Source organism: Drosophila simulans, chromosome 2L, assembly GCF_016746395.2.
Source record: "Drosophila simulans strain w501 chromosome 2L, Prin_Dsim_3.1, whole genome shotgun sequence".
In the NCBI taxonomy this organism is placed as follows: domain Eukaryota; kingdom Metazoa; phylum Arthropoda; class Insecta; order Diptera; family Drosophilidae; genus Drosophila; species Drosophila simulans.
The window spans coordinates 3,312,888-4,338,845 of NC_052520.2; the positions used below are offsets into that span (position 1 = coordinate 3,312,888).

Here is a 1,025,958-nt window from a genome sequence, read left to right on the forward strand (position 1 = left end):
TGTCTGTTGAGTCTGGACCAACATCGTAAACGTTGCAGCTTAAGGCCAGTCGAGACAGACAGGCCCCTTTTTTGTGGTCTCATCTCCGGAATGGTAGAGTGGCAAATAATTGTTTGTCTTGTGAAATATCTGCTGTATGCATACGAGAAGATAATTTCAACTAACTTAATCCGTTTGGCGAGGAACAACAGGTGGTCGCGGCTTTCGCCACCTATCTTTACAATGTAATTTGTGACGTTGGGGTGGGTTTGCCAATTCAGAAAACACCACTAAGCTGTATAGACAGCGATCTCTAATATTGCGGATATAAAGTTTATGAAGGGGTCCAATTCGACGGAGCTTTGGTCTCTGCTGGGAATTAAGAAATACACGCTATCGCATTTGTGGCGCAACTCTGGCGTGAGATTGACATTCAAACGGCTAGAATCTAGAATGGCCACGTTTTTTGAGAACTCCCTGCTGCAGCACAAAACCCGGTATCAGCTTTTGGCCACGGTAATAGGTGAGGCTCCCTCCCTTCCTCTTTTTCCCTTACCAATTGCAGTTCATAATGGTCCTTGTCGGCAGTTAACATTATTACTTTCGGACATGGAGTGGGCGTGGGTTGGCTCTCGCCGACTCTGACCAAAATTCAAACGCCCGATTCGCCGCTGGACTTCGAAGTGAATCTCGCCGAGATTTCCTGGCTGGGCTCGATGCTGGGACTGGGCAGCCTGTGCGGAAACCTGACCATAGCCCTGCTGATTGAGAGAGCAGGCAGGAAGATCTGCCTTTACCTCATGGCCGGGCCATATGCGGTGGGTAAATGAGCCTAATTGGTCGTTAGTTGATTAAAGGAGTATCCAACATTCTAGTGTATCTGGATTTTGATCTACTGCGCCTCCAATGTGTACTACCTGTACGCAGCGAGATTCCTGTGCGGATTTACCGGCGGAGCAGGATACTTGGTGGTTCCGATTTTCATTAGCGAAGTAGCCGATAGCAAGTGAGTTCAGCACACAAGCACCCACCAATCTAATCTAAGCCGTCGAGTTTCCAGCATTCGAGGGGCTCTGACTTCGATGGTGATGCTATCCGTCGATTTGGGAATACTGGCTGGCTACATTCTAAGCACTTATCTGGCCTATCATGTCGTACCCTTCTTGGCCATTATCTTGCCCGTTGCCTACTTTATAGCCAATATAATGTTGCCCGAAACAGCCCCGTATCTGCTGAAGAAGAGCCAGCTGGCTGCTGCAGAGAAATCGTTCAGATACTACAGGAATCAGCGGAGTGCAATTTGCGAGCAAATCTCAAAGGTCAACTTCGAGGAGCTGCGCACAGCGGTTTTGTCTCAGCAGACACGGAATGCCACGCCACTCAGTTACAAGGACCTTAGTGAGTAAGATTATGACAACGAATGGAACCCATTAAATCCCATTACCTCATTGCAGCGACCAAGCCCGCTCTGAAAGGATTTGCCGCCTCCATTGTCCTCAGCTTGGGCTACCAGTTCAGTGGGGTTTTCAGCTTCATCAACTATATGTCGGACATATTCAAAGCATCCGGCTCGGTTGTGGACGTTAATACGGCCACCATTATCATAGGATTAGTCCAGATCGTTGGCGTCTATACCTCGACCATATTGGTGGACATCGTGGGTAGGAGGGTTCTGATGTTGATCTCCACTATGGGAGTGGGAATAGGCTGCATTGCCTTCGGTTGCTTTACCTACTTGGCCAAAATCTATGATCTCAGCGATTTCAATTGGCTGCCTTTGGTGCTGATGATTATCATTTGTTACGTGGCCAATATTGGACTAATTGGAATCTTTTTCCTGGTGCTGGTGGAACTTTTTCCAGTAAAGGTACGTTTAAAGATATATTTAAATGAGTATCACATTCAGATACTTTATCTGTGTGTTTCATCCTCGCAGATTCGCTCCCTAGCCACCTCGCTGTCTGTGATTTTCTTGAGTTTACTCGTCTTTGGAACCCTGAAGCTGTTTCCCCTGATGCTGCACTACTGGGGCATATCCTATACCATGTGGTTCTCCGCTGCCTCTGCACTACTTACGTTCTTCTACTTCTGGCTGTTCCTGCAGGAAACCAAAGGAAAGTCTATGATTGAGGATTAGCAAGTAGCTGAATTTCATCTGAAGGCTTCAGCTCCTTCAAAACCAACTGCAAAGTCACATGCTTGATTTGTGAATGCAGGTTGTTTATTTGTAATTAATTAACACAGCGTGTGCAATTTTTGCATTTATTTGTATAATGTAATAGAAATTGTAATAAATAAATTTAAAAGGAAAATTTTACACTGGATTCATTTTTTAGTATTTGCTAAAAATAATGTGCAATATGCACGAAACAAAAAAATACACAATTCTGGTTTAAAATTTGCATTGGTTTGTTTGAGCCATCGAAAAGCAAACATTAATTTGCGATTCCCATGAAAATTATGAGTTAAGTTGTGTAAACGATGAAAGTGCTGCCTTTTGTGTTAATGTCATTATTTATGAACATGATATTCCAGATGTTAATGCTATATGGTAGGTTCTCAGGAGATTTCCGCCTCCGCAGGGATTCATATGTTTCGTAAGATATATTCAAGTGTTACAACTCAAAATATCTTCAACTAAAACAAAATTCTCTTGAAAAACAAGCTCTAGAACCCCAAGAGAAAATGTGTAGGCTTATGACTGTCTTTATTTATGTAGACTCTTCGGGATTATCTGACTAGACGGTGTTATTGTCTTTCAGACATCAAATTAAGAACTATCTTTTAATCAGTGAGTAACTTAACCTTTTACCACGGTTCGGTACTTGTGATGGACGTATCCTGGATAATATCCTTGGATGTGAATTGTTTTGGGCATGTTTGGTTGTGTTTGATGCTGCCTTCACTTACATGGCAAGATAAGTTAAAAGATGCTGTGTCAAACTATTTCATCATGGAATTCGACGTAATCTAGATGATTTGGTGCACGACTTACTTCGTTACGTGCGTGAAGTTCTTCATGTGCTTTGTCTTTTTCCTTTTAACTTTTCTTAAGAAGACGGCTGATAACAAGTCAGTGAATGTAAGAATTGATAAGAATAAGCCTTCATGCTTACAGTTGGCACTGGAGTCCTTATGGGTTACCCAGTCTCCTCTAATTTTAGCTACCATTGGAAGCCACCGACTGTTATTACCATTCCGGTTTGTTACATTATTGGGAATTTCCTGTTTCTGGAGACTCCGCATTATCTCACTCCCAAGGAAAAATTCGCAAAGTCAAATAATCCTTTTGATTCAAAAAAAAAACAAATGCAGTCATTGTAAGACTAGGAGTTTCTTCTATTTTTATTCCAACCTAAAAGACACTTATATGTATTCCAGAATATTTGCATTACAAAATGAAAAAAATAGAAAAATATCTATGATAGAAAGTCTTTTCGAGTGTATTCGCTCATGGCAGGCGTCATAAAAGTCATTGGCTTATCAGGTTTAGATAAACCGGTCACGAAATATTTAAGGGGAAGTTGAGAGCGTAGATGAATCTCGTTCAGTCTGGAGAAAGCATCTCGACCATGACGTTCAAATTGCGCTTAGCCTCGGTCTTCGCCAATCCGAATTGTCTATTGGGACGCAGGAATCGCCACCAGTTTCTGGTCACCCTGCTGCGTAAGGAACCAAATGCTGCAGAGCTGCATGATTCCAGATTCAAGATCATTATACTCCGCAGTGAACATAGCTACCTTCTCCCATGGCCTGGGCGTGGGTTGGATGTCGCCGGTGATGAGGGACCTGCAGACCGATGAGTCGCCTCTTGATTTCCCCGTTCTCGTGAGCCAGGTGTCCTGGATCGGATCGCTCGTGGGCATTGGTAGTGTAATGGGCAATCTGATCGCTGGACTACTCATGGATCGCATAGGTCGTAAGATGGTCCTTTTCTTCATCGCGATTCCCTATACGGTAAGATGAGTCGGCATTATTGGCGCAACTATTTCACCACTCTCGTATTCCCTGGAATCCTACTAGACCTTCTGGTGCCTGGTTTACTTCGTCCAGAGTGTGGAGTTCCTGTACATCGGACGACTGATGGCCGGCGTAACTGGTGGCGCCTGCTACGTCGTCCTCCCGACCTTCATAAGCGAAATCGCTGACACCAAGTGAGTCTCAAAGTGATGTGTGCTGAAGTATACTATGATTAACTAATTGCCCATAAATCTTTGCAGTGTTCGCGGTCGCCTAGGTTCCATTATCTTACTATCGGTTAACACGGGTGTTTTGGCGGGCTATATAGTGTCCACGAGAGTGGATTACTTCACGTCTCCCCCGTTCATCATCGCCCTGCCCGTCTGTTATTTTATCTGCAACTTCCTCATTCCGGAGACCCCACATCACCTAGTTCGCAAGGGCAAATTCGAAGCGGCCAAGAGGTCGTTCATGTTCTACAAAAACATCAGGAAAGATGACATCAAAGCTGAGGACGAGTTCGAGGAGATGAAGTATCTCCTTATTAAGGAGCAGACAGAGAAGGCCAAGTCCTTCGACTACAGGGATTTCAGTGAGTAGATGAGGCATCCCATTTCATATATCGATTTCAATCCTTTCATCAATCCTTAGTTACCAAACCTGCATTCAAGGCCTACGCCTCTGCCGCTGTCCTGCTCATTAGCAATCAATTCAGTGCCAGTTTTTGTGTGACCACCTACTTGGCGGATGTCTTTGCCGCATCCTACACCACTCTGAATCTGGGCATGTGCACCATCGTCATCGGAGTGCTCCAGATCGTGGGCAACTACGTGACCACTCTGCTGTGCGATAAGTACGGAAGGAGGATACTCATGCTGACCTCCACCTTGGGGGCCTCCCTTTGCCTAACTGCCTTCGGCACCTTCACCTTCTTCGCAAAGACGGCTAATCTCTCCGCGGTGGACTGGTTACCCCTTGTGATCTTATCCTGCTTCGTATTCCTTTGCAACATCGGCTTGGTGGGATGCCTATTTGTGGTGCTCGTCGAGCTCTTTCCGGCCAAGGTAACTTTGGTTTACTTTTCCCAAAAATGTGCTCTAAACCACTAAATGCTATTGTTTATTTTTTCAGATTCGATCTGTGGGCGTCTCCACCTTTGTGGTGATCCTAAGCAGTACAGTGTTCCTCACACTGAAAATCTTTCCCATCTGTATGGCTGTTTGGGGCACCTCGGTTACCATGTGGTGCTGTAGTGGAATTACGTTCCTCTCGTTTCTCTACTTCTGCTTCTTTCTGGAGGAGACCAACGGAAAATCGCTACTGGAGGCTTAGTTTGTTTACTGGAAAGATAATGGGTTATCACACTTGTAGCACCTGTCCGATTAGCCTAAGCCAGTAGTTATCTTTACGGTCAGAGGATACCAGCCGGATACTTAAGCCGACTCCTCAGCGGAAAACCCTTTTAGTGGTCAGAGATACGTGGCCAGAGGTAGACTGAATAAAGATCGGGGTGATATTCTTATTCATATGTGAAGTGGACAATCGAATTTTCGGGTACAAAATGCTGATGCGCTTATTTCAAAGGCCGAACTGCCTGCTTAATCGCAGGAATCGATATCAGCTGCTAACCACGCTGCTGAGTAAGTATTCCTTTCTCACCGTCAAGGACTCACAGTGAATGACATTTATTTCGGACTTTATCCAGTTAATGTCATATCCATTTCACACGGCATCGGCATCGGATGGCTATCCCCCACGCTGAGGAAACTTCAGTCCGACTCGCCCGTGGGTTTCGAGGTGAAGTCCGAGTTCGAGATCTCCTGGGTGGGCTCCATGCTGGGCATGGGCTCGGTGACTGGCAATATACTGATTGGGTGCCTGCTGGGGCGCCTGGGCAGCAAGAGGTGTCTGCTGTTAATTGCCATTCCACATTCGGTAATTTGTCAAAATCGAACAAAGGGTATTGCAAATGCTGATAATGTGTGTGCTTTTAGTGCCTGTGGATCCTGGTCTACTTTGCCCAGAGTGTGGAGTACCTTTACGTGGGAAGACTTTTGGCTGGCATCTGTGGCGGCGGCATGTACATTGTTCATCCCATTTTCCTCAGTGAAATCGCAGATGCCAAGTAAGTGGATAATTTATGGCTGTCGCCAGGGGATTGTCACGATAGCTCGCTGGCAAAAGATTAGAATGAACCTGGGAACGTCACTACAGAAAAAGTGCTGAAATGGAGTTACTCAAAGTGTTTATCACATGTTAGCACTTACTCATAGCATCATAAATCGGTTTACTTTCCCCACAGCATCAGAGGAACCTTCTCTGCCATGGTTATGCTATCGGTCAATGTGGGCGTCCTGGTGGGCTATATCATGGGCACCCACTTGCCGTACTACTCGATTCCGTTTATGGTGCTGATACTGCCCCTGTGCTACCTCATTTCCGTGTTGCTGTTCATTAAGGAATCACCCATGCATCTCATAAGGATTGGCAAATACTCGGCCGCCGAGAGATCGTTCCGCTACTATAAGAACATCAAGGACTCTGATAATATTCACGATCAGAATAGAGCCATGGAGGAGTTTGAGATCATGAAGATAGCCCTGGCCAAAGGGGATCCCCTCCAGGATGCCGTTACTTTCAAGGACTTTTGTGAGTTTATAAATATACTATTATAGCTTTAATATAATGTTTGTTATTCGGCTAGACTCTCGACCTGCTTTGAAGGCCTATGGACCTGCTCTGGTGCTTTTAAATGCTAATCAGTTCAGCGGACTTTTCACCATGGTCAACTACATGTCGGACATATTCGCCAACTCGGGCAGCACAATGGACCCCGATACGTGCACCATCATCATTGGAGCCGTCCAAATCCTGGGCACCTATGTGACCACTTTGCTGTGCGACATCTGCGGACGAAAGCTACTCATGCTGGTCTCCACGGCCGGAGTGGCCATTAGCCTGACGGCCTTTGGATTCTTTACCAAATATGCCGAGAGTCACGATGTCGGTGAGTACAGCTGGATACCCCTGCTGCTCATGTCCATGGACATCTTTCTGGGCAACATCGGCCTGGTGGGATGCTTCTTTGTCAGCCTCGTGGAAATGTTTCCGGTCAAGGTACGTTCAAAAGCCATAAGGTTTAAATTAATATACTAAAGATTCATTGCAATCGTATTTGATGTAGATTCGTGCCAAGGCCGCCTCAATGGCAATTGTGGTTTGCAGCAGCTTTGTGTTCGTCATGCTGAACATATTCCCGATCTGCATGAAGCAGTGGGGCATTTCGGCCACCATGTGGTCGTGTGCAGGTGTCACAGCACTCAGTTTCCTTTACTTCACGTACTTCATGAAGGAAACGAAGGGCAAGTCCATGTTGGATGACTGAGCACGTGAATGAGTGTGAAAATAATATTTCAATAAAAACATTCAACTGATTAAACAAATCGTTTGTACCATCCATTTGTCGACATTACTCACACGGAAACAGTTTCATTTAAATTAGCTTTCAGGTGTTCAGTTTACATTTTCATGTATATTTAAATAAGTTTAGTTACATATAATTAGATAATATAAACAAAATACGATTTATGCCGTAGGCTCAAACATTCTGATGCTAATCTATTTTCATTTTTTAATTACATAGTTGGCTATACAATTCATCGGACGAGCACAATCCACTAATGCTGCCCATTTAAAACTAATTAAAAAACTAGCATACTAAATCACAGTGTTTTTTCCCAAGCGAAAAAAAGTTTGCAATATTCTACAAAATTACTAGCATTTCATTATAAACATACAATATTGTATATATGTGTGCGCGGGTGGTGTGGAAATAGGGCAGCCTGCAGCAATATTTCTTGGGGCTTTTAAAACGTACATTAAAACAATTAAAGTTGGGCACTCCACCTTCTCTCTCTCTCTTGTGTTTCAGCGGCAAAATAGCGATTAATAACATAAACGGCCAACAATTAAAATGCGTAAAACAAAACAAAGATAAACGTTTACGAAACAGTTCTTTCGCACTGCCCTACCGCAGACCACGTTTAAACTATAATAGTAGGTGTAAGGATAATGGTAGTTATACTCGCAGTAATAGCTAAACATACATGGTGTGGCTTGAAAGTAATTGAATCACAAAATTGGCGCAATTTAGCAAGTTTGTTCAGTTGTAGCGGCTTAGCAATGGTGGGCACTACTCTAATTACGTATCACTGGTTCGATGTCTGCTCAAAATAGATATAGATATGGATATGGATATATACATATATAGATATCACGTCTTTTTGGGGCATCGCAGGAAGCGCAACACCGCGTATCCCAGGCACCGGAATACCAGTAAGAACATCATCAGGATCAGCGTGTTTAGCCAGAGCGGTGATGTCGAGTTTTGGGCTTTGAGTATTTCCTCGTATGGAATGAATTCGGTTGATTGCTGTTTGCAAATCTCGTAGCTACTGGGCGAGCCACAACTGAAAGACATATCAAAATATTCATTAATTATAGTTAATTAGCCAATTAGGATTGGCTTACCCAATAGCCGCCCCCTCGCGAAACTCGAGAATCTGCATGTTCTGGTAGGCGTAGTGGATCATGGAGGTGTACCGGATCCAGCTGAGCCCTTCCGGAATGCGCGAAGACAGATATCCGCCGAACAGCTGGGTGGCCAGCGTGTACAGGGCACTCAGGGTGATGCTCACGTTCATGTCCATGCAGCAGGCTCCGATGAAGAAGCCCACGCTCTGGGCCACGATCGTGTTGATCAGCAGGAAGATGAGCATCAGGAAGAACAGCTTTAAGCTGGAAAAGTGAATTAAGCATGAGCTATGTAGTTCCTAGTTGCTCAAAAGACCATGCTCACCTGGTGCAGCCCAACATGGGGTAGCTGATCATGAGGTAGACCGTGGGCAAAGTGATCACCAAGGGCAACTCGGCACACATTTTGGCCAAATAATAGGCGGATAGTCGGTAGGCCCCAGAGCGACGTTCCTTGCTCACCACCTCGCGCTCCGAGGGGACTGAAAAGTACAAAGATCAATAAGGGACAATGATTTCCGTTCGCAATCCCATCCAGACTCACATGAATTAAGGGCCCCGAAGAGGGCGAAGAGCATCCAGTAGGTCTGCGAGAAGAACATCCATCCCTGGAGGTCGTGCAGGAACTCCTCGGTTCTGGGCAGCTGAAACCAAATGGCACCGGCCATCAGAGCCAGTCCGATGGTCTGGAACCAATTCAGCTTGGACAGCATGCGCGGCTTAGCCTCCCGGAAATTGCGGCTCGAGAGGACGCGGAACTGGGTGTGGAAGCTGGTGGGATAGGACAGCCAGTCGTCATCCGCCGAATGTCCTGGCCCACTGCCAGCACTATAGGAATGACAATCGCTGGAGGCGCAGGAACTGAAGTTGGACTGCGAGTCCGCGGCACACCACACCAGGTGCTGGGCCGCCTCCTCGTCCTCCTCCACCCGGCAGCCGTTGCTCGTGTGGTGCAGGTTCTCGTACTGGTGATGGTGCCGGTTGGAGCGGTGATTGTAATAGTTATTTATGATGTCGTCGATCAGGATGCTATCCGCTTGCTTCTTGCCCTTCGCACCCGAAACGCTGACCTGGTTATGGTGGCTACTCGTGATGCAGTTGCGGTTCAGATAGTTGCCGTGCGATTCCTTGGCGGCTATGAAGAGCTTCTCGCGGATATCCGGATGCGATTTCAGTTGCTCCACTGGAAAGTGAAGGAAAATATTAAATCTCGTTTTAAATAATTCAGTACTATTTCAGTACTTACACACAAAATCGGCGGGATTGTAGTGCGGCTTGATGGTGACCCCGATGTCCTCGAAGTGGCGGTAGATGTTTTGCACATCCCCAAAGTAAGCAGTGCGTCCTTGGTGGAGAAGCAGTAGCTTGTCGAACATGTGGAACATCTGGGACGAAGGCTGGTGCACGCTGATCACGATGGTCTTCTGCTCCAGCTGGGCGTACCGCTTCAGGACCTTCATCAGCGAAATGGCCGAGTGGCTGTCCAGCCCAGAAGTAGGTTCCTGCCGGGGGACAAGCAAACCAAATCATTGAATCTGCACTTTAAAAGGTAAGCTAGCAACTTACATCCAGGAGCATGAGCAGCGGATTGGTCAGCAGTTCACAGGCGATGTTCGCCCGCTTCTTCTCGCCACCGGAGAGTCCACGGTTGAGGTAGTCCCCGAACTTGGTCTGCTGACAGCATCCCAATTCCAGGGCCTCCAGTATGTGGTCCACTTGGCGCATCTTCTCCGCCCGCGGCATTGATTCCGGCAGTCGCAGCAGCGCCGTATAGACCACCGTTTCGCGGAGCGTCAGTTGCGGGAAGAAGATCTCCTCCTGCAGGACATAGCCGATCCTTCGGCGCCACTTTTTGGTCAGGGGCTCACGGTTGAGAAACACACTGCCGCTGTCAATGTGCCGCTGGCCACTGAGGCAGTCCAGCAGAGTGGTCTTCCCGCTGCCCGAAGGACCCATGATGGCCAGGACCTCGCAGGGACTACAAAAGAGAGGATGGAAAAGTACACACAGCTTGGATTATTCGTTACGGGCTTTTGGGTAATGCATATGCTGCCAACATTTTCACTTGCTTTAAAAATGCAATTACAATTTTGCCTTCATATATTGCAGCTCACAGCTGAAATCCATTTGTAGATTATTCAAATTTCATTCGTACGTTGTTCAGTTCAATTCATTAAAATACTGCCATCTGTATCTGTGATGGGGGGTTGTTATTCTTTTGTTAAAGCTTGAAAGCGCACAAGTGAAGTTGGCAGCACAGCATTCAATGAATTATTCGTGCTTTTGAGTGCTCTTGTTCCGTTGATCTTGTTACCTGACGAATCCACTCACATCGGAAAGTATTTGGCGTTCGTTGTGCAAAACGTTCAGGTTCTGGAAGGTCAGCTGCAAACTGTGCTGGGGCTGATTCTGGGGGTGGTGATGTGGGTGGTGGCTGTTGCAGATGTTTATGTTGTGATGCTGCTTCTGCTGGTTCGCCGCCGCAGACTTCTCAAAGTGGTAAGACAAGGAAGCTGGGGTGTTACTGCAAAAAGAAATAAATATTATAGTGCTTTCTGAGTTACAGAGCTTCAAATTGCTTGGGTATATTTCCTCGACAGACTCCCTTCATCTCTGCCAGCCCTTATCATTCCACTTTTCATACTTATTATTTTGTGTGTATTATCATGCTGTGGAACAGAACGCCACAAACCTTTTGTTGATGCTCGTGCGAAACAAAACAAAACGCAAGTCAATGTCCCCGCGGGCAGGCAAAAGTAAAATCAGTGCGACAAAAGTCGGGGGATATGGCAGTACAATACAGTTACTCGGTACCGCTCTTGTTCCCACTGTCAACTGTTATCGCCGATATCACGTTCGCATGTGTGGCGGTCGCATTATCACTCACTCGAACGCACACACACACAGCCGCACACCAACGCACACACATGGAGCTTAAGAGAGCGAGCTGATCGGCAGGGAAATGGAAAATGGAAAATGGAGCTGTGCGTGCTCGTAATTCTCTGCCGATACCCTGTATTCGGAATGAGTTGGGCATATGCGGTTTCGGAATCTGACTTATCTATCCATTTCATATATCCTATCTTCTTATCTAGCTGTCTTGGTTGTCTAGTTTTTTTTCCAGTGTATCTCTCAGCTTGGTTTTTTAATGGCCCAAGCAAATACAATTTGAGTGCTTTTGAAGTGGAGTATCATGAAGTCGGAAAATCTTACTGGCTTTCTTCCGTCGCCCGACTCTCGGTCAATGTTTCGACTTTACTCCCACTACACAGATACAACACACGCACACAGATACAACGCACACACACAGGCAGATACCAAGACGGAGTCAATAGCCTCTTGTACGCTGGATTCTACCCTGTTCTTGTGTACCTATCAAATTTATTTAAATATTTCACTCGACTGGCTGATGGGCCCTCAGCCTTATGAATAGACCGTAGATAACGCCGTTATAGTTATAACATCTATTTCTGGATCTATATCATCGCGGCCCTCCATCAGCATCAAATTATTCGACCAAGAGCAGCAAATTTCATTTACAAATTATACAGAAATGTAAATTTCCGCCGATCGACTCCGGTAGGCGCCGAAAGTAAATAGAGAGTCCGGTCGAGTGCATTGAACCACACACGCAGCGTGAGTGCGAGCGAGACGGACGAGGCGGTACAGGGGGGCGGGGGCGGTGGCGGTGCCGGTGTCGGTGACGCGCAGAGGGAAAGGGACGGCTATAGGGGGGCCCGAGTGGGGGTCAATGCAGTCAGCAGACAACAACGACAAACAAAGCCAGCACTCACAGATACCCACGCACACCAACGCAGCCAGCGCACGCACTCGCACAGGCTGCATGCAAAGTATCTGATGAATACATTTTATTTTTATGTGCTTTTTCTGCCTGCCATCAGCATTACCCAAGTTCCCCAGGTTCCCTCGTTCCACAGTTTATTACAATAGCCAATGTCCGGGTCGGATAGCCAGCAAAAGACATAGAGGTCCTCAATCCAATTATCTATTGAATGAATGTTCCGAAATCGAACTTTTGATACAGATACAATAGAAAACCCTTCCGAAAAGCCTTACCAGGAATTGGAATTTTGAAACTTAAAAGTAATTTCGTTTACCATTTCTGTTCTTGTTAGATCTTACGAACTTACAGACTTGCACAGAATAAATTAATTTTGGCACAGCATTCAGAAAATATATATTTTAGCTTTATTTCGAAGTTAATTGGCTCTGCTGCTTGTTTGGATTCGTTTCTGGGAAACCGAATACTTTCGCCCCACGAAAGAAACCTCGGAAGCAACTTTCCAAAACTAAAACGCTGCCAGAAGAGGATGGTGCGTCGACTTCCCACTAAGCTGAGCTCAGTATCAGCTTCTTCGAACTACTGACCCCCTTCTTGTGCACTTTTCGCATGACACCATTTCCAGAAAAATGCGACCTATGCACAGAGCAACAATTTTGTGGCTCAGCTGGCATGACACGTGACCCTACACTCGGGGTCATTTCACACGAGCCAAATGCTCGCATTGCGGGGGAGAAACTGTCGATGTGTCTGGAAAAGTGTGCAAAGTGTGCTGGCTTCTTCAACTAACAACCAAACTTTCTTTTAGTTGGGTAATGTGCCGAAGATCACGTAGTCCATCAGACCCTCCTATTGGCTTGGGAGAACTCTACCTTTTGTAAAAGATACTTTTAACTGGAACAAGTTGAATGCAGCGTCTTTAAGTTTTCACAAGGTCGCAGGCATTGAACTAATATTCCTTTGTGCTCAAATACGACGAGGCGACTGGCAGACACAAATTCTATCTCGAAATGGGACGAGAAGTTTAAGAAGTTAAGGAAACTCAAACTTAATAGGTATAAGGAACTTGCTGTGAAAGCATTATCCTTTCAGATAGTTAGCATACTTTGGACACCAATAAGTGCCAGCGAATTCGATGGCAGCTAGTAAACCCATTGATGCACACACCCAAGTACTTAGCTAATCAAATATAATCTCATGGCGAACTACTAGTTTCCGGAGCACTCTTCCCAAAAGTCTGGCAAAGACATTAGCCCCACAGCGACTTCCTCAAAGTTTCCCCAGACTCGATTATTTACGTAATTAGCCGCCGTGACCTCCTCTGCGGGCCAAGCGAGCTAGCTTACTGACCAAGTAACCGGCTAACAATTTACCTAACCCGCGGCTATGATGCCATTTCGTATTTCCTTACTTATTTGCTTTTTTTGGCTCTTGATTAAGGCCAGCAAGACAAGAGAAAAAACTAAATCTTGGTCTTTTGGCGTCGCTTTCTTGGGGGAACTCTCCTCGAGGAACTGGAACTGGCTTCTTGAATACGCGAAAAGGTTATTGACTTTTACAACAAGCAAAACAGACGCCAAAATAAAGCAGCAACAGCAACAAAACAAAATAATATAATTCACACACATGCACAGAAAGAGGGAGAAAGGTGGAGAAAGAGCAGGATGGAGGCACCGCAAAAATTACGTGAAAGTTTGGCATTGCATACAGATCTCACTACGTGCACGTGTGTGTGTGCGTGCGTGTGTAGCACGCAATCAAAAGAAAAATTTTTGAAATTCTTATCTCGTTTTTTGCTGTTTTTAATATGGGTTTTGTTGCCCATTGTATTTGTGAATACATTGACCGATATTAAACAAGTTGCCAAATAAAACAGATGATCGCTGTTATCGTTTATATAAAAAATCGCACTTTGTACAGCTCAATTCAAAGTATAAAAAATGTTATAAAATTATGTACTAGCTGATAAATTTCAAAAATAATATAACTTTTTAAGATGTAGTGCAAGTTTTTATACATTTTTTCAAGCTTGCCACCAAAAGCTCCTATTTTTGTGAACCCAACTGTGCAAGGGCTTGAAGAGTTCATTGACTTTGCCTGTGCCTTTGTTATGCTTTTTATTTTGTTTGTTTTTTGTGTTTTGGTGAATTCATAATTTCAATATAAATAGATGAATAGAAAACAAAGTGATTTAAAAAAATTGGGTCACCGAATTTGTGCAATTTATTTGATGTTCTGCTTTTAATTAAATCTTTGTCGTGCTTTTTGCGTCGCTCTGCTTTCATTGAACTTCCTAAAACATTTGGCTGAAATTCCTGATTGTCGCGTCACTGTCATTGTTTTATTTTAATTTTTATTTTGCCCAATTTATATGAGTTTTGTTTCGTAGCTATGACCATGCTCAATTGAATTTTTATTTGCTTCGTTCTTTGTGTGCCTGCTCCTTCCTCTTCACTGACTGGTTTTATTTTCTTCGGCTTTTTTGCGTGTTACTGACCCAATTCTTTTGCCAGTATTTTTTTTTTTTTGTTGCGTGCTTGATGCGGGTCGTCTTCGAATGTATTTTTTTTAGATCTTTTCCTTGATCATTTCTTTTTGATTTGTTATTTATTGCCGGCTTAATTTGTGGCCTTCCACTGCGACCGGGGAAACTATTTAAATGTGCTGGGCATTTGTGTGCGATTTTTGTTTTGCACATTTGACAAATGTGCCAAGGCTTTTCGGTTCGGGTTTCTTTGAGTCGGGACTGGAATCGGCAATCGGGGAAATGCAGGTCAACCGAAAGAGAGTGGCAAGATCGGCGACTGCCGGCAGAACAACATGTCGTATACGTAATTTATGCATGCATATCATGCATATTGATATCAAGTATCCGCGCGAATACCAGTTTCCCAAAGTTCTCTCCCTCTCTTTCTCCGCCATGCCATGTGGGTGTTTCAGCTTCTCGGTTATTTATTTATTTTTCGACTCGTTTAATTGAATTGGAAAGGTGGTCGTGAAGCAGGGAGGGGGGAAATCATGATCGCGATAGAAAGCAGAACCCCAACTAAACCAAACTACTTTCAGAGTTGACCAACTTTTCTGGCGTCGGCTTAAAGCAATTGCACTTATCGCACATCCTAGAATACTAAAGGATCACGACTCCCAGAGGTATGCTACAGTTTCTTATTCAGCATTTTTTATTGTACTTTCAATGCATCTGACACAGACTAAACTGGTGTCAATAAAATCCCCCTCCCGGTGAAATGCCTCAGAATACACTGCATTGCAGTTAAATGGGGCTTCTCTAAGGACTGGTAGCTGATGTACACACATGCCCAGCTAACCTTTAAGCCCACCCAACGATCTGGGTGCATAGTTACGTAACTTTCCGGGCGCCGTCAGTGAAATGTGGGGTCAAAGCTATTGCAAAAGAGGTGGTGGGGGGCAGGGTGGCTTATGCCAAAGAGGGGCAGACGATGTCGAGTCGAGTCGAGTCAAGTGGCACTTGTTGCACGCCACTTGACTTCGAGAGGGGGATTGTTGGGTGATGGCCGGGGGATGGGTGGGTGCTATTTATCTGATGCCACTTGGGGGCAGGAAGCGAATATCGCGCATACGACATGTGTTCGCTTTTTGTTTGCCAGCTAGCGAATGAGTGTTTTCGAGCGTCGCAGCCAGCCGCTGGTTCAAGTTGCAATAAAGATTCAAAACGCAGATGAAATGGCGGCTGTGTCGTGACTTTTCAAGCGAGATATATGGCAAACGAAACAAGAAAGCGCTTTCTTCTTTCGGCTTGGGCTTGGGCTGCCTCCGCAGCCTCATCCACTGCGGTTTCACGAACTTTCACGTCATTGTGTGGTAATTAGCTGAGCTGGGAATTATGCTTCCTAGTTGGCAATTGATTGGCATCCATCTGGGGCGTCACCTCCTCACCAGTCCACCAGCTCACCATTCCACCAGCTCAGCAGCTCACCACCTCGCCCGTTCGGTCACCCGATCAGGCTGGCAGAGATCTGGGTATGTGTATAATTTAGCATATTAATTGACACAGTTTCTAGTGTTTCTTTCTTTGCCGTTTTTTCTGCAGCTCTGGCTCACGCACTTTCTCTCGATGCTTCAAGAAACTTTATGAACTATGTAAAAATTATAAAAATGCTGTTGAAATTGCATGGCGAGAAAAAGACAACCAAAAAAATGTCACAAGAAAGCAGCCGCAAAGTGAAAGAAAATACTAAATGCAATTTATTAGCTGAAAGTGTCACTGCAATTGGGTCAACGCAATCACCTGAGAATTCCTATCCGATCCACACCTGTCCGCCCGCCCGACAAACCGACCGATTTGTACCGGCAGTTGCATCACCTCATTTAACAGTTAAGACGCCAATATATATAGACGTAGTTAAAACCAGGCACAAAAACTAATGGTGTGAATTAGTTGCTCAAATATTGAACATGCAGTTGAGTGCGATTTTGGTTGGCATTGCCGTTGCCGAAAGGGAAATAAAAAGCTGAAAAGTCAACATCGGTTTGCCTCAACCAATTAAAACCAATAGGCTCGTTAAAAGAATATTGTGTCGCATTAAAAAATCAGGTAAATCGCCGTTTCTGTGAATTTACCAATCAGTTAAGAGCAGAGTCAAGATTAACTGATGATTAAAGGATTAATATTGGAAAAGCGCAACTAATGAGGCAAGTTTTAATTAACCACTCACTGCATTACTTCCTCTTCCATCGAAAGCACTTAAAATATGATTTGTCAACTGCATATTTTTCTCGGAGCTATTTGCCAGCAATTTACCTATGGGAAGTCGAAAAAAAGATGGTAATTGTATGCAGCAGAACAGACAAATGTGGAAGGCGATAATCAACTGACGACACAACCCACACCAAACGCAATTTGAGAAAAAGAAAACCGAGTGAAACTGGGGAAAATGCCGACACAAAAATCTCTTTGAGTGCGGAAAATGAGGCAGCGAAATGTCGTAAACAATGCACCCGGCGAAAGGCGGAGAAAAGTCTAAAGTATCTGCAACTTTGTACACACCATGTGCAAATTCAGCTGCTTCCACCATAAATATTGTATACTTTTCGTGGCCTTGCAGCTGTCAGAAGTGTATCTCAAAGACATATCTGTACTATATAGTATCTGCATTTGACAGCCGAGCATCGCAATCCAATTTGGGCCAATTTTCGACTGCGAGCCAGACAATTAAGTGAGCATTGAACTTTGCTGGCCCCAAATTGTCTTGTCAAACTTTCCTTCACTAATTATAATCAGCTTGCTTAGCGTGGTAAGGCCAAAATGGATTTTCAATTAGTAAATATTGGCTTGGATTACAATTCTTTAAATAAACAAGGCCGTAGAAAATCCCTCTACATTTTAAGTAATCCCAGTTTAAATTTTTAAACATTGCGGGTTTTTTTCCGTTCCAAATATGATATTAATGCCAGTTATTAAAGTCGTTGAGCTCGTTTCGCTCGCCCATTTGCGGTAAATAGCCAAATTACAGTGCGATTCGGCACGCCCCCCATCCGCCCTTTTCATTCCGTAATTTTTGGGCGTGGTTGTTAAAATTATATGCTACAAGCCGACTTAATGACTTCACCCAGTTGTCGGAAATTTCAGCTTACTAAGTTACCATATGCAATGTGTGTATATGAGCAGGGAAGTTTGGCTTGTAATCTAAATAATTTGCGAATTTACAATGGCGGTTGTAACGAATGCAGTTGCAAATTAAGGCTGCATTTAAGAGTTAACAACATTTGAGAAATTTAATGGAACAAACATTTTTAGTTTTGGTTTTGATAGCTCTTAAAATAAGCGATGACTAACAGGGGAAAAAGTGCAGTATCATCAGAAGCAGAAATCCTGGTTGCAGTATATACAAATTCCTCGATCGTTGTTGTCTGGTGTCAATAAAGACGCCTGAATAATGGCAAATAGCCTGGCCAAGAAGAGGATTAAGAGCGCAATGGAAAATGCGATGAATAAGCGAAAAGAAGAGTGAGGAAGTTAGAGGGGGGTGGGGGGGGGGGGGGGTGTGCTTGGAAAGGAGAATAAGCGAAATAGAATGAAACGATGCGAAATGAAATGCAACAACGTAAACACAAACAAACCACAAGTTGCAGGGCACAGCGAAGGCGAAAAACAAACAAACAAGCAAACAAACAAGTGATGGGGCACGGAGGGGCATTGGGGGGGGGGGGGGGGCATAGAGAAGAGGCGAGAAGCGCTAAACAACAACCATATCGCCAAAGAAGAAGCAGCACAAATGAAACGTGCGAATGGCGCCCAACGTCGACGCAGGCAGCGGCAGCGGCAGCGGCCATTGAACCTGCAAGTGGAGCTCAGAATTGGCGAAAGTGAAGACCCACTGCCGCAGGCGGAAGCGAGACGGATGCCGAGGCTCGAGCGAGACGCACAACACACGATCTCCACTCGCTGGTTGTTGTTGCTGCTGCGATGACGCAGTCTTCAGATGGCCACAAAAAAATAACAATAAAGCAAACGCGAGGTCTAAACCACAACGAAATACTCTATGAAACTGAGAAAAGAGTAAGCAGTAGTAACTAAAATCAATCTTTTAAGCTGAATGATCTAATATTGTAGATTCTTCTTATAGGAGAATCTTATAAGAGAGCTAAGCTTGGATACCCTCAGCGAGGGTACTCAAACAATGTGATGATGCTGCAGAAACGAGAAGACACGATTAGAAGAAGTGGCCTGCAGATGCTGCAAGAAGCGGCTTCGGAAGAATTCGAGAGGAAAGAGACACACTGACTGACTGACTGACTGACTGACTCTGGGATCTCTGGGCATCTTCTGCTTCATCATCATTAAGTTGATTATCATTGGGCCGGGTTTAATGCAGGCGCTTCTTGGAAGTCAACACGACCACCGAAAATAAAAGAAAGAGCCCAAACGGCTTAAAAGCGAAAGAACCCGAGAAATTCTGAAATTCTCAAATTCTTGATCGCATCGCGCACACGCAGCGTGCGAGTGAAAGAGACGGCACGCTGGGGGGGGCAATTTGTTTAAAATGTAGGTCTATGGGTTTCACGAAATCCTCTATGGGGCACCCGGGCCCCATGGCAACGGATCTCACAGATGGCAGCTCGCAACTCGGAGGGGGAAGGAACGAAAAGAGAAGGTTTAAGTGGTTTTTGGCTTTTCCTCCATTATTTGGCCAAGAGTTCTTTTCTGGCCAGGCACGCAATGCCACTAAGCAAAACTGGGAGGAACTTTTACGTTTTGGTAATAGTTCTTGCCAACTTTTACAGCTTTTCACTCTTAACTGCAATAAAAAGATATGTAAACAGTAAGCATAAATTGAAATGTTTTATATTGTTATTTTTTGAATTTTGTACGAGCGTTGTGCAAGCAACGATAGCCAAACGAATGAAACATCAAATAAATTGTTTGTTTTAGTGCGACTTTATGCTGGGGAGCCTTAAATGCACTTCTCTTGCCTCAGTTTCATTTTCTGTTTTTTGTTAGTTATTTATTCTGGCCTAATGTCATTAGACAAAACGAATTCAGAGTGAGCCGGTGAAAAAAAGTGAGCCATAGCAATTTGTTTTATGACTCCGGCGTCTGGCAAAATGCATTTGGCATTTTATTGCTATGTCTGATTTTTATTTGAGATTTTTTATGATTTAATGCTGTTGGCCGGGCCAAAAGGATAGTTAGACAAAATGTTTTATGTGCGTGTTATGCAACAGTTTGCAGTTTCCAAACGCTTCGCTTTGGCGCGGCAATTATCAAATGTCCGAAACGCCAATTTTTATGGGCAGGAAAAACTTGGAAACTGTTTATACGATTTGAATTACAAAGTTAGTCAACGCGACGTGCATTTTTATTTTGCGACTTAAATAAGTTAATGTGCGATTTTACTCGTTTATTCATAACATAAAAAAATAGCAAAAAGCTCTTGCACACTAACAAATTTTATTTCCCCAAAGAAACAAAACAAATAAGAATCCTGGTACTTCAATTAAATCGCTTTTTGTCGACACTTTATACTCCAATGCACTTCACACAACTGCAATTAAAAGCAACATGTGTCTAAAAATAAAGCCAATGATTTTTCACCCGCTGTGAAAATTGGAAAAAAAGCACTCATACGCCAGGTGGGCCGGTGCAAAAACTGGCAGCCAAATAAATCAGCTAACGGCGGTGGGTTCAAGAACGTTCATTCGGCATGAACTTGTAAAGGTCATCAAATCTCTGGCATAGAAGTGAATGCACTCGACAACTATAACAACTATAATTTGAGCTCTTGAAAGCCGGCAATAATAATATAACGCCAGATAAAAAGAGCGCTGCAACCGCAATTTAAACTAATTTACAACAACAACACCAATCGGCCACAATGGCAATGACAATAATTTATTTTTGAATACATTTTTATTCGTTTGCCGAGGAACAGCAGTGGCGTTGACAACAACAATAAAAAGGCCACAACATATGCAACTTCCAACCGCAGGCATCGTAAAGGGAACAGTGACTCGCAGTCGCTTAAAAAGTTTAAAAACTCTAATGACTTAGAAAAATTGCATGCATTTATACCTTTCAACAGCTGCAAACCAAACGTTTAAATAAATTTAAAAGTGTGTTTTTGATTACACGCACATATTTGAAAGCACTTTTCAATTGATCTGGAACCAGTGTGCAGGGCATCGCCTCAGTTGGTCTTCGGTTTCAGTGACTGTGACTGTGACAGTGACAGTTGTCAAAGAGCGACGTTGGCCTCCATTGCAGCGACTGCACCCCTCTCTTTCTGCCCATCGCACTCCGCTCTCTTTCTGGCCACCCCCAGGGCTGCTCCTCTTTCTCCTTCTTCTTCTCCTCCTCCTTCCCCTGCTCCCACCCACTTCTACTCCCACTGCGATTCCCATTGCCATTCTCGATCCCAGAGACCTCCCCTTTCCCCCCACAGATCCGTCAGTCATCATCGCCCCCGCTTCGCGCCGTCTCTCTCTTGCGGTGTAGTCCCGTCTCTTTCACGCAGCGTTTTATTGACACTGCTCGCCTAACGGTAGATAAAACCCAAACAGGGCAAACAGCCCACAATGTATGCAGCAGTACCGAACAGAACTGAGAACTGCGCCTAGACTCGGGGGGAAAACGGAGGCACCCAGCTGCGACTCTATTTAATTTCCTATTCTAGATTAAATTATAATAAATTGCAATTTTTCTGCCTTATTTGCTCAGCTCTGTTTTTCATTTTTTTGCCTGATTCTTTTGCCCTGCATTGCGCCATGCGTTTTCCTGTTTTCGGTCGTCTGGCAATTTGTTTTGTCACGTCTAGTTGGCAGATTTTCTAGATCACAACTCGGAAACAAATGCATCTGGACGCCCACGTTTTGAAAGTACTTAATGGTAACACTATGGAAATTCGCTGGACTTGGAACAACATATAGCTTTCTTAGTACTCTATAATTTATTGTCTTTTGAATTAAAAAAAAAAAACAATGTGACAACCCTGAAAAAGTTGCGCATTTTCCAACTCCCCTCCTTTTAAGCAAACTCCGCCAATTTCAAGTTGCACAACATTGGTTTATCATAGAACAAAGCCTTTCACATGCAAATACCTGGAATAGGCAAAGTTCAAACAATAGATATCAGATATCTAGCTTGGGCAGGATGCTCATGGGAGGCGCCCCCCAAAAATTCGGGGAAGATCTTTTGTGATGGGTTGTGCCCATTTCGACAGGCAGCTGCACACCATCTACCTACCTGGCCCATTACGACCATTCTGATCTAGCCCTCAATCCTTTCGAGCTACCCAAAACAACAAGGCATGGGATTCGGACTTGGATTCGCATCTAGCGTTCCTCCGAAGAAATCAAACCCAACCCAAATTTAGCAACTGCGCCATTTGGAGTTTGCCTGCATTTGACGCGCCTTTAGATTTCTCCCCGTATTTATGTGTGTGTTATCATATTAAAACTTGACCTACATACGAGTTCCAATAACCGGTTTGGCCAACCATTAAAATGCGGCTTGGATTGCCAAAAGTTTGCCAGCTCTGATCCTGAGAGGTTCTAATTCGCCAAGAGAAAGATTTCGTAGAAATAGAATAGAAAACATATCATATTTTTCAAATACCATATATTCTTTAAGTGGAAAAGAATCTTTGTCATCTGGAGTAAAAGTTTCGTATTACAGCATGAAACTTGATTTTACGACTAAAATCAAAACGAATGACCCTTTAAACCCCCACAATCGAGTGTCCGAAAACTTCAAGAGCCCATTTGTTTGTGTTAGGTTATTTGCTCCACTCCACTTCGAAAATAATTTTCAATAAAACTTGCGAGAAGCATAAGCAAAATAAAAACAAAGTTGGAAAACAGATTTGGGAATGGGAATTCAATTGTTTGTGTTCGACAAAGTTCAACAAACCGTAATGGAACTTAGAACCACATCAATTGGTTTGGATTTTGGGAAAACTTGGTTTCTCGTGTGTTTATCGTCTGAAATTTTCCTAAAATATTCTAAACAAATCTGTGCTCTGATTTCTCATGCAACCCACATATGGCTTAAAAGAACTTTCAGAAACCCAAGACACTTTTGAGAATGTATGAATTTATGAGAAAAATTTTACAGATAAAGTACAGAATGCAGGCCAGTAATTGAAGAGAAATCATTTGAAATAGTTTTATTTACTATTGTTAACCAATAAATCGCCAATTAGGCTTCGAGTGTATAATTTTGAATGATCCTTTGGTTGCCTTGTTGCCGTCTCAATGTGCAACATGTTGTTATTTGGCTCGCACGTTGGCTGCCACCAAATCGAGCAGCCATCCTCTACCTTTTTTTTTTTATTTATTTTCCTTTTTGTGGCTGCTCTGAAGCTGTTGTGGCAACAAAAACTGGGTCAACTGTGAACCAATTTCAGGCCAAATTGCGACAAGAGCAAAAGCAACACTCTGTAATAATCGCAAGAGTCTCGGCGAAAATAAAACGTGCCACCAGAAAAAAAGATGCAGAAAATAAAATGCATTTAAATTGGTCTTCGGCTAAAGAAGCAAAGCAGGGACAGATCTCGGATCTGCATTCTCGAATTGGGGGGGCACAAACCGAGAAACTGAGAAATCGAGAAACCGAGAAACTGAGACACAGAATAATCGCACCTCCACTTCGAGTGCACTCTGAATCGCATAATAATTGAAAATTTATGTTAAATGCACATAATGAAGCCAGCACTCGACAGCCATCGAGCGACCCAACAATGTTCTCATTGTAATTTAATTTACTTAATTTGCCAACACATAATCGAGACTTGTGCGAATCTCGATCTCGGCATTAACCCAAAGTCTGTCAGTCAGTCGGCCGGAGTGACAAACGAATTAAGCTGGAAACTTAAACTTAACTTAACTTCGGTTTAAACACCACCCTCGTGGATTTTCGCAAGCTCTGGCCAAATGGCAATTATTATGTTGATTTTCGCAGCGTATTTGCATTGCAGACAAACTTTTGGCCACCAGCAAAGGGCAAACAACAAACAATTGGGCAACGGATTTTGGGTTAATTGCATTTATTTCCGCGAAATATAAAAGGGAAACGAATTATTTTCGTTATTTAGATTGCACATTTTTAATTCATACCGAGCAGGAATGCTTGATGAGTTTTTAAGCGGAAGCATTTCGCACTAATCGAATGGTTTTACTATGTTGGCTTACTAACTTTAGCCTGGCTTTTCCACCGAACAAAGGAGACCTGCACAAAATGCCCAATGTGCAAATATTCAGAGAAATAAACGCAACAGCTGCTGGCGCTGATGAAAAACTTGTGGGTCACCATAAAAAATGCAGGATGCACTGTAACCGTGTGTGTGTGTGCGTGTGCAGGTCCCCCTTAAATGCAACAAAGATGGGAAGTGGCCACAAAGGCTGCTCCAAGCCAAAAACCTGATCCTTGCAGAGAACTCAGCTCGCTTTGTAGTTACTTTTCAATGCGAAAGTCCATGAATTTTTCTGTTTTTCGAACCTTTTCGGTCAGTTTTCCCTGTGAGTGCGTGTATCCCCACTTTGACCCCCTTTTGTACTTCATCTGACGAAGGGGTTGGTGTCCCCCACTCAGCCTGCAAGATGTAATTAAGCAGATATGTCGTGTCTTTCGGATTTACCGAAGGGGATATCCCCAACGAGCTGAGTGATACCCTAGTTAGTGGCAGGAAGCTTCAGTTCTAGAACGAGTTTTCGAGCCGATGGGCAATCAATTAATACCGCAAAAGTGTGCGGGTCTACACTGCCTGCTAAAAATCTGATAACGAAAGACACACTGTTTCATGTAATTGAAATTCTAAGGCTGGCTAAAGCTGTTCAGCCAAAAGTATATTGCAATTGATGACTGACTTTGAAAGCAAACTTGACAGCTGCACTTCTCAGCATCGATTCAGTATGAACCGATCCAATCCAATGGTACATAGATTCGCTATCGAGCTCCAATAGTAGAAGAACATAGTTTCCAAGAGTAGGAGTAATTTGCTCTCGCTCGAACTGTACAAAACGAGCTGCAACTCACTGTCAACCGAATGCAACCGGTTGGAAACGCCACAAATTCACCCGGAGAACTGTTTTTTTTTTTTTTGGAAAAATCCTGATTTACCCTTGGATTGCCTCCACTTTCCCCTCCTTATTAAGAGGAACTCTGCATGCAATCAGTGCGGATAAAAAAAAAAAAAAAACAAAACATAACACACACACACCTGAATTTATGTAGGTACGAGCTTGGCTCGGAAATTGGGTCAACGCTGATTGAACACTCACCTTTTGGCATCAACTAAAATGCTTTTGCCCATATTGGCCAGGCCATTGGATGACGTTAGATTATCCGTACTTGGTATCGTTGTCTGTGATGTGTGCGTAAATTCTGAGGACGTTGAGCTGGAAGATGACGACGACGACGTCGAAGATGCTGATGATGAGGCAGAGGAGTCGCTGCTGGCCACCGATGTCGCTGCTGCCGCATCCGATGTTGCAGGCGGGGATGCAACGCTTGCCGCTGCTGCTGCTGCCGCTGCCACTGCCGATGTTGCCGGCTCCACTTCGATCTGGAGGCGGCAGTCGGCCACTATTTTGGCCAGATTGCGACGGCTGGCACTCACCAACGGTACCTGCTCCGTTGCCTCGTTGTCATTGTCCGATGATCCCATATCGACTGCCTCAACACTTTCCACGATCATCAAATTCATTGGCATTTTTTCGTAATGAGTCGCCGCCGCTGCTGCTGCTGCTGCTGCTGCCTCACACTTTGCCTTTTTCTTGGCTTTGAGCTCCTCGGGTTCCTTTGGAATTTTCTGAATTTTTGCCAATTTGCCAGGAGCAACACAGGCGGCAGCAACTGCAACTGTTTCCTGTTTAGCTGGTAGTGTTGTTGCTGCTGCTACTTTTAATGACTCCTCTACAACTTGTTCAGCTGCTCCTGCTGTCGAGTTTATTACCAACGAAGTGGCCGTCGTCGTTGTTGAATTTATAATTGCCGGCTGTTGTTGCTGCTGCTGCGACTGCTGATGCGGCTGCTGATGCGACTGCTGATGCTGCTGCTGATGCTGCTGCTGATGCTGCTGCTGATGTTGCTGCTGGGTTGCCAGCGTCGCGGCTCCACCTTCTGGTATGATTGTTGCAAAAATTTGTTCGCCAAATATGAAAAGATCCTTGGAAATAATCATTATCACCTTTTTGTGAACGCTTTAGCTGGATGTTGTTGGTGTTGCCGCCACAGTTTAAATATACGTACGTGTGTATTGGGGGATTTTAAATGTAAATCTTGTTTAAATATATCTATGTGTATATGCGTATACAACTTTTTGCTCGTCTTCTGCCTGCACTCGCCTTAAACACGTTTCGTTTCGTTTCGTTTATTTTAATGCATTAAACATATTTTGCGGCTCTGGGAACTTGGGTTTTTGGGGATTTCTTTAAAATTTCATAATTCCCTGGCTTGTCTGGCTTGCCTCCTTTTTCTTTTCTTTTCCCGAGTTGTGGCCGACTGTAATATAGTAAGAGCAGAGAAGAGTACAGGTATAATTAATATGTAAGCCAAGTGAAACAAGTTGTGATATAATTTTAAGATTTAAGAGATTAAATGATTACTCCGGCTGGGTATTGAATACACAAACTTATTTACATTTTCGACAATGTTGTCGGAAAGTAGTTAAAAAGTCAGGCAAGCAGGGGGAAACAAAGTAATGATTTTATTATTATGAGCACAATTTGTTGGTTTGCAAAAGTTTGCTGCACAATCCCAGTGAATTGCATTCAATTTATAATTCATTGTTACTAGGAATTTGTTGCTTATTCAAGTTGCAGGGCTGATTATTCACGCGTTATTCATGTAATATATTCGTTATTCACTGAATTTAGATGCTCGCCAGATCTCACCGAAACTATTCACTTCATTTCAAGCTTCACTAAATGCGAAAAAAAGTTCTGCAATTTTAATAATTTATTTAAACTTCAAAATGTTTGCCTCGACTTCGAGGAATCTCCTCAAAAACTCAGATCTACGCAACTTTTTGGCTTCAGAACTTTTCCGATAATTTCCTATATGCACTGCCACCGGCACAGAAAAAGATAATGAAAAGGAATCGCTGAATATCGGTGAGAATTGGGGAGAATCGGGGAGAATCAGAGAGAAGTGGAGACGCCTGGCGATTTTTGTTATATTTGTCAATTAGCCCGCGCGAAACAAAGCGCCAGAGCAAAACGTCAGTTTTCGTTTTTAGCGATTTCAGTGTGTTTGAATAACATATAATATAAGGTAAATGCAGTAATTGCAATAACAACGCACCCAAAAAGCGAAGGAAGGTAATAAAATTCTTTGTTGCTTTTTCGAATTTGATATTAAAAATCGTCAGCACTTTTTTTGCAATTTAAATGATTTCTTTGCCTTTTTTTTCGGTTTACTTATTGAACATATGTAGGTTTCTTGTAAACATTTTTGATAACACGCGTGTTAATTTTTGGATGGGGAATTACTCGATTTATAAAGCCGAAACGAAACACGGACAGATCGAACGAAAAGTAAAGTAACGTAGAAACACGACGAAAAACAGAGAGCTATTCCGCTTTTCCACACAACGCGAGTTCGGCGCGCTTCAGCATTGAAGAAAACATCCAACGGCGCCCGTTGATCTGAACGTACTGAACTGATCGCGGACCGTTAAAGCTAAACGCTTGCGCCAGCGCTCCAAAAGTCGCCGCTCATTCATTCCCGTTCTCTCGCGCTCTCGCTCTCGCGCACTCTCCCCCCACCCTCACTCTCGCCGCCTACGATCCCCACACGTGCGTATGGAGCTTGCACCGAGAAAAATCGCTCTAAGTTGTAAGTTTTAAGTCGAGGAATGAGAAACCATACAAATTATGGCTTGTATTCAGAAGGCATGTAACAGATATCTCTGCAGTATTAAAAAATGATAAAAGCTTAACAAAAGTGTTAAAATTTAAGAAAGTAAGTTAAGAACTAATTGATTACATTAAAATTAAGAATGGCTGGCCTTCTTTTGTGAAAACACTATTTAATACGAATTATAGTAATAAGTAGTTCCTTTTTTTTTAAGTGCACCCTCTCTCCCTTGCTCTCTTTCTATTACATGAATGTTAAGTTATCTCTGCGTACATTGCATTACAAATGTTATGGGCTTACAGCGAGATCACTTCCCCTACTGTTCCCTAACAGTAACAGGGCTCAACATTATGCTATCCATATTCAGTTCCCAACGAACTTTGGTAATATTCGTTGATAAACAAAGCGAACCAATAAAAGTTGGTTATTTAGTTTGACTAATCTCGAATTTCAACTTGGTTATAGAAATTTAAGGTCTTGGCTGGCAACCCAGAAGTCATTCAACAAGTTTTGAGACGTTTTTGGAGTAGCAAGCTGTTTTCGGGCGATTTAATGTGTCTCGCGATCCAAAAAGGTTTACTCACTTTTGAGTCTGTCTTACGTTTCGATATCTTTTAAAGACAATTTCAACATTTCCTTCTTTAAAAATTATACTGTACTTATCAAGGAGTTAGATCAACAACTAAATTTTCTATACCTTTTTTTTAAGTAGTTGAAATTAAAGTTGATAATAAAACATTTGTTGGCCTGCGAGCCTTTAATAGGGTACAATTAAAACAAATTAAGTCTCTAGAAGATTCGCTTAGCACACTCACTTCATAATTTCTTCTTAATGCTGTTAGGCAAATGCCCGCTTTCCAATCTTATCAGTCATTAAACTCGAGGGTAACCGCTGCGTATACGCAATTTGAATGCGTATACGAACCGTGTGTGCGTGCAATCCGCGGATACGACTGTGTGTGTGTGTGTGTGTGGCCAGGGGGGCGGTAAGGGGAAATCTAGGGAGGAGGAGATTACACTTAGAACTTGGAACGATAATAAAATTATAAGCCTTAAAATGTGTCAGCTGCGCTGGGTCGTTGACCAAATCAGATGGAAAATAACGCACAATTGCATATTAGGCCTAAATAATGATGATTGTTCAGTTTGCAGCGAAATTATTAAGTTTATTGTGTTGCCATAAAACTTGGAGCGAAAAAGTCGCCAAGTTGCCGCTATGTTTTTTTCTCGTTTTCGGTGCGTAGCTCTCGGCTCTCTATAAAAAAATTATTTTTTCCTGTTGCTGTGTTGGTGGTTTTATTGTTGTTACTTTTTTTATTTATACGCACAATGTGCAAAATGTGCGAGACACCCATACAGTGACACCAATTCACGCACACGCACTTGCTCTTAACCTTGAAAAAACACACAGCCAATTTGTTGTTGCTCTCGGCTTCTGGCGGCTTTCTTTTTGTTTTTGTTTCGGTTTTTTACTGAACTTTGTTTTTGTTCTACCGCTGATAAGATTCGTATTTTCTTTCTTTTTCTCCTTAATTTGCTCTTTTCTTCTTCTTCTGATGTGTGCTAGTGCGTATGGTGGGCCATTTTTTTTTGAGTGTACGTGTGAGCGTACGGCAAATATTGAATTTCTAGACAAATTTTATTAAGCGATGTCGGAATGTGAATAGTTTCTTGCTATTCCATTTTGCATGTTATTTGCTAAATGTTCTATTAATTTAATTTCTTAGGCAACATATATATCTATATATTATATACAGATGTGTTGAAATTTGTAGACAATAAACAAGGCAATGGTGAAGATTGCAGGTTTTTTCTAACAATGTAGCCTAGTTGTTCTTACTGCCAATATAAAATCCATATATGTATATAATATATACTTACTTCCCTACATCGAAGAACCGTTGAAAGGCCCCCAAATTTTGCACGAATTGTTCCTGATTTTTATGCGGTTTAATGAACTTGAACTCTTATCAGTCAGGTTGGCTTTCTTGATATTGTGCAGGAGAGAGCTGTAATGCAACAAAAGAAGCGGAATAAACAAAGTCGGTGATCTTACTCATGCCATTCGGCGTCATGTGAATTTATTTTAGGATTTTGAACTTGGTCGAGTTGGGAAAAAAACAGGGCTATCAAAATTGGGTCGCCATAACCTTTTGCTAGACTAAGTCGTTTTGGATATACGTTTACTTAGGATAAATATCAAAAATCAACTTTATTTTATAGTTTACATCATATATTGCACACATTTTATAAGCTTAAAAAATAGTACTTTACGTTACTCAAGATTTATCAGTAAGACGATCGCAATACGTAAGGTATAACATTAAAATTACAAGCCTATAAGTATGCAATTATATTGTCAGCGTTTGTGTTTATTTATGGTATATACGTCTATAGCTTACAAATTGGTCTTTAAATAATTGCAATTTACGAAGGTTTCAAAATTTTTAAGAAAATAGCTCTACCCAATACGTCAGATCACACGTTCATGGAAAAATCATTTTCGAACAAGCCACTCAGCTTGTAGCAGTACAAACACCCCAAATACACTTTTATCACTAATCATTCAAAGAATTTTCCAAACTTTTAACCCCGTTTAAACACGATGACGTCCATGCTGAATACCCCGATAGTCTCCATCTTTGATTTGATGGTGAATCGTCACATAAGGCTGCGCAGGGAACGGGAAGGTGCGGTCACAAATGGAAATCTTCCTCCATTTCGTCGGCCTAGAGCAGAACGTAGGGCTGCCGACGGAAAGAAGACACCTTTCAAATACAACCCAAGTGCAATGGAGTTTCCCTTGCCAGAAACACTGGAATTGATGACTCCGCCAGCGGCAAATGCCATAACTGCCGCGCATTTGACCAAGAAACACACTTCCCTGAAGATCCAGCCGCCGAGCGAGAAGGACGTGATCAAGAAGCTGGTGGAGAAGATGTCCGATGGACGAGGCAGGACCAAGACTGCTACCCCAAGGCACTCCCAGTCCAGCAAGAAGACCAGTGCCAAGTCCTCCAAGACGGTGGTCATTCAGCCTCGCAGAAGGAAAGAAGCCGGGCAGGGATCATTCCGTGCTCAGCCAAAGCTCGCCAAGACCAGTTCCACTCAGCTGAAGCGACCACCCCTCTCGCCCAGAAGAGCAGAGTCTACAGCTAAGGATGCCAGTTCGCAGAGCAAGACGAAGACCACAAAGAACTCGCTTAAGAAGTCGGGTTCACAGATGCGGACTACCAGGTCAGTAGATCGACTGAGCAATGCACAGATTCCGGTCGTAAAACGATGGCGTCTTTAGAAGAGATATACCATTAGATTTTCATTCATTCAAACTAATCAAATTTGCACCAAGTAATCAACAACTTCAATCACAGTGTGTGATGGACCCTCATGTGATGGACCGCACCGAATCCCACATGAAGGCGATCCAAATTGAATATGTACTTAAATACGGATTGTTTAGTTTATATACCTGAATAAAAATGTCATAAAAACCCTTAAAACTTATTGCCCATTTATCAAATTAAGGCGTTATTTTTTTATTTTATTTATTCGGTTTTATAATAAATTAGAATTTTCATTGCTGCCGCTTAACATTCGGTTTCTTATTCTTGTATGTTCTGTTTAATAAGACTAACTTGTGACACATATCGTAAGCCAATTTAGCTAGGGCCCAAATTAATTTGACAAGAGTTAGTTTTTAGCGTGGTATTAACCAACTTATAAATTTTGTTTGCTTAGATCTAAATGTATTTTCTTAATTATTCCGATTTAGTTTTCTCTTCGCATTCAATTCGCACAAGTTTCTGCTTTTTTTCTAGCTTTTGCTTTGTTTATTTTTGCTCTGGTACATTAAAATGCAACTACTACAGACTAACAATACTTGGCCATATATACGGATCATATATATGGTGTATATAGAGTTACGCAGTTACTGGCCATAGCCTGGACTTGCGATTTGGATTAAATAGTTCGAAGCATCTTGTTTCTGATTCTTGTTGTGGTATTGGTATCGGTATCGTCTGTAAACGGGCGCCAAAAATCGAAAAAGGGTAAAGAGTTGGGAGGAGTTATACAAAAGAACGAAAACATTGCTCACAATTGTTTCGATTGGTTTTACAAAAGTATTGTACACAATAAGTATTTTGTATAATCGTTTTTATCAAATTTCCCCTAGCCATGGACTGGCAATTATATTAAAGTTATAGTTATTATATACTCTCCAGTTTGCCAGTTTTGCGCTTGCTCGACATGTAAATGAATTTTCTAAAACAAAAATTCAGGGCGCTCTCTCTTGATTTGTTTCGGTTTTTGGTATGTTGTGAGATATGAAATACTTGAGGATTTGTAGATACATTTGTCTGAAGCAAAGCCAAGCAAACAAGTGCTACACGTAAATGCCGTGATAAAAACAAAACAATTGCTCTAGTCTAACTAAAATGCAGCTACTTAGATCATACATTACACGCGCTTTTCTTACCATTAAAACATAATCTTAAATATGCATACAAACATATTGGTTTGTGTTCTTAATTTCTTTTCAAAGTGTATTGGGTTTGTGACTAAATGTTAGTTGAATTTTAAATTCATTTTCAGATTTTTTGGTGGCTTTGCTTTTGGCCCAAAAAATTGTTTCGGGTGTATTCCTAACTTGTCGAAGACAATTGGATTGGATTCATTTTACTTGCACATTTTGTTAAAACATTTTACTGCTAGCGTACTACGATTTCAGCCAAAGTTCTTTCAGTCTGAAAAACAAAAGGATTTTGAGTAAAACAGTTTAAAAGCAAACTTATGTTCTCCACACAAAAAGCGTTTTACAGGGAAGCATCCAAGATACGAATTAGTCAAACATAAAAAGGGTTAGTTGAGAGTGAATGAGTACTTGCTACAAGGGTAAATACAAATTAAGAATTACTTACAAAAATACAAGGTTTTGACAGTGAGTTTGTGTGGTGCCATGGAAATCTCTTCCCCATTCTTCATTCAGAATATGAAAATTTTGAAAGGATTTTCATAACAATTGCAATCGTACTTCATGATACATTAACCGTGCTGGCCTTTAGTTTGTTCTACGGAATACCAGACTTATCTTTAAGGACTACTTATCAACTCTGCTCGAGATAGATGTTGGAAAACATAGGTTAAGCCTTGATTGGGATACATGAATTTTCAACATTAACCTTAACATTCAGTGTCAGAGGATGTGTATCTTAATCCGAGAGTATAGAACATGCACAAGTTGGGGTTTTGTGTATTGCTAACTAGGAGATCAGTAACAAATGCCCGCTGGTGCAGTGCGTTTCAAAACTTTCAGACCGTTCCATCTGCTCGTGAGATGAGACTAAATTTGGCGGTAGTAAGTAATAAAACCGAAAACATTAAATCCAAATGGAAAACAACCAAGTTCTTAAAGAAAAAACTAATGCATCCAGTAAAAATTCATTTATCATAACGCTGAGGACGTTAAATGGACTCCTTAAATCTGCCCTGCAGTTATGAAACGCGTTGCAATTATACATGTGTGTGGTAGTGAGTGTTAAAGATACAATTAGTTGACGCTCTTGCTGTTTGCCGATGTCTCTGATCGCCGCTGTTAATCACCGTCTAATGAGATGCTTAGAATTCAGTGCGCCCCGCCATCGACATCGACTCAATGCTCTGACGCAGGTGGCTATCGTTGGTGATCTTTTCGCAGACAATGCTCACCTTTTTCAGCAGCTCGATGGCAGTTTGGAGCACCTGCTGCCACTTGTGCAGCTCATTCTCGTGCGCCATCTCCTGGTCTCGCAGCAATTCCAGCCATTCCTGATTCGTGCTCGGCAGCTCACTGAAAAGCGTAGGTCCATTTGCATACATTAAATCGAATTTGGGTGTCAGTATGGATTTGGACTCACCTCAAGGCCGCCAAACTGGGCATGCGGGCCCGCCGATTGAGATCCACGTCAATGCGTTCCTCCAGCCTCCAGAGCTTAAGTAATAATATCACATTTAATGCCAGCATCAAGCACAGCAAGAGTATAACCAACAACCACAAGCCCTTGTGTCTAAGTCTGTGACCCTGTGACCCTTGACCCGATGCCAGAGGCTGGCCGTCACCGCCGCCCAGGTGCAACTGCTGCTGCTGCAGGTGCTGCTTGTGCGGCTGAAGGTGGTGATGGTGCATTTGCTGCTGGTGGTGGAGTTGTTGCTGCTTGCCGCCCTCGAGCAGCAGCGGATGACCGGCGGCGGCGCCGACTGCCGCCCCGGGAATACCTCCCGTGGCCAGCATTTGGGTCTCCAGTGGATCACCGGCTGGGGCCGGACCAACTGCCTCCTCCAGAGGACGAATTTGGGTGGCGGTACCTGCGGAGAAACGGGGACGAGCGGAGGAATGGCATATGGAACGGTTAGAAATCAAACCATTCGAACGGAAGAATCGAAATGAACATAGGCTGGCAACAAAATCACAACATTAAGAGTACAACAAAATATAAATCACTAGTAAATAAATTAAGCTGCAATAAAAAGCAAGTGATTAGGAGGTACATGATGGGCTAGCAATCGTCACAAGAGACCGTATATAAGATAAAAGATACATTATCATTCAAGCCGGACAGCTTCAGAAAAGTTTGCATTACCAGTAGATAACTTTTTATAAAATGAACCGAGCCTTGCGGTGAAAAATATCCTTGCAAAAAATTTAATGATCGACATAATATTAGCTTTATTATATTAATATTATATTAATATAATATTAGCTTTCTTTAACGAAATTAAGGCGCGAACAAATTCGAATTGGTTGGTCAAGTTCTTGTGTCTTAGTTGAAGGTAAATCCATTATGAACTAGAAGGGGGCAAAACTTTAAGCAAAATATGAATGAAGCCTTATCGAAACTTGATAAAGCAATTAAAAGTAATCATTACCAGTAGAAAAAATTATTAGATTAATAAAAGGAAGCATTCCAAAAGAAGGTTAAAATTGGTGAAATTGCTTTATGATCGGCATCACGTGTGCTCATAAATCTTTAGCAGTGCCAGCTGTGCCTCTTATCGAATTAACTTGGAAAAGTATATTTAAACTTAAGCTTAATCGCATTAAAAGAACGATGTAATTTAGTAGAGAATCCGAAATCACTCTAAATTAAGTGTCATTAAGTTTCAAACTATTATTTATAACATATTTTCTTAAGTTTGAAGATTCTTTAAGGAGTTTAAGCTTAATTCTGAGTAGATTATAAGCTGCGACACTTATACATCCGCTTAGTAAAACTGACCACATGATCTATGAGGGCTTTTTTTATAAAAAACTAACTAACTATATTTTAGTACTGATAGACATACAAAATTCCCCTGTGGCAATTGCTAGTCAGAAAAGATCCAAATACTTAAGCTGTACCTCTGCTGGACTGAAGTACAGCCTTACGGTGATGCCAGTGATGGGGATGCTGCTGATGATGGGGAAGCAGAGGCTGATGATGATGATGGGAGTGCCTGGCATCGTGATGATGATGCTGACTACCATGGTGATGGTGGTGATGATGGTGCATGTGCAAGTGCTGGTGCTGATGTTGATCCTGCTGATGGGGATGTCGCGACTCTTGGATACTGTCATTGTCCGTGCTGGTGGCCGTATGGAGGGCACCTGTCGTGATGGAGGTGGTCGACGTGGAGGTGGCGGATTGCTGATTCATGCCTGAGATGTATGTTGATTGTAGCTGGATGTTGCTTTTGGTTCGTAACGAGTGGTTTCATGTTTATTGTGAGCATGCGTGCGTTTTGGTGTGGTTAGAAGAAGCAATGGCAATTGGCATTGGCAGTTATCGAATTCGAACTCTGATTTTATATGTTCATTACAAAATATTAGAAAGAAATTGCTTTGCTTTGTTGCTGTATTTGTTGTTCTTGTTGTTGTGGTTGTTGCATTGTAGTTAATTGGTTGCTACGGCTAGAGTCGCAATGCTTACCTCTCCTCGGCCGCCGACCCTTTCCCTTGGCAGGTGGAATGCACGTCTCGCTCTGGAGCGCATGCAACTGAGCGCCAAAGAAGTCCTCCAGGCCCGCCCACGTGTTCTTCTCAATGAAGCCCTTGACCACGCCCCAGATCGACTTCTTGTACTTGATTTGGGTGTGAATTGAGAGCATAGTGTGATCATCGACAGTTCTATGAAACGGAATTAGAATGCCAATTAGAAAAGTCAGAAGTTGAGTGACATCTGTGCACTGTTCATCAGCCAGCTAGTTATCATCGCCGAGTGCAAGTTGGGTGACTCACCTGGCCAGGCAGAAGTGTATGAGCACACTGAAACTTTCCGCGTATGGAATGCCTGCATTAACACTATTTACGTCTATGGAATACAGTTCTCCCGGCTTGCTACACTCCCGCTGCGTCTGGTACTCGGTTACCTAAGGGAATCAATATATGCATTTGATAGTCAGTTTATTTGTTCGTTTCTATTTTGAGGCCAGTGCACATTCACCTTTGAGGTCTTGGGCCCCACAGAGGCGGCCAATTGAACAGTGACGTTCACTGTGCGCACTTGCAGACCCTCCTCGTTCTTGGTCCACTCGCCTAGCACGAGGTCCGTTGACTTGCGCATGGCATGGAATTCAGTTATGAATTTGGACTTGCTGAACAGAAGATTAAACAAGGTGTCCACGTTAATTGGCAGAATGGTGTGCACGATCTGGCGGCCTTCGTGCGTCGAGGTGCACTCTGTGGTGGGCACAAATCTAAGCGGGCGATAGAAGGAGTATGTTAGTTAGATGAGATTAACTCATGGCACCTAAAACTTACGGCAAATTGTTCTCCTCGGAATCAGACGAGTCGGAGACATCTGTCGGCACACTCTCGGCAGCATTTTTGCCCTCTTCGCGTTGGCGATGGATTTTCCCTAGCTTTCGCTTCATTTCCATCTTGGACTCCAAGGATCCTGACCCGGAACTGGCACTGGCCAGCGTTTGAGCGGCTGCTGCCGCTGCTACAGCGGCCGAGTTCGAAGCCGTGCTAACCTTCTTCTCTGCGCTCATCTTGTCGCTGCCACTGCCGCTGGCTGCCGCCGTATTTGAGCCCGACAGAGATCCCGATCCGGAGCCAGAGCCCGTGTGGTTGGCAATGGTGGAGGAGGAGGCAGTGGTGGAGCCCGCTGTGCTGCTGCTGCTGACGTTGGGAGCGCTCATGGTGACGCTCACCGATAGCTCCGTCGGCTTCACCGAGCTGAGCGTCAGCTCCTTGGCATTCTGTTTCATCTTCTTGTTCAATTTGCGGGAGCTCTCCCTGGTCTTATTGTTATCCGATCCGCTGGCCGAGGCGTTGGCCGATGACTTGGACGAATTGAAGAAATATTTCGTTTTAGACTTGCGGGGGGCAGAGGCGCGGACGCCGCCGCCGCTGCTGGCGCTGCTGTTTCCGCTCTGGGGAAGCAGGGGATTCGACTGGTTGGATTGATTCGACTGCTGCGACTGGCGCTGCGAGTAGCTATCGTCATCTATGGCCGTCTGGAAGTCGAAGTCTGGCTCGTTGTCGTTGTTCAGCGTGGGATCAATGTAGTCCTCGTCGTCGGTGGTCAGGCCCAGCTCGTCGCCGTAACAGGTGTGCACATGTTTCCAAATCTCCTGCGGCGAAAACTGCTTGTTCATCAGCGTGTTCTGCCAGACGCGGAAGAGCATCAAGAAGCTCTTGTCGCGCGAGGTGAACGTGGCAAAGAAGTACTTGTCCTTGCCGCTGGATATCGAAATGGCATTCGGTATGACCAGTGCTGTCTTCTCCTTGGTTATGGCCGTCACATCCTTCCACTTGATGCTCACGTAGGTCTCCCAACTGAATATGTTCGCGTGGAAGCAGACGTAGTTCTGTGACACATACAGACGGCCCTGGACCAGAATGTCGCGTTGTAGGGCACACGAGTAGTCTGCGGAAGAAGATAATCACTTGAGTAAATTGCTTCAATTAAGGCGTGTTTCATTAACGGGAATTCATTGATGATTACACTTCTCAGTTCATTTATCAGAGCGAAAGATCACTGAACTACATTAAAATTTCCAATGATCTAGCTGATTTTCTAATGCTCAACTGCATCAGTCGTCAATTATCACAATTGCATTTGTCTGTACTGCACATTAATTAAAAAAACATAGTATGAAAAATTGATTGCTCATTATGAATCACTGCCATTAGGCACTATTTTTGTGTTTAAAGTGTAACTCATTGATAACTATATTATATAGACTCACTTAACAGTTAAATGGAATATAAATATATATGAAATCATTACGCTTTTGCAAAGTTTGCCTTCAAAGGAGCTCATGAATATAATTACCTTTATCGGACTGAATCTGCATGTGACTGATTTCATTAAATGAAAAACAAAGGTAATCATTGTGGGCTACTCTACCCGGCCTATTCAAAACTCACCCACAATCAGGCGCTCGTCGTTGGGCACGTCCTTGAAGAGCTTCTTGAAGTCCTCGGCCCGTGACTTGTAGTTGGGATAGATGACGTTGTACCAGGACTTCTTCTTGGCCCGCTCCGAGAGCCTCGACGGCTTGGCCGGCTTCTCGTTGGAGGTGGAGCTGCTGCTGGTCACCTGTTGCTCCCGGTCGACGCGCAGCAGGCTTAGCTCGTGTTGGGTGAGATCGCTTAGCCGGTGCTGCGAGATGTCCTGCTGGGAGACAAGCGAGAGGGAGAGCTGATCAAACACCATGAGGATTTCCATTTATTGCGGACTGTGTTGGCGTGTACAAACATTTTAACTCTAAATGGATCGCGCCAGGCAGTTGGGTATCGTTGCCTTTGGCTTTTTGGCCACCTGTTTGCACCAACACTCTGTTTGTTAGCTCTTTTTTTCGGGTGATTCACGGCCGTTCGTAGGAAAGTCTCTTCGGCCAGGTGTTTGGTTTTACTTCTTATCACCCCACACGCTTGTCGTTCGTTTACGACCCCAATTATTTACACAAAGTTCGCTGCAATGCTCGATATTAGTTTGTTATTTTGTTTTTTCTTTTTTTTTTTTGCTGTCTCTATATTCGCGCTGAGACGCTCCGTCGCTTGTCGAATTCTAATTTGGCATTGCCAGCCGGGCAAACGTCAATGGAAGAGCTCCGCCGCACACGAATCGTTATCATCGCCCGGTTGGCCCGAAAAAAGCTTGGGCCCATAACATTTATGTGGCGAGCTTTGGCTTTCGCATCGAAGGGTGATTCTAATCAGCTAATCAGCTGCCCCTCGATGGGGTGAGAGGGCACGTACACACATGGTGACACATGCTCCTTATCGCACAGCAAGTAGATTGGGCTGTTAGATGGCCAATATGGGGCCATTAATCCAAATAGCCCATGTCTATCTGTCGGCCCAACTGGCTATCTGTGCAGCTTTCTATCTGTCAATCGGCTGATCGATTGATCGTCGCTTCGAGTGGCTTTAATTTGATTCGAACACTTGGCTCCACCAATTTCACACCTTTTTCGGGGCGTGTGTGATGGCTAATGGGAAAAATAAACAAACGGCTAGTTTTGAAAGCTCATCGCGCTATTCCAACGAAATAGTCAGGTTTTTCTTGACTAGCCCTTGCCACTCATATATAGATACGTAAAAGAATTGACATTGGTTCATTCGAACTTGAAAAGATGTGACAAAAAAGCCTCTAACCATTATCATCATTAGGTCAACAAACAAAAACAAATTTTATGTGTAGGGTTATCAACTCGAAATCATGGTTTTCTAAGCATTCAAATTATGACAAAAGCTTACACCCTCAAACTGCATAGAACGTGGATAAAACCAAGACGCCAAAAGTAAATGTCTTATAAATTTTAAAAATATATTTTCGGAAGTCACTCCCTACTTGGTTCAAACCTTCTTTTTATGATGCCCAGCCCAACACGGTTTGTAAGCCCATAGAAATAGGCCTAATAAAAAAGCAATCAAGTGACGTTGCTATTCAAATTTGTACTATATAAAGCTAAACCAAGCCAATGTGATTGCCTTGAACTATCATGCTCACTGGTGAAAAATAGCATTATACTGGTAAGTAGCAAATGAAGCATTCTTAGAAAATTCGAGTGGTGTGTAATAAATTTCTTATCGCTTAGTTAGTTTCTAGTTACTGACCAACTTGGCATGACTCATAGCATAGTAACGTAATGCAGAAATATCAGTAGAAATTGTATGCACATGATAAACTTTTTCTGAACCAGCGACATGGTCCTCTGATCCCGCCTTAAATCCCACACGCAGGCCATTCGAACTCACCTCATCGCGTCCACTGCTGGATGTGGATAGCTTGGCCTGGCTGGCCTTGCCCTTGGAGCTGGTGGAGCTCTTCCGGCTGCTGGGACTGTCGCCTGGAGCGCCGTTGAAGTCGACGCCGTGCGGCTGTTGTGACTGATCCCGCGTGGACTCGCTGGACACGATATTAATGCTCGGGGCGGCTCCTGGTGCAGCTGTGTTGCCGGCACTCGAGATGGAGCCGGGACTAGTGGAAGTGACGGCCTGGCTTAACCGGAGGACGCTGCCGTTGAACTCATTGGCACCTGGAGCTGCAGCAGCTGGTGGCGAACCGCCGGCTGTGGTGGAAGCGATCTGTTTGGAGGACGTCGATACGGAGGCGCTGCTCTGCTCAAAACCGCCGGCAGCTTCCTGGATGGTCAGGAGTTTGGTGCTTAGACTGCTGTTTGTGGTGCTCGTTATCGTGATCTCCTCGGTGATTGAATCGCGCCTGTGAATGGTAGAAGGAAACGAGGTTAGCACGGATTCAATTGGGCACCCCGAACTACTGCTACTTCGATTAAATGGAAAAACTCTTGAACTAGGCATGCAAATTTGGAAGGATGATGAGATCTCTTACGGAATTGGACCAAGGCCTGGCTGGAGAGTTTCCGGAGCACTGATCCCACCTACCTGTCGCCAGCATTGCTACCAGGCGCCTCCGCCTGCAGCTCCTCCTCCGGCTGCGATTGCTGCTGGAGATGCTCGGGATTCTCCTGCGCCTGCTGGCACTGTGACGGCGATTGAGACTGTGGCTGGAGCTGGGCTTGTGTCTGTGTCTGTGACTGGAGCTGATCGGGCTGGGTGGTCTCGGGTATCATGTTGGCATTGGCAGGGGTTTTACTACTGCTCGAACTTTCGGCAGTCGGAGCGGTTATGGTTACACTTGATGTTGTTGGGTTGGTTTTATCACTATCTTTAATCCTACAATAAAATGCATATATAAACAAATCAAAATAACAAATGCCAAATCAAAACACATGCCCAAGACGACGGAACAACGGGAGCAACTAAATAGATCGGGTAAATCCAAATAAAAACCTTAAATCGAATAAAACCAGAAGAATTGGGAGTGGGTAGAATAGGTCTGACTTCAAAGTCTACAGTTCCACAAGCTGGGAATTTATAAATTGGATCCATTAGACAGGCTAGAGCCATTGCAACATTTCCCACCGCAATTGAGGGCGATGAAACTCGAAACTATTCAATTAGGAGCGATGGGGATTGGGGATTAGTTCTACACGAAAGCAGCAAATAGAGTCCTTGACACCAACAAAATACTGGCTTGCACACTGCACATGATTTCACAAATTAGTTCCAAGTAAATCAGATTTATAATCAAGCACAGGTGGATCCACTTCAGTTGCACACATTTCAACAGCTACCATATAATTAATTATTTAAAGTTGATAAAGGTTTAGAAGTAGAGACAGTCGCGATTACTTTCACAGCCAATGGTTCATAAATATAGGAAGGAAACCTTTTAGAATGGTTCTTAATCAGTAGCGCTGGTAGAACGGCCTCAGTTACATTGTATTCCTATTGTTCGTTTCTAGGAAACCCAATGGGATATCGAGGCTATAAACCACTTGCCAGAGTTCAACGGCTAATCCAACGACCAGAGCTTCTGGCCCATTAACAAAGAACCATTAATGTTTCCGCAGCACAATCTATGGCTCTAGTCAGCACTTCGATAAGAAAGACGCAGATGGCAAATACGAAGTCCCATCGACAATTGTCAATTGGCTTGTTAGAAGATATCGTGGCTTCTTAACTGATCGCCGGCTTAAGTAATTTCGCTCGAAAGTAATTTGCCCTAATTGTTCGCATCGTTGATAGCACACAAAAAACTATTTCGGATAGTTTGCTGGCTGGGATCTTGCCGTACCAGAGAACCCGGTGTTTCCGACTTTTTCGCAACGTTCGCCTCAGCATTTTTGACACGTTTCTATATGTATAATTCTCAATTAGACGTGCTCTCGCCTCAGTGGGCTGCGACGGAATGGTGTACCAATTGCCATTAAACGATTGTAATCAATTCCATGGCCCCCCTCCCCCCTTTCACATGGTGTGGGTGTGTGAGTGTGCCACACAATTGTTATTATTTTCTTAATACTGACGCGTTTATTCGCATATTCGTATACGCCAGCAGCCGCTGATAAGAGCGATAAGATAGTCCGGCATTAAGCTTTGCTGAAGCGATTAGTGTGGTCGGGGAAAAGCTCCGTTCGCCTGAATTTGTTTAAACAATAAGGGGTAAGCCCGTTTAACCGAGTTGAGCCCGAAACAGTGTACGCCATGCACTTTGCAACATTTTCAGCGAAACATCTGCTCATTAAAGAGCAACTGAACTCGGCACCTATAAAATTCGATGTATGCAAATTGAGCCGTGACACAATCGGCTTTAATGATTTTTTAAGTTTTCTAAGTTCCCCAGCACTCGAGACTAACAATTGTAAAACGACGCCCTTTAATAGTCGCCTTGCAGATAATCGACCTTATCAAAAAGTTGTCAGTTTACAGAAGTCTCAGCAACTAATTGATACAGCAGATTCCAGATCCACCCTTTCTATAGAGATCGAGATAGAGTCTGGACCTTTTCTTATCACGAAGTTCAGTTCAAGTTCATGAAAATGCATATATGCATTTGAATAATTTGCGAATCGAGTAAACAAAGTGACGCGAACAGCACTTAATGACTTAATGATGATTCGCGCTCATTAAACGAGTGTGTATTCATAATTGCTAAGAGTCAGCTAAAATGTGTGAAAGATCAGAGATAATGTAATGGCCTATAATCTGTATATAGAATTAATACTTTGTGATAAAGCGGAGTTTAGAAGTTGTGACGACCACTGAGATGAGACTTAAAAAAACAAAATATTTTTTTTGAAATGATTACTTTACATTATGGCCAATGATAAATTCAAACAGGAAACCATTCGCAATTACATTTCATTTTAATTGACGTAATTGTTTGGGAAGAAAATTCTGGGAAAGTGGAGAACATACGAGATGAGCTACTCGTGATTTAGTGCTAAATATAGTTTCCATTTTAGTTAACTAAGAAAGATAATTTACTAGACATTTTTAGGGGCGTCTATATGGAACTAGTTGTTTATTTTAAGCAAAGGCAAAACAAACGATAATTTCCCAAATTAAATAATATAAATTTCCAGGAATTTTTCCTGGCTGAATGTCGTTGTGAATTTCAATATGTATGCATGACTAAAACTTGCCTTTGTTTTAAAATGCGTGACTAAAAGATATGTGTGTTTATCAATGGGAAATATCATTCAGCAGTGAACGCAATTACCGATATACTGTGCATCAATTATTGCTACAGACCGACCGCAGGTAATCATTACGATTGCAATTGCACCGCCTGGGCGCTTGAATAATAGATACACCTGCCCCCTGAACCTTGGCCTTCGTGGTCACAGAGTGCTCCACTGGTCAGGGAAGTCGGATTCGAAAGGCCACTGGCCACAGGGGTAACTACTTCAGCCAGAGTTCGTAATGGCTACATCAGCGCCAGCGGAACAATTGGAACCCCCGGCACCTTCTGAACCACAACCACTTAAGCCCGGAGAAAAATCAATAGTGAGGAGCGAACCCAGTATTACATTTTTTTTCGCTTGGCATTCTTTGCGTCCACATTCAGCGTTTTCCTCGGCGGCTTCTTTATATCCTCCTTCGGCATTTGTTTGGCTGTTTTGTATTGTCCAAGCGAATCTATGTCATCGCCGCGGAACAGCCGAAAAAAGTGGCCAAAAGTGGCCAAGTCTGGTCTCGGCCAGCGCGCAAAAGTGATGACGAAACGTAAACAGCGCAAAAAATATGCTTATTTTTAGCACCGCTCGGCGAAATGTCATTAATTTATGAACTATCCCACACACACTCAGAAAATCCAACGTTTTGCTGTTAACTATTTAATTAATTTTCCGTGTTCAGAGCCGCTTTGTCGTTTTGTTTTTGCTCTCGATTGTCATTTGTTTGTTCGCTGGGTTGTCTAAGGCACGCGATGGCGAGATATACGGACTTCAAACTGAATGCCCGTGGTATCGGAAAGTGGGAGCTCGTGCCGGGCACGTCATCCCAGTTCGACGTTCCGATTTGCACTCGAGAGCAGCCGTCGGCGTAATAGTGGCAGTGCCCCCGGTTTCGCGTTTTCTCGGGGTCGGAAAATCGCGCCCACCGATAGCAGACGACTGCATACGCTAGCCGTGCTATTAACCAAGCATATATCTCCCAAACTTCCTAACCAAATGCACTTTCCGAGCAGAAAGCCTCCTACTGTTTAATTCCAAACACAAAATCCAGCCAAGGCCAATCGAAAATGCTCGAGTTTTACGTGAAAAACGCTTGAGTGCACAAAACACAAATTGTATATTTTTTTGTGGTACATTTGAGTACAGTGGGCGCAAGAGCTGTAAAATGTGAAAGTCCTTGAAAATTGGTCAATTACTAGTTTAATGCGAGTGTTTAAATGTGCTGCGAAATGAGCACCTTACTAAAAGCAACTGAAATGCCTGACTTTTGAAAGGTTAAAGACTGCAAAAGTGTGTTTAATTGAATTACTTTTTCGGGCATGAAAATATGGGCAAATACGCTATTTATCTTCTATTTAACTTTTAATTTCGAAATTCTCAAAAACTTCCACTTGCTATTTAAATAAAGTCATTGTTTATTTTGCTATCTATTAATTAAGGCACCCATTTTTCCCCTACTTCGAGTTCATTCACTAATTCAACTGATAACCCGCGAAGTGCGTTGATAACCCAGACACATTGGCTCAGTTTTTCCAGCGAAGAAAGCTACTGTTTGTTTACTGGCTCTTTTCGCTTTAGTTGGCTGCCTCAGGGACCCAGAAAATCGATATCCTAGAACGCCTTAACACAACGAAACGCAATGTACACACATTCGTCTCCTGGCGGTGGGGCAACTGTTGCGCAATAAACGCAAATGCTATCAAAATGCACGAAGTACGAGGTGTGGGGCAATTAGAATGGGGCAACCCGCCTTATCACGGATTTGGAAAGGTTTTCAGCGGGCGTGTGGGTGGATAACTCAAACTGAAAGGAACAAAGAGGGGCTTATAAACGACATGCAATATGACTAGCAACGGGTTAAACATGCAAACCAGCGGGCAATCCTACACCACAAATTAACGCGCTTAGCTCTTAGGTTTCCGCTGCACGGAAAGAAATCAGTTCCAAGTTCGGCAGTGCTACAGATAATACATACACACAAAATATATTTCAGTCTCTAAAGATCAGCACGTTTGAAAGTAAAACGTTGAAAAGCATAACATTTTCAATACAGCTGATTTCTACATACATATTTTACATAGTTTACATAAACACTTTACTGTAGGAAACACTTGATACTTCCAATTGGAACTTTCGACTACTCGATTTCTTTCCGTGCAGTGGCATAACTTTAGGTTCTAGCATAGTTTCCGGGCAGGTGGGCGTGCGGGGGCGTGGCAACTCACATGGGCGTCGCATTTAGGCTGGCGGTGCGCTTGTGCTTGCCCTGCGTGGACGAAGGACGATGGAAGAGGCTGTGGGCGGTGGCCAAGGACTTGGGCAGGGCACCCTGGCTGGCGGACTTGCGCAGGGCGGCGAAGCGCGAGGAGGATCCTAGTCCGAGACCCGATCCCGATGCCGATCCCGATCCGGAGCACGAGGAACTGGAGGCCAGCGAGGAGCTGGACGAGGAGGCGGAGGACTTGTGGTGCTGCTGTTGTGCCCGTTGCTGTGTGACAAAATGCATGACAACACGGCGAGGTATGCCGCTCCTCCTTCCTGCCCTTCCCCTTCGCCCGTTGGACACTCCTACTCCGCGGTTTTGTTTATCGAGTCTCCACCGTTTATTTGTTTATTTCACCTATTTCTTTTATGTGGCACTTTTCGACGTCTGCGGAAGTCGTTTTTCATTCGGTTTTCCAGCTGCTAAAATTGAGTACTATCACTGCTACGTTGGCTTTTGCACGCACTTTCAGTTTTTGCACAGCTAAATGCGCTCTTTGAGTTTTTTGCGAATGAGATTCATGTGTAAATTCAGTTAAATTCGTCTGAACGGAGCGAAATATTCTTCACTTTTTGCGCATAAAAAGTAGGACCGCAGCGAAGGGGGCGAGAAATACTGTCCGGTGTGAAAATAAATACCATCGTGCGCTACACCATTTTGGATAGTGTGGCCATATGATGTTAAATTACATGTGCTTTTCAACACTGAGAGGCCAAACCAATGGCGGTACTTTCAAATTCAATACTTGCTTTGAAAGACATAAAAATATAATTTAAAGCAACTTTATTTTAATAATATCACAAGCAGACTAGAATACACAACACTTGACTTGCTCACAACAAAGTTTGCTCCACCTGGCGGGAGAGAGACAACGCGAGTGCTATTGAAGGCGCTGGAAAGATAAACGATTACGTTATAAGTAAATTTAAGAGTAGAGCACAAACTTAAATTATAAAGCTGAAAATAACGACTTAATAATACTCAAGCTAGAAAACCGTTTGGTGTCAGTACAATGCTCGAATTGCCGCTCTTAAGGAGTCCACGAATCAGCGCCAAATCATCGGGCGTCAGGGACCAGCCATTCAGTTGACCCACGGACTGCAGTTCCGGGCAGCTGTCCATTAGTAACTGGAAATAACTCACATTAGCCAAGTATTTAGATTGATTAAAACCAGTATTCTACCTCCACAGACTGCACTGTGAGCTCTGGCGCCAGAGTGAACCACACATCCTCCAAAACTTTGAAATCGTGTTGCATAAACATGCTGAAAAATATATTATTGATTTATCACTGCAGCAAGAAGTTTATTATATGATTACCTCACAATATCCTCGTCAGTGAACTCCACCGTGTCCACCGCCAGTCTCTTCAGATCGGTGGAATTGCAGAGGAAGGCCTTCAAGGAACTGGTAAGAATGGCGCTGCTTAGGATCTCCAGACCCTCCAGCTGCTGGAACTTGGCGTGTCCGGCTCCGTAGGACAGACTGTCGATCATATAGCAGTCGAGATCAATGAGCGAGGGACACAGGCGAGCCAGCTTGCCCAGCTCCAGGTTCCCCAGTCCCTTGATCATGGTTAGGTGCCGCAGATTCCTGCCAATCGGACGCTCCAGCAGGGGCAGTAGCTCGGCCACCACAAATTTGTAGATCTTCAGTTTGCGCAAATTGCGCGTGCTAAGAGCCCTCAGGCTACCCGTCTTGGGCGAGTCCAGATAGAGGGCCTCTAGTCTAGGACACGTCTGCATGATCACCTGCAAGGTGGCTTCATCCGTTCCTGTGTCGTGGATGTACTTCAGTCGGCACTTGAAGCGATCGTCGACATTGTCGTGGATAAACTTTAGGGAGGCGCCGACAAAGGAGTAAGTGGAGAGCGTTTCCACCTGGGGACAGTGCTCCAGGATGAGGGCAATGTCCGAGTAGCAGATGTTCTCCTCGCCTGGCATGCCCACATCCACAACGGTCAGTGACTGTGAGCAGACGCCCTTGGCCAGCAGATCGATGCCGATTTCCGTGATGTCGGTCTCGCCGGAAATGTCCAGGATCTGCAGACGAGTGCAGCAGTTACCAATCTCCTCCAGCAGCCGATCGTTGGCTATATAGGGCACATACAACTTGACCAGCTGCTTGCATTTCCTGACTATATCGTACATGTAGTGCATGTGCTCCTCCTTGACCCAGATTCCCTTGATATTCAGCACTCTCAGTCCAGCTCCTTGGGCTGCAATCACCTGGAGAATGGAAGGTCATTCAATAGAGTCTTCTATAAAGTATTATCCTTGATTACCTGCAGGATCTTTTCGTAGTAACTGAAGGGAAAAACCTCGGTCATCAGGAAAGTAACGCCGCAGTTGAGCAGCATCTGCAGGCAGGTGAACCGCATATTGGCGTCCAGATAGTCCGAGCTGACGATCACCCTGAGCAGATCCTGGTATATATTGGGAGTGGCTCCAAGCTGGGCCAGATACTCGTTCAGTTCCACCATCACGATGTTGATGTCCAGCTGCACGTCCGGGGCATACTGCGCGTAGCTGATGGTGGACACTAAGAGATTGGCCAGCTCCGCCAAGGCGCTGTCGCTCAGCGATCGCACTGAGCACTTTTTCGACATGTCTCTGTTTTGGTTTTGGCCCAGAGGTAAACAAAATACGACGCAGAAGCCGCTGGGAGATGAGCGCAGGAGAGGATTTGTGTTGCTCGTGGTTACATCACTTGGTAGCAGGCGCAATGCTGGTTGTTTTCCTGCTTCCTTAGAGTATTTCTAACGTTCCACGGTAACTATTTGGCCAATATCCGCTAAAGGCGCACTTCTACACATGCGTGTACCTTATATTTAGGGGGTAAAAATAGATTCTAAAATTATATAGGCGAAGGAGACTGTTTCTGCCGACGAACTAGCGAACTGCGCGATCCAACAGCACGACGCAAACTGAGAGTCATGGGACGCCAAAATGTTTGGTTTCCCCGCTTTCACATTCTCAATTCGGCGAGCCACTTGAGCGACCAAAAAAACAATGCTTAACTCGTTTCATTGTTATTTTGATTCGCTTTACAATTGCATTATTTATTCGACAGCATTGGTATAGAGACGTTCTATAGTTTACTTAACTGATTCTGGTGCAAACCAGCCAGTTATTCTGATGTTTAAACAATATTACAACTAGTACACCAAATATTAAAACGAAATCGAAGTTTTTGTTCGGTATTTCGCAGCTTTAAGCCCTTTAAACTAGAATTTCTGGCGAATGCAGTTCGATTCGAGAGATTTTCGAATGTGGGGGAATACTAAGAGAGCGTTGGACACCAGTATTCAGTAGAGATTCTAGGGCTGCAGGTAGCTGGGCAGCTTCATGCGCATGAACAGCCAGGTGGTGAAGAATGAAACCAGGATGAAAATGAATCCCATGGCGGTCAGCAGCAGGCGATTGAGGTTAGTCTTGCCCGGCGTGTGCGTTTGGTCCATAATGATGAATCCCAAGCCGCCAACGGTGAACAGGAAGCTGCTGGCGAGGCCCTCCATGATGTACTGCCCATTCACTCGGTAGGGCATAAAGGCCACCGGACGCGAGTGTCCGTGCTCATCCACAGTGGCTCCCAGGCTGGGTGGCTCCACAATCACGTCGTATATGATACCTGCGGGCCAATCAGAACTCTGTTTACCCAATCTCAATGATATGAAGCTGAAAACTCACCGCCTGTCACCAGAAAATAGGAAAACAGAATCACACTGAAAACGGCCATCGGCGACGGCATTGGAATGCTGAATCTGCGCACCTTAATGTTCGGCGGCACCAGGATGTGGAAGGGCAGGTTATACAGTGTCTCGATCATGATGAACTAATAATTTAGTAGCTATAAATTTGAATATATCACGGTTTTTTTCAATTTTCGTGGCGGTGTCGCAGAATTTTGCCGGCGTAGGCGGAGTTTGTTGTTATCTATCGAATAGGGATGGGCACTTGTACGATACTCCCCCTGCATTGCTGTATTTCCACTAGACAGCATCTTTGCTTGCAGCAGAATAATAAGCCAAGTCATTGTATAGTTATGTCTTAAATTTTAAACTGCCTAATGAAATTTGATTTTTTAAAAGATTCTCAATATATTATAAGTAACATTAAACGATTGGCTTATTAATACTAATGTACTGCAGCTGCCCAGTGTGAACGGCCGTAAACATTGGTCATACTTAGTGATGTCACTATTGCGCTCGCGTAGAAAAAGAAGAAGAAGCGCCCAAAATAACAAACAAAACGTAACTCCCGATCAAAATAGCTTTAAATTGAAGTTAAATAACGAAACTACGATTATGGCGAGTGCCATTCACCAAGCAGCAGGTAGGCTGAATGAATTTCTGAAGATACATAGCATAATTAACCACTCCCTTTGCAGCTAAACTGCCGGCAATTGCGAAGAGGGTGCAAAATCTGGGCGACATGGGCGTTTGGCAAAGATCTCGCGCCTTCCACGATTTGATTGGATATATAAATGGCACCAGTTCGGCCATTCAGGGCATTAAAACCACAGACGAGATGTTTGAGTCTGAAATGGTCAAGAAGCTGCTGCAGCTCTTCGATGCACTGGAGAAATTGGTGGAGCAAAATCCTCCGTTGGAGCAGCCGCAGCGGTTCGGAAACAAGGCCTACAGGGATTGGGCGCAGGCAATGCGGGAACTGTTGCCCGAACTCCTAGAGCAGCTGCTGCCAGACGATAAGAAGCGATACCAGTTCGAGCTGGGGCAGTATCTCACGGAGTCCTTCGGCAATGCCACCAGGATCGACTACGGAACCGGCCACGAGCTTTCCTTCCTCTTCTTCCTGTGCTCCCTGTTCAAGGCCGAGATCCTGCAGGAAGGGGACATCGTGAGTGCTGCGCTGAGACTCTTCAATCGGTACCTTGAGCTCGCCAGGCAGCTGCAGCGCACTTACAACATGGAACCCGCTGGGAGCCAAGGAGTCTGGTCCCTGGACGATTTCCAGTTCGTGCCCTTCATCTGGGGCAGTGCACAGCTGGCGGGTAAGCAATGAAGTGAAATTCTTCCGAGCTTTCCTTTCTGAAACGATTCCTTTCAGTTAAGAGCCCATTTGATCCCTCGAAGTTCGTGGACGAGGAGATAATCACCCAGTACAAGGATCACTTCATGTTCATCAGTTGCATCGACTACATCTGCAAGGTCAAGACTGGACACTTTGGCGAGCACTCCAACCAGCTGTGGAGCATCACGGATGTGCCATCATGGGCCAAGATCAACGCGGGTCTAGTTAAAATGTACCAAAAAGAGGTAATCTTTAGTCAGTAATATGACTAATTTAAAGTAGCTTTATTTGAATACCAATACTATAAATTATCCACAGATTCTCTCCAAGTTTCCCGTGATCCAGCACGTCTACTTCGGAGAACTAATGGCATTCGAGCCCGTCTCCTCTGGCACAACTCTCTCCAACGCGCGACTGGGTCATGTGGCTCCGCCGCCGTCTAAACGCATCTGCATCGGGACTCCAAACTTGGTGCCACCAGTTCCTGTTGCTTCAGCTCCTCCTCCGCCCGCCGAATCCCTCAGCATCGAACTGAATGTGGGCGACTCGAGCAGTGAGAGTAGCGACAACAGCGTGGTTCTACGCCCATCCACATCGTCGGCTTCTCTGGTGGCGGCCTCCGAGGGATCAGGGGATAAGCTCAGCAAGGAATAGACTAAAGAGTGGAGGAAAATGGCGATGATGTAACCTGTGTTAAAAATTCTTATTAATAGCGTTGGCCAATGGTCCAGTAAAAACTGTTTACACAAGTACAATCGCAATTTGTGTTTCTGGGTCTTAAGGTTTCAGTTTTAAAGTGGATAGATGGAGCACTTTCCCGGCGAATGTATTTCACATCATTTAATCCTAACTTTTCATCCCCAAATTACCAAAACAAAAATGTAAATCTTAAGCCGAGTTTAATGGAAACAAATGTTCTTTCCCATTTACACGAGAAAAAGTACAAAACTGAGTAGCGAAGAACGAGAGAGTAAAAAATAAACAAAATCAATATGGCAAATGAGGCATGCAAATAGATGAACTTATAGTACATCAACTTTTGCGGGGAGAAACAGCTTAAAACAGGACGAATTTAGAGCAAAAAGAGGGAAGCTGGAAAGTGGCAAAATGTAAAAGCAGAAAAAAAACTTTTGCGGGGAGTCCCCCTGAAAGCATAATCATTTATTTTCGACACATCATTTATCAAACCGTGCGGCAGGCGCCATCTTGCCACGCCCCCTCATTTCGTCACTTAAAAACTTCATCCGGCATAGTTTTTTTTTTTTTTTTTTCGTTCATTTTCATTTTCTTCGTTGTATATTTTGAGAAAAAGCGGGTAGGCAAGGCGGCGCATGCATTAAAACTTTGCCGACGCATTTTGATTGAAGACTTTCGAAAAACACGAAAATGTGTGCTTTTCTCCATTGTTTTGGCACAAAATGTGGCAACGAGCGACCAACTTCGGTCATGTTCATCAATTTGACCCTGCCCACGCCCACGCCCACATTCCTGTTTTCAAAAATGAATCCGTTCTGGGTTCAGTTTCAGTTCAGTTTCAGTTTCTGTTTCGGTTCGGTGTCGGTTTTGTGTTCTTGCAAATTGAATGAAATTTGCGGGTGAGCTGTTGGCAGGCGTTCGAACAAGGTCGAAAACATGATTGAAGGGCGGTGATGTGATAGCTATGATGTCTGTGATGGAGTGGGCGGTTGGCTGGCTGGGCGGACCTTTCAACTTGGCCAACTGGCAAATGTGGCCGGCAGCGGGGCTGACAAGGCTCCGACCGAGATTTCGGTGCTTCTGACCTTTGACACCGGCAGTTAGATGGGCGATTCTGGGAATTCAGTGATTAATTAGCTGGTGAATGCTGTGTTATAGTTGGAGGTAGTGTGTAGAATTTAGTATGTAATTAAATTGCTAAACTCTTTCGATTTGAGCAGGTGATACCCAGATGTACCGCCAATATCCTTATGCTTCTTTTCTCGGTTTAATTTGCTCAACTTGCTGCAACTAATTACGTAAAAGACCATGCCCATCTCGACTTCTTACAAGGAATTTGCGAAAGTTCGAGCTTTGCTCCTGGAAGTCGAGAAGTGAAGCACAAGGAGGAAAAGGAAGCCTCACAGGACGAAAAGGAGTCGGCCAAGTGGCTCTCAAACTGCAGCCACCACTGCAGCATAACAGGCACAAAGTTGTCGCAAAAACTTGGATCCGCTGGCCAGGAAACTGAAAACGCTGATGGAGCAACTTTGACGTGTGCCGGGTGAAAATTAGTTATTGTCTAAAGGATTATTGTGGTCGGGGCACTGGAAAGTATCTACAAATATTTATTTATTTTACCTCATTATCAGACTAAAGTAATATTTTATTATCTAATATTTTTGTAAGCATTTCGAAAAATGTATCACCATCATTTTTCGCCTTCATTAAGTAAATTAGTTGAATCCTTTTTTCAAGTGTCCTTGGGGGGCTGGGAAAAAATGGTTTTGTTGTACCACCTCGATGAGGTAAACTTAGTTCTTGATCAACTTTCGTGTTTTCTTGGCCAAAAGTCGACCGGCTGGGGCGAAGTTCAACTTGGCAACTTTGTGTGCGACATTGACCAGAGTCCAGAGTCCAACTTTCCGGGTTTTCCATCACGTCCTACAGTCCCAAGATTTACCCACTCCCAAATTAACTTGGGCAAAAATATGCGAGTGGCTTTTAGGGCTCTCTGCTTCTGGTTCTTCGGGTTGCACAATGTTTTCCTTCTGTTTTGCGACTCCACTCACCAGTTGTGTGTTTAACCAGATGACGCCACAAAACACCCAGACGGCCAACACCCACCAGCATCCTTTACTCCTGACAAGGACTGGTTCCTGAAAGGGCACACAGCCCAAATAATGAATACCAACCAGCTTAGTTTGCTACCCTAGCCATATAAGTGGGCTAATTTCTTTTGGAATTTTTGGAAAGAATTAAAATGTAAGCTTAAATGAATCCAAAAAGATTCGTAATCTAACAATCATTATTATGTAAATTAATATAGTTATCTTAAGCCCTTTAATTTTCTAGCCCGCATTTAGCTCATCATACCCTTGCTGACTTCGTCTACCCCTTCTGTTCAAACGGATAACCAAAGAGTTAAACGTCCCTGAGCCAAACGCATTGTTGGTGCAGAAGTGACCAGGAGGAGATGGGATTGGGATCAGGAGTTAGGACTCTGCTGTGTGCACGAGAACAATCGGCAGGAAAATGGGGAAATCAGGGCTGGAGCATGGAATATGCCTCATCCAGTTTTTCATCGAAAGGACAGCAACAGAAGGCGATTGGAAAACAGATATCCGAGTTATGTTCAGACTGGTACTTCGATTTCATCACCAATGGAGCTCAGTCTCCATAATTACCTTTATAATTCTAATAATTTAAGTCAGTAAGACATTAAAATAAGGAATATATTTTTTATAATTCAGTATATAATGTTTTTAGCTTCCGTAAGATTTGTTATAAGTCGTTCTCATAAATGAACTTGAGTTCGAGCCAGGATTGAGTGGCTTTAAGAGACTGGAATTGGCAGCTCAGCCACTTTAACAATTACTCCGGCTCTTTCCCCATTTTTAGCCACTTGAGAGCCATCCTTAATACTGTTGGAATTACAAAGATTAGCGCTAATTTCCGACTACCAACTGCGGCTCCCTGGTTCCCTGGATGCCTGACTGCCTGGCTGCCTTAACCCGTGGATGCCCCCGCTGTTCGCTTAACCCGCCGCGTCATCAAAGGTTACAAATCACTGCCAGCTTCGCCCAACTTAAAATATTAGCCCAAATGGTTTGAGGAAAACTTCGTCATGCAAACATGACTTGGCAGCCTTCAGGCACCAGAAGGGGGTGGTGGGCGAAGTGGGCGCAATCGCTGTGGGAAATTCTGGAGCGGCGGATGCGAACGCATCTGAAATGTGTGCTGGAAAATGCAGCTTCTTCTTGCACCTTGGGGCTTTTCATTGCGGATGCTGCTCCTCACTGCGGTAGACATCCTAGTCAGTTGCTATGGAACGCATATCCAGAGTGGAGTTGAATCAGTTCACTTTCTAATGTTTAAGATATATGCTTTTATAAATATCTCCACCCTATTTTGCGTGGCCTTTTCCTAGTTTCGCATACACTAAAATATAAACGTGTGCCCTCTCTTTAAACAGATATTTCCGAGCAAACTTCCCCTTAACTCTTGTGAGTCCCTTGCTCCCGCGGCTTCCAGAGATTACATGCCATTGATGTGTGTTTTGGCCGCTGGCCAACATGGGGGGAAATGCCGCTAAGTCCTGCCTCCTTGGTCCTTCGTTTTATTCCCATCCGAATGGCTGGCCATAAAAAGTGCGCGTGTGCGTAGTTTTTGCTTTTGTTCCACCTCCATGGTGTTTGTTTTTAATAACTTTTGCAATTTGTTTATGTGCTTTACGTGCGTGTCCTGAGGGCCTCGTCGCAAGGACCTGGTCGGTCAGGTGCCTTTCTTATTAATTAGGGCACAAAGTGTCTCGAAACAATGTAGGCAAACGATATTCGATGTGGTAACACTTGTGGAAAAGAGCAATTACCTTCTAATTTATTACTTATGGACTTCACAATGGCCTTCGATTGCAAAGGCTGATATAAAGTTCGTTAAAAACGATTCAATTCCATTCAATTGGTCATCCGATTCTGCGTTTTTGTACAATATTCCCGATTTAAGGCCACATTTGCCACCATTTTTGGCAGCAGCAAGCTCCGAAAATTCAAAAACCACTGCAGTCCCTTGAGCGGATCTGAATGTGTTGACATTTTTATGTGTGCATCTGCTTTCTTACGTTTTTTTTGTTTTGGCATAGTTTTGTTTTCGAACTTTTTCGGATGCCAGGCAGAAGCCCACAGCGAAATATGCTGAGTCCCAGAACGGCATTCAAATGCACAATTGTTGTCGCCTCGACGGCGTTTGGACTTCCTTTCTTCGTCCTGGCTCTCCATTTTTCTGATTCTTTGCTCCTGCCTCAACGACTTGTGTGTGTGTGTGCACTATGTAGTCCTTGTTTTTAGCGATGTTGTGGGTATGTGTTGCTAAACTGGAGAAAATAAAATGGTAATGGCTAATGCCAAGCCTTGCAAATGTCATTCCTTGGAGTAAAATATCTTACATTTTGTATTTCTTTAAAATTTATACACTCACAATGAAGTTAAGTTAATTGCGAGGCTGCGCACACGGCGTATACGTGATATTTGTGTCCAGCTTTTATCCGAGTGCATGCTAAACATCCGGTTGTCTTTGGTTCCGCAGTGGGTGCTCCCTCCCCTCCACTTTCTCCGCATTTCACCCCCTTTCCCCCGCTGCTGAGCTGCTTGATGCTGCTGCAGTCGCCGCTTTTTGGGCGTGCGGCTGTCGCTCAACTTCCGCTCGAATAGAGTGAAAAATAGCATTTTAGTGGGCACAATTCGCCAGGGGCCAACCTGCTCGTGCTTCCGTCCGCCTACCCCACCCACTTCCCTTTTCCAGATTGACAACACACACACACACACCGGAAGTGGAAGTGCCAGTGGAGAAAGTAGGAAGAGAAACGGCAGCCATCTTGATTCGAACTGTCAGCCGTTAAAGGCTCGCCAGCCATCTTGTTCTAACCAAATTAAATAGTACAATTTACCATGTGTCTGCGTGAAATGCCTGTGTGTGAGTTTGGTAATTGCGAAAGTTGCCAGCGAAGTTACTCAGTTATAAAGGGAATTCATATGAACAAACACAGACCCTCGTACACTAAGCGAAAAGTGAGCAATACAATTTAAGTGCCAGTTAAGCCCAGAATTACGTCAAAACTATGAAAGTACATAGCTGCTTTAATATTTCCTTATTTTATTTATACAAGATACTTTGAAATTTTTCTTTGTGTGCGATGCTGCATTTGTGTGTTATTTTTTATGCGTCGACTGTGCAAAGAAAAGTGCAGAAATTGCAAACGACTTAAATAAGCAAACAGCAGTGAGAAGCTGACACACTCACACACATGCAAATACACGGTGCATGAAGATGGGATCATTTACGACCTCTCTTCGTAAAAAAACACATTTTTCGCGCTTTGCTACTTAAATAAACTACTTTTTACTACTGACTGGCTTTTACTGCCGTTTTTGTTGTTTCTGCCCTGCGTTCTTACATACTGTTTTACGTGTGTGCATAAATTGTTAGCATTGTTGTTCTACTTATTTTTTGGATGGTTACTAAAAAGTTGAGTATTACTTTTGGATGGCAACACTGTTTGCTGGGTCCAAGATATGTGCATTGCCGGTGACAACTCTGCTCGTGCAGTGTCTTAAAGTATGCTGTAATAATAACATCCATTCACCTTGAGCTAAGTCGTTTCGGAACAAAACTAATTTAACAAATTTATAAAAACTCTAAAAACTTATTCAACAAATGCTTGATTTCCCACGTAAACTTTATTTGAATTCTTTGAACGAAAAAAGTCAGTGTCACAAATCTAAATTTCAAATATTCCGCTGGTTTTGCAGGTGAAAAGAAAAATTGTGCGAGTAACCACATTTGTGCGCTCAACTTTATTGGCGATTTTATACGAAATAGTTCGCTGCGTACAGCAACAAATCAAAGTGCACTTGCATGCATTTTTCATTGTTTTTGCGATGGGGAGAAGTTTAAAGTTTAAACTGTCCCCTCGATGGCCATCTAATCAGTCAAAGAGTTGGCCAACTTCGGTCCACTGCATCCACATCCGCACAGTCGCCGCCTGCAATTGTAACTTTGTGCCCGGAGTTTTCTCCGATTGCGTAACTTTACGGCTCTGTCGGAAAAACCAAACAACTGGCGGCTTTCCAAGCCGACTTCCAAGTGCGTTTGACAGTCGGTCGAGGCTGAAAGGCCAGCAATTTTCGGACTGGCAAAAAAGGAGCTCCACTCCACTCGCTGGAGGTCATCTCGATTAAAACCGTGGTTGTGATAAGGACATGCATGAGACTTTCAAAGGGTAGTTTTGAAGAGCGAAAATCTGAGTAATATATGGGTATGTCCAACAGGTCGTATACTTGATATTAAGCAACTCTTATTATAAATTTGCTGGCACATATACTTCAGAGTTTGTAGAATAATGCTTACTACACCGTTTCACTGGCAAATTCTGCTACTTAAACTGTAATCCCATTACAACCAGTCCTGTTGGCTTAGTAAACCGATTATGGGAGTCGTAATTAAGCTGACCACACTTTCATTGGTGCGCCTAGCCAAAAAGCCCGAAAAGCGCGGGCGACACTTGCGGGTGGACGGGCAACTGGGCAGCCGGGAAAAGTGCGAGAAAAGCGGGAAAATTAGTGGCGATAGAAAGCTTTTACTGTTGCCCAGCGCACTTAATTGGAATGCACTTGAAGTGCTCCTGCCGGTTGAAACAGAGACCGCTGCGAAAATGCGAAGTACTCGCCAGCGATGTTGTTTTCCAGCTTTTCCCGCAGGGCCAATTACTAAAGATCGGAATTACGACAAGGATGAAGTTGGGGCGAACCACTTGCCATAATCCTTTTCAATCAACTATGGCGAATCACGGGGATTGCGGGAGTGAGTGCTGCAGGTCGAATGGAATTCGATTCGATTTGATTTCGTATTTATATTCAATTTATTCTAGATATTTGCTGCTCTATGCAGCATTTTCCACTCCGATATGCTTTCCTTTGGCTCGGCTTGGCTTGCGCTTTTTTGGCCTTTGCCAAAGGGGAGATGAAATCAAGCAAAACTTGTGCATTTTCATTTTTTTTTGTTTTGTGCCAAATTGAATCGAATTCGATCGGGGAGCTACGTAGATGATTTTAGATGGACTTTTCCCCAACTTACTGCGAATGCTGTGGCGCTTATGTAATAATGTAACAAGCAACACAAATAGCCGCACTCTGATCCCAATAATTTATGGTCCTAGTCAGCCCTGGGCCGTTTTAAAAATCGCTTAGCGTTTTGGCACAAATGAAACATCAAAGATTTACGAGCCATGATTAAGCCATTTTGCGGCGCCTTAACAAAACGGCCAAAAACAAAGGGCCGTAAGCGCGGCTTTCGTAGAAAGGAGGCCTCAGCTCAGCATCGTCCTTCTGGAAAGGAGTGCAAGTGTTTCTGGGCAAAGTGTTGAGCTGAAAGTGAAATTCCCCTTTTTATTTATCGAATGTGTTGAGCAGTGGGGGAAAGTCGTCGAGGGAGCAGCATTTTCCTTATATTTTCCTGAATGAAAACGCTTCGCCTGTTTTTAAGCTGTGAGTAATTGTGCCCTTTAATTGCAGCCTGGAAATATCTTTTTATTATACCATTCTGCCTTGAAAGATTTAAATTTAATCTGTAATCTGTAAAATACAAGTTTGAAATATACTGTGGCATACATTTACGCTATTCTAGAGATACTTCATTACTTTTCAACCACAAACCCACCTACGATGTTCTTTAATTTGCGAAAAAAACTTATTTTGGGTCTTCCAGGATTGACCACTCGACTTATCTGTTGGGAATCCTGTAAGTCCTCCCATTGTTCCCACACGGAATGGACTTATTTTGTAATTACCACGAGCTTTGCGAGCTCGCTCCTTCGCCAAGGGCCATTACTCATGGCACTCTTTAATTATGCTGGCCAGAGATTTGGCTGGCCAATCCAGAGGAAGTTGCTCCGTGTTACGTGGATGTGTGCCCTCCTGGGTGTGAGAACCCAATTAAGACGCGCTTATTGCAGGGCAACAGCAAAGTCGATCCCACAGCTGATAACGTGCAATTTGTGAGGGCATCTCTGGGGGATTCGCCCTCTGGTTTTGCATTTTTTGTTTATTTGCGGCGCCAATCCTTTGGAGGCTTATAGTTTTGTAATTGTTTCGGGACGGACCTCGTCCTCGCTTTCTTTTTTTTTGTGCCATTTTCGGACTGATTTCGATGGCTTTATCCCTGCTCGGCACTGCTTTAAATTGCTTGGGGCTTGTAACGATTTTTATTCAGCTGTTTTTTCCGTGTTGTTTGTGCGCAATTTGCATTTTGGGAAATGGCGGGAAATTGTGCGCGTTTCCAAGCGTGTGAATAATGTGTGAGCTTACCGAGCTGCTTGCCCCCAAATCCGGATGCTGCCACTCGGGTGCCGTTCCAAAATGATTTGTAGGCATTTTAATCTAATTAATGCTGTCGCGATTGAGGCTGCAAATCGAGTGCACACGAAAAAATCTTTGCAATAGTTTTAATGTCAAACTGGAGTTTTTCAACAGTGTACTGTAAATTTTAATAAAATGTGTACATATATATAATAGAGAATTATAATTTAATAGCATTATTTAGCTTAACTGGATTGCGCGAAATGCACTTTGGCACCCCGCTGCTAATTGTCTACCAAGTTTTACTTCACCCTGTTTCGTCCTGCGTCCTTCGCATTCGTCCTGCTGCTGCCATTTCTTCCACTCCTCAACTTTGTTCTTTTGCAGCCATTACGCGCACTTGTCGTCGGGGTTGTCATTATGCTTTCATGGCTTTAGTTTTGCCCTGGGCACAAGTTTTCTAAAAAACGAAATATGAATACAAAAATGGCTAAAAGGGGTGCATGGAGCGATGGGAGGAAGTCAACAGACTGTCTGCGAATAGGAAAAGTTTTGAAAACTCTTTAAGTCTCTTTTCGCTGATTGCAAGAAAACAATAACAAGGAGTCACATTAAAATTTAAATCGGTGAGCAAACAAGCCAGTTTGCTGTGACTTTTTGAAATATTTAATATTGTTTTTTATTTTACAGCCATAAGACTACTCTTTGCATTTATCTTCGCATTCTTTGATGCTCTCAAAGGAAGTTCCATCGGTATCGCATGCAACAAAGTTCTTTGAAGTACACATGTTTTCCCAGGGTAAATATCCTATTCGAGTAATCAAAGTGTTGCAAGCCCCTTGGCCAAACAACTCAATAGCACAGCTCGCTGAAAAATACAATATTTAAGGTTTTATGAAACTAGAAATAGTAGTTTTTTAATACTCACGATCTTTTAAAGCTGAAACACAGCCAAGTATGGAAGAAATTAGGCAAATAATTTTATATAAATGCATTTTAGATATATTCTTTCTTGCCGAGGACAAGTGAATGAATAACACTTCTAATATTTTTTGTTAATAGAAACTTAAAATGCGCAACTAATAGAATTTTACCCTTGTTAGCTATTTATAAATATTAATTTAGTAAGCCTGCATCTCAAAACAATTAGATATATACAATAGAAACCGCGACCAAAACAATTAAACGTTGTATTAATATTAATATAGTAATCGCAGGTAATCGCGATATTATTCCGTATACTTATTTATGTTTTGAAGTATGAATGAAACACTTAAAATCCTAAAATTTTATTTTAACATTCCTTGCATTTAGCTTCACAAGCCTTGATGCTTTTGAAGAAAGTTCCTTCGGCCGAACATCCACTAATATGCACCGTCTTGCATTTGTTTTCATTGGGTATATAAACTATTTTCGTGATTAACATTTTACATAGGCCAACTCCTCTATATTTAACTCCGCAGACAGCTAAATGACAATTAAGTAAATGGCGTTAATTTAATGACTAATAGTAATAAAAACGAAAGACTTACGGTTTTTTAAAGCTGAAACACAGCCAAGTATGGAAATAATTAAGAAAACAATAGAAGAAAGCTTCATTTTAATTTTGAATTTCGAGCAGGAGTACTTGTGCCTTTCGAATGACTTGAAAAGACTGAAAGTTAACAGCGCAAAACAAGTTAATATCTACAAAAATAATATTCTTTAGTATCAATATATAATATTATAAGTCTGCTTATATACCATTGAGTTCGACGTCTTGTTGTTTCATATTGCACCAAAAACAAAACACTTGTTTAAACTTTTCTCGGAGAGTTTATATGTTTTGTAAATATAATATTCAATACTTGTTCCTTGTATTAACAAAGCTCAGGTTTCTTCACATTTAATGAAAAAACTTGTTCAGATATACGCCCACTTCCTTCAATTTATTTGCCAATTTGTTTACTCTATTGAATGGGAATCCTTCGCAATTCCATGTGGATTTTCCCTTGTCTCTTCGACTGAAATCGAACATTTGATACGAAATTTCAATAAACAGATGATAACAACACTTAACCCTCGGCGGCCCACCTGCTAGCCGCCCCCTTTAAACGTCGGCAACCAGGTGATTGTCTTTTTCGAGTCCCCGGGCATTATTGCGAAAAGCTTTGTGCAAATTTTCTCATATTTCCTTGGTAAGCTCTCCTCAAGGACGACTCAAGACGAGGGCAAATGGCATAAAGCAAATATAAATATGCTAAAGGGGGAAAAATTTGTGAAGAAAATGTATTCTTACTTTTTTGCCATTTGGCCCGGTAATTGTTATTTGATACACACAAAGAGCGAAAAGTTGTATTATTTCGCTTTTGGCACATTTGCCAAGCCAAACAAACTGCAAAGGGAAAACTTAAAAAGGAAAACGATACATTTGAACGAGTGTTTTCTATTAAAGCCAAGACGGGGCCATAAGCGAAATTCAATTAAAAACTTTAAAAGCCGCCCAACAATTTCCAACTGCAATTAGATGAGAGAAAACACACACAGAAAGTCCTGATTGCATTCAAAACGAGATACGGTTGCAATATATACGGATACATGAACGCAGCTGAGATACAAAAACTTCGCTTTGGCAAACTTTTAGCTATTATGTAACAAAACGCAGATGAAGGCTGGCAAATTGCAATCCATACGCCCTGCTCGCCATTTGCTCAGCCATCTGGCCCTTATGGCATAAAAAAGGAGTTCCATTTCCTTTCTAATACAGGAAACTTAAGCAGTCCGAGTGTGCTTCGCAATTATTTATTTTATAAATACAGTTCTAATGCCTAACATTATAGCAATTTTATTTAATTTCAAACTTTGGTTGGTAGAAGCAAACTTTAACTCGTAGTCTTATAAAAGAGCATGTCCTTTTTGTTGATATGCCATCCATGGGACTTCTAGGGAGTTCATTTAATTAGGAACTTTACACAAACACTCAGTACAACTTTAGATGAAAAGATGCAGGAGCAGTTGTTTATGATGATAAAGATGCATAAAGTTATCAAAGTTGTTGAGCTAGATAAAAACTTGTGAGATAAACATAATGGTGTTTCCTAATAGAAAAATAAGCACACAACTTTGCCATTAGCGTCAGTTTTCGAAGAGTTGAGCGCTTAAATTAACTAATAAACAATTATTTACAAGCAAATTTCAGATTTAGACTTATAAAAGCTTCAAGATAAATTGATAGGATTTGTATTATTTAATTCGATAAATTTGTTAGTTGTCATAGTCTCATAAACTGTAATGGACACATTGGCAGATTTTTATTAAACTGACAGCTTTTGCCACTTGATCATACTGAATCATAGATAAAAATTGTGTTTTCCCGAATTTTTTAATGGCGATTTGAAAGCTTCGAAGTGAAATATAATCATATGGCAGCCACGGATTTCCACTCGTGAATGTTTTAAAGTCCCAAAACGGATATGGGTTGGAAAATGGTGCGTTATTTATATGATTGTTCGATTTGTTTGCCTTTCAACTCTTCATTTGGTCATTTGTTATATACGCCAGATCGGATTTATGTTGCCGCTGTCGAGGGTTTCATTATTATTTGTTTCCCGGGACCGTTTCATTCGCAACTTTGCGGCATTTGGCATTTGCATTTTTATGGCAACACTTTCAGGGGCCGCAATTATTTCCCCATCTCGAGTCCTGCGAACCGAGAATTTTATTGCCCCTGCATCCGCTGCCTCGTGCGAGGACCTTTATCTCCTTTTTTCCGGGCTGCGGCTGCTGTTTGGTTCAAGTCGAGGCATCGACAGTCATTTGGCAGATATATTGCAGTCACAACATCGCATATAACACATCAATATCCGGCACGGCCACGCCCACCCACACATTCCGCCCCCAGCCGACGATTTGCACATAAACAGAAGCAATAAGCGGGCGAAGGACGAAGGACATAGGACGAGAGCAAATTGAAAACGACAAAACAAAACTGAAATGTGGCCCAAGTTTGGGGAAAATGTAGGTTGGTGGTGCACTGCGGAAATCGAGCAGAATGTTCTACATAATTTCAGACATATTCTGAACAAAATGTACCAAATAGTAGTACATTGTATTTGCTAACTTACGAACATTTCTATTGGCTATTTTACTGAAAATATATTGGGCTACTGTTAAAGATTCCTACTGTAATTTTATTTATTTTAAATTATTATGAATTCCACACATTTGAAATGCCTGCAATACCATTTTTACTTCGGTATGTACCGAGTAACGAATATTTGCTGTACCGGATATCCGGTTTTCCAGCATGTGACGGAAGTTGCTGCGCCCCTCGCACCCACTGGAGAATTCGAGATGGCCCCCTGAAAACTTTCCCTTCATTTTGAAGCTTGTTTTTTGCTTATTTTATTACTTTTTGCCCCTTCTGGCGAAGTGTTGTACGGCCTGCACAAGATCTTAATTTCGATATTGATGTCAAATTGTCGCGCGGTTTAATTAAAAATATCCACAGAGTGCAGCAAAAGTGAAACAGAAACAAGGGAAACCCAGTGCAGTTTCCCAATTGTTGGTGCGCTTTTGTGGCTTTTCTCTTCGCTCACTTTTTATTTTATAGCGCATTTCTGCATTGTGTTGCTGCCCCACAATTGCCGAGTGGCTCGATTTGGGGACCAACACGTTGTCAACTGGTCCGTAGTTTCATTGTGGCCCTAGGCCTCAAAAAGTCAGCGCTTGTCCTGCAAGATTTAACTTGAAATTCATAAAAGTACGATAGACATACTATTAAATTGTTGCCTTTGAAATTCAGCAGGAATTCCGTTTTTAATAAACATTAATTAATGTATTTACGAGAACATGTGTATTGAGTCATTTGATTTACGTCCGTTGGCTGACCGCAAAATTCTTTCAGCAGATGTCTGACCCACATGTAACTTTCATAAATAAATCCGCATGGAAGTTTCCAATTTCATCAATGCCATTTGAGTTCATCACCGCAGCACTGCAGCAATCGGTGATTTTTTCACTCATCATTTCCGCCACCGAAAGTCCAGCATACATTATTGATTATAATTTAAAATTTATTTTGCCTGCATGCCAGGACGACTACTATGATCATGATGAGGATGAGGATGTTGCCAATTGTTCTCCACTCCACTTTCCATTCTGTCCGACATTTTCGACGCCAATTCGCTTTGATGGCTAATGAATGATGCAGGGTTTCAATTGTGGATGCTATCAAATATTTATGAATTAAATGGAAAATCATCAAACGGATAAGCCCATCGGTGCGGTGGAGGCTGTAAAGGAGCATCCCTTTTGATTGTTGCCAGAACAACAGCAAAGTGGGATAATTGGAATGAAAAGTGTTGCCGGAGAAACGAAGCCCCGAAATAGAAGTACTTGCCGTTCGATAGGTGTGTACATAATTGAATTATTTTCAGTTTAGCAATGTAGAAACTTATCCAAAAGCTTGGCCAATATAATTAAGCGAGCGAAAATTGAAATACGCAACGTGCAGTCAGCGCAGTATAATCCAAAATAGTCCCCCAAAAATATTCACACAAACTACAAACTTGGCGCAAACTTTGTAAGTAGCCCAGGACGAAAAGGACTTTGCAAGCAGCAGGATGCTGAAGTAACTTCCTTTTCGGCTTGTCGGTGCGCCTTAGTTGGTTTAACTAGTAATTGCAGTTTGCAGGGGGGCGAAAAGGCGAAAATTGCCCCAAAAATGTGGCGGCAAGAAAATGAGTTCGCTGAGGGAAACTGGCGGACTCATAGCCTCCGACCTCGGAAAACACCACTCAAGTTTATGTTGGTACTTCGCGAGGGAATTAAGTTTCCTGGACTATCCTATAGCATGTACCAGAAATCACTACTATAAGCTAAAGTCGCTATCTTTATTCCGCGTTCCAAATGTTTTGACAGCGACTTCGCCATATTTCACATTTCCAATCCCTTTCGAGCAATTGATTCGATACCATATTCCTGGCTCGTAAAACGTTTGGCCAAAACAACACGGAGCTGGGCGAATGTGTTTGGATTGTCTCTAGGAAAAGTTTTGAGCTGTAAATAAAATATATAACCATTTGGCACACTAACAGTATGTGAAATGGAAATCGTGCCAAGCGGGGTCAGAATCTGACTTTATGTGTGCTTTTTCCCACATTTTTCCCTGCAGTCGCTTCAACCAAAAAGCAGCGTACGTGGACCAGAAAACGGAAAAAACAATTTCCTCGCTCGGAACTGGCTTTAGTTGACCCAATAATGGCACAACAAAATAGAATCCCTTTGCCAATCTATGCATAGTTGTTCCTGTCCCTCTTGTCCTCCACTTTTCGGCTCTTGGCTCCTAACCTTTGAGGATGTTGCAGATGCGAGTTGCGAGTTGCCGTTGAGAGCATGTGGCCTGGGTCATTAAAATCATATGCTGCTCTGGTCAAAAACTGGCGATTTGCTGGCAATCTGATAAAGTTGACTAGCAGCCAGTCCTGAAAGAAATGGAAACACTCACGCACACTCCTGGCCGGAAAGGGAATCCCGAAGGAACCGGATGTAGACAGGATACCCTGTAAAATTTAAGCAAATTAGTGGTAATTATTCAAGCATCCACTTTTACACAAGCTTATGGATTCAAGTGTATCCCAACCGCACTACTGTTAATTATAGTATCTACTATCTTGATGAATAGGCTCAAGTTGCCTCACAATCCCAATCGACCCGACATCCTTCTAGAGTAGCGTTTATTGTAATAGCTGGGCTTTGTTAGAAAGTTTCCAATATCTGTTCAGCACATACAGCCGAGGGCAAGTAAGTGGAGACCGGCATTATGTTTGTGCCCCATTTTGTGGAGGCCTCCTTGCTCTCTTTCCGCCATTTGTGGGCGAGGGCGGTGGGTGGTGGGTGGTGAACTTGGTACCCTGTGGCGTGCATTGAGTTTCATGACGTCATTAGCGTTAATGGCTGTCCGTGTGCATTATGCAGCAGTTTAAATATTCGCTCTGAATTCATTTTTTGTTTAATGAAAAGTTACACGAGCTGCAAATGAGCAGCGACTTGCATTGCAAATAATGAGCCACAAAGTGTTTGCCATTAAATTTGCGGTCCCATGATGGTAATGAGGTGATGTGGGTGTAATGTGGGGTTCGCTACGGCCTTTCATCGAATAGTTGAAAGGATTTGGCCCGTTGTCATGGCGGCTTTTGTTTCACGTTGTTAGTCAAGTCAAGATAAGGGATTAAGTTCTTCGTGGCTTTCTGCAAGCCTCTCGATTTTCCCTACTCGCTCTTATCAGCACCGAACTTCTGGATTTCGGCTAGTCATTAATGAGGCGATGACACGTATGGGGTGTGTGATTTTTGAGGGGGTAAATATCCATGACGTTGCCATGGCAGTAGGATATCATCATGAATTTAAGGTGAGCCGCAGCAGTCTGGAAGGCTCTTTGAATTTGTTAGGAGATACATGGGGACTTGATGATTTAAATGTGTATTCTAATATTGAAGATATCCTATTTACATGATTAGATTACCAAGAATTAGCAGGATATGTATTGTTTGTGCTTTTTATTCCCTTTGCTAGTAGAGTAAAAGGATATTCTAGATTCAATGAAAAGTGTGTAAGAGGTAGGAGTAAGCGTTTCCAACAGTATAAGGTATTCATATGCTTCATCACTAGATGCCAGTCTGTCCGTTGTCGCAGATAGGTAAAATATTATTTTAATACTAACATCTAGAATAACGATAAAAATAAAAACATAAGTACGATTTTGACACCTTTCCCATTGGCATTAAACACCTCGCTGTGCGGACATCGCGATGCTCACTTCATTTCAGATCTATTCCTAGTATTTTATAACCCTTTCATACTTAAGTCCTTTTCCCCGCTAGATGTTGCAGCTGAAAATGGGTGCAATACCCCTTAATGTATGGCCCACTTGTGCTTCGCACAAAAAACCAACTTGCAAGAGCTTAGTCAGCGCTTACACGCAAAACTCGCACACATCAGCCAGTCATGGAATAGCGTAAATATATCTATATGCGCACATGTATATATTCTCCGCATATATGTAAGTATGCCTTTTTGTTGTCTGAATTCAACGAGGCATGCAAAATGCCACCGAAATGAAATGTGCAAACAACCACGCCGAAACAGGAGCAGCGGCTAGTTGGCCAACGGCTTTAGTTTTAAATTATTCTGCGCAATTTTATTCCAGAGCGTGTTCGCCTTCCCAAAAGGTGTTAATCAAATGGCCAGTATGTCCTGCATGATAAATGTCCAGGCGGGAAAACACATTGGGAGCAGGGTGTGGCCAAATCCCTGAGGCTTTTCCCTTCTGCGCGAAGTTTTTCCTAGGGCAGAGTAATTTTCAAATTTCGTATCTTCTTGCTCATGTGTAATGCTAACCTTATATTAGTAAATTTGAGTTCAAACGAATAGCTCTTCACAGACTTGGCAGAAATGGAAAATACCTAAGTAGAATTAGTTACATTTCCAGCTACTTAAACTTAAATTGCAAGTCTGATGATGTTGCCTGAATTTCCACTGCTCATCGGCAATTGAGCTAGTTCCCCAAATGGCACTCAAATTCCCGCCATATTAAAAGTTGCGGCTTGGCCTTGTTCTGCGGTTAAGCCCGAGCCCTATGCCACATGCCCCGAAAAGTATGCCACGTTGTTGCCGTTGCAAGTCTCGCCTCTTACGCTTTTTTGCTGCCTGCATTTTATGGCTCTGCTGCACAGTTAGTATGCGTGTGTGTGTGTGTGAGTGAGATGCAGAGTGTGTGCGAAAGAGAGCGCAGCAGAGTAATTGTTACATGCATTCGAGTTGACTTGCTGCGGTCTATCTGCAGCACCCCCCGTCCGCTTCCCTCGGCCCATATGCATTGGCAATTTAATGCCACGACAATGCCGTATTATTAGTTATCCTTGCCGCACGTCCCCCGCCTCCTGCCACGCCCCCTGTGAAACCGAGTTGTGCATAATAAATTAACCGGCCGGTTCGAGTTTTGCTCATTAAAGCGCATTTGTATTTAGTTGTGCATAAAACATTAAGCGAAAATGAGCCAACGTGACCAGGACGAAACTCATGTCCTTCCCAAATGCCCATGTGTGCGTGTCGAGAGTGCATGTGTGTGTGTAATGCTCTAGGTGTGCGTGCGTATGCGTAATTACACTGGCTGCTCACTCGAATCGAATTCATTTCAATTCACATTTAGACGACCAAGTGAGAACATCGCCATCGAACGTGGAATTTGACCCGCTCCTGGGAAATCACCTGTAATTATGTGATTAAAACGCTCTCGGCTCGTGGGCCTAGTATTGATTTTAAATTGAATAAACTTGTAATTAACTGAATGGCCTTCCACTACGCCCACTGCACATGTGGCGTGGATTTTGACAGAATTGGAGCAAAGTGTGCGGACATTCAGTGAAATTCCGAGTAGGAATCATTGAATAAATAGTATCCTAGCGCTATCAATATTCATTTCATACTAGGAATTTTCTAAAATGTTATAAAATTCTTTGCACATTTCACAGAACAAATCATCCCACATATTATAGTCCAAAATGGAAAAATAAACATAACCATACGTTATCTCCTTTTTAGGCAAAAAAAAGACCTTCATGTATAGAAAAGGAAGGCCTAAAATATTATGATAAACTTTATTACTCCAATCCTCTATTATATGCTTGAAAACGCAATTTATTTGCTAAATACCGCAGGGGAGGGGGAAATGACCTTAGAGAGCCACATTTTCTTCCGCCCTGTCACATTTGCTTAGGCCTCCTGCAGGAAAACAATTTAAACTTTCATTACAGTCAACACATTTTGCCCTTCTTTTCGGCCCTCTCACACATTTGGCCACTTGAGCGACACTCATTCATAAATGCGAGACTCTCCATGGGAGTGCGAGTGGGGCCATTTTCCAGCTGCTTCACATCCTTGAGCTCCCCTTCTTCCTGGGACTTCGGACTACATCTTTTCATCCCTTTCGGAATGTAGAGTACTCTTTAATAGGGGGTACAAACGATGTCTGGAAAATTTGAACACTCATTATATGATTTATAATTATATTGCAAGAATCTTCACTAAGTAATGAAATGATCTATAATACTGATAAGTACATTCCAATTTAAATTGCTCTTTTTCCGTATTTATTTAACTAAAACTAAAGGCCAAGTGTATTTAACACAACTCTAAGCTGCAGGGACTTGCCTTCCATTTGCTTGTGAGAAATTTTCAGGATTTTTGCGGCGTCTTCTGTAGTTGTAGTGGTGTTGAGTAATTTCCAGCAACATCTGTGGCCAGCCCCCGCGTTTCCGCATCCTTTGCACCCTTCTGCGACTTCCGTTTCCGCTTTCGCCCTCTTATCATTATTGCTCATCAAGCGTTTCTAATGAAGTCGTAAAAATTGAAAACTTTCAAGGCATGTGAGCGCGTCCTTTATCTCCTACCCCGCCCATCGGCATGTCCTTTTCGTGGCGTTGCGGCTTATGTGTTTTGCTTTATTGCCTCTCCTTATTTTGGTACAGTTTTCCGCGCCCGTCATTTTAGCTGGGCACTTTTTATGAGTCTGCCGCCGTTAAACGTTTATTTTTCTGCGGTTTTCCTCGGCTTCTTTTGGATTTCTTTGTATGTTTTCCGCATTTGTTGTGCAAACTCACATAATCAGCTTTAAGCACTCCACGCCGGCAGCTTTATAAGCTGGCACACGCCAGCAAATATTTACTGGCAAACTCGGTTTGTTTGCTTGTTTGTTCGGTCTCGACCGCTCTCGATTTAATGCTAATTTGGTGTTTCGACTCGTAAATAATTACAATTGCACATGGACAAACATGAGCCCCAGGAATTGTTTAATTTCTGTTTGGCTGAAACATCCATCTGTGCTGGTTTTGCAAACACTAAAATAATTATTCTCATTTTAGGTGTCAATTTACATTTTGCAATGCATTTTGCCTGAGCATTTGTGAATTTGTATTCGGTCGATTAGTCACAAAACTGAAGCATAGAAATGAAAATTGGAACTCGTCTGCCTGAGATATTTTTGTCTGAGAAAATGTCACTTTTTGGTAAAATTTTTCGAAATTAATTTGACTAAATTGTAAGTTTCCGATCTCGGATATTTCCCTACCGTCCTTCAGAATGGTGTGCCGCTTCAATCCCTTTTACATTGGACCAGCTCCACCCAGCTGCTGCACGGACTTGAAGTCCGATTGCGATTGCCCACCGTGCTCACCGGATACAGGGTATCAGGAGCCTCGACCCGTTCACGAGGAGTGCAACCCGGGTGTGTCGAAAAAGGAGACCAAGGAGAGCAAGTGCAATCCTCCTTGCAAAGAAGCCCCCAAAAAGGAAAAGAAGGAGAAGAAGTCCGAGAATAAAGATGCCAAGAAAACTAAATAAAATTGATTTTTGCTAGAAATTGTTATTATTAAAATTTTTAATATATCCTATCCTTTTTTAAACACAAAATGGAAGCGTGGTGGATACGCATGAGCATCAAACTTGGCTTGTTAAAATTCAATTACAAGCAGCTCGCAGCTACAAACATGGAATCCATTTATGCACCATATCAAATCAAAGTCACCGCAAAAGTATATTTTCAAATTGAATTCTCCCATAAGAGAAAGGCAGAAACGTGAAGAAGCGGTCATAAAAACTCAATAAACGGCAATAAAATACGTATATAAAAATATGCCAAAGCAGACTTCAAACAATTTTCTCGGGCTAACGTTTTCTCTCCAAACGAATTTTCATCTCCTTCCTGATTTTCCCGGTCTGGCAGCGATTGCACGTCCTTTGGCTCCTGGAGGCTGACTAATTTCATTTGCCACCCCCTTTTGAAGGAGCTGGAAAAGTGAGGGAGCTTGTAATTGATTTCATTAAATCATTTGCCCAGCGAAGAAGAATGAAAATTGTTAGACAATGGGAAATTACTAAATTAGACTCGTTTTTTACAATTCATTCGCCATCTTTGATGTGCACTAAAAGTTATGGCATGTGTAGCAAACTTTCCCAGCTTTTCCATTTCCAATTTGCATTTTTCTTCTGCATTTGCTCAGTTATTTGCTTGCGGCTGCTCAGTCATAAGCAATTTTTCTTCGCCCATTTCCGTTGAAAAATGAAAAGCGGGAAATTGATAGTTGTTTAGTGATGTTTAGTTTGTCCTAGGGATTCAGATTGATGATATAAATAACTTTCATCTTTTTCTGATCAAAATGTTTTAAAAACGTCATAAATTTCCTAAAAGGAACTGGTAAATGTTTCTATTATTTTTATTAAATCATGCATCTTAAAGACTTACTTATATTTCTTTCCATTAGTGAGCTGACTTCTATCTCCCAGAATTTGTGCTCCCATTTCGTGGCTCATGTGTCACCGGCATTGTTATCCTTTCCCTTCGCTTTGAAAATGGAATACGAATTTTTCGGTGCTCGTCCTGGCAGTGATAGCATCTCCGAAAAGTGCGGAGAGGAGCTTCTCCGTCTCCCGTTTTCTACTGCCTTCGTTTGAGCACTGGGCCATATCCACTTGGCCCCCTTCGACGTCTTGGCCATTTATATATGCATACCGATGCAAATGCTGGCTGGGCTTCATTTATCACTGGCGCTGACTTTTATGCAAACCATAACTTCTGGGATGCGTCTGGGGCGGACATTGATTTGACTGGCGGATCGAGGCTCTTCGCTGCCGACTTTGATTGGCCCGGATTGATGACTTCTGTTTGCCACGTTTTATTTCCATTAATTAGACTTGTAATTGGCATCAGGTGTCGTTTTTGTTGCCATTGCCGTTGCCGCCCATCTCATTGTTGATGCCTTAACCCGCCTTGTATTTACTGGCAATTGTGGCTAACGATTTATTTGCATACAATCATGCAATTCGACTCAACTGCTGCTGAACTAAGGGGGCTTAGTCGAGTATTTGCTCTCCAAGTAGCTAATTAGTTGAGCAAATTTGCAGTGCTTGATTGTGGGGGTGGGGCAGATCCTTGGTCCAAGGGATATGGTTTGTGGCACTCGGATTGATTTCAATCAATACATTTACTTGCAATTAAAGCTGGTTCTTTTGTTGCAAGTATTGGCTTGCCTTCGATAATATACTTGCAACACAAATGTAACTTTAGTGAGACACTCTACAACCTGCATAGTTAATAGAAACCTTCTTATAGTTCCATCATGATTATTTGTTTGCCAACTGTTTCCCCCAAATCGGAGATTCGTTTTACTATCCTCGTTACTTATGCATATGACAGTCGACAGCGGATGGAGTATAAGAAAAATAAATAAAATAAAATATTAAATGCCACTATAAATTTGCCCAGTCCCAACTATAAATAGCTGTCGAGCCACTTGAAGCAACACTCGCAAATTATGTATACGCGCCGTTGGCCTTCCTGCGGCGCTGAGTGGGTGGATGGGTGTTGGTGGATTGTGCGATGGTGCTGCTGTGGCAGCTGTGGCTCGGACCAAGGACAAACATTTCGGCAGTGTTATTCCTGCTCGTGCGTGTGTTAATGCCAACACGTCGCGCTGTGTTTGCGTCTTCATGCTTTCCAATTAAGTCGAGGAGATAAAACAAAAGCTAGAACAAAGGTGGAAAGCCGGGCGAAAGTAGAGTTTCCCCTCGAAATGCGGTACAATGCCGTCGACTCGGCTCTCAGTTTTGGTTTTGTTTGTTGTCCTTTGCTGCCTGTCAAAACAACTTTAGTTGGAGCCATCATGCGTGGCAGCGAGCCAAAAACATTGCCTGCCTTTGGACGCATTCCGAGTAGTTAACTTTCGGAGATGGCGAATAGCAAATGGAAATCGATTGAATCACTGACGTTGTTCGGCGGCATAGATACCCCATACACACATAATTAAGCAGCTTATGTAAGAGATTGTTAATAACGGCTGAGAATGAGGGAAGGGCAGCCACACTGTGACTATTTCACTGACCATACATCGATGAAACTATCTAATAGTAGTATGGCTTTGAAATAAAGTAAAAGGCCCGTACCAATTTCATCCCCAAATTAATCAGAGTTGACAATGAATCCATTGCTCGAGATAATACCCCCGAATTTCGAAGGCCCAATCACATTGTATATGCTCCACCCCCTCAAGTGACTTAATTATGTGAAAAATAATATGTTTTCTGCGCCTACGCACTCATTTAATGCTCATTAAATATTAATGAATATTGTTGATAGGGGAAATATTTGTTTTTCATGAGATTTTTTCCGTTGATGAGTCTGCGTCCTTGGGGATTCGATGATGTTTACCAGAGCAAAGTGAAAAGTAAATGATGTACTTAAAAGTTAAGTACTCGTTCAGATGTAAAAGCTGTGTTTTTCTTCCAACAACATTTTCATCAGCCAAAAATAAGTTCAATTAATCATGAAGTGAAAAATAAAACCATCTTATTGTAATTTGACTTCTGATGGGCCATACTCAATAGGCAAATAAAAGAACCAAATTAAGCTAAGCGGATTTAGATATCGATTACGCAATCATACACACACACACATACAAAGGCGGAGAAAGCGAAAGAGAAATTTGATTCGCTGCGTTGCCAATTTTGTCCCAACGGTTGTCAAACTTTTTGTGCCAGTTTTAAATTAAAGCTGATTTATGTGTTCTGTTTTCCTACCCTGTAAATGCCAGAAATGTCATAGTGACATTTATAATTAAAGTCTAAATTTTAGTTAATTTTTATAAGATCCAAGCATAATTGACATCCAAATAAAACATCGAAGTGAAGTGTCATTTTGAGTACTTTACTTGATAACAATAGAGCATTTTGTGGGCGCATACTAGTTTCATTTGGTTTAGGGAAATTCTTACAATGTCCTGATGTCAGAAAAGCTGACTTTGTAATCCGCTTATGTGCGCAAATTTGGTGCGAACATTGAATAATCACTCACGCCGACAACAGGCAACAATAATAAATAAGTCATTTGCATATCTTCCCAGGACGAAAAGGCGAGATTGGGAAAAGGTCTGTTTATTTTGAAGAATAAAACGAAGTAGGTAGACATTAATTATGGAAACCTTTTAATTGCATTATTAATATGCATTTATTTAAAATATCTGCTTAGTTGTGTAGTCAGTTTGACTAGAAATCATCCAAAAACATTTTTCCAAAAATTCGTTTTTGTTAATTTTTTGTTATAAAAGCATCGGTTTTTTGGGCAAAAGTAAAAGTAAAGTTGGTCAAAAGTGGAATGTCATACCGCGTTGAACTCGTAACGAAATTCCAAATCCGTTGGCATTCAAAATTTGAAAATCGAAATTTTACCAATTTTTCGCAAAATTTAATGATGTAACCCCTTATAAAAAATGAAAAAATGGCCAAAAAATTAAATTTTCAAAAGCTTTAAAAAAGTGATGGTGTTTGTTTATTGGGGTTTTCTGCTACACAAAACAGTCTGTCATATATCTTTTTGACTTATAATGCCTGAGTTATAGCTAAAAACCTCAAAAAACACATATTTCTGCAGTCCAGTGAAGAGTTAAGATATTTAAAGACTCCACTTCCCCTTTTCAAGCTCATTGTGATGGGTTTTTAACCCTGCAAGCCTGTGTTGCAACATGTCAACTGATTATCAAAAGAGGGCAGATAGCAAAGGTACTATATGTGTGCTCCTCGGTTATTAACATGCCGCGTAAAGCGACAATGACGTAATGGCGACTACGTAACGAAGCAAACACAAATGCCGCAGGACATTCAGGACTGCAGGTTATGTGAGTGTGTGGAAGAGGCAGATCCTGTTGGGGAAATTGGATACCGAGAGGCACTCTCGACACCCAGCAGGCAGCGAAAAGCGGAACGAACTTTCCACGGAAAAGCAACCGGAGAGGAGTATTAGCAGAATGTGGTAATTAAACTAGTTAGGCAACTAATAGAAGGTGCAGTGGGTAAAACGGTTGCGTCCAGAGTTGGCTAACAACTTCGAGGTAATTGAAAAAATAATTGGCCATGCAGTAAAGTATCCACTACATAGGGTAATTGCTTTCGATATTTAGATAAACGTTTTTTAGAAGGTAGAAAAAAAAACAACAGAAAAGTAAAAAAAAAAACTAGCAAATATAAAAAATATATTTTGTTAAATAAGTTTATGTTTATAAACTAATAGCCTCCTATATACCGTACATTCCTCGAGCGATGGTACGGAGATGGGAAAAGTTGATGCCCCGTGATAAAACTGCGGAAGCGGAAAAAATGCCGATAGCATCGGCTTGAGGAAAGCGAGGCAGAGGCAAGGAAACCGAAACAGGCTACAAAGGAAGCTGCAGGATGTTTGCCCAGCCCAGTCAGGTCGGGCCAACTCTCATTCGCAATCCGCAAGTTGGCTTTTTGCGTATGCCTGACACACGCTGTCTTAAACAAGGTAGCTGCCTTACCTGAATAAGGAAAAACTGTTATTCACCTGTCTGCCCACGCACACGGGCGCACAACCTCGCAGGACCCGAGCCAACATATTCCGGCATATGTGACAGGGTTTCCTCGGTTTTTACATGGCAGAGGACATAAACGATTTGGCTGACTTGGGGGGCTAACCTTGTCGCCATGGCCTGCATTACGAGGACCATCTGAGCCCCGCTGTCGAGCTCAGCTTCCGTTCTGAGGCTTCTCGCAAGGAAATCGGTTTGTCTTCCGGCTGCGACATCCTTTGCTCCTGCACTTCTGCGATTTCCAGCAAGTCAAAAGGTGGTTAACGAGCTGAATGGAGTATCTGCAGGTCGGGGATTGTTATTCGGCGTGCAGAGCTATGAAAACAGCGAGCAAGTAAATTCACAAAGGTTAAGACATGTCATGTGCACTAGGGGATTACAAGGGCGAATACCAAGAATTTGAGCAGCTAAATATGAATTAAATTTAAAAAATTGTACAAAATATATTACTACTCTACTTGGCAAAGTATTTCACGCAGCAAATCCATTAGAAAATTCATCAGGCTTGAACCACAAATATTTTTCTGGAGCATCCTGCGACCCCAAACAATTTGGCTTATCTCTTAGGGAATCACTAGAAAAGATGACACTTTATTTCATGTCATTCCTTATGCAGGGCATGTTTACCTCATCGTTGTGCCACCCACAACTTTCTCAGGCCAGAAATAGAAGAAACCCGTTTTGCCCTGCTTTCAAATGTTTTGCGTTGCCAGCGTTGCCGTTTTACTTTTTAAGCGCGACCAAATTAGCGCAACGAACTCGCCCGTAAGTATGCACACATATTTTGTCGTGTTCACGTGTCGTATACTTAATGTGCCAAGTTTTCATCTCGCGAGCTGCTCTTCGCAGACGTGCCCCGACAGGCATTTCGGAGTTGAAAGTTAAGTCATTTAACCTACATGTGAGCCCAAGTACTTAGCCAGATTTGATGTCAGCTGTGTCTCATTTGTAACTTTCCCACAGCATGTACGCAATTACATTAAGCATACGCACTGGTGGCCCGCGAAAGAAAGCACTTTGCACTTGTTTTTAAATGTTTCCATTTATTGTTTCCTTTTTTGTTGCCTCTCTAGTGGTTTTAAATTAAAAATTCTTGTTTAATCATTCATTTTTGTTTTGCTTACAAACAAATATACAATATTTGGTTTGTGTCTTTTCGTCTTTATTTCAAATCATTTGCCAGTTTTGCCAGCCATTTTAATTAAGAGAATTTATTGGAAAAAATATGCTCACAATTCAATTCGGTTGTGTGTCTGTGATAAAAAGCAAGCAAGTTTTCCTCTTAAAAGTTCAAATGATTTATGCATTCGAAATAACAACCAATTGATTGTGAAACACCAGAGACAATCCAATTTTTCCGCTTTGCCTGCAGTATTTAAATGTTTAATGCATTTAAACGGAATGTTCACTTTTTTGGCCTTCGATAAACATTCAAATAATATGTCTTCCTCAATATATACACATACATATTTCACATAGTTTTCAATGATTTTCAAATGATTTCACTTAGGTGTATAATTAGAACTAATGATAACATTTCATGTTTTATTTTAAGTACAAGGTTGAGAAGACTCTGAGCTTGGGTATCTAGGTTTTCTGAAACGGACCATATGTGGATACTAATTTGTGGCATTTTCGTATAGATCTTAATTGACTTGAATGAATGTGTGCCGTGTGAGAATGCAAATTAGTTACAGTTTAGTGTTAATCAGCTGCCAAAGGTTGCATTGGGGTTACAGTATCATTTCGTTTTCATATAGTTTTATACATATACAAAAAATTAATCAGTCTAAGTACCTTTTTTGTATGCCCTTTATGTGTTGGATTTTCGTTTAGGTAGCGTTTAACATTAACCCCCCGGGAGCAGTTGATTCGATTTTAAACTAAAGTTGAACTTATTCCGTATCCATGCAGTTAATATATATATATATAATGTGTGTCTGAGTGCTTCCGTTCAGCAACAAATGAACATGGGTAAATCATTACGAGTACACAGTACAGTACACATTCAATCCGCATCGCGTTAGGTAGGCTTCCTCCCATCGACTTGCACATATATCACGACCGATCTGCATTATCCGCCTCCTCCAGTTTACTCGAAACCAAGTCCTCTTCCTCACGCGTACTTCCCGAAGGACCATCTCTGCGTTCCCAGTGCCGAGTTGCAGTGCTGCGCACTCACGCCCTGCTGCGACTGATCCCTGGAGTCCAGGCACACGTTGATCTTGTAGTGCCGCACCAGTCCGCCCTCCCGCATGATCCACCGCTGGTTCTCCGAGTCATCGCACGCCTTCAGGACCACCTGTGACCCCCGCGCGAAGGTGACCAGGGTCAGGCAGAGGTCGTCGTGCTTGATCTCGCCGCGTTTCGTGAAGGCCCACTCCTGATTGCCGCCGGTGTTGTGGCAAGGGAAAATTCCTAAGAGGATTATGTTGAGTTATACAAATACATGAGTCGAGAACACGAATATACCGCACTTTTCGCGGAATTAGGAGTCTAAGAGAATGCAGTAAAAATCTAAATTGTGCTTTTTGTAGCATTCATTTCTTTATTTGACTTATTTACTTTCGCTTCCTTTCAACTATATAAAACTCAATAAACAATAGGGCTCTTGTACTCACCCACAGTGCCGTCGATTAAGTGGCCCATTGTGTCCAAGCACTCGGTGCTATCCTGTCGGAATTGGCCAACCTCCTGTGGGTCGGGTGCCTGCAGGTCGGGATAGACATTCTCCAGATACCATTTGAACGGCTTGCAATGCAATTTCTCCTTCAAAGCCAGACGGTCATCAATGCTGAGTGGCAAGGAAAAGGGGCGATACAAGTAGGAAAACAATGTGCAATAAATAACTTGGCTAAAGTATTTTGCGCACTAAAAGAATTTATGTGGAAGGCCAAATATCAAAAAAAAAAAGGGTATAAACTTGAAAGAGAAGTACAGGGTCAACATGTGCAATGCCGAGTGATTCTCTCAGTGTACTTACTTGCCGAAGGGAATGTTCTTGGCGAGTGGCACGGCGTTGTAGTAATGCTGCTTGTAGTCATCCATCCAGACCTCCGCCGCACGTCGTGTATTCCGTGCGAAGACGTTGCCGCTTCCGCCGGGGAAGGTGTACGGATGCCTTTTGCGGAATACGTGACCCACCCGGCTGCAGGGTATGATTTCCAGGCTGCCGCCGCACTGCCACACGCGGAACGAGATCTCCAGATTCTCGCCGCCCCACACGTCCATCTTCATGTCGTACTTGCCCAGTTTGTTGAAGTACGCCTTATCGATGACGAACAGCCCGCCGGCGATCATCGGTGTCCGGATGGCCGTGGTGGGGTCGTTGTGGCGCATCGCCCGCTCCGATGGACTGAGGTACTCCCACTTGAAAATCAGGTTCCAGTCGAAGCCGCCGCGCAGATCGGCCGAGGCGCCGATATACTGGAAGTTGTCCATGCTAATCACATCGATCACGGGGCACACGACGCGGGTGGGATCCTCGCGAACGCGTTCCAGCAGAGGCTCCAGCCACATCTCGTTGCACTCCACGTGGCTGTCCAAGAAGGTCAGGACACTACTCACGGCCGCATCCGCGCCCTTCACCCTGGACCTCACCAGACCCTCGCGCTTGTCGTTGCGGATCACTCGCACCTTGTCGATCTTCGCCAGCTCCAGACCATCCTCAGCTGAAATAGTAGTTAGGAAAATATTGTAAAACAATAGAATGCAATTCATTCGCTAAGCAAATATTTTCAATTACACTGAATCACTTACGATGATCACTGTAGTCATCTACCAGGACGATTTCGCGTATCAAATGCTCGGGACTGCGGTTCAGGACACTCACAATGGTTCGCAGCAAAGTGGACCTCGCCTCGTTGTGGAAGGTAATGATGACACTCGTCTCGGGCAGATCTTCGCGGTACTTCTTGGTTCGGCACCTGGTGGAAACTAGTTTTAAAACACTCCCACTCCAAAATGTTTTCCTCGAAACCTACATGGGATTTCTGGTGTCGGGTATATCCCGATTGCTGGGCAGAGCATCGCTGGCCTCCTGATTGAAACGATTCCTTATATAGGGATCTTCGCCATTGCGTAGAGCACCCGCCCGAATGTAGCCCGCCTCATTGAAGTACTCAACCTCGGTGCCACGACCACTGGGAGCCACTGGCAAGCGCCCACCAGGTCCACCTGTTCCTCCACTGAGGCCCTGAATATAAACATAATTTTCAATTGTGCAAAATTTAAGTTCGCAATGACATTTCAAAACTGCAAGGACCTTACCTGCGATGTCTCCTCCAGAGCCACAATCCCGTTCAACTTGAGGCCGTGGACCGCATTGCGCTCGAAGTCCTTTACCGAGCCGATTAGGATGACATTGCCACCGGGATCGTCGGCCCCGCTGCCAGCTGCACCCGCCGCCGCTCCCGGACCCGCTCCTCCGCCGGCTGGTGCCCACTGGCGGGCGGTGGAGGCGGCGGCCGCCGAGGAGGAGTCGTCCTGGTACTGCTGCATGGCGGTGGCCACCTCACGTAGCCGCAGCGCTCGATTTTCCACCTAAAAGGACACGGAGTCCACGAGGGGAGACAAGTGTTTTAATTTATTTCTTTAATCTGCGCCACATTGGCGACGTTGACGCCCGTGCGGGGCAATAACTCAACTCAACTGGGAGCAATACTCTTACACTCAGAGAAATGCTCTGAAAAGGGAATATGGGAAGCCATTAAAGTTCTAAAGGTTTCACTTAACAATAAATTTCCCGCAGTGCAGGAAGGGAATGAAAAGGGCTAGGTTCTCGTGCAGGCTTACGGCAAAGTTTCTCTAAAGTTTCAGCCCGAAACACAACAGACCAGAATGGCAAAGCATTGCGAACACTGTTCGTGTTTGCTTCAAGATTAATAATCTATAAATTGCAAATGTTGCCAGGAACTGGGAAACAAAAGCCCGGGCCACGACCACGACCCAGTTAAAACAATGTCCAAGATTCCTCGGCGACACTCGTTCTAAAACAACACGGAAAACCTTTTACAGAGCGGCCTGTAATATTGCCTGCCCAAAACTTTGAAAGCCTTTAAATATAACCCAGTATGGTTAGTAATTATGAGTTGGGCGGCCTCTTTAAATTCCTTGTAGATTTGTTGGTTGAATAGCTGGTGCTGCTCTCCCTTAAGTAAGTCACAAAAAACCAGACAACTGACAACTGTCGATAACCAAACAAAACAAAACGTAAGAATGTGTCTGGTTCTTTTAAATTACAGACAAAACAAGGACAACAATGACACACAGCAGACACCGAAATAGCCTTGAGACCCAGCCTTATATATAATACTCACTCCTATGAAGCCGAATAGAATGGATGGTCGTCTCAGCTTGAGGACATTTAAAGTAAATAATTTATAAGTGCAAACTCGATGAAGCACGAAACATTTTAAATGGAAGAGCTGTCGGGCGAAATCTGCCGTGTCAAAGAAAGCTATGCATAAAAAGCACATTCAAATATAATAAAGGGTGGCTCAGTGTTGAAAACGCCTTCCAAATTTTCAGCTAAAAGGCAACATATTTCAGGCTAAGAAAGACCCATAAAAGCAGGCAACAAAGAGCCAGAAAAAAGGGGCTCCACTTAAAATTAAAATCACGCATACGCAACGTGCAACGCAAAGTGCCAAAGTCAGCTGAAAAAGAAAGGAAATCGCTTTCAATACGCTTGCCACACATAAATCAGAGTTAGAGGGCCGCCGATAAAGGAGCTTCTGACAAAACTGTTGACAAATAGATTCAACGCAAAAGGGCAATTAATAATCGACCGTGCTATAAGGACCCTCTTCCAGGACCTCCTAAATTGGGTCACTGTTTAGCGGAGTGAAATGATTCATTTGTCAATTTAGCTGGGTCAGTTAGCCAGGCAAGTAGTTGTAAAAGGTTGGCTGCGTAGCAGATGTTGGATTCTTTGGATTTAACTGGCAGCCCTTTTCAGGCTTAAACGAAAATAAATGGATAGAGCTTGTTCCCTGTAATTATATTTATTTATATACAAGGACAAATATCCCGAAAATACCATCGTCTTGGCCTTGGAAATAATCGTTCGTAGAATTCGCTTTCAATGCGTTCCATTAATATGGGTTCAATATCATGACCCCCTACGCCTTCACATGACAAACACCTCTAGGTTGGTGAACTATCAAGCTGTGTCCTTATTCCTGGCATAGGCAACCACACACGCATCACGCATACGCAGCGTGAGCACTAAGCTTTAAGCCAACGGAAACGCTTTGTAATCCAGCCAATTGCAGTTGCAGCTTTTGTTAGTTGTATTGCCAAATGAGCCAGCGCCAATTAATCTGAAATCCGACTCAATTCGCTGAGTTATTTTTATCACAAGATGGTGGACTATAAAAATGCAAACTTTGCTCTCCATTTGCAAATTTATATGTCCTTTGGGCAGAACAAGTCTCGCTGCAAACAGTATCTATTTGTGGAAATCCTCGGGAGAGTAATGACTGGAAAATTATGCCACTGACGTCAAAAGGGAAAGACGAAACTTTTTGCCCACTCAAAAGGTCAAAGTCAAGACTCCAAATCATCTACTTGGCACTCATCAAATTCTAGTTTGCTGCGACTTGTTATTAAAATTTGGCAAGAAAAAACTATCATCAACTTTGGCGTCATGCTAAACCAGAGCAACAAGTTGCTATAAATGGTCATCACTGGGTTTACTGCTCGAGTTCAATGTTTCCAGCCAAATTCAGATGAAAGAGCAAAGAAAAACGAATTGTTTTGAATTGAGTTCATAGCCATTGGATGGCATTGATTGTTGTTTTTTTGCTTGGGGTCACAGAGAAAATATGGAAATTGTGATACGATTTTATGGCGTTCTGGTGAAGCTTGTCTTTATTTGGCCATTTCGATGATTTGTGAGCAGAGCAAAGATAATAATCTGCGAATGGCTAACTCCATTAAATTGCTATAAATACTTGAAAGCATACCAATGGGGCATTCATATTTTTGTAGATTTAAGGGAACTTTGTTTTTCAGATTATTTTCTATAGCACAGCAGGCTTTGAATGGCAAATCTGCCTGATTTCAACAGTATACCTTACTATATAACAATTCATAAGACAATACAAAATATTTTCAAAATTAGTAAGATTTCTATTTGAACTCCGAGCAAGTCCAGTTCTTGCAGCCGAATTCTTTGATGGCTTCCAAGGACCTGACCCTGAAGTCGGACTATTCCGCCTGTTCTGTTATCGATGACATTATATCCAAGTCGCTGCCATCCCAGTCAGTTCCAAGGGCACACAAGAGATCAACTCGCATCTCCTTTCGATCCCTGACCAGAATTATAATGACTCTGATCGGAAACCTCAAGAAGGCAACATCATTTCATGAGGTGAAGGACATAGATTACTGGCGTAATCTGGCCGAGTCCCGTTCGGAGGTCAACAATCGCTATGAGAGGCTTATCAAAGCCCAGCAAAATCGGATCCATACCATGGAGACCAGGCTCCACACCATGATCAACTTGGCCCGCGAGACACAGAAAATGCTGGCCGAGATTGGGGCCGAGAAACGGGCCAGCGAGGAACGTGGCCATGGCGAGCACGCCGACTAGATTTTGCATCATTTCTACTTTCAAATTTTCCTTTGCCTTTCATAAACCAATGGTTTATACTAACTAGTTGGTATGTGAGTTAAATATATATATAAACTGAAAATCAAGCGCAGTTTTGCTAGAATTTCAGCTTAATTTGCTTTTATAATCTCCTCCATATTCACTCAAGCCAAACCATTATTTGGTTTTATTCTGTTGTCTGTTTGTTTGGGCGGCGATTTCTTTAATCTCGGCTGGGGCTTCATGTTTTTCCCACTTCTCCATGGTCTGGGTGTGTGCAGTCTTCCAGGTGAATGATTTTCACATCGAAAGAGCTCCTAACTGCATAATTTAGTAATTGGAACGTATCAAATTTAGTTTTCTCCCATAGAGCATGCAAGAAAATGCGAAGAGGCGATTGGACCAAACTTTATCATTTATTGCAATCTGTTTCGGGTTTTCCGTTTCTTTTGCTGACTTACAAGCCAGAGTTTTTTTGGGCGCCACTCCCAGAATCAAAAAAACACCAAAAAACAACAGAATTCAATTAAAAGTCTCTGCACGCCATTCGAAACCAAAAATATTGACATATGCCCCTTCCGACGGCTGGCTGAAAAACAAGCCAACAATGTGACCATTGAACTCGAACCCTGATAGAAGATAGAAATTGTTTATGCCACATGTCATGGGCCCAGAAATCTTGTTTTTCGGCTGTTCTCGGCCAGACGATTTGGCCCAGTCTCAAGAGGAATGCAGTAGAGTTTATTTACCAGAAAGTGTCTCGAATTTCATTGGAATAAACGAAAAAAACACTGCAGTATTTTGCAATTTTCTGGTATAATATCAATTACCCATTCTACATAGTAGTTTCTGCAAATATTTCCAAGAAATGTGGTTTTCAGCAGTTTCACTTCTTAAAATATCTCTTTTTGTTTTCTCAAATTGTTTACCAAGTTCACTCAAGTCTTTAATGATTGAGTATGAAATACGAGCTGGTTAATTTCCCAACGCATCGTAAACAAAGAAGATTTCCATTTATTTTGACATTAATGACATTTTGTGGGCCAGACATTAAGCCAGAGTTTAATGCCAACTTGAAAGTGGTAGACAAAGCCAAATCGGATGATGAGCAGATTGCCAGGCAAAGTGGAAAATCGAGAAAAGTGATCAATTCCCCCGGCAAACAGCAGCATAATTAACTGCTATGTTTGGCCAACACCAGCGATGGATTGACCCAACAAGTTAATGGGAAAACTCACATGGGTGGGGGCGCCTCGATTTTGCTCCCCCGCTTTGGCGAGCTTCTGATTTTCCGTGTGATGTGGTGGCAACTGCAGTTGCGTTATGCAACGTGCAACTCTTCTGTGGCATGGAAATTGTGTGCCATGCCAACCAAATTGCGGCCGCATCAGCAGCAGCAGCAACAATTGCAAATTGTTTTGGTAGCAAAATTTGTGTGGCATCTTCTTCGTTGTCTCCGCTTCTTTTTGTCTTTCAGTCTTTGGTTTTTAGCTTTTCGGTTGGCTTCCTCATGACAGCAGCTGCAGTTGCAGTTTGGGCCAACAAGTTTCCTTTCGCCTTGCAAAACTCAATTAAATATATATATAGTTATTTGTTTTTTGCCCTGCTTTGATCTTCCTTTCTATTTGAGCTAAGGTCAGGTCGTAAATCTGCCATCACTAACAGCTTACATGGTTATTTTTATTGGTGCTACGCGAAACCTATAGAATATTATTTTTTGAATGAGAAGATTGAATTGCTGATGAAAAACTTTATTTTAGCTAATATTATTTTATGTTATGGGCAGTAACAAATTCTACTTCTAATGGCCCTTTGACATTTGTTTTGATATTTTCAAATATTTCTTAGCTATTTTTATGGGTGCATGTCAAACCGAAGACGAAGTCATTATCATTGCCTTAATTAGTACTCCTTGCAGCACTTTACAATTAAAATTAATGCTAAACCAAGTGTGTTTTAGTCATTCCTGTGCCGGAGGAGGCCCAGATCCACATTTTAGCCCAGGCCCAGAAACATTTTGTGGATTCGCCAGCCTCTGGAGCATCATTTGCAGTTAGTGGTCCGTGCAGATGAAGCTGCAATAAATTGCAACTTGCAGGCGAGCGGTTGCAGCTGTTGCATGTTTGAGGTTTTGGCCCTGTGTGTGTTTGCGGATGTTTTGCGTCCAAATTGCCACTGTGAGTGACTTTGGCTAACTGCCCCACAGCCTAACATAAAGCCCACAAGACAAGGAAGCGGCTACTGTTCCTTGGTTGCGACACGAGATCTCTTCATAAAATATATTGAAGTGTTTTGCATAAATTTCGGAGTCTTATGGGCGACGAGTCTGGGTGCCAGACACTGGTATATTGCATTTCGCCACGCCTTCGGGCGTAACCTTTGACTTTCCGGGCGAGAGTAGAAAATCAATTAAGGCCAACTTGGAAATTAGCCCGAGAAATTCACGCCTTACATCCATTAACGCACTTTATAATCAACTGGTGGCCGCAAATGTGGGTCATCCATTAAAGCGGTCTTGAACCGAAGTCATCTAGACAACCATAACAAATTGTGGATGGATATTGCTCTTTTTCCTTTGCTTTTCCTATTATGTCAGTTGCTATCTGTCCATGTTTGAGTGTGTTTTCCATTCGCTCGGTCTGCCTCCGAATGGGTGACTCATGGGCATGTGAACTTTTCGATGATTAAGCTCAAATAGAAGTCCAGCAGCTGGTGACGCCCTCGACAAAGGCAAGATAAAGATATCGATATTCAGATAGATACAGTGGTTCTATAAGAAAGCACTTATAGTAACACTTATAGTAACCTTTTAATTTAGTCCTAAAGTATCTGAGGGTTTGCAGCCATAATATTGCTACTTAAATTCCTATATAATCATTCCAAGAAAGGCTTTGAGCTATCTTGTATTATTTTTAAAGCCATTTCAGTTCAGTGTGCGATTGGGGAGGCCGGCACATGTCATCAGTCAGGCTACAGTGAGCTCACTCATAGTCTGCTGTGGGATATACAATCGCATCCGAGAGATACATTTGAGACAGTTGAACAATCAGTTGATGGATGCACTGTTTGCAGAGGGTCGCCGGGGAGGACAAATTGCCAGAAGCTGGCGACCATCAGAGCAAAAAAAAAAAGAAAGACAGAAAAAAATAGATAGAAAATAGAAACGACAATTGTGGAGTCATATTAATTTTATCTCTCTTCTGGCTGCAGTATATGCACATATCTATGTTTTTTGCCTGGAACTATATTATCCGCTTTGGATGGAACTAATGCAGATGACCTCAAAACCAGCAGTCGTGGTCACTGCGGTCCCTATTTATTTGCGTTCGAAATTGGTGTTTATTCATTTCAGTGGGCAATGTTTTAATTAGTTTATTAGCAGCGTCGATGCGGCTAAATATTTAACCGCATTTCAATAAATGAGCCAATCACGATAATCAGGCGGATTAAACATTTAGCTCGACGCATTTTGTAATATGCCTGATAATTTATTATTTTTTCAAAGTGCGGCCAGTAAAATTAATTTCAAGCCTTAAAAATCCAGTTAGCCCAAGCGGTGCATAAATGTTCAGTTAAATTTAAAGATCTGTTCGGATTTAATGTTAATTCATGGTTTACATGGCGGCAAACTAAAGCCAATCATTGCCAATGTTCAGTGCTTGCCCTTTCCTCCCGATTCAAACAAGTCAAACAATAAAACACCAACCAGCCACGATTGTTGGCCATAAAAAAGGAGAAGCGAGCCCGCAAAAAGCCAACAGCTGGGCAAAAAAAATAATAAAAAAACGGAGGTGAATGCCACTACTTGAGTGGCTGCAAATGGCCGAAAATCGCATAGTAAAAAATTAAGAAAACCTCGCCAGGCAATTTTGGTATTCAGTTAGCTGCGAGGAGATAAAATAAAAAACGAACGGAATACGAACCGTTTTGCCCGACAATTGGAGACAGTATTACATGCATTTGAATTGTCTTCTCGGCTCCTCGGACTTTCTCGACTTGTTCAATTGTCTGCATTTCAACGGCAGAAACCGCTAAAACCATTGAAACCGGTACTTTCACTTGGCCGGGCTCGAAAGCCGCATTTAAATGATCATCTTTGAATTGACATTTAAATGTATTTCGATCATGAGTCACGAAAGAAGGTCTCGTCGGAATTAAAATGTCAAAGTTCTGCTGTTTGGGTTTTAAATGAGAAAGCCGATGAAATAAAAATAACATAATATTAATATATGCTATGGCATTTTAACCCAGATATTTGCCATATTTTACAAAAAAGTTGTAAAGCCAAACGCAATTTTATTTATTGTGCAATATTGCAGCATTTTAATTTATATATAACATTTGCAAATATTTGTGTAATTTAATGATTTTCATTTTTTTTATTTAAATGGAGCATCTGAAGGTCGTAACTTGATAAATGGGTTGTTGACTGACCCACATTAAAGCTGCATCCCATAATTCCCCATTCCCACGCCCCTTTTGCCTCTTGTTTTGGCCATGTTTCTTGGCTGTGGCATCTGCTCATTATTAAATAATAATTATTTAATACCCAAAAAGAGCCGTGCAATTATGGCCGTGTTTTTGTTTGGCCGTGTTTGTTTGTGTAATCGCCGGCAAGTGGCACTTAACCAGAGTGTTGTTACTTTCTGCCTTTGTTTTCCTTTTCGGTGGCTTGTGGGCGCCACTGGACTCCCTCATCATGTGAGCTGTGTGTTGTTAACTGGTTGCTACTTCGCCTCCTATATATGTATGTGCGGCATGGCATAATGAACTTGAACTTTATGACGCAAAACACGTTAAGTTGACGTACCAAAGTGCCGGAGTGTTGGGCAAACATATCTCTGGTCTTCAGGGGCTTTATGCCTATTTTTGTAACATTATTTTCGAGACGAGCCTCGTTTAAGTGATGTTGGGTCGTCACTGGAGATACATGGCTTGCGTGTCAGTTGGTCAAGTGGACAGAGGTGAAACATTTCGGTTTTAAACACTCCGTCTAATGGCTTGGGATCAGCCAAGCCAAGACTCTGTGACCTACGACTCCTAGGGCTTAAGGACCTAAATTAGATTTCAGAATTTGACATCGTTTTCTTATATATTTTTATTGTTAGTTCAAAGTTCATGGCAGACCCATCCAACTTGCTGTATAGAAATCACTTCCCCCTGGCCACATTTCTCATTGTTGTGCCATTTTTGGATGTCTGCTGCTGGCCGCAATAGGAAGCAGTCCAAACAAGTTGTAAAATAACAATAAAAATCAGCAAATCGAAATTGAAAGTGGTCCGCAGGCAACTACCAAAAATATGGGCGATAGCGATGCCAGCGTGACCGGTTTGTATAAGAAACAAATCTTCAGATTCCAAAATGATATCATACAAATTTTATTTATTTTGCTGATAAGAAAGGCAAATTTCAAAAATATCATTTTTACTAACACTTGTCAGAGCCAGTCATGTCAACCAAAAATTTATATCTTTTGAAATAACACGAAACTCAATATCTTTTTTGCCGTGTAAATCGACACCAGCAATTCAGCGAACGCGGTGGATGAGGCCGAAAGCGAAACCAGACGACCTTGTCTCGATGCGTTGGGTTGCGGTTAGGTTACGCAATGGATGAGGGCAAGAAAAAAGCAGCAGAAGCGGCCGCAGCTGCCAAAGAAGCTGCAGCCTCAGCTGCTCAGGCGGCCAAGACGAAGGCGGCAGGAGCCGCAGGATCAGCAAAGGAAGCGGCAGGAGCAGCAGCCACGGCGGCCAAGGATAAGGCAGGAGCAGCAGCAGCTTCAGCCAAAGAGAAGGCCGCAGGAGCAGCAGTGGCAGTGCAGCAGAGCGCATCAAGTGCTGCCATTGCAGCCAGGGAAAAGGCATCCAATGCAGCCGAGTTCACCAAAGAAAAGGCGACAGCCGCAGCAGCTGCAGCTAGGGAAGCTGCAACATCGGCGGCATCGACAGTCAGGGAAAAATCCGCAGCAGCAGTATTTGCTGTCAGGGATAAGGCATCAGCGGCAGCAATTGCTGTCAGGGATTCGGTGACTGCAGTAGCAGTTGCAGCACAAGGCGCAGCAGCAGCAGCTAAGGACAAAGTCGCCACTGCAGCAGCAAGTGCGGCAGCAACAGCAAAGTCGAAAGTCACAAGGCAGAGCCAGGATGAAGTCTAGTAAAAAGTGGAAACCCATTGGCAATATGCGTTTCAGATAGCTTGAACAACAGCAGAAGCTGCCACACAATAAAATACAATACCACACAAATGGCTGGACATCAGCAGCCGCAGCAGCAGCAGCATCCCCCGCAGCAACGCAAAAAGCAGCAGCAGCAGATGGTCCGATGGGAAAGCAGAGGCCGCAGGCAAATGAAGGTACAGATAACCGGTTGGGCCCATTCAAAAATTGTATACCCATAGCCGGTTGAGCGAGAAGATTGTCATTTGAGCCAACTGTGACCTCTACTCTGGACCAAAGCCCAGTCGCTGCTCCTCCCTCCCTCACAATCCCGTCTGACTCCAGCAACCACAAATTACTCAAGAAAATCAAAAGTCAAGCCTGTCTGCAGATTAGCATCGTTAATTATTCATAGTAAATCAAAGCGTTCTCCAAATGCCAGAGACACAAGTAAACTTTGTAAACTCGAGTTGTTCTTTTTGGTCACGCAGGTTGTCATTGACAGCCGAAACTCAAAAGTCCAAGACGAGTTTTTTGATAAAATGCTAATTTATCTTGTGGCCAAGAGGCTGTCGTTAAATGAGGAGGGTTAAATTAATTTGTATAGGCTTTTTGAGTGATCTGGTGTATATAGATCCAAAGCCAATAGCGATGAGCAAACATAGTTATATCAATTTATAGTAAAAACTTAAGTGGAGCAGAGAACTCCATCTAAACTCGACATTCTTCGAACGATCTGATTTCGTCATTTGCTGCACACTCTAATGACAAAAACCAGTTTGGTTTCTAAGCTCGATCATCGGCGTCTATTGAACTTAATTGAAATTAATTTCGAGTGTTTTCAAGAGCAAATTACTTTTTTGTTGAACGTGTGGCATTCTCTTTCGATGAGTTTTTTGTCCCCATCTGGGGGCAAAGTGATGTGGATTGTCAACCAGAGCGTAACTTGCTCTGTCACGCAAATTTTAAGTTTGCTTTTTTCGCTGCAGATTCAGAGTTTTCTATATGGAATGGAGTTTTTTATAGACCATCCGTGATATGCGGGGCTATAAATCGAATTCATGAGCCGTTAAGGTCTTCGAAAGTATTTTGGTTTGAACTTGAAATATTTATAACACATTTCGACTCTTTTTTCCCCTTTTTTTTCGGCAAGGCCATAAAAGTAAAATTGCCAGTCGTTAAAGTGATTTTCTGAGTGCTGCAGCTAGGAAAATGGAAAAGAAAAGTTTTGGATATAGTTTCTGGCTGAATTTGCATTTATGATGGCTTCATTTGCATGTGAACAAGATGCTGAAACATCCTACAGATTTGAGAATATGCTCGATATAGTTATGCACGCATACTTAAAGATACTTCCACTTGAATAAAGTCTCGCAATTAATGAATTAAATAGCCGATAAATGTTTATACCGACATTTCACCACTTTCTTCGCTGTTCTTTAGTTAAATTTACTGAAAACATGGCTTAACCGCTTCGCGACCTCCGACGAAAGTGGAAAAACTTTGGCAACAAAAGAGAAAGTTTAATTTTGAACTCTATTTTGGGAAGCTGCGGGAATTCCAAATGCTTGCCCAAAGTAATTAACGCACAAAAAGACAGAAGACCAACAAAAAAGGCAAAAACTAATCAATCGGTTATGTAACCACCACCCCGCCGTTAACAATTAAACTAAATTAAATGTGTGATTGACTGGGGGGCAAGTTTTTTGTGATTTATTTTCCTTTCAAAATCGTTTGGAGCTCTCGTTTTCAGTCGGTCGTGAGATGGCAGAAAACTCGGATATGGTTTTATGAATGAAATGTCATTGAATGGCCAAACTGGAGAAGAAAGATGTAATCCATCGATCGAATGGCTCTCAAAAAAGCTGAATAAAAATAAATTACTGAAGTAATAGTATCTCTAAGATACTTCAGTTTAATCTACGAAAACAGCGGTTTTTCTTAACTCTTACCATCTAGATTATGTTTAACTTTTGCACACTTGACTGATCGGCAAACAAAGCATAATCTTATCAGAAATGCTTGTAGCTTCAATTTAGCTTGTTCGAAAATAACTAAATAATTAATATGGTGTTCGAGCAGCGGACAGCTTATCAAAAGTGGGAAATACTACTGCTGAAAATAAAATGATTAAAAAACCAATGGCCAAGAGTGCAGTGAGTGGACTGCGGCTGCATATCCTGCATTTCATTCGCAGCGCAAAAAAGGAAAATAAATCAAGTTTACATGAAAAATTATTTCGATGCAGTGGCAAAAGAAGGATGATTGCTGTGGGGGCTCGGGGACTCCAGCGGGGAATGACGAGGACCCCAAGTGGCTGGAACTCCGCTTTTGACCACGTCGATGGTCATGGTGGTCATGATGGCCATGGCGGTCATGATGATGACGTCGAGGCGAGAGTCTGTGAAATTGTATTTGCACCATAATCGGCTTCATTTGTGCAGATTTACGTTTCAATTTTTAAATACTCTGCATCTCGGCAGCATTTTCCATAATTATCGCATCCCACAATCGAAAGGCCATTGTTGAAGATCAAAAGTGTAATTAAGAGAGCTTAATTGAATCGAATTTTCCACTTACTACATTTGTTTTACTTAATATAGCCGAACGATGGAGCTTATTATTTATTTAAAATATTAATCATTCTTATTACAGAGAAGCGTATGCATGTGTCGATTTGGCAAACTATTTGCAGATATTTCCACATTTCCGTCAGTCTTAAAAAGCTTTTAAAATATTTTAAAACTTGTTTGTGTCATTTTTAATTTCGGTTCCCATTTTTGGCAGGCTGAAAAAATGGCGTATAACACAAAGGCTATGAATGCCAGAACATCTCTCAAAGTGGTCAATAAATTTAACGGATTTTTTTTCAAAACATTTAAGTCATAAAAAAAGGATGAGGCATGCAACGTTTTTTGCAACCCACTCTTACACTGTGTTCTTATTTGTTTTACTGAGAATGTAATTTTCCCCCGCTCAATGCGCTAACAAAATGGAGTAAAAAATATCTTTGAAATTGCTGAAATAAATTGACATTTTGGCTCGTGTGTGCGGGTGAATTTCTTTCGTGTCGTGTTGAAATATATTTATTTTTTCTGCAGAAAACACAATCGAAATTTGCCGTTGCGCTCACTGGATAAATAAGTAAACACAAGAAACCAAATTCAATTCTAGTACACGTGTGTGCGGCAGACAAAAACAATTTACCACAACATAATAAAGAAGGTATAAATTCCAGGTATAAGCGGAAATCCCAAATTGAAAGCAGATAAAATGCTTCTTTTAATGCAATATTTTAAAGAGCAAGGTAAACCTGCATTTATAGTTCGAGTTACCACTCCAGCCACTTGATGTGTCCTGCATGCAAAGGGGCACAACCATAAAGATAATTTTAATAGGTGTGCTTTATGACACACAAAATTTGCTCTAGAAACGCAAATTTTGATAAGAAGACCCCCGCAGGAAAGCCCAAACGGTAGCTATTTCTCTAATAAATAAACACAAATGACAGCCCGAAAAAAAAACTTAATTAAAACTTGTAGAGTAAGCGACAAAAATACAGGTGGCCACGAGATACGTGGGGCTAATTACGAGCGGGGTAAGCGGGTTGGTGTGAGGGTGGAAAGAGAAAACAATGGGCTGTCAAGTTGGTGGCAGGCGGCTATATGCGGCAGCAATCCAATAATTACTATGCAGGGGGCATACGCAACGCTCCTCTGCGATGCCATCATCGAAAAAGATGGTAATGATGACTCAGACGGAAGAGGAAGAGGAATATCACCACCACTGGGAGGGTGGATCCGCTACAAAGTTGCCACGGATTTCGTGATCGGATAAGTATATATAAGATATACATATAAGTGAAATGGAGCCAAATGAAAGTAAGCAGAGGTATGTATGAAATACTAAGATACTATATGATTATAAGGTATTGGTAAGCCAAACTTATCAGTGCCTCCCAGTTGAGTTACTTTAGAGAGTCCTGTAAATATCCTTGGCTAACTCACCTTTTCTGTGCTGGACTGGAAGTAGTAGACCATCACGAACATCCAAATGATGCTCACGAATACAATCAGCTTGATGTTGCGACGCATTTTGGATAGATGATGTTTATATATTTAACTGCTAATTGGGTTGAGGACGTATCACGTTCACTTCGATATTTATTTATTTACTTTTTGGTTTGGTTGTTTTGGCAAATGAGTTATGCGGTTTTCACTGCAGGCAGAACAAATGCATTGGAATGAGTGTAAACAAAATATATATATTTATAAACTTAATTGTGTTTTCATTGTGTTTTTTTTTTTTGCCTCGCACTATTTTCCATCTTCACTCAATTTATTTGGTTTAATTGCGTTTGCGTTTTAATTGTTCAACTCTGCCCAGCTTAATTCAATTGAATTTAATTAGGCCCGTCCATGAATGCAAAACGATTATCTGCAGCTTTTAATGGTTTTGGCATTTAATTCTCTCCTTTTCACAAATAAATTGCCCACGGGGGGATTTTCTCGCAAATGTCGTGTGTTTATTTAAAGTTATTGAGTGTATTTCTGCGCCCGCCGGATGTTATTATTATAAAAGATGCGATTATCTATAATGCACTGCATTATTTAAGCTCAAAATTAACTAATGTATGCTCAAATACGAGAAATTAAAAGAGATTTTTAAAATATTGCTAGTGCATTTTATGAAATATTTAACAGCTAAATGATATGCAATCAAAGTTTGCCAGTTCACTTAACCCTGAAATGCTCAATCAAAAACAAAACGTTGTTTGTACAATTTATCTAATCCAGGCTGCTTTATCAGAAGCTGATAAGATTTCCTCCTCCCAAACAAAAAGACAAGTAAATTCAATTTCCTAACTTTAAACGATTCTCTCGCCATCAAATTACATTACACACACACACACACTTTTAATGGATGCTAATTAAACACTCCTAAATCCGAAAACGGTAGCACGTTATTGCGGTTTATTTCTGGTCAGCTGCTGGGAAAAGGGAAAGTGAAGCGCAGCTGTTGGCCAAGTTGATTTAGGCTTTTTTTTCAATTGGGCCTCAAAGCGAAGCATTACGCATACGCAGCGTGTTACCGTCCATGAGATAAGATAAGAGTTCACTTCTCTCTTTCAACTTCTGTAATGTTTCGTAGCGTAAATCACAAGAATAGGCCACAATTGATCGCTGGCTTTTCACAAACTTAATCGTTATTGTTTTATCGTTCTGCCACTCGCCATTCACTTGTACTCATTATATTGCATTTACCGTTTTGTCGATTGTAACGACTGTTGCCAACACGATTCTAGTTGGATTTCGAACGCTGCCCGTGGCAGCCGCGCTGTGCCACCAAAAAAGCGTCGACAATCGGTTTTTTTTGGGCCAGGCCAAGACGGAAATCGGATATCCCGAAGACGAGACACGCGGCTAACGGCGTCGCATCGACAAATGGCCAAAAAGCGCAGCGGGCGCCTATATTTTATGCTGCCGATTCCAATTGGACTTGGGTGTTAGCCGTCGTATAAGAGTCGCGTTCGAACTTCGAACGCAACATGCTGGACGTTCGTCTTCGAGTTCGAAGCGAACAACAACGGTATTGAATCGAACTCGAAGATAAGAAGTTGTAACAGAATTTCTGTTATTTGTCCAATTGGAATATAAATTGGAATTGAACTAATTTATTAGCAATTTAATATTTTTTATGAAGATTTTGTCACTATTTCAGCTTATTTGATTAAATAACTAACTTTGTTTTGATTTGAATAAGCGAAGGTTTTTGTTTGAGAAGACTCAGTTGCTTAGTTTTAGATTTATAAACTATGAAATTGTTCCGAAATTAAAGCATTAAATTTATATGGGCTAATTAATGGCTCAAATACCTTTTAATTAATATTTGCATTTAAATCAGAGATTTGTGCTTTGATCATTGGCATTGTACATTTTTGCATGTTTAGCTATAATTTACAATGATTAATATTTCAAAAGTTTCAATTGGGTTTGGCTTTCGGTTTGTTTCAGCATAAATAAAATATGTTGCGAACTGCAATTTATGGCTGTGGCTGGCATAACTTTTTGCCTTATTTACATTAAGCGAAGTTTAATTTTAGATCTGTTTGGCGCTTTTAATGCAATTCTCTTTTTAAATGCATCTAATGAAATATTCATTTAAATTGCAAGAACAAATTAAATTATGCAGATTCCCAACTTCCGCCCAGCAACAGCAGCAACAATGGTCAGTTAAAGCGATTGTCCTTTACTTTTTTTAGCCCTCTCACATGCAGTTGCCGTAAAAAAGATGTGCTTTATTTATAAACAGCGTATGTGGGCCAGTCCGAAAAGGGATGTCGGATAGTGGGACGGCTGGACAAGTGGGTTACTCCACTTCCGACCACCCCGCCCATTTAAATTGGCTTAAAAACTCAACGAGCAGGCAACAAAGTCATGAATATGCACACATCCATTGGGAAAGGAAGCGAAGGGTTGGGAAACAAGACAACCAACTGAATAATTCTCGAATAATTACACAGATACACAAATGCACACACCGATACACACATGCACATGGCGAATGTTCGCTTGACTGTGTGCGTGCTGGTTTTCCATTAGGCGTAATTAGAGCATTTAGCATCGGGGAAAAAGTTAAGAAAAGCCAACAGCAGAAACTGACAGATTGCGTTGCATATGTATGCGGTGCCGTGCTGAACGCCCAGATACCGTTAGTTGGAGTTGCATGCCACACTATACACACACACACATGCATCATTGCACTTCCACCACTCAGACAATTAACTTAAAGTTGGCAAAAGTTGCAGACGGCATCTGTGGTGGGCGCACTTTCTTTGCGATCTAGTTCATTGCGTCTGGCAAATTTGAAACAAGGTATACCTATTACGTTTAGATGGTAAGTAAAGTAATTAATGCTCCAAAAAAACTCAAAAATTGATTTTTTAGCTGTAGGTTATGACATACATCAAGTATACGACCCGTTGTGCTAGCTTATGGATTTACTACTAGGCTTTACTAATTACCAGCACCCTTTAAATCGACATATGATTACAATCGACTCTTATTCTCAACCCTTAAGTGCTTTACAAATTCAGTAAATGTATCTTTCAATCTATTTCAGGAACCGGTTCCATGAGGTAGCACTTAACACTTTGTGTTTTCCCAGCCACATCCTTGCCTCGAATCGACTTTCAGTTCGAGTACGATAATTAAAAGTTGGCTAAATGCGGCATGAGTTGCAGCTTCCTTGAGGCGTCCCTCGCCCCCGCCCCTTCTCAGCTACTTTTTAAGCTACTGATGCTGGTCCTGCCTCTTCTTCTTATTCGTTTTTATGGCTGCCAGGCTTGCCACATCCATTTGATTGCACACCATTCGCCACATTTGCCACTAGCAGGTGTGTGTGTGTGTGTGTGTGCGTTCGTGGGAGTCTCACCTGGATCTCAACTGCATTGCACATTTAACTGTCATCTCGTTTCCTACAGTAGCTACGTGTGTGCTACACTGGAAAAGTAATAATGTTCATATAGAAGTATAAATAAATAAAATGTATGGAAATCAGTCTTTTCTCCAGCTAACAATATAGTTTATAGTTTTTCAACTAGTATTCATATTTATGAACATGTTAAATATCCAAAGATTATTTCTCTCAGTGCTCTTTCAGTTTTTTGCCTCCTTATTCTACTCTTAGAAATCAAAGTGTAAATGTATTTTGTCAAATGATGGCGCAAAAGTTTCCTGTTCTGGCTTTTAGCTGCCTCGTCCTTATCGCACCCCTTTCACCATCCTGCGGAAATGTTGAAAATATTGCAAGGAGGCGTGATGCTGCCGCAAATTAATGCATAATTGCATTAGTCACTTCATTTGTGGCAAGTGCTGCAGGAAGTCTTGCTTGCAACCGCCGAAATTCGTTGCAATTTATATCAAGTAGATGGGTTGTGGGTGGGGAAATGGGAAAACGACTGGGAAAGGTGGAATTCGGAGGGTGCTGTGTGCGTGTACTTTATGTCCTGATGACAGACGTTGCTGATAACCGGCATTAAGTAATATGTTTTTATGTGGGAACGGGGATTTATTGCAATCTGAAAAGGACTTGAGTTTGTGGTGACTAAGAAATAGGGTTTCCTTGAAGACGATAATAGGCAGAGTAATGCCTGTGGTCCACACTTGAGCTGAGATTTTAACAAATTTCAAGGGATTATTGTAAGCTGATTAGTTTGCATTTCGTGCAGGGAACGATTGTTTAAGTGCTTGGAAATATTCAAGGACTGCGCTCTTAATAATAAATTAGCTCTTCTCAAGTAATAGAGTATAGTGTCATTAAAATATATTATTAGGCTTAATTTTAAATCAATATTAATTACTTTGTGCAAGGAATTGCGCTAAAGACTACAGTAAATAAAAGTGATGCATTGGCACTGTCTAACAGATAAATTTTAATAAATTGACTAAAAGAATCAGGTGCAACCTGGAAATATCTGACATTTTTAGAATTAGTGGTCTATTTAACATTAGAACTTTTAATATTTTTCCTTGGGGGTGCACTCTCTTCTTCTTTGGGTTTATTGCACCGCGGTGCCGGCCTTGGTTCTCTGTCTCCCTCTCACGTTTGCACCCATTCTCTCACATTCTCTCTAAATTTCCGCTTTTACGAGGTAAGGGTGGCGCTCTCCGCGAATAACGGTGGCCAAACCTCTCTCTTTTCCACAACAAACTGCCATCAGCTGCTATATCCGTCATATAACTATATATCTACACTGTGCTACATACATATGTATGTGCCAGTACTATTGTTTTTGCTTTCGGCACGCGCCTCTTTCGAGTTTGTTTGTCTGCCTTCGATTTTTAACAAACAAACGCAGAAGTGCGAAATGCAGACTGATAAACGCAGAAGCAAACACAAACACAAACACAGGGAAATGCAAATGCCTGCACACATTGATTAGTTGCAAATTTAGCTTACACTCAAAATGCGTTGTGAACACAATATTTTATCAGTAATGGACCATGATTTTTGCCTATTGCTTGCGCTTTCACACACTTTTCGGTTGTATTAAATGCACTTTGGTGTTTTGGTGTTTTGCTAGACTATTTGTACAAGGCGTGTGTACAAAAATATACGTTTCGTTATTTGTAATTTGTTAACATCGAGTTATTAAGTTATTTAATTAATCATCTGCTTAGTTGCTACAACGCGGCGACTTTCGTTTCCCGTTTCGTTCGACAGACTGAACTTTTTTATCCCGTTGTCTGTTGTGTCTCTGTTTCGGGTTGTTTTCCTCCCCTCTTTTTTGGTTTCTCTGTTTTCCTTTTTTTTTGCTTCTCGGGTGAAGTAACATTTCTTCTTCTTTTTGTCGCGCATTTCCGTATTTTGTTACCCTTTAGCTTCCTTCTCTGCTGCTCACCCGCTTTTACTAGGGTTGGTTTTGAGAGAGAAGTGCCGCTCTCGCTTTCACTCCCTTTGCGCAGGCGCAGACCTTCATTAGAGTATTTCAAAATGCAAATACCGTTACAAGTGGATTCCAAACCTGTGACAAGTGGAACAAGTCGTCATGCATTCAAAAGGGTTTTGGAACTGCTTGCATTGTAGGAAATACACTATGCTTAGAAATACAGAGTAAATTATTATTTTGCACTTTCCCTTACCTAATTGACAAATATATATACCCTTTTACTCAATTTAATTTCCATTCTGTATTATTTTTCCACCAGCCACTACAAGTGAAATCCAGCATCCTTCTTCGAAATTCCCAGACGAATAAACTGTCAAAAAACATTGATTCGCTGTTGGGGTAACTTTTGATTTGCCGGATTACAAAAGTTCAAACCCACACGTCGGCTGCCTGCCAATAAGGCGAACGACATAAATTTATATTAGCATGCACACATATAAAATATTTACACAAAGGAACCGAAATAGCCGAACACGAATATATCTCAAACACATATTGTCTATTGATATTAATCGCTTAACCCTTTCGCATCCTCCTCCGAAAGTTCAAAAATCCCCAAATACCAAAAGACAATGGCAGTTGGGTGGAAAAGTCTGTGTACCCAGCGATGGAACTGAACCGATGCGATCCGAACTGGCATTAAGCCCAAGGACGACATCTTCCACCCAGTGCTGTGCCATTTGTATGGATTATACATGGGTAAATCATTAATATTTTTGTTTTTCTTAGCACTTTGGCTTTCTGATGCCCCACCGAAATTTGCATAAAATGGGGTTTTTGTCGCCTGCGCTGAAAGTGTGTGTGCCAAGAAAATTAATAAGGCAGAGGGCTGCTCCCTCCCATGGGTTTTGTTTCCACCTTATCCTTTGTTGTGTATGCTCTGCCGTCTGCGTATTTTTGATAAGATTTTGGCAGCCCAATTTCCACTGGATCCTCTGCTGATTATGCTGTATCCTGACTTCGTGAGGAGGGGTGCTTCTTCTATCTGAGCGAAGTAATTGCATAAGCGCATTCAAGTTGGTGTTGAACAATTTCCAAGTTTTCAAAACGCTATGAAATGTTATTAATCATTTTAGGAAGGATTAATTACGAATAATTATCCGTTTGACTCGCGAAATATTTGTAATATCTTGTAAAATCAGCCAACTAAGCCAGAATCCATTTGTCAAAAAGTATGCTATAAAACATTTTACTTAAGAGCTATAAATTTAATATTGCATTATTCAGACAAGCAATAGTTTACCCAGGTTATACATTATTTAAGTGCCATTTTAACGAAATTCTATGACAGTGCGGAAACCAAACACCTGAGCAAAATACCTCCCCATGTGCATTCACTTTCCACATTCCGCGTGCCCCCAACTTTCGAATGCATCCCCATGAGTGAACTCGAATGGCCGAATGCATCTCAGCGGAGTCGCTTCCTCGACCGGCCAAATTGCAATATTATGCTAGACTGCAGACGGCGACGTAATCGCCCTGAGAAACTAGGAAAACGGGTTAATAATGCCATAAACCGAAAAACGCGCTACAAAAATAAAAACTAGCAAAAGTAAAGACGACACTTTCGTGACTGGCTGGCCAGGCAGTCGGCAATGTTTGTTTGTTTGTCGGCTGGTCGCTCGGTTTGTTTGCCAGCCGGGCTGAAAGTGAAAGGCAGCCAGCTCGGTTGGTTTGGGCCAAACAAAACAATAAGTAAGTGTAAAGTGAGTAGACGGGCGGGCAGCTGGCTAAGCCATGTGGCAAACACACAATGCCCCCGACTTGTGTGCCTTTTGTTGCCATTTTATTGTCGCGGGGCATGCCGAGGAATTAGTGGCTGCCTTATCACAAGGTGGCACACCTGCACTGAACAAAATTCTATTAAATTGTGAATATAGCTTATGAAAAGAAAACTAGAACCAAGTTCTATAAACTGAAGTTTAACCATAGAACTCAAATGTATTATACTATATATGTTAATTACTTTTATTTTGTGTGTAACTAGGCATTGTTGCAGGTTCAATGACATAAGCGGCTTTAGCTGCAGCAGTGCAACATCATCATTATCACCGTTGTCGTGAGGAATGCGCTCACAGACACATGTGCTAATAAATTTCCCATAAAGAGCTCTTTGCAATGCGAACGCATCACGCTCGAAAAAGTAAATGAGTTGGCTGCAGTTAGGAAAAGTCGACCATTATGATGAAGTACCTGGATAGTTAAATTACCTAAGATAAATTACCCAAGATATAAAGGTGTATATAATACCTGTAAGGATTCAGATATCTTGTCATCTTCTCGAGGCATTCAATCAACTCACCCCTTCAGCACTGAGTTGTGTTTCATGTCACAATCACAGCTCAAGTTATCCATCAGGCTCAGCTTCAGACGCACTTTCCTCGCATTGCGTGCTTTTATTTTCCTGCTGCGGATTTTCCACACGCTCAGCGGCAGCAAAAATAATAAACGTAAATATTTTACAGCTGATTTTCCATCGGCGGACGCGTTCGGCTGTTGACACAATGTGCAACCGGAAATAAGTGCACTGTAATGGCTTAATTGGTATTTATGATTGCATGGGATGCTGTATTTCTGCACGTGAGACATTGAGATAATTGTGATTTCATTTGTTGTCCGTGCACTTGAGGTGGCATTCGAGATTTAATTTAAGCGCACGCTGCGTATACGTAATATTTTCATTGCGCCTTTGTGCGAAATGTACATGTGCGATTGTGCAGAGAGTAATGCATTCATAAGATATTAATTGAAATTTAATTCAAGGCACTTAATGGACCGATGAATTCCAATAATATTTACACAATTTTCGGTGTATTTATTCTTATTTATTCCTTTCAAACTTTCACGCAAAGCCAGCTGCAACAATAATTTATCGCAAGGCTCTATTGTTATAAATTTTCCGAGGAATCCGCCTGCATTTGCGAATTGCAATTTGTCGTCATTACAGCCGCGCAGCTCGAAGTTTAGAGCCTTTGTGCCTTTATTGGCAACAAATGGCAGCCCGTCGTTAGTTGGGCTCGTTAGCAGAAGAGGTGGCATTCATAAGTACGTAGATGCAGTGCCCGTGCGAAAGTGCAGAATACTGCATTCCATAATGGCCAGGAGGCAGCGAAGCGTATTGATTTACGCCCTGTCACGTAGCCAGGACACGGACAGCTCGGCAATGATGGAGCTGCAGTCCTTGGTGGACACTTAATACTCGCTTCATCCGCTGCACTCCTTCCATTTCAGCTCTGCGAAAAATAGTAATCCGTCTTCGAGCACGCCGCTTTTCCCGGGGCCATTAGCATAATCGATGCCACTTTGTTTTCCCTTGCCGTATTTTCTGTTGATGTTTCCGTTCCCATTCTTCTCGGCATATGCCCGAAAGTAAATGAATTAATTAACCATGTCACGAGCGTGAAATTTCCACAAAAGGCAGTAGCTCCACCACCGCCAGCAGCAGCAGCAGCAGCATAAGGAAAGCGGGAACAATTGCAATGCGAAAATTTAATTAAGTTGCAGCCGGAGCAAGCGGCAACTTTTCTGCCCCCCACCCGGATCCTTCGCGGCATCCCGAGGGGCTCCACCGGCGGCACCGCGTACATATAGATGGAGTTAATATTGCCATTAAGTTTTTCGTGCAAAAAGTTTCCGCGCTTAATTGTAAAACAGTTGTTAATTAGATTTATCGGGGCTGTCTGGCCGGAATGCAGTTTGCCCGGCTAGTTTAATGCAGTATTCTGCTCTATTAGGGAAAAACATCTAACAGGAAAAACAGTAGTTAAAGGACTAGTATTAGTAGTAAAGGACTACTCTCAAATGCTGGCATTATTCTAATATAAAGTTAAACAAACACTTAATGAGACACATAACTTTCAGCTCAGTAATCAACTAACTTCCAACTAAAAGTATTAAATATCAAATATGATTTCATCTTAATTTGGGTAATTTAATGAAATCCATTCTGCAAAAATAGTTTACGGGAATACGCAAAAAGTTGAGCGAAAATTTCGCCAACACAAAATTCCGCTGGCACATCATAACTTGGTCAGCATTTTATGCGCTCCGCACTTGACGTCGCTGCCTGTTGCTGGGAAAATGTTGATTTCATTTTCCTGGTGCCACGCCCATGGCCATGCCCACATCCACGCCCCCTGATCCCTTCATCCCCGCGGCGTTTTGCCACTGACATGACAACATTCTCGCAAAATGAATTGTACATACTTTAATTGCTCGTGCGATAGAAACGAGTTTTACTTTAAATTTGCGCTTGAATTCTGGAAACCGTGTTGTCGGATTTTTCATTCTGGAAAAACACACTTTTCCGAAAGTGTTAGGTAAATTTCAATATTTTGAATATATATTTGAATAAATGTGTTTATTTTATGTTTATTGCATTTTATTTATATTTATTATATTAATTGCTGGATTTTGGATTTTTTGGATTTTTTTTATGAAGTCAAAAAACAAAGGCAATTAAAATTGAAAAACTCATTAGTGAACAAAATTGCTCAGCTTTGCAAGAATGCCACACTTTTCACTTTAAGTTTCCAAACGAACTGTGGCATTTAAAAAGGCACACACACACACACACATTTGCATATGGAAATCATTTCTTGTTCAATTTCATATGCAAAATGCGAATTTTCGGTGGCCAGGACCAAAATGAAATTTGGCCAACGCATTGATGGTTGGCCAAAAGGCCGGCCTCAAACCAATTTATCACGAACGCAATTAACTAACATTCTGCATGAGCTTTGACCGCATATTTGGGTGGCTTCGATTTCATTTGTGGCCCGGACAGGAAAATTAATTGTGTTCCAGGAACTTGGCCAACCGAATTCGAATCCAAATGCGAGTAGTTCAGCCCAATTCGCATAGTACACTTTAAAGCACCGACATTTGGCCAAGTCAACAAACGCAAAGTAAGAACACTGAAAAGCACTGAGTGCGTGACCTTTTCCCTCTGTTTATCTTTTACATTTATTTTACTCTACTATTTTGAGAGGGATTTGGGGTATATTGCCACTCTGTTTAGCTACGTTTATCTACTATTTAATTTATATGCGAAATAAAACAGCTTATATGTGTTTACTTTTAGATAGCAATGCATATAAATGCCTCCTACACTTTTATTTGTTTAGCCATTCCGAGACAGTTTTCCTTTTATGTTAACCATTTTAACGATTATTCCTTTGATAGATTTCAGCCAAATGCTCTTTGCCACCCACTGGATTGGCACTTGAGAGGCGGCTAACTCAAACACGTAGACGGTAAACGATCCTGGCCGCATATTATATGGCCCGGCAAGGACATCCATTCCATCCGCGTGTCTGTGTGGGTGCGTGAGCAAGGCAAACAAATAAAATTGGCTCAGGGTTCAAGGACATCTCTGCAATTGTTTTGGGCCTCGCTATTCGTGTTTGCCACGTGCATAATTTGCGGTCAAAACATGATGCAAAAACACGGGGATTGGGTGCGATAGGTATGGATAGGATATCGCCAAGGATTCGTGCAAGTAAAGTGAGCCTGGAGGAGCCTGTGGCCCACAGGACGAACCAATACCAGCTGCCAGGGTCATTATTTAAGACCTGACCCAAGTGGTTAGGAGCTGGGAAAATGGAGTCCACACAATGCCAAAGTCACGTAGAAAGTAAAACAGAAAAATGAGAGTGAGGGGCTTGTCCTTTGCGGTGGAAGCCCAACCAACCAACGTATCTTGGACCAAGATTGCCCTACTTTCACCGATATTTTTGCATTTCCATAAATATGCTGTCCTAATTCACGGAAATCGTGGCTAAACTAAAGCCATATTTTAGCATTGGGCAGAGGCAATGCCAGGCACAGAATATGAGCATTTAAAGTTCAAAAGGAATGTTTCTTACCTGCTTAAGTGATTAATATTTTAAAATCACAATCAATGTTATGGTACAAAAGTAAAAGACAATTCCCACGTGAAATTAATAAACCTGAAATGCAATTAATGCCAATTTAGTAGATACAACTGAATTGGCCTGACAACTTTAGCCAACTACAATGTAATCGAATGCCGAACCAATTTATAAATATTATTTATTTTCCTTATTGCCTTGGCTACTTCACGTCCGTCTGTGACACAAATCGCATTTTGTCTGGGCATAAGTAAGGCAATAAATCAGAGGAATACAATACATCACCTGCGAGCCAACGTGCCACGCCCACCCCAGCCTGCCCACATTCTTGGGCGGATTTTGGAAAAGGAGCAAAAATGTGCTCATAAATTATGGCAGCTTTGTTCGCCATAGGAATATGACATATTTTCGACTTGGACTTTGACACTGACCAGGGATTTCGTTTCAGGTCGAATTTATTAGCTGCGCATTTCGCCTTTGTTAAGCAAATAAATTAATTAAAGTTCAATTTGGCTTGTCAAAAAAACGAATTTGATATTTTATAAGAATTCCCTTTCTATCAGTCAGCTTTGTGGCGCCATTTTCATAGTTGGCTGAAAATCAAAGGGAAGCCAATCAACTTAGTACCAAAGTTGCTAAAGCGAATAGTGCAGGAATGCCACAAAGAAATTGGGAACAAATCGGAACGAAAATATTTGTAAGTTAATGTGTATATTTAATATATACGAAATTTTCCCCCGACTTTATTTGGGGGCAAAAAATTTGCAGCACATCGGGCGAAGTCTTAAATCTTTCCACGTCTTATTAAGCCATAAAACTATTTTTAGGTGCGAATGCATCGCCGAACGTATGTTACACGAACTCTTAAAAAAATAATTTAAAATTGGGCTTTATGCTCCAGCCACGCTGCACTTCTTCAAAGCTTTCAGCTACTTAAGCCAAAAGGGGGAAATTTTTATATACATTTTTAGAGCGCCTTTCCAGCGAAATAAGGATAAATAGCCACTTGAGCGGGCGTGAGGATCCTTCGGCTGGCACTCGAGCATCCTTTGGCTAGTTTCTTTTCGGGCAAAGCGCCGCTGTATTCGAAATGATTTGCTTCGCTTAAATTTCTGCTTAGAATGCACGTGGAAAACAATAAATCCTGGCTACAACCATACACACACACACATGTGGAAACTCCCAGCGTACGTGATAACCGTGAAAGTAATGCACTAAAAATGCGGCTAAACGAAGCCGGAGATGAAAAGCGGGGTGGGTGGGGGCTTCTCAGAAGAAAGGGGATTCCCCAGCCAAACGCTATCTCAAGCGCAAACAAAAGTTGGCGGAACAAAATGCAAACATTTTCGCTCGCTTTTCGCTTTTCTTTGGCATTTTGTTAGCACGCGGGCGCCCAAAAGAAAATCCTGGGTGGGAGTTGGGGTCGGAAAATGGGGTGTATATTTGCACTGCCCGCTGGCATTCGCTTGCGGTCTGCTTCACACATTTACCTATCGCGTGTTTTTCCACTCCTTTCCCCAGCGAGCTGCTGTGTTTTTATTCAAATTCGCTGCATTTTTATGACGGCAAATAAGTGAAGCGGAAAGGAATTGTTTACGCGCGAAAAAAATAGACCACAAATGATAAGAAAGTGTTGCATTAATTGTGGCCATAAATATTACAAATCTTTAACCATTTGTTTCTGTTCCAAACTTTCATAATAGTTAGCTATAAAATTAATTATGTTTGCAAATAGTTTGCCATTTACTTTTGTTCAAATATTTTAGTTGATTTATTTTGCAAATTGTATTATGTGACTGGAATTCTTAGAAAATTTATTTTAAATTAAATCCCAGCACATTTCTCCGACTCAACAAAGACTCTTCAATGGACCCAGCTGGAAATTAAGTTTCGGTTCTGAAATTTCAGCCAGTTGACCCAAAACAAACCCAAAGGTAAATTTACTTATCACACTTAAAACGCATTGCCTTTGAATGAGAAACGACTGTGGGAGTTGGGAAATTGGGAAAATTCTGGCAATTCACTTATCCACAGGCAGGGGCCACGCATTGCATCTCCCTCAGTCCCCGATCCTCGCCAGCACTCCGCATCCGGCGCACACACATTTGGCTGTCCTCCTGCAGTATCCAATTGCAAGCAATTTCTATTGCCCCACTATAGACCCCTCGTCCTGCTGCTCCTACGCCACGCCTCCCCACTTTCTACGCCCCTTCTCCAGTGACCCAATTTCTCACGTTTGGCTTTCATGTTTTCTGCAACCTCTAGCCCATTACCACTGAAGGGTGTGTGCGTGTGCACTGAGAGACATTGCAGGTTGATATACATAGGTGGCACTATATGCTTGAAATAGCAGGAAAAGAGTAGATTCTTTATGATTAATAAGTATTTTCAGACGATTTCTAATACTTATATTTCAAAACTCAATTGATAAAATAATAAATAAAATTAAAAAAATTAATAAAATTTAATATGAATTTTCTCAAACACCATTATTTATGTTTTAAATGTTAGATGTTCCCACCACTTTGAGTATTGAAAGTATTTTGAAAACACCTATTTCAAACTCTTTTTTCTTCCAGTGCACCACTAGAAACCAGCTGCCTGCACCGCCCCCTGCCCGCCCCCTTCATTCAAGCCTTGCTTGTGGCCTGTGTTACATTTAACGACTTTCGAGTTCAAATTGTACAAAATTTACGACGAGCGGCTATCTTCACACTCACTCCCGAAAATTGCTTTTCCCTTTTCCCTGACCATTTCCCGCCCGTTGTTGTTGTTTTTGTTTCTACACTGGCTTTTCCACCGCTGCTGCTTCGTTGTTGCTTTTTGCTGCCGTTAATTGAGGCGCAAAGTGAACGTGGAAAAGGGGGCGTGGCTTTGGGCGGTGTGGAAGGGGTGGGGGCAAATCATTTTGGGGGCAATCGGCATGAACAATCATTGCGCGGCAGGCATTTAATTCAATTGGCAACAGCAGAGCCATAATTAATTTCGGCTTTTGATAAATCATATCAACGACCATAGCAATAATCAGCATTATAACAATAATCAAAACGATAATGGCAGCTCTAATTATTTGAAAAGCATTGCAACCAAAACACTTGTAGTTAATTGCAGAGATGTGATGGTAATTTGGCCAAACTTAATGTTAAATTTAAAATAATATGTGTTGAAATATAGAAATACAAAAAGTTATATCCAGATATCTAGATTTGCTTATGTTATTCTTTAAAATTAAAATAAACTAATGTAAATAAATACACATTTCAAGCATCTGTCATGGAATCATTTCATTAAAATAGCACGTTTATATATATTTTAATAACAATTGCTCTTCGCACACAAACAGCTTAAAATTCATTTAGCTGTTGATTATTTGCCCACAAAACCCGTTTCGATTGATGGCATTCCGCACTTTAATTTCAATCTTCTCCCTCACCTTTCCAGCCGACCAAGTTTGGTAATAACAATCCCAGTGACCTCAAAAATGAAAAAAAAATATTCAATGCCAAGCAGACTGAAAGCTCCACTGCATTTTGTTGCCTGATAACAATTCGCCTCGGTTACCTGTGTGTTTGCACTGGTAATTGCAGCACGTTGCTGCAACCGATTTGCCGGACAAAAGACTTATGAAAAGCCGCAGTCTGAGCCGCCGACTTCGAACTTCAGCCAACAAAAGAGGCCCATAAAGTTGCCGGCTTCATTCATTTGGCGGCCTTTTTAGCCCTCAAGTTCATTGCGGCCAGCTGTCCATCCAGCCAATGCATATTGACCAAAAGAGCGAGCTCTTAACTTAAAAAAAAGTATATGAAATTAAACATAAAACTAATATGCCATATTAACAAGTAGTGCACAATTTACCCCACCAACTAGTATAAACTTTAATAATTTAGATTTACATATATTTTATAATAGCTACCTGATTTGTAAGTGCCTAATCCACTGTGCAAAGTTTAAATGAGGTCCCAGCTGAGCGTGGACTTTGCTATTTCTTTTTTGGGTCCGCTTTTCCAACAGTTTTTCCTCAACTTTATCTCTGGCTTTTAGTTTTCGCTTTTCTCGCTGCTGGCATAGTTAGAAGGCGGTTGCTTCGTTTGCGCAATCTGGTGTCGGTCGTCAAGGTCGTCAAAGAAGCAGTGGCCAAAATGGCAGAAGCGAAAAAGCCAAGCACATCTCACTACGTAATTCAAAAGCGTCATCAGCACCGGGCGACCAACCAACCAAGTTGGCCGAGTTGGCCAAGACTCACTTGAGGCGCATACAACGAGCTGGGCCAATTGCATAAGGCGCGCGTGCAAACACGATTTGGCGTTGGGGCCACCTTCACCTCTCACCACCCGGCTAAGATCTTCTACATCTGCTCCGAGCCAACTCAAATGCAGTCCGTTTATGCGTGGCAAAAGTCGTGAACACTTGGAATAATGTCTAACTTCTAGATTAAGTTGCCTTGGCAGAGAATTTAAAGAAACATGTATCTCGACACGGTTATGGTAAAAAACTCACCACTGTTTTGTTCTCGAATTGCAGACCGCATAAACATTGCCCATGCCACTTTAATATTCATATCGCAGGCCAAAAACATTCGTGCGAGCATAAATCATCAACGACTATGCTTGTCGCCTGCAGATGTATTTCAACCTTTTTTGTATTGAATATAAAGTGCAATAGCTCAAACAAAAGCAGAAATAAGACAATGGCTAAGCTGCAAAGCAGTAATGTGAGTCAGCAAATGCAAAATCCACAGAAGTTGAGAACATTTTCGTTTATCAACAGGATTCGTTTACATATGTATGTACAGGACTTTTTTGCCCAACTCCCAGGAAATTATTAAATGAGAAATCTTTGAAAGGGATATGAAACTTAATTAACTTTTCAGGTAGAACATTTAAAAAAGGACAATATGTTTTTTTTTTCGAAACCCTGTTCATCCGTTATTTCCGAAAGCCAGCTAGCAGTTTTTGTTAGCAATTTTCTGTTAAAGGGCGCAAACAAAGAGAAAAGGTATATTTTTGCCTCTTTTTAGCAAATCCAATAAGCACTTTAATCAAAGCCAAACAAAAAAGTCTCTTGGCTTTGTTCCACCTTTTTCGCAGCGAAACAGAGAAACCTCCACGGGGCTTAGAAAAACAAAAACAGCGCAATAATAAAGCGAAAAAATGGCAATAAAAAATTGTCAACTTCTGGCCAGCTGAACGCGGTCTATTCCCCAGAGGGCCAACAACGCCACGGAATTTAATTTGAGTGCACCGCGTACGACTTCACCTTTTTTTGTATATATTTTGTACCTGCGGCTGGTCGAGTATAAGAATAAACCCAAATGGATTATGACTGGGCACCGAGCCAAAGGCATTGAACCCCGGGTAAAAAATTGCATTGACAATGGATTTTAAAGGAGATAAGTAAGTTAAGCTACTGAATATTAAATACAGTGAAAATAGGATACCTTTCAGAAGTAACATGGGTTGTGCGCCTAGAAGTATGCTGCAAATATACTACAATTATACAACACTTTCACCGGATATTTCATTTACTTGACAGCAAGTATTCATTAAACACTTTGCCAAAAATATATGTCAGTTTAATGAAACCCAAGTGTCGTTAGCAGTTTAGTGGGCGCTACGCCCCCATCAATTAAATTGCAGTTTGCGCCATCGGTAATCAACAATTAAAATTCACTCAGTGGGGCGATGCCAACGAGGTTCAAAAGCCAGAAATCGCATGATTTACGGCCATTGTACGATTGTAATGATAATAACGCTGTCATTATGAATTTAATGACTTACAAATGAAAGTGTTTCTAAGGCGTCTGCAGCCCAAGGCCATTTGAAAAGGTCTCGTTCGCGATTTTATCACTCTATTATTATTTATTTCCCTGCTTTGGCATCTTTATCTGCCGACAACTCGGTTGGCGATTTCCTGACTTATTATGCATATTTTATAATGCCAGTGTTCGAAGTGGGTTTATTTTTTCCTTTGTTGTCATTTCACCCAAATAAGCCGTGGTCGAAAATGAAAGAAACCAACTGGGCTATAATAAATAATAACAGAGTGCCAATGTTACAAACAATATTTATTTCCATGCAAACATTACATAATTAACATACCTAATTGAATATTTAAGCATTTCGCGTTGGCAAATTTATCTCGCAAATTATTTAGTTTATACACTTTATAAATACAAACTAAAAGCGACTGTTGGCTCATTAGTTTGCGGCAGGCCAGAAGCTAAATGCATTGTTAAATATTTAAATTGAATAAAACAAGGAATTTCACAAAACAATTTGCTGTTTAGAGTTGGTGAGCGATTTCACAATAGTTGTTTATTTGATTTGATTACGGTTTATCCACGGATTTTTGGAAAGAGAGTTTATTAACCTGCTGCACTTTGTACTTACCAAAGGTCGTCCAACTTTAGGCCAAGTTAATCTAGCCCTAGAATACGTTTTTTTATATCAGTGACAGGGATCCGAATAATTATGACGCAGCATTAACCCGGCGGCTATCTTAATTTCGATCATTATTAGACTGGAGTTTCTTGAGGCCAACTTTTGCCTCGTTACCTTTTCTTTTGATTTTCTTTTGATTTTCTTGACCTCTGCCCGCCCTTTTTATAACATTTTCCCTTGTTCCCTACGCCTCGCTAATTTCATATTAAAATCAATAACCTCGCGGCTTCAAAAGAACGCAGTGTTTCCAAAATCATCTAAAATGCAGCAAACTGGTTGGCTTTTCTTTCGACACTTCTGAGCCAAGTCCAGCCATTTTACCATTTTAATATTCGACTCCGCTGGAAATGCTCGTTCTGTGTGCACTCTCCTACTCATTCAGTATTCATTAAATATTCCCATCGACTGCACACTACACTATGTGCCCTCACAGAAGGTAGTTCGACTATAAAAGCCAGCTTGTATCACCTACTTTTTTAAAGTTCTTATACAAATCAGAAAATAATTAACATAGCTAACAGAAATAGCTTTGTTTTAAACTACAGCAGTGTCTCACAACTTTATAAGCATTACTATCTATGATACAGTTTATATATTAAGTTAATATGTTTATTAGGGTATTTAAATGTTGTACTACTATCTCTCCACTTTGATTTCTATTTATTTTGTTGTACATTTAGTTCTTTCTTTCTGTTTCTCCCCGCTCTCTTGTGTGTGGTGTTTGGTCATTTAGCTTGCCCATTTTATTGTCTTTTCCAGAGGTGGGTACAATCAACTTTCGGGTTTCTTCTGGTTCTTCTGACCAGCAGTCGATACCCATCCCCGTTTTCATACCTTCGGGGGTTCCACACACATACCCACACACTCACACATTGTTGAGCTGAAACAAAATGCATATTGAATTTGAATTTGATTAGGAATGTCGGTCGACACACATTTTGGCATTGTTAATTTATGCAGTTGGCATCAGCGGTCGCCAGCTGATTGGCTTCCAGGTGGGTGGGGCTGCTGGCCGGCGAAAGGGGTACACCTTTAAATGGAGTAATTACCGCTGAAAGGTAGCGGAGGACTCCCCGCCATACGTTGCCCCCCACCAAAACACATACCTCACTCGCAATTCGCACAAGAAATGGGTGAATGGCTAGAATGGCGGTGGCCAAGAGTGAGTGGCGATTGAAGTGCGGGTGTCGCCTGTGTCTGTTTGCGTGCACTGTGAGAAAAAGGATGATATACATACTTTGATATATATTTGTAGATTGAACAAAGATAACGATATAAATATCTTTTATATACATTTAGACAGATTGAAGTACAAATAAACTGCTTAGAATCTTCGAAGTAGATCCAAAGTAATTTCTGGATTTTTCTGCGAGTGTAGCACCGGCTAAACGTGTTCGGCATGAGCCAAACCCGTGCGGCCGAAGCATCGCAAGTGCCAAAGTAAGCGCCCTGCCCAGTTGGAAGCCCCAAGCCCCTCCGCTCCCCTCCCCGCTGCCATAGAGCCCCATTCGCAACGCTCGAGTTAAGTCGGTCGGTCGGTCGGTAAATTACAATGCGAAACTCTTTTGCCCAGCCGGGCATATCAACAGTTGGCTCCCCCAACTCATCAGAGCCAACCGATCCGAACCGAACCGACTTCTGGCGTTTTATAACACCCTGCGGATCTACGAAAAAAAAAAATAAAAAATAATGTCATTGTCTAACTTGGTAACTATATAACCTGGCTATTATGTTTCCATTGACAACTCGATCCAGGGATAATCACTGCATTGTGGAATTGCTTTCGCCAGCCGTAAATTACTCAATTGAAATCAATTTTGCAGCCAGTCGGCTGTTTATTTATAATTTTCGATTGTTTACTTAATAGATTTTCACTGTCATCCCATTTTTACCCATCCAGCTTCGAAGCATTATTTTCGTTTGTCAACTGATTCCATTCGCTGTCACTTTTAATTAAGCACTCTGGCGCAACAGCTGAAAAGTTATTTAACGGCGATATCCTTGTCACTCTCCGCCGATTATCCTTTTAATGCTGTAATTTCAGCATGCATTTATCCTTAATGGATTGTGCATGTCTGCTGCCGCAGTCTTGCCACTCTTATACCCGCCGCCGAGACCGTTATTCCCGTATAAAAGTTCGCTGAGCTTCTTGGTGTAAGCCAACTTGTTCGATGTTAAGCTGGAATAAGTGGCTTTACCAACTAAAATTGCTGTTAGTTCGTCAGCAAATTTATTTAAATATATAAAACATCATTTTAGCCACTTTTCTGGTAATTTTTTGTCCCTTAAAGTTCATATTATCTTCATACAGCGACACAATACCTAAAGTTATAAAACAAAATTCTACTATTATTAATTCTTTGCGATTTATGTTTCAATAAAAACATAGTTTCGCTGGTTTGTTCAGCTCCTCAGCTCAGAAATAATGGCACTTATTCCGCTTCCGTCATTACGGCCATAAAACTCAGAGGCACTCGACCAACAATTAGTGAGTGTTTGCAAATTGCTCAACACTGGTTCAACATCTTGAGGTGCCAAGAAGTTTGAGTTTTGCGAAAAGTCAGCCAAGCTGAAGCAACCATCATCTGCACTAAAAGAAATCAGTTTCAGTTCGTGATTAAATAGTTTTCATATAAATTAGGCAATTTGTGTATGAAATGTAACTTCCAAACCTTTCGTATTAACTATTTTGAATGACTAAATGGTTTTTAAGTGTAGAATATTTTTTGAGTGCACTTTACCACTCAAAATGCGATGCATGAGCTGCGCTTCCCGTTAATGAGCAGATGAGACGAGAGTTGGCCAAGAAGCGGATTCGAGATTGCAGATTATTAAAAATCAGCAGCAAAAACCGAATAAAAAACCCAACACGAAAGTGATACATTTCCCAGCTGCGTTTTTCGCTCAAACCGTTTACGTGGGGCACACTGAAAACGCCAGCGTACGTTGCAATAATTAAAAGTTGGTTAAAATATACTGGCCAGGGGGGAGGGGGGCTGGCTGGCGGGTACAATGCATCATCGTGTTGATGTTGCGATGCGAAACAACCGCACCTAATTGGTTTTGCATGAGTTAGTTGCTGCTGTTTATGCAGCGGTGGGCGTAAGGGCGCTGGGGGCGTGGCGCGAGTTGCAAACACAGCGGTGGCATAAGTGGCAAAAACCAACAAAACACAGCATCGACCACTTCGAGCTGTGCCAATTGTTTCTAAACTGGGCTCACGGGCTAAACGAAATCAAAAAATGCAGTGAAAGGATGATATCCTTGATGGATTTCCAAACTTACATAATATCAACATAATCAGATCGTATTCAATCAGAAAACAGAATTCGAGCGTATACAAATAGAGCATGTATTTCAAACCAACAATGCCATATCATGATTTTGGCCAGCTGTCCGTACCTCCCCCGCTAATGTTGTGACATAATTAAAGCCCGACACATGTTTGGCTTGCCTTTCCGCACGGTGGTTACCTGTCCATTTGTCCATCCGTTCACCTGTCCCGCTGTCCAGCTGTCCACCGCTGACGACAGGTCACGACACCTCGTGGGGTGCTGGTGGTGATGGACAATCGGGTTGGCCGGAGTATGCACATTTAAAATGCAATTTAATGTATGCAAGTATTTACATACCATGCATGTGTAGGCAGCTATGGAAAATCAATCTCTAAAATGGAATGGATGAAACCAAAATAAATACTTTTCACTTGCAATTTGTTCTTTCAACGCGTGCCAAAGTGCTGGAGATTTCCTTCCTTCCTGTTGGATTTTTGAATTTATGTGTTCCAACGCCTTTACTCTGCCATAATAGCACTTTCAAGATGCTGATTCTTCGCTATAAACTGATTTAATATCTTTAAAAAAAAGATAGTTGAGTTGTTCACATATTTGTAGTTAATTCTAAGATTTCTCAACTTCTTTCTTTTATTTTCTTTAAAGTAGGTTGTATTTTTTTTTGGAATATTCATATTTTACTAACATAAAATATCAATCAATCCAGATTTAAAAAGTTTGTACCGGTCAGTTTAAACTGCAAGAGTATATAATAAAACTTCTTTACGAAAGCAGACTTTCTATCCGTTTTATCGCACATATTTATTTTTCATTCACACGCTCGCTCATATAGATACATTTTAATATTTTCCTCCTGCGATGAGGTTCCAGGACGAAGATGTGGATGAGCCGGCGAGGCAACAGCCATATTTCACAATTTATTGTGCTTGTCAATTGCAAGCAGGCAGCAAAAAAAAATGCAGCATGCAAAATGCATAGTCGCACTCGTTTTTGAATAGCAGGAGTTTAGGGGAAGTCGGTGGATTTATTCTAGTGGAAATATTGCATTTTGATATCTCGCATGCAACTTGATGCAATCATCATCGTTGCAGCTGCAAGTGGCTTGCATTGTGACTGCTTTCCTTTGGCCACTGGATCGTAATATTTGATGTTCAAAGCTATGCAATTATAAATGAAAATATTTAGATCAATCAAATTTAGTTGAATTAACGTATTCAATTGAAATGGTAGCTCAAATTAGTGCTCTATTCATATTCAAACGGAAATAATCCAACAAAACAAATCAATTTTCAGGTTCAGCGGATTGCCAATGTCCATATCTATTACCATCTACTATTTTATTTGCAAAAACTCCATCCATTGTTTATATCTGCAGATGAATATGGCATAATCGCGGACAAACGCTTGTAAGTCCGTGTGCAAACTTGACATTCAACTTTGCCCTGAACTCTGAAGATAAAAAAAAATGCACGTTAAGATACAAGTTAAAATGCTAAGGGCTTTGGCTCGGCAGATGTGTTGCAAGTGGCCTTTTGACTTGGCCATTAACGCAAACTTGACACATCGATGACAACGTTGTTATAGCCATCGTTATTGTTTTTCGCTAGCCACGTCGTCTGTCACCTAACACTTGGCTAAATCGCTGGATATATATATATACTATATATATGTATCTGTGGGTGGATGAACGTGGCGCAGCGTAACTTCAGATTTAAGATAAGTCACGATGTGGCTGAGGATGGCAAATGGTTTTGGGCCCAGAGACGAAATGCTTTATGCAATCGAAATGCATTTTGGCAGACAGTCGGTGCTCATCAGGCAGCCAATTAAGTTGTTTAATTGAATTGCAAGTAGAGAGTGGAAAGTGCCGAGCAAACCGAACGCAAACCGAGATGCAGAAGACACCACAAAACCATTTGGCAAACGAGCTGGAAAAGGCAAGGAATAATTGTGCAGCACTTCTTCTATGCGGCAATTATCTAAAAAAAATAAAAAAAATTCACTTTTTTCTGTAAGTGTGCCACATCCCTTGCTCTGAAAATCGAACTTTAAGGCAGTTAAAGCTGCAGAACTCAATTGAATGTGGTTTGTATGCCACAGAACTGTGGAGTAATGAAATATTGTCTTGTTTTTAATTTTTTAATTATATTTGTACTTTTTTTTATGGCTGCTATTTATTTGGGTTGTCGCGAAATGTACTTTTCGCTCCGCTGCAGGGGCTTAAAGAAAAAAACCCCTTGCACTTCACGTAATTTCAATGAACCGCATTTACGTTTGGCTCGGTTTATCGCTCCTTCCTTTGAATTTCCGACGGCGCCAACTTTGCCGTGACAATGCACAACTCGTATACACACATATCACCCGTAGACAGGGCCAGCAAAGAATCCTACACTGAAAGAAATTCATGCGCACTTGTAGGTTTTTACACGAAGATATTTGAAGTATTAATAGCAGCAGTGCAGTGCAAAAACCTCATTTTTTAGCATCTCTGGCAGATTGATTTGGGTTTCAAGTGCTTACTCCTTTTTCCTACCCCTTTTTTTGCTCAGTGTATGAAGACTTTGAGCAGGCAGCTCGTGCAGAACGACCGTCATCGATGCTCGCAATTTGTGGCTTTCGCCACGCTTAATGCCAATCTCGGTGGCTCCACCCCCATCGCCCCCCATCATCACCCATTTGCTCCCCATGGAAAGAGCCACCCACTGTACCGCCCCCACTCGTCATCCCCCCCTGCCAACCCCACAGCCCAAGCAGCCATTCAGCTATCTGCCGCATTACAATTCACTGACATAATGCAAAAATCGCAGCAAGTCAGGCGCAACTCGTTGATAGGCGTGTTCTGCAATTTCAGTCTGATTGGGAAAGGATGAAAAGGTGGAAGGGGTGGATGGGGTGGAAGTGGTGGATGGGGTGGGGCATTGTATTGTGGCATAAAAGGATTCAAGGAATTCGCCGAGTGGTGAACAGGCTAATTAATGTTTGCGTGCATACGCCCAAAAATCATGGTTACTTTTCAGTTTGAGGTTGAGCTAAAGTTAAGTTTAATAGTGCACTTTAAATTTATGAACACTAATATTCCAGCTTTTTATGAAGCAAGCAAGCAAAAAGGTTCAGCGAATTTATTAGGTGTTTAAATTTAACGCCTCTAAAAAAAATGATTATATTAGATGTTACCACTTGGGCACCTGTGGTGCTCTGTTAATTGTTTAAATTTTACTCGAGTCTTACCTACCCACAAGTACCCAGTAATTGCATTAGGTTTATTGCTTTTAAAGGCTATAAAATAATTAAACTCAACCCCCTTGGGCGAGCATATCGACTTGCGATAATCGCCTTGAACAAGCCAAGTGGACAGCGATAAGTATATAAATCTTGGAATCTTGGATTTACGCGGCGCTTTTCTGGTATCAAGGAAACACTAATAAATAGCCCCACTCCAGATTAGATTCAACTAAACTTGAGCCATAGCTATTTGCGCACACACTTAGTCGCACGACCGTCCTCGCAGCCAAAAGTTCAGCCAGAAATGCTGGCCAAAGTGCTAACTATCTTGGCCATCGCGGCTTCAGCAGGAGCTGCTGACGACTTTGATCCCTTCATAGATATACCCTTCAAGCGGCTCAAGACTTCGGTGGGTTAACATCATTGAATTGGATATCCAAATAAGTTTTAAAGATATTTAAGTCCAGTTACGTAACTTGATGTCACCATCAATTTAAAGTGAAGCACATACAGCATGAGCAGTGCATACTGAAATTTAAACCAATGCTTAAATTGCACACCCATTTGGAGCCGCGATTCAAGTTGGATTTTCATTGCAGGCGGAGCGCATTGCGGAGCACGGCTACCCGGCCGAATCGCATTTTGTGGAGACCCCGGACGGCTATGTGCTGAATGTGTTCCGCATTCCCCACTCCCCCAACGAGGGGGAGTCGGAGGCACCGCGCCCGGTGGTGCTCATCATGCACGGGCTGTTCAGCTGCTCGGATTGCTTCCTGCTCAATGGGCCGGAGGATGCGCTGCCGTACAACTACGCAGATGCCGGCTACGATGTCTGGCTGGGCAACGCCCGTGGCAACATCTATTCGAGGAACAACACTCGGCTGGACGTGAAGCATCCGTACTTCTGGAAGTTCAGCTGGCACGAGATTGGCTCCATCGATTTGCCCGCCACGATTGACTACATCCTGGCTGAGACGGGTCAGCAGTCGCTGCACTACGTCGGCCACTCCCAGGGATGCACTTCCTTCTTCGTAATGGGCTCCTACCGGCCGGAGTACAACGCCAAGATCAAGACGGCGCACATGCTCGCTCCGCCCGTCTACATGGGCAACACCACGGAGGGTCTCATCGTGAGCACAGCTCCGCTGTTTGGTCACCATGGCATTGGCTCCACGCTGCTGGAAAACCAGGTTTTGTTGCCCCAGAACGCGTTCATCCAGCGAATACTGGACACCACCTGCAGCAATCAGCCGATCATGCTTAGCTACTGCAAAACCTTGGCCATCCTCTGGGGAGGTCCCGAAATCGGCAACCTTAACCAGGTGAGTGATGGAGTTCCCATGGAGCTCTCGGAGTAAATATCAACTTCATATGAATCCAACCAATTCCAGACTCTGCTCCCGCAAATTGCCGAAACCCATCCTGCTGGAGTCTCCTCAAACCAGGCCATTCACTACATACAGTCCTTCGCCTCCAACGATTTCCGTTTGTACGATTGGGGCACCAAGAGAAACCTGGAATACTACGGCGTGCCAGAGCCTCCAGCATATGATCTCACCAAGATCACCTCCGAGCTGTACTTGTACTATGGCTTGGCGGATGGATCGGCGAATAAGCAGGACATCTCCCGACTGCCCGATCTTCTGCCCAATTTGGCACTGCTTCACGAGGTGCCCGATCCCACATGGGGTCACTTGGACTTTATCTTCGCCACGGACGTCAAGAGGGTAATAAACGATTTGGTTTTGGATTACAGTAAGGCCTACGATGCGGGGGAAACTAACAATGAGAATTGAGTTACCATTTATGACCATATGATAAGAGCAAAATAAATATTTGTTCCAAATTAAGGATTAGTGAACTTGTGAGAAACTTTTGGCCAGAATGACAAACGCGCAGAGCTAATTACCAGTTAACAAGTGTCTGCTGGTCTGGTTGTCTCGTTTTTAGCCCCCGTCTGGCTGCTTCTCTTAACTTGGCTGTGGTCACGCCTCTGCGATGTACAACTTTTTCCCTCCGGCTTGTTGACAAACATTATCGCTGGCTGGATATCGTGGCTAGCTGGTTCCATCTCCACTTACGTAACCCTTTCCGACTCATCCCCAAATGGCCGTAATTAGCACTGGGGTCTGTGGGAGTCGAGGCGAATGGCAACCTTCTATGTGCTACCGCACTTATCTGGTGACGAACCATTTTAGCCAAATTAAAATCCTGGCCAAAATGAAAGTGGCTCTATAAAAATACCACAAAATTCCAGAGTAGGATTATAGCAAGCTACGGTCACACATGATTTGCAGACTTCCGTTCTCTTTTTGTGAAGGCGTGATCGAGTGCAGTTCAATATTGTGCAAAATCCATATTTAAAAATCCACGAGCATCGTGTGGTTCGGATTATAGTTTTTCAAGGCAAATACTGCCGAGTGATAGTTTACCTTTAACTGCGTCGCTGCCGGTCCCACGTTTGGAGATAGAAGTTTTAGTGGCTGCGTCGCCAAGGCGGTTAGTATTGTTTTTCGCTAAACTTTTGACCACGCGTGAAATTTACTGTGGCTTCATTGATCGCAGATAGATTTACAACTGCTGGCATCAGGAGCACCCACCGTGTGCAGTGGAAGGCTGGGCTTGACCTCTTCTGCTGCCGACAGATTGCAGGTCAACCCACCCCAGAGTTGCCGTTCTTTTTTTCTTCATCGCCGCACGCAAGAAGCAGATCGCCGTGCATCCATTTAATGCACAAATCAGCTTGGTGTCTTCTTCAACCCTGCGCATTCCAATAATATTTGGGCACAACACGAGCCCCAGGCTGCTGGCCTTGTCGCTGCGTATGCTGCGAACCCGAAGCAGCCGCAACACGAATGATCGTGTTCAGTATTAAGTATATTTAGAATAGTTTTTATATTTGAGTTAATTTTACATAAGAATATTTACTTATAAATTTCTATAATTCTAATTTAGCTTAACTTGTGGGAGATCTGACAAGTTTATATATGTGATTCTCCCGATTTATAGTAATACCTACAGCAAGTCATCAAACGTCATCAGGCCTGCTGACATCGATGGAAAGTGCGTGAGTACAAAACAAAATAATAAAAACACACAAACATATATATATAAAAGTCAGATATTCCTAAATAGTACTCTTAAAATATCCTGCCTTAATTAATCCTGATTTAAAGAAGTTTATAGTTTAAATATTCATTAATCATAAATAATTCTAATGTAAAATAAGTCGAAGGAACAAAAGAATAATGTAAGCTTGTATACCAGTATTTGAATTTCTACCTTAATTACTTTTCTTCATTTTGTCGTTGATAATCAAAATTAATCAATAAGAGATTTTCTTAACATAAATAACGTAAATTTTAGTTTAAGGATTAGGTTTAGGAAAATGTATCTGAATCTTATATTTATCTTTAATTATATGGGGTCCAAAATGAATTAATTTGACTTCTTGTTGGGCACCAAAGGGTATGTAGAGCAGTGGTTGTACCAGGGTGGAGTCCGAATGGATTCCACAGGTAGGGTGGGTAATGAATAAGGCCAATAACATCTGGGCCTCGTCTTCAATAGGTACACTTTATTGTCCGCCTCGTAACCGTTTGGTTAACGTTTTTGAATCTACCGTATCTCTGTCTACACTATTGTAGCTGTAACACTCTTGTTCATCGCAACACAAAAACCCACGCCCATTTTCCCTGAGCATGCCGGTAAAAATTGTAGACAGAGTGTGTTGGGGTGGACAACGCTCTATGAGTGTGTTCGTTACAGTTATAATTGGCGCCCAAACGTGGGGCAGCCCGATGCCTGATTAGGCACTTGTCGTTTGACAACCGAGCTTCCCGTTAATAAACAATCCATCCACTTTTAGTTTCAGTTAGGTATTTCATATTCCGTCCTGGAATTTATGGTCTCTGGAGAGTTCCGGAGCCATACCGGAGGAAATGTTATGCTTTTATGTGTTTTTTTCTATCAGTTCGGTAATAACCGAACAGTATTGTTAAAAAACAACATTCTAATTTGAGTAATTGATTCTTAGGAATTATAGTTCTGATTTAAAGTCGGTTCTATACCAGGATTTCACTATTCAAAAATTACCTCCTTATCATTTAGGATCGAGATTTTTCTAGCTGGATAGATTCGGCTAGTTACTCTTCTAAGTGGTAAGAGTTCATAAATAAATAAATGACATTTATTTTACAACTCTGTATGCACACCCTGTTAGCTTTTCGTACCTATTGAATTATACAACCTACTGCTTTACTACTCAGGGTAAGACCCGCAGGTATTATTTTTGCTTAGCGTTGATCGTTGGATCTTAGCGCGTACTCATTATCTTTTTTTCGCTTATCTTTGATCGTTGGATCTTACCGTTTTTGCCTACTATTGATCGTTTGATCTTATCGCTCATTTTTCTTGTTCTAACGAAAGGAATTGTTAGACTTTATATATTCTTCTAGAAGCTTCGAAAATGATGATGCGAAGTAATGAAAATTTAGTTGATGTAGATACGGATGCGTCGGTGACATGCATCATCTGCAACGGGCCAGTACGTAATCTGGATTTGGTTGAAACCCGTTGTAAACATTCCTTTCACAAACATTGCCTTGACAACTACCTCAAAAACCATGACAAATGCCCCATATGTGGCCAGCCATGTTCTCAATCCGAGTTAGGATCTCATTTGCCTTTGTCGACTAAATCTCAAGGTAACAGAATGATGACCCGTTCAGGTTCTCGGAATACAGCCAAACAACATGAGAAGTCTGATCCAAATTCCCAACAGGAAATTTGTAGCGATAGTTCAGATTCCAGAGTTGTGACAGAAGACCGTGTTCAGCAAATAGTCCAAAGTTCAATGCAGGCCTTTCAAGCAAGCATGCTACAATCAGTGACAGAACAAATCACTATGGCGTTCACGCAATTGAATAAATCCACATTTATAAATAATGGACAGAGTGAGCTGCAGCAAGACATACAAAATAATTTCGGTCGAGACGTTCCCGAAATAAACTCAGGAAGAAATAACGATTCACATGTTAGGACTTCACCAGACTTTCGTAGCGATCGAAGTGATCTTTCTTTGGATAGACCTGATAGGATTTCCAATATTATAACAAATTGGCGTATAAAATTCAGTGGTTCAGCCAACGACATTGCCATTGAGGATTTTATTTACCGCGTAAATTGTCTCACTTCGCAAAGCCTGAACGGAAACTTCGAACTTCTTTCCCATTTCGCTAATTTACTGTTTGCAGGACCGGCCTTAGCATTTTATTGGCGTGTTCACAGATCGGTGGATAACATGAATTGGAACGTGTTATGCAGGCGTTTAAAGGAGAGATATCAAGATCAGAGATCTGATCGTGAAATTAAAATTGCTATGCGTCGCCGCAAACAGGGTAGCACCGAAAATTTTGATGATTTTTTGGAGGCAATGCTTTCCATTGCAGATTCCCTTCGTGAACCAATGCAGGACAGTGAGATTACTGTAGAAGTTCGTCATAATCTCAAACCGGAGATCAAGCACGAATTACTGCACATAGACACCCCAAACTTAGCAACATTGCGCAAAGAATGTCATCGTCACGAAGATTTCTTTCGAAGCACCCGGACAAAGCCAATCCAACGTCCGAACACAAGCAAGCGTTTTGTTAACGCAATTCTGCAGGAAGATGATTCCGAAGATCAGTCTGAGGAAGAACAGGATGTTGAGGACGAGATTTGTGTCGTTAGGACTCCTGAGAAAATTAAGTGCTGGAACTGCGATGAATCAGGTCACGGTTACCAGAATTGCCTCAAGACACGCCGTATTTTTTGTTATGGTTGCGGAACACCGGAGGTGTATAAACCCAACTGCGCAAAATGTAAATCGGCATCGGAAAACTCTCAGCAGGGCATTCGTTATGCGAACAAAACGAGTGTCCGCCGTTAGCCTCGAAAATACAAACTGAACCAAATTCTGTGGCAAAGGATGTTCATTCCATTCTGCCTTCAACTCAACCTGACGTAACATTATCCCAAACTTTTAATCCATATCATTTGCAAGTGTTGGAGAATGCAAATCGTAAATTGCAAATAATTAGGGAAAATTCACTTCACCATCGAAAACACCGATCATCACGGCGAATTCGTAAGTTTTGGATTCGTAAACGATCATTCAACCGTTTTACGATTTCATCAATTGTTCAAAATAAGAACGATATTCGACCCTTCACACACATTGACATATTTGGTCAATCGCATTTAGCTCTCCTAGACAGTGGTGCCAACAAAAGTGTTATAGGTGGTGAGCTAGCACAACAATTAATATCAAGCAAGACATTTAATAAATTTAAATCGGTTGTGCGAACTGCTGATGGCCAAAAGCAAAATGTTACAGGCACTATACAAATTCCCTTGACTTACAACTCAGTTGATAGTAACTTCGAATTCTTAATAGTTCCTTCCATAAAGCAAAGCGTAATATGCGGAATGGATTTCTGGTATACGTTTGGAATTTCTATTAAACAAATAGTTTCGATCAACGAAATCAACTTTGAACCCGAAGAAGACTCTACTCGCGTACGTTTGTCTGATTCACAAAAATTAAAGTTGCAGAAAGTAATAGACTTTTTCCCATCGTTCGAGAACGAGGGCTTAGGATTGACTAACCTGATAGAGCACAATATCGATACATCCAATGCGAAACCAATCAAACAACGATTTTATCCACTTTCGCCTGCCAAAGAAAAACTTTTGTGCATAGAAATCGATCGCATGATTAAGATGGATGTCATTGAAGAGGCACCTTCATCGCCTTGGTCGTCTCCAGTTACCTTGCATATCAAACCAGGCAAGGTGCGATTTTGTCTCGATGCAAGAAAATTAAATGCAGTCACAGTAAAGGACGCATACCCAATCCCAATTATGGATGGACTGCTAAGTCGTCTTCCACCGGTACATTGCATTTCCAAAATTGACCTCAAAGATGCCTTTTGGCAGATCTGTTTAGATCAAGAATCCCGTGCCAAGACTGCTTTCACCGTTCCAAATAGGCCCCTTTATCAGTTCAAGAGAATGCCTTTTGGATTGTCAAACGCTCCACAGACCATGTGCCGTTTGATGGACCTCGTTATACCCTATCAATTAAAATCGCATGTGTTAGTCTACCTCGACGATTTGCTGGTTTTGTCAAACAATTTCGAAGACCATCTTTTGCATTTGTCCGAAGTAGCCACCCAATTGCGTAAAGCTGGATTGACAATTAATGTCCAGAAAAGTCAGTTCTGCCTGAAAACAGTAGACTATCTCGGTTACCTGGTTGGCGAAGGCACACTACAAGTAAATCCGAACAAAATCGCTGCTGTGAGAGACTTTCCGGTCCCAAAGACCCAAAAACAACTAAGACGATTTCTTGGTATGACTGGTTGGTACCAGCGATTCATATCTAATTACTCCACAGTCATTTTCAATCTTACTGAACTGTTGCGTGGCAAATCCTTCAGTTGGAACGATCTTGCCCAAGAAGCTTTTGACAATATCAAAGACAAGTTATGCTCTGCTCCTTGTCTCGTTCACCCAAATTATGACAAACCATTTATCCTGCAGTGTGATGCTTCACTACATGGAGTGGGTGCAGTTCTAGCTCAATGTGATGATTCCGGTTGTGAACGTCCGATAGCATTCATGTCTAAGAAGCTGAATAAAGCCCAACGTAACTATACAGTTACAGAACTCGAATGCATGGCTGTAGTTCTGGCAATTAAGAAGTTCAGAATGTACATCGACGGTCATAGCTTCAAAGTAGTCACCGACCACTCAAGTCTTCGATGGCTAATGAACCAATCAGATTTAAGCGGGAGATTGGCAAGATGGGCTATCAAACTTCAGGGTTATTCCTTCGAAATCGAGCATCGCAAGGGAACAGAAAATGTGGTTGCGGACGCTTTGTCTCGATCGTTCGAGGATGTTGACGATGTTGCTGCAATAGACCTTGAAGTCCATCCCGAAATTGATTTATCTTCCAGTGCATTTCAATCGGAAGAGTACTCTGCTCTCAGAGATAAATTAGTGTCTCAAAAATTACCTGATTTTCAAGTCATTGATGGCTATATTTATCATCGGGCAACATTCCCCAATTGTACTGACGTTTCACCAGACGATGGCTGGAAATTGCTTGTACCTGAGTCGTTGCGTCATAGTGTAATGAGTTCGGCTCATGATCAACCAACATCTGCACATTGTGGAATGGCTAAATGCTTAGAGCGTATTCGACGGCGTTTTTACTGGCCGAACATGGTTATCAACGTTCGTGATTACATTCGAAGTTGCGAGACGTGTCAGACCACTAAATATCCCAATCGTTCTTTAAAACCACCAATGGGAGCACAAGTGCAAAGCGATACAATTTTTCAAAGACTCTATCTTGATTTTATCGGCCCATTTCCCAGATCGAAATCCGGCAACATTGGTATACTGATTATTCTGGATCACTTTTCCAAATTTACCTTTTTAAAAGCTGTGAAAAAGTTCGACACTAAAGTGATCATCAGTATATTGCGGGATGAAATATTTTCATGCTTTGGTGTACCCGAAACAGTCGTGAGCGACAACGGAACTCAATTTAAAAGCCGTGATTTCTCTGACTTTCTTTCAAAATATGGCGTTCGTCATATGTTTACTGGTGCATATGCTCCACAATCCAACGGAGCTGAGAGAGTTAACCGTTCTATAAATGCTGCTTTAAGAGCTTACATTCGCTCTGACCATCGCGAATGGGACGTGTTCCTCAGTAGCATCAACTGTTCTCTTCGTAACTCGATTCACCAATCTATTGGTATATCGCCTTATCAGGTTGTTTTCGGTAAACACATGATATCCCACGGTAATGACTACAAACTGTTGCGCAAACTTAATTTACTCACAGAAGGTGACGTAAAATTATCAAGGACTGACGAATTTCAAAGAATTCGTTCCAACATTGCCAAACATTTGAATAAGGCTTATGAGACAAACCGATCTTTTGAGGTTGGTCAAGAAGTTGTTAAAAGAAATTTCGTTCTAAGTAATGCAGCGAATAATTTTAATGCAAAACTCGCTCCTGTCGGTGTTAAGGCCCGAGTCAAAGAAAGGATTGGTCAATCAATATATCTATTAGAGGACATGAACGGCAAGGAAATTGGTAGATTTCATGCCAAGGACATTTGGTAATTGCTTTTGACTCCTTTTTCAGTTTTTATTGTTAGTCACAGGGACTAAAAATCAAATCTGTGGTTGTGGGAGTCGAGGCGAATGGCAACCTTCTATGTGCTACCGCACTTATCTGGTGACGAACCATTTTAGCCAAATTAAAATCCTGGCCAAAATGAAAGTGGCTCTATAAAAATACCACAAAATTCCAGAGTAGGATTATAGCAAGCTACGGTCACACATGATTTGCAGACTTCCGTTCTCTTTTTGTGAAGGCGTGATCGAGTGCAGTTCAATATTGTGCAAAATCCATATTTAAAAATCCACGAGCATCGTGTGGTTCGGATTATAGTTTTTCAAGGCAAATACTGCCGAGTGATAGTTTACCTTTAACTGCGTCGCTGCCGGTCCCACGTTTGGAGATAGAAGTTTTAGTGGCTGCGTCGCCAAGGCGGTTAGTATTGTTTTTCGCTAAACTTTTGACCACGCGTGAAATTTACTGTGGCTTCATTGATCGCAGATAGATTTACAACTGCTGGCATCAGGAGCACCCACCGTGTGCAGTGGAAGGCTGGGCTTGACCTCTTCTGCTGCCGACAGATTGCAGGTCAACCCACCCCAGAGTTGCCGTTCTTTTTTTCTTCATCGCCGCACGCAAGAAGCAGATCGCCGTGCATCCATTTAATGCACAAATCAGCTTGGTGTCTTCTTCAACCCTGCGCATTCCAATAATATTTGGGCACAACACGAGCCCCAGGCTGCTGGCCTTGTCGCTGCGTATGCTGCGAACCCGAAGCAGCCGCAACACGAATGATCGTGTTCAGTATTAAGTATATTTAGAATAGTTTTTATATTTGAGTTAATTTTACATAAGAATATTTACTTATAAATTTCTATAATTCTAATTTAGCTTAACTTGTGGGAGATCTGACAAGTTTATATATGTGATTCTCCCGATTTATAGTAATACCTACAGCAAGTCATCAAACGTCATCAGGCCTGCTGACATCGATGGAAAGTGCGTGAGTACAAAACAAAATAATAAAAACACACAAACATATATATATAAAAGTCAGATATTCCTAAATAGTACTCTTAAAATATCCTGCCTTAATTAATCCTGATTTAAAGAAGTTTATAGTTTAAATATTCATTAATCATAAATAATTCTAATGTAAAATAAGTCGAAGGAACAAAAGAATAATGTAAGCTTGTATACCAGTATTTGAATTTCTACCTTAATTACTTTTCTTCATTTTGTCGTTGATAATCAAAATTAATCAATAAGAGATTTTCTTAACATAAATAACGTAAATTTTAGTTTAAGGATTAGGTTTAGGAAAATGTATCTGAATCTTATATTTATCTTTAATTATATGGGGTCCAAAATGAATTAATTTGACTTCTTGTTGGGCACCAAAGGGTATGTAGAGCAGTGGTTGTACCAGGGTGGAGTCCGAATGGATTCCACAGGTAGGGTGGGTAATGAATAAGGCCAATAACATCTGGGCCTCGTCTTCAATAGGTACACTTTATTGTCCGCCTCGTAACCGTTTGGTTAACGTTTTTGAATCTACCGTATCTCTGTCTACACTATTGTAGCTGTAACACTCTTGTTCATCGCAACACAAAAACCCACGCCCATTTTCCCTGAGCATGCCGGTAAAAATTGTAGACAGAGTGTGTTGGGGTGGACAACGCTCTATGAGTGTGTTCGTTACAGGTCTCCGCGAGTTGGTCTGCTTGGCGGTTTAGTTGGGGCCACTTGCAAATATGCTTATAATGATGATTTATGTGGTTAAGTGGGCGTTTATCACTCGGTCGGAAGGGCGAAAAATGCATTGATAAGGAATGCATTGAAGGAAAGGCAGTTGTTGGGAATTTGATACATATCTTATGTAAGAAATTGTAAATTCTTAAAAAAGTAGTCATATACTTAATATATTTGAGTGAAGTCTTATTATAACCTTTATTTATCGCACTTATAATGCGTCTAACTGATTCTAATCAATGAGTTAACAGTTTAATTCCTAATCTTGTGCAACTTTGTAATGACTCACATATAAAACTTTTATCAAATAGCTGAAATTTCCTATCGCTGTTGTTATCAGCCTGTTAACTGGTTAGATTTAAGTCCAAACGCGCTTAGCTGGTGAACCACCTGGATAATTAAGTGACTCTAGCTAATGCACATTCAGTGCTCACTCAGCAGTGCTTCGCACTTCGCCAGGCTTCACTGTAGCCCCTCGCCCGGCGACCGTTTACCATTAAAGCCAGCCCGCTGGCAATTAAACCGCATGCCTTTATTAATCGCAGACCGCTGATGTGGAAGAGGATAATGTCGGTGACGAGGCTCAAGTGCGTCGAGTGGATTCGCGAAAAAGTTTACTGCGCAAGGAAATGGCAGATCATCAAAGGCAACGGGCGAAGGGGAGTGAAATTAATAAAGTGTAAAAGGATTTTGGTCGTGACTAGGGAGGGCGGGGGAAAAGATAAGGCCAGACATCTGGGTGGGTTATAAATCTGGCGGGTTGGCCCGCTCAAAACCTGACCCTATAATCCTTTATTTTCGTTTTCAATTTGTTGGAAAAGGCAAACAGAAAGTGTTAAAAGTATTTCTCATGCGGAAAATCCACAGTGACTGGCCAAGCGCTGACAAACTTTTCCCACTTTCCACACTTTTCCCCACTTCACCCCACTTTTCCGCCCTTTACCTCTCCTGTCTTTTCCTAAGTGGCTGCGACACTTCTGTATGCATAATTTAAACAAAAGTCGCCAAAAAACTAGGGGGAGACCAAGAGCTGGAAAAACAAGCAGCGGCAACAGAAAGTTGCAATTGCAAAAATTGAAAATTTTCCGCATAAAAATATTCCCCGACAAGGAAACAAAGGAAAAATCGCAGAAAATAGCAAGAAATCTTACTCCCAGCCAAGATGTCGACAAACTATCGTGCATGTTGTTGGCCAAATGTTTATTGTCGAAAAGTTAAGCAGAATGCAGATTGCCACAGAAGAAATAAAAGGTCGCAGGAGGTGCAGAGCCCCTTATTTTATATAGTTATTAGAGCTCTTATAATAATAGGTATGTTGTGTCAACACTTGCCTTTAAATCATAAATCTACTTTACTTAATCCTTTATGCAAGCAAAACACTTTTACTTGAACATAAGTCTTCTTAATTTATTAGTCTAATGGAATTTCCATTTCGTTGCCGAAAAGAGTTTCTTGTTTGTGCCAAAAAGTTTCTGGTTTGAAAGTAATTAAATGCGCATTTACTTAATCAAAAACAATGCACAAATTATGAGCAACCTTTTCTAATTTATGCAAGACTAGGCTTCTAATAAATTTTACAGTATCAAAGTTTATTTAAGGAAAGTAATTAAATAAAATACTATTTTGATTGATATACGTTACAATCCATGATTGTAACGGTTTTTTTTTTCAAATTTACGCGCGTTTACCGTTCCACATGCAGTATTTTCAACGTTTTGAAAAATACTGAAAGCTTTCGGTCAGCTTTCGACCATCTAATTGATTTAGTGCTCTGGTCACACTGCTGCGCGACCGAAACGAAACGAGTAAAAAATTCCGATAATTACAATTAATATAACATAAAAACGCGGAGCATAACGAGCAAAAATGGAGGTGGAAAGCCCGGAACACACGCGCGACTTCGCCGAGGTGGACATCAACAACGGTGCGGCCTCAGGATCGGAAGACGAGGAGGAGGAGGTGCCAGCGCCGGGCAGCGTAACTCTGGATCGCAACGAAAGTGATCTTTTCGTGTCGGCCTTGAGTCCCAGCAGCATCGGGGATATACACGTAAGTTGGGTCACGAATCGCGGGAGCAGCCCGCATCGGCAGCCCCCAGTAATTGAGCTCCCATTTCGGGGCGTCGTCGGTCGCTTTATCAGCGCTCGCTTTGTTTGGTTTTGTGGCTACGTCACATGTGCCGCCCACCAGCAAAGCTTGTTGCTCCATAGAAACACAATGAATTTGCGTCTTAATGCACTCCCCATTCGCCGCAGCCGCTGCAAGAGGTGCTCACCGACGACGGCGACTACTTCATCAGCATCGTGGTCTCGGATCCACAGAAAATCGGCGATGGCATGGGCTCCTATTTGGCCTACAAGTGAGTCACGCAGTTCCTTATCATAGAAAACATAATGCATTACAAACAAATTCTTATCACCTCCGCCAGGGTAACGACCAAAACGAACATTCCCAAATTCAAGCGCAGCGAGTTCAGCACTCTGCGCCGCTTCAGCGATTTCCTGGGCATCCATGATCTGCTGGTGGGCAAGTACATGCGGCTGGGCCGCATCATACCGCCGGCGCCCTCCAAGAACATCATAGGCAGCACCAAGGTGAAGATTAGCCCGCAGCAGAGCGAGCCGGGCACGCCCATGACCCAGGAGTGGGTGGAGATCCGTCGGGCGGCCCTCGAGCGATTCGTCCACCGTACCGCCCAGCATCCCGTGCTGCGCGTCGATTTGGACTTCATGAACTTCCTGGAGAGCGACCAGGAGCTGCCGCGTTCTGTGAATACATCTGCGCTCAGTGGAGCCGGCGTGATCCGCCTGTTTAACAAAGTGGGCGAGACTGTGAACAAGATTACCTACAAAATGGACGAGAACGATCCGTGGTTCGACGACAAGATCACCGAGGTGGAGAGCCTAGACGCCAATCTGCAGAAGCTGCACAATGCCATGAAATCGCTGGTCACGTCGCGTCGTGAGCTGTCGCTGCTCACCGGTTTGGTGGCCAAGTCGGCGGCCATGCTGAGCACTTGCGAGGAGCACACTGGACTCTCCAGAGCGCTCTCCAACCTGGCGGACGTGGAGGAGAAGATAGAGCTACTGCGCTCCGAGCAGGCCAACTCGGACTTCTTCATTCTGGCAGAGTTTATCAAGGATTACTTGGGCCTGTTCGGCGCCATCAAGTGCATTTTCCATGAGCGCGTCAAGGCTTTCCAGAACTGGCAGTACGCACAAATGCAGTTGTCCAAGCGGCGGGAGAACCGTGGACGCTTCGAGCTGGCCAACAGGGCGGACAAGCTGGATCAGGCCCAGCAGGAGGTGGACGAGGTGAGTGTGGCAAGTAATTTACGTTTTTCCCAATGAGTCATTGTTTGATTTTTGCAGTGGCAGGGCAAGGTTCAGCGGTGTCAGCAGCAGTTCGACGACATTTCGGCGGAAATTAAGCGTGAGATGGAGCGTTTCGAATTGACCAGAGTTAAAGACTTTAAAGTAAACATTATCAAGTATATAGAAGACCAAATGGCGCATCAGCAACAGGTAGATAGCCATATTCCTTTACCGAGAACTCACTTATTGGTAACGATTCCCTTTGCTTTTCAGATTGTCAGCTATTGGGAGGCCTTTGCTCCGTTTGCCCGCGAAATCGTTTAACTTTTATTCCGATTATCGTTGCATTTCCAGAAACTTTTGCATAACCAACAGCTATGCGCGCTATGAACTAATTCTGCGGGACCAAATTCGATCTTAATCTTGCGATTTGGAGCTACAACTTCGCCTTCAGCACTTATCTTGCAATTTGCCGCCGAAGCTCGTATTTTTTGGGAAACTGCTTCCGATTCGTCTCAAGCATTTCGCGATGCATTCACAAAGCCCCTATCTCTTTATTCGTACACAGTAATTATTATCAGAAAGCTGAAAGTTTGCTGCAGATCCGGGGATCTGCGTATTCTCATTCAAAACATGTATTCGGTATTATCTAAAACAAAGCCATGGATCTAGTTAGTTAGTTAAAAGTGAAGAAGACTCATTGGCAATTTCCAAATTGAAGTTTATACTATTATTATTGGGAAACGGGTTTCCCTGTTTACTGTTGGTATACTTATGTATTTATATATATATATTCCAATTAAACATTTTGTATCATGACAAACAGAGCATTTCAACAATAAATTTGTAAATATGTATAGATGTAAATATTTTGGTGTTGTTTTGTACATATTCGTTGATTGCCTGAGATAATATCTGAATTTTACGAACTTTTTTTTGAAATATGTTCGATGTGAAAAGATTTCTGTGGTTCAATATCAAAGTAAATTTCGAGAGCTGCGAAGAGTACGGTGAAGCCTATTAAATATTGAATATTTTGTATTTAGATTTGTTGATATTTATAAATACGTATATATTCAAACTGTATTATTTAAACATTTAAAATTAATTATATTTTTTTTGCCAGCAATGGTGTTCTGGTATTTTTGAAATACCGCATTCTCCTAAGGGAGTATTCCTCATAGTTAACTCTACGGTCACACCGAACACAACAAAAAGAAATAAGTGTTTAGTCATTTGCAATCTGATTTGTTTCTCGAAGTTTTCCCAATAACAGCCATATATAGCATCCGAAGCAAAGTGTCTGCTTAGTGTAGAGGAAAACAGTAACCGGAGAAGTACAATCATGGAATTTCCACACCTGGGACAGCACTGCAGTGAGGCAACGTGCAACAGATTGGGTAAAATCGAATACCATACGCCAACCCGGAAGCAGAAGCTAATTAAATTAGGTTCCATCCACTTCCAGATTTTCTGCCCGTCAAGTGCGACTCGTGCGACAAGGTCTTCTGCGCCTCGCACTACAGCTACGACCGCCACAGCTGTCCAGGAGCCTACAAGAAGAACGTTCAGGTGCCCGTCTGCCCACTGTGTCGGGAGCCCGTGCCAACGCCACCCGGAGTAGAGCCCGATGTCACTGTAGGCCAGCACATTGACCAGCAGTGCAAGTCGGAGAGCAAGAAGATCTACACCAATCGCTGCAATGCCAAGGGCTGCAAGCGAAAGGAGCTCATCCCGGTGACCTGCTCGCAGTGTCGCTTGAACTTTTGCCTGCGGCATCGGCACACCAGCGACCACGACTGCAAGCCTATGCCAGCGTCTTCGACATCGTCCGTCACTGGGGGATGGCAGTCCATATTCAAGACCTCCTCGGACTCACGATCCATGGCTGCCCAGGCGGCCGAAAGACGCAGGCAAAGCAAGCCCGCCAGCAGTAGCATCAGCAATACCAATTTCAGACCTCGACCTGTGCAGGCCACACAAGTACAAAACATACAGGGCAATATGGTGAGTTGGCAAGCTGGTCTTAAACATAAACAAGAACCAAGACTAGTATTTGTTGAGTGAACCCAATGATTCATGAGTCATCCAGACCGTTCTAGACTTTATCAAACTTTTATGACTTCATGATTGAAATACTTGCAGAGCGAAGACGAGGCCCTCGCACGAGCCCTAGCCTTATCCATTATGGAGCAGGATGACGCGGCGGAAAGCAACCGCCAAGCTCCGGCACCAAGCAACGCCCAGCAGGTGACTGTGGGCGGTGGTGGCAATCAGCAGGGAAATGCCAAGGACAAGTGCCTGCTGTCCTAGGTCTCAGGAGGCAGCGCAGCGCAGCCAGCTCTCAACATATCCATCACTTGACCAGCAGCTAGAAATCTGCCCAACTATTAGATGTTAGTGAAACTCCGTTATTGTAATAATTTGTTGGTAATTTACTTCGACTTCGTCACATTCTTCGTGGTTTAGCAAAAATAAATCAATGTTAAGTCTACATTTGGAAAGCATAGATAGTTTTTAACACGGATCTTTAAGGGGAAAGAAGGGAATCGACCCTATTGCGAACAGATCTTACTAAGATAAATATGATACAAGGCTTAGCTACATAAATAGATACACTATTATAGTTATACAGATACATTGCAAATTATTCGGAATTGGCCTGCGTTTGCGTTTCCGCCACTTGCTCCTCCTCGATCTTGGCAGGAGGTGGTACTTCCGCGGGCACCACTTCCATCTGGCCAGCGACTTCTTCAGCTTTCGGCTGCTCCACAAGTTCCGATTTGTTGGACATCGTGCTTAACTTTCTGCCAACCGTGGAACCATCCACTGACGACGACGTGCTTATTTTGCGGGCTGCTGCTGCAAAGCTGGCGACTCCCTCGGCGGCCAAAATACTGGCACTGGATAAAAGTATGGAAACTTGCTCCGCCGACGGACAACTCGTGATGATCATATCATCTGTGGAGTAACCATTTGTGGTCAGCAATTGTTCCAGCTTCACAAACGATTGAATGATGTTGTTCTGCAAAGGAAGATAGAGATGAATAAATCCTACTTTGTGGGCAAACATTAAAGCTTACTCGGATCGGTCTGAAGATGATGAACTCTGTATCACGATTGCTTAGGTAGAGCTGCATGGAACGCTGCAGCACCGCCAGCTTGGCTTTGATCAGGCGCTGTGTCTCCTGGATTATACTGCTGATCTGCTGCGGACTGGCCCATGGACTTTGCCTCAGAACGTAGCTGGCTTTCGTCGACTCCGGCGATTGGGGCGTGGCTGGAGTGGATTGCGCCAACAGACTCTGCGCCTTATCCAGGAATGTGATGAGAGGGCCCACCAGCATGTGAACTGCATCCTTGATGTACCTCTCGCACACCGACTTGAGCTGACGGTCCACTTCCTTGCGAGAGTCGAGCAAATGCTCCTTGATCTGCGGCGTGCCCTCCAGAAGGAATTCCAACAGCGCATTATTGCTGCCCATCGAAAAGAGTTGTTTGCGCTTCTGCAGCAATCCAAAGGCTGCAGTCTTCACCTTGCTGAAGTCCAGCGAAGTTTCCTTCACCGTAAAGTCCACACGAAACGGTGCAATCTGTTCCCGCAGAATTAGGAGATGCTTGATTTCGAAGAGCTCGCCGTCAATTGGCGTCTTATTGGCTGATATCTTGCCAGCCGCATGAGAAACACTCTGGATGCACAGCTTGAGCGCTTCCTGAGAAAGGCCTTGGAAAATGGGTCGATCCACGCAGCGGTAAAGCCTCGAGAGACACACCAGTGTCCGACGCACTGTGGGGTACCACATGCCATGCAGATCGGCCGGGGAATCTATATACATTAAAGGTTAAACTCTGTTCGAACTCGAAGGGTTCAGAATCTTACTCATTTGCTTCACCGTGTAGGCAGTGGCCACGCTTTCCGTCTCCACAGCACTTGAAACACTGGAAATCATGGAGTTGCGAGAATCGGAGCGGCGTAAAGGGGCGGGTTCTTGAAGAGACAGGGCAATGCTCTGAAATATATGCATTATTTAGTTCTCAATCAATTGAAAACTTCCAAACCACTCACCTCCATCATTTCCAACTTCTCGGGGTAAGCCAAATCTCCCGATGAGGGATTAAAGTTCTGAATGTCCGACTGCAGGTATAGATGCGCTCGGAAGACTAAACGCTCCTGCACATCCTGCAGCAATTGGTGCGCGATGGTGGCAAAGGCCTCCAGTGCAACAGCTAATTGATACAAACTCAATTAAATGTTCTCGACTTACTACAGGATTCTGTAAACTTACGGTTCTGTTGGACATGCTCCTCCAGCATTTCAATCCGTAGAATTGAGCAGATCTCCGCCAGCGTTTCCAAGTGATTAATATGTATAATAAAGGGTCGCATGGTGTCATAGAGAATGGTGCACAGACCCTCCAGATACACCCTGCGTTAAAAATGAGATCAGTTATAGTTTCCAACTGGATGTACGAGTATGTCTTACGTCAGGTGTGGCGCTCCCGTGCTGAAGAACTGGTAGAACAAACGCTGTTCGTCCTGGCAAACATGCACCAAAAAGGCGCAGGCGCTTCGGGTGAGAGAGCAGTGATCCCCTTTATGGGCCACCTTAACGTTTTGTATGGACAGATTCACCGCCGGCGACATAACACTGGCTCTTTGCGCCAAGTAGTGCTGTTGAAGGTCCGCCATCAGTTGGGCGTAGTCGAGGCTGTGCTCCGACCGAGACTCAATCAACTGGGCGACCCGCTTCACCTTTGCCGCGGCCGTTTGATATTTGCCGTAGTACAGAGCGAATGCGGCATCTGGTGCCTTGAGAGCAGCGGCGGCATCCGGCACATTGTTCTTGGGATGGAGCGTGGCCTCGGTGGCCTGGTTTATCACGCTCGTCACATAGTTACGCACCAGACCCGAGGCTTTGGCCAGGCACTGCCTGTACTTCACATTGTAGGCGGCCGCGTCCTTGAATTTTGGCTGTCAATGAAGGATATTAGTATATAAATGACCGAAGTGCAACAGACAAGCTCACATTCTCCTCGATGTAGTTTAGGCATTCGTCGATCTTGTTGAGGCACTCGCGGAACGCTTCGCTAGCCACCGAAAGCGTGGGGCTCTGAAGTCGCTGGTTGAGCAACTCCACCTGGCTGAAGTAGTGCAGACGGCGTTGAATCTCGTGACTCAGCTCCTGCAGTCGCTCCTGCTCCTCGATCAACTGCTCGCTGGCCGTGTTCAGAGCGCTGGTCTTTTGCGACACAAAGTCGTACTCGTCGCAGAGAGCGCCCAGGCGCTCCATGGCCCCAGCGATCTGGTCCAGCATGTGGGAGCACTCCGCTTTGCGCTGCTCCAGCTGCTGCAGGTATTTGTGGTAGTCGGCATCGCCACGTTGCTCGATCTCGGCGCTGACGTCCGCGAACCAGAGTAGAAACTCATTGGTGTTCTGGAGTCCCTCCGCAGGTAGTTTGATGTCATCACCGCATTGCGAAGAAGCAGCTGCTTTTGAATCGGTAGGATCCGCCTGGCTGGGCGTAGCCGGTGCCGGTGCCTACAAAGAGTCTGGTTGCAATTATCCGATTGCCATTCGAGGAGGAGTCCACTCACCGATGGTCCGCTGTCGCGCCACAGATTGGTCAGGACGTCCAGGTGCTCCTCTTGCTGGATACTCAGAGCCGCCAGCGGGTCCGTTTTGGACTCCCATTGCATCAGGCGATTGCGAATCTTGCGCAAATTCTCATTCTCGCTCTGAATTCGTTCGACGTCATCCATTTTTCTGCGGCGGATTTGGAAACAATCAATCAGCTGTTCAGAGATGACCGGTCTGCGCCTTGCAGTGCTGCTCAGCAGGAAGACCTGGCCAACACTAAAACTTTATTTTGATTGATATAGGTTGCCTCTATTTGTATTGTATCATTTAACTTCCCTTATATGTTATGTAATACTCAATTTTAGATTTAATATGTTTTAAGCTCTTTTTGTGCTCGTCTGTTTTTTAACTTATGTTTTTACATTTAATATCGGTCCGTTTAGCTTGGCGATTATATAGCCAAGCTTTCACCACTGACACGACGTTTTCCATCACTGGCGGCATCAATAAAGTTCTGTTCTCTATTGTTTTTATTGAATTTTGATCAGTTTTTCCGGGTCATATAGCATACGATGGCGCCGCAGCCGGTGGTTACGGGGCTATCTCCGAAGGAGGGTCCTCCTGGCACCCGCGTCATCATTCGCGGCGAATTTCTGGGCACCCGGGTGCAAGATCTAATTGGTAGGCGTAGCCTGGCCCAAATAGCTTCTGTTTTCTGATGACTTTCCCTTCCCCAAAAAAATGTAAGGTCTGAAAATTTGCGGTTCCGATTGCCTGCTGTCGGCGGAGTGGAAATCACCCAATAAAATCATCGCACGCACTGGTCCGGCGAAGGGAAAAGGCGACATCATAGTGACCACTTTGAGCGGTGGAGTGGGCACGTCCACGGTTCAGTTCCGTGCCTACCACGAGACCATTGGTCCACTCAAGGAGTCCGCCGTCTGGATCGAGGAGTCGCCCTCGCAAAATTTTGCCTGGGGTCGACGCACCCTGGCCCAATCCGGACTGACGCAGGAGGATCCACTTGGACTATCCATCGAGGGTAACGAGCAGAAGATCCCCGAGGACTTGCGCGATCTCTTTCCCGAAGCCTGCGGGGATCTGTCGCAGGAGCACTTCTCTCCGGCCTGGTTCCTGCTTGAGAATCACCTGGCCACCTCCTTCGAGGATCTCAAGGCGGGCCTGTCCTATTTAAAACGGAAAGTGGAGAGCCAAAAGGAAGGTCAGCTTTCCTTCCTGAAGTCCAATGCAGGCTCGGTGATTGACCAGCTCGATACGCTTATGAACATCCGGGACAAGCTGCAGGAGGATGTCAAGCTGCACGGCAATGAGACCCTAAATATCTTGGAAACGTCCATAGAGAGTGAGTGGGATTTATAGATTGAGATTTCTAATTCTAACATTTTTCTACTTATAGACTCCATTAGCGAATCGCAAAAGATATTCACGGATGTCCTGGTGCGCAAAGAAAAGGCGGATTCCACGCGGTCCGTTCTGTTCGCCCTGTCGCGGCACAAGTTCCTCTTCTGTCTGCCCAATTCGGTGGACAGACGAGCCAAGGCGGGTGAATACGACATTGTGGTTAACGACTACTCGCGCGCCAAGAATCTCTTTGGCAAGACGGAGATTCCCATTTTCCGTAAGGTGCTCGAGGAGGTCGACCACAGGATCCTGTCCATTAGGAAACAGCTGCACGAGAAGGTGGTCAAGATGCCACAGAGCGTGGAGCAACAGAAGAAGCTCATCAAGGCGCTGATCAGTCTGGAACTACAGCAGAGCGGAACCCCCATTGGCGATAAACTGCGCAACATCGATCCCGCCTGGGACGCCATCGAGGCCAGAGCCAAATATCTGGAGTGGACATTTCGCCAGACTTTTGACCAGCACACCAGCAAGGATTCGGGTGCGCAGGAAAAGGCCAAGAACAGGGATTCCAGCCAGGCGCCCAATCGGGTTAACTTCTGCGAGGAACTGTGCGACATTGCCGCCTCCCAGCTGCCGGACTTGTGGCGTCTGGGCCAGCTATACTTCACCGGCGAGCTACGCGGTCCTCATGATCCCAAGCCAGGGGATTTCAAGCGAATGGTTTTGAACGCCATCGAGAAGTTCTGTGTCTACTTGAGGTTGGCCATCCTCATTGCCACGGATCAGCGCGCCCTGCGTCAGTCCAGCGGTTTGGCTTGGCCCATCGGCTCCGCATCGGCAACACACCAGTTTCTACCCTGGATTCCGCAGTGCCTGCGCTTCACGAGGATAGCCTACGCCACGCTCATAAGTCTGGATCTGCCCTCGGAAGCGCTGGACATCATACAGAAACTGATCGATGAGGTGCGACTTTTCTGCTTCTCAATTATCTTCAAACGGGCCACGGATCGGTGCAAAAAGCTGGGCAGCCAGGAGAGCTGGGAACTGGGCGTGGAGGAGTATCCAGGTGCCACATTGCTACCCGCCGCCTTGGAAGCATTGCTTATCGAAACGCTGGACGAGGTGCAGTCTGTGTGCATGCAAAGGGAGACCCGGGAGGGCAATCTCCTCGAGCCGCAGTCGGATGGACAGAGAGAGGTGACACAGCGACTACAAGAATTCCTATCCGCGTTTAGCGCGGTGATCGAGGAGCTGGCCTTTCACTCCCACGACGAGGAGACGCCCACCCACAATGTGTCGCAGCTACTTGGATTCCCCAACGCCCAGCAGCCAGATTCGGTTGCTGGAAGCGGCGGAGCAGCGGCTGTGACCTGGGAGCAGCGCATGCTCTGTTGCCTGGCCAACTACGCGTACTGCAACAAGATCTTCTTCCCTCGCCTTGGTGACATCTTCGTTCGCTACGGTTACCCGCTGCCCACGCTGGCAATCGAAACTGCGCGCTACACGGTTAACCAGCTCTTTACCAATCTTCTGGAGGAGTACGTCGAGCATAAGGGCGATCCGCTGGTCGGCACCATCGAGCCCTCCATGTATCTGGGTCGTTTCCAGTGGGATCACGAGATGGAGATCGGCCAGCTGCGTCCTTACGCTCACGAGTGCTGCGATAATTTGGTTGGTGTCTACTCCGAGATCTACAGCATCTCCCCGGCACTGCTGCGACCCATCCTGGAGTCCATTGTGCAAACAATATCCGAAGAGCTGGCCCGTCTGATGAGCTGTGTCCAGCGGTTCAGCTTCACGGGAGCGATTCAGGCCCACGTGGATATCCGTCTATTGAGGGACTCCCTGGAAGGTTACGTCAATGAGACTGCCAAGTGAGTGATCTAAATGAAATGCTTCTGAATTTCAATAATTCCCCTAATCTGCAAAAGGAACTACTTCATGGAAGCGCTGGAGGCCATCAATCCGCCCCTGAGTGGCGAGCAGAAGCGAAAGGCGGACGAGATTCTGGAGCGCGTCAAGCGGAACATGCGTCTGCAGCTGCTCTGCTTTAGTGTCAAGGACCCCTAGGCACATTCCACTGCAGGGCGCAGCCCATGTAGATAGCGTATACTTTAACTAGCTTGTGATTACCCGTGTTCTAGGGATAAATCTTTATTCGATTGCATAACTTTCTTACTTACTACCACGACTCACAAGCCCAACAGCTTTGGGTCAAAGTTGAAGTCGTTCTGAGCCATGGTCTTGATGACCTGCTCCACATCTATGGTGTTGAACTTCTCCTGCACGCGCTGCTTGATGGGGTTCTCGATGGCGTCCATGATCTGGTAGCGCAGCAGGTTGGGAATGACGTTCACCGCAAACTCCATGACGTAGTCCAGCGTTCCCGCTCCGTCGCATCGCACCTGTATGTTGCCCATGTCAAACTGCAGATCGGTGATCTGCGCCCGCTTGCGTGTGTCCAGGGATTGGCTCAGGGCCACGGTGGCGCGTATGTGCTGAACTGTGAATTGTACGTGACCGACGCGGGTCATCATGCCCACACCCACCTCCCACTGGCCGGCTCCCGTCACTTGCTGGGTGCCTATTTGCAGGACGACCGACACCGTTTTGTTGGCCATGCCAGCGGTTATGTTGCCCACGCGGTAGAAGCTAGAGATTCCATTGATCCAGGTGTGTGCTAACTGGACACTGAACACGCCCATGGTGCGATTGACATCAGGCAGGTGGTACGGGTCGTAGCCCTGCTGGCGCACCATCTTGCGTGCCATGGCAATGGCGCTGTCCAGTGGCGTTATAGAATTAGGCAGGCGGCGGTCGCCCAAGGTTTTCTGGATCATTACGTTGATCTCGCCGCGCAGCTTCTTGTCCGCCTCCTGGAGCATGAATGGTTTCATGGCGTCGAAGACCAAATTGGGCGCACCGTTCACCACGCTCTGAAAGACGCTGCCCACCAGGCCGAGGTTCTGGAAGTCCATTGTCATGTCCGAGAAGGTGATGTCGATCTTGATGCGGTCCGTGGCCAGTTGACCGTCTCGTTCGACGGCCAAGAAGGCGGTTGCCTCGGCATAAACGTTCTTCAAGACTACAGTAAAGGGTCCATTGGCTTTCGAAAAGAATGAACTGAGGGTGTACTGGCCCTTGACCAGCATCTGATCCAGCTGGAGGCCACCGTTGAACTGCAGGACAGAGGATTGGAAACTTCAAGCCAATTCGAAGTCAATGGTGAAAACTTACTCTCATTTCCTTCAGGTCTAGGTTCATTTTATCAATGCGGAACTTGGACAAGCCATACGCCTTGACCTGCTTCATGTCCAGATTGGCCATGCCCATGCTCTTCTTCACATTTGGCACCTCCAAAGGATCGGGCACGGGAACGCCGGGCAGCCCCTGCGGATCCTCCTGCTGAAAGTGCACGAGCATGGCCTCCACCTGGGCGGCTATGCTGGCCTGACTCTCCTTGATCTTAAGTGCGTCATCCGACTCGCTGGCTTCCTGCTCCACAGCTGCTCAAAGGTCATTAATGAGTGGCTTAGTTCCGGTAGAGCAGAGGCTGAAATTCGGCTTACCATCGCCAGGCTCCTGGGAGTGAACAATGTGGCAGCCACTTGCCAGCAGGCCCACGAGCACGACTACTATCAATGGCTTCATCTTTCGGGGATTAACTGGAGCTGCTGCTTATCAGTTGGAAAATGGAGGAAAACGCGCCAGCCTCCGTTCTCTACTCGGAGCAAACACGCACTGACGACTGGCGCGTTAATCAAAAGATAATGATGAGCCGCAGGCGGCGATCCGCTTATCTAAGGGCGACTCTGCTCGCGGAGCTGCTGATTAAACTCGGAATTGAGATTGAGTGACTTAAGTGAGCGGAAGCGGCCAGCACATTGGAGAATCTGTAGGCACTCATTGGACTCACTCCGCTCCCAGGAACGATGTTCTAGAAATCATGAACCAGATTGCATGATGCAAAGTGTTACTGTTCGAAAACAGTTTTGAAAATCAAGGAAAATCGCACATTTTTCTGAGTAGCAATGCTCATGTTTATTTAAATATTTTAATAGTTATATGTTCGCATATATAATATGGGTATATATGGCTTACTTGAATTGTTGTTCTTAATCCTAGGTTCACGTGCTCAAAAAAATTCATGCTCAAAAAAAGTCTTAGCCTATTCAAAAAAATGTCTTAACTTATTAAAAAAAAGGGTTTTTTAGCTCACAGCATCCGCATTTTGGGCAAAGCATTTAAGTAAACTATAATTCGCTGTTCGTTAAACGAAAATAATCTTTAGTTTTGACTAATGCTTTACTCTTAAAAGGATTATCTTTGCTGCAGCTGCAGAATTGCTTTAAATAGTTATGTATACGACTTTTGGCTTAATACGTATTAAAAAAAACAATTGAGTTTTGGAAACGTTTGCTGGATGATTACAAGAAGTCTAAGAAATCCTCAGGTTGTAGAATGCTCCTAAAAGATATTTGGGAGTTGATTTGAGTGGAAGTTGCTTAAGTGGGGGAATATGTACCGCAACGAAACCATATGTTAAAAACAAGGGAGAACGCTATAGTCGAGTTTCCCGACTATCAGATACCCGTTACTCAGCTAGTTTCATCATTTTTCTGGGATATCCACAAGTATTGGGGAATAAAATTTGAAAATATTTAAAAATTGCACAACAGTGTGGGCGTGGAAGTTTTGGGCGCTAAGTGGGCGCGGCAACATGCAACAATGTCTCTAGAATTCGTATGCTTAATCTCAACCTTTTAGCTTTTATAGTTCCTGAGATCGCGACATTCATACGGGCAGGGTCAGATCGACTCAGCTAATGATCCTGATCAAGAATATATATACTTTATATGGTCGGAAACGACTCTAGTATACAAAGGGTCTACGAATAACGGGTATAATAAGAGGACTAAAGACGATACCACGTTATGGATGCAATTCAGTGCTGAATTCAACCATCCATAACGTACATAAAAATTATCCTTTAAAGGATGATATATCCCTTAAAGGATGATATATCCTTTAAAGGATGATATCTGGACATCACTGAACACATTAAAAAAAAAAAAAAAATAAAAACATAGGGATGAGTCGCCTTGCTTACAAGTCATCCGAGCCCGACATGATCTCCTCGAACAGTGACTGAGCATTGTCAGTGGCCGATGATCTGTCGCCAGCGGCAGAATTGCTCCTAGATCCGCCACTGACAAGCTCATCAACCGTGTCGAGGGCCGAGAAGTTGGCCCTTCCTCGGCGTGTTCGACTTGTCCTGAATTTCTTGGCCGGTGTCTCGATGACTTCCCTGTCAGGAGCAGGAGGCGGTGGTGGCGAAAGAGACGGAGGCGGTGGATTCGGCATCGTAATTGGTGGCATCATGTAAGCATGCTGGGGAACGGAACCGTTGCCATCGGTGTGCTGCAGCTGGACACGCATAGTGAATCCAGCGGCGACCGGATCAAGGGGCTTGTTGCCCTGGAAGATATTGAAGCCTGCAATTCGAACAGGGTTAGAGAAGTCCAACACAGCGATGAGGTAACTTACCCTGGTAGTCGCCTTGCTCATTCTGAACAAGCACTAAAGGATGCTGCGAGTGCTGCAAATTGTTTAGCGGCACTAGGCTTATGGCTTCTTCAGAAGAGTCTGGCGGCGCACAGTCCCGACTGTTCTCCTCCTGCCTGGGCTCAGCTACCACCGGCTCCTCCGACTGAGTCATCGGCTCTGGAACGTCCTTCAGCATTTCGAAATCCTCAAAGTCATCGTCCTCATCACTTTCAACGTAGTCCTCCTTGTGCGGATTCTTGCAGCACACACAATGACACCCGGCACAGCTGTTGTAACTCTTGTAGCAAGGACACCGCGAGTTCCGGCAGGTGGTAAGGGTATTACTCGAGCCGGAGATACCGCAGCGGCACTTCGGCTTCGGAGGCTTCACCTTTTCCTCCTTGTCCTTGCCCCGAACCCTGCGAAGAGCGCCCTTTCCAGATTGCACTTTAGCCTTGACCTCAGACGGCGCAGGCTCAATTTTTGCAGCTTGTGACGCTTTGAGACTACGGGTTCTCTTTCGCTTGAGCGTTGGCTCGTCAATGTCCTCCTTCTGCTGTTCCGCACTGCTGGGGTGCTGGTCCTTCTCTTTCGCCTCTTCAGCCGCTTCCTTTGCGTCCTTAATATCTGTCTGCAACGGCTCCTCAACCTGCAATTCTGTTTGCACCTGACCCAATTGTGTTTTTGTGGCAACATGCTCCTCTACTGCCTCCTCCATTTCGGCTTGTGTAGGTGACTGTGAAGTGTGCACATCCAATTGTTGATCTTCCTCCTTCTGCTCAGCTACAACCTCTGACTGAATTGAGGTCCCTTCGGCCTCTTCAACGGTGACCAAAGCCTCCTCAGATCCCGCAACTTCCAGCTCAGTCAATTGATCAGAGATTTCGTTGGGTTCCTCAGCGGAGGTAAGCACCTCTAGTTGAGTGGATGTTTCAACGGTCTCCTCAGCGGTCTCCTCAACGGTCTCCTCAACGGACTCCTCAACGGACTCCTCGACGATCTCCTCAACGGTAGTGGAGAGCACAGTCAACTGTGAGGACGTCTCAACGGTCTCCTCAACGGCCATTTGCACCACCTGGCCGATTTGCAGTTCCTGTGGATCGAACGTCGTGGTCGCAGAGGTGGGCATCACGTAGGAGACGGCAAAGTTGTTGCCGCTATTGGTGTAATTGGACATCGAAACCGCACCGGAGAGGTCCACCTGATCTGTCCACGCTTGCTCCATGAAGCCCGACTCCGAGCTCTCGGTGGCAATGACTATTTGCCCGGCGTGGGAGAGCAGGCCCATGCGAGATCCTGTGGGCAGCAGGGGAAGCGGCGAGAAGTGACCCTGCTCCGCTGTGGCCGCCGCCTCCGCCTCAATGTCGCTGATGTTGAGGTGGTGATCGTAGGGCAGTTCTGGAGTCGTGGCCGCCGTCGTAGGTGGCGTCTCCGCGGGCAGCGACGTGGGCATGTCCTTGAGGAACGGCAGATCCGGCTGGGGCAGAAAGGTGTCGAACGTGTCCGAGATGTTTGAGCCCTCGCGAATGAACTCCTGTGTGGTTTTGGGCGGCAGCTTGATGCGCGGCACCAGCTCCCTGGCCACCTGTGGCCGCATCCCGGCCAGCTGCCCAAATAACGCCGAATGCAGCAAGTGGACGCACAGTGTCTTGTAGCACAGTAGCTGGGTACCCATCATGCGGTTCTCCTCGTAGGTCTTGAAGTCGGAGCAACCCTCGCACTGGGTGCAGCTGGGAAACAAATGCTTCTTACCGCGCAGGCACAGCCGGCACACGTTGTGCTGGCACCGCTTGCCCTTGGGCGAGTAGGGATCCACCAGCAGCTGGCAGCAGACCACGCAGGACAGCAGCTGCCGTAGCTCGCCGATTCCAGAGTTCAGCTCCTCCACCCGCCGCTTGGAAAGATTCGACGCGGGTCGCAGCGAGAGGCGCGTCACCTTCAAGTATGCCGTCTGGGCCAGCATGATGGCTATATTTTTATGCCCGGGACTGTACGCACGCCGCTGTTTGTTTACGTTTTGCAGCCCAAAAGTGAGACTCCGCCGGCCAAGTGCCTCGTCGGACCTACCCACGCCGCCTGCTCCGCTACCTGGTGCCTCCTGGGCTAGTTACCTGCAATTCCTTGCCCGTAGGAAGTCAGTTACACATGCTTAGACCGCGTTAATCCTCGATTTCATAATTTAATGGCAACTTCACTGGAACGCTTTTTGTTGGTTTCACTTTTTCGTTGCTTCCTTATCACTATGTTTCACGTGCAAAAAAAAAAAAAAATATGTTGTTTATGTTTGAGAGGTCTCAAGTCATTGTTAATGGTTATGCTGCACACTGTACAGCGTTGAAAACAATAAATTAACAAAAAAAAAAAAAAATTACCCAAGCAATACTGCTGAGCGAAGCCAGTGTGACCGCAGTTTGGCATTGCGAACATGCCAGCTGCAGTGCGGCAGCGGTGTGACCACTTGCGCGAACAGCTGATTCCAGTGCTCTGAGGAATTTTCGCAGTTACAAACTGCGGTCCTACAACAAATTTTAACACTTAGTTTTTCAAGTAAATATGGGTTTTTAAGTATATTCCGTCAAAGGAGAGCAGAAAACCTTGGAAATTATTTACTAACAGCTCTTCCGCTTACGCCAGGTGGTAGGAAAGCCAGAAAATGCCGGAGCCACGCAGTCCGATGGCCAGTTTCGCCGAGTCGGTGCTAAATGTCATCGATGGACCCATAACTTGGTTCCGTGGTACGTAATCCACAGTGATTCCTGTTTGGCATGGTCCTTGGAGTCTCCCTATGCTGATAGTTTGCGCTTCCTTTGGCCAACGATCTGAAAAACCGGACAAATTCCAGACAATTACATAATGACATAACCTCAACTCGCAGGCCATTTGTTTTTGTTTACACTGCATTGCTAAAATGCTAAAATGTTTATAATGAACCGCTTTTAGTAATCTCTAGCTAGCGCAAACTAAATTAGTTAGAATACTAGTCGGCAGCCGTTACTATATAGTTTATTTAGACGAAGCGGAATCATGTTTTTCAACATAGATGCATTAAAGATAGTATATTGTATTAATGCGCCTTGTGTTAATCCCACAGAGAGCATTGTGGAGCCGAACCAGCAGAAGCAGAATTGGTACCACCAGCGCTTCCGCCGCGTTCCGACGATCGACCAGTGCTACACGGACGATGCCGTCTGCCGTTTCGAGGCGGATCAGCAGTTCCGCCGGGATCGCATGGTGGACAACGAGATTGTCAACATTCTGCGCCAGCGCTTCGAGGACTGCACCCTCTACGAGGCACCCGATCACATGGTCAAGTGCAGGCCGCTGATGGATCAATACGAGAAGGCCACCGAGAACTGGTTCATCAAGTGTGAGTGGAATCCCTGACCCATCTTCCAAGTTGTTTGTGATATATAACGAGATATAACCCATTCCAGATGGCGACTTGGGAGGCTACGCCAATGCCAAGACCGCGTACATGAAGCAGAAGCATCGTCTGATCTGGGAGCGTCGTCATGGACCAGTGGGCAGTGGCATGAAGGAGGAGGCCGCCCACTAAACTCCGCTTTTATGATGATGTTTTGCTAGTTTCATTATCCGTTAAAACTAAATATACACGCCGTAAAACGATATTCCCAAAGATTGAACATTCTTTCAATGGTTTCAGTGTATATTATAAGGTAAGAGCTTCTAGGAATTATTTAGGACTACGGTAATTTCAATTCATTTGTCTATTAGATGCATTTATTCTTAGTCATTTTTTTCTTAAAATAAATATTAATATATGCGTTTGATATAGAATTTTGGCTGTAGGCTAGCTTAAAACTAATAATTTTAAGTTGTTCAAGTGAATTAAAAATATTAGTTTTTGTCTACGTACTGCAAAAAGTTCACAGAATATTGTGATAAATCTTAAAACTCAAAGTAATTCTTCAGACTTTTTCGCATAATTTCTCATTTTTTTAAAAAAGGAATGCACAGTCCAGGAATCCTTTGCTTAAAAAAAGAAAAAATTACACTCTTAGAAATAGAAATTTGTTCAAGCTTTCTAGAATTAAGCTAGCTTAGATTACTTTCGAGCTCAGCTAATCGAGACCAGCGGCTTGTTGATGAGACTCTTTTTGAGCTTAGCCAGAGCGCTGTTTGCGGCCTTGTCTCCTGGCTTCTTGTCCTTGTTTTTGGGACCCAATGGTATCATGGTTGTGTCCATTAGCTTGCGCCGGAATCCTTTGTAGAACTGCAGCACGTGTGGATTGGCCCACACCTGCTTGGCGTCAAAGTCCAGGATGCGAATGGATTGCAGGGACTTCGCACGGGACAAGGCCACGTAGGCCTGTCCAGCCTCAAATACTTTGGACAGGGACATTTCCACGCAGTCGAGGGTTAGTCCTTGACTCTTGTGTATGGAAAAGGCCCAGGCTAACTTCAGTGGCACTTGACGTCGTGTTATGTGACTTCCTGAGGCGGTCTTAATTATCCACCTCTCGTGCTTGCAAACGTATTCCTGGTTGTTTTTGAACCTGACCACTGGCAGATCCTTCTCCATTCTTACAACGACGCCTCGAGCTCCGTTCACCAGTCCATTGGATATGTTTATATTCTTCAGCAGCATCACTTGGGCGTTAACCTTTAGGTACAACTGAGATGGAGCCTGGATCTGTTGATCCAGTGTCCTCGTCATGCTGGCATCGGAGTCGTCAGCCTTGAATAAAATCTTGTCGCCATCGAGGTTTTCCAGCTTGGACTCGTTGATGGAGTTCGCATCGTTTGTGTGGGAGCAGAGTTGAGTGGCCAGAATGCCGTTTCCCTCAATTTTCTGCTTTGATGTAGCTGCTAATCGACTGGTTATGGAATCGTTCACATGGCCAATGCGGAGGTGGTTCAGGATCTTTACGAACTCCGGATCCGATTGCCGATGCACTTGCTTCAGTTCATAGACACATTGGATGCACGTCTCCCATGCTGAGGACTGAAAGCAGAATCGCTGCTGGGGCGCGGCAGTGGGCGCTGCTCCGAAATCTCCCTTTATAACCGGAGGAAGTTGCAAGAAGTCACCGCACAGGATGAGCTGTATGCCGCCAAAGGGTCGATCATTGCGACGAATGTGACGTGCGACGGCTTCAATTTTCTGGGAAAATAAATGTTAACATCTTGCTAAATTCAAAGTAAAGATAAAGTACCTCAAAGAACTGCCCGTCCACCATGGAGATCTCGTCAATGATCAAACGCTTGCACTTCCTCCACGTCTGGGCATTCGCGGGTCGGGAAGCCAGCTCCAGACACCGCTGCATGGTAGCATCTCCACCGCCTATGCCAGCGAAGGCGTGCAAGGTTGTCCCACCGATCAGGCAGGCTGCCACTCCAGTGGAGGCCGTGGCTACCGTTCCATCGGGCGGCAGGGCCGAGATAATTCTGCGGAGCAAGAAACTCTTGCCAGTGCCTGCTGAACCGGTGAAGAACACGTTCTTGCCCGAGGTGCACGCCCGCAGGACTTCCATTTGTTCCTCACTGAGTCTCAGCGACTCGTCGGTGGTCGAGGCATATAGTTTCTTGGCCGCGGGCATGGTGCCCCGTTCCTTCTCCTCCTTGAGCTCCTCGAAGCGACGTTTCTTGGCGCCCTGGGGCGACGGCGTGGTCACTGACCCCTTGGACAACAAACCCGCCTTTTTGCGCGCCAAAATCATCTCGGCCGTGGTGACTGGAGAAACGTCGTCAAAGCTGCTTGGCTTGCCCGACATCAGGTGCTCGCGGAGTTTCTTCTGCAAGGTCGCATCGTCCGGCTGAGATCCTCCCTCGTTTCCGTTCATTTTAATGAAGATCGTTCGCAGGAAGAACATCAAAGTGCCCGGCGGAGCATTCGATAGATACAGAGTGCACTTCTCCGCCTTGAAGTTGAAGGTGGCTTTGCCCTCCGACATGAACTTCTTGTGCACCATCAGATCCTTCAGCTTGAACTTGAGGGGCTTTAGTTTCTCCGGCGTCACCTCCACAAACAATTCACGAAGATCGTTCCGCACCAGGCGCAAAGTAGCCGTCTTGTAGGCCAGTTTGCGACCCGTGATGCCCACCGCATTGGTCCACTCCATGTTCACCGCACAGGTGAGCACTGCGTCATTGAGATCCATTGCGAATTTAACTTAACTTCAGTCAGTTTCCGATTAAATTAAATTAAATTAAATACAAAATCAAAATCTTTTCCATGCGCTTGGTCTCCGATCGGCTTATCGATATGAGCGTAAAATTATCGATATCAGAGCGGTTGGTGTGGACGCATCTGGATCGTACACAAATACGCCATAATGTAGCAAAGTTCCACTCTAGGATCAGCTGTGTCCCAAACCAAAACCAGGATTATATTTTCCGTTACAATTTAAATTGCAACATTTAAAGATTACAAAACAAGTAGGCCAGGAAAAGTAATTTGCTATGCCTATCACTTCCAATTGCACACTAATTAAAAAATATCACAATGAATATGGATCTGAGATTGATTGTGCGTCTGTTGCTGGCCATTCTATTGACTTCCTTGGCAACTACCATTTTAATGGGCAAGCAGATACACAGAAGACTAGTGGAGTCCATAGTCAGCACAATCGGCGAAAAGTATAATTCGCCAGCAAGGCAGCTTCTAAAAAGGGAGATCGCGGATTTCCCACCCCCACTAACACTGAACCAAACTGAACTGGACATCTTAAAGACCCAGCGAAACATTAGTTTCCGCCTGCCCCAACAAGAAGCTATTAGGGATTGGCAGGAAGCGATATCCTTTAAAGAGGATAGAAGCCGCACGGGATTGGGTGAGCAGGGAAGAGCAGTTCAGTTACCAAACGCTAAAGTAGGCCTCGATGAGCTCCAAGACTTCTATGCCCAGCTCTCCGATCGCATTTCCCTGAACAGATCCTTGCCGGATACCAGACCTATAAGGTGATTAGTTATCAAGTTTAAAATAGTATGCAATTCAAAGACTTAAAACTTAGTTGCCGGAAACGCCAGTATCTGGAGAACCTACCCAATGTGACAGTGATAATGGCCTTTCACGATGAACACCTCAGCGTTTTGCTAAGATCTATAACGAGCATTATAAATCGCTCTCCTGTTGAGCTACTCAAGCAGATTGTCCTCGTGGACGACGATAGTAACTTGCCGGAATTGGGACAACAACTTGAAGAGATTGTGGCTCAAAGCTTTCCCAAAATCATCCAGATTCTAAGGCTTCCAGAACGACGTGGCTCCATCAAAGCAAGTATGGAGGCAATCAAGCTGTCCAGCTGCCAAGTTTTGGTCTTTTTAGACTCTCACATCGAAGTCAACAGCAATTGGGTATTATTAAAAAAAAATCAATTAATGTGGATAAATCTAGATAATTTCCTACTTTACAGTTGCCTCCCCTGCTGGAACCTATAGCTATAAACCCACATATAGTCACCGGTCCCATTTTGGATGCCATCTCACGCAAGACATTTGCTTATACCAAACAAAATACGATGACTCGTTCCGGTTTCAATTGGTGGCTTGAGACTGAGAGATTACCCATTTTTCCCGAGGATAAGAGTTCTGATTCCACACCCTACCGCACACCGGTTTTACCAGGAGGAGCTATGGCGATTGACAGGAACTACTTCCTACATCTGGGGGGATTTGATGAGCAGCTGGATACCTGGGAAGCCGAGAAGTTTGAGATAAGTTTCAAGGTCTGGATGTGTGGTGGAATGATGCTGTATGTTCCTTGCGCCCGGGTGGGTCACATACGTAAAAGACCCATGAAATCGATTAGTAGTCCAGGGTACTACCGTTTTACGGCCAGGGTAAGTGGGAGCGTATACGTAATATGTTGTTAAACCTATTAAGAATATTATTAATAAAAGGACCTCACCCTAGAATTACAAGCGAGTAGCTGAAGTTTGGATGGATAATTACAACAAGTATGTGTACGACAAGAACCCGAAGCTCTATAAGACGGCGAATGCTGGTTTTCTTTTCCAAAGGAAAACCAAAAGAGAGGCTCTGGAGTGCAAGACCTTCGATTGGTACATGACCAAGGTGGCCCCGGATTTTCTTAAAAGGTACCTAGCATTGGATTCGCCTTCGGTTTTCTCCGGGGCTATTGAAAGTGTGGCATTTCCTGGATTCTGTGTGGACTCCCTGAATCGTAGACACACCAAGCCCGTGGTTTTAGCCCGGTGCACTGGGCATAATTCAATGCCCGGCGAGCATCAGAACTGGTCCTTAACGCGTGATCATGAGATTCGACTGGGGAACAGCAAAGATGATTGCTTGGAAGCGCAGGGCCTAAGGTCAAAGTCCGTGTGGCTCTTTCGCTGCCACGAAAACGGTGGGAATCAGTACTGGTTCTACAATCACCGTCATCGGTGGATCCAACAGGGACAACTATGGGTGTGGTGCCTGGAAGCCCAATTGGCCCGTGGTCAAAAGGTTGGCAAGGTTCTGGCCAATAAAATCTGCGATAAAAACCAACTGAAACAGCAATGGAAAGTTGGGCGAAACGCGCCATATGATCCACAAAGGGAGCCTAATTAAAATGTATAGCACAATTAATAAAATAAATTTTATATGCTAATTACGAATTTTTCATTTTATGAAAGTATACCTTCAGATACAGATGGCGTCCACGCTAGTTCCGATAGTGCCCGTGCAGATGGCGCCACCATGACGCGCGCTCCGCTAATTTGAATTCGCATGCAGAGAAATTTCGTTTATTATTGTTCTTTTCGCCCGACTCTTTCTCAGGTGAGTGCGGGATCTGGGCCTGACCTTACACGTCACCGGGCAGCCGTCTCGTCTGCCACTGATTGATAGTGGAGAAGCGTGTTATTTTGGCCAACTGAAAATGTGAAAACTTCTCCGCCGCCTTATCACTGAGTCGCGGTTTCCCAATTACACTAATGGCTGTGATTTTTGCCAGGTGGCTGCTCCTCTGCTGCATCGGCATGCTAGCAGTCAGTATTTTGGACTTCCGCCGCCAAGACGTCCACATGGCCATGAAAAAGAGATATGTAAAGCGCCTGGTGCGCAAGGTGGTCCTCCTCTTGGTGGTCATCGTCACTGTGTCCTTGGTCACCACTTTGGTGGTCGAACGGCGGATGAAAAAGGCGGCGGAGCTGACGGAACAACTCGATCCGAATGGAGATCCCATAACGCCCGTTTTCAGGGCTGCCAATATACATCCAACTCGGAAGGCGCCACGACCACCATTTCAGGATCGCAACTCCGTGGTTGATATCCCGAGAAGTGACAAACTACAGGGATTCCGACTGCCGGAACCGAAAGGAGAGCGCAAGGATTGGCACGACTATGCGGCCATGGAGGCGGATAAAAAGCGATCTGGTTTTGGTGAGCACGGAGTAGCCGCGAAGATCGAAAATCCCGATGAGAAGCAGTTGGAAAAGGAGCACTACGAGATGAACGGCTTTAATGGCCTCATATCGGATCGAATCTCCGTGAATCGATCTGTGCCAGACGTCAGACTCGAGGCGTAAGTAGATTCCTCATAGCGTGTTATCAATAGTTAGAATGCTCTTATCTTTACAGTTGCAAGACCCGGAAGTATCTGGCCAAGTTGCCCAATATCAGCGTGATTTTCATCTTCTTCAACGAGCACTTTAACACCCTGTTGAGATCGATATACAGTGTGATAAATCGCACTCCACCGGAATTACTTAAGCAAATTGTGCTCGTGGACGATGGCAGCGAGTGGGATGTTCTGAAGCAGCCCTTGGACGACTACGTGCAGCAGCACTTTCCACATCTGGTGACTATAGTGCGCAATCCGGAGAGACAAGGTCTGATTGGAGCCAGAATAGCTGGAGCCAAGGTGGCAGTGGGACAAGTGATGGTCTTCTTCGATTCCCACATTGAAGTCAACTACAATTGGGTAAGATTTTCTAGTTAGCATTATGTGTGGATACAGAAGAATACTCTATGCTGCTTTATTTACAGTTGCCTCCCCTGATCGAACCGATTGCCATTAATCCCAAGATCTCCACCTGCCCCATTGTGGATACTATTTCGCATGAAGATTTCTCTTACTTCAGCGGAAACAAGGACGGAGCACGTGGTGGATTCGACTGGAAGATGCTGTACAAACAGCTTCCGGTTCTGCCCGAGGATGCGCTGGACAAGTCCATGCCGTACCGGAGTCCCGTGATGATGGGCGGCCTGTTTGCCATCAACACGGACTTCTTCTGGGATCTGGGCGGCTACGATGACCAGTTGGACATCTGGGGCGGTGAGCAGTACGAGCTGAGCTTCAAGATCTGGATGTGCGGCGGCATGCTGCTGGATGTTCCCTGCTCGAGGGTGGCACACATATTCCGGGGGCCCATGAAGCCAAGGGGCAATCCAAGGGGACACAACTTTGTGGCCAAGGTGGGTGCTTCACTCTAACCAGTCCTATTATTCTAATTCATTCTATTTGGTTTTAAATCTCATTTAGAACCACAAACGCGTGGCAGAGGTTTGGATGGATGAATACAAGCAATATGTGTACAAACGCGATCCGAAGACCTATGATAACCTGGATGCCGGGGATCTGACCCGCCAGCGTGGAGTTCGAGAGCGACTCAAGTGCAAGAGTTTCCACTGGTTCATGACGGAGGTGGCGCCCGATTTCCTCGTCAAATTTCCGCCAGTGGAACCACCAAGCTACGCCGCCGGCATCATTCAGAACGTGGCCAACCCGGTGTATTGCCTGGACAACATGGGCAAGTCCACCGAGGAGGCGGTGGGTATGTTCAGCTGTGCGGACAACAGGACCCATCCGCAACCCAATCAGTTTTGGGAGCTCTCCATATTCCGAGACCTCCGGATGAAGGGCTTCGACTCAGTGTGCCTGGATGTGCACGAGGGACCGCCGAATGCCACCGTCTGGATGTGGAGCTGCCACAGTCAGGGTGGCAATCAGTTCTGGTACTACGATCGCCAAACCCAAAGGTTGGTGCACGGGGAGAACAACAAGCGCTGCCTGGAGGGATTTGTGGAGAACGGCATAGCCATGGTGGTGGCCAATTCCTGCGAGGATGGCAACGATCGCCAGCGCTGGGAGTTCGGATTCGTGAACCACACCATGCTGGACACCTTCTACGAGGGATTAAAGTAGACTTTCATCCACGAGCCACTACCAATTCGAGTAACCACAGGCCAGATGTCGATCGGTTCAGGTCGGGGACCTCGATCGTCACGGGTTTAGTTCATTGATCGTTGTGAAGGTTTCTGAAAAAAAAGTTCGCTAAGTAAATTCCATTTTTCCATTAATTCTTGCCCCATGCATTATTGATATATGGCAGCGGAAAGTGAAAGATCTGGACAGGCAGATCGCAATCGGAGCGAGGATTCTGTTCGATCGCGAGCCACAAACTCTGATCTTTATTAGCTGTACGTACACTATCTTTAGGTATTAATGTTTCGAAGAGATCCTCGACTACTTTTAACTATGTGAAATTAAACAATAATAAAAGTTACAAGGCTATTGTAGAATCAATAAATACCTTAAATATTTCTTTAATATAATATAGTTGTAAGTAGTGAGAGCATCTGCAGTACTTCTACACTTCCGATTTGAATTTTCGACTGTCGCAAAACCTTATCAGCAGGGCTGTTGACCTTTCTACAAAAGGAGAAAGAGGAGTCGGGAAGCGGTAGCAGACACCAGATAGACTAGAGAAGTTCCCACCCCTCCGAGGTCTGAGGTGCGAGATCCCCCGAAAAAACCAGACATATTGTTAAGCTGATGTAATTTAAGACGCAGTTGCGCGATTGTCTCAGGAGCGGACGAAGATCGAAGATCCCTGGATGGTTGTGCATGTGGATGAATGGATGGCTGTCAGCAGGCAATGACTTAGCGTCAAGCTGTCTCGATCTGGGCTGGCTTTATCCTTATCTATGCAGTTCATTATCTTCCGCACAAAAGCACATGCTAATTTATAGACAACGTGATGTTGTTTTGCTCATTTCCTCCGCATATTTTATTTTCTCGTCGCTTTTCATATTTTGTGCATAAACAAAGTCAAATGATTTGATTTTTTTTGGCCAACGCGACGACGACGCCGCTTCTCAATCGGATTCACCGAATGTGGGTCATCGACGTCAGCGGAGATGAGGTCTTATTTGCTTCTGAAGATTCCCCTTGCTAAGGCAAATTACTTGCTGTTGGGGGTTTGGTAATAGATAACAAAAATGCTCAAGTAATACTTGTTTACCTTATTCAATAGTGTATATCTGCGAGTTTTCTTGGGAACTTACTGACCACTGACTAAAATGTGATTTCCATCTTAAGTGAGATGGCTGGATAGTAAGCTATATGACATTCACTCATACTCTATAAATAATTTGAATTGGTAAACCACCTTTTTATAATCCCAAATACCTTTATATTACATTGCTATAATAAAGCACATTCATTGATTTAATTACCACGTTAAGTTTATAGAGCATCCAAATATCACTGAACTTGTTTTGTTTACGTTTCTCATGGTTTTTGCTCTAGCCGAAAAATAAAAACAAGTCGATTTCGTCTAGCCCATTCACAACCATCTCAGACTCGTTTGGGAATAGAACCCACTGATGGTAATGACCCACCGTGTCCGTCCGTATGTTTCACGCAATCCGATGGTGCAATTTCATCAGCCTCCCCGAAAAAGATTTCATCCGAATTTTACTATATATGTTTGTATGTATGTATGTTACCTGTCCCCCGGCGGATGGGAAAAACACCCCTCGGCGCTTAGAGAACCGGCTAGGAATATCTCAAGACGCATTTTCACTTGGCTGCAACGCAGTAGGAAAACTGCCTGCCGTCTCTTTCCTCGTGGCTATAGGCCTCTCTCTCTCTCTCTGCGCAGGTACATTGTACATCTGATGAAACCGAAAGCGAAATCCTAACTGGTTTCTTCGAGGGTTGATAAGCCCTAATGGAGGCGGAAAATGCGGAGAAGAGCCGCTCTCTCACCCAAAAAATAAAATATATAAACATATCAGCCGGCACGTAGGGCGGTTTCTATGCTGTGGACTACGTGCGAGATGACACGGCATAATTGTCCGTGTTTTTCGTGTTCTGGCTCCCTTGTTTACCGTTTACTACTTTGGGGGTCAGTTGGCACCCAGCTAACTCCCACCCCCATCTGGTGTAATTGATGGATGTGGGTCATGCATTCCCCAATTCAAATGTGCTTCCCCGTCACATGGAAATCTTCTTTCAAGGTCTGTCAAGCTTCCCCATTTAGCCATCATAAATATTAGCACGCTTAAGTGTCGACCTTGTGCAGATTTCTAGGTGGGCGCCATCCCCTGTCCCACATCACGATCGCCGTAGATCAACACACGTGGCCACCTTTTGTCAACCCCATATCCCTCGGAATGGCCCGTGGCCAATATCCGAATTACGTCGAATCGTGGGCGCCAACGTAGGCAAAAGTTCCTTTAGCACTATTTACATGCGTCCAACGATTAAAGATCGTCAACATCGCCCCCGCATAGCGAAAACCGCTCGTGCCGCTGCTTGGATCCACCCTATACTTGCTGCGATCAGTGGGGCATATTAGTTTGATTGCAAACAAGATGTTACACCTCAAAGAACTTGGGAACTAATAAGGGTTTGAGCCCCAAAATTGGTATGTGGGTTTCTTTAGATATCTGCGCTTATATTAAATGGTTACGAACTCGATGTTCGATGCACTCTTTATATGTAGTCACGCTAAAAGTAAGTAAGTTATGCAAGACGTGTATCTTCCCGTGATAAACATTTCATAACGACTCGTGCCAGATAATAATGAACACTTTCCGCCTGAAAAAAAGTGAAATACTGGGTATCTTTTAGCCCACAAAAACCCGCATTGAATATCGTTCCTCAAATTGCTATGCTACCCGAGTTCGCACATGCATAGGAGGCACTCATAGCCTACGTCACGACTGCCGGCGACGTGTCTTTATGCTAATTAATGGTATTTCGCGAAAACGAGTGCAAAATAATGGCCCCATGGAGAGAGTGCGGCAGCACTTCCCGAAATTCTGCGGAACTCCTCTTGACTCCCAGACAGCCCATAGATAAGATCCCAGTTGCACCTGAGTCATCATCATTTCCCTAGCAAGATCGATAATAGACTTGGTTTTTAGAAAAGAATGCGATTGCCGTTTAGTGCTGCTGGCTAACTTGTTTACCAATAATATTGCCGTGCATTAAACAATAACAAATGGCCAAAGATAAACAAGAGCTCAAGGCGAGAAGCCCCTCAAGACAGCCCCCCTCCACTTCCCTTATCATCTAGAACCTCCGAGGTGTGCAGGCTGCAACAAAAATAAGAACAATAGCGGAATATATTAGAATATACGGCAATAACAACAACAACCACCCGGTTTGTCATAAACTACGCAGAAAATACACCAGATAAAAACAAAAAACATCAGCCGACCAAGCAGAATAATCAGGCGAGAGAGCAGGCGAGAGAGCGAGAAGAGAGCAAGAGAGAGAGTAAGAACCGGGGGGTATAAATAGAGCCGCACTTCGTAATACCGCCAGCAATCGCCTAGCGAACAGCCAACGGTGAACACATAGCAGCCACACGAGCTCCATAGCTGATACAAGCACTGAAATACAAACAACGCAGTTTGTGTAAACAATCAAATTGTCGCAGCCATATCGAGTGTGCTTACACGTCCAGCGGAAAGTTTTCGAAACCAATCCAATCAATCAGCTAAGATGTCCGCTTCACCCACCGCCCGTCAAGCCATCACCCAGGCCCTGCCCATGATCACCAGGAAGGTAGTCATCTCGGATCCGATCCAGATGCCCGAGGTCTACTCCTCGACGCCCGGCGGAACCCTCTACTCCACCACTCCTGGCGGTAAGTTTCGACAAGTGGAGTATTATTAAGTTCCTTCCGGAGAGTGGAGTGATTTTCTTATCATCAGATATGATATCAAGATGAAATGAATCAACATATTTCGAAAACGTAAACAAGTACACGGGTTTCCCTCCTTTCCCAAACAAAAACACAAGCTTTTGTTTGAGTTGTGATACGTTATTTTTGTAAAACTCACTCACCATTTTTTGGCTGATAAAACTGGGCCATCTCGCCGAGTCAGTCCGTTGGAAGATAATCCCGAGCACATGTTCCAGAGTTCGTGACTCAGAGTAGCGCGGCGAAGAAGCGTTTACTCAGCTGGCTTATCAGTGGGGAACTTTGAATACCTTTCTGATGCAACGCAGACACCTTGACTAATCAAAATTTCCGCTTTCCTATAATTCCAGGCACCAAACTGATCTACGAGCGGGCCTTCATGAAGAATCTCCGTGGCTCCCCATTGAGCCAAACGCCGCCGTCCAACGTGCCCAGTTGCTTGCTGAGGGGCACTCCGCGTACTCCCTTCCGCAAGTGCGTGCCCGTTCCCACGGAACTGGTCAAGCAGACCAAGTCGCTGAAGATCGAGGACCAGGAACAGTTCCAACTGGATCTGTAGGGGGTGTGGCGTGGACACCGCCATGCAGCAACTGCCAAAACCAACTAGTTCTTAGATGCACCCACTAAACCCGATCTTATAAGCTTAGTGTACCCATTAACTAGATGCTAAGTCCTTAGTTCTTCCACCTTGTTTGTTCTCTCGGTCATATTGACCCCGTACCTTGTAAAGTCGTAGATCTTAAGTAAAATGCAATAAAAAAACACAAGTTATTTAAAAGAAAACCACACCTTCAATTGGCTTCGGTAGCTGTCAATTTACAATTATAAATTTTAATTTGTGTTTGAGAGATTCACTGCCAAATTACTTTCTTTATCGGCAATTCAACCTTGGCAGGCCACGCGTTTTGTGATAGAACACTTTCCACTTCACCTTGAGTCAGTTTCGGTTTAGTAGTATTTTTGGCAGTTTGTTGAACTGTTTGAACTGTTTACGAAGAAATGCGGCGAAAGGGGGCTTTTTGGGGGGCGGTACACATGCTAGAGACAGCTGGAAATACCGGCCGGCTTTTTAGTTAGCCAGTCAGTGGCCCCAGCAGCGCGTGTCCCACTTATCGGAGAGATATATGTATCTATATGTATAATACAAACAAGAGCTTGTCTGTATCCAAAAACCGGCAAACAAGCCCCACAAAAAAATAGATCTTTAAGAAACTGCGCAGTTCGGAAACGACCTCGCCTTTGGCCCCCGCCCCGCCCTTTGCCCACTTTCCTTATATACACAATAGTAGTGTGCTGAGCACATGTTCAGATAGACCGATCCCTAGTGGTCCAACAACTACATCCACTCGACTAATCCCGGCACGTTCCAGACCCATTTGAATATTGCGCATGAATAATTACCTAATCGCAAAAAGTGTTTGCTCGGCAAAGATCTAGCATCGCAGTGCAAAAATTCGAGCGCACGAGATAGTGCAAATAGTGGATCCCAGATGTATGCAGGGTTATAAATATAAGGCATACCAATTTAATTCAATCAGTAAACAACGCCAGACAGTCAAAACAAATTGTTCAAACTAATTAGCTGTGAGTTTGAGTTGAAGAAACAATGGCTTTGGCTATTAAAACCTCAATGAATTACAAATATAACCGTAAGTAGTTGAGCTAATAATAAATATCTATATAAATATCTAATAGTTAATAGAATAATTAAATATTAGCATGGGTTTTAAACTTCGCGCTACCGTTCTTAGTTATAATCATTACTCATACTCTTATTAGTCTTTTCAAATTGTAGTCTACTTTTCAGCGTTAGCGAACAAAGTTGCTAGTTCCTCAAATATCCGACTTTTATGGCTTTTCATTATGGCGCCACTGTGCAAAATATTACGCTAAGAAACTTAAAGAAAACTGCGAATTCTTTCCAATTAAAATTCGTATTATTTAACCATATTTATATTTATTTGATCAAGTTTCGATGTTTCGCATAGGACAAATGTACAAGAATCTCAAATAGTTTAATAGCAAGCTTACGGTCTACACAAAAAGTTGTTTAAACTTGTTTAATTACATATTTACAATAAAATATACATATTTTCATAGATGTAGGTGCGGATGTGTGCGCGGATAAGGAAGGTAGCCTCTCTACTTGAACCTCAGCAGGTTGTCCACTCCGCCCAGAGGACCATGACCGAAGTGCAGGGCATCCGACGTGGACTCGGATCGAGTGCGTGCCTCCAGAACGGAGGCCACCCGCTGCTGGCCACTGATGTAGCCCAGGGATCCGGAACCGAGGTACACATTACCATTGGGCAATCGCACAAAGCCCAGGCCGCCCGAGCCCAAGGCAATGGCATCTCCTCCCGATGCTCCACCCTGGGATCGGGGCTGGATGGCAAGCTGCTGCTGCTCCAGCAGCAGGGAATTGGCCCGGGAGTCCAGCTGAATTCCATTGGCAGATGGAGCACCCACATGTGCTCCATAGCGATCGAAGAAACTCGTTCCGGACAGGAATGGAGCCGGGGTCTCGTCTATGTCGTTGTCGATAATCTCGATGACGGCATATTGCTTCAGCTGCCTGCCGTTGGCCACGTAGGATTCTCCGGGCGAGATCAACGCCTGCTTGCCGAAGGGAATGCGCAGATTTCCTCCCGCTGTCAATGGAGCTGGTCCCGTGGGCGGCACCACGATGGGCGTGGCAAGAGAAGTCCTTGCCGGTGGTGGCGGTCCGTAGATGGGCTTGAAAGTGGGCGTTCCGTGGAAACTTATAGATGAGATGGGTGCAGCAGCTGGCGGTGGAATATATGTGGAGACCACCGGCTTCGGTGGCAGATAATGACTAACGATGCTGGCAGCCGGAGCTGAGGGACGACTCCTGGGAATCGGAACTCTGGCCGTGGGCAGTGGAGGAAGGGCCGGAATCGGAGGCAATGGATGAATGGTGGGCAGCGCACTGAACTGGTGACCCGTATACACTGCTCCTGCGCCCGAAGGCGCCGAGGGAGCCGTGGGTCTCGTCGGTCTGTTGTAATGGTAGCCGACATCCGCCTTGGCCAAGACCAAGGATAGAATCAGCAGACCCAAAGTACTCAGTCGGTGGTAAGGCATCTGTAATTGGGAAACAAGAGGGGATTTCTTAAGGATGGTGATCAAATGAGTAATTAAAAGGGGAGACATAAAGTTGGTCGAGGTATTAAATCTTGGCACACATGTAATTGCTTATGTGACATCACATAACTGCTCAATCAATTAGATAAATGTTTAATGAGCAGCAGTAAACATAATTGAACCGAAATCACTCAACTCCAGCGGTTGCCGTTGTCTACAAAGCAGATACCCTGTACATTGTAGGGGTATATTTATACTATCAAGCTTATGTTCAAAGGAGGAATTGTAGTTATGTACACATTTATGTTTGAGTAGTAATATTCCTTTGTTAACTGTAACCACTTTTGTCTATATATAATCTTTTATGTATTTATTGTTTTATTAATGAGTAAACTCTATTCGCGCTGCTTTCAATCTCTTTAACTTCACTTTTTGATAAAATTGATTTAATTTTGCGGTGTGCCGAGCTAAAACTAACTGGTTGTGGCCGGCCGGTAGATCGGTGGATCGGTGAATCGCTAAGTTGCTGGATCGAGGTAACCGCTACTGTAATTGGCGTGATATTTCATGCGGAGATCATTGCCCAAGGCGGCGATCGTAATGGAAGGCGGTGGTCAGGGGAGAGCCACAAGCTAATTAGCAAATCGGATCGCAAACATCTCGTAGTCACCGGGGGTCTTGCCTCCATTCACTCCCCTCAGATCCCCCTTTCGCAAATCGCCAGCCAATTAAATCAAATGGCTGCACTTAATTGGATATTTATATTCATTCGTCCTATTAACACTTCCCACACAAATAGCCCTCCTTGGTGCCGCATTATCAATCTTCTTGGGCGCACTAAACAAAGGCAAACGGCAAGGCGGGCGGATTAATGATATTTATCAACTGGCAGTCGCCACTACTGAACGGAATACACTGAACAAAGAAATTGCATAGTTGTGTCATAGATATGTAGAAATTATCAAGAATGTTGCTGGATTTATATCAGCATTTCTATTCTTGAATTTAATGTTATATTTTCAGAACAATATAAACATTGAAAGATTAATCTATTTCTCTTTGTGTAGATGCAAAAACAAACAGCCACTGCAACTGGCAGCAGGTTCAAATTCAGTGGCCATGACTAGAAGGCGACAGGGGGCGGAAAGGGGGCGTGGGAAGTGTGCAGCGCAGTGGCGTGTGGTCATTGTTGTTGCCCCTACTGCTACTCCACTTTTTTTTGTTGCTGCGTGGGCGTTTCTTGGTGTCAGTGGCGGGTTCAGATCATGCATCGAGTGGCAGTTGTTTGCCAGCTCACTTGCTGTTGTTTACATAAAAGGCGTTTAATTAAGTCATTAACAAGGGGAGATAATAATGCATGTAGCTATGTACCCCACTAAATTGATTGCAACGGAGTTTTTATTGTGCACTTTGCTGCAGTTTATAGATTATTATCCTAAAATTTATTGAACATTCGATGCTGTTAAGTCATGTTTAACCACGCTGTTCTAAAATTTTTCCCTTTATGGCAATGAACAAGTTTGTTGCTTAAGTCTTTCGTTTCCTACCTTTATGATGAAAAAATCTTCTGGCACGCACAAAAATCCCCCCATCCTGTAATCCCATAGACCAACTCTAATAGATTTGTAATAAATTATGCGCTCTATATGCACTGTAATAAATCAATAAATTGTAGAAATACGCAACTTTTTGCCGGCCATCGATTTATGCCGTTTTTTCTATATTTTTTTGCGTGCGCTCCATTTTTTGTTTGCATACTACGAAAACGCATTTTTTTTCTAAGCTGCCAGCGTGTGCCAAGCAGACGGAAGGGGTTTTCTTTTTTTTGTATCGAAAACTGGAAAAGCACACGTCATCGAAAAGCAGTGAAGGGGGATCCGCGGCAGTTGGAGGTGACAGCTGAGACAGGAGATGGCATGATATGAAATCTACAGCACATATGAAACCTAAGTGTAAATAAGAAAATGTGATAATAAAATGAAACTATTCGGTTATAAGTCAGAACCTCCCCCATCACAACGCCCCTGTACTGGAAAGGCACTTGGCCAGCAGGCAAAACGTCAACTTGCGTGTTGCTGGCCACTTCGGGCTCAATGAATGAATTGCATTGATTGAACGACTCACGCACCTCGCTTTGGGCCGGGCTTTTTCGGCTCCGTTCCAAACGCACATTGATCTATAAATTGTGTGTGGATTTTCCGACAGCAGGAAAAAAGGGGCGGCAGTGGGCGGTGGAAAGCGGGCGGGAAAAGTGTGTCAATGCGGTTTGGACTCGCTTTGATTTGTTGATAAGTTGTGCGTGGCACATTTCGGATGATATTGCATCACAGATATTGTAGCGGATTTGGTTCATTTTACAACGCCAACGGAAATTAGATTTTCGGCCAATCGGTTAATTAAAATCCTTTGGCCGCGCCAAGAAACTGCGTTTTTCCCACTCACTTTTGGCCAAGAGCCAAAGGCTAAGAAGTTGCGGCCATAAAACGTAATCAATGCGTTGCATATTAAGTTACTGCGATCCAGTAGTCAGGATGTCACGTTATGGCCTCCTCCTCTCCAAGAGTTGTGCAATGCCCCAATCATTTTATACGTTTTTTGGGTTTTTCGGATTAGCCGAGGGGCGTTTTGTTTGGCTTTTCGCATTGCGTCTAAACTGGTTTGATAAACTGGTATCAATTGGCATCGCTACTTAAAAATCGCGAGATGATGGAGCAGGGCTGGAATGCGAATTGGTTTTGGCCGCGAGGGGGTAGCTAACAAAGTTGCCACCACATTAATCATTGAGCTGTACATCCTTGCACCGGCGACGCCGAAAATGAGCATGACCAGACCGAGTGGACATATCATGACAAATGTTGCGTATGCGCCGCGTTGACCGACTAAGAAACGTGAAAGGAACACTGCTGGAGTTTCTTGACAGAGGAATACTCTTACGATAATATTTTAAACACTTCCAAATTCCAAAGTTAAGCGACTGAGCTAATGATAATAGTTATACTTTAAATTGTTGTGCACATAAAAAATATCTTTCAGTTATATTACCTAAAAATATAGTTAGGCAATAAAATGTCTGTCGTAGAAATTGCATTGCATTAGTTGAGCTATCTTTATATATTCCCATAAAAAATCCATTAACTATCCTATGAGCATCAAACCCCTTCTCGACTTCGCCTTGCTCCAATCGTTTAAGGGTACTCAGAAAAAAAGTTATCAAATCGAACGACAAGTTTTTAATTACCAGCACAGCAAAGCACAGCACTTTCAAATGCGTAAACTAGTTGTCTGCCAGACAGTCAGACCATTGCAGATTTCAATTAAAACTTTGAAAACCCCAGATCCAGATATCGCAGCCAGCACACATAGTTTCTCGAAAACTCGAACACAGAGTCCAAGACCGAGATCCAAAGACATGGCCCGATTAGGGTGTGTCGCTGAGTATCTCCCTCTGATGAGGCGGCTTTTAGTGGCTTGGACATTCGGGCCTTAGGGGAGATCACAGATCGAGGATCTGGGCAACTCCGGGGGACTCCAGGGGACGGAGGACTGACAAAATTTGCGTAAGTTGCCGGCGCGTAACTCGAGCACTGCCTTTCCAAATGGCTTCCAATCTGGCCACGCAATCTTGACCAGGTCCGAGCTGCAAGTTCGGGCCTCCTTGTTGGTCAGTGCACAGGAAAAAATTTAAGACTTCTTACTAATACTTTCAAAGGGACACGTTAACTTTCAATCTGAGCGGGCATATTGTTATTAATACAATTATTTGATAAGACATAGAAAAGTAAGAGTGTCAATATAAAGTGAATCCTATTAAGAGGGATAAATTGTGTTCTGTGTACCCCACACAGCACCAGGAAAATTGATTGACTTGAGGCGTTTTTCGACGCATTTTCCTCTTGCGCTTTTCAGCTTTTTTCACGCCAAACGTGGAACGCACTTAAAACGCCGCTAATTGATGTCGTTCGCAGGCAGCAGGTTGCTTGTTGCAAGTTGCTGGTTGTCGCGGCCAGTTGCAACATCTATCTCGGAATCAAATGATCCTATCTGTGTGGGTCTGTCGCGTTCTGACCAACGCTAATTTACTTAATCACTCATGGTGGCGGCTTAAATTCTTTTCGGCAATTAAAGCGGGTGTTCAAGCGAGACTAATTGCATCAAATAGTTTTCGCAGCTAACTAAATAATGTTCTTAGATTAAAAAAATGGCGAAAGGTCTTAAAATACACTGTATCATTTTTAAGACAGCAGACAAAGACCACTGTTGGCATTGAAAATTTCTTAATTACAATACAGCAAGCCGGATTTGTAACAGTTGGAAAGTTAATCAGTGAAGACATGATTTCGCTGGAAACTGTTGTTAGCTGTAATTAGTTGAAGAATTGGGTCAGCAGTGGTAAAGAAAAATGTCTGCAAGTCACTGAAAAATTCTATATAACAAAAACACATTAAATTGTTTTCTCAAGATTGTTTAAAGACTGCGTGAATTGATACTTTAAAATGATTTTATTGGGTGAAACCACTTCCCCACCTCAAAGCACAGTTCAAGGCAAACTTCTCAAAGTGCTCGCACATTTTTAAGCCTTTATTCTTTGCGAAACCGAAATTCTAATCAAAAGCTACGCCTTAGTGACCAGGCCACGCCCACATGTGCGTTAGCTTACGCCAAATTGAATGCAAAACGCAATTTGTAGTTGAACAAGCTTCGCGAGGAGAGGTAGAAACATTGCCTAATAACTTGCATCAAATGACAGCCGACTTGACCTGGATACAAGAGCGAAAAATAAGCATAAACAAGAAGTAACATGTGTACGATATATAATGCTATATAAATGCCAATAAAAATGTTTCAATAAGCTGGGACAGGTGCCAACAGCTATGCAAATGCAACAGCACACCAAGAGCAACACATCACTGCAAAATTGAAGGCAACAAAAATTAAGATCCCGAGATTTTAGATCCACAGTGAGTTAAAACTATTAAGGGGCGAGTTGACAGCCAAGCCACCCAAAGGCAGATTCAACCCGTTTTCAAATCAAGTTCGTTGCCTCAGTCATTCGTTTTTGCTAGCAGCGGGCTTTGGCATTTTGATATAGCAATTAAAACGGAATTAAACCGAACCCAAAGCAAAGCTCAACCGAAATTCATCACAAATGCCAGCGACATTGGACGAATTATTCGAAAGGTTCTGCTAATTGCGAAGTTCCAGCAAAAGTGTCAACCACCGAGTACCGAAAGGGGCGGTGTGACCTCCAACACATTCTAACGCCCGCTGACATATCACGAACTTTGTTCGGGAAATGCAAATTGAATTTGGGCTCAGGTAGCTCCGCCGATCGATTTGCATAGCACTTATACTCGAAACTCGAATTGAGAAATCGCTAAAAAGAGATTCGGATTCGAACGAAATCGAAAGGGGCATGTGCGTGACTGCCGGACTGACTTGAGTAACTCAACCCAACTTGAACTCGGCCCACAATCAATATTTTTGCCAATTTGAACTTTTGGCTAACCAACAACGCCTCGGGGGAAAATGTGAATAACAGGAGGCAGAGCAACAATGGACCGGATCAAATCGGTTACTTCTTAGAAATATCTTCAATCCTCAATTGGATAGTTGCAAAATACCAGTGGGAGCTTGTACTAAAAACAATATTCGTTTGGGAAAAGAAAGGATTTGTTGCTTAATTCTGAACTATATGTATATCTTTTATGAAAACGCTTTGGAAATGCATTCAATCAACTGCTTAATTACCCAGAGGTCAGTGGGTGGAAACCCTTTCGACAGCTTGAAGATTTTTCCAGTCTTTTAAACCAATCTCCCGCTGGGCTCAATCAATTTTGGATTCAATCCTCAGTGGCTGCCCTTCTTCAGCTGTGGCTTCGATTCCATTTAATTTTTCTGATTGTTAGCCGATATTAAATGCTCGCGAGTTTTGTAAATACTTTCAATTAATTCGTCGGCCTGCCCTTGTTATAGTTTGCTTTTCGATTCGTTTCGACTCGGATTTCGATATTCAATTCGCCTGCAAGGGATTTCACAACAATTGTTTGTTTTCCTACTGCTGCTGTTGTAATTGAACTCTGCACCGAAATGTTTGCTTTGGTTAATTTGTAAATTGAACATTTAGCCCGCGAAGATACAAGAGTTACCTAATCCAACTGGCCCAACTGGGCGCCGCCCACCCTTAATGAACCCAAAGTTGAGAACGCCGCCACTCCACATCCCCGACAGAGGGTAATTAATGTAAGTCTCGAAGGGGGAACTCAATTAGTAATTGTCTGTCTCAGGGCCCGTCTTGTGTTTCTGTCGCTGTTTGTAGCTCCGATTTTGACTCGGAGGCTGGAGTGTCTTGTAAGGTTGTCGGGCGAAATGTCAACGGACTTGTACGCATTTCTGGGTGCAGCTCAGACTTTGGCTTGTGCCTCACCCATGGTTCTCTTCTGGCCTGGCCTGGTCTGTCATGGAATAGCCAGGTCTGGTTTGCTTTTTTATTTATTAAGTTTTCTGCCATAAATTGAGCTCACTTGAATTTCAAATCCATGTTCACCTGCTCCATTTACCCCCGAGGGAAGTGACAGAGTTCTGACTTGATTATGACACATATCTTGTGGGGAAATCGAATTGAATTCAAATAAAAGTCATTTAACTTTGCTTCATTAATTTGGCTTACTTAACGGCTTTGCTAATAGTGTTAATTAAAATGACCCAAAGATGTGCCAGGCAATGGTATATCATAAAAATAATTAATAGCCGTTTTAAGTAAGGCGAAGATTGTATACTCTAGAAGCAACCATTAGATGAGATTTATGGGGTTAAAGGTAGGATTCATTTGCAAATGCATAGAGACAGTCAGCTTAAAGATGATGGTTAAAAATCAAAATGTATACCTATGAAATTTACTGGCTTCCCACTAAGTACTACTTATGAAATTTAATCAAAAGAGGGCCTTAAATCACTCAAGTTGTAAACAAGTTAAAAGCTGTAAAATCTTTTAAGCTGAATTGAGAGTTTCCTAGAAAAATAATCAAAATGTTTCTACTTTTAATACACGTCATCCTCTTATTAAAACGAAGTGTACATCTACACAGAGATAGTGAAATGGAAATTATGCAATTCACTGGCTTAAACTTTGAATCATAAAAAGTCAATAAATTGTTGACAATAAAATATATACTTAAGACGCTACAAAACCGACTTGATCGGTGATAAATATCTGGGGATAGCATCACGCACTTGACCTTGGCTTCGTCAGCTTGAAAGACAAACAACTATCAAGAATTATCTCACTTGGATACTTCCAGGTCTTCTTTCAGCATTTCCATTCGATGTCCAGTTTTAGTTTTTGTGTGTTCGTTGCAATTAAAAGTCGTGGGAATGAAATTTGCATATGCAAATTCGATGATGGAATATAGTGCGAGATTTGCGATTTTTTTATGTGCCTGCTTTGCATTGGTTTCGCCAAGTTTTTTGCCAATGACATTGAGTGGTTAGTGTGTAACAATTTGCAAGGCTTGTCACTCGCTAGTCGGAAGTTTGAAAAGGTGGGGTTTTATGAGTCCGCAGAAAAAGAGAAATGAGAGGGGGATGATGCTGCCATAAATTTGTCGACTTTTGGTCAATCAATCAAAAGACTTAGGCAACGAACTTGCTTTCCGTTTCGGGTCCGAAAGAGCACTTTCCAGCTGTAACCACATTTGTTTCGACAATCTGCATTGCATTGTATTTAAATTTATTCTGTGTCTGATTTTATTGGACCCACCACGTAGCCAGGACAGCTGCATTGCCAATGGCTCTATTTCAATTCAGTTTCCATTTCAATTTCAATTTGATTTTCGGTCTCGGGGCTGACATTTTCCACTTCAATTCGAATGAACTTTATCGATGGATGTCTCCTGCCGGTCGCTGTTCACTCAATTAAAATTAATATGCAAATTAGTCTGTCTGCCACCGTGTGACGTCTGTCCGGCTGATTAAAGCGCAATTCGCTGGCAATTTCAATGGCCAATTCAATTTAAATTGAACCTAATCAAAATAATCCGTAATGACAACACACTTGTAATTGTCAATCAACAATAAAAACTCTATGTTTCTTGTCTGAAAAAATAGTTGATCCCCCTGAAATCCAAAGTCTGTTCTATTATAACTTAGCACAATTTGTATTCATTATAGCTAGCATATTTCCGCAATGCAAGAGCTTAACGAAAACTAGGCAAACTGGTATGGATATTAATAAATTTTAGCCACTGAAAGATTTCTATTTTTCTTGGTATAGATCCTCTTAAAAAGTCTATAATTTGTATGAGTTCCATGTTTATGCAATCTATGACATTTGGCCTATCGAAAGTTTTTTATAAAAATCACAAACATAACCATTAGCAAAAAATTTTCATAAATAAATAGTTCTATTCAAGTTCTTATACTTTAAGCTCCGACGAGAATGAATTTTTAATTCGAAAAATATGCTTTTATCAGGTAAATAATAATCTATTGCAAAACATATTAAAAGGAATGTCGATTTTCGTTTTATTGGTTATTAATGCAATCTGTGACATTTTAACTTCATGAGCTTTCAACAAAAAAATTAAAGACTATAATAGAAGCTTATAATTTATGGACTTTTGTGACTGAATTACTTTAATGCAAGAATAAAACTCATTTTTGATAACGAATTAAAAAAAGAATAATATTTCCTTTTTATTAAATTTGTATGTTGAGAATGTTAAACAATTTAAACCGGATCTTAATTTTGGTTATCAAAAAACATTTTCTTTATTAGTCGATAAAGTGTTCAAGCGTCAAAAACATAACTGAATATTTACAGTATAGCAAAACAAAAAAATGCATCATAAATAATATTTTTTTGCTGCTCGGATGACGATTTCAGAAATTTATGCCAAAAACTGGATCACTCCTACCTTCACTTTCGTTTAGAACTCAATTATTTGATGTATCCAAATAAAGTGTATATTCCGCTAACTGCAAGTATACCTAGGCGTTTATTTTCTTAAACCATCAAAGCACTGGGCAGTATTACACTTGCTCCTTATAAAGGATATAGAATCCTGATCCTTGGATGCACTTCACTTCCGCGCGATTCAAAGTCTCCGATTTGATAGAGGCGTTCGCGACGCTTTCGGTTTGAAGGCGTTTGCTCCACTGAACCACTTTTTATGCAACGCCAAGTAGAAGTAGCCGCCGACTCCGAAAGTCCGGCACTCCGAAAGAAGCCGAGTGCCCGAAGAAACGAAGCAGGCTCTTCGGTTCGGGTTCAAGTCTTCGCTGACGAGGCTACCGAGGAGATGCGATCCCAATCGGCCCCACAAAGACACATCCTAACCCAAGAATCGTATGCAAATGACCTGGAGATTTTCATCTTGGAGCACCTGATGGCTGACCACTCGACTACCGATAATTAAATTTCGCATCGCCATCAATTAGAGACCGAGGCAAAGGCCACTCCCTGGCCGCCTAATCTCGGTTATTATTTATGGGCGTTTGGATAAATCATGATCAAATTGAACTATAAATCGGAGAGCTGAAAATTGCCGCCGGTGGCCAGGCAAAATTGGTTCAACATTTCATATTTCAAATGCTCGATCAAACAAATCGTAAATTGAATTTGGTCTCTGCTGCAGCCGCACAGGCTTATGACTTTATTTGGACAATGGGTTGCTCGCGGATCGATGCGAGGGTTTATCAAGTCATAAACTATATAGAGTGTCAGCCGTGCTCATGTAGAGTTTCATAATCGCGGGACTCTATATAAGTGGAGTGTCTGGGCATGTCCGAGCTGTCGATTCTGCGGGGTTGCGAGTTGCAATGTTGCTAATGTTGCTGGTGTTTCTGGTCTCGCTGGTGTTCCCACCTATAAACCGTCAAACCCGAAAGTGAGTGTGAATTATTGCACTTTGTCTTGACACGACTTTTCGAGCTGCTGCCGCTGCTGCTGCTCTCCTGGCCCTCCTTGAAATGCCCAAAAAATTCCAGAGCCTCAAGTACTATCCAAATCTTTGCGAGGGACCTGGCCAAATGTTATCTAAATGTCTCACACTTCCCTATTACATCAGACTGGCTTTTAGTGCCCATTTCACATGGCTTTTCAGAAATAATATTCGACTGTTCCGTTGCCAAAGATCAAAGTCATTATTGAATGAGCATTGAGGATGGCCATTTGCTTTGAAAGAAGCTGGTTAGTTACTTTTGGGGTATAATGATTTTGTTGGGTATTATGCCAGTCTGTAAGCAGATGTGTTATAAGGAAAGAAAATTATTAAAATATAATTGCACTTAGATGTCATGTCGTACAACGCCAAATTTTATATTGGCTGCACTCAATTATAGCTTGTTTAACATTAAAAAAATTAAATTTTTATTGCATTCCGAAGTAGCAAAAAACAAACCCACTTCGATTAGGGTATAAAACCACCAAAAAACCACAAACGAAAAGAGTTTCTTGCCGCTCCATCGTTCCCGTTGACAACTATTTGTGCATGTGGGATAATAGCTTATTGTGGTAAATAAATTATAGCAACCTGTTGCCGTTGCCATTGCCATTTCTGAACTTGAACTCAACTTTCAAATGAGCAAGTTTCGCGATCGACGTGCTCATTGTGCTATTTAATCTGGCCGGAGCCTTTGACAATCGCTTCTTTTGTGGGGAGTGCTACTCTTCACTTTCAAATCGCGGACGCCGCGATTTCCGGTTCGATTTGCATATGGGCCCGGCCTCTTTGGCCATTTAGCACCCAGTCTAAGCCGGATCGCAACTAAAGAGACCACCCCGATTAATGGATTTTCTCACTTCTAGTGCTGACAACTCAATTGACGAGTGACGAAGGCGGCAGCCCGTCAAAGGAGCTTAATGCGCCTCAGACACGCAATCGGCGTGTTCTCGAATAAAAGTCATCGGATTATTCCCACCGAAACAAAACACTACCACCACAGCCATAAACCCACAGCAAATCTGCAGGCGGAGGCGCACGTTTACAGCAAATAAAATTAGCTGCTTGTCTTGGTAATTGCACTGCCAACTGCATTTTGGCCAGAAGTTGCGGGCCGAGTTGCAGGCGAAGACATAAGCCAACCCGTCACCAGTGCACCACAATGGCAAACACAGGCGATGAAACGAATGGGTGATTTTGAAGTCATAGATGCTTGTGGCTCAAATTAGAAATGGTAAAGGAATTTAAAAAAATTAATACCCTTTTACATGAAATAAATATTTAGTCCAAATAGTATGCATGGAACTAATTGTGTTTAACTATAAATGAAACTCCATTTAAATCATTATCATTCATTGTGCCTAAAGTATATTATTAAGCCCAAGCATTGTCCGTGAATAAATTAAATAATATGGGCATTTTGGCCAACAATAAAACGAGGAAATAAACTTAGCCAAAACGGAACTTCCGAACTGGTCGCCAACCACAGTGAATCACTTACCTCCCAAAGAGCCTCTCGCCATTCTAGCCAAGTCGAGTCGAGCCAAGAACTCGTGGCCATCGAGAGTTGGCCGAGAGGGGACTGTCGTCTTGGCCATGTTGCAATTAACTAGCCAACTAAGCAGCAATTGGCCACAATTATTATTATTATTTCTTGTACGAGTAGTATGCTTATGCTACGATGGCCGATTGTTGTGCCCGCCGCATTTTGGTAATTGTTTTAGCCATGTTTTGCCATTTATGTATGGGCCAGACCAAGTCCCAATATGTGACTGGAACCGAGTCGCCTAAGTTTTATTTATTACACTGTGACTACACAAATTTGTGAACTAAGTTGATGAATTGGATATCATTTGATCTTGGGGCTTGTAAAGTTTGAATGGGCCAGTTTAAATGAAAAGCATTATTTAAGATTGTGATTTATATATTTTAAATGTTTTTCTTTTTCTAGTAATATTTGTTCAGTGTACTTTTTTCAATATTTCTTTGGCGCTGTGGCTATTTCTCAGTTCTATCGGCTACCGTGCGTGGAGTCTCCCCAGATTGGTTCCTCGCCCGATCCCCTGACCCCCGGATTGACCTTAATTCGCGGTGCCCACCGCTCGTTTTTTATGCGGCTCCGCCAATTTGCTGCACATTATTCACATTTGGATTTGCACCCAGTCAGAGACGGAGATTTGTTGCTTTTGGCTACAGGGAAAGCTTTATTACTGCTAAGCATAACTTATGACTAAGGATATACATACAGATGGTTTTTGGTGGATGGACACCGGCCGCTCTTCTTTCTTAAACGTGTAAATAGATTTATCTGTGTATATTTGCACTATTTGAACCAGGAACTGCCCATTTACATGTATGTGTGTGTATGTGGTAGGTAGGTATACCGAATACGATTGGAAACTAAGGTTAACTTAAGAGTATCTAGTGGGCTAGCATAGGCAAACAGTCTGCAGAGCCTCACATTCATTAACCAAATAATGCACTTTTCTTCACTTTCTGCTTGGACTTTACTTTATCCGCGTAATTTACGTTATGCGTAGCTAATTAATCAGGTATACTTTTGCATTCAGAGGTCATAAAATGTACAATCCTTGTGCCGGGTGATATTAAACGTTACTTGATTTGATTGATTAAGGTACAATTCTTTCCAGCTGGGTGGCCTCACTCAAAACTCGGATATCGGATCGGATCAGATCGGATCGATTGGAATTGGATCCTCAGTGATAGTGGGGCACCCGGATCTCGGTTCGCTCAAGTCGATCGTCCTCATCGCTCACATACATTCTGGTCAGGTCCGAGGCCAAAGAGACATTGTCGCTGCTGCAATGATCATGAGCCAAAAGACGAAACATGAGCACACACACAAAAGAATACTCGCCCACAGAAAAAAAGGACAAGAACAATTTGGTGGCCAAAAAAGAGCCATTGAAATCGCATACAAACTGTGAATATGTTTGCCAGCCACAAATGGCTGAAATTGAATAATTGCTTGCCATAAATTTATGTGAGACACTGTTCAGCAATGCCCGGCATTCTCCAGCTTTTCCCCTCTTTGGTCGACATATTGACACAATGACGGGCTGCCATTTGCGCAATCTGTCTAATTGTCAATTAGCCAGGTCGAAATCTTGGCTGGGGATTGACTAGAGCCTCGCCTCCATCGGTTTCGATTTTCTTTTTATCGTTCGTTGAAAGCCAATATATATCTGAGTAAACTCAATGGGAAAGGGGGTTGGGTCACAAAATAAACGAATGAAATGGTTTGGATAGTGCCACATTTCACCATCCTTAATATATAACAATTATTTATCTTAAAATATGCTTCTAAGCTGTGTGCCAACCGACTGGCCGAGATAAGCCGAACAATTAATTAGGCTTATAATAAGTATTTGGTAAAGGGGAGACCTGCAATACATATTTCAAAGTATGTACGTAAGAGGAGAACTCGCTATTCAAGAAATCTGTGCAAACAATATTTTCAAATTACTAACGTATAGCATCAAAAACTATTGAAAATATTTTAGAAAAAGGCCATGTGAGGCGAGCGAGAAAATATTGCATGGAAGAAATCTGTCAAACTGAGAGGAGGCATGTTTAAAATAACGTTTTAAAAATATTTTTTTAAAACAAATAAATGTAACCTATGTGCGACTTGTTAAATAGGCATCCTTTGAGCTGGGACACCAGGCTCAATCGCACTCACTTTAATTCCTTCTCCTTTTCGTACACAGATGCCACCATAGCACTGTACTCCTGGTCCAAGTTGTTGGCCCGCGAGAAGTGCGATCCGTTGACCTCCAGTCGCTCGAACGACGACTTCATGGAGGCGTCCACATCCATGTCCAGTCCAGAGGTGTTGCCTCCTCCGCCGACCGCGCCAGTGCTCATCAGAGCCACCATGGACAGGGAGGACACGGTGCCTCCGCATCCGGAACTGCTGCTGTTCTCGTTGTGGCTTCCCATGAAGGTGTTCAGCATATTGAGGCTCAAAGTGGTTGTGGGATTAACCGTGCTCATGGAGGTGCTCGCCGCCTGCGAAGTGGCTGCACTGATGGACTTGCCCAATCCCTCATCGTCCACTGTTGTCGACGAGGAGCCCACGCTGTAAAAGAAGATGGAATCAAACAATGAGGTTAGTAGAATGAATGGCTGGATTAGATTATACAATTTCATCAAGCTATTAATTAAATGTATCAAATTTCCAATCTCCCAATTTGTACCTTTTCATTACCTATACCTTTCCTTTCATATAAACTTTACAGATCGCTGCTCAATTAACCCTTTGCTACCCGAGCCCATATATTCTCACACTTTATGGCTGTAGATGCAGTTCCCGAATAGAATGACTCAGCAGACTCCACGGCTGCAGTAGTTCTTTTTTCCGCAACTTGTTTATTTAATAATTAAAATGATTTATGGGCCTGATTGATGTGGTGGCAGCCCCAGTCCACCAGAGAGCAATAGGTGTCCATGTTTCGGCTGCATGTTGCACTTATTGCTCTGCAGCAGCCACAAAGTGCATTGGCAATAATAATGCAAAATGTTAACAAAATGTAGAAGCAAAGAGGAAAAAAAAAATTATAACCCAGGCCAAACCCAACATGAATTCGGAGCCCAAGAAGGTCGCCAATTGAAGCTGGGAAATCCAATGGAACAATCATATATATATATATGGTTAGTAGTCTTCTGCCCCATGTTGCTGCTGTTCACTTGGTGTTGCTGCTGCTCCTGACAGATTGCGGAGTGGAAAACACAGCCCACGGGCCACTTGAAAGGTGCAACTCAAGCTGCAACTCGAGCTGTTGACTTGGGCTTCCTAGTGGGCTGGCCAATGCCTGTACGACTTCGAAGTCAAAAAAAAACCGGCAAAAAATGAGAAAAATGTCAAATTCAATTTTCGCCAGGCGTCAGAGTAAATTACTTTGGAAAATTGCCTTTTGTCAACGCCCACGCCCCGAGGGCAACTAAAAAAAAAATACAATAAAAGCGGCCAGAAAGTGTGTCTGCATCTAGTGATAATTTGCTTAAGCTTTTACGCAGTTATGCAATTACTTAAAGTATCTGAAAGATACTTTACCGCTTCTACTAGCATGTGAAATAGTTTTCAAACCTACTTCATCCTTAATGATCTAAGTCTACTGCTGAGTCAGCAACTTAGCTAGCTTTTTATATAGTTTGTTGTAGTATCGAGACTGGAAAAAGAACTTGTTTGGTCGCACTATGGCACTCACGCACTGCCTTTTCAGCTCGGGGATGCCCCAGGGGGCCAAAGATCGCGTAACATTTGACTTTTACTTTCCACGCAAAAGGCAAATGAAACTAAAAAACAGTAACATACTGCAAAGACAAAACTCGTTTGACAAAGGCAGAGGAACCACCGCACCGTTTGTGCAGCAAACAATAAATAAAATATCAGCAAGGTATAAATAAAAATATCACATGCCTTCGAAGAGCAAAACGCAGTTAGAGGACAAAAAAATATGCAAATTTCAGTCCAAAAACTGGTTCAGTCTACTGGAAGTTCTCATGGGGTCGACGACAGTTTCTTCTAAGGATGCAACAGCAGTTGTCGGATGATTGTAAGACCTGGCTAAATGTCACGATCTCTCGATGTGATTAATGGCGGTCTCCATAGCCAAGCTCCGATTTCTAATTACCCAGAACAATGGGCAATTATTCAGGCGGTTTATTAAAGTTAATTCGGTGTAAACGCTTTGATTTCGCCCTATAAGCCTAATGAATTGATTGACTTCAACCAGCTGCCGCGATTATCTGGTTTATTTATGCGACAAAGACACAAACTCAATTTATGCAGCCAGGGTGCGAGTGTAGCCACTGTCCTCCACTCTACGTGTATCTATCAGATACAACTGCCCCGACATTCATAGGCTCTGTCTCAGCTGCGCGTGCTAATCGCGATGACTTCATTTCGTGTTGCTCTTGATGTTGCTGCTGCTGCTGCAGTTGTTGCTGCGGCTGCTGCTCATGTTGCTGCTGGGTTTTTGCTGCTGCTGGGTTCGCTGACAGAGGTCAGGCCCATGTATCTCACGGATAGCATTGATTGCCGGATAGCTGTGTGTTCGCTTGTGGCGAAGGTGTAAATGATTCTTAAGAAAAAAAACCCAGGAGAGGGTGTGGAAAGTTTGGGTATCACTGGGGTAAGCTTGAAAAACAAACTTCTTGAAATACAAATACTATGTTTATAAAGTTATTACTTGTTTTGCTAAATTCACATTCAATTTAAGTCTTGCTTAACACACACAACTTTGTTTTTCCAAGAGCAAATAAATCATTAAGCTTATGGAGTTATGTAAATTTCAGATTTCAGAAATTTGATATTTAACAAAATAAATGTTTTGATATCACCAAAGCAAGAAAAACCTCGGCACACTCATTAATTCAATATTATGCCTGTTTAATTAGAACTCGAAGTATCTAATTGCCAGATATCAATCAAGCAAACTCGTTTAAACGCCCAAATTAAACGCAGCCCCACCCTTTGCGTTCGCATTCCCAAGCGTGTTCTACGGCAGTCCCAATATACTTTGCGTTATCCTCTAATCGGTTAACCCGCCTATTTATCGCGAATCTAAGAGTTTCGGTGTAACAACAAAATGCCATACAAAAAGTCATAAACCCAAATGCAAAACGCTGTTCAACATGAGCAGCAGCCGTCGCAATCGGAATCGCAAAATCGCAGGAGCAGCTAGCTGCGCCAGCGGGTGAGCTGCATCTGATCGTGTGGGGTCTTGAGACGTAGACGGAGTCGGAGATGGAGTCGGACTCGGAGTCGGTCCAAAAGTACGAGTAATACGGACACACATGGCCAAAGCGGATGGGAAACACACTCTAAATGCATCTAGATAGATAGTCGAGCGGTGGTCCAGGGTGCACTGGGAAAAACAACGGTGCTAGTTCATGAAAAATTTCTATAGCTACAATATTTCAATTATCTATATTTTGCCTCTACTACTCCTTGACTAACTTAGCCAGAAGTCTCTAATAAGTTTACCAAAAGCATTCTAAAAGTTATGTCAAATAAAAGAACTATCTTCTTATTTACTGCAAGCGTTTAGACACCTTGAGTAATGATCTTAAAATGCTGATTTTAATTACTTTTCCAAGCCCATAACTTTCAAGATACATAATAAAACGCCAGTGCATTCAGTTCTAAGTGGAAGGCAGGGAGACTGGCCGACAGACACAATGGCCAAAACGGAGCTGACATTTAGTGCGCAACTGGCGACAACGACTGTCAACACAGGAAAGTAAATGCACCGCAAAGTTCATAAATCGCGGTCCAGAGCTCGAAGTTGGCTGATTTCAGTTGGCAGAGAGAGCGCAGCGTCGTGTTAACAATATGTTCGCTGCTTGGAGAGCCTTAACGGCTGCCGTGTGCCATAAATCTGAAGATTTTCGGCATTGTCTTCGCTCAGGTTGGGCTAGGTCGCACCACTTGGCTCTGCATATGGACATGGATATGCATGTGGATGTGGATGGGGATGTGGTGGATGTGGATATGGATATGGATGCATGTGGACAAAGTGCACTTACCAATCGCTGGGATCACCAGCCGGACCTGTGCGCTGATTGCATTTGCTGCGCATGACCAACTGCAGCCAGTTGGGCACTGGAGGCGTGGGATCGGGTGTGTATCTGTGGGATAGCGATGAGATAATGGGAAATTAGCAATTGGAAGGTCAGGAGAGAGGAGTCCTTCTTCTATTCCGATAGATGCTCACCTGATGATCGAGTTGCAGTGCTTCGTCTTGGGCACCGCGAACATCTCGCTGGGCGATGGCGTGGACGCCATGGCGTGTGCCTTCTCCACGGCCGCATCCACCTCGGGTATGAGGGCCAGCTCCTCGGGCTCGCCGAGGTCCACGTCCAGGCTGCTCACCGAGCTGAGCGAGTTGCGGGGTCCGGTGTGGTGGTACCGCGACGGACTCGACGCCGTCGCATCCTCCAGTTCGCTGGTGTCGAACTTTAGGTTGACTATAAGAGCCCAGAAGGAGGAGAAGGAGAGAGGCACACAGCATATCGAGATACACCGACGGACACACAATGAGAATGGGAATGGATGGAAGCACGGATTTGGATTCGGTTTCGGGCGAGATTCCCATGATCAAAATTTCACACAGAGAGAGAGCAAAAATTGTTGATAACGGTATATACATCACCTTTGTGGAATGGCAAATGGGTTCTTTTTCTGTGGTTGACTTTAACTCACGTTTGTCCAGCGGTCCCAGCTTCTTGGCCAGTCCGTACATGGTCTCCGGTGTCCAGTAGTCCGGAATTCTGGCGAAGATCGAGCCCGCGTCCGCCGGCAGCTGAATGCCCAGTTTGTGGAGCAGCAGCACAAAGGGCTGGTACAGCATCGTAGTGGATTGCTCGTTGTTCCACTGCACCACCGGAATGGACTTCTGCTTGCAGATGCAGTGATAGGCCACCGGCTCCATGATGTGATCGCCTTCCGGAACCTTGAGACCACTCCGCAGGGTCAGCTTGACGAAGCAGCACTCGATGAGGATCCTCTGCAGCCATAACAAATGCTGCGCTTTGTTTTCCTTGATGATCAGGTCCAGCAGGATCTGGAAAATTGGGAAATTCATTGTTATTTACTTCCTGGCAGTAATATCGAGCCAACTCACCTGCACATCATCTGAGGGTTTGCCGTAGGCGCACTCCTTAATCTCAATTCCAGACTCTGTGGTTGCGGAAGTGGGAGTGGTCAGCAAAGTTCTCTGATACTCCGCATCCTCGAACTTCATCAGATCATCGTACTCCAACAGGGTAATAATGTCCTACAAGAATTAGGCAAAGTATTAATAAAATCCATACTGAGAATTCTTTTTAAATCCTCACTTGTTGCAAAAGTTGTTGGATAATAGAAATCCGGGTTTTCAGCTTGTTGCCGTTGTTGCTGAAGAGCTTAACTATCTTTCCCACAATATCGTTGTTCTTCTTGCTCTGCACATAATACCAATACAGTGTATCCATTTCCTCCTGCGACCATGAGCTAAAGAATATAGTTATGGTTAATAACATTGACTAAATACTACCGTCTGCATGAGTTAGCTAAGTGTACATTGCGTTAGTCTTAGTGAACCTAAAAGTCATAAATACTTGGATCCCTAAAAATCATTGAATTACACTTTAAAAATCTCTTGTAGCTCATCCACAGATGGAGTTTTGTTTAGGACGACTAAATATGTCTAAAAGAAAACGCTAGACATCTGGTTCTTATGGTCCACAAATGTTAAAAGTGTTATGTTTATTGCTTAGGTTAGTTGTATCTTAGATCAAAGATTTTGGTTTAATATTTCAATATATTGCTTATACCCTTATTAAATATATTGCTTCAAGGAAAACTTCTGAAATCCTTACCAAACGGTATGCTCCTGGTTGTGTTCCTTGGTCATTTCCGTTAAGGAAGTTGTGGGAATGGTGAGTGGCGACTTCGGAGGAGTATTCATGAACTTGTGAATCACATACTCGATAAGATCAGACCAGTCCTATAAGAATATGTTGTATTATGAAAGCAAAAGAGTCAATCTCTGAAGAAACTTACATCGCACAGTTCATAGTCCGCTTCCCAAATTCTTGAATAGGTTTTCAAAATAATTGGTTGGAATAGAACCCCAATCTGGCCCAGATCGCCACCTATGTGATGCATCATGGTGAAGATGCAGTCATTGACAAACTCTCCGTTGTTGTTGAAGTCCTCCAAGAGGATGCCATAGTAGTGCATCACCTCCAGCGTGGCAAACCTGTAATATTATTCCATTAATAAAGTCGAAAAGAATTCGCTGTAAGGTATAATCGTACTGTGTAATGTGCTCCGACAGGCGAATGGTTTGACATCCACCCAGTTTGGCCGAACTGTCCAGAATGAGGAGGAGGATGTGATTGGTAACCACCAGATCCTGGAGATACTGCTTGGAATGGATGCTGGGATTGAAGCGCCTAAGCAGCAGGACAAAAAGGCACCTCAGATCGGACATCTCGCTAATCTGCAGCTGGAGCTGCCTCAAATGGGCCTTGTCGTCCTCGTTCAGATGGGTCACTTTGTTGTATGTGTCGATGGCCTGGAGGAACTCCCGGATGGCCGTCACCACCAAGTGCATCCGCCTCAGATAGGGCTTCAGGTCACTGCCCTCCTGTCGGGCATTCAGTTCCAGTTGTTCACAAAGGGAAACACCCTCATAGGTCAAGTAGCTCAAAACATCGTAGGTGAGAATGGTGTCGATGTGCTCCATGTCCAGCTCCAGTTGGGCGGCAAACTTCAGGAAGTAGGTGACCAGCCAGAAGAAGTGCGATGTGTCAATGGGCACCTTCTGAGGGAAATCCGAGAAGTTCTCTTTAGTTTTTATTATACTATATAATATCATAATTAAAATAAGAAAAGCAGTATGTGAGGTATTTTAAAAGAGAATGAACCTAATCTACTAAGCCTTATAAAAAACATATAAAAAGGCATGAGCACATCATAAATCAAAAATTCACCTTGTTCTGTCTCAATTAGTTAGTTAGTGTGTGTAAAATTGTTTTTAAGAAAATCGAAATTATAGTACTTATAATAATTTCATTATCAATCTCGACATACCGCATTGGAAAGCAGTTGCATGTGCAATTCCTCCACCAGATAGCTGTAACCCTTGAGGAGGAAATCCACGGTGAATTCCTTTAGCAGATTAGAGATGTCATCATCAGTGGGGGTGTGCTGAACCAGACCCTTCATGTTGATGCTGTGAATTCAATATTATGGTTAAATGGTTGCAAAAGTTGTTAACATTTTTAAAAAACTCATAATAATTTCTGATTTCTAATCAATTTTCTGTGAATTTTCCAGGAACTTACAGGCTGCTTTTGCTGCGCTTGACCAGTTTTTTGCGTCTTAGCTCCTTTTTGTCCATTGGCGACATAATCGTCCGTGGTTTATTCCGTGGCTTCGTGTTACACGGAGGCTTCTGGTGCTGCGGCTTGCCCTGCGGTCCATCGTCGTCGTTGCTGGAGGTGGAAATGGATTCCTGATTTTCCACCTGGGTGCCATAACCGCAATCCGATAGCTCAGACTGCGAGGAGGGGCATTCCCGTTTCTGTGGACAACACTTGCCCTTGGTCAGCTGAAGTTGTCCGGCATGGGGGGACTTTTGGCCCAATTTAACCGCAGATACGTGGGACGCGTAGGACGATTCGTTGAACTTCTGCATTTGAGCGTGTGCCGAGGTGGAGGCTCTGACTGGCAGAGGAGGTGGTGGCTTGAATGGCTCTGTGCCCAGGCAGCCCTGTGGCGGGCTGGACGTTGGGCTGGTAGTGTTGTTGACCTTGTCAGCTGGTTGTTGGGTTAAGTTTAGGGGCTCCGAGGCTGGTCCCAATTGTAGGTACTCCTCTTCCTCCACTTCGTCCTGAAAGAGTACGATACTTATATATTGAAAAGACACTGGTCATAGGAACTCACCTCATCTTCATCCTCCTCGCCGTGCTCGTTCAGCTGGCTGTGTCTCTGGTCCTCGTAATCTCCATCGTCCATGGACTCGCCGGCGGGCTGTGATTGCTCCGGCGATCCTGGCTGCTCGCTGTCGTTCCCCGTCATATCGCTGGCCTCTTCGGAGCCATCGGGCTTATCCGCTGGCACTCTGGCCATGGCGTTCTGGTATTCCTGACCTTTGCGGCTCACCTCCTGCAAAGTGGCCGCTGTTCCCTCCCGCATGCCACCACCCATGCCACGGCCATTGCTGCCGTTGTCCGAGGAATCGGAGGTGGGATCGGAAGTCAGCATGGGGCTGGAATCGCCACTTCCCTGTTTGGGGGGCGAGGTATTACTCTCATTATCCTCAGAGCTCTCCGACAGAGAGGCTTCGAACCAGAGGCTTAGTAGTTTTTGCAGAGTGCTCACATGCTGATCCTTGTAGATCAGAGCAATCAGTTGCACCATGGTCACTCCCCAGAAGGCTCTCTGCGGACAGGTCATCAGATACAGGAGTAACTTGTCTATGCTCTGGATGAAAAGGTTCCACAAGATCGTGTTCTGCATGGAGATGCCATGCGGCATCGACTGCATCATGGGCATCACGCAATGGGCATGCGTCTCCGGAATGTGCAGGATATTCCTCAGAAGCAGCAGACAGTTGTTGATTTGATCGCATTTGTGCGGCGACAGCTTGGGGTCCGACTCCAGGATGTGTTTCATGTACTCCACCACGCTCTTGGTGCTCCTGGCCTCGGTAAATGCTTCCTTGCTGGTGTACAGCAGCTTGTTCAGCTCGAAGATGGTGTGGCGACCCACATCCGTGCGGTACATCACGTCCACGGAGAAGAGGCACTCCACCGGCACCGTCAGGTTGACCAGTATCCGGATGACCGACTCCAGGACCGCATCATCCTTGGCATTCTCCAGCAGCGGTATCAGATCTGACCTCACATTCTGGCCGAATCCAATGGCCCGTCGAAAGGTGCGCAGCGTTTGGTCCTCATAGGTGAGCTTGTAGTTGATCTCCTCCAGAATGGCTGAGGATTGAAAAGAAGTTAAAAATCGAAATGATGTAGTATCCTATGTTCACTACTTACCCAATGCATTCGGGTTGACCACATAGGTATCGCCCTCCAAGCAACCCAAGGAGGAGAACGCGCTGTACAACTGCGGAGTTGCTAGTAACCAGTCCATAACCGATTTCACTTGATAAAGTTCTGATTATTCCAGATGTGATTGTTGAGCTGCCTAACTCTGCTCATTGTCGACTGTGAACATTGAGGTACTTCTTAGCAATTTGCGCGGTAACTGTAAAGACAAGCATATAAAAATATTAATTTAATTGTTGTTAAAAGTCAAATATTTGTTACGTATGACACATTTAAATACGTTGTGAAATGGTACCAAATATATGTATTTTAAAGCTAATAATATATTTAATATAAGGTAAGATAGTTGCATTTTTTATAGCTGTAACAGTCACCCTAAAATAAGTTAAGGTCACTGGCCCATCGTCTTCGCAGGGCATTACGCAACCCAAAATGATTCCCATAAATATTTGCACTCGCAAACAAAATCGTCACCCATGTGACCATCAAGGGCGCAGTCCATGCAATGTGCTGCAATTGCAGCCGCTCGGGGATGAAACCCGAATCAACTCCCATTAAATCCGGCCACATCACCTCACACACGTGTCCGCACAGCACGTCTCCCATTTACCACCCGTTGCGAGTCGAATCAAGGAAACTGCCTGCCAGACGAGCCCCGAAAGTTCCAAGAAGCCACACTTGCCAGGCCGGAAAGTGAAAAAGTGGGCTGGATTGGCGCCCGCCCACAAGGGGGAGCCCAACCTTCAGCCATCACGTAACCAGGCAAATCCTCAACAGGCGACTGCGGCACCCGGTGGCCGCATGTGACTCACTTGCAGACATCCGGGCTGATTGTGTAAACAACACAGTTGGAGGACAAAGCCACTGGGTTCGCAAACGGACTACGGACTACGGACTCCGGAGGAACAAAGCCTGCAGTCGGAACATCCGACCACCCGTAGCGATATTTATAGGACATGAATCGGGATGCAGGATCTGGTATTTGTACGGCTTCCAGCCTGCTGACTTTGAATGTTTCGCGCTATATTTGGTCACAAAAGAGAGTGCAGTTCAGCTGCATTGGTTTTCGTTGCCCTCTTTTGGGCGAACACGTTAAATGGCACGCTAAATGGCCAAGACCGGAAAATAAACTGCGCAAACAGTTGAGAAAATTTTAAAATTAGTGCAATGGCATTTATGGCCTAGCTGATCTACTATAAATTAAAGTGGGAAATTGTTTAAAAAATTTAAAAATGCTCAAAAGGAGATTATGTTTAAGAAGTTGGAGTTAGGTGTGTAAATTGTGGGATAATAAATTATGAAACTTTTATAGAAATTATTAAAAAATATAGACATTAAGAAATCAATGATTCCTAACAGAAAAAAAAAGAAAAATACTTTTTTTTTAATTTTAACTTAATATTTCCACTGAAACTAACATCAAATTTTGTTGGTCTAGCATAATTTTTGCACCATCTGTAATCATAGCTCATCTGAGCATCTTTGTATCTGTGAAACGTTTCTAGCAACCCCAATACCATTTCCGCTGACTGGTTATGAAATCAAAGACCCAACTTACATAAAACGCAAGGCGAGAACTACAAAATGATATGCGCATTGAAATTTAGAGCTGAGTATCTACTTTTCTTGGAGAGTGAAAACAATTTTCATTCTTTCGCAAAGGGGAAATTCATTGAAGCGAGGGCGAATTTGCATTTGAAACGGAAAGCTAAGATAGATCACGAATAAATATTTAAGATTTGAATTTGCAATGCCAATAAATCTGAGGGTCGTTAAAATCCTGGCTAAACGGGCAGAAAGCACTCAACATCTGTGTGCCAGGATGAAATCTGTCAGTTTCAGGACGATTCCTGTACTTATTTCGCTATCCTGTTTCTGACAGGAATTCCGTGGAAGGCCAAGCCTCCTTTTTTGACAGTTCACTGCGTGCTTTTTACATAAGAATTGTAAGGAAGAATTGTTGTACTTCGTAAATTGCCCCTTTAACTTGTTTTCTTTTTCCCAGTATTATGTGATTTCGTTTTCATTTGAAAATGGGTTTTCTTTCTGTGCAAGCTTTAATTGCTTGAATATGTCGCTTTAAAGCGCTTTTTAAAAAGCTTTGTTAAAGTGTAATTTTGTCAGGGGTCAACTGAAAACGAACTGTGTTAGGTCAGTTCTAAACTTTGGAAATTTTAAATATACTACTTTATATTTCTTACCAATTATTTTTGTTTTTCTCGGTCGCAGACAATTTAACTTTTTTAGCGTTAGCTGGCTGTAATGCAATCAACAATTAAAGCTGAATGTTTATGTTTCTAAGCAATTGAGCTTTTCTGAGCACTTTTTGGGTTTCTTTGCAGAATAGATCGTGTTTTAGTTTCAGTGCTGTTATATACACTAACGAAATTATTTTTGAGTTATATCTGAAAGTATTTTTAAAAATATTTGTTAAGGTAAATTCAGCATTTTGGTAATATTAAGATTTTAAGCATTTAGGAAAAATTTGTTGGGGATGTGCAATTTTATTTAACACTTTGTGAACTTTGTATTGTTAACACTGCACAACGAAATTCTTTATACTGTTGCAGCTCGTTTTCGGCTTATGTAAAATGCAACTTCAATAACAATTAATTTGCACTTTTTTCGATTGCAATCTAGGCTAAGCACTGAGAGAAAAAGCAGTGAGTCACTCTCTTAAGAATTATTAACATGTGAATTTATAAATATTATTGCATGAATCCACCAAAGTATTCAAGATTCTTTTAGCAAAATATCTTTATTCAGTGTTGTTTATTTGAGAGATATTTATTTTCGAGACTTCTATTTTGTTGATAAACTTCGAACCGCTCAACGAACCGCTTACTTGGAACGCACAATGCTGAATGCGATCTAAGTTACGGCTAGCTCACCGAAGTCAGATACAAAATGCATCTCACAGATACACACACTGACCGAAACACCCACTCACACAGGGCCAACGTGCCGCTGCCGGCGTTTGTGCGAACGAGAGACGCGAGCCGAAAGCTCTCGCCGCGCTGCTCCGTCCCGCTCGCACCCACTGCCGGACGGCCGGGGAACTCGGCTCACGTGTAATCACAACGTGCCGCACGTTTATTTGCCAACCGCCACTGCGATGTTCGATAACATGAATAACCAGCGCCGGAAAATACGGAGAACACTCTGGGAACAACAGCAATAGTCAGAACGCTTCTGTGCACTCAAAAAAAATATGTGTGTCAATTTACCAAATTGTATCTTCAATAACGATCCCTAACTGTTTAGATAATTTACTTTGAAGAGATTCTTTCACCTTAAAATAATTGCTAAATAATTTTAAAAAATGGTTTCATAACTACGTATTTTTAGACTAGATAACACTCACTTTTTTCTATAATATAATATATTCAATGATATGTTTTGTTACATAAATCGTAATTTATTTTGTTTACTGTTTCACAATAAAACCAATATTTTTTTCAGTGTAAAGTTAAACGTTTTAACTCTGCCTTCAAACGTCTCGGCCGTAGGCTTCGTCAGGGTGACATTGTTCGGCTCTGAGTGCCTCAGATGATCCGTTGAATAATCCTTTTGGGCACGGAATCAACAGTTGGTTGCAGGCGCGGGCACACGCGGCGTATACGCACCGGGCTCATTGAATGCGTATACTATAGGGAGCGTATATATTTACTTTGAGTGTTTTTCCTCGGTGGCGCGAGCTGCAGCACGTCGGCATCGAATCGCGGTGGCAAATCGACTGGAAACGGAGATTTGGGAAAATACTTTTGCTCGGCCTGAGGCGATAGAAATAAATAACTGACACTCTCATTCTACGAAGTCACTCACTCACAATAGGCGATTTGACGTCAAAATGTTATTCAACCCAGACTATCAAATTCTATTAATTCAATAAGAGATTTAGTTGTCGAAAAAAAAAAGAAACTAATTAATTGGGCTGTTAATTAGATGGTCTAATCTAACTATATTTTTAGTATAAAGGAGCAGATTTTGATTGAATACATTTCAACTATTAATTAATCAATTCTAGCAAATAATATTTTTATTATATATTTATGGGTGTAAAGTAAATGGAGAAAAACGAAAGTGCATAGCACTGATTAGACCACTTCAGCCGATCCGCGCAAAGTTTCCATTTAAGGCTACGTAAGTGGTGCGATCACTTGGCCAATGCCAACGCTATGCAAGTGCATACATCTGAATTATGCAACGCCTGATGTTAATTTCTGTAAGCTAATTTATCACTAAGCAAACACAACAATGGCGGAGTCCGCTCAACGGCAAAGTAAGCCACGCCAACCGATTGTTCATGATGCACACTAACTTGTCCCTACGTATACGTAATGCAAGTAATTGCGTATACGCCGCATGTAACACATGAACGGTGCACAGCCACGATGACAGTTGGCTGATAAGCCTCCCATTGAAAAGCAAAACAATTAGATGCGATGCCCACTCCATCCCTCACAAACGGCCAAGGACTCGTGCAGCCCGACACATCCTCTTAACGTGGCCAAGTAGACTCATTTCCAACAACGCGACATGCGCCGGCGAAGTGTGCGATATCCTGGAGGGTCGCGTGTTTGAAATGCTGGCTGCGTGCTGGCAACGTGTGCGAATCCTTCTATCGAAGCGCCGCATTATGAAATGGTTCAAGCAGATTGGTTGGCATCGTTTGATAATTTATTTATTGCGGGTTTTTGAAATACATCTAGTTCAAGCAATCGCATAGGGAGAAATTGACTTAAAAGTTTAAGTTTGTTGTGCAGGATATACGAATCTAAACACCACTGTGCTCCTTGATCCAATCCCGTGCGAAACTCACTCTCGAGTAGACACCCGGATAGTCGGGCTTAGCGCAACCGTAGCCCCAGCTAACCACGCCCACCAGCTCGCCCGATTCACTCACCATCGGACCGCCGGAATCGCCTTGGCACGCATCCTTTCCGCCTTCCAGAAATCCAGCACAGATCATTCGCTCGGTGACGCCGCCGTACTGCTTGTACTTCTCGCTGCACAGCTCCTGATTGACCAGAGGCACCTCCACCTGACGCAGCCACTCGCGGGACTCCAGCAGGTTCTGGGTGTTGCCCCAACCACTCACGAAGCAGGCTTCCCCGTCCATGAATTTCATCTGAGACTCGGGCAGCTTGACGGCCTTTTTGGTCTCGTCAAACTTGATGGGATGAGCTAGCTGAAGTAGCGAGAAATCGTAATCCACATTGGTGTAGTTGAACTGGGAGTGCTGGACGATCTTCTGCACCCGCAGCAGTTGGCCACTGCGAGCGAATTCGCTGGTTCCGAGGCGTACTTTCAGGCGATCTGCCGTTTTACCACTACAAAATCAGGAGGAATCATTTTTGGCATACTCTCTAGAGAAGATTCCCTGAGCGGCTAACTTACTATGTGCAATGGGCGGCAGTCAATATCCACTCCTCGGATATAATAGAACCTCCGCAGATATGGGACGAGGTCTGCAGCGAAACCTGATGTGGTGCATCGGTGATGTTGATGCGGTGACCGCCCACAATGCGGCCATCCAGGCGGGGCGATAGCTTCCAGGGATTCTTTATAACATCCTCAAGCGATCGCTGCCTTTTAACGGGCTGTGGTATTAAACAAACGCCAGCCAGAACCAACAGGCTGCACTGCAGCAGTACAAACAAGCGGAGAGCCAACATGGTTGTTCAACATAAGGCGAAGGTATTCTGTGGCCTAAGGCGGAGTACAACCTTATATAGGAATGCTTTTCTTGGATTAGTGATAGCCACCCAGTGGGTAGAAGACCCGCTGTGCCACCAATGTGCAGCTTATCCGCCAACTGACACACAAAATGCTCGGAACACATTCATTTCGGGGTGGCATTGGGCACACTCTCATTTAAAAAGTCACTTGGTCTCCTCGATGTTTCAGAATAAAGTCGTTATCTTTCAGTTAGCATTCAATTGTTTAATTGGGTCACTTGTAATACCCCATGAAATAGTCATTGTAAAATGTTTCAAGTTCAGTCGGACTCACATAAGGTAACTTAAATGGTTCAGCAGCTAACTTAGGAATATATCGTATACCATAATCTATCGTAAGTTAAATTGGGCACAAGCAACTCACAGTACATTTTAATAGCCATTATTTGTGTTTTACAACATTTCAATTTCATTCTATGAATAAGTTAGTTGGACTTGTGATGCTGTTTGACTTAATCCACCACATAGATCAGATTCCTTCCCACTTCGGTGAGTTTTCCTGCCTGCTCCAGGCTCACTTTCTTGTTCTCCACATCCAGAACGAAGTTTCCCTCGCCGAGAACAGACTTTCCTGCTTTGAAATCCTCAAAGTTGGGAATTTTTCGGGGTCCCAGAACGGGATCCTCATACCGCCAGATCTTAAGGGTACCCGCATCCGTTTTAAGCCCAATAATCTTGGAGAGTTTCTCTCGTAGAGATTGGACCGTATCTCCCTCGGAAATGACAGTGTTGACCTGGAAAAGCGACGAACGCTCGATAGGATTCGTGAGCTCAACGCTCACATTTGGGGTCACTGAAAAGCTGATGAAGGGAGAGCCGGGACGCACTTCCTCACGAGTTTTCTCCGGCGCTGACGGATCATCGGTGTACTTAATTTCCAAGACATCAAGCTGAAAGTAAACCAACGTTAATTTGAGAGCAACTGATAAAGCAATAGAAACTACTGACATCCAGTGTGTTCTTCAGGTACTCCAAATTGCTGATCAACACCTGACGCTCATCGAACTCCAAAGTCACGGCCAATGCAGCCACACCCTTGCCGGACTCCACCTTTTCGCGAATCATCTGGGCAAAGGGCATCACTCGTTTCATGAACTTCTTTAACTCGGCCTTTTGCTGCAGTGTAGCAGCGATGACTTTGTTATCTGGAAGGGCCTGCGTTTTGTTAAACAACTCCTTCATGGTATCGAGGACACAGCACTGCCAAGGAGGATAGGTCTTGGCGACCCAAACAAGGCCTCGATTCGGTTTCGCTGCCTGGACATTCACAGATTTATCTTTTCCGGCCTTGCCCTTGATTTGCAGCAAGTTCTTGAGGTTCAGACGGAACGAGTGAGCGGCTTCCATGAGGTACTCCGAGCACAGGATATCGACTTCGTTGATGGCTCCCACTTCTGGCCACCGAGCATGAACAATGGACTCCTTGTTACCCAGCAGTCCCCATACATGCTCCGCCATATGAGGGCAAATAGGGGATACCAAAAGAGCTTGTCTGCGAATGAACTCCAACACCAGATCTTCATGCATTCCATGTGCGCCACACAGCTCCCTGTACTTGTCCCTGGCCAACTGCAGTTCGTAGAATCCACTCCTTAGAGCCTCCTTGAACAACATCTTTCGGTAATTATCGTCGGTTTGCTGGGTTTTCAAATTGAGTTCACTCAGGAAAACTTGATCGTTGAAGGTCTTGTCTGTGCCCTTTCTCAGACTGCTCCTGTTTTCTAACATCTCTTTCACCCACTCAATGAAAGTGTATAGACGCAGGATGCCTGCATCCGCGGTGCTCTCCACGAAATTGGCATCCTCCACACTGTCGCCGGCATCAGCCAAACAAAGGCGCATGCCATCGGCAGAGAATTTGTCCACAGCTTCGGTCAGAGTTAGGAAGTTTCCGTCCGATTTGGACATCTTGGCAGAATTCAGCAGCAGATGACCATTGACACGCATTCCTTTGGGCCACTTGTTCTCATCATTAGGCCAAATGGCAGCGTGATTGTAAAGGCAGAAGGTCAAGTGGTTCTGGATGAGATCTTTGCCAGAAACACGGAGATCCATTGGATACCAGTACTCAAACTCACGTCGCAGAACTGCCAGATGTTCCTGTTTAATAGCCGTCTTTTTTGGCAGTGGGGTTTCCTTAAAGAAAATATAGTCCCAGATTTCGCCAGTCATGTCGGACGGTTTGATGCCTGTGAAAGTGTAAATGTAAATGTTCCAAATCATTAGTGGGAGCAATTCAACCTACCAAAAGGTCCTGGTTTCTCTCCGCGGAAAGTGCCACCCTGGAGCAGGTGCGCCACGGTATAAAAGGCCATGTATATGGTGGAGTCCGAGAGGGACTCAATCAACCACTTGTCGTCCCAAGGCAATTTTGTTCCAAGGCCGTAGGTTCTGGAGCAAGCGTACTCGTGCAGCCAGTTCAAACATGCTTCGAAATTATTGCGCGCCTCCTCGTGGAAGGTTTCCATGCCGTGCAAGATCTTGGTGGCCTGGGCCTGCCATTCAGGCTCACCGTAGTTGAGGTACCACTGGTTACATAGAGCTACCACGCACTCGTCAGCTGAACGAGACATAATGGTCTTTTCCGGCTCGTAATAAATATCCGCTTCGTTGGCATCCACCAAACGTTTCTGCAGATCCTTCTTCACATCCTGAATCTTGCGGCCGGCATATGGACCCACCAACATTACTCCATCATAGAAACCTGTAAGTGGAGAATGTAATTTAGAACCGGAAACTTAGATAGCCTCTACTACTACTCTTACTCTTCAGATAACACATTTCCTTAGCTTCAGCCAGCTTATCCTTGTCGTTCTGTGATTGAATCTTAAGAGTTTCATAGGCATGGACGGCACATAGTTTGCCCAGCGTAGGCACTTCGATGATGGGGATAGGCTCGTATGGCAGTACCATTTCATCTGTCAGTCCATACTTCTGGCGGAACGCCTCCTTCTTTTGGAGATCCACCAAAGCGGCGTAATCATCGGGGGAATCAGAGGGGACTGATGTGACCACGCCAGTTCCCTTATCCTCCTTGATACTCAGCATGGGCAAGGTGTAGACAACCTTGTGCGTGGTCAGAGGTGCCGAAAGAGGAACTCCCAGTAGATCTTGACCAGTTACCTCAGCCAACACCTTAATATCCCCTTCCACGGCAGTGAATCCCTGGTAAGTCATATTTCTAGCAGCCCTACGCGTGCTCACCCACACTTCGTTGTTCTTGCTTGTCTGCCAGGCGATATACTTGATGTCCGGATGCAACCAGCAGTTTGTCTGCCCGTACATGGTCTCCGGACGCAGAGTGGCGGCCACCATGAAAATTGGCTGCTTGATGGAGCTAGGAATAAAACTTTTATAATTAAAAAAAAAAAACACCTCAAACAGAAATCTCATTCTTACCTCAAAGCCTTGGGCGCCTCCAGAACCTTCATCTTGATGAGGGTGTACTCCTGAGGACCCACTCCCTCGCCCGAGGAGCGATCGTGGTCCATGCACGGCTGCCCATCCTTGGGCGAATATATGGTATACCGCTTGCCGTACATGATCTTGCCCCGCTCCTTCAGGTGGTTGAACTGCCAGCGCACGAACGAGTCGAAATAGGGATTGGCATCCGTGGTGATGAATGTACGCCTCCAGTCCACGTGCACGCCGATTCGCTTGAGATCCTGCACCGCCAGCGGTGGGAAGTAGTTAAGCCAGTGCTCGGCATTGGCAAAGTCCTTGATTTCCTCGTCCTTCAGTCCGAGGCTCTTCATGATTTGCCATTGGTATTTGGCAGCGCCGGTTTTGGCAACCGCTTTGCTCTTCTTTCCCTTGGACTTGTCCTTGGGCACCTCGGATGCGGCTTCAACGGCAACGGGGACCACATCCTCGGTCTCGGGGAACTGTGGTGGAAAGCCGAACTGCTCCAGTTCGCGCGTTAGCTTGTCCGCACACGCCTTGATGGGCATGCCGGTGCAGTGGAATCCGAAGGGCCAGAGTACGCGCCGTCCCTTCAGGCGATGGTAGCGCATCGAGTACTCTGCCTTCGACAGCGAGAAGGTGTGGCCCAGGTGGAGGCGTCCGTTCATGTAGGGAAACGGAAAGGTCACGAAGAACTTCTCCGCCTGCCGCTTCTTTGGGGCCGTCGGCGCATCCGATTCGTGCACGCGCTCCGTCTCCCATCGCTGCTGCACCTCCCGCTCGATCTTCTGTAGATACTCCACCTTAAAGGTGCCCTTGCGTTCGGTTGTGGCCTGTTATGGTGAAAAGTAAACCTATTAGAATGCTAATTTCCTTTCAAATGCAGAAATGCCGCGGCCAATTGCATCAGCCGGCTCGTCCTCGTGGCAGTTTCGGTGACTCATCAAAGGGCGGGGGAATGCGATTTCCGGCTAGTGCTCACCATTGCTTAGTTCTCAATGATATTCGTAATTGTTTAGAACAATTTCTTAATTTAAATCGTGGCACTAGCAAAAAACTAAATATGTTTCGAGCAGTGCAACGTGTTGTGACCAGTGTGGTAGCAGAGTAGGCAGAGAAAAATACTGACGACTAAAGTATAATTTTAATACATTTCATAATTTTAGATGTATCGTGCCTCATATTTATTGTATTTATTAATTCAAAATTAAAAGAATAAGTTGGAAAGCATTTAATAAGCGTGTGTTTATTGTGAATACCGAATTGCATTCAAACTGAAAGGGACTAACGCGTTTTATTTTCCAACCTATACACGACTGCCACACTAACCATTTAACCTAGTTTTTTTTTCTTAATTAGTGTGAAAAGTTTTAGGACATTTAGATAAATTATAACTTAAGTGAACCGATTAGATTGCGCCATCGTACTACCCCCAAGATGCGACCAGTATTTGCATTCCTGCTCCTGGCGCTCATCTGCTTCGCCAGCACCAAGTCGGAGAGCGACTTCGAGGAAGACGACAGTGATGATTTTGCCGAATTCGACGACGGCAACTTTTACGCGGAGCCAGCGGCCAAGAATGCAGACTCGTTCTCCGGAGGAGCAGGATCCAGCCACGGCGAGTCCCGCGACGATCCGCCTGCAAAGGAGCCGCGGAAGCAAGCACAAAACCAGGAGAGCGACGAGGAGGACGGCCTGGTCGAGGATGACGATGAGTTCGAGCACTTCCAGGTAAACAAAGTCGGCTGTTCGCTGCAAAGGGGTCAAATGGGGTTAGGAACTTTGGTCAAGAACTTGCTCAGTGAAATGTAACTAGGCTTTCATATAGTTTGACTTGTGTTCCCTTCTTTCCCTCACAAAATACTTGGTCATAAGCGTGCATAAAGATTCATTGGGAACATTTAATTCAATGCTTTTACACATAAATTTCATCGTATTTCAACTTTCACCATGATGACAGGGATTTTTGGGGATACCTTACCTTATATCTTCTCTAGTGTGAAGTACTTCTAAAAGTCTGTAATCGTTAGATAGTCATTGAATTATGTAACGTAGAAACGAGTTAAAGTTTATAAACTTTGTTGGAACCCACATGATTTATTCATAACTTGAACTTCGAACTCAGGGGATCACAGTTTCACCAAAAGAGCAAAGTTGTGACAAGAAATTATTTAACTTACAATTGACTGAAACCCATTTCCAGGACGAGGAAGAGTTCGAGGGCTACGATGGCGGAGACTCCAAGGATCCACCCATCGACCAAAAGGTTGAGCCCAAACTGAACATACCAAACATCCCTCTGCACTTCCGCACCCACTGGGACTCCTACTGGATGGAGATGCTCATGGTGGCAGGGTTGTTGGCCTACTTCGCCAACTTCTTTGCGGGAAAGGCCAAGAACGCGCGCTTAGCGCAGCTTTGGTTTAGTACCCACAGAGCCCTGCTGGATGAGAACTTCGCCCTGGTCGGAGACGATGGCAAGGCGGAGAACGAGAATCCGGGACTGATCAAGGAGAGCGAGAGTCTTTATACTCTCTGGTGCTCCGGCAGGACCTGTTGCGAGGGCATGCTCGTCGAGCTGAAGATGATCAAGCGACAGGATCTGGTCTCCTTGGTGGCGGGACTAATGCGCCCACAGCTGGACCAGGCCCACATCAAAATTGAACTCACACGCGGTGTAATGGATGCATTCGTATTTGCAGTTGGTACCAAAAAGACCATTACCAAGGTCTTCAAAGAGTATACGGATCTGGTAAGAGAATGCAATACGAGTAACAATGCCTTAACTTAACATTGCTCCTTCCTGCGAACAGAGCAAGTTCTGTAGTCTAGTCGGCAAGCCGGAGGATCGCTACAATGTGCCCACCGGCTTCGGCGTGCTTTCCGAAATCCCGGAGGCCACGTCCGCCATCCTCGAGTCACGTATTATCACTGCACTTAACAAGTACCAAAGCTATATCGATTACCTGCACATCTCGGACCAGTTCAGTGGGCCCATCCAGCAGGAAGAGGGTGGCACCCTCAAGCAGCCCGAAACCAAGGCCGTGCTTCTCGCCGGCTTCAATTTGCCGAAGCACGCCGAAATGGAGACCATTAAGCCGTTGTTATTGTTGATCTTTTATTTGATGGAGCGTCTAAAGACCTATCGCATGTCCAAGGAGGTAATATACGCAAATTTTATTTAGTTTGGATTTACGATTAATTTGTTGTGGCAATTCTAGGGCAAAGCCAAGTCGGACAAGAACCGTCAGCGCGTGGAGGAGGAGTTCTTGAAGAGCACCCATGCCGCCCGCGCCGAGGCTGCCGCTCAGAGACGCGAGGATAAGCGTAAGCAGGAGAAGGAGCGCATTCTGGCCGACGAGGACCCAGAGAAGCAGCGCCGTTGGGAGGCTAAGGAGCAGAAGCGCCAGGCCAAGAGGAATGCGCCCAAGATGAAGAGACTGGCCGTCAAATCCCTGTAGATTTGTTTCAAATTGTGCCATTTGCCGCAAGGAGCGCACCTCATTAACGTACACAAACCGACCATTTGTAGATGTTCCTCTCAAATGCCAGAATAAAGCAATATCTATTTGTTTCCTATGGAGCGCCAAAACAAAAACCTCAGTTGTACTAACTTAATATGGATCATATAAAGCACTACACTGTTGAAATGCAGATAAGCAGCCTATCTCTTCGTTGAGCAAGATAAGTTTTGTAACCTTAATCTATAAAATGAATTAGGTTAAATATTTCAACGATACGCAAGAAACGCCAGTATTTGCCAAAATACCTATATGCTTTTATTGGAATATTTAAAATTTTTGTTACAAAAAGATTTATATGCTATGTGAATGGTTTTCGAACGCAAGCTACATTTTCTTTCACAGACACACCTTATGCTGAATATGCTTGTGAATTCAAAATGGTTCCGAATCTCTTCCCATTTAGCACTTGACGGGGAAGCAGTTTTCGTTGGACACATAGGCGATGTGATTGCGCAGCGTTTTGATTTGCTTCTGGGCGGCATCGAAGCTGTAGGAGAGTGTGTTCAGTTGGCCCTGCATCTCGCGGATGACAGCCTCCCGATCGTTGACCGACAGCGAGGCAGTTGCTCGGCACTGAGCCAACTCCTTCTCAAGCCGATTAATCTGTTCCTGCTGTTGGGACTTGATCAGCTCGGCCCGTTCCTTGGTGCCGGCTATGATCTTGGCGGATTCGGTTCGCAGAGTGTCCAGATCGTCTTGGGTGGACTTGAGCTGTTCGCAGAAGAGATCCCGCTGTCGGAGAAGCTCCTCCAGTTCATTCCTGGCCTGGGTCAGTTCCATTTGGCACTGGGCCAGCTGAGGTCGCACATCGACGTTGGGCTGCTGCTCCATCTGCGTCTTGCAGGCCTTGAGCTCCTTGCAGACCACCACCAGTTTCGTCTGCATCTCGTCCTTCTCCTTGCAAACCTGGGCCAGCTTTAGCTGCTCATTCTCTAGGAGCTTGGGAAAGTGCAGCAACTCGTTCAGTTTCTCTTGGAACTTAGCTCGAATCTCTTTGACCTCCGTGTTGATCTGCTGTTCGATGCGTTTGTTGTTCATGTTCAGCTTCTCTAAGGAGACGCATTGCTCCTCGACCTTCTGCTGGGCCAGCAGGTACTTGTTCCGATAGTCCTCCAACTGCTGCGACTGCTCCTTCATGATGCACTTGAACTCCAGCTGCTCCTCCTTGAGCTCGTTGACCCGCGCTCGAAGTAGATTCAGCTCGGCAGCATCGGCATCCCCGTCGCCCCCTTTCGATGGACAGGGACCACAGATACCCTTCATCCGCTTCTGCATCTCCTTCATCTGGCAGTCCTTGCGCTGAAACTCGGTTAGCAGCCTTGTGTAGTTCTCCTTCATCTTCTCGTACTTGTCGGCCTTGGTGTTCCGCTTTCCGCCGCAGATGACCAGTGGGTCAGGATCCTCGGGACACGGCGGCCTGGGAGGACATGGCCTGGAGCAGGGATCCTCCTCTCCTTCATCGTCATCGTCGTCGACGTCACAGGGTTCGGATGCATCCCGATTGCTCACCTCCTGGAGCAACTTCTTCACCGAGCTCTGCATGCACTGGATGCGCCGTTTCAGTTTCTCCAAGGACTCGCACTTGCCCGGTGGCTGGGGCTGGGGCGGGGGGCAGGGAGCCTTTTGAGCCTTCCGTTTAGCTGGACAGGGAGGAGGACATGGGGCAGTGCTGCTGCTGCTGCTCTCCGGGCAAGGACCTTGGCAAGGACCCGGACAGGGTGGTGGTGGACAGGGACCCGGAATGCATACGGGCTGCTTCTTGCAGCTCATGATTGCGCAGGCGATCTCTTCGATCATTTTCTTGTCCTCCGGACAGGCGCCCTTCATCTTCTGCATGGCCTTTTGCAGGGCGCAGATCAGCTTGTCGTCCTGACCAGCCATGTCCCGTTGACCTCCACCGCCTCCGCCGCCTCCACAAACACTGGCACACGAGCTGGGCTCTTCGCTACAGGGATCCGTGGCGCTGCCAGCTGGAGCACAAGGACCGATGCCACACATATACGGCGACAGGTTGTCCTCGTCGACGGTGGTGGTCATGGCCAGCTCCTTGTAGTGCCGATGGGAGCCGAAGTTCTGCAGCTGCACCGCTCTGTTCATCATGGTGTGCAGCTTGATGTTCTCCTGCTCCATGCAGATCCTCAGCCGCTTGATCTCTCGCAGTTCGTTGCGGGTCTTGCAGGGCTTGGCGCACATGTCCATGATGTTGCTCTTGATGTCCTGGATGATCTTGTTCTGGCAGTCGATCTCCTTGATCAGCGCCAGGTACTCCATGTACATGCGCTTCTGCTCGGGATCGTCGGAGGACTCGCCCAGCTTGGAGAAGAGGTCCTCGTCGGGCCCCTCCTCCATCATGTGCTGTTCGCCGAGGTACTGGTTCTCATCGTCCTCGTACTCGCCGCCCTCATCGGTGTACTCCGTGTTTTCTGCCATCGCGATTTAGATTCTCTTATCGATTCGGCCAAAAATGATTAAAATTTTTTTTTTGATTTTTATATTTGGCTAGATTAACTAACGATTTTAGGGTACGTATATTTTGCGAAAATTTTAACACATACTCTGAAAAAATTTCGAAACAAGTTTTGGGACGAATAAGTTGTTTTCTTCGTGATCGAATAAAATGAACTGAAAAATCCACGGACACTCGGCCTAGACAGTTGGCAACAGATTTGGAATGGCCTGCTCCGACTTGGGAGAATCGAACGAAAGATCCCGGAGAACTGGATTGGGATCGAGGACTTGCTTAGTCGAGGTGGATTGGCGGAGTCCTCGCTCCCAGGATGATAAGAAAAGTGTCCTGCGGGAGGAATGTGTATCGAGGCATTTATTCGGCGAAACAAACAACTATATTTACTACTGCCGCTACTTGAATTGGTTCAAAATCAAAACCCAGTGCGACTTAAAGGAAATGGTATATCTTAAAAAATATTTTTAAATCTATATGAAAATATGCAGTGAAACATTTGGAATTTTTGCATGTAATAAAAAATAGTATATAAAAAAGAAAATGTTTTACGGCGAAATAGGAAATGGAAAGGGTACTTAATAGGTATATAAATATGTAAATTATTATTCTGATGGGAGATGTATGTTATTATCTAAACATTAGGTACTTTAAGGATATAATCAATCCTCGAACAGCGATATTTTCCGGAAGGCAGATGCCATTTGAGTAGGCGTAACGCCCAATTTTCTATCAAATAATTTTCGTCACGTCCTACGTAAAATTAATATTTTTGGGAATTGAATGTGTCATAAGGTTTTTAAAAAAATTCTCTGTTCGCCAAAAACAGTGCAAAAAATTACACAAGTGCAACATTAACCAAATAGGCTAAATTTTCGTAGATGTTAAAGGCATCCAGGCGACCATTAGCCACCAGACAACGATCACTTCGATTCCGTCCACAGAATCGCACAGGAACATCATCTAGTAACACCTCGATGGGACTGGACTTCGAGCTGGATGAGAAGAACGGAGATCAGGCAGATGAAATTGAAAAGAGTAGCTATGTCAGCCTCTCCAGGCAGAACTCCAAAGTACACGATACGAGAAGTGCCAGCAGCTTGGACTTCGGGGAGCACTGTAGTCCCAGTATAACGAAATTACCCAAGAACAGCAGGGAAGGTAAGGAGGTCAACCTAATCATGAGTGATGGAGAGCCAGAAGATTACAGAAGGGGTCAGGGCTCGAAGAGGAGGTTGCCGGACTCGGAAGCCCTTGGCAGCAAGCTGAAGGAGGAACTCTGCAAGTACAAGCAGGAGCTCAAGGACTACAACGAAAGCACCAAGGATCTGGAGGAGAAGTACATGAAAATCAACTACGAGCTGTGCGAAATGCAGCAGAAGCACGATCAGTTCGTGTCCAGCAGGAAGCAAGCCCATCAAGTGGATCTGGGAAGTGAGCCCGATCCGGATGGATTTTATAGCTCTGCCAGCAGTGTCGCTTCGCAGACGACCATCAGACGAAAGAGCCCCCAAATCCTGCGCAGCAATACCAGTTTCATGACCGTTCTATCGGCCCAGAGTTCCTGCGTCGAAATCGATAGAAAGAAATACGCGTCCGAAAGGAGTACTCATCAGCAGAATCACCATCGGCACAAGGACGATCTGTCATCACAGGTGAACAGCGTTTTTGACAGCCGTATTGTGGAAACACTGGCAAACCGCCACGTAAAGCGCAGTAAGAGATCCTTGGAGCAGGACGATCGGGAAAGGGAGCCAGCCTCCTTCAAGGATGTCTACAATGTGCTGAAAGATGTGATCAACACCTCACAGGTATGAATTAGCTATTAGCTAAATGGAATTATAAACTAAAACCTTCCTTAATCAGGACCAGAAGTACAAGCATGAACGGGATCGGGGTAGGGACAGAGACAGGGACAGGGACTCTGGAGACCTAAACCAGCTCCTTACCACTATTAAGGGCCTGAAGAGCGAGCAGGTCCAGTTTCGAACGCTCATTCGGCAGCAGCAGGAGAGGATATCGGACTACCACACACGGTGTGTTAAGGCCCAGGACATCATGAGCACCCAGAAGCAGGAGATCGAGAAGCTGCACGTGAATAACAAGCAGTTGGAGTCGAGCATCTACCATGACATAGACAGTCTGCGATCCAAGATAGACAACAAACTGAAAAGTGTCTCCCATTTGCCGAAGATGATGCGAGACGAGCACTCCAAGTACGAGACGGTAATGCGGGAAAATTGTCTGCTGGCGGATAAACTTCATGCCCTCCAACAGGAAGCCATGCAGCTGAAGGTCAAGATAGATGAACTGGGCCGCCGAAAGCTGGTCACCATCAACCGGCTGAAGGCAGCGGAAAGGGATCTGAAGATCTTCAAGAACTACAACTCGGCCTTGAAGACGGAGAAGCGGAAACTGACCCAGGAGTTGTCCACCATGAAGGATCAGCTGGAGCAGCTCCAGGCGAGCAGCAAGAGGCAACTTTCCCGCCATCGCGAGCAGAGCGAAAAGCAGCGCAGGGATCTGCAGAAGAAGATCTACGACCTCGAACTGAAGCTGAGTAGGAGCCAAAACTCCACGTCCAGTTTGATCCAGGAACGAGATAGTCTGATAGCTGAGCTCCAGACGCAACTCCACACCCTGGTCCACAACTTCGAGGTCTCGCAGAAGCACATAAGGGTTCTTCGGCGGCACATCTACTCCATGACGAATCCGGGTGGCACGGGCATCGTTGGCAGTGGGTCGGCTGGCATTGCTCACTCGACATCAGGTGGTTCCCATCGACCCAGTCTGATCAGGATCAACCAGCTGCCCCAGGGAACCAACAACGGTCGATTTGCAGCCCCCCGAACGCTGAAGGCCACGATCTAAACGGGGATCTGGACTGCCTAGACCTAGGCACTAGATTAGGCTCATCAGCTGTCCAGGCAACTTGAAGGTACTGCTCCCAGCACTTGGACTGTGCCATCAAGTTGCCTGGACATTATCGGGCTTTATCAAGACAACAATTATTTCACTCTAATGATTATGTAAACTCATTTTTAAAAGTACTTTTAATGATTCGGTTAAATGTATTGGGATAGGAATTTACTTAGGTACGACAGTCACACTACTATCACCGCTCCCAAGATTCCAAAGCCTCCAGAATTTGGTTTCATTATACGGAGCTGAGAGCAGATCTTTATGGCACTCCTTGACATAATTTAGGCAACAATCTCCGTTCACCAGACATGATTCTTGGCATCCACAGCCTTCATTGAGGTACCTTCCCGAAACAAAGACCTGACCACAACGACCAGAGCAGTCTGCCATTTGGTAGCCCAGTGAATCCTTGATATCCGATTCTTCTATTGGTTTTCTTGGTGGCTCGATGAAGATGGACCTCCTGGCACATTCCTCAGCTGTCATCAGCTTCACGTCGTCGATGGCAATATCTCCGTATTGGGACCTCGCATCCGTGGCGGTAAAGATCACTTGAAAGTCCTCATCCATCTGTTTGATGTCGATCGTGTACTCCAGCCACCTGGCGCCTTGTGATCCAGTCATCACGAATTGGACGAACCTGTACGGACCAGAAAGTCATATTGCTGTATAAGGCAAAAAAAATTCTAGATAAGATAATTAGTAAGCAACTCACTGGTTTGTTTTCAATATGTCTCCAATAGTCACCGAAACGGGTTTTATGGACACCAGCAGGCTACCCACTCCACTGCCGAACATGAAGTAGTGAAACTGGAAGCAGGCGGCACTCAAGCTGAGCTCCTTGGGATACAGTGGCGAGAGGAAGTGGTAGGTTCCAAAAGCATCGCTCTCCGTCTCCATGCGCACGTAGTGTCCGTCGGATTGGTTTTGGAACGTGTGATCCTCTTGGGGACCCGTTTTCTCTGAGTGAAAGTCGGCCACCGTGCTGACCCGTTTCCAAGTGCTCAAGAAGCTCAGTTCCGCTGTCCAGCCGCACATATCCTCGCTCTCGAAATCACAGGAAGCAGTCCTTGTCTGGCCTCTCAATGCGCAGGATCCCAACTGGGTGCTCCACTTTTCGCCATCGCAGTAGGCAATGCGATTTCCAACCAACCCATAGCCATCCGAACATATGATTTTAGCTTTCATAGGTGCATTTAAAACAAATCCGTTCTGTATTTGTTCGTATTCCTGGCAACCGCTTTCTGAAAGTTGTTAAAAAGTAAAAGAACATCTAGTAATTTATAATTTAAATTGTTTTCTTATTTTGTACACCTACTGGCGCAAAATGGTTTTTTCCCTCGAGGAATACCGCGATCGCAGGCGAACACCTTCGATCCTTGTAGAAAGTATCCTTGATCGCAATGGAAAACAATAGATCCATTAACTATTTCCGACGAGCCGTGTTCCAAGTGCACGGATTCTTGACATCGAGCATTTGTTCGATCCACACTCGATATAAGAACGATCGCCCAGAACAATATCATAGCTCCAAAATGGAATACTCTATACTTCTGTCAAATCAGTGCTTTCTTAAGCTTCGGAGGAAAACAACGACTGAGTTGACTGGGGAGCTGCATTCCATTTCTATTACTCAAATGTACATATATGCTGAGTATAAACGAGATGAGTTCATATGTGCCTTATCAGCACTTGTACAATCTTTTAATTTATTGTTTTTATCTAGAATAATGACTATCGCAGCTTAACAGGGTTTGTAAGTGCCAAAAAGTTCTATATAATCAGATCTATAAGGTTTGCGAGTTTGGATGAAAATGGATAGTTCTGTTCTAAGCGAACTGATTTTTAATGGCTATGGTGCTTTCATGGTTATGTTTGTATCGTTGGTGACCTTTTCTCTTGTTTTCTACTACATTTGTGGCCAATTTGGAATTTTGTGATCTCATTCCAAGCCAAAGTACGCAGCCAGCAATGGCCAATTAAAATATCAATGTAAACAATGCAGTTCTAGGAAACTCACTTGCCTATGTTTTTTCCATCGATCGTTTGCTGTATATAAGGATGAATATGTAAACATTTGCCTCACCCACTTTGGAGTGTGATTCTGTGCGAAAAGTGTTTGAAATCGGGTGGTTTTTTGGGGGCGTCTGTGGAATTAAGGGGGGCGGGGAATTGGGGCCGATGACAGCTGAAAAAAATAGAGAAAGAATGAAATGTGCACTGCGCAGAGAATAGGAAGCATTCTTCTGCGGAGAACAGAGAACAGTCTAAATATAAACAAAGATTCTCTCAGAAATAATTTTTAATATTAAAACAACTTGAATTGCGCAGGTCCAGTTGGCGCACAAATAGTACCTCCTATAGGATTTTTAATAAATTATATATATGTCATTAAAATGGTTTATCTAAATCTACCTATGAAATCTAACTACATTCGATACATAATGATCATTCATCTTTTGATATGCTTTTCCTAATCTATCAAGCATAGCATACCTCTCCAATTGGGAGCAGAGGGTAGCAAATGGTCGAAGATGCCCAGCGGGGAGCATCATATTGAAATGAAGCCAAAGGTGTTTCGGCTTTTCCGTATGAATTTTCCAATGTGAGGGTCGCTCGGCGATTTGTACTAGCCTCAGTTTGATTTTCGCACACGAGGTGGTCGGACACGGATGAGTTTGAAAGTTTAGCGGCCTCTCGGTGACACGCTTCGATGGGCAGCTCGTATTTTTCGGTGGCGATGACGCAGTGCGTCTTCCTCGTTGTCGTATCGCTGATTTTGTCACACGTGCGGGCAGCTGGCGATGCGGTGTCTTCCGCCAACGAATCAATATCGTTGCCACCGGCTTGCGTCATTCGGGCAACGCTCTACAAGACATCTTCGTCGGAAAGGAGTCAAAACGATTTTGGGCTGCCTCTGGCTATAGATTGCAGTGAGAACAGTAGCATGGGGATGAATTACTTCGATTTGGGCGCCCAAAGAGTGGCCGGTAAGAGGCACGTTTCGCTGGATGGCTATCAGACACCGCCTTTGGGAATCTCGAGCTATGGCTTGGAGTACCTGGACAATTGCGTGGATCTGGAAAGTGTCGAGATCCAACGTTTTGTGGGCGATGCCACCCTGAAACTGAGCTGTGGAGGAGCTCTGATCCCCAACCTCACCGCAGTGTCTTTTAGATACAACGAGCTGGGCACATTGAGTGGAGAAACTATCCAGGACTTGCCACATCTTAAGATACTACACTTGCAACAGAACTCACTGAGGTACCTAGAATACTTTAAGGACCATTCTGACCTGGAAGAACTTATAATACAGGACGAACGGGATTTGGTCCTGAGGTTCAATGAAATCCTAAATCAGCTGCCAGAGCTGAGAAGGCTTAGTTTGCGAAATGTAGAAAAGATTGAGGACCAATTCCTTAGAATCTTACCAGAAAACTTAACGGATCTGATAATCGAGGATACGCCCATTCAACCAGGAGTTTTGTACCTGACCGAAGGCGTTGCGAAACTGGTTAACGTAACCATCACAAATTGCCAGCTGAAGGGATTTGCTTTGCAACCAGCACACAATTTGGATATTACGTATCTAAATCTAAGTGGCAATGCCATATCTTCGTTGAACATACGTTTTGAAAATGGACCAAGCACCCTACTGACCTTGGATTTGAGCCGAAATAGATTGGAGCACTTGAATTTCACCTGGTTCTATAGAACCACCAGTCTTCGTAGTCTCCACCTGCAGGAAAACCACTTCCATTCGTTGTCCCTCTTCCAAGTGGGCTTGATTTCCCCAGCAAGCATTCACCACATTGACCTGAGATCCAATGAATTGATGAGTTTCCGGGATACAGAAAATGCTGATGTACCGTACTGGAACCCACAGCTTCGAATTTCCATCGATGGCAATCCTTGGAGCTGCCAGTGGATGCTGAATTTCTCGCACATGCATCCTCAACTCTTTAGACTATTCCAGTACTCCAAGTATATATCCCACATCAATATAAATGGCCTGAGCTGCACACCGCAAGAGCCGCCCTCGGAAGAGCCGCCCAAGGTAAGAAGAATCATGCACGTAAGGATCAATGGGACAGACTCTGCGATTCCCGTGCCACATCCACATGGAAATGTTTCCAGTTTTACTGTCCTTTACGGCAATCCCGTAGAACTGCACCGAAGTCAGCGGTCTTTAGCCTTGATAATCGTGTTTATGTTGCCCCTGGGAATCGCATTCCTCTTCCTCTTGCTATATCTATACCTCCATTGCGAGCGGCTCTTCCACTTGTCCTATTACGCCTCGGGATTGCCCTGTTTTGGTGGCGAAAAGTCTTCCAGTGGGCCGAGGTTTGTGGATCACGTGGACATAGTGCGCTATCCCATTGCTAATGGCGGTTCCAGTGGCCCAGTGGATGTGGAAACCGAATTGCCAGATGGATACGAGACTCCGGTGAGTGGAGGTACCTCCATTTGCAATTGCACTGGTCACAGAGAATCCACCTGCTCGAGGACCCACCATGTCACATACGAGTCCTTACCAGCTGAGCTGCCCTATCAACTGTACGCAGAGATCAAGGAGCAGGCGGATGAGAACGGGGATGCGGATGAGGTGCTGGCCCTGACTACCGGCCCTACGGCTCCCATTTACGATCATCTGTCATTTGTGGAGGAGATGCCAAAACTGGATGAACTGAGAGATATATCCTAGGTAGAATTCATCTTTCATATAGTTATTTCCTTAATAATTTCTGCGCTTTGTAACTTTCAGTTGTCTTTGAATACTTGAATAGAGAACACATTGACATTCATGAAGCAACAAGAAAGATCAGCTCGTTTTAGAAAATCTGGATGGATTATTCTTTTACAGTTTAAGGTCGCACAACAGCAGTATCTTATCTGGTTACATCTAGTGTAGTTTATATAAGTTCAACTGTATTATTAAACCGTTGATTTGTTTTTATTTTTAAGATTTTTAGTTCGTAGTGTAATTGTAAAGAATAAAGTCTCTGTATCCTGATTTGCGGTACCCTGCGTTGTTATTATTTGTTAAGTTTTTATAAGTCTAAATTCGATTTAAAATTTCCATTGGAAATCATGCAATCATTTCATAATTGGTTTACGAGAGCTCACAACAATACGCCGAATAATGTTTGGTTTCTTAATTGTGGGTTTTACGTCCTGGCTATCTTCACTTTCTTTTGGCTTGTCATTTTCCTTGGTGGTTTCCCCATTTGGACATCTCTCAAGAGGACTCAAATTGTGGACAATGGGATCGTTCGCGCTAAACTTCACCGCCTTTTGCGAGTCTTCGGCAAAGACTTGCCGTTTTTTGCTGAGGATGGAGCGGATATTTTCGTTGGTCGAGTCCTTGATTACGGAAATCCTCACAGGAGTTCCTTTACGCTGCGGTTTTTGTGGCGTTGGACTGTCCAGGATTTCAACGCTCAAAGTCCCATCTGCCTTGATGGGAGATTCCTTGGCCGCCTCATCGCTGCTGTCTTCAGTTTCCGTTTCCAGCTTTATGAGCTTCACAGGAGTTCCTTTGCGCTGCGGTTTAGCCGGCGTTACTGTGCCAGGCAGTCTTGCTCCCAGCAATTCTTCGTTGGACTTCACCTTTATCCCTCCCCCCAGTCGCTGCTTAACTGGGGTACCCTTCATCAAAGGTTTGGCTGGGGTTTCCCCGGAATTCAGATCAGGTTCTTCGCTTTCATCTTCTTGGATATTCATTTCAGGTGTTACTCCGTTGTTTTTGGCTTTGACTGGAGTGCCTTTCAGCTGCGGTTTGGGAATTAATTCTGGAGCTTCCAACTCCTTTTTGATATCAACCGCGTCCTGCTGTTCCAAGTTTAAGTCGATTTCGCGTTTTATTTTAATACCCATAATTGTCTTAATAGGTGTTCTTTTTATACAAGCCTTGCTTTCGGATACCTCTAGTTCCTGTTCGACTTTTACGGATGTGACTTTTAGTGCTGGTTTTAATTCTTGGCTAAGAGGCTCAACTACCTCTTCTTTAACGGCAGGCTTTAAGGGCGTATCAAGAACAATAATTTCAGTTGCAGTTGAAAAAGACTTGCTTGTGGGTTCCGCAGCCGCTTTCAAAGGTGTTTCTAGAGTATGTAGATGAGCTGATGAAGATGGAGACTGTGCAGCTACACTGACAATGCGGGGCAATGCAGTTTTGAGTTCTGCCTCCTTGATGTTAAACTCCATGGCCTGCATGGGCTTGAAACCGATCTTATGCTCCGTCAGCAGATTTTCGCGGTCAATGAGCACACAGCGGGATTTTAGGGACTCAAAGCGCCAGCTAGAAATATAAAATAAATATATTTTTCATAAGGAAATTAAGGGCAGAGTGTATATACCGTGCCATTTCCTGCTGAACGCATCGCATCCGTTCCTCCAGTCCGGCCTTCTGGATGCGCATGCTGTGCAGCTGCGCCTTCAGCTCGTCCGTTTCGCGTCTAAATGGGGATGATGATTAGGAATTAGGGGTGTGGAGGCTACCTAACTGGTCAGCAAGAACAGGCCGTAGCTGGTGAGGCTCAGCAACTTATTGCCGAGCGATGCCAGCGCGGTGTCGACCAAGAGGGGCAACTCATACTTGCAGAAATCCAGCATCGAGTCCAGCCAGGTGACCGACTTCTCGCTGGCCAACTGGCGCAGCCGTTCCTGGGAGAGATTAAGCTGCCGCTCTAGGCTGTCGTTGGCAGACATCAGCTGCCGGATGCGCTCATTCAGCTTATCTGGGGAAATACTTCTATATTAATCTTCTTTACAGATCAGTGGACATGGATTACTCACTTTGATAGGTCTTGTCCGCACTGCAAAAGATTGTGCTACAGGCCTGCAGCTCCGTGTGCATGGCCACGTTTTCCCGCTTGAGACGTCTGATCTCAAATTGGCTGTCCGTGAAGGTCTTCTTCATATCCAGATAGCTCTTTTTCTGGGCTGCCAGGATCTGCTTCATCGCTTGCCTTTGGTCGTCCACCTCGGCGAACAGAGAGTTGCCCTTGCGGTCTAAAAAAAATAGTGCATATAGCCTTTTTAAAAACTAATTTTAGGGTGCCATGTTATTCTTTACTACCATTGTTTTCAGGGGCGGAGGTAAGCAGTGCTATCTTGGCATTGGCATCCACCAGCTGCTCCTGGCAGCTCTCCAGCAATTGCAGCTTCTCCTCCAGTTCATCCCGCTTGCAGTTCAGATTCTGTTCCATGCAGCTTACCCGATCTTGCAAACATTCGATGGTTTTCTGGGAATTTGGGATAGTATTTAAATGATTTAGTTGTTTAGAGGAATATTTCTACCTCTTTTTCAGCCACCGCCAGGGTGTTTGTGACGCGCAAGTCCTCATACTCCGCCAGCTTTTGCATCAGCTCGCAGTTTTCGAGTTCTAGGGCATTCAAACGTGCCAAAAAGTCATCGTGGAGCTCATTTGACCTGGAGACGGACTTTTCCGCCAGATCCTTTTCAGCGGCAGTCAGCTTATCCTTCAGTGATCTGGTCTCCTCCACCTTGGCGTCGTAGTCTTGCTGCAGGACATCCTGTTCTTCTTTCAGGATCTTGAACTTTCGACGCAGCTCCTCCAGTTCCTGGCCATTTCCTCCAGATTCGCTGACCACCGGCTGGCTACTCAGATGCTCCAGTTCCTGGGTCAAATACGATTCAGCGGCGAGGGCAGTGTCCAGATTCCTTTTGAGCTCATAAATCCTTTGCGCATCCTTTTCGCTCTGGTCTCTCAGCTGCTGGTGGCGATCGTGCAGCAGCTTGTACTCCTCCACGATGTCATCCACGCTAAGCGTGTTCAGGTCCAAGTTTTTGTACATTTGGTTTGCATAAAAAGACGCCAATTTTTTATATTTTTCAACCGTCAATCGATATTTGACTACAAGGTTATCGGTATCGCATTGTTGATCGATTACAAATAACAGGGGGACTTGTGCTGGTAAGCGCAGGCTAACAGTGTTGTTACATTAACCGGTAGCGCCATCTGCCGGATCAGAGATGCATTTTTAAAAATTGTACTAACATGTAATTCAGTTTTAAGAAAATTGAATTAATCTAAACAAGTAGTATAATATTACTTTTGCGTTTGCAACTTTTTACAGCTAACTTCTATAAGGCAAGCACCATAACAAGCTATTTAAAGCGCATGCTAACATTCAACTCGTTGCCGCCCTCTTTCGGTAATTCAACGCATATTTAAATATTAGCGACATTATAATTGTTCTTTATTCAAAGTTAGGCGTTAATAAAATAAGTAATCTACAAAGAGCTTAATTATACTAAGTAAATTTAAATAAAAAGGGTATAAATTTGGACGCATGCGCTCGGTGTGTTTACCCACATATCGTTACCTTGGCGACTATTTTGTGTTTCCAAACAGCTGGCTCACACTTAACACTTTTTTATTTAGGCACACAAAAAAAAGAATTGTAAAATGCAGCAAGATGATGGACAGGAAAAATTCCAGCAGCTACAAAACTTTCAATCCGATGACTTGCTGGAAAAATTAAAGTTACTCAACTACGAAAAACATTTGCTCAAGGAATTCAAACTGAAACCGCTGTCGCGTTTCTATTTCGTAAAGGCCACAAATCCCGGAGAGCAATTCTATATGTTTACTTTAATATGCTGGTGGCTATGCAAGAAACTCGGCAAGGATATGGAGCGGCCACAGGAGTACGATGATCCTAACACTGTGGCCGGCAATATCATTAAAATGCTTGGGGAGATTGTGAGTACTCGGACTAAGTTGAATTACTACAATACTACAATATTTTCTTTATAGGATGTCCCAGTGGAGTTCCAGCCCAATAAGCTGATTCGTGGAGCTGGACCCATTTGTCTGTCGGTCCTGGATGTTCTCTCCACGCAAGCCTGCAAAGTGGCCCAAGTGGGCTACCAAAAGCTGCACATCGCCCAGGAGGAGGAGTTCCTGGGCGATTATCTGGAAGACAATGCGGAGATCATATTGGAGAAACTGGAGGATGAGCAGAATGCAGCCGCCTTAAGTGATGATAGTGACATGGAGTTGGAGGCGCACAATTTCCGGCAGCTGAACTGGTTGAATCGGCCGCAGAAGAAATCCATGGGAGATGTCAACCTGGATGAGCGGAATCCTGAATTAGATGCTCGCATGAGCGATCATCAGGAGTGGCATATGGAACTGGAAAGAGTCCTGCCCCAACTGAAAGTATTCGTCAAAGCAGACGCCCGGGACTGGAGGACCCACATCAGCCAGATGGAGACCTTAAAAACAAACATATTGCAAAACTCCGATACCGCCGAGGCTCAACTAAAGAAACTGCACAGCGAGTTCACTTTCGACTTGGAAAAGATCGAAAGCCGCGAAAAACATTTGAACAATGAGCTCAAGCCCCTGATTCAGCAGTTCAAGGAGCTATCCATTGAACTGTCCTCCATCCAATATGCCCAGAATCAGTTGCAGGAGAACATGGAGAAGCAGACCGCAGAGCTCAACGAGGTCATGATGGAGCAGGAGCTGAAGAAGGAGGAAATGGAGCGACGTGGACAGGCCATGTCGGATGGGAGTGAGTATGGGGAAGTTACGAGATTCTGGGTTACGAAAGAAGTGTATGTACCATCTTTTCAAAAAATAACAAAAAATAGTAGACAAATTCTAAGTTATATTCTCACGAATATATCAGCATTCATAAGAACTATTCTTACAATGGAATTATTCCAAATTATAAAGAGCACTAGCATTCCCATAGATAGCAAATATGGAACCTTTAACACCAACACCTTTCAAACTCTATTTGCTCTGCAATGATAGGACGTCGTCTATTTGCCATCGTAGATCCCTGATTCTGGTCAACAGAAAATCACAGATCCCGATCCCTTTGGAAGCCACCCACAGTGCTATGCGGTGCTAATCCCAATCCCGAAATGCCTCTTCCATTTCTCTTTTATCAGGTTCGGTGCAGCAGATCAGGAAAGCGATCGCCAAGCTGAAGGAGGACACTGCGCAACTGAATCTGGAGGTGGCTCTGCTGGTGCATGCCCACGACCAGGACATTGTGGTGCGGCAGTTGCAGCAGAACCAAACCACCGACCTGGCAAACAACCCATAAAACATATACCCCGCTGATAAGCACTACTTAGCATGCTAAATGGTACATATATCTGTATATATCCCTACCAACCAGCCAGCCCGATCTTTTCACACCTCGCGAATGGGTGTGCTCTCGTTTGCACTCGTTCTGCAGGAGATAGTTGCACTGGAAAAAAATACGCTGATAAGAGCGTTTATTTTTATTAAAGATGTTTGAAATTATGCGATCGTTTTACTACAACGGGGTTTTATGCTTAATAATTTAAAATATAATTCATATTTTCTTCGGCAGCAAGGTATACTTCTTCGAGACTAAACAAAGAGCTGTTGTTTGTGTGCTTTCTTCAACATTTTTTCTGAGTGCAAGAATGAATGAGGGGACTTCATTGGACCACCGGCGTTGACCCCGCCCGCTTTGACGATCGTTTGATTCGATTGCCGGTGCCGCTGATAAGTTTCGTAATTGGTTGCCAAGCCAATTGGGCGGTCAATTATCACCTCCTTGTTATCTGCTCCTTGGATAAACACACACACTCACACACACAGTCAAACGCACAACGAGGGTGTAGTTGCAGCAACAAGCGCGTGCGATCCTTATCCTTCGCCGATCGATCGGAGATAACGGTACGGAGGTCCGTGGCGCACGTACTTGACCAAAGAAGCCGCCGACGACGCCGCAACTACCACACAACTACCTCTTACATCGCCCTACACTGCGAGAAAGCAGTGCAAGAAGTTTCAGTTACCCCAAATCATAAAGGTGTTATTAAAAGTGTTGCGCTTGGCTAGTCAGCCTGTGAACTAAAAGCTACACTACTGAAATAAGCATTGCCCTAGAAATATGAAACCAATTCTAAGTCAACACATTTTCTTGCAGTGCAACCGCAAGCAGAGCCTAAGCAAACCAATTTGAACCTGGAAAACCCTCGAAACGCTGTAAAGAGGTGTTGTCCCCTGCATCCCACTTTGCACATCTGAAATACCATATCCCACATCCCACGTCCCGCGATTCCTTGTTTGCCCACTTTTTGGCCCGCTCACTGATAAGCCAAAACGGAGTTCCTGCCGTTGCATGTGTTTTGGCCAAATGTGTGCTCGGATTGGGCCGCAACTTGTTGTGATTTGCGCTGCGGCCTGCCGGAGGTGCTAAAAGGTTTTTCCCCAAGTACAAGCCACTCGAAAATAGATGGAAAATAAGCTGGGGGATTTTCCAGCCATGGAAATTTGGGATGAATACAACAACTGGAAAGCAGACCACTCGAAGAATGGCTGGGAACACGAATGTAAATATGTGGAAAACCACAATTTCATTTTTAGAACTTCGAATTATAATTATAACTATGTTTTTGGTAATTTCAAGGAATATTAGTGATATTCACCTTTCTCTCCATCTCCTCTCTCTCTCTCTCTTTCATTATCTTTGCCCTGCTTCCACTTGGCATAAATTGCATTATTATTAGGCTTATTTGAAATGCGCCGCCAACAAAAACAAAAACAAAACGCTGCAGAGAAATTGCAAAAGCTCACTCAACCAAGACAACAACAGCTACAAAAGCGTAGGGGCAGGGGGCGGTGGATGGGGGGAGTGGGAGGAGAAAGAGAAGGAGGAAGAAGGAACGTCGGTAAACTGGCTGCTACCCATTGTTGTTGTTGCTGTTGTTGTTGTTGTTTGTGTTGCGCACACTGCTCTTATTGCCGTTGTTGTTGGTGGTGCAAAAAGCCCAAAGACGACTACTGTTCATTTCCCACGGTGGGGCTCCTTCATCTCTATCCCTCTCTCGCTCTCATTGGATGCCATTCCAGTGAGACAGAAAGAAAAGAGCGAATGAGACGGAGACCGAGTGACTGGCAGCCGCAACAACAAAAGGGGAGCCTCTCTTTGCAGCTCTCACTCTTGTTGCAGCTGTTGTTGTTGCTGTTGTTGGAGCTTGATTGGAGCCTTCGGCTTTCTCGAGCTTCGTTTCTTAGCTTCGGCAGCTTTGTGGGAGGCAGCTGCCTCTCTTGCTCCCATTGTAGCGATCGCTGCTGCTGTTGTTGTGCAAGTACTCGGATGAGTTTCATTTTCTCATTGTTTACTTTACAGGTGGACTTAGCTAAAACGAACAACAAAGCAAATTTATCATCAAAAAAAGTAAATTTCTGATTCAAAGAATAAGAACAAAGCTAAGATGACTTATTTCATTTGTACAAATAATTTTAGTAAGCGTAGCAAGTTCCACTGTACAGCACCAGAAAACAACGAGAAAAGTAAACCTGTTGCCCGTCTTTGAATGGAAAAATGAGTTCTTTTATTTTACGTTTTTGGGGCCTCGGGCTCAAAAGCGTTTTTGAGCATAAATCGTGAGGGGATCGGATCTCTCCCAATGGTCCAGCATTCCGTGCTCTGGAGCCTCTCCAAATCCTAAGACTCTAATTCCTAAGCAAGGCGCCACCTACCCCAGAGATTCCTTTTGTCCTCCCGAAACCCTGCCTTTGTAATTCCCCAATAAAAACTGGAGAACTAATAAATTTTGGCCAACTAGCGGGGCAAAGTGGGGGTTCGAGACCCAGCGGGGTGGCTACTGGAAGCACGACAGACAAAAAAAATTATTTGTTTTGTCATATATGCAAGATTCAATAATTTATGATCTAATATACAAATGAAAAAAGTCTCCAGATTGAAGGATGAAAACTTCGGCGCTTCCCATTCAAAAGATATCATGGTGGAGGGGATTGGAGAGGAGGAGGGAAACAAATTCATTGAAAACTTTCAAGATTTTTTGGGTTGGGTTTCGACCCGATCGCCGTGTGGGATATCTGGGATCATTGTCAACATTTTGACCGCTCGCTGTGCCCGTAATCATCGGTCTATCCCCCCGCAAAAACCCCAAAGGCCCCCCTGTATCCAAAATCAGAAAGAGTGACGCCGCCGCCAACATCGATTTAAATGCAAATCAATGTAATAAAACATTTTTTGGTCTTTTCACTTCGCTGGGACTCGGTTTACAGACAAAGAAAATATTAACAACAAAAATGTTTCTTACAGGTTAGATCCCATTGAAAGACTATAGAATTAGTCTATACTTTCTGATTTTTAAGGAATATAATTGACCACTATTTTATTTTCTGTGCACCTAACAGTATGAAGTGTAGCATAGGTCTACCCTGTCCTATTAATTTCGAATTGAAATCGAGACACCCACGCAGGCGACACCTTTCAGATACTATGAAAGTGTATCCCCCATGTTAGGAACGGAAGTTCGTGTGGCGCTAAGGAACAAGAACTGAATCGGTTGTAAATCACTTAGAATCCAGAGGAAAATGCTGGAATAGATGTGGGCTGGTAGTTTGTAGAGAATGGGTATTGTGTTCCTAGAAAAATCACGCAATTTACAAGTTTTTAAGCACAAACCGGCGAGGGAGGTGAGGAATTCCTATTTGAAAACCAAAGAGACATGGGTTGACACCTTTTCCGATCAATTGGTCAGCGATAAGTGTTATGAGAGCCGAGTTACAATGGTCCATTTCAGGGTGGGGATGCATTTATGGGCTTGGGGTCAAGTGGCAGAGTGCTTATATGGTATATAACCCCTATTGAAATCTTCTGACCCATTGAGCGTGGAACCGAATCAAATAAGTAAAGTGTAAGTATTCGGGGATTAAAACTAAATGGGTTCATCTCGAACCACGGCTCCTAAGTAAGCTATCGAGCTCGAAATTGATTTAAAAACCCAACGAACAACATCCATTTGAACAATGGATTCCCGCCTGTCTGCCCACTTTAAAAGCTTTTGCCACACACTTTGCCTACTTCTTTATGGCGAATTAATGACCGAAAAAACGAACAAGAATTCCCAATAAACCATAAATTTTATTAATTTCTATAGCGGCTGCCTCACAAAAAAGAGAGCTCCTCGTGCGATTGTGCGACTGCTTTTTATAACTGAACAATAGGATCGACTCATGGAGTTCTGCAGAAATACTACCGAACCACTGCGAACCGCACCCAATTATAATAAAAAACAATGCGTATCTGCGACTGCGGGCGAGTGGAAAAACCGCGCCTGCTCCCACAGAAGTGACAACAAAATTAAAATTTACGAAATAAAAATTAAAATTAAATAAAACACCGCGCGGCAAACAGCCAAAAATGAACAATGGACGCGATCTGAAACCGAAAACCGAACGACACGAGAATTAGCATACAAACTGAAGATCGAAGCTGCATATCAAATGAGGATCCGATCAAGTTTTGTTTGGGGCCACCACTTCATTCAGCTGCGGATTCATTGATAGATCGTTCGCCGTTCGGTTTCCGTCCCCCGACTAACTGTTAAAATAGACACATCACCCAGCGACTTTACGAGCCAGCGGACCATAATTCAGATTTATGTGAAAACACACCAGTCTGGGCCAAAAAAATAAATCAAGTCACGACATTGGTGCGGAGCGGATACACTCGAAGAAAATCGCTACAAGGTGCACTTCAATTATTTTCGCCACAAGCAAAGCCTAGTTGAACTGAAAAGTAAAAAGTTCTTGTCAAACTACACTTAGTTATTGCACTTATTAACATTAAATCTTGCAAGTTATATTCCCTTTCCCTCAGTGAGATGATACTCGCACACCCTGGAAGAGAGCCAGAGTCTTGGAGCTAAATGACAGCCCAGCCAACTACCGTGTGCCAAATGAAGAAATGAAGAGCTGAAGATGGAGCCAAGTCGGGGCCTCGTCATCACCGGAATCATCAGCATCATCGACATCATCGGCATCATCGTCGCCAACTGTTGACAACGCCTTGCTGCGGTGGCTGCGGTCCAGTTTCATTATTATTAACCAAAAAGTATAAAAACCGAATCTGAAAAAACCCCAACGGATCCCATTCAACGCCCACGTCTTCGACATTTGCCTGCTTCCACAGATTCATCCGTGTATCTTCGCGTATATATTTATTATAATTTTTTGCATCTGCCTTTTCTTAGCTGTGGTCTTTGTTGCCTCCTCCGAAATTTATGTGACCGCATCGCTGCCGTATGAATTTTTAATTTTTCACCAATATTCATTTTTTTGCTGTTCGATTTTGTTTGCCTTTTTAATTTTGGCAATTAATGAAATTTAATACTTTTGTGTGCACTGTCTGGCGCACAAGTTTTGGGTCGTTGGAATTTATGCTGGCCCCAACTTTATTTGTTGTTAGATTGAGAAAGTTGCGAGGTATTTGTCAAAACTTAGGGGCCTTTTAAGTGACAGATTATTTGAAGATGATAGATGAGTAAAGGATACGGAAAATGCAAAAAATAAACTACATATGGATATGAAGGTCAAATTATTGTTCGCTTTTGATAATTACTACAATAATCTTGGTGAACCAAACAACCTTTCAACATGGAGTGAAATATTGCATCACATTCCTCGCCTCTGAAAACAAAGTCTTCAAAACTGCCAAGTAAGCCAGTCATTTTTCAGACTCTTCTTTGGAGGGTTCATAATTAGTTTCTCCTTCAAAAGGAAGCTCCTCGCAATTGTCGATACGTCTCCTTTTCGAGTTTGCTGATTGGCCATTTACAATATGCAAATTTGATCCGAAAAACAATAAGACAGATGGACGCAGATGGAGTGAAACAAAAGCGAGGCGGACAGAGATGAAGCCATCAAATCGGAGTTGCCAACGGATTGCACTTAAAAATGCCCAAAAGCAGTCGAAAATAATTTGTTAAACTTTATGGACAGGCGAAAACTTAATTAAAAACAATCCTATTCTGGCGCACCTAATTAAAAACACTGGGTGTTAAGTTAATGAAGTTTCATGCTGAATGAAAGACACAGTTTTTCAGATTTCATTGAGAAATCGTAAAAGATAAACAGATATGGTGAGGCACAAAAGATAAACAGACCATCAATATGGTGTTTTTGTAGTATTATTTTTCGGTCTAAAGAGGCCACACAAGCAGAAGAGCGACAACAAAGGCGGAGGCGGCAAAGCCAAAGGAAATGCGAGAAAAAAGTTTCCCAGGCCCTGAAAACAAAATGGAGCTCCAGAAAAAAAGAAGATAAATACACTAAAAATTGAGCACTGCGTAATACGGTTGCTCTGCTCTGCCACTGGTTTTTATATTTGGCCTCTCGCTCGCTCGCAAAACGGGTTAAGAAGCAGTTAAAAAGGGGGTGAGCGAGCGAGAGGGCGCGAAAGAGTGGGACAGACAGAGCGCCGCCCAAAGCCACGCCCACATCTATAAAAATATGCACAGGTATAAGTGAAAGAAAGTTACCTTTTTAACCAAACAGCAGCTAGAAAGACAGAGAGGAAGTCCGAGAAAATCCAAAGAAATCGCTGGCTTATTACAGCCCGCATTTTCCAGCACACCTTTCACTCATTAATCGCCTAAACTTAATTGAAATGTTGGCTTACTTAAGCTTAATTAACAGTCAACTCAGGTAACGCCTTCAAAACCACTCAACTCAGGTAGCCTTCTCTCGCTCGCTCACTCTCCAGTTTTCTCAGCTCGCTCTTTAGCTCATTTTCCTCCGACCAATCAGCTGAAACACTCAAAACTCGTTCGTCGCGACTGAAACAGTGGGTGGGAAAGGGACAGCTAACCGAGAGAGGGCTGTAAAAAAGAGGGTAACCAAAAAAAAAAGGAAAACAGAAAAAGTTCAACCCATCAAGCTGAAGTTTTCGATCGTAACTTTGCAGTTGACTCTCGCGCACAGAAGCGTTCGGAAGTGAAATATATTTTATTAATAATATTACCCAACACAGTGCTACCAAACAGAAATCGCATATTATTTGTGTCTTGCCAAATAGCAAACGGTATTTCGTGCTTTCGCAATAGGTAAGTGACGCCATTTTGTGGCTTTTACGCTTGGCTTCCGTTAGAAGAGACGCCATTTTGTGGCTTCCGTTTGCCAGCTTCTGTACTTACGCATAAGAACTTAGGGCGAGCGAAAGGGATGGCTAGCGAGCGCTGCGCATGAGCAGTAGCTTCGGCTACCGGTCTTCGTTTTGCTTCGTTTCTCTTCGGATGACTCACACACACTTACACACACTCACACAGTGCCACCGAATTGAGTAACAGACAGGGACAGAGCGATGATCTCGCTTCCTCAACTTGCCAGCAGCGACGCCGGCAGCGACGCCGACAGAGGACGGCGGCAGAGGCGACTACTATTTCTTTCAGTTATTAGTAGCATTCATTCATTCAACTTTGTGCCGCTCGAGCGTGCGTATATAGTTCCCTCTCATCAGTAACAGTATCAGTAACAACATCAGTAACATTTCCTTCGCGAGTACCTTCAAAAGAGATACAAATCGATCTATCCATTCTGCGGACATACGAAAATCGCACGAAACTCAGCTAAAGAAATCGGTTAGCTTCTACTCGAGTCCGAAGAACGCGTAACTCCAGTGCATCCCATTGGGTAAGTCTTTCATCAGCCCCTCTCTTCAATGGCGTTCTTCGTGTTCTTTTGCTCGTCGTTCTTCCCCATTCCACACTTGTTTCGCTACCAGTTTTACGCCGCTTTCATTGGACAACTGAAAACTGAGCAAAGAAAAGAAGAAGTAAACCCCACACGTAACACGGGTGCGTGTATCGCCCTCTCTTTCTGCCCGGTCCCCTCACTTCGGGTCTTCAGTGTGCCAGAGGGAGAGGGGCGATGCGTCTAATATGGCATGCGTGTGGCCAACGGAGCTTTTCGGCCTCTGTGTGCGTGAGAAAGTGTCGCCATTTGCAAAAATGGCGGACGCCAAGTCCGAATATTTCCCTATTGGACTGTAAAAAGTTTTTACCCGCAACTCTTGACACGAATTCCCCAAAATGGGTGATCTACTTTAAATACATCCGAGTTTATTGATCTCTCGTTGTATGGTACAAATGTGTTATGAATTTCCGTAATGAAAAATTTGTATCATCAAAAAATTCGCATTAATTTTCGAAAAGAAAACTATTAAATAATATTTTCTTTTGAACTTGGTCTAAAAAACGTTTGAGCTTTCTTCAGAACAAATAATAGTTTTTATATTTAATTTTAAAAAGTTCGTTTTTCATTAAAATTGTCTAGGCATTGAAAACTCTTAAAGCCGTCGGCATTTTTTCAAATCGAAAGAATAGAAGCTGAGAAGTGAGTCAGCATTAAGAAACTTCTTTGATTGGACAAAAGCCTAGTTTGTCGAAGGTTGATCGCGGACGCACAAAACACGGCAAATCATCGCCAAGAATGTTTGGCATATCATCATCAGCCGTTTTGGTACAAGTTTTTTGCCTATGAGTCATGGAGTTGTGCTTTTTTCATTGGATTATGAAATACCAATGAGTACGGCTCAAGCCAACAACAGATGTTCAAAAAGTTGCGTCAAAGTCAGTTACTTTGAAATACCTAAGATTTGGCACTTGTGCGAAAATTCCAATGAATCTGGTGGGAAAACGGAGAACTCAGAACCCATATTCCAGGGGAACTTTCCAGAAGTAAGACTAACATTTATTATATAGGCAAATTCGTTTAACATAGTTATACTGAAGTTGTTGTCAGACGTTTTCTTCGATTTCCGTGCTCTTTGCTTTGTGACCTTTTGGAATTCTTACCGCTTTCCTCGCGACCATTTCTTTCCCGTCTGTCTGATCTTTGACCTCGCCTGGACCTCCCGCTGCGCTCCATCAATTAGAGTCTAATTAGCTAAGCGATTACGGTAAATGGGCTCAGCTGGCAGCTAATCTGCGCCGACTTTTGAGCAACTGTCATATCTTACAGACTGAAGGTGAGAAGCGTCCGAAATCGACTTGCTTCGGCCACGAAATTCCCATCCGATTTGCGATGGATCTAGGGAAGATCGCTCATACCTTGCCGCATTGTATCTTTGTATCTTGTGGTGTGTTTGTGTTTGGGGTTACGAAGGTATTCCTTTGTTCGCGCTGAAGTGGCAGTGCCACACATCCTAATTGTTTCCACCGACTTATTGGTTCTGTTGTCAGGCCAGGACCTCGTGTGTGTGGGTGTTTTTCCCGGGAATTCTGCGCCATTAGCACAATTAGATTCGTATCAAATGGACTTCGGTGCCTTTGTCTTCACAGCCTTATGTCCTTTTATTGTCATTTTTTCTCGCTTCGGTTTCTTCTTTTCACTTTTCGGTTGTAATTTTTAATGGCACCTTGCCAACTCACTGTCCGCCTCCTACAAAAAATAAAGGGATGACCACGGTGCGAGGTGAAAGAAGTGTGGTAATCGCTTTCGACCATATCCCACGTCCTGCGACGTGTGTGTCACTGCTTTGAGCCCTTTTTTTGGACCCAGTTTTGAGCCTGTTATCGCCCATACCGCTACACATTTATCTCGGGGTGTTAAACTGTAACTCTCGAGGCGACTCGAGTTTCGTGGAAGCCCCCGACGCACTTACTTCTCTTACCAGAAATCTGGCCATATATAATCTCACTCTCTGTGTGCAGTTTGCCATTTTATTTCTCTTTCCCATCGCTGCAAATCTAATTTCACGCAGCATTAACGCCTTTCGCATGCCCTTCACACGGAAACCCAAAGTCCAGAGTCAGGATCATGCTGTGCAGAAGATCTCCCAGAGATCTCCAGATTTTCAGATCTTCACATTTCAACCTTCCTGTCCAAAAACTGTGTGTGTGTGCACAACACTAATTATTTTCAGTGCGGATTAATGGGATTATCTTTGCGTTGGACAACAGTTTATTATACAATATTTGGGCAGTTTTCCCTCCGTTTCTGTGGGTGTTCGTTTTTCGCATAAGCGGATTGCAATGTCCAGTTGCCAAATACTAACAGTTGGAGACCGTTTAAAGTCCGGTATCGAAGAAGGTGCCAAGTAACGCCCGTTTGGATTTGCCATGACTTTGCACAGGTTCTTAGATGGATTCGGATGATTGTTTTGCTTGGATTTTCAACGGATTAGAAAGATTTACGAACTAGATCTAAAGATTGGAAAAGCATCTCTCTCAGTTTTGTTGAGTTAATATAATGAGATTGACTTTACCAATATAGATAGACCTTCTGCCAGTGGAATGCCCCAGCCCAGCTAACTTCACCATCCAAATTGATGGGCTCACTCAATTGTCAGCTCAAATTTCACTGTTCTCGAAGGTCTCCCCGCCCCTTTGCCCCTTCCCAAGACTGCAGACAATTCCATCGTCATTCGACGCATCCAGCAAATGGCCAAATAGAGTGCTTAACCCCGGAGAGCAACCCGTGGCTAATGGTGCTCCACTTAGGCCCACGCTCCCAGAGACAAACTTAATACAAGTCCACGTCCAAATGCGAGTCCGAGTCCAAATCCAAAGCAAAGCATGGCCAAATGCGAGACCGATCGAGGCGGAGAGACCCGGACCCAAAGAATCCATATCGAATGGATGGCCTTATGCAGGCGCCCTGTGTCGCATGATTAACGGCGTTAAAATGCCAATGTGACGCCACATTGTGTACACAAATTAACATTGGAGGAGTCTCTTTTGGCCAGGCCTTTGAGCCGATCTCAGCCGAGTACCAGTCTCCCGCCAGACATGACCAATGCGATCAGCGACCCAGGCCCGAACCCGTGCACCTCACCCACTGGGCGAAAGCAGGGTATCAAAGTGTTTGAAAGTTGTTAGATAAGTGATAATTATTACTTGCTTTAACTATTATCTTCCTTTTAAAGGAGCGTCTTAAAAGTATAGATTAAATTAGGTGGTTACTTTTTACTTTTTAGTACACCGACACGTATTTTCTCTGAGTGCAGGACTCGAGCGCGACTCAGTGTTATAATTTGAATATGTTTAGTGGGCATTAATGTTATAATGACAATAACTACGTACCGTCTGCGGCCGGTGCAGCACCCGCTGTGACGTTTGCCTTTTGTTGTCAACGTTAGCTCCCCGACCGCCGATACCCAGAGCGAACCCGTTTCCACATCCATACCCATTCCCATTACCATTCCGATTCCCAATCCCAATCCCATTCCGAATCCGAATCCGAATCTCGATTCCCATTGCCAGTCCCAAAAGTGTTCCAGCTGCGAGCTGAAAGCACCATAACATATAAATAAATATCGAAATCGGGTCTTGCCGAGACGCTTGTCGCTACCAGTCAGCGCTGGCTTTTGTTTCGCGCAGAAAAATTCCCGAATACGCCGGGCGAAACAAAAAGGCCAGTAAATCTGGGAAATATATATCCCGAAAAGAAAAGGCCGGGGAAAGAAGCCGGAGATCCAGCGGCGCCGAAATGACAAAAATAAAATTACATAAAAAATAACAGTTGTTAACTACCGCGCGGGCGGGTGGGGAATGGGTAACATCGATGGGCATAAATTTCGATCGGCTACGCAAGGCGCCAATTAAAAATAAACTTGTTACAGCGCCACCTTAATGAAGTGGCCAAAAACAGGCGGAATTTGGCAACTGTACTTGGCCATAACGCTGCGGGGGAATTGCCGAAGGCTGCCAAAGATGACTCACTTAATTTAGAAATGCAAACCGACCATGGGAACTTGGGTATTTATGGTCATAACTTCGTTGAAATTGTTATGCGGTGTCTTTTTTGTCTGGCAGGAGTCCCTTTCCAAATGGTTTTATTAAGGTTTCAGCATTTAAGCTCACGGTATCCCTTCATATATATCTTATCAGAGAAGTATCTTAGAGTTTGTTCCATAACTTTTTAGTAGGATGTAAAGAAAGTTGGTGTTCAAATACCAATTCTTCGGCCTTGTGATGGCCCACTAATGGAATATCTGTGTTTGCGGAAGTAGGTACAGTGCTCTTCCGTCAATGAACTTCGCAAAGCTTTGAGAGAAAATGTATATATGTACACCCAGAGACAACGGTGAACAATCGTTGGTGTCGTTGAAGACAAATCATTATAAAGCCCGCCGAAGGTTAGCAACTGTGAAAAACAGTTGTCTGGACGTCGGGGTGATTTGTAAATGTCAACACCGCGTCCGAGGTGCGGATTCGGTTGCCTTTAATGAGTCATGGGCGATTTCATGTTGCGTGATCTTGACTTATTTGTGGATATAATATGTACGCAGTTGTGGTCAAAATAATGGCACTTCGGCTTATCCATAAATTAGTTGAATTGTTTACCAACAGAAGCTTAATTCAATAGGTTAACTGTGTACTTACGATGTAACTTGGGATTATCTCAACGAAATGTTACTTAAATTGGTATGCGACTGTTTGGCACTATAAATTCCCAAATTAATTATATAGATATAGTATTTTAAAAATATTATTAAATTAAGATCTCGAACTTGCCTTGCTATCAGTATGACCGCAACTGTTTAGATATAAGCAGGGAAATTTACATATGAATATGTATATGTATATATTCTGTATATTCTGCTTGAAATTTATTGACCCATAAAAGTTGTCGCAGGCGTTGCTAACTTCATTTAAACCTTGCGTCTCCCTCTGTTTTAGGTGTCTGCCTTAAAGTGCGCCATAAACTAAAAGCCAAACCTAAACGTCGGCGGAGAGGAGAAATAAATAACGCCCACCGAAACGCAACACCACCTACTGGTCACCCGTGGCAAACGAGAAGGGGGCGGAGAGGCGAAATCACGGAGCAGCGATATACGGGCCAAAAAGATAAAGCCGCCAGGACAGGGGAAAGTGGTAGAGGAAGCGACGTTGCCGCTCTTCACCGACCAATCAGCCAAGAAGGCAGCAATTAAGCGCGGTGTTATCTGAACAGATAGCGATTAGAGGCGAGAAAATAGACCCCATTGAGTGGAAAAGCCCCATTGCCGAGCCAAAGAGCGCGCTAGAGAGGCCGGAAAGGCGGGAGTCAGCCACACACGAATCCCCATTTGACGAGAGCGGGAGCACCCGGCCGGGAGAGCCCCGAGCAGCGCCACATCGCCGCACTTCGAGCACCCCACTCAAGCACTCAACCTCAAACGCCGGGCACCAGTACACATACCGCCTGTCAAAATGTTTGCTGTAATGCGAATCGACAACGATGACTGCCGGTCCGATTTCCGCCGCAAGATGCGTCCGAAGTGCGAGTTCATTTGCAAGTACTGCCAGCGGCGATTCACCAAGCCGTACAACCTGATGATCCACGAGCGCACCCACAAGTCCCCCGAGATCACCTATTCGTGCGAGGTGTGCGGCAAGTACTTCAAGCAGCGGGACAATCTGCGCCAGCACAGGTAAGCCACCAACCATGCAGATCCTAAGTTCCCAAGTTCCCAGATTCCTATCCATACATACATACATTCCATCTCCAGCGCACAGAAAACTTTTCGGATTGATCTCCACATGGTTAGCTTAGCTTAGTATATATGTGTTTTCTAACTTCACTTGAAGTTCACAGAGTAGCCAAAAACTTGTATTTATTCATAAAATGATGGCATTCTTAAGAATACAGTGAAATATATAATTGATTATACGAAATTCGATACCATTGATCATATCAGCCAATATGGGTCAAACTGATTAGATCCAATATGATTATGAATTTCCGCGTGTACATATACATATGTAAAGGAATACAATGCATGGATTAAGCTAACTATAATTATTTGAAATCGGTTATATTTATTGGTGATGGTTATACGAAATCTATAAGGAAATTCCAGAACTAGGGAAAGTTTACTTTGAAAGATATTATTATATTTGCACCTAGAAAATCCCCAATGAGATAAGCTACTTACAAGATTTAATGAGTTTAACTCAGAAATACAGATAACTGGGGAAAGTTAAAGCCCCCTGGAATATATTAGAATTAAATTTACAATGCACAGTAGTTTATGCAAGTGAATTATTCAAGTAAATTGTAATTTACTTCTAATCCGACAGGTTACAGTCAACCAGTGTTTATATTATAGCTCTCAGTAGATAAATTATTTCCTACCAATCAGAAAATATAGATATACTCAAATGAAAAGCTCCATTTGATTGATAAAAGCTCAATCACATTATCAGCTCAACCCCAAAAAAAAACCTTAATAGCCATGAAAGACCGTATATATATTTATTTTTGACAGTGTGAAACGCTTTGCTAGTATTTCCATGAATAATTGTAACTTACTTGCTACATCACGAATTATTCTCTATTTCTCTGTTTCTCTCTCTTCTATTTGTAGATGTAGTCAGTGTGTTTGGCGATAAGCTAAAATACCACATAAACATATATATAAATATATATAAAACCACACACAGAGCAATATATAAAGTAAAACCGATATCTAAGCACCGCAGCACCAACAACAGCACGCAATATCACAGCTATATCTTACACACACATAATGAATGAATGGGATCTGATGAGGCAACTGCAACACACACCGCCTACTTCTTCATGCACCACTCTCTAAACATATAAATACCTGCAACAGCAGCAACTGCAACATTGCTTAAACCACTAGATGCAATCTACAGCCACGACAAGCGATTATAGTGAACGGAATGCTACGTTCAGGTGTTGGTTTTCAATCTATTCGGTTATCTGGTCTATACAATGCACTTGCCACGCCCCCATCAACAGCAGACAAACACACATATGCAGATGTTGCGCAGGCGCAGCACAACAGCAGCAGTTGCAGCATATGCAGCAGTGGCAACGGTTGCAACAGTTGCAACGCACATTGCAACAGCAGCCTCCATATTTTCAATAATATTTCCAGAAATCTTCACATGGACACTTGTGGGCGTGGCTGCTTCGGAAAGTGATGAAGGCAGCCCCCTTAGGCAGCCTGCAACTTGCAACATCTAATAGCTGAGAACCTGCAACATCCCCAAGTGCAGTGAACAATAAAGTGCAGCTCTTAAAGGTGCCAAATCTGTAGAAGTCCACCGCTCTTCGCTTTAAGATGCAGATTTAACATCTCTACCCAGCCTAACTAACCGAAAACTGAGTTGCAACCAGCAACTTGCAACATCTAGAAGAAATCCATTCAATTCTACAAGCATCCCACCCACATCAACACACCAGCAACAGCAGAAATCAACAGAAATCCCAACTAACAACAACACATGCAACACAACAGCAACATGTTGCTGCTGGCTTTCTCACATGTGTTGCACGTGCTGCCAGCGAAAGTGCAATTAAGCCACTGCTTCTTGGGCTTTTAAAAGTGCAGGCAACAACAGCAACACACAGAGCAGCACACCAGCAACATGCAGCATGCAACATGCGACACGCCAGCAACATGCAGCATGCAACATGCGACAACTATCAGCTGCAATTATCTTGCCTTAAAACATATTACCGATTTACATACATACACACACTCTCGCTATATTTTATGAATAATAAAAATTAATTACAATTTAATAATAATATTTAAAATGCAAAAAATCAAAAACAAACACCCACACACTTACGTCATAAGTATTTGTATTTTAAAATCGAAAGAAAAAACACGTTGAAAATGTATTACATAAAATTAATAATAATTAATAATAATAATAAAAACAATTATTAAATAAATATTTACGATATGCGATTGTTTTGTTTAAGTTTAAATTTTAAATAAATAGAATGAAAAGAAAAGCGAAAATTTTGCGAAAATTAACGAAAAATAATGAGAAAAATGTTTTTTGTTTTTGTTTCCTTCTTTTAAGTGCCCGGCAATAAGATTGTAAATGTTTTTCCGCTATTTATAATAAAAATGAATTACCTAATAATGGCATCCTTTTTACTGGACAATTTCTGTTTTATTTGCCTCGAATAAATCAGCTAAAACGGTGTACCGCAACTTGTAATTGATCCTAGAGTTAAATGGCGAAGCAATAAGTAATTAAATAAATATATTTATACTATTAAAAGAAAATTCAATTCAAAACCCAACCTTGTGTTTTAAATGGGGGAAAAAGAGACGACAATTGTATTTGTTTAACTATGCAGTTAGGTAGCTAAGTGATGGCGCCAATTAATTGCAACTATTAAACAACAAATAACATTAGTTAGCTGACAGCTTACAGTAATTTCCATGTTTGTTGTGTACTTTTGACAGTTTATAGCGTAATTGCAATGTTTTTCAACATCTGACACTTGACAAATTAAGTATCTTTTATCTATTTAAAATCACGCTTGCACATTACTGCTATGAGTATATAGTTGTAATAGGATATGGAAATAGAAATTCTATGTACTAAAAAATCTGTTACATTAATGGATTAAGTTTGTTTTAAACTTCGATCTTTGTTCAAAATTGGTTTTCTTACCTTCTCACCCTAATTTCCTACAACTGTTAAATGAACTTATGAAATATATCCAAATTTAGTTATAATTACTGTCTTCCTATACATTTAATCAAACCCTTATCTGCAGCACGTGGGTGTACGGTGCGGTGTGTGCGGAGGGAACTTCTCACCTCCGGTGTGTGGCTGGTGGTATCTCCCCTTTGCGAGAACCCACTGTACCTGTGAGGGATGCGATAATCAATTCATCGGTACGTTTGCCGAGCATTTAGGTTAACTATTTACCGACAATTAAGCAAACTATTAAGACCAACTGCTCCTTTGTCGGCTCGCACAATTGGTAAATACCGTGGGCGAAGGGAGCGGGGCATATAATTTCACATGCGATCATAAATCATTTCTCAAGTTCGAAATTCCCAGTTCCCTTCGGCCCGCTGCGTTCGTGTTAATTAAATATTGACTATGTTTTGATAAGCCGTAACATTTGCCCCGCGAGGAGTCCTCTCACTCCGATTTCGGGTTCGATTTTCCACAAATTTAAATGTTAGCCCTACGCGGCAGGATCTCGGAAAAGGGAGAGAACAGATACCACCGATACGGATGCATACGAATACCATACCAAACCCACGGCGAGTTGCACATAATGAAAGCGTTTCCAAATGCGAAACGAATGCTGCAACAGCTACTGTGGCGAGTGTGGGCCAGGACATATAGACATATAGATATAGGGCCTGTGGTCGGAATGCGGCCTGTGGTTATCTCGGCAGGTACAAAAGTGGCCATAACAATAGGTAGAGCCTCGCAGGGGCTCAACAAAACTGGCTAAAACTTCCACTTCGATGCAATGGTTCTGCTTAAAACGAATGGCACTGAACTAATATATAGTTTTTTATTTAAAGAGTTCCTCAATTTTTGATGACTATTGAAACTGCTGCAAATATTTGCGCCACACATCGGTTTTATGGCCCCAACGAACAGCGATTTTTCGCAACTTACGCGCACTTGCGATTGGTCTCGCATTTCTCGGTGGCACTTCTATTATTTTGACCTCCGCTGTGGAGCGGCATGTGGTCGCCTTCCGAGGCACGTGTGGTTTTCCAGCTAACCGCTGGACGGGCTGCTGCATCCGCCGCTTCCTGCTGCTGCTTATGGCATTAACCTAAACTGTTTCCACCTCCGCCGGCCAAAGGACGACGGCCACGCAGTTGGACTTCGGATGGCAGCGCAAAGGAGTCAGTATCGGTGGTATCGGAGTCACATTCAGAGTCAAATCCCGGCCAAAAGGAGGCCCAAACGGAGGAGGCCCGCTGTGTGCGCCGTCACCCGCTGACTTTGTTGGCCGCACATTGGCTTGGACCCGTTGCCCAGCCAAAATATGGACTAAACCAAGCCGATCCCATCCCATATCGCAAATGCTCAGGGGCGAGCCACTGCCCACCCACTTGCACCCAACTAAGATATATACATATACATATGTACAATATACTTAAAATGAAAGATGCAAACTGACATTTTGGCCTTCTTATATAAAATAAGCTAATGCATTCCCATCAATTTGGGTCATCTTTTTGGCCAGGCCCAAAACTGATTCAACTCTTCGGTAGCGCAATCAGCATTTCCGTTTCTTAACTAGTGGCAATCGTGGTTTTTTTAAGTGCAAATGCAGATTTCTTTTATGGCCTGATTCACCACTCTTCATAGCCGCTGAGTGGCTACCAGAAACACCAGGTTTTCTCAGCCCACTGACTCACTCAAATTTCTAACCGAGTCTGCGCAGTCCCATCTAAGCGAGATATTTGGCAACAGGTTACCGTCTCCGTCTCCGCCAACCGATCAAAAACTAATCTCGAAGGTGCGACGAGTCAGCAGCAGATACATCTGGGCAACCTGAACAGCAACCTCAGCAGCAGATTCCAGCTCAGACCTTTCGGCACTCGGTTTCAGGCTTTGGGACCCGTTAAGCGACTGTGTCTAACTCATTAGATGTCATTTGCTGATAAACAACTGATATACTCTATCATATAGAGTGTAACCGAAGGAATATACAACTGATATAACTACATATATTATAATACGCCATACGGGTAAAAGGGAATCCAGTCTTCGATCTGAGAATTCCCCTAATTTACACGTAATAAGTGACAGTGGGTCTGGCCATATACGTACATACGTACTACCGATAGGATCAGTGCGACGTATTGGAATGCTTCAGCGGATTGTCGTCACGTAGGATCGCATAATTCAGCTTTTTACGGCTAACGGGCGGCCGCTCCTGTGGCGGCTGCTGTATCTGCAATTAAAAGATCCCAACTACCATAAAGTGCTGGGAGCAAGGCACTCTATATGAGCAATCTACACCCTCAGAGGCAGTATATGCATATACCGAGATATATATGTACAATGTACATACATATAACCGAACGGATTCCAAAGCGGCACGTACAAAAAGTCGCGGCTATTTGTCTGCTGACTTGTCTGCCTGCTCCTTAACTTATTTTCCTTTATTTATTTATTTTTGTTCCGCATTTTTTGTTTTTTGCTTTTCTTGGTTTGTCTTACTTGGCATTGTGATTGTGGCCGAGCCTAAAAAGATTTGTGGCCGGCCAAGGCTTCAGATCCCGGTCCTGGGCCAGGACCAGATCTCCAGCCAATCTCCCGATCCATGTTCACTGCCCAGTCCCGTTCCCATTCCCGTTCCCGTTCCCATTCCCCATTTCCAGTCCCAGTTCCAACTGGCTGCCTGTCGCTTTTAATCTAGCAAAGCAATCGTTGAATGCCACTAAACTTTTCACCACAACTTATATCAATTGTCGTCCAATGTACGACGTCAGCGCGCCCCTGATATATTGGATCTAAAAGTGATCGTAATCGCAAAGCGGAGCACACACGCCCAAAAGACGCAGTCCCAGACCGAGTGTCTCACTGGAGTTGGAGTTGCAGTTGGAGCTGGAGCTGGATCTGCAGTTGGCTCGGTTTCGTTTTGGCCAAGTCCAAGGCACCCAGGCACCAATTTGTCTGCACAAATTTGAGGCCAATTGCAGGGGCGACGAAAGGAGGCGAGCTTCACAGCCAAGGAATAGAACAAAAACTTTGGTAACAAAGTCCTACTCACAACCAAAAAGGTTACACATCAATTTTGATGTGGGTCAAAGGAATATATGAATGCGGCTTATCGGAAAATACATGTGAAACTTTAGCTTGTATATCATCAGTTGATTCAAATAGAAATTTATAGTGATCCAATATTTTTCTTTGTGCCCTTCTGCTTTCGCGATGCCCCCTTTGGGCATCCTGGCCCTGGAAAATAATTCAAAAGCCCACTGACTGGTCTCCGTTGTCTACTGGCTACCTTCTCGGTTAGCATTAATTTATGAAGTGATGATGACAAGTGGGATAACGGGGTCATTTCGCGCTTAATGTCGCCAACACGTAAAATGATTTGCATCGAAAGCCAGAACCTAAAACCCAATGCCGCGTAACTTTAGAGTCTGTGGCAAGGCTGCCAGATTGCGATTGCGGCTCCAACTGCAGCTCCGACTCCGAGTTGGCGACTTGGTGGACTTGGCTGCAGCTTCATTGCCATCTGAAGGCAAACTTATCGCCGCCGCCCGATCATAACAACACATTTTAAAGGGCTTAAAGGCGGGCGATTCGAGCCGGGCCGCAAAATCTGAGCGACTGCAGCCGGTTGCAGCTGAAGCTGACATAAGCAGACCGCAAACGTGACAGCTCACTTCAGTTCGGTTGACAATCTAAGGGATGCGAAGATCCCAAGATGCCAAGATCCCCGGAGCACAGCCCTGGAGAACTGAATAGCCGGCAATTGTGCATCAATATTGCTCCTAATTTGGCACTTAAATTCAATGAGACCCTGGCATTCTCCGCTCCTCCACTCCTCCAGCTGAGGGATTCTTGCGGCGGAGTGCCGGAGACCATGCGTTGACATAAATCAACGCGACTTCCAACTTTTATCACGATCTCCTAAATAAGGCGACGCGGCCTGCAGAAATCCGCTTCGTACATTACACACACACGGAGTCGCGGTCACTAAGTAAGCTATCATCAGACTCGGGCTCAGTCTCGGTCTCAGGATCGGAATCGGAATCGGAATTGGAATCGGGCTTCTCAGCTTCACAAGGAGGCCCTGAGTGCACTGAGAAAAACTTATAGTCTGTAACTTGGCAAACAACTTTGTTATACATCAATAATCATTTTATATCTTGCTAATAGCAATTGGTACAAGTATGTCATAAATCTTGCAATAATTGAAAATCGTTTTTATAGTTGCAATTTTGTTGAGTGTATCCTTTGTCACAGTGGGCCTGAAAATACACCTGGGTGAGCCTGAAGAAAGAACCGAGGGGCGATTGGGATTGAGATCTTGCGGATTGCCGCTGACTCGTAAAATGCGTGTGCGAGTCGCGCGTTTTCGCAATCCTCTATTTTAATGACAGTCGTAGAGTGGAAGTTGCAGTTTCCATAGAGGATATTATGTCTATGGAAATGGGTATAGACTCTTCTTGACTGAATCAATAGATCAAGTTTCCTGTAAGTGACAATTTATAGGGCATTGTTGAAATAAAAAGGCTTAAGTGCTCAGAGTTAATTCACACAATTTACTTTATTTATTTAAGTCTTAGGTATAGACAATCCTCTAAACTTGATATAACTAAACCAGGCTGTTTTTAATCAGTGAAGCTTTGTGCACTCTCCGCGTTTAGTGTATTTAAATGTGCTACTATTTTATGGGCTCATTTCTTACCGATTCCCCCTCAAAGGTGGATTGCTCACTGAGTTTCTGCAAATGCGATTAAAATGTCACAGAAGGGAGAGCCTTTTGACTTGAGAGGACGACGACGCGTGAAGTAAATGTGGCGCAAACGTTGTTGGCCGTCTGCCAAGTGGCAAAGGGGCCTAGGAAAGGTGGCAGAAGCCCCTCCCCAGCTCCACAAAACCGCCGGCCGTGTAATGGTAAATGTCTTTGCCAAAGCGGCGGTCTTCAGAAAGAAGGAGCCGAAGCGGAGGCTCCATGGAGGCTCCCTCTTATGCATAATGATGACATTCCGCCGCGTATTTGATTAAGAATTTTGACAGGCGACATAGTGTCGCTTTGACGGCCACCCAGGCCAGAAATATCCGATGTCCCATGCCGATCCCGAACCCATCTGAAATCGAGAATTAAAAGGCAACTCGGGATCCCGTCGTTTTAATCAACAGCGCTGATCAATAACAATCAACATGTTTGCTGATAATTTCGCCAATCTCTTTTGGGGGAATGCCTTCTTACAGAGAGAAAAATGCATTGTCATTTCATTTGGTTACGAGCAGTTAGTACTCAAGCAAAGATTGTAATGATAAGTATCTATGCTTTACATTGTTATGTTTATTCAAAATCGAACTCATCAGATTGACTCGCATTTTATTTCACTGTAAACACCCCAATTCCGAACCGAGTCTGCTTTTGGGTTTTTTGGGGACCCTCCTTTGTCAGCCAGCGGATTTTAGTAGGTGGCGTTGACTTGACTCATTTTGCGGTGCATTCTTTTTAATGGTTTGATTGATGGCTGGCAGCTTTGCGGCTGTTGCTGCCTTGAATTTGTCAGCAAATTTGTCAGGCCTTAACCCAGAAGAGGGGATCTTGTGCGGATAAGCGGCCGAAACGCTTAATACGTCGCGGAACTGGTTTGCGAAGGTTTTTGTTTTATGGTCAACTGAATCATTAGTCAATGGCATTTCATAAGAATGCTGGGGAAAGTGAGCCGAAGACAGGTAATTGCGAAAGTAATCGTGATTATGTCCAAAGTTGCATGTGTCATGTTCGGAAATAATTCGGTGGGCAAGTAGTTTATGGCTTGATTCAGTCTCTTTAAAGCCAACATATATTGGGCTAATAAAAAGTCTTTATAATGATTTAAAAAAATTAACTAAATCTCCCAGGTTTTTAAAGAATTCGCCAAGAACCCTGAGAACAAGTTCATTGACTGACTTGAGCATTTACTGTAAGCCTCCCCCACTATTTATTTAATGACACGTTGGTCCCCGCTCGGCTTCCCTTTCGACCACACATCAAAGTGGCTCAAATTGCGGCTTAAATCGATCCAACTAACTGCAAATGGCCGTACGAACGGCCCACAGATCCGATCACGTCCCATATAGCCATATAGCCAAACTTAGACAAGGCCAAAAATAATTTGCAACAATTTGCAGCGTCCCCAAATCAAATGGAGCCAAAAACGAAAACAAAACCAAGCCCAGACGCCAAAAAGGCAACGGAAAAAAATGTTGTTTAATAATTTAATTTGCCACAATTTAGCAGCGTTTATCAAAATCAAAAGCCATAGACGGAATCATTCAGTCAGTCGGTCTGTCTATTGGCTCAAAAGTTCGCAAAACCCATGGTTAACGTAAACCCAGGCCCAAAAACAGACAACTGAGAAAGTCTAACGCCGACGCTTTGGATGATGCAGCAAGATCTGTGAAGTATACACAGAGAGAAATAAGTGGATCCTAGGCTACGATTAAGATCTTCCAGCATTTTAAAGGCACTTCTTGTTTTAGCCTTTTTAAATTCAATATCCTAAGTGAGCAGTCATTTTTTTGAGTGCTAGTATTGGGATTTGGAACTCGGATTACACGCAGATATAAACGGCTACCTAAGTGAACGGCGTGCAGGAACGTGATCAGCCCAATTTTAACGCCCATCGAAAACGAAAGGGAGCTACCATGCCATATAGGTAGGATTCCGAGATGAAAGGGGCTGGGGCAGATGGCTGGTGGACCAGAGGTCGCCACGGATTTCTACGAAATGTGGTGGGCGCACACACATCGGAGTGGCCACAATCCGTGGACGCGGACGTGGATGTGGACCGGGCCACATTGTAGTCCGTCATTTGGCCAGCGAGTACAACTCACCGAAGACCTATTATTAAATTGTCAAAAGGTCGAGAAATATGTGTAGCGGGGGAAGAGAGAGTGAAAGACTGCGCTCGTCTTCCGATAAATTCGAGATGGGCGCGTGAGGGGTCAACCTGGACCTGGAACTATCTAAAAAAAATCGTGAAAAAGTAAAGCTCCAGAAAAAAGAAGTATCCAAATTATTCAAGTGGACTTATAAAACTTAACAATAATGTTTTACTTGTTTTGCAAATTATATTGTGACTAATTCTTATATACCCCCAATGGAACCTTGGTATGGCTGCTTACCATCTCTAGGCTGAACCCATTGGCCCAGGGTCAGGAGAAGATTTCGACGTTTTCGGCGCGCGTATCAGAAGCAGATCGGACTAATTGGGGCAACGGTTGGGCGTTGGTGCACTGGGGTTGGGGGTTACGGCTGAGGGGTTGGGGGCTGCGGACTGCGGACTGCGGGTTACCGGTCCACAGGCAACACGAAGGGGGCGGCAACAGGGCACGGCGCATTAAGACAATATGGCTCGGGATCTTTGGGCTCGGGATACCGAGGGTCAGAAAGCCCGAGAGGCTGATCCTGACTGCCGTTGCGGTGCTGCCGTTGCGGGCACAACATTTTGTTTATTTTGTGTTTAGGCCCGTGTGAATTTTCAAAGGCTCAGGGCTAAGAAACTGTCGAAAATTCCAAGATGTCTGTCCGCTGGCTGCCCGCACCGCAGTTCCCCTTAACTTAACCCTCGTTCTCGATTAGCGCGGCTGCTTCTGCCTTAACCCATGAGCAAATGGTGGGCGGATCGCGGCATTTATTACAGCCAATGTTACAATTTGTGGCTTTCAGATTTATGCGTTTATTCAGCGCGGCAGCGCCCCGCAAACCCAAAATAAGAAGGGCCCAGAATAAAAACAGACACAACTTATGACTGACTGCCCATGGGTTTCCTTTTTGGAGCTGGGGACCGTTGGCTATGCTACCGAAAGCCACCAGTCGCTGTCTGATTGATTTCTGGGAATTTTACTTGGGAGCCCTCAGTGCCACACGGTGTTCACAACAAAGTTATGATTGAGATTAAATGTGTCTGCGTCTGGACGGGCTTCCCACTTAAATCATGTGCCCTCACCGATCCGAAATTTGGGATAGGAGTTACTTGACGCGGTGGCAAGTGTTATATCTTTGGGTTGCTCTATTATTAATTAGATCAAAGTTAAGGTTCATTGCGAAGAAACCTCTGTGGGAACTTTCTCCACAAGGTGAAGTCTGAGTTTCCAATATTATTAAATTTAAATATATATTTTCTTAGCTACTCCCTGGAAAATTCCCCCATTTTGAGTTATGCCACCGATGAGCGTAGATAACATAATATAGTCCGATGGTCCCAGGCTGATAAGAAACCGGCAGCTGATGCGACCCATTTAGGCCTATTAGTCATGCTGGCCGATACGAATTTACATATTTAAGTCGGGAAGCAAACAAATCAATGGCTAATTAAGCAGATCGAGTCGAACTTAAATCAGTAGCCAAGCGGGTGGGATTATGGATGGCGTTTTGATTTGGGATTAATAAGCGGGAAAAGACCGCAATTAAAATTCGATCAGCTGGCGACGACGACTCCAGACGAATGACTAAATGAATAAAACCCATTGGATTAGCATAAAACTAAACAATTTAACGATTCCACACTGACACACATTTCACCACACCCCTCGCCCGGTGGGGGGTCAACTATTGGCAACCTAATCGATTATAAATGCGCCTAGCTATGTGCGATTAAAACAAATTGCAAGCGGCAGCGACTGCGCTTAAGTTTCATAATTAATTCAACCTCACTAGAGGGGCAACCGCAACTCTGTGCAGAGGATAGTGATTCACCAACCGGACCCTATGGACAACCGCCGAACCACTGATCTCTTGATTACAGTAATCATTCTACCTATGAAGATTTATTAGTAAATATGAGAAAGTATTTTTAAGAGCTTATTCTAAAACATCATGACATTGAGGAGCATGAGAGATGCTTCAAGGATAGTTACAACTATTTAAAGTTCGCGTGAGGGAGGTATTACTGTAGCTGCAGCCGTGTCCAGTTGCCTGTCAACTTACGGCCCATATAAAACGGGCGACGACTGTGGCTCGTTTCATAAACTCTTGTCAAGCTATCGCTGGATCGTTGGATGGCTGGATGGTTGGATGGCTGGTTGGTTGGTCCCCCTTACGCAGTCGTAAAATCGCGGCCAACACCTAGACTGCCGGCTGCTTATGAGTGTATTTTGCTGGCGAGGTGTCAGGAAACAACTTGTCGGAATGCATCTAACAAGGAATTCGATTTTGCCGGCCGTTCAGTTGGGTTTTCGGTTGGGTTCCCTCAGTTCCTTCAGCTCCTCGGCGGGGCTGTGTCCCATCGCCCAGGCTAATGGCACGTTGCATGTTTTACCACGCTTGATGACATGAATGGGCGCGGACTCCAGACGGAGCGAAAGAGACGGGCGTACGCCACAAGAAAGAGACGGATGCAAATGGAGGGAGCTGGGCTCACTTCCCTGTCCAGTTTAAGTCGATTGGTCCGATCGAGCTTGACCGGGCTCCTTGCTCAGCTTTATTTTAGCCCTGCTCTTTCTGCCCTACACAAGCGATATTATCAGCGAAATTCTTGGGGTTATTGTTCCATTAAAAACACACTTAAGTCACCTTTAGTAAACTAAGACCAACAAAACAGTATTGACTATTTAATATTAAGGTTGAAATGAAATATGCTGATGATTACTTATAATTAGCTTTATGACTATTATCAACTGTAGCTCATTATTAATTCTACTAAGCCGAAGGAGCAAGAAGATAGAAGTGTATTGTTGATAGCATCCATGAAATGATTGAATCAAACCCACACACTCAAAAGATCTTAAAATGCGAAGGAGGAGTTTCCTTGCAGACTGGCAAACATTTTTGGAATTTTTGCTAATTTGTAGGACGACATTTTGCTGCCCCAGTTGCATGGATATGGATATAGGACTCGAAATACCCTTTCTTTAATAAGATAAGCATAATTTTCAAGCCAATTTGAGATATCTTTCATTAAATTTTTTGGTGTCCCTATAAAACCAAACATCCCATGTCTTATAGCTTGGATTAGTAAACAATGAGTCTTGGTCCATCTACCGAATGATCCTCTCCACTTTCAGCACTCATTCATTCATTACTTTGTATATCATTTTGAATTTTTTTTTTCTTCGTCGTTGATGTTGGCGATCGAGGAGCTTGTCACCACTTTCCCAAAGCAATTTGTACGCGTTTTCAACTCTGGGGGCTTCGAAAACTTGTGTATCAGCCAGCGAAGAATTCTCGTAGGTGTTTATAATGTTCACTCACTTCGGTCGATCGATACGTTGGGGTTTTTTTTTTGTATTTCGAATTTTTTGCCCAGCTAAAAACCGAACGATTTTTAAGTTGTTGCTGTTGCTGTATTTTCGCAGTTTACTTTTTGGACATTAAAACATCCGTTTACATACTATTCCCATTAGCACGACTCTGTCGTCTTGTTGTCGCTGGAGATTCGATCCCGATCCGCAGCGATCCACTTCCCTTCCAGCTCGGAATATCGGCGACTTGGCAGTGCTGTCGTCGTCTTGTCTTGGACACGCGACAATCTTTACTTTTCCCCTTTTTTCGGTTTTTGGTTCCGCTGCCCGATTTCTTGTAGCCTCGTTTTCTTGTCATTGTTGTTCTTCGGCTGGTGGAAACAAAAGCAAAATTAAATTGTTATGAACACAAGTTTTCGATATAAGGCATACTTAACACATATTTATGGCGCGTGCAGCGGTAGCGGAGATTCTTGAGATACTTTTTTCCACCGATTCCGATTCCCGGCCCTTTGGGTATATTGGCTTATAAATTAGTCGGTTTTACGGCTGATCTTCTGAGTCATTGGAGCTGGAATGTGGAACGGGTGAACCGAATCGGGCGGTGGGGCTATTGGGCATAATAAAATTAAAAGTTTTGGCTTTGTTTCAGTTACGGATTCAAGCATTTACGATTGATTTGGATGAGCGGAATAGCCTGACAAATATATGTGTGCTAGGGTGGCTCATGGCGGACTATTAAAAATTTCCATAGCTTATAACTGAAATTGGTCAGAATAAATTGGATTCCTTGAATGAATATTATTTAAGATATTTAATAATTACTCATTATACTTAAATTCGAATCGAGCCACCCTAGTGGGTTTTGGCATGCAAGTCAGCTATACCATTTAGGTGACCTCCCCCTTCCAACCTGCCTGTTCTGGACTCCTGGTCGACCAGACTTAATTAAATATCAGTGACATTTATCGGGTCTCGTGTAGCTTTGGCACGCCACTTTAACGATAAGTAAAGGGGGAATAAAAGGGGCACAGAGCCCGAAGCCCCTAAAGCCCCAAACCCGCCCTGTCATGTATAAATCACCTGAAAAAGAGCTTGCGCCAAAGCCACCTCAACCTCGCAAGCTCTCCCCAAAATGGATCCTCCATGGGTCCGGAGGGGGTGGCGGGTATGTGGGCGGCTATGGTGTAGGGTGGGAGGAGCTGTGGAAGGGAAGGGAAGAAGGGAAGGCCGCGACTCCAGAGCAGCCAATAAAAAGAGCGACGACTGTGCAGGAATGTTTAATGATGTATAAAGCATGTTAGAGTTTATCTTTATGGTGGCGTTCCTTTTGCCAAAAAAAGAAAAACTTTAAAGAAGAGAGACAGAGGGCTCAAAAACCTCCAAGCAAGTCGAATATTTAATGATCTAATAATGTTTTATTTGATGGTTAATTAAATTTCATGAAGACTGAGTACTTCATCAATTAAATTTGATACAACAATGGGTAGCCTCCATAACTCAACAGTAGCCGTGTTGGGTAACATCTAAAATATATAATATTTTTGTAACCCCTTCATACCAGTTCACAAAATCCTCGTTGACATAAAGTGTCCTTTCCTTTGGTGAGGGTATTCCGCCTAAATAAAAGCTGTCACAAGTATTTCGGAAATTTGTCTCAAAATTTATGGCGCTCGATGCTATCAAATATATAAAAGTTAACGCTGACTCTCTGAAGAATCAACCTGAGCAATACCCGAAATGTGTCGATCCCCCAAACCCCTATCTCGGATTCCTACCCCAACTCAGCTCCCCTTGCCCCACTCGAAGTCACCCCACCGAACTTTATCTCATCTTTGGACCCCTCTTCTAGCTAGCAATCATTTATTTTGCAATCATTTGCGATCATTTAACTAAGTGACCATTATCGGTCACTAATTCGGTTTGTTAAGTGTGCCAAGTGACCAGCTGTCGAAAGCTGGTCGGTAGGTGATAAGTGCTATCGCCGAGTTTTCGCGGGCGGACAAGATCTAAGAAAATCTAAATTTCTCAGTACCTATGGGCCCCCATAAATGTTTTATCGGACAGCAGGCGCACAAGCTTTATATGACACAGATGTATATGGAAAAACTACTGGAATTGTATTACGATTCGTGCTTTTCGCATGATTATTTCGCTGGCTATCGAAATTACTTTATGGTCCACTCCACTCGAAAGGCAAGTGACGAATGGCCATTAGATTCCCATGAAACTGTAGTGAGGCATGGCCAAAAGGCACATAAATAGCGAGGAGATAAGAGCTTTCTTCGGTGGGTGTTGCCAAAAACTGGGGATATACCCACTTTTGCAGAGCGACAAAATCGCGGGTAACGCTGACAAACGGAAAATTTAGCATGAGTCAGTTTAATTAAGGGAATAGATAGAAAGAGTCTGTGAATTTGAGGCTTTGGCTAGTTAAGGTAGAAGATTACCACATAAGAGAAGGGTTTGCTTTAGAAAGAATCTTTCTAAACCATTAATACATACTCCAAAGAACAAAAAGCAGCTTGATCACGAATCTAAGTTAGGAGCTTTACATCATCGCCGTCACTTGGTGATCTATCGGGTGACACTTTCTCCATCCAGCGAACGATCCATCCATCTATCTATCTACCTAGCCGCCACCCTCCCACATCATTATTGTTTTCACGCTCCGGCCATCGATCGCGACTGGAAATGGGAAACGGGACTGGAAGCGAGCGAGGCGTCGCTTCATCATGTCGCATAAATAATAATCAAAAGTAACATTTTCTATAACGCGCCGCTGAGCCACGCCACCCACATGCACACACTGTGGAGTGTGTGTGGAAATATATATCCAGCCCGCATGTTAGGCAATCGAATCGAATCGAATCGAAAATTGTGTCCAACAAAGTAGCCGGCCCCGGACTTGAGTGAGAAACAGTTGGAAAATTTATGGCGCAAAGTACAGTGCCCGATTGTCAACCGGCAACGGGCAAAAAATAAACCGAAAAAAAGTCGGAAAAAGAAGGCCAAAAGACAAGCGTCCAAACAACCAACCAGTTTCTTCTGGGGCTGAAGGAGCAGACGGAGCTGAGCAGTCTTCGGTGCAGATTAGTCACATGTCAGTTTCAATTATCGTCGAGTCAATTTGTTGAAAGGCCGCAAACGCAGCAGCCAAAGCAGCTAAAAAGCAGCCAAAGGCCCAAACCCCGGGCCAATGCAAAAGAGATCCAGATCGGTACCAAGTCGCCAAGTCAATCGATACCGCATTGGCCAGATTTCGCTTGAAATATTCCAACTGCGATGCATGTGGAGTCGCTCCAGCCAGGAGTCGTCAGAATGGGAATCAGGCGAGAGAGTCCACATAGAGAAAAAACTATCCAAACCGAGCCAATTGAATAGTGGTTTTCCATACGAGGAAATATTTAAAGCGGTTTTAATGAGTCGCTTAAAGTATTATCGACTTGGCCCACCGTTGGGCGCTAGTTGCTCTAAAAGCAAAGGCCTTTTCTAGCCCTATTAATCTTGTGAAATGTACAGATGGTTAGGTGACATTTCGCTTAATATTTCGTTTCGTAATTTTTCTCTCAGTGTCGCGACTCAGAATCGGAGCCACCAAGCGCGTCTGATTATCGGCAGGACAACGACAACTGCGAACTGCAAAGACGACGACGATGAGACGGCATAGGGCATAACTCAGATGCTCTGCTATGATAATTTCCAATAAGACCCGACGCCGCTCTCCACTCCGATCTGCCGGGATCTGCAGTCTCCAGTGCGCTGATCTGCTCTGGAAATTGATGATGCCGAGTATGTTTGGAGTCAGCTTGTTTACACAATTCAGCGCACATTGAGGTCGGATACCGGCATGGTGTCGTGTAGCCAAAGCTCGAAAGGAATTTGTTTGGCCGCTTCCATCAAAGAGGCGCCGAACTGAAATCAAGATCAAGATTGATATCGGGCTTCTCTGCCGTCTTTCTCTGTTTTTATTTTTTATATCCCTGGTGGTCACAACAAATCGATGAAATTCCTAGACAAATGTTTGGGTTGCATAATCGCATTTCTTTATTTTTGAGAAGATTGAAGATTCTGTCACCCAGTTCACGTACGGTTTGCTCGCTCACGTACATCGGCTATTTGTCGAGCTGACAAATTGTCGCCGCATCTGTATCGGCATCGGTGTACCTGTGTATCTTTGTATCTGCGCGATACTCGCACTCTCCTGAGCGGCAAAAAGCGTGTCAACACATTGTGTGAGTGCCCCAAGCCACCGGCTCATTTGTCTTTCGAGCTTTGCTTTGTTTGCCAGCATTTTGCTTTGCCTTTGAATGCCAGCCCATTTGTCTTAATGGTTCAATGCTGCAGTTTCGGACTCGGTTTCCCCTCAGCAGTTGGTCAGTCCTCCAATCTTCGTATTGGATTTGAGTTTCCCAGGGCCAGCTAGCCAGTCAGCTTGCATCTGATGTGCAGCATTCCCCGAGAGTCCCACGCACCTGGTCGGCCCGACTTTGACACCTTTTCATTGTCATTACCTTTGTAGTGGTTGCTGTCGCTAATGCGAAATATCAATTTTCCCAAGAGTTCACGTGTGTGATGTTGTGTGTGCCGAGCTTATTGAAAGTCAAACAAATCGTAGTTCCGGCGTTGTCTTCTGACACTGCGGTTGAACCCATTTTGTAATGATGTGTGAAACGAGATCTGCGGTTGCCGTTGCGGAAATGGGTATTACTCACTGAGTGGAGGTGGGTTGATACCTTGATGGATTGTTCAGAAAGGAGAAACTCACACACTTTCAAAGTTAGCTATGTACTCCATCTGTTTTGTATTACCTCTGTAGAGGGAGCCACTCAGGACATTTAAGCGAGTCTTCTGCTGATTAAGAATTCTTAAGTGACAGCTGAGTTCTGTCTGGCTGGCACTTGGATGCGGATGGCTCTTCAAGGAGCAGCTGTCTAACTCTCGGCCAAAATCCTCTGAAATTCCCCTGTAGATGGCGCTTTAGCTCATCTGCTCTCGCCTTGGGACAGGCTTTAAACCCAGCAGCAGGCCGCTGTCGCCGCTGTCATGGCTTACGCTCAACAAATGATTACCAATTTCTTTACACAATTCATGCATAAAAATAATTCCCAATTAGCTGCAAAGCCATAAGCGAAATAAATAAAAGGAGGCGCACAAAAAGGCAGCACCGAAACCAACAAAAAAAAAAAACATATATGTATATATAAAAATGAGCAGGCGCCTTCGTGTGAATCCCGTCGCAGCGGTAAAAATAATAATAATCGTAAAAAAGGCAATATGATGGGAGGGGAGGAGGGTTGTATATATCCATACGAGTGTCCAGACAGGGGGTGAAAAGAAAGGGAAACTGAACAAACGAGAGTGCGACATGATGTTGATATGTTAACAAGACGCCCCAAGAGTGCCAAGTGGTAAAGATGATCCTCAGATCTCAAAAAGGCGAAACAAAAACACCACGGACAGCCGTCACAGTTGGCATTATATTCCTCATATAATCCGGTAGCGATGTTTGGCATATGTGAATGAATGTTTGTTTTTGCAAACGCGCCAAGGATTCGCAATAACCAGACTTCACCTCCAACCCAGACTCAGAATCCTAAGCCAAGTGTGACTGAGTTGGTTTGGCATCTGTACGTAATTTCCATATAGGGATTCGCAGATATAGCCTCGAACTTCTTTGTCTTCAGCTGCGGTTCAAAGCCAAAATCTTGTGACCTTTTATTTTTCCATTTTATTTTTGAGAGGTTTCTAAAAATGCGCTTTGATTTATTTTTATTGATGACCATATAAATGGTCGAATGGGATGCGGATGGGAATGGGTTTTTGGGGACTCCACCGGGTCGATTCCCCAATACATTTCGCGGGTAGCCACAGTAGTAGTTGGCTGGTAGTAGTCATCACCCAACAGCGGGGGGGAGTTCTCCAGATCTTTGGGGCTTCGGTGATGGCATTTTCAGAAACATTTCACGCTGTGTGAACGACATTTTCTTCGGGGTGCTTCGTTAAGGATCCACCTCCTACATTTCATAATTCACGGAATATTATTTCTTCCCTCTCCGTTCCGTTGGCAGAACAATGTTGAGCCCGCTGTCATTTGACCACTTCACAAAATATATTCTCATTAAAATTGTGCTTTTTGGTGCTTCTTGTTGTCAGCTCGGTCCTCCTGGGATGCCAGCCGAAAAGATTCTGTCTGTAGACATTGGCCAAGGTGTCTCTTTGGAGCCTCTTTTCGATGGGGACGGGGGTAGACGACGCCGCCACCACGCCCACCCCCTGTGGTTTTGCTTCCGTTGGAGACGCCACTGACACTGGAGCCTGGCGAATCGCCTCGGCTCGAAATCGGATTGGAATTGGATTGGGCAGCGGATCGCTGAGATTGGCGGCCACTTGCGGGCTTTGTTCAAAAAGTTTTTTACGCTGTTTATGTGCAAATGTCGAAACAAAGATATTTCTTTAAATTGATAAAGATTAACCATAAACAATGCGCCAAGGGAGGCAGCCATGTGGTAGCCCAACAGAGGGGATGCTCATGGGATCATCTGAATGGGCTGTGGTCATGAAGGTGGACTTCACTCTGGAGTTCAGCAACGTTTCTCTACTAAACTTTAAAATAAGTTATAAATATCTAAACAAAATGAATGTTGATATGTTTCCAATGGTTCTATGCTCCTTATTATGCTGCAATTATAATTAATTTCTGGGTCTCATACAAGATATACAAGATTTCCTCGAAAACCTCAACACCTCAATATCACCGATCTTTCCCACCGAGAAAAGCTGTGACTCCATTGGTTTACCCCACAGCATTTTGTAATGAAATTTTCTCAACCATTTTTCTGTGGCGTTTCAACTCCCCCGCCGCGTGAGCTAGTGAAATATGTTCATTCACAGTCTCGGCTCTAACATTCATTCAACACTTTGGCCGAGCTTTCTGGCCAAGAGACCTCCACCGGATGTGGGCGTCAGCAGGCATGTAATCTGATCCCTGACAAATCGGTCTATTAGAATAGCGAGCGGAGCGGCGGGCCTGTGTGTTGAAATATTTGTCGCATGCACCACTCGAGATCCCGATTCTCAATCTCCATGGCTCCATGTGGATCCGTGGAGCATCATCGCGATCGAGCGTAGGTGGCGCTGGGCTTGGGCTGTGGCTGTGGCTTTGGCTTTGGGTTAACCCCATGGTGCACGAGGTGCAGTCTGCTCCTCCACCCGAAAATGAAGAGAAGAATAAAAGGCCAGCACTGGGAGAAATTGGCACAGGAAGGAACGAGATTATTACTAATCACGTGTGTTTTCTTAAACATTTGTGAGGCCATTCAATATAAATGCACTCATTTAACTTAGCAACATGCTTATTCCAATAAGCAGTTAGCCTTGAAGCAAGTTATTTTGCGGGATGTAGTCCGTATTTCTCTCAGTGCACGCACCGCAAAGGGAAAAGTCTTCGCTGGCGCGTGTGCCTAGCCCTTATTTTCCTGGCTCCATTCCTTCTTTCTTTTCGGCCTTAGTTGTTGTGCGCTTATTTTTTGTCGATTTTATGAGGCGCAAGTGGCGACGTTTTGTGGTTGCAAGGCACACACAGAAACAGCCACGAAAACACAAGGCTTGTGGCCCAGTGGACAGCTAAAATGTTGCACATTGCCGGTGGTTTGCGGCCCGTTTCGCCCCCCGTTTAACCCCTGGCTGGCCCCCTCTTTTTCGGCGCCGCAGCAATTCATAAACGTGGGCGATTGATTCTCGTACCTCGTGGCCCCATCTTCGCCAGATTTTCAGCTTTTGGGCCTCGGCGGCGGCTCAACTTGAGTTTCAGCTGCGACTTCTTCTGCTTTTGGGCTTTGGCTTTGGCACTAAGGCTGGGCAAATGGCCCGCGGCATTGCGATTGAACTTCAAGTTATGATCGTCGTCGTCGGAGTCGCAATGACAAAAGCAACAGCAAAAGCAACAACAGCCGTGGTATTGCCACATTGATGGACGTTCCGCTCACGAATGAACTGAGATCTCGGTACGCGCCACCACTAACAACAACAGCTGTAGCACTAGGACTCGCTGGCAGGTGATGGAGTCCACAAATACCCCTTAAAGTTTGTCTCCAAGGTACGTATATTACCATCACATCGAACAAAAATGCATGTTGTGGAATACCTAGTTACATACCTAGGAATCTCTATATTCTAACCTTTTGAATGCCACCTTTGCTTGAGGGGCTCGTTTATCCTTGTGAGTATCCCCAGTTTATATATACCCATTCTTCACATCTTGAATACGAGGTATGGGGCCACAACACACGCTGTTACCACTTATTGATGGCACATTGTGATGGTGATGCGTTTTGCCTGCTTCACCAAAAAAAAAAAGGAAAAAATGAACGGAAAAATATGTGGAAAAAACGGACCCAGCAAGCGGCCCCAGACTCCCCATCTCTCTCTTTCGAGCTGGATGGAGATGGAGGGGCGTTTTGCTCAAATGTATGATACCCACCCACGAGCAGCAAGCCAGAAAGCCAGCGAAACTATGATGATGACTGCTCCACTGGGGCCACTCCCTCCTCCCGCGATTTTAGCCCGCTCCCCGCTCGCTTTTCGGATTTGGTTTTGGCTTTGGTTTTGGTTTCGGTTGGGTTGAAGGTGCATCTTTCGGTTAGGTTCGGTTTAGTTTGGTTTCAGTTCAGCACCCCTCGCAAAAAAGGCAAAAATAAAAATGGCAAAATAAATAAGACAATGCAGAATTAAGCGTTTCCTTTATTGTTGTTGCCGGCTGGTGGTGGCTGGTGCCTTTGTATTACTTTAAGGTGTGCTCCAGGTAATAATTTAGTTAAATCATATTTTCGGCAAAAGACCAAACAGCAACAAAAAACCAAGGGCCACGGAACAACGCTTGTGCAGTACTAAACATTATTTGCCTTTAACACTCACTCACCAACTCAACGCCGCCCATTCGCAGAAGGATTGCATGAGGCTATGTCGGATGGATGGATCGATGTAGATCACAAGCGTACCTTTTAGGTACGCTTTAGGTAAGTAAAGTTAAGTACTCTTTGCTTTTAATCATATAGAATGCAATTCTTCAATCTGATCAAGTTATAGCACAAATACTTTTCGAAAATATCCAATTTAATCAATTTGTTCGCTAAAATTTGTTCTGTTTTTTTTATCACAACAATTGAAATAGTTGTCTAAGACTGGAATGTCATATCTCGTTGAACTCGTCATAAAATTCCCTAAAAAGTGGCATTCCAACTTGAAAATATAATTTTTTGGCCATTTTTGCAAAAAATGATGATGGTACCCCTTACAAAAAAAGTGAAAAAATGAAAAAATTTTTTTTTTCAAAATTAAAAACAGAGTAATGGAGGTAGTTAACTTTGATCATTCGCTGCACAAAAAATGTGTTCTTTTAGCTGTGTGACAGTTTGTAATGAAATTATAGTAAAAATACTTTTCTAAAATATCGAATTTTTCACGTTTATCAATTTTTTCGCTAAAAAGTTCTCTGTTTTTTATCACAACAATTGAAATAGTTGTCTAAGAGTGGAATGTCATATCTCGTTGAACTCGTCATAAAATTCCCTAAAAAGTGGCATTCCAACTTGAAAATAAAATTTTTTGGCCATTTTTGCAAAAAATGATGATGGTACCCCTTACCAAAAAAGTGAAAAATTGAAAAAAAATTTTTTTTCAAAATTTAAAACAGAGTGATGGAGATAGTTAGCTTGGATCATTTGCTGTACAAAAAATTGGTTCCTTGAGTCAAGTTTTGGAGAAATCTTGGAAAAAATCGTTTTTCTCTTGTAATGCTCATCTTAATTGTTATATTTTCATATCTTTGGAAAATCATGAATGCCTTTTGCTTTTGTTAAAAGCTCGTCACCAAAATATGTTTGTAGTGTCATAAATATGCAATATAAATATGGCATCTTTGTTTCACATTCTGAAGGGGTAAGGGAAACGAGTTTCAAAAACAGCGGCAGCTTGCCGCTTGTCTTGTCTAACGATAAATAACAGTTAGAGCTGGACCTACCGTATACGCCAAGATCTTACCAAAATAATACGAGACCCCAAACAACAATAACAACAACACAGCACCCAAGTTGGGTCTGATCAGCTCAGCTGAAATCAAGTTAGCATTTTTAAGGTGTGACCAAAAGCGAACGAAACTCATAATTTTTTAAATTAGCATTTTTGTTTCCATCTTTCGTGGCTTTGGTTCAAGTTTGGATTGCACTGTGATTAAAACTGGAAATATAAGTGTTCGGTTTAATTTAAAATGGAAGCATATTCAGGTGTTTTCAATCGGAACCTTTCTTAATGCACATATGGTATGTTTTTATATTGAAAATAGCATCATTCAAGTCATATCAGTAGATTTTACGTAGATATTTAATTGAATAGTAGAATTATTCGTTATGAAATTCTCAAGCCACTTAGGTGTTTTAAGTAGACTTTTCTCCAAGTGCAGGGTTCGCTTGTCAGCGGAGACACACGAAGCCACCGCAGATGGTTTTATTTTACGTGGCGCGCGTTGTCATAAAACGAAATTTACAAATTGTGTCCCCCCGCAGTCGAAAAAAAAAACGAAGAAATCATACAAAGAATCAACTGATGATGATGCCGATGCGACGACATAGACATCATCGAGCATCATTCTGCAGTCTCCCCCCGGATTCTTCCCGATCCACTCAAGTGGTTGCAATAAACTCATCAATAAATTGCCGTCTGTTTCGCATGGGTTTTGTGACGCCAGTGGAACCACCAACGCAACCACCGCACGGTCATGTGGAATTCTTCTCGAGTTGGGTCGATCTGCTGTCTTGAGTCTTCTGTTTTTGGCTTCTTCTTCCTTTGGCCCCGGTGGTCCGGCTCTTTCTTCTCATCGGTGGCTTTCTTTCTACGCGCGTGGCTAAGTGGATTTGTGTGTTTTGTTGTGCGAGAAAAATGTTTATTGTTTCAACTTTGTTATCAGTGGTTAAGTAAACACAGCTCACACACTCGCCAAGTGTGGTCAATTTTTTTGTTGTGGCCGTGTGATTTCTAATTTGTTTACACTCAAACAAAGGGCTACAGAATTATTGTACGCTTATTTATGGCTGCAACTGTCAATGTCAAATGTCCCAATGTCCAACCGGAAGAGCCGCTCTGCCCGATCCATTGATGATCGCTCTTCTCCACACTTTGGACTCGGATTCGGATTCATTTGGTTTCTCTGCTGTTTGGTGACCTTATCTCTGGGGCCTGGAATTTTGTCTGAATTTTGTTGGGAATTTATTAGTACAAAGAAGTCGCGTGTTGGGATCATCAATCAGAGAGAGATCGAGAAATCGGGTTCAGAATCAGAAGCTTTGGTTGCAAGAGGTGTCCCAGGTGGAAAACAAAGTATTTCACGCTTCTCTTCATACTTAGTCGTCCATGGAAGTCCAACAAATTAATTACGATAACTTTTACTGGCATGAGTTTTTAGTTAAAAATATTAGATCAGTCCTCAAACAATGCAAACATTTCCTTTACAAATTGAATACCTCGTAACGACTCGATTATCCCATCTAGATCAAAAGATTCTCTGCAGAGTCTTCATTATTCAAGGGTCACCTCCCCCAAAAGTCAGACAAGATTTCGATTTCAGATATGCAAAACACTGCCCGAGTCATGATTGAAATCAGGTTGCGACGCCCCCGTTGGCTACAGAAGATAAAAGCTGCGATGGGTATCACTTTAACTGGTAACTGGATGAAAATCCTGGCAAACTTCAAGCATTAACGCTGCCCGGCCCGCCTCAATGTTTATTCAATTATCCCAGCATGGTGGCCGAGAAAAAACATCCCGGCTGGACGAGCCGAGAGCAATCCACCCCGGTTCTAACCATAACCATCCATTAGTAGCAACTGTTTCGCTGGTAATCTACACCATGCCACGCCCATCCGCAGATCATTTAACATCCCCCGTTTTGTCGGAAGGGAAATTGTGGAAATGGGGTGCGAAGTGGGTACAAATTATTAAGCTAATCAACAGCAAAAGCAACAATAGGAACAGGATATATGGCCGTTGAAACGGGGGAAGCAATTTGTCCCCTTTCATTTTGAAAGGGAATGCTGATAAGCGTGAAATTTATATAGGTGTCCCCTCAAGATGGGCACTTTAAAGTGCCCCGTGAACTGTCAACGGCAGCCCGAAGGGATCCGAAAACGGTTGTCGGGGTTACCGGTACCGGACTTCGGAATCCGGAATCCGGGTTATATATTTGGTTATATGCTTCGTTGATCTTTAAACGCAAAACGGCTTACGTAACCATGATTGAGTCGACTGGTCGCCTGTCTGCTGCATCTGTTGGGTTTTAAGGATATGTTATGGTATGGAATTGATACCATCCCTTTTTCTACACAGTAAACAACTTTATGATATAGAGTTATATGCGATAGAAAGTATCTCCGAGTGTAAATGTATCTCTGCGTCAGATTATCTGCCGTCTGCAGCGGCTTAGACTTCATTTTTACTCTGTCTGATGTTGAAATGAAAAGGGGTATGGAGTGTGGCCTCCGGCTCTTCATCATAATTCTCTTTTCATATATGTACATAGCTGTTCATCTGGAGCTTACTTTGTGATTAGGTGTCGTAATCGTCGAACAGGGACTCAACCTAATTAACCATTAAGTGAGCGCCATCATGTCACAACTGTCGGCTTAGGAAAGAGTGAAGGAGTTAAATGTATGGGGATCAATGGGTCGGTGAATGTTCTACTCGGATTTACGATGCTTGCGGCAAAGAAAGATGGTTTTTACGGTTCAAATACTTTCTACAGGAAACCATCCATCCAAAATCAGCACTTATGACGCATTAATCACTCACCAAACATTCATTTCCCCACTGCAGTTCCACTCGAAGCACTCATGACTTAGAAAAATCCCACACAAATTGCTAATCCTTGGGCAAACAAGATCTCAGCCACGTTACCTAAACCCAACGACGAAAATATGTCACATTTTTTTTCACTCTAAAAACGGAAATTTACAACTGGCCCCCACTAATAGAGACTCTCAAAATAGCCGACCATAACAGTATTACAACACCTTGACGGACGCTAAACTCAGTGTTTGTTGACAAATACTAAGGGGTATGGTTCGGCATGGAATGGTATGGTATGCTATGGTATGGGACTTACATATAACGACAGTCAACTAACGTCCGCGATATCCGTGCAAAGCAATCTTGTCAGTATATTACGTTAATGACAAATTGACGGCACCGGCTCTTTGATGTGTTGTGTTTGATTGTTTTGGTTCTAATCATCGTCGACTGCCGACGAAGTAGTCGTGGTAAAAAAAAAAATAAAAATAACAGTAATGGTGGGGGTGGCTGCAGCGGGGGCGTGGCAGAGGGCGGGGAGGGGCTTTTCGGATCTCAGGGGTGTGCTTGCAAATGATTCGTTTTAATTTAACCGCGTACTCGTAGTCGTCACTCAATTAGCTTGCAGCTCAGCGGAGCTTATCAGTTTCCGAAAAGTCATATAACCCCCCTAAAAGTGTTTGTCCAGGGTTGGCGAAGGGGGTGCTGCAGTGGCTCAGGAGGGGTGCTGGTCGGTGGGCGGTGGGCGGCGAGGGGAGATAAGCTCGACCACTATCTGCACGGCTCTCTCGCTCTCAGCGAGGTGGGTTTCCACTGCACTGCGCGGAAATGGGGCCAATTAGAAGATCATTATATTCTCGATAATTTAAGAGATTATTATAATTTTATTCAGTGTTGAAGCATTAAACATACACTTCCTATCATAAGTAGCTTAAGATAGTTTATGATCCCTTTCTTATGATTGCTTAGCAACTATACTGAGCAAATTAAACACATTTCTTTCAGTGTACAGTCCAGTTGTGTGGCTGTTTCCGTCACTGTTTGACGTTTGTGAATGTTGTAGTACACAAGTCGATCCAGCGACTGCTCCGTGCTACGTGCCCGGCAAGTTGTCAAACAAGCCGTGGGCAAATACGCAGTGCCAGCCGGGGAGCACGGAGTGCCGGGCAACAGTACGGAGTACGGATTACGGAGAGTGCGGAGCGTGGAGCCCTGTGCCGGACTCCAAAGAGAGGAGACCACCGCGCTGCACTCGTCCGACTGTCAATTACAACTCTAAATATGTGTGCACACTCGACATTTGTCGCATTTGTTTGCATTTGCGCCTGCCTGCAATAAAATCCAACAACCGACATCGCGCAAGAGTTATACGTTCTGGCATATGGGAATACACCGGAAAATATGGGTGGAAAGTAATCTCAGAAAGTATCAAAAAACTTAATGCTACTATGGTTTATTGGTGCCCATATCGTAGCATATGTAACTGTGAATATTTACTGTATGTGATTGATTTTATTTTTCATAACTCCAAATGACAAAAGTTTTTTCCGGTGTATTGCGACTTCATATGCATGCTTCAGTTCTCTGCCGCAACGTGAGAGAACTCTGTAGAAGCGTTGAGCTCTGTGGAATGGCCCCAACTCCCCGTCGGCAAAAGTGTCCCGTCCAATAAAATCTAATAACCACTTGGGGACACCGTTTGGGCCCTCCCTCCACCACTTCTCCTATCGTCGGAGGAGTTCTATGCCTCCGAGGGCCCAACAACTGCGGACCTTATAAGCAAGGTCTCTCTATTCACTTGCACGATTTTCGGCAGCTTTTCTTCTTCTGTATTATGACATTGGCACAAAGATGCGGCGGCGACTGCAGTTCCAGAAATTTAGTTTTCCTGGCTTTATGATCGCTTGTCGGTCGTCAAAGGGCCTTTACGGGTGGTAGGAGTGCGCAGGGGGTGGGGAATGGGGAGACAAGGTGTCTAGGAGACAGCTACCATGGCATTTGTGTGTGTAAGTGCTCATAGTTGGGGTATTTGGGGGTAGGATTACGAAGAGAATTCGGGGAATTCACAAAATGAACTAATCGGAACCAAAGTTGTCTGTGAAAATGGGAAAATTTATTTTTATATTGAGCAAATATATTTTATAGACTGATAGGTCTATGTAGTAAAACTAAAAGTTGTTGTGGGTAATCTAGAAAAGCTTGGGTACTTTAACTACCGCATACCTTTGTGTAAGAAAAAAACATACTGAAAACCACGTAAAGTGCCCCAACAGAAATGCGAAAATCTTTACGAGATGGCACCTAATTAGGCAGAAGAACGCCGCCAGAAATTTACGTTTCCTTCAGTTCTGGCGCATCTTTCAACTCAGCGAACTGCAAGAAACTATACTTTTCGAACACTTAAACGCCAGTGATTGGCCCAAAAAAGAGTAAGAAGCGCTTTTCCTACACAGAAAAAAATGTTATGACAAATTGTTGATATCTTAACAAATTAAAGTTTACAATAGTCATACCGCAGATAGCATATATTTTCTGTGTAGTATTAGAAACTCTGCAAAATTGAGTTCAGTGCGTGGCTGGCGCGTACTTCAGCACTGAGCAAACACGGATTCGTTCCCATTGAGGTGCCGATGCGGCCGGGTCAGAATTATTGGCGTAGTTACGACCGGACGGACAGCCACATACATCAAATCATAAAGCAAATGGTGCCGACAAACTAACTGGCCGGAGCCAAAATGGCAGAGTGGCCAAATAACCAAATAGCCCGGCCGACAGCCCACTGACATTTACATTCGCCCCAAAAAGACAACGCCAGGGCAAATGAACAACCGATACCGATGGCCAAACAACCAAATAACCGAGCCAGAGGAGTCGAACAACCGACGACAACGAGAACGTTCCGCTTTTTTGCGTTGGTTCCGGGAAACGCAACAAAATTTCACAACGCACCAAAATGTTTCCCTTCTTCTCGACTTGGCCATCATCATTGGCCCCATCATCGTGCCCCCGCTCCATCGCCAGAGCCCCAGGAACACAACAACACCTTGACCAAAAGCAATAGCCAACTTCAAAGAATCTTCCAACGGCCACGCCTCGAACACTAGACAACAACATTGTTGGTTGGTGTTGTTGGTGCACTGAAAGAAAATACTAATAGTTAGTAACTAGGATTATTTCTCGTATTTAAAAATTATGGATTATAGTAGATTCTATCTGGCAATACTCGGAAACTTTAAATAGTTCTGTAAAACTTATTTTTGATGTTATTATACCCAATTTTCCTCCGTGTAATGTTGCTTTGGCGTTGTCGTTTTTACTGTAAGTGTTGCAGATCGAAGGTGGAATGTTGCCGCGTTGTCGTTTGCGTTGATGGGCTTATTAGAGTTAGTCAGAGTTGTTTCCTCTTTCATTTCTTTTTTTTTTTTGTCTGGGGCGGTGCGGAAACCTCAAAGCGAATTTAGTGCGCTCCCGCCCCTTCCGCATCGCCCCGCCGCCCCTTTTCGGGGTTGTCCCCTCGCGTTTATGACGACAATGCGTTTGCTGTCATAATTATTAGTCAAACACAAACAATGAATTTCATAATTTTCCCATCAATACGGTCCAACAGCCGGTTGGAGCGACGTTGGAGCGTTCGTAAACTTCGAAAGCGTTCAAACATCCGCTCTTCCCGCACGCGCCGCTCGGGAAGAATGCCCCACTCTTGGCCGGAGGATGAGCTGGATACAACGACATAGCCTGGGGCACTGGGGTACTCCCAAGGGGGTCGCGGGTAGTGGAGGCACTCTGTGGAAATGAAGCCGTCGCGCATAAAGTGTGAAATTGCTGGCAATTCGCAGAGACGCTCCATTCTCGGCGTTTCTCAGTCTTTGGAGGCTGTTTAGAGCCTGGACTAATGGGAGATGCCAGTGCACTCAGAGAAATAGTTGGCACTAAGCTATTTTGAAGAATATTGCATATACATACAGCAGCTGAATTATCTATCCATATTGTAGGTGGCGTTGAGTAAATAAAATAAAGTTGCTTTAAATATTTGTTCACAATTTTTCTCAGTGTCGCTTGCACGCTTGTTCCATTGAATAGAACAATATCCGCGCAAATATTTGCAGAGAGCAGCAAGCAGGTCGTGTTTAAAATGTTTAACCACCCGAGGAGGAGGCGGAGTGGAGGTGGGGCCGAGGAGCCGGCTGGCCACGGCAAACAAGCCGGCACAGAGCCGCGGGATCTGGTCAAGAATGGGACCCAAACTGGGACGCAGAGCTCGGACTCATCCATAATTGTTGTTTGATCGTTGTAATTGGTTTGGTTTGGTGCAGCTGAAGCACAGGAAATGCAACAGCAACAGTGGAGGCCCCATAAAGACAACATTGCAGGCGGCTTTACATTGATCCGTTTAACGATTGACAAACGCGGCGATCTTTTCGGGAAGTCAGAGTTAAGGAAAGAAAATAAAAGTAAGCTAAAGGGGTGAGATGGCCGTGGAAGGAAACGCGGTCGGCATTCGCTTTTGAACTGCACTGTATGTGTTTGTGTCGTTATGGCCGCATCTTTTTGTAGTCGATAATAAAAATTGTAAACTTTGTGGCAGCCTGGAGCTGGAGCTCCACCCTCGTTCTGGAATGGACAGCCCACTTTTCGCTATAAAATCTCTTTCGAGCTCTTTCAGCGGACACGCCCGGAATTATCTGGATGTTACTGTGTGGGAAATGGGGTGCCCCGATATCTATATATCTCACACTCTAGTGGGTGGTCCATTCGATCGATGAGATAGCGCCTGCTCCACTTGTCCACCGGCTTGTACGACATTATTTGACTGGAAATGTGGTGCAGCCTGGAAGTGGTGGGAAAATGTGGGCATTTCTTTGTTTTGGCCCCACTATTGTCGATCGTGTTTGTTGTCAAAGGCTTGTTGAAAGAGGTGTTTGAAGGTGTGCACCTTAATGCTACATTAATTGCCCTTGTTGGCACTCTAGCGATAAACATCGGTACAAATATTTGATTTTAGTTCGCTACAAGTGCGTAAATAGTGTAAGTACAAGAGTGGAATCGAAGCGGTACAAAGATGGAAAGGGTGAGAAAAACGTTTTGGGAAATTCTTGAAATTTTCAAGTGAGTAACAGGCATTTAGAAACTCAAACAGACTCTAACTACCTTTGGTAAATGGCTAGAATGTTCAAGGATGATACAACTAGCTTTCTTTTTAGTCCCAAGATTAATACTTGGAACACCTTTCTGGAACCATAAGCCCAACTCAACAATAAAAAGCCATGTGCACAATTTCCTTTAAGCTATTGTCTTTTATTCGATCGTACATTAAGAGTCCACAATTTAACTTAATAACTAAAGTTATTTTACGCAAAGTCAAACTTTCCTGCTAAGCTTACGTCACAAATATCCAAGGCTTAAACCAATATAGCTAAGGCTAAACTTACACTAAACTAAATGCTGTTTAGTCGTACTAAGATTACGATTACGAAATGGAGGGATTCGTATTCATGAGAGCTGCAATTGAGATTTTATTTTATTGAGTGGGTATCAAAGAGTGAGGAATCAGCTAAGGAAGATCAATCGCTGACGGCCACCAAATCTCTGGAGGATGCTGCAGTACTGGCGGAGCCCGTGGGCAAGCCCAACTCCGAGCTGGAGCTGGAGCCGGAGCCAAACAGATCACTTAGGTTGCCACCCACCACACCGCCCACTCCGGCGGCCAAGTTATGCGTCAGGCTGTGACGTCGCAAGTCGCAGTTCCGCCGGAAGACTTTCCCGCAGGAGGCGCAGTTGTATGGCTTGATGTCGGTGTGGGTGAGCAGGTGGGTCTTCAGATTGGAACGCTGGTTGAAGGAGCGGTTGCACACGGGGCACTTGTGCGGCGACTCCTCCATGTGCAGGATCTTGTGGACAGCCAGAGTGCGGGACTGACAGAATCCCTTGCCGCACACGGCGCACTTGAAGGGCTTCTCCTTGGAGTGGATATATCTGCAGATTACCGGAATGAATGAGGAGAATGGTGGGTTAGATTGTTTGGAAAACTAAATGAAATATCTGGAAGCTAGTCTTATCTGGCAGAGGAGCTATTCTCAAGGGAAGGAGCATTCTTATTATACGAGTAGCTTATCCGCTATTTGTGACCTACCTATGATCCCTCAGATGATCCTGCCTCCTGAAGGCCTTGCCGCAGATGTCGCAGGAGTAGGGCCTCTCGTCCGTGTGCGTTCTTTCGTGGATGAGCAGATTGTAGGACTTGGTGAACTGTCGGTTGCAGAACTTGCAGATGAACTGCTTCTTGGACCGCTGGGCTGCCGCTGCCGCCGCCGAGCTGCCCGCCTCCTCCAGCCCCCCTACCGCACCTGCACCTACGCCGCCAGCTGCTCCCGAAATGACACTCATCTTGTCCTGGTACATGGTGGCCTGCAGCGAGTGCAGAGCCGAGTCCGTTTCCGCCTGGCTGAAGGCCGAGGGATTGAACATGAAGCTGCCATAGCTGCTGTCCAGGTCTCCCGCCTCGAAGGAGAGTGCATCCTCGCCATCGAGCAAGGGTAAGTCGCACTCTGCTGCAAGTTCTGCGGCTGTTGCGCAGTCCAGCGCCGCCTGTTGGCTCGCAGCAGCTGCTGCGGCAGCCGCAGCAGCCGCCACAGCAGCACTAACGGTGCCAATGGAGGGCAGAGGCAGGCACTTGGATGTTGCTGGTGTGCTGGTGGAGTTGCTGTTGTTGCTGCTGGGCGAGGATGTGGCGGCAGCGGATGCTGTCGCTGCCGTCAAAGGAGGTTCTCCCGAGGAGCTGGAGGAGCAGCTCGACTTGAGCTCTATATTGGCTATATCGATGAGCGAGGGCAATGCATTGTTCTCCGCTTCACTGCTGCTGCTGTTGCAGGTGGTGGCGTTGTTGCTGTTGCTGCTGCTGGTGTTGCTGTTGGAAAAGCGGAACACATCCGATTTCCCGGTGAGTCGCTGCAGCGCCAAATAGGATTCCAGGGCCTGGAGATTAAGAGCTGCTGCCGCAGCCGAATTGGCCGGCAGTAGGGCTGCCTGCTGCAGACTGCTAACCATGGTTCCTTGCAGCGAAAGAACGACCGCAGCAGCCGCCGCAAGATCGTTGGTTGCTGCGGCCGCCGTTGCTGTTGCAGCTGCCATGGCTGCGTTGCTGGTCTTACTGCCGATCGGCGATGTTGCAGCGGTGCACTTGTTGCCGTTGCTGTTGCAACTCTCGCTTTTCTTGTGCGCTGCTGTGGGTGTTGCTGCGGCACTTGGCTTGTGGTTGCTGTTGCTGTGGTGCTTCGATGTTGCTGCCTTGCTGGCTGATGCTGCTGCTGTTGCGCTTGCCTTGAGATCGCCAAGCGCCTCGGCAATATCGCTGCTTGCTGCCGGTGAGGCTGCTGCCTTGGCCGGCGAATCGCTGCAAGTTGCAGCTGCAGCTGCAGCAGCAGCGGCACTCAAATGCTTAACTGCCTCCATAAAAAAGTCGAATCCACGCACACACTCAGCTGGATATCGGGATAAAGCCTCGGGGCAGCGATGTTGCTGTGTTGCTGGTTGCCGTGGTGATTTTTTGTATTTTTTATTGTTTGGCGCACCTACGCAGGTTGAGAGGTTCGGAGCGCGTCCACATGAATATTAAAAACCACACGCCATCATAAATCACGTCTTAGTCACGCTTTCAAAAGTCATAAAAATCGAATTTGACGTCTGGCCAAAAACGAAAACAACAAAGTGCAGTCTCAGCCAAGTTAAGTCAAATTGGCAGGCACGCTTTTTCGATTTTTTCCACTGAAATAATATGGTAGTTCTGCTGGCTAGCACACGCGAATAATTTGGGTACAATCGATCTTTAAAATGATCTGCAGTTACTATTAGTTAACTTCCGTTTAATGCAACTTCCGGTCTTAACCAACACAGACACACACACGTGTTGAGCTATGTATATATATGTACGTATATATAATATTGTTTATTTTCTCTGATTCTGCCAGTTCTTCTTCTTCTCTTGACGTCGATCAGCCGTCGCTGCACACAATATTGGTAAAAGATCACGGAATAACTAAAAGTCCATTGCTCTGCGGACATATCGCGGACCTGCGCTCACTTGTTGATCGCCACATCTCTCTCGCCATTGGCGATCGCTCCCTGCGAGAGCGGATGAGAGCGTGGCCCACAAGATCACCCACGAAAAGAGCGAGCGGAGAGCGGGAGAAATTCAGGTTGGCCAGGTGCAAACTCGTTTTGTCTGTGTATTCTGAGCACCTTAACTCCCGCTCTCACCCACACACGCGCACTTAAATCGGAGGTAGAGCGAGAGAGCGTGCAAGGTGAGAAAGAGAGAACCGGTTTCTGTGGTTAATATGCCTGATTTTGATTTTGATTTTGAGTGGGTGTTTTGCCCGCCCTCTCTTTCCCTCCTGGTCGTGCCATCTCTTTCTCACCCATCGTGCCAGCCCCCTCTTGTCTGATAATATTCGTTTATTTATATAATTTTTGCAAGTAGTTGTTTATGATTCTTCCTAGGAAATTTCGCAGGCTTTTCCAAGTACTTTTAACCTTGGAAACTGAAGAATTTTGACGGATATTTAAAGGTTTAAAATATAGATTTAGGCACAAGTAACAGATGTAGCTTATATGTATGTATTATAAACTTGCCAATAAGAAGAAATCTCATATTATAGCTATTTACCAATTATACAAGTTATACGAACATCCCTTAATTCACTAAAATCGAACGTGATCGGCGGCCGTAAAAGGATTGCGATCGCCTGATAAGGAATCATAAGCCAGCTGTTTTCTGGACATCTAAGGAAACCGTGGAGTTCCTAGTAAGGAATATGAAACAATGGTCTAATCTATAAAATATTAACGATCTTAAAAGGCTTTGGATTGGCGGTCAGATTGAAACACCTTGAGATGGTTTCCTGGAAATTATTACACTTAAAATCCATTTGCAATAGTGGAGATTTTTCCGAGTGCATCAACCTGCTGGCACTTGCAAATTGTGGCCATTAGTCAACGCGTTGATTTCTTGAGCCCCAAGCGCAGCCAGTTGATTGAAATGATTCTCCTCGCACGCCATCTCATCGCCGCAGAATCGCAGACGAAAGAGCGAGAGAAGAATGCTGGCAGAAGAATCCAAAAATACGCTGGCACAGCAAACCCAATCACAATTCGAATCACAGCCGCAATCATAGCTGAGACTTTTCAACTGTCAATTATTTCCTTATTCTTTATGCAAAGCCCCCAGACGCGAGTATCCAGTGGGGGAACTCGGACTTAATGCGCTAAACGGCCCAAGTAAATGACCAATAATCATGGGAGCTGCCAGCTCTCCGGCTGCCGGTTGGTTGGCCACGAAATAAGCAGGAAAACAACTGCTGGAAAGAGCCAGTCCAGCACCGAGTGCAATTTATTTTTGCATTAAATTGCAATTTGGCCGGGACTCGCAGTTTTCTACCATTTATACAGATATTATCGTGATTAATAATGCACAAACATGTCATACGCTCGTTTCGTGTGTGTTTGATTGGAGCGCATTAGGATCGCGGCATTTAATGATCCGGGAGTCTGGAGTCTGGAGACCAGCGAGCCTCAGTCCCACGGTAGCAATTATGTCGCTTAGTGGCCGGCTTACGGATGATGATGATCGTCGCGAGGATGATCTCTCGCTGGATCGCTGGATCCCTGGATCATCCTGAATGGCGGCGCCATCAAAAGATCTGCAATCGCGATTGCGCATTCCAAGGCAAACTCCGTCGTATTGACACAAGCTTCCTTTAAATGAAAGCCCCGGCTTAATGTCGTTATATTTCGATAGTCGCGCTTTTAAATGCTCGTTTCCTGTGCCGCCTCAATCGGAGGTTCTCCTCTTCAGGGACACGATCATCGATTGCCAGGCTCCACTTCCACTTCGACTGCCAGGTCCCCAATCCCCAGTCTCCAGACCCATCCCAAGTATCGTTGTCAGTCTCAAGGCAAATGGTACATGATTTCAAATTTCAAGTACCAGTTTACATAAAGATCGCACAGGCTTTAGCTAGCTGCACTGCGAAAAAGGAATTTAAGGATTTTCCGACTTAATAAAATATTGTATTAATAGCTTAAGGAAGAATTAACCTAATGATGTCCAAAGATAAGTTAACTGAATCCTTGGAAGAGAACTCGCCAGTTAAGAACAGATAGGTTTAAAGAACACTTTCCAATATAACTGATTTTTTTTAAGTGCAAGGGAAGAGGAGAAACCAGTCCCTCCTGCTCCTGGCTGCCCTATCCTTGCCCTTCCTTTCTGCTCCTTTCCTGGGCCGAGCTGGGTTGGGCGATCCGAGGGAATGCCTTGAAGCCTCACAACCATCTGTCACAAGGTCCCAGTTCCAGTCGAAGTCGCATCGGAGCCGAAGTGGAAGCCTCCATCTCCAACTCCAACTCCATCTTCAGCTCCATCTGCGTCTCAGTCGAATAAGAATGCGCTAAACTTGATTCCTTCGAAGCGAGCGCCGAGTGCGCATGCGTGGGCTGGAATTACATGATCACGATCAGCGATAAAACTTGATGTTGTACATAGCAGGCGACATGGGAGCGGGACGGGATCCGGATCAGTGCAGAAATGGGGTAGGGAGGAGCGGATCGGTACGGATCGATCCATCGCCCCATACAAAATGTCGCAAAAGTCGTACAAATCTACACGGAGCTCCAAGATCACAGCCAGGTTCACTTCAAGACCCAGCTGGAACAACGGGACACCGACAAACGATGCCGGGTGCACTTGAAAAAATTACAGCGATCCTATCTAATACATATCTAAAACCCATCCTCAGCTGGTGGGCATCCATTTTCACATATCTTCTGCTTTCCAGCTTACTTCCTAACCACATTGAAAACTATTTCAAATTCCAGGTACCCCACTTTTCTGCACGTGTAAAGATCCTCGTGGTCTTCGGGCCTTTGTCGATCGCCCCAAGTCGTGTCAAATTATTGATTGCTGTCTTTTAATTTGATTTTGATTTTTCCACCGACTCTGCCATCTTTCCGATCGCAAACGACGGCTGGATAGGATATGAAGGGCTGGGTGGGGAGCCAGAATTATTAATCTACTGCTTTGATTTGAAGCGACACACCACGATCGTGACAAAGAAAAGTAAAAGTCATAACACACATCTAGGGCGGCGATAAGATCGCCAAGATCACCGGCTTAACACCGATCATCTGGCCTATTGTTTTGGAGTGACTTTTTTTTATTGGAACCCAGTAATTATCGGGGGCGTACGTTTTGGGTGCCTCAGCCTCGGCCAGAGTATTTCTTCTTTTTGGGATTCCCTGGAACACAGACGGCAGCTCATTAGCCGCAGGCGTTGCCCCTGATTGGACCAACTATAATCCCTGACAGAGATTAGAGCCAGGTTTTCTGCGGAAAAAAAAGACAGGCGGTAGTCGATATTTCTGTGGTTAGATGTCGGTTATTGCTTTTTACTTCTCCCACCTCTAATTCGGTTTCTTTCTATCCCCCGTTTTGACGCAGATCTCTTATCGCGTTTTACGTGAGGAATTGACATATCTACTTGGTAATTTGATCTATTGAAAAGACCTCGCTGCGAACTGTTTGTTGTTGTCTTTTTATCCGAAGGTTACGTTGCCTGCGACAAACAATGGCCGGGAATCATAATTACAATGGATTAGAGAATATTAATATTTCCTTTCATCTTTGCCGTAGGTCAAGACCCATCGTGTTTGTTGTTTTGAGTACTTCAAAATCTTTTCGTTTATTGACATAGTTCTCGAGCGGGCAAACAACAAATGAGTTGGCGCATGGCCAAGATCATCTGCAAATAAGTGAGGTTCTCTTCGTTCGCTGGAAGGGGAAAGTACAGAAATCGAGAAATTGGGAGAATGTTAAATAAACTGGGATAATTATTTGGGAGGGTCTTCAATGAGGGTTCGGCTTATACGGCTCGTTGGTAGAGGAGGTGGTAAAAGATGTTTTAAGGCCGATAATGCATCAGCTAACGAGGTACGAAAGTATCTAAGATCAAACAAAAACTATAGTACTATATGTTCTCAATCACTCTATGTTTCTTAATACTATAAATTTCGCTTTTTCTTCGCTGGCGCCACTCGCAAATTGAAGCACGCAATATCTCGGAAATTTCCGCCATGGTTGCCAATTTCCGAATTGTTTGGGCCACGTCCCATGTGATTATGCATCACACTCGACTCGAATTCCCACACCCAATCCAGTGCAATGCCAACTGCGAGCCGAGAACAGTGCGAATGTGAAATGTTTCTTCCCCCCAAAAAACATTCCGCGAATGATTTGCATGCCTCTGGAGATGGAGATCCGATCGGAACCGATCCAAAGCCGAGTTTCTGGTCGAAGAACGAACTGGTCCAATCAAATCGAAACCATCTGGCCAAGTCGAAACGTTCGTGGGAATCAGTTCAATACAATTTGCATGCACAAATACTCAAACTCCAGCTCAAACTGCGAAGAGAGTGTGGTTCAAGTCGAAGATCTGGGGTCGAGGGGCTCCGATTGTCAATTAATTGCAGCAAACGGAGCAAAAACCGTATTGCAACAATGGCAAATTGTTGCAATTTTCTCGCGGCCAGAAGTAGTAAAAGACGTACAACTGCCGAATTATTGAGTGACTGAATGAATGGCTTGAATGAGTGACGGCCGAAGCCTTTTCGTCTTGCACCGCTGAGTGGGGCATGGGTTCCACAGTGAAGCCTCGATAAGAAGGATGCTAAAACTATGATCGTTTGATGATAGACATTTAGCACTCGAAGCCATTGAATCACCTTTGAGTTGGGGTTGTTATCCATTTATAGAGGCTTCACTGTACATATAGGAAGTCATGTCCCTGATGGTCTGATACCGAAACCGAACCCAAACCCAAACCCTAACATGAAACATCGTTCCGTGTTCGCGGTCACCGCTTGTCTCGCTTTATTCCCTCCTGCCAAATGGTCGTCGACTGGCTGTTTCTGTGTTTTCCAAAGGCCTAAATGGCCAAATTGATGCGCGATGCGATTTAACGTTTCTCTGATTGAGCTAATGACAGGCGACTACGTGAGAAAGAAATGTATTTCAATTTCGCATTCGCATTGGGTCAAAAGCGAGTGGTGACTGGGGTGAGTGAGTCAGGGTTCACTTCATGCATAGACGGATGGGCAAGGTTAGGGTGAAAGCGCCATTACTACGACGACTTAAAAGGGGTTTATAACCATGCAGAAATCTTTTCTTTGCAAGCCCAAACTCCCAATTTTACTGTGGTAACAAATGCGAAATCCTACCGGATATGCTGAGCCAACTGGCAGACTTCTTGTGGGCCAGAGTCCTGGGCCATAAACAAATCGTCACCCCCTATGGTGACCCGTGATTGTTCTATTGGCAACTCATTTCCTGCTGCCCTTTATCCGAATGCGAGCGCCAAAAAGCATTCACTTTCAATTTCTCAAGGCAGCGCGTCCCTGGAAGATAATACACAAATTAATATAAAACGCTGTCTGGCTGTTGGAGGAGGCTTTTAATCATTTTTATCTCCTCTGGATGGCTAAAGTAGAGCATGGAAGAATGGAGAACGCGGCTCAATGGTTGCGGAAAGCTGTAAAGCGTGGCAAATATACGCTTAATTGGCTGCAGTCGCAGAATTCCAGCGACCAGGTCGGGTCTCCTTCTTTTCCAGCAATAAAATGCAAATTAAACGAACCAACACAGGACCCCGGGCACTCCAGTTCTCCAAGACTCCGCCGACTCGAGGCACATTTATTTACTTAGAACCTCCTGCTGTGCTTCCGAATTAAGTTTAAGCCCAGAGGCTAAAAATGCAAAATGAGTTTTACTAATTTCTCAACTTCGTAGACTTCGAGTCCGAGTCCGAGCCCGAGTCCGAGAATCCGGCTGATGGACAGTTCGGCGGGGATGGGAAACGGGCATAGCTGGAGGAGGAAAAGGGTTGCCCGGCTAAACTGAATTTTAATTCCTGCATAAATCGATTTTAAATGAGATTTCTTTCGGGGAGCCCAGAAACCGAACACCAAAACCAAAACCATAATCAAAATGTTCACGGTCCATGCAAATTTCGAGGCTCTTTTTTTCCAGTAGCCTCTGCCCGCATGGATCCTCCCACCTGACTGCCGAAAAAAGATCAGCGAATGCCCGAAGGACGTGTGCTCTTTTCTTCTTAACTTTTTTTTATATTTTTGATCCTTGGATATACACATATCTGTGTTGAAAGTGGGGCGTGATCCGTTTAGCAGCGCCTTCAGTATGCAAAGTGCTGCTTGCCAGCTGCTCGGAAATGAGTTATGAGTCGGACTGGCCCCACGTCTCCATTCTCCGTTCTCGGATCTCCGAAGACTCCGGCTCGTTTGCATATTTTAGGCCACCGTTTAATTAAAGGTTCCACAATTCCTCTTTTTAACGAAACATTTGAAACGGGGCACGAGCACGAGGGTCTCTCAAGAGTGCTCCTCCCTGTCTCGGGGCTTTGGGTGTCTTGTGGTCTGGGGATCTGTGGTCTCGAGTCTTGAGTTTTGAGTTTTGGGGCTGGGATCTTGAGGTGGAGTCTCGTCCATTCCCCAAGCACTCGAGTCCGTCAGAACTCAAGTGTGGAGCGTGTTCGGCGTTCGGCGGCTTTTTACCGCTCAAGGAAATGCACTGTGAGAAAATATAGTTACTCTAGAAATGCAAACGCATTCCAATCTAATGTATATCAATCATATATTCTTCCAAGCTTTGGGATTATCTGTAAAATGTGAAATATAAAGAAAAGATTATTCTTTATAAATTAGTATCTGAATTAAAAATTTTCTTGGAGTGACCCAAGCTGTTTCGTGGCCAAGAAGCCAGCGATGATCTGGCCTGTTATTTCAACGCGCACTTTGGTTATTTCGTGTGATATTTCAAATCAATAATGTTCGGCCCTAAATAACTCTATTGTTGTGCGTAAGTTTTCTCGGAAATTCAACGGCTGCTGACGAACTCTTGGATATTTCATATTGCTGCGGGTGTTCTGGGTGGCTCAATAAAGTACAATACAGGCAAATCAAGTTGGTAACGAAAAGAAAGCGCATCTCAGATCAGATCAGTTCAGTTAAGATGGGATCGCAGCGGTGAGTCAAGTATCTATCGGATATTAGCGCTGCTGCCCGGTGTGCATTTTATTGTCTTTGGGCCATAACTTATGGGCCAAGCGACACCTACCAGGCGAACCTGTTTATCACACGCATTAGATCGGGCCAAAACCATATTCACTGGTTCCACACGGCTCCTGGCCCATCAATTTCAGCTGCAGCAGCTGAAAAATAGGGAGACGGCTTGGAACGCCACCGCCAGGCCAACAAAGATACACCTTTTAGACGGGGAAAGGTGAGGGTTGGCTGCTTTGTTCGCTGCTCTATAAATTCAAGTGGATATCAATAATAAATTTCACTAATTTCTGTCATTCCACTCGAGTGCTACAAGTCCGTGGTCCCCGCGGCTCCCTCGCTACCCTACAGTCGCCGCCTGTGTGTCTGTGTGTTAATGTCTTGCTTTTAACCACTTCATTGTTCGGGCGTCAAAGGTTAAGAGTCTCAGTCCCTCCGCTCGCATGTTGTTGTCTTCGCTCGATGTTGCTTGTCTGCAGCGCCGCCAGCAACACGGCAACATAGCAACAGCAACATGGACAACAGCAACAGCAGATGCACTCGGAGAAAATATGTGTAACCATTTCATTTGCATTATTAAAATATTTACGTTAGCAATTCCACATCGCTGCATTAATTACATGATAAGAAAATAAGTTAATATTATTTTCAATAGTAATATCTATTCATAGTCAGTATTTTCGCCCAGTGCACAACAGTAACATCTCACCCTCAGCTGAACAGCATTGTGGATACTTTGCGCTTTTGTAGTTATTTTTCTTGGTTTTTATTGTATGGTTTTGTTGCGCATTTTTCCCCAGCCGACTTTATTATTGTTGGTGTTTACCTTTGTGTTATTTTCATTTTATACACATCATTTGATTCGATTTCATTTCTCGAATGCTGCCCGTTTTCCTTTCTTAGTTATTGTTGTTATTCTTAAAACGCCCCAATGCGATTGTCGAAACTACCATTGAGTTTTGATTTCTGAAGAGAGTCTTCTGCGCGTTTCGATCGATGGATCTGTTTCGTATGAATGGTGCAGGGGTTTTGAAAGGTGGTTGATAGATTAAGATGAAATGGCAATGGCGGTGGTTGGGTAAACAACCCAGTTCTCTGTCAAGTGCAGTCTTTCCATTTTGTGAGAAGAAGGGTGGTGGAAAACATTGGAATGCCATTCGAGGATTGATTGATTGGGGGAAGGTTGCGTTAGGTGGGAAGTTTTCAAACCAAAACATTGTCCAACCATTTGTTCTATTTAAATTACAACTTTTAAAGGTTAATTTCCCACTTCAGTAGCTTCTTTTGGTCAAGTAATGCAACACTCATTCCGTGACCAATCCAGATGCCTGGCTGTCTGCCAAGTTGGCTGCAATTACAAGAAACAAACGTGAGACGAATTTCAATATCGATTCCGAAATCTTCCCGCTGCCAAAATGACCAAACGGTTTTCGGGCCTCCATCAACTTCGTTCGAGTTCAGTTCGGTTCGGTTCTTCTGGCCGATCATCCCCCGTAAACAATGGATTATCTAACCACTTCACAAAGTGCGTGAAAAAAGAAGAGCAGAGCGAGAGACACTTGTGGAATCGCATGGATCTTCGAATTCATTTTTGGCCGCGTCAGCGTTTCCATTGTCCTGGGGAGATATAAAAAACGAGGAAGAGGGGGGGCTTTGGTACAATGGCAAACAATTAATGTGGCTCATTGTTATCGGTCGATGTCCATTTCGGGGCATTACGTGAAAGTATTTTCCCGGGCTCCGGCTCTCTCCCTTCCGCCACTCGACAGAAGTCAATTCTAATCGAATTGTATTCCAAATAAAGGGAATCTGGATTCCCCGGAATCGAATGAATAGCCCATCGAATGGGGCGACAACAAATTGTGGGAACTTCTCTGCGTTTTTCCCTTTCTGGACTTAGGGTTATAATGCCGCAATAAACTCAAGTGGAAAAATTGCGGCAAAAGTCTTAAGCGCAGCCACTAAAACGTTTAAGTCCCCGTGTTTCTTTTCTTTTCTGGCCAAGACTAATGGCCCAGCCAATTTGTATATGGCCAAAAGATCGGAGTGGGAACGGAGGAAATTTCATCAAAGAATTTTTCGGCTCTTCTCGCATCGCCATAAAATCCTCCTTTTGGCCCCATGCAATTTTGGTAGCTATACGTCTTTGGCTCCTCCTGCGAATCTGCCTGTGAATCGTTTACGTGTTGGCATCTGTCGGATTCGAGGTATCTGCATCCGAAGGATTGGCCAGCCGGGCTCAGAGAAAGGTTCGGTTCGCTTACGCAGCATTCTTCGGATCAGCCAAATTACAATATTATTATTATTGTGCCTGAGAATTTTTGATTGAAGTTTAAAGGGCTTAAAAGCCCAGCCAACTACCAGTTTGTGCGATTTCAGTTGCCATTCGCTTTATTGCCGCCATTATCATCATCGGCCCGGTTTGGCCACGGCGACTTTCCAGTCTTTCGCATCGTCTTGTGAATTTGAATACTTAATTTTGCATTTATTGCCGGCGGCCAAGGAGCCGCTGCCAAGTTCCCAAAAGGTCACAGTTCACGCGCGTGCAGCGGTCGCAGTGTGAGAAGGTTTAGTTTGGGAAGAAAGTTTATGCGGAAATTGCCATTGCGGCTGAGAAACTCAAATATAATTACGATTGGCAAATTGAATTCTACGATTATTCTACATATTATAAAAACATGCATTTTTTGATAGACCATCGAATGCTGTTAACTACAATATATGATGTCATTATGAGGGGCAATATCCTGCAGGAAACAGCAGGTTTCACGTCTACTTAACAGAAAAAAAACCTTGATTACTTTCCTATCAATAGAATTCAATGGTTTTTCCTTCGCCCCACACCAAGCCGCTTGTCTGATTTATGTTTGCCACCGCCCGAGTCTATATATCACACCATCGGAAGGTGACCATCCCGTATTGTGCGGCGATCTATCTGCCATCCATCAGGCCGTGAAATATTGCTGCTCCCCCGCCGCCTTGATATCGGAGCTCCAGCTCAACTCCGCCTCCCCCCGCCACCTGGCACGATAAATTCCACGCCCGAACCCGATGATATTATCGAAGGCCCCACACAATGGCGAAAATAAAAAAATAACGCACACACCAAACCGATAGAGAAATTTATAGCCGATATGGATATATATATGGATATGGACCCGATGAAATGATACGCGACCCGAGTCCGAGTCACAGCTATTATCCATAATCTCAGCCACGTTTTGGCTTTTCCGTTTCCCATTTTCCCTTGCCCTTGCCCTTTGGGCCCTCAAAACTTTTTGTTGATGGCCAATTAAAATGGGTTATTAGCAGAAGTGCGATATGAGAAGAAGCCCCTGATTGTGTGGCGTTTGGAAATCTGTTGTCCATTCTTTTTGTTCGTGTTTTTGGGTTTTGTGACGTCTTCGGTCCTATAAAACGGGGTGAATATCAACCGATATATACCGTTGGTTTTACGACCATATCGCCGGGCGTATCGAGAAACAGGCCCCATCCTAACATTTGTGTCTGCGCCGTCTATGGGCCCCGGGTAATAAAGGCCATAAAAGAACTTCTGCATTCGATCCGATCTTCACAAGTGTATGCGATATTGAGGGAGCTATAAAGTAGTTAAGTGCCCCAAAGGCTCTCGCCCCCAATATGATATTATGGTAGCCAAAACGCTCCAAATGGCAGTTGCGTGATGATGCCACCAACAGGAATCCCAATTCCAACTCGAGAATCCCGAAACGCTTAGCAAAATGCCGTCCATCAGCAGCAGCAGCAGCAGCGGCGGCGGCAGTCGGATCATCAGTTAAATGAAATGATTGAAGCCGAATTGAAGTCTTTAGTCAACGCAACACGCAAACCAACAATTGGCCACGCGGAGGACTCCTCATCTCGGCCAGCGAAACGACGGCAGAGGAGTCCGTTCCAGGCGGCAGACGGACTCTGATAAGCTGTCAATAGTTGGGCTCCGGCTATGCTTCATTAATCACAACATGATGCTGAAATTTCCAAGGAAGCAAAAGCATGCCATTGTTGTTTTTCCAAAGTGCTGGGGTATTTTGGACAGGGTATTTATAAGGTGGATTATTGTAGGAAACTGTTTCGGTAATTAAACTAAATTTATAGCTTTTAAATCTTTAATTTTAACTCAACTTACTTTGAGTCTAGTAATTTATTACTCAAAAGTAAGTTCTAAGGTATCTCACAGCTCAGCAGAGACCAACTTCAATCCTGTGAGAGTTACTTTATGCAAAAATTGCGCATACGCCGCATTGACCTCGCCACGCCGCCGCTCATAATAATGCAATATCACTAATTTATGGAGCTCTGGCCAACTGCAGCTCCCTTGCTGTGTGGCTGAAAAAGCTCATCATCGGCAGCAGCTGACGATGGAGCCTTCATTGGATTGGGGACTGGGGCTTGGGACTTGGGACTTGGAGCTAGAGGCTTGGGGATTTGGGACTCGGTCGGTCCATCTCATGTGCGCTGCTCTCGGAATGTGCAACGTCATTACTTTTATGATTGTTCAGGTATTCAGAAATGCCCGCCGCTGGTTGGCCCACCGATCCGAGGCGATCCATCGATCGATCGCTTTTGGCTGAATTCGTTGTTCATGTACAATATTTTCTTTAGTCAATCGAAGTTGTCGATGTGACTTTTATGTGCCACTCAAGTGTTTCTCTTCCTCGTGTTGCCTTTGCTGCTCTGCTGTTTTTGTTGTCTATCAGCGGTGCGGGTGTTAAAGACCACTGAAGACAATTGTTATTTTTAATATCATTGTTGGAGAGCGAGTTATTCACTGTAAAAGTTCCAGCACTCAGTCAAAGTTGGACTCTGTTATTGTAAGCCATGTCTAGTGATATGATTTCGCATTGTGTATTGTGTAGTATTTTTTCGGATCGCTTTTCGTTCGATTGTCGGACTTTTCAGAGAAGGCCGCCGCCTCCAACGATGTCATGTCGTATGGAAGTTGAATGTTGCAGATGGGCAGGGACTCGAGTTTTGGTTGGATAATTTCTGAAGAGGCACACTTGGCATCGACGATAGATGAGTAATAGACGAGAATTCGTAGGGTGGGCTGTTGAGGAAGTTGTTGGGAATGTACTATAAATATTTGTGATTAACTTGGTTTCCATCACACCTGCTAATCTAATTATCTTTAATACCACCATTGACTAATCATCACTTCGTTGGCATTGTCATTTCAAAACTTGAACGCATTTAATAGACTCATTGTCTGGGCTGAAAGGAAACTTTTGGTTTACGATTTCCCCCTTGATCCAAACACCAAATCCAAGCTTATCAGTTGGCCAGACAAAACACGAGATCTGTTATGCTAATCGCGGCATTCATTCCATTCTGTTGAATTCAATTCTGAGCCAGACCACCCAGCAGAGCCAGCAAGCAATTTGCATTTGCATCATCAAACATAACAGATCATGATTCCCCAGCTTCGAAACCGACTTCAAATCCAATCCAGTTTGGAAACGTTTTCGGTTTCTGGTCGGAGCCGCGTCCATTGTCACAGTCGAATGTCTAATTAATTGTCTGTTGATTTAGTTGGCCATTAAAACGCGATGCTAAAACGCCTCCGACTTTAGAGACTCTGGTGTCTGTGCGGCTGTTGTTTGTTTTACGAGTCTTGTGTGCATACGCATTAAATCGCTAAAGTTCAGTTTGGCAATCAAAAAAGAAACAGGAAAAGAGCTCAAAACTCAAAAGCAGCAAAAAGAAGAAAAGATATAGACATTCCCCGCACTTGGAGACTGATAAACTGAAGCCATTGCAGCCGCAACAACATCCACATCAACAACGGCAATGAAACTGCCCACACAGAGCGCAGCCAGCACCACAAAGTGGTCAATGATGATCATCCGCCGATGGTTGATGCTGGTACCTGGTTATAGTGGTATATATCGCTATGGCCGGAGCCCCCTGCTTCTTATCCGCACCACTGCCACAATTATCAAGTGTGAAAACCAGCGAATAACAAATTAAGCGAGTGATACCATGTCCGCAGCCCCAAGAACGAGAATCGAACTCAGCTCGAACTTGACACTGGCCGTGTATTGAATGTATATGGACAAGATTGTCCCAAACTCGCGGCACTGAGAGAAATAAGTGGTTAGTTGTCTTAATATGTCCAAGATGTGGCGTCCTTTAGCTCAAGGGGCAGATACATTAGGTGTGGAACACAATGCAGTAATAGTTTGCTCTTCCAATTAAAACTAATACCTTCGCCTTGAAGCTAGCATTTTGGCTCAGTGCACCAGATGCAGTTACAGACTCAGGGATATAGGGACAGTGAAAGAGACGGCGCAGAGGGACAGAGAGAGAGAGAGGGAGAGAGGGAGAGACAGGGTCCGAGACAGGCACTACTCCGATATCAGTTTTATGGGTGGCCCACATGTCGAGGGCCATAAAGTAGAAAATTATCACCTTTTAAATTGAAGAATCCAAACAAATTGAAACGGATATCGTGTTTAAGTGCTATCGACATCACTTCTATTAGCCCTGTCCCCGTGTTTGTGCGAGTGTGTCTCCAGACCATTGGGTTACATGACTCCTCATCCATGTCCGCATCCTTCTTCTTTGCTGTTCCTGCACCCAGAATCCCCCTCCCCTTTCACCGGGCGCCTCTTCTCCCTTCCTTTCCCCAGCGACAAGCCAATTAAAAACATAAAAAAGTCGCAACAGAAGTAGAAATGCGATGGTGAGAAAAACATTGATGGACCCCTGGGTACTTCTTAAAGTATCCATCACCTTATTAAAAAGGAAATAGCTTATAGGGCAGAAAGTATGAATACCACATCGTTAAAAAGCCTTAATAGTTAAATATAAAATGGAATCCCCTAAGTTTCCTTTCGCATAGCATTTTCCAGAACCCAATCTACCCTAGTCCTCGTGATACCCCAAAGTTGAGTGAAAATGCGTGGGTTTCTGGATGCACATGGGCATGAGAATGGGAGCCGAATTGAGCCGGGCCTAGAAAGCTTCCTCCGGCCGCTTGGCCATGATCTGGGGGTCCCATTAGCCACAAAAGGTGTAGGCCGAAAATGCTCTCAGCATCGTGGCATCAAGTTCGCAGCAGGATGCGCGGAGGGGAGCAGCGATATTTGATTTGCGAGACAGTTGGCAACTGCGGCAGTTGGCAATTATTGCACATTACCCGGACAGTTGACAGTTGGCTAAAAAGGGGCAGCGCAGTTGCGGGGGGTTCTGGCCAAGATTTGATTACGCATTGAACTGTGGGGCTGGGCCTAATTGAAGTCTGCCTGCCACCTGCCCGGCCAAGGCTTTATTCTCTTATTATCCGTCTTTCCTACCCGGCCAGCACTTTTGCCTATAACTCGACTTCCAGCCGACCGACCAGTTGCGATGCCCGATCAGTGATCAGGGGGAATGGGGGCGGGGGCCTTTCTGGGCCTCTTGGCCGACTGGCAGCAACCATAAATGCGCTCCGTGGGAAATGGCGTGTGCCCTCGAGCGTGTGCCGACCAATTTGACTCCTCGCGAACTGGAAAAATACGAAGGTAATAATTCACAAAAAAATATTTGTAGAAACTTGCATGGGAACAATCGCGTTGGACGTTGATTTCTCGAAAAGCGTTCGTTCGCTCGTTGGCTCGGCGGTCCAGGAACCAGCTTTATTCGATCATACATACACATGTACATATATATATATATATATATAAATCGGGCACGGCTACACATGTAGATGCGAGTGTGTATAGGATCCAGCCAGGGCTGCAGGAAAGCCTGGCGCGTAAAAAATGCCGAAGGTGGAGCCTGATTTTCGGCTTTGGGGCGTGGGCTGAAGAAGCTCCACTGCCGACGCAAATTATCCAGCGACTTGCCATTGTTTATAGGCTGTTCTGATTTCTCTTGTTTTCAATAAAAGTCGATTCAAATTTATTTAGAAGTAGAGATAAAGATGTGCATTCAAATTCACAAAGCTCATTGTTCACTAAGTTATTGTTCTTAATTAATAAAATATACACATATCTTTGGTAATGAAGATGTAGAATTAATACAGATACTTTTATAACTTGATATTCATATGCTTAAGTATCCATATTACAATATTTCTGTTAAATTTTCTCATATTTTTGGGGCCCTGTCTGGCACACTTGACTCGACTTTTGGCGACTACCAAAGCTCATTGCCACGCCAGACTTGCGCTCAACACGCCCCCGTTTATGTCCCACAGCCGACAGCCCCCCTGAACCCTTTGCTGGCCAGCCTTAGCCCATACCCACTCCCTTCGGGGATCGACCACAAAAGTCAGCGAAGTCAGCCACTGACTAAGTGCGAATCTGTGGCGCAATCAGTTGACCACAAGTCGGCTCGCTGGCATAGTTTCTGAATTTATTTCACCAGTTTCCGCGGCAAGAGTCTGCGTCCAGGTCCGCGTCTCCGAGCTGGAGTCCCGACCCCAAAAGTCGGTTCACGACCACGTCTTTGAGGACCACTGATGCTGATGATGATGATGGCGGTGCCGCCGCTGCCGCAACCGCTGCCACTGCCGAAGTTGAAGTTGCAGCTTCAGCAGCCCCAAAAGCCTCGGTTTCTTACTTTGGCTGCCGTTAAAGAAGGCGAGTAGGTGGATCGTACGTTTGCTTACTAACTGCCGTGGTCAAAATGTTTATCAACTTTAATATTAAATTGTATGCCCCGGCCAAGGCGGGCCGGACCCCGAAAAGTCAGGTGCGGAATTGGTTGGCAAGTTGCACCTAATTGAAAAATATTTAAAATAATAGAGTTTTAAGTAGGTTAACAACTATTATGAAAATTGTAGTAGAAGCATTTAGACATTTATTAATAAAAGCTCAGAAAGCTTATTTAACCAATGAATCAAAGATATGCTCTCATTATTTTCTTTTTTAAGGATTGCCATCGATTCAATATATTACCGCCCTTGAATCAATTTCTCGACCCGAGTCCGCTCCTGACCCCTTCATCGCACTCTGACCGGTCATGGGCGACCCGAGAGTGATGGGGCTTGGTGCGGGGGAGGGCTGCTGGGGATGGATGGGGGTTGTCCCTCCATAAAGCACGCCGCTGCCTACCGAGCAATCAGATGTGTTGTGCCCCAGCCCGTTTGCCATGGCCTGTCCAGCCCTCGGTCGCAGGCCCAGCTTTGGAGCAGCTCCGGGTCCGAGACACAGCCGGTCAGCAGCCGGCCAGCACCTCCCCCAGCCCCTGAAACCTCCCCCCAAGGAACGCCTCCACTTCACTGGGAAGGCACTGAAAGAAAATCACTTATTATTTAGTTTGCAGCCTAACTATATACATTTTTCGAGGTAATAATGGTTAGGCTTACTTCCCACTATGAAGTATTTCCTAAAATAGGCTGAACTTGCACTTTTCTCGCAGTGTAGCCGACCGCCGAGCCACTCGAATCGACTGGGTGCTCCGCGTGCAGCTTTCGTGCTTCAGATGGCCGGCGGCTAAATTTGTCGCACGTTGAGTATTTTTAAACCATGAGAAAATCCTTTGGCGCTAATAGCCCGAATTCCTTGTGCTTAACATAAAAATCGCCTCTTGTACCCACTACATCATGCAATATGGACTTGAAATTAGTTGGGAATTGGCCACGAGGAGATTTCGGAGGGGCTGAAATCAAGAAAAAGGCAAGGGAATTACGTTTTCTGCATATGTAAGTGGTGGGGATTTTATTGGGCTTTGTTGCTATTCCCATAATCATGTGAAAATGGCCGAAACGGTTCTTCTAGCAGCGGGCCAAAATCTATTCAGACAATTCTTTTCGCCGCGGGCTTCATTCACATTTATGCAGGAGATCAATGGATTTATATAGCAAATTCTACGTCGCTGGATCTTCATGGGAATCGAGTTTCATTCACATCCGAATAGGTTTTCGGATAGATATTTGTTAGTTTATGAATGAAAGAGAGTGATTTTATGCTTGGTGTTAATGGATTCTCTACGAGAGACTTTGTTACCCAAAAAGAAAATGGAAATCGAACATATAATTAATGTTGTTCGATACCAAGTATATTCCAGAATTCTCCCCCAATTTTTTTTAACTTTTCCCCCACTCAATCTAAAATGCACAAAACCACTTAAGATGAAATTTGGCAAATTTTCAACGCTCCTCAATCAATCGGCGGATAATTACCATATCATAATGATCTCACATCTCCGCCGATTGCGATTGCGACACCACCGCCCCGCGTATCGCTTATATTGTTGTTAACAAATTAACGTAGAAAGCTCAACGAACCCAATGATCTCGCAGCGGGTAGGCAGCACCCACCCAAAACAACAACAACAACAAAAACAATAACAAAAGCAGAACAAACCGCAGTCGAAGTCCGAGCCGAAAAAAGGAAAACAAAAAGGTAAGTTAACTAAAAAAAAAATCCGCCGACACTGTCGATGGCTCGATGGGATGGATGACGAGGCATCGATGAGGTCTGATGGCTTTGACTTTGATGCCCAGGGACACCCCGGTGAGCCAGGGACTCATCCCTGCTCCGCCCGGCTCGGATGCATCTCATCTCCAGTGGAGTGGATGCGGCCCAGTCGAATCCCAGCCAGAAACGGCGGGATCACACTGCGAGAAAAGAATAGCTGAAATCTAATAATTTGTATCTGATCAGCAGCTAATACCCCTCAAATTACAATTCCTTTTGTCTGATTCTGTTCAGTCATTTGAAAGATATATCTATCTTATCAAAACCTCCAATTTCGAAACATTCGCACCCCCACTTTTCGCTCAGTGCACGATCCCGCCCTGCAGTGCATGTCAGAGGCATGTAAACGTGTAGAAACATAATTTGTAGGCACGTTCACTGGCAAACGCCAACGCCAATGAGATTCAGGTTGAAGTTCAGGGGGGCCGAGGTGCGGGACAAACATATGTAAATGTCGGGGCGTTAAATCGGGGCATAGAAGAAGAAGAAGATGGGAGCCCCAACTATTCCCCCAGCAGCACCGATCGGCCCAACGAACCGATTATGAATATGAAATATCGCCTGGTCCAAGATCATTGTTCGGAACTCGGAAGATCTTCTGGCCATGTGAACCCACCGTAGGATGTAGGTGCTCTCCCCCGGATCCCACCGATTTCCAACTCCCTGAAAAGATTCACATTCGTATGATTAATGATGGTAACTGCGACGGCGGCAAGGAATTTCAACATAACTACTTTGTGCTCGGATACAAATCGTTATTACACATTAAATGTTCCCAGTGAGTGGTTAATCAACAGCCAGAGACGTCGGCCAAGGGGGGGCTGGCAGGGGGCTGGTTTCAGGGTCAGGGTTTGGCTGCGTTAGGTTTTTTCCCCCACACACCACACGTCTCTTTTTTGGTTGCGCGGGTGTACGCTTTTGAACTGCTGAACTGCCAGCGTGTAAATCAATTGAAAATAATTTGTTACTTTTAATAATAAGTGAAAGAAGCTGTGCGCATGCCTGTGGCGAGGGGTTAAGCACGGACGGGGGACGGGGGCACCGGAGGGTTAAGCGGGGCAGAAACGATCTCCCCACGCTTACGGCTTCGTTACTTTGGTACTTGGGAACTTGGTAACTTGGAAAACTGGGGAACCTGCCCCGACTTGTAATTGATCATGTGTTTTGTCCGTTTCCCTTGGCAATCCGATTCCCCGATCCGTGCTGTTTGCGTGCGGGGCACAAACAAATAAACAAATAAACATTCAGACCAGGCCGAGACTGTTGACTGTTGTGCCATAATCGATGAAACCAATCGATCAACACTGCCAGCGGATCAACAGGAGCGTAGGTGTTTTGGGGGCTCTGAAAGGGAAACTTCTCGGCAAGGGTTTCTTTTATGCCACATCAAGTGAAAACGATAAAAAGATAGATTTCCCAGTATCTGATGGATACCAATGGATGTACTCTCTTCATACAATCATAGCTCCAACTAGGTCCAATACCCTCCCGAAACTTCATAACTCCACCCCTGCTAACACCTTCGATTTCAGTTCCCGCGATATTTCGATTTTGCTGAGCCACTCGAGGATGACTGATGGCAGGACATAACGAGCCGAGAGCTCTATCTAGTTAGGTGGTCCATGAGTCAATCGCCGTGATCAGGTTTAGTCATTTCCAGCGCTCAAATAAATAAAAGCTTTGAGCGCCACATGTCGTCGATTCCTTGTAATCCCGAAATTGGAATGGGCAGGGGAATGGGAATGGGAGTGCATACGTTCCCAGGGCCCGCAGAAGATCCTGCTTAGGATGGGGAGCCTCTTATAATGTCTTATTTATATCGGATTATGGCCATCACACCATTGGCCCGCTTTTGTTGCTGTGTGGCCACCATCAGAAGAGGGCTCAGAGCACACAAAGCCAGCGGGCGCATTAAAATGTCAAAGAGCCGAGAATGAAATAATAAAAAATAAAACAGACAGCGGACAACAAGTGAAAACGCAGGCATAACAAACAAAAGAGTTGTCAAGTCCATGGAGGATGGTCCACTAACTAACTTGATACCGAGGTGTTTCCACTTTTATCTGTGGTTTTTTCCCTGGTAATTCAATTAAGTTCCCACTGGGAGGAGTAGGAGGTAGTCCCATTCCAGATCCAGATCCCCCTATCGAATGGACTTCCAGGGACCTCCATGCCCGTGGGCTGTCCGTCTATAAAATTGATCGCTCTCTTAGGCCGGCTAACTTTATTTTCGGGGCTAACCAATTTCCCAAACTGATTTGTGCCCGGCGATAAATTCAGCAACCTAATTGACAGCACAGTCCCCTGTCTCCAGGCATCTTCTTCTGGGCTGCAGGGTTCTCCGGTTTCGTTTTCCACTTCTAGGTGTCAATTAATGCACTGACTCGGGGAGATTGAGCCGGGCTGATAAGGCGGAAAAGTCGGGGCAGAAAAATGGCCTCAGGCGATTAAATTGTTGGAGTTGCACTCGAAAAAAGGTCCTCAAATTGAAAATCATGTTTACCCGAAGAAATCCTTTCGAGTCCTAAACATTAAATCCTTAAGAAGTGTTTTAACAGAAATTTCTGCTGGATAACAACTGAAAATGAATAATGCCATAGCAATTTCTCTCAGTGCCAACTCCCAGACAGTTGCTTTTGTTATGGCCAGTTAAGATTTGTTCGGACCTAAGTAAGTTATATTTAAAACACCTTCTTAGGCAAAACAAAAGTGTCAAAATAGCCGATCGATAGTGGCGACGACCATAAAAACGAACACCCAGTGAGCTCGAAATTGAACTCGCCTCGAGTGCTCGTCGTTGGTTCTCAGTCGAGTATATGAGTATCTGAGTATCTGCGCGCCGAAGTATCTAGGTATCGGTGTATCTGAGTATCTCCCCACCAATTTTAGTGTCGTCGCCTGTCTGCGGAGGGGGGAAAAAGGCTTGTCAGCCGAGTTTTCCGATCTTTTTCCCCTAAGTAACTACGCGTGTAGTGCAATTAGGCTGCGACATTGTGACACATGCGACTACTGTGCGCCACAGTCAACAGCGACACAAAAAAAGAACATTCGTGCAACATTCAAGTGTTGTGCTGCTTAGCAGGGACGTGGCTGACAGGGGGGCTTTCAAGAGGGCTGATTGGAGTATGATGTCTAATATTTGTGTCCCATGAAGTGGTTGCGTATAAGTACTTTCCAAGCAAGTGCTTATCAAGTATTTTGATAAGAACCAACATGAGTAATTGTGTTATTTTCATTTCCAATATAGATTTTTCCATTAAATCTAAACTATCAGAAAGGGAAATGATTAATGTTGCCCTTGATATGAACATATATCATATAGCATTTTCCGAATTATGCAAATCACTTTCACATTAGCTGTGATTTATATTTATGGTAACTAGCATATATAAACAACAATTTTTGGTTAAATGTTGGGTATCCATTTCTTGACGGATCCACTTTCCTAAAGCTAGTATCGAATTCTTAAGAGTTAGAAGTACATAATCGTAGTAATAAAATACAATTTTAACTTTCGCTAAGATCCTCCTATAAGCATTCAAATCGCAGTGTATGGAAATGGTGAAGTGGCAATACGATGTCTGTGGCTGTGGGCCAAAAGGCGTTGCGATGTCGGCATATCAAAACCACTTTTAAAGCTGACAATCTAGACAATGTACAATTACGAGAGACAAGTTTTGTTTGTATACGTATAAATGTATATATATTTTTGGGCTTGGCTCACTTGACAACTCTTGTATAGTTTTAGATGGTTTTCGAGTTATGTTGCTGCGGTAATGCTGTCATCATCATCTATGAGTGTTTCTGTCAACGGCCATTTTAAGCGTGTCCTCGATTCGATTCGATGCCAAATTGATTTGCAACGTTTTAATTGAACACCTCAGCAGTTGACCAGTTGGCCAGTTGACCAGTCGTCCAGCCGACCTGTCGACCAACCGGCTTACAACATCATTTCTGGCTTTTCAGGGTGGTCCCGGCCCAAAGGCGAACAGGGCCAAGTGCGAACGTGGCCTGGACAATGGGATGTGCCCCTATGCCGATCCTTTTCCCCCGGGCAGCTCATTAAAATTGCATGCTCGGTAGGAGCAGAAAATAGGAGGAGACTGCCCCTGTGGCAGTAAATGGCTCACTTTTGGCAGGCGACTTTCCAGCACGTCCTGCCACTACAATTTACAATGGCAGGACATCCACAGGACACGGAGCTGCATGCCACCCTAGTTGCGGAACCGATGCGTTTAATTGTGGCTCAAAATGGCCCAAAAAAAAAAAGGGACTCACAACCCCATGCGGACACATATCAATCTGGTCGGGATAACTCGCCCTCCCGCTGTGACTTTCACAAAATATTTTGGTTGTACGCAGTGCAATTATGGACAAGGTGTGTCGAAATGCCAGGACACCAAGATCCTCGAGGTCCTTGGACTGCCTGCGGCGAAGTGTTGCAAAACACGGAACACAAGTCCTACGGTTGACCACCCGACCAACTCGGCCAGATAAGGCTAAGGTTAAGGTTTGGCCAAAATCAGCAGGATATGCATGCCCAAGGGGGCGCGGCCAGGATACTTGTCAAAAGTAATCCTGGCAAAAAAGAGGCCTCTATGTAGACATCAATTGGCGAATACGTTGGCACTTTTCTGGCCCGAAAACAAAGCAAATCAAAGCCAACACAATGAGAGGGCCCAAATCAATTGTATATGGCCATAAGGCCCGAGAGTATGTCATCAAGGTGGAGAAAATGGAAAATGGGAAATGCTAATGGAAATGGAAATCGAGCAGCAAATGAGGCAGATGCAGACCCCTCATGCGGGTTCCCCCCGGGGGTAACCAGAACGACCTCAGGCCTCAATTAAAGACAATCCTATGCTCGATTTTGAGACAAAGATCACAATCTCAAATTGACAGTTCGGAGTAAGAAGCGTGCTAAAAGAAATGCAATTGCCAATGGAAGAAACTAGAAAAGAAAATCAAACATACCTTTTGCAAGGCATTTGGCACGTTCCCGATTTTCAAGAGAAGCCACAATGAAAACTGAACTAAGCCCAAAACTGAAACACAGGCCATAAATATTTGGACCACACCTCAAAGTTAAACAATGACCATAGTGTTACCGAAATCGAAACCGAGTCATGACAAAATCATAGCAAAACTGACATCAAATTCAATTCGATTCGAATTCATAAATTAACTTATGCGACAGTTTGAATATTTTTGGTGGCGAGACGAGACTTCTGCTTACTTAATCGGCAACCTGAAAATTAATAGAGCTGCTTAAAAATGCGCAAATCGCGATCTACATAAAAACTGAGTTATATTCGGATGGTTAATAAATTTTGACAGCTGCTGTTTGATGGTTCAACTTATATGGTCCTACGATTTCAGTCTACTGAGTTATCTTCGCAGCATGAGAAAAATTCCAAATCGGGATGGCGTGGGAGTTAGTCATCGGATAAGAAAGATTTCAAAGTGATTAAAACTAGATCAAAATCATTCAGTCCGCTTGGATCTTCAATCAGTAGGTGGTAGTTGGGAATCAAAATGTAATCTTAATAGAGGTTGCTGCTTAAATCTTTTCAGATGACTTTAACTTAGTACACCATAAAGATTAGTAGAAGTAATGATAAATCAAGGCGAAATTGCCATTGCCGAGTACCTGGAAACACAAAATCCCCGTGTTCATAAAAAGTCTTATTAAATTTCAGTTGAAAATTACTTTGCGTATATATTTAAGTATTTTTGTGATAACTTCATATCAATACGAATGTTTGAAGCATACATATAGACGACAATGAGATCGTTGTATCGTTGTGCATGGTCACAATTGCTATAGCGACAATTAAGTTGTTAAGTCTAAACAGTAAGTAATCATGACACTCGTCGGGGTTTAACATTACACAATCGATCGATTGATTTATTCAAGTATTATTTAAATATAATAATTAAAACAGTCTTTCAATAACCAAAGCGGGTTTGAGGTTTGTTTGATTGAGCTATTGTAACATAACATTTGGTTTAATCCATAAGCACTACGAACTGAATGGGCTACTACGACTATAAGGTACATACAATAATATATGGTTAGATTACAATGTAAATTAAGTGCTATTTATTTAAGTTTATAGTTTACAGTTGTGTGTGTGTTTTGGAATTGATTTGTAGGAGGCTTGTGCTAGCAATACTTTTCATTGGATTTTTCATCAGTTTTCCTCTGCTATTTGACTTTGGCATTTGTTTAACGCAATTGGGGTCTGCTACATAGAACCGATTGCACGGAGGATGACTCTTCTGCTCACTGGGTTGCGATTGCGAGTTGCTGGCGAGGATTTTCCACTTGCACCTTTGGCCAGAATGCGGGCTGGACTCGCTTGGTTTTCCATTCCAGGCATTTCCCATGCCTGGCGGCCGTCCAGCTCTCTGAATCTCTTCTAGAATGTCTCAAAAGAAACCGGATACCGGGTTTCGCTGGTCCTTCAATCTATCTGCTCATGATCTCATCGATGGTGAAGCCAAGCGTCCGCTTGGGCTTCTCTGAGCTCGAGGATGACGAGGATAGATCCAGGACGGGCAGATGCTGTGCCAAATTCTCAGGTTGAGGCGAACTCAATGCCTGGTTTGGCGCGGAATGTGAAGTGACTGGTGAGGAGGTCACCACCACATCCTTGGTGCTCTGCTCGCTGTGGCTCTGGAGGTGACTCTTGAGGTTGGCCCGCTGGTTGAAGCTCCGCTGGCAGATGGGGCACTTGTGCGGACCCTCCTCCAGATGGGTGACCTTGTGCACGGCCAGGGTGCGCGACTGGCAGAAGCCCTTGCCGCAATCGCTGCACTTGAAGGGCTTGTCCTTGGAGTGGATGTACCGGTGGTCCCGCAGATGATCCTGCCGCCGGAAGGCCTTGCCGCAGATGTCGCAGGAGTAGGGCCTCTCGTCCGTGTGGGTTCTCTCATGGATGAGCAGATTGTACGACTTGGTGAACTGCCGGTTGCAGTACTTGCAGATGAACTGCTTCTTTGGCCGACTGCTGCCCGTCGCGCCGCTGGGTACACCACTCGCTCCACCGGCTCCACCCAGTTTCAGGGTGGGCATGGCTCCGAAGTGGCGACCCACGACCGCGGCATGCAGACTATGGAGGCCAGCGGGATAGGGACGCACATGATGCGGATGTGGGTGCGGGTGGTGCGGATGGCCGTGGTGGTGATGGTGGTGCGGATGTTGCTGCTGTTGCTGCTGGTAGATGGCTGCGTTGCGGATCCAGTGGTTCATCAACTGCTGGTGCACGGCCACGGGATCGGCGCTGGCTGCGGGATAAACCGGATACTGCTGTGGAGCCTGATGTTGCTGCTGCTGCTGCTGCATCTGTAGCCACAGGCGATGCTGCTGCTGCTGTTGCTGCTGCTGTTGTTGCTGCTGCTGGTAGTGGGCCATGTGTCGCATGTGCAGCTGGGTGGCCACCGCCTCCTCGCTTATCGCCGGATGCACTCTCCTCAGCGGCTCCTCGGTGGGCGTATGCGGGGGCGTCAGCATGGGGGAGAGACTCGTCTCGCGCTCCTCCTTGATCACTATGAAATCCTCCTCAGCAAAGTCTACAAATTAAGGATAAGAAAGGAACCAGGTTAGTTTTCAATTTAGATAAATGCACTTCTTTCAAATTTCAATTATTATTTGAAATTTTTTGAAACTAGATAGTATTCCGCTTTGCCGTCGGCATTTGCCAGCTGCCAACTCGTTCTGAGCCAGTTTTGAACTTGAACCCACCTTGTTCTCTGCTTAAGTTGAGCTCGTCATCCACGGTTATGTTGCTGATGGGCGAGGCCGATGTGGAAGACATTATACTGTCTTTGTTGGCCTTGTGTAGTTTTATTTGGCTTAAAATTGTTTAGTTGCGCGAACTGCACGGTTCACTTTGGCTTAGCACTTGTATCTGCGATTGTATCTTTTCTCAGTATATTTCCCAGCTGACTGAGCGTTCTTTTGGATGCGACGTGCCACCGACAACGTCTCGACACAAACTGAATTCGTTGGCCGTTCGCCGCTCTCCGACTCAAACGCTTGTGAATCGAAGTGAAACGAGGCGAGTGGAGTGCAGATATTCCGTCTCGCTTCCACGTTTGAGTGACTCGTGTTGCTGTTGTTACTGTTGCTTTTGCTTTTGCTGCTGCTGCTGCCGCTGAGCGATGTTGCTGTTGGGAGTAGCGCTCGTTAATAACTGACTGCAACTGCTGGCAGGGCGACCCGTTTTTGAACCGGCCGAGAAGTGCGGAGGAGGGCGACGAGGGTGGCGAGCGGCCCGACCAACGGCAGCTGCCTGTGGCGGGGTTGAAGTTGTTTGGAAATGGTAGATACGTCCACGCCTACCTGCTGCTCTCGGATTGGCCCTCAGCGTTCGGTATCTACTATCCCATGGATGTGGCTCCGACTGAATGTGCCTGTGGATGTGCATGGATATATGTGCCGTGGCTTTTTCCGTTCCAGCAGTAAGCAAGCGGAAACCGTTGGCCTGACGGTCGCAAGCCTGGGATATTGTTGGTGTTGCTGCTGCTGCCGATGTTGCTGCCGTAGTTGCTGCTGCTGCCGTTGCTGCTGCTGCTGCTGTAGCTGCTGCTGCTGCTTCTGCCGCTGATGGCAGGCAGCCATCGCTGGAGTCCAGCCCGCATCCCAGTTCCAATCCCGAAACGCAGCCCTCCCAGGCGCATGTGCCATCAGCAGGAGCAGCAGCTGCACGAAGGTCCTGGCGCGTCCCTTCCACCTCCATTGCCATGTCCATGCCCATTCCCCGCCAGCTCTCGCTGGTCCTCGTGCCTTTTTAATGTCGTGCTGTCTGCGCCGCAGGATATTGTAATCTATTGTCCCTGTTTGTGTTTGCGCCTGATTCGTTTTCACTTAAATTTTAATTTGCAATACAAATCAGTTTTTTTTATTCCCCCCATTTCGCTTTACACTTTAATCTGGAATTCAATTAGCCGCTTCAAAGCGATGGCGATAAAAGTTTCGAGTGGGCGGAAACGGCCGTTTGTAGCGAAAATTGATTGGCTTTTAAAAGGGTTTCCGGCAGGATATGCCGGACATATTTTACAGCGAATTAACGACGAGTTTGAGGTAATGGTAATGTAATTGAAAGACTTCATTAAAAAGATTGTACACAATCGCTGGTTAGTTTTGGGTATGCCTTTCACACACCATTTATTTTCTAGTTTTTTGTTTAATTATTTGACTCAGTATTGTATTTATTGTAATTTAGTTGTTAAAGTAGTTGTTAAGTAATAGTTGAACTTTCACCGTTTTCAGCTGAAGTGCGACTCGAGCTTGTCAAATCATCTTTAATGAGTTCCTCATTCGAAATGCTTCATGCTACTCACTTGGATAATTATTTAATAATTTGTAATTGAATCGAGACAAGCAGGTGCACTTTATGGGCAGTTTTCTTAACCTATTTTGAAGCAAGCTGGTTGGAAACGAGAAATAGTTATAGTCATAGAAAAAGGTTAATAAAGAGCAGTTCTACTGGTTGCATGTTTCCAATCAATAGTTATTAAAGCAACAAATTAAAGTAGTTGGTATTTATAAGATATTGTATTTAAATATCTTTTCAATTATTATCATATTATTCGGGCTATTATATAATAAAGCCGTATTTTTCATATTCACGAAAATACGAATTGTTAATAAGGGAATTTTCCTCATTAATGAATAGTTGCCATATTTATGCTTCCGAATTAAATCCTATTCTTTGGTTGGATTTTCCGAAAACTATAAGACATTTCCCAACTTCGACAAAACATGGATAATGCATATCCTATTATCCTGCTTCCGAATTCCGTACATTCCCATGACTTTGACTTGTCGACTTTCCAGGTGAAGCATTTCCGCAATGGATCTGCGACTAATCCTTTAACTTGGCAAAACAAGAAACATTCCCATTGACTGGTTTTACCCGTGTACGGACTTAGGACCCAAGGATCCTAAGACTAAGCCCATTGCGACACACTCCGTCACAAGCGATCCTTGGCAGGATTGACTTTGGGAGATTAAATTAAGCAATATTAACACAACATTTAGTACAAACTTTCCCAAGCGGCGGCGAGCCAAAGATCAAACAGGCTTAATCAATAGGCAAAGGTCCTGCTGCAGGACGTTTTTTCCCAGAGTGCGTGTGTCTGAAACTCTGGGATTGTAGATTTTCGATTTTCGATCCGTTCCAACATCGGATCGGATGTGCCGTCGGTTTGCCGGAGTCGGATAGCTTTAGCCTCGGCGTTTGGCAATTGTCGCCGCTGTTGACGGCTGGCAAACAGTCGGCGAACTTTTCCATTTCAAAGTGACGGCCCGGACTCCGCCCACCCTTTCGGTTCCCTGCCTTTCGGCCTGTGGAGTCGCGAGCGGTAATTAACATCATGTCATAAGTGTACAAAGGCAAATAAATAAATAAATAGATAAACACCAGCGGAGTGGAGACACATGAAAGACACAGGCCGAATATTTCCCAGCACATGATATATGGCATCGCACTGGCTGACTTCCTGCTATATCCATTTGTTGTCGTTACTAATATTGTTACTATTGTTGTTGCGCCTGTCAACACATGGCCAAAAGGATTAGCCCTCTGCCGGGGGAAACACATGTCCCACTATTTGCATGTGGAAAACGCGAGATCTATAGTGTGGAGATCCTTCGCCACTCGGAAACGGAAACCAAATCCTAGGGATGCGGAAAGCAGGAACGATGGCAATAAAAAATAATTTGGAAAGACCTGAGACGCTTCCTCCGGGCCAAGGACCTGCACCAATAAAGAAGTCATTGGCTCGGCCATAAAGCCATAAAAAACTATAAAACTCTCGGCCTGCTCGACATTAGTAGCCTGCCATTGTTTTGCGGAGGTCCTGGCCCCTGGCCAGCGAAAAAATCGAACATCGAAGTACAAAAATGTAGAGCGTAAAAAATATAACAACGAGAGCAAAAAATCACAAAATCATCATAAACCGAAAATGACAACTTACTTAGTCGCTTCTTTGGCATCATAAAATCGCCCAAAGACACTTCGCAGAAGACCCTTGGTTCTTGACTCTCGGATCTCCGGACTCTGACCCGGTTTTTAGCAATGTTCTTTCTGTTTTTTTTGGTCTGCTTTCATTGTCTGCTCTTTTTTTGGACCATTGCCATGCATATTTTATGGTATTTTTTCGTGTTTCCACGAATAAAATTAGATTTTTTAGAGCAGAAATGTCAGCAACGCAGTGCGCGAAGTCATCGGCAATAATTGTAAAATGACTTTTTAGTGGGCCATATGCCAGGGGTTTCGCTATTCCACCAAAATCACTTTTTATATTAGCCGTGGAAAATGAAGCAGGGGCCTTTTTTTGGGAATCTCGACTTGGTGACCTTCACTTGTAGGGAAATCTCGAAGTTTTTCCTTCGAATCGAACTTCTTTGGGCTACTGAAAAAAGTCATCGTAGATTTTGGTGTATTCGAGGAAGTAATAGTAGCGAGGAAATGTATTTTATGACTAGACTTCTACTAAAAAATCCCAGTGAGAAATCAAATTTAAATAAGTAACAGAACTATAAATTTTATGCTTTACAGATTTCAGTACGCCATTTTCTCTCCCTAGAAACAATTTTATATAATTTTTTCTAAATGGGGAAGGGGCGGCACTCGTATAATGCAGCACAATTTTCTCAGGCATCAAGTCAAGATGGAAGAGGGCCAAAAGCCTCGGTTCAAGGCTTCGTTCAAAGGCAATTTGCAATTTCATGGCGAAAACAGACCAACTATAGCCACTGCGATGAGGTAAAGGAAAAAACAATTTCAGTTATTGGAAATGCTTCCAACGAACTGGGCAACAACAACCATTTTGCAACCTCGATTTCGCCGGCAAAACGCCAAAAAGTCGCTAAAATTGTTCAAGTCCTTGGTATTCGCCTGATAATTAGGTAAATCTATTGGGATCTCTTACCCAGCCGTGGACGAAGGGATGTCCAGGAGTCAAGGCTGCCGTCGAAAAGGAACAAGACGGGTGCACGCGGCATTGTTGCGATTTGAATTGCTTGCGAAAAGTATCTAAACACACCATAAACGCGTCACGCCCGCGACTCCGCGAATCGTAAACCCAAGGACACCATGGCCCTAAGTTGCCGCGACCAAAACCAAAACGCTGGCTCGTCGGAAAAAGGGGTGTACCCTTTACTAGCGTAATTAAAGGGTGTGGACGGGTGAGTTTCGGGCCGGGGCAGCCAGGTAGCCAGGATGCCATCGGTATTGTCGCTGGCATCGTAAAACCGGTATCCTAGAAAACCTAACCCTAAACGTTACCCTGAACTGGACTTTGGCTTCGGGGCCATTGTCTTTCGCATTGCGGTGGGCGCGTCGCACTTTTACTCCTTCCCGAAACGAGGTACCTATGTATCACCAGATATTCCCTAGCTCACGCACGACCATCGTACCTGGAAGACCCTATCGCTATCGCGGACAAAAGGAGTAGCTAAGGGATTAGTGAACTTGGACCGAGTATCCTTCGAGCATTTGCACATTCCGTGTTCGCGTCCTTGTCTGTTTTCGCCTCGCATTTTGAGTGTAGCGAATCCAGGAAGGGTTGATCCGCAGAAGGGTTGCACTTTATTTGGCAAAATAATTAGATTGATCCGGAGGGCAGTTGACTTCTCTGGTCATATTAGTGCTGCGCAAGGCAACTCCCCCACAACAAACCCGCGATTCCTGCGATTTCCTGTAGCGAATCCAACGAGCTTAGGGCCGAGTTCGGTTTTTGGTGAGCAACTCCCCGCACCGGCAATCCTTTCCTGTATTTGTCAAAATAATTAGATAAATCCTTTCACGGGCTGGTAAACAAATTCGGGCTATGATTACCACACAAGAGTAAGCCGAAGTTCAACGCAATTTAATTTAAGGATTCGTGTATCTTCAAGATATATTATCTATTACCTATTTAATATAAGATTTAAATTAGTAAATTTCGTTAATTATACAATGGTTTAAAGACTAGTTAATAAAAATATCATATGTTACCATTTTCTGGATTGGATTGCTTCAGCCGCTTTGATTTCCACCCGAATCCATGACTCACCTTGCGAAACTCCTCCCCCATCGATTTCGATATCGGCGCTTTGTGGGCTGTCAGCTACCTGAAAGCACCTCGTTCCCCGGCTGGCTTATCGATCGGGCGGCAGTCACCATCATGCCATCATATCATCCCATTCCCATCCCCATAACAGCCCCACCGCGATTGCGTCGCTGTTTGCCGTATGGTAATAAACGGAGTCGGAGCCAACCCCGTATTTTGATAAGGGCTACGAAAATGTCGCAAAAACAGAATGAGTTGGTAGAAATCTAATAATAAAAAAACGGCGCGAGGGGCGACAACACCTTTACGATGCCCCACGGCCCACGGGAGCGAGGGAGATGCGGCGAGGCGGCAGAAAGAGACGGGTGACCAGGCAGAGACTTTGATTTTAGCCGCCGCGCTTGTCATAAACATCGGTCGACTTTCATATTTCGCCGGCTGTTTCCCTCCTTTTCCATTTATTTTCCTTTTATGCTTTATTTGCGTTTGTGATTTAGCAATATGGCGGATGGCTCGGTGGATATGGTGGTTAACTTATCCGGTGGTTCAGTGGTTCGCTGGTTGGGCGGGCACCCATTTCCATGGCCTCTCTGTCGGCAGCCCCCAAAGTAAACCGCCGACCGCCAATCAAAATGCGCGCCCCGAATTAACCCATTGATGGATTTGATTGAGTGAGCGGAAGGTTGGGCTTCCACAGTCGAATGGTGTGGGGAAAATTTGGAAAAGTAGCAAGGGAAAGGCAGAAATTTGATATGGAATTTTTAAAATATGTATTTGATTGTTTTACAATTTTTTACATTTAGCTTTAAAATAAAATTACAAAATTTATTGAACTGCAGTGCCATCCATTTTGATATTTCTTCAGCCCACCTAGGGTTAAGAGTCAGCTTGACTTTGTTTTCCTTTCGAAACGAGGCTTTGATTAATTAATAATGGAGTTGCTAGGGTTCAACTGCGGATCAGCACAGAGGACTAATTGAAATGGCATCAATGGCTTCACTTGGCGATCGATCTTTTCAATTAGCCCAAAAACACCCGGGGAGAGTGTTCGCGCTTCGGAGTGAGCCACGTCTAATTACGGCGAGTATTGATGAAGGGCGTGGGCCTTTGATCTGGCCATCGGAATCTGGGGTGATGGCCACCCATTGATAGATAATCATGGTGACTGAATCGGCCCCACATCACTGGCCATGTAATCCAAGACAAGTGTGTAATTAATAATGCTCCAAGGGGCGCGCTTCTCGCTTTTCGATGATTTCCAGCGAAGATCTCGCGAGCCCTCGTAAAGTATTCAAATTACTGGGCGACGAAAAGTGTGAAAATGCGTTTTGAACGACACGAAAGGTCGCACCCCTGACACGGCGTGATTTATGATGCCAAAACATGTGCGACCCACAAAAAACAAGGTCCAAGGGCCTCCGCTCCCTGCCAGATGGAGGATCCTCCAGGACAGCGATCCTCCGATCCCAATTCCGATCCTTCAGCGCCACTTGCGGGAGTGTCAAGTGTTTGTTTGCTCCGATTACATGCTATGTTGGCTATTTCGATCCGGCTATTAGGGCACTGTTTACAGTGCGGCGCTATCCATAAATTACGGAAAAAATTCCCAATGATCTGTAGCGGAGAAAGCAGATCTCCAGTTCGTAACCCATGGACCGTAACCCATACGCCGTAACCCGATGCGGAATTTCAATTTCTGAAAACTCTCCTCCACTCCCCCAAGTTTGTTTACATTTTCCCTGAGACTAATTGTCGACATTGTATTCATGTGGCAGAGACTTTCAGGCACTGGGCCAAAGTGCTTCCATTTCCAACTAAGTATTTGGAATTTATTGGTCAAATCTCCGGATGGCCAACCGACGCCTGTGTGTGGTCCATAATCGCATTTCCATTTGCATCTCAAGTGTGTTTTTTGGGGGAGTGCTGGCCGTTTGCCGGCTTTCGCAGTTGCCTTTTTACGACTACTTAAGGCTAATGCCCGGTTCGGGGAATCTGGAGATCCGAATACGGTAGTAAATAGTTGCACCACTCAAGTGGCTGCCCGTGGAGTTCCAGCTCTGGGTCCTAGCCCACTACCGACCGAACCACACTCCTTAAAAATTCCAAGCCTGCTTATCAGCTCGGTTTTGTTTGGTTTCGTTTTGACAGGCCTGCGAAAGGAGCCATGTTATGCACTCTTGTGGTTGTCACAAAACATCGATGCCACTAAACTCGGAGCGAGAAGTTTCAGATATCGCGGCCATCGATTCCCAGGAGTGCCAGTCGGAATCGTAAAAAGACTTGAGTATAAAACGTATCTTTACACGAAAAACCAGAGGTTTGTTTATGCCTGCCCACTTGACAGCACTCACTATCTATTCATCCACATTTCACGTAGTTTTAAGATTTTCCATATACTAAGAATATATATAGTAATATATAGTAATATAGTAAGCCAAATTACTTGCAATCCTTTAACCTTCTCAGAAAATCCCGTACGGTAATGTCTTAATTTGAGTCCCGAGAAACAGCCATCAAATCTCTCCATTTGGTGACCAACTAATCGAACCTGGGTCCACGGTTAACCCCAGACTGCCCGCTCCGTCACCTTGGACCACACGCATCCTGCATGGCAGGTTAGATATCCAGCAGGTTATGCTGCAGATCCCGCTGCTAACTAGTTACAAATAATTATCTGTTTGCCAAATACTCGGGGACAACTTTATCCGAGAAAACTGGACATCCATCCAATTGCAATTATACGCCAGTGGCCTTGAGTCGCCGCTGGCCGCTGGTACGAGGTTAGCCCAACCATCAGAGTTTTGGGTTTCGGAACTGGCATATCGAATGCCAAGGAATCCTCGGAGTCCTCTGAAGTGGAATCTCTGCGACTAATGCTGTGATTAGCATCTGCGTTGACAAACACAGTGAGCGGTCCCAAGGCGAAGATTCTGCGTTTCAGTTTCCTTCAGTTTTTCACGTCTACGGATCAGGGAACTGGGAACTGCAAACTGGCAACTGCTATGCGGAACCCCACCCAAGATGAATAATTATGGGTGATCTTTATGCTAGCACCGGCTCCTCGCTGGGACCGTTAATGCTCAAGTTGAGTCGCGGGGTTCCAGGGCTTCAGGGGTTTCACGGAGTTCCATGGGTTCCGTGGGCCCGGGCCCAGGCGGAGGGCTACCTGCGGCGTTTCCTCTGGCATTCCTGAAATTTCCTTCCTTCACCTTCAATTGATGCGCTCGAGTCGCGCTTTGTTAGCAGATATATTCACGCGTATTCCGCCGAAACTCGCTAATGGTCACAGCAAGTCGTCCGATACGATGCGAGGCGATCCGAACTGGAACCATGTTTCACCTTGGTCCCCGCCTGTGTTATTAATGATGGAAATTTGAAAATACAGAAGGTTCAATAATTGCAACATCATTGGGTCTCCGATTTCTCAACCTTCGGCTGACTTTTGTCCCCGGCCGTAAACAAATTGCCAGGCAGTTCGCCACACTTTCCGATTCCAATACTTCAATACCGATCCGGTGCCTGAAAAACACACGCGCGTCCCTGAGCAGATATATGTACATATATCCCGATTCCGATCCCGATCCCGAAAATATGGCTTTATGGACAGGGGCCTCTACCTACGATCCGTAGAGATCCGATCGGCAGCACTGCGTTTATATTGCAGCAATTTCGAATCAATTGAATAGTTTCCACGAATGCGCACAAAGGCCATAAAACGCGTCGCGTGGTGAAGGCGCAGCTACAGATACGCAAACTATGAGATATTGTAACCGGCGGAAGGACAAACTTCTGCTTTTTCACCAACAGCAACGGCAACAGCTTCACCTTCACTTCGCCCTTGCCTGTTGGCCCGTTTTATTGGCCTTTTTGTCATCGTAATTCACGTGTAAAACATGCCGACTGCCCAGTTCCCTTTCGGCCATTTCCCCTCCCGACCAAAAACTGCACTCGAGGATTGCGCGTGCGCACCTCTCCATTTGTTTACACGGCGCGCACGCCCTTCCCCGGCCACTCGGGACTTCCTTTTTAGAGGCGTACGCCCGGAATCCGGAATGCGGAATCAAGTAATGGACAAACAGATCCATTGTCGATTTCCCCGAATTTTCGGCGCACGAATCAAGTTGCTTTAACACTTGCCAAGGCGACAGCAAACTCGAAATTGGTAGTTAACGTGGCCTTGCCAAAGGGGCCAAGGTACTGCAATGCAAATAGTTTTTCTCCTTGCAAAGTACATTCCATTTCATTTAACATAACAAATAATTATTCAGTTACAATAACAATCTGTCATTAGTCGTCAGTGCATTACGTTGATTAGAGCCTATTCAAATGCTCGCTTATCGCGTGCAATCGCAGCCCTTGAAGAAATAGACAAGTTGCAGTTAAGCTCCCGTCTGCATGTTTGTTGCAGTTAAGCTCCCGACCAGAAGAGCTCCTTCAAGTCAAACCCCCCGATAAGCTATCGCCGATTGTCTGCCTAGCTGTGGAGCAGCTTACATCAGCTGAAATCCATTGAGTGGCTAACACAAGTGGCAGTGGGCTTCAGGTGCACGTACACAAATGCCCCAAACCGAATCGAATGGAATCGAAGCGATCCAAACCGAAAACCAATTCAAGTAGCTCGTGCAGTCCACCTTAATGCGCCCCTCGGCATTCGACATTCGACTTTCAACATTCGGCACTCGACGGGGGACAGGAAACTGCAGCTCCAAGTGACCGCCACTGCAACTGCATTTCGGACTCGAGATTGGCCAGTTATCTGCTGTCAGTCCTCCTCCTCCTGCTCAGTCCAGCAGATAGCTACCCGTCATTGTCCGGAGGCACGAGCTCGATTAGTTGCTAGGGAAAGGTGGGCACTGCGAGAAAAGAGGCACTGGAAACAGATACAACCTAAACTACTCAATCTCTCGAAGTAAAGAGCTGTGAGTTCAGTAACTTCCGTAGCTCATCGGAATGTAAAGTTATAGATGTTTAATTTAAGGGGCTTATCTTTTTTTTTCAAGTGTACTGTTTGCCTTTGACCGGACGTTAATTAGATCACCCCCGCTGGACCCCAGTAGGCCCTACTCCCGGTTCCAATCTTGGCAGCTGTCTGCCGAACGTCGCCCGCTGGGCACACATGTCCTGCGATGTGTCCACCCATGTGCTGTGTCCTCCTTTGATTGCCTACTAATCCTGGGCATCGATGCTCAGGCGACAATCGAAGTAAACAGCCAGACAAATGGGCAAACAAATGAGCCGGGGCGTGTGTCCTTAAACGAGCCAAATTGGATCATAACTGCGAAATGCTCAAATGGTGAAATGCTGAAATCTGTGCAAACAGCGCTCTAATTAAGTCCTGCGGAGAGGGTCCCCATAAAAAGGACCTCGCTCCAAATAGCCGACCATTAAAGCCGGACAATGGGGGCGCGTGTTTTCTGAATTGCGTCACAAGAGCACTGACTTGGATCGAGAATATATCATTTTGGGGGTAGTCTGCACATAACTCTGACGTCAGCTGGTTTCTGTTATGTAGTGAAATCACGACATTCAGTTAATAAATGAATTAGAAACCAGCTATTTACGGACTTTATCGAAACTCTTATTTTTTCTAAATGGAAAACTAAAAACTTCTAAGTCAGATAAGACGACATTATTCATGAGTCAAAACTTGGTGGGACCAGCGAAGGAGAAGGGCCTTGGGAACCTTGAGATCGATCCACTGTAACTAGGCTCACGATAAGCCAAGACCAGAAGTGCCCAAAAGCGTGGAGGCGTTTCCCATGTGTATTTGACCTCCCGCTCATGTTCAGAACCCAGTCTCCGACAGAAACAGAAACTAAAACAACGCAATATCAGCAATCTGGGCTTATAATGGGGGCGAAACTACCGATCGAAGCCACTCACAGCCACCAGAATCAACGGAACCAGAGCCACCAGCCCCACACTCCATTGAAATATAATTGGTCCCATGGGCACCTACTTATCGCCAGGAATGTTCGTTTTTAATTGCCCCGCTTTGTCGAAATACAATTTGCCTTTGTAAAATTTAACACACTTTTTATCGAGAAAACAAAAAGACGAACACTTACCAAGAAAAAAACACTTAGCGTTAACTGGCTGCTATCATCAAGTGTGAGAGAGTGTTTCGCCCAGAGCCAATCGGCATCGAAATGGCCTGGGAAGTGGGTCGACACAACGCCCACTCCCATTAGCTGGTGTGGAGCCACTCCAACGCTCAACTCCCCCACCACCCACCAGCACTTGGATTCCCTTTCAATTTACCCAACGAGCCATCATCGAACGACTCCAATCCAATTAATGCAACGAGCCAATTCTTCTGGCATCCTCAAAAATTATGCCACACTGGAAATATTGGAAATATTCAAAATATTTTATGAAATATTTCTATCTGAATTACTTCAAGGGATGTTCAAGATGCAGATAAGTCATACATACAATGTAAACTTAACACTTCATTAAAAAGATACACATTATTATAACCTGTCGCCTTGCAAACCCCTTGGGACTTTTTTCCAAGTGCATTTCTGGGCAGGGACAGGCACTTCAAATTACCGCCACTAATCTTGCGGGCATGTCACTGGGACCCGGCCAAACCAGACACAGAACCCATGCCCAAACCCAAACTCGAGTCCAAATCCAAAATCCAGCGACCACAGCTCAAAGTGCAAAGTGCACTTGACAGACAGCCAGCTGCAGCAGCTGCTGGTGTGAATGTATCTGTATCTGTAACTCTGGGCGGATATTCTTTCGATGCCTGGCTGCATTTCGAATGGCAATTGCATTTATTATCGCTCCACATCGCTTGCGGTTCAATTAACGCTTACTACTGTCCATTATCGATGTGTTTTGAGGGCGTATTTCCGCATCGCCATCGCAATTCAATTGTCTAGTCGAATATCTTGAGGCCCTTTTGCATTCGTCGTTGAGACAGTTGACTTCAGCTAACACTTGATTTAATTTTACAATGGATATTTGAAGACAGATTTGAAGATTTCAACATAGATGCTAGCATTTCTTAAATATGGGTACAAAATTAAAATGAATTAATGTATGCTTATTTATATGGGCGAAATTTTCTTATCACAATATTGTTTTGCTTTTTTGTAAGAAATCCGATTTGAAAAGGGTTTCCTCTTTTTGGCAGATATACATTAAACTTTTTCTTTTCATTTAAATTTTAGCGGCAATAGTGGCGCCACCTATGCTGAGCTCTGTAAAACCTAGTGGCAACGCATGCAAAGAATTCATGTTAGCCTGAAAGCATGCTATGAATATCGACTTCTTGGGATCTACTAAGCACAATTGAATAAAGAATAATTTATTTAAAAAAAAAAGGGAATGCATAGGGATTAGCCATAGATATTCAACTGTATTGAAATAGCATCGGCTTTTGCATATTATATCAAAGTACTTAAGTCACCCGCGCCTTATCGATATATCACTATCGATATCAGTTCCAGTTGGAAGCCAAGCAAGTGCAGCTCACTGCGATTGCACTCTCCAATCAGAAACCACAACAAACACTTTGATTAACCAAAACACATCGATCCCATTAGAATCTCACTGCACAATGGGAGATAAGGTTATCGGATCAGAGAGTTGGGTAACCGATTCAATCGGTGGAAAACTACGGAACGATGACAACGTGTTTGCGCAGCGGATTGTTAATTGTTGTGCTGGGGATTCTGGGAATTCCCCAACCGATATCTGCCGGTAATATTCTGGCCGTGTATCCGCACTTCGGCTTCAGCCACTTCAAGGTGGTGATGCCCATCCTGAACGAGCTGGCGCATCGTGGTCATGACATCACGGTGATCTCGTACGTAAAGAACCCCCAAGCCGGAGCCTATCCCAACTACGAGGAGCTACTGATTTCGGCGCCTGGAGAGGATCAGTCGAGCACCACGATCAACTTGGTTCCCCTGACGGAGCACACACCCACCAGATCCCTGGGAGTGCTGATCCGAGAGTATGTGGCCCTGCACGAAGAGGGCCAGAAGACCTGCGAGCACCTCTTCGCCAGTGGCCACATAGAAGGGGCCATCGAACGCCATCGAAATAAGCCCTATGATCTGCTACTCACGGAATACTTCAACTCCGATTGCCAACTGGCCTTGGCCAAGATATTAAACCTTCCAATTATAGGCTTGAGTACCTGTGCGCTGATGCCCTACTATTACGATCGCATCGATCTGCCCGACACACCTGCCTTCATACAGTCGGAATTCGTGGGATTCGCTGGCCAGCTGAACTGGCACGAACGACTGCTCAACTTTGTTCAGGCCAAGTTATTAAAGTTCCTGTACAAGTACCATTCCAGTAGGGCTGACAACGAGGTGGTACGGAAGTATCTTGGAGTGCAAGTAGATGTGGAAGAAGTGGCTCGAACTCAAACCGCTTTTATATTCGGAAATCAACATTACTCCCTGATGGGAAGCCGTCCACAATCACTGCAATTTGTGGAAATCGGAGGAGTACATATCACCAAGAAGGCGGAGCAGGAGTTACCACAGAATATCGCCAATTTCCTTAACCAATCAGCGGAGGGTGTGATCTTCATAAGCTGGGGTTCAATGGTGCGGGCTTCAAGTATTGACGAAGATAAACTGTCAGCCATACTAGAAGTTCTAAAAAGCCAGCCCTTGAAGATCATTTGGAAATGGGAGGCGGAAGAGACTCCCGATACAGATTCCTCCAAGTTCCTCTTCGTCAAATGGGCTCCCCAATTAGCCCTTCTATGTAAGTTATTACCTTTAAATTCCCTAAGCAGGTTTCCAATTTATTAATGGACTGGACATAAAACCAGTTATGCCGTGAAACGCAGACGAGAGCTATTTACATTTTCTAACTTAAGATTGCTTCTACTTTAGGTCACCCCAAAGTAAAGTTGTTTTGGTCCCATGGCGGCTTACTTGGAACCACCGAATCGGTGCATTGTGGCAAACCCCTACTAGTCACCCCAATCTACGGAGATCAGTTCCTGAATGCATTCTCGGTGCAAAATCGTGGAATGGGCCTGAAGTTGGACTACCAAGACATCACTGTACAAAACCTAAAGAAAGCCCTTGCAGAGCTTCGTAAAAACAGGTGATTTTCTAATGTTTTTTAAGTAAGCAGTTAGTTTAACCCATATCTTTGCAGTTACGCCCAACGATCTCTTGAGGTCTCCAAGGTGTTCAACGAACGTCAGCAGACGCCTCTGGAATCAGCCATTTGGTGTGTGGAACATGTCATTAGCAATGGATTGATTGCCGCCAGACTACTTCAATCTCCAGGCATAGAACTGAATGGATTTGTTTACCATTCACTGGATAGTGTAGTCCTGATTCTGTTACCTTTAATTCTACTAATCGTAGTCCTATGCTATCTGTGCAAACGGAATCCAGCGAAGTTAGCCCACAAAAAAGTTGGCAAGAAGCCAAAGAGATCGTAGTCCACTAAGATTTACACATGACTTGACAATTTCTGTGACAACAAATATATATTAAGCATCATTAAAAAGGACTTCAGTAGCGCAGACGTTGCATGCAATCCCTGCGACACTCCTCGAAGGTCAGGAAATTGTTCTCGGTGGAGGCGCAGCCCGTGTAGATGAAGCTCTCGCAGTTCCCGGTCTTCTTATTGTAGGCATATCGCAACTGGTGACCTCGACACAAACCAGGTGCCTTGGGCTGTCTGCAGGCTGAATATAGAATAGAACAGAGTTATTAAAATCCAGCTTATTATTATTTAATAAATCCACGACTCACCTATTATCTGTTCGATTTGTTCGTGCGTCTGATTTTCCAAGCTCGGAAGACCCAACGATAGGCCCACAACCAACAGCAACACCAGCAAAAGTTGCCCCCAGCTCGAAATCAAACCCATTTTGTTCAGTTCATTAACATATGGCGGCAATCTCAGTAAGTTGCGAAAAAAAAATTATATATCTACTCGATCCTCTTGTCACACATTCGTACTCCAATTGCAGAGCTTCAGTTTTCTGTTGCGATCTGCACTAACGTCAGTGACAGAATGTTCTTATTTAATTTGTGTAGCATTTTGACTGATTTTTCTCGGCTTTCTCTGCATGGCTATTCGTCTTCCGTTCGTCACGTAGTTGAGTTTCGTTTTTGGCCAACTTCGTTTGCATTTCAGCGTTTCCTCTTTTTACTGCATATTTTCCACTGCACTATTTGCCAAGTGAAAACGTGTGCCCAGAGAAGCGCCCATATAGGAAGTACCTTGAAAAAGGTCAAGTTGAGTGGGCGGCTTTACATGCTGTAAAAACACTGTTAATTTCACCATGCACTTAAAGAAATTAAAAAGTGTACTGTGAATGTTGTAATATTGAATATCTTATCTACCACAACCGAAGAAACCTATAGAAGGCAGCAATGGCCAGCAGTATCTAACAATTTCTTGTGATGTTGATGTAAAGATACAACGATTTATCGGATCAATTTGTTTATTCAATTTCTAGCTGATTTACTTAAAAAAGACAATTAAAAGGGCATGTTATTCGTACGTATAATAGACATGATCGCTAAGACTAATGAAAGACAGTAGAGAGGCCACATAGAATTTTAAGAAATGTGTGACGGAAGATCTTGGTCAAATGTTGCTTTCAAATGTTCTCTTACAGACTATAAGGCAACCCGATTTGTATGCTTTAACAATGATGTGTAATAATTATGTTAAAAATATTTAATAGATACAAATAGCTGAATTTATACAATGCACATGGCTAACAGAGCTCTCGAACAGAGTCACAGACCTACTTACAATTTACATCAATTCCAAGCGAACTAGACACATATATCCTCATTATAAAATAATAGTTATAAACTCGTTAATAAATTCATTGCGTTGCACATCATGGGTATAACATCACGGAGACGTATCTATAAATCTCAAATGGAGCTACGACGATGGATGATTGTGCTTTTGTGTCGGCCCTTGGCCTTGCGACTGCTACGTTTCTTTGTTTTTTGGGGCAGCTTTTCGATGCGAGCTGCTGACTGTTGCTGTTGGCTTTGGCGTACATATGGCGCACTTAAGATCAATTTTCCTCCCTTGCTTTCATGTCCTCCTGGTTTTCTGCAGCAGAAGCGTTTAGAGAGCATCGTCTAGGAAACGGGTTCTAATTCTCCTCAGAAGTCCTTGTCCCATCCAGTGACATCGTCTGGCGGCGGACCCTCTGGATCGGGAGGATAGTCATCAAAGTTTGTTGTATCGACCACGCTTTTCACGGCGGGCTTAATGGGCGGTTCCAGGGTGCAGTTCTGCAGGCCCCACCAATAGAAGCCATCGAACCATCTGTGCGGGGAATAATAATAATCAGTATCTACTTCACATACAATTTGAAATGGATCTTACTTGTGCTTTTGGATCTCGCTGATTCCCCCACGCTGGTAGCCCAAACGCTCGGCGGGATTGTCGCGACAGAGCTTCTTGATCAGGTTGCTGGCATTGCGGGTGATATTCCTTGGGAATTCGATGGCGTCGATGCCCTTAAGTATAATGTTGTAGGTGCGCATGGGATCCGAGCCCGTGAATGGAGGGGTACCTAGAATAAGCATTACCAATTGGTTATTTAGTTTTTGGTGGTACTGAAATCCCTTTCTTTACTCACCAGTAAGCAACTCGAACATGAGCACTCCCAGCGACCAGTAATCCGCACTGATGTCGTGGCCCCGGTTGAGAATCACCTCGGGAGCCACGTATTCTGGAGTGCCGCAGAAAGTCCAGGTCTTCCTGCCCGTCTGCAGCTTCTTGGCAAAGCCAAAGTCCACCAGCTTCACGTATCCTCGTTCATTGAGCAGAAGGTTCTCCGGCTTAAGATCGCGGTAGATGATGTTACGCGAGTGCAGGTAATCAAAGGCCTCCACCACACACGCCGTGTAGAAGCGGGTGGTGCTGTCGTCGAAGTTGCCCTTGTCCCGCAGAATCGTCCAGAGCTCTCCGCCCAGGCAACTCTCCATCAGCATGTACAGGTACTTCTTGTCCTTGAAGGTCTTGAACAGCTTCACGATGAACTGGCAATTGGCCTCGCCCATGATCTCTTTCTCGGACATGATGTGTTGCTGCTGACGCGTCTCCACGATCTGTGACTTTTTCATCTGCTTGAGGGCGAAGGACCTGGAGCTATCGCCATTTGTTTGGACCAGCTCTACGCGGCCGAAGCCTCCAACGCCAAGAGTTGCGATGACGCGCAGATCTGTGAGGTTGATGTCCCGGAATTCCTCGTTGATCCTGCAAGTAAGATGGGTTGTTAGTCCATGTATTAAAACATTCAAATGGGTTTATAATAAAAATAAGCTGAAGACTTTTAGTAAACTAACATTTTGATTAAATCAGCTTCTTAAGACCAAAGTAATCATCTTTAATCTTGCCAAGCGTACTATAACTACTAGTTTGAGTCAAATCGAATGTGGTTATTTTGTATAGCCCTCACTTGACTATCGGGTAATTATACATTTAAAACATCAACAAAAATTTGTTGATTTGGAGGTAGTTCATTGACCTTGCTTTCGATTGATTCAATTCCTCATTGCTTATCTTGATTCGTGTTTTTTCAAATATTCGCTTACTTTCTGCGTTCCATGGCGCCCTCGTCGTCGTAGCGATGCTTGATCTCGTCCAGATTGGAAATTAGCTGATTGAAGGTCTCGCGATCGATGACCAGACAACTGACGCCATCGGCGGACTCGCAAATAATATTCGCCGTGCGCAGATCATCGCTAAAGCACAAATATGATACACATTAGTTATGGAGTACAAATGGTAATCATTTCAATGAAACTCACCCCTGGAGAGCCTTTTCTCCAAAGAAATCCCCTTTGCCCAGCATGCGAATGAACTTCTCCTCCTGCGTGTCCTGCTGCTTGATTGTCACTCGCACTTTTCCCTTGGAGATGATGAAGAAGGTATCGCCTCGCGCGCCCTGGCGCACTATGTAGTCGCCACGCTGGTAGTGCGTCTCCTCCAAGACATCGGAGATTTTGATGAGCGTGTCTTCCGCCAGGTCTTTGAAGATGGGCACACTAGCGGTAGATAAGAAGACCAAAAATTGTTAGTTTCATTCGAGATAATCTGCGTTGCAGGCCAAAGAAAGTGCTGTAATTAGTGGCCGAGCCAAGTTCGATCTAGATAAGAGAATTCCACAGTAATGGGTATCTATTGTTGACCTACATCGATCTTCAAGCTGAAAGTCGCACCTGAACTCCTCCCATTACGGTTTTCCCTCCGGCTGGAACTTTTCTGTGTGCATCGCACACATCTTATATTGTTACACTTAACAAAAAGATCAACAAGTTATCTTCTATAAAGCCATCGTTTCTAAGTTTCAATTTACAGTTTATCTAACAAGCATTTTCGATTCTGATATACCGTTGAGGAATATTTCTAAACCTTTTTCTCTATCTGTAGAGCAGCGTAATCGAAGCTGAACTCCTCCCATTCTGTTTTTTCCCGCCGGCTAGCATTTTTTCAGTGAATGCTCTCATGTATCTGGAGTTAAAGCTGCAGTTGCAGTTGCAGCTGCAGTATCTGTATCTGAATCTATGATCATCGTCATCATCAGCCCATTGCACTTTCATTTTCAATCTGCTTTTTCCGCTACTTCTCGAATGTGGAATAGGCAACGAGTGCATGGTCGAGGCCTCAATTATGGTTTTTAGCAGTTTTTACGGACGACCAATTAAACGCGATTAATTTGCCGGTCACTCCGGAGGCAGGAGCGACTGGAGATGGAAGTGAGACTTGAAACCGCCGCGCAGACTTGGCCAAAAAACTGGTTGCCATGGCTGGCATTGGGAAAGAAATTTCTATGCGTTCGTTGGCCGCAGCCTGAAGTTTAGCTGAAGTGAGTTTTCATTTGAGTTTGAGCCATTGCACGTCATATGGACGCCCAACACCATGACGATGATGAGATGACCATAATGCTGCATTCGATCTGAAGAGATGCCGTCGATGGGGCCGGCGGAGAAAGTTACCTTACTTTATTCGCCATACCTTGCACGATTTGAACACACAAATCGACCGGGCTAAAAAAAAAAATCCTCAAGCTAAGCGATTTTTACATTTGCCATTATAGAGTAATGACCATACACGAGCTGCACTGCGGAATTGATATAATTAAGTGCAAATGAACATTAATTACGCCCAAATTGCAAATAACCAGTCGGCACCATCTCGCCAACAAATCGCCACAGGCTCACAGGCTCATTAAAATGCACATTAAATCGCCGATTGGCAATGGGGAAGTCTCTTCTGGTCTGGTCTTCGAGAGGAGTGGCCGAGGAGGCGGAGATGGAGGAGGTATTTCGAAGAAGAAAGCCACTGATCGGGGAGGGCAACTCACCTCTTGAGGAAGTCGCTGTACTCCGCCTGCCGGATCAGGCCCGTTCGCATCATGATGGTCTGGAAGCACTGGCGCTCGATGGCCCACAGGTTGCACTCGGTGATCGCGGTGATGGTCGCCGTCCGCTGGCAGTTGTACAGGATCGCCAGTTCGCCAAGGACCTTCGCACCCGACAGGGTGGAGAGGTACTTGCCCTCGCGGGAAACCTCCACGCGTCCATCTGGGGAGAAAGTATTAACATTAATTGGGTATATATGTATAATCATAATTCTGTCCTATCCTATCGAAATAAAAGATACTATGCCTATCTATCCTGCCTGATTTGATTTTTTTTAAAACATCGAAATCCTTCCACCCCTTACCCTTCTCTGCTTCCTCCTCTTGTCCACCACTGGATTGCTCCTTGAGATTTCCCGTTCTTCGTCGACGGGCATATGTGTGCACTGGAACGATGAGGCGGGGTCGTGGGATGCAGAAACCCTCCCCGTTGAGATCCTTGGAGCTGCCATTACTGCTGGCAGCTGGTGAGATTTGTGGACTCTTCTGACGAACAGACTTCTCCCCCTCCAGTTTGAGTCCCTCGATGGCCTGCTCCAAGCTGAGACGTCTCGGTGAAGCGGTGGAGTCCCTAGATCTGGCCACACTTCTGCTGAACGAAGTGGTATGGTTGGGCATCCTAACCGTGGCATACCGCTGAACCGAAGTTTGTGATCTGCTCAGGGGTTTCGATACCCTTTTGGGTGGCTCTGGAGGCGGTTCTCTGGGTGGCGGAGCCATCAGTCTCTGTGGCTGCTGGCAGATCACTACTTGATCCTGGGAGTCCTCTGCAGCCGAGGAGAATGTGGAGTAGGCGGAGGAACTGTTGCTGAGATTTTCCTTGATTTTCGGGGGCGATCTCAAGGTGGCATAACTGGGCGGTTGCGACATGGTTTGGGAGCGACGCAAGGAAGGCGGTTTCACGGAGAACTGTTGTCGGGGTCTTGGAACTCTTGGTCTCTCCGTGGGATCCAGGACATAGTGGTTAACTGCTGGGGGTTCCTGGGTACTAGACAACTTATCCTTTCCATCCGAAGCCTCTTCCTGCTCTTCGTGTTCCTGATCCTGATCCTCGGCCACCCAAACGTTGTGCATCTGCTGCTGCTGATGATGCTGCAGTGCCGATGGCCTGTAGCCGCTGAGTTCCTTGATCGTGCTTGCTATGCGTTTGTCCCGCGACTGCAGCTCCAGCTGCCGGATATTCTCCAGGGTCATTTGGTACTTGCTCAGGGCAGAGATGCCCTCGATGAGGAAACTGCTGCCGGCGGAGCTGCTCTGCCTGCTCAATTTGGAGCCCGTTGTGGCTGGAGCGGGCTGATTCGCAGCCCTCAGCCAATTGGCCTCGTACAGTGCACCCATAGCGCTGCTGCCCTCCAGCGAGAGACTCGCATCGACGGCTTTGCCCGGATAATGTTTGATTTTCATTACGAAAGAAAAATTTCACTTGACCAGCTGCAGCGACGTGATTCGTTTGTCTTTGGCTCCACCAGCGTTTAGTTTATGTTTTTGTGCCTGTTGTTTGTTATTTTCGGAGGTCTTTTGCATAACCAAAGAGCTCTGCAGTTTCGCGCACGGAATATTTGAAGAGTCACTGGGAATGGCGATGCCCACGGTTTTCAGGCCTGTTGTTGGTAACAAAATCACAATAATGTATTTGTTATTTATATTGCAAAAGCCACACACGTTTGCTGTTTCAGTTGCTGTTTCGTTTCTGCCGTCGACGGTGTTGTAAACTTTCCATGTTTTTGCGACTTGCCTCACGTTTGTGGATTGATTTTGTTTATGGCCTGTTGATCTACCAACTTTGACAAGCGTCAGGCGCAGTGGTGAGTGAGCAGTAGAATAGCAATAAATGGCTATTTAAATGAAATCAAACCAAAACAGTGGGATCTGCAAAAGTTTACCCATGCTCAGCATATGAAAATTGCTTCAAAAATCAATTACTCGACCGATTTCCTATTTTATGTCCACAATCCTTGCCGGATTTGGGGAATTACGCACCGAACTTCTCTTGCAACCCATTCAACACACAATCGCATTTATCTGAGTTGCAAATTAATTTCGGCCAATTGGTAAGAGCGTGTGAATGAGTGAGTCTCGCGTTTTTTTTCACCTCTACCATTTGCGAGTGCATCAAAAGCTTAATCATCGACAAATTAGCCAATTGTGAATGAAAGTGGGCGACGCGGTAAAAGGGGAAGTGACAATTGGCGATGTTGCCAAAGGTAAACAATAATAAAGGCGGTCTGTCTGAACAGCCAAAAGTGACGTATTTCCCGACCTAGAGAAGACCAAAATAGGTCCAGTGACCATCGGTGCTGGGCTCCAAAATTTGGAGCGTGACTCTGAATCGAAAGGGAGCTGTTAGCTTCGAGGTATTTCCATTTGGATCTGGGTCCATTTACGCTAATTTATCGGGCAAACTGACGCAAACGACGATCGTGTATTGTGCACTTTATGACTCAGTTATTAGGGGTGTGCCCAATATCTGCGGGCGATCTCAGGCAAATATTTATTTTAATTTAGTTAATAACATTCAATGGGCAAAATAGGCACAGTAAATTGGAAAGTCTGGAAGTTTTGGAACAGGGTGTGCCGTCGACAAATCGTTCTGAGTATATCAACAAAAGATATTGTGATGGCTGCTATTAGCATTTTCATAAATACAAATGCGTCAGAAGAGCAAGATCACATGCCAAACTAATTCTCTTTAAACTCAGCTAATAAATTTCCATAAAAGAACATGGCATATAGCACATGTGCAGGGAACCCGCTTTATAAATACACAAACAAAGATACGGCTGAAAACGCTCGATTGTCACGACTACGCACATTCGGAAACGATGACTAGACAAACAACAATTACCAGCGGCGAAGACAAACAATCAACAAAGATCACTTGTAGCACCTTGAATATGATCAATCAAACAGTAAACATCGGTGTTGTTGAACTATTCTCGCAGCTAATGGCAAACAAATTGCCGCGTTCACAGATACTTATTTACGTAAGAGTAGCGGGCGAGATAAATCGGGAGACCCGAGAACTCTGTTATCACTACTACGCTGTTTTCCCTGTGAAAACAACTCGTGCCTCGGCTTTTTGTAGTGATAACGGGTGGCAGAGATTCAGTATTCCAGCTAACAAAAACTTCATGCAAACACTATTTATATGGAATTTTTTACGCGATTCGAAAGAGATTTTCTTGGCTTGAGCACACTGCACTTAACCCTCATGAAGGGCCGAGTTTTCCACAAAATAAGTGTGGAAAGCTACGGCCCGTCGAGCTTGGGAGCTCCACGAGTTCAGCGGGGTCGAGGTTTGCTGGCTTTTAAAAATGCGGAAATCCGTCAAGCCCAGCTGAGCACCCCAAAAAAAAACACAAATTATAAAAGTAAATGGTGAAAAAATGTGTACAAATTGAAACTGCAGACATTTTGCAACTTCGCCCAGAGACTGGCTTCAAGTATTAATGGTTGTTGGATGTCGAGTGTTGGCAAGGTCAGCCGGTGTCTGATTCGCCGATTTGAATACAATCGCAGAGCGGAGGAAACAAGAATTTAAACAGCGCGTGCACTGTGGAAAAATCTTTGAAATCTTTGCAACAATTCAGGTTCACTTATCATTGAACGTAATTGTAGGAAAATATCAATTAGCATTTTGTAATTGGCGCTGCTCATGGGAAAAATAGCCAAACTGATGGTTATTGATTGTAATTGATTGGTAGATCTCCTGTTTTTGGCCAGTGTGTCCCGCCACTTGGCTTTTCTGAAGCAGCTATTTATAGAAGTTAACGGATCTCCGGAGCAGGGTTTTTGGAAGCCTCGATTAAGGCAAAGTTAGTCACAGACTTTGGCTTGTGTGCCAAGGGCAGCGGATTCGGATTCGGATTCGGAATGAGATCGAGTCCGAGTCCAAGTCATTTTCGGTTTTGCATGACAGCTCGTAATTTACTTTTTGGTCCGCCCTTTTGGCTGACAATTAAGGCAAGACAAAATTGCCATTGGCTTAGTCATTCGTTTTGGATTATTTCTGCTTCATTTTTTTTACCAACATGACCGCATTTTGGCACACACATTGGAGCTCAAAAATCATCATAATAATAATTTATGGCCATAGCTCAGTTGACGTTTCTTTTGTTTGTCTATGCTAATGAATGATGGCTATAAAGAAAGTTATCCAAACTGGATGGAAGAGGGAGGCAAGATCAGAGGTCCGCAAGATCTTTTGTGTATACAATTTAGATTGTAGTCAAGCAAGATCGCGAGGGAATCGAGATTCAGAATCAGCCAAACGGGACAGATCGATTTCGCAAAGCACTATTCCCTCTCTTTATTTTGCAAGTGTAATTAAAACAGCGATAAAGCTGACAAACGAGATTCTAAAGTGATCTATAGGGTTCTCAACACTGAACAGCGCTCGAGTTACTGATTAGATTTAAGATCATTGGGGAATGCCACAGAGATTCTGAAAACAGCCACTTTCTCATACGTGGAAATATATATATAAGCAAACTTCATGGAAACGTCTTAATAGACTTGCATCATTAACTTTCAATTAATCAATACTAAAATGCTGCTGGGCATCTTTTAAATTGGGTATTTAGCTCATCTCTTTTCTTAAAAAGAAAAACATGAACTTGTGTGAGTGCTGAAAATTAAATAAGACCCAGCATCAAGAAGCTACCGAATTCGTTCCACTTGTTTAGGTTCAATTATAAACCACTTCGGAACGATATAATTTTGACCAATTCAGAGCCAAGTTTCCCAATGATCTTGTGATCCACTTCCCGCGAGCCATCATTTTCCACTTTTCGTCTATTACACAATCTTATTTGAGCGCCCAAGCGAAGCCAGTTCATTTGGCATGTCAAAAGGCGAATGCAAAACTCGTTGGGTCGCTGGAAAGTGAGAGTGCGCCTCCGAGTTCCGACCGGTCTGAGCCCCCCAGATGCCCCTGCCAAGTTGGGAAGATGACGAGAGAAGAGGCCAAATGACAGGTGGAGACCCGGTTCCAGGGCATGACATTAGCACAGATGCCTAGTTGCCTCTCCCTCGCCATGATCACCACCATCGTTTTGGCTTTTGACTCTGCGACTTCTTCGCACGATTTCTAAATTTCGGGCTATTTCTTTTCTGTTTTATGTTTCTAGCAATATTTAATTTAATTTTCCACATTCTTTCGCACTTCCAGTGGATTTCTTTCATTTTTGGGGCCATATCAGATTCTGTGTACGATTTGTGTTCTCACATTCTTGCACGATCGAGTCGCAGCAGTGACATTTGGCATTATACGGTTTATAATGTCTGTATTTCTACACCATTATTGCCGATTTTTGTTTTTTGGCTCTTTACTTCGGACCAATGACCGGGACATAATACACATACAAATCAGCGGGGCAGTAACAGCAACCAAAACAACAATAACAACAACAACAGCTGCACAGGAAAACCACAAACCGGAATTCTTCAAGTGATCTTTGCGTTCAATTCGAGAAAAAGAGCAAAATCCAAGTCTCCGTCTCATTCTCTTCAAGTCCGTGGGTGTTTTAGCTTATTTCCTTCACTTAATGCGAGTGCTTAAAGAATTCACTTTCACTTTTAATTCACTTTATTCCAAGAATTTGCGAGCAGTTCAAAGAAATTAACACGAAGCGTTTGCCGCCGATCTCTTTCAACATAATTACAGCCGAGCGGAAAAACCGAGCATGGGAAAATTGTGCGGTTTTGTTTACTTGCTATTTAGAACAGCAACCAGAGCTGCTATTTATGTAAGCATTATTGTTGGAAATAGCTCAAAGGCATATGCGCAAGGCATTGTAATTGTTCGGTTTGTGGCTTTTATTATTAATTCACTGGCAGCGGTTGCCATATGCAAAATGCTATATAATACCGTTAAACACACACGAGAGCGAATTGGAAATCACGACAGGCCAGCCGAAGAAATGGCCAAACACGAAGTGGGGGAGTTTTGATTTCTGTTATTCTTGTGGCTAAATTTCAAATCCAGGTGCACTTTTCGCAACCGAGCGCATGCGCATGCGCCACACACGTTTTCTCGCTACGCCGCCTGCCGGACGAATGACGAATTGCCCGAAGATCGGGGATTCGAAACACTGGAGCATTACTCATTCTCATTTCCAAGTGAGCGATCGGCTGAGAGAGCAGAACAGAGACAGATACAGGTACAGATAGTGGAGACAGCTGAGCACGTTTTGTTTGTTTGTGGGCGAGAGCCCCAGAGATTGGGGAACATGTGTGTGTGTGTGTGTGTGTCGGGGAGAGCGAAAATACCCACACATACAAGTGAAGAGCTGAACAAAAGCAAGTGCTGTGCACTGAAAAAATAAGTTGCACCAAACTTAGATCATCGTAATTGAATTTTATGATCGGAGACCATATAAACTTGGTGACTAATTTTTAATAAAGTCATGTGTACAAAATATTAACCTCAGAAAATATATTTGTCCTATTTTTAATATCCAAATATCTGGTAATCTTCGACACATTGAACCATTCAATTTTTTCTCGCAGTGTATCTTTACAGTGCCAAACCGGCGAACTGGTTTGGTCCTAAGTGACAGGCCAATTCGCTACGCGAAACAAAAGAGATTCGAACGTTATCATCTGGAAAACGTAACAATTCAGAAATGGAACAATGAACGTGCAGAAATAATTATAGATCCCGAGGTCCAGTGACCTCAGAGCCAACGCGCATTAAACTGTTGCCTAATCAAGTCTGCATTTATATAAAGTATATTTTTCGATTTGGTAATCAGAGCAGAGTTTCAAAACAAATCAGACATCCCTCGAGATCGGACTGTTTATCAGTAGGGTATTATATTATAATTACTTCCTCCTCTCTTATCTCGAATGCGTTTTACAGGGCATTCGCACAACGAGCAAGGCCGAAACCTTGCAGATCTCGTAAACATCGGCTGTAAGGGGTTTTTCGATCATACGAATCCTCTCTGATTTTCTCTCTCGCTGCAGTATCATATGTGCGGGGCTATATGATATATAGACAGATGCCGTGACATCTGCTCATCGGTTTCGAGTAGCGGACATCGGTGCTTCAGGTTAAGGAAGCGAAAATCCCAGACGATGATGTTGCAAGATTGAGGAAGCATCCTCTCCTCCGATTCATCTTGCCATCTTGCGAATGCATAATTCGACTGTTGATTATCATTATTATTGTTGTTACTTTTCTCCAGTCGTCTGCGCGCAATTAAAATGCTAATGCTAGTACGTAAATTAAGTCGGCGACCAAATTAACACGAAAGGTACACAGAGCTGATGCGAAACCGAACCCAGCTCGAGCAAATATTTAAAGCAACAATTACCCATGAGGCTGAAGTCAAAAGGCCCGTAGTAGCACACCCTGAAATAAAAAACGGGCCCAAGGAAAACGCAGAAAAACGTGCAAAAAACTATTAAACAAAATGCTAAGCGAAAACTGAAAGGAAAACCCGCTTCTTGGCCATTGTTCGCTCGAGTCGACAGTCAGTTGCTGACATTTCGCTGCAAGGCGAGACTCTGAACTTCTCTTCTTCTTCTGGCGGCGTGGGTGTGACACAGTCCCCCCGAAAACCCCTTTTATCGCGCAAAACTAAGTTCCAATCCCAGCCAACAACTGAGGCATTCCACATCTGGCCAAAAGCCGCACGTGCAACTAACCAAGCACAAGGAGTAGCTGCTTATCTGCGCCAACTTGTTGCACGATCTTGGCGGGGCAAGGTGAACGCATATGTTTAGGTATTTGCAAGGATACAGAAAATATTTGACTATATGCAAGTGTTGAAAAATATCAGTCTAGTAATGCAGTTCATTAAGAATTAGTGGATAATATTTTAGATGTTCAACATTAATATCAATCGATTACTTAAATTTAATTAAATAGTTTGTAATATTAACTAAATAAATATTTTGATTACATATCATTTTGTCATTAAAGAAGCTCGAAACTTATAAAGATGTGCACATACAGACACACATTTTACATGCATTTTACACCTGCTCGGTTGCATTTCCAATAAAATATGTTCGCATACTTTTAGGCTGCAAGTACGATATAAAGTATTAGCTGAAAGGCACTGCTTAACAATCCCACACAAAATATCTTTGTACTCAAAATTTATTTAATATAAATTTATGCATATCCCTAATGTATCTAACTATTTTTAAGAATCTTCAATTACTAACCATATAAAAGATACATCACAAGTGCTTGATGCTCGAACTCACCTTCCATGACATAAACGATGCTTCCGACATCTCCCTCCTTGATGATCAGATTCTTGGCTGGATACTTGACCGGATACATGCAGTCGACGATCTCGCGGATCTGCGTCAGATCCAGGTTCTTCATGAAATCATTATCCAATATGGCAGCCTTGATAAGTTCACGGGAGCTGCAAAACGGTATATAAATGCAATTAGTTGTGGGTATTGAAAATGGCAAGAGACTGCCAATGAAATGAGCAAAGGCAAGAGTCCAATTAATTTTCCGACTGACACATATAAATCGTTTTATCTGGTTGGCCAGTTTGGCTTACAAGCCGCGCAACAAGTTGTGCCACCAAAATTTTTCGGTTGTTTTTGGAGCCCAATGTCGATGGATGTTGGCATGCGCGCAATCGAGCGATATGAAATTAATACAAATTTGAAAATTGTATGCTTCGGCTGGGGAGTGTGTAGATTGGCTATTTGGGGGAGTGGGCATCCATACCATGCCATGCTATGCCATGTCGGCAATGCCTGTAAATGTCAAATGACTTTATCTGTCAGCGAACTTGACAACTCGGCCGGGCCAGAGAAACAGTAATGGGAATAGAAGCAGTGGATCGGATAAAATTGGAAGCCAATGCTGATACCTGGGTGATTAATTAAAGCCAGCCAGAGCACTGCCAGTGTGGCCAACACTTTGTGTGATTTAAAATACTAAAAATACTAGGGAGAAACTACGATGAAAGGGATTAATGTTAGTTAGATGTGATAATTATGTTTTCTGGCTAAAAAAAACATTTTTTATGATTTAAAATGTATTTTTCATAAATGGCCCCACCAATCTCTGATCAATGATCAAGTTAATCACGAAGGCGTTGCCCTGGCTGTCGTCAATGGGGTTGGGGGCCAATTTGTAAGCCTCGTTTTTGGCGGCAGTCTGAGTTGGGAGAAACCAGCAGCTACCTGATTGCCCCAAAATGTGGTGATGAGTTGGCTTGGTTCGGTTCGATGGAGTGGGGACATTTGGCCGAAGCCGACAGCTACACCCAGACTCCGACACCTGTGGCGCCCGTTTGGCGGGTAGTCATGTATCTTTGCGGTATTTTCGGGTACACCGCATAACACTCACAATTAAAATTTAATGAAAAATAATAAAATGCGAAAAAAACCGAATCATGTCTAATCGATACCCTAGTCACGACCAGTGAGTCTGGGAAGCGACAATCTGTACTAACATGGATAGTTTTCTGGCATGGTGAAGTATTAGATTTCAGCGCCCCACAAATCGAAACTAGTTTTAATAATGGAGTTGAAACCAAAGAAGAAGGAGGCGCACACACTCAGAGAAATTGAGATGTGATATGTATAAGAATATCCTTGCTTGAAGACATTCATAAAATCATACCAATCATAGCACAATCCCAATCTTGAGCAATTCTTTTGCAAATATCTTATAATGACAATTATGGACTGTTGATTTAGTAACTTAGGAATAGTTTTAAATCCCTTTTTATAATATATTTTTCGAGTGTAGACGAGTCGCCCGAGGCGGTGGGTCGCTCGATGGTGTCAGCCCCGTGGGGTTTTGCCAGCGGAGCACTTTTTATATGCCTAAATTAACATTTTCTTTGGCTGCAGCACCACGCACATGCGTGGCACAATGGCGGTGGTGCCAGTGGTGCGAGTGTTGCAAGTGCTGCCAGTGGTGCCACTGCGTGTACGAGCCAAAACAATTAATAGCTTCAATTAGACCTACGGGCCGGATCGCTCGAGCGTTCCAGTTGTCGGAAGCTATAACCATTCATATGGCTATATTCGTGCGTAAATTGAATTTGAAATGTGTGCCAAGGCATGGAATGAAATTGGCTGCACCTCAGAAATACGCGGAGTCTGTCCCCAGAGAGATCTCCTGCGGATGCGGGTGCGTTCATTTGGCGGCTGACTGGCAAACCAAATTGAAAGTGCAAATACTTAGCGGCTAAGAGCAGTTGACAATAAAAGCCAACTGGCGTCTCGGCGGGGGAATTGAAAATGGAAATTGCGCATAGAAGCCAGCGCCAATGGAAGCGGCAAAGTGAGCTATTTTGGGTGGGGCTTGATTTTTGGCTCAATCTATATCTGTGTACACATGTGTATATCCATGTGTGAGACGTTTAACTATCTGTGAGATGGCAATCAAGGCATGTTTGGCAAAGGGGTGGAGACTTATCGGGATTCGACTGCGAAAAGAAAATCTCTGCACGCCAATTTGATGTTGTTATACAAATTAAATAATAGTTAGTAGCTGGCTGCCGTTATAAGTGCATAATGACTGACTTCAGTTTGTGTTTTCCTTGTCTAAAAATGTGAGTGCCTAATTTTTGTATTTTCTATTGATTTATTACATGCTAACAGCTTCTAAAACTGCAATTATTTATATATTAATTAATAAGCATAGGCAAAATAGCTCATTTCATATGTACACGATCATCTTAAATACTTCAATAGCAGTTTATTATTCTCTCAATCTAGCACTGCTCTAATTAGCATTATAATTGCCTGACCCACAAACTGTTTGCTTGCCATCTTGACCGCGGACACATGTATGTGCAACATGTAGCAAGTTCTAACAAAATACCCCCTGCCAGGCACGCCACTGCCCACATGACGCCACCCCCTGGAAACTCCACTGTGAAGGCGATTTCGCACAATTTTCTGGCATTATTTATTAGATGGCCCCGTTGAAAGCCAACAAGCGACAGTTGCGTGGTGTAAATGGCCACAAAAGTACTCGGACCAACCTCAGTCTCAATCCCGATCTCTCAGATATATATACACGATATATATACATATATATAAAGCCGAGTTGGAGGCCTACGGCGCTTTTGATTTATGCCATGCAAGTGTCAAAAAATGTCCTGTTGCACACACAAGCGTCGCCGTCGGCACAGATTTTGGTCAGAGATAAAATGGACCTCAATTGGCCGGCTCCGAAATGCAAAGTCTATGCGACCCCTTCTCGCCCCCCTCCCAACCATTTTGGCCAGTAAAATGTTTGAATGCAATTGAATTTCGCGAATTTGCCGGCGATTTTTTGTGATTGTGTCAACAGCTTGGGGTCATAAAAATGGCCGATTTAAACAAATTTGCCGCATTACTTAGCGTCCGATTCAGATTAATCTAAACCAGCTCCGTGTAAGAACTGAAGATAAATATAAGAAATAAATGTATATCGCATATAATTTTGGCATTCAGGTCTTTGAGATTACAGCAATAGTAACGCTATGATCTTAGCAAGTATCTTTTTCACTTTATTTTATTATTTAATATTCCTATTTTATAGCATAGCCTTGAACTCCCTGTAATTAATTGTTTGTTTAAATAAAATCACAAAAGAAGAAATGGTTATTTTTAGAAAACCTCCAAGTGTTCGCCTATTCTTAACACAAAGCTTTCCATTCTTTAAAAAACAACCATTTAAAATAGGAAATATCCATTTGTTTGTTTATGCCAAACGCAATGATAATTTAAATATATTTATTTCAGCTTATCCGCAACGATGGGAAAATCGTGGAAAATATTTTAAATGGAATTTTTCGCGTATAAAAAATAAATATCTCTGATAGCACACAAAACACAATAAAATTAAGTTATAGCTCATAAAAATTAGTCAGAAATGTGGATCAGCGGTTTTTGGACAGCGCGTGTCGCCATTTAAATGATCTGCGATCGCACATGCCCCAGTGTATTATTGAAAGGCATTCAGGAAACAGCGCCACATAGCCAAAGAATAAATATTTATGTTTTCATATGTTTTGCAGCAGACAAAGTGGGGAAAGCTGGCCAAGAGCAACGACTTCCAGTGGCCAGGCAAAGTGTGAAAAGCGCGGAGCCGACAGATCCGCCCACGCATTTTCGCAGATTTAATTTTATACTCGCTTAATTATATGGGTATATAGCTATGTAGTTCGGAGTGACTGCAACGAATTTTGCATGATCGAAAAATACACACACAGAAAAAAGTGTCTTAAAAAATTCCCCACAGAATGAAACGAATGTGACGCAACGTAGCGTCAGTTGGCTGCCAATTGGCAGCCTCTTTGTGGGTTGCAAATCATATATGTGGCTTATATTTTCATACGGACTTTTATATCCGAGTACTGACACTGCCCAAGGCCATTGGGCGGATTGGCAAGGGGAGGTGGGTGGTGCAGCCACGCCTGTCACCCCAACTCAATTTTAATAAACGCATTTTGTGGCAGGCGACACAAGCAACCGACGACAGGCGACAGGGCGCTGCTCCCAATATATGATTAAGATCGGCGCAATGACGCCGATTCCGATCGTTATCGTTTTGGCTATATAGCATCTAGTGTAAACTTTGTACATCCGTATTGGGATCGCTATAATGCAGGGCTAGTCTGTGCGATTAGGTTTCTACTGATTCTACTGTGCAAGGAAAGCCAAAGTGTTATGATTTCTACAAGCCAAACTGTCAAAATTCTCTCTTGGAGTAAAGAAAACATGCTTTCTTAAGCCTTTGATTAGAATATAATAATATAAGATAAAAGGCAGAGAAGTACTAAGCACATAAAGTGAAAGTAATGATTACATTTACATAGTATCGCTGATCACGCGCCATGTTGGTGAGCATCATAATGTAAACAAATATCAATATGTACAATGTGTGGATGAATAATACATAAGCCCTTCTATGGATAAATGAGTCAAAGCACTCACCGCTCATCCTTGTCGTATTTGGGAAAGCTGACGTGCTCGAGGAGCAGTGAGGACTCGCTCTGTGGCTCGGCGGAGATACCCAATGCCCTCTGCCTCTGGAAATTCTGACCCGACTTGCGGGTGGCACCTGTGGCGGTGCTGGGACCACTGCCGCCACTACCGCCGGCTCCAAATCCCGATGCTCCGCCCGTGCCCGCACATCCGGCCGCACTGCTGCGGCTGAAGGGGAACACACTCTGGAATTTGTCCAAGTGGGACTTGAGCTCGGCTATTTCGTTGTCCTTGAACTGGAGCGCCCTTTGCATTTCCTGTATCTTGAGCTCCTTGGCCTGAATGATCTGGATGAAGCGCTCCTCCTGCGGCGAGGCGGCCACATAGTTGCTCACTATGAAGTTCGGATCCACCAGGCCCACCGGCGAGGGCGTGGCTGAGCCACCCGAACCGCTGGGCGTGCATCCCGAGATATGCAGACTCTGCATCTGCTGCTGCAGGTTTAGCGTGGTGGGCGGCTGCAGTTGCGTGGGCGAATGGCAAGTGGCTCCGGGTATCGCCACCGGTTGACTCGATCCCGGACTGGGTTGGTGGTACAGCACCGGACTTCCTTGGCTGGTGTACAGGCCCTGCGTCTGCGCCTGAAGCTGCTGCAATTGCTGATAGCGCTGCTGCAGCTGCAGCTCCTGTTGGTGCAGAAGGGTTCGGGGATCCTGGTTCAATTGCTGGGCGCCCGAGGGCGGTGTGCCATAGATCAGCGTGTGGGTCAGCACATCCGAGTGGGTAGGCGGTGCTGGTATCAGTCGCAGACCCGACGCCGTATGCTCCAGACCTATGAGACCACCAGCCGCCGGCAAGGTCACAATGCCACCCACCAGATTATTGTTGATATTGCTGTTGTTGTTGCTGCCGCTGTTGGATCCACTCGGATGGGTGTTTGTGTTATTATTATTGTTGACGATGCTCACCAGACCCAAGTCGGTTGGGAACTGATAGTTGGCGTTCGGCTCCTGCTGCATACTGGCTGCTTTTCGTAACGCCTCCGTAGTATTCGAATCGTTTCGCCTCGTGTTCAGATTGCGATCTTCGGCACTGCTGTGCCGGCGATAGCGCTGCTGTATCGATTGGGCCGGGGGCGGCGGGGGTATCTGTATCTGTATCTCTGCCGGCGACTGTATCTGTGTGTGTATCTGTCTCTGCTGCTCTACGGGTTCTATGTGCTCCCCAATGTCCGGTGGCTTGGCCTCGCTCCTGGTATCTGTATCTGTATCTCTGTCCCGCTCCCAGTCCCGATCGATTATCGCCGGCTGCAGCTTCTGGTAGTCGGCATAGAACAGATTACTAACTGGCTGTTGTGGTGGTGGTGATTGTGGTGCTACTGGGACATCCGCTGGACGTGGTGGTGCATCTACAGTGCTGCTGCTGTGTGGTGCATTGCTGTTGGAGTTTTGGGCTGGCCGCTTGGTTGCGAAGCACAGCCGATCAAAGCAGAAACGCATCCAGGCGGCTTTCCTGATCAACAGCCGCCACGGAAAACTCAATCAGCCAGGCGTTGGGAGCCCTACAAAATAATAAACCAAAGAGTGCATAAATAAAACGAATAATAAACACAGCAAAACATTCTAGGCAGATAATAAAATACAACCCGCAATAAACAAAACAGAAATATTATCTATTTTCCATTGAAAGTTTTTTGCGTGCGACTTTTATAATATTATAATAATATTGTAAACATGAATCACTTTGAGACAGAGTGCCAATCAGGCTATTATGAAATCTAATCGCTGGCTAATCAGTCGAATTGAACTGATTTACGATCGATGGTTTAACACGATTGTTAAATTAAAAATTTATGCAGGGCAATTCCTTGCAAACAAAACAAAGCTTTTACACTAAGAACAAAGTTTTATTCAAATAAATCATATAAAATAGTGTTTTTCCCAGTGTACTCATGCTTGCCCAAATTCCCATGGCTGGCAACAATTATCACAATATTCAACAAAATTCGGTTATCATTTCCCCTGGATACACAACTTGTTGGACAACTTGACAATGTCTTCGCCGTTTTGTGGTTTTTTTTCTGTTTTTTTGGGCACCGACACGCCTTAAGCCCTTCAAGATAAGACAGCCGACAAATTGTCGACGCTTTGTGAAAGAATTCCAAATAGCAAAAGCGAAGCTGGCACATTTTTTTATTATTTACATATTTGCGTTGCCTTTGCCATTGTTTTCGGACACGTTTAGACAATAATTCAAGTGGAATGAGCGGGCTAAAAATAAATCCATCTAAAGTTAAACATGGCCTGGCCAACTTATAAACAAAGCACACAGAAACCCTATAAACAAGTGTGGCTGGTTTCGCTTTCCACTTCATAGAAAAAGCAGTCGAAATTCGCAAGTGGGACGATCACTTGGGTACACCGAGTGGGTTAACTGAAGATCAGCTACCAAAATTATTTTGCGGTTGAGCATGGCCGAAAGTAAACGAAAAGCTGCCGAACAAGATCAACCTGACTGGTTAAGAGAACGCTTTAATATTGAACAGTAGATGTAAGCTTGGCTTTTTATTGTTATTGCAAAGTTAATCAAGAAGAGCTGAAATGCATATAATATACCATAAAGATTAATATAAATGCGTGTCATGCCGCACTTAATTATGATCTGCCCAAAAACTAGCATCTGCCAGAAGTGAGAACAAATATATAAATTAAATCTAATAAAGTATAAACATATATTTCCTGGCTTAAGAATGAGAAGACAAATTGGGCACATAAAAAAATTAAGTTATTTTTTTAAGATATGAACAAGTTTTATGGCCATAAAAACGCTGATCGTTTAAGCAGCATGCCAAAAAAGCCTTCGCAAAAAAGACAAAGATCCGTTTGGTAACCCGTTCAAGTCCACATAGTTCGGCGATCATTTGTTCAAGTAGCTCGATTCACCTCGATTCTGGACCCATCCAAGTGGATCTGAGAATTCGCCAGACTCTTGACTTCGATTACAGCGAAAACGATCGCTTTAGACGGCCATTAGCATGTTAATGATCGCACTGCCGATTAATGTGCGATTTGTATGCCGTGCTATTTATACGCCGACACTCCATAAACAATGCCAAACGACATTCAGGTGGGGGTGGTGGGTGTTGGGTGGTTGGAACTCCAGGCGGACGCCCTCAAAGTGCGGGCAATTACCGATCTGTAATTACCCGCAAATTTGCTAAATGCAATTGTAGATCTACATCACACCGAAATAGCGAAATAGCGAAATATTGAAACACTGACACAAAGAATTGAGACAATTGAGGATGGAATGGTGCTGTCTGTGGGTATTTTCTTATTTATAGAACACAATTGATGGGCCACTCAAAATCATCATCATCATCGTAGTTCCCCGCATATTTGTCTCGTCTGCTCGATGGGTTTTCAATGAATTCGCTGCTCGTGATCGAAGGCAGCTTTTGGGCCACTTAAGCGCAATTACGAGTGCAATTTGTTTCCATCTCGGGCGCATAAATAAGCAATAAGACAGCAGGAGACAGACGAGGCGTATACGTAATATTTTAAACGATTTTATGCTTTTATTGTCATTTAAATGATTTTCGCTTCGGTGGCAACACTGGCGAACAGGTTCTTGTTTAATTTTAATTAGTATTATGAAAACATTTATTAAACGGCAGCACCAAACTCGAAATCTTCCAAATGTCAACTCGCTTTTTCGATGGAGGGTATTAACATCGATCGATCGCGAGTTCATTCATGCCTCTGATAACAGGCCAAAGCCGAGTCAAACACACGCTCGCAGCGAATATAAATATATTGCTTTAAAAATAATGAGTAATTGTAGGGAGGTCTTTGCATATTATATATAGCATCGTATCGCTGGCCATTTAGGGAAGTTCTGCGCCTCGGCGTGACTGGCCATGCAAATTGCGAGTTTGCAACAACTCACGATGGCAGATAGCGCAATTAGTGTGTCATTATGATCGCAGATAAGGATACAGGTTGTGAGCAGTCTACAATTAAAGCTGTTGGCCAGCAAATTTACATAGATCGGTATCTATTAATATTTTGAGCAGCTGAAGAGATGGATATCTGTGAGATACTTAGCTGCTGTTAAGGTGTTAAGTTAAGTGAACTCGATTTATCCTGTTGATAAATAAAGATTGCAATGGAATGGTGGATGCTTCGATTTGAATCCTTGAAAGCTAGGTATGCAATTCTTAATTGAGACCAAGTTAAATCAGACATCATGCATCCTTGAGCTCTGCGATCCATCAAAGTCAATCGCAGTGATCAGCATTTAAATCGCTTTTCCCGAACGTTCAGCTTGGCCCCATGGCAAATTGTGATCATTGTCGTCGTTGCTAATCAAAAGTGACATTTGCGATCATCAGGAGATCCCAAACAAATATTCCGAATGTCCCGGCTGTCAATCAGCGAGTGAGACGGCAACAGGGCGGGGCGAAAGAGACGGGCATAGAAGCGGGCATGAGTGACAGGCGGAGACAGCATGTTAAACACCGGTAGCAACAAATAGCAACATCAACTTAATGGGCATGCCAAAAATGCGCCACATTCGAATCGTTTAAACATTTAAACATAATTAAGCGGTTAGTCAGCCAATGACGATCTTTCCCTCGTATTGAGACATCAATTGAGAGTTATGTCAGCCGTATTTGGAAATGCCATCTTCTGAATACATATATGTATGTATGTTTGCTACGAGACTGCCATAATTATAGGTTTCAATTACTAGTGAGTGCCCGGCGCTTCCTCAAAACGCGAACAAACAAACTCACAAGAAGCCGCTCCAAATTGAAACAAGAATTCTCCGGATTTCTACTAGATATGCGAAGCGAACATATATAAATTGATTCTCGGCCGGAATTCATTCCAATCCATTTCACTCCATTCAATTCCATTTACGCCGTTAGCGTGCAATTATTCAACTTATTTTCAATTTCAATTTCAATTTTCGAATTTCGTTGCTTCGTTTGTGCAATACAAACAATCAATAAAAATGCAATAAAAATTCAACTTGAAACGCGAGCCTAAGTCGTAAATTTCGCAAGAAGTCTGTTTTTAGACTGACCTGACCCCCTGCAAAGAAAAATAATCGAAGCAAGTGATTTAAGTCCCCTCAAAATCGAGCCAATGTCGAGGATCGTATATATAAGTTTGTGTTCAGAGTAATTTGCGGCTAGTTTTCAGTTCTGTCGATTTGTTTATCGTTTATTTTCGGCTTACAAATGTTCATTAGTCCCGGCGACACGTCGGTTGATCGATCGCCATGCCGAAGGCAATTGATCGCCTGATAACACTCGAAAGACATTCAGATACGGCCAGACTAGTGACTCGATTTAGGCGGCTAGTGGGCATTAAGCGAGCTCTAACTACGGATACGGATACCACATTGCGTATGGCGAAAATTGGTATGAAACGCACGTTCAATCAATTAAGCCTTCGCACAGCTGGATTGCAACTCCGCCTGGTTGACAAAATTCGGAATCGGTCCCATTTCGAGGTGAGTCACCGAAGGTTGAGGAAGGGATTATTTGGCATTTGATTTGAGTGGCGAAAAAGGTTCGTTGAAGGTATTTTAAGTACTATTAGGCCTCCAGTTGTCAGAAATAAAGCCCAGATGGGCACTTAAAATAATAATAAATAGCAATAATATGTTCGGCGCTGCCTTTCGAATAATTAATTGGGTCAAAGTCAAAGAGTCAAATAGCAATCAAACCCGAAATTTCATTTTCCTAGTCCAGAAGGCATTCTGTCATGTTCCGAACCCTCGTAAATAGTTTGTTTACATATGGGACTGATAATTCCAGTCTTTTTCAAGCATAAGACAATTATAAGACCATAAAAGTTCTTAACAAAAAATGCCAACTCAAAAGACCGGCGGTCTGCGATCAAACAAGTTCTAATCAAAACGTTTTTGCTTATGAGCCACTCAAATTACTCGAGACTTTTGCCAGTCATGTGGTAATCCAATGAAAAATGGATAAATAATGATATGGCGATGTGTGAAAAAACCAAAGTTAATAAATCTCAGTGGCTCTGTTTATAAATTAAAACCAATAATAAGCCACTTTTGCCTTTCTAGCCAAGTTAAAACCAACTTGCAATCATGCTAAACTCGTTGAATTGATACCGTATGGCTATTTCCATGGATCGAACATCTTTATTTAGACTCCGCAGTCCGTTCGTTAATATAGAGTTGTTAAGGCATTCCTAATGATCCTAACGATGATCAAACCAGCTAATCAACCGTCACACTTTTTTGTACATTGCTCCTAGTTTCCTCGGCGGAAACCCACTTGACGACCAATGGATACAACTCTGGATTCTGGACCCCACAACAAGTGCATCTATCATTTTCCCGTCCGCTTTTCAGATCTCCTCTACCATTCGAAGTGCCAGTTGTTAGCTACTGTTTACACTGCGGGAAAATATGACACAGTTGGAAAGCACAGTATATTCCTTTCCTTTCCAATTTTGGCGTTTTCTCGATCAAAGCAGTGACTTCCCTCATTATAAACATAGTAATAGATCATAAAGCGACACTAACTAATTTCTTTGCGTGTTTTTTTTATGAATTTAGTGCCTGGTGGTCACTTGAAGACTTGAAGAGCGTTGTGCCTGTCACATGACTGTCTTCAGGAGCAACTCTTCACCAAGAACTTCTTTTTTCCTTTTTGCTCTGGCATTAATTAATACATCGATCCGACGCACACACACGCACACACAGTCTTGGTAAGGAAAATTGCCCGCCTGGGAGCGATGCGATGTACGAGAGGAAAAAAAAAGAATCGTAAAAGGAAATTGGCTGTTTTACCTTTGAGAGGCTGGCAAAATTCTCGTAAACAATTTGCACTTTTAATGAGCCAAAACCAAGTGTAACACACGCACTCGCACAAGCACACCCGATAGCCGTTAAGATTCCGATCCGCTGTTTAATTAGTTGGAGCCGTTGCTTCTCAAGCGCTTTGTTACGTTTTTTTTATTTTTTGATTATTCGATTTCTTATTTTGTACTTTGTCAATCACCGAAATGTACGTTTGCGTGCCTGCGACTTCCGTTGTTGATCGACTGAGCGACGCTCGAGAACTGTTTTTTCGCCGCGAGTGTTGGGAAGCACATACGATCGTAAGATCGTAAGCCTATCGATAGCATAGTTGACTGACTGTCGTCGGTTATCGAAGTGAACCCAAAGCAAAGCCAGCCGAACCCCAGAAGCGTTTGCCTGTCGTTCCGTTCCATTCGTTTGTGGTTGTCGCTTAAATTAAAAACTCGGAATTTGGCTTAAACCAGTTGGGTGCACGCACACTATGTGCCAGCATATATAAATTCATATCAATATGTCCACGCCTCGCCTGTGATTCGTGCGTTGGCCTGCCGATCGTTCAAATAAAATAATAGTAGCGCACCACTCACACACACACACACACACACACACGGGCTGAGTTGGAAAAATTGCATTGGCAGTTATCTAATTGCTGGCTGGCATGCTAGAATGAAAAGCGTTGCGGTGCAAAAAGTAGCAAATAACACCACCTAGTATCGAAAGTATGTACTTCCAGGCGCACGCACCGCGGACCGGCACTGCTGTTACTCTAGATCCCCTACTTGCATATTCATGAACCGCCCTGGGCTGTTGGGATAGCTTAGCTTCGTGGGTAATTTAAAGGATATGCGGTTGACATCTTAATTCGGGGGCAGCACTTGCAGCTTGATATAAATAACATAAAAAACTGCTAAATGTAACATTTTTTTAACCGAAAACAGCAATTTGGGTAAAAATCACGTATACGCCAGGTGTGCGCAGGTAAAAAAAGTGTGCTATTAAACAGGAGCTGAGTCACCTACGCTAAATACTTGTGTCTCATAACTCTCGATTTAGCACACAATTTGAATATCCTAAGTCATTCTTGATTTGCATGCTCCTAGAAAATATTACGCATACGCCGTGTTGACAGCCCCAGGCAATATATCGTAAACTATGCTCCAACTCACGAGACTGCACTCAATGGATGATTTAGTGCGGATCACTTCATAAATCATATCCTGTAGCTCATGCGGAATTTCGACATGGCCAAATTGTTCGCCGCTTATTCTCTTTTTATGTCATAATTACAAAAGCCTGTTGGTCGAAATTGCTGCGGAAAACGTTTAGGGGTACTGATTTATTTATTACGAACAGCATTACGGGGGCATGTAAACAAAACCGAACTGGAATTATTATCAACTCAACGCAGGCGGAATAGAAGCGGGAAAATATAGAGGAGGAAATTGAGTCGAGCATGCAACAATCATTTCACGTGGGACGTGATTTAAGCAAAAATCAAAACATTATTAAATTGTTTACATGCAAATCCAATTGGAAATCGTGGCAAAAGTGCCGTGGAAGATTTCCAAACACTGAACAAAATTGAGGAATATTGAGGAAGTTTTCATGATAAAGAATAATATGCCACATAAATATTATTGAATTTTTATAATGCATATAGCATGTTAAATTCTTATTTATGTACAAAATGCTTTCAGTTATCTATAATAAAATCAATAACATTTTTTTATGTGGATAAAGGAAGTATCATTTATTATCATGCCTGGTTAATTGAGCTGATTGGCAAACAGTGGCGCACCGAAAGGGGATTTTAGCATATAAATTAATACAAATGGCATTGATTACTTAACCATTATTTTGTTTACCTTGCATATAAAGAAAACAAAATGAGTCATGTTGTTTATTTGGCGTATATACTCTTAACCCCTTTGTTTAGTTTCTCCACCGCTCAGAATCCATTCAGTGGCCTGCATTTACTTTTATTAGATTGTTCCGATACAAACTGTTGTTGTCACTATATTTTGTTTGTATTTGGCGACATTGACGCTATTGATAAGGCGTCATGAGAGTCGCCAGTGAGCGTAGGTAATAATTATATATATTTTATTTAATTGGTGCAATCGGATGGGAAAGGTTATTTGGGCGGCAACAGTGCAGCAACAATTGAGTAGTGACAACACCCGCCCAGTTTTGCTTTATGTCAATTCTATATGCAACTTTGGGTTGGGCAGGGTTTAAAATCAGATATTGACTTGGTAGAGTTAAAAAAAATTTGTTAATTATAAGAATCCGAAGTAAATTAAATAAAAAGAAAAACTTGTTTTTTAGTATGTTACAAAAACGTTAGAAACATTTTTTACATTTTCCTGCTTTAAAAATTATTCAAATTTGGTTAATCCGTTACATTTTCGAAATGGAAGCTTTCACTTGTAAGCAGCGATAAAAAAGCTTATAGACTTGCAAGCTCAAAACTGAAGAGCTTTTTCAGTTAGTGATGACAGCGAAATAAAATATATCGATAAGGGAAACCAGGTTAAATTTAAATATAAAATTTAGAAATAAATTACAATTAGTCTTCCTATTAGTATAAGCCAAAGCTTAAATCTAATTTAACTTCAAAAAGTAAAATTGAGTCGTTAAATATATAAAATGTCATGTGTTAGAGATCCCAAGCTAAGAGAATTTCGTCAATCCTAAGAGCATTTTTCTCTTAAAGTCTCCGATTGGAATGTTCTACTTCCATTCCGTTCCTTCAAAACAGCTGTGCGTCGAAACCACTTTTCAAATAAACAAGTTTCATTGATGAAAAATCAAATTGGTGCTAATTTTTTTGCAAACTGATTGGCGTAGAGTTTTTCTTTGTCGTTTTTACTGTTGAGAATTGGCCAACTTGACATAAATTTGATATGCAGCTTACACAAGATTTTGCTTCTTGAAATTCTACCTTAACGGGGGCTAACAAATTCGTTTAGCGGGTAAAATTGCAATTTGCTATGGCGGGTGGATAAAGAATGCGAAAATTCGGGTGGAATGGATCCCGAAAATTGAATTTTTACAAATTGTTTATTTTTCGTGCCATAAATGCTTTGCCAAATGATTTCTCGGATAAACAAACACATAAACGATTCGCTTTACCACTACTATCTACACAAATTTTTGATTTATGGAATTTCAAAACTAATGATCATAAAATAAAATGCAGAAGCGCAATAAAGGTGGCATGTAATTTCATTTCTGCTCCGTATTCCCCATATCCAAATACCCCCATTCACGACTTATCGTTTGAAGTTTAGATAAGAAGGAATTACCTTTCAAGAGTCCAATTTCGAACTGCGACTTAGTTTCTGGATGTCTGGAAGAAAATCAATTTAAGACCTGGCAAATGGCTTTGCAAATTTATTACTCCGCTTCAAACGAGTTGTTGTGCAACTTCTAGAATTACCTCCGATAAGGGAACCCTTTCCTTATAATTACCCAATATGTATATATTTCTACGTTCGAAATCTGCGCAGTTGTAAAACAGAGTCTATACACACCCTCACACCTAAAATCGATCGAATACAAATTTAATGGCACAGTGTCAGCAATTTTTCACCGTTGCCTGGTTGGTTTGTTTGTTAAACTTTATGACAAAATGCTAAAAATAAACTAGCAAACAAAGCGAAAAGTGAGCAGCGGTAACTGAAACAACAACTGAGCTTTGATTCCTGTGATTCGCTATGAATGTGAATGTGCAATAAATGCGGACAAAGAATGAGTTTTCAAGAAACTGTCGATAGAGATATACCCGACTTATCCTTGGAATGTCCTTGAGAAGTGGTTCGATAAGCGGAGGGTTTTTACTTCAGATAATACATATAATATTTACTCATACTAGTGAAAGTTTTTGATAAAATTCGAAAACGATATGGAAGTAACCTCCCTACAGATCGTTTATCATTAAGGAAGTGCACATATTGTTTTACTAACTTTTAGTGATTTATCTTATCTGTTTTCGGGCACGATCACTTTCGGCAGAAAAGGGCTTAAAGACCCTGAGCCTTAATTGTTTATTCAAAGCACGGACCAGAAAAAGACAGCACTGGAGCAGTCGAAAGAGATGGGTATATAGACAAAAGGGCGCCTTGGCGAAAAAAATTATTCAAAGGCCGAACGATTGTGCAATCACAAAGTTCGTAGGCGGCATAAATCCATAAATAAACAATAAGTATGAATAAATAAGCTGCTGTTCGACAACAGCGGACAGTAATTGCATATTAAAATGGAGCTTACATGTTGGACGAAAAGTGAAGAAATTCCAGGGGCAATGTAAATGTTATGCTTCCAGTCGCAGAGAATCGCTCTCTTTTCTTCTTGTTGTTGCGATCAGCCGGCTTTTGCGAAGAAAGTTTCTCCGTTTCCACTTGTTGATTTGTGATCGGCCCTCTCGCTCGCGCACTCTTCAGTTTCCTCGTTAATTCACAGGAAGCACAGAATTAAGGCCGAAAATATATTTATAAATGAAATGCAGGCGGCACACGAAACTTCGCCATCAATTTAGACGGCCTGCACTTTTGTTTTCTCGAGTCTTTCCACTTGCGTTGCGTTTCTATGAAATTGGGCATTAAAATTTAAATGCTATTAGCCGCAGAACACGAACACGAAAGATTGGGAAATGAAATGAAGGAGAGAGAGAGAGAAAGATCTCTCACTCGTCGCTGTTATTGTTATCACCTGAGTCAAATACAGTGGCACCCCCACTTGAAGGTCCAAACAAGACTGAGCTTTTATTAATTGTATTCAATAGTTCACTGATATCGATTTAATAATTTTATTGGATTAAAGAACAATCGATTCGTTAAAATTTGAGAACTTGCTTCATCTGATACTTTAAGTCAAGCCCCACTGTACTCTCTCTCGCGAATTTTATCGCTCACTCTTTTTGTTTTCAGTTCACTCTCTCTCGCTCCGCATAGTTTGACTTGTTGTTGTTTCTGCCAGCGTAGCGTAGTTAACTTGAGCGGCAGCAACAACAACATCAGCCATACTTGTTGCTAAAAATAGAAGCGGCGGCGAGACAGAAACAGAAAACAGAAAAACAGCGCGGCAGAATAAAATATGAAAAGGCGCACAAATTGGAAAAAATTGTACATGACGAGCAACAAAAACAAGCAGCAAGTAACAAAAAGGAGGAGGAGTAGTTACAACAACAACTGAGCTTCTGTTGAAATATATCAGAGAAAAGAAAGGCAAAGAGGCAGATCGGCGAAGAAAGGAAATGCGACGCAAAACTGCAGTCAAGGAATTAGTTGGAAAGATGGACTGGAAAGTGTCAAGTTTAGCAGGGAAAATTCGTCAGCTGAAGTGCGACAGAGACAGAGCGAGCGAGCAGCAAAGTGATTTTCCATGCAATTAATTGCAGGCTGCATTTGAATTAATAATTTTCCACTTTGAAATCACAAACTAAAAGAGAGCCGCTCTCTCTTCCACTCTCTTCGCTTCATGCACTAAAACTGCATTCACAATTCACGTTTCTCTAATATTCAGTCAACTTTAGCCGCTGCCTTTGCTTTAATTGCTTTTTAAGGCAAATAGTTGCACATATGGAAAACGCTAGTTGTTGTTTTATTTTAGAATTCAGAATTGAGCACAAATGCTAGATCGTACGACTAGCGAAAGCAGCAACAACTAACCAAGTGGCACGCACACACAAACACAAGTCGTTGAAAAACCGCCGAACTAAATGACGATGTGGATTATTGTGATAAACGCCAATGCCATATATATATTTATTTTTCTTTTAACAAGAACTTGTGCCAAGATTCGCAGGAAAACCACGCGTTGCATCGATTCTTATAAAAATGCCGCAAAAGTCAATTCCAAGCACGATCGCGACAAACAACACCCGCACACCACGAGAAATTCCAACAGACTGAAACTGAAACAAACAACGTACTCGCTACCACTACTCGATACTCTAAAATAAAGAGCACATTAGCACTTTTTGCTCTCTTTAATTTAAAAAAATTATATTCTCTTCTGTTGCAATGTTATGAATTTGCGTTGGTATAAAAAAAAATTAAAGAATATATATTATATTCAATCCTTTATACAAATTAATTGTTTAAACAAATAAAAAATAAAAATTTTAAAAAAGTGTAAAGTTTAATAACATAAGCACATATTAAATAATCAAATTCCCAGCTAGTTCTCTCAGAGAAGGTGTAGCAGTTTGATTTTAATAATCATGCCGAATGAAATCATCATTTAAGTTGGTCAAGATCGGTCTTCAATTAATCTAGTATTATAAATTGCCAATACAGGATTAACTTTGCGCCATGATTTATTCAACTTTTCTCGTATACTTTTGGAACTAATAGCACACAACGCCTTTCTGTTTATGAAAAAGAGTGTTGGTTTTTGGAACTAATACAGCGGCATTTGCTATTTCAGTGATTTTTACATTACTCTTCACATTTATTATACATGTAAGATGTAGAATTTTACAGCAACTGGGAGTCATATATATGTAAATATGCGTATGTATAGGCATTTCAGAGCCATTTTCTGCTCATATGTAGGGGTGGAGCCTGAGAAGAGAGAAAATCCGAAAAGGGGAATAAGAAACAGGGAAATTTTACTATTAAACTCGTTTCGTAAGAGGGTATACTAGGTTTGTTAAGAAGTACATAATAGGTAGAATGAATTTTCCGATCTTTTATAGGACATAAAAGGAAATTTTTTGAAACATGTTTAAAAATCAAAAATTTTAAATTAAACATTAATGTTTATGTTAAATCAGTAACATATTGTTAAAACTATTTATTAATTTAAACGGTTATTTACGTACAATTTCGTAAGGTTTGAACAATCCAAGGATCTTTGGTCGGGAATTTCCGTCAAGAAGGCGTTGCAAACTTAAGACCACCCACCCCCAGTATTGTGTCACCCCTCCCCTACTTCAACATCCTCTTTTCACCCCTCTGCCGCTGTCGCAGTCGACGTCGCTGGGAGAAGGAAAGAGATAGCAGCTGGGAGAAAGGACAAAAGGAGAAACGGGTCTGTGGAAAAGGAGGAGGAGAAAGTAGAGGAAAAGTGAGGCGGCAGCAAAAGTTGATTAGATGGATTTCGTTTGGTTTTTGTGTTTTTAATCACACACCAATTTCATTTATTAAATCTTCGCATCAGCATTTCATTTCTCGCATTCCCTCTCTCTCTCTTTCCCTCTTTCTGTCTCTTTCGCTTGTGCAGTGCTTTTCTTGTTTGGCTTTGCGACGGCATTTTTGTATTTTCTGTACCGTAGTGTTTGCTCGTTTGGCCTTCTCTTTTTCTCACACTCCTGTTTGTTTGTTTGTTGTTTTCCCGTTCACTCATTGTCACGAGCAATTTCACTCTCTCCACCCCCCACCGCCCCCCTCTCTGCTCCTCTTTTGGCCCAGGCAAAACTTTTTGCAAAATGAAATTGTTTTCGTATTAACAATTTCATTAAAATTAAATTACTTTTATTATTCCGACAGAATCAGACAAACGAAAGGAGAAAAAAGCCAGCCTCCCCTGCCTCTCCCAACCCCCTTTCAGCCATTTTGGGCCCCCATTCTACCCCCTTACAATAAGGCAAAAGCTTGGCGTCTGTTTTCTTCAGCTGTCAAACAAATTAATTGCGCTTTTAATTAATTTCGTTGGTTCAAGAGTGGAAAGATGTGATCAAATGATCTTATAATATATTCTATACTAAAAGCTAAATTGTTTAGCAAATAAAAAAGTAAAAAAATTGTTACCCTTCCTTCCAAAAAACACTTATTTCTTGCAATAAAATAAGATCCAAATAATGTTCGTCGTAAATAAGAAATTCGCCACTTATGTACAGCCGTATAATAAATAAAATATCATAAAAGCGATACCGCATTTCCCAATAAATAACATTGAATAAGCGCCAATCCATATCCTTTTGGGCCGCAGCTCCTTTCACTCTAATTCTGTTTAGCCATTTATTTTATTTAGGCATTTCATAGAACGATTACCATGCCACACCGCCTTTTCGCAAATTGTATTCCCAAATTGTAGTCGAAGACATGCCTCCAAATGGATTCCGTGGAAGCCTTTTTGCCTCTTTTAGCCAAATGATGCGTAGGCCATAAAACCGAAAGGCCAACGATGGAGTCTTGGCCATTTGCTTAGGCGGTGGGCGTGGCCAGCACCATATACTCACCCCATCGCCCAATAATAAATATACACTGACAAATTTGCGTTTAGTACTTAAGCAAATTTATAATTTAATATTCTCTTTAAACTTAAAATAGTCATAATCATTTTAATAATTTTGGAGTTGTTTTAAATATTTTCAATATTACATAACTAGAGGTGAACTATTTTTTTGCGTGCCTCAAACAATTTTTGATGGCGCCAATAAATTTTCGAAGCTCTTTTCAAGCCTACGAATGCGAGTTGAAATGTCGCATCATAAATAAACGGGTATCGTTTTCAGGAGTCAGGTGATGAAGGGATCGGGATGGTAAGGGTTGGTTTTTGGGAATGGGAAGTGGCCTCCAAATAAACCGCAATGCAATTTGGACCAAAAGAAGTTAATAAAATTTCGACAAGCGGAAAGGGGACTTCCGTTGATTTTTCATGAGGTTCCTGGGTAGACTGGTGCTTATAAGATCAATGGCGTAGACAAAATTAGAAAAGGGTTTTCAAAATAAATATATAAGCATATATATAATGTTATAATAACATGTTTTCTCAACTTTAAGTTTCCTGTTATATTTCTGGTTTATATGCTTCAGCATCTCAATGAAGTATGAAGGACTATTAATAGCCCCAAAACCCCCATCAGCGCCTCTGCCGCCTGCCGTCTCGCTCCCCCATTTCACGCTGTCCCTTTCGGGCGGCTATTCATTTTCGGAGGCTGCGCCATTTTGGCTTGGAAAATTTATAAACGTAATTGAGATGCCTTCGCCGCAGCGCATTTTCCCCACCCAGCTCTTCCCACCCCCATTTCTCGCCACCCAACTGGCCGCACGTAAAATGCATTAACTGCTGCTTCTGGCCTCGTCCTGGTCCCGGATCAGGATCCGGATCCGGATCCGGTTACAGTTACGGGTTTTCACTCCTGGCAAAAGTCCGAGGCACTCGCAATTTGGTTTTCGAAAAATAAGCAATTTGTAAATTGAAAACGGTCGTTCCAGGGGCCAGCGAGGGGGTTTTTGGGGGGCGAAACTGCAGTTACATGCGGCCATTTACAACGTGGGCGGTGGCTAGGGGGCGTGGCAGGCTAGAACTGGCTTCGCGGAAGCTGGAAATTAATTATTTGCCATTAGGGCTAAGTAGATGATATAAAAAGTGGCAGCAAAGCGTGCTCCAACAGGGGCAGAGGGTGTGGAGGGGGAACGCGGAGTGGAGGGGGAAAATGGATGGCAGACTGGAGATGGCCCTGCCATTGAGGCGGTTTTCTGCCGGGTGGGGCTCAGCTCTGCAGGCAATTTAGACAGTCAAGTGCCCATATAAATTACATAAATTTCACCCAGGAACTGCCGGGCACCGAGAAAATGGTGGAAAAGGGATAATAAATAAGTACTTTAGTTCAAATTGTAGAAAGATGTTAGAAGACGAAGAAAGCCAAGGCGGGCCAATTGCTTAAGTTATTAATAAACGCTTCTCTAAGTAATTTTTGTAAAATTATAACAAATAGGCCACAGAAATGAAACAATTTATTAAAATAAAAAGCTTATCGCATAACTGATAACATCGCCTATATAGACAATTTTATGACAAGCAAACTGTTATAAAATCATCCAACCAAAGTGGAAAATGCCACACGAGTAGTTTCGGTGGCTGGAAAAATCTTTTTTCCTCCTCCGAATCGCAGGAACCTCACCTGCCAAAGGAAGAGGCGTTGGAATCCGAGTGCCACGCCTTCTCTCTGGCGTCCAAAACGAATCCCAGACTCATCTATTATGAAGTAGGTAATTCCACTAAAACGAACCAACCAAGAAAAGCGCCGAAAACGGAGAGGGAGTGGAAAATAAACACAATCAAAGAGGACAAAACAAAATTTGAGCGCAAAATGAAATGAAATTCGGATTGGAAATGAAACTAAAACACAAACTAATGATGGGGGAACGCAGTGGGGACGCAGTCCAGGGGCCTGTGGGTGGCAAAGGAAGTAAGCTAACAATAGACAAAGTCATAAATCAGGGCGCCAATTTGCAGGCCTGACAGGCTTCCCCCAAAAGAAAGGAGTGGCCGGCGAGGGGAAAGCGTAGGAGAGCCAGAAGAAACTGAATAGTTATCCTGCACGCCCAAAATGCCAAATTCAGAACACTTCAAAAAAAATATTTTCAAATGAGGTTTCACAACTAGATTATGATAATAAAATAGAAAGCATTTGCAATATACGATATAAAATATAACATGTATCTAGAATTTGAAGAGCATCTACTCATACCATTTTAAAGTATTTTATTATGTTTGATATTAGGATAATGTTTTACCTAGTCCTGGAATAAGAACTTTTCAGGTAAGATTTGTTAAGAAATTACGTCAGTGCATAAAAGGGGAAGAATAGGGACTGCGGGAGGCCACAAATTCATTTCGTAATTGTGGCCAAAGAGCCAAGGGGCAAGAGGGGGGAGGGGATACAGTGGGTCCTGAGGTCGAGGGGCGTGGACGGGGGCGAAGGACAGCTAGAGGAGCCCATTCAGGCAAACAATAATAAATGGGATCCAAGATGGCGTCACTGGGATTGGGAATTGCTATTATAGGGGGTGTTTTCTTTTTGGGGGAGGAAACAGAAGAGGTTGCAGCCATAACAATGATGCCCCATAATAAATTAACTGAAATTCACTTAGTTATTTATTTTTTTGCCCAAGATGAGAAATTAATCTAAATAAATTGAGTTGTCAAGTGGGGCAAAAAGAAAAGAAAAAGTTCGTGGGGGGTGGGGAGGGGTAAAAAATGATATGCCAAATAAATACCAACGGTGAGTAATCGTTTTCTTATTGTTACTGCTGTAGTATCCTCTTCCTCTTCCCAGAAGAGCACCCAAAGCACAAAAGCTTCGCCTTCTTCTTCTTCCTCCCGTAGCCCCCATTTCTTCCCGCATCCCTCCCTGTCCCACACACATTCACCACACTTAACGATGAAAATCCAATTTAAGGCTGCCTCAGTTGTTTGCGCTCTCTTTCCCCCTCCCCCCCTGGGGCTAGTCCCGTCTCTTTTGCTCGCTCTCTCCTTGCCACCTAAATAAAGTGTAATAAAATAAAGTAGATAGGGATAAGAGTAGATAGGGATATTAGGAACACGAGAGCCCCTTCAACGTTTCTGTTTTTGTTTTTGCAGCTCTCCATGCCGAAAATTCAATTTCCACAATGAAAATGCGCGAGAAAATTGTCTTACATGCCGGAGAAAGAGCAAAAGAGAGAGGGAGAGTGGGGGTTGGGTGAGCGAGCGAGATGGGTATATGTCTCGAAACAACTGTGCTTTGGTTTGCTGGCTGCGCGGCGCATGCGCGAGCGAAAATAACGGGAAATGGCAAAGGCGGCGCTTAGGGGCATCATCCCCATTCCTCCTCCTCCATCTCTTTCCCACCCGCAGCCATCTTTCTGCCGACGCAGATCTAATTTGCAGCCGACTGCGCTGTCGACGTTGCGACTGCGACAAGCACCGTTAGATCATTCGCATTCTGACGTTTCACGCGGTCGGTTGAACACTATCCACACTATATATGCCATATAGATCATACTAAATCCCCCGAAAAAATACGTATTACCCGGACTGGATTAAATGACACCTTGTAATCTGTAAAAGGAAACTTTTCCGTCGGCAAAACGGTGCTGCCAACAAGGCTGGAAAAACTCAAAACTCCTTAAAAAACAACATCCAGCTCCTTCAAAGTGCTAACGTGCGTGTGTTCTTAACCCAAAACTAACTACTCTTTGCGGCCTAGTACCTCTGAGATTGAGCGTGTAATTTGTAGAGGAATCCTTAACTTTGCCCAGCATCCTTTGTGATTCGCCCACGTATCCTCGTTGAAAACTTTTTGCAAAACTTCCTGGCAAGTGTTTAGACTTGTTTAGCTCGGGGAAACTTTCGCACCTTTGTCTTACGTGAGTTCGTTCTGTGAAAATTTCGAAAAAGTTAAACTCAAACAGAGCTCAGCGCCAAAACGTCCAGAACCAACAGCGACAAGGGATTTTCTTCTGTCACACGCTTGAAGTATTGCTGCCAAAATTTTCACGGACGGTAATAAGGTAATATCATCTCATATGTATTCATTTCATTTATATAAAAGTCGGAAGTCCTTTTAGAAATGAAAAGGTTTTGGAACGTTATGATCGAATTTTTTGACATCCTCAAGCAACTGATTCAAAAGATAATCCTCACATTCCCATTCAAATCACAGCACACTGTGCTCATAATTTATTTAGACGCTTTTAATTTGCATTAAGGAAATTTCCTAATGAGTGCCAGTGTGATAAGAATCTCGGAGTTCCAGAGTCCTGAGTCCTGGAGTGTGTGTTTTGTGAGCCAGACCCGAAGTGTCTGGCAAAAGTGTTTGTGCCGATGCCTTTCCTGTGAGAAATCGCACAAAACTCGTGAAGCACTTGAAGTGCAAATGAGAAAGAAGCGGGGATTGGAGGCGAAAAAAGAATTAAAACCAAAATTGGCGTATGCATAAAGGATTCGCCAGCAAGGATCCAAAAGGAGATTGCCCCCAAAACGGCAAGGGAGGGGGTATTTCGGTTGAAAACTCGCCGCTTAATTGAAGACAGACCAAAAGTTGATCACTCCGCAAATGCAGTTTGAATAATTGATGGTAATTAAGAGAGGAAAAAAGAGGAGACAGCTCGTGTGGATTCCGATTCCCCATGTGCGCAACGGAGACGGAGCAAGGGTACAAAATCAATGGCAAATAATTCGCCAAAGAGCGGACCAAAAAAAAAAAAGAAGTGGGGAAAACGAAGTTTCAAATTAAATTGATCAACCGCAAATTAATTGGCAGCCATGCAAACGTTCAACGCTCCACTGGATGCCACGCCCACGAAAGAGGGCGGTGGGTGGCACACTGGGGTTCAGACTCTCTGGGGGTGGGGGCCCGACTGGATGGATCCACATAGGAGTCAATTGGAGTTGACGAACGGTTTTTCCATTCGTCGCCAAGTTTTGTTCGATTCGTTCAACTCAATTAGGGAAGCATGGGTGGCGGTGCAAAAAGGGGGGAAAGCGCAGTGAAATGGGCACTGAAAGGGGGTTGAAAAGGGGATGGTGCGATAGGGATAGGCATACAAATAAAATACAATTTGGCATATTTAAATTAGCAAATGGAATTACCGCAGAGAACGTTAGTCGAAGGAGGTTAGTTCGGCCATGTTTATTGATTGCTTGATTGAATTGAGCATCGAATTGGTGAATGCTCCAAATTGATGGATAGATTGGGGTCCACACATTCTCGCCGAGGCTTTCCATATGCAAATGAGACATACCACTAGTTTCAAAACAATGTTTAACTATCTAACTATTTAGCTAATTACAATCCATTATTATATATCATAATGAATAATTTGAATAATAATGAATAATTCATTTGATTTCGTCATCGTACTCATAACAAATTTCATAGCCCACTTTAATTCTTCCCTTGTGTTTCTCAATCACTTAACGACCCCCCACAAAGCTTAATAAATATATGGTACCAACACCTCCCATCCCCTGCCCCACTGAAATGCACAAAACAATTTGCTTTAATTAAACAGAAAATTCAATCAAAATATTTATAAAACAAGAAGACCAAGTCAGTAGGGGTGATCAACGGATTTTCCTCCCCATGCGGGCGCCCCGAAGATGACGATATACCATGCATATATATAACGTATATATAATTGAAAGGGTTAGCTTTCGGAATCGGCTCTGTTTGGCTTTCGAGTTTGGATAAGCTGCCGGCACTTGGACACGAAAAACTGGCGGGGGTGCAACACGGCTGGCTAATTCAATTTACGCTCATTTTTTGCAGTGCATCATTCGGGCGCTGATTCGCTGGTGGGTGGGTGGCTCTCCGGCCAAATGCACGGCATCATTTCGGTCCGATTTACTCGGAGGCTCTGATTCCCTGATTCTAGGCGCGAGCCAATTGACACAATCAAATTCGAACCTCGCAAATTCGCTTAATGCGCCGCGAGACAAAAACAAAAGCAGCAAAAAATATGGAAAAAAGGAAAACGCTCAACCAAAACTGCAATCAAGAGGGATACTTAGATGGGGGCATATGCAAATGGTTTGGCTAGACAGTGGAGATTCTAGTATCATGGTAGTGAAACCAATTCTATATAGTTCATTTATATATTTTATTGTTAGTAGTATTATTGAGTAGATAGATCATAACTCTCATCTACTGTGATATGAATATTGAATTGAAAAATCCTTTCCGCACCTGGAAGCTCTACTGTATACATCATATCACAGCCCACTCCAAGTTGGATCATCAGTGGCAGACTGCGCCAGTTTAGTTTGATTACGCCGGACGGACAGGCGGACATTTCTAAAAACGGATGCACTTTACTTCGGTGGCAAAAGTGATAACCTCATCGCTGGCCGGCCAGTTTACCGCCTCCCACCTCCATCTCCACCTCCTGCTGCTCCTCCCATTACCATATCATCTCACCTCAGTGGGAAATTATCGCGCTCTCGGTTTGGGGCAACAGCAACAAAAAACTAGGAAAACTAGAGCTAAACGAGTGTGTGGGTGGGCGGTAGGCAATTTCGCAAATGCGTTTAAGTGGCTCTAATGCCAGCGGGACGGGGCTTTGGAGCAGGGATGCGCACGTGGATATGCCCATGGATGTGATACCCACAAGCGGAGGCACTGCAGCAGTCTGGTTGCGAATTATCCCACTTTCCAGCCGCACTGCACTCTTGCGAATCTGTGTGTTTCTGCGTCTCGTCGCGATTTGGCGAACCGAGATTCGAGTGGCCGATAAGTCCATTAGTGCAACTGGCCCTGAATGAAAGCAGGTCGGTGGTCGTTTTGCTTCTGACCTTCAAGAGGCTGCAAAAGTGCGGGAAAAAATTCCAAAAATATGTCTGTATTCTGACCTTCTAAAAAGTGGCATTTTCGGACATTTTTGAATGACACAAGCACTACATTTTCACAGAAAATAATCATGAAAGTTATATTTTCTTATAACATTATCAAAATGCAGACCATATATGTCATACTTGACCATTCTCTGCCCCTCTGATGACCCCTTTTGGTCGCCCATAAAGTCATCGCTTCTGGGTGTTGCACTCGCTGATTGACTTGTGTTTCCATTTTTAATTTGGTTAATTCAAATTAATCAAGCGACAGTTGATAATTCCGGCTCCTCGCGCGTTTTTTTTTTCGCTCGCGCAGCGAAGTGCATTTGTTGCATGGAAAGTGCATTGGCATTGGCGTCCAGACTCATCCATATTCATGTGCATCCAATGTTGTTGGGCTTTCCGTTGTCCAGACGCATTGCATTTCCCACTTTGTTGTTTGCTCAATTAATGCAATTGCTCGTTTTGTCTCCACGCCGTTGTTGTTGTCATTCGTGACATTATTAATTTATATTTATATTACTTTTTATAGCTGCAGCTGTTGCATAATGCCCTCAGCATTTGTCGCTTCTGCCGCTGCAGCAAATTGCATTATATTCTGATGCGTTTTAATTAATTTTGAGTTAATTTCGTATTTTATTTTGTGCACTTGTGGAGGGGCCTATGGAAATAAATTCGAAATCAGCTGTGATTGCATTTAAAATACAATTCATTTACAATTGGCAAGACTATATTTTCTACAAACATTAGAAAAGTGGTTCAGCACCTCTATAAACAATAAAATTTAATCCCTACTGAAAAAGAGTTTAAGAGTCATTAAACAGAGTGGTTCAATGGCCCTTTTCTGAACGATTTTAGACCTTTCAAGCTGGCCCTCCTGCATCCCTCCGCCACCTAATGCAATTTGGCGGACACTGCATCCACATCCGCTGCTGTGCTGTGCTCCCTCCACCCAAAGTCCCCCTCCAAATCGTAATCCTCCCGCTCTGATTGAATTTCCCCGTTTTTGGCGACGGCTCGTGGCAGAAACTAGCGCAAGCTTCCATTACTAAACCCCATGTCCGAGGACCGACTGGACAACAAAGGCTTACCACACAGATTTCCACCAATCTGCAGGCCCTTCCATCCCTCCCTTTAGCATTTCCCATCCGTTCTGCTGCACTGTGGAAAACTAACTAAAGCTGCTGCACCACCTGAATTTAGTTAAACATTTTTCCGGCTTGAAGGACCAATGCTAGATACGATGTATTTTCATTAGGCATATATTAAATTATAAAATATTTCAAAACGAAAGGACCTACATAGGATTTTTCCATGTGCACCTCGTTTTCGCTTGGCGTTTTAGGGAGCGCAGTCCAATCGAAATCGTTGCGCTGTTTAGTGCGCACTTAATTGAATTTCGCGTGTGCTGCTCCAACGTCCACACACAGATACCCACGCACACACTCGCCAGCACCCTCACACAGATTCACACTTGGACACAGCGAGTTGTGTTGCATTGTCTAGGCCACAAACATTGCCAAGTGCATTTCGTGCAATTGGATAATTGCATTTGGCTTGGCGTCGCCAGTTGCCGGCTGCCAGCGACAGTTGCCACACCAATTGCAATTGCAGCAGCAACAGCAACACCTGCGACCACTCCACTCTGCAGGTGTGGGAATTCGCAGGTGATGACAATTAGCAGGGTCAGCCCAAAAGTAGACACTTCAAGTGGAGTAGGAAACGGTCAGTGAAAAATTAAAGACAACTACTGGCAATAAAAGTATACAATATTATATAGGGAAATATTAAATTTATTAGGTAGTTTACAGTGGAGCCGAAGATTCAAATTGGTCGAGGTGTATTTAAAAAGGCTACCACCATTTTCATAAACCAACAAGTATTCATCGATATAATCAGTTTAAGCTTCTTTTAAATATTCTGCCTAGGAGTTTGTTTTTTCGATCCTCTATTCGAGATGTTTTCGATTTCGCTTTCTTGCGAACCATTCACCCAGTAGTCATCGATTACACTTTCTTCCCAATTTCCGATTCCGAAGCTTTCGAAACCAATGTCTCGCCAATTTATATATCCTTTGCATTTGAGCTCGCACTCTTCTCTGGAACGGAAGTAATTTCCGCCCACTGTGCAACCCTTTGTTCTAAACATTTTGCATCGGTTCTCTTCGGTTGCATAAGTAAATCCTTTGATTATCTGATCGCAATTCCCATCCACAATTGGTTTATTGACACAATCGCCTGAAAAAAGTTTGGCAATCACATTAGAGATCTTAAGTTAGTACAATACTTACCATTCGATTGGGCTAGTACGTAGCTTATTAGAAAAGTTATGACCACGAACTTCATCTCCATTGCTCAGCTTTCAAACGACTAAAAAATTTCCACCCACGTTAAGCCACTTAAACCTGAGTTTGCCTTAAATTGAACTATGTTTATATTACCATAAATTAGCGAAAGTCAAAGAGCTGCTTTAAGATTTGCATTAGCAAATATAGAAACCTATTAATTCATAGGAATATATCAAATACTATAAAATGTAAAGTATAGTTTAGCTTGTAAGATTTATAGTTTATTGACTCAAAATCCGGCCCAACTCATCAGGCTTAAGATCATCTGCAGAAACTGCGACACAGTTCGATTGAAGAATTCGAAGACTCCGCTTTGAGCAGGCTTTCCGGTGTCCTTGCACTTCGCATTGCACGCATCCCTGCTACGGAAAAAGTTTCCAGTTACCTTACATGCCTTCGCCCGGAACTTCTTGCAACTATTTATCCGGCATTCATAGGTATACCCTTTAATTTTATGCCCACAATTTCCTACAACACTCGGATCAGACCTGCATATGGCTAAAAAGTACGAGTTTCGATAAGTCAAGCTGAATATTTCTTAGTTAAAATGGCACTTACGTTCCTTTTGTCCCAGACAAATGGCACTTAAGGTACCTATTAGGAAAGCCGTAGAGAGTAATTTCATTTCAAGTGTTACTTTCAGCTGCTCACAAATGACTGAAAACTGTAACTCCAAGCATTGTGGGGATATAGACCTCATTAGATTCGGCATTAAAAATATGAAAATGTAATTTGCATATTAATAAAATACAAAGCAATTATTTTACGATTTAATATCAGCGCAATGAAATCGCTATTCTTTATTTCATCCACATAATTAGTTTACCTAGGTAGAGTCAAGATTCTACTTAAAGTATCGCGGGCCTGGTCATAGGCTCTTTCAACGTAATAACTGAATGGATTGTTTCTAAAACTGATCGGGGGCTTGCACTTGGCCTCACACACTTTCCTGTCGGTGAAGAAATTTCCGATGACCTCGCAACCTATGGTCTCATAGTTTACGCAACGGGTTCTCACGCTCGAATAGGTATACCCTATAATCCGACTACCACATTCCCCCACAGGAATGGCGTCCATGAAGCATTTGACTAAATGGGAGAAAATATATAAAGTAAATAAATAAGCGAAAAGGTAAAGTAATATTTACCTTCCGACTGTTGTTGGGCATAACCAATTCCGATGCACATCAAGGATAGCAATATCACGAACTTCATTTTCACGATTTGTACACTATCTTCTCGCGTTGGTTCAAAATGACTAAAGTGTACAGTATAACTGGTCTGAAACGGGCTTAGTCTTCTGTACTTATTGCTAAAATCTTAATAAGTTCAGTTCACCTTCTATTACGGTTCGTCATAAAATAAACGTATTTGCACTTTAATTACTTGACTACATTCAAGGTGTTAAAATAGCCAATTAAATTTTGAATTTAAACTAAAATGAGATAAATATTAATGAAAAATATACACCTTTTCGCTAAGAAGTATTGTACAAGTTGTAGAATTAATGACATTTAATAAACTAAACCATAACTTTTTGGATATTTATAATATAATAAAATATGAATATTTTAACAGGTAAACCATATTTTTATAGTAACATCAAAATCATCAAAAAAAGGTTTCTCCAAAATATATTCAAATTTAATTTCATTTAAATTTATTCTTCAGGAATTTCGGCAAGTAAATTCAATAGGTTTTTCTGAAACTCGACGAGGTCTTGATATTCGTCCCAGCATTTTTCCAAGCATTGCTGTCGTGTATTGAAAAAGTTACCAGTAACTCGACAGCCTTCAGTAGAGAATCTCGAACACCCGTTTTTTTCCGGTGTAAACGTGTATCCTGTAATAATTTGCTTACATTTTCCAACTGCAAAAGGTTTATTCTTGCACATTGCTGTTTGAAAGAAATTTAACAGCAGTTAATAATGGTCAACAGTGGTTTACTAACTACTTACGATCTTTTTGCCCGTGAGCAAGTGCAAGAAATGCAAATATGGCAAATAATATGACAAAATATTGCATTGTAAGTAAGTTATTTGTAACTTGAACCTTGTTTCTCTGCTGTCACAAAGCGACTGAAGATTTGCACATAAATCTTAAATGCTAAGAACGTCATGCCTTTTATTAGTTTTCTACGCGTTTTTGCATATTTAATACTTCATAAAGTTCTAGAATGACTTTATAATATATCTGTTATTGGTATTTTAGTTTAGGAAACCAAGTGACTGAGTAATTTTCCTGCCAAAATGTCCCTGCAAGTGCGAATTATGCAAAAGTAAAAGCCCTGTCCAATTTGTGTCTCGTACGAGTAGTTGTGCCAACTAATTAGGCCCATATCAGCATTCCACATTGCAGTGGGTTTGCTTTCATAATCTCCGGGCCACGATCCGGACATTAAAATTTCAAAAATCAATTTCAGAAATAGCATTTTGATTTGATTTAAATGTAACGCCCCAAGGTCCAACACAAGTAAGGGCTTTCCGTCCGCACATGCACATGGGAGTATTATCCGGGTACTCCACTCTGCTCCACTCTACTCTGCTCCACTAGTGGGCACCGCAAAAGCTCCTCTGCTGTGCCTATTTAATACGTCCAAAATAATTCAGCATAAATTATTCACTGGAAATTAATTCACTAACAACACCAGTAACGGCCTGCCAGCCCCAAAAGCCCCAACACCGTGCAAATCCCTCTGTTGGCGATGCCACTAAAACTTTGCAACCAGTTCCTGTGGACCTGGCCCAAACCATCCAGGCATCCAGTTGCCAACTGGCAGGCCGCATGTGCAACATTAGACACGAAATGGCAATTTTCCATTTGGCAAATGAGTTTTGCGGCCGACGGACTCCAAATATAACAATTATGCAAAATTACAAATTCTCACAATTCTAATGGAATGCCTTCCCTCGGCGAGCGAACGGGGGGCGTGGCCGAAAAGGAGGGCGTCGCACAAGGGGCGGCAGGTTCGGGGGGCGTGCCCCACTCGTTCCCGCACTAAATGGAAATTTATTGGCGCCACTTGTCGGGGCTTGACTTTTGGGAACGCGGACACATCTGCGACCAGGAAACAGGAGGCTGTATAAGTACACTTAGAAAAATTATGACCTACATCTTCTACTTGTGAATATAGAGTAATACACTTTAAAAAGAACTAGAATAAAGATTGGCGTGCGCTTAAGAGTTTATATTTCTTTAATGAGCGAATTTCAAATGTAATTAATGAATTTAAGGTAAGCATTCATTATTCAGCAGTATTTTTCTGGCTTAAGCTCGCCAGTTTTTCTCAGTGCAATCAGGATACAAGCGTAGGCAGGACACGCGCTGCCGCTGAGCACGTTAAATTATTTTGCGTGTGTAAATTTGGCGGAAATAGTCTGTAACATGATATGCTAACACTTGTGGTGCACTGGCGGTGGGTGGTGGGCGTTGGGTGGTATATGGTGCAGGGGGTGGTGCTGTGGGTGCTTGTGCCAACAGTCGTGTGGCGAGCACCATAAATAAAATTCATACAATTTTTTTAACAAATTTACTCAAATAAATTAAAATGTCGGCACACAGCAAGGCGAAGGACCCACCTGCAATCCGGATGGTGCAACTGATTCGGCGGTTTGGGCTGATGGGCCTTGTGTGTGGATAATGTGTCATATAGAAGTTACAATTAATTTTAATTGCAATTGAAATGCAGCGGGAAATGTGATAGCCAAAAAAGGAGGAAAGCAACGTCGATGCAACAACACAGGAAATTGACCTGGCAACATGTATGCATAAAGAAATGTTGCATAAAGTGTGTATGGCAAATGGGCTATAATTTATGTATGAAGGAATGTGTAACATTTCCCTTAAAAAAGAAACTATCCATTTTGAAATTTAATTTCAAGATGGTTAGACTGATGAAAGCATTACGTATATGTGCCACACAATTTTCCCACCGATATCAATTTCATTGAAGAGTGCACTTTCTCAGCGCCTTTCGTTGATCTTGGCTATCTGGCAATCTCTAGCTTGACACTGTGACTTCGTTTCCTACCCATTTGTGTATCTGAAAGATGCGGCTCAACTATCCCTGACTATGAGTGTAGGGAGAAATTCCTCGACTAATTAAGCTGCAAACTGCATTGGGAAAGGCGGCGCCAGGCGAACGCAAAACATCGACTCATAACTGAAGCGAGTTCATCAAGAGCAGTTACAGTTGCGGCCATAGTTATATGGCGAGTCTTTTGCGGCAAATGCAATTAATTTAAATCAATTGATTCGTTTGAGGACAATTTAATTGTATGCAGACGACACACAATGCAGCCAGAATCGAGAGCCATATGAGATGCAAAAGCAGATGAAATCGATTGTGGATGATTTGTCAGAAGTCCGTAATTGCCTTTAATTGAATCGAATTGAGTTTGAGGTGCATATGACAACATTAAAGGCGACGCAAAGTCGCCCCACAAAAAGCCAACAGGAGGAATGCCAATACCCGCATGTCTCTGTCTCCAATTCAATTGTGCACTTAAATTACAAGTTTCTCGTTCATCATCATCGTCATTATCGCAAACATGATGATGATCGTGTTGTCATGGCGTGATTGCCAAGTGAATTTATCAAAATTACATGCAATTTAAAGATTCTTTTTCTCAATTTCGATCGTTGATGAGTAACCCATCCCTTTGATTCCCTATGCCCCCATCGATTTTACACTACTATTTCGATATTGATAACGATTTCCATTTCAGCTCGGTCCTGCAGCCGCGGGCAGAGGAATGTTTTGCTACCAGTGCCCCCCAGCCCTCCATCCCTGCGGCCCCCATCCGCCGCGCCTGCCCACTCTCGACTACCCCTTCGCCGCCACCCATCCATGTGAGTATATAAGATAATATATAAGGATATGATAGATTATAAATAAGTATGTACCTATCATAAGAACAAAGATAACTAATTGAAAATTATTTCAATTTTATTTCGATTCATTTCAAAACTATATTAATTTGATTCGTAGTTATGAGTTGTGATGTGTTCCTTTTTATATTCGCACTTCAACCCACCCTAATTCTATTAAGTAATTTACGTATCGCAACATCATCTGCTGGAACAGATGGATTTCCAACTGCCAAAAGTGCAATCTTCTCGTTCGCATCGAATTAAATTTAGATAAAAAGCCAGAGATAATCGCCGCCGCCTCTGTTCTTCCTTGTCTGTCGTCAATGGATTATTGTATCTCCGGATCGAGTAGTTACATTAACGAATTATTCTATTAGCAGCACGTTGCACGCAGGGTAGTGCTCCTTGTTCCCATTCCCCATGTGGCATATCAGATTTCATGGTCGCACATGTCGGTAGTTTGCTGTTTGCCTCGAAAAGTTTGCCACTCGGTCGAAGGGTAAGTGGTATGCGAAATGGAAGTGAGAAAATATGGAGATACTGGTAATATAATGGATATAATATCTAGTGTCCAAATTCTTTTTCTAAAAATGCCAAAAAGTCGGAAAATCTCTATTGCACTGACAGGGCTGCAGAAAAAATTCCATTAAACGCTATTTCGATAAATTGGGTGCAAAGAAAACCCACAGCGGGGCAATTCGATTTCCCACTGCCCACCGCTCGTCACCCAGAATGATTCCCTACTCCCAGTCCCAGCCCCAATCCCTGGCCCAGTTCCATGCCCCACCGACGAATAAACTTTGGCTGGCACTCCAGAATCGAGGAACCGGAATCCAGAACCGGAGGACCAGAGGCAGAGCGAGCACCTCCACTGCCATATAACTATAATTGAATAAAAAAAAGCATGGGCAACTCAATCGATATTCGCATGCAGTGCAGGAGGGGATTTTCGGAGCAAAGGAGTGGCCAAACCAAAGGCAAAGTCAAGCAAACGTGAACGTGTCGAAAAGTGAAGCGATCCATTCGAATTGGAATTGGAATTGGGTAGCCAAAAAGGGCGCTGGGGGAAGGGATGGATGTGGGGTAGTGTGGGGAATTTTGGATTTCAGATTTCATTTCATGCAATTATCGAATGGCAAAGCGTTAATGCTTTGGCATGCAAATTTTCCTTCGACACTCGCAATCGGAATGCGGCGACAGATTTCGACAGATTGAGGCTGAGTGCTGAGGCATTTATCGAAAATCATAAATCAAAGCGCCATCCGCCGCCGACGGAATAGTTTATTGATTTTTTCCCACCCACTAGCCATAAAAGGAACCGCCGTCTAACAACCGCAACATCTATATATAAAAGTGGGTGTCCCCCAACCAACTAAGCCCCACCGCAAATTGCAGTGCATTTTGTGGGCGGTCGCCGCCTTTCGCTGGTGTTCATCTCTTTGGGGAATGTGCGCCATCTAATGGGATTAGATGGCGACTTACGAACGCATTACGTAACATCTTGGCACGTTTGCCATGGCCCGTAATCCTAATCAGGTGCAAATTCTATTTGCTGCTGACTGATTCAATATGACGAACGGATGGACGGACGTCGAGGCGATAACTTATGTTCCATTTAGGCTCCCTCAAGGATCATCCAAGGTCCTCGAAGGGACTGTCGCTTTTGATTTGCGACAGCCTAATTCAATTTGCCAAGCGGATAATTGGAGTCCTGTTCCTCGATTCGCTAAAAAGTGGATCTTACAATAGAGATTCTGGAATAATAATATAATATTATATATCTAATATGAAGACATTCCGACAAAGTTCAATTCAAAATCACTTAGCTCAGTTCAAATTCCCGTTGCGAATCCACTTAGGTGTGCTTTCTCCCCTTCCGCCGATGACGCAACCAGTAAATATGGCTCACAAATCAAAATAAAAATTCCACAGCACATTTGCATAGCTAATTCAATTTGCTCGCTGTTTTTCGAGATTCCAATTCGTGATTCCTTGACGTGACACTCCACTCCACTCCATTCCCCTCGAGAAGAAGCCACCCCAAGGAGAGCTGACACCGAGAATGCTTCTCAATTGCTAAACTAATTTAAAATTTTTGCCAACGCGTGCCCGGACTTTCAAGCAGTGAAATCGAAACGGTGACACTTTCCAAGGGAATTCGACCTTATGCAGGCGGGATCCTTGAGTCCTGGCAGCCGCTGGAAACTAGGCCAGCCAAGGAAAACTATAATGAATGCTAATTCCTGGCTCTCAGATTAAGTAAGCGAAACTGAAATCGAATGAGAATTGATTTTGGACCCGTGTAGATACAGCCACCGAGTCGGCAGACAAAGTTGCAGACATGTATCTTACGGATACGATTCGTGTGGTGGGCGGAGCTGGGTGACTAGCCGTGTGGGCGGGGTCGAGCTGATTGCAAGGACTCTTGACTTGACTGCTCCCAGACCGAAAATCCCTTAATGATGGTTTCGCTTGTTATGCCAAATGTTTAAAAATTGAATTATCTCCCATTACCGGCGCAGCTAACGAGCAGACGCAGAGCAGCTTCAGTGCACTGAAAGAAATCTATACCAAGTTGTAATAAATCGAAAAGCGAAACAGCCAATGTTGCAGCTACATTGATACTCTCGATTAAATTATTTTCATACCTCATACACACAGAAACATTTTCAAGTGCCGTACAAACATTCCAACTTTTCTCTCAGTGCACAATGAGACGGGTTGCTTGTGTGGCAGAGAGGGATGTACAGATATAGATGGTTGGCTGGCTGACTGACTGGCTTGTCTGCGCCCCTTTGCGTACTTTTTGAATCAATTTGGCAACAAGGATTTGTTAATCCTGTCTTCCTGACAAGTGCGGTTAGTTGACTTGTTGTTGCTGCCGGTGCTGCTGCTGCATGACGTTTGATGTTCGAGCTGGGAAATGGGAAATACGGGCTAAATGGGGTGGTGGAAATCCTCCATTGGCTCGGGTTTTGGCCAAAGCTTTCAGCATGAAATTCTTATTGCCCGGTTTTTGGGCAGCTTTGGCTCTGCGCTCTGGGATTTGCACTCGAAACCTAATTGTGCTAATTGCCAGCCGCTTGAACGTCAGTGGAACATGCTCTGGTCTTCTTTTTCGGCCCGAAGCATTTTCCGGCCATCCTGGGGCATTTCCATTTGCATTTTAGGCAATTATTGGCTGGAAGGAATTTGATTAGCAAGAAAATTGCAGTGCAGCCGAATGAACTGGTGATGGGCAGCATGGGAACGGTCGTGATCGTGATTATACAGATGGATATGGGGGTAAAATAAAAGCGACAAACTTAAGATCATAAAAAATAACAAATTAGATCCTGAAATTTGGGTACTAAGTGCCTCGTTTCTTATAAATACATCAATTTTAGATAGAGGCAAGGCCTAGCACCCACTTCACGATGCGAGCTCTGATGGGCACCTAACTTTTCCCCGCCCCCTCGGAAAATTATGCTGAGTGCCCGGAGCTCAACTCATCGACTATTCGATTAGCCTGCGTCGCAATCTATGGCTTTTGCGTACCTCTTTGATTGCTTGATTTAGGCCCCAAATACGTGCTTCATTAGCAGGATATATAGAGCATATCCTGGGGCTTACCTGAGAGCCTGATGGCAAAAGAAGCCGAAACATTTTGTAATTATTTTCATAATTAAATATTAATCGATGGCAGGCATAGCGACACTTGCCGAGAAATAGAGATAGAGGACAACATGGCAAACAGCATTAGTGCGCATTACAGAGAGTCTCTAGGGAACTGAGAATAAGGATAAGGGGGTGGTTGTGGGACGACCTTCGGCCTGGCGAAAATGAATGCCAAAGTAACAACATATCAGCTAATCGGATTAGAGCCCCCAAAAAAGTTAACACACAGGCAGAGAGACACAGAAAGAGACGGAAGGGGCCGGAGAAAAAGAGACGGACAGCTTACTCGGCTTTGGCAAGAAGAAAATTAAAATTAAATTTTGCAATTTGCCAGCTAATTATTTATTTAAAATCAAATTGAAAATTAATTTTACAACACGAACGAACAGAAAGTCCGTTGCGAAAAAGGTCCGACAAAGTTTCCGCCTTTCGACTTTCGACTTTGGTTTTCCATTTTCCGGGGAGTTGGAAAACCATTTTGGGGCGGAGGTCAAGTGGAGCTGTCAACGCCTTTCCTTTTCCTCTGTGTCTCTCTCTCTTTCTGGCTCAAAAGGCAGTTATAAAATATTTCGTAGCATACAAAATGGCGCTGCTGCTAGAAAATTCAATTAGCCTGCAATTTTTGGCAACAGCTGGCTTTCAGCAAAAGCCAAGTGGACAAGGAAAACTCGGACGGGAGGAGGGGTTGGGTTTTCCAGCAAGGGCACGGCAGCGGAGAAAAACTTTTGGCATGAATGAATTCCAAGGCAGTTATAGTTGGGTCATTTAAAATTTAGAGAAAACTTCGGCTTCACTGAAGATATTGAGAATAATAATGGCATTCTATGTAATGACTTTAAAAAACTCAGGGTTTGAAAAACCATGTGGAATACAATTGAAAAGATAGCGAAGCTACTAAATAAAAATTTCGATTAAATTTGAATAATATTTTTTTTTTTTTTTTTTTTTTTTTATAATTTTTATTATTTATTGAATCTTCCCTTTGTGTTAAGAGACTAACAATAAGTGTTCAAATCTTAATCTAACTTAATTAACTTTCACTTAGTGATAGTTTTTTTTTTTTTTTCATTAATGCCCTAATAAGTTTATTGCTGGGCTGGGAGGTCGTTGCGGTGCAGCCGGCTTTGACTGCATACTCGGATTAGTTTTCTTGCGAGGGGATTTGTATGGGTGGTCAGCTTTTCGTTATACTTCGTTTTTTTCTCAGCTATTACTTCGATTACTAATTTGATTTTTAGGTCTCTGTGTATGTTTTCGTTTCGAAGGTACCACGGCGCTCCAGTGATAATTCTCAGAATTCTTGACTGTGCTCGCTGAATAATGTCTATGTTACTTCTGGATGCGTTGCCCCACAGCTCGGAGCCATAAGTCCAGATAGGTTTTAAGACGGAGTTGTATAGAAGAGCTTTGAACTCCAGACTAAGTGGAGAGCGAGCATTTATGAGCCAGTGGAGGTTCCTTGCTTTAAGTTTAAGATGTTTCGATTTGAAATCCGCCGTATACAGGGTGTATAAGATTGGACCCAGTACACTGCCTTGCGGCACTCCAGCTTCGATTGCGCAATCGCGTGAAGTGCTTGTATCGCATCTTATTGCAAACACTCTGTTATATAGGTATGACTTCAGTAGCTTATGTGTGTTTTGGGGCAACAGCTTGATTATTTTAAACAAAAGTCCATCGAGCCACACTCTGTCAAATGCCTGCGCGACGTCTAGAAAAATGGCTGTGCAGTATTCTCGATGTTCAAAAGCAGTACGAATTTCTGACGTAATTCGGTTGACCTGTTCGATGGTTCCATGTTTTTCTCTAAAGCCAAATTGATGTGTTGGAAGTGTGTTGTTTATTCTAAGATGAGGGCTAATCCGAAGGAGTAGCATTTTTTCAAACAGCTTTGAAAGACATGTTAGTAAGCTTATCGGTCTATATGATGATGGCTGCGTTTTATCTTTTCCTGGCTTTGGAATCATTACTATGGTCGACTTTTTCCATTTTTGAGGGAAGTATCCAAGCTTGGCGATTGCGTTGAACAACAGGCAGATGTGAAGAATAGCACACTTTGGGAGTTCAATGAGCATTCTTGGAGTTATTAGGTCGTAGCCAGGCGATTTTCTTGGGTTCAGTTGCTCTTTGATAACCTTTGCTAGTTCACATGGTCGGAATTCAAAGGGTTCTTGAGGATCTAGATTGGCTGCTATTAAAGGAGGGAGAATAAATGTGTTGGTAGAGGGATTTGGTCGGAATACATTTTGTAAATGGTCAGCGAAAGCACTGGCTCTTTCTTCATCACTTCGAAACCAGGTGCCAGAGGGACTTCGGAGTGGCATAATTGGCGCTATTGGAGTCTTTAGGTTTCTGTGAGCTCTCCAAAGAGGGTACTTAGTGCTGGTGGGAGAGAGTTGCTCGATATATGAACGTTGGCTGTTTTTTTCCTCTTGTTTGAGAGCATTGGTAAGCCTGCGTGTGGCTATCTTAAGCATGTGCTTAGTAATTGGTGATCTATTAGACTGCCAATCCCTTCGTAGGCGTCGTTTATCTAATACCAGCCGCTCGATTTCGCGATTAGTTTTGATGTAGTTTGGTTTTGCATACGTCACTGGCGGGGTTGAAGCCTTTGCAGCCGAAACTAAAATGTTTTCAAGAGTTTCCGTTGACTTGTCTATATCCTCCTTTGTAGATAATGCCGTCGTTAGTTCTATGTGTGAACAGACATACTTTTGATACCTTGGCCAGTTTGTTCTAAAATTTGTGAGTCTATACGGTGGGTCGACGATGTGGGGGCGAGTTAGCATATTTAGAAAAACAGGTGAGTGATCTGATGATAAATCTGCTAGTGCTTCGGCGGTGACCATGTTGCGGGGGACATGTTTAGTAATTGCAAAATCGATCAGGTCTGGGATTTTTCTTGGGTCTGCTGGCCAGTATGTAGGCTTACCCGGGGATACATAGTCTAGCTTGTTTTCTGGCTTCGTAAGCGCATTGTACAATTGCTTACCCTTTGGCGACACAAGTCGAGATCCCCAATGGGTGTGCTTGGCGTTATAGTCACCCGCTGCGATGAACCTGTCACCTAGTGTGTTAAAGAATTCCATGAATTGATCCTCAGAGATTGGAAAGCGCGGTGGGCAGTAGACTGCGGCTAGAGTCGTTGAACCATTGTTGAGTTGTAAGGCTATGGACGTAGATTGTAAGTAGTTTTTGTCAAAATTGTTTAAGTGGTGGTGTTTTATGCGATTTCTGATGAGTATTCCAGTGCCTCCATGAGCTTTACCATCTGGATGATTTGTACCATAGAACAAGTATCCTGGTATATGAAAATTGTTTTTATTTGTGAGGTGCGTTTCTGATAGTAGCATTACGTCGATGTTTTTTTCGTAAATGAACTGTGTGAGCTCTTGTGTATGCCGTGAAACGCCATTTGCGTTCCACAGAGATATCCGTAGGGAAGCCATTATGGGGATTTTGAAGATACAAGAAGTTGAATCAGGATATTTTGGTTTTTCATGAGCTCTTGCAAAGTATTTTGCATGAACGTCATGAAGTCTTTCATGCTTTGCTGTAGGGATAGCATCATAGCTTCGATGCCACTTTGTTGTGTTTGTTGGATGTTTGTCGGTGTATGTTCGGAATGAGCAGTTCTTGTCGGTGGGGCGGGCACTTCTAGTCCGGATTTTAGGGCGCTAGCGAAAGAAATTGTTGGAGTAGTGCTTGGGACAGTTAGGGGTGGTTGAAAAATCGGTTGCGGAGAGTAGAAATTGACTTTGTTGTATGTATGTGCTGTGGCAATACGTTTGTTTAGGCGGCTCTTCAATTCTTTGTACACCACACAGCCTCTGTAGTTTGCAGTATGTTTTTCCCCGCAGTTACTGCATTTCTTCACAGACTTATCGTCCTTGTTTTTGGGGCAGTTTGCGGTAGTATGAGGTTCGCTACAGACAACACATACGGACTTAAGGGTGCAGTATGCCTTGGTGTGGCCGTATTCTTGGCAATTAGTACATTGAACTGGATTGATACGTTTGTGCGGCTCCTCCACGGTGATCCTCCGATGTAGCAAGTACTGTAAATTGTATATTGGGTGCACTTCGTTTTTCTTTAGTGCCTGGAGCTCTGGTTCGAGTTCTATTTTGAATAGTGGCTGCGGAACTTTGTCTTTGTTTAAAATATTAATAGCTGTCTTTGCAGAAAAGTTTTTGGCCTTCAGAGCCTCAATTATCTCAGCTGGTGTCACTGTTGCTTCAATGCCCTTAAGTACTACCTGTAGCCCTTTGCAACTTTTTAATTGGTATGTGTAGTAGTTTTTACCAGCATCATTTAGGTATTTAGTCACTATACGGTGGTCTGCTTCTGTTTGGATCTGTAGTTTTATTTCATGAATATTTCCTTTTTTAAGTGGGATAATGTGGAACTTGCTGTCACCAATCAAAGCAACGAGTTTATTTACAAGTGCATTTGTACTTTGTTCTCGTATGAAAATTGGTGGAGGCCTGGTCTTTTTTGGTTCCCCTACCGTTTTTTCGTTGGGTTGTTCGGTCGCAGAATCAGCCAAGATAGCATATCGGTTTGAATTATTTACTGCAGAGTTTTCATTGCCGTTGTTGGTTCGATTGATTTTGGGTTGATTACCTGCCTTATTGTTTTGAGGGCTGAGCTTTCTCTTGATTTGGATGTAGCGATCCATGCCAGTCTGCACAGTCGAAATCGACTTCTGCTTTTGTTTTGATTCTTCTTTACGTGCATTATTGTTGTTGCAAACGGTCAGTGCTGCTGAATTATTTACAGCTGGCACAGCGATAATTAGTTGGGCCGCTGACGAAGTTGATGTTGTGGCAGTTGCCAGTGAGGTCACTGCACTCGTTATTGCAGTGTTACAGTTACCCGGGACGGTCGTTTGGCGCTGCGAGAGGAGCGGGGTAGGAGAGGCGGTCTCTTCGCTCCACGACTTGTGAGCCGAAGCAGGCAGAGAGGGAGAGCAAGAATAATATGAATAATATAATATATAATTTGTTATGTCTTTTGGATTCCCAAATTACAAAGCCTTGTGCTTCTTTCTACTTCATTTTATCTACAAATCTTGTTTATGATTCCTTCAAACATCCTTTTAAAATCCTGCTAAACTACTTAGTGCTCGGCGACGCTGGAGAAGACAAATCCCAGCTTAGTGGCACTCATGCTCCTACACCTCGGTGCAACTAGTTGAATTAGGAGGCTAATGCAACACCTCACGTGGCTAATACCTCTTGCTTTCTGCAATCTGCTATTCCCCAGATACCAGCTACTCGTATCATCCTGCCATACACGATGAGACTTTTGTCCGGCGGAAGCAGCGTCGAAATCGCACCACCTTCACACTGCAACAGGTAAGTCGGGGAAAACATAAAGCGCAATGAAAATGTTCTTTAATTTTTAATTTCGGCCAGCTGGAGGAGCTGGAGACGGCCTTTGCCCAGACCCACTATCCGGATGTGTTTACTCGCGAGGATCTGGCCATGAAAATCAACCTGACCGAGGCACGGGTTCAGGTAAGCAAAAGTATAACTCTTTTCCACCGATTTGCTGACCTCTTTGGGCCAAATTATGCAAAAATATGAAGAGTTGCGAGAAAAGTGGAGAATATTAGATGCGAAATTTAAGAAGTTGGCGAATTCATATCAAATTTCATAAGTATATAAGTGTAGGACTACCCTAGAACGGTCACGCCGCCTGATCAAAGCCCTTGGTCTTCTAAATCTCTCCTCCCATCTGGAACTTCCCCTTCCCCGGACCGATTAATAATGCATATGCATGCTGAACAGGCCCACAGATTCTGGGATTACCAACGGGTTTGGGTTTTCGGGGTGGCATGTAGCCAGCCTAATGCAATAAGTGTCTTAAAAAATATTTTCTATACCCAGAAAGCCAGAACGAGGCGAAGCGGCAAAATATGCAAAGTTCTTAAGCGTTAACAGGGAAAATATAAAAACATAAAATGCGAAAATAAAGTGAAGAAAAGTGGAAAGCAAATCGGTATCCTTCGCCGGTTGGAAAGCCTTCGTTCGTCAGCCGAATCAAATTGATTTTTCCATCTTGGAGTTGTAGAGGAGTTTTCCTTGGCTTGGAGCCATCAAAATGAACTGAAAATACTTCATACTTGTGTTTTTATGAAAACTGCGATCTTTGGAGATCAAATCAGTGTCAGGCAGTGACATTTAAGTCTAATTATTTCCACCTTAATCCAAGCTTTTCCGTTGCACGGAATGATTCTAACCTTTTTACATTATTCATGATTAATTTCGGGCAATTGTAGCCAAAATTAGAATCACTTTTCCGACACTCGAGCAAAGGCGTTTGCATTCAAATGCGAAATTAAGTCAGAAAAAGATTGTTCGCCGGCATATGAGTTTTCACGAAAGAGGTAAGTGCGAGGCCAATTTGCATGGGCTTGCAGCTGCATTTGTCAGATTAAAATGACAATTAGCGGATCTACTATGGGGGAAGTGGAAGCAGAGATCTCCGGAGATCTTGGGTGGGTGGAATGGCGAATCTCCGGCCACTCGAGCACGTCGTTTCTGAGGCCGAAAGCAAATTATGCACATGGAAATGGAAATGGAACCTGAAACAGAAGCAGAAACTTAATGAGGATGCCACACTAACTAGACACGTTTGTCGCGAAACCCACGCACACTTTGGTGGCTATTAAAACACTTTGGTGGCGTTACGGCATCCTCTCCATTTTTCTATTTCCGGCACAATTAGCCCGAGCTTTTTTTCCCAGGCGTAACCAGATACTTTCAATTCAATTTGCCGTATAAAAAAATGCTGGCAATTTGATATTTGTGAATATAATATACGGCAATGGGACACTTGTCGCAAACACGTGTACTTGTCAGCCTAACAAAATTACAAGTTAATAGGGTCGAAACCACCCTTCCCCCACCCGCAGGACACAACCTGCCAGTTTGTTACCAACTTTTGTGGTCCGAGTCCGAGTTTGCAGCGTCCGGATATCTTAAACGAAATTGCGGCGAAAATTGTGGAAAAAACCGAAAAACATTTCGACTGGACAGCTTAGTCTGGGATTTCGATAATGGAATGAATGCCAAATGTTTTGATGAGGGTGTGCACCGCCGCACCGAGCACTTTCCAACCGCATTCGCATTTTGACACATTTTTCGTTGCTCTTTCCTTTCTGTTTTTTTTTTTATTTTTGTGGCCCGCACAACGGCGTGGCGGAAATAAATTTTATAATAAAATTTATTATGTGTACTTCGCTTGATTCACCAGCATCCCCGGCACTCCGGTTTAGCCGCTCACTTGCCTGTAACCTGATACGTTTTCCACGGGATTTTTTCATCTGTCAATTTTTGATGCCCCGGATAAAGTCCGTGTCTCTCCGGTTTTTCCCTCTCGAGTTCAATGCAAAAATCATTTACTTAATGTATATCCCAGTGAGCTTACGGCTAAGGCCCGGGACCCAGCTGGATCAGGGATATATGTATATATATGTATATTCAGCGGACCCACCTGACAAGGACAAAGCACTTTGAAGTCGAGCTAATGCAGTAGAGCCTTCTAATAACTGATATTGATTGATAAATGAGTGGGAAATTTGATTTTTGAATGGAATGAAAGCGGGGAAACACACAGAGGGTGGAATAGAACTTACTCACAGGAAAATACTGTTGAACAGATTTGCATAGCATTAAGCGATGAAGTGTAAGTGGCTTACTTGATGAAAACTTCATGAAATAACTACTGTTTAGGAGGTGGCAGTCTTTAACTTAACGCAATGATTAAGTTTCAAAGTCCCTATCGACTGGCTACTTCCAATCAAATTCTTTGGGGCATGGCCATACATTAATAATAATAATATCGGCAATAAGCCCACTGCGCCCCCAAAACATTAGTTATCAATTTCCAGTCTGAGGCGATAAATAATGAAGTCGTTAACCCGATGCGATTACCGGTTCTCACATTTCCAACTACGCACCTCATACATAACTAATTCGATTAGAATTAATGTGCTGCAGCATGACAATTCGGCAGGGATACACCCACCCACCATGGAGCCACCCAATCGGAAATGTGGCACCACCCACTCGAACCACCGCAAAAGGGCTGCCACCGCATATAATGCCAATAATTGATAATTTATTATAATCACAGAGCTCCCAAGTGGCGATGTGAGAAACTGTTCGAGAGAAAAAACCACAAAAGATGATGAGGAGTTGCGGGAAGGGGGTGCAAGGAAGTGCACTGGAAAAAACAAAAATGAATCTTAGTTCTAGTAACTTTGCATCGGAAGTAGCTAAAATGAAATAATCTACTCATCTTAGGATCATCAATTATTCATAGCTTAAAAGTGATGAAGAAAGAGTTCAGAACTATTAATTATTTATCCAAGTGTACTGGGCTGCCTGTCAAATAATTGCATTTGCTCGAGTAATCCTTTAATGCTGATCCAAGCTGATGGCCGTCGAATCGCATCGAGTCCGCCTTATGTTGGCCTCAGGATATGGGCGGTTTTCAGGGGAAGGAACCGAGGATTCCGGGATTGCTGGGAAAGGGGTGGTGGTGTGCAGGGTGTTGGCTGCTGCGGTAGCCCAATTATTGTTGCAAAGGGTTCGGTTTAGCCGGCAGCAAAATGCGTTTGATATTAACACATCTGTTCATTCATTCCACTTGAGCTGCGTCATCGAGGTCCTTGGTTTCTGGTCCTTGGTCCTTGGCACTGAGTCCCTGGGTGTTGTTTGCATTGAGTGTTCCGGGATCGGAACAAACTGTTTGCGGAAGCTAATGGTGCGCACTTGTCCGTAATTACCCCGCAGACGACCTCCTGCATCCTCGCCCCTTTTTCCCGGATTTTCCCCCGGCTCCTGCCTGGTGTTTCTATTGTTTCCTTCAGCTTGTGTGTGTTGTTTTCCGTGTGTAATTCGCTGTTGTAACAACTTTGTATTGTTAACGCTACCCGCTTGCTCGCTTATTTGTTTTCGTTTTCATGGCAAATCGGTTTTTGTAACTTGCAACCGCAAAAATTGTGTTTGCCGAGTACATGAATAATTGTTTTGTTTATTGTTCTTCAAAAATTATGAGAAATTTACGTCGCTTTGGGCGTTAGCTTGGGTAAATAAATTACTTGAAGTGGGTTGAGGGGTTCTTGAGATGATTAATAAGAGGAGACATGTGCATTGGGTCGATATATCTAGGGAAAAATATAGGTAGTAGCTTAAAATTGGTGTTTGCCTGAATTAAAAATTAATAATTGCCACCCATTCATAAACAATTTACTTACCCGAAATCTACATAGTAAGGAATATAGCCGCTCCCTAAAAGTATGCCCTCTTTTCCCACAGACTTCAACTTGATATATTTCCCAATCCCGCTTGCCTTTCTTTTGGCCAATTTGAAGCACAATGCAGTTTGAAAATTCTATTTTCTATATATTTGAACAGGTCCTGTGACCCATCCACTTTGAAAAGTAATTCCAAGCAAAGCAATCAAGAAACTAAACCAAGCGAATTGAATAAACAAGAAACACGTTAAATTTGTGTGTAATAAAACAAAAGAAAATTGTGCATGAAATTATGATTGCGAGGGAGTGAGATGCCAACAGCCGGAGGGAGGGAGACAGACGCACACAATTGTTATTCATTATTCAATTTTTGCCATAATAACAGGAGCAGTCAGAAGGAGAAGCCGCTTTTATCGTTCGCTTTGCTCTCTTTCTCGCCGCATCTGCCTGTCTCTTTCTCCACCTACCCCCACACAGTACAGAGAGAAAAAAATTTATGCAGCCATATTTTATTGGTAATGTGCTTATGGCATAAATATTGTATTAAGTAACTGGTGGGCGTCACCACCAAAAAACGAGGAAGACTGGCAAAGTTCCGACCTCGCTGTGGAGGGTTGTGGGTGCTCTCTTTTTTCTGGGCGGGATGGGTGTCGGTGGAGTCCTCCCTTTTGGGGGTTGGATTGTGCGCAATTTATTGTTTGCCCAGCAAAAATACGGGAGCAGGAGCAGGAGCACACTGGGGAAGTCTGGGGAAACATGGCGGCTGGCAGAGAGAAAGCTGGAGAGGATGGGGTGTTCGCCTGGAGGGCAAAGTATGCTGAAATTGTTTTATCTGCGTTATGATTACAACAATGAAGCCAAAATGCCAACTTTTGCACAATGTCTAATTTGAATTTTGATTAGGAAACTTACTTGCACACATACACACACACGCACTCACACACAGACAGCACATAGAGAGTGATTTCCATTCAAGATGGCGCCCGAGTAGGAGGAAATCCCATTAGAGGGCGCTCTAAGCTGGGGAATCAACGCAAACCGGAACTAAAAGCAAACGAAACGAACGGGAAGTAAGGAAAATTGCTGAGGAAAGGGGGCGAAAATGGGGGGCACAAAAAGGAAGCACGCGCGCATAAGCAAGCAATCCAAAGGATGTGTCTAAGGATGCCGAGGCATTGTCTTGATTGAGCCTCATTAGAGCAGGGCGGCCATGTTCCATGTGTGTGTGTGTGTGTGAGGTGCCCCGCCCACCGGGAAAACTCCACCGTTATCGCCGCCATCCACCGCCCAATTTAGGCGCTGATTACGGGCCAAATTTGTTTTGTCTTTCTGGGGAAAATTGAAAATCTGATTTTGTTTGTTTACGTCTTAGATTGGCCGGAGAGACAAAGGGAAACGCAAACATTTTCATTTTTCGGGGTGGCGCAGCCACAGCAAATTGTTAAAGTTTCTGAGGTGGAAAATTTCATCTGTATGCGGGGAAAGTTTTTCAATTTTCCATTGGCTGGCACGGCAGTCAACGAGGCCCCAACTCGCCCCGTGGCATAAATAATAATAGACATGTGGCCATATCATGGCAATTTGCTTCGGAACTTTCTCAATTTCATTCGAGTTTTCCATTTTGCCAACCCGCAGGTCTGGTTTCAGAACCGCAGGGCCAAGTGGCGCAAGGCGGAGCGCCTCAAGGACGAGCAGCGGAAGCGGGAAAATGGAGAGAGCAGCAGCTCCTTGGATAAGGTAGTAAATTGAATTACAAGATGGCAAAGGACTCCTTAAAATTAAGCAATGAATATTTACTTATTTAAATTATCGCTTCTCTGCCTCTTCAGCTGCACGACTCCCGTGAATCCTCGCCAGACATAACGGGTGAAATAGACGATGACATGGATGACTTGCCGCCTCGTCAGAGGTCGCACAGTCCGCTGGCCAACGGGCAAATGGAGCAGCAGCACTCCCACTCGCATTCCCACTCCCATTCCCGCAGTCCTGGCGGCGGCATGCACCTGGACTCCAGCGACAACGAGCGTCCGTTGTCCTCCAACCAGCTGACCGCCACCCCGCACTCTGCCTCCCAGTCGCTGGGCTCCATCAGTGCCGGATCCCCCTCCCCATCGGGCATGCACAGGGAACGGGAGCACACGCCCCTGGTCGGAGGCGGTGGTCAGGGGCCGAGCAGCCCCTCGAACTCGCGGAACACCGACTCACCCATCGAGGTGGGCGGACCCATGTCCCTGACCACGGGCTCCAGGATGGCGGCCTCCTCCAACAATTCGGCCTCATCCACGCCCACGCCCACCACCCCACACGCCCCGCAGATGCCGCACTCTTCGGCGGCTGCGGCGGCCGCTTTTGGAAGCCACATTTTTGGAAACTTTGGAGGTGGCAGCAATGCCAGCGATAGGTGAGTCGACTTACTAAATGCATATTTTTGGGTATTATACGTTTTTAAGTGCACTGATTTAAGTCCGAGTAAAACATGCTAAGAAATCGCATTTAGAATTGGGATAGCCTAATTACACAATTGCAGCCAATAAAAACGAATCAAAGCATCCGGCGAAAATCAATTCGAAGCACTAACATCCAAGTCATTTATCTTCTGATTCACCCGCTGGCGAAGGATACCATCAGGATATCCATCTAGCATATCCCACATATGCCTGAGACAATGGCGGGAGTTCCGCCAATGATTAGACACTGGGCGCCCTCGGGATTGCACGTGTCGGCCATATCGATGATGACCGTCATCATTAGCGGGGGGTCGGCGATCTAATGGGGTGGGATTCTCTTCTTGGGACGGGGGCACTCGGAGGAGGAGACTGCTCTCTTAATGTTTCCGCTGGCGCACACGACATCCGCTGACCGGAAGTGCGCCAATGGAATTTAAACGTTTTCCATCCAAAACATTAAGTAGAACGCCTTCCGCTGCGCACGCCTGTTCAATAACCCGTGAGTCGGGAAAACCCAACGGGAAAAAGACAGAAAGTCGAGAATAAAGAGATAAGCGCCACAGGAGTCGATGGCATAAGTACACTGGGCAAAAAACTCTTTGCAAAACGAAATGAATTGAATATTATATACTCAGGTTCTTAGAGCTATACTTGCTGGAAAGAATATAATACAAATAAAATAACACACATGAAATATTCCATTTTAAGAGGGTTATTTAAGTGTCGAATAGTAGGGATATTAAGTTCTTTGTACCATTAGTAAGACTTTTCGCTGAGTGCAAGTCGTGTAGAGAGGCGAAAAACAAGGGATCGGGAGTCAAGAATCGCATTGTCCACCCGGCCAAGCATCTAATGTCATTACAGCTCTCATTGCGGTCATTGTCTGGCTGGCTCGCCAAGCCACCCACTCGCCCAACCCCCTTAATCAATTGCTAATTTAGTCATCGTCGCCGAAAGAAAACCAGAGGGGATTAGACAGAGAGGCAAGAGAAAGGAGAGAGCGAGATGGCTGCATGGGCATCGCCCACTTGGGGGTGACATTTTGTCGCAATTTCTTGTTTTGCCGGATTTTTGTAAATGTTTGCCAGGGGTTGAAAAGCAGTTTGTTTTCACTTCTCCTTTATTTTTTCCTGGCAGTTGTTTTTGTCGCAGCTTGATGACAAAATGCGACACTTGCCATCAATTTTATTGTTTGTTTGTCTAATTCCTTTGTAAGTGGAGGCTTAATGACACGCAGGCAATTAGCAGATCGTTGGGTTTATAATCGTTTACACTGGCCGACAAGGGGAGGGATCGAGTAAGGGTGCTGAAACGGATATAACGAGGGGTTGAATCTGTTGCCACTACAGAAGCTTAACAATTGGCTTACCAACTAATAAGTTTGGATATTTGTATTCAGCAAGTAACTTATCTGAAATATATTGATTAGCCACGAAAACTTCTTATAGCCATTCCATACTTTCAACTGAAATATATTTTGATTACATTATTCTAAGTCTCCTAGATACTAATCTTTATGATGCTCTCATATCTAGCCGTTTTTTTTTTCCTTCATTTCCAATTCTAAAGATTATTAACTCCGTTATTCCATTCGCTTTTAGCTATTCAGATCTAAAATTCAAAAATGCCCGGCCACAAGGCCATAAAAAGCTACTTGAAAATTAAATTGGGCGTAAACGAGGGTGTTTTGTTTGTCGTTTGAGTTTTTCTGCGGAGAGTCTAACCATATGCCACCAGCCCGAAAACGCACAAAAGGCGGTGGCTTGGGTTAGCTTCTTTTTTGCTAGACTTCCCCTCAAATTATTTTCCTCTGTCGGTGGGCGGTCTCATCAGACGGCAAAGAGGCCATGGGTGGGCAGATTCCGAAAAAAACGGGAATAAAAAGTATTGGCTCACATGTCAACGCGCTGGAACAACAAACATTACACCACAATAAAAAGAACAGGATCCGGCGTTGAGGACCAAGGACAGCCCACTGAGAAGGGGCACGCGTTGCGATTCCGATTGCTGAATCATTTCACCCGACTCCTCCTGTGAATCCGAATCCCTGCTGTTTGTGCTGCTGTAACGGTTGACCAAATCAATTCCCAATCTCGAGCACTCCGAACTTGTGACATCTCGCCTGTGATATTGTTATTCAAATGCCCCAGAACCGGATGTCCTTGCCATCCATCAGCACAAACGAATATCTCGATCTGAACTGAAGCGTATCATCGCAAGCATTTATCATCACATTAGTCAGGCATATTTTATGCAAATGGGGCAATCGCAAAAACTAAATAAATAATTATTTAGCACTAATCCGCACTTGTTTCGGTTGGCCAAGGTCGTCGACGGTGACGTAAGAGGAGACTCTTGAAGTTCGATCCATATTTGGCGAAAAACCGGTTATACACGGCCACTTAAGGGAACCAAAAACACAAAAAAATTATACAAATTATGCAACGACTCAAAAACACTTAAATGCAGTTTTTATTGCAAGGCTGTACTTAAGATGCGCTGGAAAAAAATATGCCAACTACAAGCAGTTGGCAAATAATTTCAAATAAATACACGTATTAAATATCTACAAAATCCATCGAAATATAATTTCCCATAAAAGGAGTCCTCAAACCAAACGCATAATCATTCGCTGGAATAAGTTTCCAGTTAAAAATGTTAATTGAATACCCGCCAGCAGCCCCAAATCTCTGAGCTCCACTCCACTTTATTCACCCCCGCCGCAAATTCTTTATGCACAAATAACTAAATATGTATGTTCATGTGTATGTAGCTCGGCCGTGGGAATCTACCCCGAAAATTCGCATAGAGAGGGCCCCAAATTATGTGTACCCACTTATAGTATATATAAATATCTACCCACATTCCAGGTGAAATTCAGGTGTGCGGATACAACGACCGCTTACGCTGCGCGCACGAATGCGAATGCTTGAATAATAAATTAAGCAAATATTTTAATATTCATCATGCAATTAAAATAAGCTGCCTTCGTGCTTCCAAACTTTTCGGGCAGCCTAATATAATAAGCATTATGTGGAGCCGCGAGGGGGGGATCCAAAAAGTTTCGTGGAAAAAGATACACTTTGCGGAAATTAAGTTTGCCTTGACGGCCAGATGCGGGAAAGCTAAGCCCGTGTAGGTGTTGATTGCTTGAGTTTAATTTGTTAGAATTGCGTAAAGCATTAAAATGTTTGCCCGACTAATTACACACACACACGCACACAAAAAAGGGGTGAATTTTCCATGTGCATGTCAAGTCGTGAAAACTTTATCCTTCGTTAAATGCAATCTGCGAAAAGTGCGAAAATTTTAAGAAAAACTTCTGCGGCAACTCAAGGTGGAAGCTGAGCCGGAGCCCCCAAGATTGACATTGACATAGCCCCCACTTTCACCCCATTTCCCGACTTTTCCTCCATATCTCTTTGCTGCCCGGAGGAAAAGTTATGTACTAACTAACGAGCTCAACGACAACACTCGAGCTTGTGAATGTCTTAATTAGAGAGAGAGGGAAATGTGGGGCGGGGGGTGGGGTCTATGAGTATAGCAATTAAGGCGGCGGCAGTTGAGTGGGCGTGGGACACGGCAAAGCCCCACATTCTCAGCTTCAAGCACTGGAAAAAATGTTATACCCTACATGTTTGTAATAGTCAATCAGCAAGTATTTTGAAACACTAACAACTAAAGATTTGCAATTTTTAATATATAATTATGAATAACTAATTATAAATATTCATCTGCAGTAAGTATGTATATCTCGCAGTGCAGCAAAGTCGCCTATAGCAATTAGCATATTTTAGCTAGTGCCCAAAAAAAAAAGCAAAGCGAAAGAGAGAGGCTTATCTGGCTAAGAGAGATGGGGCTGCCAGGGGTTAAAAAGAGGCGGCAACGTGGGGCAAAAAAGGAGAGAGCTATTCTAGAACGAAGCCCCGAGCTGCAGACTCTCGGGTCCATCCAGCATCCAACATCCAACATCTGCTGGATGTGCACATGCAAAATTTAATTACGACCAAAGGATGAGTGCTTAATTATACGCAAACATTTAAGTTTACTGCTTTTTTCGCAACTAGAGAGGGTTGGGGCCAAAAAGGGGGGAGGGGCGGTGCTGTCTACGCCCGAGTGTTTGCCTTCGTTGTTTTTCCTATGGCTGCTATTTGAGCTTTCTCATCTGGACTTTTGCTTTTTGGCTCGGAGCTTAATTAGGAGCCAAGGGGCAAGTGGGAGAAATGTATATATGAGATGAATAGTTGACTTTCCAATAAAAAGGATATTTCTACCAAAAATGCCATTAGTTACTTTAGAAGTTTATAGCTATTTTGAACTTTTGAGTTTCTATTAATGAGCCCTATAGCTTTCAGAACATAAACTTAAATTTTCTTAAATTGTGTTTAGGGATTTTCCAATCTCAAAGAGCGCTCTATTTGTTCCTTTTCAAGTTCTAACTCAAAATGAAAACAAAAATTGAAAATTGACAAAACCATCATTGTGGAACACAGGAAAAAATCCAATTACCTCATTGAAAATTCCGTTTCAAGCGGCCAAGCGTTTTGCGTTTTTCCAACTGCCGAAAAAAGCAAGGAAACGAGAAAAACTCGACAAAAATCACGACAAACTGTGGGTGGCTAAGGGAAAGCCAGAAACATGAGAAGCTTAGGAAAATGGAGGGGAAAATTGTTCTGGCAGGAGGACAAATGAAAAGTGAAATACGAACAGAATTAAAAGCGACAGTGGCCGCGACGATTGTGGTCCGTTGCTCTCGGTGGTTGTGGTCGCCATTCGCGAGGCCTGCCTGTCATTTTCCGCGCTGGAAAATCCTCGTAAGTCCCCCAACTCGATTAGCATTTCCAGAGATTTGTTATGACCACAGAGCCAGCCCCATCTTTTGCAGGAATTATCAAATTTTAGACACTTTTCCCTCGGCTGCCGCAGGCCTAATGTAAATTTGAACAAATGGAAATTGCATATTTTTTCACTTACTGAAGTTGAAGTTTCGCCGTCGTTGATTAAACGCAATTATTTCTAATAAAAATGTATGTATAAATTATGTTCCATAATTTTATTAATGGGGATTATGCGACTCATAGGAATTTACCAGTTCCACAAACGTTGTCTCACTTATCAATTAAAATTTTCAAATTGCATTAAATGCTTTTTATTGTTTGTTTGGCTGGGGTGTCTGTGTGTCTGTTTCGTTTTTTATTCATTCCCATTTGCCTTGACATGCGACTAAGCGTAATATTTCATTCAATTAAAACGATCACAAAAATGACAACTGGGTGTTGATTATGCCCCGCCCCCGCCATCGTGCATACAAAATATTTGGGTTCATTAATAATAATGCAATTACGCATAAAAATGTTTTAATTTATTTCAATTAAGCGTTAATTAAAACTGTGTTTGCTGTTTTTGTTTGCCTTGCGTGCTGTGGTGTTTCATTTTCAGTTTTTATATATTGTATTTACGCCTTTGATCTCCGCAAATAAACAGATGGTTCCAATTTTTCTAGAGCAGGGCCCATGTTATATAATTTTTAAAAACTTGTTTCTCAAACTTGTTTACTTGCAGCAACTGCGGCTTTCGTCCCGTTCTGAGTGAGCAGAGCGCCGTGGCAGCAGCGGCGGCGGCAGCGGCGGCCCAGCGGAGCGCCAACCACCCACCGCTTTTCCTGCCACCCCACTTGGCCGCCCAGTTCACCCATCAGCCGCTTTTCCCGGGCCTGAAAGGTGAGTCTGGCCAATCGATCAGTGGCAAAGTCAATCCGAATCACTTCAGTCTAATCAAATTAGACGGAGTGTAAGAGATACATCAAAATCAAATCTGCTGGCTTGACAAAATGTTAATTTAATAACACATTGCGTAGTACAACTTGAATTTAGGACCAGTTAAATAGAATTGAAAATCAGCTAATCCAATTAAAGGCAGTTAAGTGCAATTAATCTATTTATTTTGGTACTTTTAATTCGATATCAATCAAATCTGTAGTTTTTAACAATCAGAGAAAATATTTTGTACTTAATCTTAAATATATAATATATATATATTTCTTTTTTTTAGGCGTTTCTCCATTCCAGAGCCTGTGCTCATGCTGCTCCCTGAAGCCCCCGCCGCCACCGGGCTCATCGGTGGTGGCTCCACTGAGCATTCCGGTCAGCAGCAGCTCGGCGGCCAGTTCGCCGGAGTCACCAAAGTCCTCCGGCCAGGGCTCCGGTCATGATCCGCGGTCCAATTCGGTGGCCGAACTGCGGCGGAAGGCGCAGGAGCATTCGGCGGCACTTTTGCAATCGCTGCACGCGGCAGCTGCTGCAGGATTGGCTTTTCCGGGCCTCCACTTGCCACCCCTGTCCTTCGCTCACCACCCGGCCTTGGGGCAGCATGTGGTCAATCACAACAATAACAACACGATGAGAATGAAGCACGAGGCTCAGGACATGACCATGAACGGTCTGGGCCCGGGCTCAGGATCTGGTTCGGGATCTGGTTCGGCAGGAGGCACATCATCGGCCGCTCTCTTAGATCTGGCCGAATCGGCAGTGGCATATCAACAGCAGCAACATGCCACATTGTCGCCACCAACCACGCCCACGCAGCAATCATCAGGGGGCGTGGCAGCAACGGAGGGCTCTCCAGGATCAGGAGCGATCGTAGGATCGGGTTCATTGAATGGAAACGTGGTGTTGACCAAAATGGAATAAATAAAAGTTCGCAGAGGAAAATCGAACAGAGTGTGCAATGAAAAAGCTGGGTATTTTATTTTCTAGATTTATAGAATTGTACAAATTTTAAGCCATTTTCTTTGGTCTCCAATCAAAGTCCGAGAAAATCTTTGAAATGAAATACCCAAACCAGCCCGTTCGTAACAATAAACAATGAAAACATTTTAAAGTTTAATAGTAGAATAAGCTCTAGCCTAACTTTAATTGAACCAAGTATACACAAAAGGCAAAAAATTAAAAAAAAAAAGAACAATTAAACAGATGCACTTCAATAAAATCTTAGGTACGTTAGAATGATAATTAGCTGTTGTTTGTTTGTGGCAGTTAGATTGCGAAAAGATAACCCCTGATTGAACCCAACATAATCAGCAACAGCCGAGGAAAACTCCAATGATTAACAATATTAATTAAAACGCGAATGCATATGAACATATATACAAAATCTAATGCAATATATATATACATACCTATAAACTACAGCATATAGATATAGCTAACGACGAATCGAACACATATAGCCTAGCCTATGACACTGAATCGAACACTAAGTATAGTAACCGCCAAACCAATATTAATAAATATTAAACGAGTTCATAAAGAAAACAATAAAGATGATCACATTAGGATAACAAAACCGACCTTCCAACTTTATTCACGACTAAATGGGCACTTAAATTTTGCATTTCTCTTCGCATTCCGACTCCTTGTGGAAAAGGTTGTTGTTTCCTTGGCAGCCGGAGTATTGGAATGTGATGCACTCGTTTGTATCTGGGCGATACGTCCACATGGGTTGCAGGGAACGGCAAGTACCCTTGACGCCAAACTGCTCGCCACAGATTGCTGCAAGATCAGTTTGAAACACCAATTTTAGAAACACCGCAAGTTAAATAAGGGATTCGAGGCCATTCTGTACTTCAGATAGGTTTGTAGGCGATAGGTTTGCTAAGCGTATTTGCAAATTTGACCGCTTTCTCCGCTTTTACTTACGGTTTTTCAAAGCCGCAAAGGCTGATGCCACAAGACAGCAGATGAGGGCAAAAACGGCTAGGTATTTCATGTTGATTTTGCTTGGACTTGCGTTACTGAGATCTCAAACCGAACTGTTGACCGATCCGAGATGTTGGTCGCAATATATACTATAGGCCCAAACCGGATCGGTTATCAATCGACGAGGGTCAGGTCTCTTGAGCTCTGGTAAAAACAACAAACCTTGATGGTAGAGTAACGTTTTTATTTTGTTTGCAATTTTGCGAAACAAGATTGTCGACTGTTTGTTTTGGCTTTTAGGTTACAAGATTGTTTTGTTTTAGGTCGTGGGTTTTGCCCCAGATGTGAAGATGTGAACCTGTTTTCGTAATTCCTTAGTCCTTGCAGGCCTTTTCGCATTCAGTCTTGGTAGAGAACTGATTGGAGTTTCCACCGCAGCCACCGAAAATGAATTCGGTGCAGGCGTTTTTGGAGGCGTCATAGGTCCAGGCCGGCATAAAAGCCATGCAGGCAGCTCCATCCTGCGCCATGCCCACCATCGAAGAAGGCTGCTGGCACATCTCTGAAAGATCGGGAATCATCCATAGTTTTGCAAGCTCTGGGGCAATCCGATCCCTACTCACCCGGCTTAGCATGCACCCAAAAACGACTGCTGGACAGACTCAGCAGAAAGGCGATGGTTACAAAGCCGATATACTTCATTTTCGACAAAACTCCAGTTGAACTATGGTGGGCCAGACTTTGCCTCACCAGCGTTTTATAGAGGTGTACATATACGCAGAAATCGGCAGGAATATGGCTTTGGCTTATCTCGCAGGCCCGCCAGCCTTATATAGAAAGTGGGCAGATAGCTAAGAACTGGCACATAAGTGCAGATGTCAGTCCAGTAAATCTATTTGTACATTAGATAGTGAAGTATTATGTACTTCAAGCTTAGATTGTGCCTTCCCTTCGTTTCAGAAAGCTTCGTGCTCTTAAATGATGATTTGTAAGGCTAACTAAACGTTTCTCAAACATAAACGAGCATTGTATTGTGTTTCGTACATAGATACAGATATCTTTGTAGAGATATTACTCCACGCACTTAGCCATACACTCTTCCTGGGTCTCAAATGAATTTTTGTTGCCCTGACATCCTCCGTAGGTAAATGGAAAGCATACGTTATATTGAGAATCATAAGACCAGCGGCGGAAATATGCCAAGCAAAGGCCATTAGCGGCAGGGGGTAATCCACAGATTTCTACAAATAAAACATTAAATAGTTGAAATGGGGCGATCAACTATGAAACAAGGTAATTTGAGCTTGCCATTTTTCAGAGCCAAAGAATTGCTTGCAAGAGCGATGAACGCAAAAAGAAGAATCAGCAGCTTCATGGTGAAAAATATTGGGAACGTTTAACTAACTAAGTCAACAAAACTTTGAAGCCTAAGCAAACCGCGTCGCGTATTTTATACTCGTATTCATATCGCATACAGCTTTCCGTTAAGTGTGAACAATTTAGGATTTCACAGTCGTAATAAGTAATGAGGTCGAGAGGTGTTTTAAAATCTTAAAAATAGGAAAACCCAATGAAGATTAAAGAATCTGTAATGTAAATCTCTATTCTACAGATATTATAGTAAAGATATTACTCCACGCAATTATCTATACACGCTTCCTTCGAATTAAAAAAATTGAATCCGTTGAATCCACATCCCGTGTAGAAAACGCATTTGTTCGCTTGGGAATCATAAGTCCAGAACCTCCCATGTGCCCTGCAGCCGCTTCTAGAGCCATTGGGTAATCCACAAATTTCTACAATCATCAGTTGTTAAAATGGAGAAATCAGATGTCATATGAAATAATATGAGCTTACCATTTTTCAGAGCCAAAGAATTGCTTGCAAGGGCGATGAACACAAAAAGAAGAATCAGCAGCTTCATGGAGAAAAATTTGTGGACCCTCGGCTGTCTTAGGCAAAGAAATTCTGAGACCCAAAACGAAGCGAGTCGCGCATTTTATAACCATACAATTAGCATACCATTAAATGTGAACCAAATTAAATTTTACAGAATAAGCTAATTAGTTTCAGTTCGATTTTATCTTCCCAACTTCCTTCCCAACTTTGCTTGGTATATAACTCTCCTCCGAGAGTGGGAAAGGCCACAGATTTCTGTATAATATGGACTAAACTAAACCGTCCACACCATGTTCTGGGTTTTGTATAGCCTCTTCATTACAAAAAAAATGACCGCATACCGCCCAAGAACATTGAACATTTTGAAACAAACACAGAAAGATTTATATACTCAAGGGTTTTTTAATAATTATTCATGCCTTTTAGCACGATAGCAATGTATAAAAATTTACTTGGCACTTTTTATGGCATTTTTCTAGGGTATTGAAACTATTATCATTTCCAAGACAGCCGCCGTATTCAAATTTTCGGCAAGAATTTATATGTGGATAGTAACTGAACTTTTCAAAACTTCCAGCGCACTTAATGAAATCGTTGCCATTTGCTGCAGGCGGTTGTCCACAGATAGCTAATGAAAACGATTATATTACACAAACATTTTATTACATTTTATTAATTAAACTCACGATCTTTGAGACACCAGCTAACTGTCTCCAGTGCCAGCAGCAAACAGCCCAGAACCACTAGCCTCATTTGAACTTGAGATTCGAAAACAACGTCTCTCCGAATCCGTAGATCAAGTAATGCCCATCGGGAATGCAAAGTATAAATGTTTGTCCGGACTTTTAATATTTTGAATTGGGGTCTATCTTATACAATTAAAATGATGACCCAAGTCGGGGAGTCTCAATTCAGATAGAGCTAGCAAATCAAAAAGTAGCTGCGTCAAATTAAGTACATGCCCATGCCTAACTGAAATACATAAGCTTTCGATTTTTGATTCACCTAATTTTATTGCAAGCACTTGTCTTCACAGATTTCCCTCGAATCGAATCTATTGTTATTGCCTCCGCAGCCTCCGTAGATAAATTTGATGCATTCGTTTCGATCGGCGTCGTAGGACCAACTGGGTATATAGGCCTCACAGGAGATTATGCCATCTCCGTTTCGGGAATGGGCTAGACCACAGATTGCTAACAAAAATTTCAAATTACAAACCAAGTTGAGTTATGAACAGTTAGGAACCAACCACTTTTCAGGGCCAAGGCGTTGGCCACAAAAGCAACAAACACGAAAACCAATATCAACAGCTTCATAGTTCAGAGATGTTCAAAACCTTTAGCCGATTGCGATGAGAACAAACTGAACTGCTGAACGGCTAAAGTAGCTTTATATATAGCCACGCCATTGCATTGACTCTCCGCTAATCACCGATTCCATTAAACACTGTGATTGTACGACAAACAAATCAAGCTCACATACGACTGGGAAATCTCCACAAAAATTTGCACCGATCTATGTAAATATTTTTGCCGCATTGTTTACATTCGTCGGCTTCCCAGAAACGACTTTGTTTACTGGCCGCCTGAAAGGGAAAGCCCCTCACATTAAAATTGTATTATCATATGAAGTATACACTGAACTAAACAAGTATTGTAATTATGGATGTGTTTTCACTTATCGATAGGAAAAACGGTGTCACACTTACAAAGACCATGGCGAAAACTCCATAAAATATTTCATATGATGTGTGAGTCATTTGATAGGTCCATTTCAAAAGTGATTAAATATCCCACATAAATGTTTCAGTTGATACTATAATATAATAAAATAATAATAAAAATAAGAGAAAAACGATCTCGATTTAAGAATTTCTACAGTGCAAGGAAAACGAACAATGTTTTTTCTTTATGTGATGTAAAATGTGATGTTAAATGATGTCAAAGGTACAAAAAATCGTACAAAAAGTTACGTATCGAGAATCATTTATTGAATATTTTATATAGCATAGAGGTCAAATTTATTCCTTGCACTTCTGTTCGCAGAGCTCCTGGGATCCAAATCGGTTGTCATTGCCACCACATCCGCCGTAGATGAACTTTTCGCACGAATTGGATTCGGGATGATAGCTGAAGCTTGGCATAAAAGCGGTACACTTGATGAGACCATTGCCATCAACACCAGCGGGCAGTCCACAGATGGCTAATAGAAAGAGAATGTGAATTACAAGGGTTTCGATTTCCTGAGCAGCTTCCAACTTACGATCCTTGAGGCCGAGGGCCACAGCCACCAGGGCGAACATCAAGCAGACGGCAGCAATGAACTTCATACTGATTGCGATTTTGAAAACTATGTATATCTCCCAGCTTCCGTGGAACGACTAATGGCAATCGGAGGTGTAGCACTAGTTTATATACGCCATGCCGATAGGCAGATGGGAACTACAAATCGGCTGGGGATCTTATCTATGTGCTCATGAACTTTCGGTTCATTAACGAGTGCTCGTGAAATTGGTATATAAACAGACGAGACTTCGAGTACTATTTATGTGTTAGTGTTTGTACTGAAATTAATGCCGGAATAGCAAATAAATCTAGGAACTACGTTCTGAATAAAGTAAACACGATTAGGCACCGATTTGTCATTCGGAAGTGGGTTTGTCCGATTGTCTCCCAAATTTCATTTATTTACTCTTTTGCTTGTGTAATATATTTATACATTTTGTTTTCAGAGTCTATGCGACTTAAGTACACAGACACACCGGTAGGAAACATTACATTATAAAAGTAGTCATATTTTATCGAAATTATTGTTTACACTGTTTAGTTCCCAAGATTAATTAAGATCGTGTATTCATGACTCAAGTTTTTTTGAGTCGGACGGGTTTCGCAATTAATGACTTGCCACTTCTGACACTTACAAATGTATCTATTCACTGTACTGCTAGTACCAGGTGTGCGAATAAAACGAAGTAGATATATAAATCACAATGGTATATTTATTTAAAATTATAATCAAATTATTCAAATAATCAACTCAGTGAAGAAATGCTTTGAAAAGGCTGATGAAGTTGGATGACAAATAAATTACAAACTAAGGAACTACGATTTTTTAAGACGAGGTGCTAGTTTCTGTGGCCACTTCGCTGCTTTGTTCGGTGGTTGAGTCCGTGGAGGAACCCGCAGACTTTCCCAGACAGGCCTGTTCGCACTGCTCCTTGGACTCGAAGTTGTTCTTGTTGCCGGCACATCCTCCGTAGACGAATTCCTCGCAGGATTGAGTATCCACGTTGTAAGCGTAGCGGTAGAACAGAGCGAAACAGCGACCGGTTTCCTTGGGCTGATGGCAGTCCTCCGGCACAGTGAGCTCACTGGCATCCGGCAGGGGATTGGTCACCGCGGGATCATCCGCCTTCTCCACGACGACATCCGACGGAGCTGCCCGAATTCCGGCAGCCAGGAGCAGAACAGCCGCGAATACTATAAAGCTATATCTGAAGCACATTGCGAGTCCGTTGAGTGGATGATGAGCGAATGATTTCGGTCCGCTCGGATATTGTGGCTTAAATACAATCAGTCCGAACTGATTTACTCACGTACTATACTCACTCAACTGGGTTTTTGCCCACCGTTTTTGCCTCTTTTTGTGTACTTCATTTATCGGAGCGCCAGCTTGTTTGTCCAACTGATTCGTCGCCGCATGTAAATCACGGCGGTGCCTCTCTGACGTCTATATCCAAGTCCATTTCCATATCACCTGGCACTGACAGCTCTCGAGAAGCTTTCGCGGCCCAACCTTCAGTTGCAGTTCAACGCACCAACGCAAGTCAATCATAATGCTGGCCATAAAATCATATTCCAAGTGGCTTCCGGATCGGTGTGACAATTTTAGCCAGCCAAATCACGTTTAGCAGGCGGAATTGGAATCTAACTGAATTACCTATAAACTGGTTAATTGACGGCTGAAGTTTTTTGTGTATCTGTGTATCTAACGAATGGGGTAAGCTTTGGAGCTTCAGAAGAAATGGGTAAACTGTTTGGCTAAGAAATCTTCCTAATAATCATAATAAGCTATTTTCTAATAATCAAGTAATCTTCAATTTTTTATATAAGTGGGAAATAAAGCACTCAATTTCTTAATTCCAATTATACTAAAAAAAAGTTTATATTTCGCATTAGCAAAAACCCATTTCAAGTAATTATTTTAATATACAACAACAAATAATTTCATCTAGCATTTACAATTTGCAAACAATCTCGTATTTTTCGACCGCCATCAATGGTTCACTTTTTGGGGATACAAGCCTCCTCACAAGTTTGTCGGAATCCCCAACGATTGTCATTGCCTCGACATCCTCCGTACTTGAAGGTCTCGCAGGCTTTTTTATCCTTGTTGTAGTAGAACCTCTCTAGGCTCATGCGACATGGGCCAACCTCCAAGGGCTGCAGGCATTTGGGATCTATAAATTAAGGGATTTAATAAAGATCCAAGCTTTAGAAATATAAGTTTTCAGATTAGTTTATAAATAAACATACCTGGTACCAGTCTCTGTGGTTTGATTGTAGTTGTGGTTGTGGCGACTGCAGGCTTGATTCCCGGTGGATTTCCAGGCTGCACCTGAACCACAGCCTTCGGTTTAATATTGTTATTATTATTATTATTATTATTGGGAGTGGCTACTGCCTGCGTAAGTTGCATAAGACTTAGCAATACGAGTGCCCCGAGGCAGAGAAACTGGGTCACCCGCAGAAGCATTTTGTGCTTGGAACCTGATAACTGAACGTTAAAAGCAACGACTGTGAACTGAACTGGTCCGAATGTTCTATATTCCAGTTCTATATGCCGCGCTTAGACGACCAATTACGTTCAAATTAAATCATTTGCTCACTCTCTGCTCATCCATGTGTGAGTTAAGCTCGCATTGCGCATACGCCGTGTTGAACGCTGGCGAGATTAATTACTTCATTTCAACCGAGCAAACAGCACATAATAGCAACGCATTTTCGAACTCATAGTGCTCGCATAATAATACATACTTAAAATGAATAAAATAAACAAAAAGCGATACCCTATCACTTAAAAGAAAACTGTAGACTTTTCAAATTAGGCACACTTTAAGCCCGGTTATTGCGAATTATAGAATTATAAAGACATCTTCCACTAGAAAGTTCTTCAATCTAAACCAAGTTTTACCGGGAAAAAGATGTTTATCAATATATTGTATTTATTCATTGCATTAGCTGGTGTTAATGCGGAATCAGCAGATGGTTAGTGTGTATTTCATCATTATATAACACTCCCAAAATGTGTAAAATAATTATATATTTAGAAATCTGTCAGCTTACGCCTGCGGCTAATGGCTTTGGAAAAATTATGTCCTGCGCACACTACTCCAATTGGTTTTCCTATCACCCAGACCAAAACGAATGCCTGGAGTTCTCATACGGAGGCTGTGGTGGCAACGAAAATAGGTTTCAAACTAAAGTAATTTGCGAAGATCTGTGCAAAAATAAAGCTGAGCAACTTTGAATAACGTCATAAAATTCTGATTGTTATTTATTTATAATATATTAAATACTAGCAGGTATTGATAGCAGATATTCTTTGCCGTGCGATGGAATACCCTCATGGTGTTGTAAAAAGATTGCCTACTTTTTGCTGGCCTTCTTTTTTGTGCTATTCCTAACTTTTGGCAGTCTGCATTTTTAATAAATAATTTAATTTTTGTAGTTTTAATACAATTATTCCTTTTCATACCCTAATATCATTAACACAATAATTTACTTCCCATTTGCATGGCCAATATTTTACATAATTCCAAACCCAATTAATTAGTTTCGGGTAATTAATAAAAAGGATAAAGGTAAACTTATTGCCCGATGTTGGTAGTTTCAGCAGAGTTTTTAACGTTGATTCAAAATATACACACATTGAGGATGAAAGTATATATTTTGATCTGTACAATATTAGCTTTAACGGCGGACATAAATGGCAGTGAGTTCAAAGGAGAACTATTCATTAATAATTAATACTTAATAATGTAATACCTTCTCTCAGCGGCTTGTAATCTTGAACCTTTTGTCCAAGGATCATGCCTGGAATTGACAGACCTCTATTCCTATGTTGAATATAAAAACGACTGTGTATTCTGGCAGGGATGCCTTCTAAATGGAAATCATTTTAGCAAAAAAGAGGAGTGCGAAGACATGTGCAAGCAATAAGATTTGTTTTCAATTTTGAGGAGGAGTGCGAAGACATGTCCAAGCAATAAGATTTGTTTTCAATTTCGAGGAGGAGTGCGAAGACATGTGCAAGCAATAAGATTTGTTTTCAATCTTGTGGAGCCCCCGTTATTTGCAAACAAATTTTAAATATGTAATATCCAGAACTAATTCTATTAGTTGTCTATGTATAAAAACACTCTCAGTTGATCAGAGCTCGTTGTTTGGAGATGAGGTCGTTTTATATATTTGTCTTATTAATTTCCCTTTTTGGGTTCGAAATGGGATATGGAAATTGTAAGTTCCAAAGGAAAACATTTAAAATCATTTTTAAAAATATTCCTTTCCTCCAGCTGTCTGCCATCTTGATGCCACTTTCTTTGGATGGTGTAGAAAAATCAAGAGTGGATTTACTTTCATAGCTTCCGCAAACAAATGCCGTAGAATTTCTGGCCAATGTGATGCAAGGGATAACTTTTTCGATGACAAAGCATCCTGCGAATCAACTTGCAAAACAAAATATTACCTTGAAATCATCGAGCGAGAAAAATAGTCATTTATATTAGAATGTGCAAGGTACAAATATATACTTGCTCTCTATCTTGGGAACTAAAATTACATTCTATTATTCGCTGAAAATATGTTCAAGAAAAAATTGCAATCAGAACCGAATTGTTTCCTAGCAACACCTGAAGCTAATTTAATTAGTTAAAGGTACTTCCTATTTTCAGATATTTTCAGTCTATATAAACCTGCTTCCATTTTCTTTGTGTTGTTTCACTCATTGCTAATGAGATCGTTTTGTGCTTTTGTATTATTATTTACCCTTTTAGGGATTGTGATGGCATATAGAGATTGTAAGTGCTATGAATAACACTTTTACTCAGTCTTTTTAATTTCACTTAGCTCCTGACAAGTGCTATCAGTCCCCTCGGTCTTATGGACCTTGTAATGTCAAGGCCCATGGATACACCTATGATTCTCGTAGAAATGTATGTCGTCGAATTGTTCTTCGGTGTATGGCAAGGGGCAACTATTTCTTTGACAAAGAATCCTGCGAATACACATGCTTAAAGTATATTCAGTAACATAAATGTTTGTACATGCCCTAAGGATGCATTTGTTATTAGAAAGTAAGAACAGACTATGAAATACAATTATAATAATATTAATATTCAAATATCGACTATGAGCAATTGGTTTTGGTCTCCATGGTATATTTCTTTTCAAGGTTGAACCAATTTAATTAGACACCGATATTACAAATGTTTTTATTTTTATTGTCGTTACACCAATTTCAGAATATTAATATCATCAAGCTAGGAAAAAGAAACCGGAATTAAATATATAAAAATGAGATCGATCTACATGGCGCTCATTTTATCTTGTTTATGTGCTTTGATAACCGCGCAGAACCGTAAGTTTTATGAAATATGGTTACTCCATATCGTTTTTGACCCAAACATTCCTGTGTTATAGCCATCTGTGGCATAAAGGCCTCTTTTGTGGGAAAGTGCAAGGGTTTCGCCTACATACCGAGGAAGCATAGGTGTGTAAGGATAACTGGTGACTGCTCCGGAAGGGGTAACTTCTTCAAACGATTGGAGGACTGCAAAGCCAATTGTATAGATATTTGAAGATCATAGAAAAGGGTAACAGGACGTACAGTTTGGACAAATTACATCTTGAATTTGATAAAACTGAATACCAATACATAACGTATTTCACTCCTCGATGGCCAAGTGGCACACCCCAAACTGAGCCATAAACTGCAAACAATTTGCATAATAAATTCGAATGTCAGGGCCATGTCCAATAGGTCCATTTTCCATTATTCTGTGCGTGTGTGGCACTTTGTGGGGCTCATTAAAGTTGCATTGTGTGCTGACAGGATGGGAAAGGACTCAAGTTCTGGGCAAGGGCGATAATTAGAGCCACATTAGGGCCAGAACGCTGGACAAGCCAAGATGGTCAGCAGGAGAAACAGAAACAGAAACTGAAACGATGCCAGGTGTTAATTCGCAGTGCAAATTGAATTATCGCTCGGCGATGATGATGTAACGATAATTCCAATGCTCGAGGAATGCCAGGAGTTTGGGTCCTGTCAAACTGCCGTGCTATTTATTCATTAGCACACATGAGAGGGTCGAACATTTCGGGCCTGATTGAGTGGCCAAAATGTCAGATGTGCGGGGCGACAATTCAGTTAGCTGTTTAATTTGCCTGAAATAATTGAGCCCCGGACGTTAATTGGTCCCCGTCGTCAGTAGCGTTTAATTACTAAATTAGAGACATATTTGTGCAGTTGGAAGAAACGCCAAAACGGCATCTATTACTTGGCCAAATGAATTATGCATAACAAGTTGGACACTCAATTTGAGAAGGGCATTTTCAAGTGCAAGACTTTTCAATCGGTTCCCTTATTTGATTGGCAGCACCTCCAAAATAAAGATCTGTAATATATTGTTTATTTTGTTTCAATATCATGAGTTGCACTGGTTGAAGTTGAAAGCGAATCTTAATTGAAATTGAAAACGCGTTTCTCACTGTCAATCTAAACACCTTACCAAGTCGTAGTTGATTGCAAAGTATTGGCAGAGCCGCTTTTGTTGCTGTTGAGCTGCCAATTGAAATGCGGAACATGTTTTTTTTGCCTTCTGCTCAGTCTTTTTACGTCATCTCCGCGAGCGTTGATTTTTATGGGAGCCACTGTAGGGTATGTGATGGGGAGTTTCGATTATAGCACCCAGCCTGTCGGCAGAATTATATTTCATATTTACAAGGTACGAACATTAAAATGTTGGTTAACTTATACATAAACAAATCAAAATCGCGAGACCTAAGACAGCTAATATGAAGGGCATTCCACTTTTGCTTTGGCTTAAACCATTGCCACTTGTTAACTTGGTCAATGTTGAATATTGGCAACAAAAAGTGTTATAAAAACGAGTATGAGGTCTGAGCATTTGAAGGCATTTGTAAACACAGAGAGCCTGGTTCAGTGAGTTGTGGGCCCAAGAACGTGACGGTTGAGTATCGCTGCAAGTGGAAGTCGAGAGGACCTCCGATCACCACCAAGTCTAGATGTCATGATGCCGGCTCATTGGCAGTGGCTTTTGGTTGGCCTCCTCCTGTTGATTCCGCACCATTCAGGGGCGGCCTCCAAGAGAGGTAATGGCACCCACTAATCGGTGATATCTATATAATCTGTATAATCTGTGTAGTGAAACTGTGCCTGCAGCCCATGATCAGTGGTCGGTGCTTCGGATACGTGGAGAGCTATGCCTACAATCCCATAAAGCGCCACTGCGAACCCTTCATCTACGGCGGATGTGGCGGTAATGACAATCGATTTAGCACCAAAGCTGAGTGCGAGTTCAACTGCCGTGATATTTGAGAATGTCAACTGAAATGTCACAGTTACAATAACTACGATTGAAATTAAAAACAAAAGACATAGGTAAAAACTACAAACTGGTGGTTATGTTTTCATATATTCTATGTTGTGTTATTGAGGCAATATCCTAGATATTCATTCAATCTTAGGGTTAGAAAAGTTCAAGCTCCAACTGGGTTTTCAATGTTTGTAAGTATGGTTGGTTTGTAACTCAAAAATAAAAATATAATAATTACATTCCACTAAATAAGGCACGTGACAATTAACAACGAAGGGTATTTTCTTTCCCTTTGGTGCATTCAATGTGATGTTTCATTGGCCTTTGAGTGGTTGCGCCGCTTGATGTGCCGCGGATTGTTGCAAATCTTTTCGCAGTCTTCGAGGGTCAAGAACAGCTTTCGATTACTGCATCCCATGTAGCGACAACGTTGTGTCTCCGGATCGAAAAATATGCCCAGGGTAGTTGGGCTACACAGCCACACGTTCTTATTCGGCGCCGTCTGGCATGCATCTCCTGGAATAAATATTATATATATTACAATTCCAGCGTTACATTTAGAAAAATATTGTTTTTCCAAGTATTTAAATCATTTTGGTGCATGCATATAAATTAAGCTGTATTTTTAGGTAGTTTCATTTAAAATGTTTAAGATAGGTTAATCCGAAGTCATTGCCCTCAGAATTTTGGCATTGACAGGTTGAAAAACAAAAAGCAGATAACCCAACACCATTTTGATTTTGATTTTTCAATATTTTTCCTCATTGATTATGAGAATTCTTTGAATACTTACGAACAACCGCCTCTGCAGTGAATGGTTGGTCCAGGATAACGGCCAAAATCACACAAAATCCAATGATGATTCTTAGCTGACTGTAGTTGGCCATTTTTACAGAACTTTTGAAAGTTCTCTGGATGGATAGCGATGGAGTCCTCTGACTCAAGTTGGTCAACTCTGTAGAGCAGCTCTGCTTTGCTCCCTGGCCCCGATGATGTCAATCTGGTTCAGGACAAACACAAATGCGCAGCAGCTCGCCATATATAAGAGGCAGTGCGGAATGTGTCCGATTCTAGAGTGATTGAAAGCCTATAGTATATGGATGATCGGCCGATCCGTCTGCTTTTCTTATTTATTTATTGTCTTTTTGCAATTTCGCTGGATTTTATGAGTTTTTTATACTCGTCGCACGGCAAAGTTCATCTAGAGTGCAAAAACCCAGTCGAAAAAATGCGCTAAGTCTTTGTGGCAGCTGTTGGCAGTTGGGTATGCAGATAGGGAATACTCTAAGGTTCTATTGCAACTTTTCTTGGACTTTGCGCAGTTTTGAATTTCTGAAAATTCTTCGATGGATGAAGAAGCGGATTTGGTTCACCACACACTTGGTCACTGACTAAACGGCTAGTCGCGAACTCGACTTGAAGCCTCGAACAAAAGGCATCCGAGGCACACATTTGTAATCGGAGTCGCTCTGCCAGCAGCTCTGCTGCTGATTCGAATTCTGCTGAGAGAATTAAAACGTACACTGAACAAAACTTTTAACTTCGTTTCCCATTCTTAGTCCAAGTTTATGTCCTACCACTATTACTTATATTCAGCGCTAGACATTGAAACTACCTATACTTTTTGTTATTTTCTAGAACACATTGTTTTATTTAAATAAAACAACAAATCGTTCTCTGTGTGTTTGGATTGATAAGACGTCAGCATCGCGAACTGAGATTTTGCATGTCTGATCATCGATGATGATGTTGGGGGATGGTGATCGTACTGAGGGTTGGCTCTCCTCCAATTCCAGCTAAATCCGGCGAGTGCCTGTTGCAGAAGGCTAAGATGAACGCAGAGAGGTGCAAGGCTGATAAGGCCAACGTGACGTATACGCAACGAGCTAGTTATTCCCTCAGTAAATAGCCCACATCTATCTGCATCTGAATCATCTACATTACATTTGTTGTTGTGATGTAATGGGGTGAAGCCAAAGAGCAACATTGTGTGCCGATTATATTACTTGGGTTTGTAGATAGCGCGGGCCAATCAATTTAAATTTGCATTGACAAATGTTCGTTGGATTCAGAATTTTTTACAAATTTTCCTATGTATACTATTATTTTCACCAACATAAATTACAATTCCAAGAGTGACCAGAACTAACAGACTCCTTTCGTTATAGGGTAGCACAGGAATATATTATCACAAGACGCGTTTCAATGTTCAACAAAGTAACTTTGAGTACCAAACGAGCCACAATCACAGAATTTCGCACGTTTTGATAGTGCGAGCATATGGAAAAAACACAATTACGTCACAGGTCAACGGGGCGGATGATTGACATCCAGCTGAGACTAAGCATTTCGACGCAATTCGGTTGCCGCTCTCAAAGATTTGATCAACTCTCACCGAATCAAACTCATTCATTATGGGTACATTTGTTTACGTATTTATTTATATTACTCGTTCAGATAAAAGTCATGATTCCGGCGTATCCCATGGATGCAGGTGGAAACGCAATCCTGCTGACTGCCGAAACTCTGGCCACGAATCAAATGGCATGCCCCGATCTTGTACATCTTGCAGTCAAATGTAATCGGATCGTAATAGAATCCCTCGATATCAATGGCACAAACGCCCTCCGAACGTGGCGGTGGTTTTTTGCAAATACCTAACGAGTAAATAATTATTGATGTTCAACGAACTTTTTTTTTGGGGGTCGCAGAAAGGAAAAACTAATCAATTGCGGCATGGTAACAACTTTTACTTCTGTGACACCCCCTGTCGATCTGGCTACTCACTGGGTATCGAAGGCGGACCGGGCACGAATCTGGCATCTGTGCGGTGGTGGTGGATCAGCGCCAACAGCACCACCAACAGCAGCGTTAGCACCACCGACGCGGGCTTGTGTCGAGACATCTGGACTGGCGGCGGGCAACTGAGTAAGCGAGGCAATCGGGAACACTTCCGAGCTCAACCCATCGAGAGCCGCGATAAGGAAAGCCAACAACACAGCCAACTACAATCACTTGTAATACATATTAAAGCCCAGCACGAGCGGAGTTTTAGTTGTCTTTGTAAATTTCCCACAAACAATCAAAGATAAAAGAACGATGCCCTGTTGAAGTCCATGCATTTTGCCACACAACTTCCGGCTTGTAAAAAATATATGCTTTTTTGTGTATTATTTCAGATAATAAATAGGTTAAAAGACTTGATTGGGAAATCAATGGAAGGGGGTTAAAGCAGTTCGTGAATGTGAACATCTTTGCGGACGGCATTGTTGAAACCCTCCTTATAGCGATACCAAATAGGACTCTTCACAATTGCGTCCGTTTTGGCTAAAAGAAAAAATAGTATGTTTAAGGATTATGCTAAATTGAAGAGATTCGAGTAACTTACATTCTTCAGCTGAGTTTGTCGAAGTCGATTTGTGAGTAATGCGGCCAAAAAAGTCCTTAGTGAGCTGAAAGGAAAAATAATCCAAACGCTATTTGAAATATTCCAAAAAAACTTAAGGTAATTGAACGAGATTTTTCTGGACAAAAGAGAGAGAATCCAAAAGTAAGAGCCCTCATGAAGTAAACCATAAAGTAGCTTTCCCAGTCGCATTCGCTTAAGGCGAGCAATAAATGTTCGTTTGTGCTGATCCCACATTACGACTGCAATGACAATACCGCTGGAATCCCCTTATGGGTTATTAGCTTTGCAAGGATTTGCCACGAGGAAAAAGCTTCGGCTTAAACAGCAAAGGAAAACCTTTTGAAGGAGGAAGGAACGTGAACTCAGTTTGACCCAAGCATATGCGCATTTCTTTTGAGAGTGACGAGAATTTGCAAGTAAATTGCTGCTAAGTAAATGCAAGGCATGCAAATGGTTATAGATTCACCTGCTGCTTGGGTGCACTGTGCATATTAGAGGCCGAAATTGGTTTCGGCTTCAATGTTTGCAAATGATTGGGTAGCTGCTTTGCAGCTCCTAATGTCTTCTTTTTTGCGGCTGGAGCTGAGGGTGCACCGCCCTTGGGGGCAGCGCGTCGTATCCGTTCCAAGTCCACCTCGCGGGCTATCAACTGGCGACTAAAGTAGGGAAGCGTCAGACCTGTGTAACCTGAGGATAAATTGAAACGAATTTAGCTTTAAGTAGGCTTTGCATCTCTTCCCCAAGACGCACCTGGAAAAGCACTGAGTGCATCGAGATCCGGTTCGGTTTGAAAGACGTAGTGTCCTTCCTGGGACTTGACCTGCACAAACGTTAGGCCGAGATCAACCATCACCTCGATGGTGTGACGCAAGTCCTGCTGCTCCCTGAGGTCAATTAAATATGCACTTATAGGAATGTTCCAAGTTAATCCGGATGTACTCACTTTGGCGATAGCAACTGCACCGCCACGGAGCGCAGTTGCGGCGATAGAATCCTCTTAAGCAGCGGCACCGTATCGAGGAGCAGAGTTACGCCCTGACCCACACCCAGCGCAGAGGTGGTGACACCTTTGCAGAGGGCCTGAAAGATGTTTCTCTGGTTGGTGCTCTTCTGCTGGAACTGCAAGGATACAAAAAAAAAAAGGGTTGGTCCTTGAGCAAACAGTGCGAAATCTATGCAGGAGTCTCATTAATCTTGTGATTGCATTTGAGGCACATAATGGACAAGAAATTACATGGCTTGATTGTGTTGATTATGCACTTTCCACAGGGCTTGGCCGGGGATGTTTGCCCCGGCTAATGACGCCTGCATAAATCATGAGCCTGCCTCAAAGAAGCAGTCTCTCTGCGATGAAAAGAAATAATGTGGCCCGGGGCCATCATCTCCTCATCGTCATCGTTTCGTTTCGTTTCTTTTTCTTTCAACAGCTCACCTCAAAGCCACGCGTGGGAAATGCGATTTTCGGCCAGGCCAGTGTGGCAAACAGCAAATGCCAAGCGACGAAACCGTACTGCAGGTACGGGTACACACTGTAGTTCTGCCGTCTGCTGATCTGATGCTGCACTGTATCTGTGAAGCAAAACCATTTTAGGGCTTCGCACACGCCCGTAAAGTTTGGATCGGGCATCTTCTGTTGCAGGTAGTTCTCATACACGCCTTGCGTTAGTCTAAAATGCAAAGGAAAATATGAATATCATTCTACTATTTTTATATAATTACCTTTCATAATCCCCACTTGAGTGGACCACCTCCAGTACATTTCGAACTCGTGTTGTCACAGACGTGTTTGTCATGGTGACCTGGGCGGGCTCATCGACCTTATTGGCGTCTGTCTGCAGGGTTTTCCGCGGACGTTGTATCTGAAAACAGAAATAACATTAAATATAACCCACAAACACGCAACTCACAAAAGCGCACCCGAAAAATAGCATCCCACACGGCAAACAGTCCTTGATGTCTGTCCTTTTGTCCCAGATTATTGTTCAGTACATCTTGCAGAGTAAGACTATGCTTTTGAGCACTACAAAATGAATTATCGTTAGTATAGTAATGAGTAAATATTTGGTAATTACTCACTTAAAAAACTGCATGGATGATATACAGCTCCTCACATCGTTTCCGGATTTCTCAGCTAGCGCGATAAGTGAACCAAAGTCCGTCTTTAGCTGCTCTTTGTAAGCAATCTTAACTAATCTAAAAGTAAGATATAATAGCTGTCAGCACATATACTATATCTTAAATATAAACAAAAGGTATTGCCTTTCTGCCAGACGTGCTGCATCTATGGGCGGAAACGTGACCACGAAGGCCACCTGCCTTAAAGGACGCAGGGCGGGATCGTAGACATCATTGCAAATGCAGATAATGGGTCGCTTCAAGACGTTGTGCTCTGCTTTGGCGCCCTTGGCTTTAACTTTGGTGTAAACAGCATCGCTGATGAACTTGACCAGATAATCAATAGATTGACGAGGCGCGCCATCGATTTCATCTAGAGAAATATTAGTTAAGTATATAGCTTTACAATTTCAAAAGATATTTGCTCACCGAGAACTATGCAATTGGGCCGTTTGTCTTCATTCAGAACCGAAGACATTTGTGTGCCATTTTCCAAAGCCAGTTTGAATGCCTCTGGACTGCGATCATCGGAGGCGTTGATCTCCCGGACATTATAACCAGCATGTCGGGCGATCGTGTGCGCCAGTGTGGTTTTCCCCAGACCTGGTGGTCCACATAGCAGCGCCACCTTCTGCATGGGTCTGCCCAAGGCATCCACATTTGTGTTGAGAGCTTGGCGAGATTTGCGCTGCCGCCAGCCGCCATTGGATTCGAATTTGCCCGTGCGCTTATTGAAGCTATTCAGATGGTTGCCAGCTCCGCCAGCACTGCCGCCCTCTCCAGTCACCGCCTCCTGTTCCCGTTTGCTGTGAAATGCTTTGCCAAAGACCACTTTGTCCCACATTTTCAGCCAGTAGAGCAGGCTTCTGTTGGTCATTTCATCGGAGAGCAGGTCGATGTATTTCCTCGGCTTGTACTTGTCCACCCAAAGGCGTCCGGGCTCTGAATCGGCGTTGCTATTTACGAGGGTTTCATCTGCGTCTTCTGTGGCTGTAGCGCGGCTCAAAACCTGCAGGGGGAAATGACAGTATTACTTGGTTTTGATGACATCACCTGATACTTACTATTTCGCCTGCTTCCTGCCAGATCTTCTCCTTGGCCTCACCCAAAAGACTGCCCACCACCTCGCCCCTGGCACTGATCAGATCCAATTGCCTTTGCTCATAGTCCTCGGAGTGGAATCTTACGTAGATCCGCTCGAGATCACTGCGCTGAATGGCCTGGAAGGGCCAGTTTGGGATCTCATACGATAGGTTTCTCATCTTGAAGTCGTGCAGTGCCTTCAAGCGACTAACGTCGTCCTTTCGCAGAGTTTTGCTGGACTCTCGCATTTTGCGCCGCAGCTCGAGGATTCTTTCGATGGCCTCGTGATCTCGTTGCTCCTCGGTTCGGGCTTTCTTCACCATGGGATCTTCGTAGGACTCGTGAAAAAGGTCATCTATGTCCCCGAAGAGATCGCGTTCCAGGCGGCGCTTATTGAAATTTTTGAGACCCACTTCCTGGAGTTGATTAGCTGCTGGATTTTCCTTTTCCAGGCCAAAGGAGCGGCTTGTTAGTTGTGTATTTTCCAGCTCCTGGATGGCGGGCATGCGCTGGAAGGGTGTGGAGCAGCCCCTGCCCACCGGTGGACCTTTGGGCGTTCCAAAAAGGCGCCGATTGACCTGGCCTCCAGCTGAAGTTCCTTCTGCCTCATCTTCCCCAACCAACTGGCTAGTTCCAAAGGTAATCTGCGACAGCTGTGGCGATCCCAGTGTGGAGTTTCCAAGCCTGGTGCTATCTTTTAGTGCCGCAACAGGAGCTCTGTTTTCCTTTTGCTTTTCAGCCGCCTGTTTGGATGTGCTTGGTCCATCGTACGCGTTGAACTCGTCCGGCAAGTCCTCGAGCAGCTCTAGTTCGTCTTGGTATTGCAGCTCAAACTCCTCGTTTTCATCCGGATACTGATCCATACTGGTTGCAAACGAGAGTCCAACAAGCAATTGAATGATATCCTATTATATATAAACAAATTGTTGCACTGGTATTTTCGCGCCTAAATGGCAAACATTAACAGCTGTTCGATGGCAGCGTTGCCAACTATCGTTGTCAAAGTGATGGCTGTCACAAGCTGATTGATTTGCTAGCTTCAATTATTTTATTTATTACTTTTGTAAATGCATTGAATGTAAATGTACTTATATAAGTAGTAGTTTTGATATTTAAATTTGTACAGGCATTTGGTAACCATCGCTCCTGCTGGCACTCTACAGCTTTCTGCCATGGCACCCACATTTTCCAAACAGCTGTTTTTCATTGACTTGTTTACCTTTCTCGTTTCTTCTTCTTGCGCAGACGCCACTTTGTTTACTGATAAAGTTTGTCCGCCAAAATGGAAGCGAATCCGAAAATGAGTATTCTTTGTAATATTCTTTCTTTCCTTAATTCAAAATCCAAGTGGCTCGCCATTATCTCTAATGCGAAAGCGAGAGCAAGGTGGCAGCACCGTCCCGATTTTGATGACGTGTTATATACTTTCCCGCCAAAATGAAAGTGAATCCCAAAATGATTCACCTGAAGAGCAGTTGCATTATTTGTTTAAAATATGTTTATTTGAGTATATATTGAAGATCAGTATTGAAGTTTAGTAATAGATAATGTATATATGTTGAAGGTTGTTTGCATTCGTCACTTGCTTTTTAGAACTTTGGTGGACAAAATGGACTTATGACACCGCGGACACTTGATGCAAGTTTCCGGATCTAGAAGACCTACGATCCTGTGCAGACACGGATGTATCTGCGTTCTCACGCGTTGCTTTGCTGCGATTGGCTCGGCAATATCCAACCGCTGGTGGAGTATCTAAAATAAAGCATATAAAATGTCCAGCACGTGTTCTTCGATTCCTACTCACATTGTAGGCCTCCTTCCATAAACTTGATTTGAAGCTCTGTTTTCTGGGCTCACTGTATTCATAAACACGAACGCCATTTTTCACTCGAACAGCATGCGGATACGGCGGAATGCAGCGCGAAAGTTTTTTATTTATCATTTTGTCTTTAGCAGAAGCATTAGCTGATTCCAAAATATTTCGTACACTTAATTTGGAGTCCGGCATGTTTGAAACGTGTTTTTCGTCGTCGTATATATATTCGTATGGTAGATCAGAACTATGCAAAACTGCTTTGCCCCCCTCCATGGTGTGTTCGATTTTAATTGAATACCTCTTATCACGATCAGCTTTTGCGCTCGACTGAGATCTACTGCATACTGCAGGCTACTGGGCAGCAGGCAGATCCGAACACAGTGACTCACTTTTATCAAACTGAATTCGAGTGGGAGGGACATTATATAAAGTCCAAGTTAATTTTATAATCCTAAACTAAGGTTTTATTAAAAAAAAATATATGAAATAATGTCTTGAGTTAGGTAAACAACCAACAAACTTTTTATTAAGTAGTAACTGAAAGTTTAGATACTTTGCCTAAATTGCTGAGATACTTTTCGAATATTCTGAGATACTCTGTTGCGGAAAACGGTCACCCTAATAATCAGCTGTTCGCGTTGCCAACCTGTGAGAATGTGCTCAAATCTTAAATTTAAAACTTTTATTTTAAGTGCGTGTAAATACGTGGAATGTTGTGTAGTATATATCTTAAAAAGCACTTACTATTTTTAAGTGTTTTAAGCATTTAGCATTGTAAAAATATTAACTTCATAAAAAACCTATCGATATATTGATATTCAAATACTTTTCACATCCCTCGCTAGAATCGGTTGGTGGATATATAGATAACAAAATAATGCAACTCACAGTTTCAGGCGGATCGGAAGCCCCTGCGGCGCTGAAATCGTTCAGATAATATAAAGTTATAGCCACATTATAGAGTTAAGACCCCCGCCACGAAAAGTGAAAAACATCGTGTGTTGTAAGCTGAAATCCGTGAGCAAAAACAAGAACAGCTGCTATGACCAAAAAATCGGGCGACTCCTCCTCAGTTTGCACACATTTGTTATAGTTTCGTGCACGCGTAGGAATATCACAGAAAATCTAGGAAAATCAAGGAGAGAGAAAGTGGAGGAGAGCGACAAATCAAATCCAAACAAAGCGATTTCGGTTTATTCTTCTATTTCAGCACACGCAAAGTAAGTGATACAAGTTATTTATTTACGTCATCCACTGATAAGGGAAACCAAAAACAATCGGACTGCAAGTGAAATTAATGTTGTGTTAATATCTTCGAATTACAATACAATAAACAACTTGTGACCGCAGCTGAAAATAATTGAAGTACAGTGCGTATACGCTAACGAGGACAGTATTCGAAAAAGAGAGAGCTGGCATAAATTACTTGTGCGCATGCAATACAATACAATTATACTGAGTTTCAACTTTTTTTTTTATTAATTACTATTGTAATAATATATATAGATATTACTAATTATCCATCCCCACAGAATGCACAACTGGCTGGCCTCACATGACGGCGATGAGGATGCGATGGCTGCGCCATCATCCTGTCCTGCGTCCTCGGAAAACGGCAGTCGATTGGAGTCCCGCCGGATCTTTGGCGACATTACCACCAACAGACTGTGGACCTTTCGGGTGCTGATGAACCAGGATCTGGCGTCCAACGAGCAGTTGGCCATAGTGGGTAATTGCGAGGCGCTGGGCAACTGGCAGCACTCGGGAGCGGCTATTTTGTCGAAAAATGAGGAGAACGATGAGTATAGCAATCTGTGGACAGGAGAGATCTATATTCCGCGTCATTGTGACACGGAATATCGCTATATGGTCTGTGCCGTCGATCCCGGCACGGAGCAGCTGATTGTCCGCCGTTGGGAAACGCAATTACAGGTTTACAAATTCATTATGTACTGACCGACCCTATACGAGTAGAGTCCAAAAATCCAGCTGGACCTGGGATCGGATTTGATTTGTATGCACTCGTATGGGATTCAAGGTTTGGGGCTTGTCCAATAACAATGCTAAGAGATTCCCTTTCCTTACAGCCCAGAATAGTCAAGGAACTGGATGAGCAGCCTGCCAAGAATCAGAGTGACATATTTGGCTCGTTCAATGGCCAGGAAAAGGTGGATCGGGGCTGGCTGACCAAGGAGACCCTGGTGCAGCTGAAGTTCTTTTATGCTCCGTTCACGTTTAAGCAGCGCATGAAACGAAGGCATATTCAGGTCAAAGTGACGCCCATGAACCTGAGTATCCCCAGTGCCGGCTGTGATACCATGCTGCCCTCATCTCCCATGGAGGATTCCTTGTCGAACGACACCCATGATACCAAGGAGAACGGAGGTGAATCCTCCACAGCCTTTGCCTTTAGCGAGGTCGTCACCTTGAGTGCCGACGAGTGCGAGATCAGAAGTCAAGAGCAGTTCGGCACCGGCTGTGGACCCACCGATTTGGTTATATTCCACCTGACCGTTGGAGACTTCGAGAACACGGCCTACCTGATTGATTTGTACAGCTACAGCTCCCGGGTGGCCAGGGAAGATGGTCCACCGAACCACTTGGGCTATCATTATGTGCTGCCCAATCTTTTTAAGCGTTCTGAAGGCAACTTGGAGCTGCCCATAACCTGTGCCAAGGGCCATCGACCTCTGGGAATGATGCGTCTTGGTTATCTTATCGTGAAGCCCTCTTCGTTGTGTGCTCTGATGGACATGAGTGTCAGCTATGCCCGATACTGGAACAACAAGTGGACGGGACTGGATGTGGGCCATCGTGGTTCCGGAACCAGTTTCAAGGCCAAGGACGCTGTGATTCGGGAGAACACCATTACTTCCTTGAAGAATGCCGCAGAGCATGGTGCCGACATGGTGGAGTTCGATGTCCAACTTAGCAAAGATCTGGTGCCGGTGGTGTATCACGACTTCATGATCTATGTTTCACTAAAGTCCAAGTGCAGCATGCAGGAGCACGATTTCCTCGCTCTACCGATGAGGGAGTTGTCCCTGGAGCAGTTGAAGAAATTGAAAGTCTATCACATTGCTGAGGGTCTGTCCAGGGAGACGCGTTCGTTTCACAACGATGATTGTTTAGAGCACCAGCCGTTTCCGCAGCTATGCGACGTCCTGGATGCCCTAGATGTCCATGTGGGTTTCAACATAGAAATTAAGTGGTCTCAGAGGCTAGAGGACGGCAAAATGGAGGAGGAATTCGAGCATGTGGTGGACAGAAATCTCTATATCGATTGCATATTGGATGTCATCCTACGAAAGGCAGGGAATCGCAGAATAGTACTCAGTTGTTTCGATCCGGATATCTGCACCATTCTGAGATTCAAGCAAAATCGATACCCTGTCATGTTCCTAACTCTCGGCAGAACGACGAAATACCAGAAGTATATGGACCCCAGGGGCAACTCCATGGAGCTGGCCGTGTGGCACGCGGTGGCCATGGAGTTCCTGGGTGTTGTGGCACACACGGAGGACCTGCTGCGAGATCCCAGTCAGGTAACATGATCCACTCTCGAATCGTGAATCATTCAGCTACGGACGCTTTTAGGTGAATCTGGCCAAGGAGCGTGGATTGGTGCTGTTTTGCTGGGGCGACGACAACAACTCCAAGGATACCATCAAGCTGTTGAAGGAACTCGGCCTGCACGCCATCATCTACGACAAAATGGATGTCCTGACCACCAAGGAGGTCAAGGTGAGTCCTTGAATTCATTGCCCAACAAAGCATTAATATATACCATCATTAACTTTTTAATCTATTTACTTGTATCTCCCCCCAGCAAAGTGTGTTCCACCTTCAGGCCAAGGACAGCCAAAAGGAACTGCTCAAGTTGCAGGCCCTGGAAATGGGGCATGTGTGGCACACCTCAGCCGACGGAAACGAGGAGCAGCAGGCATAGAATCTGAATATCAGAACTGCTCGACTATTTTATACTCATCTTTATGTACGAAAATAACCGCCTGGCTAGGACCATAACTCATCAGATTACGAAATCTGCCATTATCATTTCTCCGTTTCGCCACTTAGCTAATTGCATTTGATTTTTATAAATAGGCTTATTACAAGTTACTTAAAATCTGTCCGACCAAATTAGGAACCTTTAAGTGTCTCTTTATGGTTTCCTATTTCAAAAAACTGCTCTGTACTTCAGTACTTACGTTCCCAGCAATCTTAAAAAATACAACTTTTACAAACAATGGAATGTGTTTGTTTTATTTTCGAAATATTCAAAATGCACAAAGATTTGATTTTCTTTAACTGGCATCTAACTGGCATATGAATCTTTTTTGATAAGTACAATTGCTCACATACATGTGGCTTCGCACGATTGAAACGCATCGCTCTCGGTCGTTAGAGTGATCGGGTTCACCAGGACTCCACTTGAGATACAAACAACGTTTTCCGGAGACTGCAGACACAAAGTCCCCGATTTTTGTGCGATCGTTGATGCCCAGGAAGTATTTCTTCGAACTATCGAGTTTTTCGACGATTGCATCAAACTCCTGTTTATTTTTTATAGAGGCTAGGTGACCTCCCATTCGACGACAGCTGGCCTGAGCATCCAGCCAATTTAGCTCAACATCTTCTTCGATGTGGAAATATCTATCGCCAATCTTCTCAAATCCTGGCTGTAGGCATTTCTTATCCAAAGTAGATTGAACTTCATTTATGGCTGAGAGATAGCCATCCATTTGGGCCTTCATAGATTCCATTGTACTCTTGATCGCCTCAAGCTGCGACTTAGTTCTGTCCAGTTTCCCTGTAAGATCCCGATTGATGGTCTTCAAAGACTCCTGCATGGCTGACTGCTCTCGCTCTATCCTGTCCAGCTTATCATCCTTTGACAGCTGCGATGCCTTTATGTTGGAGACGTCTGCTTTTAAGGCATCCAGCTGGACACTCAACTGGTTCTGATCCTTGAGGGTTTCGTTCGCTATGATTTCCGTACAAGTATTCCATTTGTCCTGGTGGACAGCAACATACTGCATAACTGGCCTCAGGGTCGAGAAGCAGTATCCGTTGCATTGAGCTTCCATGTCCTTTGGCTGACTTTCAATGTTCGCGGTTCCTGCCGAGGATCCATGGCTAACAAGAAGTACGTTCAGAACTACGGCTGACAATCTCAACATGATTTTATTTATAACGTTTAGGTGCGTTTTATATCACCATGTTAGTAGTACTACATAAATGGACTGAGTTTCCTGCTTTTATACGTTTCAATAGGCGCTTATCAATTACTTGATTGCTTTATTTTCTTCAGCCTTGTAATTCTATTTAAAAAACTTGATCCCAGATAGCCTTACTTATTGAGACGCAAAGAGATGTAAGTTAATTTCATTTTTAACAAATATGTGTCAGTAAGAAATATTCTATGTATTAAATGTTGTAAAATATTTAAATATTATTGAAATGAAGTAAAAGGAATTTAATTCTCTAAATATTAAATTTGAAAATGCTTTCTACATCACTCATACGCAGTGTTGCATATTGGGGCCACACTCAAGTGAATGTCAGAGCAAAAGAAAATGAAAAATGAAAGAGTGGCAGTGCGCATGCACTCGATTCTGAGATGAAAAACAAATCAACATCCCTCCAGAGAGAGAGAACGGAGCATGAAAATTCCATCGGTGTTGGTTCGGTTTGTTCGGATTCCTTTTCAGTTTGTTAAATCGCCTCGAACGGTTCGGAACGCGCGCGCGAAGAGATCGGACGGCCAACTCCCCGGAAAGAAAGAAAAATAGTGGAAGGAGGCGCCCCCACAAGGCGAACGAGTGTAGTGTAGTAGTGAAATTAGTCCTCGATTTAGTTTACCCCTTTTCCGTAATTTTCACCAAGCCCGAAACATTGGCTTTCCTGTGCTTTTCCCACTTTCCCTGCGACCAGACTCCCCAAAATCCCCAGTATCGGAACTATGTTTATGGGCAGAGCGCTACGAGGCCGCAGGATGAGAGAATAGGTGAGAATGGGTGAGAAATCGGAGAAGGCGGGACAGGGATATGATATGAATATGGATGTGGATATGGTTTTCTTCCACGGCGAATGGCTATGGGGTATATGTACATCGGGGCAGATGGAGGAGTTCTACTTAACATCAGCCTTTAAAGTCGATCCTGCGGTGGCGGACTATAAGGAAGTTTGTGATACACCAAAAACGGAAAAATCGATGCGTGCGCGACGACAACACACACGTGTATGTCCTGCTGTGTGTGTGTATATCAAGTATACGCCAAGTTAACCGAGGCAGGCAACTTCATACCACAACAAAAACACGCTACTTACAAAACACTCCTGACCTACTGTGTGTGCACCACCCCTTCCATTTCCATACCCCCCCAGCTTTTCCCCACAGGAGGCAGTTAAGCCACCTTCTAACTACTTTACTTGCGTGTAATGTTCTTTCTGGGGGAAGGAAAGTCGGTTAAAAAAATATCGTAGGAGGGAAGAAAAATGCCGAAACCCATTTTAAATACTTCTGGTTGTGGCCAAAAATTGTGTGTTTTCTAGGGGAGCTTACAAGTTGGCCCCCGCTCATTAGAAGTGAATAAATAATGCGGCTAAATATATACGTACGTATATGTGCACCATATGTATGTATATACTCACATTTTAAAGCCATGAATATTAAGCTAGAGTTTGGCAATCCCGAAACGGCAGCAGAGTGTGTATAACATAATCATTAGCATTAATTGCAACTGAATTCCACCACTCTCCCGGACAGGAAAACTGCCCTCAGCGTGTGTTTGGCTTGTTTGTTTTGTTTATAAAGCCTCATGAAAATCGTGTGAGTTGTTTTGTATTTTTATGGCGCTGATTCGAAAATCGAGAATCCGAATTGAGGGGCAGCCGGCTGCGAGTAAACATCGAATGGACAATGATGGGAATCGACAACAGAAAAAGAACAGCCGGACAGACAGGGACAGGCGGACATTTGGACCAAAAAAGTCAGACGGACATGACGCTGTTGCTCACTTTGTGTACATGATGTGCACACAGCCTGGGCCAACACAATAGTTCCCTTTCCACATCTACATATATACACAAAGGCGGTAAATGGCCGCAGAAATCAAGGAGATTTGAAGTAACTCATAGAACTGTCAAAAAGTAGGCAAAGAATGGAATCTATCTATCTATTGTTATTTAGATTCCTGAAAACATGATTATACTGCATTTCGGTTGTAAGGACATTTCCGGAGTTATATTCTTGGCCGCTGCTGTAGCGGAGAGTACCCAGTACCCAGATACATTTGTATCGGTGCGTGCGAGAGTGTAAACAATGCAGCGCCAAAACTAAATATTGTTTAAGAACAAATATTTGCCTTTTGTGCAAATCACGAAAGGCAATTTCATTATTCCGTAACGTTCAGCTCCTTTTATATATTTTTTGTATTATATACCAAAAGAATAGTATTTTTCGTGCCACTCTCCTAAATTGATGACGCTATCGATGATACGGTTCAACTATATTTAGTCAGATCTCGGAAAAAGGTACAATAATCATCGGTGGGATGCGCTTCACGAGCTGCTAATGGGTCAATTCAATCGAAGCGAATATTATTGCCTATTTTCCAAATAAATGGCCTTAGACTGAGCGTTGGGTTTGTTGATTCTAAAAGTTTATGCGGCGTAGAAGTACTCGCTAAATAAAGTGAATCCAGGCATTGAATCATCGGATGCATACATCAATTCAAAGAAGGCGTTACTTCAGCCGATTCCATCCGGCACACTTTAATACATAACTGAATCATTTCGATTTGGCATAACTGATCTATGTTCATTATCTTTTGGGTAAACAATTTGCCCGGTATTCTTCCATAATCCAAAGATGTGCGAAAGTTGGCCACGCATCTGAAATCATATGAAATATTTGAATTTCCCAATGATTTGTATACCCCAAATATTGATTTAGAATCAATAATTTGTTTGCCATACTTTTCGAGTCGAGGTCAAGAGATTTGATTGAGAAAATCTTCAGCGATTAATTATTATTACAAATTTTTAAAGTAGTAAGTGTAGAAATATTTCTCCAAAATGTATTACATTTTCCATGGACACCCACTAAATTAGTTTTTCCTAAAAATAGTTGTGCGTGCGTATATAAAAGCCGTTTTGGATATGCAGCACATGTGTCTAGGCCATTAAACTCATAATTACGAACCATTAAATTGAAGGGATCCATACGTCGTCTCCTCAAAATGAATGTGTAATTACTTCACGAATGCCACGAAAACTTTCTATACTAAATACGTCTTCAACTAAAGTCTAAGAAAGAATTTAAAGTCAAGAGATAATATTTGTAAACCTTTCTTTTGCAGCGGCATGTTCTCCAACTCAGCCCCAACATAGTGAGTAGCTTGATTGCAAGGATCAATGGAGGTGTTGGTTACATCTGGCCAAATATTTTCCAGTGGTGGTCCGAGGTCCTGAGGCCTGATCCCCATTGGGTGCCGAAGAGTGGATCGAAGTGGTGCCTTGAAGGAGTGGTACGCATAACTGGATAAATCGTGGGCAAGGACAACGAAAAGCATTCAGGTTGGATAGCGAAAAAGCAGAACACTAAAGTCCCAAAAACAAGAGAAAACATAAGCCCACACAAAACACTCACTCAAGAAACATTTAGCCAAAACCACAAACAGAAGTTTTACTTTACCTATTACCTTATTTGTTTAATCTTAATTTAATTAACAAATTATACAAAAAGAAACCGTTCAGCCTCACACCGATTGGTTGGCTCTTGAGCTCCTCTTGATCCCGACAATGACTTATATACCTAAAAAAATGCAACACTATGCGCATGCAGCCATGAATCTGATCAACATGGACTCGGAGAACCGGGTGGTGCTCAATGTGGGTGGCATTAGGCACGAAACCTACAAGGCCACGCTGAAGAAGATTCCGGCTACGCGATTATCGCGATTGACAGAGGCGCTGGCCAACTATGATCCGATACTGAATGAGTACTTCTTTGATCGGCATCCGGGCGTCTTCGCACAAGTGCTCAACTATTACAGGTGGGTGTCCTAGAATCAGATTGCTATATATTACTCACATTTCACAATTGTACAGAACTGGAAAGCTGCATTATCCCACGGATGTGTGCGGTCCGCTGTTTGAGGAGGAATTGGAGTTCTGGGGCCTAGACTCGAACCAAGTGGAGCCCTGCTGTTGGATGACCTACACACAGGTTAGTGCAATATTATTTTTAAAATTTCATAAAATTAAACCCCATTTTATCACTTGCAGCATCGCGACACCCAGGAAACCCTAGCCGTACTCGATCGTCTCGATCTGGATACGGAAAAACCGTCCGAGGAGGAATTGGCACGTAAATTCGGCTTCGAGGAGGACTACTACAAAGGCACCATATCCTGGTGGCAGGAAATGAAGCCGCGCATTTGGTCCTTGTTCGATGAGCCCTACAGTTCCAATGCAGCCAAGGTAATTCATATCTATAGATGTTTTGCATTGCATTCTATATTTATCAAAGTCACTCATCATTCCATGCAAAATTGCATTTGTCAGAGGAAACACTTTAATTCATTTTTCAATTAAGATATATGCATGCTGAACAATTTTCCGAATGAGTGAAAAATCCACTTTAAATGCATTCTAATAAGTAATTATACTATACTTACAAATACACAAACGGCTAGACATCTATTTTTATTTCAAGTGAATGCATATCCAAGCATATAACCACATTAATCATCCCAACAAATCGCTATAGATAGTAAATTTATTTAATTTTAATATTTTTACCAATTCTCGGCTATCTTCTAGACTATTGGCGTGGTTTCGGTGTTCTTCATCTGCATTTCGATCCTGTCGTTCTGCCTGAAGACCCATCCCGATATGCGGGTGCCCATCGTCCGGAACATTACAGTGAAAACTGCGAATGGAAGTAATGGCTGGTTTTTGGACAAAACGCAGACCAATGCGCACATAGCCTTCTTCTATATCGAATGCGTGTGCAATGCCTGGTTTACCTTTGAAATATTGGTAAGAGATCATAACTATTTAGAAACTCCTAATAAAGACCTTTAATAACTATCATATCCTTTTATCCAGGTGCGCTTTATCTCATCGCCGAACAAGTGGGAGTTCATCAAGTCATCTGTTAACATCATAGACTACATAGCGACGCTTAGTTTTTATATCGATCTAGTGCTTCAGCGGTTCGCATCGCACCTGGAGAACGCTGACATCCTCGAGTTCTTCTCGATCATCCGCATCATGCGTCTGTTCAAGCTGACGCGCCACTCGTCCGGACTGAAGATCCTGATCCAGACGTTCCGGGCCTCGGCCAAGGAGCTGACCCTGCTGGTGTTCTTCCTCGTCCTGGGCATCGTGATCTTCGCCAGCCTCGTCTACTACGCGGAGCGCATCCAGCCCAATCCGCACAACGACTTCAACAGCATACCGCTGGGCCTGTGGTGGGCCCTGGTCACCATGACCACCGTCGGCTACGGCGACATGGCCCCCAAAACCTACATCGGCATGTTCGTGGGCGCCCTCTGCGCCCTGGCCGGCGTACTAACCATCGCACTGCCAGTGCCCGTCATCGTCAGCAACTTCGCCATGTACTACTCGCACACGCAGGCCAGGGCCAAACTGCCAAAGAAGCGGAGACGAGTGCTTCCCGTCGAGCAGCCGCGCCAGCCCAGACTGCCAGGTGAGTGGATCTACCTTCAGTTAGTCATACATGAACAAAAATTAAGGAAATTTCAATCGAAACTCCGAATATATTATCTATTCAATATTTTAAAGTTACCTCAAATACGTACGTATATTTTCTAGAAAATGCACAAGCATCCAACTTTCATTTGCTGATTTATTGAAATTACATTTAGTATCCGAGACGTCCAAATATATCGTAAATTACGATTAATGCGAATATAATGCAAATAGAATCGTGTATAATAAATTAAGCATTGATGCGTGTTTACAATATGGCGTAAATTAGTAGGAGAAATAGGGGAATAATAATACTATATATTCATTACTACTAGCTAGAAATTTGTGTACTAACTAATTGTACTAACTTATTGCATCTTCCAGGTGCCCCTGGTGGTGTCAGTGGCTGCGGCACCCCGGGCTCGGGTCCCCACTCCGGTCCCATGGGATCCGGCGGAACTGGACCACGTCGCATGAACAATAAAACAAAGGACCTGGTCAGCCCCAAGTCAGGTGAGTCTCTGAGTGTCCTTAAAGGAGTTACACCACACTGATTCCCGCAATCCAAGCAAAATGCAAGCCAAAGCTAAAGCCACCAACAAAGTACAAAATAAAAAGTAAAAAAGAAAAACCTATTGGAACCGAACTCAGCTTCAAAAAGGCACCGCCAAAACCTAATGTCTTCCACTAAAAGTACTGAGGACGAGCAAACCAGCTAATACAAACCAAACAAGTTCTTAACCAGTCTTTAAAAGCTCGCACAGCTGCACCCTCAGTTCAAAAGTAATCGAGTTCAATGGATTAACTTTGCAATACACAACCCAGTAATAAATACTCGTTATCCTTTGTGCCGTCTCGCAGTTTCTCCTGGCAAATGAATATGAATAGAAAAAGACATTAATTTAAGAGCCCAGTAAATGCTGCCACCAAATGCGAATATTTGCCCATAACGACCCCTGATTTTGGGTGCGCTTCCCCTTTTGGCTAAACTATATCCATTATATAACATATCATTCGTCGTGTACGTGTATATATGTACTCTATGTAATTACCATGCATTTAAGGCTTCTTTATTCATACTCCAGTTTATCAATTTCAAGCTTAGCTTTAATTTCACGCAAATCATTCAAAGGAACTTTAATGGAGCTCAAGTGGAAAATCGATGGGAATGTTAAGGAAGAATTATTACTAGCCAAATAGAAATTTCTGCAAATATTGGTTACCTTCTCCTAATTCCTTTAACATACTTATCGATCTACAAATTACTTGAACTCCAAGCGTAAAGCCAAAGATTCAAGTCATTTCCATATCATATATGTACTAAGCAGACCTTTACTTTTTCTTCATCCATCGAAGGCATACTTGTATATTCAAAGTCATCGCCCTTCAATCAGTTTGGGATGTACTTTATTCCATTGAGTCAGCAAAATACAAGAATATGTATCGCAATATATACTTTTTACCTTTCTTCAATGATTTTTATACCCAGATACGAGACTCTATTTTATATATGTACCTATTTCAACCATTGATTTTTGATATCTATGCTCCAACACACTTTCGTTTACTTTAATATAATTTCATTTTATTGATAAACGATCCAATCCAAACCCCAAAAATCTTGTGTAAATAGATGAATATACAACAATGATTGGCAAACCGCGCGATGGCAAAAAGAGCAGGCTGCTCTAAGCCAACAAACACAACAGCAACAACATGAACCACGATACGACAACAACCACAACAGAACCAGCTGAAGAACCCAAAAACCCCACATACCATTACTTCCAAGCTAGAACTTGCAATGCGAGATGATGATGATACTTTCTGTATAAGAATTTGGCAAACTGATCTATGAGTAAACGAAGGAAAAGTTGAGAGTAAACGAAAACGCAACCCAGGGACTGGATAAATATCATATAGCGGATATAGACCAAATCGGATTGTGGTACGTGGATCTGGATGCCAAATAGCCATAGATATATGATTACTCGTATGGTTACTTTGAATATGGACGACGTCTGCTACTGATATCTACTGTTACTACTACCACTTCAAACTGCTATATAATCGTATATATAACTACAATATGTAATTTTCTACGTGTTTTCCTCTCTCTCTATTTCTCCACCTATCTTTACATAAGTTATATTATATACTCTCTATATATCGTGTACGTGTTGTTCTTCAGTTCTGGCTCGTTCGTTTCTTCGTTAGCAGTGTATAAGATACTATATACTATATTCAGATCTGTAAACGTATCCTCTCTCATTCTCTATGTGTGCGTGTGTAACTTTGTGACCTTTCGTTCTAGTCTAATTGCCCCGAATCAGAGATCCCCTAGCTATGTAATTGATCGAAAAACTTGGAATATACTTTGTATTATCTCGAACTCTTGTATTTCAGATATGGCCTTCAGTTTCGACTAAAACAGAAAACATAACAGAACCAGAAAGATATTTTGTAATTTGATAAGCCAGCTCAAGACACAGTATAAAAAAAACCAGAAAAACTCGGCAACAAAATCGAAAAAAAATCAAAACAAAATCAAAACGAAACCTCAGTTATATACGAAATGTAAAGAAATAAGAAATCCCCGGTTCGTTCATCTATCATCTAACTATCAGCTAACCAAAACTCGGACTCTGCTGGGCGGGTGTGTGTTGGTTAAGAAACCTTTATTAACTACCCCTAACAACCTCCAACTTTCTTGCTCTCTTCCAACCCGAAAAATCCCCAACTAAAAGTGTCAAATAGTTGAAAAACTTGGAAACTAGTTCGTAGCAAGCAGAAACTCTAGACTTTAGAGCCACCTTCACAAATCCGATTTCCCAGCATTTGATTCTACAAAGTTTTACCCCCCCACTCTCTGCCTGAGTCCAACTTATCCAACCGAGCGGAAATCTTTGCCGAACGTAGTTTGCAGATATTGTATCTAGCCTTATGTGTGTGTTTATTTGCCGAGCATGCTGCATGTGACCCGATTTTGACCTGAGTCTTGGAGTGTGATTAGTGTTTCCATAGTTGTGTGTGATGTTTGTAATCATGTTCGTGTTACACCCCTCCCAACAAAACCACCCCCCACCAACCCTCGTATATCGTAGTAACCAAGTGCACCCAGTAATATACCATCAGCAATTTTGAAAAAAATATAAAAAAAATAAGAAAACAAAGTTGCCTCCCACCTGCCATATGAAAATCAAAGTTTACCAGATTTGGAAACTCCAGCTTGACTAACCGACTTAATGAAAATAATATTTATTTCTCTCTCTCTTTTTCTTTCTCTGTTTCTCTCTTACTCTTCCCGGACTTCCCACTGCTATATCTATCTATTGTTTCCGGCTATATAACTCCACCTACTCCACCTACTTCCTATCCACCCGAAACCGAAACTGATAATTCTTTCTGTGGCGGGGTTAAAACAAAAAGTTGCTCAACTTTTCGCAGGTCCGCTGGGCGCAAGCATTGTGGCCATGAGTCCCCGGACAATGCTGGATCTCAATCCTGCCCTGGCGATGGGCAAGCCTACGTTTCAGCCCCGTATACCCACCCCCCTGGCAGCCACGCCCCCTCCCCCGGTCAGTTCCGCTGGGGGGCTGACGGCATCTGGAATTGGAGCCACTCCAGCCACTGGAGCCACTAGTGCACCACAACCAGCAGCAGCACCACTACCCAGCATTGCGGTGTCCACCACAGCGAGTGTGGGCAAGGATTTGGGCATCTCGACCACCACCACCACGGCCCAGGAGACCAGGAAGAAGGCGTTCCTCTAAAGGAGCTGCCCAGCCAAGGACTCAGCCACCTGCTATTTATATTTATCCACGATCCCCATATCCCCCAATAAGCAATATCTATTCGATGTCATACAGAGCCTTCGCATACGTATTCACTAAGAACAAAGATGGTGTGTTTCAAAGTTAGCAAAAGGATCCTAACCCAATCGAATCACTGACTTGAGATCGTCTTTGTTTCCCTCATATCACTCACTGTGTTTCGCAAAGCCTCATATCGAAAAATATCGAAATGAATATCATATATTCACCAACGAGTCTACAATGGATCAGAATTAGCTGGAGATCAACCTTAAATCAAATATCGATTGTGATGCTATATTATGAAAAGTATTCTTTGATTTCAGCAGAGGTTTAGGATATTACTCTATATAAGCATTTTGACTGTTATTATATATTAGTTGCTTACTTTTATGTATCGAATCCTATGTATTATGTCACACTGAAATGAAAAGGCCAATATTAAAGCAATACTTTGGTTCAAGTCCAGCTATACACTTAGCTAAAAATTACATTTCTGTTTAATCCAGCAATAAAATATGTTTTTAACCTAATATATTCGTATTCTAATAGTGATCTATCCATCTCTGATACCTAGACTCGCAATTTGTGTTGACCATATCACGACATACCTATCAATATCGAACCTAAGCATTACATTAGCTAAATATAGATAATCCAATTGCTTGACGCCAACAATTTACCATCGAGAGTTAACCAAGACAGAGCGGAAACCATGTTTTTAACCATACAAAGTGTTTTTACCGATTGCAAGCTTGCTAACGATCCATTTTTCTATATAAGCCATAGATATTAAATCGACAAGCAGTGTATATAATCCTAAATGCTTTACAACTCGGTTTGCCAGTTCCTTATGCGTTGTGTAAAGACTCGACTGCCCTCATCAGTTCTCGTGGGGCAGGGGCAGTTCGGTTGAAAGCTTTAATTTGATATATTTACTATATAGAGGGGGACTCCAACTCAAACGCGGCTTGAGAAGCTTAATTAAACAGAAACCAATCAAAAAGGTACATCTACTTTTTTAAAATTCATTCGGGCCCAGCGCACGTGTTGACTTCAACTTTTTCCCGAACTAAAAATAGGAAAGGTGCTGATTTCTTCAGCGAAAGACGCAAAAGTTTTCCGGGGAAAAGTTGAAGCCGAAGAAAAACAAACGAAATTTTCCAACTGTTGGCACTTTTCGCTCATCACTCACTCACTTACATGCTGGGATTACTCGGTAAGCTGGGAGTAAAATCGCTTCTTATATTTTTCCAGCCCGAAAAGTTGGCTCACATATCAACAAGCTAGGGAACCTTAAAGAAAATTTCAAATTTTCCGTCAGTTAAAATGCAAATTATTTCTATTAAATTTTGTTTGGTTCTCCGCAAGCAACGACTTCCCTGAGTAAATGCAAAACAAACAAAGAATCCAGAAGCGGCAGGGAATTCCTTACAGTTCCTTTCAGTTAAGTTGAATTTGTTGAGAAAGTTTACAAATTGCTGTGGGGTTAAGTGGGTGGATTTAGCCCAAAAACTCACTGGGCGGGTTAAAAAAATAAGCAAACAGGTTAGCAAATTGTTTTTCCCCAATTTTCCTTTGATTTCACTTGCGCAAGTCATTAGCTAATTCTCTTGTACATTTTGAATATACATATATATACATATATCTCTCTCAGCAGTCATTTTGCCCACATAATTGTAAGAAGAAACATGATAATTACTGAAAACAAACAGTGGAACAAAAAGAAGCGGAATAATGAGATGCAAAACTTAAGCAACATTAAGATCGAAGATGGGCAACAAATAAACGAAGTTTGGGTAACATTTGTTAAGTTTTTATAATGAACAAAGCATTAATAATAACTAAATTAATATTAAATATTGCAAGCTATAGGAAATGGATACAAACAATTGTTTATATCGTTTTGTTTTCTCGCTATGATTTCGAAACAGTTTTTTAATTGTATAGTTAAGCAAATTGTATACTATTTGAACTAAACAAAACAAATTGTTCTCTCAATAACTCTTGAACAAAGAAAATTAAGCTAATTATATATACATTTATATATATAATTGAACAAATATATATATATATGAATTTAAAAAAAAATAAAATGCAATAAAGAAATCTATTGAACACCAAACACAACGAATTTAGTCAAGTGGAAAATGTGGTTTAAGCTTAAAATCGATCAAATATTATTTAATGTTTTAATTTTTTACATTTTATAATTTTAAGTCATCATAGCTTGGATAAATGTATTTCTCCATCTCTGTACTCTATCGCAGACTTTTGAATTTGTTGCCATGCTTTTTAAAATTCCACTCTGGCTGGCGCTTGCGAACCACTTTATTGCCAATTTCGGCATTTGTTTCGATTTCATTACCAAAATTTGCTATTGCAATAACAGCTCAGACACTTGGGCCAACAAAAGGAGAAACAAAAGAGAAGTAACGCTTTGGCCCCCGAGGGCCTGACCTTCAACACTTGGTGTAAAAGACCCATGTAGGCGAATAGCTCCAGCCAACCAAGTGCGAATCGGGTCTCGGTCTGCTCCATTCACCTCTTTTTTGGCCCTTGGCGATGGTCCAATAAAGCGCTTCATTAACCAGAGACTTTTCGGATGGGTTTTGGGGCTGGGATGGGGCTTAACATGGAGCTGCGCTGGACTGGGCTGGAGCACCCCAACGAAAAGAGCACAAATTCCAATGCCTAAACGGGGACGGGAGGAATTCCCTCATCCTAAGACCGTTGCTATTTCGGACTGGCCTCAATCAACAGTTGGTTCTAAAAGGGGGGATTTGGGGTGGTGCCTAAGCACTCGGATGGTTAGTGGTTTTATGGAAGAAGAGCAGAGATTTGCTCTCGAACGATTTTTTACTATTCGCCCACAAGCTGTCTGGGTGAACTAATAATCCATGAAATTTCAATTACAAGTCAAAAATTATATCCCCCTCGCTCTATCTTCATAGCACCTCTCTCTTTCGAACTCTTATCTAGCCATCTCTCTCTCTCTATCTGTCTGCTTCTCTGGTGTAAGTTGTAATCACTGAGAGCTTTTTTGTTGTGCTGGAAAAACTCTGTTACTATATATTTTTGCCGACAATTTGCAGAGTTTTCCAGTTTCGTTGACGGGGGGCTTTCCTTTTCTTTTTCGGGAGGGGAGCGGGCCTGGAAAAGCTCTCTCTTTTTTGGGGGACTCTCTCCCAGTTTCTCTTTGGGGGCATCCCCGCAGAGACAAACGTGCTCTTCAGGCGCATTCCTCAGCTATTTGGCTATTTTGCATAGAGAAGAAAGCTGTATCTCTTGAAAAACGAAAGAGAGAGTGGTGCGGTTTTTGGGGGTGGTGCTGCTGGTGGTGCTGGAGGCGCGGGTGGCTCTGCCGGTCCGGTCTCTTTGGCTTTGGTTGTGGAACAGCGGATTCAGTTGAATTTCGACTGCCCGACAAGCCAGTCTCTCCGTCGCTTTTCTCGCCCGCTCGCGTCGGTCTTTTCTTTGTCCGCATCTCCGCATTTTCCCAGTATCTCGGTATCCAGTGTCTCAGTGCCTCCAGTGCCGACAATTTTCGCCCGAAAAATTGTCAAAATAATACAGAAAAAAAGCGGAAAATAAGGCAATACATGTAATAAATAAAAACCAGCCAAGAAAAGCCAACCGTGAAAATATAAATATAAATTCCTGGCGTCAACTGTCAGCGACAGCGGCATTTTCCAGCACAATGTTGTTTCTGTGCATTCGGCGATTTTAGGTTCGTTTTGGGTGCCGTTTTCCTACTTGCTCTGTTCCTATTGCCATTTTCCTATTTTGAATATTAAAAGCCAAGTGCGAGGACGGACATCAATAGCAATGACGCTGACAGTTTTCACGACCCCCCGGCCGCTTTTCCCCGGGTTTTCCTTTGCCAGCGATTAAGACCAGTCAAAGTTGTTGGCCGTTGCCTGGCTACGTTTACAAGCCAAGAGTCGAGAGATGCCATGCATTATACATAAGCTCTAGTGAGAGGTTTGCACCGAGAAAAATGTTACCAAAAATTTGTCATCACTTTGACAGGTCTTTAACGCACGTCATTGGCGTCAAATTAGCCATTTATGCAATGGTAGTAGAAAGTTGATTAGCCCGGGTAATATATATTGTAAGTCATTCATGGAACTTGTATCTATATCTTCACACCTACGAAATACATTCTCATCAGATTTTAAAGCATATCTCTTAACTGTTTTGTTTCGGTTTTAACTATTTTAACATACTTAGCTGCAAGTAGATCTTGCTGTTAATTAGCTTCCTCAAAATCTCAGAACTTTTTTTAGAGTGTAGGGAGAAACATGAGAAAGGTGACCGAAGGGGGTGGGCATTGGCTAAAGTGGCGAAACCGAGCGAGAAAGGAGTAAAGTGCTAGTAGCTGCTGGTCTCCAACTAGATTAACTGTGAGCCGAGCTTTTATTTTTCAAGTCTTTATTATTAGCCCGGCAATCAGAGTTTCCCTCCGTGGAAATTGGACACTTCTGCAGCACACTCGTTATATATTAATGACAATTTCCCTGACAAATATTGAATCGATTGTAATGGTTTCTGGCAATGGTAATTGTAACTCGATGCGGTTAGTTAAGGGGTATCTGAATAATTGCGGTGGGCTTTGGTTTACCGGTTGATCAGGCGGAAATGCGAAACAGGTCGTATTCGGATTAGATGGAATTGATTGAGATATGGCGCCGGTAGAAGGTGTGGAGGTAACATTTTATCTTCACTCAATTTATTCGCATTTTTATGAGAACAAGATATTTTTAGATTATTCTCACAGTAGACGAGAATGCAGCTGGGGTAGCAACTCCTGCTTGGCTACTAAAATAGATTTAAAATTCAGCAATACGGTTGAATTATGTCTTAGGCACTGGAGAATGAAAAGTTGGATGGCAGGTGCTTTAATTCAACTTTCTTCAGCAACTAATCCGAACTTTAACCGTCAAATGCATACACAATTTCCACACTTTCAGCACACAAAGTTTTTCGCATCCTTATTTATTCATCATTGCGGCGGGGAAAATATAAAAAGAGCATATTTAACTTACATGAGCACTTTTTGCATTAACGTTGGAATTTTACAGTGAATTAAAAATAGAAATATATGGCACCGAGCACAGTTTATTTAAGGTGGATATAAAAGATTCAAAGTGCATTTTTGGGTATACCTCAATTTGTTCAATTGCTAGTAAATGAAACAATATGCAGAGAACAATGGCGATTGTTTCTGCTATTTTTCGATACAAGCTACGTGTTTTTAGAGCCAAAGTTTTCAATTTTGGTCAGCAGGGAAGACCAAAAATCGTTGAATAGCTATAGATTTGCCGGCTTATTCAGAAAATACCCAAAGAGAGTTAACATCAAAGTTTACCCAACGCGAAGAGTGACAACCTGACAATTACGCGAAAAACCCAACTAGAACCGCTGATACCAAATAAATGGTGAGGAAAACTTTGGCCCAGCCAGAGAGTGGCGGTGGAAAACCCGTCGGAGTTGCTTGAGTTTTCCGTGGCATACTTTCGGGCGAACACTCCCCGGGAGAGGGAAATGCGGTGAAAAGCGCTGGGAAAATTGCGGCCATGAATGAGGGAAAATCAAGGTATCCAACGGGTCGAGCCCAGCGTTTAGCGCGATTCTTTGGTTAATTTTTTATGCGATTACCCAGCAGGCAGCTGGCAGGCGGCAGCCTGTAATTGCATTTTAATATTGATGATATATTGATGCCATGCCAACTGGATGGACGTGTGCTCACTTCATTTATGAAATTTACATTTATTTCATTTAGTGACAGGCCACCTTTTCGGTTTTGATTAAAGCGATTCGCGGGTCACGATCCAGCCAGCCACCCAGTCAGTCAGCCAGAATTCATTTGCATAGTTTGATTTCGCGATTCGCATTTGGCATTCCGATGCCGAATGTTGACACTAGCCGTCAGCTGGGAAAACAGGCGAAAGGTGAGGTGTTTGTCGAAAATCAATTGAACGGTTAAGTGCCAGGACACTTCACGCGAATTTTCCGCGCTCTACACTTGCAAACACGTTGTTAAAAATAATTGCCACACTTCAAATTGTGCTATATTTTAAACATAAACATTACTATTCTTATAAAAAAAAAGTTATTCAAAACTCAAATAAAATTTAAGAAAATATTATATATCAAAATAACCAATAGGGAACTTAAATAATAAAATATTTACATTTTTCAAAATCCTAAACTTTTTTACACTTCCAACTGTTGTTTCTATTTTTCCGAGTGAGCATTCCATTTCCATTTACAATATTAAATTTGTGTCGAAGGAGTCGTGAGAGAACGGAACTCGTCCTGTTTCGTCCCTTTTTCCTGCTGAACTCCGCACAAAATTTTCCACAGCTCCCCGCCCGCAGACAAATGCATTATTTTTGCTTTTCCCTTTGTTTTTCACTCCACTCGAATAACAAGTTCATTTCGAGTCCTGTAAACATTGGATTCCATCACAACAAAATTCGTATATGTCAATCGAAAGTATTTCGTTTCATTCCGTCCTGCTGATTCGCCTCAAAAATTGTTTGAAACAATTTTGGGTTTCATTTTTTATTTTTTTTTTTCTTTTTGAGATGAGCTTGTGTGGAGAAACCTTTTCCCGTTTGTTTACAATTGGCTTATCTCAGATTTGTCTATGGATTTCGATTACAGTGAAATGGATATTTTGTGAGGCTGCATCAACAGGACATGCCAATTATTTATTGATTAGATAGATATTAAGATTTATCTTTCGAAGGGAATGCCGCAAAAAAGAAAAAACAAAAGTGACAAAAGCGTATCAATATCCATGGATTGACCTGTGAGCCCATTGTTGAAACATTGTTGTTTGAGACCCTTTCGAAAGTCATCGAGTTGAGCGCCCTGACCTTTTCGATTTGAAGCAATTTGCCAGTCGCGTCGCCGTGGCAGGAAAAAGTTTTTAATTAGATGGAAGTCGTCGGCATAAAGTGCGGATAATTTGCATATTTCTTGAAAATTCACGAAACATTGAATAAGACTCTCGGCTAATTTAGTGACTTTAAAAGTTTTAAATTGTTAACAGTATGCTAATGAAGACACAGCCCGAAGTTTCTCCTACAACTGTTGAGCATTTTTCAGCTTTCAGCGGATTAACTTTAGATTTTCCTTGTTCGGCTTGATCATGATTCATTTAGAAGTTTGAAAATATCTTTTCACGCTGCATAATTCGGCGTTTTGCTATTGATCGATCCATTTAATGCAAATCCTCAAAGCTAATTAAACGAGTCGGTTTTCTCATTATGGGTAATTTGCATACTTTAGAATAAATTAGATGAACAAGTGTTTTATCCAATTATGTTCTTTGGTATTTTGTGATTGTTCATTAATAAGGCAGTGATGAGTCAATTTTTAGTTAGCACACTTTGTTTATTGCACTGTGAAATATAATACTTTGGATTTACAAGTTTTCTGAAATGTTCTCTTAATTTTTTAAGTAAGCTCATTCATTACAAGCAAACATGCACATATTTTACGCTTGTCTTTCCGCCCAATTCTCTCAAAACTTTCTTTCTAAGCCGCCCCGAGAATGGGTCGGAAAAATTCTTTGGCTTTCCTCAAGAATAAATTCTCAACTTTACTTAAAGCGCTCAAAGGAGCGGATTCCCTGCAGTGTTTAAACCAATTAGTTTGAATAATTTGCCGGCGCTTGTATCATTTATAACCCGAAAACTTCTTAATCAAGCCGCACAAACCACACAAGGGTTTCCCTTGGTTTTCCCCGACTTCCATTTCCCATGGCTTTTCCAGCAATGCTTAATTGTCCCTCGGTGCGTTTTCTTCGCCCTGCGAAGCCTGTGCGCTTGTACTACCCTCCAGAATTTTGGGGTTTAATCCCAAGGAGACTTTTGGGGCTTGGGAATGCGAAGTGCATCTTATCTTAAGCACTAACCAAAACGCATTGACAGCCACTTGATGCAGCGTTTTATTTTCGGTTCCTTCGTTTTGGTCATGGCAGTTTATGGCTTGCAAATCCTTTGTGATTTAGTAGAGTGTCACCCCCTGGAAATCCCTCTCAGCTGTCACATAAACCGATTAAACTTTGAGCAGCTTATGCATTTTGTATCTGTCAGCTATCTCGTATCTGGCAAATGTGCAGCTCTAAGCAGGCATCGTCGCCACCAACTCCTCCATGAAACCCCCAAAATCAAACGTATATAAGCACACACACGATGACCATAAATAGCAAATTGAAAGCACTATCGATAGCATCAAAATGTTTTGCTTTGCGACGAGATGTTTTTAGAAAAACTTGTTAAAACTTTAGAACCAAAAAAGTTAAGTTAAGCTTAAAAATAGTTATAATGATAAATGCTTATGGTATATTATGGTATATTAATTATTGATGATGGTGTTACTTTCGTTACACTGTAGAACCAGATTAAGTTTCAGCATTAATGGTCTATAGCTCAGTTTTCGATCTACTCGAATGACACTTATTTCGGATTCTCCTGCTTAATGTTTTTGCAATTATCCTTGCCTTGATGACTCCTTTCGCTTGCTATTTTTGCAAAATTTCCTTCATCCGCCTCGCAGGACCGCAAATAAACATGGACAACTTTTCCCTGCGATTTGTTTATTATTTCTCGTTGCTCCTTGAAGCAACTCAACTCATCTCATTGCTGCTGTTTAAGGAGCAGAATGAAATTTAAAGCGTAATAATAAAATAATGGGTATTACACATTTATTGTGCAGCTTGAAGAAGAGAACAAAAGCCGCAAAGAACAGAGAAGAAAGTGGAGCAGATGTAAGAATCTTCTAATGTTGGGGCTTAAATGGAACTTCAGTGTGGAAAAGCCTTTTTACTTAAATACACGACTGCTTGTGCAAGGACAATGGCTTATCTTCTAATTGAAAATTATTAATTTGAATGGCAAGAAAAAGCTTATCTTCGCGAAATTCAATTTAAAGACAATCATATTCAAATGCATTTCTTTGTTTGCTGGGAAGAATTAAGAAACTAACTTCATTAAGCACTTTTAAAAAATATTAATATATAATATTGTAATATCTACCTTTATGATATGAAATAAATTTACTTGAAATTTGCTTTTACGACCAAAGAAGAAAACTTCGAAGTGCCATTTAAACTTTTTCACTTTGTCTACAACAAATTTCCCAGTTTATTTTTCCTTGAGCCTGGGTGCCACTCGCTTAATTTATTATTCAATTAAAGCGGCAAAAAGTAAACTTTAATCGCAGAGCAGTCATCAGCAAAATACCCCAAAAGACACAGGAACCCACACACAGGCAAAGGAACAAAATAATCAAAAGAAATATGGAAAATCGTGTGCCAAGAAAATTGCAGCAAGATTTTCGTGGCTTTTTTTATGCTGATTTTTGGTTTTCGTCTCTGATTTTTCGTTGTTCGTGCAAAAGTTTTTGCAGTTCCCCTTTTTTTTTTTAATCGATTAAAAGTGCATGTCAAACTGTGCGTGTGCTCGCATTTTTTTAATGGGCTGCTAAAAACAACAAAACACCAGTGCGGAGGAAATAATAAAAATACAACAACAAGGATGAAAAATAAGCTCGGGCGCATTAACATGAAAATGTGCGATGAAACAGCAGCAGCAACAAACACTCCAACAACAACAACAAAGGCAAAAGCCCAAATGAAAAGCGAAAAAATTTAAGTGCAGAAAACAAAAAAGAACGAAAATAACAGATGAGAAGAAAAGCGAAAAAATATGACAAAATTTACGAGCATCGCTCGTTCCTCATATTTGTACATACCAGACTCTCGCTATAAGCCTTGTAAACTTGTAGGCCCCCTTCCCCATGGAGATACTTTCAAAACGATGTTCGCCGGAATATTAGAATAATTTTAAAATATGGGAGAATAATATTAAAACTAGTAATGAAAATGAAAATAAATTAAAATATAAATATATAAATTTTATTTGGCCAAGCACCATCTAAAAATTCTGGCATAATCTTTACTCAATCCTAGTTATTGAACTTATAAATAAAACTTATAATACTAAATATGATGTGAATGTGAAAAATTTTTTAGAATTGTGATTTACTCACATTCAATTCAGTTCAAATTCTAATAAAACAATATCCGGCTACTATTTTTGTGACCGCGTCTGTGTGTCCCCTGCTCCACTTCTGGCCACCAACTTTGGTGACGCTTCCTCGTGTGGCTTGTTTTTAGTGCTTTGGCACGTAATGGGGTCGTTCCACAAGCCCGTTCTTCTGCCTTCTGCCTCCTGCCGACCACCACCCCCTTTCGGCCCACCGCACCCCTCCCCTTGCCGACAAACGCCTTTTGTGTGGCGCCCGTTGTTGTAGTTGTTGTTGTTGCCTGCATGCCGCCTGGTTTTCTTTGGGACTCCTCCAAAAACTCATCGCTTGCCACTTGTGTGCCATATGACGATGATGAGATGAGCGCCAAGTTGAGTTGAGTTTAACAGGGGCTGAGCTACGAGCCAAGCTCCCCAAAACTAACTGATATGGAAGGGCTGCATAGAGCACTTAGAAAAAAAATGGTAACTAAAAGGTGAAAAATAAGTTTAATTACATTTTGAAATTCCCCAAAAATCATTACTTTCCGCTTATACTTCGCCCCATTAAATTCCGTTAAAAGGATTCCAGCAAGATGATTTTGTTTGGCCTATTTTACGATAAGTGTTCTTAAATTACTCCATAAAAGTTGATTACATTCCTAAACATGTTATGAGCGAAAAGTGATTTTTAGAATGCAAAAATATTTATGTTTTATCCCCAGACAGCCCAATAAAACGAGTAAGTTCAGTTTTAAACCAGATAAACAGTATTTTTTTCCGGTGCACTTTAGGTGCTAGAAACTTATGGCTTCTTTCCCTACTCCGCGCAAACTGTCCACACTTATCACTTGATGATGATGCCAACTCGGCGGAGTCAAGTTGGAGCTCGCTTGGTTGGCTGGATGATTTGGTCCTGGGGTCTGGCGGTACTTGCCTCTGTTTGATGTGATCTGAAGGACCGATTAACGGCATTCAAGAGCCTCAGAACGAAGTCCTTTAGCCGAGTCCTTCGCCTCCTTCGACTCCCCCCCGCCCTTGTCTAACTGCTAACTGCTGCTGGCAGATTTGTGGAAACCACGAAAGCAAATTACGTTGACGACGAGCATCATTTTCCACTTTATTGAATTACCCCCAAAAAGCGGTAAATATGGGGGCAGGATGTGTGCTGGATTTTTCATTGGTCCTGGCCCTGTCCGCAGGACCAAGCCAGATAAACAGAATTTCAATTTAAAATAATTTTATATATTTTCCTTGGCAATTTCTCCGGTGGTTCTGCTGGCTTGGCATAATTTTTCGACTGTTTGCTTTTTTTTTCGTTTCTTTTCTGGAAAGCAATGTCTTTACTTGGCCCCAGACGTAAAGAAGTTATCAGCATGGCGTTTATGGTTGTAGCTTTCAGGGGGGGTGGAGTTTCCCCGAGGGGGCGGTGGGTGGTGGTGGGCTGTTTATCCCCCCGCGAAACCGACTGTCAGTCAGCCAGTGAGCTTTCCCCGATGCCTTTCATTAGCCGAACGACTGTCAGTCGCTTTGTTTAACTTTTTGTTAGCCCCTTTTGCTGGGTGTCTGTTTGTTTTTTTGTCACAATTTTGATGAGCCCATCACCTACACAAAGCCGCCTGGTCTCCCCTGCATTTAAGGGCTTGCAGAGTTATATAAATACATATATATATATGTATGAATATTATTCTATGTGCATATATACGTACATCATCATCATTGTTATGCGCGTTTGAGGCACTTTCGCCAGACACCCAACTTTCGGGGGACAGTGGAAACGATTTGGGGGTTTTGATTTGGACAGTTTGGCAAATGAAATGAGGAAACTTGGCTTATTCGATTTGCAGTATAAAAAAAAACTCCAAATTACACACAGATGTCTGAAATGAAGGAAGTTCGCCTATTATTATACCAAACTTAAATGGTATTACTTTTATCTGTAAGGAATTTAATCTTTGAAACTAGTTCAATGCCTACTATTGCGCATTCTAGCAAACCACTTTGAGTAGTGCTTCTAAATGAAATTCTTGTATCGAATACCATTTAAACTAATGCTCAGCTTTGTTGGAATTATAACTATTGCGGCGCATATTAACTTTCCGATAAATTGGAGCCACTGTGCCCTGTCAGCCGCATTTCTTTCCCAGTGGGCGCCATTCAAGCTGCGTGCTTAAAAGAGCATTGCCCGCCGGCATTATGTTTTGTGTCAGCACTAAAAGACGAGGGCGGCGGGAAAAAGTGGTGAAAGTGGGTGAAAGGGGGGCGGGGCTTGGGGAGTGCACGTACATTTGTGGGTTAGCAGGCCTTTCATCCTGGCTGCTGCTCCGCTTTCAGCCATCGCAATAAGTTGGCCATGTTGACTATGTCATTTGCTAATTTAGCACAAACTGTTTGAGTCTACTTGGCCTAGCCACACTGGTTCAACTTGCATTCGCCAAAAGGTCAACAAAGATTGGAGGGGACACATCTCGGACACACACATCGCCATCCTGATCCCCATCCTCATCCATTGCAAACGAACATTAATTAAGCAGGCCAACGATGGATGGCAAACAGCTAAAAGGATGTCAGACATGGGGCACAATGCTGGCCAGTCGTATAATGACCACACAATTCCATTCATAATTTGCAAGGATGCAGTGCTTTTTTGCGACCTCTTTTTTCCTTGCCCCCGTGCAGTACATTTGGTGCTTTTGTCACCTAGTATTTTTGGCACAAGCGAAATCAATTTGCAAAATTTTTAGCAAAATTCTCTCGACAAGATTGATGAGGTTTTGCGGAATGGGCGACTGGGGGTGCTGTTCCCATTTTCGTGGCTGCCATTGTGCCCGAGGCAGGAACGGAATCTGAAACTCGGTGGCAGCTCTATCAAGGCCCTAATGGCGAGATGTCTGGCTGGGATCCAGACTCCATGCTCCATGCTCCATGCCTCATGCTCCATTCTCCATACCATCGATGAGCTGACAGAGACTAACGCTTTCTCGTCACACACGTTGACACATTGTTAGTCAAACAAAAGATTTCGCATGCTAATTCGATTCTCCGGTCCAACACAAACACACATCTGGGCTAAGACCCCATTTTTTTATTATTCTTTTGCCACGAGCCTTTTATTTTAGGGAAGCCCAGAAGCCAATAATAAAAATGTTTATGTGGGTTTCCGGGCTCAGCGGATGACGCTTTTCCATGCAGAGGGAAAATAACAAAAGAGTTTTCACATATCAGTTAATGTAAAGGAGGCGTGATAATAAATAAAAGCATTTAAAAGAAAATACTTTAAAAATCCTTTATAAATCACTGAAAAAAGCGTGTTGTACTTTGAACTTATGGTGTATCATATTGCTGCATACTTTTAGTCATCATTTTATTCTAGGCATTTTATAAATTCAGCTGCCCCGACACTGGACACTAGATTTTTTTCCAGTGCAGTCTTAGCCTAAGCACTGATGTTGATAAACCCAGGCGCACGACACAGGAAATTTGTTGCGAATTCCCCTCCCCGCCCGCCGGAATGCCTTGTAATTTTCATTGTTTTTAGGCCGGGTCGAAACGAGATGAGACGATGCTTGACTTCCGCCGGGGATTCATCCCTTTTCCATTTTGCACGCGAGATGTACGGAAGGAAGTGTCGTTTTTCAGCTAAGAAGGGCTTAACTTTTTCCTTTATGATGCGGCTCACGCCTGCCAAAAGAAGCAGACAGAATTTCCGGATGGCCGCCGATTTTTGGTGTGGTTAATTTTTTGAGGTCTCAGCACGGTTAGCATTAAAAATGTATATCGGGAATAATATCAATTTTAATGTCTGGCTGACGCTGGCGGCAAACCTAATTATGCCCGTGATAGGATTTTTGAGTTGGGTTCACAGCTCGTCGGGCACTTGCTCCTCCGATAAGGATGAACCTCGCCTAACCCGATTATTTACGAGGAACCCCTGCAAATTGGCTTATTGGGGACACTTTTTAATGCCATGTACGGTTCAATTCGTAATTTGGCTGAGAACATAAATCCATTAGTAGGCACTGCTGAGTTTTTCTTGGCCAAAAAATATTCGCAAACTTACAGGCGGCGCAAGAAGTGTTCGAGTTGAAAAGTTTTCGTTCCTTTTTTCGGGATGTCTGCAAACTAAATGAAAAAGTATTAATATATCCCTTTGCCGCTGGCTGCATTGCAAATGATTTTGCCCCAGGGAATGCCGAAATTTCTTCGCATTTCGCATACCCACACAGCCACACAAAGAGGCACTTATATACATATACGTATACAGATTGTATATCCCGAAAGGAGCCAACAAAAAGACATCAAAATTCGTACCCTTTTCTGGCAAGGCGGCCAAATAAAAGTTGTAAGTGCATATGGCAAAAGAAATGGAAAGAAAGTCGGGTCAGCGTGTTCTGGCAAACAATTTCGATACAGTTCACAAAGTCGTTTGTTCGAAACTTGTTTTGAATTGAAAATGGTTCTCCTGTCACACATATCTCAATATTGTTCGATGTGTGCAAAAGTTTGAATTGTTCGATCGGGAAAACGAGTGGTAAAGCTCAACTTTTACCACTCTGTTAGGTAATTTGTAATGGATGTGAATAATAATTCTACCCTTCATGCCTAACTTATAAACGTACTTGATTTATATATGAGGATATAAATATGTCAGCTAAAGGATGTTCAGGACCTTTTAGAAAGTTAAATGTGCTGTAAAAACGCTGAATTGCGAAATGGTTTTAAGTCCACGTATTGTGTGCTAGCCTTTTCACCTGAAACCATTGAGTTTTTCCTGCGTCGATAAATTACTTTTAATCCCAGCTGAGAAGCATTTTATTTTAAATACTTAACTTTTATCCACCGCATAAGCTCTTGACGGAACGCCTGCTGTTTTGGCCACGAGCAGAAAACTGTAATTGGAACATGGCCACCACGAAGCCGGCTTCCTCTTATTATCTTCGCTTTTCGCTCGGCGCATTTTATATACTTCTATTTTTATTTAAGGGTGCTGATGCTGTTTATGGTCTTGCCACTGAATGTTGCTGCTGCTGTTCGCATATTGTCGCGTGTTTATTACAATGCAAAGTGCAAAAAACGGGCAGAAAGAAGCAAACTAAAATGCGAAACCCGGAGGCAATATGATACCCATTATCTGCCGGTTGGGGGCGACAAACCCGAACAGCGCAGAAAAACGTTAGCTAAAAAGTTTAAATAAATTTTATGTGGCTGAGCCATCGCTGTTCTCCGCACTTTTCCCTTTATTTTTCGCCTTTTTGTTGCGGCTCGCTGATGTTGGCGCATATGTTTAATCAGCAAAGTAAACCGACCCCAGAATGACCCGGCATCCAGTTAAATCTCACCTTCTGGCCGCCCACTGCGCCACGCCCCCTGCAAATAAAAGTTGGCCTTTTTTTGACACAACCGCACAGACACACGGCGGCAGTTTTTGGTCTCAAGCGGGTGGTAACAGTGCGTTTCAGTAGTGTAACACCACCCCTGCAGAATCAGCATCAAAAATACTCCACTTAGGTGCCCAAAAGTTTCCATTTATTCGGATTTAATTAAATGAAACTAACAAATTAAATTCTGCATCGATTGTATAAACTACATTTTGAAACTAGATTTATATTTGAATTAGAATTAAATTTTAACTCACAAGAAACTCAATCAATTAAGTAATCCCTCAGAGGCAACCACAATTAAGTTTTAATCAATCAGCTTAGGCAGTAGTTAAAACATATAATTAAATAAGCCACCTACGACTTTATTAAAACTTAATCCCCCAATCGGCGGCTGTCAGGTGTCATACACTTCCGAAACGGACTGCATAATTTTGACTGCAGCGTAAAGTTGGTAAAGTCAATGACCAGTTAAGTCAACACTTCGCCAGTCGAGGGCCAAAATGATGGTAGGTGAGTGGGTCCGTATTGAAATCGTTGCCATCATCGCACGGCACTCTTACATTTTAATATTGCATTTTAAAGAACATAAAATTGCTGACATGACCGAGTCATATTTGTGTCCATGCGCCACAAGGATATTTAAGGATTTTATTGCAACGCACCATCGCAGCAACAAAGGAAAGCCCAAAAAGCTGTGAAAACACCAACAACCCACAAAAGGAAAGAAAAATGGGAATCAAACATTTTTTTACAATTTTCTTGTACAGGAAAAAATGGTTTGCTATTTTACAATAATGTATTGAGGTGAAAAAGAGTTTAAAAATTTAATATACCAACGAGAAAATAAGAATGGTAAAAAGAGTTTGTCCGTTTTAAAAGGTAGGAAATTTAAAGGGGAATTGTAAGCACCTACACCTCTTTTTTCCTAGTGTAACCAAGCAGCGTTACGCCGGATAGCATAGGATATCGTTATGTATAGCCTGTTTGCTCTTTGCTACAATGTTGTTAAATTTTATGTTTCCACAGGTAATAGTCGTAGCGTCATTCCAGGAAAACTTCGCCACACACCGCCCACCTGCTGAGATCCTTTGGAGCGGGCTTTTGATTGATGTTGCTCCTTTTCCTCGACTTCCTTTTCTCGGGAAAAGCTTCCGCTTTTCCTACAATCAATTTAAATGCGCCTCTGTGCATTGTGAGGCGAAATGCGAAAATGCTCGTTGGCCAAATCGCTGGGTGTGCAGCCATAAAACTGGATAACTGGGCCATATGCTGCTGCACAAAGTTTTCCCAATGCAAAATGATGCAAGTTTCCCTTTCGATGCTTTTGTTTTCCAACTCCCCCACGTTCACTTGTTTTCCTAGAGATCATTTATCATTTTTATAGCTCCTCGATGGGACATTGGACTAATCTAAATGATACCATCGCTCCTTAATGGAGAAATAGTCAAACGATGAAGACATAAATCAATCAATTTTTTGTGCAAACCGGGGGCTTCTTGAATTTTCCAGGCGATGGAAAATTTCAGTCATTTCTGGCTAAAGTCAACATTGGGTTTTGTGTAGATCATGAAATTTTAGGGAAGCTAAACTTCAATTAATTCTATGTTCAAGTTGTACGAAACTTCTTGCAACATTCATAGCTGACACATTTGATGAAGGTGCTTTCAATCACGACTCTCCTGCTCAAGAAGGTAACTTTAGCGCCCTAATCAGGCTGACAAATTTGTGTCAGGAAATTATCTTGTCAAGAACTTTAAAGAGTTATAATTGAAACATGCATAAACTTTTCATTGTGTTTACATCCGAAGACTGAGTTAACCGAATTGGCGAAGTGTTGCACTTAAGTGAACATTATTGGCAAATTTATAAGGCGGTAATAAATTCACTACACATTTCGACATTTATTTTCCATATTGCATGACATTGATAAGGGTTCTCGATGTGCGAAGCTGACCAAATACTAATTTCGTTGCTATGCCCTACAAAAAGTGTATATTACTTTAGTCATCTGCTATTAAATGTAGCAAAAGCGAGTATTTTAAATATTTAACAGCAGAAACTCAATGCACATTCCGGGTAAACATTCATAAAAATTTAGAACATTTTTCCAGGTCAATGTGAACACATTGAGCTGCACGAATTCCTCGCTAAAAGGGACACATTCTTTGAGCAATTTTCAGTTCATTTCCATTGAGGATATTAAATAATTTGAAAAGCGCAAATAAAATATGATGGAGCATAAATGTGTTATACGAAGTGCCGGTCGCAATTTGCCCTAATTCTTCTGCCACAATGACCGCAAAGTTTCACTTACCCAAGTTCTGTGAGTGCCACGCCCCCTGCCCCACACGGCCCAGCCCGCCCACTCGACTAACATTGCTGGCAGGCAATTGAAATACACGCATTCGAACAACAAATTGAATTATGCATTGCATATGCTCCTTGTTTTGTGTGCTGGTGTAGAGTAAACAAATTGATTTTGATTTGATTTATTTATCGACTCCCGTTGGTTCGCTTCACTTCTGCTTTTTTCCGTTCCCACATCGTCTAATTCTATCTCTATATGGCTCTGTGACTGTTTTGGGATTTTAGAAAACTGAAAAAAAGTGGGCAGTTTTGAAATCAAATACTGAAATAACTTTCTCTGTTATTAATAATAGTAGTTGATATTAATAAATGAGCTAGGATTTCTAGAAAATTTCCTTAAATCTTACTTATTCTTTTTACTTATTTGATAATGTAAACTATATTTTTTTTCTCAGTGCGGCAACAGAATTTTGCGCTTGGCTTGCGAACGTAGAGATGGCCCCAAATGGATTCGGTCGGACACTGGCGGCGGCAGCTGCCTAGAAATCCTGGAGAGCTCGAAACCGATACGGAAGCCCCGAAAACCGAAACCGAGACCCCAAACTCGAAAATAATGTGCTGCAGGAGTGGGCACTATTGAAGTTGACAACACTTCGGTGCAGCGAGTTAAGAGCACAGGGTTAAAAGCATTTTTTCGGGGGGAGCCGGAGGAGTACAATGGTCATCCAGTGCACATGTGATTGCAACTGCAGTGATAGTAGAGATAACCGGAGCGTCATATCCTGCCTGCTGCCGGGTCGCAGTCAGCCGTACAAGTTGGGATCCTCGTTCGGTGGCGATGATATGGAGCAGAGGATACCGTACTACCGCCGCCTATCGAATACCTCATCGGCGCTCTATGGCAGCTGTCCCCAGTTGTTGCCCAGCAGCAGTAGCACCAACAACCGTCATTCCTGGCTGAGAATTCCCAAGAATCCGCAGGAGAATCCCGAAGAGAATCCCGTAGAGAATCCACGACAGTACTCGAGTCTGGTGAGGCCCAAACAACGCAGTCCGGTGCTGTGCAACAAATGTGCCCTGTGACGAAGATACAATCTCAGCTGTGAGCATCCCAAGCAAACTGCCGGGCATCCAGGAAGCGGGAACACCGCCCAAACCGCGCAAACGAAACCAGACAAGGATTCGACGAACCAGCGATATCTGTGCTACGAGTGTCGTTTCAATAATCAACCGCTGGCCTGGTGGGTCTCATGTCCACGGCTCTCCTATTTACCCGCTGAGCAAACGAAAATGCAGTCCACGGCCACGCCCACACGTCACTGCCATGGAGGCGTTGGCACCCAAACCACTCTTCCCCAAACCACCAGCACACCACCCACCCTGCCCAGATTTCCGAGCAAACGGCATTGTGACAATTTCGGCAGCTATGCCACATTGCCCACCATTGAGCACCAGATGACCATGCCCATGATGCCCCACTGCAGTCGACACGGCGGTGGTGTTGGCGGGCTGGGTGGTGCAGTGGGTTCTGGCATGACGGGTGTAGTGCCCGCCCCACCGCCGCCTCGCTACGCGAACACCAATATAAATGGCTGCTGTTATATGTACAATCCCATGCCACCCGCCCATCAGAGCCACCATCAGCATGACCACCATCATGCGCAGCACCACCCGGTGGCCCAGCATCAGCACCACCCCCACCAGTACGGGCCGCAATACTGCCTCTGCGATAATTGGTACCATCAGCCACCGCCGACGCAGCAACAGCAGCAGCTCCACCACCAACAACAAAGGGCCAAGAACCTGATGGCCAACGGTGGCTGCTATTTTGGTAAGTACACTCATGCAAAATTCAAAAGAAAAGGCCATAAATTAGGTTCTAATTGAAAAAGAAAACCCACCACCTACTTTGCTGGGAAATTTATTTTCCCACTCCCAAGGGAGAAACTTTCAAAGGTCCTACAGGACTTTTAATACTTGAAAATGGTGCCAAAATAAAGTTAATATTTTTTTTTCAATATAACCGGAGCAACACCCTAAGAATTGGCTCGAGTACCGCAGCAAACCAGACCATCATTTAATCATCTCTCAATTGTTTTTCATCGCCCAGGCTACGAGGCGAATCATCATCCCAGCCTGCATGCCACGCCCCCACATCCCAGCCATATAACCGACGAGGAGGATTCGGCATTCCCCGGACTGGCCGATCGAGAGTTCCACCTGCTGCACCGGAACATTCCGGCACTGCGACGAACCGGAGTGGATACCACACGCATCAGACAGGTGAGCAGTGCCACAGAAAGTGTGCCCAGCAAAAGGACATGTCAAACAGTAATTGCCAACCTTTGTTCTGATATTCTTTCTACACTGAAAGAAACTAGATATTATTTTGCTTACCACATCCTTATTGCGAACCTTAAAGGTGTTTTAGTGTATGCTTTAAAAATGAAAGGACTCATGGTTCTTTGGGTTAATTATTTGTTGCACACTTTAAAACAACTTTATAAGGATTCAGCTGTGTTTTTAATATTATTTTACTTTTTTGAATTCACCTTAATTTTCTTCTGTGCACTTGCAGTACTTTTATCCCGATGGCGGCTGGGGCTGGATCATCTGTGGAGTGTCCTTTCTGGTCCACATCCTGACCACCGGACTGCAGCTCAGCTACGGCCTTTTGTGGTTCTATGCCGTCCAGTATTTGCATAATACCAGTGGCATAGGTAAGTCATGGAAAAAAGGGGTTATTCGCTCGAATACGAATCCTTCGGCCCGTTCTTTAATGGGAATGTGTAATCATGGTCGTCGCAGTCCGTTGTTATCGCTCGGTCATTTTCTTGTTTTCCTGCACATTTGTGGTGCTCTCTATTTTCAAAACACCCCCGTCGAGTAATCAAAATGTTTGTCACACTGTTTGGGCCAGAAATGCAAATGTTTGTGAATAATACATGTTTGTAGGTGTGGGCTTTTGCATAAATTTCATTTGCTCCTGACAGTGCGGACATCATTTAAGAGCAGTGTGAATATTGTCTATTGCCAAAAGTGTTCAGCACTCTAAAAGCCAACCATAAATCGTAAAAATAAAGTGTTAATACTATGCCAGCTGTGTGTGCACTGCTTTTGGCTATAAAACTATGCTATTTTCAAGTTAATTGGCTGCGTAATTCGTATCTTTATTTATAGAAGTGAAGATAAAATTTTATTTTGAAAAAATAAATTCATTTTAAATTCATTGGGGAAATGATAATAAAAATCTTTAACAAACCAAATTCATTGCTAGAATGGCCAAATTAATATTCAAATAAAGTTATGTAAAGCAATCGATTTAATTAAAGGGTAAAGCATCGAATTGAATTATGATTTACTAAGTGTAAAGCATGTGTAAACATCAGAATGTCATTTTGCTAATGCGTTCTATTGATTTATGAACATTTCAGTGCCCTTTAATCGGCATCTTTAATTTGTTTAAAGCAAAGACCCCGCATATTTGTAGGGGCATTAACACCCACAACTTACCTTTCCACAACCTTTCCTTGTGACCTTCGTCAAGTTGACTCCGCCGCTTAAGAACATTATCACTCACGGGCTTAATTTCTCCTTACAGAACTGCTGGGCGCTTTGAGCTGGTCAGTTTCCATGGTGGCCACATCGTTTGTGGTGTCGCTGTGCCGTAAACGCTCCATCCGCCTGCTGTCCATCGTGGGTGGGCTGGTGATGCCCCTGGGCATATTGTTCACCTCATTTGCCACGGAATTTGGCCAGGTTGTTTTCAGTTATGGTGCGTATAGCCCGGGTATATGGTTTGTATATAAATAAATAACCTGCCAGATGCCAGCCTGACGGCACCGGAAGTCGCTTATCATTTGCACCCACAAGCACTGAGAAAAAACCAGTTGCCTAAAAGTATGCAACATCTTAGTCTAAACGATAAGCGAAGCCATGTTTAAACAGCTTTAAAAGTATCAATATTTTAACAGTAGTTATTAAATGGCTACTATTTTTTCTCACTGTACTCAAAACACCATTCGAAACACTTCCGCAGGCATCGTCTTCGGAGTTGGGGTCGCCATGGTGCGGGAGGCATCAACCGTGATGCTGGGCAATTACTTTAAGCGGCGCCGTCAATTCGTCGAAATGGTGGCCATGTCCGGCGAGGGAGTTGGCATCGCTTTGTTCTCCGTCATTTTGAAGGAGGGCGTGGGCAAGGCGGGCTGGCGCCTGGGCCTCCAGATTGTCGCTGCTTTGACGGCACTCAGCTTTTTCATGGGCCTAATGTACCGACCCGCCTCCCTCTATCATCCCCAGCGCCGGGCCATCCAGCATCTCAAAAATCAGCGCAAAAAGGTGGGAAATTGTGTGTTGTGCAAAGTTTCGGTTTTGATTTACCACCGCCCGCCGCCCGCGGCCACAACCATTTTCCATTTTCAGATGAGGGAGAAGAAGCCGATTCTCAGCCAGGATGTGGAGAGCACACCGAAGTACTTTTTTCTGGACATATCATCACTGAAATCGGTGACTGTTAAAATTTTACTCATGACCTCCAGCGTGGCCTCCTTTGGCATTTATACACCCATGTTCCTAATGGTAAGTGCTTTTCCTAATTTCTCTAACTTATTGCATGCCAGGTTTCCATTAACTAATCTGAGAGGTTTTTACCTCCTAAAAAATATTAACGTAATTTATAAATTTAAAGGTGCTCAAAATCTGTATTTTATTCTACAGGCACTCAATGCCGCCGAGCAGGGCTCTGATGTGCAAGAATTGGTTCTGTTGCAAACATTTCTGGGAATTTCCATGGCCCTGGGTGTGGTTATAGCTGGAGCTCTGCTGAGACGATGTTTTGTGATCAGGCACTTTGTGATCAATACCAAGATTGTCACGCAGGTGGGTCAAGGGTTGTTAGCTGATACTGACTGAAAACCACTCGATAAAAACAATTTATTATGAGCAATTATGCTAATATTAAAGTTTAACCCTGCTCATACCAAACTTTAATGTATTCCCCCAGCTGTTCCTATCAATTGTGGCCTTGGCTATCCTCTTTTTATCCTTCGTCATGGGCTACACGGGCCTGTGTATACTAAGCTGGTTGTATGGCATTGGTCTGGGCGGCTTTCAATACTCCCTAAAGATTTTGGCACTCGAACGCATCAAGCTGAAACATTTCTCCAAGGCCTGGGGTGAGTTCAGACTTTTTAAATATTTAAATTGCGGATTTGACTTTGGGCTCTTCTCCTTTGCAGGCTTCATTCGGGGCGTGGAGTCAGTTCCTGTGCTGATAAGCGTGCCACTTACCTCGTTTCTGAATGATTACTCCCTAAAATACGGAAGGGCGGGCTACTACATATGTTCGGCGGCGGCTGCCATCTCGGGAATTATAATATTTTTCATAAGCGAACCGCAGCAGCAGCATCAGCAACAGCAGCAGCAGTTGCACCATCATTATCAGCAGCGAAATGGTCATCTGGCGACTCCAACGCTGATGCGCCACGCCTCCGCCCGCCAGCATCGCCCCCATTTGCCGATGGACTATGGATATGGGGAGTATCCCGCCCCCGATCTGCTCAGTCGGAGCTGCATTAGTCTCAATCAAATGGAGCCCTATCTGCAGACGAACTTCTGCCAGAGGCACATGTTGCAGCAGCAGCAACAACAACAGCAGCAGCAGCAACATTCCCACCTGCAGCAATTGGCCTGTCACAATCTAGATTTGCAGCAGCATCAGGTAATGTCACACTGGGAGAAACAAACGTTACATTTATCTTTCAGACATTTTTACTATATTTATAACTAAAACATTCGACATATTTTTTGAACCGTACAGGGGCGTGGAGCCTACCAGTTGGGCCAGGGGAGCATCGGGGCCAAGATGGGCAAGCGACTGCAGCGGAGTCTGTCCTTCATCCAACAGCACAGCAACTGCTGCGATGGCCAAATGTACTGCAGCTGGCACAGCACCTACGAGCTGGGCTGTCACAAGAGCAACAAGTGAGTAGGATGGATGGAAAGGGACTTCTAATCATTCCGACGTGTGCAATGAACCGGCTTCCTTTATATGCAATTGAATGGCAAATCAAAGATCTGTGGGAAATTGTCTGCCAATTTTACAAGCTAAGTAGCTATTGACAGCTTACATCGAGTAAATTGTTAAAAGTCAAAGGGATTACAATTGAGCAGGGAAAGTATTAAATTAAGAGCAGTGATGCACATTTGCACCAGGCAAATTGTATGGAAATGCTTTGGTAATTCCCGAACAATAATTATTTAATGTTATTTATCACAAGCGAAAGCGACAAGCCAATTTACAAGCGTTTATCGAAATTTTCAGGGCTTAACATTTCACATCTTAAATTTATTTGCTACATTAATCGTTAGATTCATTTTATTTTCGTTATAGTCAGAAAAGTAATATTTTATGGTTAAGTGGACTTTTCTAATAAGTGCTTAAGTGCAATTGTAGGAGACTTCAATCAATTTATCGATTCAAAATCGAAGTAGCCAAAACGGAAGCCAACATCTGAATTGAATCCAAAACCAATTAAGAGATTTCCCGTCGAACCAAACAATCAATGGCAATCAGGCTAGAAGCCCTAGGAAGACAATCAATTTGGCGGCGTCCTTCGTTGCTCATGCAGGCCGCAAATTTGCCATTTTGCCAATTTGCCACTTTGGCATTTGCGATGCCAGCCTGAGATACTCGTACCATTTTGCCGCACGCCGAAAACTGTGTTGACACTCCGCCTAAACCATGGGAATTGACTTGCCATTTTGCAGGAACCCGGGATCGGCAGACCGTCAGCCATTGATATGCACCTGCAGCAGTCCAAATAGGAATACGGTCACCTATGGAACTCACGGACCAACCGGACCACCCGGACCACCTGGCCCACCCAGTTCCACCCGCAGCCGCAGTGTTCCAGAGGGTTTATCCACGATGTCGCAGCAGTGTAACTGTCGTCAGGGTCCTGCCACTTTTCCGGCACCCACGCGGGAGTTCATCTACGTGCCGCACGCCTATGCCTCCCTGCAAAGAACTCCCCATCGCCACAGCCAGGGTGCGGGCTCGGGCTCGGGGCCGGGAAACTCAGCATTGCGAAACAATCCACAATGCCGGCTGAAAAGATCCCAATCCCTGTGCCGACCCAATGCCGTTCAGTTCGTGGAGCAAATCACCACGTCCGTGTAGGAATATGGTATGTGGCAATAGCACTGGGAGAAAAGTTTCGGCGAAAGCAGAGATGCGCTGGAGAAAACACTTGTCTTTGGAGAACTCTAGAAAGCTAATGGTATCTTATGATTATATATTTCGGGTTTCCAACTATATCTCGAGTGGTTTGTAAACAAAATGATGTCTATTAGTATGCTTTACAGAAAGGTTGTCGTATCTCCCAGGGAGTTTCGAGCTCAAAATATTACGAAGCATACTCTTAGACCCCCTTACAAATCGCAAATCGCAGACTTTTCCACATTTATACTGTCGTTAGTGTATAAGATTCGGCAACATTTTCTTCGAGTGTGATCGAAGCCACAAGCATAAGGAAAATCGAAGATACCCCGTAGCAATTGGGTGCTATAAAACTTATATTTTGGTATTATGGTCCCACCCACACACACGGCTACGTGAACCGCATGCACAATTTGTCAGATCTCTTCTAGTCTTTTGTCGTAGCTCTATTAGAAATGTAAAGTTAAAAACACCAACCAACCGAATGAAGTCCCACAACACCCAAACGAAGAAGGAAACTCGATGAATTTTTCACAAAAAATCCACACTCAACTTTTACACACACGCATGCATAAGCTAGGATGGAAATTTTACTCATTAGCATATTAATATATTATAGAGATTACGGACAGACGGAAAGCTTTATCTTTGTCTCAAGCAAAAAGTATTCAACTTGTGGCCAATACATAAATATTTACGAGATAATTCAATCGAGCAGAGAACAGACGCAATGAAAACGGAAACAAACAAACTTCTTGAATGGTCCATTTTATAAACGTGCATACAATTTAACCACCGAAAACCGATTACCGATATATACATACAAATAAAAGACAATGAACGCCGGCACATGAAGTCGATCCAATTAAACGACTCTTTTCCCAAAGGAAAACGCTGAGAGGTCCTCAGTGCCGAGTTTTCGTGTCGGCGAACTACTTTATTTTTCAATAACAATTATATATTGCATAATTAAGTGGCGTTTAACGGCGGACGACGGAATGAAAGCAAACAAACTGCCGATGGAAATGAAAATTACCTTCGCCTTATTTTCCAATCGAAATGAGGCATACGAAAACATAATTATTGCCAATATGATAGCCTTAATTTATTGGCCTGAACTTTATTTCGTACATGGTGAATATTTTGAAATGGATATCTGGTAGTTTTGCTAACCTGTAAATCAACAATAAAATATTTCCTTTTATTTTTACCTTTCAAGGTTAACATTTAGTTTTTGATTGGAAGCGAACTAAAGTAATCCCCAATAAAATTTAAAATATACGCCCTATAAATAACAGACAAGATAAAAGAAAAAATGCAAAGCCAATTTGTAAATCATTAGTAATTCATTCAAATAAAGATCTGCATTTTTAAAAGAGCCAGGTGCATAATCAGCTAAATAGCAGCTCGTATTACAACCAATTAAAAACAAATAAAACGTAAAAAAGGAAATCGTTAATTCGCCGAACAAAAGAAAAATGGCCAGTGGCAAATAAACAGAATAATTAAAATATTTGGAAAGCTTAAAAAACAAATAAACAAGAGAGAACAACATAATAATACAGGAAAAATCATCAGCGGCGGGAAGCTTTCATAAAGCAAATATGAAAATAATCTAGTAAAGTGGCAATCGAAAAATAGACGAAACCGACAAGTTGCCAGACAAATTTAAACAATATGTTAAAGGAAAACAAAATGCAAATGTCTAACGAAGCGGAAGCCCAATTTATAAAAATTTACAAACGAATCGAATAAAAATACTTGTATTAAAGACCATAAAAGGAGCCAAACGAATTTTCCGCAACCCATTTTCTTTGTAAATAAATTTTCATTGCTTATCTCTATAATGCACGAACAAATGGACCTAAGTCAAGCCAACTGCCATGAATCGCAATAAAAAAAAGAAAACGTTTGCATATGTTCAAACGAAGCTATACAATTTTTAAAGAAATTCTTCGCTCTTTCTCGGTCAATAAAATAAATTAGATATATCTTTCGAATCCAACTCCTTTTCGCCAATTGTGTTCAGCGAAAAAGATACACTTAGTATTAAATGTTATTACACCCACAAGCATATCTATGTGCCAGAAAATAAAAAACCATAAACTATTTGCAATTTCGACGGAATAACAAAGAGAACTAACCAACTTAAGGTACAACTTGTAGCTAAAACAATTTTTATCTGATGGAATTTAGATACGTGAAATTTTTCAGAGAAACACCTAAGCGCAGAAACTCATATTTGTAACTCTTTATCATTAGTAGTTTAGTGTGATAAATGTTAATAAAGAATGCATAAACGATAACCCTGCCATTCAATTTCATTCAATTTGCGTCTTGCCGTTGAAAGGCCGAAAATCCGGAAATCGCCGAATGTCGGGTAAGTTGAGCGTTTTAACCCCAAAAGTGACAGGATTTGTGTTTGGCCACAATAAACTTTTCATTTATTACGTGCTAAAATTTAATAAACAGGTTCAACAGCGCCGCAGTGTGAATGTCATATTTCATTTATTAATTAATGGCATTAACATAAAGCGTCAATTTGTGCGGCACGGGATACCGCCCATAAAAGAGGCAGCACTCTAAAGCCGAGGCGATTAAAAAGTTTACCCTAGCCAAAGTCAAGACCGACCCTTAAATGTTGCATATATTGTGGGCACATAACCCCGGGGTCCCCATTACGAAACGTGCCTAGACTGTAAACAGTCGTCCTGGGTAAATCGGCAGACACTCGGCACATATATGACGCATATATATAGCATATAGCATACAGCCCAGCGTCAATGACATGCTCAATTTTTCATGCATTATGCCGGGGCGTCGGGCCACAGTGCGTATGCTTGATATTTGCCTCAATATCAGGCCGAAAGCACATTTAAGTCGCCGTAGCAGGAAAGCCTGAATATTTGCGTAGTAAGCACTGCGACGGCGAGAAACTTCACAGGGCCCATAAGACAATTTGCTGCTAGCTTACTTTCATGCACTGAAACAAATTTTTGGTTAAGTTCCACAAACAATTTAAATTTTATATTCGGAAAATTTCGTTAGAAAATAATTTTCTTGTTATGCATACACCATTTATTGTTAAATCAATTCTGAATATTATATATTAATATTTTTTCGCTGTGTAGTCCAACTCATACATATGCACGCCCAGATACACACGCACACTAACATTTCGGCTGTGGAAATATAGGCTCGTACTGGGGATGATTTCGTTGGCTCTGGTAGTGTGGACTCTGAGCAAACACCGTGCAACGGAAACTATCGTCGTCTATATTGAGGAAATGGTTGAGGCTTTTCGGTCTGGGCATTTCGGGTTACATAACTGATTAAAGATTGGCCTAGCTTATGGGGATATACTCGTACAGATGCGGTGAGAGAGATTGGGCAAGGGCTAACCTCTCATGTCAACTTGTTGACTAAGCAAAGTCAGCCCCATATGAGTTATGATTTACTCAGCTCTTAAGCAGGAAAAACAATGATGAGGGGGAATTGGTATTCAACGCCTCTTATTTATGAAATGTTTGCAAACAAAAAAAAAATAAGATAGCTCATCGTTACGAAGTAGCGATTCATCTATCAGTAGAAAATAATCTGTTATTATAACTATTTTAACAGTTAAACAGCAAAATTCGGATACCATACTATTCTTTGTTATCAAATGAAGCTGCAATTCTATTAAGACCACTACATGTAGAAAAACCAAAATGTAACTCAAATCTGGTGGACAACTTTAAGACCTTAAGAAACCACAATGAGTTTCATTCTGGTGATTTCCCCTTCCGCTAAATGAATCTTCAAACGTTTTATATGTGTCCGAATGCCATAAAACAGACCTAAATTCGTGGCTTGCCGTAGCTGTTGTAATTTTGTTATGACCCCTGGTCTCCTAATTCCCACCCCGAAAGTATGCCATAGGAAATTTCAGAGTAATTTAGTTGAAATGCTGCAGTGGCAGCTTTGTTTGGCTTTGTTCTTTCATTTTGTGGCAGATATCTCAAGCAAATTAACCTAACTACTCCTAATGCCGGAGCCCAGCACTTCCCCACTCGCACACAACAACCAATTAAATTCTTCCGCAAAGGCATGAAAGCTTCGTAGCTCCGATTAAAGCTTTCCCGAAGATGATAGGATGGGTCTGCACCGGGAAAATGGTTAAAAGGTTTATACTTATGACAACCTTAATATTTTAAAAGGCTTAAGCCATTCGTATCTTTACTCAGACAATCAAGTTATGCACTCAATCATCGTCAATTAAGAGCCAGTTGCACTCTTCTTTACTGGCATCTTTTATCATTCCATCTTAGAATTTGTTAGTACTTATGTATGTTTCTTCTGGTTATATTAAAATATATCTAAATATATAATATATATAAATGTAAACGTTAATAAGTAAACGTTCATGTTGTCGAAGATTCCATGTAAAATCAAGTGAAACGAAAGTTGTGTTACCGTGTACATTTTGTTAGACATGTTTTTGCCTTAAAGCCAGACATGAAAGCCGTGTGAAGTCAACTTTTGTGGACGCCTCGAACGCGTTCTAAGTGAAATTTAGCCCTTGGGTACGTGACGATGCTGCTGTTTCTTCAGTTGCTCGCATTTTTTTGTTTCGGTTTCTGCCACCGAAATAGCTGCATGAGGCACAAGGATGTGGCGATGGCGATGACGACGGCGATGGCATGTCCTGGCCGACTGTCTGCCTTGTTGACATACGTCCTGCTGGCTTTTTGTGGAGCTGCTTTGCGCAAACGCATGCTCTGCTGCTGCTGCCAACTTCCAGGCGTTTTCATTGTTGCGCTTTTGCAGTCGCAGAATCCGCCGAAAGCCAAAGGACCAGAAAATCCACTAGCCCACCACCCACCCCACGCAGCAGATGCCGAACATCTGTTTTATGTTTGCCTCGCTTCCAGCGTGGCTCTCTTAAAATTCCTGCGGAAAACTCTTGCTCTCTCGGTGCGTCGGAAAATGCGAATGCTGCCTGAGTTTCAGTTCCAGCATCAGCGCCGTCGAGTGTGGAGCGTGTTTTCGAGACCGGAAAATCCGTGAAAACTGTCGGGTTACTCAAGCCACGCAGCACACACACACACCCCAGCCGAAAAAAATGGAGAAAAACCCAGTGAAAAGCAGCCAACTCAGCGAAATTTAAGAACAATTAACGAGACTCCAGCGCAACTCCGCGGAAAAACATTCAGAAATTAAAAGGCAGCGGAAAAGCGCCAGCAAAAAGCGTCGAATTTGCGTTTTTCCTACGGCTTTTCCATCGCTTTTTTGGCCAGCGCGAATATCGATTGCTGACTGCCTTGCATAAGTCCACGAAGATTAGTATACAAACGCAGTCGAAACCGTCTGGATAAGCGATTCAAATGACAACGAACAACAGGCCGTACTCGTAGTAATTAAGTTTTTTAATCATCCATATTGAAGTCATCATGGAGCAGCTAAATTCAAGGATTTCAAAGCCTGGCCCAAACAATTGACACGAAAAAGGGAGGCAGCAAGAAGGATTTCCCTGGATATATATATATAGAATCTCCTGTGTGTGTGTGTGTGTGTTTGCCCCTGTTTCGCTTTTATTTTCTTTTCCATTTTATTTCCTTTGTTGCCGTTTGAAAATGGATATTGCCTTGCGTGGCACAAACAGAGCATCGTCAACATCAACGACTGGAACTGGTGAGTCCTTGGCATCCCCGGCTCAAAGGCACATAATCACATCTTTTATTCCGCTGGCAAATGAAACAACGACCTTTTCACTTACAGGTCTGCATCATGCTGTGTCATTGGGCAACATTGAGGTCTCCACCAAGGTTCGTACTCATAAGTAGACCACCTCGCCAAAACGCCAAACACAAAACACCACAAAGTGTGCGGCGAGTAAAATTAATTTCTGTCAGGCGGAGGAGGCGCTGTCATAGCGAGTGATTGACACAATTATTTTGCTGCAAGTCTGGGGAGCGGGAAAGGACAACTCAGCAAGGTACATTAGCAGAGCTCAGGAGAGGGCAGCCAAAACTAGGATGGAAGCTAGGGATTTGCCAGAATTAGTAAAGTATATAGGCAGGGAAGTGGAACAGTTATACAGATTCAGGTGAAATAGTTTGAACTTGAACTGCCAGCTATAAAGTTTCTTCGATTATGTTTGTATACTGGGCGTATACGTAATATTATAGTGAGGCAAATAAAGTATACGACAGGGTGTCTAGTTATAAATATCGCAAATCAAACACCTAATCTTATTTGTATTATATCTATCACATAGACCACCTACTCCAGCCACATGGATCGCAGCTACGACTCCGAGGATGAACACACTGGTCGCCGAAGACTTCGCCATACGCTGTCCACCGAGTTGCATCCTCACACTTCTGTCTACTCGCGCGGAGATATTCGGGAACAGGTGAATTATATATTATTCGCTTGGTATTATATTGTATGTATAAAACTATTTTATTTCCCAGTACTGCCTCACAGATCGCCAGCTGCACAGCATAGAGCAGCGTCCTAGGCGGGAACGATTTTTTGGCTGCCTTTCGCGACGCGGTCAAACGCAATCGGGCAGTTTTTTGGGCGGCTGTGTGGGTCGGCGGGTGCCCTCCGATGAGAATTTGGCCGCCTATGCTCCATTTGAAAAATATCCACGGTGGGTGGAAAAATATTTCAGCAAAGATGTGGTAACTAAAGAGAATTTGTCTATTTTGCAGCTACCAGAACAGCTACACGGACACACACGAATTGGAAAGTTCCTATTTTCGCCGTCAACCGGCCTCGATTCTGAGCACTGGTAAATCGGGTGAAGCGGACCTGGGTGGACGCTACACCTGGATTGGTCAGCAGCAGGTGACCAACAACAATCCCGACTACCAATCGGACCACAGGTATGGACCGCCTGGCCAGGCGATCGAAAGTCGATACAGAAACAGATAACCAAGAACCAAAAAAGAACCCTAATCAAAAACCGTAAAATGCTATGCCAACTGTCGCTTAGATCATGCTTTACTGTCGCACTATCTGTAGTCACTAACTCTCTGTCGCTCGCCAAATACCTCGACTTTCCCGATATCTATGTAAATATATATATATATTGTTTTGTATATATATGTAAGTCGCTTGCAATGCTTGCCTGAACTTTCCTTTCGACTCATCCATTGCATAATGCCGCTTTTTGCCTCCAAGTTCTTCTCAAACCACTCGAAAAACCACTGATAAACCACCTACTAGAAATGCTGTATAAAAATACTTTTTCGTGTACTCTTTCGTTATTCATCCACCTGTCCTTCTCTCCTCAAAACCAAAAACGACTATAAAAATCAACCAAAATTTATCAATTGATATTGCCACAACCAAAACCCCACCAAATACTAAATGAAATGATCAAAATGTGTAAAGGGCAACTTGTTGTACAGCACCACTTGAATCCTTTTACCAGGATGTTTTGCTACGGAATTATTATGTCGAGCTTTGCGCTCCACCAAATCCTACACCACCAACATCACACACCAATCAAATCGCTAATCTAAATGTTTGGTATGTAAAGTGATCTAAAATCTAACAAAATACTTAAATAAGATATGTATGCAAAAATTTGCGAAAAACAAACTTTGATAAAAAAAGTGCGCTAATTAAAAACGTTTATTTATGTTATGTGTCTGCACGTGACCGAAAAGCAAAAACAATCTAGTTAAAAATAAAATGAATAAATTTAAAGAAAATGCTTGAGTGTTGAAAATGCTAAAATATTGCCACGATTATTTGCTTAACATCCCACTAATGTGCTTACTCCACAGCTCGTATCACTGCCCCACATACGCCACAATGCCAACCACACACCATCAGCACCACCACCAACAACAGGGCGGAAATGTCAGGTAAGTCCTTGGGATAATCCCCTCGAGAAATCGTCTTTCAACAACTCCTCTGTGCAGAACCAAACACGTGAGCTTTGCCAGGTCGCACACACTCACAAGTTTCGACAATGTGAATGCCGGATTCCGATCCTCAGGGCGTTTGAAAACGGCCCGAAGCCAGGAGAGATTAATTGGGGGCAAGAAGCCCATTATTGCCACGGGCTCCATGTACGAAACCCTGCAGCCCCCGCTCCAAGCCCAACAGCAACCGCAACAGATGCAGCCGCAACAGAGCTCCACCCTGCCAAAAACCTGGCTGCCACCACCAGTTCAACTGCAGCCATGCCAGCACCACCATGCCCCGATTCACCTGCACCAGCCCATTCCAGGTGAGGATTTAGCCACCCAATTGCCAGCACGCCCAGGTACGATGAGAGAAGCACCTATCAGACTAAGACTACCCAATGCAGCCGAAGGTTAGGCACTTTAGGCTCTCAAAACAAAAGAAGTTTACTTCTATATGTATTTTTCAAATAATCTTTGCCACTACTTTGTATTTATCGTAATCACTTATTGAATTTCAGACAACATGGTCGGACTGATCATTCCACAACCCCTGCCCTTGGCTCTTCCACTGCCCAGTCCCGAAGTTCTCATCGTCGAGAAAAAGTTCCGCAATGCCATGAAAACGCAGGCCACTCAAACAGATGCAGCAGCCCGTCGCCAGGGGCAAATTGGCTACAATACCCAGGTCCTGGCTTTGAGTCCCCGGCCACCACATCGCATCAAGGTGGTTTCCCAGGGGGCTCAAACGAACGGCCTGCAGAATGGCAAAAAACTAACGAAAAGCCTCTCCGAAATACCCAATGGCAAGGATGGCACCTCCTCGCATCATTATCAACAGGGGTTAGTTGCTTTCGAGCACCACATACACACATTGTTGTTGCGTTTTTCTGAATATAAAATTCGTGTCCGCAGTTCCATATACCCGCATGAGATGATCTACCGCACTCAGTCGCAGGATGTGACCCCTTTGCAGACCCTTTCGGATGCCCAAAACAACATCATGTACTACAAACCGCCGCCACCATTGCTGGATGCCCACAGTTACGGACTGGGAATGGAGCACCTGAGCCGGACACGTCCTTCGCCATCCGAGCAAAGTGTGGAATATGTGAATGTGAATGCTGCCGCAGTGGCTCTGAATGAAAGTTTCGACTACGAGAGCAACAGTTTGCCTCGACGAGCGTGTACCTCGCATACGGATTTCTATTCGAATAGTTTGCCTAGAAGGCATATCACCGAGAGCTCGGAACTAATGACCGATAGTGTTCCCTTGGACTTTAGTCAATCGCATTTATTGCCACCACCAAGTGAGTACTGCAAGAACGACGACGAGGATGTGGAGGAGTACTACGACGAGGAGGAAGATCATCCTCATGAAACGGAGAGCTATAGCTCAGAGGTCTGCATGGAGCAGGCGGCCCAACATCGCCGGATGTCCATGCTGCCCCAGATGATAGACTCCCCATTTCGTCGCGATGATCTTAGGCGCCAATCCATGCCGGTTTATGGTCAAACGGAGAAGCTCATCGATGGCTTTGGCCCAAGGAGCTCTTTTCGAAGGCGCGACAAGGTCAGCTGTTTTCCGGATGAGCCGCCAACCGTCCCAGAAGTGCGGGATGAACAGGAGATATTTATTGATTTTAAGCCGCACATTTCGCCCAAGCCGAGTCCCAAGCTCCAGCTGAAGCACCGTAAGCAGCACAAGGCGGAAATCGCCATGAAAAAAATGCAACAGCAGCGGATGGCACAGGCGGCAGCTCTGACCCTGCCCAAGCCCAAGTCACAGCCAGTCGAAGTTGAGGTGAGAAAAGTTGAACTTGAGCCCAGCGATGAGGAGGAGGACGAGGACGAAGTTTCCGAGCCCGAAGAGGAGGATGACGGCGAGGAGATCGATGAAGATGAGCAGAAACTGGAGACGGATCTGCAGGAGGATGAGGAACCGCTGTACGAGAACATAACGCCCTGTGGCTGCCGGGTGGTTCCTCAGCCAGATGTGGAGAATATCCAGGACAAACGCTCGCAATTCCGCAAGCGCTCTGTCAGCTTGGATGATGACTACGAGGCCAAGGCATCTGAAACTCCCACACCAACTGGGCTGAGACTCCCATCAACTCCGGCCAGTCCTTGCCGCGATGAGCTGCTGGCCAATGTCTCAACTTATCCTTCCTCAGACTCGCTGGCCAATGACAATACCCGCGATCATTCCGATGGCATATGGAATGAGTCGCAGGTTACTGTCTTGACAGCTGAACAGAGGGATATATCCGATGGCTCCTACAGTTCCAACTTGCTGTTGACTCCATCCTCGAAGAGGAAGAACCTACTGCTGCAGCATCAGCAGAGAAGCTCGGTGGACACCGATGCCCTGGATTTCGAGGAACAAGTGGGTATATGATATTCTCTTAGTGGATCTTATTTCTCTAATGTCATCTTTAGAGTCCCACCTATGGCCTACAAACACTGCCGAAGATCATCAAGACCCCCACACCAACCACATCGAGGCCCACTTCCACACAACCAATGATGCCACCACCAGCCATCGCCGTAACTCCATCTACAAATCAGATTCTGGACAGCTGCATAAGTTCACCGCTGCCCAAGAGGAGCATGGTCCCCAGGGGATCGGTTCCGGACGCCCGACAGCTCATGTTCACTAGTGGAGCCGCCAAACAAAGGTTACTATGGTGTTTCTATTGATAAGATCTCATATGCAGTCTCTGCCCAAAAGTATGCATTGGATAAGATACGATTGCACTAACTTGGGGAGGAGTAATCCCTAAAATTCAACTATTGTTATAATTTGGCCAAGATTAAATCTATTTAATATACCTATTACTACTTGGCAGACACTCGGATGCCTCGTTCCTGCCCATGGGCGCCACGGACTATGCGAGGAGTGCAGATATATCGGAGTGCAGTACGAATACAGATGAGTATGCCACCTGCACGGACACCTCGAAACGCACACCAGGTATTAAGACACCGCCGACCACCACCAGTTCATCGTCGACCACACAAGTGCCAGGTTTGGGCCCCCCGATCCGATACGTACTCGTACCCGTACTCGTGCTGTGTGTGTTCGTGTTCCTGTCTGTGTGTAGAACTCGTACCAAAACGCATAATCCAAGTCTTGATCCATGAATGAGTGTTAAGAAATCAAAAGCGAATTGTGTTCGTGGCCACCACTCCACCGACATTGCTCCAAAAAACCACTGCCACTTTCACCGCCTCCTTGCTTATCGCCATAGTGTTATACAGCCTATAGCTAATAGACCGTAGAATTCATCTACCTCATCTCAACTTTGTCTGCCTCTCTCTCTCTCTCTCGCCTCCCTAGTTAAATGTTGTTGATGCCTGATCAAATGCCTTGCCCGCAATGCTTTAGCTGTGCCTAATACCCTTCCTCAAAGATCCCTATTAACTAAGGTGTAAATCCCTTTTCTATTTGACAGTTTCCACCCAGAGCTCGCAGTTGGAAAAGACGCACGCCGGCAGTTCCTTCGAAAGCGCCAGTTCCCTCTACTCCATGCGGGAGGATCTCCTCCAGCACGACGAGAAGGAGCGGGATAAGCAGGCCCCTCTTGTGAAGGCTCAACTGAAATCGCCCATTGGTTCAGTGGCAGAGCTGACCAGGAAATCGCCATCGCACTCCATCAGTAGTACCACCTCTTCAGGCAGCTGTCCCGTCTCGGGAGCGGCCATCAAATCTCCTGCCAAGGAAAGTCTGCCCCAAACGGTGGCCAGTTCGGGAACGTCCCAGATGAAAGTCAGCTCAGCAGAATGCATACCGCCTGGAGTTAAGCCCAAGCCGGATTCCATATCGGAGGATGAGCGCAGCGAAGTGCGGTACTCCTCGTCCGGTTATTACGAGAGTCCCCACGAGGAGGATGACGAAGAGCAGGGCACCAGGAGCAAGGCACGCCGCCTGCGACAGGAAGACGAAAGGAAGAGGCGCAAGACTAGCATGAAGCTGGACATTGAGAAGGAGAACATGCGTGCCCTAACCAGTCCCATTAAAAAGCCCACAGGATCCAGCAAGATCACTTCGCCAGAGCAATCGATTTCTGGAACCATGGACAATGGCAGCAGTCCCAGCAAAATGAAACGCTTCCGTCCCAAGATACGCAGGCAGCTGAGAAAAAGTTCACGAGAAGATGTCCTGGCGGCGGCAGCGGTACGCAGGAGTCGTGCCACGCCCACTATTTTCGGCCTGAGCAGCGGCAGTGGAGACACAGAGTTGCTGCTAGATGCCAGCATGTCAACTGGCGCCGTGGCAGGAACCACCACGACTGCAGTGACATCCGTATCAGCGCCATCGTCCGCATCTAAGTTACCAACATCGGAGTCCTCAGTGACCACACAACCTGAGGCAGTGGTGGCTCCAATGCCGGCGAAGAAACCACACAGTTGCGCCACGCCCACATCCTTGCTGTCACCCAAGCTGCCCACAACTAGCGGCACCCAGTCGAAATCCACATCGGACACCTTTCAGCTTAAGGCCAAGTCCATTGAGTCCTTGCGCTCCGTGTCGCCTGGTTCCGATTCCGTGTTCTACAGCGAAGCCGATGGCAATGCGGCCAGTGGAGAGCAGAGTCACTGCCACCATTGCGGCAAGGAGATGGAGGGCAAGCAGCAGAGCAACACCATCAGCGAACTGGCTGGTGACTCGGTCGAGTCGATACCCTACATCGAGCAGGACATCGTCAAGCCTCCATCGGACTTCGCCGACTCGCCGGTGACCACCAAGACCACACAGCGATTGTACAAAAAGATGGACAAGCGGTTCCGTTCCGAGGAGCGGTATCATGGAGAAAGGGGCAGGCACTACAAAACCAGGCAGGAGAATATTAGGGCAAAGGTGGGTCTCTAAAGATAAAGATGTCTATGAATGCCATACTTTCAAACACCTCAATCAATTAATTTATAAAACCACTGTAGCCAATCATGAATTGAAAATTTCGATGAATATTTTTTTGCAGAGCGAGGAGCGTGGACGCATTCCCAGTCTTCCCAATACCCCCGTCCTTCGTCCTGCCGGCTCCAGTCCTTGTGTCCTGCCCGATACGGAACAGAGTCAGCACATTATCTATAAGGGACACTACGACGCAGGACGCTATACACGACTGACCGACGATGACTTGTGGACTCAACTGGACCATCAGTGTTTTGGTAAGTTAAAATAGGGTTAATAACCGATAAAGAAACAAGCTAAATGGGAGGTGTAAATCACATTTTCCAAAACTAATAGCATTTGACACAGTTGAATAGGAAAATGTTCCTACTCAGGGCTTATATCCGCATTTCAATGGAAAAGCTTAGATATAGAACATAGACCAGGAATGAAAATTGATATTTTTATCCTCTCACTCGCATTCCGTCTTCTGAATGTCTTGGCCCTTAAAGATCGTAAGCATTAGGTGTCCATAACGTGTTCTTAGCTATAATTATTATTTTTTAGCCGTTTGCGGTCTGTCGCCTAGGGTGAATAGATGCATAGCGGGAAAGGATTCTCTAGTATTGTATGGTTATAGTGAATCACGAAATATTTGTTACAAAATCAAGAATCCCTGTCAAACTTTAATCAGAAGATTTGCGACAAAAGATATCTGCAGGAAGTTGTGCCAGGAGGAGCAGGAAAAAGAATGAACATGTTTTGTTATTAACATAATCACAAGCTGTATGAACTGTATGAATAAAATAATCTTCAAGAGTACAGACAAAAATATTCTTTCTCTACAGATCGTTCCAGGGAGCGCAGAGCTTCCACTGAGTCGGAGAAGGGTTTCCATGCCAAGTACCAAGTGATCCTACATCGCCTCGTCCAGCGACGCTGCACCCTGGAGATGTACCACCGCCAGAAGCACAACAGCTTCCGTAAGTCTAATGCCCCCCATTTGGAGCACCCTGTTCGGACACCCAAACAAGATTCTAATTTTGGCACAACGTGCTTTTGAATGAGAAATAGAGAGAGAGAGAGATTGGGGAAAAGCGCCAAGTGGGAGAACTTTAGAGATAATGAATGGCATGGCGCTCCGAATTTTCATGACCGGCACTTGGCATACATAGATAGACAGACCGAAAAAAAACGACCCATAGTTTTTTGGCTCTATTATCGAGAATAGTTGAGGTGCGTGCTTTGTTGTGTGCCGACCATAAAAAATCCGCAACGCTTCCCGTTCGGTACTTCGGTTTGGGCCAAATGTAAAGAAATAAGTGCGAAAAGTTTTCGGAATATTTTTGTGCTGTTTACACAATACTCAGGCCAAATGATTGGTTAGTAAACAGTGCAAAATCAAACGTTGCCGTTGAACGTTTTTTGCTTACGTTTTTTTTTTAGTTTTCGTATTATTTTTATTTTCCCCTTTTTTGCATATTACCAAACAGAATTAATAGCGTCCAATTCCACGCCGGATTCGATTAGAAGAAAGTTGGAGGAGGTCTTGAAGCTGATGCTCTTGGTCTGGGCACGCGAAAGTTATGTGATAACCAAACTGAGCAACGGTGCACATGGTAAATTATGTCCGGACGAAATCCGGAAATAAAATAACACAAATCACTTTAATCTCTCACTCTTTCTCATTCTCTAAAAATAATCATCCATGCACTAGAAGAAAAATTTTCCGATTATTACTATTGTTTTCTCAGATACTAAATAATAGGATACCAAATAATTAAATATTTATTAATAATTTTAAAAGCATTCTATTTAACCATGTTTAAAACTTTGTACATAGGCGTGGACAAAACCGTGGTGGTCAAGAGCGATTCCGGCGAATTCGGCTTCCGTATTCACGGTTCCAAGCCCGTGGTAGTGGCCGCCATCGAACCGGAGACTCCGGCGGAGAGCTCTGGCTTGGAGGTGGGCGACATCATCATCTCCGTGAATGGCGTCCAAGTGCTGGACAAACACCACACCGAGGTGGTCAAGATCGCACACGATGGCTGCGAGAAGCTGGAACTTCAGGTGGCCCGGACCATTGGGGTGCTAATGCACGAGCAACTGGAGCCGCCGAGTCAGCCCATATTTAGTGGATACCTGTGGCGGCAGAGTGGACAGGCCAAGGGAGCGCCCAATACCAAGAAATGGGTGCGTCGTTGGTTCTCCCTGCGACCCGATAATTGTCTGTACTACTACAAAACTGAAGATGTAAGTATAGTTATAAAATATGCAATGCATTTTCTAAAATGATTTCCAAATTTCGCAGGACTCTCAACCCGTTGGCGCCATGATCATGGCCAAGCATACCGTGGACCTGTGTCCAGTGGATGTGGGCAAGCCATTTGCCTTCAAAGTGGATGCCGGCGAGGGTATTCCCATGTACGTGGCTGCCGACTCCGATGAAATGGCGAACAGGTGGCTCCAGCTGCTCAGACAAGCGGCCTCCCAGGACAACCAGTGGCTGGACAAGAGGTTGGGGGACATTGATCTCGGAGACGGCGGTTTAACTGATCCATTCTCTCACATCACTTCCCTCACAGTGCGCGGTGCTTGTACCAGAGTCCCAGCAACATTCAGCGGCCCGACTGCTTCGGCTACTTACTCAAATTGGGCTCAAGGTGGTGCGGCTGGTCGAAACGCTATTGCGTTCTAAAGGATGCCTGCCTCTATTTTTACCAAGATGCAAATAGCAAGAGTGCATTCGGTGAGTCAACTCAAACAATGAGGCCGGCAAGAAAGCAGGTGACTGACTGACTACTGGCCAGCAATTAATGCCATTTCTCTATTTAGGCATGGCCTGCTTGCACGGCTACAAAGTGGCCTCGATGTCCGCCAATGCATCCGGCAAGAAGAACTCGTTCGAGATAGTGCCACCAGAGACGAAATTGCGTCACTATTTCTTCTGCACCGAAAGCGAAATGGATAAGAAGCGGTACGTCACATCGCACAAATTCAAAATAATAAGTTATATTTGTACCTAATTCCGCCAACAGCTGGATATCCGCACTGGAGTACTCCATTGACCGCTGGATAAAGTCCGGGTAACTAAGGTTAAAGACACGCTCCAGATCGGCTCTGAGCAGCCGACTCAAGCGTCGCAGTTTTAGCTACTTCATGGATTAGAGGGGACGACTTGACTTGTTCGACACTAGTACGGGTACTACCAACAACACTTAGAACTTAAGCCAAGCAAACCAATTAGTTTTAGGCATAGGCGATTGCATAGTCCAAGGAATTTAGTCGGTCATTCAAATCGGGTTTAAAACTATTTTGAACAAGGCGTACATACACAAATATATACACATATAGAGGAATACGATAGGACATTTTTGGTGTGTATTCTTGTTATATAGCTTACAACAAATGGCATATATACATACATATATATATATACAAAACTTATGTTTAGTGAGGTTGTCTTGTCACTTATATACATAGAATATATTTAGCCACAAAACAAATGAGAGAAATGATCGTACAGCAGACCAAATTGATTGTCTAATGTATATAGAATTCGGCTAGGCTAAATCCAAATTCAAATTGAAATGATTAGGTATTCAATGGCTCAAATCCAGGCAAAGGCAAGGCAATGCAAACGTTTTTTAGATAAATGTCTATTTACAGAAAGGGTAATAAAATAGTACGAAAATAGCTCAAGCGAGACCAAAATTCAGATTTATCAGAGTGTAACAGTTCGAAAAGTCGTTATCAAAGTCGGAGAAGATTTTCCCATTTTCCATAGCTGCTTCCATCGCATTAAGCACAACATTTTGTGAATAATAAATAACAACGGTTTTCGTCCTTATTGGAAACGATTATTAGTTAGACGCGATTACGATATAGGCCAGGATTAGTTAGCTTTTTGATATGTTGGATTTTTTTAGGATACACATTCATTCACAAGCATACACATACACATCAACGTTCATAGTAGGTCAAACAATAATATAATAGCGATTAATTCGAAATCCAGTAGTTACTTTGTCATATAAAGATATGATCTTTAAAATGCTGATTTCCTGTTTTTTTGGGTCAGTGTTCAGATACCGAGATTGAGTGAGGATGCAACAATTTTGAAGCTTCTTTTCGTTTTTATTAATACGGTAGCGAATATATATATAAATATATATTTTATATATTTTAAATAGAGATTTCCAATTCGGCGAGGCGTAAAAAAATTAGATAATAAATGTATGCATTATGATGATTATATGATATACATAAGAGTCAGCCATTTTATGTTGTTACTCATCGAGTGGAAAACGAGACAGCAAAAACAAAACACAAGAAAGGAAAAAGAAAACTAAATAAGAGCTTTAATTATTAAATAAAGAATATACCAAGAACAAATGACATATGTGCCTCTTGCTGACAGCCCGGGGGCATTGAAATGCATCTAAACATCATTAATTTGGCTCAACGATCCGATTCCATTCGAATCCGATTCGGATTCGGATTCGGTCCAGGCCCAGCCCAAAAGTATCAAACACACCAGCTACCTGCTGGGGCCAACGAAGCATTTCGAATGCGATCAATGAACCTGTTGCTTTTGGCCCTCTAGCTACAAACTACCAGCTGAACTCCGAGTTGGCCACATGTTTTACACAAATTTCAAGTAATTTATTTTAAAATCGTAAAGCGATGCAAAATATGCAAGGAGGGAAGCCACTTCAAACGACGGGCACTCAGAAAAATCACGGCTATCTTGTAGATACCTTGTATATCTAATTCGGATGTACATCTACATACATTATAAGCAAAAAGAGCAAGGTAAGGTTTAGATATTAGATATCATTTTTCATATTATTTTTAGACAACATTCAGCTTTAATTTGATGTATGATCGTATCTCCAATCGTGAATCCAATTATCTTTTATTTTTTTTTTAATTGTTATTTTTATGTGTTGAACAATATTTTCTGAGTGCAGCAAGAGCAACAGTTGTTGATGGGGGAAGTCGACGACTAGCATAACAATTCGCTCGCCCTATGAGGCGGCTACCGTTTTTCCGTCTTCTCTCTTCTACCACTTATTTCTGGTCTTCTGGCTGCCGCTTTGTATCTCCATTTCCACTTACTGTTTTTGCAGTGGCAGCAGCCACAATTTAGTTCCACTGTGCAGCACCTTAATTACATGGCTCCGGCTCTCTTTTGTTGGGTACTTTTCGGGTTTTCCTTTTCGGCATCTCGGAATCATTACGACCATGATCACCGTCGTGGCCGAAACGTAACTCCCTCTACTTTTGGACCCTCGCTGATTTTTTGGTCTCTTTGTTACCGTCTTTTCTTTTACCACTTGACCGCATTGATGCTGCATTGCGAGCAGAGGTTGCCAGATTGTTAGGATAGAAATTATATAGTCTATTATAATAATACCTATTTACATAGCCTAGCTAGAATCTATCATTTACCTATGTTTAAATTTTTTTGGAAGTTCCGTTGCTCGCCTTCATTTATAAGGACTAATTACCATTAATAAAAGTCAGTCTGGCGATAAGATGGTTTCTAGCCTTATATTGTTTTACGACCTATTTCCATAAATGAATTGTATAACTCGGTTGCCGATTAATCATCAGTGTATATTGAAATACGTATAAATAAATATTTTTCCATAAAGCTACTAACTAATTATTCCAAATTAATATTTACTTATCAGTAGAATATTGAAACTTGTCACAATAGATAAAGTCGTGTGAGTAATGCACTTTATTTCACCCAAACTTTCCACTTGGCAACCCCTTCTTCGAAGAAACCTTATCACCTTGCCTCCCTAAAAATGCTTTCTGATTAGTCATTCCCCTAAATGAAACCGCAACAAAAGCCGAAGAACAAAATACACCCCCACTAAAAAGGCATAACAATAAACAGGGGACTACCAGAGTTACACCCTCCTCCTCCTTTTCGGGGGAAGCCACCATAACGATCCATGGGCAGCGGCAGCAACGGCAATCTGGCAACACCCGGGCCAATTGTACCCTACCCTCTCGACCGGGCCCAAAAAAGCAGTCGGTGGTAGTCGGTAGTCGGTCGGTAAACAGGTAGCGCTCTAACTGACAATAACTCGTCGTACGAATGCACGTTCCACGCTCCGCCAGTGCCAGTCTCCATATAAGTCCGTCCACTGGCCCATCCGTCCATTTAGCAGCGTGCGACTGGCGGCCGGTTGGGTTTTGGGTTGAGTTCGGCTTAATTCCTCTCCTCCACTGAAAGAAATTTCGTACTATTTTTAAACTGAATATAAGTAACTAGCTAATTCAGAAGAATATGTGAAGGCATCCATTCTTTATCTAGTATATTCAAACACTTATATATATTATAGTATTATATATTATATTAAATACAATATTAGATTCAGATATTAAAGAAAATTACTACTTTTTCCACAGTGCACTAAGCTGGTTTTAGTGCCCCTGCTCTCTACTCGTCGCTTGTCTCTTTCTACATATTTCTCAGCCCGCTTCTCTCGATTCTCTCTTTCTCCATTCGGGCTCTGTTGCTTGGGTTCGTGGCTCAGTCTTCGAGAGTTGATCGTGGCCAACACACCTGCGCGCGGATCGCTGGTTATTGCTGTTGGAAAAGTGAACTGCATTGTGAGTGCCTCTCGCTCTATATCTATCTGTATCTTTCGCCGATGTATCTTATTGAGCGGGCCCAGAGCGCTAGTGTGTGTGTGAGTGAACTTGTTGCATCGCCAGTTGCCTCGAGAAAAGCGCTTTTCAACTGCAACTGACTCTGTGTGTGGGAAGAGTTTGGGACTACTTGAGGAGCGAATTGGTAGCTGCACTGGCTTCAGCTCCTATTTCAAACAAAATGTAGAAAAACACATTTCAGCTGCCGTGTATCTCTCGTTCTCGTTCGGTTTTCAGTTCGTTGAGGTTGAGGTTTCGGTTCGGGTTTTTCTTCGTTCGGTTTTCATATCTGTGAGATACAAATACATCGTGTGTTTGTGCGCGAGTTGTACGTGGATTTTGGAAGGAAAAAAACTACGTGGTTTGTGGTAGCTGACTGCCGTTGATGCTGCTGCTGCTCCCGTAACCGCCCCCCTGCCGCCCCCTCAGCCCCACCCCCTGCGGCGATCGTGCCGTGATTTGAATCTCAAAATTGTCCCTTAGTGTGCGTGTTTTTTAAATACATTTACTTGAGAGTGATTCGGTGAAATACTTGTTAAAATTAAAATCAAACCTGAAAAGATAAAAAATTTCCGACAGATATCTTGAAATTGTTAATAAAATTATTTTCTTTTAAATTCACAGAATCTTATTAACAGAAGTTTTCAAACAAATACAACAAGAAAAAACAACATACAATTCAAGTGCCACTTAAATGATATAAATTACTACTTTATAAACCAAAAACAATGCCAAGCATTTCAGAGCTTACAAACTGACAAAAAAACCAGCAGAAACATATTGAAAAAACTACTTGGATACTTGAGGACGCAAAGATAAAGCCCAAAGAGCCTGGGGCTTTCTTCTGCTTAACCCACAGGTAAGATTCCGCCGAGAACAGGCCCTGCCCTCCCAGATGAACACAAAAATTCCACACCACTTATTTTTACTTGTTTTATTTTTTGTTTTTTTTTTTTTGTGGCGTAGGGCTAGCTAATTACTTTTATTATTTTTTTATTTTGGTATTTTTTGCGTTGGCCAAAAAGGCAGCGAGTACAAAAATATAACGAGTACGCAGACAGAGAAGGAGAGAGAAAGAGCCCAGATATATCTCAAAACCTGCTCCACAAACAGAAAGAGACGGGGCGAGAAACGCGAAAGAGAGCGCAACAACGTTGGCGGTTGGTGGACTGTCGACCGACAAGCGGCTTCCACTACAACTGCATGTGCCACTGTCATTGCCACTGAACTCAGTGTGGTGCCGCACAGTCCACCGTGGAGTACGTTCCCCATACCGCAACTCCCCCTGCTTCCCCACCATCCTGAACTACCCTCTTGCCCCATTGTTGTTGCTGTGGCGCTCAGTTCGAGTTGGACGGTTCGAGCCGGACTCGAAAAACCTTCGCTTGCAATTCTGGGGGTCTCTTATGGGTGCTCTCGGTAAGGGTACTTCGATTGAAAATGGTATAGACAATTTTTATAATATTATTTTAAAATATTAACGTTACATTTCTGAAAATCTCTCCTTATACAAAATTTTGAAGCATCTCGTTAGGTTTTAAAAATATATTTTAAAGCCAGATCAATATTAGGAAATTTAGTTTATAAACTTCTTATTTATTCTAGTGTTTTTTTTTAACAAGTCTTTAGTCTACTCTAGTTTGATCTATCTATCGTATTGCTTACTTATTTTGCCAAGGGTATTAAAGGCTTCGGTTTTAAAGATCGGGATTTTTCACATGTTTCTTCCATTTCTGTTTCTTTTCTTTGTAAACCAGTTCACTTGTAGCCAGTGCCAGTGGCCAGTGGTCGCTCTCGCCGTCTTTTTCGCTCCTTCTCGGCTTGGAATCCGGTTTTTTGGTTTTCTGTTTTCGGTTTTCGGTCGTGGTCGCGGTCTTAACTTGGCTCGATTCAGATTCGGAGCTCGGCTGGGGCTTTAATTGTCCAGAACGTGTGGCCAAAGAGGAAACGCAATTGCCGCAAGCTTCTGTTGGGTTCAGATACCGATTCGGATTCGGATTCAGCCTCAACCTCAGACCATCATCATCATCGTCATCTACATCTCTTGATTTCTTTTAAATGCTTTACTTTTTCCTTAATTTTTAAGCTTTTTTTGTAAAACGCCTCCCGCGCTCTCACAGTCTGCGTTTTTTTTTTTTGTTTTTTTTGTATTTTTTGGTTGCGGTTCTATAAAGTTATTGGCTTTTGTTTCGCCTCAGTGGAGATCTATTTTGGATGTTCATTGTCTTGCTTTATGGGCCATTTGGTTTTGTGTCCAAAAAGAGTTTTAGCATAAGAAAGGGAGTACCATAAAAGTTTATTGCGCTTTACCTCTTTGGGTGGGTTTTCCTCTCCATCTTGGGCCACCAACTATTATTTTTCGGTTGCACCAGCGGCAGGGGAAAATGTTGTTAATTGCCCTGTGGCAGGAAAATCGAAATTAATTAAAATCGTGACAAAATAGTTGATGAATTTAGATTTACAATAAAGCCGCAGAACAATGGCTCGTTAGCGATCGCCATATTCGGTTTTTAAATTGAAATGGCTATATGGACACGCCTCGTTTTGGCACGTGTGTATAATTCACCTGATAGACCAGTTCATTTATTGTTGTTCTGGGACGGGGAACTCATCAATTTTGATGGGGAAATTAGATGTTGTCTAGGGAATATGAATTTTTGATTCTATCAACGAAATCAGACAGCGGAAAGGTGATTATGGGTTTACATATTAAATTTTGGGCTGGGTTTCAAAAAGATATATAAATAATTTGTACCCACGATCATGATTTGTGTGCAATTAGCATAATCCAATTGCATTTGGATTAATAAATCATAGTCTTAGTGCTTCTACACTTATTAGCATAAACTCTTCCAATAACTAAGAATGGACCCATTGAAATTATAACACAATAGATTGCCTGGAAAAGTAGCAATCCCACCAACAAAAGATCTTAAGAGCTCTATTCAAGGGTGAAATTTTTGAATGGATTTAGTTCGAATGAAAGGAGCAGCACAATATGACAAGGGAATTTATACGGAGATCGGCTTAGCATTCAAAGTGGATTACTTCAAGAGGGATTAGAAAGAGTCAAAGTTAAGCCGAAATAATTCAATTTTAGGAACTAACTGTATGAACTTCTGCTAATCCAAAGAAGGTTTCAATTCAATTTTGTAAAATATATATTTATATCAGCAACCAAAGGAATCTGTTTATCTACAGCTACCCATTTATCATTTAATAATAATCCCTTGGGGATATTCTGCTCACTCCGTGTGCTCCATACTTTAATCATAACAAATCTTTGGTCGTAACTTGAAAACATTTTCAATTTATGCTAACGACATTATCAATCCTGCTGCAGCTGCATTCCCGAACCCATAAAACTTCATTAGCAGTTGTTCGTTTCCAGATTTCCCCGCGAAATTAGCAAAGCTTTTTAAATTAATGGCCAGCACACACAGGAACGTTGAGTGGAGGGATGAGGTGCGGGGTTCTGGCCAGCACTCCAAATGTGTAAATCTCATGGATATTAATCAAGAAAATTATAGACAAGGCAGCGCAGGAAGATCGCCTGCCTACCTTGGAAGCAAAAAAATACAGAAAAACTACAACGCAACTTGCTTTCCACCGAGGGCAATGATTATGCTAGATTTTTAATAGCTTTGACTATAATCTCAGATGCTGCTTGGGCCCGAAAGGGTTTTCAGATTAACGCATGTGAAGTGCAGGTCTCTTCGCTTCTTTTTTTTTACTCGGTTCTCCTCTTCGACTATAATTATAAGTCTGCGGCGGTTTTTCCTCCTCTCCTTCGCTGTCTTGATTATTAGCTACCTTCACACAAACATATGCACACACTCGGAGGAAGAAAAAGTATCCCGAAGGGATTAAAACGCAGCCTGGCCAAGAGCATTCCGCACTGCACAGCGGATCTCGGCGACCCTTTTTCCATTCCTTCACCCGTAATACCCATACCCATACCCACACCATTCTCCTCCTCCGGGGAACTCCTTCCACCACTCCACTTTTCTTCGTCGTCATCTTCTGGCTTGTTTGTTGTTGTTGGCCGGTGTTTTGTAAGCAAACTGAAGTGGATATGGGGGCCCGGTAAGCACTCGGCCCAGAAGATAAGGTCCGAAAGGAAGGTTTACTGATAGACAACGAGTGTACCTCGGCCTCAAAATTGTGGGAGGTATTTCTAGCTATCGGTCCCTATTTCGAAAACCTAAGAATCTTTATGAGTTGAAAAACAGTTAAGCTACGTTTAGTGGTTAACAAGGGATTTATCTGACTTTAAGTAATATTTTTTTCAAAATTATTTTTCTTGTCATTGAACAACATCCTATTTTCTGTAAATACATAGATCCTTCTAAGATATTAAAGGTTATATAATGGCTTGGCCGGGAAAACCTGATATACCCCTTTCAACGCATAATCACTGGGCAGTAAGACGCATGGACATTTCCAGCCATCGTAGGCCATCATCAGAGGGACAAACTCGCCTCCTCAGCTCTCTGCGTTTTCTATACAAATACTAAATCCGTTTGCCCAGTGTGTGTCTGTGTGTTTGTATATTTTTCTGTTTTTTTTTTATCAACTGAAACCTTTTCACTCTGCTGGGCCCTGGGTTTCTGCTGGCCTCAGTTGTTTACACACAAAAACCCAGCAAACGAACCGATCCCGGACCCAGAAATCCAAGGAAAAGAAGCAAGACGGCTCAAAAAGAAGAGGAGGGAAAAAAGTGGCAGCCAAATTGCTCCTCGATATCTTTTATTTTCCTCCCAGCAGTAGTTGGTCTTCTGGCTCTTTTTATTATATGTACGATACAGAGAGAGAAACGAGTTCAATAGTAGTTTGCAATTAAACATAAAAAAGGAAACTTACAAAAATTCAGAGCAAATTAGTATTTTTACTTCCCTACTACTCAGAATAGTTCCCAGAACTATTATAATTATATTATATAAATAATATGGAGTGCACAATAATTTTTCCAGTGCAGCTTCAGACGCACACATATTGGAAACTTTAAGCCTTTGGCTTCATTTGCTGGGCAACCGTTTGCGCAAACGTATCTGTGGATCTTTGAGTACGAGTATCTTTGTATCTCCGCATCTGTATCTGTATCTGTGCGCACAACTCTCTCTCGATATTTCTACGGCAGTCTACGTGCCGTCGCTTTTGCTGATGATGTCCATTATTTACATGAATTTTATTTGTTTTTCTTATTTGGCTTGACGTTTTCAAAAGTGCCGATGTTTCAAAAAAGATAATGAACGCTGAATTGTACATTGTATGTGCACAGGGTGTGGAGTGAAACGTGGGTCCAAAGCGGTCGTAAATGAAAAAGTGTGGAAACAATCCCTAGAAAAAGTACTGAGATCGGAAAAAAATATATAAATACCCAAAACGGGTTACGCTTTAGTTTTTTTTTTTTTCGAGGCTACCAGAAATACGTGAGCCCAAACTGGAGTGGGATTATCGGGATCGTAATCGAATGAGGCATTGGCGGGGCCATCGCTCATCTACAGCGAAGGTTCCCTAAGTTGGGGGATTTATTAGATCAGATAAGTTCTTTATTGAATCCAATATAGATAGACTGCGACAGATTATCAGTGAGGGCAGGAGAACTCGCATGGGTGAGATTAGCAGTACGATGTGTGCTGCTACCATCAAAAGGTATCGAACTGAAAGAATTATCCAATTACTATCTAATAAACGTGGGGATTAGTTTGGCATGTGCTAGTCATATAAGGGAACACAAAAACGATTCGATATGGTTTTCGTAAGCATTTCCAGTGTAAATATTACAATTAGATCATCTATTTGCCTAATATCTTAACTGCGTGCTCCGTTGTCTACCAAAGACTCCCTGATATGGAGCACGATAAGACCTACCCACATCCAACAGCTATTTGAATTAATATACCTCATCCACTTGAACTATACGTGGTCCGTAGAGTCATTCCCCCATAACAATGATACACTCATGATCAAGTCATGATTTCAGCTACTTTATAGAGCTAATCTGACAGCGCACTCTCCAGCCAGACAATGCCAAAATAATTTCCATAGATAAGACCCCCACAATGACTAGTCATCCGTACGGAAAGAACGGTATCTTCAACAATGGGCGCCTCTCCAAAATCTTGGCTAAGCTCATTTTTAACCAACTATGACGATCACTTCGCTTGTTGTTAGCCCAATGTTAATGTTGGTCTTAATGACGTTGCAGCATTTTGCATTAAAATCAAACGAGACAGCGAGAACGATTCTAGCAAAATGATAAGCAAAACTGTCATTGCACCGACAGCTGGGTTATTTTTAAAGCTTTTTTTTCAACTGGTTGTACATTTAAATGAGGATAGTGCACCGAAAGAAAAGGATGGCTCACTGAGGAAAGTTTGTTATATGGGACACAAATTCATTGCTTAAAGCATATTGCTATAAATTCTTTTAATTTTATAACAAATATTACTTCTATTTTATGGAATAACTTAAACGATAGATCATAAAATATATATATTGTTGCCATTTTTTGCTGTGCAAGGCGTTGGGAAGATGGCAGCCAGAAGCGTTTGCAAGATGGGGCCACAAACTTTATGGTCCGGCCATCATTGTGATCATTATTATGTGCATTATTTTGTTATTATCGTGATGATCACGTTCCGGGACCCGATCCCCTGCCCCTGCCCCTGCCACTGCCCCTTCTTCTTTCGAGGCACTCAGAAGTCGAGGCTCCTGTTGCGTAAATCCAGTAAGCAGTCGGTCGAGTTCGGTTCGAGTCATTTACCAAAACCGACGGCAACTTGGCTGCCTGCCTCTGTATCTGTATCTTTGTATCTGTATCTGAGTGTGCCAGGGTATCTGCCGATATGCCATATATCACAGGCACATATATAATATAACTGGGCGAGAGTGTGTGTGTGTGTGTGTGTTTATATCGTTACTACTGTGCTGCTTACTCAGTCTCAGAGGTTCGGAGGCAGGTTTTTTTAGACGCACAATCTTATCTAACCTGCGCACTGGAAGCAACCGATCGCGGTGCCAAACTGCGACTCGTTTTCAGTTTAGTTTCACTCGCCGTCGTCGGCAGTCCGCCGCTGATAATAATAAACCAACAATAATAATAAAATTCCTATGGAAAAAACACAGCAACAACCCCATAGACGAGGGCCATAATGTGATAAACTGCTTAGTTACCCTGTGAAAATATACGTACTGTGATACCAAAACGTTCTCAGAATCGTATGGGTAATTTTCGAGAAAATTATTTTTTCATTTTATTTTTTTGTGTCTACTAAATCACGTTCACGTGGATAAATTCTGAAAGATCTGCTTTAAAGTGATAATCTTGGGCTATTTGCAAGTTAATTGCCATTAAAGCTGTTTAATTCTGTGATAAGAAGTGCAAAAAGCAAATTTGAAGAAATTCATATCTAAAAGTGAGTTACAACCGCTTGCGATAAAAAGAGTAAATATTCTATAGTATATATTGTATATATTTCTGTGCTTTGCCAAGTCAAGATGCATATTTCAATTACAAGGAAACTTCCCACAGAGAAAAAACTAAGTTAATAATAAAGTATCTATTTTAAACCAGTTTGCGTGAGTTTTTATCATACCCTGTACTACCCTAGGAGCAATAAAGAATACAACGTGGAAATATCTGTTTATTGCACTCGGTTCGCAATTAAGATAAGCCTCGAAAAAACGAGAGCCCAATTAACCCAGCACAATCGTGTACTAATTGTTATTTACCACCACCCTTATTTTATTTTCGGCTCTTTCTGTTCTATCCCTATCTCCGGCAGTTCCAACGGAATGTGAAGAGCCCCTCCAATACAATGCCCACGGAAAGCTCATCCAGCGAGATCTCCGGCGGAGGAGGCGGTGCGATACCCATGCTGCGACCTTCCCGGATGGATCAGTTCATGAACTCGATGGCGGCGGCAGCTGCGGCGGTGGGTGGCGGCGGTCTTCCTGGTGCGGCGGATAGGAACGGCGGATCCGGAGGATCGGATGGTGGCTCCCAGAATGGCAACGGCGATTCGCGCAACTCATCGGCCAGCCGGATCTCGGCGTATGAAACACAGCTGGCCTATCAGCAGCATTTGGCCGGACTGCACGGTCCGCCGCCACCGCCACCACCATCGCACCACCGCGAGATCTCTGCCTTTGTGCCCGTTCTGCCCACCGGAAAGGTGCGTCCCGGCAGTAATTCCAATTACGAAATCATTGCCATGATGGCGGACAAGCGGAAGGAGTTGGCCTTAAGGGAGGCGGCTGCGGCGGCGGCAATGTTGGGCCGAGGTCCTGGAGGACCCGGCGGTCCTGGTGTGCCACCGCCCGGGGTGTTGTACGGACCAGCTGGCGTGCCACCTCCGCCATATCTCACCGGACCGGGTCCTTCGCCCACGGGAGCCGGCAGTTTTCCATTTCCGCCAGGAGCCGCCGCCGCAGCTCTATTTCCACCTGGCCTGGGTCCTGGAATGCATGCAGGACTCGATAGGCGCCTGCTGCGCGCTCCTGGTCGGGCATCCCGGCCCAAAAAACAGTTCATCTGCAAGTTCTGCAACCGACAGTTCACCAAGTCGTACAATCTGCTCATCCACGAGAGGACACACACGGACGAGCGGCCCTATTCCTGTGATATCTGCGGCAAGGCGTTCCGGCGACAGGATCACCTGAGGGATCACAGGTGAGTCGAGGTTGGGGTACAAGAAATCACAAAAGGGGGCAGGGTCTGGTCGGGTAATTGCCATCAGGCCTGCAGTTATTCTTGGCGCTCAAAGTGTGAACGAATGGCGAATAATGGAATACCCTGTAAAGGCAAAGGATAATTAGATCAATGTAATTTATTGCTTACTGGAAAGTTTATACACACATTCTGAAAAGGTGTGACAAAAATCTCGGCCAAAAGGGAAGGGCGAACACTACTCGTAGATGGACTTTTATTGATTTTAGATATATCAGACAATCGCTTCAAAAGACGCCTTAAGACCATAAGGAATTTTCCAGGAAATGTTCAGACTTTACGACGAATTTTCCTACCTCAACTCAAATAAGTTTCCCCATAAAGCGGACCCAAAATCAGAGCTCCTCTGACGGCCAGTAAAACTTCAACTCGGCCGCAGAGTACAACACAAAGTTAATTAACTCTGTTGGTTTTCCTTTGGGGCTCCTCCACCAGCATTAAAATTGAGGGATGGCCAAGGGGTTGGGGGCTATATATCGGGTCTGTGTATCCCGGTGCCGATCCGATGCCCATGCCGATGCCAGGCAGCAGGTCTCCAGCATCCCGGCTTCAATGTGTCGGCCTGTCCGAGCGTTCTGTCTTTTGATCGTTCGGTATCGGTCCATTTGTCGTTTGTTTGCTTTGCCGCGGGGCTAATTCTTCTTAACTTTTTTGTATTTTTTACCAGAAACGCGCGGAGCATGGGAGAAGAATCTCGGGGCTTCGGAGGCAGAACCTGTTTTGGGTTTTTATACATTTTTTTTTCCACCAGCAGCTGCTGCCTCCGATGCGATGCTGAATCTGTGGCTCCGTCGAAGATGGGGACTTTAACTTTTAACTGTGGCTGCTGGTATCCAACAACAAGTGGACGCCATTGCCAAGATGGCCGCCATAAACATAAAAAATTAATGCAGCCAGATCGCATGCACGAAAGTTAAATACCCTATAAGCTAAGAGAATGAAAAACCTTAGAGAATTGGGTTTAAAGTTAGAAAAAATCCGGGTTAATTTTTATGTTGAAAGAAAATGATAGGTATAATATGCTATAGTATTATATTATTTATTTTATTGTTTGCTCTGGCCAGCTATATCCTTAGTTAGGGTAGGGTATTGGAAAGCTGTATATCAGTGAGCTTTATCGTTTCAAGTTAAGGCTGCATTTGAGCAGAGATAACTGTCAACCTGGGCTACCAATTGCAGCTACCAGAAAAACGCCCACGCCATAACAATAAAGTCTAATTGTTTCTCCACTTGTATTCGCCCAGGTATATTCACTCCAAGGAGAAACCCTTCAAATGCACGGAATGCGGCAAGGGATTCTGCCAATCGAGGACCTTGGCTGTCCACAAGATCCTGCACATGGAGGAATCGCCCCACAAGTGCCCCGTCTGCAGTCGATCATTCAATCAGCGCTCCAACCTGAAGACCCATCTGCTCACCCACACGGATCACAAGCCCTACGAGTGTTCATCGTGCGGCAAAGTTTTCCGCCGGAACTGCGACCTACGACGCCATGCCTTGACCCATGCAGTGGGTGAGGTCAATTCCGGGGACTATGTGGATGTGGGCGAAGAGGATGAGGCCAGGAATTTGAGTGGCGACGAGGAGGATTCGCTGCTGGAAGTGGACTCGCCTCGCCAGTCGCCAGTTCACAACTTGGGCGAGTCTGGAGGATCGGGTGAGAAATCGGAGTCCGAAAGAATGAGACTCAAGCGCAAGGCAGCCATCGATCAGGAGGAAAGCGAAGAGGAGTTCGATGACTTCGACGAGGAAGAGGAACTGCAGGATCTGCCAAGAGTACACGATTTGCCCAGGGAAGAGGACGATGACTTCGATCCCGAGGACGAGGAGCAGGCAGAGGTGGCACTGGTGGCGCGTTTCCAGGCGAGTAAGGCAGCCGCCACATCGCAATCATCCTCGTCAGTGGGCGCCAAGCCGGAACGCCAGGGAGTGACCCACTGCCATCATGAGGGTGGTGAAACCTACACAATGCGGCCACATGGCGAGAAACATCAGGAGGAGCCCGGAAACTCTGGCATTACCAGCCTACCCGTTCCGCCTTCCTTTGTGCGATATTCTGTACCACCTGGGGCAGCTGGACCACCGCCTGCACCACCTGGAGCTCCTCCACCGACCCACCAACATCCAGGACATCCACACTTACTCCCACCCAACGGGGATCCGTATTTACCCATTCTGCACGTTCGACGCGACTTGCACCACAAGAGCTTGAACCTTTCGAAGGCTGGTGTTCCACCGCCACCACATACACCACCCACTATAATAACCCAGCCGGAGTCGGGTAAACCACCCAATCAACCTCTGCATTCACCGCATGAAGCTATGCCGAGCTTCCTGGGTTCGATACCCATGCGAAAGAGGATTCTTCCGGCCCCGACCTTGGACTTGATGGATCCGCACCACCATCCTGGATTGGGTCAAAGGACCTACGTGGACAGTCCCAGCATATATGCTCTGAATATGTCGCGACATCCGCCCAGACAACTTCTGGGCAAACCACCGAGTACGGAAACCAGTGGAGCCACCACCGAAAAGGGACCACCAGTGGCACCACCGCCCATAGCACCACCGCCTGCACCACCAAGGAGAACAGGGTTCAGCATTGAGGACATAATGAGACGTTAGAAGTAAACTGAGAAAGAACTAGTAAACTATCCATAAATGGAGGTAAAATCGGAATAGAAAAAAAACACAATTTGGGAAACTATTTATCAAAGCTCTTAAGAATTTGAAATATCAAAAAGTAGTATTCCTAATATAAATACATACATCTCGTTTGTTGTTCTGGTATTTCATTTAGAAGGTCTTATGAACCGATTTTTCTACAACTTATCAGATGAAAATCTTAACCTTTATTACGACAAACAGTTATTGTTCCAAATGGTCAAGCGAGGGTTTTCCGTTTTAGACCCACAAGTACATTAAAATAAATTTAGATCTACAGCTTAATACTTTTTAGTACAATGTCTAGGCAAGGCAATAAACCTAAACTAAGTAATAAAAACAGTTACACCACTAAGCGATAATTGTAAGCGAAACAAACTCCGTTGTTGCATTTTATAGAGCTCTTATGCGTTAGGAACTTAGCTTAAATCTACACATTTGAATATTTAAGCCTTTAGTACGAGAGTCTATCGATTAGTTTTTAATGTGTGGCCCAACACTAAGTGTTGCTGTTTGCTGAGTGAATTCCAATTTTTTATTTATGTTTCCTTATCCGGTAAGCTAATCTTAATGAGTAAACAAAATCGTAAATCGATTTTGCTGTAGGGAAAAAAATGGTTGAAAGTAAAAGTTAGTGTAAAGCAGAGCATAAACAAAATCAAACTACAAGCAACATTCCAGTTGAACCTTATGTAATTAGGCTTAAGTTTTAAGAGTTTTGCAGTAGTTAATGTAAGCAACCCATAGAATTCCATGGTCTTCCTTCAATTTTAAATGATTTTATTCAAACCATAGCGAGTTAGTTGATTTCAAATAAAGTATGCATTAATAATGAAAAACTGTAATTTGTTTGGGTGGGATCTTCATTGAAGTATGATCTAAAAAAATCGACTTTGTCTGACCAAGAATCCCAAGGCTCCGCCTCAAATCCACTTTATTCAAAGCACTCTGGGCAGTTAAGTTGAAATGAAGTTAGCTAATATCGGAGAGATCGATGTCCAGATTTTTTGCCGCTTGATTGAAAGGAAGGGATCTGCGTAGAGTTATAAAAATCCACTGACTCACTCGCATGAGGCCATCAATCACAGACGGCGGTAATAATACTTCAGGCACGTTTCGAGGCCCCAGCCCCCAAGCCCCTCCCCGACCTCCTAGACACGACAGTTTGCGGTTTGTGGCAACGCCTTTAACATTGACTCAAATCGACGAAAAATCGGTGGATGGGGCTCAAATCAAAGTACACCACTCGAACACGTAGAAAGTTCAATTAAAATGCCACGCAAATTGTCATCACCGCCAGTTGGAGTTGCCCGGCTTCCTGGAATTTCCTCACTGGGCGGATTGGGCGCCCATTTTTTACCCCCACCGATGACATCAATTTCTGGTTCAACTATAAAATAATTCGCGTAAAGCCGAAGAGTTTCTCCGCCAGATGATATCATTTGGGTCCAGGAAAGCACGTGATTTGTTTGCCAAACTGTGCGTGAGAATGCTCTTTTAATGCCTTTATCTGCATTAAAAGTTTATGAATTTCATGTAGCACGCAGATTTTTTAATATCTATAAAAGAGCCAAGGCTTACTCTTAGTGTCTTTTTTTCCAAAATATTTGGGAATTTGAATGTTTTGAATAACAATTCTCAATCGTAGAGCCCCTTCAAAGCCTATCACCCTCAACTGATTATCAAGCCCTATCAAAAAAGTAAACCTACAAGCATAATAATAATATTCTTGTTGCGATAATATAAAGCATAATGGAGGAATTGTCTACTGAAGAGCAGGACCTGATCAAGAATATCTATAGAGTATTGGACAAGGATAACGAAGGTGCCATCACATCGAAGGAATTGGCACAGGTAATCCGAGCATTAGGTCGACAGCCCAACGAAGCGGAGGTTCAGTCCTTGATAAACGAGGTGGACTCTGATGGAAACGGATCCATTGCGAAGGAGGAGTTTTGCAATGTGATTCTGCGCAAGATGCACGATACAAATAAGGAGGAGGAGCTGCGCGATGCATTTCGCGTTTTTGATAAGGAGAACAATGGGTATATCTCTACTACCGAGTTGAGGGCTGTCTTCATGGCACTTGGTGAGAAATTGGAAGACGACGAGCTGGAAGAGATGATACGCGAGTACGATTTAGATCAGGATAATCACATTAATTTCGAGGAGTTCACCAACATGATGACCACCCGTTAAAAAACCACCCTTCAACAACGCACACGTGTTCCAAATTACAATCATACTGCAGTTAAAGAAATAGTTTATGGCTTATTGTTAAATTATTTTATTTCAAAGACATTTGAATTTTTTCGAACTCGAATAATAAATGCGCCCAAGACTTCGCACTACGACTGACTAGAGGGCGCTGTTTTAGATCTTATTTTTAGTACCAACTTTCGGCGCAGCATCAGCTGGCGCCACTGTGACAGTCTTTCGTGATTTTGTAGTTCCCGATCTCGCCGTGATAATGAAAGCGCCTCGAAAAGTTAGTACATAAAAATAGCACGTGGCGCCAGTGAGGCCACGCTCTTTCCTTTTTATCCTTTCACTCCTTTCTTTTATATTTATTAAAATTCGGGGGACTTGAAATACTTTGGTATTTTATGTATTACAACGGTCAATAGAATCTAGTATTTAAAAAAAAATTTAAAAAAACATAGTTTCTTCAGAAGTCCTTGAAGTCTTCAAAGAAAGTGTAGCAATGGGAACTAGAAAGAAACTGGGAGATTCTTAAAGCGAAGTGAAAAGAGGATATAATTTGCCATACTTTCAAGATTGAATCTCAAAGCTTCTATACACATAAATGCATATGAAATATGCTTAAATATTGTTTTTTAATTATTTAAACTAAATTTTTGCAAATAATTATAGCTTTAAGCCAGTTGTTTATCCCCATTTGCGTGTGACTTTCTGCACGAAATAGTGTGCAGCTCGAACCCGAAGCTTTGGCCACTGCATGGGCCACATTTAGCATTTCGGCCAAGGCAACTGAGATATTTCAGAGACAGTAACGCTGCTCACCCGCTCCAAAAGCCGAAAGCTTCGGGTCTTTGGGGCCAGATGGGTTTACCTGGCCACTTTGAATGACGGCTCCTCTCTTGTGAACTCAGTGCGCTCTGTGTCGCTCATCGTTCAGTTTATTCAGTTTTTCAGCTTTGCGACGGCACTCAGTTCGGTTCAGAAGGTGTTCGCTGTTGGACGTGTGCGCTTGATCGGGGAAAAACAACGCTTGGCCGCAGTAACTTATTGATCTCAACGGTGCTTTGTTGTTTCTTCTCTTGGCTGTCACGTATACGTACAGTCGGTTCTTCAGAGTGTGAGTGATCGCTGGCTGACCGCGCCTTAAATGCAATAAGCGTCGCTTCCGAAAAGCTAAAAGATCGTAATTCAAACGCCCCATATAATAGCTCAAGATATAAAACCGCATATCTGTGATAAAATAGTGTCTAAATGGATAGTTTTCAAGAAAACTCCGAGTGAAAAGCCAAAGCTTTTGGCCAAAAAGTGAGGTTGTGTTGGTGGCACTACCAAAAAAAGTATTACCAAACACACCAATACTGTGAAACGCCGAGTGGAGTACACAAAGAAAACATACAAGACGCGCATTAAATGATGGCTTAAAAGTAATAGGATTCTGGAGCAAAAGAATCAAATATACGAGTGTGTTCCACTTAAAAATAGGTGGTCTATGTGCAAATTCAATGGCATTTAGTGCAATGAAAAATGAAGTTAAGATTCTTTCAAAAAAAGATTTGTGATACATGATTTGTTGAAATACTTAAGGGGATCTAAGAAGATTTTACCACTTTAAAGGTGGCCAATATGGTTTTTTAGATTTCTCTATATAGAGTTCTGACTGGAAAGAAAATCAGCGGAGTATAAAGATTGATTCGAAAATTCTGTTAGCTCTGTTGCTCTGTTTCTTACCATTTCTGCACGCTTTCTTGGCAACAACTAATTGCCCCATCTACGGCAGTTTTTAGTTTTATTTTTCCTTTTTTTTTGCGTTGGTTTGTGGCCAATAAACTGCAACTGCAACTTTTAAGTTGATGCGTTCAGCGAGCCGCAACGTTGGTTGCACTTGTTTAATGCCGCTTTGCTCCCTTTGCTCCCTTTTATCCCCTCACCGTAGACAGGTTGTCCCCTACACACTAGTTCCTCTCGGAGTTCCTCTGTTACTTCCGTTCCGCATTAGTCATTCGACTGGCAATTGAATATAGAAGCCGATGACGCGTTGCCATTCTGGTTACAACAGGTTGGCTATAAAAACGTGAAAAAAGGCGAATTAAAAGAACATTTTCGCATACGTAAGAGGAAGTGGGGCATTATCAATCATTTGGTGTAGATAAGGAAAGTCCAAACAAAGACTACAGACATTCCCGGTGCATTATAAAATCCCATAGATAACATTTAATAACAAAGCAACAGGTTTTTAAGACTGAAGGAAACAGGATAGTTTTTTTTTCCAAAATACTTGTGTATTTTTTAGTATTATTGGTTATGGGAATGCAAGCTTGCTGGTCAAGCTTATTAACGTATAGCATCATCATGAGAGATACTCGTACGATAGAGAGATACTTTACGTGTGTGGGTAGTCTTAGTCATGCAACGATCATTGAAGCCGGCAAGTGACTAACAAATTCTACATGTTTGGGTACATCATAAATAATTGGTCAATAACGAGACCTCAAATGAGCATAAAATTGTTTAGGCAATTGGCATTATTCTAACAACATTAGTTCAGAGGGTTGTTGAACTCTTCGGTAGAACGGAAACTAAATTAAATTGCTGTAAAATTGGCCGAAAAACAGCTGCACAGCGGGAAATCCCTTTCACGGCACCGAACCATTCAGAGAAAGCTCAATAAAACTAGAAAACGGCTGGGGAATTGAATTTCACAGATTTAGAATGTACTCTGATTAAAAACAAACCTTTTGAATAATATTTTACTTTTTTCAACGATACATAACTTTTTTTAGTGAATAATCTTTTTGCAGTCAACTTATTCTCACTCTTATCTAATCATTTAATGCAATAAATTAGAGCGAAACTTTTTCAAGAACTTGAACTGTAACAGAATGAAATACTTTTGCTGCGTATCGAGGTTAATGCCATTTTAGTGATAGGCCCACTTTTAGTGCGTTCACTTAACTTATGAGAGGCGCAGAATGACAAAGCGCAGACCAAACCGAACTAAAGTTAATAAACCCATTAAGCGGCAGACAATAAACTTTTGAATGCACTTCAAATGCAGTCACGGCAACCACAAAAACAACATTCAGCGTTGCAGTTGAGTCACATCCATCGACCGTCATATACCAGATACAAGATACAATCCACACACGCACCGTTGCCCCTGCTTCCTCCCCCTATCCTCAAAAACCCCGCCCCATAAAGCTGCTTTGCATATTCGATAAATTTAAAATGTTGGTTATCAAGAATGTTGGGGGTGCACAGAAGAAAACGTTCTTTGAATTCTTAGACTTTATTATGAACAACATATTTTGACTGCTTATAATTACAATTCCAACTTCATATTATATTATTTATAAAAAAGTTACGTTGTCAGGTTTTTAATGATCCTCAGTTAGTATATTTTCTCGCAGTGCAAAGTGAGGGTGGGGGAAAGTTTTGGTAAAGTCTATAAGTCGAAGGTGGAAATGCTTTCTTCTTTCTTCTTACTACGCACACGTAACCGAAGGAAAATAAAAGAAAACTTGGTGAAAAACACGAACTTGCGGTGCGTGCGTCGCTCTCACTCCCTCTCTCACTCTCTCTCCACATTTACAGTTATTTTACTAAAGTGGGGGAATTCCAACAACAACTCCCCAATATTTAACATATTGTTGTTTGCTTGTCTCATTTCTTTTGTTATTGTTGTTCATCGGCCGCTCTCTTTTCCTCAGCCATTCTTTGAATCACTCTATCTCGCTCTGTCTGTGGGTAATACAATGTACTAAACCCGCTCGGTTTTTCAGTCGTTGCTAACGGTTCTTTGCGTACGGACGTGTTTATATGGGAAAATTGGAAAAAGTCAAAACAGAAAAATCTAAAAGCTGATATGTATGTGTATGTGTGTGCGTTGTGGTAGAAGTTCTGTTGTTGTTTTCTGACGCGTTTTTTGGGCCCGTTCTCTTGTTGGCTTATCACAAAGTTTTGTTAACAATGAAGCCAACCAAAATTCTCATGTTTCTATTGGGAAATCTCGAGATATTCAAGATTTGGGTGTTGAAAAAGCAACAATAGTTGATAAATAACAGAAAAGTGCATTGAAAACAATTAAAACTGTTGAAAGGGTTTACCCCTTTTTTCCAAAACAAGGCCAACAAGTGAAACTACAACACTGTCTAAAAAATAAAGCTAAAAAATGAAATAAAAGTGTTTTTAAGGCGTTAAAATATTAATAAATACATTTAAATTCTTTCAAGTGAATAAGAAATGTGCTTCAAACAAAATTTTTTTAATTTATATTATTTTGTAAAATACATGTAACGTGAAAAACTCGAAATTTTTAACCAAACATAAAACTATTAATATCTAAATTAATTAAACCTTTTCCTCCAAACAGCTGTTAAATAATCACGAAACTGCCATGGCGAATGTGTAATAAAAACCGTTAGTGAAGTAATTAATTGAAAGCAGAGATAAACCAAATTTAACGACAACGAAAAGTGATACGAAAACGATGCACAAATGAAGCTGCAACATCATAAAACCAACAGCCAGCGAAAAAGTAAACGCCACAGGGATCCAAAATGGGGCAGCATATGTTTATGGCTGCTCGTAACGCTGGCTTTTTCGACCCACTTGGCTTGGAGCCAAGAAAGTCGGCAAACGGAGGACTCCAAAGAGGTGGAACTGCTGCAGGATAATGACATCGAGTTCGCCAGTCTCGATGGCGCCACCCAACTTTTGCCAGCTACCCGACATTCCGGCGCAGACGTCACCGTGGCGCCACAAGGTTCCACCCCATCGATGACGTCATCTGCGTCGTACACCGAGCTGCAAGGCGGCGAAATCCTCAGCGACCGAATCCTGCGGCGCAGCGAGAGTCCTTACTTGGCACGCGACGATATCGAGGTCCTGCGTGGAGCCCGTTTGACCATCGAACCGGGTGTTACCATCGAATTCGTCCCCACCAAAGGACTCAAAATCAACGGCGTCCTGCAGGCGGTGGTAAGTCCGGAAAATCCTAATGGGGAAAATTCATTGTGGCACATTCGGAAAAGCTGGCAGTAACTTGAGCATGATTGACGGGGAGAAACCCTAGAAACTTAACTTGGGAAATCCTATTAAATGCAGCAGTTTGTACATGAAATATATATATCCAAATATGCTCTATATGTCCTTTTAGTAACTTGAGCCTGATTCACTAAGGGTGAAACTCAATTAGAGGGTATGAAATTAGCTTAGGAAATGGCACTAATAATAGCCCTAATGAAATCATAATATTATGATGAGCTTGGGAAACGACAAACAATATTCGTAATGAAATCTCTCATGGCAATAATGATAAGCACAAATTATAGCCAGTTTTTAATGCCACAACTAAAACAATTAAAAATAAATAATTATTTGAAATCCATTAAGGCAAATAGTTCGATTAATATAGAGTAATTTCGTGGTCTGAAGTAATTTTTCGGCCTACACCTGTTGGATATTTGCGAATGATTAAGCGGCACCTGTTGCTATCAGCCGTTGAGGGTGCCCTATGAGTAATCTTACTAACTGATAAGCTCCACACAAAAGCTTCGTACCGAAGTTCCCTCATTGTTGACTTTATAGCAATGATAAGATTACAATTGTCTGATTTACACATCGTTGAGAAGGGGAGATAACGCATTTCATATGGAATGCACATCCACATGGATGCCATAACAGAGTATGTGGTAGGTTAGGACCTGCTCCATCTTTAACCCCATAATTGGGTCAGCCAAGTTCAGTTGACTTCCTCTCAATTATGACGCGCACTTTACATGTTCCGCTCTGTTCTTAGCTTTTGTAGTCACTTAATCAGCGGTCAGGGGGTCACCGAGGGTTAATTAGATTTAAGTGAATGTCGGAGTGGCATAATTGACAATACCACAGACCGAAAGGGAAATGATTAAATTAGCTTTGTCAAACTCTTAAGCCAGTTCTAAGCTCTCGAAATTTTACACTTTTTTTTGGAATATGCAAAACATAAGTTAGTCATGGTCTCACAAGGGTTAAGAGGTCACACCGCCTTGCTGTTAATTAAATAAAACTGCTTTGCGGCAGTGGGCGACTCTTCGTTTGGAGATCTTCGTTGCATAGGTGTTAATTGATGCCCCAATTGCCTCGAAAATAACAAATACTATGTATTTTTCATGTCGATTTTCATTGGCAAACGAAGGCCAAGTGGCGAGAAGATATCATAATTGAAAACGAAAATAATTGCATGCTACGTGAGGAAAACAAAGTTGAAGTGAAATTCAACCATAAGAAACGCAGAAATTATAATTAAGAAATATTTTCTTTTTGAAATCTATATTCTCTTGGATGTTAATGAACCGCTTTGTGAATTAAGCAATCAGCTATGCATTTTTAATTAGTATTACATTTTATTATACCTTTTAGGGCACACCAACCTCCAGAATTGTGTTGAGATCCCAGAGCAACACGGCCAACTACAAACTGGAGCTGCCCGATGACCAAGAGAAGGGCATCCGACTAGTGGATGGACCCACTCCAGTGGAGGGCAGACTGCAGCTTTTCCACAAGGGTGCATGGCGATCGGTTTGCTCCAATTCCAGAAAGTGAGTAAAGCTAAATGCCGAGAATCACTCTCTTATTTATTTTATGTTTTCCTTGAACAGTTGGACATTGGCGGATTATGGAGTGGCTTGTAAGCAGCTGGGCTACAGAGGCGGCAGATTCTGGAATTGGGTGGAGCGAACGCCAGGATATTATCCCCGTCTCCTGTACGAGCAGCCCAAGTGCAAAGGTGGCGAAGGAAGTCTTCAGGATTGCGCTTGGACCTCCCGACAAATGGGAGCTGGTGCGTGTGATTATCACAATGATTTGGGAATTCAATGTCTGCCTGTTCATTCCGAAACTTTGGGCCATTGGCGAGGCATATACTTCGATAATGCGCCATCCACAAAGGCTCTGGGCAGGGATAATATCGTTTATGCGGCGCAATCGGAGTCACGTCTGAAATATGTGGACATCATAAGGGCAGGAAGTGGCAAAGGATTCAGTGCCAAGTCGGCGGTGGAAGTCCAAGGATTACCTCCACAAATGGAGCACGTGGTGATCAGTCACTCGGCCTACACGGGATTCAATAGCACACGTCCCTGGGCAGGATTCCAGCTACAAAATGTCACCGTGAGGAAATGCAATGGCATTGGAGTCTTCGTCAATTCGAGTCAAGGCGCAGTGCAATTGGATGGATGCTCCATCGTGGATAACGCTGGAGATGGTATCAAATATGTGGGACACGATTTGAGGGGTACGGAAAGGAAGGATCGTGCCAGCATATATGACTTTTGCACTCTGCCCACAACGTCGGGGCAAACTTATCCCATTTCGCTGTCCTTCACGCAGAAATATTACTCAGGATCTAGCAAGGAGTGTGGCAAGTACTTCTTCACACGACCAGGATATCTACTTACCCTCCATTTCGAGAACTTTGTCCTGATGCAAAACGAAACTGCCACAGTGGAAATTTACGATGGAGCCTCGACAAACGATCGTCTGCTGTTCGAATGGAAGGCCAGGAATTTTACGAGGCCCCAAAGTGTCACCTCAACGAGGGAGAAAATGTTTGTGAGGATACGAGCGGATGCCAGGCAGGAGCTAAATGGTTTCTTCCGGATGACGTCCGGCGACTCGGTGGCCTACGATCTTAAGGTATCGCAATCCACGGTGGAGGATAATGGAGGTCGTGGTGTTGCCATCGACAATATAAGATCCAAGCTGCATGTGCACAGTAGCTCCGTTTCCGGAAACGGCCATGTGGCAGGAGTCCATGTGACGAGTGGAGCTGGAGACGTGAACATAACCAGCTCCAACATAAGCTTCAACAATGGCGCTGGCGTTAACATCACCTATTACGGTGGCAATCGAAACATCTCCAGATCGGCCTTGACTGCCAACAAGGGATATGGCGTAGCCACTTGGCTGAATCACACATCGGACGTAAATCGAATGGAGTACATACCCTTTAACCAAACCAGCGTGGTTGAATACTCGCAAATCGGCGGTAACCTGGAGACTGGAGTTTTCCACGGCAACTTCTGTCGTCCCATTTGGGTGAACGTCACGGGAAACAGCTTCAACGGTAGTCAACAAAATGATATATTCATTGAATCCTGCTACCAAGCCACTGCCAATGGACGACCCAACATGCAACTTCAGCTAGGACATAATCAGTTTAAATACTCCCAGGCGAACTCCATATATCTGAGCCCAGCTTTGAATCTTCAAGGACGCATCGAATACAATATGTTCCGCTTTGGTTCCTATGGTTGTTTGTTCATCAACAACGACTACATATATCCGGAGTTTAATTATTTCCCGGTCAAGCTGATCATACAGAGTAACTACTTCATGAGAAACAGCGGAGTCCATGTGGTTTCCCTGGGCCTATCGCCCTACAGCAGAGCTGAAGTACAGTATATACTCTTCACGAGAAACTTTGTGAGAGGTAACAATATTACGGAGGCTTTTGGTCCTCTAATCGCAGGATCAGAGGGCAGTGATGGTGCTGGACGACTTAATCCGCGATCCCGAGTGGCAGCGCCCGTTGTCGTGGGATCAAGTAATGTTGACATATTCCGGAACATCCTGCACAATCTGGATTCCATGTATGAAATTGGCTCACAACTCACTGATCAAAGTAAGATCATCAACGCCACTTGCAATTGGCTGGGTCACACGGATGAGAACAAGATATACGCTCGTCTCTTCCATCGCAACGATCGCTATAATCTGGCAAAAATAAACTATCTACCATACCTGTTGCACAGCTCCAATCCAGGTTCCACTGCCATGATTACGGTTTCCACTGTGGTTCCCCGATTTTTCCACGAGGGAAGCGATGTCATTGGTGGCGAAGTGGATGGCCAGGATATGGTTCCAGCTGGAACGTATACCGTAACCAAGGACATCAATATCAGACCTGGTGGTAAGCTCATACTCCAACCCGGTACCACTCTCAAATTCGAACCCAGTGTGGGAATGATGGTGGCAGGAAAATTGGAAGCCAGAGGACGCAGACCCGATGATATACTCTTCACTTTGAAGCGGGAAACAATTATGGGCGAATCAAATGACACGGAAACCATCGATTTGGATAGCGAAACCGAGGCCATAGATATGGAAACGGAAGTAATACCCGCGGATGGTGTACCTCGAGTTCCAGTTCGCCTGGTCGGAGGAGCGGGTGCCAATGAGGGTAGACTTCAGGTATACCTAAAGGGACGATGGGGCACAGTATGTGATTATGGCTGGAATGTGCTGAATGCAGCTCTGGTTTGCCACCAATTGGGCTACTCCCTGAACCCCCAGGATTGGAGACTACTTCGCTCGCAATTACCGAATGCTGGCACTTCCGAGGACATTTTGATGGCCAATGTCAGGTGTACACTTCAGGATCGAGACGTGACCAAGTGCCGGGCTGAATACGAGTTCGAAAACACCTGTAGCCATGAAAACGATGTGGGTCTCAGGTGCTATGAGGGTGCCTGGGCTGGTGTTCGTTTCAGTATGTTGGCCGAAAGGGCGGATCTACAGTATCTAACTGTGGAAAAGGCCGGACTTTTCGATTATACCACCAATGCCTTTAAGCCCGCAGTTCAGATGGATCATGCGCGTCACAATCTGGAAAACGTAAGAATCGTGAACAATCTGCAAGACGGTTTGGGTATTATATACGCCGACATATATGCTGGCAAGTCAGTGAACAACATCAAAAACTCGGAGTTCTCTGGCAATAAGGGAAGTGGAATTAGTCTAAAACAACTGGACTTCAGGGTCTCAGGATCCATTATCAAGGACAACAAAGGCAGTGGTGTTTCTCATGATGCCGTGATATCAGCATTGGATCAAAAAGAAATCGGGGGATGGTTTAACATGGCCACAGATTTCAATTCCTTCGATACAGATTACGATCCTTACCTCTTGCCCCACGAAATAAGCAATATCGACTTGGGAACCTTCGAACACAAGTACATAAGAACTGAAGAGCTACTGGGACAAAACATCAATCGCAAAATAGTGGTTCAATGTCCGGCAGGCTATGTCATCGGAATACAGCTCTTGAATCCCATACACAATCTGTCCACAGAGAGCATAAACATCCTGAATGCCAGGACAGAGAATATTAGAAGTGATCTGTGGCAAGTTAAGCGAGACTTAAACGTATTCCCAGTAACCAGCAGCAGTTATGGCATTATAATCTACTACGAAAGCGGCCTGCAGGCCTTGGGAGGAGCTGTTTTGATGCTGAGCACAGTCACAGCTCCAGTGCAAAACATAAGGAATCGCATTGTCAGCGGTGCTGTGCCCACTCTAACCATTCGATCAACGAAGATACAAAAGAATTTGAGGGGTATTACGGGCATATACTACAATCGCTACATAGGCGACAATGGGGAGTATTATTTGAGGAAAGCCAACGAATCAATTAAGCTCATCAACTCTGAGCTCAGCTACAATGAACGAGAAGCTATACTTATAAGGTCACCATTCTGGGATGTGATATCGAGTAACTTATCAGAGGTTACACTTCATGTCAATGGTTCGCTAATCACTCAAAATGGACTTGGAATACGACAAATGTCGAAGGATCTGCGCTCGTCGAACAACCTGTTCCATTACGTCATACAGGATACTACATTTGAGCAGAATACTCATGGAGGTTTTCAGGTAATATATAAATTGATCTATTTTCTTTTCTAGCTAACCTTTCTTTTTTTCCTTTTCAGGTGTCTTTGCCATACGTGTGGCAATACAACGAAAACTTCACCCATTCGATTTATTTCGGCAACAGCACCTGGCAAAGAAATCGCGACTTCCGCATTTCCGTTTCCGGTCACTATACGGTCTTCAATATAACCTCCAATGTCTTTAGAGAGAACATCTGCCCTGGAGCTCTGATATCTCTAGATGGAATGGAAAAGCGACTTCGTTTCGACAACAATCGTTTTGAGTCGAATAACGCCAAGTTTGTGCTGCTTTTCAAGGCAGATTCCCTAAGTGAAATCATTGGACAAGTACCTGCCAGCATCGAATTCAACAGCTTCAAAGGAAATAATATTGTTACCATGACGGCAAACTACAGGAATCATTACATGAAAGTGGCCAGAAGGATACGGAAACAACACAAAATACCCACCGCAGTGATTCGACTGGATGGAGTCCAGAATGTGCGACTATATCGCAATCTGATAGCCGAAAATGAAATGGACTATAATTTGGTGGCCGGTGTGAGATCGGCCAGATTGAATAACTACTTTGAGGCAAGAGAAAACTGGTGGGGCACCAAGGATACCGCATTTATAGAGGCTAAGATTTTCGACTTTGACAACTGGAACGACCATGCGGATGTCATATATCAGCCATTCCTGATCGAAGACAGCTACGATGCCAGTGTTTCTGTGGTTGTACCCTTCAATCAAGATCAAGAGATAGATTTGAGCACCTATAGAGGTGGTAGAGTGTATAAGGACTTGTTATTGACGAAACAGAGTACCCCCTACTATATATCCTCTGATATTACGGTTATGCCCGGCAAAACTTTGACTATAAACCATGGCGTCACCATGGAATTTGAACCGAACGTGGGAATATTGGTTTTGGGTACACTAGTGGCCATTGGATACAGGGAATCACCTATCGTGATGAGGCCCTTTAGAAATGCCACCAGGGAATCTCTGATCGATGTTCAGCCCAAGAAACGGGCTCTGGAGGATATGAGTGCTCCGCTCACCGAATTCGATTCCATAAGACTGTGCACCAGTGCCAACAACTGCACAGGAGATGCCGACGGATTGTTCGGATTGAATGAGGGCTTTTTGGAGTACTTCAATCACACCACTCTTCAGTGGGTTCCAATTTGTGACAGCAGATTCACGGAGCGGAATGCCCAAGTTGTTTGTCGCGAACTGGGCTATGATCCTCTGAATGTTTACTATGGTCATGATCGCAGGATAGAGTTCCACACGAACTCACTGACGCGAATTTGGTCATGGGTGCAACCATTGGAGTGTCGAGGTGACGAGGAGAGAATGGAGGATTGTGCAGAGCGATTGAATGGTCAACTTTATGGACATCGCCACGAATGCCGTTGGGACGATGTATTCGTCTTTGTCAGCTGCAATGGCATTGCTGACGATGAAGTTTATTGGGGTGGCATAAGATTCGCCAACTCCAAGTTCGAGGAAATCCAGTATGAACATCGTTTGCACAACACTAGGTCACATGCGCGGTTGCCACTGAGGGACAGTCAGTTGGAGTTCGTCAGGATCGAGCAGGCAGGCATACTGCACAATCACAAAGCCGCTGCCATTCAAGCCATTCACAAGAACCCATCCATAACCTCGGTGAGCATAGAAAACTCGGCTAATCATGGCATAAACATGATTGCACCCAGTGGTAAACTGAATTTGAATCACCTCAACATTAACAATACTTTGGGAACCGGAATTAGCATTGTTTCGCTGAGCGGCGAGGGCCGTGATAGCGATGAATCTAGTTTTACGCCCTTGAAGAAGTTGGATCTCCCATATAAGCTCTTCTCGCTTGTGGACATTTGCGATCCCCAAAAGGTGCTGACCATCGAAGAACGCATGCTGATCTACTACAAATATGACAACAATCCAGTGAACTGTGTGAAGATCTTCACCTCCGCTTTTCGAGCTAAGCCAATCGGTTTCAGATTGCTGCAATCCAATTTGTTCAATCACTCCAAGTTGTATGGCAGAACCGATTTTATCAAGTTGTACGACGGTGATATCTACAATGTGACTGCCACCTATTTGGGTAAAATCGAATCTGATACGGATAATCAAAGATCGTTCTTTAAGACCAAGGGCCCAACGATGAGTCTCCAGTTGGTGGCCAGTGGTGCTCCCGAAACACATGGTTTTATCGCCGAGGTCGTCACTGTGCCCATTTCCACTTTGGGTCAATGTAAGCTACTTGAGTGATCCCAAATATATATTTATTTTAATCGTGCAATACTCCACAGATCGCGATGCCTTGCACAATATCACAGATACTCATATCTCAGGTGCGATCAAAGGAGCGGTTACCTACTCTTCCGCCGGTGAGGTCACGCCCACCTTGACTTTAATTGGCAATCGGATAGAAAAGAATTGCCGACAATTGTATGGCAATTTCTCCACCTGCGCTTCAGCTCTGAATTTGGATGTGCAGAACATGAATTCGTTGTATTTTATGGTAAGGTCTATAAGAAACATTACTATCCAATTCAAAGACTACAACTTTCTTAATCTCATTCTCAGAACAACCTGGTAACAGAAAATCAAGGTGGTCTCCGGATTAGAGCTGATTCTCGAGGTTCAGCCACCTCACTTCGTGGCTTTGTTCATCACAATCTCTTCATGAGGAATCGCAATCGTCCAGCTCTGTTCGTCGAAGGCAGACAATCCTCGCCGTACCAGGAAGTGGAGCTTTATCGCAACTACTTTGCCCAGAATATGGCTGGCTATGAGGATGTGATAAGATTGTGCCAAGTGGTATCCAACTTTAGCTATAACTATGTGCACAGCAATGTGGGAGGAAGAATCATGGAGGTTTCTGGCTTCGAAAAGGTGCGATTGCAGATCTATCAGACAACGGCTCACAATGGTTTCTACAGGTGGGTCACAATCTTTGTTTGACCTCTGTGCTCGTTATTAAAATATTATTTTTAGGAATTTTGCTACCAACTGGATGACCAGGGCAACAATTGTGGCCGGAACGGCGGGCCAGCAATATGTGGATAATATTTTCGAGAACCACGAAAACGACTATGAGCTGCTCACAGTCAACAATTCCATGTAATTAATTTTATTCTCGTTTAAAATACTAAATGAAAAAATCCTACTTTTTTATAACTTTATGATTATAATTTGTAAACTGTTCCAATTTCGCTGTGCCTATTCTACTAGTCTTTTAATGGAAATCTAATTTCTAATTTCATTTTTTTCTATTCATTCCATTTCATTTTCTACAATTTTCCTACCTGTAGTTTGAGTTTTGACTATGAAAACAGGTAAGATATATATAACTATTTTGTAAAGTGGCCATTAATACTAAATTTCCTTAACTAGGACCTTTGAAACCTGGAGCTCTAAGATCGACGCTCGTCACAATTATTGGAGCTATAATAATAGCATCTCCGTTCAGTCTCGTATTAGAGATAAGTCAGGTGAGCAAGTACTTAAATCCATAGATTAAATACAACTCTATAGCTTTCTGTAATTCCCAACAGATGATCCTATGCTACTGGAGGTCTTAGCCGTTCCCTTCCAAATGAACAATGAGACAATACTGGATGGTAAATGTCCTCCAGGTTGGGCACTCGTCCATGACACCTGCTTCATCTACGTGGGAGCTCCCATGACTTTCCACGAAGCTCGAGACTTCTGTCGCTCGGAGAACTCCACAATGCCCTTCCTACGCACCGATAAGACTACGCTATGGAAGTACTTGCAGAGCCAGATGCGACACCTGAAATATCCGGATAAGGTTTGGATTCAGGACTATAATCACATAGATCGCTGCACGAGCTTTGTGTTTGGGGAAATCGAAATCGAGGATTGCAACAAGGAGCGCGGTTTCATTTGCGAATCGGATCCCAGGGTAAAAAAAACTTAAGAAATACTAGAATATTGGTTAGTAACTGTCTTCTTTCAGGTTATCATTGATCCTCTATCCTGGCGAGCGGACATCTTTGCCATCAGTATTATCTCAGCCTTTGTCCTTGCCATTATATTGCTGATCCTGGTGGCCTTCTGTTGGTTCGCTAAATCAAAACATCGACACACCCAACGACTCCAGAGAAGAAACAGCATTCGCCAAAGTCTGCGCAGCTTGAACAGCATCGATCCACAGGGTTCCCTTCGCAGAAGACCCAATTATGTATGATTTGCTCTTGATTTTATTATGAATTAATTTTTATTTGATTGCTTTCCTTATTTTTATTCAATTTTATGTTAACCATTTTGGTTCTTCGCTAATCAGAATATGTCCAGCAATGGAACATTGTCCAAGGGTCAGGACTACAAGCAGATGGTGGCCAATGGTTCCATAGATTCCATGGACAAAAGTGTGTTGAGCTCGGAAGCTGGCAGCTTTGAGGGCTATGAACAGAAGCCCCACTACAATGAGTACGTGAATCAGAATGCCCTGAGACCAGCACAGCCTGCACAGGATCATCAGAGTCACAAGGTGGCCACCATTTCCAAGGCGAGTGGCCATAGGGCGAGAGCCGCTGCAGCTGCAGCTGCGGCCTTGGAGCCCGACGCCTTTGAGTTGAGCTACCGCAACGAAGGATTCCGGGATAACTCCACCTACGGTGGTAACACGCGAGCCAATTCCATTAGTACCAGTGTGGCAGAGGACACGCCAATCATACATCACACAGATCAGGAGATCGATGAGGGTGGTTCCGATTACTATGGAAATGCGAGCACCTTGCCACTTCGAACCGAGGGAGGCACTCCGGCTGGAAGGCGTGGCCAACCCGGTTTGGCCTTTCTTAGCGAACTCAAACAGAACCTGCCCGAGTACCAAAGAAGCTCGCACAGCAGTTTCATGCCCCACCGAAGCAGCGGCGACTCCCTGCCCTTTGATCAAAAGCTAGATCAATTCAACTACTCCACAGAGTCTTCACTGTACCGCCCAGCGCCTGCGGTTCCCAGTAGTCAGCAGGCCACACCGGCGGACATGCGACGTCCGGACTCGTACTATACTGCCGTCAGGAGTAGCAAAGCTCCAGTATCACATTACCGGACACCGAGGCCACTGGCACAGCCACCGGCCGCACCAAATGTGGCGCCCTCGGGTGGACCGGCGCAACGGCGTCCCAAGACGGTTTACCAAACCGCATCCGAGGAGTCGTCCCCAACGACACCGTCACCACTGACCAATCAGTACCACCGCTCCAAGTCGGAGGCTCTGCTCGAAACAGATTTCGATGGAGACGGAGGATCGGCTGGTCTGCAGCCACTGCAAACAAACGGACGAAGTCACAGTCAGCCCCTGGAAACGGCCATGTGAAGTGCCGTCATCAAATCCATACTCTAATTTAACACTCACTTTACACATTAACCCTTTACGGAACTGACTAAATACTAGGACAAATTTGTATTTTATTTATAGAGTAAGAGTTGCTACTTGAATTAGTATTTGTTTGTAAGCCTAGCGTTTTGGATGAAACAGAATAATTTGATTTTTCTTTTCTTTTGCAAATATTTTTGTCAGTTTCGTTTAGGATAACAACCACCACAGCTTCTTAGCTTTTAGTTTGCCCTTAAAAATTTTAGTATATTTTTTAAAATCGAGATTACGATTGAGAGAGACCAAGAGAGACGAACACGCCCGCCCGTTGTTTTTTTTGTGGTAAACTTAAATCATTCCATCCATTAACTTTAAGTCTATTATTAACTATTGCCGAAACGAATTAGTTCTAAGTTGTTGTACATACACAGAAAAATAAAACAAAATTTAAATAGAAACCATTAAAATCGGGTTGTTTTTCTTTAAAAAAAAACACTTGGAAGCACTTTAATCACTGATTCAATAAATTTGAATTATTCTCCGATCCGTAGAAATTTAGCTAATACATGGACCAATTAGCAACGGTTTGAGTCTTCGATAAATGTACAACACAGAAATGTAGAAACAATTTTACCTGATAACAGTTATCTGCCATCTCTGATTAAAATAATTTATAATTTATTTACACCTTACTTATTGCACTCTCTTAATTGCATTGCTCTTGTAAGGTACCAATCAACAGCAATATAATTAAAAGTTATTACATTTCGATCATATTAGATTCAAAGTGACGTGTCTCAATTTGGATTTGGCATTGAGAACTTAATAGTTCTATCTTAAAGAATGTTCATTGGGTAAGCTCTTTATGCAAGGCACGCGCAAAAAAAAAGGAAACTGTTGTTGCTGGAGAGTGTTGCCAGCTCTGAGCGACAAGTTCTATAGAAATGGAAAAGGCTAAATAGTATTCGTATTCTTATATATCTAACATAGTATCTAGATGTCAAAATATTCATACCTAATAATATGAGCTGTTTACATACACATAAATTTCCTAAAAAGCAATAGTAATGGAAACGGTTGACAATAATAATTATGCATTTCATTAGCTTCGTCTTAATGCTAGAAAAAGCCCAAGTTGGCAACACTGCTGGCACAGAGCACGCGTGCTCGCTCTTCGTTTCTTTTTGAGCGCTTGTTTAGTTGGTCAACTCTCCAAAGAACGCGTCGCGTGCTGTTTAATTTCTGTAGTAAGCGCCATTCATCGTTTTTCACTCGCCGCCGTTGGTCCGTTTTTCCGCTGGTTTTCCTGCAATTCCACAACCGAAAAAATCAAATAAATTTAATTCCCTAATAAAATACACAATTTTGTTATCAAACAAAAGGAAAACCAACATCTATAGAGGGAGACGGAGATACGCGAGAGAGAGCGAGCGAATCAAGTAAGTTTTCGACTAACGGTGACTGTGGCAATGTGTGTACGTGCGTGTGTGTGAGGTGAGAGAAAGAGGGTCCTGCTGAAGTTGCAAGTGCTAAATTTAGAACTCAAGCTGAAGGCTGCACCACAACCACCGCCCCTCCACCCACCACCCACCTACGTCAGACGCTCTCTCCAGTAAACGAAACAGAGACAGAGAGAGAGAGAAAAAACACTTTTGCAGTGTGTGTGTGGTATGAATGGAACAAAAGTACTTGGTCTTGCGGAGGAGCGAGACAGCTGATGTGTGCAAGTGTGTGTGGCACGTAGACTCGTAGTAAAATTTTCCGCGTAAAATTGAAAGCAAATTGAAAAGCTCACGAGGGAGTTTGCAAATAGTGGCAAAACTTAAAAGGAAGTAATACAAAATAATAACTTATAAAACATGTGTGTGCACAAAGCGAAAATCGTATTTACATTATGAAACAAAAGTAAGAAATTAAACTTTGGTTTTAATTTTGTATCCTTTTTTAACAGTTATGGCTAATAATTTAATGTGCTTTCCACACGTACATTGTATTAATTAAAACAAATTAAACAAATGTGTAATAAAAAGTTACACGACGCTTGTTAGAAACAATAAATTGAGAAAACTGCCTCGAGCAGCCGAAAAACCAGTTCGTGCGTAGTTTTCCATGTCATGTTTTCCCCATGTTTTCCACATTCGGTGGCGAAAAGCGAGCTCCAAACAATTTCCCAAATCATCGTTGCAACTTTTTTGCCGTATTTCTTCACCTCCCCTTCGTTTTCTTCTCTTCCCTTACTCGCCTCTTCTTTTTGCTGCCACACGTTACTACTCATAGACATGAATATATAGGCATATAGTCATTGGAATAGGAACCTGCCCGCTCCAGCTGCTTCTTCTTTCGTCTATAAGTACCAAGGTGCGCGACAAAATTGTATGTTAAATTGTATGGAATGTTATCTGAAAAATCAGATTGCATTTCTAAACGTTCCGTTGTCAGCTGATCTTGATCTTCTGTCTGTATTATGTATAGAGATTGCAGTTGTCAAACCAAACTTAACAAAGTTGTGCACAGTAACAAGTCATAATGACTTAATGCTATTTAAACTTAAAGGGCCCTTACACTTTTGTTCGCCACCTTGTCCACCGATGTTGGAGGCACGAGTTGAGCGCGCATGTACAAAAGCAGGCAGCGATACGTCAGTCCCCCTGCCCCCGCTGTATTCCATGGGCGCCCACACGGGCATCATCGCATCCACATCCAAAGTGTAGTAAGTGCACTTTGTGAGTGCGGCCAGGGTTGCCAGGCAAGCGCGATTTGCGCAATTGTTGGGTGGGAACGGGCGAGGAATTCAATGAATGGGAAAACAAGCTGCACACAAAAGAAAATCACCCGAAAGAAATTTGCAGGGAATGTTAATTTCGCGCAGTTAATTACTACACGCCGATTATCCACAATCAATTATAGTGCGCAACTTTTGCAATTAAACAAGTCTTACATTGTTGTGTAATAAGATGGGGGGTCGGATGCAGCTTAAAGTTTATTTAAATATGTAGTTGTTTTATGTTACAATTTAATTTACTGTTCTGTTATTTGATTGAAAAGTTCTGGGGCCGGTGAAACATTCTCGAATCTTTATTATTTCCTTAAAAATTTATAAAATATACGTTATGACATTTATTTATTTTAACAACTTCTATTCTGATTGTTTTTGGTATAAAAAAAGATTTGAGGCTCCCAAATAAAATAAAACATAATTTAATTTAATTATGCTGCTGAAGTCAATTTAATTGGATTTTCCAGCGTGCGTCTGGTAACCCTGAAATTGCAAGAGAATCGTGGGTTGCACGCAGTGGAGAATTGGCTTATGGCAAGGGGAACGCGGGTCTCTCTCCAGCGCCAGCGCAGAGATTTTGATTTTCAGAGACTTGGAGACACATTGCCACATTGTGGTCGCAATGGCTTTTCAGTTGGAGCGCAACGTTAGCCGGTGACGGGCGGTGGGCTGTAGCGAATATACCCGATATATACCCGATACACACAGTAACACCGTAGTAACCAGCAAAGTCAGCAGGCGTAGGCGGATCCAAAACAGTTGCACAACTGCATTTCGCCAGGAAATTCGAAAAACGCCGAAAAGCAGAACTTAAGCTAATGCCGCGGAGTGTTTGAGAACCAATTTCGATGGGTTAAAAGGCATAAAACAGCAAAGCTTAACCCTTTGGAGGTGCGGTGTGCCTGTTTATTATTTTTTTTTTGCGGATTTCGCGTCGTCTGGTTGCCGTTCCCGTAGCCGTGCCAAAAAAAATCGATAATTCCGTGCTGTATAAGTTACGGCGAAAGGTGCGCGGATATTCCGTTCGGGATTTGAGTTCGGTTCGGGTGATTTGAGGACCACAGCCAAGTGTGCGCGAAAGAGAGTGTGCGGAGCAAGAGATTTGCAAATCACAATAAAACACTCGAAGTTGCAAATTCGAAGCTCATAATGGAGTTTTCTGCACGAAAAATATAATAGTTTGTGATCAGTCAAGATAATAGAATATTTGGAAAATATGCTATAAAACTCGAAATACGACTTCTTTAAACCAGGAAACCGAAGAGAGAGAGCAGGAACTCTAACTCTCTCGCCGCTACCGTTACTCGTTGACTACGCATTTACAACCGAAGAGAGTGCGAGAGAACGTAAACGTGATTGAAATTTTTGCACAAAAGGGATGCACGACGAAGCAGCGCGTAAAAATAACAAACAAAAATACATGCGGAGGCGTATAAATAGAAACGGCGTGTAAAGCGCAACGGCACAAAAGTCAGTAGTATGTAGTAATAGTAGCGCGAACAGAAGGCGAAGGAGAAGCACAAGCACAAGGAGAAGCAGAAGGAGGAGAGGAATAGCGAATTCGACGTCGACTGCGGCGCCGACTGCGACTGCGGCGTCGTAGTAAGTTTTCTGCACTGTGTGTGTGCGCTGCGTGGGTGCATCGTTGTCGTTGTGTGCGTGTGGCATGCGAAGTGAATAACAGCCAAAGCAGAAAATCATGATAAAGTTTGTCAGACAGAAAAATCGCGAAAATACACTGAGGGAATCGAAAAATTTTATGCGTAAAAAGGTGCGATATCTAAAAAAATATATATTTTTAAGGACTTTTTTAACATAGTTAAAATACACAATCTACCGGTTATAAATCTTTAAAGTTCATTTTATATGAATAATATTTAATTAATAAAATTTATTTATTCTCCCGCAGCGTGAATCGAATGACTCTGGCACCGAATCTGATGGTGAACTCCTCGATGTGGAAAACCAACGTCACTTAGACGTGGATATGGAAACTAGTAAGATATCAAACAGCACATACAGATCTTAAGATACTTTGAAATATTACACACTATATCGGATATCCTAACTTTTGGGCTTTGTTATCCTGTCAGGTGTTGCTGGCCAAAAACCAATAGCTTCTGCAATGATGTGTCACCAGCAGACGTCGTCATCCTGCGCCCATCTCATGTACGACCAGCACAGTTCCGAGGAGGAGTTGGAGGTGATCAACGGGCCGTCCTCGCAGGCGGGTCAGCATCCCGGAACGGCGGCCACAGGCTCATCGTGCGCCTCCCGGATCTCGAATCGCGGATGCACCTCCTCGCTGGACACGGAGGCGCCCTACGAGGAGCGGGCCACCACCTCCAACTCGAAGCGTTCTAGCTCCACGTTGATGGTGGAGAACCGCAAGCGATCGCTGGCCCACAGCTCCGACGATGAGGTGGGTTCCGGTCAAACAGTATCGAAATCATTTAATCCAATCTGTGATTGTAATCCGAAACAGTTGCGCAACTCGCTGGAGCCGATATTGACGCCCGTGAATTTTCGCACATCGCCGCCATTGGAGGCATTCAAGCCAAATCGTAGCCATATGATGTTCCGCTCCACAACGCCACTGATATTATCGGAGGCCCGATGTGGCATCGAAAATATTAAATTATGTGATAATAGTGTAAACGAGGAGAATGGTGACAACGGCGGTGGCGGTGGCGTGGCCAATAGCAGTAAGTGCGCCAAGATTGGTGCAGGTAATGCCAGCGGAACTGGGACCGCAACCGGAAACGGAAACGGCGGCAACGAGAATGAGCCGAGTGTGATCAAGGCGTGCAGCAGCTCGCTGAAGATGAGCAACAGCAGCCACCACATTTACCAGCCGCAGCCGAAGTATAGTTTTCACTACAACAGCTCGCGGAGCAGTCCGGCCAGCACCACTGGCCTGGATATGGAGGTGCGTTCGGTCAGTCCGCCGGCGAAACTGTTCCACTGCGCCATATCGCCCAGGCGGCGACCCAGTAACAATGCCAGTGGTGCAGCCGGGGGCGCCACAACAATATCACCATCGTCAGCATCATCATCATCAGCCACAACAACGACACACAATGCTGCCAATTCCGCCGGAAATGCCGCTAACGTCACCGCCGTCGCCACCCAGAGACTGCAGCGACCGCATCGGCCGTGTTTAGATTTTGATAAGATGCAGCAGGTTAGTCTCTAATGCAGAGCACGCTAACACCAGAGCAGCAGCCGGAAAAGGATCGTCGTCGGATTGGGACGGGGAGCAGGATGGTCAACGGAACGGGGGGCAAATCAAAGACTTTTTATACGAACCAACAACCACAGCAGGCCGCTGAAACTGAAACAGCATTCGGAGGATAACCAGAGTGTCTAGGGGCTAGTAAAAACCCTAGATTATGTGAGCGAGCAGTTTCAGGATTCAGATTCAAGCGCAAACAGCAGCGGGAAATATCATCAAATCAAATTATATAAATCTAAAGGTAATTCAAATTTTAACGCAAACCAAAAACACAAAAAAGAGACAAACCTAAAATTTACAATAGATGCAGCTATTTTTTCACAATTTTAAACTGAAAAACTGTAACAAAACTGTAATGCGAACACGGATCGAAAGTTGAGGACGAACAATAGATTTATAGAAGCTCCGGGATGTAAAGATCGAAAGTTGAGGCAAAATTGAATAACGCGGGGGGTTTAGAGACGGAAAATCATATGCCAGCCGTATGATAGAAAGGATCACAAGAGTTGATTAAAAATATGTATAAGGAAAAGCTCTGGGTGTAATGAATTAGATGATAAAAAGCCAGCCAGTGGAAACTGTGAACTGTAAATATTGTATTTGTGTGGGATAAACCAAAAAACTTTTGAAGAATTGGCATGCCATCGATAGCAGAAAATGCGATATGGGGGTGTAGAACGGTAGAATGTATTTTAATTTTTTAAAAAGCCGACGAAAAACACTTGTGGTGATGTGGCAGAAGACTCAAACTTGCAAAAAAGAGACAAATTATATTTCTATAAAACGAAGGAAAGCTGAGAAAAGCGGAAGCGGCTAGCGGGAAAGCGGGAAATTTGGAAGGTACGGACGATGAAATAGCAACAGCAACAATGTGAAGCAACAATAGCAACTGAAATAATATGATATAAACAGACAAACAGAACCTTTTGTAATGATCAACGGGGGGAGCCGGAAAACGAAACTGTCGCAGCGACAGTTGAAAAACAGTAAAATTATGTGTTTAATGTACAACATAAAATAGCAAGCTATTTTATACACAATATTCAATTTATCCACATCTAAGAGAAACGATTTAAACCAAAAAGCTGCCATCAACACTCATGCATACGATTAAAGCTCTTTAGTTTTACCAATATGATTGATGATTGCTTGGTGGACAACTAGTAAGCGCAACAACTAAACAATTGGCAAATGTTTGCAAGCTCATATGTGTATTAGTAAAGCATAATTACTACCCTTCTTTGTCGCGTATATGAAGAATCTAACGAAAGAGATCACAGCAAGTAAACCCATATTCAATTCAAGGAAAACCAAATGAAACGCAAAAACTAAAAACTAAAAAACCAGTAATGTGTGCAACCATAGCAAAGCAAAAGTAAACGAAACATACTTTTTTAAGTACCATATATATGTAAAAGCAAACAATGATGCAAGTCAGAGCGAAATATTCAATGTAATGCTAATTTTAAATCATATTTACTAACGAAAGGCAGGCTAAATTTCAGTTAACTCGAATCGAAGAGTAGCCAATGGAATCGCAGTGTTTCGTATGCTAATTTTCTCAATAACCAACCAACCATCTCATGCCCACTAAAAACGTTTCACACACAATCCCACAATCAACACTGGAGACACTCGACACACTCAACCTACCAAGACAGCATAATCCACACCACCAAGACACCAAGAATCTATGTAATAATAGCGGGGAATCGAAGCTGGAGGAGTTAGGATCAGGCTGGGAGATGCGAAGTGCAGATAAGATACTGATACTAGGAATGCAGTTTTCGTAATTTTTAATTAATTAAACAAAAAGCAAGCGAGGATGAACAGATGAATTATATTATATATGTGTAACAAACGGGAGAATCGGAGGATATCATGGACTGAGCGTACATTAAAGCGTGGAAAAGATAGGAAGCTGGTGAGCCAGCCAATACTAGGATTTTAGTTTATAAGCTCTGAAGCGGAAGGAGGTTACAGTGAGAGAATAGAATGGCTAACAAATACGGAAAGCACACACAAATCTATGGAATGTATGGCTGCGGGGCGTTTATGTTGAATATTTTTGAGAAACAAAACAAAAAAAAAAAACGACGAAAAAAATGGGAAGAAACCAATTATGTTGTAAACAAAGAATACAAAGATTTCATTGCGTTTTGGGCCCGCTGACAGGCGCCCAAACACTTGTGTTGTACATAGTTACATTATTAATAACAATATATATACTTACTCATTAACAATTAAGTCGACGAACGGTACAAGTGCAAAAAGAGAGACAGATGTGTGAAAAACAAAAACATTTGAGAAAAAACGAATGAAATGAAGATGACAAGACGAAAACATGGAAAATAATAAAGAAATGCTCTGCAATAGAAAATATACTAGTTGACATATTTATTTTGCAGATATCACAAGGAAATTGGTGGGGGCAGCAAAAGATACTCTGTGCCAAATTGCTTAAGAAATGTACAGATTTATTCAAGATTTGACTTTAAAGTGGAATATTCTTAAACTTCAAGCTCTTACACATGATTTTCTTCTTCCACAAATACTTACTACGATATCAGTTATTTACAGAACTTGCACAAAAGTGAGTACAATAGACTTGGACTTATACTACTTTGAAGAAACCTTGGCACAGCATGGCTATAAGCCCAGGATTTTCTGTCCAGTTTGGTCGCGCATGGCGTCAGACTTATGGTTTTGGGGGTTGGTGGCCACCTCGTCATCCTCTTCGATTGACATTTGCTTATTGCTCGCGGCTGCCCTCTTCTTTTTTGCTTTCTCCGCAGGCGGTTGGCTTGCTCTGCTGGGATCGTGGATCCGTGAATGTCGCTTGAGATCGCCTGAGACTCGGAATTTCTTTTCACAGATGGAACACTCGTACGGCCGCTCCCCCGTGTGCACTTTGATGTGGCTAAGCAGGTAGGAGCTGGCCCGGAAGGTCTTGTCACAATACTGGCAAGCGTAGTTCTTCTCCCTGGTATGGATTCTTCGGTGGACAACCAGGGAGTAGCGCCGGGAAAAGCTCTTTCCGCAAAATTCGCACATGTGCGCCTTGACGTCGCTGTGCCGCGAGATGATGTGGTACTTCAGGTCACCCCACTGCCGAAACTGAAAGTCGCACTTGTCGCATTTAAAGGGTTTCACGCCGGAATCTGTGGAGGATAGGAGCATCAAGGGATTAGGGGTTTAACTGTTAAAGATCCTGGGTAATCACTTACGTGTCCTTTCGTGAGCCTTTAGCGCACTCTGCGTGTAGAAGGATCTCTCGCAGCTCTCGCATTTGTGGGATCTCTGCTGATTGTGCGTGTACTGATGATACTTGAGGGCATTGTACGAGTTGAAATCGCGGTTGCACTTGTCGCAGAAATGTTTCCTCCTTGTCTTGTTCTCCGCCTCCTCGGATAAGCTCGCATCCAAAACCTCCATCTGATAACTTTCATTTGGCTCTTCAGCATCGGGATCTCCTTCCTCAAACGACGAAGCTGGTCGGCTATCGGTCATGTCGTCCTCTTCCAATTTGAAGGCTTCACTTAGCTCTAGGGGAGATCTGCGCAGCTGCTCGATGGAGGAGTTGGCTGGAGGTACAGAGGGAATCGGTGGTGTTTGGCAGGCAGGTGGTGCAACTAACAAGGTTTGATCATTCGGCTCGCAGGCTTTAGACAGAGTTTTTTCCAGTTTTGCTTCCTCTTGAGGGTCCGCCTTCTCGGGACTAAGAAAATCGAGTGCCATGTGGTCGCTTACATGGGGATTCTCTTTAAGCAGTGGAGTAGCTGGCTCTGAAGAAGCTGGTGGCGGCTCTCCTGGCATCAGAAGAGCCGGAAATGTGATATCCCTGAAGTTGTTATTAAACCAGGGCGCCGTCATTCCGCTGGAGGTCAATTCAAGATCCACCAGTTCATCGCAGGTGTCTTCTATTGAAACCTTGAGCACCACATTGCGGATACCCTCGAGCATGTCTTCCGTATCGCTGAACTCCACGTCGTCCACCACGGGTACAGAATTCGGAGTGCTGCTGGTGTTAACGACCACGGTATTTAATTTGTCCGTGGGCTGTCCTTGCAGCACCATATTCACTCCGACGTTGGCAACATCATTCACATGGTGACTGATGTTGTGAAAGTTCTCAAAATTAAGCTGCACGTCCTGAAAAACCTGATCCAATTTGGCCTGTTCCTGTTGCAGCTGTGCGATATAAGAAACGAGTCTTTAACTTTAAGCTTTAGGCTTGAAATCCCAACTAACCTTATCCTGCGCAGACAAGCCACACATGTCGAGGGGTTCCTTTTGCTGGTGCTGTTGCTGGGGATCCTGGACGACCAGGCGCTGCTCCAGAACGGTGGGCTCGTAGTGCTGCTTGAGATGGGCAAAAAAGTCCAATTGGGTGTGCACAGCGTAGCCGCATATTTCACAGCTATACAGGGAAGAGGGGGCCACATCCTGGACATGCTTGTGCTGGTGGTCCAGATCGGGGTCTATGTTGCCCTTGAGCTTCCGCGAAATGCGTTTCTTGTGGGGCAGCACCTTGCGGGCGTTCGTGCAGGAGGCGTTGTTGTGCGCATAGAGGAGATCTTCGTCCTCGTGGAGACCCGTGGACACGTCGATGGGCACCGTGGGCTCAATGGCCAGGGCCGGAAATGTGGGCTGCGCATCCGCCTGGTGGGGTACAACATCATTTTCCGGCGATGATTTGTTCACAAACTGAAAGATGGTGTTGTGGAAATTCAGCTCCGGCGTCAGCGATTCCTTTTCCACGTAACCCACTCCGCTCTCGGAGTTGCCGGAACTGGGATTCGTGCTCAGATTCGTGGGACCTTCGGATTTGTAGGTCTGATCTATCAGATCCATGATGAAGTGGTTCGCCAGCAGCGTCTGCAAGTTGGTTGGGAACTGGTTAGTGCGCGGGATTTCAATCGAAACTTGGTTGCATTCCACTTACATGGTCAATGAACTGCTGGGTGTCCACTTCCTTGCGCTCCATTTTCCTGGAGTTTTTCTTAAATTCATTAAAAGCGAAAAAAACAGATGTTTACGTTTTGTAGCGATTTTAGACCGATAACTTATCGATGTCTTGTACCGAACAGTGCTGTAAAGGACCACAAATGATTGTTGTTGCAAGGAGAGCAGTGCTCAAGAGCAAGCAGAGAACTGCTTTACTGCTGTGGATAAAAAACCGCGAACATTTAAACTTCAGTCGTATCATTTTAAGGGTTTATATGAAAAAGATTTTCATTTAATTGGTTTTGGTACTTAACAAATATAATTATCTAATACATTGGGAGTCCATACGCCCTAATCAGGCCCAGCTTTTCATTTAGTTCATTTAGTTTGTCTTGAAATCGCTGGTACTTTATTTTAAATTTTTTAAGGGCCTAAGCTAAAACACTTGGTAAGCTAATAACCGATTAACACCGACTTTCTAGTTACCGCGAGTTTTTAATTTCCAAGACTATCGAAATGTTTGTTATGATTTATGGTGAATACCTTCGAATTGCAGTTCGTGAAACATCAAAGTGCATTTGTTCTCGACTCTAAAAAGTTTCTCCCACTCGTGACGTGTCCATCGCCTCGCTAAGAGGTGTTCCTGACGGATTCCTCAAGGGATTCCATTGTTATTGTTATGATTCATGAGAATTCGTGTGCGTAATTATCCAATTCGATCTAAACACAGTCAGTTGGTATTTATTTGTACACCCATTCTTGGTGAGTCACTGGATGTGGTGGAGATCAAAAAGCTGCAGAGCCACGAAAAATTTGTAGATTGTCTAATAATTGTTTATTAAACATTAATAGACCATGGGCGAAGTGCTAAGCAGCCGTCGCTCGTCACATAAAATCGCCGAAAGAGTGTTCATAAAATTTTATGGAGTTTCTGCGGTTAGTCGCCACTTGAAGTCGGGCCTAAAAATACCAGAGGGTAACATATGGATGCTCCCCCAGTTCCCCTCTTCACTCCAATTTGCTGGCCTAAGCCCTCTGATCCGTTTACCATAAATATGTTGATATATCACTGAGCAGGATTAGCTTCCTGTTTGCGGCCATATGGAGATTGAAGCAGTTCCGCCGACTTGGGGGGAAAGTGGGGGGAACGACTCGGATTATGTGCCACTTCAGAATGCGGAATATATATGAAGTGTTAATTTGTAATGGGAATGTTTATGGCTCTGTTTGTTGTGGAACTTTATGTTCCAACCAATTGGTTGGTTTGTGAAGCAATAGGGGAATTCCCAGACGGAGACCATAATTAAGAGGTTTTCAATATGGCGACAGCTTATCATTTAACTTAATATCTGTTGAGGGTTTTATAAAAAAAAATGAGGAATAAATATAGAAACTATAATGGAACATTTTAATTATAATTGATTTGCCGTTCTGAAATTTCTTCAAATATTTATTGGATATTTTCTTAAAGGTCTTGTCCCAAACCTTCATAGTTTTGTATTTTTTATTTATATTATTTTCAATTGTAGTATTATTGTGTGCCATATAAATATTGTTTTTTCATTAGTTGGGAATGCAAATTGTTTGCTTTTTGGCTCACACATTAGCAACGCCCACCAGAGCCCTTGATCTATTCCATCCTATGACCTATACCATATAGATAGATGCAGATACAATCCTACCTGACTCTGGCTCATTGGATTATTTGCTGTGTGTTTATTTTGCGGGCTACCAAGCAATTCTTGTTTGTTTTTGGTTTATCGTTTTCATAAACTTTGTACAAATAAATAGGAATCTTTTTTTGTGCCTTTCAAATATTTTTCGCAAATATGAAAAGTCAATATTTTCTTTTGGCGAAATAGAAAAAGTATTAACCTGCCTTAGTAAACACGATTGTTATGGTTGGATTCTGGGAACAACATTTTGAGAAAATTCACTAGCTACACATAAAATGAGTATATAAAGCAGACAAATAAGTATAAAATATAGTTATTTCTTTACTTTCGTGAACTTTTCGAAACTCAAAGATTATTTCCTTGATTTTTCCTACAACCTTGCCTTCAGTTCGTTAGAGAAGTTTGTGTCGCAAAAAGAGGCTGCAAAAAAGACTGCGGCTGTCAACATTTTGTACATTATTACGTGGTATACAATACATAATGCCATTATTATCATAAGCGTGCTTTTTTGTGGATACAACAAAAGCAGCGGCAAGTAAGTTTCTGGACAAAAAAAAAACACGGCACAAGCGTAAGGACCTCCACCATCCTGCGCGACTAGAGGCAGGAAACATGCAAGTGCCCAAGTGCCTTCTTTTGTTCTTCGTCACGTACTGCGGTGCCATGGACCCTCCTCGCCGTCCGCCCATCGGAAATAACCGAAGCCCCATCCTCGGAAACAAGCAAACAAGTGTAGCAGTAGCACAACCACCTTGCAACAACCACACGGATCCGGCGCGGAGGACCACGGACCAAGAGGAGGACCAAACCTACCGCAGACTCGAGTTTGCGCTGCTGCAAAAAGGAAGCGAAAAGGAGCCTCATCAAGAGCGGTTCGATCACTGAAGAGAGCTTCAGACACCCTGGAACAAGAAGGGTATATAGGGCTCTCCAAAATCCCATAAAATTATCCCATTAACTAAACTCTAAAGAAGTTTTCTTTTGATTTAACATTATTTTCGTTTGATTCTTCATTGTCCATGATGATAAATAAAATACGTGGATTTAATTTAATCACAAATAGTTTTAGAAGATATTTCCTAGTCCAAACAAATTATTTTATATATTTTTTACGCTCATTGTTTTTTTTTTATGCCACCTCCAGTTTGTCGCCTTGCGGCTGCAAATTATAAAACAAAAGCTGTAAAATGTAGCAAAATGCAAAAACAAACAGAAGAATGACAAGCACCACAATTTTGCCCTTGGGGTCTGGAAATCCCCCACAATATTCAGCAAACCACCCACTTTCTGCCCCGCTTTTCCATATTGCTGTTGGTGCTGCTGCTGCATAAATATTGTCAATAGCAACAACTACAGACGACAACAACAACAGCAGGGTTTTGGTATTTTGTCTGGCCGGGGGTTGGGAAATCCAACCCCCCTGCAGCCCCCTGGCTCCAACGCCCCTGTTTCCTGTCGCATTCCCATTCTTAGCTCACGTTTTTTGTTGCTAACAATTTTGTGCTCATCTCAGCGAAAAATCTGTTGACGCAATTGTCACGTGCTGTTCTTTGGCAGTTTTTTACTTGCATCTCCGTTCGTGTCCTGCCAAAAGGAGGTTTTCCCTATAGTTTTCCAGCACATGTTAGCGGGGCATGGGGGCTTTCTTGTCTCGTGCCATTTTTTACCCCGAATCCGAGTTTTTAGCTCCTCGTTAAGTGCGATGCGGCGACGTACAAGTGGCGATAGCAATCTGATTTCCGTAACCCCTCGTAAAAAGGACATTTTGTACAGGATAATGAGGCATAATGATAAAAATAATTATAGATTATTGATTAGTGATACTATGAGATGCACAAATATTATTATTCTTGGCGCCTCTAGTGTTCTGGATTAATATCTAATTCATTTTAGATCCTGAAAAGGTAAGCTTAGGTTTCTAGAATAGCACAGGTGTTTGCGGTGCACAGAAAACAATATCACACTCCAACCACCGAACTAATTACTCAATTCTCCCGCTTTATTGGGGTTTGCAAATATATTTCCCCTTCTTGCAAATACTTTTTATTCAGGGAATCGACTCATGTGCTACCCGCTAGGCTTGCACACGCCCTACTCTACCTTTTTGCCAAACTCGATATTCCGACATTTGTGCGCCGCGAATACCACGAAATTTCGAATCCAAAATCAAAAGGAAATATATATACATATATTTACTTGAAGCGAAATGCATTTGAATCGAGTGGTGAGCGATAGTTTTCACATGTTTTGTTCGAGCATTAATTCCGTTTAAATGATTTCCGCAACAGATTTGAGCTTTGCGCGTAATCAAGTGGAAATGAATTTGACCAACACAAGAGGTTTATACACACATCAGTTTTCCTGCCTTTATGTTTGCGGTGTCCCATTAGTTTGATTGTTTCGAAGGCCACTGAGCCGTGAAAAATATCAGAGAAATAAAAATCGAAATACCGAAATGAGCTGGTTTTTTTTTTGTTAGCGAAAGTGCAGATTTTTTGATAGTCGTTTTCAGGACTCGCAAAGGATGTCATTGACCCAGTTACTTTTCAACTATATTCAATATGTATATTTATATATTTACCATACAAGGCCATGCTCAAAATCAACTCCCAAACCAAAATCCCACTTTAATCGAGGCCAACTTCCCTCAGTTCGTCCTTGTAGTGGCAACCAAAAAACCAAAAATTACAAACACCAAACTTGAGATTTGCTAACATATCGTGACTGTGACTGTGACCAAATATCGCGACAGGATCTTCGAAGGACTCCAGTCGAAGGTCAATGTATGGCCACAGTTTTGCGTTAGATCCCAAAGTTTCAAGCAATACTGCGTACGGTTAACCAGGAGAGGCCAAAATATGCCATTTACTTTGGCCACATATCGTTCTACGGCTCAAGGACGAACCTCGGCCGGTCCAAGGACATTTCTCGGGCAACTGAAGGAAACACGAGATACGAGGACCAGCAGCAGCAGCTGAGTTTGGCCTGCTTGCTGTCGTCGGGATGTCAATGTCAGCGGGTGCCGTTCGAGTCCTTTATTCCGGCATCCTTACTCGAGGCTCATCATCACGCAGGCAGGCGCATCCTGCCGCGTGGATGCCCCCCTGGCTCTGGATTCCCGTTCCCATTCCCATTCCTATTCCCGATTTCCAATTCCGATTCCTGGTGCCTCCTCCGGTGCACCGCTGGTGCAAATCGCCGGCATTTAACACTAACCTTCCGATCTCTGCTGCCGTCCAAGGAATTTGCCAGCGGGCTAAGAGGACAAAAGGCAGAACGGCAAGACGCTTTCCAAAATCAAAACAGCACCTGAGTTTTGGGCTGCTCCTTTAGGCAAAAAACACCTTTGACTTGTGTCAATTGTGAAAATCCTAACACTGCTACGAAGTCTAAAGGATGCACGTGGAAATGTACTTTTAAATATTATAAAGATAAAACTTTGAAATAAGAGTTTTTCCAAGTGCAAGGACCAATTATACCCTGTATTTACTCTAGCGTGTTCCCAAGTTCCTCCTTCTGGACGCACTGCATTCTATTTCTAACCATTCTCCTTGTTGCTCCTCACATATTTACCCAATGATAACCAAATATTTTCGATGCGAAGACATTTTCCAATTTGAAGCAATGAAAACATACAAGTCGCTGGCGGCCTTTGATGTTGCACGTTCATCTGCGACTTGCCTCGCTCGACTCCTTGCCGCATGAAATTTGAGTGAGTCAGTCAGGCTCAAGTGCGTGTCTGCCCTTCCATTTTGAATGTGTGTGGATGTTTCGATTCTTTTTTTGTAATTAACCGACTTTCGAACACATCGGCGGCACTGCCTACTTTTTGTTTCCTTTTCCGTACGCGATGTTGCCACGTCCACGCCTAAACACTTCACTTGCCGCATGTGTTTCTTGTCCCCAATCCTGGCTGCACTGAAAGAAATCTATATATATCTAATGGAATTAGATAATTATAATTATTATAAGGTTATGCAAAACCCACTTTATTGATTGATTATAACTAGTACTTGAGTCAGTTAGCCATGTACTTTGAACTTATTAACTCTCCGATTTTTTTTCTAGTGTACTCTGCATATTTTCCACTGCTGTATCGGATTTCCCCGATTCAAAAGACATTAGCTCGAAGTTAGGCAGGCGCCTCGAAACGTCAGCGAATTTTGACCGCCTGCGCCTGTTTGTGTTAATGAGAAAGTGTCATCGAATTGACGTGGCGGCAAAAGACCAAACGCATTTCCCCATCTTGTCATTATGTCAACGAGGTGTGATCTGACTCGTTTTTGTGGCCATAACTTGGGCAAGTTGTTCCGCAGTTGGAGATGCGAGCCATGAATGGAGCTGACACACTTTCACGTGGCCACGGAAGGAAGTCGTTTAATTGGAAGTGGGAAATTAGATCTGGTAAATAGCCAATTGTTAAATAAATTACATCTTGTGTTTGTCCAGCAATACAAAAGCTGATGAAGTAAGACGAAATTTTATTAATAATCCAGAAAGAATACATTAATCATATCTTTAATGTGGTATTCTTATTTCTCAAGGTGTTTTTTCACCACTCCATCCACCAACTGCCATTTTGATCTTCGCACCTGAATTCGAGGCACATTCCGAACTGTCCATAAACCGATCATCTCGTGATCCTTCTCAACCATTGGTCATCAAATTTGCCAGCTGTTAGATCTTGTTTTTCGTCCTTTCATATCCTGTTGCTGCATAAATCGAACATAAATTCCTGCTCCTTAGCAGCCCTTGTAAAAGTTAATTGCTATGTTAACACGTTCAGGCCAAAACACAAAGAGCCGTCTGCTGCTCATTTCAATAAGGCTCAGAAAGGAATCGATTTTTAAGACTATTAAAGGCCGAATCCGCTTAGCGGAGCATCTCCTTCTCTGACTTTTTAATTGTGTTTTTGGTTTGCTGGATTTTTTGTAGAGGTTGGGGCGGTACTAACGATTCCTCAAACATGTTGCACGCGCTGCGATCATTTGTGGTGATTATATATTGTTTGAATTTCTCCTTTGATTGCGTCCACAGTCCGCAGGATCGAGGATCAAGGATCGCCGTGGCATAAATCAAGGACTCCCGCTGCGGAGCATTCCCAGTCCAGGGTATATTTTCCAAAAGGCGTGGCCCAAAGTCGGTCGAACAGAATTAAAGTCAAAGCCAAAGGCCGAAAACAAGAAATAATTGAGACATTTGTTGGCAGCGGCGGCGGCTGTTTCTTTTTGGTATACTTTTGGTCTACCCGCAATGACAATGTGATAAAATGTACCTAAAACAATGACATCAAAGTCGGTTTCCGAATTTCTTTTATTTCGTCCATGGACGACAGCTCCTTGCATTTTTCAGGTGACATCTTATTTCCACCTTTCGGCACGTTTCGAACAATGAGTGTCCTTTTGGTCCTGCTGCTCCTCCCGCTCATCAAAGGATATATGCGGCCACTCTGATCTCTGCCGATCTCGCCTTGATTATGTTGTCACACAAGAATCACAAGATTAGAAGAAAATCACGGCGACGATGATAAGGCGATATAGATCAATGGATCATCGAGGTCGGCTCCTTTTGGCTACTTTATGTGGATTATGTTGTCACATTTGGCACAATCGGTTCAATGCGTTTTCGGGGAACTTGCTACGCGCAAAAGGATATTGTAATCGATATGGGAAGATCAGTGCCGAGATCAGCGGGATAATATTTTATTATCGTCGAGGTGAGAAATTCCTCAAAGGTGTCAACCGAACTGTGAATAAACAATGCTATTGGATCATATAAAATTGTATAAGCTGGTAATGAGGTCCTAAAATAGGTATAAAGATTTATACTTTATTGAAGAAGAAAGAAAGGAGCTAGCTGAGAGATTGACCTACAAATTCGCAACAGAAGTAGATACCAGATAAAATACAAAAGTATTTGTTCATTGAGAGCATATAGATGTAATCAATATAGATATATTTTAAGCTTTATATTTATTTATATAAAATATATCCTTGCCAAATATATGCTAAAATCAATTTCCCCAAAATCCACCGATCGCTTTGTACAGTCACCCCCATATCCTGACATCCCAATCCAAAGGGAGGACAGAGTGCGGATTGAAAACCGACGTGGACATGGTGCAGCTACTAACGAGCAATTATCGCCAGCTCCCAGGCGTTGTTTCCCGATTTCACACGCCCAGAAAGGCAGAGATATGGTGAGGGTATGGAGGGCCTAACCCCTGAGATATCCTCTATAGGGCATCCTCATCACGCATTTGCTACGCTTTGGGGGGGAGTCCCACTGGTGTGGAAACCTGCAAAGGATATCTCTCGGATACTGTGTGGTGTATACCAAGGCATCCAGCGCACACACACAGACACATCGTATGCTAGTTGTTAGGACACAATGGATGAAAATATTTTCGTCCTGTTGTCAAATGATTGCATTTAATGTATCGAAATCTGCGTGACGAATCAATTCGGTTCTGGCTGGCAAGCTGCAATGGGAAAAATGAAGGCAAATGGTGGATGGCAACCAGTTGCCCTTTATAATTCGATCAACTCCAGCGGACGAGATCCTTCCAGGTTTTTTGTGCATCCTGTCTGGCAATCCCGATGCCAACCGCATGGACAACTTAATCAATAAGTCGCAGTCGCGCCCGAAGGATGCGAAATATTTTTTTATGTGCCTCGGTGTGGAACTGATCAATTATAGTGGGTGTTGACTGTACGCTTGGAGATCCTTTCGGCTCGTTAGGCTATAAAGTTGTCAAAGGCGGTTGCTTACGACCTCCAGCTGTTTCCATATGGGGGAGGCGACTCTACTTAAGTGGAACTTTGACACACATATGGTTAGGAAATAAAATCAAATGTAGATGCCTTTGAAGAGGAGAACATTGGAGGTGGTGGCTCTTGAGAGCGGGGATCTTAATCGCTGGAAATATTAGTTCTGACAACCATATTTATGTTTGAAGTCTTTCAGGGGAATCGCTTTCGAGATGCTCAAAGAGTTCTCATTCAATGTTTTACATATATCGATTTTCATATTTCTTTTACCTGGATGCCAATAAAGATTTCCCCACTACCTGCAGTGCAGATTTGCCAGCAGTAAAAGTGAAACCAGATCGTAAAGGCAATATAAACTTAAGTCCGGTTTTGTACCTAAGCCAAGTAGCTGGATTCATTCAAAATCTGGGATTGACACCGGACTTATCAATAAACTGAGCCTTATGCAGAAATACCCGAGTGAAAGGACCTGATTAGTGACAGAACTCAGCGTTTCGGATGCATAAAAAATCACTGCACATTTTTTCCTCGGGTGTGCAACGATAGATCGATCATGGCCATTGTTGGGACCATAAAATCCAGTACATGCTGAATATCCTGTCGACAGGACAATGACTGAAAGGCAAAGTGCGAGGATGAGGATGAGGGCGAAAAGACGACTCGCTGAGCGCGACAAATGCCGAAGACATCCTGCTGATGTCGCAGCCATGTGACAGTCTCCGAGGATCGGATCGAAGAGGATGGGTTCGCAGCGAGTCCTGTTGACAGCGAGGTTCCTCAAAAGGAATATCGCACATTACGATCAATTATGAGACTCAATGCTCACCCACAGTGGAACGAAAACGGGCGAAAGTCCTGAAGGAGGGAAATCTTGTGGCGTTAATTGAAAATTACATGCACATTGTCTGTGGCCACGGTGTCTACTTGGAATTCGCTTATGCATCTCCATAGTTTTCCATAGTTTTCTATAGTTTCCCTACGTTTTTGTGAGCTAATGAGGCAGGCGTAGCGTTGCCTCGAAGCGTGAAGCTCGCCAAGGAAACGCCTAAGTGTGGTTTTGGCAATGAAACCATAATGTCAAACAGCGTGGTCCTGATCGTGTCCTGATCACCCAATCAGCGACCACATGCTCTCGGTCTGCTCCACGCTCGATTATGCTCAAGGTGTGCCCTCAAGGATCTCGAATCGCTAATCAATTCGTTTTACCACGATGTCCTCCCGGCAGAGACACATTAAAGTCAAACGAAAAGTCAGGCAAAGGGATCTATAATTTGCAAAGGTCTTACGACCAGAAACTATAACAAAGATTAAATATCTTGAGCTGTTTTTTTATAATTGCCTTCATTTTTTCTTTATTTTTTATGCCTAAAAAACTGCTATATTTAGAACCCCTAAAATACTAGACACACCTTGCAGCTGATAATCTAATACATTTTCCGCAATGTGTGTGTCCAGGATCTGTGGACTTTTTGGAGGGATTAGGGATTTCACAAATCAATTAGTTTTGTCGCGGCTGTCAAAATTATGCACTCACCAGGGAAAAGTCGAAGTCAAAGTCGGCAAAATGCCTTTCATCTGTACGTCCGACTTGCAAAAAAACTACACAAATTTCCAACTCAATTAGTGGCCCAGAGCAAAAGAATAAAAAGAGAGAAAAAAAGGGAAGCCGCAAAGGAAAATCGAGGCGTTCAAATCTTCATTTATCCCTCGCTTAGAAAAGAAAGAAACGCTCTGCAGAAGAAAGAATAGTAACTGAACCCGCCGCCTCGGCAATTGTTAACCGCCTACTTTTTTCGACCGCTATACCTTTCTTTCTCTGTCGCCGCAGTGCCGTCTCTTTCGGGCACTTTTAACTTTGCCGACTTCTCTGAGTGCATCATTATCATCGGCAATTGGACTACTGCGTTAAAAGTGCGCTGCCTACTTTTTTCCCAACTCCTCCATTGTTTTGTTCACTTATTTTTTTTTTTTGGTTTTGGGCAAAAAATAAAATATGAGAAGGGAGCAAATTAATAGACAGTCATTTGGAACATGTGTTGTTGCTGCTTTGATTGTTTTGTCAAGTTGTCTAAGATATCAAACGGACAGTGCCGCCGACAAGTATTCGCCCCCATCCATTCATCCATCCATCCATCTGTAATAACCCACAGCGCTGACGTCTTCATTGTGTCTACTTGACTTTCGCCCGATTTATCTGCCTGTATATTTGTTCAATTGTTCTAACAAAACATGCCATAAAAACATAAAACACTATGGACACAAAAACCACTTGTACTTCCATGTTTTTGTAGACGGGGTCCAGTCTCGGTCCGTTGCCAACCCACTGGCAAACGAAAAGTCCGGACTTCAAAGTCCATTTCGGTAGCAAAGTAGAGTCGGCGACACTTCGTTTGATCCCAAAGGATGTTTGTCCATGTGAGTTGCATGTGTCCTTGAGATCCTCGGCACTGCAATCATCTCATAATTTCCTCAAAGTGTCTCCAAGTATTAAAACTTTAGCCTACAAGTATTATCGCATTCATTATCATAAAAGAAATTGATTTTCATTCAAATTTAAGCTATCTTAAAATCTTGAACAAATCACCAAAATATGACTTAACTTTCGTGCAATCAATTTTAAACTCCACTGCCAGCACAAATATTTGCCAGAGTCCATGCTTATAATTTTCCAAATCTATTAATCTCCAAAAGGATTGACAGAGATCCACATTGATTCTGGCGAAGCGCGCCCAGAACTAATTCGCAAATCTGTCGCGAAACTAGAACAAATCCCGGTGCTCGAAGGTTTAACCCCTTCGGATTACCTGAGTCCTGAGTCCTGCGTCCTGAGCTCCATTGAGCTGTTGAAAATCGTGCCGTAAGCCAAGGCAGGATCTGCCTCAGATAATCCCCGGACCACAAAAGCGACCCTTGAACTAGTTTGGGCGGGATTAGGAGCAACTCAAGGAGTCTGGTCTGTGTCGCAGATTGCTAGTGAACTGATTCGCAGAATTCAATGTCAAATGATAAGTGGATCAAAGCACCAATCCAATATTCTAGAACATTGTAAATATCCTTACTTATATCTATAAATGCATATTAATATCTCTGAGATAATAATTACTGAATGTAGGTCATTGCCAGAACAATCTTTGGCCATTTCAGGAATATCTGGCAAAGTGTAAACGTCATTCCCATTGAAGTGATTAGAAATGGCCCACTTCGTCAATTACTCTCGGATCCCAATCAAAAATCATTATCGAATTATAAACATCCTGATTAAATTGCGACTCCCCGAAACTGGTGTTTTTGTTTTTATTGCCGCTTGTTAGTGCAATTAATAGTCAAAACAGCGAGCGGAAGCGAGACGCACTGAGAGCAACCCCAAAATAGCGACCCTGTTTGGATTGGATGTAATGGATATTTTGACGCCGAAGCAGCAAAAGACTGCAAATAAACATCCACAAGTTCCCAAACAACGTCTACAAACGTATAGCCAACATAAGTTTCGTGTGGAAGGCGAGTGGAACAAAATGGTCACAAAATGGAGGGCGGAGTCTTGTGAAGAGGGTTTAACTGCCCAACTACCTGCTGCCCATCTCTTTCGCACACCCTGTGCGCATGAGCTACCCGTCTCTTTCGGCCTGTGGGCTCTCTTTGTGTAGACTTCGTTCGAGCGACCGGGGGTTGGACTATAAATAGCCCGATCCGGGGCTGTAGAGAATCAGTTCAGAGCTAGCATCTCAAGCGCAAACATCTCAAGCGAAACCAAGTCGTGTGTGAGAATCAGAAACCAAAGAAAACAAAAAGATAAACATATCATAATCAGAAAAATGGTGAAAAGTGAAATGGAATTCAAGAGCAACTTCTCCATCGATGCCATCTTGGCCAAGAAACCCATCAACCCCGCAACTCAACCCATCAAAACCGAACCGGTGCATCATCATCACCAGTACGTTCATCCGTACTCCAATTCCGATGGCGAACTCTCGGCTTCGGAGGATTTCGACAGCCCCAGCAGGACCAGCACACCCATGAGCAGTGCCGCCGAGAGCCTGTCGTCGCAAAACAATGACAAGCTCGACGTGGAGTTCGACGATGAGCTGGAGGATCAGCTGGACGAGGACCAGGAGAGCGAGGATGGCAATCCCAGCAAGAAACAGAAAATGACCGCCGGCAGCGATACCAAGAAGCCGCCCTACAGCTACAACGCCCTCATCATGATGGCCATCCAGGATAGCCCCGAGCAGCGTCTGACTTTGAATGGCATCTATCAGTATCTGATCAATAGATTCCCCTACTTCAAGGCCAACAAGCGGGGCTGGCAGAACTCCATTCGCCACAATCTGAGCCTGAACAAGTGCTTCACCAAGATTCCCCGCAGCTACGATGATCCCGGCAAGGGCAACTACTGGATCCTGGACCCCTCGGCCGAGGAGGTGTTCATTGGCGAGACCACCGGCAAGCTGAGGCGTAAGAATCCCGGCGCCAGTCGCACTCGCCTGGCCGCCTATCGCCAGGCCATATTCTCGCCCATGATGGCTGCTTCTCCCTACGGAGCTCCAGCGCCCAGCTACGGATACTCGGCTGTTCCATTCGCCGCCGCTGCTGCCGCCGCCTTGTACCAGCGCATGAATCCCGCCGCCTATCAGGCTGCCTATCAGCAGATGCAGTACCAGCAGGCTCCCCAGACCCATCATCATCAGGCGCCCCATCCCGCCCAGATGCAGGGCTATCCGCCGCAATTGAACGCCGAGCTGTTCCAGCGCATGCAGTTCTTTGGCAAGTTCCCATCCAGCTAAATCTTGGCAGTCGGCGCAGAACCAAGCCCAGCGCTTTGGATCGACAAAAACCCAGGGACAAAAGGGTCGCTTGGGGACGAGCCAGGACTAGTAGGACTTCCTGCTCGCTTGCCCCGTGGAAAAACCCGTGACGTCTAAATGCTGCATTTAGCAAATTCCTTTGGTCATCAACGCATTGACCGCTTCGCTTCTTCAGCGGCTCCTTCGAATCGACTTGGAAAGTCGATGGTTACGGCAATGGAAGGCGCAGCCAAATCTTCAGGACGCTGATCTCGAATTCGAGAAGAATTCCTGCCAGCCGAGGACCCTTGTAGTTTGCTCACCAACTTTTGTACATATGTAATTAGGAAATATAAAAAAAATGAAAAAAATAATAAACAACTTTAAAAAGAAAAATTTTAAGCGGCTTTCTTATTTTTAAAACTTTTTCAGAATATTATAATTTTTTGGATAGAGTTATTCCAAATATAATTCACTTAATTCCACGTTTTCGTTATTATTTAACTGCCTTTCTCTGAGAACCCAGCAGCTTCTTTTTCCGTTGACCATCAGCTGCTGTCCAGCTCACAGTCACATCCCGTAAATATTTACCCAGCTTCCTCCAGCGACTTGCTTTCATCCTGATGACTTAATTAGTTGTTTGCTAGCCAGAGCGGCAAACATGAAAATGATTCCCGAAAAAGGCAGAAAAATGCCAGAGGATGAGGTTCAAAATGAGCCATCACCCATTGACTCGATTTTGTTTGGCTCTTTACATGCCCAGTGACAACTCCAGCTGTGCGAGATGTGCTGGGCACCGCAGGTACGATCCGGTCCGATCCGATCCGATATGATATCCCGTGTACCCCCGGCTCGGTTCCTGGTCCCCTGGACCCATGAACCCCAGCCAGGCCATTGTCTAGATCTCTCTGTCCAGCGGGCACACTTTGCTCCCCTGCCTTTTCGCCCAGTCGCAGGCTATTTTTCTTAACTTTTGTTATACAATTTCTTAACTAATATGTGCGCTACACTGGGAAAAAAACCTGTAGAATTATAACAAGCACACATATAAAAACATAAACTAAATGGGTAATTAAAGTTTTATTTGTGTTTATCAATAAAAAGCGGGCTATAAAGTTTGGAAAAAATAAAATATTTTTTGGAAAAAATCATCTTTAAAACGAACTAAACACTTATTTTTCACAGCGTAAGCCAGGGACTTTCCTAGACATCAATTTGAAAGATGAGAACGTTAAGGAAATTGTGGAGAGAAATAGTAAAAAGGGCACCGACTTGGGCGTTGTTTCAGAAATTTCTCAAACAGTGTGTTTTCGGGTTCTCAGTGGACGTCTTCATTTTCGAAAATTTCACTTGGTGCGGCGGCTTCTGGTTCTTTGATCACTTGACATGTGTTTGTGTGTGCGTGGCTTAAGTGCGCGTTGGAGTAAAAGATGTGAGAAAAAGGGAGCATCATCAGCATCAACAAGTTTTCCCCTCAGTTTTCCCTGCAAACCGATTGACAGGGAAAAATTTCGAATAACAAGCCCAGTCGATATCATAAATACGGCGTTTTTCACTCGTTTTCCCCCTATTCCCTCTTCCTCTTTCACCATCGATTTGTAAACGAAATGATAATTAATATCATCGTTACTAGATTAATCTCCCCACTCCCCACACATATCGCCCCTTTTTATCTCCGGCGAGAAGCGATCGGTAGCAATTATCATATTTTGTGTGCCCATTTTTCTTCGATTCAATAATAATTGTAAATTATTGTGTGTGTGTTGGTAAATCATGTTATTGAAGCGATTAGCTGGCAGTTTTATAAGGTGTCAGTTGGAAATTGGGGATGCTTAAGCGGCGGAAAAGGGTTGGGGATCGCTTGGGTTAGGAGTTGTGCAATAACTCAGTAACAGGTTGGGGTTACCTCATCTGTTTGTAATGAAATGGTTAGCTATTCAGATCATGAGTTTATTCATATTATTCATATGTTTTGCATTAGGTGGAAATTGAGATTGTTTGGTTCATTGTTCAGAAAATCTGAGTACACATATTTCTGCTCATTTTAGCAGCTCCTAAAGAAAAGCACTTTTCTTATAGAAAACCTCCATCCATTCCACAGCGTGTATGTACATATTTGGGGTTTATGCTCGGCTTAGGCCAGTGCAAGAGTTAAATCGGTTTTGGCCCACGCCTTAAGCCATCGATTCAAATATTTTGCATATCCATATATACTTATGCCCATATACATATCTGCCGAACTGAACTGTTTTGCTCAATCCGCAGATCAGGCGAATAGAACAATTTGCTGGCCGCATTGTTTTATTGGGCTGCCCGGCTTAAGTTGGCCTGGTTTGTTATTGAAATAGATCGGATGAGCGCATTATATACTTAACACATCTCATGTGCCCTGGATTCGGATTGAATTCAGAAATCCACTTACCTAAGCCCGGACTAGCTCTAAGCTCTAAGTCGCTAAATCAGTCCGAGGGTCTCGGGGTTTCTTAAACTACATATCACTTTAGAATAGAATTGGGTATACCGAATAGCCGAATGGTAATAGTGAGTAGCACGCGCTCGACCAAAAGGGAAATGGATGTGGAATTGAAAATGAAAATGTCTTAGCCAAGTCTGCTTTCTATTGGCTTAAGTGCTCGACATGCAATTTACAAAGATAACAAGCAGAAGCAAAGCGAAACCTCGGATCTGTCTTACTTATCTTATTACCCGGGTTAAGTGCAGGGATTACGATGTCGAAAGAGCAACCTTGTGGGTCCTTGTGGTCCTTCTGGTCCTTCTGAATATATAGTATACAGTGTGCGGAAGGGCTCAACCAGCAGATGCCGAGTGCTGATTACCCAGCATGCGTGCTCGCATCCTTCGGATCCTGGCACATAGACCATACATAGTGGCCAGGATGCGTGTGCCGTTTGTTACACTTTTTGTCCATTTAGACTGCTCCTGGGTGCTCCTTCCCAGCTCTAATGATTCAAACCCATCGGCTTAATTCCTGGCCGGGTCTATTTCATAAATATTTTATACATAATCGGCTAGTTTCTCAGCCGCTTTGTTTGTGCAAAGGCTTAAGATCAGCAGTGGTTTTTTCGATCGGGTTTAGGGCTACAAGGATTGTGTACTTTTGAAGTTCAATAGAGCAGATACTATGGATAGGAGTTGTCTGGAAAATATTTCTTTGTGAGGTGTCTAACTGATTGCAAAGGTGTGGAAAATGGTTTCAGGATCAGGTATCTGATATTTTGTTTAATTTTATTATAGTTATTATATATAGAAAGGTACACAATTTGTTCACCCAAATTGCGTAATTGGATCAGCTGAAACTAGCGTTGAGAACCTCAACATCTGCTAACCCAGTTTGTTGACAGTAAGCAGTTTAGACCAGCAGCCAAGTTGCCAAGCACAAATATTGACATTATCGATTGGTTTTAAAATCCAGCTCGATGAGCCACCACATGGGTGCACCACTAGTGTTGTATACTAATGCCCACATCAGCAGAAACGGAATCAAAGAGCCACATACAGAAGCCCCTCAAGAATTGGGTGTGTCATCTAGGAGTAATGCAAACTGAACTATGTAGAACCCGAGCTTAAGTCGAGCCCAACCCATGGAGAACCCAAGTGGCGACCACACAGTGACCACAAAATGTGTTTTTAATTGAAACTGATGTGGCTCTGGCCAGTAGGCAGTATAAAAGGCTGATGGGTTCAGATGAGGGCAGGGCATTCAAATATTTATTAATACAATAATTGTTAACCCATGGGTCGCGAGTGCTCGCTCAATAATCAAATAATGGCAATACAAATACAGCGAATGGGAAAATATTTGAAAATATTTGAGCGACAAATGCGCAAAGTAACGAACACACATGTGGGCAGTTCGGTGGTGCTCCTTAATTAGTTTCTTTCATTATCTTGGCCTCTCTGTTGACCCGAATTTCAATTAAGTTAATTTACGCCGTCAGTTCTCTGCCCCCTCCCCCCCTTGGGAGGAACCAATAAACAAATAAATGTATGAATGAACCTAGTACGATGCGTAGTTCTTTTCCTTCAATTGGGAATGGGGCATACACTCGCAATTAAGCAGAAATTATGAATGAGTAATTACGAATTGCACTTGAACGATCATTCGACCCGTCCAGTTAACACTACTTGATATCAAGAAATCCCCCACTCGCATCCAACGGAAGTGAGTTCATTCCGGGTTGGGGTTAAGTTAGCTCCTCATGCTTTGCTCGATCTGGATGTTGGGTCCATCTGTGCCAAAGAGGCAGAGATATTGGGGAAAACGACAGCTTGCATGATCAGTTGGCATCTGAACTTTTCAATCCTGCAGTTGAAAAGCGGAATTGCCCTTTAAATTGCGAGTGCAGATATCTTGGGGAGCACAGAGGCGCTAGGGGAAGTGACCCCACATCCGGACCAGTGCTGGATAAGTTCTTTCAAAGCATACAAGTTAACTTGTTTCTTCACAACTGATTTGGATTTCCTAGAACTGGCAGATCTTTATTTATCAAAAATAAATCTGACTTCTTCAGCAGTTTCTTTGGAATAAATTAACTCATAATCCTGGCTTGAAATTTCAAGCTTTTAACTGCCATTTTTGCGATCTCTATTTTAAAAATCCTGCTGATTTTGATTTCTAGCCCTTCTCCACTGAGCCTAACTAATTGCTTCCTAAGCCTGACTGCTCTAAAGATCTGGCTGATGGAATCCCCACTCATTCTGCCTCAGATTTCACACTGATACACACTGTTAATGGTTTCAACACAACACAACTCGGCGGACAATCAAAAAATTAAGCCAGGCCAAGGGCCACCACTCGGACCTCAATTAAATTGATTTAGATCGGGAGGGGGGATGAGAGCTCTAGTTCCCCAGAAGTTTCCCCGATCGAATGAATGAACTATTCCGAACTGACCGATGTTCTGAAGGAAGTTGAGGAAGCACCAGCATAATCAGGCCATCAAACAACTTCTAAGCACTCTGACCGATCATGTGTAGCAATAAATCCGCAAAAGTACCCGCAAGTTTTCGACCATAATGTTCGAGTCTTACGCGTGACCGCTGACTTTCTATACCCTTGCATGGGGGTATATTGAATAGCAGAAAGTGTATTTGAAAAAGGTATTAATTTACCAACAAAAGGTTCAATAAGTTTATTGCTTAAATAAAGGTGGAAAAACATGTTTGAAGTTAATGATCACAAAATTGCTCAAAGCATGCCTTTTAAATGAGAATAAGCCTTTTCCGTTTTCAATATTGTAAGCTTTAAATTTTATCAAGAGTAATCCCAGTTTCGGTTTAAAAAATAGTTATATTTATTTGATCTGCGGTTGCTTGTTGACGCTTGTTGTTGCTGCCGTTAATTGTTACGCAGTTCATTAACACACATCACAGGGCAGCACAGCGCAACACGCCATATAACACCATACCACAAACGGTCCGGGTTCGGCTCCCCTCGATATGAAACGTATTCATGTGTGTGTGAGTGAGTGTGCCACCCTCGCGTGGCACACGCGACATTCCCCCCCTCCCGCACACACCGCCCACGGCCACACCACCCCCACCCACTGACCTTTCCACCAGCGCTAACGATGACATCTAAGCGGTGGCTGCTGTTTCTCGTAGTGTTGCTACACTGAGGGAAAAATAATCGATGAAATTATAGCTTAAATTTATACTTCATATTTTTAAACAATGTAATAATGGTGTTTACCTTATCTTGTGAGTACTAATCTGATTTGGTCACTCTGCGCCCCTAAGAGAAAATATGTGATGCGTTCACACTATTCGCACTGTCTGATTTTGTGCTTCATATATAATATTTTTGTCAGTGTACTGCTGCTGGTTGCTTGGTTGCCCTTAACGATGACGCTGACGAGTGTCGCGTTGCCGCCGCCTCAATTTAGTCAGCGTTTGTGGGTTGTTAATGTTTGTTATTGGTGTTGGCTCTGCGTGAGTTTTGGCAGTGTTTCTCTTTTTTTTTCGTTAAATGCGTGTAAATCAGTTTATAACACATTGTCAACAATTATCAAGTGTTAGCCACTGGGAAGGGGTGAGCTTTGGTCTTTTTTTGGATTTTTTTTGCGGGTTTGTCGACCGACTTGCTGCGCTACATTTTTAAGGTTTGCTGATTTTCAAGAAAACTTTTTCAACTTGGAATTCCTTGGAGAAGCAGGAAACTCATATGAGAATCTAATAATATTCCTAAAAATACACCTATTCGTTTTAAACTTAATTTTAAAACTTCGTTCTAAACCCGTTCTGTTAATCCTTCACTTTACCATATGGTCACACTCTGGCCTTAGATGATCGCACATAGATAACCTTCATCAGATATTCCTTTAAATCATTTTCCCTGCTCTAGCGCACTTATCAACCATCGTGGCTGAAAGTATGCTTTTTGTAAATCCTGGTTTCCGGCTCATCACCCCGATGTTCGGGCAAACCATATGCTCTGGCAGCATGGACCAGTGTGTCCACGGTCCATGGAGCAACCCCCAAAAAAGGACACCCCTTGCCCAATTTCACCCTTCGCCGTACTCAAGGCAACCTCTAGGACACTCATTTGGCTGTTTATTTGCAAAACGAGGCACACGATAACAGCAACAGCAACAAAAGTAACAAGTGTGTCCGAATCCCGGAGCTGTCCAAAGACCCGTGAACGTGATTTCAACAAAATTTGGCCAATTTGTCCGTGCCCGTTCCCCGTCGGGAAAATCCCCTTGAAAACGCGTCAGAGCAAAAAACGAGAGGAAAACTATTTTTAAACGCCGTGAACTATGTTCTATAATGTGTGACATATTTTAGATAGAAAGTCAATGAAAGTAGTGCACACTAAAATGAAAGATAGAATGAAAGATATATTTTTAGCAGTGCAGCCTATTTTGTCAACTGTCTAGGAAGCTTCAAGCGAAATCAGATGTCACCATGCCGGTTTAACCCTTTCCCTTTAATCGAGCCAAGGGCCGAACTGAAAATATTTGCATGGCTAAGCGACGGCGATTAGGGCAAGGCGAGCAAGGACATCGAGGAGGACACAGCTTGAGGTCCACGAAATGAGATTAATACGCGCTAAGCTAAGTCCTCGTTCCCAGCGAGGATCGATCTAATCCTTGCTTAACTCTTTCGAAACGGTAGCTGGCATGGGTGTTTGGGCGTAGGTAGGACATTGTAGGATTCCCATTGCCGACTGCGACCATGTAAACAGACCATATAAACAGCGGAAGCGACGGGCTGTCCTCTAAAACCCCGCTATCCCATCCTTAACCCCTTCAGAAACACCAATCTCGCAGGTAGCCATAGCCTTGTTTGCATGGACCGCGCTGATCCGTTGGACAAACAAGCTAATCCTGCGGTTAAACTGCCATTGAGTCTATCAAAATAAGGCATATACTCGTAGATATACCCGGAAGGACTTGCGCGTAGGCGTTTCTCCACGGGGCGTGGCAACTTTACGGCCGAGAACGGGTTGGGCACCGCCGAATTCCCTAAAGGGTTAAGCGTCGCGGATTTATTTCTGCCAAAATATCAAAAACTTCGTTCTGGAACAAAACTAAATGCCTGCTATAAATCTGGCTGATTAGTAAAGTACTCTCGCCCCCAAAAATTTGGAATGGGTGTATATGCATAGATCCGATCCCAAATCCTGAAATATAAATCCCCTTTGATGCCGCCATATGAATCTGTCTCCTTTTCGGCGTTTTGATCAATGACAAGTTGGTTTTTTTCGTGGGTCGTTTTTCATGGGTTTTTGTTTGTCCGGGGTAATTACACTCCGTAGTTTCCGGACTACCGATTGTCGGGAAGTTCTAAGTCGGTTCTATGGTCGGTTTGTTTGTTTTGAATTGTTGATATTTTGAATATTTTCGAAAAGGATTTGGCTGCTATTTAGCTTCTGAGTTCTTAAACGGCATTTCGGAAAGATAAATCGGCGAGAAATAAACATTTTTTATTTATTTGTTTAATCAAAGGGAGTGGGATGATTGATCGTCTGTGTCAAATGAATGTCTATGAATGCCAATGTCTAGTCTTCTTATATTGATATATACTCCCTTTTAATATAATGCTCATTATTATTTTGTGTGGGATCAATTGAATTTGTGTACAAATATTCAGTTCATTTCCATAACAGGGTAAAAATTGCCTTGATATTAAATAATTAATACTGAATACCACCCTCATATCGCTTAAACATGTTTAACAGAACACCCTTGGATTTTATTCGTGTGTATATCATAATATAATAACATAATTAATAAAATATTAGAAAGTGTCTTCCTTTTTTCCTAATATCTCTATTACGTATTTATAGCAAACATACAATTTCAAAAAGAAACCCACAATTACCATTCTGCGGTATCCCCTATTATTAAGTTGCCCATCCATTTAGATTCGAAACGCTATCAATGAAGTATGCAAAGCAGCCAAAACAATTACCCAACGCAGAAAATACAATGATAAATACTTTAATTGAAATACTGAGAAAACAATGGGGCTACGAAAAATCAATTGAAGACTGTCGGGCGCCATTTTGTATTGAATGGGGGGCTATTTGCTCGAGGGGGGCATCCCATTCTCCAACTGAGAGAGCGCATGTCTCCACTCGGCTATCCAATAAGTTGTGGCCACACTCACACAACCGCAAGCTCGTGTGGAGACCACACACACGGAGATACAAAGATACAGATACACCCAAAACGAGATACCGATGCAAACATGGCGTCGTCGCCGTGGTCTTCGGCTTTTTTTATGGTTTTCGCACAGGTAAAACATGTTTTCCCCTCACCTCCTACAGAGAGAGATACAGTCGTGGTCGTGTGTGTCTTTTGGGATCCAATCGCACGACCGACGAGTGCACGCCCCCAATTTGTGAAAACAATTATTATGATTACAGCAATGATTTCGATTTTGAGTTCGGTTCGCTTCGGTTAGGGAGGGGTCACCATATAGGTATATGGATACAGCCATGGGGTCTTTGTGGCATGTGTTTCGTGGCTCATGCGAATGCCAGCAGCTGCTATTCCACTTTTGCAGGCGTTCTGGAAAATTCCTTCGTGGAAATTGATTGCACCAAATTACATTTAATTGTCAGATTGTTTTTGATTTGCTAGGCTGTAGAACAGCAATTTATTGGGTCGAAAGTTTTCAAATCTGTGCCAGATGGACTTAACTATAATTGGAATAGATATTAAGCCTAAAATATGTCGGGAAACTTGGGAGTAAAAATAATAAGCATATGTGTATTATATTTTGCAACCCTTTCTATGTAATTGTGTTTCTTTTTAATTGTTATACCGTCTGTAATACTATCATTCCGCCAGATAAAAAACCCATTATAAGTAGTCTTAATAGACTGCAGCTGGCAAAAAGTAATACCTATAACTGAAAAGATCATAAAACTACCTCCAACTCATTTAGGATTTGTAACAAATGATCTTAATGTTTGCTATATCGGAAAATAAATCCAAAATCTGAACACACAAATCGCTGTCCATATCTAACGGAATCGCAACCCCCTTTCGCTATCCATAAGTTTGCAAACTCGCCGAAAAATTAACGGGGGCAAATGGCAACTGAAACGATAACAACAACAACGGTCCGGGACACAATTAATAATGGCAACTGTGTGTAAAAACAAGGAACACATTACCAGCTGCCGATTCAAAAGAGCAAGGGGAAAAAAACCATAATAATAAGTATACGAAAGACCTAGCGTATCAAAATGCAACCCACAATCCGGAAAAGGGTGACCCACTCCATGAGAAATGGGGTGTACCATATAGCTCTATATATATGTGTGAGTTTCTGTTTGTTTGTGTGCGTGGCGTCGGCGTTTTTCGTGTTTCATGTCGGCGGCAATTAGTAAAACGAATGAGAAAATAAATCTGAGCGGGAAAGAGAGTGCGCCGAGTGAGAGGGAGACGACTTTTCATTCGTTCCACAGCGCTGATTGGTCGGCGCGAGAACCACCCCCGACAATACCGCTGAAGAGCCTGCTCGAAAAAGAAGAAAGAAAACCGGACCGACTGCGATTGGGAATTATTGGGAATTCTCGTTTTTAGTCTACACTGAAAGCCCCTGAGCAACGGACGTGAAATCGTGTATTTTTGTGGGCTGTGTATTATCGTCGAGCGTCGGTAAAACTGAACGTAAAGCGAGAGAACTGAACGAATGAGCCAATTTGAATAGCTAGTGAATTTGAAGCGGCCAAATAAATCAATTAGAAGTTAATCGAATAAAGAATTTAGCAAAGCCTTGTAAAAAAATGAACTTAAGGTTTTGGCTGTCTTAAATTCTGGCAAAACCATAAGGAACTCTCAAATCAAAACTAATTAAGCTAACTTCCAAGGCAATGTGGAGTTATTAAACCATCTGACCTAAGAATCATGGTGAAGATCGAGGAAGGTCTGCCGTCCAGCGAGATCAGCGCACACAGTCACCACTTTCAGCACCACCACCACCCACTGCCGCCCACCACCCACCATTCCGCGCTCCAAAGTCCCCATCCCGTCGGGCTGAATCTCACCAATCTAATGAAAATGGCCAGGACACCCCATTTGAAGTCCAGCTTTTCCATTAATTCCATTCTACCCGAGACTGTGGAGCATCACGACGAGGATGAGGAAGAGGATGTGGAGAAGAAGGCATCAGCGAAATTTCCGCCCAACCATAATAATAACAATCTGAATCCCACGAACTGGGGATCGCCGGAGGATCATGAGGCGGAAAGCGATCCCGAATCGGATCTCGATGTGACCTCCATGTCACCGGCTCCCGTTGCGAATCCCAACGAAAGCGATCCGGATGAAGTCGACGAGGAGTTCGTGGAGGAGGATATCGAATGTGACGGGGAGACAACCGATGGCGATGCGGAAAATAAATCGAACGATGGCAAGCCGGTGAAGGATAAGAAAGGCAACGAAAAGCCACCATACAGCTACAATGCCCTGATCATGATGGCCATTCGTCAGAGCTCCGAGAAGCGTCTAACCCTGAATGGCATCTACGAGTACATCATGACCAATCATCCATACTACCGGGACAACAAACAGGGCTGGCAGAACTCCATAAGACACAACTTAAGCCTGAATAAGTGCTTCGTCAAGGTGCCAAGGCACTATGATGATCCTGGCAAGGGCAACTACTGGATGTTGGATCCCTCGGCGGAAGACGTATTCATTGGCGGATCGACGGGGAAGCTGAGGAGGAGAACCACAGCCGCCTCTCGCTCCCGACTGGCCGCCTTCAAGAGATCCCTGATAGGACCCATGTTCCCGGGACTGGCTGCCTATCCGCAGTTTGGCCAATTTCTTACCTATCCCCCGACGGCGCCCAGCTTGCTGGCCAGCATGTATCAGCGTTACAATCCCTTTGCCCCGAAAGGCGGGCCAGGACATCCGGGCTTGCCACCGGGCTTGCCGGGATTACCCGGACCACCGGGCCCTCAAGGACCGCCAGGACCGCCACCTCCACCCTTTGTTGCACCACCCACGAGCAGTGAACTCTACCAGCGATTGCAGTACCAACAGCTGTTGCATCAACATGCGGCAGCCGCCGCGCTGGCGGCTCATCAAAGGCAACTCTCGGTGGCGGCAGCATCGGCGGCGTCCCAACCACCGCCCACTCATCACCACCCACACCTGGCGGTGGGACAGGCGCCCCTTTCGCCCGGCGGCGATTCCCCGGGACCCTCGCCACAGCCCCTCATCAAACCCGTCACCGTAGTCTCCCGCAATAGCTGAAGATTCTGGCGAGAAGAATCGGAGGATTCTTTGGCTTGAGGAGCAGCATATGTAGCTCATAAGTATTCACTGTACATAGATATAGCCGCGACTGAGGCGCTAGACGCTTGTAAATAGTTGAGAACTGGGTTAAAAATACGAAAACTAAAGAAATAACTTAAACTAACAGCATATTCGGTTCACCGAATTTAATAAAAGCCTTTGCAGAGTTTGTTAAAATATTGGGGCTATTAAAATAAGAAAATGCTATCCCCACCATCCCACTTTCTATTTATATAACTAACTTTATATAACAATTTGTTACGTTATGATCTTATAATCATATAACCCCGTCCAATATCGATCTAAAAAATCCCCTTGAAAACCAGATTTCAAATAACTTTGCAAAGGCTTTTCCCAGCGAGTGTTTCAGAGTTGGTAACTTGTTGTCACATATCCGCGATATATGTAATATGATTAACGATACTTAAGCGCTGCAGCAAAGAACTAAGCACCATTTAATTTATATATTATTGTATATTTAGACACCGAACGGAGCGATGAAAACAGAAACCAATTAAAATTATACTGAAATAAAAAATCAAAAACAAAAAGGCAAAAACTAATGAGATCTGCGGGGGGCTTGGGAATTGTTTGTGTCGGCGGGTGTTAAATTGAACTGCAGCCACCGCTAAATGAATCTGTTGTCGCGACAAACTTGTCGGCAATCCGACAACAGGAAGTCCTTAATAACCGAGTGGCACAATCATAAATTTATGGCAGATGTATAAGAATTTCTATGGGTTCGTTGTAAAAGTAGCATATAACATCAAATTTGGAAGGCAGCCGCACAGACGTCAGCAAATTAATAGATGACTAAATGCCTTGACTGTTGGAAGTATTTTACTTATTATTAAAAATATACTATAATTGAATTCGATAGAAGAATAAACAAGATTATGGCGCCATTCGAGTCTTCTAGCCAACTTGTATTTATTAGATGAAATTAAAAGCACGTTCTTTGGCTGGCCGTTAATAACCACTCATTTTTCTTAGTCGCTGTCTGGCGCACCTTGACTGCAGTTCGATCTTTGGTGCCGATTCACTTGCTCACTCCCATGATCTCAAGGTGGTGATTCATCGCTTGGGCCGGGGGGTTAACAAACTGCGGTTGTGCAACTGCAGATTACGGGGCGTATGCGTGATATTCGCATCCATCTAGACGACAATTGGCGGCTGACATTTCTCAGTTGCACATTTCAATTGAGGCGAAAATCTTAGACATCAGTTGTTGAGTGAATGGGATTGGGAATGCGAATGCGAATGAGATTATCCAATTCACTTAGTTAATATACTCGTACTCGTATTCCTGCCAACTGCATTTGTTGTTACAGTTTTCAATTGCGTTTTGCCTGCTACTCAATTCCATTCAAGTTGCCAATTATGCGACCATTATTCAATCAAAGTAAATTTATTTGTTTGTCTCTTTTCCACGTAAATCTCTCATTCGCAGGAGGCCTCTAGAATTTCCCCATTTCTTTCAATTTATTCGCCTTGCGCGACGGATTATTGTCTGTATAAACATCTTGAGCGAATTATCCCCATATATGTACATATATATTCAGCCGATTCTCGCTCACATGATGTCACAGGCGGGGTTGACTCAATTAACTTGGGTTTGTGTGTCTGAGGCCTAAGTTCAAGAAACTTTATGTCGCAAAGTGCGCCGAGAATCGCGCTAACTCTGATTTAGATTGAATGTGGCGCCAGTTTGTTGTGGGTTTTGTAATACTCTTGATTAGCCCATTAGAGACGAGTAGGAGTGTTGCAATGTATAGAGGTTGCAACCAGTCTGTATTATTCTGCATTATAGAGAACTTACTTTTAAATGCAATTTCAGATATTTTTATTCCAATCCCTTGTTAAAGAAAAGGTCCGTTGGCAACCCACTTATTAACACCTCGGGTCCTCGGGCAACCACCGCGAGCTACCCACTCAACCCCAAAATTTGGGTAACTTTTAAAAAGCGGCAAGAGGAAGAGAACATCTGACGGAACCGTGACAGGCCTGGGATCTTTTGTTTGACTTGTGGCATGGCTAAACTGTAATAATTGGATGAGGCGCGACCGATGATCATCAGCATAATGACGAAGGCGATGGCGTTGGGCTCTGCGGCATGAATGCGATGATTGTGATGATTATGATGTGTGTGTGTGACTGGCATGAAGAAATCATTTTATTATTTTCAAAATTATAGCATGCAACATCGATACACAACAAGCCGCAACTAAAGCGGCAAACGTCAGAGGAACAATGCTGGATCAAAGGAGGCGAGCACTGGGGGACTAATGACGATAATTGCACACCTCATATATTGGAGTCGGCTCTATTCACCTGGGCCATAAACACAGGCATTAACACCTGACCAAGGCAGCGACAAAAGTTTTTCTTCACTGCAAATGCACAGCAAGAAAAAAGAGTGCTGATTCCAATTGAAAATTATTATAAAATATGACTACTTCATTTTATAGCATAAAGTTAAGGATAGCGTGTATATAATTTTTGTATATAAATTAATTCCTCTTTCCCACGCATGCTTTCACCCATTTTTCGCAGTGTACTCAAAGGTGTTTTCCCTGCAGCCAGCTCATTGTTATGGTAAACAGTTGCCCATTCCCCCTCCCGATTTCCACTCCTTTGCTGACCCGTTCCGCTCTTAATTATAGTCGCAGCTTAATCTGGAGCGGGACAGCTGAAGCTGAGCCCTAACAATTGGACAATGGCATTGGAAATGGCTTTATAGGGGGGGAGTACAGTACTTTGTAATGCCGCCAGGTGTTGGCCATAATGGGGCATACGTTGTTGGCCAAAAAGCGCACAAGAGTTGCCAAACAAATTCTTTTGTTATTTAATTGTAACCAAATTATTTCCACACGCTCTTTCTTCGCCCGGCTCTATTTTTACCATCGGCATTGTTCGCGTTAGCCATGTCTGACTGTCGCTGCTTTCCAGCAGATCTTTATCGCCTTAAGTTTACAAATTTTAGTTCCTAATGAGCGATTTTAAGCATTGTAATTCATGACTTTGGCGGCTGCCGCTTTTTATGTGGTTTTATCTTGGCATTTTCTGCACTTCGTATTTTTTGTTGTACATTATTTCCATGCTCATGATGTTGAGTTGAATTTTTTTTGGGGGTGTGGTCGCTTTGAGGGCGTGACTTGATGTTTAAGCTCAGTCTGGAAATTGGAATGGCATTAATACTCCTCCATTTTGTGCATTTAAGTTGTGAGGTGGGTGAAAAAAATACCTCAGTATATTAATTACAGGTCGTGAATGGTATGATGATATTCAATAAATTCAGTCTGAGTTATTGGATTAAATATAAAAAAGGCGCATAAAATACACAGTTAATAATGTGACATAATATTTTCTTATTCAATATATATATATATAATGATAATATTTTAAAAAGTGGCTTTTGTTTATTTCTCTATTGAATGTTACCCTTAGAATGGCATTGTACCATAATAGGCACTTCAGCGTTATTAACCCAAAAGTAACATGTAATGCCCTCTATTCATTGCAGGAATTTAACCCAACACTTGAAGATCTTGTAGATCTTATGATCTACTTTTCTATTGAAGGGCAGACATATTAGACAACAATTGGATCGCTTGATAATCTGCTTTTTGCAACCACAGCAATTTTACCCGCAAAATATCACTGACTGAATAGCCTCTTCCATTTGAAGGATAACTCACTCCTCGAGGATTATGCCAAAAAATTGCAACCAGTATCTGAGGCAGTTGCTCAATGTTTCCCAACGTTTATCTAGGACATCTGCAGCAGAAAAGGTCAAGGTATCTGATAGCCTACACCTCGCATTTTCAATGGTCTTTTACGTTAATCTGGGCAGCTGGCCATAAGTTGGCCAATAAGTCCTTGGGTAATACGAAGCGAACAAAAACAAGTAAGGATAATATTTTCATAGGCAAAACAATTGTGGTTGTGCAAGGAAGTGACTTTTGGGAACGGGAGGCACTTGCAGCTGCCCAAGTATATCCACAATCCCATATCCTTTTTCCGAGTCCCTAATTTCCTGGGAAAGCTTTCGGTGCAGTTCGCCAGCCAAAACACTTGAGCACTTAAAAAGGCGCATTAACTCGACTCTGGTTTCCGATTCCGATTTCGATTCCTCCTGCCAACCTATTTCTATATCTTCTCCCTTTGTGCCGTGTGTGTGAAACAAAAACGTTTGTTTCAATACCTTGGCTCCGTGCATTTTACGGTGTTGGGAAACAGACGAAATGGACTCATTGATTCCAATTGACTGATTTCAATTGAAGTTAAGTGTCTGCCACAGTCGCAGCCGCAAATTCAGTGGCACAACGCCGTCCCAGCCAAATGCCATTTGCTTTTCACATCCAGGTCGAACGGCGTTGCCTTGTTGACTTTGTTTTTGCTACTCATTGCCGCGATTTGGGTTAGGCATGGGGTATGTGCGCACTGTGGGAACTTTGGCTTACTCAGATAAAACAACATTTAAAGATAAATAAATCCTTTTTTAGACTCACTACTCATTTAATGCATTTTTAACAACTTCAAGCTACGCACACAAAAACTAATGGGTATTTTATAGTCCTATTTAACCCCTTAAACGAATGCATCCTTGTACCTTTTTTGGTCACGGCAGCTGAACTCTGGCCTCTCGTTGGGGGTGACTCCTCCCTCCCCTACTCCCTTCCTCACCATCCGCACCACAGTCGACCTTGTCAAGTACCTTGTTAGCTGTTGGGCAAATGTGCCACACAAGTGGCTCACATCAGCGGGATCGAAAATAAGAAGCGAAACGCATCGAGAGCTTCCCAAGAAAACGGCGAGTCAAAGTTGAGAAAACGCTGCTTCCGTTTAATTGACAATTGAACCCGAACCCGGACCGAACTCCTGGAGAATATGTGTGCGCTGCTATCCGGCGAAGTCGAGTCATCCCAAGTCATGCGCTTAATTTCCCGTTTAAAACGCCATTCATTCAATTAAGCGAATGAATTTGTGGCACGGCAGACGACAGCAGAAGTTTTGCCTGCAAGAAGACTATCATCATTGAGGCCCCGAGATCTCTCGGCTGGAGCTCCAGATCCGATGCGATCCGATCGGATGAGATGAGATCAGATGAGATGGGATCGTATGGGATAGGATGGAGCATGCGGGTCTCTGGGGTCTCTGGTCTTCCGATCTTTTGTCTGCCCCCGGGGGCTTTCTTCAGTAATCAGACGCGGGTCAAAATATTTACCACTTGACCCTATTGATTTAATTAAATAGTTGCAAGACATTCAACTGTTTGTTGGCCGCGCAAAACGAATTTCGTGTGCGAGAGAACTCAGATACAGTAGCTGCAGTAGCTGATCAACTATCTTTCAGATATGCGCACATTTCTCTCGTTTTGTCTCCGAGCTGTCAACACAGATTCCAAGCTGCAGACATGTTAATTAACGACAGAGTTAACTAATTGTTGTTAGCAAAATATTTTCGTAATTCGATACTAAATTCGAGTTCCGCTCAACTTGCTTGCTTGTGGGCTTTTGTGTTGAACAGCACAAGACCTCAAGGCGTGGAACAGTGCTGCAAAGTGGGAAAACATCTTATAATCTAGATTATTTTTAAATTTAATAAAGTCTTTAATTGAAATAAAACGATTAAGTGAGGCAACTTTGTAATAATACTAGGAAAAGATACTAAAGATTTACATCTACAAATTTGTATCTAGTTCATTACTAACCTTTTAGCTTATATTTAGGTCTTGAACCACTGTTCGTGCTGTTTTCGCTGTTGACTGCCCATGTCGAAACGCTTAACTGCGAGTGGCAATTGGATACCTGGCTGAATCCAAATACGAATCTTAATCTGAATCTGCGAGTCTTTGTGGCCAATGAACACGGCAGCGGCACAACACAAAAACTTAGCAGATACTCATGTTTTATTTGTGCATTTCGCGCGCGCGTTCCAGTTTTAAATGCTCTTTGGTACCCTTTAAAAAAAAATTTTAAAAAAAAGGAGCCACTGATGTCCAAAATCAAAATGGTTTCAGTTCGCCTGGGCAACGCCTAAAATGTTTCTTTGTTTTTGTGTTCGCTGTTGGCAAGCGGCGCTTCAACAGATTCAGATAGATGTGAAATTTGTTGCCCAAAAAAGTAAGTCCATAAATCAAATGCCATAACGTTTAAATATTCATGATTCAGGACAATGTGTGAACAAGCGAAAGGAGCTGCGAGATCGAAAAGGAGGAGGAATGCAATGCGTAATGTATTAATTTCATTTATGGCCATATTTATTCTCATGACAAGGATGCGACGGGATGGGATGCAGTGAAAAAAATTAAGTCTAGCTAACAAAACTTTTATATTTGATGGGATTCCTACACATCAATACAACTGGTATATGGAGTTATGATACAAGTTCAAACATATTTTGTTATTAATAATCAAAGAATCATACTACAGCAATCAAATTATGAAGTAAACATATACATACTATTTTTCAATGATTTTTTCCGGTGCACAAAGCGCAGAATCTGGAGCGGGCGACATTGCGACATATAAATGACAAGGACACTCCCATATTTAGCACGTCTTAACATATGGGTGAACAATGGCAACTGTGGCCAGGGTGGTGCAAAGGTGGTGCAAAGGTGGTGGTTTCCAATGGATCCGATGGCCGAGCACCCTGAAAATCACAATTGCGCGGGTTAAATGAAATGGAGAATGCCATTCCTAATTACGCGTCTGTGTGAGGGTATCCTGCGTGTCCTGTGCATCCCGGGCACCCTTTAAATATATTTCCGAGCCCGGCATTTAGGCTGGGCTGTCATCGCAGCCATTGTTGGAAGCCAGCCGCCGCAGCCGCAGGATGAAGGATGAAGGACGATTTCGTGTTTCTGCCTCGTTTGCCTCGTTCGCGATCGCACATCCTGCCCAACAGCCGTCTCGTCCTTTATTTATTTGTGTTTATAATACAACAAAATCAGCTACGCTTTCGTTACCCCCGGAATATGTATTTATACGCATATTCCTCCCCGTTCCGAAAACTGGTCTTCTGGGCTTTCGATTATGACTGTGACTGCCATGTCGACGTTATGTTTACATTTATGCATTATTGTTTCCGTATGTCCTGGGCCCTTGCACTCATAAGTTCCGCACAATCACGTTCATCAGCATTTTTTATATATTTTTAGATTTTTCAGTTTCTATTTTATATTGGAGTATTGGGTTTGGCGAAAGGGTCAAGTGGGTCATGGATATAAGTTAGGATAAGTATTCAGTTACCTACCATTTGACATCTGAAATAAGTGACTTCAGGTTATTAGCTTCAGGCTTAATAAATATGAAACAATTTCTAGGAAAATTACCAGTAATATTAGTTGGTTCTGCCCCACTGTCCAATATCCGATTGCCAACAATCGAATACGCGAATTTGCGAGCTTATCAACTCAAGTGAATGCCCTACCTTTTGGCTTTGCGTTTTCCACTTGAGTTGCATTCGAGTCGATAGCTCGTTCTCTTTCACACCTGTTCTACCTCTCTCTTTCCGTTGGCTTTAAAGTTTTCTTTGATTTCACACAATTGGGAATTACAACGACGGGCCCAGTGTTTTTGTTTCAGTTGCTGCAAAGCATTGAGATTCAAATAAATAAAATAATATTTGGAATTTCGCACCCCAAGCAAAGGGAGATGGATTCAAAAGGAGGGTTCGTGGCATTAGTTCGGCTTTATAACTGTTAAGGAGATGCTTTTTTTTATATTTTTTATGACTGTTGTTGCTGTTGTGATTCGCTACGACATTGCAGGGGTACAAAAACAGCCGGGCAGAGTAGTACAAATTGAAATGGAAACCAGACGCCTCGGGCCTCCAGTTGAGGTCTTAATCTAACCGAAAAGGCAACCCCGAGGGACCAAATCCGAATCGGAATTGGAATCCCCGGCAAATGCAAGTCCCTGTCCATATGTCCTGCTGCAAAATTCATCCCCTGCTCTTTGGAGTATTACACGGATTTGTATTACGCTCTATTGACTTCTGTTGCAGCCAAGTGGCCTTATATATTCGCCCAATGGAAGTGGGCTTTTCGTTCCCGCTCAGGGTGTTTACTGTAGTTCCGGGGTGTTTGCCGTAAACGCAGATTAAGACATTAATTTAATTGCCCATCCCGGGTGCAAGATAAAAAGAAAAAACAGAGCGAAAGTTGGGCGGAAAATGTTTGCCGCCCATTTAAGCATTTGATTTGAGCTGGTAGCCCGGGTAGCTTGTCTTTGATTTATTCACTGCCACTTCGTGTGGATTTTCCCATGGAAAAGCGAAGGCCAAAGGAGTGGCACTTGATTGGCTTACGCTGCTGTTGACTTGGCTTTTCAAACAGGTTCCCAAGGAGTTCTACAACGAGTTGACAGAAGTTTGGCGAAAAGAACTTTTCAACTGTGAGTGGATGAGTGGAAGTCCGGCTTGAATGGATCATAAGCTTATAATGAGAATGCATCTTATAGCTACATTTTGTCTCCTATTAACAAACTTAACAATCTTCCGTTTTCCAGTGACAATCAAAGCTGAGCTCTATTCAAATTATGTTTTTCCCTGTCGCTCTGCATATATCAACAACGATTTTCCACTATTTTTCAAGAACTCACGGCAATGGTCTTGATTTTGCTCGCGCAAAAAGTCACAAACAAATGCGGGTAAAAAACCTTTGAAAAAAAAACGACTTGGCTAAAAAGCGGCTTAAAACCGCTTCTCGTAAATCGCAAGCGTGGAAAAGGGGTGTAGGGGAGTGGCTGGGTTGCAGTCGCCGAGCTTTTGGCTGGGCAAAAATGTTAATTAACTTTTCAATCCTTAAATAATGAATGATCAACGCATCCGCGGCGACACGCTGGGTTCCTTTTTATCACTGGCAAAACTGCCGGGAACTCTGGGCCCCTCGAAAGTGGAAAGGAGCTGCTCTCGGCTGATATTGGCTCGCATATAATTTATATTCGATTCGATAAATTTATGCGCTGTGTGAGCATGCGCATGCGCCCGCGATCGCGATCCCGATCGCCACTTGGACTACCGACGGTGGAAACGGCAGTCTAGTTTACCTGTCCAGTGCGCGCTGGATTGCTCCCAGCTCCAGCTCCCAGATGCGAGCCGCAGCTACACAGTTCCACAGCTCCTTGGCTCCTCTATCGAGTGTCAGCGGGTGACCCGAGTGTTTACACGCAAATTTACACTCTCATTTGTTGCGCGGAAAATTGTGCTCTGGCCAAATGAAGATACAAGTAAGGATGCACTGCAAAGAATGCGGCTTAAGTTTACAAGCTTACAAAATTGGCATCTCTAAACTTAATCAGTAGTACGCTCCCAAAACATCTACAAGTTGCTGCTTCTAAAACCTAAGAAAAACCTTTTACCACAGCTAAAAGTATCTTTATGTAAAAGTATCTGTGATTTTATAACTGTGATTTTTGCAGTGCACTGAGCTACAGATACAGGCAGCTTGTTGCCTGCCACTGCGTTGCCATAAATAAAGTTTGGATTATGCGGCACCAGCATTTGGCAGTGCATCCCACAACAGTCGGGGGCAAAATCGGTGGAATCCGCTCGTAGTTGCTTGCAATTATCGCGCACTGTGCTGAGAAATTGGTTTTTGCCACTTCGCACTTTCATCATTTTCAATCACGTTCAATTTTAATTGAAAATTTTCAAATGCATCCAGCGTACACAAAAACACGCTTCGCACATGCAACATTGTATGAGGCATTTGTTTGGATTGGTAAAGGGTCTCTATGGGGTTTTTTCGAAGCTACTGTTGGGGCAGGGGAGAAATACTACAGGTAGATCGATCATAAATCATATAACATTGTATGGACTAACTAGAGGGACTAAGTGAAACGATTAATACTGGGCACATGTTGAAAGCATAATTTCAAGCAGTGAATAAAGTGAATTTATATAGTTAAGAAATCAAGCAGTTAAATAGCTTACCATTAGCCGATTCAGTATCTTAACAATTCAATTCGTGTTCAACTGACAAATATTTACTCGTCGATCAAGCCAAAAAGGATCTGCATGTGTTTACTTTTCGGATTGCACAATTCAACATAAATCACTTTCCATTCTCGCCAAACTATTTGCTTTCAAAGAACTCAATATATCTTGTCATATCGCAAATCAAGATCTTTTGATATACCTTCCATTTCCATTTCCCTTGGTAATTTGCATAGTTGTGCCTACAAAAATTAAGCTCGCTGACCGCATTTTTCGCAATGGCCACAGTTTGCTCCCCTCGAAAGTTGCAAGTTGGGAACGGGTATAGGGTATATGAATCAGGCGGATTATAAAACATAATACCCCAGGGAGTAGGGTGTTGTTTTCCAACCTAACGACATGGCTAGCTCTTGTTTTCCTGCCGTTTGCCGCCATCCTTGGGTAATATGTAAAAATGTATCGAGTTACGATCGGAGATAAGCTGATGGGCAAATACGTATATAATATTTATACGCAAACTTGTTCAAACAAGCCCAGCAGGAAAACAGCAGCAGACAAATGTGCAAAATAACAATAAAAGAAAATCACACACACAGTCGGAAATTTGTAACGATTTTCTAATTTCGAGGCGAACAACCCTCTGATCTCGGATTCGCATTCGGCATTCAGATACAGATTTCGATTCTGATGGCCTGATTATGTTGTTTCATTCAAGGATATCTGTTGAAAATCGCTACAACAAACAGAGCGAAAGAGACGGGCACACAGCATTAGAAAGAGAGAGAGAGAGGGGCTGAGGCCGTAAATTGTAACAAAATGCGGATTACTAGTTCCAATCGATGATGATTCCCGCCCCTTTGCCGTGTTCGCATTAATGAGAATATTGTTAAATTAGTAGGCTTTGAAATGTGATATATTTGTATGCCCAACCACAGTGAGCGAGATGGCAATATGCGACGGTGGTGCGCGTGGAAGCGAGAAGGATCTAGTGGTCAGGACCCTCTGCTTGACTTTGCTCAAAAATCGAGCAGCTGTGTCACCCGATCAAAAGGGGTTCAAAAATGCACTGCAAGAAATAAGCAATGTTTCTTGACTTAACAGGTTCGCTTTGGTATCATATATTAATGAGTAACTACAAATATAAATAAGTTATATGGTTATATGTGTTTTTTCCAGTGTTGCAAGTGCCATTCTGGCATTTGTGACTGTAAATGTCATAAAAACATGTGAAAACTTCGATTTCTGTTACTTTTTATAGCTTCTCTGGAAACGGGAAGATGGCTTAGCATACGCTAGCATAATAAAGAGGCCAGAAAGCTGCTGTAATAGGCTTATGATAAACATGACACTTGATTTTTGAGCCAGCGCTTCGGGGGCGAAATCCAGTGTGTCGTGCGGTGCCCAAATTGCCAGTTGACACTCAATTTGACACATGAGCCCGCAAAACGCTCGCTACTCGTTCTTCAGGCCTTCTTCAGCCATCAGCCTTCGACCTCAAGTGCGCTCCATGGTTACTAACTTGGCTAATGATGTGCTCCTTTTGGCCCCTTGGGCGATATCCTTACGTTACACGGCTCGCTGGGGCAAATCTGGCCGGGCAGACATATGAATGGCTGGGCATTCGTCATTATGGCAATTCAGAGGCAGTTACATTTACATGGTTACACTTCCAGCTAAGGTTACACTCACAATTACCACTGGTGACCTCAAGGGGGTGGTGGTGACCTCAGCGCCCGAGGGAGTAAGCTCAACTGTCTGTGGCCAAAGTTTTAGTTGAAGATTAGTTAAGGAATCGCAAGGATGTGTGTAATTAGCGTGCGATGTCTCAGGTAGTTTATGAACTTGAAGGCAGCTAATAAACTTCAAGCAGCATTTAATTAAATAACTATAAAGGACATGAGTGTGCATCCTAATAATGTTATTGATATACCAAGCAAATAAAAAATTAGCGCTTGATTTTGAACTTAATGTGCAACCAAAATCCGTTCATAAACTCTTTATGGCCAGCAGTTTTAAGCCCTTCTTGGATCTGTCATCGGGCAAAACCACGCTCCACATTACTTATGCCGGAGATCGAAGACCAAACGGCACCTCATCAACACATCAGCATTATCATTATGATTCGGTTCAGGGCAATATAATTTGGGCAGAATGCACATGGAGCCCTAATACCAATAATAACAATAAAAATCTCAAACCTTTTGGGACATAAAAAGGAGTTGGTCAAACGACCAAACAAAAGTGAGACACTGACTCCGTATGGAAAAGAGACGATCTTATGGTTTCATCTGTTAGGGGGCACAAAAATATTTATGATTATGAGAAATACACGGCTGGCTTATTATAAAATACAGCAACTTTTCCGAAATCAAAAGAAAAATCAAGCCAATGCCGCGCTGCCCGGGACACGTTTATTTAAATGCGACTGTGCCATGATGATGATGATGATGTCGATGACTATTGGGGCCTGGCTTGGGGCCATATCCCCCGGCTAGAGGGGATCTCTTAAGTAGCCTCTGCGGCGGAGTTCGATCGGGCCATATCGACAGGTAGCCTAAATATTTATAGTGTTCCATAATTGAGATACACATTAATGAGTTGCCGCGCTGGAGTTGAGGTTGACTCAGAATAGTAGTAGCTCCCATTATTTCATATTGAATAGAGTATACTGTAGCTGAAAGGAAGATGGCAAGCACTTCTTAATACCCTTTAAAATGTTAATATATGTAATATTACTTAATATGTAACATTACTTATTTAAAACCTTTCTACTTGCTTTTAAGTATCTTCCTAAGTAGAAGTAGTAATGTGAGTGTATATAATATTATTTGCTTAAAGGGAACTTAAATATTCGTTGTGTTCCTTGATCCAAACCCCCTTTCTGTATTATTTTCTTATCGATTCCCGGTTGTCACTGCCAGTTGTTGTCGCTGTAAATTTAAATAATAATTTCCGATATTTTACAGGCTTTTTCCCCGCGCACGTTTGTTGTATCTTTTTGGCTGCTTTTCTCACTTGGCCCAAACGTGGGATGCAGTCGCTCGGTGGATCGGTGGGTCGGCAGCCTTTTGTCGGCATTGATCAGCTTTGATTGCTATGCAACTTATTAGTTGTTGTTATTTGTTTGACTAGACGCAGTCATATATATGCGCATATATATATATATATACATACATAAGGAGCTGGGGCATTGAAAAGCAGTTGGAAGCCGCTGCTGTCCGTGGTGATAATGGGACAAATGTCGGTGGAGAAATAACCCGGCTTAATCCCCCAGCCGGCGATCTCCCAACTCCGGTGCGTAATCATTTGTGCCCTTTTCTTCGGCCGTTGTCAACATATCTGGCTTATGTGAGTCAGAATTATGTGACGATCGCTGCGGCGGCGAACGGCAAAAGGTTTTCGAGCCAGAGGTTCCAGAACTGCGGCATCTGCATCTCTTTTTTAGCCACATGTTGTTGCAGCTTTAATAAAGACATCAGCCGCGCATAATTATGGATTTGTACTACACTGACAAAGAAAATGTGGAGCGATTTTTTAATAACCTTTATAAACCTCACAGATACTTAATACCATTTCATGGGAAAATATAATCATTAGATATTATTCCATATTATTGGTCAGTATGGGTCACATTCATTTCTCTCTCTGTAGTTTCCGACTCCTTTTTCTTTGGCCTCACAAATGCCATTCGTTCTGCTTCGTTTTTCAACTCGTAGCTGTCTTTCTGGCCGTAAGTCGTAGATTGGCATTATTGTCATGGCCAACAACGCGGCAATCTTCTTCTCTCGGCCATATCTTAATTCTATTGGCCCGGCTGGGCTTACTCTTTATTTTTTTCCAGCACATGCAAATGAGCTCAATTAAATTGATATCAAAATGTTTTCCATTTATTTTTGTTTAGTTTTTATATAGGGTTTAGTTCGTTTTTGGCTACTGCGTGACTCTGTCTGGGCGTGAGTTGCAGTTAGTGAAAAGCTTTTAAAAACGTATTAAAACGTATGGCTGTTTGCTGTTACAGTTAGGGAAAATAAAGCATTTGGATAAGCGCTGCAGAGATTTTCCAGCTGGGGTATTATGCTTGATTTTATGGGTCCAAGATGATATTCTAAGGAATCGCCAGTTCCTGAAAGTAAATTTAAGTCAATAAATTGGATTTCTTTCTCAGAACTTTACAATTTAATTTAATATTTCATATACCAGCTACATTTTGTTTGCTGTGCATTCACAATAATCCTTTCGGAACCGTTGACAATCCCCAAAACGACAAAGCTGTCACAAATGGCAAGCCAATCAAGCTCTAATCCCACATCTAATGGCAACGTAAACAGCAACACCTCCTCAGATAAAGATCGTCCGATCGAGGGTGTATATACGGATACCTATATACCTTTAAATTACCCGTGGGGCAGGGACACAATTTGTGCAACGATGTTGAAACCTATTCAAATTAACAAATGTGTTTTAATCTCCGACAACAAATTTGAATTGTATTTTGGTGGAATTTCGTCTTCACCTCCGTCAGTTTGATCACCCGCTGCTAGGGGACAGGTAGTGTGTACTGTACAGGGATCCCTCCTGCGAGTGCGACTGCCACTGCCGTTGTTTTTGCTGGCATTGTTGGAACAGGTCGATCGATCTATGACAGATGAGATCATGTTGACTTGCCACAAAAAGGCGCACAGTCAGTCGTCGCAGTTGGACTGAAAGTGCTCTGGCTCTCGAGTCCTGTTGCTTTCGATGATGTATCGTTTTCGGTACCGGCTGCCACACAACTCAAGCTCCAACCCATGATCGTTGGTACACTGAGAAAAAGTGGCATCTCTCCCAAAAAACTTAATTATAATAAGCTTCAAACATATACACATATATGCAAAATGATCAGTAAGATGGCGGATTATTGCGAAAACTAAACCAGAAATGGGTATATTAGCAACTAGAATTTCTCACTGTGCATTTGTGGACCCCGGTTCGTTTGTTGGCATTACCATTACCATCACCATTACCATTTGGCTTCACGCTACACCGTCGTCATCTCGTGGGCAAATTCATATGCGAAGTGACATTTATGCCATGCTCTACACATTCCAGGCGATATGATTTGACTGCCTTCATGCGAAAACCTTTTCGTGGCTCTTTTTCTGGGTTTCCTCGTTTTCATTTTTTTTCTGATTTGGTTTTTGTGTGAGAGTTAAGTTGAGTGGACTCCCTTCCTGATGAGGATGATCGCCACTCCCCCCGCCCCTTTGCCAAACTCCTAAGCCTCTTCATTTCTGGCTGACAAAGGACGCTTATTATTGGCGATTTGTGTTTTATTTGTTGACAGTTTAGTTTTTGGCCTATGAATTGTTTGACATAATCCTACTGTTTGTGAAGCGAATGTGCACTGAAAGAAATAATAAGATCTCAAATGGGAAATATGGCTACATAATGATAATGAAATATATACATATGCATATTGGTTTAATGTTTGATTTCTTTATAGAGCTAAAAATAGAAAAGTGTGTTTTCCTCAGTGTACATGTAATTTGCATGTGTGCAAATTCTCTGGCCAGGATTATCACACACACACACACACTAGCAAACAAATGCAAGGATACTGACGGATATACAGATGTACAAATTGGGTGCAAAGTGTGGGCATTCCTTGTGCCATTTAGTAGGACAAGCCCTCTCCATTGTTGCTTCCGCAGTAGCTGCAGTTTTTACAACAGCACCCAGGACGTCTCCAGCTGACAGAGGTTCCTTTTTGAGATATCCTACCTATTCTACCCTCGCTGCCAACTCCATTTGACTCTACGTTTTGGCTGCAATTGTGGGCCAGTTTCGTGTCTTCTTGTTTTGGCCAAACCGTGTTGACAGCCTGCAGGCCTGGTGATCAGATCCTGCAATCAATCATCGGTCAGCAGGATTCCTTGTAACTGGAATGACTTTGTATGGTACCCATGGGGAATTTGGCATCCAGCTATTGCTGATACTCCGCCAGGCGGGGGGCTCGTGGCTAAATGGATAAAGTCATCCGGTAACCGCATTCGGCGCAATCAATTGTTTGGGCTACCGGCCACTCACTCATCCAATTCCACAGAGATCGGCACGCTTTTCCCGAACAAAGGATACAAGATCCTAACGGTCAGCAGCTGTCGATGACGCTGCTTGCAACTCGTGTCATATTCCGTTGAAATGGAAGCAACTCCATCTAAAGATACAATTTAAATGCCAGAAAAAGATCCAATTGATTTTTCAATATTATTCAAATAATCTGTTTTTTGATTTAGATAAACGATGGGTTTTTCTACCGAATTTCCCCGCCTCGCAGCCCGTGAGTAATTACAATTCAATGTGGAAAAACAACTGACTTCAACCAGAACTCCCGCTTTTGTGAAATAAAATGAACAACTCATATGTGAGACGCGAGAAGCCGCTTTGATCACAACAACAATGCTTGCCACAACAAAACAACTTCTTTGGCTTTGTTGCTGGCCCAAAAGAAAAATATGTTTGTGGAGAGAAGAAACCCCAAGAAAGAAAGAAAGAAATCCATCTTCATGGCTGCTTTGACGCTGATCACAGATACAAAACGCGCACCACTACCACTTCAATGCATATACATATCTCGCGGATCCACAATGGAAACCCAGAGTTGCGTGGAGAATCATTTCGTATTGACGCTACTACTTGAATCTGAATCACGATTTGTAAACAAATACAACCAACCAAGATCGGGAAAAACAACGCAAGTGCGCGTAATGGTAATGGTATGCAGTACGGTGGGAGAAATTAGGATAAATTTGGATTAGAATCAAAGATACTTTTATCGATGTATCTGAAAGCAAAGGAGCTAACCATTGGAAAACAGTTTTGACATCTAAACATGAAGTCAAATATTTAGAATCTTAGCTATGCTTTCTTATAGTTCTAAAAATGCATCTTTATATACCAAAAAATGTATCTTTACATACCAAATAAATGTATCTTTATATACCAAATGTATCTTTACATACCAAATGAATGTATCTTTATATACCAAATGCCATTCCCCATACATTTTCTTCAACTCCAATCCCACTGTAACCATGGCTATGTGGCTCCCAAGTGCTCTGGCCCAAACAATTCAATAATACAATAACAACAATCATAATAATAACACAAAAACACACGGCAACACTCGCGCATTACAACAACCAAAAGCGCAACAACCCGCACACCCTCTGCACCCCCGCCAAGTGGACCATCATTCCATCATACCCCATCTTATAAACATACATCATAACGCGCCGACCGATTTCGAAGAGCACTGACGACTGACGAACGACGAACGACCTTATTCCACTCACAATCAGTCAAAATTGAAAATTTATTGAATAACCGGCGAGGGAAAAAGTTTAAATATCACGAGTCCGTGTATGTTTGTGGCTGTGTTAAGATCAACAAAGGATTTCTTACCAAAATAGCTCGTGTCAAAAGACTTTGATCCATTAATCAATATGCCGCTGCCTCAGCGACGCAGCCACCGAAGGTTTTATTTTCTCTTTGGCTGCCTGGAACTTCATCTTGTGCTGTTTGTTGTAAGGTGCACTGTAAGAAATAAAGTTAAGTTGTTATTAAGATTTCAAAATCTAGCCAAGATCCTCAGCCTACTCAGATCTAGATCGAAGCATTCTCAGATTGCAAATGAATCTGCTCTCATTTGCCTCTTTCCACTGAAATTGTATGAAGATTGATATCGTTTTCTTCTCGAAATTAAGAAAGCTTCTTCTCATGAGCTTGCTTTGAAGTATTTTTTCCAGTGAGCGATGAGATGATGATGATGGGAGGACGTCCCCCCGGCTCCCAGGTTCCATAATATCGGAGTTCTCCATCTCGAAGATCTGAGATTCCAGCACCGTACAAAAGAGGCAACCACAGCTGGACCGCGTTTTGTGCCCAGTCAAGATCATGATGAGGCTGTTATTTGGGTCCGCAGATGATGTGGCACAGTGAAAAGAGGGAGGCGCACCGCCCCCCGTGTTCGTTTTCAGTTTTCAGTTTTTATTGTCTTCCGTAATGCCCCGACGAGCATGTGACATGTGTAAGTGATAGCGTTAATGCCGCTTTTAAGTAGTAATTATGTCTTCAATTGGGCATTGAACACGGCGTAGCGAGCTTTGTTATGGCCCAAAACGAAAGAGTTGGTCATCTAGTGGTAGGAAGGGGGTTCAGTTAGCGCGTGTTTCCCAGGTGGGGGGTACGACCAGCAACCAAATAATGGAAAGCGTTAAGCGTTTGTAATTTGGGCAGGCAGTTAATGGCTTGTAGGTAAGTCAGCTATTTCCAAATAATAGCAGTTGGCCTAAGTTTCTGGCCGTTTCATTTACCAATCACTCTACCAATCGCTGATCCTCGCCACATGGTTAACCCAATACCCAATGCCTCGTCGGAAACTTTTCCTACTCAAATCCAATTCCACGTAGAGACACTCTATACCGGCGCTTAGTGGAGCTCGACCAATTTCCGACCCGGTCGCTTTTGTCAAAACATCTCCGGCTTCAGTCGGTCGTGTGAAGCAGTAATTGCCCCCTAATCTCCAGCTTGGCAGAATCCCCCAAGTTCCACCACTCGCAGTTGGCAATTGCGGAATGGCGGCTTTGTTTTAGCTTTGCAGCGGGAGTAAATTAAAGAGGTCTGCTCGCCTTTATTGTTGTCATAATTATTGTTTAGTGGCGCATCCTTGTTGTCCTTGCAGCCGGATGGGTATACCGATGCCCCCACCACGTCGCTGTGCCCCAAAGCCAAGGTACAAATGTACTACATAAATCGCGCGCACAAACGAATGGCTGGGGATTAAGGAGCAAAGATATCGAATTACACACCTGACGACGGACCAGAAAATCTGAAAAGAACAAAATCAAAAAATAAAAAAAAATAAAACTTAAAAAAAGGCGAAAAATAAGGGGGAGCCAGACAAAAGCTAAGCCAGCGTATTTTATGTGAACTTTCTTCTTCGGGAGTTCCTCCGAGTTCGATTCCCATTCTGGAACTGGCTGCAGTGCATCCTCGTCCTCTGCAGCCTCCACTGCATACTTTATGGGCATTAAAAATTCAAGTGGCAGCAATTTTTCGTTGCCAACTTCAAATGAAAGCCGCAGAAATCAGGCTCGCTCTTGGCATCTCCGCGGACTTGGCTCCTTCGCATCCATAATCCCCCGCGCGGCCGCGGATCCTCCTACTGCCAATTTAATGTGTCGGCGTGTTTATCGGCTAATGAAGTTGACAACACGCGGATTAGCGCATTTAGTTGGCCAACTGTTGGCAACTGCCAGGCAAACTGCTGGCCGGCAGAGTGCTGCTGCAAAGGAAGCAAAATGAGAGAGGAACCCGTCTGGGCAGCACACTGAAAACATTCAGGAGTGACTTCTTGAGTTACAACTAAATGCTGCATGTTTCTTTATCATCATATCACACAAGTAACCCAATATAATTTAATCTTATTTATATTCTTAGTTTTTATAAACAATAAATTCATTTACATCCCTTTTTTTGGCTGTGTAAAATTGCTATTTCAACTTTATAACGATAACGATGAATATTATTTTTATGCACAAATTGCAAACCGAATTCAGTTTTCCCACTTTTCAGTTAGCGGTAGATTCAGGATTCTGGCCATCCAAGCCACTTGGTAATTTGTTGCTATTGGCCAGGTTGTGACATTGCGAGTTATACGATGTGATAAGAAAATGAATATTTTAGCCATCTACAGTTCAATTAGGCATTCGTAAGTCCCTCCTTATCGGCCACTTCAATTTGGCCAAGTTTAGAACTCGCTTTCGCATCACCATCAACTCCTGGTTGTGACTATTCCATGGTCAACTAATTATGTTTCTGATAACTTTTGAATGAGTAGTGATCTGTGGTGTGTTAAGTTCTCTGACATAGATTTTATAAGTGGCGGAAAATCGTAAAACTTGGCAGAGCTTTCTAGAAAAGTGAACTAATAAAAACAGTAGTGAAGTCATGAAAACCATAAAATTGTGCATAAGTTAAATGTACTTTTTAGTCAAAGTGAATAAGTATTAACAAAAATTCCTTCTGTCATATTGCTTTTTACTCTAACAATATTTTCAAGAAAACTGCAAACTTTTTGTCAATTTGGCGGTAAATATTTATGATAATTATAGACATTCGCTGGCAGGAAAATAAAATCATTTCATGGCATTTAAATGCTGGCTTTGCTTTAGACGAACGGAAATCGAATCGAAACTTGTGTACAAACATGCGACAATGAAAGCCAACATTGTGGAAAACAAATCGAATGCATATGGATGGCCTATAATTACAGCTTTCCTTCTTCCTGTTTGCCCCACCGACAGGATGAGTGTCCATGCGTTGAAGAAGCTACCCCACTTTATAATTCATGGCTTCCCAACCTCAAATTAAACACAAATTGCGCGGGAACCGAACAAACGGCTGGTGGAAACATGGGGTTGGGTCCTGGAGCAACTGGCAGGTCCTTTTTTTTGGGGGGAGAGGGGTATGTGTGCGGGCGTGCAGGACTATGTAATTTGAGCAAAGTTTTCAAAATTGTTAAGTGCCCAATTGTGCGTGTGAATGTGTGTGTAATAGAGCGTCACCAAGTCGCGAAGGACGAGCCAGAAGCCAGGCACACCTGTTCCAGTTCGCATTGTCCTGGACAAAAAGGATGGGTCGTGGGAGTGAGGGTGTCCTCGTCTCAGGTGCTTTGGCTTGTTGAATAATTTGTGCAACGAAGCGTTCAAATCACAGCCAGGATTACAAGGGTCGTCCTGGCAGCCACTTCCTTTGGTCATACAAACATTTAAATGTTGCATTTCTGGCTTTGATTACAAATATATATTACACAATCCCACGGAATATTCTATCTCAAACCGGCTGAGTGGCAAATTAATTCTGTTCTATAACTCAACACACAATGCTGTCAAAATATTGAAGTTTTTCGGTTCCCTTTTGCTAAGTTATCAGCCTCAAACGAGAAAAAAAGAGAAGAATCCGCAGAAGACGGCGAAATGTCAGAGAAGCGTCGGCAAAATTTGCATCTTCTTCAACGGGGGGCTTTCTGATTTTTTTTTTTTGCAGAAGCCAAAGGTTGTCGCTGATGGGCAGACTGAAATGAAATGCCATATAGACAATAAATTTTCCACTTTATTTTCGCCGCTGAGCGGGCTTTATGGCATTTTTATTGCGAATGGGTGAAAACAAAATAAGCAGTAAAATTAATCGTCGACTTAGCTGGCGATTAACAGAAATATCAAAGACGGCATCCATTTTGGCTGCCCACAGTTGAAAACTAAAAATCGAAATGCCAGTGGAAACTTTTCAGAGTACGAGAAATGGTTTTCAAACTAGGATGGTGACTGGGTTGAAATGGGCAGGTCCAATTAGTTGAAGCCAAAGTGGTTCGATAAAGAGAGCGCCATAAAAATTGGTTAACAATTATGCTAATTGGGAAAACTAAATAGATTTTAACAAATATATGCTGAAAAATGGAACCAAAAGCAAAAAAGAGAGTGTGAAGGAAGATTTACACTGGCGAACTTTAATTGAAATGGATCTTTACACATCTTTTCAAATCAAATCAGCTGGGATTAAACTCCATTATCTGAGGGCCACTCCCCACTTTTTCCCGTGGAAAAGTGATCTGGGAAACCCTTTTGGCAGGATCATTTTTGGCAGGATTAGATGGCGCAACCATATGTGCCATACGCTATTCAGCGAGGAATCGTCTCGATTTCTGCGATTTCTTCTCGGCACACACACCTTTTCGGGCTGGGGGTGTGTGTAAATTGAGCTCTAATCACGGCGAGCCGATCGCAAATCCTTTTCAAGCCATCTCATGTTTACCAAAAGGTGCCGAAAGCAAACATCTAGTGAAAGGATTAGGGTCCCCAAAGCACACACATGCCTCGCCGTTCCCAAAATTAGTTGGATTGAAATCCTGCGGATCCTCTATTCTCGCATTGTGTGCATTGTGCAGCGGCAAATTAATTGCATTTACTTCGGAAACACGAGACTTTTTCTTTTCGCCAGCGAGCGGGGGCGATGATGTAACCCAAAACTTGAGCAGCCGGCACCGCCTTGATTAAATAATTAATAATATTTTATAAACAAGCGGCGTACTTATCGCACAACAGAAATATGTGGGCAAATTTTGGTGATTTGCGAGCTGAAGTTAGAAACACAAATTAGCAAATATATATAATTTTTCCCACATCATATTTTTGCTTAAATAGATAATCTTGCCTAATCTGCCGATTTGCACAAAGTATTTATTTTCTTTCCGTGTAAGCTACTTTGGAAATGGCCCACACAAGTGCATTTGGGCCATATCTGCGATCTGATCGGGCCATCGAAAGTGCCACTGTATCGAGTCCTGGCAACGAAGACCCACCAATGACAAAACACAGGGCCAAAACAACAAACACGTTAATGTCCCGAGATGTAGATAAGTTCATCAGCGGCGCAGTGCAGACATTCAATCCATTGTGTATGTACACTGGTCGAAAAAGAATCATTTTCTTAACAACAAAAATATTAAGAAAATAAATAACGATTCTCTGTTTAATTTTAAGCCAATCTTATGAACCGAGCCAACAAATAATTATAGGTAGTAAGTATTTAATAACATTCTGCTCCTTTTCCTGCTACTACTTTTTCGCAGTGCAGTCTCCGTTTCCTTCGCTTGTCTTCTGACCACTGGGTGTTGACGTCTTGTAGGCGGTAACGATGATGGCGATGAAGTCGCCTCGAGGGCCGTTTAAAGGCCGCCACAACTTATCGACGGTTTCGTATCTTGTGGATGCGCTCCTCGTTGTGTGTGTGTTTCTTCCCCATTTGCCGCAGGATCTGCGATAAATCACTTTGTACTGCTGCGCAGCCATCAAAATCAATAAGGGCCGCTCGCTCGCCGGCAAAGGAGGTGTATATGAACTGAAACGTTGATGGCTTCATCATTGGCCAACTGCGGCATTTGATCACAGCATTCGTTCCGCTCATGTAGGTCTCCTTCTTTGTTCGATTTTAGTTCGTTCGTAATTTAGGTAGAGCGACCGCCGCCACCAGATGCCTGATTTATGTCAAACTGTTTGATGGCCAGTTAATCGCCAGGAGCCGCGCACGAACTTCTTAACTTGATTTTATCGCCTACTAATCATTATTATTAATTAATCACTCGCAATTATTCATTTTTAGGCAGCTTTATTTATGTTGTGGGATACTAAATTCATAGGTTTATAGTATGTAATTACCTTAATAGCTGACTATTATTATAGAGATTATCCTGTGGAATTTTATGTGTTTATTTATGCATCCATATTATAACAAACTTTGAAACTGACATTCTCAGGGAAATATTTTGTTGTATTTCATAAGATTTAAATAAATAAATAATATATGAAATTCCTGGATATTAACAGCTTTTAAACGGAAACAGAATTTACTGGCCAAATCCCATTGTTGCAATAACACATTGTATTTCATTTTATTCAAATTGCGCGCCAAAAAAAGCGTTGCCACCAGATAAGATATATCGATATTTACAAACTGCGACCTGTGACTGGTCACGTTGCAAATATTCTTTCAAAAATTATCGATTGGTATCGAGACCAGGCTCGTAAATTTTTCCCATCCCTGCTTGAAACACAAACAAAAATTCCAAGTGGGACATGTATATATAGATTAATTTTCAAATCGAGTACTCGAGTCGATAGATGTCTTATAGTTCTCGGTTTGTTTGTGTAATTAAACTAAATTTGTTGTGCGTATGTAAAAAAAATATTACGGTAAGTCTGCACACACACACGCGCGCAAAGCCGCTGTTACCCACACACACACTCACCAACACAAGTGCAGCAAAAGCCGGCTGTCGGAAACAACAACAATAACGATAACGATATCGCGATGTTCGCGCCAATTGAAATTTTGAATATTGCAGTGCGTGTTGCATTGAAGGCGAAAGTCTTGTTTATTTTTGTCTGCTCCTCTTTTTTTGGCACGCATCTCGTTGCTATTGATCGATTTGCAATCGATGAACGAAGTGTGCCCCGCATTCTGTATTTTTTTCGCTCTCTTTTTTTGTTTTTCTATTTTCCTTGGATGATCTTGGCTGTGCCATGAGTTTTCGAAAATAGCCATCCATTGACACGCCGCCGCGCACACAAACACCGCCCGAGTGGTGAAGTAATAACCTGAACCACCGTCAATTAAAATAAAGACAAAATCAGCCACCTTGAACCCATTCGAAAACCCACTTTTCAAATTCGACCAGCACGAGACCGAAATAGTTCTCCCTATTTTTGGGGAATTCGGAGCAGGTGCAGTCAACAGCATTGCAGGTGTTCACCAACTTGAATCTAAAGAAGAAACACAGTGCTTTAAACCAAGCAATTTATACAAAATATAATAATATTTATAATACAAATGGCAGTACCTAAAAAAAGTGAAAATTGAAACATTTCGAATTAATTATTCCAACCGACATATATTCAAAAAAATAAATCCCCTTTTTAAACCTGTTTTAATCACTTGCAGTTATCCAAATTATCTGTGAACTCAATATGGCTCAGATGACCGAGAAGAGGACAACGTCGACCCGATCTGGTACTGCCGCCAAGGAGAACCACAGCCTGTCGGGACGGCAGAACCACCACAATCAGGGACACCAGCGCAGCGGCAAGGGCATCGAGATACTCGACTTCCACGAGTCGTGGCTGGAGGAGGTGGAGCTGTACAAGGACAAGATGGTCATGAGCAAGAGGCTGGCCCACCACAATCACGTGCCCGCCTCATCGCACCACCTGCAGCCGCACCTGGCCGCCCCGAATCGAAATCAGGGCAGGATCGTCCAGTCCAGCACCCCGCAGCATCGCAGCTCAGCCGGCGGAGGATCCGCGGCTGGAGCCACAGCATCCGATTCCGTCTCGGCTCGCTTCTCGCCGCCTGGTCAAAAGCAAAGATCACCGCCCTCGCCGCGCAAACGGCTGACGCCGGAGAAGGTGGCCAACCTTGGAGGAGGAGGCGGTGGCTCCAAGGCAGGTGCGCAGCGCATCATCATCCGTGGATCCCCGGCCAACAGCTCCACACCCAAGGTAGCCACCACGCCCTCAAATGCTCCCGTCGTGGCCAACAGTGTGCTCCAATCGGAGCCGTACAAGAAAGTCCAGGTGAGCGCGACTCCGAACTATTTGTTTGTATATTTGTAACCATCGGGGGAAATCACTTTCTGTATCTTTATTTTTTTAGTGTTGCCTCTTTGAAAGTAATAGAATTGTTGTACCTTTTAATTAATTTAACATCTCTATGCTTAATAATACGATTTGCATTATCATACATTAAAATTTGTTGATCTTACTCCGTTTATATATCCCCACTAACGAGCATGTCTGAATAATTACCTATGTCGCTTCCGTCCCTTCCCTTCCATGTTGTGTGTTTCCGTTTCCGCATCCGCTCCACTAACCGATCAGATGCTATTGAAGCGCGCAAGGGAGGAGGCGTTCGCCAAGCACACGGCGGGCAACTCAGCCGGGAATGGCAACGGACCCAAGCGCTCCCCCCACAGTCCGCCCATCCAGGCCAAGGTACCGCCGTCGAACATGTCCTGCCCAAGCACCCAGACGCTTAAGCCGTCGCCGCCCAGCAAGATCGTGGTGAACTCGTTCCACGGCAGCAGCATGCTGAGCACGCAGCAGCAGGAGGAGAAGAGCAGACTCCTCACCCAAAACGGGCTGACCAAGTCGGCGGCCACCGCTTTGGAAACGAGTCTGTACGCCTCGCTGTACGCCAATGCGCCGCAGAACAGCCAGCCGCAGTTCCATAGCCCGCGGATATCCGGAGGAGATCACGTCGCGTCCTATGTGGGCGTCTCCCTGAACAAGGGAGCCGGACACGATAACGACCGAAAGCACGAAGACGATCCGTGCGCAGGCAAGAAAATATAAATGATTTATTCAAGGGCAATCTTCTAATCTTCATTACATTTGCAGCCATCGACGACATTAACTACTACGACGATTCAGACTCGGAGGAGGAGTATGTGGGCACGCCTTTCTTTCTGGAGGAGGACAACACGGAAACGCGCCAGAGCAAGCACACTCGCCTGCTGCCGCAAAAGACGCCATCGAAGGAATCTGTGCGCACCACGGACTCGGAGGCGTCTGTCTATTTCCGTCCGGAGGCCATACTCTCGCCCAGTCTCTTCCCGCACGTTCCGCCGTACCTGAACTTCACGTCCCACGCGGACAAGGGTCCTCCAATGCCGGCGGCATTGCATCGCGTGCTCAAATGGAAACTCAGTCCCGTGATGCCCAAGATTGTCAAGCGGGTGGTGCTCAATTCGGGCTTCCGCATCATCAAGAGTGGGTCATCAAATGATTACTGTGGTAAAAAACCCAATTTAATTATTTCAAAACTTTGTTGCAGACACCACCGACTGGATGGCCGTGTGGGAGAAGCACATGAAGAGCCCCGGCTTCAGGACCATTCGATCGCACCAGAAGTACAACCACATACCCGGATCGTTCCGCATCGGTAGAAAAGACACCATGTGGCGCAGCATCTACAACAATATGAAGAAGTTCGGCAAGAAGGAGTTTGGCTTTATGCAAAAGTGAGCATTGCGAAAATGTATCTTTGAATTTCTATTATCTTTTTGAATATTCTCTTTAACAGATCCTACATTATGCCAGACGATCTGGAGAGCCTGCGCCAGGTGTGGCCCAAAAACGCCTCGAAGCTGACGAAGTGGATTGTTAAGCCGCCGGCGAGTGCCCGTGGAACGGGCATACGCATTGTGAACAAGTGGAGCCAATTTCCCAAAGATCGCCCCTTGGTGGTTCAGAAGTGGGTGCACCATACTTCTTCTTCGTTAAGAATCTTTCCTAACCCTAACCCACTTCCATCCCTTTCAGATACATTGAACGTCCGCTGTTGATCAACGACAATAAGTTCGATATGCGTCTGTATGTGGTACTGACCTCGATCAACCCACTCCGCATCTATATGTACAAGGATGGACTGGCGCGTTTCGCGTCCGTTAAGTACAGCTCGGAGCTGAGCAATCTGGACGAGCGCTGCATGCACCTGACCAACTACAGCATCAACAAGTTCTCGCAGAATTACGCGAAGAACGAGGACTTCAATGCCTGCCAGGGCCACAAGTGGACACTGCAATCGCTGTGGTCCTGCCTGGAGAACCGTGGCGTGAACACTAAGCGCCTGTGGGCCACGCTGCGGAATCTGGTCATCAAGGGCATCGTGAGCGGGGAATCGGGATTGAATCGCATGTACCGCCAGAATGTGAACTTTCGCTACAATTGCTTTGAGTTGTTTGGCTTCGATGTGCTGCTGGATGAGAATCTAGTGCCCTGGCTGCTGGAGATCAATATATCGCCGTCGTTGCATTCGGAATTGCCACTGGATCTGCATGTGAAGGGTCCGCTTATTCAGGCCGTGCTGAATACGGCTCTGTATCAGGTGCCGCCTAAGCTGAACGAACGCCAGCAGGCGGACATCCTGGAGGAGCTTAATCTGACCGGTCCGTTGTGCCATGACAAACGCATCTTCACCACCTGCCTGACTGCAGAGGAGGTCCGCAAGCACAACCAGTACACCAACCGGAGCATCGAATTCCGGGAGGAGTACGTGGATACCATACTGGACAATCTACTGCCGGACGACGTGCGTTGCCTGATCGTCGCCGAGGACGAGCTGGCCAGGTGTCAGCCGCTGGAACGGATCTTCCCCACCTCCGGCACCCATGTATATCTGCGCTATGTCGAGAATGCCCGGTACTACAATCGCCTGCTGGACGCCTGGGAGACGAAGTACGCCAAGAACAGGGAATTGGGCATTGCCTTGCTGTCGCGCTATTGCCGGGACAAATACCATTTGCAGGTGTCGGACGCCGCTATGGAAAAGGTGAACGATGAATTCAATTCAATTGAATTCCCCCTTCCGTACCGCTTCTGTAGTCCGTTTTCAAGTCATATTTCTTATCTAGGAACCAAATGTTGCACTTACCGAGATCGATATGCTGCACGTGCGCAAGGATGAGGTCTTGGACGGTGCCACCACGCTGGCCATACTAAAGCCCGTCGTCCAGGAGGGCTGCGAGGTGGTGCCGATTCCGGATGCCTGCATCGAGATCAAGTCCTGAAATCGAACCGAACTATCAGCACTATCACCATTGCTTCTTCCATTGCCATTGCCATTTCCATTCCCGTTTCCGTTCGCAGCACACAGCTGCGCCAGCATCCCGTGCAGATGTGCTCCGGAATTGTCTCCACTCAGTAAATTCACTTAACTTCGATCGTCTTTATGCTCACGCGGCTTGGTGGCAATAGCCTGTTTTGGCATCCAGCTAGAAATTGGATCACACGTCATTTCAGTAAAGAACAAACACCACGGGGTGTTCAAAAAATATGAAAATATATATTTTAATTAAATTTAGTTATTATTTTTTATTGCTTATGCGAACAGTATCGGTTTTCTTATTGGGTAAGTGCTAAGTACTAAACTTTTTGAACTACGCGGGCTTTGCCGCTTGCGATAAGCATAACGAAGTGCAATCGATAATTAGCGGCGCAGTCTTGAGTTTTTAAGCTGCCGATAACGGCATCACGCCTTCAATTATCGATAGACGTAGTATAATAACAATAAACAAAAATTCACTGCATTGCTCGGCGCTAAAATAAAAACTAAATTTGCAAACCATGACGTGGACTGGACTATAAGTCCTGCTTGTAACCAAAGGACTGCAAGCGGAACAGCTGAACTGCACAATTCGGAAATTGCCAATCTGCAACGGCGTCGAAAAAAGTGGCCCATTGATTTTTCGCTAAGTATCTGCTGATTAAAAAAAAATTGGCCGCAGCGTTGGAATTTCGGTCTGCCAATTAGCAAAATGAGTGGTAAGAAGCCAGTTTTATGCAAGAATGGCCACTAGATATTGGTAACTATTAATATGATTTGGGGGGAATGTGATTTGCGTGCCTACTGTATGGGAATTTGCAGTCTGCTTTTGGGGAGTTGGGGTTAATGTTCAGCGGGCCGGGGTCTTCGAGGTCCTGGCTGAAAAGGACGCACCTGCGCCCTGACCTCCTCTCCAACTTCTTGAAAAGTGCGGACCCCCGATGAAGTCATCAATTTTGTAACATGTACACGTATACAGTGAAGCTTGTTCTATGTGTTTCCCTTTGGGCTTTTGGTTTTACATAATGCTGATATTTTGTTGAAAATATAAAAAGTATGAAGTCGTAAACTTTAGCTTCTATCCAAACAGGCGACGAAAGTGGCGAGGAGAAGCACGTCCTCAACTTGTCCAAGCAGAAGCTGAAGAAGGTGCCCAAGCAGGACGATGCGCACAGCATACGGCAGCTCATCCTGGACGAGAACGAGCTGCAGAAGATCGACAACATAGACTCGTACCTAAAAATTGAAACGGTGAGTTGCAACGCTCTGCGAAAAGAAGTTCTTAATTAACAGAAATCTCAGCTCTCCTTGGCCAGGAATCAATTGCTGCGCATGTATGGCGTCTGTCGGCTGCATTGCCTCCGTGAACTGAACCTGTCCTTCAATGGCATACTCTCTATCGAGGCCCTGAAGGAGTGCATCCACCTGCGCGTGCTGAATCTGGAGGGGAATAACATCAAAACCATAGAGCATCTGAACACGAATGTCAATCTGGAGTGCCTGAATCTGGCGGATAATAGCATTGGCAGCATTTCGGACATGTCCTATTTGCGCAATCTCAAGGAGCTGTATTTGCACGGAAATCGCTTGACGCATCTGAGGCAGTGCGACAAGAGTTTGCCCACCTCCCTGGAAACCCTAACGTTGGCCAAGAATAGCATCAACGATCTCAACGAGATCTGTACGCTGTCGCATCTTAGCAACTTGCTGAGCATTTCCATAGCTGATAATCCTTGTGTGACCATGACCAACAGTTTGGAGTGAGTTAGCTTTGTGTATCATATGGATTGACCCTAAAATGTATCATCTTTTGCAGTGGCTTTGATTACCGACCTTTTGTTTTGAACTGGTGCATGAGCCTCAAGTACATCGATGGCTTTGTGGTCGATCCTATTGAGAGTCTTAAGGCGGAATGGCTGTATAGCCAGGGACGTGGTCGCCAGTTTCGCGTGGGCGAGCAGCAGGGATTGGCAAAATACCTGAGTTCTGTGTGCCCGCTGGTGGGCAAGGCGCTCGAAAATGAAAACGATAGGAAACTCCGGCTGATCCTCAGCAAGGCGCAACACCATCAGCGTCAGCTGCAGGAAGAGATCATGGATAACGCAAATAGTTCTGCCAGCACTTCGCCCTCATCCCATCGCAGGAAGCCCACGAGTCGCATTCAGTCGCCCAGATGTAAGTTATTAATATTTAATCTACCATTTTTCATATAACTAATGTTTTTCTCTCTTCGATTTAAAGTCTCCCGCTTGAGTGGCCGCCAGGGATCACCGGAGTCCATGTTGAATAGCTATCACGGGAACAGCAGCAACAATAGCATTGTTAGCGACAATGGATCTACGAATCATTCGCTGCAAATGAGCATTTCGCTTATTGAGAACATTAAAAACGATGGCGAAGGCTTCAGTTTGGCCGGCAGCGGAATGTCCAGCAGCGTGACCACCAAGACATACAATTCCACGGAGTCCACGCCACGGAATATAACACCCAATCCCTACAATGGTATGACAATTTAAATATAAGCTATGCAAGAGTGGAAAATAATATTAAAAGTAACCAATAATTCACAGATCAAACATTCATCAGTCAAACTCCATCTGGAGGTCCATTGGCGGCTGCCTCGAAAATGGTTCCAGTTCCGGAGACTCTGATGAGTCCGGATGTCTGTCCCGCCGCTGTGGCCCAAAGAGTTACGGTTACGGCTCTGAATCCTCAGCTGCACAAGACCAAGGTCAACAAAAATAAAGGTAGCCAGCAGTTGTTACTCTAGACTTTTAAAACGACACAGATTTCTAAAACATACACACATATTTACACTACAGACAACAAACTGAACTTGCCAAGAGTGCGAAGTCCACAACTGAAGAGGAACCAAAGCCCCACGAGCAGTCCACGGAGGATGGCCAACAAGTGCAGCGGGGACAACATGCAGGCGCAGGAGAAACTCCAGCAATCGGTAGTTTTGGCCGATAGCGGTGGCTTCAGCACAGACGACGACGGCGAGCAGATCAACATAGAGAAACTGAGAGCGATCCGGAAGATGGCCGCTCAGAAGCAGCAGCAGATGCATCAGGAGCAGCTGAAGCAGCAGGTGGACAACAACCTGAACTGCCAGGATCGACTGATCGAGCATGTGACAGAGTCCTCGGCCGTTACCATCCAAAAGATGTGGCGAGGCTATCACACACGCAAGAAGACCAACAAGGACATAGCCGAGCGATTGCAGCGACGACGCACACAGGAGTATATCGAGTAGGTGGTCTCTTTTTAGGTAACATAGATCGCCATTTTCTAATGCTCTATCTATCGCATTCCTCAGACAACTCGGCAAGGATATGCTGCTTACGAAGGCCCAGCTCGAGAACGAGCGAAAGATTCAGCAGCTGCAGATGCAGGCCATCAATGCGCTGTGGAAAAAGGTGTCCACCATGGAGGTGGATCCCAAGGGTATACCTGCTGCTGCGGAACAGGGCGAGGACTCCAATGGCGGCGGGTCTGGCCACCTGAGTCTCGATCAAAATTCAGCCGCCGTGGTGAATGATTTGGCGAAAAGATGCACCATGCTCACCGATCAGGTTCAAATGCTGCAAAGCTCGATTGGAACCATCGTCAACTGCCTCACAATGGTGTGCAATCTGCCGCAGGACGCTATTAAGAAGCAGGCCGAGATCATTGATTGCAGCTCCACTCAGACGGACCTCATTGCCGTACACACGCCGCAGATCGAGGATCTCACCAACTTTCCCTTCACCAAAACAAGGCCCTCAACCTTGGCCCTGGAATCCAAGCACGAAGCTGCTTTGGCTTGTCCCAAAATCGATGAATTGAATGATGTCGACCTGAAGGAGACCGAAGGAGACGCGGCTAATCTCGATAAAGATCCATGAACAAACCCCAGTTAATAAATGAGGAGTATAAACGCTTTAAGGGTCGATCTCAGCGCTTATTAATTCTTTTCGTAGGCTTTTGTGTAGCTTTTGCAACAATATTAGATCGGTTACGAGAACTTAGAAGTAGCACCAGCATTCACAAACCCACTACTTTGTTACATTCCTGAGATGCAGAGATTGTGGAAGACTTAACAATAGTATGAACAAATCGTAAATACAAATTTTTGTAAAGCACAAAAGGTGTTCTTGATTGCGGGCAGATTTTGTTTAAAAACACCAACAGCATTAACCAACAGTTTTTGTTTAATTCAGTTTGACAAATTTGTAAATAACCTAACTATGTGTGTTTGTACGTCGTTCAGTCCTCTTCGCTGGATGTTTCCTCATCTTCCTCTTCGTCGGAGGAATCCCGATTTGCAGGACGATTTGTATTGGGCAGGAGATCATCCTCGAAATCGGAGTCGTCTTTGTTTTGGCTGGTGGCTTCCTGCTCCGCAGGTTTCTTAGTGAATTTATCCGGCCAAATTGCAGCTTTTGTGTATTCCTTTATATGTTCGGGTGTGAGTATTTTGCAGATCTCAGCTTTGACTTTATCGCCCTCCTCTATTGGTTCGACCAGCAGAAAGTCTCCCCGTTTTACCCACATGCTCTTGCGGAATTTGTTGGGCATCGAAACTAAAAAGGTCAGAAGGATACAAATGCATTATTAACTATCAACATGAAATGAGTTGTGAAGCTATATCTTAATATTAACACCAAAGATGCCCACTGTTCAGTGAGAACGCACAACATTTTCTGGTAAATATAATATTTCTTTTCTAATGAAACTATCACCAAGCGGAAGATTAATTTTAATGTTTAAAGATTGTCTTTCTTCCACACGTTTCATAAATTCCAACTTAAAGTCAGTTGATAAGCATAGTTGATAAGACGCCTATAAAAGCTAGTGTCTTCTCCTTGAGGCTTCAGTACCATCTCAAATCTATTGGCTATCGCAATCGCCGCTTAAAACTACAGCAAATATGTACAAGCTGGCAGTATTTTTGTTCTTCGTTCTGATTGTTGGCGATCGTATTGGATCGCTGGCAGGAGATCCGATTCCTGTGGGCACTGCAGAGAGCACTCGACCTACTGTGCAGGATTCCTTGGAAACTATCTTGCAGGACATCAAGGAGCGACTGGTGAGGATAGAAAATCGTCAGGCAGCCGAGGAAAACCAATTGGTCGCCATCAAGGAAAGTGTTGACAGCATTAAGAGCTCACTGGCTCCGAAGACCATCACCATGAAGCCCTTTAAAATGCCCGACTTATCCCCAAATGGACCTTTTGCTAATGGAAATGTAGATGCTTTTTCTGAATGGAGTAAGAAGCTTTTTGAAGACAATTAATAAAAAACAAGAGGGTAAGCTATAGTCGAGTTACCCGACTATCACATACCCTTTACTCAGCTAGTAAAAGTGTGAACGAGAAATTTCTATTTTTTCTGGCATATTGGTACAAATTGGGAAACGAATAATTATAAAATGAGACAGAACTATGTTCAATAGTGTGGGCGTGACTCTTTTGAGTGCTTTGTGGGCGTGGCACTGCGTCTATGTCTGCGCAATCGAAAGCATAATCACAATATTGTAGCTCTTATAATTTCTTAGTTCGACGGACGGACATGGCCAGATCGATTTGGATATTTATCCTGATCAAGAATATATATACTTGGTATGGTTCCATCGCTTCCTTCTGCCTGTGACATACTTTACAAGGAATCTAGTAAATCCCGGGTTTAGCTCCAAAAGTTACAAAATAAATCAAACTTTGCCTGACAACCGTGATGTTTTCCTTAACTTTATTCTCCACTCACCAAGGAACGTTTCGTCCACGGTCTCCACCTCGTGGAGATTGTTGCCCCGGCTGCTGATGACCCGCGCAATCTGCTGAGTTTCCGTGGGCAGCGCGTAGTCGTCCTCCATCATCTCCTTCATGAGGTGCTTGCGACGACTGATACTCGGGTGGGATCGGTGCATTGTGTAGCTTTCAATAATCTGTGCAAATTGCAAATTGAATTAAACTTGTTTAACTTTTGACTTGTTTTGTGTACAAACAGCTGTTGTGCTAGTGATGTGAGGCAGCACAAGTCTTGTCACTATCGATAGCACTCTATCAAAATGTTTGGCGATAGGTCTACAAGCGGAGCCACACACATCACTAGAAAGCAGTGTTGTAAAATCCCGCGGCAAAGTGATAAATCTTATTTTTGAATAAAGTGCCAAAAGTTTGTGAATTATTAACCGTCGCGAAACTATTTGAAATAATAAAAAACAGACGCCCAAGTAAACGCACAATGTTAAGAGCAAGAGCACATTTTATTTGTAGAGCCACAGCGCCTGCATTCAAAGAGTTTATACAATTTGGTAACTTAACAATTAGTGGAGACTACATCCATGTAACGGGAAGTTTGCTGAGCAGTGGTGTAATAAAAAGCAACTATAAATACAAAATATATTCAATCGAGGCTAGTGAACTAGTTCTTGCTGCGCCTCATCAGCATGCGCTCCTTCAGCGAAATCCGTCCGGACTTCTCCACCTTGGTGGACACGTTGCGACGTGATTCGATTTGGGCCTGCTTCGATTTCTTCATTCTGAAAATGTGGAAGGAAAGCTGATCAATCCCGCTGGTAAGTAGACTACTGCGATTGATTACAATTCATTCAGGAGACTGGTGATCTCCTTCTTCCAAATGTCCTTGAAATCATTGGTGAAATTCGTCCAGTACTCGAAGAACTGGTCGGGCGTGCACTGGGCCAACGTTAGGGTGCAGGCTTTGGGTGAGAAGTGGTAGAAGCGCATGGTTTCCAGGAAGAGATCGCGACACTCGTCGAGGGATTGATGCAGCTTGGCCATAGACTTGTCCGCCCCCTCCACGAACTCCTCCATTTTGGACTTGAAGGGCTCCATGATCTCGGGTCGCGAGGCGGCCAGAACTTTGGCCGTCGTCCTCTTGCAACCTAAAGAAGAATACCATTAAATAAGTGATTGCGAAGGATATGAGCGCTCTAGACTGACCCAAGAACTTCTTGTTGAGATCGAAGATCTGCTGCTGCACCTCCTCGAAGTCCATTTGTGCGGCTCTCTCCACGTCGGCTGGCTCTGGGATGGGCAAGCGGATCTCCAGGGGATGCACTCCCTCCTTTCGCCGCTGCGCAATGTAGGTGCGCACAATGAAATGGAGCAAGGTGGTGTGCGATTCCTTGGACTTGACGTCCTTCAGCTTGCCCAGAATATCCAGATTAAAGCCATCCGCTTGTCCGCGCTGCCGGTTGCCACCGTTCATATAGTTGCCCAGCGTTAGGATGATGGAGAAGACCAGCTTCAAATCCTCGCTCTCGATCAATTGCTGCGATAGCTGGGACACCGTTTCCAGCTTTCGAACCAACAGCGTTACGGACTCCTCGAATTCCGCCTGAAAGACAATGCAGGAAATCCTCTCGCTGGCCATGGAAATCAGGGATATGTCCAGCAGGAACTGTTCGGGATGATCGAGCGGAATATCGCCGCCCGCTGCCTCCTTGATCCTCTGCAGCTCATCCTCTGTCGCCTGAATGTTGCTCATGTGCTGCAGGGCCTCCAAACTGACCACCGATGTGTCTATGTGGTAGATAGCATGCTCGATTTCGCTGGACGGCACATGCAAACTCCGCCAGATAATGCCCACATTTCGCGATCTCTCGGGATCGAGTACCTTGATGGACTTGGCTCGCTTGACCTTCAGCTCCTTGGGCTTGCTAACGGGCGCAATGGCTTGGCGGGAAAAGAGCTCCGTGAACTCATCGATATTATCCAGTGGCGTTTCCTCGATCTCCGTCCAGATCTCCTTGGTGGCCGGTGGCGCTGTGGGCGGAGCATCTGCACCATTCGCAGCCGGAGGCTCATCGGGTGAGCTCCCGCTGTTCTCCGTGCTGTCCGTGGAATTGGCCACCGATGGGGGGCGTGGCGCAGGCGGCGCACTCGTCACTATCCGTGTCCAATATAAAGGACGCATTGGCTTCGGCGGGTTAACTGCACTCTTGCGCATGGCTGGAAAAATATTAGTTATTATTTGATTGTAGTTATATCTTGGGGCTCACTCACTATTTGTGCGATGGAACCAATTGCCCTCGGCGGGATCGGGCAGTGGAGCGGGTGAGATCGTAGTCTTGGAGGGGGATGCACCCAGGGGTGGTGGTGGAGGCGGAATGCCGCTGCCTCCTTGAATGGGTGCGGGTGGAGGCGGTGGCGGGGCACTACCACTGCCCGGAGGCGGGGGTGGCGGCGGTGGTGGTGCTCCATAGTTGGCCAGTGGCGGAGGAGGTGGTGGTGGTGGTGGAGGAGGAGGCGCATCAAAGGCGGGCGGCGGCGGAGGAGGTGGCGGAGGCGGCGGGGCAACGGCATGTGGCTTATCCCCATCTTCCTTTGAACTTTCGTTATCGGACACTTTCGCCGAGGATTGGCCGCACTTGCAGGTGCCCTCGCAAACCTCGCTTTCCGTTTGAGTTTCCGCATCCGTGAAGCTCTTCACACCGCCCTCCGCTCCGGTCTTGTTGTACTCATAAACTGTCGCCTCACTCGCATTCAGCAGCTCCGTGAGATTCACACATCTCTTCGATGGACGACGCGGTGGTTCATCCACGCTGCTCAGCAGCTCGTTTACCACCGCATGAACTTCGGCCAACGTCGAGCAGTTGAGGAGACGCTTCTTGAGGATCTGCTGCAGGGTTTTCTGATTGTCCGAGGAGGCTGTGGATGAGGTGGCAATGGTTGCCAAAGAACCTGCCAGCCCACCTGCTCCCACGGACGCCAGGGATGCGCACTCCAGCGCTCGAATGCCGGATGGTGTGCTGGAAAATGGCCAGGCCGCCACCTTGTCCAGCTTGCCGGGGGTCAGGGGCAACGAGGTGGTCGGCTGCTCCGTGTGCGTCCATTGGTACATTTCATAGGGCTGAAGATTGAAGAAGAAAACACTTTATTAATACTAAGCAACCCAAATGAGACCCTTTTGATTTGGACAATATCAATTTGATATTGTACTTCAACAGTCCACCTATTCCCCACATATACATCCAATAATTTCTAATTGCCAGTCAAGGGGGACAGCAAGTAAGGCGACAGAGACAGCTGGTAGCGCAGAGAAAGAGACGGCAAGTGGTCTCGAGTGTGCGACAAGCGAGTAAACTTAAAAGCACCTAAGTTGGCCTAAGTTCGCTTTATTTTCTGCCATCTTCCTGTGCTTTCTGTGCATGGAAAACTCCTTTGATTTTGATGGCGACTTTTCAGTCCCACAGCGGGAATTGTCTTTTCTTGTTGTCAAGTTTTGAAGGAAAATGGTGTCAACATTAGTATAGCCACTTGCAATACATTGCACAGCGGGTAAAATATATATGGAAAGTGCATTTCGAAATTATCTTTTAATAATCTCTGAAAGATTCCCAACTCTATTGGAAATGAGTAAAATGAAAATAGCAATTTAATTATGCTTAATCAAACTCATAGATACGCACTTACACTTTCAGGCAGTCACGTTGTGCTAATCAATCAGAGATCTGAGAACTTGACAAATGCAAATGATGTGCAACATCCTGTCCCGACACCATATCCAATATACCCAGCAAGGAGTTTATCCTTAAGTATTGGGTGGGGCAGAGTCAAGTTTATCGCACTTTACACCATTTGTGCCCAAGTGTTTGCCAGCGATTTGCATGTTGTTTGCACATTTTAAAGAACCGAGTTGCCCAAGGAACCCACAAGCAGCTGGAGGAGTGCAACCCAACATTCCCAAAACTAAAAAATGAATAATAAACCAAAAACTAACCATAAGAACCCACATGAAGGTGCGGAAAAGTACGCAAAGTGCTGAGTGCAAGGATAATTTTTTGTATTTTATATTAGTAGTTGGTCGAGAACTAAAAAACTGTGCCCAGGTGACCCAATAGCTAAAGGATTTGCTCTGTTGGCCACATGAAATAAGCAACAAAAAACTATGCTTGTATGCTACAGTTTGAAGAGGATTACATCGAATAACAATAGGAAGTTATTTATTTGGTTTTACCACTTAATAAGAGATTAAAACACAATTTCGGCCTGCGCTACAGTTTGGTTGTTTCCCAATTCCCACTTAATTACCAGCAACATCATCATCGATTCCATTCACTCTAATCCCAAACAGCCACTCCATACATCTGGCATATATACACATGTACTATATAGATATATCTATTATATATGTATAAACAATCCAACACGCGTACGCACACACGCAAACTAGCAAAGCAATAGACACAAACTCTTAGTAGTTACATTGCACATTCAAATCCAGTTTGCTCATTTCTGCATCAAAGTTTGGTTTGTTCCGGCTGAACCTAAAGAATAATACCAGTCGATTGGAATGGGAAAAACTTTCGACTGCCAGTAATAAAAACGCACAAACTTTCAATGAGCTGCAGCAACAATAATACGGGAAAACAGAAGGGACTGTGGTAAAAAAAATTGTATCTAAGGGTACAGTAAACACAGGGAAAAGAACCAATCCACTAGGTTCAGAAAAATGGGTAAAGGATTAGGAAAAAAAAAAATGTATCTAAAAGCATGAAGCAGCAGTCGATTCTGTGATTCACGAACGTTCTAATTCTTTTTAAGCCCACATAGCGAATAAGTACTGTACAAGTGAGACCCCAGCCAAAGTTAAAGTCGAACACCGAACCTTTGACACAGCCTTTCCCCCACTTTTGCTCCCTGGTGAGCTGGCCTATTGCCCAAAAAGTTCGAACAAATTCCAGAGACGTCTCCGATGTCGTTGGACATACAAATATACTAAAGATATATAAGTATATCTACTTGGCAGCCAGTTGAAGAAAATTCGTGATATCATAATCTTGAGCTCAAGTATCATCACATAGAAAATCACTTAACGGTGTCGTCTGCCGCCCCCATCTCCGATTTTCCCGCCCACATTTTTGGCTATATGTGTTGGTGTGTGCCATCTCTGTGTGTTTGGGCCTCTCTGGGATTTGAGGTTAAGCTGCTGTGGCTAAAACTTTTGGCCTAAACTAATTTGAGGGCTATATCTAGTGCTTCATTATTTGCGGTGGCTTTTGGTTGTTGTACGTTCCTGGTTGTTGCCTGCTTGTTCGCCGGTTGTTGTCGTTGTTCCTGTCGCTTGTGTTGTTCCTGCTGTCGCCTGTCTAATAACACTTAACTGGGTCTCGGTTTACAGCCCTCGAAATGGAAATGGGGCCAGCTTCTTGGGCCTCTTTCTGCTGGGCAATTAAAGCCTTCCGCCTTTTTCCCAAACTGCTTGTTTATTTAGCTTTCTGGTCAAGAGCAGTGCTAAATGCTAAATGCTAAATGGTAAATGGTAAATGGCCGGCTAAACTGTGCCCGATGATATAGCCAACTATTATGGAGTCCATTAGGCCCGGCAGATGAAGATGACCATCGCCAGATGGTTGCCAAAGAGTTGGACAAAGAAGGAGTGGATAAAAAGGAAGCTGGTATTCCAGCAGCGTGATATTATAGGGCTCGCATTTCACAATGCACTGCGAAAATTTGTCGCGAATATTTTAAACTTTATACTGATATATCTCCATCCTATTACGCAGCATTTTCTCGCAGTGTCCCGTTTTGGTTTCATAATTTCGCATGCAGCAAAACAACAAAATCAACAGCGAAAGCGTAAAATTGTTAATGCTGGCAAAGAGAACTTGGCTTTTGATAGTTGACGGCTGCCGACTGTAAAGTTTTAACAAGTTCTGACACTTGCAGGCGGGGGCGCATTGGGGGCGTGGCCGGCCAGGGTTAGATGGACAACCGCTGTAGCTCGGTTAAATGAAAGTGCACCGAAGGCCTGCTCTTGCCTTTTATTTTATTTCTTTCCCCCCCTTTTTTTTTTTTTGCAATGGAAGTGCTAATTTCCGGGCACAACTTTGCGGTTCAGTTTAGCACAACTTTTCGCAGTAACTTCGACGAGCCAACGACGAGTTGGACAACGCTGCGTATGAGTAACATTATGCAGAAAGGCCATAAGTTGAAGGGCTCCAGCGCCCAACAGGCCTCGGGCCAAATCCGGACCAGCAGAGCACTGGCAGAATTAGCCAGATTACAAAAAAAAACTTTAAATTCTACAGAAATTCGTGTTGAATAAACCATTTATCAAGCATAAATGGAATGGTGCATTCTAGCATTTTAAATATCTGTTTTGGCTGCCTTTTCTTACAGTGTCGCAGCGACAGTCATTATCAATAGTTTTTCCTGAAACGCTAATGACTTGAAAGTTAGTTTAGCCGCCCCCTTGATCTGCAAACCCTTCAACCAGATTATCCATCCCTTTGGCCCCGTTCAAACCCGCCGTCCAACGCGCAGTCATCATTTCCGGCCAAGCCGTGGCAACTTCCGCCCTGTTAGCACCCTTTAGTTAGGAACTAGGTGCCCCCCCTTCCCGAGAGAGATGACCAATTTCCGGGGAATAAAAGTGCATTGAACTCACGCTAAATCCGCAATCCAAGTGCTCATTGGAGATCTGCTTAAGGACGCCGACATATTTGAGATTATTGCAGAACTGCAGCGCCAGAGTATTAAATAATTCCTGATTAGCATCAACGCTCGAACTCCTCGGGTTGCTCTGCATCGTTGAGATTAGCCATTTTATTAGCATTTGACCTGAAAAGTAGAGAAAAAACAGTTGTAACTGAATGAAATAACTTTGAACACAGCTGGTCCACTTGCTCACTCGTTTTCTCTTATAAAAGAAAACTTGGAGCCCCTAACCGATGAGATTTATGGGTAGGCGACGCTTTGGGGTGAAGTAACTCCCAAGCGGAGAAACCCAAAAAATGTGGAATAAATAATTTTCTGGCGAAAATGCCAGACAGCCAACTGGCCGGAAAAGAATCCCTATCGACGTGGACAAACAAACAGATACTCTACGAATTTGCTTGCCAAAAAAATGTCTTATTGTATAACTTTAATATCTCAAAAATCAATTTAATCATCTGTCTTTCTTGACCGAAAGTCATAAAGTCGTGTGACTAACGCCGCGATAAGATAAGTGTCTCAAAAAGAGTTGCCTTTCAAGTGATGCATTTGTTTATTGCCTAATATCTGCAAGTTACCAACTGTCGTTTAGCTGTTAAGAACATAAGATGTGTAAAATACTTAAGTGCCTTATAGATTTTGGCATAACAAAGGGACCAACCAAACAAACTTTCTGAGGCCAAACAACAAAATAAAACTTACGCTGGCTGTCAGCGTGTGAGTGGCTAACGGTTTGCAGGAGCAGCAGGAGCAGATGTTTTGGGTCAGAGGTCGGGATCTCGAGCAGGTCAACGCGCATCCGTTGGATGCGTAGGCTAATTCCAGCGACATCAGGTGCGACATCCTCGCTCTCCGCTTTGCCCCGGGAAAATCGAGTTTTCTGCGCCCGCCGGGCGGCCAACGACATTAGCTGAAGATAATACGGCGGTAGATTGGCAACATCCTCCTGGGAATGCCATAGTGCTTCCGATGCAAATTCACACTCTTCCGATGGCTGCCTGGCCAGCAGGGAACACCAAACGTTGCTCAAGGCACTGGACATATATATTATCTTCCAGAACAAAATATTGTAGCTAGCACAACTTTCTTCGTCTAAAATCAAACCTAAACTGCCTGCGCGAATTCAGCGCTGTGTTTTGTGTGATTAGCGCAAAAAAATTGAAAGGTTGTTAAAACTTATCAACATTATCAACGCCTTGAACATGACAACTGCGGCACTCTCAGCAATCAGCACACTGAACACAAGCTATAAATATGCATCGCAGATCAAACAAAAAATAGCAATTAACATTAATTTGTTTTAATAAATTTTACTACAATTTTGAGGCAAATAAATAAGCGAAGCTATTTATAATTATATACATATTTTTGGCAAAAGTACTTCAATACTTTCAGTGTATCGATAAGACTGCAGTTCTATAGCGAGACCACTAGACAAATAAAGTGATACTATTTGGCCTTGAGAAGGTCGCTACTTTAATCAGTCATGGTTAATTTTTTGATAGGGTGTCTTTCTTTACAAAGTTAGTTCGATTTCGATTGAATCATTGTGTCTAAATTTACGCATTTCGCGAACTGAGAAGCACCTCACTTTGCAGCAATTCGACGCAGTCATTATTTTGGTTAATCATCGGGTTCAATTTCCACAAAAACTAACCTGATTCAAGCAAGTACTTCACATTTCTATAAATGTTTTGGTTTTTCAAGGGTTTTATCTTTTAATAGCTCTTACCGCTTGTTCAAGTGCTGCTTTAGTCGAGCCAGCAGATAACAAATAAAAGGCGACTGATAAGGTCTGCGAACTTGATGTGAACAGTTAAAAATTAAATCGATTTGATAGAACGCAATGATAGTATCGTGTGACGCACAAATGCATTGTGTTTACTTAAAAATTGGATCCATTAAAATGATCATAGAACCTTATTTACAAGTTAAGATACACCACATGCCAAGTTGATGCAGGGGATTGTCATTTAGCTGCCGATGATGGGATGTCATCGTCCTGTGGGGCAAAGCAGGAGGAAGTGCCAGATTAGCTGGTCACCGGAGCTGGATCTGCTCCACATCCTCATCCTCATCAGCAGGAGGTATCTGTGTGGTGGCCGTTTTTGTTGCTCCTGCTCTAAATGTCGTTGTTTTCTATTGTTGTTGAGCTTGGCCTTTATTGCTGGCACCATAGTGGCGTTGTGGCAAACGGGTTTCGAGTTTTGATGAAAACTGCGCCACCGACGATGCACAACAAATTTGCATAGCTGCTTGCCAGGCGAATGCAACAAACGTGCACCGAAAAAAAAAAGAATTTAGTTGCTACTTTTTAAACCATTTTTGATAAAAATACTGCTTAGTTGCACGAGAAACTCTACTTTGTTTTAGAAGCATAATTGCTTAATTATAAATTTCTTGTTCGTTTTCTGAAATAGACTTGCATTTCTTTCGGTGTAAGGTGGTGGTGGTAGCTTGGGGGCGGGTTTGAAGTGGGTGGCACGATGGGTAGCAGCGGTTTTTGGCGCCTCACGCATGCATGCGTTGCATTCATCAACGGCAGAGTGGCGCTCGCTTCTTCATTCCGACAAACAAAACGGATGAGAACGTAACGATGCCAGGAAACCACAGGGCAGAACGCGAAATGAAGCATTGAGGATGCCGCATGGAGTGGGTTAAAGCGACTCCAAAGATACCCAGGTATAGCATTAGTTAGGGCATGGTTAAAAATTCAAATTAATAGTTAGAACTAAGGCAGAGGTTAAGTTCCGTCCTTCAGCTAGTAAATTCTCAAGTTCAAAAGTAGTAGCTGCCTTGAACTATTCGTGGAAATTAAAGCTAGTACAAGTGTAAAGGTAATATTAGCAGTAAATGCTCACTACAATATTCCGGTTATTACAAGGTTTTTAGCGTAAAGGAAGTGAGCTATGATAGAAGCCCAAAATATTGTTTCATAACGCTTTGGGCGAAAACATTGTTGTCCATACTAGGTGGCAGGAAAGCTCCTTAAAGTCGCCCCTTTTGCCATCCTAGTGATGGCTCCCATCCCGGCCAGAATCACTTCATCCGAGCGAAGCTGGCGAACGTGATGTTGTCGGGCATATAAATCAGATTTTTCGACCAAGAGCGGCGACGGACGTTGCCTGATGAAAAGTCGCGACAAACAGCTTCTGCAGTTATCTCCCGTCCATCCCGAATTTTCCCAGTCCATCCCATCTTCCCGAAAAGCCACGAAGAATTGATGGCCACTTCAGAGACAATGACGTCGACGCTGAAAACGCGAAAAAGCAAGAGGTGCACAGAGAATAATTTGTGAAGCTTGCAAAGTTATAAAGTCAGCTTTAAAAGAAGCAAGTGTCTGCATTCAAAGAAAAGATTTAGTTTAGGAATACAGTCGTGGGAAATATGAATCAAGCTAAGTATTTTGACATCAAGTATTTTCTCTCTGTGCAGCAAATTGCGTGACCAGCCCCACTCGTTTTTTCCTAGCCCCCTGATGCTGCAGCTTCACTTCTTCTTCGCTTGTTTGCCCAGCGAGGCGTTAAAATGTTTGTTTGCATTAATTTGCAGCAGACGACAACGGGCGTTGTGGATGTGGATGATGATGATGGCGGAGGATCAGGATCCCCGGGTGCCGAAAAGCGGGAGGCTGACAACGATGAGCTTACCAATTAGCGCCTTTTGTGCCGCAAAACACCCAACGACCCCCCGCCCGCGCACATCGATGGGCGTGGCATGTGTCAAAAACTGCGCCTTCAAAATGCCCGCGATGTGTTTGAAGCGAAAGTTTGCAGGCTTTTCACTTTGCCATTTTTGGGTGTGCGGATGATTTTTGGAAATAGTTTCGACTGAAAATTTGCAGTCGGAATTCTCAAACTCGCAACAATGTGAGAGAAGAGGAATATTATTCACAGTAAATATACGAAATTAGGAACTTTTAGGCGAGAGTTAAGTTAATTACAGTATGCATTCGATGGGAATGACTTTTGCACAGTCCACCTAACAATATTTAGAACTTTTATAAGATAATCAGTGCGTCATTTTAATGTTTAAATTTAATTTTAATTACTGAGCGACTACTGTATGGACACATTTCCTTACATGTGCTAAAATTCCACAGATTTTCAGTCTTGGGAGACGAATTTAAAGCCATTCCCCGAAAATATGCCACACATTTTCGGGTGAAACTAGAATGGAATATAGAATCTATATGCGTAGGCACTTCAAACACTTGCGAAAATGTTAACCTGGCAAGTTTCGCCCTCTCCTCTATTTACATACAAAATTTCCCAATTATGCAATCATTCAACTTGATTTGGCTTGCTTTTCTTGACTGATTTTCAGAGGGAAAATTGCAAGCGGTGCGGGGCGGAAAAGTCTGCTGGAGCTGAAGCAGGCAAATTAATTGTTAACTTTAAGCAAACAACAAACGCAATCAAACGTGGAGCACCGGCAGAAAAAAAAATTTGCTGAAAGGAAAGAAAAACGGAAAGGGAAATAAAATTAAATGTTTCCCGAGAAACGACACAAAAGGCAAACAGTAAATGCGCAGAAATCGCAGGGGTTACCTTTATATTTCCCCCGCCGAAATCCGTTTCCCACCCTTTATTTTTAGTTTCCCTCGATATTCCTGCCTTTGGCATCGCTTCACTGAAGTCGCAGATTGAAGCATAAAGCTCAGCTCAAAAATCGAGAGTACTGGGTTAATACTCTAAAAGATTTTCCGCGAACGAAATGAAAAGCAGCATCAACTTAAAATTGAATTGCGAAAATTGAAGGAGGTTCTGCCATGGATCCGACTATTTCAAGCATTTATATTAAAATCTTTAGTTATATCTGATTGTAGGCATGGTTTCCACTCTCACAAAATTACAGTATATGTTTAAAAATCTTTGGAACTTCTGATCTTAACCAACTCGCAACTTCAGAGTATTTAAGCACGAATATTTTGGCAAACTTACCTTCGAACTTTTCATATGCAGCGAAGCTTAACTTTTCCGGTACATAAGATGAGCCGCGTCGCGAACCAGCTCCCCCGGCCACGCCCCCCGCCGCACCGCCCACGGCGATTTCGGGCGGCAGGCTTGCCAACGTCAGCGATGAAGAACATGGAGTGGCCAAGAGGGTGGTCTCGTCACTGGTGGGGCACAAATTCGGGGGATTCGAGCTATTATTGCCCGCCGAAGACTTCTCGACCGTGAAGCTGGCGACCTTCTTCAGCACATTGCTTGACAAAAGGGGCGTGGTGGGCGTGCCGAAGCCGGGCAGCGGCGGTGGGAGTGGCAGGGGCGCTGTGTCATCCTCAACATTTTCGGAGGCTGCAGAATTCGTTTGAGACTGCACAGGTGTTTGAGATGATTTAAACGAAATTATAACAGTTGATTGCGTTTCCAGCGACGGCGAGGATGTTGTAGCCCCCAAAGGTCCTGCAGGTCCTGTGACTCCTGCAAAACGAACGAACGAACGAATGAATGAATGAATGACGAGGCAACGGCATTAGCTGGATAAATTTGTATTGAAATTCCCGTGCTGCTTAAATCAGTGAAAAATTGAGGATAAATGTATTCCTGCCAGCGCATAAGTCACTTCCCATAATTACTGGTTAAATTATAGAATGTTCGGCAAACATTTGCCAAACATTTATCATTCTCGCTGGCGGTGCGGGTAAATCGATGAAAACTCGGAATGGTTTGGTATTAAAAAGAAAAAAAGAATGCAAAGCTTAAAGGTTGAATGTATTCATTTTAAATTTGAGTGCTCAACACTTATTGTAATGAAATTTATGTAAGCTGTGCTAGGCGAACTCAACCCATTGAAAATTAAATTTAATCTGGGACACTTAATACCTAATTACTAATTAAGCCTTTTCTAATGAGTTATGTATATAAGGGTTTTCTGTTTCTTGCTCATTAACAATCCTCCAGCTCTGAAATATTCTCAACATCACGGCAATCTACAAATGATTTACATTCATTAAATCGAAATTCATGTTCGTAGCTTCATAAAAAATTGCGTACACCCCCCGAAAAGTAAACATATAATTTTTCTAGTGCATTAAATCTTCGCCGGTATCCTTGATTTTGTGTAGCAAATTTTTATGGTCCCTCCACTCCGATTGAGTAGACCCTGTGGAGCCTTTATCACGGCCCATCATCATTGACTGTGCACCCAAGTGGGTTGGGCCATGCGCCGCCCGCTCTTCGATTTGGCGGATAAGTCCCGCGTGCATCATTCTATATAACATGATTTAATTAAAATTTAAACTTTCTTTTTTTTTTGGGATTTTCGCTGCCTCCCTGCGGAGCCACAATGGGGAATCAAAAAAATAAAAAAAAGTAAAGAAGTAGGGGAAAAGGAAACTGAAGCTGAGCCTGAAGCGCCAGCTTCCGGCCAACATTTTGTAAACAATGAAGACGTGTTTGAAATTTTTAAGTTTTTACAAATGTTTTTTTCGTGTCGGTACGTAGTGTTTTTTTCCGGGCTATATGGAGTATATGGGTAAAATGTGGCAGAAGGCCGGAAAAAGCAGCGAACCATGCGCGCTTTTGTTTATTTTTTGTTTATCGAGCTGAGCGAGTTGGGCCAACGCAATTAGGTGAATTTGGTGGGCAGGGGCGGTGAATTCTGGGAGTTTCGGGGGCAATTATGTATTTAAAATATCATGTGGGGGGCAGAGGAAAACGAGTCCTTGCATAAATGTGCCAATAATTACTTTCGGGTCCCTGCTTGTTTTTATTCAATCTTTTTTCTACAAGCATTCTCTCGCGCTTTTTTTGTGTTTTCAAAAGCGTCGCTGATCGGATCAGTTCGGAAAACAAAGAGTTGGTTGCGGAAAAGGGGAAAATGGACTGGCTGCTACATGAGTTAATTAAAAAACTTTGCATTCATGTCCAAGGGCAACACCTTTTCTTCCTGCGGTTGTCTTTGCTCAAAGGAGCTTTCTAAAGAAGTAAGAGTCGCATTTCACACAATTACTTTATATTTTGTTTAATTGTGCAAATAAAATACGTTATTTAAATTTGAATTTTAGTGTTTAGGTGTAGGCTCTTTTTCATTTGCTATCACCTCCCAAGGGGCAAAGGGTACTTCAATTTCGAGAGGAGCAACAAACACTCAAAACTACAGTTTGACAAGCACTTATGTGCGACTCGTGTTTACCTTTGAAATTGGCGCAGAGCCGGAATAAGCAACAATCTGCACAAAAAAAGGGACAAGCTTTTAGACAGGTCTCCCTCTTCCTTTTTTTTTTTGGGCTGAAGGACCACTTTCTGGAGCACACATATGGCTACAAGTGGGGGCCAACAAAACGGGTAGATTTTAAAGGGCACAAGTGTAGGACTTTATTTAAACTTAATTTTGCACTCCTATTCCCTTTGCAGCGCGATTATTGCATTTAGTTAATTAATGCGTAAGTGCTTTATGCCAACTCGTTGCACTATTGTTTTATCAGATTTTACAAAACAATGGGCATTATCCGCAATCTTTAAATGGCTTTAAACACTTTGCATATTCTATCAATAGTTTAAATTGACATCTTTTGTCTGAAATAGTTTTTATTTGCCTGCTGCGAGGTCGTTAAAATTTAATTATCTGATATCCTCGGGCCAAAAAACACATGACAAACAAGAAGCTTTAATAAGAGCTTAATTTAAAGCAATTAGTTTAACTTGTTATTTACTCATCGTCACTGTTTTGTTTCAATAGGAATATTAAATTTGAATAATTTCATTTTCGATTTTTTCTTTTACTAATCAAAAATGAACACCTAGTACGCACTGTATTATGCCAGCTTCCTGCTATTTTAATAGATTAATAGCGCTATGAAAATTATCCATAGTTTCTCTTGAGCATAGGTTGACTTGGCCAATCCTTACCTGATTCATTGTGAGTGGATGATGTGACACCTGGCGGTGTTTGGCTGACAGCGGCTGTGAATCGAGACGAAAGGTTCTGTAGCTCTACCTTTTTCGCCTTGGACACGTTGAAGAGCTCTCCATTTCCCAGCGGTGAGCCCGAACCCGCTGCACAAGGCTCCATTGTGCCAGGGGTCAAAGGTGAGCCCGCTCCACTGCCCAAGACCTGGGCCAACTTCTTGCCCAGCTGCAATGCCATGAGTTCCTCGTCCGGCGAACTTTCTGCCGGGCTATTGGGTGCTACCAAGAGTTCCGTATCGTGCAATATGGTGGCCCGATCCGCCTCCTCGACTTCCTGCAGATCATTGGCTATGCTGAGGTAGGTGACGCGAGTTAGGCTCAGGCACGCCAACTTATCAGCTCGGCAGCGTTTCTGCAGCTCGAGCACGGCTTTTGCGGTATTCGGTGATAGGGTGTCCACCGACGTCACACTGATTTCGCTCAGTGGACGATCGCGTTTGGCTGTCGGATTACGATGCTCCTTCGCCGCTGTATTTAGATAATGCTTCGATATGATCAGTTCGTCCACGGGATCTGTGAATAGGGAATCATTGCTTGAACAACTCGTGCACAAGGATCTCCGATCGTAGGGATAATGGTGATGGCTTTCGTGGGCATTGTGAATATGATGGTGATGATGATGATGTTGCCTTTGACGCTGCTGCAACTCCCGATTTTGGCGCTGAGTTAGGGTATCATTCGAGGCATAACAGCACTCGTCGCTGCTGCAGTTGTGGTATTCTAGCGAGTCGGTGCAATCCAAACTGACCACGTCGTCTTTACGTTCGTTCGGTTAGCAATTAAAAGTGTTATGGCAAAGTAGAGAAATAGACAATCGAGATAGAGAAACAGACAGTTGTAGGGAAATAGAACTGGTCTGCAGGAAAATCAATTGAAGTTAAAAACTTAAGATAAACAAATTATTTACTTCTTTAATTGGTTATTAAAATGTCTTTCGATGACTTGCGATGAGCTCGCTGCACAAATATTTGGAATTAAATAAAACAGTCCGCCAACTGCGGCTCCAAATGATTTATGTGCCATTAATCCGCGACGGCGATGGCTCATTCACAAAAATGCGACATGTGTAAGAAATAATAATTAAACAAAAGTAAATAAACACAAGGCGCCACTGGAAGCCGAAAGAGAGCGCTTGGAACAGAAGAGAGAAACAACTGGAAAGCCGCAAAATTATGAAAATCTATATGGGAAATGGTCAAATACAAAAAGAAAAAAACAAAAAAATAGGGGGAAAAGGTGTGTGTCTGCCTGTGGGGCAAATGAAAATGAAAATGAGAAAGGTTCGAGAAAATACCCCAAAAGGTAAACAAAGAAAATTGTACACAGCAGAACCCAAAAACTGGTTTCTCGCTCGCGGAGAGATGGGGGTTTCACAAACAAAAAAGTAAAATAAAAAGCGTTGGCGTCAGTTGCCGTCTCCCTTTCAAAAGTAAATTGTTTAATTTGTTGTCCATGAGCAATTGAGGCAAATTGAAAACAAAACAAAAGCCGAACTGCCAAGATGAGCCCCGATAACAAAGGAAAAGGTACTCCCCTTTGCCCAGATAATAAAAGAGCAGGAAAGAACACCATGTAAACACCTGTAGATTGCTAATCCGGTCATTGGCAGGGCACTTTTCCTCAAAAACAGGCAATTTTCCGCACTTTTCCACACTGCACTCGCAATTGCCCTTCTGTTCTGTGTGTTTTACATTCAAATTTTCTATTTTCCAGAGCGTTTTTCGATTTCAACATGGACCGATCTGCGCGGAAGCGAGTTCAAAGCGTTACTAACAACCAACTGGTTTGGAATTAAAACCCACTGGAAAGTCAAAAGCCGCACAGCAAGCGGAGAAAGAGAGTGAGCATATAGAGAGAGAGAACCGACAGAGAAATATATATATATGTATATGCATTTATGTATGCTTTTTGTTGGCGGTCTTAAGCTCGAGTTACATGAAACGAAAGCAGAGCAGAAACGTGAAAAAGATCACACGAGCTATGATCGACGACTTAAATACCTTCGATAATGATACAACTAACTAATTAACTTAGAAATCAACTAACTTGGTAATCAACTATTTAAGGTATGTATTTTGAATACTTTTCCTACTATAATTATCCAATGCGAATAGAGATCAGTAGTATTCTTCTACATTGCGAAAATTTATTTGATCTTCAGATAAATTACCTAAATTCTTCGATTTATAGTATAATTATTTATTTAATCTAAAATGCATTTACGCAAATGAAGAACTCATTTTATTATTTGCCCATTCAGAATATGGTTTCCCTTTTTCGTACCCTCCATAAACCCAACATACCCAGTACTTAAAATATAGAGGGTATTAATTAGCAAAGCAGCGACGTCGAGGGCAAAAATCGCGTGTTTTTTTCCGGCACTGAGCTTACCCGCAACCACTGTAGCCGATGGATTTGCCTCAGTTGTTTCGGAAAAGAGCTGCTCAATGAACGCACAGTGGTCATCGTTGGTGGTTTTCTCAGTACGAATTTTTCTCGGTTTCGGTGGGGGTATCGGTGGAGGTTGTGGGGCTATTCGTCTCTTTCGCGGCTGCTTGGTTAGTGGAGGGGGCGTGTTTTGAACCCTTTCCTTCTCTCGCGCTAAAATCCTTTGGGATTCCTCCTCATCGCGCTTATTATCGTACTGTAGCTGTAGCTGACAAAGTTGGCACAAACTCAAACTGCAACGATCCTCACTTTCGACTGCAGTTTGCAGCTGCCTTCTTAGCCTCGGTGGTTTCGCAGGCGCTTTACAAAAAACAATGTCAGTTTGCATACTTTTGGTCTTCATTGTTGAATTCTAGTATGTTTCGTTGACATATGTGGTTGCTAAATTCTCTTCAAATGAATTATATCATTTTCTAACTATGTTTAATGCCTAAAGTTAATGAGTTCTAAATTCATTTTACATTACATACATGGCTCTAATGGAGATATAGAAATTTCGAAGAATTTTGAATGGTTTTACACAAATGTTCAAACAGCCTGACAAATCTGATAAATGCTACTAAGGTTAGGCTACGTTTTAGCTTTAGTCAGACGTTTAATTAAAGGCACAGAAATGTACTTATTAACCCAATGGCATATTGACTAATTTTACCAAACTAATTGGCCCTACACATTCGACATGCAGCTCAATAAAATGTCATTTGGAGCTCCCAAAAGTATGCAAACGATTTTCGCTTTGAATGCTGGGTACTTAAAACGCTCAATTATTGCAACATTATAAACAAATTGTAAACAACATTAAGCAGTTGTTAAAACTACACACATAGACAGGCAGGCAGGAAGGCATGGTGGATGAGTTAGTTTACAACTTTACATGGAAATGTACAAGCGAAACTAATAAAACTAATTGCCATAAATATTAGCGGCCAGCCACGTGCCATGCCATACCAAACTTTTCCACCATAATGCGAACGGCCATACATGTGTGTGGGTGTGTGTGTGTTGGTATTATTGTTGTGTTTGTGTTGGTGTGTGTGGCAGTTTAATTGAGCACGTTGCCAAAACTCCGCCAAAGGCTGCACTTTTCCCCACACCCCAAAAAAAGGAGTCCTAAGCTAAAATTCAGCGAATAGATGGCAAACCCGCCCACATCCCCAAAATTTTCATGGTTTTTCACATCTGCTCTGGGGTATTTGATTTCGTTTGTAGAGTTTTTGGATTTGATTTCTTTAAACGGGCTAAAATCGTATTTATGTCACAAGCAAATTAATTGCATACATTACATTAGTTTAGCTAAGCAAAACATATGTTTTTGTTGCTAAAAACTTTTGTGATTCTGAGAAACCATTACAAATGATTCGTTTTGTTCTTAGAACCACTTGGAATCATTTTGTCAAGTGTGTTGCCTTACAGGGTACACATTGTGGTCGAAAGGGAAGCTTTGGCAGTACTTTATTCCTTGAGCCTTATGCGATTTTCGAGGGGTTTCCTGCCCCAATCTGCACCACCTTCGGGCGCTCTTTCTTGGCCCCATGAATTATGAATTTATGCATTGAAAAAGGCCCCAATAACAGATGGGTGCGTGGGTGCGAGTGAATGAAAGGGAGAATCTCCAGAGCTATAGCTGTATCGTGGCTCCTCGCTGAAAGGGAATTTTTGATATAGAGAGCTCCTCCGCGGATCCTGATCCCCCCCACTTCACCCGCGGCGCGGCACGTTTAGGATTTTTCGTTGATTTGATTTTAGGCTTTGCCCCGCTGCAATGCCAAAAAGCTTCTTGCATTCGGGTGGGCTGAAGGAGGTGGTTTTGATGGAGGAGCATCTTTTTTCCACTCTGAATTGCTTTTTGATATGCGCCTCAGCCTTGAACGCGATTTTCGCATTTTTGTAAATGCGCGCGAAAAACAGAAGCAAACAAAATAGTCCATCAAAAACGGTTGGCAAGTTAGTTTGCCTCAAATTTAAATGCATTTTAAAAACAAATGGTTTTTAAGATACGACAAAAGTTGTAAGATTACTTAAGGATTATCTAGGAAGAGGTAACTATCTCTTGCTACTAACTTTCGAACTGCTCGGTTCAGCTTAACAATAATTCCATAAATATATTCCATAATTTGATAAGCCAATATATCATTTAATATAATTTATATCAAGTTATTGGCGTCCTGCCATTCGAAACTATTGTCTTCGCTAACAAGAGCATTAGGAGTTCAGCTTTTCCCAACCCTTTTCCTCCCATCGAAATATTTTCCCAGCTTTGAGTGATTTTATTTGGCGCTTGTTTTTCCTCCGTTTTTTTTTTTCAATTTTTTTACGAGACGCCTGCAGCTTTTGAACTCGACGCGTTTTTCTTATGGCTGTTAATAGACAGCAGTGAGTTTTTGAAGTGGGTCTCTGTTTCTTCGTCCTGTTTTTGGGTTCTGTTTTGTGTTTCCCGATGCTTTTTCGGTTTATTTTCTCGCTTTTCCAGCTTTCCCAGTTGCTGAGTTATGATGGCAAACGTGCTTCTGAGCTTCTGTTTATGTTTTTGTGAGTGTGTGTTGCTTGGCCTAATATTTTTAAAGGGGGCTTCTTAAAGATTTCACATGAATAACTAAAATCTATAAATTTTTGATTTCACTTTGGCAAAAAAAAAAAAAAAGAAAGGAGCGAGAAAACAAGAGCGCACTAAGTAAAAAATATTATTTTGCCAAGGCGAAATGCCAATAAGTTACAAGCAGCCCAAAAACTTGAGAGTTTTCGGCTTCGATGAGGGATGATAAACGAATACAAGGGCGGGGAAATCGGGGGGAAGGCGGCGGAGTTGTGCAACATACAAAGGTGCCACAGCAACAACAAAAATATCTGAGGAAAGCTGGAAAATTCGGAGGAGTCAAGTGTTGGGTTGGAGAGGGGGGAGAAAAATGTAGGAAGTGCAGAAGGGTGTAGAAAATTTCATAAAAAACTTCTATGAAAAGTTTATTTTTTGTTCGCTATTTTGTTGTTGTAAAAGTTTTTCGAAAAATTCTTATTTAAACTCCGCTTCAAGTGCAATAAAGTCGAGTTGAAAAGAGTTTGATATACAGTCTGTTTTAATAATTTAATACCCACTGATAGAGGTACGAAATATTGTCTATAACCGAAATTTAATTGGGATCAAAATAGAAAATGAAGTATTTTTTACAGTCAACTATTTTCTGTTGGCATTTGTAACGAATGTTTTGGTCCGATTTTGTACTCAAAAGGTGTCAAAATCGCCATGGGCCAGTTTTGCTTTGCCGTCAGTTGGCAATTGACCTATGGATCCGAGACAGACTGTACCCTGAAGCTGTGGAGTTTCATTTTAAAACAAAAGTCCCCCAACAAAAAGTTGAAAATAAAAGAAGAGAACATTCGTAGCAACAATGGGGATAAATAAAGTTGGCTTATTGAAAAATGCTAGGAGGAAATAAGGGGGAATAACAGTTTTTTTTACAAATAGAAAAAAACTAACAAACTTGATGCACACCGACAATGACATCCAGAATTACAACAACAAATAAAGTTGGTTTATACACGGGGGGAGTCAACTATATAAATAACAACAAAGAAAAATGGCTGCACAGAGAAAAAATTATGTTTGTTCATTTGTTATATGCATAGTCATAAAGTTATTTAAGTAGTATTTTATATATTTGTTAAATAACGCTGCAGAATTTTGTCTCGCCAAATTTAAGTGATATTTTTCTCTGTGCATTGCTAGGGAATATTTCTGAATTAACTTACGAAAATCTGCTGGCTCGGCGCTGCAATCCAGTTGTCCATGCTCCACTTCCGTTTCCGCTGCGATCCAATCGCTACTTCCGTTGCCAGCGCCCTCCAAATTGACCTCGAGACTCGATCCCATTTTCGGCGAGTGTAGGAATGCCTCGCGAATGCGCTTCTGACCCATCAAACGGCTGAGCACGCGAACTCGACTGCTCCGCCTTTCCGCGAGGGCCACGCCCACTCCGCCAGCGCCACCGCCCCCAGCGATTCCCATTCGCACTAGACTGGCGCCACCTGGCGGTGACTTCTCATCGGCGTTCGCAGCCCGATTTTGCGAATTCCCCATGTTGATGCGGTCGTGCTGCGAAGGGAGTTTAAAAATCAATTAAAAAACTTTTCAATCAGTCGCATTGTTTGCTCTGGGCTTCCAACAATTTTTTCCATTCATTTTGATCAGAAATACTCCATGAACTTTTGAAGGATTGCAAAGTGCAAATTTAAGAGAAGCAAAAAAGCGCGATTTAAAATAAGTTTATGAAATAAATTAAAGGCAAATAGAGGTTATATTTGAAATATCTTTGAAATAAACAACCAAATAAAGAAAAGGAGTATATAAATTTTAATTTTAAAAACTTATATAAATGAATTGTTTTAAAGTATTTAATATTCGCCTAGTCAAACAGCTAAAATTCGTAGTTTTTTGTCTACTTTCGAGAGGTAAAAACTTGTTGTTGCGAAAATGTTGCAGAAATATGAAATGAATTAGTTGCACAGGTAGCTGAAGGGGTCTGTGACGGTTGACAAAAAGTTCCTACTTTATTTGTTTGATTTCTAAAGCCAAGTTTATTTCCCGGGAATGGGGAAAAGTGGCGGTGAGATACTTTTGCGGCCGATTTCTGTTGCTGTGTGTCAATAGTCGAATGGCACCCGAGGCCATCGAAATTGCAGGTGCATCTGAATGGGAAATCGTTGTTCTGCTCCTCATTTTCCTGCTCAACTGAAAATTGAACTTTTACTTTTTGGCAAGTTTGGACAACAGTTGGAGAAATTTCGCACCGATAATGATCATTAAAGACAGATTTGGGCTTCTTTCACAAAAGGTCGGGGTAAAACCTTTGTTGGTCACCTTTCATGCGATCGATTTGGTGAGATGTTCTGGCTGAATTTCATTTGTATGTTGCAAAAGTTTTCAGTTTCAAGGTTTTCAAAAATGACAAATTTCATTAAATTACAATATAACTTATATATAATGAATTAGTTGACCTTTTTGTTTTGTAAAAAAGAAACCTACATATAATTTCAATTGTTCGCCTCACGCCCCACTTGTTATCAATATATAAGCTTTCTTATCTCTCACTGAATATATGGGTAAATTTCAACGTTTGTCCACGGTTAACACCCGATAAAGTCGCCTTGATCTTTGTAGCTATCACACAATTCAAGTTCAATGACAAAATATTTCGCACTTCTATTAAAAAATTCGTCTTTTATGAATCGCATAGAGTGAGAAACATAATATCAAGAGCAAAACGGAGGTAGTAAAATCTTGGTGCTCACGGATCTCTCATAAATCACAATAAAAGCAAATTAGGAAATTTTTTATCGGATGGGCGAAGAGAAGCCACCTTGGTTTTATTAGGCCTCGAAAAATGGTCGACTAATTGAAATACTCCAAGGGAAAAAAAGGGAGAGGTGTTAAAAATTGTTCGCTAAAATTAATTGGCTGCAATAAATTGCTGCCTGTTGTCCGCCCACGTGACTCATTTTCAGCTGCTTGTTCCTTACTTGTTGTTCTTTCTTCCTTTAGGGATAATATCTACCGGCAGGACAAGAATTTAAATACCCTTTTTGTTAGGGATAATTGTGGAATGCAGAATTTTCGAAATATCTGCCATACTGAGCTGGGCTGTACTTTTTTATTAAAATGTTATAAGTTTATTCAAATAATTATATATTTAATTAATGTAATAATAATAAGCTAAGCCGTTTAATCATCATATTAATCATCAAATTTAATTCTGATATTAAATCCAAAACTCGAAGGTTTCTAACACACCAAATTAATTAGTTTGCTAGGGTGCTTGGAATTTTTTTTCTTTTTCACAGCTTTTCAATGCTTGTTGTCCTTCACAAAAATCAGAATTCAATTATGAGGAAAATAAAAGCATAAAGTGTAATGAGGGGATAAGCTGAGGGGGAAGTGAAACGAGGCTTCTACAAAGGAAAAGCACGTGAAACACATTTTCTTAATTGTGTCAAAAGCGCAATTTTGTGCAATTTGTGGGAAATGAAAACGAAAGTAAGGCGCACAAAAGTCCATATATACATATACATACATATATATATATATGAAGGTAAGGCACTAGCTTACGCATCTAAAACTCACACCCACCAGTTGAAAAGGGAGGGCTACAGCAGCGATTCTCCCTCTCTTTCTTCCGGTGCAATTTGTTGGACAAATCTGGTTTCCTTCTATTTTTTCACGGGCGCGGCAAACTTAAATTTCTCTCTCTCACTCGTTTTTTCCCTATTTTTATTTTGATTGTGTTGCGGGGGGGTTTTGCGTCCCTCTGTTTCTGCTAATGCGTCAGGTTCGTGAGGTTTTCTATTTCCGGTTGGTTTCACTGGGGTTTCACTCGAAATACGGTTGATTAGTTCTACAATCCAACAATATCCGTTTCCGCAGCGCGTTTATGGCTTTTCTTTGGCGCATTATACCGCGTTATTCACTATTTAATTGCAAAGCGCAGGAAAAGCTGAAAATGCAACTGCAGCTGTCAGATGAAGTGTCACAACAAATCGGCAGCCGAAGGGAAAACCGAGTGCCAACCAGCTGACTCACGGTCCTAGGACAACAAATACACGCTGTGGCAACACGAGGCTCCAGCGGGAAAAATCGATGGCACACTGACTGAAGACCCCGCGAAATACGAGAGCCTGTCTCACCGAGAGAGAAAACTCGGAGAACCCATTGAGTTTTCGTGTTTTCGGGGAGAGAAATAGAGAACTCGGCCTGATAACAGCTGAGCGACTGTGTTATGGTTTCGTTTATTACTGGGCTATGATTGTCAGCTTACCCGACTTGTCAATACCCTGCCTTCAGTGAGGATATAGAGGATTAAATATATTATTTAAATAAAAAGCTATTACAAAATATAAGGCAATATAATAAATATAAATATTAAGGGAAATATTCAAAAGCTACTTATTATCATGAAAACTAAACCATAATATTGAAATGTTGCTTTATGCAAATAAATATATAAAAAAGCCGCACCCAAAGAAACTGTATAATTTTCATTACATCACGTAGTGATATTGTATTTATATGTTTGGGAGCGTCAGTCACTTCTTCAATTAGTCACTGGTTATATTCGTTTTGGGGGAATACCGATGTAGATCGTCTTCAAAGTAGACCAATCAAATCCATCGGCTCATTAGCATTGCAGGGAATTGGGGATTTTATTTTGGGGTTACGATATCAGCCTGCGATGAGTCATTGTCTGGCACAATCAACGGACACTGAAATCGCACACGGATATAAAACAGTGGAGCTCCACAAACACAAATGCGACTGGTCCCCGAGCAATTGCAATTGTGATTTTATGAGACTTTCCGGGCAGGCTACTGTGGGGAATTTGAGCATCGACTACACGGAAAAAAACAGCTGCGTCATTATTTTATGAAAATTTAAAAAATATCGACAAAGCTTTTATAACAGATATAATTTCCATTATATCATATACAGCTAATCTTATTAGAAATAATAAGTTATAATTAGATTGAAATACATAAATTTCTTGCAGTGTAGCCCTGCTTATCGAGCCCACCTCTCCCATTTTCGGTTCGTTTTCTCTTTTCAGCCTTTGGGCAGTGCGAATAAACGGACTTTGCGTACATAAAAATACAATTCTATTAATGCGACAATAAAAAGTTTCAACTTAAATTAATGATTAAGGAGCGGATTTAACGATTTTCTCTGACGATGATGTAACATTCTGAATGATATTTCACTGTATCTTTAAATAATGTATCCAAACAAAAAATGTTATACGAATAACTATAGGTATATAGGTATAATAAATACAGCCAACTTTGTTTAGCGCATTTATAGTTTTTTTTTTCTTGGAACGTTAATTTTTGCGACTTTTCGCACATTTGTGTTGGTTGTTTTTTTTGGGTCATGAGTATGTGTGCGAATTGAATTGATTGATGATGCACGAGTAGCTGCACTAGAAAAAATGCTATAGCTAAAACTATACATATAGCAAAATTTTGTTTATTATTTGAAAGAAATAATTGAACAAAAAATATATATTTTTGTTTTGAAGGACAAATATAAAACCTTTAAAATAACTTGATGTGTATGTAGGGTTTTGTTGTGTGCTATACAATTCCTTTGTACGTTTCACATAGCTGATAAGCCGTTTATTGCTCTGATAAGAAGCCGACTTTCGGATGGACAAACGGACAAATGGACGAATGGACAGAATGACAACTGGTCACTCTTTGTAGGGGTCACGTTCTCGCAATCGGATTAGATTTATGCATTTCGTAACTCATTAGCCGACTCAGATGCGATTTGCTCCACTAACGAAGGGAGAATCGCAGCTATGGAACAGCCTTTTTAATTAGCTCCTGAAAGATTTCCCAATTTAATTGGACCTAATGCATGTTGGGGAATGGGAAATGTGCCGCGCAAAGTTCGCTGCTCGAAATGTTGCAACTTGGATCTGGGGTTTTGGGACTGGCTTGGATTTTAATTAATTTTACACGACATCTTCGCTGTGCGGAGGCCCTGGGAATGCATTTTGACACATTGTTTGACAAATTGCCAGACGCCGGGGACACACAGATACACTCGCACACGCCGACAACAAAAGATACAGCCTGAAGGATCCGGAAAAAGTCGGCAAAGACAGGAGTTGCAGGTAGGAGAATCATCAAAGCTAAACTTGATGGCAACTTGTGCCACTGACGCACAAGTTTAATGCCAAAGGGCAACGTAAAGCTTCTGGCGTAGCAGCCCACAAATTCAAAAGATCCAGGGGCGTTGGTTAAAAGGGGTTCGATAGGGAAATACTCAAATTGCCTAGCCTGCATAAATATTTTTTCATTTAAGAAGAAAATGCATTTCGGAGCCCAAGATAGATTGTATGTTCGAAAGCCTGGACTTTCTAATCTAGACTTCTAATAAGAATAGATCAGTACTATGTTCTTCTCTTTAAGAACCCCCTTTCGTGCGCCTCTGTCACACATTCGCAGGTGCAGTGAACACAACTATGTTGCACTAACTGCGCTTTCTGGCAGTGCGCAAAATGTCGCCGCAACAGGGCGTATGAACAACGTCTGATCCAAGCACAAATAGATTCAATGGCAACAACAACCATCAGCTGGCCGGAGCATGCAGCACGCTAGAGGGTCACCTAAAACGCCCCCTCGCCCCCCAGTCTTAACCCAGATGCTACGACAAAGTCAGTTATGGTCAATAAAAAGCAATGCGACTATGAGAAAGCGCCAGCAATAGGGATCCGGCTGCTGTGATGAGGGTACACCGAAAAAAATAGGTGGCATTTTAGATTGCTACCACATTTCAACTTCATGCTCGCGATAACACGCTTTAAGATTTCCGATTTAATTATCGATTGTTGAAGTGAATAAGATATTTTACTCTCTTTTAGGATTAAATATTTGTTTGCTTTGTATTTAAGAATCTTGTTCTTATACACTTTTTGCGGTGTACCTATTTTTGGGATTGGCCAGTGGGGGATACGATTGGGGCCTCGGCCTACGGACAGCAGATGGCGCTCGTGTGCACCAGCGGCTGTTGCCCCAAAGATGACAGCGTGGAATTCCACGGAATTGGTCAAAAGCGGTTAGCAACGTTGGTTGTTAACCAGAACAGGCGGTCTAGTCAGGATGGATAGGAAATTTAAACAATGTGTATTCAGTACTAAAAGAACGAAATGAATATTTATGAATAAATAACCATTCATTGATGTACACTGGAACTCCAAATGCAGGAATGTCAAATGGAGGAGATACCCTGAGCACTTCAAAATTGACTTCCAAACATAATTTGTATGTATCTCGAAAAATTAGCAATGCAACCTCAATTTTGCACAAACCACTTTTGGGGCTCTCGAAAAATTATTTTTGACCAAAAAAATGTGCGTGCTGCGACGAAATGAAAATTATTTTAAATTATAGCCATGCCACCCAATCCAACAGCCGCCACAACCACATATTACCCCAAAAATGCCAGAGACAGGTACCCCAAATGAATTCTGGTTGCAGCGACAACACATTTTGCACGTTTTGTAGATACAAATGGGTATAATTTTTATTTGCCTCCAGTTAATTTCAACTGTGAAAACCATTTTCGAAACGCTGAGTGTGGTGGGGGTTAAAATTCAGAATTAGTTTCAAAAAAGACTTCTAAAAGTTCCTATTTCTAAAACAATCTTTGCTTACTGATTCTGTTAAGTTTTCATTTTTAAAGCGCATAATTGTCAAAAGTGTGATATTTTCTGGATTGCTATGGCGATTCCTTTAGCAGTGACACCTCACCGACACAGGGACTCACCCACGCCAATACCTCCGCACACACACACACACACACTCACGTGCGCCGGGGGAAAGACAGAGACAGACAGACAGTTGGGGAACATTCGCATCGGACACCGTTTGCAGAGCTGCAACTTTAATTGCTTTGGTGGTTTGTGCCAAATTAGATTCTGCGGTTTTGTCGCGTCGCCATTCCGGTAATCGAGGGTGTACTGTACGAGGGGGTCAGAGTGTGCTGGGCAAAGAGGTGTGCGGCGGGGTGGTGTCTTGGCCATGGCCTTTTCCCCAAACTCCGTCGAACTGAAGCCAAAAGCTGACGCTGACGCCCATCAATTAAACTTGTCAATGAGAATGCGATGCAACAGCAGGAACAGCAGAAATAGCGACAAGAACCCGGGGAATAAGAACTAATGGTAAGGGTTTGGGGTCTTGGAGCTTAGAACAAGGGTTATTGAAGGGAGCTTGAAACCAAACTAAATCGACTGAAAGTTAACTACATTTCACCCGCTTCGCTGGCATTCAAATTAGGTTTCTGTTCGAGACGTGTATATGGGTAATTTGATTGGAGTTTTAGAAATTGAATTCTTGCATGTTTCAAGAAATAATTATCGGGGCTGCCACGGAAACTTTAAAATCTGTATAGGTGTTGTGCTGAACTTATTTTTTTTCTTTATAGAGCAATTATAATATGGCCAGGGTTACCATGATGAAATTACCCAAGAAGAAATCTTTAAATTGTTTTTGTTTATAAGAACTTTTTCCTAATATTTAGATTTGCCACAGGCACCTGAGAATACTTCTTAATGCAATCAGCATGGTCGCAGGTATAAGTGGCTTCACATACGCAAGTCGTGCAAATATTATTCCACTTTCCGTTGAATTTAGAATATTTGCAAAAGAATCTAAGGAAAAATGCCAGCCGTCTACCGAAATTTCCATTTCTCGAAAGCCGCCGGCCATTGACATGACTCTGCGGACTTATCCTGTTGTTCGGTCCTGTCGTTATGGACTCTGTCCTATCTACTATCTTAACAATTGTGCGCACCAAGAAATTGATTTATTTTTGTTTACGCCAAAACAGCAAAAAGTTTACCACATTTTCTGCTCCTTCTCCGCAACTTGCCGTTGGCCAAGTTTTAGTTGGCTTCTTGCGTCTGCACTGAAAATCAGATGTATGTGTCTCAGGATTTTCCAATATTTTTTTAACAACTACTTGGCATTTCCTTTTGACTTTTCCATGAAATACTAAAATATTTCATTAATGCACTTAAAGAAGTATATTTAATAGTACAAATTAGTCCTAATTATCTTCTCTCTGTGTAGAGCTTTGTTATCCGCTCCTTGGGAACAGTCGGTCTAATCCTAATGCTCCCTAATTACATTGGCCAGCAAGTCAACACAGTCTAGGCCAAGTTTCCCCCCTCTGCCTATTTGAGTTGGTCATGTCGCTATCTGCTTTCCAGCCCTCTTATCATTTTTTAGCCCCATCTTAAGGACACTCCTAATTATTGGCCCTCTGGCGCACAATTCGGCCAGTGAACTGTGTGTTCTGGATTTCTTCTTTTTTTTTTTTTTTTTGCCTTTGAGCCGTGTTTATGCGGTGCGACGACACCTGGCGACATCAATTAGGAAATCTGGAATAAGTTTGCCGAACTAGTAAATGGGGGGAAAGTGGCGCCTCATACTACTGACCCACAAATGTCAAGATGGCTGCAAATCTCTTTGTCTCTGAAAATCTCAGGTGTTAACAGTGGTGCGATTAAAAAGTTTGATAATTACATCAATGATACTATTTAGAGTTAAAAAGGTTTTCTTGTTATATATATTTAGAAAGCAATTTTTCACAATTATTTTTATTTAGTTTTTAATCTCTTACAGTGCCTGCATAATTTTTTTGCTTTTCATGCGCAAACATACAGCGCCGCAGCTTAACAAGCATTTTTATTTATTTCCCTCATATAAAGAATAATTTTTTCCTTCTTCCGCACTGTGGAAATTTATGAAGGGCCCTCGAAATGGCCTACGACCTCTATTCTGCACCCCAAACACATCCCCACCCCCCCGGGTGGCAGGCTGCTGGGGGGTGAAAAAAAGTGGAAAGCATCAGACGAGCAAAATAGCGAGCAATAAAAATAATTGCAAATTTCGAAATTTAAGTGGGGGCATGCGGCACGCTTAAAGTGGCACCTCAGCACCTCCCTTAGCCACGCCCCCAAGTCGCCAAAACCCCTCGCCCCTATTCGACACTTGGTGAACAATGGTGAACAGAGAAACAAAATGTTCATTGCAGTGTAAAATCTGCGAATCGCGGTTTTCTTTTTTCACTTTACCCTCGGTTTGTGTGTGTGTTTTCGCGTTTTACAATCTGTTTCGCAACTCACGTAAAATATAAGGTAATTTGTGGAAATTTGATGTTTATCGTAAATTGTTTTTTATTTGCACAATGTCACCATTTTGCGGTTTGCCAGCAGCGCAAACCCACACACACGCAGACTGACAAGCAACACACACACAGACACACAGGCACGCATTGGTGGTCAGAGTTGCCAAGCAGTCAAAAAATTAAATTGCACAAAAATGGAGTTTTAAAGTTGCGAAATAATTTAATACACTTTTTAAAATCTTAGCAAAATCTGTTAAGTGGAATGTTTGTTGAAATTACTAGTGTTGTATTAAATAAAAATAATATATATAATTTATATATTATAGATATATACTGGACGTTAATGTCATTTATGGTACATTGTTCTTTAATGCTCAGATAAGCAAAATAATATATTTATATATTTTATATAAATCTGTAAGAACATCTGACAGTCGATCTGAGTTTATTCCACCTTAATTGTGCGCGCCGAAAAAAGAGCATAGATAGATGGTAAAAACAATTGCAAACATTTTTCAATTTACCTGCATGGCGGAGAGGCCTTTCCTCCTTTTGTTGTTTACTTCATTTTTTATTGCGTTTTTCTGTGGGCCCGCTATTTTGGGCTTAATTGTAGCACGAATACCCCATTGCAGAAGGGCTAACAATGTGATGGCTATGACCATCATAGCCGGATTGAGCTCTTCCATTGGGTACATAATCATCTTACCAAAACGATATATAACAAAAAATAAAACGAAAAATTACACAAATTTTGACAGAATTTTGTATGCCTACCCCAATTGAACGGTGTAGACGAACTGCTTGTTTTAAATTTCATTTTATTTACTTTATAATTATCGTATATTCTGATTTACATTGTATAATATCGTATATCATTACTGTCTAGGTTTACAATTAAAATTAGTTTAAACTTTTGGTTTCGCACTAAAAAGGTGAGTAAAATGTTTCAATCGCCTGGCGTGAACATTTCTGTTCTCTCGGTTTTTTTTTTGAGAGCAGATTTAATAGTTTACATTTAGTTTGAGGGGAAATTATAGAACGAACTTTGAAAAAATTGACAGTTTAACATAGTCGCAGACTTAGACTACAGTTATTGGCTATTTTGATCATATTTGGTTTTGGATTACAAGTACATCTTTGTTTATATCTAGGTGGATATTTGAAAAATGCGTGGGTGGTCTGAGTTTGTTTGGGGACTAAAGTAAAATTCTTAACTATTTTAAAAACTAATTTTTTTATACATAGTTAAAAATAGGATCATTAATTAAATAAGCAATACCATTTATAGATGTATCTTACTCAACGCCACACAAATCCATTCATAAAAATCCAGATATTATTCACTATTCTAATAAATATTTCAGATTATGCTTTAAACACATTTATTTTAAATTAAATATCTAAACTCTTTGGTTTACTCTGTTTATCTATTTACAATGTCCTTAGATCTTAAATATCCATTAAGTAGTTTTTATTGCTAAGAGAAATTTATGTAACTTTCATTCAAAAACTAAATTATTTTATTTTACTAAATTCCGTGCTTCCGCTTGCAAATCTTCACACAAAATACTGATACATTTTTCGTTTTCAATGTTCACATATTACGTTTTTATTTTGTTTGTTAAATGTATCAATTATGTGGATTTATTACTCAAATATTTCATAACGGAGCTAAACAAGTACTGGATTAAAGATATTTCCCCCATCTTTTATATTTTGCTGTGCAATTGAATATTTTGTGTTTTTTTACTATATCACTGAGTGCTCGAGGGTTTTACTAACAATTGAAAGCAAGCAAAGAATCTGTACAACTGATTGGTTTTACAACCCATTTCGATTTTATAATTTTAGAGCGAAAAAAGAAAGGAAAACGAATCAATATCTGTATTATTTTTGTTTCATTCGCAAGTCTGGTGAAAGTTTTGCTATAGTTGGCTGATGATTTTTCGGTAATCATCTTCCACAAATGAAGGTGAAAAGTAAATAAAAGTATCTGTAATAAACTTTTCAGCCAGTTGTAGTTTACAAAATCAGTTTTAAGCTTTCCGCAGTTTAAAATTTAATTCGAATTCGTTTTGATGTCTGTTGATTATTCCATTTGCCGGCTATTATGATTTTATTTTAAAGATTTTCTCTTTTTCTCTAAAAGATACTGTTTCTATTTGAATTTCCATATTTTTGCGGTCTTGTATGACGCTGTGTAGATATTTTTTTTAGCCTATTTATATGTAAATGCAACTCACTTGGACTTTTGACTGGCAGTATTAAATTTTAAAGTTTTTTGCAGTTGCAATTTAATGACTCCATGTCTACTATTTACAGATTGCACAGTAAATAAATTGATATTGTGTGCTCTGATTTTGCCGAGCTGAATTGCACGGAGCTCTTTGTGCAATGGCAAATTAATTTGCAAATTTACACAATCTAATTTTAGGTCACCGAGGGACCCAGACGACCAATTGTTAATTTGTAATTACAATTTTTGCATTATTATTGCTTGCCGACAATGCGAACAATTGAAATTAGCAGCGCAATTAGTCGAACCGAGCAAACAAATATTCGTTCCAATTTAATGCCCCAATGGAGACAAAAGCTAATGAGGAGTCGAAAACTTTTGCCAACCTTTCCCCTTTTTCGCATTGTGTCGAAGTTTGATTTTTATTGGTCATGTTTATTTTGCATTTTGGGCTGACTGGGCGGAAAAGCAATTAAATGGACATTTTGTCTCTTTTATTTGATTTAAACGAGAACAATTTCCATATTTAAAAAAAAAAGGCATAGAAACCTCAAAGGTGGCTTTTGTGTTTGGCTGTCGGTTTAACAATGATTTGACCAGAATATTATGGCGGTAGTTTTGCAGTTTGTCGCCACGAACCTCAATATTTTGGCCACAGTTTTGAAAAAGTATGTATGGCATTATTATTTTAAAATAAATAGAATAAGCGGTGAGCAAAACAAGCTGGGTTTAATCAGAAAATTGCATTCAATTTTCGACTGAACACTGTCTATTACAAATGTACCCACCTATTAACATAAAATGTTTCAATGCTCACTTGAAATTAAGAAAGAAAGAAATTGATTTTTTACGAGAATTTGTTCCCTTGCTAAAGAACATAAATTTCCTTTGGGAATTTTTGGGTTTGTGAATTTCTTTTTTAATTCTTAACTTACTTGGAGTTGTAGTTACTATTCTTTTTTGTATTTCTGTCGGTTGTTCACATTTACAGAACTCTTTCTTGATTTTTGGTCGAAATAGGCAAGGATTTTTTATTTTGCATGTTATTTTTGCATTGCAAGCAATTTTCACGCCACTTAAACAGCTAAAAATTTCATTTTATTTTATGGTTATTTGCTTGTGTTTTTATCTATATATTTTTTATGTTTACTTACTCAAATGCTTATGTCGAAATGTATTTGGTTGCCTTTTTTTTTGTTTTCTCTTGTTCTTGTTGTCTCTCAACTGGCAATTAGTTTAATTTGCCAAATCCTGTATTATATCCGCTGCAACGAGAGAGGCAAAAATCGATTTGCGTTTAGTGCGATTTAAGCTCATTAATAAATAATGGTGAAATATGCAATTTAAATTAATTAATGCGTGTGTGAGCGGGGGCTGTTCCACTAAGCTATTAATTTGCGCAAAAAATAAGAGAGATGGGCTTAGTTTTTATGCAGCTATTTCATTTGGATTTTTAGATTGGGGTCAAACGAATGCTTGCATTATATTTTTATTTATATGTATATTTATAGAAATTCGCTGCAATTGGATTTGCATTCAATCAGCATAATGCGCTGCTGAATGGACCGAATGCAGTTGTATTTATTTTATTTCTATGTATCATCATATTTCAACCGCATTCTATTCTATGCATTTATATCCCATCCATCCATATTATGTGTGACTTGAGGCGTGTTGAACGTTGCCATCTCGAAAACTCGGCTCAAATGCCAAAACACTTCACATCCGCCGAGGTGCGAGACTTTTGGGAAAACATTTTCCCCCTTTTCGCCGATTCGAGGCGACACTTTATGCACTTTGACTTGCCTCTGACAATTGCGACTTTTGCATAAATACATTTTCTGAATTTTCCGAGTCAAGTGGTTGTGGAAAATCTCGTTGGCGCGTCTCGCACACAATAAAATACTTTCGAATGCGTTTCTGATGCATTCTGAATGCGTGGCGTTGCGCGGAGCGAAAATGTATCTGATCGCAAAAGCCGCAATGCATTTTCCGCACAGATTTTCCCGGCTTTCAGTGTGTCTCGCTTCAGCCCCCACAAAACTCAATTAACGCTTCACGGTTTCCTTTCACAGAATGTGACACAGTCGTTTGAGCTTTATGTTTGACCGCTTGTTGTTATGTTTGATTACCTAATAAACATTTTATGAGCCAGGCCAGTTGGTCACACGGCAAATTGGTAAATTGTTTGAAAAGATGCATTACACGCGGTGAGTCCTGCCCTTTTTTTTCCCCCTTTTATGTCTGCTCTTCCTCGCGATTTAACAACCCCTATCCACCGTTTGGCCCGCCTTTCAGCCAACCATTTTGGCCAGGCCATAATTAACAAGCTGCAAAGCGGCTCCAATGGGCTGGCAATGAGTTTCCTGTTTTAATATCTTACTTTTTGGAGGGAAGATGTGAAGCTACGTGCTTGTTAAAACGCATGTAAGCAGTTAAATATTTAAATAAAATTGGATAAAGCCATCGTTCTATAGCAAATTAATAATCTATACCTTTAATCTCGTATTTTCATTTGTCTTGCGTTTTTATTTGTTTATGTCTTGTTAATTGAATACAGGTTGACTTATAGCAGCTAGGGTATTCTGCGATCGTTGTAATTGAATTGCGAGTCCGCCCACTATAAAGTCGGTTAATGTTGACCCCATTACCGCCCAGAAACTGTGTTCTCCGTACTCCTCCTGCCCATCTGCAGGACCACCATGATGATAGTCCAATGGCTTTTGTTGGCCCATAAAGCATGTTTGCCGGCTATAAGATGCGTTCAGTTGGTGGGATGCTGTAGTCCGTGGTGCTACCTGAACTTTCCTTGACTCCCTTTCCCAACCAGACCCGAATGCTTTTGGACTGCTCTTGTATTTATGCCTATGAATATTTCATTTAATTGAAGCGCATTCATTACCAACCACACAGAGCAAACAACAACCGCCCTTGCGCCCCTTGCGACGCCACACTTTTGGCGTTGTAATTAAAATAAATTTATTACGTAAAATGTTTTGCCAAAAAATTTGTCGAAAGTTGTGGCTTTCGCCCCGTGGCGTAATAAATAATGTGGAAGGTGTGTGCGTGGTAGTATCTGTGTGAATGTATTTTTAATGATCTGTGCAGTCGCTGGTTTTTGCCACCGTCGCCGTACGGAAATTGATGCGGTTAATATGCTTCCAATTGTTAATTTTTGCATTTCGTTTTGTATTTCCGAAAGCCACAAAATCATACAAATAAAGATACGCACAGGGAATGCAAATAGAAACCGAAAACAAAAAGCTAAATCTAATCAACAGGAATAACAAACCGACCGAGCGAGCAACCAACAAATTTAATGGATAACCCAAAATTTATGATTTTCCCCGCTCTGATTTGTCTGACCGGATTTTTCAATATTCATGTAATTAATTTGCTCGAAAATGTGCTCGTGTTGAATGAATTTTCGAAAGGGAAAAGAGACTATTGATTTTTCGGTACTAAATAAATAAATTTCAGCTTAAATGGTATTTATTTTTTATGTTCCCCAAAGTTGAGTTACTAATACGGTTAATTGACGCTGGGCATTTGTTGCTAAATGTTGTGCTCTTTCATTTAGCAATCCAATCGAATCAACTTCAGCTCCGTAGAAATTCAATCACTCAAACGCCAACTGAAATTCACGGAATTTCGAACCGGATATCAACACCTTAACTAAGAGAAAATGATATCAGGAACAGCACTAATTGAAATTCACGCTAAAAGCCAACCCGAAAACAACCTGAATTGAATCAAACGCACTGTACTGCAACTCGATATGGCGAATAGAGTAAAGCACTTGAAATAAAAATGTTTGGCATTGCGTAACGCTCTGCGTCATTTGTATTGTTTGGAACGGAGTCTCATGGTTTCCGCACTTTCAACTACACAGAAAGAAGATATTATAATGTTATAATATATAATATCAAGTATAAATAACAAGGTGCATTGGAATATAACGACAAATTTGTGAATATGCTCACTACGTGTTATTATTTAACTTTTCTTGTGATATCACCGATACCGTTTTCTTCTTAATCTTATTTTTTTCTATCTGTATATGGGCTTCTAGTAGATCCCGCAAATCGCCAATTGGATTGTGCAAATCGAGAAAACTCGCCAGCTCGAAAGCATTGCATACTTTGCAGCGCAATTTCGGGCATAGAAACAACAGCGAAATACTTGGCTTTTTCGCTGTTTTGTTTGATTCTTTTGTTGTTTCCAGCTGCACGCTCATCAAAGTCAGAAACGAGAAGGCATTATAGAGTGGTCGGAAGGATGGCGAGCGGGTTAACAAAAGTCTGCAGGAACCAGAGCTTTTATTGCTTTAAACTGGCACTCCAGCTCCACTTGCAATTCAACTTGAGTCCTGGCCAACAAAAAAGGTGCAGGGACAAAAGAAAAGTGAAGCAACTGTCGGGCTCCCGAGCTCGTCTTCATCTGAAATCCGTTGCTGACACTGCGACAACCCTTTTTGGGCCCCAACTGCACCGATTTTGGTTGCGTTTGTAGGGCACACAAGGGGTATTTACTTTTGATTTCACATTTGCTAGACCCTGCTTAATAGAAATATAGTACATCAGCAATTTTGCACTTAATCCTTGCTCTTAAATATCTTAATTATAGTAAGAGGAAAGCAATCTATTTTGACCGTAAATTTAGAAATAAATTTAAAATAGTTAATAGTTATCTTAAAAACGTAAAGTTAGAAAAGCGACCTCAATGCCAGAAATGACTAGCCGAATTAAGATACATTTTACTTGTATTGTGCTCAACCAAAATGCTGTAAAGGCTGAAAAGTTTCTTTATCAATGATCATTAAGGGTATTTGTGGCTTCGTTTGGACCGCAGCTGTTCATCCTAGCCACTTTTTCTTTTCGCCCATCTTGAGTTGGCATATTTTCGTTTTTTTCGGCCCTGCTTTTGTTGCTTTGTGGCCAAAAATGCGGCAAAAAGGGGATCTGGCCGAGAGTGGGGGAAGTCGAGTCTTCGGCCATGGCTTTTGTTTTAATTGAAATGTTTTTGCTTCTCCGCTGGCTGCTGTGCGGCAGTAAACTGCAGCTGCTTCTCTCTTCTAAGCCGATTAGAAGCAGTTCATAATGTATGCGGCTAAATATGAATGCTGGCCAGGAAGTTTTCCCCTCACGTTTTCCTCTATCAGAGGTTGAAAAACAATTGTTTTGGTCCATCCTGTGGAGTGGACCGCAATCGCAGTCTCTCCCCTTCTCTCTTTCAGCCTTTGTCTGTCTGTCTAATTGAAGCAGCATTTACTAGATCCCACGACGTATGCGGAATATGCGCTGGCATACGGGGCGTATGCGGAGCGGATATCTTATGCATAACAACACAAAAGTCACGCATACGCCGTGTGTACATTGGTGTGTTTGTGTGTATGTGTGTGCAAGAGAGAACGTACTAAAAACCGCAGCCATTGCTGAGCGTAAATGCATAGACCATCTAGAGCACTCGCAATTGCAATCGCAATCCTTTTTATGCATTCCATGTGGCATTGCGGCCGACAATGGTGAAAATCAATCGGTTTCTGGTTCGTCGGCATCGTGCTGGGAAATATTCTATTAGGGGTCGATTTTGATTAGGATACATGGAAATTTTTAAAAAAATTACATTTTAAATTCAATTGCAAACTAAAAGCTAAATGTTTCAATAGATTATTGCTTTTAATGCCATGAAACTGCTGTTTTGAGTCGCTCTGTTACTCCCACCAGTCCTGTGTTTTTCTCTCAGTGTACGCCAGCTTCTGTTGTTATTTATTTCACTTCGCTTACAGCTAGCAGCGTTGTTTGATTTTGATTTTGTGAAATATTTTCAGCTCAGCATTTTACATTTTAAATAGCACTCCCTGTTTCTCCCCAGTAAGTCCCTTTTCTTCGCCTTCATCGCAGTTTGTTCTTGGTATATTTTCAGTATTTTTAACCCACCCCCTCAAACATTTTCCAACATCATTTTTTCAAAAAAGAAGCGGCGATAGTTGTCGCTGCAAGCGATTTGTTGTTCTTGATAGAAGGCGGAGCACTTTCCAGGCGTTTTCGCAAGGAGGGGCGAACCATGTATTTTATGTGCATTTATCTGTGTGAGCTGGTGTATCCTTCTTCTCTGGCTGCTGCTGCATAAAAAGATGTACAAATGCAAATGCTGTACAGAAATTTAGATGGGTTCGGTGAAAGCATGCTGCACTGTGTTTGAAGAGGGGTAAATGTTCGTGTGTGTGTGTGTGTGTGCTGTCCCTGCCTTCCATTGTGAAAACTCTATTTTGTTTATCCGAACAGCTTCAGCTCGAAGCATCAGCAAAACTCTTGGCCAAACATTTCCCAACACTTAAGTGCATAATCAATCAAACTGATTTCTTAGTCGCCTCAACCGATTTCGGATTTTCAGGCATTGGATTTGTGTCCGGATTGGATTTGTGGATGGATTATTTTCCCAATGAGATTTTATTGTTGCTCGTCGAGCAGCTTGTGCGGCAATAATCTAGTTTTGGGTACGAGATTTTGGGAACCCCATCTCGCATAAATCTCATATTCTCTGCTCAAAAGCAATGCCATCTCCTATTATAAAATGCAACACGTGTCCTAGATACATGTTATACTGCTATTTGCTTATTACTGCCGCTAGCCCATTTTGACTTCCAATAAATAATAATAAACTCACCCATTTGCTGAGGTGGCTTCGCCTGCTGCTGCATATCCTTTCGCTGCGGGGGGAGAGGCGGTTGTTTTCCGGATTTCCTCAAAGTTCCGTAACGCTGGGCGGCCTGCAGCATTTCGTGGGGCGCTAGTTGCTGCGTGGGACTGAAACTCTGCTGGCTGAGCGAACTGGTCACCGTGGGGATGTGCGGCGAATAGCCACTGTAGTCGACCAGCCCACTGAATGCCGACGGTGGTCGCTCCACATAAATCTGCTGCGACTGGGCGGTGGCCATTTGGAGGCGCCACAATGCCTCCTGCGACAGATCCCTGGCGTTACTGTAGTTATTCTCGTTCGAATTGCTGCTTGACCCTGCAAATTACCACATTTCCTTGGATTATTACGGGCCATTTTAGTTGGCGGCTACAGCTAGTAAATATAGTTGTGCAGATGTACCAAAAAAAGGTGTCGAAAGTGGGTGCAAAGTGCTTCTGGTGCTTTGCGGTAAGTGGGAAAACTTGAGAGTCACAGTGGCTAATTGGAAAAACACGCACTAACATAAACACATCTATATATATGGCAATAATGCCCGGTCATTCTCATCAGACAGCTGTCCAAAGGATTATTATAACACGGTTTGAATAGCAAAGTGTAATGCTAAATTAGTTTCAGCCAGGCTTAATCATACACGAGCTAATATAATGCCAAATAAAAAAGTTTCAACTTCTTCTGACAATTCAGAACATATTAGTTCTTAATTATAAAGATTGTCAGTTAATGCAAATGTTTTTGGGGTGCGTCAATTAAAATTCTTAGTAAAACTGCATCAAAAAACATTTTACATACGTGACAATTGTATTTATATACAAAAAAAAAAAAGACAAGTAAACTTAAACCACGACGAAATTTAAGGCGAATAAAACGTAGGAAAATTCTCTAAGCCTATATTTTCATTGCCAAGGATTCGATGACTTCATTTTCCGTAGACACGATATGGTGGCGGCCACCAATTGCCGGGAGCCGGTGACGAGGACATCCAGTTCGTTCTTCATTCCGTACTTCTGTTTGCCGTACTTGTTAGTCAGGTACTCGAAGAAGGCATTGATGGATATGGAAAGCTGCGAGTTGTCCCTTTTGCCGTTCTCCTCGCAGAGAGCTCTCCAATTTCCGGCATTCCTCTTGGCCCTTTGCAGCTCCTCCATGCCGTGCCACACCATGGCCTTTCCATCCTCCTCGGCCAGGATTTCGCCCTCGAAGTAGTTGGGACTGGGCACAAAGCAGGCCTCTTCGAAGCGCAAATTACTGCTTATGATAGTCAGAAGATCCTTGGCATTGAACTCGTTGACCTTGTTAAACAGCAGGATTTTTGGCTGTCGATTCGCGCGTGTTCTGGTGTAAAACCAATCCCGGCAGGCCATCATCGACTCAAAGGTATCGGCGCTATCCAGATAGACGTTAAACATGTCGTGTCGCATGAAGTCAAAGTGTCCGGGCTGTTCAAAGATCTCGATTCCGCGACTTGCTCCCGGTGTTAACAGAGTAGAATTATGTTCCAATCCCACCACATATTCGGGCTTGTGTCGCTTCAAGAAATCGTAGGCCAATTGTACGGCCAGGGATCCATTCAATCTCATAGAGTAGTTTGCCTTATTCATCAACAGCTTGTTGTTCATATCACCCTCGATATAGTCGTTAAATGTTGGCACTCGGCGGAGTTCGACGCCAATTTGTTTGGCCTTTTGGGCCAAGACCTCACAGCATTCGGTTTGGGTGACATTCGTATAGATATTGGCCTCCGGCTTCATGATGGACGCCTTGGCCCAGGCTATATCCCTTAAAGAATTTCCCAAATTCGAGCTCTGCTCCCATCCCAAGGTCGTTATTCCTATGGTCTGGGCATGCGAGGCTATGTTGGTGGCATCACTGGCGCCTGCATTTCCCACCTCTACAATGGCCACCTCAACGCCGGCTTGATGGAAAGCGTGGAAGGCCATGACCGTCATGATTTTGTTATAGGAAGGTGTGGGTTGCATATTCGCTAGATCAGTGTTGATTTTCCAAAAGAGCTCCGTAAACTGAACATCGCTTAGGGGTTCACCGTCGATCCTTATCCTTTCGCTGGTTAGAAACAGATGGGGCGAGGAGAGAACGCCAGTTTTCACCCCATGACACCGAAGGACACTCTCCACTATGGCACACGTTGAGCCCCGACCTTTGGAACCCGCTACTTGTATCACGGGTATGGCCTTTAGATCCTTTTTCGTAAGTCCCGACTTTTCCAGACACTCCAACGTTTGCTCGATAACCGGATCCTGCTCCTTTCTACTGCTCTTGGTGGTGGCTCTGCCAGAAGTGGGCTCCAAAACCTGATAGCTATTCAATTGCCTAATCGCATCTAAGTATGCCAAATGTTCCGGACTCTTTTCTTCGGGCTTTTCTGCCTGTTGTGGAGTAGATGAAGACGCTTCATTAAGTGGTGCAGCTGGACTCGTCGTGGTCTTTTGAGACTCAATTTTCTGCATCTTCTGAGCTTGAATTTCCTTGCCAGCCTGCTGTTTGGCCTGCATCTCTTTCAGCCACTGATTCTGTTTCCTTTGTTGCGATCCCTGCATCCGGTTCATCCAGTTCTTTCGTTGAGACTCAGAAGAGGCACCCTTGAATGCCGCGGAATCTTCATTTTCCGCAGATTTTTCCACCTTTTGCTGCCAAGAGGCTTGAGCTTTAGGTGCAGCACCAAAGTTTGCAGGCGAACTTTGACCGGGCATCGCGAAACTGGGATTATTTGCTTGGCTGAACTGGTTCTTTGGAGGACCGGAAGGCGGAGAACCTCCTGCAGCTGCCAATTTGGCTTTTCTCTGCGATTCCGGTGAGACCTTGGCCATCCACTTGGCCCGCTGATCTGGGATTTTCGGTTGAACTGAGGGTTTTGGGCTAATGGGAGTGGGTGGTGCGGGGCTTATGGCGCCCATCGTCAAAGGATTCTTCTTGATTTCCGCTGGCTGAGGCGGTTTAGTTGGTTGTGTTGCCGAAGACTGCGATTGCGAGGGCTGGGACTGGGGTTGCGTTGGCTTATTGGCCAATTCCTTAATGGCGGCAGCCTTAGGCAGTTTTATCGATGGCGCCTTGAAGCTCATCTTGAAGAAGTTCTGGCTCGACTGGATCGTCCATTGGAGGGCCTTCAGATGGGAACTCCTTCTACGATACATCAACGGCAACACTGAATGCATTTTTGCAAAGAAGTTTAAATAAAATGCCAACGAAATGTGTGAATTTTGATCATGGAAATTTGTTGACGGAATTTCCGGTATATGTATCTGTATCTGAAATTTTTTTATTATTTTGTTGGCTGTTAAAATAATGTAGTGCCTACCGATTGGACACGTGGGGGAAAGGTAGGCATATTTATGTTTTTCTCTTAATATTATATAACTTTAATAATATTATTAACCGGTTCTTTGTTTAAATTTCTTCAGCTTACATTTTCCAGTTAAATATAATTTTACCAATACCTCCCTTTCCAACAAACTTCCACTGTCAGAACTTATAGTATAGTTTAGTGCATTTCTAGAAAAAGTTGTACACCAAGAGAAACTCTTTATAAACATTTAAAACAACAACAGTTAGTAACAAAACATCAGCTACAATATTGTGTGAGGTGCTCTTCTATACTGATTTTTTAAAGTGCATTTTGTGCAGACGACGGTTTCGTTTTTATTTATTTGCTCGTATGGTGCGATAGTTGCTCCTGTTTCGCCTTTTCAATTTGTCGCCCATAGCTGGAGTTACCTGTAATGGCTAGTGTTGTTGTTGTTGTTGCTGCCTTGGCATTGCGAGATGTTGTTGTTATGGTGGTTGCCAGTGCCGTTGTTGTTGCCGCCGTGGCTGCGGTTACCTGGCATCTTTCCCGCTCTCTCTCCCTATTTCCCAAGTGGCCGCGTTTCAGGGTGGTGCAGTTGTTGGTGTTGTTGGTGGTGTGGGGGGTGTTGGTGTTGTTCAAGTGGTTGTTGTTGTTGTAGTTGTTGGTGGAGCTGGCAGTGGCGATGGTGGGTTGGTTCGTTAGATTGGCGCGTGCTGAATGTTGCTGCTGCATTGGGTTAATGCCGCTGCTGCTGCTGCCGCCGCCGCTGATGTTGCATGTTGGTGGTGTCGCCTCAAGTGGTCCTGCTTCGGTTGCAGCCGCACACCAACGACGATGAGTATGTGTGTGTGTGGATGAGTGTGTGGCGGTTTGCAAGTGTGCGAAGGGGGGGCAGAGAAATAGTAATTAAGTTGACGCTTGCCAAAAGGGTGTGCAAAGAAGGAGCAACAAAAGCCCGCGACCGGTCGCAACCCCCACAATTAAAATGCATTCCTGAGGGCAACACTCAGAGAAAATGCGAATCTATACAGAAACTAGCAAAAATACTAAATAGTTTACAGATTCGTACTCACATTTTGAACCTATGTTTTTAAACATAAATATGTACTTGCATACCCCTAAAATATTCACTTTACAATTTATTGTATTTCTTTCCTTTAGTTCAACTAATTTGCTCAGTGCCGCTTACCCATCTACTCGGTTTCAAACTTGTAGCTTCCATTTAGGTGTGAATAGAGTTCTTTTCTTTATTGTTCAACGCCTCTTTTGCCGAGAAGCTCAGGTGGGCAGGGGTACAAAATAAAGCGCAGAAGTTCTTTCGGGGTTGGGTTAAGTTTTCCGGCCTAATAGGATTAAAGACTAAGAGGCGACCTCTTTAATGGGATTACTCGAGGAGAGAATTCGAGAATTCAAGTTGTCTAATTGCGTTAAATTTGTTTATTACATTTTTGGACTACTCATCGCAGCCATCTTTTCGCCTTCGTTGCGGCTCATTTTATTTTTTATCAGCGTATTTCGACGTGGAAAAAGAACACTAAATGTACTAGAAATCATATCATTTCATATCAGTTCGTTTCATTCAATTAAACGGAATATTAAACTAAGGCAAGCTATTAAGTAACCAAATCAATTAAGTGAGCAAATGAACAATGCTTAGTCAATCCCATTTGATTTCTCAAATCCCTTAAGCCGCCTTGTAACCAATTAAAAACAAGGCAATAATACCAAACTTGAACCGTACAGTGGACATTCGATTGGGGGAACAAAGCCAGCTGAAGGATAACGCCTTAATTCTCACATAATTGGAATTACGATGGCAGCTCCACATTTTCAGCCGCTCCCGTTTCCGTTTCCGGCGGCGCTTTGCGTTGCCGATTGGTGTCATTTCGGTTGCCAAGGGGAGCTGCTTATGCCCGACACCAAACACCATGGAAAATGTGTGGGCAAGCTCGGGGGAAAAGCGTGGGAAATCCGTGGAAAGGGCCAACGCTGGCCACGTTGCATTTGCATGAGTAGCTCGGTAAGTGGAGGAGGAGCAGCTCTAGATTGACATGAAATGCAATTACGGCCAAAAACTCAGGCCAGGGAACAGGGACACCCATCGAAATGGCCGCCATAAATCTGCGCCGAAAAATGTGTCGCTTAATCAAGACACACACGCCCACCAAAAAACCCCCTTAATCCTCCAGAGCCCCCGAAAACGCAATCCTCCGCAACCCACTTTTCTCGCCACAGAGTCACGTCTCTTCATAAGTTGTCGCCGGGCTGAAGCGAAATTTGTCCGGCCCTGCACAGTCAACGCAAAAAATTAGTGTCAACTGTGTGAACTTATGGGGAAAAGTAAACAACACTCGCAGTTCAATAGATGGAACATCAATGGATACACCAAGGAATCAGTGTGTAGTAAAAATGTAGTTTTTTCTGAGGGCTTCTAATATCCTACGGACCCTTTCGCCATCACTTCTGTATAATTTTAAACTAGTGCACAACATTTTCCCTGCCTGTACTCACACTCTCCGGCTCCTAGTCCGTGTCCGTGTCCACTGCCATGTCCGTGGGATCCGGCTGCTGAGTTGGCAACGGAGGGCAGCACTTGATAGCTGTCGCTGTCCACGCCGATGGCACTTGTCACATGATAGCCGTAGCCGTTCGAATGTGGATGCTGTCCGCCGGAATTGTTGCCCCCAGAGCCAGCCACTCCGCCGTAGATACCCAGTATGGCTTTGGGCTGTTGGTACTGGCCGTGGTTGCTGTGGTGCTGCTGCTGTTGCATATTCAGCTGCTCATCAGGATCGTGTAGGGCGGTGAGGGTGAGCTCCATACCGCCGTTGCCCGTGCCGATGTCCTTGGAGTCCAGAGTTCCAGTGGGGTAGTAGGGAGGTGGTGGCGGTGGCTGCTGCTGCGATTGCTGTGGATCCTGACTTAGCGACGGTCTTCGGCTTGCGTCCAAGTCGAGGTCGTACTCTTTGGCTCCGGTAGATCCTGGATTAGTCGTGGCGCTAGCGTTGCCTCCTCCCACTCCTCCTCCTACTGAGCTACTCTCCTTTTTGGCGGCGTGTTTCCTACGGCAGTGACAGAAAGCGTAGAGAAGACCAAGGAAGACGACGAAAGAAAGCGATGCGATGATGATGGCCACTAATGCAGATGTCGTCATGGAGGATTTGTGCGGCATGTAGGACTTGCCAACTAAGAGGGAAATCAAAAGATTAGTTTTCGGATTATGGGAACTCTTAATAGTTAGTTTCAGATTCATAATTTAATTTGCACAGTTAGTTATTATTGCAGACACTAATACTCACTTTCTGCATTGGCATATGCACCACAGTGCTCGTGGTTAGATCTTAGACAGAGTTTGACCCGCACCACTGGACCGGGACCCGCGGTCTCGGCCAAGGCCATGGTGCGATCCTCGCCCAGGTGGGAGCCACCACCCACTCCAAGGCTCCTTCCGGATGTGGTGGCGGTGGTGTAGTGGGCTGGACGCGACACATGATTGATGATGGCCTCCTTGAAGGTCGTTTCGCTGCCGGACGGTAGCAATGTCAGCGTTTCCACAATCTCCCACATGGGCACCGTGGCATCCCTGGTTACCAGTGATTCCACCACCGCAATGAGGGACAGGCATGTGGCGGCCACGTTGATGCCCAGAACATGTGAATTGGGATCGTAGCTAACATGCAAAGGCGGTGGAATTTTACTGACTTTGGTGGTGGCCAATATCTCATTCGAATATCCAGAGGTGCCCTTCGAATTCAGGGCATAAACCTTAAACATATAACTCTGATGCTGATCTAAGGGCGCGAGTTTACAGGGGTTCTCCTTAAAGCAATTGAATTCGATCCATTCGTGGTTGGAATTACTGGACGAACTGCTGATCTGGTAGCTGGGTATATAGCCATTACCCGAACAATCGGATAGGGTTTGTTCCCTGGGTGTTGCCACTCTCCTGTAGCTCACCAGATATTTGGTGCTCATAAAGCCGCCATTGAATCCCGGTGTCCAGTTCAGGACGGCATAGTTGTGACCAACTTCGAGGATCTTTAAATTGGTGGGTTTCTCTGGCGATCCTTTGGGTTGCAGTCTTATTGGTGCTCTTATGCTGTCCAAAGGATTTACAGCTCTGCAAATATATTCTCCGTAATCAGAGTGCTGCAAGTGTGCTATCCTCAAAATGGAGGTGTACACGTCATTGTTTTCCATTCTCGTACTAATTTCATAGTGACCATCCGAAGACATGGTCAATGGCGAGGGATTGTTGCCGTATTGCCATTGAAACTCCGGTTTCGGATAGGCCTGAACCCTGCAGACAACCTCAGCGGATTCTCGAAGATCGTAGGCCACTTTGTTGTACTGATGAATGACTATCGGTTCATGCTCGATCCTCAGATGCATTGAAGAGTTGGCCGAATTCACGTCGTTTTCATAAAGGCAAGTATACAGACCTCTATCGTTCGGAAGTAGTTGGTTTCCATTGGGTCTGGCCTTACCCCTGAATCTCAGGATACTTTGCACCGCCACCACTCCGCCGCCGGCATCCGTGGGTGTAGTTCTTATATCAAACATCTTGCGAGTGGGCAGAATCTCGGTACCATCTTTGATCCATCGAATTTGCGGTGTGGGCTTTCCCTTGGCACTGCAGGTGACTGCATAGTCCACATCGCCCACCCGACGAGTCATATGCTGCTGTAGTTTGGCCAGAAACTGAGGTGGCTGATGTACTTCCAAGATTATGGTGGCTATTTTACCAATTCCCAACTCGTTGACCGCATGACAGTGGTACTTGCCCTCGCTTCCCAAGTGAGCCTTCGGTATAGAGTATTGGGGACCTTGAGATAGAATTTTCTGTGTATTTCCGATGTCACCATCCATATCTCGGAACCATCGGTACTGGGGAACAGGCCATCCTGGCGGATTCGCCGAACAGGTCAGAGTCACACCGTTGCCCACATGAACGACTGGCTTATTCGGGGTTATATAAGCCTGTCCCGGCCGATGTCGAACCAATAGAGCCACCGTGGAATTGCCCACACCCTCTACTCGTTTCGAACTGAACGGCTGCATTATGTTCACCGATCTGCAGATATAGTTTCCGGCATGCTCAGCCCTCACTGAACCGAGGGTTAAGAGCTCGCCAGTGTATCGGAAATCCGGAGCTCCCTCTTTTAGCCATTCGACATTGATGGGCGCTGGATTTGCGGTGACATTGCAACGAATCAAAACCGTTTCACCTTCCTCCGCCTCGTGGGTTTTCGATTCGATAAACACAATCGGCGGATATAGAACATCCAAGACTATATCTTTTTCGCCCGTTTTGCCCAAGCCGTTATCCGCACTGCAGGTGTACTTCCCGGCATGATGGCGATTTACTCTATATATCGTGTGGGTGGGCGTGGCACTCACATATTGACCATTTCGGGACCATCGCACGTTGCTAACCATCGGTTTGGCATCCACTCTGCAGTCCAGTTTCGCCACATGATCCCGTTCTACTTTCAAAGGATTTTGTGGTCCGACCTCCACTCGGGGATAGTCTATAAAAAATAAAGGAAATAGAAGTAGTTTTAATAAAAAGTTAAATAGTATTCTAAGTAAACCAAATATGAGAGGTATATCAATTTGAATTTAATATTCATTGGTCTTTTTATGCATGCACTAGAGGATTGGTTTCATCATTAAATAATGTTAAATTGATATGAAAAACTAGTATCGTATTCAATTTAATTAAATCAGTATCAACTCATCAATAAAAAGGCAAATATTTTTGAAATTGTGCGCAGTCCAGTTTATAATTTATTCACTCTATTTTTTCGGTTCATTTGGGTTAGCATACAAATAGGCAATTACAGTAGTTAGCTTAGATCCTCTTCTTTGTTGGCTGGTTGTTCGGGCCATTAACTTGTCAATAACCGTTTTCAATTACACGAGGACGGCAACATTTTTCGTGCGGGATCCCAAAAAAAAAAAAAAACGCTTATACCTCTGAAGGACGTTGACGAGTTCAGCGTGACCCATCGACATTTTTAAATAATGCCATTTTGCGGAACAAAAAAGCAATATATGTTTACTAGGATGTATATTGGGGAAATGGCCCTAGAAATTGCCGCAAGTACTTCAGTGGGCATTTTACAGTGGTAGCAGTTGAGTTTTTGTGTAGTTTATTTTTTATGAAAATTATTATAAAAATGAATTGTATAACTTTTTAAATATTTCTTTAAACTGATTTTATTAGATCTTTGTTTCCGATATACATATAATTTTGATGGTTAATAAATCACCTATTTATATCAGTTATTTCATTGTAACAAAACAATCAAGACGTTCATTGAAATGTCTACGATAACACCTTATTCTAGCACCACTTATAGCTGACTTTATCTGTCATTTATCTGCCAACTTTTCCCATTTCCAAATGTCGATTCGGGAAATCCTTCACCTTACCCTGATCTCCTCGGTGCTCGAACATTTCACTGACTTTTAGTCGTTTAGCTCACCATTGTGCGCGCTGGTCATTTGGTTTAAGTGCCGTTAGTTTCATTCCGTATCGAATCGTTGGCATTACCCTCCATTTTCCCGTTTTCCCACTTTCCCACCCACTTATCAGCGGCCCGCGGAAAGCGCGTTCAGTCAAGCGTGAGGCATAATAGTGGCTAAGTATAATTGTAGCTGTTGCTGCTGTTGTTGTTGCGCCAATTAACTTTCGAACACTTTAGTTTAATCACCGTCTGCCCAAACTGAACTGAGTCTGACCTCCCAGTCCGGACCTTCACGCCCCCTTTTCAACCATTTCCCAGCGATAATAGCTGATATGGCCCATTGTTGTTGTCGGCCCAGCATTTTGGCCAATTGTTTTTGTTGGCTCTAATTCGTGAAGCGACGTAAATGTGCCTGCGTCATGCTCTAAGCTACCAGGACTATTCAAATGGTCACACAAAAATCAAGGATTATATTAAAGGTGCCAAATATTAAGAAAAGAAAAAATTTAAATTTTTTGAAAACAATAAACTGAAGTAGGTTGGTAATGTAAAAAAATTGAATATGTTAAATTTAAAATAAAATATTATAATAACTATTTAAATTGCCTGTGATAGGCGCGCTTTTCCAGAAGATTTATCTTGCATGGAATTTTAAGTCAAGTGTTGATATTTTCCTTAGCCCAAAAACAAACTTTCCCCTACACAAATACCCTGCACAAAAAAATCGTAGAAAAATGCTGCGTTATCCGGAACCCAATTACGCGTCGCCCGAAAACATTAAAGCCTAACTCCTAAATGAGGGGCACACTGTGTGTGTGCGTGTGTGTGTGTGTCTGCGTGTACGTACGCCGGTAGTTGTGTGTGTTTGCTGGTGTGTGTAATTATAAAATAAAATTTAATGAGCAGAGCTCCCGACCAGAAAAACAGAAGCCACCGCGGAGGAGGATGGAAAAAATCAAGTTTGCATTTCAACACATGCTGTTGCCACCATTCCACCCCTGGAAAAAAAACCCCATTTGCGGAGGAAGAGGAACCCTGGGGGCATTTTCATGCCCAGCCATCCATGTAGTTTCACGCTGATGTCGGGGTGTTGCTGCCACGCCCATTTCTCCCATTCCCGCCCCAATAGTAGTAGCCTAGTCCAGGACTCTCGCTGTCCTGACATTTGCTATAGTCGCTCTTTTTTGCACAGTCTTATAACAGCAAAAATATATAAGAAAGGAGAAAAAATTAATTATATTCCTTGAGACGGAAGTAATGATTGGGGAATGGTCTTTGCTGAGTTCATCCCAAATAACATGAAATATTTCGGTTTTTCTAGCACAAGAATTCGAGAGACATAAAAACTTTATGTTTATTGAGGGAGAAATAAATTTTAAATATATATAATTTGCTGCCAGAATAACTAATTCCCATGGAAATACAAGTACTTTATCTTAAATTTAAAGAAATTTGTAGTGAGAAAGTGTATTTGAAAATCCGTATTTCCGTAAATAAACCTTTTTAAACAACATTTTTTTTTAAATGAGTTGCCTGGGTTGGACCTTGTTCACATGTATGCTGGCACGCCCACCGCTACGCCTAGAATCCATCCCCTTCCCGTGCCCCTTCCATATTTCGACACTCCTTCGCCTTGCACATTGTGATTTTATGACCGGCTACATTAGTGCCATGAAATATGCTCCTCCTGCACCTGCAGCTCCACCTGCGCAGCCAAACCGCCCAAACATAACCCGCCCATCGCAAAACCCAAGCCAACGCAATCCCAATCCACAACCAAAAGCCAAGCCGCCTCGACGAGATCCTGGCTTCCGGCAAGGCAGCGTTAAATAAAAATGAAACGTTGCGCATACGCCGCGTTGGCCGTGGCGTAACTTATGCCCGCTGGCCATTTTTGCAGCGAAATTTAATTATTTAACCCGGAACTGGGCCGAACTCGGGTTTTTTTGTTTACAGCTGGTTGCTGGTAGCTGGTTTCGCGTTTGCTGTTTCAGGATGTATCAGCTCGGAGTGATTTTAATGAGTCGAGTTTGCAGTTTGGCTTTAAGCTTTTCTCTGGTTATTACTCGACTGCATGACACCGAAAAAAAATACAATACAATGCAATAAAAGCGCGACAAGTGCTGTACTTGTGAAATGCACTTTTAAATAATTGTTTAAAGAACAGTTCAATTAATGAGCAACCTTCGTCCATTATTAGAAATCAAACATTCAATACATATACAAAAATTAGTTTGTTTTTATCACTGTATTTGTAAAGGACAGTTTAAATTGCATATTAACGATTATTAAAAGTTAAATAAATTAACATAATTCAGTTACATATGTATATTATCCGTAAAGATAAGCTTGGATTGCTAATGGAACTGATATGGCTTAGACTTTTTGGCAGTGCGTTTATGACTCCGCCTGCAGTTTCTCCCTTTGTTGAACTGACATTTTCCGACCCCCTGCTTTCCATCTTGTTCAAATTGAAAAGTTACTCCCGTCAAAGGCGGCAAACCCAAGGAGTCGTCGTTTGGGGGGATACGTTGAATTAAAGGTAGGGATGCAGCTGCCTCCGATCCTTCTGCTCCTTCGTCCTTTGCCTGCTGTCGCGTACGTGTCACAGTGAACACATCACGTGACTTCCGGCGCGCGTGCTTGCAACACCTAACCACCACCCGATTTCCCAATTTTCGCCGCACATTTTCAGCACATTTCTCCGGCCTTTCAGCGGCCAAAAAAAAAAATAAATATCGAAATGCCAGGGGAAAATGCGTTCAAATTAAGAAACCAGGCGTGAGCAGACATTTTTCCTGACTAAAACTGGGTGGAGAACTATTTGCAGTCAGGCATCAGATTCGTTAATTGCGTTTTGAACATCAAATATGTGTTCGTGCCATAAATAAATTTCACATAAATAGGTACACTTTTATCCTCGGATTGCCCGTTAATACATTTCAAATACGTCTGATTTTAGATTTATCTGTGCATTTTTTATTCATTGATAGACATAAAATGCCGGCCACTCATTCGATATTCAACGAAAGCCCACTAAAAATGCCACATCATTGAAATGACCAATATATACAAACGGATTTAAAATAAATCAAGCGATGCTCGCACAAGAGGGTAATCATTATGCTGCGAATATATCGCAACCACTCTTTTGGCCCACTTTTGTGGGCCCACAATCGATGGCTTATAAAAACTGTAGCGCACTTTTTTGGCCTGCAAAAATGGGGGTCAGTCCTGCAAAATGGGGTGGCCACTTCATTGTGCACTTGATTGCGCTTTGTGCACTGGTCCATAGGTGTCATATGGCTGCTGGAAATTAATTGAATTGGCTTTGTAGCCGGTGTAGCGGGTGCAGCGGGTACAGTGAGTACTGCGAAAACAAAAACAAGTGGCCAAGTCCTTTGGAGCACTTGCGGTTGAGTCGATGATGAAGTTGCCGTGCCGGGCGAACCAAAAAGTGTAGTGCAGTTAATTGAAATTGGGCAAAGCAATTAATTTGCTTTTGTCACAAAAGCTGTTAAGCTGAAGCACTGGACACCCGAAAAACACTCGACCAGAAGAATCCTTTGACGCAACATTTGTTTCTATAATTTGTGCTTAAAGCGGCTTAAAGTTTTTTATTTCCAGCTACATACCTTTGCCCGACCCACTCGAGAAGTCTCAAGTCTTCCGCCGGAGTGGAGCACTCGAAAGTCCGAAGTCTAGCTGGGTCCACTACAACAATGCCGCATTCATTAAAATGCTGTTAAAAGCCAGAAATTTTAAACTTGCCCAAAAGAAGTCGGCTAAACTTGAAATCGGCTTAGGAAAGCTGAGGAGAAGTCTCTAAAATAAAAAACGCCAGCAAGCAGAAATCTTCAAGCGTACACAGAGAACACAGTTTTCAAGCTAGCTAACCTTCAAATCATTTTGTTGAAAATGTTTTTGATTACAATAAAGATATTTTCAATATCTTGAATTGCGCAGAAAACAAATGTGGAGTGCTAATATACTTCTGAATATTTAAATCTATACTTAATATTTCGTGAGTGTAACAGTATTGCTAGGCACAATTTTCGGCTCGTATTCGTCGCCAGAGCCGCATTCCTTTTGTGGTTATGCAAATGGCCAAGGAGCAGGCCAATAACCAAGGCCCAGACCAAAAACAGTTGGCTGACATTGCCCGGCACTGACACTAATTGCAATTGTGTGCAGCATTAGCCCGACTTTCTGCTCCTGTCCTGAAGTAAAAAGGTTTTCGTGTAGCCAAGTCAGCAGACGTCGCTTACTTGATTTTTCTAGCCCCCCCTTACGAGTTTTCCTCCTTTCCTTCCTATATTTTTTTTTTTTGTTCCTGGCACTTTTGTGGCTCGGCAGTGGCATAATCAAAAAGGACAAGCCACCAGTCTCCTGCTATTCCAATGATATTGGCAAGACTCGAATCTCGAGACGTGCTGACTTTACCGGGATGTGATTGTGATTGGGATTTGGGAATCGGATTGGTATTGGTACTGGTACTGGTACTGGTCTGTTCTCGTGGCTCGCTTGCAGCGAATGTTTGGCTGCCTTGTCAAGGTGTCGACGGTGGTGCGATGTGGTTTGCTGCAGCTGCACCACAATTACCGATGGATGTGGGAATTGGGTGTCGTGCAAGGTGCTAATGTCCTTCTTCAAACACGATTCGAAAGCGATTCATTTTAAATTGTTTATAAAAGCAGATACCAGAAATTTAACACAAATATTTGCCAATAAAGAAACAATTTGCAGGCGTTTCCGACTGCCATTGCTGGTTCTGTTTGTTCGGGCAATCTTCTGGCTAATGCGCATTATTGTCATTCGGCATTTGCATGCCGCACACCTGAGCCCTACTGCACCACCGTGCACCACCGTGGTCCACCCGCACTCACACACACACACATGGCGAAAGCATCTTTTTATTCAAATTGAAATGTCTTTTCAACGGGTTTGCTTTCCACTTCAGCGGCCCGCGACACATGAGTGCTGTTTGTCTTCGTCGCCGGCGACTTTTTGGCCAAGGATCCCGCAAAAAAGCAAGAAAGCACAAAAGGAATGCACGTACATAAAGGAATAGGCAGTTGGAAACACTAGCAGAATTTTTAACACCCTCACTCAATAAAAGTTTGATTTATAAATCGAGTATAAATATACAAAATAATAATTCTCTTTATGATATACATTTTTTAATCATTTATTAGACAATATCTTTTTAAAAAACTTATATTTCTGTAAGTTTTGAATACCCTGAAACAAATTCCACTCTTGGCGCGGATGAAAAGTGAGGTGGGATTTATTTGGGTGGTGGAGGCTTGGCAGGGCTTTATTACGTGCGGCGTATGCAACTGAACAAAAGTCACGTGCAGGACGACACACCTGTGCGGTGGCGGGTGTGGGGGCTGGGGGCTTGGCTTCTCAGGTGGGAGATTGCATTTGCCGAGGACGAGGGGACAACAAGATGGAACGTGCCTCTCACGTGTGCACCAAACTGTGCCAAGTTGACAAGGCGGTGCTGGTGGCGCCCTCCTAGTTTGTCTATGCGTGGCCACGTTGCGTATGCGCAATTTGATGGCCTTGCCGCTCACTCGACGAGCACCCTGCTGCACCCACACACTTTGAAACCATATTTTTCCGAGCCCGAATCCCATCTAGGAAAAACGCAAAAAGTGCGAGCTAGAGACATATTCAATAATTTCATTTTGGGGATTTTCGCACGTTATAAAACACTCAACGGCCAAAGAGAAGTCATCGCCTCACTGACAACATGAAGCATTGGGAGTTTATTTTTCCAAAAAATATACGTATATATTTTTTCAATTTTTTCTGTATCAAATTTTTTGGTGTCTCTCGCTTCCTTTTTTTGCATTTTTTCCTTTGTAGCTGCTGGCATAAATCAATCAAATGCAGGCACAACACGCAATGCACGCACACAAACAGCTGGCACAGTGAAATAAACAAATGGAGTCGGCAAACTGAGATATATGTTGCTATAAATACAGCAGCAATCAAAATAATAGCACTTTTTATCATTTCAACAATTGTGGGAGGTTAAATTATGAAATTTTCAATATTGGTAATAAATGCTAAAAATTTACATTTAATTTAAAATTGATTATCCTTTATCACACACTACATCATTACATTTTAATGCCAAACATTTTAAACTTTTAAGTTAAGAACTAATTTGCGTTGCACAAGTGTATAAACGAAGCAAGTGATGGCAATGGGACTCGCATGAATCGAATGGCATTGGCAGCGCTTTCAAGAATCCTTGCAAACATTTTCAATTAAAAAGCTACTGTGCCATTTGTCAGCTGCTGCTTCCCTGCTGTTCGTTTTCTTCTTTTTTTATTATCTACGTTCCACTTCATCCATTCTTCGGTTGGTGCTATCAATTGCTTATCAATCACAATCAAACGACAACGCCGTCTCCGCCTCGCATTCATATCTGTCTCAATGCAGCTGTCGCCCAGTGAATGTCAAACTGGGGTTTTGGTCCAAAAAAAATAGCGGGCAAATTAGTTTGTTGTTTGTGATTTTTCACTGACGAAATTTTTAGGTTGATAGAGAATCAAAAAATTGGTAAAATTTAAGAAATATTTCTAATAGTTTAAGGATACAAATTTAATCAACAACAGCTAACGTTTTCTAGTTTTATAACAAACCAAAATTAATGAAAAATTATCATACCTAGGAATATGCCTGAATATACCCAGAACTGAACACAGCTCTCAAAATTAGCCAGCGAATACGAAACACACATTCGAAGGACTGAAATTACCGTTGGTCCCCAGGCACTCATTCCACAATGACTGTCAAACTGCATTCGATTGGCTGTCTGCCATCGAACTTGGACTTTGGATTTTGGTCTTTATGGATCGCCTGCAGGCGCTTCAGAAGCCATGGAAAAGCCAAAATGCCGCTGCAAATTCAATTGTTCTTGTCGAACGTTTCGCAAATCGCAGGCCAAAGTTTGTTGATGTGGCTGCTGCTGTTGGAACTAGCAAAACCCGGAGGCTCCTTCGGCATAAATGCACCTTGGAGGCCCACTTTTGACCCGGCACAGAGGACTCGGGGGCTCTGTGTGTGTTGGACAAACAAAGGGGCCGACTGGCTGCTAATGGATTTTAAATGAGCCCCATAAATAGCGGCAAGTCGTCCTGGCACACGCCGAAAAATTGCATTTGCCACGCCTGCCGCAACCATAAAAGGAGTTCCACTGGCAGGATTCCCCCTATTGCCCTTTTCTTAACCACTTGGCTGTTGTCATTTGTTCTTGTTCTGTTTGGTGTCTGTTTTGGCCCGGTTGGTGCTCCTTTGGCTATGTGTTACCCTATGTTTGCAGGTTCAAGTTATACATTTCTTGAACCGGGTGTTAGCTGTCTTATAAGACATACTTAATTTTGCAAGATTAACTTTTTTTTTTTTTAATTATTGAATTAAATTTACTTTTTTACAAAATCCAATGGCTCTGAAATCTCTCAAAAACTGTTTTAATGAGTATCTGTTAGGCAATCATTCCCGTTTCTTCGGCTCTTTCTTTTCTTCCAAACAGAAAGACTATAAATATTTGTTACGCTGACGACGCTGGGGGGAGAATCACACACAGAGAACACATATTTATAGGAGACATTTATATATATAAACATATATGAGTTGTTCTTGTTGTCTACTTTTGCGGCTCCAAATCCGGCGTGTATAAAAATGGCTGCAATTTATGTTTTCCTATGAATATATTTGTGGCAAACTCGGCTCTACTCCAGTTTGCACAATCCAACCCAAACCACCCACTGTATATATATGTATGTATTTTTTCTCTGCCTTTTATTGCTAGTTTGTTACTTTATTTGATTGCATAAATTTTATGCAGATTCCGTAACATGTCATTTCTAGTGATTTTTATTAAATGCAGCGCGCGGTGACAAGTATATTGCGCATACGCCGCGTTGTCCCCGAAAATTTAATATCCGCCCCAAATGTGTTATGATGTTTTGGGGGCTAAAGTTGCCAACTAATATGACAAGTTGATGCCCCGGTCATTCTGCAGCAGATTTCAGTTGTTGTGGTCCAATAACTAACAATCAAGTGGTCATGTGTGGGGGATTTTGGGGGAGTAGTTTTGGGTGGCAGACACTTTATGTGTCTCGTGTCATCTGCTTGGCTTTTTGGTCACGTTGATCATGCGACAACAGCATGTGTTCCCATAACGCAGTTGCCAAACTTTAATTACAAAAGAAATGGCCAAAATGAAGAATGAGAATCGGAAAACAAGTTGGTCGGGTTTTCCATGGAAAATACTCGGTTTACCTCTGGCCAGGTTTTTGAGGTAAAGAAATTTATTTGCTTTAAATGAAGTGGAGTATAATTTGGTTGAGGATTTTCTTCTATTTTATGAAGAGCTTTCTTTTCTAGCCAAAAAGTACACTGAGATACAATTTATACATTATGCTATAAACTAAGACTGTAATAATTTAAAAATCATCTTCTAAATCGTTAATAGTTCACTCGGTTTCTTGGAGTGCAACTCCGAAACCCAACTACTCACAGTTGACATTCAGCGTGACGCTGGTCTCCAGCATATGACCCTCGGGCATGGCACGATTCCAGACGACGCATTTGTACTTGGCGCCATCGTCGGCCCGTCGGGGAACAATTTGGAGTGTGGCGTTGGTATAGTGGTTCTTCGATCCGCCCTTCAGAGCATACGACTGCAGTGGCACGGTGCTGCCCTCTCGGTACCAGCTGCAAAAAATACACGAGTGATAGCCACGATTTAGTGCCAAAAAATAGGAGAAGCAAGGCGGGATGTACAACCATGTGCCCTAGAAGGATTATTAATGAAGGCGACCGCCCGTTAAGTGATTTACTTTGCCACATAGCCAAAAGGGAGATGTAGAAAAATGAAAACTAAGGGAAAATAGGACTTTAAAATCACTTCCTTATACGTGATATTAAAACCAAGTTAAATGGGATATTTAAACTTTCGAATTCCCTTACGTTATCATTGGATCTGGCGAGCCACCAATACTGCTGCAGGTCAACTCCAATGGCTTCTCCTCGGTGGCCACGGCCAAGTTGCCGGGAGTGACCATCGGCGGATGTGGAGCCGTCAGCACGGTCAGATTGTAGAACTCCTGATGGACATCCGCGCCCGTTCCCTTCGCCTTGATGCGGCACTCAAAGCGTCCATTATCCCGATTATAGGATGTGTTTTTGATTTGCAAATCGTAAATTCCGCGACTCGGTCGGAAGTCCAAGCTATAAGCAAAAGGAATCAGAAAGAAAATAAGCAATGAGTTCCGAATAAACCTGAAAGCGATTTATTAACTATGGGTATGGCCGGGGAAAACTTTTTCCTTATGTAAATTAACTACGCTTTTTGTTGAATTTCGGCAACAGCACACATTTCTTAAATTTATTTATTTCTATATTTGTTTATCTTTTTATAAACCACTGTACGCATATATTTAGGTTTTCTTTTAAATCAAGTTAATGCGCTGCTGGCCAGGTAGGGTATTGGAATTTATGTAAATGGTTAATACAGCAAATTAGAAATATTTCTAAAAATTATGAAAGTTTTTGTTTCTATAATATAATAATTAAGTACTCAATGAATGTCCTTGATTAATGAAAAAATATGAATGTCTTATCCTTACTATGGTAAATACTTCTCAAAAACATGTCCCATATAAAGTAGAGCATCCTGCAGTCCTTGCTCTCGAGATCCTGGAAAATAAATTTCTCCTCACTTGTTTTCGTTAAGTAGCTTCCCCCTCCGCTGCCCCTACCTACATTTTCCTCCACTCACTTCAGCTTGTTGTTCATTTTCATTTTCGTTCGCCTTCTGTTTTCCATGTTTTCACCGCTCTGCGTGTGTGTGTGTGCATGTCGTTGAGGTTTCCCTCGCTTTTCCCTCGATTTCATTTTGGTGGGGCTTAAAAGCCATGTTCCGAGGCCGGTGCGAAATAAAATGAAAAATGCTCATGGCAAATTAAGCGTCGAACTCATTTTTGTAAATTTATTAGCCCAATTCTTGTGCCGGACTCTCAGATGCCCGCAGGTCCTGTCTTGGGCATTACATTTTTATTAATTTAACATGGCTGGCGTTACCTAGCTGATGGGATAAGAAGGCAAAAAGCCGGATTGACTGGCCAAAACCAAATGGAAAAACTCAATCAAGCGTAATAGCCATTGAGTTGCTGAATACGTCCGCGATACATTTCGTTTTCTATTCCCTAAATGTTCGCGAAAAATTACCAAAAATTATGTTAGAAAGCCTTAAATTATATCATTTTTATAAAGTTTCTGTTTTTTAATGTTTTATCTCTTAAACTCTTTTATCCTTTTCCTGTGCGAAACGTGTGAAATTTTTCATCTATCGTAATGCATTTCGTTCCGCTAAATAATATATGTATGACAAAAAGCCCATTGCAGAAAATTGCTTTCTAGACGTGGATTTTTTGTTTTAGTTTTAATTTCTTATGATGAAAACGGGGGCGTGTGCTGGGGCTGAGCCGTGCCAGAAATCGAGCACTCGACATTATTAAAGTGGATCTTATAAACTTCTTCAGGGGCAGCGCAACGGGATGCAAATTTTACTCGTTGCTCAAAAAAAAAATATAAAAAATTTTCAATTTTGATAACTCTTCAAGAGGAACGTGTATATGTGTGCGGTGAAAAAAAAAATGGGAAACTCGAGAAGAAATGGTTGCATTTTGTAGTTCGGGCTGAGATTTCTTTTCGGGGTTTCCTCCTATTTTTGCCGCAGCTTTTGCCATTGCATTTCCGGCAGCGACTTTTACGAGGCAGCAGGCTGTCTTGAAAGTATCCTTAAAGCGGGTGGAAGCTGCGAGGAAAGTGGATGGCTGTGGAGTGTGTGGGTGTGTGGAGCTGGAAAAGGAGTCGTCGTCGTCGTCGTGCATGTGAAGAACATAATTGCCTCTGCCAGGAGGCCTCTGATGTCCTTGCAGGCTCGAAAAGAAGGAATTTCTAATGTGTACGTAAGTGCTGTACTTCTGCGCTGCCTCAGCATCCACATCCTTTGCCCCCCTGCCATTGGTTATTATGTTGCAACGTCGCAGGACTTATGCAAAACAGTCGCTGAATTGTTATGCAAATTGTTGCCAATTACATGGCAATGCCTCTGTTCGCCTCAATAAGCACAACAAGAAGGGCCACCCACATGCACGTACCACTTCACGGAAAGTATTGAACAATTACACTGACCTACATGTCTTGTGTAATTGGATATGCGACGACACCTATCGTGAATTCAAAATCTAAGAAAATACGTATCTAGAACAAATGTCTTTTTCTTACTTTTTCCAAGTAATACATATTTAAAAACTTAAAAAAAAATTGTAGTAGCATTTTTCCACAATCTTGCATAACAGTGTAGATTCTTCTGCAGGACTAAAGACACCGGAAAAGTCGGCTGGCCAGCTTAACTCACAAAGTTTTCCCCACTATCAATCGAGCGAAAGAGATGGAGTGCAAGAAAGTGATGAAGCGGAGGAAATTGGGGGGAAAACCTGAGGCAAGCCACTTGGCTTGTTAACGGTAACTAAAGCTCACTTTATAGTTGGTCATGGGCGGCGGCAAATCGGGCAGGCAAAGGGGGCGTGGGCTGATTATGTTATTATCGGTTTAGTATCGAAGTCTTATGGCTCGTTTTCTTCGTTACCCGTCTCATGTCTCATGTAATTCAATTTACCAGGACATCCTCCGCCGCCCTGGCTCCATTTTCTCTCCGACAATTTCGCATGCCAAGGAGTCATCTCCGGAAAGTAATAAACTTTTTTCCTCGCTTTCTCTCAATAAGAAAGTTTGCGCACTCGGAAAAAAATTTAACTCTGGATTAGGAAAATTTTCGATTATAACGAAATTTTTCATTGAGATTACCAAAATTTATAAAATAATATAGACTTAACAGACCAGAGATTACTTAATCACACTAAAGTATGTCGAACAGCAAATATTATGTTTATATAAAACAAAATGCATTTTAACAACTATCAGAAACTTTTAAATAAAAAATCATTTTTCCAAATTAGTGCACGTTTTTCTTTGGAGTGCACAGCGAAAGGGAGCCGATGAGGGCAAAAAATGTAAACGCGCCAAATTTGACGCGTGGCAAGGACGATGGCCCGCCACACCCGCGATCGTCCTTTCACGCCCCCTCAACGATGTGCGTTATGTGCGGATAATTGACTTTTAAAATGTGTGTGCGATATCGCCACAACAGCAACAGAAACCAAAGATGGGGGCCAGTGAAGAAGGGTCCTGGCGTATAATTAAACGGCATATTGTCACGCTTCCCTGAAACGCTGAAGTGTGAGAAAGTGAAGAAAGGATGTGCCAGGATCTCCAGTGAAAGGGACACGGAGAGCGAATAAAAGGCAGGATATTTCTCTGCTTTTGTTTGCTTTTGTTTGGACTTAAACTTTGTTGTTGTCCCCACGGAGAGTAAATAATATGGTTTTAAGTAGCTGGAATTGTAGTAAGCAGCATTTTGTTTAAATGTGAACCTAAAGGGACAGCATGGAACACAAAATAATCTGAAGATTAATTAACTGCGTTTCAGTGTACGCCTAATCACTTTCTAAGCTCTACTGCAAAGTCAAAAAAGATGCAGAAAAGTAGTAATTAAGGATAATAAGATATTTATGATGAAGTGCTTACGCTTACTTTTAAACCAATCCATTGACTTTGCTCCGAGTTTTTTCAACAACTTTTTTTATTAATATTCGTGGTGTGCCAACTTCTGTTTCCTGTACCACTTAAATAATCTCATAGTCCCTTAAGAGCACTATAACTTTCGAAATTTGTCAACTTTTTAGCAAGTAGCAGTAAAAAGCAGGACGAATAAATGCAAACAGCCCAACAAATCAGCGAACAACAGAATTCACTCCTCCGGCGTAGCGTTCATCAAGTTATTCACACAATCTCCGTCCACTGACGAACCTTATCCCCCTCAGCCTCTCCCCCCAACCGAATCCTTACAACCCCCTTCCATGCCCCTTTGTCACCCTGTCCATCCAAAACCGGTCCCAACTGGCAGTGCCAGTGACTTATTTATGCAAATGGCCATAACAAATGAGGCGCATACACTCGACGCTCCAAGGGGGGCCAAACGTTGGTAGGTGGGAGGCATGGGCATGGGCTGTTTTTGGGGGACAATGGGTGAGGCGACATTCTAACCGCACAGTGGAAACGATTAATTTGGTTCCCAGCTCAGATCCCAAACTCAAACGCTGTCCAAGCATTCCGAAAGCGAGAGCCCGAGGTCGGTTTGGGAAATTCAGTGGCCTGGGGTGCGGTAATGGAGGGGGGTCTAACTGGTCTGCAATGCATGTCTCAATCGCGCAACATGGCAGCTCATCAGTGGCTGCCAGGGGGGGATTACTGTACAGTGGGACGGCCTCATTATTGAAACATGTTGCTAACATTTGTTATGCAAAGGCAACATTCATGCTAAATGTGACTGGGTGGGTGGTTGCCCCAGGGGGGGAGGGTGCAGAGACGCATCTCTGTATCTATCATGCTTATTGGCCCAATCTCATGTGGACCCAGCCTGTTCTTCATGGGAAAAACTATTATATGGTTGCTCCTCCATAAGAACTACAATAGTAAAATATATTTATAGTAGCCTGTTTACTGTACTCAGCGTACCGCAAAAAATAAAAACTATTTTAGAGCTCGTTAACTTATATTACTTAGTATCTCAAAGCAGTTACTCGACTTTATAGTGCTCTTTTTTGTGCAATGTGGCTGGGTATTTTTCTATAAATGCCACACTCTCAATGTTTTTAGTCGCGCCTTTAACGAGACTACGATGTCATGTCCTTAAAACTCCGTTCCCTGCTCCTTTTTTCAATCGTATCTGTGCTGACTTTGCTTGCTGTCCAGGCGACGGAAGTCGGATTGGTAAAACGACGTAGATGCTACACTTAGAGAAATGTATTTTTGGTGGAGTTTGACTTGATCCTTCCTTGGCTAATGTCTAACTGTGCCATATTTTGTAAATAATAAATATTTTTCTGCGTGCAGAACAGGTGGCTTAGGGTTGCTTCTTTGTGCCTTTTGAGTTCAATGCAATCTTCCGACATCCCGAAATGGCGAGGGTCTGAGTATTGCCAGTGTGGCACTGCCAGCTAAACTATTTACCTCATGTGATGTTTGTTGTCGCCTTGGCTACACTTGTCCCCGCCCCACCCCCCCCCCCCTTCACAACGTGCCACCCCACGTCATTTGATGTCGCTGTTCCCTGTGAATCGCACTTTGTGCATGTGTGTGTTAGCGTTCGCTCTTTAACGTTAACGGTAAATGTGTGCAAATGACAGCGATATGACAGGTCAAGGCAGTCAGGCGGACACACACACGTTCACAAAGAAGAGAGACATTCCAGCGGTACACTGAGCGAAATCCAAGTCATTCAATGAATACTTAATATAATCAGCATTCATTGTAATTTTATGGATTTATACCATATTAGCATGAAGTACAAATAGAAGATTCAATGTAGTACTTTTTCAGCTATAGATATTTTTTTGGTATGTTTTGTTTTCGGTGCACTCCGAACCGTTTCCGTAGTAGCTGTGATCTGGCAACAACAGGGCTTCCAGTCACACATATTATCCTTGGCAAAGGTTTTAGTGTCATTGTCACCAGGTGTTGATAAGGGCTACGTGAAAAAGGCTCCCACCGAAGGTCAAATTTATGGCTTATATATCTGTCAGTTCTCAGACAATTTTTTGAAATTAAAGTTGGGTGTTGTTAGGCTTGATAAGGGATCTCAAAGAGCCTTTCGTGAACGCATAAAATATTGATAATTTCAAATTTTTCCACCTAACCATTTAAAAGTAAGGATTATGTATTTATAATGATTTTGCTATATTTTCAAACCCTTTTAAGGTAGAGATCATTATCGTCTTTAAGGCTTTTATGCCAATAATAGCCGTTAATGGCTGGGAATTTGCACATTTTCCCTCATGCCATCGGAGCAGAAATCGGAATCAAAGTCAATTACACGACAAATGTGCCCTGAATTGTGTGTTGAGAATGTCAAAGAAAAGTGTCTATGGGAAACATTCCCTTTGCACTCCGTGGGCATAATCCTGTTGAGTGGCTAAGTGAGATTGCATTTGTTTTGTTCTCCTTTTTCAAGGGACCATCTCTGGTTATTTGTTTGTTTGCATTTGCTTGTGGCTTCGATGTTTATTCATGGCAAAAAGCTGAAAAAACAGAGAAAGACACTCTTAAAAGCCGCAATGACTCTTCATACTGACGGCATTAAGTGCGAACGGTAGAGAGATGGGCAGTGAGGGAGATCGCTATATATATGGCCATATATGTAGCTATGCATCATCGTGTCCAGAACCCAGAACCCAGAATCCAGAATCCCCACAAGCAGCTGCCATCTGCTGTCCAGCTTCGCATATTTCTCCACTGTCACTGATTTCTCAATAGATTTCACAGAGCAATGTGCATAAATCATAACTCGGTTGAGGATGTTCCTAACCCTGCACTCTTGAAAGGGGGCGGAATAGGGGGCGTGGTGTGTTAAGCAAAAGTCAGACCACTGAAATGTGGGTGGGGATTTGTCCGGAGGGGATGTGGATTTTTTCGGTGGTTCCAAAACTGAAACTGCAGCTGTGCTTGCGGCTTCGTTTGTTTTTTGAGATATGTCCGTATACGCTTTATTCCACTTTTTATGGTCAAAACCCAACGGTAAGAAGTTTTCTATTTTTGTAACAGAGTCATCAAAACTAGATTTAATAACAAGACTTAGATTAGTAAAATTAAAAGACTTACTTCAGATCTATAAGCAGTACTACAACGCCTTATAATAAATTATCTTTAATTATATAAAAAATGTTTTCACTTGGTGGCACTGCAGTTTTTTATGCTGGTTGTTATAGCCACGTTCTTTCTTCTATTGCTGCGTTTTCATTCGGCTCGTACCAACAGATTTTATTTATCTGGCATCCGGGAAAAATGCAATAACAACACCAGCAGCGATGGCAGTAAAAATTACTGCTGCGTTGTCGCCTTGCTCGAAATGTGTGTGAAAAATAAATGTTAATATGACAGAGGTTTTTGGTCAGCAATGCGGATTTGCCCTTATTGAAAGGGAACCAGTACCAGTCTTATGTTAACTTCGAATCTAGGCGAAAATTGCAGAGCAGAATTTATGAGTCTTTCGGGCTGCTTTCTCCGTCCTATCTGCTGCTTTCTCCATTTCTCTTCAGCCTTGAACTCGGTTAATATATTTCTTATTTACGACCCTCGAGGATATAAGGAACATGCTGCTCAAACACATCTTGTGTGCGTATCCTGCGACACTTTGCGTTGCTTTGCATAATTTGTGTGTTGCTACATGTTCAAAGGATTCTATTAGTGTTGCAAGTGACTAAAAAATATCACAATTTAAATAATTTTAACAGAAATTAGAGAGAAGCTTTATAATGACGGTTTTTCGGAATAAAGATAATATTTTTTTTTTAATTTATAGTTCCAAAGATATAGCTCATAAAATATCAATTACAAGTTGTACTGTTCCTTCTTTAACTTTTAAGTCTAACCGATCCCAAATGTATTTAAAATTCACGATCTCATTTATGTTCTCTTGTTTATGCGCTTTCCCATTTTTCCTATTTTCGCCCCTCCCTTTTATTTTCCTTGGTCGCATTTTATTTTGCATATTTCGCTTTTTGCAGCAGCAATTTTTGGCTTTTGTCTGTCTGACAGTCCGATGTTTTGTTGCCCGCTTTATATGCATAAATATGATGTTGATTTTTATGATTTCTATAATGTTTCATTATGCTGCGTTTTACGACACAAGCGGGAGTGTGTGCCCCCTTTTTTCGTGGTTTTAGGGGGGTGGGGTACACACCAGCGTACACACACGCACACACACACACATATGTGTACATATAGGCGGGGCTATATTCCCGAATACGAGTATATCTCGGTTCGTTTCTGCCTTAATTTATGGGCCTTTTGTTTACCGTCGTGTGTATATTGTTTGAACAATTCGCCTATCTGGTCTCCCGGTTCTGCTATTTTGCTCCACAGTGTAATACACTCGCCACCGCTCGCCCCGCATTTCACATTTTATGTGCGCTCAAAAGCCAATTTCGTAGAGATTTGGCCGGGTCCAAAAACTTGCGGACCCATTATAAGCGCATAATCTTTTCCTAACACACATATTCGCCCGCACAACAGGCCAAAAATGAAATGGCTAAGCTTCCCCAAGTCAACATCTCCCTTCCTTTCCCTGTTGTTAGATAATTTTTGACTTTGGCAGACCAGAAAAATACTGGGCCACTCACACACACTCTCTCTTCAGTTGGCCATTGAAACCCCCAATTTTCCCCAGTTTGTTCTGCAAATTTTAAAGCTCACTTCTAGGCGCAGTCTTAAATGACAGTTGAAGAAGTTCGCAGGCTAATGGCAAACATTCAGGATAACTCAGAGAAAAATATTCGAAATATGCCAGGAAATCAACAAAGTCAGTATTTTATTAGACAGAACTCAGGCTTGGTTCGTTGGAAATTTAGGAAAACTAATAAATCATAAAGGAATTTTAAAATGAAAAATTACGTATACGTATTTCGTTAATATCTATGAACATTTATTTGTAACAGTATTCTCTTTAAATTGAAATAGAGTTGACATGATATCAAAAAATGTATTTCATTTACAACAATAGAAATCATTATTCAATCATTATTAAAAAAGTCGAAGAGCCAACTACTTCATTAATATTTCTCCGTGTAAAAGCGCACCCTCTGTCTAATTTCTTTAGACCGATTTTTTGTTCGCCTTCTGCTTTTTATGAGCAACGCCTTACAAATGAGTTTTAGCCAACTGACAAGGCCAACTGGGAGGCGGTTTTGCCTCTTTTTTTTTGCTATTTCGTGGGGGCGTGGCAAGTTGGAGAGCAGAGACCCCACGCCGGTCGTTCGGTTCTATTGCCTGCTTTATGACAGTTTCATAGACTTTTTATGTTTATGCCAGAGCGTTTAGTGAGCGCAGCTGTTGCGTCCGCCCGGCAAGGCCAACTGCCACTTTGAGTTGTGCCACCCATTTAACGCCTACTTTCCCCTCCCCCGCCGAGCAACGCAGCACCCCGCAACTTTCTCGTTTCGAAGGGCGTACAGTGAAGGGTGAATTTGAAGAAACTTAAAGTAAATTGAGGAACTGAGATCTCTTGTTTCTTAATGAAATATAAATCAGATTAATGTTGTTTAATTCATTCTAGTTTAAGGGCGCTTTCTATATTTGCTAACATTTGATAAATCAGTGCGCCGAGTGTCCACTGTACCTGTGAGGCGGTGCTATATTTATATTTGCGTTTCTTATCTCCACGTAATTAAGGCAATGGCCACAGGACCCAACTGCGTGCGGAATCCTCGGAGGCCGTTCGTTCTAATCATCATCGCCATAGTCATCATCGACAAGCGCTGTCATCCAGGGGGTGGGTCCTTAACCCTTGGCAGCCAGCCTTAACCCCCGCTTACAGTTTTTGGGGCCCGTCACGAAACTATGTATTTTTCCTTGCCTCGCGGGAGCAATAACGTCTGGAATGAGGGTTACTGGGCAACAGCTGCTGGTGCTGCTGGGAAAGTCCCCCATGAATTCACCGCCCTTTGTTTTATTTTCAGACAGCTCTTGGTGGGGAAAACTTCTTGGATACACCTGCTCATCTCGGAATCCTGATTGGTAACAGGTTACGGGATAGCAGTTAACAGATTTCTCCTGTTGATTTTTGAACGTTGAATTTTTAATTACCGCGCCACCCGAAAAGCTCAAGTACTCGCATCGAAAATTATGCTACGACTTAAGATGTCTGCGAAAAGTTGAGCGCCTTCTTACACTTCCATTAAAGTTTGATTTTTATGCGCCAGCGAAGAAGAGCTCAAATTGGTATAATCGCAAAAGAAAGCTGCATTTATTATTGATAGTCGTTTGCCAATTGGAAGTTTTAACTGATTTGATTTTGGGTTTTCTGTGGTGTTCGTCTTAATTGAATCTTGCCAAGTAACTGTGAGTAAATACGTGCATCTTTAATTTTCCCGAAGAGCAGCGTGAAACATGCCCCGCCGGATACATATATATTTTTTTAAGCTCCGTAATTTGTTACTTGCAGCCCTTTGATAGCACGAAATCCGTGCCGAGCTTCAGAGCCTTAGATTTTAATGAGCACCCGGACTGCAGCTCTATATAGATGTTAGTACCCGATATTCGCACTTAATGAGCTTCACCCCTCATAAAGTTCGGCCATAAACTATACGCTGGGTGGACTTTAAGTTGCCGTGGATGGGGCATTAAAACGCCGGAACGGATCCCCGCCTTGGGTCAGGCCCATTAAATTGTAGGGGAGCGGAGAGAGGACAGGACACACATCCTTAAGCCAATTTTCGATAAGCTTTTCAAAGACCCTCTTCATTGTCTGTCAATGCTCGAGCATGGGTGAAAAATATTTCTACATTAAAGGTGACGGCGACAGACGTTGCCACTGACTCCTCATCGGGAACCTGAATCCTGGCGCAGGTCCTTGGTCCTGGGAGCCGAGTCCTGGTTCCTGGTTCCTGGATCCTGGTTGCCGATGCCTGTGACAGCGCCAGCAGGAAACAAACAAACAACGCAGCAATGCAAACACCGGGCAGATGGGATACTGGGATCCAGGGGTTTTTTGGGCGTTGGGGGGTAGAATTCCAGGACAGTGCGTGTGTTTATTTTGTCGTAAATTGATTTTAACGGCGAATGACAAACAGCAGTAGCGAAAGCATCAAAAGCAGCAGAGTGACGGCACGAACGCCATTTTGCGGCGTTTAAAAATATATTTAAAAATTGTGAGATTGCACTTGATGAGCTGCTAAAAGCTGAGGTACTAGGTTGTTACATTGTTGAGTCCTTAGATTAAAAATTAAATTAACTTTTAAACTGCACAGTACAAAAAACTACAAAAGATCAGGAAACCCTTCTTCACCTCTAAAAATATTTATAATTTTATTTTGCCTAAAGATATTTTTCCTGAATTTTAAAATTTAAGTTACAACACCTCGGCGTGGCGTCGCACGTTCACTTTCTGATTAGAAAAATTATTACATCAAATTTATGTTAGTTGACAAAGTTTATGGGTTTATGCAGCGGCTGCCGAGGAAGCAAAGCGAGGTGTTCGGGAAGATGGAGACAAGACATGGCAAGGATGTTAATGGCTTCCCTTCTGGGTTGTCGCTCACCATCTAAACTGTATTATGGCAGCCACAAAACAACCTTAATAAATGTCGACACAAAAGTGGGTGGCTGGAATGGCTGGGGGAAGGTGTAGTCGTCTACCTGGCAACATGTAAAGCAGGTGTTTCCAAATCACTTACGTCGAAACATCGCCGAAACAACAGCGCCACAGACAGGGCCATCCAAAGGATGCTCGCTACTGATTCAGATTCTGATTCTGCCTCCGGCGACATTGTCGACGACTTGGCAACAATAACAGCGAGCAAATAATAAACAACAAATTTAGCAACATCAACTTTACCCACTGTCTTTTCCCACGCCATCACCCAGTGCAATACGCGGCGTATGCGTAATGTGACGCACAAGGCTTTTTACTACGTATTCTGTCACACTATTTGGCAATCGTAGGTAAATATTTACACTATTAATTGCTCTGACTTAAGGTCTATTTAAATGTTTGTTCGATAAATCGGAATTTAAATAGGAAACTAAGCATAACAATGCTTTCTCTAACTCAACAAATTTTAAGTTTTCTGCATATACTTGAGAGTTAGCAATGTAGCAAATTCCACAATTTAATTAAATAAGTGGCACTTGTGAGTCTTTAAACTCGAACCGGCCAAGTGTGAGCTAGCGAATGACAACAATGCTGGCAATAAAAAAAGGCCTTTTAACTGAATTATTCATAAAGTTTGGCGACTCAGACGGAAGCGAAGAGCGGGCCAACTGCTTCCTGTGTGTCATGGCCACGGCTTCTGCGTTTCTGCCCCCAGCGCCTCATCCCCCCCATTCCATCACCCTACATTTGTGCGGTTATTGCGGCGAAGAATGGCGGCCGGAAGTACACGTTGACAAGTCGCACTTCGTACGGCGGACAACTTCCGGCGGCGGCTCCCTCGCCCCGGTTTCTCTTTTCGGTTTTCGGTCTGCCCCGTAGCTTTATGAACTTCACATGGCCGGCGGGCGGTCGGACACCTTCTGTTCCGCCGTCCAGACCACCCTTCACATTTTCCCCCCGTTTTCCACGGTTTTCCTCTGGCCTTGCCCTGCCCGGCCATTCCTTTCCTTTTCCAGGTTTCCCAGAACTTCTCCCTTTTGGCCGGGCGGCCACAGCATGTGCGTATTTGCATGGGGCGGCGACGAGTTTAAGACCGTTTGCTGTGAGTCTTGTTTATGCTGCGAAAGTGTGTGCGTACACTGGTAAAAATTTCAAGCAAGAAGTGCTAATATTTCTATCGTCGAAGGCACCTAGGCACAGTAAGTGTTGGTTATGGATTCTTCTATTAAACCAACTTACCTACAAATAATTCTTTAGAATTAAACATAGAGTTTCTCTACGTGTACGAGTGTGTGTGGTATGTATATGTCTGCCGGCTTAAGCTAACTTTAAATTACGCTTAGCGACTGAAATTAATTTACGCAACGCCACGAGCACCGAAACAACAAAACATTGCTGGCAAATGTGCAAATGTGTCGGGGCCAAAACCGCTTCTGGATCAACGGGGGCATGGCAAAATGGAGCGGACTAAGCCCCTTTTGGGGTTTGCGCATTCCATAGGGCAAATCTGCGAAATCTGTGTCCTAGGTCGTAAAGTCATTTAATGCGCCGCGCAAAGTGGAAATCATTAAATGGCCTCGTTGAAAGGGGGCTTTTGATATATCGAAATCAAGTTGGTCGAAGTTTGGTCAGTTTTTGGACAGCTCTTGACGGCTGTGAACCGCATTTGGGTCGCAGATTAATTGGGGATTGTTTGGGAATTGATATGTTGGCGTTTCGAAAGAGATTGCTATCAGACTATATTTATTTTGACAAGGAAATAAATAGAATATAAGCGTAAAATATTTCTGTTCCTAGAACTTCATTTGAATTAACACTTTCTTCCTTATGCCAGACTAAATTCTCATCAATAATGTATTGACAAATGAGGCTGTTTGTCTTGCAGTGAAACATATAAACGTATATTGAAAAGTCAAGTCAGCCTCTTCTTAGCCAACTAACCGCTTGAGCAGCTAATTTCCAATAAGTTTGGCGAATCAATCAAATTTAACAATTGCCCTGCTCCATCAGAGAGACTCGGTGATGGATTGTTTGAATCGGAATTGGGTTTGGGCTTGGGATTGGTTCGTTTTCCGACGCTTTGACCATCGTCCGATACATCGCTCTTATCTTTTGCGGTTCCCCCACCGAAAATTGTCATTTTGATGACCTTAACAACCTCGGATGTTTCCCAAACCCGCATTTTATTTGCCCAGCTGCCTGTTTGTTGAATGATATTGGAATTTTGCGTGATGGCCGCCCCTTGTTGTTCAAGTGCCGCAAACATTTCGCTGGTGGAGCGTGCAAAACAATCAAAAAATTTGCTTTTCACTGAGCAGATAGCAAAATACACAGCACAGAACAAAATACAAAATACGGAATAAAAATAAAAAAATAAAAGCGGTGAACATGAAGAATGAAAAAAGAATGGAAACATCCGGAACATCAGTAGGAGGCATTTTTCAATTGTGCTAAAAGAAATTTAATATGAAACTCATGCTGTCTATCGATTTTTAATTTTGATTTGCCACAGCGCCATGAGTCTTTGTTGTGGTCCCTGTGCCGTTGCAAAAATTTTGATACTCCCACGGGTTGAAAGGAATCGAGAGTCTGAAATGGCTTAAAATGTTTTTGGTATTGTGGTATTGATTTAAAAAGCTTATAGGCTTTTGCCCCTTGCACTCAATAGTTGTATTATATTTTCGAGCTATGCAGAGGTAAGTTTATTTGGCTAATGAAAGGAAGGGGGTATATAAACACCAGCATGAATTTAAATACATAATCTATTAGTAAAAATAATTGAAGAAATTATATAGCATATCTGGAAATATTTCATATATTCGGATATTCCCAGCCAACTTGTGCCATTATTTGTTTGTATATGTATATCTTGTATTTATTAATGTGGGCTGCGACTCAGCTGACACATTTCGCATTTTGGGTGATGGATGTGGGGCAATAATTTCTGCTATTTATGCAAACGTAGCTTGTTGTTATCAATGGATGGTCCTAGGCTTCCCAGTTTTCCCGGGATGTTTGCCTTTTTATGCGGGTCAACGTTTAACCTTTACCTTGGCAGCAGACATACATCAAAATGCGCAGATCAAATGCTGACTTTTGGGCTCTGGAAACGGCAACACGTGTGTTGTTTCCAGCCCATTGCGACATATATCGGAGATATGGAAATATATATATTTCTATACATATATGTATGGGTATGTTGGAGCTCTCTCCACTTATGCAAATTGAAATGCAAATAAGCCATGCCGACTGTATAGGCGTTTTATGTTCAAATCTCCCGAAAGTCGACAGCCTTTTGTGTTTCGTATTTCGTATTTGGTATTTTGTTATGGCACGCTTTATTGAATTCATTTAAAAAACAATTTATCTTTTTGGCTGCCACTGCTGCTGTTGTGTTCGGAAAGGCATTTTTTTCTTCTTTTATTTTTGAGAGAAGGGAAAACCTTGGAAAAAATCGGCCAGAGTTGCAGCGCCTTTTGTCTAACATCCCAATTAGCCTTTTGTTTCGATGTCAATGAAAAACAGGCAAACCTTCTTTTTCACTACTTTTTACCCATTCATCTCCAGTGCAAGCTGTGGGCATAAAAAATTGTAAGGATTTCTGCTCCTACCGGTCACGCCTTTTAAGGATCACAATTGCCTTTTGTGCACCGCCTCCTGTCAATGACTAAATGTATGGCTGTACAAAAAAAAAAAAAAAAAAAAAAGCAGCAGGGAAGAAAGAAATCTGATGGCCTTTTAACAACTAGAACTTGAGTTGAAAACCCGAGAATTTTCCTTTGCTTTTGAGTGAGGATATAGTATAATGGGCAGTTTGGAGGGATTTCCCTCCACACTTTCCCGGCACTTTACTGAAGAATACTACTTTAAAACTTGCAAAATATTGTGGATTTTTGTATACAATGTTTTACTTACCATGTTTTAAATAAATAGGCTTTATGGGAGTTTTCAGAATTCCTAATAAGAATGTTGCAAACCTAGGAAATGTACCCATTCTTTGATTTCTCTGGTAGATACACCCACTTTTCAAATTCACCCCCACCTTTATTTAAGATATTTGTCTGCTACATCCTGTTTTGCGCCATTAGTCGAAATCCCAGGGCCACATAAATCAAGCAAATGGTTTAACGGGCGATTAGCAAAATTGTGTTATAATAATTCTTATTTCATTTGCGGCTCTTCTGTTCTGTTCTGTTTCATTTTGCTGCTTACACGTTTTTGGCATTTGCATGTTTCTGTGGCTGCTGCTACTTAGCGGAAACATGCAGTACATGTATCTGCTGGATCATTTATTTATTATGCTTGTCGTCTGGTGGTCTCCGCCCCTCGGCCCCGCCTACTACCACGCCCCTGCCCCTGGCCCGCCCCGCTGCTCTTAACCTTGTGATGGGCTCTTTGTCTGGCATGTATTTTGAATGGCCTGTTGAAATTTTCCAAACGATTTGCAGCATACGCCGCATTGAATGTTCTTTTCTCACTCCCTTCATCTTTTATTATTATTTTTGTTGTGTTTTTGCCGCTCTTTTGTTGTTGTTTATTCACGCTCAAAATGCTATGGAAAATGATTATTATGATTAATAAATAAATATGCCTGCAGGTCTCTGAAAAGTATTCAACTTATTTTATTTGAACGGTTCGAAAAGTTTCTGACGCTCTTTCTGCTTTTCAGATTTGTATTTATATTTTATAGATTGCGTATACGCAATGTGTTACCAGTGCCCAACTTATTTTATGCGTATTTTCGTTCAAAATACAATATAATATTTATAATCAGTATAAGTATTTGTGTTATTGTTTTAAAAATAAAACAGAATTGTTCACAGTACTTCAGTAAACGTTTAATGATTTTCCATGTTGCCCATTAGCAAAGTTACCAACTTTCGTAATCAGCTTTCATCTTCTGACTCCGATATCCTGCCATTGTATAGCAACAATTTTCACCAACCAGCCTAGATCATGGGTCAACAGATGCGCCAGATGGCTTAAAGGCACGAAAAGGATACACGAAGGGGGCCAAAAGGGAAGCCATCAACTTGTTGGCAATGAATTATCGCCAGCCAGATGAACATTTAATGATGTACAATGGCATCGATGACGTTGTCGCTGGCAATTTTAATAAATTTAACAGTCGAAGGCCCGAGACTTGGGTGGCGCATCCTTCATCTTTTATCGCGAGGGAAAACAATCCTGCCCTGGACGGCAATTAAATAAATGTCCTTAGCCCTCGACGTCCCCGGCTGCCTCATTGACAGCCATCAGCCATCGGGCATCAGGCATCAGGCAGCAGCAATCAGCCATCAGCCGTCAGCGCGGAATTTATGAGGCCAGGCCTGTGTCCGTGATTTATCGGCCCATTGCACAAACTTACCGATAATTCGAGTTGAGCTGCACATCGCCAATGGCCACGTTCTCGAACAATGTGGGGCAGCAGGTCCATCGCGCCCAGTAGAAGGTGAAGTCGGTCGAGTCGTAATGCTCGGTGAAGCGGCACTTGAGCACCAGATCGACGCCCTCACGCGTGTCCAGTGAATCGTCCCCGGAGATCAGGCCAATCGAGAGCCAAAGTTGACCTGCAACGACACAGAATGACACACACAAGCTTGAATACACCACACAAAATAGCTAAATAAATATTCAAAAGTGTGCTTAAGTCAAATGATTTCATAGTAATTTTAAACTGTTAAAATATGCTTGGTTATTAAGTATTAAATGGAACATCTGAATATTTAAAAACTTCAAATCCCAAATGTTTTCGAAACATTACGAATATTTGTGACACTGGTTTCTCCCAGTCTAGACATACAACATTTATTTCCGGATAACTGGCAGCGGCAATTCAATTACCTTGTGCAAATTTCAGCCTGCGTACATTTAATTAAGAGCGAACCCGTCGAAATCCAACACAAATTCATATAACAACATTGATATATCCTTGCTGCTAAACTGATTTGATTTATTTTGTTTCACTATTATTAACGCAGCAGAGCAAAAACGAAAATCAATACCATCGGAGAGCAGAAGCATTGCTATATGCACCAAAAATAAAAGAATCAACAATGCCAGAAAAAATAAAAACAAAAAAAATAGAATGGTATTGTAGGAGCTCGTAGAAATTGTAAATCTATACCACAAAAATGAATAATTCACATGCCACGCCAACCATAACACAATGGCCAGGCGGTGGAAGAACTGCATCCAAATTGGTTTGTGTTCCCGAAAAGAATTTCCACACAAATTGGGGGATTATTTACCCATAAAGTCCGCTTAGGAATTCTATTTTATTCATTTGATAGCAGAAAAAGTTATTTTTAACTTTAACTTCATCAATCGGAAATTAAATTATTTTAATAGTTCCAAATATTGCATATTTTAATCTTATATTTCATTCATAAAAATGTGCCATTAATGTACAAATATTTAATTCGCATCCATCGCATATTATTCCAAAAATTTGTATCGCTGGCTGAAAGTAAGGAAAAACTTTCAGAGAACCAAATTAACCGGAAATAATCGAGATAAAATTTATTGCAGGCATATAGTACCCAAAAAATAATTTATATTGCATACGAAGACTTTTTGTGGGCGTTCAATAAAATTTCAACATGAGAATTTCCGCGTTTTTCATAAGCTTGAAAGTATTTTCACATAATTGATGGTGCAAAATTTCCAAAATAAGTTTTCTGAAAACAATTCCAATCAAATTTCGCCGGCTGCAATTCGTTGTTCGTTTCTTTATTTTTTTACACATTTTTTGTACGCGGGAAGTGAAACTCTGGAGCTTTTACTTGTGGTCGCTTTACAGTTTTAGCAGCACCGGTCAAATAAAACTAAGCACGCAGTTTAGTTTGGGCAGTTTTCCCTCTTTTTTTCGAGTGTGTATTCAGCTAAATGGAGCAAATGGTCGAGTGGACGCCATTGGGTCGAGTGCTGGTCGGAAAATGGGGTTGGGAAAAATGCTGGGTTTGTGGGGCGGTTGTTTGCACATGCAGCGCTTAGTTTTAATTTGTCTGCCTGAATTTTAGTTTTTTGTGTGCTCCTGCTTTTTATATTCTCCGCTTTCCTTGTTTTTCCACTCCGCTCAATTTTCATGTATTTTGTTGAAGCAAATCTGTTTTTTGTGCATCTGCCCATCCATACATGTAAGTCTGTGGAAAATGTTCTCCCATTTCGCCCCACATTGTTGCACTGGGTTTCTACTATAAAGCTATATATTTAAGCGAAGCAACAGCTTTATTGTGTTCAGATTTTTGGTGTATAAAACGCATAGTACAAAATGCAAACAACTCAATGCACTGCGGCTGCATTTTCGATTGCCCCGAACGCTCAAATGTATGCTACGTTTTTTTCGCCAGCTGCTGCTTCGCTTTCCTCCTCTTTTCTTTTTTAGCTCGATCATGTAGAAACTTTTGCTCCCTTCCTGCTATTGTAATTAACAGTTGGCAACACAAAAAGTTTGGAATATTCAGGAAAACAGGGATGTCGGCATTTGTTTGCTTTAAGTTGGTATTTTTCACAAAATTCCTATCTGATATGTGATGGGGTGTATTTAACTCGTGTTATTTATGACGCAGATTATGTAATTGAGTTGCATATTCCCTTGCATTAAAGGTTCAACTTAAGCTTTTCTCACTTTTTGGTTATGAAAACATCTACCAACTAAAAATGTGAGTAGAGTGATTTTCATCAATTTTGCCTTGGGGACATTTTAAACCAGTGGACTATGGAAATGCAGCATTTATAGTATATCAATTTTCTAATCAGTGTTAGTTGCTAGCGATATCAAATTAAACTGAGTGAAAAAAACGTGTTGGATGAACGCAGGTAATTTGAAAGCTCAGCAAAATAAACAGAATATCGAGGAGTGGACTGAAAAGCTGACTGGGTATCGTGTTTAACATTTGTTTTGGCTACCGATTTACATATTTCCCAGCAAATAATTATGAATGAGCGCAGAGCTTGTCCCTCGAGGGACTTCAATTAGCATGACCACGCCCACTCCGCCCCCTTGAGCATACAAAAGCATGAAATGCATATGCATATAGATTTCATTTACTGCATATAAGTTGATTTCGGATCTGGAAGCGGGGGAGGTGGTTAAATTACCATGAGTGAGTCGAAAGAAAAATACAATTTTTTTTGGACAGAGCTCGAGGAAAAACTCTCTATAAAATGTGTTGAAGTTTTTTCAAGCTTTTGTATTTTGCAATTATTTAAACAAGCTTTTGCAATCTGATGGATTTTAAAATGTAAATTAACTTTGTTTGCATACGAAAGTTTTCACTCGCAGCCGGAAAACTTATTCCGGCCCATATGTGTGTGTGTGTATTTTGTAATAATTAGCCATCATTAGAGTTTCGGTAAAGTTTTCCATCGTCTCACTTTTCCTACTCGCTTTATGAATTTTTCAATTGTTCGCTGGAGAACTGAGGACCGAAAACTTTATCTCCATTCAGTTCAGATGGGTTCAGCCCGACTCAAAATGCTTAAACATTCATAAATGCAAGTGCACTTGGAAAAAAATGCATTCAAAATGATTTTCTTATGCTTGATTAATTACTTAGTAGATTAAGTACATTTCCGATCAGGTTTAATTTCATTTTGTTAAATGCATAAGGGAATTTAACTCAATTTGCATGATTATTTTTTGTTTTGAAAAGTGCAGTTTTTGCGGCAAAATAAAGGCCGAGTTCGTTTGGGCCAAAAAGATGCCAGAGCAGAAGTCAAGTCTGGCCAAATGCATCCCAAACAAACGCAAAGCAAACAACAAAAACTTTTCACATACTCGTAAAAAAATGAAACTTTTTCACTTTACACTATAGTTTTTTTTGTTTAGTTTTTTAGTTTTTGTGGCTGTGGTTTTCCCTCCGTTTTGCTTACGTCTAGTTGGACTTTGTTTGGGGTCGACGACGCGTCATCTTTATAAACACAAATGGCATCAGAGGGCCAAAGAAGTGTCTATTGGAAACGAAGCTGAAATGCTCTAAAGTTAGCAATTAGTTAATATATAGTATATTCTTTAAGATCAGTTTTTATTTCCTATCACATAGCTAAGTATTTTATTTCATATCGCGGAATGAGGCTGGTTCTATGGTTCTATTTAATGCACTTATGGCTTTCAGTGGATGGCATAATCAACCGAAGTGTTGCACTTTGGCTACAACTTCCCCACCAGCAATTTGAGTATCCTGCACATACATACCCTTCCCTCAACATTTCCCCCGCGTCCCCTTTTTTGAGCCATGAAACCTCTAACACTTGTACATCATTTTCTGGCGGTGTCTGCTTGACTTGTTTGTAATTATTTATTTCGCACAAAGTGAGGCAGACTGTTGTGCGTAGACAAGAATTATGGCATTTCGGGCACTGTGTGTGATGTCTGGAGTTTTTAAAACAGATTTCATGCTACAACGCCGACAAAATGAAAAGCGCTGGGATGAGGTGGAGCAACGTTTTTCCCCAGCAAAATGCAACTAATGTGGGAGCGTGTGTTACACTTAAAACAAGCTGTTTTCTTCTTGGCTCGTTTACTTGTGGCTTTGCCATGGTTGCTGTTGAGACAACGCTAGGATTTTTCTATCCCCAACCCTCTCTTCAATTTTCCCTGACCAGTTGTTGCTTTTCTTTCAGCTTAATGTGAATTCCTGCTCTTAACATCAGCCATTGTTGTTTTTCTTATGTGTTTTGTGAGTCCGTGTGTGTGTGTGGCATATAAATATAATATGTAGTCTCGCCTCCTGCCATTGTTGTTGTAAAATATATTACTTTTTAACCTAGGAGTTGCTGAACAGCCCCATATCCCCCACCCTGCCCCTTTTTCTTACTCATAACAATTACAACAATAGCAATTGCTGGCTGAAAATCAACTGCACGTATATGTGAGAGATTCCTGGGTCAGTGGCGTAGCTTTGGACTTGAAGGGGGATTAACTTTGGCCTAACTTATTTGGAAGCTGGGCAACTTTGGACTTACAATTGCAAGGCCAAGACACTTAAAAGGTTTCCTAAGATTTAAGGAGCACTTTTCTAATGCATTTGGGAAAAATCAAGTCTTACACTTACTAAAAAACCAATTACTCTAGTAACCTAGTAAGCTGTGGTTTCTATCTAAAAAATTAAAACATAAATGATTTTCCAATATATTTCATTTTTAATATTTCCAATTAGTCGTTGCTTTCTTGGACGAACACAACTGATACTGTTTGAGGTGCCTTCAGAATTGTTATAGACGTACTTTGCCCCCCTTGCGAAGCAACTTGCTTCCTCCAACTCTGGCCATAAACTCAAGTTTATGGCTCTGTGTTCCGTGTAATGTGTTGCTGACATGCGCTAAGTTGTTGCGGTTGCTTTTGCTACTGTGCTCTAATGCCATAAGTCTTTAGTGGTGCTCTCAAAGCAACTGGGAGGATCCTTTGTCGGCTGGGATAAGAACTCGCATAAGGGATATGCCATCCCATATCCAGAGTGTTTGCCTTTGCTGCACCATATGTGGCAGTTCATACGCTTAACAAGACATTGCAGCTGCAAGTGCAACACGAACTGCCTGCAAAGCGCATACACTTGGAAAAATGAGTTAGTAAGCTGCATTATCTTAGCTTTTGAATGGTAAAATGACTTACAACTTGAGTGCAATGAAAACTAACTATTTTAAGATTGAAAAATAAAAGGTATTTATTTCAAATTCTTGTTTTCCTCAGTGCTCTCACAACAAGGCGGCATTCTTTTGCGACAAATATTTGCCGCACATAATGCATAACAAGCGATTGCAATCCGTTCGTTCGATGAACAATCGTCAGTCAATCGAAAGGCAAACAAGCAACTGAAGATCCGTAATGAATTCTTTTACCCTTTCGCCCTCGTTTGCAAGCCATTTGATGGCCACAGCCGGTGAGACAACTCATTAAGAAGTCGGCATGTGAAACATTTGCAAATTAACTGCAAACGTTGCGTATGCGTAATGTAGCCAGTGCCAAGTATTTGCTTAGCCGTCGCCGAGTCTGGGGGAAATTGTTGGAAACTGGAACTACTCGGGAGTGGGAAATGCGGGAAATCTGGCTGATGACTAAGCGATGGACGACGTTGAGTGGAAAACCGGAAATGGGCGGTGGAAGAGTGGAGGCTGAGTAGAGGCAATTACATCAACCGCCGGGGATCTGGAATTATAAAACCAGCGATGCTTTTAGCGGGATTATGTGCAGGGATTACGGTCGGAGGATCTATACTGAAAATTCTCAGGGCTACTTATAAATATATAGGTAGGTCTCGAAAGCTTCCCAAAATCCTTTGTTGTTAAAAAAATGAATTTAGTTGCTGTATACAAAATTAAATTCGTTATTATCCAATATATTTATTACTTAAATGTCGATTATATAGTAATGTACGCAGAAATAGTATTCACTGTGCCACTTGAATATTTTTGCGCAGCTAATGTGCCCGAAATGGAAATATGGTTTCCTCATCTTCATGGCTTATGGCTGGTGGGCATGGGAAAAGTTTTACGCTGCGTATGCGTAACATCTGGCTAAATCGCTGCCAGTTGGGATTGCAGCGGATTTGGTTGGAAAATGGGGACGGGGGCGGAAAAAGGGTAGCCTGGAAAACGGCAAGCTAAGAGGTGAAGCGGGGCAGGGAAGGAAAGATGTAAGGACTTGTGTGCCACTCAGAATACCCAATTTCACTTTAATTAAAACATTTGCAGCTAGTAATGTTGGCAAAAGTTGCCTATCCACTTAAAATGAGACGCATGGGGAGTGGGTAAAAAGCCGCGGCAGCCAGGGCACGTATATTACATAATATGCCATTAATAAAAGTGTTTAAAGTTCACTTAAGTGCCGCACGGAGCTTTAGACAAACGGAAACCGTATCAACAACAGTTAAAGCCAACCGAGCAAACTAAAACCCACACATATACATATATACATATAAAGAGCAGGAGGGGTCTTTGCGATGACATATCCCCATACCAATACTAAAACACTCGGATCCCATGACTGACTGTCAAGCAGTCGGGTCCCCGTTTTATATGCGACCAGTGCAAAGTAAACATTTTCAGAATGGGGATGACAATGAACGGGGGGGTCGAAAATGGGGGACTGGGAAAATAGGAAGGAGGAGCGGTCGTGGAGAACTCGAATGGCAAGAAAATTGAAATGAAAAATCAACGTCACATTGCGACTAGAACTTCATTTATGCTGCAAGCTATGAGGAGGCCTACGCCGCTGAGTTGCACTGCAAAAATATCTGAACTCATTTATTTATTTGAGATGATAGTATAGTAATTAATTAGTAAAATAAAGACTCAAGTTGAATTGATAACTAAATCTTGAACAGCCTTAGACTTAATTCAAAAGGTTTCACCAAGCTACAAACTTATTAAAAACTGATCTCTAAATCATTTTTGCAAGTGTACAAGTCCCCGTTTTGTGTCTCCTTGTCCATCTTCATATCCGCTGGCTAAGAGACTGTGGATTCATTCACAGAATTGACTTTGCGGCTCAGTTGCGTTGAAAGCCAAGCCGAGTCAATAAGGCACGCACAGATGGACCGAACTGTGTGTCCGAGTGTTATGCGGACTCAGGGGGTTAACGGGCCCAACAGAAACCAAGAATCTGCTCGAGAATATGCCTGTGGTGACCACACATCCTTCTCGTGCGAGTATCTGTGGACCAAAGTGGTCCGCTTGGGTAGCTCAGAATGCAAATGCAGTTTGCTGGGCAAAGATATCGGAGTACAGATACGGAACACGGAATTCCGAGGTGTCGCAAATTAATGAGGTCGGTGAGCAGAGATGCAATGGCCTTAGATAGACAAGCGACCTTATCGGGATTATTTTCCTAGTGATTACGATCGATTGCTATTTTGAAAGTTAACTTAGAATATTATGCTTTTTAAAAATGTGAGTCTTAAAATCACTTCAAATATATCAATATTGATTGCCTAAAAATAATTTATATCTTAAACGTGGACTTATATATTTTTGTATTATTTATATTTATTTATTAAAGAAGTATCTAAGCATCTCCGATGACTATCTACTTGCTTTTGCCGACTCTTGACCTCAATTCCCTGCATAATGCAATTTCGAGAGTCCATTTCAATTGTCCTTTGCCTCTGCCAGCACTTACTTCTCTGCACTTTCTACAACATTTTCAGCATTTTCCCGGGCATTTAATTTGGCATAATTTGTTCGACAATTGTCAAAGGCTGCCGTGATTGAGTGGGGCGAACTGCATAAATCATGCGGTTAAGTTGTAAAACGTTAAACTTAATTTGCTGTAAATTAAATAATGCTAAATATTCGGCATGTTGCATGCAGAGGCACTCATGCCGAATGTTTGTCATGTTTTGTGCAGCGCAATATTCGAACATGAACCTGCAGCTGTAGTTGCACTTGCCGCAAAATTTATGATTGCATTTGCACGCGGGCGAAAGAGAAAGGACGATGCGCAAAGAAAGAGAGGGTCATACAATGGCATCAGCCAAAATAGCACATTTTAAATAGTTTAGGCTGGTTATATATAACAAATTCATAGAATTTTTATGTTTAAATTGCTTCATCTTGCTTGCTATTTTCTTGACCTCTGCTGTGCGGATTTTGAGTCCTTGTTTTGTGGCATATGGCAGAAGTTTTGGCCTGCACTCGGCGCCGCTTTCTGTTTTTGTCAAGCACCAGCAAACTCGGCCAGCTGACGCCTCTTAATTAAATTATGCTTTTTAATTAGGCCATTTTGCATGTGTATGTGTGTGTGCTGTGCATTTCCGTAGCTGGAAAATTCTCATTTTGGTGGAGAGAGCGCGACTAATTGAGCATTTTCTTTGTTGCACTTTGTTTGACAACCTCGAGTGCCCTAAAAATCAAAGCAGCACTTTTAGGTTGCTAAATTAGTTGGTTTCAAATATGTTAAGTTAATTAAAATCGCAATGAAATGACAAACTTATCTACGTTTAAACTATAAAGCATAAAACTTGTGCTTAAATACTAAAGTTTGAGTAAAATTCGTGGGGAATTCAAAATAAAACAATAATCTTTCTCACCTAGTTTGAAAATAATTATTTGAAGCAATAATCCCATATTCTTTAAATGCTTTGTAAGCCCTTACCGAATTCCACTTTTAATTAGCTTGCCCTTCTTCAATTTCATTTACCTATTCAAGTGAATATTTTTCTTTTAATTTGCACTTTATTGCTTTTGAAAACATTCAACCATTTAGCATTTAACTCCGTTACATTTAATCCCAAAGAAATCTCCACTTCTCATCCCCATTTGGCTCACTCCCCCGGTATTTATTATGAGTTTTCCATTAGAATAATCTCTTAACAGATTCACTTTACAAGCGAGCATTTCAGTTAGCTCCCTCGACCCTTGTCTTTATTTTCATATTTTCCGTTTTCTGCATAATTTGCCCTGTTCCATATTTTTGAGCGACCCGGACAGACAAGGACTCTTATCTGGGCAAAGATAGAAACGCATATTCACACAAATTTGTTGTCATGTTTTTGTTGGTCAGAGGATAATTTAAAAACAGAAGCACCTTTGACACTTGCAACTGACACTTGGGCCGAGGACACCCAGAAAAAAAGGGACAACGACCAGACGCTTTAATTTAATATGCCGTTGACCAGAAAAAAGGATGGGAAAACACAAGGGCAGCCCAGGCGGGCAAAAACCAAATCCCGAAAGTGTACCCAAATCACTTTTGAAACTATCTTGCGCCTTGACACAGCCCCAGAGGGATAGAAAACGAGACCGAGAGACTGGGTTAGCACAAGTTTAAATGTGGCTAAACATTTTTGACCACACGAAAAGGGCTCGAATTTTATTCACACATCTGTGCACAGAGCGTAACAATGCCATTCAGAATTATTTGTATTTTTGTTTTTCATATTTAATATTTGAAATAAAATTATTCCAATGTTTAGTAGTAAAGTTTTTGCTTATTTACTAAAATTCAGGTCAAGTATCCTGTAATTTAAAATTCGTTTTAGAATCGTAGCAAGGCTGGTTTTTCACTGTGTAAATATTTATGAGGTCCTTAAGGATTTTCATTCAGATAAGCGTTGAGCATTTAGAACCCGAAACCTTTTCTTGTACTCGCATTTTTTCGCTGGCTCCAGCAAATTTAATTTGAATGCATGCATTATAATGAACCCCATTGAGGGAAAAAAACAAAAGGTACGCCCCAGTTTGAGAGTCATTGCCAGCGGGGATTTAGTGATATTAGCCTCGGGGGCAGTGGGGCAATCAATGTAGAACACAAATCAATTGCCCGATGCCAGCCAAGCGTGAATTACGTGACACGCCACGATGCGTATACGTAATGAGATCCATTTTTTCCTCTGCACCAGCAAGAGCAAAAAATCCAATAGAATGCGCAGACTAACAGAACAGATAAATACAAGAAAACCCACACATGACGAGGGGAAAACTAACGAACTGCGAGGGGTAAGATTTCCGTGAAGGAAAAACTGACAACAGCATGAAAAATTGTCACTGGCTGAGAGTGGCCCACTCTACGTTTCCAGCCCCCACTTTCCTCCGCCAGCTCCTTCGAGGCTACAGTGCAGCCAAAACGCTCCAGAGAAACCGGAAATGTTGCTTAATAAAAACGGATATACCAATTTAGTTGTGTGCAGCAGTAAACAACAACGGGGAAAATAGGGAAAAAGCAAGAAATACAGCCAAGCTGAGCAATGAGTGCCAGAATAAAACAGCTGCAGACGAGGCTAAGAACAGGAATCCCGAGTTGCAGAGGAAAAATGTGGGGGGAAAACCGAGTAAATCTCGAAACAGGGAGTGCCAGCAACTACAAAGCTCAAATAAACACAAAAATAATAGAAATTCATTTAAAGTCAAACCGTAGACAAAAAAAGGCCAGCAAAAAGGCGAACAAGGTCGAAAAGGGGCTTATAAAATGACGGCACTAAGTAATATACTTAATAGGTGACTTTATTTATTTCAGAAAGGACATTTAATATACATGCTATTTTATAAACCTCTAGCTTTAATACTCATTTCTTTAAGGTATTGCAACCACTAGATTTCTGTGTTTAACTCCGTTCAGAAACAGTAACCATATCTTTCCCAACTTTATTTTCATTCAAAGTTTCTTCGATCTCCCCCAAAATCCACCATGAATAAACAGGAATTAATTCCTCTGCCCCCAACTGTCGCAAGCCCATTCAAATTCCCGCATACCCCGACCAAAAAAAAAAAAGGGGAGCAAAGCCGCAAAAAAGCGGAGCCAGCGTTAAAATGCACAGCGCAGTGATCAGGATCAGAAACACAATGGGGCAGCACCAAGCTCTGGCATGTTGAACATATTTGTTGACTGAATGGACGGCGGCGAGGGGGGCTAACAGGAGGCTAGAAAGCGACTGGAAAGGGGGGTTTTTGGGGTGGAGTGTTGCTAAAGTTTAGCACACAGCTTGAGTGGAGTTTCGGGTTCGGTTTGATGCACGGGGGAAAATAATATAAGAATGTCAGTTGCACGCTGTAATGACCCGCTTAACCACAGTAATACACGTTAGGGTTTATGGCTTGTAATGAGTTAGTTTATTTGGTTTAATAATATTCGCGCACCCACTCCGCTTCACAGTTCGCACCCGAATAATCCCTTCTCTCACTCCTCTGCTGGGCGATCGTTCGCGCCTGTCCCGTCGCTGCTCTCTCGATGCTTGGTTGTTGGCAATGCCGGTTGCCACATCCCTCCTTTATTGACGAGTTTTAGCTTTAATGGCGGCAGGGGTGGCTGGATCCCGAGGCCTCCTTCTGTGGGCTGAAGTACTGCGACCTCCGAAGTTGGTGTTGATTCCGGTAGGCTGGCATCTGATTGCGGCGTTGGGCAGGAGGCTGGATACGTCTGGCTAGCCGGGACTTTCTTAAGATGTGAGGCATTTCTTGTTAGTTTTCTACCACCCCCTTCGATCACCACAATGTTATTGTGTCGTTCTAACACCGTAAATTCCGTCTTGTCGAAGTTTGATGTAAGTTTGTTTGGGAACACTACGTTTTTCAAAAGTACCTTGTCGCCCACTTCTATATCGACTTCCTTTGCCCCTCTTCTTTTGTCGGCTGCCTGCTTTCCCTTATATTTTCCAATAATGTCTTTATCTCTTTCCTCAGAGTCTAAGGTTTTCTCGTAGATATCCCCAACGCCTGGTATTTTGTCACGGATGACTCTGCTGAACATTAGCTTTGTGGGCGCTGACCCTGTTGTTCCATGTGGGGTTACATTGTACATCAAAATAAACTTTTGGATTTCCTCTTTGTAGTTTTTCCCATTTGCGTATGCTATTTTTAGGCGTTTCACAAGGGCTCTGTTCATGTTCTCAACTTCCCCGTTTGCTTGCGGCCAATACGGTGGGGTCCTAACCTGTTCAATGCCGCACGCTTTGCAGTAGTTAGAAAACTCCTCGCTAACATACTGGCGTCCGTTATCAGTTCGTAGGTACTCAGGATATCCCAGTCTACAAAAGATTTCTTTCATTGCCTCTATCAGGGTCGTTGAAGATATGGTTTTAAGAAACTTATGCTCCATATATCGTGAAAAATAGTCAATAAAGACTAGAACATATTCATTGTTAGGTAACGGACCTAGCAGATCCGACGCTACCCAAATCCACGGGCCAGTGGGAAAAGGATTTCTATCCATAGGCGGTGGTCGGATGTCTTGAGATACCAGGCAACAATCTCTGCAAGCTTTGACAAACTTTTCTGCCTCTCGGTCTATTTGTGGCCACCATACTTTGGACCGCAGGCGGCGTTTCATTGCTGTCTCGCCGGGATGACCTTCGTGGGCTAACTCCAGTATTTTCATTCTAAGAGATCTCGGCACGACTACTCGGTTTCCCCTCAACAGGAGCGAGCCAACCGCTGACAGCTCGTTACGAAACGGATAGAAGCTCCCTGAACTATCAGGCTTCCAGGAGTCGTTTTCCAGGCAACCGATTGCGTCCATAATCTCTTCATCCCTCTTGGAAGATTCTGCTATTTCCGAGATTGTCATAGATTTTGGGATGGAGCTCTGTACGACGCGTAGGATGCTGTATTCCGTCCTGAGATCGATTGGTTCTACCGTAGATAGTTGGCAGAGACGAGACAACGCATCTGATATGTTGTCTTTTCCGGATTTATAGATAACGGTGAACGTATATGCCTGGAGTCGCAGCAGCCACCTTTCAATGCGGGCCGGGGGCTTGGATGTTGGTTTGAAAATGGCTTCCAAGGGTTTGTGATCGGTTACGAGTTCGAAGTGCAGGCCTGCCAGAAAGTAATAAAATTTCTCCACTGCCCAAACCAGTGCTAGGCTCTCCTTTTCCGTTTGGGAGTAGCGTTTCTCCACCTCTGACAGGGCCTTGCTAGCAAAGGTAATTATTAATGGTTCGTTGTCGACTTTGAATTGCAATAAGACAGCCCCAAGGGCAACCGGGCTAGCGTCCGCAATCACCCGAGTTCGATGTTTAGGATCGAAATATGATAGTTTGGGTACCTTGGATAGGAGATTCTTAAGGTTGTTGAAAGCATTTTTCTCGGCTTCGCCCCAGGTGAATTTGTTTTCAGTTTTCAGCAGTTTTCTTAGAGGATCTGTGTGACTTGCAAGGTCCGGAATGAACTTTCCGACGTAGGTTACCAAACCGAGGAAGCTCCGTGTTTCCTCTTTGTTCTTCGGGTCTCTGAAAGATCGGATGACGTCAATTTTCTCTGGGTCGACTTCTATTCCCTTGTCGGATAAAATATGTCCGAGGAATTTTAGTTTCCTTGTCTTCCAGATGCATTTCTCTTTATTCAGTAGGACATTATTTTCCTGGAATATCTCGCATACTTCTTTTACGGCGCTGTCGATTTCGAGGTCAGTTGCGCCAAAAATGATTATGTCATCGATGAAGTTCATGGCGTTAGGTACCGTAGATAACATCTGCTCCAGAAGGCGTTGAAAAATTTCGGGAGCAGAATTAACTCCAAACATCAAACGCTTATAGCGGAAAAGTCCCCTTGGGGTTATGAACGTTGTTATCTCCCGGCTCGATTCATCAAGGGCCACTTGGTGATAGGCGTCCTTGAGGTCTAGGCGTGCGAAGAATTTCGCCTCTTTGAGTCTGGTCATAAAGCAATCGAAAGTTGGTAATGGATAGTTTTCCCGTAGGATAGCTTTGTTTGCCAGTCGCATGTCGACACATAAGCGGATGTCCCCGTTCTCCTTAAACGCAAGCACGATGGGAGATATCCAAGCACTCGGACCCTTGACTGGTTCAATTATATCTCGACTCAGGGCTTCCCCCAGTTTTTCCATGACTTTGTCCTCGAGCGCTGCCGGGATTCGTCTCACCGGTTGTTGAACGGGTTTTACGTCATAATCGATAGACAGCCTTACTTCAATGTTTTTCCAACTCGGAAAAGGCTCTATTTCTTCAATCCGGTTAATGTTTCTTCCCAGTCGGAGGACTTTTAACTCGATAGCTGTGTCTCGGCCCAACAGAGATTGTTCTCCATTTTCAATCACGTAAAATGAAGCAATCCCTTCGGCACCCGGCTCGACGGAAATTGGGGCCTCGAAAATACACATTACTCGAAGTAATTTATTAGAGGCATAGGCTCGGAATTGCTTTTCTGTATGGGTTCTTACGTTAAAGACTGTGGCCTTTCTCTTCACTAGCAGAGACCAGTCCGCGTGGCTGATAAGGTTAAACTTGCACCCCGAGTCAATGATTAAAGGAATTTCGCGGCCTCCCACTCGGCATCGTATGAACTCCTCTTCATCCTCGCTTGACACTCGAAAGCAATGTGCCTCGCCCTTTTTAAGTTTGGAGCTGGTGGCCTCCTCTTCGACAGATCGTATGTACGTGCGAGGCCTTTTTAGGTTATTCCTTTGGGACTTAGGGAATCGGCTGTTCAGGTTAGTTCGGCACTTCCTGGCATAGTGTCCAGGCTTCGAGCATTTATTGCAAGTCACATTTCTTGCCGGACATGATGGGTCATTGTGTGTGTGTCCGAATTTTCCACATCTGGGGCATTCCCCACTCTGCTTGAAACCACGATGTGCAATTTTACAGATGGGTTCCGCACTTGGTCTTGATGTCATTTCTTTTGATTCCTTGTTGATCTGCTCCTCAACCTGACATACTTCGATCACTTCCTCTAGTGAATTTTCCTTCCCCAGGAGTCTTTTCTTGAGGTCTAGAGGTGCCCACACATCTATAATTTTATCCTTAAGACATATATCCTCAATCTCCGCTTTTGAGGATCCAAATGCACATCGTTGCATTTGTTGACGGAGTCGCAGCAAGAAATCCCCAAAGCTTTCTGTGTCCAACGGTGTCAGACTTCTGAATAGATGTCTCTCAAACGTTGAGTTCTGCTTTGGTGAGAAGTGTTTATTTAGATGGTCGATGAGGATTTTGTAGATGTCTTCTTTATTTCCGTCGCAGGGCTCAACTAGCGCACCAGGTAGGGAGAATACTACTGACTGTAGCTGGACTCCTCCCAAAAGCAGTAGCTTACTCCTCTTCTGCTTCTCGGTAACAATGCCCTCGGCCTCGAGGTATATTGTAAATGCCCTCAACCACTTCTCCCATTCATTTCGGAGGATTGCCTTGTCGATCACCTCGCACAGAAACGGTTTAATGACACTGTCGGTCATTTTAAATACGGGACCTAGACTTGGGGTTTAAAAAAAAACATTATTAGATTTATGACTTGACTTGTAATTAATACCCGGCCCTCTTAGGAGCTTGTAATTATTACTCAGTCTCAGTTCAATAATACCTCCAATTTACATTTGGGGTTTAGTTGTTTAACTTTTTCCTTTTTAATTTTATTAATTCTTTTGGCTTGTGGAGAGAATACTGCTCCACCCGACCTTTAACCTTCTGTTTACCACTCAAACCGATTACTCAGCTCTTTTCTTACAAGCTTGTAATGTTATCTTTTTTTTTTTATTAGATTCTTTTATACAAATTTTTTTATTTATATATTTTCGTGTTCCGTTTCTTTTATTTTTTTCTAAATATGCTTTGGCTTGTACCACTACTCAGCTCCTCTATTTAGAGCTTATAATGCGTACTCGGCCCTTGCAACTCTTTGGTTGCTAGAGAAATTTCTCAATCAATCACCTTTCAGGCTTGTAAAGAGTATTACTCTTTACCCGGCCTTATTAGTTATTTTTTTTTTAATCTCCTGGTTGCTAGAGAGTGTCTCTCTAACTCACCTTCTCTTAAGCTTGCGAAGAGTAATCTCTTCACTCAGCCTATCTGTCGGAGTGCATGTGTGTTGGATGAGAGTGAGTGAAAAATTGTGCATACAGAATCACTGATTCTGCTTTGTGCTTAAAGTCAGTTTATGTTGGCAACGTGCAATCTGCACTCCCGCAGCTTATTCTTTCTCTCCTCTTTCTTAACACTTTCACATATGTATATGCCGGTAAGCCCATTCAATCACACACACACTTACGTCCAGCCTATATCACGCCAGTCGTTTACCGTAATTTCGCGCCCTTTTCCCTAATTCATCAAATTTTCCAAGGTTTTAGTTATTATTATTATCATTTACCGATTTTTCCACTCGTCGCCAATGTAATGACCCGCTTAACCACAGTAATACACGTTAGGGTTTATGGCTTGTAATGAGTTAGTTTATTTGGTTTAATAATATTCGCGCACCCACTCCGCTTCACAGTTCGCACCCGAATAATCCCTTCTCTCACTCCTCTGCTGGGCGATCGTTCGCGCCTGTCCCGTCGCTGCTCTCTCGATGCTTGGTTGTTGGCAATGCCGGTTGCCACACACGCTAATCGCAGGAATAGATTATATCAAATTTTAATACTATCTATCTATTTTTGTGGTAAGGGGTTAACCTCTCCCCTTTTAATAAAGTAATACTCAAAATAATTTATATATAAATAACAAAGCCACAGCTTTTTTCCTTTTTTTCTCACAAGATAAATAATTATGTGTGACAAAACAAACCAATTATTTTTTTCGGTATACTTTTTTGCCGCTTTTGCTCCGGCCGCAATTTTAGTGTTTTAGGTTTTAAAGCCTTTTAGTTTTTTTTTCTTTTTTTTTTTTTGCCAGAAACTCTGCCGTTCTCCCCCATATTTTTTTGGTTGTTGCCCGCTTTGTTTTGCGGCCAATGCAGCCCGTTTACGTTTGAATGCACTTCACTGCAGATGGCAGTCAGGGGGAAGGGGGCGGGGAAGGGTTATTCGGCTGGGAGCTTGTCTAAAACAAATGACCAAAATGACACATGACCACACGGCCGTTTCAAAAAAATATATAGGCCAAAAGACTTAATACAAAAGGGGCGCAGAAAAAAGTGCAACTGGGAATGCTGCAGCGTAATGAAATTGCTGGGGAGAGAAACAAAAATTCCATCAATATTTCTTACAAAATCCGTTTAAATACAATTTTATCTTAATATAATATTTGTAAATGGTATCAAATTCAACCGGTTCCCTTTCATAATTAAAAACTGCTAATGGTTGGCAGCCGAAGCGACTTGAAATCGTGCGGAAAATCTTCTCGGCCTAAGTTCAAGAACCCTGTAGCCTCTTGGAAGCAGGAAGTGCGTTGTCCCCCGGAAAATGCTCAAGAACAAGAACCGAAAGCCCACACAAAACCCAAACTAATGGTAGGGAAGGAAAATGTTGTTTCAAGCTGTGTGCACGAGCGGACTCAAACGGTATTTTCTCATTTTTTTGTCTAGATTTTTTCAACAATTTCTTCCATACTTGTTTTCATTTTTTTTTTTTTGTGCTGGGGTGCTCAACTGTTTTTCGCGTAGCTGTCATAAAAACTCGCCATAGGAAGCGGAAAGGAAATTTGTGCCAAAAATATACACAACAACTGTGGGGATCTGGAAAAAATAAAAAAAAAATACGAAAGCAACATGCCGAGTTGAAAGTGGGTAAAACGCAGAGGCTTCCTCAAAAGGAGTAAAGATAAATAATGGCCAACATGATGCGTGTGTACATCTATATATAGTATATACACTCTGGATGAGTGTGTGTGTGGCATAGGCTCATTTCCCGGGACATGATTGAAGGCATGGCCATAACCCGCAGTTCCAGCAGCGATATTACTCAAACGATATTCAGCGGAAGGCGCTGGCCAAATTGCCCACACAAATAAGATGATAGATAAGCCACTGCCAGATGACTCAATTAGCGAAAGATAATGAATGACGGTGGTCGGGGGCAGATTGTCAAACAGATGCTGCCATAAATGATGAGCGCGCAATTGCAACTATTTATTCGGTGGGGTTTCAATTGGAAAGGGGTTGAATTGGCCAGAACGGTAATTAGTGTGAACATGCCTAGTTTAATGTGCAGATAGTTTCGCTTCAAGATAACAAGTAAGTTTTAAATATGGAAAAAGTTAGTTGGGGAAACATATATTCATAATCCTTTCGCTTGCATAACTTTTGCTAAATCGGAAAAACACTTTTGATCAGTTTTATTGCATTTGTTCGTTCAATTACCCAACTCCCTTTTCAACAAGTCAAATATTTGTTAGATTGATTGCTTGATTACTTGTGGCTATTTGGCCAGCAAGGGAATTTTTTGCGCTCAATCAGCTAAAGTTTGGCAATCAGAGAGTTCGCCCCCCAAAAACCACAAAACTGCCTGCAAAACTGCAGCTCCTTTTGTTCCCTGTTTACTCTCCGTGAACTGATTAAGGTGCTTCTTTTGGCCATTTTTGTGCTGTTTTTTTTTTTCTTTCTTGTTAACCGTTAACGGCGTTCAACTGTGACAAATGCTTTTGTCGGTTCACCCCACACGGGCACACACAAACATTCAGATATATGACGGTTCCATAGATACTCCGCAGCACGAGAAACACGGCCAAAACTCATAACATATGTTGCTGTGCATGTTGGGGCGGCTTAGAAAAATTATTTATGAACAAGGCGCTCAGACAATGCCCAGGATCTTACGACATAGCCATAGTATCCGCATTTTATACACTTGGAAAAAAAACCAATTCAAATCAAGCCATATATCGATATATTCCTAAATGTTTCAGAGATCCATTCGCTATATAAATTGTTTCAGGCTTTTTAATATTTAAAATATTTAATACTTCATCAATTTATTTTTGTACCTTTTTATTTGTTTTTTTTTTAACAGTGTATCCCTTTGTGGCACTTGTAATTTCTGCTGAGGTTTTTTTCGCCTTGTTGCACGTTTAGTAAATAAATCACGCGTTACGTGGCTTGGCCATTTTTTATATAAATAATTCGAGCCAAGTTTGCTGTTTTAGTTTTCCAAGTGGGTGGGGTGTTGGGTGTCTAGCATTGATATACTGATACAGTGACCTGTGAACCGCTGACCATCGCACCACCGCCCCCTTTCAGGTTCCTTTAATGATTTATGGCGTGTGGCCTATTAACGTGTGTGTTGCGTGTTCAGCCACGCCCCCTTTTTTAGACAGAACTTGTGTATCATAAATAAACGCAAATCTATAAACTAAACAAAACTAACAAGTGGCAAGAGGGGCAGTGCGGCGATGCGATGTGGGGCAAATCGGGAAACAAACTAAAACATGACGCGCTGGTTGTTTATGTCTTGGCTAATGAGCACGAACTTGTCAATGTGTCAATTTAATTAGACAAGCAAACTCACACTTACCAATTGACATCGAATATTGAATTATGCGACAGCAACACCATCCGTTGCAGGAGCCTCTATTTGACCATGTCGTATGTTTACTTACATTTTGCTACGAGATGTTAACATTACAACAATCGAAACACTCACACACACTCATGAATACAGCCCCTTCTCATTCGACACAGTATTCGAAGGTAGGTGCAAAAGTATTACGCATACGCCATGTGTGCTTGTCAGGAAGATAGTGCACAGGAAAGCAATAATAACTAACAAAAGTCCTTGCATAAGTTAAGTTATGATAATTAATTGGTGACTATTGAGCTTCCATTTATTGAGCATTAAGTTTTAGCTACTTAATAATGCTATTATATGTGGAATCTGCTTAGAAATCAAACATATATGAGAGTGCGTTCTACAAGGGCATTTTTTAAAATTATTTTTGTGGCCAAATTAAAACTCTTAAAGGGCTAGCTATGTAGTACGTCAGGCAAATATAATTAAATGTTAATCTATTCTTATTCCTTTAAATGTCATAGAAAACTGCTTTGAAAACGAAAGTATTGGTCTTAAATCAATTTGTTTCAATGCAGCAGCAGCTGGATTGACAGCCACAGCCAGAGTCCAAATCAAATCATTTATGCCCGACTTGTCCTGTCCTCGGCCCCATCAATAATGTTCCTCTGACAGGAGTCCTCCTCGGTGGCCATCCCTCTCCTTCCCCGTCCCCATGGATTACCTTTCGATTCTCGTGCCCGGACTTTGGTCAAACAATTAACGCCACAGCCGCCCTAATGATTTATGTGTGTCCCCAGAAGGTGGGCGATTGATTGGGAAATGGTAAGGGTAAGCTGAAAATGGCTGTCTCAGCTTTGAGGGCTTTGCATACGGGAGTTGGTCAGACAATTTGTGCTAAGAAGGAATCAGGAAATCATCGGGAGGGAAGAGGCGATGATTATACCCACAATTATAAGTGCACTATGAGGTTAGTTATTATTATTGAGTTTTTTTTTTTTATATTTTTCTTCATCTTTTTAAATATTTGTTTAAGAAATTATATTCCGCTTCATTGTCAGCTCGTTTAAGTCTTTGAGGGCTATTTATTTTATTTCTTCTCGCTTTTTTTCTGAAGAAGCTCCTCGGAAAACTTACTCAAGAGAATCTTCGCAAGTTATTAAATTCTCTTGTCGGGCAAGATTTCGTTATATAATCCACTTCAAACTGAAGCTCCTACTTCCTGAAATGCTGCATCCCTTTCTTCTAAGCTGCTGCCGTCTCTTTCGCTTGCTTAGCATGCAAATTTGATGGCGCTGGCCATAAAATGCAACTCTCTTTTGTATTTTGTCCCTTTCTGCTGGCTACATTTTGGGTTTTCAAATTTCACTTGGAAAAATTTTAACTACTTTGCAGGCGAAAATCCTTCCCGTCTCAATCCTCTTCGCCATTGTTTGTCTATTTACACGAGCTCATTAACATTTGAAATGACTTTTTCCCTCGCTTGCCGGGATGGCGAAAGGGGGTTGTAAATGACTGCGGAGGGGGTCGAGTTATTTTAATGTTTTGCTTTTCGGCTCGGCAAACACTCTTGGCACTCCCTTGCAACTTACTCCGTCGCCAGTTTTAATTTCTTTTTTTTTGCATCGAATAAAATTTGCAAAAATAATTTATAACCAAGGAATAAATAAGTCTTTTAGGCATTTCCTCAGTCAGCAGGTCCCTAAAAATACACTGCAATTGGTAAGCTGTTAATCACCTAAACAAATTGTATTGAAAAATTAAAATAATATATATATTTGTTTTATTTTTATTGTTTGGCTTCTATTGCCTCTTACATTATTTAACTTTTATGCTAAAGAACAAACAATATCAGGTCTTAAAAACATCATATTTTCTTATTTTTATTTCTTACAAATTATCAATTTCAGTCGAGATGTGGCAAGTGGATAGAAGTTGTACAAGGAGTTTCTTTGGCACTCATTTATGCTAATTTGCGTAATTATGCGCTTCATGAAATCACTTGGCAAATGCAAGCTAAAGTTGAAAAATGTTCTCCAACTTTAGGCATTCTTTCACTTCCACTCCTGTTGATGATTCTTGTTTTTGTTGCCACAATTAACAAACAAGCCCAAAGGCAATACAAATAACACATCAAAACATTGAAAAAGTTTTTAACCCCTTTCATTTGCTCAGATGGAAATGATGAAAATTTATAAATGAGCTGAGAAGTGAAAGGCCCTCTAAAATTCATCTCTTCTAATCGAATACTTCTATTATGGGGCTTTCCATTTCGCAACTAGTGATGCCGAGTTGCGAATGAAAAAAGTGGACAAAAAACGTGAATTAATTATTGTGCGATTTTACAAAAAAATACAAATTTCATTAATGCTATTTGTATTAATTTGTACGTATCATTGGACACAAATTTATGATCCTTTTTTGCCGCTTTTGCGTGCAAATGATTTACAATGTTTAAGATCGTAATTTATTTTGTGCTCTGAAATTATTTAATACTTATAAATAATTGTTTCATTGTTGGCTGAAACACGTTATCTCTGAAAAAGTTTACCTCATTTCTAAATAAGGATTCACATCTTCGCGCCTTCTACTTTCCTCTTTCTGCCACACCGCTTCATTAAGCCTTAACCCCCTAATGCCCGCGAAACACTCAGCAAGCCGAGTTGTTGAATGAATAATTGAAGAGAGATTTGTAAGCGTGTTTTGGGGGCTTAATTATTTATCAACCACTCGTCCAGTGGCTGCCAAACTGCGCATAAATTATGCGACCAGCAACCGGAAAAAAGTCGAATAAAATCCAGTTTGCGCCTCTATTGTGTAATTTTCAATTTAGTCTAACGAGTTTACCCCTTATCTTCATGGCTCCCCTCAATTTAAAAATTGCCCATCTGACCGTTTTGATATATATAAACATATACTGCCACGAGTGTGGCAAATCCATTGACAAATAAAGTGTTTTTCCCAAAAGTTTAATGCATAAAAAATGCATTGTTCGTTCAATTCGCATCTATCAATAATCGAATTCGAGTACTGTGTTCTGTTCTATTTACATATTTTATTTGAAGTGCGGCCTAAATGCTGATCAGTTTAACTTTATGGGCATGTATTTTCGATTTCAATAAACGCTTTTGTTCTGCTTTATTTTAAATTGAGAAGAACTTTAACTACCGAGATGAGAGAACACACACTTTTCCTTAAAGTAAGGGCTAAATTGCAAATGGTTTTCTCATAAAATCAAGACTATGAAAGTACATTTATACTGAAATATTGCACACGCTTCATGGATTCCTTTCGCATTAATTTACTCAGACAACTCAGTAAAAATGCCATTTAAATTTGGCTTGTCAAAAGGAAATTCGTTTTATTTTTTTTTATGTCTTGCATTGCATCACTTATGTTCAATTTAAATGCTTTCACATTCTTTTGCCTGCAATTTTTGTAGTGTTAAATAAATTTCGCTTGCAACAAAAGCTCCACTTTTCGCCCATTTTCCGCCTCGCCCGTTCCAATTGGCCACGCCCACTTTGGTGGATGAGGCTCGACTTGCCAGGCACATTTTGCCATTGAAATGCAAATGAAATTGAATTGTTAATTTCAAATAGAAAATCCACGCGGGCCATTCGTTCAATATTGAATGTGCTCGCAATAAATGTAATGACTGGCACAGTTTTTCTCCGCATTCCCGCGATTTTTGCAATTTTCCCCCAGATTGTTCTTTTTGCTTTTCTTTGGCTCTGGCAACGTGCAGCCAAAAATTGGCACGCAAACAAATTTGGTAGGAAACGTGGTCCATTATTTTTGGTCATGACAGTACGCGAAAGTGCAGGAATAAATATGAAAAGCACATATACTTTTTATATTTTCCCTATATGCAGATAGAATGTGACATTTCCGCTTCCGCTTGTCGGAAAATGTTCGCAAATCAATTTTTGTGGTGAATAATAATCACTTGCTGCATTCGAAGAATATTTCTAAATTCTGCCAGCACTTCAAAACATATTTAAGTAGTAAAATAATTGGTTAAGAAGTTCTGGTAAATCTTTTTTAATCTAATTATTTGCCCATCGTCTTACCCTTTTTTTTTATTTACACGTAGAGTAAAAGGGTATACTAGATTTGTTAAAAAGTATGTAACAGACAAAAGCAAGCTGACCAAAACTGAGTAATGGGTATCTGATAGTCGGGAACTCGACTGAAGCAATCTCTCTTGTTTCATTTATAGTTCTTCGCGTCGCCTCTGAATGACACATTTATGGAAATTATTTCCCATTTTCAATTGCTTTTACGCGCAAATATAAAAATACTCTTGAGTTGACCCAAAAACCCTTAACCCTATTAACCCCGTGTCCGCGCCCCATTGCGACCCCTTAACCCGTCGGCCATCTCAACGGTTTTCAGCGTGTCACAACTAAACTCCGTCTGAGCGTCGTTGAACACGTTGACAAAGGTCGAGAAGGTGTCCTCACTCTTTCTGCCATATCCCACAACTTCCCCAACCCCCAGGCCAGCCAAGGGTTAAAACAGTCTCTGCCAAAAAGCAGGTGACACCTCTGCCACATATATGAGTTTATGTTTCTGCTTTTGTGTGTGTGTGCGGTCAGAATGCTGGAACCCAAAAAGGTGTTGTGGCAAAATATTGTGTAGCTGATTTTTCCTGGCTTTCCATCGCTTTTCCTTTTTATATATATATTTACACATAGAAACTGAATTGCCTGAAAAAACAATAATTTTATTTTTGTTTATTTTAGGGCCAATACTTGGAGTTCAACACGCACGGTGAGTACTTTTCTTGAATTACTTTTATTTTATGTGTACGATTTAATTTGAACCTTTTTGAAATGTTTGAAATGTGGTTTTAATTTAAAACATTACATATTACCATACTCTCTAAAATGTGCCCAGACTTTTCTGCAAGTGCATGTTTATTTATATGCGTGGGGATATTTTTTTTGGGGAGAACCCTTTTAGCACATGTCAAAGCTTTTTGAACTTGTTGGCATTTCGTAACACTCTTCGTGCACTTTTCTATGACTTCCCAATAGGTGACGAAGGGTGTTAGGGGGGGCGAAGGTGAAAGGGCAGCCTTCGGCCCTCCATTTGTTTGTTTGTTTTTCCTCGATTTTCTTCTGCCCGCTGTTGTTTGGCTGCTTTCAAAATGCCATTTAGTAGAAAATTCAATAGGGCTTTGATTTTGTTTCGTTGATTTTCACAAAGTGCTACCCCAAACTGGTAACCCCTGCCAAAACAGAGCCCCATCTTAACCCACCGTTGCCCGATTTTCCTCGTTGCCTCTGAAATCGATTTGGCCGGCGCTGGTTGTGTTGATTTTTCGTTGCGTTTTTGTTTAGCGCGGGAGGATGATGGTGAAAATCAAACTGTTAATTTGCGCTTTTGTCTGACTCTCCCACGAGTTTCCCGCTTTTCCTCACCTGCTGAATAGCACTTTCCCACGCCCCTCGCCCCACTCGCTTGTTTGCTTGTTTTCGGGGTTAGCTTGGCGCTTTTTGTTTCTGTGGCTGGAAATTAATGTTTGCCTAAAGGATTTAATAAGTAAATGATTTTCATTTTCCATTTGCGCCTAACGTTCTCCTCTAAAGTGCGTGTGTGTGTGTGTGTGGAGTGGAGTGGAGCCAGCATCAACATCAACATCATCAATTTAAATTGGAAATCCGAAAAAGGAAATGGACCAAGCTTAGTTTAGATTCCGAATATATTCTTGCACACACGAATGGAATGTAAATGTTTTACTCGAATTTTTAAGCGGCCAAACGGAATTAAAATTTTTTAATCAATGCTGAAAATCTTATGATTGATATTAAATTATCCAAGACTCGAAACCAGATCACATAAATTACCTTTATCATCAATCTTCCGTTGGAAAATTTGTTTTCTTTTGATTGGCTTAGTTTCAGGCGAAAAAAATGCTTCGTTCAACTATTAAAACATCTTATTAGATTTCTTTGATGGCAAAGTTTCAGATGGAGTCGCTGATTTTAACCCTCCAACGCCCCCAATTCGCCGGCAGACAACACACGAGGCCAGTTCCTTTACTTTTTAATTACTTTTGTGCAAAATTCATTTATCACTTTTATCCCAGCTCAAACTCAGACTCTCAGACTTTCCACTAGAAGATCTATGCGAAGGACCATTTTTCACCAGCAAACTTTTCACCCATATATAGAAGGAAAAGGGGGCAAAGAAAGAGGCATTTCCCACTTTCCAAGGATATAAAATTGAACTCCCTTTGGCCAGTCATCGTCCAGTTTGGCAGCTACAAAATAAAATCCAAAAAATATATGTGTGTGAGGTGGGCGGGATTTTGAGGGCCAAAAAGAAAAAGTCAAGTGGAAATTCAATGATGCCATTAATTGGCCAAAGTTTTCACTTATGTTCTGATTTTTCGCCAGCCACCCCACTCAATTTTCCATTCCCTAGAAAACTGGAAAAACTGTGCCAGGAAGTACGAATGTTGGTAGCGAACAATTTACGATTGCCAGTTGCAACTTTTGGCCAACGCTGCGAGCCAAATTGCATGAAATCAGTTTAGTCAGTAGTGCTATACCCCCTACCCTTTTTCCACACTTCTGCTTTTCATTCCCCCTTCCCACCTAACACGTGCCACGCCCCCTTTATCCAGCTGGCTGGGTAATTTATCTTGCAACTAAACGTTTCCTGCCCCATCCATATGTGAGTGCAAGTGTTAGGATGGTTCAAACTTGGAGTTCCGAAAGAGCAGAGCTGCGGAAAGGGGGGCGGAATGATAGCTGACCCATCTAGGCCTTTTTCAAAAAATTGTGCATGAAAAATGGCGGCGTCATTAGGCGTTGACATGCCATAAACAAAAATAGTTTGAGGATAAAAATTGCACAAAAATGCAGTGGGGAAAAATCTTGATAAATTCCAATGAACTTTCTTCAAAAACGTCTCAGGTTGGCATAGCAACTATCATTGCATTATCATTTATTATAAAGTATAAAACTAAGGCACACTTCTTTATGAGTTCTATAAAATGCATCTTTTGTAGATTAATTGTGATTATTTTATCACAACATTTCCCCAGTGCAGCTGTGAAGAAAACAGACACAAACTGAGTCAAACTTTTGGCCCCCAGATTGATGACAGACACTCAGCAAAAGGGGGCGAAAAATAAGTAAGAAAAAAGAGTTGCAACATTCACTGCAATGTCAATCGATGCTGCTTTTGTTTTCCCCCCAGTTTTCCCGCATTTTTCCAGGTTCTACTACATTTTTCCTTTCTTTTTGCGCTACTTTTACTGTTGAAACTTTGGCCAACTTGAAACTATTTTCAGGCGGCAGCCTCCATTTGCTTCCGCCCTCCAGTTGCCCCGCCTAATAGCCAAAACTTTAAATTGTTCCTACCGCGGCCATATGAAAAGTCAACGGCAGCACCTCCCCCATTTCCCTGCCACCCAATTTTCCCGCCCGGCAGACACGGAAAAAGAAAAATTTGCCAGAGAGTCGTTTATCTTCGAGCCCATAATGACAGTTTGGCAAAAGAGGTGGCTGCTGTGACAGCTTGGGGCGTTAAGGGGCTGGAAAATCGGGGGGAGCGTTGGAAAAATAGGGGGCGGTGGTGGGAGTGAGCTGGCTTAGACCAGGAATAGTTGGACATCAGAGCTAATGTTGATTGCGGCTTGACAGTTACCTGTGAAACAGTTTTGAGCGGTAGTTTTGCTGGCAGTAGGAAATGGAGATAACTGTTGCAGTTGATGGTACAATCTAAATACATTAGACCTGAGGAATTTTAGAGTTTTTAAAAAGTTCAAAAACATAAATTATAAAAAAAATCAAAAAATTATTCTTTAACAAGCAACAGTGGGTTAGTTTGAATTTTCCATTATAATATATATCACAGTTTAAGTGCAAAGCAATTAAAATAGGTAAATCCATCTGAAATCCCGTGATTGAAATTCAATCAGCTTTTACGGCAATTCTACTGAACACGAATAAAATTTGTGCTTCTCTATGCAATTTCAAATTATAAACCCAATTGCAATGATTGATTTACGACTTTTTTAGCCCCTCAGTCCAAATCGTTGATCGCCAGTTAGCCCCATCAAACTTTTATCTGTGTTTCCTTAGACTTATGTGGCTATTTGCTCTGGCCCCCCATGGCCATTAAACTTTTTATAGGCATTACTCTGATTCCACGGAGCGAGAAACACTTGACCTACAGTTTTATGGCCACTGGCAATGGTTTGACATGCAGTTTCGGACAATCAAATTGTCCAAGGCTGGCGCTCATAAATAACATGCAACACTTCAAAAGGCCAACACACCACCCACACATCGCATTTCACACATCACAGTGTATCCGACAGGCTGTTCCTAATTCGGAGTCCTCTTTCTTGCCGTACACTGGGGGAAATTGGGTGCAGAAGATTGCTGTTCAAAAATTAAAACAAATATTTAATGTTACACAATGTAATGTTCTTAAAACTATCCGTATTTAGTCATTTATTTATTCCCAGAGTGGCTTGTACTTTCCTGTCTAACCTTCTCATCGGCAACAAAGTTTCAGTTCTTGTCATAAATTATACGACAAATGCGTTTGTCCTGAGTGGGGACCGTTTCCTTCCTACTTCACCCGCCTTCCCCCACAAAATATCCTTTCTGCTCCTGCCAACTGCAATCATATTGCTCTGTCGTGTTGCATACTTTTGGGCAAAAGGGGCGGAGGTCATATAGACTATGCAGCTAATATTATTTTATTGCTTGCGACTTAAGAAGCCGCAAAATTTATGCGACAACAACATGGAAGGCGTCATGAGGGCGTCATACAGTGGAAACTCGGGTAATTCATATAAATAATATACTAACAAAAATACTAATAATATTAGGAAATAGTAAAATAATTCAATTTCCTAAAATAATTTTGAAAATTGTAATTTAATCTGTTTGGCAACTCCGGCAAAATTTCAATCCAAGTAGATTTTGAATAAGTATACAGAGGCATTCAGGATTAAATTTGCTAATATTTGATTTTGGACAGATCCTCCTTCCGAGTGTTACCTGTACCTGTAATAATAAAAGCCCAGCCAGCAGGTTGCCGTTTGCCATTTTCGCTGCCAATGCCGCATTGTTCTTGTTCGGGTTCTGGTTCTGGTTCTTCCCGGGCGAATGCAAACAAATTTGCATGCCGTCAGTTACTATTTTACTGCCAGCTGGGCGAACTTCTCGGGTGACGAGGGGTGTGGTGACTATGGGGAATATGTTGGGAGAAGTGCCGTAGAAGTAGTAAATCTTTTTGGGTGTGTGTGGGTGGGCTTTCCACCATCTACACGCCGCCATTGCGGTTATTTCGCTTCGCTTCGCAGCAGGTGAAATTGGAATGAAAGGCCTGGCGAACTTCTTGCGAGCGTTGCCACATGGTGTGAAATATGCACCAAGAAGAACTAGAAGCGAATGAAGCCCAAGAGCTACGGAAAACAGTGAGAAAACGATCTAGGTGCTACTTCGAAATTATATATCAGATATCAAATATATCATATCATAATACTGAACCAACCTATGTATTTGTAAGGGCACAAATATAATTCATACCAGTCGTAATTTTCAAAAAATTCGTAAGAGGACTTTTTCCAGGTGCATCGGGAACCCAAAGATTCCAAAACGGCGAAGTTGGCAGGTGGAAACAAAAGCGGCGCCGGTTACGAGTGCCACATAAACGTCTGCAGGTGATACCCCTTTTCCACCGCATTTCCTCATTTCCACCAGCCCAACCCCGCAGCCCGGATTTTCCCCACTCGATTCATTTCGCTGCACTTCGCACACGTTGCACACACGTGACTTGTTTATGTAGTTGAACTTTTCGGCTGCGTCAGTGGCTCTCAAACCCTCATAACCCATTCAACATCCCAGATCCTTTGCTGCATTTTCTGTTTCGTTAACTGCACACAGATACTCCATATACATGCGCACGCAAACACAATGCGGCACACAGATACACCAGCGCACGAACACAATGAAGCAGGTGCACCTGAGTTTCGAGTTTGCAACTTTCTGTACTACTTTTTATTGATATTTAAACATTTTTTATTGTGCCCGCATAAATTTTGTGCTCATTTGTTAAGGGAGATTTTTGGATGGCAAGAAAATTGCGAGAAACACTGCGATTGCAGTGGATACGAAATGCAAGACGTCTTCCTAATTTCATGTTTTTTAAAAGTATTCTTTTGTGTGAGCATTAAAATCCAATTGTTATGCCCTACAACTTCATTATTAAATAAAAAAATTTGTTTAAAAGCATGGACTCATGGACTTAAAATCAAAGTCTCACTGTTTGCTTATACCTTCGGAGAAAAGATACTGCAGAACTTTTTCACTCATTATGCGCGGAAAAACTTATCGTCATTTCAGCAGTTGCAGCTGCTCTGCTTAAAAAGATTTCCCTTAAAGTTTGCCCCAGAAGTTCGAGTCAATCTTTAAGCCAACAAACTAATCTTGGGCCAAAACAAACACCCTCCACACAAAATGCCGGCTAATTTGGCATTTAAACGTCAAATGTCAATCACAACAACAACAGAAAAACTACAAGCCATAAGGGAACTGAAACGGAAAAATGAAATAAAAATAGAAGACTTGAAGCAGAGGAAAAAAAAAACAGAGAAAGAAAAGCAGAAAAACATAATTGGCCACAAAACCCACTGGGAGAGGGAAAAACGCCAGCATGAAAAAAAAACACGAAACCAAAGAAAATTTGCTTAATGCAAACGAAGAAAAATACAACTAAAAGAGAAAACCCAATGCAATGCGATAGTTAAACAAAAAAAAGGACACAGCTGAAACTTCTGAAAAAAGCGGGATTGAAATAGCGGAGCATAAGTAAAGTTGTAAACGCAGTGCAGCCAAAAAATCTACATTCCCTTTTTTGTGCAAATAAAAAACCATATATGTCCGCTATCGCATTTTCAGAAGTGGAAAACAGTGGCGAAAATCCGCAAAGTATGAGAAAAATCACATGCAGTACATTGCGTTGAAAAGCAGGGACAGATAAAACCCAAATCAGACTTTGAGTTATGGCGATTTAAAGGGAGTTTTGAGGTGTGTTTTCCTTACTAAAACTTAAATAAACACCACCGTCCAAAACTTGTGAATCGTTCTGGTCCCCCAAACAAAAAATGCAGCTATCCTTTGCTGTCATTAAGTTGAGAGAGCGAACAAAAGCTCAAGTCCTAGATACTTTTGTATGCATCCTTCTACCCCACTAGTTCAATATACTGCTAAAAAAGGGGGTCAGGATACGTATCGCAGAAATGTAAGAAGAAATTTGTCAAAAAATAAACAAATCGAATAAATAACTAATTGAATAATAAATAGAAATTTGTATGACAGCATTGGTCAATTTTTACAAGATATTATTTAAGAGATAATTTTCTTGCTGCTATATTTTCTAAGATGTTTTCGCTGGCCTGACAAATTTATCATTTCATTTAAACTACATGGTGAAAAAAGGATTTCGTTTTAGAGTGCATTCTACTTGCACTCCTCTTAAAACAGCTTTATCAATTCTTTTTTGTACTTGGCGATACTGGCAGCATTTGGGCTCTGTATTTCTGACTTTTTGTTGGTACCCAAGTATCTATGCACAGAAACAAAAAATATGATATGATACAATGTCATCTTAAATTTATATTCCAAAATGTGCAAAGAAAGATTTAAAAGATATACAAAATCTTACAAAAGTGGATCAAGAGCAATCAATACCAGGATTGGGAACGTGGAACTTTGGGATTCGTTTGGTCAGCATATCAAGCAGTTTTTTTTTTATTTGTGTATCTGCATCCCTATCCAGAAGCTGGGGCATGCATAAAACATGCAAGCCGTGGCACACCGTAAAAAAATGAGTGCTGCAGATAATGCCGCCAGTAGCCGAAGGACCAAAGAGCCAAAGGACCAAGAGCAGCAGGATCGGCCGCGTCAAAATTCAATTGAGGCTGTCGGAGGCGCTGGGAAATGCAGAAATGCAAATTAGAATGCCAAGGCAGCGGGTAGCCGTAGAGCAGAAACACAAAGGATACAAATTCAGAAGAAGGAGTTCGGTGTGCTGTTAATTGTATGCAGTTTCCTAGGTGTTGCTGTCCGTTTCCACCTGACAGCCGAGTGTTCAGCCTCAGACAGACAGGTGAGGGACATGAAAAACAAAAATGGAAAAAAATGCCCAGGCATTCTCCATCGTTCCTCTCTCGCAAAACGAATCCCTGGTGGAGATTCATTTTACTGAGGTAATTTTTGTGTGAAATTCTAGGGGGTGCAGATACAGCAGATGTATTCATACATTAATCGGATTGCTTCCACTAAAGTGGGTCAAAAATTAAACGGATTAAGGTGCTATTTCTGTAGAGATTCCTTGAAATGTTTGACGTCTAGGCTCTATTCGAAATATGCGTTTTATTGCAGGATTCGTGTAGCTAAGTGTAGAAGACATTAGTTAATAGAGCTCATTTAATTGTTGAACACGTATTCATCTATATTCTGTCATATTTAATGGGCCAGGCCAGTCATTTTCCCATTTTTTTGTTTAATTTATTAGTATGGCTTCGTAGAAATGCAAAATTTGGTTTTGTTGATATTTTATACCTATTGTGTATCTCCGATTTCTACGAAATTGTTTTGGCACAGTTCCCGTAGCTTTGTTGTGTACCCTCATAAATTCAGTACTTGAGTTGAATGAAACCGTTTAATAATACACTTTTATTTAATAATATTTACTAATTGAAATCAGAATGTTTAATATTAAATATTTATCTTTTTCATAGGCATTACTTGGTAAATTACTAATATCCCAAATTAATAATATTTAAATTCTAGTTCGTAGGGCATTGAAAGTTCGTTAATAGCTGCATTTCAAGTGACTCGCATTTCTGCAGAACTCACGTAATTTGCTTGTTTATCTGTGCGAGTTTTGTGTGGCTCGTGTGTCTGATTTAATTATTTCTGACACAGACAGATACTTTAGCCACATGCCAACAGTCAGGGGATGCAAAAGCAAGAACGGAAGGCACACACATGGCTGACAAATATTTGGCAAGGATCACTTTCAATTTTTACCGATGAAGACGGAGAATTCCGGCCGTGACTGGAAGTGGAAAAAAGTGCTTAACTTTTTGTGAAATTCAAGCAGGCAATCTTAAATTTTCAGCACCGAGTCGTTCGGTTGTAACTTTAAACTCAATTAAACTGCCATTTCCCCCGATACGAAATCGTTTTGGGCTTAGTCAAAAATTAGAAGGAAATTGAACACAAACAAAAGGCAGCCAAATCCGATCCGATTTGATTTTTCGCAGTGCCTGAGGCATAAAAATAATTAACAATTGATATAGTAGAGAGTGTAAGAGCCAATTTGTCTGCCTGCCGGATATGAGGAAAGGCCTTAAGTCCCCGAAAGCCATAATTTATGTGATCCACACATGCGAATAAAATTCCGGAAATTCAAAGAAAACAAGCCATATTTTCCAGCCGAAAATTGAAAATAAATGAGAATGGGAATGACACTCGACCGAAACCCCATCCACTTATTGTTGTTGTCTAGACTTCCGTCGAGACGCTTGTCCTCGCAATTAAAAAGGAATGGGTAGTCGGCGCAGTTACAGATACTTAAAAGCATCCGGCAGATGCAGGGCAATATGGAGGACGGTAAGTCGGAAAAGCCGCTTATTGCGACCAACATTCAAGCCAAATGTTAATAAACATTAATTGCACTACATTTGCAACGATGGCGACTGGGAAATACTTTGCACAGATTTTCATTTCGGCCATTTAATGCCGAACAATGTGAATTCCAAACAATGCCCTTTCAAAAGGTTCACAACTATTATTAACACATATTTGCTTATTCATAATATAGGTTGCTAAAAGATTGCTACATGTTTAAAGATTCATTTATTGTGGCATATCAAATGAATCTAGCAATTTATCCCAATTAGTCAGCTTCGAATTCTTAACAAATTCCTTGTTTGGTTATTTTGAACTTAGGAAACGCAGTTAAAGACGTCTGAATTGCAATTTTTCATAACCTTTCTAGCTATGCAATTTCATCCATTCATTTCATAGTTCGTTCCCATGCCATTCAATGTTTCGAGAGCATTCAAACTTCGATCCTTGCAGGAGCTACCTTAAAAAAATATGCGGAAACACGAGAAAAATCCTTCAATTTTTATTTCTTTCCCCTTACCTCATTCACTTTTTTTTCTGTTCTTTTGTCTTTTCGTTTTACAGTTGAGCGAATTTTCTTTTAATTAATTTTAAATGAATGTCGTCCGTTTTGGCGCGCTGCAAACTTTCGCAGGACTTATAGTCAAGGGGTCAAGGGTGTGGTGAGCGGAACTTCGGTGGACAGCGTTGACTTTTAGCTTAATTAGCTTTTGGACGAGCAGCGTTTTTCGGAGTTCGCAGCTCAGTCAGGTTAGCTGCCGATTCTCGAGGAGCAGGTCCTTTGGACCACCGCCACCCTCCCACTCCTTCGACAGCAGTGCGCGGCAATTAAATGCTGCATTCTGTGGCAAGAAGGCAAGAGTAGCCCAACAATACCGCCACTGATGATTTCAGAGTGCATTTTTTTCGGAATGAGGAACTGCACAGATAAAAAGCATTTTCATATTAAAATACTTCCTTTGAGGAATGGTCATTGATACTATAAAATTGCAAGCATTTTCACTATTCGTTTTCGATTTGTTTTAAAACTCTTACAACTGTTCATTGGAAATATTCTATGAACACTCAAAGGACATCTTACAGATTATTTTCTCTCTGTGTAGGCTGCTGCACAGACAGACGGAGGCTGAGACAAACAGATGATGATGTCCTGTTTTTGTGCACTGCCTGTTGTCCTTTTGTGTGCGTTGCCTTTGCGCTTTTATGCAACTTTGTTGTTGCCCCTCAGTTATTGTTGCTATTGTTGCCGGTTGATGTGCCGTTGTTGTTGTTGTTGCTGGTGTGTGTTTGCTGTTGCAGCAATTGTTATTGCTGCTTGTTGCTGGCGTCGCAGCATGTGGCAAGGCTTTTGTTGCCGCTGTCGCTGCTGGCAAAAATGTTTACTTGTTCTGCTTGTTTTTACATTTTTATGTGAGGTATGCATAAGGAATGGGGCATATTGTCTGTGCAGACACCAAAACAATAGGGAATGTATGATTCTTGAGATGGGGCAAAACAAATGATTCTTTCTAATTTTATATCAATATTAAGTAGTGCTTAAACGCAGCAATATATAGAAAAGATAGTTGAAAATGAATACTCCGTGTATTACTACTTGCTTATAGTTGATTCTCTCATTTTCCAGTTGTATTACTAATTAAACCTATAATAAAAGGGGTATCCCCAATTCGAGTTATATTTTCACCGACTAATTTCTTTTTGCTGTCTGCTCCTGTTGTTGCTTCCGCTGTTTTTGTTATGTTTGTCGACGCCGCTCGTTTGTTTCTGTTTTGAGGCCCCAGTGCCCCCGACGAATCCCCCCCTCGACAAGTACGAGACCCCCCGCCCGCCACTGGTATTTAACATTCATTTGAAATTGTCATGGCCCGCCGTTGTTGGTGGACGGGTCTTTCCTGCTCGACGATTATGTTGATTGCAGCCGAGTTCCTGCCCAGTCCCCCGCATCCTGGCTCCTTATTGTTTGGCTAACTGAATGATGAAACGCTCACCACTCCGAGATTCTAACTTCATCCTCCCCCGGGCATTTTATCCACTCATTTAGCTATTGTGCATTGACTTTTGGGGGGGAGCGTAATGTTCATTATATCCTGTTGATCTGCTCCGAAAAGGAAGTGGACCTGGAGTTTTAAAAGCAGACAGCCTGTCAATTGCATGCTTATGTCGGTTATAAACCGGCAGATTCAGATTCAAAATCAGTTTTCCGTTGCAGCCATAAATTGCTAAACTTTTGGCAGCCTTTCGAGTGCATCTCTGTCCTGTCAACGTATTTCGCTCGTTTTTTCAGTGATTTCCCAACCCAACCAATCACTGGACCCCAATTCGAGCCTGCCTCGGGCGAAAAATTTGCATTTTGGGCATAGAGTCGTAATTTGATTTTTGACAAAACGCCAAAAACTTGTTTAGTTTTTGTCCTCACAGAACTTTTGGGTATGTGTATTTTTTGGACAGGTGCAAGTGGAGTGGAATGGAGTGTGTTAATTGTGGATGCAAAAAATATTACAAATAAATAAAATAAATTAAAAGAAAACAAGCCTGTTTCGATTTCATAACAAAATTGTTTGAAAAAAATAGAAATAAGAGCTAGAAAAAGAATTCTTTTTGGAAATAAAAATGGGATATGCTTTTAGAATGATTTGAGTGGGTTTTGTTTTAAATTTGAATATTTTTTTAACTTTAAATTTTACAGCATCACTGCTTATACATGGGTTCCTCGGCAGGATATATATTTGTATATATGGCATCAGTCACAAGTTCATCCGCTGCTCTTTCGGTTTTCAGGCTTTCTCTTTCTGATGGCCCAAAATTTATATTGCGAATTTTTGGCTCGCTTTTGGAAAACTCGCCAGCGTTTTCCGCTTTTGCGCGCTGAATTTTCCCCCTTTTCGGCTGCGCAAAATGGTGCTTAATTTATATTTCAATTTTGACTCGTTTCTTGTCAATCAGTTAGACAAGCGCATACCCCGCTCCGCTAAAATGTAGCTGTCTGTGGCTTTTCGGGAAAGCTGAGATGTTTCAACGTTAATTGAAAATTTATTGAGACAAATTGTGTTTTATTTACGCCGTATTGACGTTTTTCCCCTCTCCAAAAGTATTTTTTTTTTTGCGATGATGATGAGGGAAATAAAAATGAAAACGAAATGGAATTCGAGCTGGATCAATTTTTACTTAATAAAGCTTTAATGTGATTGAAGGGGGCGTTCGGCTCAGTTTTTCACCTTTGTTTTCCATAAATTGCGTGGTAAACATGCCAAAGTCATTACCGCAAATACAGTTCGTCAACATCAACTGTAGTCTTTACGCGGTGCTTTTAATTAATGCAAACAGATTTAACTCATAAAGCCCCGTGTGCGCTTAATCATGCGCGTTACACGTTACATAAGTGAAATGCTTCATGGAAATTGATATAAATCAATTGTCGCACAAACAAAAGTGACGAACGAATCGCAATCGGAATCGGCTAGGTGGGTGGGCAAATAAAAGTGAAATGGTAACGAATCCATACAAAAAATGGAGCTTATGTCACTTCATACGAGGCCCTATTCCCATGACAACTTTATGAATAAATCCCAACATCGATGGAAAAACGGGAATTAATTTATATGAGATGTAAATTAATATGGAATATAAAATTTGTGCAATTAGCCGCCTGAATTGATTGACACGAGATGCCACTTTTTGCACGCTCCGAAAATGATCAACAAATTATTTGGTTGAACTTGATTACGTTATAATTTAATCAATTCATGTTTGCGTTCCCGCAATATAAATGAATATTTGCATTTAATGTCATTGCGAGTAAAATACATCTTTACGAATTACATTTTTGTGCAACTATATTAAAAGATTATATAAACTGAAGTCTCAGTAAATATGAGACATATTTGAATGTTGTTGTTCTGCTATAATCTCCAAAAATCCTAAGCTCCTTGTAAATATTTTCGAGGTCCCTGCAGATAAATACCCATACACTTAACTGATCCCATGAGCTGGTTGGTTATGCTTTGTAATCAATCAATTCCCACTGCGAACTGGATATTTCATTTGAATTTCAGCTGCTCAGTCAGTCGAGGGGGCTGTTTCCACTTGATTGCGCACCACAATCAATTTGTTGGGAATACGCACCCGCCCACACGCACGCACCGCCACTCACACAAGTTATTTAATTATTTATGCAAATAAATAACTTTATATTGCACTTAATTTTATTTTTTGCTTTGCGACCACGTGCGACGTGCCAAAGTGAAGGAAAAAAGATTTTCATGCCAACAAAAGGTGTCAAATGGACTTAATTCATATTATCATTTTTGCTGCTATGCTTTTTTCTCTGTCTGTGACATTCATTATTTATTAGTTGCACTTTAATATTTTATGCACACATTCTGTTAGTTTTTTCATAATTTATAAATTGGCCAATTGTGCGTGAGGGCTTAAAAGGCGTTCATTTTGCCGTAATTGTCGAGCTGGGGGAAAATTGGGTAGCTATGTACACATGAATGTGTATGTACGTTATATGTATGTGAATGTTCAGTGGATCCGACAATCAATGAGCGTCGAGAGGCATAATGAAGCTGATGCGCCATTGTTCCACACTCCTGTCAATAAAGTGTCAATAATTTATAAAGCAAACAGAAGTTGTCCCTGGCATAATACCATAAACAGTGTTGGATAGCGGCGATGAGGGGCGATGGGCTGGCATAGAGACCCAACTCAAAGTGAAAAAGTATCGCATCTAATGCAAATATTTACCTTCTGTTCGCGACTCGCTGTTTATTTAAAATTTATTAAAAAAGAGCCCAACAAATGTTTACATCACTTCGATTGCAATTCATGTTGACACACTTATAGCTCATCAATGTCTGTCTGATGGGATTGATTCAATTCAGCTCGAGTGTTTGCGTCGTGTAAAGACTGGCATTTTAAATAATTAATCCATAAATATTGTATTTATTTAAGCGAGTGAATTCAATATGAAGAAGACAAGACACACAAGCTGCTGCTCAGGTATTTGAATAATTCAATTCCATTGTAATTATGATATTTGAGTTATTAAGCAATGGACACTAGGCATTCAATTCAGGCGTTATTAAATGAGTGTTGGGAACAACAATTTGCAAATTAAAATCGATTGCAATTTCGTTTCAATTGCTCGATTGTGGTTTCAAACGTACGAAATCAAATTGAAATGAATCGAAAGAAATGTTTGTGCTAAAGTGATTAGAAGAATTTTCAAGTGCTTAGTTATGAAATCAATAAATTGTCGTGAGTATATTATATAAATAATTTTGTAATTATTGTAAGAAATAATCTCCAAAAAGGTTGGTTATTTCCTCTCCAGCAGCAAGAAAACAGCTCTTTTGCTTTATATTCCATTATACTATTTTCCCAGTTCCTCTTCAAAGCGAACTTTATCTCAAATATTCAATAACGAACCGCAAATCGCACACATTTCGCTGTGGAATGCCCTCTGAGCTCCGGCAAACCACCCGTTGAACCCTAAAATCTTGAAACTGAACGCTGAACATTGAACGCCACAAAGTGGGAAGCTGGGAAAAGGGGTCGTAAAGTGTTGTAAAGCGCAGCGAGGCGCAACTCATGCGACTGATTAAAAACGCGCGCCTTCTAAAACTGTCAAAGGGCCTTTGGCGCGGTATGGTATTTTATGATGAGAAAAACTTTTGAAGCGAAAGTGCGAAGGCTGCCGTTGTCATCGGCGCAGGATATCCTGAGTCCTGAGAAATTAAAAGGGGAAGTCCCTGAAAGGAAGAAGTATAAAAGCCAGGTGCAAGTGCACGAGACGCCCTGTAACCGCTGCATTCAGTTCGTTTATAATCAAAGTTGGCTGAAGATTACGAGACTGCAAAGGAGACTCAGCTGAGGTGCCAAGCAGACAGTCCCACATCTTGGACCGCAAGCTGGTAAACAACAGGCAAACAAACAATGCAGGTGTCAGGAAAAGCCTTTCTTTAATTTCCAGCTTAGGGCAGAACAATAAATGATGAATAAAAACAAAAAAAAACTCGACGACTGCATGAATATACTAATGTAAAGTATCATATGAAATTATTTCCATTCGTATAACATAACCATAAGTCACACAAATTAAAAATATTTAAAGCAAGTTTAAAGATTAACCTTATATTGCATGACTAAGAATTGAAACAAGTAATTGGAAAACAAACAGAAAAATGGTGATATACCCTCTAAAAGAGCATAACAATTAGAGACTCAAAAGATCCATATATCAGTGTGTACAATGCCAAAAGTGCCACTCGAGTGGCGGTGGGAAAACAACAATAGAGGCGGGAATTCAAAATGGAACGGCGAGTGCAAAAGGCGGAGTGCACGGTGAAAAATGCTGGAAAACGTGAAGAAAAACCTGAAGGAAAGAGCAGCAGCGCCGAGTGTCTTATTTTAGTTATGGCAGGGAGCATCCGTCTGGGCCTTGGGGCCAAAAACTGTAAGAGTGTCGTGGCTCAGCGACTCGAAACAAAAGTGCAACTGGGCCTGGGTTTTCCCTGGGTTTTCTCCGAGTTTTCCCCATACCCAATCTTTGCGCCCACCTTTCCTTGCATAAAATGCGAAGAAGTTGCCGCAGATTTAGCATCCCACTTACAACAGAAAGACAATTGCCGGCGGCTTTGAGATGAAAAAGGTTGAGGACAAACTGTTGCCTCGGTCATTCTAATTGAAAGCAGAACAACAACTGGAACACTGAAAAAGCGAGGGAAATAAGAAAACTAAGCGCCGCAATTTGCACAAAAAGAAATTATGCACACAGCTCCGTCCGTTGGGTAACAATTCTCTGCAGGTGGCAGGGAAACACTGGGAAAATGTCCCAGGAGAGATGGCCACTCAGAGATACCCTGGAAATAAGAAAGTGTTAAAGGAAGCAATTAACTCTTAGGAAAACAATGAGAAAGGTGCGAAGAGTATCATCATCCGTCCTTTGAATTCAATACGAATTGTCATATTAATGTTATAAAGTAACTAGAAATCATTTTAATGATACTATGACAAACGTATAATAATTAATTTAAAAACTTATTTTCTGTGAAATTTACCCTTCGCTCAGCTTTGCTTGAAATAAATTACAAGTAGCCAAAATATTATTTCGAGTGATGGGGAATAAGGCATCACAAAAAGTGCAACCAGCACCTGCAAAGGGCCATATTCCCCTCCTTAACCCGCACTCCACACAAATGTTAACCCCTGACAGCCCCCGCAAGAAAAGAGCTGCAGAAGTGCGAAATTGTAATAAAAAATGCAACGCCACGTGGCAAGAGGGCGAATTTCCAGTTAGGAAGGAGAAGGGGAAGAAAAAGGAGGCATCCTTGGGGCGACTTCTGCTGAGCTAAGGTTACGGGGATTCCCCTGATCCACACTTCAATGGAGTTGCTTAAATCTAATTTGGGTTGGCTCCATCTTTCTGCCTTTTGTGGCATTAGCTTGCCCGGCACGTGCTTAAGAAATTATCCTTCGCCGCCAAAAAAAGAGAAATATATAATTTCAATTGCTGGAAGTTTCTTTGGCAACTCGCGCTGCCTTTGGTCCTTTTTATTTAATTTTTAGCTGCTACTGCTGTTGCTCCTGCTCCTGATCCTGCTCCTGCCGCTGCTGTGCTCCTCCGTTTATGAAAAATTCATAAAGGATAATGAGCGACAAGAGCGTGTCAACGAAAGGAAAGCAGATAAACGGGGGCCAAAACGTTTTGCCGAACCAGCGAGCAGCTAAAACGGTGTGAAGCAAGGACATGCAGGAAACTCTGCACTGGACATCCCCCGCTTTTGTGGGGCGCCAGAGCAGCCGGAGGAGAAGGTCCTGTTGCATCTCCAGTGCTAATTAAAATCCCGACAAGCCAAGCTCGGGATGGGTTGCCATGACAGGTAAGCCTGCTGCCGCAGGAAGCGACGTAATGGAGTCAAAGGTGTTAGATAAGTAGCTGGCAAAAATATAGTAAAAGGCGGAGAACGTAGTAGCACCTGCTGCAGTTGACAAGTGGAGCGTACACACACAAAACAAAAGACAAGGCACCCGCATTCCACTCATTTGGACCCTGGCTTTTTGCCTACGGCTGACGCGCGCGTAAAAAGAGAATAGAATGGGGTGCTTTAAAGGGGCACTCGCCATTTAGTTATTGGGTTAATAAAACAACAGTGCGAGGGCGAAAGCAAAGGCAAAACAAAGCTCACCTAGTTGTGAACGAAATGCACTCGGATAACGAAATGTTGGAATTCCCAGCAAGTCAAAACCAACACTATGCGCAAAAAGGGAAGACTCTTTCTCTGACCAAAACGACTGACTAACTGGAAAAAGAGGACAGATCTACTATCTATCTACTATCAAATTTTTATTACGCTTCACTAAGTTTTGCAGGTAAATAGTTAGCTTAACAATTCTATAAATCTTTATTTGTCAGTTTATGCAGGAATTTAATCTAGTGGAAAGAAAATGCATAGCATATACAAATTTCCAACGAAATATTTTTTAACAATACATGTGCTTAAATAAGTAAAACTTTTAATCTTTTTTCAAAATATTTCTCTGTTATTTCTCTGAGTGTGTAGTTTAGTTTTTGCTTTCAGCTTCACGGGGCGTATGCGCAATATTTGTATGTGGATTAACAACCTGCCGCCGCCAAAGAGGAGCATACAAGGCGGAAAATAGGGGCGGACCAGTGGCGAATGCGTAGCGAAGACATGTCCAAGTGTACAGTTGACAGTTGTGAGGGCGGGAAGGGGGGTAAAAGCGGGGAAAATACCTGACACAAAATGAGAACGGACAAAGAACGGATAAAGAGTGGACAAAGGTAACCAAGGTGCTGCAAGTCGGTTCCGCTGAAAGTCCGAATTCTTCGCTTTTCGTTTTTGTCCGGTGCTTTCCTTTTCGCTTTGGCAATAGTTTACCACATAATTTATGTTCCCTGTTCAGCAAAAGTTGTGCGATATGTGTGTTATCTAGCAGAATATTTATAGTTGGCTTTCGTTTGTGCACATATGTTTGGTTTAGTCCTTTCATGAAAGAAAAACTGAATTAAAAGCCACAACCAGCAGTCAGTTTCTATGGCAAGCTGCTTTTCGCTTGAAATCTGATAGATATGGTTTAACATCATTAAAATTGAACAGTAATACAACCAGATATACATTTTAATTAGATTTCTTTTATATTGAAATCCTATATTTTTAACTGAAATCAATTGCATTGTTGATGGTCTAAACATAACATACCCTAAATCCATCTCCACACTTTGAATACCATGCATCGTTTTACTTCTTTGCTCGGCACTGCACTTTAATCAACCGCCCGAGGTTTTCCAAATACATATATCACTGGTTTTCACCAGATTCATGTATCTAATTGATTTGCCTTTCAAGGGGAGAACGCCCAGGGCGCGGAATGGAATGCCACGAGCAGTCGTAATAACTCGAGTGCTTCGGGGCACATCCTTCATCAGCATCCTTGGGCAACGTTGCAATCAAAGCGAGATGGAGATGCTGATGGCTGCGACATCTTAAATGATTCAACACCTTGAGCTTGAGCGGATAAGATCCTTCGAGCAGGACGACGGACATATCAATCAGGAAAAAAGCAGTCATTGTCGGAACTCTCGCGTGAGAAAAATTGCGTTGCATTATTTACATGTGCGCGAAGAGCGCCTGAAAGCTCGCTTTAATTTATTTTAATTCATTCTCCAGCCCCGCCCTTCTCCGCGCTTCTCATCGAGTTGATGTCCTTGTCGCCGAGTGATATGTAAATATGCAGTTACGCGCTTACTTTGTCGTGCAATTACAGTAAACCAAGCATGTACACCAAACAGGAGACCGCCCACTCCATCACCCTTCATCATCGTGTCTGTCTTCCCAGGACTCCCCTGCTCCACATCCAGCTCCCTGCCAGCTCTGTCGTCGCGGCAAACACGAGGGAAATTCTTTTGCTAATGCCAAACACATCCGTTCTTTATTTGATACCCTTATTAAGGGAGCGTAACAAGTTGTAGTGAAAATATGCGAAGGCAGAATATGCTACATCTTGCAAATGAAGTAAGGAATGCAAAGTTAAGTTCTATTACATTAAAGTGTGGGAATTGCTTACACATTAAAAGCCCACAAAATCATAAAGTATCAAGCCCGTGCTCGGTATCTTGTAGTCGTTATGCTAACAACTAAATCTTTATCCATTCCCCAAGTATTAATGTCGCCGGCACAAAGACCGAGATGGGATCTTCGAGATGTCGATGGCTTATTAGCCAGGCACTTTCGCATGCCTTCACACACCTGTAATGCCGAGCATGTGTAATTCCCTGATGTCTGGGGAGCAGTGATATTTCCCAGCCCGCTGATTGACTTCCGTTCTTCCGCACTTGTCGCCCATCCCCAAGAAGCCTTAATCGATTTTACACCCAAAGGACATTTTCTGGTGATTGTGTCTGCGGTTTGTTCGCTGCCTTTGATTTCCAGCGACTTCCCACTCCAGCTTCGATATATTTTTTTCCCCCTTTTTTTTTTTTGCAGACTGGTGTAAGCGTCTGTGTAAAATGTGGTTCACATTTCTGGGTTGGAGGTATGGGTGTTATGGAACGGCTTCAATTAGATATGCGTATGCTGTTTGTTTTTAGGACTTTTGCCACGTTTTTATTGCCCAGCAAAGCAGACGTGTTCTGTGTGTCAGGTGGAAAAATCTTATAAATTTTGGAATAACTTTCATAACTTATGGTGGCTATACCATATACCGTATACCATACAGAAGGCAGCCGAGCTCGGTGCAACTAATGCCATTGTCTTGTCACACATGTCGGATGCTGACTGCGTTCGCTATTTGAGTTCCTCTGGCGCTTAAAACGATGCCGGGGCATAAAGATCCAACCCAACCCGCCCACATTCTCTATATTTTCAGGGCGGAAAGTGGGCTATATCTGCGCTCCTCTTAATGTGGTTTAGTGCTCGGTTGACATGTTTGTACGGCGTGGACTTATGGCTGAAGGTACACAAGGAACTTGTGTCTCCGGTCTTTTTTGCGGCAATGTGTGTGGGTTGATTCCACGGTTGGTTTCTCTCATACTGAGCAAACAGGAATTTGTCTAAATTGGTTGGATAAGCTTTACGTCGAAGGGGAAGGCTTTCAGGCGGTGGCAGAAATTGATTGGGGAAAACTAAGTTACGCGGAATTTAATAAAATTGTAGAAAAGCCAAGAAGCCTCACTTTAATTTCATCTCATTGCCCGAGAATGTACTTTACTAATTAATGTGTTAGTATTCATTGTTCGGGCTCTTCTTAGTTTTCTGGCCAGCATGTACTATATAGAGAACCAGCTTTTAAAATTCCATAACTATTCGCTTGAAATACCAAAACTTTGTCGAGCAACTTCCTAAATACGACCAAAAATCGCACAAGCAGGAAAGGAGCTTGAAATGTTCCAAAGTTTCTTTAAAGCGATACTTTGGCATGCTGTCAGAAGCAGCTCCAAGTCGTTGACACTCACCTTTGTCCGGGAAAATGTGGTGAATTTTGAGCCAGCCTTACTTTGGAAACACGTTTTTAAACCCGATTCCTTTGGCTTGTTTTGCTTTATTTTTTAATGATTTGTGTGCTTGCCACGGGCGGTTTGTTTGTCTGTTTGTCTTGTTTGCTGCAGTGTGTTTGAGCAAATTTGCTCGCCAAACTCACTTTCATGTTTAATTAAAAGATAACACACAGAGAGACCGCACACACACACACACACACACACGTGTGTGGCAATGATATGACAAGTCTTTAAGCATTTGCAGCAGCGTTTATCGGGCCAACTTTTGCCACGCCCACCTCCCCGCTTGCTCTTGCGAAATTTATGCAATTCGAGTTTGTTCGTTGGTTTGGGCGTGTGTTTTTGAGTTTTGCAGTGGATTGTGCAATGTGCCGGAAAATATATTTCCCAAACTCCGGCGAAACTTATCTCTGCGGAGGTGGAGAGGTGCCATGGCTACGTGACGCTTATCGTCATTATAATTGAAAGCTTTAAAAATTTATGGCCGACTTTTCGGCTATTTAGCATATCAAATCGTAAAATGGAAAACTCGCCAGGCACGCAAATAATTATTTCCCGGCTCTTGCAAAAAAAAAACAGCAATTTCAATTGGCTTTTACGATCCGTATTTCAGTTAAATATGCACTCGAAAAAAAAGGAATACTAAATTCGAAAAATAAATCGAGCGGAATATTTATTAATTGCGAATGATTTCATTGGTGTTAGACACAGTGCATTTTTTTGCTCATTCTTGGAATAGATTAGCAATAAACTTTTGTAATTAGACTGGACTTAAGCTTAGGCTAATTACCAGTTTACAAACTTATAGCTTTCTTTATTTTCCGAGTGCCAGCATTTAGTAACACCAGTACGGCTGGCTATCAATTAATGTCGTGCCATAAAAAGTTGTACAAAGTGATTGACTGTCCAGTTCGCCGATTGGAGTTGAGTGACCCCTGACCCCTGGCCCCTTCCATTTCCATTGGCGGGCTCGATTGGCAAGTTGGCATGTTGAAATATTTAAAGCCGCTTAAACAAATTGTGGTCTGGTCGTGCGGTGACTTGTCAGACAGTAAAACATTGCCAACGCAGACGGAGCGATTTCAATGCGAGGAAAATCAATAAGTGTGGGGAAGGCGGGCAGGCGTCTATGCCTTCGTAATCTCCTCATAAAACTCCCTCATTAGGCGCATTAAATTACAAATTCCATTAAACTGATTATTAAAGCAAGTATTTGCTAATTAATTTACTTGCTACGCACAATGCCAGGACGCAATTAATAAATCCAAATGAGTAGCTACATTACAATCTAGACACCAGCCAACGGGCCTGAACGCACCCAACACCCTGTAAACGTCGTTTCGAGCGGATTAGGCATTGAAATGCTTTTTATCGACGGCTGGGAGTGGCTCCCTCTAGGGGTCATTAAGCTGGTGGGATGTGTGGCTGACGCCCCCTGCCGGCGACAAAGTTAATTACACTTGGTTTTAAGGAATTATCCAGATTCTAGGGTCTTACCAAATTTTATGGCGAGGTGAGTGAAAAAACCTCTAGCCAGTTAGTTAACTGGAATGTTTCTATTATATTTATTTAAATTTTCAAGCAATATTATAATTAAACATTCCATTAATTCAACTAATTTCAAATTTTACTTTCTGTGAAATTCATAGAACATTCCAAAGTTAAACAAAAAAAATGGAGTTCATTTCTATTAACGTAAATTGCTGTAAAGAAAGCGCAGCTCCTTTTTATTCGTCTAACCAGAAGCACTCATCCATTTCAATTCCACTGCAATTGCAATTCCATTTCGGCACAACTGAACTCTCATTGTGATGGAATCGTAACAATCTACCCTTTGTTACCCCCTGAAACACAATGAATTACAGCAGTGCCTCATGACCCCCAGCTCGCTGTAGTTCTTATGAATAATAAAGCAAATAATCTGTCAGCGTCGCAGCCGCCTAACCGAAAACCAAAAGCCAGAGGCCACCCGAAGCCAAACCCAATCCCAAAGCCCGGAGAAATGGAAAGAGATGGCGGCATGCGGTGCGAAAGAGATGGCCAAACAACCGGGAAATGTCAGTGAGAAGTCCACAGCGACAAACGACTCAATTCGTGGGCGAAATTCGAGAACTCTCAGTCGACATTTGCTCTGTCTCACAAATCAAAAAAAAGGAGGTATACAGAGGAAAAATAACTCTAATTTGTTCATATCTAAGGATACAACGTTCCGCACTCGCATTAAATATAAAAATTGCACAGTTTGATTAAAGTTTTAAAGAGAAAAGATGCTGTTTTATATGCCAACAACAAGTATTTAATGAATATTTTCCTCTGTGCATGGAAATTCGTATAGGAAAACGCGGAAAAGCGTGTGGGAAATGGGAAATGGGGAGCGGTGAGTCCAGTGCTAATAACACGAAATCCGATTTGAACGTCGGACCTGCGTGTGATAAAAGCAACAACATCACGCAGTCTGCGGTTGCCTTTTTCCGTTTCGTTTGGCTTGGACTCGTGCCACACGGCGTATGCGTAACGTGCGTTTTAATGAAATATTGAATTTTATTGCCTGCGTGCCCAGGACGCGCTGTCAACAACTTGGTCCAAACCAAAAGCTGACCCTGACTGGCCGCTTCACAACTTGTCACTGCCTCGAGGGCTGGTTTACACTGGAAACAATAATGATTTTTCTCGCTTTGTCAGGCTCGCGAATAAACATAAATATATTATGCACATCTTTTGTGCTTCAAATATTGTACGTTTATACACCAAATTTAACAATGCAAATTTTAAAGTTTATGTACGCTTATTTCTTTAAGCTTTGCCTTTGGCTAATAACAAATTATACAAAAATATGCGAAACTCATCGTCCCTATAAAAACCTACGTTCATAAACAGCCAACATTAATGCAAATTCATTGTGCGACATATATCATCATATATGCTTTTATAATTTATTCATATTCCCCCATTCATCGCTAGAAATTTGCAGGTTTTGTTTGATTATTGGTTATTGCCATTTATTAATTTTTTATATATATGTATTATACAAATTTTTTCCGTGCACGAGAACCGTTACACCCGCGCTCCATCATAACCTCTTAATTTGATTCGTTTTATTTGTTATGCAAAAACTTGAAGTATATTATTATTACCCATATATACGAACTCCGCACTTTTCGTTGCGCCTGCCTAATAAAAGCAATTTATGGAGCCCAAAGCGCGGAAATGAATTGTTAACCGAATTTTTTTTTTCGGAATCGGGCTTGGAAGAAGGATGATGTCCATAATGTTGTTGATGAGTGGGTGGTGGTGTCTTTTGTTTATGGTCACTCGGCCCACTTCGCCCCTTCACGTAAACGCCTTTTGCGGCATTGTGAAATTTCCCAGAGCGCACATAAAAATGAAAACCGCCAGAAGGGCCAGATAACAAGTGGCAGGGAAAACGGGGGCGTGGCATGGTGGAAAAAAATGGAAACTGAAAATGCAGGAGGGGCAAAAGTGGAAGTCAGTCAGGCAGGGAAAATGCAATTGACTGGGTTGCAAAAGAGGTGCATATGGCGATGGCTTCAAACAGCGCGGTTTGTGCATCTCTTAACAGAATTTCTTAATAAAACCGAGAAAAGCTGCTTTCCATAAGGAAGTAATGGTATTTTGTAGAAAGGATATATGGCACTATATGAAATTACTATTATTTAACTATATTCTTGCATTTAAATTATGATATGCTCGTGCTTGGAGTATTTCAAATTGTACTATAATTAAAAAGCTTTCAGATGCGTTTCATTTAAATAAAAACAAACAGTTTTAACTACTTTGAATGGCCTAATTTTGTTTCTTTTCAACCACTTTAAAGCTCGTGATGAGGGGTCATGGAAATAAAATTGAAACAGAAAAATAAAATAAACCACAGCAGCCGCTGCTTCGGTCAGATTTCGAGTTCGTGCCTCCATTAATGGTTTTTCCCTTTTGTTTCTGTTTAATTGTGAGATAAAACTTACCGATAATGAGCAGCTTTATGGTCGACATGTTTGACTGTGCTGTTGCTGATGAATTTTCCGTTTTTCCGCCTGTTTTTCTTGTGCGTTTTTTTTTATTTCGTTATTTCGTTCAGCTCTTTGGGTGGTATTTACAGAAATATTAATCCGCTAAAGAGGCAACAGTTTGACAATAACTGGAGTCGGCGACCCGCCCAAATTGCATTTTAATGTCGCAATGGAAATGCAATTTGGCTGACGATTATCCCGAGACACATTTCGGTTTTTGTTACTGCGGTTGTGCGTTTTTTCTCTCTATTTCGGTTTCAATTTGCTGTTTTTAAAGGCTCACTCGAGAATTGATTTTGCAGCGTTGCTGAAATGCTCGTTCAAATATTCACGCACTCGAGATGCCGATACTACGGCTGGACACTGTAATTAAATGTTTCAATTAAATTAAATGCGACACACACACATTCGTGCTCATGTTAAATGCATATGGAAGGCGCCTAGAAGTAGGCAATGAATATTTAAAGGCTCAGACATTTCAATTTGGGCTTGCAAAACGGACCGAGGCCGAAAGGTCCAATTGAAGCCATGCCCAGGCATTAAATTAACATATTTCCCAAATAATAATAATTTGCAGGAGCACCGACTAGAGATGGAACCCCCAAATGGAATTGTGCCCACTCAGTTGGCCTTCCAGCCCGCACATGTAAACTGTGCTGCTAATGTCTTATTCATGTTTACAATGCCCGGCAAAAAGCGACTTATGAGCGGACAGCATGTCAGTCAAATAGCTTGAAAATGGCCCATCGCTTGCGTGCTCCAAACTTATTAGGTTTCATCCTAACGAAAATCCCACACCCTCCACATCCGCATCCACATCCTAGCCCCAGGTGAGTTGGTTCCGCCGGAATGGTTGATGGGCCTCCTTTTGACCAAGCCTCGGCAATTGCCGGGCTATTTATTTAAACCGGAGCCGAGGGGACACAAAGCCGGAGCGTTTTACTGCCCAATTGTTAATGGAAATCTCCTGCGTTACTCGGCACTAATCACTAAGTAATTATGAGTTATTAATGGCGACTGCTTTTTTTTTATTTTGAGCCAGAGCTTTGGAAAGATAATCCGTACTTAGAATAAAACACCTTTAATTTTAAGCATTTACACAGCTTGAGTTTATAGCAAGATTTTTAGTCACTAACTTACAATTTAATCACTCAAGTGCCATCTATTTTTTCACAAAATCTAATTTTTGGAATATTAAAAAGTTTTATTAAGGCCACTTGCATATTTTCCCAAACTTTCCTCGTTTATTTAGTTTTTCTTTGGCAGATTTATGTGTTTTAAGCAATAAATACTTGTATTATCACAAAACGCTTTAGCTGACACTTATCTCGATTGTCTTTGCTGTATTTTCAGAATCGGATATTAATGAGAACATATATCTTTTACAATTTGACTCCTGTGCATTCAAATCAACATTTTATTGAAGAAACTCTCGGCAACTCACAACGCAGCAAACTAAACATAGCTCCTAATTCGCTTATGCACTGCCAGGAACTTTAAGCTAAACCACTTTCAACGACATCAAAATAACCAGCCGTCATAACAATGGGCAAAAAAGCAAGAGAAATCCTAAAGAAAGCTCCCAAATCAGCTGTCACAGTGGAATAATAAAAATAATTTATTTGCATTTTATTTGCCCAGCCTGGGAGTCTGGGTCGGACTTGTTCTCTAGGACCAAAGACCAAGGACCAAGGACAACAAGTTGCTGACACACAAACGGAAAGGACGCACAAAAAAAGGAGGAAATTATACGGATTTGACAGATGAGCGAAGGTAAGTGGAGCACAACTTTCGCAGCGGCTTTAAATTGAGCAGAAATTGTTTGTCACTGTGTTTGCTGGCCCCTTTTGGGCTTTGCTCGTATTTTATTTCATTTCATTTCTTTTTCCCGTTTTCTATTTCTGTTGCACTAGTTTTGGCCCAGTTTCTGTTTCTGGCTTTTTGGCGGCATAAATATGCATGGCGGGGGGCAGCTAGAGCGGGGGGCAAGGTCACGGGGAAAAGCGGGGCAACAGTTGCACTTGAGTGCCATTTGTCGAAAGAGTTGCCCGGCAATTTGCATAATTACAAACGCACATGTAAGCGAAACGCGGTTTCCGCCTGTCCGCAATTTCCACTGCAACGCTTTTCCGCACTCGCGTTTCTTCGGTTTCTACATATACTTGGGGTCCTGCTCTTGGGGACTTTTCCACTCGGCCCTTCCAGTTCTTCCCGATTTTTCCGCTTTGCCGCCCGTGGCCGCAGAATGCTTCTTACCAACTAAGTGCAATTTCGGTTTTGTTCCAGCTTAAGAACGAAGTTCGATATGACGAGCTGCGATACACGAGTACAGTGAACTTCGGCTGTCGCGTACGAGTGTACGAAATCCATAGACGAAGTCGCCAATTTCGGTTGTTGAATATTATTCGAGGCGGCTGCGCCGAGAGAAAGGCTTGGCAACATGTTGCCAAGGGAGAGAAAGTTCTCTGCTAAAAAAAGAGAGAGAGCGGCTAAGGACTTTTGTGGTAGGTTAGGAACTCTAGTGAAAGGACTCAAAACAACGAACCGCAAATTGTCCTAGGCCCGTAATTGTCCATAGATTAACGAAAATTTTGTTAAATATAACTCTTAGTCGTATGAAATGTCATGTCTATTATAATCTGCCATAAATGCCACATACTTTGGATAATGTCTTACTTTTCAATTATGTTGATACTAAAAAGACTATTTCAATTTGTAGATTTTATCATTATTCTAATTAAATTACCATAGATGGCTTTATAATTGTCCTGAAGACTTTCTAACATTATTTTAGTTTTATTTGCTGCTAAATTTATTAGTTTTATTTGCTGCTGTGGCCCTTTTCCTGCTCTTTGGTTTATTTATGTTTTGGGGTCAGTCGAAGTTTGTTGTTTATGGCCATAAACACACACGAAGCTTAGTCCACGAAATTTTGTTTTGGACCATAATCGTTGGAACTCGGTTTTAGACAAGTTTTTTGCCCCAATCCTGGCTAACTTTTCCAGAGAGCAACTGTTTCCGGTCTCACTCGTTCCCATCTCTCTTTTCCGTGCGCTTTGCTCTCACACTCTCTTGCCGAAACTTTCTCTTTTGGCAACATGTTGATTTGTTGCACTTGCAAGTGCATTCGTTTTTATTAATCAAGGCAATCAACAGTTGGTCCTGACTAGTGCAGACTGAAAGTACGGGAAGCTCTGCATTTTGTTTTATATTTGAACATGAATTATATGTTCCTGAAATCTTTTTATTTTACGGAAACTTACTTATATTTGGAGAGTCCTTCTGAATATTTTGAGCAATCAACAAAAGTGTCTGCCATTTACATCAGCTATGTTTCTGAGTAGTTTATGGCCCACGCTTCGCAGGATAAACATTTTCGGGCCCTTAGGCTGTTGTTTTGCAGCCCAAACTCCCCTTTTGAACATGTCGTGGCACATAAAAAATATTTGCAAACTAAATGTGGCAAGTTTGGGGAGAAAAAAAGTAAAAAGAGGAGACCGCCACAAAGGTTGAGCCAACACCTTGGCACTCAAATACACACAGATATGTACAAAAGTTGTTAAAAAGTCCGAATAAATAAATTTTCTCTTTCAGCGAGAGAGAAAGATGTAGTGGGAGTAAGTGAGAGGTCGGAAGTGGAGGCGCCTCACAAATGTTTGACATAAATTTATGCGTTTTGTGTGTTGCCCACGAAAACTCCTCAACTTTGCTTGTAGATCAGGTTAGATGGTACAATTTCATTTTGGGGCGGAGGGTTCGGAAACTTTAGAGGAGGGGCTGAAAAATCAAGAGGGTGGAGGAGTTCGGGGCAGTCATGGTTGAGGATGCCAAACTAAAGTGTGTTCCGAAATTGAGTTGTCATAAAAGCATTGGGCAGGAGTCGCATTGAAGGGTTGAGGTAGCAACAGTGAAAGTCCTTTAAAAATTAAAAATGTTTATACCATAGGAAATTTTTTGTATAACTATATCGGTAATATTTGTTGAAACTTATATTATATCTTAGCAACATGTTTAATTCAATAATAAATTTAATTTTAAATAATAACACTAATTAGGATATCATTTCAATAAAAAACTAGAAACTAAACGACAAAAAAAATATGTAAATTCACTATTTTTATTTTTTACTGTATCTTACAGTAGCTTGTAGACATTATTTTATTTGCATGTGAATGCCAAACATTTCAACCTCCCCCAGAGGGGAGTTCGCAACTTATCTACAACTTCAGACTTAACCCCTACTACCCATTCAATACTTTCACTATACTACACAAACCCATTCGCAGTGTAAACTTTTTTCGATTTAAATAAAGGGCCAGCAATGCGACACACTTTGAACTTTGATAGAGGACTATAAAAAATTCTAGGAAAATACTTTTGGAACCGGTCCTTACAATAGTCAAAGGTAGACAACAGCTTCTTAGCAGCATATATTTTTATAACAATTTTATGAGCTCAAATTTATGTTTATAACCAAAAAAGCTAGAATTTTAGCTTTGGCAACACATTTACAAATTTTATGGCGGAATCTCTGGCGGGCCCTGATGGGCTCTAGCGGGATCTGGTTGCATCTGGCCGGATTTGGCAAGCTCTAGGATCTGTGCGTCTGTCCGTCTGAGCTCGACATGGAGATCTTAGGAAAAGCTGTCACACCCATGGTCGAGTAACGGGTATCTGATAGTCGGGGAACCCGACTATAGCATTCTCTCTTGTTTTTTTACTTCACTCCTGAAAATGTTGCAGGAAAAGCAGCTGCCAAACCGGCGGCGGTTTAAACATTTTTAATTAATTTACATGACAGCAGCTGCTTGGCATGTGATGCACGTAAGATGCGTGGGCGCATTTTCCAGTCGGAAAAGCGGTGGGGGGCGGGCGTGGCAGCCGGGGGAATTAAGCGATGGGGAAACTGATGAGAGGTGCAGATGGAATTAAAATTGTAGCGAAATACTTTTGGTTGCAGCTGCAACAGCAACTACAGTTAATCAAATGTGAAATGACATGAGCACTACGCTGGGAAATGGGGCCCAAAAGGGGGTGTGGCACATAAATCAGAGCAGACGCGCCCACTTTCACCCCCGGCTACCAATTCGCACTTAATTGCTTAAACAAAAGCGACGCCTTTTCCTTTTGCCAACGCACTATTGAGCAATTATGCAGTCGGAAAAACGGAAACGGTGTGCTATTCAGGAAAAAAGAAGCAACGATTGTGTGTTGCACTTTAAGAACTATACATAAGTCTTTGAAATAAAGTTTAAAATCAATTGTTGTTCTGTATACTTTTCTAACCGTTTTCAATTTGAAATTACAATGGCAGCTTGCTGCCAAGATTATCCAAATTCGTTCTCTGTAAGCCGAATTAACCGAACTTTTAAGACAGCTCCTCAGAAAAGGCAGAAATAAGATGGGAAATCCAAACGAAACGTGGCAAATGCGTTAATATATTCAGGGAGGCCTCATCATCGACGTCGTCAACGTTTTGTGTTAGCCATATAATTTATGCGCGTTTTAATTTCATTTGGTGCCTAACAAGTGCCACGCCCACCTCAGCAGCTCAGACGGCAAAGGGCGGTGGGAATTGAGTAATGAAATCGGTAAAAGGGGCGAATATGTTATTTTGACACCTTCAAGGTTGCGCCCATCTCAGCCAACTTCCGACAATTGGCCTGGTGTTGAAGTTTCGGGGCGTGGAGGAAAATGTCAAGGAATCAGCGAAGGAAATTGACTCATCAGCATGGAGAATATAAATAAATAAAATATAAAATATAAGTATAAGAAAATAAAATAAATAACAATTTCTTTACAATTAAATTAGGAATAAAATATACTAGATATCAAGGGTTTTTTATTCAAGGGTTTTTCATACTTTTGAAAATTAGTAATCATTATTTAATTTTAATGACTGACCAAACAGCGAATGCTTATATAGATTAAAAATTCTCCTCCTTCTCAACGTCTTATTTATATATTTTTTTTTTATAAAGAGTATTTCCTTTTCGCTCCTTGAGTCGGCTATGACCTCGATTTGTTATTCCTGACACCAAATCCTTTTTGCATATTGTTTTGTTATTCTTGCACCCCTGTTTCCATTATTAAACACATTTCAAAATTCACAATTCAAAACGTGTTAATTAGCAGGCGGCGAAAAGGGGCGGAAGTTTGGGTTGGAATTTCTTTCTCCGCAAATGTGTTAATGACTGCGTGGGCGGGGCCACGCCTCCACGTCCTCCACCCGACGGGACTTTAATTTCCGCGCCGCCTTCTTGAGTTTTGGATGTCAATAAAATTAGCATTCGCCTTTGTTTTTGTTTTGCTGCCGCACAAATTAAACTGTTTCGAGGGCGTGGCCACATTACGCAACTAAATATTCATGCGAACGAATTTCCAGAGGCCTCGTTTCCTGAGTTTTCCATTCAGGCCTTTCCTCAATTGACAGCTTGAGCAAAAGGAAACCCCATTTTCCCCCGTGGGAGCACTCATAACTATCACATTACCCAAGGATATGTGTTTTCGCGGAGCAGTCATAAAAGCTTCAGTTCGTGAAGAAGTATAGTATTGTAGTATAAATATAGTCCTCCTCTGAGTCTAGGTTTTAAATATTTTATTCGTAATTATGCCGCGAAATTTCTCCCCAAGCGAACTGTGTGAAATTAAGCGGCAGATCGTTAGGCAGAAAATAATAAGGAAGAAAAAAAATCCATAAAAAAGTATTTAATTACAAATAAATACTTATATTAATAGTTTTTAGATAACAACAGAAAAATTATTCAAATTATATTTTTTTAATAAAATTATTATATCACAGTCTACTAAATTTTTAGAGCAAATTCGGCTCATTTTGCTTTTTCGCCTCTTTTAGTCCCAACAATTTCGCATTTCCCCATTTTCATTGTGGGAATGCACCTTGAAAAAAAGAAAAATGCCTTTTGTTCTCTTGGGCTGATTTACAGCCGCAAGTTTTGCTCTCTCCTTAACCCTTGTGCTGCCCCAGTGCCCCTTTTGCCCCCTTGTTGGGCAGTTAACATTTGCTTGATGCACTCCTTAACACTTTGTTGCCGTTAATTATGCAACAGCCCTCGTCTGCTGACGCTTCCTCCTGCTCGGATTTTCCTCCGGCCTTTCCGGACTTTCCTGCCATCTGCAGGCTGGCAAGCTGGCAAAACTAAATGGAAACTGTCAAATGAACCGCAATTGTAATTGTGTTCACTGAGTTTGCTCTTCGGGTTGTTTTGCCTAAAAACTCTCTCGGCTTCGAAATGATGTGTGCCATGGCGAAAACTTTCACCTTTCACCTGTTAATGACGTGGCACACGACACGTAGATATGCACAGCAAAAAAATGCTACAGCTGGGGTACAGCTGGAGTATTTACCCAGCCAATTTTTAAAGGTTATCTTTTTATAGCAAATATATAAATATATAGTGATTTATCACAAGTTGCAGATAAGTATTCATTTCAATATTCACTGCTGTTTTTACCTGTGTACGGATAGAGACGACAAATGCAACAAACTGCGAGACACCAAATCTGCAGCCAAATCCTCAGCCAACTGCTTTTGGTCGTGTGCTGCTGTTTGTTTTTGGGCGAAACTTTCTCAAAAAATCGGTGAACAACTAAAACTTTAATTAAAAGTGGAAAATGTATTATTAAAACCAGAAATAAGGATAGAACCAAATGCTGAACTAACAAAAAAAAACTGGCAAAGCAAAGATGGGAGTTCTCCAAATCTAGGTAATAAATATAGATATATATCGTGATTGTTGTATAAGAAGTTCCGATAAATATCCCTAGTAGCCAGTCTCCTTAAAAACCAGCTTAAAGTCGTTTCCATTCGGTGAGAGACATCGCCATTCGTGAACCGCGCTACAGATGCAATGTGCATTTATTCAACTGTAAATCAATAAATTTTAATTAAAATTGCAGCCATACGCAGTGACCCAACGACCCAATCACCCAGGCCAATTGTCCAGCCCTCTCTTTCTGTTAGCCTCACCCGTCCCTTTTCACTCGCCGGATGCATCTGTCTCACTCGCTGATAAATGAAACATCCAAAATTTCGGGTACGGTGATTTAAACTACAATGTTCTCGTGCTGGGGGCCATAACCAAGAGCTCGTAATGTGAATTTCCGTTGCCGCTAAGCGTCGTTCAGCATATAATTTGACATTTGACAAGGTCAATCCCCCTTGCCTAAATTCCCCCTGCCCCTTTACGCCCTTGTGGTGCCCATCCCTTGATAAGTTCGTTATGCATTTCGATTTTGGCAATTGCCAAATTGTGATTTTCGATTTATAGATGGCGAATTTTGATTCGGCATTCGTGATTTGTGCGTTTGGCGTTTCTCTTGTTCGGGGAAACAATATTACGCATACGCCATGATGGTCTTGACAAGAGCAGCCCCACTTTCTGCCGCTTTTTCAATTGCGCCAGCGATGCAACCACCATCAGCCACATACGCATTTCCTCATCAACATTTTGAGATTTTGATGCGTCATATGAAACTTTATTATATGCGGATTTATGGGGCGGTTTTGAGGTGCGGAAAGCATATCGGTTGCAAAATAATGTTCTTACTATTAATTCGTAAAGAAAAACGTGCAGAAGTGTTATCCAGAGTAGTGCAATTGTAATTATCCAAGAATATGGATAAACCAAAGTAACCTAGTGGGTATCTACTCGTCGTTCTGAAATTCTGTGTGCGTTTCCACGGTTGAATTGTTCCTTGGCTCTGTTTAATGCTAGTTGCTTTTTATTTGCCATTTCTGATCAATGTTTTTGGTTTCCGCCAAATTTATCGCCAAATTATTAAGCTAATTAAGTGAGCTTTTCGTGCCGCTTGCTTTTTGCTTATTTAGTGTTGGGTTTCGAGATTATTTCGAATTTATGCAGAAATGCAGTGCATGCATGGAAAGCAGTTCCCTTCCTCAACTTGCCCATAAATCTTGCCACGAATAGCGTTATAACATATACATATATCGAAACACCCTTAAGCTGGCAACAAATCATCTGAATTCGAGGAGGTTGCTCAAGGTGTTTCGATTGCGATTTGAGTGGAGATTGAGGGTGTGGTTGGGAAATGTAAATGGGTGTTTGATTGAGGGATCTTGAGCTGAGGATAATGTAGCGGCGGCCCTTGAGTTTCGAGGTGTAACTCCGAAAGTACAACTAGTTTTCAGGATGTAAGTTCAAACTTATAGTAAATTCGTTGACTATTTAATTGCAGTTTATTATAAATATGTACATAAAGAAAATTCTTTACAAATTGATCACAGTCTCTTGTTGTTTCAAGTTTGAATAAAGTTTTAAAGTTATTACAAATTCTATTTGTTATTATCAACATAATTATAGTTAATGTGTATATTAAGTGAGCGGCGCATTGCAATAACTTTAAACTCCCCTCTCGTTAACTAAAAGAAATCTTTTAGAAAAGGCACCGCTGCTCATAAACTTTCCCGGAGCCACATACCCACACACACGCATTAACATTTCACTGACGAATTGTAATACAAATGAGCCAAAGCAGGGGCGCCCATTCCCCCCGATTTTCCGCCGCCCATGGTTTCCCTGTTTCCCGGCACGTCGTTTAGTGCAACAACTTAATTTGCATATCAGCGCCGCCAAATTGCAAGCGGCATGCAATGAAAATGGAAAACTGTTTTGCAGCCTGTGGAAAACTCATGCGCATGCAAAGGCGAACACACTTCATCAATTTGCCAATAAACTTGTGAGTACTTGGCGCAATAGTTGCCAACATTTCAATCAGGCCAAACACTCCATACGGCACTGCTAGGGTTTTGATTTTCCTCACTGCCATTTACCCGAAAATTTTCCTAGCGCTTTCCGCCCACCCACACATACATTCATACATACATATACTACTTGTACTTGTGCGAACTTTTTGAGTCAGCGCAAAAATTTTATGCACATGGCATAAAATCGAAATCAAAGTTGTTGCTGATTTGGCGCAAAATTAACAGGCAAAGCAGGCGCTTAGCTGTCAGCTCCTCAGAATTTTCCTCTATTTCCCCACCACCCACTTGCCGGTTTTCCCAGCAGGACCTTCGTCCTTTTCATTGGGGCAATTAAAGCGAGGAACCACTGGTCTTGAGGAGGCCTTCAGTCGCGCGTCTTGTCTCAAATTAAATTTGCATTTCAAATTCCGTTTTTGTTGACATCCGGGAAACGAATGGCAGTTTCCTTGGCGGGGAGTTTCGCAAATCAAAGCGTTTAGTTTAGACAAATCCCAGGGCGGGAAAATATCAGGGCAAAAAAAGGAAAACACGGAACTTGAATGAGCAGGTGCTTGCCTGCATATAAATCAAAATAATTTCGTTTGGTGGCCGTAATTTCACAAGGGGAGCAATGGGCTCAGAAAATGTGTACACTTAAAAAAAAATATGGTTGAGCTGCAATATTTCTTTCGTTCAAATGATCGTCTTTAAATGTATATTGTTTATGGTTTAACAGATCTTCGAATTTTTTTTTGTTGATTTTTGTTTGCATAAACAAAAGCTTTGTGTAAACATTTACACTGTTTATATATTTTTAGAAATATATACAAATGCGTGGCAAATGTGAGTGCTTTCCGAAAGTTGGAAACTGAATGAAAAATCAGTGTTTTGGCAACTTTCGCCGATCGCAGTTCAACGCCCTAAGAAAATGTTCAAGTTGGGAACATATTATTTCTGCATTATCGTCGCATTCCACACGTTTGGAATGGTTAGTCCTCAGGATGGAAAAGATTCAGAGTGCGTCCTGACGGATGCGCCCAATCAATGTGGGGCATTCTGTATGTCCGCTCAAAGGCCACTCTTTGAACACAATCGCATTATTCAGAATCAGATAAATCAAATTACTACACTAATTCAAAGTATCGAAAACGAATTAAAAAACAAACTTACTAAACTTGGCGACTTACAAATCGAACAAGTGGTACGCAAAGAATTAATGAAAATGACGATGATGTGGCACTATATTAATAATAAATCAAAATAAATAATAATATATTTCATGTATGACATTTTGTGCAATTTAAGCTATAACTTTATGTGCAGATATTGTTGGTTATTTAATCGTTGACAACAAATTTAGAATGTTCAATAAAATGTAATTAAATTCCAAAGCATAATTTAGAATTTCATTTTCAGTGTAAGCAAGTCCATCAAAGGGAGGGCCAAATCATGAAAAGGACAAATGAAGTGAAATTTAAATGATTGCATACTCGGAGGCGTTTGTTGAACCACTTATTTTCACCTAATTGCACACTCGAGTGGACAGACGATGCTTTTTCCACTTGGTTGCCTGGCCAAAAAATGCGGGCGGCTGGGGAGTCCCACAAGTGGGGGCGTGGCAGGGAGTTGGTCACTTACTGTTACGCAACAAAGTCACAAAAATATTTGCCAAGCATTTTGCGTGCAACATTTTATCCTTCCGATTTCTTGGATGGCCCTTTCCCTCGGAAATGTTTACCCAATATTTGGATTTGCCAGTATATTGAAAAGCGCAAAATCGTTTATGAATTTCGTGGGCTTTTGTTTTGATTGCGACAATACGTGAAAAGCAATTATACGGCGGCACATGAAAGTGAGAGCCGGAAATTGCCTTGAGTGTGAAAAGCGAAAAGTGAAACGGAATATATGTATGTACATGTTTATACACATAAGAAGACCTTGGTTTTCCTGGAGTTCTGGGAGTGCAAACCGCAGGCATTAAAGGGACAACTTTGTACTCCCTTCAACTTTTGCCTCATTTTTGTTCCTTTCGCCGGTTAATTTTTGCGCCTCGCGAACAGAAACAAATTTTCATGCAAATGGAAATGGAAAATGCAAATTAACAAGTTCCTTAATGGCCTTGTGGGCGTAAGGGGGAGTGGCGGTTGCTGGTGTACTCCTATGGCTGTAAAACTGTGAGCTGATTTCAATTAAAAGTTGAGAGGAACGCCAGCGTCAGTGCTTCGAAAACTCTTGTGCATAAGATTCCGCGTTAATTTACAAAATGTGTGGACTTTAAAAATGCAATGATAATTTTTAAAATATTTGAATTATTAAATATGTTGAGCATATTGCTCAATTGTAAAAAGATTTGGCAAAATTTTGGTAGTTACGCCCTTAGACTTCAAGAGTTTAGTAAAACTGTCAAGTCATTCCTCACCTCTGGCAGCATTTTGCCTTTCCGTCTTCAGTTTTACAACTCTATCAATCATCAACTTGCAGCGAGTGCCTGAAAACGGTAGCTCAATAAAATGTTTCTGAAAATGTTCGGAAAACATCTCAGCCCAACCCCGAAAACACTTTTCAGATACGAGTATTGCCATGACATGTCGACAAAAGCAATGATTCCTTTTGGGTTACCCATTTCTGCACCACCCGATTTTCCAACTTTCCCGATTTTCTTGCCAACTCTTGCTGCGTTACGCGATTTCCCAGCCACACTTGCATGTCATGACATGAGCAGGAAATGCGTTTTCTGACGCCGCTGCTAAAGAAGCCTCGTAAAGGTGGTATGCACTGAACAAAAATTCATATAATCCATTTTTAAATAAATGCTTTATACTTATTTCAACGTACATGGTGGCATTCTGTATAAAACCGATATTTTTTTCAAATTTTAATTTAATTTTAATTTTTTAAAAATAAAATTTTTGCACTTTTGTGCGACGCTGAGTTTGCAGATACTTTCATAATTTTCTCTCAGTAAACGGGTTGCGAAATTTCGGATAGCTGCTTTTCCTGGTTTCTTGGTTAGGCTTACGGTTACGGTTTTTTGGCTATGCCGTGTGCCTGGTTCCGTTTCTTGTGCACCAAGCGGAGCGCCATAAATATTTAAATTGTGCGACGCCGCCGCCACCGCGAAAAACCACCAGAACCACCAGCCCCAACCCCATTCCCTTCCTTTTGCAACACCCCTTTCGCCACGCCCCCTTATGCGCCTGTCTTGCATGTTGCTTGCCGGCTTATTTTTTGACAGTTATCGATTCGAGGGCGCTGCCTCAGTTTCAGCTGCAGATTCAGATCCAGATTCAACTCCCGATTCCAAGACCCAATTTTCTGATTTTGATTCTTCACTCGGGGACGGAGACATTTTATCTTGCCAGGACGCAATTCATTTCCTAAAATATGCACAAGGAGTTAAAAAATACATGTGGAAAAAGCAGAAGCTTCAAAGGTGACGCACTTAATACCCTATTCTTGAGAAATTTTCATCGTCTTCAGAGGTCTTGAAAATTGCCATTATATTTTATCCTCAAAGTGAATCGGCTACTTTTAAACAATCGTTTTTGTTACGGACAGTGATTTCATTACATCCAGTTGGGATTTCCTTTTAAAGGCTATAATAACTAAAGTGAGTGGCTGTCATGCGGCCTGCCACGCCCCACCAACGCACACCGCCCACAAAAGCTCAGTCGATATGTTGCGCGTTATGCGGCACTCATTTCCTTCCTTCTTTTGCGGCAGTTGAAAACTTTGCCCGAAACTCGTTTGCCACTTTGTGCATGTTTAACTTTTTAGGCCAAGCACCCTTAACCCTTAAGCCGTAACCCTTAACCCCATGGCTAACACCCCAGTTCCTTGATCGAAGTGACAATTCAAAGAGCGAATGAAATGCGAAATGCAGCACGAACCACTCAATTAAGTACAGCCAAGAAGGCATCGCTCTCCTGGTTGTCAAATCGAAAATTCCGAATTTGTTTGATCAAGTGATTGAGATTCAGAGAGTCCCGAGAGACTTTTCTTGATTGACCGTCAGAAATTACCATGTTTTTCTATCCATGCATTTAATATTTGCCCACGTCGCCCCTGGAGGCAAAATCGTGTCTGCAAACTTTGCATAATAGACGTGCAAATGTTTGCCAAATATTTGCCGGCCAAGGAAAATGTGTAAAAAATTATTGGGAATTTTTCGGGGCTGAAAATTGGATAAATATTTGAGGCTTGACAACATTTTCTCAAGCTAAAGTTTGTTTTCAGTAGAGTTAAGGAATTTAATCGCATTTAACCAGACACAAATATTTGCACTTTGGTTCATTTGCTTTCTTCGAGGCAACGTAATGTTGTTAATAGCAAATACTTTATTTCTTTTTAAAACTTTAAACAAGTATTTACACAACTATAAGAAAGTCAAGGAAAAAATCCCCTAAAGTTTGAGAACCAAAATCAAACATGACTCATTAAAGAAACTGAGAAAATCTATTGGTATGCAGGCTCAAATTATAATTGTAAAGCTTATTCGAAAAAAAGCTTTACCATTTGCCATTTTTCAATTGCTTTATCGATAACTTTGCTCTAGAATCAATACTTTCGGCAATAAAAGTTATTCGCTATCAGCAAATGCTGATATTGAGCTTTTTTATGAGGGCAAATATTCTGGCGTTTGTTTAGTTAGTCAGTCCCATGAGCTGGGCATTCGGTTAGTTCAGTTACCAGCGACAAGTCGACACATTTGGACGGACTTTCTGCAGAAGATTACAGCACCACTATGCCACCACCACCCCACGATCATTGCGGAGGACCGCCTCCTCGTCGTGGACCCGTGATTAAGGTACAGATTGCACCGCCATGGCCACGCCGCCATCACCGCCCACCACCCCAAGTTGTGGTGGTGCAGCAGCAGGCTCCGCCGCCGCCACCAGTCATGGTGGTGCAACAGGCGCCTCCACCACCGTACTACCAAAATCCACCACCTCCTCCGCCCGGCAGCAACCACTACCACAATCCACAGTATTGAGAAGGAACTTTGATGTGCAAAATCCTTCACAATGAATTTATACTACGTAGTCTAACTTAACAACTATATGTCCTCAATAAAGTATAACCTTATAAACAAACTTTTAGCAAATGGATTTTGCATATTTGTCATGAGTTGAGTTTCAATCGAGTTCCTTCTTTTCATTATCAAAATCTCTAATCCGTGTTTTTTCTTTATCGGAACACCTGGTTAATTAAGACGGTAACCACTTGTTGTTGTAGCCAAACTTAAATCCATTTTCACCAATGCTTTGTGTGTATTTTTCGCCTTTTTCTCGCATTTTCTCCTATCTCCGAAATAATAACGCGTTACCCATAGATAAGCCAGAATCAGTTAATATGGTAAACAAAATGCGAGTAAAATAGCGAAACCCGATCACCTGTAAATGCACAACTGTCCACTCGCTGTTATCAGACCTTGTCGGATGACTAAGCCATCTTATCTTTGCCACTAACCACTGGAATAATTCCCACAAACCCTGATTGATGGAGCTTCGCAGTTCCAGTTTGTTTCGAGCGAGACGTGCTGTGCCACGGACTTTCCAGTACTCAACGCGTTGCTGGGTGGTGAAGTTGGTCCGGTTGGCTGGTCGATTATTTGGCTAGTTAGTTAATCAACTATGCGGTACTATGAAGATCCATGTGGCTATCCTGCTCGCCATCACCATGGTCGTCCAAATATCGAGATTGATGTGGTTCCCGGTTGGGGTGGCGGCTACTATCCGCCGCCGCCTCCGCCTCGGCCCGCCGAGGTAGTCTACATGACCCCGGCGGCCACATATGTGCCCGGCACCCAGGTGATAATGCCGCAGCCCTACGGCGGCGTCACGGTGGCCACCACCAATGGATACTATCCGCAGCAGCAGCAGGCCTACGAGTACCAGTACCAGTATCAGCAGCCCTACAACAATCCACCGTATCCGCAGTGGTGAACGAGGTCGGACTGGAAACTAAGACACAACCACCACCAACAAATAAAATGTACTATCGATGAAGTGAAGGGAGCGATAGATAACAAGAAATCAAAACAAATATCACTTTGTCCTAATCTTAAGTTGAAATGACAACGCAAATGGTGCAGTGGTGTTGTCATTACTTACCACTAAGGTAACAAGTTAATAACCAAAGGAAGGTGCAAAAATCAAAAATGGAATTTAACTTTAAAGGTTCCTATCAACTAAAAACTAATTGTGCTGTATAACCTTAAAACGAAATAAATAAAATATCTTGCTCTTTAAAAAACATACCCGTCTTTAATTCTAAAACGATTCTAAATGCCGCATTATCCAAATTATTTATGTTTGGTGTGAGTCATCAATCAGAAGTATCGAATTATGTCCTTCCCCTTAAATCGCAAATTGTGATTCATGGAAACCTTGAACTCTCGTAATGAAATTCAATTCGGAATTTCGTGTTTATCAAATGGCGTTTATCAATTTTATTTTTTATCGAAAAACACATTAATTCCACCTGACAAGATAACCAACTAAGCTACTGTGCGAAACGCACATAACAAAATTAGAAAAAATTCCCCCTCATTAGCGATAAAAATTGACTTAAATAGTTAAGCAGGTGAAGAAGCAAGTTCAGTTCGAAAAAGCAGTCAAAGGCATTCACTTCCCCCACTGAGGATACAATACTTGGATAGTTTCTGAAGAAAATGCCGTACTACGAGGAGGAACGTCGCCATCACCATCATCACCATCACGGTGGAAGGCCAATTGTGGAGGTGGACATTGTGCCGCCGAGGATTCCGCGCCCAGTGATTGAGATCGGAGTGGGCGGCCGCTATCCACCACCACCGCCCAGGGTGGAGGTCATCACACCAGCTGCCGTCTATCAGCCGCCACCACCACGACCCATTATCGAGGTGGATGTGGTGCCACCAAGAGCCCCCTTCATCGAGTTCAACATCGGCGGTCGGCGTCCCCCTCCCAGGGAAGAGGTCATCATTGTCCAGCAGCCACCACCGCCCAGGTGGTAGGCGTGGTCCCAATCTGACCGTCGAACAACAACGAAGTGAACAACTTTAAAAATATTTATTAAACTTCCTGTATTTCTGCAAATAGAAACTATAAATTTACCTTTTACCAAAAATAAGCCCTTGTACAATAAAAATAAAAAATAAAAAAACAGTTCACTTCTTCATGTTTCAATTTCATTTTTACTTAAATTCATTGCAACAAAGAATATACTATATTATATTGGCAAAAAGTCCACCAAAACGTTTACGCACATATTTCCTCATGTAAACTGACGTTTTAATTTGCCTCAATCTTATTGCCAATGCAATTGTAAATCCGCTCGAAATATTTGCTTAAATAACTTAAATGCACTTTACCTTAATTGAAATATACTTGATTGGTTTTCAATGTCGGTACTTGCTGTGACACATTTTCATATTGTGAATATATATGCCTGCATTTATTTGCAATGTTAATGGTACAAATATGAAAATTGAACTACAGGCAAACGCCATAAACAATGGTCATGGTCATGATTCCGTTTCCTCTCTCTCTATTTTCCGTACGGGTAATTGTTTTCGTGGATTTTTTGGCTTTTGTATATATTATTTGGCTTCAGTTGCTATCTGACTGGTGGGAAATGATTGATGTCCTCTGGTCGGAGCCAGCTTATCAATTATTGTACAACTAGTGCTGTCAGTACATAAACATATTTTAAGCTTTATTAAAACGAAAACTGGGCAATAGTTTTCTCTATTTAAATGGCGTAATAAATATAAAAGATTTTGAATTATTTTTTTAGAATTGTATATCGAATTATGGCTTGAAAAATATATGTACACAAATTTCAAATATTTTTCATTATAAGAGTTCGGGAATTAGTACCTAAAAAAAATTAATTAGTGATGAAGAGAAGAGTCAAGATATTTTTTATTTGATTCTTAAACTATCTATTACTTAAGAAGAGGACTACGATGAGTCACTTAAGAACGACAAGTTCAACATCCCTAGAACATATGAGTCATAGCAAAGTGAGGGATTGAGGGCTTTCCCTGACAAATAGATAGGCGGCCTTCTTATCACAATCGAAATGCCTCCATATAAATACAGCTAAAACCTGGCGAAATGCATACTAAAAGTCAGTTCAGCCTGAACATTCAACGAAGGAAGAACACAAAAATCAAAACACTATGTCTGACTGCAACATCAGCATCCAGTGCGAGTGCTACCATCGCCGAGGACTCCTTTACGCAGCGCGTCCTTGGGCTTGGGGACGTCCTTGCCGTCGATGCTGCAGGATGATGAGACGAAATGTGGTGGTGGTGCCCACGCGATTGGCTGCTCCTGTTGTGACCACCACTGTTGTGCCGGCTTATGTCCGCTCCTACTAATTACTAATAGTGGAGGATCAATTCAAATTTGCTCTATATTTTTGGGCTCATGTAAATAAAGAAATCGTATCAAAAAAATATAAACCTATTATTTCTATTATTTATTTGGTATTTATACATTTAATACATTTTCTTGCCTGTTTTGCGGAGCTGCTTGTTAGTTTTTTATTATTTATTTGAATTGAAACATATTTCAAAACATTTTTTTTGAGAAAATGTAAAATATATTTTTGAAATAGTTTAAGCGCTTGATGAGAGCTGAATAGCCAAACATTTCTTTGCTTCTCATTTTTAAATTTTCAGATTAAAAGTTCTTAAATGCTAAGTTATAAGCTGTGAGAGATTGATTTATGTAGTTTTATTTTGTTATTTAGATCTTCAAAATATACTTAATATATTTTATAAATTTGTTTGCAGCTTTGTGTTTACTTAGTTACTTTTAACAAACTATCTTATTTTTATATTGTTAAAATTTTTAAGTTAAATAAAATTTTTTTAATCAAGCTTATTATTATTTAAGCATTACAATGCTGATAATTCTGATGTGCAGAATAAAACATTGGTCAATTATGAAAGCGTGCATTTAATATTATATTTATAGACCGACTTTTAGAAAATGAGTTTTGGCCAGAAAAAGTGGCTACATTTTCCATAGTGCATTGACTCTTAACCTAGAGAATGTCATTAAAATAATTCAATTTATTTCCATAATGAAATATGAAGTATGACTCATAGGCAATGCACTACCATTTCTAAATGAATCACGACTGCTGCAGCAGAATTACGAGTTTGATCCATCACTGTTGTGATAAGCAAGTCATCAATTCCTCTTATCGCAATCGTACTGGCTGTATAAAAAGGTTATAAGTTAAAGTTAAAAGCCAAATTGAAGTGCAGTCGAGCAGAGACAACCTATAGAAGGAGAGCCAAGACAAGACAGAGCCATGTCCGACATCAATATCAACCTCCAGTGCGCCGAGTGCAACCATCCTCGAGGAGTCCTGTACTACGCAAATCCCCTGGCTTGGGGGCGTCCTTGTCGCCAGTGCCGCAGGATGATGTCCCGAAATGTTGTGGTTGTGCCCACTCAGGTTGGAGTTCCAGTTGCCACCAACAACATCACCACCACTACTACATTTGTACCAGTACCAGCTGTGTCTACCCAATAACTTTAAAAATAAACTTTTTCGAAATATAATAAAACTTTTGAGAAAACGAAAAAGTATATTCTGTTGTTTTATATTTGAAGAATAGTAATTAAAAATTCTTATATTTTTTTTTATTTAACATAAGTACATTTGTATCATCTCTAAGATTTTATCTTTGGAGATTCTACTGATATTGGGAAATGGCTATTGAATTCTGTGGGAAACACACTAACTTTTCCTATCTCTCAACTTTTTTTATATATTGTTAATAAAAAGTTAAAGGATCAAGGTATATGTAACAATAGTTGGACTAGTCGTACTATAGATAATAATATGTTCAAGATGATAAAAAACTATTTGCGCAGCAGTTAGTAAAAATTGAACATATAATGCCAGCTATATATATTTACCCTTGTATCTTATCAGTTTACTTGTGGAATCAAGTGCATCAATCTCAATAGCTTATTTAAATAAGCCTATGATTCTGATCTACCCTAACACTTTTCAAGTGCCCAGTTACCCAAGATGACTCACGATCTTATCCCAATCCCAAGGCAACCCCAAGTTTACGAGCACCCATGAATCAGCGAGTATAATGCATTGAGCCAGCCCTGGAAAAAATTGAATCACTAAGGGGTGCCAAAAACGTTGATCGATCAATGTGCTGATAAAAGGCTAAGAGGATTTCCTTATCGCAACGAGTGTCGAACCACTAACCAAATAAAATATATAAAGTGGAAAACAGTAGGAAAACGGTCAGTTAACGCTCCGAAGTCATAGAAAGAAGACTAACGTGGAAAAATGAATAACGTTAATAATGTTAATATCAACGTCCAGTGCGAATGCTACCATCGTCGGGGCCTTCTCTACTACGCGAACCCTTGGGCTTGGGGTCGTCCTTGCCGCAGATGTCGTCGCATGATGTCCAGAAACAACATTGTGGTGTCCGTGCCAGCAAACCAGATGGCTGTGCCCGTGCAGACCACCACCACCACAGTGATGCCTGCCCAGTGTGCAACCCACTGGCAGGAGCCACAGACTATGTCCGCTCTGCCGCCCAAGTACGATCAGGCTGTGGCAGCTCACTAAACGACAACCTATGGATCTTTTATGAAACTTAATAAAAACCAAAATAAAATTCAATCAAGAACATTGCAAAACTGCATTAGTGATCAATTTGGATGTTTTAAACATAAGACGAATCTTATTCATAAGAGCTGTTATACGGTTATTATTTACCCAAAATACAAAATATCGCTTGACAGTGTGACACTGGGCGAAAATCTCAGCTGAGACCTAGTTAAATAGAAATTAATTGGCGCGTTGCTGCTGCAAGCCAGGGTTGCCAACTTGTGCAATTAAAACAAATTGTATCTAACAGATACACGGGGCATGTTAAGACCTAACTTAAATGTTGGCCAGGTGAGCCCATGCATTCGTGCAGTTTGTATACTCTAGTTAAAGTTGCTTTGAGATACAAGTAATTTATAATGCACATGATTTTAAATGTTGAACGAATTAAGATATTGTTGTTCACTTCTATAGCAACTATATTGTATATGTTGTAAAATATTTATTAAAATTCCCTCACTATTATTATTATGCATTTAGAAGGGTATTAAAACAACAGACTCGATAACTCATTTGGTTTGCTGTGTGTGCTTTGTTGGCACCTTAACAAAGGTCTTTAGCCAGATTTAGCAGCATCATACAACTTTTCTGCACGTAATAATTCATATTAAACTTGTTCCGACTACCCCTCTTTCCCTTTCTTCCCAGACGCCTCTGTATTTTTATATAATTTCTCAGCTAGGGTCACTAGGGTCACCCCGACTCCTTTATTCATTCATTTCAAAAACAATGGCTGCATTACCAGTGGACTAAATATATTAACACAGATCGTCTGTGTTAATCTGAAAAATAAGACTAAAATTTAACTTCAGTGGCTTGTATTGCATTCTTTTAGTTAATTTATATACAAGCTAATTACATTTCGATTTTCTTTTAAATTGTTATTACTCAGGATCAACAGTACTCTAAAGGTGTCTGAGGAATTCAGAAACATATTTTTCTGTTCTGTGCTTTCAAAGTATACTATACTATAAGTTTAATGCCACCTCTTTTAAAATCCTTACCCACTTTTCACCGCTAACTTAATGTTTTCCTTTAAACATTCGCTTCATCAGACGCCGGCGACCTGTTTTCGCTGCTGTTATAAACAAAGAACATATTATGTATGGGGCAGTAACAACAATAGCCGTGGGTGGAAAAGCATTTAGGCGGGGTTGGAAAACAAGTTGGAAAATATATGGAAGCCGCTGCCGCTCGGAGGTAGTCAAAGAACAAGGTGTTTCCGACAATTTTTGCCTGCCCTAGGCCAACGTCAACGTCATTGTCGACCGTTTAGCGTCTTGGAAAATTCCGAAAACGATTAAGGGGGTGGATTTTAGAGGGTGTTAAGTAGCTGGAGTCCTTAACCCCTTATTTGCCTCGTTTTCTTGACGATTGAGAAACCTGCAGTTAGCCCCAAATGATTTCCCCAGCCTTAAACCATTAATTAAACTCAACCCTTTGCCTTTACTCATGCCCATAAACCTTTGGCGTTCTCATTTTGATTTTAGCCTTTGTTATGGTTAGCTTTTGTCTACTCGTTCTCAGATATTTTTGAGCCTGGAACATTTTAATTGTGTTTCCGGTAATTTACACTCTATTAAAAAATGTACTTCTCCCCAAAGTGAGCCTAAACCCTTCACTGGCTGCTCTTTTGCAATGTCAACTCATCAAAAGTATCGTCATTATCATCGAAATTTTGAGCAGCCAGTGCCTAAACATCATTGGCTTTTGTCTGCTTCAGCTTCTGTTGCCAAAATCAAATTACATTAATAACTCGAGTTGGGCTTAAATCAAGCCCACAAAGGTAGCTGCTCTTCCCGTAGTCGCCTTCGCTTTTCCCCCCTTTTCACTTAGCCAACCATGATCCCTTCCCTTACCACTCTCAACTCATCAAATCTGCTGGGAAAAATTGTTTCGAAATTTTAAACAAAAGCCAAAAGACCAAAAACAGCAGGTGGAGAAAAAGAAGCCGATGGGGGAAAGCCGCACATTTTCGAACATTTTACTAGCCACGCCCACCAGTTGCCGCCTCCTTGCCACACACAGGCAAACCCTTTTGTTGTGATTGTTCATTGAGGCATTGAGGAATCTGAAAAGAAGAAGCTTCAATGAGTAGAGCACTTAAAGAAAATTCTAATGCTTGCATTTTGCCAGCGGAAAATGAAGCAACTAGCTGAATTGTAGCTCAAAATCAGTTGAATACGACCTTGTTTATACTATTAGAATCTTTTGCAAATATAAGATCTTTTTTTTCAGTGTCTGTGAGCAGTGAATCTGGGAAATTAAACGCTGAGGGAGGGAAAAGTGGGCGAAATCCAGGCAAGACGAACAGTGAGTCCAGTGCATTACCCCTTCCTCTGTACAGCATGCATGAAATGTCTATTCTAATCCGGAAATTAAATTCCATTTAGAAATTGTCCTATACAAAATGTTTGGTCAGACATGCAGCTCCCTGCCCAACGATAGTTGGTCTATATGTATATGGGGGATAACTATAGTTGAGCACATGTCTATATGCTTAATTTATGGTGAGCTCATCGGCCAACTGCAGCAGCAGCATGAGTTTCACATTGACCAGAACTTAACCCAACAAAATACTTGGAAATTCCCCCAGGAACAGCATTTGCCCCAAATCGAGTGCAAATTAGTAATTGCCTGTGAATTGGTCACTGCGGTTAATTAGTTGTTACAGACACTTGGTGGATTTAGGTATTCTCTTTTCATTTATTTAGCTGCTTCCTAGAATTGGTGTATCCCAACTTATAATGAGCAAATAGAGCAAGTAGTTCATTTATGTTTAGTTACTTCATAATATTTGCCCATTTTTTAATGGGTTTAATGAATATGCATCATCAGGACAAGGTTAAGTCACGTGTAAGTCAATATACAATTGAAATCTCGCCCAAAGAGATCGAACCCCAAAAATCACCGGATGTAACCCGCAAGGTGAATGTTCAAAAAATGTATTTATAGCTAAACCAAACAGCTTTGTCAGTCACTTTTATATTCAGCCAACAGTTTGAGATGCGGTACTCACTACTGGATTTAAATATCCCTTTTTCCTGGCAATGACACATAAAATGTGTCAACTAATCAAAGGCTGAAAATACCTGAGGCAGGCAAACAATCAAAATATCAAACTGTCGGCCATTTGTAGTAAAGTAGAGGGATTGCATCCTAATGCGAGAAAGCCATTTGCTTTATTTGTTTGCTTGTGCACTGCAAGAAAAAATTATAATACAATTGATTTAAATTGAAGAAATTCGCAGATGTTTAATTTCAAGCTGATGACTGCAACAAAATTCTTAATTTCTTATTGAGAATATTGTCATTTTTAATTAGCTCTTTTTTTCGGTGCACATTGCGTATGTGCAATAAAATTCTTTATCATTCTTTATTTGTTACTCCCGTCCTTTTGTCTTTTTAAAAAGCTCGCGCGCGAAAATGGGCAAATGGCAACGGCAAATGTTTATGGCTTGTTATTTTGGCATAAAAGCGTTGCCGCCACGCCCCCTTTTTCTTTTTTTTGTCGCATGACGTGACTGCCCCCTCACACACGCGCCAAAAAATTATCATTCAAAATAAAAGGCAGGCGAGGAACAATGAAATTGTCAAAAAATGTAAAACGAGACACGCATCAAAGTGGCGCGGTAGATGGGGCTAAATTGTTTTGCCAAACAAATAAATTTATGTTGGCAATTTGGAAATGAGCGCGGCGTTTTCCAAGATAAATAGAGCGCCACTTGAGATGCTCATTCAGAGCTAATAAAAATTACGCAGCAATTGCAGATGTGGGGGGCAATTGCAAATAAAGGAAGATAAAAAACATGGAGCAGCAAAAGTTCGAAAGTGTCGACACTTCCAAGTGTCTCCTCCTTGGCGTTCTTTTATTCGCCCTTAACCCTTGTGCGCCGTGGCACGTAGCATCTAGGATCGCTGAGGTCTCAATAGCCTGCCCCCAAGAGGGGAAATGGGGGAAAGGCGGAAAACGCGGGTCAGAGCGAAGCGTGACGCAAATGGCAAATGAAAAGCAAATGAAAACCAAAGCGAAAACTGCTCGAATATAATAAGAAATGTAATCAGAGTGAGGCGGGGAGGGGGGGAGGTCAGGTCAACACTTGAAGTAATTGTATGAACTACACATTTTAAAAGTTAACCTAACCCATACACTAACAAATATTCAAGGAACCGGAAATAACATATATATACAAGCTGCAAGTAAAAGTAAACATTGCTCGCATTTGATTATTATGTTGCAAAAAGGCAATGCACATTCATTAAACATAAACTTAGCACTCTTAATTAGTTATATTAACACTGTTTTTTTGCCTGCACTGCTGGAAACTAAGTCCCGAAGATTTCGTGAGGTTAGCGCCATTGACCGGAAATGTAAAATGCACTTAGCACACATTTCCCGCTGCCCCGCATTCCCGGAATCCCCACACAAAATATCGCTATCAATAAATTCGCACGTAGCGGAGAAAAGCGGGCAGCGAGTTTTCCAGGGGGCGTGGATTTTCCGAGGGGGGGGGAGAGGGCATTCGGTGCGCTGGATAATTGCGAAAAGTCAGTGCCAGAGTCAGCTGTAATTCCTTTTCTTTGGGCCACCGGTCCGGATTTTGTTCCTGGCACTAGCAATTTGAGCTTTTTGAAACAAACACGCGCCGAAGCAACTAAAAATGTTGAAAACGAATCCGCACACACTTGATGGTGCTGGAAAAGTGAAAGGGAGGGGCAGGAGGTGGCGTAGGGAATCGGGAAATGGAAAGAAAAGCTGCTGTGGTGACTGCTTTTAACGAAAATTGCTTCATTAGAACTGCGGCAAAGGATTGAGTTGCACTTTTTGCACCAAATTGCAACAAAGGTTCTACATTTAATCTGGTTTCAGATGAAACTATCTGGTTATCCTGTAATTGGATTCTATATTAATCACTAGTTGCTGCAACTAAAAAATTCTAATAAATATATAGTACAACCATGGAAAAGGAGTTGTGCATTATAAAAAGTGAACTTTATTATACAATAAAATGCAAACTGATATCATCTTACAAAAAATTACATGTTTTCCAGGGTATTTTAGCCGAGAAGTTGAGCAGACCTTTCGCACTGCCTTTTTATTTTTTGCCTTGGCCTAATGAAATTAAAGGTGGAACACTTTTAGACTAATTGCTTTAAATGCGTGTGGCCAAACAGGAAAAACGATTTCTATTTCAATGGAGATTTCTGTGTTGGCCCGTGCTGATTGTGTTGCTTTTATTGGTGTTCTGTAGCTCGTTTGCATTCATAAATCAAAAGAGCATGTGTCTATCATGGTACCGCCCCCCTTCCCCTCCCTGCTCCCATCAAACTTTTCTCCAAAAAAGCAAACAATAGAAGACCGTAGAGATTATATAGAAATGGCCACAACACAATAAATAGGCGAAAATTGTGAAAGTAAAGCAACAAGAGAGGCGGCCAGCAAATGGAGCATAAATTACACATGGCCCATAGAAAAATGATACGCCGCGAACATAACGCAGATGCCTGGCATTTTTCGATGCGAAAAATTTAGCTAAGGCATGCTACACTGCGAAAAAAATATGCTCTTGCTTATTTATATATAACATTAGAAAAAAAAACAAGATACAAGTTGTATAAACTTTCCCTCGACATGTTTCCTTCAAAATACCGCATTTAATGAATGTGATGCTGGTTTTGCGATCAATGTCCTTTTTTTCCAGTGTACTCATCATTTATAAAATCCCTGGCTGGGCGATTGCTCTGCTGCTTTTGGCATTTATGGTCATCAGCGTTTTCGGTCGGAAAAATGAAGTTAGCCTCGCTGTCTCATATCCGTTTGCACTGCCCAGCAAACTAATCGCGTTACAATGAAAATTGATGATGCCTTGGCTAAAATAAAAAAAAAAAAAAATAGCAGCGAAAATCTAAACCTAAATACGAAATGCGAGAAGTACGGACCCAAAAGCGTTAGTTGAGTTGGCCAATAACTATGCAACATATTTGAGGACCGCAAAAGTGGCCGAGCAATGTCATTGACTTCGTTGCCGTTGCAGCCACTTAAATTCAATTGACTCGATCCACCAGCAGCAACAACAAATGTTTTGGCAAATATTGTCAACCAAGTTGAGTGGGTTAAGGGGGGTGGCGGAGTGGGTGGAGTGGGTGGAGTGGGCGGAGGATGTGGGCCAGTCAAATATGGGCGGGGTCAGTGCAAAGTTAACAAAGTTTTCGCAACGAACCAAACCAGAAAACCAAACAACAACGACGGCAGCAGCTGTAGAGTTGTACACTGAAAAAATATGACTTAAGCTTTTATTTAAATACAAAAATGCAGATGTGTAACTACACTTGAAAATGTTTTTCATAATTTTATTAAATATCAATACATTTTATCAGATTTTTTGAAAAGGGTTTGACATCTTGAGTTCGTATTCATTAAAGACGTGCATCAGTTTTAAATCTTCAATTTTAAATAATGGCTCAAGGTATTGCTAGTTTTTTCCTGTGTATTTCCGTTTCGTGTCCATCGCTTTGGCTACTTAACTGTGCAGTCGACCAGGCCCAAATGTGTGGGCTATAAAAATGCAACGAGACTCGCGAATTTTCTGGGCCTTGTTCATGCCTGCAAACAACAATTGGGCCCAAAATGTGGAATGCATTTGATTGAATTGAAAAGCTAAACAGGCAACTGAACGAAGCGACTGGAAATGCGATTAAAATACACTAGAAATTTGGGAAGAACTTTGAAGATTTTTTAAACAGTCTTAAAATTTATAAAACTTTAGTCAGTTGGAAGATTTAAAATGTTAGCAGCTTTGCAAACTCTTTCTTCAGAGTTTAGATATTAATATCTCTTCTTAAAACATTACAGAACGAATATTAAAAATATTTACTTTAAACAAATACTAATATATGCAATTAGGCAAACAAGAAAAACAAATAAATCTATTTTTATAATCGATTATCGATTTCATGAGCATTTGTTAGTAAGTGTGACTGTGTGCGCTTATCGGTTTTGTTTTTGGCGGTTATATGATGACGCTTAAACATGGCTAAAAAGCATTATGGCATGCAAAGTCAATTAGAGTACAGCGACTACCGTTGCCAGGGCAATGATCCGTGCATCCCCCGTTTAAACCTCCCTTTTCCACGCCTCTGGGCAGGCAATTTGTGGGGCGTCTGAAGGGGTTTATAGGTCGATTCCCTGTAAGTGAATCCAATCCATATTTGTTGGAAATTGCGTTTGGCTTTGGCAATTCGCTCCACCTTAAATGCTATTCCCCAAAACACACGCACTTGATGAGCCCAATTTTGGTTGCACTCGAAACAAAAGGTTGCATTTTAAAATTACTTACTTTATTCATTTGAAATTTCAAGCCATCTTATGGTGTACCTATAAGGTGTTGGTTTTAATCGTTTGATTAAGGAAAACAGATAATTGCATTGAAACATAACTAAGTTTTTGGCCAGTGCAGCCAGGCAAAGGGTTTTTGTTTGTCAATTTGGCTGAATTTAGGAACGTGCCTGGCAAACGATTGAAACGATGTCTCCACGGTGATCCTTTCGGCTTTTGAATCCTTTACCTTCGCCCCCGAAAATCCATTGATGACGGAGCCCCAAGAAGCCGAAACATAAGTTTATTTCTAAACGGATTTCTCGATGCCTCGAGACCTGAAAACCTCTCCTTGGGGCAAAGCCAAAAGAAAATATTTAGAGCGCATTAGAGCTCCAACGACGGATACACTGGCATTTATCGTAAACTTCAACTGCCACAGCGGCATGTCAAGGATGTCCCGAGTTCCCCGGGCATTTAAACCAACATGACACCTCACAGATTTTGCGCAAAAGCAAAAGGGGAAGGCTTCTGTAAGGGGTATGGCTTAAATAATACCCAAAGACCATATCAATATCGGCCTAATGGCAACGACAATAATAGCCATAAAAACCAATGACAACTCCTTTCAGAAAAGGAGAACAAAAACTCCAGACAGACTACATTGCGAATTGGTGAATGCAAAATGCTAATCCAATTGAGTGGCAGACTGTAATAATCATAAACAGATATCAGTTATTTACGGTCCTCAGCCGAGTATTAATCCTGTGCCCGAAAATTTCGTAAATTTCGTAATTGCCTCAATGGTCCATGACCGAATTTCTGGCCAAGATTTTGGGCCTCACCTAATTGCAGTAAACGCTTGGCCGAATATTCTCGTAATGGCTCGCAACGAGTTCAAAGCCGACTTGGCCCAATAGTTTTTCATTAGTCGGGGCGAAAGTATAAGCCCTTTGATGGCCCCCCTTTTAAGTCTAATTAACTGCTAATAGGCAATGAATCATTATTACTCAAATTCGGAGGCGGAACGGCTGACGAGCGACATAAATGGGCTGGGAATCCGTTGAAAGTGTCGTGTGCTGACCACTGAAAGACATGCGAGTAAATTCCGAAGTAGGGTGAAAGGTTTAAGGGTAGTACGAACTGAAAATACCCTCTTCTTCAGATAAAATAATAATAAAACCGAAAATTCTATAACTATATAAAGGAAAAACAAATTCGACCACTTTTTAACAAGTTTTTCAGCTGACTCAACGAATAGCAGCGAGGTTCTTTTATTTTGCTTCCATTTATAAAGTCTAAAGCTTTATCAGTCGTATTATACCCAACAAGTTTTCGATAAGTAGGTCCAATCCCTTCACTAATTCAATATGCCGGCCTCAAGCCATTTAACCCGAAAAGCGTATCATAATTCATAAATAAAGTGTGACTAATGCCAATGAAAGAGGACCCAGGGCAGAACTTCAACTCCACCGAGTGTAACTGCAATCCATTAAGCAATAAAATTCATTCATTTATTATTTATTATGATTACAGCCCCATTGTTCTTCCTTATTTTTTCGCCCCTCCATGGATTTTGCCGCCTTTGTGGGTGGACTTTAAGTGGTAATTACAGGCCGCCACGCCCACACATGAAATGGAAATGGAAATCATAAACATAAAGCTAAGAGGCGGCTGGCAAATGAGCCAGATCCGAAAGGAGTACATATAGAAGGGGCGGCCGTTCAGGGGGCGGGGCCGGTCAGGCTAAGCAGATCATAAGCGCAAAGTGCTCTCAATGGCTGGAGTAGGGGAAGTGGAAGGGGGGAAGAGAGGAAGAGGAAAAGGAAGAGGGTTCGTCCTGCGTAACAAATGCAATAAATGCGAAAAAGGACTCGCCAACAAATGGCGACAAGGAAATCAAAGACTGGCACCAAAATGAAGTATTCAACTTGGGCATACTCATTACTTCAGCTTCATAATCAAATACTCACAGATTGGGACAAAACTATATATTTTTTCATATTTTTATAATCTTATGTAAGGTTAGGTAAATAATTTCGAAATTTATTTTTGTTCTTATTTCATAGAAGTGTGCCCTTCTGACCATCGGATTAATGGGTATCCTTAACTTTTCCTTGCACTGGCCCACAAAGAACTTCGCAAGGCATAATAATAATTCGTAAATTGATTGTGTTTAGTGAAGTTTGAATAAATTCAGCGAACGAATGGGAGGAAAAGCAGCAGCCGGAATCGGCAGGATAATCCACTAAAATTTACAACAAACGGAAACAGCAACAGGAAAAGTCAAGCAGCCCAGCCAGCTAACAAATAAAAATAAATTTCTTACTCGATGTGGGGACCAAAAAAAAAAGGAAGAAAAATCCAAAAGGCGAACATATGCGCGTTGATGAGTTACTGGGGAGTATCATCTGTAGAGCGAAATAAAAATGGAGGGCAAAGCAAAACTTATGTCTGTCACCAGATAAAGCGAGAAAGCTGCCATGAAGTGGAATCGAGCCAGGAGGACGAAGTCTGCGGAAAACCCCTCGATGGTCCTGCCCACGTCTCTCCACGACGAGGAGGACTATCAAAGTGAAATGCTAAAGCAGCCAAAAATCCACGAAATAATGGCAGACACAACATGGAAACAACTGCGACAACAACGCACGAGGAGCCCAAGGATGTGGAGGGAAATCGTCGGGCAGTAGGGAAAAATGAAAAAGAAAGGACACTCTAAACATGCGAGCTGGACATATCAATTATTTTATAAATTTATATATTAAATCCGTAGTTGGAAATGCATCTTATATCTATACTTTATGTTTATCGACTTAATAATGTTTATTTTTTTTGTATTTTTTTAGGTAACATCTTTTAAAATTTGTTTCTCGCTGTGTAAAAAAAATGGAGGAGGGACAGATTTTTGCCGGAGTTGGACACCATGCAAGTGATAGTGAAAATCCTAGCTGGAAGCCACGGCGTCATTGTCTTGCCCACCATTGCCATTTGGTGTCATTTGGCATCATCATCAATATGGCTAAAAGGACAATGCGTTAAATGCCAAGCTGCAAGCTGGAGATGTGCCACGCCCCCACTTTCCCGACCCGCCCCCGTCGCCATAGGTGACATCTGGGCAATGAGTGCGCATATAGCGCTGTTTTCGGTAAGCTCTCGCAATTGCTTTCTGTTTTTTTGGTCTCCACATGAGGGAAAAAAACGTTATAAAGATGGGGAGAAAGGTCGCTATTAAGTGTACTTCTGAAAATGCCTATCAAAGTTCGTTGTACATATATTTATTTCCCGCGTTGGAAAATCATTCAAAATGGCATGAATGCGCTGAAAAGTATGCAAGCTTTCTTAGTTTTAGCCCATAAAACGGTTAATTTCTTCGCTGAGCTACAGAAGTGTAGCATACTTTTATAAACTAGCGTAAAAATACAGCTGCAACAAACATATTTTTATATTTTATATGTTCATATTAAACGGTTATTTGTAATATGCATATAGTTGTTTTAACAACTTTTTTTTTGCTAAGAAACTTTGAAAGTACCACATCTTGAACTCTGTCCTAATACAATAAGTCAATTCAGTTTACCTCTCTTGCGTTAGTAAATATCGAGTTGGCTTCAGATTCTTTATGATTATCCATAGCTCACTGGCCACTCCTTAACCCACTCCACACGGTCTTAACCCCACAGTTTCACCCCCCTCTGTCCAAAGACTATCTATCGACAGTTTGCACAAATGGGGCCATAAATATGCATTGTGTCACATTAGAGTGTGTGCGTGTGTGATCGAGTGTGTGTGTGCGTGCGGGAGTATCTATGTGAGTTGGCAATATGTCACTGGAGGTTAATAGATTTTCCTTTAGCGTGTCAGCGGGGTCAGGGGAAACGCCAGCAGGAAAATGGGAAAACGGACAAAGGGGCACATGCCCCTGAAGTGATAGAGTGTGAGGTGGTGAAGGGGTAAGTGGAGCTACACTTTCGGCCAGAAAAATAACAAGGCTAAGAACACTAGCCTTTTCCCTCGCAAACTTTGTAATTTTCCTGGATTTATGGGATGAAGAAAAATAATTAAATATGCTTAATAACACTAAAGCAAAATCACAATCACATGCCATAAATAACTTATGCTATTTTTAAGCAGTCTAAACATTAAATATTAATCAAAGATTAATGGGCTTTTAAGCTTTACAAAAATCCGCCAGACAAATGACATGATTACATTCTATAAATTCTATATACCATGGATAACAAAACTTGATCAATGGCCAACCGAAAATTAAGTTAAGGGGGGCACAAATCTGATGATATTTAATTGCCAGACGTTGGAATTTCCAGATTCAACTCCTTCAACAAAGACATTCGAGATTTCGGCATTGCGTGAGTGAAGTTTTCCCGAGCTTTCCCTGTTTTTCCTGTGCTAGACGCCTTTTACGGGTTTTCCCTCCCAGAGGCTGAGCAGTTTTTATTAGAAAAAAAAAGGAGACGAGGGGCCAGCAGCTAATGGATTCTATTTAACTTCCACTGACTGCTAATGGATTTTTCTTGACCCCAAATGAAAATGCGCATCGAAATGCGATTGAAAAATGCTTATAAAAAATAGAAGGAGGAAGTAACATAGAGAGTATAATGGAACACAAAAAAAAATACCAGCAACAAACGAAGCTAAATGAATTGAAAATGGAAGTGAATTGCAATGGATAAAGGGGTGGCAGGCATAACCCACCTGGTTGTAAGCCAAGTCATTCTCTGCCAACTTAATTCGTTGCCTTATTAAAGTTATCTTTGGACTTACAAGTTTCGAGTTTCACTTTGCCTTCCAACTCGAACCGCACTAATAATTACAAATATTTCCTAATTTTGATGAGCTCAACGAAAGGAGCTGAAACACCTGAAAGGGCCGAAATTAATGTCCAAAATAAAGTTATGCTCCAACAATTTTTCTTTACGACTCCTCTGCGGTGTAGGTGGGAAACAATGCAGCACTCTTCTGAAAATTCTCCCACCAAAAAACGAATTGAAGAAGCGAAGAGTCGACTGAAATAAATCAACTTCCGCTTGGTTGGCCGTTGGCTCTGAAGAACCAAAAAAAAGTTTAAGGGTAACACTTACAACAGCTTGTACCGTGGAAAAGTGATCTATGGTGGATTTTGAGCAATAACAAATTAATAAAATTAATTAAAATAATAACATTTTAATAATATAAATAAATAAAAACCAAGAATTGTTTCTTTGCTTCAAATCTAAAATCTAAAACCGAAGCGTCTTCTACTTTAGTTAAACAATTTAGATTTACTTGTTTCAAGTTACTTGGCTAGTCGAGCACGCCCATTAAACTAACTGCCAAAAGGGCGTTCTAAACAAAAGTGAGAAGCCAAGAAGGCCTTTGGGCGACCCTCTGACATAACTGCGAGTCAGTCACTCATCAGCGGCAAAGAACCTGGCCACCTGTGGCCAGCGAAAGAGAGGGCAGTACGCCGCACGAAAGAGACGGCTAGAGCGAGGTGCATCGCCGTTCCGCTTGAGATGCACTTACAAATGGAATGCTTTGCATACGAGAGACAGCCATTCGAAAGACAACAAAACCTGACCTAACCAACGGCAACTTCCGGTTTCTCGAAGCGCGTTGAAAGTCAGTCCATTTCTCTGTGCCCCCGTCTCTTTCTCTGCGGCTATTGCCGTCTCTTTCGCCATTGTTGCGCACTTCACACACATACGATAATCATTTCACATTACGGTAAGATAATGATTTCATTATGTATTTTTCATGTTATTAATTATATATTTCACCCTCGCCCGCGCGTCGCCTTGGAAAATAGTGGGAAAATAATTATTGGTCTACAAATTTTCCTCCTTAAGACAATATCATGCTGATAATTGTATGTGCGCCCCCTGTGAAAAGGAAGTTGAAGTGGGCTCGAAAGAAGAGAATACATGGCATCTTCTAACGACAGTTGCGTGTTCCTCGATCTTGGACCAAAACTTGTATCATTTTCCAGTTTGCAAGTGTAGGATGTTGAGATGGGTTTTTAATGGCATTAGAAATTAACTGCGTTCTCTCGGGAGGGAGAAGAAAATTGAAGATGCGATCAGTGACCCTGAACTTGAGTGCGATAGTAAATAAGGTTTACTTTAGGGTTGAAATTGACTTAGTAGATACACGAACTGGATGAATATGTAGTTACTTTTTTTCATCGATTTCTGAACTTAAAATATTTGGAAAAAAATATATTTTAAGAATTTGATTCCATGTTTTCCAACTAGGTTAATTACCTGCATCTCATGTTCGATCAATCAAAGATAGAACTTTCCACCTTCAGGCATAATTATTTAAAACAGACCGAACTTAATCCCTGAATTCGAATAATGTTATTGCCTTCAGGTCAGCTCACACTTTCTTTGTTAGATTTCTTTGATCTTTTGATGGTGTTTTCATTGGCGCCAGTTTTTACTTTGCCACCACATTTATTTGGGATGGTCTAATGGCATACGATGGTAATTAATCGATCAGAAAAGTGGACACTTTAGCAGAAAGAACTGAATCCCCTCTAGTCACTCATATGTCTTAAAACCTTAAAAAGTTTGAAGACTTTCTAAATGAAAATGTATCTTGACTTTTGCTATTCTAGAGACAATCTAGCAATCCAGGCCATGGCATTTTCCTGGAGAATTCGAACTAGAAATTGTGGTCAGTAACTTGATTTGCTTTCATTGCCCAATTCGAAATCAAAGGTTTCGATTTGTTTGTTGCCCTTGTTGAGTTTGCTATTAAACCGCAAATGAAGTCACTCCTGCAGAGACACATGCACATCGTAATAAGTCACGCACAATTGCACAACCACTCGACCACCCCTCGTCGGTTTTAACCCTCCGATGGCCCCCGCTATCCCGCCCTTAACCCTGCCAACGCCTGCATTTGTTGTCTGTCCCCGAGGTGAAGAGAAGCCAACAAGAGCAATTATTAACCATAAACAATTGAGAAGTTCCCACAGTTCGAGAGGGTTTCCCTCGAGGAAAGAGCAGCTGTACAAGCACTTTGGGTAGGGGGAGGCGTTCCGCCTTACGGGGTGGGACCTGTAGCAGGTGCAGGGGCGCTCCAGGGTTAAGGGTACTGGCCAAGGTGAGGGTGGGTAAGACCCAAGTGAAGAAACCCAAGGAAAACTTGTTGAGCTGGACGACGTTTTCGTACCGCTTCGTTGACTTCTTGCCTGCTCGTTGTGCTGGAGGTTATGGGTTAAGGCAAAGCGGCGGCAGGGGGTTAAGGCAAATGATCAGGGTGCGAGGGTCGCAAGACATATTACTTAACCCTGGGGAGTCTCCGGGAACGGTCCACTCCTCATCATCGTCATCATCATCGCCGCCATCAACAGTGCTGAAACAAAATAGCTGTTAACACAACACAAGGTGGAAAAAGGGGGGGGCCACAATGGGTTAACAGGGGGTGACAGGAGGCCGAGAGGGGTGGTTTTCAGTCGACAAGGGGTGTTGGTTGGGTCACACGGCAAAATAAATCACGTAAAATATCAATTTCACAGTAAACGGTGAGAACCACAATTGCCACAGGAAAAAAATTATAATTTTATATTACTTAAAATAATAACTAATAAATCTTTTATTAATTTTATTAAAATCTCCGAACTTGTAGCTTAAATTAGCTGTAATTAACACATTTTCAAGATATTAACTTGATTTATTTTCGCAGTGCAGCGACTATTTCAATTGGGATTTTTGTTAGTTTGGCTTCTTCTTCGCCACCAACAATAAACAAAATCAAATTTCTATAAACAAAAACAGTGGCCTGCGATTGCCAAATGCCAAAAAGGGTCATCAGGTGAACAAACAGAGGCAAAAATAACAAAAAGTAAGGGGTGCTCAAGGGGTTGTCCCGGCAACCTGAAGACCAATTAATTGCAGCCATGGAAAAACAGTTGCCGGTCTTCCTTAAGTAAGCAAACTGATGATTGTGGGCGACGGAGTCGAGGAGTGGAAAGTACTAAGGACGCATCGAGTTTTCCACTTCAGAAAGGAGTCAATGCCTCAAAGAGGGTGCGGTGGGAAAAAATGAGGAGTGGATGAAGTGATAAGGACGACGAAGGCTATAAAAGTATCAAAGGCCTGGAAAGAGGAGCATTTTTTAAAAGCCTTTAATGGAACCTGCGCGTTAAGAGGTTTATCCGGGGAAATGATAACGTTTAGAACTGAGAAAGGAAACTGGCATCTTAAAATGTATACGAGAGGGAAAATTACACAATTAACGCTTATGCTGACTGAAAATGCATCTTTTCTACTTTTTGTTACTATTTTTGCACCTCTTTCGACCAAAATGCCACGATTTTCCTCCCTTTTTGCCACTTTCACGTGCGATCTGCGATATTGCGGCTTTCTGGCTGGCAATTTGCTGAACTTTGATGTATCAATAACGAGTCTCGAATCGGTCGGTAATCCCCGCGCTACTCCTTCCAAAGTTGTCCCCATATGAGGTCAGCTAACGGGGCGACGGTTTTCCCCCCTTTTTCCGCACCTAACGTGGCTCCATTTTCGTTCGTCTGCCGTTGGCCAAAAACGAGTCTTCTTCATTGTTGCATGCGTCTCATAACGGCAACCGGTCGTATGAATATGTTTCTACACTCAGAAAAATAAAGCAAAAAAAGTACATTTCCTAATAAGAATAGTTGGTTAAAATTAACTTCTAGATTAAGGAAAATTATTGTAAATTTTGAGAGGAAGAATATTGACTTTTGTAAATTCGAGTTAATATTTTTGTATCTTAAGCTTTGTTTTCTTGTATTGCACATATTTTGGTAATTCTATAATATAATTTTTTGAGTTTATTTTTCACAACATTTTAGCTATTTATTTTTTTAAAAGATCTTTTATATTTGTAATATTTTAGGCAAACTTGATAGCTTGTTATGTCTTTATCTACAATGTTCTTGGTTAATTGTATTTTCTACTCTGAAACCCTTGAAATTTTCCTACCATACAGCTAAGAACACCATCGATGTGGTGGCCAATTCGGCAGGAGTGCAATTAACCCACTGGTGACTGGTAATGGACTCAAAAGCATTACTCCAGAATGCCGTCACTTGTGTGTGAAAAGCATTTCTCGGGAGAATCGAAGTGTACGGAGCAAACTCTTCACCGAAATTAGGCGCTTTTTGGGTTCTTTCGTAGGCCAAATCGGAAGGTACTTTTCGATTGTAAGGGTAAGGAAATGGGAAATGGGAAAGGGGGAAAATCGAGAAAATCGAGACACACAAAGTTGTTGATACATTGGCCCCGAAAATGCTGGGTATTGTGCCACTTGCTTCTAATTGAGCGCCAGTTTCAGTTGCAGTTGCAGGAGCCAATCCAATTATGCAGGCACACTAAACGGAAAAGCTCTGACCAAGGCATTTTCCTCATCTCCATTTTCCACATCTGCACATCCCGTTCGCCAGCTTCCATTTCCATTTCGTTTGCCTTGAGCTGGCCGCATTTGTTTGCCGAGCTGTTTGGGCATTTCGATCACGTAAAATGTGCTGAATTAAGCCATGGAGAATTATTAATTTCCAGAAAATACAACGTGTTTCGTGTTTAACCCATGTTCTAACCGTGTGGATCACTTGCGTTTTCCTTCTTGCAATTAGTAAAATTAGCCGAAAAACTGATACGAGGCACGCCCCTTTCTGGCCACCATTTTCCCCGCATTTTCATCAGCCCCTTCTTGCATTTGGATAATTGTGAACATCGATTGAGGTGGGAGTTTCGTTTTTTTTTTCGGTGGTCGTGGGCCGCAATTAGCAACTCGAAGCGGGCCAATTTGCACAAGGCCAATAGCAGTTGCTTCCGCTGACCAACGCCCACTTTTCCCCTGCTTTCCCGCTTTTCCGAACCATCCTCTTCGTGTGTGTGTGTGTGGAAATGAGCCATTTTTGCATGTGAGTGGGCGGTCTGGGAAACTTCTTCCGAGTTTTACACTGTAATTCTGGGAAGGGGGCATTTTGGGAGAGGTGAGATTGAGGTATGAAAGGCAATTTAAGTGGTTCGCAAAAGATTACTGGCGGTTTGTGGTAACTCTTTCTTGAGGAAAAGGCCATTGGCCCTTGTTGGTTGGAAAAACCCGAATTTTCTAACAAGTCAACAACTGAGAAATGGCAATTAGATTATATAACATTTTTCGATATCTAACATTCGATATCTGAGTTCATAATATTTGTTATCGATTTTGAGCAACATATGCAACATTAGTTCCCAGAAACTTAGTTTATCTTTCATCTAATAATACAACAATTTTGTGGCTGCAAATAGACTCCCACTCATCTCCATTTTCCAACCCACTTTCACCCATTTTCCACACCCAATCCCTTGGAGCAGCTGACTTCAAGGGGAAATTGCCTGGCAAATTGTGTTTCGCAAATGTCAAATGAAATATGCAATGCATCTAATGGATTAACTGGCTACGAGAACCATCAACCATCAATGCATCAAACTCGCTCCAAGGGAAATGACAAGGGGATATATATTTCGGAGCGTGGTACATGGTTTGACGTTTGGTCAGTTGCTAAAAAGTTCCCAATTACTTTTTAGTTTGCCCAGCAAAGTTTCTGCAAGTTTTTATTTAATTTTTATTACATTTTGATACCATGGGAATAGTGTAACTAAAAATTAACTAAAAATAATGAAATAAATGTGAAATGTGAAATGTGAAATAAACTGCATTGTATGGATTTATTATATAAAATAAATCTAAGCAATTTCTGTGTATGACACATTCTGTGTATTATTTTATTTGCTATAAGCTTTCTCTGCTCCTATACAATAAAAATAAAATATGTTTGGAAAATGGGGAAAATACCTTCCAACTCTCTTTATACGCATTTCCCTCGGCAATTACAGAATTTTCCTATTACGTTCTCCGTTTTTTTTTTTTATTATTATTTACGCATCAAATTTTACGACAAATACTTGAAAGGCCCAAAACGGATTATGTGCAATTGGAAATTAAATTAGAGAGCTGGTTGGTGGAGAAAAAATCGAGGGGTGATGAGTGGTTGTATTTTTGGATTTGCAGGAAAAGGAAAATCAAATGGAGATCTCAAGTGGCGCGCACAGTGGGCCCCAAAAGAATTTGTACACCACTGCGTGTGCGGTTGGTTATTGTTCCACCAGCTTCGTATTCTTCGATTTTCTGCTCGAAAAAGAAAACAAACATTTTAATTCCCATTGAGTTCCTTATGGAGCAATTTCCAGTCGGTCCGCAGCAGCAACAAAAGCACTGAAATAACCTAGAAAATTGCGTTCTAATCGAAGCGAATGAGCAGCCCGTCCCCCTTTTAAGCAGCCCCCTTTTCCGAGCCCCTCCCCCTTCCCCGCCCCTGCAGCCATTAAAATGCATCCCTCAAGTGATTCTTCTTTTTTTCTGAATGTTTCACGAATCGAGTTACAACAAAAGAAACATAGGAAACAGAAACGCACACGAAGCAATTATATAGAACTCTGTTCCTGGTCGGAGGTCCAGGTACAGGTTACAGTGGTCATCGTTTATCGGAATTATCGAAGAAGATTTCGATGCAAAATAATTAGAGAATTACTTAGCAGTGTTGCCTTGAAAATGTTTGAAATCTTTCCAAATTCAAATGTATGTTGTTCTTCTTTTTTAGCTCTACTGTACTTTTATGTGGCATATGGTTTCGAACCCCGACCGCAGGCTGAACCAATTTTCATAGAGATTGCAATTTAGCCCCCAAACCTTAACCTCAATGCCCCGCTCCTTCTCGTTCGACCTCCGAAACAATCCATCTCTCTCTTTCGCAATTTCTTCTCCTTCTGCCAGCTGCCGACGAAACGGAGTTGGGTTCGAAAACCTCAAACCCATAATTAACTTGGCCAAAGCGAAGTGGCCAAGGCAGACGACAGGCTGCAATTTGAAGTGCAGAAGACTGGAGACAGAAGACTGCAGGCAAGAGACTAAAGACAGGAGACTGAAGACAGGAGACTTGAGACTGAAGACTGGTACTTGAGACAAGCGATTTAAGTGCACATCTAACTATGCAGGCGAAAAGATAGTTTCCAGTATTATTTCGAGAATATACTATGAATAAGCAAAGAAATTATTTTTGAATAATTTTTAAATATTATTAACAATTCTTCTTCTGAAACACTTGAGTGTAGCGCTTTGTATTTGTTTGTATTTTTTGTCTTTTAAGCCGCTTTATTTTACTTCTTTTTCGGACTTCTTGAACTTGACTGACAGGGCTGTTCCATCTCACTCACTCATAGTACTTACCTCTCTTTCTCTCTCACCTGGCAAACCTGAACCCCTCGCCCTCACTTCTTACCAATTTTTGTTACATGGAGTGAGTGCAACAAGAAGTGGTAGGCAAAAGGAGAATAAGAAGGTAAAAAACAAGAAGTGGCTTAGGTAGAAGAATTGCTCCTTCTCTCTCTCTCTCTCTCTCTCTCTCTCTCATCTTCCACTTTATTTCGTTTTCTTCGTGGATATTCTTATTGTACCTTTTCTTGTTGTTGTCTTGTTTACTACCTGCTTTTATTTTTTGTTTTCATCTTATACTCCTACAACTTTACTTATTTTTTATTCTTTTTTTTTATATATGTATTAACCCTAATCTACTTGTAATTCAAGCAGTCTTCAAAACCGCAGATCATGTTGGGGATTCTTAATTTTGCCCGCCAGTTTCTTTTTCAAACTCAACTCCTTCATCCTAATCTTCATGTGATTCTGAAAATGTTTTTCCCAATTAAGAGTTGGGTTTCAGAAAGGCTTCCTCTTCTAATCCTCGCTTTTCAGAAGAAGAATTGGTTTCATGGAGAAGAGTTGTAGTTGTCATATATAAAGCTACGGAAGTATAAAAATGTTTGTCCCCATGAAATATACATATTTTAACCCAAATTTATGGCGATTAATATGCAAGGAAAATAATGTTAAGGAAATTACCAGGATCTACGAGAAACCAGCCACATTAAGCAGGGGATAGGGATAATTAAGCTGGATTTTCGTGTGCTCCTAGTGAGCGAAGTGTGGGGGCGGGTGGGCGTGTTGTCTAGTCGGTTTTTCACCTGAGGGATATGGGGGCGGGGCCCAGCCCTCCCAGAGGTCATTTGTATGCGTCTTTAGTAGCGGGACATGTCCGGCGTTTTATGATGAGGAGAAATCGCCTCGGGGCCCAAATCAAAAATTCAATAAACATTGAGCAGCGGACGAGAACAGACAGAACGAGCAGAAAATCTGTTTTAAAATTATTTACCATTCTTGGGCTGCTTGTAAGTCCTATGCATTCATTATGCAAAGCGCGTGGCCTGACTCCAAAATAAAAATATTGAATATGCAGAGCCACTTTCAGCTGCTCACAAACAAAGCGGAAAAAATCAATCATTCGCGGTATTTCTAAAAAAAAAAAGAAAAAAACTCTTAATAACATGAAGATTTAGTGCTACTGTTTGGGTAAATTATAACAATAGCGTTAAATACATTTACTGATTTCAGTGGTTAATCTAGATACTATCTATACTATACTATTTATATGTACGATCGAGATAATTCTTATTTGAAAGTACAACAAAGTTTAAATTATCTTTAACCTGGCTCGTGGGTGTGGTCATATAAAAGTCTAAGAAAGGTTTAAGCTGGCTAGTGTCGTAGCAGCGAGGTTTTCGTCTCGCATATAACGTGTTTTTATGGAAAACGGGTTTACTTGAGGTGTGGAAGCGGAGGTCTCTTCACAAAATCTTAAGATAACTGGTTTAATGTAGATCGCTACAGGGGGTGCGAAAGAGATGGTCATAGATATGTGCGAACTTAACGAAGTTTACTTGCCTTCAAGCTCGAACTTGTTGCATGTACACTATCGCCGCACCTTTCGCACCTCTTTTATACGCGTTACTCGTAGAGTTACAGGGTATACCAGGTTCGTAGAGCAGTATGTAACAAGCAGAAGGAAGATGAAATTACACGAGCTGAGTGAGGTATCTGATAGTCGGGGAAGTCGGCTATACCATTCCTTCTCTCTTGCTTAAACCCAACTTGTTGCTGGCTTTTCTTAGTTTTATTTTTCTTGACTAATTTCCCGACTGGTTTTTCTTGTTGGCCACAGAAACGAGTTTTCTTGGAAAAAGGCACTCAAAACCTCTAGCAAAATGCAACATGTTGCTAAAGGCAAGTTGAATTTCCATGCAAAATTGCTTCTATTCGTTGCTGCTTGGGGCTCATTTTCACCATTTGGGTCCGTTACCAACGAAAAATATATATATAAAATATATAAATCCGCAAACAATCTTTTTAAAACAAAATTGAACAGTTTTGATAACCAAAATGGTTATACTTCTCTATTTATCTATTGGCCCTTAATTTAACTATAAATGTAACCATAATGCTGGTAACTAAAACTTAAAAATAATTTTAAAATAATTTTAAATTTATTGGTTTTTTTTCGGCCTAAAATACATGCCTAAAATATTAAGGGAAACCTTTCTTATTTGTTTTCTGAACATAATCCAACTTAAGAGAAATGGCGGTATTATGTTCTCTTAATAAATGTCGAGTCGAACATGTTAGCTTAACTTAACAGCGCTGTTAACGGCTCTCTTCGAACGTGTTCGACTCGAACTTGTGCGGACTGTGTGTGGAACTTGAATTTTGCGGCTGCGGCTCAAATTTTCGTTTCTCTTTCTCTGTGTGTTTTCCCATTTCGGATCGAACGCTTCGTGGAAAAGTGAGTGCGCGTTGTCTGAATTTCCCGCCGCGTTTTTCGTCGATTTCCGCGTGTGTGCGAACAACAACTCAGCAGCAGCAACAACAACAGTCCCAAATTATTGGGTAAAACGCAGAAAATATACTACATTTGAGGTATAAATTAAAATTTATACAAAATAACTGTGCAAAGTGTGTGTGTGTGGTTTGAGTGGCAGCGAAAGACCAAAAGCAGCGGAATACAAAACCAAAACAATGCAAGCAAGCAACAATAAATACTAAATAATGGATTTATTTCGAAAAAACAACAGTTAAAACTTTAAGAAAAGGAAACGAAGCTAAGATAAATAAGAAAAAACGCAGCATCTGCGTCATCTCTATCTCGCTCCCTCCCTCCCGTTCCATCCAAGATCTCTGACGATCGCTCTGTCCCCCTCGCACGCGCACACCTTTACCGATTTACCTGGGAAACAGGTTTAGCGTCCATTTCGTGTGCATGTGTATGTGTGCGTGTGATTGTGTGCTAACGTGTATTGGTGTGTTTCTTGGAAACCTTTTAAGTGATTTTCTTGCCTGCTCAAAAGTACAACAAAAGCAATAAAAACATGTTGCAACTCTAAAGCAACAACAAGCACGAAAAAGTGTGAAGCATAAATGCAGTTATAACTGTGAAAAAGGAGAGGTAGATAAAGGTGAAGCGAAGATATGGATAAATGCGATGAAAAAGAAAACTTGAAAAAAAACCTGTTACATTTGTTTCTAAATCTCTAGCATCAACAAAAATGATATTAATAATATCAAATATATAAATAATTAGTGCAAACTTATAAAAAACAATGGATTATATTTTAAAGGAAGTAGTGATAATACAACAACTGCCATAAGGACATGGATTATAAATAACCAATAAAATACGAGAATGCCCGAGGAACCACATACAACATCTTAACCCCACAAAGCCGAGCAATTTCTAATCAACATCACCATTCTTAACCCTTTTCAGTTGTTCTTCTTCGTTTTCGGCTTCAAAGTTCAAAGTTTCGTGTGCAATAAATAATAAAATACTATATCGTCGAACGCATAAAAACATTTACCAACGCAATGGAGCGTTGCAACAAAAACAGTAACTGCGAATCGGAATAAGAAGTCCAGCAAAAGTAGCAAAAATTGTTTTTGCAAAGGGAATTGGAAGTAACACCCGAAGATAAGCAAAAACAGCAAAAAACACATACAAAATATATTCAAAATATAGTCACAAAATGAGGCGAAAAACTGCCATGAAAGGGACGGCAATAGTCAATAGCAGGAGTGCGAGGAGAGCAGCAACGACTATGTGCAACTTTTTTCTCATCGGTGAGTTTACTTATTCGTTTGATAAGAAGCTTTTTGTTTGCAATACAGTTATATATAATTGCTAAGAAGATTACACAGCTTTTCTCGAAACTTAATATATCTAAAGGGGGGTTATCACTGAGTTCATTTGCTTATCAGCAAGATTGATAGCTCCCGATAAATAAATCCCAATCTATATTCGCTGCTCACCCTTTGTGTTCGGCACACGCATATCACAAATCAATTAAAAGTTTCGGTTCCGCCCTTGACATCCCCTGCTTATGACAGCTCCCCTTTTTCCGCAATTTTCCTCCGGCGTTTTCCCCCTGTTTTTCCAAGTCGCTTTTTCTGTTGTCACCTTGCGACGTCACTTTAGTTTTTTGTTGATCTAGGTTGTTGCAGCTTGACGTCAGCGTAAAGTTTTTTATCTGCTGCCCAAGCCTCCCCAATTTTCCACGCAATTTTCCGCACCGACCTCCTTTGTTGGATTCTGTCAATTGGCAGCATTTACTAGGAAGATATTGAATGGGAAGCTAAAGTACAGTCGATATTCCATTAAAAAAACTGGTTCACCAAGTATTTACTATGTCTGTATCAGTCTTAAAGAAATAAGTATCGCCTTAATTAAAAATTCTGGCATAATTTTCCACTTTCCAGATGCTCCGCATCAGTTGGGAAATGCTGTTATTATGCAAGAATATTTACTGTGCCACAAATAAAGGGCGCAAAACCGGGGGGACACACTGGGATAAGTATAGGAAAACTTTAGTTTGGCACGCTTCGGCAAAGTTTTTCCCTCCTCACACATAATGCTTTGCTTACAAAATGCTTTTTAATACTTAAAGAACCCCTGGAAAAGCCGGCAAAGGGGCTAAATTTAAATGTGAATTATATCCACTCAATCGGGCAAATCGGTCAAGGGAAGTAGAAAAGGGGAGCAGCAGTTCCTTTATTAATTTGTCTGCGATTAGTTGGGGTTAGTCCCCCTGAGTTTTTCACCCCCTCAAAAGATATATTGCACCATTAACTTTATGGCGCTCTGCGCGTTTTCAGCTCGTGTTTTTTGTGTGTGCAATCAGTTAATAAACAAAACGTGTTGATTTGACATCTTAATTGGGCCTTTGACACGCGTTTTCCAACGCTTTTATACGAACTACTCGTAAAAGTCGACTTTGAAGCTTTAACTGTCAACGCCTCCGACCGAAAGACAAAAAATAAAAACCAGAAATCAATGAACTCTCTGTGGAGGCTTTTTAGGCATGAAGCTTCTGGGGAATTGCTCCACTCGGGGGCATTATTAGATTTGATGACAGTGGCCAAGAGGGAATTGACACTTAAAGCAGGCGGGGATCGGAGGGATCAGACATTAAAAACGCATTAAAAGATTAGCGAACGAGGAATGGTGGAAAACTTAAGACCTTTGGCCGCTTAGGATAATAATTACTTGGTAATGGCAAATAGGATGAACTAATAACCTTAGCGGCTTCGTACATATAATTAAATATTTTAAAAATATTTAAAGGTGCCATTTTCACAACATAATTTATTTTTAGCCCAGTCTTGTGTCTTTTTCCTACACCATCTACTTGATTGTCAACACATTTATCCTGTTGATCCTTGAAGTGCATTCCAATTTGGCTGAGTTTTCCTTGGAAAATTCCCGCTGCCTCTGTGCGTACAGTAAAATGCTCAAGGAGCAGCACAGGATATTGCTTAAGAAGTGCTCGAAAGGCAGTTTGCAACAATTTGTGTGCGTCTCCTTCGGTTTTTATGTTTATTTCGCCTGCCTTTGGTTTTTATTTTCGTCTGTCTACCTGCTAACTGTCGCCCTTTTCCTTTATTTTCATGCCGCTTTCCCTTTGAGTTTTCCACATTCATTTCATTTCCTGGCTTTTCCAAATGCCTGCGCTCCTAAAACTTCCCCTTCCCCGCCATTTTCCCACTTTCCCCTCCGTGTTTTTAGCGCGTGAATTATGATTGTGGCTTAGTTTTTCTCACTTTTCCGGAGTTGTTATTGTCCCTGTTTTTTTTTTTTGGCTGCCGTCATATCATTTTCCACACATACACACACACACACTAGCGCACACTTGCTGCAAAAATATCTGCAACTGCTGCAACTTTGAAATTAAAATAAATTAAACAAATATTTTGTTTGTTTCAAACATTTTTTACGTGCAAAATTCAGCGACGTGTGCGGAAATGGGTTGCCCCAAAAAATAAAAAAAGAGCGAAAGAAAGAGAAGGGTGCAGAAAGAGACAGGTGGCGCAGAGGCTGGCAACAGATGCGGTGGAAATGAGAAGCGCTTTTCCTGCAGAGGAAAATTTATCTATATGCACAATTTGCATTTGCAAAATCAAAGCTGGATTCCACAGGAAAGTGGAAAAGAGGAGAGACGGCCAGAGGCATTGGCTACAAAGGGGATTTCAGTTCAGATACAATAAATTGGTTTAGCCAGCTGGAACTTTGTTGTCCGTTGTGGCAATATTGATACTTAGAGGGTTGGGTTTAAATAAACAAAAGAAATGACAAACTAAAGTTGAAATGTGTTTTGGGCATTCCAGCAAATTATGGCAGTTATTTTGTGCACAAAGAGGCAGTTTGTAAAGGCATTAAAATCAATGCAGGCAGGAATTTGAAACAAGTTCTATAGCTTGAGAACTAATACTGTGTATTCCAAGTTTGGAATTTAAAAAGTGGCCCACATTTAGTTTATATTTCCACGAATTTCAATCTAAACCCATGGAATCGGCCACATCTTTTTTGCCCCTCTGCAAATCCCCCAAAGTTTTATTTTGGCAGAACTAAAAAAAAATAAAAGAGTACCCCTTTTTGTTTTGATGCTTTGGCATATGGAATTTATAACTCGCAAGCGGAGAATTTATATCTCTCGGTTCGTGTATCTGTAGTCATGTTTATGCACTCCATATTTACCCCTTTTTTTTTTTTGAGGTGGGTGGCGGATTTAAACTCGCAGCTGTTTAAACAACTTCCATACGCAGCCGAAATGCAGTCAGAAATCGCCAACATACAAATGATGTTGCTCGCCGCGGGTCGAAGACAATAAAATAGTGAATAAATATTATAATAAAAATTCAATAACATTCGCTGACTGATGACGAAGCAGTTGGGTTTTATTGTGTTTAAGCCGCCGAGTGACCTCGTCATTGGTTTCGCTTACAGAAAAATTTTCACCAGCATTTGCAGAAAATAAATATTTTTCTAAACTTTTGTACTTTTTGAATCGACATGGCAATGATTTTTATAGTTTTTGTCGCACCAAGCCAATTTTGCTCGTCGCTTTGACGATTGCAGCATGTGAAAAATTAATTTCTGTAAATATTTGCATGAAGCGTTGATAGAAAAGCGCTTTTGAATTTCAATTAATGCTGAATAATCTCTGTAATGGTGTTCTGCATTCCACACAAGCTGCAGGTTTGCAGTCACCAAAGTTGACCAGCAGCTACTGACTCAACACACAGCTTATGAATATTAATTGATTTATCCATTGTTTTTTTCGCGTTCTACATTTTTTTTATTTATTTATTTATTTATTTTGCATTCCGCATGCGATTAAAGTCGCTGGCAAGACGACGACGCGTGACGTGATGGCATTTCTTGACCAGCTCCACGGCGATTGTCATGCCTGAATAACCGTGCCCCAACCTCACCCAGAGATCCCCTCACCTGTCTCACCTTTTGCTAATTGCCTTGGCTACTGGAATTGGAATCGGGCGAACCTGTCTTCGAGACACTTTGGATCATTAGCATGGCTTGTGTTTTGGGTACTTGATGATGCCAATAGCCGTTCTGCAGCTCTGCTCAGTTTCTATGCGAAATTCTTGATTAGATGGCAGCGTTGCGTGTTTTTGCTCAAAGCCATGGTATTAATGCTTTTCTTTTTGCCTCTGAATGTTAATTTTCTTGGCCAAAAGGATGTTGCGCATTTTTAAGCTCTTTAAGCATGCAAAAAGTTCACTATCAGTTGACAAAAAATATTATGAAAATATTAGAAAAAAGAAATAAATAACCCCTTTTTGTGATTATTCCACATAAATTTGAAACTTTTATTCTGTTTATCAATAAACAAAATATGTTTGAGTGCGAGCTTGCCTTTTGAAGAGCATTTTTCATTCGCCCACGTTGTGGGTTCTTTTCAATGTTTGTTTTTTTCTGGATTTTGCAATACTTATTCCGTACCCTTTCAGCACTTTTTTCCACTCGTCTCTTTTTTTTCTTTGCTCATGCTGTTTTTATTTATATATATAATTCTTTCTTTAACTGCTTCAATCTTTCTTTGGCTTCTGTTTGCCGCTTTCTGCTTTCAGTTCTCCTTTTTGCCTTTTGTTGGCTTCTTTATTGGGGATTGCTTTTCGCTTCTTCGCTTTCAAATGAGCGCCGCGCAGAGAGAAAATCAGAAAATTGCAAAGGCTGGTTGCTTGGTGGCAGAAATGAAGGGGCAGGCTGCTCTAATTTGTATGCGTAACATGTCAAAAATCGTAGTGGTCAATACACTGATTGCTTTTGCATGTATCTGTATATTTATCTGGATCTGGATCCGTATCTATATCTGCTTTGGGTATCTCTGCGCCATCGGAGTATCTCACACTGAGCAAACATATCTGAGTATCTTTTTTTGGCCGCTCGCACGTTTCATGTTTCGCTGATAAATTTATGGCTGACTGTTTTTCGCCACCGGTTTTTTTCCCCTTGATTGGAGTTAGCGGGTTAAGTGGACTTGGGGTTTAAGGGGCGAAAAAGGCTGGTTTCAGGTTGAAGAAGGTTGAGTGTCTATGGGGAAGTTGGTCAAGTCTAGATCAACTGGGATGAGCTTTAAATGAGGAGGGTCTATCGGTTTATTCCACTGTAAAGTACTTAAGAAATTAAAAAGAATAAATCTTAGCACTGAGAATACCGCAGCTTCACTTATAGGTTGCTTTAAATTTTAAATAATTTTAAATAATTCATCCTCAAATAAATACATTTCTATATTTAAGTCACCCCTATTTGGAAATAAGTCTTTAATAATATTACCATAAAATACTTTTGAAATGCGCAATCCGCCTAAATAAATAGATTAATTAGACCGCATCCAAATGTTTCGATTTCGCAGCCTGCAGGCAACTAAACCTTAACCCTCGGCAACCCCCGTCTGGCTAAAACCTCATAATGATCGTTTAGCACTCGAATTTGTTCAAATCGCCGCAGAACAGGGAAAAGAACAACAAAGGCGGTGGAAAATGTGTAAACTTTTCCCAATGGATTGCAACCCCTGGTGGAAAATTGAAGACACCGAAATCAGTGCATCCCTTAACCCACTCCACCCCCCAAAGAAGCGCAAAATGCAATCCCCTTTGCTTCAATCCAATCCAATCCTATGCCTTTGTTACTTTTGCCGGGTTTCTCAAGCATATCAATTCGCTTTTTTAGGGTTGTGCAGCTGGCTGAAAAGAGCAGGGGGTGCCAGCGATGGGTTAAGGGGGCTAGGTGGGTTAAGGGGTGTCCCCGTTTCGGTATCCGTCTGAGAAAAATGCAAAGCAACATTGTAGAAATTACGCAAAATGAACTGTGAAAACCTTTTTTTGTGAAACGCATTTCGTTGCCAACGTTCAAGTCGTCACACATAGGGGTTAAAACTCCTCCACCACCCCCGCCCCCTTTCGACACGCCCATTACGAATGGGGAATGGAATATAAAATTTTACGCTATGCAAAACATTTTTCTAATCAAACATTCCATTTCATTTGCTCAATCGAGAAGAAGAGGGGTAGGATTTATCCTAAGGGTGGCTGTGTTTCAAGGGTTTTTGTCTTTGGCCACAGTTGAAGTTTTAATTTCGTCTCAAGTGTAAAAAACCCATTTGAAAACAGGCTGTGCCGACTGTCATTCGGATGGGAAAAGCATCCCTCGTAATGCTCATTTGTCCGACAGAAATTAAGACTCGGTGAAAATATTTCAACAAATAATAAATTCTTAAACTGGAAATTAAAATTAAAAAAATAGAAAGGTTGGGCTATAAATTTGCAACCCCCACGAAACGAATCGAATCGATCTGGCAACCCCCAGAAGTGTTTTTATTAATTTCACTTTGCACTCGGAATATTTATATTTTATTTTTATGCATTGCACAAAATTGATTTCACTACGGAATCAAACAGAAAACACAAACGGGGAAAGCGGCAAGTAAAGATTGCTGGAAATGGTGGAAAAAAACCTGCGGGAAAAGTGTAAAAAATTGCATTTGCTTATTTCCATTTTTAATCATTTCGCCAATATTTTTTCTATCCATTGTTTGTCGTCTGCATTTATTATATAACACTCATTGCACTCTCTGGACTCCAGCAACCACCCTTGCCACGATTTATTTTTAAATTTCTGCATTAAACTGGCAAAAAATGTGTATTTTTATTGAGTTTCAGTGAAGCGCATGAAATGGCAATAAAAGTCTATGAATGGGATAAAAACCCAGCTCTATGCCCGCTCTTTTTCACTTGATCATTTTTGAATTATAAATGGAAATACAGAGCAATGTGCGTTTAATTAAAAACTCTAAAGTTTCCTTAATCAGCGGGTGGATGTGGGGGGTGAGTTCAAGTTGGGGGGTTAAATTAATCCGCAAGACGCGGAAGAACAATAAGAATACGAAAATGGTGGGTGGGAGAAAAGTTTGCCTCGATAAATTAAAGATGAATTATGAATGCGTTAAATAATTGCTGCTCAGCTGGGTTTAAAGATCAAAATGATTAATGTAAATTATGTGCCGGATCAAATTTCAATTTATGATTACGACGCCAAACTTAGATGGCAATTATCTCCTTTAATTATGTTCATCTTGTTGTGTAACTTGTGCAACTTAATATTTAAATGTAATATCCAGTGTTGATTTGCGCTTCTGCACATTTAATTTAGAAAATATATAAATATATAATATATAATCACCTGTCAAGCGTAAAATGCGCTGACAAGTGATGGCTGCTCGAGTATCAGATTCTTAAAAAAAAGTTAAGCCAGAAAAAATACAAATAAAATAAGGAGAGCAAATAAAGCGCACTGAATTCAATTGACAACCAAGAAAAAAAATCAATTTCCAGTGAAAATGTATGCGAAACATTTTTTTCGGCGCCAATTTGACTTGGTCTTCGCCCTTATTTCCCAGCCCTGATTTTCCCCCCGCCTTTGTCTGGCCATGAAAATGCGCTTGTAATAATAACTTCGTCGGGGGGAGGGGGAGTTGGGGAAATTCGGGTTGGCTTTGCGGCCATAGAAAGCTAAATTCAAGGACAAACAAACAGAATGTGAAGTCAAACAGTTTCTTTTCTTTTTGCTGCTTACTAAAACCCCCGCGTTCCACTGATTTTCCATCGCTTTTCGGGCTAACAAACATTTTCTCCTTCGGGCTGCAGAGCAGGCATAACTCTGCTTAGAAGTACAAGGCTGTATTTTCCTGCCCGCTTTTTTCTTGCTTAAGTAATTTTCATTACACTAAACTCAAGGCAGGGAAAATGCACTTGAAAGAAAATAACTATGGGCGCCAAACTTAATAGCAATAAGAAAAAATATATGTTAAATATAATCATAGAAACACACTACATAAGTTTACAAGCTGCTCCTGAAAATGGTTAGCTTTATTTTTCCAGTGTATTGCCCCCAAAAATCGTGGTAAATGTTCTAGCAGGCTAAATAAATTTGGGAATGGCTTGGCATAGGGAATTTCAGTTTCAGCAAAGGCAGCAATAAATTTTAAAGACGCCTCCAGGGCAATTTTAAAGCCTAATTTCCATTTTGGGCTGGGTGTTCCTGGGTCTGCAGGTGAATGGAGAGGTGTTTTGGGGGCAGGTCTAATCTAAGTTGAAAAACTTTTGCCTACCTTGAGCGAAAGTCTGAGAAATGGAGAGGAACTACTTTGCGTAATTATGTCAATTGCCATTAGGGAAATGTTTTTTGGGGGCCAAAATACCCTTAAACCTGCTATTTAAACACCCCTCTTTGGCAGTCATCGATATGTTCGCCTCGCATTTTCCCTCCCGCGTTTGCCTGTCTGTGTGTTTTGTCCTTTGATTTCCATCTATTCGAGGAATATGTCTTTGTCTGCTTTTCCGACTAGAATGCTTGGGGGGGATTGTTTTCGTGGGCTTTGGGTTGGGAGTTGAGGACTGAGGGTGCCCGCTAACCAGCATAATCCTTAACACTTCAAGGACGAAGAGGGTACAACGAGAAATCGCTGTTGCGTGCCCAAAGACATTCCAGCCAAAATACGCTTAACTAGTGCCGCAAAATCAATCAAAAGTCAGTTTACGATAGCTAGGGATTCGAAGGGATGAGATAATGGGGGTTGATGTGGCAGGGATAAGCGAAGTGAAGCCTGATTAACAAACATGCCGCCAAAACGTTTGTCATTAATTTTGCACATAATTGAAAATTGATTACACACGCGTGGAAAATATCAAAAAGACTGAGAAAATATTCACTAAATTAAAAATAAAAGCTACCTTTAAGCATAGCACGTTTTTTTTTTTTTGGTTTTTTGCGGCAAAAGCTTATTAAATATGAATTAATTTCAATTAATTTGTCATTTGTGATGGTGATGTGCAGCACTATAATCGCATATGATTTTCTGTTGATATCTAGAGGGGTACTTGTGTTAATTGGTTACTTGCCAATTTAAGTTGATTTAAATCAAGCAGATTGTTGTATAGTTTGTGACATGGTTGCGAGCAAAGTACATTAGCCTTAGATCATTTTAGAAAATATTTTGGTTTTAGGGTATCTATTAGGTCGCATTTGCTTTTCAAACAGCAGTCAGGTTAAATTTCATAAATAAAATGCATTTTAATTAATTTTGCACAATTTGATGCGTTTGTCAGAGGCTGTGAATGCCCTCAACTCACCATTCAAGCCCACTTTTATGTGTTTGTCAATGTTTACATAAATATTTAATAGACCAGATAAATTTCAATGAATTGACTTTGCAACAGACACTTTAGCCATTTTAATGCCAGACATAAGCAAATTAATTTATTTATTTGCAAAGATAAAAGTTTGCCTAGTTTGTTTGCCAATTATATATACATATATATTTACCATGCTATAGGGATATTCCCCGCTTTTATTTGCCCATAATGCGTGTTTATTTTGCTTGTTTAATTATAACTAAAAATCTATCGAAAGTATGTCCTTTTTTTGTTCCTCGCACAGAGAATAATTCAATTATGCGAGCTGAAACTGGCCTAAAGAAAGAATTTGGCAATTATTCATAGAAATTCCGTATTCGTTGCCTGAATTTTTCTGTTTTTGCGCTGGTTTAAACAGGGAAAAGCCGAAATTAAGTGAATTTTTTATGCATAAAATAATTGCCAAAGGCTTTAAAGATTTGTGTGAATATTTAATGAACGTGCAGTGCACATTCAAGGTTTTATTGGGGCAAATGAGTGGCTAAAAGCATTTAACAAAATCTTTAAATGGCAATTATGTGTGTTTTAACTATTTTTCAAAGCTATTATAAAATTTAATTTTTTTCAAATTTAATGTAAATGTTTCTGTGGCAAGATAATTGCAACAAAATGGCTGGCTACTTTTATTAGTGGTTTTACTGCAAATCATAAAAAAACTTGCGCTATATTGCTAATTTATTCATTGTTGGTGGATTTTTTACGCCCCAGCGACAAGGGGAGTATAAAAAGCGAAGAATTTTACACTTCGCAGCCAGCGAAATGATAAATAAACAAACCGCAATACTAGAAATTCTACACCATTGTTTATTAGCAGAGTGTATAAATATTTAAAAGGCTCTAACCAATTGCGATGACGTGCCTCACCTTCCAATTATAAGTGCCCCAATTTCTGGGCTTCTTTTTCTGGCTACAAATTTTGAAACGAACCCGAACTCTGGTAGAGAAAGCAAACAATAAACAAAAGCATAAAATTGTCGGTGTAAATGGGGTTTATTACAGCGCATCAGCACGAAGGGAGAAACCTGTACATGTGTGGAAAAGCAGCTGTCCAAGCAGAAAACTGGGAAAAGGTGTGAAAATTCAGCGCAGCACCTGGGGAGAATACGGGCCCACCATCGATTAGTACACTGAAAATAAAATGATACCAATAATATCACTTCCTATTGAGATATCATAACAGTATGGTTTTGTTCTTGAGCTATCTCTACTTTGGTATCAACACAGATTTGTAATTATTGTAGTTCTTATAATCCTCATTGTTATACATAACATTATGGTAATTCATTATGGTAATTTTAGAATTTACTGGTAATACGCTGTCCCACTTGGCAAGCGGTGTACAGTCTAAACAGCATTTTTTAGCTTTTGCCACACTTACAGTAATCTCCAAAGGCAATGAACACTGTACGTGACTTGCGCTTGATTTATAACAGTAAAAAGAGTGTCACAAGCGGGAAAATAAATAAAGTAAGAGAACATACAAGAAGTGTTGTAAGAAGTGGCTCAAAGAATCAGTGGGAAAACGGTAGTTGCGGCTGGTTTTGCTTAGTCAGTTTGTGTTTATCAACGGAGCGTTGCGAGAAGACCGAAAAGACTGGTGACTGAAGACCGAAGAATCTCTTCCCCCGCCCGTGGCACTTAAAAGATCATTAGCAAAACGAAAGAGTGAGCGGAAGATTGGGAAAACAGCACAAGAACAACAGAGAAGAGGAAACAAAATCCAGCTAAATTGTCAACTTGTTGCGCCAGCCACGCCCACACACACACACATGAATGGGAAAACACATCCAATCATAACGCCTATAAACCACAAAAAAGCAAAAACCAAAAAAGCAGAAAAGAAAACTAACAAAAAAAAAAGAAGGAAGAACGCTTCTAGCAGCTGCCTAAAACAGTTGGCCAACAGTTTAGTAAACCAAGTTCTCTATCTCTAAATGTAAATACCCTTACTTTTAGGGTATAAAAGGTTAGAAGTCTGCTAAGATGATAAATTCAGTGATTAGTATCTTATGTTTTTGGGGGTATTTGAAATAGTATAGATGTAGTCTTGGAAAGATCAATAGTTTCTTTTAATTAGAGTAAAAAAGGGTGATTCGCAATTCGTAATTCGGCTATTATGCTTTTTGGGGATTTTGTCAGCTTCTTCTCTTTGAGTGCCACCAATGCTAAATCCACTTGTCAAATGCAGACGGCAAAAAAAAAAGAAGGGGTGGTGTTGGTGGGTGGGTCTTGTGTTTTCTGGTGGCTCCACATGGAGAACTGGACAGAGGAGATCCGAGAATTAAGTGAAGAAGGGAGCCGGAGATGCGCCGCTGACATCTCCGCCTTAAGAGTGTCAAAACAAAACTATTTATTTCCCTCACTCGAAACGGACAAAGACAAAGAGTGCATCCCCATTTCCCACTTTCTCCCCCTTGTTGCATTTCTTTTTAAATTGCGGCGACATTGAAATTAAATTGTCTGTGTGGAGTCTTGGAAAAAAAATGAGGGGGAAGATGGGCACAAAATAAATGCTGCTGTGCGGCAATGAAGAATTATGCGTTGAGTCGGCAAGATCTCATCTAAATTGCCAGCTCGACTATTTTTGGTCAAAAGAATGGCCAATTTGGAGTGATAAAGCGCATTATGAATGAGTTTAGTGCAAAAACATTTTACTTATTTCACAGCATTCACAAAAATGTTATCAATGGGTGCATTTTTGTTCGTTTTATTTGATGGCTGAATCATTCGTTTTGCTAAGAGCCAAAAAAGCTGTGCAAAACGAATTATAAAACTTTAGATACACATAAGAAGATTATAAATAAATTGCTTTGATTACGTTTATTTGACAATAATTGTATGGGCAGTACGAAAAATCAGAAGCAGACTTTTTAAAATAATCAAGTAATTGAATTATTATTCGGTTAAAACTGATTGCCAATGCTTTCGGGCTAAAGATACAGATACTTTGCATTCACAATGAATAAATCCGCACAATTAGCCTGTTTTGAAAATTTCTTGAGCCCCATTAAATAGAACTAAAAAATTGTGTGCAATTCTACAAAAGGATCTGTATCTCAAATGGAAAAGTAGAAAATCCACAAAAAAGCCAACCAGCAACTTGCAACTGACAACATGCAACTTGTGTTGCTGCCGCTTACTTTAAGTAGCTTTTCTGCTGCTGCTGTGGCAAAATAACTGGAAAAAGCATCAGCCACATGAGCGTCGTGGGGCGGGGGGCGTGGCAGGAGGCGGTGGGTGGCTATATTAGCAGGGGGATTCCCATGCGAGAGGGGGCGACAGAGAAAGCAGAATGAGAAACAGCAAAATTGACAAGCGCAACATTGAAATTGCTACAATGACAAACTGCAATGTGGCGCAGGCGGTGCGAAAGGGAGGGACGATGCTGCGGGGAAAGAGACGGGCGATGCTGTGCCACTTGACAGAGACGAATGGTGAAAGAGAGGGACATAGTGGGTGGAAGGGAGCGGCAAGAAGTGCTGCACGTGCGTCTCTGGCACACAGACATTTAAATATAACCAAAGATTGCTGCAGATGCTACAGATGCACTTAGGAAAATGTGGCCAACCTTTTCTGAAAGCAACATAAAAAGTAAGGTTTTGAAACTAAGTAATATTTTAGAACATATCTTAAATCTAATCTTGTTAACGCTTTATTTGAATATCTGAAGAACAAGAAGTACAATGATCATTTCGATTGTGATGTACTGTTTTTTTCTCAGTGCTTCAGAGGAAGAATCGAAAAATCTACACCAAGTTGATGAGATGGGGGACGGGAAATGGGGAGGGGGATCTCTGAGTAGGTGGCAGGGCATGTTTAATTAATGCAAAGTAAATAAGAAAAACGAAGGAGACGCCAGAGGAAACCAACGAAATTGATTGAGGAATGCACCACAGAGGGGAATATGCATCCCCCCCTTCCACATCTTCCATGCCTTCCTGTTGCATTGTTTTCCTGGCTATTTATAAAGTTCAGCTTCCTCCGCCGCCCGTAGATCGAGCAAAAATTGCTGGTAAATTGGTTTTTGGTGTTTTATGGTCGAAAATTCCCGGGGATGAAAGACAGTTCCGTAATTGCTATGGGTTCCATTTTTAAGACCCATACTGGTTCGAAAAAGATCTGCTCTAAACGTGTGCGATTATAACTTATGCGGAACATCGATTAAATCTCTAGAGATAATTGCGCTGACATCATAATTAATACAGTCTTGACATTCTCGTGCTGAATGAACTTTATACAAAGCAAGAGAATCAATGTGGTATTCACATACTTGATGCTAAATGTCGCAAAAATAGCAAGTTTCATGATCTGAAAGGTCAAGTTATACGCTTTTCGCATCTTAAAAGCTTGTAAGCTGTATTTTTAGTAATATTTAATATGGCATTTATACATTTCGTTTGCGAAAGTAATTAAAGATGAAATATTGACTAATTATTTATTTTTCCATCTCATTTTAGGTAAGTTCACTGAATGAAGCAAAATCAAAATAAAAAGCCCCTAAAATGTCTTGTGAAATGCTTTTTTTTGTCGTAAGTTTTTCCACTTCACTCTGTTAAATTAACAATGCTTTTCCAAGATTTATGAATTATTTTCACAGAAAAAAAGAAAGTGCCAACTATAAAATAGCTGAAAAGCAGTACAAAAATAACTAATCAACTTCAAATATTTCTCTGTTACAAAAGCGAAAAGTAAAAGTTGTCGCTCCATCTCTCTTCACTAAGTAGCTTTCAGCAGCTGCTCGCAAAGTAATTGTAATTGGCAGAAAAAAAGATATATAGATGAAATAGAAAAACATAGATAAATCCTAATCAAGTGTAACCAAAAGAGGAAAAGAGTAGTAAATCGGATTATAGCGTAGCAAAAATTAGTTTCGTTTTTCGCTCTGCGGCGTTTTAAATGGATGCGACAGACATCAATCCCCTCATCTTCGTCACATGCGTAGAGCTCATTTCATTCATGACAAATAACCCCATGAAAAACCCGACGGAAAACCCCTTTCCCTCCCCCTCTCGACACCTCCTCCAAAACAAGCTATCTTCGAGTTCAAATTTCGAAATTCGAAACGCAGCAAAAGGAGAGCTGTGAACGAGCTAGTCTGAGTTTGCTATTGGTTTCATCTCAGCACAGTTGCCATCATTGATATGAGTCTTAGCCCCATTTGGCCCCCTTTTATCCCCCTCTTAACCATCCCATTTGAACCCCTTTTAGCCCCCTCTGTGCTGCCCTCGAATCAATGATGCGCAATAATTAGCGCAGCTATCTATCGCTCCGCTCGTTCCTGGAAGTGTACACGATCTTCACTCCGGGTTTTCATTTTCCAACACCCTCCCTTTGCATTTCCCTCTTTGACGTCTTTCAAATCAAAACCAGACGCATCCAGTGCATTTTCCTTCGTGCTGCTGCATTCGAAAAATCACCAATGATTCTCGCTGTTTTCCATCGTTTGCCAAACATTTGCAAGTCTAGCAGTGCAGCAAACACTTTTCCTTGCACGGTGAAAAAGGAAGCATGTATTGTATTTTGGAAATATTGAAATCTTTTAATATAGACCCATCAAAAATACAACCGAAATTCTTAAATTGTATCTTAAAACATTCTCAGAAACGCAATTTAGTTTCGAATTCAATTTCATTTCTCAGTTTCAATTCGTACTTTCTGACCCAGAAACAATTCCGTAAATCAGAGAATGCAATGCACTCTGCACTCACTTCCCCATTAGCATCCATGTTTTCTCTGCTGTTTTGCTGCTCGCTCCAAATTCGCGCATAAACAATTGACCCGCGGATGCATCCCTTTCCATTTTCCGAAACTTGTCCTGTACCCGTCCATGTGTTTTCCCCTTTTGGGCGACCAACTAACCGCAAATGTACAGGCAATAAAATGGCTCATCTGCCATGACTGGCGATTCGCAATGTCCTTGCTGCGCCACGCCCATCTACAAGCGCCCCTGCCCCTTTTTTGGAGCCCCTTTTTTGACCCCCCTTTGGCGCCTTCCGTTGCATGTTTGCCAAATGCCAAGCATCATCATAATAATTATGGCAAAAATCGTCGCTGTCAATGGACACATGAACACATTCGGCAAGTGGGCGGGGTCGGGGCGAAAAGGGGGCGGTGGGCTGGGTATGGTACGTTGGGTGTTAAGTGGGCTGAAAGGATGCCACTTCAAACTGGCAGCCAACGTTCGATGGTCTCTCGAAGCCAAGTGGGTGGCTTTTTTTTCGGTGGCGCCCCTGATGAGCCCCCAACCACACACAAAACCACAATTTCATGCGAATTTTCACAAGGACCACGCCCGCTTGGCTGCACCAACCCGTGCACCGCCCACTTTTCGGGCCTTTCACTTTTTTCGAACCTATTTTTGCATTTTTGGAATGCGTGTCTCGTAAAATTTTCCCTCTGCTGCTGCACTTTTTTCTCCAATGCTGCACCGAAAACAGGTGCCTGCCAATTTTCCGGCCACGCCTACGTTTTCCCACTTTTCCAGGCAAACAAAACAAATGTGACATACAAAATCCTTTGCCCACCCGAAAATTGAGTGAAAAAATTATCCCTATACATTCAATTTTTTTTTTCTTGTGCGTTTGTAATTTTAGCACAAAATTGGATTCATATGCACTCTCTTTCCTTTGGCACAAATTATATCCTGTCCCTAGATTTTTAACATTTTTTCTTAAGTGCTAATTAAACTCTTTGGCAAATAATTTGCTAAATGTTATATTTTTATTAAAGCTTCTGATTTAGTCGCAGTGCGTCTGCCAAAAGATTTCACTTCATCTGCATTGTTGGATTAAGATAGGAAAATGTTTTTAAGATGTTGGTTTCCCACACGCACTTAAAAAAATTGTTGAATTGAGAAAAAAAAAACTTAAAATGTAAAAGCCAAGCCTAATGCTGATATAAATCTGTTGACTGTTTATTTTTTGTTTCTTTCCCATGATTTTTTCCCTGCTTGTTTACAAATGTCATTAGGTCTTTTCTTCTGCATCTAGGCACTTGTCTCTCTTTCTAGATATTTTCCTATCTCCTCTGCTGCACAAACAATGCAACAATGCTGCTGAGAATTTTCCTCCTAAGCTGCTAAAGTTTTTCTTTTTAATCTTAAGGCAAGTGCATTTTGTGTGCCATCTCTTTCACTTCCCATCTACCCGTCTTTTTCGGCGTGTAGCAGATTGACACACAAACACAATTACAATGATCACGAAACACAACTTTAAAAAAGAGGGAAAAAAAACTTAGAAAATCAGTAAAAACTTGTGATACGATTTTGGCCTCCAGTTGGTAAGAATTGAATTTTGACATCAGTTTATCGAATTGCAATCATAAAGAACTGAATGCAATAACCACAGATGTCATCAAATAAATTTGGGAATGAAATCAGATTTCCACTACTGCCTGCTCCAACTTTAATTTAATATATTTTCAAAAATGTGTAGGTTCCATTTTTAGACTCAACATCAAACTAGATTTTTTGTCTGATCTGCAAATATTTAATATTTGTTCTTGGCTTAGTCAGCGTGACATTGACTCAACGTAACAAACTGCTACTTAAACTTACACAAGTTACCAAAAAGTAATGAAAAAAGAGAGAAAAATATTTTACGCCTTAGTCAGCTGGCTATTTAGACCAAGTTTAGATGGCACAAATAATAATAATAAAGTTTATAATTATAAAACCAAACGAGCCGACATTTCCGCTTTCAGTGAGTCACAGAGTTGCGAAAACCCCAGAAAGAAACTTTCTGTTTAAACTTGTAGCTTAATGTGTGGTGTGAGTCATATTTTTTACCAAATTAAGTAAATAGGTGGTATATTTTGTACATTTAATTTGGCCAACAATGCTGCTGAAATTTAAGATGGCTTCTTTAAGATGCTCTGGCTGTTGGAAAAACCGTGTCAAGTCGGAAAATTCGTTTAGGTGGGCATTTGAATTGGGGGCGTGGCGGGGCAACTGTCTGCCAAAGAAAAGAAAAAACTTGTCTCTCGCTTTTCACGAGCGCGTCATGCATAATAAGAGGAAAATGGAAGGTAGAATGGTTTGGAGAAGGGGGTGGAAAATCACGAAGAGGAAGCACGGGCTGCTCCACATGTGCGTAAGTGCGAATGAGATGGCTGCGTGAGGGAGCGAAGGTGAGAAGGAGTCACATGAGTGCATTCAAATATTAAAAAACACCTCAGGATACTAGGTTAAAGAGGTGAGAGATGTGGGATGGGAGGAAATGGGTGGAAAACTGAGTGGGTTGCCTGGGAGGCGTGCGAAGGGCTGTGCCACTTAGCCGAAATTAACTAAAGTTGAGTTCGCCACTTTTGTTGCTGAAAAGCTGCAACTGATGACAGTTGAAAAGCGGCGAAAAGCTACCAAAAGCGCAGCTGGACACGGGGAAAATGCGAGGGATAACCCCTGTAAGCAAACTCCTCTGCCCTACTCATTTTCCACTATTTTACCGGCACACCATTTTCCCCTCGTGCTCCTCTTGGCCAACCTTTCTTTGTCACCATTTTCATTTGCCAAAGTGAAAAATAATTAAAAAGGCGTTAAAAATGACAACAAACTAAGCGAGAAGAGAAGGCGGCAAGTATTCCGGGAAAAGCGGACCAAGGACCAAGATATCCGGCGAAGGGAAAACCCTTTTGGCCCAGCCGTTTTGACGTTGACACTTTAAATCATTTTGGTGCTGGCCCAGGATATTTTAATTATTAAATGCAAAGGACCCGCAGGATTTGCCGGGATGCCACACGAGAAGAAGGTGCAACAGACACAACTACTACACAAAGGGTGAGAAACGGACGGCACGCGTGGAAATTGCTGAGGAAAGCCTGCGGCAGCTCTATCCTTATCTAAGGAAAAGCGAAATGAGAGCGAAGGCAGTTGGGGAAAGCGGAATAAGTGCGAGAAAATGGTGGAAAGCCCACCTGCTGCGAAATCACAGGTGCAGGTGCAGATTGTTTGTCGAGAACCTACCAGGAAGTATTTAGAGCGACCGAATGCAAAGCCACAAGAAAGCGAAAATGAAGCGGAAAAGTCTAGGAAAAACAGTTCCAGACCGAATATGTAGTACCCCATAAAATAAAATGCTAGTTAATTATAATTTTTAGATGATGTAAGATGCAATTTACTAGCTTGGTGGAAAAAAAGTATTAAAATGGATGCATATTTGACAAGAAGTTAAATGATCTAAAGTTAACGCAAAAAGTCTTTTCATGGGCTTTTAGTCCCTGTAAACTTTGTAGATTTCCTTAAAAGACCAACTATATTCTACATTCCCTACTAAATATGAAAAATACCCTTTCCACCCGCAATTACCGAGCAGAAACGTCAAAAGGAGAGCGCAGTGAAAGCGAGAAAATCTAAACGCAAATGGAGCGACAAGGATGCTGAGCCAAGGATAAGCAGCAAGATGGAGCCTGGGGCCTCCAACTGGACGAGAGCGAAGGAAAAGATGGGGAAATCGTGGGGGAAAATCCTAGGTAGCCCAAGGATTTGTTGGGTGCCACAACAAAGTGTCTGCCTCTCACTCAAGGATCCTCCTTGGCTTTCCCAGTTTTTTTTTTTTTTTGCTTCATATTTTCCGAGTTTTTTTTGTGGGAAAATTATGGACACGCGACAGAGAAGGACAAGCCACATCATTTTCTAATTTGTAGCTAATTCCCCGGGCAAGTCGCTGCTTCAAAATAAATTCTCCCATAAATTATGAATTTATATTTCCATTTCTTCTGGGGACTTTAAGGCGCAATTAGCATGAGCCTCGCACTGGGAATTCTTGGATCCAACTTCTTTTGCCCTTTGTCTCTGTGACCCATCAAATGCCTATCAGCAGCAGGTCAGAATCGGAATTGCCAGAATTTACATAATTCTATAAAATTCCCATTAGAGCCAGTCAGTCGATGACCAAAAATATCTCGCAGAGCCCATAAAATGACTAATTAACTTTAAGCGCCTTTTTGGCTTTTTTTCTTTTCAACTTCGCTGCCTCGTTCGACTTCTTTTGTTAATGATGATTTCGGTTACACCTGCTCTTCGGTTTGCATTTCATATACATATCTATATGTATAGCTGTGTATGTGAGCCGAAAATATCACATTTTTGAGACATTGGCTTATTATATGGCGGTTTCATAATCGCTCAAAACACGTCCCCCAAAACCAAACAAAAGATGAGCTTGTCTGTATAACAGAAACATGAGCTTTATGCGCTAGACAATAAAAACTTCAACACAATTTAGTGGAATAAATATGATATAAGAATCAAAACAAGAGATTACCTATTTTTTTATGTATATTAATTTGCAAACCTGATTGCATTGCTTTGCACTTGAATAAAACTCCGAAACTTTGAATGCCACAGCTGAACATCTCTAAAATGGCTGCAAACCACTTTTAAATTGTATAATAATGCCCCTTGTCTGGAGCACCATTAAAATATAAAATATCATCTTCAAATTTAACCATACACATGCGACTACCTCGCATGCATATCTTTATTTTTTTTTTGTATCTGTAAGATGAAACGTCATAAAAAAGACAAAGCCAAAAAATTGGGGAAAAAATACAAAAAGTGTGGAAATACTACCGCCGAGTGAGGCAATGGGTTGCCATGTGTTGTGACGGCTTTCAGACGGCTTCTCTGATGGCTTTTGATGGAGGAATACCGAGGGACCAAATAAACCCAGCACCACATACACATCACATAAGAATCAAATTAGAAACGGGCTATTAAAAGTGGAGTGGGAGGCAGGAGCCGCGGGGCTGACTTATAGATGATGATTATGATGGATTAATCGATGGTTGAATTTACGGAAGATTGACTGAGTTAAGAGTGGCATGAAGTTGGGCAACACCTAGTGGAAAATTGCCATGCTATTACTTTTTAGTTGAAGATTTTCAGCTTGGGCAACTTGAATTTGTATATAAACTCAGATGTGGCAAAGCAATATATCATGCCTGATAGAAAGCATCATAAGTTTCGAAACTTTCTCATTAGAGCATCTCCTTTTTAGTATATCTTTACTTCCTTTATATTTACCTTTTAAGCTGTTGTTTGTATAGTTGACTCATTATTTCTATTTTCTCCAATTTCAACTATCCCAGTTTTTGATTAAATTTGATTGTTGTTGGCCTTTTGTGCCTCGGCTTCCTCTTCATTTATTTTCAACTTCTAATTTGATTTTGGAAAGGTTATCGCGCCGTTTGGGCCTTTTTTTAGTTCTTTTTCCCCATTTTCTATTTGTTGTAGGTGTGGAGAGAAGATGCTTCTTCTTCTCCCACTTCTATTACACCACTAGTGTGTTAGTTGTTGTTGTTGAACTATGCAAATGACTTTATCGCTTGCCTATCATTCTCCTTCTTTCTTCTTCGCTTCTTTGGGGCTTCTTTGCCTCTTGGCTTTCAGTTCTATTCTCCAAGAGATTTATAGACGAGCAGCAGACAAAAAAGGGGGAACAACAACAATAGGTTCCACAACAGATACAACTACAGTTGGATAAAAAATGAATACAAATGGCATAACGTGTTTTTATTATAAAAATATTCGCTATAATATTTCAAATATTTATACAACAATCTTACAACTATATTATAACAATAAGCAATAGATTGTTCAAACATTTCACAAAGTTCATTCAATTGAATCAGATTTTTTCTCTGTGCACCGCAAATATGGTCCATGACTTGACTTTTGTTGGCTCTTCCTCGTTTACCTACCTGTTTCCAGCTGCCCCTTCATCTTCTTCTTCTTCTTCTGGCCCAACTCTCTTTTTGTATGAGGATGTACATATGTATGTATGAATGTATGTTGGCTCGCATCGTCATCATCTTCTTCGCCAGCTGCTGCTGCTTCTTCCTCATCTGTTGGCTTTTCGTTGACCTAAAAAACGTTCAAGCCAAGAAAAAAGACGAACAACAAATTGTTAAAAAAAATGCCAGCGAAGGAGACAAACATAAATTGTTGTTGTTGGTGCTGCTGCTGCTGTTGTCGCCGGCGTTTATTAAGATTCGTTGATGATGCAGCCCAGCAGCAGCAACATCAACATCTGAGGCAGTTGCATTTTCCGCTGCAGCTTTCTTACCTGTTTTCTTCGTTGTTGTTGCTGCTGTTATATCTTTTACATAAAAAGGCAACTGCAGCAGCTGCTGCCCTAAAAGATATTTAAAGTGTGGCGCCCCTTCCTTCCGCAGATCTCCTCTTTGTATGTGCAACACTTCCCTGTCTCCGTTTCGGCCTTCAATCTCGGCTTTAAAGTGCCAATCTAAAGTGTAATTAAGTTTTTTTTCAGCTCTGGCAAAACATCTGCCTGTGGAATTTTTCGCTTCGGTTTAAAGTGGTTAAAAAGGGGTAGAGAAGGGCTTTTTCATGGAACGGGGCAGTTTGGTAGGATACGCCTTCCAGGAACTCCTTATAATCGTCTTCATTGTCAGCATCACTTTTTGCGCTTTTTTTATATCTTAGCTGGTTGCCAAATATTTACCTCCTGCATTATTTCTGAGGCCTTCCAAGTATCTGAAAAGTGGATAACCAAAAAAAAAAAAAGAAAACGCTCAAAAAGGAAAGTACAGACTAGCATTTTGCAATTTAATGCGAATATTAATAAAGGAAATATATATTTATTTGGTAGATAGACCAACTAATTGATTTTGTAATAAAATCGTCATTATCATTGGGATATTCTTTTCGTGCAGTGTCTGTTTTATAACTTTTACAAACTACACCCAAATTACCCGAATTAATTAAAAATGTTCGAAAACCTGTTCGAAATATTACCATTCCCATTTCCCTTCCACTTCTTTTCTCAGCTGCCCCAAAACTGGAAAAAGAAAACATCTGCCCCTTTTTGTAGTTCTTGTTGTTCTTTATTGCCGCTTCTGTTTGGGATTCCTCATCTCGTTTTAGGCCCCCAAACATTTACCTAGGCCATCAAACAATTCCATTCCACCTTTCCGACCCGAAACTGACGGACTCCTCGAAAACGTGTGCGCTGCCCTTTTTCGAAATTTAATTTTGATTTTAATTTGATTTGGGCTCCTCTTCTCTCGATTGTTTGCGTTCGTTTCTCTATCTGCCGGAAATTGTTTTTTAATTGGCGGGCAAGGGGAACGGGTGAAAATCTGAAATGATTTGTGGTCTAGGGCTGCATATAAATATTTATTGCGGGTCAGATGGGATCGTCATCCTTATCGGGCCCATCAGAAGTTGCAGTTTGCAATTTGCAATTTGCACTTGCTGCTGCAGTTAGCAGTTTTCTCTGTGGATTCCCTTCTTCTGTTGATTTCTTTGTTCCAGTTTATCAACGTTTGTCATCTCTAAAGACACCGCAGGCCAAGAGAATATGTGCAGATTGCTGGCTTATTTTCTTTATCCACTTCAGCCGGTTCCCTATTCTTTTTGTTGAGTTTTCCCTGGGGTTTCGCCATCGAACATTCTTTGGTTGCAGGTTGCTATTGTTATTTATGCACAGAAAAAAAAGAAAACAAAAAGTTAGCAATATTTATTTACTAACTTTTGTTATTTATAACATCAAAGATACATTTTTCTGTTGAATTTAAAGTACACATCGTAGCGAAGTGTTTTTTTTTTTTTGAGCACATTGTTTTTTCAAGTGTCGTGTTGCAGCTTGCGAGTTTCTTTTTTGAGTTCCCACTGCATTATGATGCATATTCATATTTCTTTGCTGCCATTTCTACCCTGTTGCCTGTTCGTCTGTCACATGTAAATGTTATTATTAGCCCTGGTCTCGTTTTCCTGGCCCTAATCCACACTTGTTCATTTTCCATGTAGTGTCCCATTACATATTTTTTCTGCTGTTTTTGCCTGCATCTGGGTTTGAAATCCGAGCTTCCTGTTCAATGTCAGCCATACAAAATCACACACATACCTGCTAGATGGCTATCTCTTTCGCGCAGCCTCGTGCCATCTCGCTCTGAGCACTTGGGAAAATTGTGTGTAATTAAATGAAATTTTACACTCGCCATTTGAGGTGACAACCCAGGATTTTTTGCTCCTTTTCTACGCTATTTTTTTGGTTTCCTTTCTATTAGTGCCTAATCTTTTAATTAAATGCAAATTCCACTGACTTGGGAGAATAATTTCACTTTTTATCTGATACAATTTACTTACACTCCTTTTATCATCTTCTCTTTGCAGGTAAGCTTTGATTTCGCTTTATTGGACCGAAGAGGAATATACAGATTGAGGTTATATGTGTAAGCGGGCTTAGGCAAAATCAATTTTGTTTATAGCTTTGAGTGAAACTTAAATTGAATCAACAAAGGAAGGACGCTTAGTGTGCTCCACTCCTTCTTAATATCAAAGCAGCTTGAAGTGCCTCGTCCTGCTGCCTCACTATCCTTTTTCCACCCCCATCCCCGCCTCTTCTGTCACGCATCACTTATATGGGGCCCACAACTCACTCTAGACTTCTGTAGCACGTTGCTGCCATTTTCAATTTTGCATTTTAATAATAAAATTTTGCACAGCAGCAGCAGTGTAGGAAAAAAGAAAGCACAAGAAAGTAGGAGTAAAAAACACAGGACTGTTTGGCAGGAGAAAAAAGGCAGACAGCTGGGCAAACTTTTAACGCCAGACGACGATGCATGATTACTTTGTTGATGATGACAACCCTGGTGTAACCCGTAGGTTACTGAAAAATATCAGGAGACACGAAAAAATATTCAAATATTTTCGTTTTTACTAAACTATACAAGGAAAACATAAAGCCTTTATTGTACATATTTCCCGATCGACAGTTGCGTAAAAACACCAGAGAATTAAATTCGCGTAAAATGTTATTTAAAAATGTGCCAAACACTTTATAATTAATGCATTTTTTTACAACTGCATACAGACTTACAAAAGTGATATTCAGAAATTACGATTACCCTGTCGATATTCGTTTTTCATTGTTTTCCATATGTTAAAGCATTCGTTTATTTTCTCAGTGCACGTGATGTGCCAGTGCATGAGTGATGGGCGTGGGGGCGTGGCAACATGCTGTTGTCTGCGCCACAAAGTATGCAATACATTTTGGCACGTGGCTTGCTCTTTGTCTCAACTTTTTCGGGAGTCGAGTCCGTAGTTTGGAGTTTGCAGTTTGCAGCATGCAGCATGCACTTTTCCCCTGTTGTTTATCATTTCGCTGCGTGCTGCCTTCAATTTGCTGCAACATTTTCCCCTCACTAAAATGCTCCTCACGTTTCCCGGTTCTCGTGCTTATTTTCCTCCTTTATTTTTGGGTCTTTTTAATTACGCTTCTCGCTTTGACGTAGACTTTTTTCTAGTTGCTCAGCAGAAATTTGCTGCTCCGACTTTAACGCGATGTTTACATTAATTTTACTTATCGAGAGCACGGGACTTTTGTTTATTTAAAATTTCCGCTCGCATTCTGGGTGCTTCAAGTACGTTTATTCGGAAATTTTGATTGTTGATTTAGACACAGCTTCTTGTTTTCATTGCGGGCTTGCGAAAAGCATTTCGGTTGGATAAGTTACACAACCTTGTGTGTCATGTGCATAAATTTCGCGATGCTTTTTGTTTTATCTTGGAACACATGCTTCAACCCTATTTTTTATAGGCCGACCAAAAAAACCGAAAAGCGCTTCGAATTTTACACTAAATTGACTTTTGGGCGCACAAATTTCGCATGCACAATTACACATTCGCCGTTTTGCGCTGTAATTGTTGAAATATTTCACAAATTAAATTATGCAAGAATGACACTTTTGAAGCATTTGTCATATAAACTGGTATTTTCGTGTAAATTGTTCGCGGTCAAACGAAAGCTAATCGTTCGGTTAAATGGGCTTTTGAGTTTTAATACAGCCAAACGGTTTTTCATTGCTTTAAATATTTTATTTGGGAATGTAAAACCAGCCAATATGTTCTACTTTAAGCAAATTACGCAATCATCGTCACTGATAACCTAATTGCGGAATTATTTTGATAGCAATCTTGTAGAGCCATAAAATATATTTTCAAGTCTAGACTAATATCCCAATTAAGCAGTACAAATACTTTGAGAAAGTGGCCAAATATTTGACCATTGAAGATAAGATGGTAATTATAGTTTGCTGAGCAAATTATGCGAGGGTTCACTTTCGGTTTTCCACCTGCTCAGCTGGCCATGAAGAAAATTGGCGCTGGACGACGAGGGAGGGGGCAAGACATGTGTGGCAATCGCAGGTGAATGAGATGTAAAGCGAAAATCGTGTAAACTTCATGCACAATGAGCAGATATCCATGGTCAGTCGGTGGCCGCCCCCTTTTCCGCCACTTTTCCATCACTTTCCTCACTTTTCTCCACTTGTCTGGTTGTTCATAATGCGCTTAACAAAGTTTTTGATTGCATTACAACGGGTATTTAGATGGAGAGTCTGGCGTCTCTTATGCAATTTATTTAAACGCACACACGTATATGAATTGCATCGATTATGGGATTACATCTTTAATATATATAAATGCGTTATGTTTTGCCGTCTTACACAACCGCAAACAATTTGCTCAGAGTGCGTTAAAGATATTTGTCTAGTTTGCAGCAGGAGTTTTAGAATTTCCGAGCTCTCTGCTGGCCAGAAAAACAGATTAAAGTTTCATAATTTCTGCCTCAGAAGGAAAGATTAAGTTGTCATTCATCTGCAGCAGCTTTGTTTTAATTTATGCAAATTTTCCAAGATTTTTTGTCTCTGCTTTGGATTTTTATCGCATGCATCATTTACAAATTGTTTTGCTTGGGAAAATCCACATAATTGCTGGCTTAAATGTAAATGAATTTCAATTAGTGTTGAGCAAAGCAATATGCAAATTTAAATGTCTGCGTTTATCGTCTTCGTTTCATTTAAATTTATACATGCCCAAACTTTTCCCAAGCCTCTCGATGCCCAGACTCACACATAATTCTTTGTCGAGCCAGCTGATTAAGCTTCTCCATTCTGTCAACTTGACTCAATAAATATTTTATTTAAATCACTTTTAACCAAGTTCAAGCCTGTGAGAATTCGGAAATCAACTTTGAGACCGCAAATCGATTTCTGGGTAAAAAATGTTTGCACCTAAAGTGAACACTTTTTATGCGAGCAATTAAAACACTGGTACCATATTTTCTCATAAAACAAAGCAGGAAGGCAAAAAATTGTTAAACAAAATATCTGTGTAAAAGTGGGAAAAATATTTTGGCACTTTGACCAAAGCCGTAAAAAGTGTCCGCACTTAAAAAATGAAAATGTTTCCCCTGCCAAAACAGGCGGCAGAAATGGTTGAGGGTTGAGTTCTGCTCCATTAGGGGTACAATCGCTCCTCTTGTTCGCCTTATTTCGTATTGATTAACCAGAGCAAATCCATCATTGTCAATGTGGTCTGGTTGCCTCAGTCTCATTAGACATTTGTGGCGACATAATGGGGAGATAAATGGGAGGGACTCTGTTTTTGCAACCAGTAAAAAAAGGGGGAGCAACAAAACCATTAGATGCCGCCACCAGTGGATGAAGGACCATAAAAAAAAAAAAACAGGCATGGGGACTTTGACCAGGTGAGAACGTGCGAACACCGATGGTTGGTCAAAAGAGGAAAAGGCGAAGCTGGCGACCCTCCCTATCCTTGCATAAACTTGACTTAATTAGCTGCGCAACTAACTTGGCTATTTAAACAGGTGCAAAAGGGGACCCAGACTGGTAGAAAAAAATACAGAACAGCAGCATGAGTAAGTGCAACAGGAAAGGAGAGCAAAAAGAACAAAGCCCCGCCCGACAATTGCCATTTTCCCATTTGCTTTTGGGCTTTTAAGTGCCGCAAATGGCTATTAAAATGCAAAAAATCCAGTGACTTTAAGCCTCCATTTGGATTGTGATTGCGATTGTGAGTGTGGAAAACGCAAAGCCGAAAGCTCATATATGCGAGTGCCAGTGTAAATGCGGCTTAAATACAGATTTGGTCCTGGCCAAATGAAAACCAAATTCAATTCCGGACCACAGCAATTAAAGTGAGTGTAAATGGGACTTAACTCTAAGGAAGGTAAAGGGATTGTACGCAAAATGTGTTTATTATGCTCATGGTGTCACAAAAGTCAACGATAATTTCAATTAAACTTTTCAAGTTGAAAAGATAGTAATGCTCACCATGTTAAGTAAATCCTCCTCCTTGATAAAATCACTACGAATAAAATCGAGAAAAATTGAGAAAGGTCCCCACACAATCATCGATAAGCTCTAACCTAACGAATGATAAAGTTTTTTTTATCCCCGACCAGATTCAAGAAATATCTGGCCAACAAATTGAGCTTGACCCCGGGCCAAGTTGTAATAAAAGGAATAAGTTCAAAACAGGAGGGCGAATGCAATGCTGGTTGATTTTTGTTACAATTTTGGTCGTGATATTCTTTTTTTTTTAACTTTTTTTAACTTGTTGTTGCTGCGGTTGTTGTCATTGTGCTTTAACCCTTGTCAAATCCCTGCCCACTGCATGGACATACAAATACTGGTATAAAAAGAACGCTGAAAAAACAACAAAAAATATACGAAGAACCCAAAAATAATGTGGGTCACTTGACGCACAACAACAAGAAGAACACGACAGGAAAAACAGTTGGAAAATTTATTGTCGCCGGTAGTTTTTTTATTTTTATTTTTTTTTTCACTTTTGTGTCGGTGGAAAGAGCTGCTGCAAGAGCTGCCAAAAAAGAGCGACACCAACAACTGAAAATGTTGTCATGCATTTGCTCCACTTTTCTCTACCCATCTCGCTCGTACTACCCGTAGCTATCTCTTTCTGCGAACACATAGCTATCTCTTTCTACTTTCATGTCTATCGCTGGTTTATTGAGTGTCGCAACAGCGGGACTTCCACAGAAATTGGGGATTTTGGCCCGAAAAGAGGGATTGGGTTTTTGTTTTTCCAGTTCGTTTTCGGGGAGCTTTCGATTTCGTATCCGAGGAGTTCTAATTTCTCGGCTGGGTATTTTGTTTTTAATTTATTGTGGCACTTTTGGTTCGCCGTGCCATAGAGATAATATTAATAGCCGACCGCCCAAGTGGTCAGCAGGGGAAATCGAAAAGGTAAGCGGCTCCTAATGGCTGGGAAAATGGAGATAGCCCAGCCAGCATTTGCGTGAAAAGATGTCACGCCATAAAGCTGCTTTATTGAACCATTGCGAGCCCATATATGGGTTTTGGGCTCGGCTCGTAAATGTTTTCCGAGTGCTTTTCCTTGATAGCAGCGACTTGACAAATGCCCTGTGGAATGGAGATACTTAACACTAGTTTGAATGGATTGGAAACCATTAAGGGGGAAACCGAATCAAAAGTTAAAAAACCATGATTAGGAGATGCAATATTAGCCAAATTTCCAACTACTTTAATATTGAAAAACACACATTCGAAAATGAAAGTTCCTTCACTCATCTGAGTATATTTTGAAGTTTGCACCATATATTTCGAGAGCAGTTTTCCAAGTATGCTAAAAACTTTCCTAAGCAACAGTTTGCAGCTGAGTTTGGCCAAATCCCTTTACGATGCACTTGGTTACTTTCGAACCCTCGATGATGTTCCACCTATTAATTACTCGGTGTTTTCGGGTTAGTTTTCCGGTGGAAGGGCGATGTAAATTGTGTATACGCCATGTTGGCATGCTTTGTTCTGCGCTATTCCATCATTTCGCCAATTTTTCTTACTTCCACTATATGTTCTGCATAGTTTGCAGCGTTTTTATGATGATTTTTAGTATTATTGCATTGCAATTTTAAATGGCAAACATTTTGTTGCTGTCAGCAACTGTTGAAGTTTCCTTATGCTGCCGCCTTTTCCCTTTTATCTTGCCCTTTTCTCCAGCATTCTCGACTCCCTCTGACTTTTATTATATGTATATTTTAATGCTAAATGGGAAAAATTACTTTCATTTTCCTCGGAATTGGTTTTACAAGCAGTAGTAGTAGCAGTAGCAGCAAAAGTTGAGCAAAACAAGCGGCAAAAACAGCGAGCCAAACTTTTTGTTGAGTGAAAAATGCAGCAGAGAAGGGAGCTTGTTTTCCCCCGGATTCCGCGTGCGTTTCCCTCGAGCTTTGCCCAGCTGCATTTCTGGGACTACGACTCTGATCCTCTCGTGCAATATATGTAATGCAAAAGTTTTTAATTTAGCGCCAACTTAGCGCCGAGACTCGCAAAACGCAAAGCAACTGGAAGGGAAATGCCAGAAAAGGCAGGGAACAGGAAAAACTGAGGAGATTTTTTTTTAAAATATGCTTTAAAAAATAATCAACTTGCCAAGATTGCCAACGCAAGCATGCAGGGCTGAAAAGTGAAGAAAATCTAGGGGGAAAGGAGTCTTTTCGCCAAGAAATCTGCCCCAGTAGCTTTGCCAAAAGTTTCCCTTTTCTTCCGTTTTTGTTTCACATTCTCAGGCAATTTTTTCTTGTGATTGTTTCGAAATTAAGTATTAGATCTGATATATTAGCTTCTCTATCCACATTCCTTGAAGGGATCAAACAGAGACTCAAACAATATTTGTATGTCTGGATCCGGTACTCCAGCAACTTTCTGACCCAAAATTCCTGCTCCAAAACTGAAGTCTCTCGGTTATGCAATTTGGCAATCCGAAAGGCGCTGGCCAAATGAACTGCTGCGGTTTTCCCCAGCCGTTGACTCCACCCTCGCACCGATTTTTCCTGCTTTTCCAGGCGCAGCTGCTGCTCCACAATTCTTTTGTCAGCACTCGGAATCAAAAACACGAGGTGAATGGCGGCCGTGGCCAAAACCAAGTTCCATGAGTAACAAGCGTGGAAAAGCTTGTCGAGTGGTCAGTAACCAAACTCTAGCGCAAAAAAAAAGAATGTATATAAAAATAAATGCGGGCGAATAAAAAAATAAAGTAAAGGGGCAGCTCAAAGGGGAGGCGGAGTGTGTGTGTATGTGTGCGAGTGTGGGCGTGCCGGCATGGCTGAAAATTAAATTTGCACCACGCAAAAACACGGAAAGTTGGGGCAACAAAAATTGCGATACAGATAGAGAAACAGCGCGGTGAATTTGCCACTAAGCTGCAGTTGAGAACCGCAGGACAAATGAATGAAATGCCATGGAAAGGACACAGGACATGGTTTATAAGCGAGTGCTCCTTCTATGGGGAACAATGCAGAGGATGAGCGAAGCTTTGCTGACATATTCCCAGTGTCGTCTCCCAGGATCTCTGGATGCCAGTGGAAAAAAGGATGGAAAAGGAAGAGGCAGCCCGGATAAAACAGCTGTTGTGGGTGTAGAACTACTCCTCCCTTTCGAAAGCCAAAGCTTGTAAGTCCTTGTTCCGACCCATATCAACAAGGAATGTTGAAGATTCCAACGGCGACTCAATCTGGTTTTCTATTTAAGATACAACAGCATGGGATAAAATAGTGGAAGAGATAGTTTTCATAATTATGACGTAAAACATCTGATGCCTGGCATTTATTCAAGTGTGCATAATGTCACAAAAATTAACAATTTTCATTTAGAATTACGCATGTTGATATACTTATATTCATTAAGTTTTAAAGTGTTTCTACAAGTTTTGCCGTATCTGTATGTTTTTCGTGAATCATGGTCTTCGGTTGAGCTTGGTTTTCAGCTCTCGGCTGTGTGGATATATTTTTATGGCATACTTTGCGGCATTTCTTTGGAGTCTGCTCCCCTTTTGTGTCTCAACTTCACTTTGGCGGCACAAATTTGAATACAAACATTGTTGTTGTTGCTCCCCTCACTCGTTTCCACATGAAATATGATAATTCATTACACGAGCTTCAAGATACTGCAGGGAAAGCGGGAAAAAAGGAAGCGGCAGGAAAGGACAAAAAATGGAGAAGGAAAATATAAAGAAACGACACTCACTCAATTGTATCTTATGCAAATTGCCAGTGATTTTTCCTTCAAGTTCTTTTTTTTTTTGCCTTTCCTTCTTTTTCTTTCCTGTTTCCTGTGTGCTTAGAATGATGCTTCCTTTGTGGAAAAGGGAAAATCTTTTGCATGCGAGGAGATACAGGTTTTCCTTTTGCTCATCTGTTGTTGATTTTTTCGTGTTTAAAAAGAAGCAAAACATTTAGAAATATTTATGACATGCAATGCTGATTTTTAACTGAATCAAAGAGCGTGTGTGGCAGCCATAAAGGAATATTAAATACAAACAAAATATTATACACGGAGATGCCTAATTTATTTGTTTATGATTAATCAACCAATGATGTGAATGCGCCTTTTTACGCAAATCAAATGCGTTGAATTAAATATTTTAGGCATATTTTTAAATTCATTAAATGTGATCACTTTTTGACTGTAGTGTCGTTATATTGAAAACACTGCAGGTAACGCTGTAAATGAAATTGCAAATTGCTTTCTCAAGTGCAACGGATTCAATCAGAAGTAAAAGAAAAGTGTTGAAGTATTTTAATTAGCTGTGAGGAAAAGTGTCCACGTGGCTGAGGCGCAATGAAAGCTCTGATTCCCCGGTAATGAGAAAATCCTTTCACCCCTGGCGAAGACTTCCTCACCCACTCGTTCGAGAAGATTGTCAACAACTTGGAGTTGGTCAAGCAATGGGTTTTCCGGCCATTCCTTACCTGACTTTTTATCGTTTTTCTCGGCTTCGATTGCGAGGAAAGGGAAGCTCTATGCACCCAGCCATGTACGCCTGCACTTGGGTAAACAAAAGTTTCTGCTGGCCGCTCTCTGGTGGTTTATTTGTTTGGCCAGCAAACTTTGCTACCTTCGTATCTATCCACCAGATACTTTCTGCCGTATTTGTGCGGACTGCAATCGATGAAGCGTAAATGTTCAAATATTGCCAGAGATATTTCAGCCCTCCGCCGCCACCCCGGAAAACAAAACGTGCTCTGGTCATTACCAGCGGACAACCGCAATCCCAGTGCAGTGGCAGCACAAAAGATACAAAAGTATCTTGCAGATTGCCTTGGGGTATTTTTCAGTAGTTCCAGTTCAAGCGAAACTACTTCGACTTGTTCTATTTCTTCGCCAGCTGCTGCTGTTCTTTTCTTTTTGTTGCATTTTGTGTGGGTCTATCTGGGGAGTGCCAAGTGATAAAGTGGTCACCAAAGCTGGAGGCAATTTATGAAGTGCAGTGGGAAAAATAAAGGAGATAATACTATTCGGTTAAAATGGGATTACAGATTTCAAGGAATTTTATTTGACTCTTTAACTAATAGTTTAATATTAAAGTGGGCTAATGCCTTGACCAATTAAAAACATTTCTCAGCCTCAAAGATTCCAAATGTTTTCTTTATCTGTACTCCCTTTCACCGTTCCTTTTTTCCCCACCTAGTTTTTCGCTTCATTTTCGAATGCATTTTTAATAAACTCCACCTGCTAAAGTGTTGAACTTTGCAATGCCAAAAGTTTGCGCGAATATGATAAGTGCCACGCCCCCCGGGGCACTGCCTTCGCCTGCATATGGGCAAGTGAAATTGAATTTTCCCCAGTGTTGATAAAGTGATACGCAGGGCGCGGTGGAAAAATTGGGGGAAAACTCTGACCCAAAAGTCAACAGCGAAAAAGGAAAATTCTTGGTGTACTTTTCCTGTATCCCTTTGCCTTTTTTTTCCTTTCCGCCTTCTTTGGCTTCTCTTCTGGGCTTTTTCGAGTGCAAAAGTTTGGCGCACTTGGCCCGCTTTTGATTTGGTCGACAGAGGGTTAAGAGAAGGGGTGCAGGGCGGGTGCGTTCCATGCATGTGCAACTTTTTGTGGCAGCAAGAAAAATTTCAGCTGCCTTTGGCTGGTTGGTTTTGCGGTTTGTCAAGAGGGGGTGGCAATCCTAGAGCTAGCTGGCGAAAATTGCCAAAGTTGCCAGGCTTATTTATTAATATTTCAACACCAGTTCGGCTGCGGCCCCTTTCTCTTTGGCAGCATATCAACAAGTGTTTGTTTTGCTTTTGAAAATTGCATTTTCATTCGACTTTTTCTTGCCGAAATGTATGCCAAAAAAAGGAGGAGGGGGAAAAAACGAAGAGAAGGTCCCTTGTAAACAAGAAAAAAAGGCAGCAAGAATAAAGAGCTACGAAAACATTTCAGTTCTTGTGGAACTTTCGAAAGTTGCAACTTATCTGTTGTTGCTTATATATCTTTTTTTGGGGGCACAAAAGTTTCTTAAGCCATGTTAACCACACACATTCGCACCAGAGGGTTAAGACCGGGGGTTAAGGGGTTTCGTGTGAGTATCGTGCAGCCAAAGTTGCAACTCGAACTGGTTTTTCCACTTTGGCCAAAGCAATTTGGAGCCCGCTGCATAAAAACGCATAAATGCCGCTGCTGTTGCAGAAAAAAAGTTGCCTTTTCATATATACACACATGTAGATATTTTTCCCTCTGTGAGATACAACTTGTATATCTCCTCGACTTTGGTTGCGAATCTTGTGCCTGTTTTTTCACCAAAGGAAAAGAAGAGAATTTCTCGTTTGCAGCTTCTTATGTTCTCCCACTTTTCCGCATTGTCATGCAAAAGTTGTAATGAAATAACGGTAGGTAGATATAGGTGTCCCCATCTGCCAATGTCTTAACCCCTGTCGCCCCACCTCCCGTTGGCGAACATTCGTTATTCGCAGTGGAACAGCTGCAACATGCGATTTTCTCTTGTCTTTTAACCCATAGCTGGCCTAATTTATGCATGTATAATTTTTGCGATGGTTGTTCTTCTCTCAGGGAAATACGTTTTAAATTTCTTGATAAGAAATTATTATTTAGGCAATAATTAATTACTATATTTTACCTTTAATTCAAGATTTTGCAAATTAAATAAAGAGTTTGTTTAGTAGTAGTATAGAACAAGCGGTGCTGAAGAACCCACTCTTCAGACAAGAAAAATGTGAATTAATGAATAGCATGCAGTTAGCTTTATTTAGATTCAGAAATCGATTATTTTGTTATTTCTTTCCACAGAGGGTTAAGTGTGCCACATAAATGCTGTCACGTTTCTCCCGACACCCCTCTTAAAGATTTCCGATTTCGCGCAACTGAGGCTTCTTCGTATTATTTTTATTCTTGGCCCAAGGAGCTTGCAACTTGGCCATCAATATTTCTCTGTACTCCTCTGCAGACACAGAAAAAACCAGTTTGCCGCACCTTAACCCACCACAGACCCCACGGTCGCCTTGCGCCGCCTTTAAATTGCAATCTTCTTCCGTTTCGTTGACTTTTGCTGTCTCAGACTCTTGGCTTTTGCTTTTATTTGGGATTTGCCTTGGCTCTTGCTTTTTGGTAGCCAGGATAAACGGGAGCGCCGTTTAAAACAGATAACATTCATTGTAACAGTAGCGCATTCAGTCCCCTTCTCTTAACCCCTTAACACCTAACCCACTCTTACCTCTTTGGAATCGTTTGGTTTGATTTTTTGCTCGCAGCTATTTTTTCTCCGTTTTTGTCTATCTGTGTGAGTCATAAGAAAATTATGTTGCATTTTATGGGCCAGGAGCAGGAGCATTTGCAGTTTTTATCGACTCTGCTTTTGGCCAAAAGGATTCTAAAGTTGGCAAGGACCGAAGAAAAGGCCAAGTATTCTAGTGCAGTGAACAAAAAACAAGAAACTAATTTGACATTGTGCTTAAATTACCTTTTAATCCCATATCATGTTATATCATACATTTAATAAAATCTTAATGCAAAATATGTTAAGGAAGTCAAAGATTACCTTTTCCATTTGGACACACTACTCCAATGTTTTTCCCTGTGTGGCGGTTCTCTAGACCAGCCAACATTTGGCCGAAGCATAAAGACATTAAAGACAAGTCAGGCAGAGAGACAGGGAATGGAGGCGTTGAGATTGCGACTTTGGTGCAGTGCCAGGACAACAACCCGATTGCCGGCTTTAGAGTCCTGCTTTTGGTCCTGGCTGTGTGATTTGCCATTGTTCTTCGCCTCGTCCACAGGCTGCAGGCAAAATAATAAGACATAATTCCTAAGCTTCTGTTGGTCCTGCTTCTGGTTTTGGTCCTTCGTCCTTTGGCATCTCCTCGCTGTGCTGTGTCCACATTATGCATAACTTTACAGACCTCTCACTCTCCGTATATGTATCACTGTAGCTTCAATGAGGGTATTCCCAACCTTAAAGATACCACGTCTCTAGGAAAAATCAATCAGTAAAAAGCAATAACTATTTCTTCAGTAATTTTTACACTTGAAGGTACTTAAGCGTTGCTAACGTAAAAAAGTAAATACAAGTAAAATAATTAGCCACAGCGTATCTTATTTCCGACTATTACATACTGTAACTGGAATACAAAATATTTCACCAACTTTTGCTTCCAATTAAAATCTAAAATCTATGCCAACTTACTTTGTAATCAGTGTGCAAACGAGATGGCTAGAGGAGTAAAAGAAAGAGACAGGGCGAGCCTAGGTATTTCTTACATTTTATGGCCAAATTCAATGCTGGTAATTAACTCTGAAAATCCAATTATGGCAAACTTTTCCCAAAGTCTTCGTAGCTCCATACATATACCCATCTCTCTCTTTTTCCATGACGCCGTCTCTTTCTTGGGTATGTGTACACTGACATGTGAGGCAAGGTGTCTGTGTAAGTGCGAAGTTGACTGGCTGTGATTGTGTGGGTGCATTTATAAGTGATATGCAGAACATGCAATTAACAAGGGCAAAATTCAGTGCCGTAGAATTGCTCTCATACTTGGGCTCTACACTGAAAATAAATGAACCTGGGAACTCTAACCGAATATCGATATGTGATTCATATGTAGGCAAACAGGATAATCAGTTAGTGATCAAAAAGGCTCCAAGAAACAAAAATCTCCAAGATTTACCCTCTTATTTGTATCAGTGTACGCTCTTCGTTCCTATGCGCTACGTTCCCTTAGTTCTCAAGTTTCCCCAAAGGCAGCCGCAAAAGGGCTCACAGCTTGGGTTTTCCCACCTCATCTGCCGCCTTGGCCCCTTCGCCTTCGTCATTGTTTCCATTTTAATATAATTCCCACGTCATAATTGCGTATTGTAGCTGCAGCAACAGAAGCTCCACTGTAGCAAAAGGTGTTGGCCTGAGAATTCTTGGCCCAAAGAGACAACAATGCCCAACGCAGAGGCCGTTGACCAAATGTTCTAGAAAATTTTCCAGTTCTTGCCATTCAGGCGAAATTCAATTGCTGCGATTGAACTGAAATGAAAATTTCTGGGAAAATGTAAATATATTTTCCACTCTGCCGAAAATCTTGGAAAATTCAAATTAACCATATGATGCGAGTAGGCTGTATTGTTAGATCATTTTCTGGACCAATTATCATTTAACAAACGAGAGCCTTATCATCTAGACCTTAAATAATATGATTTGTAGAATAAATTAACATTTAACATTGCATTTTCAATTCGCCTCTTAAAAACTGTTGTTAATTTTTGAGTAGAAAAAAAATGCAATCTGAAAAGATTTACTATTTTCTGTGCAGTACCTATTCTCCACTTTCAAATACGCTATTTTAACTATCACAAAGTTAATGGACAACTTTCATTAAATATACATAAATAATAACTTAGCTTATTTCTTTCGGTTCCATTAGCTTTTAGTTGCGATAAATCTGTTAGCTCTTGACCCTGTCCTGAGCGGAAATTAATTTTTTTTAGACTTTTGCTGGACTGCCTTTACACTCGTCGCTCCTTTTGCATATTATTTTTCATTTCGAGCAATTACAAGAAATTTTTCTTTCAGCTTTTCCTTCGTGCGCCTTCTTTAACGATAATTTAATTAGTTGCAAGTGGCTGGTTGGTTGGCTATTGCCTTTTTACCGTTTTTGCATTCGCCCCATTAATTGCACTTAACATTTCGTGAATTCTTAATGTCAGACAATAAAAAAGAAGTAATCGAACCTATAAAGATTCGCTGAGAATGGCTCGTTATTCATTTATATCCTTTAAACGACGATTTCGGATTACGTATTTATTTTGAAAATTAAACTTGGGAACATTTAATAATTATAATTTCTAATTTAAAAAATACGGAAGAAAGAACCAAACACATTTTTATGTGTTCTTAAGGAAATGCATATTTCACATCTTTTTAATAGTTGACCCAACATATTCAGAAGCATAATTCAGTGGAACAGGACAACATCTGGCAATTTGCCTAAGTGCAGCGAGCTGAACTTCTACGTCTCTTTCTCTGTCTAAAGTTTTTAATTAGAAACGCATCCTGCGAAAATGGACAGCGCGAGCTCTCTCTTTCTCTTACTTACCCCTGATTTTCCCCGGTTTTTCCCGTGCTTTTCCTCGTCATTCCTCCCGCTAAGCAGTCAAGTGAAATGAGCAAAGAAATGCGTTGACAACCAGGCCAAAAGCTCCACAAAAGTAACTTTAATGGCAGACAGAGACGGCCAGAATAAATGAATGAAATGGGCACAGCGCCCAGGACCTGGAAAAATAACAAGAAACGAAACTTTTGACATAAATTCCCGGCCCAAAAAGATAGAAAACTCGGGCGCAAAATGAGAAGTGAAGGCTCTTTTGGCCGCCAGAGTTGCCACCTTGACGTGTGATGCTATTATCCATCGGATTAGATAAGGATATTTAGGGGCCTTCAGCCGAGTGCCAAATTAATTTTAATGCGATTTTCATGGGCTGCATAACTTTGGGACTTTAACGACTATTGGCCCTAATGCAAATCCAGCGAAACAGACCGAAACAATCTTTAAATTTAGCACAGTCTGAAATACAGTCTGGAGCTGCAGCTCAAATACAAAAATTTATTGCCTCTCAAACACTTTTTGCTTTTTTTTTCTGGAGTGGCTTAAACGCCGCCTCATGCATATTTGATGCCAAATATAAAGCGGCTATAAATTCCACTCGAAATTTACGCGCCAAAGTAAGAGCAATGCGCCAGGGGTCGACAAAAAAAAAAGAAAGGAAAAGTGAGCAGAGAAGGGAATCCTTGAATCCTTGGGATACGCATGTGCTCAAGGTGCGCTTAAAGGTAGGCAATGTATCTGAAACTTTGTCGCCTAAGCATGTGAAAAAGTTACTTGAAATTGTTTTCATTTTTCTTTATTCAAAGCACTCCCTTTTATTTTGCTCCTTTTTTTCTTGACAAGTTTGAGGTATAATGCATTATTAAGAATTAAACAAAATTCGTTGTGCTTTGTTTTTCTTACGGTCTCTTTTATTTTAAACCGATTTTTCTTCTTTTCTTTTGGGTAAAGAAAGAGCAACAGCTGATAAAATTTTCATGAACACTGAAAAGTTCTTATGTCGTCGGTTTTATTTTCTGGTCTTGGTTCAGGGATTGGAGTGAAAAGTTATGATTCTTTTCGAATTAAGTCTTATGAAAATTTGATAAAGAGGTTTTGTGTGGTGATCAAAAATTTGTAATGTTTATGGGTGGCGAGGCAAATATTTTTTATTCACAATAAAAATTACAATCTTGGGAAGGGAAAAAATTCTTTGATTTGTGATTTGTTGACAACGAGGTTTTATTATAGTTATACTTCATTTGATCTCATTATTAAATATTCGCTATATCTTTTCAGCACTCGTAGCTCTGAGTTCCACGACTCTGGCCGATGAATCCATTGACACACGTGAGAATGCCGACTTAACCCTCAAGTGCCGGTTTAACGACAAGTATGAGGCGAATGACTTCTCTTTTTTCTGGACCCGCTGGACAGCGAATCCCGCCCAGTTCGATAACGTAGCCATCGGTGAAGTTCAGTTGAGTTCCGGCTATAGGTGAGTAACCTGCAAAAATATCATAAGCATAGTTATACAATTTTTTTATACATCTGACAAACTTGTGAAGTAAAAGTTTGACAACAATGTACAATAGTATCGATACTATCGATGTTTTTCGACCCTAGTTGGTAACGGTTAATCGAAGCACGACCTAGCAACAAGGATGATAATTGCGGAAACGACTCGCTTTGAGGGATGTTAAATGCTGGCCATAAAGCTGATGTCCTTAATGGGAGTGTGTGTGTGGGGTCATAAAGTGAAATGTGGAGGGAAATCCCGCAGCCTCTGTCCTTCTGTGGCATTAACGGTTATCCTTTTTGCCGACCGGCAAGTACAGTTTATCCCGGCAGCAGCAGTTGGCAGCCATTTGTTAAGTTAATTAAATGTTTCACACTCCTCTCTGCGCCCACCCGACCTGGATAATGCGATTTATGCATGTGACTGACTGGGCTGGCAACTTAATTAAAATCAAGTTCTTGGCAGTTTAAACAAATGCCAGGCGACTGAAACAGTTAAGTCCGAACGTGGCTACGGCTTTGCATTTGTATTGGATTATGATGGTTTATTAATATGAAAATCGTCGTTAAAATGTTGTGAATTACGTATACGAATGAAAGTCACAGAATCTTAGCATTGAGCAATTCATTCATACACTTTATTAATATAGAAGTGGTTCTATGTTTTCAGTACTATTTTTGGGTAGGAAATAAAAGATTCTGTTTCTTAACAATTATTGTATCCTACAATTTTCCTTATCAAGCATATTTTTACGATTCGTTGCGATCCGTTAGGTCATCACTATTGGCCGTGTCCTTAATGTCAAAGCCGCGTGTTGCATGTTGAGACTTGCTGAATACACACATGGCCTTCCGCCTCTTGGTGTTTGTGTTTATGTTTCATTTTCATTGCCCCCTTTCATCCCCAGATTTCAATTGTATTTTTATTTGCCTGGTGCCTGCGACTTCCGTTTCCCGTTGGCCGACTGCTTTTTAATGTTCGGTTTGGTTTCTTTATGTGGAAACGCATAAATTTTAAGTGTCAACTGTGCCACACGGGCCTCCAACTTCTTCCTTCTCGTCTTCCTCTTCTTCGCGAAAAATGCAACCCTCCATCCGTTCCATTCCGTGTCGTTGCGTTTCCGTTTCATTCCGTTCCGTTTCATCCTGCATGCAGCTTGCCAAATAAAATGGCCACATGCCAGCGTTAGTATAACGCCATGTACATTTTATGGGTGCACTGGGAAAAATAGCTATTAGAAGAATAAACCAAAATTCATATAAATAAATGTTTTGTAACTCAAAATAGTTGCTGGCACAAAAAAACTCTTATATGTGGTTTAGAATTTGTGTTTCTGTGAAATGGTTTAATATAACACCGAATTTTCTATCTGTACGCATTGGTATGAGTGTGGGCATAATAAAAGCAAATCAACAAATAGAAAAGCAGCGTAAAGAGGCGTTGAGGGGCCACAGAAATCGCGCTGCGGGCCCAGGCAAATTGTAAAATATATTTTTACTGCAATTTGTGCCGAAAGCTAACAAGGAGCCGAAAACAAGCCAACAAGGACAAATAACAGGACGAGAAACAGCAGCCGGGACACGAGAACACGGCTCAAGGAGGCTAAAACGAAACTGGCCACATAATGAAGGCGAAGATAGTACCCAACCCGAAAAACCCCCTGGAAATTCCTATCTGTGCAAAAGTGAAATTACTGCAAATTTGCTGGCAATGCCAAACAACACACACACAAAAAAAAGAAATAAAGGGAATTACAGATTTTTTCTCTGGGCCAAAATGTCGCGACAGGTCGAAGGGAAAAAGAAAAGCTCTGGGCTAATATTTCGCTGAACATTTAATTTAACGAGACATCAGGGGAATGCTCTTCTCACAGAGATTGAGAAACAATGAGAGCGGCATTTAGAAGGCACGAGTCGCAGGGAAAACGATTCCCTTGTTTGCGAATTCGTACATGTAAAGAATTATTTGAGGGAAAAATATGTTGGAATATCCATTTTTGGTATCTAAAATCTGGTCAAATGGTTTGACGATTAATTAAATTTGTATAAAATTTAAAATTGAAAACCGGAAGAAACTTTCTTTATCTTTTTGGCGAATAATTGGCGGCCGTTTAAAAATGTCCTCTGTTCTGGTACGAAAATTATAAAAAAATTTTACTTTTTGCCCAGGGGAAGCAACAAAAAACGCGAATCGAGGGCAACACTGTGGTAGCAACAACAAATCACAAATTGCAATGCACGAGGAGAATTTTTTGGAGTGGGGAAGGGATGCTATAAATAAAGCCGGGGGACGACTGTTGGGGATAAACTTGAAAATTGCAACAAGAATAAGGCAGCCGGGGGCCTTTTGCTTATCCCTCTAGAGTACGCTTTTTGTTGTAACGCTCAAGGACACGCGTCCTTTCCCCCCCACTTTCCGCGGCTCGTTTAAAGCGCTTTTCATTTGCCGATAGGAGGTGGAAAATTGAGGGGATTCCCCAGAGCGACGGCAATGACGATGACGATGACTGCGCTTTGCCAGCAGTTTTTATAATTTGCACTTTTTTTATTTCCACCGAGCACGTGTCCTGAGAATTCTATCTATCCCAGCTGCAAATGAGCAAATCGCCAGAGACTTGGCCCCAAAAACTGTGCTAAAAGTGGAGGAAGGCAGCGGAGCAGCTGCAAATAGAAAAATGCTCGTAGTAATAAAAAAAAAATCAACTAGACAAGGACACGCGGTTTTGGGTGGCCAAAGGAGGTAAGCGGGCATGTCTGTGGCGAATTTAGTCAATTCGCTGTCTGATGCAGAGGCAAAAAGGGGAGTACATAGTATATACTAACATTTAGTTAGAGCAAGGATATGAAAGTAAAAGTAAAATGAATCTATAAGCTTAATATGTAGCTACGATTTATTGTGAAAAAATAAATTAGGTTTAAATTTCTTTCAGTGCACTTTACGTTCCCTTTTGGATTTCGTTGGCGAGTGTTTTTCTTCTTTACCCCAAATTTTTTGGTCTGTCTGCGCGTTCTGTTTAGGGATTTCAAGACCATGAGACCTGGGCAGTTTTAGTATTTTTTTCGTCCTGCTGCGGTTTGCTGCTTGGCAAATTAAATTTTCACACAAACGCGTGTTTTATTTTCTTTTCTTTTTTTGGTGGCACTGCGGTTTTTGGCAGCAATTAGCACAAGAGTAAAATGAGTGAGTAAATAAAACGAACTTGCGACCGAGCTAATCAGTGTGAGAAATAAGCCAGTCCAATTAGAAACGCAAAATTGTCTAGACCAAAAGTGCACAAAGCTAAGATGTCTCAGAAATCTCAGAAAATCGGACGGAAATGTGCCACCCACCTCGCTAAAAATCCTCGAGATGAGAACCAATTTCAATGTCAGTCAAAAGTCCACTTGCAGCTTGACAAATGAACTCGGAAAAGTCTCTGCAAATGGAAAATGAAAATTTTATCTCCCAGCTGTGGGCAGTAGGCAGTGGGAGGAGGGCCATCTTGTTTGCCAATCTAATAAACTGCTGACTGTCCAGCGAGGAAAAGCCGAGAATCCAGCGAAGCGCATTCGGGCGGCATCAATTTTCAGTAGTTGTCCAGGACAACGACGATGACGACCAAATAATCATCATCATCCTATTGAAAAATTGTGAAAAATGGCAGCAAAAAAAAGAAAAAATCGTAAATGGAGGACACTGAAGTGGCCTTGAAATATTAAGACATTGGCAAAATGAAGCCAAGATAAATGAAGGAGGGGGAATGAATGTCTGACAGAAGCCAAAAGCAGAAAATTGACAAACTTGTCCCCTTATGCTTTGGATAGATAAAAGCGAGCGAATTTTCTATATATTTAATATTGAACTTAAGACCTGGCTTTAATATTACTGGGATCCCGAATTAATTGTTCATTAATTCAGTATGTAATAAAAAAAGAACACTTGCACTGGGAAGCTTCATAAAAACTGAAACTATAAGGAAATAAATGATATTTACAGTTTCTCTATTTGTATACTTAAACGAGAAACAAAGAATTTAGCCCAATATGCAAAATGATACTAAATGAAATAGATTTTCCAATTATACAATTTTTGCAATTAATTTGGTTTACGAGGCTGCAAAGCAATTACGCCATAAGAACCCTCAGAGCTTAATAGTCCGGCACATAAAAATAACAATAAGGTAAACATTGGTAAAATTCCAAAGACTGTGTGAAAATTACTTTCCTTCTTTCCCTGTTTACCTTTCACTCGAGCTGCCAGTGTCTGGGACCCAGGTTCTTATTGAAAATTGTCTAGGAAAAATATGCAAACATTTATTCGAACGTTGATTTTATTTATATTGGTCCTTCGTGCATCCCCCTGAAAACTCCTTGTCGTGTCGCCTTCCTCGTCAAATATTACCATTTCGTATTTATTTATATTACGAGCGTTTAAAGTTTGGCCACCTGCGGGCAGAAAACAGGAAGCGAATCAAGGACAAGAGTGGGAAAATCCAATATTAGCACAATTAGTGACGGCCACTGAGGAGGAGTCGGGCATGGCGCACAGAAGTCGCCTGCAAGTTTTCAAATAAAAATAAATTGATTTCGAGGCAAATGGAAATTGATTGACTGGATTTTGACATTTAACCTTTGAAGCTTGTTTCCTTTTCCGCTTTTCCGAAAAATAAACGCAATACGCAGCTCAAGCATTGGGTAAATTCATATATTTAAGTACTTAAATGCACAGCTCTTGGCATTAACTACCTATATTGAACTCTTCACTGATTTTATTTCCCTCCTTCCTTCCAGACTCGACTTTCAACCGGAGCGTGGCATTTACGATCTGCAGATCAAGAATGTGTCCTATAACCGCGACAATGGACGCTTCGAGTGCCGCATCAAGGCCAAGGGAACGGGCGCCGATGTCCACCAGGAGTTCCACAATCTCACGGTGCTCACACCGCCTCATCCACCCGTGATCTCGCCCGGCAACATAGCCGTGGCCACCGAGGACAAGCCCATGGAGCTCACATGCAGCAGCATCGGTGGTTCCCCCGATCCCACCATAACGTAAGTTCCGAATATATCTGGAACTACTCTATAAGTTGACTTATATTTAACCCGTTTATACAGTTGGTATCGCGAGGGTTCGAATACGCCACTGCCAGCGACAGTATTAAAGGGCGGAACCAAGGATCAGCCCACCAATGCCACGCTATCCATAATTCCTCGCAGGGAAGATGACGGTGCCAAGTACAAGTGTGTAGTCAGAAATCGAGCCATGAACGAGGGAAAGCGATTGGAGGCCACTGCCACTTTGAATGTTAACTGTGAGTAGATCGAGCTTGAATATACTCTTTATACTTATGGCATACTCAGGGCGTTAGCATCTGATGCAATTGAATTGGAAATAAAGGGGGGAGTCCATTTAAATCGCGATTAATACCAACCCTCAATATCAGCATAGATATACGATGCGCCCACTTTCAATCCCCTGGTAATCTTTGCAATTACTCGCACCCAAACCACTTGAGCAGCATTAATAATTTCCACAGTCAGACATGGAAAATAATTTCCATAAATGGCGAGTCTTGACCATTGCTAATTAGAGCCAATGGTGGGGGGAGGGGTGGAGCCTTGGTATTTTGTAGTGCTTTTCCACGCGGAGTCATCCATCCGACAAGTCGACCTTCGCTTAATTTGCATGCTATGCGGCAATTACAACACCATCTGAATATCTGGAAATTAGCATAATGAAGGAAGGAGACAATGAACAGCCAGTCCTCGGCATTTAACCCTGTGTTTTTCGCATTTCCCCTCGCAAATGCACATGACACATTTCGTTTAAAGTATTTAGATGCAACCAGCCACACCACGAAACAAACACACCAGCAATATACAGCAACTAGCATATACGAGCAGCACGACCGACCGGCAATCGCATAATCGCATATATCTTTTTTAAAAAGCCAACAAAACCCAGGCACATAAATTACAAATGCTGACCTGAACCGACGACCTGCTGCTGACTGAACGCAAGTAATTAGAATACAAATTTATGTGCCACTCGTCGTCGCAGTTGTTGTTTAATTGTTGCTGCTGTTGTTGTTGCAACAAGTGGCGGTGTATTAGTGAAACTGCGCCAGTGTGCGTGCGTGTGTGACCTGCTAGCTGTTAACGCTGGCTATTAGGGCTAATCAAAAGGCAAATAAAGTGAAATATTGCCTCGGCCGCCGTGGCAAGGCAATCGACTGTTTGGGCCTACACCTATGCACTTGGCGAAAAAAGGTGTTAATTTAGTCTGGCAGTTTAGCCTATCTTCAAATCACTAGGTTCTTTCAATCACATTGGAAGGTGTCTGAAAGTATGCTAGAATTTTACCAGTTTCTATCCGCACTTCTGCTAAAGTGTAGAAAAGCAACATTTTCCAACAAATTTTTTTCACTGTACCATTGGCTTTATAGCCCTACTATTACCTATCGCCATGGCTATCAACTGTGTAATTAATTCAAAAACAACACACACATGCAGAGGACGCTGTTGTGGCTGTAGAATCTGAGCTGGTGTTAGTGCTCGCATTAGTATTAGTAGTGAAAAGAGGACAAAATGCAAGTGGTCAGAAGGCTGTGCTAATTGCCGGGAAAGTGAGAGAAAAAGAGAGAGAGAGAGAGAGAGCTTTGTGAGAATTGTATAATAGTCTGTAAAAAAGATTAAAGATTAATAATTAAATTGTTAAAATTAAAATGTAGAATGCAAAAATATAGCTTATAGCTTGGCAGTCGTACTATTTCTTTTTGCTCTAGAACGAGCACTAATTTTCCGTATTTGGAATGACCTGCTCTATAAAACCGCATTCCAAACAAATATAAGCGAACCACGGCTCATATGCCCACCAGCACAGTGAGGCAATAAATTTGTATGGCAAACAACAACAGTGGCTGGAAATGCATTAAAGCCAACCGCCAACGTCGTCACACATGTCGTATGAGTAATGCCCACCTGACTATGTTAAAACTACACGAACGCATCATAAATTGATAGATATATGTGTACATACCTATGTATGTACCACATATTGACGCAACGCTAATTAACCGCCTCTTGGAACGACCACGCCCACTTAAAATGTATTCCATCCAATGTGGGGGCATTTACAAAACTAAAAATTAGATACACGTGTAAGAATTTGTGTAAAATATGTAGGTCGCTTTCGGTTTAATTAGTTGGCCTTAGGCCACGCCCACAGCCGCCCACATTTGCATAAGCCACATTAAATGAGTGCCTATATAGATACACACAACAAATTCATTATGTTTATCTAAAGTGTTTGTTTACTCAAAAAGGTTTAATTGCGAAAATGTTAGAAAAAATCCGTCGAGAAAAACCATGAAACCGCACAGTAAATTTCGAGGGATTTGTATTTGTAAATGTTTATTAATTGCTTGCGTTTAGATTTGTTAGATGGAGTTTTAATAAATTTCGGAACGACAACAGGAACCGCAAAAAGTGCAGGAAAAATAAGAAAAAAGGTCAGCAGGCAGAACAAACAAATCGAGACCGTAAAGGATATGTGAACTCTGATTGTGGCTAAGGATTTCCACTTGTGGTCACCTCCGGTTTTCACTGGGGCTTCCTTTGCCATTTTCCCCATTTCACTTTTCCCTCAGTAATGCGTTTTTAAGCAAGCAGAACAGGGCCCCGAGTAGATCAAACAGGGAAATGATGTCCTGCCTGTGTCCTGTCCTCTTTTCCTTTTGCCAGCCTTCAGGCATTTTGCGGTTGCTGCGGGCCAGAAATCCACAGGGTGGAGTGAATGGAGAGAAAAAAGGACTTAGGCTACTGAGAAATAGGGTGTATACTGAGAAAAGTTGGGCTGTTGTCAAGTAAAATCAATCAAAGTCTAATAAGCTTAAAGCTAATAACCTAAAAAAATACATGAAATATTAAAATCAAGCAAATCAAGTATAAATGCTTTGAAAAACGTATAACTGATCTCTTGTTTTTCTCTGTGCAATATACTGAAACCCAAACAGACAGTTGAACCCTCTCCGGTTTTGTTTGTTTAGCCAACAGTTTGAGCTCTGAAATTAAATCAAAAGCAATTTAATTGAAATCAGAAGAGGGAAAGGACGAAAGCGAGAGACAATCTTGGCTGTTATCCTTTTCCACAGTGATTTACGTTGGGCAATAAAAATTCACTTTTCCTGGCTCTGGCACTCGCTCTTCGGCCCATTGACACCTACAAATTAATCAGAAAATGAGCCACGTTCTTGGCCTAATCTGCCGTAATAACTCATTCCCAAATGGCCGGCAATAAATCGCAGGCAAAAGCAGTGGAAATTGTCGCGCTAATAACCGCAAAATAACAAAATTGCCACGAAAAATCAACGATGGCAATAATTTCAAATTTCTCAGAGGGCCGCTGGATAAAATGAAAGCGCCAAAGTCAATTTTAATCTGGCCGGGCTCTAATGTATTGCCTTTGGCCTGAAGGGTCGTTCCTTACCTTACCTTTTCTATTCCTGATGAAGCCAATCGGATCGGAGGAGCGAGGAGCGGGAAAACACCGGAATAATGGTGGGTGAGTTTCCCATTTTCCACCTGCAAAAAGTAGGCAAGCAACAGACAGCTGCTCTGCAGGGATATATGGAAAGGGGCTTTTGTTTTTGATTCTAAGCTGACAAGGCAGGGCCAAATCTTGCACGGTCTTTACACTCTCCTCTTTCTTTTTTTTTCTATTTTTTTTTTTTCATTTTTGCTGTCAAATCTTTGTCCCAACTCGAAAACCGCTTAAGTTTGTTGGCGGCTTAGCGCCTGCTGCCCAAAAAAAATACTAAAATGCGGAAATAGGAGGCAATTCACAGGTTATTTGTACAGATGGGGAGAAATGGTCTAAAAGAAATCCTATTAGAAGTGCAAACCAACGGATTTCTATTTAGTATGCATTTTGGAGTAATTTAAGATTATTTGCTAATTGAAAATAAACTAAAGAAAAAGAAATGCCCAAAGATTAATCAATGTTAATTGAAAGCTGAATCCAGCTTATCGGCTTGGGGTTTTGCAAAATAATAACTTCAGCGTAATTTCCTTTAATTTACCTCTTTCCATTAAGCAGCAGAAACAGTTCGCAAACCATTTAAAGCAACTCGACCTGCCTTAATGGTGATTCTCTTTAAAAATCATAATTAAGAGATACTTGCTGCAGGGCTTGCAAGCCCAGGAAACTCAATTTTTCCAACTCCTTTCCCAGGGGTCCATCGTTTTCCATAGTTTAATGTCAGGCAATTAACTTTTGTCTTGCCCCCCGAGAAGAGCGGAAAAACGAATGAGAAGCGTGCGAAATGGAGGGAAAATGGGGGAAAAGCTGGAGGGACCGGGCTCAAAGAGGAGTAGGCCTGTCACATGACCTGCCAGTCAGCGATGAGATCATGCATAAAAAAGCCAAAGGAAAAGCCGGGAGGAAAACCGAAGTGAAGCAAAACCAAAGCGAACCGAACCGAACCGAAGCACGTCCTCAAATGGGAATGGAAATGTTAAATGTAAATGCGGCATATGGAAAAACGGGAAACGACCTTGCTCTGTGTTTGGGCCTTAACACCCGCAGTGGGTGGGGCTGGGCGGAAAATGGAGGGAAAATCAGGGGGGGAGCAGATTGGTAGATTGTCACAGGCAAATAGGCGGGACAACATGAAAATCAACCAAGCAAATGCCAATACACATGCAACGCCGGAAAGAAGCTGCCACGCACTGGGAAAAATATTCTATTCTAAATTGGAAGAATACATAAAAGTTCTTTAGATCCACCATAAATATTCTTGAATCAATAACGTCCGAATCTTGATGATATCTACAGAAAAATTGTAACTTTTATACAGTACTTGCACATCTTATTTGCTTAAGTGTAAAAATAGAAATGGTCGAGGATGTTGCGGCTGTGGCATTCAAGGATTCGAGGCTTAACATGGCGTAAACACAAAAGCCTCTAAAGGCATCAACTGCGGCATATAAAGTGGCATTACATTAGAGTACGAACCGGGAAAAAACCAAAAAAAAAAAGAAGAAAAAACCATGCACACAGAAAATAAACGCAAACATGTCCTTTGGCAGGAAGTGCCGCAAAGACAAAAAGAGATTGTCGAGTGGCATCGTCGACGCATTAAATTGAAGATGATGACGATAATGCGCCAGATAAGTCTGAAGTCTGGAGTCGGGAGAGTCTGGGCTCAGGAGGTCTGAGGTCCATGGGGTCATAGGTAACAGCCAACTTAACGTCAATAAACGGGAGTTGAGGGGCGGAAAGGTCGCTCTTCGGTCCGCAACAAGCCATGAAAGGAGGGAAAAGTGGGGGAAAACAGCCACAGGATAACATCTGCCATTTGCGGCCAGAACGAAAGATGAAACAATGGGGAAACAGGAAGGCGGAGGCGGGCCAGCCGAAGGAAGACAAGAGGACATGTGGATGCTGGGTACTATTTACTTGGCATTAAGCAAACTTCAAATAAAAAGGATAACGAGCGCATTGCGAGACACGCAGGCAACTCAAAATGCCACTGGAACTGGCTCAACAATAATAACGAAAAAAGCGAGCAATCGGGGGTAGACAAAAGCTGAGTGACATTCCCAAGTTGAGGAAATTCGAGGGATACTTCGAGGGACTTCGAGACAAAAGGCTGCCATGAAAGGCACGACAATTGCACACAATTTTCATTTATTGTTGGGCTACACATTTGGCCACATTATGTCAGACTTTTTTTTTTTTGCCACCCCCTCTCGATGAGCAGAAACAAAAAGGCTTCCCCACAAATAATCGTACATTGCTCTGCCCCTCAAAAACAGAAAAAAAAACGGAAAAAATAAAAGGAAACTTTCTAAGGACATGTGTGTGTGTGTGGAAATTTTCCGCAAATATGTATCCTTAACCATCCAGAAAAGAGTATTTCCCTCCCGAAAGGGAAACCAAAAATGCCGCCTCACATTTTGACGCTCCATTTCCATTTCTCTCGATTTTGCGTGTTGAGGTCACTTTCGGTTTTCGGGTTTTGGGTTTCGGGTTAGGATAGGTTTCAAATTTGTGCTTTTGGGGCCAAGATTTGGGGTTGGGCTAGGGCTAAGAAGTTTGATAAGGTTGCAGACATGCGGTTGAAATGTTTTCTTTGTTTGACATTTGAGGCGATTAAAATTAGAGACTTATGTAAAAGCCAAGACAACATTCCTCGGGCCAAAAATCTCACACACTAACCAAATGCATATTTTAAACGGGGGAAAATACTCATGCAAAACTTTATCATTTGATGAATTTAATTCCATAACGGATACCTGTCTTATTAAAACACAATAGGGAAAGAAACTCCGCCATGGAAACATATATAACCCATAGCGTTCAGCGACAACTGAACAAATAGCAAACGCATAAAGCAGCCCCCCTTTCGGAGTGGGGAAAACATTTCAATTTTGCTGCGGGCTTCTGTTTTATTTCTGCGCTCTTCAGTTCCTCAGTTCGATGATATGCCAAACGACCAAAACAAACTTTGCATTGTTAGTCATGATGATGGCGATATACGCATATGTATATCCATCCATTCCCCCATATCAGGTCCTATTGTTGCCATACATATGGCGATGATGACTACGATGACGGTGATGATGATGATGATGAGGATATGTGTGTATGATGTCAACAGAGCAAACAGCACGCGTCGCTTGTCGCAGTTTCTAGGGCTGAGGAGGGGGCTTTTCAGGGGGGGCGGGCCAAAGGATGGACAATGATTCGGCATTGTTTTGGATGGACTGGAAAACAAACGCCAACTGCCACGCCCACAAAACCGATGGCAACGGGAATGACAATGATCATTAAATATCTGCTGCTAATTAAAGTAAATTTTGCGATTCAATGAAACCGGTTGAGGGACTCGCAAACTACGGAGCTTTGAAATCACCAACCGCCCCCACCCACACCCAAAAACACTACATATGTATGTACATATACCCCCAAAAATACGCACACACATGTATGCACGTACGTAAACATGTCAATAATATTCAAAATTGAAATGTCAAAATGCTAATTTTGCACATTTGTTTGACTTTTGCAGTACAGGCAGGTACAGAGAGAACAACGTTTGGTTTTTTGTCGACTGCCACTTCTTTCATATGCAAAAGCGGCTTGTATATTTTAATATAATTTAATTTTTTCATTTAAACTGGCTTTGCATATTAAATAAATTTCAACTTAATATTAGCCTGGGTGTTTTTTTTTTATGTGCCTCCCACTTTTGCCACTTTTAACCGACCTCACTCACATCTCGTTTTCCAGAGGAGAATGCAATGCAATTTGCGCAATGTGTGCAAATTTGCACAAGCCGCACCAAAAATTTTATTTACAAAATTTTCGTGCCAAATTTGACTTTTGCCAACGCACAAGAGGAGCTCCACAGAATGATGGTAAAGTCATGGGGAGATGCGGAATAGAAATGCCCGATATTTCTGCACTTCTCCAGCTGCAGCTGCAGTCCAAATATTTTTCCACTGACTGACTAATGAATTGAGCACTGGGACCCAAAAACCGAGTGCAACTGATGATCAGCTTACCAATTGTACACACAAAAAAATTAAGCCAATTTTTCTCTATTCAAATCTCGCTAATTGGTCAAAAGAGTGAGGCTCATAATGCACATCTCATTTGTGATATCTTTGAAAATGTTCTAGTTTTTCAACTTGTAGTGGAATTTCTGACATAAATTTTAGGTAAATGTATTGTTATAAATGGCCAAACTAAGTAAGGGATTTTTATTAAGGCGAGTACAATCCTTACAGTTAAAATTGACAATTTGAAAAAGGCCATTCCGTCGGGAATATTCTACACAAAATGTTCACCGCAATACCTATAGATTGAATTTAGTAAAAAATCCGTTTTAAGTCGCCAAAACTATCCGAGGGATTTCTGTCAGTTGATAAAAAGTTTTCTGCAGAAGTGGAAGCCGAAAACCAAAAGGAATCAGAGATATATTTCCGTTTATAAATTGAAATCTATAGAGATTTTATTGTTCGGTGGTTCCATTGTTGTCTCTTTCCACAAAACTTGATTTCCATTAATTGCATTGCGCACTTTGTCCAAAACTGGCCTCGGGATTTGTCCACTTTTCGTGTAAATTGAATTGTAAATTTGACCAAAATATGAATTGTTTCTGTTTTGTGCAATGAATTGCATTTTAATTAAATTTTGCACATTTGCCGTCAGTCCCTTTGCCTCAAACATTTTTTTAAGCTAATTAAAAGTTTTTTTTTTGGGTTTCCACAATCTCCACATATAAACCAACCTAATTAGGTCAAACAGGAAAATGCCTTTTATCCTTGCGGACAGAAATCTAAACTTAAATTAAATTCTGATGCACTGTTATTTATTCTTGTTGCAATTCGCTGAAGACTGCCAAGTTCTAAATATTTACAGCCATATCAAGGCGCACATATAAATTTATTGTGCCTGTAAAAGAGTTGCAAACAAGGAATTTTCGATGAGGCAGGAGAAGCTGCAGCAGAATGTGGCGTAACATTGGAGTACTAAAGTTTTTGGGGCACACATGTTGCTCAGGGCATGTTGCAGTCAAATTTTAAGGAATTTATGCCAAACTTTTAATACTCTCCCACAAGAACGGTTGCACAAAATGGGAATATTGTATTGGGAAAACATATGAGCAGGATCTTTAATGCATATGGCATGCATGGGCATATAAATAAGAATCTAATTAAAGTTATATACGCAATGGACACAGATTAAGTGAAGTATAGGACAGCTTAATTTGATGTTAAATATTTTGGCGTTTACTGAGAATTCTTGCCCCCTCCGGCATTTGAAGTCAATTTCCTAGTTCCCCAATCGAACTTCGTGAAAATGACTTCCATAAATTTCTTTTCCTACAAGTTCCTTGCTGGATCCCCTGAGTTAGAGAGGCCATAAATCATCATTATCATGTGTGGTAACTCGCAGGATAATACCCCGCCAAAGTTAGTAGAGTGCATAACAATTGACAGCCAACTGGCTGGAGGTCCCTACTTCTGCGGTCGCGTGTGTTTCGCATATAAGAAATTTCTTGGGGGGAAATGGAGCCAAGGCAGTAAACGAAAGTATGAAAAATCTGCAGGCAAATAAAGCCGGCAAATGTGGCAGAACGAACTGCAAAACTATCGAGGTTGCAGGGCGGGCAAAACCAAAAGAACGCAAAAAAAGCGCAAATGGAATATAAAAAAAAGAAAAGCGAACGCACAGCAAGAAAACTACGCAAAGTGCTGAACAAATGGAACAACTTACAGAAGCTAAAATGGCAAACAACCAACAGTAGTTGGGCAACAACAACTGGCAGCAATATGAACAACAATCTTGAATATTGCACGTTTACATATGTAGATACATTTCCTGCAGCAAATGCGGCAGATGCAGATGCTTCTCTGCCAGCAGTGGCAAATGCAACTGAACCGGAGTTCAACTCAACCGAAGCTGAAACAGAATTGAACGCAAGAAATTGCTGGAAAAATACGAAAGCAGTGCACTGCGAGAAAAAGCAATCAATGCAAAGCAAACGAAATTTCTTATATAATGTGAAATATACGTATTTCCTACTATTAAAAATATTATTACATTTTTAAATGCTTTAAAGGTACCATTAAAGTTTATAGTTGGGAAAAGACCATTGAACTCTTGCATTCAACATTTATTGTTGCATGTTTATGGGAGTTTTCCAAATTCTTAAATTTTCGTCTACCTTTAATATTATTACTTTACTGCACGCACACGTGCCAGCCAGGGGATAAATTTAAAAATGTTATTTACATTTCGCCTGCTGTCGCTGCAGCCGTAGGAGAAATAGAGGCTTTCGAGGGACTGGGGCTTTGTTTACATTTAGTGCAGCTTCTACTTGACTTGCAGCAGCAAATAGAGCAGAGAAGAACTGCAGAACTGTAGAGCCCCCCTGCCCCCTTATGGAGGGGCAATGGCAGCTGATGTGGCCCGGGGGCCAAAACCAAAAGGCTGAAACGGTGGCGACTTTGGTTTCGACTTCGCCCGCTGGCCTCTGATAACAAAAACAGAACAACATCGGCAAGAGAGAAGCAACAGCAACACTGGCACAACTGAAATAGCAGTAGATTCAGTACGGTTTTTGTAGCCGGCGTTTTGTCCCCAGAGGGTTAAATTCTTGCCACACACACACACCGATGATGAAGCGCCCCAAGTTATGCAACAGAAACGGCAACAAAAGCAGCTGGTGTTGCAATCATGACTGACTGGAAACCAGAACATCGAATGAGAAAATAAGAAATGTCATTGGAAAAAAAGGAAAGTTTCAGCACTTCTCTACAACGTTATTGAAAAGTATCTACTTAAGTTTAATATTTTTAAACTTGCTGAAAAAGCTGTCCAAGTGTGTGCGCTCTAGTAGGCGAATAATTATTTTCTCTATGCTAATACTCATACTTTTTGAATATCTTCACCGAACACACAAGGTCCGATAACAATGGGCACACTCACTTCTCATGTTAGCCAGCCCACGTGGCCCAATTAAGCCATAATCTGTTCTTTGTTCTAGCCCGTCGTCCAAGCCCTATTTATGTATGTATACCTTCGTTTGCTATCTGGCGAAACAAAATCCATTCAGAATTGCCATGGCAGCGAGACAGTAACCTCTTGTATCTGAGATCTGCAGACCCAAACTAAACTTCCTGCCAGACGGAAACTTTTCCATCACACGCCCCCATTTTCCATTGCCTTTTCAGACACCTCTCGAGGAAATTAAAGTAAATGTGTCAGTGGCAGATACAGATACGCACTGCAGATTTCCATTTCCGCCCTAATGCAATTTGCCGGACTGACAAAAGAAGCAGAAATCTTGTCAAATTAACTAAATATTTACAAAGGCAATGAAATTCTGTCTGGTAATTTTTTTTTTTATTGCGATGAAGCCAAGGAGTTGCAGCGCCAAATTAATTTAACATAAAATTAAAGGAAACGAAATAAAATGCAAGGGCGAAATTAAAAGCAAAGTTTAGTTTCCCATTTCCTTGGAGTTTTCTTCCTTTTTCTGCGCTCCTTGTCTTGTCTTTTTGTGGCCCCCAATGAATTTAATTATTTAGGTCAAAGGACAGGACAATGCCACTCGTTCCTGGCCATTTTTGCATTAGCAAAAATAGAGGAAGGATGGTATTGAGTTTATTATGGTGCAAGGTTATGACTCGATGGGGTTCCCTCAATTTTCTTCTTCCTTTTTGCCCCCCAGCAGGATTGGTTGGAAAACTTTTGCTTTTCTTGCCTTATTTTCCCCTCCCTTATTTGCTTTATTTTTCGTGAAGTCTTGCGCCTAATTCCCGAATACAATTTTCCGCAGTCTTTTCATGTTGGCCGAAACATTTTCACTCGAAAGTTAAACAAAGCAGCCTGCTGCAATTGCTCAACTGTTCCATCATTGGGATCATGATCATTATCTTCATCATCGCTTTTCCTGCTGCTGGAAAATTACGCCATTCAAGAATTTGCTTTACGTGTGCTCTCATTTTTTTTATTTAGTCGGGCTTTGCAAGTCGCTCGGCCTATATAATTGAATACTCTGAAAGATAAATGCCAGTGGGTAAAGTCTAGTTTACACATATTATACTTTGTTGTTAAATAATTTAAGGTTGTTGGGTAAATAATTTATTTCCTTGAAAAAAACTAAATTACTTTTGCTTTTCATGTGGGTTTGCAGTATTTAAAATAAATTTCTGCCCCACAAGGGTATTTAAACTTTCCCAACACTCAAAAAAAAAGAACTCCCAGGAGCATCTAAATTTTTCGCCAGCCTATCCAGAACTTTTGTTTACCTACTTTTTTTCGCCCTCGTTTCAGAACCTATTTTTTTTTTGTACGTCTGTGTTTTGTTGCGCGTCAAGTAAATAAATAAAAGCAAAAGTTTTTGGCCCACGACTCGAACTGTTACTTTTTGGACCGGCTACTCTCGTATTTTCCTCGCCTTTTCCCTCAGCAATTTTCCCAACACTAATGACATCGTTTGCGGGCTCCGCTATTCCCTTTCCCTATTTTCTATCCAGATCTCCATGTGTGCGCCTGGAAAACTTTGTCAATAATTTTACTGCCTATTTAAAGCAGCCTCCGCTCCTGCTCCGGGATTTTCCCATTTCCATTTGCCAGCTCCCTTTTTTTTTTTTTTGTTGTTTACCATTAAAATTCCAACCAGACAATTTACAAAATTTTGTGATGTTTAAATAGCGGGGCAGGAACTTTTTGTTCCTTTTAAATTAATTTGGGGCAGCTTTGATTGCGTCTGTTTTTCTCAGAGGTGAAGATCCGAAATTGTTTACGCCTAAAAACATGTGGAGGCCCATAAAATTAGAAGAACTTTTCATTGATTTGCCACAAATTGTGTGCCATAAAAATAAACTGGACAGATGGGAATGCGTTGCTCTCCAATTATGTTGTGTTTGCTCATTTGTATCTTTGTACAGCCGATGCACAGATACATCTGTTTGTTTACACGTTCATTTGCAGCAGTTTCTGTTTGTCGGCTCTGTAGTTTATCAATATGTTTTTCGCTTCGGGGAAATCGAGGAGTCCATAAAGTCATGCAACATTTATTAAATCTTTTGCTTGATTTTTACCAACAATTTTCTTCGGATACTGTGTGTTTTTGACCAAACATTTGCTTTGGTCGGCACAATTTGATTTCATTTTATGGCCAGCCATTGTCAGTTTCATAGTATATATATATGTGTGTATATATACAAGTATCTTTGGGCCGTCGTATCTGTATCTGGTATCTGCATGTGTGTGGCCAATAAAATTTTTAGTACAATAAACATTTGTCCGTTTATCAGTTGGTTTTGCTCTCTTATTGCTTTTTTCAAAAGCTTTTTGCACATCGCCACGGTGGGCAAGGGGAAACCCAGGAATTCTGGAGATTTTTCCTTAGAAAATGACACAGAAACCTGAAACAACAAAGCCTTAAATTTTGCTCGGAAAGTATATGTATTTTTGTATCTTTATATCTTCAGAATGCCGTATGCTTCACTTTGATCCGCTTCGTGATCACTTTAAAGTGTTTTCACTTTGGACAACTCATGAGTGTATTTTTTATGTGCTTTGCTTTTTCAGGCACGTTTTTGAGTTTGTGTTTTATGTGCGGGTTCGGTTTTGGGCACGTTCGGATGGATTCGATCCATTTGTGCATTTAAAGATACAAGAACCTTTGATTTTTATTAGCAATGTAATTTAGCTTTAATATGAATTTTTATCTCGAATATTTTTCTAAATTTAAACGTATATAGACACCGCTAAGTAGGATCATTTTTATTGTCTTGCCTTCGAAATCAATTATCACATTGCTGAGAAATCGCCAACTACTATTAATGGAGATTCTTCACAGCGTCATGCCATGTATGTTCACAGCTTCTGAGTATCTTCTTCTGTTTCCGCTGAAACTCTTCATATCCAACTGGTTGGATCTGGTTGGAATGATTTTCTTGTTACCCAACCTAATGTGACAGCTAAATACTGTACGCCAAACTGGGAATGGATGGATAACAGGGCCCGGGAGGAGGATCTTGTTTATTTGTCTCCGTTGAATATGTCTTCCTGTAATTTATGAGCAGTGGCCAACGAGTTTCCTTTGCTATTTTTCCATTGCTACTGCTATTTGCCATTCTTGTTTCCGTGTGTGTGTGTGTGTGTTTTTTGCCCCTCTGACCATCTCCTGGACCGCAGTTGTTTTAGTTTATGCGCTCAATTTAGTAACTAGTTAGCCAGAAATGGCCTGTACTGCTGGTCACTTGGCTCACACTCCGCACAAGTCCCCGAAAACCAAACAAGAAACTAATAAAAAGCCGAACCAGAAACCACAAGAGCTCATAGCTCAAATGCGCTGACAGCAGGCACGAGTTATGCGTACGTATCTCCACTCCACTCGAAAAAGAAGAAGGAATCGGGGGAAATCGGAGGAGGCGCAATATGGGATGGAGTAGGTAGAAGTATGTGCAGCTTTTCCAACTAAATGCTATAAAAATTCTTGACTTAATAGCAAAACAAGACAGGGAACAAGCGTTCCTATGCGAGTGCCGGGAGTGTGTTTGACTAGACACAGTTGCGGCTGAAAAAATAGGAATAGGTTATAAAAATCGCAAAAGCGGCCGATAGGTGCCAAAACCAGATGCATGCATGTTTGAGTCATCTTAATTTGAGTGGATAATTTAAAAAGCTATATTAAACATTAAAAATCTAAACAGGCGCTATTGTGTTGACCTGCGCTTTTAATTTGACCGCAGCTGTTTGGCCAGTGTGTGTCTCTGATGGAGAAACCCGTGTAGGGCCACTAAAGAAAACTAACAAGTTACACAAGCAAACCATCTGGTAGAGAAGGCAAGGTTGGCAATGGCATGAGTCCGGCTCCAAGGAGGAGGAGTGGAGCTTCAGCAGCTGGAGAAGATGCTGAAAGAAGTTCGAGGAGCTGTTTGTGGATCCACATCCATATGTAGCAGTTTGGAAACAAGAAAAACTTGAAAGGCCAAGGAAAACATTTAGTAGATGATGAAAATCATGGCAGCATCAACTTGAAGATGCCACACAACTGGCTGGCAGCGGGGTGCACTGGATGGAGGGGTGGGGTGAGAGGGTCGAAGAACAAAGGCGAATCCGGGAGAGATTCCTGTTGATAAGACTGTGATTGGAAGAGGAAGCTCTGCCGACTCTCGATGGGTCAATAACATTTTAAGACACTTGTCTACTTAAAGTTAAGAGTTAATTGTTTTTGTTAGGTGAACTCGATGTCGGGTAGACAGAACTAACTATCGATTTTATATATATGTTATTTATTGGTTATTTTGAATGAAATTGGTTATAAATTAATGTCAATTTATTTTGAAAGGTTCCATAATATATTAGTTGATTTAAAATGACTTCATGACTTGACAACGCAACTTTACATCAAGCATAAGTTGTTGGCCTCTGGGGCTTTCAGAAGCCTTCTTCTTAAATTTTAGCAATCTGCTGGAAAATTTGTGTATCTTTTTAAACTTAACATTCATTAGTTACGAATAGAAGGGCCGCAGGCGAAACCGAAAAGAGAAGGTGGAGGAAAACTGAACTGGGGATAAGTCGTAGTCGCCTTATCATTTATCTTGGACCTCGGGCCAAATGTTTTCTGGCCTGCCAATTTCGCGTGTCTTGAATGGATGGTGGGTTAAATTGGAGGATGGATTTAGGGGGCGGTGGCGGATCAGGCGGAGAAGGAGGCGGGGCGGGGCAAGGACGAGTTGTTCGTTCGGTTTGGTTTTGCGCTGCTTGGTCATATCAAATCGCTTTTGCCTTGGCTGCCATGGCTTTTGTGGCCTGTGGCTCAGCGCGTGCCTTCCACAATTTTCCCGCTTCTGCGACCGCTTTTCCCACCCGCTGCTCCACCCGCAGCCCACACATCAAAATTGGATTTGGCCAAGTTAAGGAACGGCCATTGAGGGAGTTGAAGCTCTGTCGATTATTTTTAATGGATCTGCTGCGCGCGCGCCACATTCTCTTTTACTTTTTTTCATTGCCTTTTGGTAATTAAAATTAAAATTAATATTAGCTGACTGCTGTTTGCTTTAATTTCATTGCTCTTTTGATAGTTGTTTTCTTCGTGTTCAAATTGCCCATTTTTCAAAGAATATTTGGTGCAGCTTTGTTAGATCTCGAGAAATAATATTTTAAGCTTGACTTGTCCTCATTCATTTAGTCGTTTAATTCCCTAAATCCGTTAGGCATCCGAAACAAGTTTAGTCCCAGCTAATTGCCTAAAAAGATCCTTGGATAAATTGCGTTAGACCCTATCGCATGTATTCGAGTTGCCAAATTGAGTTAGGCGAATGTGAAAAATACCAAATTAAATTTAGCCTATTTGTCTCTTTATTCAGGATTGGCCAAATGAATTGCTGTACAGATCTAAACTAAATTTTTAATTTTTTTCTACTTAGGTTTTCTGTTTAAATGATGGTTTTCCTTCTTTTTCTCCATCTATTTTTGTTTGAGGGTCCTTTGTGTTTGCTAATAGTATTTTCCAAGTGAATGCTTGGGTCGTTTTTTTTTCTTTTTGAGTACTTGTAAATGGGGGAAAGGCAGAGACCTGGCAACAATTTGGCAATTGATTGGAAAAATATTTCTAACACGATTTTCAGGGGTCCCCTTATTTTTCGCATCTTCCCACTTTTTTCTTTATTTTTTATTTTTTTTGTGATCCTGCAAACTAATTCAATTATTTGCGTACATAATTTAAGGACCATGTCCAAGGGCGTTGAGCAAAAAATTTATATGCAAAACACGCATAAAATTGTTTGCTCCTTCTCTTTCACTTCCCTGCCGTCCGTCTCTCTCTCATTTGGGTTGATTATTTATGAACACGAAGCGTTGGCTATGGAAATAATTGAAGGAACTTCACTTCACTCGACGACTGCCGTTTTGCCGGGGTCCATTTTAAAGTAATCAAGGGAATGAAGGGCCTATTTTCAGGTCACTACCCCTTGGTTTTTCCCGCCCGGAAAATCCGCGGAATGCAGTGCTGAAACGGCCTGGCCCAAATGTTGAAAACATGTTCGCAAAGTGACAATTAAGCCAATTTGAAGCCATTTAGCGGGCAAGAACGCAAACAAAAACTGTGGCAAGCTCGGCAACTGAAAACAGAGCATTAAGTTCGGGTAATACATTGTATATACCCTTTATATAGTGAACAGAACAAAGTGAAACAGAAGCAGGTCTTGATTTCTAACCAAACAATGCTTTAATGGTCGCCGAGTCGGCGAACAAAGCCAGACAATCAAATGTAATTACACGCACATAAACACGCAAAGACGATTCTGCGACTTGAGCTGGGGTTAAAGGTACACTTTGAGAAAATTCGGAGAGCATTGAATATGGTCCCAAAAATATGATTGCTAGCCAACCTCATTTAATTTGTAAGGACCCATTACTCTTATACTAAGAATTAGTTTGTTTAGCTTTCAATTTGTTGCTCAAGTTCTTTGTCACAACAATTTCGTGGAGTGCTGAGACACCTGAACCCACCTTTTAGACCTTTCATAAGAGGTAGCCACGAGAGAATCGCGCAATTTACTATAATTTGCAGGAGGAGATTGCGCAAGTGGAGATGGATGGTTGGGTGGATGGATGGATGGGGTAAAGGGTCCAAGTCGAAGACCGTGCTCCAGTTTCTCAAGATTGCGGCTGCTAAAGTTCTCTAGACTGCCGCCGCATTTCCACATTTTTTTTTGTTCGCCGGCCGTCAATGGTGCGGAGTGCGGGTTTATGGGCAAAGTCATTAGGCAGCTGGCGACACTTATCCAGGGGGCAGTTAATTACAAAGTGGTTGCGGTGGCTCAGACATAATTTCACGCCATTTGCGGTGCATAAGAGGTTGCTAATGCTGGACTATGACTTGCAGTCAGCAACTCCAACTTGGCCACTAACTCGGCGATGAAGTGCAGGGGCGGAGTTTGCCGAGGGAGGGAAATTAACTGCAGGTGAATAAGATTCCTGTGCTAAACTTATTTTTAAGAGCCACGGACATCCTTAAGTTCATTAAATTGGAGTAATTTAAGTTACTCAGAATATTTAGTAAAATTTACTGGAATAATAATAAATTTGAACATTCCTGCCCCTTTTGTTCAGGGAAATATCGAAAGGATGACCCCTTTTAAATAGGTTACCACTTCCATTCCACTCTCTTTCAACTTTGCTAATGAGTCTCTTGGAGTCTTTGGCGTTGGCCGACCTTCAGACACTTCATTAGTTTAATTAATAATTGACAAATTTCGTGTCTAATCAGCAGACTAATCATAACCAGTGCTCCCGCTCTCGTTTTCCCTGACTAATTCAATTAGAAGTTTCGGATTATGCCGCCTGATTATGCCAAAAATGCTGCGTGTTTATTAATTTTCATCCAGCGGTTTGCTTTGATTCCAATTCAGCCTGTGTGACTTGACTAATTTTGCCTACTTTTCTGTTTTTGCCTCCGCTTTTTTCAGATTACCCCCGAGTCGAGGTTGGACCCGAGAATCCTTTGCGGGTGGAACGTGACCGGACTGCCAAGCTGGAGTGTAATGTGGATGCCAAGCCGAAGGTTCCCAATGTCCGTTGGAATCGCAATGGTCGGTTCATCAGCTCCTCATTAGTTCACACGATCCATCGGGTGAGTGTTCAGGATGCCGGCAAGTACACCTGCATTGCGGACAACGGTCTTGGAAAGACTGGAGAACAGGAGCTCATCCTGGACATCCTCTACCCACCCATGGTGGTGATAGAGTCCAAGACGCGAGAGGCCGAGGAGGGCGATACGGTGACCATTCGCTGCAATGTCACAGCCAATCCTGCACCCGTGACCATTGAGTGGCTCAAGGAGAACAGCCCCGACTTCCGCTACAATGGCGACGTACTGACCCTGAACTCCGTGCGAGCCGATCATGCCGGAAACTACATCTGCCGTGCCGTGAACATAATGCAGAGCCAGGGAATGGAGCGCAGTGAACGAGTGGGTAACTCCACGGTGGCGCTGCTAGTTCGCCATCGGCCAGGACAGGCGTACATCACCCCCAACAAGCCCGTGGTTCATGTGGGTAATGGTGTCACCTTGACCTGCTCCGCCAATCCTCCAGGCTGGCCAGTGCCACAGTACAGATGGTTCAGGGATATGGATGGAGAGTTCTCCAGCACGCAGAAAATCCTGGCACAAGGACCCCAGTACTCGATACCCAAAGCTCACTTGGGTAACGAGGGCAAATACCATTGCCATGCTGTGAATGAACTGGGCATCGGAATGATGGCCACCATTGTCCTGGAGATCCACCAGCCTCCACAGTTCTTGGCCAAGTTACAGCAGCATATGACCAGAAGAGTGGCCGATACGGATTACACGGTCACCTGCAGTGCCAAGGGAAAGCCAGCACCCAGTGTTAAATGGCTGAAGGACGCAGTGGAAATTCTGCCCGAGGAAAATCTCTATGAAGTGCAAACCAATCCCGATCAGGGTTTGAACGGCATGGTCACGGTGCAGAGTCAACTTAAGTTCCGTGGAAAGGCCAGACCGAATGGAAACGCGTTAGTGCCCGGAGATCGTGGCCTGTACACCTGTTTGTACCAAAACGAGGTCAATTCGGCCAACTCATCCATGCAACTGAGGATCGAACATGAGCCCATTGTACTCCATCAGTATAACAAGGTGGCCTTTGATATCAGGGAGACAGCCGAGGTGGTTTGCAAGGTTCAGGCCTATCCCAAACCCGAATTCCAATGGCAGTTTGGCAATAATCCATCGCCCCTGACCATGTCCTCTGATGGTCACTACGAGATAAGTACCACCACCGATAACAACGACATCTATACGTCCGTGCTCAAGATCAACTCGCTGACTCATTCGGATTACGGAGAGTACACCTGCCGTGTGGCCAACACCTTGGATACGATTCGAGCTCCCATTAGACTGCAGCAGAAAGGACCCCCGGAGAAACCCACAAACCTGCGAGCCACCGAGGTGGGTCACAATTACGTATCACTGAGCTGGGATCCCGGATTCGATGGTGGTCTGAGCAAGACCAAGTTCTTCGTTAGCTATCGCCGTGTGGCCATGCCGAGGGAGGAACAGTTGATACCGGATTGCGCCACTTTGGCCAACTCGAATTCGGCTTGGGTGGAAGTCGATTGCCAGCGGGATATTCCCTGCAAGGTGACAGCCCTGGAGCAACACCAGAGCTATGCCTTTAAGGTCAAGGCCCTGAATCCCAAGAGCGATTCCCCGTACTCGAGTGAAATCATGGTGACGACAAAGGTCAGCAGGATTCCGCCACCATTGCAGGTGACCTATGAGCCGAGTACTCGAACTCTCGGCATCGATGTGGGGGCCACGTGCTTGAACCTGGTGGCCGTTGTGGAGTCCATGGTGAATGCAGATTCTCCGATGGCCGCCTGGGAGGTGGTGACCACCATGGATAACCTGCAGCTGTCCGGAAATGGACCCACCCACAAGGAGAAGATCATCGAAAGAATAATTGGAGCCCGGCGAGTCGGCGGTGGACGTGCTCTGGGGCACACCATCAGCGAGGACGAGGATGACAATGGTCTGAACTCGCTGGCCCTCGAGGACGAAAACAGTCCCACTGTGCGGGTCAAATTGTGCCTGAGGACCAATCCAGACCACTGCGGCGATTACACGGACGCAGAAAGTGAGTACAAAAAAGCATTTCACCATAGTAAGTTAATCTTTAAATCGAAACAATCACAACAAAGACTCGCAGTTAAAAATTGAGATTCTCGAAATGAGGAATGCGCTGAAGTGAAGTGGGTGGAAAATGAATAGAGTATTTTAACGAAAACAGCGAGGATTGGATGGCTGGATGGCTGGAAACTCCCGCCGATGCTGATGATTTCCATTATATGCAAAGCCATTACGAGCAATTGCACCACTTGAATGACCGGCTGCCGGCGGACCATCAATCACTCATCCCGTCAGTGGTCTCTTCACTCCTTGCCACCCATCTTTCAAACTGCGAACCATCTATCCAACCATCCACCAAGCAACCAACCATTCATCCATCCACTTCAGCTCCTCGCGATGCATTTTTCATGGCTTCATTTCAACCCGCACTCGATTACAGAGCCAAAAACTGGAATGAAATTAAGAATTTTACTTGGAAATAGCACGATTGAGGAGCTTAATAGATATTAAAAAAATATAGTTATCAATATTATAAAAGATATGTGACTTGCCAAACTAATCCCTCCTCATTTTTTACCCCTATAGTTGGCAGGCCGTATATAGCGGAGGCTAGTGCCCTGGCCACGCCCACTCTCATTGCGATAATCGTGTCCTGCGTGGTCTTTGCCCTCTTCGCCGGCCTAATCCTGATGTTTTGCCGCTGCAAGCGCAATCAATCGAAGAAGAGCGCCGCCGCCAAGGATTACGAGATGGACTCGGTGCGTCCTTCGATTGTGGCCGCCCAGCAGAACCAGGCGCCACCACCCTACTACCCCGCCTCTGGGCTGGACAACAAGGCATTGGAACACTCAATGGATCTCGCCCTCAGCATGGAGGATCAGAAAACGGCACTGTACGCCACCCAGAATGGATACAGCTATCACCCGGGAAGTGGCGTGGTGGGCGTTGGCATGGGCGGCGGCGTGGTGGGCGTGGGTGTTGGCGGCAGCGTGGTCAGCGGAATGGGCGGCGGAGTGGGCGGAATCGGAGGCAGTGGCGTCGGCGTCAATGGAATACCTGGACTCAGCGCACACACGATGCCCGGAAATGAATGTGAGTACAAAAAAGAAAAACTCTTAATAATTCATAGCTATAGTATATAGGAAAATACTAGAAGGTTTCATGATTTTCATCACAGTACTTTTTGGATGATATGTGGACCAGATAGGATCGGGATTTTTCAAACCCTTTTAATACCTTTGTAAAACTTTAAGTGTTACCCACGTGCAGGTGTCAACACACAAAACTAAAAGATCGAAAACCAAAGTGTGAAATACTTCCGGTTGGGACGTGTCCTTAGGGTCCCTTTTTTATCCAAAGGTATTGGGGCACTCACCTCCGTTTGGTTTGCGGTGATTTTTCATTGTCCACACAAATACGTACACTTCCGCACAAAATGAAATCCGTGCTGACGTTTAAAAGGAACATTTTCGGAGTGGAATGGCATCCGAGGGGGGATTTCCACGGCTATTTTTTTTCTCGAAATTATGCTGCCCCTGAAAACGGGCTGGAATGGAAAAGTGCGAAATGGAGTTGAGTGCAAATCGATGGCGGCGAGAGCATTCATCAAGCGCGGTTTGTGTTCTGTCAGCCACCCTGCCCCCTTCTACGCACCTGGAAAAGCGGGGAAAAGCACTTTCCACTTCCGTTGTAAATTTGTTGAAACAGCAATTTTTTCTAAACGCTTCAACATTTGCTGCCACGTTTTTTTTCCTCCGCACACTGTTTGTTGTTGGTCGGTAGCATTTTGTAATACACTTTCCATTTTGCAATTGTAGCTGTCGTCCATTCATCGTGACGTCCTCTCCGCCCACTTGTCCTCCCATTTTTCTGGAGTCCCTTCGAGTGGGGGAATCCCCCTGTTTCTTTTCACCGTGACTCTTGTACTCGGTTTGAATGCGTAAAGCTGGACTGAAGCTTTCCGTTCAGAAAAAGTAAAAACCTCCCTCGTTTTCCCCTCAGCGGTTTTACACAATTCATTATTAATTGTGCTGGTTTTCGTTTACTTCCTTTTTTTTTTGCCCACTCACCCACACATTGTAACCTTTCACATGGAGGAGGTAAAAAACGTAAGGCACTTTCTAATAATGTAAAAATTAAAAATTCTTTTTCCAACCACACAGATAGCCGAAAAAATCTTCGTTAACTGGACGGCGTAAGCATTAATTTGCTTTTACATATTTTAAGCCTCCAAATAGCAGCAATTTGCTTTGCCAATTTCGTGTTTCAATTGTTTTCGAAGGCCAATTAAAATTTTACGGCGCTTAGTCTGACTCACTTAGGGGGCATTAGGGGGTTAAGGGGGGCTGTCACTTAATTGCATTTAAAAACGATTGTGGGAGAAGGGAAAGAGAAGGAGTTGCAGTAACAGCTAATTTGCCAAGTGAAAGTGGCATGAATAATAAAGGGTTGCAAGTGCACGAAACGAAAAAGGAGCCAGAGTGTCGGAGAACTCCCTTTTCCCCTCCGATGCATTGTGAGCGCTAATTGCCGCTTAAGGAGCAGAGCAGCCACAAGCGAAGAGCCAAAACACACGGCTCCCGACCAAAATGTCCTTTGCCCGATGCAGATGCTCCCCCCGCGTCCAGCCAACAAAGTCGTGTGCACTGCAGCAAAAGTAACTAAATATTTTTCCAGTTGCAAGTACATATATCAACACAATATTACTAATATTAATGATAATAACAATAATGTGGCAACTATACAACAGAAGTTTCATGGGTTTTTTATTCACATTTAAAGGCGCTGAAAACTGTAATTCTCTTAATTTTTCTACGTGTAAGAACCCCTTCATTTTACACTTTGTCTACGACTGAGAGTTCTGTCGGTTCATTGTTGTAGTTGCCTGCACTTTTCGGGCTCGTTAACAGCCGCCCAATTCAGGTCCTTTGGCGTGCCACCCCCTTTTCCGAACCCCCTCTGCTTGCCCTCTTGGCCACAATTGCTTTCGACCTAGGCCAAAAACCTAATGAACTTTGCATGTAAACCGGCGACGGCAATAAAAACAATCAAGCGAAAGTTCAGCCAATGAAGGGAGTGGGGCAAGGGGTCAACTGGAGTTTTGGAATGGCATACAAGTGTAGCTGAAATTTAACCAGTAATGTATCTCAGTAACACACTCCTTGTACTATTGGACTATCTTAGCTGTGTGCTGTTTTCCATAAACTTAAACACCAGCTCTTATCAAATCTCTCGGCGTAAGTTATGCCGGTCAGACTTGCTGCAAAGTTTCTTGCACTCTGCAGATAAAGAATCAGAAGTCATGCTCTCTGGGGTATGTACATATATACATATTTGTATTTACATCTGTATATACATTTAAATATGGAATACGCCCACGGCTAGACGACGGCTAGGACATGTTCCCGCACATAAATGCGCAACAAAACAAGCAGCTGGAATTTGGAAAACCAAATAAATGCAAACAAATGTCGTCACACACACTGAAGAGGCAACCAAGCGTCGAAAATAGAGAGAAGGTATAAAAAAATAGAAAATAGGAAAAAATAGCTGGGAAAAAAAAAAAAAAAAAAAAAAAACAGAACAGTAGAAAGGAATCCCGCGCTCGGCAAATTTATGCGCTAAATAAATAAAGCCATGAACCCGCGCGTCGGGCCAACAAATGTCTGCCATGTTTTAGTTGGGTTTGGTTTAGTTTAGTTCGTTTGGGATTCCACGGGTGGGGGGTATTTTCAATGCAATTCTGGGGGCTCGGGTTTCGGTGCTCCATGCTGTTCAGTTCAGTTCAGTTCAGGTCTCCAGTATTCTGGGCTTAACATGCGGCCCCACAAAGCAAATAGCCGCAAAATAGTTTTGCGCGCAACAAAAACGTGGCCCAAAATAAGAGAAAAAGAGGATCATGCTCAAGTCCTAAAAAATATTATATTACAAATAAACAAAATATAATAAATTGAGTTTAGAAATCGATTCTACATTTCCCAAACCCATTAAATGCATTTTTTTTTGAGTGCATGCCTAATGCCACGTTTTAGGCCAGCATTTTGATGCCTTTGTTCCAACCCATTCTCCTTCTTTTTTTGCAGTGATTGTCTGTCGAACATGTTTGTTCTTCTTGTGTTCAGTTGTAGTGAAGGGTTAACGCGTTGGGTTCAAGGGGGGTCATCGTCAGCCTTGGCACAGCTGACTGAATGACCAACTAACCAAGCAACCGACCATCCAACCCACTGGGCAGCCAACCGACCCCAGCTAAACCAAAACAAACCAAAATCCGACCGCACACAAGCAACTTTTCGAAGACACCATCCATCCATCTATGAGTTCCAATTTGCTGGCATTTTTTTGCAGCTGGCCCAACTAATTGGCTTAAAACTAAAGACCCTTTGGGGCAGTGCAAAGACGATGACTTTAAATTATTACTGAAAAACTCATCAATACCCTTGACCTGTCTCAACTCGCTTTCTGGGCTGGAAATTCTGTCATGCTCAGCTGGCCAGGAACAACAAGGCGAATTCCGGGGAGAGTTGCGCTAACAAACTTATTTTACTTTCCCTTCCACGCGCCTCCACAGGCTTTTCATTCATTATCCTGGGGAGGGAAAAAATCTGAGAAACTGAAGCTGTTGCAGCGCAGCGAGCCAAACTTTTTGGCCAACTCGGGCGCACAAAAGGAGCTGGCAGGAATGGAGCGGATGGAGCGGCGGAAAAGTGCAACACGGCAAGTGCAGGAACTCGGCACTAGTGCGCTGCCTTCCACTGGCACTTTCCCCGGTTTTCCCGCCGCTTTCCCGCGCCCCTTTACCCTCAAAATACGACCCTTGTTGTGCCTGCTACATTTAAGCGCATTTAGGGCAAATGCCAAGCAGCCTCCGACTCTCAACTCTCGAATCTCGGAGTCTGCGAGTCGCGTCGCTAATTAAAAGTGCAACAAGGAAAAGGTCACCAGGGGCTGGTGAGGTCGTAGGGAAAATCGCAGCTGCATGGGAAAATCAGCTATAAAATAGGTTGCACAAATTCAAAGATAATGTGCTTAAGCTACGTTTGAATACGAATATGATTTAATTTACTAATCGTCATATATTAACTAATATATATTAAGTGTTTGTCCAAGTTTCTCTCAGTGTAAGGTGAGAAACCTAGATAAGGAGCTGGTGCTATTAACACCCCAAAAACAGCGAACTGGGCTCGAGTTCAGTTCGAATGAGTTGAGTTGAGTTTTGAATGCAATGGGTTAAGTTGGGCCGGCCAAGTGACTGGGGCAGCAAAAGTGAGGCAGCAGGAGTTAGCCCCATCCTTAACCCTTGCGGTTCCCGAGCCACGGCCTGCTATTTAGTTAACCGTTAATGGCATTTGAAACTGTTTTTATTGTGCGTCTGCTGGTGCTGGTAGTGCTGCTCTGCTGTTTCTGCTGCACAAAAATGTTGCATAATTGTAAGCGCTTCCGGTTGAAAAGTTTGTCGAGTGAATTAGAGGGAAAACTTTCCACCAGCCCAGGCACTTTTACATGAAAAGATTTTCCGAGTTGGGGAGTGGGTTTAATAATAAGCTGCTTGGCGAGGAGGGGCGGGAAAACGGCGGAAAATGGAGGCGTGACTGGGCCAGAAGTATGCCGCAACTGTTGTTGTTATTTGCTCAAATCAATGCACAAAACTTTGACAAACTTTAATTGCTAAAAAAAAATTCAAAATAAGTAGTAGGCAAAATGCTTTCCTCCAGACAATGGAAATGCATTAACATTTTCATCAGCTAGGGCGGGGAAATTTTGTTATTTCGGTCAAATATTTTGGCAAACTTGAGCAATCAAAAGTTGCCGCCGACAAAAGATTTGATGCTTATCAAATTGAAAAGTTTCAGTCTTTTTTCTCCTGCGAATTGCAATTGGAAAATGTGTATAAGCAGAATGTTGCGGAATAAAATTACTCAAGCAAATATGTAAATTGGCTGAGCAAATAAAGAGCAAGCAAAAGTTGGCCGCATGAAATGTAAATGAAGTTAATATTATTACTGTTTTAGTTTTATGGCTGATCATAAAAATTATCACGCCCACCAAAACGAGGCATAAAATCGCGGCCCTAAACTCGAGCAGCAGTTCCAGCTGAGGACACGCAAAAAAGGACCAAACTTGCCATGAAAATGGTCGCCAAGAAGGCCACGCAACACACATAAGTTAGGGGATTGGGTATATGATTCCATATCCTGAATCACCCATTACTTCATACCCTCGAATACATGGCACTCTGTGGAAACTCACTAGTATCGAACATTTTTATTGCATACTTTTTGTTGCAAAAAGATATTGCGGTGTTTGTTCTAGAACAAAAAATTAACTTATATCTTTAAATAATTAAATAACGAGGGATTCTGCGTTAACAGGCAACGAGAAAAATACCGCTTGCGTAAAATGAAAAGTCGTCACATCCTTTCAAAAGTGACAAATCCCCTAAAATGCCGTAGATTATTTACTTTTGGGAACACTTTTTCCGCTGGCAGCTCTAAACTCAAAAAGTTTTTGTTTGGCGGCAAGCGTGCGTTTAATATTTATGAGTGATTTATCACGATATAAAAATAATAATAAATGCGTCCAGCCAACGAGCACGCACCAGCCAAGGCATAGGGAACAATGAATGAAAATGGAAAAATCGGTTGGCAGGAGTGGGAAAATGGGAACACCAGCTGCTCCTTGTTGAAGGACAAAGGCTTCTCCATTCGCTTACCCCATAAAAATTTGTCAAAATGGCTGAAGGAAGGTGGTTTGAGAAGAAGAAGAAGAGGAATTCGAATTCGGTGCTCCTCCAGGATTTACGACATTAGGATGGATTTTAAGTGGCGCACGCGGCGTATACGCAATGTGATAAACTATTAATTACGCCTTGTCTACGACTCGAAGTTCATAAATTGTATGCCGATGTCGTTTTTATGTGTTAATCAATAAAAATCCGGCCCAAAAGTTGGCCCCAAAAGAGAACTTCAACTTTGTTTTGGGACCAAACTTTGGCTTAATTTTAATTAAATTTTATTTTACTGCCAAACGAGGGAAAGTTTTCTTGGCCAAAGGCCAAATAGTCAATGTTTTACATGCGAGCGATGGAGGTTACAAAAGTAGGCAGTCCGCTGAGCAACGCCCAACGTTAATTCTATAAAAATATATTATAAATAAACTTTATTGTTTGTGCCTATTTGGTATCGCAGTATTTTCTGCGAACGAGTACAACTCCTTCATGTATTCATGCATTGTTCGATAAATATCCATTCATCATTTATCTGTTATTTTTGTTCTTGCTTTTCCAGGGGTCAACATGGGCTACATGGAGAACAACTATTCGAATTCGAACAACGGCGGCAGTGTCAACTCGCAGGACTCTCTGTGGCAGGTGAAGATGTCAGCCGCGGCGGTGGGCAACCAGCAGGGCATGGTGCAGGCCCCAATGAATCAGTATGTGGAGCAGCAACCCGCCTACGGATACGATCCGCTGACCCATGGAGGCTACGGGGCGGTGGACGACTACGCCCCCTATCCCCACCTCACGGCCACGCCCAGCCAGGTGGGCGATGAGTACCACAACTTGCGCAACAGCCAGAATCCGTCCCGGCAGGACTACTGCAGCGATCCCTATGCATCCGTGCAAAAGCCCAAAAAGCGAGTCGATCAGCATTTAGGTAAGTCATCTATGTGTTTTCTTAATACGAACTAATTCATAATGCGAGATAGATTCAGAATCATAGATTCATTCTGTGTGAAAGTGTAGCAATGAGTTTGCAAAATCATGTTTGCATCTGTGTAAAAACTTTCGAAAGGAAAATCCGTTGAAGCTTGGATAACGAAACTTATTAGCACAAATTTCACTCGTTTCACTCAGAATTCTGTGTGAATACGCAGTGAACAAATGCCGATGAAATAATGAGAAAGAAAGCAAACTGGAGAAAATTACACATAGATTGCGAAGAGATTTGTTCGAGTAACTTTTGCCTCATTTTGATTGATAAACTTTTGTCGAGCCCAGGAACCAGCCAACGACTACCCAAAGTTTCTATTTTCTGACACATTAAGCTGGTAGACTTTCAGAGCCCGTCCTAGGAAAAGAGTAAGGTCCTGGCTTCCACATTCTGTAAGTTTTCGTTAGCCTATGTCAGAAGTTGTGGACCGAACACAGTGAAGGGGGGCGGGTGAAAACATTTTCTGGCCAACATTTCTGTTGGCGTTTTGGGCTTTGGCTCGCTTTCAGTTATGACAAGTTAAGCACTGGGCATCTAAAATGTTTTGCGCCCTTTTCCATGCTAATTATGGGAGTTCAAGGGGGCGAAACATGTTGCAAATAAATATTATTCGGCAACGTGCTGTTCGAACATTTTGAGTCGGCTTAAAGTCTTCGTAGAGCTTGCTTAAAGTTCAGCCGAGCACGAAACACCAACCACAGCGAAAGCAGCAAGGACCAAGTGGGCGGCAGGATGTGGTCGAGGAGGATGAGGATGCCCTTTGGCATCCACAGCTTGTTTTTTGGGATTGTCTATGGATGTGCGAGTGTGTCTCTCCTCTGTGTGTGTGTGTGTGTGTGTGTGTGTGTGTGTGTGTGTACTCGATTTTTTGTCGAATCCATTTCTGCCGCATGGCCCATGTTGTTATGTGTGTTTTATTATTTGTATACTCTACTTTGCTCCAAGGTACATTGTATACTCTAAAATGGTTTATATAATAACATGGCTTTACTTAACTTTCATGTAGTTTTTTTCGATAAGGAAACAAGTTTGATTCTAATTTAAATGATTTAACTGAGCAGTTCTGAATTAATTCTAAAAATGTTGCAGAAACTTGTTTAATGCAAAAGTACTAGAGCAATCAAATGTTGTATACACCCGTAACTTACTTTCCATATTGTTTGTTGTTGTTTTTGTAATGCCAATAACACCGCAAGTGTTCTAAAATATTAAATAATAAAAAACGAAACGAACTGAACCGAACCGAATGAAAACCCAAGATGAACAGCCACTGTGAGAGTTTTGAGTTGGATCAGCAGCAGTGGTGACTGTAAAGCGCCCACGGGTCGTATGCGTAATATCCCCCTCGTTTTTTGTGTGTGTGTGTGTGTGGTTGTGTTTCTCTGTGTGTATGTGTTGGCCACAACTATGAGCGGTGTGTTTGTGTGTTATCTTTACGCTTTATGAGCACCAAAACTCGAAAAAAATACATTTTTGGTAGCAGCTTCTTGTTGTTCTTGGCCGTTTTTTATTGCCCCGGACTCGCAGGACGTTATTATTGTTTTTGTTGTTGCTGGCTGTTGTTGAATACTGCTCGCCTTTTTTTCAGTTCTGCTTTTACTCACTTCTTGCATATAAAATGCAATAAAAAGGGAGGCAAAAAACACTGGAGGCTTCCCTCTATGTGTCTTACCCGTTTTTATACTCTTGCAGAGGGTATAGTGATCTCATTTTTAAGTGTGTGTTATTTTTTTATGTATGTAGAATCTCTAGAATTTACATGCTTAATAATTCCCAAGATTTTAACGCTCATACTTTTGCTCGAACCGAGAAGGCCCTTTAACTCTACTAAAAACTGGTTAAACAATAAATTAAAACCGCACTATCGAAGAAGCGCAAGCCACAATTTACAATCCAGCAGATAGAAGATATATCCCCCATGAGAGCCATCAAAAGCAAAGCAAACTCAAGGGGAAGTGCCTCTGAAGAGGGTTAATGTAGACTGTCGGGGGTTAAGAGTAGGGCAGGGAGGACAAGAAGGACTTGGAGTGGAAGAGTGGGGCAGCCAGCAGATTGACAGTGCTACAATATGCAAATACATCTTCATTACATTGATGTCAGCTTATGCACAGCTTGCAAATGCAACTGAATGTCGTCTCTCCTTGTGTGTGTGTGTGTGTGTGTGACTGGGAGAATGTGTGTCCGCCTGTCTGTGTTTGTATGTTTAAAAGCTTTTACACTTGCCAAACTCACATTTGAGACCCCTCATCGCTCATTCCACGACCTGCTATTCCCTTCCCCAGACTTGCAAAACCCCCAGCTGACTTTTGCGCCATGTAAAATGCAGTCAGAATGCATTGAGAGAAAAAATGTGCACTTTGAAGTGCGATAAATGCAATATTGTAGTCTTGCGTTTTTATATCTTCTGCCCGAAAGTCTGCTGTGAAAATATTACGTCGCCTTAATAAACTCACATATTCTTAGTGTTCTTTTATAATATTGTTAGCTAGAAAGGTCGAATATTTTTTGACCGTGTATAATGGTGCTCGGAGGATGCATAAGGGATGATCGAGGGGTGCTGGCCATGGCCGGAAGGAAGTCTGCGGAAGGCGCCAAAAAGCTGCGTAAGCAAATTTTTTGCTCATCTGTTAACATGCAAAGAAGGCTGCACAGAATAAAGATTGGGGCATGCATATATACGTACGTATGTGAGGGGGAATTTTTTGGGGGGGGGGGACAGAAAGAACGAAAGACCGAGCGACCGACCGACAGACCGACTGATTGATTATGCAGACTTTTGTGTCAGTTGGTTGAGCGCCTTTGTTTGGTCTTTTGTCAAACACTCTCTCGCACACACATTGGCCCAAAGGAAATGGCTTTAATTCATCATTAAGGCAGGGCAAGGAGTAGAGGAAGCCAACCACAAGATGGGGCACAGGGGCGGAGATTATCCCGGGCTTTTAGCAGATTATTCAAATTGCTACTTCGTGAATATACATAAACGATTTTGATTAATATCGAAACATATGCTTGACATATTTCTTTTCTGGAATGTAATTGGGCCAAATGTATGACTCGGGAAAATTAGAGGTTTTATTTCGCTGTCTTCGTGCTTCATAAAGTCGTAACTATGTATTCAATTCAGAACTATGAGTCACCTGTTACTGGTCTTTGCCAACTATCTGATTTATATCCGCAAAAATCTGTTTTCGCCACTTCGAAGACATCTTTCTGCCTTCCTATCGTTTCGCTGAAAGGCTCATAATGCAGTTTGCTTTTGGGCTGAGCAATAATAAATGCCAAGAAAACTTATTCAAAGTGCTATAAGAATCTAGTCCTGGCTGCCGCAGCTTATTCGCTTTCTCCTCGCTTCTGGATAGCTTCCAAATAGTTGCAAGGATGTGGGAAAAGGGAAACACATAAATCACATGAGTCAGGATTTTCGCAACATGAAAAAAGTGAGGCAGAAGCAGCAGGAGGCGAAACACACACTCCACAACACTAAACACACACTAAGTGGATTTGAGAAATGGGAAGGGCGCCTAAAGCCCAGAAGAATCGGTGGGAAGACAGGAGAAAGCCACTGTCCAAAAGGCAACAAATGATAAGCGTTTTAACCCCTTGTTCTATGCATGAGAAAATGTTGCCGTCAGGCAGCTAGCCAGTTTGCTGTTTGTGTGTTGCTGGGATAAACTCATCTGCAATTTGTTTACTTTCGACGTTTCCGAAAATTTACTAAAAAAGAATGGGTTATTACGAGCTTAGCTGGGCCAAAAAACTTGGCCAAAAGGGGCTAAAAGCAACACACACACTAACGCAATTTGCATGCAAAGACAGCTGGGAAAAAAGGCAACAGTGCGTATGCTTAACGCAGAAACGATTAAGTTGTTGAGAGAGAGAGTCTGAATGGAAATTGAAAAACAGCAGGAAAAACCACTAGCCAAAGGGGGTATGGGCACAATAAAGTTATGCGCATAATATCCACAGCTCACGTATTGGCCATAAAATGCGGGCAGGAGAGGATTGCAAACAGGAGCCAAATCTTTGAACAGTTGAAAATCTACGAAAGGAAATAGTTGGGAAAAAAGGATTCGCTTTCCTGGCTAGCTGGCTTTCCCTTTTTTTCCCCCATCGCTTTTTGGGTCAAGTTTATGCAGATGCCAAAGTGGAGTGGAAAAAATCCGAAGCGATGGGGCGATGGCGACAAACGCGCTTAGGAATTTTCACACGACCGAGAAGCCGGGAAAAACGGGAAAACGGGAGGAAGTTCGGTGAAGAAAAGCTAGTCGAACGAGACGGAATATGTTAAAGAGCAGTTGTTAAAAAGGATTTACGTTTTAGATTTGCAGGCACAGGGAGAAAGGACCTGAATTTTTGTTCTTAGATTTTGAAATAAATTACTATAAAATGGTTTGATTTTAGTCTGCATGAAATATCTATCAAGATTCAGAAGTATATAAACCCGAAACTATAATAAAGAACTAGAATTAAGCAAATTGTAAGAGCTCTATAGTTAAACATATTCTTTCAACTTCAATAAGCGCATAAATCTAAAACAGGTTATTAGTCGTAAATTTTTAGAACTATCATGTTGCAAACAACATCCCTAGTTTTGTTCTCTGTGCACAAATAGGTCAAAAAAGATAACCAGTAGTGAGAAATTCACACATTGGTATTTTGCCAAAAAACCTTTCGATGCGGCGATTTCGTTGCAGCTCCTCTTTTCCCCTTATTTTGAAATTCAAATTCCAATAAATTTTCCAACGATTTGGCACACAAAGCAATCCAAAGCAGGGCAGCCAAAAAAAAGGGGGGCTTAAGTGTGGGAATGCGTGGGGGTTGTTAGTGCTGAATCCTTTGCCGGATTTGCATGGCCAAAAGAGCTGCGGACATGGCTCGAAGTGGAGATGGGGATGCGCTTAAATATGCAACAATTTGTAGCAGACAAAGATGTTTGCCAAAGTGGCGGGGGCTGGGTACAGTGCCGTTTCAACAGCCAAGTCCTTTGATTATAAATTAATGTCCTGTTTACCAGAGACAGTGTGCGACCAGCACCAACCAAATGCCAGAAAATGCCTCTAATTCGTTTACGATTTCAATGGGGGCGACAAATGCAGCAATCTGCACTGTAATTGGATGTCGTTAGTGAGACCAATCAACTGGTAAATTAAAACAATTGCTTTTCGAACCAAAAAAAAGAAAACCGCTGACAGTTTAAAGCTTCAATAAACGCAATAGTTAATTGAAAAACACCGCTGCATTCTTAGGCTTTTGAGTCTTTAAGTGTGTTTGCTTTCATTCTAAGCTAGACCTTAAGTATTAGCGTGTAATATCTCATCCCTAACATGGCTATTTTTCTCTACTACTCTCACACATGTCTTGCCCACTCATAAATCAAAAAACCAAAAATGTATCACATACCATAAACAAATCTATAGCGGACATTATACAGGATGTTACGCTCTAACGGAGCGCGCAGGCTGAAGTAAGTTAAAGTCGGCAAGGATGGTTTCATTACTGTGATGATGCAGAATTTTTGAGTTGCCTAAGTTTGCTATGATTTTTCACAGAGAGCCTAGTACACAGCCCAGCACACCCAAATAAAAAAAACACTGTTTTGATTAGCATTTTGTTTTTAATTGTTTGCGCATGACTTTGCCTCTTTTCCGCCCATTTTGGTAAACTAATTTAAACAATTCCCACAATCTTTTCACTCGCCAGATTCACCATATCACGACGTAAGCGGTCTGCCCAATCCCTACAACATGGAGCACTTGGAACAGGACGAGGTCCTTCCCCCGCAGCAGCACATGTCCTTGAGCTACGACGACAGCTTCGAGGGCGAATATTCGACAACGCCGAATGCCAGAAATCGTCGCGTCATACGCGAGATTATTGTCTAGGAAATTCTAGTTGGGAAATCGCAAACAACTGAAAATCAGCACTCAAATATTTTCCACACACACACACACGCTAAATTCCATGATCATCGACTCTAAACCCATTCTAATTATCATTTTAACTTCCTGCTCGACTGCCAGCAGCAGATCTTTTGAAAAGTGGCCATTTTGAATACTTTTTAATATATGACTTCGATGTAAGCTTAGTTTGAGGAAACGAGACAAACGTGTGTTGAGTTTTATTGGCAACGAAACGAATACCATATACCATAGGATTAGAGTTCCGATCTATCATTGCTCTAGTTCAGCACTTTGTTGACATAATACACTGAGAGAAATACAGCCCAAGATACACACACGGATTAAAACCATCACTGGACAAGCACTAAATGTTACGATTTACCAGGTAGCATAGCGCTAAGTAGTAGTTAATAATAATGGTCATCTAGGTCCCAGTTGCAACAAACGAACTTTAAATTGTAAGGCGGAATTTCAGAGGGCAGGCGATCGAAAACAAAATCTCACTTTTCACCTAGGCTTAGGCTAATTAACTCGTAAGTGATTCTTGTTGGTTCTGTGCAATATTACCAGCACAGATCGACAAAAGATAAAATATATACATAAACAGTACGACCTGCCACAAAAAAAACAAGAAAATATATAAAAAGAAATCGAAACAAAAGGAAACAAAACTTACCTTAACTTAATTTTAAACTTTTAAATAAATACGAGAAAAAAGAAAACGTTGCTTTAAGTAAGATATATAAAAAAAAAAACACAAAAAAAGTACAGAAAACTTTAAAGAAATTATTGAAAATAATTGAAAAATATTAAGATAAAAAGTAAAACAAAAAAGAAACCAGCTCCTCCATTCTGAAAACTTTAATTTAATTTACAAAATTTACCAACTAACGAAACTATTTGTTCTGTTTTCCATTTGTTCGAACTTTGTGTTGAAATTCAAAATTTTAATTGTAATTATCGTTAGGTCAACTAGAAAAGGATTGGTTAAGTTAATATAAATGTTTTGTTTGTGCATTACGTTGTGTTTTTAACCCTTATCATGTGTTTTGCAACTTTTTGACAATGGCACAGACACAAAGTGAGAAGATCGAGAGAACAACATTTTATGTAGCTAAGATTTAAATGTAAATACATGTGTAATTGTATATATTTACTTGACTTGCAAAGTAAATAAGCAGCAGCGGCAACTTAAATTAAATTGTAGTTAATTTTAAACAATTTTGAAATGAATTTAACTAGTAAGCAAGTGTTTAAGAGCAAATGCCACAAAATAAAGCGAAAAAACGAATTAAGAACTCTTAAGCAAATAAGGAAAATCTCGTCGAATGAACAAAACAAAATATAAACAAGAAGAGCGAAAACGAGAAACTTTATGATATAAATTATACACTGTAAACCAGATAAGCGGATATACATTATATATATATACATATACACTTACATATACATCTACTTATTATTTGTAAATAAGTAAAGCATAATTTTTCATTTAAAACACCCGAAACGAATCGGAATCCATTAAATCTATATTTCCAAACACTACAAAAAGGCGAAACAAAAATCAAAGTAAATTTTTTATTTAGCAAAAATATTTATATATACATATATATTTTTTGCAATTTGACTGACGGCAGTGGAAGTGGCACACAAGCGATAAATCCATGAACAAAAAACTAGAGACAGAATTTGAGGCCCCAGGGCTATTCAAACAATAAAACACTTTGTTAACTATTTTGTATGCATTTCTGATTTCATTCAATTCAACAAATTGCCACCCCACAAAACAGAAAAGAAAACATAAGCTAAAATATTTATGCATACACACAAACACTCTCATGCAGTCACACACATAAAAACAAAACATATAATATTTTTTTATTCAGTTTTAAAACGAATGGTAAAAATAAAGCAAAACATCAAAAACGAAGAATTTAAATTAAATGCCCTGTGTTTTGATTTGCTGTGGTTGGGCATTTTTAGATCGAAATTGCGGTAAATTGGAATCAAATGCAAGTATAGCTCAAATTTATTGGCCGGAGTTTGGATTTGCAATAAATGCAGTGAAATTAAAGTTAATAGGCACAAATATATATATTATTTCCGTAAAATACGAAAGTTTTGCGACCTCGCAAAGTCATTTTTTCTCGGGCGGGAAAACGGATGGGTCGTCCGAAAAGGGGCTGGTGGGCGTGGCGGGAGACATCCGCATTTATAACAAAGAAGAAAGGCAGCTGCAGCTGCAGGCGGTGCATAATGTGCCATGTTTAAGTTGATTGGCACCAAATTTATAGCATGCAATTTGACTTAAGTGGCAGTGCTGCACTCCGGCACTCTGGCACTCTGGCAACCCTGGCGGGCAATCCCGGCGCCGGAAGTAACACGACACTGACATTTTAATTTAGTGCCAAGCGCAGGTCCTCGTTCTCCACTCCCCGCACCGCCTCCTCAGCGATTTCCCCTTCCTGTTCGTGTCACTTCTGCAGTTTTGCGTAAGAAACGAAAGTCAGCCACTTCGAATACCGCTGACAGCTGGGAAAAGCGGAAAAATCCGAGCGGAGGAAAATTCCAGCTGACGCGTCGGCTCGAAATCAAAATGAAAGCATTAACAAGCAGATAAGTGGATTAAATTGAGTTTATTTAAGAAGATATACAAATTGCACGCGTACACCAAATCCAAGTACCAAGGCGCAATTCAATGAATTTTAAAGGCGCCCCATTATTCTGTTTGAAATGGAACGCCAACTAATGTCTTCCCATTTCTCGTCGTGCTCCAGCTGCAATTTGTGAAATGTAGGCCACAGAACAGGAACAGGAGCTGTCAGTCGTCCCATCTAGACCCATATAAGCCCACAAAGAGCCAGGGAACTGCCGCTCCACACCACACTGAACTGAAGCGCACCGCAGTCATTCATTCATTCATATCTCGGTGGCGAAAACAAAAGCGGCATATGGAAATTCATTTACTCCGCTCGGCTCCATCCGTTACCCCTTAACCCACGTCCCCCCGAACACCTTAACCCGCCCGTGACCAAGGGTGGCTCATCCAGCACGTAGGCGGCAACCGCCGTCAATTAAAGCGCTGCCGGTGGCGCCTAATTGGATTTATGCCACATTTATGTGTGTAGGTGCAAATTCGCGGAATCGTGCTAAAAATCAGCAGGATAATGAGCGAGGAACTGCTCTGCTGCCATTCGGTTGGTGCGGGAAAAACACTAAGAGCCACAAACTTAGTGCCCTCTCGTCAGCGTCCGCACAGCAACAATTGCAACTTTCGAGGACTTTAAATGAAATTACGCGAAAACTTTCGGACTGCCATCAGGAATGGCAACTTTTTCAAGAGATCGCCGCGCGGCATGGCAACCGAATCCCACGCCTGCAGCCGATGGCACGCCCGCCAACATAATGAGTTCCATAAACTGCCGCAAATTAAAGACCCGTTGAGTAGACATAGACATCCTTGTTCACGAGTGGATGCCACCTGGAACCCGCACGAATAGTGATTATTACGCGGAGAAGGGCAAATTTTACCATATATATCTAAACATGTTTTAGCAATTAACTTTCTCATTTTTTTAAATATTTTTTTTAGATCTAAGTTAAAACAAAGAAGTGAGTTTTATGACTGCATGCTCTATTTCCGCTGGTATTCCGAAAGGGAATGCCACCTATTCCCATCGTGCATTCTGTTTGTGTGTGCTCTGCGGTCATTGCATTGTAATTAATGCGACCAGAAGCTGACCAAAGAGGGACTTGGCACGCCCGAGGCGGCCTAATGCGGCGCGGGTCCAAGGGTCGAACCGACCCCAAAGCGCCGGAGTTGGAGCAAATTGCCGGAATCCCCCGGCTGTCTGCGGTCGTCCTTCGGTGATGGAGGAGGGGGGCTGAGTTGAGTGCTTTTATGTTTAATTTTATTAATTATCGAGGTAATCTTTGAAGTTTGCGCACCCAACTCCCGTGGAACTTCAACTTTCGCGCCTCCCATCTCTCCGATGAGCAAGGCGCCTCCATTAACCGTGTTAATTCGAACGTGTGTGCCAGTTCCGGGCGTGAAATTCGCCTACACAACTTGGCAGCGAAAGTTCCAGCAAAACGCAATTAGGTTTTTGGCATATGCAAGGAGTGAGCAGCTGACGAGCAAGTTAAGTTTTGGTTTAACTCAATTTAATGCTCGATTCATTATTTAGTGCCATTAACCACAGATATTGCAGAGATAACACAATGAGCAAAGAACATGAACTCAAAATATTGTTTGATGGGCGTATTAAAAGATTGTTACAAATCTCTCTTGCTTCATATTAATTTTTACCCAATCGAAGATAATCGTATATAAATATTTATGACTTAACATAAACAAAAAAAAAAAAACAATGCATGCATGGCAAGTTATTTTGAAATGCAAATAAAAAGCGTAAGCGAAATCCGAGAAATTTTTCTGTATGCTTGATTTTGTTACAAATCTCTCTTGCTTAATATTAATGACATCATTTTTACTCAAGCGAAGTAATTCTTATATAAACATGTATCGCTAAACATGAACAAAACAATATACAAAATATGTGTAAAATGTATGCGCAAAGCGTGTTATTTTATTATCAGCAAGCAAATGCATTCAAATTAAATAGCTTTCAATTATTATTAATCGAACATCAATTTTTGTTTTAACAAATTAGATAGTCGACTTGTCTTGCCTAAACTATTTACTATAATAAATTTATACGCTCATAAAAAGGAGTATTAATTTCTATCCGAACAGATTCCACTTTTAGGTAAGTAAATGGTTAGCAACAATGTGCCAATTTGATTTGCTGCGTTGCTATGCCAGGCATTTCCCGGAACTTTCTACCTCTCGGAAACAGCCCCAGTGACCTTTGCCCTAGCCATGGACCTTCCCTGCCAACAGCTGCTCATTTGCCGCTAATCCTGAGACCTCTGAAAGGATTCCTACCATCCGAACCACCTTCATTGCCCGGCAACTACACAACCAGCAGTCCGGTGGTTGAGCTTCGTAATTTGAGCGCAAATATTGAAGTTTCAAAACCACTGGCAACAGTGGCTGCGCCGCAAATAAAAGAATAATAATAATAATGAGCAAATATTTAAGCAGCCGGGAACTTATCAGCGAAGCAGCGGCAGCAGCGGCCAAGCTGCCGATCAAGCTACACCGTAAAAAAAAATAATTTCAACTTTTATCTGATGCATTGCGAATGCTGCACACAAACACGCTAATAGTGGTATATTACTTCTGTTAGGATTTTCAAATAATATTTATATGTACTATTTTAACATACATTTTATTTGGATGTGGCGTTGGCTAATATTTTTCAGTGCACTCAGATTTTATGTTCGCTTTTAAGAGTCCCACAGTCAGAAAACTCCCTTAAGTTCCATCCCTTCGTTTTCCTTTGCACTGATTGTAATTATGAATGAAATTTGAATTGCTTACATTGAATCGGGAAATCGGAGAAAGGGAATTCGCTACACTTTCCGTTGCATTTCGCCGGACACGTGGCAGCTCCTGATCCCCGGTCACGTGTCCTTCGGCACCCCAACCCTACCATTCCGCCCCAATCCGCGCTCATCGGAAGTGCCAATAAGTAGTTGTCAATATTGACTGATTATCTCGACACTGCGAAAGTGGGGGAGATTTGGAAAGAGATGCGGAGAGAGCGAACGTCATGATTGCGAGTTGTTTGATTCTTAAGCGGAAGTAAACATAAATCACAGCAAGAAGCGCCACCCGAACCCTCGACAATTATTTCCCAGGACCTTCCAGCAGATGCCCATAATTTAAGCTTGCAGGCGACAGGAAGAAGATGCTTCTATTTAGTTCCATCGCCCTGCAATCCAATTCCGACCGGAGATGCGAATAATTGCATTTGAATGGCGTCCCAGGACAAAACGATAACGCCAGTTTAGTGGTGTTATATGGGGATGAACTAAACGAATAATTTATCATTCACTGATAATAAGATATTGCCCAGGTTCAACCGATCTACCGAACAATAAAATTTATCAGCGATTTTGCAATATCGAACAAGTAATATTTCTACAAGTATTTAGGTCATTGTTCATTTCATTTTATTGAGAATAACATATGGTAAGATGGTAATATTTGTTAGTATGGCTATATACTATATATATAGTAAAAATACCCCACCTACTATTAAGAAACATTTGGAACTTACCGTATCATTTCACATACAAATATCGCCAAGTTCTGAAAGTAAAGAGAAGTGTTTATTTTATATAGAATAAAAGAGTATGAAGTACGCAGAGGTTTGTTCAATATTTGTACAAGCAAATATAATGTGGAAATACGCGAAAAGTAAGCGATAAGCTTCTTATTGACGCACTCAAAATTTTAAGATCCATGAGTAATTAATTCTAGTGAGATTTTTGGTACAAAAAAGTAAATGCCAGATAAGGAAACGTAAACATTTTCATGCAAAAGCTTTACTCAGTTCAGTCGTTATTTGGCATCCAAATTTATACAATGGCATTGGTTTCTGTTGGAGTTTTGTGGGCACTGATAATATTTATGATATATATCGTGATCCAACCGATTGCCAGTTGTGAGCCCGACATTCTGTTGCCCAACGGACAAGTTACAGAGTCATCTAGTTGGTTCCTAGGCGATAACATCAAGTTCGAGTGCAATCGCGGATTTTCTTTGCAGGGAAAGTCGTGGCACCTTGGCAATGGAAATATGAAGAAGCGTTACTGCGCCAGTGAGTTAAATTAAGCAGTAAATCATCAAATAAACATGTAAGACTTTCAGAAGCGGGTTGCAATGATATTGAGAAACGAGCCAACGGAACCATTTTTACGGCCACAGATGGCTTAAAGGCGGAAATCGAATGCGATAAAGAATTTGTTCTCAGTGGAAATTCCGTTACCTACTGCAATGGAACGAAGTGGATCATGAAGCTGGGCACCTGTCAGTTGGCCAACAGCGCCGGTGACCATTCCTGTGACTTCGAACGGGAGGATATGTGCGGTTGGAGGGCCAGCAAAGCCATACCCCAACCATGGAAGCGGATAAGTGCTGCGGCAGATTTTCGCAAGGAAAAGTGTCTCCAACAGGATCACACTTTCCAGAGCGACGTCGAAGGACACTTTATTCGCTTGCAATCGCAGGTACATGCTTCCAGGACCTACCACTTCATATCGCCGATCTATCCCAGGAACCTCACGGTGGGCCATTCCTTATGGTTTCAGTTCCAACTCTTTATGTTTGGCACGGAAGTAAGAAACCTGACGATCTCCGTGAAACCCTCTTCAATGGCGGTCGAGGATATGTGGAATAGTTTCAGAAATATGTAAGCGATCTATCCAAATCGCCAATGCTTTAAATACATTCTATGTTATCCTCCAGCTGCACCAAGCTCATCGTGTCTGGCGATCAAGGCCCAAACTGGAAAAGCCAGTCGATCGCCATCGACGAGATGAAGTCGGACTTCCAGGTGGTCTTCACAGTCGTGGACCCAAGTTCTCTCCATGGAGACATTGGTATCGACGATGTAAAATTTATAAAATCCGAAACCAACGAACCTCATTTTTAACATGTATGAGTAGTAAAATCTATTATCATTTTAGGCTTATAAGATTTACCCATAGTATAAGTTTAAAAAGTGTGTATAAGTGCAGCGCAAGAAAATAAGACGAGGTTTGAATCTATATTTATATATATTTGTATAAAAATAAGAGTGAATTAAGAATGGAAAAAGAATGAATGAGCGGTTATCTGGTCTCCGACTTCATCCATCTTGTAAATGTGTGAGTCTCCCGCTCTTCGTTGCTCCGAGTGGATAAGTTTCGATACGAGAAAAAAATGTCGAACTGCAACCGACTCTCAGTCTTTTGACAGCCTTCGACCATATCTATACATTAAGTTCGTAATATCTCTGCGGCATGGAATTTTTCTGGACTCTTGCTGTGATTGTGTTATATTGTATAGGTCACATTCATGGACGATGTGAAAGATCTTTAGATTTGGATCATGGAATTATAAATTATCGACCTAGAAATTTAGTGAGATTCAGATGCAATCGCGGCTACACTTTGCAGGGATCAGTAATGCAAACTTGCGATCGAGATGGCCGCCTTCGAGGCGAAAAACCTTTCTGTGCCAGTAAGTGACACAAAATTCGTATATAAATATAAATATAATGGTGCTTTATGTGTTTACATTATAAGGTAGGGGATGTGAGAGGCCCGAGGATCCGGAGAACGGACACGTCGAAAATCTTTCCCTAAGGGCGGATGTCGTGTGCCACGATGGCTATGTCTTGGTTGGAGGTCGCACTGCCTACTGCGATGGAGAAAGGTGGAACACCCAGCTGGGGTCGTGCCGGAGGAGCAACCACACAAGAGATCATTCTTGCGATTTCGAGAGCGAGGATCAGTGCGGTTGGGAGGCGGAGACGACCTTCCGACGGCCCTGGAAGCGGGTCAGCACGGTATCCGATATTCACTCCCTAAGAACGGGACCCCGCCACGATCACACCTTTAAAAACGAATCCGGTGGTCACTACATGCGCATGGAAACCCAATTGGGGGCTTATGGAAGCTACCATCTGATATCGCCGATCTATCCCAGAGCCCTCACCCTGAAGACCGCCTGCTGCTTCCGATTCCACTACTTCATGTTTGGCGCTGGTGTGGATAGTCTGGTGGTGTCCGTCAAGCCCGTTTCGATGCCAATGGCAACCATGTGGAATAGGTTCAGAGCCAAGTGAGTTTTGCCGGAGCGGAAGCGTTCTTAGATTAAAGAGCGCAGTCAACTAGATAAAAGTGGCAAATAAATTCGAAAGCATGGCAACAATTATACTGATTGGTTCCGTTTCTATTTTATCTTAGTTGCAGCAAATTTGAGATATCTGGTCAGCAGGGAAGCCAGTGGCTAGAGCACACGATCACCATTGACGAGATGCAAGAGGACTTCCAGGTGATCTTCACGGCAACGGATGCAAGATCCCAATTCGGAGATATTGCCATCGATGATGTAAAGCTAATGACAGGCAGCGAGTGTGGCACAAACGGATTTACCACCACCACCGAACCACCGGCTCCGACAGGCAGCAGCGAGCCACCACTGGTCTACGACATGATGAGCTGCTCAGGTCGATGCGGAACCTCAATCTCGGCCTCCAGATCAACCATCAATGGTATAGTCATGGGATGTGGATGTAATGACGAGTGCCTTTTGGATGAGACTTGTTGCCTAAACTATTTGGAGGAGTGCACAAAAGAGCTACTCACCACGACCGAGGATGATATAAGTTCCATGCCACCAACGGTCACAACAACAACCACAAGCACTACCAAGAAGCCAACAACAACAACCACAAGCACAACTTCTACAAGTACAACGACAACTAAAAGGCCAACCACAACAACAACAAAAGCTACAACCACAAAGCGAACAACAACCACTAAAAAACCGACAACAACTTCAACAACGCCGAAGCCAACAACAACGACGTCAACCACACCAAAGTCTACAACGTCTACAACTTCAACAACACCAACGACAACAACCTCAAGAAATGTTTTTACAACAAGGAAAACAACAACAATAGTCCCTACTTCCAGTACCGAAAAGACTACAGGTAAGACTTAAGCCTTTTTTGTTTTTATGATTTATGCATTAAAAAATTAATATGATACCCTAGGCATCAACACCACAAAGAAGACACGGAACCGCATCACTTGGAAGGTTGATCCTCAGGACATCGAGGGTCACACGGACACGGGTGAAAGTACCCCCAATCCAGCTTTAGTCGTGCTTTACCTGCTCATCGGCGTGGTTCTTGTCACTGTTCTGGCCAACGTCGTTAATCGCTGGATAATACCAATCACTGGATCGAGGACCAGCAGCGAAAAGGCTGTGAGATTCAAGAAGGCATTCGAGAGTCTGAAGAAGCATCGGAGGAGAAACAGCATGGATCAGCCGTTATGCGACTCCGATAACGAGGATGGAGATTATTTCGAGGAAATGGGCGTGGACATACGCCATAGGACCGATCTATGAGGGTAATCCCCTTTCCGTTTTGCTTGTGCCTATTGTATAGGGAGTTTCTAAAAGTGTATGGAAGAATAGAATAAAAGAAAATATGCAACGCCTACTTTCCAGATAAATTGCAACGATAATTTTGTGCTCACATTCATGACTCTATTGTTTTACATTTTTGGAGCGCTAAAAAATTGTTTGTAAATAAAATCTGAAGAACGTATGGCCTTGGAATGCCAAATACTAAAGAATTGCGTCATTTGTTGATTTGAATGGGTAGCGGATGCCTTATCGACCCAGACGTCGTGCTGTAAACTCTTTACACTTATGTCGCTTTGCGTTTAACAATCGAAATGAATGACATTATAAGAATAGGGAGAGAGCAGATTGTATATAAAAGCGCACTAGTTTTGAAGTCTACATCTTTATTCATAATAAAATGTAGCAATTTCCATTTAATTTTTTTAAAAGTGCCTTCAAGACCTTCGATCCCCCTATCGGACCACCCATAAGAATAACTATGTGAATAACCCAATCAAATTAGGTTATATTGTGTTTGCGAAAAGGGCAAGAAAATTGAATTCGCGAAGGGCAGGTGGAAAGTAGCTGATATATGTATGTGTGTGTTATGAGGCCGGAAAGTTAACCCCTCGAATATGAATCACTTTTGGGCGCATTTAACGAGCATTGAAGGAGTTCCGCACTTTCCCCGATCTCCATCCATAATCAAATCTTGTGGGGAGTGTCAGTTACTAGGAAATGCCCTCCGGCTCTCAGTTCCTGCGGATTCTGATGCTGCTGTCTGTCAGTCACCCCGTACCGTCCACTTTCACCGCTCCCCTCCTTCGATTCCGGGTGTTGCACGTGTCCTGCCAGCGGCTGTTGCAACCACCGACTGCCATCGTGCAAAAAGAAAACGCTGGAGACCCAAGGACCCAATAACCTAACCGAAAACCCAAGCCAAAGCAACCACCAACAGAGTTTTCCGAGTTTTCCGGGGCAGGCTCGTGTTTTAACAGCGGCTTTCGGTTGTGATTTACTGGCAGCTTAGCGTCTGGCACGGGACCAGTTACCAGTAACCAGACAACCGCTATCACACCCCTTCCAATGCACTGCGCGAAATAATTAATACCGAAAAGTAATAGAATAAAATCCTAATCCTAAAACCTTCAGCATAAAATTGTTTCTTCTTTAAATGAAACTTGCAATAACTACAATTAATTATTTTAATTTTTTATTTTGTATTTAAATTATAATCGTTTGTTCTCCGTGTAAAAACGATTTGTGCGGCTCTCAGCAGAATTATTTTTCTGGGCATTTTATGCAATTATAGCTCCTGGCCAGACGATCCCCAGACCGAAAACCCCAACGCAACCCAACGAAATAGCAAGTTTGCAGGCTCAACAGAATTTCACACAAGATTTTCCAGCCTTGAGTTTTCCGCAGCGTTTTGCATGCACCCTTGTCCGATATTTGGGATTTTCCCCTCTCTAAAGCTCGATTTTTCCATGACTTCCTGTTTGCCATTGTGATTTAACGCCCACCGTCGCTCTCTATCGACTTCTCACACATCATTTGACGGCGAAAATTTTCCTGTTTTTTTCCGTACGCTTCGGGTTTTAATTAAAAAGGCATTTTGATGGCCCAGACAGGGGGCGTGCCTCGAGTTGCTGTTGCCGCATTTTCACCCTAATGCTCATTGAGGCCCTAATTAAATGGTAAGTAAGTCGGCTTATCTGCCAACTGGAGGGGTTAAGGATGGTTGAGGAATCGCTGGGCTGTATACGAGTATATTTCATTTGGCTGCATTGCCTGTGGAGCATCGTTAATTTCCAGGGGACAAATTTTTGCATGGAAAATGGCGTGGTAATGGGCGCTTCAAGGGGCTCACCTTATCTGCCGCATTCCGAACAAGCCCACACACATTGCCATAAAAAGGGGACGCACCCTTGACACCCTGTTTTTTTTCCTCCCAAGTCCCTAGGCCTCTTGCTGTCCCGTTCTTATCGCGGCAATAAATCGCATTAATTTATTGTTGTCGCCGCATATTTGGCGGTACGGTGAAAGTCCCCACCCACTCAGACTTTTTTCCCCTTAATGGGCTTGTCCACTAACTGGTGGAAATGTTAGGGTTTTGGGGAAAAACGACAGCAACTGCAATATTATTGTTTTCAAGTTGCAAATGCAACATGGGGAGAATAGGCAATCCGAAGAGGTTAGTAACAAGAATTAGAATTATACTTTAAAAACAAAGCTTATGAATTCCCAGATTAATACCTCATATTTGCCATATTTTTTTGTTTAAAATTGCTCATTGCAACAACCTATTTACATATATAAGTTTAAGATTCCTGTGCACTTTATTGCAAGTGCTTCGATGGCAGGGTATATATCATTCCGCAATACGTCCCAGGACATAAAAATGTCTCTGCATTACGTTTTTATTGTTTTCTCAATTCTATCAGCTGCGTCAGCATTTCAGTTTCGTCCTTTAATCTCCATGTGCGAAACTGTTGCCTTAGATCGCAATCGAGGCAGGAATATGGAATATGGGCGACGCGGGGACCTGCGAATATTTATAACACTACGGCTGCAATTTATTATGCAGTGTCTGGACATTGGTCAGTGGAAGTGGAAGCGAAATTGGAGTGGAGTCCAGTTTTGGCTACTTTAACGTGCCACTCACCAAAGATGTCACCTTGTGCGGCCCTTCAGGGGGCCAAAAGGATAGAATGGGGCACGATACTGGCTGGCCAGGGCTGTTTCAGGCAACACACCGAGCCCGAGCCCGGCCAAGATTTATGCACTCAAGTTATGGCGAAGCAGACTGCAACTTTATCGGTGGCACTGGCACTTTACACTTGGAGAAAAACATTGAGCAATACACATGTGCAAAATAAGTGAATCTCAAACTTCGCTCTTCTGTTCAAAGGCAAACATACAATTATTAGTTATGTTATCAGTAGAAAATATAGCAAATAAGACTTAATAAAATAATGTTTTTTTTTTTTTGTGCTGTACACAGCTAGTTTTCCCTTTGCCAGCTTGACCAAAGGTTCTAGTTCCCTCCCCCGATTTTCCGACCGTCCCCTTAACTGCAGTTGTTGTTGTTGCCTGGTCTCGACATTTCCTGTTGCCGTCCGTTATCAGTTTTCCAAAGTTGTTGTCGACTGCAGATCTTTTGCACTTCTTGTGTATGTCAGGCAGTATTTTTGCACAGGACGGTGAAGTACATTTAAATATGTACATAGAGGCAGAAGTTTTTCCAATAAATTGTTGAAAAATTGACCTTCGTTTGCATTTAAAATCAATTTATATACTCAAACGAATTTGTAAAAGTGTTTACTAACAAGAAGATATTATTCTGTTATTTATATCGTCAGAAATCCGCTTATAGGCCAAGCCGAATGAATCAACCTTTTGGAAACCAAGTTTTTTCTGACCGATTTCCACTTGCCATTTCCATCGGCGTCATCATCGGGATCAGGATCATCGGCGTAATCACCAGGAGCAGCATAAAACTAATTAAGCATCACATTTCATTCCAATTCGGCATCTTGCTCCCCTGAGTATCCGCAAATGGCAGGAAAATAATCTTGCAAAAAAAGAATGTAAGCAGCGGAAAGGAAAAACAAAACCGTAATCGAAATATAAGCCAAATAAATTTTCCGTTCACCAAATGCGCTTTCATAATTAATATGAAAAACAGGAGAAGGAGAAACAAGTAGCAAAGTCATTGCTGCCATGACAACAAATGGAAATGAAAAGGGAAAATGGATGGCGGGAGTGCGCAAGTTTTCCTTCCTTCAATATTTTCAGGGTCTGGGCTTCCGGATTGATGTGGATTACACAAGGACTAATCTGCACTCGCTGCCTCAACAGAACGAAAAGTGCAGCGAAGGCGGAATTGCTAAGAGTTTTGGCCACACTGCAATAAATGCTTGTTCGTTTATAAGCTATTTGAATTTGCAAAGTGTGAATGCACACAAGCACATTTCTAGTTAAATTTGAGTTGCAAATGTTGTAATACTGTTTTATTTTAATGCAACTTGAATATCCTAATCCTAATTTTGCAAAACAAAGCTGCGTACGCAGTAAATATAATTGAAATGATTTTCTCTCACTGCTCCTTTCAAAAACATATCGAAAATCAAACAATTGTCTTTCTTACAATGGCACACAACATTCATTGTGCTGGCACACCCGGCAATTGATGTGTTGTTTTTCCACCAGCTGCTGAAGGAGCTGGAAAAGCCAAAGGAAAATCTGGCGGGAAAGCCGGGAAACGGAGAGAAAAGCCAAACGAAGCTGCAACATTGCATGGTTTAATCAGCAGCTTACAAGGGCAAACAAAGGGAAAGGAAAGCCAAAAAGTGCATGAATCGTGGAAAAGTGGGCAGAAAAGTGGGTGGCCAAATGCGATCAATCAAAATGAAATTGAAATCTTTTGCTCATTTTTGAGCTTTGCAAATCGGGGATGAAAGGAATTCTCGGGTCGGGGAAGAAAGATACAAAAATTGGGATTGAAACTCGCATTTGGCATTGCAGTTTGTCTTTGGCCTGACTTGGCTGCTCCAGCAACTGTGCTCCTCTCCAGAACCAGCTCCTGGTTCTGCAGGATGCTGCCAGCTCCGTTTCCCATTCTCCGGCAGCATTCCCACTCCCCTGCCATGTCAATCAATGTCAATAAAACAATTACTGTCACTTGCAGCTGGGCAACAGGCAAGGACAACCGAAAGGGAAAAGGGGTGGAAATGTGGGATGTGAGCGGTGAGCGGTGAGCGTTGGGCGGTGGGAGTGGCAGCGGGATGAAAAGGATGAACAGCCAACGACTTTGGACTTGGTGTCATGTTCGAGTAGCTGCAAAAGGGAGTCAAGGGAGCAGCAAAGAACGATGGACGGAGGACGGAGGACGGAGGACGAAGGACGTGGTTCTCCCCTGCAGTTGTCCCAGCTGGAGTTTTCAAATCGAAGCGGGCTGGCCACTCAACAAAAACCCGCCCACACGCCGAGCAGGATGCACTGGCAGAAATCAGGTGAAAGCTCCGGAAGAAAACTTGTATAAGTAGGAAAATTGTTGGAAATAGATTGATGAGTTATTTTTCAAGCCTGAATATGGCTATCTGCATTTTTCTATTTTAAGTACAAATTTTAATCGTATCACTCATTTATTCCTCGAGTGTAATCTCCCTTTGCTGCAGTTCAGGAGCCAAGGAGAAAGTTCTCACTCTGCCGTATTTTGGGGTAAAGTGTTTGCGGTTCTGCATCCCTACGGTCCCACTTCCCCTCCCGCTGCCATCACCCGTTATTGGCAATAAAACCCGATGCCCCACATCCAACTCCACCCAAATTCAGAACTCCACACCGCCGGAGAACCCGACTCAACTCCATTGGCACTGTGACAAATCGTTTGCTTTAGACATGGCCTGCCATTGGCATAATCGTTCAGTCATTGCAGTTTCTGTTCCACAGCTCGACGGGTTGGTTGTTGTTACAGGGGTTTGAGCCACCCCCCTTTTGTCCGCCCCTGGAGCCTGCAACATTGTATCTAGCTTTGAGTTACATTGTCTCCGCATCGAAGTTGCGTTGACAGCCTTCGACATTTGCTGGAGGTTTTGGGTCCTCTGCAACTGCATGCATTATACATGAACCTCAAAAACTCCCCAAAAAACCATGAAAGTTCAGATGAAGGTGGATACTTTGGAGGCAGGGAAGGCAGGAAAAGTGAAGGGAAGTGGCAGGCAGGAGAAGTCTTACGGCAAGCCATCACAAACTTTGTGTTTAGCCAACATGCGAAATTAAAAGTAAGGGGCCGAAACAGTGAAAGCGGAATGCACTTGGAGAATAATATAATAATAATATAAAATTATTTAACAAATAACCAAGTAATATTATTAAGCTAATTAACTATTGATATAAAAATGTGGTTATCCTTTGTATCATGTTTGGTAATCAAGTGCATTTTATGCTTAAGTGTTAAGTATTTAAGGAGCTTGTAAATAATTTGTTTGATTTAATAATTAGGTTTTGTCCAAGTGTCCAGTATTAGTAGCAGGATGAAAAATTCTGGGAGAAGCCAATTGATGCGAGGGAAAATCGGGAGGACAGTTGCCCAAGGCTTTTCTCCCGGTTCGACTCTGTACGAAAGTCTGGGATTGTGCATATGCCACGGTGATTGGCTCAGAACTCACAGGAGTGTGCTGCACTCCGTAATAATCCGACTGGCATTGAAGACTCCGGCGTCTAGTTCAATATTAGGCAAAAGTCCAGGAAGGACCGAGCATGGGACTCTATCTATGAAGGTGGTCGTGTAATGGATTGGATTGGTTTTTGCGAAAGCACACCGACTGAATAGGGAAGCCAAAAATACAGGTATTAGCAAATTGCTAATTCCGTTATCAGATGACTATATGTAGAAGTTCTTACAACATCAGTTTGTATGCTAAGAATAGGAAGGACTGTACTATTGATCGCGGAAAAGACTGCAACTATTAGCACTACAAATTACACGACGCTCTTCCATCAACTAACCCAACCGGAATTCTAATTAATTGATAGATTATGAATGCCTAATAGCTGACCACCTGTCCGCTTTGCCCCTAATGAATACAATTACAATTAGTCCATTAGCTAATCGTCTTTGCCCCTTGACGGTGAATAAACCGAGTCAATTCAAATGTATCTGACGGATGCATAAGTATGCATATGCTCGCAGTTCCGTGGGTGAGTATCTGGGCATCTGAGTATCTGTGACAGATTCCGCCCACAGATCGGATCACTGCATTATTCATGCAGACTGCATGCGGTTCCGAGGCGGGAAATGGGAAATGTGGGGGAAAAGCGGAGAAAACGAGCGGTTCGAGGTGGGAAAGTGACAAACGAGCTGTAAAAATTGTTCCACACGAAACCAAATGAAATATTCACGAAATTGTTGAAGGAACTGCAAATGAATTATAAAACGTACACGCTTACTGAAGGCGACAGATGAATAGAGATGGATTCGGGCAGGGGATCTCCATCTATGGATAGATGTCAATGTTGATGATGATGTGTCATTCAATGATGATGGATTTTGGCAAGTGCTCGAGCAACGGAAATGCTCTGATGTCAATGGGAACGGAAATATATCGCAAAATGGGACAGTAAACTTGCAAAAAAGTGATGTTATGATATATTAAAATGCGGTGCAAAGATAATAATAACTTCCAACACTGCGATAGTTTAAGGTTAAGTATACGACTCGTGTTCATCTTAGATTTTAAGACAATTTGCTGCAGTCTAAGTACATATATCGCAAGTTTTTCAATGATGTATGTATGCTATGGAGGGTTATAAAACACTTACAAAGTACCATCGATAATTCTCTTCGATAAAACTTTGTTTGCAATTTCGTGCCCAAGACAAGTACCGCGTATAGTTAAACTAATCAAATAATCATAAGCTCCACTTTCAATTGAACAATTGTGCAACAAAGTGCCGTTCGGCCACGATTTTGTGGGCACAACAAAGTCCGTCTCCAAAGAGTCTTCGATCTGAGGAATCGAGTACTTGGCATTCCCATTTGCATTCTGAGGGAAAATTGCCGTGTGGACATTGCGGAGATGACTAGAAACGGGCAACAAAATGCCATAAAGTAGTGGGATTGGTATTGGGGCGCATCTGCCACGGGCAGAGGCATAATGCCACAACATCGCAGTTGCACCACACTCCACAATGCAGCATCCACCGAATTCCCGAACCCAACTCCCAGCCATCGAGAACTCTTGTCGCCACTGACACGTAAACTATTTGGCACGCAATGCACTTGGCGACTTGCTGATGTTGACGCACATAAAATGCCAAATGCTGTGAAGGATGTCGATGGCGGCGCTCGTGCTCGTGCTCGTGCTTCTGCTGGGGCTCCTCCTACTTTAGATACTGCCTCAGTTGCCGGTATATTCCAGCTTACCCCACTGGCGCCACTTTCCCCCCCACTTTCCACCGCCCACTTTCGCTGGCGGAAAAGCCACCAAGCAATTTTCCTCAGGACTCTCGCTTCTGGCAGCGGCATAATGCGATTTGGGAATTGATTGCACCAGGCACTCGACAAATGCGTGCAGGGGGTGCACCGCAAAAAAGCCGAAATGGATGCATTAAGGATTAACACCTGGAGCATAAAAAACCCATATATAAAATAAAGCACATATGCATCTATTCTTTGCGATCGCTGAAATGGCGCAAGCAAATTTAAAGGATAACCTACTAAAACATTTAAGAGCTCTCTTTTATATTGCAAATTTATGTAGTACTCTAAATCCAACAGAATATGTCACTGTGCATACTACGAAATATAAGCAATAATATTTTGGTGTATATAGTCTGTTGTCCTGCAGTGTATTATTCCTGGGTAAAATGGGAACAACACTTCTTCACAAAACATCAACTAGCTGAGCTCCCCCACCAAATTCCGCACTCATTTTACGCAAATTACATTTTGCGTTGCGCTGGTCGGTCAACCCCGAAAACCGAGCGGAAAAAGCCACAAAAGGCAAAACCATTTGCTATACAGTTTTTAATATGCCATTCATCAGGAGAGATGCGAGGGAAGCCACTTGTAGACTGTTTGTAGGCCTGTCATTCACTCCGACTTTATTGACGGGGCGTCCGCCCGGTCACGTGTTGGCAACAATTCAATTTGAAACTCGTAACTCCACCGCCCAGCCACATTTGCCCAGCATGACGCATTCATTCATCTGCAGAGCTGCTCCTTCGATGAGGAACACTATCCTCTGTCCACTTGTCCCGTACACTTTTGTTCTGCAACAACTAACACAAGGGGGCGAACAACATGAGTAGCAACTACCACTGTGGGCTGCTGATTGCGTTGACAACTTTGTGACATTGTGTGCCAGGACATAACGCAAATAGAGATGGGCCAATCAGATCACTCAGGACCTGCAGAAGTTCCTGTAAAATCATAGTTACCCTAACATTCTCAGGCATCTTAGCTTAGCTACAATTATATCTTTATGCTTATTATAATATCTTGTATAATATCCGTTCTTTTCATTCATCTTATCTTTTCGTTTCATTGTAATTTTTCACCACAAAGCGACCTATAACCTTGAGGCAATCCCCCTTTTTAATCATCTCGTGTCACGCCGCATGTTCCATCCGATGTGACCAGCCTTCTTTGATCCCAAGCTCGGTCACAGTCGTCGTCATCATCGTCATCTCATCTCCATCGGATCAGATCCGCCGGCCTATATGAGACAGCTCGTAAATCACGCAAATGTATGCACCCCTTGGCACGCCCCCACCGCCACCCACAATTGAGAGGGGTGGCAACCACCCATATTTACCGTAGCAACAACTGGCGGCGAACGGCAGTTTTCTGCCCCTGTCAGTGGTTTCAAAAATACACTGCTCGAATTCCAAACAACTTATACATTTCAATAGAAAGTCTGAAAATGCTCTAAAATCTACATTCGGTCTTGATTACTATTGATTTTTCATCGAATTTGATATTTGGAAATTTCAGACATTTGTAAGAATTCCCTTCCCTATTTTTTTCCCAGTGTATTGGGAGCGTTTGACGGGAGTGCTTCTTTCGAAGCCCTGGGCGATTCCAATTTGAATGGTCGGAGGGCATCATTTCGGCATTGTGTTTATGGAAATTCCGGGCAGCTTCTCTTTTTCCCCAGCTTGTTCCATTTTTGCTTCTCCACTCATTGTTGGTTGCTTACAACGACGTAATTGCAACAATTTTCCGATGACGCAGCCTGTATGTCTGCCGGTTGCGCCCACTTTTCCGTAGACCGCCCCCATTTGGGGAGCCACTGGATTTGCTTGATTTACTTGTTTGGGTTTTGATTTCCGTTTGATTTGTTCGCGCAGAGTTTTGCAGCTCTTTGCCGGAAAGCGTCTTTCGTTAATCGCTTCCATTACAGACGGAGGAGTCTGTCTAATGGTTTAATGAATTCACTGTCTGGCCTCCCAATTCTGCCAGGATACCCCCCTCCATAGAAAGTCCCCATTTTGTTCGCTTTTACGAGCAAAACACTTAAATGCAATGGCCAAGGATATTTCACAATGGAGTGCGATTGCCGCTTAATTATGCGCAGGCAGAAGCTAGACCGAAACCCAAAGCCCAAAACTCATGCCCGAAAACCGGGCTATATAAAAGTGGGAACCCCCCCAGATAGACTCAAAAGTGGGAAGAAGGACACGGTTCGGCATTTCAAAAATTTGTGCGCAAAGGCTCAAAGACAACTAGCAACAATTATTAATGGGTGTAAGGCAAGGGCGGTATGTGATAAGTACGAACTACTGGAATACCCTGCATAATCAAGGCGATGATATCTATCTGGCATGATATCATATTTGTATATATATATACAAATGGATTATTATTATTTGTATTTATGACATTTGGTAAGAGACTTCCATCTTTGACAGTTCGAATACTCCCCGCATATTTATGGTAATATAAAATGAATACGAACTGAAGGGTTGGTCGTCTGGTCGGCATCACTCCTTCCATATTTATCATTACCGTCTGCTGTCCTGTCCTCTCGTCTATTCAATGTTTGTAGCCATGGCAGGATCGCAGGATGGAGGAAGGAGCTGATGTTACAGTCCAGGCAATAAGAGAAACAAAAGTGGAAAAGGGTAAGGAAAAGCCAGTGGGAACCGAAGCGGGAGCTGAAACAGAAGCTTTGACCATCTTGGCTGGCATTTTCCATAAGGACTTTATTACTTTTTCATCTCGTTTCATTTCGTTTTAATTTTGTTATGAGCCAAAATGGCAATGGCACTCCACTGGCCCAACTTCATCGTTGTTCTCTGGCAAAACAAACAAAAACATGGGCGAAACAAGTGTAAGGAAGTGTCCAAAGGACAAAGGGAATTATGCCAATGCCAATGAAAATGGAGATGACGACTCCTCCCCCTTTCGCTCGCAACGAACAATTTTTAATTAAATTCTGTGTGTATTTAATACAAATATGAATAATTACTTATGGCAGACACAGGCGAGAGAAACAGACACTGGCATATACTGCGAATATGCGTAGGCAGTTAATGCCAACCGGCAGCAATATATATTATCTGTCTTAAAATAGAAAATGAACATAAGGCGCACATTTGGCATATTTTATGAGGATATACATAATGGGTCGATGGAGCGAGTGGTATTTCAACGATTAATTGTCGGCGCTCTAGCCAAAGTGTTGTTGTGCATTTAAATTGCAGATGATTATTTAAATTTCGCATACAATTTACATAATGAAGGTCGCCCCCCCTGATCCCCCCTGACCATCCTACCCTTGCTCAGCAAATTAATCAAACAAATTGCTTTTGCCATGGATCTCTGACTCTTCTACATTCGCCAGCGAAATGGGTATTTTGTTATTGGAGCCGCGTCTTTTCCGGCTCAGCCTTCAAAATGTAATTTGCAAAAATATTTGCTTTCAATAAAATCTAGAGGGGAGCGGGGCAGCTGGCCCAATAATACTGGCTAAAGGAAAATGGCTTTCTTTTTCTGCTGAGCTCAGCTTGGTCCATACCATGCATGTTTTTCCCAGGCCTGCAGTTCCCAAAAACATATTTTTGAATCTAATGTCTTATTTAAGATACCTATAAAAGTTTCATACATTTAATAAATATATAAAGGTTGCATAATTGTAGAAGCTTCTTTGAAATGATACGATTTTCTTTCAAAGCGGATTTTCTTTGCGGGAACACCTTCATCGGCCCATAAATATGGCAAAGTTTCGCCATTACCGAATTTCAATCAGTTTTCAATCAGTTTTCCCATTTCATTTGATTCGCTCGCATTGGCTTTTTGTGCCGGCGGCGCGGGGAAAACGGGTTTTCTGTGGCAATTAGCTTAATTCTATTAAAATGCGATGCGCCCAAAAATGGCCATGGCTGGAAAAGCTTTGAATGCAAAATGCTGCTTCGTTGTAATGTGCTTTTCAGCGTATTATATTCATGGCGGGGCATAAAAGTGTATTATGGACCACATAATGATAACGATTAAAAAAAGAAAACAAGCACAAACAAGTGTAATCAATGCATTTACAAATGCCACGTAGAATATCAATTTACATTTAGCATATTAATTGAATTTTTGCTTTTGTCATATTGTCTATTTGGGCTGACGATTTGTGTACACTGTGCTTCGTAGAGGGTCCCTTTTCGGTAATTTCGAAGCGTAATTGGAATATTTATATTTGATCGAAACCGCAGTGAGAAAAACACCATGCCCACCCATGTCCTTTGTCCTGCAAACTGCCATGGGCACTCGCACACAAAGGTAATTGTCATTCATTCGGCGTGTCTGTCTTGGACATTGCGAATGTCCTTGCTGTCCTGTTTGCCAATTTGCCAAAGTTCTGCGTTAATTATGAGCCAAAATCAACGCGTGGCAAAAATGCCTTTGTCTCCACAAATATATCATGCATGAACAGCTGCGGTCAGAATAATAGCAGAGCTAGCAATTAGTTGCAAAATAATTGCCACACATTCGAGAGCAACCGGCTATGGCCAACAAAAATTCTCTGTAAAAATGGTTATTGTTTTGATTTTTTTTTTATTTTATTTTTACCATAGAGAATTTAATAAGAGACAAATGAAAATGCCAGCTTTATTGTGCTGCCTTTTATTGTGCTTATTAGAGCAATGCACTTCGTTTTTGTGCATTTGCTTTCGATTAGCTGCAAGCGACAAAGTCAACAAATCAATGCAACTTAAATAGGAGCAGGCGGCAAACATATGCCACCGGACTATTTTTGAAGGGATGCAATGTCTATTCGCATGTGCACCAAAATGGCCGCAGGACTTCTCACATTTGGTGCTCTAAATTTCATTCGCTTTGTTACTTGGCAGCAACCGAAAATATCAGTCGGAAAATGTAACCAATCATCAGCAGGCTTTTCACCGCCCAGTTTCCACCCACCAAAAACCGACCCCCCTTTGGCGCGCCCCTGCGGGCACAATGGATACAAAGTTGCAATTAGCGTTGCAAATCGAACGTTTTGCAATTAATTATAAAGCATGGCAAAGAAATCATTTGCAGTTTAAACAAAGGATGAATAATCTATGAGAGCAGTAGGAACAACAGGACAGAAGGGGATGGACACTAAATTACTGGGAAAATGATTTCAATTTGAATTTTGAAATAAATACCAAAATGAATAGGCTTTTAGGCTAAGCCTAAGTAAATATTTACATTTTTTGGCTGACATTAGAAAATAGTTTTATCGTTATGTATTTATTATTATTATTTCACGAATACTATGCATTTACTACTATACGATTTTATCTTCACTCATTATCCCACCGAATGTCACCGTAAAGGCCCGAGATATTATCCGGCAATTCCCGGAGAGCCATTTTCCATTTAAACCAACCTCGGACATGTTCTCGCAATGATTTCCCCAGATGGCACTTAAGGCTCTTAAGCGGGGAAAAGCTGAGAAAAGAAATCCCGCACATAAATAAGGCAAACCCCACCACATACACAAACGCCACACACACACACTAAGTATAAATAAAAATGTCATCAAAAGCATTTAAAAATTTGCAAAATGCGAAATACGAAATACGAAACGGGCAAGTAATTCAATTCTGGCCCGGACCGCAAGTCATAAGTAGGCTAAGGCCACTCCCCATTTTCGCCGGATATATTCGCATTTTCATGCTGAGATTTTCCGGCAAAAAAGGAATTACGACGATTAGATTATTACGCATACTTGACGATTTATGCGATTAAGAATACGAGTGATATGAAATAAAAGCGGAGGGTTGTACGAGAATGCACTTTCCAGTGGGGTTGAAACTTAAGTCGCACCAGAAACTGTTATTGTTCAACATCAAAAAATGAAAGAATGGCGATGGAGGAAACCGAGAAAGGATGAGCTCAGCTGTCGTCGTCTGGTTTTTTATACGCCCAGCAACTGAAATACCAGCAGAATCATATTAAAAAATGCCAAATGCTGAGGCAACCGTCAAATCATCTGCGGAATTGTCATCAAATTGAAAGCCCTAACTTCCAGCTTTTTTGCCAGCTAAGCTGCAACGCGTGGCTGACTGGCTGCCTGGTGGTATATTTTCCTTTTTATTGTCATCATTTATGGCTTTTGCAGGGTGGCTGCCCTGGGGAAAACCCCTTCTATCCCCCGCTGGCGGAAAACTGGAAAATCAATCGCTGCTGCTTCAGCATTTGGGTCAAGACCTGGTTGCTTGCTGCCCTCTTGTAATTAGCACAGATAAGAAGCAAGCCATCCTGGCTTTTGGGCATTAAGCTGGAATTCAATTCGAACAGCTGGTTGGATATTTTTGAGCCATTAATGTTACCATCCGGTTCTTTAATGCCCCAGTTAGCCGGAATAATCGACCGTGGCGTTTATCAAGACAGTACTGTGAACAGGACTCGTTTCAAGTCCTTTGTTGTGATCCTTTTGAAGGGTCTTTAAGCGAATAAGAATTATATTTCGGAATAAAACTAGTTTTATTTTCCATTTAAATTCGCTGAATTTGAAGGCTTTCCAGTTGCGCCAAAGGACATTGCACTGAGTGTCGGCGAGTTGGGCCCTTTCCTTTGACTTTTACCACTTGGCTAGCACTTCTTTGGCCGCATTCGTGTCGCGACAGTTTTTGTCTGGCCGGCGGTGGCTGTTGACTGATTGTAAAATGGACGCAAGGGCTTCGTGCGACCTGTGAACCCCTGATAGCACTCTTGGCACAAACCGTTAACGTCTTTTGTGGCCATTGTTTATTGAGCATTTAAATTGAACAAGTTGGCAATCGATTGCCGACGTTGTTGTCCTTGTTGCCCTGGGCGTGTTAATAAATCGAGTGACTCTCATGTGTCGATAATTATGCCATTGATTGCTTAATTGCAATGCATATGCATTTCCCTCACTTCACCCCCTCAGCTGCTCCCTTCTCGTTCGCAATTCCCCGTGCGACTCGTCCTGCAATTTAATTGCAAGCTTAAAGTACACACTCAGGACCCTCGACAATACAGAGAAAATGAAAATACCCAAACTATGTGGCTGTTTTGGACAAGTTAAATGCCATGTCGTTGAGATAATATTTCACTGACTTAAAAATTCAGATTAAGTCAATGAATTTTTAATTTTTATTGTGTACCTAAGGCTCTGTTAAAAAATACGTTTAGTTTTCTTCAGTGCACAAAAAAAAGGACGAAGGCCATGGAGCTGCTGTCATATTTTTTTTTGCCGCTGTCGCTGTGGCACTTTGCATGCATTTCATTTTAATTTAATTTCAGCCGCCTTTTGCTTTCATCTTGCGCCTGCCAAAGGACACTTGGCATCCTGGCAGCGCAGGACTCGAAGCCCGGGACTTGTAGCCCAGGACTCTCGAGTGTCCCGCATGTGTGGCATGTGCAACAACTTGAATTATGCACATGAGACTTGGCTGCCAGCCCACAGGACAGCCCCGCCCCTCGTCCGCCCACCGTGCGACACGCCTCTTGCGACCTTCAACGATTTACCCAAAACGCAACACTCGTACTCAGGAACCAGGAATCAGCATAATGAAGAATCCCACTGTAATGGAGATGCTCGAGGAGATGCAGATAATGGAATGCCAATCAGGGGATGCATTTCCGAGCTCGAGTGCGGAGAAAGAGGAATCGAAATTGCATTATCCTGCAGAGGGATAATGCTCTCCAGTCGAAGCGAGATGTTCGATATATTTATTTGTAGTCTTAATCAATGAAACTGGAAACTTCCGAGCCTTCAAGGCAACTATTCTGTAACAGAACACACACATTCTACCCTTATTTTATGCAAAATAACATGAACTAATAACATAATTAAGAAAATAAAATATACACATAGTATCACATTTGGTTTCTATTTTAAAGAGTTTATTCAATTTCGTTGAATACGAATTGAGGTTAGTGATTAACAGATTCTGATGTATCTGGTCATGCAGTTCTCCGCTTGGCAAAAGCTCATTTCGAAATAATTACACGTGAAGGACGACGACTAACCTACTAATACAGACGCACAGATGCTATGCAACTGACAGCCATTTCCGGAGCTTCGTGAGACAGGATACTTTGCCATTTAGTCACATTTCAACGTATTCAGTCACATTTGCCAAGTGCTTTCGCCACTTTCCATTCAACCATTTCGATTCGACCAAATGGCTGCTGTTCGATTCATTCAATGGCCAACACTCAAACACTCGACGAAAACCACATGCACACACATTTGGTTTATTAAATAATTACGCTCTAATTGCAAAAGTGACTGCGGTTGGGCGAGCTTTGGCCTCTCCAAAAATAATGCCAGAGTCTTGTTGGATCGAATGTGTGAATAATGTGGGGTCCGGAATGAAGGGTTGATGAATTTTAGCCAGCGAACTGCCACAGTTCGTGCCTCATTTGCTTGATTGAGTGGCGAAAATGGAAAACCTCTGGCTCCCTTTGCGGTACAGTTGGCAAAATCACAATTTGTCCTTAGCTAAATATCGTTCTTTTTTTTTTTGGTTCCAATAACTTTGTTGACCATAAACAATACACAGCAGCAAAATGAATGAAATGAAATGGAATTGCTGTGCTTTCTGCGCTATTTCCAATATTCGCCGGTGTGTCAATACCCGATTGAACTGAACTCTGGAATAAAGAATTTTCACGTGTATTTACACGAGCCGAGCAGCTCTGAATTTTACAATTTTTTTTGCCATATTTCTCTACAGCTGGGATAGCAAATTCTAGGCAAGTAAAATCTTGTTAATTAAATAAAATAAAATTGAAATTTATTCAACTGCGAAGGTTGCAGCAACACTCCGTTGGCTATTAATGACATAGCATATCAAAATGAAAAATTGGGCATGCAAACTTAGTTAGTTTTGATTGCCGAAGACCTATAATATTTATAGAAAAATCTTGTTAAATAATTTTGATCTGAAAGAGTTGGTTGTTCTAACACAAATGGTACCTACTGTACTTGCTCCCTTGACCCCTTGTGTGTGTGCGTGCCCTTGTGCTGAATGTATTGGTAGCGTGTGTGGGTGTGTACGTGAACTAGTGTGCTGCGTGCAACATTTGCAACACTCAGCGGACAGTACGTGGCCATAATTAAATGTCGACATGCAACGCGGCGCTGGAAAGTATGCTATACAGCGGCAGCCGGGATTTCCTTTTGCCGGAAAGTGGGAAATGCAAGAAGATGCGAACTAGGACAGCAAAAAAAAAGAGGTTCCTAAAGGGAAATGGGATGGAGATTTCAAAGCAATGCCTCTCCCTGCACGTAATGATGTAATAAAATCATTTCACACCTCATGAAATGTCGGCAATTTCCGTTGAAATTCGATTGAACTTCCTGCCCTCCATCGAAATGGAGTGGCCAAAGAGCCGGGCGGGGATGGGAGGAAATAGTGGACTTGGCACGACCCCGAATTGCATACGTGGCATGTATATCATTATACATCCATTCACACACTGGCTAACACAGAGGAAATACATTCCGATTCCCAAACGCCGCTGACGTTTTAATTTTATTCGATTCCCTGTCCCGAATCCAACGAGAGAGCTGAGAAAAAGAAATTCCTGGCTTAAAATTGATTGGCATAGGCGTGTGCATACACTGAAAGAATATCACATATATTGATTAAGAGCAGTTTGTCATGATTTTATATTTGATTAAAACTTTGGCCTATCTACGTTCTACTACAATTGATCCTGTGACTTGCAGCCAATACTAGTATCAATCCGCGTAAGTTTTTTTTACAAAAGAAATCTTTTCTCTGTAAATGCGTGGGCTGAGCAGAGCCTCCAGTTTCGTTGCGATTGTGGCCCCATTTCTCCCAGTTGGAATCGTAAAAAACAGGAAATCATTTCGTCATTCCATAAATTGTTATGCCGTAAATCTCAGCAATCAAATGGGCTGCACACGTACGCACACATACGCAGCGGCTTCCTGCTTATCAATGTGTGGGTGTGAATGTCCTTGGGGCTGTCTTATGTCTTATCCGTCCCGCCTTGTGTTTCATATTACTTTCCGTTGTCTGTGGCCAAATTGTTGCCTTGGTCTCGCTTTCCCTGTGATTGTGTGACTTTCGGCCAGCAGTGATTTGACCAACTAACCGAAAAACCTGCGGGCTACTGGGGATGATCTTTGGCTCTAAGAAATTGTATATCCATACAACTAATTTAAACATGTTCCTCAGAAACTCAAAAACCTTCATATGTGGTCGTGTAAGTTCCAACACATTGCCCTATAGATATGTATTTATATAGGAATACAGGTGTCGGTGTAGACGGTTCGCTTGAGATTTAGGACACGTGCGGAGTTCAACTGAAAGCACAGTTTTTCACAAAAACTGAAGCTGAGTTTTGGCCACAACGGATATTGTAGCCAAGTAAACAGAAAAAGCAACAGCAGAACGGATGTGTAGTTCATAAATTTCGACAACTGCCACAATAACAAACTGAGGGAGTCACCAGAAATTGACTTATAGTCATAACAGACTACAAACAGCAATGCAGATTCTTTAATAAGAAATCATAACTATTTGTATATTTACTATATTTAATGAACAACCAAATAAACAAATATAAACCCAAATTTACCCCCTGACCAAAAAGATTTTCAATTTAGCGGAACTATTAAGGCAGTTTAATGATAAATTATGCGCCACAATAAGCAGTTGGCGCAAGTCAGGAGCTGTGAAAGCATTTTATGATGACGCACTTCCGGCCGGTTCCCCGGTTTCCGGTTGCCAATTCTCGTCTGTCTACGGAGTCGTTTCCATTCCCCCAGCTCTTCCCTTGATTCTCCCCGCCTCACCACTGATGGTCAACCGAAGCTGAAGTTCTCTGCGGGCGTGCGACTCAATTGCGACTTTTATGGCACATCAATCGTAGTCATCGTCCTGCAACGTCCGAAGCCGTTAAGTTTTATTGATTTCAATGGCCGGGATTTGCTCAGTGATTGTCCACAGTCCACACAGTCCGCTGTCCAGGGTCCAGAGTCCATGGAAACTGACCAGGACTCCAGACTGCCGGCTCATAAAGTGCCTTCAACGCCTTTTGACTTGACCGCTCGCTTTGTCTTTCCCTTTTCGCATCCCCCCTCCATACTTTATTATTCCTGCACTATCACCCTTCTTTTTCCTCAGTGGAGGTCATTAAGTCAATCTGTGGACATAAATAACCCGCAGGACATTGCAAAAGTTTCTGGGGCGCTTTAAGGATTGCCCGCTAAAGACTCCTGCAGGTGTTGAGCCTTTGGCTTTCGCAGCTGGTTTGCGATAATGTTCCTGTTCTTGGTCCATCAAAATGTGGTTAAAAGTCAGTTAAACGAGGCAATCAAATGGGCTAGCTAGGGATTACCACTGATAGGAGGGATTGAGCTGGATCTAAAAAAACTAGGAGGATGGTATATGCAAATATAGGATAATAGCATAAAATATCAATTGAATTCTGTGCAACAAAACCAAAACAAATCAACAAATTGAAATGTACACCCTTTTAACCAAGATATAGAGTAAATGTTTTGCTCAAATTAATTTGCTGTGTCTAATATATTTCATTAAAGTCCTAGTTAATTGAAAAGCCCCCACACAAATCGCTAGATTACATTTTTCCCAGAATGCAAACTCACAAACATTTTAAAGAACTTTCGTTTAAGCTCGAGTGCTGTGGGCAGACCAAAGAAAATTTGGTAAGTAAACATTTCGGCCTTTACACTTAGCCTCATTCCCACTCGAAAGCTACTACTTCAATTGAAACCAATGTTGTCGGACATGTTTTAGAAGCCCCTGTTCGCAATTTTTGGATCTCGGATGTGTGAGAACTGTCTGTGGATATGTGGCCAAGTGCATTGTGTTTCCGCTTAGTGGTGGACTAATGCGAAAGCTTAAGGCCTCTACCCATTTGTACTGAAGCTGGAACACTTAACTGGTGTGCACTGAGCGAAAAAAAAAAATTATGAGACTGGTAACTAACTAAATGCACAAACAATATGTTTAAATTTCTTTAGCAAAGCAACAATTTAATTTCCATAAAACTTTGAACACACACGTACATGTATGTATGGCAATGTGGTATTTGAAAATATTTGTTTACAGTGCCAAGCTGAACCCTTAAGCCGAGTTCAGTTGCCTAGTGTTTTGTAATTAACATGGCATTCAAAGTTAAATCTCTGCACCAAGCCCTCCCCTTTGGCTCCTTCATGTGTCTGCGGTTGCCAAAGAGATTTCTAATTGAAATGCTAAGAAATGTTTAAACACATTCTCGGGTCTCGCCAGTCAACACCTTTTCACTACTTTTCACTTGGAGTTGCAGCATGCAACATGTCAATTAGTCAGAGTTTGGCAGCAGCTGCCAAATTTAATTTTCCGAGCCCATTCCCCCGGCTTTTCTGCTCTTTCCTGTCTGCTGTCTCCCGACTGCCGTCTGCTCAATGGATTCAAAGCATTTTCATGTCGCACACACAAACACAAAAAATGGCAAAACGAAGCGAAAACTTTTCAACATGTGTTGGCAGCTTTTTGGTCGAAAGGCGAGAGAAAAATGTCGAAGAAAACTCCTTCAAAGTTGTAGGAAGAAAAAAAAGAGGTGCCAAGTGGCAAGTGGCAGGTAATAATCTATGCATGTGTGGGTGGACCAGGGGCTTAGAAAGGGGGTTGTGGACTCAGCCGACACTTGGCAGCACTTTACATTTATTGTGGCAGTCGAGGATGCGAGATCTGAAGGCGGAGGAATGCATCCGAAAGTGCCTGTCACGGGGGGCAAAAAAGCAAAAATAAAACCAAAAGCATTCCAACAGCAGCGGGCAGCAAAAAGAAATTATGATGAATGTAAAATGTTAGCTCTGTTGGAGTTTAGAAATAATTAAACAATTCCTAACCAGCTAAACTTAAATAAAAAACAGTTACATCTCCAGATGTTTTAAGCCATTTTAAAGTGATTAATTTTCATAGTTCCCCTTAAATTTCTCAACTTTCTGATGTCGCAACTATATCTTTCACCCCATCTGTGAAAAGCCAGTGAGTTCATGCTGTAAGAGCAGGACATGGCCACAGTTCTAAGCTTTCTTAGTTGCTTATTATGCAACCCCCTCTCGGCAGCTTTCCATTGCCAAGTCATCGTCGCTGAGCGTGCGGAAATGAGCAGCTGTCTTGGCCTGCTTTGCCCCCCGTGTGCCCCCTAACTTTCTACCAATTCTCCTCAATGGCAAGAAAGGAAGGAAAAAAAGCCCCGTTCAAGTTTAAGCCAGGTCCACAACCCCCCGCCCCTGCACCCCACAAATTCCAGATGCCTTCGGGGGCTCACTTGTGCTAAGTAGTCACAGCAGTCGAGTGCAATGAAATTTTAGCTGCTGCCTCAGCTGGCGTTTCGAGCACAGCTACTAAGTCAAACTTACATGAACACGTAGAAAAATCCAAAAACTTTCCGAAATTTTGGGCCTCCAAAGATGCCAGCTTGGAAACATTTTTCAAGTTACAATCAATATCCGGAAGAGATTTACCTTTTGGTGTTTTATAAGCAATCGACTACTACTATCTCCATCACTTTAATTTTAAAGGCCATGCCAATCATCTGTTTACTTAGCATGGAAAATGCAAAGAATTTATTCCTTTTAATTGTCAAGAATATATCTTCAAATGTCAAGCAACGCTATCAATGTTCAAAAGAAGTGCAATCAGTTTTATGGCTGTCATGATCAGAAGAGAGGCCAACTATTTTTCTATCTGCACACACAAACACACTGACACACACACACACATGTCATAAACACACACACACAGAGTGGGAGGGGGAGAGATAGAGAGTGCTGAACAGCAGCTGCAGCTGCAGCAGCCATTTTTTATCATCATTTCCGGAACTCGTTGACAAACGGAAGCGACGAGCCGAGTGCAAAAGGGGTCGATGATTGCACAGGAGCGGGGTGGGGTGGGGAGTGGCGGGGTGGTGGGGTGGTGGGCTCGTGACCCAAAGGAGGCCAGAAGCACATTAAGCGGGTGGTCGGAGCGGGGCGGTAGGAAGCGGATATGACCGAAATAGCATAGCCATTGCTTATAATTTTACATTTGGAAACTACACTTTGAAATACTTTCCCATGTAAGTATGCACTTACTTATACGACCATCGAACGAGCGATTATCCCCCAGAAATACCCTTTTGAGTCCTTCCAATGGCCTTTCAGCTGCGCCACTTGGCCGAAGTTCAACTGCAGAGCGAAGCGAAGAAAGCCAACGGAAAAGGATATTATAAGCATTCAAATCACTTCTATGAAAGAATTCGCATATTCTCAAATAGCTTGTATACAAATGGGTAAAAAGATGGCGAATGTTGGGAAAAATCTCCTAAACAAATAATTAGTCGAAATAATGTTTACATATTTCAATAGCGACAATAGAGGTAATCAAATACTTTGATGGCCCTTCGTATGTACATATGTATTTTATGTGCACTATTAATGATAAACGAATATATATTTATATTCAATCCTCGGCAAATACCAAACCCACATCATTGCGATAGTGACAACTTTTTATGCCCCAGCTAGTGGGCATAAAAAAGTCATAAAACTTCGATATCAATGAGCACATATTCGCCCATTCCTTCGAGCCACTCGAGTCGAAATCTACGGCTAATTTCTTGGCCCATGCAGCGCATTCGCTTGGTCAACCATGGACGCGCTCAACACTTGGCCAAATCCCATGCCCGTACTCCGATTCGGCCCCCTTTCGGCCATTTCTTTTGGCTACTTTCCGCAGTTACTGCCATTTACTCCATATCAGCAAATCCGAGCCCAAACCACTCCAAATACCACGCCCTGCTCGTTGGGCTCGTTCGACAGGACTTGCTCTTTATGTATGTATGTACACTGGGAAATATTACGATTATATTCGATATAAAATAGGAAAATAAAATCTCATAGCTCAACAAATACTCAAATTCACACATGAAGCTAAAAAATATACAAAATTCATTGAATTTATTAATAAATTCCATTTAATCAAGACTCTTCTTTACAATTTTTGTTCACAGTGCCTAAGAAGCATGTGTGTGTATTTGTGAGAAGTGTTTTTTTCGCATTGACAGCAAATTCGAAATATATTTGCCCACTGGCCGACTTGTTTCCTTTCCAGCCACGTTTTGCACCACATTTTCAGGGCTTTCAACGGGCCGCATGAGCTTGCAGCTCGAAATGTTTTTACTGCTGAATGGGTAATTTAGTATTTGGCAATTAGCTTTTGCTTTCGGCTCTCCAGCGAAAGAGATTCTCCTTTCTCCGGCTTCATTTGCCACTTCACCACCCATTCCTGTCGCCTGGTTTTTCCCAGCATTTTCCTGCCATTCAATTGGCACATGCATTCTGCCGACTCGTCGCTTCGCTCGCCTGTTTGTTTATCTGTTAAATTATGCAGTCGTCTATTAAGTGGCTGAGATTTATGTGACCACCACCAGCAGAAGTGAAGGTGTGGCCACGAGGACGAGGAGCATTCTTGTAGTTTCCATGAGTCAAACTTCGAAAGAATGCTCCGCCAAAAAGAGAAAAATAGTCAATCTCTTATTCGATTTGAATCTTATGAGTCATATATTAAAATATACCCATTTTGCATAAATTTGTGCATTCCGTGCACATAATTTCGCATATGATATAATAAGCCAAACACATAAATTGGGCACACCATTTATAATAAGTGTGTATACAAAGTAATACGCACGTACGCCTATCTATGAAATACATTAAGTAATATGTGAAATTTGTTTTCCACTTTTGTCATTTGCAATTATTTTGCCATGTTGAACCCGGCTTTGTACCGCTGTCATTTAATTTTGTTTACGCTTCATTAAATATTATTGAAATGCTGCAATTAATTGCGTAATTGTTATTTTATGTCGCTGCGCAACTGTTTCGGGCACTTTAAGCACTTGACACAACAGCCAGCGGCCAGTAACTGTTGCCCTTTGGCTTAATTCTTCCTTTTCCCACTCCCACTCGGCGCCGCTTTCCCCAATTTCCTCCGAGCTTTCCTTCACATTTTCCACATTTCCGCCCCCCGCCCACCAGCCCGTTTTCATGTGAACTCATTGAGGGCCCCGAGGGCCATTTGCCGGCCAACAAATTGCACATTAAATTAAACACAAATAACTCGTAAAATTATAAAATTGTTGAATGTAAAAAACGTAAAGTGCAGCAACTATGTAATTAGCTGCCAAATCAACAAGCGTGCAAATTATCAGTGAAAATACGGCAAAAAAATAAAATATAACGAAACAGCGAGGAACCGCAAAAAAATACAACACAAAAGTTAACACGCAAGAAAAACAGACTGAGGAATACAAGCATATACCCTTTAAAGTTTAAACATATATGCATATACCTATTTTAAATTCATTTAATATGCGTAAAAAGAACAAGTAGCAACATGAAATCAAAATAAGTAATTCCTTATATAAAATGAGAGTTGATTGATCAAATTGTTACCTATTTGAGTATTGCCCCACAGGTGCAAGGTATCGGAAAATAACCAGTGGTAATAACTCGTCCATCGCATGCAATTTGGGAACAGTTTGAGGTTTTCGTTTGGACGTTGAACAATTGCCTGACATTTCACTTAGCCAACCTCAACACATTTCACTTTTTACATCCATTTCGCTGTGAATTAGTCTAAGTTCGCTGCTGGGCAAACAAAGGGAAAAAAATATATATGTATGTGTATACAAAATGTGGCAGTAAATCAAAAGAAGAAATAGGGGGCCAAATCCCCACCCAAAGCCATTTGTCAAGCGTCAACAAGAGCGCTGACAAGTGAGAAGCGGATGGGGTTGGCTTCCCTTCGGATTGGGGTTTAGTTTCTAACCCTCCGAGCACCAAGTACACTGAGCGAAAATCTATCTACAAGCCATTTCGAGTTTCATTAAACAACTGTATGCGAAATATAAGATTTAATGAATGAGAACTATATTCTTATAGTTCAAGAAAAAACGCATGTAAGCAGGTCAGACTTTATATTTAACTATAAATACTACACCATTTTTTAAAGCGTACAGTTTGTCGGCCAAAACGATTTAATTTCATTATTAAACAATGGGCGACAAAGTGGCAGCAGATTTCATTTATGACCCGCCTGCTCACAACACGCGATGTAATGCGCCTCAACCTCGGTGCTCAACCTCAATCTTATGTGAAAAGACTGAAAGGACCTGCCCCAACTAATTTCACATTGGATGGCGGACCGGACCGGACAACAAGCACGCAAGGACGAGGGGCGGCAATGGCTGGTGGGCGGGGCCGTGTCAGCGGTCAGGTCAACGTTGACGCATTGCACAGGAACCAGATAATTAAGCATAATGACAGAAATATTATATAGCACTTGCAGCACTTGCTTGATAGATGACCCCACATGATGTGGAGTTGCTTGAAATATGGCCAGATGACACAGGAACAACCAATTTGGTGCCGGCACTAATCAGATCAAAAGCGTTGCTAGAAGGGCATCCAGAGGGAAGCCAGGTCAGGGGTAAGTTAAGTAATTTGTTCCTAGTAAGAATCCATACCAGAAGTATGTTGTTCGTAACACCGTTTAAACATGAACTTATCAAGAAAGAATACGGCTTTATTTTCGATCAGAGTAGGCTTAAAGGGCAAAAGTCAAACTTTGTATGGTAACACATTCAGTTTAACCAAGTGAGTGACACGAACACGTCTAGTTTACTAACAGCATTTTCACTTTCCTAATTTTATGTAATGCAAAACGTAAATCAACACAAACATGGGAATTCTGCGTCCCGTCGCAGAATCCTTGATTGGATAAACAACAATCTTGGCACCACTCACGTTCGTTTAGAGGAACTGCGATCCGGCGCGGAATATTGCCAATTGCTTCATAAGCTGCAACCTTCGGCGATTAGGTTGAAAAAGGTCATCAAGGATCCGAAGAGCCAATACGAATGTGTGCAAAATATGAAATTGCTGCAAAAGAGCCTCTGCAAACAGGGCGTTCAGAAGCAAATACCCATTCAGCGGCTGGTTTCTCGTGGTAATATCGAGAGTTTGGAGTTTGCCCAGTGGTTCAAGGCATTCTATGATCATAACTACCAGCTGTTACGGCCCGAAAAGACCGAAGATTCACCGAAGACACTAGAAATATTCCACGAAAAGCCTGACAGTTTCGTGGATACCGGAAAAGGCAGTTATGATAGATTAGAATCAACTGCAAGCAGTCAATCAGAAAAGAATTTGGAAATCAACCAGGAGAAGAAAACTATAAAATCAGATGAGGAACAAGTTTCTCTTATACCAGAATTGGATTCTTCGCCGGATGAATTGTCGTTACACCCACTTGAGGGCTCTTCGCAGTCCACCTATGAACTTATTCCTAAAAATGCACTGCCAATAGACGTTATTGATTTTCAGGAACAAAATTCACAACGAAGTCAATCAAATAATTGTAATTCTGAAGATATTACCATGGCAGGCGAATCTTCGGGGTCAACAGAAATTGATATAATGAAAATCGAACCCGAAGAAGGTAATCGCTGTAAGGACTCCAATGGGCCACTTCTCGGAAAATATTTGGATGGACCCCTCCCCTGGTGTAGACCATTTAAACTTCGGCGCACATTTGATTTTCATGAAGTGAAAAGCGTTAAAATCAAAAAGTTGGTAGATGGATCCGCCCCAATTTCGTCGGAAGAAGAGTGCTCTTCCGATGATTTCAACAAGGATATGGAAGCAAAAATCGTTTCGATATGGAAAGATATTCATAACGTTATTAAAGCCCTACAAAGGATCGAGCAAAATTGGTACCGCAATAAGATTAATGAGAGAAGAACAACATTTAAGCATTGATTATAAGGAGATAGCAAAGTTTGAAGTTTGCACAGAATATAGTTAGATTTACATATTTATATATGTACGTTTTCAGATATGTTTCGGCCAAGTTGTTCACCAAAACTCCGTAATTCAGCTCGACTAAAAATAAATTTTAATGTATTACCTCCCAAAATAAAATATGACTAACTGAAGATTTCCCCAGCTGTCGTTGTTTTAGCCGCAGTTGAGTCGACTTGGCTTCAAATTTGCCTACACTTGTTGGTAATTGCTGTGAATCGGAGTGTCTGGCTTTGGTTTCGGTGTCCTCACCCGTCAGTCAGTCAGTCAGTTATTCAGTCAGTCAAACAACCAACGCAACCGCACTCATTTGCCAAATTAATGGCATTTCATTTGGGACTGCTGCCGCCTCAGCTCAATATCATTCATGCCAGGAAGTTGTCCTCATCGTTGTCCTTTTCGTTGTTGCTGTCGCTGTAGTTGTCTGTCCGGAATTTACGTGTCTGGTTTGGCCGCTTCTGGCGAAAAGATACTGCTTCTAAACCAACTCCTCTACACTGAGAAAAACCCTCGTAACCAAAGGCATTTATAAATAAATTCTAAAAAATAATGAAAGCCCTCTTATAAATTGTTGATGTGTTAAGACTACTTCAGTTCTCTGAGTAATATTTTTTAAGCTTTTCAGCCGAATTTCCTCTGTGTGGCAGCTCCGTTCTTCCGAAAATCGCTCCTTTTCGCCAACTGGCGGCTGGCCAGGAAAACTCCTTTCTCTGGATTTTCCCGGGGGGGTCAAGGGGTTAAGGCAGCAGATTGAGCGGAGCACATTTCCAGACGAACGATTTTGGCAGCCAGTTGTTTGTCAGCGGCGTGCGATTATTCAAAAGTGCAACATGCAAATTTATTTTCTGCATAAAATGTTATGAGCTCGCATGAAAATGTCTGACAACAATTGGGATTGGCAATCGCTGTCCCCGCGGCACAAACTTTGTTGGCAAACATTTTGAGAGGCTTCGGGATTAACCCACCTCCGAACAGGAGTCCTTTTTTGACACCATTGCGTTCAGGTCACTGCAATTTACACTTAAAGTACAGAGGATATTGAAAGCTTGACAGATTTATTCAACGAACTATTATTAATAATGAAATATAAATTACTTTAGAGGGAACTATGTGTAAAGGGTTAGGCTTTTGCAGCCACAAACTGACTTTCGTTGTAGTGTTTTGTTTTGTGGCACAGTTGGTATCTTAATTGGATGTGGAAAGTGTCGAGTGGGTTTACCACTTCTACTCTGATTGTTTCCATCCATTATGCACTCCACACTCTGCGACATTGAATTGATTTCAACCGCTGCCGCATTTCAATTAATATGTATATTGTACGGGCGGATATATATGGCCACCATATTCATTTCCCAGCTGGCGGGAAAAGCCGTCAGTGATTTGCACTTTTCCAGCTCATTAAAATCGCATAATTTGTAAAATATTTACGAGTTTGTTAAGCGCGTCCCGGCCGCTGGATCCGCTTTACATTTTTCGCCGCGGCCTCATTTACCTAATAAAATTACTGTCAATTAACGCCAGGTATCGTGCTTACCTACATTTTCCAGTAGTCCCCCCGCCGTTTGCCCCCCGAGTTTCTCGGAACCTTCCTCTGGGTGGATTATTATTTACTTTGAGGGGTTCCCAGGTACACGGTCAATAAATTATGTAAACGGCTTAAGCTGCTGGCCATTTTTTCTAAGTCCTCTGCATTAATTACCAACCGACAGAATAGCATAAAAGTTATTAACTTCTGGAAATTAGATTTCTGAATTTAATTATAATGTTAAATATTGTCCTGACTCAATAGGATAAATAGATAATGATGATTTGCAGTTTTTTCGTTATCACATTTAACAAGGCATTGATTTCTGGCACTCCGAAAGTGAAATACATTTTTCCGCAGTCACAGAAAAGAAGTGTGGAAAATGAATTGAAAAACTGCAGCATTGTCAAAGGAAGACAAAAATGCAGAGAAAAATTAAAACCAGGAAGCGAGCGGCAAACTTTCAACACATAAAATTTCAACTGAAAGGAAAAACATAAAACTGATGGATTTACGAACAGAACAGACCATTTTCCAGGCGATGCTGGTGGGGAGTTGGAAAACTGGGTAAGTGGAAAACTCCCTGGCTTGGTGGCTGTCTAAAAGCATGCCACGCCACCAAATAATAATAGTTTTTCACTTGTTCAGTTTGACCGCCAGCAGCCAAGCGGCGAGTTTATGTGACAAACGTGACTCAAGCGACAATTGCTCGGCTTTCACCCCGGGAAATCCGGGAAATCGTGCTAGGGGGGGAGGGGTTGTGCGACGCGAGAGGAGGGGGACTGCCTTTTTTTATGGCCACACAATAAAGCGAGCAATTGAGCGTCTTAAAGTGTCGCCCAAGTGCATTTAAATCACACACTTTGCGACCATTTGCCGTAATTTGACTTTAAATGTTATGGCCAAGAGTTGATTCGCCCTCATCTTCCGCCCGGCCGCCTACTCCAGCACCCAGTTAGTTTGGCAGCCAAAGGACCTTGTGCTGTGCGCTCCACTTTATGGCCAATGTCTGGTGCCCACTGCTCACAAAAAATAAGAAAAACATAAATTTGATGTACATGTCGATTATGTGCCAAAAACGAGCAAAAACCACCAAATTCACGAGCGCAAAATTCCTAAGTCAATTTCTTGACCTTCGCCAAAAGAGGTCAGCAGAAGAAATGGAAAATGAGTCAGCTAAAGTTGAGGTATAACTTTCTAAGCGAACTTTTTGAATATAAAACAAGAATTATCTGTTAAAAAGCGATTGCTGCTTTAAACTTGATCATTCAGTCAAGTTTTCACCAAACAGCAAAAAAAAAAACCAAATCGATTAAAAAATATTCACCTCTTTTTGCGGGTCGACTTCAGTATCCATATGATTTACATATTGCAATCGCTGGCTTAATATGCTAGTTATAAAGGCTCATAGCGTCACCAAGTGGTTTAAAAAATGTGAAATCCCATAGATATGTGGCCAAAATTGAAACTCAAACATGGATAAATAAAAATATTTTCCAAGCAAAAAAAAAATCGAATGAATAAAAAATGTGTGATGTGCGCGAACGGTTTGGCAAAAATGTAAATCAATATAATGAAAATGACTGAAAAACATGTGCGAGCTGAGAGGCGCTGAATATTATTTTCGAGCATCCTTTTTTTTTACCACGATTGGAAAGCATTTTTCTGTGGCCCAGCAATCCAGTTGTTTAATTGGCAAGTTCTCATCAATGAAAACGGATTGAAAACGGAAAAATATTTATATAATTTGTGAGTCAAATATAACCTTTAACAGCTGTGATCCGTCACCAGTCCAAATGAAGTTATTTCGAAACCAAAGCCTTCTTCGTATATAACCACTTTATTTTTCTGGAAAATCGCAGAGCAGTTCCTTTATAGTTCAATTAATTTTTTAAGTGCCAATAAAATACTGTTCACTTCCACAGACGACAGCCATCAAGATAATGTGGCTCTCTATCTATGGCTAATTTGCGTGCCTTTTAAAGACGGCCGAAAGTAAAGTGGGATCGAGGGGAGAGTGGGAAGAGGGAAGAGGGAACTCCCGCGGAGAAAAGCGCTGGATTCTCGATTGCAGGATGCGACCGCTTAAGTGCCTCTGCCAGAGTCATAACAATACACTATATAGCAACAAAAGCCGCCGCTGACATGCCGCTTATTATTTATGTATTTTAATAACAGGCAGACGACGACGTCGCGACGCAGCTAAAAAGAGATGGGTAGAGCCGCGGCGAAAGAGACGGCAGTGTAGGCCCGTTGGAAAATGAAGTACAATGGCCGACGGGCTACAAAATGGACATTGGTTAATGCGACAGCTGTTGGGGAGATCGGAAAAACCAGCACAGCGAAAAAAGCGGAGAGAAAAAATTGTGGCTACTGCTGTCTGTTAAATATAATCAACATTCCTATATACATATACAATATATATGTATGTATGCCGCAGCCCTCTTGTCGTATACTTAATGACAAGCGAGACTTGAACTTTAAACCGAAGTTGCAACTTAATTGAAATGTTATCCACAGATTCTATGGTTATTTTATATACGTAATAAATTGTATATCCTATTAAAAATTGCACAGCAAGAAAACTGAAGAACTGATCGCATAAATGCATTTCTGCAGAATAATATAATAAGGGATTATTATAACACTATTAAAGGCATTTGTTGCATAAGATATGAGATACACTTTTGCTTGTAATTAGAATAAGTGTTTTCTTTGGCTTGTTATATGACTCACTAATACTCAACTAATACTTTTCCCGTGAACTACTCGATAGTTTTCCTCCGTGTTGTTTCGTTCGTTGCATAATTAATGCTCTGTGCTTTAAATTTACATTTACAATGCCGTTACAACGCTGTTCACTGATGTTGATGCGCATTAAGTGTGCGTGTGTATCTGTGTGTGGCAGGGCAGGTGAAACCACAATCGGGCGCACATAAATACCATTCACATATGTATATTTCTACTTGCTTCCACATAAGTATGGCAAGCAGCAGTTCTGAAAGTTGCTCACACATCCCAACGAACTCAAGCTGAACGGCTTAATGAAATTATCATTTTCATTTCATTGCAGCTTCGTTGTCTTGAGGCCAAGTGAAATTGCCAGAAAATTGCCAACAATTTGAAGCCGGACTCGAACATATCCGAATGGATAACTATTGTTCTCAGATTTAAAGGCCAAAAACTTGCAGGCAAAAATAAAGATACAGCAATATAGTAAGTACAATGCTTCAATAGCATCACATTATATAGGATGCATCTCATTAATTATATATTTTAAAATATAAAGAGTGACTTAAGTGTAAAATTTACGAATTTTCTATAATATTTATTCTGGAAGACATCTCAGTGTAAGCAACGATTTTTCCATTTCCCTTCCCCTCAGTTCATTTTTCTTTTTTTTCCATCTATCTCCGTGTCAGCAGATGGTGAGGGAAATAAATGAGCAGCATACGCACAATATTCAGTTGCTTATTGTGTGCCACGCCCCCCTAGAAACGACCCACCGCCCCCCTCATTAACATCCCGCAGTTGCAGCAGCTGAGCGAAAAGAAAAAAAAGCGTAAAAAAGAGGAAAATGCATAGAAATTACGCATACGCAGCGTGTGACGACGTTCAAGTTGCTGGCTGCAGTTGCTTTTGCCGTTGTTTTTGTTATTGCTGCAAGCGCTGTAACTGAAATTATCGTAGTTGTTGTATATTAAGTTGTTGTTGCTATTGCTGTTGCTTTTGGGCGTTTTTAATGAGCATAGGCAACAGCGGCAGCTGCTAGCAAATTTCTTTCCCCATCGTCGATATCCATGCATAAACATCCACGGCTGCCTATCGCTGTGTGTGTGTGTGTGTGTGCACATGTATATGAAGGACTATAGTGCGCATCTTGGTTACCATTGAAGCTGACGGCGGGCTTTTAAGGGATACACCGTAAAGAATTCAATCTATGCCACAGAAATCTGAGAAAATATGCTGCAAGCTGAACTGTGTATAAATCAAGAGGTGTAATTATTATCGTGCATATTGCTTAATAGGATATAATTTATAAAATTCATTCAAAACTGATAAATTTCTTCAGTGCTTCCACTGGCGTTGCCATTACATTAATTTTGTTAATTAAAAGTTTCGCACAGCCTTAAATTTACTGCCAGCTGTTGGTTGTTGTTGTGGCCGATGTTACTGTCAGTCAGCGGCCTTGTAACACTTTCCTATGCATGTGTGCCACAAACACATACATCAACAGACAGACACACACATAGACACACCTGTCCTAGAATCCAGACTTTGATTTGTTTGCCCCAGCCAGGGGCAACTTTTACTTGCAAAACGTGTCAGCGTTGTCACAATCTCTATTGTTTCTATTACTATGATTATCACATTCAAATTAAATATATATATTATATATAGTATAAATATTCGTGATTTTAATAGGTATGTTTTCTAAGAAGGCTAATGAAGATGCGTTGCATTTAAAATGCCCAAATTTAATTATCCCAAATTCACCAAAATCAACAAAAGGTTTATAGCCCTCGGGAACTTTCCGTTAAGGCGAGTGTAGAAATAGGTTTCCAGGAAGTTTGCCCTTAAAATTAGCTTCACAGATTAATAAAGTATTCATGGCCTCATGGCTAATAAATATGGATAAATCGGTCCACAAAAAGATATATTTACTACTACAGCAAATCAAACATTTGAAATAGGAATCTACACTGTATTTAACCTGTAACTAAATGTCAAACAAATTGTTTAATGTCACGTTAGGGTAAAATTTTACTTGTGCGCTAATTGGCATCATTTCGCAGTCATTAAATTTGATATTTTTGAAAACTTAAAGGTCAAAATAAAATGGTTTAAATGCCCCCAAAATGGTACTTATAATAATACAGTTCAGCAAAAAGCTGCCAAATAAGAAATGTAACGCACAAATGGATTAAATTTCATAGTCATTAAAATCAAATACGAAAATAAAATCTAACACATTAAAGTTTAATATGATAATGTGACTTAACTTTTTTCAGTTTAAGTGAAAAACTCGTATCCACTTTGATACGTCCACTGTCTAATTGGATACGATATGTCATTTAATTTAATCCCTTTCTTATTAATAAGGTATCCTCCTACATAACGTCATTATCTTTGTTCTTTCGAATTGAAAACATTCCCACAAACATAATAATTGAGTGAATTAGACTTTGGTTTTTTCCCATTATCGGAATTATTTTCTTCAGAAATGGCTGACTTTAAAGCGAATCTTTGCTGTGTTGCCAGCCAACTGAGCAATTGTGATGACTGTTTCTGGATGCGTTATTGCCTTTGACAATGTCACAATGGCATCGACAGCTTCCGGAATAATTTTTTTGCTCGCTTTTGGCAGCAGACTGAAATATTTTCTTTTTTTGCGCTTTTGGCGGCGCTTTGTTGTCAAATTGAAAGTGCTGGAGTAGCATGACGGGGATATTTTATGGGCTCCGTTGGCACTCTCTGATGGCCCAGTCATTTGCACAAGTCGTGACATACTAACACGCTTTGAAAAGGGGGCCCAAATGGTCCGAGGGGGCGTGGCAGCCGCCAGCTTGCCGCGCTTCACGCTACAACAGAAACAGCACTTGCTCCGCTGTTCTTGTGCCTTTTTTCATTTTGTTTGCGTTTTTATTTTTATATGTGTATATGCAAAGCGGCCATAAAATTTGCAAAAACTTTTAATGGTTCATAAAATATTTAACGTAATGGCGGCGGCAACGGCCAAACCGGTTAAAGAGGCGAAAGACCAAGAGGTCACCCAGCCGGCAAGCGATGAAGAACCCGAGCTCGGCAAGTGAAGGAGCCACAGGACAAGGGCCCTAAAGGGCAGGATCAGGAGCAGGCCCACGAGCAGCAGCAGCAGGAGCAGCAGGACCAAGGACCGCGCCAAAAGAGATTTGTTGGCTGCCAACAGGCCGCAAACGATGCAACAACAGCAACAAAACACTGCACATGCCTGCCACAAATACACTGAAATTAAGTGGATAACTTGCTGGGATTTATCACCCTTAGCAACTGGCCAGCATAATTTTTAAAAAAACTCATTGAAAATAATATACAATGACATATTATAGGCAACACTGCGTATGCGCGATATCTAGCTACTCCTTTTGCTATCTTCTCTTTATAGGCTAATGATCGAAAATATTTAAGTCTCCTTTACATTTTCTTCAGTGTATTTTCACTCCCCCACATTTTACCACTGTGATCTCTGCTCTGCTGCAATTTATTTAAACCACTTTTCCACTTGTTGTTTTTCCTCTCCCCCTGCTCATTTTTTTTTCGGGTAACCTCCCCACATAATTGCAAATTATCGCTTCAGCCATAGTGTCGTGGCCATTTTTGGTTAGCTGACCATTCGTCCGTTTCCCCCCGCTCCGGATTCTCTCGGAGGATTTATGTTCGAGTGAGCTGCCCTCAGGTGTCGCATCCTCTAAATTAATGCCATGTGCATGTTTTAATTGCAATTGCTGAGCTGCTGAGCTGATTTCATCCCCGGCCCCCTGCGTTTTCCCGCCATTTCGGGGCCAATAAATTGCCCGCTTTCATTTTCCCATCCTTTCGACGCCCTCCCTCGTGAGCTCCATAATTCGCTTGGGTGTTGAAAAGTCGGATTCGATTATCGGCCGTGTATATGACAGGATATGGCGAAGTTTGTTGGCGAGTGCCGAGGGGAAGGACCTTCAATTTATGATGTAGCAATAGGTTCAATTTAGAACGCTTTGTATGCTTAAAGAGGGACTACAGTTGTCCTTATTTATAGTTTTGGAAAAAATATGTGCATATGATAAGTAAAATATAACAGCAATTATCACGCCCAATTCTAAAGTATTTCCATTTAATCAAGTTCTACTTAGGTGTCGAAATATTGCCTTCGACTTACGCCTCTTCAATCAGCGCCTCAATCGGCGCTCCATCCGCAAATTTATCATTCACGCCCTCATTTATAATACAGTAATTACCGCCTCGAGTCGCAGTCATAATTTTGTGGCCGCAACAAATTCGAGCACTGCCACGATTTGCGCCTTGCGGCGGAAGTAGGCGAACCAACGGCCGGAAACGGAAATGCGCAAATGCCAGGACGCACAGGAAATCGGCTTCCCAAGCGGCGTTTATCCGAGGAAGAGTCGCTGTCAACACAGCTGCGAAAATGTAGCTTAACTAAATTCCAAAGCTTACGTGTTTTAGTTGACAATTGATTTTGACGTTTTCAAAAAATGTTATAAAAAGATTACTCTCCCCCTTTTTTTTGTGAGCGGGCGTGGTTCCTGCACGAAAGTGAAAATGCCAATGAAAAAACATTTGCATGCAAATGCAAAACATAGTCACAGGCAACTTCCGTTCCCATTTTCCAGACCCTCTCCCGAATTTTCCGGACTCACCAGCACGTACGACCGGAAAAGTGGAAATGGGGCGGGGAAACGAAGGCGTGCTTGCCTTTGCTTTTAATTTTAATGCGTGCAACACGCTCGCGCTTTCCAAAAATTAAACGTCGGTTTACTTGCCGCGCCTCCTTTTTCGCTTTCGCCTCTCTTTTCTTGTGAAAACTTTCGCCATCCACGATATTCAGTGTCTTTATTTTTTTTTGGTTTTTTTCCTGTTTTCTTGGTCGAAACAAATAGGCGTCGATTAGGCAAATCAACGCATTTGTATGCAGATTATGTGCTGCTGGGAGGAAAACAGCGAAAAACGGAGGGCCTGCCGAAGGATAGGGGTGTGGAAGTGGAGTGGTAGACGGTCGCTTGTTGTCTCTAATTGCGACCGAGTCTTTTAGGCGCGCAACTAGGCGTATGCGTGATAAAAATTGTGGGCCAAACATTTCAGACAACTCTTATGGGCAGATAAAAGGAGGGCTACATTCTCAAGCAAATAATGGCTATTTGCGTTTTCTTATATTTAAAGACTTTGTTAAGGAAAAATAAATAAATATACACCAAGAGTATCTCTACCAACCAATTTGACTACTAATTTAACAGATCTACTTGTTAGCAAATACAGATAAGATAAACATTTGCTGCAATAGCCGCAAAAGTGCCTCGCACTTAAAGGGATCCTCTGGCGAACTCCCCCACAGCTTTTAGACATCAAAAGCGAAAGATTGCCAGTGGTTCCATATCCATTCGTGTCGCTATCTGCGAGACATTGTCATGTATCATTACCATTTCAATTCACTTGACTTGCCACCCCCAACTTATTCCACTTTACGGCATCTGTAATTTCCTGCTGCCGCCTCGTGTCTCGCTTTAAACAACAAGGATCTGGTGCTAATTTCGAGCCTTTCAAAATACCACACGCCTAAAATCATCCCCCCCCCCCCTCGGGAAAACACCCGCGAAAAGCCCCTTTTCCCTCTGCAGTTCCCACAATCAATACTGGCAAACGTTTTTTGGTGTCCCTTGCCGCGTGTTGAATTTCAATGCATACTTTTAGGCCGTACATCAAAAAAATATTTGTTTGCCATTTCACATATCATACAAGGACGAAACCGCGGCGACGTATGTGTGCTTACGTGCACTGAGAAAAAATTTTGAAAAATTATGCAATTAGTGGTAATGTAACTTAATTTAAAATCATATGTTGCAGGTTTTTTGAACACATTGCTCCATGATGTTTAGCTTAACTAGCTTAACTTTATGTAAACTAAGTATTTTAATAATTATTCATGCTTTTCTCCAAGTACCAAAATTGTTAGAAGCCTTGCTACTGTTGTTTTCGGAATTCTAGGACTGCAGGAATCACATGCGTTTGGCATTTGACGCCGTCGAAGGAAAAAAAAAACGCTGACGATGACGAGTTTTATGCTTTTTCCCCCCGTTCACAACGCCGACTTCTTCGGCTTCTCGACTGAGTGCTGTCGTTGTTTTGTTTTATACCACTTGCAAGTGGATTTATTTTGCAATGCCCCAACGGAATTTTAATGGATCCCCACCGCGCCCTCGCGACTCTCCCCTACCCCTTTCTATTTCCACATTTTTTTGTATTTTTTGTTTGCCACCGAACGTGTCTTGTCCTCTGGTACGGAGGAAATGGCCCAAAGACTTTGGCGCCTGCTTAAAATTTTACTCATGTGGCGATGCTGGCGCATTCCTTCATAGCCCCTCCCGGATTTTCCACGCCTCCCTCCGCCCCTCGGAAAATGCTGCGTTTGTTGGGGTCACCATTTCGCAGTTGGTCGTGTTTGTTTTTGTTAATTCGCTGCCAAGCTCCTTGCTTTATGTACATTTCACTTGGCCTGTCGGGCGCATAAAACTCGAAATTTAATTAGTCGTGTGGGTAAAAATGACATTAAAAATTATTTCGCCCTAGTTGACAACAACAACAACAGCTACAAGGTTAAAGGTTAAAGAAGGCCATTACCCTGAAGTCACCAAATAAAACCTTACTTTAAGCTTTATTTTAAAAAACGCAGCATTGTTTTATTCAATTGGATGCATACTATTTTGAACATTTATTTTATTAAAATAAATAAATTAGATTTATGCCTATAAAATTCACACAGATAATTTAAAACATGATTATTTGAATAATATAAATTATGCCGAATCTGGGCTCTTAATATGTTAATAGGCAACCAAATTAATTGTGTTTTCTGTGTGAATACTCCCGTTTTAAAAAGCGCATATTCCAATTGAAATTCATGCGCAGAGTCCTTTATATAATTTTTTTATTTGTCGCTGCATTATGCATGTTTGTCACACATTTAATTATTCACACTCGCACATACCCATTTCTTCCTGTATGCGTGTGTGTGTGTATATTAATGTATTTATAATAAGGCTTACACGCTTACCATAACGAACTATTTGGCTTCCTTAATCCGCACTGCAAATTTCCCCGCAAAATAATTATTGAAGGCCAACAGAAATGTATTTGCGATAAGCCAGCCACAGAGAACGAGCTGAAGTATTTATTTAACTTTCTCCTTTTTGGAGTAACGCGCTGGATGTGACCCCCAGTTGGTGACCTTAGCCAGCCGCATGCACAACCACTCCCACTCCCACTCCCATCGCACTCATCCACATGTAGTTAAGCTCACCTAAATACATTTTTGCTAGAATAAACAAGCAACCTTGGGTGTTTACCATAAAAAGTAGGTAAACTTGAGTGCAAAAATTGCGTAGCAAATGCGGATGTATGAGTCGAGTTCACCGCACACATACTCCCCCACACACACACACCAAATGCACATAAAAATGTGAAAACGAACAACATTAACAAGCGACTGTTGGGGCAGGGGCTGTGAGGGGGGGGGGAGGGGGGCAAGGACGAAGGAAGGGGTTGTGGGCGGTGCTTTCTGGTGGGCGGGCAGAACAAGTCCTGAGCTCTGACTGAATGGAAACGAAATAAAAATAACAAGCAACAAGCCAGCTAGCAATATGATGTGGAGCACAAGAAAGGCAAAATGAACACAGAGCAAAAAGAAAACCCAAAAAGAGCGAAGAAAGCATCAAGTGGTAGAGAATTTTGACCACAACTAGAACTAAAAATACTCATTAATTCGAATTAACTCGGTACATATTAAATAATTAACAATCTTGGTCTTTTGTTCTTCTTGCAATCATCATATATACTGAAAAAAGCTCATTTCTAAATAGTAAAACTATAGAAATGTGGAAAAATTGGGGCTAAAGAAGCTGAGGTTATTATAGCTAGATAGCAGAAAAAAATATAAGAAAAGGGGTTCCAAACTCTGACGTCGAACACATTACAAGCAAAAGCACTTTTCACAAAAGAAGGCGCCATCGCAAATAAACAAACAAATGGCAAAGGAAACAAAGACGAACAGACAGACAGATAGGCCCGCTCATGTGCGTGTAAAGGATTTCAAGGACTACAACATTAAGGGGGTTGGAGGAGGAGGTGGGGGGGAAAGTATGGAAAGAATTTGTGCATGAACAATGGGTGAGATAAAAAAAAAAAGCAGACAGAAAAATAAAACACAAAAATCAGCCGAGAGGAACCCCAAAAAACACACAACATCCACTCATTGAAGAGGTTGTCTTCAAAGGGGCAAAGCGGGGAAATCAACAACTGCGTCAAGGATATGAAGTACCCTACCCACACAGACGCAGACCGGATGTCATTAAGGTGCACGTGGGTGTGTGCACTCTGAGAAAAGTGTCACCTCTATCATAGCCGTTTAATTAAGAGCTGTTTTACATCGTCTAATGTCTTATTCAATAAAATAAATATCAAATATCATGAATATATCATAATTTTAAAACGAAAGTTTCAAAACATAAATATGTTAAGTGCCATGTGAGCCAATTTTCTTCAGTGCACGAGGTATGGAAATGAACTGCAGTTGGAAAAGCGTGCAACTGAAAATGGCCAAGTGGAATGGCCAAGAGGAAAGTGCCAAACAGGATGATGGTGTGAGGGGGGGCTGGCTGGTTGCGGGGAGGACGTGATGAGCAACGGCAAAGAAAGCAATTTGCAGGAGCAGCTGAAAAGCAGAAGGACATCCAAGGAAGTGTTTAACAACAGTGCAGCTTTAATTCGACAACAACAATCAGGGGTCAATGGTGGCGCCCCCAAAGAAAATGAAAAGAAAACCGAAATTGTTGTAAAGGATATTCGAATTAACGCACACGCAGACAGAAAGAGTACGGAAAAACAATGCCGGATATATTCAACCAGAAGATGGAAATCAGGTGCTGAGAGGGTCGCAAATGAATAAAGGAAGAGTAAATTGCAGTACCGATCCCCTTTGTAAATTGCGAAACTTTATGCAAAATACTTTTTAAACTAGTTTCATATTTACACCTTTCATTTGCTTGCGTAATCTTTTGATTAACGAACCTTGCAACTTCTTTCCATCTTGTATTAAAGCTCGAATATATAGTTGCAGGTGTTTTATTCATTTATTTTTGTACCAATTGAGAGAACACCACAGCATCCTTTTATATAACCGACTTTGCCAGGGCAATCAGAGATCCAGTAAAGCGCAAAATCTACAAGATCCCATAGAAAATTTATACCATATTTTTTACCATAACATAAGCTCACCGAAGTTAGAGTCTCTAATGATGGGGAAAAGAAAGGAATTTTAATTGTGAGAACTCGTTGAGCACGAGCCACCATCAAAAGGGTCATCTTTTGGACCCGAACACTGTGGCCATACCAGTGGCTGGAAAATGTGGAGCGCGCTAGATTGGAACACTAAGAAATGTAATGAATTTAAAAGGTATTTATATCAGTTTCCTATGAATATACCGCTTCCATAATATGAGATCCTCCTAGACAGTATAGAAATATTTCCACACCTACGGCACAAGTGTAGACCACATACACAATGATTCCCAGGCCGGAAAACTAAAATTTAAGAACATATATCAAGATAATCTGATCGAATGTAAAATACCCACTAATAAAATATCCACCACGCTGGTGCCGATTATCAAACTCGAGGTAACAAAGTGGGCCAGTGTTATTTCCACCATAACACCCGACAATCTTTCTGTCAGCTCGGCCACCTCGTTGTGCCGGTCCACCAGTTTTTCCATTTCCCGAACTATGCGAGCCTCCTCCGCTGCGGAGGGACTCTTCTCGATGTTTTCAACCTCTAGTAAATCACCAACATCGTCCTGCAGACAGAGCAGCAAAACAGTGAAGTACAAACAGAATCCCAGGAAGAAACCATCCGCGCCGACAAAACAAACCACAGTAATGTAGCCATGCCAATGCACGAGGATGTAGGTGATGGGATAGAGTGGCAGACGCAGGAGAGGATCGGGGAATCTAAAGAAGTGCATCTTGGTTAGATCACATCATTAGTTCGTATCAAGGTGTCTTGTCTCTTCTCTTCCCTTACATCATCTTGAAGGGAGTCTCGTAGATCCAGTCCTTGCCATGGGCGCGTCTTAGGATATTGTCCATCAGATGTCTGACGGAATAGGAAGTACTGGTGCAAAATCCACAGCATAGCAGCAGGAATGTCAGTCGCGTTGCCAGCGTATAGAACCTCTTCTTATGGCCCAGCTTCCTCTTGGACCTCTGTTGTTGCTCAGTTAAAAATCTCACCCGCTCTATTAAACTCCTTAATTCATCTTGGTACCACCAAATGGCGACCATTTTCACCAGCGACAAAATGCTGGAGGCCACAGGACAAAGGGCATCCAATGCAGTGGCTATGTTAATAGATATATAGTGTATACCATAGTAAGCCTCTGCATAACAGCCGTAGCTGAGGATGAAAAAGTTGAAGAAACTCCATAGTTTCACCAAAACAGTTCGCTTCTGTTCGGGATAAAATCCAATCAGCGATAATGCAAACTTTGGCACCATGAAATAATGCTGCTCCATTGGATAGGAGGCGGTCAGGAATCGAGGTAACATCTTTCTCTCCGAGGACACCAAACACTTTTCAGCCCATAATCCTTTGACCCTCGGCCTTTATAGCCTTTGGAAGTGCATGTATATATTATAAGGAGAATCACACAAAGCACTTGAGCAGCATAATTGATGAGCTGGGCGTTGTCCTTGCTCATAGTTCGATAAGTTTTACAAATTGTTAACCCCCAATTAGGCAACGTTTTTGGGCAGGGGCGTGGCAAATTGGGCGTGCTCGTAATTAAACTTTAGTTTTCGTTAAACGATTTTTAATGACCTTTGCCATGAACTTAATGTGCGTTTGGCAGGTTCAACACATCGACGGACGGCGTAGATCAGAGTTCACAAGAGGGTTTCAGAACTCGAGGACTGACCTTACAATGTGAATCCTGAACTAAACTTATTGTTATTAACCAAAATTGTATTATGTTCTCATTTCCTGCAAGGAAGCCCGACCCCCATCCCCCTTCTACCACAAAAGACCTTGTCGCTGGTCAAACAAATTGACTCTCCATCAAAGGATATATGAACATGGTATGGACAATCTGCAATTCAGACTGTAGCAAGTGTTGCCTGGCAACTTGCAGTTTGAATAAATATTTTATAAGCTGTCCAATTTCGTGCGAGAGTGTGTGTGCGATGATTATGCAAACTGCTGCCGTATAGGTCTTTGCGAGGAAGGCCAATAAATTAATTTAGCTAGATGGCGACTGGCTGACTTGCTGGTTGAATGGCTGAATTGAAGTTCGGGTTTGCGGGAATCTAGGTCGTGGAAAGAGGCAACTCCAACGATGGCGCTGAATGTGCCGCCTACCTGACGGCTAACTACACTGGGGAAAACAAAGGAATGTCCTGAGATTACTCAGTTTCCAATCATAGGACTTCCAGAACTTTACTGATTTCACCTTTCCCTTTTTACAACCTCATTTTTGTTGCATACTTTCTAACCAGTTTACTGTCTCTTGAAAAATCACGATTTTTTATGTGGAATTCCAGTATATTTGTAGATTCTTGCGGTGTGAATGTTCTTCTATCCGAAAAGCCCCAAGCCAATATCCAAAGCTACAGCCGTAAACCAAGCCGTAAACGTAGCCGGAGACGCCTCTGATGATTTTGACCTGGCAACAGGATGGACGGCTGGACGGGCATCGGAACTGGCTCTTTGCATAATTGATGGCTGCAGGTGTATTTGCGCTCAAATGAGGCATGCTAAACACATGCCTTTGACACTTATACACATGCCCAGGTCGTCGCACACAGACATAAACACATACAGCCGGTATCCTTCAGGGCAACAAAAGCAAAACTAACTCTAAGCAAAACTAAGTCCTCCGTTGGCAAGGACACAAGCTGAGCCGCACAAAAACATTGCGAAAATGTGTAAACACCCAATTGAAACGTAAATAAATAAAAAACCATAAATGCTTACAGATAATTTAAAACAGAACTAAGCACTCTGCTTAGTGTTAAGTATTTGTTAGTGCATATTAACTGAGTTTCTCACGTTACAAGGTTAACTTCCTGCGAGTTAAGTATGCAATTGATGTGCTTTTAAAATCCACCCATTTAGCATATCTATCAATTTCATATACATCGTGAGACTCAATACTTTAAGACCTGGCATTAGCTCTAACTCAATTCAAAGTGCCAACTACATCTCAAGCGCCTTAAAATATGAACCCTTTTAGGCCGATACGATACGATACGATCTGCCACGCGATGATAGCTTTATTTAGCTTTAAATTTTGTTCAACATACCCCAACAATATCCCAGCTAACACAAAAGGCCCATGTCCCGGGCGCAGGACCCTCGGTCAAAAGGATCGAAAGCGCCCATTCAAATTGAAAAATTTACGTGCAAAACATGCAAATTTATGCCATAAACACAATGAGTTTAATGTGCGAGCGGGAGGACCTCACCTCGATAGAAAGAGAGAAAAAATACGAGAAAAAAAAGAGAAAGCACACCTCAACCTGTGTAAACTTATGGCCTGACAGTTTTAACCGCATTCAGGGGACGATTTGTAGGCCACACGACTAGGCCTAAAAAAGACTAAAAAAAAACCAAAAAATGTGGAAAGAAAAGTGCGCAGAGGAGAAATATATATAAAACAGTCCATTTTTTTTTGCGGCAAACTCAGTGGCTGGCCACCTACTTTTTTCGTGTCGTGCTCGTCTGACATTTTATTGACAAAATTATTGAACACGTTTTGACCGTGCCACACAAATCTAGCCATTGCGACTATAGCAACATAATGGCCACTCCTCCATAAAGGCGCCCATTGTCGAACGCCCCAGGTCACGGGGGGCGTGGCAGGGGCAAAGGGGGCTGAGGGGCGTGGCCGAGTGGTATAATGGCCACGGAGAAATGGGGCTCCGCGCGTCGACCATTGAATTTATATGAATTTATAATTGAAAATTAAACAACTTGCCAAACACGTTGGGTAATCGCCGGCTGCTTTGATACTCTTCAAAAATGTAGTTCTGCTCAACTTTTAAATGGGAATAGTTAAACGCAAAAACTTACCTGAAAGTATATAATAATATATTTACGATATTAATTCATAACAAATAATAATTTTATATATTGTTAGCATGATAATATTTTTAATATAGTTTTATTGATAGCTTTTGACAAGAAACTGTCCGATTTTGCAGCCAATCAAAGACCTTCAGCTTAATTTGAGAATTAATTTTGATTAAAACACCTATCGAAAGTGGTTGACATGATGAATGGCTTATTTAATTCACCCACAAATCAAATTGGCCTAGAAGAGTGAGCCAAGCACATTGAGTGCAGGACGACCACGATGCATTTATAATGACAAATGCATTTTTGATAAAACCCGCTGAGCGGCGAAACTAGCATTTGTGTGCGAGTGTGTGTGTGGGTGTGTGTGTTTTGGCGTGTATTCCGGCTAATTTGTTTGCCCAAGGCAAGTGAGTGAGTGTGTGTGTGTGTGGATGAAAGCGATATGTCAATTTGGCACACACCCACACGACATACCTATGAAATTTATTATACAACATATCCATCCATGCTCCCATTCGCAAGCAAAAACCGCCCGGCAACTCAACATTTTAACATTGGGCACCCACCCAACGAGCGGCGGTGCCTTTTGTTCGCCGATAAACTTAATTTGAATAATAAATTACGTTGATATTTAATCAGCGTTGTCCTGCGATAAAATCCAATGGCCCTCAAAGGAAAGTGGGTGCCGAGCGGGCGGCCAAAGCGACTGTCGTGCAGCTGATAATGGTTAAGCCGAGGTCCTGGCCGCGAATCCTTCGCACGCACTGGCCATAAACTGCATGAAGTCATTATCGTTAAGCGGAATTTGTGTTAATCTGATAACAAAATTATGAACAATTAAGTCATTGCATGCGAATTGAAAATGTAAACCGCCGCAGTTCGACAAAAAGCGCGATCTGAAGTGAATCCAAAGCGACAGTAATGCCACACTCGAAAAAATAATGGTAGGGTACATATATTAAATGCAGTGCCATAGAAATCAAAGCTTATATAAATAAATCATATTATTATTACTGTGAAAGATTTGCTTCGAGTTCTTCTAATTATGTTGCATATATCGCTATGATATATTTACATGCCATATTTTGAGTGCACTTTTACATGACTACAAGTGAAATACACATAAATATGAATAAATGTTTGTTTATCTGCACATCGGTGTAATAATCATAGACCAAGCGGCCATTGCACTCGGCAAAAACCCAGACACCGTACAATGGGAGACAAATGCAAATTAAGCCCGTAAACAATGCCGCATATTCATATGCCACTGGCGGCGGCCCAAATAAATTGGCCTAAAAATATAAAAGGGCTAAAGCCATCGCGTCACAACAGCAACAATAAAAGTTGTACATTTCGCTTACATGGCAATTATGTTAAAATATTCAGGCAGCAATGCGATGCGAGAACTGCGCACAGGTGAGACACATAATGACTGCCAGATGACCTTTAATGTTCAGCAAGACGTGGGTGGCAATTTTAGCTATTGTTTATGAGAAAAGTTACGTGGAAATCGATGCCAATAAGCTGCATGCTGATTAAATATATTTAAATGTAATTTATCCAATTAGACATAAATTTATATCAGTTTCACGGCTTATTGCCAGATGAATAGGGCAAATATGTATGCATATATTATAAACAATTGCTGAAGCCTAGAAACCGACAGGAGCAGCAGCAATCGGCAAACAAATGCGCAATAAAGTCATTAGAAGTCAAGTGCAGCACTCAGCTGGAAATTGTGCTACGAATTACGATTGTTGTTCGCTGCTTTGAATTTGCTTGTTGTTTGGCTGCGCCGTGCAACATATGTTTCGCATGAAATTTCATTAAATAAATACAAAACGATATGGCAGCACATCCAGTGCATTCCCCCAACAATTATGGCAGGTGCATGGAGCCTGGGTGTGTTATTTTGCGGCCTTCCGCCGGAAATGGCACACTAAAAATGGTAGAAAGCGCAAGGTTGTCAGCTCCAGAACAAACAACCAAAACAGGCCAAAATATATGTATGGTATGTATGTATGTAGATGGAAAAACCTAGAGGACCTGAAACCATTACAAGCTAATGAGATAAAAATGCAAATGCTAGTTGCCAGCTAGCGTTGGTCCCGTGGGCGTGGCCACTGGCTATTTGTGTGTGAATGTTGTGGCAAATGACTAAATTTACATAAAACCATTGTGCCGGCCAAACGGCGTGAGAAGCGGTTAACCCACCGAAAACTCTCACCTGTCCAGAAAATTAGCCCATCAGTTGGAATGCTAAACCAAGCTAGTACAATCGATTAAAGTTTAAGTTAAATCTGAAGAGTAATAAGTTATATTTACTACTATAAAGCGCTCGTATACTTTTCACTGAGTAGCCAGCATACGAATAATGATGCAAACTGATTTTCCGCTTCATTTAAAATACAGCACTTTTATTTCCTTTGGCAGCGCCTCTATTTGGTCAATGCGGTCATTTTGGCAAATGTTTGCCAACGACAAGTGGTCATTGTCGTTGTTGGTTAACCCTCTCTTCCCTTACCTTCCCTCACCCTTTTCCACCTGCTGCAAATTTAATTCGGCCAAATGAAAAGTGTGAAAATTGTTGAAAGTGGCAATCAAATTTGCATGCCTGTAAATACGCAATTTAAATGAAAATGAGCACTAACTTTTACCATCCACATTCCCGTCTTTTTTTTTATTTTTTGTAGCCCAGCTAATTGCTTCTAATGAGCAATCTTAAAAAGATGACACACAAAATAAAAACAACTTTTTCTCGTTTGCTGTTTGTCATGTGTCGGCAAAATGTTGACAATGAAAATGATTATGACTGACTGCATGCTGGTTGTGTGTGTGTGTGTTCGCTATATCAAAGCGGTGCTATGGGGGTTAAGGTGGGGGCCACGCGGAGGAATCCCGGGTCTAGGGAATGAGCCTTGTCGGCTGCTGTTTGAAATTGCTGCGACGTGTAAATGTCGCTAATGTGCCGAGGACACCTACAACGACAATGGATGAGGAAATAGCACTGGACGAAAATCGTATCTACAACTTGTATGACTTGTGAGATTTGGGATATACCAAGTCAAAGTCTTTACTTAAGTCAGAACTCTGCTAGTTCCTTACTACATACATATATGAATATAAAGTATTATAAACCTATATTATGTTTACTCGCTTTTCTTTCAGTGCTTGAGGATGTGCTACTGTTCAGGCGCAGCCAGAAGCATTGGCCATCATGACCAGCTGCAGGTAGCTACCTGGTTTTGGTAAGCTTTTGGCCTTGTCTAAGCCAATGTCAAAAGCGCTGCCGCTGACAGAGAAACAGTGAAGGAGGAGGAGCTGATGCGGATGTGGCAGGAATGGGGGGAGGGCTATAGTACACAACGGCACACATCGTTGGCCATAAGGTTAAGCTGTTTTCATCACACTCCCACTGAATGAGCCGGCAGCCGGCAGGCGGTGCCATCAAAGTCAAAGTGCTGCAAATTAGATTTTTATGTTAATTAAAAAGGTACGCACACATTGGAGCACACATTTTCCCGGGCTACCAAAACACACACACAGGCGTTTTCCGAACTCGACTAAGTTTGGGCAAATCAATTGGTTGGAAATGATCTTAATTCGCTTAAGAAAATTCACCAGGCAGCAGACAAATCGATGATTGAGTGAGTGATGCACTGAAGATTGAGTCATTGACTGAATCTCAAGAGCAAGTCATCGACTGGTGACTGCTGACTGGCGACAGGTGAAAAGCGAAAGGTGAGCGATTAAGTGACAGAGATTCCCAACAGCTTATTGGGAGATTAACCCTTGAGTGAGCGGAAAACTTCGGGGGAAAACTAATAGTTGCCAGAGAAACGAGGGGAGCGTCCAAGTGGCACATTCATCCTATCAGTCATCTTAGATCTTAGTATTCATTACACTACCTAGATTACAAGCCAGAACCCATCGAAATACACTTTATGGTGCTTTAATTGGGTCTTAGGGTATTATGTTGCATAAATTCTATAAAGTAGAAATTATGAAATTAAATTTCGCAATCCGAAGCAAGAAGAGGCTTTACAACGAGACAGTTACAATGTTTTTCCCCCCATCCACAAGCGAATCAAAGAGTTGTCAACTTGCAAGTCAAACATCCCCGTAAGCCAAAGCCACTTGTGAAGTCAAAGTCATTCAAGATATATGCATACTTCATTTCATAAATTACGCTGGCATTAAAAGCGCAGATAGACATTACCGCCCCACCAGGCCGGTAACCACTTACCCACCCACTTGCCCACCCACTTACCCACCCATTACCAGCTCAAAACGAAGTTCTCAAGGCAATTGATGCGCAACATAAATCTTCGGCCATGTGAAGAGTATTTCCACCAGTTCCACAAAGTCAACCTGAGTTGGCGGGCCTGGGAAAGCGGGGAAATGTCTGAGAGTTTCGGATTTCAGGAAAAGCAGGGGACCTATCAGTCGCTGCTATTTATCATTTGGGTACTCTTGCCGGGTTACTCATTTTTTTCTGCGGCATTTCCGTCCGGTGTGAGTTATTGCAATTCTGCAACAATTTTTCTTTCGACTGCCGTTGGCCACTTCAAGACTTTCATATCAAGTTCGGTGCGGCGAGAAAAGGATTTGAAAAGCGGAACGACGGCAGGTGGTTCATCTATATATTTCTCACCCCCTTGCACTTAGATAAAAAATGGCCATCATTGCATATGAAATTTTGGTATTACTCATACTCGTTATATAGGCAAATTTCTCTTGTCTATTGATTGAAGTTGGTTTTACTCTTTACTCTTACAAGACCGAAACAATACTCAATTTTCTTACCGTGCACCTGTCACCTCTTTCCACGGCTGTTTTGTGATTTTAATGCCGATTGACAAGGAGTAGGATCCTGGGAAAGGGCCCGAGGAACGGAAACTGAGACTGAAGACTGGTTAAGTCAGTGTCAGGCTGTGTTATCCTCGCTGTCCGTCCGTCAGCTCGTCTTGGACGGACAGGCGGACGGACGGACGGACGGACAGTGTCTTGGTAATGGACTTGGCACTTTGCAACTGGCCCATTCAAAATGTGTGTGTAAGAAGTTTAAATCGCATCCAGCGGCTGGAGCAGAAGGAGCTGCAGGACCAGGAGGAGCTGTAGGACTGCGATGCTCACACTTGAATAAATACCAGGACGAGCCGGATGACGATGGCGACGCTGCTGTCATTGCAATTGCAAATAAATAAGAAAGCCCGTTGCAAGGATACGAAGGAATTCAGCAGGATGGGCGACAAAGTTGCCCAACAGCAAAATGTGGCGTTCGAAATGTGGGTGGGTTGGGTTTTAAGTTGCTTGTAATAAAATTGCTCCAAGGACTTGGGAAAAGTGCAAAAATGAAGTGCACAGATGCTTATCAACTCGGTCTCTGCCACCGTCTCCACTCCCAATCCCCAATCCCCTGCTTTTCTCCAACTGCAATCGCTGCTTTTCCTCAGTCAAGTTGCAGATACTTTTGCTATGATTTAACCGACACCTTCAGTGGGAAGGAATCGTGGAAGGAAGTGCAAGGCAGCCAGATAGAGCAGCCTGTGTGGGTGTCAAAAAATGAGAAATAGCTTTGGACCGACGGCAAAGCTGCACTGCAAGAAAACATTCGAAGTTTCGATAATGATAATAAAGTATCTATCTTTCTTATTAAGAAAACACATCGCCTGAACATCGCATATCTTTCGAATGTTGCCATTGGAAATTCTGATTAAAAATGATGGTCAAGTACATTAGCTCACGGATTTTCTCGCTGTACCTTCACCTGCTTTCGTTTTGGGTAAAAAGAAATGCTAAGTAGATCGTCCGTAAGTCGGATGCCCGGAATAGGACAGCAGATAGGGGGTTTTCCACCCGGCAACAGTGGGGAGGCGGTGGGCGTGTCAAAGCTCATTACTTGTTGTCATGTTGCGATTACGTTGGCAAAGCTTACTTTACGTAAATGTAATTCATAGCCATGTGGGATGCACGAGGGTGCGGGTGTGAATTCAAGGACTTCCCAGGAAGGAACACAGGTATCCAGCAAGTTCGGTGTCATTATGAAGTGTCTGCTCCTGTTCCAACGGCCCCACACTCGTCCTTCCAACCCGTGTCCTGTGATGTATGGCTGTCATTTCACACATGCGGGAAGCAGCAGGAAGATTGTCTGACTGATTGTGTATGGGTCCGTATCCTCGTCTGTGTGATAAGCCTTTGCTAACTAGCTGCCAGCTCACAGATTTGTAGCAGTTACTAAAAGTTCACTTACGGCAAGAAGTCTCAGCCGGGATAAGAGCGGAAAAATCTCGGGCAAAAAATAGATTGGTACGAAGAAATAAAAACAGGAGTCAATCCATAAGAGGCAGCCAACTATGTGATTTTCCCCCATACAAGCTCGCTTGCAGTTTCTGTTAGCCAATTGTCGGGCGATGGAAACAATTATTTCCACTCTGTTCTTCTCCATTTGTAAGCCAATAAAAGTACTTCATGTGGGCGGTCTCCTTCTCACACGTTCGGAATTATAGGTTAATTAGCGAACGGAAATAAAAAGAAAACTTTGGCATTGGGATTTGATGCCCAGCAAATGAGGTTTAAACGAACTCCTAATACTACTAGATTTATTAAGTCATATTTATAAGCAGTTTAATATTATGTTAATTTCTAAATAAACTTAAACTGAAACCTTATTGAATGATTAAAATGTTGTAACTTATTCCAAGTTGCATGTACGCAGCCCAAAAAACCCAGTTAATTAAACTTTTGCAACTGAAGCCTCGATCAGATCGCAAGTTCGAGAATTTAATATTCCCCCGACGGTATCTATTTGGCTTATCATTTCCCAGTCTTTTCCCTGCACCCACAACATTACCATGTACGGGAAAAAATAAACTTTGCCAAAGCAAAAATTGTTACTAAATGGTTTATGCACACATGGAAGCCGGCTTTGCAACAAAAAAAAAATGCCCGAAGAATAAATAACAGAACTGAACAGAGAAAAACAACTAGTTAGGGGTTGGGAAAGTAAATGCAACATGTAATGATTGCAAAAGTTATAAAACGTAAATTAAGTTGAACGAATGAAGAGTTACCGACCAAGCGGCAGCATAATGAAATGAAAATGAAAAGGAAAAAAAAAAATGATGCTGTGAGGAAAATTCAGCCGACACACAGAAGCAGGCAACATGCTGGCAATGTTGTTTTTCCAACTTTTAATGCGAGGGAAGCTGCCGCTGCCGCTGCCTCTGCCGCCGAGAAAAACTGTTTGGGAAAACTATGAAATTAACTGCTTATTAAGGCCAGCCGCCAGAGAAGCCTGTGATGGATTCCGTTCCGACTAGAACTACTTCAAGTTGGCCAAGTGAAACTTTCTGCCAAATGGCATGGAAAATGTTACCACAAGCGGCACACAGGCGACGTCGCAGCATCATTAATTATTTTGCTCATTAGCGTGTGTAGGAGACATTACTAACCAGAGAACACCAAGAGCCAACACAAAATAAAGTAAAAAAAACAAAAAAAATAACTACCAGCGCAACAACACAAATGCTGCATAAGAAAACTCTTGAAATTTTCGTAGTTAAGGTCTCGGTTTCCTCCTCCAGCATCTCGCCACTCAGACATCCTTTTCCTTGTCGTCCTGCGTATCTGTGTCGTGTCAGAAGCAGCAAATGCTGCAAAAAACTGCAATTGAAAATGGCACACAGAATGTAGATGAAACGCTGAATATGTAAAGTGTGTGTGTGCGTACGATGGCAAAGTTTTTGGAGTGCCAATGCCCTGTATATTGATTTTATTATAGGACTTGGCAGACTTCATATCATAGTCAAGAAAATAATTACTAATTATTATTAACTCTTTAGCACAGAAAACCACTATAGAACTATTTAACTAAAAATTAGATTTATAAGACCTTGCAACATATGTGTTCTCCCTTTTAGGTATCACCCATTCGAAATATTCAGCTTTTCAAGTTTGATAAAAGGAATTGCAGACGGCAACAACTAAAGTTGCAGTGGCAGCATCAAGATGTCGTTGCTGTCGTCATCGTTGTCTGTTGCGTCACGTAAGGGGGCAACAAGGGGTTGAGAAGGGGTCACAAAATAAAACTAGGGAAGAGCATTCAAAGTCAAATCTACACAATGGCTTCAAAATGTGTGCTTAAACATTTTATTTATCACGCCAAATGCATGCATATGTGAGCAGGAAATGGGCGAACGTGTGCGAGTAAGAAAAATATGCGAACTTTCTGCATCACGTTGCGGGTATTCAATGATTTTTCAAACACTTTTCCACGCTTTTCCCCCCTCCTTCCACATTTATCGCAATTGTCTGCAGTTCACACTGAACTCGTGTGTGTTGGCTTTTCCTTATCTATATCGCCTTTGTTTTTCTTCGAAAGAACTGCATTTTCAAGCTGAAGTCAAGTTCTGAAAGGGGTTGCCTGGTATCTCCTAATGCTGCGATAATACTTTCTCCAACTTTTACTCTTCGCCTGCGTAATTCATCATATGAAGTCATCAAAATAGTTGCTGACTTTAGCTTTTTATGGAAAATGCAAGCGCTGGTGCATTTAATTTTCTCTTGAAGGTTTCTATATGATACACATAGCTAATAATTAATTGGTAAAAAGTCCTGCAGGACCTTTATAATCCGGAAGTTATTTCGCTCTTTTAATTTCCTTTTACACCCACAAGCAGCCAGTCTTTTCCTTTAAGACCCGTGAAAATCTCAACTACAATTAAATTAAATTCAGCGAACCATTAAACGGGCACATAATCATTGATCTTTTAATCAATTTGGACGGGCCAATAAAACAGCGTAGAAAGCGAAATGGGCCAAAAGTCATAAACCACTGTCTATACCAACGTATATATACAGAAAGTTCACCTTTACCTGGGCAGATTAGGGAAACTTTTAAATGGTTTTAATGCCTTTTTTATGGTCGGAAAACCATATTCCCGTTTAACCTTCACGGCATATGAGTAATGAGAGTTTTAGTGGCCGGGATTGCTGCATTGATTTTTCATTTCTACCATTTTTCTCGCAACTCTACCCTAATTACAGGAGCTTCGTTGTATAGCTGCTTTTGGCCTGTCACAAGATTAGAGGAGGGCAAAGTTTCCATTTCTCAGATTTTTCTCTTTGTGGGAAAAACTTCTTTGCTCTGGAGGCTGTGTTATGACATTGTAAGCGTCCGATAAGCAAATGTCACAGGGTGAGAGCCCCAAAAGGCGGTCAAAAAGGGTCAGGGAAGGGTCAAAGTTGCAGTCGCCCTCTGCCATTTGTCATTTAAATTTTTGTGAAAGGACAAGAAAAATAAAAATGGTTGCTCTACCAAAAGAGAAGGAGATCGTACACTAAGGAAAAAGAAGACAGACTATATCCTAAATTGTTTGCCAAAATCTTTAAAGTGTCATTGAGTATATTATAGATCTGAGAATGTAAGAATCGAAATATTTATCTAATTTCTTCGAGTGCAGCCAAATTTGCATCTCTGTCTTTAACTCCACCGAAGCCCCTGCAACCTTTCCATCAGTTTCGGTTTTATCTTCGGGACTCGTTTTCAGCTCCTGGAAACGAATAAAAAAAGTTGAAGTGAAAAAGTTAAGCAATTAACAAGCTGATAACTTTTTCGGCCGACTTGCAGCTTTTGCCGCTCGCCTCCTCGTCTCACAGCTTCTGTCAAAAATCCTCTTGACTTTTTCGCCAAATATATACGCTCCTATTTTCATGACTTCTCATTTACTGTTTGCATACAATTCGGTGTCATTTTCGAGGTCAACCCTGAGAGTCCACAGACCCTCGGGACCTTCAATGATAAACCCTGTGGGCTAAGAGTTTTATGGCCCCTGGGTCGGCGACTCCGGCATAAAGCGGCATATCCAGCGTATCCGGTTTTTATGTGCTTATACGGCGTAATTGTGGCCCCATAATTGGCTCGACAATTGCGCCGAATGCCAACATAAATGCAAATGCCTCGCTGCCCGCTTAAGTAGGATATCAGACTTCCTTTGTGCGAGTTTGTAAATACATATATATATATGCGGAAAGATATAGCCTTATCGGACTTTGTGCAGCGAGATGGTAAACAATGAAGATGCAGATGGCTCTGCAGCCCTTAAAATGGGCAATTACAACAGAAGCTGGAAAGAATTTAAAGGGTGCCAATTGTTGTGATCTTAAACAACTTGACTATACATTTTATTTATGTTCCTGGTTTAAAACGAATTTATAAGCACATAACTTAATATATCAATGCTTTAAAAAGCCAGCAGACTGCCAACCCCTTTCTTTTATAGGGATATACATATTTCTTTGGGAATATACACGCCATTTGACACATTCCCCCAGCAGCTAATGCTAATGCACAATTTTCGGGAGTTTATAAACCAGATATGAAGAAGCAGGACGACAAGATAGCGAAGGAGACAGTGGCAAAAAGATGGCCATCTTTATGCTGGGCCAAAAACTGACAGAAATAAAGTGAAGTTGGTCATAAATTTGCTTTTACGCCAAGATGACTTCATAAAGCGACAAATACGCAAAGCATAATGCCGAGTGCAGCCAACCCGAAAGTGGGGATAAGAAGGGGCTAGATGGATGGCGGTGGCAGGGGTATGATGCTAGGGACGCACGGAGGCGCCGCAATGCAGGCAACAAAATTTGTTGTGTTTTGTGTCTGGCCGGGCATTGTCGAGGATAATGCTGGCAAAATGGGTGGCGAAAAGTCGGGACTGGGTGCAAACGGTTGTCGCCGCTCCCAGACGTCGCTGATTTATAAGCATGGCTCAGACTGTAGCGAAGAAAGCGATCACAGAAAGAAATGCTCTTTGTTGCAATTGTTTAAAAGTTGCAGAGAAATCTATACAGCATGAGAACTTCTTAGGTAGCATGTAAACAGTATTATATCGTAAGAATTAAAACATTTTGTAGCATACTTTTTGACAGCTTAAATTACTAAAGAATTGCTTACTTTTAGACACCTTAAAACTCCGTAGAATTGCATACTTTTAGACACCCTATAACATCATTCAAAATTCTAATTTTTCACTTGCCGAGTATTCACTCTCATTTTTTTTTTTCAGTGCCCCATGTGGCAGGGAAATCAGGGGGAGTTGTGGGAGCCTCGCAGATAAGAGGGATGCAGACTGGGGCTTGATGCTGAAGCCGAAAGCTGAAAACTGTAAGCTGAGGTGCTGCCTCGCGCATTTTTCGATTTTGCATTGCATACTTTTTGGCTGAACGCGTCGCTGCCTGGCATCGTTGAATGTGCTGGTGAAGAAGGGGACGGACGCAAAGAGCTGGGGTACGTCTCGATTTTTTACTTCGAACACAAATATTGAACGTTTACATTACTCGCAGCCCCAAAAATCCTTGCCCCACTCGAATGCGAATGCTACGCATGAAAGCGTTGCAAGTCAGCAACGCGAACGAAGAGAAATGGCCAAAACGACCAAAGCACAACGAAAATGCCAAGCAGCGGCGAACAGAAATAATAAAAAATTCGGAGTAAGGGAGCCAGCCAAGAGATAGCAATGCACAGGGAGAAAACTATTGGTAATTGCATTAGTTAATTTATAAATTGTATCCTTGTGAAGAAAATAGATCAGCAACCGAATTAAAAACTTTGTATACCTTAGTTGCTTTATTTTGTGGCTTAATACCAACTAGAATTTCTCCAAGTGCAACACTGGAGTGCGGAAAGCAAGAACGGAACTGCAAGGGAAAGCGGGAGACGGGAACGTGGAGCCCGAAAAGGACAGGCACAGGGACAGCGAAAGAGACAGCAAGACAGCAGCTTACAAGCGCATTTCGATTATTGTTGATGTAATCATAATTTTTCATTTCCAAAGTAAACGATACCAGCTCCCTGCCCCCCGTTCCGCCCCCCTCCCCCCTTTCACCAACGCCTCGTTCGACGCATAAAGAATCGACGAGAATTAAACGAACTTTTCATTTATTTACACGAAAAGCAGGAGAAACGCGTTTAAAACGAGCGCCGCGTCGATGATTTAAGTAAACAAACAGCCAACGTGGAAATTGCAAATGAACGACTTTGTAAATACTCTAAAATCTTATAATTTGAATTATATTATTAACTTAAAGCAACATCTTAAAGCATCAAAATCATATGACATTCAGAAAATTAAGAATTGGTAATGCTTCAATCATGCACATGGGCATTGTTTCAATCATGCATACAGTGGATGGAAACTCCTATTTACAGGGTAAAATAAAACCCACAACAGAGGGAGGCGGATGCCACACGGTGGGCGGGGCAGGATGACAAGGCCAGGCAGAGATTTTCGGTTTGGATCCGACTGTGGTCGCTGGGGGGCTGGATTTTGTGGGGGATCTGGGTGTGAATGGGGGAGGGACTGCCGGCTGTCTTGCATCATTAATTACAATTTGAGCGGAGATTCGCAGCTCGCGACGGGCGGGTGAAGGAAAAAAGCGAGACAAGCTGCGAGGAAAAAAGGCCAGAAGGAGCGTTACATAACCCAATCCTGGACATTTTGCCCAGGAGCCTACCATCCGCGTACATATTGAATTTATATATATGTATATATATCGCTCCGACACTCTGTGGCTGCGCTGACATTTTAATTGCACTGCATGACTCCCGTAATTCGCTTAATTAATCAACATTTTTTCGCTTATCAATAACGGAACAGCTAAAAGCTGGGATTGGAAAAATCGGATTCTTTGAAATTTGAAATCTTCTAGATATCCATATAATATGGCAGTATACGTGGCGTATGAGTGATATTTGGCTGACTTGATCAATCGCCGTTATTCCACCTAGAAATCACACTAAGCCCTTGTGACTTTGGGCAACACACATTAAGGCCGCTTAACTAAATGCGTAAATTAGCATCGTTGGCCACATCAGCTGAGCCATAAAATCCGCACACAAAGGCATTTGCGGATTGCATGTGGGTCACCGTGGGCAAGGAGCGCAGGATCGAAGGAGCCAGGACGAAGGTGGCGCGGCTCGGTGATTTTGCAGTAATTGAAACCATCAAAGTGTGAGGGAGTCAGGCAATTACAGGCACTGCGATAATATTAATGTGGGGGCGGTCACCGTTGTTGGGGCCTCGGTCTTATCGCAAATGCGGCGAATATTATCTGCGATAATGAGAAAACTAATTGTGAGCTATGCAAATGTGGCACCACCAGATGCACCTGTCCGTATACATATATGTGTGTGTGTGTGTGTGTGTGCGGCCGGAATTACCAACACAGTTCAAGTGTGAAAGCAATTAGATTTGATAGTGTATCGGCTTCATTTAAATAAACGGATATTGCAGTCGCTGGCAATCGCAAAAGACAAAAAAGTTAGAAGAAAAAAGCAGAATCTGGAAGGTTTTTAATTTTTACGTAATATTTCGGTTTGAAAGACACATTAAAATATGTTATATTTTTAATATACTATATGTTTAATTTAAGAAGTGATTATATTTTCCATAGCCTGTCATCATAAAACGCATCCTTTTGATATTCAAACGTTATTATGTTGAAAATGAAAGTAAACTTTGATAAATTTCCAGTGGAAATTACAGGTGAATAGCAGGTGAGTACGAATCATTCCAACTTGACATCGACTGACAGCAAATTGAGGCAATTTCGTCACATTATCGACAAATCATTTGCAATTAAATTGGAACAATTTCGGTTTGTGTATTGCTTATTGTATTAAAATGGTAAATAAGTTCTTAAAATGTATTGGAAATAATAGATACAGTACATAATATTTCCATATGTGTACATACCTCTTAATCCTTTTGGTGAGATTTTTAAAATGCTACGTATGTACATACATACATACATACATAAGTAGACGCCACTTTAAATTATACTTCTATCACTTTTATATCACTACACACCTTTAAAATTTAATTAAATTGTATCACTTCAATAACACAACACTTAAAAAATAACAAAAAAAAAAAGCAAAGCAACAGCCGTTGCTACACTTTATACCGTTATTAGGTAATGCATACACATTTACACTTATATACATACATACATATATGAATGTATTTACTTGCTGAATAGATCTTGTAGTAATCTCCCAATTTGCACTTTATCTCATGACGCATTCACATTGAATGAAAGCGCAATTTTAATGAGACATTGAAGATCAACCGAGAGATAAGCCGAAAGCCTGGAAACTTTCCCGTGTTTCTTTACCTCACTTGCTGATCTTCCGTTCTTTCGCACTCTGGTATTTGTGCATCTCTCATTCTCCTTGCTTCACGTTTTTGTCACTATCCGCAATTGTGACAGCTCATTACCTGCTCTCAATTTGGCACTCCCCCCTTCTCCATCATGCAGCATCACCGTTACTTGTGTAACTCGCAGTTCAATTACCTCGCTAATACGAGATGTCTCTTCCGATTCCTCCGCCTTCATGAGCTATAGCCACATACATACATATATATGTATATACACACATGTACAGTTGCGGTAACAATAATAGCACCAAAAGCACATTTCGTGTTTGCCCCATCGTTTCTCTATTTTCTGACATTTTTTCAAAATTTTTTCCACTAATCTTAAATACTACAATGATTTTCAATTGAAATAATAAAATTGGTAACAGATCTAATGGATATTTTAAAAATAATTGGTAAAACAAAGAAAAACCTCCAAATTTAGGCGGTAACAAAAATAGCACTGTTTCTCGTATTTTGCTAAAACTAACTAAAAAAATAAAATATGAGTTCAACAAATGGATTATATCTTAAGAACTATGTTTAAAGAATCTTAATATTTGGTTGCGTGACCATTGTAGGCAATGACTGCTGCGCATCCTCTTGGCATGGAGTCCACCAAGTCCTGGTACCGTTTTTGAGGAATTTTGCTCCATGAATCCTTGATCCTCGATCCCCCATGAATCCAAAGTTTCTCGTTATGGTTGGGCTTGGCTTCAGAAACCTTTTTTTCACGTCCGCACAAAGTTTTTCGATTGGATTCAAGTCGGGTGACTGATCATTACTCGGATCGATTTCTGCTCAAACCACTTTCGAGCCTTCTTCCTCGTGTGTTTTGGGTCGTTATCCTGTTGAAATGTCCAAAAAAACGGCATTTCATCCTCGGCATATAGCGCCATCACATTTTCCAGGATATCTGTGTAAATGTGCTGATCCATGATACCTTGAATCATATGAATCGGATCTACTCCATAGTATGAAAATCACGCCCATACCATGATGTTTGATCCCCAGTGCATTACCGTCTTAAAGGTGAAGCGAGGATTATTTTCAGTTCGTGGTGGACGCCGAACATAAGACCGAGAGCCTTTCCAACCAAAAAACCCAATTTTGCTCTCATCTGACCACAAAATGTGGCGCCACTTCTCCACAGGCCAGTCCTTGCGTATCTTAGCATATTCGATTCGCTTTGCCACATGCTTCACAGTCAAAAGCGGGACTTTTCTGGGACTGCACACATTATGGTTGTTTTGTCTTAAGTGTTTGCGAACTTTTTCCACGTTTGCAGCTATCTGAAGCTCCTTCTTCAGTTCCGTCACCGGCTTAAAAGGCTCCTTCTTGCTTTGCCGAACCAAGCGCTTGATCTCCACATTGGACATAGAGGGCTTTCTTCCACGTTTTTCGTTATTTTCGACAAACAGCAGTGCGTTGCGGATCATATTGTTTGAAAAACAAAAAAAACCGTCTCATTTTAGCGTAGGTTTTACCTTCACAGATCATGTTTTTAATCAAATTCCTTATTTCGACGGTAAAATGCTTTCCCCGACCCATAACTAGAGAATTTTTGGTCTTCTTTTGAAAAAAATTCAATTAAAACCTTTAATGCAACTCCTTTTTTCAAAATATGTCGAAAAAAACCCAAAGCAATCACTCCTATTAATTTTATTTAGCAAAAACGTGGTCAGTGCTATTTTTGTTACCGCCTCATTTAGCGCCCTTTTGCAGAAAGTGACCAAAAACAAAAAGAACCATTTCATTGAGAGAGTCAAAATTTCTTGCTTAGAGAGACAACATATGGTACTTACTATTCATGCAATCAGACTTTACAAAAAATAAACATTCAATACCTTTTTTTAGGAAATCAACTTTGCACCTGCAGTAGTGCTATTATTTTAACCGCAGCTGTATGTACTTATTTGCGGGAATGCATCCCCTTCTTCACCGCGTGTTTCTCGAATTCGTTAATTATTTTGACAGTCGGCTATGTTGACAGCCGCAAAAGTCAACGGGATGAGAGAAATGGTGAGTGAATGGAGGAAGAGTAAAGGAAATTAATCGTTAAGAGAAGACGAAGAACAGATACTCTAACTTAAAATTGCATATAAGTTTTGAAGTTGTCAGTTCGAAAAAACTAAAAGATGCTAAAATAAATTCTTAATTTCAGTTTGGCACCAAATCAGAAAACGCAATGAAAATAAGCTATCTATTTATTTCTTTACATTTGCTCTTTCAGAACGAACCTGATGTGTAAGTGGAGTGACCCGATCAATGCGCAGGCAATAGCTTGAGAGGTCCTGTTGTGGCCACATGAAACTTGCATGAGGTGCCGTCTTCCGCCCATTCCGGAATGTGTGTGGCAGCCACAGCCATTTTGGCCAACCACTGATTATGCCACATCCGAATTGGACATGTCAAATTAGCCACGACATAAACAAGAACAGATACATATGTACATATGTATGTACACATGTTATCGAAGAAGTCAAACTTTAATTCACCCACTCCAAAGTGAAATATTAACTGCTAAGATACTTTAAAAAATTATGACTACGGTTGGAGTGCCTAAATATACAGGTCAAGTTTTGTTTTTTACATAATGTTTATTTAATCAACACGCTTATAGCTAATTACACAGATCGAGGATTAGATTTTGGGCCAGTAACTGAGGGCCGCAGCAGCAGTTCCCAGAGCAGCCAACCGAGGATGATGCCGTAGGCCAGCCAACCGAGGAGCAGCCGCCGATGCCGCCACTAAATGATGGATATGTCCTTGACATCCTGCTTAAGTTCGCTGTTGTGGTTATTGGCAATGAAGTCGCGCCTTAGGGCGTTCCAATTCGGATCGGGATAATCCTTGAGGAGGCTCCAGTTCGGCGAGGGGACATCCGGCGAAAGCCAGTTGAAATCGGCCACATCCGTATAGTTGTTCTGCGCCTTATTCAGTCCAGAAGCTAGGTAGTCGGCCTCCAGTTCGGAATAATCGTAGTTGTACTCTCCGATCTCAATACTCTTGCAATCCTCGATTATGGCGCGGCAGGTGACATGCATGTATATGCGAATGGACCGCGAGGAGTGCAACCTCAACTGCTGGCAGGCGATGGAGAGGGTGCAATCCTCGAGATTCTCGGCGAAGAAGGAGCGTGCGATGGGGCCGCATAGCAGCGTGCATTTGGAGGCCCTGGAAACTTGCACAGATCCGGGATGCCCTTGCAGTTCAACCAAACAGTGGGTTAGGTTCGATATTGTGATGTCCTGGCCATTAACTTTAGCGGAATCCAGGACTATATGCTCGTTCGTTCGATTGGCAATGGTCCACGTGAAGTTCGAGCCAAGTTTTTCCGAGACTTTACTGAGTTTCGCGTCGACTATATCCTTATTTGGGGCGACTTTTGGCTTTGCGGCGGTCTTTTTGCCACTGAAGCCAAACTTTTTCTTGGGCAACAGCCGCTGGCGGGTTTCATCACTCACGGCGGTCAGGGTGTTTAGGATATTCTGACAGGATTTGATCTTGAAGTCGGGCAGAAACATGGTGGATGCGGTCAGATATCGCTGCAGATCCTGGATCTCCACAGTTATATCGGCGAAGTTTCTGGCCAAATCTGTGGGCTGGCCATCGCCGCACTGCACATCCTTCAATCGCTGCTCTATGTCGATGGTTTTTTGGCTGAAAGTCTGGTAGAAGTAGTCAACGCCCTCGTTCTGCACCGTTTCCTTGGAACGCAGCTCCGATTTCACATCCAAATAGTTTTGCCTGTCCTTGTTTCTTTTGTTCAAACGCTCGAGGATTTGATCCTTGCGATTTTCCGCGTCGCCTTCCATGATTTTCGGTATCAATCTGCAACGAAATATCTGGTTAAAAATCAATTTCTAGGGCATAACTTCAATTTGGTCGTATGAATCACAGTTGTTGTTGTTTTTCTCGCCAAGTTGCGCAGCTGCAGAAAAATGAATGGAAAACCCGGCTTTCTCACTGGGCGCGTGTCATATGCGCAATGATTGTAGTTCAAATTAGGAGAAATTTTTTATATTTTTCTTCTGTTTATTAACCTTTTGTTTAATTTTCTCGTTATTTTGTGCAGCTGCTCACAATAACAAATGTTGCCCAATCGGCGTGAATGTCAACATTTATGTACTAAAAAAGACCACATTACAAAACCGTTGAATGCGCACAGTGAATGGCAACGGCTGCAAGAAGAAGAATGCGCGCCAACGAAAATTTAAATTTGAATTTTGCTTATAGGAGAAATGTAATATTATTAGTTATTACAAATTCTTGTAATCAACGTAAGAAACTGAATACAATCACACATCTCGACGAATACACAGCGCATTGAAAGTCGGCCGCAGAAGCGAGAAATTCTTGATAAGTGCAAAAACGGAATTCAATTCTCAAAAGAAGTCTTATCTTGTTTTGCTCTTTAGATGCCTTTACATAAATGCGGATCAGTACGTTTTATATCGGCGCTTGCAGTGGTTGTGCGATATCAAAATGTTTAGGCTTAAAAAAATAATTGTGTACTTATTTGTTGCCTGCAATCTGCTTGGATCACGAGTGGAATGCACAGAAAATTCCCGATCCGTCTGCCTGCTGCAAGATCCGCCAAATCAGTGCGGAGAATTCTGCCTGTCGGTACTTCAACCTCTATTGGATCACATCGTGACGCACCAGGAGCAATGGAACACCTCCGAGGCCCTCAGGCTGAACGAAACCCAGGCCAAATTGGACAGGATACAGACCCAACTGGCGGCACAAACCCTATCCTTGGAGGAATCCGCGCAGAAAGTTCCAGGAGACATCAAGGAGAGACTGGACAGAATGGAACATCTGCAGACGGCATTGCAGGAATCCCTAAAGAAAATGCCAGCTGAACTCGACGCGAGGCTAATGAGAATGGAAAATCAGCAAAAAACCATCGGCGACCAGTTGGAAAATCAGATCAATCTCACCAAGGGTCAGCAGGATCAGTTGGAAGCCCTAAAGAACGCCGTGCCCATTAACTTTGAAGTGAGGCTGGCTCAGATTGAAGAACAACAGAAGTTACTTCAGGAAACTCTGAAGAAGATCCCAGAGGATTTTGAGCAGAAATTGCAAAAGCTGGAGCAGAATCAGAAGGATGAGCTGACCAAGTTGGGAGCTCAGCAGTCCGCCAATCAAGTCACTCTCATGGAAATTTATTCAAAGGTCTTCTGGCCGAATTTTGAGCGAATCGGCTCCAGACTCTTCTACATAAACCATAAAGATGCCTTCAACTGGCAATCCGCTGTAGACTTCTGTCGTGGCATGGGTGGCTATATAGCCGCCATCAAGGATCAAGAGGAGCTGGACGCCATTTCGGAGCGACTGGACGACAAGAGCTACTGGCTGGGCATAAACGACATGCACAGCAGGAACACCTACGTATCCGAGGCATCCGGCAGGGAAGTTGAGTTCTTGAATTGGAATGCGGGCGAACCCAACCACGGCAATGATGATGAGAACTGCGTGGAGCTGATCAAGAGCAAAATGAACGATGATCCGTGCCAGAAAAATAAGCATGTTATTTGTCAGACCGACAAAGATGTTTAGGTCTTTGCATATTCGAAATAAATATATAACTACAGATACTTAAAACTATTCCCAAACTATCATAAAAAGTTCAGTTCTCTTTGCGGCGTTCTTTTACCTTTTATTTTTAATCAAAACTACGGGCAAACATTATTAAGAAGCGGTCATTTAAGAATGGCGGTGTGTTTTGGGTGTGTCTGTATTGCTTAGTTGGCTTACAATTATCCAGTTGAACATATATACACTTGAATTTAGTTAAATACATAATCGCAGTATGTAGAGTTATATATAGATAGAGTACATATAGTTGTGTGCTTGATGTGTGCCCTACTGCGTGCAAATGTCCTAAAAAGCATTTGTACTTCTAACTTTCATCCTTCGTTCGCAACATTTCAACACTTAAGTACTAGAAAAATATTAAAGACATATTTATGCCGCTCCGATATTTGGTTGTAACTTATCAACTCGATTTGGGTTCGTGATTCCTGTGCATCCTGATTCTATTTCCGCTTCCGCTTCTCGTTTAAGGCACATGACACATTCCTGAATATGATGTGCGTTTTACATAGTAGTAGTAGTATATTAGATAAACACGTTAAAACTATTGATTTGAAATTCACTCGCTACATTGCGTGGGAGTTTGTGCTTCATAGTCAGGGGGAAATCTTCGTGTGACGGAACGAGTTCCAGCTCTACAATGCATATGACCAGCAATTGACTACAAAAATAATCCACCACGACCCCAAGATCGAGGCCAACAAAAATTGAAAACCAAAAGTAAGTAAATTTCTCGGAAATGTTTCAGCGCATCCTTGCCAGATCCTCCTTATATAGATCATGATAGCTCGCCAATGGGCGCATTCTGGAGCCACAGATCGTGAATGAAGTTGTAGAGATTATCGCTGACAGCCACCTGCAGAAAGTGAGACATTGGTTAGACCAGTTTCGCAAGCCAGCTCATAAGATTGCACCCACCTTGTAGGGCGTCGGGTTGAGCGTGCGCTTGTGATCGTTGCGCAGCGTCTTCAGCGAGATTTGCACCTTCTCGCGCACCTGCTCCAAGGTGGGCAGCTGCTGGCAGATCTTGCCCGACTTCCAGTACACCTTGTAGAGCGACTCCACGTGCGAGGGTATCACGTAGGCACGCTTCGACTCCTGGAACGGATGCCGGCACAGCACCTTCTGACCCACCGCTGGCGGCGGCTCCGACACCTTCTGCAGCAGATCGATGAGGGCGTGACCATCGGCGCTGTACAGCCGATAGGCATTCTTGTTGCCCGGCATCGTCACCTTCTCCACGTCCTGGCTCAGTTTGATGCGCGGCTGGCCGTTGATCTCCACGAGCTTGTACACACATCCCAGCGCCGGCTGTCGTTGGCAGGTAACTGCAAAGTAAACGTTATTTACTACGCATTCAAGATTTGAAATGCAAGTACAAAACTCACCCAAATGCGTGCCAATGCCAAAGCAATCGATCTTGTGCCCCTGCTCGTTGAGGCTCAGAATGGTGTCCTCATTGATGTCGTTGGACGCCACAATGGTCAGCTTGTTGAACCACGGCACCTTGAATCGCTCCGCCACCTTCTCAAAGGTCTCGCGTGCCAGGCAGGATAGATAGGCCAGATCCCCGGAGTCGATTCGAATGCCCAGCGCATGGTAGCCCAGATCGTTGAGAGCCAAGGCAACGGCGCTAAAATTCAGCAGGCCACTCCTGTGGAGAAGAAATCACAAGCAGGTGTTTAGAAGTCGCATCTGTGGATTCGAACAAGTGCTGCTTGGTTTTTGGTTTTCAATTCAACGTTTAAATTTCACTCATTTTGCTATACAATATGTAAATTTTTGGTTTTGGTCACTAGTTTGAAAGCGAGAATTACGCAAAACCAAATGTTTCGAAAGTGGGGTGGAGCTATAAAACGTGTTTCAGAACTCAAATTGGTTCTCTTCGATTTGCAGGTGCGGCTCTTTGTGTTAGAAATTGAAGCCTGGGAAAATGCCATAATTTTCTCATAAGGGGAGCAGCACAAAAAGTCGAAGATATTCGGTTTTGTTTTTCAAGCCATGCAGTGTGCTCTCTCGGACGCTTTTCTTAACTATGTACAGGTTATAAAACCAACGAAAAGAAAAAACATTTTTGAAAGTTATCCCAGACGTCGGGGTTGGTCGGAAATAAAATGTTTCGGAAAATATATGTATGTAACAATACAAAACTGGGGCACAGAAAACAAGAAAATTTAAAATTAATTTCCTAAAAAAATGTTTTACAACTGAAGACGAGGACAATAAGAAGGGGGTTTAGTCTATGACAGCATTAGGGTGAATCAGTGCGTGGTTTCGTATCGGGATTTGGTTTTTCATTTGTGTGCTTAAAACAATGCAGAAATATAGCGAACATGTTTACTTTACGTTTTTCCAGGAAAACTGATTAGCTTTGTTAATGAACTATTTGGTTATGATCGAGGTTCAGTTGAAAATTGCACAGTTTAAACTTCTCTTGATTGTTTTATGCACCTGGTTATGTGTTTGTGAGCTTAAGGATCGTATATCATTATGCATGAACTTTGGCTTTGTTTGCCGCATTTGTTGATTTTGAGTAGGTGAGTTGTATGCCATGTGATATTTAATCATGTTTCTGTAGGTTGAAGACGTGTGTTTTACATACCTCTGCCAAAATAGTGCCGGAAGTCATTTGTTTACTATGTTAGGTTCGTAAATTCTTTTCATTTGCTTTCGATATTTTATGGGTTTCTGATTCTGATTCGGGTTCGATTATGTTTTCGATTTTATTTGTTTCACACATTCACATTTAGGACGAGAAAATAAAAAGCATAATAAACAAAAGTCAGTTAGAAAAATAATATTAAACGGAAAAATGTAATATGATATATTGAGCGTGTGTTAGTAGAAGAAAGTGATACGAAAAATTACACTGAAAAAAGTTTTGGGCGGGCAACAGGGAGAAGGCAAAAGATAAATAAAATAAAATAAAATGACTTCACCTGTTCTGGTTGGTTTGCATTGTTCGAATATTTTGCCAGGATTAGTTTCCCACTCTTGAGGATCTTTGACCAATTTCGTGACACCAAAGCAGAGGACACATACATGGACATACATATATATTAGCTTAGATATATAAACGCATATATGCATGTATATGAGGTTTTGAAATTTTGAATTTAGTATCGAATTTCTAGTTGAATTTTTCTCCACGTCGTCATGCAAGACTTACATTAGTAAAAATCATAATTCGAGAGTAGAGCTAACAAAATGATCTAGGATATTAAATTCTAAACTAGATTTTTGTTAGCTCCAATTAGTTACATTTGAAATAATGAGCGTAAAGTCTTAAAAAGCAGAAGAAAATGCTGTTAAAAATGCAGATGTGATTTATGATTAGGTCGGTTAGGTTAGGAAATGTCAATGGAAAGATAGATTAGGTAAATGCTTTTAAATTCGATATTCGCCTATTTAATCATTTGGGTTTTCTATTACTGATTGCTTTGTCTGCTTTCGATAACGACATTTACCTGAATGACTTCTCGACATATTTTGGTAGGTATGCCGTCCCATTGGACACTGTGGTTGTCTTTAGGGTTCCCGTTGCTGTTGCAGTTGTTTTCGTAGTTGTTGTGCTGGGTATCTTAGTATCTTGTAAATCTGTATCTTTTGGCGATCTACTGCCATTATTCTGAGCAACGCCATTCTGATGACCATTGGTCTTGTGGCCGTTTACGTGGCCAACAGCCTGACCATTTTGATGGCCATTGGTCGAGGGGCTTGTCTTTGGCTTGGGCGGACTGTTCTCAGACTTGATATCATTGATAAGCTTGGGTTCTGTGTTGGCTTGTTCTGTTTCTCGGCTGTTGGATAATACTTTTGATTATTACTCAAACGAAAGAACGAAATGAAAAGCTCAAGAAATGATTGGGATGAGGCAGGGAAAATTAAAAACTCTTCATTGGAGCCTTGTTAGCTATGTATGTAATAGTTACTCTGGTTTTGGGGTTCTGTAACTGGCTGGTGCACGTCTCGAGAGTCTCAAATACAATACGAAATATAACAAAGGAATCCATACTCAAAATAAACGAGGGCAAGATGAGGGTTACCGGGATAGTTACGGGAGAACATCACAAACGTAGGAATAAACCGAAAACTAAAACCGTTCCGAGAGAATCTGCCTAAAAGCGAAATACCTCTTAACATCGTACGTATCGACAAGTGCCATGAATCCATCAGGGAATGCGATGGCGTAGGACACCATCGCTGCCAGTTCTCCCTCACTGGATTCCTCCGTAGAAACGTCCAGGAGATGGGACAGCAATGACCGGTGCCTGACAGCGTGCTCCAATAAATCTTCCAGGATGCCTAGGAAATGCAGATTATGATTCTGGTTTCTTAATGCTTGGTAGAGCATTTACTCACCTGTTTGCTTGTGCTTAATCAGACGGGTCTTCAGCTCTCCAATACTACTGAAACTAGTGATATAGGCATGGGCATGCGTTCCCTTAACGGGTATGTTGAACAGTTTTCCAGCCAGCACATTGGAGGTGCCATCAAAACCGCCTGGTAAGAAAAGAAATGATCGTATAATTTAGTTTACACAAGGATACAAAGCCTCAAAACTTTTAAATACTCGCTTAATGTTCTTGTTTCATTATTTTCCTCCATTAAGAGCGGAAATTCCGGCTATAAACATTTCAATTTCCCTTCAGTTTATCACAAAAAAAAACCTTGAAGGGAACCTTGACGCCACGCGATTTGGGGTGATACTATATAGATGATATATGTGTAGTCCAAGCACAATGTGGAACGCATTAAAAACTTGGAGCGTTGCTTGCCAAACAAACGAAACCGAAAAAGTTACGATGTGTGAGCGCCAATTGAGAGGCTCCGGAGCAGGAGCAGGGTTTGCCATGTTCGAATCCGGATTCGATGGGTGCCTGGCACCGATATACTCCATATACATGGACACCCCACGTAGGCGTTGCGTGTGCCACCCACTTTGGGCATTTTACTGCCGCCCGGGCGCATTTAGTTTAACACATAAACTAGAGTTCTTGAACTTTGTCGCGAGAGGAGCAGGTGGAGCCGAGCCGGAAGCCTTGATGAAGGCGGAGAATTACTCATAGTTCGGAGGGAGAGGGCCTTGAGAAATGGCAAAATCGGAAATCAGAGTCAGCGAAGCCTCAGCTCCTGACAGTGACACGTGCTTTGCATGCATGCACATCATAAAAGTCGGCCAGAGGCAATATGAAAAGCACCGACTTCCTGCAGGCCCTTCGAAAGGATCAATGCCTCAGATATGCTGGCCTATGACTATTTAAATACCCTGTAAACTTAGTATACATAATTACTTAAGCGCTGACAAACTAAATGTTCGATTAGGCTGATTTTTGTGATTAAAAGTATATACCAACTAAGAATCTGTAAATCGGACTCTCAGAAATGTTAAGCTTCTGAAAAGAAGGTGACTGTGAATAAGCTTTGCCCGAATCCTGATGGTTCCCTTTCCCCTATTATTTTTAATTGATAATGAGCTGTCTGCATGCAATTTGGCAATGCCGAAAAAACATTCATATCGCACACGGCTGACCTTTCTTGTCACGATTTTATAGAACTCCATGGAGTCTCGGAGTGTGGGGCGTGTGAAAGTTCATATTTGATGGTGGCGTAGTACCTGTGTAGGAGTATTTCGATGCGGATAGACCTCCATCTGGTCCCTGGGCACGACGCAGTCCAAATTCCAATAGTTTGACATGTTTACCAGCTACCATGCGATAACGGGCTGCATTGGTGGCCATCAAACTGTTTTTGGGTGGCAAGTGGAGTAGGTATTATTAGGAAATTTCCAGATAGTGTATAAGCGATGCCTACCTGGCATAGTTAACCAAGGTGAGAAGCGTTGTCTCCAGCAGCTGGACTATGATCAAAGGTCCCTCGATCTTAATGATGGGTACTCTAAAAGTGGAAAAATACATTTTATGAACACGCCTGCCTCACTTATCTGGAGTGTTTAAAGTTTACATAATTACTGGGTAATCCTATTACTTTGTTTTCAGATAAGAACTTTGATGAAAATAAAATATCTTAACTCTTATCAGTTGCAATGATGGGAACTGTGTTGTATGGACATAAAATTATATTAAGATAAATACTTGCTGACTGTTGATGTCGGTTCTAAAAATATTTTAAACGATCTAAGATACATTTTAAAATGGGTTAGCTTTAATGTTCATAGTCTATGAGAATTTATATACCAACATGCTTGAAATGTGTGTTAAACTTGAACTGTGTCTATGCCAATAATAGGTTGCTAAACTTATATCTGCTGGAATTTCCTAAACTTATATCGCACTATCTAAGCCTATCATCATTCGTATATATAGACATGTACTAATTTGATGGATCCCATGCAAACACACCGTGGAAATGCTACTGTGCCCTCATCAATGGCATACAAGGTGACATCCCGCGCCGTCAGATTGCCGAGGTACTCAAAAAACTCGTGCTCAATGCCCTCGGGCAGTGTTTGCTTCAGGTATTCGATATCTGAAAGGGTCCAATCGAGTTGATTAGCGTATTAAAATCAAAATATTATGCTGTCTATAACACTCACCGCTCTGGGAATAGTGGAAGCTATCCAGGAATTTGAGGCACTCCTCGAGCCCGGCGAAAATCGTGAATTCCCCGTGGAATGGATTGTTGCGAAAGAACAGATCGAATACCGCCGTATCATCGGTCTTATCGGATTTCCAATAGGCATAGGCCATGGTTATTTGGTACAAATCTGTAACAGGAATGATTATTAGGGGTTAACCTTAGCTAGGTTCCTCTGTACCAAGTAGCAAAGTGTTCAGCGTGTTATGCAGATAAGATAGCATGAAGCGTTAATTGCTGGTGGTGCAAATTAACGCCGCCCAAATAAATGAACAAAAGCCCGAAAATGAAATGCAAATTCTTATCTAAGTGCAAAGACCTAAAAATCGGTTCGCTTTTATTTATTTGCGCTCGTGTCTGCATCGCCTAAAAATATATGCTGTATATATGCACATATGTATATTTATGTACCTATACCAAGTGCAATACTCGTAAAAAGCCGGCAAAAGCAGCGCATAGCGCGCCAAAATGTCTGTGCCCAAATGTCAGTCGGCTATAAAGCTTAGAAATTCTACTATATTCTCCGATATATTGCAATTATTTTGAACAAACAAATAATAGAGAAATGAAAAGGTAGAGTAGTAAATATTTAAAAATGGTCTCATAAGTTGGTTGATAATGGAATCTTATGTATTTGATCATATCTTGGTATCACCATCACTACCAGCTTTTTACCACTATCATGAGCGCCATCTGTTGGCGACATATGGCTACCTACTTACCAGTGAGCAGCGGCTGGACAACGCCATTCTGGTTCATCCGCCCGCGATCCATAAATTGTCCGCCCGCACAGCCCAATTCACGGTCGTTCATTTTGTGGCCGATCTGTGGAATCTTGGGCTATATCAGCTATATCTGCTATATATCGATGTGAACGTCTGGGTGTCCGTAGTTCTATTTGGTTCGTTCACACGCGACTCGTTTGCGGGCAATTAATGTGCCAAATCAACAAAATAATTAGTTGCTCTGGCCGCCTGGCTTATTTTTACACGAATGAATGCCGTTGAACTTTGTGTTTGTTTATCTGTAAGAGTCGCCGAAATTGTTTTGCAATTGGCGCTGGAGGAGGATTGTAAATTGTTTAGCCGAAATGACGTAAGAAAAGCAAGCTCGTTGTAAATAGTTTTCTACAAATAATGCAATTGAATCAATTATGAACTATTCAACTTATTATGAAGACCGTGCGTTACCCATTAATTGGACTTGTGAATTTAAATTTATTTTTGATTAGACTTTTATTTCAGTTTTTAAAAGGAAATACTTTGTAGTTAAAGTAACAAAGCATTTATTACTTTATCGAGCTTTTGGGTTTTCAAAACATAAAGGCAATCATTTCACCATACCCGTGTAACGAAACTAAAACGCAAATTAGCGAAGGTTTAGAAATGCTAATGAAAAACGAGCTAATTAGCATACGAAAATCAAACCCGATTTTTGTCTATAGCTACGTTATCAATTCAAATGACACGAATCGAGGCTTTTTGATAACGCGAACGGTAATACTTTTTCACTCGAGCAAAAGGATCTCTGGTTTTTCGCGCGTCCAACTTTTCCGCTCGACTTTTGAAGTTGAATTGAATTCGAAAATCGCCCAATCGCAAAAGCAAACGGGTTAAACGAAAGAGAGCGCCAAGCTCAGAGAGAAAAAGTGAGAGAGAGCGGGAGCGAAATGCAGTTTTTTGTTTGCTGGGAGAATTTGTTGATTTTTGTTTTTGTGTTGCCATTGGCAGCCGGTTGCTGGCTTTATTTTGCCTTTTATTTTGTTAGCGTTTTATTCGATTCAGTTGTTGTTTCTTTCAGATTATTGGCAAAAACAAAAATGTTAGATTACACACAACGTGTTGCTGCATGTTGAAGGTTGCGTGAAGGTCGCGCAACACAGGCGCCCCCCACGCACACACACACACATAAAAAGGGGGGTAAACCGAGAGGGACGGCCGTTACTGCCACTCCCCTCAAAAAGGGGCGTCGTGGGCGTGGGCGTGAGGGTTCTGTATGCACTTTCACTTTTTTTGCGCACACTTCAATTAAACTTTTTATATAGGCGGGTTGTTCTTCTACGCACCAATACTATATCATTTCGTGGGTGAGCATTGGGTTTTGTCATAAAACTTTCTTTTATCAGCGTCTTATCAGCTTGTTTACCACATTTATTTACGTTTTTTTGTTCCGTTTCCGTCCGCTAAATACAATAAAAGGTAAAATATTTTAGTTTCATTCACCGAACGCTCGCGCACGCTCTTCTTCTTCACTGGCGAACAGCTGATTCCGCTGTTGTGGGTTGGCCAAAGCTGTGATGTTGGCGCTTTTATCGCCATATTTAGCTTTTTAAGCTAATACTTTGAAAATGGAGATTTATGTGTTGAAATTGTGTCGGAAATATTGATAAGCTGCCTAAACACTATATTCTTCATACAAAAAATAGTTCATATATATGTAAACTTGATAAATTCTTTTCTTGCCAATTTAAAACTTTAATTAATGCTTTAGGCCTTTGTGTATATGATGTCTGGTAACACTGAAATTAGCACAGTAGTTTGGCGCCAAAGAAAAATTTGAAATTAAAAGTCTCAATAAATAAAAATCATAATAAAAATCAGAATGCAAGTTGATGTATGATGGTTAATATGTATTTAATAACATTTCACTACGAATTACATACATATACAATGTGTTTAAGTCTATATCTAGAGGAATGCGAAGTATCTCTGACATTAATTATCTAAAAGTACGACTAAGGCAGTTAGGGGATGTTGGCGAGATTGTCAATAAATTAGAGCAATGTTAGAATGTACTTAAATGGCGACACAAATCAATACACACTGGTGCTGAAACTATCTTAATATAGCACTCGGAAAGCATATACACAAGTACAGAAATCGAAATGATCAGCATTTGAAATTAACTGGGTGTGTTAATGTACGGATGTACATATCAGTCGTTATTGTTTTTTAACTTTCGAACCCTTAACAGAAAGTGCACTTAGGATGGTTGACCTTGATACAAGGCGTTCTCATAAGATTAGTTGCTTATTGTCCGACATATGCACGATTCTACACTTTGTTTAACTTACTATCTATCCTCGTTACGTTTTCGTTGTACATTGCAAAATAAAATGGCATTACTTAGGATCTACTATGAAAAGATGTAGCTTTACACAAAATTTACAAATACATTTACGTACTATAGAGAATTTCTCTCTTTGTTTTTGACCGCACAGAATTGGAAAAGTCATTTTCAGTTTTGACATGTTTGCAGTGAATTGGCTCAGACTTTAGGAACACTTTAGCTTTCGTTGTAGATGAATTACACGTACTCCTCTGGAGCCGCCGGTCCATTCGATGATGGCATTCGTAGCGTGGACACCACTTGGGTTTGCTGCTGCTGTTGCTGCGACGGTCCATTTGTGTCCGGCAGCTCGGCGATGTCCTTGAAGACGCCCATCAGGTTTTCGTAGCTGGGTCCCCAGTTGAGCAGATACTCCCAGCCGAGGGTGGTGGCCGATGGGGATGCCGCTCCATTGGCCTTGCGGTAGATACCGCTCAGGTGGTTGGCTATATCATCGTCGCTGGCCACGAGCGTGCTGAGCGATCCGCGAAAGGATGACTCGAAGCCATCGTAGGCGTGCGGCGGAATGGGCGGAGTCTTGACCACAGTTGTTGGCGGATTTCTGCTCGTCTCTCCACCGCTTAGTGCTCTGGACACGGGGCTACGTCCATCCAGGAGACTCTTGCTTGTGGAATACTTGCCATCGCCACTGAGACTGTTGTTGTCGTACTCGATCTCCGAGCACGTGAAGCTGTCGTTGCCGCTTTCGTCGGTGGAAGTCGAACTATGGGCATCCACATCTCCGCCTAGAGACATATGCAGGGCGCTGCTCGACACTCGAGGCGCCTCACTGCTGGAGGAGACGGCATCCAGGGTGGAGATCAGGCTGCAAGTGCGCGGTCTGCCATTCAACCTCTCAATCTCCTCGGCAGTCAAGCCCATGGAAGTTTGCTGCGCCTGCTGCTGTGGCACTCCGGGCTTCTGTCTACTCGCACTGGAACTTTGGCCGGACAGCTGCGACATAACCGGGCTGTTCAGGCTGCGTTCGCTGTTGCTGTGGACGTCCTTGCCCACGCCACCGGAACTGGAGGTGGTGGCCAGCAGGGCACTTTGCAGCGGCTTCCCGGAAATGTCGTGCAAAGTGAGAATCCGCGGCTGCTGGGAACTCAACTCCGAGCTGGGCGATAGCCGGGCCAGCGGAGTGCTCTGATGGGTGCGGGATGCACTGGTGGGCGGCGGAGGCGGCTGGCCACCTTGGTTCCGGCTCACAAAGGGAGCTGTGTGACGGTGCTGCTGCTGCTGCTGCTGAGAGCCAGAGTTCTGATGCTTGTGATGCGTGTAGGCGGAAACAGGTGGAACACTGGCCTTGTACTTGCGTAGGCCAGCGGCCTCCCGATAGCCCTTGTAGTGATACACTATGTCTATGTCGGAAGGAGCAATGGAGCTGGCGTTCTCCAGGTCGTAGTGCTCCGGGTACTCGGAACCCATGTCCACGGAACTGGCGTGCTCCAGGGGGAGAGGATGGAGCGGCGGAATGGGCAGGTGATGATCCTCCCTTATCAGTGGACTCTCGCGCTCTATGATATCGGGCCGCTGGGGACGTTGCTGCTGCTGCTGTGGCTGTGGCATCTCCGCAGTGGGTTCCTTGAACTTCTTGGTCAATAGTTCGGGACCCACCAGATGATGGCTACCCACTGGCGGTCGCATATGATCTCCAGCTCCAACTGGCGGTGACGGGGCTTCACTGGGATGCAGGTTGCGAACCAAGACGTGATCAACCTGGCTCTGCGTCACTGGACCACCAGGGTGCTTGATCTTGAAGCCGGGCACACCGCAACTCAAGCTACCAATCTTCTCCTGCTTTCCGCGGAATCGATAGATAACATACGAGCCCAGAATAGCCACCACCAGAATGACGAAGAAGACAATGACCAGGGTGAAGCCAATGCTGAGAGGATCGGCCACCTGGGCGGCATCTTGCCCAATGTCTCCGCTGCAGCCGGACTCAATCTTGCCGTGATATCGAACCTCCGGAAAGATGCTGCCTGATCCGTTCAGCGGCTGCAGTTCGTTGTTCACCGTCACATTGGCCAGGCAGCCAACAAAGGCTTCGCCACCCACATTCAGAGTGGTCAAATAGGGATCGAGGAAGTCGTGCACCCCGGCAATATCCAGCTCATCGCCCACTTGCCTTCCATCGACAATGAGTCTCAGACTTCGACTCTCGCTGAACAAACTCACATTGTGCCACTTGCCATCGTTGAGCGAAGAAGTTTCCTGCACCGTCATGTTGATGGAAAGATGCTGTTTGGAATAGTAAACCAGACGACCCTCGCGGAGGGACAATGAGGTAAACATTTGATTGGTGGCCGCATAAAGGATCTGACCCTGATCCTTGTAGGTGCGGAAGAGCATGCTGAGCATCTTTGGAGCCTCGTAGATCTGGGAAGCTGTGCTGAAATTGCTCACGGCTCGACGTTCCCTCATCTGTGGATTATCCAGCCAGGCACTTTTGCTGTTATACAGATTGTCCAGCAGCTGCATGCGACGATATATCTCCGAAATCCTAAACTCGACAAAGGCACCTTCGCCCAGGGTGATGGGTTCCAAGGAGTCCGAGCAATCGGGCGACTGTAAGTGACCTCCGCACTGACATAGCGAACTGGACCACCGGTCGATGCATTGTCCTGCGAATCCTCCACAGCGTTCGGCCGCCAGAGCTGGTTGACACGCCTGCCGATTGCATCCGGCCAAAATGCCTCTCTGCTGGAGCGGCGAGCTGAGGTTCAGGGCACGTCCTCCGATGTGAACACTGTGCAGACAGCCCACCAGATCATCGCTGTGCACTTGACCAGGTCGCTCCAAGATAGGATCAGCCGAGGACAATCCACCGATCATCAGAGGTTGCTTGTTGAAGTTCAGAGTTCTGTGGGAGATATATATTCCAAAATTAGAGGTCTAATAAATTTAATAGATTTATTGTAAGCTTACCCCACTGGTCCCACTTCGTCCGCATAGCAGCTAGAATCTCCGGGCAGGCATTCCGTACAAACGTCTCCGGAATCCGTGCACTTGGCCACACTGAGTGACATCACACGTCCATTCCGGGTGGCCGTAACCTTGTGCCAACCGCCGTCAGCCAGATTTCGTCCGGCTATCACAGTACTGATGGCAGTACGTGCTCCTCCGGATGAGAAATACGCCCTGCCGTGCACCAGTTCGATGGCCAGGAAGTCGGATCTGCCGCCACTCTGCATCCCGTAGTTGTACAGCAATAGGGAGTTGGGTTTCGTAGTGGCGAACACAATGGATATATCATTGGTGGTCACATCCAGAGCGGGAAAAGTCATGTAGGACAGAGGTTGGAATCCATAGCTAAAACGCTCGCAATGTCGTCCATATCGTCCCGGCGTGCAGTTGCACTTGTATCCCGGCTTGAGACTAACACACAAGCCGCCGTGCAGACAGGGATTGGGTCGGCAGGAGTCCGACACGCTCTCGCACTGATTGCCACGGAATCCGGGACGGCATAGGCAGAAGTAGGAGGATCCGTCTGGACTGCGTTGGCAACTTCCTCCATTGCGACACGGCTTGCTGTAGCACACGTCACTGCGCTCCTTCTCGCAGTGCTTGCCATCCCGATTGGCAGGACACATGCACTGGAAATCGCTTCCCAGGCGACGGCACTGGACCTGCGAGTGGCAAGGATTGGGCAGGCAAGGATCCTGCCGACGACTGCACTGCTCGCCCGAGAATCCACTGGTGCACTGGCAGCTGTAGTCGTGCACAACCCGAGGACCACTCAGCACCAAGGCAGGACTGTCTTGGATAACAAAGCTGTGGGCATCCAGCAGTCGCATGGTGGCACTGCAGACTCCGCCATTTTCACAAACATCCGGTTCACTGCAGGGCTCATAGCCCACAATCACCTCCTTTTGCAGGAGCTCGGAAAACGCTGAACGCTTCTCCCGCAAGCGTTCAATCAAATATTTGGGTTGTTGGTAACTCGTCTTGGCCGATCTGACTGCCATTAGCAGTTGGAGATTAGTAGAATTGCCACTGCCACCCTCCAGAAGACTATATAGAATGACCTCATCCTCGTTACTCATTCTGGACTTAATCATCTCCAGAATTGGTCGATAGTGATTAGCCAAGAAGTGGTTAGCTGTCATATTCCGTACCATGATGGACACTGAGTTGGCCAATGTTTCGTTGTTAAAACTCTGGAAGGCGACACTAACTTTGGAGCTCACATCCCCATGCTTTCCGTCATTTCCCGTATAACTGAAAACAGAAGCTATTGGCGTCGTATGTGAGGTGGTGATCAGATCACAGGCCCGGGGAATAGCCAACTGCAACTGGCTCTGGGCGGGATTCTTCTGGAGGCGACAACGATAATCGCCCACGATGTCAATATCATTAGGACGCACATCGGCCAGCTTCACATTCGAGGGCAGATCGCCGTTAAACAGACTGACAGCTATGTGCAAGCTCCTCGTGGTCGATGGATTATCATTCTGATCCAATACGGTGATCGTGAGTAGGTGCTGGGACTTCTGCTTGGGCTTTCCACTGTCCTCGACCTCAATTAAGGCCTCTAGAACTGGTGTCATTTCCCGATCGAAACTGGTTGTCGACCTAACCACACCAGAGTTTCTGTCCACACTTAGCCAAGTCTTGTGCTTTCCACCAACCAACTGGTAGGTGAAGGGTCCTCCATTGCGCGGTAGATCGGGATCACTGGCCATTAGTGTCATAATGGAAGTGCCAGCCGGTTCATTCTCGGAGATATAACCATTAAGACCCTCAGGCATGAAGGTGGGTCCATTGTCGTTCACATCTTCTAATTCTATGTGCACCGTCGCGCTTCCCGTCTGTGGAGGCAGTCCCGTGTCAATGGCTCCAATCACCAAGTTATAGGTGGATGTCTCCTCGCGATCCAAACGACTTGCCGTGCTAATCTCACCCGTTTGCACATCTATCTTAAAGCTCTGCTTCAGGTTGCCATTGATGATCGAATAGCTAAACTGATTATTTTGTGCGCGCACATCCTTGTCGATGGCCTTGACCGTTGTGACCTTCGTGCCAACCGGAGCTGCCTCGGAAATCGTGGAGGTGTAGTAGTGCTTTATGAACTCCGGTGGATCGTTGCCATCCTGAATCGATATAATCACTTGTGCCTCATCAGTGTCGTTGCCACGAATACTGCCATAGTTTTTGGCCATCACTGTGAGTACCACGCGGTTTTGTGTCTCCCTGTCCAAGTGTCGGGCTACATAAATCAAGCCCGTATTGGTATCGATGCGGAATCCCTTGTCGTTACTGGAACCCACCAGAAGGTAGTAGACACGTCCATCCTCGCCGCTGTCCTTATCGGTGGCCTGGACGGCACCCACTCTAGTGCCCACTGCCGATGTTTCCGATACGTCAAAGTGAAAGACGGGCTGCAAGAACTGTGGGTAAAACTCATTCACGCCCAGGACATGTACGTAGAGATTGGCGTAGCTCTCCATGCTAGAATCGGGATTTTTCGCCTTTATCTGCAGTGTGTAGATGCGGCGCTCCTCATAGTCAAAGGAAACTGCCGACGAAATGGTGCCATTACTCTGGTTCATTATGAAGAAGTGCCTGTCCGGTCCGCTGGGCAGGAATGCATAATGGATAATAGCATTTTTGGGTGAATCCTTATCCGTGGCATGAGCCTGGAATACAAAGGTGCCAGCCGGTTTGTTTTCAGGTATATAACAGTGGTATTCCTTGTGATTAAACACAGGCGGATTGTCGTTAACATCAGTCAGGATGATCGTAAGCATTGCAACGGAGGATAGTGGATGGTAGCCCAGATCCTGAACTGTAATATTCAAATGGTACTCCTGTATGAGGTCATAATCCAATTGCTGTTGTATCACAATGCCACCCGTGCGTTCGTCCACACTGAAGTCTTGACGCTCATTGCCACCGGAAATCGAGTAGCGGAGCATTCCGTTGGGACCCGTATCACCGTCAGTTGCGCCCACAGTTAGGATTGTGGATCCAACAGGCTCGTTCTCGGGCACAATCACTTGATAGCTGTTTACTGTAAATCTAGGTGTGTCCAAGTTCTCCCCAGTTACCACGATTACGACTCGAGTCTCATCCGACTGGGGAGGAACACCACGATCGGTGGCCCTAACAACAAGTTCATATCGAGTGTTAGGCGGCACTTGGATGGGTTTGACCAGAGTAATCCAACCATCGTGTCTGCCGACAGTAAAGATCGAACTCAAATTGAATGTCATCAAGGAGTAGTCCATTTCGTTGGTGCCCAGATCCTGTTTGTCATTTGCGTGGACCCGAACTATTCGCTGACCACGAACTGCATCCTGTGGCAGTGGCGCCAGATACTCCTCCTGTTCGAACTTTGGAGGATTGTTGTGGGCGTCGACGATGTTGATGTTCACCAGGCACTCGGAGTACAGAGGAGGCTTGCCATTATCCGTGGCCAGAACCGTGAGGGCGTACATGTTCTCCGGTGAGCGAACGTACTGAGAGTGCTTGAAGCGAACCGCCTGTCAGGAATTCAAGTCATTAAGATATATCTAATAGATTGTTTTCAAGTACGTACCTTCTTACTGAAGACCTCACCCGTGGCCGGATCTATGCTGAACATGGGCGATGGCTGCTGAAGCGAGTAGGAGATCACTGAGTTGGGTCCCTGTTTATCGCGATCCGTGGCTATGATCTGGCCCACCAAAGCAATCGATTGCTGGAGCTCCGGGAAGCTGAAGCTGTAGAAACTGTGCTCGAATTCGGGAGCATTGTCGTTCTGGTCCTGAATCGTGATGGTAATGGGTGTCTCGGCACGCCAGGCTCCATCAGAGGCCACCACTTTGAGGATGTACTCATCCTGTTGCTCGCGATCAAGATGCCCGGCCACTGTGATGTTTCCGCTCTGCGGGTCGATGCGAAACTTCTCGCCGGGATTCTCGCTGAAGGAGTAGGAGGCATTGGCATTTGCACCCAGGTCCAAATCGGAAGAGGTGACTCGGATCACAAAGCTACCGATCTCGGCGTTCTCGGTTACATTCAGAGAAAAGAGGCGTGTGAACTTGGGCGGGTTGTCGTTCTTGTCCAGTAGATGCAGTAGGACACTAGCTGTTCCCGTCAAATGAGGAACACCCTGGTCAACGGCCTCCACCACGAACGCATAGTCGCCGATCTCCTCGCGATCCAGTCGCATCCTGGTGTAAATCTCACCCGATTCCGTGATCTCAAAGGTGCCGTCGAAGTCATTCTGCAGGCGATAGACGACATTTCCATTGTCGCCGGAGTCACGATCGCTGGCTTTCACAACGGCTATCAACTGGGGTGGGGACTCCTCCTCCAGGACCTCGGTATTGTAAATGAGCTGTTCCATGACGGGAGCATTGTCATTGGCATCCGTTACGTTGAGCGTTATAAGAGTTACACTACGCAGACTTGGCGTGTCTCCATCGGCTGCCTCAATCCAAATCTCATATAGATGTGTCAGCTCATAGTCCAGGCCATCCTGCCCAACGCTCAGCAATCCGCTGTTGGGATCCACTCTCAGAGAATCCCCCATTACTCCGCCGGCTATGGCATAGCGAATTTTGCCCACCAAACCCTTTTTGGGCGATGTGGCACTGACTTTGGTTATCATCTTGCCAGGCTTAACATCCTCCGACATGGTAAAGTGACTGTTGGCCATGTAGGCAAAGGTGGGAAAGAGCTCCGGTGGTCGGAGGATAACTGTAAGCTCAGCCTTGGAACTAAGAGGTTGCTCGCCCTGATCCATTGCAGAGATTACAATCGTGTAGGTCAAATCATCAGGGGACTTGGTCTTGGTCTTAAGCTCCAGCTTGGTGCTCACCACACCCGTTTTGGTGTTGATATCAAAGTAGTGTTGATCTCGCCCGCTAATGGTGTAATGTACCACGGCATTCTCGCCATCATCCAAGTCCAAGGCTCGAGCTCCAAATACGAACTCCCCCTTGCTGATCCTCTCCGGAACTGCTACATTGTAGGTGGTAGAGTCGAATTTCGGGATATTGTCATTGACATCGGACACACTGATTGTGAGATTTACGGACGAGGCTCGTGGCTCGGTAATCGAGCTATCCTGGGCCATTAAGGTCAAGTGGTACACGGAAGTCTCCTCACGATCGAGAGTTGTAGCTGTGCTGATCTCGCCCGTTTCTGAATCTATGTGAAACCGATGCATGTGCTCTCCCAACAAGTTAAAGCGCAGCTTGGCATTTAGTCCTTCGTCCTTATCCGTTGCTCTGGGAGTCAGGACATGAGTTCCAGCCGGCAAATTCTCGCGCACAGTTGCATGATAGGATTGCAGTTCGAATACCGGATCATTGTCATTAATGTCCTGCACCTCCACTCGCACAATTCCCGTGCCCGTTAGTGGAGGCGAACCCGTGTCCATGGCCACCAGTGTCAGGGTATACTCGCTCTGCTGCTCTCGATCCAGGGGTTTCAACAGCGCGATGTCACCCGAGGAGGCATTGATGCGGAAGAGATCACTATCGCCTTCCTTGAGGAAGTAGCGCACCTGCGAGTTCAGCGGTGGAGTGTCCGCATCATAGGCGTTTACAGTGAGCACATATCCACCATTTGGCGGTACAGTGTTCTCCATGACACGTGCCAAATATGGGGAATCCAAAAACGTTGGTCTATTATCGTTTATGTCCAGGATGTTGATGGTCAGCTCGGCAGTGTCGCCAGCAGGATTCTCCAAGGCACAATCCTCGGCTCGCACGGTGAGGGAGTATCGGGAAAGTCGCTCGTAGTTCAGGTTCTTGGCCACCCGCACCACACCCGTATCCTCGCTGATGCTGAAGTCATGGTTCTGATCACCCATCACTATGGAATAGCGGATGCGTCCATTTGCGCCTTCATCCACATCCGTGGCAGATACCTGAAGGACCATGGCCCCAATGCTGGCGTTCTCCGCCACCGAGGCAGAGTATTGCTTCGGATCGAAGACGGGACTATTGTCGTTCTCGTCCAGGATCCGAATGAGCAACTGCGTCTCCGTGGACTGGGGTGGCTCTCCACGATCTCGGGCTGTGATATTGAGCAGATAACTTGAGCGCAACTCACGGTCCAGGGCATCGACTACGCGCAACTGTCCATCGGTGGGATTGAGGGAGAAGGGCAGCGGATCGGATTGACCCATGTCCTCATCTCCAGCCTCCTTCATCAGATAATCGATGTACCCGTTGCGGCCCTCGTCATTGTCGACAGCCTTGACAGCGATAACGACCGTATTGATGGCCACGTTCTCCATGATCGCCGTTTCGTTTGCGGAAACGAAGACGGGCACTTCGTCGTTGACATCTTTGATGAGTATCGTCACCTGGAAAAAGGCGCGGATCAGTATTTGGCTAATTGTGTTTCATGGCATTCTAGATAAAACGGTGAATGTGTGTACGTTTTTCAAACTGCCACACCACCGATAAAGGAAGCAAACGGGTTTGGCCATGCCTGAAACTAGTCTTCTATTTAATTAGGGCTTCACGAACTTAACGTTTCAGTCTGACCTGACAGTCTCGTTAACAGCTTTTCTGTTCAACAGCAAGATTAGAACGAAGAGCCGACTTTCAAGAACTCATGGTTCCAGATTTGATATATCCTTGAAGGAAACTTACCTTTACAGTCGAAGAGAGTCGCTGCTGCTTTTGATGGGCCAAAAACTCTTGCCGTGTTTGTTGGTACTTTCTAGGCGATCGGTACTTGAGCTTCAGCTGCGTCTCCTCCAGTTCGCTGAAGGATGCGAATTCATCGGCACAATCTCGTGCGGTAACCGTAAGTGTGTACGCCGATCGGTGTTCCCTGTCCAAGTTGCGGCGAGTGCGGATAGTGCCATTGCTATCGATTCCGAACTCTGAGTCGACGTCTCCTGCGGTGATGCTGTACTCAATGAGCCCATTGTTGCCTGCCATAAATAAAGTGATATGCATGGTAATAAGGAATCTGCGGGAGGTAACAGCGGCTCCAGCTTACCCGAGTCTATATCCTTTGCTGACACAGTGACCACCTCCGTGGCGATGGGCACATTCTCGAACACTTCGCTCGAATAGCTCATGGGATCGAAAATAGGTGCATTATCGTTCAGATCGAGGACATTGCAGTAGACCGTTATGGTGGTGGACAGGCTGGGTTGGCCATTATCCTGGGCCTGAACTATCAGGATGTAATGCTGAACCTAATGAATTAAATGAAGTAAGTACTTTTGAACTTCTACTATATGTCATGTTCCAACCTCTTCGTAATCCAGTCGAGCGGTCAGGGTCAGCATTCCTGTTTGTGGATTCAGGCTGAAGACATCGTTCGCCCAATCCGAGACCACGCCGTAGGACAATTGGGCGTTCTGGCCCAGATCGGCATCCTTGGCCACAATCTGACCCACTTGGTAGCCTCGTTGAGCATTTTCCGGTATGTCAAAGGAGTACACGGTATCCTCGAATAAGGGAGGATTATCATTGGTATCGCTCACCTGGTAGGGAGTTTAAAGAATTATTTAAAAAATACAAGATGCTGTACCTAAAATAGTTTAAAGATTTCTCACCTGAATGGTGGCATATGCCTCCGTATACTGAACTCCGTCAGACACGCGAATCCTTAGCTCGTACTTGCTCTTTGTCTCCCGATCGAGGGTATCGTTGAGGATAAGTTTTCCGGTGGACGGCTCCAGCAGGAACTTGCCATCGTGCCCATCCATCAGAAGGAACGTCACCGAACCAAGAGTATCCGGATCGTGGGCCCGCAGCGTGGAGATGGTGTGTCCAATCTGGAGATCCTCGCTGACATTGTAGACGAACGGTGTGTCGAGGAACTGCGGCGGACTATCGTTCTTGTCGAGAACGGTTACTCTGACCTGCAGAAAGATACATAAAGCGGTTTCGTTGCGTCAATAACACTGACCCACTTGGCAGGAGGAGGACCACAAACTGGCAACGGCGATATGGCATCGAGCGGAAACTAGTTCCATATTCGGCACTAAATGCCCAGAGTATTCTATGTATGAGCCACCACTTATGTGCCCACCAAACTTTTGTCGCAATGTCAATCGCATTCCTCATCTCGCTTAACCTGGCCTCGAATTGACCCGCTTACACTGGGTAATGGTAATGGTATATGGTTTATGGGATATGCGCAGCCAGTTGCCGCAGCTTGAACTTTCTGCTTATGACCGAGCGAATTATAGTTTAGGCTACTTCTCATCGCGACCGGCACGAACGAAACCGGCTTCTTAACCTTTATTGCGGCACTTTAATGTTTATAATTATTTTTCTTTACTAGTTCTAATTAATGTACCATTTGCAAGTGCCTTTCTAAAGACATTATGTGCGAAGAAAAATGCGTTGTACAAGAGTCGCAAAGGACGAAGTATCGATATGCTCTTAGCCTTTTTGCAAGTCCAGCTAGCGCTCTACAAAAGCCAACTCTTATTTCTTGGTAGTGTCGCACATGGAGGGCAGAGAAGAGGAGCCCACGAGGCCATAAATTCTCGACACCAGATTCACTCGTAAAATATATAGCGTCGTGTGCTGAGGTGATGGTGTTAAGTCGGTGCCGGGCGAGTAAATACTGCATTTGTAATAAAATTTATGCAAATTTGTAACAGCAGACGGCGGATGCTAGGACCCAGCTAGGGATCCACTTCCACTCACGAATGCATTAGTGGGCAGCCTTTGGAGCGAAACACCATTTGGTTGCCCGAGGCCGGGTGAAATGTGTGCGGCTAATTGAACTAATTTGGGGCGGTGGAAAGCGGGTGCAGCTGCAGAAAATGTTACCATTTGTCAAACCGCTTAATGGCCAGAAAAAGAATCCGGCTGGACACAGAAACTGGCCTTGGGATGGCCATAAATTTGCGTGAAATTCCAAACCCTGCACTCGGATCAGGGGACATTTTGATGGAAAGCTAAATGACATTCACTCGCTTGTTTGCTCACATTTAATGGCCTTCGTTTCGAAAGCAGGCTGAGATCTGCAGACTAGAAAGCAGCTAAATGGGATTCTAAGATCATTATGGCCAACTCTAAATGCTATGAACGTATGTATTCTTTACCCTTTTTAAACTCAGTCGAATTACGGAAAATTGGGGATTAGCTAATGCATCTAATTAGGACTGCCTCCAAATTCGTCAGCTTGTTTTGCTGACCGGATAGAGCGTGGTTTTCTTGCAGTCTCGGCATTAAAGTTATTTAAAATTAACGCGAAAAAAATTGAAAACATGACAATCGTTTTAAATCAATGCAACAATGAATTGATTGAAACGATCTTCGCACGCGAGGACCAGCGATCGAAACATCCACTAAACCATAGTTGCTTGTACTAACCCAAGGCTGGGTTTCTTCTACCTTTTTCCGCTGCAGCCGCCGCTTGCACGAAACTGGAACTGGAAATGGAACTACACACATTTGCATGCGTGCATTGTTGGCATACCTACGCATACGACGTGTTGGCCATGAACACGCGGAGCGGCTAAAAGGGGCAAAAAGCGGCAGGAGCTCGACGTCTGTCTGCAGAGCCGAAGAATCTGGCCGCGAAGAGAAGACTGTAGACTGTAGAGTGGAGAATCGAAAATGGCTACATAAGGGAAAAAGGATGAGGTAATCTACCTATAAATTTAAGTTCAAGAATCAAAACGAAAAATTTGCTATAATTTTACTGCTGCTAAAGTTTATGCAAAGTGAACAATAGATTAATATTTTTCAGCAACTTGCAATTAAACTTCAGATGCACTTAAGTATAATCGTTTCAGCAAGTAGTTCATAATACGAAATCCATACTGTTTAATTAACAACTCAATCATAGTTATTACACTTTAATTGAACCTAATTTGTTTGAGTGTACTTGAGCCGTGCTCCTTTTGCCTTTGTTCTCTCTTCTGGCTTTTTTATTTTCGCTCGAAAACCAGTATGAGTTGGTTCGCAGAGGCCGGCGATATACCCTGCAAACGCAGAGGGGCGATCCATGGACCATCGAGATGCCTCGACAACGCTGAGTAGGGTACTGGGCATAATTAAAGGCATCTGCCAATGAAGCAACTTATTATAATTCTATCCCTGCGGCCCATTTATGCAGCGCTGGGATGTGAAATATTTTCTCGATACACAGGTCTGTCTGCTTGCCCCTGCTGCACTGTACCCCCCTCCCCCCCTTCGAATTCATTCAGCAGATAGCCGGCGAGTCCTCTTCGTTGGCCTGTTAATTTGCATCTGAATCTGAAGGCATAACCGCATGTGCATGTGCACAAAAGGATGACTGAGGGACTGGGGCTGGATGGAGCTGGAGCTGGAGCTCCGGAGTGGTTGGCGTGTAATCAACATTTCATATCAGCACAAGACATTAAAAGCGCATTAGTGCGGTCTCGACTTGCACTGATAAGCCCTTGAAACTGCCCCAGAAATGGCCGACTCGGCAACAATATCCCATATTCCCTACATACTCATTTCTGGCAAGGAGTACCTTTCGTTACAAAGTAAAGGAAAGGTCGGACCACGAAGTCAGTTCGAAAGCCCCTTTATGTAAGTAATCGGAATCTGATAAACCCCCGCTCGGATTCCGAACCTTTTGATCAAAGTAAGTATGATGCATGGTGTCCTCAGTTTGGGTGCAACAAAAGGAAGGTTTCATGTAGTTAAAAAAATGTCGAGGTAAAAACACAAAACAGGTAGCTACTTTAATAGAATCCTTTTCTTAGTTTTAAATATTACTTGGTGATCAAATGCGGTTTCTAGTAACTCACCTTCGTTCGGGATGTACGTGGCTGTCCGCCAAGTGCGATGGCGTAGACCTCCACCTCGTACTCCTCTGGTCCGGCCTCACGGTCCAGCTCAGCGGCGGTGGACAGAATTCCCAGCTTGGCATCGATGTCGAAGAGGCGATCCACCTGACCACGCGATCCGGCTGCCGTAACATTCGTCACAAAGTATTCTATCTCGGCGGACGCCAGATGAGCGGTCACCGTCAGAATACTAGTTCCAATTGGCTCGTTCTCATAGACGGAACCGGAAAGCTTACTCCGTTGCTCGAACTGCGGCACGGAGGATTCACTTCCGCCGGAGCCCGGCGTAATGATTGTGATGTAGACCTCGCTGCTGCGACGTTCGCTTTGAACGGCTTCGTCGGTGGACTTTAGGGTCAGCTGGTAGCGAACCTCCTGCTTGAACTGAGGTCCTGGGGTAAAGGTTATGACACCCGTGTTCCTTTGCAGCTTGAACAGCTCCTGGGGGCCACTGACAATCTCGTAGGTCACCAATCCGTTGCTGGACGAGTCCGCATCCTTGGCGTGAACCTGCATCACCGCTGTGCTGCTGCCCTTGGAAGTCGAGAACTTCGGAGGCAGGATAGCCGCATTCATGGACACAAAGACTGGTGCGTTATCGTTAATGTCCTCCACAATCACGGTGACCAGTTTTTCCGTCGAGAGCTGTCGCTCCGAAGGCTGAGCACGATCCGTGGCCACCACGGTTAGCCGAAAGGTATCAATGGATTCGCGATCAATCTCCCTCAGGGTGTGAATCACACCCGTCTCCGTGTTTATGCCAAAGTGTCGTCCCTGTGGAAGTTGGGGTTCCTGCTTGCTAATGGCGTAGCTAACCTTGCCGTTAAGTCCCGAATCCGGGTCGTCGGCGGTTACGGTCACAATGGGAGTCTTCAGGGGAATGCCCTCCTTGATCTGCCGCACAATCGCAGTGCTGGGAAAGATGGGTGGATTGTCGTTGTCATCCACCACGAGAACGTTGTACAAAACGGTAGTAGACAAGGAAGGAGTGCCGCAATCCGAGGCCGTGATGTTGAGAGTATAGCTGGTTATGTCCTCGTAGTCCAGAGGCTTGTGGAGATAGAGGCTACCCGTAATGCTGTCGATATGGAAGGTGTCACGGCGATTTCCAGCCGATATACTGAAGACCACCTGGCTATTGACCCCTTGATCCGCATCACTGGCTCTGAATCTCATCAATTCAGTGCCCGTTGGACTTGTCTCCAAAACGGAAACCTCACTGCTCGACTGCGTGAACTCCGGAGCATTGTCGTTCTCATCCAGAACCACAATGGTAATGCTGGCATTGGAGCTCAGCGGATGCTTGAGAGCAGCATCCTTGGCCACGACGATCAGGTGATGAATCTCCTGGGACTCCCGGTCTAACCTGCGCGCCAACGAAAGCTGTCCTGTGGCGCTGTCCAAATTGAACTGACCAGCCTCATTTCCCTTCGCCAGTGAGTAGTACACATCTCCATTCAGACCCTCATCCGCATCTTGGGTGAAGACATGCGTTATGTGCGTGCCTTCAGAGGCGCCTTCAGAAATGGTAACATGATAAGGTGCTCTCAGGAATTCCGGTGCATTATCGTTGACATCGGTGACGATGACCTTCACCTTGACTTTGTCCTGTAAGCGAGGAATGCCATTGTCCGAAACGGTAGCCTCCAGTAGCATATAGTTGCCAGCCATGGATCCCCTGAGGGTACCATCCTCTCCGCCGGCCTCCGCATTCCTGCTGACTTTCACCAGAGCCTCGCGATCGAAGGGTCGCAGAGTTTTTATGAAACCATTCCTGGTGTCAATCGTAAAGTCCTGCGTCTGACTGGACAGGGTAAAACTGAGCTCCGCATTTCTCCCGATATCCCGATCAACTGCGGTTAGCTTTCCCACAAACGTGTCTGCAGGAGCGTTCTCCGGAATGCTAAACGTAAATGTGCTGTTCGTGAACTGTGGGGCATTGTCGTTCTCATCGATCACATGGATGACAACTGGAACCACCGAAGATCTGGATGGTTGACCAGCATCCCGGCAAGAAACAGTTAGAGCATAGTAATCGCGCTCCTCGCGATCGAGTGGAGCTCTTACAAACAGGAAGCCATCGGGAAAGACACCAAACATGCGCTCGGTGTTGCCCTCGATGATCTCGTACGAGATCCGACCATTATCCCCCAAATCAATATCCGTAGCAGCCAAAGCGAAAAATCGAGTGTTTACTTTCGTGGTTTCTGGGAGGGAAGTCTCATAGGATGTGTGATCGAAGACGGGAGTGTGATCGTTAACATCGGCTATCAGCACAGATAGACTCAGTTTACTGGAGAGCGGAGGACTTCCCGCATCCGTGGCCATTAGCTCCACGTGGATCAGGGATCCAGGCTCTGCTCTTATGGGCCTCTGAAGGTAGAGAACTCCCGTGACCGGTCCAATGCGGAACTGCTGATTGGGATTGTTGGTGAGGCTATAGCTGATCCTGCTGTTCACGCCCGCATCCCGATCTCTGACCCTGGATAGGTAGATCTCCTGACCCACGGCCGCATTTTCCGGCAGCGAGATCGTGGGCTCTGACTCGCGATCCAAGGCGAAAACGGGAGCATTATCATTCAGATCGATAATGGCTATATTAACAATGCACTGGCCATATGAAACGCTGCTGGCGGCTGCACTGGAGCTCGAGCTGGCCAAGATAGTCAAACGATAATTGGCCCGCTCCTCGCGATCCAAAGGTCGGGCGGTGGTGATGCGACCACTTCTGGGATCGATTCGGAAATTCTGAGCCCTGTCGCCTTGGATGATATCGTACTCGATATGAGAGTTCGCCTTGCCATTCGTGGATTTTACCTGCACGATGCCCACCTCGCGATTTGGTTGGCTGTTCCTTTGCTGCTCGTGATCCTCGACCATCTGGAACTCATAACCACCAGCTTGTGCCTGACCGCATTCAAGCATCTCCGACTTGGACTTGAGCACAATTTCCACAATGGCATCTTGCTGGCTCCGCCGCTGCCCAGCATCACGCGCCGATATCAGGAGCTTGTAGTGGGGCTTCCAGTGCATCGATGCTGGAGCATCGCCACGCAGGCTGATGGCTCCCGATCGGGCGTCCAGCTGGAAGAGACCCTCGCCACCTGACTCGAGTCTGTACTCAATTAAGGCATTATCGCCATCGTCTTTATCTGAGGCCGTGACATGAAGCAGGATCCGCTCCTTCTCCACCTCCTCCTTGAGCTTGATATCATCGTCATCGGTGAGCGAGTAGATGTAGTGCCTGGGATAAAACTGAGGATCGTTATCGTTTACATCGGCCACATTCAGCCAAACGGTGGCCGTGGCCGATTGGGGCGTGGGTGCTCCCTGATCGCGGGCAATCACGGGGATCTCATACCGCGACATTTTCTCACGATCCAGAGGCCTTCGCGTTGTTAATTGGCCCGTCAACGCATCGAGGGCAAACTGTAGCGGGTACAGGCGCTCCACACTGGGCGCCAGGGCAAAGGTCACCGATCCATTCGTGCCCTGATCATGATCAGTGGCCGTCATCAGAGCCACAATCGTTTGCGGAGGAGAGTCCTCACCTAAAGTGACATTCTGCTCCCTTTGGCTGAACTGCGGCGCCTCATCGTTCTCGTCCAGAATGATCACCTTCAGCTGAGTGTAAGCAAATTTGGGATTAGGTCCACCGTCCCTGGCCGAGATGCTTAGTTCAACGGTGTCGCGAATCTCTCTGTCCAAAGGACCCGTGGTCACAATCAAACCCGTTAGGGGATCCATGGAGAACCACTTGAGCTCATTTCCCGAGAGAATATCGTAGTGCACCTGGGCATTGACCCCAGTATCCTCATCCGTGGCAGTGATGGAAGCCACGAAACTTCCCGTGGGTGCCAGTTCACTCAGCACCGCGGAATATTCCGATTTCTCGAACACGGGTTCATGATCATTCACATCGTTTACATCGATAATAAGATGGGCCGTGGTCGTTCGCGCCGGAGTTCCTTGATCCATTGCCACCACGGTCAGATTGTACTTCCCGATCTCCTCCCGATCCAGGACTCCATTTACCCTTACTATATGCAAGTCGGCAGCTTCTTCTAGGCGAAAGTGTCCCAGCTCATTACCGGAAACAATTCGCACCGAAGTTCTGCCATTTAGGCCGGAATCGGAATCCTTAACGGCCACGGCTGCCACTACAGTCCCATTCACCGCGTTCTCATCCACAGTGGCCACTTTTCCGCCATCCGGAAAGAAGCGGAAACTGATGATGGGGTCGTGATCATTTGTGTCCAGTAGATTAACAGTTACATATGTGCGTCCATCCTGCCGTGGAGATCCATGATCCCGGGCGAACACAGTGAAAACGCAGCTTTTCTGGCTAGCAGAGCTCTTCACGTTCGTTTGCTGGGGGCAGTTCACACGTTCCGTGGTGGAAATGACTCCCGTCTCCGGATTAACCGTAAATTGGTGCTCCGTTTCGGCCAGATAGTAGGTGATCTTGCTATTGTCCCCCAAGTCGTTATCCGAAGCCATGACCGTGACGACTGGAGTTCCCGGCAGAGCCGTTTCGTTTAGGGACACATTGTAATCACTGTGATCGAAGATCGGTGGATTATCATTGACATCCAGAATGGTAACGTTCACTTGGAGGTAGCCAAAACGCGGTGGAGATCCTCCATCTCTGGCAGAGATGTTTAATTGGTAGCTGCCACGCGACTCCCGGTCGAGATTTCCTGTGGTTTCTAGGTGCAGATATGAGGTGTCTCCACTAGGATTCGCCGTAGTCACAAGCCGGAATTTGTTGTCCACATTTCCAGCAACGATCTCATACTGATCAGTGACCCCGTTCTCACCCACATCCGCATCTGTGGCGGCATCGAGGAGCAACCGAGTACCAGAAGTGGCACTTTCGGAGAAGGAAATCGCGATGCTGGGTTCGGGAAACTCCGGTGAATTGTCGTTGACATCCAGAACCTTAATCCGCACCTCGATGGGGTAGGTGGGCTGTGAGGAGAGCACCACCAAGTCGTAGTGATCCCGCATACCTTCCCGATCGAGCACCACATTGGTCTTCACCTCACCCGTTACCGGATCAAGTGTGAATTCCCGGGGAGGCTCATTGAATCGATACGAGAACTTTGGTTTTGTGGGTATAAAACCCACCGAGGTTCCACGCGGCTGACCCTCGAGCACCTCGAAATCGGCACTGGTGTCCACCGCACGGGATTGCATCTCTCCCGATGGCGAGGATGAGGAGCTTCTCCTCCGCGGAAAGGCGGCATATTGTTCATAGGTGGTGGCATAACTCCGGCCACGCGGTGCCAGTAGCTCCAGTTTGGTGTCGCCTGTTTGGCACAAGGATTCCCTGCCGGCCAGGAGCAGGAAAAACAGGAGCAGTAGCCTCTCCATCTGGAGGCTGTTTTTAATGTTCGTACTAAATTTATGTTGCACTACTTTCATTTGTCGCACTTTTGTCTTGTTGCTCACACTCTGAATGCATCGTAGAACTCGTCATTTTGCATTACTTATGATAATGATTTATTGATTTTTCGTCTGTCGCCTGCAACGAAAAGAATGTGAAATTGAAATTAGCTATGGTTAAGATAATTGTTGCTTAGTGCTAATTAGTTATTGACGTGTGTGTACCACTTGTTGGCGTAAGCCTTTCAATTAACAAGCCGCTTTCATGCACCGCGCTCACCAGGCATATCAGCATTTTCATACTCCGTCGAGCATAAAATTAGTAAAACTCAATTCGGTGAGATATGAGGCGCTAAAGCGTAAAATCGACTATACTATAACAGCCCAAGTCAAAAAATTTAAAAAATATACTAAACAAAAAGTATTACACACAAATTAAGGAGGAAAATCAAATGACTTAGGAAACGAACTTGAAGAAAATGAAATGACTGCGGCAACGAACTCAAGGGAATAAAAGCCATCTCTTGCATGCTTAACTATCACAAAGAGAATACGTAAGTCCTAAAGGTTCTATAGCTTTTCCACATATATCCTCCTGTTTCGATGACCTCACAAAAAGTGAACAGAACCCTCTTCAACCCACGCTCTCCTTTAATCTACGAAATACGGGCGAATGGAAACGAAAGAAGCTGCGGCCCAGCGTCAAGTTGATTGAAATCCACAGACCCAGACCCCAACTGGGGCTGCTGGTCCTAGGCTTTTAGAAAAATCTAATCAAGATTTAGGCGGCGTCTATTAATCAAACGAAATTCCGAAACACTCGGAGACAACGACCGGTGGAAGGGAAAATTTCCATTAATAGCATGCGTGTCAGCTTTGGACCAAATTAATGCTTTGTGGGCAATCTCTTGTTAACCTGAGACTCTAAGAATATGAATACAAAGACGCCAAGCCCCTGGCCTCCTCCGCCCCTTTACACCAACGCTAGTAGTAACGCTCTGAAACCAGCTAACTGAATCGTATTCGTATTAACACCAGAGCACCGTAAACGCCACATACTTCTATTTGGGTAAGTGATAGACCTGGGAAACACCCTTTTTGCAATCACAGAAGTAATATTATTGCTATATCACTTAATAAAATTGTAGGATTTAATTTGTGCACATAGTTTGGCTTCTAAAGTGTCTAACCGTAATGGTATTAAGAAGGATTGAGATGAGATATAAGTGGCTAACGGGCTGTTCTAAGCCATTTTCAAATGAAAACATCAAAAATGCGCAACAGAAATACCTCCTCATTTGGTTATGATGGTCACTAGATGGACTAACTAGAAGAAACTCATGGCAGTTGGCCCGCAGAATCTGTCAGAATTTGGACTGGGGCTCGAAACGAATCGAATCGAATGGGATCGGATCGGATCTCTCTGTCTCCTCGGATACATGGCTAAAAATGCGTCGTAAATTTTCTGTTTTTGTTTTCTGAAGCTTTTGAAGCCGAACCCGTTCATTAATCTTAAAAATCTACCTGCTCTAATGGTATTGTTAGCTGTCGGTGTTGTTTTTGTTCCCTTGCAATCTTCTCATTTCGTTGTTGGTCTCTATCAAAGATATTTTTTATGTCTTGGTGTTTTGTCTTCTTTATTGCTGCCCCACACACATATGAAAATCCATATCCATAGGAAGGTCTGTGTCCGTCTCCGGGTTTTTTTTTGGGTTCCCTGTTGCTATTGAATACCTAGTGCATTAGTAATCCTCGCTCCAAGCCGAATTTTCTAAGAATTTCTAAAGCTCCGCTGTTGGGAGTGTCAAAATTTTAATATTTCAACAAAAAGTTCAGTAAAAGGTTGAAATAAGTAATATAACGACATGCGATAGGATGTACCACCGATTTCAATCAAAATTTGAATTTGATTTACACTTTAATCACGTTTTTGTGGGAAATATCCCATACCTCCCCATTCAAATAAATTACTTTCATTGATGATCCAAAACCTTCACAGCTCATTTGGAGTTCACTATTCACAGTCTACACGAATGGCAGAAAAATTTAAATATTGTCTCGAAGAAAGGAAAGAAAAGCAAAGCCCATTTGTTTGAGTGATGTATGCATATGTCGCCTTATCCGTCTCCTTTACACTTTCCCATACGCACCGTTGGCCAATGGAATATCTGGTTTCCACGCCATTAATATCGATGTGCGGGCTATATTTGAGAGCTCATAAAAAGAAAAAATAACCAAATACCATATAGTCGTGCATGACCCGGCTAGTTTATGCGGCTTCAGACGATTTGCAATGCAAATCCAAATTCAAGCTCAAATCCACAACAAAGGGAGCAGATATCATAGAATCGCCGAAAAAGAACAGAACCAGTCTTGGCAATTTCGTGATGATGCCTTCGGCACTCGCGATTCCTTTTCTTATTATTATTATGAATTTTTCTTTTATTTTATTTCAGCTTTTCACTTTACATCGCAGTGGCTGCAGTGCAGCTCCAGTTAAGCCGAGTTGGAAACGTGTTTTTCATATTTCCATGTTCATTTACATGAACATCTCGCTCTCCGGCGAGATACCAGCTATAAGGTCTGTGGAGAGAGTCCAACTGCCCAGGAATATTTTCTTTTTCTTTTTCTTTCTCCCGCTCATCGATATTTCTGACAATAACAAAACAGCCCGAAAAAACGACAATTTTCAACCATTACGTGGCAGCCAGCCCCAGTCGTTCCATGCTCAACTCAACTCAACTCAGCTCAAGATCTCGACTTGGCTTTTGGCTGAGCCCCAGCATCCGAAACCGAATCCCAATCCGAATCCGAAAACAACAACATCGACATCAACTTCAGGGGCCAACCTTTACAACCACAACTGCCTACGTTACCGTTGGCTCATAATAATTCCACAATTAATCTTGTACGCTTTTTACACAGTATTGTGTGTTTGTTTGTCGCTTTCCGTTGACTTCAAGTATTTCCATAGGTCTATAAATGTTTTTTTGGCCTAACCGCAAGCTCAGAAAAACTGAAATAGTTTACTGTATAGTATCTTCTATCTTTACATTGATAACCAATAATTTTCTATCTGTTGGATTTACCTTTGTTTCAATCTATTTTAATCCCATTATAACCTTGCATACCAGACACCCATTTCGATTTGCATTAACTGAAAACTGCCTTTCTTGAGATGCGCGTGGGCTGGGAAAAGTGATTTGAGCTCGCTTATTGATTTTATGCAAATTTCCTGGCCAAGATTGGCTAAAAACTCCATTGCTCCGATTGGAATACAAGCTGATTTATATGATATATGGGTAAACTGGAGGGTTTCGCAGGGGGCAGCCCGCAAATATCTATCCTGCATGAATGTTTATGAGTACCTACCATTTTTCTTCACATTTTTACATGCATTTTGGTGTTGGTGGGCTCGCACACACACACACACACACACGCACGCACACTTGTAGAGACGGCGGCACTCACACTATTGCACTCACACACACGTACGCAGCATATTTATTTTTTCTTGTATTTTTTTTCCTTCAGCAAAACGTGTTTTGCCTCATTTTTCGCTCTTGTATATATGGCTTGTAGCTGCAGCAGCAACGTTGTTGGAATTTTTCACTTATAAAAATTTGCAACGGCGACACACACACACACACACAATATATATAGCCACAAAAATGGGTAAACTTGGGGGCCAGCTGCTGATCTGATCCCGTGGATGGATTATATATTTCTATAACATATAGCATATGTTGCGGGGTAACATAGATCGTGGGTATTATGTTTTGGTGGGCCTATCCAGAGGTCTGCGGTCGCACCTTCACTTTTTTTGTCAACCGTTCCGCGCACGCGCGCCTTTTAATCCGCCTCGAAGTGAAGATATCGGGCCAAACCACTCGCTCAGTGGTCTCAACGGAACTGAGTGGCTCTGGCCACGGATCCAGCCGAGATTCGGCTGAGAGCCGAGGACTGGGAAAAGCCGTCCGACGGGTTTCCAAGCCGCTCCGCAGAGCGACAGAGTTGGACTCTCTGTTGAGAGAGAGAGATACCTGTTGTATCTGCAACACATTTTTCACTTGTTGCAGTTTCGTTTTTCATTTTCTTGTTCGGAAGGAACAGCGCTCTCCGGGCTTCGCTCCTCATCTTGGTCGTCGGTCCAGTCCAGTCCGGTCCAGTCCAACGAGATTCAATAGCCACCGGCGGCCCATACACAGCGACAATAAAAATTACTGCGGGTACTTCTGTGGGCTCGGATGCACTGGAAGATCGCCAGTGGACATATGGAGCTTACTACTTATAAGGATTTCAATATTTCTGGATACCTATATCATAAGCAATTAGAATTCAAAACTATTATTACAATAAGCAATGCTATCTAAGGTTCTATTTCAGTACTACATCATACCATTCAATATATCTCGAAATAAAACCTATTCTACCCGATCCCAACCCATTTTAGATTTCTTTTTAAGATGATATCTATCTTAAACCACTCAACTTTCCTAGAAATCCACCCCTTTTTACCCATCTTTCTTCTCTGTGCACTAGTTGTTTTCGTTATTGTGCTCAGTCGTGCTCACTCGGTCCTAGTAGAATCCAGGGAGATCAGGAGGAGGAGTATGGCATGGCGTGGCTTGGAGTACATACTCCCCACTCCCATGACGCAGGTTCGGCACAAGAAATTCTTTCGCAGCTCTCTGCGGATCGCTCTCCCGATCTTCGAGAGGCGAAGAGCCGCGCTCTGCGAGTCTTTTATTTGGTTTCCTCCACTGGATCTTTTCTTCGCAGCGCCGTAGAATTTTGTTTAGCATAGAAACTGGTTTCAAATTAAAATTATCGCTGGTCATTTTTCTTATGGTTAGTTGTCGTTTACTTTGCCGTTGTTGTTGCTGCTGCTGTTGTTGTTGTTGTTGTTGCTGGTAGTGGTGGTGCCTCATTTTTTTAGGCTTTCTGGAATTTCGGTGTTTGGTGTTTTGTATTTTGTGTTTTGTGTTTGGGACCTGCGTTTTACTTCCCTTCGCTGATTTTGTTGTTGTTTTCTGATTCGGGCGATGGTGGCGATGTTGCTGGTGTGAACCTAGCTCTCGGTCCCCATCTCCACTTCGATCTCACTCCTCAATGCGTGCCCTAAACCCATACACTGAGGAAAATAAGGGTGTCGAAACTGAAAACGAACTCTGAAATTATGTAAGAAACTTTCGATTTGAAGCGAGATAAGGTTTCCATGGTTTTTAATTTATGAAGCATGCGTCTTTATGTCCTGAATAAAGTAATATATAATAAAATATATACATATATCCTTGCCCAATTAAATTGTAATTACTCTCCCCTTTTTTCTCATCGTGTACTGGAAGGTCTCCTCGAAGCATGAGTTTCTGTCTGGACCCTTAACATGGCCAGCAGACGATTGCTGGATGCTGCCTGTCGAATGTCGCTGGCTGGCTGGCTGGCCATCTTTATTCCTATTAGGCTGGAAATTAGAATCTGGGACTGGCGAGATTCCAGGAATACCTGACGGAGCACCAGCAATCAGAAATCTAAGGGAGAGAGACCGCCGATTCCACACCGATCGTAATCTGTGTGAATATTCAGGGGTTTCTCGCTGTGCCCAAGGGAATAGAAATAGGGTCGGGTGTGCGCATTGTGCTCCCCTAGACCACATGGAACTGCGAGGCCGGTGGGGCTGGGCGGATTGGGGGAGCTGGGAGTTGCGGATTGGGAGCCCAACAACAACCTGAATCGGCGAGGCAACCTCTGCCGAGTCCCGCGACTCGCTGGCTGCCTCGTAAAACTGTCACTTAGTGCAGTAAAAAGAGCATAACAAGAGTTTTGTCCGATTTTATTTCTTTATGAATGTCGTCTTGGTCGTGGTCGCTGCCTAAATGCCAGTAGAAACCTCGGCAGCAGCCCGGTCCGGTCGCATTCTTATCTTTTGAGAAATATTACAAAAACACGCAAAGCCCAGCTCCCAACGCCATGCTCGATGCGCCGAGCTCCAAGTCCTGGCTCTGGTTTGGTGGCTCTGTCTTTGGCGATTGGAGGCCGAGAGCCACAAAGGCAAACCAATAAAAATAGCTGAGCCTACGACGCAACACAATAACTGCGGCTTCTTGTGGCTCTGTCGATTCCAGTGGATGCCAATGTCGCTTGTCGTAGGTGTGATTCTATTCAGTGCTCACTTTCAAAAATGTAAACCTTCTGAGTCTCAATCACTTTATCTTAATAAATGCTTTAGTTCTTACGTCTTAATAATCTTAATTTCTAGTCCTGTTCACAAATACCCCATGTAAAAAAGTTTTATCTTGGATTTAGTGCTTTTTGAATATCAGTTTTGTAACGAATTATTTTTGAGTTCAGTTCAAATTTGGCGCGCTCCACTTCAGTGTTGCAAATGGCTCAGGTCTAGTGCTGCATAATATGAAAACTTATGTGTACCCACTTTGCGTACCTGTACCTAAATTCAATTGTATTTAATTAATTTGGAAAATTATGAGTGAAGTTCATTTGATAGAAAAAAACAATGAATGAGACTCAAGATGATTTAGAACATACGAATTAAAAAGTCGATTGACAAACCAATATATAAGTTAATTTAGTTGCCATACTCCATATATGTAGAAACCTTGTATCTTTCCGAAATGAGGTGATAATTATGTGGGCCATCTGGCCAGTTTGTATATATAGGCGCCCTGATAAGCAAGCTTATCTCCCCACTTGTCTAGCCCACTGATCAGCCCACTCAGCGGGCTGCAGATTAGATAATAGTAGGCATATGGATCATCTCACGCTTAATTTATTAGATCTCCCAACGCTGCGAGAAGCGCGGAGGGCAGGAGAAAACAAAAACACAAACATACGTACATACAATTAGCCCTATGAATGATGCTATCGGGATTACTTGACTATGTATACTGCAGAGTGATTACATACATATTGGGGGAGTGGAGTATATGGTATTGCGTCTTCTAATGCTAATGCATACTGTGGCCACAGCTCTGCACTCCATCTAGTCCTGCTTCTTTTGTGCAGCTGTCTTTTTGGTCGCTGGCGCAGCGTCGGGACCTTCGATGGCTCCATTGGCTGTCTTGCCCTCCAGCTTCTGGGCGGCATGCTGCTGCTCCATCTCCCCGGAGAAGCCGAACTCGTTCACGCGCTTCAGATCGACGCGGTACTGCCAGCGCTGGTAGAGGAACACAAAGAAGATGATGTCGTCGCGGAAGCAACCCAGCCGGTACATTGTGGGCATTTTGATCACAAACGCAAAGATGTCATCGATGAAGGTGTTGAGGAACTTGTAGGTCATCATGCGCCACGGCATGTGGGCCACCGACTTCAGCTTGTAGTTGATGAATAGCTGCGGCGTCATCAGGATGAAGCCGAAGGTCAGCAGGTAGCCGTACAGCATGTTGAGCACAAATGAGTACCAGCCCTTGTGCTCGTTGTAGATCAGCGAGTAGACAAAGTAGGCCACCAGGAGCGGGAAGCATGCCCAGCCCAGGTACTTGAAGGCCAGTTTGTCGTAGTCCTTGGTCGAGCTCTCCGAATAGGAGCCCTTGTCCTGGAAACTGATCCTCGGCAGCACTCCCAGAATCTTCTGATCGTGGTCGTAGTTGATATCCACGACCTTGTGGATCTTCCACACCTCGATTCCGAGTCCCACGAAACAGGAGATGCGGATCATGAAGTTGGTCTCGTTGTCCAGCACGTACAGCAAAATGATTAGTGACTGGAAGACTCCGAAGAACACAGATCGCACAGACAGTCCTTCGAGCGACTTGCGATTGTTCCAGAACTGAATGTCGTTCTTGAAGGCCAGCAGCTCGAACACGGAATGCAGTATGGAAACGGCCACTGTGATGCCCAGCAGGTAGATATTGGTGTCCAGCAGAGTCTCCTTCAGCGAGTCCTGATCCTCGTCACTCTCCTCCGGCTGGCTGGCGGCCATCAGCTCACCGAGCATATTGCCGGCCCACTTGTTCTTCATCTGCTTGGCGGCATACAGCTGCCACTTGAACATGCCCAGCGGCTGGAAAGTGAGGTGAAGCTCCAGTTCGGGAGTGGTCTCATTAATGGGTTGGTACTCCCGCTGAAGATTCCAGTAGTCGTTGACGAACAGAATGGGCAGATAGGTCTTACCACCGTCTACGAACTTTACGTAGTCATCCAGTGGCGGCGGCACAGATCCCTCGGCCCAGTTGGTTTGGTCCACCACGAGGTTGACCGTGAGATTAGGATGCCAGTGAGACACAATGGTATCCTTGAGATTCGCATGCTTGAGTTCGTGCTCCAGCTTCTCCTTCTCGCTGGCCAGCAAGTTGTAGTTGCGGTTCACGCGCAACTTCTTGAACTTGTTCAGCTGATGTTGCTGGTGGCCCATGTGTCCATTGGTGGCGTAATTCGGGGCTTTGGGATCGGGACTCATGCCGGAACGCGTGACAAAGGCATGGAGGTACACACTGCCATTGTTCATCAAATGCTGGCTGGTCTTAAGCTTCAAACTGTGCGTGTAAATGCCATCTCTGTTGACGCCCGACGTCCAATCGCCATAGGTGAGGTCCTCCTGCAGCCAGAGGAGATTCGACTTCTGCTGGAAGTTAACCTCATCGGGGTTCTCCGACAACCACACGTGCAGGTCAAAGTCCGTGCCGTTCTCGAAGTAATTCCAGGCCGTGATCTTGGGACCCGCATTAGCGACACTTTTGCCTTGACTGGCGGCATCGGGTGCGGGTCGTCGGAAGAAGGAGCTTACAAAGTAGATGATCAGGGCACGCAGGATGAGGGACTTGGTCATCGCAAAGAAGGACTCCTTGCGGGAGGGCTGATTCGGCGGGGGTTGTTGTTGCTCATTCTGGCCTTCATTTTGGGCCAGCTCAGCGTTCCCATTGCCCGCAATCACCTAGAAAAAACGATGAGAACCAGGTCGCGATTGTCAGCGGATCGGGGCTGAGAGTAGCTGAAGATTCTCAGATACTTACCGCACCCTCCTCTGCGGGCTGATCTTCGCCTGCTTTCGACATGCTCTGTTCTCAAAGGTTTTCCACGCTTTTCCCTTAGTTTCCCGTTTTCCGCACAACTTGTGCTACTGTCATCGATAGGTGAGTGTTGCGAACTTATCGAGCCATTAGAACATCGATATCGAAAGGGGTATTTTTCAGAATATATCGATTTGACGCCGAATGGAAAAGCAAGGTGTTCGCACTAAGCCATATTACATTTATTTATTCATAATATTTTACATATTTAGCAATATACGCTTTTTGATTATCGTTGGCTGAAATCTGTATCCGTAACAAAATATTAATTACAAATACTTATCAAATTTAGTATTCAATCATTGTTGTTAAAAAATTGACAGCAACTGGAATCTTTTTGTATAAATTCAATAGGTGTAATATCTGAAAAAATATTTCAAATAATTCAATAAAAATAAAAATTTTTAATCGTTTATGCGGCTTTACAATTACACAAATTAAATATTTGAACCTTATCTAAAATATAATTATATATACAACATTTTATTTAAATTTTTTGTATACAATACAGATAGTTTCTTCATGCCATAATAATTGAATTTGAATTAGCTTAGCTATCAGTGAGGTAACGTTGAGGCTTGAACAAATACGAGAAAGTTGGTTGCTCGGTTAAAATTAGTTAGTGATATATATTAATCATTAATTATTTTGTTTGTCTGAATATTTATTAAATATGTACATTGCTGCTTAAGATGTTTTGGTATTTTAAAAATACGATTTTGGTATATTTGCTGTGCTCCGCGGCGGCCACACTCTCTTTTCCCTTTTTCTTTTGAATAGCATTTGGTTGCACGTTTCCTCTGGTGAGTTTCCATTAAATATATCAAAAATAAACGAAAAATCGCAATAACGTGGCAGAATGTAAACATATTGTTGTTCAGTGACGTATTTGTGATCTGAAAAAGATGGACACTGGTGTTTGCCGACCTGTAGAGCTGCTTCTATCGAACGAAACATGCCAGCAGGTCGGACCTAACCTCCAATCTTTGCCCGCTCTTTGGGACGCACAAGTTCGCTAAGAAATCGTCCGACTTGGTACTGATTTATGTTTTATCTGCTTTCAGTGAAGCCGCCACTATGCAGATCTTCGTGAAAACCCTCACCGGCAAGACCATCACCTTGGAGGTGGAGCCTTCTGACACCATCGAGAATGTCAAGGCTAAGATCCAGGATAAGGAGGGCATTCCCCCAGATCAGCAGCGTCTGATCTTCGCCGGCAAGCAGCTGGAGGATGGCCGCACTCTGTCCGACTACAACATCCAGAAGGAGTCGACCCTGCACTTGGTGCTCCGCCTGCGTGGTGGTATCATTGAGCCCTCCCTCAGGATTCTGGCCCAGAAGTACAACTGCGACAAGATGATCTGCCGCAAGTGCTACGCCCGTCTGCATCCTCGTGCCACCAACTGCCGCAAGAAGAAGTGCGGACACACCAACAACCTGCGCCCCAAGAAGAAGTTGAAGTAGACTATGATCACCCGTCGACGGTCCAGGCTGGTCTTTCTACCGACAAAACCATGGTTAACCATCTAAGTAAATATATGTACATTTTGTGAAACCACATCTCCTCGAAATGTATTGCATTTGCTGCCAAGGCACAGCCTATTTACACCGTGTATGTTTCTGTTTTCCTGCCATCTGTTTTCGTTTGTGGTCTCCAAAGAACGAGTTTCTGCGGTTTCAGGAAGCTCTTATACTGCAATTAGTTGGCCTCTCCGAGATCCCAGTTAGTTTTTCGCTCTGTTTCTGGTTCTGTTTCGCCACCAGGAAGCGGGCGACAGCAGCAGGTAATTGATATTCCATCTGCCAGCGATACCAGACCCTTGCGGTCTGCTCTTCTGCCCAAGGGAACAAGGGAGGGGACTGACGGCTGGCTGGCTTACTCCGCGGATGGCCGAGCAGACCTACTTGGCCACGACAAGCCAAGTCCACTTCGAGTACAGTTAATTGGTTTCATTGACCGCCGACTAAGGCGCGCAACGGCTTCCGTGGCCAACTGGTAAACCTGTTGTTGGCGCTCTAATCCATGCTAGCACTTGGTCGTTGGCCCCTTGGAGGCTCTTATTATGAATATCTTAATAACCCAAGGACTGGCTGGTGACGACCCAAAGGGCCTGCCTGATAGGCAGGACACGATAACAAGCGGGAAACCGAGAAGAGCAGCTGCTGCCGGAGGACCAGGCACAAATTGCGGTCAACATTAATTAAAAATACGGTTTGGGGTGACCCGCGCAGATTTCCCAGGCGCAGAATGGGCGGCTGGATTGGAGCAGGGGACGCGACTGATGAAACTGCGGATCAAGCACAATGCAAAAAAGTTAAGGGCCGTCGCCCGCAGGAAAGTCCCAGCAAAAGGTGAGTGGAAAAGCAACCTGAGCTGCCCAGAGGTGAGGATTGCACTGGCTCAAAAACATCCTATGATAGTTGATAGTACAGTGGTACCTAGTACTACCGTACAAGTAAAGTTTTATTCCACATAATATAAAAAGGTCTAAAAAAAGGCTTAACTATGTTTTCAGAATTTAAACATTTTTTAAGGATATAATAAGATAAGATATGCACTCAGTTCCGAATTATCAATAGACCACTGTGGCCACGTTCTCGTCCAATATACAAAGGTGTTATATGGGCCAGCCGAGGGTCGGGTATTTTAAAAATTAAGGCTCTGCCTTTCGGAGCTGCAGGAAAAGCGGCTGCTTATTTATGGGTCCCGGGTCCTCAGCCTTGAGGCCACGGGCTTGAAAATGCCCAAACAGGTTCCAGCCTCCTCCTCTGCCCCTTTTCAGCAGGCAAGTGCGTGGCTTTCGTTTTTAATTTTTTGCAGCGCACGAGGGGCAGGAGCTCCTGCCCGTCCAAGTTTGGGTCTCTGTCTTTTGGGCGCCGCCTTTGCCATTCTTGGGAGCAGGACTTTTATGGCCGGATGGGTCGCAGTTTACATAACAGATGTGACCAGAATAATTAAGAGTGCGATTCGAGTGGTGGCCCAAGTGTCCTCATCTGGGACATCTCCGCTGGTCAGTCTTTTGGCTTGACACTCTTAACGCTCTGGGCGTTGCTCCTGGCCAGCATTAATATTGCAGGGCAGGCACTCCTCCTCCAACGAGGAGCAGATTGGCGCCGCCCATGCCCATACCAACCAACCACCCACCCATCTACTTTGCAGCGAAAAGTGCTCATTGAAAATTGAACGTTTTCCCGGGTCTCCCTTTGCGAACTGCTCGTTTCCATATGCCGGGCGGGGATTGGGTGAGTTATGAGCACCGCTTATGCCACAAAGTCAACTTCTGATTGCCTGGATAGTTTTCCGATTCCCGCCCTGCGCGAACGAAAGTAATTCCGTCCGTAAGTTCCTCTAAAATATGCACTCCGCGGGTTGGAATTCGGATTCGGAACGGATGAGACGAGACGGGATGAGGTGGGCGATGCTGGCTCACCACTGAGAGCGCATAAATGGATTTTTCCGTCTGCGGAGGAAGAATTTTCAATTTGATATAAATTTCTGCCTCGGCCGGGGCATTCCTTGTCCTTCTGGCCGCCTTTTTCTCCAAGTGTCCTGCCGGCGGAGAGGCAAAAGGATCCCGGGAGCAGCTCGAGATAAGGCAAACAGCCAAACGTTTATAAATTGGGCGCTAGTGTGGAATCCCAATGGTAATGATGGCGGAAAAAAAACGAAATAGGGGGCGAGGCCAGGGCGATTCAACTGAGACGTCAGAAATACACACGCACAGGCCAATAAGGAAATATAAATTGCTCCGCCGGAGCACCGGGCGTCTCTGGAGTACACCGAAAAGTCCAATATTAGGTCGTAGTATATAATGCAGCGCAACACTGCGTATGAGTAATATACTTGTAATATATGAATGTAAATTACATCTAGTTCCTCAAGAGCAATATTATATATAGTATATCAACTAGTTTCGTGTCGTTTCTCATTAATTTTATTGTTGGTCGCTTTTCTTAGAAATAAACTGGTAAATATATAGAGGTTACCCCCGATTTGTTTCAGTGCACGCATACGAACTCAAGCAAGAATTGTAAAGGCAGTGCGTGTAATTTAATATGCATAAATCGATACTTGGCTGCTCCTCCCCACTACCGCGCCCCCTGAATCCTTCACCAGGACATGTGAATGGGATTGGCTGTAGGCTCCATTCCGTTCGGAACTACCCACCTTCCATGGGAAAGACGGAACCATCGCCATCCCTTGCGCCTTTTGTGTTGTTTGTGTTCTATTTTGAGCGCAAAATTGTTATTTGTTTTTACGTATTCTCAGCCTTCTTCCGCTGGAATGGCGGTAGCTTTGCATATCTACAGTTTATGGCTTTCATACAGTTAACATTTTCCAATAGATAAGCACTTCTGGCACCACCATGTGCCCGTGCTCCGCCTGCCCTGTCTCTTGTTGTATCGCAAATAATTTGAAAAGTCATTTTATTCAATTTCAATTGTGTCCGTGGGGGGCAGAAGGGTCGAAGGAGGGGGGGGGATGGGTCGGATAAATGGGCGGAAGTGAATGCTCTCGATTTCATATGCCCGATATGAGCGGAAGCCCCGAGAAGTAGGCAGATACAGATACACAGATACACGGCTACGGATGCGGATGGACGGAATGGGCAATCGGTTAGGCGACATATTGATTTCCTTGATAAATACTTAATAAAAATACACTCAAGTGCCGGCACTTGTCTCATTCCGACCGGAAGCGATATCTTCAAGTGAATGGCATGAATCTAATCGCATGGCGGCCTGGAATCCCATAAAGATCTGACTTTTGCATAAAGTTATCCCAGCGCTTTAAGGCGACATCTTTGCCAGCCAAGTCGGCGGGGGAATGGTTGGTGGTGCCACCAACTCCCTCGAACCCAAGTCTATTTGCATTGCGCACAATAACATTTCTATAACTATTCGAGAGTAAACAGTGCCAGTGCCCAACTACACAAAATCCAGCACCATGCGCCATCCGCCGCCCCCTCTGCCCGCATTATCGACAGCCACAACTATTTTTCTTGCAGCTGAACTTTTGCCTTCTTCTCGCCATTTCCCAGTTGCATCCTGCATCCTGGATCCAGCCACCAGGCACCCTGCTCCTCGCTGCTCCTGCTCCGTGACACGCAGTGTGCTGTGCGATTAACCAGACATCAATGGCCAGGCCAAAACCGTAGTTACACTGAAAGATACTACCATTAAGTATCTTATAGATACGGCATCGGTTTAAAACAAAACTAATGTTTAAGAACAAACTAAACTGAGTATATACTTGTAAAACTGACATAAAGTAGTTCAATTTAGTTTAGTTTCTCTCAGTGCAGCTCAACTGGTAGCTGTGGCCGCCCGTCCCATTCTCCTTCGCTGCCCTCCATTCCCCGATTCCCTGGAGCAGCTCGGTGCACCACAAAGTTGGAAATTAGTTTGTTTTTCTGTCAAGGTGCCGGTGGAGCTACTTGGATTTTTGGCTTTGTTGGCTTACATTCCCAGTGCCTACATCGTCCGTTGGCTGTTGGACAAGGACAGGGACACAAGGACACAGGGCAGGAGGAAGCAGGATCAGGATGGCAAGCCACAGCATGCAGCGCGCCAGGACAGCAGGAAAAGATTTCACATCTAATTAATTTGTACGCTTGCTGTTTATTTTAATTCGAAATTTAATTATAAAACGCACTTTGTGCTTAAAACTGATTGTTCGCACTTTGTATGGCATCTTAAATCTGGAAAAGCAAATCAGTTGGTCAGTCATGGAATTTAATATTAAGCCAAGTTCTTGTATTTCTGCATTAATTAGACATAAATGAACTCAAATCTAGATTACGTTCGTACTTGAGTGTTCTCTGGGGTAGTCTTTAATTAAAGAATAACTATCCATCAAGTTGTTGCTTCTGTGGCATATTGGAAATCTAGATATGCCAGCCTGTCATGAATTAAACTTCGCTCTGGAGCAAAAGGTGCTGAATCCATTCGCCTGGGAAATGTTCCTCCAGTCTGGTTGCATGCAAATGAAGTTTCCAATCCTCAATTGGACGCGTTTAAGTTGTCAGAGCTTCACTCAAATTGCCAGGATGTGGATGTACGACGGGGTCAAGGGTGAGAGAGCGATAAAAGCATAACACAAATCAAATATTCTCAATTGTCTCCCTGGCCTGCTGTTGTGTATCCTGCGAAAGGAAGCAGTCCTTTTCGAACCGAGTTCGGGCACTTTGCACAATTTCGAGTCATTAAAAATGCAAACGGCTTATTGGCCAGACAGACTCGACTTTGACCAGTCCATCTCTGCTTCCCTCCCCACAAGTGGGCGTGTCCTTGTCCACTCCCACAGGACGACCGATGGTCGGAGGACCCAGCTGTTTGTGTGTGTGTGTGCGCAAAGTTTGGGCAACTTTGCTGTTTTTCAAAAATATTGACACGCAAAGTTTGTGCAATCACCAAACAAATTACTTCATCAATTTTACAAAACAACAGAAATTTAAGATCTTTTAAAAGTTTTCTGCCAAGCCAGCATCGCAAACGTTCCCAAAAACACGGAAGTGAATTTTCGCCCTCCAAGTAGCCATCACTTTCAGAAAATTAGCAAGCTAAGTGGGATATGATGCCAAAAATTACACCAATTGAATCTTATAAGTTACTCATAATTTATACTTTAAGACATCATTCTAAGTAGTAAATATAAAATAGGATTCGTATTACCTATTTGAAGTTAGAAAAACGATTTTTTAAAGTAGTCTTCGTCGGCGATTTTTGCTTTAGTGTAGCTCCACTGGCAAACGCACCAGAGTTCTGGGCAAGCTCTAGACCCACTTTTGGAGCAGGGAACGGACATGGAGAGGCACAACAAAAGCGAGCAACAGAAAAGTTTGCAACAAATTGCTTATGCTCCCAAACCAACACAAATACGGGGGGCCGAGAAAGTGGGACATGCGCTGGAACTTGTTAATTTTGACCAGCTGTCCAGGCAGTAAACTGCCTCTGCCGCCGCCTCCTTTGGAGCTATTCCTTCACAGACTTTGAAAGGGTGGCTTAGGGGTAAAAAATGCTTCTTTTGCATAAATGAAAATGAAATCAGAGGGATGGATGGGGCTTAAATAGATATGGATGTATGGGGGGATGCGTGCGCCCATGTGGCACGTTGCACAATGGAACTTCGTTGTGGCAACTCCACCATTAAAAGCGCATTCCTAATTTACGTTCCGCTTGGTCTGCGCTCGAAGTTGAAATAAAATAACGCCCAGGCGGAAGAACTGAAAGGCGCATCCCCTTTTACTCCCCAAAAGTTCCACTTCCGAAGCATTGTTTCGGGTTAGCCAGGAGCTTGTTCAGTTGGAGACAATTTTGACAGTACATTTCGCAACTCGCAACATGCTCTGCATATTGAATGGAGCTTTTTGGGGGGAAAACGGGGCACAAACAAGCCAACGATACAGCCAGCCCTTCTGCTCTGTTTGTGTTTGTGTTGGTGTTGGGGATTTGGGGGAGCAGGACATTTTGCGGAATTCGATTTTGACAAGTTGACTTCACTTATTTGCAAATTACTTGTGTACAGCCCTCGTACACCTACATACAAGCCGCACTGAGGTCTTGTAGGTTTATGGGTATATGTCTCGTCATTAATTGCATGATACTTCGGAGGAGCCTCTTCCTATTCCCTAGGTAATTTGGAAAACACATAAAAAAAACCATAAGGTCCTTTCTTGAAGAAAGATACCTAAATAATGATATATGATAATATATAATGATATAATGATATATATGATATAATCTCTCAAGAGATAGATGAATACTTAATTGGAAACTTTTATATTAGTTTGCAGCCTAAATCTGGCATAAGAAGTTATAAAGCTACATCACATGTTTTTCTTTCAGTGCAACCCAATCGATGTCGCGCACGTGCTCATTGGCCTGTCCCAGAACGTTGTCAACTGGCTCGCCGATGTCCGTGACAAGTGGCTCATTGATTTTTAGCACTTTGGGCCCATCTCCGCCGGCACTTACAGGGTGCGGGATCCGGAAGTGGATGGCGGGTAGCGGGAAGTGGGCCATCTGATGGGCAATTGACGGTCAAGCGAACGGGTAATACGTGTCGACCGTGTCGCTGTTTACGGCCATGCACTCTGAATTATTCATGCAATTATGCGCGCTGTCCGCCGTCCATCGATTTCCATATGGGAGACGGAGTATGGATCCTGCTCCGATGGCCAGTGCCAACCGAAGGAGTGTAGGTGCCGGTGCAAGTTTAGCAATTTCATGCATTTCTGAATAATGTCCACAGTTGGCTGGCAAACATTTGGCCAAAGTTTCGCCCAGCTCCTTGGCTCGCTGCATTGTTTTAGTTTTGTGCAAACGCCGGAGGCTTAAACATCGAGCAGCTGCGTCCCCGTGTGGGGAGCCAACTTTGTATGGCTCTAATTAGTTGGGACTCTTGTGGGCAGCCCTTGATCCAGGTTGATGGCATATGTGCCACCCACATCCCCACCAGTCGATCCCACATGCAAACAACTGGGCTTTTTATCGAAGCGAACAGATGGACCCATAAAGTTTCATCCGGATTTCTTTTTAATAACTTGGAAAGCTTACGGCGTGCAATTTCTTACCATAATTTATTTTTTTAAGAGCGATTAAAATTGATAAAATTCCCCAGAGATAAGGTGCTTTAAAGTAAAAGTAAGGTAAAAGTAACTAAAGATTTGTGGCATATCTTAAACCTAAAAGAGATTTCTTGGCATTTGCGCATAAAATGGATTTGTTTGTGGTACTTTTGGCATTTGGTAACTTAAGCTTTTTATTTAACAAAGTAACTCTTGGCTCTTGGCAAATTGCACAATGGCGCAAATTGAGTTATCATTGGCAGTGCACATGACCCGTCAACCACGAACTACGAACCTACGACCTCTGACCCGATAGTCATGTACTTAGCAAGCATGTCAGGGAGCACATAATTCCATTGCACACATTTGAGCGATAACCTAATCCTTGACTTGCAACTTGCGCTTAATCGCATTTGGCTTTAAAGTTATGCAAAATTACAATGAAAATGGGGCGAACGTGGGTGCGAGTGCGAGGGACCAACCAGCTGGCTGTCTCACTCCCGCAACTCGCTAATAGTTTCAATTAGGAAAGTTAATGAGTGCGGCTATGTGGAGCGTAAAGGACAAAGTTTCCGACATCGCAACTCTAGGGCGAAAAGGGGTGGGGACTCCGCCGGGGGACAGGAGACAGGTTCGATCTAACTAGGCGTGAATTTTTACACAATAACTATTGGCTGATGGAGGGGCCAAGTTGCATAGTAGTTTTTTCTTTCTTTTTTGGACATTCCGAGCTCTGCTTCCTGTTCCCTGTTCCTGCCACTTTTAATGACTGAAGTGTCAACGAGGCGTCCTGGCACATCCTGGCATACACACACACGCAGGCGACTCCACACATGGCGGACAAGTTTATTTAAATCTGAGACGTTAATTGCTGCTGAACATTTATCTTAATTAAGTCGGCTCAGACTGCGACACGACTCCGGTTTAAGCAGTAGTTTGTGGCAGGCAACAGGGGCGAGTTGGCCGCAAGGAAACAGGATGGCAGCGGCCAGGATTTGTCTACCTCTGGAGCAGCCAAGTTGAAAGGGCAAACTAATGGGCAGACTTCTGGCCCCCGAGGACAGCTCCTTTTACCAAAGTTCCCAACTATTCCCATAGAATTAACTCTAAATGTGATTTGCAAGATGATACAGTGTCTACATCTACATTTTAAATAGATTTATTCAAAGAAATTGTTTAAGGTTCAAATAACATTAAATACATAAGAGTGTTTAAGCTGGAGCTAATCCACCGGATGGCAATGCATCTGGGAATGCCAAAACGAAACAATTATAAATCATAGTTATGCTGCAGAAACGCCGATTCGTTATCGCTGGCGGAACAGTAAAAACTTGTCAAAATTTACTGCAACTTTTTGTGCCGATGCTGCTGTTTGTGGCGAGCACAAAAATTATACAACTAAATTACAGAAATGCCACTTTGTTGCCAACAGCAGTACAAGCTCACGGAGCTGAAAAAAAAAAAACTTTTCAATTACCACGCAACGGCAATTTCCGGTCGTAGTCCTGACGGCGGTTTCCTCCGCCTCCGCCTTTGCCTGTGCCTCATTTTGCCAACGGCCTTTCCCTCCCCCCTGCGATGAACTTAACAGGTGGACGACAGTTTGGATAAACGAGCTCGTAAAAAACGCATTTAATGTGTTTTTGATGACATGTCAAGTTGGAACCCACCCACCAACTAAGAGCGGCACCTGCGGCAGCGAAAGCAGCAGCCAAAAGCAAGGGACATCCATTTTTTTACAGTTCAAATTTGTTTTGTTTCGTCCTTGTGCCCCGTACACTCAAACCAATTCCAGGACAATTGCTTGCCCAAGAAAGAAGAGTGAAATCTTCTTGATTTTTATCTACATGTTTTTTTGTGAGTGTATTGTAGCATTTCACATATAAGAGAGCCAGCATATTTGCGGCCGTATTGTGTCGGGGACACTGCAAATAACTTCCTTACCGTTAACAATGCTTGTTTGTTTGAGCCTGTACACACTCACTAACGCACACACACACACGCACATGCGTGCATAACATGGCATAGCACTTAGGTGGAGGAAAACACGTATACGTATTACGTATACGACTAGTTTTCCATTCTCAGCCGTAGACAGCGGCCAGCAGGTCGAAAGCGAAACAGAAGGAGAAACACTGGCGACGCAGAAGAAATCATCTCGAGAGTTTGGCGAAAATGTGAAAAATTCAAACCTCGAAGGGTCCTCTAAGTGCAGATTGTGCACGTGAGCTGAAATTTTAATGAGCAGCCTACGTAGTCCTGATAGAGGCATATCCTCGGACACGGACACTGGCACTTGGGGTCGGGTTCGAGTCCCTCCCCCAGGATCGACAGCCAGCCAGCAGCTGCCTTTGTATGGTAAATAGTGGGGCTGTGTGCCTGTGTTGGTGAATGCGTTCGTTAGACGGCTAAATACGTGGAAGGGTGACTTTTTTACACTCTAGATGCACACTGCAAGAAATAATATATAATTCGTTACTGTCACATGTACTTGCTGCTACAAGTAGTAGTAGTTTGTAGTTTTCAGTGCATGGACACTAACCGTGGTGTGTATAAAAACCTGATGGCACTTTGTTAAGCATACGCAACGTGGGCCGCAACGAAGGTAAGTGATTTTTAACTTATGCCAGTCGGTGTGGAAAGCATAAGTGCTGTTTGCGGTCTCCAGAAGGAGCATGATTTCAACCCACTCCCCATTTCGACCTTAACTGAGTTTTATCCACACCTCTGCGCGAAAGTTTCATGGTCCCCATGATAGGATAAATTTATTTTGCAAATAAGAAAAGGAATTCAGGAGCCGGGGGACTAGAGCAAGGTCGATTAGAGTCGGGAAGGAGAAAACTTTTGCCTGGCCTTTACGCTCAATAATAATGCCCACCTAATGCTAAGGGGGTTGGGTTCGCATCGCATCGCATCGAGTGGCTGCCAAAAAACTGACGCAAAGTTTCTTCAACCGGAAATTAATTGTCCTGACCGCAATTTCCAATGTCCTTAAAGACCAGTCAGCAAACTTCAAAGCAGAACAAAGCGGCCAACTAAAACAAAAGGCGGCCAAGAAAAATGGCCCAAAGAACAAGCAAGAGTACAAGGGTAATATGTTTGAGTTCTTAAAGCGAAAGTCGGTCTGGGGCTAGTGCCCAAAAAATTTCGACAAGCACGAGCAGATAAGCTGCCCGAGAAATGTCCCTATCTGCTCTCTGCTCTTTCTTTCGTCCTTTCTCGGGCCAGCAGACGATGTCGTCGGGGACAACAACAAAATGTGCTGCTAAGCATATTAACTCAAAAATGCACAAAAGCAAAACATAAAGTGGCCAAGACGTCCAGAACTCGTCCAGACAGCCAACGAGCGCCCAGATAAGATCCTAGCCCGGACTGGAACATGTAAATGACTTCAGAGGGCGGAAGAGGAATAGCTTGTCGCTGTCACGCGGCCAGAAGACGAGTAGAAAGAATGAGAAAGCGCCAAGGAAAGGTAGCGCTGCACAGAGAAAAAGGATACTGTCCATGGGAAACGTTAATTGGACCAACTATCTTTTCAAGCTTTTCTAATTACCTACAAGGCAGCTTAAAATTGTGCAGTGAAAAATGCATCGTCCTTCGAACAGGAAATGCCTGGTTGCACATTTTCGAGCACCTTTCCACAGATACTCTTACATGCATTTCAACAAAAGCTTTTCATTCCAACTAGCAGTATATATTTGCCAAGTATATCAGTGGCACTATGGTTATCTGACACCCAGTTGTTCGAAGCTGGGCTTCTGAAGGATTTTATCTGCGGTGTAGGAAGAAGGGCGCTGCAAAAGTGTAACGACCAGGACGATGGTGCTGTGCTGGCATTTACACAGTCGAGTAATAAAACCCAAAAGCTATGCAAACATTATTATGCGCCGCCCCTTCCACTCCGCAAAATGTTCATGAAGAGTTTATGAGATGGCAGCACTGTCGAGTTGACCAGGTCCGTGAAATGACGTCGGACCAGCATCTTGGGTCAGGGACACTCGATGGACGCAGTAGACGTAGTCGGAATACTCGCTGTCCAGGAATCCGTACTCCAGACTCTGGAGACAGCCCGCAGGCCTAAGCAGCTTATAAAGATACGGGGCTTCCTAAGTGGCAGATTACTTGGGAGTGCGGCTCTGCACTAAATACCACTACACAGATGCAAAAAAAAAAACAGCCCATGTCAATTGGAATATTAAATTATTGATAACTACCTAACTAAGTAAGTATTCCAATCGCCTGGTTAATATTCAAGCAAGCACAGCTATTCGCTTTTCGAAGTTATAGAAACTCAAAATCATTGAATTACTCATCATGGCAAATCAATTTTGCCTTCTCTGTTTGAGCAAGTTGAGCTGGAGAAGTCTAAGCCTTTATTGATGAGCTTTTGTCAACTTAAATTTACTTAAGTCCCCCTTTCAGGCTATGAATACTTAATGGAAATCAATTGCATTAATTACTGCGAAATGTTGAACTTACCCAGCTATGAGTGCACAATCATTAATAGAAGACTTAATGTCAGAAGTCCTTATCCGCTTCAATCGATTTCGGACGAGGATGCGAATCCTATTAACCCTTGAACCGGGATTACCCAGTGTCCCTCGTTTGTATTTTCTGCTGTTTATTGTTTAAACTCGAGAGTGGCTCATGTGAGCGAAAAGTGGGGGTGGGGGAGAATGGTATCCGAACTGGAAACTGGCACATTGCGCCATCTCCTTGGCATCCGGTTCGGTTCCTCCTTCGTCTGGTTTGGTTGCAATCATGCAATTTTAGCTTCAATTGAATTGAAACAATATTTTTCTTTTCCGTTTCCGCTCTGCCGCTTGTGCTATTTTCCCCGAGATGCCCAAAAAAAAAAAATATATATATATATCTATTTTCGTTGCTTGTCGGTTGTCGGCTGCTGGCTGAGTTTACTATACATCGCGTGTCTTTCGCTTCAGTCGGTGGAAAACCCCTCCACCTGTCGGTGCTTTTACCTTTCAACGACGGAATGCACCAGAGGATCCCTCTGCAGAGAGCTGGGCACACCGCAAACAAGGCAAGGATGCGGAGCAGCGAAAGGGAAAAATTTATAAAATGTGAAAATAAAGCGGGTTTACTGTATTTTTCATGGCTTTCGCTGGCCCTCTGTCTTCCGTTCGTTTGCTCCTTTCTCCCTTTTGCCAGGGCAAGAACACCAGACGAAAGCGGATGAATCCAGGCCAGAGAAGATGTGCACATTGAGGAGTCCAATTGCAGCAATTCAATAAGGACAGCCCGGCCCAGAAACCAGCATGAGTGGGTCCTTGGGTTGGGCTCCTTGGAAGGGTCCTCCTGCCCCCTGAAACAGCAGTGCCGGAGCAGAAAGGCCGGTCGTGGAAACAAATAAAGAATTTGTGATTTGGAAAATTAAATTTTTCGCTCAAAGCACACTGATGCCCCGTAATAAAATTAGGTATTTTGAATTCGTTCGCGATTTCGGCAAGTACTTTTGCGTGCCTTTTAGTTGGTCCTTTTGTTAAAAGAGTTTTCCACGGATTCTTTCGGCTGATGCCACAAATAATTGGATCTTTACTTTTTGGCTTTGTCGGAGTCTACTTTATCGGAGTTACGAATAAAAGTCAATTCAAACTGTATAATTCGAATTTGTGTTAGAATTTGGATTTCATTCAGCTGCTCGGTTATTATTGGAGATGATTCGACTGAGAATGGAACAAAAAGGGGAGTAATCAATCGACTAATAACGCCCCTGGCTACCATTTGCTATCCATTTGAAAATCATCCCACCTGACGGCCTGGCCAAGTTGCGCAGCGTGTCCTTTTGCAATATCAACGTTCGTGGCAAACAACAAAATTAGTCAGCAAAACAGGGCCGCCCTGCAATTAGCATCATGAGCACCATGCAATTTTGATGACCAAATTGCCATAAACCGGTCACTGACACATACTCCGCAGTCTGGTCTCCGAAAGTCCGGAGGACACTGTACTCAACGGGGCGATAATCACGGAACACTGCACCGCACGCTGATGCCAATCAAAATTCAAAATTTCGACAGTCCGTATACGGCCGTATGCGCCGACCACGCCCCCCCTGTCCACCCAAACAAAGGGGCGGGCGCAGCGGAGCGTGGCTACGTCGATAAGTCACGGACAAAATGGTCAAATGTCAGAGGAGCAACGCGGTTGAGATCATCGGACCGACCACTGGGGCGGTCTCTACACTGGCAAAACAATCTGTCAGTATCATCAAAACAAACTTTAATATCTGAAGATATTTTGGAAATGTATATTTTGCTTCTTTTAACTACATATATAAGGCATATATTCAGTTATTGTTGTATTGGGTATCTCACCACTTTTTTTTCAGTGCATCGTTGAATTTCGGGTCACTCGTAGTATTAAGCAGATAACACATGCAAATAGGCGTCCGGGAATATTCAGAAGTCTGTGCCGTGGTTAAAGTGCAGTTTCGGTGACTTGAAAGCGCGTAAGAGTCCGCACACATCCGCCGGTGGTGGGTGTTTTGGGGTGGGAGGTTGAGGTGGAGGTGGAGATGGTGCATAAAACTCCATTAGAGCCATAAAAGTTAAAAGCATTTCGCCTGGCAACTGGCAACTGCCAACTGCAGATTCCCGACTCGAGGCTTCGGGCCCCAGACTCCAGGATTCAGACTCCAGCATCCAGCAGCCAGTATCCAGAATCCAGACTGTCGACTGCCAAGAGCCGGGAGCGTTCGTTCGATTGTTGCTGCTCAGTGATTGGAAATGGAGGAGGACTGGGGACTGGCAACTGGGGGACAGGGGCTGCTCGGCTGGCATTCGACGGGTAATGGCAAACGCAAACGAAATACAATAAAAATAAAACGAGTAAGCGAAAAGAAAACGTTTGCCGGCGGAGTGGGTTCTATGAGTAGGAAGACGGCGCATTAACCAAACACCGTGAGTGCCAGAGGCAACAATAACCGTGCTCCTTGGCTCCTACCCAAAGTTTTCAGACCTCCACCCCGCCCACCGGTGACATGTGCATGCGAGCGAGAAGGATCCTAGGTCCTGCACAAGTGTTGCCATCTGCCGATATCAAAAGTCAACAGAAACAAGCTACTCCGATATATTGAAATAGTTTTATGGGTATTATATTAAAATTGGTAAATTTCTGTATTGCTTAATTATTTTTATGGCTTCAAAATTACCTTTGAAGGTGTTTCAAACCATGTGGTTTTAAGCTCTTTAAATACCTTGCAGAATCATTGCAGATGCAGGATGCAATGAAACTGGCAGCACTGCGCTCGACTTTCACTTTGACTGGCTAGGCACTTGACACCGGCGGCAGCTGCATCTCCGGCATATCCGGATTCTGAGCACCGTATGGCCGATGACAACGGAACTGGACACTTATGCGGTCTCGCTCCGTAATTAGCAAAGCAGGCCAGGCCGGCCAAACAAATGTGAACTTTTAATGAAACGCAACGGCCCCAGAAAGGAGCTGCGTGACCCGGGTCGCCTCGCATTGCTTATGTATCGATCTGGCCCGGATGGCGATGACGGTGGCCATGGCCAAGCAGAGGGGGCACCAACGCACGTGATGACGTCCACCTAGTCGGGTCCAGGGCGATGGAGCTGCCTGGAGCTTTTAATCCAACCCACATAATAAACGAATCCGACACGTCCATGCAGTTGCTGGTTTCTGGTCGGTGGCATCGGGTTGTCAAAATAATTAAAGACGACAGCCGAAGGAGAATGATTATTTTTTCGATACAAGCCCGCATCCACATAGAATACTGGTCAGTTATAGGATGAAGGTACACTCAGAAAAAATATAGATCCCTTGCTTAACTAAAAAATGTGCAACCATTCATCGTTTCAAATCAAATGTATGAATTGGATATTATAACGATTTAATCATGAATTTGAAGCGATTATATATTTTTTCGAGTGCCAGCGCTTTATTTTCTGCAGGTGTGCGATGCCTCGTAGGTGTTCACCTCGCTCGATGCGCTACCTTTGACCCGACCCGGCCAAAACAATTCCCGGCAGCGAGGCCATCCATCAATAACCACATCACGTTTTTGTTATAAATTTGTTTTATATATTTTTCCATGGCAGAGGAGCTCTCTCCGCCGCCCACGAATGCCTGCCGTTGAACACTTTATGTGCAAATTTATATGGCAATTCGGGCGAGCATTCACACACGCACACATGGAGGTGAGGTGTAAATCCTATTGCCGAGTGTGTGCGTGGTGTATGTGTGTGTGTGCCTTTAATCAAAGTTCTTGATGCGTCAAATCCTTGTCGCGATGCCTACAAATTAACTTTTCTGCCAGCGAGTCGCGAAGTCAAGTCGAAAGTTTGAAAAAAGAAATTAGCCCGATTGCGCGCCTGTTCATTGTGCGAATGTTTTTTCACGAAATGGGGCTCCTCAATGAGCTCTTCTCGGTAAATTAGGGGAGGGATCTCCGAGCAGCACTCAAACTGCAATTATGGAACTTGAAGTAAACTTGCTGGGAAACTCAAGCTGCAGTCACAAAAGCAGCAAGATGGGGCGATGTGGCACTGCACGTTGCATACATGGTAGTAACCATTAATGCAACATCACGGGGGGAAATACATTTGCAAGGAAACTTTTTCTTCGATGCATAAAAATGTACACAGTAAGAAATCGTATTGACTTGGTATGCTTAGTAATATATTTGAAGGCCCTTCAAATAGTGATGTTCCTCTTTTAACTGCATACTTTTAGGCGCTACTAAAGGCGATAGCAAAACTCAAGTGATTTCTTCTGAATCTGCGAATAAACCTCGAGCTGTTTTTCCATCCGTGTAGCCCACTTTAAGGTGCCTTGCTCCATCGAGGACCCTCTTTAAGCTCACGTTCATTTGGGTAATGACATTTTATTCACATCGCAGGCATAATGAAAAATCTAGCGCGCAAGAAAGAAAACATTTCCTGTTTACATTCTCAAAATTGCCAAGTTGCAATTTATGGCGCGATTTGTTTATTTTCATTTTTTGCTTTGTTTCTTTTATCAAATGTGTGTACACACGCTGTGCCAAATGCATCTGTGTCTGCGTCTATGCCGCCCTGCTTGTGTTTGTGAGGGGGTGTCCTGCTTTTGTTGCTGTGTGAGTGTCCGTGTGTATGTGTGTGTGTGGGTGGGCGTGCCAGTCTGCTACATATTTTACAGCTTTGTGCGCTTAAAACGTGCCTGCTGGACATTAGTCGCCATTCGCATTGAGCCCGGTCCACTTGTCGAACGACGCAGGACGCTGAGTTGGTGGATGGGCAGGGGAATGGGGAGGGGGAGGGAGTTCAGGGGTTCAGGAGGTCACACACATTGAGCAGAAGAATGCAATAATACATGGAACGCAGCAGGGAAAACAGAGCGGTCAGACAGGCATTTCTTCTCAAGAGGAGAGCGCACAATAACCAGCTTGAAATAACATTGAAACGAGGTTTTGACGACTAAGGGATACTTAGTGCTGATTACTAGATATATTAATATTATATAGATTAGGCTAAGAAGTATATTCTATAAAATATTATTTATAGCAAACTTAAGGACAGATTTATATATTAGATTTCCTAACATTACTTCGAAACGAATTAACCTATTAGTATCAAATTAATCCTTCAAACATCTTGAATGACCAGTAGCTTAGCCAGGTTTATTGACAGCTTTATACCGATTGCTTGCACCGGAGGTGTGATTGATTGGCACCCACTTGCCGCATTGCGTATACGCCCCGTGGAGCTTCTGGTACAAACGTCACTCATTATCTCACGGTCCATGGGGCAGGCATATGCACCACCCACAAAACACATCGCACCACTTAGGTATAACAACATCCATGGCACCACCCACTGGCCATTTTCTACACTCTTAGATAACTTTTCACGCTGCGCTCTGTGGGCACGTCTTTTTGTTCTGAATACAAAAACGCGCACAATGTGCAAAAGTGTAATGAATTTTTCCGCTGTTGGTGCACATAAAAGAAATGGACAACAAGAGGAGCCAGGAGCGAGGACCGCCAGCCAGGACAAGAGCAAGAAAATGAGGGAGAAGGACCAAGGACCCAGAGCAGCTGCATAGAAATTTACTTTTTGTTTCAGCACTCACAAAGAGCGGCTAATTAATGTCATTGTTTTTTGACGGCGCAGCGTCCGTTGCATTATTAAAAATGCATTTGCCAGCGGACGAGGAGCAGAGGAGATGAAGTGGGAAAGGAGGGTATGGTTCACTTGTGAGGCTCCTTGGAAACCCTTTTGAGATCGCCTGTAACCATGCGTGTCCTTTGCCTTCGGTTTCCTTTCCTTTCGGCTGCTTTGTCTGGCCAAACATCACATCCCATCACTTTCCTGGGCAAATAAGCGGAGACTCGCATACAAAGGACTAAAAGGCTGTTTGCATAACAATTTCTATTGATTATTTTTGTTTGTATTGAACCGCCCTTCGTGGCAAACAATGCAGCAAAGTATGCAGGGAATTTCTATTATAGCCGCAAAACAAAGGACACACAACACAGTTTCAATGGAAGCCCCATACTCAATTGCGTGAAAAGTTCGCAAATATTATCGCTCCGAATAATTCGTGCCGCCAGCGAATTTTCAGTGCCCAGGACATTGGCTAATTGAATTAGTTCACTTGACAACCCCATCCGCCACTCCACCGCCACCACCCAGCGGAATTCCTTCGAACGGACGTGCAACAAATTCATTTTGCAACTTTAGTCCTGACTGTTGTGTCTGCTGACTCGACTGCTGGTAATTATAATAAACAACAACTGTGTCCTGTTTACTTCATCATAATTAACATAATGGGACTTCAAGTACAAAGATGTTGACAGTAAACAAGAAAAATATGACAAGATTTTCATGTTGCCGTCGCCGGTTTACGATGCTCCGCTCTCATCCAGGACCAGGACCACCACCAGGACCAAGACCGAAGGAGTAGGAGCCGTAACTCTTTGCCAAGCTTGTCCTTGCGCCGTTTTGGCCATTTTTCCCTGTTACTCGATGTTTGTATTGTCATTGTCTTCGCCTGAGCCGCCGCGTGTGAGTTTGTCAAGTGCACTGCAAAAAAAAAAAAACTCAACTTCAAGAACTAGAGCTAAGTATTAACTTCAAGCTCTATAGATAGGCTATTTACTCATAGCTAGAATAATTCTATCAGGAACTTAAACAAACACACTAGCTAGTTCTGTATAAACTTTCAAAAACTCCGTTCAGTTTGGTTCAGTGTACTCTTATGTAAGTGTGTAAAGGAGTTACTGCTGCCCTTTCTGGATCTGCCGCCTTCGCCGGTCCTTTCTGCTCCTTGTGCTTCATCTGTGACGGCTTTGTTGCGTTCCGACCGTGCTGCCGTGTCCTTCCGCGTTGTCCTGTGTAACGCACTCAAATTAATGCGACTTCATTAACACTGTTTACCCGTAAATGTGTCTCGTGGTCAGAGTGAAATGGTGGCGCCGGTCACGGAAAGGGAGCTCTTGGAATTCTAGCATGCAAATGCTTTCACTTTAAGGCGCGCATATTCAAATTACACCGCAAAGGAACAGGCACGAGGCAGTCAAAAAACCAACAAAGCACTCTAAAACAATTTACCCACCCATCTTCTGTTTTATTATTTTTTATTCCCTTACAGGAGCTTGATGCCTGGAGCCTAAATTCAGAATCCTGAGGCTGACGTTGACGCAACTTTAAAATGCGACATGTCATTTCGTACTTTTCAGTATTTCCCACCGAGTTGACGGTAATTTGGTTGGGGCCACGCCCCCACCATTTCGCCCCCGTGTCCCGTGGGAGTAATTTTGCGTTTTGTATTTTGCGGTTTTTGTGTGCTCAGATCCTGTTCAGCAGCTCCTTTTTTTCGCGCTGCCTTCGGCTGGTTTTTTATATCACAATTTCACAAATTTACCAAGGACTACATGTGCCCATATGCTAGTCCATATGTGCGTTCGTGCACTGCGCAAAAATAAAAGACATTTAAAGGTATATCATATTTCCTTATACGATATAAATTAGAATAAAAATTATTAAAAAATGCTGAAAATAATATTAGATTCCATCATTCAAAATGATGGAAAAAGGTATTATCTTTTCAGTATCCATCTGTTTGCATATCTGCCTGCACTGAGCGAAAAACAGGCGACGGCAGTTGGAGCACAAGTTTGGGGAAGTCTGCTAACCGCGGCGCTGGCAGATAGGCTTTAGTCTGTCGCACTAATCAAACTTTATCTGAGCAAGTTTATGCCCACCATACCAGTCACCACCCACCCACTCGTCCTTGTTGTCCTCAGCCTCATTTTGGCAGCTCGAAAAGCCGTAGTCAAACACAAAACACACACAGAATTTTGGCCATGTAATCAAACACATGCGGACCAGGACGAGGACCAGGGGCAGGATGGGCAGGACGAAAAGGACGTGGATGCTCCGCTCTTATGTAAGAGCAAACACACAGATACAGAGAAACCGGCGCACTCGCATGTATTTGTTTTAAGATGAGTTAGAAATATTCGTGCTTGGTTTGTTTTATGGCACCATAAATGCTTGTTTCATTGCAAAGTCGCACATTTATTTCCTTTTGGCGTTTTGCGGTTACAGTTTGCGCCAGGCGCATCCTTCCCAACATTTAGTTACTATCTACCCGATAACCCCGCCCACTCGAGCGCCCATTAAAGTCACTGTGGATTGCTTTAAAGCAGCGCATGCAGGAAATCGAATAACCTTACTTTATGCCCGATTCGAGTCCGTATATTGAAGTTGATGTGCCGAGCAATCGGAGGTTGGGCACGGGCAAGTCAGCGCGTTGTGATAATAAACGCAAATGACTGCTACGGGAATTCGGGAACAAGCGACGCCTTTGCCCCTGGACAGAAAACGGAAACAGAACTGGGAGCTGGGAGCTGGGAGCTGGGAGCTGGGGGCAGCAACAAAGGCAAGGGTGTCCTGGCGAAAAAGCGGGAAGAAACAGGACCACAACGGTAGCCCCAAGCTAAATACACAGAGAGAAAAAGTTCAAAAATAAATCGAACAGAAATTTAAAAGGTAAAATGGATCTAAAGTGGTACCTCACATGTATGCAACAAATAATTTAAATGGTGAAGCATGAAGTAGCAGACTTTTATCTCAGTGTAACACGCAGTTTCGTATTTAGAGCGCGCGGCGAAATGATTTTGAAATTACAAAACAAGAAGCTGGCGGTGGAGAAACCCGAGCCGAGGCTCATTACGCATGCCAGCGTTTTGGGAATACGGCAAGTTCAAAACATAAGATGATGCCGCCGAGGGTCGACGAGGTGGCAGGAGGCTGGAGGAGAGTGTCAAGCAGGAAGCAGCACCAAAAGGACAAGGGCTCCCACTTCTTGAGAGGCGTTCCCTGTCCGTCGCAGTCGTTTGGCCGTAATGAGCTAAAAATAAGTTGCCTAGACCACAGCAGAAGCACTGGAAGCTGTATAGAAGCAGCCCGGACTGCGACTAAAAACCCGGACCACGACGACACCGATGTGATGTGAGTTGCCTGCTGATGTCTGTGCATGGTTTATGCATTAGCAGCAGAACCAGCAGCAGCACAGGAGCAGCAAAAGCAACAAGGCAGCAGCAGAAGCAGCAGCAAAGTAAACCTCAATCAAGCGCGAGGGAAGATAGTACAAGGGGCCCACTCGTTGGGTGCCATTAACGTCTTCAACTTCCTGTTAGTGAATATTTCAATTATTAATGCCGCCGCTCACACCCACCGCCCTTTTGGCACCCGGAATACGGAATACACACACATACATAAAAATGTAAAGCAGCGACGACTACCTTAGTCCTTTATCCTGCTGCGTCTTCGTCTTTGCCGGCTGCCTAGAAAACTTTAAGCTGATGACTACGGGGGCGTTTCGAGACAACCGAGAGCACTGATGACGTCGTTACAGTCGTCGTTGGGATTCCCCCCTTCACCGCCATCGCCCCTTTCATCCTTCTAAGCTCGGTGTGTTGATGGCACATTGTGCATTTTTCATAATATGCCTGCAATCGTAAGTGGGAAATGTCGCCCGTGCCCATTAATGCAGTGGGGCCTGAATGGGGCATCTTCGGTGCGTCCGTGGACCACACAAAAGTGGCTTAGCGCAAAGCTGGAAGAAGGCGCGCTTCCGCAGACCACTCTCCTCCACTGCTCCTGTCTCCCGGGTACGGTGTGCTCCAAGCTCTGTGGTCTGTGCGCTTTGTTAACTTATCCGTCTGGATTGAAAACAAGCTGGGTTCCTGGATATAACTGAATGACTCACTGGCTGACTGAGTGACTGACAGAGTGACTAGCTGACAGATAGAAAACAGAGCAATCCGCAGCCGGCTGGCATCTTGACTGCCGTTGACATTTGAGGCACTGGCCAACTGGGAGAAAGAGAGTGCTACACTGAGGAAATGAACAAGTACGCAGTCCTTCTGAAATGTGGGCGCCTAGTTTATAAAACGGTTCAAGGATTCAAGCCCTGCCGACATTAGCAATTGCTTTACCAGTGTATCTGAGTAATTTCTTACGATCTAAAAACTGGTAAACGCCTTGGGATGCAGCGCTTTGAATTATGCAGATGGGCAGAGTCCGAGTCGCGGGCAGTGAACTAAGAGGAGACTGGGAACGGTGAAGATTGATGCCCTCTCTCTGGAACGGACCATTGAAAGTCGGCGAGGCGACGGAACACGGACCACGTGCTTGGAATCCAACCGAACCATCCCTCATCAGTCATTGATACGCCTTCGTAATCGTTGTCATTGCCGCAATCTACGCCCAGTTCGGCAGTTCCACCTCGATTCCGGACTTTGGCATATCCCCGGACTTCATTACGGCGCAGTGTGCACGGCGAATTCATTTACATTGGTCCTCAGGTTAATTTTGACAAATGGCTTCGATCTCCCTAATGTATTGGAGTAATTTAGCAAAATTAATGCCCTAATTAATCAGGCAGCGTCCTCGTTTCCATACCCAGTACCACCCAGCCCATTCCACTGCCCGCCCAAAGACAATCTGTCCGTTATCTCAGCCTTATCGATGTGTATTGGCTGCCTGTCTATTTAGCAATCAGTGGCGCAGCTTGTCTATGTCTTACCGGTTCTCGGATTGGGTTTGGGCATGGGCACGAGCATGGGAACGGGGAGGAGGATGGAGATGGGGCTGTGGATGGGAGGTCGTATAATGAGGCTTAGTTTGTAGCTTAACTCGGGCGCATGAGGTGGAACTCGAAACTCGGAACACGGGACTACGTGAGACCGTGAAAGGAAGTGTGCGGCCGGAGTGAGCACAATACGCCAATCAGTGTGGCAAATAAATTGGTATAGTTCGACCCACCTCCTGATGAGCACCGTATGCGTGTCGGCTTGTGTGTTTCTGGCCTCATCTAATACGCAAAGTTTCTGATTTAATGCAGCCGCCGCTGGCTGGACAGCTGGATCTCGATTACGGTCCTGATTCGAGATACCACATCCTGGTGACTTAACATAGAGTTCTGAATTTCAAGGGGGTTTGGTGGCACTAAAGATGCTGTAGCTTTAAACTACGTGCAGCTAAAGTCGATTCATATAATGCCTAATTAAATACACACATTTCAATGTTCTATTATACATCTTAAAATATATATTCAAGTTTATTTATGTTTGAAATTCTTTAATTTGTACAATCTGCACCTAATTATATGTAGCAGCATTTGAAATTTAATCTTACATTTGGGGCACCCTGCCACCGGAAACCCGAGTCCTTTCCTAGCCCTTAGATTGAAATCAACAGAGATGGGCCCGGTATTTTATTGCATAATTATGTCATTAATATCGGAATCATAACAGAGCGACAGAGCGAGGAGATGCTTCCTGCAAAAAACTCAATTGGTAACAAAGATATTTAGCAATTTCCGGGTGCGCGTTGTGCCGCCATGTTGATAAATTCGCCTGAAAATAATTTAATTTTGTAATTTTGCCGTTACGACGACGACGACGACAAGGACGACGACGAAGATGAGGGCGGAGGTGTTGAGGAGGACGTTGGGCAAAGGAGCCGAAAGACTTTGCCTCCTCAGCCGCGTAATTTTTCCACTTTCGCTATCGACTTTTCCGATGTCGCGTCGTCGTCGTCGCCGCCGCCGCCGCCGAGAGTTGTCAGCTCGCCAAAACGCAAATTGGCATAAATGTTTTCAGCATTGACAAAACGGTTTTGGCATAAACACGAGGCCCTATCGCTATCCTTGATCTAAATTGTGCACAACCGCAAGCGATCAATAAGGACCTGGACTTGGATGAGTGTATTACAGGTCTAGGCGCCATTCGCCATTCGCCGAGGTCAAGGATGAAAGGATGAGTTGGTGGCGGGTCGTGGGAATTATTTGCATGAACTGGAACTTTGGCGCCGATAAAGTTCATCCTGCGCCCCGCACCCCTCGCATTCCCACAATAAAAGGCGGTGTTATGAAATTAACAACTTGTAAAAGCAATTTTAATAAGCATTTGTGATAGTAATTGCCGTTGTCGCTGGCTTTTAGCTGCAATTGCACATTTCGGGCTGACAAGATAGAAGAGTCCTGGCTGTCGCACGTATTCTGCTGCGCTGGCACACTCTTTTAATTTCGCAATTAAATATTTAATGAGCTGCGCCCGGCGACAGCAGACTCAGCATTGCGGCAGTCTCATTAGGAGGCCAGAGAATCCGGCGGAATCTACAGATCTGAATAATTGTGGCGCGTAACGAGGCAGTTGTGCATCATGTCGGGCCCGCTTTAATTGCCGTCATTTAGCATTTTAGCCAACTTAGAAGGCACCGGAGCTGCTGCAGCTCCGATCCGTATCATCGACTCACCTGGAATTCAATTTCGGAAGCATCGGATGCCAGAGTAGCTCACTCATTCGCCATGCAAATGGGAAGACGAGAGTTCAAAGGTTGATTAACCGGGTCTGTATGCACTGTATCGATTACATACAAGTTTTGATTTATTAACTATTTTAAGGAATTTTAAAATGTACAGGATAGAAGTGAGCATTTTTAAGTCTCTATCTGCAGTTTGAAACACAAAGAAAGAACTAATTGATACCTTTTTGTGCCTATTTATTTCCCGTGTATGTACCTCGGTTGGATTCGTAGAAATGAGAACTGGGCCTGGTCAGGTGCTTAATTGTTCCCGTCGTGCATATGGAATGTTACTGCGAATTCGAATGCCATCGTTTTATGTGCACTTCACATGCAATTGCAGAATTAATTGCATACTCTCAGCTGGTCGGCTGACTTTAAGGCTCCGTTCGTGCCGGTTTCCAACCGCAAAAACTGGGCTTTAATCGCCGAACGACCGCGACCACGCCCACCCGCGCCATTTGCGATCCCCGATTTGCGATTCGAGGCTGGGAGACTGGCGACAGGCAGTGGCTATGTGCAATGGTCTTGCAAATCGAATGTCAATTTTCGACTCATTTCACGGAACACTTGAATTGGTTTGCAGAAACCGGAGCCGCCGAGCAGCAAGGCAGCAAAGCAAAGGCAAAGCGCAGGACTTGTGTTTGTGCTCTTTTCGTTTGGCTTAATCGCAGAACTTCTGTTTTCGATGGCATCGGCGACAAGTCCACCACACCAGTCCCTGACCCACCAACCAGTTTTGTTTCCTCTCCTTTATTACAGCTGCCTAGCTCAGACGATTGTCAGGGCATGTAATGGCGAGGGTGGATCGAAAAGTAGGGGTAAGTTAGGATTAAGGAAATAAATATGGAACCATTACCGTAGAGTTAGTGCTTTCTAGGTCTGAGTGAAGTGTTCCTAGTCTTAAGTGGTAATGCGTTGCAGAAAGGTGTCATCCCTTACTAAGCTGTATCCACATCCGTTTATAAACTTATAAACCCATCCCTCGCATTAATACGAATACCGATTCCGGCGTAATTGCCGCGCGGTTCGCTTTGGATTCCGCTGGTCCGGCGTTCGCTAAATGCTCTCAAGTTTCAATATATCGTCGATGGGCGGCCACATACTTCAGCTGCAGATAGCGGATAGCATATTCCATACGGCGCAGTTCAAGGCCCGTCGTCCAGTGGTTAAGCCCCCTAATTGCGTGGCCCGTAACGCCGGATTCTCGGTCGAGTGTGTGTGTAAGTGTCCCAAAAGTGTGTCAGATGCGGAGCATCCGATGGGCGGTGGGTGTTGGGTGCTTCGAGGGCAGCGTGTGTTGCAATTTCTGAATCGCTTAAGTTGTTGCTGTTTCTGCGGTCGATTTTCCATTAAATCGAATCGTCCTGGCATTCGTATTGGTTTTTGCGGTCATATCACCGCCGTCCGGTGGTCATCTCCCCCATTTCTCCATGCCCCCACAGCTCCCCATCGAATCGAGAGCCCCCACCGCATCATCGGCTGTTGTAATGGACGTGGTCTTGGCTATCGAGTGTTTACGGTAGTCAAGGAAATGGACTGGCTCGTGTCTGTGGGGATTCGGACCCTCAGCTTTTTCGAGTTATCGCAGGATACGACAAAGTTGCATGGTAATTCCGTTCGCTGTGCATATTTTCCTTATGTCTTTTCGTTCAATAAGCGACAAAGTTCAAGGAAAAAGTGCGGAAATGGAAATGAAGTTGTGCAACAATGTTTTCACCATGCTACATAAATTATTATATCGCTCGAAGAGGAGGAGGTTGGTCACAGTTGTATTATGATGTTTAGTGTTTAGTTTCAGCACGGAGACTACGCACGACTAAGGCCCACTCTCAACCCGTTTTCGGTGGCCTTGATGTTGGCGGTGCCCCCTGCCCCATGCCCCCTGCAGTCTCCACCACTCCATGTCCTTTGTGCAGCCAAGTGCAAAACTTTTCAATGGGCAGCCGAGTGGAATTGACTGCACACGTAACCGAAACGTAGGAAAAGTGCTCTCGGCAATGCCAGCAGCTGGCTGCGGGGCTTTTCCACTCCTTTGGCAGGACTTTTAACGAATTTCATTTAACAAACTGGGGCTCCCCGGACACATAAAAGGTGTCGCACCAGAAAAGACGAAACAACGACCACAAATGCGCCAATTGTGTGTGTTATTTATGTGAGGAGCACAGAGAAAAAATGTGTGGATGAGCAATGGCAGCGCAGGAAAAATCCCTGTGAAATACATAAAACATTTCCATGTGTTGGTTGGGTGAAAGGGCACTCGATTTTTTTACAGTGTCGAGCTCCTGGAACGCTTGTTGATTATTTATGGGCCACCGAAAACGGGAACATTCATTAAATTTGTATACACAACCAACGAGTTTGAGGATGTTGGATATTTATGCTGCGCCTGTGCTCGAAAATTGGTACATTCTATTTAGGGTCCTGGCCAAAGAATGGGTTACGAACGACCCCAGCCTCCATGCTGGGCCAACTCCCACCAACTCCCATCATCCGGTATACATACTCGTATACTCATTAGCGCGTTGCCCGTTATCATCAATTTGCATTAAATAACGAAACGCTAAAAAAGTTTAACGACTAAACAAATTGCCAACTCCCCAACGCCCAGTAAAAGCAACAACAACTGGAGCAGAGTCGGGTGGGGGATTCCCCATTTGCCGTTGATTAACAGTTTGTGTGCAATTCCCCTTTGCCCTCTGAACCGAAGGATGAAGGGTGAGCGTAGGTGGTGGGTGGTGGGTGGTGCCTCTTGATGTATTTATTTATGCGACACGCGAAATGATAGATTCTGCCCTCCACATATTTATCAAAATGAAAAGCAGAAAGAAAAGAAGAGAAGCGAAAACAAAGCTCAAGGGAGCTGGCGATGCACTGAGAAAAATGAAGGTGCAATATAGAACCCGGCTTCAGGATTTGTCCAATATTGCATGTTAGATATTCCAGTAATCCGGCTTAAAGAACCACGAACCATACTCGTGGCTTTTACCTATCTAGTGGTTCAGATAGAAACTAATTCTAAGATCTAGATTAAATCCTCCGATTGCTGTCTGTGCACTCTCTCATATATGGTTAGTGGCGTTTCACTGAGTTGGGGCAGGCCATGTGCCACTTGGGTGGCACTGTTGTTGGCCTTTCAGAGCAATGTCAGGACGCAAGCTGAATGCCAAAAATGCGCTGATAAATTATATGACATGGCATCATGTGTCACTCTGGAGTGGGAGGAGAGTAGGCAGGGATTCGGGGACACGGGATTCGGGAGAACAAACACAAATAGACGTGCCAGGTTCCGAGGCGATGACTTCGAGCTGAGGTGACTTTGGCGGGCTGTCAGATTCGAGAAGTGGCAAATAATTTGAATAATCCCCATTGCTGGAAGAATTTGTCTAGCTTCGGATTCGGGTGCGGATGGATATGGATCGCACCTGATTGCTGGCAGGGAACGCGCTCAAATATTTCATCTTTATGGCTTTAATATCCTGTGTGGCTGCAAGCAGCTGCCAATATCCTGTCTGCACTTTGCTAAATTTCAAGGGATCAAAGCGGAGCCATCCCCTTCTTCCCCACCAGATCAAACATATTAACTTAATATTTCGCTACCCCCGACATTTCCAACAAAAGGGAGCGTTATATGAGCTTGTTTGTATGAGTATGAAATGACATTTTAATGCCACGTTATATTTTCATTGTTGTTGCTGTTTGTCACCGTCGTTGTTGTCCTTGTTGTTGTCGCCATCATCGTCCTGGCGCTGCGCCCTCACGTCCTGTGACGCAAGGATTCAGTCGGCGAGTGAGCAAGGAACGCTTTGTGGCAACATGTAAAATCCATTTATTTTGACATGAAACACATAAATCTATATTTGATCCATTCCTTTCTCTCCAACTTTGCCGAGGGTTGAAGGTGTGAAGTCATTTCCTCGGCTATAGAAATTTCCCGCCCGGCTTTGTCTGTGTTCGCTGCTTTAAAAAATCAAATTTGACGTTTGTTATAGAAAATGACATTTATGCTTTTCAATTTCACGTTGCGTACACCCGTCCCTAAATGAACTTAGCCCGGGATAAAACCCTGAGTGCTCCAAATCGAATGGAATCGGATCTTTATGGTTCGCCTGCCATCGATGATGCTCTTCCGACTCCTGACAGCTGCACACTGCATCATGTGGGCGAGCGTCTGGCATCGGTGGCTATCGCCCATCCGGCATAATTGATTGCAAACAGTGTTGCAGTTGCAGATAGTCGGCTGCATCAGCAGTGCATCTAGCTGCAACATATACAATACCCTGCCGAGTGCCACGCCTATCTGGGCCACGCCCACGTGCCAAAGGCAAGTGTGTCATTAGTACTCTTCATTTCGGCAAGGATCAACCATTCTACGAATATCTTTGAGGCTTATTCGGGTATCTAATTAGATAATAATTATGAGGTTTCTGTTTTTTAGCTTTAAAACCGCATTTCAATAGTTAGTAGTTGAGTACCTGCTTGAAATAATCTGATATAGAGAACCAAGATTCATATTTCTTTCAATTTAAGTAACAAACTGCTGACATAACGATGGTATGGGTAATCATTATTTCATGAGAAATGTATTACCTTTCATTCGAAATAAATGCACAACTGCAGCAGAGCATTTCCCACTCGACTCGGCAAGCTGTTAATGTGAATTATGTTGTTAGCAATGTTGCAACAATATTTGCCCCGCAAATGTCCTTCCAAGCTTGCCACGAGGGAGGGCTCTAATTCTAGATGTGATCCTGATGGCGGGATGCTGTTTCTGCTTCTGCTTCTGTTTCTGTTTCAGTTTCTGTGTCTGTTCCTACTGCTCGACTGCTGCCTCAACAGCATGCTGTTTCTGCTTGGCCTGCTCTTCGATGATTAATTATATTGCTTTTGTTCTATTTCTGCTGCGTCTTTTGCAATCCAACTGAGTGTGCCACTATTTGTTATTGTACGCGTTCGTGTGGGTGTGACAAGTTTGTGGGCCAACCAACCAACCAACCAACCAGCCAGCCAACCCGCCCGTATCTCGCATAATTTATACGTACATATCTGCGTACTTATGTACTGAATGTTACATCCCTGTGCTCCTGCATGTGCAATGTACATTGTTCGCCAGCGCTGCATTCAAACAATGCGGTTAACACTCCACACTCACACGTTTATTGTATTTGACATTGTTTCAAAAGTTAAGTTGGGCTGTGGCCACATCGACTCACAACTTATGCAAGTCTGAAACAGTCGTGTGCGTGCTGGGCAATGAAATCATAAATCTGGCACGGCAATTGTAATCATGTTCCCGACATTCAGCTAACGTGAGCAGTTAAATAGTAGTTGCATCTGCCCGCAGCGGCAGGTCCTTCCAATAAATATTTAACACGAGCAGAAACACGCACTTATAAATCCTGAAAAATATTCATATTTCTACGTAGGCAGCCGGCTTTGTGTATACTTTCTCAGTGTCAGCTTAACAAACATTAGTATCAGGCAAAATTGGTTTGTGATACAACAAAATTTTTTTAAAAATAATCACAAGACCATCATGAAATCCACACGACGAGCTCGTGCCAAAATTGTGACCAAGAGAAAGATTACTGGCCGTAAAGTGCCCAGAACAGATCCGCAGCAGCAGTTTTACTTAAAGAACAGATTCAATGCAACTAGTCCTCGTCCAAAGCAATCCACCGTGCCTCCTAGCCAGCGGATCTGGCGCAGGACAGTGGTCCAGACCAAGCCGAAGGTAAAAGCAAAGATTCCCAAGCTATTTCGCATGGATCGGAATACAGGACTTCCTGTGGACTACGAGAGGACGGTCAACCAGGTGATGCAGTACGTGAATCCCAATTTGCGCAATCCACCCAGTGCGGAAAAGGTATTGGAGGAACTGCTGACGAAAATGCTTACTGAGGTCGTACGACAGGGTGGTCGGTGTTGTCGAGAACACTCTCAAATGAGATCCTTGCTGAAGAACAGGTGCCACTGCCACAGGTCGAGCCAGTTCCTCAGCAAGGCAGAGAAGGCCAGGCTCGAGGCGAACGAGAGTCTGAGCCAGTTCCATAGTGCTTGGTAAGTAGGAAAAGGACATGCTGTAAGCCCTAATCCCATATCCTTCATCTTTTATCAGCAAACGGGGACCCTGTCGAATCCCCAGTCCCAAACTTGGTCCCACGTACACGAGTAAGTTCAACTTTAACCAGCTGAAAATCAAGAGCTCTTAAAATAAGGTGGAAAACACCATGTCAAACTGTTTAATACTATAAGAAGGTCAATTGATTCAGTTGTAAATTTGGAATAAATATTTTTGACTTTTTTATGTCCTGAATCGGATAACAAAATATAGATTATTATTTAAGCCAACTAATAACTAAATTCCTCTGTATCAATGTGCCATCGAGAAGAAATCCAGTGATTGGTTATTGTTATTGACATTTCCGTTTTAGCTTTAGGTAAATTTAATTAAACGTAATTTTATAGCTTCGTTTGTGCGTTTTGGGTAATCTAGTTATGAAACTTAAGTCCTTAAATTGCAAACGCTGTCTAATGAACAAACTCCTTCGCTCCAGCGCTTCATCCTCATCCTCACCTTGCACATTTAAATGGCCTCAAAGGCAAACATCAACATTGATTTAAATGGAGATTCCAGAGCTGTGGCCCAAATTAAATTTCGAAATTGCATTAGTAAACTGTGTTCAACTCTGTGCTGGATTGCATAGAGCACAGCTACATTTTGTGTGGAGAGGCTCTCGTAAAACTAACAACTGCCGTAAATAAATTCGTTCAAAGTGCAATGTCGAATGGTCAGTTGGGGTCATTCGGCCGGCTCATATCTATGAATTTATTTGGCGCTCACAGTGCAAAAATGAAATGAGATTTATGGCCAGGAATTGTGTGGGGCTTGGGTGTGGGTGGCTCTGATCCGTCGGGGTCACCAACTGGTGGCCGCAGTTCATCCGGCAAGCCAGTCAACCGCAGAGTTTCAAACCCTGGCAATTATCGCCGCAGACAATGGCACTCGAATGCATTTAACAAATTGAATATAAATTCCTACCTTGCCTTTCACCTTGGCAAACAGCCAATCAGTGGGCAAATCTTTTAATTAAGAAGTTTGCTCGCTCGGGGCACAGCTCCCCATCAACCATGGGGCATAATAAAATTCACGCTAAACTTAACTAATTTCGCGAAAACTCGATTGAACGTAAATAAAACCCAAATGAAAATTTCACAGCAAGACGCCTTCGCCTCTGAATCGCCAAGGAATCCAGCTTCCTTGGTGGTGTTGCCTTTGGCTGGCAACGCGAATCAATGCGTTTGCGAATAATTCATAAAGGAGCAAAAAATAATATCAGTCGAGCGTGCTAACAACTTGGCTGCCACGCCCGCTTCCATAACCGCCACCACCTCCGCCTTGCCCCGCCCACTTTTCACCTTCAGTTCGAATGGAAGGCGAAGCTGTCGGCTTTAGTTATTGATGAGGCTGCTGTGCGTGTGCTGGATAAAAAAAATAACAGAAATGGCAGAAATGGCGCTTTTGCGGCATTACGTATACGTAATATGCAATCAATTCTCGCACAAAGAAATCTGTTCGCCTGTATGCAGATTGCATAAAGGGTTTTTGAGCCTGCTCGGACAGTAAAAGCTGCTTTCAATATGACACGGCATGACTGCCATCTGCAGAGAGAAAAAATCTTGTATTTTGTTCGAAAAATGAGCTTGTCTACAGGTCAGAGGAATTGTTTTTCGAATAAAAGTGTATTTAATTGGATATGCCAGTAATTTCTTTTGTTTCCGCAGAGCTGGCCAATAAATCCTTAATTTAAATACTTTTGTTGCATTCAAATGATAAGATTAAGGGCATATACAGTATACAGAATTGCAGAAGGTCAATGAACCAATGTAATTATGCCCACTGTACGCTAAATGTAAAATGAGCAAAAAATCTGATTTTGACGTGGCCTATGGTCCATGGTGCTTCTTTTGTAGGCCAGTGCTCTGGATGAAGAGGGTATCGGTGGCGGGCAGTGGTGGTACCAAATGCGCTAGCCACGCCCATTAGTTATTCGCTGGAAATTATGCCAAAGTGTTTGGCCAACACCACCCACTTCGTCCTGCGTCCTTAGTCCTTTGCCCCTCATTGCTGCTCATTGGGAGCGACAGCTAAAAAGCCAGCTGCGATGCATTGATGTCAATGATGGCGACAAGTGCACTCCGCTTCCTCGGCCGCGTCCGCGTCCGCATCCGCGTCCACATCCGCATTGTGTCGCTGTCAGAGGCGGGAATCGATCGAGTGGCTGGCGAGGAGGAGCTATTGGCCAGAGATTGGGGGGCTTTGGAGAATTGGGGGACTGGGGCCACTTGAGCCAAGTTGACAGACAGCTCGCAACGAGCGCGCATTTAACATTGTCTGAACGAGTGCCATTGTGGAGCACTTTTGCCAGCGGAGTGGAGCTGGGAGCTGGGAGCTGGAGCAGCCGCACTGCCAATATATTTTTCCAGAGTCCCGTGCGTGCGGAAAGTCGGTTAAGCGTCTGGTAAATACGCCAAGTAGCCAACTAGACCACCCATTTTCCATTCCCCCATCCGCCAGAGCTTTGTGTGCACTAATTTGAAGGGGCAGCTCCATTCCGGAGTGGATGCCTCTCCTCCGGCATAATTTGATGCGTTTTTAAAGGCAATTCCACGCCGTTTTGCGCAATACATTTGCCGGAACATTGCCAGCTAACTTTTGACCCGAGCGAATGTACTCGTCAACGGCTACTGCCAAAGGCTTGGCCAACTTGCCCGGGGGGCCATCATAATCGGGAGCTGGAACGCAAAGACGACAGGGTAAATATTGGAGTGGATAATAATGAGGGGACTCCACTTACACTGTGCAAAAAATGTTGAGCTGATTGATAAGTATTTCTAATTATTACACCACATCCACATCTTAATTTTTAGAGTTGCTTTATACACTTTTGATGGATTTCTTTTGAAAACTACATTTTTCGCCAGTGTAGACATTAATTTCAGAGCGGCCAAACCATAGGCTCTCGTTCATTTTGCACTTTTGGGCTGGGCAACTTAAAAATGTATAATTTAATTTTGTGGAAAATAACGCTGCGCGTGGCCGCTGAATATTCATGGCTAATTTATCAGCTGTCCTCCGCGCTGCGACTGTGACTCTTGCTCCGGCTGCTAATTAGCATTTACAAGAGCTAATTGGCATAAATGGCCAAGGAGCTGGACGGAAAAGGATCCTCGAGAGGTTGCTCCATTTCGAGCTGGAGTGCCGGAGCCTTTTGGCCTGGGACTTGGATGACGACCAGTTGGATGACGACCAGTTGGATGACGACCAGTTGGATGGCCCAATCTCCAAGAGATTCGCTCGCAGTCCACTCAAAGTGTGTTTATTTTGGCCAAATGTGTGTCCACTTAAAGCTTAGCTGGAGTGTTCAAAAGTAATCGTGTTTGCCCAGCGAATGAGTACTGCTCATTGGGCAGGACTTACAATCCGCAATCATCCTTATCCCCCCAGCGAAACTCGCTATTTGCTCGAGTCCTTCATATGGGGCGTGTTTCAACGTTTGTTTCTTGAGAGCTGAAATCTTGTACTGTCTTTTGAGTTCTGTTTAACTTGCCCCAAAGTTGATTTCTCACCCGAGTTACTGTCTTTTATTTTTTTTTTTTACTGAGCGCAATCTTTGCTTTTGCAAGTAATGATTGTATCAAACATGAAATGTGCAAGCATTTGATATGATGTCCCAAACGAAGGTTTGCCAATATTCATATCTCATACTCAGATCCCCCATTTCACTCAATATTTTATATTTCTTCCGAAAGGATGACCAGATGTTTACTCTCCGCGAAGTTCTGCATGATGGAATTATTTAGACAGCTGCTAATCCCTGCTGTTTGATGGCTGATACCATGTTCTGTTGCTCCTCGTGTTGTTTACCTTGATTTAGAGGCCTTCCTTGAGCATGAGAGCTGGGAATAAAAGGACGTGGCGCTGACTGGTGGCGACAGATGGCTCCGTGGTTGGTTATCCTGGTCACTTGGGGTGGCAGCTGCGTGTTGCCGGCTAAATAAACAAGTAGTGACCCCCACATCGCCACCGTCAGCGGCATTGTGTCTAGTTGTTCAGTTGTCCAGTTGTCCAGTTGTCCCTTTGTCCTGTTGTCCTGTTGCTCTCGACAGCCCAGCATCCAGTTGATTGCTTTTGTTGTCCTGTTGCTGGCGTGCAACAATATTGAGATATCGTCTCAAGTGTAAATTGTTATTGACACTCTGCGTGGCCCTCCGTTCGGCAGAAATATCATCGATGCCACGTTACCCAGTTATTTCTCCATGGCTCCACGGCTTGTTTACTCCAAGGTTTGTTTGCTTTTTGCATTTGCGAAGTGTCTTGGTCTTTGCCCTGAAATTTTAATTAAACTGCAAAATGTATTTTCTTCTCTTTATGATGCATGCAGTTAATTAAAGTCCAACTGAATGCAGCGAGACATGATACAAGTATTTCAAATCTCTTTAAGCCTTTGAATCTGATGAAATGGATGCGAGTGTCGGGTGACTTGAGTAGGGTTCAATGCCTCTAAGTCAGGATCTCGACTTGTGCTGACCTTCATGCGTCAATTATACAGACTTATGTATCTTCCCGGAGACGGAAGACGAAAATGATTGAATGGGACATCAGCTGCCAACCCTCTCGTAAGCTGGGAATTTCGCAATAAAGTGAATCGTTTCCCTGCGCTCATTTCAATATTCTGTTTAAGCATTTTATAATATTATCATTGTGCCTTTTATATTAAATTCCGAGGAGCGAGCAACCAGCAGATTCATTTTTTATGTGCCACATCCCGCCCACGTCGCCGACTCCAAGTCGTCCTTTCGGCTGAGTATATGTTAATAAAGTGCGTAAACTCGACCAAAATATGTACATTGGAGGCCTGGGAAATATGCATGATTGTGTTTCCCCCATAAAGCAAACACACGTACGGCCGGGAAATACTCGCATGCATACGAGGAGGACATAAACCAGGCCGAATGACAAGAAAATCGTATAAAACCCGTCCGTTCTGCCCGCTGGCAGCCGTAAAGTGCAACGCAGTCACAAAATAAAGAAATATGGAGTCAATAAAGGCAAATGTTCCTCCACGGATCCGATAAGGGAGCTGGCAAATTGCAATTTTCTTAAGATTCCAGAAGGAAGTCATCGGCGGTGGAATTAAAGCCATCTCTTGCTGGCGATTTTTCGTTAATATAAGGAACCCTACACGATTATATGATCGAAGTTATAAGCTGGCAATGGTGCCGTGCTAATCCCCTTTTTGGAATCCCCCTCACAACGGCCAACAATCCCTCATTGTGAACTTAACCTAAGCCTAAACCCTAAACCATTTCCAATCCAGCAACTTTCTATTAAGCATAATTTGTTTTCATTACGCAAAAGTTGTGCTGAAAACTTTCCCTCTATTCACAGGCGCAGCTGAAAATTTAATTGGGCCCATGCCGTGGAGTCGGATGAAATTTATTTGCATGGGGCCTCCTCCATCATCACAGAGGCCAAAATCATGCAAAATCAGAAGCCAAAAATCAAAAAATTGCCCGGGGCCTGTTATTTGTTCTACAATAGATGAGGGAGGGCCATGGGGTTTGTTTCAGCAACCACAACAAACTTACAATCAAAGTTAAGTGCAAAACTTTGCTGGCCGAGTTCAGAGTGGAATGGAAGTCATTTTCATTACTGTCGCGGCGATTACTCAGCGAGTGATTTGTGTTTGATCTCTGGGCCACTTTTCAGGGGTTGGGGCGTTGTTAAACAAATGCTTCGGCATCCTGATGGGACGGTAACAGTTCATTTGCCTCGTCTGCGAGCCAACTTCTAGTGCTCTAATGAACGATATCCTGCCAGATATCCTGTCGCTTGCTGTTGGCCAACTGGCAACTGGTTTTCGGCCCCAAAAGCGGGGCTAATATGCAAAGGCTCTTATCTGAAGTGTGACGTGGGTAGGCGGCCATGCTCAATGGTAGATTCTCAATGGTCGATGGTGCTGGATCGGTCCAGTCGAAAACAAACCCGCACAAAGCCGGAAAACGTGGCAATTGTGTGCTGGCCCAGCATCTCAAACCCATGTCCTCCTACTACTTTGCACTTGGAGAAAAAAGGGTCTGAAAGTTGTTTGCGGGGACATTCCCTTCTGTGCTTTTATATCAACATCTATAAATTGAATGGAAAACCAGCAATATGCTTTTTTTTAGCAGTGTAGTCCGCCCAGTGGCTAAGGCGAAAATTTCCATTGTCTTCGACTCGTTGTTGGTGTCGTTGCCAAAATACAAATATTCATTTGTGTATAAGCTGTGAAGGTCGTTTTATGAGAGCAGCCAAACCGCAACAAGCCATTTCCACCGAATCCAGCGAAGCGTGTCGTCCTGTCGTCCTGACGTCCTGACGTCCTGTAGTCCTGTGGCCCAGACCCCAAAACCCAGACTCAAGCCCAGGACCCTGCCATTCATTTGGTTCGTTGTGCTTCATTCATTAGCTTGCTTTCCGTTTCCGCTTCATTCAATTCACCCGATGCCTTCGCCGCTGCCATTCCACTGACTTAATGCCGTCGACATCGACTCCGACTTTGACTTGGACCCGTAACTGTAGCCATACCCGTACCCGTAGCCACAGTCGTGGTCTATATCCTGCGTTAAATGTTGGCTGAATGTTTATTTCTATGCGGCAATTTTCGACTGACTTCTCAGGCACCCAATCCCCCTCAATCCCCAATCCCCACTTCGCAATTCATTTTCAATTTATCTTGCCTAATATCGACATGCTTTTAGGTATCGCCTTGGCCAGGATGCTTGGCTCCTTCGCCTCGGAGAGCGAAAAAGGAAAAAGGAGTCCCGTTGCTGTGTGTGCACCCCGCTCGATTGTGCGGCATTTGGTGTAGCTTAGCTGCCATTTCACTACTTGGCTTATCGACTTTTATTTGAGCATTATTTCAGAATTAATAATTCAATTTCGAGTCGCCGAAAGTGGAGCAGGCCAAAGACGTCTTTGCCTGGGGGAGCTGGCTTGCTAAACTTTTCCAGTTGGCCGTTCTGCCTTCGGTTTTGACCCGCATTCCGGCCGTATCGAAATCCCAAATTCCGATTGATTCATTTGTGTGTCAACTGCACTACATTCGCCCATACTCGGCCATTTGCTCGCTCCCATTGTGGACGCTGTAAATCTTTTGTTGCACTGGCGTCGCCATCTCCACGAGATCCCCCACTTTTTGTATTAACAATTCCGGCAAAGTGCTCCTCCAGCCAGCTCAGCCGGCTCTGCCCACTTTCATCTATTTTAATAAAGTTAAAAGCCACCCGAAAATGGCTTGAGCTCAGCTACACTGAAAATAAAGTATTCAGTATGTATTTTCGATCAGGGAATAGTATGGAATAAGCTTAGAGAGTCATGTTTAAGTCATGCAGATTTGCGACATATCAAACTTCGATGTATATAACTTACTCCCAATATTTTTCTGTGTAGACTGTTAGTCTGCAAGTCTCCTGTTCCTTTTGGATGCTTGACGCACTGCCAGGAGGTCCTTGCAGTGCAGGATTCAAAAATTTAAAACAGTTTTTTGGTTATATTTACCGGTTTAGTATATTAGAGAGTGGCTGCTCAGCTTGGGGAAATCCTGGCCAGGGGTGGGATAAACGGGGAAAGCAAAAGGGAAAGCAGCACACACAGTCATTCATAAACATGGTAGCGGTAGCTCCTGGTTTCTACCGCTTCTGCCAAGTCAGCCGGTTGAGTTTTTCCAGTTGCACTTTTCAGTGCTCCTAGTTCACACTGTTTCCCAGCCAGCCACCATCTTTTCGTCCTTTCATGCTTTCGTCCTGCTGGCAAGTGGAAAGTGCTTACATTTTTCTGGCAGCGGAAATGCATATTGCTTCCGGCCTTTTATTCATTTCCCCTTTGCATTTTTTGCGCATTTGCCTCTGCTTCTGTTGGCCAACATCTATTCCAAAGCCCCGCTTGCGATCCCAGTTTTGCTTTCGTGGGGTTAGGGGATAGGATGGGGCTTCAGGTTTTTGGGAGCCCCGTCGAGGGGCTCTTTACAAATTTTTATGCTGCGGTCATGCCAAAATGCATTGTAAATGGAATGAGTGTGTATGTCCGTATGTCTGGCTCAGTGTAAATAAGTTTTGAGTTTGTCTTTCGCTGATGTCGACCGCACACGGCCCTCCTTTACACTCTCTCCATTTCGGAAGGCCAGTGCGAAGAATCAGCGGCAAAAAACTGCAGATTGTTATGGCTGTCAGGACCCGGAGCGAGCTACACTGAGCCAAATCCTTTACTACATATATAAGCATTTATTTGATATACACCATTCCATTTCGACAATAGGTAAGATAGAAATGTATTTGAGAAGGCCATTTGAATATTTAAAAATTAATATATATTTAAAATGGCCAGAAATGCAATACATTTGATTCTATAAAATTCCGCATGGTTTTCTGTTTCAAATGTCCCCCTGCCTTCACTTTATTTACCATTGCAAAATACACAACATTCTATGGCGGTTGCTATTTCCATTTAAAGGCAAGACAAAAAAAGTGAATACTCTTACATAACTTCAAAGACATTCCAAAGCGCTTGGCTTCCTTTTTAACATTCCAACATCAGCATTAGCAACACCATATCCGATTCTTAAGCAACATGACCCGTACATTCCGTTTTATGGCGGTCTAATTTAAATTTTTCCAGTGCAACACGGTTTCAGTGCCAAATTTCACACACAGATACTGAGCGGTTTTTCCCGGTCTTCTTTTTTCGTTTCGTTTTTCGCCTTTTTTCCGAGTCGACTCGCTTTTCTCCTGACTGCTGATGATGTTTTTGTCGTTACGCTTTTGTGGCGTCGTTGGCTGGAGCTGATGTGTTTCTGCGGGTCAGGGGTCAGGGGTCAGCTCCTCAGTCGAGTGCCGTGAGAGGGTATCGCCATGAAGCCAGGCTCCTCCTGCAGGCCATCATTCGAGAGTGCTACACTAGAATTAATCTTTGTCAAACGGCGTGGCTTTCGAGTCCAGATGAGAGGCCCCGCCACATGGCAATTGAGATACATTGACTGGGTCCGCACTGCAAATCGAAGGACTCCAATCCAATACCTATACCAATACCAATAGCAAGACCAATGCCACGACCAGGATACGTGCACTATCTGTCGATCGGGTTGAGTTGGACAGGCCTAAGCCTCTTACACGGCCAAAAGCAACCCTTTTGCCATGCCATCCAGCCGGCTCATATGCATAACGTTCTCTGAAATTCGCCCTTGCCCGAAAGGCCCGGCAAACAAATTTGCAACCAAAGTGCTTCGCTCCGTGCACATTGGCACATTTTTAATACACTCCACTCCCATCTGTGTAGGCGGGATGTGGGGGGCTGAAGGATGTGGGTGCGGAAGGTGCACACCAAAAAATCGTACAGGATGTTGTTTTCTGACTTTGGATTGTTATACAAGGGCTTTGCATTTGTATAAATGGTGTAACCTGACAAATTAAAGGCTGCAATAAGTACTAATAAAGTAAAGGCTTATCCTACTTTTAAATGATTCAGAAGAATTCTGAATCCTTATTTTAAAGTATAACTTAAATGCTTAGTTTACATATATAAATAGTATATAAATATTTTCATTTCATTCTCAAAGACTCGTTGAGCTATAATTAATGGATTTCCAATGATTTGGCACCCCAAGCATTTTCTTTCAGGGTTAAACCCCCCGGGTAAGTAACTCTAATCTCGTTCCGCACACGGAGTCGCCTCCTCGTCGAGTAACACGTGTCTGGTAGTTTTCAAGTGCTTGCAGCTTGATTTGATGTAATTTATTGAAAATTTATACAAATTTGTGCTTGTCTTTGCACAATAGCCCTCGTGCCCAGGGCCCAGACTCCAGGAACCACCAGCCGCCCCATCCCCACCCAGTCGCCTCGTCTGAACTCGTTTGTAGTCTGTTATTGGCAAAAACTCGCAACGGCCCGAGCCGGGAGTCTTGTGCATGTGGGTCACGTAGCCATGTGACTTATACGAAATGCAAATGAAATAGTATATTCGGTGGGTGGTGGGTGGCCCGGCGAGTGGTCCTCTGTATCCTGTGTCACGGGTGCAAGTGGCAAACTGCCCACATTCGCCGGGGCCAGAGGAGTCCGACTCCTAGTCCGAGTCCGAGTCCTAGCCGTGTCTGTGGACACTTTGTGTGCCATGGCCATAGAATTCGGAATCCATGCCAGCAGCTGTAATAGAATTGGTTCTCTTTCGCTGTTTCTTCTGGCTTGCATAAGATAAATGTGCGAATTTGCGCCAAGTGAAAGTGTTTTTGATAAATGTGCGAGGGACTACAGCTCCTGCAATCGTAAATCGTGCCATCGAAGGACGCCCACTGATCCTTTGATTATTCAACAACAACCTTTAAAGAACTCGCAGCGAGTGTTTCCTGCCGATTTGCCGACTCCATGGCTACGCCGCCCAGCATCCCATTGTCCGCCGTTTGATATTTGTGCCATCCACACTTGTCCAGTTTGGACCAGGTCCGTGGAAGGACCTTCGTCCGTTTGTCCTCCCACCCGCCTGCTTTATGATTTCGTTTGATTGTTCGCTGGCTGGCGCTACTTTGTTGCTAGTCCAACCCAGCTGACTGTCTGCAACTTTGCTGATTTCATTGCTTGATTTCCTCTCGTTGATACCCTGCCTTGGGTTCCATAAATCATTCCGAAACAGAGTTTAAAATTTACATAGATCAAGAGCTATTTGTATATTTCAATCGGATTCCATTCCAGACGTACTGGACAGTTTTTTTGTGGCAAGCAGAGCGTTAAGAGTTCTTCTGTCATATACACACATATGCATATTTTTGTAGAAAGTGTATATTTCATACCTTTAGTGTACGTAAAACGGAAGTTGCTTTCTTATTTCTGCGTTTTTTCCTTTTATTTTCTATTTCAATTTCGTTAAGTTTTGCGCTTCTGGTGTCTGTCTTGGCTTTTCCTTGGCAGATACGTGTGGGTTTACGCTCGGACTCCATAATAGAATTATTTGTATCAAATTGTGGCAACCGAAAAAATGAAATGAAAGCGGAGCAGCCAGGCCGCAAAAGGAAGACCGGCAGGAGCAACGCCAACGCACTCTAACACAATTGGAAACTTGCACAAAGGCATTTTTATTCGCCTATGCCCGGCAAGACCAGAAAGCAGCGCCAGGAATTGAATTAAAAGTTCCCATTTTTTTGCTGGCTGGGATAGCTGGTTGGCTGGCTGACTTTCTGGCTTATCTGGGCCGCAAACATTCTGGGCTTTCTCCCCTTTTGGCTTTCATTGGCAAAAAGTGTTGAGCTGTGAAAGTTGGCTAGCTGGCGCAGGGCGAAAGTAATTCTCAGTCCAAAGATTCCCAGTTGCAGTTCCCGCTGCTGCTGCTGTAGCTGCAGTGACAAATGAACTCGGGTCGGGGTCACCAGGCACCAAAACCCAAGCCCCAACCACCCAACCACCAAACACCAGCCCCCAGCGAATCTGGAGCATATCTGGAGCATAACTATTCGATTTTGGCATGCGAATGCAATCAGCACCTGGCCGCATTCCCTCGCCGCTCCTCAGTCGCTGTCGTTATGACACGAGCTTTTGTGATCAATATGTTTTCGAGGACCAGGGAGCCACCTGCCACGCCTTGCAATTTGTTAGCATCGCGGGGGCCCTTCCTTTTCCCACAGATAGCAACTGCTGACAGGAGTGCTGTCCTCCTTCGCGCCATATCCTTTTTTTCCCCCAGCTGCTGACAAAGACGAATGGCAAGTGCGACGTTCGCGCAATCAGCGGCGGAATAATCAAAAATGAAAATAAGCATTGCATACTTTCCAGCGCTCCGCACGAGCAACGCGCAAAGAATCGTTGCCGTGGCAAAAAGAAGCTCGGAACACTGGATATATTTGCTCGGGGATTGCCAATGAAGTGTGTATTGATTAACCTTTTTTGCGGTTAATATTTCAGGTGGTTCCGCCGCAGCATAATCCCATTTGTGTAGGCTTCGTTCCGACTTCAATTCTAATAGCCAGTTATTGTGGGTACAATGATTTATTAATATTTAAGCATTTCTTTCTATAGAACTCTAGCTACACGGCTCAAAACTATTGCATATAATAATATAATTTGTCTTGTTTCTATTGATAATAAGTTGAATAGAGAACAATTATCTGAGAATTTGTGGGTTTTTTTTTTTGCTGGATTCCACTTCAGCTTGGAAATGGGATGGCCCCCCACCCAGCCACAAACGACATTTTGCCCCCATTCCTCTTCGATTGATTTATTGAGAGATTAATGCCAACGATTTCCTTTACTGCTGGCGCGTTAGTTTTTTTGCACTCTGCCATATTGGTGCCATGAAAGCGCTGCTGTCACTCCAGTTGCGGCTTTCTTTTCTTCCAGTGAGTCTGGATCCTGGGAAATCCTCGGCTTGCCGGCAGCGTACACATGAGTTATTGGCTCGATAGTGCAAACACTTGCAAATGCGGATTCGCATATATGTACATGCACACAGCATATATAGGCTAACAGGGGTTAAAACAAGACTTTGTATTGCACTGAAACATTCATAAGTTTTAGCGGGTCTCAGCTACCTAGCTTCTAATCAGTTCTGGGGCCTCGAAAACGAAACGACTAACGAAGTTATGCAAATTCCAGCCCACTGTCGGCATGAATCTCAATTTAGGGGCCGCCAGCAAAACTTGGGCATCCTTTGATGTTTGCTCAATTAACATAGGCGAGAACCTCACAACCTCACAACCTCTGAACCTCAGAACCGCCGGGCCTGCAACACTTAAGCGGATTATGAAAGCAGGCAGAGTCTGGCAGGCGTAAATCGTGATTTTTTAATAGCTAAACTTCGGCAGCGCCGCGAAAAGCGAAATTTTGCCGTGGAACGTGACTGATTCGCTGGGGAAACTCTAACCACAATGGCTCAGACACAATGTTTGGGTCTATCTGGGCGATGCAGAAGCGCAGACCTAGCTGCAAAAATGCAGTGGAAACAAGTTTATAAGTTTAAGTCAAAGTTACGGATAAGAAATTTCGAAGAGATGTATCTATTGAGTAGGCACAATTTGTGTTAATAATTGATTCGATTATGAATAGTAAGTACGATTCATAAAGTACATTTTCTTCCAGTGTACTTTGGAAAACTTTCGCAGCTAGAGCTTCCCAAAAACTTTTCAGCTATAGCCGCAAAAAGAGTCCTTTTTCGCCTCCTGCAGAAATGTTTATTACGCGCACATACATCGAAGTACCGGGACACCGCATCTTGTATCTTGCCACCGTGAACCGCACACTTGGAAATGCTTAATTTGCTGCCAAATATACATATTCCCGCTATCTGCCGCCCTCCACGGCTAACCAGAAATGAGCTTCGATGAGTCCAAATAGTTTCGTATTTCAGTCGAGCCTGCCGCTGCTAAGTGCTCCTCCTGCCACGCCCCGCTCTTCAGGATGCCGCTCCTCATCGCCGCCACAAGGATGCCGCGTAACTTCATCAGCGCTCCTCAATGGCTACAGAGGAAAATATATTACTTTACTTTTACAAAAATATATCGTTATGTAGAACAATTTAAACTTTAAATGCTCATATATATAATATTATAATATATATAACATAGTATATGTTAAACATTTTTAACCGTGTATCTGAGCGTTGCGGGTGTTGCATTTCAGCGTTTCGGGCGTTAAATGCATTTCGCCTGCTCCACTTCCATAGTAAGGAGTGAGTAAGCAGTGAAGTGGGTGGTGTGGCTGCCTATGGGTAATTTCCTACGAGGAGCCGCCAGCGAAAGCAAAGTTTAATTAATTTTCCTGCGGCTTTTGGCTTCGGTGGCGTGGCTCTTAAGTGGTTCTCCTCCGTCAGATGCTCCCTTTTTGGGCCGCAGGTTTTATGTCTTTGTCAAAATACTGGCGCCTCGCATTTTCCAATTTTCACTGCTCTTTATTGCCCGCCTGGGGGAAATGGCAGTTTCGATGGTGTCGGAGCATCGGCAGTTCATTATCTACAACAGCTACGTAAATTGACCGCGCTCGGCATAGTTGCAGAACTATATTTACCACAAAATTACACAAATCAAATGCATAATTCTGCTCTAATGCCCGGCCGATGAACCAGCACAAAAAGATCAAATGTAGTGACAGCATTTGTTTTTAGATTTGCGAACCGCAACGCAATCAATTGCATCCAGACGGACGGGGTGGGCATTCCAGACAGCCCCCATCCATCCATCCATCCACTCAGCCATTTGCTTTCGTCATGTAGAATCGACCACAATAAAGCATGTAAGTGGATTAAACTCAACCACTCATTAAATTACGAGTGCGCTGCTATGAAATGGGGACCACAGCAACCGCAAAAACATCCTTTGACTACGAGCCTTGTATTGATATGTCCTAATAACACAAATTGTCAAACAACCGAAAGAGCTAAAGTATGGGCCTGGCCAAAGCGAATCAAGATTAGGCCCGTGAATTCACACGTCTCGAGCACTTACCGTCTAGTCTGAAAGTCAAAGTACCAAAGGGACTTGGCCGGAGATGAAATTCGCAAAAATATTCCATAAACTGAATGGATTTGGTGGCCATTAATGCGATTGTAGAGCACTGCCTGCAAAAAACCGCAACGGCAAGCAGCTTAAAGAACTGTCAGCTTTTCTCAAAGGCAATAACGCAGACCGACTTAAGGCGACCCACACTCTAAAATATTTTACAGACTTTGGTTCAGGTAAAAATTATACTTAGTTTTGGAAATGTTTGCATTGGACTGAAAAATTCTTGTTTGTTTAAGAAAGACCTATTCTTAAGCGGGTAAGCTACTCTATTCCATTTTCATTAAAGAGAATATTTTTTGCAGGATAATTTTTGCAGGAGACATCTGGAGCAGCTATTGGCGATGCGATTCAGTTACCTCCTTCCGAGTCAAGTGAATGGGGCAAAGGGTCTCAGCCATCCAATGGACATATCGCACCGCAAGAAAGTATCCAGCGGGCAGTATCGGGGAAAAAGCCACAAAGGCGCATCGGGCTGCCAGATGCCACAAACGACAAGTGGGTGGCCAAAGGTACATAGAAGGTACAAGGTCTTAGCCCCCGCAGTTGGAGCTGCCAGCTTGGCATATTGATTTTAGGTTTCGTTTTTTGCTCCACTATTTGACTTCCCCGTGGCGTGTTTACCCTAACTATTTGCGTTGACCTGTTGTGCTCGTAAGGTCGCTATGAATATACATTGTTTGCATACCGTAGATGGTGTATTGAGCCACAACCAACTGAGTCTCCTCTCTCATCAATTAAAAGTGGGAAGCCAAACTCCGTAACGTTGGTCTACACATAGAGCATGGAGTCAGGAAATCGAACAGTTAAAAACTTTTGTCCCGAACTTGTTAGGTTATTTTGCACACAGTTCTTTAAGTTTTTAAGAACAATTTGTAACTTGCATTTTGAAATTGAAAAATTAAGTGAGTCAGCGCGACTTTTGTTTGGAAGGCTGCTTGCGATGGGCAAAAAAAAAAAAACACAAAAGGCAGCCAACATTAATTGTCAGATGCCTTAATTGCCCGTTTTCGTTGCACCAAAATTCGCAGCGGTTGCAGCAGCATAATAAAAAGTATCTGAGGCACACGAACGAACCCATGCCCAAGTAGGAATCGCGCTGCAGATTGCTGGGTCAGGTCAGTTCGGTGCAGTTCGCTTCAGGTCAGGGCAGGATCTGGGATCCGGGTGTGGGATAGCCGGTTAAGGCCAGCCGCTTGGCCAGAGGACCGGGCCTCGGGAGCTCGTGGCTCTGTTCTCCGGTGCTGCAGCGGAGCTGACACGGTGACCTAAAGGCGACAACAGGCGCATGCTGAATGGAGCTTGGAAAAAGTACACGGCTAGAAACGAAACTCCATATAAATTGTATACTTATTGAAGGGAAATGTGAATAGTGCTGCATACTTCAACATCTTTATGTTGCCAGCAGTTTCAATCTATTTTGCTGCTTTCCGAATTAAAAGCGATGAAAATCATCTATGTATACTGTAGTTTTTTCTCCGTGTGCCCGCAGCAGCGCCACAATGGAAGCAGCCCACAAACAACACACTGAAATTGTTTGCTTTGTGCCTTTGGCTGGCTGGCTGGTTGGCTGCGGGAAAAGCCAGCAGTGCTAATAAACAATGGGCCACGGCATGGGAAAATGGAAAAATGGGTCCAAGAGGGGCTGGGAGCTTGGGCGGACGCATCTGAGACTTCCTGGGCGCTACGAGCTCTGTCGCTACTAGATGTTTTTAGCTGTTTTACGCTTTTAGGGCAATTTGGGGACAACGCGGCGTATGCGTGTCGTGTCTACTGTCTACGCTGCCTTTGCAGGTGTCAAGTGCCAAGTGTGTAGTTTACCGCAAAGTGCTGCCCTGCATAGTGTATAGTATGTATGCATGTTTTTGTTTTCATAACCCGGAGCGCTAAAAAATAACAACAAAGGGCATTACATTTTCCATTCGAAAGGCACTGCGGCAGCTATAATGGCCACCGCATAACAGGCGCACACATACATTCAAACACACACACACACACACAGAGGGCCGAGACAGGACCTTAAATTGTTCAATTCAAAGGCTTCTGCAGAGCATTTACGAGCAACAACGGGAGCAGCAGGCGAATCCTGGGCCAGGACCAAAGGGAAACTCGTTAAATGCCATGGCTGCCTCCTGCATATATTGTTTGTGGCAGCATGTAAAGATGGGCCTCCATTCGAGGCGACTTCAAAAGGGAGTGAAAGTTTTCTTTGTCATCTATTAAGGCATTTCCTGCGAATGATTTATCCAGGCAGAAAAACCTTTGCAGGCTTCAAAGCGAGCTGTTAAAGCTGGGAAAGTTGGGCCCAAAATCTTAGGATGTATCCACTCCTTTAACGGAGACCGTAATTTTGCTAACGTTTTCTCCTCAACTATAAGACTCGGTGTGCCCGAGCCAACAAATTAATTAGTTTTCAACACTCGAGTTACTTTAAATGGCAATTCGTATAATTAATTTCGCACACATTGGCACGAGAAGTGCAAAGCAAATCGAAATCAGCAGAGTAGTCGGAAGTGCTTAGTATGCTAAGGCCGAAGTAAAAGGACCTGCTGGGCCAGGTCAGGGGTCACACATTCAGAGACACATATCCATATTGAGACTCCGAGCCATCGGCAGCCAAAGGAAGCAATTTTCCTGCCGAATGCGTTTGCACAAAGCGAAGATATTGCAGAGTACACAGATCTATTTGTGTGAGTGTGTGAGCATTGGGATATGCTTGCAGTGGCTTGGATGTGGCCAGTCGACCAGAACTCCCAGGACTTCAAGGACTCCCTTGTGCAATCACTCAAACGGCTAAGAAATCAACTGCCAAAGTCATAAATTTTCGGTTTGCAAACTGAAAATTATTTCAGCATCATCCTTCTCCCTTCGCTGGCAAAAGTTAAATAATGCAAGGACTGCAAGGACGGCATGTGAGTTTGTGCGGGTGTCTATGGCCAGTGAAAAATTGTGCAGAAATATTTAAACTGCAATTCCAAAGCGATTTGTTTTATGGCCCCAATGCTCGAGCATTGTTTCGTCGGCAGCCAGGACCTAAGCGCTCCGGATCCGGATGCGGATACGGATCGACTTCCGGATTCCACTCCGCTGCACCAGGCGGCGCGGAAAACTTAACTCGGATTTGATGTGGCCAAGCAGCTGTTAATGCTGCATGATTTATGCCCCGTTCCTCCTAGCCAGCTCATTATATGCCACTAAATCAGGGCTGCGAAGGCTGTGTGACCACGTCAATGTCGTTGGGAATTTTTGGCAGTACCAGTCCTGCGAGAGTCCTGCGAGGAGGATGTGTGGTCAATGCACTGCCACTTCCGGTCCGCCCCACTTCCGCCCGGCGGTCGTAAATTTTATGCAGCCGCTTTGCATATCCTCCAGTTATCCCCACTTCCCACTTCAGCTTGTTATTTTATCGGAGCGCAGTCTGCCCTCCGCTGGAGCTGCCAATTGTCATCGCCAGCCTTCCAAGTCCGCGCTCGCATCCTGGCCATCCTGACAGACCATTGTCCGCCATTGTATCCTTTGGCCAATGATTTGTTTGGCCGCCTGCAGTTGGCTTGTTTTTCTTGGGCACCGCGATAAATCAACACGGGCAACCTCCATTTTGGCGACCCCAAACGGAATGGCCTGAGCTTTAGGATTACTATGCATTAGTACGAAATTAGAACTATTATATTTATGGCGCAAATAGTCTGCACATCATTTATGCAGCGCCCAGGTAAAAGGCAAAAAGAGGTAGAGCTACAAAAATAGAGGAAAAAAGCCTAAGCCCTTGCACTGGAAACGAATTTTGAAAGGTATAATATCAAAATAATACGTAGTTCATAGTTAATAGACCAGTCCTTGAATCGAAGTCTCCGCTTACGTAACTTATATTTTATAAAGCTCTTAAATAACTTAAGAATGCACCTTCCGGGTTTTCTCAGTGTATCCACAGAGCCATTAGACACGCCTAGCAGTCACTGTCTGGCGTTGGGCTGTAATAAAAACATAAAATGTTGCACATTATGCAAACAAACCCACATGCACAGTGGCTCCCACACGCACACACACACACACATTTCAGCTTTGGCGATGGCGCCGCATGTCTAACGGTTTCGTTCGCCATTTGCAAACACACACGCACGCACACAAGGACGAGGGCGAGGACGCACACAGACACGGATGGATACCTTGTGCTGAGCAAACTTCAGGCCCTGTAAGTGTGTGTGTGTGGAGAACATTAAATTTATTTGAAATTATTATTATGCGCATTTACCTAACATTTGCATAACCGTCAACGGTTTGCAGGATAACAGCAGGAGCCCTTCTCTGCGGGCCAATTTGCGAGTGAAATGTGGCTGGAAGTGGGGAACTGGGCCAGAGCACAAGCAAATGCCAAACAGCTTATAATTTGATTGAAAAGTCCGCGAGGAGTGATCCAGAATGAATCTTTTTTAGGGGGCCATGATTTGCCGACTTTGGGCGCATTTATCACGCCGCAGATCCTGCAGTATTTAACTGAAATAGTTTGGCAATTGTTGTGGCAAACAATATTATGCATTCGCTTAATGCGCTAGTTTATGGCGTCAACTGACCGGCATAAATAAAGCAGCGATAGAAAAAATGCCAAATGGGATCCAGCAAAAAATAAATACATATGAAAATAAAAACATGGGGCATAAATTAAAAGCAGCGCGCAGTAGATTCGCCCACATCGCACACACAACGCCGCACACACACACACATCGGAAAATTGTTTTAAATAATTAAATGCTGGCGCTGCACTTATTTACACCACTTGCCAACTGTGTGCACTAGGTGTGCTGCAAAGAGCAAACGAGTTGCCAGAGGGATTGTAACTTTGAGATGCCCTACGCACAAATCAAATTCGAAAATTATGAGATTATAATTTCGTTTTATTTACTTCATAAGTAGAGAATAAGCCTTTTTTGTTAGTGTACTTGTGCACACAAGTATATTGTTGCTTACTTTTAGTCACCTTTTTCCAAGATTCAGGGTGTTGGAAAGTTATTGAGTCCGTAGCTCTTTCCTGAATCCCTCGCATATGTATGCCACTGAATTCTTGCATAGAGATGTTTTTATGTGTGCCTACACACAATAAAATTATATAAATATTGCACACAATGTGGCTGGCTTTTACTTTATTTTACTGGTCGTTCATTTTATCGTGATCCGATGATATTTCGTGTGCCACTTTTGGTGCAGGCTCAACAAAGTGTGAGGGGATCGGTGAGCACAAAGGACTGATGGACGGTAACCGACTTCTCCCGGCCATCGAAGTTCACAAAGATGTCGAATTCCGTGTCAAAGATGCTGTCCTCGCTGGGTTTCAAGGTGAGCACGCCCTTGATGCACTCACCTGCCCTAACAGGCAGTGGTGTCTCCAGGTAGAAGACCGTTTGGTTCCAGTGAGTCCATGGAGCAGAGGGCGACGTGCTGATGCTGATCCTTTGCGTGCTCTTGCTGAATCCGACATCGAAGTAGGCCACCAGGGCGTGTACCCAGCCATTTCGGGTGACCTTCAGCTCGAAAAGCGAACGAAACTTGGCGGATTGGCGTGGCTCGGTGTACAGATCCAGCGTTTTGACCAGGCACACCCTGCTCATCAGCTGGTCACCGGTCACGTGCTCCACCACCGCCTTGGACTCGCATCTGCGCCGGATGGCGGACAGGTCGAAGCCGTGCACATCGTGCCAGAAGCCAAGATCCTGGTCGCGTCCCTTGATGGCCGCCAGATAAAGCTGCGCCGTGTCCGGATAGATGTGGCCTGCGGCGGACAGCCACTTGTCCCGCGCAAATAACAACGACTCCAGCATATTTCCAGAAAACAGGCAGGAGCTGTGGCAAAATAGTTTTGGACTTAAGGTTATCGATGTGGAAAATAAGAGAGCAAAATAGTCACTATCATTGTATAAATAGAATAACCCATTCACTGAGAATATAATGTTTAAATATAGATAGAAAGTACCTTCTGTTTCTTTGGAACTGTCTCTGATTTGCCTACTTACCCCATCCAGTCGCACACTATAATATCCACCTTTTTGATCCCATTAGGCAGTTCAATGTCCTCCACTTTTCCCTGGATCACCGTTACAACTCTGCCGAATTCATTATCCTGGGCTACCTGTTGGGCATATTCCGAAATGGTGGCCGCATCTACTGCCAGGACTCTTTTGGAACCCGCCTTGGCTGCGAATATCGAAAGGACGCCCATGCCGCAGCCCACATCCAGAACGGTCTTGGAGTGCAAGGATCTCTTAAGGGATCTGTTTATATACAGCTACTACTCTACCCACCTTGTGCCTGAAGAACTCGTTGTGCTGGATGGCCTCGCGGTAGGCCTTAATTCGAACTGAGTCCTTTAACAGCCATTCGTGTATCTCAATGCGGCCATAAAGTTTGAAATAATGCGCCTCCTGTCTTCGGCGATCCTTGGTGATATGATTGGCATTGCTGGTGTCTACATCCATCTTCTCGTCGTCTTTGGCAAGGTCCTCTAACATTTTCAGTCGTGAAAGCTAGCTTTGCTAAATTCTTTCTATACTGAATAAGCAAAGGTATCTAAATGTCAGAAATTTACTTTTATCCAGGGCTGCATGAGCAAAATGGCTAATTTGGCAGGGCTAGTTTTTCATAATTAATTTTTTTAATTACCACCCGCTGTACCCCGCACGTGCATTAACTAATTAAAAAGCTCATTAGCGTACATAAATCAGCGTTATGCAGACATAAATTTCATTATTACATCCAGCCAGCTCCGCTGACCCACTACTTCTCCGCAACAAAAGGACCATGACGAGCTGGGGCAGCAAACAAGTTTGGTGGAGGAAGCCACCGGACGAGGGATATCATTCACTCCACCAAAGACGGCATCTTCGTCATCGCATCCCTCCGACTCCACGGAAAACAATGTCTTCGTCTAGTCGGGCTCGCAATTATGGTCACACTGCTTCCGGGCATTCCCAATTCGATTGTGCAGATGGAAACGGGAATGGGACCAAGAAAGTGAAAAGTGAAAGATGCCCCTCCCGTTCCCCGTTCCCTGTACTCTTGTATCTTTTCTCCTTTTGCCTTCAGCAGCAACAATCGCTGGTTTCTTGACTTAAGCAGGGCACAGCAGAGCGTGAAAACATCATAAAGATGAGAAATTATTATCTGGCCCATATCCAGGGGACAGGAGGGGAGCATTTAGCTGCTCTGTTAGCGGCCCTGAATGAAATATCACATCCTGCAGAGGAATAAAAATCAGCGTCGGTAAAAAATACACATAAGAGAAGTAAGCAGGAAGCATCCGGAGCTCGAACAGGAAGACGAGGATACACACCCACTCCCCCAGACGAACGATAAACGCTCGCAGCGTCAAAAGACAATGATGGGGCAGGATGGACCGGGAATGGGTACAGAGAAAGAAAAAACTATATGTCACGCACATATATATAAACCTTTATTTCAAGAAAAATAGAATAAAATGTTTATAGGCCAAATATTCTTCGACATTTGCTTACTTATTTCATTATTAATCACTTATTAGATATATATTGTTTTTTTTAATGTGTATAGGTCTTTTGCAGGGTCTAAATCGGGCCAGGAATATGGTAGCTGGCAAATACAGAGAGTAAAGCCAACATCAGAAGTGACGAAAAATTGTAAAAATAAAATATAATGGCAACGCAGGACTGACTCGTCCTGGACTTGGGCGATAATTTTTTATTTGTATGCCCGCCGTAGGCCAATAGCAGGACAAAAGGGGTGACGGGGTGGGTGGCTCACACACACGCACACCGATAGAGAGACACACACACACACGCGCACAGGAGACAAATACAAACACAAGCACTTTGCGGCCATCGCCGTCAAGCTGCGCGTTATCCTTTGTGTAATTTCTGGTTTAATGAGGCGGCATTGGGATGGACGCGCCCACCTCTACAATCCGCCCCCCTGCAAGGCCATAGGTAAGCATTTTTACACTCATACATTTTTACGACTCAAGCATTAAGTTAAAATTTGTGTTAAATATTTTATTGTTTTTATGGCCACATGAACACCTTGCAGCGACACGAGCCGGGCAAATTATGTGGAAGCCCAGCCACTGGGGACCCGGTTTCAGAGACAATATTTCTATGTCCTTGGCTATGCACGTCGAGAAAGAAGCCACAAGAAACAGGACGCAGTTTTATTTGGATAACAATTACCTATTCTCATGAATTTCGATTCTTACAACCGAATAGTGATTAGGGTTGCTACCTTAAAACAAGCCTGATAAGCCTTTTTGATCGTTTTGTTCGAATGCATTATGGCTTGATATCAGAAAGTTTAAAATATCTTAAATATAATTTCAATGTGTCTAATGAAAACTATGCAACTGCTAGGAACACAAGCAGTAATCTAGTTTTTAAACTAACTAATTTTTCTCAATGTTTGCAAAAGCATATTTTCACCCATAACACGTGCGGCTGTTTCCCTGGAGAACTGGACACTGACTACGTGCGGTCATTAATAGTTGGCAACTGCTCCTGGATTGTCTCACTCATACACGATAATCTCGACACCTCCTGGGCCTTTCAGCCCAAACAAATCGAGATTTGGGCGATTATGAAATTGGCAATTAGTTGACTGTTTTGTGACAGCTGTTCGATTTCAGGTAGCATCGACTTTGAGCCCAGCATATGGCTGGCTCTTCAGCACACTCAAGGCATTCAGGGAATCGCACTTGACAGTCGTGAAGCGTCGACTCTTAGACGAACGAGCCACTTTGGAAGGCGTTCACCTGTCTGAAGTCAGAAATTAGTGACTTGGCTTGTGAGGAGGGAGAGGGGTGGTGGGGAAGGACCTATTAACGGGCCGGGTGAATTATGATTACGGGATGGCATGCATGGCTTTATAGCATGTAGCCCCCGATTATGTGCAGATTTATTGCAGCTAAAAATCAACGCTAATATAATGCATAAATCAGAGTGCCAAAATCAACATATATGTAGTAGGTACTCTGTTGTGTGTGTGCGTGTGTGTGCCAGTGCACCAGAAGGAGGTCCTGCGAAGGATTCGCCAGAGTGGCCTGTGAACCAAGTGAAATTCAGCGAAAACGAAACATTTTGGCAAAGTCGTTGGGTGGGCAAAAGTGGGTGTTGCGAGTGGGTGGTGCCGAATGGGGTGGTGGTGGTTCTCAGAGAGCAGAAGAGAGAAAGAGGCCAGCATATTGAGGGCGTCTCTCGGCAGGATTTTCTCTTTGCAGATTTTCGCGCAGTCGCACTGATTTGCTCACCTTCCAGTGGCGGAGTTTTCCTCTCGCTCAGTCTGCAAGGGAAATATTTCGCCACTCGAGCACGGGGAAACTGGGTTTTCTCGGCCACGGCAGCAGATGTTGGCTAATTGAAGCATTACAACGTAGGTCAGGCTCACCGTGAGTCGTGGGAACTTTATGACTGGCCAAAAGTGACGTTGCAAATGGACCGTCGAGATGCACAGACCACCAAATGCAGGTAGAAATCATAGATCATCGCTGATGATGTACCGCATTCTTGGCCATAATTAAAAAGCCATTTGAGCGGGGGGTTCGCTCGCATTATCCAATTATATGGCCCATGGCAGGGGCTATGCTACGGTTCTTTGGCTACTCAAACAGAAATGTTTTGGGTGTTTGGCACTTAACACATTTCCACATGGCTTCACTCTTTCAACTTTGAGCGGGCTGCGCAGGCGCTTTTCGCCTTTTCTGAGCGCCAAACGAGTTGGGAGTTTGGCGGAGAAACTGGTTTTTGGGTCACAGTCACATCGAAGGGCCCGCCGACAGTCGAGAACAGGTAAACTCGAGATAATTATTCAATGAAGCCGAGCGGCCGCGCAGAAGGGCTTCCCACACACAAAAAAACATAGGTAGTGTCTTGACCATTGTGTTTGGTAATTGCAGCTACAACAAATATTCAAGTAAGCCTTGGAAATCATGTAAATATCTGAACTTATGAGGTGTTTTCTTAGGACTCATTGCTAGCAATAACAATTGCTGGCAACACAATCCTGTCCAGAAATACAACGCATTTGTTTCGAGTGCACTGCACTCCCCTGAATTCTCGGGTTCTCTGCGGTCCGTTCCGTCGCCGTCGGAAAGCCATGTCAAAGGGTTAGGACAGGTTCGCTGGCCACATTCGCTCGGCCCGAAGCTGAATCGGAATATGGCATTAGCCAGCATCAGATAGTATAAGAGAGTATAGGCCCTCTCCTTCTCGCCGAAGCAGCGCGCTCTCTCGCTCTCACTCTCGCTCTCTCCGTTCGTGCAGCGAATGCCGTCTCTTTTTCGAGTGGCAAATCGAGCACTCCTGACGCAGATTCAGTACTCAATTGTTGTTCCACCACGGCGTACGTGAACGCGGACGAAATCCGTAGAGTCCAAAGCAATCAGAAATCCCATTTCAATCGCAGCGTTCAGTGGCCGTAAGTGCTGTCTCGCTCTCGCCTTTTCCCAGTGTGTGTGTGTGTGAGTGTGTTTGTGTGCGACTAGGAAAATTGTTCAAGTTATGGATACGCAAATTGATGGAAAATGATGAGTGAATAAAAGAAAAACAAAGCAAAAAGCGGGCGGCAATCAAGCGGAACGTCACAAATTCAAATCACCACCGGAAAAAGGGGTGGGAAAACGCTCTCCCAATTGTGCGTGTGTGCGTGCATATGTGTGTGCCTGTGCTAAAGTGGAAATTCGCTCGCGTTTTCGGCGCTTTTCACGCTCCTTTGGCCAGAATCGGAAAAACAGGACCACACCCGCGCGGGTGCAAAACTTGAAAATGTGGGGGAAAAAAAGCAGCAGAACAGCCAAGAAAAACAGCGCTGCAAGAAAAATTCCAGTTTCCCAAAGGATCGCAAAGAGAGTGACAGAGAGTTATAAGAGTCGTTTGTGAAAACTTGTACTGGCTGCAAGTTTTCAATGGGGGGGTTTTTCGGGCCAGGACAGTTGCGCAAGTGAGCAGTTCCCGTTATTGGGGAATTTTGGCCAACAAGATAGCCGTTACGCATCAGCTGATTGCTTGGAAGGGAAAATATAGGGTCCTTTTACAACAGAAATGCTAGTTTATAGAAACTTAAAAATATTAAAATTTTTAAAAATATTTAAAGTTCCAAAAAAATAAATCTTAAATATTTATTTTCAAAAACTTATCAATAACAGTGTCCTTTATCTTATCATGTTAGGCAGCGCTGAAAATATAAAATAACAAGTTTCCTCCTGCTTAATAACTTTTCGAGCATAGCTTGCTCAAAAATTGCCAAAAAATTAAACCCCATATTTTCCCGTTGAGCACTTTTCCCCACTGCCTTGGAAAACTGGTTCTCTCTGTTTCTGTTTTTTGGCCTGTGCAGCCGCCGCGATTTTCCAGCGAGCTGTTCGACAGGCCCGTCAGTCGGAGTTTTCAAAAAACGCCAGGCAATTGGTGTGGCGGCGACGCACAGCTGTGAGTTTCAGTTTATGGTTTCGACCTGTGATTTTGGCCCGACCAAGTGGAAAAACAGTGGGAGGATGCTAATAAAGCAGCTAGCCAAGTGACAATTATATAATGCATATAAGGCGTATAGTTCGTATAGGGCGTATAAGGCGTAGCCCCCGTATTGACCCATGAGTCACGTGTTTCGGAGTGTGTGCCGCAGTGAAATCCACAAATGCCGAAGGACCTTTATTTGTTGACCAGACCCAGTGGTGACAATTGCCGCAGCCCATGCTCATATTCCTGATTTTACGCCGTATTGATTTTATTTGTTGTGTGCATAAAAGGCGCGTTTATACGCGAAGTCCTCGCATCGCCATTCATTTTACGCCTTATGTCTTATGAGTTTTGCCTTTGTTCTGAAGCACTCAAGCAACCATTTCCCCCAATCAAATTGGAATAACATAAAAATCCTTTGTGCAGCCCCACGTAAAAGTCAACGGTTTCAAAGTCCTTCGTCAAACGCATACGCCCAGTGTACTCGAAGTGGAAAGTGTCATAAAGTATGCGATTATCCTGTAAACAAAGTGTAAAACGCGCCCAGTAAGCGCCGAAAACGAAAGGCGAACAGCAAACAACTCCCGGATTTTACGACTTGAGCAATCAACTCGCCTGGTCACTCACCAACTTGAGGACCCCAGGACTGTAGGACTCCAGGAGTGCAGGACTCTTGGAATTGGCCAGTACACAACTATAGAATTGGATCTGGGCACGTCGTATAATGATTGCGCAAGTGAGGTGAGTCACCCAAATGTCGATATACTCTGAATTGTAATGTAAGGGAAATCCTCGGGGAAAACTGCAGCTACAGCTACAGCAGCAACTAAAACTAAAACATCGACCATTGCACACACATCGAACAGAACAATCAAATGCTCCAATGTCCGCAGGCTAGAATTTAATTAAAATTTATGAAATTTCAATTACATCGGCAAGTGTAAATAAGTGCGGGTGCGAGCATTACGGGCCCAATTCAATTACGAAATTTTCGAAAGGCCAGAAAAAAGCACTCTGGCCCGGAAAAACAAACAACCGAACCGAACTGAACTGAACTGGGCCAGAAAGCAGAAAACAAACGGCAAATGCCAGGCGGGAATCGAAGGGATCGGTTTTCGAGAGGGGATTGCAGTTTCGGTGGCTCGAAACGGATGGAGGGGCTTGATTGGTTTTGTGGCTTTGTATCCACATCTTGCTCGGAGGAGCTTCCAGTGGGGCTAGATTGACCATCTGCAGTTCGAAATAACGAAGCAGCAAACATGTGTAACCGATGACGACAAAGACGGGGACAGATGATAAAGACAAAGGGTTATTAGTGGTTCCGGGGGCCAGGAAATTGCAATTCCCATAGAGGGACACCACCATACGGATACGGATCCATGGCTTTGCGCTTCGCTTCAGTCGCTCCACTCGCCTCTTGCCAGTCATTTATTCGAATATTCGAATTTCCCCCCGCCCCCAAAATGCTTAATATTGATAAATGAAGTAGTTGTTTGCCCATTTCGCTCCACACAAGATGGGCTTACTGCGCCCCCTCCAAAGAAATAGGGAGAAAATTTGGGCCTGTCTGTCGACGGGTCCCTGAAATGCCAGCAATCATCGGTGGATCGATTTACCATTACATTTGGTGCATGCCAGATATTTACATGTAAATATAAAGGCTGTAAGTGGGTGCTTGCGTGACTGCCGACTAAGGTCACTTGGTAACCTATTCAAACGAGTTACGACCTCGCTTAGCGGCGATAACGATAACGATAGCGATAACTATGCTCGCACACGAATGCAGGCAAAAGCGACGCGCCATAAGTGTAAACATAAACAAGAAATTGGGGTCACAGCTTCGATTATCGGAGATTTGGATACTCTTTCCCTGTTTGGCATAAACAAAATATTATTCAATGGAAGCTAAATATTTACATATTGTTCTATAATTAAGGGGATTTCCTGTAAAGTTTGCAGTACTGTAACCTACTTTGCATTCACTGCAGATTTTTGAACTTTTCTAGAAGAAAAGAATCTTGACATGTCCGAACTTATGTAAGTTGAAATATCTTCAGTTATCATATAAACTCTTTTCTTGGTTCACCAAATTCTGCTGAAAAGAAAGTGTACCTATAATTTCGTTACGAAAGTAAAGCCCCCAAAAAGATCAAAACAAAAGCCATGCGGGGTACGGAAGCTGTGGTCAGTCAGTCACTGAGTCTGCTTAGAGTTTTTCGTTTTTTCGTGTTTTCGCTGGAATTTGTTGGCTTCGGGGTCCCAGCCAGATTATCCAACAATGTGAACTAGAGTGGACGCAAAAGCAACAACATCGGGCCTGAGAACTTTATCAGCCACTCTGTGTTTGGGTATACACACTCCGCACTCTCTCGATCGCCATCTCCATCTCGATCGGACAACTCCAGAGTTGGCGCCCAAAAAACTGGCGCACATAATGGGACCGAGCGAAACTCGAGCCCAAAACACAAAACACAAAAAGTTCGAGATGAAGGCGTAGAAGTTTGGATGTCGTCGGATGGCAGGGGGAGGCTTGGGGTCTGGAGATCGGCTTACACTTGGGGCTGAGTGGTACATACGGGCTATGTACATCAACATCATCGGACTTCAGGTCTCAGCCTGGGTTCTCAGGTCCCAGGTCTTCACGTATAAGAGAGCCGGACGACTCGAACTTGTTTTTCTTTTGCCACGATAGATACACAGAATTTCCTGCAGCAGCCGTTTGTTCCTGTATTGACGTCAGATGGAAACACCGAATGCAATTCGCAGTCGAAGATCTTGGTGCAATGGCAACAACAGAGGACAGGTAGAAACACGGAAAGAAAACTCATAGTGCAACAAAGAAAATTTACGATACCTATCCTTACAATTTTGAATAATGAAAAACCCAATTTCTTTGCTTTTCGATTTGGTTAAAGGAATGTTGAATATGGATTTTTTGCCAGTGCAGGGAAACCAACTCCCAAACATTCCCACACAAGTCGCTCAGGTGAAGTTGGGCGGGAACGGTGAATGGTGGTGGCTGGCAGTAATGGCACCACATGCAGGGCTTCGCCTGTAGGTGCACCACTCAGACCCGCACTCATCGCACCTCTCGGCACCACTCACCCACATCCTGGTGACGCTTTGTTCTGGGCTCTTGTTTTTCTGTTTTTGTTGGGACTTTACACTCCATTGGCAGTGAAGCGTTAAAATTGACCCAGTTGTTGATTTATTTTTACTGCTCTTCGGGCTGGGCAATGCAAGGCGACTCAGTCGTGGCGTTTCGCCTGCAATTGGATGATGGCCCGGGCCCGGACTGGCAAAAATAATTCAAATTGAAATGCAGGAAAAAGCGGAAAACAATCCGAATTTGCGTTCCCATTTAAATGCATGAAACTCGCATTTCCGAATATTCGAGGAGTCAGCACGATCTGACTTCACTCAAATCGAATCGAATGGAGTCGAGTTGAGTTGAGGCGATTCGAGTAGAAAAAACGAATGAATCGCTTTAAGGTCTCGAGCTCCGTGCACGAATGCATTTTCAATTTGCTGGCTAAAAATTCCGGAGTCGAGATGGCTGAGAGGCAGCAAGTTTGCAGTTGAAGTTGAAAATTGTTTGCATTTTTGCGCTTACGATAAAAAATAAGTACTGGTTTTATATGGTGGAAGGCCCTCGTCTTCCCAGATAAAAAACAAAACACAAAAAATAAAAAAGAAGAACGTAAGAAAACTCTGGCAGAGACAACTTGGCCGTCCCTCGTTTTGTCTCGTTGTTACTTCTCTTTTAATAACTATGCGGGCTGCTTTTTGTTTTCTTTGGGCCAAAGTTCTGGCCAAGAGAAAGGGGACTGCTGCTGGAATTGCCGAGCGGAAAGAAGCTGAAAGTTGAAGTGCAAAGCCGGGGAAATTAAAATATTTCCATACTGCAACTTAAAGTTTCTCATTTGAATAAAATGTAGCGGGATTGGGCAGCCATAAGTTGGTTAACCAATTCGAAGGACACGAAAAGGCGGAGCCCTAAATACTTTTCCCAGGCCCGTTTTGCTGTTCATTATTTCGTAGCGACCATTAAAGTAATTTGCCACACTTGTCGCCGGCCATTAGGCGCCATTAAAGCGCAATCAGAAATCTTGTTTCCCTTCCACTCCTTGACCAATACTCGAGTATCAATTTGCAGAAGGAACCAAAAAGTTGCCAAAGTGTTGCCGCTGCACGAAACCCTTTTTATTAGTTTTGAGATATCGACAGGACGAACAGGACGAACCAGGACGACCAGCAGGGGACTGGCTTTTAATAAGGCCATTCAGGCCACAGCGGCAAATAGTTCAATGGACTCGTCAAATCGCCCGCCCTGCTATTGGTGTGTGTTTTCCCCAGCTTAGCCGGGAAAATCAATATCCTGGCAAGGTCCTGGGCTCCTTTGTTGGCCTGCGCTCGCTGAAAAATGTTTGAGTTCTGAAAAAATAAGTGTCCATTCATCCGCTTTGCCTGCACGGCACAAAGATATGAAATACTTTATTTAAATTCCAAGGATTTATCTTTGCAAAGCTGAGAAGGCAGCGTTTCAAGGAAAACGCATTTCCAATTTCTTCATTCAGTTTATTTTTGAAATATTTGTGCGGACTTTTAGGACTTCGTTTCAAATTCTCTTGATCCAAATAATAAATTAATTGATTGTAAGAAGTTTTCTATAGAAGACATTAAACTTTTATGTGAAAAACATGTATAAGTGCCTTTCAAACTACGTTTTTATGATTTAATTGGAATATATATGCAGCTGGCCGTTTACTTAGTTCTCATTATTTCTCTCTCTGTAAAAAACAAACATTTGCATCTGGTCGGGAGTGGAGGTCCTGGCTCTGGGGCGTTGTTGTTTACTTATTCAATTTGGAGCTGTTTGAACTGCGCTGATATGCCCATTACAAGGTGCCCTGCCAGCCATCGAGTGTACGACGTGCTCCATGGCGTATACGTAATTACGTTTGTCGCTGCCACATCGCAGCCCCTCCCCCGCCGCGTTCCCCTCCGATTGCCACTTTAAAGCATGGAAATTTATTTATTGCATAATGGGAAAAGTTTTGCACTTCAGTCATGATTTGCCCCGCCGTGTCCCACTCCTTGCTCGTCTCCATCTTGTGCTATTCAACTCGCAGCATTTCATTTGATGCAGCGGCCAAAAGACGTGCGTAAACAGGGTGGCCAGGATCCAGGATCCAGGGACCCTGGGATCCTTTAGCCAAGTCGAGCGTCGAGTGCTAAACTTTTTTGCCCGAATCCCGTTTGGCGTTTTTTTCTTTCTTCACCCGCCCGAACTCGAAATCAACTTTATGCCGAGGCAACGGCAGCAAAGTTTATGGTCAAGTCCGCTGGCCGGGGGTCGGAAAAGCGAGGAAAATCGGGAGGCGGGAGTTTCCAGGGGTGGCCGTTCATTAGCGTTGCCATTACATTTATTTATTTTTCTTCATTCCGTTCTGTTTCGCTGTGCGCAGGATGTCTGATATACTGGCACAGCGACGAGGAGGCATCCAACTTCCCTTCCCTTCACAGTGAGTCCGAAAAGTCCTGAGCCGGGCAGAGCAGAGAGGCTAGAGACTAAAGTCCACTTTAGTTAGTGCGAGAGCTTTAGTTTCAACAAGTTTTAAAAAAGTTAAATGAGACACACGAACTTCACATAATAGTAGAGTGAAGAGAATCCAGCTCTAGGACAGTAATCAGGTTTTGAGCGGCTCAAAGTCAAAGAAAATTCCTCTGCACGCATGTCTGCAGTTATTAGACCTGCGTGTCTTCAGTTGAATTGCGGTGGAAAAGTTTTTATTTCTGGGTATCCTTACAGGATTTATGAGCCGACAGACCCGACAGAACCGACAGAGAAAATGAATACAACGCGAAAGCCGTAGCAAACCGAGATGGAAAAGTTTGCTAAATTTTCACTTCCGCCGCCGCTTTTCTTTTTCGCCTTTGATATTCCTTTTCACTCGTCCATTCGCCGACTGCATAAATAATAACACAAACTTTTATTATTAATTTTGCTTAATCGAAATGCCGCAATTAAGCATGAAGCGTAAAAGTTTTCCCTCTTTGTCCTCGGCCACTCCTCCTTTTGCCTTAACGCCCAGCTGACCCCACGTCCTCCTCCTTTATTTTTAGTTCGCGGAATAATTTTGCACTTTTACTCCGCCGAATGTTTTCTAAGAAAAAGTTGGACGGCGTTGGCGGTTTCTTTTTGCTACAGAAACAGAGCGCAAAGTTTTCTGCACTTTCCGAAATATTATTAAGAATTTAATTGCTTCAAAGCGCCAACTTTGCCCAGTCCGAGCTGGGCGTTTCCATCCAGGATAATTTCGGAAAACTGTAAAGCGCATAAGCGGGCATCGTTGCGGCCAAGAAATTGCCGAGTCACATGGCCAAATACAATGGTCAATAAGTAAGCGTCACAAGTGAAACAATCCATTACGGAATCGTTGCGCACAAAAGGGCTGATGTGAATGAAAATCTGTTGCGTAATGGGGCAGCGATAAGAAAGTGAAAACTAAATGAGAAGCACAAATAAATTGTGAAAAGTGGGCATAAACGACACACAACACCAATGCTCGACTCATTTCCTGCCCGCTTCCATCGCACATCGTTCGAAATTAAATTTCAAAGGCCCGGGACCATTAGACGGCCCATTACTGGCCTCCTTTTTTGTCCAGAGGTCCTGTCTGTGTCCGGCCCCGGCCCTTCCAGAAGAATGCCCCACCCACCGTCCACCGCATTCGGGGGCTGGACAGGAACCCGCAAACATCCTGTTGATGTCAGCAAATTTTATTTATTTGTGGTTCGTGTTGTATTACAGCATTTTAGAGCAATTAAAATTGTACAATGGCCGGGGCATTTTGCATGGCCCATCGAAAAACTTGGCCACAGTCTATTTGGCCGCATTTTTTAGATCATTTAGCCAGCCGCACAAGTGCCTAATGATATATTGACTTTGGCCTGCGCCCGCTGCTGTTTTTCAAACTTTTATGGCCATTCTTGGTCTAATTGCCCGCGGCGGGAAGGTAAAACTCATTAGATTAAGTGATAGCAGTTCTCTTTATGGCCCTATCTTGCCAGGAATTAGCTGAAAAATAGCCAAGGATGTTGGACGCTGGATGGTTAGAAAAAAAAAACGTTAAAGAATAATGGAATGAAAGTGGTTCTCCTCCAGAATATCTGCTCCAAATTGCCGAGCACTGTCAATGCAACTCGGGAATTGCAACTGGTTCCATTGTGCTCTCGCTTTGGCCTACTTATTCAGGCCCTCTCCGGTTTTTCTACTTCGCTAACAAGCTTACGGACGGATGGCCTACGGGTTCATTCCCCAAATGTAATCCAAACAAGCGGAGAATGTAAAGTGGCAAGAGGCGTTCCATTTCATTTAAGTTCCAAGGCGTGCCACGCTGTGTATGAGTGATACTAAAAACAAAGCTACATACCAAACAAGAAAATTAGTGGATATTAGGTCTTAAAAATCACTTGTGCAGGTTTTTAATAGTATATATATATATTTCATTAAAATTCCTTTTCTTCCGGTGCAAGGGTGGAAAACTCGTCCATGAAATGGCCGTCTTCTTAGCAGTTTTCAACGCAGTGTGCAAAAGTTGTAAAATTTGTTGTTTTGCGCCAAAGGGCACACACCCAAGATACATACACAGCACTTGGGGCGAAAACAAGAAGCCGAGGGCCTGTCGAAATTTCTTGGGGTGTGGCAGCGACAAGTCCGTGAAGAAGTCCGGACTCCTCGGTCCGGAGTCCTTACTCCCCGGCCCGGAGAGTAGGCACTCGCCTTTATTGGAGTGCAATGAGCTGTAGTCTGGTGCCCGTCCCGATGCCAAGTTGTTGCGCACAACATGCTTAATTAGTTTCTGAAACCAAAGGGGCTGCGGTCCAGGGGTTAGAGGTCGCTGGGCGGGGCGGAGCAGTTCTTGGCCATGTGTGAGTCAAGTGAAAATAATTTGCGGCTTCCAGTTTCGGTTGGCCAGCAGCGAGGGTTTTTAATTAAAAGTGCCTCTGCTGCCCGCCAACCTGGCCGACCCCATCCATCATCGGCAATCCCCAGAACGCAATGCAAATGAGCGCCAAGTAGCCCGTCGTCCGTGGACGGAAGATCCGCAACGGAGATGTGGTGGCTGTGTTTACGGCGGAATCCCGAATCCTCAATTCTGCGCCGTGTGTGCAGCCAACCAAAAAGCACCAGCAAACGGCGGCGGAAGCGGATGCCATAAAGTGCTGCCACCGCATGGGTCGAAAATAAAATGGCCGCCGTGCGAGGAGGCAGCGGACATGGAGGCCTACACTGAGCGCAAAAGTACTTGCAAAGGGAACATGAATTAGGAAAATGAATTTCGAGATTAGCGATTTTATCGAGTGCTTGCTACTTAAAAAATGGGTTGTATTATTCGTATTGGATATAAGGTTTATACGTCAAGATAAGATACATTGTTTTCCGAGTGTATGGGAATGTGCAGCGGGCTTCGTGACGAATGCTGGTGCGTGGGAAAGAGGCACTCACACACACACATTTTAATGACATCGACGTGGCCGACAATTCAGTTATGGGTCTCATGGCACACCAACCAGCATAGCACACAAAAACAAAAATGGGCGGAATGAAAGGGGGCGAACCAATCAACTGATTTAGTGCACGATGGGCTGGCCCCCTGTCCTTCTGCTCATTCCGCTCGTCCTTTCTGGTCCTGGGGTATCAGCAAATGCAATTCGTTTGCTGATTTGTCATTGTTTGGTATGCCGGCTGTCCCCACAGCTCAACTTGAGCTGATTTACAAATGAAATCATACGCCATGGCGGGCATTTCGGTAATGAAAATTCAGTCATAAGGGAAATCATTTTTCCGGCTTTTGTTCTATTTTGGCTGTGCCTGTGTGCCCATGCCCGTGCCCGTGCCCATGCCTGTGCATCCTTTTTTGGAGAACAGGACGAACGGGCACCGCACACTTAATGCGATTTTTGCTGCTTGCTTGTTGCCTGGGCTTTTAGTTTGGGTGTGGTTGCGCAGGGAGGAGGATATGTAGGTGGATGTGGGCCGCAGGACGAGCCCAGTGGCGCTGAGGGATTCGAGTGCGCTCTATAAATAAATTTCGTTTTAATAAACTTGTCATAATGGCGCTGGCAGCGCAAAAAGTTTTAATAATGCTCCACAAACCTTGACGTTATTAAAATTTTACATGTCATGCCAGAAAGGATTAAATTCAACGCACATGGACTCCCAGTGCGTGTGTGTATGTGTGCGGCTGTGTGTACTATTCTGTTCGCTACTCTCTCACCGGATGTATTAAGTTATGCATTAAAATGGCACTAATGACGTTTATACAGCTCTGTCAGCCACGAAACTTTCCTCGCACACACAAACACATCCTGGGGGGGAAAGCTTTGCTCGAGTTACTTAATTGCAGTGACAACATTGAGTAAGGAAAAAGCAAAGGCTTTTCACCCTTCATCTTCTTTTTCCTCTGGCATCCCTCCAGGAATGAAAATCGCTACAAAAATGCTTTGCCTGCAATTTAAAATGTCTGTGTGGGTGGCTGCTGTGGCTTTTTCTGTGTTTCTGTGCGGGGAATTTTACGGCAGCTGCTTATATCTACGTGGCCATGTAATGGCGTAGAGTCCGGGCAAACCGGAGACAGAGAGTTTCATTTTGTACGAATTGAGCGAATTCCGTTTAACGCATTCCGAATAATTTAATTAAAAGCACATTTCTGGCTTTGTTCTCCACCGAGAATGACAGGGAATTTCCTTAAACCTCACCTTTTTCATACTGCATATTTGTGTGGGCGGCGACTCATAAAACACGCTTGGCTGCCATTTCAATTAACTGCAGCGGTTCCCGAAAATGGGCCCCAGATCACGATCCTAAGATAAGGTACCGGGTGGAAAACTATCGAACAAAGGCAGTAGGAATACGTAGCCCTGGTCTAGCCCACTACCCATTCCTCCATCGACTTTCAACACGAGTTTTACATTAAAACGCAAAGTTTTATTGCCAAACAGCCAAACAGCCGAGGAAAAGTTTGCTCTATTTGTATAGGAGCCTTGTAAGTTTCTGGGCCGCTCTTTTGTTGGGGATAGCACCAGCACCAGCACCCCCATCTCAATCTGCTAAGTGGTGTCCTTATCAGTTGTAGCTACAACATATTAGCTGCTTAATTTCACGGACGTGTGTGTGCGCCCTCGAAGTGTTGAAATGGAAAACTTTTGTTTATTAATTTGTCAACGGCGCTTAGGACGTTGTTTCAGGTTGTCCAAGATGGTCGATAAGGTCTACCTGTCTGCGAAGAAAACTTCTTGTAATACGGTGTGAGGTTCTTGGCAAGAAAACCGCTGGAAGGACATTATAAATATTAGAAACTGATACAGCTAACATGAAACAAGTTTATAGTTGGCTTGAAAGGTTTTTAGGATAAAACTGATAAATGGGACTTCTAGATGGGTGCGGTGATCCAGATTTTGCCACTAGCGGAAAAGGGGATGGGGGCTTGTGGGTGGCTGGGGAGGATCTCTGTTGACACTTGACGTCTGACACTGACGGCTGTGATGGATGACGGCTGAGGAACGTGACAGCTTCATCAAGTGCAGCCAGGTGCGACTGCAAGGCGTTCATTGATGGCAACATTTACCGCAATCCAGCAGCGACAATGCAATCCCACTGACAGAATCTCCTCCTTCTTTCTCCAATCCCTCTTCCAGATGACGCCACTGCCGGTGAGAAGGATACGTTAGGAGCGGCGTCGAACTATGGGAACAGAGGCATGGGCGTGTGCGCGGACCTCGGGTCTCATCGATGGTGTCGGGCATTGAGCACCCAGCACAACACCGAGAAATCGAAGGAGCAGCAGCAGCAATCCCAGTCCTTGGAGATCCCAGAGGAGCGTGCTTCCAGGTGTCGAGGAGCCATTGACAGGACAACGACAACGACGATTCCCGCTAGCAAAACGCTGACGGCATCGCCAGCGAAAACGGCAGCTTTCACAGTGAAAACGACGAGGAGAAGACGAAGCCGACGAAGGGCAGAAGGCAGCTCCATCTGCGTTCCCATCCGGAGGGGTCAAGGGTCAACGCCAACGCCAACGATACAGGTGCTCCAGTTCGTTTTGGTCTCGTTGCTGGCCCTTCTAGCGAAAAATGCCCAGGCGCACAATATTCCAGGTGAGTGCAATGCAATCGAGTTGCTTAATTAAATCGCTCGAAAGCCTCGACTATTCGTGGCCAAAAATTTCATATGAAAATTTGATGGACGACGCTCCTATTGCTCTTTTCATCCATCAGCTGAGGGGCGAAAAATGCGCATGTGTGGAACTTGATTTTTATCTGGTGTTCACTGCTCGGCGCTCGGGAAAATTTAATGGCGCACAATAAGCGGCTTATGTGCGCCCAAAGCTGATTACATTTGGCAATTAGTTGACAGTTGGACGCAGCACCGGCCATCGAGCACCGAGCTCCGACCGGCAAGCCACTGGCCACTGGCCAAAAAAGAGAGAGTGGAGCTTTTGTTTAGGCCTCTTGATTTATTCGTTCCCTGCTCGTGGCCAGCACAATAGGTGGCCCTAAAATACAATAATTCGTGATTGTGAGCTTCAATAACTGGCTTAAACCATTTTCGATAGCCGTTTTAGAAATTGCAGAATAAAATCAAAGAGAATTTAGAATCTGCGCTTAAGTGTAACTTAAATGTTACTTTTGCTACGCTTTTGGCTAAATTTAGTTACGTGACATCGATCTTAAGGAAGGTTATCCAGAACTTTGAAATTGTCTTTGGAATGCCTTAGGTTAACTGCCCGTCACAGAACCTTTTGTGAACTTCCGCTTCCGACTAAACTCGATGAGCTGACCTTCAGTCGAATATTCTGCGCTATTTCCTGATAGTCCCTCCTGTCCTGACGAAGGACATTAAAAGTTGCCACTGGTTCCGCTCAATGTACCGTGACGTTCTTCGTAGCGAGCTCGTCGAGTGAATTAATTCAATTTAATTTAGTCGAAAATTGGAAAAACCGCTTGAGATTCCATTGCCATGGCAGCGCAATGGCCACTTTGCAAAACGGTCGAAAGGTCAACGGCAACTCCACGGTTTTTCAGGGAGGGGCGTGACCCTGCCCCGATGGGGAAATGGCAAAATAAGTTTCTCGAAGGCGTCTCAACTTGGCTCAAATCAATGAAAACAAAATGCGCCTCGCTGAATAACTCAAGCCAAAACTCGTGTCAAGTGCTCGGTGGCGTTGGTTGGGTGGTTAGAGAAGTGGACGAGAGGCTTGGGTGTGGGAAAACGTCTGCCTTTGGCTGAAGGACATTCTAAATGGAATAATGAAACCACTTTTGCATGTTAACGCCATCAAAAGGCGCGACAGAGGCGAAACACACGCGGGTACTTTGACATCCTAGCTTCCTGACTTCCTGCTACCCTCGAGTACTTCACTTGGCTCTCGGCGACATGTCTGCAACATTATCAAAGGGCAATAGACGAACAAGTGCCTTGGCAGTGCACAGAGAGAAAAAACTTTCAATTACCATTAGCTCTTTAGTCGTTCAAAAGGGTAACTTCATTGAGCAAAAGTATGGCTGCATAGTTTCAGGTACTTAAAGGAGTGACTTCATATGGAATTCCCGATAACTTACTCACTCTTTTGTCTCAGTGCAGGCATCTCAACGTAATCACCCATTGCCAACCCCATCAAGTCGTTGTCGTTATTGTTTTTGTGTCGCTCCTGATGTTTTGCTCTGTATTTTTTCGGAAGCCGGAAAACGGAGGCTGAGTGGCGATGCAAATAGTCTGCCAAAGCTGGCCAAGTTAACATAAATTTATGCAAATGCCAAAGTCAACAAGCCAAGAGTGCATAAAGCGACCCAGCGAGTGAGTGAGTGATTCAGTGGATGAGTGAGTGACTGACTGGTTGAGTGTCTGGTGGAGAGCGGCTAACAAAGACGTCATGTAGCTGGAGACCAAGTCCTTGACAGGCTTTTTCCCCATCTGCGAGAACGAGAGCTGGTAGGGGAATTAATGCAAAACGCATTAAGTTGATTTTTTGCCGGACAACGTCCCAATCAAGAGCGGTTTGCCTGCCCGAACAATTGCCTTCGGACATTGGTAGTTTGCTTAACCCTATTACCGACAAAGATACGGATACAGATACATATACAGTTGGATCTGGACGGGCAAACGGATACAATGGTGGGGCGGGGGTGGTGATGGCATGTGCAGGCGGGTCAGAAGTTGTTTGTTAACAAGTTTAGGGTCAGAATGCCAGGGCCAGAGATTCCGGGTGCTCGGCAGCAGCTGCACTGCTGGCACCATCGCCATCTTCAAGTGGCATCATCCACACCCACCCACGACCCACATGTCCACATGTGTGTAACAGGATATGCTCCCATATTGGATTGCTCCTCAGTTTGCTGTTGTTGTCCTGCTGTTTCCGACAATTCATTTGCATTTCCGTTGCCGCTTGCCGAGCTTTGAGCTCTGCTCCAATTGTAAACGAAATTTTCAGCTTGGTTGACCATGTCAACGGCTCAGAAAAGCTCACTACTCACTCTCCAGGAGCAGAGGGAGCCCCCACCACCCGTTTCGGGGGCGTTGCATACATAAATAATGCCCGGCACATTCGCACCTCGGGGCAGTTACCACAGCACAGAAATAAAGCGTCCGTCAAAGCCAGGAACAAGGAGCCTAATCAGCGCCTGTCAAGTGCCCACCGCAGTCCATCCTGCAATCCTGCCACCTTTCTCCCAGCCGCAGACAGGTGACAAACGCTAATGAAATGTCACTACTCGTTCTCAAGGCAGGAATACTCTGTTAAAATGCTAGAGGAAACTTTCGTCAAACTGATTTCTCACTCTCTGTGTGCGCTTCTGGTCAAGATGTCAACTCGCATTTGGAAAAAAAGTGTACTGGAAATGGGCCAAAGCAATTAAGTACGACGATGCAAAGTCAGAATATTTAAATACTTAATAAATACTTTTCTGGGGAAAAATGTCAATTCCACACTTTTAGAATATTTTAATAACTTTGTCCATCCAAGGTGGGGCCATTAAGCTGACGCTTACAATTTCTCTCAGTGACTCCTGAGTGCATTCCTCTGCATAACCATAGTTTCCGGACCGCACACATTCACCGACTTTGAATGGGATAACTGATTTGAAAACCAAAATGGAAGCCGGGTCAGCTATTGGTCCCTTGGGAGAGATGGGAGGGCAAAAACATCAGTCAATGACCAGCACTTGACATGTGACCGACATAGCCATCAACAAATCCATTTAAAAGTAACCCCTGGCATGTTGGTTTTGCCATTCCTTCTGTCAGCGGAATGGGCACGGAATGGGATTGCATGGGATGGCAGAGGATGGCACAGGATGCCATGGGTTGGCAGGCACAGGACATTTGTCGGTCCACGTAAATCGTGCTGAATGTCACGTCTAAATAGGAAGCAATAACGAGGACGGGACTGCGGCTGCGGAATTGGCCGTATTATGGGCGCATCACGTTGGGGAATCCTTGCTGCTGCGGTTGCCGCCGATCCGATCCGCATACAAAAGTTGCAAGTGGTGTGTGTATCGTGTAACTGAAAGCCGTATCCCTTTTCTTTATCCATTTCAGAAGACGCCGTGCACATCACGGCCATCCTCGGCGAGGGCGTCATCTTCAACTGCCATGTGGAGTTCCCCAACGACCATCCCGTGCCATATGTCCTGCAGTGGGACAAGAAGGTGAGCGAAACGGTACGATATCACAGTTAACATTTCTTCTCTAAACTCTCTTTTTTACATTGTTGTTCCGATACGCAAAAACAAGCAAGAAAAAGTAAGATACAGTCAGTCAGAACAGACAGACCCACGCAGTAAACGAATATAAAGAACTACCAGCCTATTCAGTGTATTCTCTCAACTAATACGTACAATACCATCTCTACTCGTATGAGCCTTGTCCCCACCAAAAATCAGTTACTCCGCCTGAGTTTCATTATTTTAAGTTGATTTAACGTGCCTCAATGCTTAAAGCCCCAACCAAATTAACCAAGTTGATCCGATAACCGAACTAACCGAACTATTGCCAATGCTCGTGTTGTTTGTTGCTGTCCATGCGATACCGATAACTATATACAAATATAGCTTGAGATGTATGTGTTTATGTGTTTCCATATTGGTAATTTGAATTTGGACTTGATTTCCCTCAGTTTGGTTTCAGTTCGCCTTGGTTCTCATTCAACCATCAGCCCCTATATCCTCCGGCCTGAAATCGGGGGACCATCCTGATCCTGAACCCCGACCCGGACCCAAAATCACCAGCCAACCAAACACCATTTGAATTAGGCAGGCTTTCGGCTTTCCAGCGGCCGCTTCTGATCGGTTTTGGGATCGGATTCTTTGCGCCTCCTTTAAGTTCGCCCACAAGCCACACATACACACACACGTACACAGAAGACACATCAGAATACTTGAACACTTTGAATCGAATTATTTTTGCGGCATTCGAAAACACCAAAGATGAAATTAATCAAATTATTTGTCAATTGAAGGAACGGGCTTCACAGCACCCGGACCAAAGAGAGCGAAAGAGAAGAAAGCAGTCGAAAAACGAAAATTCACAATCCACCAATGAAAGCAATCGAAAATGAAATTCCATTTGCAAATCAAATCAAATCGAATCGAAATTCGTTCGCAATCGACAGCATACACAAAAATCTAGCTTAGCTGCTCACTGCTCACTCACTGCAAACAAAATGAATACAATTTCCACTACCCGTTTATTCCTAAGCCATGCAAATCCCCAACAATTAGCCACAGCCATTTATAGTCGAGCAAAAATATTGAAAACAAATTAGTCACATTGCCAAGACTTTAGTTGCGAGTGTTTCGAAGCTCGATCATACTGCCTGCACCGCCCAAAAGCCACCACAAGCCACCCACATGCCACCCACCCAACCACCTAACCACCCAACCACCCAAAGTGGCAGTTGGAGTTTGCAGAAATATGCTAATGTTTGGCAAAGTTGAGCCGCAGATAAAGCGAATGCCAGCAGGATGAGTGCACAAACTTTTCAACTCTGCCGCTCGGCCAACCGATTGATGGCCGCACTGCCATATTTTTGGCACTATCAACTGCCGCTGCACATTCCCGTAGGATAAGCAAATTTAATTCCAATCAAATAAGCAAAATACGCAAAAGGCGCAACGAAACTCCCATCACATATTGAGCACCGCCACCCAGTCACGTCTTTCTCTCCATTCATCTGTTTTCATTTTGGCGTTTTTGTAATGTAATCCAATTATTTTCCCAGCCTCTTCAGCATGCTTAGTGTGTAGTGAACTAAATATTTTACCTGGTCCCAGCTACACTGCTAGAAAGTAGTGTTACTTTGTGTTCCATCAATGTTCAGCATGAATCTTACATTATTCATTGATAAAAGTTTTAAGTTTATTTAATATCCTGTGAGTTTAATTTTAAGTTGGCTTCGAATATTTTCGTAGCAGTGTATGTTTTACCCGGCAAAGTTTGATGAAGCCAACTAACGTGGGCAACCTCAGCTAAGCGACTTCCAACTAAACCCCGACCTCAAACAACTTACTTTCCATAATTTCAAGCACGCCTAAGCCAACTTTCTTCGGGGCTTCGGCTTCGGCTTCGGCTTCAGCTTCAGTTTTAGCTTGGTCTGCTGTCTGATAGGAAAAGGCAAGGAGAACCGCAAGGATAATAAAGTGGAAAATGCCAGCAATGGCAGCCAGGATAAAAAGGACGACGGCGTCGTGGGCGTCAAAGTCACGACTGTCCTTCGCTTAGCGTAATGCAGCCAAAGTTATGCGACTATGTATGTGTTGTGCTGGGCAGATAACGTCTCCTGTTTTTTGTGCCAACTTAAAAGTTTTACAAGCAATTTTAATGCCAAACAAAGTTATAAGTACTGCAAAAAGTATGTTTATGTTTTGTCGCGATAAAAATACCCAGACCGCAGCGGGAGGAGAGTCGGTAAATGGCCGAATTAAAGGGATTAACATGGCTTTAGCTTTTAATTTATGCGCTCGTATATCTCCTGCTCGCATTGCCCCATCGCCCACCGCCCACTTTCCTTGCAAAAACACACATAGCTGGCCCATAAATGCGAAAGAATTTCGCTTTTGTCAGTTGGCATTCATTAAAGGTTGCCTACTTTTGCGGGCACTCTCTCTCTCTCTTTATATATATCACGCTCTTTAAAGAGAAATCCCAGGAGGACGAAAATGAAGGGGCGTGAGACTCTGGCGTTGCCTTAGTTGCAATCTAAATTAATTGCTACTGAATAAATTAAGCGGAAAAATGTTTGCCAAGCCAACTTATGACGCTTCTGCGAGTGCGAATATTAATTTTGGCCCGGGCCAAAGGACCTCGCCCGTCGGCGTCGTCCTGTGTGTCCCTGAATGTCTGCCCCTTTTTTGCCTCACTGTGCTGTGCTGCCAACGCAAATTATTTCATACGTCAGCCGAGAAAATTATTAAAACGTCTATAAGTTTTAATAAGCGACATACAGCAGCCCATCTTCCTGCCCTGCCGTCTAATTAGGGAAATAAATCGATTAGCTCTGCCTGGGATAACGTGGCGTATAAGCAATTTGCTTACCAATTATTTATGCATACGCAATTATGCCGCTATCTATGGCCCACATCTCGGTATTTAGTACTTGCCGCAGAGATAGGGAGCACAATCTGGTGTCCCCAAGTGTTAATGCTTGGCCAGGTCCAGACCCAGGTCCTGTTGGTCATGCGAGAGAATTCGAATCGAAAATGCACTCGGTTCAATGCATTCGTTGGGGTCCTGTGAATAAAATAAACAAAAGGCCAAGTTGCACATGGTTTGGGTTGGGTGGGGGTAGGTGGAGGGGGAAGGGTAAAGGAGAATTTGGGGGCGAGTGCAGGTTAACCCCAATTTTTGTTGCCTGCCTGGATATATATATTTTACATGCACATTTTTTATCTGCACAAGCTAGAATTTCAAATGTATCTCTTTGGCCCTCGTCCTTTTAGTTGTTTTAGTTGCTGTGCCACACACACACACACTCACACCGAGACAGATGATTTATTGTTGCCAGCGTGTCCCTGGCACACTACAAAAATCCCCTGTATGTGTGTGGGCGCGTGTGAGTGTGTGTGGGGCGGGCGGTGATGCCACCCACTTTCCACCGCCCCAGCACTTTTCCACTTTCCCTCCGGCCGTTGATGAGCATGCAAAAAGGACGAAGGGGCCGAGGCACAAGTGGTGAGCACAGGATCTGGGGAGTTTGTGTTGACAGTGAAAATGTGTGACCATGTCTGTATATATAGTTTGTGTATCTGCGAGAGCGCTTGTTTGTTTGCTGGCATGTTTACCATGCGGCAGCGCAATTTCTCCACGTTAACGTGATGAGTTTTTGTTTTGACTGTTTGTAGATTTTACTTTTGCAGACAGAACGCAGTTATGTTCCCCGTAGCCATGTATGTATGTGTGTACCTATGTCGCAGCTCAATTTATTTGCGACAGTTGTTAGTTGTTTGCGTTGTCTCAGCGGGAAACTTTCGAGAATTCCCGATTAGCTTTAATCTGCACCCGCACCTGCATGCCACCGCCAAGACTTGAGTGTTTAAATGTAGAACATTGCATGACCCTAGCCCCAAAGCACACATTGTTTTATGTATGTATGTACATATGCCCCAAAAACTCGCGACTCATAAAACGAATCATAACCCTAGGTTAAATACTGTCTGTACCTGTAAATGTGTACCTGTTCCAAGTTGAAGCGTACCAGAAAGCAGACTCTCGTTTGTCGTATGTACAAATGCCATGGCACATTCCATGCATATAACGCATTCCAGACAGACCAATCAAGAATCAACTCTAATCACTTGCCAGCCCATAGAGTCAAACTAATGTGCGCATATATCCTCCTCTATCAAGGGCTCCGATCTGCCCATCTACATCTGGTATGAGAGCTATCCGGAGCACATCGAGGAGGGCTACAAGGGACGCGTGTCCCGCGTGTCGCAGGACTCGCCCTTCGGCTCCGCCTCGCTCAACCTGACCAACATCCGGGAATCGGACCAAGGATGGTACGAGTGCAAGGTCGTCTTCCTCAATCGGGACCCCAAGCAGCATAAGAACGGTACATGGTTCCACTTAGACGTACATGCACCGCCGCGCTTTAGTGTTACGCCAGAGGATATTATATACGTTAATTTAGGTGAGTATGAGCTAATAATGTTATAATTTAAGAGCAAACCATTCAAATCTTTAAACAATCAAATGAAAGTGATCGGGAAAGTTGTTGTTAAGTTGTCGATACAGCTCGCAAGTTTAAGTACTCTACTTTCCCTGATATCCATCGACACACTTATCGGATTTTCGTACCATCGCTAGTGCTCAAAACCTGGCGCTTTGCTGCCTGACAAATGGCAAGGCCATAAATAAGCGCATATTCAGCTGGCCAACTTATTTGGGGCCTGTCATCTCACAGAATTAAGTGGAGTGCGAGCCCCGTACGCTTTTGGCCCACTTTTCGAGTGTGTCAAATGGCCGGCCATTTGTTGCAGCGCCCGAATGAGTTTGTCACCTTGAGAACTCGTATTCCCAGGAGTCGTAAAAAGTGCCACCAGCCCCACGAAACGAGTTATGGCCGCCCATTTGTCATCTTCCGATGGAAGACGCAGCGAAAGTGGAAGAGTTTCACGAAAATCGATAGGCCCTTTATGCTTGCAATCGTATCAAATCAAATTTCCGTCGCTTAATCAAAGTTAAAATGTTTACAAGTCCAAGTGGCAGGCGGCGAAACAAAAGGCAGTTGGAAGGGCCGGAAATGCGTTGAGCGAAAATGGCGCTGCAGCGCATAAATCAGACAAACACAACGGCTGATTCAGAAAACAACGGGGCCAGTGAGGCGAGTAGGGAACTGCAACAAAGAGCCCGGTTTCATTGTCTGCCGCAAATGGTGGCAGGACGAAGGACAATAGATAAGGGACTGCCGAGCCGGAAGGAGGCGGGCTGTGGGCTCACCCGCCCATGCTCCTGCTCCTGCTCGTCCTCTCCTCGTTGAAACCAAAAAGCGTAACAATTGCCACCACTTACCTTATTAATTCCTCGCTCTCGTTCTTGTGCCCATTCTCATTCTCATTTCGTTCTGGCACCACATTTCCTTGCAGGTGATTCAATTATACTCAATTGCCAGGCAGATGGCACGCCCACGCCGGAAATACTCTGGTACAAGGATGCCAATCCCGTCGATCCCTCGCCCACGGTGGGCATCTTCAACGACGGCACCGAGCTGCGGATCTCCACCATTCGGCACGAGGACATCGGAGAGTACACTTGCATTGCACGCAATGGTGAGGGACAAGTCTCCCATACGGCCCGTGTTATAATCGCGGGCGGCGCTGTAATCATGGTAAAAACCTAAATACAAATCACTTAATTTTGAGATACATACGGGGCTGTCCCAGAAATCTCGTCCTGACATAATTCCATCCGATGTTTCCCAGCAATCTCCTTTAGATTTGTCACATAAGTGTTGAAATCAGAATCACAACGTGTCTATGAGTGTGCAGCATAAATACTTTAAAATTGATGTATACTCTTAAGCACAGCTTATAGTGATTTCTGTGGCACCCTCTATGAAAATATATGAAATGTTCGACAAATTCTGGGATACCAATGAATTTTTCGCATGAACTCCAACCTACCCCCCGAAAATCATCAGAGATTTCTGGAACGCACCCGATAGAAAACCCAACCGATTCAAAAGTAGTATTAGGAGAAAAGTTTGTGCTGGGATTATGGGAGGAGGTGATGAGCATTGGCAGAGTAAAACCAGGGTTCGATCAGGTTACTAATATGTAGTTTTATTCTCTAACCCCCTTCCACGTTAAAAAAAACCCCCTAAACCAATTCCCCAAAAAAAAACCCGTAGGATAAGGCGGCGCCCGACAAACACACACGCACCAAGTCCAAATCGAATGTTGTGAATGAGAGGCTGACCATACGTGTAAGTCCCAACTGAAAATCGCTCCTTGCATTTTGCATTCCGGACTCCACATTCCGCATACTGCATAAACTGTTCAACGCTTTATCATTAACTAAGCCCCCCAGCTGGCTACCGACTCCCATTCACAGCAGACCCAATCACTCCGAAACTCCGGGCTTTGGGATTTGGGATTTGGAGTGCAGCCGCCAAACGGCTTCAGAAATCACCAGACCAAACCATGTCCAGATTCCGATTCCGAATCCGTGGGACTGCAGAGCAGGCCCAAAAACGAATGAAAAAAAGCCGTAACAAGCGTGAAACTTTTTGTGCCGCCATGTGGCCTCCATCCGGCCCGTATTTTTGCATGCCAGAAAGGGCAGACCGCCACACCACCCACAAAACAGCTAAACAGAACAGAACAGAACAACCAGCAGAAGGAGCACAGGAGCACTCGGTACACTTGACATGGTCATTCGCCTAGTCTCAGGCAGATCCCCCTATTTACAACCTGCATACAAGCATGCTCACATGCCCCGCTCACACCCACACCGGCTATACTGCCCACCCCGCCCACTTTTCCGACCATTCTGGGAAGCCTTCGTGAATGTGTGGGTGGAAACATGGCCGTCGTCGTCGTCTGTATAGCATATTTTTGTGCGCCCCGCTAATGCATTTGCATTTCGGTTATTTACAGTTAGCTGCAACTGCAAGAGGGCGGGATTAGGGGGCGGCTAAGCCTGCACAGCGAGAAAAAAGTACACTTAAGGGGTATCACAGAAAATTGTGAAATGTTTGATATTTTGTGACAGTTGTATTATTTATGAATATTAATCTTTTAAATATTAACTAATATTGATCCTTAGAACTATCCGAAATCTTTCTCACTGCACCTCACAAGCAATCCTGCCTTTTGGTCTATCCTTGCTGGCCTATGGTTTTCCCCCTTACATGCACAAGCTGTTTGCCGTCTTGGAGCGCTTGAACTTTGACCTTTTGCTGGCTTTTCAGGCCAGCCAAGGAAAGCATGCAGCAGCAGTAGAAGCAGCAGGGTGGGAAGTGTACATATAGTACATAGCTCGTGCTTCAATTACAGCTCAACCGTTTTGCAGCAATCTGCGCATAAATATTGCAATAACATTTATCTGACCGCAGGCAAAGTGGACATTTTATAGATGACCCCAAGGGAAATCGAAGCCAAACCGAAAGGCAAATCCAGCCAATTCAATTTACGAGCCCATTTCGGCCACCAGCAGTCGGAGTCAACCCACATCAATTTTGGCCATAACTAAAACTAATTCAAATGAAACAGTCTGCCAGCAAATTGCCCGAAAGCAAAGCGGCAGCAAATGTGCCCATTAAATAAACCAAGCCGTACACAACGGCCCAGAATGCACTCATGCAATTACCAGGAAGGACGAAAAGGGGTTCGGATCGTAATGTTTGGCTCCTGACATTTGACTGACAAGTTGTCAATGGCAGCGAGCAGGGGAGCAGGGTAGCGGGGGTTTTGGGGATACTGGGGGACTTGAGGAGGTAGAAAGCGGGGCACATTTCATAGCTGTGACAGCAGAAATGTTATTTCTCGGGAGCGAGTGCACACAAAGGATATCGATGACGGCGACAGCCAAAAATTAGCTGTCAAGCTCCAGGCTCCAAAAAGGCAACGGCCAGGGGTGGTTCCTTTTCACGATTTGAATTAGTCAACAGTCCACAGTCAACCGTCATAAGTTTGCAGTTACTCTTTACCCGTTCGTTGGACCCTCCTTTCTAAATATACCATCATCCCATTCTCCCATACCCAAATCAGGTGCCTCCGACCAACCAAACGAAGCTCGAGGGCGAAAAAGTGATATTCTCCTGCGAGGCTAAGGCCATGCCCGGCAACGTCACGGTGCGCTGGTACCGCGAGGGTTCCCCCGTCCGGGAGGTGGCCGCCCTGGAGACCAGGGTCACCATCCGCAAGGACGGCTCGCTCATCATCAACCCCATCAAGCCGGACGACTCGGGCCAGTACCTCTGCGAGGTGACCAACGGCATCGGCGATCCGCAGAGCGCCTCCGCCTACCTCAGCGTCGAATGTGAGTAACTCAATCAATTCTTTTAATTACACTCAAAAATCCATAAGTTACTTGATTTAGAACTCGAATATTCCTATCTAATTTGCCACCCTTTCCTCTGCAGATCCCGCCAAGGTCACCTTCACGCCCACGGTGCAATACCTGCCGTTCCGCCTAGCCGGCGTTGTCCAGTGCTACATCAAGTCGAGTCCGCAGCTGCAGTACGTGACCTGGACGAAGGACAAGCGCCTGCTGGAGCCGTACCAGATGAAGGACATCGTGGTGATGGCCAACGGTTCGCTGCTGTTCACACGGGTCAATGAGGAGCACCAGGGCCAGTACGCTTGTACGCCGTACAATGCACAGGGCACGGCTGGAGCTTCCGGGGTCATGGACGTGCTCGTCCGGAAGCCGCCCGCCTTCACCGTAGAGCCGGAGACGCTCTACCAGCGCAAGGTGGGCGACAGCGTAGAGATGCACTGCGACGCCTTGGAGGCGGAGGGCACGGAGCGACCCACCATCAAGTGGCAGCGCCAGGAGGGCGAGCAGCTGACCGAGTCGCAGCGCAATCGCATCAAGATCTCCGGGGGCAATATCACCATTGAGAATCTGAGGAGGGAGGACTTCGGCTACTACCAGTGCGTGGTCTCCAACGAAGTGGCCACCCTGATGGCCGTAACCCAGCTGGTGATCGAAGGCACCCAGCCGCATGCACCATACAATATCACGGGCAAGGCCACCGAGTCCTCGATAACGCTGCAATGGCTGCCAGGATACAGTGGCGGGTCGGAGTACAAGCAGGACTATACGATCTGGTTCCGGGAGGCGGGCGTCAACGACTGGCAAACGATCTCCGTGACGCCCTCGGGCAGCACCCAGGTGACCATCAATGGCTTGGCCTCCGGAACCACCTACGAGTTCCAGGTGGTGGGCCGGAATGTCCTGGGCGACGGGATGATGAGCAAAGTGATGACCGTGCGCACACTGGGTAAGTCCTCTGGATCCTCTCCGCATATCTGTCTTTCGTTCGCTTGCTCCTTCCTTTTACTTTTGTTTTTGGGTTCTTGCTGCAGTCGCTCCCCGGCATATCCTGCACATAATCTCATGAGAAAAACCTCTGCACAAACTGAATCTGGATTGGCTCTAACATAACGCTCTTGTTTTTCTCTCGTTTTCTTCTCTTTTTCCTCACCGACCTCCATCGAAAAACAAAACCGCTACTCGATCTAACTTTCTCATACTAATCATGCGCGCAATCAAATGCAAACTGTCAAATGCCAAACCGCGACCACGAATTTTTCCTGGGAACCACGGAAAATTCGGGTTCAATAGAAGACGCTCCGGCAGCGCCACGTAATGTCAAGGCTGCAACACAACCGCCCGACTCATTCTTTCAGCTAATGCCAGACGAAGCTGGTAAGAGAATAATACCCAAAAAAAAAAACAAACAAACAAAAAGAATCCCACCGTAAATCCCTAGAATTCTTAGTTGTATATAAGAATCGGATGCGAGCCGTCAGCAATCGCAGCCATCGACGTACAAGGATTAAATCTCGCTGAAATCTGAAATCTTTATGTAGTTGCGCCAGCATTTTCCAACCTTTTTACTACCTAAGACTGAATGATGTATATACACAAAACTTAAAGAATCGCAAATGGGGGTTCCAAATTATAAGGTTTCTTTTATCCAAATCCAATGCATGATTGAATAGCTGCTCTTGTTGACTCCCCAATTGTTGTGCTATCTAGAAACCAAGAAGAGAACATATATATCTAATAGCCCACTATCAACGTTAATTAATTGAATTTATGATTTCTTTTAAATTGTTGTATTAGACTATAGTTTGTAGCAAGGATGTGAGATGAATCCATTTGAAAGCACATTGCAAACCCAGCTGAATAGTTTCTCCGACCCATTTCCTAGACTGCATGAGGCTTGAATGAAAACCCCCAGAACTGTAAATACCCACATTTATTTTTCGATATTTCACAAAGTTCTTGAAAAGTGTGAGTTCTTAACACCCAAAACAATTTTCCAGCCGACTGGAGGCTTTCCATCCACTTACTCCCTTACTGGCGACCGCAGAGCCATATCCCACCATCTCCCCGATGAATTCAATATTCATTTTGGCTTTTGGGGCCGACTATGGGAAAAAAGAAGCAACAATTAAATATTCAAACCAATTATACACGGCTCCCCATTTATTGGCTGCCAAAGCACGCCCCGAATTCGCGCCATTTCCCATGGGGCATAATTTGGCACATGTGCCGGGGACTCGGGCCACGGATCTGGGGCTTCGGGATTCTGCGTTCCCGCGTCCTTTGGCCTGGATACGAATATTACATTTGTGGGTCTCACGCACACCGCGAGGACTATCTGCGTTGATCTGCGTTCGCGTGTGTGCGTAATTAAAACAGTTTGGCCCCGCATTTAATTATTTAAATTAATTGAACTGTTTTTACAACTGTTCTGCGTGTGTTTGTTGTCCGTGTCTTGCAGGTTGTGTGCGGTCGATATGACAACGCCCATTCCCCCAGCCCCCAGTCCCAAGCCCAAGCCCCACTTCGAACTCCACTCGCCCACTCGCTCCCACTCCCGAAAGAGCGTAATTTAAACAACCATATTACCAAATGCCGAGGCGCATTTAACAAGCACGCCTGCCACGCCCCCCGCTAGATGCCACCGCCCCTTTTGCGGGGCGCCGTAGGTGCGGCAATTTGAATGCCTTTGTCGACGTTGCCGCGTGTTTTTCCAACCGCTTTGCGATAATAGTTAATTTTATCCTGGCTCTCTCTGTCCCTCTCGCTCCCCTCGGCTCGTTGTGTATGTAGTTTCCCCTCCTGTATTTATGTATGTGTATGTAATCCCCCCGCCCCCTCCGCTCGTTCACACACACACACACACACACACAAATAAATGCTTTCCCCCATTTAGCGTATTTAATTTACTTGTGTGTGCGTGTATCACAGTGCGTATACGTGTTGGCGCACGCGTAGGTTTGAAAAATAAGGAAGAACGCTACAAAATATCAAATAACAACAAGGACGAAACACTGGCAACGAAAAACAAAAAAGGCGGCAACTCTGGCGGCAAATGTGCGCCGTGTTGTGTAATGCAACCCTGGATTTCGTGTACGTGTGTACCTTTTTTTGGCGCTTGTAACGAAACACCTACCCACTACAAGAACCATCCAATGCCACCGCCCATCTGACCGCCCATCCACCCACAAACACCGCCCACCACCCACCACCCACTGCCCACCGCCTCATTTCATCCTCAGCAGCCCAGTAAACTCCAAGAAACAACAAGAACAAGAACAGTAACAGCAACTAAAACAAGAACAGCAGCTAAAGCAAACGCCTCGCTGAAATTGTACTTCCTTTGGCATTTATTTTCGTTTGTGCTCCTTGGTCGCCGCTTTATTTTTCTTAAAATATTTCCTTTATTTTAAATCCTGCATAAAACATCAACGGTAAACCATTCGCCACTGCCCCACCACCCACTCACACACACACTTGTGCAGCACACTGTGTGAGTGTGCGTTCGTGCCGCATTTGTTTATGTCGAGAAATTTTCATACGCCATGTAGACCCGCTGACGGTGGCACTTGCTCACATTCACCATTCACCGCTCAACCACCCCCGCCAGCCCGCCATACACCACCACCCACCAATTGAAGTGGGTGGTGCAGGGCGGTGCGTGCTGCTTTCCCTGCTGTTTTATCCATACGGCGCAGCGCTTAAAAATTAATAACAACAATGCGAGCAACACGCTCCTTCAACATTTGCAACATTTCTGCCATGACATTCGGTAAATTAAAGCACTGAAACATAAAAACGGGGAATACCCTACAAAAAGGAAAGGTGTATAATACAAAGTTTCACATTTTTTGAAATTAAGCAGATTGGAACATCATATATAATATAAAAACAATCCGAATTTGAAATAGAAACCTAGAATAGAGTAGTATAGATGAATGGTTTTCCTTGTTGAAACCTTCGAATGCCCTGCAGAATATTGCCTCTTTGTCAACTGCATAATCTTCCGGATCAACCTAGTACCAACCACTTGGCATACCCAGCAGGCGAAGGATGCAAATCTAACCAGAGAAAATGCATGTCAAGGCTGATTATAAACGAAAGCCCACACATGTGCACTTATGAATATTCAATGCATTTCACTGTCATAATTACGGCAAGGTCCTGGTTGCCATGCGAGTTTTACTGTTCTAGGCAAGAGAATTTGAATTTGCATTCGATCAAGGTAAACTAATCGAGGACTCGTTGCGAGTGATTGAGCTTCTCTCTGAGGGAGCGGCCTCTGACCTTTGAGAACGGTGACCCCGTAGTTAGCACAACTTTCGGTACTTGGATTGCACTTTCTTTCAATTTTCCAAACACGCACCTCAACCTTTTTGCACACCTTAGCTTTAATTATTTACTGGACATGATTTGATTTGAATTTGAATTTGATTTTGAATTTTGTGTTTCGTGTTTTGTGTTTCTAATTTATTTGCAGACCTCTTAGCCTATTTTGACATTTACTTTCACACCGACTCGCGTGGCACACTAGTTTATTCGCCGCCCAAATTGAGAGTCAAAGGTACTCGTATCGTACATCATTACATAATGCGATGTGGGAGTGTTCTAGTTAAGTTTCTAGTGTGTAAAATAGCTAGTAAAAGAGTAAGAAAGCGAATCTCACGCTAGTTGTTGAGCAGCAAATGTTAGTGTTTACCATAAACATTCGGTTATTATCTTTTGATACGACCAATAGTAATGGTTTTTTGAAAATTCTTATACTACAAATGTAAACACCTAGAACTTAACTGAACAACCCACATTACTTATCCCATATTTTTTTGTTCACTGCCAAGTGGCGCTCGAGTAATGTCTCTGTCTTGTGAAACAGCTAGTAATTCCTGCAAGCGAACTGCAGATTTACTGCGGGTCACCATGAACCTTCCCCTGAATCCCCCCCACACAGCTGCAGTCATAAATAACATTTAACCGTGCGACGACGCCTCGTGCCTTTTTTACCCCGACTTTACCCTTGACATTTTTACAGTCCGTCCGTCTGCGTCTACCCATCTCATTTAGGCCTTTTTCCCAGCCGCTTTTCCCGGGCCATTTTGCTTTTTATGTTTGTCACTTGTCTCGTTTATGTTATGTCAAATCTGCGCACATTTTTTATGCGGGCCGAGAATTAAAGGGTTGCCACTGCTGCTGCTGCTACTGCCACTCGCTGCTCATTTCTGCCCCATTCGCATAATCAACTTTTGATATATGCGAGTGCGAGGAGTATGCGCTTTCAAATCCCGCGAGGGCTCTTTAAAAGCATTTTTAATTAACATACATACATACATAATGAGCGTGGTATTTTTCGTTAGCACCATAGTCACAATAAATGGCTTGCACTTATTTTCCACACGTGGGGGGCTGAGGTGGTGGGGCATCGTGGGGGAAAGCGCCGAAAAACCCAAAATTTCCAACCATTCGCACCGTCAGCTCATCTGATACACACTTTCCATAAACACACATCGTTTTATGCTGTTCCCAAATTTCATAAGCGCCATTGGGAGCTACCACGAATTGGTCGCCATTTACATGACATATTGTGTATTTCTCCAAGCAGTTTTAATTTGCATTTGCATGTGCGACAAGCCGAATCCAGAGTACAGAGTCTACGGACCCGGAATTCCATCGAGACCGGCAGTTAATTGCATCCAGCAGGAGTTCTCCAATCAGGAGGTCCTGACAAGCGTACGGGGAATTCAGGTTATCTATGCCTATAATTCGTTTGCATGCACTCAGCAGTATCCTTGTGTAGTATCCTTTTTTTTGCCACTCTTGCCATTTGCAAACACGAACGGAAGTTGGGGACCCACAAGTATTCAAATGCGAGAACGAAAATGGAAAGTTTTATGTGTGTATGCTAATTAAAATGTGTTTTTGTCAATCCCCTCACAGCCGGGACTCGTTGTCATGAATAAATGCATGGTGCAAAAAAGGAAAAGGTCGCAAAGAGTTGCAAAAAGCCAAATGGAATTTTCATAAAGCTTTTAAGCGTAGCCAAAAATGAAATAAATAAAATCGCCTAAAACAAAGAAGGGCGAACCATACACTGGGCAATTTTTCGTAGTTATTGTGAAAAACAACAATGTGTAGTAAATGTTATAATTAAATTCATTTGTTTAGTTTTTTCAGGCAATATTTAAATTGTTCAAATTTAAGGAAGGGCTTCTTTTTTGAGAGAAAATTGGAAAAGCTTAACGACAGAAGGTAACAAAAAGGCAGTGGAAAATCCTTCGCGCAAACAAACAAAGCATAAAATGAAATGCAAATAAATCAAAAATAATGCAAACGATTTAGCACAAGTACACTGAAAACAATACGGGCTTCAAGGGGGGAAAACAAATAGTTCAAATCTAAAGGTTAAATTACTGAACCCAATTTGGCGAATAAAACAAAGAGGCCCTTCAAAGCGAATTTAACGATTTATGAATGAATTTATTTCAATGTATGCATATTTCGTTGTCGGATTTCACCTTTGTACGTTGTTGGCAATTGAAATTGGTTTAAATTGCTGACTGGAAAACAAGGCAGGACAAAACCCCGTGCTCTACCCCTTTGCAATCTCTTTTTGTGTACCTACTAATGGATCGTTTTTTCTCTACCTCCGATTCTCGTACCCCCCAAATAAAACAGGTCCCAAACCAGGACCGCCGAGGAACGTGTCCGTCACGGAGGTCTCGAACGGATTCCTCATCACGTGGCAGTCGCCGCTGGAGCGGGCGCACATCGTCAAGTTCTACACCATCAAGTACCGGACGGACGCGCAGTGGAAGACACTCAACCGGGGACAAATCCGGCCGGAGGAGACGCAGTATCTGGTGAAGAACCTGGTGGGCGGAAGGACCTACTACTTCCGGGTGCTGGCCAACTCGGAGAAGTCGTACGAGTCCAGCGACGAGGTGAAGTTCCCTGTGCCGGCACGTGTCAAGCACAAGGCGATTACCGCCGGCGTCGTTGGGGGCATCCTGTTTTTTATTGTTGCGATCATTTTATCGGTTTGTGCCGTAAAAATTTGCAATAAACGTAAACGACGAAAACAGGAAAAAGGTAACACTGAGGCTAAAGCTAACACACACACTTGAAATGGTTTTTGATGACAATCACAACTTGATATTGCTAATGATAATGCTAACGATATAGATGTACCGATACCGATACCGATCCGTGCGATACTAATATCTTTAATAATCGTAACAGTAATCGTAATATCCGATGACGATGTTCTTGTTGTTGGCGAACCCGAACCGAAACCATAGTCGTTATAGATACGAGTGTAATAACTCCAACTAACTTACTAACTAACTAACAGTCACTAATTATTGATAACGTACCAACATTCCGAGTTTCCGACGGCAGAGGCCATCCAATTATCGATAACTTTGAACGGATTACCGATAATCGTTATTTGCTGTGCTTTATGAGTTTTGCTTAAAATAGCCACTTCCGTTTCCCATTCAGTTTCGAAGGATTGGTTTGTTCGACAACAACAGCACATTGGAATTTGCATACGAAACCGTTTGTTTGCCCAAAGTAAAATATTTGACAAAATTTCTGAGCCGTTGAGGCATTTGATATGAAATTCTCCATAAATTATGCCTGTCTGAGATCTGTATGATTTGTACGTTTTCGTTGTAGTTGTGCAAGTAAAATTGAGTTACAATTTGGCAAAAGTTGCTGAAAAATCTCTGTATATATATATTTACATACTAATTGGATTTTGGTTCGCTTCTCCTTATTTGGTTATCCTTATTTTCTGAATTCTGGTTTTTGATTTCATTAGCTCTGAGTTTCTCTTTATCCGGGCCCAAAAACCCCGCCCCCTGTACCTCTTCTCGCGTCCCCCCGGTCCCACTCATCCATTTCCGTAGACAAAAGTGACTCCCCCAGATCTTAGTTGAAAATCGGCCACCAGACCACCGCCCCCTGAAGTTATCAGTTTTGTTTGCATTCCATTACTTAAGCCTTCTGTTCGTATCATTGGGCCTACGTATGATTTCTGTAAACTCAATCTGGCTTCATAGCGCTTTGCAGCCTGTTTGTTTTCGAATTCATCGCATGAACATATTACTTACTAGTTGTTGCCACTTTAGTTAAGCATTAAGCGAAGATGCCAAATGCAATCGATTAAGCTCTGTCCCCGCCTTTTTCCGGGGAAACCCCTTTCGCAACCAATATGAATCTGCCGGCCAAAGTTGAGCGGAAATTGAAAATGCCAGGGCCAGAGGACCAGTATATCCAGGACATCCATTATTTGACGCCCGCTGGCTTTAATGCAATCGAATCCAACCCGGACCGAATGAAACCCATCCAAACCGAACAAAACCGACCATATCGAACCTCTGTCTCTGCTTTTTGTTATGGTTTTTGCTTTAAACTGTATTTTAAGTGGATTAATTAATGTTGCGTTGTTTAAATCAATTATTTATGTATTCTTTCCGAGACCCCCCTTCCCCCACACACTTACACAACACAGAAAAAAAATGAAGAAATATACAATGAGCAGGGAAATTGCGAATTTTTAAATCAATGCAGCCCATTAACTGTGAAATATGATGAACATACGAACGTATTCTATACAGAACACATTGTTCTCAATTTTATCCTCAGTTTTTTTTCATGCTGTGGTAAAAACACATTACGATAGATTAACGTAAAAGCGGTAATAATATAAATGTGACAAGCTGATAACGCTGATGGTAGAAATGCCTTTATCTATTAACCATTTACAAGCATGTTCTTGGCCAAATCGTCGTTGTTTCTGCCCAGGGCTGAGTTCATGACAGATAAAGGCATTTTCAGCAGAGAGCATAGACCTATAGATCTATATACATGGCGAATGACCATTTATATAGCACAATACTGGGCAGACGTTTTTTGTAAACAATTCACGCACAAAGATGGTAAAATAAGGCCCACAAACCAAGTCGATAGAGCATTCGAAACTAGAAAACCGAATCCGAAGCATAAAATGATCGCGTCGCTGATCGGTTATATCCGGTACACACCCGCCCTTGTCCGCCCCACTTTTGGGACTCCAAACGGGTGCTATTACCCCATTTAAGCTATATATATTTTGGAGTCCGAGTTGGGCAGTCAAAAGGCGGAGCGACCGGGCCAACTAAAATATGAGTAAAGCGTATAGTAAGACCCCCTAAAACCCCAACATCGATACAAGCAAGGGTAAGTTTTTGCAATCATTTTAAGTCGATGTCGTGTACCACAGATCCTGAGTACTGACAACTAAAGGTTATTTTCAGACGAGTTCCCACCACCCCAACCAACCAACCAACAATCCAAGCAATCAATCAAGAACCAACTAACCAACACTGACATCACCACAACCATCGATTAAGCATCTGCATTCCACTAACAATCCGCAATGCTTGGGTCCCAAGTTGTCAGTGGCTCTGTTCTCGGGCAGATCGTTCAGATACTGCCGCACTTTCTCGAATATATACATATATATATCTCAAGCACCCCACACATTCCAGAGCTCACAGATTTCATAATTACCCAAAAAACACATGCACTGCCAAGCAAAACATGACAAAAAAGCCAAACAAAAACACTACTTCTCGAACACTTTTCGTTTTTTGTTTTGTGTGAATCACTTGTACTTGGGCAAAAGTTTTTTGTCGCTTATCCTCAGTTTGTTTTTTGCATACCCATAATCCCCATATGATCAGCAATATTTGGTTTTCGATTTGCATTAAAGTTCAGTTCCAGTATCTCTCTATCTCTCTTTTCCGTTGGCACAATTCGTAACTTGACCATTTAAAAGCCATTTCACGTGTCATTGTTTTTTTCCAACCATTCGAAGCCAGATCCTAAATAAAATACTGCGAAGAGCACACGGCGGCTGTGTATACTTGCACCTCGGAGCGTGTGTATGTGCCATATGCTATATGGTGTTTGCTCTAATGCCGAGTTTCCGCATATAGCCGTATATGTATGTGGGGGTTCCCCTTCGACGGCTTAGTTTGTCATCGACCGTCAATCGCAACTGGCCGGAGGAGCATTAGGTTTCGATTTAGTTGGCATTGTTATTCCACGACCCCGTAGTCGCCGTTCAATTACCCAAACTCCGCGAAATTGGCCCACTGGTTCACTAATTGGCGCCTCCTCCTGCTCCACATGTAATTGCAATGTAACCCCAATCAAATGAAACTAACCAACAACATAGTTTAGTCTTAGTCATCTAACTGCTAACTGGTAAATGGCAACTGTTATCTGCTAACTGGCGACTGTTTAGTGTCCCCTAGTAATAGCCCAGTAACTGCTAAAATTTAAACAATCTAAACTTATTAGCCACGACAACTGAAACAACAAGCGTGTGTAATCTGACGATGCTGGCATGCAAATTGGCATAATCAACGTGACCAGGTGCACAGAGAGAAAGAGTCGGACCGAGTTTGTTAAAAACCAATTAAACAAGTAACAACAAATTAAAGTAGCTAAATCTCCTGCTGTTTTAAAGCTATTTGTAAGGTGTGTAAAAGCAGGCAATACTATACTTTGTATGTGGCATGACGAAGATACGAAATGGTACTGCATATTAGTGATTTTGAAAGCGTAGGGATTTCTGTGGCACACCGACGTGTTATAATCATACATATTAACCCAAAAGCCCCGTTCCAACCATATGAAAGACCTTTCTCTCTGCAGGACCTCAATTACGCCAGTTTTGTCCTCGATTTAAGCAGAATTCCGAAAGAGCGTAATCGCATTTATATACGTCTATATGTAGAGAGCACCGTAGTAGATATGCATATGCATAGACCTATAACCGTGAACGTCGTGTGTGTATATAGAGTGTGTGTGCTTGGTAGCTGTACGTACGGTGTACGGGTATTTTATTTACCGGATTGGACGGCTCACGCTGCACGCCAAATTAATTTTAGAAATTATACGTTTGCAGAGTTCAACATGGTAGCTTGCAGGATAACGGACGCTCGTAACATTGCCGCCAATAATCATCATTTGCACAATCGCAGTACGGGCTCAATTTCCTCTGGTCAAGTGCCTTTAAAAAAGTGAGTATGCCCTTCGGATTGCGCATCAGCATTAACTGACTCCAAATTCTGCCCGCCCAACTGCCAAACCTTATATGAATCTGTATCTGAATCTCAAACTGTATCCGTATCTGTAACGTTGTCATCTATCTGTCTACCCATTTCACTCTGATTGGCAACCGCCATGCACGTTCCACCGATCTACTATCGCTCCATAGCAATACTGAACATTACCGTGATTATGAAAGCGTTTTTATAGTTCCAGGTCCATCCTGTCATAATCAAAATCGTAAGCAAACTTTTCTCAAACTTAAACAAAGTTTTCTTCTTCAGTTCAGTTAACTTCCGTTAAGTGATTTTCTTAGTTTCTCGTTCTGTTAGTTTTGAATCCCTTATTTCTGTGTGAATTAGGGGCTTCTTTTAATTCATCTTAAAAGATGTTGAAGCAATGAGAAAGCTGCAGCTATAATGTACATTATTAGCCATATAACTGCAATATTTAGCATGCTCTTTAATTTCATTTATTTTGTTTAACTTTTTTTCACTTAATTTCTTTGGATTGAGTTTAACAGGTTCCTTATACTTTATGTACACCAATTAAATCCCTTTTTCCTTAACCACACAGGTACAAACAAACCCGAATATCAAGTCTAACCGCCATTCTCATTGCCATACTCCACTGGATCTGGCCACCTGATCGCTGCACCAACTGCCACTCCATCTACAGTTCGCCAAATCTCGAGGATGGCGATGAGGACGACGGGGGCGGAGGACGAAGGCGGTCCGTAAGCCGCATCCAGCGGAGCCTCGATGGACGCTTTGTGCTGGATGTGGAGGGCGTCTCCAAGCTGGGATACTCGCAACAGACCCTGGAGTCCGGCAACGTGGATGTGGTGGATGGTGGTCTCTTCGAGCGGCGGAACAGCAACGTATCCCAGAAATCCTCCAGCGATGATGGTGGATTTCTCTCGCGGCGGAATTTCATCACCGCTCGTGCTTCGTGGCGGCGTCCCTTGGTGGCCTCCTCAAGTCAGTTGAGTCTCCAGTCGGCGGCGGACTCGGCCAGGGGCTTTCTTCAGGGTCTGCTGAAGATCGGGGCCAAGCAGTCTGCAGTGCCTCCCAATCCGCAATCCTACTTCGACGAGGCAGTGTCGGGTGCCCGCTACCAGAATGTCCTGCGTCCCTACACCAGCAGCAATAATTTGTATGGCAATGCGGATAGAAGTAGACCACTGCACATAAATACGATTAGTGGCAGTCTGAGTCAGCAACAGCAGCTTTACACTCCCTCGAGGATCTCCAGGATATTCTCCAGCTCCCCGCAGCATCTGCAGCCCCATCATCAGCAGCTTTTGCTCTCCAGCGGTGGCAGTGGAGCCTATCCCACCCACTTCAGCGACCTGAGCACTGTGTATCCCCCCAACTCCGCGGAACGTTCATCGCACAATCTGAGCAGCAGATACAGGTATTACTCCCAGGAGCTGCCCTCCCTGAGAACCATTCAGGAGGAGACTCGCCGACAGCAGCAGCAAAAGCAGCATCCGCTGGAGGATCACTTTGTGCCACTCCAGCTGCCGTCGCCTCCGTCGTGGAGGAGCTACTACCAGTCGCAGGCCAGCTATCGCCCCCGTACGCGCTGGTATCCACGTCATCATTCCCGCCTCTTCAGTAATCGGCAGCAACAGCATGAGATGCTCTCTCCACTGCCGCAACTCAATCTAAACCTGCGCAACTCCATGAATCCCGGCGGCCTGGAGGCCTCTCCGGAATCCCGTTCCAGTTCGAGTGGTTTTGGTTCGAAGAACACCTCGAATCACCCGGGCAGTACCAGTGAATGGCGATTGCTGCCGCCGTACAGAGCACCTCCATCGCCACCGAAGCATTCGGGCTACTTTGGCGGTCAGCAGGCGCAGGGACAGACGCCACATGGTTCTTACTCGTATCCCAGGGCCACAACGCCACCGTACACGATGGCCCACTGGCTGGAGATGATCTCAAGACTGAACGCGGCCACGGACAGTAATCTTCCGAAGGCGCCGTGTCCCGTGGATGTGGGCAGTGTGGATGGGCACTACGAGTTCGATCCGGCCACGCCCACACCGAGTGCATCCAGCATGCTGCGCGAAGATCTCAACCTGCACATAGATACCCATCCCTATCACCATCACACGCTGGGTCCCCTCAGTGGGAGTCTGCTGCACAGCCACGCCCCCTACGGAGGGGGGGCCAGAAAGCAACGATCTCTGCCGGCCCACCTGCCACGCTATGACAACGTAGAGGTCCGCCTGCAAGCCATGAGGGAGGAGTTCTATGCCTACCGCAAGCGCCAAGCCATGCAGCAAATGGAGAGCGTTTGCTGAGCCACTGAAGCATTTAATTGAGCCGCACCCACAGCCACGCCCACAGAGAGCCAGATCCATCCGAGGCAATCAGACGCGATATGATATTGGATCAGGCCCCCCAATTCACAGATGAACTTTAAAAGTTTGGCCCCCTGCTAACTCACACCCAGAAAAATGCAAAACAAAAACAAAATGAAAGGAGAAAACAAAACACTTAGAAGCCAGAAACAATTAGTAGATTTAAACGAGACGAAAGCTGTGTACATATATTTTGGGGCTGGAGGAGAGCGCCCAGAGTTTAAGTATAATATTTAACAACTATAGCAATTATAGCAACATATTATTACAAAATCGATAAACGTAAAATTGACATTTAACGCAAGTAAATGGAGCAAACATTGTTTGACGACATATGCAAAGAACAAATTACAATTACAATTAACTATTATTTACGAGTGTATTAGATATTGATACTTAACGTAACACAGATCGAGATATGTTAAACATTGAGCATTAAACATTAAACATTAATTAACAATCCACAAGCGTAAGCCTAAATTATGTTACATTACAACTAAACTAAATTAATACGGAATATGCTAGCTGTTAAGCATTTAGTTGTTAACAACTAGAGCAGAGATGATCGAAGAGGCGACGACTCAAAATAAATGCGCTAAAAGTAATTAAAACAACATATAGAGAAATTGTTTCATAATTAAATTATTTAACGACAAAACAAAAACCTACAAAGCAAATAAAAGCGAAAGCGAGATGAAAACAAATACAGTTTAACGAAAATTAAATGAAATATAACTGCTGCATATATGTTTACTGTTGACCTACACACGATAATTAACTCGAACAAATATTTATTAACCCAAAAGTAAAAACAAAAAAACACAAACGAAAAAACGAATGAAGATGATAGGAACCCCGAAAACAAAGCGTTGATAGGCTATTCTTTCCGGTTTGACTCACAGCCCAATACTACGTCGATAAGTACGATAGGTAAAGATGAGGATCCCCAATCCAAACCGAGATCCCCAATGAGAAGTAGTTTCCTGGGTTCCCGAGAGCGATGATATTTGGTCTTAGGTTATAGGTCAGTTGTGTAAGAGACAGCTCCCCGGATGCAGCTTAGTTTAACTTTAACGAGGCGAGGCGTTTCTGTTTTTTAAGTACTTGTTAACGATAAACGATAATTGATTAACGATTACCGATAACGATAAACATGTCTAAAGATCAAATTGTACGGAATGATGGTTTGACACAACTTGACGCCAAAACACTGCCAGAGCGAGAGGTGCGAGAAGACCGCGAGTGTGTATAACTTGTGTAAATTACAGAGCATATACAGATATAATATGATACAGATAACGATAACGATAATAACGATTACGATAACACTATTCAGGGGACGGTTGGAGAGCGAAACAAATCAAGAAATCAACTACGAATCAACCGACTAATGATCTCAAGCATTTCTTTTTGCCTTCGACTGCAAAGTCCCACTTTAATTTCTTTATATCCAATTTCCACCCCAAATATATGAGCCCGTCTGTCTGCCTGTCCGTCTGTCAATCCTTCAAGCGCCACCATTAAGTCCTAACCAGATCATGTGGGATTATCCCAGGGAGTAGGTCTTAAAGCTCGGTGCTTGTTGCATTTCAAAGCCACAGAGAAAATCGTACTTAAATTGAGATAAACTAGGATAACAGTTCTGAAATGGGAGGAAAACTCGAGTTGTGTTGCATGTATTTTGTAAATGTTGAGGGTATTCAAGTAAATAAGTTGTTTTTTGTAATGCCTAGGACACCCACACTCTGACACGCCCACACTGAGAACACTCACACACCGAGAACACTGACACACATACACGCGAACACATTAAACGTTTAACTAGAACGAAATAAATTAATTAATTAACTGAGCATTAACGGCAAGCGAACGAAGTGAGAAAAGCGCAAACGAATAATTGCGAAATGACAGCATAAATTGAATTTTAATTGAGCGATGTTAGGCGCAGGACTTTAAGGCAAATAGATACATATATGATTATTTATACGAGTGCATGTATAATGTATATGCGGTACGTATATATGGATATAGATACTGGATTACACGGCATGTACATTAAGTAAGAGGAATACATTAAAACTAAGTTAAGTAAATCTAACGCTTTAGTCTGCCACTTTGATTTTTGGACAAGGTGCGCCAGTTAACTTTTCGACTCAACTCGACTCGACTCAAATGATATGAAATGAAATGAACAAACATAGGAACTATCAAAAGAAAACAAAAACAGAATTATAAGAATGGGAATCTATATTCTTTTGCACCTCCTTCCACTTCGACGACCATTTCGCAAACATTTCCCGAGAACACATCAACTTATCAACTTTCGCCTCACCTTTCCCTGCCCGCCAACACACACCTTTGACCTTTCACCTTTCACTTTCCACTTTCTAGACCTCTTCCCACTGCAATTCCAATTCAGCATATATAAATCGTACAAGGATAAATCAGTTTAGAACGAAATATATTGTAATTAATACAGACACACAATTATAAAGAGAAATTAGCAAAATGAACAAAATTTTTAAACAAATAAAACTTACAAAACAAAGCAAAAAAAAAAAAAACAAACAAACAAAAAACCAAACAAAAACAAATAAAAATACAAAACTTGAAATTGATCAAATAAAACCGTAAACCTGTGTTTTCATTGCCCATTCCATCTCTATCCATCTAAAATATCCCGGAAGCTGCGCTTAATTGATGCCCCTTTGCCTGCACACAAATATCACTCATACGCCAGCGTGGCCAACCTGAAGACGTCGCTGGCATTGGGGCAATTAAAGTAATGAAATTCACAAAAATTCCGTACAATTCGGATCCACACTGCATATATCCGACTAGGAGGAGCGATTGACCCGGTTTTTCAGTGTCCCCATAAATTCCCATAAATAGGAATCAATGGCGAAAATTGCCCACTCTTCGACTTCTGCCGCTGGGATAGTTCACTCTTGAGGCCAAATGCTATTCGCAACACTTTGGCGATCGGCTAATTACTTAAGTGGATAAACGTCTGCGAAAGCGAATTGTGGGGGAGACGCTTTCCAGACAAAGGAGACCTCATCAAAGCAGCTGGCGTGGGCGTGTGTCAAATGTCAAATGCAGTCAAACGTTTGACGGGCCAGAGAAGAGAGAAGATCGCTGCTCAGCTGCATAGAAATGGTGATCGGCTTGGCAGGTCGGTTTTTCAGTGCTCTACACAGAGAGAAAATGTTGATAATGATGATGATCAGAACAGCGCAATATTTTCTATCACTGATATCAGATGGAAAGAATAAGCGAAGAAGGATCAAGTTTGTCTAGTACTCACTATTTCCAGATTATAACATTTTTTTGGCTTTCCATTAAGCGTACCACAACATTCTTTCCGTGCAGCATACATCACCACAAAAGCTCTGCTCATCTATCACTCGTTCTGCAGTCTGATCTCGATTCGGGCTCGTTCTCGGCATTCAGTAGCGCTTCTCCAGCCGCTCGGTTCAGTTCGCGACCCTCGAAAGACCGCCACAACATAGATGCCGCATCATATACATACTATGCCACACAATACCTGAACGGAACTGCGCACAAAGATATAGTAAACAACGGATCGGGTTTCGTGCGCCTCTTAGATACATTCCGAATTCCGCGAACGAGCTGCTCCTCGTCGAGGGCCCCAATTGACCTGATTTCGGGTTGGATTTTAATTTGATTTTGTGCATACTGGCCTACGCGGCAACATTATGCAAGACACCGCGCGTGTGTGACCGAGTGCAACAAGTGCAGCCAGTGTGAATCGCAAGAATACATCAAATCCAACATCGAAATGCCAGCGAAACGCAGCAGAACATTCCGGCAATCCGGATCCGCGCTACTGGCTCTGCTGGCGATCATTCTCTTAATGAACATATCCTGCACGAGCGCTGCCCGCGACCACAGGCGGCAGACCAACCTGGAGGCCAAGGTGGGCTCCCACGTGGTCTTCAACTGCTACATCGACTTCCCCTTCGATGCACCCATTCCCTACTTGGTGCACTGGACCAAGGACGTAAGTTTGGTCGAAGGAACATTAAAGAAATCAAGTGATTATTTGGTGGATAACAAATAAAGGGCATGAAATCCCCATACATATTATAATTTAATATTACTTACCCCGCAAAAAGATGCGAAAAATGTAAATATAGACCAGTGTTTGTATTTTTTTTTTATCTGTGCTGCCCACTCAGTTATTTATGGCTCACGCCGACGCGCACGCAGTTCTTAAATGAAATTGTCGAAATTATTAATTTATCAGACACGTAGGTGGCTCGGACCCCGGACTCCGAACCCCGAGCCCCGATCCCCGGACACCGGACACCGGACTCCGGCTGACTGACTGACTGACCAGGGCCCGTCCGGAATGCTTGGTTAGCCTTAATTGCGTCTGCTGGACGTTGCTGGTGGAGCGCAGCATGGAACGCGGCTCCCACATTCATTAAAAGGGCCAGACTTTACGACCGCACTGCGAGAATCCCACTGGCCAAATAAAATATAAAAAAGTTTGACAATTTAAATAAGGGTTTAAAATAGAAAAACGAAATCTTAATTTTCTTTCATCCTTTATATAGTTTTTTATACGAATTCTTAATAACTCCCGTGGACTCAAAAATTTTGTTTTATATTTTTTTTGTGGAATTAATGCATCGAAGTGTCGAATAAATTAAATAATACTTTAAGTATGCTATTTACGAGGGCAAAATAATTATTTGAAATATTTCAGTGGCTTTGATTGGTAATTTATAAATGTTTGTTTATGCTCGAGCTGCCGCCACACATTACATGGTTTTCCATCGCTGCAATGCAATGTTTTTGACAAGTGCATCGCAGCGCAGAAAATGCAATCGTCGTGCCAGTGGGGTGGCTCCCCATCCACCAAGCCCGTGGAGCACGGGATGGCCAAGGTGGCCGTGTAGCGGTGGCTAGTGGTGGGTCCCGCCCTTGGCTACTAATTAAAGCGCAACCACATGCAGTCGATCGGGTTGCATCCTGGCCGAGTCCCAGCCCCGTGTCCGCCAGCATTCCTGCTGCATTTAAATTTAATTTGAGGCGGGAACTGATTTCAGTATCGTCAAACACTTTAAATTACCAACAGAGCATCAGCGGGGCGAAAAACAAATCGCGAAGAGTGTCAATGTGAAGTGTGACATCAAAGACAGCGGGGCAAGTGGACCAGTTGAAATCAATTTCAATTGCATTCAATCGAATTGAATGGCTGGCATTTTGTTGACAACTGTGAGTAATGCAATTTAATTCAATTGCAAATTCATCGCATTCGCAATCCAACCCGCCCCCCGCAGACAATCAGTGCGAATTTCAGACTGAAATATGTTCCGCGCGCGCGTTAGTATTTAAATCGAGTGAATCGCCATTCATCGCACACGCCCGTCATCAGTGGCCATCAAATGTCCACATCTGACCCCCTTAACCCACGATGCCCATGCTCATCGGTAATCGAGGGTTCGAGGGGCCGAGGGGCCGCTTATGCCTTTCCCTACTTAGCTGGCTTACTTAATTTGCTCTTTTTCACATATTGTTCCGCTTTCCTCGGTGGTCACTCCCCTTTTTCCATTTCCCATTGTGCTCCTCCGCTTTTCTGCTTTTTGTGTCCACTCGGTCAGCGGGTCATGATGTCATTTTGATAGATACACTTTAATTGCGTTGGCAAATGGACTTCGGCATGGGTTTTCGCTCCACCACGGAATGGCGTGTAATTAAACAAATATTCGTACGCGGGATTAGAGTCCGCGGCAATATGCATAATCTGTCTGATTTATGGCAAGTCTGTACTATATTATACACTATTTATAAGACCCGTCTGCAAACGTATTCCATGTTCTATATTGTCGAGCTTTCGACTTTCACGGCCACCGCGAGGCTGGGCTGCATATTTTCGCGCCACAGCGACGGCAAAATCACCGGATAAATCAAGTTACGTTTGTAATTGGTTAGATAATGCTGATAAATGTGTGTGCGGCGGCGGCAGACGACACTTGACACACAGTTGGGTGTACTGCACATAATCATAGTCACACACACACATAAAGACAGGGAGGACGGGCGGATCTTGAGTGGATCATAATCTAGTTCTAGTCAAGGCGGCTCGTCTCCTACGAGTGCGACGGTGATGGCGATGCCATGTGGGTGACATTGATGCCGCACGGTGCATCTGGCCCGATCTCAATTAAAGCACAAACCTAATGTCAATAGATCAACTGACACCCACTGCATCCGATGCTGCTGGAGCCGCTCCAGCACAATTAAACGCAGCCCATATCCCATTGCACAGCTGCCTTTCTGCGGTCGTTGGCTATCAATAACCGGGAAAACTGAATCCCTAGCATGCGGTTTATGGGGTGTGACAGTCCTAGTCCGGCAAAGGCATATAGATGCTATATCCCATATAGCACCATAGTATCTATAGATATCCATGTGAGCCACATGGACGAAAGTCAAGTGCGCCAACAAAGCGAGCATAAAAATGTGTGTGGCAGAGCAATTAGAAGAGCAACCAGCGACCGCAGCAGATTCAATTGCATTTAAATAATTTAAGCTTAACGCGGTTTTTTCCAACTCTTTGCCATATGATGCAACGCAAACACATTCTGTTTACTCGCATGCCATTATTATAATTTTGAAACGCTTTTTTCCCGTGTCGCCTATGCGCGAGCATAATTGCCCGGCCGTATATTTAATAAATATTGACAAATATATTCAGCATTAATTAAAATAAAAATAATTTAATATGCCAGCAGGCAAAAAACGGCAAAGAAGCTAAAGCTTAAACAAAAAACAGCTTTCGAATTGAATTATTATCCATTCACAAGCCCATAATCTATTGGCCAGCTTAGATCTTTTTATGCACTTTTTTTCCTGTGGAAATTTTGAGTGTGACATCCACAAGATACTTCGTGCTGCTGGATGCTTAACCGAGCTATTTCGTTTTAAATCAAAAACTTTGGATAGTTGACTCGTTTTTCAGGGCATCAAACTGATTTATGGCCTGCAGTTTTTCACCCTAATAGACAGTTAGCAAAACCAGAATGCAGTGGTGTTTAAACAATAAATTAATTCATTATTTCGAGATCGACCTGTTTATTTTGATAGCTGTCTAGTATACTCAAATATCGACTATATCCACATCTATCGCACCTGGTGAACTAGAATCTGTTTGGTCGTGAATAGTGCGGCACACCGAATTAAATTCGAATAATCCCATTTCAGGGGCGAGCTAGCATTGAGCACTTCAAGTGCACCGCGCCACGTGAGCCCATTTAAATTTGTCAACAAAGTAGCGGCATGGGTTCCACACCCCTTCCGCAATCCCCACCCCCTCCCTGCCAGCCAACCTCCCATGGTTATTGTTATATTCTTGTGGGGATTTTGGGGGCCCACCGCTGTGCTACGTCACCATCATGGTTACGGGAAAATGGGTAGCTGGGGCTGGCGGGCAAATGGGTGGCTCTGTTGTGAGGGCTCAGCGGGAGTTTGCGAAAATGATAATGGCGCATGGGGCGCAATCGGGGGGCACAAACAATCACACACACGTCGGACACAAACTGTTACAGTGTGAGTGCGAGTGTGTGTGTGTGCGTGGGCGCACTCTCCATATAGATTCCGCATTGCTCATGATTTATAACTACAATTGCAGCCGAGATGGCGCAGCAAAATCACAGTCACCAGCAGGGACATTTGTATCTAGGTGTATCGCACTTAAGAGTTGCAGTTATCATTGCAATTTTATATATATAAAATTATACATTACTTTGTCCGCAGAACAAGAAAATCTTCACCTGGTACGAGCAGGAGACCTCCACCAGTGAGCTATTTAATGGCCGACTGCACCTGGTCGAGAACCATCCGGAGTTTGGCCGCGCCTCCGTGAATCTGACCGCCATCCGGGAATCGGACCAGGGCTGGTACCACTGCCAAGTTAGCTTCCCCAATCGCTCGCCATCGGTCCGCAACAATGGCACGGCCTACCACCTGGCGGTCCAGGGTGGTTCCCTCATCCGCATTCCGCCGGTGAATCAAACGATACGGGAGGGGCAGACCGCCTTCTTTCACTGCACGATGAAGCATCCGGAGAACTCGAATGCCTCCTGGTACAAGGACGGCGTGCTGCTGCAGGAGGCCCCGGATCTGTGGCGCAGATCCCACATGGGTCCAGATGGCAGCCTCAGCATCGATCCCACCATGATGAGCGACCTGGGCGAGTACGAGTGCAAGGTGCGCAACAGCGAGGGCGAACTGCAGACGGCCAAGGCCTTTCTCAACATACAATGTTTGTATTTCGAAATAATTCAGTGAGACATTTATAATGATAATACCCTCCGCTGCATTTCAGATAAGGCCAAGGTGATTTACGCCCCGCCGGAGGTTTTCCTGCCGTACGGCCAGCCCGCCGTGCTCGACTGCCACTTCCGGGCGAATCCTCCGCTGAAGAATTTGCGCTGGGAGAAGGACGGCCTGCTCTTCGACTCGTACAACGTGCCCGGGGTCTTCTACAAGATGAACGGCAGCCTGTTCTTCGCCAAGGTGGACGAGAACCACGCCGGCAGCTACACTTGCACGCCCTACAACGACCTCGGCACGGACGGACCATCGCCGGTCATCAGCGTGATTGTGCTCCGACCGCCCATCTTCAGCGTCACGCCCAAGGCCATATACATCCAGAAGCTGGGCGAGGCCGCCGAGCTGCCCTGCGAAGCCATCGACCGCGACGGAAACAATCGGCCCTCCATTGTCTGGGCCAGGGTGAGTCCATATTGTCCATATGCTCCGTACTGTCATTTTGCACTGCCTAAAATGGCGAAAGGCGGCTGAAAAATGGTAATGCCAAAAGGGGAGAGCGTGCAGTCTCACTTGATTGCATTTTTAATTATGCATACGGACAGTGCTACCTGTCCATGCACAGCAAGAAAAAAGATGTTACATTCCATTTGATAAAAGATAACTCAATGTACTCGTTTCACTTCCTACTTAAGTTTATAGATGCTACTATTTGCAGCTCATACACTATCGTATTAACAACCTATGAGGTCTCCCACTTAATTAACTTCATATGACTTTCTTTGTTTTCTCGGGTGTAACTCCGATTTTGCCTCCGGTGCACTGACACTCACTCCCCGCACCCAACCAATTTGCAGAAAGACGGGCAGCCGCTGCCGGCGGACAGGTTCAGTCTCAGCGGCGGCAATCTGACTATCACGGGATTGGTGGAGGGGGACCGTGGAATATACGAGTGCTCGGCGACCAACGAGGCGGCCACCATTACGGCGGAGGCCGAGCTCATGATTGAGAACATCGCGCCGCGGGCGCCGTACAATCTCACGGCCAACAGCACGGAGACCTGCATCACCATACGCTGGCAGCCAGGTGAGAAAATGGGTGTAATTGGGTGTGGAAATGGACGCAGGCCAGATGCTCCGCACTGCTTTCGATATGGAATACGGAGTGTGAGGGAATTTCGTTGATGGGCTCGAACGTGTGTGCCACCTGCAATCTGATGACTTGAGTCCCAAGTCCAATTAACTCTTTAAGTAGATGATTTCTAAGTTTAGCTTATGCACCCTGCCTTAGGATACCTTCGCCCCAACTTGGAGTACACTGTGTGGTATCGACTCTTGGAAGCTCCCGAATGGCGAACGCTTCGCGTGATGGATAAGAAGGTGATGGCGACGGTGCAGCACCTCCAGCCAGGAAAGGAGTACGAATTCATGGTGCTCAGCCAGGACAAGTACGGAGATGGGATGTTCAGCAAGCAGTTCCGCTTTAAAACGCAACGTAAGATTAAGTTCCATCCAACTGAGTTAGATATGTATTTAAATACTTATTACACACATCCCTTGCAGCCTCGCCCATTAGAGCGGATGACTTTGATGCCCAGCAGCTGCAACACGATCTGGGTCAGGTCACTGCGCCTGCCGGGGGACTGGGAGCTCCCTGGAATCTCACTGCCATTAGCAACCAGCAGGGCTGGCTCCTCCACTGGGAGCATCCCGTCCAGGGATTGGAAGGCCTGCGCCTCTACGCCGTTCGTTGGTGGAAGGAGCCGGAGCACTTCCTCATCGGCCACGCAGAGACCTTTGACAACTACTACCAGCTGCGCCACCTCAAGGAGGACACCCTGTTCAAGGTGCAGGTCCTGGCGGTTGGTACCGAAACCCAGCAATCGGTGCCCAGCCACGAGCTCCTCATCGACGTGCCCTCGCAGCGTAAAGTGCGAGCCCTGATCATCGGCAGTTCCGTGGGCGTCATCTTTCTGCTCTGCGCCCTGTGCGCTTTTTTATACGTGAAGCGGAGCTGCCTAAGGCACCTGTTCGCCAAGGATAGCTCCGCCAGCGAGGATGAGGACACCGCCGAGAGCGGCGACTGCGACAGCGACGAACAGGATCATCGGGATCGGGACAGCATCAAGATACGCCAGTCCACCTGAGGATTGCTCCAGATCCGCTGGCGATTTGACAGCAACCATGTTGGCCAGTGAAACTAAGAGGCGATAGATGAGAAAATGGGAGGTTGTTCACCGTGCACCAGTCCGTGGGAATCTGACTTTTAATATACGTCTAGCTGCTATCTGTACAATAAACTCTACTAATTGTAACGCTAAACTAACCGAATTTGAGAACCAAATAAAACAAACAGAATCATAGTTAAATGATAATTCGCATACTAAGATCTGAATCATATTATAACTCCGACCAATTTCAAATAAACCGCCTTATGGGCACTACTTTTCGGACAAAGCTTTTTCGAAATCGTTGTATGCTTATCTCTTTCGACAAGTTGTTCGAATTGAAAGCTTTTTCTCCAATGGAGCTTTCGCGCTTGTGAGCTTTTCCGTTACGGATGGCTAAATTTGAATATTAGTCACCGAGGAATTTCTGAAACTGAGTTTTCTAACAGCACCAAAAAAAAAAAACAGTTTGTCTGGCACGTTTTCCAACCACTGACGTTGCAATCTTTTATAGCCAGTTAGTTATACATTACGTTTCCGAGCACTTGGTTATGCACTGACAATTGTTTTGGAAACCCATCGTTGCAATTCTAGATTTAAAGTGCGGCGAAACACCTGAAAGTACTTTGAATGCACTGCAATTTGCACCCAACTTGGCTTAATGGCCAAACGTACCTGCCAGATTCGCATTACATTGCGGAAAAGTGCATCTGCACCCGTCTGGAAGCAAATGCCATTCCATTAACTGATAAGACTCGATGACACTCCAGACTAATAGGGCATTCCCATTGCCATGGAAGCCATTGAAACCGAAACTGAAATCGAGTCGCCTATCGTCCATTGGCAGCACATTCATATATCTCGAGTTGAGACTTGCAAACAGTTCCACATATGTATCAATAGTATTATATAGGCTTCGGTCAGAGCTGGCACTCAATTTAAATATGTAGCAGCTAAAAACAATTGGCGGCTGATATGAAAATAAACTATTATTAAGGTCGATGCGATTAAAGGTCCCCCGACTGCGCATTTTGCCCAAGTCTAAGCACTGGAAATATAGAATCACGTTTTGGCTTTGTTTGAGATATGATATGCAATCCAATAGGGGGACAAAATGTGGAAACTGGGGGGAGGATTACTCACACTGCTATCAGCTCCCCTCCCCAATCGCCCCTCCACGCGATTCTTCGAAGAAATCGCAATTGTTTTTGTTTGGATTCAGTGCTTTGTTCTGCGATCGTGAGGTTCAAAGTTCGCTATCACTCAGACTAACAATGTAAGCGAAAACACTGAAACTCTTCAGGGATATCCAGCTACTACAGAGTGAGAAATCAAGCGGGTCACCATGGAAAGTTCATCTGCTTATCAAGGCTTTTCCGATCTACACTTTAGACTGAGAATGGTCTTGAAACGTGCCATTTGGTAATTCTAGATTAAATAGCCCATTAAAAAATAGAGAAATTGCCTAATTTAATTACGAAATAACCGCTTTTTTCGCCGTGTACTCCGCTCTCGCTCTCCTCGGGGAGTTTCGCTCCATCAAATCCAAGTGCAGCTGAACCCGAATCGCACTGGATTTCCCACTGGGCCGTCCCCTTTGTGTGTGTTTACAGTCAGCTGTTTTCGGAGCAGCGGAACGCCAACGCACACTTGTGCGCCATGCGCACTACCGCTCACACACACATACACACACGCGGATTAATTTAAGTGTATGCCAGCATTTGAATTGAGCATTGGACAAAGCGAGAGAGCTGCGACTTCCCCATTGACGAAACAGCCGTAGTATCCGTATCCGAGTGATGGGAAGGGTACTCACACATTGTACCTAGTATCTAATTGATAGTATAGAACTTATTAAGAAGATACTATATACATCAGATAACTAAGAGCATCAGATACAGCAGTATCTGACATTTGTACCCATAGATGCAGTAACTTCAAGAAGAGATAGATTTAAAAATAAGTACAATAATAACCCAATAAATGTTGTACCAATTTTGTATCTGAGCATATATGTACCGAACTTTATATCTCCACATGCTATGTATCTGAAAGATGCCTTGACTATTATTTATAATTTGTATCCGAGAGTCAGGTACAAACAGCCAGGCAGCACTGACGCTATCCGGATGGCTGCGCTGGCTCACACAGATACAGATACATTTACAGATACATATACAGATACGGGTACCAAAGTGCCAGAATGCCAGAACGGATACTCGTGAGCGAAAGCGCTCTCAGCTGGCAGCTGGTAGCTGGTGGCTGGTAGCTTAGCAGCCGCCGCAGTTTCAGTTTCAGTTCGCGTTCAGTTCTTCGTCGTTCGCGCTGTATGAATGTTGTTGCCTTCTGCGGTCGAGCGGGATTTTCGTTTTCGGTCAGGAATCGAGTCCAATCGGAACGGATCGGATCGCGGTGAATAAAAACACGTTTCGCCTAGGCACAAGATACACTTTTGCGTATTCCTGCAGTGCCTCGCTTACCATCTGGTAATGGTATTTCGGTTCTGTTGCTCTCACTCCCGTCGAATCGTCGAATAGTCGAATTGTGGCGCATTTAAATAGCTGGCGTTGTTTGTTTGTTTGCTGGCTGCCGCGACCATAACACAGAATACAACAAAGAAGCCAAAGGCACGAGCACGAGTATCTCGCAGTCTCAGTATCTTCTGAAAGCGCTCCGCAAAGTATCTAATGTGCGCGGGAGCGGTACAGTGAATACGGTCTCTTCTGGCAGCGGCCAAAAAATATATAATGCTAATAAACCAAAAACACGTTTTATGCCATTTGTGTTTTGCTCTTCTCGGAAATAGGCCCCATCTTAATAGAAATCCAAAGGTGAGCACGAGTGAAGTAATTGCGTCTTTTTCGGGCTTCCTGCACTCTGCAGTCGCAGATTTATTTAGCTACCCACCACCACCACCACCATAATAAACTTCGCAGCCGGAGTTATATGTAATATGCCTCCCCCTTGGGTAGACCCATATGTATCTTTAATGTTTTCCTGCCGTTTGTATCTCGATAGAGCGCCTGCGCTCTCTTTTCAGGAGCAATTATTTGCAAAATGCTCCGGCGGTGGCTGTTGTTTTCAAATGTTTATGCCCCGCCGCGCCGCGCCATTTGTTAATAGCAGATGACACATCTGAGCAGGTTGAAGTCTTCAGCCGCTCACGCCACCCGAAAAAAAAAGAAGAAACACAACTGAAAACCAGATCGGGCCAGCCAGATTTTCGGGGGTCAGTGGCTCGCGAGGGGGTGTACAGACTGACCTACTTCGATTACGGTTAGGGTAGGACCTCATCTCGGGTCATCCACCCACGAAATCTGTGAGAGAAGTGCTCAGTTCCGAGAATCCTAAATTTAAAACTCCCCATCGTGCGGCGGCCTGATTCCCAGATTACCAAATCCGCAGCTGTGCGTGGCCAGTTTCGAGTGCCGGTGTTCCAAGTTCCCAGATAACGAGTCGGTGGCCGACAAACAGCTGGCCGTCCACGTCCAGTCGCGTCAACTTGAATCGCACGGATGGGCCATATAACTATAGTTCGCAGTGTGTGCGATTACGCGCCTTACATCTTCGGCGATTAGCGAAAAGGAAGCCCGCGCCCAGTAGCAGGAAGCCTATCGGTCTGCCCATCTAATCGCTAGTCGAACTGCAAACAAATCTGTAATAAAAACCCGTGTACACTGAGAGAAACTCTCATTCTGCGAACTAACAAGACATATTTATCATGCTTTGAAAATGAACTATGCATCCGGTCGAGCAATTCAATTTTTAAATAACAAACATCCTCTTAATTTGTTTACTCACTCAATTTATAAAAGTGTGGAAACTGTTTCCTATTACAAAAAAGATTGGAAAATTGACTTGGAAACAAAGAAAGAGGAATTGTTGTGTGATGAGATGATATTTTTGGGACTTGTGCTCCGCAAAAACACGTGATATGCGAATAGGTAGTAAAATATTCTGCAGAAATTTTTGTTGATAACATAAACAATGTTTCATGAGTATTGGTTTTGCTTCAACTTTGTAAAATAAACCATAGATACTTAGGAATAAAGAGGTCTCGTAGCTAGAAATCTTGTAGAGAATTTCGGACTTTCCCCATAAGAAATTCTCTAACTGATCCGATTGATAACATTTCACCCCAGTGTAGGAGTAAGTCGGAATTCTCATCGCCAAACGGCATAAGCAAGAAATCTTATCAGACGGCCACCTGCAAAATTGGTTCCCAGTGCAAGCAAACCCAGCTCGCAACTCCCGATGCAGTGGACTTTGCGAGCTATTAGCTCTAGGAACGGAACCACTATATCCCAGTGCTGGTGCACTGGTCACTTTTTCTTGGCCGGACAGCGGGCACAGCTGTTTGTGAAGCCCATTCCCTGAGCCCTCGAGTGTCTGGCATTGAATTCAGCGTTTATCGGTTGTTCTTGACGGTGTCGTCGTTTCTCAACTGGCTCTTTGTCTGTATTTGTATCTGTGTCTGTATCTGTATCTGTGTATGTGTTTGTATCTGTATCTGTGTCTGGGTCTCTGGGCATTGTTCAGTAATTAGAAATTCATGCTGCTAGCTGCCATTGAGCAACTATTGAGCCGTAGACCTTTAGAACTGAGGGGGTGGGGTGGGCGGTACTTCCTGGGCTGTGATGTAATATGCCGAGTGTGTGTGGATAGAATTGAGAGTGTTCAAGAGTGCTTGATACACGCATCTGGCTGTGTGAGCTTGTCAAATCGATAGAGGCGAAACACCTCCATTTAAATTATGCTCGATTTGCATCGCTTCTCCCATTTCCCTTTCGTTGCAGAGCTGAAAGCTGAGTGGTACAATCAACATATAACGTGTACTTCCAATGCAGATGCCAATCCCCAGCGTATTCAATTAAAAAGCAGCATTCAAGATCCGCAAATACGTATCACAAAATATAAAGCATAAATCAACTGGAGCCAAATGCTGATGCCATATGCCAATAGCGATTGAAGCCAGAACTAAACGCATTCTCAACTAAAAACACACACAAACTAGCGCCATGAACGAGCTGCAGGCCTCCAGTGTCCCGCTGGTGGACAAGTGCTCCTCCCACGCCGTCATCCTGCCGGCGGCCAAGAGTCCCAACAAAGTCTCCGATTCGGCGGCCACCACGGCACCCAATGCCGTTCTCTACACGAGCGGGAACATGTCCCTATCAACGCTCTCCACAGGCAGCGGCAACCCAAATCCGAATCCAAATCCGAATCCGAGTCCCAATCCCAGACAGGAGCCAGTGCCACTGCTCAGCCAACTGAAGCTGACCAACGACCTGAAGCAGAACAGTCACGGGTGAGTTGTTTAAATTATGAAAATCTATTATTTTTTCTAAGTACCCTATTTACAATGATGTAACACACATCCAATTACAAATCATCAAGTGAGTTTGCCCGCTCTGTGCACCCAAAAGATAATTGCATTAACCGGGATTAGGCTGGAATGGGCGGGCGTTTTGGGTTACCCAGCAACCTGTCACTCCAGCTGTGGGGATTATGGGCGGCAGTGAACTGAAATGTGTCCCCTGACCCTGAACTGCTGGCTAGTATTGCAATCGTTCCTGCGGCCACTCTGCAATTTCCGCTCGTGCAAGCCAAGGACACTGGCTTTCCTGTGGGCAAGTGGCTAACTGGGTGTGGGTGGATAGGCGGCCCAGTATCAGGCAACTAATCACGCTGTCACAAGTCACTTTTCCACTGAGGTGACACTTCTATTTTTAACACCTAACCGCATAAAACCATTACAAAAATCAAAGCTATTCGCTGGGAGTGGGATCTCGAGAGGGATCTATTAATACGACCGACGAGTCAAAATTAGCACGCATCTGTAATGCTCATATCTTCCTTCCGCTTGGAACATGCCACCTGCCAGGACATTTGAGGTGTGCCGGAAGTGGAAAGAGAGAAAGAAGCAGCAGCAAATGCCTGGAAAATCGATGGCTCTACTCCGTCTCACAAATCGCGTGTCAGCAGGGAAACGGTGCCAGCCACGCCTCCTCATAAATTATGCAGAGTTGTAAGAACATTTTAAAGCTACTGCTCAAGAACTTAGAACCCTGCGTCTTAAGTTGCCTTTGAATTGAAACACTGACACAGTGTCCTCACAGCAGCCTTGTAATGTTTTTTCTAACCAATTTAATTAAAATGCAAATGAAAAATCTATTGGTATTGGAACACGCCCACGTAGCAATCAGTGCAGGGCAAACGGGGCCTTTTTAAGGACAGCCTCTCTGAATGCTGCACAATTCCAGCAATCAGGTTGGCTGGCTGGCCGGGCCCCGGGTCCAAGGATTCGATGGGAAGCCAACAGGAAGGCAGCCATAAAGAGCGCCTTAAATGCCAACCTATCCTACGTGTCCTTTCGACCCGGTCCAACCACCCACCCCCCTCTGTCGACACTGCCATAAATAATAAGCCACAAACAGACGCACATATGTGCGGAGCGGGAAACCGAAGGAAAAAACAAGTAACAGTGAATGAAACGCCGCCAAAAGGCAAAAAGCCGTAAAAGCCATAAGACCAAGCAAAACAATACAAGGCGGGCAGACAAAAGAGGTCCTGCGGGTCCTTACAGCAGCACCGAATGTGGGCTGCCCTCTGCTCAGGGCTATTTCCAACTTATCAAAATCACATGCGCACGCGATGAATAATATTTTTGCTTCAACAGATAATTATTTAAAATAATGCAAAATACTCGACAGCTTTCAGAGTGTTCTTAAGCTTTCTCAAAATCTATATATATAAAGGATGTCAGTTTCTTATTTTTAAAAAGCTTTCAAGTATGCGTGCCAAGTTTATTATAATTTTATTAGAAAACAAATATAGGTACTATTTACTCGCGCAATACCCCACACAACTTGTTAGTTCAGTCGATATACCCCTTTCGTGAGGCAGCAGGACAGCAGAAGGACCTCGCGGCGCCGCATGCCTGGAAAAATCGAACAAGCCGCCAAGCTGTCCAACGTCGTGCCGCAGTCAGCAGTTGGACTCCGCTCGGCTTTTCAGCTTTTTAGTCCTGCGGCAACATCGCGTCTGTGTGCGGCACTCCGTCAGTTTGGTTTTCGGCCTCAAATATTTATGTGCTTATTAGAAAAATGATTCAACAGCCATTCGCCGCCCTCTATTGAGCTGCAAACTGCCCGTGCTCCACCACGTGCTGCTGGCTTTTTACGTGTGATTTCCTCTTTTTTATGTGATTTTTTGGCAAGTGAACAAGAGACTACGCGACGTGTACGCCGGCCGGTTATGTAATGTGAAGTTGCCGCAAACTTAGCAACGCCAAAAGTCCGGGCTGCAGTTTTAGACTTTGAGGCGCCACGCCGTCGCCAAGTTTTCCCCAGTCGATTGACAACCTGTGCACCCTTGAGCCGCTCGGACGACCGCAAAAGTCAGCCAGTCAGCCAACACAACACTCGAGGCATGTTGACCTTCTCCCCCGCTCCGAGGGCACGGGCAAACAGGGCAGCAGCGGTCCTGGACAGGACCTGCTCCCACGCTCGGCAAACGTCCGCCCCCACATCCATTTCCCGCCCACATATCCGTTTGCATATTTGATTGGCCTTGCCGCGTTTCCTTAATAACGTAAATGGTGCGGGAATTAAAGCCACATGATTGTTCCCATGCATAACGCTTGAATAATTGTCTCCGATTTTGAGTCCACGTGTGTTTTCAGATATAGATAGGTGCACAGCAAATGCTGAGTAATTTCATACTCTTAAAAATTATGTTGAGCTCGTACAGAAATGTTAACGCCATATAATTGCTCCCAAAGTTCAGTTCCAAGTGACCATAAAAAGTTTATTACTCAAAAAATGCTTGCTTAATCATCTTTTCGCTGCTATAACTCAAAACTTATGACTGTTGGCTTAGCAATCACATTTGATTGAGTTCTCCTTGGCAGCTTGTAAAGGATCTTGGACTTGGTTCTTCGCTACATATTCATAGAAATTCCACATGAATACGTATGAATATATCAGCTTTAATTGGCACTTTTGCATAGGCGCCACTCCTGCCGTTCAGGATGCCATCCATCGTTGGCACACTTGCTGTTATTAATACTTTTATTAATCGCCGTGGACTCGCCGCCCCTCCGTTGCAGGCACTTATAAATCGCTTAATTGCCGTTAAGCGGGGATGATCTAACGCCAGCTGATATTTCCGGTTGTGCCGCCTAATCAGTGCGAACACAATGTAACTGGCCCCGCGGCCCCAAGGTTCACAAATTTAGAAACTAGAACTAGAACTAGAACTAGAGTGTGTGCAGTAGCCGGCAGATATCAACTGATTGAGTTACCAGCGGCAGCTGCTGCTTTATGACTGGCTATCAATCAATTAAGTAGGGCCGCAATCGATGCCTTCGAACCTGGCAACAATTACCACGCATTAAGATTGATAAGCAATCAAAGAACCCGGAAGGGATTGCGTGACCGACTCCATTTGAATCCAATTGAGCGGCTGAATCGAGAAGACAACTGTCGGGAGTTGCGCACAATTGTTATTCTACCCCCTCACTAAATGGATGGCAAATATATATATATAATATCCCTGCTCTTGGAAGTGCATTTCGCAAGACAAAGTGCTTCAGACTTCGTCGAGTCTTCGTTGAGTTGAGTTGAGTTGGGTTCGTTAGCATTGCACTCTGGGTGCATGCGCACTCGAAATGTACTCGCTCCGGGTGCTCGTGCACCGAGATATTCGCGGCAAACGATTCGCAATACTACCACGCACACCCATACAACTCAGCTTGCCCGATACTGAGAGTCATATTTATCGTAGCTGAAAGAGGCCACAGCAAAGCAAAGCAAAGCAAAGCAATGTAAAAGCAAAAGCACAAGCAAAACAGCATTTGTTTATCGGAGTGTGTTGGTACTAGTCTCTCAATTGTATCTGTATCTGAATTCACTTAGCATGGCCCACCGCCAACAGCTGACTTTCCCCGCCGCCTAGCCACCAATTTCAATTTAATGTCTTGCCATTACGACCGCCTCGAGTTGCAGGTCGAAATTATAGAAATTATATTGAAGCGGATTCCAGAAGCTAATTGGTTGCTCCGTACATGGTTACTCCACACAAATGGGCTCCATAGTGCGTGCTAAGTTCCTAAACGAATCCGGTGGATAGTACTACCTATAGGGAGGAAACAAAGGAAACTCTGTGTTGTAGTACTTCTTTATGAATTTATATGCAGTTTTATCTTTATATGCAGTGAGTACTGCTCACTAAAACCTAGTTGTGTCGAACTTCTTATAGGACTTCTGCTGGTCATCATCTTGCAGGCTTCACTGTTCTGCCTTACATTGTTAGGTTTTCCCGAGTTCTCAGCACGCCAGTGATAAGTAGTTCAGCCAGATACACTGACCTTTAATCCCCTCGTGCTGCACACCCCACCATCACTACTGATTACTGGTCGAGGGGCTTCCTTCCCAATCAATCAATTTTGACCAACTAGCTCAACTAATTTGCACCCAAAAAGTTGTAATGTTAATTGGCATTGGCCCGCTGCATCGGCGGCGTCGGCGGACTTATCAATCGAAGTCGGTCGACGGCATGCGAGCAATCACTAATGAAAACGCACTCGGCTCTTTGGCCCAAGGTATGACAGACGTTTCATGAATGAAACAAAACCGGTGTGAACTTTGGTCTTTCCAACGTGGGAGATGGAGATGAATGGATGAGGGCGGATGACGGCTGTGACACAATGTGCAAATCGTTGAGGGGACACGAATGGGGCACTAAATGACTGACGCTGCTGATTGATCCATTGATTGACGATTTAGGTCGTTTCGGGGCGGCATCATGAGCCGCTGAGGAGTGTGGTGCTGGGTGTTAGCGAATAATTATGGAACTGACGCTGACCCGATGCGTCAGCGTGGAAAGTGGTGGCATTCAGAACTCCAGTTTCGAGACCGCCGCCTCTCAATCCCAATCCCAGGAGGATGTCAGTCGCCGGAGGTCCGCCGCCTATGCCGCGGCCTATGCGGAAATGCTGCGCGATGCAGGACACCAGCGCTCCATGTCCTTGGTGCAGACCAAGCTGACCAAGAACGGCAGCTGTGTCAGTGCCCTGAAAAAAAGGCCCAAGTAGGAATCAACACAATGCACCGGAGATGCAATACTAAATATACTCACAACTAAAGATGACTCATCTCTGCTTCCTTTCAGGTCCCAGAACAACTTGTGCAATGGCGGCTTGGGCAGCAACAACCATGCTTTGGCCCCCAAGGTGGCCAACAACAGCGGTGGAAGTCCGAATGGCCAGAAGAAGGGTACCATCGCCTTGTCCCATCTGCCCCAACGGCCGCCGGTGGACATCGAGTTCTGTGATATATCCTACTCAGTTACCGATAGCCATCGGCGCGGATTCAAGACCATCCTGAAGAGCGTCTCGGGCAAGTTCCGGAATGGAGAGATCACAGCTATCATGGGACCCTCAGGAGCCGGAAAAAGCACACTAATGAACATCCTGGCGGGCTACAAGTGAGTACTTTTATCGGCTAAAGTTTGATGTAGGCACACATAAATGAAGATGAGAAGATCAAGGTCCTTTAAGCCAGATGATTGTCTTAAAGAAAGATTAAATATCATGTAGTAGTGCCTAAATCAAATTGACTTTAATCTGATAATAAAACCCCATATTTTAATGATCAACTAATGATGCTTCCCACCTTTTACAGAACTGCCCAACTCAGCGGCTCCGTACTGATCAACAGCAAGGAGCGGAATCTGCGGCGCTTCCGCAAGCTCTCCTGCTACATCATGCAGGACGATGTGCTGATCGCCAATCTGACCGTTCGCGAGGCCATGATGGTGGCCGCCAACCTGAAGCTGGGAAAGAACATGATCAGCTACGCCAAGGTGGTGGTGGTCGAGGAGATCCTCGAGACGATTGGCCTGAAGGAGTCGGTGAACACGCTGACCTGCAATCTATCTGGTGGCCAAAGGAAGCGACTGTCCATTGCCCTCGAACTGGTCAACAATCCACCAGTGATGTTCTTCGACGAACCCACCTCCGGACTGGACAGCTCCACCTGCTTCCAGCTCATATCGCTGCTGAGATCGTTGGCCAGAGGAGGCCGCACCATAGTGTGTACAATCCATCAGCCGTCGGCGCGTCTCTTCGAGAAGTTCGATCATCTGTATCTGCTGGCCCAGGGCCAGTGCGTTTACGAGGGTAGAGTGAAGGGACTGGTGCCGTACCTATCATCACTGGGCTACGAATGCCCCTCATATCACAATCCTGCTGACTATGTCCTGGAGGTGGCGTCCGGGGAGTACGGAGACGCTGTTCCCAAGCTGGTGGATGCGGTGAAGAGTGGAGCTTGCAAGAAGTACGCGCACAAGGATTATGTACTGACGCTGGCCCAAAAGGGCTGCAACAATGACATTATCAAGGGCAGTGGCAGCGGAGCGGATAACGCGATGGCCATCTTGACCCTGGAGGATGAGAAGCCGCCGTTGGAGGACAGGCAACTGGAGCCCTCTATTCCCGTCGAGGATCCTGCGGAGCTGAAACCACCGAAGCTGGAGACGCAGCAGTCCCAAAACTCCGACTGCAGCGTGGTCAATATGCCGACCAATGCCGTGGACGACAGTTGCAGCTTTAGCTCCTCGAAGGGCACCCAAAATGCTGTGGGTGGTTCGGGATCGGGAGGACCCAGTGCCGTCGTGGGCTGCATGACCTCGCTGCTGGATTCGCACGAGAGCGTGGTCACACTGCCCAACAAGACGGGATTCCCCACCAGCGGCTGGACACAGTTCTGGATCCTGCTCAAACGCTCATTCCGCACCATCCTGCGCGACAAAATGCTGACCCACATGCGACTCTTCTCCCACGTGATCGTTGGAGCCATCATCGGGATGATCTACTACGATGTGGGCAACGAGGCCAGCAAGATCATGAGCAACGCGGGATGCATCTTCTTCGTCTCCCTGTTCACCACCTTCACGGCCATGATGCCTACCATTCTGACCTGTGAGTTGATCGATTTCGAGTTTTTGGCCACAAATATAATCTGGAATCTTTAATTCGCAGTTCCCACCGAAATGTCAGTGTTCGTGAGGGAGCATCTCAACTACTGGTACTCCCTGAAGGCGTTCTACTTTGCCAAGACCATAGCGGACATGCCATTTCAGGTGATTATTATTGAACAGCTTAATGAGCTGAACAATTATTTAATCCGATATATTCCCTTGCAGATCGTCTTCTCCAGCGTCTATGTCCTGGTGGTGTACTACCTAACCTCACAGCCAATGGAATTGGAGCGGGTCTCGATGTTCGTGCTGATCTGCGTGCTGAACTCTCTGGTGGCACAGTCGCTGGGACTGCTGATCGGGGCGGGGATGAACATCGAGACGGGCGTATTCCTCGGCCCCGTGACGACCATACCCACGATATTGTTCTCCGGGTTCTTTGTGAACTTTGACACCATTCCGGGCTACCTGCAGTGGGTGACCTACGTCAGTTATGTGCGCTATGGCTTCGAAGGTGAGTTGGGATATATCTACCTTCAGATATGTTTAACTTACATTACTTTTAATTAATTAGGTGCCATGGTAGCCATCTATGGAATGGATCGGGCCAAGATGCAGTGCAATCAAATGTACTGCCACTACCGAGTGCCCAAGAAGTTTCTGGAGGAGATGTCCATGGATAACGCTCTGTTTTGGGTGGACGCCGTCGCCCTGATCGGAATCTTCTTTGCCCTGCGCATCATCGCCTACTTCGTGCTGCGATGGAAACTGCACATGATTCGCTAAGCGGACAGCTTGTGGGATTTGTTCATAGTCTAGGGATATCATTATTACCATACGTTAGAGATCACCTGTACATAGAAAGGGGTTTGGGGCCTAGTGCGAGGGGAGGTTGGGATCCCAGGAAAGCTGGATTGTAGCTAGATGTAGCTTTACCGCATTCTTAAACTTCTCCCGTCGCGCTTTGTACGTTTATACAGACAGACAGACATACACACGCATCGCATCGGCATCCAGAAGACGATTCTAAATATATACCCATGGATATATATACACCCGTACAGTAGCTGTTCTGCATACCACAAAAAAATGGAATTTACATAGAACTATATATAGATATTAACTAGGAGTACCCACGTAGAGCCCCACTTCAACACACACTTTTATCGAGGTACATATAATTCTTGTGACCAAGCAGAAAAGAGTCTGAACTTAAGTAGGTTGAAAACATAACAAATTGTAGACAAGATCCTTTAGAGCGGAAACCGAATCGGTGCAGAGTTTAGGACACGACTTTCTCCCAACGTTCTTCACTCCGTCCCTAAGTCAAAAACACCACCTCCCTATACTCTTCTTTTGGCAATCGATTTCGAAACCAGAAAGGACGCAGCGTGCAATCAAACGGAAGTTAGGGCGAGCGTGGAAAGCGGAAACGGAAACAGAAATCATTCCCTTGTGATAGAAAGCGGTGCAGTCCGGGCTGGGGAATCCACATCCCGGACGGGAAAGGTAGAACCAAAAAAATCGGAGAAGGGAACCTGGCCAACTGGTGATATAAAGCAATTACTATTTTTACGGTGGGATGCAATCGGATTTGTGTTAGCTGCGCGTATTTGTGATTATTACATTTTAATTTAGTACATGTTTAGTTTAATTTTATACGTCTACATTTGTCATGCCAAAATAAATGCAATTTTCATTTAAACAGCAAGCTCTCCTTCCTTCGGAAGCCCCTCCCAAAGTAAATTATTTAGTATTAGTCTTTGATCTAAAACACATTGGAGTGATACACAAACCAAGTTTAACTACAGAAATCGGTGGCAACATATTCAGGCTCCTTTCAAAAGGACGGTATAGCATTGTAATTATTTATTAAGCAATCTGTTGAAGACGCCCCTGGAAATATTCGTTTGAGTATGGTGTGTTGTATATTTCGGTAGTTCGTAGCCCATGTTACACTGTACATTAACGTTAAAGAATGGCCATTGCTGTACACAAAACCCATATTAATTACTGTCAAAATCTGGTAGAGTATTTTTAATAAAGAACCCAAAACATCATCGATACCTTAAGAAGCTAATGATAAATATAATAAGTCTCGTATTTTAATAGGAAATTTAAATGTGGCGCTCTCGATAGATGGCGCTATACGCCAACGCCGAAAAGTATGCAAAGGTGTGCGGTTTTTTTTTTCAATTCGCTGTGATACGGTCGAATTTCTTTCGAATACGTCGAATGTATAGTATTTTACATTTATTCTACACAAGTGTAGAGCAGCGAGTTCGATAGATAAGAGCGAATTCGGCTCATGAACCATTAAGCATATATTTTGGCGCAATGTGTTTAAATTTATTTAATTTATATAAATATTTATTTAAAACAAACGCATTTTAAAAAAATTTTTGATTAAGCAGGCATTAGAATATATGAACATATTATAAAAAATACAAACCAAAATAGAGCTATATTTTTTGTCGCCGCAAAATGATAAAATTTAAACTTATCTAGATCAATTAATCTTAAAATAAATTTGGATATATATGATAAATTATTAAAATATACATTTTTTATAGTTTATATTAATCGTGTAAGGATGGTTATTACTCATACAGTGAAACATTTGACCAGATAAGGAAGTTTTAAGTTATATGCTGTGAAAAAATATAATCTTGTTAGAAGCTATTTGTGTGTTAATTAAATGATCCTATTTCCAAACTGAATTTTATTAAGTGATCATGGCTACTTAATAATAGTATCGAAACTGCTAAAATAAAATCTCCCACTTTGTGCAGTATTTGAAACCGTCTGCCTTTAAAATGAATGCTGAAGTGTACATCCAGATAGCGGGAAATTCACGTGTGTGAAAAGAAAAATTAAATTAATTCTCAAAATTGAATAAATTACGCGAATTATGTAACAGGCGAACAGGAACGGCCATCGAGCAGCAGCAGAAGCAGGAGCAAAACCGATGGCAGCTGGGAAAACCGCTTAGGAGCACTCACATCCACATTCTCTGCCACTCTCACTCTGGCACACACACATTCGCCGCGGGAAATGCTTTTCCCCCAAAAAGTCAAATAGTATTAAGTACGTGGAAGAAGCAGCAGCAGCAGCAGCAGCAGCCGAGACACTCGAGAAAAGCGGAAAAGCGGCGGTAGAGCGAGAGAGAGAGGAAGAGAGCTGGCGAGCGGGCCATAAAACATTTTCACATTTTCCACCGCCACGAACGAAGAGGGGTGGCTTCTTAAGGGGGTTGTCACACTATCGGAAAATGCCAGAGGAAGAGCCATCGAGTCAGAGAGGGATGGAGAGATGTGTGGAGAATCATCAAAGGTTTGCCGCAGCGGCTTTTCCGCCTTTGTGGCAAATCCTCAAAGGAATTTTCCGATATTTGTAGCAGGCAACCAGCAGTCAGCAGCAGGAAAACTTGACCGAAGAAAAACCAAGCACACACACTCAACCCCGACATCGAATTTTCCGACATTTTCGTTTACGTTTTTCTTTTTTTTTTATTTGCTCTTTTTTTGCGCTCGGCCAGAGAAAATTCGCTTTTCATATGTGGCTGGCAAACACAGACAAACACACACACATCGACAGGAAAATGCTGGCTGACGTCGATCCATTTGGCGAGCGATTTATGTGAGCTTTTCTCCGCCGTCATGTGCTTTTCCCGTTGTCGCCGCGAGATTGGTAATGGCTTTGGCCCGGTCATAAAGCAATAGCCGCCGCTTGATGGGCTGGCAAAAAGCCTTCGCCTTCGCGTCGCTACCAAATTTGGCCCACCATTAAAAACCTCATTATTGTGGCAAACAAAAAAGGCCCGACATAAACACCCCGCATAAACATAAAATTTGATGACATGAAAAAACGCGGTGCCTCGCATAAATTTAGCGAATCAATGAAATCGATTATCAGGCTTTGTAATGATGAATTCGAATTTAGATTGAAAGAGTTGTCTGGGGAAGTGGCTGCTGAGTGAGTCTACACGTGCCAAGGGGATACAGGGATCCCCATTTTAAATACAGTGTATATGATACAAGTAATTTGATTAGTGCAACTATTTTAAGTAACTTCAATACACTCATGACTATACTAATTTTTTGCTGTGGCCTTTAGAGTGACTGAATGACTGGTCCATAACGTAACCCGGACCAACTATATTTGGCACACACGCGTGTCTGGATCTCAATCCGCAGTGTTAGGGGATTTTATAGGGGATTCAAGGGGCTATCATCATCATTCAGCTTGCTGAACCATTTGGCGCGTGCTCAAACACTGCGAGTTGGAAAAAAAGAAAACATTTGGCTGAGTTTTGCATTGTTTAGTCTGTAGATTCCCTCTTTCTTTTTGGCATCTAAACAAATGTAGCAATCTGTGTTTTTCTTTCGATCTTTGCAGACGGCAAGGCGTCGAATATGTCTGCACAAAAGTGCCAGAAATGTATTCATTATAAACCCAACTTAAGTTTTTTTTATTATTTTCTCACAGAACTGCTTTTAATGGAGAGCTGTTAACATCCTTAACTGGGTCTCAAAATAAACTTCCCGCAAATTGGCACTTGTTTTAAGCACCCCAGCGAAATTCAATAAATATCAATAAAAATATTTACAGAGTAGAGAGCAAGATCATCAAAAGCTGTGGAGCCGCCCCAGAAGAATTCTGGTTTCAAGATGCAAGCTCCAGCGGAGTGAGAATTGCCGGATGGCATTAACGGTAATCATATTAACTAAGCGAGCGAAAACTTAATTGAATTGCCAAAAAAAAAAAAACAACAAAGGGAACCAGTTGCGGATGCACTGAGATGATTATAAAATATGCCAACTGCTCGACGACAATGGGAAACGCCAAAAAGGAATTTCGCTTAATG

At 43.0% G+C, this 1,025,958-nt stretch overlaps 109 protein-coding genes and 6 long non-coding RNA genes across 215 annotated transcripts; 61 read left to right on the forward strand and 54 right to left on the reverse strand.

The window, feature by feature from the left end:
• The first annotated feature begins 360 nt into the window (after positions 1-360).
• LOC6730849 (facilitated trehalose transporter Tret1) lies at positions 361-2,251 on the forward strand. The gene is made up of 6 exons (XM_002077977.4): positions 361-502; positions 568-797; positions 855-985; positions 1,040-1,377; positions 1,434-1,846; positions 1,916-2,251. The coding sequence occupies exons 1-6, from the start codon at positions 433-435 to the stop codon at positions 2,114-2,116; spliced, it is 1,383 nt and encodes a 460-aa protein (XP_002078013.1). The 5' UTR covers positions 361-432; the 3' UTR covers positions 2,117-2,251.
• Positions 2,252-3,503: 1,252 nt separating this feature from the next.
• LOC6730850 (facilitated trehalose transporter Tret1) lies at positions 3,504-5,467 on the forward strand. The gene is made up of 6 exons (XM_039291009.2): positions 3,504-3,645; positions 3,707-3,936; positions 4,003-4,133; positions 4,200-4,531; positions 4,591-5,003; positions 5,071-5,467. Exons 1-6 carry the CDS (start codon positions 3,516-3,518, stop codon positions 5,269-5,271), a joined length of 1,437 nt encoding a protein of 478 aa, XP_039146943.1. The 5' UTR covers positions 3,504-3,515; the 3' UTR covers positions 5,272-5,467.
• LOC120284233 (facilitated trehalose transporter Tret1) lies at positions 5,450-7,382 on the forward strand. The gene is made up of 6 exons (XM_039291010.2): positions 5,450-5,579; positions 5,645-5,874; positions 5,934-6,064; positions 6,242-6,588; positions 6,644-7,056; positions 7,124-7,382. The coding sequence occupies exons 1-6, from the start codon at positions 5,501-5,503 to the stop codon at positions 7,322-7,324; spliced, it is 1,401 nt and encodes a 466-aa protein (XP_039146944.1). The 5' UTR covers positions 5,450-5,500; the 3' UTR covers positions 7,325-7,382.
• Positions 7,383-7,451: 69 nt separating this feature from the next.
• Positions 7,452-27,439, reverse strand: LOC6730852 (ABC transporter G family member 21). Of its 3 annotated transcripts, none has more exons than XM_016179083.3 (9): positions 27,054-27,439; positions 25,031-26,252; positions 10,787-10,996; positions 10,039-10,450; positions 9,719-9,974; positions 9,017-9,655; positions 8,798-8,954; positions 8,470-8,736; positions 7,452-8,408 (listed from the first exon to the last, which is right to left on the reverse strand). In XM_016179083.3, exons 2-9 carry the CDS (start codon positions 25,930-25,932, stop codon positions 8,213-8,215), a joined length of 3,039 nt encoding a protein of 1,012 aa, XP_016023270.1. In that variant the 5' UTR covers positions 25,933-26,252; positions 27,054-27,439; the 3' UTR covers positions 7,452-8,212. The 3 variants fall into 3 exon arrangements, with proteins under 3 accessions (XP_016023270.1, XP_044778604.1, XP_016023272.1); XM_044922669.1 differs by lacking the exon at positions 27,054-27,439 and adding an exon at positions 26,645-26,854; XM_016179085.3 differs by lacking the exons at positions 25,031-26,252; positions 27,054-27,439 and having other exon boundaries at positions 10,804-10,944.
• A 2,664-nt stretch (positions 27,440-30,103) lies between these two features.
• On the forward strand, positions 30,104-31,108 carry LOC6730853. The gene has a single exon (XM_002077981.3). It carries the CDS (start codon positions 30,214-30,216, stop codon positions 30,901-30,903), a length of 690 nt encoding a protein of 229 aa, XP_002078017.1. The 5' UTR covers positions 30,104-30,213; the 3' UTR covers positions 30,904-31,108.
• Positions 31,109-31,136: 28 nt separating this feature from the next.
• LOC6730854 (protein Aster-B) lies at positions 31,137-46,020 on the reverse strand. 11 transcript variants are annotated; one of them, XM_039291004.2, is made up of 12 exons: positions 45,347-46,020; positions 40,483-40,773; positions 39,835-40,300; positions 37,999-38,248; positions 36,382-37,495; positions 36,065-36,317; positions 35,860-35,990; positions 35,552-35,748; positions 34,984-35,280; positions 33,503-33,950; positions 33,315-33,435; positions 31,137-32,353 (listed from the first exon to the last, which is right to left on the reverse strand). In XM_039291004.2, the coding sequence occupies exons 1-12, from the start codon at positions 45,625-45,627 to the stop codon at positions 32,318-32,320; spliced, it is 3,885 nt and encodes a 1,294-aa protein (XP_039146938.1). In that variant the 5' UTR covers positions 45,628-46,020; the 3' UTR covers positions 31,137-32,317. The 11 variants fall into 11 exon arrangements, with proteins under 11 accessions (XP_039146938.1, XP_016023277.1, XP_016023280.1 ...); XM_016179077.3 differs by having other exon boundaries at positions 31,137-33,435; positions 37,999-38,245; XM_016179080.3 differs by having other exon boundaries at positions 31,137-33,435; positions 45,347-46,019.
• Positions 46,021-46,150: 130 nt separating this feature from the next.
• On the reverse strand, positions 46,151-48,320 carry LOC6730856. 4 transcript variants are annotated; one of them, XM_016179072.3, is made up of 5 exons: positions 47,669-48,319; positions 46,705-47,612; positions 46,568-46,649; positions 46,396-46,512; positions 46,151-46,276 (listed from the first exon to the last, which is right to left on the reverse strand). In XM_016179072.3, exons 1-5 carry the CDS (start codon positions 47,990-47,992, stop codon positions 46,265-46,267), a joined length of 1,443 nt encoding a protein of 480 aa, XP_016023283.1. In that variant the 5' UTR covers positions 47,993-48,319; the 3' UTR covers positions 46,151-46,264. The 4 variants fall into 4 exon arrangements, with proteins under 4 accessions (XP_016023283.1, XP_016023282.1, XP_039146942.1 ...); XM_016179071.3 differs by having other exon boundaries at positions 46,366-46,512; XM_039291008.2 differs by having other exon boundaries at positions 46,151-46,512; positions 46,705-47,621; positions 47,678-48,320.
• A 92-nt stretch (positions 48,321-48,412) lies between these two features.
• On the reverse strand, positions 48,413-49,342 carry LOC6730857 (putative oligosaccharyltransferase complex subunit CG9662). Its single transcript, XM_002077985.3, has 2 exons — positions 49,074-49,342; positions 48,413-49,014 (listed from the first exon to the last, which is right to left on the reverse strand). Exons 1-2 carry the CDS (start codon positions 49,210-49,212, stop codon positions 48,704-48,706), a joined length of 450 nt encoding a protein of 149 aa, XP_002078021.1. The 5' UTR covers positions 49,213-49,342; the 3' UTR covers positions 48,413-48,703.
• Positions 49,343-49,560: 218 nt separating this feature from the next.
• LOC6730858 (serine/threonine-protein phosphatase 2A activator) lies at positions 49,561-51,172 on the forward strand. The gene is made up of 4 exons (XM_002077986.3): positions 49,561-49,718; positions 49,774-50,397; positions 50,454-50,662; positions 50,736-51,172. The coding sequence occupies exons 1-4, from the start codon at positions 49,577-49,579 to the stop codon at positions 51,069-51,071; spliced, it is 1,311 nt and encodes a 436-aa protein (XP_002078022.2). The 5' UTR covers positions 49,561-49,576; the 3' UTR covers positions 51,072-51,172.
• Positions 51,173-60,049: 8,877 nt separating this feature from the next.
• On the reverse strand, positions 60,050-60,694 carry LOC27207631. Its single transcript, XM_016183312.3, has 2 exons — positions 60,372-60,694; positions 60,050-60,311 (listed from the first exon to the last, which is right to left on the reverse strand). Exons 1-2 carry the CDS (start codon positions 60,436-60,438, stop codon positions 60,142-60,144), a joined length of 237 nt encoding a protein of 78 aa, XP_016023284.1. The 5' UTR covers positions 60,439-60,694; the 3' UTR covers positions 60,050-60,141.
• Positions 60,695-60,717: 23 nt separating this feature from the next.
• LOC27207236 (kunitz-type serine protease inhibitor homolog beta-bungarotoxin BF B2 chain) lies at positions 60,718-61,112 on the reverse strand. The gene is made up of 2 exons (XM_016182960.3): positions 60,976-61,112; positions 60,718-60,910 (listed from the first exon to the last, which is right to left on the reverse strand). Exons 1-2 carry the CDS (start codon positions 61,040-61,042, stop codon positions 60,738-60,740), a joined length of 240 nt encoding a protein of 79 aa, XP_016023285.1. The 5' UTR covers positions 61,043-61,112; the 3' UTR covers positions 60,718-60,737.
• Positions 61,113-70,412: 9,300 nt separating this feature from the next.
• LOC6730859 lies at positions 70,413-71,065 on the forward strand. The gene has a single exon (XM_002077987.3). The coding sequence runs from the start codon at positions 70,562-70,564 to the stop codon at positions 70,820-70,822; it is 261 nt and encodes an 86-aa protein (XP_002078023.1). The 5' UTR covers positions 70,413-70,561; the 3' UTR covers positions 70,823-71,065.
• Positions 71,066-76,880: 5,815 nt separating this feature from the next.
• On the reverse strand, positions 76,881-98,853 carry LOC6730860 (polypeptide N-acetylgalactosaminyltransferase 2). Of its 2 annotated transcripts, none has more exons than XM_016179069.3 (8): positions 98,571-98,853; positions 93,617-93,827; positions 80,128-80,400; positions 79,842-80,053; positions 79,618-79,784; positions 78,842-79,529; positions 78,480-78,652; positions 76,881-78,276 (listed from the first exon to the last, which is right to left on the reverse strand). In XM_016179069.3, exons 2-8 carry the CDS (start codon positions 93,701-93,703, stop codon positions 77,975-77,977), a joined length of 1,902 nt encoding a protein of 633 aa, XP_016023287.1. In that variant the 5' UTR covers positions 93,704-93,827; positions 98,571-98,853; the 3' UTR covers positions 76,881-77,974. The 2 variants fall into 2 exon arrangements, with proteins under 2 accessions (XP_016023287.1, XP_016023286.1); XM_016179068.3 differs by lacking the exon at positions 98,571-98,853 and adding an exon at positions 94,874-95,085.
• LOC6730861 lies at positions 82,917-83,558 on the forward strand. Its single transcript, XM_002077989.4, has one exon. It carries the CDS (start codon positions 83,039-83,041, stop codon positions 83,453-83,455), a length of 417 nt encoding a protein of 138 aa, XP_002078025.1. The 5' UTR covers positions 82,917-83,038; the 3' UTR covers positions 83,456-83,558.
• Positions 98,854-99,729: 876 nt separating the features above from the next.
• Positions 99,730-124,561, forward strand: LOC6739199 (lipase 3). Of its 2 annotated transcripts, none has more exons than XM_039290998.2 (3): positions 99,730-99,759; positions 118,488-119,210; positions 119,280-124,561. In XM_039290998.2, exons 1-3 carry the CDS (start codon positions 99,745-99,747, stop codon positions 119,682-119,684), a joined length of 1,143 nt encoding a protein of 380 aa, XP_039146932.1. In that variant the 5' UTR covers positions 99,730-99,744; the 3' UTR covers positions 119,685-124,561. The 2 variants fall into 2 exon arrangements, with proteins under 2 accessions (XP_039146932.1, XP_039146934.1); XM_039291000.2 differs by lacking the exon at positions 99,730-99,759 and adding an exon at positions 118,119-118,297.
• A 6,012-nt stretch (positions 124,562-130,573) lies between these two features.
• Positions 130,574-132,964, forward strand: LOC6730864 (sorting nexin-2). Its single transcript, XM_016179475.3, has 5 exons — positions 130,574-130,876; positions 131,083-131,186; positions 131,256-132,141; positions 132,199-132,351; positions 132,415-132,964. The coding sequence occupies exons 1-5, from the start codon at positions 130,694-130,696 to the stop codon at positions 132,463-132,465; spliced, it is 1,377 nt and encodes a 458-aa protein (XP_016023290.1). The 5' UTR covers positions 130,574-130,693; the 3' UTR covers positions 132,466-132,964.
• Positions 132,965-133,294: 330 nt separating this feature from the next.
• On the forward strand, positions 133,295-134,635 carry LOC6730865 (AN1-type zinc finger protein 2A). Its single transcript, XM_002077993.3, has 3 exons — positions 133,295-133,541; positions 133,610-134,148; positions 134,287-134,635. The coding sequence occupies exons 1-3, from the start codon at positions 133,487-133,489 to the stop codon at positions 134,452-134,454; spliced, it is 762 nt and encodes a 253-aa protein (XP_002078029.1). The 5' UTR covers positions 133,295-133,486; the 3' UTR covers positions 134,455-134,635.
• Positions 134,553-137,996, reverse strand: LOC6730866 (conserved oligomeric Golgi complex subunit 3). Its single transcript, XM_016179067.3, has 8 exons — positions 137,737-137,996; positions 137,168-137,680; positions 136,625-137,112; positions 136,428-136,567; positions 136,208-136,368; positions 136,022-136,151; positions 135,225-135,967; positions 134,553-135,166 (listed from the first exon to the last, which is right to left on the reverse strand). Exons 1-8 carry the CDS (start codon positions 137,899-137,901, stop codon positions 134,789-134,791), a joined length of 2,718 nt encoding a protein of 905 aa, XP_016023291.1. The 5' UTR covers positions 137,902-137,996; the 3' UTR covers positions 134,553-134,788.
• Positions 137,997-138,181: 185 nt separating this feature from the next.
• Positions 138,182-141,251, forward strand: LOC6730867 (exocyst complex component 2). Its single transcript, XM_002077995.4, has 4 exons — positions 138,182-138,400; positions 138,468-139,082; positions 139,137-140,958; positions 141,016-141,251. Exons 1-4 carry the CDS (start codon positions 138,292-138,294, stop codon positions 141,152-141,154), a joined length of 2,685 nt encoding a protein of 894 aa, XP_002078031.1. The 5' UTR covers positions 138,182-138,291; the 3' UTR covers positions 141,155-141,251.
• LOC6730868 lies at positions 141,204-142,851 on the reverse strand. Its single transcript, XM_002077996.4, has 3 exons — positions 142,654-142,851; positions 142,322-142,590; positions 141,204-142,263 (listed from the first exon to the last, which is right to left on the reverse strand). The coding sequence occupies exons 1-3, from the start codon at positions 142,733-142,735 to the stop codon at positions 141,277-141,279; spliced, it is 1,338 nt and encodes a 445-aa protein (XP_002078032.1). The 5' UTR covers positions 142,736-142,851; the 3' UTR covers positions 141,204-141,276.
• A 249-nt stretch (positions 142,852-143,100) lies between these two features.
• Positions 143,101-147,140, reverse strand: LOC6740776 (E3 ubiquitin-protein ligase msl-2). Of its 2 annotated transcripts, XM_039298640.2 has the most exons (4): positions 147,004-147,140; positions 145,383-146,871; positions 144,632-145,340; positions 143,101-144,579 (listed from the first exon to the last, which is right to left on the reverse strand). In XM_039298640.2, exons 2-4 carry the CDS (start codon positions 146,592-146,594, stop codon positions 144,191-144,193), a joined length of 2,310 nt encoding a protein of 769 aa, XP_039154574.1. In that variant the 5' UTR covers positions 146,595-146,871; positions 147,004-147,140; the 3' UTR covers positions 143,101-144,190. The 2 variants fall into 2 exon arrangements, with proteins under 2 accessions (XP_039154574.1, XP_016023292.1); XM_016172631.3 differs by having other exon boundaries at positions 144,632-146,871.
• LOC6730869 (NADH dehydrogenase [ubiquinone] 1 beta subcomplex subunit 10) lies at positions 147,037-148,260 on the forward strand. Its single transcript, XM_016179476.3, has 4 exons — positions 147,037-147,178; positions 147,266-147,366; positions 147,723-147,998; positions 148,066-148,260. The coding sequence occupies exons 2-4, from the start codon at positions 147,285-147,287 to the stop codon at positions 148,185-148,187; spliced, it is 480 nt and encodes a 159-aa protein (XP_016023293.1). The 5' UTR covers positions 147,037-147,178; positions 147,266-147,284; the 3' UTR covers positions 148,188-148,260.
• A 90-nt stretch (positions 148,261-148,350) lies between these two features.
• LOC6730870 (ATP-dependent DNA helicase PIF1) lies at positions 148,351-150,900 on the reverse strand. Its single transcript, XM_002077998.4, has 2 exons — positions 149,809-150,900; positions 148,351-149,756 (listed from the first exon to the last, which is right to left on the reverse strand). Exons 1-2 carry the CDS (start codon positions 150,751-150,753, stop codon positions 148,710-148,712), a joined length of 1,992 nt encoding a protein of 663 aa, XP_002078034.1. The 5' UTR covers positions 150,754-150,900; the 3' UTR covers positions 148,351-148,709.
• Positions 150,901-151,034: 134 nt separating this feature from the next.
• LOC6730871 (putative polypeptide N-acetylgalactosaminyltransferase 10) lies at positions 151,035-153,198 on the forward strand. Its single transcript, XM_002077999.4, has 4 exons — positions 151,035-151,552; positions 151,606-151,948; positions 152,008-152,433; positions 152,507-153,198. The coding sequence occupies exons 1-4, from the start codon at positions 151,098-151,100 to the stop codon at positions 153,164-153,166; spliced, it is 1,884 nt and encodes a 627-aa protein (XP_002078035.1). The 5' UTR covers positions 151,035-151,097; the 3' UTR covers positions 153,167-153,198.
• Positions 153,199-153,326: 128 nt separating this feature from the next.
• LOC6730872 (N-acetylgalactosaminyltransferase 4) lies at positions 153,327-156,129 on the forward strand. 2 transcript variants are annotated; one of them, XM_039298661.2, is made up of 5 exons: positions 153,327-153,376; positions 153,552-154,121; positions 154,178-154,520; positions 154,586-155,014; positions 155,082-156,129. In XM_039298661.2, the coding sequence occupies exons 2-5, from the start codon at positions 153,577-153,579 to the stop codon at positions 155,742-155,744; spliced, it is 1,980 nt and encodes a 659-aa protein (XP_039154595.1). In that variant the 5' UTR covers positions 153,327-153,376; positions 153,552-153,576; the 3' UTR covers positions 155,745-156,129. The 2 variants fall into 2 exon arrangements, with proteins under 2 accessions (XP_039154595.1, XP_002078036.1); XM_002078000.4 differs by lacking the exon at positions 153,327-153,376 and having other exon boundaries at positions 153,378-154,121.
• Positions 156,130-159,129: 3,000 nt separating this feature from the next.
• On the forward strand, positions 159,130-160,323 carry LOC6730873 (eukaryotic translation initiation factor 4E-binding protein). The gene is made up of 2 exons (XM_002078001.4): positions 159,130-159,483; positions 159,891-160,323. Exons 1-2 carry the CDS (start codon positions 159,339-159,341, stop codon positions 160,097-160,099), a joined length of 354 nt encoding a protein of 117 aa, XP_002078037.1. The 5' UTR covers positions 159,130-159,338; the 3' UTR covers positions 160,100-160,323.
• Positions 160,324-161,477: 1,154 nt separating this feature from the next.
• On the reverse strand, positions 161,478-171,809 carry LOC6730874 (protein transport protein sec31). The gene is made up of 2 exons (XM_016179066.3): positions 171,558-171,809; positions 161,478-162,645 (listed from the first exon to the last, which is right to left on the reverse strand). The coding sequence occupies exon 2, from the start codon at positions 162,643-162,645 to the stop codon at positions 161,683-161,685; it is 963 nt and encodes a 320-aa protein (XP_016023294.1). The 5' UTR covers positions 171,558-171,809; the 3' UTR covers positions 161,478-161,682.
• A 2,950-nt stretch (positions 171,810-174,759) lies between these two features.
• LOC6730875 (protein timeless) lies at positions 174,760-185,348 on the reverse strand. The gene is given in 15 exon segments (XM_016179062.3): positions 174,760-175,403; positions 176,287-176,685; positions 180,138-180,239; positions 180,326-180,578; positions 180,814-181,174; positions 181,235-181,387; positions 181,449-181,602; positions 181,971-182,098; positions 182,155-182,353; positions 182,412-182,920; positions 183,190-183,331; positions 183,444-183,991; positions 184,045-185,093; positions 185,154-185,267; positions 185,270-185,348. Coding segments are annotated over 15 exon segments (4,263 nt in total). The 5' UTR covers positions 185,319-185,348; the 3' UTR covers positions 174,760-175,300.
• Positions 185,349-187,414: 2,066 nt separating this feature from the next.
• Positions 187,415-191,097, reverse strand: LOC6730876 (trypsin-1). Its single transcript, XM_016179060.2, has 3 exons — positions 190,566-191,097; positions 188,530-190,498; positions 187,415-187,570 (listed from the first exon to the last, which is right to left on the reverse strand). The coding sequence occupies exons 1-2, from the start codon at positions 190,841-190,843 to the stop codon at positions 189,943-189,945; spliced, it is 834 nt and encodes a 277-aa protein (XP_016023300.1). The 5' UTR covers positions 190,844-191,097; the 3' UTR covers positions 187,415-187,570; positions 188,530-189,942.
• Positions 191,098-191,246: 149 nt separating this feature from the next.
• Positions 191,247-195,448, reverse strand: LOC6730877 (leucine--tRNA ligase, cytoplasmic). Its single transcript, XM_016179059.3, has 6 exons — positions 195,291-195,448; positions 194,306-195,141; positions 193,672-194,243; positions 193,152-193,610; positions 191,855-193,095; positions 191,247-191,796 (listed from the first exon to the last, which is right to left on the reverse strand). Exons 1-6 carry the CDS (start codon positions 195,291-195,293, stop codon positions 191,359-191,361), a joined length of 3,549 nt encoding a protein of 1,182 aa, XP_016023301.1. The 5' UTR covers positions 195,294-195,448; the 3' UTR covers positions 191,247-191,358.
• Positions 195,449-195,594: 146 nt separating this feature from the next.
• LOC6730878 (PAT complex subunit CCDC47) lies at positions 195,595-197,906 on the forward strand. The gene is made up of 4 exons (XM_016179477.3): positions 195,595-196,039; positions 196,512-197,060; positions 197,122-197,469; positions 197,530-197,906. The coding sequence occupies exons 1-4, from the start codon at positions 195,746-195,748 to the stop codon at positions 197,767-197,769; spliced, it is 1,431 nt and encodes a 476-aa protein (XP_016023302.1). The 5' UTR covers positions 195,595-195,745; the 3' UTR covers positions 197,770-197,906.
• Positions 197,907-198,064: 158 nt separating this feature from the next.
• LOC6730879 lies at positions 198,065-200,512 on the reverse strand. The gene has a single exon (XM_002078007.3). The coding sequence runs from the start codon at positions 200,260-200,262 to the stop codon at positions 198,232-198,234; it is 2,031 nt and encodes a 676-aa protein (XP_002078043.1). The 5' UTR covers positions 200,263-200,512; the 3' UTR covers positions 198,065-198,231.
• Positions 200,513-201,016: 504 nt separating this feature from the next.
• On the forward strand, positions 201,017-203,343 carry LOC6730880 (gamma-taxilin). 3 transcript variants are annotated; one of them, XM_016179479.3, is made up of 3 exons: positions 201,018-202,104; positions 202,160-202,519; positions 202,571-203,343. In XM_016179479.3, exons 1-3 carry the CDS (start codon positions 201,175-201,177, stop codon positions 203,162-203,164), a joined length of 1,884 nt encoding a protein of 627 aa, XP_016023304.1. In that variant the 5' UTR covers positions 201,018-201,174; the 3' UTR covers positions 203,165-203,343. The 3 variants fall into 3 exon arrangements, with proteins under 3 accessions (XP_044778246.1, XP_016023304.1, XP_016023303.1); XM_044922311.1 differs by having other exon boundaries at positions 201,017-202,104; positions 202,166-203,343; XM_016179478.3 differs by having other exon boundaries at positions 202,160-203,343.
• Positions 203,319-205,561, reverse strand: LOC6730881 (MAM and LDL-receptor class A domain-containing protein 1). Of its 2 annotated transcripts, none has more exons than XM_016179058.3 (3): positions 204,534-205,561; positions 203,931-204,459; positions 203,319-203,855 (listed from the first exon to the last, which is right to left on the reverse strand). In XM_016179058.3, exons 1-3 carry the CDS (start codon positions 204,739-204,741, stop codon positions 203,381-203,383), a joined length of 1,212 nt encoding a protein of 403 aa, XP_016023306.1. In that variant the 5' UTR covers positions 204,742-205,561; the 3' UTR covers positions 203,319-203,380. The 2 variants fall into 2 exon arrangements, with proteins under 2 accessions (XP_016023306.1, XP_044778247.1); XM_044922312.1 differs by having other exon boundaries at positions 205,236-205,554.
• Positions 205,562-205,740: 179 nt separating this feature from the next.
• Positions 205,741-208,229, forward strand: LOC6730882. Its single transcript, XM_016179481.3, has 2 exons — positions 205,741-207,920; positions 207,981-208,229. The coding sequence occupies exon 1, from the start codon at positions 205,929-205,931 to the stop codon at positions 207,918-207,920; it is 1,992 nt and encodes a 663-aa protein (XP_016023307.1). The 5' UTR covers positions 205,741-205,928; the 3' UTR covers positions 207,981-208,229.
• On the reverse strand, positions 208,128-211,127 carry LOC6730883 (protein Spindly). The gene is made up of 6 exons (XM_016179057.3): positions 210,518-211,127; positions 210,297-210,462; positions 210,014-210,229; positions 209,814-209,955; positions 209,575-209,673; positions 208,128-209,516 (listed from the first exon to the last, which is right to left on the reverse strand). Exons 1-6 carry the CDS (start codon positions 211,034-211,036, stop codon positions 208,313-208,315), a joined length of 2,346 nt encoding a protein of 781 aa, XP_016023308.1. The 5' UTR covers positions 211,037-211,127; the 3' UTR covers positions 208,128-208,312.
• A 446-nt stretch (positions 211,128-211,573) lies between these two features.
• On the forward strand, positions 211,574-213,510 carry LOC6730884 (intraflagellar transport protein 57 homolog). The gene is made up of 3 exons (XM_016179482.3): positions 211,574-211,947; positions 212,002-212,764; positions 213,150-213,510. The coding sequence occupies exons 1-3, from the start codon at positions 211,651-211,653 to the stop codon at positions 213,305-213,307; spliced, it is 1,218 nt and encodes a 405-aa protein (XP_016023309.1). The 5' UTR covers positions 211,574-211,650; the 3' UTR covers positions 213,308-213,510.
• Positions 213,511-218,334: 4,824 nt separating this feature from the next.
• Positions 218,335-218,851, forward strand: LOC123327225. The gene is made up of 2 exons (XR_006541789.1): positions 218,335-218,713; positions 218,776-218,851. It is a non-coding gene; the product is annotated as an uncharacterized LOC123327225 (long non-coding RNA).
• A 1,078-nt stretch (positions 218,852-219,929) lies between these two features.
• Positions 219,930-229,053, forward strand: LOC6730885 (protein drumstick). Of its 3 annotated transcripts, none has more exons than XM_016179485.3 (3): positions 219,930-220,100; positions 225,678-226,411; positions 227,888-229,053. In XM_016179485.3, the coding sequence occupies exons 2-3, from the start codon at positions 226,191-226,193 to the stop codon at positions 227,931-227,933; spliced, it is 267 nt and encodes an 88-aa protein (XP_016023312.1). In that variant the 5' UTR covers positions 219,930-220,100; positions 225,678-226,190; the 3' UTR covers positions 227,934-229,053. The 3 variants fall into 3 exon arrangements, with proteins under 3 accessions (XP_016023312.1, XP_016023313.1, XP_016023310.1); XM_016179486.3 differs by lacking the exon at positions 219,930-220,100 and adding an exon at positions 220,425-220,686; XM_016179483.3 differs by lacking the exon at positions 219,930-220,100 and adding an exon at positions 220,427-220,686 and having other exon boundaries at positions 227,348-229,053.
• Positions 229,054-256,034: 26,981 nt separating this feature from the next.
• On the forward strand, positions 256,035-256,479 carry LOC27208146. Its single transcript, XM_016183760.3, has one exon. The coding sequence runs from the start codon at positions 256,073-256,075 to the stop codon at positions 256,235-256,237; it is 165 nt and encodes a 54-aa protein (XP_016023314.1). The 5' UTR covers positions 256,035-256,072; the 3' UTR covers positions 256,238-256,479.
• Positions 256,480-257,777: 1,298 nt separating this feature from the next.
• LOC6730888 (protein sister of odd and bowel) lies at positions 257,778-260,572 on the reverse strand. The gene is made up of 2 exons (XM_002078016.4): positions 258,634-260,572; positions 257,778-258,476 (listed from the first exon to the last, which is right to left on the reverse strand). The coding sequence occupies exons 1-2, from the start codon at positions 259,950-259,952 to the stop codon at positions 258,065-258,067; spliced, it is 1,731 nt and encodes a 576-aa protein (XP_002078052.1). The 5' UTR covers positions 259,953-260,572; the 3' UTR covers positions 257,778-258,064.
• A 5,418-nt stretch (positions 260,573-265,990) lies between these two features.
• Positions 265,991-269,897, reverse strand: LOC27209296. The gene is made up of 2 exons (XM_016184743.3): positions 269,891-269,897; positions 265,991-269,521 (listed from the first exon to the last, which is right to left on the reverse strand). Exons 1-2 carry the CDS (start codon positions 269,895-269,897, stop codon positions 269,145-269,147), a joined length of 384 nt encoding a protein of 127 aa, XP_016023315.1. The 3' UTR covers positions 265,991-269,144.
• Positions 269,898-283,930: 14,033 nt separating this feature from the next.
• Positions 283,931-286,283, reverse strand: LOC6730890 (protein odd-skipped). The gene is made up of 2 exons (XM_002078018.4): positions 285,798-286,283; positions 283,931-285,625 (listed from the first exon to the last, which is right to left on the reverse strand). Exons 1-2 carry the CDS (start codon positions 285,868-285,870, stop codon positions 284,523-284,525), a joined length of 1,176 nt encoding a protein of 391 aa, XP_002078054.1. The 5' UTR covers positions 285,871-286,283; the 3' UTR covers positions 283,931-284,522.
• Positions 286,284-298,582: 12,299 nt separating this feature from the next.
• Positions 298,583-300,548, forward strand: LOC6730892 (UDP-glucosyltransferase 2). Its single transcript, XM_002078020.4, has 3 exons — positions 298,583-299,854; positions 299,986-300,202; positions 300,257-300,548. The coding sequence occupies exons 1-3, from the start codon at positions 298,753-298,755 to the stop codon at positions 300,546-300,548; spliced, it is 1,611 nt and encodes a 536-aa protein (XP_002078056.1). The 5' UTR covers positions 298,583-298,752.
• On the reverse strand, positions 300,543-301,204 carry LOC6730893 (kunitz-type serine protease inhibitor). Its single transcript, XM_002078021.4, has 2 exons — positions 300,865-301,204; positions 300,543-300,797 (listed from the first exon to the last, which is right to left on the reverse strand). The coding sequence occupies exons 1-2, from the start codon at positions 300,980-300,982 to the stop codon at positions 300,622-300,624; spliced, it is 294 nt and encodes a 97-aa protein (XP_002078057.1). The 5' UTR covers positions 300,983-301,204; the 3' UTR covers positions 300,543-300,621.
• A 340-nt stretch (positions 301,205-301,544) lies between these two features.
• LOC6730894 (cGMP-dependent protein kinase, isozyme 2 forms cD4/T1/T3A/T3B) lies at positions 301,545-331,208 on the reverse strand. 3 transcript variants are annotated; one of them, XM_016179056.3, is made up of 10 exons: positions 330,950-331,208; positions 329,550-329,865; positions 318,438-319,989; positions 313,737-313,903; positions 305,460-305,679; positions 303,904-304,140; positions 303,688-303,837; positions 302,730-303,349; positions 302,474-302,663; positions 301,545-302,413 (listed from the first exon to the last, which is right to left on the reverse strand). In XM_016179056.3, exons 3-10 carry the CDS (start codon positions 319,925-319,927, stop codon positions 302,248-302,250), a joined length of 3,240 nt encoding a protein of 1,079 aa, XP_016023321.1. In that variant the 5' UTR covers positions 319,928-319,989; positions 329,550-329,865; positions 330,950-331,208; the 3' UTR covers positions 301,545-302,247. The 3 variants fall into 3 exon arrangements, with proteins under 3 accessions (XP_016023321.1, XP_016023316.1, XP_016023317.1); XM_016179051.3 differs by lacking the exons at positions 329,550-329,865; positions 330,950-331,208 and adding an exon at positions 325,266-325,534; XM_016179052.3 differs by lacking the exons at positions 313,737-313,903; positions 318,438-319,989; positions 329,550-329,865; positions 330,950-331,208 and adding exons at positions 305,822-307,117; positions 310,953-311,589.
• Positions 331,209-336,914: 5,706 nt separating this feature from the next.
• On the forward strand, positions 336,915-371,817 carry LOC6730896 (homeobox protein aristaless). The gene is made up of 8 exons (XM_016179487.3): positions 336,915-337,507; positions 347,401-347,524; positions 356,468-356,559; positions 356,620-356,721; positions 362,106-362,207; positions 362,300-362,871; positions 368,480-368,637; positions 368,969-371,817. The coding sequence occupies exons 2-8, from the start codon at positions 347,428-347,430 to the stop codon at positions 369,604-369,606; spliced, it is 1,761 nt and encodes a 586-aa protein (XP_016023322.1). The 5' UTR covers positions 336,915-337,507; positions 347,401-347,427; the 3' UTR covers positions 369,607-371,817.
• LOC27209340 (kunitz-type serine protease inhibitor homolog beta-bungarotoxin B3 chain) lies at positions 342,108-342,718 on the reverse strand. Its single transcript, XM_016184778.3, has 2 exons — positions 342,619-342,718; positions 342,108-342,565 (listed from the first exon to the last, which is right to left on the reverse strand). Exons 1-2 carry the CDS (start codon positions 342,677-342,679, stop codon positions 342,240-342,242), a joined length of 387 nt encoding a protein of 128 aa, XP_016023324.1. The 5' UTR covers positions 342,680-342,718; the 3' UTR covers positions 342,108-342,239.
• LOC6730895 (kunitz-type serine protease inhibitor homolog beta-bungarotoxin BF B2 chain) lies at positions 342,887-343,308 on the reverse strand. Its single transcript, XM_016179050.3, has 2 exons — positions 343,234-343,308; positions 342,887-343,173 (listed from the first exon to the last, which is right to left on the reverse strand). The coding sequence occupies exons 1-2, from the start codon at positions 343,298-343,300 to the stop codon at positions 342,905-342,907; spliced, it is 336 nt and encodes a 111-aa protein (XP_016023325.2). The 5' UTR covers positions 343,301-343,308; the 3' UTR covers positions 342,887-342,904.
• On the reverse strand, positions 343,434-343,964 carry LOC27208683. The gene is made up of 2 exons (XM_016184246.3): positions 343,823-343,964; positions 343,434-343,763 (listed from the first exon to the last, which is right to left on the reverse strand). The coding sequence occupies exons 1-2, from the start codon at positions 343,887-343,889 to the stop codon at positions 343,498-343,500; spliced, it is 333 nt and encodes a 110-aa protein (XP_016023326.1). The 5' UTR covers positions 343,890-343,964; the 3' UTR covers positions 343,434-343,497.
• Positions 344,320-344,754, reverse strand: LOC27209118 (isoinhibitor K). Its single transcript, XM_016184612.3, has 2 exons — positions 344,632-344,754; positions 344,320-344,570 (listed from the first exon to the last, which is right to left on the reverse strand). The coding sequence occupies exons 1-2, from the start codon at positions 344,696-344,698 to the stop codon at positions 344,335-344,337; spliced, it is 303 nt and encodes a 100-aa protein (XP_016023327.1). The 5' UTR covers positions 344,699-344,754; the 3' UTR covers positions 344,320-344,334.
• LOC6730897 (male accessory gland serine protease inhibitor) lies at positions 370,248-370,743 on the reverse strand. The gene is made up of 2 exons (XM_002078025.4): positions 370,615-370,743; positions 370,248-370,467 (listed from the first exon to the last, which is right to left on the reverse strand). The coding sequence occupies exons 1-2, from the start codon at positions 370,682-370,684 to the stop codon at positions 370,298-370,300; spliced, it is 240 nt and encodes a 79-aa protein (XP_002078061.2). The 5' UTR covers positions 370,685-370,743; the 3' UTR covers positions 370,248-370,297.
• On the reverse strand, positions 370,838-371,372 carry LOC6730898 (male accessory gland serine protease inhibitor). Its single transcript, XM_002078026.4, has 2 exons — positions 371,238-371,372; positions 370,838-371,176 (listed from the first exon to the last, which is right to left on the reverse strand). Exons 1-2 carry the CDS (start codon positions 371,314-371,316, stop codon positions 370,989-370,991), a joined length of 267 nt encoding a protein of 88 aa, XP_002078062.1. The 5' UTR covers positions 371,317-371,372; the 3' UTR covers positions 370,838-370,988.
• On the reverse strand, positions 371,620-372,072 carry LOC6730899 (hemolymph trypsin inhibitor B). The gene is made up of 2 exons (XM_016179049.3): positions 371,923-372,072; positions 371,620-371,855 (listed from the first exon to the last, which is right to left on the reverse strand). Exons 1-2 carry the CDS (start codon positions 371,987-371,989, stop codon positions 371,686-371,688), a joined length of 237 nt encoding a protein of 78 aa, XP_016023328.1. The 5' UTR covers positions 371,990-372,072; the 3' UTR covers positions 371,620-371,685.
• An 823-nt stretch (positions 372,073-372,895) lies between these two features.
• On the reverse strand, positions 372,896-373,362 carry LOC27208402 (hemolymph trypsin inhibitor B). Its single transcript, XM_016183983.3, has 2 exons — positions 373,200-373,362; positions 372,896-373,141 (listed from the first exon to the last, which is right to left on the reverse strand). Exons 1-2 carry the CDS (start codon positions 373,264-373,266, stop codon positions 372,936-372,938), a joined length of 273 nt encoding a protein of 90 aa, XP_016023330.1. The 5' UTR covers positions 373,267-373,362; the 3' UTR covers positions 372,896-372,935.
• A 138-nt stretch (positions 373,363-373,500) lies between these two features.
• LOC6730900 (male accessory gland serine protease inhibitor) lies at positions 373,501-373,918 on the reverse strand. The gene is made up of 2 exons (XM_002078028.4): positions 373,763-373,918; positions 373,501-373,706 (listed from the first exon to the last, which is right to left on the reverse strand). The coding sequence occupies exons 1-2, from the start codon at positions 373,827-373,829 to the stop codon at positions 373,525-373,527; spliced, it is 249 nt and encodes an 82-aa protein (XP_002078064.2). The 5' UTR covers positions 373,830-373,918; the 3' UTR covers positions 373,501-373,524.
• Positions 373,919-374,481: 563 nt separating this feature from the next.
• Positions 374,482-374,927, reverse strand: LOC6730901 (male accessory gland serine protease inhibitor). The gene is made up of 2 exons (XM_002078029.4): positions 374,776-374,927; positions 374,482-374,715 (listed from the first exon to the last, which is right to left on the reverse strand). Exons 1-2 carry the CDS (start codon positions 374,840-374,842, stop codon positions 374,534-374,536), a joined length of 249 nt encoding a protein of 82 aa, XP_002078065.1. The 5' UTR covers positions 374,843-374,927; the 3' UTR covers positions 374,482-374,533.
• Positions 374,928-375,491: 564 nt separating this feature from the next.
• On the reverse strand, positions 375,492-376,082 carry LOC27206523 (early lactation protein). Its single transcript, XM_016179046.3, has one exon. It carries the CDS (start codon positions 376,015-376,017, stop codon positions 375,625-375,627), a length of 393 nt encoding a protein of 130 aa, XP_016023333.1. The 5' UTR covers positions 376,018-376,082; the 3' UTR covers positions 375,492-375,624.
• Positions 376,083-376,680: 598 nt separating this feature from the next.
• LOC6730903 (kunitz-type serine protease inhibitor bungaruskunin) lies at positions 376,681-377,383 on the reverse strand. The gene is made up of 2 exons (XM_002078031.4): positions 377,049-377,383; positions 376,681-376,972 (listed from the first exon to the last, which is right to left on the reverse strand). The coding sequence occupies exons 1-2, from the start codon at positions 377,266-377,268 to the stop codon at positions 376,797-376,799; spliced, it is 396 nt and encodes a 131-aa protein (XP_002078067.1). The 5' UTR covers positions 377,269-377,383; the 3' UTR covers positions 376,681-376,796.
• A 97-nt stretch (positions 377,384-377,480) lies between these two features.
• On the forward strand, positions 377,481-378,056 carry LOC120284246 (male accessory gland serine protease inhibitor). Its single transcript, XM_039291152.2, has 2 exons — positions 377,481-377,780; positions 377,843-378,056. Exons 1-2 carry the CDS (start codon positions 377,717-377,719, stop codon positions 378,040-378,042), a joined length of 264 nt encoding a protein of 87 aa, XP_039147086.1. The 5' UTR covers positions 377,481-377,716; the 3' UTR covers positions 378,043-378,056.
• LOC120284247 lies at positions 377,891-378,645 on the reverse strand. Its single transcript, XR_005543464.2, has 2 exons — positions 378,561-378,645; positions 377,891-378,012 (listed from the first exon to the last, which is right to left on the reverse strand). It is a non-coding gene; the product is annotated as an uncharacterized LOC120284247 (long non-coding RNA).
• LOC27208531 (kunitz-type serine protease inhibitor conotoxin Cal9.1d) lies at positions 378,394-378,800 on the forward strand. Its single transcript, XM_016184099.2, has 2 exons — positions 378,394-378,507; positions 378,571-378,800. Exons 1-2 carry the CDS (start codon positions 378,450-378,452, stop codon positions 378,732-378,734), a joined length of 222 nt encoding a protein of 73 aa, XP_016023334.2. The 5' UTR covers positions 378,394-378,449; the 3' UTR covers positions 378,735-378,800.
• A 90-nt stretch (positions 378,801-378,890) lies between these two features.
• LOC27208373 lies at positions 378,891-379,347 on the forward strand. The gene is made up of 2 exons (XM_016183957.3): positions 378,891-379,031; positions 379,088-379,347. The coding sequence occupies exons 1-2, from the start codon at positions 378,965-378,967 to the stop codon at positions 379,285-379,287; spliced, it is 267 nt and encodes an 88-aa protein (XP_016023335.1). The 5' UTR covers positions 378,891-378,964; the 3' UTR covers positions 379,288-379,347.
• A 144-nt stretch (positions 379,348-379,491) lies between these two features.
• LOC27207967 (kunitz-type serine protease inhibitor kunitoxin-Tel1) lies at positions 379,492-379,914 on the forward strand. The gene is made up of 2 exons (XM_016183592.3): positions 379,492-379,591; positions 379,641-379,914. The coding sequence occupies exons 1-2, from the start codon at positions 379,525-379,527 to the stop codon at positions 379,820-379,822; spliced, it is 249 nt and encodes an 82-aa protein (XP_016023336.1). The 5' UTR covers positions 379,492-379,524; the 3' UTR covers positions 379,823-379,914.
• A 111-nt stretch (positions 379,915-380,025) lies between these two features.
• Positions 380,026-380,568, forward strand: LOC123327044 (kunitz-type serine protease inhibitor stephenin-2). The gene is made up of 2 exons (XM_044922339.1): positions 380,026-380,151; positions 380,214-380,568. Exons 1-2 carry the CDS (start codon positions 380,088-380,090, stop codon positions 380,369-380,371), a joined length of 222 nt encoding a protein of 73 aa, XP_044778274.1. The 5' UTR covers positions 380,026-380,087; the 3' UTR covers positions 380,372-380,568.
• Positions 380,569-381,706: 1,138 nt separating this feature from the next.
• On the forward strand, positions 381,707-382,201 carry LOC6730904 (chymotrypsin inhibitor SCI-III). The gene is made up of 2 exons (XM_016179489.3): positions 381,707-381,905; positions 381,959-382,201. The coding sequence occupies exons 1-2, from the start codon at positions 381,824-381,826 to the stop codon at positions 382,129-382,131; spliced, it is 255 nt and encodes an 84-aa protein (XP_016023338.1). The 5' UTR covers positions 381,707-381,823; the 3' UTR covers positions 382,132-382,201.
• Positions 382,192-383,562, reverse strand: LOC6730905. Its single transcript, XM_002078033.4, has 2 exons — positions 382,923-383,562; positions 382,192-382,645 (listed from the first exon to the last, which is right to left on the reverse strand). The coding sequence occupies exons 1-2, from the start codon at positions 383,014-383,016 to the stop codon at positions 382,431-382,433; spliced, it is 309 nt and encodes a 102-aa protein (XP_002078069.2). The 5' UTR covers positions 383,017-383,562; the 3' UTR covers positions 382,192-382,430.
• A 979-nt stretch (positions 383,563-384,541) lies between these two features.
• Positions 384,542-385,069, reverse strand: LOC6730906. Its single transcript, XM_002078034.3, has 2 exons — positions 384,917-385,069; positions 384,542-384,786 (listed from the first exon to the last, which is right to left on the reverse strand). The coding sequence occupies exons 1-2, from the start codon at positions 385,032-385,034 to the stop codon at positions 384,575-384,577; spliced, it is 330 nt and encodes a 109-aa protein (XP_002078070.1). The 5' UTR covers positions 385,035-385,069; the 3' UTR covers positions 384,542-384,574.
• Positions 385,070-385,231: 162 nt separating this feature from the next.
• On the reverse strand, positions 385,232-389,716 carry LOC6730907 (chromosome transmission fidelity protein 18 homolog). Its single transcript, XM_016179045.3, has 12 exons — positions 388,718-389,716; positions 388,083-388,662; positions 387,798-388,026; positions 387,615-387,731; positions 387,456-387,558; positions 387,258-387,397; positions 386,971-387,205; positions 386,482-386,657; positions 386,289-386,422; positions 386,005-386,225; positions 385,518-385,581; positions 385,232-385,456 (listed from the first exon to the last, which is right to left on the reverse strand). The coding sequence occupies exons 1-12, from the start codon at positions 389,597-389,599 to the stop codon at positions 385,356-385,358; spliced, it is 2,982 nt and encodes a 993-aa protein (XP_016023339.1). The 5' UTR covers positions 389,600-389,716; the 3' UTR covers positions 385,232-385,355.
• A 509-nt stretch (positions 389,717-390,225) lies between these two features.
• LOC6730908 lies at positions 390,226-391,170 on the reverse strand. Its single transcript, XM_002078036.4, has 2 exons — positions 390,541-391,170; positions 390,226-390,488 (listed from the first exon to the last, which is right to left on the reverse strand). Exons 1-2 carry the CDS (start codon positions 390,823-390,825, stop codon positions 390,315-390,317), a joined length of 459 nt encoding a protein of 152 aa, XP_002078072.1. The 5' UTR covers positions 390,826-391,170; the 3' UTR covers positions 390,226-390,314.
• Positions 391,171-391,361: 191 nt separating this feature from the next.
• On the forward strand, positions 391,362-394,799 carry LOC6730909 (glycerophosphocholine phosphodiesterase GPCPD1). 2 transcript variants are annotated; one of them, XM_016179490.2, is made up of 5 exons: positions 391,362-391,772; positions 392,085-392,484; positions 392,640-394,097; positions 394,150-394,296; positions 394,382-394,799. In XM_016179490.2, exons 2-5 carry the CDS (start codon positions 392,086-392,088, stop codon positions 394,499-394,501), a joined length of 2,124 nt encoding a protein of 707 aa, XP_016023340.1. In that variant the 5' UTR covers positions 391,362-391,772; position 392,085; the 3' UTR covers positions 394,502-394,799. The 2 variants fall into 2 exon arrangements, with proteins under 2 accessions (XP_016023340.1, XP_016023341.1); XM_016179491.2 differs by lacking the exon at positions 391,362-391,772 and having other exon boundaries at positions 392,407-392,576.
• A 27-nt stretch (positions 394,800-394,826) lies between these two features.
• LOC6730910 (accessory gland protein Acp29AB) lies at positions 394,827-395,772 on the reverse strand. Its single transcript, XM_002078038.4, has one exon. The coding sequence runs from the start codon at positions 395,730-395,732 to the stop codon at positions 394,857-394,859; it is 876 nt and encodes a 291-aa protein (XP_002078074.1). The 5' UTR covers positions 395,733-395,772; the 3' UTR covers positions 394,827-394,856.
• A 471-nt stretch (positions 395,773-396,243) lies between these two features.
• Positions 396,244-406,798, forward strand: LOC6730912 (potassium voltage-gated channel protein Shaw). 11 transcript variants are annotated; one of them, XR_005545083.2, is made up of 11 exons: positions 396,244-396,559; positions 398,916-398,945; positions 399,009-399,132; positions 399,401-399,611; positions 399,667-399,784; positions 399,844-400,038; positions 400,381-400,599; positions 400,669-401,272; positions 401,659-401,787; positions 402,908-403,365; positions 404,704-404,820. XR_005545083.2 is itself a non-coding variant. In XM_016179495.3 (10 exons), the coding sequence occupies exons 4-10, from the start codon at positions 399,403-399,405 to the stop codon at positions 405,045-405,047; spliced, it is 1,818 nt and encodes a 605-aa protein (XP_016023345.1). In that variant the 5' UTR covers positions 396,244-396,559; positions 398,916-398,945; positions 399,009-399,132; positions 399,401-399,402; the 3' UTR covers positions 405,048-406,798. The 11 variants fall into 11 exon arrangements, 5 of the variants coding, with proteins under 5 accessions (XP_016023345.1, XP_016023343.1, XP_044779725.1 ...); XR_006542139.1 differs by having other exon boundaries at positions 402,908-403,346; XR_006542140.1 differs by having other exon boundaries at positions 402,908-403,346; positions 404,722-404,820.
• Positions 406,799-408,485: 1,687 nt separating this feature from the next.
• Positions 408,486-432,345, forward strand: LOC6730913. Its single transcript, XM_016179498.2, has 13 exons — positions 408,486-408,816; positions 423,273-423,889; positions 424,055-424,648; positions 424,928-425,100; positions 425,396-425,537; positions 426,419-426,592; positions 426,857-427,158; positions 427,243-427,398; positions 427,537-427,698; positions 427,823-427,994; positions 428,058-428,539; positions 428,639-428,802; positions 429,589-432,345. Exons 2-13 carry the CDS (start codon positions 423,535-423,537, stop codon positions 429,998-430,000), a joined length of 3,288 nt encoding a protein of 1,095 aa, XP_016023348.1. The 5' UTR covers positions 408,486-408,816; positions 423,273-423,534; the 3' UTR covers positions 430,001-432,345.
• A 2,681-nt stretch (positions 432,346-435,026) lies between these two features.
• Positions 435,027-447,241, forward strand: LOC6730915. Of its 7 annotated transcripts, XM_016179506.3 has the most exons (21): positions 435,027-435,712; positions 435,800-435,846; positions 436,299-436,436; positions 436,498-436,679; positions 436,741-436,914; positions 437,824-437,904; positions 437,962-438,272; positions 438,468-438,789; positions 438,862-440,332; positions 440,386-440,624; positions 440,796-440,920; positions 441,402-442,807; positions 442,929-443,118; positions 443,689-443,823; positions 444,139-444,222; positions 444,334-444,459; positions 444,684-445,096; positions 445,155-445,360; positions 445,429-445,592; positions 445,679-445,820; positions 445,882-447,241. In XM_016179506.3, exons 1-21 carry the CDS (start codon positions 435,655-435,657, stop codon positions 445,931-445,933), a joined length of 6,066 nt encoding a protein of 2,021 aa, XP_016023356.1. In that variant the 5' UTR covers positions 435,027-435,654; the 3' UTR covers positions 445,934-447,241. The 7 variants fall into 7 exon arrangements, with proteins under 7 accessions (XP_016023356.1, XP_016023355.1, XP_039147217.1 ...); XM_016179505.3 differs by lacking the exons at positions 444,139-444,222; positions 444,334-444,459 and adding an exon at positions 437,426-437,563 and having other exon boundaries at positions 437,962-438,308; positions 440,796-440,974; XM_039291283.2 differs by lacking the exons at positions 444,139-444,222; positions 444,334-444,459 and adding an exon at positions 437,426-437,563 and having other exon boundaries at positions 437,962-438,308.
• LOC27207356 lies at positions 443,199-443,653 on the forward strand. Its single transcript, XM_016183055.3, has 2 exons — positions 443,199-443,355; positions 443,408-443,653. The coding sequence occupies exons 1-2, from the start codon at positions 443,289-443,291 to the stop codon at positions 443,593-443,595; spliced, it is 255 nt and encodes an 84-aa protein (XP_016023358.1). The 5' UTR covers positions 443,199-443,288; the 3' UTR covers positions 443,596-443,653.
• A 2,122-nt stretch (positions 447,242-449,363) lies between the features above and the next one.
• LOC6730916 (protein bowel) lies at positions 449,364-461,752 on the forward strand. Of its 4 annotated transcripts, none has more exons than XM_016179511.2 (4): positions 449,364-449,556; positions 450,140-450,374; positions 457,306-458,192; positions 459,494-461,752. In XM_016179511.2, exons 3-4 carry the CDS (start codon positions 457,339-457,341, stop codon positions 460,872-460,874), a joined length of 2,235 nt encoding a protein of 744 aa, XP_016023362.1. In that variant the 5' UTR covers positions 449,364-449,556; positions 450,140-450,374; positions 457,306-457,338; the 3' UTR covers positions 460,875-461,752. The 4 variants fall into 4 exon arrangements, with proteins under 4 accessions (XP_016023362.1, XP_016023361.1, XP_016023363.1 ...); XM_016179510.2 differs by having other exon boundaries at positions 449,365-449,476; XM_016179512.3 differs by having other exon boundaries at positions 449,402-449,476; positions 450,154-450,374.
• Positions 461,753-462,553: 801 nt separating this feature from the next.
• LOC6730917 (neo-calmodulin) lies at positions 462,554-463,284 on the forward strand. Its single transcript, XM_039291483.1, has one exon. The coding sequence runs from the start codon at positions 462,666-462,668 to the stop codon at positions 463,110-463,112; it is 447 nt and encodes a 148-aa protein (XP_039147417.1). The 5' UTR covers positions 462,554-462,665; the 3' UTR covers positions 463,113-463,284.
• A 751-nt stretch (positions 463,285-464,035) lies between these two features.
• LOC6730918 (protein bark beetle) lies at positions 464,036-479,635 on the forward strand. 3 transcript variants are annotated; one of them, XM_016179514.3, is made up of 13 exons: positions 464,037-464,232; positions 467,485-468,092; positions 469,515-469,693; positions 469,754-473,807; positions 473,867-476,072; positions 476,131-476,342; positions 476,408-476,763; positions 476,819-476,944; positions 477,136-477,159; positions 477,218-477,315; positions 477,379-477,749; positions 477,804-478,028; positions 478,131-479,635. In XM_016179514.3, the coding sequence occupies exons 2-13, from the start codon at positions 467,610-467,612 to the stop codon at positions 479,166-479,168; spliced, it is 9,372 nt and encodes a 3,123-aa protein (XP_016023365.1). In that variant the 5' UTR covers positions 464,037-464,232; positions 467,485-467,609; the 3' UTR covers positions 479,169-479,635. The 3 variants fall into 3 exon arrangements, with proteins under 3 accessions (XP_016023367.1, XP_016023365.1, XP_044778264.1); XM_044922329.1 differs by lacking the exon at positions 464,037-464,232 and adding an exon at positions 466,902-466,979; XM_016179516.3 differs by lacking the exon at positions 477,136-477,159 and having other exon boundaries at positions 464,036-464,232.
• A 728-nt stretch (positions 479,636-480,363) lies between these two features.
• On the forward strand, positions 480,364-487,315 carry LOC6730919. Of its 2 annotated transcripts, none has more exons than XM_016179517.3 (4): positions 480,364-480,607; positions 483,854-483,941; positions 484,038-484,366; positions 484,430-487,315. In XM_016179517.3, the coding sequence occupies exons 2-4, from the start codon at positions 483,932-483,934 to the stop codon at positions 485,138-485,140; spliced, it is 1,050 nt and encodes a 349-aa protein (XP_016023368.1). In that variant the 5' UTR covers positions 480,364-480,607; positions 483,854-483,931; the 3' UTR covers positions 485,141-487,315. The 2 variants fall into 2 exon arrangements, with proteins under 2 accessions (XP_016023368.1, XP_002078083.1); XM_002078047.4 differs by lacking the exon at positions 480,364-480,607 and adding an exon at positions 482,435-483,715.
• Positions 487,316-487,635: 320 nt separating this feature from the next.
• Positions 487,636-490,277, reverse strand: LOC6730920 (zinc finger protein 184). The gene is made up of 4 exons (XM_002078048.4): positions 490,125-490,277; positions 489,431-490,057; positions 488,407-489,370; positions 487,636-488,340 (listed from the first exon to the last, which is right to left on the reverse strand). Exons 1-4 carry the CDS (start codon positions 490,164-490,166, stop codon positions 487,829-487,831), a joined length of 2,145 nt encoding a protein of 714 aa, XP_002078084.1. The 5' UTR covers positions 490,167-490,277; the 3' UTR covers positions 487,636-487,828.
• An 11,979-nt stretch (positions 490,278-502,256) lies between these two features.
• On the forward strand, positions 502,257-503,749 carry LOC6730923 (fork head domain transcription factor slp1). The gene has a single exon (XM_016179518.3). It carries the CDS (start codon positions 502,385-502,387, stop codon positions 503,351-503,353), a length of 969 nt encoding a protein of 322 aa, XP_016023369.1. The 5' UTR covers positions 502,257-502,384; the 3' UTR covers positions 503,354-503,749.
• A 9,618-nt stretch (positions 503,750-513,367) lies between these two features.
• LOC27208493 (fork head domain transcription factor slp2) lies at positions 513,368-515,695 on the forward strand. The gene has a single exon (XM_039296124.2). The coding sequence runs from the start codon at positions 513,739-513,741 to the stop codon at positions 515,092-515,094; it is 1,356 nt and encodes a 451-aa protein (XP_039152058.1). The 5' UTR covers positions 513,368-513,738; the 3' UTR covers positions 515,095-515,695.
• Positions 515,696-528,714: 13,019 nt separating this feature from the next.
• Positions 528,715-529,915, reverse strand: LOC27207903. 2 transcript variants are annotated; one of them, XR_001600624.3, is made up of 3 exons: positions 529,595-529,915; positions 529,279-529,519; positions 528,715-529,204 (listed from the first exon to the last, which is right to left on the reverse strand). It is a non-coding gene; the product is annotated as an uncharacterized LOC27207903 (long non-coding RNA). The 2 variants fall into 2 exon arrangements; XR_005544756.2 differs by having other exon boundaries at positions 528,716-529,204; positions 529,308-529,519; positions 529,595-529,908.
• An 8,795-nt stretch (positions 529,916-538,710) lies between these two features.
• LOC6730924 (tubulin polyglutamylase TTLL4) lies at positions 538,711-543,534 on the forward strand. 2 transcript variants are annotated; one of them, XM_016179520.2, is made up of 8 exons: positions 538,711-538,868; positions 539,617-540,248; positions 540,552-541,011; positions 541,071-541,442; positions 541,507-541,693; positions 541,756-541,926; positions 541,995-543,003; positions 543,086-543,534. In XM_016179520.2, the coding sequence occupies exons 2-8, from the start codon at positions 539,643-539,645 to the stop codon at positions 543,239-543,241; spliced, it is 2,961 nt and encodes a 986-aa protein (XP_016023373.1). In that variant the 5' UTR covers positions 538,711-538,868; positions 539,617-539,642; the 3' UTR covers positions 543,242-543,534. The 2 variants fall into 2 exon arrangements, with proteins under 2 accessions (XP_016023373.1, XP_016023372.1); XM_016179519.3 differs by lacking the exon at positions 538,711-538,868 and adding an exon at positions 539,400-539,420.
• Positions 543,535-543,700: 166 nt separating this feature from the next.
• On the forward strand, positions 543,701-547,208 carry LOC6730925 (centrosomal protein of 97 kDa). 2 transcript variants are annotated; one of them, XM_044923914.1, is made up of 8 exons: positions 543,701-543,995; positions 544,352-544,527; positions 544,579-545,036; positions 545,093-545,451; positions 545,518-545,778; positions 545,847-546,023; positions 546,099-546,528; positions 546,596-547,208. In XM_044923914.1, the coding sequence occupies exons 1-8, from the start codon at positions 543,989-543,991 to the stop codon at positions 547,161-547,163; spliced, it is 2,436 nt and encodes an 811-aa protein (XP_044779849.1). In that variant the 5' UTR covers positions 543,701-543,988; the 3' UTR covers positions 547,164-547,208. The 2 variants fall into 2 exon arrangements, with proteins under 2 accessions (XP_044779849.1, XP_016023374.1); XM_016179521.3 differs by having other exon boundaries at positions 544,367-544,527.
• Positions 547,209-547,450: 242 nt separating this feature from the next.
• On the reverse strand, positions 547,451-549,399 carry LOC6730926 (probable RNA-binding protein EIF1AD). 3 transcript variants are annotated; one of them, XM_016179043.3, is made up of 3 exons: positions 549,263-549,399; positions 549,022-549,202; positions 547,451-547,841 (listed from the first exon to the last, which is right to left on the reverse strand). In XM_016179043.3, the coding sequence occupies exons 2-3, from the start codon at positions 549,182-549,184 to the stop codon at positions 547,525-547,527; spliced, it is 480 nt and encodes a 159-aa protein (XP_016023375.1). In that variant the 5' UTR covers positions 549,185-549,202; positions 549,263-549,399; the 3' UTR covers positions 547,451-547,524. The 3 variants fall into 3 exon arrangements, with proteins under 3 accessions (XP_016023375.1, XP_039154451.1, XP_016023376.1); XM_039298517.1 differs by having other exon boundaries at positions 549,022-549,303; XM_016179044.2 differs by lacking the exons at positions 549,022-549,202; positions 549,263-549,399 and adding an exon at positions 548,916-549,015.
• A 105-nt stretch (positions 549,400-549,504) lies between these two features.
• Positions 549,505-579,559, reverse strand: LOC6730927 (protein cappuccino). Of its 9 annotated transcripts, none has more exons than XM_039298500.1 (10): positions 579,287-579,559; positions 569,831-570,173; positions 566,030-566,386; positions 563,579-564,151; positions 560,666-561,148; positions 555,676-555,848; positions 551,289-552,135; positions 550,224-551,234; positions 549,862-550,165; positions 549,505-549,799 (listed from the first exon to the last, which is right to left on the reverse strand). In XM_039298500.1, the coding sequence occupies exons 1-10, from the start codon at positions 579,464-579,466 to the stop codon at positions 549,682-549,684; spliced, it is 4,389 nt and encodes a 1,462-aa protein (XP_039154434.1). In that variant the 5' UTR covers positions 579,467-579,559; the 3' UTR covers positions 549,505-549,681. The 9 variants fall into 9 exon arrangements, with proteins under 9 accessions (XP_039154434.1, XP_039154438.2, XP_039154437.1 ...); XM_039298504.2 differs by lacking the exon at positions 579,287-579,559 and adding an exon at positions 572,205-572,746; XM_039298503.1 differs by lacking the exon at positions 566,030-566,386.
• On the forward strand, positions 565,221-702,550 carry LOC27208366. The gene is made up of 4 exons (XR_001600823.3): positions 565,221-565,704; positions 647,135-647,162; positions 672,956-673,375; positions 702,138-702,550. It is a non-coding gene; the product is annotated as an uncharacterized LOC27208366 (long non-coding RNA).
• LOC6730930 (hemicentin-2) lies at positions 579,567-673,970 on the reverse strand. Of its 6 annotated transcripts, XR_006542196.1 has the most exons (11): positions 673,679-673,970; positions 671,558-671,965; positions 623,142-623,343; positions 606,469-606,729; positions 606,017-606,213; positions 594,304-596,535; positions 593,516-594,190; positions 591,433-591,810; positions 587,671-588,018; positions 582,156-582,266; positions 579,567-582,085 (listed from the first exon to the last, which is right to left on the reverse strand). XR_006542196.1 is itself a non-coding variant. In XM_039298511.2 (10 exons), the coding sequence occupies exons 2-10, from the start codon at positions 671,583-671,585 to the stop codon at positions 582,238-582,240; spliced, it is 4,350 nt and encodes a 1,449-aa protein (XP_039154445.1). In that variant the 5' UTR covers positions 671,586-671,965; positions 673,859-673,970; the 3' UTR covers positions 579,567-582,237. The 6 variants fall into 6 exon arrangements, 5 of the variants coding, with proteins under 5 accessions (XP_039154445.1, XP_039154444.1, XP_039154443.1 ...); XM_039298511.2 differs by having other exon boundaries at positions 579,567-582,266; positions 673,859-673,970; XM_039298510.2 differs by having other exon boundaries at positions 579,567-582,266; positions 673,765-673,970.
• LOC6730929 (folylpolyglutamate synthase, mitochondrial) lies at positions 588,479-591,019 on the reverse strand. Its single transcript, XM_002078057.4, has one exon. It carries the CDS (start codon positions 590,871-590,873, stop codon positions 588,597-588,599), a length of 2,277 nt encoding a protein of 758 aa, XP_002078093.1. The 5' UTR covers positions 590,874-591,019; the 3' UTR covers positions 588,479-588,596.
• Positions 634,299-639,563, reverse strand: LOC120285823 (uncharacterized protein K02A2.6-like). Of its 4 annotated transcripts, none has more exons than XM_039298514.2 (2): positions 639,314-639,563; positions 634,299-638,424 (listed from the first exon to the last, which is right to left on the reverse strand). In XM_039298514.2, exon 2 carries the CDS (start codon positions 638,403-638,405, stop codon positions 634,389-634,391), a length of 4,017 nt encoding a protein of 1,338 aa, XP_039154448.1. In that variant the 5' UTR covers positions 638,406-638,424; positions 639,314-639,563; the 3' UTR covers positions 634,299-634,388. The 4 variants fall into 4 exon arrangements, with proteins under 4 accessions (XP_039154448.1, XP_044779848.1, XP_039154450.1 ...); XM_044923913.1 differs by having other exon boundaries at positions 638,973-639,563; XM_039298516.2 differs by lacking the exon at positions 639,314-639,563 and having other exon boundaries at positions 634,299-638,084; positions 638,191-638,263.
• On the forward strand, positions 665,501-666,344 carry LOC27208150. Its single transcript, XR_001600724.2, has 3 exons — positions 665,501-665,667; positions 665,752-665,806; positions 665,874-666,344. It is a non-coding gene; the product is annotated as an uncharacterized LOC27208150 (long non-coding RNA).
• Positions 685,970-686,422, forward strand: LOC6739200 (leucine-rich repeat extensin-like protein 3). Its single transcript, XM_016169030.2, has one exon. It carries the CDS (start codon positions 686,074-686,076, stop codon positions 686,320-686,322), a length of 249 nt encoding a protein of 82 aa, XP_016023383.1. The 5' UTR covers positions 685,970-686,073; the 3' UTR covers positions 686,323-686,422.
• On the forward strand, positions 686,829-687,578 carry LOC6730933. Its single transcript, XM_002078061.4, has one exon. The coding sequence runs from the start codon at positions 686,963-686,965 to the stop codon at positions 687,272-687,274; it is 312 nt and encodes a 103-aa protein (XP_002078097.1). The 5' UTR covers positions 686,829-686,962; the 3' UTR covers positions 687,275-687,578.
• Positions 687,904-688,486, forward strand: LOC6730934 (leucine-rich repeat extensin-like protein 3). Its single transcript, XM_002078062.4, has one exon. It carries the CDS (start codon positions 688,003-688,005, stop codon positions 688,324-688,326), a length of 324 nt encoding a protein of 107 aa, XP_002078098.1. The 5' UTR covers positions 687,904-688,002; the 3' UTR covers positions 688,327-688,486.
• LOC27209000 lies at positions 690,591-690,883 on the forward strand. The gene has a single exon (XM_016184529.3). It carries the CDS (start codon positions 690,642-690,644, stop codon positions 690,864-690,866), a length of 225 nt encoding a protein of 74 aa, XP_016023384.1. The 5' UTR covers positions 690,591-690,641; the 3' UTR covers positions 690,867-690,883.
• Positions 691,584-692,138, forward strand: LOC6730935. The gene has a single exon (XM_002078063.4). It carries the CDS (start codon positions 691,647-691,649, stop codon positions 691,932-691,934), a length of 288 nt encoding a protein of 95 aa, XP_002078099.1. The 5' UTR covers positions 691,584-691,646; the 3' UTR covers positions 691,935-692,138.
• An 11,359-nt stretch (positions 702,551-713,909) lies between the features above and the next one.
• Positions 713,910-793,218, forward strand: LOC6730936 (hemicentin-2). Of its 2 annotated transcripts, XM_039298527.2 has the most exons (10): positions 713,910-714,123; positions 714,971-715,320; positions 753,708-753,906; positions 758,697-758,957; positions 759,021-759,217; positions 776,910-779,099; positions 779,678-780,184; positions 786,376-786,744; positions 792,219-792,265; positions 792,502-792,643. In XM_039298527.2, the coding sequence occupies exons 2-9, from the start codon at positions 715,227-715,229 to the stop codon at positions 792,245-792,247; spliced, it is 3,846 nt and encodes a 1,281-aa protein (XP_039154461.1). In that variant the 5' UTR covers positions 713,910-714,123; positions 714,971-715,226; the 3' UTR covers positions 792,248-792,265; positions 792,502-792,643. The 2 variants fall into 2 exon arrangements, with proteins under 2 accessions (XP_039154461.1, XP_016023386.1); XM_016179523.3 differs by lacking the exon at positions 792,219-792,265 and having other exon boundaries at positions 713,911-714,123; positions 792,502-793,218.
• A 5,926-nt stretch (positions 793,219-799,144) lies between these two features.
• LOC6730938 lies at positions 799,145-800,381 on the forward strand. The gene is made up of 3 exons (XM_016179524.3): positions 799,145-799,432; positions 799,483-800,023; positions 800,080-800,381. Exons 1-3 carry the CDS (start codon positions 799,147-799,149, stop codon positions 800,264-800,266), a joined length of 1,014 nt encoding a protein of 337 aa, XP_016023387.2. The 5' UTR covers positions 799,145-799,146; the 3' UTR covers positions 800,267-800,381.
• Positions 800,382-800,493: 112 nt separating this feature from the next.
• Positions 800,494-802,964, forward strand: LOC6730939. Its single transcript, XM_002078066.4, has 4 exons — positions 800,494-800,835; positions 800,901-801,438; positions 801,564-802,315; positions 802,379-802,964. Exons 1-4 carry the CDS (start codon positions 800,616-800,618, stop codon positions 802,735-802,737), a joined length of 1,869 nt encoding a protein of 622 aa, XP_002078102.1. The 5' UTR covers positions 800,494-800,615; the 3' UTR covers positions 802,738-802,964.
• A 25,397-nt stretch (positions 802,965-828,361) lies between these two features.
• Positions 828,362-829,723, forward strand: LOC6730940. The gene has a single exon (XM_002078067.4). The coding sequence runs from the start codon at positions 828,444-828,446 to the stop codon at positions 829,545-829,547; it is 1,104 nt and encodes a 367-aa protein (XP_002078103.2). The 5' UTR covers positions 828,362-828,443; the 3' UTR covers positions 829,548-829,723.
• A 13,309-nt stretch (positions 829,724-843,032) lies between these two features.
• On the reverse strand, positions 843,033-844,698 carry LOC6730941 (odorant receptor 24a). Its single transcript, XM_044922351.1, has 5 exons — positions 843,944-844,698; positions 843,498-843,870; positions 843,346-843,444; positions 843,139-843,291; positions 843,033-843,083 (listed from the first exon to the last, which is right to left on the reverse strand). Exons 1-5 carry the CDS (start codon positions 844,465-844,467, stop codon positions 843,033-843,035), a joined length of 1,200 nt encoding a protein of 399 aa, XP_044778286.1. The 5' UTR covers positions 844,468-844,698.
• A 5,765-nt stretch (positions 844,699-850,463) lies between these two features.
• Positions 850,464-858,830, forward strand: LOC27208432. The gene is made up of 3 exons (XR_001600868.3): positions 850,464-850,738; positions 858,067-858,287; positions 858,344-858,830. It is a non-coding gene; the product is annotated as an uncharacterized LOC27208432 (long non-coding RNA).
• Positions 858,831-863,778: 4,948 nt separating this feature from the next.
• Positions 863,779-865,387, reverse strand: LOC6739208 (tubulin-specific chaperone C). Of its 2 annotated transcripts, none has more exons than XM_016169018.3 (2): positions 865,245-865,387; positions 863,779-865,032 (listed from the first exon to the last, which is right to left on the reverse strand). In XM_016169018.3, the coding sequence occupies exon 2, from the start codon at positions 865,014-865,016 to the stop codon at positions 863,949-863,951; it is 1,068 nt and encodes a 355-aa protein (XP_016023389.1). In that variant the 5' UTR covers positions 865,017-865,032; positions 865,245-865,387; the 3' UTR covers positions 863,779-863,948. The 2 variants fall into 2 exon arrangements, with proteins under 2 accessions (XP_016023389.1, XP_016023388.1); XM_016169017.3 differs by having other exon boundaries at positions 865,100-865,333.
• Positions 865,388-865,514: 127 nt separating this feature from the next.
• On the forward strand, positions 865,515-866,811 carry LOC6739207 (C-type lectin domain family 4 member G). The gene has a single exon (XM_002076076.4). The coding sequence runs from the start codon at positions 865,687-865,689 to the stop codon at positions 866,761-866,763; it is 1,077 nt and encodes a 358-aa protein (XP_002076112.1). The 5' UTR covers positions 865,515-865,686; the 3' UTR covers positions 866,764-866,811.
• Positions 866,812-866,837: 26 nt separating this feature from the next.
• LOC6739201 (nicotinate phosphoribosyltransferase) lies at positions 866,838-875,679 on the reverse strand. 8 transcript variants are annotated; one of them, XM_016169015.3, is made up of 12 exons: positions 875,555-875,679; positions 874,119-874,420; positions 873,356-873,526; positions 873,162-873,288; positions 872,614-872,697; positions 872,417-872,544; positions 871,162-871,302; positions 870,933-871,104; positions 870,267-870,599; positions 868,188-868,453; positions 867,718-868,127; positions 866,838-867,655 (listed from the first exon to the last, which is right to left on the reverse strand). In XM_016169015.3, exons 2-12 carry the CDS (start codon positions 874,207-874,209, stop codon positions 867,578-867,580), a joined length of 2,001 nt encoding a protein of 666 aa, XP_016023397.1. In that variant the 5' UTR covers positions 874,210-874,420; positions 875,555-875,679; the 3' UTR covers positions 866,838-867,577. The 8 variants fall into 8 exon arrangements, 7 of the variants coding, with proteins under 7 accessions (XP_016023397.1, XP_016023398.1, XP_016023390.1 ...); XM_016169016.3 differs by having other exon boundaries at positions 874,119-874,455; XM_016169008.3 differs by lacking the exon at positions 875,555-875,679 and adding an exon at positions 874,740-874,976.
• A 331-nt stretch (positions 875,680-876,010) lies between these two features.
• On the reverse strand, positions 876,011-899,594 carry LOC6730942 (cadherin-related tumor suppressor). The gene is made up of 9 exons (XM_039291247.2): positions 899,012-899,594; positions 890,213-895,778; positions 887,024-887,332; positions 886,718-886,951; positions 886,459-886,660; positions 886,104-886,390; positions 883,049-885,811; positions 879,436-882,992; positions 876,011-879,370 (listed from the first exon to the last, which is right to left on the reverse strand). Exons 2-9 carry the CDS (start codon positions 895,676-895,678, stop codon positions 876,703-876,705), a joined length of 15,486 nt encoding a protein of 5,161 aa, XP_039147181.1. The 5' UTR covers positions 895,679-895,778; positions 899,012-899,594; the 3' UTR covers positions 876,011-876,702.
• A 2,816-nt stretch (positions 899,595-902,410) lies between these two features.
• On the reverse strand, positions 902,411-904,814 carry LOC6739204 (cleft lip and palate transmembrane protein 1). The gene is made up of 2 exons (XM_002076080.4): positions 904,609-904,814; positions 902,411-904,529 (listed from the first exon to the last, which is right to left on the reverse strand). The coding sequence occupies exons 1-2, from the start codon at positions 904,648-904,650 to the stop codon at positions 902,640-902,642; spliced, it is 1,932 nt and encodes a 643-aa protein (XP_002076116.1). The 5' UTR covers positions 904,651-904,814; the 3' UTR covers positions 902,411-902,639.
• Positions 904,815-905,326: 512 nt separating this feature from the next.
• On the forward strand, positions 905,327-906,267 carry LOC6739202 (ubiquitin-60S ribosomal protein L40). Of its 2 annotated transcripts, none has more exons than XM_016169031.3 (2): positions 905,327-905,468; positions 905,730-906,267. In XM_016169031.3, the coding sequence occupies exon 2, from the start codon at positions 905,743-905,745 to the stop codon at positions 906,127-906,129; it is 387 nt and encodes a 128-aa protein (XP_016023400.1). In that variant the 5' UTR covers positions 905,327-905,468; positions 905,730-905,742; the 3' UTR covers positions 906,130-906,267. The 2 variants fall into 2 exon arrangements, with proteins under 2 accessions (XP_016023400.1, XP_039147182.1); XM_039291248.2 differs by lacking the exon at positions 905,327-905,468 and adding an exon at positions 905,505-905,526.
• Positions 906,268-935,514: 29,247 nt separating this feature from the next.
• On the forward strand, positions 935,515-936,386 carry LOC6730943. Its single transcript, XM_002078070.4, has 2 exons — positions 935,515-936,136; positions 936,195-936,386. The coding sequence occupies exons 1-2, from the start codon at positions 935,613-935,615 to the stop codon at positions 936,286-936,288; spliced, it is 618 nt and encodes a 205-aa protein (XP_002078106.1). The 5' UTR covers positions 935,515-935,612; the 3' UTR covers positions 936,289-936,386.
• Positions 936,387-955,539: 19,153 nt separating this feature from the next.
• Positions 955,540-958,063, reverse strand: LOC6730944 (protein arginine N-methyltransferase 8). Of its 2 annotated transcripts, XR_006541484.1 has the most exons (4): positions 956,943-958,063; positions 956,655-956,884; positions 955,787-956,484; positions 955,540-955,734 (listed from the first exon to the last, which is right to left on the reverse strand). XR_006541484.1 is itself a non-coding variant. In XM_002078071.4 (3 exons), exons 1-3 carry the CDS (start codon positions 957,147-957,149, stop codon positions 955,854-955,856), a joined length of 1,068 nt encoding a protein of 355 aa, XP_002078107.1. In that variant the 5' UTR covers positions 957,150-958,062; the 3' UTR covers positions 955,540-955,853. The 2 variants fall into 2 exon arrangements, 1 of the variants encoding a protein (XP_002078107.1); XM_002078071.4 differs by having other exon boundaries at positions 955,540-956,484; positions 956,943-958,062.
• Positions 958,064-960,924: 2,861 nt separating this feature from the next.
• On the forward strand, positions 960,925-999,254 carry LOC6730945 (protein turtle). Of its 18 annotated transcripts, none has more exons than XM_039291039.2 (14): positions 960,925-961,074; positions 962,538-962,852; positions 972,816-973,274; positions 976,714-976,835; positions 981,019-981,301; positions 982,257-982,498; positions 983,021-983,095; positions 984,882-985,152; positions 985,256-986,119; positions 989,651-989,734; positions 991,840-992,253; positions 996,125-996,239; positions 996,437-996,507; positions 996,844-997,010. In XM_039291039.2, the coding sequence occupies exons 3-14, from the start codon at positions 972,878-972,880 to the stop codon at positions 996,870-996,872; spliced, it is 2,967 nt and encodes a 988-aa protein (XP_039146973.1). In that variant the 5' UTR covers positions 960,925-961,074; positions 962,538-962,852; positions 972,816-972,877; the 3' UTR covers positions 996,873-997,010. The 18 variants fall into 18 exon arrangements, 14 of the variants coding, with proteins under 14 accessions (XP_039146973.1, XP_016023404.2, XP_044778251.1 ...); XM_039291035.2 differs by lacking the exons at positions 989,651-989,734; positions 996,437-996,507 and adding exons at positions 976,909-976,917; positions 986,464-986,547 and having other exon boundaries at positions 960,926-961,074; positions 976,714-976,823; positions 996,844-999,254; XM_039291038.2 differs by lacking the exon at positions 989,651-989,734 and adding an exon at positions 986,464-986,547 and having other exon boundaries at positions 960,926-961,074.
• A 2,847-nt stretch (positions 999,255-1,002,101) lies between these two features.
• LOC6730947 (protein borderless) lies at positions 1,002,102-1,009,304 on the forward strand. Its single transcript, XM_016179531.3, has 6 exons — positions 1,002,102-1,002,662; positions 1,006,427-1,006,934; positions 1,006,998-1,007,407; positions 1,007,800-1,008,028; positions 1,008,233-1,008,436; positions 1,008,505-1,009,304. Exons 1-6 carry the CDS (start codon positions 1,002,441-1,002,443, stop codon positions 1,009,086-1,009,088), a joined length of 2,157 nt encoding a protein of 718 aa, XP_016023407.2. The 5' UTR covers positions 1,002,102-1,002,440; the 3' UTR covers positions 1,009,089-1,009,304.
• Positions 1,009,305-1,011,362: 2,058 nt separating this feature from the next.
• Positions 1,011,363-1,023,171, forward strand: LOC6730948 (ATP-binding cassette sub-family G member 4). Of its 3 annotated transcripts, none has more exons than XM_016179532.3 (7): positions 1,011,363-1,011,940; positions 1,013,906-1,014,417; positions 1,019,283-1,019,597; positions 1,019,795-1,021,092; positions 1,021,153-1,021,253; positions 1,021,317-1,021,605; positions 1,021,666-1,023,171. In XM_016179532.3, the coding sequence occupies exons 2-7, from the start codon at positions 1,014,128-1,014,130 to the stop codon at positions 1,021,875-1,021,877; spliced, it is 2,505 nt and encodes an 834-aa protein (XP_016023408.1). In that variant the 5' UTR covers positions 1,011,363-1,011,940; positions 1,013,906-1,014,127; the 3' UTR covers positions 1,021,878-1,023,171. The 3 variants fall into 3 exon arrangements, with proteins under 3 accessions (XP_016023408.1, XP_039148213.1, XP_016023409.1); XM_039292279.2 differs by lacking the exons at positions 1,011,363-1,011,940; positions 1,013,906-1,014,417 and adding exons at positions 1,015,936-1,016,538; positions 1,018,898-1,019,201; XM_016179533.3 differs by lacking the exons at positions 1,011,363-1,011,940; positions 1,013,906-1,014,417 and adding an exon at positions 1,018,291-1,019,201.
• Positions 1,023,172-1,025,958: the final 2,787 nt, after the last annotated feature.

Coding starts and splice junctions, on each gene's coding strand:
- LOC6730884 (XM_016179482.3), top strand. CDS start 211,651: ATGCAGCAAGATGATGGACAGGAAAAATTCCAGCAGCTACAAAACTTT. Junction 211,948..212,001: donor TTAAAATGCTTGGGGAGATT/GTGAGTACTCGG, acceptor TTTTCTTTATAG/GATGTCCCAGTGGAGTTCCA. Junction 212,765..213,149: donor ACAGGCCATGTCGGATGGGA/GTGAGTATGGGG, acceptor CTCTTTTATCAG/GTTCGGTGCAGCAGATCAGG.
- LOC120285823 (XM_044923913.1), bottom strand. CDS start 639,064: ATGCACAATTTTTCACTCACTCTCATCCAACACACATGCACTCCGACA. Junction 638,425..638,972: donor CTTCGCAAGCTTAAGAGAAG/GTGAGTTAGAGA, acceptor TTAAACCCCAAG/TCTAGGTCCCGTATTTAAAA.
- LOC6730904 (XM_016179489.3), top strand. CDS start 381,824: ATGATGCCGGCTCATTGGCAGTGGCTTTTGGTTGGCCTCCTCCTGTTG. Junction 381,906..381,958: donor AGGGGCGGCCTCCAAGAGAG/GTAATGGCACCC, acceptor TAATCTGTGTAG/TGAAACTGTGCCTGCAGCCC.
- LOC6730929 (XM_002078057.4), bottom strand. CDS start 590,873: ATGCATTCAGTGTTGCCGTTGATGTATCGTAGAAGGAGTTCCCATCTG.
- LOC6730895 (XM_016179050.3), bottom strand. CDS start 343,300: ATGAAATTACTCTCTACGGCTTTCCTAATAGGTACCTTAAGTGCCATT. Junction 343,174..343,233: donor TTGTCTGGGACAAAAGGAAC/GTAAGTGCCATT, acceptor CGTACTTTTTAG/CCATATGCAGGTCTGATCCG.
- LOC6730882 (XM_016179481.3), top strand. CDS start 205,929: ATGGGCAGCTCGTATTTTTCGGTGGCGATGACGCAGTGCGTCTTCCTC.
- LOC6730888 (XM_002078016.4), bottom strand. CDS start 259,952: ATGGAGGCAGTTAAGCATTTGAGTGCCGCTGCTGCTGCAGCTGCAGCT. Junction 258,477..258,633: donor GATCATCTGAGGGATCATAG/GTAGGTCACAAA, acceptor GGTAATCTGCAG/ATATATCCACTCCAAGGAGA.
- LOC6730936 (XM_016179523.3), top strand. CDS start 715,227: ATGAGGCGAAAAACTGCCATGAAAGGGACGGCAATAGTCAATAGCAGG. Junction 758,958..759,020: donor TCCCCCGATCCCACCATAAC/GTAAGTTCCGAA, acceptor CCGTTTATACAG/TTGGTATCGCGAGGGTTCGA. Junction 786,745..792,501: donor GCGAGTCGATCAGCATTTAG/GTAAGTCATCTA, acceptor TTCACTCGCCAG/ATTCACCATATCACGACGTA.
- LOC27208146 (XM_016183760.3), top strand. CDS start 256,073: ATGAATTTCATAATTTTCCCATCAATACGGTCCAACAGCCGGTTGGAG.
- LOC27206523 (XM_016179046.3), bottom strand. CDS start 376,017: ATGTGCTTCAGATATAGCTTTATAGTATTCGCGGCTGTTCTGCTCCTG.
- LOC27207631 (XM_016183312.3), bottom strand. CDS start 60,438: ATGCATTTATATAAAATTATTTGCCTAATTTCTTCCATACTTGGCTGT. Junction 60,312..60,371: donor TGTTTCAGCTTTAAAAGATC/GTGAGTATTAAA, acceptor TGTATTTTTCAG/CGAGCTGTGCTATTGAGTTG.
- LOC6730874 (XM_016179066.3), bottom strand. CDS start 162,645: ATGCCTTACCACCGACTGAGTACTTTGGGTCTGCTGATTCTATCCTTG.
- LOC6730919 (XM_002078047.4), top strand. CDS start 483,644: ATGATAAAGTTTGTCAGACAGAAAAATCGCGAAAATACACTGAGGGAA. Junction 483,716..483,853: donor AAAATTTTATGCGTAAAAAG/GTGCGATATCTA, acceptor ATTCTCCCGCAG/CGTGAATCGAATGACTCTGG. Junction 484,367..484,429: donor CCCACAGCTCCGACGATGAG/GTGGGTTCCGGT, acceptor AATCCGAAACAG/TTGCGCAACTCGCTGGAGCC.
- LOC6730923 (XM_016179518.3), top strand. CDS start 502,385: ATGGTGAAAAGTGAAATGGAATTCAAGAGCAACTTCTCCATCGATGCC.
- LOC6730864 (XM_016179475.3), top strand. CDS start 130,694: ATGGAGGTGGAAAGCCCGGAACACACGCGCGACTTCGCCGAGGTGGAC. Junction 130,877..131,082: donor GCAGCATCGGGGATATACAC/GTAAGTTGGGTC, acceptor CATTCGCCGCAG/CCGCTGCAAGAGGTGCTCAC. Junction 132,352..132,414: donor AAATGGCGCATCAGCAACAG/GTAGATAGCCAT, acceptor TTTGCTTTTCAG/ATTGTCAGCTATTGGGAGGC.
- LOC6730878 (XM_016179477.3), top strand. CDS start 195,746: ATGCGACCAGTATTTGCATTCCTGCTCCTGGCGCTCATCTGCTTCGCC. Junction 197,061..197,121: donor TCAAAGAGTATACGGATCTG/GTAAGAGAATGC, acceptor TCCTGCGAACAG/AGCAAGTTCTGTAGTCTAGT. Junction 197,470..197,529: donor CCTATCGCATGTCCAAGGAG/GTAATATACGCA, acceptor TGGCAATTCTAG/GGCAAAGCCAAGTCGGACAA.
- LOC27207236 (XM_016182960.3), bottom strand. CDS start 61,042: ATGAAGCTTTCTTCTATTGTTTTCTTAATTATTTCCATACTTGGCTGT. Junction 60,911..60,975: donor TGTTTCAGCTTTAAAAAACC/GTAAGTCTTTCG, acceptor ATTGTCATTTAG/CTGTCTGCGGAGTTAAATAT.
- LOC6730877 (XM_016179059.3), bottom strand. Junction 194,244..194,305: donor GAGGCGCCCAAGGCTTTGAG/GTAAGAATGAGA, acceptor TTTTATTCCTAG/CTCCATCAAGCAGCCAATTT. Junction 193,096..193,151: donor AGAGAAACCAGGACCTTTTG/GTAGGTTGAATT, acceptor ACACTTTCACAG/GCATCAAACCGTCCGACATG.
- LOC6730912 (XM_016179497.3), top strand. CDS start 399,358: ATGACTTATATACCTAAAAAAATGCAACACTATGCGCATGCAGCCATG. Junction 399,785..399,843: donor GTTGGATGACCTACACACAG/GTTAGTGCAATA, acceptor TATCACTTGCAG/CATCGCGACACCCAGGAAAC. Junction 401,788..404,703: donor CCTGGTCAGCCCCAAGTCAG/GTGAGTCTCTGA, acceptor TAAAACAAAAAG/TTGCTCAACTTTTCGCAGGT.
- LOC6730873 (XM_002078001.4), top strand. CDS start 159,339: ATGTCCGCTTCACCCACCGCCCGTCAAGCCATCACCCAGGCCCTGCCC. Junction 159,484..159,890: donor CTACTCCACCACTCCTGGCG/GTAAGTTTCGAC, acceptor CTATAATTCCAG/GCACCAAACTGATCTACGAG.
- LOC27208493 (XM_039296124.2), top strand. CDS start 513,739: ATGGTGAAGATCGAGGAAGGTCTGCCGTCCAGCGAGATCAGCGCACAC.
- LOC6730910 (XM_002078038.4), bottom strand. CDS start 395,732: ATGTTGAGATTGTCAGCCGTAGTTCTGAACGTACTTCTTGTTAGCCAT.
- LOC6730867 (XM_002077995.4), top strand. CDS start 138,292: ATGGCGCCGCAGCCGGTGGTTACGGGGCTATCTCCGAAGGAGGGTCCT. Junction 138,401..138,467: donor CCGGGTGCAAGATCTAATTG/GTAGGCGTAGCC, acceptor AAAAAATGTAAG/GTCTGAAAATTTGCGGTTCC. Junction 139,083..139,136: donor CTTGGAAACGTCCATAGAGA/GTGAGTGGGATT, acceptor TTCTACTTATAG/ACTCCATTAGCGAATCGCAA.
- LOC6730899 (XM_016179049.3), bottom strand. CDS start 371,989: ATGAAGCTGCTGATTCTTCTTTTTGCGTTCATCGCTCTTGCAAGCAAT. Junction 371,856..371,922: donor TTCTTTGGCTCTGAAAAATG/GCAAGCTCAAAT, acceptor TTTTATTTGTAG/AAATCTGTGGATTACCCCCT.
- LOC6730918 (XM_016179514.3), top strand. CDS start 467,610: ATGAAGCTGCAACATCATAAAACCAACAGCCAGCGAAAAAGTAAACGC. Junction 468,093..469,514: donor ACGGCGTCCTGCAGGCGGTG/GTAAGTCCGGAA, acceptor TATACCTTTTAG/GGCACACCAACCTCCAGAAT. Junction 476,945..477,135: donor CTCACAGTCAACAATTCCAT/GTAATTAATTTT, acceptor TCCTACCTGTAG/TTTGAGTTTTGACTATGAAA.
- LOC6730859 (XM_002077987.3), top strand. CDS start 70,562: ATGGTGTGCCGCTTCAATCCCTTTTACATTGGACCAGCTCCACCCAGC.
- LOC123327044 (XM_044922339.1), top strand. CDS start 380,088: ATGAGATCGATCTACATGGCGCTCATTTTATCTTGTTTATGTGCTTTG. Junction 380,152..380,213: donor TTTGATAACCGCGCAGAACC/GTAAGTTTTATG, acceptor CCTGTGTTATAG/CCATCTGTGGCATAAAGGCC.
- LOC120284233 (XM_039291010.2), top strand. CDS start 5,501: ATGCTGATGCGCTTATTTCAAAGGCCGAACTGCCTGCTTAATCGCAGG. Junction 5,875..5,933: donor TAATTGCCATTCCACATTCG/GTAATTTGTCAA, acceptor GTGTGCTTTTAG/TGCCTGTGGATCCTGGTCTA. Junction 7,057..7,123: donor TGGAAATGTTTCCGGTCAAG/GTACGTTCAAAA, acceptor TATTTGATGTAG/ATTCGTGCCAAGGCCGCCTC.
- LOC6730868 (XM_002077996.4), bottom strand. CDS start 142,735: ATGAAGCCATTGATAGTAGTCGTGCTCGTGGGCCTGCTGGCAAGTGGC. Junction 142,591..142,653: donor CTCCCAGGAGCCTGGCGATG/GTAAGCCGAATT, acceptor ACCTTTGAGCAG/CTGTGGAGCAGGAAGCCAGC. Junction 142,264..142,321: donor TAGACCTGAAGGAAATGAGA/GTAAGTTTTCAC, acceptor TCTGTCCTGCAG/TTCAACGGTGGCCTCCAGCT.
- LOC6730924 (XM_016179520.2), top strand. CDS start 539,643: ATGGCTCAGATGACCGAGAAGAGGACAACGTCGACCCGATCTGGTACT. Junction 541,694..541,755: donor GAGTTTGGCTTTATGCAAAA/GTGAGCATTGCG, acceptor TCTCTTTAACAG/ATCCTACATTATGCCAGACG. Junction 543,004..543,085: donor CGGACGCCGCTATGGAAAAG/GTGAACGATGAA, acceptor TTTCTTATCTAG/GAACCAAATGTTGCACTTAC.
- LOC6730898 (XM_002078026.4), bottom strand. CDS start 371,316: ATGAAGTATATCGGCTTTGTAACCATCGCCTTTCTGCTGAGTCTGTCC. Junction 371,177..371,237: donor TTGGGTGCATGCTAAGCCGG/GTGAGTAGGGAT, acceptor CCGATCTTTCAG/AGATGTGCCAGCAGCCTTCT.
- LOC6730941 (XM_044922351.1), bottom strand. CDS start 844,467: ATGTTACCTCGATTCCTGACCGCCTCCTATCCAATGGAGCAGCATTAT. Junction 843,292..843,345: donor GATCTCATATTATGGAAGCG/GTATATTCATAG, acceptor TACATTTCTTAG/TGTTCCAATCTAGCGCGCTC. Junction 843,084..843,138: donor CATTAGAGACTCTAACTTCG/GTGAGCTTATGT, acceptor GGGATCTTGTAG/ATTTTGCGCTTTACTGGATC.
- LOC6740776 (XM_016172631.3), bottom strand. CDS start 146,594: ATGCTGGCCCAGACGGCATACTTGAAGGTGACGCGCCTCTCGCTGCGA. Junction 144,580..144,631: donor TGAGCAAGGCGACTACCAGG/GTAAGTTACCTC, acceptor TTCGAATTGCAG/GCTTCAATATCTTCCAGGGC.
- LOC6730903 (XM_002078031.4), bottom strand. CDS start 377,268: ATGCTTCTGCGGGTGACCCAGTTTCTCTGCCTCGGGGCACTCGTATTG. Junction 376,973..377,048: donor ACCACAGAGACTGGTACCAG/GTATGTTTATTT, acceptor CTTAATTTATAG/ATCCCAAATGCCTGCAGCCC.
- LOC27208373 (XM_016183957.3), top strand. CDS start 378,965: ATGAGGTCGTTTTATATATTTGTCTTATTAATTTCCCTTTTTGGGTTC. Junction 379,032..379,087: donor CGAAATGGGATATGGAAATT/GTAAGTTCCAAA, acceptor CCTTTCCTCCAG/CTGTCTGCCATCTTGATGCC.
- LOC6730897 (XM_002078025.4), bottom strand. CDS start 370,684: ATGAAATACCTAGCCGTTTTTGCCCTCATCTGCTGTCTTGTGGCATCA. Junction 370,468..370,614: donor CTTTGCGGCTTTGAAAAACC/GTAAGTAAAAGC, acceptor CTGATCTTGCAG/CAATCTGTGGCGAGCAGTTT.
- LOC6730915 (XM_016179505.3), top strand. CDS start 435,655: ATGGATATTGCCTTGCGTGGCACAAACAGAGCATCGTCAACATCAACG. Junction 437,905..437,961: donor CAACAGGGCGGAAATGTCAG/GTAAGTCCTTGG, acceptor TCCTCTGTGCAG/AACCAAACACGTGAGCTTTG. Junction 440,625..440,795: donor AGTGGAGCCGCCAAACAAAG/GTTACTATGGTG, acceptor ACTACTTGGCAG/ACACTCGGATGCCTCGTTCC.
- LOC27208531 (XM_016184099.2), top strand. CDS start 378,450: ATGAAAGTATATATTTTGATCTGTACAATATTAGCTTTAACGGCGGAC. Junction 378,508..378,570: donor AACGGCGGACATAAATGGCA/GTGAGTTCAAAG, acceptor ACCTTCTCTCAG/CGGCTTGTAATCTTGAACCT.
- LOC6730890 (XM_002078018.4), bottom strand. CDS start 285,870: ATGTCTTCCACATCGGCCTCGCCCATCAGCAACATAACCGTGGATGAC. Junction 285,626..285,797: donor CAACTTAAGCAGAGAACAAG/GTGGGTTCAAGT, acceptor CTTAATTTGTAG/ACTTTGCTGAGGAGGATTTC.
- LOC6730892 (XM_002078020.4), top strand. CDS start 298,753: ATGACAACGTGTTTGCGCAGCGGATTGTTAATTGTTGTGCTGGGGATT. Junction 299,855..299,985: donor TCCCCAATTAGCCCTTCTAT/GTAAGTTATTAC, acceptor CTTCTACTTTAG/GTCACCCCAAAGTAAAGTTG. Junction 300,203..300,256: donor GCAGAGCTTCGTAAAAACAG/GTGATTTTCTAA, acceptor ATATCTTTGCAG/TTACGCCCAACGATCTCTTG.
- LOC6730934 (XM_002078062.4), top strand. CDS start 688,003: ATGCCGTACTACGAGGAGGAACGTCGCCATCACCATCATCACCATCAC.
- LOC6730865 (XM_002077993.3), top strand. CDS start 133,487: ATGGAATTTCCACACCTGGGACAGCACTGCAGTGAGGCAACGTGCAAC. Junction 133,542..133,609: donor GGCAACGTGCAACAGATTGG/GTAAAATCGAAT, acceptor ATCCACTTCCAG/ATTTTCTGCCCGTCAAGTGC. Junction 134,149..134,286: donor AAAACATACAGGGCAATATG/GTGAGTTGGCAA, acceptor AAATACTTGCAG/AGCGAAGACGAGGCCCTCGC.
- LOC6730906 (XM_002078034.3), bottom strand. CDS start 385,034: ATGTCTCGACACAAGCCCGCGTCGGTGGTGCTAACGCTGCTGTTGGTG. Junction 384,787..384,916: donor CGGTCCGCCTTCGATACCCA/GTGAGTAGCCAG, acceptor TTTACTCGTTAG/GTATTTGCAAAAAACCACCG.
- LOC6730939 (XM_002078066.4), top strand. CDS start 800,616: ATGGAATTTTTCTGGACTCTTGCTGTGATTGTGTTATATTGTATAGGT. Junction 800,836..800,900: donor CGAAAAACCTTTCTGTGCCA/GTAAGTGACACA, acceptor TTACATTATAAG/GTAGGGGATGTGAGAGGCCC. Junction 801,439..801,563: donor TGGAATAGGTTCAGAGCCAA/GTGAGTTTTGCC, acceptor ATTTTATCTTAG/TTGCAGCAAATTTGAGATAT.
- LOC6730872 (XM_002078000.4), top strand. CDS start 153,532: ATGGCTGTGATTTTTGCCAGGTGGCTGCTCCTCTGCTGCATCGGCATG. Junction 154,521..154,585: donor TTGAAGTCAACTACAATTGG/GTAAGATTTTCT, acceptor CTTTATTTACAG/TTGCCTCCCCTGATCGAACC. Junction 155,015..155,081: donor GACACAACTTTGTGGCCAAG/GTGGGTGCTTCA, acceptor AATCTCATTTAG/AACCACAAACGCGTGGCAGA.
- LOC6730920 (XM_002078048.4), bottom strand. CDS start 490,166: ATGGAGCGCAAGGAAGTGGACACCCAGCAGTTCATTGACCAT. Junction 490,058..490,124: donor CCCAGCAGTTCATTGACCAT/GTAAGTGGAATG, acceptor ACCAACTTGCAG/ACGCTGCTGGCGAACCACTT. Junction 489,371..489,430: donor GCTTGTCTGCGCAGGATAAG/GTTAGTTGGGAT, acceptor TATATCGCACAG/CTGCAACAGGAACAGGCCAA.
- LOC6739201 (XM_016169015.3), bottom strand. CDS start 874,209: ATGAACGACCGTGAATTGGGCTGTGCGGGCGGACAATTTATGGATCGC. Junction 872,698..873,161: donor GGCACAGTAGCATTTCCACG/GTGTGTTTGCAT, acceptor TTCCACTTTTAG/AGTACCCATCATTAAGATCG. Junction 871,303..872,416: donor ATCGAAATACTCCTACACAG/GTACTACGCCAC, acceptor TTTTCTTACCAG/GCGGTTTTGATGGCACCTCC.
- LOC6730942 (XM_039291247.2), bottom strand. CDS start 895,678: ATGAAAGTAGTGCAACATAAATTTAGTACGAACATTAAAAACAGCCTC. Junction 886,661..886,717: donor CTCGACTGGATTACGAAGAG/GTTGGAACATGA, acceptor TTAATTCATTAG/GTTCAGCATTACATCCTGAT. Junction 885,812..886,103: donor GACTCTCTTCGACTGTAAAG/GTAAGTTTCCTT, acceptor GCCTTTTTCCAG/GTGACGATACTCATCAAAGA.
- LOC6730869 (XM_016179476.3), top strand. CDS start 147,285: ATGCCGGAGCCACGCAGTCCGATGGCCAGTTTCGCCGAGTCGGTGCTA. Junction 147,367..147,722: donor ACCCATAACTTGGTTCCGTG/GTACGTAATCCA, acceptor TTAATCCCACAG/AGAGCATTGTGGAGCCGAAC. Junction 147,999..148,065: donor CGAGAACTGGTTCATCAAGT/GTGAGTGGAATC, acceptor AACCCATTCCAG/ATGGCGACTTGGGAGGCTAC.
- LOC6730861 (XM_002077989.4), top strand. CDS start 83,039: ATGGCTTCCAAGGACCTGACCCTGAAGTCGGACTATTCCGCCTGTTCT.
- LOC120284246 (XM_039291152.2), top strand. CDS start 377,717: ATGTTTATCAATATATTGTATTTATTCATTGCATTAGCTGGTGTTAAT. Junction 377,781..377,842: donor TAATGCGGAATCAGCAGATG/GTTAGTGTGTAT, acceptor TTATATATTTAG/AAATCTGTCAGCTTACGCCT.
- LOC6730853 (XM_002077981.3), top strand. CDS start 30,214: ATGACGTCCATGCTGAATACCCCGATAGTCTCCATCTTTGATTTGATG.
- LOC6730940 (XM_002078067.4), top strand. CDS start 828,444: ATGCAAAACGTAAATCAACACAAACATGGGAATTCTGCGTCCCGTCGC.
- LOC6730933 (XM_002078061.4), top strand. CDS start 686,963: ATGCGGTACTATGAAGATCCATGTGGCTATCCTGCTCGCCATCACCAT.
- LOC27209118 (XM_016184612.3), bottom strand. CDS start 344,698: ATGCAATATTTTGTCATATTATTTGCCATATTTGCATTTCTTGCACTT. Junction 344,571..344,631: donor TGCTCACGGGCAAAAAGATC/GTAAGTAGTTAG, acceptor TCTTTCAAACAG/CAATGTGCAAGAATAAACCT.
- LOC6730908 (XM_002078036.4), bottom strand. CDS start 390,825: ATGGAGGGGGGCAAAGCAGTTTTGCATAGTTCTGATCTACCATACGAA. Junction 390,489..390,540: donor TATGGAAGGAGGCCTACAAT/GTGAGTAGGAAT, acceptor GCTTTATTTTAG/ATACTCCACCAGCGGTTGGA.
- LOC6730944 (XM_002078071.4), bottom strand. CDS start 957,149: ATGTTAGAGGACCTTGCCAAAGACGACGAGAAGATGGATGTAGACACC. Junction 956,885..956,942: donor ACGAGTTCTTCAGGCACAAG/GTGGGTAGAGTA, acceptor TTGCACTCCAAG/ACCGTTCTGGATGTGGGCTG. Junction 956,485..956,654: donor ATAGTGTGCGACTGGATGGG/GTAAGTAGGCAA, acceptor ATTTTGCCACAG/CTCCTGCCTGTTTTCTGGAA.
- LOC27208683 (XM_016184246.3), bottom strand. CDS start 343,889: ATGAAGTTCGTGATATTGCTATCCTTGATGTGCATCGGAATTGGTTAT. Junction 343,764..343,822: donor TGCCCAACAACAGTCGGAAG/GTAAATATTACT, acceptor TCTCCCATTTAG/TCAAATGCTTCATGGACGCC.
- LOC6730849 (XM_002077977.4), top strand. CDS start 433: ATGGCCACGTTTTTTGAGAACTCCCTGCTGCAGCACAAAACCCGGTAT. Junction 986..1,039: donor AGCGAAGTAGCCGATAGCAA/GTGAGTTCAGCA, acceptor TCGAGTTTCCAG/CATTCGAGGGGCTCTGACTT. Junction 1,847..1,915: donor TGGAACTTTTTCCAGTAAAG/GTACGTTTAAAG, acceptor TCATCCTCGCAG/ATTCGCTCCCTAGCCACCTC.
- LOC6730881 (XM_016179058.3), bottom strand. CDS start 204,741: ATGATATTGTTCTGGGCGATCGTTCTTATATCGAGTGTGGATCGAACA. Junction 204,460..204,533: donor GAAAAAACCATTTTGCGCCA/GTAGGTGTACAA, acceptor AACAACTTTCAG/AAAGCGGTTGCCAGGAATAC. Junction 203,856..203,930: donor GACATATTGAAAACAAACCA/GTGAGTTGCTTA, acceptor TGGTCCGTACAG/GTTCGTCCAATTCGTGATGA.
- LOC6739207 (XM_002076076.4), top strand. CDS start 865,687: ATGTTTAGGCTTAAAAAAATAATTGTGTACTTATTTGTTGCCTGCAAT.
- LOC6730880 (XM_016179478.3), top strand. CDS start 201,175: ATGTTAAAGGCATCCAGGCGACCATTAGCCACCAGACAACGATCACTT. Junction 202,105..202,159: donor ATGTGATCAACACCTCACAG/GTATGAATTAGC, acceptor TTCCTTAATCAG/GACCAGAAGTACAAGCATGA.
- LOC6730856 (XM_039291008.2), bottom strand. CDS start 47,992: ATGTCGAAAAAGTGCTCAGTGCGATCGCTGAGCGACAGCGCCTTGGCG. Junction 47,622..47,677: donor CCTTCAGTTACTACGAAAAG/ATCCTGCAGGTA, acceptor GAATGACCTTCC/ATTCTCCAGGTGATTGCAGC. Junction 46,650..46,704: donor ACTGACGAGGATATTGTGAG/GTAATCATATAA, acceptor TATATTTTTCAG/CATGTTTATGCAACACGATT.
- LOC6739202 (XM_016169031.3), top strand. CDS start 905,743: ATGCAGATCTTCGTGAAAACCCTCACCGGCAAGACCATCACCTTGGAG.
- LOC6730871 (XM_002077999.4), top strand. CDS start 151,098: ATGAATATGGATCTGAGATTGATTGTGCGTCTGTTGCTGGCCATTCTA. Junction 151,553..151,605: donor CCGGATACCAGACCTATAAG/GTGATTAGTTAT, acceptor CTTAAAACTTAG/TTGCCGGAAACGCCAGTATC. Junction 152,434..152,506: donor ACTACCGTTTTACGGCCAGG/GTAAGTGGGAGC, acceptor ACCTCACCCTAG/AATTACAAGCGAGTAGCTGA.
- LOC27208402 (XM_016183983.3), bottom strand. CDS start 373,266: ATGAGGCTAGTGGTTCTGGGCTGTTTGCTGCTGGCACTGGAGACAGTT. Junction 373,142..373,199: donor TAGCTGGTGTCTCAAAGATC/GTGAGTTTAATT, acceptor CGTTTTCATTAG/CTATCTGTGGACAACCGCCT.
- LOC6730852 (XM_016179083.3), bottom strand. CDS start 25,932: ATGATTATTTCCAAGGATCTTTTCATATTTGGCGAACAAATTTTTGCA. Junction 10,451..10,786: donor GATGTGAGTGGATTCGTCAG/GTAACAAGATCA, acceptor TCTCTTTTGTAG/TCCCTGCGAGGTCCTGGCCA. Junction 8,737..8,797: donor CCCATGTTGGGCTGCACCAG/GTGAGCATGGTC, acceptor TCACTTTTCCAG/CTTAAAGCTGTTCTTCCTGA.
- LOC6730905 (XM_002078033.4), bottom strand. CDS start 383,016: ATGGCCAACTACAGTCAGCTAAGAATCATCATTGGATTTTGTGTGATT. Junction 382,646..382,922: donor CACTGCAGAGGCGGTTGTTC/GTAAGTATTCAA, acceptor TATTTATTCCAG/GAGATGCATGCCAGACGGCG.
- LOC6730926 (XM_016179043.3), bottom strand. CDS start 549,184: ATGCACCGATCCCACCCGAGTATCAGTCGTCGCAAGCACCTCATGAAG. Junction 547,842..549,021: donor CGTGGACGAAACGTTCCTTG/GTGAGTGGAGAA, acceptor TGACCTTTTTAG/TTTCGATGCCCAACAAATTC.
- LOC6730857 (XM_002077985.3), bottom strand. CDS start 49,212: ATGATCGAGACACTGTATAACCTGCCCTTCCACATCCTGGTGCCGCCG. Junction 49,015..49,073: donor CTATTTTCTGGTGACAGGCG/GTGAGTTTTCAG, acceptor ATTGGCCCGCAG/GTATCATATACGACGTGATT.
- LOC6730945 (XM_016179529.3), top strand. CDS start 972,878: ATGGGCGTGTGCGCGGACCTCGGGTCTCATCGATGGTGTCGGGCATTG. Junction 983,096..984,881: donor ATGAGAGGCTGACCATACGT/GTAAGTCCCAAC, acceptor TACCCAAATCAG/GTGCCTCCGACCAACCAAAC. Junction 992,254..996,124: donor ACGACGAAAACAGGAAAAAG/GTAACACTGAGG, acceptor ATACGTTTGCAG/AGTTCAACATGGTAGCTTGC.
- LOC6730935 (XM_002078063.4), top strand. CDS start 691,647: ATGAATAACGTTAATAATGTTAATATCAACGTCCAGTGCGAATGCTAC.
- LOC6730948 (XM_016179532.3), top strand. CDS start 1,014,128: ATGAACGAGCTGCAGGCCTCCAGTGTCCCGCTGGTGGACAAGTGCTCC. Junction 1,014,418..1,019,282: donor CTGAAGCAGAACAGTCACGG/GTGAGTTGTTTA, acceptor GCTTCCTTTCAG/GTCCCAGAACAACTTGTGCA. Junction 1,021,093..1,021,152: donor GATGCCTACCATTCTGACCT/GTGAGTTGATCG, acceptor TTTAATTCGCAG/TTCCCACCGAAATGTCAGTG.
- LOC6730885 (XM_016179485.3), top strand. CDS start 226,191: ATGTTTGCTGTAATGCGAATCGACAACGATGACTGCCGGTCCGATTTC. Junction 226,412..227,887: donor GACAATCTGCGCCAGCACAG/GTAAGCCACCAA, acceptor TAATATTTCCAG/AAATCTTCACATGGACACTT.
- LOC6730866 (XM_016179067.3), bottom strand. CDS start 137,901: ATGGATGACGTCGAACGAATTCAGAGCGAGAATGAGAATTTGCGCAAG. Junction 137,113..137,167: donor TAAACTACATCGAGGAGAAT/GTGAGCTTGTCT, acceptor CTTCATTGACAG/CCAAAATTCAAGGACGCGGC. Junction 136,152..136,207: donor AGAAGTTGGAAATGATGGAG/GTGAGTGGTTTG, acceptor CATATATTTCAG/AGCATTGCCCTGTCTCTTCA.
- LOC6730943 (XM_002078070.4), top strand. CDS start 935,613: ATGAAATCCACACGACGAGCTCGTGCCAAAATTGTGACCAAGAGAAAG. Junction 936,137..936,194: donor AGCCAGTTCCATAGTGCTTG/GTAAGTAGGAAA, acceptor ATCTTTTATCAG/CAAACGGGGACCCTGTCGAA.
- LOC6730907 (XM_016179045.3), bottom strand. CDS start 389,599: ATGGATCAGTATCCGGATGAAAACGAGGAGTTTGAGCTGCAATACCAA. Junction 387,398..387,455: donor TGTGGGATGCTATTTTTCGG/GTGCGCTTTTGT, acceptor TTCTGTTTTCAG/ATACAACGTCCGCGGAAAAC. Junction 386,658..386,970: donor TTCCCACGCGTGGCTTTGAG/GTGAGCTGTTGA, acceptor GTATCCTTGCAG/TTCCAGCAGAAGAGCACCAA.
- LOC6730900 (XM_002078028.4), bottom strand. CDS start 373,829: ATGAAGCTGTTGATATTGGTTTTCGTGTTTGTTGCTTTTGTGGCCAAC. Junction 373,707..373,762: donor CGCCTTGGCCCTGAAAAGTG/GTTGGTTCCTAA, acceptor AATTTTTGTTAG/CAATCTGTGGTCTAGCCCAT.
- LOC6739208 (XM_016169018.3), bottom strand. CDS start 865,016: ATGGAAGGCGACGCGGAAAATCGCAAGGATCAAATCCTCGAGCGTTTG.
- LOC6730883 (XM_016179057.3), bottom strand. CDS start 211,036: ATGTACAAAAACTTGGACCTGAACACGCTTAGCGTGGATGACATCGTG. Junction 209,956..210,013: donor TGCGGACAAGACCTATCAAA/GTGAGTAATCCA, acceptor GTATTTCCCCAG/ATAAGCTGAATGAGCGCATC. Junction 209,517..209,574: donor GTTCAGCAGGAAATGGCACG/GTATATACACTC, acceptor TTATATTTCTAG/CTGGCGCTTTGAGTCCCTAA.
- LOC6730909 (XM_016179490.2), top strand. CDS start 392,086: ATGCACAACTGGCTGGCCTCACATGACGGCGATGAGGATGCGATGGCT. Junction 394,098..394,149: donor TGCTGCGAGATCCCAGTCAG/GTAACATGATCC, acceptor GGACGCTTTTAG/GTGAATCTGGCCAAGGAGCG. Junction 394,297..394,381: donor TGACCACCAAGGAGGTCAAG/GTGAGTCCTTGA, acceptor ATCTCCCCCCAG/CAAAGTGTGTTCCACCTTCA.
- LOC6730854 (XM_016179080.3), bottom strand. CDS start 45,627: ATGCATTTTGTCACACAGCAACGGGCACAACAGCAGCACCACAAGTCC. Junction 40,301..40,482: donor GGTAGCAATGCTGGCGACAG/GTAGGTGGGATC, acceptor TACCATTCACAG/GCGCGATTCAATCACCGAGG. Junction 38,249..39,834: donor CCAGCAGTGGACGCGATGAG/GTGAGTTCGAAT, acceptor CTTGTCTCCCAG/CAGGACATCTCGCAGCACCG.
- LOC6739199 (XM_039291000.2), top strand. CDS start 118,193: ATGCTGGCCAAAGTGCTAACTATCTTGGCCATCGCGGCTTCAGCAGGA. Junction 118,298..118,487: donor TCAAGCGGCTCAAGACTTCG/GTGGGTTAACAT, acceptor TTTTCATTGCAG/GCGGAGCGCATTGCGGAGCA. Junction 119,211..119,279: donor AAATCGGCAACCTTAACCAG/GTGAGTGATGGA, acceptor AACCAATTCCAG/ACTCTGCTCCCGCAAATTGC.
- LOC27207356 (XM_016183055.3), top strand. CDS start 443,289: ATGAAAATTGATATTTTTATCCTCTCACTCGCATTCCGTCTTCTGAAT. Junction 443,356..443,407: donor TGTCTTGGCCCTTAAAGATC/GTAAGCATTAGG, acceptor ATTATTTTTTAG/CCGTTTGCGGTCTGTCGCCT.
- LOC6730913 (XM_016179498.2), top strand. CDS start 423,535: ATGGTCATCCAGTGCACATGTGATTGCAACTGCAGTGATAGTAGAGAT. Junction 423,890..424,054: donor TCCGGTGCTGTGCAACAAAT/GTGCCCTGTGAC, acceptor ATCAACCGCTGG/CCTGGTGGGTCTCATGTCCA. Junction 427,699..427,822: donor ATACCAAGATTGTCACGCAG/GTGGGTCAAGGG, acceptor GTATTCCCCCAG/CTGTTCCTATCAATTGTGGC.
- LOC6730858 (XM_002077986.3), top strand. CDS start 49,577: ATGTCACTATTGCGCTCGCGTAGAAAAAGAAGAAGAAGCGCCCAAAAT. Junction 49,719..49,773: donor TGCCATTCACCAAGCAGCAG/GTAGGCTGAATG, acceptor CTCCCTTTGCAG/CTAAACTGCCGGCAATTGCG. Junction 50,663..50,735: donor TTAAAATGTACCAAAAAGAG/GTAATCTTTAGT, acceptor AATTATCCACAG/ATTCTCTCCAAGTTTCCCGT.
- LOC6730876 (XM_016179060.2), bottom strand. CDS start 190,843: ATGTTGGCTCTCCGCTTGTTTGTACTGCTGCAGTGCAGCCTGTTGGTT. Junction 190,499..190,565: donor ACTGCCGCCCATTGCACATA/GTAAGTTAGCCG, acceptor CTGATTTTGTAG/TGGTAAAACGGCAGATCGCC.
- LOC6730930 (XM_039298511.2), bottom strand. CDS start 671,585: ATGTCGACCATAAAGCTGCTCATTATCG. Junction 594,191..594,303: donor TGCATATGCCAATGCAGAAA/GTGAGTATTAGT, acceptor TTTCCCTCTTAG/TTGGCAAGTCCTACATGCCG. Junction 588,019..591,432: donor AACAACACTAGCCATTACAG/GTAACTCCAGCT, acceptor GGTAATTTGCAG/GGTCAAGCAGCAATTCGAAC.
- LOC27209000 (XM_016184529.3), top strand. CDS start 690,642: ATGTCCGACATCAATATCAACCTCCAGTGCGCCGAGTGCAACCATCCT.
- LOC6730893 (XM_002078021.4), bottom strand. CDS start 300,982: ATGGGTTTGATTTCGAGCTGGGGGCAACTTTTGCTGGTGTTGCTGTTG. Junction 300,798..300,864: donor ACAAATCGAACAGATAATAG/GTGAGTCGTGGA, acceptor TTCTATATTCAG/CCTGCAGACAGCCCAAGGCA.
- LOC6739204 (XM_002076080.4), bottom strand. CDS start 904,650: ATGTCGAAAGCAGGCGAAGATCAGCCCGCAGAGGAGGGTGCG. Junction 904,530..904,608: donor AGCCCGCAGAGGAGGGTGCG/GTAAGTATCTGA, acceptor CGTTTTTTCTAG/GTGATTGCGGGCAATGGGAA.
- LOC6730927 (XM_039298500.1), bottom strand. CDS start 579,466: ATGATTATGTACCCAATGGAAGAGCTCAATCCGGCTATGATGGTCATA. Junction 550,166..550,223: donor TCTCAACAAGAAGTTCTTGG/GTCAGTCTAGAG, acceptor ATTCTTCTTTAG/GTTGCAAGAGGACGACGGCC. Junction 549,800..549,861: donor ACCAGTCTCCTGAATGAATT/GTAATCAATCGC, acceptor CCACATTTTCAG/AATGAAGAAATCGAAGCAGG.
- LOC6730947 (XM_016179531.3), top strand. CDS start 1,002,441: ATGCCAGCGAAACGCAGCAGAACATTCCGGCAATCCGGATCCGCGCTA. Junction 1,002,663..1,006,426: donor TGGTGCACTGGACCAAGGAC/GTAAGTTTGGTC, acceptor CTTTGTCCGCAG/AACAAGAAAATCTTCACCTG. Junction 1,008,029..1,008,232: donor CACCATACGCTGGCAGCCAG/GTGAGAAAATGG, acceptor ACCCTGCCTTAG/GATACCTTCGCCCCAACTTG.
- LOC6730894 (XM_016179056.3), bottom strand. CDS start 319,927: ATGCGTTTCTGCTTTGATCGGCTGTGCTTCGCAACCAAGCGGCCAGCC. Junction 305,680..313,736: donor CATCGTTTATGTCATGGAAG/GTGAGTTCGAGC, acceptor CTTTCTCCCCAG/ATGGACGCGTGGAGGTTTCC. Junction 303,350..303,687: donor GGCGCCATGGAACGCAGAAA/GTAAGCGAATAT, acceptor TCTTACTTGCAG/GATCAACGAGGAATTCCGGG.
- LOC6739200 (XM_016169030.2), top strand. CDS start 686,074: ATGCCACCACCACCCCACGATCATTGCGGAGGACCGCCTCCTCGTCGT.
- LOC6730901 (XM_002078029.4), bottom strand. CDS start 374,842: ATGAAGTTCATTGCTGCCGTCTGCTTGATGTTCGCCCTGGTGGCTGTG. Junction 374,716..374,775: donor GGCCCTCGGCCTCAAGGATC/GTAAGTTGGAAG, acceptor TCTTTCTATTAG/CCATCTGTGGACTGCCCGCT.
- LOC6730879 (XM_002078007.3), bottom strand. CDS start 200,262: ATGGCAGAAAACACGGAGTACACCGATGAGGGCGGCGAGTACGAGGAC.
- LOC6730860 (XM_016179069.3), bottom strand. CDS start 93,703: ATGCGTCGCAACATCAAGCTGATTGTATTCGTGAGCATCATTTGGATG. Junction 80,054..80,127: donor CTCTGGAGGAGACATCGCAG/GTAAGGTCCTTG, acceptor GTTTATATTCAG/GGCCTCAGTGGAGGAACAGG. Junction 78,277..78,479: donor CTTAATCGACGGCACTGTGG/GTGAGTACAAGA, acceptor TAATCCTCTTAG/GAATTTTCCCTTGCCACAAC.
- LOC6730925 (XM_044923914.1), top strand. Junction 545,779..545,846: donor AACACCCAATCCCTACAATG/GTATGACAATTT, acceptor AATAATTCACAG/ATCAAACATTCATCAGTCAA. Junction 546,529..546,595: donor CGCACACAGGAGTATATCGA/GTAGGTGGTCTC, acceptor CGCATTCCTCAG/ACAACTCGGCAAGGATATGC.
- LOC6730850 (XM_039291009.2), top strand. CDS start 3,516: ATGAATCTCGTTCAGTCTGGAGAAAGCATCTCGACCATGACGTTCAAA. Junction 4,134..4,199: donor AGCGAAATCGCTGACACCAA/GTGAGTCTCAAA, acceptor AAATCTTTGCAG/TGTTCGCGGTCGCCTAGGTT. Junction 5,004..5,070: donor TCGAGCTCTTTCCGGCCAAG/GTAACTTTGGTT, acceptor TTATTTTTTCAG/ATTCGATCTGTGGGCGTCTC.
- LOC6730917 (XM_039291483.1), top strand. CDS start 462,666: ATGGAGGAATTGTCTACTGAAGAGCAGGACCTGATCAAGAATATCTAT.
- LOC6730870 (XM_002077998.4), bottom strand. CDS start 150,753: ATGGATCTCAATGACGCAGTGCTCACCTGTGCGGTGAACATGGAGTGG. Junction 149,757..149,808: donor TGGACGGGCAGTTCTTTGAG/GTACTTTATCTT, acceptor TTATTTTCCCAG/AAAATTGAAGCCGTCGCACG.
- LOC6730916 (XM_016179511.2), top strand. CDS start 457,339: ATGCCCACGGAAAGCTCATCCAGCGAGATCTCCGGCGGAGGAGGCGGT. Junction 458,193..459,493: donor GATCACCTGAGGGATCACAG/GTGAGTCGAGGT, acceptor GTATTCGCCCAG/GTATATTCACTCCAAGGAGA.
- LOC27207967 (XM_016183592.3), top strand. CDS start 379,525: ATGAGATCGTTTTGTGCTTTTGTATTATTATTTACCCTTTTAGGGATT. Junction 379,592..379,640: donor TGTGATGGCATATAGAGATT/GTAAGTGCTATG, acceptor AATTTCACTTAG/CTCCTGACAAGTGCTATCAG.
- LOC6730896 (XM_016179487.3), top strand. CDS start 347,428: ATGTTTTGCTACCAGTGCCCCCCAGCCCTCCATCCCTGCGGCCCCCAT. Junction 356,722..362,105: donor TGACCGAGGCACGGGTTCAG/GTAAGCAAAAGT, acceptor GCCAACCCGCAG/GTCTGGTTTCAGAACCGCAG. Junction 362,208..362,299: donor GCAGCAGCTCCTTGGATAAG/GTAGTAAATTGA, acceptor CTGCCTCTTCAG/CTGCACGACTCCCGTGAATC.
- LOC6730938 (XM_016179524.3), top strand. CDS start 799,147: ATGCAAAAGCTTTACTCAGTTCAGTCGTTATTTGGCATCCAAATTTAT. Junction 799,433..799,482: donor GAAGAAGCGTTACTGCGCCA/GTGAGTTAAATT, acceptor TAAGACTTTCAG/AAGCGGGTTGCAATGATATT. Junction 800,024..800,079: donor TGGAATAGTTTCAGAAATAT/GTAAGCGATCTA, acceptor GTTATCCTCCAG/CTGCACCAAGCTCATCGTGT.
- LOC27209340 (XM_016184778.3), bottom strand. CDS start 342,679: ATGGAGATGAAGTTCGTGGTCATAACTTTTCTAATAAGCTACGTACTA. Junction 342,566..342,618: donor CGTACTAGCCCAATCGAATG/GTAAGTATTGTA, acceptor AACTTTTTTCAG/GCGATTGTGTCAATAAACCA.